Source organism: Ambystoma mexicanum, chromosome 11 (assembly GCF_040938575.1).
Source record: "Ambystoma mexicanum isolate Mex_15411 chromosome 11, UKY_AmexF1_1, whole genome shotgun sequence".
In the NCBI taxonomy this organism is placed as follows: domain Eukaryota; kingdom Metazoa; phylum Chordata; class Amphibia; order Caudata; family Ambystomatidae; genus Ambystoma; species Ambystoma mexicanum.
Window position 1 is genome coordinate 552628356 of NC_090934.1, and position 1153433 is coordinate 553781788.

At 46.9% G+C, this 1153433-nt stretch overlaps 1 protein-coding gene across 2 annotated transcripts; it reads right to left on the reverse strand.

The window, feature by feature from the left end:
* Positions 1 to 34850: 34850 nt before the first annotated feature.
* LOC138503557 (catalase-like) lies at positions 34851 to 867919 on the reverse strand. Of its 2 annotated transcripts, none has more exons than XM_069623378.1 (13): positions 867764 to 867919; positions 768919 to 769087; positions 661095 to 661205; positions 660627 to 660757; positions 519468 to 519572; positions 451952 to 452077; positions 423561 to 423752; positions 420751 to 420903; positions 363820 to 363958; positions 253312 to 253442; positions 164341 to 164448; positions 36746 to 36835; positions 34851 to 35491 (listed from the first exon to the last, which is right to left on the reverse strand). In XM_069623378.1, the coding sequence occupies exons 1-13, from the start codon at positions 867794 to 867796 to the stop codon at positions 35462 to 35464; spliced, it is 1518 nt and encodes a 505-aa protein (XP_069479479.1). In that variant the 5' UTR covers positions 867797 to 867919; the 3' UTR covers positions 34851 to 35461. The 2 variants fall into 2 exon arrangements, with proteins under 2 accessions (XP_069479479.1, XP_069479478.1); XM_069623377.1 differs by lacking the exon at positions 867764 to 867919 and adding an exon at positions 867270 to 867554.
* Between the last annotated feature and the right edge of the window lie 285514 nt (positions 867920 to 1153433).

The window sequence follows — 1153433 nt, forward strand, 5'->3', positions numbered from 1 at the left end:
TCGTTACCAAATTCCCATGTTTTATTATTCGTTTTTTAAGGCGGACAGTTTGCTGCGAAAAAGTAGTCACGCACACTATAAATTCCGAGTCAGTTCTCTTCTGACGTGGGCATAGTAGATGTTCTCTGGGTGTCCAACATGCTCGTTTGGCAGATTGTTTTATAAGCTTCCCGGGATATTCTCTTTCCAGTAGTCTAACCCCCAGTATATTGGCTTGTTGTTCAAAATCGCTGATGGTTGTGCAATTACGTAAAAGCTGGAAAAACTGGCTGTAAGGCAGATTGTCCTTTTTAGAGTGTGGGTGTTGACTGGAATACTCCAAAAGGGTGTTACGGCCTGTTGGTTTATGATGAAGGGACGTATAAATATGTCCCTCATGGTATGACATGACTAGATCCAGAATGGTCATTGTTTATTATCTGAGTGTCCTGTGAATATGAGACTGCAATTACATTGATTAAGCCAACCAATAAAGACATCCACTTGTTATTGTGTGCCCTGCCAAACAAAGAAAATGTCATCTATGTAACGTTTCCAATGGAAGACCTGATTACTGAAGGGATTGTTGTTATAGATGAACAAGTTACTTCTTACCTTGTAATGTTCTTTCGATGGGATGCTCCTCCGACGTATTCCTTATCTTTGATAATTTGTCTCCAGCTTGCTGGCCTCGGAAATGTTTTTCTCTGTAGAGGGCGCTGCGCGTCGGAGTCTGCCGAGTCGATGTCCCTCGACAGCCACCGTAACAGCGCCGACGCCACCATGCCCATAAATAGCCATGCGCAGCGTCCGTTGCTCAGTTCCGTTTTGTAGCATAAGTCATGCCTGAATTGGTTATTGACCTTGAAGGAGCGTAAGCTGCAACCACAAGGGAAGTATTACTGCGGGGATGGATGGGAGGGGCGATAAGGAATACGTCGGAGGAACATCCCATCGAAAGAATGTTATAAGGTAAGAAGTAACTTGTTCTTCGAAGGGATTGTGTCCTCCGACGTATTCATTATCTTTGATAGACTCCCATAGCAGTGGCATGTAATTGCAGCTGGGAGTAATAATGTCATGTATCCCTTTTAGGAATGAACCAAATGTAATACCGCTTTGCCAAATCTGGTCTCTTGACTAGTGGAGGAATCCAGGTTGTAAGATTTTGTGAATGTATGTGCGGACGACCATGTGGCAGCCGCACATATGTCTCGGACCGGTACCCCTCTTTGGAGGGCTGAAGAGGCTGCGATACCCCTGGTTGAATGAGCCCTAAGATTTTGGGGTGGCTCTTTCCCTGCCAGTTTGTAACATTCCAGAATGGCCAAAATAATCCACCTGGAAATGGTCTGTTTTGTTATGGGTAGTCCCAACTTGTGACCCGAGTATCCTACAAACAGTTGGTCTGCTTGCCTAATCCTAGCCAGTCTGCTGATGTAAAAGCTCAGAGGTCTCCTTCGGTCCAGCCTATATAGCCTTTCTTCCTCTTTCCCCTAATGGGGAGGAGGGTAGAACGAAGGTAAGGTAATTTTCTGAGTAATGTGAAATTCAGAAACCACCTTTGGGAGGAAATTAGGCTTCACCTGTAGGACAACTTTGTCTTTATGGAAGATTGTATGGGGGGGTTTACAAGAAAGAGCTTGTAATTCGCTCACCCTCCTAGCAGATGTTAGTGCCACCAATAGAACAGTTTTAAGAGTGAGAAATCTCAGCGAACAAGAGTGGAGTGGTTCGAATGGAGTACCCATTAGGAAATTTAAGACTAAATTTAAGTCCCATAAGGACACTTGGAATGGTCTTGGAGGATAAACATTAGTTAATCCCTAGAGAAATTGTATTACTAGAGGTAGTTTGAGATACAATGGTTCCTCTGCAGTGCGCTTGAAGATTGAAAGCGCTGCGAGATAGCCTTTTACAGTGACAACTTGAAGGCCTGAGTTTACAAAGTAGAGTAGAAATGATAACACCGTTGGTGTACCACATGAAAAAGGGTCTATATTCTCTTCTCTACACCAGCTGCAAAATTTGTTCCAACGGCAGCGGTATAAAGACTTTGGTGCTGGCCTTCTGGCCGAAAGCAACACCTCCATGACGTCATCAGGGAGGCCGCAATCCTTGTACCTCACCCTTTCAGAAGCCAAGCGTGAAGGTTGAGGGTTCTGATGTCTGGATGGAGAACCTGACCTCCCTTCTGTGAGAGAAGATTCTCTTTGAGTGGAAGACGGATTGGAGGATAGATCGACATATCTAGAAGGTTCGGGTACCACGTTCTCCTGGCCCAGTCCGGGGCAATTAGGATCATGGTTTTCCGGAATCTTCTCAACCTCCTGATCATTTGAGGAATAACAGGGACTGGTGAAAACGCGTAAAGGAGTGGGAACTCCCAGTCCACTATGAACGCGTCCCCTAGAGCTCCTCTCGGGGGAAATTCCCTTGAACAGAACAGATCGCACTTCCTGTTGGTGCTGGTGGCGAACAGATCCACCTGAGGGGTTCCCCAAAGGGTGGGAGACTGTGCTCTGTCTGCTCAAAGCGTCCGCTGTCAAGTTCTTCTCTCCGGCAAGGTGGACTGCCGATAGAGAGATTCCTTCTTGAATTGCCCAAAACCAGAGCTGCATTGCCTCTCTGTACAGTGGCAGTGATCCTACGCCTCCTCTTTTGTTGAGGTAGTGCATGGCCCCGTGTTGTCCGTCATTATCAGGCCATTTCTCCCCTGTACTGATGGCAGGAAAGCTTTCAGCGCTAGTCTGATCGCTCTCAGCTCTAATAGGTTGATGTGTAGTCTGGACTCCGATGGAGACCAATGACCGCTGATGGTCAAGTTGTTGTCATGGGCTCCCCACCCCGTGAGTGAGGCGTCTGTGACTACTGTTATCTCCGGCCATGGTTGCCAAAACAGTTCTCCTTTCAAGATGTTTTCTGGATAGGCCCACCATTGAAGGTCGTGGCCTACCTTGTCCGGAATCCAGAGGAGATCTGTCATTCTCCCTGAGAATTGCGACCACTGAGTTCTCAGTGCCCACTGAAGAGATCTCATTCTCAGGCGAGCCTCTGGCACAAGGAAGATGCAGGATGCCATGAGGCCTAGCAACCTCAAAAAGTCGAAGATAAGGAGATGTTGGGCATTTTGAAATTTGTAAACCATCTGCAGAATATCTTGAGCCCTCACCTCTGGTGGTGAGGCTTTTCCCAGGGAAGTGTCCAGGACCTCTCCAATGAACTGGTGTCTCTGTGATGGTATCATCTGTGACTTCTTTAAATTGAGGGAGAAGCCCAGTTTGTGAAGGAAGTGGCAGACATAATCTAGCTGGATCTGAGTTTGTTCCGAAGATACAGCTCTGATCAGCCAATCGTCCAGGTAGGGGTAGACGTGGATCCCTTCCCTCCTTAGACTCGCAGCCACTACCGACATTAGCTTGGTGAAGACCCTCGGGGCGGAGGTCAGCCCAAATGGCAGAACTCGAAATTGATAATGAGAGCCGCCAATTGCGAACCTCAGGTATTTCCTGTGTTTGAGATGGTTTGGCACATGGAAATAAGCATCCTGAAGGTCCAGAGATACCAGCCAGTCTTGGAGCTGGAGGGCCTGAAGGATCTGAGAGAGAGTTACCATCTTGAACTTGTCCTTCCTGAGGAACTTGTTCAATTATCGTAAATCCAGGATGGGTCTCAGTCCTCCGTCCTTCTTTGGTATGAGAAAGCAGGGGGAGTACCAGCCCTTGGGACTGTCCGCTACAGGTATCGGTTCTATGGCACCTTTCTCTAGCAGGTCTATAATTTCCTGCAAGAGGATCTGGAACTTTTAGAGAGCTGTGCCCCGGTGGATGACTCTGAGGGATGTGTAGAAAGGGTAGGCAGTAACACTGGGCAACTGTCTCCAATGCCCAAGCATCTGACGTAATAGCCAGCCATTCCGTCAGATGGTGAGTTAATCTGCTCCCTACAGGTGTCTTGTGTGGAAAGACCTCAGAGTGATTTGGGGGCGGCATGATGCAGATGCCGAGGGTAAAGAGGCACCTGCTGCAGCTTTAGTACTTTTGACCCGTCCACCTCGGGTGGATCTCCTTTGGCCTCTTTGAGCGGCTGTCCTCTGTCTTTCCCGAATGCGGAATAGTAGCAAAAGGACTTTCCTCTCCCAGAAGTTCCTGAGGGGTGAAAAGGAGTTTGGCGGATTGCAGCTCCTAAAGATTTTGCTGCTGCTTTAGATGTTTGCAACTTTTCCAGACTGTCATCAGCCTTTTTACCGAATAAAGAATAGCCGTCAAAGGGCATATTCAAAAGTCTGGCCTGTACATCTGGAGCAAAGCCAGACTTTTTCAACCAATGCATGCCTGCGGATTGTCGTACTTGCCGCCATGGCCCTGCTGATACTGTCAGCGGAATCGATGCCAGTTTGAAGTGACTCGCACATGGCATCTTTGCCATCTTTAATGATGTTAAGGAAGGCTTCCCTTTCCTCTCCTTCCGGTATGCAGTCAGCCGCTGATGAAGCGCACTCCCACAGTGTGTGACTGAACCTGGCGAGCGTATAGGTGGCGTTGATGGACTTCAATGCCATACTGCAAAAAGAAAAGACTTTTTTTGCCATAGAATCGTACCTTTTGTCATCTCTATCCTGTGGGACAATAGGGTAAGCGGATCTGCTGCTTGCTGAAGTTGCCGCTTGAACCACCAGGGTCTCTGGAGTCGGGTGTTTTGATAAGTATTCAGGGTCAGCCGCAGCTACCCTATACTTGGCTGACAATCATTTATTGACTGCAGGGATAACCTCAGGAGTTTCCCAATTTGATGAAATCTTCCAGGCTGCATGGAAGGGATCACAGGATCCTCCTGTGGACCTTTGTCTAGTATGTCTGTCAGGTCATCCTGTTGAAAAACAGGTGAAGGCGCAGACCAACCCATAAATTCAATAATCCTTGCCATCAGGGTTCTATAGGGTGTTTCGGCATGTTTCCCTGGGTCTGGTTTGACAAATTCCACTTCTGGGGAAGTGTCCAGCTCACTTGCCTCATGTAATGATTCCTGTAGGTCTTTCCTCAGAGGTAAAATCCTCTGAAACAGGTAGTGTGGTCCTCTGCAACCCGAAGGTTTCCTGGTCAGAATCCTCCCCTTCTTCATAAATTGAAGATAATCCGGGGTACTCTGAGCCAAACTCGTCATTATTGGGTGAGAAAACGTCGATGTCATCGACGCCGATGTGACAGGCTTCGAAGGCGCTGAGAAAGGCATCGAGAAAACTGGAAGAGGCCTCGAAGAACTCGAGAGGATCGGGATCCTACTCGAGGATGTCGACAACGGTCTCGATGTTGTGCCGGAGGCTCTTGGTATCACCGTTGGCTGTGAAGTAGCCGTGGTTTTCTCTTTTATCGGCATTGATATCGGCGTCGACGATGGCGTCGATTCGATCGACCGATGCGTCGAAGAACCCTTCGACAATGGCATTGATGGCGCCGATCCATGCGTTGAAGGGATATTCGACGACAACGTTGAAGGGATCTTCGACGACGACGATGGTGCCTTCTTACCCGATGGCCCGTGGTGCTCTCGGGTGGACTCTTTCGGCGAGTGCAGCGACTCGAGGCATTTTGATTTTTTGGGTTTTTCACCCGGGGTATCACCATCAGCTGTCTTCGAAGTGGTCGAGGCGGCTTCCTCGAAGACGCTTAGCATTTTCTTCCTGAATTCCTCCCACTCAGCTTGAGAGCTGTGTTTTGTGGGGTAGGAGACCCTTTCTGGGGAAACAGAAGATGACGAGGAAGGGGATCTTCGACGTCTCTTCTTTGAGTGTCTAGGTCTCGACGAATGGTGGGAGCTACTTCGAGACCTAGAATGGGAATGCTTTCAACGGCGAGGAGACGAATGCCTCGACTCGGCCGAAGAAACTTTCGAGGAGGTTTTGACTGACTTACCTCTCTCGAGCTTCCCCTTGCGCTCATTCAAGGCTTTCGCCGTCATGGACATGCAGTCCTCACACTCCGAACAATGGTGCTCGACTCCCAAGCACCACAAGCAGATCCTGTGTGGATCCGTTATCGACATTTTCTTTCCGCAGTCTCGACATTTTTTGAAGCCGGACCGCAGAGTCGTCGGTTCCGATGAAGAAGCCATCGAGAACGAGTTGGTATTTCCAGTAAATATAAGAGGTTTTATCTGACTGAACTGAGCAACGATATTCCGAGGCCCCACGAAGTGGGGAAAAACGGAACTGAGCAATGGATCAAAAGATCAAAGATAAGGAATACATCGGAGGACACAATCCCTTCGAAGAATTTGTTCTCAAAGTGTGCCATATAAATATTGGCTAGACTTGGGGCAAAAGATGCTCCCATGGCCGTGCCTTGTTTTTGCACATACATATCCTTCAAGAACTGAAAAGAATTGTTGCACAAGGCAATCTGAAGAAGATTTAGAGCAAATTCTGTGGGTATTGCCTGTGGCATGGGGTGACTATTTAACCTGTGTTCTACACACACTAGAGCGTCTTTCTGTGGAATATTTGTGTATAATGCACTGATGTCTAAGGTGACTAAGAGGCTGGTCTCACTGTCAAATGCCAGACCTTCATAATGGTTGATGGTGGCCATGGTATCTTTGAGGAAAGATTGTTTATCCTCTGCTAGCTCATGGATGGCTTTTTCTATATATTTACCACAAGGCTCCAACATAGATCCACATAGTGAGACGATGGGTCTGCCTGGTAGATCTACACAATTTGTATGTACTTTAGGCAATGCATATATGGTCAGTAATCTGCATTCCCTAGGTGTCAAAAAGCATGCTTCATCCGTGGTTAGAAAACCAGATTCAATGCTCTGTGTGCACAGTTCTTGCAGAGTTTTGATCAGTTCATCAGTAGGATCTATTCGGATTTTGGAATAATAGTTTCCATTATCGATAAGAGCATGTACCATCTTCTGATAGTGTTCCCTATCCATTATCACTATACCTCCGCCCTTATCTGCAGATTTAATAACTATTGCTTTGTTGTTAGATAAAGTTTAGGGCAACATTTTCTTCATGGGTAAGCTTGTGCTTATACCGCAATGAATCATGATTACTACTGATCTGAGGTAGTGATTTGAGAATCATCCTCTCAAAGGTAAGTATTTTTGGGGGGATATCACTAACCCCAGGCATAAAAGAAGATTTTGGTCTAAACCCTGTTAAGGAAGTCTCTGGTTTCTCTTGCTTGTTCATAAGGAAAGCCTTTAGTCTTATAGTTCTAAAGAACTTCATTAATTCGATTTCCATGTTGTTGATCGGATTATCCCTGGTGGGCACAAAGCTCAATCCCTTTTTCAAAACGCTGTTCTCAGCAGCTATTAACACATGTTTTGATAAATTAAACACCACAGTTTCTGGAGTCTCTACCGGGGGTAGACATGTTGCTTGGTATTGAAAGTTTGCAACTGGCCCACGAGGGGGCCGCTCCCTCTGTTGGGTGGGTGTCTGCCTCTGTTGGATCCTCGGCCTAAAAATGTCTGTCCCCTCATGTTGGAGTTTTGACCTGAATATTGATTGCCTGTATTTTGACCAGAAGAACTGGTATCATAAAATGTAACCCAACGCTTGTTACCTTGTGGTCTATTCTGGAATCTCATATTCCAATTTGGTGCTTTATAGTCGCTCGCTAAATATGGATACATTTTTTCTTTTGAGAAAGCAGTAATATCACTTTTCAATTTGTTTTATTTGTTCAACAAATTGAATTCTTTGAAAGCCTCCCATTCTTTGTTGACAGCATTGAGTTTGCTTTCTGTTTCTGTGATTATATCACTAGCTAAGAATGCTGCTTCCTGGATCTCCACTTCCTGTTTTTGTTTGTTGGATAATCTATCAGCTGTATTAATAATCAACAGCATCAAGTCCTGGGTACATTTTGTAGCTATTTGGCTGAAGCAGATCTTAAACTCATCATCCTCTAGAAATACTGCTGGTGTGATTTGAACCTGAAGACCTAGGGGAATAGTGTTGGATTTTAAATATTCTCTAAGTAGATATCGGTGCAATTCTGTACGGAATCCCTTTTTCTTAGCTCTTAATAATCCTTCTGGTGTATTTGTATTTGTATTTATTTTATTTATAAAGCGCAGCCAGGCCCGGGGGCATATGGGTGTAATCAAAGGATCCACATTCCCCATATCTGGGATTTGGCCTTCTGGATTTGGGCCTCTGTGTAACTTAAGGTGTCTAACTCTGTCATTGTGGAGTGTAACTGCGAGTCACAAGGGGCGGAAGTGTGGACCTGTAGAACAATACATTTGTAAAAATAAATGTGGGGAGAGCACAACAGCCAAGGGCTATATTAAGGATTATCTAAATACAAAAAAGTGCGATCTTGCCTAAAATAATTTTTCAAGCTGAGAGTCTCAGGCTAACAGTAGACATTACAACATGTAATTACCCGAAGGCATATACAAACTCTCATAGCATTCAATTGTGTTGCTATATAAAACAACACTCTCTTTTCAAAAACATCAACTTGATTGTCAGAAATCTTCTTTATTTTATAGAATACAGAGAAAAATACATGAACAATATAGGCGAAATTTCATATAATTTAAAAAACATCAATAGCTGAATCAATAATATGAACAAAACATTTTAATCATATCAACACACACATATATACTGTGACTTAGTATTCTAACTCATCCACATCCAAACCATTCATTCCCATTCAACTACTTCCATACTGTGCAAACAACGCAATAAGAATCAACTGTTCAAGGCAGTGGGTCACACCATTTGACCTCAAGTGCAAAATGCTATTTTGTAACCATCAATGCACCACTAATTCAAAATCATGGTATGTATCTTTCTAGAATTTTGATACAATATTCTTCCATCAATGTTATATAACTGTCCAAATTGTTATCCAAATGGAATTCAAAATAGTGCCATGTCGACTTGAGTTTCAGATGGGTAATCAGTGTGGCTATCGTATCACAGCCATCCTCAGGAAATATAAACACTCCATTTCTGATCATGTGTGTGTATTGTTGGCAGTCCGTTTGAAGTCTGCCGGCCTTGTCTGTGTTTCCTACAATTTCATCACAGATACAAGAAGAGGGAAATACATCTCAACATGAGTAACTGAAATATGTAACACATGCCACAAAGTTGTACTTTTTTCTCCCTTAATGTTTAATTTATTTCTTTTATTTCTTTATTGGATATACATCTAGCCGAAAGGCTTTGTATAAAACATGGACAAACAACAATTACGAATAAGCATACAAAACTAGAATCAGTTAACAATTCTAAAAGATAACATCAATACACTTAAAAATACATCATTCAATACATTTTAAAATCGCCACAATCTTTACATAAAATATTACAAAGTAGTAGATGAGGTTAATATCATTGCCTCTCACGAAAGACATCCACAAATCTGTTGTATTCATCATGTCAATTGCATTATTAAAAGATTTTGTTCTATTCTCTGTCAGACTTTCACATTTCATAATAAGGTGGAAGAGTGATTCAGTTTAATTGTTGCCACATAGGCGGCATTTCCTCATTTCCTGTGGGATTCCAATTAAGTCACCTTATGTGTCCAATGCTTCCGTCATATTAAATTTCATCAAAAGATAGATAGGAAAAGTGCTAGTGCTAGGCAACAATGTATTTGGGAGGCATAGTTCGGTTGAGATACTCTTCGAGGTACAGACCGCAATATGCTTTTGAGGCGATGTTAGTAACATTTTGCTCATGCCAGAGGTCATACACTTTCATTTGTATACCCCTTTTTTGAACTGTAATCGTTAACGTTCCAGGGAGCATCCACACAACCATTTTCTATATAATCTTTGTAAAGTGCCAATACTGCCAACCAACACATTGCCCTCTAAGTGAAGATACGCTCGTACATATGGTACAATGATTGTATCATTGGATAGGGTGACAACCTTTTCGTAGAACAATACACAATGACATATGTAGGCATACCAGATACCTTTAATAGCAAACTCCAAATACAGGTATTCCACACTTAGATTTTGTGGTAGCCGCAGTAACATTCTCAAATTTTTAGCCTCAAATACCACCATACGTTTGACAAAAGGGTGTCCCCATATCTCAACAGCATAGAGTAGCATAGACCTAATTTTAGCCAGATAAATGTTTACAACAGCAGTGACTGAATAGCCGTTGTTACGGCCAATGAAGGCACTCAACGCCTTTGTGGACACTAGACACTGATTCTTAAGTGCAGATCATTGGAGTTCCCATGTAAGCTTTGCATCAATTATGACACCAAGATATATATATAATAATACTTGTTTGAGATTTTTTAGGCCAATTTCCAGAGATATCTCTTAGGTCTACATTTTTTGGAAAAGACCATTATTTTAATTTTGTCGATATTGATTGTCAAACCATTGACGATAGAGTAGGCAACCAGGGAGTAGAGCATATGCTGAAGACCGGCTGGAGTGTAGTCCAGTAACAGCAGGTTATCGGCATATGCAAGCCATCCGACAGTCACACCATTGACTTTCACGGGGTTGGCCGTGGATAGATTGAAGACTTCCATCATATCCGACAGGTAGAGGTTGAAAAGAATCGCAGCAATCATGCAACCTTGTTTAACTCCACAACAAGTTGTCATATTTGTAGATAGTCTTCCAGTGGCATTGAGTCTTATTTTTATGGAAGTATCATTATGCAGTAGCATCAACATCCGCAATAAACCATGTGGAATACCCCAGGAGTTAAGTTTTTGCCACAATCTGTTGCAGAGGATGGTATCAAATGCTGCTGAGAAGTCTATGTATGCACAGTAGACATCTAAATTCCGTTTGGACCAGGCATGCTCAAATGCAGATGTTAATATTATGACATAGGTTATGAGTAGTGCTAGATTTGTCACGGAAGCCTGTTTGGTTCAATGGTAATATATTAGCGTCCACAATCCATTCATTCAGTTCCTGAAGCAAAACCTTAGTAACATTTTTGGAGGGCAGATCGAGCATTGCCAGCATTCTGAAATTTTCCGGGTTATCCCAAGACCCTTTCTTATGGACTGTCAATATGTGGCTGTTTTGCCAAGATGGTGGAATCACACCCAACCTACCAATCTGTTTAAATAGCATTAATAATGTGGCTCCCCATAATGCTGGTTGTTTTTTGATCACTAAATTGCAGACACCATCAGGGCCCGCTGCCTGGGATTTTTTAAATTTTTCAATGATCCTAATAATATCAGATTCGGAGGCATTGCAGGTCCATGTTGCATCCGGCAGTGTAAAGGTGGGGGTGGACAATTCGGTTTTGCCGAGTGTATCTTTGATATATAAAGCCAACATTTCTTCAGGAATACAATTAATGGACAAATCTAGTTTTTTATGTTTTCTCAGCAGATGCCAAATACCTTGATTATTATTAGATATAGCCATCATGGCAATTTCTTTCCATAAATTGATCTCATTATCCCTCTTATGTGATTTGAGCCACTGTTTGTAGTTCTTTTTGAGAGTTTTAATTTGACAGCCGACACCCTGCTCGGATATGGTTGGATCATTTTTCTTTACTACCATTTGAATAGCATTACGTAGATTCTTTTTTGCCTCTCTGATTATTTTATCATTGCCCAGCCTACGAGGTAGTAGCGCTCACCAATGGATTTATATGTCCTGCGTTCACCCACATGTTTTTGAATGTTCTGCATGAGCTGGCTGAAGTTAGACAAGATTTGGCTCTCGGAGAGCTTTCCCGAAGCCCCCTCCTTAATAAACTCGGGTAGCAGTGCAGATACAACATGAGTAACATTCTCAATATTACGGAGATGCCAGACAATTCTATTTTTACCTTCATTAACGTGAATCGCCCCATTTTCATCATGGTTAGAGCCTACATCACATTTCTCCGGAAGCGCATACAAGAGGCAAAGTGGGAGGTGATCACTTTCTTCTCTTTCCACAATGCCCATATCCTTGATGGAATGTAAGCCAATTTCATTAATGAAGATATAATCTAGAATCACAGCAGATCGACCATCAATCCTTGTGTATTTCATCAGAGCGTCGCCTGGAGTGGAGCCATTTAATTTCACTAGACCATGACTGTTGACTAGGGGAGCCCATTTTTTCCCTTGCCTATGAGAGGCTAGATTGTTGCCTGATCCCATAGCCCCATCATGCAACCCATAATTATAGCTAATATCACCAATGTTGGCATTAAAATCACCTAACAGCCATATTGGGTAGTGGTGATTGTACTGCTTTAGAGTACTATCAACAGTCCGCACATTTCCGTGGGTACTGGCCATATTAAGGGGGTCATAAATGTTAATGACTATTATCACTTCCAAGAGCCAGGTAAGTTTGGTGACCAATACGTGCTGTGTGGACAGGGGTAACTTCAGTATCTTCCACGGTGGTTGGACAGACAGCAACAACCCCCCTTTCGGTCGGCCCATAGGACCCTTAGTGGCTACCTGGTGTACAGAGTTTCTATCATCCAGTTGTATCTCAGATGTCAACCAGGTTTCTTGGAGAGCTACGATTTGGAATATTGTTTAATGTTTAATTGCAGACATAAAATGCAGGACTGTCCTTGCATTCATCTTTTGTATTGCCCCATGTAAACAATTAGTGATCATACCACACCAATACTGATATTTTTGAGAGGCCACAGCGTCAGTAATGACATCAAATGTAGGGTCTGAACCCGCACTGTTGATTGGTAATACAGTAAACATGATCCTGCTCCATAGGGGATGCCTGTTACGCTCACCTGGATTCAACAGGGGCGCCGAACGAAGTTGGACTGCCACAGTCTCCACCAATGTGACTCGTAGTGTAGTGATGAGCGACTGCACTTGCCCACTCAGTTTCGTCTGTCTGGCACGTAGGAGGATTTTCCTAAAGTAGTAAAATGGTAATTAGCTGACCGTGGTAAAAGGGGTTAACTTTGTCTTTTCCAAAACCACCTTGTGTTCCCCTTATCATGTCTCACCTTATTATTAGGAAGGATTGGCTCTCCATTCTGCGTCGGCGTGCAGGGGTGCATAGAAACCAATTAACTTCACTGATCCGTAAGCTTATGGCAGAGTTTTCAGACAACGATGACTCTGAGGTAAGTTTTATGCCAATCCAAATATAATGCAAGGTTTTAGAGTTCAATTGTCTTATAGTTCACTCTTGCTCCTTTTATATATTTCTCCCCTTGCAGAATGGCCCAAGATGAATGTTCTGTTTCCGAAGGATTGAGGTAGCGCCAAGGTAAGAGTCTGTTTTGCACCAAGCACTAATCTTAGTAAGCGAAATTGTTCATTATGAGATTAACCAATTGTCCTCTCTATATTTTGCAGGTGCAGCGCTTCTCCGGAATGATGGACGTAGGATGATGACTAGCGACACTTCGAGCGGTAAAGTAGCAAGTAAGTATCTTGCGGTATGAATTTGAATGTCTTTTGCAGGGCGCAGCTCCCCTGTTGTCTTTCTTTCTTTTGCAGATGCAGATGCTCCGAGCGGCGATTTCAACAGAGTGCCTCGCGGGATCATGTGGATGAAAGGAGCATTGGTGAGTATGCCGCGGCGCTGCTGCTGACAGTGCAGCACGGTAACGGATGTTTTCTTTTCCTCACAGGTGCGGCGACTCCCAGATGCAAGCAACGACTAATGGTGTGGCTCCTGTTCTAGTCTGCTCTTCCTCTTCTCTTTTACAGGTTCGGTTCACGGAGAACAAGACAGATGTAGCTGTATACTGGATGCTGGATTGCAGGCACGGTGAGCGTTAAGCTGCAGAGATGCAGAATAATGCGAAGCATGTGCTGCTCTCCGGGCGTGATTTAAATAGCCACCATAAAGTAGTTCCTAGGTAAAATAGTTCCAGTACCACACCCAAGAAAAAATAGTCCCTGGAAGAAAGTAATCTATTCAAGGCCTCACGGTGGCCTATACATGATTTCTCTACAGGATGACCTGCTCAGTTTTAAAAAGGCAATATGAGCCTGGCGCCAACGGCGCCAGGACTGAGTCCATAAAGCCCCTAGGCGATGCCTTGAGTCTCCCTGAGTTCTCTTGGGTGCCTGTACTCTGGGCAGATGGGTCTGCTCCTGATGTTTGGGGGCAGGCATCGTGACAATGCCAGGCTACAATTGGTTTGTTCTCAGCCGTCTGTCGAGTCCCACGTGGGTCAACTGGGCTCATCTCCATGGAGTGAAGTACAGGTCTCTCATAAATTACATGGTGAAAAGTATGATAATATGCTAAGCCTACTACTACATCACTATGGAATGCACCAGGAAAGCTTGTGGGCTGGTGCCAGGGTGAAGGGAGGAATAAATACGGTCACACTGACCAACATATTCTGCGCTTTGTGCCATGAAACAGTGCTGGACGAGGGAGAGGGGTGTTTCTATTGAATTTTCTTCCAGAGATATATATCCACAGAGGTAGCAGCAACACATACCTTTCTGGATTATTCCTATATTGCAGTTGCGAAACGTATTTTACATAGCTGTTTGTAACTGTCCTTGGTTTTCTGAACCACTTGCACACAGCAGCATCTTGTCCTTTTTTTTGTGGCATTCTTTCACAAAATCGAAACCTACCCGTCTCTGGCTTAAATCACTGAAAACAGGCGGCTATTGTTATTTGGCCTTGAGTGAAAGTCAGCAACTGTTCGGAGGACACAAGGTGTCAAATACCCACAAAAAAATATAACATTTACTATATTGAAAGTGGACATATGAAAATGAAGTTTCAATTTCTGTGATCTGTTGTTCAGAGCGGTTATTCAGCGTGACAACGAGACAATGATGTAAGTTCAACCTCATATAATATTTTTGCAATTAGAAATGGCATGTTTGCTGTATACATAATGACTAATTCAGCGACGTGCAAATGTGAGATTTGACGACAATAATGGACACAGTACGTTATGTTGCATTATATTTATACTGCGCACTATAAAAAGTGTGTAACCTGTGGTTTGTTTATCTGTCTATTAATTAATGTTTTTTTGTGTATAGTTTAAAGAGGAGTGAATAGAAGATTGATTGTTTTTAGCAGTATTGCTTACTGGCCTTGTTATGGGTTGTTAGCTGGAGCATATTGTGATGATTATTCATCAACACGCAACCACAAGCTGAACGCAGGCTAGTGATATCTAAACCGCTTTGTCCCGTGGAATATCCTGTTGTGCTGTCACCGTTGCATCCTTGTGCAACATAAAGTGGGGATTGGGAGCAGGGGCTGAACATTTTCCGAGGGCACTTGGCTCGCTTTTCGATCACTAATCTTACCAGTTCCGTTATAATGCCATCTGTCTGAGGTTCAACATAAAATGTTAGTATCATTGTCCTTATGTTCTGCATCTGGTTCTCCATCCCATTGGGAGCAATACCTACTTCACAGTGCTAACCTTTCATGCATGTTGTGGTCTCAAATACTCCCCCATGTTGTCATGTATGTGTCCATTATGTGTGGTTTGTGTTTATGATTAGGTTTCATCCGGTTCTGAATTATACAGTAACTTGTTATATTCGATTACAGAACAGCTACTAAAATATATTTTTATTCTGTTATCTACACAGATATATTGTACCGTTCTGCATATGCCATAGTTTCCAGCTACACTCGGATGGATTCTTCAATCAACATTGGCAAATAATCATAAACAGTGCTTATTGTATAACCGTTATGTGGGATGACCGACAGGGACCAATCTGCCCTTTTGTGGTCACAGCAATAAGCAGCAACCTGTCAGCGTTCACGATGTAACAACGTGCTGAAGCAAAAGCATTGCACTTGAAAGTGCAAAGAATCCATATCTTCTCCCGAAAGGAACAATATGTGCGTCATTAGAACGTTTTGCTGGTGTAACATAAGGACACACAAGAATTGGAGTACTGGGATTAATTGATCGTTGATCGCAATCGGTGTATCATGAAGAAGTTAGAAACAACATTCGAAGCATGCAATGTTTGCTAGCTATAACCTGTATGGCAAAAAGATATTGTTCATATTGTGGACTTAATATTCTCTTGTGGGCGTTCTTTGATAAATAAAAGCACTTGCTAGATTAAAGACTATTGATGTTTTCTTTAAAAAGTATGTTTTCCTATCTTATTTGGGACAAGAAAGAAAAGTCACACACTCTGAGTGGATGTGTGTGTTTATCTTCCTGGTTCTGCGTTAAGTAACGTTATGGCGTGTTTGATGACTGGGCATGTTTGGCTACGCTGGCCACGAACGTCATGAAAATAGGTGGAGCATATCGTTTGGACTATTCATTACAGTTTGAGGAGCGGGCGATCTGTATTCTTGCCACGAGCGCACTTGAACTTACGGTGATGCATCAATGGATAAGATTAGCGCAAGATGGCCACGCCCAACCGGTTGTTTTCGCATGTGTAGAAGTGAAGAAAACTAAGGTAAGATGAATAGGAAACATTTTTAAGATTGATTACAGTATGCTTAAAAATACATGCCCGAACGATCGGGACAGTACCATTTTTGAGCATACTTCCCCTTTAAGGCATCTCTTTGCTACCCTTCCTTCACACATCTCACCACCATCTCCAGGTACTGCACGCTAGTCTATACACAGGATGTGATTGTAAGCAAATTCACAAGGATCAGAAGACATACATTGCTCACCGTAATTGTATTTCTGGTGCTTGCATCTGCTTAGATTAAAATGCGCCAACCCTTCCTCCCCTCTTGGAGTTGAAGGAACATAGATATCTTACACCTTCCCTTTTTCTGAACACACCCACGCATCCTCTTCAGACTCCCTCACGGCATAACAAAAACAACCGGGCGGACTTCGAGGCATGAAGGATCTTGGGTACACTACGAGTCAAGTTAGGTATAGTGTTTCAGACACAGCCATGTTGATGTCCCTTTTCGATCTTCGAAAAAAAAGATCCAATACTCTGCGATTACCACTAGATGTCAGACTATATGCACAGCATGTGATTCTAAGCAGATTCACAAGCATCAGAAATTTAATAAACCAAAGCATGTCATCCACATACAAGGACACAAGTGTCAGAGACAAACACATTTTCATGCCTTTGTGTGAGTGGAATTTCAAGAGATACGAGGCTATAGGCTCTATGGCTAAAGCAAAACAGGAATTAAGATGGGGCACCCATGTCTAGTTCCCCTCAATGTGAAATCCTGATAGTGTTTTTCATCAACATTCTCGTCCTTCAGTTTGTATAAATCAACTTTATCAATGAGATTAATTGAGAACCCAAGCTAACAGAAACCAATCTAATGCTTGTTCGACATCAAGTGTCGCCAGTACAGCGTCAATATTACTTACTATGGAGCAGATGTGTCAGAATATTCTGAAATGAGCCCACAGGGATGATGCTTTCCAGCTCTCTCGCCTGATGGACCATGCCAACAATCTTCAGTTCCTTGCCATGTGTGGGTTACCCAAGTGGTTTCCCTGGCAGCATCCGATCTCCAAGTGGTTTTAGGTGCGTCTCTCACTCATCAAGTGTGTGTCGAAAAGCTTTCAAAATATAACATTTGTTAGAGATGCTGATGCTCTCTTGTAGCATCAGAATATACAGTTTTGGCCTATTAACATATAACATTACTTGCCTGTACTTTTGTGTCACTTAGGAGCCTTCATTCTCTTGTCATAATGTTAATACAATGTTAACACATACACACGGACGTATGATGTTGAGTCTCTTTATGTGAACCCATCAGATTATCTTTTCTTAATTCTTACAAAGCACAAACATGGAGAAAATGCACGAGAGCGTAGTACAAGATGAAACATATAGAATTCAAGTACAAACATAAGAATTGTTAAAGAAAAATGCATAAAATAGACGGAAATTACAAAATGGACTTATAAAACACATTTCCATACCAGACTTTAAATAGTTTCCTAAATTTAAAAAAATCAGAGATGGAACCTAAAATAGAAGAATTCACGATGTCACCACTGCAACAGAAAAAGACCTCTTCAGAGTGAAGGAACAACGAAATATGGAAACATCCAGCTAGATGATATTCCGACAACCAAGACCAAAATTACCTCTTAAAATTATTGCTGCTGTAAGAAATAAAAGTTACAACTGACAAAGTCAAAGGAAAGCTCCCATATCTTCTCTTTAAGTGGATGATGTTCTCTTTGAGAGCGGGAAAGGGCCAGCAGGTCTACGCCTCTGTGTCCTGTTCTTTGCAAAGTCCAATGCATGTGCCACCCCATAGAGAAAAATGTGTCTTGCCAGCCACCATCATAATTTGGAGTTTCAATGGGAACTAAATTGCATACATTATCCCCTTCGTTGCGCAGTAATATGTTGGTTTCCATTAACCTTTCCCGATAGTCTGTACTGCTGAACTGGAATATAAGGACAGCATGGAGCGATTATATCTTACCTCGCCAATCAGGGTCCTTGTAGTTGAAGAAGGAGGACACAAGGTTGTCTCTGGCCTTCTGTTTGATGGGCTCTTGCCATCAGAAATTGCTGTAAGATTTGAGGAATGCATTTTTTATCAATCAGAGTAATTCACAGAGGTCTGTGCTCGGTTGCAGGTGCAAAACATTTAGGAAAAAATACTCACTCTAGTGACTACTGTATTCCTAGTACAAAGTACCCTTTCCTACATACTTATGGGAGTTCCCGTGGAGCAGGAGCGAGACTGGAGTGTAAACACAGCAACAAGCTTCAACCTAAAATAATTTGCAGACGGAAGAGGCCAGGAGGAGCAGGGCACGGCAACGCCCTCGGCTCTGCCGTACACACTTTGACTTCTCAGTCCCTTTATCCGTCAAAAGGACCGGCAGGACTACCTACATTTTTAGGGGGATGGAGGATAGGCCTATGAAGGTAAGGGGACTTTGGACTAGGAGTACAGATGTCACTACAGTGAGTAAACATTTCTTACTCCTACGTCCCACCTCCAATACTTAGGGGAGAGTACCAAGCAATATACATCTCGCAGGGTGAAAGGAACTTAAATTGATTCCAAAATGTTGCGGAAGACTGCTTGCTGAAACTGAGTGTTCGCTCTAGAACTGCTGTACAGGGAACAGTTTCTGCAGAAAGCTAATGGGGTGGACGGGTGTGGAAGGGGCTCAAGTAGCTGCTTTGCAGATTGCTTCCCATGGAACATGCACCTGGAAGGCTATCGCCATGGTTTTGTGCTCTAGTCAAGTGTGCATGCAATCTGCTTGTGGTTACTTGCCTTGGAGTTCATTACAAAATAATTCATAATTAAGTCATCTTCTGTAACACACTTTATATCAGAGACCAGTCTCTAATCTTAAGATCAGGCTCCGAACTTGTGTTGCTCTGCGCTGTATTCCTTCCAAGACAAACACGTTGCCCCTGAGCCATCCTGCTGACTCGTATAAAGATGAGTATTGCAGGATACAATCCATCTTGCCACAGTAGTTTTGGCTGCCTTTCTGCTGGATTGAAACACCCAAACATGACCAGGTCCACTCGATGCCCTATGAGGGCTAGACCCCTACAAACATTCAGACAGTGAAGAATTCTCTGTGCCTCTGTCGGGTGGGGGTTGGCTGGAAAGAATATCGGCAATAAAATGTCTTGATTCATGTGAACTCTGAGCTCACTTTACGTAGAAATGAGGTTGTGTTTGAAGTGGCACCTTATCTCGATAAAGAATAATGCATGGTTCATCTGAAGACCTGGCTTGTAACTGACTGATCCTGTCGGCAGATATTATCACCACAAGGAAATATGTTCTCCAGGAAACAAGCCGTAAGTCCAGCAAGTTCATAGGCTCAAAAGGTTAATGTGCTACTGTTGTCAAGACTACGTTGAAGTTCCAAGCTGAAAATGGCCTAGGCATAGGTAGAAAAAGCGGAAACGTCTCGCAAGGTGCTGTTTGATGACAGAGTTGGATAGCACTATAACCCTCTGTTCAATAAATAAACCCGGAGTGCTGCCCAATAAGTGGAAGAGGGAACCTGCATACCAGATTGAACTAGGCAAGAAAGAAACAAGACATCATCCACTGAAGCATGGAGATGACTTCTGGCCGTGTTGAGCATCCGGTGACAGAACCTCAGATATGTTCCTCAATACTGTGACCTGGTGGACCCTTTCCTAGTGGCTGGCTGCCAAGATTCTCACATTGTCTTCTGATAAATTCAAATGACTATAAGTTAGTTTATGTATTTTATTTATTTATTGAGCATTTGTTAGGAGCCTATACAGCAGAATTGTGTTTCAAGGCACCACAAGGCTGAATGGGGAGGGAACAAGGTAAATTAAAAACAATGGCAAAACAGCAAAAATAAATTTGTGGTCCTATTTTGAGGCATTCGGTTGTGCAAGTGCAGTGAAGAGAAGTGCAAGAGATAGGGATGGGGTGGAGGTGGAAGGAATGCTAGTGGGTGCCCGGTAGGGAAGTGCCAAGGGGAGCCAAGGAGAAGGTCTCAGACTAAGTGCTAGGGGGGACGAATCCCAAGGGTGTGGTGCACAGCTGCCAAACAGGAGCCCACAAGGGGCAGTGCAGTGGGGGCTGGAGGGGAGCTGGTGGTGAATGGGTAGAGGGCCTGGTAATCAGTGAGATGCATAAGGACCAGGCCACCAGGCTCAGCGGCAGTGGGGGAGCTAGCAAGGAAGGGAAAGGGGCAGAGAAGAGCAGCTTTGAGAAGTTTCCAGAACTTAAGGAGGTCCGGCTCAATCTGAGAGGGGCAGGGAGGCTATTCGAAAGGGAGGCACCAGTCAAAGAGAGAGACCTGCCCTCCACTTTCTGCTTGGAGAAACGTTTGACAATCAAACAGTTGGAATTAAACGAGTAGAGGACTTGAGCAGGTGAGTATTTGGGGAGGGAAAGTTGGAGATGCGTGTTTCCAGGCCCCAAAGTTCTTCAGGCACCAAAGCATCAAAGAAAGCACTTGAGGTGAGGGTTGGCACACTTTCCCACCTTGGTGGTGAAGAACATCTGGACGGGACAGTAGGAGAGATGCAGGAAGACAGCGAACAAGTGCCTTCTCTGCTAGTTTGGAGTGATCAGGAGAACCTGACAATTCCTGTCCCTCTGAAATTTCTGGAGTGCATTGGGAATCAGAGGAAGAGGGGGAAATACATAAGTTGACAGTTTGTTCTAAGGTATCGACAGCGCATCCCCTAAGAAGCTCTCCCACCTTCACTTCCAAGAGGCGCACTGTTGGCATTTGCAACTTGCCTCTAAAGAGGAGATCAACCCCGGGAACAGTTATTTTGGAGAGAATGTCTCCTAGATCTTCTGGGTGAAAAATCCCACTTCTGGTTAGCATGTCCCAACCTGCTGAGCGTATCTGTTTCTGGGTGCCCTTTCCTTCCAGATGGGCCGCTTGAAAAAAGATTCTGCAGAGCCCATTCCCACATTTGCACTATAAGAGCACACAGCTTCTTCACACGTGTACCTCTTTGCTTGTGTAGGCAGAACATGAGCATTATGAGCCTGGATTCTTTTAGAAACTGACAGGCCTGATGCACAAGGAAGAACACTTTCAGTTCTAGGTAATTGATGTGCTCTTTTGTAATGAACCGGTCACGATTTAGCTTCAGTCTTAGTGAGGACTGTTAGAAACTTTGCGGACTGCACACTAGTCTTTTTATTGTTGAGCTCCTTTTCTGTATCTAGACTAAAAAGCTTGACTCCATTAAAGGGCAGATCCTGATGTAAGGTTGAAACTTGGTGGTCTTCAATAGGGCCTGTCATCGCCAAGCTTCCCCTACCTGGATGCCCTGAGCTGCAGCGCTGAGATGGTGGTAGGAAGCCACCATCGTGCCTTGTCCCACTGGAAGAGCCTTTTCTAAATCTGCAGGCTATCCCAGGCATACTGTTAGTGAAGTCTCTGTCTGCTATTAATCCCACTTTGAACAACAGTGCACAGTTCTTTAGTCAAGGAGTTGGGTATTAGCTTCCATCTGTAACGAACATGCACACTCTTGTTCAAAGAGTACCCAAGAAATTAGTCAACCCCTGTTAGTACTTGTCACTAATGCTTTTGAGGAAAATATATCGACAAATGGAAAATCACTGGAGTAAAAAGAGAATTACTACATCTAGATGAAATGTAAAAGTCGCTCTGAAAAGCAATAAGGATGTGATTTTTTAAGACAAGGCCAACAGAATTTAGACCTCACATAATAGACCACGAGAATTGTTATCTGTGATCGCTAATCTATTTCACCCTAGCTGTACTTCAAAGGCTCTCACACCCTCTGTATCTCAAGCTAATGCTTTCAATACATTTTTTATCAATAAAAACGATAAGATTCAGAAATCAATTGATCAGAATATGAATCAAACATGAATCCAACCCAAGGTGTTATCGTCCCCTCTTACGTTGCCTCCACAGGTCGACTTCAGCTCATTTCATCGGGACACGATTCTAGATCTATTAAAGGGACTGAAACCCATGAACAATGTTTTTTCACTTTCCCTGCGGGTGCAGCTCAGGCTCAAGCGGCCAAACTCATGCATTTTATGTCTACTTTCATTAATTATTCCTTATCACAAACAGTAGTTCTATCTGAGTGGAAACTCTTCATTGTGTCTCCTTCTTTGAAAAAATCCAATCTTGATCCGAATCATCTTCAAAATGACCACCCCATTGCAGGCCTCCCATGACCCAGCTGCATGAATACGTTGAGCATTGTGCTCTTTTGGACACCTAACAATTCAGCTTTCACCCGAGACATGGAACGGAAACTGTGTTGATCACGGTCTGCGATGATCTCCTAGCTTGGTCTGATAACAGTGAACTTGCTCTCTTAGTGAAGTTGGATCTGTTGGTGGTCTTTGTTACAGAGGACCACAGTATCCTGTTAACTTGCTTATGAGAAGCAGGCAGGGATTTAGACAAGGCCCTCTTTTGGTTCAATTCCTTCTTGACTAACCGTCATCAACAAGTAAACCACGGCAGGTTCCTATCAGATACACTTCCAGTGAAATGTGGTGTCCTCCGGGGCTCTGCCCTTTCACCACTTATTTTTTGTTTTCCAAATTGATATGGATTGATTTTCATTTCAAATATCAGACAGGAACCAAACAACTCCATCTATGAGCAATAGGAATTCACAACAACACATACACTTTGACATGCACTTTCAAAGCGCCATCAATCACCCTGTCCCTCCTTTCACTCCCTTGCCCCCTACTTTCCTGACACATAGGCAGTTAAGAGCATAGATAAATCACACAGAGGGAAACATCCCAATCTCCACTATCCTGAGGCATAAAGATCCTTGAGTCTCTTTCCATTGTACATTACTCTCTTTCAGCCCATCCTTTTCCCGGTTTTTCTGAGGTAACTGCACCCATGTATTTCGTAGTAAACGGAAGTCATCCCTGTTGAACCACTGTGCCACATTCGTTGGTCAACTCTGTAAGCACCTCCATCTCATGTATGTACCTGGCAGTCGACACCCACTCACTTCTAGCTGGAACCTCTGTGCTCTTCCATGAATAAGGCATCACCAAAGAGGTTACGCACCATATGACTTGCCCTTAAATATTTTCCCTCTTCCTTGCACCAATAGAGCTGCATCTTCAGGCAGGAACACCATACGTGCCAGTAGGTGCTCTGAGCCCTGTAACCCCTCCAACAATGCGGATCCACCCCTGAATACATTTGCGCCAGCTGAGCTTATGCAAGCTGCCATCCATGGAGTCTCTTGAAAGCATTGAACTTATGCTGAGAGGATATGGAGATCATCTTCGTTGACTTGCACATTGACCTCCACATGTCATCTGTCAGTTCCACGCCCATACCCCTCTCCCACTGAGTCCTAACCCTAAGATACTCTGGAGGGCTAGCCTCCACTAGGGTACGGTACATTTTTGAGATCCTACCCCTCTCTGGGCTCCCCTCCACCATGATTATTTATGAAAGTGTAAACTCCCTGTCTAGGTTAGCACCCCACCTCTTATCCATTTATAAAGTCGAAATAACCGAACAATTATGCCATATGTTCACATTACAGTGAACAAGAGAAGCTGGGGTTGCGGGGTATCCCCCACACCCTTGTTTGCTGTAATGTGATTGGGGGCTGCAGGGGTGTCCCCCGCTCTGTGATAACTAAAGATGTGTAAAAGAAAAGTACCCTGCAGCGGCTGTTCACGTCCACATAAGTGGAAGGAACTGGCGTCGCATGGAGACAGTGGAGTCGGCGGCATACAATGAAGTGTGCCACCGTAAACTAAGTAGGTGGGATGGGAGGGCGATTAGTGAGGGAGACGCAACAATGTCAAAATGTCAGAAGGGAAATGCAGGTAAAAAAACGAGGCTTTTTCCTTTTGACATTTTCACATATATCCTAGTATGGTAGCTTCCATTTTCCCACATATGGCCTGCCCTGTTCAACCCAGCTTTATACCAACTCTGGTATCTACTCAGTTCCAGTATGTGATCCCTGATGGGTGGTGGACATAGGGAACTCAGAGGTGATGGCCACGATGAAAACCATCTTGTGTCTGCCCTTCCATTACACAGATCCCAAACTACCCTCAATATCGGGTGTGTCTGTATTCTATGTGAGAGGCCACTTTGGGGCACACAAAGCCACTTGTTAGGAGGGATTGGGGAGAGAACCTCAATCTCCAGAGCCATGCACTGGTTATGCGCCTGAGGATCCATGTGATCTATCAGTACACCCAGTTGTGCCGCTCAGTAATATGCTTTAAAATCCAGGAAACCCATGCCTCCCTGCTCTCAAGCTCTAGTCAGCGTGTCAAGCGCTATCCTTGATTTCGCTCCCGCCCACAAGAAGTCCACCAAAGATTTCAGCATGGCTACAAGGGGCATTTGAAACAGATCGTATATCTCGGAAGTATATTAATTTTGATAATATTAAGGTGCATAATCCAAGAGAGAGTCATCTCATTCCATCTCTCCATATCCTCCCATATCTCTTCCCCCCCCTCTGGGATGTAGTTTGCCTTACACAGATCATCTAATGTGTTAGTGATGTATATGCCTAGGTACTTATTCGAGACTTCCTCGAGGCCAAACTGCGAATCTGTAATATATTCTTCTGCTTCCCCTGAGGTCTCTCCTGTAGGTAAAAACATAGACTTTGAATGGTTGATTTTGAAGCCAGACCTCCTCCCATATTTCTTAAACTCCATAGCTATTTCTGGCATCGTTCTGCTAGGGTGTCTGACATATAGGAGAAGATCATCAGCAAACAGGGCCACTATGTATTGAACATCATGTACCTGAATTCCCTCTATCCTTGGGTTTCACCAATGGCTCCAATACCAGAGCATAGAGCAAAGCAGGCAATGGACAGCCCTGTCTCGTGCCCCTCCCGAGCAGAAACCCACAGACTGAGCCCCGTTCACCTGAACCCTGGCTCTTGGCTCGGAATACAGTTTCGAAGAACCATATGTTTGCTGTATCTTTTTGTCCCTGTAGCCAGGGACATTCACCCGCAGCAACTGAAACAAATCCTAACTTTCCTTATTTTATTTAATCTTCTTAAACTACATAACAATTGTCCCCACACATCACTATTCTGCGATACAGTTTCCCAACCCACGCCACCCACTGCAGACCAAAGCCAACCTTGCCCGGGACCTGCATTAGAAAGGTCCCGTCGAATAGGTCTAAAGCCTTTTCTGCGTCAATTGCCAGCAGAAAGGAGTCCCTTCTTTTATCCCTTGGTAGCGCCATCAAGTTGAGGGTCTTTCTCAGGTTGTCTGCCCCTTGTCTATGCCTCACAAAGACCACTTGATCTGGGCAGATCAGCTGCAGCAATACGATCTCCAAGCGCAATGCAAGGATCTTGGTGAAGATTTTTACATGTATGTTTAAAAAGGAAATCGGTCTATATGAGGAGCACTGAGCGGGGTCCTTACCTTCCTTTAGGATTACCACTAGCAATGCCCTTAAAAAGGAGTGCAGCAACTTTTGAGCCACCCTAAATTAATTAAAATGCTTGGTTAAAAATGAGGCCAGAACACCCATGTACGTTTTGTAGAAAAAGGAGGAGAAGCCATCCTCCCCTGGCGATTTCCCCACCTTCAGGCCCTTGATAGCATGGGCCACTTCCTGTCTGGATATTGCATAGTCCAGATCTGTCACCTCCTCCTCTGTCAGAATCAGAAGATCCACCCCTGCTAAGTACCCATCCATCTCATCCTCATCCAATGAAACCTCAGGTGTATAGAGAGCCCAATAATATGCAGCAAAACTAGCAGCAGTTTCCTCTGGTTGATGAGACCCGACCTCCATCGTCTCTGATCTGCTTGACCTGTCTATCCATCCTTTGTCTCCTAATCCTGTGCGCCAACATGGTCCCAGCCTTATCACTGTGCTCATAGTACTTCTGATGTACCTCCTTTAACATTTTGTGAACCCTGCTGTATCCAAGTGCACCCTGCTCCTGACGATTATTTCTAATTTCAGCCACTACTACCTCCTGTTCCCTCTCCCTATGGCGCATTTCCTCCCTGAGGGCCAAGATCCCTTCCCCCAACTTGGTCTCTTCAAGTCTCCTGATACTCTTAACCTTGGAGTCCTGCAATCAACAGACCCCTGGTAGTTGTGTTTGCCACCTCACAGACCACATTCAAATCAACCTCCTCTGTATCATTTGTGGAGAAAAGGTGTCACAGTTCCTCCCGAAGGAAGTCGTGAAAGGGACAGTCCCTCAAGAGCGTGCCATTACATAGCCATCTTCCCACCGGGTCGATGGCTTCCCCAGTTAATTTCCACCTGTACTGACTCGTGATCTGACCAACCCACCACCAAGACTTGTATCCCCCATACCAAATACTTTGTGTCCCTATGCATCAACAATCCTTGTATAGTATCCATGTGGATGAGAATAAAAGGTGTATCCCCCTGGTTCCTTCTGAAACTCTATCCAAGTGTTGCACCACCCCTAAGTATCAAACCCTTCATGCAGAAGATGCTCATCCTTAGTCTATATCCGTCTCCCTTGCCCCGTCCCAGCACTTCAATCCAATTCTGGGCCCCATATAGTGTTAAACCACCCTGACCCCCAAAATGTGAATACCCTCCACCCACCCCTGTATGTTTGACATTGCTGCTTCCACAAATTCCCAGGATCCCTGATTTGACGCATATAGGATCGCTACTTTCAATACCCTCCCCTGGAGCTTTCCCTTCAGCATCAAGAGCCTCCCTCAAGGTGCCATTTCACTTGGACCACCTACAACTGGAACCTTGGATGAAAGAAGACTCCCATCCTTCTTTTCTTAAACTGTGCGGATGACCAATAGGAATGATCCACAGATCTCCCCAAGATTCGGCCTGTTCACCTCGTCGAAAGTGCGTCTCCTGGATCATTAGTATAGAATGCCCTTGTGCCTAATTTCATGTGCCAACAGTGACATCCTATTGGGGGAGTTGAGACTTTCACATTAAGTTTAGCTATCTTAAGGGGCTCCACCTCCCATCAGGCTGCATACCCTGCTCCTCCCGTTGGTGTGTCTTTCTCATCTTGCATCCTATGTGTCATTTTGTCCACCACTTCCCCCCTTCGTCCCCACAGTGTCCCCATGTGAGGACAGGTACGGGCCCACCTCCCTCTGGGATTCGCCTTCCGAGCCCCCAAACAGGGACCCCCCCATAAAGAGAGTTACAGGAGGACCCTCCCATTTACACTCCAGGCCAGCAAAGTGTAGCAGCACCCTCCAACCCCCGCCACCCAAGACGAAGAATTTTCCCCCGCGCTATCACAGGATCCATTTCCCTTCCCGTGTTAAACTCTTATAAACATGCAAACAATAAACCTGACCCCAAACACCGCAAATGGAGAACACCCCTCAACCCCAGTAGCACAGATCCTGGGCCTCCTTGGATAGGGCTGGGGATCTGGTGCCTCCCTGCTTCCGGATATAGAACATCGTGGTGGTGTTGTCGGTGAAGATCCTCACCACTTTGTCCTTGAGGGACGAAGGAACGATTTGAGCGCCCAGAACACGGCTCGTAGCTCCAGAATGTTGATGTGGAGAGACCTCTCCTCCGGGAGCCAGAGGCCTCTTGCGTGGAGATCTCCGGTGTGGGCCCCCATCCCTCCAGGGAGGCGTCCGTCGTCACCGTCTGATGATATGCCGGGGTCTGAAAGTCAGTGCCTGCCGTGAGGTGCGCACTGGTACCCCACCATAGAATCGCCCGACGGAACTCCTCGTCGAGCGGGATGCTGTCTTCGAAGCTGCCCGCCGCTTGAATCCAGTGGGCGTTGAGGAACTCTTGTAGCGGACGCATCCGAAGTCTGCAAAGGGGCACAAGGTAGATGCACGAGGACATCATCCCGATGAGGGACTTGATGGACCTCACCCTGGCTACATCCGTGACTAAAATGCGCTGAACCTTGCCCAAAATGGCCTTCGTCCTTTCTTCCGACGGAGATGCCAATTGCTCCACTGTATCGAGCTTCACTCCCAGAAACAGTGCTACCTGCGACGGAACCAGGTGGGATTTGGGGTAGTTGATGGTGAATCCCAGTTCCGTGAGCCGGCAGACGGTCCTCGCTGTGTGTTCGATGGCGAGTTCTCTTGATCTTGCACGAATTAGCCAGTCGTCCAGGTAGGGGTAGACGTAGATCCCTTGCAGGCACAGCCGCGCCGCCACTGGAGCGAGGCACTTGGTGAACACCCTGGGTGCCGACTTTAATCCAAACGGCAGGGCTCTGAATTGGTAGGGACGCCCCTGTACTACGAATCTGAGGAACTTTCTGTGTCCTTTTAGAATGGGGATGTGGAAGTAAGCATCCTCCAGGTCCAACGACGATAGGAAGTCGCCCTCCTCCAGCTGTCCCAGCACGTGCTGGAGGGTGACCATCCTGAATTTCTGTGCCTTGATGTACTTGTTTAACCGACGCAGGTCCAGGATGGGGTGCCAACCGCCTGTCTTCTTTCTGACGAGGAAGTACCTTGACTATACTCCGGAGCCCCGGAGCCTCTTGGGGACGAGCTCGATGGCACCTTTCTCGAGCATCGCCCTTACTTCCAACAGCAGTTGCGGGACGTGATTCTCCTTCCTGGCCATGGGAGGAATGCGAGGACACTTCTTTTGGAATTCTAGCGAGTGTCCCTGGGCCAGGGTGTCCTGCACCCAACGGTCGGTGGAGATGGACTCCCACACGCTGACGAACTTTGTCAGCCGGCCTCCCACCGGGGTGCTTCGGTGTGGGCCCGATGCTACGGCCGGTTCAGTCCTGCTTGGAAGAAGCCTTTCCGCCTTGGCCTCCTTGATGACGGCGGCGAGAACCTCCTTGCTTGCCGCGGCCTCTGTAGGCCTCCTGGGACGAGGAGTGGGTCGCCTGGCGGTATGTAGAAGAGCCAGCGCTGGATCCCTTGGAGGCTCCCTGTCTGCCTTCGGAACTCCGAAAGGGCCGCTGTTGCTGAAGGACTCCTAGGGCTCGGGCTGTCTCTGTGTCGGTCTTGATGGCCTGGAGGGACTCATCCACCGTCTTCCCAAACAGGTTGTTGCCGTCGAACGGCATATCCAACACTCTGGTCTGGACGTCCTGGCGAAAGTCCGTAGCCCTGAGCCATCCTCGTCGTTGAAGGCAAATCCTGTTGCCCAGCTGGCGAAATCCGGTATCAGCAATGTCCGTTGCCACCGTAATGGCGTGATCCGACGCCACCTCATCTTCCTGCAGAATCTGTAGGGCATCCGCCCTCTTGTCATCCGGTAGGAAGTCTAGCAGGGGAGCTATCTTGAACCAGAGCTCCCTGTCATAGCGGGCCACAATCGCTAAGGCATTGGCCGCCTTAATCGTCGTCGCCGCCGACGAGATGACTCGTCGTCCCATGGAGTCCAACTTCTTGCCCTCGCTTTCTGGCGGGGAAGTGAAAGTTGAAGCCGCCGCACCCGCCGCTTTCTTCTTGGCCGCTGCCGAGACAACCGAATGTGGCGTAGGCTGGGCCCTGAGGCACAAGGGGGCGGCGTCGGGGACCCGGAACTTCTTCTCGTACCTGTCCCTCTTGGCGGGTGTCGTGGAAAGGTTCTTCAGGATAGCCAGCCCTTCGTCCCAGATGTCGTCGAGCAACGGTACCGCAAGGACCGTCTTTCTCTTGGCCTCCCGTCGTTGGTAAAGAAAGCCTTCCTTTTTCTGTTCCTCAGGGCAGAGCTAGAAGAGCTCAGATGCCCTGGCTATCATAGTGTGGAAAGAGCCAATTTTGTCGGGCGGAGAGGCCCGAGGGGGGGGGGTGATGAAGGAATGTCCGTTGTATCATCGCCACCGTCGTCGTCCGTCCCCGTCGCTGTACCCGTCGCCGTATCATCCCGAGTGTCCGGGGAAGGGGATGAGGGGTCCACAGGCCTTGTGGGCACGAAGGGCGGTGAGGGGTGGACTCTCCTCCACTTGTTCGGAGGGCTTCCCGACAGTCCAGGTTCTGGATCCTCCGTCGGGGTCCGTGGTAACCTCGTCCTTATCTCAGTACATAAGGATTGCATCGGTAACAAAATGGCCACCGAGCTATCCTGGGGCTCGGGCAATGGCTGCGACGGGTGGGATAGCTGCTCCACTGGGCCCTCATTGTCGCCATCGTTGCTATCTTCGATCACATCAGCAGGATTCTTCCCCTGGGATCGAACCTCTCGTTGAGGCCTTCGAACCTCTCGTTGAAGCCTTTCATGGCTTCCACCAGATCCTCCTCGGAGGCCGAATCCGAGTCCGTAATGGCCACCGCCCCCCCCTCTTTTTCCACCGGGGTCTTCACTGGGGTCTTAACGATGGGCTGGAAAGAGGATTCCCTCCGCAGTGGCAGGGAAACTCTGGGCCCAGTGTCCGCCTCCACTAGTGTAGTCTCTGCCGGCTTTGCCAGGGCCGCTGCGACAACCCCGATAGAGGCCTTTGCCGGGTGGATCAAGGCCCTCACCACCTTAGGTGCGTCCTGGGCCTTCGCTTTGGGGGGAGGGTCATCGCCTCGCTCCCCCTCGGCTCCCTTCAAAATCGTCCGGGGCCTCTCCAGAAGCTTACCCTGGTTCTCTGACTTCCTCTTCCCCGAACCAGAGCACTGGCTCGCGGTTGATCGTGCCGGGGAAGTCACCCCCTGCTTGGAAGCCGAAGAGCCCGACCTTTCGGCGCTCCCAGGGGCCCACAGACTCGTGGTGCTTGGCCTTCTGTTGGGCCCCCGTCGCCGGGGCGCCCTCACAGGACTTAGAAGACCGCTCAGACTTTTTCTTCGCCTTCTCACCTGCTGTGCCCTTCTCCAGCCAGGCGGCGAGGCGGGAACGATGATCTTGCTTGGTCCATTCCGACAGGTTCTTGCAGAACGCACAGTCCTTTTCCACGTGGGTACTGTCCTCATGAAGGCAGTAGAGACATCTCGAATGCTCGTCCTCCTTGAAAACATTTTGCAATCCGCATCCCGGGCAGCTCCTGAACAGCTTGGATCCGGGAGTCGAGCTTCCCTTGCCCTGGGCCATGTCCGTTGAGCTAGGCCTCAGATCTTCTGGAACCTCCAAGAAGCATAACTCGACGAAAACTTCACCCTTGAGGGGCGTAGAAGAATTCCGAAACGGGTCCCCGAAAAAATGAGAAAATCTCCCGAAAAAGTGCGAAAACACAGTAAAAGTTCGAGAGCTAAAGCACGAGGACTCCCAACACTTGAACGTGCGGTACAAATCTGAGGATGGCTGCCAGGGGAGGGGCTTAGGGAAAGGGCAGTCATTGGCTGGGGGCAGTATGACCCAGAGATCAGTGATTGGTTACTACTAAGAAAGACAGATCAGAAACAAAACTGATACTGATTACTTCTTTACCAAGGATTCCCAGCCTGACGACAGTGAATATTCATGAGCATGTGAATCCATGCCAGACCCCATGCTGGAGAAAGGTTGATTTCCTGATTCAAGTGGAAGTCTATTCTTACATTGGGGCGAAGGTTGGGGGGAGTTTGAAGAACACATTATCTCTGGGAAAGACCAATATTGGGGAATCCGTGAACAGAGCCCATAGCTTGTTTATTCTGTCGACCGAAGTGATAGTCTCAAGGAAAGTCAGCTGGGATGCTGAGTTCTGGGAAATGGCTTCCTGATGATAGTCATGTCCCCCGCCCCCCACTTCCAGGAGGCATAGAGGGACACTTGCTTGACTGATTGACACAAAGATCCAAAAGTGGAGAACTCTACATCCAGAAGATCACTCAAATGACATCAAAGTAGAGTTTCTACTCAAGATGTACATTGTTCTGCTCTGATGTGGAGGCTTCCCATGAGATGCGTAGCCACAGGATGAACCCTACTCTGAATATGCCAGTAGCAAATCTGAATAGCCAAGTCACAGATGTGGGGAGATTTAGTGGCCCTGGGCTTGTTCAGATAGACCTATTGCACTGGAGTATCAGTTTATAGGTTGTTAAAGGAGCAGGGAGGGGGATAAAGACCCACTGGACACATGCAGTCTCTTCCGCTATTGTGATGAAGACCCAGAACAGTTCCTCTTTGAGCCGTCTAGCATCCAGGCCTGAAAGCCTCTGAATCCTTAACACTTGCTTCAGTTTCCCTTATATTACAGAGATTGGGCAGCTTGAAAGGCATTTGGCCATCAGCATGTTTTCATTTTCTTCTCTGAGATTATTATTAGCTGAGGCATGAGAGTTATGGACCATCAAAAGGAAGAGTCCAATACTTTATCCTGGGCCTCAGTCATCAGTTTAGGGCTCTTGAGCCAGGCGATGCAGCGCATACAAAGGTCAATAAACATGCTCTAAGCTGCTGTATGAATGTGGCCAGCTACATCTACCAGCATATCATCTGCTTCTTGCTTGCCAATAGCTATACCGACTAAAAAGGTGCTCCTCCTGTAGGAAGGGAAGCCTTAGGCAAATTCTGGTATGTCCTTCCAAAGCTAGTGGTCATGGGCAGCTAGAATGGAATCAGAATTGACCCGCTGTCATTTGTACAACACTGCTATGATAAACATTTTTACTTACAGTATCTAGCATATTCACTCCCCTCCATGAAGTGGTAAAAGGTATGTTTAGTGCTTAGTTTCGGGTCAGGCTGCTGAGATCACAGCTGATAGTCCTTTGTAAAGACTTGCCAGCCAGAGCATTCTCTTTAGCTGTGACTCTGAACTTCGTATCCAGCTTGCCATTAACTAGCCAGTGTAGTGTGGAGTCTCACTGAGTTTCAAGGCTTCTCTATCAACATTCTCCTGGAAGGGAATCCATAGCTTTCCATATTGTTGTAGCCACCAGATCTCCTGATTCTGTCTGTTCGGGTACAGCTATGCGAAGAGCTAAAAACTGCATGACCCTGTCATGCCCTGACGGAAAGCTTTTGCCATAAATGAAGGCTTATACCAACCATGTTATCTATGTCATCCATGTCTAGTTGAGGTTGGGGTTAATCCTGCTTTAACAAGACAGACATTTCTGGAAAGCAGGTATACAGGTAATTAATGCCGTTGGGGGCCACATACACGTTGGCAGAGGGAGTGGATGAGAAGGCAGACTAACCAGAGGTGTTGTGGAGGTGATTGGGGCACCAATGCTGGGGCAGCCAAAGGAGCAGGCTTGGCAATTACCTCTGACTTAGGAGCACATGGATTGCGACATTTCTGGAAAAACGAGTAATCCTGTTTCACCCACATAGAGGAGATGGGGCTAAATAGCAAGGCTTGGGTGTAGGCTTAGTTTTTCCTCGGATATGAAGTAGATGGGTCCAGTAACCTGGAAAGTCTTGAGAATGGGGTCAGTTGGAAATCAATGGCTATGGATGTGGTGGAGACAGATCCACGTAAGGATACAATTCAATAGTCTGCAAGGGAAGTCGAACCCATGACTCACTATGGTGAGATCCTAATATCTGACACAGGAAGAAATGGGGCAGACTCAGAAGAACAAGATCTTCTTTCCAGATAATCGGGGCTAGGGTCTAGGTCCCAAGCTGCTGATGGTTTCCATGTTATCGCTTTTAAGAAACAGAAGGAGTCTTTGAGTTTCCCATCATCTTGCTCAATATGAGGTGCAGGGACTGTACTCACTGTTCTTTGTGGTGCACATCAGTCGCATGTCATTGGCACCCCTACTCGCAGGCTGTGTGTGAGTCATTATGTCTGCGCCTGTGTGACATAGACTTATGTTAAAGCAGGAGTTTTGGCCTAATGTTGTGGTCCATAGGGCAGTGATTTTTTTCGAATGCTCTGTGTCTAAAGTCTGAGTGAGGCTCCAAAGAGGTTCTTTGTAAGTGGTCTGGGAGATTCCCGGGTTAATTCAAAGTGTGAATAGAACTGTCAGGTGTGTTAGCCAGGAATTCAGTAAGAGAGGCCATCAGGCTTTCTCCCATTTTTAGTCCTGACAGGTCTCTCCACATGAGCGCCAGTACTTCAAAACTCCTGGTGTGATATAGGGGTGAAGGATACCCACCCCCTCTGGTGAGTCTTAGGAAATAAGTCACCTTACAGGGAGGAAGAGAAGGACTTGAAACTATTCTGAGCTGTCTGATGTATGATCCAATCCATCTGGTGAATTGCACCGTGTGGACCCAGCAAGATAAATGCATCATGGCCATAAAATGGTCAGGGACCAAGCCCGTTAGGCCCAAAGCATGAAGATCAGAACCAGCAAATGGAATGCGACAGGAGGTGCAGTATCTTAGCACTGAGCAGCGGTGCATGGACAGGTTGAAAAAAGAAAAGCTGCTTTTAAGAGCAAATAAAGTACGTAGCTCGGAGATGCTCCTATCTCATCCACACCGAGAAAATGACAGGTCGTTAGACCCGGGAAAGGGCACAGGTGTGGACCAATGTAATGCTGCTATGCATCATGCTCCAGACCAGTCTCCGTAGGCTACTATTACCCACAAGAATAGAGGAAAGGGTACGAGAAGTAGGAGTACAGAGATTTTTCGGAAATCCCCCACCAACAGGATAAAAATTTATATCGCTATAACACAGTACTTGGAATAAAAACAGTGCAAAAAGGTTTGCGTTGGATGATTTTATTGCTAGAAAGTACACTTGAAATGCCGTCCTTACCATCCTTTCATCTGTAAGTAATGATTGTCAGAAGCTGTATGTAGAGAAAGCAGCGGTTCATAAGGGTGGTTTTAAGTGCCAGTAATATCAAAACTGGACGGTTGTTACGAGAATACACTATCGGGACCATTGACATGGATAGATGTGCATGATGTTATACAATTTGTATGAGCAGTACAATCGTTTCATTCCCGAAAAATGCAGGCATGTTGCAGTTTTCCTCCCAAACTGTTGGTCATCTTTTTGCACTCTTACGCTGAAAGGAACAGTTTGATCTCTGTCAAGATGGCGTGTGTGCCTAAAGTTTGATAAAAGCAATTCTTGTATTTGAATGTTGTTAAGTGTTTCATATGATCCTAGCATTCATGATACAGGCTACTTAAGAAACATATGCTAAACTGAATTCTGACAAGTTTGAATTGCTGCATACAAAAATATAAAGTCATTCAGACAAAGGTATATATATATGTATATTTGCAATTGAAATGTGCAGCGATGAATATCTATGCCAGCTTCTGAATATTCGTTGTATAGCGGGTCTGATGTTCACGACACAGGTTACTTTGGGACCTCCTTCCGGGCATTAACCTAAAAGGGTGAAAAAACACATATAATGGCTTCCTTTTGAGAGTACCAGGTATGATTTCTCATAGTTGTAAAACAAATGTCTCACCCACCTTTCAGCATGTTCTAGAGATTAATTTTATTACAATATAATTTAAACAAAACAAAGAATTTTGGGGAATTCATGCACTTCGCAGTTCACCTGTCATAGCTTACATCCTTCTATTTTAAGAAATCGCAACATATTTTACGGAGCTTGCAGGTGTTTTCCAACACATGTCATATCAGAGAGATAAATGACACTACTGGGATTAAAATCGTTACTATGACATGGCTGACAAGGAGGAGTGAGTACAATTTCGAGATGCAATTCATATCGTTCTCACAGCTGCATCTGTCTGCCGTTCCCACCCAATCAACCTTACAACAACTGAAACCAAAAGTATCCAGGATGACCAAATTAATCAAGAGACATACGTACATTAGAGACCCCCATGCACCCCCCCATCCCACTCCCGCACCTCCCGTCATTGTATCAGCTGACGGAGGCAGCACAGACTCGTGGAGTAGTCATGGGATACAAGTCCTACAGACATGGAGGGTTTAAATTGATTGGTCAACATTTACCAAGGTCCTATCAATACATTCTGGTGATTTTGTGCATGCATGAGAATCGTGTTAATCGGCCAAACATGATGCGCTGTGCGTGGGGAAGTCTTGTGTGGTTTCTAATACAAGTAATCGCATACAACTGCTCTTTTATCATTGTCAATTATTTTCCTGGAGTGCTCTATATTGTACAACATTTAAGTATACATTTTAAATTGAACCTACAACCAAACAACTCGATGCATTTCGTATCTTGGATCTTGAAGACATACCAATAACAAAATGTGTCTTGCCTGCTGAACTACGCAAACATATCTTTATCTGTATTAACACATTGGCATAACTACTTTGAAAGATGATCATCATACTTTGGGAAGACTTTTGGGAGGGAAGGGGAGGTTACAGATTTCATGAAAATGGTGGACAAACTATAATTAATTGCCGTATAATTTTACAAACTGCCATTTATTTCGTAAAATTAATCTAACAATTAACATTTCCTAAGGCATTTTGTTTTGGGATGGAGTTGTTCCAGTTGCAACATACCTAGGCCCTCAGAGAATATTAGTGTCTTTTAAACAACTGGGCCGAGAGGCTAAAAGAAAAAAACGAAGGGCAATATATCAGGAAATAATTAATTTTAGAAGCTTATAGTCTCCATTCAGTCACCTTTTTCTTGGCAGCTTCGGCGTTGTATTTATCCAGCAGTGCCTGAATGCCTGAACCATAATCTGGGTGAACTTCAGAGAAATTGTTCACCTAAAAAACGAACAAATTAGAGGAATAAATAATTATGGTATTGTTTGCAAACATGACAAAAGCAAATGTATTTACTGGAAATAGATGACTACATGCAGGCATGCAGTTACTTCCTTTGTTGACATTTTTAACAATATATTATTGTAGTAGGTTCCCAACCGCCCATTCCTTTAATGTCTCTAGTTATAGGGTCTGAGAAAAAAACATGAAATATAACAAGAACTGTGAAAAGTACTTAGGCACACAACTGTGTCAATATGTTGCTTTAATATTGCCAACGTCTTTGAACAAGGCCACCTAATGGCCGGGACAATAACCTACAACATCTTCTACTTTAATACAAAACAAAAGTCAAGGGATCACGCATGTGTACATTATGCACTTTTGGTCACTTACATACCACTTAACACAGCCCATGGGCCTTGTCAAAGCGATGTAGTTGAAGGGAATGGAGTAGGCAGGGCTGTCAGAAGATGTGGTGAGGCCCGGGGCAAAACATTTGGTGAGGCCCCCTTACAATTTTTTGCACTCGGCCAGCGGCGGCATATCCGCACACAGGAGACTTGAGAAATCTACCCTTGAGTTTGTGTGCAGGATCCCAAATATGGTTTATTACTACTTTCTCTACTGAAGAAAGGTTCATGCCAGACTAACTTTTTTATTATATGAATAAATATATATAAGATGGCTTGAGCTCTCCACTGCGCCACCTCCAATTCTCTGAGGGTCAATCACTTTTCCAAGCAAAGAGTTGAGGGCAGATCTCTTTCTTCGGCTGGGGCCTCCCTCTGGAAACAGCTCCCTGCCTCGCTGAAACTTGAGGAGAACCATCTCAAGACTTGTCTCTTGCTTCTTCCTCTCCGTTGCTGATCACCTCCCTGATCCATGCACTGGTCACCTGGTCAAGCTCTGAATTTGGGCCCAGGTCCCTGCCTGTCCTGTTGCAATCCCGCACTGCCTCTTGGCTCCCCTGCACTTGTGGTCTGTATCTGTAACCCTACAGTCCCTGCTCTGGCTCTTATTCTCCACCCGTTGGCTGAAGTTATGAGTACTCACACTTGCCACCAGTTGGCTGCATTCTTGTTTCTCCTTTGTTCCTGCACTTCTGCATCCTACCCCACCCTCGGCACTTCTTCCCTCCCCCATTCCATGCTTTTGCACGATCTGAATGGCACAAGGCCTAGTAAGATCTGTGTTTTGTCCTACTCTTTTGTTTCTCCCTCCTTGCCTTGTCGCGCCTAGAAACACTTGCGTACAGGCACGTTATAAATGCCATATCATATCATTAAGGAGCACATCATACACAGTGACAAATGATGTACAGTGGAGGCTGGTACATTTCTGAACTTAAGAGGCTTAAATGTTTGTTCCAATTAGTCAAGATCAACAGAGCACAGTGAGGGAGCCCAAACCAAACAAGGGTGGCTTGGGGTGGGGGGGGTTCTCACTCCCAAGAAATGTTTGAAACATTGGGTTAAAAGTATGCATTTCACAGCACTTTCTTTGCAAAATTGGGTAGAAATCCACGCAGTTTGCAATTGGTTTTGTATGGAAGCACATGGAAATTCCCAATAGTTGCAAATCACAAATTGTGCATAGGAACATTTTCCAATATATTTCATGCCGCCTTTCCACGCGAGATATGCTAGTATAAACATATATTCATGCTGGCTGTTCTAATTATGTTGATGCAGGCTGCATCAATATTTGCCATTATTACCATATACGGATTCCCAACCAGTAAAAATGCCATGCCACAGAAAGTATATCCAGGCTGACTGTGTACCATAAGTGTTATTACTGGCTAGATTGGCCTACATTCAAAGTGGGCCAATTTAGCCAGGTAGTATGTTTGCTTTAACCTTGATGCATAGTCCTGTGCATCAAGGGTAAAGCAAAAAGAGCACTGGCAATGGTAACAGTTTGGGCATTCGTGTAGGCATGGGAAAGGCACTTCTGTATTGGTATTAGCTGGCCATTGATAGTGCCAGTGCAAAATGGTTTGAGTACCTGAGCAGCAAATAGCAGTGCCTCGTAAATGCCTAATACTTATACACAAGCCAAAACTGTTGGCATTGCCAATGCTTATTTTTAAAAGAATTTCAGCGAAAGACATGCAGGGTGTTTTTAAATTGAGTGGCTAAAGGCAGACCTGATTAAGACATTTTTATTACACCAGTTACGTGTTTACAACTCCAATGAAGTCATGAACTCTCAGAGGACTCCTTTGAGGAACACTTGCAGGCACATTGAGGGCTAGGTTTGATGGCAAGGCATGTTTAAAACTAGCTCAGTGTTCCAGTGAGGAGGTGTTTTGGGTGGGGAGGGCAGGAACTGGGTGAGAATTGCCATAGGGATTAGCATGGCCATGAGAAGTCACTTCACTGTTAGCACCTGCATTCCTAGCCATACATTTTTAGGTAATTGAAATCGTGATGTGGGGTTAGCACTTGCATGCTAGGGGAGTGATTAGAAGGGAAGTGGTGACATGAGACATCTCATTCTCACAGCAGTCCTTAAGTGTGATGTTTCAGAAATGAAGGCAAGAGGTAGCTGCTTGTAACATTGAAGCTTCACCAGAATAGTCTCATTTGAAAAGTGGAAAGATTTTAGGTGCCCCCACACAAGGAAGTTTGCCCCTTCCTCACAGCTACTGACGTTAGCACATCTCCCAACATTTGAAGTATTAGTCCCCTTTGCCCCCTGACATTTTAGCCTAGGTGCACCTCTGTTACCATGAACCCACCCCTTAATGAAGTGGCCCCCAGGGCGGCTACATTTAGGGGTCGTGCTGAACACACACTCACAAAAAACACTTTCACCCATGCATTCAACCACCAGTTACACAACTCCATACATGCATGTATAAATAAAACCAAACACAGCATTGACACAAACATCAACATGCACGCATGCATTCATACATACACATATACATACTAATTTAATTTAAATACACATATACACTTTTAATTTAAAATAGAAAACACTTACCTTACCTCCATGCACCCTTAAAAAGCATCCATGCAGCCGACACGTAGACATGCTGCCTGACAAGAGAGAACTCCTCTCCCATCAGTCAGCGTGGTCACGCTGAGCAACGTGAACCCACTGACAGACAAGAGAGAACTCCTCTCCCATCAGTCAGCGTGGTCACGCTGAGCAATGTGAACACACTGACTGACAAGAGAGAACTCCTCTCCCATCAGGCAGAGTGGTCACGCTGAGCAACGTGAACCCACTGACAGACAAGAGAGAACTCCTCTCCCATCAGTCAGCGTGGTCTCGCTGAGCAACGTGAACACACTGATTGACAAGCGAGGAGTCCTCTCTAATCAACATGAACACACTGAGTGACAGGAGAACTCCTCTCCTGTCAGTCAGCGTGGCCATGCTGAGCAACGTGAACATACTGACTGACAAGAGAGAACTCCTCTCCAATCAGTCAGCATGATCATGCTAACATGAACACACTGACTGACAGGAGAGGAGTCCTCTCCCATCAGTCAGTGTGGTCACACTGACAACATGAACACACTGACCTACAAGAGAGAACTCCTCTCCCATCAGTCAGCGTGGGCACACTGACAACATGAACACACTGACTGACAAGAGAGAACTCCTCTCCTGTCAGTCAGCGTGGTCATGTTGAGCAACGTGAACACACTGACTGACAAGAGAGAACTCCTCTCCAATCCGTCAGCGTGGTCACGCTGAGCAACGTGAACACACTGACTGACAAGAGAGAACTCCTCTCCCATCAATCAGCGTGGTCACACTGACAACATGAACACACTGACTGACAGGAGAGGTTTCCTCTCCTGTCAGTCAGCGTGGTTATGCTGAGCAACGTGAACAGACTGACTGACAAGAGAGAACTCCTCTCCCATCAGTCAGCGTGGTCACACTGATAACATGAACACACTGACTGACAAGAGAGAACTCCTCTCCTGTCAGTCAGCATGGTCATGCTGAGCAACGTGAACACACTGACTGACGATAGAGAACTCCTAACTCATCAGTCAGTGTGGTCACACTGACAACATGAACACACTGACTGACAAGAGAGAACTCCTCTCCTGTCAGTCAGCGTGGTCATGCTGAGCAACGTGAACACACTGACTGACAAGAGAGAACTCCTCTCCTGTCAGTCAGCATGATCACGCTGCCATGAACACACTGACTGACAGGAGAGGAGTCCTCTCCCATCAGTCAGTGTGGTCACACTGACAACATGAACACACTGACTGACAAGAGAGAACTCCTCTCCCATCAGTCAGTGTGGTCACACTGACAACATGAACACACTGACTGACAAGAGAGAACTCCTCTCTCATCAGTCAGCGTGGTCACACTGACAACATGAACACACTGACTGACAAGAGAGAGAACACCTCTCCTGTCAGTCAGCATGGTCATGCTGAGCAACGTGAACACACTGACTGACGAGAGAGAACTCCTCTCCCATCAGTCAGCGTGGTCACACTGACAACCTGAACACACTGACTGACAAGAGAGAACTCCTCTCCTGTCAGTCAGTGTGGTCACGCTGAGCAACGTGAACACACTGACTGACAGGAGAGGAGTCCTCTCTTGTCATTCAGCATGTCCACGTTTTCAGCTGAATGACGGGAGGCAGCAGAGCTCACTTCTGAGCCCTGCTGTCTCCCATTATTTTGCTGCTTGTTGCGGAGCCAAACGGCTTCACAAGAAACAGCAAAATCATTGCAGGGGCAGCACAGTCCCCCGTGTGAATAAAGGACACGGGAGACTGTGCTGCCTTCCACTTAGGAGGGGGCCGCGAGGCCCTCAGCAAGCGCGAGGCCCGGGGCAGTTTGCCCCCCCTGCACCCCCCTCGTGACGGCCCTGGGAGTAGGAGGTGGAACATAGGGAAACCATTATGAGGCAAGCTGTATTTAAGCAATATAGACCTTCTCTGGTGCTGCCCCCAAAACGGATGTTTATTGCTATTATTAGCACCCTGAGGCCAACCCGTGGGGGTTCTAAGAGCAATGTATTTGTCAGAAGCAAAGGGTCGCAAGGAGAGCGCTGCCCTTGTTTGTCACAATTATGTTCTCACTCAACAATGCTGCAATGGAAGAGGGAGAGCAGGCTCCTAGCTGCGCCCCTCTTCCATTTCCATGGTGGCCATGGGCATGGGTGAGGGGAGGAGAGCCAAGGGGGCACCGGGACTGCAGGAGGTTCAGGTAAATTGGGCGGGGAAGGGACGCGGCAGGGGGGCAGGAGGAAAGATGGCTCGCGGGTGCAACAAGCACTCTGGTTGCTACAAGGGCTGTAGTTGGAGGGCAAGGTGGTTAGGAAGAGTAGGATGGGAGATCAGCGAGAAAGGAACCGAGGCTGGAGATTGAAGTGCGGTAGGAATGAGGTTACATATTTAATCTCGCCACAAGAAGAGAGGGGTCAGAGCACCCAGCTTTCAGCTATAAGCTCTCTGTTGCTCAATCCAAGAGAAACCATGTGCTATGAGAGCGGCATTTTCTAGAGAATACCATGACAGTGCTACCAGAGAGCAAAAGAAACAGTACAATGACATTTCAACCTACCCGTCGCTTCCCTGTCCCCCAAATCTTCGGTATCAGGTAATATTATCCCCATATATATGGTCGCCGTAAATAATATTGCCGGGAAAAGGTTGCAGCGATATTATATGGGTGACCATACATATGGGGACAGGGGCGAAAAAATAATAATAAATAAATAAATAAATAATGTTTGGGGGTTGCGGGGGTGTCCCCCGCATGTTCCATGCAATATTGTCGCCACAAAAAACAGCCATTTTTCGGCGATATTTTTGCATGGCAAGAATTTTGTGGCGACATTATTATATGGAACCAAATCTTCGAGCACAGGTTCACTATTCAAAGTTCCTGCAAAACTAGCTAAACCTACATTGGCTCTATATCCATGTTAACAGTTCGGCAAATTAATAGCAAGCTCCGACAAAGCCAATAGTCATGGCTTTTGCATTTCACGGCCTTTTACATTTATACGCATGAATGTGTGTTGGCCCCATAAAGAATGGGCTCTGCTAAAAGAAAATACAAACTGGAGTGCCTGTCATCACGTGACCTATTAGGTGAGGTGTTGGCCTCTGCTGGCTGGTTACATACTTCCAACATTTTAAATCGGAAGCTATGGTATGAAGCCTGCGCTTTCTGCTAAAAAGGCCCATACAAATGCTTTTCATCTCTGTACCATCAAGTTAAAGGAATGGTTCGGTCAAAAATGTTTATTGCCCTACGGGTCGGCCATGTGTTTTTAAGCCTAAGTCGCTCGATTTTAGAAAAATTTCCTATGGACCTTACCCGAGTTTTCGTCCATTAAACGCACGCGAAAACAGGCATCAGGGAGCTGCCATTTTGTGATAATCCTATCATTTCTCCCATCGCCCTGGCTGACCTGCTTTTGCGGCACTAAATCATATCCCCCGCCCCTGAGCCTGTCATCAGCAGACGCGTACCGCCCATTTCACAACGCCAAAGCACGTCTCGTGTCAACATTTGCTGTGCTTCAGCTAATGACGTGTTGCCATGGAAATGGCAGGACGCCTCTTTCCTCAATAAGTATAAACAGACCGTTTCACAACACACAGCAGTAGATTTTCGATTCCATTCCTCTCTCTGTGTTACTTTGAGTATTCTGTGGCTCGTTTCTGTGCTCTTAACACACAATGGCTACAATAATGCCCTACATGTACGAGCCCGAGTATACGGAGGAGGAACTGCTGGAAAGGGAAACACGACAAAACGATGGGTCTTCGGACAGCAGTTGGGAGCACGATTCAACAGCTGAAGAGCCTGGACCTAGTCACATGGACGGTGTTTCCACCTGGTGCACATGCAATCGGTGCGAGCTAATGCCAAGCGTGGAGGAGAACTGCTGCTGCTGTGAAAACTCAGGATGCGTGGGCTACATTTCGGAAGGCGAGCCACGACCGCAATGCATCACCGAGCTGCCAGACTTCAGGGCAGCCTGCCTCACACGGTCCGTGTTGAGGATAATGATGGTGCTTATGCACGAACTTCGCGCAACTGTTCATCCTCGTAATCCGAGTAACGAGTAAGTATACTCTGCTTGTCATGCCACTCCTATTTCATGGTCTTCTACTATATCCAAAATTACATATACATATCATTGTAACGCACAAAAGTCGTTCAATAGTGTGCAGTGTCTAGATAGCATTTGTCCGAGCAGAATGCCATTAGTTACAAGAATTGTCATTGACAGCAAACGTTTATTAAACTTATCTTGGTAATTTAAAAACAGTTTGTTCCATTCCTTTTCACAGGTGGCACAGGCTGGTGGCCTATCGTTCCTTTACATGGTGGCTTCACGGGAGGCTTGGCAACCGCGTTCGAAGAGTGATACCCGCCTGTGCCGTTCGTGCCATAAGAGAAACGTTCCCGAGTGACAGCGGTCAGTACAGGGGATTTTCTCTCGCTGTGCTGCAACCTGAACTGTACAATGTTTAAAGTCTTGTATTTTTGTGTCATCAAAATAAGATACAAAATAAAACACCACATATATTTTAACAACGGTTGTTTAGATTTTTTAAATGAATCAAGTGTGTCTCCATTCAAGGATGGACGTCAGACATCTGTGCTCGGAATGGGTGAAGTTCAGGTCGCTGTGAAGCGGGGTGGTCACTATCTAAGCTAACATAATATATTATCAATAATGCATGCACTAAATAACACTTGTTCAAAGTCTTTCAGTAGGTTATGTTTCTATAAAAGTCACAGATATATCTATACTATCAATTAACATTGGATTATACAGACCTTAGGTCAAGAGTCTTGACTACTATAATACACTGTTTGAAGTGTGGGTCTGTGCTCACACGAATCTCTGGTATGTGGCATTTGTTATTGATAGGCAACGATATATTGCAGTAGGGGTCTAATGTTAGTTGGGGATCTGCTAGGTGGGCATCATGGCATGGTCAGTGGTCTGGCACATGAAGAGAATACCTTGCAGGGATACAGGGTCAGAATGGCAGTAAGTTTCCACTGGCGAGGGTGCGTGGGCAAGGACACGTTTGTGGAGATGAACGAGCTATGTGCTTGGTTCAGGCCGGTTCACATGCAGGATCTTGATCTCAGAGAGTGATGTGTTACATTTATTAGCTGTTGCAAATACCTCTGGAGTTTTCCAGTCAGAGTGGGAACGGGGGGTGTGGGCCATGTGCTCTGCGCGCTGTACTATCGCAGTGAGGCCTGGTCACCAAGATGGAGTGGAAAGGGGGTACAAAAATGGATTCCCCGTGTTCTGCTCAGTGTTCCCATCTACGCGAATGTCATCCAAAGGTAACATCACATAAGGGCAAGGGGCGAACCCACTACTGGAGGCACTTGGTACGAGTTTCTACTGAGAAGTAAAGGATGAGACGGGCCTGATGGCCCCTCGCTCCCACACACTTGCCTGCACGCACCAGGCCCATCCATCCTACCCCCTCTATCAAAGGCGGTTCGCACCCAAGGATGAGCGCTGGAAAGGGTGGGCTGTCACAGGCGCAAACCGCCAGGGTGCCAAACAGCATGTACACTTCAAAAGGTATCCCACGCCCAGGGGCCATCGCTCACATGGCCTCCTCAGACCCCGTGTCTCCAGGCAGGCCTCCCCAGAGGCAGGCCGCACCCCTGCAATCCACATAAGTGTGTCTCCATTCAGCAGTCTTCCTGTGACTTATTTGCACGCCCCAGGCCCATCCATCCCACCCCCTCTATCAAAGGCGGTTCGCACCCGGGGATGAGTGCTGGCATGGGGGGCTGTCACGGGCGCAAACAGCCAAGGTGCCAAACAGCATGTACACTTCAAAAGGTATCCCACGCCCAGGGGCCATCGCTCACATGGCCTCCTCAGACCCCGTGTCTCAAGGCAGGCCTGCTCCGAGGCACCACGACATACACACGTCATTCATTCACAAACACACCCCTGTTTCTAATACTTTATAAACCACTTGATATGTCTCATGAGAACATCTTTGTGCTTTGCAAGTCAACACCTGAACCTTCTACCTGAGAAGCACTGAGATCTATGCTAATCTGCTCGTCGCCGTGCTATCTGTGACTGCTTCGAGCAAACTCGTCAGTGTGCTACCTGTGGCCATCTACCTGTTCTCCTGCAACACACTGCTCGGCCTGCTGAATCCAACTGTTTGTTGGTCAAGGTAAGGCCATGTATCCTAGTCATATTTCGGTCATTTTTACATTTCAATCTATTTGCTATTACAGTACCCAATAGAGCTGTGGTCATTGGTCTCATTGCTATTGACTTGAGTTTCAATTGTTATGCTATCAATATTTATTTTCATCTGTGTCAATTGTCATCGAATGGCATCCTTCGGGGGTCCAGTCTATAATGTAAGCATGTTTCCTTTTCGTGCAAGACAGAACATCAAAGGGACGAGTCACATGTTCAGAGTTTAGTCACACAATTTAAAAAATGTCTGTAACTTATGCAAATACTAAGCCACACATGATGAACTGGTATAGTTCTGGCGACCAAAACAAACCTTGCATTGAGCATGGTATGGTTCATTTACTTTTTTATGACATTTTTATTCATCAAGGTTTTATAATAATCTTGATATTTAATTTTCAGAATTTTCAACAATGCCTGCCTGTTCGATTAGCGGTTGCCCTTCGAAGACCCATGCTAAATCTTAAGGTAACACAATGCATGTTTTCCCGAAAACTGTTGATCGAATAAGAGAATGGGTCAGACATTGCAGATATCCCCTGGATGAGCTGGAAAGTAGAGTCCAACAAGTCTTTGAGGACAAGAGGGGTGATCGATACCGCATCTGCAGCCAGCACTTTCCCTCGAACATGTACACCACATCTTGGGTAACAAAGAAGAATAAACGGCGATCGACATGAAAATTGCTCGCAAACACTATTCCCACTCTATTCGTCCACAATCCGCCACTGGTGAGTCAAGTGTCCGTTTTTAGCTTTAGGCCTTGCGGTAGTGTGTAGGTAGCCGAATGGATTCATTGATATTTTAGGTGTTGTTTCCAATTTGTAATACCTTCGACATTGATATGAGTGTATAGCTTTTTGAATACTGACATTTATCAATATATTATTTTTAGATTTCATAACCCACAAACAAAATCTATATGTGGGCAGAGGCAACTGTGCTATATTGCGCATTACTCAAGTATTCTGTCTCCTTACATGGCAATTTAAAATATTGGCATTCCATTATCAAACAATAATTTACCTTTACAACTTCTTGACTATCCCTTGAATCTGAAGCAAGAACATTCTACTTCCGTCACGTGCTCGCAGTTATCAACCACTTCTAGCGCGTATCAGGTAATCATACTTGGCTATTCCGCTACAGACTTGTTTTATGCATGTCAAGTAATAGTTTTTATTTTACCAATTGTTTGGTTAGTGCTTTCCAATTGATATACACCTTAGTTGTCGTCCCCTGGTGTTTGTTTTCAGTTATAATTAGTGTTATCCATATTAATGCAAGTACTGTCTTTCAGGGAGATGCTGAAGCGTCCACCACATTGACAACAGCCCTAGATGTTCTTCAGCAGCACGAGGTCTGGATACTGATAGCTCCATCGACCGTGATCATCAGGACTGGAACACTTGTCGTTTGATTGTTCTACACCATGTTTCATTCGTGGTTAGCCGTTGATATGTACCTGTGCGGTGGACCCCAAGCGTGTGTTGTGTTTTCAATATTGTAATCCTTACTAATGCAAATACTATGTTTCAGGCAGTTGTTGAATCGTCAACCCATGCACTTGATGCGGAGCCTGACATTCAAGCAATTTCGGTCGAAGCGGGACCATACGGATGCGAATCGGCGCAACAGCTTTCGGAAGTGCGCACCACATTGACAACATCCCTAGATATTCTTCAGCAGCACGAGGTATGGATACTGACAGCTCCATCGAGCGTGATCATATAACGTGATTCCATTTGCTATACTTTCTTCCCTATTAACGCAAGTACTGTGTTCCAGGGAGACGATGGAGCTTCCACTACAATCACAAGATCCCATTTAGATGATGCAGATGTAAAGAAATCAGAGAAATAAGTCGATTAAATCTGATCATATTTAAATATTCCTTGATTCTTTTAGACAATGCAACATTTGTGGTTATCTCTTTAGATGTACCTGTGCCGTCGACCCCAAGTGTGTGTTATGTTTACAATATTGAAAACCATACTAACGAAAGTACTGTGTTTCAGGGAGTTGCTGATGCCTCCTCTTCAATACAATCATTCGTGGCAGTCCATGCAGAGCCAGAGGTATGGATACTGACATCTCCATCGAACTAGGTCATCAGAGCTCGAATACTTGTCGTTTGATTGTTCCACACAATGTTTAAATCGTGTTTGGCTATTGAGATGTACATGTGTGTTCGTCCTCACGTGTGTTTTATGCTAACAATATTTTGATACACAGTAATGAAAATACTATATTTCAGGGAGTCGATGGAGCCTCATTAAATGCTGTCTATGCGGATACAGAAAATATAGTCGTTGCTGCGCAAGAGGAAGGGGAGATATGTGGATACGTATTGGAGCAACAGCGTGCAGATGTTGAAGGTCGAGTCAAAAAAGTTGCAAAGAAAAGAAACAAAAATAAGGTTAGTTACAAACAGTTCATAACGTTAGAATTTTTTTTGTGCTGGGGACTATTTTATGTTTTTTTCAAGTCAATTGTACTATACTTTATCTTGTGTTTAAACTGAACATCCCTTTTCCAATATGCCCTCTAGTTACCCGTGGGTCTACGAACTATACATACACAGACAGTGAGGCGAATGAGAGATGTTCCTTGCCAGACCATTTACACTATGGAGGCCATGGAGGAACTATTAATTCAGATGCGGCGTGTTGAGACTCGGGATGCTCATGTACAATGTACAGAAAATGAAATGAATGTGTCCGGAGAATCCGGCAAAGTTGTATTGGACCATTGCTACAGTACGACCGCACCACCGCAACAACATGATACTGGATGTATTGAACATAGCTCTGAAGTAGCCGCAGATCAATTCACACAATCTACACCCGCCAAAAAAATTTCCACCAAAAAAGCTGTCGACATTGTTGTGTTCTCCCATCAATGTTGAAGTAGCAGATGTTGAAATGACAGAGAATGAACCAGCAGCAGTCACCGACGCATCAGAACTTGATAGCAGTGATATTTCTTTCAAATGTGGTGATATGTCCTCAACGTCACAGGCCGAAACAACTTTGACGGAGGTTGACAGTCTAATGAAAGAGGACAAATACATAGTATTTGACCGTTGTTTGATGGATATTATAAGTATGCTGAAATGTGGGCATTCCGTCAGAGGGAAAGTATGTGGGAAGCCATTGATTCATGTGACTCGTCAAAAACAAGGCAGTAACGTCACAATACATACCGCCTGTAGATTACATCATACGTTCTCATGGTCTGCACAACCGATGCTGGGGAAACTGCCAGCAGGCAATCTACTGTGTGCAGCTGCATCACTTTTTAGTGGCTCCAGTTTTAGAAAGTTAAAGTCTTTCTTTCAGTTTGTGGGACTCCATTTCATTTCAAAAACGCAGTACTACAAATACCAACATGATTATCTGTTTCCGGCCATTAGTGATGCTTGGAAAATTGAACAATTGTCTCTAGCAAACGATTCAGGCTAGCCGGCGATGGACAGTGCGACAGCCCTAGATTTTCTGCCAAGTACTGCACCTACCACTTTCAGGACATGGATAGTAAGAAAATTGTGAGTTTGGTGGTTGTGCAGGTAACACATTGTACATCCTCAGTGGCCATGGGGAAACTAGGATTTATAAAATCAGTGGAATATCTGCAATCAAGGGGAATGCACATCGACCTCATAGCCACGGACAGACACGTTTCAATTGCCAAGACAATGAGAGAGCAGTTCCCACATATTAAACATCAATTTGACGTATGGCATCTTGCTAAATCAATAAATAAGACAATCTCAGCTGCAGGGAAAAAAAAAGATTTGGAAAGTATTTCAGAGTGGTCCCAGTCTATCAGCAACCATCTTTGGTGGAGCTCCAAAACTTGTGATGGGTCAGTGGAAATACTACTTGAAAAATGGCGGTCACTGATCCACCACTGTACCAACGTGCACCGCTGGTCAGAAAACCTACATTTCCACCAATGTGAACATGGCCCTTTGTCCCCAGTGGAGGCACGGAAGAAGAAGTGGTTGAATCCATCTTCACCGACACACAAAGCCATTGAGAAGATTGTTTTCAATAAAACTCTATCAAGAGATTTGAGGGGACTGACAGAATTCTGTCACACAGGAGGTTTGGAGGTGTTCCACAATATGTGCCTAAAGTACAGGCCAAAGCGCTTGCATTTCAGTATAAAGGGCATGAGACATAGGACTCTACTAGCGGTCTTGGCCCATAACGAGAATCTCGGCCGTGAACAATCTAGGACTAAGGGTAATGTAAGGATGCCTCGCTACACTAAGGCATTTTCAGAAAGAAGTAAGCAATGGGTGATCAAACCAGTCTATGAGGAAATGGAGTTCGACTTTGTCAAAAGCCTTATTGTTGCTGTATTAGAGAAGCACAGATATGGAATTTTGAAAGTTTCTGTGCAGAGCACTGATCCATTGCCACCCAACATTGCCACTGTGCCATGTCCACCCAAAGGAGAGCTGGTTGTGAAGTACAAATCCCGGTTTAAATAATTGCAATACGATTGTCTTTTTGTAAATAAATGTAATTGTACAGTGTGCATACAAAGTACGCTAACTCTAACCCCTACCTTCACCATCCTGGGTGCCGAACAACCTGGGTGTCATCTTTGAATTCTCTCTCTATTCACCTCATATTGCTGACCTTGTCTTTATGTGTATGAATATATTTTTGTTGATGTAACTAATTTTCGCAATATCTTCTAAATGCTGGGCACTGTTAACCGAAGGGAGGCTTGCGTATTGCAAATAATAAAACAAACAATAAGTCTCACTTTCAACTCAACTCCTCGGGTACTTTATACTTTCCTTGACCTTCCCCAAAAAATTAAAAGTCTCAATAGTTACAGTTCTTTGGGGCTTCAAAGCTCGCAGACAACGAGGACAAAATTGGGGGCCTTAGAACGCGCCAAGCGAGCCGTTGCAGATGGGAGACAAGCCAGTTCGCATTTGCACATTGAGGTGCACTACATAGATGGATTTGAAACTTAAAGTTCTCACAGATGGCTTTACTACGGGATGTTGCAAAGAAAGAATGTATGCTCATTTCTAGTGAAGGTCAGCGGCTTTGATTTTCAGCTCGCGCCCTGAAGAGGCCCACAACTCGCACTGGCAGTATAAGGTTCTATTGTTTTTTTGACCTTGAGAGACAGGGACCATGCCGAAAGAACTTCATTTGAAGAGTGGGTGGGGGGTGAAATAACGTATGAGACGATAAGGCAGAAAATTCTGAAACTAGACCGAGTTTCATGTTAGTTCAGTATACGAAAAATCGTTGTCAAGAGCACAGTGGGATTTACGGACTGCATTACGCAGAGACACAATGGAAATTGCAAATATAATGTAAGTAACTCTTTAGACGCTTTTATACCGGAATGAAGAATTAATGAATGGATGCATTAATAAATGAATGAATGAAGAGCTTTGAAAACGTTTGTGGGATCGTCCTTGTAGCAGGCACATGGGCATGCAGGTCCACATTCCACACGCATGTTGTTTCTCATTGTGTACTAATCTCGATTTATTTCGTTCGTTTTCGCATTGATTTTAGAGCCGAACATATTCCATTGCACTATCCTTGAAAGCAAATAGTTTCAGCTCAGCCGTAATAAATAAAATGAATAATATTAAGAAAGATCGGCTGGCGAGACTAATTATAACTTTTATGTTTTCAAAACAGGTATATCCTTCCCTTTTGCCACTGCCACCAGTTTCAGACACCGGCAGGTGGTTTTTTTAACCGCCAGCTGCAGCTTAATGCAAACAACTGCACAATCCTGATGATCTTATGGGACGATCGCCAAGGGCCCATATGCCCTTACGCAGTACTAGCGGCTAGAAGCAACATATCAACCTTTACGCTGGCCTAGTGCCTACTTGATGGAACAGCCTTGCGGTTCAATGTGCGACAAAAGTGCTTCTTTGAACGAAAACCAACACCCTGTGCATCATAAAGGAACAGCGCGTGACTCACAATAAACTTTTACGGATTTGCGGATAGAGATAAAAGAAAATAAATTACTTTCGGAGTTCATATGGCAATTGCAGAATATTCTATAAACATTTAATGTCAAATAAATTTATTTTACCAAATTTACTGTGTTGCTGTTTGATTTTAAAGTACAGTTTCATATTCCGAATTGTGGCGCGCTGTGTTGTGAGCTGATCTGTGTTGGTTTCCGGGTTCTGTGTGAAGTTGCATAGAAGACGACTGGGCGCGTTTGCCTACGCAGCACAGAAACGTCACGGAGAGAGGCGGAGAATATGAATGTTTTGATAATGTCAGGCTAAGGGGCGGAGGATATGATTTAGTGCCGCAAAAGCAGGTCAGCCAGGGCGATGGGGGAAATGATAGGATTATCACAAAATGTCAGCTCCCTGATGCCTGTTTTCGCGTGCGTTTAATGGACGACAACTCACTTTGGCTTAAAAACACATGGCCGACCCATAGGGGGCAATAAAAAATTTTGACCAAACCATTCCTTTAATGCTTTTAATCTCTGTACCATCACGTTTGTTTGTTTGTTTATTTATTTGGTAATGCGCTCCTAGCCCGAGGGCATTTGGGCGCAGCAATACAAGATGACTCGAAGCTTAGTTACACAGCCTGACATAGGCTATTACAGAAAAAAAAAAACGGTGGTTGGTTACAGTAGGTGATACAATGCATATAGAATATCCAGTTAAGCGCAGTGAGAGCAGTTATAGCAGGTTTGTGCTGTTACCACTAGGGTGAAGGACGTTGCATGTCGTTGTTGTGCAGCCATTTGCGAGCGTAGGATCTGAAGCTCGTGTAAGGTAAAGGGCATCTAAGGTCTGGTGGGAGTGTGTTCCATGATTGAGCAGCTCTAACTGGGAAACTTGCACCGCCCGCTGTGGTGAGTTTGAATCTGGGGACTTCCAGAAGGAAAGTATTGGCAGATCTCGTCAGTCGGTTGGAAGGTCTCCAGTTGATTCTTTCCGCTAGGTAGTGGGGTGCTTGATTGTTGAGGCATTTGGACGTGAGGGAGATAGTTTTAAGAAGGATTCTGTCCTTTATCTTTAGCCAATGGGCTTCAATCCGATGTTTGGAAATATGTTCTCTACGTGGGATGTTCAGAGCTGCTCTCAGAGCATTATTTTGCAGTCTCTGGAGTTTGTCGGTGACCGACTTGTTGGCACCTGAGTATAAGGCGTTGCAGTAGTCGAGTCTGGACATGACAAGGGCATTGGCTAGGGTGAGGCCGCTGGCACTGGACAGGAAGGGTCTGGCGGCACGGATGAGTTTGCATGTGTAGGTAGTAGAGGAGGCAAGGGAATTCACTTGCTTTTTGAGGGTGAGAGCTGAGTCAAGGTAAAAGCCCAGCGTTTTGACCTCACGCATAGCCTTAATAGTATTGTTATCAATGTTAAATGATAATCAATGTTAAACGTTGGCATCAATGTTACAGCACACATTTAAGTCCCAATTACCTGGCCTGGAAATCATGTGCAACAGAACAGTGCACCCCCTAATAATTTACTACATGGCCAAAAGGTAGGACTGTATCACTCACAAATGGAATATGACAAATTATATTTAAGACCTTGTGTGGGAAGGCATGAACTGCTTGATAACTATCGTTTTCAACAAGATGAGAATACCGTGTTTTCTAAGACCCTGAAGCAATTGTTTCTTGCACCGATTTCTTATCGTAGATATATCTTCCTGGCACAGCATATTTCAGAAACGTGCGGCATTGAGGTTCCTCATCGCTTTTCATCTTCAGAGCAGGACGTGTGTTATGCTGCCTCTCCAGTGTAGTTTGCTATGGTTTATGACACATTGATGGCCTGTAAGGCCATGTTAACAAAAGCAAACATTTTTTTGAGAGGGTGTCATATTTTTGATCATCCATGTTCGGGGCCAAGGAAGGGAGTCACTTACTCTTGTACCTGGCGTGGCTGCTTGCACCACTAGCCCTTTTAGGGTAGGATGTCTCGGCAAGAAGTCAGACTCTGTAGATGCTGGCTTGTACTTCTTAACAAGGTCATTATGCAAACATGAACAGGGTTTATGCCATAGTTCTAGTAATGGATCTTTAAGATATGCGTGGAATGGCAGTACCGGCTCTTTTGGGGAGTCCTTATCCAAAATATCTGATTTCGTACTCTGTGGCATCTTTCACTGGTTGGGGAGGGTATCCTAGGGCTTGTGATACCCTACTAATAACTGGCATGCAAATCTCGCCTCAGTTGAGGTGTCAAGCTCTCTAGCCAGCTGTAGGTCTGTTGCTTACCCCACCCTTCTGTCTTCCACAGAGAATCATTCTTCCAGGAAATTGGAGTTTCTAAGTGGCTCGAAGCCAAATGGTACTTTATCCCCTTCATCATCGAAGGTCCATTCAAAAGAGGTCATAAACTCTTTTCTTGACTTCGGGACGAATCTCAATGCTAAGGAGGCTCACCAGTTGACACCGACGAAACCTTTGAGAGGGGTGCCATTGCGGCATTACAAAATGCAGATGGAGTCGCAAAGTTCAAATAGGTCGCTGCAGTTTCTTATTTCTTTGACGTTGACTTCAAGCCGAGGATTTCTGGTGCACAGGATGAGTCTCTCTGAGTCCCTTCCAGCTTTGTAATGCGCAGCAGGATCAGTTTTCTTTTTCATCTCCGAGGTGAAGGTAGAGCGAGTTAGCTTATAGTCGTGGCTGCGGTGGTGATTATTTTCTTACTGAAGGTGTCAAGGCGTTTTCCTTCCTTGTCTGGTGGGACAGAGCAGAATGGGGATGGATTAGCCAACCATTTCCTGTCAGCAGCCAAGACAACAAAGTCTGCCGTCGGTTGAGTGCAGAGGCAGCGCTCTCTGGGGCTCTGTATTTTTTGTCGAATCGGTCTGTTTGAGCTGGAGCAGTTGCAGGATGTGTTAAGGTGATTGGGCCATCGTCCCAGACGTTTTCCAACAGTGGGATAGACATGACAGATGTTCAGCACTGCTCTCTGCAGTGGTACAGCACACTCTCCTTTCGCTGTTCCTCTGCATCGTGGCCGTCCACAACATGAGAACGTGGAATGCCCCACCTCATCAGGGCGTGAATCCTTGAGTGGCAAATCATCTAGTTCCCAATCAGCTTTGATGAAATCGTCAAGTTAATCAGTCTGGGTCGTGTGCGTGGAGGCCCCGTCCTCGAGGTCTGTGTCCGTCCCAGTATCCGACAGTCTCTGCAGAGCTGACTGGTGCTTACCCCTTTGGTGTTTATCCCATTTGTGGGAGATGTCGATCTCCTTGGAAGGGCCAGGGCTATCCGTGTGAGGTTGTCTGACCGGCGCTGGTGCAGGCAGACGTTGTTGTAGGGTTGCCACCAGAGTGGTAAGAGTAGATAAAATGTCCAATGTCATGTCTCTTTGTGTAGAAGGAGTGATGGCTCGATCTGAATGCAGGGGGGGTAAAGGGTAAAGGTGGCAGCCTGATCTTGCCTCACCCCGGTTTCTGGGAGACGATGTCCTTTGCTCTGGCAAGGACGGCAATGATGTGATGGCCTCTTCCTCTCCTTCCTCAGCCACTGATTGGGAGAGAGCTGGCTGACACGATACAACCCAGCAGCAACGCCACAGGAAGTCAATGCAGACACTGTACTGGAGCCGGAATCGCCAGGTACGATGGCAGTGGTTATAATGGTGTGGTGGTCATTTTTGTCCATCAACGGTGTCGTCGACGAGTATGTGACACCCATGGACGCAGATGTCGTCGACGAGATCCTCATGGTCGTTGGCGTAGTCGTTGATGACCTGGTAGTCGTAACCAATGATAGTTTAGTTGACAAAGAGGTAGTTGTGGTCGTTGATGATGGTTGTGATGAGGTAGTCCTGATCGTGGCCGTAGACTTTTTTGTTGACGGTAGCTGTGAGACAGTCGTGGTCGTAGACGTAGACGATTCCGGTGACAGGGTGTCGGACGGGAACGATGGCCTTGGGGTAGATGACCTGGAGTGAGGCTTGGTCGTCAACAATGATGTCACTGTTGACGATTTCGACGACGAGGAGCTTGTTTTCAACATCGAAGATGAATAGTTGCCCCCAAATTTCGATGTGGACTTAGGGGACGTTACGTCCCTGGGGCGTTGGAAGGAGCTTCGGCTCTAGTCCCTTGGGCACTGACCTTTCTGAGCTCGTCGCCCGAGGTACCCTTATGCCTCTTCTTGCTGGAGGCCCGGACTTCATGCGACCTAGACCTCTTGGTAGAGGTGGTTCACTGAGCCGTCCTGCCCCGGCCTAACAAAGCATGACTCCATACTGAAGCAGAGTCAAAGGCCCCGTCAGCGTCCTCAAGCCACGCAATGAGACAGCAGTGACAATCCCTCAGTGTTTTATTGGAGAACGACTGGCACATTTTGCAGTCCTGGATGACATGATGAGGATAAAGGCAGTAGATGCAGTTGTTGTGGTGATCCTCTGCGTAGAGATTCTTCAGTTCACAGCGGGCACAGGCTTTGAAGAGGCTTTTCCTCTGGGATTCCACCATGAGGCAGACAAAACATCGAAGAATATCGGCGGCGGGGGCATTGAAAAATATATATATATTTTTGCTGGAAAAGATGTTCCATTTTAATTTTAATTGTAGAAAAGTTGAAGAGATGATTTTTGAGGACTCCCTACACTAACGTGCGGTAAAGAATCTGAAGATGGCCGACAGGGGAGGAGCTAAGGGATGTGTTCCTATTGGCTGTGAGCAGTATGACCCAAAATTACTATGGTAGAGCATAAAAGTGATTTCAGTTTAAGTTTAAACTGCTCTATGTTACCGAGGATTCCCAGCCTGACGACAGGGAATATTCACAGCATGTGAATCTATGAAAAATCCAATGCTGGAGAAGAGGATTTGCTGTACATTGGTGTGGGGAGCATTTGTGAGCCTTTGTCCTCATAACTGTGGTAAGGGACTGTGGGTGTAGAAGACAATGGGCCTCATTACGACCCAGGCGGTAAGTTACCGCCTGGGTCGTACCCTTACCACCATGGTGTAAACTGTGTTTACACCATGGTGGATGGCGGATTTACCGCCCCATTCCAAGGTGAGTGGGGCGGTAAATCCCCATTTCCCATTTTACCCTTCCCCATTCCCATTTTTGCCACATAGGGCATAATGGGAGTGGGGAAGGCGCTAATTACGCCACCCATGGTCCCTTAGCGCCATGGATTTTAACGCCTGCAAAAAGCAGGCATTAAAATCACCATGGCACTAAGGGACCTTGTAATCAGGCGTTAAGGGTCGGCGCCGTTTACGGCGCCGTTAACCCCTTAACGCCTGACTCGTAATGGGGCCCAATGTCTGCTCTATGTTGGAGAGGGAGGGGTACTGGCCCTTGGTCCAGTTAAGGCTCTAATAAATGTCAACAGGAGATGTACTTGCCTTGGTCCTTAGCTCAGAATGCTGGCGAGGATGCCGCTAGAAGGATATAAGAACGAACAGGTGACACACCACTGGCTGGAGCAGGCAGAGCTGTTCACATGACCAAGGACACTCCCATGCGCCTGGTGGAAGAGCACTGCCAGGGTAAAAACAAGCTCTTAAGTAGTCCCTATTTGCATAAAAAGATGAGGAGGCCGAGCTAGTCACTGTTAGGTGTGAAAATGTTTTATTTTATGGATTGTGGTCTACCTGCTTTATCATTATTGTATATCTCTATGATGGTATGGTATTGTGTTGCATTATAATGCCTTTTGCTACACAATAAAGTGAAGGTTATGAGAGAAAGAGATAGAAAGCAAGAGAAAAAGTGAGATAGCAGCAAAGAGGGACATGGTTAGGGAAAAAAAGAAAAGATAGATGAAGTGGGACAGACAGAACGGAGACCCACTGAAAGACTGTTTCTGAGATAGTTGAACTAGGATGCAGGAGAATGACTATGATAGACTGTGGAAAAAGAGATGGACTAATGAAGGATTGTGATGAAGGAGCGGAAAACAATGAAGGGCGGTGATGAAAGACTGATGAAGGAGGGCTGACAAAGGAGATGAACTTATAAAAGAGAATGACTGACAAAGAACGGACGAAAGAGGACTGTGATGAAGGACTATGAGAAAGGAGAAGGACTATGATGAAGTAGAAGGAGTGGGATGAAACATTGTGACGAAGAAAGACTGTGGCAAAGGGGAAGGACTAAGGAAGAACGAGTGTGATGAAGGACTGACAGGTAAAGTACTGCGACGAAGGACTAATGAAAGAGAAGAACTGATAAAGGACAACGACTGTGACACTGGACTGTGATGAAAGGGAGGTACTGTGACTAAGGAATATGAAAATGAAGGACGATACAAAGAACTGGTGAAGGACAGGGACTGTTATGAAGGACTTTGACAAAAAATGGACTTTCATGAAGAAAAATGAATGACTGGTGACTGTGATAAAGGAAGACTGACAAAGAAGAACACAGATGAACGACTGATGAAAGAAAAAAACTCTAACAAAGGACTGTGAGAGAAGGACAGGAATGAAACAAAGAATGACAAAAGGACAAAGACTGTGACAAAGGACAAGGCCTTTGGTGACAGATTGTGACATAGGAGAAAGACTGACATACGAGACCTGTGATGAAGGAGGACTTTGAGGATCAAAAAGGACTGATGAAGGACTAGGATGAAGGATTAGGACTGTAACAAAGCAGGATTGTGACAAAGGAGCACTGTGACAAAGGTGGACCATGACATAAGAAGACTGCAGTAAAGGGGAAAGACTAACATAGGAGAACGTGTGATATATAACTGTTGAAAGAGAAGAACTGACGAAGGACTTTGAGACTGGACTGTGATGAGCAGTACTGATAAAGGACTATGCCAATGCAGAAGTTCTGGCTATGGACCAAGACTATGACAAAGAACAAGGAATGTGGTGACAGACTGATACAGGAGAAGGACTTGTAAGAAGGACGTTGATAGAAGAAATGGATTTTACAGAAGAAGGACCACTGTGCTGAAGGAAGTCTGTGACAAAGGGAAAGGACCATGACAAAGGAGCGGGATGAGGAAGGGGTGGTTAAGGAGAAGGACTGAACAGAAGAACATTGACAAAGGAGGGAATTTAAAGGAGGAGGACAGTGACAAACGAGAGAGACTGTAATGTAGGAGACCTGTGATGAAGGACTGGGAGGAGCGAGAAGGATTGATGAAGGAGGTCAACAAAAGAAAGGAATACGTACTTGTAAATCCAGTTCTCCGCCATGGGTGCTTCATTATACTGAGAAACCTTTAAAAATCTATATAGGGGAGATGTGGCCAAGATGGTGCCGGGAGCAGAGTGATCTACCTGAGCTACATGACAGCGATCGATGTCTTCTTCCCTTCATTTTATGCAAAATAAGATAGATTGTTAACCCAGCTAAATCCGGTGCACTCACTTTAGCTTAACATGAGCTTTGAGTTACTTCACTCTTATTTGTGATATGCCTTCTATTAGATCAATAAAAATGTCTTCAAAATTGTATAAATTGTTGCTTCAAAATTTATTATTTATTGTTTATTCATTCTTCTTGTGAGGATATCCATAAGTAGTTCAAACAAACATTTGTATCTGGAACCATCTATTGAGACTGAACGTGGTTATGGTTGTTTGCCTATGCATTTCAGAGTCTAGCTCCTTCTTCAGGGCCTAGACCACATCTACATGTACATATACATATACAGTTGTATGATAGACAATTTTGTGCATATCCAAGTGCATTACAAGGTATAAAAAATAGCCAGAACGTAAATATTCTATATCCAAAGTACATACCATGTGTATCCATTTGTGAGTGGAAAAAAAGAAAAGAAATGGGGACAAAGAGACAAATAGGTACCATGTTATTAGTTCGAGCTCTGCTTTTCATCTATTACCTTTTATAACTCACTGTCAATTTTAGTGTTACCTTATATCTTATAATCTCATCTCTGTGTTCCCCAACATTAGCAACAAATCGTGGCAAAAAAAGGAAAGATGAAAAACTCAAATTAAGGTAGTGTTTAACTCCTGCATGTAAACAAATGCATAAACAGTAAAAAACGGATTGGTATACTAAAGCGCCATTTTACCTTGCGTTCCAGCATTACGAGCTACGAGCTATCGCTAACTCCTCAAGTGACTGTGCTGTGAAAAATAATAAATATAGCAGTGAGTTGCTATTTCTCTTTCTATTATGTGAAAACTCTTATGTGTATGTGCAATAAAACTTATCAAATTCTTACGATGCACAATTGCGGGAAAATGCAGCCTCTCGTGTAAAATGACGGCCGTAATGGTATCTAGTACGTCTCTCTGTAGCGATTCCCTTAATCTGCCCAGACTGGTACCGACTTGAATACAGGCAAACCCTGAGGGACTTTACGGTATGGGGCGCCATCGGTGAGTGGATCCAAGCAGGTGTGGATAGACTTAGGTTTCCAGAGGGGGCTGCCAGACATCATGGAGGCCCAGAGCTGGCGAACGGTTGCAAGATCCCCAAGGTCCACCATGGGAGCGAAGTAACGCAAATGAAAAGGAGCCTGCCCTGTAAGTAATCGATTCACAGGGCGCGGCATTGACTCATGGTATCCCTGCAACACCAAATAGAAAGGCTTACCAACACAGGGAGGGGTGACGCCTTGGCACCTATCACAGCAGGATTGAAGGGAACCCACCTCAAAGGTGATCGATGCCGGGGGCATGGCAGTGTATAATGATGGAGTTATCACACTACGTAGAAGGGCTTACCACGACAGTGAGAGCGGCAACCTCTGAATTTCCTACAATGAGATTGTAATTCAGAGGCTAAATCTTGCTGCCCGTCGGGTGAGACACTAGAGACTTCCCAACAACGCACATATCGTGCTCCTGCAGGTGACCCGTGACAGCTAAATGAGAGGGTTATACATGTATATATGAATCAAAAATCTGCAGAAACAGGGAAACAGGTGCTCAAGATGAAAGCTGGAGTCAAATGGCTATTGGCTAAAAAATAAAGGAAGGAGGCTACCTAGGCGTTCTCCTTCTTTAAACAAAGTGCACTTTAGCCAAAAGTACTTATGAGGCAAGCCGGACTGTGTTTCCCACCTTCAGAGTGGTATCTACCTCTTGAGTGGATCTGGCTAAGTACCCTCATTGTCCCGAAATAAATCAAAGAAAAATGGATCAGGAGACAAAACATCACTACTGAATAAACAAGCTGTCCATATGCCTAGAAAAAGCAAAAGCGAGTCCAAAAGCGGATATATGCACAAATCTCCAAGATGGCAGATACTCTCATAAGGCAAGTCTTGGAGGCCTCCTTAAATGTGCTTAGAGACGGGCTAAAATCAATAATGAAGGAAGAAATTAGGTTATTATTGGAAGACCTGTCAGCAGCAATTGCAGATAAAAGAGATATTGAGCACCTTGGCAATAGAGTAAATGAGGTAGAGGTGGAACAATTGAGGCAAAGTGACTTTGAGAAGGTTACTACGGCTACAGTTAAGAATCTTGAGAAGACGGTCAAGGAGCTACAGTCCAAATGTGAGAATTTGGAGAATTGATCCTGGCAAGAAAATGTCAGCAGATTTGGGGTTGTTTTACCACAAAGGAAATGTTCGAAGGAGAAACAACCGAATATTATGTGCTTGAAATAATCTTCAGTCGTTACTCTCCTGAACCTTCCTGATGTGACCAAACCCACACCCACCCAACCACATCCCTTCCCATCCATTACTTACCTTCAATTTCATCTTGTTGGTCCCTGCAACGCCAGTTCCCTTTCACTTCCATGATCTGGAACCAGCGACGTAGGGTCCTTTCCTTTTTTCCTTTTCTTCGGATCAGCTGCGGGGGTGTCCCCCGCAACCACTGATCACTATCCTCTAGTCTATAGTATAGTGAGAGGGGTTTGCGGGGGACACCCCCAAAGCCTTTTTTTTTCAAAAGAAGGTTAAAGATTTGGTGGTACATTCTTTCAGACTTTTGGTTGGTTAGGTCATTTGGATTCGGTCATTTTGGCCAAAACCTGTTAGCATAAAGAACCAAAAGGAAGGATCTGAGCTGCAAAACATCATGGAATACACATCTGCCCCTTTTGCTTCCATCGGGTCCATCTAAATGACAGAGAAACAGTAATAGACAGGGTGCATACAGTGGGTAGACCCCAAAGCAAAACTGAAGCGGCTCTGCGAGAATCACTGTAGTGAAACTACAAAATTAAAACACGATTCGACTGTGGCCCGGAATAGGAGGTCAATCTAATTTCTGGACAGTGAGATCCAGATTTTCAAGAACATATCTTCAGCTACGCTGGCAAGAAGGTGGAATATAAAACCCTTAATTGAGGAGCTCATCAAGATTGTCATACAATAGTACAGCTTTTTCCATCAGGCATTCAATTTAAGTTGAACAACAAGGGAATCACAGCCCAAACAAACGAGGATAGTCTACTTGCTCCTCAATGCCGGGACAACTCTCCAAAGGGGCACTAGCAGGGGATGTAGTTGCTAATAATTTGGATGGAGGACCACGGGGCACCGGTCTTGCTGCTGAAATCAGCAGGTAGAGGTGCAGTGCCGAATAGCAATACATAGTAACTATTGCAACTGAACTTGTAGTGATGCTATGTGCAACATACATTTAGGAATGGCAGGCTGTCAAACGAAATGCCTGTTAAAAACATATGAAAAATGGGGCCGACAAAAGAGCCACCATAAAGCTTTTATCCCTATTGTCCCATAGTGCATGGCTGAGGGGTAGAGACTAAATTGGACACTTGTTTTCAAACGAGCCAGGGTGCTCTGGTCCCTGACAGGAATTGGAACCTATATATAGGACAATAGATACATGACTTCTAACTGAGGTCAGAGAGCTCTGCAAACTTACGATCTAAACAAGGGGGAGGATGGTATGCGGGAAAGTTCGGTCATTCTTAATCACATGGAATGTTACTTCTGCAGGAGACCCACATAAAACTGACAGATCAATACAGACTTAGGCATAAGGAATACTACAACCAATTAACCAATTTAATGTGTGTATTCAAACCAGAAAGGTGGGGGTTAGAATATCGTTTCTTCAAGGTTTACCTTCTCCCCCAAAGAAGTGCTCAAGGATAAGGACGGCAGATATTGCAACTGGAACTTTGGGTGATAATCCTATAACTGTGGCCACAATGTATGCACCAAATCTTGGGCAAGGCCACTTTCTCCTGAGATTTCTATGAGTGCTAGAGCAAAAAGGCTGAAGGAGAAGTTGTTTGCACAGGGGATATCAATCTAATTATAGATCCGAAGGAGGCTAGGTCCACAAACTCAGAATATGGTGAAAGTAAAGCATTGTCAAAAAAAGTAAAACAGTACCTTAACAAATTGTGTTTGGTGGATGCATGGGGTACCTATGCCACAGTGAGTAAACAATATACATTCTACTCCCACATCATTTTCCTGGATCAACCATGTTTTCATCTCCCACACACTGTATTAGAAGATGAATCGAGTGGAGACAATTTCTGATCACGCACCAGTAACTGGGGAGATGGCTCACTGGGGCCGAATAAGGGAGAGGGGAACATGGCGACTCGAGGAATATCTCCTAAGGGACCTTATCAATAAGGATTATTTCCTTCAGTTTACAAAAGATTATTGGGAAGTAAATAGCATGTCAGAAACCCTGCTACGGAACAGATGGGATGCGATGAAAGTGGCCCTCATGGGAGAGCTCATCAAACATTCAGCGGAAGCTACACGAATAAGGGGATTGGCTGAGGCTCAGATGTGCAAAGAGCTGATAGGAACAACAATACATGCATAGAGGATCTAGATTCCTATAATGGAAGCTTGCGGCCACACAGGGACAAATTAGCACATTACGTACTAATCGGGCTGAGGGGTCAATGCTTAAAATGAATAGGTCCTTCTATGAACATAATAGTCCTGGATCCTCCTGGCACAGGCAATAAAGAATCAGTCGACCGCTTCTTCACACATACTATACAAGAGAAAGATGGAAAAGAGTATGGGGGAGAAGGAAAGGAGGAAAAAGTTCCAATACTTTGTGAGAAACCTCCTCAGGGTATCTTCACTCCTACTCCCCCTGAATCCTCTGCTCAGGTGGCCAGGGAAGGGCCATCTCTCTTGGATCCCGACCTGGGAGGAGGGGGAATAGCGAGGGAGGATCATCTCCTCTGGGTGGAGGATACTCGGAGTGGGAGTGGGGCACTCATGGTGAGACATGGTATCCCCTTTGCCTATTGATGACCAACCTAACCCTCCCCCAACCTTTATGGGTTATTGCAAAACCTCTCCCTTCATTTCCCCACATTTTACATTTGAAAGTACTGGGACGAGGAAGGGAGACTAAGAGTAATTAACACTACACCTACATTTTACCACTCTGGGACTGGGACGAGGAAGATGCCTGCAGAGCATGGTGAGAGTCAGGCATGTCCTTTTAATCATAGTCAGGCATACTTTATGAAGGGTCCACACTTGCAACCCGCAACCTGTTAGGGGTTTGCAGGTGTATAAAATAAGAGTCAAACACCAGTATACAGGAAAACGCAGAGGCCTGTTGGAGAGAGACCAACTGAGGACCCTTTCCAGGAGGAGGCAGCTGTGCAGGGAGCTGTGGAGGAGCCAGGACGCTGGCCAGCAACCTAGAGAGGGAGCCTCTGTGTTGTGAAACCTTGCAGGAGGAAGGAGGACACATTGTTTAGCTTTAGTTGTGAGGGCAAGGATAGGTTTTGGACACAAACACACTTAAGTTCAACTCTTTTACTCAGACTTTCATTCGTTTTGTTCAGGTAGGACAATCCCACCTTAGCATAGGGCAAGTTAGGCCTTCAACCATTCTGACATTTAAATTATTAAACACCCTCTATTTGAACTTTTAGTCTGTTGTCTGCGTCTTGCTTCATGATGCCTTCACACCTTTGACCAAGAGTTATACAGGCTGCCTCTACAGAGGCACATGATCAAGACTATTACCTGGAAGAGATAATGCTACCATCTATCATAGAAACCAATTTAATGAACTTAAGTGCCCAGTAATGGGGGAGTTAACTATAAAAGCTACATCTCAACTTAAGCCCAGAAATAGCAAGGCCCAGATGGGATATGGCATATTTTTACCAGAGATGTACTACTTTTCTGGCCCCAGTAGTAACAAAGCTTTATAATGCCTGTGGTGAAGAGGGTGGATCTCCTGAATTAACAAACCTCTCGCATATAACATTAATCCTCAAACCGGAACGTGACCCCAAAAAATGTTAATTGTATCATCCAATTGCCTTCATAAATGTAAATGTCCATGCGTATATTGCCCAACAGACTAGAATCTATCCCTCCAGAGCTTATAGGTCCAGAGAAATCTGGAGTAAAACTAAATAGAAACCGTTGTGATCTCATTTGAACGATTATCCATATTGAGGATGAATATCCCTGGTTGAGATGCCAAACTGTTACTGGCACTAGATGTGGCAAAGGATTACGACCAGGGAGATTGGGGCTATTTGAATCTAGTCTTTAAAGTAATGTGTGTTGCAAGAAGGTTTCCAATGAAGAATAATGCTGAACTTTCAAAAGCCTATACAAAGAATCATAATCAATGGCATTCTGAGGGTGCCCATTCTCCCCATTGCTCTTTGCCCTGTGTAGGGGAGGCATTGTATCACAAGTATGACACTGACACAATGGATGCAATTTGTAAAACCTTTATTGAAAATGTTGGGGCTGGAGAAACTCCTACTTTGCCCTATAACTAAGATGTGAGTAGTCTCGACCATCAAACGATAAACAAAACAGTCCTAGTGGAGTCTGTCAAATCAAAATGGCCTATGCTAACAAAACCTAATGCCTGCCCTATCTCTTGTACAAAAAGTGTAAAAAGGAGAAATGTATGCAAAGGAAAAATCAACATTCAAAAGAATAAATGTGGTTGAATCAGCTCTCCTCCTCACGTTAGACCTCACAGAGTAAGGCTGTCCCTGTAGGCAGGGTGACACACTCTGGCTCGGTTTCCAACACTATAAACCGTTCCAAAACATGGATTGAGGCCTGCCTGGCCTTCCACGTTAAAGACTCTTTTCTTGACTTTCAAAATAGTACTTCAACACAAAGTTCACAAAGGTCCCCCCCTCTCTCGGGCTCAGACCTTTCACCGCACAGTACACGTAGGAACCCCTCTGTTGGGCTCAGACCTCTCACGTCAAAGTTCAACTCACACTTGCAAGGGGGCTCCCTTCCTCAAGCTTATTATACTTCGGGTCTCCCTCTGTCGGGATCGGACCACTTTCGGATGTCGAAGACTTTCTTTTTTTTTGGATGAAATTCTTTTTATTGATTTTCAAGTTAAGACAACATTACATTCATCTCTCTACATTACAGGAAAGGGACATGGGGAGGGGAGTGGGGTTAGGGGAGAGAGGGGGGAAGGGGAGGACGGGAAGGGAGGGGGAGGGAGGGGAGGAAGCAAGGGCCAAAAACATATCAAAGCAACAACTTCCCGGAAAGATAATGGGATGGAGCGAGAGAAACAATCAACACAATAAAACCAAATAACATCTATAAAACCAGCTTCGGGGACTGCGGTCCGAAAGACCGTCAAATTTAACATAGGTTGTCCTCATGGCATAGATTGTTCATAACAGATTCGATGCGCCCACTTGTGCTGGGCGTCACCCAGTCTCTGTGGTTGCGGGGTCGCCGTTGACATTCAGTTAGCCTCCTCCCACCTTCCCCATATTTTCTCCGCTTTTTGCGTGCAGCCTCTCGCTTTGTACACCCGATGCTCCATTACTGCACATATGTCCACGTCTGTGACCCACTGGTCGTAACTAGGTGTACGTTCTGAGCCCCACAGTTGTGCAATGTTCCACCTGAGAACCGCCATCGCAGTTGACCAGAGCAGTTTCTCAAAACAGGATAAGTCCGTTTCACTGGAGATCCCCAGGAGAAGGTGCGTAGGGCATCTCGGTATCGGTTTACCCATAACGCTAGATAGTTTGTCACAGCATTTCTGCCAGAGCTGCTGGATATTACTACATTCCCACAGGATTTGAAAAAAGGTACCTTCCTCTCGCTTACAGCGTAGGCATCTTGCGTCTGAGGTCTTACCCCAGCGATAGAGGGCCACCCTCGGGTAATAGGTGTGGTGTAGGATCTTCAATTGGACGAGTCGGAGCCTTGCGGAGATGGTTGTTTTTCACGGGTACATCAGGGCCTCTACCCAGTCCTCTGGTTGAAGTGGTCCCACATCTCGTTCCCACTTTGTTTTCAGACTGGTTAGTTCCGGTGTCGCAAAGGATGTTATCACATTGTACATGGTAGAGGTGATCTTCCGCGCCACCCGATCCAGGACTATGTTCCGCTCCAGCGGGGAGCTTTCCGGCAGGTCTTGTGTAATCTGTTGGTGGGCCATCCACGCATGATTCAGCTGCATGTAATGGTACCTCTCCGTATCTGGAAGCGAGAATTTCAATTAATAATAAAAATAATAATTAGGCATTTATATAGCGCTACGAACCCTCAGGTATCTGAGCGCTGCTTATTATTACCCACGGTGTGTGGTGCTCATTTATCGACCTCGGAAGGATGAAAGGCTGAGTTTGGCCCTGCCGGGATTCGAACCTGCGTTAACAGGCTCTGCACGGATGTCAAAGCGAGCGCTCTACTCGCTGTGCCACTTGACCGGCTTCTGAGCATCGTTTCGAATGTTGCCAGGTTGTCCTTGTGTATCACATCTCCGATACTGGAGATTCCTCGCTCAGTTCACTAGTGCCATCTGGGTAGCTTTTGTATTTCAGGAAGGCTGCAGTTGTTCCACAGGGTTTGGGCCAATGTTAGTTTTCCGCCCCATCCTAAGAATCTATGCGCTTCCTTCCATATTCTCAATATATGCAATGCCATGTCAGGTTTTTGAGGGCGACCCAGGCTTCCATATAGGAATTCTAGTGACTTGGCCGTGGTGTTGCAATTGAAACCCTTGATGTGTGGGAAGCTCTTGTCTCCATGAAGCATATCATTTACCACCGCCATCTGGCTGCCCAGTTATATGACTGCAGTCTAGGCAGCCCGATCCCCCCTTCCCAGATGGACCTCTGGAGAGTGGCAAGAGCAATTTGTGGGTGACCTCCTCCTCATAGCAGCTTCCGGAGGATACACTCGAGTTTGTGGAATTCTCAATGGTGGATGTATAATGTAGCGTTTTGCAGGATGTATAAGAATTTTGGGAGGGCGATCATTTTGAACAGGGCTGCTCTGCCCATCAGAGTCAATGGCAGGGAGATCCAGTGGCGAGTGTCTTCTGCGAATCTTGCCACCTGTGGGGAAAGGTTTAGGGTTGTGTATTCAGTAAGAAGCTTTGTGATGCGTATCCCCAGGTATTTGAACTGTTCTCTTTCAATCTGGTAGGGGCCAGCCGCCAGGTCCGCCAAGGAGGCGTCTCCTATTGGGAAGAGGATGGATTTGAACCAGTTCGCACATAATCCACTGAATACCTCGACTTGTCCTAGCAGGTGCACAACTCTGGGGCAGGAAGTGCTTGGGTCCTTCAGGTAGATGAGCAGGTCATCCGCATAGAGGGATATTCTGTCTTCCCAGGTCTCGGACCAATGGAAACCCTCCCAGGCTGGAGTGTTTCGCAGCAGGATCGCCAGTGGTTCGATAGCGAAGATCATGGCCGATAGCGGGCAGCCCTGCCTCGTGCCCCTTCCCAGACTAAAGAGTTCTGATCGCCAGCCGTTGACCTCGGTCCTAGCAACCGGGGATTCGTACAGCAGCCGCACCCAACTCATAAAGTTTCTACCGAATCCCATGAGGCGCATTATGGTCCAGACAGCCTCCCATCTCACTGAATCAAAGACCTTTTCAAAGTCAATTGCTAACAGGGCTAACGGGCCCTGTATGTTGTTGGCCCTTTCCAGAGCTGAATGTAGTCTGCGGAGGTTCATGCGGGTTGATCTCTGTGGCATGAAGCCGCACTGGTCCGGGTGTATCAGGGAGGGAATTACTTGTTGTAGACGATCTGCAAGTAGTTTCGCCAGTATTTTAGTTTCACAGTTGATGAGTGAAATGGACCTGTACGAGCTGCATCTTTCCGGGGGCTTGTCCGGCTTCGGTATCACTATTATTGTCACTTCTCGTAGATCTGGTGGGAGAATGCCCTTATCCCGTGCGTGATGATACAACTGGAGTAATTGTGGGGCTATTACATTGGTACCCACCTTCCGCCACAGTTCCACCGGGAAGCCGTTTGGTCCAGGGGTTTTACCGGTCTGGAGACCAGACATGGCTCTTAAGATCTCGTCTTCTGTGATCTCCTGCTGCAGCAGCTGCAGTTGCATCTCATTTAAAGTAGGGATATCAATTTGGTCCATAATCGTGGCGTCCATCTGGGTCGTGGGTTCACTATAAAGCTCAGCGTAGTATTCCGCGAAGCCTTGGGTTATTTCCTGATCTGTCACCCTTGTGTTTGCACCACTAGTTTCGAGCTTCCGGACATGGCTGCGTCCCTGCTCCTTCCTTTCCAGCCACGCGAGCAACTTGCCCGCCTTATCGCCTATTCCATAGAGTCTTGCTCGCATTGCAGTATGCGCTTGTTTAGCATTGTCCATTGCTATGCTCTGAAGCCTTTTTTGTGCTAGTAGCAACGCCCGATTAGAGGCCAGCGTGTTCTCTATTATGTGCCTCTCCTCTGTCTGTTTCACTTGTTGTTCCGCTTCAACAGTCTTACCCCAGTGCTGCCTCTTCTTAGCAGTCGTCCATGATATTAATTCGCCTCTTAGCACTGTCTTGTAGGCTTCCCATAGTGTTTCGGGGTTCGTTGCCGTCTGGGTGTTTAGCTCGAAGTATGTATTGGTGGTTTCCTGTAGTCTGTCCACGAGCTCTGGGTCCCCCAGGTAGTAACTATTCAGACGCCAGCTCGGCGGTGGGAGCCGTCGGGATGTTATGAGCAGCAGTTCCACTGGGGAGTGGTCAGAGATGCCTCTGAGTAACATGTTTATTTCCTGTGCCCTATGTAGATCCGTTGCTGGGGTGAGGAAATAATCTAGCCTGGAGAGCTAGGCATGAGCCCCTGAGTGGAACGAGTACGCTCTAGTGTCTGGGTGGAGTTCTCTCCCTACATCGCACAGGCCAAGTGCATTTTTAAAAAGTGGCCAGTCTGGTGGGGACGTTGGGGTTTCTGTTGCGTAAGTGTGATCTAGCCAGGGTTACATTCATTAATTCATTGAAATCACCCCTAATATCATGCAGGTATAGGTATCATTAGCGATTAACGGGGCAATGTCAGTGAGTAGTGGCTCTAGAAGGGTTGGCGGTGCATAGGTGGCTATCAGTGCAATGGATTGGTCCCACAACTCACCCGTCACATATACGTATCTGCCGCCTGTGTCATGGGTCATCATATTAAGGTGGAAGGGGAGGCTTTTGTGTATCATGATCATGACGCCTCTAGAGCCCATCGTGAAACCTGAGTGGAATAGCAGTTTATAGTTTGTGCGTCTGAATAGGGTACATTCGGTGCCCGCAAGGTGGGTTTCAGATAGGAACACTATGTCGGCCCCACGTCTATTTAGGAATTGCTGCACTAATCGGCGCTTGACTGCATTGCCCAGGCCATTGACGTTCCATGTCATGAGCCTCAGTGTTGTGAGGGTATCAGTAGTACTGCTATGTGCTGCCATGTGTGCTTGTGGTGATAGAGGCCAAAGTTGCCTCTGACGGCGTTATGCGCCTGTTGCGAATGAGCCTGTGGGTTATTGACATCAAATCTAGCCATATATCCTTGTGAGTTTGACTGGTCCCGACTATAGCTGAACTTAACAAATCCCCAACCCCCCACCGCATACTCCTCCCAACTAGAAGCATCGGTCGCCCGAACAAAGAACTTATGGTATCAACTGGACACCTCACATGCGATGAACTTAGTATCAGGTACAAGTGGCCTTCCCCTGCTTGGAACCCAAGGGGAAGGTAATACTCCTCTAGAGGTAAACCCCGAGGGGGGTCTTCATGTATGATACACGTGGAGATTGTTGTACTATCGGGAGAGGGGCTCTCCTTGTGTTGCGGGCTTGGGGCATTCCGCGGCCGCATCAAGTAGGTGTATGCTGTCTGTTGTTGCGTGTTTGTGTATAGTGTAGAGGTACTCTAGTTTGACCTGAATGTACAACAGGGCTACGGGCCCCTGGCAGACGATGGGGCAGGGGTCAGCCCCCCAAGTCTTCCGGCGGGTCCTGCGCCGGTGGTCGGCGGGGTTCCTGCTGTTGGTCCGGTGGCGGGCTTCGATTCCTCCCCCTATTTTTGCGGGGGGTCGACCAATCTCTGTCTATGTTTTGCTCGGCCCAGCGCCAGGCTTCCTTAGGATCAGTGAAGTGGACTGTTGTGCCTTTGTGGTAAATCTTCAGTTGCTCTGGGAAGAGCAGGCCGTACTTCACTCCCATTATTTGCAGTTGTTTTTTGAGGTGGTCGAAGGATTGCCTCGCCTTTTGCACCTCCCTGGTGTAATCGGGGAAAAAGGCGATTTTGGATCCATTGAACGTGACGGCGCCCTTGGCGCGCGCGTCTTGTAGTAAGGCATCACGGTCCCTGTAGTTTAAAAATGTTGCTATTATAGTGCGTGGGGGGTGGCTGGGCGTGGGAACTCTGTGTGCCATCTCTATGGAAAAGAACTTGGAGAAGGCGTCGGGTTCATACAGGTCAGTCAGCCACTGTTCTAGAAAAAGTTCTGTGCAGGCGCCTTCTGCCTTTTCGGGTATACTGAGTATGCGCACCATGTTGCGCCTGGATCTACCTTCTCCATCTTCGATTCTGTCCTCCAGCACTTTCAATTTGGATGTGGCGTTGTGGAGCTGTTGTTGCATGTTATTCATTCTATCCTCTGTATTGGATATACGATGCTCAGCCTCCCCGGTACGTGCCGTTAGTTTTTGGAGGTCATGCCTGAGGAGAGAGACATCCATGCTAATTCCGTCCATTTTCTGCTCCATGGACGTGCGTGAGTCTGCTATGGCAGACATAATGTCCTTCAAAGAAATTCCCTAGTCTGTCTCCATCTCCTCCAAGGATTGCGGGTGGAGGCCTGGCGGCTGGAGCGGAGCAATGGTGTATTGATCCATTCTGCTCTGCGTGGGAAGTTTCCTAGACTTATCTTTCCCCATGATGCCGCATACACTGGGCGTTTTCAATCCTGCGTGTTGGGCAATCCTGCGTGGTTGTCTCACTGCGTGTTATGTTCATGCACCTATCGCACCCTGTAGGTGTTGGGGTTGTGGTGAGGGACCTCCGTATGGAATACTCTGGGTGGGGTCCGAGTGATCCAGCCGTCCCCAGCTGCTTCCTCTTCTTCGAGTACAGAACCTTCTAACCTATTCTGCCCTTAATGGTGCCAGCTGGGTTTGAGCCAGGGTGTTTTGCTGTCAGAGGGCTTGGTGGTAATCTGGATGTTTTGCCCTGTGGATCCCGCCCTCGGCGGTTATCTGCTTCGTTACGGCCAGCTAATTGGGGATGCCAAGGCCCACGACTGCCACTCGAGCTTCGTGGGCCGATGTGGGTGAACGGTACAACTAACGTTCACCTGGGTATTGCTCCCCCCCCTGGGTACCTCTTGTCCTGTGTACCTTGCCAGTAGGCTGGACCTGTAGCTGTTGTCGTAAGGTCCCCTTCAGGAGATTGTTCATGCTGTTTCCCTGCTCGCAGGGTCGCGCCTCCGGGGAGCTCCTTCCCGTGTCTCTCAATGTTGCAGCTGTCTTCAGCGGTGCCGCGGCACACTTCCACGGCTGAGCGCTCGTCCGGCAGTGGGAGCGCAGGCCTCCCACACCGGCCCATGGGTCGGCGGCAGCCACGGGACCGGGCTGCAGGCGGGCCGCGTGGGTCGCAGCGGTTCTCCCCCAGTTCTTCTCCTTTCTCCAGGGCCGCCTCACTCACCGCCGCTATCGGGGGAGCAGGGCCCGCCGGGGGACACCCACCCGCGCTCCCCTCACACACCAGCAGCCCCTCTCCACCGACGGCGTGCAGGTCTGTTTCTCCTGTTGGGTTACTCGCTGTCGGGGACGGATGCTTCCCCCGTCTGTCGGGACACCACCGGGGCCCCGCTAGGGCCGCAATTCCTTTTCACTGTGATCAGTGAATCTGCAGCGGCCTCGCTGCGCAGTCACCAGGCAATCCGCAGTGCGCACCGGCGACCATTTTAAGGACAGGCTGGATGTTGACCGCCGCCAAACTTCTTGCAGTCTCCTCTCATGGATTCGACTGCGGTTTCCCCTGATCTGCACCTCGTTTGTGCCCAAGGGTGTCCGACGCCCCTCAGGGGTGTTTTCAGCTCCTAATTCATCGAAATTCAGGCTATTTTGCCAGGATGTTTGTTGCGGCCGCGGGAGCCGAGAAGACCTACGTCTTTCACGATGTCGAAGACTTTCAAATGAGCGTGGCTTTCTTTACAGACCACCGTAGGATGACTGACTCAAAAGTTCACGTTTGCTCTTGTTTACTTCACTTTTGCTGTACATTCGCTTTAATGCTTCAAACAATGTACCTTTCACAGAGACTTTCGAGTGGGCTACTTCCTTTCGCCGGACCACTCCGTTATTAAGTATCGCTGATCTCACAGCTGTCCTTACTTCAAAGTTCATTCACAGGTCTGCCGTTCTTTGCATCTCATCCACACATGTGCAGCCTTCACTTGCGATATAATGTTTGCTTTAACATACACCGGTCTCTCAGCGGCTGTGTGCGTCTTTCTTGTTTTTGCTATTTCCAATTCACGAGTCAAGGTTAGTACCACAGGCTTGGCCTCGCCTCCCCAAATCTGCCGTTCACCCGGGAGGGTTGCTGGCGTCCTTGAAACACAATGCATCTTCACTTGTGGGATCTGGCCTTCTGCACGTGTTTTTCGCGGCCTGTCAGAGGCAACAACCTCCAGTAGGGATTTACTGAAGTTTCCGACCCGCTGCTCTCGTCCCTTGGTCCGTTGCTCTGCTCCAGTAGGTGTGCCTTTGTCCCGCAAGGTCTGCTCGTACTCGTGTTCCGCCTTGCTCAGAGTGTGTCTTTAGGTGCTGCCTTTTATTTATGTGAGGAGAGCTAATTGGTATTAGGTGCATGCACTTAGAGTAAAATGCCTGACTTTGCCTGACCCGATTAACGGGACATGTCCAGTATGATGTGAGAGAGTTAGTCTGGTTACTCTCAGTCACCCTCTTCCTCAGGCCAGTGTTTGAGTAAAACAGGGGGGAGCTGGGACTTTGGAAAATCCTAAAAAATAGGGTGGGTCAGATAAACAAAAGAGGGGGGAATAACACATCTCACCATCGGTTACTTCACCCCCACCCCCCGAAGACCCCTCGCACAGGTAATCCTCCCACACTGGTCCACCCCCAGGGTCTGGATGCAATGCCGATGGCCGTGCCCTGGTCACCTGAGAAAGAGAGATCCCCGGGGACTAGCGGGTGAGACACCCTTTGGTTTCTCACACCTGGCAAAGGAGACTTTTGCCACAATAATAAGAAAAAGCGCATACATAGAGCCTCTAGGTAATAGAATCGTGCCTAGTAACACTTCAGTACAGGCGCGTTATAAATGACATATCATATATATATCAACACCATAAGATCTGTCTCTTTTTCAACAATGTGATTCTGACACTGACAACTATGCCAGGTCTGTTAAAGGAAGTCACCAAAGAAATGGAGGTGTATTTGAGGGTCTCAGGCTTAAATAATTAATGAAGACAAATCAGAAATTCTTGATATATCAATATCACCAACAAAAAAAGGAAAATATACAGGAAAACATTCATATAGGTGGACAAGTACCTGGGTGCCAACCTAACTCCGAAGTACACGTCCCTTTATAAAGCAAACTATCCCAGAGTGCTGGTTGTCATTAAATATTTGGATAGATGGAGAAGACCAACACCCTCCTGGTTGGGCCATATTCCCCTGATTAAAAATATTGTGTCTCCTTGCTTAGTTTACCTTTTTCAGGCACTTCACATTTTATTATCTCAAAGATTTACAGCTAATACAAAATATTATATTCAAATGTATCTGAAAAGGAGCTCATCCCAGAATAAATAGGAAGGTGATTACCTGCCCTGAAACACACGGGGGAGTGAGATGCCCAGATGTTATGAAATACTATCAGGAAGCTCAATCAAGGGTGATTATAGAATGAATGAACACGATATCAGAGCGGCCCCTGGCTCATAATGGAGCAGTCGAAGGTGCGAACAAGGATATGGACACAACCCTGGATTGGAACATCACAATAGGGCCCGGTCACAAACTATTAATACAGTCACTGAATGCACTCTGTGGGTGTGGGATAAAACCGCTGTGAGGCATTGCTTTCCTGTCTCCGATTACGCTGCTTTTTGCAATCCTGACTTTACGACGTGAAGAAAACTGAGGGTATTTGAAGGATGGAAGAAAGGTGGGTGCACACGTATAGGTGACATGTTCTGGGAAACAAAGATTAAGGGCCTCATTCCAAGTTTAGCGTTAAATCCGCCGAAATACAGCCAAAATTGATTACTGTTACCACCACTTGGTTTTGTGGGTTTACCACAGGATTACAAGTGGTTGTAAGGTGATGTTGGCCCCCATTTATGCAGTCCTTAGGACTTGGGGATTTTTGGCATAATTGCCAATGGTGGAATTACCAAGTGGTATTTCTTCCGATTTTTGGAGGGAAAGTGGGGCATGTAAATCCTTCACTTTCCTTCCACAAATCGGGGGAACCACCACTGAGAAATTCTGCCAAATTGTGTATTTGGGAAGTGCAGGGAACACTGAAGTCATTCTGTTACTGTTAGGGAGATTCAACATTGTTATGCTTCATCCCCTCTCCTCGTGAGACCCCCCAGCACGTTTTGCTGGACTTCTGGACCTTTTTCTTTATTCCTGAATGAGTGCAGTCTTTGTCCACTCATTTATTCTTATGGGCTCTGTCTTTTGGAACCCTTTCCTTTGTATTTTACTGTCCGATGGAGTCTATTTTTCCTCCATACCTCTTAAAGACGTCTGAATTTTACTATTGCAACCCACAGCTCCTTATGGGCAGTGTTGCTGGGGACCCTTAGGGTCCTCCTTTGAGATTCCTTTCTTTATCCTCAAGTAACTACAGTTCTTAATCTCTCCTAAAACATTATAGTCCGAGAGATTGGCACACACCACCTTCTGTGGAGTGCCAAATGGATACTTGGGGCCTGATCACAGGTCCGGCGATATTCATTACTGCTACTCGGTTCGGCGCTATTTGCGTCAGATCACCAGTAGCGGAGTAGCGGTTATTGCTCATTGCCCATTGGTTCCATTGGACTCAAGGGGCCTGGGGGAGCTATTAGCGTCAGCGCATCGCTGAAAATGCCCATTCTGCCAGGGCATTTACTTCCAGCTCCGAGTTGGAGGTAAATGTGGCCATACTCAGGATTGGGCAGACCCTTAAATACAGCGGTAATAGCGTTACTGCCGCATTTAAGGGCTACTGCCCAACCCGTGATCAGGCCATTAGTATTCCCCTTCTCTCTGCTCCTGTGACTTTTAAGTCACATAGGCAATCACCTAGTTATGGCTGGTGGCAGTGGACCTGTACTACCAACTATTGTGTGATTTTTCTACCGCAGGTTATGTCCATAGCGTCAGTGGTGCGCAATAGGAGCACCTGAGTACCATCTCTGGGACTCCCTTCTTTTTTCGCCATTACTAGCATGGTTGTTCTTTGTGTTGGGTGTCCTGACCCACGTTTGAACTATTATGCTACAACATTTGGTGCTGTAGGCTTAGAAAATCCAAGATGGCGGAAAAGCCCACATTTGCGCCAGAATCCAGAAGAACCGCGTAGTTTTGCGCACACCAAAATGGTCGCCTGACCTGCCACCCACCAGTGCAAAGAAAGATGGTTCTGTTCAAAATCTGTTTTTATTAATGTCAAAAATTGCTAAGATCATGGGCACAAAACCACCAAACAAAAATCCAACTCTGGTTGATTGTTCTACTTTACTCTACTGCAGATCCACATCAATGCCATGTCAAGCAAGGATCATATACTATTAAGTAAAATCCTTTCTTTTTGAAATGTATTAATTCAAGACTGCTCCCAAAAATAGGTGCAGTACCGGCATTGGACACTAACCGGCGCTAGCGGTCTAAACTCTGACAGGAGAACTGTATTTCAGTAGCTGACAAAGGAGCCTGAGCCAGCCTGGACTTCAAAGCCTTGCTGGTTAATGAAAATTCTTAACACCTGCTGTTCCCAGAAGACAGTCTGATTCAATTAACAGTCCAAGAGGCTGGGAAGCCTTCACACCTCAGTACTCCACACAAGAAGATAGGAAATCAAAGGTTTCTATTAACCAAATGCAGAGTGGCCCCCTGGTCTGCTCACCTCAGTCAACCCAATAGACTCTTTCTGCTGAATAGAATATGCTGATTTTGGGTGTTTAAAGTCAACACTGCTCTGGGGGAAGGAGAGACATGTGATCTCTGACTCACCATGTTCCTGGGGACGGACCCAGACTGAATTGTGGATTCATATTGCACCAAATGTATGTTTGATTAAATAGCTCATAAAATATTCTCTCAAGCTGACAAGAATGTACAATTTGGACATCCTTAATATGAGCAATGTACCTACAATTTGAGTCTCAACTCCACTTTGTACGCTGTTCTGGGACCGAACCCCACAATTTATTAATGCTGCAGACACTGTATTTATGCTAGAGACATGATAACTTATATTAATATGCTCAGGGAGAGGGTACAGGTCTGTGTAAAGATTTGATGAAAAACCAATGTTGCAAAAGCTACCAAAAATGAAAATATGTTGTCATTTCTTAACCCAAGCTCTTGGGAAGATCAGAGTTGGGCAAGAATGTACCTTAATTCACATGTGAAGCATGCGTGGTTATGAAAAATTGATTTTCTAAGTGAAACCAAAGGGGAGGTTCTTTCTGTATGCTATAAACATGACACACAAATCAGTTCCCCAATCTAGGGAGAGAGGAGAACTTGGCCAATGATAAGTTGTGAGGGGCAGGCTTAGTTATGCCCACACACACACCCATTTTCAAAAGAAATAAAAAGGAACACTGAAACCCAGGGAAGGGACTCACTTTCCATTTCTTGCGAAGCATTTTGCTGGACCAGACAATATCCAGAAGGACCATCTGCAGAACTTAGAAAACCAGACTCCAGATTTCAGAACTTGCAGCAGAGAGACCAGACCGCTGTGCAGTGCCAAGAACTTTTGCCAGAACAGAGACCAGACCGCTGTGAAGTGTCGCTAGCAGACCCAGACCAGATCGCTGTGAGCAGAACCAGAGATTCAGACCACTGTGCAGTGCCGAGCGCCAGACCAGACCAGCAGAGCAGAGCTGACCCTAAGAGCTGTGACTTCTGAACCACCCGCCAGGAGTCCAGTCCAAACTTGACCAGACCCTGACGGCCTATTTCAAATTTATAGTGTGAATACTCAGCTAGAACTGTGCCAGAACCAATCTCTTAGTCTAAAATAATCTGATTCAAACCATTTTAACCTGTCCAGAACTGCATCCTAGGAATCGTGTGTTCATTCTGTCATTTCAAAGCTGTAAAAAGCCCAGAACCGACTTTCTACTCCTCATAGTTTTTCCGTAATCGCACTCGACGCACTCGGGAAAAGTGCCGCGATTTGCGATTTGGCTCAAATTTCTTCACCTGTCAAAATAGCTGCTTTTGTTTGAACTGCTAAAATTCGTTTTCAACCTACTAATCCCTCATTGAGTATTGCCAGTGTGACCTGAACTAATCTTAAATAGCTATCACCTACCCTGAACCTCCTACAGGGAATTAAAATCATTTTTAGCATATTTTTCCCTTCTTTGCATACCACATTTAAAAGTACTTTTGCCTGTGTTTAAAACCATCCCTGTTTCTCTAAACTTGCTAGGGGGGAACTGAAATTCGTATTGTATTGTGATTGGATTCCTGAAAACTGTGTGCTTTACTTCCATCTCCTTATATTGCATTGGGGGGGGGGGAGTGAATTGCCACAAGGGGAAAAGTGAACATATTATCTCTTGTGAAACCCTATCAGTTTATTTCTGTACTGCATTCTTATTCATCATTGCATTTCCTGGAAATCATAAAAGTATTCTCAGCTACCTTATCCTCATTATACTAACTCCTAAGTAATTAAATCAGTGTGCTAGTGTAACATCATCCATTGTTGATCACTGTCATATGCCTAAGTGTGCTATCAAATATTAATGAATTAATAAAAGTGATATGTATATATATATATATATATATAAATTGTTTACTTTCTCAATAAACCTTTTAAATTGCAAAACAAACCTACTTCTTGGCTCGGTGAGGTAAGGGGGATTCAAAGAGAGGGGCGTTATATAAGGGTTTATCATCCAGATTATAACTTGTCATAAAAATATATAAGTAAGGGCTTCTCTTGGCCGTCCCAGACGAGGCACTGACTTAGTGGGATTGCTGAATTGAAGTCACTTAACATTTGTCAGCCCTGCTTCTACCATTCTGGGAGGGGGAGGCCTGTGTGTATGTTTTGCCTTTGGCAGAAACCCATAGGTGTCCCCGCCTAGGCTCCAGAGTGTCTGGGCAGGCAGGAAGTGGGGAGGAGTTTTCCCCTCTTGCCCACTCGCCCTTAGTCTGCCAGAGTGCCTGAATAGGACTAGCTCCCACTGGGGATCTGGCTGTCCTGATTGGACAGCCAAACGTCCCTTTCTGTAAATTGCTGAGAGAGATTGCAGAGGAGCATGTGCTTGAATTGTATAAAAGGTGAGGCTTCATGAGTGTAAAGCAAGTCGACCACTGGAAGCTGAAGTAACCAAAGAAGAAGACAACCAGAGACACCTGCAGACCCTTTGCAACACAGTGAGGTGACAACTTCTGTCCTGACCCCATATTCTGTGTGACAGAGGAACCCCGAAAAGGACGACTCCTTCCCTTCGACTGGCGAGAACAACCAGTCCAGAGACAAACTTTGTTTTGAGCCATCTCCCGAGGACCTGTGACTTTCCAGGGCAGAGAAACCCCAATACCAGGAGACCTACTGCCCATTCCGAGTGCATCGTTGTGGAGAGGCTAAACTAGTCCAAATATTTGCTGAGCCCTCAAGGAAACTCCAGAGATCTGATGCAACTCAGCCAGACCTCCTCAGCAGAGTGTGGGACTGTGAGAAGCGAAAAAGATTGACCGGGTGAATCGTGTCCTTTGTTGGAGCTGCAGAAAAGGCGCCAAGACCACAGAGTGAGCCAAGGAGTTGATGGAAGCCGTGACAGAGGTCCACCCTCGAGACTGCTGCTGAGAGATCCCGTCCATTGTCCTGTCTTTTGTCATCACATCAAGGAATCCGGAGGTCAAGTCCAGCACAGCCACATAGAAGAGAATCCAGCCACAACAACTTCTTCAATTCTAAGGTACTGTGAGTAGAAAGGTAGTGCTTGCTTTGATTCGTGATGTTGCTCCAGAGGATTGGAGTGCACCCAAAGGTGTCCCAAGTACCCCCCTCTTACTTCAGACCCAAGCTGCTGTCTGTGCTCCTTTATCGAGTATGTAACAGGGTCTACATCGTTAGTTGTTAAATTGCTGCATCTTTAAAGACTAACAATTAGAAGAAATCCACAGGAACTCTTCATATTCTGCTGCTTGGCAAGATTTTGAGCCCTCTTCAAACTGCCTTTAGATAGGGTTGCGTTTTGGACTTAAAAGACTTGCTGTGCAAAGAAATCATCTCTTGAACCTAGAACCTTGCTAGTATTACACTAACTAACCATAGTCCTTCCCTAAAGTCCATTTCTTATATGTGTATGCAGAATAAATGTCTTACTGTATTTCTGCTAAGAAGCGCGAGTGCGTGTAGTTACCGATAATACGATAGCATTGTCCTTTCACGTTATAACTTTGCAACAAATGTAACCGCGAACAATCACAATCTAAGAAGTGTCCTTTGAAGTATATTCTAAAGTATTCCGAAGTGTTGTAGCGTAAACGTATGAAGTGTTTAAAGTGATTCCGGTGTAAATATAATAAATATATACTTTTTACATAAATTATAAGTGTAAATCTTTCTTTGAAGTTCATCTCTAACTGGGTTCAGTGTACTTACCTACAGCTCACATCTTCCTCTTAAGATAAGCCTGACTGCTCTACCACCCTACCAAGGTTCCAGCAGTAGTACAGACTGATACTAAGAGTTGGGGATCTACAAACCACTGGGATAGTTCACTAGAGTCTTACCTCCAGGTGAGACTCTAGAAAATCTCCCCTAACAGTTACCGCCAAAAAAAGTGCTGGTAACGAAATGTCTTGTTAAAAAAAAATAACTTTATTGGTTTTTAACAATATAAACAAGACACAGCTATAATCAATAAGACATTCTCAGTTGTAGATTCGGTGTCTATCCCCTACCTCCATCCCTCCCTTCCCTCCCTTCCCCAAGACCACGGTCAGTCCATCAGTGACCTTCGTATCAGCTTACGAGCCAGGGCTGTTGCTTCTATCTGAGGCGCTGTCCAGCGCTTTGGGATGAAGCAATGGTACCGTTAGCTTCGCTAGAGTCTATACTCTGTTCGTGTATTGCAGCTTCCCATGCTCCGGTCTCGGCAGTTATCCACTTGCTAAGATCTCCCCACCATTGTGCCTCACTAGGGCATTTTGGGCTTTTCCATCCCATGGCTATGCGTCTTTTCGCTGTGATGTTTATTAGATCTTTGAGTCTATTGAAAGGTTTGTTTTTCCTGCTGCATCTGTAATTGCCTAATATACAAGCCGCAGGCCTATGGACTTCCACCTCAATGTCCGCATCAGCAACCCTTTCTTTTATTTGTGTCCAGAAACCTAGTATTACTGGGCAGCCCCAGAACATATGAGTCATTCCAGCCTTGGGCGCGTCGCATTTGGGGCACGCCTGGGTTCCCGCACCCTTGAACCTTGATATGGCTTCTGGCGTGACATAGGCCCTGTTGGTAATGTACAGTTGGATGAGTTGTAAGTGGGCATTCCTGGAGATTTTCTTGTGGTAGTGGGTTAGCTCTTCCCATTCATTATCTTCAAATTCAAGGCCCAGTTCACTTTCCTATTTAACCTTGCATTCGAGCTCATTTCTAGTCGTACCTTGCATCAAGGCCTCGTAGAGTCGTGAAGTTTTGTGGCCTCCCTCAACAGCGTTTAACATAGTTTCTATGGTATCATGTTCCGTTGCGGGGTTGGCAGCTTCAGGCCATCCGCTCTTCATGGCTCGCATCACTGCTGTATGGAGCAAGAACTGTCCTGTAGGTAGCTCTGTGGCCTCACTGAGTTTGGTGAACGTTAGGGTCTCTTGTTCTTGAACCAAGTCTCCTAACGTGGCCACCCCGTAGGGTTCCCATTGGGTACGCGCTTCCAGATGTCCACATGCACGTTTCGCCATAATTGCTGCTATGGGGATTTGCGGTGAGTATGGGTCTGTTGTTCCAACCGTTTTGCAGGCCCGTTTCCAGAGCTGGATCCCCAGCTTGACCATGTATGGGCAGTGTCGTGTTGTACTCTCCTCGACCCAGAGTAGGTCTCTGAGTAATAGATGCGGTAGAGCAGGTTGGAGGAGTCAGGTGTCCACTGTAGTCTCTTCGGCCATCCATCGCATCACATGCCTCAGCTGACTAGCAAGGTAGTACAAATCGAAGTTGGGGACTTTCATTCCTCCTCTCTCGTAGGGTCTTTGGAGTGTTTCTAACGCTACTCTGTGCCTGCCACCCTGGTAGAGGAATCTCCTGCAAAGTTTATTTATGTTTCAGAAGAATGAGGGGGGGATGTTGAAGGGGACGTTAGTGAAGTTGTGCAGAAGGCGGGGGAGTGCCACCATCTTGAGGAGGCCTGCTCTTCGAGCTACTGAGAGTGGGAGTCTACTCCAGAATTCCATAGATTTCTCGAGGGAGTCTTTAGCCCTAACTGTGTTGAGAATGTGTTCAGTGTGTGGGTTCCGGTGTATAGTGATTCCCAGGTATCTGAAGGATGTCACTTGCCATTGGAGGTCCACGGGGGGCAGGGACCTGTATTCTTCGTTATATAGTGGGGCAAGGGGGTAGAGACAAGACTTGTCTCTGTTAATCTGGATTCCTGTGCATTTGTGGAATCCGTCTAGAGTCTCAAGGATATAAGGCAGGAGGTGTTCGGGATTGTGTAGGTACAGTAGTGTGTCGTCAGCATACATGGAGATGAGGTAGGTCACACTATTTCAATACCATCATCTGCGTATTCCTGTCTGAAGTAGGCAGCCATGGGTTCGGTGGCGATGATGTATAACATGGGGGATAGTGGGCATCCCTGTCGGGTGCCTCTTTGGAGGGACCATTTGCTGGAATATGTCTTATTCATGCGAACCCTGGCAGTTGGGTTAGTGCAGACTAGTTGGGTCCATTTCAAAAAGACTGGTCCTATCCCCATTTTTACCATGGTGGCATACAGTCACTTCCACCACACTGAATCAAAAGCTTTGGTAGCGTCTAATGATGCAACGGCGTACTTTTGTATTGTAGGTGAGATTGGGAAAATGAACCCAACATGGCGAAAACTGCTCAATTTATGTCTACTGTTAGCAAAAAGGGTCATATTGATGAGGTGGAAGAACGCTCAACCGCCAACAACAGAGGACTGGAACAGAGACATGTTGTGGGCTAGCGAAACCGAAGAACTGTACATAGATTCAGTGATGGCCCCCTCTAAACCCAGAAATATATGGGCACGGTACAGCAATATCTGGCAGATTTATCTGCCCTTGATGACTCAAATGCAACGCAAAACTAACCTGTATATGGTATATGCTCACTGAAATTGAATGTTGCGAATGTATCTGCTTAATCTGTGTGCAATGTTAAATAAAGTTGTTAAAAAAAAAGTTCTGTGCTATATATGACATGGTGTAACCTGTGCAGGTTCTCGGTGATAGAGCGTCCCGGGATGTAACCTGTTTGGTCTTGATGGATCAATTCGGGAATCACTCTACGCAGTCTATTCGCTAACGGGGCGGTTAAGATTTTACTGTCTACGTTTAACATGGAGAGAGGCCTGTATGAGCCACAGTCGGCTCTGTGCTTAACGGGTTTGAGCAGAGGGATGACCACTGCCTCACTCATGGATTCAGGGAGGGTAACGCGTTCATAGGCCTTGTTAAACACCCGGGTCAGCAGGGGGGCCAGCTGGTAACAGAATTTCTGGCACTTTTTACCCGCACCGCCAAACTCGGAATAAGGCCCCAAGTCTATTGAAGAATGTACAAATTAAATTGTGGTGCAAGTAAAGGATAGATTGTAATCTTTTCAAATGGAGCCTTGGGTTTTACACAGAGCAGTAGCTAGCCATATTTATTGTGGATGCCCACAGCTGTGACTTCTGGCTCGGATGCAGGTCCATAATCGCAAAGGGTATTATTATGCAAATGCCAAATTATCTTATACTGCTTCAAATGGGAGTTGTTGATGAAGAACATGAAATAAGCAAAACACAGTTGCTATATATTCTCAATCAATAATAAGTTTATTCAGAAGCAGATTATCCATAAACCACAAAAAAAAGAATAAAAATGCATGACAATACAAAATCCAGTTCTACATTTAAGAAAATCCATGATATAAACGGACAAACCTTACATATAAAAAGATTTAAAATGTGCATGTGTGTAAATTAATTATTATCCACAAGAAACGTCCAGACAATTCAATAAGTTTTCAATGTTCAGTCAGGTTTTGGGCAGTAAATTTAGTTCTCTGATACCAAGCCCTTCTCAAATAGTCCACCGTTCCCCAGGCCACTGGCAACTTAGCAGCTGTGAGCAGATAACATAAAGCAGGCCTAGCCTGAGACATGCCAGCGGACCTGAGTAGAGGCAGGAGTGTTTTCCGTCTTAGGTCTGTATAGTGTCGGCAGAACAAGACAAAGTGTAGAAGGTCGTCCACCGACCACTAACAGCAGGGGCAGGCTGTGGGTTGCGCATTGTGAGTCCAGCTTTTTGTTTGTGCCACTGACCATAGGCAATCAAACCGGGCTCGAGTCAGAGCCCAACGATCTGCAGGATTATCACTGTGGAGCAAGTACAGCTGAATAGCGTCTGCAGTTGTTAACACAATGTGCCTTCTATTTGCAAAAATGCCCATGGCGAGGACTCCCTAATTGCCACAAGGATAGATTTAAACATTTGCTTGTATGCCCTTACCACACAAGGGGGCAAGAAGGTTGAAGGGCAAATAAGATTAATACAATTTAAATGTCTGATGCATTTCTGGATATATATGAGCCATGGAATTTTCGTTACAGCTAGACTACTCACCAGGGCTCTTACGATGTTATGAGAGAGAACATATTCTATTTTTGGCAGCTAGATGATGCCTAAGTAAGCTATGGGGCAAGAGGGATCCTTCTAACATTGACTAATGTTTGGGAAGGGTGTGGCAGATACTGGAGATTGAGAAGTTGTCCAAGACACTAATGCAGTATAGAGTCTATTTCTACTTTTTGCAGCAACTGATTTTACAGGACTGAGACACCCACTGAAGACCCTGGGTTTTGCTAACACCAAAATAAATGCTTCTACGTGCACGAATAAATAAATAAATAAATAAATACCATTTAAAACTGAAAAAAGAGTGGGGGAGACGGGATGACGGGGTAAAAAAGAACTGGGAACAATAGGGAAAATGAGGTGAGAGCATAGAGATACTTAGCTATTGGGAATTCTGTACAAAAGATTGTGGATATCGTTGCCAATGTAGATCACTGTGATGGGTACCAAAGGTGAGGGGAGGGAATAATAGGGGAACAGTTAGGGGGGTGGGGCAGATTGGGATTAAAATGTTTATTGATGCTTATATAGTCTGTTTATCAATGTTGTATTAGGAGACTGAACTTTAGCGTTTTCATTTAATGCATACTATTAAGCTTTTTTTTCCAGATTGTGAATCCTAAATAAGCAAACTTTGAAAAACGTATAATTTCAGTTTAAAGACTTTAGTTAAGATAGAGTTAAGATGGGGGGGCGCTGTTCCACACGCAAGAAAATGGCGGCTCTCGTTTGAGCTCCGGCTGGACCCAGGGCCCACAGCCAGAAAAGATAATTTGCCTGCTCCGGTTTTCAGCGATTTTTGCAGAGAACGGGTAACAATATCATCAGATTACCCACACGGAATTTCGGGCTGATCGGTGCAGAGATTCCAGAGATAAGAACCCGGATGGTCGGCGTGACAGCCCGAGACTCGATGGCCGGCGAGATGGGAGAGGAGCCCCGCCCCGAGGCGGCAGGTGCGGCGGCAACGGACCGCTCGCGTCATCCATCCAGCAGGGGAGTGTCGTGGTTTCCCCGAGTATTGTGGAGCGCCTACTGGCCCCTTCCGCCTTCATCATTTCAGAGACTCGGGCGAGGGGCGGCCTGCTCCCGGATCGGACAGCGGCTGCAGAGGTATGCCTTCCCGCTCCCTGCGTGCAAATCCTCACCCTCCGCGCACCCAGCTGTGAGACAGACGGCTAAAAAAAATCAGCTTAGTGAGAGCCGTGTGCTCCGCTTCTTGGCGGGACCACGGGAGAGCCTCTCTGTACCACCTACGTCTCTGTACTATCCCTACCTGGATGACTGGCTCATCCGAGCAAGGACAAGGGAGCTCACCGTAGAACACACAGCGAGGACCGTCCAGCTACTCACAGACCTGGGGTTCTCCATCAACTTCCCCAAATCACACCTGGTCCCTCCGCAAATCGCCCTGTTTCTGGGAGCCAAGCTCGACACAGTGGCACGGTTGGCCTCGCCGTCCGAAGAAAGCCATCCTGGGCAAGGTGCAACGCCTGCTAGCCACGGACGTAGCCAGGGTAAGATACATTTGCACTCGCTGGATGTAGCTAGAGCACTGAAGTTCTACGTGGACCGCACAAAGAGTTTTCGGAAGATGTCATAGCTTTTTGTGAACTTTGGACCTGTGAATCAAGGGAAGGCTCTCTCGAAGGCTTCCATTTCCAGGTGGCTCTCCGGCTGTATCATGCACTGTCACTGGTTGGCAAACCGACCGCTGCCCGGCCGTCCGAGAGCCCATTCGACCAGAGCGATCGCTGCTACCATGGCGTTCTTGTCTGGTGTGCCCCTGCTGGACATCTGCAGGGCTGCTAAGTGGAGGTCGACGCACACCTTCATGAAATTCTACTGCGTCGATCGGGATTCCAGGGAGGAGTCCAGGGTCGGCCAAGCAGTGCTGCGCAACCTGTTCGCCTGAAAGGCCTGGTGAGGAGGTAAGAGTTGCTTAATGTTGAGTTTATGTATTGCTTAATGTTGAGCCTTTTGCCACCTCCCGTGGTTGTGCATGTGTGTACTGCTATGTAATCTTATATTCATGAGCATGTGAATCCATGCCAGACCCCATGCTGGAGAAGGAACACATTACTTACCTGTAACTGTTGTTCTCCAGCATGGGTCTGGCATGGATTCACATGCAAACCCTCCCGCCTACCCCTCTACGGCTCTTCACTTGGTCATACTGCCACTTTACGTGCTACCAATTCTGAGGATGGCTGCCAGAGGCGGGGCTTAGGGAGAGGGCAGTCATTGGCTGTGGGCAGTATGACCCAGAGATCAGTGATTGGTTACTACTAGGAAAGACAGATCAGAACCGAAACTGATACTGATTTTTTTCTGTACCGAGGATTCCCAGCCTGACGACGGGGAATATTCATGAGCATGTGAATCCATGCCAGACCCCATGCTGGAGAAATACACAATCGTGATGCAGAGGGAAACGGAGCCCGAGAGGGACAGGGAAATGCTGGTACATGAGAAGCAGATGCCCCGGCTAACATGATGGACCCCCAGGCCGTTTTTGAGGCGATGCAACAGGGCTTCGCAACACTCACGGACAAGCTGGATGGTATCACCGCGAGTGTCGCCAATATAAAAACACAACTCGACAAGACAACCACTCGCATGACTGAGGCGGAATCCAGGATATCTGGCACTGAGGACGCTTTAGAGGTCCTAAAGAGCACGGTATCCACAATGGCTATCGAACTTGGCACAGTGAAATCCAAATGTGAAGATTTGGAGGCAAGACCCGGAGAAATAACATCCGCATTATTGGTGTTCCGGAAGGGGCCATAAAAGGTTCAATGGAGAAGGCGGAAGAGGACCTCTTACGTAGACTATTGGGTGATCCCGGATGGTCGCCGATGTTCATAGTTGAGAGGGCACACAGATCACTGACCCCGAAGCTGAAACCCGGGGCATATCCCAGGACCATCATAGCACGCATGAAAAACTACAGGGATAGAGGCTTGATCCTGAAAACCGCCAGAGAAAAGCAGGAGCTAAAATGGGAGGCAAATGTTATTCGCATCTTTCCAGATTTCACCCTGGCGGACCAACAGGAAAGGAAACTATTCACAGGAGTCAAAAAAATGTTACACGAACGGCAAGTGCAATATGCAATGCTCTACCCAGCCAGGCTCAAAATGCAACACCAAAACAAGCCATATTTCTTCACATTTCCCAAAGAAGTGGCAAACTTTATATAAACGCATATTCCCCCGAACAATGGACAGACCTAAAGTGTGGGCGATATAAACAAGTCTGAGGCCTAAACATTGCCACCACGTTCTCGAAGTAAGAAGGAACAGCAACATCAGAGGCTTCCCCCCTTGAGGCCCACATCAGGGATGTTAAAGAAGAATGTACATGTTTCAATCTGCAATGGAATCATCGTCCCAAATGTTTTTAGGATGTGCGAGAGCAACATGCGTGGACCGGACACGATACTTATAAGTAAAGCTGGCGTGGGCACTGGAGACGCTGCAGCCCCCCCTGTAGCAGGTGCTCGAGATGTTGTTGGGAGGGGAGGGATGGATATCTAACGGCACATTTAAAGTTAGGGGAACTGTGAGGGTGGGGGGAGGGTTTAACATGGGAGTTTTGGGGTTTTGTTATCATAGGATGATTGGTAAAGGTATCAGGCACAAAGACACTTCAGCACGCAACGGCAGATTATCAGGGTTTTCATGGCAGCGATCCCCCCATTGACAATGGCTAAATAAGGCAAAGACAATATTAATGTGCTTAGCTGTAATGTAAGGGGTCTGGGATCCAGGATCAAGAAAAGGAAGATTCTGGCCTACCTCAATAGGCAAGCTGCCAAGATAATCTTCTTACAGGAAACACATTCCGGACCTCGACAAGGTGAACAATTGATGCCCAGCTGGGGCTCACATCAGTATTTCACGACATACTCCAGCCGGGCGAGAGGGGTTGCAATTCTGATACACAAAACATTGTCCTTTGAATGTATTAATGTTGAGTGTGACCCAGAGGGGAGATATGTTTTGCTTCATGGCAATCTCTATGATAAAGAATTTGTCTTTCTTAACTTATATGGATCGAATATTGACCAACCAGATTTCTATGCCTCAGTGTTCGAAAAATTAGCAAGATACCCAACAGCCGAGGTGATATGTGGTGGGGACTTCAATACAATTCTAGATGTACATCTTGATCACACATCTACACAAACTAGAACACTGACCAAAGCAGCACAGGCAATACACCTACATATGGCAGATCTACAACTGAAAGACGCCTGGAGAACGTTGAATCCTACCAGGAGGGAATACACCTACTATTCCACAGTCCATGACATGCACTCCACAATAGATTTATGGCTAATAGACGGAGACAGCATGGCATGGGTCACAGACTCCCCTATACATCCAAGAACATACTCAGACCACTCGCCGATACAACTGACACTACGAATCCCCGTTAAGATCAACGGCAGGCCGCCTTGGGGATTTAAACCTGCGGCCTTGAAAGACCTGGTTTATAATAACGCGATGAAACAATATATACAGGAATACTTCGATATCAATGAACACTCAGTCTCTACCCAGTCTATACTATGGCAGACGTTTAAAGTCTGCGTCAGAGGTCACTCAATATCCGTAGAGGGCGGAATCCTCAAAGACATTAGAAATAGGTTAACTGGACTAGGAACTCAAATAACGTCCCTGCAATCCCAGTACGCATCCTCCCCGTCACCCCTGCTCAGCTCTAAATTAAAGGCCAAACTAGACGAATACACCGAGACAGCGGATCAAGAGGTCAGATACTTCGATCGGCCTTCCGCAGCTCGTAGATATGGGGAAGGGGAATGCCCGGGGAAGTTATTAGCAAGAGTGGTACGAGGTGAGAACGGCCCCACAACTATACCCTGCATACAGATGCCTGGCGGCACGATGTCCACAGATCAGGACATGCTGAAGGGAACCTTCTATGCTTACTATAAAGACCTATACTGCCCGCAATGCGCCGACACAGATGCTGAGATAGAGAGCTATCTCGCCCAGATACCTACAACCCTTTTAGCAGATGTCACTAGGGAATCATTGGAGGTACCCATCACTGAGCCCGAAATACTTGAAGCAATAAAAGCACTCCCTAAAGGGAAAGCGCCAGGCGCGGACGGGCTGGGTGCTGAGTTCTATAAGGAGTTCAGTAGTGAACTGGCTCCCAGGCTTCACGCTGTATGGTTGGAAGCACTAGACACAGGTGAACTCCCCGAAATCACCAGGGAAGCTATAATTACACTCCTGCTGAAATCAGGGAAGCCTCCTGGGGAATGTGGGTCATGCCGGCCTATATCCTTAATAAACACTGATGCCAAGATTCTAGCCAAGATAATAGCAACCAGGCTCACACCACTGATGCAATATATGGTACATGAAGACCAGGCTGGGTTTATATTGGGCAGGTCTACGGCAACAAATATAAGGCGATGTCACCAAATCATTGCCATAATACCCCCAGAGAACCAAGGAATAGCAGTCTCCCTAGACATGCGGAAAGCATTCGACACTGTCTCATGGCCTTTCCTATTCGGGGTGCTACGGAACTATGGATTTGGCCCAAACTTCATAAAGTGGATCCAAATTCTATACACACGGCCACATGCTAAGATTAGAATTAATGGGTCCTTTGCAGACATACTAGAACTACTGGGTTGTACCAGACAGGGCTGCCCACTCTCCCCGCTAATATTCGCCCTAGTTATAGAACCCCTCGCGGACATTCTCAGATCCCGTTATAGTACATTCGGGATATGGCTTGAGGGTAAACTGCATATTATAACACTATATGCGGATGATATTCTGTTATATCTGAAGAACCCGGACCGCACATTGGACAAGGTGCTGGCTGAAGTGAAAATGTTTGGCGAATATTCAGGTCTTCGTCTGAACCCCAATAAGTCTGAGATATTCCCGCTCACAGATGCCACCGCGCAGCCCCAAAACCTACACGGTCTTATATGGAGCCCAGTACACATTGTTTACCTAGGCGCTGCTGTTGCCAGGTCCGCTCAGCTGTCCCGAACACTGAACTACAATTCATTGGCAGACGCACTTTGCACCAAGATGAAGCGCTGGAACGCCCTGACCATATCAATGATGGGGAGGATAGCATTCATTAAAATGATCATTTTGCCTAAGCTTTTCTATCTTTACAGTACAGTGCCGGTGTGGCCGGGTCGCGCTCTGTTCTCCAGAATCAACAGTGCATGCATAGCGTTCGTATGGGGCGGCCACTCGAGAATGAGCTGGAGGGTACTAACTGACACATATCCTAGAAGCGGCCTAATGGCCCCTGACATGGAATTGTATTACCTGGCAGCGCAGGCGCAATATGCTGCCGGCTGGACTACATGCTTCCTCAATCCTAGCCCCCCACACCCTCCTGCGAGAGAGCGGGAGGCGACACTGGCTCTACAGAGAATCACTGGGCCCACCCCTAAACAATACAACACTATACACCCATCCAATATCACTGCATGGGCCAAAATCGCTGATATATTTGGAGCCAGTAAGTTATACCACCCGAGCATGCCAATATGGGGCGACCCCCACACACCCTTCCCCATAGACAGTGCAGTGGCGTTGCACTGGAGTGCCAGAGGCATTACACAATGGGGACAGTTGTTCCGGGATAAATGCTTTCTGAAGTGGGAGGAGATTAAAGACACGGTGGGAAATACAAATACGCACAAACAGCAGTTCGATAAGGTTGTAGCAATTACACAACGGATTTACCCATCATTCCCGAATGAACCCGAAATAAACATGGGTCTAGGTTACATATTCACAGGGGAGACTCAGAAAGTCACGGCCTCCGCGCTCTACAAAGCCATAATGCAAACGCACCCAATGGTACCTCACATGGCAAAGACCGGGTGGGAGTGGGATCTGGACCAACCGATAGAAGACCAAGATTGGTCCCAGATTTGTGCACTGACCAAGTTGATATCATGCAACTCTAGATTCAAGTTGATCCACTATAAAATTATCCATAGAACCCACTACACGCCGGTGAAACTCAAGCGACTATACCCTGCTCCCTCTGGCGACTGCCCAAGATGTAATTCTGAAAATGCTAATATATACCATATGTTGTGGGACTGTGTAGAACTGAGACAATATTGGGCTGAGGTCTGTGGAGCCCTAGATAAGATGGCAGACCAACCGGTCGAATGGACAACGCAGTTGTGTATTGTAGGTGAGATTGGGAAAATGAACCCAACATGGCGAAAACTGCTCAATTTATGTCTACTGTTAGCAAAAAGGGTCATATTGATGAGGTGGAAGAACGCTCAACCGCCAACAACAGAGGACTGGAACAGAGACATGTTGTGGGCTAGCGAAACCGAAGAACTGTACATAGATTCAGTGATGGCCCCCTCTAAACCCAGAAATATATGGGAACGGTACAGCAATATCTGGCGGATTTATCTGCCCTTGATGACTCAAATGCAACGCAAAACTAACCTGTATATGGTATATGCTCACTGAAATTGAATGTCACGAATGTATCTGCTTAATCTGTGTGCAATGTTAAATAAAGTTGTTAAAAAAAAAGATAGATTAAGATGACCCAACTAAGCAAAAAAAAAAAAAAAACATGAAATTCAGCTGCAATGAGAAGCAACCACCATCTTAACAGGTGTGACTCAGTTAACATGGTCCTCACTTCACACACCCACAGTATTTCATGTCTTTTGTTGCGATAACTTAGGCATCTTAACTCTCTCTTTTAAGGTTTGTTAATGCAGTATCTTCTACATGCCCACACTCCATGGCCTTTGGCTGTGGCCACTGTCCTCTCGGCTCCAATTAGTATAAAAGTCGATGCTCCCTCTCATCCGGCATGAGTACATAACCTCATCCCACTGACTGCTTTCGGCCATGGACAGTGGCCCATGCCTCTCCCCACTTCTTTCATTTCCACCATAGTTTACCTTGGCAATTTCCGCTTTTACATATTAGCGTTCACCAGGATACTGTCTTCATTCCCACAGTTACCTATCTTTTTCCAATTATCATAGTAATCGGAAAAACACCTGAAAATTAAGAAGTTATCCCCATCCCCACTGCCACCTTCCAGGTCGACCACTCCACCTTTTGCGATCCCAACCACCCAGCACTGTCTAAATACCCCTGACCCTCTCCCATTCTCCCCCTTGCCTTGCTGTTTCACATGATGCAATTTATTTCCTCACTGCGTCTTGCAATGTTCCCGTGGGAATCATGCAGGATTAACCCAGCATGATGAAATTGTCCTGTCTGAAAACAGCCTCTCTCACAGTCCCCAAAGTGCCCAATTAACCATTTCTTCCTCTCATCCTCCAAACCCCTATGCTGATTTGAATCCCTTTCCTTCCTCCAATGATTTTGAGCCCATATCTTGTTTGGCTTGGCTTTCCGTGAGATAATCAGGACAATCGCTCGCATGGAGCAAAAAAAAAAAAGCTTTTCAATTCTGAAAACCCTGAGTGCTGCGATATATAAATATATTAAAGTTTTTTTATGACTGGGGGCATGCCCTTCTCTCAAAGTTCTTTTAAACTGCTGGACAGATTTTACACCAAACCAAAAAAAAATAGGACTATCTGCAACTCATTGCTCCCACCTTTTTTCTAATTTGGTGCTAATCCATAAATAGGTTTTTGCATCACGAGTGTTTAATGGAAGCACCCTTTTCTCCTGAAGAATTAATGGGAGTAGGCCCGAAAACAGCTTTTTCCAATTGAATAACTTTTGAAAACGAGTTGTCCCAAACATTTCCTGTTGGGGGAAGAGGGGCAATCCTGACATTTATTTCAGAAAATGTCATCCAAATGAGTCCAGCCAGTCAAAAGTTATTAGCAGGGGGTGCCGTCGCGCGAGCAACCAGATGGCAGTTGCTGTGTGAGCTCCGTGTGAGCAGTGGAATCCCTGACAAAATAACAACATGAATTAAGGCGTGCTTGGCGTGAAAACCCATGAGCAGCTGTACGAAGGGTGTGGGTATAACTGATGGCGAGCTGATTGCTTCGATATCTGAAAAAGAATCAAGTTGGAATGTGCTGTGGCCCACACCGAGCAGACAGTGCGACGCACCGTTTAACAGTGGAAGACTCCCACTGCCAGAGAGGAGCCTGCAGCGTATAGCTGGTCGAGCCCTGCTGCCACAGACATTTGCTGGCTGGTGAATGGGGGCTGTGAGGAGGATTGGGTTGCTGGACTGCCCTCTGGATGTCTGGAAATCACAGAGGGCTGAGGCAGCACCCGCCACGCTGCAGACACTCCGGGTGAGGAGGGAGGTCATCGGCTTTCCCTGGATGTGGGTGTTCGAGGTGGGCTGCGGAGACCCCCGCCACATCAAAAATAAACAGTGAAAGTGGCGGGTCGCGGGCCCTCCTCGGAGCTGTGAATACTCTGCGGTGGGTGTTAGGAAAGATTTCGTAATTGTAGGTAATTTTCCTTCCATGTGGCAACCCCTAAACTTTTTGCTGTTGTTTTTCACCTTGTTCTTGACTTTGCCAGAGAAGTGCAGCCTTCTGCCGCACTCCTCTGGGCTTTCGCTCCTTTCTTACGGGGAAACTGACATGCCCTTAAGACAGTCAGTACCGGGGAACGCTGTTTCCCGTAGTTTCTTTTATCATGCTGCGGCTTTAGTGCAACATGACACAAGAGGGCACTGTAAGCTAAGTTACAGCTCTCTTGGGTCTCTAGCCTTCTACAGGCCCTAGATACTCTTTTAGGATGGTATTTTGATCGGTGCAAGTCATTCAGGGACTGGAATGGTGGCAGCGATCGATTTGTGTATTTTGAGCTCCTTTTGGCGTTCTGAGCGCGTTTTTCGCACTGAACCCAAAATGGTGGCCTGGCTCCCAAAATGGCCAGACCACGAGGCTCCTTTGTCTTGTCCACTGACCGTCTTGCTCCCTTCACCTTCCCCAGGTCGAGCGACCCGGGGCCTTCCTTATTTGGGCATGTACTTTCCCGCGAAACGTGGTTGCTTTCGCGGGCTTCTACATGTCGTTTGTGGGCCTCCAGGGTGTGGGCTGGGATGTCTGGTCCCAATACACATCCTGGGTGCCAGAGAGTCTAGGGTGGTGTGAATGCCTGGGACCACCGTGGTCCGTGATTGGTCCACGTATGGTATGTGTGTTGATGAGCGGATCTCCCATTGGCTCCCCTCCTGAGTTCTCACGAACGAAGGAATACAGGAGCCAAGTATCCTGCAACCACGAGGCTGGACCGAGGAATCGCTGGTGACCCGCTGAAGGAATCCTCCTTTGCACTGCTGTCGTCCTGTGAAACCCTTTCCTCCTTTGATCGAACCAGAAGGCCTGTACTGGTGCTTCGACCTTTGGAATAGCAGGAACAGCTATTCCCGGCGACTTCATCATCTCCTGCCAAGTAAGCCTTCGGAAGCGTCTCTGGGCCATCCAGTTGACTGACCAGCTTACAAGGGAGTCCTGCTCTGTAAACCGCCGCCAGGTTGTGTTGTATTTCGAGTCCTTGTCACTCTCACACGCTTCGTACACTTGGCGTTCCCAAGTCTGAAGTGAGAAGTGTACATTTGGCTCGGATACACACGGCCGCTCCGTTGCCCTGCGGTGGTGACAAAACTGTGCAGGTTTCTTCGATTGGGACGTCTTTTTGCTCTACACGACGACGAGGCATTTCCCGACTCTTCTGAACCTGCCAGCTGCTGAAACTAACGTGGAGAAGCCTGGGTCTGCTTGCATCGGGGACCGGTGAGTAGTATAGCTAGGATCTGGTCACCCTCCTGCAGTAGCCCATTGCTTTTCCCCGCTGTGTAAAAACAGCACCATTTTGTCCGTACTCGCGCTCTGCTTCTGCTCGCTGTGGAGGCTGCGCTTGAGTCGCGGAACCTGTTCTTCTTCTGTTGTGCACTAACCCGAACTGCCTGACTTCCTCCGAAGAGCTTCTCCTTTTGCCCGTTGGCCCAGCGTGTGCAGGTACTTTGAGCACAAGGCTCCACTCTTCGCAGGGCTCGGACTTCCATCTAGTTAGGTGCCTCTGAAGGCGAACTGAGTCTAAAGCATTATCGCACTGCCTGTTTTCCTTCCCTTGCAGGTGGACTACACATTTCGTGCCTCTAATGCTTGCGACTGTCGTATTTGTATATATATTGTGTTGATATGGTATGTGTTGGCTTAGTATTGTGATATTGTGATTTTCTCGCTACGGTCATTATTTTAAAGGCCTTAAAATAAATGTGTATCTATTTTTGATATAACAACTGTTTGGAGTAGTTTGTAAGCGCTCTTGCTTTGTGTGCTCATTGCGGGCTTTCAGTCACCCTCACCCCTCTTGAGACCTAGTCTTGACCGCCGCGATCGCTACCTTGATTGGTCTGGCTCGTCCAGAGGTTACCCTGTTCCAAGTAATTAGGTTGGCCTTCTGAACTTCTGCGCCACCAGGACAGAGTTCAGAAATCCGTCTTAACAAATTGGTGTACAGCTGTGGGATACGACTGAAGGTATCCAGTGTTGCGCTCGAACTAAGGCATTTCAGGTTATTCCAACCAGTACACGTAGTGAATTGTTGTAGTATAACTTTAAAAAGGCCATAGTCCTATCAAACAGTATGGAAACAAATACCTTGTTAACTTTAAATGCTTCCAAATCAGAAACATTGAAGAAGATGTGTGCGGAGAGAGGTGTTTCCTCTCAAGGCACGAAATTGGAAATGATCCAAAGAATCGTGGCGTGGCAAGAAGCGCAGCTTGACGCTATAACTTCTGAGGACAGTGCGGAAGGTGGTGGGGCTGCTCTCACTGGTAGAACCGACGGTTCTGCCGCCGCACTGATCCATCGCGACCACGAGGACAGGGAGGATGTGATGTCTAATGTTTCCTCTGCCAGTGCTGATGGGGAGGCTATGCTTGAATTCAAGAAGCAAGAGCTGCGGTTTAGGCAGCAGGAGCTTGAATTCAGCATAGCCAAACTAAAAATCGAACAGGCAGAAAAACAGAAAGACAGGGATCACCAGTTGGAACTGGCCAAGTTTCAGGTTGCAAATGGGTCCAAGGGTCCTGGACATGGGTCTGGGGCTTCCTCTCATCCACGGTTTCCGAAAGATCTGCTCAGTGTGTATGAAGAAAGGAATGACATTATGGACTGGCTGAATGCGTTTGAGTATGCATGCGAGGTTCAACAAGTTGACAATGCTGATAAGATTGCATGGTTACTCAGCAGACTGCCCCATTCTGGCTGTAGTGCCATTATGGAAATGTCGAAGGCTGAGCGAGCTGATTTCGCAATGTTAAAGCAAACTCTCATTTTAAAGTTTGGGAAGACTCCGGCCCAATATTTAAAGCGTTTTCGAGAGTATAAGAAAAAGGAAGGTGGTACTTGGGTATCTTATGTCGCTGAATCTTTGAAAAACTTAACTGGCTGGGTCGAAGGTTATAAGGTTTCTACCTTCGAAGGCATGATAAATCTTGTCATGCTGGAACACATTTTTGCTTCTTCTTCCCCGGAGCTTAAGCAGCATTTGGCCGATTCGAAGGAGATAGATCATAAGAAGCTGGCCATTGCAGCAGACTTATGGGTGTCACATCGAGTGTCCCATAAGGACAAAACTCATCCTGGCAAGCAGGAGGAAGGGAAAAAGTCCAAAGATATGGAGGGTGGGGAATCTGCTAAATCTTCTTCCCATAAGGGCCACAAAAAGAAAAACAAGGGTAAGACACAAGAGAACTCACAGGGTAGTGGAGGTCAGCCTCCGAAACAGAACTCTGGTTACAATAAGCCTCCCTACGTAAACAGACCCACTGGGGCTTGTTTTTCTTGTGGAGCAACTGACCATGTGAAGGGGGATCCCCGGTGTAAGGTTAGACCTTTGGGCGTCCACTCCGCTAATCTGGCCTTCTCCTCCTACGAGGAAGAAGAGATTACAGGAGCATCCTTCTCCTCAGACTCATTTCCCAGCGGAATAGAGGCTGAGGTAGTTTTAGTGTCCCTGTGTTCCTGGGAGCCTAAAGTCGCAGAGGCTTATGCTAGGATTCCGGATAATACCAAGCACTACTTTAAAGACAGTGTGCTGATCAATGGAGTGGATACTCCAGCTCTTAGGGATAGTGGGTGCAGTCGCACTGTAGTGGATTCTACCTTGGTAGACTCAGAGGAAGTTGCCAGAGCTACTCTGATGCCCACTAAGTTGGCTGACGGCCCCCTCCGTATGTTTCCAGTAATACCTGTAAATCTTACTTTAAATGGTACCGCAGTCAGGATTCCAGTGAGCATTCAGAGAAACGTCCCGGGAAAGGTCTTGTTGGGTAATGATCTCAGAGCTTTAGGGCTCGTAGGAGACACTGCCGAAAGACCGTACACACGGTCTCAAGCACGGGCAGCATTGGCCAAGTCCAATACGCCGCCCCAGCCGAAGGGGAAACCCAAGGCGAAAGGAGTCTACAAGTCAAAACGAGGGAAAGAGAATATTCCCCCGAGCTCGCCTACCACTGCGGTGGAGGAAGTTGGTCAATCGCCCGGGCCTGACGAGGAGGTGGCGATGCCTGAAGTATTTGACCCCAACGATCATCCTGAACTAAAAGACTTGTTAGTTGAAGGAGGTCCTGATAGGGACGAATTCAGTAAAGGCCAACGTGAGTGCCCATCTCTGGAAGGCCTAAGGAGACAGGCCTGCTCCCAGCTTGAGGGTGAACCTCCTGGGAAGCATAGGATTTATTGGGAAGGTGGACTCCTCTATAGTAAGCCCACAGAGTCTACAGAAGGAGACCATAGGAGGTTGGTGGTTCCCCTTGCTGTTAGGCCCTTCCTCCTGCAGTTGGCGCATGAAGTTCCCCTTGCTGGTCACCTTGGTATGAAGAGGACCAAGCAAAGGTTATCCATGCACTTCTACTGGCCCAAGATGGGGGTGCAAGTAGAAAGTCACTGCAGGAGTTGTGCCTCCTGCCAGTTGTCTGGTAAGGTTGGCGCGACAATCCAAGCTCCGTTGGTACCGCTCCCAGTTGTGGGGGTACCATTTGAAAGGGTAGGGATCGACATCGTTGGTCCCCTTGACCCGCAAACATCCTCGGGCAATAGGTTTATCCTGGTGCTGGTCGACCATGCAACCAGGTATCCTGAGGCCATCCCATTGAAAACTGTAACTGCCAAGTCAGTTGCAAAAGCTTTGCTCGGCATATTTACTAGGGTTGGCTTCCCTAAAGAAGTTGTGTCGGATCGTGGCAGCAACTTTATGTCGAAGTATATGCAGGCTATGTGGAAAGAATGTGGGGTCACCTACAAGTTCTCTTCTGCATACCACCCCCAGACCAATGGTCTGGTGGAACGTTTCAACAGAACGTTAAAGAGCATGATTGGGGCTCTGGAGGTGCCCCAGAGAAGAAAATGGGATCTTCTTTTACCATGCTTACTGTTTGCCTACCGAGAGGTACCACAGGAGGGTGTTGGCTTCAGCCCCTTCGAACTTCTGTTCGGTCATCCCGTACGGGGACCCTTAGCCATCGTCAAAGAGGGATGGGAGATGCCCACTCCCCCTGTTACTACCAACGTAGTTGATTATGTGCTAGGGCTCAGAAAACGGATGGTACTTCTGATGGGCTTGGCTAGTGATAAATTGAAGGCAGGGCAAGCGCTGGTGAAACATTGGTACGACCAGAAAGCTTCCCTCATCAACTTTACACCTGGTCAGCAAGTCCTGATCATGAATCCAATAAGGCCTCGAGCTTTACAGGACAAATGGTCAGGCCCTTACACAGTGGTGGAGCCCCTGGGTGAGGTGAACTATTTAGTGGACCTTGGAAGGCCTGGACAGGCTCCAAAAGTGTTTCACGTGAATAGGCTGAAGGCTTTCGTCCCAAGAGTCGAAATCGCAGCACTGCTACTGGCTTCAGACGTTGAGGAAGAGGAGTCGGAACCTCTTCCCGACCTGTTCCAAAGCGGTCCTTCAGATAGCTCCTTTGAGGGTGTCCGAGTGGCCCCTCACCTGACTTCTGATCAGCAGGCTGAGGTGAAAAGTTTGCTTAGGCAGTTTTCCCCCCTGTTTTCACAGTCGCCTGGTTTGACACCTTGGTGCAAACATAACATTGACACAGGAGACAGTGTACCTACCAAAAGTAGGGGATACAGGATGTCAGACAAAGTACGGTCTTATATTAAGACCGAGGTCAACAAAATGTTAGATCTTGGGGTGATTGAACCCTCTAGTAGTCCTTGGTCCAGCCCTGTGGTGTTGGTTCCAAAGGCAGGCACTTCTGAATTGAGGTTCTGCGTGGATTACAGGGCTCTGAATGCTGTCACCAAGACAGATGCACACCCCTTGCCTCGAACAGATGAGCTGGTGGATACTTTGGGTGCCTCCAAGTACCTCAGCACGTTTGACCTCACTGCTGGCTATTGGCAAATAGCTTTAGCAGAACATGCCAAGGAGAAGACAGCATTTTCTACTCCAGACGGCCTTTACCAATTCCGGGTAATGCCGTTCGGGTTGAAGAATGCACCTGCCACTTTCCAGAGGCTTGTGAATCATGTGTTGAATGGGTTGGACAAATTCTGTCTTACATATCTGGACGATATAGCAGTTTTCAGTGCCACCTGGAAAGACAATGTGAAACACCTCGGGATTGTGCTCCAGGCTCTTCAGAAAGCCCACTTGACCATAAAGGCTAGTAAATGCCAGATTGGACAAGGCTCAGTGGTTTACCTTGGACATGAGGTAGGTGGAGGGAGGATACAGCCTCTACCCAGTAAAGTACAAGCAGTACAAGACTGGCCTACCCCCACTACGCAAACCCAAGTGAGAGCCTTCTTAGGACTCACGGGGTATTACCGCAATTTTGTGGCAGACTATGGCACCATAGCTGCTCCTCTGACTGCCCTCACAACTCCGAAGAAACCCAAGAAGGTAACTTGGACCGACGAGTGTGAGAAGGCCTTCAATGGCTTAAAAGACTCCTTATGCCAGGCCCCTGTCCTCAGGGCCCCCGATTATCAAAGACCTTTTATCGTGCAGACGGACGCCTCTGACACTGGGATAGGAGCTGTACTATCACAAGTAGATGAGAAGGGTAAGGAACACCCTATCGGTTTTATTAGTCGCCAGCTTAAGGACAGAGAGCTCAGATGGTCCACGGTAGAGAAAGACTGTTTCTCTGTTGTGTGGGCCCTAAGGAAGCTGAGGCCCTACCTCTATGGGACCCACTTCACTGTGCAAACTGACCAAAAGCCGTTAAAGTGGCTAATGAACATGAAGGGGGAGAATCCAAAGTTGCTTAGGTGGTCCATAAGTCTACAAGGCTTCTACTTCACTATTGAGCATAGGCCAGGTGTCCAACATAGCAATGCTGATGGGTTGTCCAGAATGTTTAACCAACCTGAACAAGAGACTCATCCAGGGGTGGATTAGTTCCCCCTGTCCATAGTCTGGGAGGGGCGAGTGTTAGGAAAGATTTCGTAATTGTAGGTAATTTTCCTTCCATGTGGCAACCCCTAAACTTTTTGCTGTTGTTTTTCACCTTGTTCTTGACTTTGCCAGAGAAGTGCAGCCTTCTGCCGCACTCCTCTGGGCTTTCGCTCCTTTCTTACGGGGAAACTGACATGCCCTTAAGACAGTCAGTACCGGGGAACACTGTTTCCCGTAGTTTCTTTTATCATGCTGCGGCTTTAGTGCAACATGACACAAGAGGGCACTGTAAGCTAAGTTACAGCTCTCTTGGGTCTCTAGCCTTCTACAGGCCCTATATACTCTTTTAGGATGGTATTTTGATCGGTGCAAGTCATTCAGGGACTGGAATGGTGGCAGCGATCGATTTGTGTATTTTGAGCTCCTTTTGGCGTTCTGAGCGCGTTTTTCGCACTGAACCCAAAATGGTGGCCTGGCTCCCAAAATGGCCAGACCACGAGGCTCCTTTGTCTTGTCCACTGACCGTCTTGCTCCCTTCACCTTCCCCAGGTCGAGCGACCCGGGGCCTTCCTTATTTGGGCATGTATTTTCCCGCGAAACGTGGTTGCTTTCGCGGGCTTCTACATGTCGTTTGTGGGCCTCCAGGGTGTGGGCTGGGATGTCTGGTCCCAATACACATCCTGGGTGCCAGAGAGTCTAGGATGGTGTGAATGCCTGGGACCACCGTGGTCCGTGATTGGTCCACGTATGGTATGTGTGTTGATGAGCGGATCTCCCATTGGCTCCCCTCCGTTTTGGCGCGAAGGGAACCGTGGATAAGAGGGGGCTGGAAACACCACTACCATGTCGATCTCCTGAGTTCTCACGAACGAAGGAATACAGGAGCCAAGTATCCTGCAACCACGAGGCTGGACCGAGGAATCGCTGGTGACCCGCTGAAGGAATCCTCCTTTGCACTGCTGTCATCCTGTGAAACCCTTTCCTCCTTTGATCGAACCAGAAGGCCTGTACTGGTGCTTCGACCTTTGGAATAGCAGGAACAGCTATTCCCGGCGACTTCATCATCTCCTGCCAAGTAAGCCTTCGGAAGCGTCTCTGGGCCATCCAGTTGACTGACCAGCTTACAAGGGAGTCCTGCTCTGTAAACGCCGCCAGGTTGTGTTGTATTTCGAGTCCTTGTCACTCTCACACGCTTCGTACACTTGGCGTTCCCAAGTCTGAAGTGAGAAGTGTACATTTGGCTCGGATACACACGGCCGCTCCGTTGCCCTGCGGTGGTGACAAAACTGTGCAGGTTTCTTCGATTGGGACGTCTTTTTGCTCTACACGACGACGAGGCATTTCCCGACTCTTCTGAACCTGCCAGCTGCTGAAACTAACGTGGAGAAGCCTGGGTCTGCTTGCATCGGGGACCGGTGAGTAGTATAGCTAGGATCTGGTCGCCCTCCTGCAGTAGCCCATTGCTTTTCCCCGCTGTGTAAAAACAGCACCATTTTGTCCGTACTCGCGCTCTGCTTCTGCTCGCTGTGGAGGCTGCGCTTGAGTCGCGGAACCTGTTCTTCTTCTGTTGTGCACTAACCCGAACTGCCTGACTTCCTCCGAAGAGCTTCTCCTTTTGCCCGTTGGCACCAGCGTGTGCAGGTACTTTGAGCCCAAGGCTCCACTCTTCGCAGGGCTCGGACTTCCATCTAGTTAGGTGCCTCTGAAGGCGAACTGAGTCTAAAGCATTATCGCACTGCTTGTTTTCCTTCCCTTGCAGGTGGACTACACATTTCGTGCCTCTAATGCTTGCGACTGTCGTATTTGTATATATATTGTGTTGATATGGTATGTGTTGGCTTAGTATTGTGATATTGTGATTTTCTCGCTACGGTCATTATTTTAAAGGCCTTAAAATAAATGTGTATCTATTTTTGATATAACAACTGTTTGGAGTAGTTTGTAAGCGCTCTTGCTTTGTGTGCTCATTGCGGGCTTTCAGTCACCCTCACCCCTCTTGAGACCTAGTCTTGACCGCCGCGATCGCTACCTTGATTGGTCTGGCTCGTCCAGAGGTTACCCTGTTCCAAGTAATTAGGTTGGCCTTCTGAACTTCTGCTCCACCAGGACAGAGTTCAGAAATCCGTCTTAACAGTGGGTTGTGGCAGTGCCAGCGGCACCGCTGGCAAATTGAGAGGAGGAGGAGCCTGCTGGCTTGCCCTGGCATCAGGAACACCGCAGCGGGCTGTGGAAATGCCCGCCGCATTGCAGTGATCCTATGCAGGGAGAAGATTACTGGCATACCCCAAGGCTGTGGGTTTACCGTGGCGGGCTGGGATAACGCCTGCTGCGTTGCAGGAGCACTGTGTAGGAGGAGGTGAAGTCAGATGGATGGAGGTTGGCCCGACTAGTGAAGCTGGGATCATCGGTGGCCCTGTTGCAGTGTTGGAAGATTAAGAGCTGCGTCCACAGTCTGCAGCAGTGTGCTGTGGGTGTCGGACCAGCACAGGAACAGTGCCGGTGACGGCATGAGCGGGCCTCGACTTGCAGTGGTTCTTGATGTGAGGCAGCATCCGGGGCTCCTTCCCATTGAGGCCATACCGGCAGACGGTGAGCAGGTGGGTGCAGGCCTACATATGTACAGACGGGGGAGTCTGCACTGACCATTATATTTCTGCCCCCATCCCACCATGCAGTAATTGTGCCCAGACCTAGAGTCTGAGGTGGAGGGAGAAGGGGATGCTGAATGTTGTTGCCCCCATGTTGAGGAGCTGTGGACGATAAGGGCTGACTACTAAACAGCAATGAGTAGTACTGAGTGTAGCAGTGGGCATCTGGAGATGAGAGGCCCTTGGCCAGGCGGAGCGGGAAAGCATCTTCTTGTGGTCTGTCACTGGCTTGGTTCATCCTTCCCCTCGCTGCCATTACGGGAGCTGATTTGGAAAGTGGCAACGTGCAGACCTGGCGAGTGCGAATTAGTGAGGCCACATTGGTAGGGATTGGGGTCTGTGCGACCTGCATAAAGAAGGCGTGCAAGCACGGCAAGTGAACAGCTATTGAGGTTCAGTGCGCTTGTGCGCTGAGGCCTGTGATACAGTCAGAGACATCTTAGGGTAGCGCACCACAAATTCGATCTTCCCAAGGACACCGATCCTGCTGAGCTGTAAGTTGGGAGGAAGGACTGAAAGAGACACACTATGCCTAAAGGTGCTGGCCCCAAGAAGAGTGGCACAATGGACAAATACACCAGATCCGCCTTGAGGCAAGCGGAGGAGGTGGGCGAGGGGGCAAGTAATGTGGGGCAGACTGAAGCGGCCCCTCTGGTGGTGCCCATGGATCTGCAGGGAGTTATGACCATGATGCAGCAAGGATTCGCCTCTATCAATACCAAGTTGGATGGCATTACCATCACTGTCACCACAATCCGTGCTCAGCTTGAAAAGGCCACCCAACGAATTACAGAGACAGAGACGCCGATCAGCACAACGGAGGATGCAATAACAGCAATGCAAAGGACGGTGACAGCTATGGTGAAAGATCTAGGCAGTGTCAAAATGAAGTGTGAGGACCTGGAGGCGAGATCAAGGCGCAATAATATCTGCATCACAGGGGTCCCGAAAGATGCCCTGAAAGGCCCTATGGAGACGGCAACAGAAAGAACTGCTGAGAGAACTGTTGGGGGGACCCTGGCTGGTCTCAAATGTTTATAGTAGAGCGAGTCCACAGGGCGTTCGTGGTGAAACCCAAACCAGGCAGATTCTCCTGACCAATAATTGCACGTCTCATGAACTAGTGAGACAGAGATTTAGCCTTGAGGGCTGCACGAGAGAAACAGGAGTTCAAGATTGGCTCCAGCGAGGTCTGTATATTCCCAAATTACACACTGGCCGTGCAACAGGAGAGACACTCATTTGTAGGAGTAAAAAAGCTATTGAGGGAACGCAGAATCCCTTACACAATGTTGTACCCTGCTAGGCTGCGTCTACAATATAACAATACAACTTATTTTTTCACGTTCCCTGAGGAAGCAGCATTGTTTGTGGAGGCGAACATATCCCTGCCGGAAGGGCATATACTGGAGGCAACTTGATTTCTGAAACTACCAGTGTTCCACACACAAACTATGTAAAGTTAGATGTGTTTATGGTAACGTATGTTGAAACAATATGGTTATTGCTCTAATCTAGCCAAGGCGAGATAATGTATAACAGGGATCTCCACTCACCATGGAAGCAGTCGCCCCCAATGCGAGTGCATGTAGTTGTTGGACAGGTTTGGTTGGGGGTGGGTCCAGGTAAAGGGTAAAGCATAGTCGAAGTTTGGGGTACTATGAGGAAGGAGGAGGTGGGACTGGGGGGAGTTGGGGTGTAATAGTTAAAGGCATAAAATAGAGTGGAAGGTCTGGAAATGCATAGAAAGAGATGGCAGGACATGATCCGACTGATGTTAAGCTATTAAGCTGGAATGTGCAGGGTTTGGGCATCCTTATGAAGATACGTAAAGTGATGGCATACATAAATAGACAAGGAGCCAAGCTTCTGTTTTTACAACAAACGCACCTGCTGCAACATCAGGCATGCAAGGTTGCCCTACGTTGGGGGGGATCTGCGTTATTGAAAATTCTTAACACCTGCTGTTCCCAAAAGACAGTCTGATTCAATTAACAGTCCAAGAGGCTGGGAAGCCTTCAAACCTCAGAACCCCACACAAGAAGGCATGAAATCACAGGTTTCGGTTAACCAAATGCAGGGTGTCCCCCTGGTCTGCTGACCTTGGTCAACACAATAGACTCTTTCCATTGAATAGAATATGCTGATTTGATGTGTATCTGTAAACTGGAAGGAAGGACATGTGATCTCTGACTCACCAAGTTCCTGGGGGCGGACCCAGACTGAATTGTGGATTTCATATTGCACCAAATGTATGTTTGATTAAATCGCTCATAAACTATTCTCTCAAGCTGACAAGAATGTACAATTTGAAGATTCTTAATATGCAAAATGTACCTACAATTTGAGTCTAAACTCCACTTTGTACGGTGTTCTGGGACAGAATCCCACAATTTATTAATGCTGCAGACACTGTATTTATGCTAGAGACATGATAACTTACATTAATATGCCCAAAAGGGGGGTGTACCTCTGTGTAAATTTGGGTAAAAGTCCAATATTGGAAAACCAATCAAAAACGAAAATAAGTTGTCATTTCTGAACCCAAGCTCTTAGGAAGATCAGAATTGGGCAAGAATGTACCTTAATTCATCTGTGATATGTACATGTAATTTCAACAACTTGTGTATCTGGTAAGCATGCGTGGTTATGAAAAATTGATTTTCTAAGTGAAACCAAAGGGGAGGTTCTTTCTGTATGCCATAAAAACGACACACAACTCAGCTCCCCCAATCAAGGGAGAGAGGAGGACTTGGCCAGTGATAAGTTGTGAGGGGCAGGCTTAGTTATGCCCACGCACACACCCATTTTCAAAACACATAAAAAGAGACTGCTTTGGACAGGCAAGAGATTCACTTTCCATCTTCTTGCGAAGCATTTTACCGGACCAGACAATATCCAGAAGGACCATCTCCAGAACTTAACTCCAGATAGATCCAGAACCAAGCCAGAACTTAAAGCAGGGAGGCCTAGTCCATAAGCTGAATCCTTTTCAGCAGGCCTCAAAATCTTTTGCAAATTATTCAAACAGCCGGGCTGAGCTGTTTGATTCTGGCTAGAACCCTGTGCCAGTACCCAGAAAGCAGTGCTGTATCCAGAATCCACTTGATCCAGGCCAGCAGAACCAGAGATCCAGACCGCCGTGCAGTGCCGAGTGCCAGACCAGACCAGCAGAGCAGAGCTGACCAAGAGAGCTGTGACTTCAGAACCATCCGCCAGGAATCCAGTCCAATCCTGACCCAATCCGTGACGAAGTCGCATTCCTGTCCAAAATTAGGAGTGAGTATCCAGCCAGAACTGTGCATAGTCATCTCTTAGTTTAAAGTAATCTTATCCCATCCATTCAACTTGTCTAGAACTGCATTTAAAATTTTGTGTCCATCCTGTGACTTCAAAGCTGTAAAAGTGTAATTTTGTCATTCTGAAGTTTACTTTAATTTCGAAAAACTACCTTCACAAAAATGTCTGTATCTTTTGATCCGTACGTACTAGGAATGAGATTTAACTTTCATTTTAAAGCTAAGATCCTCAGCTTTCCAAGAAGCCCTCCTTATAGTTTTTCCGTAATCGCGCTCGACGCATTCGAAAAAGTGCAGCGAATTGAAAACTAGCTCAACTTCTTCACTTGTAAAAAAACCGCTGTCTTTTGCAGTGCATTGCTGAAATCAGTTTTCAACTTGATAATCCCTCATGAATCACTGATAGGGTTGACCTGAGCCAATCTTAAATAGCTATCACCTACCCTGAATCTCCTATTGGGAATTAAAATCATTTTTGCATATTTCTCCATTCTTTGCCAATCACATTTAAAGTATTTTGCCTGTGTTTTAAAATCATCCCTGTGATCTAAGCTTGCTAGGGGGGAACTGAACTACATTTGATTGTATTCCTGAGAACTGTGTGCTCTCCTTTCCATCTTTTTTATATTGCATAAGGGGGTGGGTGGGTGAATTGCCAAAAGGGGAAAGGTGATTACATTGTCTTTTGTTGAAATCATATCAAGGTTATTCCTGTGTTGCATTCTTTTCCATCATTGAATTTCCTTGAAACCATAAAGCATCCTCAGCTATCTTGTTCTTCTATACCAACTCCTAAGTAATTAAATAAGCGTACAATTGTAATATTATCCATTGTTGATCACTGTCATATTCGTAAGTGTGATATCAAATATTAATTTATTATAAAAGTGTGATATATATATCTTGTTTAATTTTTCAATAAATCTGTTAATTTGCAAAACAAACCCACTTCTTGGCTCAGTGACGTCAGGGGGATTCAAAAAGAGGGGCGTTATATAAGGGTTTATCATCCAGATTATAACTTGTCATCAAAATATATAAATAAGGGCTTCTCTTGCGCATCCCAGACCAGGCATTGACTTAGTTGGAGTGCTTGATTGAAGTCCCTTAACAACACGCATATCGACGACCTGGGACGGAAAGATGTAAGGCGCACACTCCATGGCACGCAAGGCCCATTCATATTTTATTCTTCAGTGCATGACATGCACTCACGTATCCATTATTGGATGAGGTCCCAAAGGTTAGTAAATTGGGTAACTGAATGTCGCATACTGTCCAGAACTCGTCTGACCACTCCCCAGTGTTGCTTTCATTGAGCATTCCCGGTGGTGCGCCCCAGCGACCACAGTAGCGCTTTACGGCCACATCATTGATGAATCCAGTCTTCAGAGCTAGCATGGCGCAGCATATAGATAGTTATTTTGAAAATAACGAGGGATTAGTGAATACACAGGCTATCCTCTGGCAAGCGTTCAAGGTGTATATGAGAGGAGTTTCAATGTCAACCAAATTTGGGGTATTGCGCAACTTCAGGAAAGAATTAAAGAGGCGAGAGACGAAACTGGGTGTATAACGAGGCATACAAAGAGAATATCCTCCCAGACAGCATGCGGGAGGCTTTGATAATCCTGATGCTGAAACTGAATAAAGAAGATACTTACTGCACAGAGTTGTTAAGGATTTTAAAGATGCGGCACACTCCAGACCATGACTATTTCTACTGACCAGGGATGCAGGGCACAATTTAAATGCTTTTAAGTTTGTTTCATTCAGATTAATTCTTTAAGAAGACAGCCAACCCGTCTCACACCCCCCTTAAAGTACTCCCCGTGTCGCAATGGATATATATATAGGCTGTGAGTCAGACCATCATTTTAATCTGCTCCTCTTTAATACTCGGAGTCATGTACAACTCGTTCAAAGCTTGATGTAACAGGCCATCGACCTGCTACACATCCATGTTCATGGATGTGACCTGTGACATAATTTTAACTAGCCAGGCCTTCTCATCTTGCTCTGCCCAATCCCCTCTCACGAATAGTTTGTGTAGAAGGTGCTGCCTAGCCATGTTTATTTCCACTGTGGTCATTATGAAGAGTGTTCTTTCTTTATTAAATTATTTATATAAGGGTAAACCTTTGTTCTGTTGCTTTTTGTCTGGTTCAGGGTTGATTTTACTTTATTTTTACACACAGGCCTGATACTTAGGGTCTAAGTTTTGGAAAGCGCTTTTACAGTGTAACACAGTTTTCTAACCACAAAAAGTATCACTACCTTGACGGTTAGAGTGCTGTGTTAAGCTGTCACGAGTGGAAACACTATCTCCATCCCGGCAACGAGCCCCCAATGTGTTAAGTATTTTAAAGATGCGGCACACTCCAGACCAGGACTCTATCTACTGGCCACGGATGCAGCGCACAATTAAAACGCTTTTAAGTTTGTTTCATTCAGATTCGCTCTTTGACAAGGCAGCCAACCCGTTTCACCCCCCCCCCCTTTACGTACACTGTGTCGCAATGGTCCATGAACCAGGCCGATATGTAATAATAAAATATTAATTTATTTTAATTTTGAATAAAAATCAAACACATTCAATATAGGGCAGCTATCACCAGGGTGGTGATAATTACACACTAAAATGATATAATACACTTAGTCTAACCTTCTAGCATAAGATACACAATGCACAAATGAATGAAAGCAAGATTACTTTTCGGGTAGTATTTTCAAATAGCACCACAGTTAGGCATTCCTCCTGCAACGCTGCCCCAAACCCCTGTTAACCAAATTGTGTGTGGGTGGAGAGGAGTAGCAAGGAGTCAAGTATACTAGGCCAAAGTCGGAATGAGAATCCGACCTACCACCCCCGAATGGGAGGCAAAAATTAAGCTCCTTTGAAAAATGAGCAAAATGGCACTCGGAATTGCTAAACAGTGATTTTACATGTGCGGTTGAACGGAGAAGGTACGAATGTGTGTGCCTGTATCAAAGAAGCAAGAAAACTTGTAAGCTACAAGGCAAGGTACTAACCAACAGGCATACAGTATAGGAAATCGACTTTGGAAGGAAAAACAGTGCAGCAATCACATGTGGCAAAATTGCAATTGCTTCGTTTCACAGGTTTAACATAGCAAAACGGCTTGGAAAATGAGCTTAACAGACATAATCGGAAATCAGTTTTAATGCTAAGGTGCAAAGGCATATAGCAGGTATGATTTGAAAGAGAAGAACAAATTACTTACCAACTGTAACGTTCCTTCGACTGGATATTCCTCCCACATATTCCCCAGTTTATGATATTTGAATCTCGCAAGCTTTGCTGCTTTGGAAAAAAGAATTCTCGGCAGAGGACGCTGTGCACAAGGTCGTGGTGTTGATGTCCCTTGACGGGTTCTGTACTGTGTCGAAGTCACCATCAGTATGAGTAGCTCGTTCCGCGCCCGTTGGCTTCAGTTCTGTTTTTTCGAGGAAATATTCGAGGAACACCCAGGCGTGCCTCATGACTGAAAAACTCTTTGTGAGAGAGAAGTGTAACTATCATAAACTGTACTGAAGGGTAGGACCGGAGGGGCGATGAGGAATATGTGGGAGGAACAACCAGTCGAAAGAATGTTACAGTTGGTAAGTAACTTGTCTTTGAATGGATTGTGCCCTCCCACATATTCCTCATCTTATGGTAGACTCCCATAGCAGTGGTAATTTTGGAGGTGGGAGTACTAATTATTTTTCTCATGGACGGAATGGAGTAGCGCCTTGGCAAATAAACCTTCATTGGAAGAAGAAGCATCTAAGCAGTAATGCTTGTTGATGGTATGCATTGATGCCCATGTTGCAGCTGAACAAATATCCGCTGCAGGGACTCCCCTCCTCAGAGCCGCAGAAGTAGCCATAGCCCTAGTGGAAGGTGCGCGAAGCCCATCCGGCGGGTCCTTTCCCGCCAATCTATAGCAATCAACTATAGCAAAAATGATCCAGCAGGATATGGTCTGTTTTGTCACCGCTAATCCCAATTTATGGCCAGTATAATACACAAAAAGTTAGTCATCCTGACGCAATTTTGACATTCTTGATATATAAAAACTGAGAGCCCTTTTTGGGTCCAGTCTAGGAAACCTATCCTCTTCTTTGCCCAAATGAGGAGGAGGGTAGAACATTGGCAGTATGAGTTTTTGTGACAAGTGAAAGTCAGAAACTATTTTTGAGAAGAAAGAAGGTTTAACCTTAAGTACCACTTTGTCTTTGTGAAAAGTAGTGTATGGAGGTTTGCATGAGAGAGCCTGCACCTCACTAACCCTGCGGGCTGATGTTACGGCCACAAGAAGGACCGTTTTTAATATTAAAAGCCTCGAGGGACAGGAATGCAGAGGCTCAAAAGGTATACAAGTTAGAAACTTAAGTACAAGATTTAAATCCCAAGTTGGGACATGAAAAGGGACTGGAGGGTACACATTAGTGAGCCCTTTCAGGAATTGAATGATTAATGGAATTTTGAAATACGAAACCTCTTCCGAGGAGCGCTTGAAAATGGACAGCGCAGCTCGATATCCTTTCATTGTTCCGATCTGCAGCCCCAGATTGGCTAGATGCAATAGGAAAGAAAGCACCAATGGGGTGCCACATTGAAAAGGGTCCACATACTTATCCCTGCACCAGATACTGAATTTATGCCAATGACACGGGTACAGAGATTTAGTTGCTGGCCTTCTGGCCGAAAGCAAAATTTCCATTATGTCATCCGGAAGATCCCAATCCTTGTATCTCAACCTCTCAGAAACCATGCGTGAAGGTTGAGTGTCTTGACCTCTGGATGGAGAACCCGACCTTCCTCTTGCGAGAGAAGATCCTCTCTTTGCGGAAGACGTATTGGAGGGCAAATGGACATGTCCAGAAGGTCCGGGTACCACGTCCTCCTTGCCCAATCCGGAGCAATTAGGATCATGGTTCTCCTGAACTTTCTCAACCTCCTGATTGCGTGAGGAATCACGGTGACTGGCGGAAACGCATACAGAAGTGGGAACTCCCAGTCCACCACGAACGCGTCTCCTAGAGCTCCTGTCAGAGGAAATTCCCTTGAGCAGTACTGTTCGCACTTCCGATTGACCTTGGTCGTGAACAGATCCACTTGAGGGGTTCCCCAAAGGGTGAAGATTAATTGAAGGACTTCCTGAGCTAGTTCCCACTCATGGGACACTGTTCTGCCTGCTCAGAGCGTCTGCCGCTGTGTTCTGCTCTCCGGCTAGGTGAACTGCAGATAGAGAGATTCCTTCTTGTATTGCCCAGAACCAGAGCTGCATTGCCTCTCTGCACGGTGGTAGTGACCCTACTCCTCCTCTCTTGTTGAGGTAGTACACGGCCACCGTGTTGTCCGTCATTATCAAGACATTCTTTCCCTGAACAGAGGGCACGAAGGCCTTCAGCGCTAGTCTAATTGCCCTCCACTCCAACAGGTTGATGTGTAGTTTGGACTCCGATAGAGACTAACGACCGCTTATAGTCAGATCGTTGGTGTGGGCTCCCATCCCCGTGAGTGAAGTGTCCGTCACTACTGTTATTTCCGGCCACGGTTGCCAAAAAGATTCTCCCTTGAGAATTTTGTCGTTGCAAGCCCACCAAAGAAGGTCTTGAGCAACTGCGTTTGGAACTTGCAGAAGATCCAATATATTCCCCGAGAATTGGGACCACCGAGTCCTGAGAGCCCATTGAAGGGATCTCATCCTCAATCGGGCCTCTGGCACGAGAAAGATGCAGGATGCCATGACACCGAGCAACCTCAGATAATCGAAGTCGGAAGATGTTGGGCATTTTGGAACTTTGTTACCATCTGCAGAATGTGGAGAGCTCTCACCTCGGGAGGCGAGGCTTTGCCCGAGGAAGTATCAAGGACTACTCCCATAAACTGGAGCTTTTGGGATGATATCATGTGGGACTTCTTGAAATTGAGGGAGAAGCCCAGTTTGTTAAGGGAGTGACAGGTGATTGACAGATGTTCCTGAGCTTGTTCGGGAGAACGTGATCTGATCAACCAATCGTCCAGGTAGGGGTAGACGTGAATCCGCCCTCTCCTGAGACTCGCTGCCACAACTGCCATCAGTTTGGTGAAAACCCTTGGGGTGGAAGTCAGCCCGAATGGCAGAACTCAAAACGGATAGTGAGAACCACCAACCGCAGTTACTTTCTCTGCTTGAGATGGATTGGCACATGAAAGTAAGCATGCTGTCATGATCTCTGCTTCCAAAAGATCAGGACTTGCCCGACTCCCTTGGAAGCAGACCCATAACCCCGGTTCCGAGTGCCAGCCAGTCCCAATTGGGACCTTTTGGACCCTGTCCTGGCGCCAGTGGCACCAGGCTCATAAAGATGCCCAGTCCCAGCGCTGGAAGCGCCGGGCTCATAATGCTTGGGTGGACTTACCTGCAGCAGACCATGATGCTTACTTACCTGCCAGTTGAGCCCCTGATCCTCTTCTGTTTGGGACTACTTTTCCTGTTGGGTGGGGCAGGAGCCACTCCCTAGGTTAAGAACACTGGAACTCTTCTGGAAAGCAGGAACTCTTTTCTTACCTAGGCGAGGCTGTGGAAGGAGACACCTAAGCACTACAGGAGGCTATTTAAACCACACCCGATGGATGAATCTTGCTTTGCGTTATTCTGCATTCTCTGCAGCAGAACGCTCATCGTGTCTTCTGCTTCTGATCCTGGGCCTAATGGAACAAAGGCTTACCATCCTGGAATCCAGTCTTCAGCAGCACCTGTAAAGACAAAGAAAGAACAGGTTAGCACTACGGTCTTCAGTGGCAGCGCATCTCTTACCTGGTCCATCGGCTGTCACCAACGCCTCGCGCTGCATTCCGTCATCTGAAAGACAAAGGCTTACCTACTCTTTGCATGCTCCGGAGGTCTTCGCACTGCATTCCGGCATCTGAAAGACAAAAGCTTACCAGCTCTTCGCACGCTCCGGAGGCCTTCGGCGCTGCATCCCGCATCTGAAAGACAAAAGAAGGTGCGTTTAAAGACATTGGGCAACTTTATTACTCACGTGCCCTTACTCCTTCCCACGCCGAATCCAGTGGGTATTCCAGCACCCTTCAGCTTCTCTAAAGCTCCGAACTTGTACCTGCAAGATAAAAGGGACAGTTAGTGCACATCGTGAAGCAGGCTACAAGCGCTTACTTACGTGCTTCCAGGCGCTTCTATTCCTCACGCGGGTTCCCTGCAAAACAAGAGACATCATTACAAAAGACTTTTAAGACATTTGAAGTGCCCAGAACTTACCGTTCGTGCAGTTAACGACGGACAGCAGTCCTCTGAGGTCAAGAGGCCTGCACCCTTATCCAGTGAAGAAGCTGGTTACGGCACCCTGCCCCGAGGCAGATGGAGAGCTCGGCGTTCACTTACCTAAGGTGAGGGCGTTAACCTTTGGGGTTCTACAGGAGAAGAGAAAGGGAAGAGGAGAGAGGCACCCAATAACCCCAGTTCATTAATCCCATATTTTCTATCTGCAGACATCTTACTCCTCGAGTCAGACATACAGTGCACTGAGGTCCAGCCCAAAGAGCCAACCGTGTGTTACACATCACCTTTGAAGATACGGCATTCACCCAGTCAAGACCGGCGCCTCTGCGGGAATCAGGTGAGCGTTACAGAACGCAAAGCCTACCGCAAAACTCCCACCCGGGCGCTATGGAAACCTCGGATACCGACCAGCTAGCCCAGTTACTTGGGGAACTAAGAGCAGAAGTGCATGCAGCCCGTCAGGAAATGAATGCACTAAGAAGGGAACTGATTATTTCCAAGGAGCGAACAGACGATCTCGCTAGACAATTGCTACAGTCAAAGCCGGACAAACTCCGTTACCCGCATCAGGGGCAAATCTTCCTTCAACATCCTCTACGAACCCAGTGCAGATCAACCTACCTGGGAATGTACCTCTGGCTCCGCCCGAACGATTTTCTGGTGACCCAAAGAGGTTTGCAGTATTTATTAATCAGTGCCGGTTGCACTTCTTATGCCGGCCAGCAGCCTTTCCAACTGATCAAGCTAAGGTAGCTTTCGTGCTTTCGTACCTTAGTGGCAATGCGGCAGACTGGTCGATCCCTCTAGTTAATCAAGATGATCCGGTTCTCCATGATTTTCAAGCTTTTCAGCTCAGTATGGAAAAACTGTTTGCAAGACATTCACAGGGGCAGGCCTTGGACAATGAGCTCCTCTCATTGCGACAGGGTAATCAAGACCTTTTGGCTTATATTGCGTCTTTCAACAGACTGATAGTGGAAACTCGATGGCCTGAGGACAAAAGGATTACGCTGTTTTATAGAGGTCTACGTGGAGAGCTCAAAGATGTGTTAGCCCAAGTAGTGAATCCCCCGCAAGACTGTTCGGACTATATTGACTTAGTCGTTCAAATTGACCACAGACTGCAGAACAGGAAGGCCGATCGTTCCATGTTTGATGCTCGAGTATTTTCCAAACCACCAACTCCTACCAAAGGAGTAGACTCCGGGGAACCCATGCAAATAGGGGGCCTGAAAGGACCACTAACACAAAAGGAGCGGGAAAGGAGAAAACAGCTGCAATTATGCCTCTATTGCGGAAACTCGGGGCACTTTCTTCGAGACTGTCCGGTGAAACCAGCCAAGAAGGCAGTAGGAGCTGCAGTTACCAGGGTCACAAACTCTGAGCAGGGAAACGACCTCGCCCGACAAGAATAGAGGTCCTCTTGCCGAGCGTTAAAACCAGTTCCGTGACCTCGCATTTCGTGATACCTATGGTCCTCATTAGCCCTGAACATCCGGATCGATTACATGCGATTGAAGCTTACGTCGACAGCGGTGCCATCGGCAATTATGTGGATCATGAAATGGTTTTGAGGATGAATCTGACTCTTTGTCCAAAGGCTGTAAAGGACGTCATTACTACGGTGGATGGTACGGAGATAGCCTCCGGATCAGTAACGCATACCACCCAAGAAGTGACGCTAGTAAGTCAAGATGGACACCATGAGAAGATCGTGTTCGATGTGATCAAGGCCCCTCAGTTCCAGATTATTCTAGGAATTCCTTGGTTAGAGAAGCACAATCCTCAGATCAATTGGCGAGCAAGAACGGTTCAGTTTCCAGAATGTGTCTCTACTTGTCACCCTCGACCTGGTGTTGCACTGGCAGCAATTTCCTCGGAGGCTCCCCAGTTACCTCCTGAATACCTAGAATTCCAAGATGTTTTCCGGAAGGATCAGGCTAACTCTCTACCTCCTCATAGGTCTTATGACTGCCAGATAGACCTGATACCTGGATCTACTCCTCCAGTAGAATTTATGCCCTCACCGAGCCTGAGAATCTTCACCTCCGACAATACCTGGATCAATACCTAGCAAATGGGTTTATTCGTCCTTCCAAGTCCCCTGCTTCCTCAGCTTTGTTCTTCGTTCCAAAAAAAGAAGGGGACCTTAGAACTTGTATAGATTATCGCGCCCTGAACCAGATCACCGTTAAGAATAGATATCCGTTACCTTTGATCCCTGAACTCCTGGACCAAGTCAGAAAAGCATGCATATATACAAAGCTGGATCTTAGAGGAGCCTACCACTTGGTACGAGTAAAAGAGGGCGATGAATGGAAGACGGCCTTCCGCACCAAGTATGGGCTATTTGAATAGCAGGTCATGCCCTTCGGACTTTGCAATACCCCGGCCGCCTTTCAATATTTTATGAACGATGTCCTCAGAGAGCTCATAGATGTGTGTGTTGTTGTTTACATTGACGACATCCTCGTTTATTCTTCATCGGAAACTGAACATCGGAAACACGTGAAAATGGTCCTCGAGAGATTGCGGCAACACAAACTTTTCGCTAAGTTGGAAAAATGTGTTTTCAACGTGACTGAAGTTGAATTCTTGGGATTCATATTATCACCTAGCGGAGTGCGTATGGATTCAAAGAAGGTCGATGCAATTCTCAAATGGCCATCGCCATCCTCCGTAAAAGGTGTTCAAAGCATGTTAGGCTTCGCTAACTTTTACCGCAGGTTTATCCCCGAATTCTCTCGAATAGTCCAGCCCATCACCGCCTTGTTAAAGAAAAACAAACGTTTTGAATGGTCTACCGAGGCGGAACAAGCTTTCCAGAATTTGAAGACTAGATTTAGCTCTGCACCGATCTTAAAACATCCTCGCCCAGAACTCCTCTACATCGTTGAAACTGATGCTTCGAGCCTTGCCATGGGGGCAGTTCTATCACAAAAGGACCCAGTAACCAATCAGTTGCATCCTGTGGCATTTTGGTCCCGCAAATTCTCGCCTCCTGAAATCAATTACACTATTACTGATAAGGAACTTCTAGCTATCAAGTCTGCCTTTAAGGCTTGGCGGCATTATCTTCTGGGGGCCCGACACACCGTTACTGTGATTACAGATCACCGAAACCTGCAATATTTGAAAACCGCAAAAGCTCAATCCTCTGGGCAACTCCGTTGGGCACTATTCTTTGCCGAGTTTGACTTCATAATTACCTATCGACCTGGTACAAAAAACGGTAAAGCTGATGCCCTTTCTCGGATGGGAGTGGAAGAACATTTGATCAATCCTAAACCTGTACCTATCATTCCCGAACAAAGAATTCTAGGTGTAATCGCCACACAATCCATAGAGGAAGTTAAGGATAAAGCCAGGCTACTGGTAACTCCAGCAGACATACAGAATTGGCATCTGCAGGGAAAGGACTTTACGGTGAAGGACAACCTATTATATTTCCAAGAACGGTTATACCTGCCCAGCACAGATTTACAGAAAAAGGTAATCTCTTGTTATCACGATTCTTTAATGGAAGGACATCCCGGTATGACCAAGACCTCGGAAAAGATCAAGCGCTACTTCTGGTGGCCGTCTTGGAAAAAAGATATCAGAGACTTTATAATGTCCTGTGGAGTATGCGCCCAAAACAAGAGTCAAAAGGAAAAACCAGCCGGCCTCTTACGCCCTATTGACATCCCACCTCGCCCTTGGCATACGCTTTCTATGGACTTCATCACCGATCTACCTCCATGCTCCGGATACAATACGATCCTAGTAATCGTGGACCTATTCTCCAAGATGGCGCATTTCATTCCACTCAAAGGCTTACCAACAGCAACAACTCTGGCCCGAGAATTTCTCGAAAACATCATCCGACTGCACGGTTTTCCTTCAGTTCTCATTTCGGATCGAGGTAGTCAATTTATTTCTCATTTTTGGCGAAGTTGCTGTCGGTCGGCTCAAATTGATGTGAGACTTTCGACCAGCCACCACCCTCAAACCGACGGACAAACCGAGAGGACCAATCAAACTCTGGAACAGTATTTGCGCTGCATGCTACAACAACCTGAACAAACTTGGAAAGATATCCTTTGGATAGCCGAATATGCCTACAATAACTCTGTCCACTCGGGAACTGGGAAGACCCCGTTTTTTCTTTTATACGGTAGTCTCCCTCGAACCTCGGAGTTGGATCCACTCCAAGATCTTGGAACACCAGCAGTAGACCACCTGCATTCTACAATCACCCAAGCCTTTATGGAAGCCGTTTCTCACCTTCAAAGGGCTAAAGAACAATACAAGAAAGGAGCAGACCAACATCGGAAGGAAGCCCCCCAATATCAAGTAGGAGATCAGGTCTGGTTATCCACCAAATATCTACCTCTAAAAGGACCACGCACATTCAACCCAAGATACCTTGGTCCCTATTCCATAACTACCATAGTAAATCCAGTAGCGGTCAAGTTGGACTTGCCCCCTCACATGAAGATACATCCAGTCTTCCACGTCTCTCTATTAAAACCCGTGCAACCTCAAACCCGACTAACTAAATCTCCAAAACCTATTCTAGTTGATGGAGAACTCGAGTTTGAAGTCAGAAGCATCCTGGATTCCAAGATCTCCAAATCTAAACTATTTTATCTGATTGACTGGAAAGGCTACGGTCCCCAAGAAAGATCCTGGGAACCTGCAGAATATGTCCACGCCCCTCGTCTAATCAAAAGATTTCATCGAACATTTCCTAACAAGCCCAAACCCCCGGAGAAGCCCGGTTTGGGAGGGGCCTTGAGGGGGGGTGCTGTCATGATCTCTGCTTCCAAAAGATCAGGACTTGCCCGACTCCCTTGGAAGCAGACCCATAACCCCGGTTCCGAGTGCCAGCCAGTCCCAATTGGGACCTTTTGGACCCTGTCCTGGCGCCAGTGGCACCAGGCTCATAAAGATGCCCAGTCCCAGCGCTGGAAGCGCCGGACTCATAATGCTTGGGTGGACTTACCTGCAGCAGACCATGCTGCTTACTTACCTGCCAGTTGAGCCCCTGATCCTCTTCTGTTTGGGACTACTTTTCCTGTTGGGTGGGGCAGGAGCCACTCCCTAGGTTCAGAACACTGGAACTCTTCTGGAAAGCAGGAACTCTTTTCTTACCTAGGCGAGGCTGTGGAAGGAGACACCTAAGCACTACAGGAGGCTATTTAAACCACACCTGATGGATGAATCTTGCTTTGCGTTATTCTGCATTCTCTGCAGCAGAGCGCTCATCGTGTCTTCTGCTTCTGATCCTGGGCCTAATGGAACAAAGGCTTACCATCCTGGAATCCAGTCTTCAGCAGCACCTGTAAAGACAAAGAAAGAACAGGTTAGCACTACGGTCTTCAGTGGCAGCGCATCTCTTACCTGGTCCATCGGCTGTCACCAACGCCTCGCGCTGCATTCGGCATCTGAAAGACAAAGGCTTACCTACTCTTCGCATGCTCCGGAGGTCTTCGCACTGCATTCCGGCATCTGAAAGACAAAAGCTTACCAGCTCTTCGCACGCTCCGGAGGCCTTCGGCGCTGCATCCCGCATCTGAAAGACAAAAGAAGGTGCGTTTAAAGACATTGGGCAACTTTATTACTCACGTGCCCTTACTCCTTCCCACGCCGAATCCAGTGGGTATTCCAGCACCCTTCAGCTTCTTTAAAGCTCCGAACTTGTACCTGCAAGATAAAAGGGACAGTTAGTGCGCATCGTGAAGCAGGCTACAAGCGCTTACTTACGTGCTTCCAGGCGCTTCTATTCCTCACGCGGGTTCGATCCTCAACTCTCATCAGCCCGCCATCCGCCATCGCCGGAACCCTGCAAAACAAGAGACATCATTACAAAAGACTTTTAAGACATTTGAAGTGCCCAGAATTTACCGTTCGTGCAGTTAACGACGGACAGCAGTCCTCTGAGGTCAAGAGGCCTGCACCCTTATCCAGTGAAGAAACTGGTTACGGCACCCTGCCCCGGGGCAGATGGAGAGCTCGGCGTTCACTTACCTAAGGTGAGGGCGTTAACCTTTGGGGTTCTACAGGAGAAGAGAAAGGGAAGAGGAGAGAGGCACCCAATAACCCCAGTTCATTAATCCCATATTTTCTATCTGCAGACATCTTACTCCTCGAGTCAGACATACAGTGCACCGAGGTCCAGCCCAAAGAGCCAACCATGTGTTACACATCACCTTTGAAGATACGGCATTCACCCAGTCAAGACCGGCGCCTCTGCGGGAATCAGGTGAGCGTTACACATCCTGAAGGTCAACTATACCAACCAGTCTTGGTGTTAAAGAGCCTGAAGGATCTGAGAAAGGGTTACAATCTTGAACTTGTCCTTCCTGAGGAACTTGTTCAAGTTTCTTAAATCCAAGATGGGTCTCAATCCTCCGTCCTTCTTTGGGATGAGAAAGTATGGGGAATACCAACCCTTGTTCCTCTCCGCTACAGGTACATGTTCTATTGCACCTTTCTCTAGCAGGGTTAACATTAACTGCACAAGGGGCGGATCTGGAATTTTGACAGAGGTGACTCCCGGTGGATGGTCCTGAGGCCTTTTTAGGAAGGGAAGGCAGTAACCTTGAGCTACTTTCTCCAGTGCCCAAGCATTTGAAGTAATGCCCAGCCATTCTTTCAGATGCTGTGAGATTCTGCCTCCCACCAGGGTCTTGTGTGATAAGGCCTCAGAGTGACTTGGAGGCGGCTGCAGGAGCGGCTGAGGGCAAAGATGCCATTCCTGAGGCTGGTTTCGCACCTTTTCCTCATCCACCACGAGGGACATTTCTTTTACCTCTTTGTATGGCCTTCCTGTACTTCCTCTACCAAAAGAGGAGCAGTATCGAAAAGAACTACCTCTCCAGGAAGATGAGCCCGAATAAGGTTTCTGAGGCTGTCACATAGAGGAGCTAAGAGATTTGGCTGCCGCTTTGGAGATCCGCAGTTTTTCTAAGCTTTCATCAGCTTTACTGCCAAACAGCCTCAAGCCATCAAAAGGCATGTTGAGTAGCCTGGCCTGCACATCAGGTGCAAACCCGACTTCCTCAACCAGGCAAATCTGCGTAGCACTGTGCTTGCAGCCATGGATCTGCTGATGCTATCAGCAGTAACCAGTCCAGATTGGAGACATTCCCCCATTGCCTCCTTGCCATCTTTCAAAATATTCAGGAAGCCTTCCCTTTCCTCGCCTTCCGGAATATGATCAGACGTCCCCGTGGTGCAGTCCCACAGGGTATGGGAGAACCTGGCCAAGGTACAAGTGATATTTGCTGACTTGAGAGCCATGCTAACCGAGGTAAAGACTTTATGGGCCCAAGCATCCACCTTCTTATCCTCTCTATCCGGGGGGATAGATGGGTAGGCTGTTTGTCTTGACAAAGTTGCTGCCTGAATAACCAGACTCTCAGGCATGGGATGCGTCTTTAAGTAATCAGGGTCATTACTAGAAGCTCTGTATTTCTTAGGAAAATTATTGTTAAATGCAGAAGCAGTCTCAAGAGCCTCCCAATTTTTTTCCACTGTCCTCTGAAGTGCCCTATGGAAGGGGAGAACTGGGTCCTTCTGGGGCCCTGGACCAGGATATCAGTCATATCATCCTGATCAAATGTGGGTGAGGATCTACCCCAGCCCATGTATTCAACAACCCTATTCATCAAACTCCTGTACCCTGAATCTGCATGTTCTGTAGGGTCAGGTTTTGTAAATTCTAGCTCTGGTGACATATCAATGCCACTAGTAGAGTGAAGGTTGTCACACAGGTCTCTCATTTTCAATTCTGGATCGATTAACTCCTCTGGCACCCATCTGCTACCAAACTGTACCCTAAAAGGAGAAACTTCTTCTTCTGAGGCACTCTCCTCTTAAAAAAGTCTGATTTAGGTAAAGGAGTAAACCTCCTTTCCTGTGTCTGAATTTGCCTCAAAGGAATCGAAGGAGTCTTCGAAGGCATCAATGACGCCTCCGAAGAAGGTGTCAAAACTCCTTTGGCTTCGATGTGGAAGCTGCCGGGATCGACAAAGTCGTCGAGGGCTTCGACGACTTATGTTTCTTCATCGGTGTCCGGGAATCACTCGATTCCCGAAGAACCTTCGACGATCTGACGTCGGGACGAGATTTTTGAGCTTCACCCTTACTACTGGATCTTTCCACAGTAGTTTCAGACTCTCATGGGTCGTCCAACGGAGCGGCCGGGGTCTGGCTCTTTCGAGGTTTCTTTGATGGGTCGAGGCCGCATTTTCAAAGACCTTCATCATCTGCTTTCTAAATTCATCCCATTTTCTTGGGGAATCCGAATCAGAGGAAGAGGAGGGAGATCTATGTCTCCTCTTCATCTTCTTTGAAGAAGATTAAGAACGTCTCAATCTACTACGTGATCGAGACCTCTTCGAATGTTTACGCCGATCCGAATCCTTCAATTCGCCCGACTATGTTTTTTTGACGAGGCCTTCGAAGAGGCCTTGGAAGCTTCCCATCCCACTGGAAGTGTACCTTTTCTCTCATGAAGAGCTTTCTCCGTCATCGCTGACAGGAGCCACAGTCGCCGGTTCGATGGTCTGAACTCAGGCACCAAAGACAAACTCGGTGAGGGTCTGTAATCGACATTTTCGATCCACAGTCGGTACATTTTTTGAAACCCGTCTTGGGAGCAGAAGGGGTAGAAGAAGACGACATTTTCTCAAAGAAAATGTCGAAGCGTGCTGTTAACTCGAGAGCGAAGCAATTGGAAAAATGGAACTGAAGCCAACGGGCACGGCACAAGATACTTATACTGATAGTAACATTGACACAGTACGGAGCCTGTCGAGGGACATCGACGCCACAACCTCGTGCACAGCGCCCTCTGCCGAGAAAAGGTTTTTTCGAAGCAGCGAAGCTGGTGATATACGAATATCTTAAGATGCGGAATACATGGGAGCACAGAATCCGTTCGAAAGGGTGACTTTTTATGGGTGACAGTATGGGATTCTTTAAAGGAAAGGAAATGGGTTTTAAAAGAGAAACAATTTTGCGGGCAAACTCGGTTTTGTTAGCAAAATGAATCGTTACCTGAGACTATTTCAGTGACTATAATTAGTAAAAAACACTTGACAAAATTGTTGTTTTCGAATAGCAACAATAATGAACGTGAATTTTCAACTGGGAAATTAATTGATTTACTTCAAATAATACTAGGACACAGATAACTGAATGAGTTGGAAAGAATTGCGCTAACACATAGAGACTAACTCAGATTTTTCTAAGGACAGGATACACTGAGGATTTTAACAATTTTAAGTTACTAGGATACTTATAGGATTTCTTATAGGGTTGGACAGATGGCAAGGAAACAGAGCAAAGGATGCATCATTTTGGATATTGGGGAGGGGTGATACTTACAAAAAGCACTTGAATGGGGTAGTTTGGACAACCACTCGGGCCTCGGGACACGGGACAAAGATCTGGTCACTTGGGCAACAGCTGGGCTCTCCTCTAGGGACACAGTGGGGCAACCGGGGTCTGGTCACAGTAGACAGCGGGGTGTAGCAGCTGTGCAAAGCAGGTCGGGTCACTGGATCATCCCAAAAGGGGTCCGCAGCCTTTTCCACTTTCTCCCTGAATTATTGGGATTTTTTTTAGGGTTTTAATTCTGGATCAGTGGTCCTGCCTGGATCTGCTACCTCTGACCCACAGGGTGAATGTGGGATGTCTGGATTGCTGGATGTTGATTTTTGAATGAAGGATTCTTGAATGTCTTCACTCCCCCTAAGCTTCCTCCTTTTATAAAATGGATGGCAGAGGATTTGTAGTATGTGGGCAGAACTAAGCTAGACCTACCTCTAAGAAGGGTTAGGTCGATTTGTGGATGTCGCCGCTTCCCTGTAAGCAGATTGGACTGAAGGAAGTGACACAGTTTTAGCGTGGGTGTCTTTTACAATGTGCTTTGTTCTACCAAAGTTACTTTTCCCAAAATCAGTTATGATACAAAACACTTATATTCACAAATGTTATCATCTGGAAAATTAGAAAGGCAGATACCATATTTCATTAGGAACATTCCTGTCCAAATGCCAAGTTTGTGTGATATTGCTTTGTTCTCCAGGCATTGTTTTGCAATTTCTATGGAAAGTATTTTTATCAAACATCCTTCAAATAGACACACATGAGCCTAACAGCGTTGGGCATATTTGCATTTAAGTTTCATAACCGTGTCATGTACGCTTTTTTCCAGAAATGTCTTTTTACTGTTGTTCACGCCCCCCACATGCTAGGATAACACACCTCGTCTCATTTTCATGGCACACAAATTACATTCAAGCTGTCAAAATTTTACATTACTGCTTCTTTAGGTTACTGAAATAAATGCTTTGATATAAAAAGTATTTTCAATCATATGGGCCGGCTTTGTTTCCAAACGTTCCAAAAGTAGGCTGTCCCTTTCTAACCCCCAGCCAAATGTCATGTTCTGGTCAGCTTTGCCCAGGGTTGCCATGGATCCGCCTTTGATCCTAGGCAGTTGAAGCTGAGGAAAGGTGTCACAAGGAATTCACACTTGCCTGTGATAAGGCCAGTTCCCCTGAACTATTGTTCCTAGTTGAGGAAATGCCAGTCAGTCTGACAAAGCTGCTAGATTCTCCACCTTGGCCCCTTTCATGTACCCAGAGGGCTGGTCCACTTGGGGAAGGTAATTCTGTTCCCAAGGGAGGCAGGGCGCCTTTGAAGTCAGGGCCTGCCAAACCTTTTCTGCTGGTCTCAAAGTTATATTTTTTCTTTCTTTAAACAGAAACCAAGTATTTTTGGGAATAAATATCATGTATATTTTAGAGCAAACCCCCATCTTGCATCACATTTCTGTGCAAGCACAGGGCATCATTTTAACATTTCACTTTCAAAAGGCATTTTCCTGCTTGGCAAAAGCACTGTTTTACACATGGGTTAATTTTTCTTGGATGTCACTTTACAAATGCGGTTTTCCTTGCATCTTTATTCTGAACATTTCCATAGCTCTGGTCAGTTTCTAATGCACAGGAATCTGTTCAACACAAGGGTTCTTTGAAACTGACATAAGCAAAGGGAGAGAGAGAGCTTCTTGTGAAGAGTTTGGCATGTGTTACTTTGTTGCAAGAGTAAACGCTTGCCGTATAGCCTGAAATGAGATTTTACTTGACACAAAATGCCTTTCAGGGAGGAATAGCCCTCCTTTGATGGTGTTCATCCTGAATATTGATGGGCATGAATGTGTTTTACTGTAACCAAACTGTGTAAGGTGGAAAAGATGAAAATAGCACCGGTGCAAAGTCCTTTTAAATACAGAACATTTTCTTTTTCAGTGGGAAGTTTAGCGCTGGCAGCATAGCAGCGCTACCTTTGAATTATTTTCTTTGGTGCACATCAAGAAAATACTTGCAGCCATTCTCGGGGTGTTCCATGTTCCATCTCGCCCCATATGTGCTCAGCAGAGACGGTGCATCCATTAATTTTGTAACTGCAAAACGCAGTTTCTGTGCTTGGGAATATGTGCTCAGCAGACACAGCGCAGCCATTATATTTGTAACTGCTGAAAATGCAGTTTGGTGATGTAGGGTAAGTTCTGCTGGGCTGGTAAATGTACCCCACAGATTAATACCTACGCTGATCAATCCAGACCAGACCAGGTACATACCAGGGAAGAATATTGTGCAAAACCTGCGACGGCTGCACCATGTGATATATAGCACAAAAGACAGCGCTGCACAGTGTGTGGTTGCTTCATTTGATGCGACTAAAGCGTTCAACTCAGTTCACTGGAATTGGTTATATGCCACGATGGGGAATATGAGAATAGGACCGCAGCACATGAAGTGGGTTCAGCTAAAATGTACAAAACCAATGGCCAAGGTTAGGACGGGGAGCACGTTCTCGGAAAAATGGCAATTGTATGGAGGACCGAGACAAGATTGCCCCCCATGCCCTCTATCATAGCGGCAGAGCTCGTAGCCGCTTACTTGAGGCAGGAATATAGTGATGCTGGTATTGTAATAGATGGGGTGAAGCACCACACACAGTGGGTAATAATAAGCAGCGTTCAGATACTTGAGGGTTCATAGCACTATATAAATGCTAAATTATTATTATTATTATTATTATTATTATTATTATTATTATTATTATTATTATTATGTGGTGTCCATGTATGCTGATGACATTCTTGTGTAACCCAGAGTTAAATTTGCCATATATACTGAGGGTACTAGACAACTTTGGAGAGTTGGTGGGGATCAGGATAAACAAAAGCAAGTCATGTTTGTTCCCACTGGCCAAGACGGCGTATGTGGCAGGGGTGGACCTGCCGGTCCTTTTCCTGCCATGGAGCAAGACCTCCTTCAGATACTTGGGGATCAACGTATACCATGATCCCAAACGAGAGTATGAATCTAACACGTTACAGGCAAAGAATTGGTTGGCAAACTCAATGGAGTTTTTGAGCAAACCCCCTCTGTCCATGATGGGAAGAGCGGAGTTGCTAAAAATGGTGGCGCTGCCGAGAGATGCATTGTTTTGGAAATGTTTTGTACAATATCCCGAGGCAGTTTTTCAGTGACTTAGAATAATTATGCAGGGGCTTCCTTTGGCGAGAGGGGTGACACAGGGTTGTATTGAGTGTATTGCAAAGGCCCTACAAACAGGTGGGGGCTGAAAATACTAATCTTAGAGTTGTACTTTCTGGCATGCCAGCTACAACATGTAGTACAATGGATGGCGGACGACCCCACATCAGAAACTGTACAGTTACAGCAAGCTATTAATAAGGGATACTACCACAGAGACCTAATATGGATTCCCACCAGAGAACAAAATAGGAACCCTTACCTAGTGGAACTGGGCATCCAGATCTGGAAAAGGACTTGCAAAGTCATGAGACTAGAAGACCCACTCCCCCCGCAGATCCCCATGGTGGCAATAATCAAAGGTATGCCAAGTGGTAGGGCAATGTCCGATCAAAATGGGAATTATGTGGCATAGCTACGGTGGGAGACCTGAGGAATGAAAAAGGGTTGTTGAAGTTTGCCGAGCTGCAGGAAGGCACAAGTATACACATCGGTCAGTTTCTGCTGCACAACACAGTGATAAGGGTGGTGAAAAGCACATGGCCAGACAGTACGCAGGAGACCGTAGGAAGCGAAGAAATAGAAACATGGCTTACTGCAGCGGAGGGGGGACACGCCATATCAAGGATATACAAGATATTGATAGCACATAACTCAAGAGCAGAATTGAAATGCAGGGAGAGATGGGAAAGGGACTTGGATAAAACGTTTGAAGACAAGGAGTAGAAGGACATAACATTATATCATAAGAAGGTCTTGAGAAATGCCAGATTGCAACTAATACAGCTTTATATAACACAGAGTGCATATCTCACGCCAGCTGTTATCGCAAAATTCAAGGGAGAAAACAAACAGGAATGTCCCTGATGCAGGTTAGAAGAGGCGGGTCTTATATAAATATTCTGGGGATGTCCAGTTGTGCAGGGGTTCTGGAGGGGGGGTAGCACATAAAGCGGCTAACGCAGGCATCAACCTTGATATACAAACCGCAGAGGCTTGCATGCTGGCCCGATTCAAGAGAATCGCGATAGACAAACCTCTGAACAAGTTGAAAGATCTGATGTACATACTAGCCAAACGCTGCATAGCGATGAGGTGGAAGGACACAAGGGGACCCAGTGTCACCAGATGGTGGGGAGAGTTGTAAAAATGGGTAACAGTGGAAACAGGAGTATGGGAAAAGGCGCTAGGGGAACAAAAGTTAGAAATGGGTATGGACATCCAACGGTGGATCGCCCTAACAGTAACTCTATTCACACGGGAGAAAGGGGAAAATGGCACACAGGCTACATTGGAAGAGGTAGATGCAGTGTAATGTGAATAATACATCTTAAGGGCACCATGCACAGGCTATGTTGGGGGAGTGGGGTAGTTTTAGGTTGGGATATTGGATTTGACAATGAGATATGATAATGTACATCATTGTGTGGTTTTGTATGGTTTGTTGGTTAAAAAATTCAATGAATATATATATTTTTTTAAATGTGTTTGTAGCTGCAAGTAGACAGCCCTATCTAAGATATTTAGTAGGAATGGGACATTCGTGATAGGGCGGGAGATACCGGCCACCTCAGGGTTGGCTGTGTCTTTTTTAGGAATGGTGGACGATTCATACTTCTTTTAGGCAAGGGGGTACGGCAGGTATGCTTAAAGAAGAATTCACTATCTCCATAACAAGGGTTGCTAAGCATTCAATGGAAGCTCTTATTATACTGGCTGGACATGTATGTCCCGTGCAGACCCAGGTTTTTAAGCCTTTCACAATTTCTATCAGTCCAGCCTCAGTGACCACATTAAGCTTGAATTCAGGAGGAAGAGGTTGGTGATTAGCCAATGACTTGTTATTAAATACTATTTTAGGGGCAAAATGGGGTGAGTTCTATCGACCTGCCTCTATAGTAGCAAGGTGTGACTTGATTTTATTATAAAATCCTTTTTGAACCATACACCATGAGTCGCTTTTATAATCAAAACGGCCTGCAGCTTGCTTACCCTCCAGTCGTGGCTTTGAGAATGTCATTTTTGTAACTTGCTGCTGAAATTTGATAAGCTTCTAAATTGGCCTGACAAGGTTATTTCCTCCAAAGCCTCTCACTTTGCCTTTTGGCTTTCCTACTTTCAATGATGTCTGAAGAAAACCAAGTTTTACCTAAGGTTTCACTCTTTACTTTCTTATTCGTCATAGATGCAAGAACATCAACCAATGAAGTGGTGATGTTCTGAAACTGGCCAATCAGAACATTAGTCTCCCCAGAGGGGCTTTAAATGAGCTAATATCAGACCAGCTGGACTGGCGAATGCCTCCACAGTCACTGTACAGAGGTTTCTGACATTGGAGATCAGCCTAGGATGGGTATTGGCTATTTTACCTCGAGCTGGTAACAATAAAGTAAAAGGGATAACAAAATGATCTGTCCGTGGGTTTGCGTTAATGATGGGCGAAGAAGTTAAGAGATTTTGTGTCAGGACCCAGTCAAGAATGTTACCCTCTTTATGAGTAGGGGATTTGACAATTTGGATGAGTCCTGTTGTTTCCAAAGTAGATAAAAGAGAGAGAGAGAAGACCTCACTATCCTTAGTATTGTAGGCTGTGAGGTTAGCATCATGGAAGGAGAGACAGACAAAATATTCAATGTAGCCGAAATACCTTTATTAACTTAAATGTCAGGATGGCGTAAGGCCTAACTTGCCCCATGCTAAGGTGGGATTTGCCTAGCCAAAGAAACTAAGGATAGTCTGTGTCAGTAAGTTCAACTTAAAAGTCTGTATGTGTCCAAAACCTATGCTTGCCCTCACAACTAAAACAAAACAATGTGTAGGGATATCAACCATAAACTAAACAGTGTTCCAAAAGTAAAGTTCTGAGCTATTTCCAGCTCAGGCTTATTCTTCAGCTCTTCCTCCCCAAGTACAAACAAGTTCACCACAGTGTTCAAGTTACCTTCTCTTCGATGTAAGGATTCCCTTCCTCAAGTTCAATACAGTTTCATTGCAGCAGGTCTCAGGGTTTCTGTCTCCAAGTTTGATGTAACAATTGTCACAAAAGGATGTATCTTGAGGCTCTGTCTTTAAGATACGTTCTAACAATTCTTCAGAGCTCAGGGTTCCCTTCCACAAGGTTTAAATGCACCAATAGTAGTCTTCGCTTTTGTCACTTGGCACAGTAGTAGGTTTCCTTCTTAACACTTAACATACTTGTCTTGCCCTTTTCAGCAGATTGGGGGCCTCTGGTCTGGGCCACACAGGTCGCCCATTGTTAGGCAGAAACCTGTGCAGTTCCCCTGGGGAACACTGCAAAAGATTTAGGACTACAGGTGTTAGCAGTAAACCCACTTGGTAGCAGTCTGTACCACCCAGATGTACCTGGTAGCTGTGGCTGAGCAGTCAGACTTCCCTCAAGAAGAGTTAGGTAGTATGCAAAGTATATGTTAGGAAAGATTTCGTAATTGTAGGGAATTTTCCTTCCATGTGGCAACCCCTAAACTTTTTACTATTGTTTTTAACCTTGTTCTTGACTTTGCCAGAGAAGTACAGCCTTCTGCCGCACTTCTCTGGGCTTTCGCTCCTTTCTTATGGGGAACTGACATGCCCTTAAGACAGTCAGTACCGGGGAACGCTGTTTCCCGTAGTTTCTTTTATCATGTTGCGGCTTTAGTGCAACATGACACAAGAGGGCACTGTAAGCTAAGTTACAGCTCTCTTGGGTCTCTAGCCTTCTACAGACCCTAGATACTCTTTTAGGATGGTATTTGATCGGTGCAAGTCATTCAGGGACTGGAATGGTGGTAGCGATCGTTTTGTTTATTTTGAGCTCCTTTTGGCGTTCTGAGCACGTTTTTCGCACTGAACCCAAAATGGTGGCCTGGCTCCCAAAATGGCCAGACCACGAGGCTCCTTTGTCCTGTCCACTGACCGTCTTGCTCCCTTCACCTTCCCCAGATCGGGCGACCCGGGGCCTTCCTTATTTGGGCATGTACTTTCCCGCGAAACGTGGTTGCTTTCGCGGGCTTCTACATGTCGTTTGTGTGCCTCCAGGGTGTGGGCTGGGATGTCTGGTCCCAATACACATCCTGGGTGCCAGAGAGTCTGGGGTGGTGTGAATGCCTGGGACCACCGTGGTCCGTGATTGGTCCACGTATGGTATGTGTGTTGATGAGCGGATCTCCCATTGGCTCCCCTCCGTTTTGGCGCGAAGGGAACCGTGGATAAGAGGGAGCTGGAAACACCACTACCATGTCGATCTCCTGAGTTCTCACGAACGAAGGAATACAGGAGCCAAGTATCCTGCAACCAAGAGGCTGGACCGAGGAATCGCTGGTGACCCGCTGAAGGAATCCTCCTTTGCACTGCTGTCGTCCTGTGAAACCCTTTCCTCCTTGGATCGAACCAGAAGGCCTGTACTGGTGCTTCGACCTTTGGAATAGCAGGAACAGCTATTCCCGGCGACTTCATCATCTCCTGCCAAGTAAGCCTTCGGAAGTGTCTCTGGGCCATCCAGTTGACTGACCAGCTTACAAGGGAGTCCTGCTCTGTAACTGCCGCCAGGTTGTGTTGTATTTCGAGTCCTTGTCACTCTCCCACGCTTCGTACACTTGGCGTTCCCAAGTCTGAAGGGAGGAGTGTACATTTGGCTTGAATACACACGGCCGCTCCGTTGTCCTGCTGCGGCAACAAAACTGTGCTGGTTTCGTCGATTGGGACGTCTTTTTGCTCTACACGACTACGAGGCGTTCCCTGCTCTTCTGAACCCGCCAGCTGCTGAAACTAACGTGGAGAAGCCTGGGTCTGCTTGCTTCGGGGACCGGTGAGTAGTTTAGCTAGGATCTGGTCGCCCTCCTGCAGTATCCCATTGCTTTTCCCTGCTGTGTAAAAACAGCACCCTTTTGGCCGTACTCGCGCTCTGCTTCTGCCCGCTGTGGAGGCTGCGCTTGAGTTGCGGAACCTGTTCTCCTTCTGCTGTGCACTAACCCGAACTGCCTGACTTCCTCCGAAGAGCTTCCCCTTTTGCCCGTTGGCACCGGCGTGGCAGGTACTTTGAGCACAAGGCTCCACTCTTCGCAGGGCTCGGACTTCCATCTAGTTAGGTGCCTTTGAAGGCGAACTGAGTCTAAAGCGTTATCGCACTGCCTGTTTTCCTTTCCTTTCAGGTGGACTACATATTTCGTGCTTTAAACGCTTGCGACTGTGTATTTGTATATATATTGTGTTGATATGGTATGTGTTGGTTTAATATTGTGATATTGTGATTTTCTCGCTACGGTCATTGTTTTAAAGGCCTTAAAATAAATGTGTTTATATTTTTGATATAACAACTGTTTGGAGTAGTTTGTAAGCGCTCTTGCTTTGTGTGCTCATTGCGGGCTTTCAGTCACCCTCACCCCTCTTGAGACCTAGTCTTGACCGCCGCGATCGCTACCTTGATTGGTCTGGCTTGTCCAGAGGTTACCCTGTTCCAAGTAATTAGGTTGGCCTTCTGAACTTCTGCGCCACCAGGACAGAGTTCGGAAATCCGTCTTAACAGTATACACAATAGGCACTCAGACACAATAGCACAAGCAAACACTGACCAGAGCTTTGGTATCAAGGTATATAATTATTTATTTAAAAATACACTTAATGAAACACTCCAGCACTATTATTGTAAATCACTCTAAACACAGTTACTATTATTATATATAAACCTTATTCTTTATCAGACAAGTCTTAGTTAACACCACTTACTTCCAGACAGAGGAGAGCACTTAACTATAGATGGCACTCCTATAAGTTAACAAAAAAGGGAGGGAAAAAGGCAGAATGTAGGAAAATACACCACACTAATATTTAGGAACTCTTAAGCAAGACAGGAAAGTCAAAAGTTACTTGTGAGCTAAAGTCCATAGGCCGGGCCCACTCTTGGAGAGAGCAGGGCACAAATGCACCCAAGATCACACAATGACAACAGGCATAAAAAGTCTTGCAGGGAGTTCAGAAAGGATTTAGTTATGCTCATAAAAGTTTAGCCAGGGTGTCCCAGGCTAACCCAGGTTCGAAAGCTGGGGGTTAAATCTACCCCGTACAGTCGGTTGCAAGCGAAGCCAGGGGGAACACGGTACCTTATGTGGAAAGGATCCTCCAGCGGGGGCAGTTGTTCCTGGCAGTGGGTGCAAGTCGCGGCGTCGTCTGGAGGAAGAGAAGATCTCGACGTGGAGGAAAGCTGAAGGTCGTTGCACTGCCAGGGAAGAAACCGGCCGCATAGTTTTCCGGTTAAAGGTACTACACTTTGATTTGCGGTAGTAGTAAAACGTGGTATCCCGGTTGCCAGGGTGCTTGGCAGAGGCAAGGGGGCCACGAGATGCTACAGGAAGCGAAAAAGGAAGCAGACTGGTTATCCCCACCAGTCGAAGGAAGAAGACTCTCCGGGCTGGAGATCTCCTCTGTCGTTGGGAAAAGTGGTGAGACGGTTCAGCAGGGCTCCACCGGTGGTGTCGTCGTAGCAGGTCGGCTCAGCTTCTCCCTCATCGGATTCTTAGGTCCTGTGGCGACTTCTGAAGTTCCAGTCCCCAAAGCCCTACTTTTATGCAGCATACCCCCATTCATTCAGTCTAGCTGTCAATCAAACATGCTAAGTGGTGAGCCGGCCGGCTCACCACTTGGGCCAATCACACAAGAGTGCGACTTGCGTTACCAAGGTAACTCAATCCAGGGTGCCTAACCCCCCTCCCACACCCACTGTGGTACCCAGACATAGTGGCACCACTTTTGGAGGCTTCTGTGGAGAAGCCTGCCAAAAAGTGGAACAAAGGGCTCAACTTGGGTTGGAGTCACAGAAGAGAACACAAACGCCATTTTAGGATCGAGTCCTGGCAAAAAATACCAACTGGCGAATTAATATTAATTAAATAAACCGGCGGTATGTTCGAGGCTATGAGAATTAAATAATTAAAGTTGGTAGCCTCGAACAATGGGAAAATCCCATAGGAAAATATTTGCGGTCGCATATAAAAAGTAGTTTCCACTGCCACCAGCCAAATCTCGATCAGGGGGGACGGAGACGTGCCCCCTCGACTAACAGATCCCGGGGCAATCGAATTGCCCCGACCAGTATGTCCACAATATGATGGTTTGTACTTGTTTCTGTTAATAATTTGGGACTAGTAAAGCCAATGGTGACTTTACATGCCCTGGGAGACAGTAGTCAGTCCCAGGGTATGGAGTCTATGGTGGGGTGTCACTATGACACCCCTGTGTTACTGCACGGAGGGTGCTGTGTAACACACATAGTAAAAACACATGAGACCCTATGGAGTAACGGACCCCATAGCCCATAAAACACATCTAGAGTTAAAGAAACACACTCAAATCATGCCCAAGAGTGAGGCTAAAAGAGTCTCACTCTTGGCAGGAGAAATAAATAAACCCCAAAAATCCAGCAACGCTGCTGGGGGACTCACTAGGTTAGGAAATTCAGCCTAAACAGAGAATTCCCCCTAACACTCGCCCCCCCAGACTAAGGGACAGGAGGATTTAATCCACTCATGGATGAACTCCATACCTCGAGTCGATGACATACATCCTAGAGAGTCCACCAGCATTTTGATGGTGACACCCTGACCTGTGCTCAATGGTGAAATCAAACCCTTGCAGGCAGATTGACCATCTCAATAGTTTTGGATTTTCTCCCTTCATTTGCATTAACCATCTCAAGGGTTGGTGGTCGGTCTGAATGACAAAAGTAGAACCATACAAGTATGGCCTAAACTTCTTCAGTGCCCACACAATAGCAAAGCATTCTCTTTCGATTGTTGCCCACCTTGTCTCAGGATCCTTCAGTTTACGGCTGATGAAGCAAATGGGGTGCTCCCTACCTTTCCCATCCAGTTGGCTAAGGACTGCACCTATTCCTACATTGGAAACATCAGTTGGTACAATGAAGGTTTGCAGGTAGTCAGGAGCTCTCAGTACTGGAGCTTGGCAAAGAGCCTTCTTCAGGCTTTCAAAGGCCTGACTGCACTCCTCATTCCATTTGACCTTCTTAGGGAATTTTGGAGAGGAGATTACATTCAGTGGAGAAGCTATGGTTCCTGTAACGCTCACCTGACTCCCACGGAGGCGCTGGTCTAGTCTGGGTCGCTGTGGCCTCTTCGAGCGTGATGCGCAGAACTCGGAACACCGACTGAACAGGACCCCCAAATCTTGCTTGTCTGGCCCGTAGGAATATCCTTCTGCAGATGAGAAAGGGGATTAACTGTCTGCAGAATAGTGTGCTAGCTCCCCCCTTCGTTCTTCTCTAACTTCCTCCGAAATCCCCGGTTGAAGCTCACCTTATGGTTTGAAAGGATGAACTCTCCATCCTGCTTCTGGTGCAGGGGCGCGTGTTTGTCCAGTTACTTCACTGGTTTTCAGAATGGCGCTGGCAAAATCCACTTGACTTTTCCGAGTGGAACGCCGTAAGTATGAAGATTACAAAAGTTCAAGTGTTGAGCCTCCTTTTCTGTTGCCTTCCTAACCTGTGATCTGTCCTTTATTTCAGGTGAAGAATGAAGGCGATACGTTGAGGGATTGAATTGCCGATGGTAAACTCAGGTGAGTTAGCGATGGGGGTGACCCCTCTTAATGTCTTTATATTCCTCCAGTAATGTCTTTTGTCCTTTCCCCATAGGGGCCGGGGTGCGGTACCTGCCAACGAAGCGGCGCCGACCCGGAATGAGGAATGGTCCACCAACAGAAGACCGGTAAGTGTTATGGCGGAAAATTAGGATTTCCTCATATGTTCCTTCTGCTCACCTTTTGTCTCTTCTTCTCTCTCCTATGTGCAGAGATGTGGCGACCGGAGCAGACAGTCGCGGTGGAGCCAGAAGAACTCCCGAGGACAGGTGAGTGAAGCGCGGCGCTGCAGCGAGCAACGCGGTGCTTTTAAATGAAAGTCTTTTCTCAGGAACGCTGGCGTGAATGTTCCGGATGCAGGTAAGAAGTTTGATAAAATTCTTGGTTTTCACCTTTCTCTTCTCTTCTTTCCTTACAGGTGTTCCAGGATCGAGGCGGGCGTGGCTGGAGAACAGATGCAGGAGCAGACACGGTGAGCGTTCAGCTGCTTGGATGCAGAACAACGCGAAGCGTGAGCTACTGTCTGGGCGTGGCTTAAATAGCCCCCAAAGTAGTTCCAGGTAAGTATCCTTCCCTGGCCACGCCCGAGTGGCAAAATAGTCCCAATGAAAAAATAGTCCCTTTCAGGTCTCAGGGAGGCCTGAATCTTGCAGCATGGTCTGCATCAGGTAAGTGCACAAAACACCTTCCTTTATGAGCCTGGCGCCTATGGCGCCAGGACTGATGTGCAACATGAGCCTGGCGCCAACGGCGCCAGGACAGAGTCCAAAGAGCCCCTATAAGGGGCAGCTGGGCTTTTACCCGAGGGCATGATGCCTGATCCCGGGGGTGCTGGGCCTGACATGGTGCTCTGGGGGTAGGCATCATGACAGCCCCATAGTTCTCTATGAAATTCCTGTAATACCCAGTGAGGCCTAGGAAGGCTCTCACCTGGGTTTGAGTAGTAGGTGTTGTCCAATTCTGCACAGCTTCAATCTTTCTGAGCAGAGGCCTTATTTCTCCACCTCCTACTTCATGCCCAAGGTAGACCACTTTACTCTGTCCAATTTGGCATTTACTTGCCTTTAGGGTCAGATGGGCCTGCTCAAGAGCCTGCAAAACATGTCCTAGGTGGTTCACATGTTCCTCCCAGGAGTGGCTGAAGACTGCAATGTCATCCAAGTATGCCATACAGAAGTCCTCCATCCCAGCTAGAACTTGGTTTACCATCCTTTGAAATGTAGCAGGTGCATTTTCAGTCAAAAAGGCATAACCTTGAATTGGTATAAGCCAATTGGGGTAGAAAATGCAGTCTTCTCCTTGGCATGGTCTGTCAGGGCTATTTGCCAATAGCCTGACGTAAGGTCAAATGTGCTGAGGTACTTGGCTGCGCCATGCCTATCCACCATCTCATCTGTCATTGGCAAAGGGTGGGCATCAGTCTTGGTGACTGCATTAAGAGCTCTATAGTCCACACAGAATCTCAACTCTTTGGATCCTGCCTTTGGTACTAACACAACTGGGCTAGGCCATGGACTAGTAGAGGGCTCTATTACCCCGAGATCAAGCATCTTCTTGACCTCACCTTTGATGTGGGTTCTGACATGTTCTGACATTTTGTACCCTCTGCTTTTGACTGGCAGACAGTCACCAGTGAGAATATCATGCTGGCCCCAAGGGGTCGAGCCTGGTGAAAGTGAGAACAGGGAGGCAAACTGATATAACATAGATTTGCACTCTTCTTGTTGCTCAGGTGTCAGATCTGAAGAGAGATTCACTCCTTCAACCTTTTCGTCCAAAGGTAAGCCTCTAAGGAGGTCAGGTAGAGCTTCACTCTCCTCCTCCTCTTCAGATGAAGCTAGAAGCAAGGCTCCTACTTCTGGTCTAGAGACATAGGCTTTGAGGCTTTTGGTGCAGAAGACTCTGGGAGTTTCCCTGGGTTTGCCCAGATCCACCAGATAGTTGACCTCTCCAAGTTTTCCCACAACATTGAAGGGTCCCATCCAATTGTCTTGCAAGGCCCTCTACCTTGTTGGGAGCATAACGAGAACTAGCTGGTCTTGAGTGAACTCAACCATGGTAGCCTTCTTATCATGCCAATGTTTGACCAGAGCTTGGCCAGCTTGCAAGTTGTCACTTGCTTCTGCCATCATGTGTGACAATCTCTGTCGGAGACCTATCACATAGTCAGTCACTCTGACTGGCTTGGGGGAAGGAGCACTCTCCAACCCCTCCTTGATCAGGGCCAAGGGCCTCTGACCGGATGGCCATAAAGAAGCTCAAAGGGAGAATAACCTACTCCCTCCTGAGGGACTTCTCTATAAGCAAAGAGAAGGCATGGCAGTAGAAGGTCCCACTTTCTTTTAAGGGGTTCCTCTAAAGCACCTATCATGCTCTTCATGGTTCTGTTAAACCTTTCTACCAACCCATTTGTCTGAGGGTGGTATGCTGTTGAGAACTTGTAAGTAACTCCGCAGGTTTTCCACATGGCTTTCATGTAGTGGGACATAAAATTCGACCCCCTGTCAGAGATTACTTCCTTAGGAAATCCAACCCTGGTAAAAATACCAAGGAGGGCCTTAGCCACAGCCAGAGCTGTAACAGTCTTCATAGGAATTGCCACAGGGTACCTAGGAGCATGGTCTACTACAACAAGGATAAACCTGTTGCCTGAGGAAGTTGGGGATCAAGGGGACCAACAATGTCAATCCCTACCCTCTCAAATGGGACTACCACAACTGGGAGAGGCACTAAAGGTGCCACATTCTTGGAACCAACCTTACCAGAAGTCTGGCAGGTATGGCAACTCTTACAATATTTATCTACTTCAGCCCCCATCTTTGGCCAATAAAAGTAGAGAGAGCCTTTCCTCGGTCTTCTTGAAACTCAAGTGACCATCCAAAGGTATCTCATGGGCTAGTTGTAAGAACTGTTGTCTGTTTTCTTGAGGTACTACAAGGCGCTTGTAGTCTCCAGGTTCAGACTCAGTTGGTTCACTGTAGAAGAGGCCATGAGGCCTGGCCCCAGTGTCCCTAATGGCAGGAGTCTCCTGACCATTCACCTGGACACTGTCCTTGTAATACTCTTTAGTATTATCTGGGATAGAATTATATACATCTAAATTCTGTTGTTCCCACAACCCCAGAGAGACTAAAGAAACACTGGCTGAGACTCCCATGGGTTCATCAGCCAGCAGTAGAAAGTTTCCACTTGCCATTGGGACTTCCTCTTCTTGAGCGAAGGCTAAGGAGGCAAGCTGGATCCCTGGAGGTTTACCCTTACATCTGGGATCTCCTTTCACATGGTCAGTTGCCTTACAAACATAACAAGAGCCAAAGGCACTCTGGAATCGAGGCTTGTTCTGACCTCCTTCTGGGACCAGAAGGTACACTAGCCTGATTCGGTTTCCCGTGTGGCTTACCCTTATGTTTTTTTTTGGGGCCCTCTTTGGAATTTGTAGTATTAGAATTCTCTCTGGAGCCCTTTTTAGGCTGTTTCTCCTCATCCCTTTTCTGAGTTACCCCAGAATCCTTGTGAGTGGCCCTGTTGGCAACCCACAAGTCAGCAGCCTTAGCTAGTTTTCTGGCATCTAATTCCTTTGAATCAGCCAAGTGCTGTCTGAGCTCAGGAGAGCAGGCATCATAAATTGACTCCAACATAAACAAATTTCTCATACCTTCATAAGTGTTCACTTTGTAACCCTTAATCCATCCCTCTAAGTTTTTCAACCCTTCACTCACCCAGGTAGCCCAAGGGGTACCATCATGCTTTTTGAGGCTCCTAAACCTCTTAAGATACTGGGAAGGGGTCTTCCCAAATCTAGCCATCAAAACTAGTTTCACACATTCATAATCCTTCTTATCCTCCTCCCCCATTTCCATTACCACATCAGTTGCAACAGGGGGAAGCCTAGAGAACAACCAGGTGAGTAGGTAATTTTCTGTGATGTTCTGGAGCCCATGATTATATTCAAACAGAGACAACCAATCCAACACATCCAACTTAGGCTCCTACATACCAACCAATTCCTTAGGTATCCGGGGTCTTTTAGGACTGGAACTTCTAGAGGAGCCAGAGAGAGAAGCATTGTCGACAGATAATTTCTTCATTTCTAGCTCATGCTTGAGCTCCATTTCTCGTAACCTTAGTTCTTGGTGCTTTTGTTCTGTTTGAGCACTAATTGTTTAAACTCTAATTCCAGTTTCATTTTCTCTAATTCAAGATATTGAGGACTAAGTGTGGGACCTGGTAAAGGCCCAGTAGGTACAGCAGGCAGGGCAGACAGAGGCCTAGGGGGGACAGTCACAGCAGCCTCACCCTCCTCTTCTGACTATTCCTCAAGATTATCAACATTTTGATCAACATCAATCTCTATACTGTTATTTACTGTTTCTGGCATGGTAGTTTCCTCTGAACCATCATCCAGACTTTGGTTAGCTAACAACGTTTCTATTAATTCCATTTTCTTGCCTTAAATCAGGAGATTCTTATGCTTACAGATAACTCTTAAACAATCAGCAGTTTTTGTAGCAAGGGACTCTTGAATATAAGTTTCCATAGTTGACATGTTAAAAAGATTACTTTTTCAGTGCTAAGCTTTGTGGTTAGTTGCACTATGGTCTCTTAAAGCACTCTAAAATATATACTAAATACAAATCCCACCGCTGTACACCAGTGTTAGGCAGAAACCTGTGCAGTTCCCTTGGGGAACACTGCAAAAGATTTAGGACTACAGGTGTTAGCAGTAAACCCACTTGGTAGCAGTCTGTACCACCCAGATTTACCTGGTAGCTGTGACTGAGCAGTCAGACTTCCCTCAAGAAGAGTTAGGCAGTATGCAAAGTATACACAATAGGCACTCAGATACAATAGCACAAGCAAACACTGACCAGAGCGTTGGTATCAAGGTATATAATCATTTATTTAAAAACACACTGATTGAAACACTCCAGCACTATTATTGTAAATCACTCTAAACACAGTTACTATTATTATATATACATCCCTTATTCCTTATCAGACAAGTCTTAGTTAACACCACTTATTTCCAGACAGAGGTGAGCGCTTAACTATAGATGGCACTCCAATAAGTTAACGAAAAAGGGAGGGAAAAAGGCAGAATGTAGGAAAATACACCACACTAATATTTAGGCACACTCAAGCAAGGCAGGAAAGTCAAAAGTTACTTGTGAGCCAAAGTCCATAGGCTGGGCCCACTCTTGGAGAGAGCAGGACACAAATGCACCCAAGATCACACAATGACAACAGGCTTAAAAAGTCTTGCAGGGAGTTCAGAAAGGTTTTAGTTAGGCTCAGAAAAGTTTAGCCAGGGTGTCCCAGGCTAACCCAGGTTCGAAAGCCGGGGGCTAAATCTACCCCGTACAGTCGGTTGCAAGGGAAGCCAGGCGGAACATGGTACCTTATGTGGAAAGGATCCTCCAGCGGGGGCAATTGTTCCTGGCAGCGGGTGCAAGCCACGGCGTCGTCCAGAGGAAGAGAAGATCTTGACGTGGAGGAAAGCTGAAGGTCGTTGCACTGCCAGGGAAGAAACCAGCCGCAGAGTTTTCCGGTTAAAGGTACTACCCTTTGATTCGTGGTAGTGGTAAAATGTGGTATCCCGGTTGCCGGGGTGCTTGGCACAGGCAAGGCAGCCATGAGATGCTCCAGGGAGCGAAAAAGGAAGCAGACTGGTTATCCCCACCAGTCGAAGGAAGAAGACACTCCGGGCCGGAGATCTCTGTCGTTGGGAAAAGTGGTGAGACCGTTCAGCAGGGCTCCACCGGTGGTGTCGTCGTAGCAGGTCGGCTCAGCTTCTCCCTCGTCGGATTCTTAGGTCCTGTGGCGACTTCTTAAGTTCCAGTCCCCAAAGCCCTGCTTTTATGCAGCATACCCGCATTCATTCAGCCTAGCTGTCATTCAAACATGCTAAGTGGTGAGCCGGCCGGCTCACCACTTGGGCCAATCACACAAGAGTGCGACTTGAGTTACCAAGGTAACTCAGTCCAGGGTGCCTAAACCCCCTCCCACACCCACTGTGGTACCCAGACAGAGTGGCACCACTTTTGGAGGCTTCTGTGGAGAAGCCCGCCAAAAAGTGGAACAAGGGGCTCGACTTGGGTTGGAGTCACAGAAGAGAACACAAACGCCATTTTAGGATTGAGTCCTGGCAAAAAATACCAACCGGCGAATTAATATTAATTAAATAAACCAGCAGTATGTTCGAGGCTATGAGAATTAAATAATTAAAGTTGGTAGCCTCGAACAATGGGAAAATCCCATAGGAAAATATTTGCGGTCGAATATAAATAGTAGTTTCCACTGCCACCAGCCAAAACTCGATCAGGGGGGACGGAGACGTGCCCCCTCGACTAACATACCCCAGGGCAATCAAATTGCCCCGACCGGTACGTCCACAATATGATGGTTTGTACTGGTTTCTGTTAATAATTTGGGACTAGTAAAGCCAATGGTGACTTTACATGCCCTGGGAGACAGTAGTCAGTCCCAGGGTATGGAGTCTATGGTGGGGTGTCACTATGACACCCCTGTATTACTGCACGGAGGGTGTTGTGTAACACAGATAGTAAAAACACATGAGACCCTATGGAGTAACGGACCCCATAGCCCATAAAACACATCTAGAGTCAAAGAAACACACTCAAATCATGCCCAAGAGTGAGGGTAAAAGAGTCTCACTCTTGGCAGGATAAAATAATAAACCCCAAAAATCCAGCAAAGCTGCTGGGGGACTCACTAGGTTAGGAAATTCAGCCTAAACAGAGAATTCTCCCTAACACCCATCACAGGTTGCGCAGCCAGGAACCCTTGATTCTCCTGCTCACACATATGCTCCTGTGTTTCAAGTTTCTTCATTTGGCTTCCTTGTTCTCTACACATTGAATGTCTAATTGTATTTCAGGGTTTTATTCACACTTCACTTCTGATTAACCTTTTCCCCACTCATGCTTAGCTTCCTCCAAACACATAGGTTACTGTCCTTTAAACACAGGTTTGGGGTTTTATCAGTTTTATATTCAACAAACAAATAGTTTTTCAAAGGTAGCTTCAAAAACAAACAAATTCTACCAGAACTGACTTCAACTCTGCAGTTAGATTCCTTAATTCGACTTGGTTTACTATTGTCTTTCAGTGTGTTATTCAATATTTGCAGATTTGCCATAAGATCCACAATAAATAAGTCACTTGGACTATGATGAAGAATGACTAATGAAGAAGGGTTGTGGGGAAGGACTATGTTGAAGGGCAAGGACTGGGACAAACGAATGACAAAGGATAAATACTGTGATGAAGAAGCCACATAGGCTCCTTCCGTTCCCACGTTGCAATACCCACCCCACCACCCCCATGCCACAGCACCTGCTCCATTGCTTCCTAGCTTGGTCCGTGTTGTATTAAACTCCAAATGCAAATATGGTGAAGATAGAAAAAGGTAGTGGTGACACATGTCTGATGGAAAAGAGTTGGGGGGAAGGACTGTGATGAAGGACAAGGACTCTGGCAAAGGGCAAGGACTGTGACAAAAGACAAAGCCTATCACCAGGGGGAAAGACCATTACAAATGGGGACTGACTAGGGAGGAGGGCTGTGATGTAGGACACGGACTCTGGGAAAGAGCAAGCACTTTGACAGAGGAAAACAACCACGACCAAGGGGAAGGTCCTGACAAAGGACAAGGAGTTTGACAAAGGGCAAGGACTGTGACATAGGACAACGACCGTGATAAAGGTGAAAGACCATGACCAAGGAGGACTGACAGAGTTACACTGATGAAGAAAAAGGACTGTGACCAAGGACAAGGGCCATGATGAATCAGAAGGAATGACTGTGACAAAGACTGTAATGAAGGACTGTGATGACAGAGAAGGTTTGTGGCCAAGGAGGAGGACTTTGATGAAGGACTGTGAGAAAAGACTGACAAAGGAGAAGGTTTGAAGAAGAGGACTATGACAAAGAAGGACTGTGACAATTGACTTGTGACCAAGGATAAGGAATAACTTGCACGGGATTGATGAAGGAATGCTTCTCAACCCCCTTTCTCTTCTCTGTTGCATTGTTTTAGCCACAGAGGTGCTGCTAAAGCACCATGCTATGAGCCAAAGCCAAAACAGCAAGATATGATGCATACACTAAGCTTAGATGCATGCAAAAAAGAAAGATCAACGTTCTGAATTACAAAGTAATCCTACACCAATCTCAAAGCCTTTATTAACAAGAGTATTTTGACAAAGATGGCTTGGCTACCTTTTAGCAAAAACTAAAAAAATACCAATTATGATCCGAGGCCTTGTGACTTCTCACTCCAGTCCAGCTGCCCGCAGTTATAGGCAGACGTAACGAAAGTAATGTGGAAGTGAACATAGGAAATATTGACCCACCTATTAGTAAATATTGAAGCTATTAAGCAGCCTACACAATAGTGGTTGCTCACCATCCACAGTGGCTCCGCACAACACAGCACTTCAAGATGTTGGCAGGGTTCAGTGCTGTAGGCCGGAAATGTTTACCTCATAAAGAGTAAATCTTAGAGAACAGCAGAACAATGCAAGAAGGGAGAGGGCGAGCATATGGATTTAAAATAGGTGCCATGACGTGAAGGCAAATACGTTTTCCGGAAAGAAAAGGCATCAGTGTGTAAGGTGCTCAGTAAGCAGCATGTATGACTGCTAGGTGCTCACTGAGACATCATGGGGCAGGACGCATGGAGGGGAAAAAAGTCCCTGTGAGACGAAGCATGCAGTAAGTACTACTGGACGGAGTGCTGCCTGTGAGGCATGTGAATTGATGGAGTTGATATCAGGGGCCATATTCTTCAAGCCAATATGTTTAGGGGAGCGGTAGAAGTGTGAAACCAGTGTGGATGGTGCTGGATGATTGAATTCCTGGCAATATGGAATATGTCCTACCGGGCAATTAAATCACAGACTAGCCCAATAAAGCTAGCCAGCAAGTGTAACTGATAATCAGACAAGTAGGAGTGTTGAACCCCTGCAAGGCCATGTCTCAATGAGATTGAGTAGGTGAAAATCAGATGTCAAATATGCTGTGGGAATGAAATGCGGGTTCATTACTCTCCTCATAGGGTAAGGAAGAGGTAATCTGTAAAAGGTAAGAATAAGGAAAACCTTCAGGAAGGGGCAGTTATATAGTCACTTTATAAAACGTTTAAAGAGGTTCTTCCCCAAGTTTTCACCATGGTATTATAGGTAGTGCTGAAAGGGAGGTGATCCACCCATCTATTTTTGCAAGCTGAAATTTCACTATGAGTGGAAAGTAAGACGGACGAAAACATTTTGACGAGGGTCCTTGAAACACAACTAGATGAGCTTCTCTGAGTGACTAAATAGGCTTTATCCATTGGTGGCAAGGATCGGGTAATATTTGAAATAGCCTGAAACTCACTACAATAGTGGTGGCACTAATGCTGACCTGGTCCTGTTTTCACTTGATGCACAAAAAGTGTTTGAGCAGGTAAGGTGACTGTTTATTTTAAGAAATGCTCTCAGAGGGGTGGATTTTGGTAATAACCACAGGTTTGCATCCATCAACTCAAACCCTTCCACAAGTGTGCCAATTAATAGCGTTCTATTAGAGGTATTTCTGTTGCGCAGGGGCATGAGACAGGCCTTCCACCTATCACACTTATGTTTGCATTAGTTATGGGGCCATTTCAACAAGAGTTCTTCTTCTAGGTTCCTGTTGTGTTCTGTGCCTTGTTGACTGTATTGACTTTGTGTTTGCTCTATATGGTTCTTCATATTGTGTTGCTATCCACGGTTTGTGGCATCACATTGCAATTGCCTGCATTCTTCACTTCTAGGTTCTCTGCTGACCTCTGTGTTTTGCTTTTGGTCCTGAATTGCATCTGCATTCTTTACTTTCATGTTCCCTGTTGTGCTTTGTGCTTTGCCTTGGTTCTGTACTACATCTGCATTCTCTACCTCTAGGTACCCTGATGTGCTCTTTTCTTTCTGATTGTTCTGTACTGCATCTGATTTGTAGGTCCGTTGTTCTTGTTCTTTGTTGTGCCCCACTCCCTTTAGTGTCCCCCTCCTATCTGCCCCACTCCCCTGCGCGCCCTCCCCTAGCCCCTACACTGCATGGGCTCCCTTTTCCCTACCCCACCTTTCCTAACCACACCCTTTATGGTGCTCTCTTTCTCACCTATCTTTTCTAACAGCTTTTCCATCTACTATCCTATCCCTCTCACTAAATCTGGCAGGAAGAAGCTCAAAAGGAGCATCCTGGTCTCCAACCCAGGCCTCCCTATCGCTGATACCTATACCAGTGCTTATTCCAGACAGACCCTTACCGACATACTCTTTGTCATTCCCTCTCCAGGCCTATGGACCCCCCATATGGTCTCTGTCACTCTCCTTTTTCCACTTCTCCCATTAATGGTGGCACCCAATGCGAGGCCCTCCAGGCTCCCCTCCACTCTTCAAAGACCATTGTTAATGCCTACTTAAATGGCACTATCTTAGTCCAGGGCCCTCAGGCCAATCTCCTCCTCTTTGATAGGCGGTTCCCGCACCTTATCAACTTCCTTTCCTCCCCTGCTATCCCTTCTTACCCCTCTCTGGCTCCTCTTCCGCCTCCTTCCTCTGCCACCTCTTCGGCACCCCTGCTGTTTTGCTGGCCGCCCTTTCCTCCTCCGCCACCCCTCTGGCACTCCCTTCTCCCTTTCTGACTACCCTGCCTTATCTTCCTTCCTCCTCTGCCCATCCTCAGGCACCTCCAACACTTCCGCAGGGTGTACCTCTGGCTTGTACCCCCACCTGGAAGTCCTTCAAATGTGGCAACCTGCTCCACATCGCTACTCTCAACTCTCGTTCAGCTGTAAAACACTCCTCTGACATCTGCCGTCTCCTGGAAGAGCTTGATTTGAATGTACTCGGTCTCACCAAGACTTGGTTCATGGCCAGCTATGTCACGAGTTTCGAGACTCTCCTTCCCGATGCCTACAAGATCCTCTCTGAACCCAGAACCAACTGTCCCGGTGGGGGTGTAGCCTTGATTTTCCCAAAGTGGATCCCTGTTTCTATCATTCCAATGCAGCACTACTCCTCCTTTCAATGCCTGGTCTGAAGGTTCTCTATCTCTCCTGGCCTCTCTCTCACTATGGCCATATCTACAGTCTGCCTGGCCAGGTCGCCCTCTTCCTCTCTGAGTGGGCTGTCTCTCCTCCTGGCTACCTGCCTCTACCTCTCAACTTCTCCTCCTCTGAGGCTTGAACATCCACCTGGATGCTACCAGCCCTTCTTCGGGACTCTTTTGCAACCTCTGTGATTTCCTCTGGCCCGTCTCACTCTGCAGAGCACACCCTCTCTCTTGGAGTGATCATTTTCTCCTTTCTTCCCACCTCTCTCTCTCTCTTCCCCGCAGGTCAAGCCGACTCCAGCACTGCCACCTACCTTCTCTGTCATCCGACCCATGAAGCGTGTGTCAGTTGAGGCTTTTTCCGCTACTTTCTCTACTCCTCCTGCACCTGACTGACTCACACCCTGACTTACACCCTAACCTTCACCTCTCTATCTCTAACACTCTGGATGTCCTTGCCCTGTCATGAGGATCCACTTGAAGCCCAAATACAAGTGCAACTTGGTACGATTCCAACCTCGCCGCCCTTAAACGCAAGTGTAGGGTGGCGGAGAGGAAGTGGAGGGCATTGGGCGCCCTCCCTGACAAACTGGCCTGCCACCTGCTCCAAAGGCAGTACAGACTCTCTGTCCGCTTTAAGAAGAGAGCCTACATCTAAGCCCGCATCTCTGCGGCATCTAACAACTCAGCCGAACTTTTCAAAGTCTGTAAGGAGCTGGACAATCCTGCTGCAGTCTCTACCTCTCCTGTTCCCTCCAATGGCCTCTGCAAGGCCTTGGCCTCTCATTTCACTACTAAAATTCAGGACATCCTGTCCACCCTCTCTTCCTCTACCTCCTCCTCTATCACTCCTTGCCCGTCTGAGGCTGTCTCTCCTCCTTTCGCATGTTCACCCCTGACGATCTTTCTAGACAAGACCTATCTATTAAAGTCTTGTCAAAGCAGGTCCCCCCATGCTCATCCAGAATCATCAAGGACCACATTGACACCTTTGCTCCAGCCTTGGCTGATTTCTGCAATCACTCCTTTGCCAGTGGAACTTACCCCTCCCGCTTTAAGCACTCTCTTTTGCATCCCCTTCTTAAGAAGCCCTCTGCCGATCCTTCCTCTCTGGCTAACTAGTGCTCGATCTCCATCACTCCTTTCCTGGACAACCTCTTGGAAAAGCTGGCCATCGCCCAGCTTAATCTACATACTGAACCTGTTGGTTGCCTCCATGACCACCAGTCTGGCTCAGAGCTGCCAGAAGCACAGAAACTGCTCTCTGAACACCCATGAAGACTTGCTCTCCAATCTTGACTCTAACCTTCCTTCTCTAATCATTCTCCTCAATCTATCCTCTGCTTTAGATAGGGTCAACCATGCCATCCTGCTCAATCGCCTCCGCGACAACCTTGGTATTACTGAACAAGCCCTGGCCTGGTTGACCTCCTTTGTCACTGACCGACCCTCTCAGGTCCAACTGGGGTCTTTCCTCTCTTCTATCTCTCGCTCTACTTGTGGTGTTCCCCAGGGGGTCTAACCTCTCTCCCTGGCTCTTCAACCACTATATGGAGGCTCTTGCCCACCACATCGCTACTTTCTGCTCCAATTTTCAATGTTATGCGGATGACACTGAGCTCTCTTTCAGGCTCCCCTCATCCACCTCTGCGTCTTCTCATATGCCAGAATGACTGGCCGCAATTCAGACATGGTGTGCCGCCAATGTACTCTGTCTTAATAACAGTAAGACTAAGATCCTCCACATTGGGACACAACTCCATCCTTTCCTCTCTCTCTCTTGCCGCCCACTCTGGGCCCTCTTCCTGCTCCTTTTCTATGAGCAAAGAACCTTGGTGTCATCTTAGACTCCACCCTCTCCTTCTCTCCTCACATCTCTGAGGTCTCTAAGAGGTCAAACTATCAGCTGTACCTCCTCAGAGGTATTCTTCCTTTTCTCACTTTCCCCAGAGCTCTGGTCCTCTCTAGGCAGGACTATTGCAACAGCATCTTTCTAAATCTTCCTGCCTCTACTCTTCGACCTTTACAACTTATCCAGAACAGGACTGCAAGACTTGTCCTTAATCTCATGCCCAGGGATCGTATCTCTCCAGCTCTGATATCTCTTTACTGGCTCCCCGTGGCTGCAAGGATCAACTTCAAGTCCCTCTGCATCGTCCATAAGGCTTTCTGGTGCCTGGGACTGAACTACCTCCAACTTCATCTTCCAAAATATATTCTTTCTCAAGCTCTCCACTCATCCACCTCCAACTCTCTGAGAGTCAGACAATTCTCCAAGCTGGTAGTTGGGGGCAGATCTATCTCCTCGGCTAGGGCCTCCCTCTGGAACAGCCTCTCTCAAACTTGAGCAGAACCACTTTCGGTTCCGAAAGCAACTCAAGACCTTCCTTTTCGCTTCTGCTTTCTCTCCCCCGCTGATGCACCTGACTGCTCTGCACACTGATCACCTGATCACCCTCTGAACTCAGACTCAGTCTACTGTATGTCTGTATCTGCAACCCTAGAGTCCCTTCTCTCTGCACTTATGAGCCAGCCACTGGCTGCACCTGTGAGTTAACTGCACTTCCCCCTTCGCCTCCCCTCTGGCACTTCTCCCCTTCCCTCTTCCCCATACTTGTGCAATCTGAATGACAAGGCCTAGTAAGTTCGCTATTTTGTTCTCCCTTTGTTTCCCCCTCCTTATCTTGTCGTGCCTAGAAACACTTGTGTACAGACGCGTTATAAATTCCATATCATATCATATTATAACATTGAATTGCCCTTTTTTACCAACATAGGAGCGGCTGCTAAAGACCTCAGTAATATATGTGATGGAGAGATTGATGAGCAAGATACAAGATTCACCGATCAAGTTGCATATGGAGTAGTTTTCATTCCTTACAAAATACAGGTAATTCCTTTTGCTTAATAGAAAGGGCATTGGCTCCAGCTGAACCACTGGTCTCAGTCACATTTGGGTGACAGAATGTCCACAAGACACATGCTTAATGTGCTTTTTTGACCCGGAGATGAATTAGTTACTTACCTGTAAATGCAGATCCCCAGTTTGTGTCTTTTATAGATTCACATACTTTCTCAACTGCGAAGCTGGGAACCCCGGAAACCCTATATTATTATTATTATTATTATTATTATTTTCTCCCCATTCACTGAGCGTGCTTCAATGGGCTACAGCCCACTTAAAGAGCTCATGCAGTACCAGGCCTTTGTGATATGCCCAGTGCTGTCAGCCTACATTCTAAAGCTTACAGTTTCACTCTGTATATAATAGAACACCAGCCTCCTAGGGTAGGAGTACAAGCTTATGTTATTCTATAGAATACACCAATACTTAGATCTACACTTAGATGTAAGTATCTAATCCATCTCTAGCGTTGGGTCTTATAAAAAAACGCATACTTTTGAATACAGAACACCAAGCAGCAGTGAAAGCAATGCAACTACATTTAGAACAGTAGAAAAAAAAGGTAGTAAGAAAACAATTTCTTCTGTATCTGCTCTGGAGGGAAAGAGACCTCATCGAAATCGATTTCTCAGCACTGCCTGGCTGACCTGGGAACCTGCAAGTGCTGTCGAGTGCAAGGAGAAATGCTTTCTGAAATTATGGACACCTCCATGTAGATGTCTTGCAGATCCCCTGGAGGGGCGTGTTCACAAACAAGGCGCACATCCCCACCTGTGCCATCAACCTCTCTGCCAATGTACTACTATCTTTTCTCAGAGCAAAATGTGACACAGTCTACAAGCCAAAGTGCAATTCCCTGTTTTGATATGACACAAGCCTTGATCTGATTAGGATACTAGCAGCTACTCTAACTGCCTAAAAGATTGACTTCTGTCCAGATAAAACTTCAAAGGTCTCTCTGAGTCCAGTATACACAGCTCCCTGTCCACCGCGCTGAGTTCTGAAAGAACACAGGCAAAAGGTGCTCTGGTTCATGTGAAAGCTTCACGCCGCCTTCGGAAAAAAGTGTGGGTGCGTCCCCAACACCACCTTGTCACTAAAGAACTTCACAGGCTCCTGCAGTGAGAGAGCCTGCAGCTCTGACACTCTCCATGCTGACATAATGGAAAAAATTAAAGCCACCTTCCACGGCATGAGCTTCAGAGCAGAGGAGTGCAAAAGCTCAAGTATTGATCCGATCAGAATCGACAACAACATGTTCAGTTCCCACACTGGAGCCGGTTGATGCAGTGGTGGAACTTGAAAAGCAGACCTTTCAGGAACTCCTTGACTACGGGGACCATGAACACTGATTCATGTCCGGTTTCTTCCTGTATCCCATAATGGCAGATAGATTGACTATTATTGATGAATGCTGCAGAACATCTCAAGCAAAGCTCAGCAAATAAGACAGAATGTTGAGAGGCTGGAACAGAAATGAATGCAAGTCTACCCATGTGAGCCAGCAGCATAACCTTTTCCATTTCTTCGCATAGGCCCCCAGTCATTTGCCGGTGAGACAGCTCTTGCCTTCGCCTGAATGTCCATGCAGTCCTGTTTGAAATCTAGATGGCCAAACTCTAGGGCCTCAGTAGTAACGCTGCCAAATTGAGCGATGCAAGGTTCCTTCATGCCTGGTTAGCCGGTTTATACTAGGCAACATAATGCGTGGCTTCTGAGACAGATGCAGTAGCTCAGAGTGCCATGGCCGACATAAGAGCGATCAGGATCATCTTACAGGGCGAGACCTGCAGTTTGCTGACCACCCTCTGAGTCAGTGGGGTTGGTGAAAGAGGGTGAACCAAAGTCCCAGACGAGCTGATAGAAAATGCATACACCTTTTTCTTTGGATAGTGGCGCCTGGACACAAAGTACCAATATTTTCTGTTTTCTCTGGTGATGAATAGAACGATCTCTGAGTGCCCCACAAACTAAAGCGCTCTTCCAGAAGATGGGTATCCAACTTATTTTTGGCAGTCTTAGCTCCCAGCTGAGCAGACTTGGGGTGACCTTCCTTACCAGATGCTACGCTGACAACTGTACCCAATGACTGTAGCACCACAGCTGAAAGCCCTGCGCCACCCAGGAAAATGGCAGAGTCCTGGTTCCAACTGATTGTAAATGCAGTACATGGAACTTATTATGTCTGGATCCCACAGCCTTCCCAGAGATCACACACAGAAAGGCTTTTGAGGGCCAGGTAAACCACCCTCAGATCCAACACGTTGATGTGCAGCATCGATTCCTCTATGCACCTGAACCAGGAAATGATACATGTGAGCTTGGAAACTTGAAAGGCACCTCAGACACCAGCGTCATCTGATATGACTCTTAGCTAAATGCAGGCCCTTGATCAGATTGGTAAAGGGAGTCCACCAGGCCAATCGGCATTTCAGCACATCATCGAGCTGAATCATGTCCTGCCGGCTCTCTTTCAGCTGATGCCACTGGAGATTCAGCTGCTCCTGCAGCAGACACATTTGTAAACTTCAGAATGGAATAAGGAGCACATGAGCCCAAGCAGTCTCTTTTGCACCTTGATGGCATGCTCTCTTCTAGATGCAGGCAAAGGTCTAGCATCTGCAGCTGCTCCACCATCACTGGACCGCATTGAGCAGATTCAACCATCTCAACAAACTCAATCCATTGGGAAGAACTTCCTCGAAGCTGATTTGACCCATTGTAAATCACCTAGAAATCCATCTCAATGCTTTGAGCCTCACAAACACACCTAAAAGGTATTTGTAGTGGTTCTGTCCCCCTGGCCTGCTTTAAAGGGCCCAAATGACATTCAAGACCCCACTCCTTTCATTTTTAAAAGCATCTTCATTAAACTTGGCTGAAAAAAATATTGCCCTTCTGCCCCTGCCTTCAGACCTTGTCATATTAGAAAAGCTCTAATGCAATATTAACCTCCTAGAAAATAACTGCAAGGTTTTGAACCCAAAAGTGAACCCGTAAAAAAAAAAAAAAACAGCAGTCCATCTTTTTGTTGCAGCTGCCACTTTGCATCAGATGCAGAGGTACTGCTATTGGAGGGGAATACTGGAGGTCACTTACTGTACTAGAGCATGGGTGCAGCGGTCGGTCTCTGCAATGGCAGACACAGGAAGAAAATAATTTACTCCACACATGAAACCCCAGGCAACAGATTCATATTTCAGGAGCTCGTGATTGGGGAAAATACATTTAAAAAATCCACACTGGATTACATAGCAAAATGTATCAAGAACAAATACATATTTAGTGATTCTGCAAATTAATGCCACAGTGTTACCAGTTGCCAGGCCAACCACATATTCCACTTCTTAGAACCCCGTACTCTTCACCGTTCTGTGTGGAAATGGTTTGGTGGCACAAAATGCGCCAAAACCAAAAACAAAAACAGAAGCTCTCTCCAAGGGTTCCCTCTCCAACAGGTGGAAAAACAAAGTGAAACTTTACAACTTTTAGAACGTAGGCTGGTAGCACAGGGTTCTCAACGGCCAGGCAGTGCATGAAGTAATGGATACGGCTGTGAGAACAGGAACATAATAACTAAAAGTTGTCCAAGAGTTCCCAGCTTGACAAGTGGGAACATTCTAAAGTATACTCTGCAATTCAAACAGTACACTGGATAGGGAGGGACAGGCGTGACTGCATAGTTTCTGATGTCGATTTGGAGAGTTTTGGTTTTTCCTCAGGATATGCAGTACATTGGCTGTTTTGAGGATTAGTTTGTTGGACACAGTGAATGTAGATTCAAAGGGAAGGTTTTATTTATTTTGCTATGGAAGTCATCCATCCCGGTTGGTAAAACAAATCCTTTCAATGGCCACTCATGCATCTGAATTCATTATTATAACCTTCTTTTTTTAAAATACCAATACAATCTAATTTGAAAATGTGTAATACACAGCTGTGGTACTAAACTAGATACAAAGACACAAAGTGGTCAGTTATTAATATGATTTAGCACCCCAAAAATTGGTAGACTCCTCCAGAACATCGAGTATCCTCAAGCAGAACACAATTGGAATGGGTGGTGTGACGAATTGTGGGATTAAGTCACTTCTCCCCACAGGGGAGCCTTTTCCTGTGAGGCTAGGAAGGTAACCGGGAGAGACTCCTCCCATGAGTAAAAGGTCTCCCGTTCCGAGGAGGAACTAGTTTTCATCTCACTCAACAACCCACTACTAGAAGAATCCTTGTCTATTTCGCTACTGTGATATTATGCCTAAAGTACCTGTCTGGTACTGCGACGAAGAGACCCAAGGGAGTCATAAAGACTATGAACCAAAAACAAAAGAACGATTTCCACAGGACGCTGGAAAAGCCCCAGAGCAGCGTTCTCATCGTGGGAGGAGAGAACACAACAGAAAGCTTGATTGGGGAGTTTCAAACCAGCTGCAGGAGGGGTGCTGGAGAGGACGTTGACATCCAGACAAGCAAGAATCACCAAAGAACAGGTTCCCGATGAGCACTGTTCCTCAAACAGCCTAGCGAGAGGCTGTGATGTTGAGTTCGTTCCCAGGAGGGACACACCAGTGAGAAATGGTGGCCGAGAAGGGGGAAGAGAGGAAACCCCTCTACGACCTGTTACCACCTGGCAGAGAGCACGCCAGAGCGTGTTGAAGAAGGAGCAGAGCAAAGGACGGGAGGCGTCCTGAACCGTGGTGGCCGAGACGGGGAGAAGAGTGAACCCCTCTCTGTGCCGATACGACAGAACGAGAAGTACGCTAAAATATATACCAAAAAGCAGCAGAGGCAAGCATGAGAACCATCCTGACAAGTGCGAGAGAAGCACAGAAGGAGAGTGCCAACCCAGTGATGTGGCCCCTATACAAGGAAGGTAACGGGCAGAGCAGGAGATCCGGGGAGGAAGGCGGTGATAACGATTGGTATAGTCGGACTCGGCACAGTACCGAAATCTTTCAAGTAATCCTATCCTGGCCCAATCCTACTCATCCCAGTAATAAGAAGAGTGAGAATAATTACTGGGCCAATCCTACTCATCCCAGTAATACAAAGCGTGAGTATAATTACTGGGCCAAGACTACTTATCCCAGTAATAAGAAGAGTGAGAATAATTACTGGGCTAATCCTACTTGTCCCAGTAATAAGATTGAGAATAATTACTGGGCTAATCCTACTTGTTCCAGTTATAAGAAGAGTGACAATACGGATTGGGCTAAGCCTACTCGTCCCAGTGATAAGAAGAGTGAGGATAATTACTGGGCTAATCCTACCAGTAATAAGAAGAGTGGGGATAACTGCTGGACTAATCATACGCTTCCTAGTAACAAAGGGAGTGAAAATAGTCAATGGATCCATTCTATTGGTTCTTGTGAAAAGGCAAGTAAACAGAGATATAATAGTGGTACAGAGTAGAAGGTTGGTGATAATCCTCACCTCATAAGGTGGGGATCATAGAGAGAAAAACAGAGGAGTTTGAATAAGAGAACTTTGTGAAAGAATCTCTTAGTGTTAGAATATCTTTAAGGAGAGGCTTGAAAGACCAAGGGAAACAAAATCCAGGGACGTTGAAAAGTCCCCCCAAGGAACTGAATGAACTGGTTCAAGAGATAGCTAAGAGCTATCTGAAGATTCTTTATTAATAGAGACTGCGAATGCGCACTCCAGGAGAAGGGGGTCATTCTGCTGGTCTTTAGTTGTTTAACAGTAGTGGTAGGGTTCCAATAGCTGAGTTTTGGACAGAGGACAGACTTTTGATTTAATTTTTGACTGACTAGTGAATGTTAGTCCAGGTCTGGTGTCTGCTGCCAGGCTTTATTTATTACTGATGAGACAAGTTGGACAGATGAGGCAGGCACACTGCACAATATTCATGTTTTTTCCCCAGACTTTTCGTTTGGACTTCACATCTGATGACGAGCACACTAGTTAGATCTGTTAGGTAGGGAAATCCATAGCTTAGGGAAAGTTAGGCCTTTTCTTATTATTTGGAATAAAAGTTATTTCGGAATGGCAACTCCTAGTCTGTCTCCTCCTTCTAACCAACCACAGTGGGCAAACAAAAGACAAAGATTCTTCAGTCCATGCAGTGTTCTTCAAACCACGGTCCAGACCTCAGCTGCTACTAATCTATCATGTAAATGTATGGATGACAGCATGTCAGGTGGAACAAAAGGAGACAAGGCACAGGAGGAGTACATGGAGACATTCAGCCACCACATTCACCATTTCTGAGGCAGTTCAAGTTCTCGTGGAACAACAGTAGAGAAACAGAATTCCAACAGTGTAGGTAACATCACAGAACAGCCTGACAAAAAACTGATCATGGCAAATGTCAGGATTATTGGTATTCCTTTCCTCCCTGAAGAAACGGATACAAAACCTGTTCAGAAGACCTTCTTAACGAGGGTCTAGATTTGGGCGGGCCTGGTGCCTCAGCCTCCTTAATCAGAGTTTCAGTCTACCTAGTCGGCGGAGTAATGGCGGAGAAGTGGGTGGACATGTGGTCTGTCGTGGTATCTGTTGCACGCAGACTCTCTCTACAGTGGCTGTTTGAGAGAGGAAGAGCCAGCGTGCGACTGTTTTGGTGAAACACCTTACTTAAAACACCATTTGGAGCGTGGAGCGCGCGCAGAGAAGTGGGTGAACAAGTGGTCTGTTGTGGTGTCTCTGGAGCGCAGAATCTGTCTACAGTGGCTGTTTGAGGGAGGAGGAGCTAGCGTGCTACTGTTTTGGCGAAACACCTTAAAACATCATTTGGAGCACGCGCACAGAGAAATGGGCAGACAAGGGGTCTGTCGGGGGCAGGAGATAAGGAGACAGCCCCCATACTCCCGTGACAGCATGACTGAGAACCATGGACTAGGCGGTCCCATTGAGGATTCAAGCGGGCAGTCGGCTGTTGTGCAGCTGTCTCCAGTAAGTGAGAGCGGAAGCCGCCGGGGAGGGAGACTGTTGGGGTAAAAATCCCCTCTGATCCTTCCCCTATTATTACGTGTTATCTGTGACATCATTCACAGATCCCTCAGAAAAATAACAATATTTCTAAGGCAGTCAAGTTGTACGGGGTACATAGCCTTAACTTTGCTGCTGCTCGGAAGTGAACAGACTAAAGTTCTATGATTAGATCCTGGCCAGTGTCTTACAGAGACGTGGCCGGCTTTGCATTAAAGGACAGTGCTCATGCAAAATGTCAATTCGGTATAACCTGAGGAGTGGACCGCTAGTGGATGATCTCAGAGCTCCACAATGGGACGGTTCATATGTGGAAAAATCTGCATATTTAGAAGTTGCTCACTCAGAATGCCCAACTCCTAATATTCATCCTAGTGGGTCAGTCCAAGTTGTGGCCCAAATTCACCAGGTCACTGATGTTCATATGGATCCAACAGAGGAGAGTCGGATTGAAGAAACAATAAATCCTCTATTCGCATTAGCACATGAATTTAACTTGTCTTCTACAAATAATAAACGTACAATTGATTGCTTTTTCCAAAGACGTAGGCACAATAGTATGAGTGCGGTCACTTCATGTGCCCTCAGGTGTCAACATCAAGACTCAAATATGACTGCTGAAAATAGACAATCTGAACTGTTGGGGTCGGGCTTGGACCTATTGCGGACATCAAAGTACTTGTCCAACTCAATACAAAACCTCCTGTATCAAGGAATTGTGCTCAATTCAACGGAGGAGCCCAGAAGGGAGTCTGTGGCCTCTGTTGAATCAAAGCAGAGTCAACTAGCCAACAGGACTAACACTACCCCAAGGAGTCCGGATCAAAACTCGAGGGGGGGTGATCCTACTCCCTCAGCTCTAAACATTGTTCTTAACTCACTGGTTAAAGTCTTTGAACTGCTGAAAAGAGATGTTCAGACCCACACAGGGATTCTCATGGAAATTGCAAAGGATATCGAGCAGTTTGAGTTCACTGTGGTGGGCCAGAGCAATGTAATAAATTGCTCAGTGTTACCCATCTTGACTAAGTTGGAAGACGCAGCCTTTAAACAAAGTGGTGAGCTGACGAAGATAAAAGACCTATTGACCTTATTGCTGAAGGAAGATAAGGAGACCAAGAAGTCCCTAGCTTATCTCAGACAACGACAAACAACAGGGACAACTAAAGATTCAGATATGGAATCAAAAATCGAAGCGGTTGTACCGTGCTCAGGTCAAATAGCTGATGACACCCCTCTTTCTGAGTCAGTCATGGAAGAATTCTGCCGTTTAGCAAAGGTTGCTAAACAGACAATGGAATCATCATCAGGAACTCCAGAGGAAATAATTGAGATATCAGCACAGGAAGAAACTGGCAATACAATACCAGGGAGGGAAAGTTCTCAGCCGTCCTATAAGTGACGGAGAAGAGAAAGGCTTAGAAAACAAAAGTCCAAACAAACAAGATCTAAGTCAAGGAGTAGACAAGACAAAAAGACAAAGAACATGAAAGGGAAAACAGTAAAAGGGTCCAATATAAATAACTTTGTCAAGGGGATCAGTGGTCAGGGAACAGATGAAAATCAACCAGAGTCACTGAGCCCTAAAGCTCTGGTGGAAGTCAAATCAAAGAAAAACAGAAAGGAAAAAGCATTAACAATGCCAGTCGAAGGTAATGTGTGCAAAGCAACTATAGTAATCCATACGGTGGACGGGTGGCGTCTGGAAAAAGTAAATTGCCCCAGCACCAACAGGATGGTGCAAGATCCAAGACAACGGGCAAATTGCTTAAATGGGCACCGATTCTTTTACCACGTCAAAAATCTGGCCCAAAAGTGCAGCCACAGAGAGACAGTGGGTTAAGAATAGCCCCAATATTCAATATGATAAGAAAAAAAGATGGCAGAAACCTCAAGAACATCGGAAAGTCAAATTGAATCACTCAACGGGAAAGATGAGAAGTTGCCGTCCAAAGCAGTAACTGAGAAGCAAGAACAACCAAAGAAAAGAGAGGGAGAAGGGACTGTGATTATCCCTTCATCGGTGGAATCTTCTGGAAATCAGACTTTGGTAATGGGCAGTAGCCAAGAGGACTCAGCACCTTATGCAGCTCCTAGATTATGGTTTACAAACATGACCAACAGACAGACTAAAAACCATTGAATAGGGGGGAAATACTTACAATGATCAAAAGGATACCAGATCTTTACTTATTCTCAACTAGAAATATTGAGTATGTTCAATTCCCAGAGTCCGGTCTAACAAGCTTGGCGGAAGTAGGGTTTGCCTTTAACATGGGGGTTAAAGTCATTCTGAATGTGGCAGACAAACTGCACTTCCAGGGTTTGGAAGTGCATGAAATGAGACCACTGTATTGGGTGGGAGGGGGGGAAATGGGGAGACGGCAGGAGTACAGCATAAAGGTCTACATGCACAAAACAAGTGGCAAACTAGCAAAGAAGTGCAGCCTAAGGGTGGGGTTCAAACATTATCCTGGCCAATGTTACCGGAGATAATAATGCAGGTTTGCCAGAAATTGGGAGTAGTACAGGCTCCTCTTTAGTAGGGAGACTATAAAAATTACCAGCTGGAATACACAGGGTTCCAGTTCATTCAGTAATAATGAGATGAGATCATTGCTGTTTGGGGGGAATGACTTGATTCTACTGCAGGAAACCTGGCTAGACAATGTACCTGAAATTGAGGGCTTTCACTTGATAATACAGCCAGCAATGAGCAAAGCAAAGGGGGATCTGTTAATAGCCTGTAGTATTTTTGTAGGGAAGTCAGTTATACCCTCAGACGGCGTTAAAAAAAAGATCATAGTCCGAAACCTATACTGGAAACCGGTGCAGGAAAAACTGCTGGAATTTCTTGATTTAGTGTCAATTATTCTTACTGAAATCATGTTGTCCCATCCTGAAGCATTGGTTGTTGTAGCGGGAGACCTTAATTCTCAATATATCCAAATTAACTATAGTGACTCAGAGGGAATAAGGAAGGATATAACATTGAATGGTAGAAGGTGGTTGTGTTTCTTTGATGAATGGGACTTAAAGCTCTTGAATGGTTCAATAGAGGGTGATGTCCCACCAGCCACTACATGGGGGCGGGGGACGACTGAATCAACTTTGGATTATGTCTTTTTATCTGCGAACTTGTTTGAGAAATGTACAAATTTTGCTGTTAAAGAAGGGGGTGCAAGTGACCACAAGCGACTTGAAGCCCTAATAAGTTGGCACACCAGTAAAAAAACAGAGATATGGCACAATCCTGTGATTGTTAACACCCAGAAAAACCGTCTAGTGAAATACCATAGAGATGGAGCTCGCCTTAATGATAGTCTGGACCAACTCTATAATGATACGTCATCAAAAGTCCTAGACAAAAACTACAATCCGTTCACCTTCCACGACTTTATATGGTCTATTGATCGACCAGAGAACATGCAGAATGGTCGTCAGCGTGTAAACACACACGTGTTTGACAAGGTTATATGGGCCAAAAAGCGTGAACCACGCAGATTGTTAAGAACGGTAAGGAAGGAGGAACGAAATAAAAAAAGTCTCAGTGAAAGGACAAAAACAATTAAAAACAACTATAGAAGTTGGGCCAGACATCATAAGACGATGCTACTTCAGAATGACGGTGAATCAATGCTGCATGCTTTAAGTAACAACTCTGCACCCAATTTCTGGGCACTTATCAACAATCTCAAAGCTGACCAGAAGGTTGCTCAAACAAATAATGTCTTAGAGCTTGACTGGATACATTTCTTTGGAGAAAAATATTTAAAACCACAAATAGTGCCAACCTTCAAAGGTGTGGAAGGGGAATGGGGATTGAGAATTGATAAAGAAGATATTCAAGATCTGATTAATAAATCCTCATCATCAAGATCAGCAGGACCTAATGGTCTTACTTATCAAGTGCTAAAGGGGAATGTGCCCCTTTGGACACAAATCCTTTATATGCTCCTTAGGGGTGTTATAGAGAAAAGATTGATTCCCCCATCCTGGAAGTCTGCCATTATAGTGCCGATATTTAAGAAGGGTGACCGAAATATTCCAGCCAACTATCAGCCTATTACGTTATTAGATGTTGAGAGTAAATTGTTCTCTAGTCTTGTACTGAGAGAAATTGAAACCTGGACAAAGGAGAGTAATATACTCCCAAAACAACAGACAGGTTTCAGAAGAGGCCATTCAACATCATGGAATGGCATAATATTGGCCTCATTAATAAATAACAAAGATAAAAATTACATAGGTAGACTTTATGGTGCTTTTATAGATCTTTCGAGCACTTTTGATTTTGTTAATCGAGACTGGCTTTGGTCTAAGTTGGTGAAGAAAGGTGCCCCGAAAACACTTGTAAATATTCTCGCAAGACTCCATGAAGGAAACACAGCCAGGGTCAGACTTAATATGGAAGGTCATCTGTCGGATTATATTAATGTTAACAGAGGGGTTACACCTTTTCTCTTCAAATTTTATCTTGGAGACTTCGGCCAGGAGATTGATTCCTCAGCATTAGCAAGTGTTAAGTTGGGCATTATGCCTATCAAGTGGCTTATGTACGCAGACGACATTGTCTTGTTAGACAAGAGACCTGCAAAGACATCTGAGAGCTTTGGACCTTTATATGAAAGTAAATGACCTAGTGGTGAACCCTGAGAAATCAAGGGTGATTATCTTTGGAGAAAAGGGAGCTCGAGGAATCAGATTCCCCTGGAAAATAAGGGGGCTGTTAATTCCTGTAGCAAAGGAAATAGTATATCTTTGATAAACTCTACATGCGGTCCTAACAATTGGGCTACGTCAAGCAGAAATATTGGCCAAATGTACACAGTTAACATCTCAGATGAAAAAGATATTTGGCCTATACTGCACATTTTTTATATCCTGACGATAATACAATTCTATCCAGCAAAAATTGTACCAGTTATACTTTATGGAATAGAGGCAAAAGCCCTTCTTTGGTCAATGGATTGGCAAAAAATAGAAGCAGTTATCTGGAAGCAGATGTTGGGTTTGCCCAAACGCCTTCAGATGGCAACACTAAGGTATGAGCTGGGCTTAAGATCTCTTAAGACCCAAGCTGATTGGAAACTGCTTTCTTTGTTTCGATCAATTATGGACCCTATGACAAATACATTGTTTGAAGATCTCTTGATTCACTTGAATTCAGATTCCTCCCTAACTCTAAGAGATCTCAAAATAAAAGCTAAGGAGATCCTCGCTCATTGTGAGTGTGATATAGATACACTGATCTCCAATCCTACAAAGGTTAAAAAAAGCGCTCACAATGAGAGATTGGATCACAATACTGTATACTATGAGGGCCTCATCAACTCCCGCATCTTTTTATAAATATGGCAAAAAGCTGCGATGCCTGGTGAGCTACCTAACGAAGTTCCCTGACATTAAAGGAAGGCAGAATTTTCACAGAGTACGTCTTCATTTGATTAGAACGGGCTGTGTTTTGAGTAAGTGGGGCCAACAAAGGTGGCACGTATATTGTGCCCTGAATGTATTAACCCGAAAGACCAGACGATTGAACATATACTGTAGTTCTGCTGTGGTACTTGGGAAAGTAGAGTTAAACATTTGGGTAGTTTTGTTACGTCTATTGACCTCCTTTCATGAAATGTGTTCTGGGAAAGAATGATTGCGGGGTATGAGACCAAATTGACATTGAATGTTATAAAAGTCCTACAGCAGACAGGATTTATCGCCCAAGAGTTTTGGTAATGTCCTTGGCCAGGCAAATTTGATTTTATGTACTCCTCTAAACCCCCCCTCCCTATAATCCTGTTTGGGAAAAGTGCTTTTTGGTATGAAATGAAAAGGTAAAAGGAAGGGAAATGTCTCTTTTGTTATTTAAACTCTTCCTTTAACTGTGTTCTTTTCTTTTCTTTCCGTTTTCTTTCTCTTTTATATGAATTGTTTACATTGTTTTACCCTGATGAAGTTGAATCTTAATGATTGAATTGTATGTTTTATCATCTTATGTAAGATAGTAGGTGTAAAAAACCTTAATTGGTTATATCACAATAAAACATTATTTTTTTAAATGCCGGTCTGGATGGGGAAGCCAAAAGTCTAAACACTTCTGCGGAAGCTGAACGCAGAGGTGACATTTTCAGGGCTGCAGTACTGAAGAAAGAAAAAGCTGAAATACAAGGGGCACAGTGCTTCTGTCATCCTGGATTTGTACCTAGAAATGATTCAAAGAAGATCCCTTGAGGGAATAAGGAGAACTCTTTTGGATCTCAAAGGCCATGCTTCAGTGAGGTATTTTACTAAACTTAGGGCTTCAAAGTAAAGTACATATATCTTCACAAAAGCGGAAGCAGCCCAACATTTTCTGGACCAATTGAAAGAAAAGAAAAAATACCTGACCTCTGGGGTCAGGTATTATACTAGCAAGCTAATATGTGTCTTCACTTTGGTCACAATAGTTCACAGTATTACTAATGGATAGCTCAATTGCAATGCACTCACCTTGGAAACCGGACAATGCCATGTGTCATATACCCCGGTTGGGTCTACTCAACCCTTCACCCCAAATCTCGCTGGGTCAATAAATTGAGTACCCCATTGTGGGTAATGATTGTATTAAGTAGCATCCATTAGCAAGTGCTTTGAAAATGGTTGCACTATATAAAACACCAAAATCAATAATAGTTATGAATAATGGACCTGTGCAGGTATCCCAGAATTAAAACTGTAGTAGGGGTGGTCGCTATTATCGTTCCATGGAGTGAAATAAAGGTTATTGTTTTGAGCACTACAATTTGTTTAGGTGACATTATTATAACATGTATCTCACTATTAACAAATGTGATATGTGTTTTCCTAACATCTTTTGAAAATGTAGTTTATAGCAATAACATGTTTAAACAGAAAAATGGATCATGAAATATATCCACATACTAAATTGCCTTTTTGCTCTTAGATAACAGCTACTTGGAATACCAAATGCATTGATACTTTTTGTATGCACTACATACTTTTTATGGACTATAGAGATGTGAACTTGTACTTACCTGGTTGTACATCGACCTGAGCGACAGATCACCAATCACAGATTTGTAACTGATGTACATGCTCTGCAAAATTCCTTTGGACTACAGTCCTACCAATTATACCACATAATTATACATCACTTACATTAAATGGAATTATTGAAAAGGGGCAGCAAGTGCATATCATCATGATGGCCCTAAAAGGCTCCAGAGCACTGGGGTACGACAAACATGTGCACACATTTGGATGTAGCCACAAAACTACAACTTTATTGGTAATGCTCTGTTACTCACAGCTCTCTGCTGGATGAAAAGCTGAGCATCCTTTAGGTGTCCAGCAATGTTCTCACACAGCCGCTTGCGTTCCTCTGTGTTCAGCACGTTTAGGAAGAAATTGCGCACCTAGACGTTCAAAGAAAAACACAATGCAATAACAATCAGACCATGTTTCCCAATAAACCAAAATTGCATTTGAAGTAGAAATTCTAAACTGACTAAAAAGAAAGATAAAGGAAGGGTTACTAACAAGTAAATTTGGCACTCTTTGTTCATATGCTAATTGATTTATTTTTTCATTTGTTGCAGCGCACTGAACCCTTGGGTATCTAGGCTCTAGTTACATTAGGTCAAGGTTTATACATGAAATGTACAGTGGTGGAAAGAAGGGGAGACATGTATAGAAGGTTCGTAGTGTCTTAGCCCAGGGAGCTTTAGGCAAAGAGACAGGTTTTCAGGTTTTTTCTAAAGGTCCAGTAGGAGGGTTCCTTTCTCAGCGATGGGGAGATTGTTCCCGATCTTTTTGGCAATGACAGGAAAACTTTATCCTCCTGCAGTCTTTCGAGTGAAGTTGGGCACTCCGAGGAAGTGGCAGTTCGTGGATCTTAGTGGGCGGGGCGGGGTGTGGTGTATTTTTCCCCAAAATGTGAGAGGTAAGTCGGGGCAGTGTTGGTGGTGCATCCGGGGGAGTGTTGGTAGTGCACCTGTGTGCAATGGAGAGGATCTTGAATTTGATCCGCTCGCAGATTGGAAGCCAGTGGGCATCTTTTCTGGCTTCTGAAACATGGTTGTGCTTGGACAAGCCTAGGGCAGCCCAGAGGGCATTGTTTGAATAGTTTGCAGCTTGCACATGTTTCTCTTGGAAGTGCCTGCAAAGAGGACGATGCAGTAGTCCAATTTGGCTCTGGCTATGGTGAGGCGGTTGGTTGTGATGAGGAAGGGCTTGCTGGAAGTAAGAAGTTTGAAGGTGTAGGCAGCAGAGGAAGTGATGGCGTTGACCTGGTATGAGAAGCCAAGGGTAGCATTTAGGTAGATGCCCAGGGTCTTGGCTGCAGGTGAGGTTTGGATCAAGTTACTGTCGATGGCAAAGGCTTTGTAAGTGGAATCCATGTTGCGGAGAGTGGTGTGCAAGCCTACAATGAGTATCACAGTTTTGTTGTCGTTTAGACATCTGGTGGTTTGCCATCCAGTTATGGGCAATGTCGTAGACTGAGTGGGTGGCTGTGACATCTAGGTGGTAGGTGCCTGAGAGGAGGAGGAGGATTTTGGGTGTTGTCGGCATAATTCGTGAAGGATATGCCGAGGGCATCCGGATGATTAAAGAGGGGTTTAGTATAAATGTTATACAGAGTGGGGGAGATGCATGATCCTTGTGGGACTCTGCAGGTTACTGGCGTGGGTTGGACTACATGATCATCCATGAAGACGGGAGAGGATCTGATCCAGTCTGCAATGTGAGATCCTGGGCCATGCTGTGCAGGTCTGGCCTTGCTTCCTTTGGTTCTACCACAAGCATTCATACCCACGAGGGGTAGCAAAAGAGCTGCTGGACTAGACATATATAGTGCAGAAATCCAGAGGCCTCCGCCTCATGAACCGATGGCATACACACTGTTTTGCAAACAGCCACCCCCATGATGTTAGGGCTGAGGTGCTCGAAGATCTAGGCCTAAATTACAGAAATTAGTTGACATCAGACCTGGCATTATTGTTGAAGATCAATAAGGAAATATGAGGATGATTCTGTATCTTTTCTGACTAACAATGTGAGACAAGCATGCAATAGAATTGCCCCAAATATTTGAGAGAATATCAGATATCCAGTAAGTTGAGGTGGTGAAGTACTTGTATGAGAAGAACAAAGCCAACAATGGTTTGGTTCCACTAAGGTATATATTGCCAAAAAAGCTGCAGAGAAACCCTTAACCAAGTCTGGAGATGACTCAGGTTTGCACAAGCACAGAGTAATTATAATTTGTCACAGCACAAATTTGAACAGGTACAATCTCATGAAGAAGGTGTTAGGATGGAAATGAGTATATCCCCACCCCCTAAGCGCTTTCAGGTGAGGCAAATCCCCCATGAGATAGTGTAGTGTATAAGGGGGAGAGAACATCACTATGGAACTCGGTGCGAAAGCAATATAACGTGAACAGTAAATACATGGCATTAGGAGACACATAGAAAGAACCCCCATTTTGTAGTTATGGCAAAAACTCAGGCTTGCATAACAGCGCTGCACCAGCTGAACTCCATGGAAAGATTTCACTAGGCCCAACATCATTAAGGCAGAATGAGTCTGCCCCGCCAGTTCCCACCGAAGTCCCTTTACTGTTGCAAACATTTAGTATCTTTCAGAGGAAGGTGCCCTGCAAGAGTGTGAGACAACAAGAGGCTCTGCGCAGCGTCCATTCCTCACCACTAAGCTGGCAGCAGGCCTCTAACCCCCACCCAACCAGCCCAAAGTCAGCCCCAAACCTCTGACCCAACCCCCACACCCCTGCATTTCATGATAAAGCAAACAACTCCCCCTGTCCTAATACAAATCAAGTGTCCATAAAAGATCTAAGTATGCACAACTCTTTTACCCCCAGCATGAAATACATACTTTGTAACACAAGGTACAAGGAGGGATACATTAAAGATCAAAACCCACGGTGGAGACCTTGAGTGCGAGAGGTGCGGTATCAACGAAACCCAGAATGCGTGGGTCAGTGTGATTATATTTTATCCTCCCTTACCCCTGGCATCAATTCCCGAGCTACCCAGGTGCATGCCACAGTGATATAGTAAGTAGGATTAGCAAGTTAATTTAGAAACAACATTGTATTTTATGATTGCCCGACCTTCACCGAACTCCAAGATGAGCCCAGCAGACCCACGTGGAGCCTGACTGACGGTGGAAGAATCAACTAATTGTAGCCTGGCATCCCCTATGGAGCAGGCCCATGTATAAGGTTCCACCAATCAGTGGCATCAGTTTTTACGGTATGTGATGATGCTACATAGCCTTTAAAGCTTCTGTTTGTACTAAGATGAACTAGAACGTTCTTTAGCAGAAGAGATCTTTGCTGATATTTTGTATTAAAACCTTGTTATCCTTGCAAGCTATCTCCTGGGTTATTTCCCTAGAGGGTTGTATTCACTCTGTAGTGTGCGTTAAAAAGAACTTGCCTTCATTTTGGTGACCCTTGCGATGTGATTCCATTGCCCCCGTACCTGCGGAGGTATCCAGGTGGCCTCTCCGAAAGGGCTGTGCCCACCTACGGTGACCAGTCCCAAAACGCGCACACTGAGTGGCCTTGTGGGTGCTGTCTTTGTAGAATCCCGCCTGTTTGTTGCGGCGGGGTGAGGTCCCAAGGAGAGTTGAAGGCCTATTGTGGATCCCCCATGAACGGAGGCTAATGTGGACGTATGAGTATAGCCTGCAAGTGATAACAAAGTAGGGTCGGTGTATGGAGAAATGTGAATAGTGTGAACAGGCGGTGACCAAAATTGAGAGTGTGCTTAAGTTGTGGATTGTGTTGACTTTTTCTGGCCAGTTTGTATTTACTTTTTAAGGATATTAAGGATAAGAAAAAAGGAATATGGAAGTCCCCCCAAGTGAGGGGGGAAGGTGGCACCACATGCACTGTCTCGACCAGTGCAGCTCTGTATAATAAGAGAGCTCAGGAAAAGTAGTGGTTATTGTTTTAGCTTGTTTTTTAAGTTTGTTTTGTTAGTGTACTTTAAAGTGTAAGGAGGAGGCCCAGGAAGGGCGTGTATGTTATGCTTGTGTGAGCGCATCAGAAGAGTGTGTATGGAGTGTGTGAAGAAGCTCTAGTGGGGAACACGGCAGAGGGGGGAAGTGAACTGATGATTTTTCGGTGAATTTTAATGACAGCATTGACATGTACTAAAGACAAGACTGAACTGTATATGGTTTAAAATTTGTAGACAAATTTCTGTTTAGACTTTGGCCCAGTAGCATAGGCGTAGCTCCACTACAAGATACCTGCACGACACGACCAAGTGGACAGACCCCCCCTTAGACCACATATGTAAGGCCTTGCCCTTGTATCGTGAGAAAATTAAGAAGTATCATAATCAATGGGTGACTGAGACCAGAGAAGGAGAAATGCCCCATTTCTGTCCCGAGCAAGGGTCGTTTGACAAAAGTGCACTGGAACACATGTCCCCTTTCCTGACAGCAAAGTAGAAAGGGAGACCACTACAAAATAGACGGGAAGTATTAAACCTCTTCAAAATGTCGAAGAAACAGAGGACCCGAAAAGAGGAGGGGCTATGCATGCCAGTAGTATGGAAAAAGGAGCAGGGGAGGGCGAGAAGAATGGGGAAACTTAAAAGGGGATATATCCGCTAGCCACTCACCCAGCAGAAGGGTATACTAACCCAACATATGTGTCAGCAGGCACTATGGTGGCCACACCAGGTACAGCCCCTCCCCCGCTGTATGTCTCTCCTCTGGAGGTTGCTGCCCACACCAGGGTGAGTGCAAGAGATCTAGAGGTAGCACTGCTAACAACACACACTGAATTAGCTGGGTGACGGGCAGCCCGTGAAGCGACTAGTGTGGGTGAAACTCTGATGTTGCCCGCAGGGGCGCCCCCACAGCCACCTGGGGATGAGTGTTCAAAATAGACAGTGTGCCCATAAGAACCATCCGCATAGAACGGGACGGGGAAACAGATAGCTTGGGTTACGAAAATGTAGGGTCCCGAAGAGGGGACAAGGAATGATGGAGTGATTTTGATGACACAGAAGAAGCAGGGCCGAACAGGCACCCCAGGCCACACCGAGATTAGAGAGTCTTTGGGACGGAAGACTACGAGAGAGGTTTGGCAGAATAGCGTTAGCACGGAAAAAGGGAAGTGCAACTAAGGGCGGGAAAGGAAAACCGAAAATGCAAATGCCACTTATACATAAAGGCGCAAGGCGACCACACAATGTACCCTGGGCACACATGGACAAAAATAACCAACTAAAGGCGCTCCCGCAGCTCACAGTGGGGGCAGAGAAATGGATCTATGCATTTGAAAAAAACACATCAGATGTACCCTTAGCAGACAAAGCGTGGATTAAAGCTGGGTACCCATGAGTAACGTTAAGTAACAATGCCCATGATGGAGCATCATTCAATAAGATCAGGGCATGAGTATGGGACGTGCTGCGACGCACGTTCCCAGACACCCCAGATTTCCAATCCATAATGCAGCGTACAATGGGGATGAGGAAGATGCTGCGCAGTACATTCTCAGGGTTCAAGAGATGTGGCGAGCAGAAACGGGCAGCGCCTGGGATCAATCAACATCGCTATTTTATTTTATAGTAAAAGGGGGGCTGCTGAAAGAAGTGCAGAAAGCACCTGACAAGATACCAGTGGTAGAAGCAAAAGGATGGCTCGAAATTCAAAGCATCATAGTTCACCACTGTGAAAGGATCAAGGAACGAGAGGCGACAGGCAGAGGAAGCAAAACTAGTTCAAAGCAAACTAGTGAAAGTGGTTGAAGAGTGCGTCTCTAACATGACACAGGCCAGAATAGCGGTGGTGTGGGCTAAAGCAGGGCAAGGGCAGTGGGGAGGAAACCAGCAATTCTCAGGACCCCAGTGGCAAGGAGGACAGCAATGAGGACGAGGTGGGTTCTGATAGCCTAGAGGAGGGGGATTTGGAGGTCCAGGACCAAGAGGTGGGGGACCTGAACAGTATTGGACCTGCGGGAGTTGGGGTCATAGTATTGCTGTATTGCAGTAGACAAGGGGGGAATTACAACTACAACCAGCAGAATTATGTTTGTCCCCACCCTGCTAGACCCCAGGGGCCATTTACCAGGATGACCTCGATACCCCACCAGATCTAACAGGCTTCTAAACAGCTACCCCCACAAATCCTTGGCCCTTATCACCCACCACACCAACAGCAAGTAGTACAGTCATACCAGCCCCGCCCTAACCAGCAGCCAGTAGAGAGTAGACATGCTTTCAGAACTGCACCTAACCGCGCAGCGGCCCCCTTGCAGGGTACTAAAGTAGTGGGAGGAAACCATTTCTCATTCCCGGGGACAGACACCTACCCTGACTAGGACAGCGCACAGAAAGCACTTGTGTGTCCAGTCCTGTCAATGACCCTATATCCAGAAGAGGAACCGTTGATGGGGGCAGATATAGGGAACAAACAATTCATCTTTATGGTGGACTCTGGAGCGGAGAAGTCATGCATCAGCAAATGCGACTTCCCGCTATCAGGAAAGACTCTCGACATGCAGGGATTCTCTGGGGCTGTTTTAACGGTTCTTTACACAACAGATGTAGATGTCAAGGTAGGAGGGAAGGTTTTACAAGCCCCCCTCCTATTCTCTGAGAGTTCTCCGGTCAACCTGCTCGGTAGGGATCTGCTTAGCAAGTTGAGCATGACTATTTCATTTACAGAGAGAGTTATTGTCTGTGCCACACCTGGCATGTGTTCCCTAAGGGCAATGCTAGTGATACATACCGTGGCGAGTGAAGTGGCAGTGAGAGGTATCCCTGTCAACCCTGACATGTTTGTTTACAGCATCAAAATACTTGCACAAGCTGTCCCCCAGATCACCAGAAAGGAGTGGCGAGTACCCACTGATTTCATTTTTCGACCTGTAGTACTCCCCGAGCTGGTTGCTGGCACAATCCTATCATTAGATCTGGAAGGCCTAGTAGTGTCCACAAAAAGGATTGTAGTGCTGGGTACTGACCCCCACGGATGCCAATGGCGCACTGTGTTATGCATTGATCCCAATGTGCCCCTAAGAGAATTGTCTGATGAAGAACTCCAAGGATGACAATAATGATGGGGAAATTATCCTCAAGATTTGCATACCCTGTGAGATCATGGTACAATACAGAAAAGTTCACAGTCCCCTAATGGCTGTTGTTGCACCACCCCCATTCAGCCAGTCAGATTTACAATACGTCCCTACACATTTATGGACCACAACCCAAGATGTAGGGATGTTGAAAGAGGTGACCCCCTGTGAAAATTACCCTCAAACCTTGGGCAGTACTCACGCAAGTGAAACAATACCCCCTTGTCCAGGGAAGGAATTAGAGAAACACTACAGGCCCTGTTACTCAAAGAGATCATAGTACCCTCCACCTCACCATGCAATACAGCCATATACACCATTAAAAAAGGCGCTGGGGGGCAGTTGGAGGATGATCCAGGATCACTGCCCCCTTAACAACATAGTACAGATGGAGTTTCCACACTCTGTGTCCATTTTGTGCAGCATCCCTAAAGAAGCAACTCATTTCTCTGTTGTGGATTCGAAAAATGTCTTCTTCTCAGTTCCCCTTCATGCATATTCACAATACCTGATAGCATTTACGCTAGGCGGAAACCACTACAAATACACTTGTTTGTCCGAATACTAGAGCCCTAGTATTTTCAACAGAATACTACACAAAGACCTAGGAAACATCCAAGTACCCAGCACAATAATTCAATATGTAGGTGACCTACTGGTCTGCAGCGTCAGTGAGCAAGACTGTTGAAGGGACTCTATTGCATTGCTACAGTAATTAGCAAGGAGGGAGTAAGAAGTGGACAAGGTGAAAGTCCAGTACTGCCAACTGGAGGTACTTTACCTGGGGCAACTCATTTCCAAGGACGGAAAAAGAATAATTCCAGACAGGGCAGCAAAAGTGTGTGCCACTTCCAAGCCACTCAAGCCAGGAAATTCCTAGGGTTGTGCAATTATTGTAGCGCATGGATTCTAGATAATGTAGCATACATGAGGCCGCTCCTACAGGGCCTCAAGGAAGCACAAAAAGAGAGCAACAAAATTGAGTGGACCCCAGAGATGGTAACAAGTTTCAATGACTTAAAAGAAGTAATTTCGACACCACCTGTCCTTGCCACCCCAGATTACACATAGGAGTTTTGAAATTTCTCACACTGAAATGGCACACTCATGACTCACGTGAAAGAGCATAATGGGCCATAAGCCTCTTGACTATTACAGTGGCACAGTTGACTGTCATGCAGGGACAATTCTCCTGCGAACAAGCTTTTGCAGCTGCGGCCGTTGTCATTTAAAAAAAGCTCCACAATTGTCATGGGGTGGTGCACAGTAACGTTGTATGTGGAGCACTCACTCTTTATGATTTTAGATTGCTCAAAGTCCACACTTCAAATCATATTGTCAAGCTCCCACATTCATGTTGTAAGATGCAAGACAGTAAACCCAGCCACGTTTCTCAGCCAAACTTGCACTGCTGAAGATCTGCAACATCATGACTGTGCATTTTATGAAGGCGAACATGATGATATCCTCAAAGACAGTCCCCTAGATGAGGGAGAAGTCCTCTTCGTTGATGGGTCAGTGTCAATTGATCAAGAAACAGGTGAAAGGCATGTTGGGGCAGCAGTGGTGCGCTTAGAGGAAGGAGAATATTAAACACTTGCACTGAAGAGATTGCCAATACATTATTCAGTTCAAGCGGCTGAACTGGTAGCACTCATCAAAGTTCTGCAGGCATCAAAGGGGTGCTATGTTACCATCTACTCAGACTCTGCATATGTCACCACAGCGGTGCACGCAGTTCTGTCGAGTTGAAGAAGGAGAGGGTTTTGGAGAGCTGATGGCTCACCCGTACAGCATGTTGCCCTGCCAAACACTGATTTCTACCCTCGCAGAACCTTCTGTGGTGGTGGTCGTTAAATGCGAAGCACATTCACACAATACAAAGTTTTGCTGGGAAATGCAGCCGCCGATGCGGCAGCAAAAGCTGCAGCATATCTCCCCATGCCTACATCTGCTGAGTACGTTGTAACCACAGCAAGCATAAGAACAGATACAGAAGTATACACAGCTTTCACTATCGCACAGATAATTGAGCTGCAGCATAGAGCACCCCCAGAAGAACAGGACATATGGCTGAAACGTAGGTGCGTGCAATCACCTACAGACCTCTTATGGAGACAACAAGGTACAGGAAAGGTAGTGATGCCAGTAGAGTTATTACACAACGCCTTTGAGCAGTTGCATTACCCGTCTGATAGCTCTAAACAACACATTGCAGCAGACATTGAAGAAGATTGGTGTATCCCAAATTGCAGGAACACCTCTCAACTATGGTTGTCCAATGTATCACGTGCCAAGGATTTAGTACAGACATGACCCTCAGAACGTTGCGAGGAACTCTTCCCCGCCCTGTCGTGAACTGCACATTGACCATGCAGACATGGGGGAGCGAATCAATGGGGAATGATATTTGATTGTGGTGGTGTGTTCGTTCTCTAGATGGGTTAAAGCTGGTCTGTGTGCCCACCCAGATGCCAAGTGTGCTGCCAAATTCCTCGTCAGGGGGTTCTATGCCCGCTGGGGAGTGTGTGACGTTTTAAGATCAGATATTGGCACCCAATTTTTCAATGAGCTCCTGAAGGAAATCACTGCCCTGTTAGGGATTAAACATTGTATGTGCTCAATTTACCACCCACAGGCAAATGGAGTGGTAGAGAAGATCAACGGCCTCCTTAAGACCAGACTCTCCAAACTATGTAACACCCTGAAAACTAATTGTTGTATTGCCTGCCCCAGGCTATGTTTCATCTGTGTACACAACCCAGTAAGGACCAGCACCGTTCCCCCCATGAAATAGTGACTGGCAGACGTATGCAGGCACCTCTATCACCTGTGAGGAGAGCATCAGCAATCCTAGAGGAAGAATGTAAGCAATATATGACCCAACTGGCAGGTGCAATAAGATGTGTTGCAAAACAAATGGTTCTGCCAAACACAGAAAATGCAGAAATATCAACTGCACCACAACCTGACGCCACACCCGTACAATGACTATTGCCGGGTAAAATAGTCTTTGTCAGAAGTTTTGTGCGAAAATGGAATAACACCAGGTTCCATGGACCCTACGAGGTCGTGTTTTCCACCCCCCTCGCAGTAAAGGTGAAGGGGCTCAGATATTGGATACACCTCTCAGACATCCGCAAGGCCCCACCCAACTCGACACTAAGTGTCCAGCATGAAAACAACACAACTACCTCAGTTTGCGTTGCTTCTTGCTCATCATATTAAGTGCATGTACAAAGTACACAATACATGCATTGCTACTAGAGCGAGCACCAGCTACTTGAATTAAAAATCTCTCTCTCTATCTCTTCCTCCCTCCCTGGCTGCCTTCCCTCTCCCCCTCCCTTCCCCCATTTTCCCCAAAACCCACAGGCGAAACAAAGATGGAGATGAAGACACCAAGATATTCTTCAAATGTAGATAGAAGTAGTGTTAGTAGTACCAGAATGTACAGCTATGACTGTGACCTCCATTTTGTTTATAGTAATGATGTTTGTATTAGGGATTTATTGAGGAACGTCTTTTATCTGGGCTGGCCATCTAAAAGAAGGGGGGGAGGCACCATGGGTCCTCGAACATGAGTATACCGGCCAATGCCACAAAATTACATTTTAATGTCACCAAATTACTTTCGAATGTAACTGAATTACCCTCCAATGCCACTGAATGGACCCCTTTACGTTCTAATGCAACTGAATTCACCCCGAGCTCTGGATCCTCCATTGTATTAACGCTCACTTCCAGCCTAAGCCCTGACCCGAATGGAAGGACGAATTAAAGTGCACTACTCAATCTCTCAAACCACACAATATAACAAAAGTAGGATCTGTGCATAATGTGACCCCTGCAAATAGTAGCAGCTCCCATGCAACTGTATGTACAAGCAAAATGTTTCAAATACTTAAGACGAATGTAAAAAAACTCTTTGTGTAATGAAAGTAGTGATGTAAATATAACTATATAACTAGCAGCAGAAACAGCAGAAGTAAAGTAATGAAAAGACACACGCTACGTAGTAACAGAGTAAAAAGACAAGCGTGCCAGCATAAATATGATGCATTCGATGGTCTAGGCCTAGATGCAGTAGAAGATATTCGTCCCCCGGAGCACTTGAATAGTTGGTACTCTCACATGAGTACAATGGGAAGAGGAACCACCAATGGGAGTTGCTACATCTGTTCCTTAATACCGCACGCATATGGGGCACCTACGGTCTTAGTACTGCAAGAAGTACCCATGATAGAGACCCAATGCTTAATTCATCTTGCGCTATGCGGGATCAAAGGCACTTTCCAGGCACGCAACGTCCACCTAGAACTCATCGATCCTGACCCCTGAAAATGGAAAACCAGTTCCACTAACCCCAACTGTCTGAAAGAACCACATCTGGTGATCGAAGGGGCAAGATATGTCAACAACGAATGGCAAGCAACAACATACGCATGGAAAACTGAAGGACATTTATGGTTTTTGAGAAAATTATAGCACTCGTGGAACAGACCTGCGAACACACATGTACACAGCACATCACCAAATTAACATGGATTGCAGCTATTGAGAAACCAGTAATAATACAGCAAGAAAAGACATATAAACTGTGTTTTTACAGTGAAGGGACTGTCTGTCGGATCAAACCAGCAGTGTAACAGAACTATCCTAATCCCAGACCTCAGAAAAGGCACTGCAGCACTAATGGACTATTACTGGGTCTGCAGCCAGCAAGCTTACTTGCACCTCCCGCCTTCTTGGAGGGGCTACTGTTCGCTAGCAACGTTGTACTCTGCCCTGTAAGTGGTACCAGAAGCCCCCACCACTGCTTGATGAAGTGCCCACGTGCCCCCAACAACCGAAGCACGACACACAATGCCCACACAAGATTTTAGTATCCTCCATGAGAAAGAGGCATATGACCAGCTGCAAAGAAAAAGATCCTCAAATTACTTATCTAAAGACGCGTCCAAATTGCTTGCACAAAACTCTGATGAATACAAGCTCTACAATTCAGCAGAGACCTTTTTTGCATCCTTAATACCAAACATCCAGACGCAAGCCAATGCAAAATGGCTCCAGATTTTAAGGTGGGAGTTGATCCAGCTGGCTAACCAAACCAAACAGGGGTTCAATGTCATCGAAGTGGAGCTGAGGGTCCTAAGACTAATGACATTGTAGAACTGATACGTGCTGGATCTCCTGACAGCGAAGGAAGGAGGTGTTTGCAAAAAGATTGGGACTTCATGTTGCACATTCGAAACTTCCGAAGATAGTGAAAATGAGACATTGTCACACGTCATTGCAACAGTACATTATTTGTTTATTTTATTTGTTTATTTCTATTGCGCCATAGCCCTCAGGTATCAGGGCGCTCAACAGACAGATATATAAAAGACAATAAAAGACAAAGGGTACTGAGCTACTCAAACAGGATAGTTTTCAAATTATTTCTAAAGATGGTGTAGTGTCCCTCCGATCGCATAGGTATAGGAAGCTTATTCCATGTACTTGCGGCCCTGACAGGGAAGGAGCTACTCTTTCCTCTGGCTCGTTTGGCTTGTGGTACGGTAACAAGATGCACTGTGCTTTAGCGCAAGTCCTGTTTGGTGTATGTTTTGATAAAGTCTGCTTTAAATAGACTGGTGCCTTCCCATGTAAACATTTCGGGGCTGGAGTCTGTGTCTTAAATTGAATTCGTTTTTCCACAGGCAGCCAGTGAAGTTCTCTCCTGTGGTTTGAAATGGTTTATCTCCTTGGGACATTGTGGATTATCCTTACAGCATCATTCTGAATGATTTGCAGTTTCTGGATGTTCTTTTTGCTAGCTTAAAAAGTAGGGCATTGCAATAGTCCAGCCGAGGCATGATTATGACTCGGACTAAGGTTTCACAGTTTTATCGGGATACCAATGGATTTATTTGTCTCAAGATTTTGAGATGGTAATGGGCATTTTGTGCAACTTTATTGACGTGGGCATCCAAATGAAGGGATATCTCCAGCACTGTCCCTAGTGTTTTGACCTTATCTACCACATTGATGGGGCAGGTATCAAGTATGATGCTTGCGTATGCTTGTTTTAGCTTGCTCCTGTCTTGGTTTGTTCCGGCTATCATGAGCGCAGTCTTTGAGCTATTCAAACACATTCAGTTATTAATCATCCATTCTTGGATGGTCGAGTAGATGTAATTTAGGTCTGTTGTGTCAGTCATATGGTCACCGCTAAGGTCCATGGTGAGCTGAAAATCGGCAGCGTAGATGGTAAAATGGAGGCCCACGGCCTCCAGTTTTTCACACAGTGGCCTTATGTAGATGTTAAACAGGGCTGAGGAAATACAGGCTGTTAAGGAGAATTCTCCAGAATGGCTAATTTCCCTTACCTGTTTGATTCCCTCAGCAGCTTTGCTAGATTTCTAAGATTTTCTTTTTCACCTGGTAAAAGAGTGTGAGCTTTTTTTTCCCACTCTTACATGTGTTTTTGCTGTGTGTTGTACATTTCTGTGCTCATGGACAATGGAGTCTCACCCACTCCATACGAATCATCTTTTTACTGTATGTCACACAGCACCTTTAGTGCAGTGACACAGGGTTGTCTTTTTCAGACTTCCCACTTTAAACTCCATTCTCTGGGACTGACTACTGTCTCCCAGAACAAGTAAAGTTGCCATTGACTTTACTAGTCCTTTTAAATTTACAGACCTAGTACAGCCTATCTTCCAATAGAGTACTGGAAGGGTTAATAGTTATCCCTTTTTTGTCTGATTCTCATGGAACATTATTTCGTTCCCCTTTCTCTAAGATTTGGCTGGTGGCAATGATTTTATTCTACCGTGAGCTATGAAAATAGCCTAGGTACTTTTAGAGGCTATGGTGGTAGCCTCAAACTCTAATCCGCTGGACCCCTTTTATATTTATTTGGTTCCGGTCGGGTTTATTTGCCATTTCTTTTTGTAAAGGTCTTTCTCGTGTTTTACTCTGCGCGCCAAACCAGGTTTGGTTCCTTTGTTCGCCGTCCTTTGGCGGGCTTCTACGCAGAAGCCCTCCTTAGGCACCTGAGTGTCTGGGAGGGCAGGATGTGAGGGAAGGGTTTGAGGCCCCTTGCACAGGGTCTCCTCGGAGACCCAAGTCGCACTCTAGTTTGATTGGCTAGGTGGCTGTCCTGCCAGGACAGCCACCCTCTGTGTGATTGACAGCCAGGCTGTGTGAATGGGGGAAAACTGCTTAAAAGCAGATCTCTAAGACTTGGAAGGCAGAGTCGCCACTGGAACGAGAGAAGCAACGAGGAGCTGAAGGAAGAGGACTGCTGCAACTACTGGACATCCCGGTGAAGCCCTGCTGCAGGTCCGAATCGCCCGAAACTCTGACGACAGAAAAGATCTGCAAGAAATCTTCTTCCCTTGAGCTTGGTGGGACCAACCAGCTCACCAAACATCAAACGCTGGCCTTCCTCTCCTGGTCGAATTTGCTGTGCATCGCTGCAGTGAACCGGATAGCCAGGAGGAAGGGAACCTGTTTGTGTTTTAAGGAGCGCACCTTTTATTCAACGCTTTGCTCTGCTGCTAGCTTCTTCCCTGGGCATTGCAGGTCCCTCCAGTCTTCCTACTTCTTGTCACCACGACAGTCGCTTCAGAAACCTGCAGGAACTGCCAGGAACAACCGCCTCAGCTACAGCATTCTTCTTCAATTAAGGTACTGTGCAAATCCGATCGTTCTTTCCGTCTGACCGTCTGACCGCGGTGCAAGTGTTTGAAATCTTTCGCCTATCCAACGGTTTGTCCTTCTCTTCTCTTTTGAATATCTTTTCTTCCGACCAACTTCATTCTGAACTCTTGGCTTGACTTAACCGCAAACTATTATGAACTGTGTGATCCTCTGCAAAGACTCTGAACCATTAACATTGGACCAGGCCTATTGAGTTGAATCCTAGTTGTAGTAAGCCTTTCCTAGATTGTCCTGCCTATTACTTGTTGGTGCTGCTTGTTTGTTGATAACCTTGTCTTTTCCTCCCTTTAAATTGCTGGAGTGCCATTTTGCTCACACTTCATTTTGAGCCTAACTTGTCTAGAATTGATTTGGGGTTATTATAGTGTATTAAGATTGTGATTTTCTGCTGCTTTATATTAGTGGACTGTTTTATAACTGATGGTGTAAATAAATGTAAATTATTTTACTCAGAAACCTTGAATCAGTGTTTGTTTGAACCATAGTAATTGTTGTCCTTTGTGTAACTTCTAATACTGCTTACTTTACTCTTGAGATAAGTCTGGCTGCTCAGCCATCGCTACCACTTTACTGTGTAGTACAGGCTTGTACCAAAAGTGAATTTGTACTTACACTTGTAGTCTTAATTGTGTGTGGTGTTCCCAAAGGGAACTGCATATGATTCTGCCTAACACAGGCCCCTTGGGGGACTCCACAGCTAATAGGAACTGGATTAGAGCAAGCTGTACCTCAGCCTACTCTAGAGGAATGTATCCACTCAATGGCGTGGCTGGAACATTTTCCGGTGTCCGCCAGTGTTTCCAGTAATCTATGGTAGTCTAGAAGGTCGAATGCCACTGGGAGGTCCAGACAGACAAGCAGTCCCGTTTTACCCTTGTCTAATCTCCCTAGCATTTGTGTCTGCAAATCAAGCAAGGCACTTTCAGTCCCGTAGTTGCTGCAAAAGCCAGATTGTTTATGGTGGAGGACTGATGCATATTCAAAATGTGTCTGTAGCTGGATGGTTGCTGCCTTATCCAGAATTTATAGCAGAAACAGGGTATTTGTCATCGGTTTTAGGTTAGTAGGATCTTTATTGGTAAGGCCAGCTTCTTAATTATAGGCGTGACTGCTACCTCTTTGATGCTAGTAGGTACGTTCCTATGCAGGAAGGAGGCATTTATACATCTGATGAAGAAAGGGGCAAATATACTAATGTTCTTGAGAATAGTCTTTGTTGGGAGAAGATCACCTTCACAAGAGGTAGGCCTAATGCTTGCGAGCATCGTAGCAGTATTGTCAATGGTCGTAGTCTTAAAGCAGAAACTTGAGGTGGTGTTTAATTGTTTTGGGCTAGGGCTAGTCATTTGCTCAGGAAGTGTCTTTATATCATCTTGTTTGTTGTGAATGTTACTGTGGGCCAGTAGAACTTTGCCTTGGAAAGCTTTTTGCACTTTATCACAGTCAACTTTGTTTGGAGTGATGCCATGGGTGAGGGCTGTAGGTTTTTCCCATGATTTGTATAGTTGCAATAGTTTCTTGGTGTTGTTTCCTGCTGTCTCTATTGAGCACCACAGTAGAGCTTTTTGGCTTCAAGAATCGTTGTCTTATATGTTCTTTCCATTAGTTTCCATTTATCTCTATTTTCTATGCATTGATTATTTTCCTAGATTCGCTCGGCTTTTCTTTTTGCTTGTTTAAGAGTCTTTAAATCAGGAGTAAACCAACTTTCGGTTAGGACAATCCCGAATGGTCTTGATTTTCTTAGGTGCTTTATTATCAAGTAGGACGGTAACCAGAGATTTGTAGGTTTGTGCAAGCTTACTCGGGGGTTCTAAATCTGTGGAGTTTGTCATAATTGATTGCATGCAGATTTCTACGTCTGTCGTCTGCAGTTTACTATAATTTTGGTTTAGGATTTTCTTTGGTGGTTGGCGAGGGAGATTTATGTGTTCAGGCAAGCAAATTGTACATTCAACCATACAATGGTCAGACCAAATACAAGTGTTGGTATTGAAGTCACGTATGGTTACTTTTCAAGTTGCCATCCAATCCAGGATATGGCCCCCCTTGTGTGTAGGCATTGGGCTATGGACTGTAATTCCAATGTTGGTTAGTTGTTCCTCCAGTTCAATAGCTTCTCCATCCCTAACATTCCTGACACCCTTTGCCTTCTTGCTCGTGCTCACCCTACTTCATCTCCTTTGGATCCTATATCATCTGTTCTTATACCTAAAATCTATCCTTCTCTTGTATCCTACCTTCCAATTCTATTTAATTATTGTCTTCTCTCATCCACTTTCCCTTTGTCATTTAAGCATGCCACTATTATTCCTATTTTGAAAAAACCTTCCGCTGATGTCTCGTCTGCCTCTAATTTTCATCCTATCTCACTTCTTCAATACCTCTCTAATATCCTCGGAAAGCATAGCTTACACCCAACTTTCCAATTTTGTCTCCCAAAATTCTATCCTTCGTTGTTTGCAATCTGGGATTCGCCCAGGTAATTCTAATGAGACTGCTCTCCTCCCCTTTCTTGACTCACTACACTCTGCACGTCACGCTAAACAATCTTCTCTTCTCATACTTCTTGACCTTTCTGCCGCATTCGATACTGTTGATCAAACACTCTTGATTTCTGCTCTCTCTTCTTTTGATTTCTCCGGTTCTACCCTTTCTTGTTTCGAATCTTATCTCTCTCAGAGAACTTTTTCAGTTTCTTGGGCTGGATCTCCTCTGAAACACACTCACTCACTTGTGGCGTTACTCAAGGCTCAGTACTTGGTCCTTTTATTTTTTCCCTCTACACTTCTTAATTAGCTGGGGTTATCTCCTCTTTTGGGTTTTTACATCATTTCTACGCTGATGATACACAGCTTTTTCCTTCTTTTCCAGATTTTTCTGATGAGATCCACCACAAGCTTAGCGCTTCTTTAATGGCAATCCAATCATGGATGTCCAATCACTTTCTTGTCTTTAATGCCGCAAAAACTGCAGTCATTTTCTTTCCTTCGAACTCATATTCTTCCTTACCTTCTGTTATTGCATTTCCGCCGGCTCAGTTATCTATCTGATCAGTTGTGTGTAATCCTGGTCTTTTTCTTGATTCAGATCTTTCTTTTACTCACCACATCTCACTTACTGCTCGTTCCTGTCATTTTCATCTCTATAACATTCGGATAGCTTGTTTGTTCATGACTTTTAAAGCAACAAAATTATTGGTGTCTGCTCTAATCTTTTCATGCCTGCTCTTATACACTTTTCGGGCTTACAATCTCTCGCTTGGCTCCACTTAAATCTGTATTTCATGCTTTTATTCAAGTTCTTGATCAACTCGCTCCTTGCAACTCTTTTTCCTCCTCTCTGGTTCAAATTGGTTGGCTTCCTTTTCATAAACGGCTAAAGTTTAATTTCTTATGTTTGGTGTTTAAAGCACTTTATGGTCTTGTCCCTCTTTATCTTTCTTTGATTATTTCTTTTTATCTTCCTTCGCGTCCTCTTAGTTCTGCCTCTCATTTCTGTCTTGTTGTTCCCTCTCCTCCATGTGGCCAATCTTGTTTCCGATCTTTTTCTCTTCTCGCACCTTTGAATTGGAATACTCTCCCTCTCTCTCTTCGATCTGTTACTACTTTCGAGCCTCTTTACGCTCTCACTTACTTTCATCTGGTTAGCAAGGTCCTATTGCAATTTTTAAATACTTGTGTTTTAAATATTAATCCTACTTCTGTACTGTTTTAATACTATTTAAAGCGCTTTGGTGTAAGGCGCTATATAAAACAAAATAAAATACAAATACAATCCCCTCTCCACCGGTTTTAGATCTCCTAAAAGTATGGTGGAAGAGTTTGAGCGGTTTGAGGCACTGAGCAGGTGATCCAGATCTTCATTAAATGACGGCATGTCTGAAAGTGGTCTATAAATTAGGAAGATGTTTATGCAGTTGTTGCTAGAGGGAGTCAATTAAGCATGTATGCCTTTACATCAAGTACATTCAATTTGTGATTCAAAAATGACAATTTCGTTTTTACTTATAATTACTACTCTGCCCCCTTTATCTTGTAATCGATTTCTGTTGGTCATTTTGTTGCCATGAGGGGTGGTTAAACCTATACTCGGGCCGCTGCTTTCCTGCAGCCATGTCTCTGTAAGACACATGATATTGATCTTGTTGTTGAGGATGTAGTCATGTACATCAAAGGCGCCTTTATGCAAGGACCGATGAGATTCAGTAAGGATCATTTTAGTGAACTCAGAGTAGCTTTTGTGGTCGTAGGGTGCTTTATGGTGAGTGCTATGTGTACTCGTGTTTGCAAACAGAGGCACACATGGGGGGATGGAAGAGTTAAATATGTTTATCGAATGTAGTTTGACGGCTAGCACTGGCTGTGTATTTTCATAATAGCGTCCCATGGCAGGTACAACCGAACTACTCTACGGCCTCTTACCTCTTTGCACCCGTACACTGCGTCCAACGCGGATCAGCGCAGACCAGCACAAAAGCATCAGCGCTAATGCGCCAAAAATGAATGAATAAAGCCCCACGCTTGCAAGGAGATGTAGTTCAATGGAACTACACGCCGGGACTTAACGTCAGGCTTACTATGGTAGTGCAGTCAAGATATTTCAGAAACAGACGATTACATGAACTAGGGGTAAAAATGAAGAAAGAAGCTTGGGTTCAAGAAGAAGATTGGTTTACCATGACCTTCAGCTGGGTCCCATCATGGCTTGCAACATTGGTGTAAACGTTGGTACCCATCATCGTGTTTATCCTGGTGATCTTCTGTACGTGCCAATTGGTTCTCCAGTGTTGTGCCAAAGCTGTGCCTAATAGCACAATGATGATGGTTTCTATTGGAAATATTGAAGAACCTCGTAATACAAAGGAAGTAGAAATAAAGACTGACCAGACTGACTGCCCCGTTCACCACATGGTCGCGATCCCTGCTGGAGATATAGTAGATAACCTATACCACACAACCATTGTTCCTCTCCTTGACACCAAAAATTACAAAGAAGTGTGGGTTGACTTGACTGGGTAATGCATTTACATGACATGTACACCTGAGCAGTATGCGCAAGCAGGGGAAAGCTTAAGACATGTGTGCAGAGCCTGGATGCCAATAAAGGGAACAAACGCATGGGAGAAAGCAGAAAGGCGGGCCAGTGAATGTAAATACGGGGGAGGACAATTTGTTACTGTAGAAGTAACAAAGGGGAGAATGTTGGGATGCAAATTAGTATATCCCACCCCCCTAACCGCTTTCAGATGTGGCGAATCCCCCCTGAGATAGTGTAGTGTATAAGGGGGGAGAGAACTGCACTATGGAACTCGGTGCAAAAGCAATATAACATGAACAGTAAACACATTGCATTTGGAGACACAAAGAAAGAAACGCCATTTTGAAGTTATGGTGAAAACACAGGCTCGCATAACCGTGCTGCACCAGCTGAACTCCATGGAAAGATTTCACTAGGCCCAACATCATTATGGCTGAATGAGTCTGCCTCGCCAGTTCTCACGAAAGTCTACTTCCCCTGTGTCCCTTTACTGTTGCAAACATTTAGTATCTTTCAGAGGAATGTGCCCTGCAAGAGCGCGAGACAACACCAGGATCCTCGCAGCGTCCATTCATCATCACTAAGCTGCCAGAAGGCCTCTAACCCCCACCCAGCCAGCCCAAAGCCAGCCCCAAACCACTGACCCGACCGACATAACCCTGCATTCCATGATAAAGCAAGCAACCCCCCTGTCCTAATACAAATCAAGTGTCAATAAAAGATCTAAGTATGCACAACTGTTTTACCCCGAGCATGAAATACATCCTTTGTAACACAAGGCACAGGGAGGGATAAATTAAAGATCAAACCCAGGGTGGAGACCTTGAGTGTGAGAGGCGCGGTATCAACATAGCCCAGAATGTGTGGGTCAGTGTGACTGTATTTTATCCTTCCTTCCCCCTGGCATCAATTCCCAAGCCACCCAGGTGCATGCCACAGTGATATAGTAAGTAGGATTAGCATGTTAGTTTAGAAGCAACATTCTATTTTATGAGTGCCCTGACCTTCACCGAACTCCAAGATGAGCCCAGCAGACCCATGTGGAGCCTGACCGACGGTGGAAGAACCAACCAATTGTAGCATGGCATCTCCTATGGAGCAGGCCCATGCATAGTGTGCCACCAATCAGTGGCAGGAGTTTTTACTGTATGTGATGACGCTACACAGACTTTCTCTAGCAGCAGAGTTCTTTGCTGATATTTTGTATTAACACCTCGTTGTCCTTGCAAGCTATCTTCTGGCTTATTTCCCTAGATGGTTGTATTCACTCTGTAGTGTGGGTTAAAGGGCCTTGCCTTCAACGGATTAAAGAAGAACCAGCCATTATATTTGGTATTACATAGAAAATCATTGACTGCTGCGTCACACAGACACTAACCAGAATAGGAGATGGGCAACTGCGATTTCAGTTGTTGGTGCAGAACACAATAATGGAGTTAGGAAATGCACACTTGACTGCCACACATTTAGATCTGGGCAAGAACCTAGATCACATTCATGCTTGTCATAATGGAGTATGCACCTAGACACCCTGAAGCGTTTCCATTGAGAAGAAAAACTTTACACAACATCCTGAAAGTATTGGTCTCTTTTTTCACCAGAGTCGAATTTCTTTGAGAAATCCTGACTAACCAGGGCTCTTAATTAACATTGAAGGTTATGGAAGGCATGAAAAATCTACAATGAATAAACACTTCATGTACCTCAATGGATCATCCTCGAACTGTTGAGAAATTTAACAAGACAATTAAAAAGATTCAGGGAAAGAAGTAGCCAAACACTGGAGGAACTGGAAACATTATTTATTATTGCAGCACCAAAGCCATTAACCAAGTTTACAACTGGTTCTTGCCATTCAAATTAGTATATGGTGGGAGCCCATATGACATAGTAAACATTCTCAAAGGGAGCGAATAGGAAAACTATTGTCCCAATCTAGCAGAGCTCCTCCAAAAATTGCAAGACCTAAGAGAGGTCGAAGAACTTGTCAAGGAGCACCATAGCACCATTCACATATAATGAAGGGACTTGGCTAAGAACTTTCCAAGTGGGAGAGTTGGTATTAGTCCTTTTGCCAGACATGAACAAGCTTCTAGAAGAACAAATTACCTACTCCTGTTCAGAAGCTAATCGAATTTAGATCTTTATGTTTAATACATAAATGCATCCAGGGTGTGGCACCTAGTCACCTGGTTTCCAAAATCAGGCTCTATCACCCGTCTCGTTCTCCCCACTCAATGCGGCAAAATCAGCTGGTTGTGCCACCATCCCATTTTGTCTTTCGGGTGGCCGATGTTTTTCAATCAGGGGCCCTCGTCTCTGGAATGACTGCCTGCTGATCTTTGGAAAACATGCTCCATTATAATTTTTTGAAAGAAATTGAAGACCTACTTGTTTCAATAATTTTCTTGTGCTGATGGGTCTTAAACTGGTTGTGTAGGAATGGAACAGCTGCACCTAGCTGCAGGTCTCCAGCTTTATTCCAAAAGCATATGCGCAATACACATTCCAAATCAAATCAAATCACCCCAGGTAATGTCCTTTCTACTGGATGTTCCTCCCATGGATTCCTCATATTTGATATACCGATCTACTGTTGGCAGTCTTCGTAAAATATTTTGACAGTAGAGGGTGCCATGCGGCGTTGAGTCGATGCCCCTCGGCGGCTTCCATTCCCACGCTTGGACGGGACGTCGACAACTGCATAAATTGCATGCAATGCACCCGTTGTTTTTCCCTCCTTTCTGCACAGCTGATTTGAGGATTAATAACCCGCATGGGCATTGAAAGCGAAAAGTACATTACAAATTAAAAGTTCATGCACAGTCAGAGGGGTATGCTGGGAGGGCGTAGAGGAATCTGTGTGAGGAACATTCAGTAGAAAGACTAGGAGTAAGTCATTTGTTATTCTAATGGATTGTGTCCTTCCACGGATTCCTCATCTTTGATAGACTACCATAGTAGTTTCATAGAAGGAGGTGGGACAAGTAGATTTTTCTTACCCGTTAATATTGAGTAAAACAGTTTTCCCAAACCTAGCGTTGTGACCCGACAAGGTGTAGAGACAGTAATGTTTTGAAAAGGTGTGTATCGAAGACCAAGTTGCAGCATTACAAATGCCCTGTACTGGTACACCTCTTTGCAGAGCCAAAGCGGTTTCCACTCCTCTGGTGGAATGTGACAATAGATTTTCAGGGACATCTGTCCCAATGTGACAGACACAGGGGTGACATCCCTGCACACCAACAAGGGAACACTGCCTCAGACCCTAAAAAAACCGACATAAGCAAAGGGTTTTGTCGACTTTCTCTGCGGTTAATATCTATAAATTATACCAATCATATTACTTAGGTAACGTTACACCAGTAATGAATGCACATAGTACTTGGACGAGGAGGCCACAGAAGGAGGCACAGTACTGTAACCAACATGTTAGTCTTTCTTTTGTGTTTAACAACAGTTCCCTCAATAAAAGAAGAGAAGGACCAAGCACAGGTGGTTGTTGTTATTGCAGTAGTAGTGGAGGTGGAGGTAGCAGTAGTCGGGGACGAGGATGGAGTGGCAGCGGCTGGAGAGAGAGGGCCGGTTACCAGAACCAGAAGAAAGGCGCCTGTGTATTGCTGGACAAAAGGAAGAAGAAAGGAAGAAGGGAAGCACAGCACCCGAAAACGCAAACTTTTAAAGCTCTGCTTAAACCAGCTGGAAAATACTCCCCCAGCTCAAGAGCCGGCACAAAACAGGGCTGGGTGAAGTGGTGCTGCAACCGTAAGACCGGCACAGTGGCAGTGCCTGAATGCCAACAGGAAGCGGGAGGTGTGACCAGCTGGTGGGAGCATCAACGAGAAGTAGACACCGTGGAGACATGTGTCACCTGTCACCCGTGCATCAGCCGTGTGAGCGAATGTGGCAACTGGAGTAAAGCCCTGTGGAGCCAGGAAGCTGGCCGCTTCAACGTTATTTGCCGAACTTCCAACTACAGGCAAGTTGTAGACTGCAAGACTGATTCACATGGAGGCCATGCCAGCCTCCGTAGGTGGAAAGAACAAGTTATCCCTGGTAACGTTCTTTCGACTGGATGTTAGTCCCACTTATTCCTCATCTTTTGATATATCCATATTCAGCTTAAGCTGCCTCGGAAAAATATTTTTCAGCATGGGGCGCTCCGCGTCGATGCCAGTCGACTCGATGTCCCACGAGGGCCTCTGTCCTGATGCCGATGTCGCCATTGGTACATATGGGACGCGCCGCGACTGTTAGCTTATTTTCCGTTTTGATGCGTTCCCTCAACACTTTATGGTGTTACCTTGTATAAGACAGTATTCTGCTCCGAAAGAACATAAAGTGTAACAATTCTACTGAAGGCTAGGTTGGGAGGGGTGATGAGGAATATGTGGACATTTTAGAGTCATATTAAGGTCCCAAACTGGAACCTGAAAAAGATACCTCTTCTGATGAGCGCTTAAAAATTGACAGCGCTGCCAGATATCCTTTAATTGTGCCAACCTGGAGCCCCAGAATGGCCAGATGTAACAAGATCAATAACACCATAGGTGTACTGCACAGAAAAGGGTCCACATTCTTGTCCTTGCACCAGCTGCAGAACTCTAGCTCCAATGGCAGCTGTACAAGGATTATGTTGCAGGCCTTCTGGCCGAAAGTAACATTTTCATAACATCATCTGGAAGGTCCCAATCCTTAAAACTCAACCTCTCAGAAAACATGCATGAAGGTTCAGTGTCTTGACCTCTGGATGGAGAATCTGACCTTTCTCCCGCGTGAGACGATCTTCTCTTTGCAGAAGACGTATTGGAGGGCAGATGGACTTGCCCAATCCGGAACAATTAGGATCATGGATTTCCTAAACTTTGTCAAACTCCTGATGACTTGAGGAATGACGGGGACTGGAGGAAACGCATACAGGAGTGGAAAATGCCAGTCCACTATGGACGCGTCCCCTATTGCTCCTCTTGGGGGAAATTCCATTGAGCAGAATAGTTTGCACTTCCATTTGACTCTGGTCGCGAACAGATCTACAAAGGGTGAAGATCTCTTGAAGGACTTCCTGAGCTAGTTCCCACTCGTGGGAGACTGTGCTCTGCCTGCTCAGAGCGTGCACCGCTGTATTCTCCTTTCCGGCTAGGTGAGCAGTCGTTTGGGAGATTCCCTCTTGAATTGCCCAGAACAGAGCTGCAGAGCCTCTCTGCATAGTGGAAGTGATCCTACACCTCCTCTCTTGTTCACGTAGTACATGGCCACTGTGCTGTCCGTCATTATCAGGACATTCTTTCCTCGTATAGAGGGCAGAAAGGCCTTCAGCGCTAGTCTGATCGCCCTCAGCTCTAAAAGATTGATGTGCAGTTTTGACTCTGATGGAGACCAACAACGCTGTCAGATTGTTGCCGTGGGTGGCTCCCCACCCCGTGAGCGAGGCATCCGTAACTACTGTTATCTCCGGACATGGTTGTGAAAAAAGGTTCTCTCTTCAGAATACTGTCCTTGCAGGCCCACCGCAGGAGATCCTGTGCAACCCTGTCTGGAACCTAAAGGAGGTCTATCATCCTGCCCAAGAATTGAGACCACTATATCCTGAGAGGCCATTGGAGCGATCTCATTTTCAGGCAAGCCTGTGGTACCAGTCAAATGCAGGATGCCATGAGGCCGAGCAAACTCAAAAAGTCAAAGGCCAGAAGACGCTGGCCACTCTGAAATTTGGCAATCATCTGCAGAATTTGTTGAGTCCTCACCTAGGTGGCGAGGCTTTTCCCAAGGATGCATCCAGTACTGTTCCAATGAACTGGAGTCTTTGAGTCATGTGTGACTTCTTGTAATTGAGGGAGAAGCACTATCTGTGGAGAGAGTGTCAGGTTATGCTGAGATGTTCCAGAGCCTGTTTGGGGGAGAACTGGCCCTGATCAGCCAATCGTCCAGGTAGTGATAGACATGAATCCCTTCTCTCCTGAAACTCGCTGCCACCACCGCCATTAACTTGGTGAAGACCCTCGGGCAGAGGCCAGCCTAAAAGGCATAACTCGAAACTGAAAGTGAGATCCGCCAACTGCAAACCTTAGGTACTTTCTGTACTTGTGATGATGAATAGGCGCATGGAAGTAAGCATCCTGAAGGTTCAATGATACCATCCAGTCCTGAAGCGGGAGGGCCTGAAGGATCTGAGAAATGGTAACCCTCTTGAACTTGTCCTTGCTTAGGAACTTGTTCAAGGATCTTAAATCCACGATGGGTTTCAATCCTCCGTCCTTCTTGGGAATTAGGAAGGGGAATACCAACCCTTGTTCTCTCCGCTACAGGTACTGATTCTATAGCACCTTTCTCTAGCACGGTCAACATTTCCTGCACAAAGAGCGGATATGGAATTTTGAAAGAGTTGCTCCCCGGTGGATGATCCTGAGGCCTTTTAAAAAAAGGGATGACAGTAACCCTGGACTACTGTTTCCAATGCTCATGCATCTGAAGTAATACCCTGCCAATCTTGCAGATGCTGTGAGAGTCTGCCTCCCACTGGGGTTTTGTGGACTAAGGCTTCAGAGAGGTTTTGAGGTGGTTGATGCAGTGGCTGATGGTAAAGCAGCCGTTGCCTGGGCAGTCTTAGCACCTCTCCCCCGTCCACCACGGGGGAATCTTATTTGACCCCTCTGACTCACCATTCCTCTCGCTCTTCCAACTGAGGAATAAAAATGAAAGGACTTGCCCCTCCAAGCTGTTCCACTGGGGCGAGGTTGTGTTTGTCTGATTTCAGCACCAAGGTATTTGGCTGCCGCTTTGGAGGTCTGCAGCTTCTCCAGGCTCTCGTCAGCCTTGCTGCTAAATAAGTGTGTGCGATCAAAGGGCATGTTAAGAAGCCTTGATTGCACATAAGAAGCAAACCCAGACTTTCCAAAACACGCAAATCTACGTATCACAATGCTAACAACCATTGCTCTGCTGATACTGTCCGCAGAGTCGAGACCAGTTTGAAGGTACTCACACATAGCCTCTGTCCCATATATAATAATATTCAAAAATCCATCTCTTTCTTCACCTTTGGGAATATGATCAGCTGCCATTGTTATACAGTCCCATAGAGTAAATGTGAACTTAGCAACTGCGCATGTGTCGTTTGCCGACTTAAAGGACATACTCCCAGCCGAGAAGACTTTTCTTGCCAAGGTATCATAGCGTTTGTCGTCCCTGTCTGGGGGAATCGTTGGGTAGGCAGTCTGTTTCGAAGTAGATGTGGCGGCCTGTACCACCAGGTTTTCTGGAGTGGGATGTTTGGATAGATAATATGAATCACTACCGCAGGTCCTGTATTTACTTGACAATTTTGCATTCACCGCCGGAATCAACTCTGGCGTATCCCAGTTTGCACTGAACAGCCTTTGCAGGGCTTTATGGAAGGGAAGAATAGGGTCCTCTTGGAGTCCCTTGTCTAAAATGTCTGTCAAGTCATCCTGCTCAAAAGGTTGTGCAGGCCTACAACACCCAAAACATTCAATGACTCTAGCCATGAATTGCCTATATGACCCATCTGTGTCAATCTCTTGAGAAGTGTCTATCCCACTTGCTGTATGTAGTGTTTCATACAGATCCTTCATCCTTCACTCTTCTGATATTAGAGCCTCTGGAACGCCTAGTATCCCATACTTTGAGCCAAAGGCTGTGCTTCATCCTCTGATGGCTAATGCTTCTCATATATTGCAGAAAGAGACTTGAAAAAGTCCTTTCTTGGAAGTGGAGTGAAGGATTCTTTAGATTTCTCGACATCCTTCCTCAATTTCAGCATTTTTGTTGACGATGGTGTCAATGTTCTCGGCACCGACGACGTCGAGGACTTTGACAACAATGATGCTGAAGGTAGGGCATGGCTAGCAGCACCAGCCATGCACCAGCCATGCAGATGCTGCTTTAATGGCCTCATTGTGAAGCACGAGGCTAACATGAAATTCGTCAGTCCAGGCGTACGTGTAATCCCGACGGAGGTAGAGAATGGTGATGGTGAACCCCAGAGGCACACCAAGACAGAGTGCAGTGGCGGCTGTTGTTTGTGGAGGCAAGATTTTGAATGATATGTTCCGCTGCATCGGATTTGCTCAAGATGGCACTGGCCGAACATGATAACTTTTACCCTGCCTGTTCCCCCAGCCCTGTGGATTCCCTGCGGAAGCCGTAGTAGCAGGGGTGCTGGCCCGATCGGGTTCGGTGATGGGCGCTCTCCTCCCTTGCTCCCTATCTTGCTGTGCTGAGCTCCGGTCGGCAGTGTTATCCAGCTGCGGAGCCTGCAGACTGTCCGAAATGATGCACTGAACTCTTCTGATCATCAAGCGGTGAGTGCTGACTGGGGTGCTCTGCCCGGAGCACGGCAGCACAACTACGCCGGGAGCTGGATTTAACTGGGCACTATGGAGAAATGCTGATATAATAAGCTGCCAACCTTTTTCTGCTGCTCTCTTGAATTAGGTGCCAACTGGTGTAGATGGTTTGGAACGTTCATGATGTTTTAACCCTCACTCTGCACACAGGGGCCCCCCAGATTGGAAGAGGACTCTCTCAATGAGGTGGGGATCCTGGAACAGCATGGCATTGATATACTTTTAACGCATGATTCCACAGAGCTTGAAAGTACAGGACCCTGGAGCCATGTGATCATCCATAACGATATAGCTTCCGAACCCCTTTCTACGGAGTGCCCCAAGGGGAATTACAATTTGGCAGTCATGTCTAAACAGCATAAACCCCAGAAAAATTGTGCTATAGCTGCCATGCTACAGCCACCGGACAAAGGGAAGAAGGCAGAGGTCCCAAAGGCACAGGCCCAGTCACCACATTGCCCCTCAGCGCAGCTGGCCACAGGATGCTATTTAGGCCTTTATGACTGACATCAAGTTAGAATTCTGTAATTGCATGACAGAAATCTCGGCGAAAATTGATCATTTAGATCAGAGTGTGCTGGAGGCAGAGCAAAGGCTTGGGGAGGTCAAAGATCAGTCGACGGAGCAATCCACAACAATCGTAGAACTACACCACTGCATCCAACTCCTGAAAAGGAAAAGCGAAGCTATGGAAGACAAAGGGGGACATGGACATAGAGCCTGCAGAAATAACTTACTTGTTAAAGGGGTGCCCTCTTCGGTCTCGGACCAAGCACTGGCCGATTACATTGGGGACTTATTCCAAACGTTCCTGCCTCATCTCGACAAGCCAATGCTACTGTTGGATTGCACCCACAGGCTGTGTATCCGCAGGGGTTCAACCTCAGATAACCCACCAGATGTAATCACGGAGGTCCATTTCTTAACAGTGAAACAGGAGATCCTATTGGCAAGTCGCTCACAAGCGGAATTGACATTCCAGGGGGCTTATCTCCGGATTTTCCAAGATGTGTCTACCTGGACGGTACGGAAATGGCAGTTGCTTAGACCTCTGACCTTGTTTCTGCAGGAACAAGGAATCAGGTTTCCTTCAATCCTGCAGTTAACGTTCGAGGGCACAGTTTGCATTGTTAGCTCCATGGAGGAAGCAGAAGAAATTCTTGGAGGAGCCCCCTTGGAGAAAGATGGAGGCTTGCCTGTGAAATCTTGTGTGCCACCGAGAATTTACCATCCTAAGCCACGACGTTACACATGGGCAAAGGTAACTAAAGGACGGAAGCCTGGAATGTCACTGCAACATACTTGAACAGCGCCTAGCAATCCCTGGGTGGGGATATCCTTTATTCTTTTACCGCCACAGGAACTGGCATTGTCGAATTGTGGAGCAGCTGTAATGGATCTCGGGCTTCACACGTCCAATGCCCGGCCGAGAGTACAATGTCACTTGTAGGCCACCAGGGCACGTTGCCCAGTTTTTGATTTATTTTGATGTTGTTGTTTATGGTTTTGTCCAATGCCCGGCCGAGAGTACAATGTTACTTGTAGGCCACCAGGGCACGTTGCCCAGTTTTTGGTTTATTTTGCTGTTGTTGTTTATGGTTTGGTTTAATCATTTCAAAACATGGTTGCTGCGTGGAGTTCAGCCTCATATGGACATACATGGCGAATGAGGTTCACCTGAGTTCCCCCTCCGGCTTGGTAGACTCTCAACTGACGCTCCCACCACACCCAGAAACTAAACTTTGTAACTCTGAACATTAAAGGCCTGAACTCTCCAATGAAGCGTAAATCGATGCTACAGTGCCAGAAAAACCTGAATGGCTCAGTGATAGTCTTACAGAAAACGCACCTGGTCACACCTGACTTTACCCACCTTCGAAACAGGAATTTCCCGAAGCAATTCTATGCCACTTGCAGTCTGAAAAGAGGAGGAGCAGCAATTATTTTGTCAAGAGACACAGGTTCGCAGAACTGGATACTTTGTATGACCAAGAGGGCTACTATACAGGGGTCAAAGGGTTGCTGTATGGACAACAATATATGCTAATTTTGATATATGCTCCCAACAAAGGACAGGAGACTTTTCTGCAGGGTCTGCAATCTATTCTCCTCCCCTTTCTTGAGGGCCAGGTGATAATTGGAGGAGATTTTAATTGAGTTCCTGAACCCTTAATAAACAAAACTCATGAACCCACATCAAGAGACTTCCAAGATCGCTCTGAGTTTGCTCCACTTAGAACTCTGGGGGTGGTAGATACCTGGAGGGTGTTGCACCTCAGTAGCAGGGATTTTTCCTTTTTCTCTCATGTCCACAGTACTTCCTCACAAATTGATCTGCTCCTCGCTACTCCCCATCTTATGTCATTTGTAGATGAGGTAAATATTGAACCCAGAATTTTATCTGACCATGCCCCGATTCTTCTGTCTGCTTGTACTTGTGATCCGGGATCCCCCCACCCCCTGATCCCAATGGCATTTATATGTCCCAATTTTAAATGATATGACACTGAGGGATGCATTAGCAAAGGCTATTCTGAATTATTTCTGAGAGAATCCAGTTGATCTCACATCAGTGGCGACAACTTGGGAGGCTATGAAGGCAGTCATTAGGGGGAACTTATAGCCCATGCAGTTGCTTGCCGGAAACGTAAATGGAAAAAGCTGACCCATTTAGAGAAGGTAATTGCTGAGGCAGAGAAAAAACATTAAAAGGGTTGGTCCCTAAAGGTCACCAGGCCCTGTAGGTGGCCCAAAATAAACTGGAAGCCCTATATGCTGAGGAAACAGCTGAATCCCTTTGAATCACAAAGCAGGGGTACTATGCCCAGGGTAACCAGGCTGACAAACATTTGATCAGGAAATTGGCAAATTCTAGACAGCGGAACAGGATTCTGGGCCTGCGTGACCCTCAAGGCAAGGTACAATACGCGGAAGACTGAAAGCTTCAATTAGCAGCTGCCCACCTGACCGAAACTATGTCAGCGCAACCCTGTAATCTAACAGAACAGATGCAATACATACACAAGGCTGACCTCCTGTACCTTTCCAGAGTAGAGAGTGAGGCCCTAGAAGCACCAATTACTTTAGAAGAGGTAGACACTATCATTAAATCAGTGAAGGCTCGGGCCCCTGGCCCAGATGGGCTTACAACTAGGTTCTATAAAATCTTTCGGGCCCAACTCGTATCCCCACTTGCGTCTCTTTTTAATTCTTTTCGACAAACTGGCTCAATGACCCCCTCCATGCAGGTTTCCTCAACAATCCTGTTAAAACTGGGAAAAGATCCTAAAGATTGTGCCTTTTATAGTCCCATCTAATTACTCAACATAGACGCAAACATCTACTCCAAAGTTTTAGCCAATCGATTATCCTGGGTCCTCCCCCAACTTATTGACCGATATCTATCGGGATTAATTCTGGGAAGAACGACAGATAATATCCATCGAGCCTTGAACATGATAGAAGTGACTACCTTAGAACATCCGTTGCTGTTAGCCTTAGATGCACCCAAGGCATTTGACTAGGTCGACTGGGCCTTTATGCAAGCCACTTTTGGTGCTTTACGATTTGGCCCCATTTTTTGTAAAATGATTTTGGCCAATTATAGCACCCCGAAAACCTCTTCACGGGTTAACCTAGGGCATACAGCTCCCATCCCACTCACCTCGGAACAAGACAGGGATACCCCCTGTCCCCATTGCTATTTGTTTTGATAATGGAGCCTCTGGCCCAGAGGATACAGAATAATCCTTCCATTCATGGAATTACAATTGGCCACATGCAACACAAGATTTCTCTCTATGCGGATGATGTGTTACTCACCTTGACCAACACTCATCTTTCCTTGCAACAATCCCTCCTACAATTAAATTCCTTCTGACGTATGGCAGGTTTTGAAAACAACTATAACAAGTCAGCAGCCCTGGGGGTGGGACTATCCACAAATGACATTCTCTCCTTACGATCAATTTGTCCAATTAAATGGAATAGAAAATCTATAGAGTATTTATGGTTTTGTATCGCTATATGCAGCAAATTTCCCATCTCTTTTCAAAGAACTGGAGGCTGACCTGGAAAGATGGTCAACCCAAGAGATTTCGTTAATGGGGCGGATTACGGCCTGTAAAATGAATCTACTCCCACGGTTTCTCTAATTTTGTTCATCCTTATCAGTAGCGATCCCCTCCTTCACCTGCAACGGAACATATTACGGTTTATATGGCGGGGTAGGAAAGCTAGAATTCCCAAAAAGGTTATGATGATCAGTGCCCGACTGGGCGGTCTGGGGTTCCACATCTGCGTAAATACTATGCTGCCGCACAGCTAGCGTGGCTTTTTTCTTGGCAGATTTCTTCAACCATTCCGAGATCCCATTCCGTTCTTCGACCATCGCCCTTCCCAGTGCCTAGTGAGCTCACCTGCGCATTGAGTCTAGCTCTGTTCCGTCAGCATCTCATCACAGTGTCGGCCTTCAGATGCCCTGTGAAGAAGAAAAACAAAGACATTGTGAAAGTAAGCTCAGACCAAGTGTACAAGCACGGCAAGTTGCACACTCCTGTTTAACCAAGACTCACCTGTTCCCACGTTTAAATCAAGACTTACCTGTTCACCGTCGTATCCTGAGTATCGCAGTCGGCCAGGACCACGCACCTTTAGTGAAGTAACTGGAGGACGATACGGACCGGAGGGCCATGACCGTAGTCACAAACATTACAGTGAGCAGCGCTCCCTTTCGCCAGCCAGCCAACCCAGGGTCTGGAGGGGAGGGGCAGAAGGGAAGGTACTGTGCTTATACTTACCCTGTACTTACCTTTAGGTCACACTGACCCCCAGAACGATACAGCCCCAAAGTCCCGAAAGCACCCAAGTCCCTCCCAACCTCGCAGTCTCCTGGGAGTTAATTCCCAGTCGACCAGTGGGGGAAAGAGTGGCTGGGGTGAGCGTCAGGGTGAAGGCAGCCAGCGAGGAGGCTACGCATCGGTACAGACCAGACCAGGCACTCCTGCGGGGCACCAGACGTAAGCGTGACAGCTGAATATATCAAAAGGTTAAAAAAGGTTGGTTTGGATCCAGAGGATTATGGCAACTATCGTCCAATTGCTGACCTTCCTTGGCCAGGTAAAACCTTGGAAAAAGTAGTCACCGAACAGCTGCAAGACTATGTCAAAGATCATTGCTTGCTCCATCCTCTGCAATCCGGCTTTCGCCCCTTGCCTGGGACTGAGACTGTACTGATGGCGGTTTGGGATGAGATGTTGCAGGCTGGGATGCAGGGAAACTCTCCCTACTTGTGATGCTCGATCTCTCCACTGCATTTGATAAGGTAGATCACAGCATTTTGCTGGACCCCTTAAAGGATCTTGTATACGTGGATTCTGGTGCATTGCAGTGGTTTACATCATTTCTCACTGACCGTCAGCAAAGCGTTCAGATTGGAGGTTTCCTCTCAGAGAGTCTTGTCCAGTGCTGTGGTGTGCCATAGGGATCGGCCCTATGCCCACTCCTTTTTAATATTTACCTTCATGCCCTGATGAATATTCTGGAGAAACATCACCTCAGATTTAATTCTTATGCTGATGATACCCAGTTATAAATTAGGCTTGATGATGTGGAGGATGCCCTTTGACCTGGTCACTAGGTGCTTAGAGGAAATAGGCACATGGATGGAAGAAAACTGGCTACAATTAAATCCTAAGAAAACAAAGGTGATTTTGTTTGGGTCTAAGCACCTCCTTGATGGAGAAAAATGCCCCCCTCCGCCCCTGTTTCTGGGAGCTAGCCTCAAGTATTCCACCAAAGTTAAGAATTTGGGTTGTTTCTGGCAGAGTGATCTAGGATGTAATACCCAGGTCTCAGCCAAGGTTCAGTCCGTATTCTATAACATTCGCCTTCTGCGCCAAGCACTACCTTGTGTTCCCTTAGCAGATCGTGCAGCAGTGGTCGGGGCATTGGTTAATTCAGTTATTGCAACAGACTCCTAGCAGGAGCACCGAGCAATCAGATCCACCGCCTATAAAAAGCGCAAAATGCGGGAGTGAGATTGGTTTTTAATGTAGCCAAGAACACTCATACGTCCGGTCTCCGCCATTCATTACATTGGTTGGCGGTGGAAGACCGGATTAAATTTAAAATTGGCTGCTTGGTCTATAAATGCCTGCATGGGATGGCACCAGTTTATTTGATAAACACATTGAAAGAGTATCAACCTACCCGAGCCCTTAGGTCTGAGGAACAACTCCTTCTTGTCATCCCTAGGATGAAATGTAGATCAAGAGGAGACCGGTGTTTCTCAGTGACTGGACCTAGATTATGGAACAGTCTCCCACTGAGTTTTAGACAGGCTAAATCGCTGATGACTTTTAGAACAGTCCTTAAACCTATCTCTTTAAGCAAATTCACTGTTTTTGGCTCTTTGCTAAATTCCCTGATCGCTCTGACACTATTCAGCTAGGTTGTTCTGCTTCTTTTTTTTTCTCTCGATCTTGTTTACCATCTGCGCCAGGATAAGATTTAGTTCGTTGTGTGTGTGTGGTACAAATATTTCAAAATTCAAAAGATGGGGAATACGTGGGAGGACACAATCTATTTGAAGTGGAGTGTTCGCGCTACGGATGACAGCACTGAGCAATGTGGTGGGGCTTACCCTAGGAAGCAAAGAGGTTGTGAACAGCACATGGTGAGCGCTTTCTCCAAAAACTCAGAAAGCAGGCAGCAAATAGGAAACCCGCTCTGAAACCTTAGATTGGCACAGGAGGTTGGAGAAACAATTGGAAGGGTTTCCCCTTCCCCATACAGCGAGAAAAATGCGAGAAGGGAAAGCTACAGCTCACCCAAAACATATACACAGCAGACACATCCGGATGGAAACGCGGGGCATGGAGGTTTCCTTAGCTGGTGTCGGCAGTAAGACACGCAATGGATAAGCCAGCGTTCCAGGGGACTGCAGGGTGACATGCTGAACACCGAAGTACACCCTTGGGAGTTTCAGATAGGCGAAAAGGGTGAGAATGGATGAGAATGGATGTGCGTTATAAACAGATGGAACAACTCGATCTCTGAGTCAAGAGGATGATTATACACAGAGTTCCACTTTTATTTAAGTACTAAAACAGTAACAATAATAAATAAACGCCAATGTCAGTACTACAAAGGGAGGAAGTTACCTGCTCTACCTCGTCCCAGTAGTTCGGTGGTGGGGGTGGTGCCCGATTAAGATACTTATTTGGGCAATAAGCAAAAGGGTGTGAGTGAAACACCTGAAAGTGAGGCTGATAAGCACCATTCTTCCTCGTCCTAGTATTTAGGAAGAAGAATAGAAATAATTAGTACTAAGGTTAAAGCAAGTCTGCTAAAGATAAGAAACCGCTAAATACACTATTGAAATATTGTCCTCATCCAAGTAGAGGAAAGCCCAGGTATGAGGATTGTCCCCTGGAATTGTAAGATCTGCAGGTAAGACCAAGGAAGAGGATTGTCCCCTTGGCATTCTAAATGGCCTCATTGATATCAAGTAAGGAAGAGGGTGACTTCCTTAAAAGGGCAATCTGGTATCCCTGCACCAATTAGATTGAGGTGAATTAATGGGAAGAAAAGCTGAAGGGTCAGGTTTAAGGTTTTGACACAGGACAGTGGATATTGTTTTGGACATTCTGACAAGGACTGTCTTGTTAGTTAGTTTTGGTGAGGCAGGGAAAGCCCTCATAGAGTTGGGGCTAGTGAGGCATACAACACCTTTTATTATTTAAATAAAAGCATTTGTAAATCCATGTCTCCTTGCTCCGGGCTGCCACACCAGCTATAGAAGAACAAGTTACTTCTTACCATGTAACGTTCTTTCGACGGGATGTTCCTCCGACGTATTCCTCATCTTAGATATATCCTTCCAGCTCTGCTGGCCTCGGAAAATTTTTTCTCTAGAGGGTGCTGCACGTTGACGTCCCTCGAGTCGATGTCCCTCGACAGTCGCCGTATCGACGCTCGACGTCATCCTGCCTATAAAGGCCGCGCGCAGCGTCCGTTGCTCAGTTCCGTTTTGTAGCCCACAGTATTACTGTCTGAACTAGACTAATCACCCTGAAGGAGCGTAAGCTGCAACAACAAGGGAAGTAGAACTGCGGGGATGGATGGGAGGGTCGATGAGGAATACTTCGGAGGAACATCCCGTCGAAAGAGCGTTACAAGGTAAGAAGTAACTTGTTCTTCGAAGGGATTGTGTCCTCCGACGTATTCCTCATCTTAGATAGGCTCCCATAGCAGTATTCTATATTCGGAGGAGGGAGTACTGACTTCACGCTGTCTTCTATTGATGAATAGAATGCAGTACAGCCCTTCCAAACCTAGTCTCTTGACTGGAGGAGGAATCCAGATTGTAAAAACGTGTAAAGGTATGGACAGACGACCATGTAGCGGCCGCACATATGTCTTTAACCGGCACGCCTCTTTTGAGGGCCGATGAAGCTGCAATACCTCTGGTCGAATGAGCCCTAAGGTTTTGAGGGGGCTCTTTCCCTGCCAGTTTATAACATTCCAGAATGGTTAGAATGATCCATCTGGAAATGGTCTGCTTAGTTATTGGTAACCCCAGCTTGTGACCTGCGTAACCTACAAACAGCTGGTCTGCCTGTCTTATCCTGGCTAGTCTACTAATGTAAAAACTTAAAACCCTCCTAGGGTCTAGTCTGTGTAACCTCTCTTCCTCTTTCCCCGGGTGAGGAGGAGGATAGAAAGATGGTAGGGTAATCTTCTGAGTGATATGGAATTCAGAAACCACCTTTGGGAGGAAATTAGGCTTCACTTGCAGGACAACTTTGTCTTTGTGAAAGATTGTATGAGGGGGTTTACAAGAAAGAGCTTGTAATTCGCTCACCCTTCTAGCAGATGTAAGTGCTATTAATAAAACAGTTTTAAGGGTAAGGAATCTTAACGAACAAGAATGGAGAGGTTCGAAAGGTGTACCCATCAGGAAAGTTAGTACTAAGTTTAAATCCCATAGGGGAACTTGGAATGGTCTTGGGGGATAAACATTGGTTAACCCCTTTAGAAACTGTATTACCAAGGGTAATTTGAAATAGGATGGTTCTTCCGCAGTACGCTTAAAGATAGATAGCGCTGCGAGATAGCCCTTAATGGTGCCAACTTGAAGGCCTGAATTTGCCAAATATAGTAGTAAGGACAAAACCATTGGTGTACCACATGAAAATGGGTCGATATTCTGTTCTCTACACCAGCTGCAAAATCTGTTCCAACGGCAGCGGTATAAAGACTTTGTTGCTGGCCTCCTTGCCGAAAGCAACACCTCCATAACATCATCAGGGAGGTCCCAATCCTTGTACTTCAGCCGTTCAGAAGCCAAGCGTGAAGGTTGAGGGTTTTGATGTCTGGATGGAGAACCTGACCTCCCTTCTGTGAGAGTAGGTTCTCTCTGAGAGGAAGTCGAATTGGAGGGCAGATGGACAAGTCTAGAAGGTCCGGGTACCACGTTCTCCTGGCCCAATCCGGGGCAATTAGGATCATGGTTCTCCGGAATCTTCTCAACCTCCTGATCATTTGAGGAATGACAGGGACCGGTGGGAACGCGTACAGAAGCGGAAACTCCCAGTCCACTATGAACGCGTCTCCCAGAGCTCCTCTCGGAGGAAATTCCCTTGAGCAGAACAGGTCGCATTTCCTGTTTAGGCTGGTGGCGAACAGATCTACCTGAGGGGTTCCCCAAAGGGCGAAAGTCTCTTGAAGGACTTCCTGAGCTAGCTCCCACTCGTGGGAGACTGTGTTCTGCCTGCTCAGAGCGTCCGCTGTCAAGTTCTTCTCTCCGGCTAGGTGAACTGCCGATAGAGAGATTCCTTCTTGGATTGCCCAAAACCAGAGCTGCATCGCCTCTCTGCACAGGGGTAGTGATCCTACGCCTCCTCTTTTGTTGAGGTAATGCATGGCCACCGTGTTGTCCGTCATTATCAGGACGTTCTTCCCTTGTACAGCTGGCAGGAAAGCCTTCAACGCAAGTCTGATGGCTCTCAGCTCTAACAGGTTGATGTGTAGTCTGGACTCCGATGGAGACCAACGACCGCTGATGGTCAAGTCGTTGGCGTGGGCTCCCCACCCCGTGAGTGAGGCATCCGTGACTACTGTTATCTCCGGCCAGGGTTGCCAAAACTGTTCTCCTTTCAGAATGTTCTCCTGACAGGCCCACCACTGAAGGTCTCGAGCCACCCTGCCGGGAACCTGAAGAAGATCTGTCATTCTCCCTGAGAATTGTGACCACTGAGTCCTCAGTGCCCACTGGAGGGATCTCATTCTCAGGCGAGCCTCTGGCACAAGGAAAATGCAGGATGCCATGAGGCCTAGCAACCTCAAAAAGTCGAAGGCTGGGAGACGTTGGGCATGCTGGAACTTGGTAACCATCTGTAGAATATCTTGAGCCCTCACCTCTGGTGGCGAGGCTTTTCCCAGGGAAGTATCCAGGATCGCTCCTATGAACTGGAGTCTCTGCGATGGTATCATTTGTGACTTCTTTAAATTGAGGGAGAAGCCCAGTCTGTGAAGGAAATGGCACACGTGATTTAGCTGGATCTGAGCTTGCTCCGGAGAAACAGCCCTGATCAGCCAATCGTCCAGGTAGGGGTAGACGTGAATCCCTTCCCTCCTTAGACTTGCAGCCACTACCGTCATTAACTTGGTGAAGACCCTCGGGGCGGAGGTCAGCCCAAATGGCAGTACTCGAAATTGATAGTGAGAGTTGCCAATTGCGAACCTCAGGTATTTCCTGTGTTTGAGATGGATAGGCACATGGAAATAAGCATCCTGAAGGTCCAGAGATACCAACCAGTCCTGAAACTGAAGGGCCTGGAGGATCTGAGAAAGAGTGACCATCTTGAATTTGTCTTTTCTGAGGAATTTGTTCAATTCTCGCAAGTCCAAGATGGGTCTCAGTCCTCCGTCTTTCTTCGGAATGAGAAAGTAAGGGGAGTACCAGCCCTTGTCCCTCTCCGCTACAGGTACCGGTTCTATGGCACCTTTCTCTAGCAGGTCCAAAATTTCCTGCAAGAGGAGCGGATCTGGAGCTTTCTGAGAGCTGATCCCCAGTGGATGACTCTGAGGTATACGTAGGAAAGGCAGGCAGTAGCCTTGGGCGACTGTTTCCAATGCCCAAGCATCTGACGTGATAGCCTGCCATACCGTCAGATGTTGAGTCAACCTGCCTCCTACAGGTGTCCTGTGAGGGGAGTCCTCAGAGTGGTTTTGGGGCGGCTGATGCAGATGCCGATGGTAAAGAGGCACCTGCTGTTGCTGCGGCTTTAGAATATCTACCCCGTCCACCTCGGGTAGTTCTTCTTTGACCCCTTTGAGCAGGTCGTCCTCTACCTCTTCCGAATGCGGAGTAGAAGCGAAAGGACTTGCCCCTCGCAGAGGTTCCTGTGGGACGAAAAGGAGTCTGACGGATTGCAGCTCCTAGGGATTTTGCTGCAGCTTTTGAAGTTTGCAGTTTCTCTAAACTGTCATCCGCCTTTTTCCCGAACAAAGAAGAGCCATCGAATGGCATGTTCAAGAGCCTGGCTTGCACATCTGGGGCAAAACCCGACTTTCTCAACCAAGCGAATCTCCTGGTTGATGTACTTGCCGCCATTGCTCTGCTGATACTGTCAGCCGAATCAATGCCCGTCTGGAGGGATTCGCACATAGCGTCTTTACCGTCCTGTATAATATTCAGGAACGCATCCCTTTCTTCTCCCTCCGGGATGCAGTCAGCCGCTGTAGAAGCACACTCCCAAAGTGTATGGCTGAACCTAGCAAGGGTGCAAGTAGCATTAACAGACTTTAACGCCATGCTACATGCTGAAAAGACTTTCTTTGCCATAGCATCATATTTTTTATGGTCCCTGTCCTGTGGGACTGTAGGATAAGCCGTCTTGACATCGGTAGAGGATGCTGCTTGTACCACCAGACTTTCTGGGGATGGATGTTTAGACAAAAACTCTGGGTCTGTGGAAGATATCCTGTACTTTGCAGACAGTTTTTTATTTACTGCTGGTATTACATCTGGGGTTTCCCAGTTTGTCATGATCTTTCTCTGAAGAGCTTTATGAAAGGGCACCACAGGATCCTCTTGTGGGCCTTTGTCAAGAATATCCGTGAGTTCATCTTGCTGGAAAGATTGTGAAGGTGCAGACCACCCCATGAACTCTGTAATCCTGGCCATTAAGGCTCTGTAGGGGGTTTCAGCATGCTCCCCCGGGTCTGGCTTAGCAAAATCCACCTCAGGGGAAGTGTCTAACCCACTTGCCTCATGTAAAGAATCATGAAGATCCTTTAATCTGCGCTCTTCAGAGGAAAATTCCTCTCTAATTGGGGTTACAGGTCCCTGTAACTCAAAAGTGTCTTGTTCAGACAAATCACCCTCTTCTAAAATTGAGGATATAGTTCTCAATTGTTCTGAACTCATAAAGGGAGTAAATCCCATTTCCAAAGCAGAGGGTGCCGAACTTGTCATTATTGGCCTCGAAAACGTCGATGTCGTTGACGCCGACGTCGAAGGCTTCGAGCGTGGCGTCGAAAACAGAGGTGGATGCCTCGAGGACCTTGACAGAATTGGAATTCTACTCGACAATATCGACGCCATCGACGTCGAGGGCCTGGGGGTAGTCACTGGATGTGTGGTCACCGTGACTTTTCTTGGCGTCGACGCCGGCGTCGAGTCGACAGACCCGTGTGTCGAAGGTCCCCTCGACAACGGCGCCGAAGACATCGACGTCGACGGGACCTTCGTCGACGGCTTCGACGGAACCTTCGAGGAAGGTTTGGAGGTCATAGTCCTGCTCGAGGGTTCGAAACGCGCTCGAGAGGTTTCTTTCGCCGGGTACTGCGACTTGCGGCGTTTTTTTGACCTTCGGGTCTTTCGACCAGAGCATCGCTCTCGGCAGTCTTCGAGGGGGTCGAGGCCGCTTTCTCGAAGACGCTCATCATATTCTTTCGGAATTCCTCCCATTCAGCCCGGGAACTATGTTTCGTGGGGCAAGGGATTCTTTTTGGCGAAAAAGAGGAAGAGGAAGACGGAGAAGGGGATCTTCGACGCCTCCTCTTCGAGTGCTTCGATCTCGAGGAGTGATGAGACCCACTCCGAGACCTGGAGCGCGAATGGTGACGAGGAGACGAATGTCTCGACTTCGTCGACGAAGAAGAAGCTTTAAAAGTCTTACCTTTCTCCAGCTTCCCCCTACGCTCCTTCAGGGCCTTAGCTGTCATGGACATACAGTCCTCGCATTCCGAACAATGGTGTTCAGCTCCCAAGCACCACAGACAATTTCTGTGAGGATCGGTCAACGACATCTTTTTCCCACAATCTCGACATTTTTTGAAGCCGGATCGAGGAGTTGTCGGTTCCGACGAGGAAGCCATCGAGTATGGATCGAATAACTTGAGGTAAATAGGATTAATCTGACTAAGAACTGAGCAACGGTATTCCGAGGCACCGAGTAAGCGCGGAAAAACGGAACTGAGCAACGGACGCTGCGCGCGGCCTTTATAGGCAGGATGACGTCGAGCGTCGATACGGCGACTGTCGAGGGACATCGACTCGAGGGACGTCGACGCGCAGCGCCCTCTAGAGAAAAAATTTTCCGAGGCCAGCAGAGCTGGAAGGATATATCTAAGATGAGGAATACGTCGGAGGACACAATCCCTTCGAATAACATTTTTAAAATACACGGGGCGTAGCTTGCCGTGATGCCATAAGAAGTGTCCCCGCATTGAGCTCCCGAGACAGATCCTTTGTAACTGCGCTTAAGATTGTTTTTTGACTGGAGGAGCGTCAGAAGATCTGAGCGCGCTCTGGCCGACTTCCAGAACGAGAGGTGGCCTCTGATGGCAAAATCAAGATGGATGATCCGATTTGTATGAGCGGCGAGGGTTCGGCAGAGACTGTTGGCTGATGCGCTGATACGTTTGTGCCCATTTGCTGATCCAACCCGATGGCGGATCGGCTGTTGAAACGTGCCGGTTGGGGCTCTCGTTGCCCGATGCAGCAGATTGTGTGGATCGCACCCACGAACAGAGAGGTGACACAGGGGAGCCTGATGGAGGTGGCTGGCCAGGCGGAAGCGCTCCTGACACGCGGGGCTTGCAATTGACTCAGCGGTGATGAGCCACGCACAGTGAGCATTGGATGCCCAGTAGAGCTGGGAAATATGCGTGATGAGAGAGTTTACTGCCTGGGGAGAGAGAAACGTGGCTCTGGATCTTGGACGAGACAGGGCTTGGCTGCCGTGAAGGTCTCCCAACCACTGCTCTGATCTACAGCGATCGTGTGTGCAGTGGACTGCGCTCCTGATGCCTAGCGACTGAGAGGCACAGGGGATATTGACTGATGGTGAAGCTAGCGGCGATTGATAGGAGCAGCACACCTAAGATGGTCTGGTAGTACCCCTTGAGCAGGTTGAACCCCCTTGCCATCATCTTGAAGGGTGGGTGCTGGCCCCACCTGATGAACATATTTTATTTTCTTTGCCTGAGTGCATTATTGACCTCCAATTTGGACTGGGCAGGTGCCATTCGCACAGGACAGTGCACCTAGAGTAGTTCAATACCTTCAGCACTGTCCCTAAACCTTTCACTGGCTGGGCTGGGACTTGCATAAGATATCTACTTCTAACTCTTGGAACTTTGACCACTGTGATACTCTGCCCATGTTACATGGATCTCTCCTAGGGGTAATGCCTGCATGTCACAGACCAGAAGCCACATTTGTCTGATGGTGTCTGGAGGTTGAGTTGTGCTGACAGACCCAACGGATTGGAGAGAGCAAGCACCTGCTGTCTCTATGGGGCCTTTCACCTGCAAACGGCTGCCTAGCACATAACATGCTGGAATCCAAGATGAAGGTGCACCAGAAAAAGACCTTTATGGACTCATTTACCTCCAAAGGAGCCCAGAAAGACCCCCCTTATGGCCTGAAAGCGGAGCGCCGGTGAACGGTGGCCCGCATCCACAAGAGCAAGTGAATAAGGCACTAGCACCAATTTCGGCATTACGCACCTCCATCGAGTACAAAATGTACGAAATCAAGACTGATGTAAACCTCCTCCGACAGGATGTGCGATCACAGTCTGCAGGGGTATCGGACAAGGAGCAGATCTCAGCCACAAAAACCGCCACTGAAGCTCTGAAAGCGACAGTGACAGAGCTGGTTCACAAGAACAATGTCCTGGAGCAGCGCACCGAGGACGCAGAGGACAGGTCCTGTTGCAATAATGTCAGAATAATGGGATTTAGGGAGGGTGAGGAGGGGCCTGACCCCACATTTTACATCTAAAACTTGCTGCTGCAGGAGATTGGACCCAGGAAGCTATCTCAAGGCTTCACGGATTAAAGGGCTCAGATTGCTGGCTCGTCGCCCATTTCCAGGTGCACCCCCCTGCCCTGTTATTGCATGGATCCTAACTTTTGAGACTGAGAGACTTATGTTTTCTAGGGATGGATGCACTATCAAGTACGGATCGTCCCTATTAGCTATTTACCCTGACTATACACTGCTTGTGCAAAAGAAAGGAAATAGGTGTGTTCCAAGGCTCTGCAATCTGGGGCTCAAATAAATGCTCATATATCCTGCTAAGCTAAAGGTGATTGATAAGGGCTAACCAATGGATGGATGAGCGTGGTCTGGTACACGGACCCTAGAGAAGAGCAGATGGCCCTGCGAATGGTTGACTGGAGTTCTATTATACTTGGCTGATGGGTGTGAGGTCCGCCGGGCAATGGAACTTTGGCGAACTAGCGAACGCTTCGTACTGTATCATTGACGTTTAAAGATGTCTCGGGAGCTGGGAATGAGACCTCCCGGACAGAACTTGGTGCAATCCGATACGCTGTAAGCAGCCCACGACCTTGGCCCGAAGGTGCCATTGGGGGCTACCGCTATGATGGGTTCCCTCATGCCCGCAGACCTATGGAGCAGGTATGTTCTTGGAGGGCGGGATGGCTTAATGTAACGCTCACCTGATTCCCGCAGAGGCGCCGGTCTTGACTGGGTGAATGCCGTATCTTCAAAGGTGATGTGTAACACACGGTTGGCTCTTTGGGCTGGACCTCTGTGCACTGTATGTCTGACTCGAAGAGTAAGATGTCTGCAGATAGAAAATATGGGATTAATGAACTGGGGTTATTGGGTGCCTCCCTCCTCCTCCCTTTCTCTTCTCCTGTAGAACCCCAAAGGTTAACGCCCTCACCTTAGGTAAGTGAACGCCGAGCTCTCCATCTGCCTCGGGGCAGGGTGCCGTAACCAGTTTCTTCACTGGATAAGGGTGCAGGCCTCTTGACCTCAGAGGACTGCTGTCCGTCGTTAACTGCACGAACGGTAAGTTCTGGGCACTTCAAATGTCTTAAAAGTCTTTTGTAATGATATCTCTTGTTTTGCAGGGTTCCGGCGATGGCGGATGGCGGGCTGATGAGAGTTGAGGATCGAACCCGCGTGAGGAATAGAAGCGCCTGGAAGCAAGTAAGTAAGCGCTTGTAGCCTGCTCCACGATGCGCATTAACTGTCCCTTTTATCTTGCAGGTACAAGTTCGGAGCTTTAGAGAAGCTGAAGGGTGCTGGAATACCCACTGGATTCGGCGTGGGAAGGAGTAATGGCACGTGAGTAATAAAGTTGCCCAATGTCTTTAAACGCACCTTCTTTTGTCTTTCAGATGCGGGATGCAGCGCCGAAGGCCTCCGGAGCGTGCGAAGAGCTGGTAAGCTTTTGTCTTTCAGATGCCGGAATGCAGTGCGAAGACCTCCGGAGCATGCGAAGAGTAGGTAAGCCTTTGTCTTTCAGATGCCGGAATGCAGCGCGAGGCATTGGTGACAGCCGATGGACCAGGTAAGAGATGCGCTGCCACTGAAGACCGTAGTGCTAACCTGTTCTTTCTTTGTCTTTACAGGTGCTGCTGAAGACTGGATTCCAGGATGGTAAGCCTTTGTTCCCTTAGGCCCAGGATCAGAAGCAGAAGACACGATGAGTGTTCTGCTGCAGAGAATGCAGAATAACGCAAAGCAAGATTCATCCATCGGGTGTGGTTTAAATAGCCTCCTGTAGTGCTTAGGTGTCTCCTTCCACAGCCTCGCCTAGGTGAGAAAAGAGTTCCTGCTTTCCAGAAGAGTTCCAGTGTTCTGAACCTAGGGAGTGGCTCCTGCCCCACCCAACAGGAAAAGTAGTCCCAAACAGAAGAGGATCAGGGGCTCAACTGGCAGGTAAGTAAGCAGCATGGTCTGCTGCAGGGAAGTCCACCCAAGCATTATGAGCCCGGCGCTTCCAGCGCTGGGACTGGGCATTTTTATGAGCCTGGTGCCACTGGCGCCAGGACAGGGTCCAAAAGGTCCCAATTGGGACTGGCTGGCACTCGGAACCGGGGTTATGGGTCTGCTTCCAAGGGAGTCGGGCAAGTCCTGATCTTTTGGAAGCAGAGATCATGACAGCACCCCCCCTCAAGGCCCCTCCCAAACCGGGCTTCTCCAGGGGTTTGGGCTTGTTAGGAAATGTTCGATGAAATCTTTTGATTAGACGAGGGGCGTGGACATATTCTGCAGGTTCCCAGGATCTTTCTTGGGGACCGTAGCCATTCCAGTCAATCAGGTAAAATAGTTTAGATTTGGAGATCTTGGAATCCAGGATGCTTTTGACTTCAAACTCGAGTTCTCCATCAACTAGAATAGGTTTTGGAGATTTAGTTAGTCGGGTTTGAGGTTGCACAGGTTTTAATAGAGAGACGTGGAAGACCGGATGTATCTTCATGTGAGGGGGCAAGTCCAACTTGACCGCTACTGGATTTACTATGGTAGTGATGGAATAGGGACCAAGGTATCTTGGGTTGAATGTGCGTGGTCCTTTTAGAGGTAGATATTTGGTGGATAACCAGACTTGATCTCCTACTTGACATTGGGGGGCTTCCTTCCGATGTTGGTCTGCTCCTTTCTTGTATTGTTCTTTAGCCCTTTGAAGGTGAGAAACGGCTTCCTTAAAGGCTTGGGTGATTGTAGAATGCAGGTGGTCTACTGCTGGTGTTCCAAGATCTTGGAGTGGATCCAACTCCGAGGTTCGAGGGTGACTACCGTATAAAAGAAAAAACGGGGTCTTCCCAGTTCCCGAGTGGACAGAGTTATTGTAGGCATATTCGGCTATCCAAAGGATATCTTTCCAAGTTTTTTCAGTTTGTTGTAGCATGCAGCGCAAATACTGTTCCAGAGTTTGATTGGTCCTCTCGGTTTGTCCGTCGGTTTGAGGGTGGTGGCTGGTCGAAAGTCTCACATCAATTTGAGCCAACCGACAGCAACTTCGCCAAAAATGAGAAATAAATTGACTACCTCGATCTGAAATGAGAACTGAAGGAAAACCGTGCAGTCGGACGATGTTTTCGAGAAATTCTCGGGCCAGAGTTGCTGCTGTTGGTAAGGCTTTGAGTGGAATGAAATGCGCCATCTTGGAGAATAGGTCCACGATTACTAGGATCGTATTGTATCCGGAGCATGGAGGTAGATCGGTGATGAAGTCCATAGAAAGCGTATGCCAAGGGCGAGGTGGGATGTCAATAGGGCGTAAGAGGCCGGCTGGTTTTTCCTTTTGACTCTTGTTTTGGGCGCATACTCCACAGGACCTTATAAAGTCTCTGATATCTTTTTTCCAAGACGGCCACCAGAAGTAGCGCTTGATCTTTTCCGAGGTCTTGGTCATACCGGGATGTCCTTCCATTAAAGAATTGTGATAACAAGAGATTACCTTTTTCTGTAAATCTGTGCTGGGCAGGTATAACCGTTCTTGGAAATATAATAGGTTGTCCTTCACCGTAAAGTTCTTTCCCTGCAGATGCCAATTCTGTATGTCTGCTGGAGTTACCAGTAGCCTGGCTTTATCCTTAACTTCCTCTATGGATTGTGTGGCGATTACACCTAGAATTCTTTGTTCGGGAATGATAGGTACAGGTTTAGGATTGATCAAATGTTCTTCCACTCCCATCCGAGAAAGGGCATCAGCTTTACCGTTTTTTGTACCAGGTCGATAGGTAATTATGAAGTCAAACTCGGCAAAGAATAGTGCCCAACGGAGTTGCCTAGAGGATTGAGCTTTTGCGGTTTTCAAATATTGCAGGTTTCGGTGATCTGTAATCACAGTAACGGTGTGTCGGGCCCCCAGAAGATAATGCCGCCAAGCCTTAAAGGCGGACTTGATAGCTAGAAGTTCCTTATCAGTAATAGTGTAATTGATTTCAGGAGGCGAGAATTTGCGGGACCAAAATGCCACGGGATGCAACTGATTGGTTACTGGGTCCTTTTGTGATAGAACTGCCCCCATGGCAAGGCTCGAAGCATCAGTTTCAACGATGTAGGGAAGTTCTGGGCGAGGATGTTTTAAGATCGGTGCAGAGATAAATTTAGTCTTCAAATTCTGGAAAGCTTGTTCCGCCTCGGTAGACCATTCAAAACGTTTGTTTTTCTTTAACAAGGCGGTGATGGGCTGGACTATTCGAGAGAATTCGGGGATAAACCTGCGGTAAAAGTTAGCAAAGCCTAACATGCTTTGAACACCTTTTACGGAGGATGGCGATGGCCATTTGAGAATTGCATCGACCTTCTTTGAATCCATACGCACTCCGCTAGGTGATAATATGAATCCCAAGAATTCAACTTCAGTCACGTTGAAAACACATTTTTCCAACTTAGTGAAAAGTTTGTGTTGACGCAATCTCTCGAGGACCATTTTCAAGTGTTTCCGATGTTCAGTTTCCGATGAAGAATAAACGAGGATGTCGTCAATGTAAACAACAACACAGACATCTATGAGCTCTCTGAGGACATCGTTCATAAAATATTGAAAGGCGGCCGGGGCATTGCAAAGTCCGAAGGGCATGACCTGATATTCAAATAGCCCATACTTGGTGCGGAAGGCCGTCTTCCATTCATCGCCCTCTTTTACTCGTACCAAGTGGTAGGCTCCTCTAAGATCCAGCTTTGTATATATGCATGCTTTTCTGACTTGGTCCAGGAGTTCAGGGATCAAAGGTAACGGATATCTATTCTTAACGGTGATCTGGTTCAGGGCGCGATAATCTATACAAGTTCTAAGGTCCCCTTCTTTTTTTTGGAACGAAGAACAAAGCTGAGGAAGCAGGGGACTTGGAAGGACGAATAAACCCATTTGCTAGGTATTGATCCAGGTATTGTCGGAGGTGAAGATTCTCAGGCTCGGTGAGGGCATAAATTCTACTACAAGGAGGAGTAGATCCAGGTATCAGGTCTATCTGGCAGTCATAAGACCTATGAGGAGGTAGAGAGTTAGCCTGATCCTTCTGGAAAACATCTTGGAATTCTAGTTATTCAGGAGGTAACTGGGGAGCCTCCGAGGAAATTGCTGCCAGTGCAACACCAGGTCGAGGGTGACAAGTAGAGACACATTCTGGAAACTGAACCGTTCTTGCCCGCCAATCGATCTGAGGATTGTGCTTCTCTAACCAAGGAATTCCTAGAATAATCTGGAACTGAGGGGCCTTGATCACATCGAACACGATCTTCTCATGGTGTCCATCTTGACTTACTAGCGTCACTTCTTGGGTGGTATGCGTTACTGGTCCGGAGGCTATCTCCGTACCATCCACCGTAGTAATGACGTCCTTTACAGCCTTTGGACAAAGAGTCAGATTCATCCTCAAAACCATTTCATGATCCACATAATTGCCGATGGCACCGCTGTCGACGTAAGCTTCAATCGCATGTAATCGATCCGGATGTTCAGGGCTAATGAGGACCATAGGTATCACGAAATGCGAGGTCACGGAACTGGTTTTAACGCTCGGCAAGAGGACCTCTATTCTTGTCGGGCGAAGTTGTTTCCCTGCTCAGAGTTTGTGACCCTGGTAACTGCAGCTCCTACTGCCTTCTTGGCTGGTTTCACCGGACAGTCTCGAAGAAAGTGCCCCGAGTTTCCGCAATAGAGGCATCATTGCAGCTGTTTTCTCCTTTCCCGCTCCTTTTGTATTAGTGGTCCTTCCAGGCCCCCTATTTTCATGGGTTCCCCGGAGTCTACTCCTTTGGTAGGAGTTGGTGGTTTGGAAAATACTCGAGCATCAAACTTGGAACGATCGGCCTTCCTGTTCTGCAGTCTGTGGTCAATTTGAACGACTAAGCCAATATAGTCCGAACAGTCTTGCGGGGGATTCACTACTTGGGCTAACACATCTTTGAGCTCTCCACGTAGACCTCTATAAAACAGCGTAATCCTTTTGTCCTCAGGCCATCGAGTTTCCACTATCAGTCTGTTGAAAGACGCAATATAAGCCAAAAGGTCTTGATTACCCTGTCGCAATGAAAGGAGCTCATTGTCCAAGGCCTGCCCCTGTGAATGTCTTGCAAACAGTTTTTCCATACTGAGCTGAAAAGCTTGAAAATCATGGAGAACCGGATCATCTTGATTAACTAGAGGGATCGACCAGTCTGCCGCATTGCCACTAAGGTACGAAAGCACGAAAGCTACCTTAGCTTGAACAGTTGGAAAGGCTGCTGGCCGGCATAAGAAGTGCAACCGGCACTGATTAATAAATACTGCAAACCTCTTTGGGTCACCAGAAAACGTTCGGGCGGAGCCAGAGGTACATTCCCAGGTAGGTTGATCTGCACTGGGTTCGTAGAGGATGTTGAAGGAAGATTTGCCCCTGATGCGGGTAACGGAGTTTGTCCGGCTTGTGACTGTAGCAATTGTCTAGCGAGATCGTCTGTTCGCTCCTTGGAAATAATCAGTTCCCTTCTTAGAGCATTCGTTTCCTGACGGGCTGCATGCACTTCTGCTCTTAGTTCCCCAAGTAACTGGGCTAGCTGGTCGCTATCCGAGGTTTCCATAGCGCCTGGGTGGGAGTTTTGCGGTCGGCTTTGCGTTCTGTAACGCTCACCTGATTCCCGCAGAGGCGCCGGTCTTGACTGGGTGAATGCCGTATCTTCAAAGGTGATGTGTAACACACGGTTGGCTCTTTGGGCTGGACCTCTGTGCACTGTATGTCTGACTCGAAGAGTAAGATGTCTGCAGATAGAAAATATGGGATTAATGAACTGGGGTTATTGGGTGCCTCTCTCCTCCTCCCTTTCTCTTCTCCTGTAGAACCCCAAAGGTTAACGCCCTCACCTTAGGTAAGTGAACGCCGAGCTCTCCATCTGCCTCGGGGCAGGGTGCCGTAACCAGTTTCTTCACTGGATAAGGGTGCAGGCCTCTTGACCTCAGAGGACTCCTGTCCGTCGTTAACTGCACGAACGGTAAGTTCTGGGCACTTCAAATGTCTTAAAAGTCTTTTGTAATGATATCTCTTGTTTTGCAGGGTTCCGGCGATGGCGGATGGCGGGCTGATGAGAGTTGAGGATCGAACCCGCGTGAGGAATAGAAGCGCCTGGAAGCACGTAAGTAAGCGCTTGTAGCCTGCTTCACGATGTGCACTAACTGTCCCTTTTATCTTGCAGGTACAAGTTCGGAGCTTTAGAGAAGCTGAAGGGTGCTGGAATACCCACTGGATTCGGCGTGGGACGGAGTAATGGCACGTGAGTAATAAAGTTGCCCAATGTCTTTAAACGCACCTTCTTTTGTCTTTCAGATGCGGGATGCAGCGCCGAAGGCCTCCGGAGCGTGCGAAGAGCTGGTAAGCTTTTGTCTTTCAGATGCCGGAATGCAGTGCGAAGACCTCCGGAGCATGCGAAGAGTAGGTAAGCCTTTGTCTTTCAGATGCCGGAATGCAGCGCGAGGCGTTGGTGACAGCCGATGGACCAGGTAAGAGATGCGCTGCCACTGAAGACCGTAGTGCTAACCTGTTCTTTCTTTGTCTTTACAGGTGCTGCTGAAGACTGGATTCCAGGATGGTAAGCCTTTGTTCCCTTAGGCCCAGGATCAGAAGCAGAAGACACGATGAGCGTTCTGCTGCAGAGAATGCAGAATAACGCAAAGCAAGATTCACCCATCGGGTGTGGTTTAAATAGCCTCCTGTAGTGCTTAGGTGTCTCCTTCCACAGCCTCGCCTAGGTGAGAAAAGAGTTCCTGCTTTCCAGAAGAGTTCCAGTGTTCTGAACCTAGGGAGTGGCTCCTGCCCCACCCAACAGGAAAAGTAGTCCCAAACAGAAGAGGATCAGGGGCTCAACTGGCAGGTAAGTAAGCAGTATGGTCTGCTGCAGGTAAGTCCACCCAAGCATTATGAGCCCGGCGCTTCCAGCGCTGGGACTGGGCATTTTTATGAGCCTGGTGCCACTGGCGCCAGGACAGGGTCCAAAAGGTCCCAATTGGGACTGGCTGGCACTCGGAACCGGGGTTATGGGTCTGCTTCCAAGGGAGTCGGGCAAGTCCTGATCTTTTGGAAGCAGAGATCATGACACTTAAGGAGTGTTTTACTGTTGAAAGACTTGCTCTTGTTGGTTGGTATGGTTGGTTCTCTTTTCAGTTCTTCTTTGTTAAAATTGGGCACAGTTACGGTAGGGATGGAAGAATAAAGGCATCTGAATATCGTGTGTGCGCTGGGTGAGGGGCGAAGGGGTTTGTAGATGGATGATAGTTGGAGTACGGTGAGGGAGTGTGGTGACGGTATAGAGACTCCAGTCTAGGAAATGTGGACGGATGGTGGGGTGAGAAGAGGTTGTAACCCTTTGAAGAATGACCACACTTAAGATTGTGTTGTGGAACGTCCGGAGCATGTCATCATATAATTTGGCAGCTTAGGACTGCTTCCTTTTTATGTAGGACATTGGTTTCCATAGCTTTACTACAAGAAACACACTTATTAGGAGAGGAGCTCACTAAAATCATCTCTAAATGGGGAGGTGTTGGGTATGGTTCAAAGTATTCAGGATACGCTAGGGGTGTGCTGTTATGGATTGCTGGGTCATTACCATTCAAGTTACTCAAAGTTGAAACAGATGATCAGGGTAGGTTGGTAATTTTTTGTGGTTGCAAGGAACACAGGGAAGTTTGTATTGTGACTCATATGCCCCGAATCATAATGCACCCACTTTCTTCTGTTCCCTGTTTGAGAAGCTGGTGCATTTTCAGGGACTTTTGTGGATATGGGGGGGTTTGGGGGGTAGGCGGGTGACTTTGATTGCAGTCTCAACTCTGAATTGGAAAGATCTGATCACAGATTCACGCAGCCCTCTCCGGAAGTTAAGACCTTGCACACTATGCTGGCCTTGATCTGGCTGACATTTGGTGGGCTATTACCCGCGACAGTAGATGTTACCCCTACTACACTGCACCACACATGGTGCACACTAGGATTGACTACCAATTTACTCGGAAAGGATATATGATTGAATTTGTGGAGCCTGTCTATGTGGGTAGGACCATCTCTGACCATTCCCACGTTGATTGTTACTCCGGTTCTACAGGATTCGGTGGTGCCGATCCCGACATGGCGTATGCCTGCGAACGCCCTTACTGACAACGTCTTTCAGGACCACCTGGAGGATATCGTGACGAGTTCTTAGATGCCAATATTGGTAGTGTAGACAGATGAAGTATGATCTGGGAGGCCATTAAGGTTGTGGTGCGGGGCGAGACGGTTGCCAAGGCGTGGGTGCCTTAGGAAAACCCTGATATATGAGTTAGGTCATTTGGAGGACAACATACAGGCACTAGGGGGAATGGATGATGGGGAAAGCCAGAATAAAGAGGACTTACTACCCTTATGTGTAGCATGTACAAGACCTGGGAACAACTTTGAAAATGTGACTATTGCACATATAGAGCTAGAATGCATGGTGACAAGTCTGGCCGACTGCTGCCTGGTTATGCAAGAAGGAAAGACGTAGATATGCATTTACAGAAATCAATGATGAATGCAGTGAAACGTGTAAGTCCCAGACGACAATCAATGAGGTCTTTTGTAGCTACTATCAGTCGCTATACAGTGTTGATGGGAGATTGCCTACGGTGACAGCAGAACTGGACATTGTCCTAGAAGGGCACAAAACTGAAGACAAGGTATGGAGCGTTATAGAGTCGCTAAAAACCATCAAGACCCCTGGAGGTGATGGGCTACCATTGGAATTTTACAAAACAAACAGTGATCAGTTGGTGTCATGATGCCTGCTCCCGAGGAGCTCGGTCAGGCCCAGCGTCCCCGGAAGCAGACTTCATACTCACCCAGCAGGACCCAGCAAACCCCTAAAGGGGCTCTTTGGACCTTGTCCTGGCGCCTTTGGCGCCAGGCTCATAAAAGGCATCTGCCCTGGCGCCATAGGCGCCAGGCTCATCATGGCAGAACATATGGTAATGCTTGGGTGAACTCACCCGAGGCAGACCATGCTGCATACTCACCCGAGGCAGACCATGCTGTCTGAAGCTCCAAGCCAACTAAGGCTGGGGAGGAACTATTTTCTTTCAGGAACTCTTTTCTTACTCGGGTGTGGCCAGTGGAAGAACACTCACCTGAAGCTCTTCCAAGGCTATTTAAACCACGCCCGGATGGCCACACGTGCTTCGCGTTATTCTGCATCTGCAGCAGGACGCTCACCGAGTCGGCTCCTGCATCCTGGCTCCTGCCACGCCCGCCAGCACCTGGAACCCCTGCAAGGAGAGAAAGGCAAGCATTAGGACATTACCTACCTTCATCCAGCATCCGGATTCTTCACTCCGTCGATCCTGCAAAAGAAAGTCAAGGGTTAGAAACGCATCTCATCGCTCGCTGCAGCGCCGCTTCCACTTACCTTCACGTGGCGCTGTCTAGCTCTTCAGCGGTCATAGGCAACATCGGCCGCATCCCAGCACCTACGGAAAAGAAAGACAATAGTTAGAAGTGCTCCGCTTCTCACGCTGCTGTGCCGCTTCCTCTTACCTTCACGTGGCACTGGCAACCTTTTCAGCGCCCATAGGCGACATCGGTCGCATTCAAGACCTATGGAGAAAAAGGACAAAACAAGGTGAGCAACAAACTAATTGCAAAATCACAGATTACTCACCTTAAGTCTTACCTGAATTTTGTTGGGACCTCAGTTCCCTTTTCGGGTCGGAGCGGCTTTTCTGGCTTTTCCGTACCCCGGCCCCTATGGGGAAATGAGACACACTCATTAAGTTGTCGGAGCAAACCACTACGGCACACCTTCATTAAAAGTACTCACCTGAGTTTACCTCGGCGAATCCATTCCTCCACACGGATTCCTCACCTAGTCCCTGAAAATTAAACAAAGGCCAAGGGACAAATAAGACTTGATCTTTTGAACTATATACTTACGGCAGCATTTTGGTAAAGGCAAGCAGACATTGAATCCTCTCCAAATCCGAGATCCAGTGAAGTAACTGGAAATCTACGCGCCCCTTCGTCAGAAGCAGGATGGAGAGCTCGTCCATACTGAAATTAAGGTGAGAGTCTGCGGAAGGCACAGCTAGGGTTCGAGGAGGGTGAGAAGGGGAAAAAGGGGAAAATCTCACACACAATCTAGCAGACAGTTAACTCCCTTTTCCCATCAACAGAAGGATTATTCTACGGGCCAGACAGACGATGTTTGGGGGTCCAGTCCAGTCCATCTCCCAAGCACTACGCTTTACCGTGGAAGAAGTTGTAGCAGTCCAGAACGGGTCAGCGCCTCGTGGGAATCAGGTGAGCGTTACAGAACGCGAAGCCTACCAATAGCTTCCTACCCAGGCGCCATGGAAACTTCTGAGACAGACCAGCTGGCCCAGCTATTAGGGGAATTACGGGCCGAAGTTCATTCCGCTCGCCAGGAGACGAATGCCCTCAGGAGGGAGTTAATTGTGTCAAAGGAACAAATTGATGATCTTGCCCGCCAGCTGTTGCAGAGTCAAGCTGGTCAAACTCCTCTACCAAGTTCAGGGGGTAGTTTCACCCCCGTGGCGTCAACTAATCCAGTGCAAATCAATCTACCTGGAAATGTGCCACTGGCCTCGCCTGAACGTTTTGCTGGAGATCCCAAAAGATTCGCAGTATTTCTGAATCAATGCCGATTGCATTTGCTCTGCAGACCTGGGGCCTTCCCGAATGACCAAACCAAGGTAGCCTTTGTACTTTCTTATCTCAGCGGCAGCGCAGCTGATTGGTCAATCCCATTGGTTACTCAAGACGACCCGATCCTTCAGAACTTTCAAGCCTTCCAGACAAGTATGGAAAGACTTTTTGCGAGGCATTCTCAGGGACAGGCCCTGGACAACGAACTCCTATCTCTACGACAGGGTAATCTGGACCTCTTAGCTTACATTGCGACCTTCAATAGGTTAGTTGTGGAAACAAGATGGCCCGAGGATAAGAGAATTACACTATTCCATCGAGGTCTACGTGGAGAACTTAAAGATGTCTTGGCCCAGGTCGTAAATCCACCCCAGGACTGCTCGGATTATATTGATTTAGTGGTCCAAAAGGATCACAGGCTTCAAAACAGAAAAGCAGATCGGTCCAGGTTTGAAACCCGGGTTTTTGCCAAAGCCCAGGTTCACCCCAAGGGTGTCGATGATACTGAACCTATGCAGATTGGAGTAGTTAAGGGACCTTTGACCCAAAGAGAGCGTGAAAGAAGACGGCAAATGCAATTGTGCCTCTACTGTGGAACTTCAGGACACTTCTTACGAGACTGCCCTGTAAAACCGCCCAAAAAGGCGGTAGGAGACACGGATAAAGATATTGTAGAATCTGAATCGACCATGCCCGACAAGCGTAGAGGTCCGCTTGCCGAGCTTAAAAACCAACTCTTTGACCTCGCACTTCACCATGCCAATGGTCCTCGTGAATCCAAAGCAGCCTGAATGGTTGCATGCAATTAAGGCATACATCGATAGTGGGGCTATAGGAAACTATGTGGATCGTGAATTGGCTTCTAGGATGAACCTCCCTCTTTGCCCTAAAACCAATAAAGATGTCATCACCACTGTGGATGGAACCAAAATCGCCTCTGGGCCGGTAACTCACTCCACCACGGAAGTGACATTGCTGGGTCAAGACGGGCATCGGGAGGCAATGGTGTTTGACGTAATCAAGGCTCCGCAATTTCAAGTAATTCTAGGAATCCCTTGGTTGGAAACACACAATCCTCAAATTGATTGGCGAGCAAAGAGGATAACCTTTCCAGAGTGTGTACAAACCTGCTATCCACGAAATACAAGCATTGGCCTGGCTACCGTAACTCCTGTCAGTTTGCAAATACCGCCAGAGTACCAAGAGTTTCAAGACGTCTTCCAAAAGGAACAGGCCAATACTCTACCGCCTCACAGGTCATACGATTGCCAGATAGATCTACTACCCGGTGCAACACCCCCTTGCAGCAGGATCTATGCCCTTACCGAGCCCGAGAATCTTCATTTAGGACAATATCTGGACCAGTACTTAGCCAATGGTTTTATTCGCCCGTCTAAGTCTCCTGCATCCTCGGCTTTATTCTTCGTACCAAAAAAAGAAGGCGATCTCAGAACTTGTATAGACTACCGGGCACTGAACCAGATAACTGTCAAAAACAGATACCCTTTGCCTTTGATCCCTGAACTCCTTGACCAAGTGAAAGATGCCTGCATATACACCAAGCTAGATCTCCGGGGGGCTTACCATCTAGTGCGAATGAAAGAGGGCGATGAATGGAAAACTGCCTTCCGCACTAAATATGGGTTGTTCGAGTACCAAGTTATGCCTTTTGGACTGTGCAATGCACCGGCTGCCTTCCAATATTTCATGAACGATGTCCTCAGGGAACTCATTGATGTTTGTGTTATCGTATATATCGATGACATTCTTGTATACTCCTCTACAGAATCTGATCATCGAAACCATGTCAGGGCAGTCCTCGAGAAATTGCGCCAACACAAACTATTCGCTAAACTTGAAAAATGTGTTTTCCATGTCACGGAATTCGAATTTCTAGGTTTTATCCTGACACCTAAAGGAGTCCACATGGACTCACGAAAAGTGGATGCTATCCTCAAATGGCCATCACCCAGCTCTGTAAAAGGTGTTCAAAGCATGCTTGGCTTTGCCACTTTTTATCGCAGGTTCATTCCGGAGTTTTCACGGGTGGTTCAACCCATCACTGCACTCTTAAGAAAAAATAAACATTTTGAATGGTCTAAAGAAGCTGAGCAAGCCTTTCAAGAACTAAAAGCTAAATTTACTTCTGCACCCGTATTGAAACACCCGCGCCCGGATCTCCCTTACATCGTCGAAACCGACGCATCCAGTCTAGCTATGGGAGCTGTCCTTTCTCAAAGGGACCCAGAGACTAACCAACTGCATCCCGTTGCGTTCTGGTCCAGAAAATTCTCGGCTCCCGAGATTAAATACGCCATCACGGACAAAGAACTGTTAGCAATTAAATCTGCTTTTAAGGCCTGGTGACATTATCTCCTTAGCGCAAGACATACCATCACGGTGATCACCGACCATCGGAATTTACAGTACTTGAAAACCGCCAAGGCTCAGTCATCTCAACAGCTCTGTTGGGCTCTGTTTTTTGCTGAATTTGATTTCATAATCACCTACCATCCTGGCTGTAAGAATGGCAAAGCGGATGCTCTATCCCGAATTGGAATGGGGGACACAGTCACTAACTCAGAGCCTGTGCCGATAATTCCCGAACAGAGGATCTTAGGTATGACTTCTTCACAATCGCTAGAAAATATCCAAACTAGAGTTAAACAACTCCTGGACCCAACAGACTTGCAGGACTGGGTTCAAAAGGGATCTGATTTTACTATAGATAACGATTTACCTTATTTCCGAGGACGATTATTGCTTCCACACACGGATTTACAAAAGCTAGTAGTTTCTTGTTATCACGATACACTAATAGAGGGACACCCCGGCATTGCCAAAACTGAGGAAAAGGTGAAAAGAAAATTCTGGTGGCCTTCTTGGCGAAAAGATGTAAAATCATTTGTGATGTCCTGTGGTGTGTGCGCCCAAAATAAAGGCCAAAAGAAAAGACCAGCCGGTCTTCTTCAACCGTTCGACATTCCACCATCGCCCTGGCACACCCTGTCATTGGATTTTATTACGGACTTACCCCCCTGTTCAGGATATAACACTATTCTTGTTATTGTGGATTTATTCTCCAAGATGGCACACTTCATTCCATTAAAAGGTTTACCTTCAGCTTCGATTCTAGCTAAAGAATTCCTTGAAAATGTTGTCCGGTTACACGGATTTCCGTCTGTGCTGATTTCAGATCGAGGAAGCCAATTTATTTCCCACTTTTGGCGTAGATGTTGTCAATTGGCACAAATCGATGTAAGACTATTAACCAGCCATCACCCCCAGACCGATGGTCAAACAGAAAGAACGAACCAGACTCTCGAACAATATTTACTTTGTATGCTGCAACAATCTGAAAGTAACTGGAAAGACATTCTTTGGATAGCTGAATATGCATATAATAATTCTGTGCACTCTGGAACTGGGCAAAGTCCTTTTTACACTTTATATGGGCTTCACCCTCGAACCTCTGACCTGGATCCACCTCATGATCTCGGAACACCCGCAGTGGACCAGCTGCATACCGCAATTATCAAAGCCTTCAAAGAAGCAACTGAACATTTACAACAAGCCAAGAAAAGATACAAGAAAAGTGCTGATCGTAATCGAAGTGAGGCACCTCAGTACCAGATTGGGGACCAAGTCTGGCTGGCTACCAGACACTTATCACTCAAAGGACCTCGAACTTTTAATCCCAAATACCTGTGACCATATTCCATTACGGCCATAATCAATCCGGTGGCCGTTAAACTGGATTTACCAGCTCATATGCGAATACATCCTGTTTTTCATGTGTCACTTTTGAAACCTGTGCAACCTGGAACCAGACTAATCAAGCCTCCAGAACCCATTCAAGTGGAGGGAGAACCTGAGTTCGAGGTGAAGAACATTTTAGATTCTAAAATGATAAGATCAAGGCTTTTCTATCTAATCGATTGGAAGGGTTACGTGCCTCAAGAGAGGTCATGGGAATCCCATGACCATGCACATGCTCCTCGGTTAATTAAAAGATTTCACCGGACCTTCCCGGACAAACCAAAACCCCCGGGGAAAACAACCTTGGGAGGGGCCTTGGGGGGGAGTGCTGTCATGATGCCTGCTCCCGAGGAGCCAGGTCAGGCCCAGCGTCCCCGGAAGCAGACTTCATACTCACCAAGCAGGACCCAGCAAACCCCTATAGGGGCTCTTTGGACCTTGTCCTGGCGCCTTTGGTGCCAGGCTCATAAAAGGCACCTGCCCTGGCGCCATAGGCGCCAGGCTCATCCTGGCAGAACATATGGTAATGCTTGGGTGAACTCACCTGAGGCAGACCATGCTGCATACTCACCCGAGGCAGACCATGCTGTCTGAAGCTCCAAGCCAACTAAGGCTGGGGAGGAACTATTTTCTTTCAGCAACTCTTTTCTTACTCGGGTGGGGCCAGTGGAAGAACACTCACCTGAAGCTCTTCCAAGGCTATTTAAACCACGCCCGGATGGCCACACGTGCTTCGCGTTATTCTGCATCTGCAGCAGGACGCTCACCGAGTTGGCTCCTGCATCCTGGCTCCTGCCACGCCCGCCAGCACCTGGAACCCCTGCAAGGAGAGAAAGGCAAGCATTAGGACATTACCTACCTTCATCCAGCATCCGGATTCTTCACTCCGTCGATCCTGCAAAAGAAAGTCAAGGGTTAGAAACGCATCTCATCGCTCGCTGCAGCGCCGCTTCCACTTACCTTCACGTGGCGCTGTCTAGCTCTTCAGTGGTCATAGGCAACATCGGCCGCATCCCAGCACCTACGGAAAAGAAAGACAATAGTTAGAAAAGCTCCGCTTCTCACGCTGCCGTGCCGCTTCCTCTTACCTTCACGTGGCTCCGGCAACCTTTTCAACGCCCATAGGCGACATCGGTCGCATTCAAGACCTACGGAGAAAAAGGACAAAACAAGGTGAGCAACTAACTAATTGCAAAAGGACAAATTACTCACCTTAAGTCTTACCTGAATTTTGTTGGGACCTCAGTTCCCTTTTCGGGTCGGAGCGGCTTTTCTGGCTTTTCCATACCCCGGCCCCTATGGGGAAATAAGACACACTCATTAAGGTGTCGGAGCAAACCACTACGGCACACCTTCATTAAAAGTACTCACCTGAGCTTACCTCGGCGAATCCATTCCTCCACACGGATTCCTCACCTAGTCCCTGAAAATTAAACAAAGGCCAAGGGACAAATAAGACTTGATATTTTGAACTATATACTTACGGCAGTATTTTGGTAAAGGCAAGCAGACATCGAACCCTCGCTAAATCCGAGATCCAGTGAAGTAACTGGTAATCTACGCGCCCCTGTGTCAGAAGCAGGATGGAGAGCTCATCCATACTGAAATTAAGGTGAGAGTCTGCGGAAGGCACAGCTAGGGTTCGAGGAGGGTGAGAAGGGGAAAAAGGGGAAAATCTCACACACAATCTAGCAGACAGTTAACTCCCTTTTCCCATCAACAGAAGGATTATTCTACGGGCCAGACAGACGAGGTTTGGGGGTCCAGTCCAGTCCATCTCCCAAGCACTACGCTTTACCGTGGAAGAAGTTGTAGCAGTCCAGAACGGGTCGGCGCCTCCGTGGGAATCAGGTGAGCGTTACAGTTGGTGCCTGTGATCCTCAGGGTGTTTGAGGAGACATATGAGACAGGTTCCCTACCGGACAGAATGCGCAAATCCATGATTGTCCAGATTCTTAAACCAGAGAAACCACACTACCTGTGCGACTTCTATAGGACTTTGTTGATGATCAATCAGGACGTAAAGATATTGACAGTGTTGTTAGCTGGCCGCCGAAAGCAAGTTATTGGTTCTCTGATGCAATGTGACCAGAGTGGGCTTGTCCCAATTAGAATTACATCATTTAATTTGTGCAGGCTCCAGTATATCATTGACAGGTCCTGAACGCATGAAGCCCCTTATGTGGTTGTAACATTGGATGCCGTCAAGGCTTTCGACTCTGTTTACTGGGGGTGGATGTATGCTGTATTAAATAGCTTTGGAATTAGGGGAGGGTTCTCTGGATGGGTCAAGCTGATTTACTCTGACCCTGTTGCTAGGGTACGTACTGTTAGGCATTTATCTGCCTCCTGGAAAATACATAGGGGCACCAGACATGGCTGCCCCCTGTCGCTAATGCTGTACATATTGGCACTGGAGCCGTTAGCGGCTTATTTTTGCGATCTGAATTTGATGATGCTGAGATACTGATTGATGGAATATGCTACCTGATATCACTGTATGTAGATGACTGTCTCTTGTACATAAATGATCCTGCCTATAACCTCCCGCTGGTGTTAGAAGTACTGGACAACTTTGCCAAACTCACTGGTATCTCTTTTAGTAAAGAGAAGTCTTGTATTTTCCCGCTAGATGGGTTGCGTAACTGTAGCTTGCAAAAACATGCATCCTTGGGTATTTGGTGGGAAATGCAGATATTCTGATACCTGGGAGTCAATATTTGGCACCAACCCGTACATATGCATGGGGTAATACTGTTGCCGCTATGAAAGGGATCGCCGAGTCGATGAGGTTTTGGAGCCGATTACTACTCTCATTGATGGGGAGAGTTGCATTAGTCAAAATGGTGGTACTGCCAACGTCTTCTTCTTTGTACCGTGCTCTTTCTTTAGATCCCTGGATTCTCTTATAAAAGGATTTCTCTGGGCGGGAAAAGTCATAGAATTGCTCTGTCTACACTAAAACTGAGATACAAGGATGGTGGAGTCCAACTATCGTGGTTTACGGTGCACTATTTGGCCGCTCAGGGGCAGTACCTGTCCAGGTGGTTGGTTGATGAGGAGATGCTAGATACCTCATTGATGTTCGGTGCCATCACAAAAGGTTGTGAATGACAAGAAAAGAGGCAGCAAAGGCGCAATTCCCCTTTCAAGGGATACACATCTGGGGAAACCTGTAACCTGCATTGCCAACAACCAAGAGGGTGTGATCAACAAGATATAAGTAGCAAACCTAGGCACAATACTCCTTTTTTTGGGACACCAATTTGGGGGAACATGTAACCCACATTGTCAAGAATCGAGGGACTACTAGTGTGCAACCTTCCTTACAAGGGATACTGGTGGGGAGACCTCTGAAACAGTTATTGTCACTGAAAGTACTTGTAGTTGCAGTAGTTTATCTTCCAGGAGAGTGAACCAGGAAAGGGATCATTAGTAGTTAGTTAGTCCTGGCAGACGAGTATACCTAGAAAGAAGAAGATATTTTTGAAGAACTGTTGTTGTGACAAATAGGTGTTGTGGAAAGAAGTTATTACTTGTGTTATTATTTGAGAAACTGGTTCATCACAAAAGGCAGTTGTTGGGCTATCATGACAAAAGTATAAGTATGATGTGCTAAGAATTGCCTTGAACTTTAAAGAAAACAATTGCCTTTGTTTATGAACTTGTGTTTTGTGGAACAGACATTTTGCCTTATCAAGAAGGATACTGTGAAGGAGAACGAGTGTTTGATTTTGAACAAGAGTTTGAGAAAGAGACATTTGCACCATTCAGTGAAGAGACGTAGCTGAAAGAAAAGACATGTTGCATTGAACTGATTCAAACTTGGTTGAATCTGAACTGTGTCAAGTATATTCCTGAATTGAACCAGGGGAAAGGCGTTCAACGCTGGTCACAAGGAGTACTTGCTCAAATCTGTAAGTCTGAACTTTCATTCTGTATTGTGAAACTAACCATAGCCATACATTTCTTGTTTGTGTATTTGCTGCATGTATTAGTGTGAGGGTCAAAGACTTTTTGGACACTACCTCTTCGTTCTTTAGTTTAGTTTGCTAGGTTGGGACATCCTCGTTAGAATAGGAAAGATAGGCGTTCATCCCAATCCTTTTTATTTTAATAAAATGGCGAAATTTGAGAAAAATGTACCTTTGTGTCCGTCTCGCATTTCTGACCCCTCACAGATAGCCTGTTAACTTCCTGCCCAGAGAGTCCACCTGAATGTTTAACTTGACCGACAAGTGAGAGATGACTGTGAAAATGTCAAGCGTCAGGTATCAGTGCCTAATTTTCATCGCTAAGCTGCACAGAGGGAGGGGGCAGAGTCTCACTTTCCTTCTTCTGTTAGGATATGGTCATAGTGTGCTTGTTAAGGTAGAACACGGTCATACTGTGATCTGTAAGGAATTAATTACCTGATTGCAACTCCTGTTCTCCAGCATTGGTATCTTTCACAATTCACATGATGTGAATATTCCCCATCGTCAGGCTGGGAATCCTCAGTAACATAGAGCAGTTTACACTTAAACCGAAACTTTCAGTCACTTTTATGCTCTATCATAGTCTAGTTTGGGTCATACTGCCCACAGCCAATAAGAACACCTGCCTTAGCTCCTTCCCTGTCAGCCATCTTCAGATTTGGTAGCGCACGTGAGTGGCAGTAAGAGACAAAAGATGAGCCATGTTGGTTCGGTCAGAGGGTTGCATGTGAATCTATGAAACATAGCAAAGCTGGAGAACAGGAGTTACAGGTAGGTAACTTATTCATTCTCCAACAGTGGATCTTTCATACATTCACATGCTGTGAATAGAAAACAAAGCAGTATTACAATACCCATGGGTGGAGGAAAGCTCCCAGCATAACTTACCACTGAAGACTTACCTACCTAACGCAAAATGGTTTTGCAGAACCGATTGGCCTACTCTAGATTCTTCTGCAGGTCGACAAAATAGAACCTGGTGAAAGTTAGCACCGATCTCCAGGTGTCTGCACGGCAGATGCCAGGCAGCGGAATTCCGGAGCGAAAAGCTGTGGTTGCAGCCACTGCTCTGGTAGAATGAGCCTGGGGCCTGCTGGGAAGAGGCCTGGCGGCTTGCTGATGGCAGAACTAGATACAGGTAGCAATCCATCTTGCAATTGAGGACTTCGAGAGAGCCTTGACAGGACCAGACGGTCCAAATGAAACAAACAACTGATCGGTTGTGCGGAAAGATTTTGTTTGTGCCACATAGTACTTGAGGGTGCGCACCACATCCAGCATGTGCAGAGTACATTCTGTTGGAGATGTGGGTGTGTCAAAGAATACAGACAAAAACACTTTCTGGTTTAGGTGGACAGCAGATGGCAACTTCGGCAAAGTTGGTACGCAGAACTGCCTTGTTCTTATGAAACTTAGATAGGGTGGTTTCACAGAAAACGCCTAGATTTCATTCACTTGTCTGGGTGAAGTTATGGCCACCAATAATGCAGTTTTCCAGGAAAGGTGTTTAATAGATACTTGGTGCATGGGCTCAAAGGGTGGCTTCATGAGTCTTGAGAGTAAGACATTGAGCTCACACGCTGGTGCCGGCGCGGACCGGTGGAATAGACCGGAAGAGCTCCAGTAGAAACTCCTTCACTGAGAAGACAGAAGGCACACCTGCCGCACGGTTGTACCTAGAAATCGCTGCAAGGTGCACCTTTATGGAGGAATGCGTTAACCCAGATAGAGCCAGGGACAGTAGATATGGCAAGAGCTCATCCGGTCGGATGGTTTGTGATTGCGGTCGTTGGCTTCTGCACCACACTTGAACATGTTTCTATTTGCTTTTGTAACATTTCAAGGTGGATGGGACTCTAGCCTTAGCCAGGACAGCTTGGCAGTCTTGCGGAAGGGACAGTGAAACAAACTCTAAGAAGACAGGAGCCAGGCCATCAGATTCAGAGAGGCCGGTTCGTGGTGCCGTACTGCTCCTTGATTCCTGGACAGGAGTGCCTCAAGCAGCTTGATTGGTGGGGCTGACACGAGGGCAAGGAGGTCCGAGTACCAAAACTGAGTACCAAAACTGCCTTAGCAACGCACGGACCACTAATATCAGTTTGCACTGATACAGTAGAAAGGTGTGTAGGACTCGATGGACCAGAGGAATGAGGGGAAACACATAAAGAAACTTCCCCTCCCATGGAATTGTAAAGGCATCTCCCATGCTCTCCGGATGGGGAAAGCGGCCGGCAAAAGTCTTGCAGCATCTGTTCTCGTGGATTGCAAAGAGGTCGATCCTGGTAGATGGAGGGGAATGAGAAACATGCCCTGCTGTAGGGCCCAGTGCAATAGGGCTTGGGCCTCCTTGGAAAGCTGTGGAGACCTTGTTCCTCCTTGCTTGCGGACATAAAACATCAACGTTGTGTTGTCAGTGTAAATGCGCACCACCTTCCTCTTCAGTAGGAGGAGAAAAGACTTCAGAGTCCAGAAGATTGCTCGTTGCTCCAGCAGATTGATATGCTGGCTCTTTTCCTCCTCCAACCAAAGCCCTCTGGAGTGTTGGCCCTTGATAGTGAGCGCCCAGGCCCTCCAGTGAAGCATCCATCGTGACCGTTGCCTGCTGGTCCGGCAGTCTGAAGGGGGAGCCCTGCACCAGGTGCTCCCTTACTAACCACCAGCAAAGGCTTTGTCTGAAAACCCGTGTCAGGGTAATGCGGTCGTCCCAGGACTACGAGGACTGGACCCAGCGGGCATAGAGGAATTTCTGAACTAGTCTCATGTGTAATCAGCAGTTGGAAACTAACGGGATGCATGATGACAACATCCCTAGCATGGATTTGTAGTTGTGGACTAGCATCACTCGGGCGCTGTTGAGGTAGTGCATCTTGTGTAAAACAGCCACCCACCTTTTTGTCCAAGGGTTTGGCGGGGCAGGTCTGGATGTCGAGTGTTGCTCCGAGAAACCAGGCATGACTTTGGGTAGTTGATGGAAAACTCCAGTTGCTGTAGACATCGGATGGTGACGCCGGTGTTGGTTTCTGCCAGCGGAAAGGAGGGTGCCCTTACCAGCCAGTCGTCCAGGTACGGGCAGATGTGGACGCCTCACCGACACAGGTGAGCCACCACTGGTACAAGGCACTTAGTAAACACTCGCGAGGCAGACTGCAGGCCGAATGGAAGAGCCACAAACTGATAATGTACTCCTGACACCATGAAGCATAGGTATCGCCGGTGTGAGTGGTAAATAAGGATGTGGAAGTAGGCGTCCTCAAGATCGAGGGATGCCAAGAAATCTACCTGTTCTATCTGCAACAATACCTGCTGTAGCGTGACCATGCAGAATGTTTATGGCTTTAGGAACTTATTGAGCACCCTCAGGTCTAAGATGGGTCTCCAACGCCCTGGCTTTTTGTGCAGTGCTTTTTTCCTTACAGGAATCTTTTTCCTTACCAGGAAGTAGAGGGAGTAAACTCCTGTGCCCCGCTCGCTTCTCAGAACCTTCTCCACTGCACCTTTCCGCTGCAGAGCTTGCACTTCTTGAAGCAAGCAGTATCGTAATCTTTCTGGTTTGTGCTTCTGAGGAATGTCTGGTGGATAGTCCACGAATTCCAGCAAGTGGCCCTGCTGGAGGAGGGATAGCACCCATTCATCAGTTGCGATTAGTGTCCATTCGTTGATGTACTTTGACAGGCTTCCTCCCTCTGGTGTGCTGAAGTGGGAGGGCCTGACCCTGAGCTGGTCATGCTTTGCTTGTCGGACTGGCACCTTGACTGGGCTGAGCCATGGTGTCACTGTGAACCCCTGTAAAACTGGGATCTTTTACTGTACTGTTCCCTTGATGCATTCGGGGTCTTATAAGAGGAGGAAGACTCCTACGTGGTGCGGTTATCCTGCAAAGTCCTGCCATAGCAACCTTTTGCTGAACAAAAGGATTGGTGCCTTTGCTGAAGCGTGCTAATGAGCAAGCAGTTTCCGTGTCCGTTTTTATGGACTGCAGGGCCTCGTCCAACTTTTTTCCCAAGAGGGCAGATCCATCGTGAAGGACATATCTACGACCCTGGACAGGATGTCTGGTCATAAATCTGTCACCTTGAACCAACCCTGCCAGTGCAGGACCACTCCATTCTCTAGTTGGCTAAAACCAGTGTCTGCAATGTCTACAGAGACCGTAATGGCTTGGTCAGAAGCCAACTCGCCTTCATGGAAGATGTCTAACGGTTCTTGCTTCTTGTCTTCTGGTAGGAACTCCAGCAAAGGACCCAATTCGTACCACAGCTTGCGATCGTAGCGTGCAAGTATGGCCATTGCATTTGCCGCCATGATAGTGGTGGCTGTGGTGGCGATAACCTTCTCACAAAAGGTGTCAAGGCGTTTTCCTTCCTTGTCGGAGGGAACAGAGCAGGATGAGGATGAATTAGCTGACCTTTTCCTGGCTGCAGCTGAGACAACAGAGTCTGGTGTGGGTTGAGTATGGAGGCAGCACGCTCAGGTGCTCTCTATTTCTTGTCGAACCAGCCTTTTTTAGCCAGTGCAGTTGCAGGATGTACTAAGGTGAGTAGGCCATAGTCCCAGACGTCTTCCAACAGTGGGATAGACATGATGGATTTCCTGCGCTGTTCTCTGCGCTGGTACAGAACACTTTCCCTTTGCTGTTCCACCGGCGCAAAGCAGAACATTGTGGTCGCCCTGGATATGAGAGCGTGAAGGCTCCTACCTCATCCGGGAGTGAGCCTCTGAGTGGAACGTCATCTGGCTCCCCAACAGCTGCGATGAAATCGTTGAATTCATCTAGCTGGGTTGTGTATGTGGAGGCTCCATCGTCGGGGTCTGTGTCGGTCCCAGTATCCGACAGCCTCTGTGGCGCTGACTGGTGCTTACCCCCTTGGTGTGAATCCCTCCATGGGCAGGGGTTCTGTCCGTCTCCCTAGAAGAGCCAAGGTTCTCGGTGCAAGATTGTCTGACCGGTGCTGTAACCGGGGCCAGTGCAGAAAGACGCTGCTGTAGGGTTGCCACTAGAGTGGTGAGAGTAGACAAAATGTCTAAAGACACGTCTCTTTGTGTAGGAGGAGTGATGGCTTGATCTGAATGTAGAGGGGGTAAAGGAGGTACACGAATTCGGCCTGCCTTCCCCTGCCTTCTGGGAGGTGAGAACCTCTCCTCTGGGGAGGACTGCAGTGATATGATGGCCACTTCCTCTTCCTCCTGTGCCTCTGATTGGGAGAGAGCTGGCTCTGACACAATAATGCCACATGGCAGCAAGGCTACCCCAAGGTTAGGAAAAGATGCTCTCAGACAGGCAGTCAATGCAGACACTATACTGGTATATGAAATGCCAGTGACGATGGCCGTGGTTACAATGACCTGGTGGTAATTTTTGTCAATCGACATAGCCGTCAACAAGGTTGTCGTCTAAGAGTGTGTGACAGCCGTGGCCGAAGATGCCGTCGACGAGATCCTCGTGGTCGTCGGGGTAGTAGTTGACAATGGGGTAGTCGTAGCCAATGACGGCATAGCTGATGACGAGGTAGTCATGGCCGTTGACTGAAGAATCTGAAGGTGGATGACAGGGATGGAGCTAAGGAAGATGTTCCTATTGGCTGTGTGTTCTATGACCTAAAAATGACTATGACAGAGCATAAAAGTGACTGAAAGTTTCAGTGTAAACTGCTCTATGTTAACAAGGATTGCCAGTCTGACAACAGGGAATATTCACAGAATGTGAATCTATGACAGTTCCAATGCTGCAGAAAGATGGTAACCCTGCAGTCTCAAAGGAATGTGAAAAAACCTCAGAGGCAAACTGATAGCCTTGAGTTCTAAGAAATGTATGTGCAGTTAATTCTCCTTATGGGTGCAAAGGCCATGAACCTAGAGGTGTCGAAGTGCTGTTCCCCAGTCAGACATAGAACAGTCGGTCACCAGGATCTGGGTTGGGGAAGGGGCCCAATAAAGAGGTTGGATTCCTTCATCCACCAGCAAAGTTCCACTTTGACAGGAGCCAGAATGAGAACAATGGGGGTCATTCCGAGTTGGGTGGTAAGGGAAAAACGATGCCGGTAAAGGACTACCGGCATCGTTTCCCGTTACGGCCCATTCTGACCCACCAGACCGTTATTTACGGCGCCATAAATTACGAGGCCGTAAATAGCGGTTCTGTGGCCGCGCCCGACACGCCATGCCGGAATTAGCGGCATGGCGTAAACCGGAGCTGATCCCAAGTAAAGCGGACATGGTAAAAACGGCTTCCACAAGACCGCAAAGTACCTTACCGCCATGGAGTAAATACCGGCATCGCCGAGAAGGTGTAAAGAACCCTGAGCAGTGTTTCCAAGAGGAACAGGTGCACTCAATCAGCACAGGTGGAAGTAATGGAGACTGGCACAGCACAAAAGGAGCACACCCACACACCACACCCCCTCCCACACCAAGATGATACCAATTGTAGCAGCATTCCTGGAGCTGGAGGCTCTGCTCGCAAGGCAGCAACTACAACAACAGCAACAACAACAACCACAGCCCCCACCACAGAGGATACACAGGAGGAGAAGGAGGGCGAGACAGGCCCAGCATGCCCTACCGGTGCAGCCACCATTACCACGCCGGCAGCCCCCAACCCCCCGCATCAGAGCCACCCCCTTCAACCTCACACCAGAGCAGATCCACACCCTGTACCGGCTTGACCGGGACACCATTACCACCATAGTGGACCTGATACATGACGATATAGTGAGCCGCATAGAAATCAGCACTGCCATCCCCCCTCTACTGAAGGTAATGTCTGTGCTCCACTTCCTTGCCACAGGCACCTACCAGCATACAGTGGGGCACATGCTTGGCATTTCACAGCCCATATTTTCCTGGATACTCAACCAAGTGCTGGATACCCTCCTCAACCACACAAGGGACTACATATCCCTACCCCAGACTCCCCAGGAGATATATGACACCAAAGTTGCCTTCCATGCACTGGCAGGCATGCCAAATTGCATAGGTGCCCTCGACTGCACCCACGTTGAATTGGTGGTCCCGCATGCCATGGAGGTGCCGTATCGCAACCGCAAGCAATACCACTCCATCAACGCCCAGATGGTGTGTAATGCCAGTAAAGCCATCACACATTGCAATGCCCGATACCCCGGATCAACTCATGACTCCTTGGTCCTGCGGAACTCAACACTACCACGCTACATGGAGCGACATGCTGGACGACGTGCCTGGCTGCTTGGTGAGTAACCTGAATGGGCCATGGCAGTGCATTGGGGCTGTGAGTAGGTTGTCTGCATACTCCACCTGGGTGGGAAAGGGCGGGGGGTCAGGGGGGATGCATACTCCACCTGGGTGGGAAAGGGGGGGTGCATACTCCACCTGGGTGGGAAAGGGGGGGATGCATACTCCACCTGGGTGGGAAAGGGGGGGGTGCATACTCCACCTGGGTGGGAAAGGGGAGGGGGATGCATACTCCACCTGGGTGGGAAGGGGGGGATGCATACTCCACCTGGGTGGGAATGTCCACGCCAGTGCACGATGTTCACCTCACAGAACACTGTGCCCCAAGGCAAGTGACACGGCACATGACCACATAACCACACAGTGATGAATTTGAGCCGACACCTAACACTACATGACTAACAGGAAACCTGGCCAGATACCACAACACATGCACCACTCATCGGCAGACCTTACACACCGTAGCGGCATCCTGCAACATGCAGTGCAATAGCACCATGTCGCTAACTCCTGCATCTCAACACACAGGACAGTCATCCCTGGGAGTGCATAGAAGTGAGTCTAACAGGGATCCTACAGCGTGTCACTGGTCCTGCACCCCCATAGGATTACTGCAAGTCACCATGGTAGGGATCCGTGCAGAATGACGAGTATGCTACCAACTACAGCCAACACCCCCTTTCCCCAAGTCTCGCGCAAAACATCAATGAATGCAGTCCAACACTGCTGCATGCATGTACGATGCACATGCAACAAGACGTGAGTGCACACCATGACCCATCAGGGAGAAGCTACCCCCTCCATCATTCCATTGCACATGACACATAGCCGGTCCAGTAATGGGGTGACTGTATCCTGGGACATGTGTGTATGGCCAGTAATCACCTGTGGCCATGTAAGACTAGTACAATTCTCCACCATGAAGCACAAACACTTACCTTCATTCCACTCTCATGCAGGTGATGCTGGCTACCCTTTGAAGCCGTGGCTCATGACCCCGGTCCGCAACCCACAGAACAGGCACGAGGAGGACTACAATAGATCCCATACCCGTACACGGGTGGAGATAGAGCAGACCTTCGGCCTGTTGAAGGCACGATATTGTTGCCTCAGCCGGTCGTCTGGGTCACTCATCTACAGCCACGAGAAGGTGTCCAAGATCACCATGGCATGTGTAATGCTGCACAACATGTGCATCCGTCGGAACGTGCCACTGCCCCTTGACGTGGAACTGCTACCACCAGATGATGATGAGGGGGAGGAGGAAGGAATGGCAGGACAGCATCACGGTGCTGATGTCTTAGTTACTTACCTGTAACTGTATTTCTCCAGCATTGGTATCTTTCATAGATTCAGATGCTTGAATATTCCCCGTTGTCAGACTGGGAATCCTCGGTGATAAATTTAATAATAACATTTTTTTTTTTTTTTAAATATATATACATTGCTACCTAGCAGTGCATGTACATAGCCCATTATGGCCTATGAGCCATTTCATTGTGTAGTCTCTCCACCTCACTTTGGTCCTTTATGGCCCCAGCCAATGAGGTGGCAGGGCCCAAGCTCCGCCCCCGGCAGCCATCTTCAGATTTTGAACCGTATAGATTACAGTATGATGGATGCCGAGCATAGGAGCAGCCTCTCAGGGGAGGCGGGCGGGCGCATGTGAATCTATGAAAGATACCAATGCTGGAGAAATACAGTTACAGGTAAGTAACTAAGACTTCTCCAGCATTGGATCTTTCATAGATTCAGATGCTTGAATAGAATACCAAGCAGTTAAAACATGCCACCATTATATACATATATGCATAAATACAGAAAAACATATTTCTGATCAAACCTTTACCATGCAGCAACACAACGGTTATCTACTTCGGGAATGGTGGGAAAGGAGGCTGGTCCTACCTTATACAAAAAGATGGCGGAGCACTGCCTGTCCAACTGCAGCTTCTTTGTTGGTGTCTTCAGTCAGGCAGTAGTGTTCTGCGAAGGTATGCAGAGTGCTCCACGTGGCGGCTCTGCATATGTCCTTCAAGGCCACCCCTGCGTGGAATGCTGTTGACGCCGCCCTTCCTCTGGTGGAGTGCGCAGACGGCGGTCTAGTTAAAGGGTCGCCTTTCAATTGATGGCAGTGGGTGATGCAGGACGATACCCAGCGTGCCAGACTTTGTTTAGATATATGCTGACCCTTGGTACGACCAGAGAAAGAAATGAATAGCCGGTTTGAGGAGCGGAACTCCTTGGTTCTTTGCAAGTAAAACTTCAACACTCTAGCAACGTCTAAAGAATGTAAAGTTCTTTCCGCTTCAGAAGCGTGATTCTGGAAGAAGGTTGGTAACACAATGCGCTCAGTGAACGACATCTCCGAAAGTACCTTGGGGAGGAACTTCGGGTGAGGCCTTAAGATGACGCGGTCCTTCTGGAACAAAGTAAACGGGGGTTCAGAAGACAAAGCTTGTAACTCACTGATCCTTCTGGCTGAAGTGATGGCTATCAGGAAAGATGTCTTCCAGGACAAGAATTTCATATCGCATCTGTGTATGGGTTCGAAGGGAGGTTGCATGAGGGCTGTTAAGACGGTGTTGAGACTCCAGTCTGGAACTGGTGTAGGTGTAGGCGGATAAGTACGCATCAGTCCTTTCAGGAAGATCTTAACCGCTGGTAAGGAAAGTAAGGCTTGCGTCTCCGCGGTTACTGTGTAGGCCGCTATGGCTGACAGATGGACCTTGATAGAGGACAGTGAGAGCCCTGACTTAGCCAGGTGCAACAAGTAGGGCAGAATCTGATCAACCGAGGCCGAGAGGGGATCGATCGCAGAGGTCTCGCACCATTTGGAAAACCTGGTCCATTTCCTGGTGTAGGTAAGTTGCGTGGACGGGGCTCTAGCGGCCCTGATGATATCCCAGCATTCTGATGGTAACTTTAGGTGCATCAGTTTGCGCTGCTCAGGAACCATGCTTTGAGAGACAGGCTCCTCGGGTCGTGGTGGAGGACCTTGCGGTTCTGTTGTGTCAGTAGATATTGATGTGACTTGAGACGAATCGGGGGTCGGCAGGATAGGTGCCTCAGCGTCGGGTACCAGACTTGCCGTGCCCAATACGGTGCAATAAGAATCAAAGAACAATCCTGTTCTTTTACCCTGCGAAGTACCCTCGACATGAGGGGAATGGGTGGGAAGGCGTAGAGGAACTTCCCCGACAAATTAACTGAGAACGCGTCTCCCAGTGATTGGTGCTCCGGGTATCTTGAAGCAAATCTCTTGCATTTTTTGTTGTTCCTGGTGGCAAAAAGGTCGATCTGCGGATGGCCCCATAAGGCAAACATCCGTTGGGTTTCTTTTTCGTCCAGCTCCCACTCGTGTGACGCTGTGTACTCTCTGCTTAGTCTGTCCGCTAGGACATTGTCCACTCCTGGAAGATGCTCTGCCCTGATCTGTATCCCGTAGCGCAAGGCCCATGCCCATAGCTGTTGGGCTTCTTGCGACAGGATCTGAGACCTCGTGCCTCCTTGCTTGTTTGTATAGTGCATGGAGGTCGTGTTGTCTGTCTGGACTGTAAGAACTTGACCAGCTATAACCGGTAGGAAAGCTTTCAGCGCTAACCCAGATGAGCGCCCCAGCCTGATAAGGAAGCGTCCGTCCGCAGCAGGAGGGTCGATGTCGGTGCTTGAAACGGCATTCCCTGCAGAAGATTCCTCGGAACATTCCACCATCGAAGGGCCTTGTGCAACGTCGATGGAATCTGGACAATGTCTTCCCAGCATCCGAAAGCTTGTTTCCATTGGTGGTCCAGAGCTTCCTGAACCGGTCTCATGCGAAGCCTGCAGTTCGGTATGAGGAATATGCATGATGACATCATGCCCAATAGGGATTTGTAAGAGCGTACGGATGTTGTCTCTTTCTGTAGGAAGTTCGAAGTTGAGCGTAGAATCGCTGCTATTCTTTCTGTGGATGGCCTCACTCTAGGAATGCTGGTGTCGAGTTCGGCTCCCAGGAAGAGAGCTACCTTGCTGGGAACGAGGCAGGACTTCGTCTGGTTTATGGAGAAACCTAACTCTTTTAGGAGGTTGACAGTCCTCGACACTGCCGAGCGAGCCTTTGCAGCGGAACTTGCCTTTATCAGCCAATCGTCCAGGTATGGAAAAACGTCCGTTCCTGCCCTCCTGAGACTTGCCGCTACAGGTGCCAAGCATTTTGTGAAAACTCTCGGAGCTGATTTTAGCCCGAACGGGAGCACTTGAAACTGAAAGTGGAGCTCTCCCACTGTGAACCTGAGGAACTGTCTGTGCGCTGGATGGATCGGAATATGGAAGTATGCATCCTCCAAGTCTAAAGTGGCCAAGAAGTCGTGCTTGTTTAACCAAGGTAGCACCCCTTGTAAAGCTAACATCTTGAATGTTATGCGCTTGATGAATTTGTTGAGTGCCCTCAGGTCCAAGATGGGTCTCCATTGACCGTTTTTCTTTTTGACGAGGAAGAATCGGGAGTACAAACCTTTTCCCCTCTGAGAATAAGGTACTGGTTCTACTGCTGCCTTCTGGAGCAGTTTTTGCACTTCGGACATGACCTGTCTTAGCATATGCACTCTGCGAGATGTTGGAGGCAGAGAAGGAGGTTGGTCCAGAAATTCTAAGGTGTGACCCTTTCGGATCACCTGCAACTCCCATCTGTCCGATGTAATTGACTGCCAGCGCTGGAATAACTGGCTCACCCTTCCCCCCACCGGGGTGTGGTGAAGGGGGGGAGAAAATTGGTCGTCAGTTTTGCTTGCCTTGTGACTTCCCTTGGGCGGAGCCACGTCTGCCTCTATGGGCGTATCTGTTGGATGACTGATATTTATTGTCTTGGTACGTGCCGCCTTGTGCTTTTTGACCATAGGAGGAACGACCGTATCCTCTGAACTTGGAAGATGAACCTCTAAAGGGACGAAAAGACCGATGGTCCTTACTTTTGTCCTTTAAAGAACTGATGGCTCTGGCTGTGTCCGTGTCTGTCTTGATTGCCTTCAAATGGTCGTCTATCTTTTTTCCAAAGAGATCTTGGCCATCAAACGGCATGTCTAATATCTGCGCCTGGACTTCAGGTCTAAAGTTAGTAGCCTTCATCCAGGCCTGCCTTCTGAGCACTGTGCCGTGCGCCATCTGCCTGAAGCCTGATTCGGCCACATCAACCGCTGCGTCGATCATGTGATCCGATGTTGCTTCACCATCCGCGATTATTGATTTTGCCTCCTCCTGGAGCTCCGGTGGTAATTGCTTCGCCAAGTTAGAAATGCGGAGCCAAAGCTCGCGATCGAACCTTGCGGTCATGGCCAGCGCATTGCCCGCTCTGATTGTAAGGTATGCAGAAGATGATACTTTCCTGCCCATGGCTTCCAGTTTACGTCCGTCCTTATCCGGTGGTGCCGACAACGGTGAGGAGGGGTTGGCGAGTTTCTTTCTGGCCGCCACTGTAACAACCGAGTCTGGTTTCATATGACCCCTCAAACAAAGCGGTGCCGAATCCGGAGCTTTATATTTCTTTTCTGGCCTGGACACCAACGCCGGAGTCGATAAGGGCGTGGATAGGATCTTGGATCCGGAATCCCAGATGGTATCGAGGAGAGGAATTGTGGTCACTGTCCTCCTTCGTTTGTCCCTGTGCTCATAGAGCACTGATTGCCTTTCCTCCGAAGAAACCTGAATTTTAAACAATTCTGCGGCTTTACCTATAATGGTGTGGAAAGAGACGAGATCATCCGGCGGTGAGGCCTTGCCCGGCGAGTCTCTCCTCCTGGGCTTCTCGACTACGTAGTCATCCCACTCACTGGGTGCGTCTGGCTCCTGTGTTATTTCTCCTTCTTCTGGTTCCGAGAATTCTCCAAAAGGATCCTCCTGCCAGTCTGATACCGAGATGGTGGACGGTACCATCGTAGGATCCACGTCCGGAGATTGCGGTCTGTGCGATGACTGTGGTGACGGGACTCTTGTAGGTGAAGCACTGTGGGTGCTGCTCCTCGGTCTTCGAGCAGGTGATCTCATCCGTTTTTGCGGTCTACTCCTGTGAGGAGAGCAACCAGATGTGCCTGGAATCGGAGATGACTCTCTAGGAATAATTCCTGCTTCTAAGGGATTAATCGGGATTTGCTTCTCCCTTTGCCGTTTGTAAAATTCTTCTACAATCCTCTGCACGGATAACATGAGTATCGGGTCATGAGGATATTCGGATTCTCCCGTGGACGGGTGCCAAGGAGGGCTGTATTGTTTCGGTAAGGGACCGATGGAATCTTCCACCACTTCCGCATCAGAGAATTCTTCCTGAAGAATTACATCCGGAAGTTCTGCCATGTGCCCCAAAGGTGAAAATTGCTGTACCAGTGGTTCAGTCTCAGTATTCTTCTCAATGATATTGCTTTCAATGACAGGAGTTTCAAATGTGGACGGCAGTAATTCCTCCGTAACTGCCGAAATTTGTGGTGCCTCTGAAGGTGTTATGGACGATGCTATCTTCGTCGACGACTGAGATTTTCCCGTCGACGAGGGCTTCGCTGCCGACTGAGATTTTCCCGTCGACGACTGAGATTTTCCCGTCGACGAGGGCTTCGTCGACGACTGACATTTTCCCGTCGACGAGGGCTTCGTTGACGAATGTGGAGTATGTTCCGTGGACGACTGCGTCATGGATGAATGCTTCGTGGACGAGTGGTGTTTCTTGCTCGTCGACGATTGCTTCGTGGTCGACATGTCCGATGACGATGATCTAATTGTCGACGATGTCTTAAGCGTCGTCGTCGTCGATGATGGTTTTGTCGACGGTATGGCCGATGACGGGCCTTTACCTTTCCCTTCATTCGTGGACGGTTTACCCGCCGACGACTGCCCCCCCCCGTTTTTTGCAAACTCCTCCTTACCTCTGGAGGCAGATTTTGCTGACTTTTTCTGGCTTGGTAAGTCAACTGGAGGCATAAAGGGTATCAATTCCAGCTTCCTCTTTTTGGATTTGGGAGAGGAACTCCTTTCCACTGAAGAGGCCCTTCTCTTTGAAGTTTGTCTCTCAGATGGAGTGCTGGATTGGACAGGAGCTGTTCTGACAGACTCTTCGTCCGAAGATTGATCCCTGGATTCCAGGTATGAAAGGAGTCTTCTATGCCTGTCATGAAGGGTCTTGGTGGAAAAAGTTCTACAAATCTCGCATTTTTTAATGTCATGCGGGTACAGACAATAAATGCAATGCTCGTGGGGGTCTTTGTAGTAAACCAATTTCTTCTTACACCTCGTGCAGTCCCTGAACAGGGAAGGCTTCTTGACAGCCTGAGGTGCCTCCATTTCTGAAGAGAAGTTCAGTCGACGATTTTGAGAGGAAAACAACAAGTTTTGTCTCCAAGGGTAATTGAAAACAAAGCCCCTAAGAAGGGGAACAAGATGGAATATATTTTTCCAAATATATTCCACACAAAAGTAGAAAGAATTTGAAAAAGCTCAGAGAGCTTGAGGATTCCCTGTGTCTGTTAGACTGCGGTGAAAAATCTGAAGATGGCTGCCGGGGGCGGAGCTTGGGCCCTGCCACCTCATTGGCTGGGGCCATAAAGGACCAAAGTGAGGTGGAGAGACTACACAATGAAATGGCTCATAGGCCACAATGGGCTATGTACATGCACTGCTAGGTAGCAATGTATATATATTTAAAAAAAAAAAAAAAATTATTAAATTTATCACCGAGGATTCCCAGTCTGACGACGGGGAATATTCAAGCATCTGAATCTATGAAAGATCCAATGCTGGAGAAGCACAGGAGGGACGTTCCGTGCGGCAATCATTGATCGGACAATATTTCTGACTCACAAGTCATCTGAGGGTGTGAGGATGACAGGACATTGGGCACTGGGTGTGGGGATACATGTACACCATGCACTGTGCGACATTAAAAGACACATGCACAATGATCAATGTCCACTCTGTTTTTTAGGGATGATCAACCAGTGTATTGAATAATAATGTAGAAACGTGTACAACAAAACCTCCACCCTCACCCCTTCCCCCCCAACTCCCACACATACCCTCACCCCCTCCCCCTCCTCCCACACACACCCTCACCCCCCTACCCCCCAACTCCCACACACACCCTCATCCCCCTTCACCTCCCCCCACAACAACCCCACAATAGTACCATCAGTGCAACATAGGCCACATGTGTGTGGCAGTATGGTCAATGTGCACTTCCAGAGCCAGGGGGATCTATGTTGAGGCGGCGCAATGTACGCAGTGACCGACGGACAGGGCTGGCCTGCGTGGAGGAGCTTTGGGAGGGTGGGTACTCCCACTGGGGCTGTGGTCTGGGGGGTGCTGCCTCCAGGGCATCTGCAATCCGGCCCAGCACCTCACAGAGCCGGTTTGTGCTCGCAGTGATCACCTCGCCCAGAGCCTGAAGGTCATTGTGCCACTCCGACCTAGATTCGCGGTTGTCCTCAATCAGGCCAGTGAGGTGCTGGGAGCACACTGCATCCATGGCCGGTGTGGCCGATGTGCTTGGCAGGCTTGGTATAGAGCCTGCAGCCCTTTCGGGACTTTCTGCAGGGGAGGTGGATCCAGGACAGGCAGGTGGTACTCATTGGCCTGTGAGCCCTGGGGTGTCACTCTCCCCGGAGTCGCTGTGTGCCACCTGGCTGTATGATGGAGTGTCTGGGCTATGTCCAATGTCATTGGGGTCCTCCACGTTGGACACAGAAATTAATGTTAGGCTATCTGGCACATCGAGGAGGCACATGGCAGCATTCTCCCCTGCCACACTGGACTCCTCAGAGTGCACCGTGGGGCATGTCTCCGGCGGCACTGCAGGCATGGGTAAGGGTGCGGGTGGGGGTTGTGCACCCTCCATGGGGGTTGCTGGAGCAGGTGGTGTTGCCTGTGTTTTCTTCCTGCTTGCAAGTATACGATGTCCCCTGGCTCTGCCCCTGGAGGTACTGGGCTGGGTGGCTTCCTGGTCCTCACTTTCATGCCCGCTGCCTGTGGGGGGGAAGAGAGAGAGGCATGAGCAATGATTTGAGGTTCAGCATTTCTTCAAGCCTATGGTATAACAATGGGATTGCAGCGTTTTGTTGACATTTGGGTGGTGAGTGGGACAGTGATCTGGGCTTGGATGGAAAATGCATGCAGATGTCTGGGTCACTCATGTTGGCGGAGTACTGTGGTGACTCACATTGACAGCCTCTTTGTGCGGTATGGCCAATATGGGTTGCAGCCTTGCACCTGACATCAGCATGGGTCCCACTTGTTACGGCATGATTTCATTGGGAGTGGGGGTTTCCCATACATGATGTGACAGCTTGCCCAGCCCTTGGCAGCGCCTTACATTAGGAATGCATTTACTGTCTTGACTCATGACACTCACCTCCATCAGCGGATGACGCAGCACCGCACTCCATTTCGCCAACCCCTTCTATGGCTTCTGTGCCCATCATGTCCGCACACGTTTGCTTCGAGGGCATCATCTTGATGGGAGAAGCTGGGCCTCCTCCTGTCTCCAGGGCCTGACTTCGTTTGGCCGATAGGATGGCCCGCACCCTGAAACAGAGGTTTTCCCACCGTTTCCTGCAGTCCTTCGTGGTGCGGGGGGTGTTTCCTACGGCGCTCACCTTCTGTGCAACCAAGTCCCAGATCTCCTTCTTCCTGACGATGGTGGGCCTTCGCATGTCACTGCTGAATACTATCTCAGCATGTTCGTGCAGAGTGTCCACCAGGACCTGGAGCTCGTCCTGTGTAAAGCGCTCCTTCCTTATGCGGGCGGCACCCTTTTTCAGTGCTTTCGGCATGATGCTGGTCTCTAATGGCTTTTTTCCCGATCCAAATATGCCTGTATGAAGAGGATGGCAATGGATTGTGTTTTTAAAGATGGCCGCCGCGCTCCTTCCCGTTCCTGTGCGATGACATAATTTCTGTATCCGTTATTTAGCGGTGACCGTAATTTACGGTATCCGTAAATTACGGTCACCGCTAATTACGGACGGCGAAGCTTCGATGGCGGTGTTGTAAACAACGTCTCGCTTCATGCCGCTAAGGGGTTTAACAGGCCCTTTAGCTGTATGCCGCTAGGGGATTTACCGGCATTGCGGAAAGCTCGTGCCCGCAAGGTCGGAATAGCCTGTAAATAGCGGCGTGGTACCAGATCGGACTCGCTCTTTCCGCCATGCCGGTAAAAACCAATACTTACCGCCAACCTCGGAATGAGGCCCAATGTGCTGTTGTGATTGGCACTAACGAGACAAGTAAGGTGCCAAGTTTCACGTTCATCCTGGAATGTGAGACCACGAGAATTCATAAAGCCATAAGCCCTAGCTGCTTCTGAAAAAGAACAGTAGAAGTGTGGGTGCTGGCGAGGAAGCAAAAACTGGTCAGAAATGTCCAGGTCCCTCGCTTGATGTGAGAAGGCTCTGCCACTGCTGAATTCGCAGATAAGCTTGATGAACTGCTTGCATTGTGATGGAGTCAGAGTGGAACATGGACCTGATGACGTTGAAGATGCGGCTGGAAAGCCTTAAATGCCAGGCAAATGGCTTTCAATTCCACGAGATTTATATGGCACTGCCACTCCTCTGAGCTCCACAAGTTGTGGATGTACCATTACTCCATGACCGTTCCCCATCCTGAGGGACTCAAATCCATGGAGAGGGCCTTGGAAGGTGATTGAGGAGAAAACGGATCTCCTCCCAAAAGGTTCTCTTCTAGCATCCACCATTGATGGTCTTGGTGTAAGAATCCCAGCACTTGAAACAGATCAATCTGACTATAAACTCTGATCAATTTGTTGCTGGGTGAAGCTGTGTCAGTTTGATGTTCAACCTGGCATGTGGAACAACCATGACACAGGAAGCCATTGGACCAAGAAGACATTTACATTTTATTTTAATTAAGTGTTTGCTCCTCAGTAATTTCTTGCATGCTGTGCAAAGGTTGAAGATCTTTCTATTTGGGGGTATACCTTCCCTTGAGTGCAATCCCAAATCAGGCCTGTTTATAGCAGTATATGTGTGGGGAAGAGGGGTGAGCATCGATTTTCCCATATTGTTGGTGAGGCCCAACGTAAATTCCAGTTGGATGACATATTTGACCGACTGAACCACTTGATCGGGGGTAGCTGCATGGATCAGTCAGTCGCCTAGGTATTGGTATAAGAAGATGCTGGTCTAAAATGACTGCAAACATTCATTTGGTGAATACCCTCACTGCGGAACACAGGCTGAAGGGTAAGAAGTTGTACTGTTAGTGAAAAACGGATCAACTTCCGGTGTGCCTTCCATCTTAGGATATACATACTGGCATCCTGCCAATGTAGTGCAAACAACCAATCGCCCTCCAAAGATGTCAGATCTGCCCCGGCTTGGCCACCTTGAACCTCTCTACAGGGAGGCATTAACTGAATCCAGATAGGTGGAAGAGTGTCCTACACCCCCACCTTGTCCTTCTTCAGAAGAGCAAAGAAGTGAAAGTAATAACCCTCTGAATGACTCATCAGATAGGACTTCTCTATGGCATCAGACTTGAGTATTTTCTGCAGACCCTCTGATGGGTTTGATGACAATTGTTGGCGGATGGATGGGTGTGAGGAGGAGGTTGGCAGGGGGTAGGGAGACAGAATCTGATCTTCACTGCTGACAAAGCCCAAAGGTCCAATGTTATCTGGCTACACAATAAAAAGGTGGAGGCACACCCGTGTGCCGAGTGTTGTGGAGTGCTGCTGGGTCAGGATGATGTCAAACTATGTTTTTCAGCCTGGCACGGGGGCAAACTCATAAAATTCTTACCAGTCCTTTACTGGGAGTTCATCTGTCTGTGCCTTTCCAACTTTGGCCCCTACTTTGATTCGAGGAGTCTGGTCTCTCGGTTAGCCTGAAGATGGCTGATAAGGAACAAGTTACTTACCTGTAACTGTTGTTCTCCAGCATGGGTCTGGCATGGATTCACATGCTCATGAATCCTCGTCAGGCTGGGAATCCTCGGTAAAGAAAAAACCAGTATCAGTTTCGTTTCTGATCTGTCTTTCGTAGTAATAACCAATCACTGGTCTCTGCGTCATACTGACCACAGCCAATGACTGCCCTCTACCTAAGCACCGCCTCTGGCAGCCATCTTCAGATTTGGAAGCACGTGAAGTGGCAGTATGACCAAGTGAAGAGCCGCAGAGGGGTAGGCGGGAGGGTTCGCATGTGAATCCATGCCAGACCCATGCTGGAGAACAACAGTTACAGGTAAGTAACTTGTTCCTTCTCCAGCATGGGGTCTGGCATGGATTCACATGCTCATGAATAAAGAATACATAGCGGTACACACATGCACAACCACGGGAGGTGGCAAAGGCTCAACATTAAGCATCACATCAACTCAACATTAAGCATCTTACCTCCTCACCAGGCTCACCTCAGGCGAACAGGTTGCGCAGCACTGCTTGGCCGACCCTGGACTCCTCCCTGGAATCCTGGTCGACGCAGTAGAATTTCGTGAAGGTGTGCGTCGACCTCCAAGTAGCAGCCCTGCATATGTCCAGCAGGGGCACACCAGATAGGAACGCCGTGGTAGCTGCGATCGCTCTGGTGGAATGGGCTCTCGGACGGCCAGGCAGCGGTCGGTTTGCCAACCGGTGACAGTACATGATACAGCCGGAGAGCCATCTGGAGATGGAAGCCTTCGAGAGAGCCTTCCCCTGATTGACAGGTCCAAAGTTCACAAAGAGTTGTGACGTCTTCCGAAAACCTTTCGTGCGGTCCACGTAGAACTTCAGCGCTCTAGCTACATCCAGCGAGTGCAAAGACCTCTCAGCCGGCGACGAAGGCGACGGGAAGAACACAGGTAACACCAAGGGTTCGTTGAGATGAAAGTCCGACGGTACCTTGGGCATGAAGGAGGGGTGCGTCCTGAGCACTACCCTCGTGTCGTGGAAAGTCAAGTACGGGGCCTTGCAGGAAAGGGCCTGGATCTCTCCCACTCGTCGTGCGGAGGTGATGGCCACGAGAAAAGCTGTTTTCCACGATAGAAACTTCAACGGGGCCGAGTGCAGAGGCTCGAACGGAGGTCCCATGAGCTTGGTCAGCACCACGTTGAGCTCCCACGCCGGGGCCGGAGCCTTCACCGGCGGGAACGATCTGAACAGTCCCTTCATGAACTCTTTCACCAGACGATGAGACCACAAGGACGTCCGGCCCGTGGTTCTGGTGTATCGGGAGATCGCAGCAAGATGAATCTTGATGGACGCGTGTGCCAGACCAGCTTTGGCCAGCGTCAGCAGGTACGGCAGCACTTGGGGAGCCGTAATCCGTAGAGGGTTAATCTTCTGTGCGTGGCACCAGACAGAGAACCTCTTCCATTTGTGTCCGTAGCATTTAAGAGTCGAGGACGCCCTGGCCTTTGCAAGAACCTCTCTGCAATCGGCCGGTATGTCGTATCCTCCAAACTCTAGCGCTGCAGGAGCCAGGCCTGCAAGTTCAGCGACTTCGGGTCGTGGTGGAGGATGGCGCCTCCTTCCCTGGAGAGTAGATCCGCGTCCGCCGGCAGCTTGATCGGCGGGAACGCTGACAAGTCCAGAAGGTCCGGGAACCATATCTGCCTCGGCCACGCAGGTGCGACGAGGATCATCCTGCACCGTGACCTCTTGAGCTGGTTGACGAGCCGGATTAGCAGAGGCAAGGGAGGGAACGCGTAGAGGAACAGGCCCTCCCAGGGGAACGAGAAAGCATCGCCCATGCTCCTCGTCTGGGGAAACCTGCTGGCGAACCTCCGGCACTTGGTGTTCGTCGCCGTCGCGAACAGGTCGATCTGGGGTGTGCCCCACCGTCGGAAGAGGCGATCCACCAGATCCTGCCGTAGTTCCCACTCGTGGCACGAGCGCAGCTCCCTGCTGAGTGAGTCGGCGATGGTGTTTTTTATCCCTGCCAGATGAAACGGCACCAGAAGAATCCCTTGGGCGACGGCCCAATGCCACAGGTCCTGCGCCTCCTTGGACAGCGCTGGGGACCTGGTTCCGCCCTGTTTCCTGATGTAAAACATGGTGGTGGTGTTGTCGGTGAAGATCCTCACCACCTTGCCCTTGAGGGACGGAAGGAAGGACCTGAGGGCCCAAAACACTGCACGGAGCTCCAGGACGTTGATATGCAGGGACTTCTCCGTCGGGAGCCAGAGTCCCCTTGCGTGCAGATTTTCGGTGTGCGCTCCCCACCCTTCTAGGGAGGCATCCGTGGTCACAGTCACCTGGTGGGCTGGGGTCTGGAAGTCCATGCCCGCCGTCAGATGCGCGCGGGTGCCCCACCACCGTATCGCTCGTCGGAAACTCTCGTCGAGCTTGATCCTTTCCTCGAAGCTGCCCGTCGTCTGGATCCAGCGCGCATCCAGGAACTCTTGCAACGGGCGCATCCGGAGCCTGCACATGGGAATGAGGTAGATGCAGGAAGACATCATCCCGAGGAGGGACTTGATGGACCTCACCTTGGCCGCGTCGGCCACCAACATCCGTTGCACCTTGCCCAAGATGGTCCTGGTCCTCTCCTCCGACGGGGAGGCCAGAAGGGACACTGTGTCGAGCCTCGCTCCCAGAAACAGTGCGACTTGCGCGGGCACCAAGTGGGATTTGGCGTAGTTCACGGAGAATCCCAGGTCCGTGAGGAGTTGGACGGTCCTTGCCGTGTGGACCACGGCGAGCTCCCTCGTCTTGGCGCGGATGAGCCAGTCGTCCAGGTAGGGGTAGACGTGAATCCCCTCGCGGCGCAGCTGCGCCGCCACCGGTGCGAGGCACTTGGTGAAAACCCTGGGTGCCGACCGTAGTCCGAAGGGGAGGGCTTTGAACTGGTAATGACGCCCTTGGACCACGAATCTGAGGAATTTTCGGTGCCCCTTTAGGATGGGAATGTGGAAGTAGGCATCCTCCAAATCCAACGACGATAGGAAGTCTCCTTCCTCCAGCTGACCCAGGACGTGCTGGAGGGTGACCATCCGGAACTTCTGCGCCTTGATGAACTTGTTCAGGCGTCGCAGGTCCAGGATGGGGCGCCATCCTCCCGTCTTCTTCTTCACGAGGAAGTAACGCGAGTAGACTCCGGAGCCCCGAAGCCTCTTTGGGACGAGTTCGATGGCGCCCTTTCTGAGCATCGCCTTTACCTCCAGGAGAAGTTGAGGGACGTGAAGTTCTTTCCTGGCCACGGGGGGGACGCGCGGGCACCTTCTTTGAAACTCGAGCGCGTGGCCCCGGGCCAGGGCGTCCAGCACCCAACGGTCGGTGGAGATGGACTCCCACACGCTGACGAAGCCCGCCAGCCGGCCTCCCACCGGGGTGCTTCGGTGGGGGCCCGACCCCACGGCCGGTTCAATCCTGCTTGGACGCGGCCTTGCCGCCTTGGCCTCCTTGGCGACGACGGCGGGGTCCGCCAGACTTGCCTCGTCCTCTGTAGGCCTCTTGCGACGACGAGCGGGCCGCTTGACGGTAGGAAGCGAAACCGCCGCCGGAACCTTTGGAGGCGCCCTTGCCTCCGCCGCTCCGAAAGGGCGTCCGCCGTTGCTGCAGTACTCCAAGGGCCCGGGCCGTCTCAGTATCCGCCTTGATGGCCTGAAGGGAATCGTCCACTGTCTTCCCAAACAGGTTGTTCCCGTCGAAGGGCATGTCCAGGACCCTGGTCTGGACGTCCTGCCGAAAGTCCGTAGCCTTGAGCCATCCGCGACGTCGAAGGCAAACGCCGTTGCCCATCTGGCGGAACCCAGTGTCGGCGATGTCCGTCGCCACGGTGATGGCGTGGTCCGAGGCCACCTCACCTTCCTGCAGGATCTCAAGGGCCTCCGCCCTCTTGTCGTCCGGCAGAAAATCCAGCAGGGGAGCTATCTTGTACCAGAGTTCCCTGTCGTAGCGGGCCACGATAGCCAAGGCGTTGGCCGCTTTAATCGTCGTCGCCGCCGACGAGATGACTCTGCGTCCCATGGCATCCAATTTCTTTCCCTCGCCGTCCGGCGGGGAAGTCGACGTGGAGGCCGCACCCCCCCCCGCTTTCTTCCTGGCTGCCGCGGAGACGACGGAGTCCGGGGTAGGCTGCGCCCGGAGGCATAGGGGGGCCGAGTCCGGGACCCGGTACTTTTTCTCGTACCGGTCTCTTTTCGCTGGCGTCGTGGAAGGGTTCTTGAGGAGGGAAAGGCCCTCATCCCAAATGTCGTCCAACAGAGGCACTGCGAGGACCGTCTTCCTCTTGGCCTCGCGCCCTTGGTAAAGGAAGCCTTCCTTTTTCTTCTCCTCAGGGCAGAGTTGGAAAAGCTCGGATGCCCTGGCGATCATTGAGTGGAACGATCCAATCTCGTCGGGCGGAGAAGCCCTGGTGGGAGGCGACGACGGAAAATCCTCGTCGTATGCCTCGTCGTCCGTACCCGTCGCTGCCGTGTCAGTCCCCGTATCATCCCCTCGGGTGGACGGGGAGGAGGGCTGGACGGGGCGCGACGGTTGAAAAGGAGGCGGTGGATGGATCCTTCTTTTCTTGGTAGGGGGAACACCAGAAGGTCCCGGTTCTGGATCCCCCGACGGGAGAGGTTCCTCCGTCGGTAACGGTAGTCTCGTCCTTATCTCGGAGCATAAGGACTGTATAGCCAACAAAATGGCCGCTGAGTTGTCTTGCGGCGCTGGCAGAGGGGAATCCGACGGGCGAGCAGGGGCCCCGTCGGTATCCTCGACGATGTCGTCGTCGTCACCTGCGTCGGGGCCCATTCCGACGGGCTGGTCTTGCTCCACGCCTAGGCCGTGGCTTAAGACCTCGATCAGTTCCTCTTCTGAGGTTGAGGCCGAATCTACGACGACGCCCTGCCCCCCATTCTTCTTCCCCACGGAGGGTTTCACGGGGGTCCTATCGATGGGCACGAAAGAAGACTCCCTCCGAGGAGGCAGGGAGATTCTGGGCCCCGAGGCCGCCACCACTGGTGCAGCCTCCACAGGCTGGGCCAGGGCCGCCGCGACCGTTTCGATAGAGGGCTTGGTCGAATGGATCAAGGCCTTCACCACCTTAGGTGCGCTCACCGCCTTATCCTTGAGGGAGGGGGCACTGCCACGCTCCTCCTCTGCCTTAGAGCTCGACCGGGGCCTCTCCAGGAGCTTCGCCGGGTGCTCGGCCTTCCTCTTACCCGACCCAGAGCGTTGGCTCGTGGTTGATGGTGCCGGGGAGGGTGCGCCCTGCCTGGCGCCCGTAGAGCCCGACCGTTCGGCGCTCCCGGTGCCAGCGGACTCGCGGTGCTTGGCCTTATGTTGGGCCCCCGTCGCCGGGGCGCCCTCAAAGGTCTTAGAAGACCGCTCAGATTTCTTCTTCTTCTCGCCAGACGGGCTCTTACCCTCCAGCCAGCTGGCGAGACGTTGATGGCGGTCCTTCATGGTCCGTTCCGACATGTTGCCGCAAAACGCACAGTCCTTCTCCACGTGCGTCTTGTCCCCATGAAGGCAGTAAAGGCAGAAAGAGTGTTCGTCCTCCTTGAAGACGTTCTGCAGCTGGCATCTAGGGCAGGCCCTGAACAGCTTTCCGGGCGTCGAGCTTCCCTTCTCCTGGGCCATCTCCGGGACCGGGCCTGAGAAGCTTCTGGAGTCCTCCGAAGTGTAGCTCGACGAAATCTTCACCCTTGAGGGGCACAGATGAATCCGACACGGGTCCCCGTTGATCGGATGTAGGATCGGTGGAGCTTGAGGCTCTTTAGACCGAAAGAATCGAAGTTTTTGTGAAAAAGCGCGAAAAAATAGCACTAACGCTCGAGAGCAATAGCACGAGGATCCCAACACATGAACGTGCGGTAAAAATCTGAAGATGGCTGCCAGAGGCGGTGCTTAGGTAGAGGGCAGTCATTGGCTGTGGTCAGTATGACGCAGAGACCAGTGATTGGTTATTACTATGAAAGACAGATCAGAAACGAAACTGATACTGGTTTTTTCTTTACCGAGGATTCCCAGCCTGACGAGGATTCATGAGCATGTGAATCCATGCCAGACCCCATGCTGGAGAAACATTTAGTCGTGAGGGAGTGAGCCTTTTTCTTTGTCAGCTCCTCGTCGGTACTGGGATGGAACAGCATGAGCCCATCAAAGGGCAATCCTCCAAATTTCTCTTGCACTTTTGTTAGTGGCTTTGTGCTTTTCAACCAGGCCATCCTGCATAGGTCTAGCCCTATGCACATACCCCTGAACCCTGTGCTCACATTTCCCTCCGCTGATTCCAGCAAGCCAAGTGCCACTTGTTTAACATCCCGCCATCCAGCGAGGAATTGCTCCCTTGTGTCATCTTGCAGATCATCAGTGAATTCTCCCATCTCCCTTCCCTGCCAGGATTGCCTCACAGTTTGTCTGGCAGAGGTGAAGGGCACTATTCAGATAGACCTTCTTTTCAACACTGTGCAGTGCTTTTTCTTCCCTACAAGAAGGTGTGAGGAAGGTACCGCTTGCAACAGAGAAAGATAAGGAGGATTTGTTCCCTTGTTTCCATGCTGGGGAAACTACTGCCTATTCGACCGGTGTATTCATACATTGGGTGTCTTCAAAGTGTTTCTCCTGTAACATTAGTATCTTCACCCCTTCCCTTTTCATTTCAGGACATTAATGCTGCATTATAAAGTGGCATCACAAATCTGTGTTAAGGCCAAACTTGGCAGTATGCCCCAAAAATATCTTCATGCACATTTGGTCGAAACTACATCCCCTCAGACTCAGTATTTTATCGGCAGAGTTATAATCATGTCTCAACCGCATGTGACAAAGCAGTTCAAGATCATCCCTCCCCCTTCCCCATGTGAAACCCAACAATCCAGATGTCCCTAATCCCTCCCTCTGTCCCGCCTTTGGTTGCTCAAAACATTCTCCCCCTCACCTCTATTTCCCCAACAACAACCATGTTATACTAAATGCAAACTTCACATGTCACAATACGTGACCGCTGTCCAGGCAAATGCTGGTGGCAGTTGCTTACACGGCCGTGTCCCACGGATTTACCCTGACACCTTTTTCTTTAATCTAGTGCTGTACAGTGAGTTATCCGATCCCGCCCCTTCCCAGGGATGACATTCCAAATGTATCGAGGAAGGGGTGCAGCTGCTGTGGCACAAATGTGTTACTCCAAAATAGACTATTGTTCATCTATTGATGGAAATTGGGCTATTGTTTACATTGCCAGACTCTCCCCCAGTTACCTGAGTAACGTTGTCCTCAGTTACACTCTCACAGCGGCTGACATCCCCTGACACTTTGTAGGTACACTCCTTCTGCATAGGCTGACACTGAGGACCACTGAAACTGTTCGGATAATAATTTGGTGCACTGCCTAAAATATAAAAAATACATTCACATAGCATAAGTTTAAAATGCTTAAAGTTAGAAAAAGCCACAACAAATAACGCATTGCTGGTTTCTCTTCAATTTCACGAAATGGTTAAACTGAGTTTTCTAAGGTATAGCAGTAGACACCCCCATCCTGTTATCTATTAGAATTACATTATTGTACAGAACGTAGTCTGTGTTTGTGTTACGAGTTTCACACAAGTCATTATGCCACAGTAATTTATTTACTCAATTCAGATTTTTGTACAAGCACTTCTTTATTAGTGGTCAAAACATGAAGGATATTAGTACATTTTTCTTTACATGATTTAATACCTAATACTTTATTCAAATCTAATCATACTAGTAATTCTGTACATAAATAGTCTTTAGCCCAAACGTGGCTTTGTATGTTAATAGAACCACAAGCTATGTTGCCAGTACGGAATAAATCATCTGTATTGCTTTCTACATCTGGACAGTGAGCATTTAAGTCACCGGATAACAAAAAATCGTGACTGCTAGATTCACTACACCATGAGTGCTAAGACTCTATAATAAAAGGCCAGATGTATGTTTGTCCAAAGCCATCCACCCTGCCTCACCTGTTATCACTGCTAGAGGGAGCTGTTGCCTTACGCATAAAACAATAAGACTTCAAGTTCATGTTCCAGGTGAACAAAATGTGCATTTCAACAATGATAACATACAGTTAGCTGCAAAAAAGGCCCAAGACAGCATACTTCAAGTTGCATACACTAAGAAATGTATTTGATTAACCCCCTTAACTGCTGAGCTTTAATCAAGTCTATGGAGAAAGGACGAGCACACTATTTCTCTAACAAAATTAATGAAATGTTTTATTTTCAATGTACTTATGCATTATGTAATTAGTCATTGTAATATTTCTTGGTATGTATTATTATATCAACAATATTCGTCATGTACGTTTTACACTTCATTTGACTTCAATTTACTTTATTTAATGATCTAATGTCTGCTTCAACTCATGGTACATGTGAATTGTATTACTATGGCATCCCTCAAAATAATATGTTTGAGTCCAAAGCCCATAAGTGGAATCCAAGACAAGGAGGAGCAGATACAACAATTGGCTGTAGGTGCTAGGTTGAACTTTCAGCGGATTCTGTGAGATTTAGTTTGAGGTTACTACTCCTCCATGCAAAAGGAGCAAAATCCTTTACATGTGTTTTCTATTAACATAAATGATGTTAAAATACACCACTTAATATGTTTACACTCTGAACATTTCTTACTTTACGCACATTAGCCTGTTTACACAGACTTCTCCACTAGTTGTAAAATATTGCACTGGGGATTCCAGTATAGATGAATAAAACGGTGTTCCTCTGAACAATGGTGTTTAGACATTTTACTTTAACTGCAAGCAATGTGTGAGGTGCCATTTTGTCTTCAACGTTAGAGCAGAAGCTTCGCCATTTTAGCTTGCTGCCAAAGCAGAAGGAATACACTCACGTTAGGAAAGTGTTTGTGTGGGAATGAAGTTTCACATTGCACATAACAAAAACAGGGGAAGGAAGCATGCAGGGTGCCTGTGAGCTCTGGCCGGGGTCTGCTTGTTAAGAAAGAGATAAGGAAGGGAGGCTTGTATCTTTCAACAAGCCAAGGTCATTTGTGTACTGAGAAGGAACAAGTTACTTACCTGTAACTGTTGTTCTCCAGCATGGGTCTGGCATGGATTCACATGCTCATGAATATTCCCCGTCGTCAGGCTGGGAATCCTCGGTAAAGAAAAAACCAGTATCAGTTTCGTTTCTGATCTGTCTTTCGTAGTAATAACCAATCACTGGTCTCTGCGTCATACTGACCACAGCCAATGACTGCCCTCTACCTAAGCACCGCCTCTGGCAGCCATCTTCAGATTTGGAAGCACGTGAAGTGGCAGTATGACCAAGTGAAGAGCCGCAGAGGGGTAGGCGGGAGGGTTCGCATGTGAATCCATGCCAGACCCATGCTGGAGAACAACAGTTACAGGTAAGTAACTTGTTCCTTCTCCAGCATGGGGTCTGGCATGGATTCACATGCTCATGAATAAAGAATACATAGCAGTACACACATGCACAACCACGGGAGGTGGCAAAGGCTCAACATTAAGCATCACATCAACTCAACATTAAGCATCTTACCTCCTCACCAGGCTCACCTCAGGCGAACAGGTTGCGCAGCACTGCTTGGCCGACCCTGGACTCCTCCCTGGAATCCCGGTCGACGCAGTAGAATTTCGTGAAGGTGTGCGTCGACCTCCACGTAGCAGCCCTGCATATGTCCAGCAGGGGCACACCAGATAGGAACGCCGTGGTAGCTGCGATCGCTCTGGTGGAATGGGCTCTCGGACGGCCAGGCAGCGGTCGGTTTGCCAACCGGTGACAGTACATGATACAGCCGGAGAGCCATCTGGAGATGGAAGCCTTCGAGAGAGCCTTCCCCTGATTGACAGGTCCAAAGTTCACAAAGAGTTGTGACGTCTTCCGAAAACCTTTCGTGCGGTCCACGTAGAACTTCAGCGCTCTAGCTACATCCAGCGAGTGCAAAGTCCTCTCAGCCGGCGACGAAGGCGACGGGAAGAACACAGGTAACACCAAGGGTTCGTTGAGATGAAAGTCCGACGGTACCTTGGGCATGAAGGAGGGGTGCGTCCTGAGCACTACCCTCGTGTCGTGGAAAGTCAAGTACGGGGCCTTGCAGGAAAGGGCCTGGATCTCTCCCACTCGTCGTGCGGAGGTGATGGCCACGAGAAAAGCTGTTTTCCACGATAGAAACTTCAACGGGGCCGAGTGCAGAGGCTCGAACGGAGGTCCCATGAGCTTGGTCAGCACCACGTTGAGCTCCCACGCCGGGGCCGGAGCCTTCACCGGCGGGAACGATCTGAACAGTCCCTTCATGAACTCTTTCACCAGACGATGAGACCACAAGGACGTCCGGCCCGTGGTTCTGGTGTATCGGGAGATCGCAGCAAGATGAATCTTGATGGACGCGTGTGCCAGACCAGCTTTGGCCAGCGTCAGCAGGTACGGCAGCACTTGGGGAGCCGTAATCCGTAGAGGGTTAATCTTCTGTGCGTGGCACCAGACAGAGAACCTCTTCCATTTGTGTCCGTAGCATTTAAGAGTCGAGGACGCACTGGCCTTTGCAAGAACCTCTCTGCAATCGGCCGGTATGTCGTATCCTCCAAACTCTAGCGCTGCAGGAGCCAGGCCTGCAAGTTCAGCGACTTCGGGTCGTGGTGGAGGATGGCGCCTCCTTCCCTGGAGAGTAGATCCGCGTCCGCCGGCAGCTTGATCGGCGGGGACGCTGACAAGTCCAGAAGGTCCGGGAACCATATCTGCCTCGGCCACGCAGGTGCGACGAGGATCATCCTGCACCGTGACCTCTTGAGCTGGTTGACGAGCCGGATTAGCAGAGGCAAGGGAGGGAACGCGTAGAGGAACAGGCCCTCCCAGGGGAACGAGAAAGCATCGCCCATGCTCCTCGTCTGGGGAAACCTGCTGGCGAACCTCCGGCACTTGGTGTTCGTCGCCGTCGCGAACAGGTCGATCTGGGGTGTGCCCCACCGTCGGAAGAGGCGATCCACCAGATCCTGCCGTAGTTCCCACTCGTGGCACGAGCGCAGCTCCCTGCTGAGTGAGTCGGCGATGGTGTTTTTTATCCCTGCCAGATGAAACGGCACCAGAAGAATCCCTTGGGCGACGGCCCAATGCCACAGGTCCTGCGCCTCCTTGGACAGCGCTGGGGACCTGGTTCCGCCCTGTTTCCTGATGTAAAACATGGTGGTGGTGTTGTCGGTGAAGATCCTCACCACCTTGCCCTTGAGGGACGGAAGGAAGGACCTGAGGGCCCAAAACACTGCACGGAGCTCCAGGACGTTGATATGCAGGGACTTCTCCGTCGGGAGCCAGAGTCCCCTTGCGTGCAGATTTTCGGTGTGCGCTCCCCACCCTTCTAGGGAGGCATCCGTGGTCACAGTCACCTGGTGGGCTGGGGTCTGGAAGTCCATGCCCGCCGTCAGATGCGCGCGGGTGCCCCACCACCGTATCGCTCGTCGGAAACTCTCGTCGAGCTTGATCCTTTCCTCGAAGCTGCCCGTCGTCTGGATCCAGCGCGCATCCAGGAACTCTTGCAACGGGCGCATCCGGAGCCTGCACATGGGAATGAGGTAGATGCAGGAAGACATCATCCCGAGGAGGGACTTGATGGACCTCACCTTGGCCGCGTCGGCCACCAACATCCGTTGCACCTTGCCCAAGATGGTCCTGGTCCTCTCCTCCGACGGGGAGGCCAGAAGGGACACTGTGTCGAGCCTCGCTCCCAGAAACAGTGCGACTTGCGCGGGCACCAGGTGGGATTTGGCGTAGTTCACGGAGAATCCCAGGTCCGTGAGGAGTTGGACGGTCCTTGCCGTGTGGACCACGGCGAGCTCCCTCGTCTTGGCGCGGATGAGCCAGTCGTCCAGGTAGGGGTAGACGTGAATCCCCTCGCGGCGCAGCTGCGCCGCCACCGGTGCGAGGCACTTGGTGAAAACCCTGGGTGCCGACCGTAGTCCGAAGGGAAGGGCTTTGAACTGGTAATGACGCCCTTGGACCACGAATCTGAGGAATTTTCGGTGCCCCTTTAGGATGGGAATGTGGAAGTAGGCATCCTCCAAATCCAACGACGATAGGAAGTCTCCTTCCTCCAGCTGACCCAGGACGTGCTGGAGGGTGACCATCCGGAACTTCTGCGCCTTGATGAACTTGTTCAGGCGTCGCAGGTCCAGGATGGGGCGCCATCCTCCCGTCTTCTTCTTCACGAGGAAGTAACGCGAGTAGACTCCGGAGCCCCGAAGCCTCTTTGGGACGAGTTCGATGGCGCCCTTTCTGAGCATCGCCTTTACCTCCAGGAGAAGTTGAGGGACGTGAAGTTCTTTCCTGGCCACGGGGGGGACGCGCGGGCACCTTCTTTGAAACTCGAGCGCGTGGCCCCGGGCCAGGGCGTCCAGCACCCAACGGTCGGTGGAGATGGACTCCCACACGCTGACGAAGCCCGCCAGCCGGCCTCCCACCGGGGTGCTTCGGTGGGGGCCCGACCCCACGGCCGGTTCAATCCTGCTTGGACGCGGCCTTGCCGCCTTGGCCTCCTTGGCGACGACGGCGGGGTCCGCCAGACTTGCCTCGTCCTCTGTAGGCCTCTTGCGACGACGAGCGGGCCGCTTGACGGTAGGAAGCGAAACCGCCGCCGGAACCTTTGGAGGCGCCCTTGCCTCCGCCGCTCCGAAAGGGCGTCCGCCGTTGCTGCAGTACTCCAAGGGCCCGGGCCGTCTCAGTATCCGCCTTGATGGCCTGAAGGGAATCGTCCACTGTCTTCCCAAACAGGTTGTTCCCGTCGAAGGGCATGTCCAGGACCCTGGTCTGGACGTCCTGCCGAAAGTCCGTAGCCTTGAGCCATCCGCGACGTCGAAGGCAAACGCCGTTGCCCATCTGGCAGAACCCAGTGTCGGCGATGTCCGTCGCCACGGTGATGGCGTGGTCCGAGGCCACCTCACCTTCCTGCAGGATCTCAAGGGCCTCCGCCCTCTTGTCGTCCGGCAGAAAATCCAGCAGGGGAGCTATCTTGTACCAGAGTTCCCTGTCGTAGCGGGCCACGATAGCCAAGGCGTTGGCCGCTTTAATCGTCGTCGCCGCCGACGAGATGACTCTGCGTCCCATGGCATCCAATTTCTTTCCCTCGCCGTCCGGCGGGGAAGTCGACATGGAGGCCGCACCCCCCCCCGCTTTCTTCCTGGCTGCCGCGGAGACGACGGAGTCCGGGGTAGGCTGCGCCCGGAGGCATAGGGGGGCCGAGTCCGGGACCCGGTACTTTTTCTCGTACCGGTCTCTTTTCGCTGGCGTCGTGGAAGGGTTCTTGAGGAGGGAAAGGCCCTCATCCCAAATGTCGTCCAACAGAGGCACTGCGAGGACCGTCTTCCTCTTGGCCTCGCGCCGTTGGTAAAGGAAGCCTTCCTTTTTCTTCTCCTCAGGGCAGAGTTGGAAAAGCTCGGATGCCCTGGCGATCATTGAGTGGAACGATCCAATCTCGTCGGGCGGAGAAGCCCTGGTGGGAGGCGACGACGGAAAATCCTCGTCGTATGCCTCGTCGTCCGTACCCGTCGCTGCCGTGTCAGTCCCCGTATCATCCCCTCGGGTGGACGGGGAGGAGGGCTGGACGGGGCGCGACGGTTGAAAAGGAGGCGGTGGATGGATCCTTCTTTTCTTGGTAGGGGGAACACCAGAAGGTCCCGGTTCTGGATCCCCCGACGGGAGAGGTTCCTCCGTCGGTAACGGTAGTCTCGTCCTTATCTCGGAGCATAAGGACTGTATAGCCAACAAAATGGCCGCTGAGTTGTCTTGCGGCGCTGGCAGAGGGGAATCCGACGGGCGAGCAGGGGCCCCGTCGGTATCCTCGACGATGTCGTCGTCGTCACCTGCGTCGGGGCCCATTCCGACGGGCTGGTCTTGCTCCACGCCTAGGCCGTGGCTTAAGACCTCGATCAGTTCCTCTTCTGAGGTTGAGGCCGAATCTACGACGACGCCCTGCCCCCCCTTCTTCTTCCCCACGGAGGGTTTCACGGGGGTCCTATCGATGGGCACGAAAGAAGACTCCCTCCGAGGAGGCAGGGAGATTCTGGGCCCCGAGGCCGCCACCACTGGTGCAGCCTCCACAGGCTGGGCAGGGCCGCCGCGACCGTTTCGATAGAGGGCTTGGTCGAATGGATCAAGGCCTTCACCACCTTAGGTGCGCTCACCGCCTTATCCTTGAGGGAGGGGGCACTGCCACGCTCCTCCTCTGCCTTAGAGCTCGACCGGGGCCTCTCCAGGAGCTTCGCCGGGTGCTCGGCCTTCCTCTTACCCGACCCAGAGCGTTGGCTCGTGGTTGATGGTGCCGGGGAGGGTGCGCCCTGCCTGGCGCCCGTAGAGCCCGACCGTTCGGCGCTCCCGGTGCCAGCGGACTCGCGGTGCTTGGCCTTATGTTGGGCCCCCGTCGCCGGGGCGCCCTCAAAGGTCTTAGAAGACCGCTCAGATTTCTTCTTCTTCTCGCCAGACGGGCTCTTACCCTCCAGCCAGCTGGCGAGACGTTGATGGCGGTCCTTCATGGTCCGTTCCGACATGTTGCCGCAAAACGCACAGTCCTTCTCCACGTGCGTCTTGTCCCCATGAAGGCAGTAAAGGCAGAAAGAGTGTTCGTCCTCCTTGAAGACGTTCTGCAGCTGGCATCCAGGGCAGGCCCTGAACAGCTTTCCGGGCGTCGAGCTTCCCTTCTCCTGGGCCATCTCCGAGACCGGGCCTGAGAAGCTTCTGGAGTCCTCCGAAGTGTAGCTCGACGAAATCTTCACCCTTGAGGGGCACAGATGAATCCGACACGGGTCCCCGTTGATCGGATGTAGGATCGGTGGAGCTTGAGGCTCTTTTGACCGAAAGAATCGAAGTTTTTGTGAAAAAGCGCGAAAAAATAGCACTAACGCTCGAGAGCAATAGCACGAGGATCCCAACACATGAACGTGCGGTAAAAATCTGAAGATGGCTGCCAGAGGCGGTGCTTAGGTAGAGGGCAGTCATTGGCTGTGGTCAGTATGACGCAGAGACCAGTGATTGGTTATTACTACGAAAGACAGATCAGAAACGAAACTGATACTGGTTTTTTCTTTACCGAGGATTCCCAGCCTGACGACGGGGAATATTCATGAGCATGTGAATCCATGCCAGACCCCATGCTGGAGAAGCAAGGCTTTGTAAACTTTCCACTAGATAGTAAATTGCACGCAACAACTGACTTATCAAACACCTTGAGGCTGGGTGTAGACATTGTTAATGATCAAAGAGAAAAGAACATCTGATGAAATATGTACACTTTCTTTTCTTGTTCTTGGATATGTTTGCCATAAATTATGTTTCTGGGTTTTGAGGAATAAAAAGGTGGCTGGGACAACAAACATTTGCGCATAATTCTGAATCGAGACAGTATGTGGTGTTTGCTTACTTCTGCGTTCGCCCTCCTTTTAAACGTCTCTTCAAAAGCGAGAGTCCTGAGATGTGAAGAATTGGTCCTAACAAGTCTTGAATCGTGCCAACATGTGGCTGATACTCCCAATTCATGGTTTAGTGCAATTCAAAGTGTATAATACTGATGGGAGAAGAAGCACCCTCCTCCAAAATAATCCTAATTTATATCACTGTATTCATTTACAAAAAAGGCCAATTCCAAACCATAAATTAGTGCTTGCACAAACTTTTCCTTATAGAATCCTTATAGAATCTGATTGTGGGAAGTCATGAAAATCAGACGATTTTGGTATGAATTTTTCTCATTTCAAATGTTTTTGCAACAAGCTTTGCATAATGCGCTTCATAAACAGATTGCAAGAAATATAGGCCCTCATTACAACCCAGGCGTTAAGGGGTTAACGGCGCGGGAAAAAGGTGTCTGCGCCGTTAAACCCTTAACACCTGATTACGAGGTCCCTTTGCGGGTGGCACTTTAACACCTGCTTTTAGCAGGCGTTAAAAAACCAACCCGCAAAGGGACCTAGGAGCTAATTACGGCACCGTAATTTACGGTGCCGTAATTAGCGCCTGCCCCAGTCTCATTGAGCCCTATGGGGCAAAAATGGGAATGGGGAAGGGCCATGGCGGCATGGGGAATTACCGCCCCGCCAACTTTAGAATGGGGCAGTATTTCCCCATTCCACCATGGCGGACTCGTTACAACACCGGCACCAACCATGGTGCTAATAGCGCCATGGTTTAGCGCCGGGGTTTTAATGAGGGCCATAGTAACCCAGATAAATAAGATCACTAACTACATCCAGTTTATATGTATCGACCTTCTATTAAAACCCTACTTTGCATCTGGTGTTTGAAAATCTAATAATCTTAAATTTTATTGGATTGTTAGATCATTCACCATCATGTAATATTGGAGGGAATTTAACATGTGTTGAAGCCCAATTTGAGTATGGTAAAAAATAATTATTTAATCTGCAGTTGAAATTGGCTGTGAAATGAAGGCTGTTTTCTCCAAAGTTATACTTATATCAGAGAGCAAAGATTAAAGAGGCAGAGGTAAGCAACCCTGAGTGGTTCAATCTGGCCTGGATTGTGGTGTCGCTATCGAGGAATATCAGCATACTGAGTAGGCCTTCAGTCAACCCCTATGCTGCACGCTTAGCCAATAGCCAAGCCTGATTAACCTAGTCAAAACCAACCGTTATATCAATAAATGTAGCAGAAATTGGGGAAAGCACCTTTCTGCCATTTCGATCTTTGAAGGCAAGTTGTAACAAAACCATTTAATGTTGTACCAGTCTTTCTCTGAAAGCTAGTGTGAGTTTTTGTTGCAGTCTGCCAGGATTTGTTGACCATGTTTCAAGTTCTTTCAATAATATGGAGGTGAAAGGTTTGCTACTGACATCTAAAAAAGCAATTGGCCGATAATCATCTGGATTAAGTCTGTCTCCTTTTTTTAAGAGCAGCACTAAGTGTGAATTCCAACAGGCTTCAGGAACTGTATGCATTTCCAAGAAATTAAAGAACAATTCATTAAGAAGTGTAGCCCACATAGAGGATAATTCTTTATATGTAAGATTGGATAAACCATCTGCGCCAGGAGCCCTGGAGTTGCTTGAATTTCGAATTAAGATTTTGATAGCTTTTCGATTAATTTATTTTAAAATCTGTTTATTGGCATACAAGCATCATCATCATACAGGAGGAATGGCAGGAGGTCATAGTACCAAGATACAGATTGAACAGTGACAAAACCAACAACCAACAGCAGGAGTAGAAGGGGCTGGGGCAGGACTACCAAGGCTGCCACTATCTGCATGGGCTAAGGGCACCACTCAAGAAGGGAGAGCAACCACACAATTTCCATCACACAGCAAAGCAACTTAAAAGGAGTTGAAAAAATCATAGAGGCTTGTTTTCAGAAGGGCCAAACATAGCTATGAGGATCGCATTCCAGGCCTCCATATTGGTGTTGCATTCCCTTAAACCCGCCTGCCTGGCTCTGCACTGCACTACAGTCTCAGTAGTGCTCCACCGATGAATGTCTTTCATCCACAATAAATGATTCGGGCCACCCACTTGTTTCCAATCAAGCACAATTCTTTTTGCAAGGACAGATGCCAGATCCATCAGTTTAATTACATGCCTCACTCTATGTGGCCTACCATATATTCCCAACAAGCACTCAGCAGGTGACTACTTGAATCTAGTTATGCCGGCTCTATCAAGCATGAATTGACCATAGCTCCAGAGAGCCTGCCCCTTCAAGCTACTCCAAAACATGGAGCAGGTCAGCAGGAGCATTCCCACACCACGGACTGTCAGGCAACACTCAGCTATTAAATCTGGCAATCCTGGCAGTCGTTATGTATGTTCGTTGTAGCACATTGAGCTGCAGCATTCTCTATCACGCATTCCTAGACATGTGCTAAACGAAGAGTACGCAGTTTCCCACTGCTTATCTTCCAATTCTAGCCCAAAGTCTGACTCGTAAGCTGTTCTAGCTCTTAAGCTACCAGTACCTGCCGCATATAGGAGACCACTGTATAGTCGGGATACTGGTTTCCAGGCATCCTCAATACAGTAGCGTCAGTATCTTTCAGGGCTTTGGTCCTGCCGGCCAGTCAGGCTATTTCCTCTTGGCCAACTTCAGGTGTCACAAAGGCTTTAAAGTCCCCTCCCTCATACAAATCCCCCCACACAGATACACCATCCTCCTCCCACTGCTTAACCACCAGGAGATTGCTGCTGTCATGGCAGATGTTGGCACCAAGCGCAGATGAGGGGAATAAACATCACCAGGCCTAAGCAGACGGGATGTCCTGGCCCATATCTGTCTACCCAACCTTAGCATGTGGGGCAAAACGTCAATGCATTTCTCGTCAATCCACAGCACTTCTTTCAATGTAGCTGGTGTAATGTCCAATATCATGAGCCCAGCGTCTTACAGAGGTTAATCCGCTAACCAGCCTGCAACAGATCTCAATTTCGCTGCTATGTGGTAAAGTTCGAGCCACAGGAGCCGTACACCCCTGTCTTTGTGGCTCCGGTAACAGAGTGGATAATGCGATACTGCGGCAACCTACCCCCAGAGTAAGTCCCTGAAGATAGAGTCAGCCTTCTGAGAAAAACTTCAGGGATAAGGAATTGCTCATTAGCAAAAGAGTAGAGTAGGCGAGACAGTACGATCATTTTTATGATTGCGACTTGCCCTAACAATAAGGGAGCTGAGACCAGAAACCCATGGATCCCGTCACTCCAAAAGCCCTGACAGTATTACGCAAATGCATCTTCTAAGTCGAGTGCAGAATGTGAATCCCCAAATATCAAAACTCCTGGGTCTCCCATCTAAGACCCAGGTGCGGCAGGTTCCGGTGGTCCAGACATTGCAGTGTAGACAGTTAGTGCAAACCATACAGGGCCTATCCGACTGCAAGCAGCATTTTACAGGACCTAGAAGACAAGGAGAGTCCCCACTGTTCTACAATGTTGACTATGCACAGCTACTGGCTTTGAGGATGATCTGGGGTGCACTGGGGCAGTGCACAGTGAGCAGTGACTCAGCACAGTCGGCAGATTGCACTTCACCACGCCCGGATGGACGTCATAGCCCCCCAGGCTCAAATATACAGTCATCAGGTGGAGGGTGGGTGATGCGGAAGAGGCGAGGATAGTGTGATGATCAGGAATCCCGAGACCCATCACACAGAGGATCAGGACCCACCTGTTGCGCCTGCCTGGGCTGCCGTCAGCGCGGTCACACACTCCGCTCCTCAGCCCCCGTTGCAGCTCTCAGCAGAGCCTCGGTCCAGCAGAGGCTATATCCGCTCCGGCGGTGGTGCAGGTTGCAGCTGCACACCGCATCAGGGCATCAGCCCGCACAGCATCTCAGCCATCAGTCTTCTGCCGTGCAGCTGCTGTATGTTTGCTACAGCCCTAGCCCCGGCAAAATCGAACTCTGGTGGCCATCTTGTAGGGGGCCTATGGGGTCGCAAGACCAAGGCAGGTACCCCAGGTAGGTGACACTTGCGCTCCGCCAAGCGCATCGAGGAATGGGCTACCGAGCAGCGTAACCCGCATCTAGCAATCTGGGGCAAAATCAGGATCTTGCACCCTTTACATAAGGATCAGAGGCCGGATCGCCACAGGACCGCTTGATGTGCGCGTCTTCACGACATGGTGCTTGGTCACGCCCCCTTGATAGCTTTGCAATCAAATGGCAAATCCCTGCTGTGGCCAAACATCTCCTGTAATTGTAATAATGTGGTTGTATGAGTCTGGATGTAATTGATCTTGAATTAAGTATCAGAAATTAGCCCTTGATTTTTTTTAGAATAACTGTTAACATCAATTGACTATTGTGTTGGATTAAATGATGCCTGTATTGTATAAGCACATTTTTTGTATGTTTGTTAAAATGATATTCATCTTCCACATGAAATCTCTGCTGGCCACTGTGAGAAACCAGAGGGTATCAACCAGTATCTGGCACTCCTTGCCCACCGCATCGTCGCTCTCTGCCCTAATTTCCAGTGCTATGCGGACGATACCCAGCTCATTTTCAGGCTACCCTCAGCCTCCCCCTCTCCTTCCCTCATCTCTGACTGTCTGTCTGCTATCCAAGAATGGTGTGCCGCCAATGACCTCTGCCTTAATGCCAGTAAGACTGAGATTCTACTCATCGGTACTCCCACTCCCTCCTTCCCTGCAGCTCTCTGGCCTGCCTCCCTTGACCCCCTCCCTGCTCCTACCGGCAAGGCAAAAAACCTTGGGGTCATCTTCGACTCCACACTCTCCTTCTCTCCTCATATTTCTGACGTTGCCAAGAGGTCACACTACCAGCTGCACCTCCTCAGAGGTATTCTTCCCTTCCTCTCCTTCCCCCAGAAGCTCACTGTCTCCCGAGCCCTGGTTCTCTCGAAGCTGGACTACTGTAACAGCCTCTATCTTAACCTGCCTGCCTCCACTCTCCGCCCTCTGCAACTCATCCAGAACAGAACTGCGAGACTTGTCCTTGGCCTCAAGCCCAGGGACCGTATCTCTCCAGGACTGAAATCTCTACACTGGCTCCCAGTGGCTGCGAGGATAAAGTTCAAAACCCTCTGCATTGTCCACAAGGCCTTCTGGGGCCTGGGTCCTAAATACCTTCAACTCTCTCTTCCCAAATATCTTCCTTCCCGAGCCCTTCGCTCATCCGCCTCCAATTCCCTCAGGGTTAGCCGCTTCTCGAAGCATCGAGCTGGGGGTAGATCTCTCTCCGCGGCAGGGGCCTCCCTCTGGAACAGCCTTCCTGCCTCCCTGAAACTTGAGGAGAACCATCTCTGATTCCGGAAGCACCTCAAAACCTTCCTCTTTGCTTCTGCTTTCTCTCTCCCTCTCCCCTGCTGAACAGCTAATTAATTCTTCACTGAAACTGCACTGATCCTGCAACTGGACCACTCTAAACGGCCTCGGTCCTGGGCCCAGCCACTCTCCACTTGCACTGATGCCCTGGAACCCCTTTGCACTGCGGGACTGTCTCTGTATCCCTACAGCCCCCCCCTTCCCCAGCACTTGCTCTGCACTTACCTCGCACTTGCCACCAGCTGGCCCTATTTATTTATTTATTACTTTACGCCACTTACCTTGTACTGCACTTCCCCCCCTCCCCTTCCACTTGCACTTTTCCCCCTCCCCCACCCCTGCACTTGCGCGATCTGAATGACACCTGGCCTAGTAGGATCGTTGTCTGTCTCCCCTTGTCCCTCCCCTCCCTGCCTCGTCGCGCCTTGAAACACCTGTGTATAGGCGCGTTACAAATACCATATCATATCATATCATATCATATCCCACCCGCTAATCCCCGGGGATCTCTCTCTCAGGTGGCCATGGCGCGGTCATCGCCTTTGGATCCAGCCCCTGGGGGTGGACCAGTGCGGGAGGATCACCTGTGTGAGGGGAGTGGGGGTGAGATAGCCGATGGCGAGAAGCAGTATTCACCCTTATTTTGTTCATCTAACCCATCTTATTTTTTTAGGATTTTCCAAAGTCCCAACCCCCCCCTCCCCTTTTTACACAAACACTGGGCCGAGGAAGAGGGTGTCTGAGAGAAACCAGACTAACTCTCTCACACTGTACTGGACATATCCCGTTAATCGGCTCAGGCGCAGTCAGGCACTTTACCCTAAGTGCACACACATGATACCAAATAGCTCTCCTCACACAAATAAAAGGCAACACCTAAAGACACACTCTAAACAAGGCGGAACACGAGAACAAGCAGAACTTCCGGGACAAAGGTACACCTACTGGAGCAGAGCAACAGACCAAGGGACGAGAGTAGCGGGCCGAAAAACTGCAAGCCTTCCCTATTGGAGGTTGTTGCCTCCGACAGGCCAGGAAAGACACGTGGTAAGGCCAGATCCCACAAGTAAAGATTGCATTGTGTTTCAAGGACGCCAGCAAACATACCGGGTGAACAGAAGAGTTGGGGAGGCGAGGTCAAGCATGTGATAGTAACCTTCACTCAAGATCGGGAAACGCCAAACAAGAAGCAAGCGCACACAGCCAGTGAGTTGGCAAGCAACCTGAGTGACTGGTGTGTGTTAAAGGGAATGAAGTAGCTACATCATATCACAAGTGAAGGCTGCACGCGTGTGGATGAAACGCTAAGAAAGGCAGACCTGTGAATGAACTTTAAAGTGAAATACAGCTGCAAGATAAATGATACTAAGTAACGGAGTGGTCCGGTGAAAGAAAGTAGCCCATTCTAAAGTCTCTCTGAAAGGTGCATTGTTTGAAGCTAGACGGCGAACAAACAGCAAGAGTGAAATTAAATAGTGAACGTTGAATCGAAGTTGTATTGCGGTGGTCTATAAAGAAAGCCTTGCATATCGAAAGACTTCGACATCCGAAAGTGGTCCTAGCCTGATTGAGGGAGACCCGATATATATTAAGCTCGGAGAAGGGAGCCCCCTTGAAACATTTTGTGAACTGTATCGCGAGAGGTCTGAGCCCAGCAGAGGGGGACCTCTGCAAATGTTTTTCTTGAAACATTATTTTTAAAGCCAGAGAAAGGACTTTAAATGTCAAAGGCCAGGTGGGCCTCAATCCACGGTTGTGACCAGTATACTGTGTTGGAAGCTGAACCAGAGTGTGCCATCCTGCCTACAAGGATCGCCTTACCTTTTGAGGCCTAACGTGGGGAGGAGAGCTGGTTCAACCACATTATCATTTGAACACCGACTTTTCCTTTTTACACTTTTTGTACAAGAGATAGGGCAGACATTAGGTTTTTGTTAGTATAGGCCATTTTGATTTGACAGACTCCACTAGGGCTGGTTTGTTTATCGTTTTATGGTTGAGACTACTCCCATCTTAGTTATAGTGCAGAAGAACAAGTTACTTACCAAACTGGCAACGCTATTTCAACTGGATGTTCCTCCAACGTATTCCTCATCTACGACATGCAATGTCCACATCTGTGCTGCTTCGGAAATTTTTTCGGCAGAGGGCGTCCTTGCGTCAATGGCGTCGGGTCGATGTCCCTCGAAGGTCTCCATCGGGGGTGACGTCATTGGATGTTATAAGTAGTATGCACGGCGCCCGTAGCCTCAGTTCATGTTTTGCCCCCTCACAATGTGTGGCCCACATGCCCAGAACCCAGCATCGACTGCACTTAGCCTTGCGGGACGTAAACTGTAAAGGCATGGGAAATTCTTTAGAGGGGTAGACTGGGAGGGCGATGAGGAATACGTTAAGAGGAACATCCAGTTGAAAGAACGTTACTAGTTTGGTAAGTAACTTGTTCTTCAAATGGATTGTGTCCTCCAACGTATTCCTCATGTATGACAGACTCTCAAAGCAGTAACAATGATTGGAGGAGGGAAAAGAATTTAGACAAACCCAATTAAATGGCAGACTAAAGCACTGCCTTCCCAAAGGCAACATCCTGAGCATGGGAAGTATCCAGGGAGTAATGCTTAACAAACGTGTGTATAGAAGACCACGTTGCAGCGTCGCAGATATTTTTCACCGGCCCACCCCTCTGGAGGGATGTCAAAGTAACAATGCCCCTGGTGGAATGAGCCCGCAAACCCTCAGGAGGGTTTTTACCAGCCAACAGGTAGCATTCTGAAATAGTGAGGATAATCCACCTAGACAAGGTCTGCTCAGAAACAGTCTGTCCTAAACAGTGTCTAGTATACCCCACAAAGAGCTGGTCGTCCACTCTGAGTCTGGCCATTCTGGAGAGATAAAAGCTCAAGGCTCTTCTATGATCCAACCTATGGAGTCGCTCCTCTTCCTTACTAGGATGAGGAGGAGGATAGAATGCAGGAAGTACCAACTTCTGACTCAAATGAAATTCTGACACAACCTTAGGAAGAAAGGACGGACGTACTCAATACAACCCTGTCCTTGTGGAACAAAGTAAAGGGTGGCTTAGAAGAAAGTGTCTGCAACTCGCTCACTCGTCTAGCAGACGTAACTGCAACTAGGAAAACAGTTTTAACAGGAGTACTTTTAAAAACGGAGTGATCAGTGGAATTTTAAAATAAGAACATTCCTCTGAAGAGTGCTTAGAGATAGACAGCACTGCCAAATAACCTTTAATGGTGCCCACCTGAAGAACCCTGTGGGACAAAGAAAGCAAGAAGGAGAGAACCTCCGGAATCAAACACTGAAAAGGATCCACATTCTTTCCTCTGCACCAAAACTTACGCCACCGGCAACGGTACAGGGACTTGTTCAGGGCCGCCTAGCCGAAAGCTACACCTCCATCACATTAACCCAGGAGGTACCAATTCCTATATCTAAACCTCTCAGAAACCTAACGTGAAAGTTGAGAGTCTTGAGCTCTGGATGGAGAACCTGACCTCCCTCTCGTGAGAGAAGATCCTCTCTTTGGGGAAGACGCATTGGAGGACAGATGGACATGTCCAGAAGGTTTGGGTACCACTCTCTCCTGACCCAATCCGTAGCAATGAGGATCATGTGGGTCCCGAACTGTCCCAACCTCCTGAGAACTTGAGGGATGACGGGGATCGGAGGAAACACATACAGTAGCGCGAAGAGCCACTCCACGATGAACATGTCTCTTAGAGCTCCTCTCGGAGGAAATTCCCTTGAGCAGTAACTTTCGCACTTCGGGTTGGCACGGGTCGCGAACAGGTCCATATGCAGGGTTCACCAAAGGGCGAAGATCTCTTGAAGGACTTCCTGAGCTAGCTCCCACTCGTGGGAGACCACGTTCTGCCTGCTCAGAGAGTCCGCCATCATGTTCTCTGTGCCGGCCAGATGAATCGCTGAAAGGGACATACCCTCGCTTATTGCCCAGAACCAGAGCAGCATTGCCTCCCTGCACAGAGGTAGTGACCCTAGATCTCCTCTCTTGTTGAGGTAATGCATCGCCACTGTGTTGTGCGTCATTATCGGGACATTTTCCCCCCGAATAGACGGCAGGAAATCCTTCAGCACTAGCCTTACTGCTCTCAGCTCCAAAAGATTGATGTGAAGTCTGGACTCCGATGGAGACCAACGACCGCTGATGGATAGATCGTCGGCATGAGCTCCCCACCCTGTCAGGGAAGCGTCCGTCACTACCGTGACATCCGGACATGGTTGCCAAAAAGGCTCCCCTTTCATGAGATTTTTCTCTTAGGCCCACCACAGGAGGTCCTGCGAGACCGAGAATGGAACATGAAGGAGATCCAACATCCTGCCCGAGAACTGGGACCATTGAGTTCGTAGAGCCCACTGAAGGGATCTCATTCTCAAGCAGGCCTCTGGCACCAGGAAAATGCAGAACGCCATGAGGCCGAGCAACCTTAAGAATTCGAAAGCCGGAAGACTCTGGGCTTGTTGAAATTTTGTGACCATCTGAAGAATGTGATGAGCCCTCAGCTTGGGTGACAAGCACATCCCCAAGGAAGTGTCCAAAACGGTCTCACGGCTGGTTTGAATTCTGCGACTGGTATGAGAACAGACCAGTCATCCTGAACCTTGGTGGAAAAACAGCGTAGATACTGTTCAAGGGTCTGGTTTACCCTTTCTGTAATGCTGTTGGTCTGGGGATGGTATACAGATGAAAGCGCTCGTTGAATTCCTAACACCTTACAAAGGTTTTTCCAAAACCTGGAGATGTACTGAGGTCCATGATCAGAGATGATTTTAGATGGCAGCCCATGAAGACGGAAAATGTGTTTTACAAAGAGTCCGGCCATTTCTGGGGCCGAAGGCAATTTAGATAATGGTGTAAAGTGAGCCATGTGAGAAAAGAGATTGATGGTTACCATTATGACTGTATGTCCCCTGGAAGGGGGAAGATCAACAATGAAATCCGTAGCTATGGTTTCCCAGGGCCGGGAAGGAGGAGCTGGTTGGAGAAGTAGTCCTGCTGGTTTTCTACTATCTGTCTTGTTCTGGTTGCAGACAGCACATGCCCGGACATACATCTGAACATCTTTCAGCATCTTGAGCCACCAGAAGTTTCTTTGAATGGAAAGAAGGGTACCACTGACCACACAATGTCCAGAGTAATAGGTGTCATGGCATAGGTGTAATATGCGCTGCTGTAACGACTGGGTAGGTATAACTAGTTGGGATTCCCGAAAAAGGAATCCATCCTTGAACTTAAGACCCCAGGGATGTGTCCTTGGAAGTCCTTCCAAAGGTCAGAGGTTGTAGTCTCATTCTTAATGGACTCCAAGATGTCAGATGCTTGAGCGATGAACACAGTGCTGGGAAACATTTTAGGCAGGGTGGGCCTTACCTGAGTAGGGTAGTCAGGATGTCTGGACAAGGAATCTGCGATGACATTTGAGTTCCCTGGAATATGAGATATCTGGAATTGGTATTGAGCAAAGAAAAAGGCCCATCGTGCTTGTCGACTGTTCCGGCATTCCATGGATTGAAGGAGTTGTAGATTCCTGTGATCTGTTCGCACTTGTACGGTTGAGTAGCAGGAGGAGATGACGCCCAGTCTTTAAAGGCTTGGACGAATGGCAAGCAGTTCTTTTTTTAGAACTGAATAATGTGTTTCACATGGGAGCAAGGTCCGGGATACGCAAGCCACAGGATGTTCGAGCCCATCTTGGGCTTGTTGTTTCAACACCGCGCCTATCGCATATTCAGAGGCGTCTGTCTCTACCAGAAAGGGCCTTGTAACGTCAGGCTGTATCAAGATGGGTTCAAGATGGGTTCATGAGTGAACATTTCCTTAAGTTTAATAAAGGCGGCTTCTTGAGAAGAGGTCCATAAAAAGGGCATGTTCTTCTTGAGTAGACTCACAATTGGTTGAACAATGGCTGAAAAGGGAGGTATGAACTTCCTGTAAAAGTTTGCAAGGCCCAGGAAGGATTGTACTTGTTTTACTGAGCAGGGGACTGGCCAACATGTGATGACTTCGATTTTGGCAGGGTCCATAGCCACCCCTTGGGCGTTCAAAACAAATCCTAGGTAACGTACCGTTCAAACATGGAATGTGCACTTCTCCGGTTTGGCTAATAGGTGATATTCTCTGAGTCATTGTAACACGGCAGTGACATGATCCTGATGCTGTGTTGGGTTCCTGGAGTACACCAGAATGTCATCCAATTACACAATAACAGAGAGGAACAGCATGTCCGAAAAAACCCGATCCATAAACCGTTGGAACACAGCTGGGGTTTTGGAGAGTCCAAAAGGCATGACCAGATACTCAAAATGTCCAAATGGTGTTCGAAAGGCGGTCTTCCATTCATCGCCTTCCTTTATTCGCACCAGATTGTAGGCCTGTCTCAAGTCCAACATGGTGAAAATCACAGCACCTCTGAGAGCTTCCAAGATGTCAGATATCAGTGGTAAAGGGTATCTGTCCTTCTGGGTACATTGGTTTGGACCCCTGTAATCTAGACAGGGTTGTAGCTCCTTTGTGTCTTTCTTGGGTACAAACAATAAGGATGCCCCTGCAGGGGACTTGGAAGGAAGGATGGTGCCGTTAGCAAGGTTGGTATGCAAATATTCTCGTAGGGCCTTCTTTTCAGGTTCTGATAGAATAAACATCCTGCCAAAGGGAATTATAGCATTCTCCTCGGTATCAATGGCGCAATCTTCTGGCCGATGTGGAGGCAGGGTTTGATGGCAGAGGGGAAAACGTCAGAGAACTGCTGGTAGATCTCAGGTACATGATTGATATTGAAGATGGAAAGAGAAGAATTAGTCCTCTGGTCGACCTTGGATACGTCTGGATTGTAACAGACGTTAAACAGTGTGATAGGCAATGTTCAGAGCCCAAAAATAAAGAGCCGGCAGACCAGTTGATGTATGGATTATACTTTTTTAACCAGGTTATGCCCAGGACCACTGGATAGTGTGCGGCTCTGATTATGTCGAACTGTAAGCTCGGTCCCGAGGACAGGGGGGGGGCATCAATACCCTCTACTGTCTGAATGATATCCTTTTGTTCTCTGGGTATATCATGCCTGAATGCCCATTGGTCGTCCATAAATATACCCATAGCGCCACAGTCAACCAAAGCCAGTACTGTCTGTGGTACTCACAGGGGAGTAGAGTAACCTCAAGGACTACCAGGTTGCATCTTGATGAAGGATCCAGGATCGGAGGGATGGAGCGGTCCTTGGTCTCCCGAAGCTGGGCTCCATTCAGGATTGGGAGCTGACGTTTCCCGAACACCTGGGTGGTGCTATGGGACAATTCCTAACCAGATGTTTGTCTGAGGCACAGTGCATGCACAATCCACTGTCAAATCTGCGGCTTCTCTCTTGGCTTGAAATAGGGCCTCTCATCGCTCCCAATTGCATGGGTTCGGGTTCAGCAAGAGGGTTTTACTTTGTGGTAGGAGTGAACGGAGAGATCTTGGGAGGGGAGTTTCGCGTTCTCTTTCTTTCTGCCTTTCTTTCTTGGTTTCCGAAGTCAATTTGCAGGGACAAATCCATAAGGGCCTGGAAAGAACTTGGATGGGCAATTCTGGCTAGCTCATCCTTTACTTCATCATTGAGGCCACGACCAAACAGGGTAAAGCACGCCTCGTTTCCTTGGCAAGCTGTTTAAATCTGGTAACATAGGATAACATATCCTGATATCCTTGGCGGAACTCCAGCAGCCTTTCCTGTGCAGTATACACCTGGTCAGGGCGATCTAACATCTCCTTAAAGGCCTTGATAAACCCATCATAATTGTCCAACAAGAGATATCCTGCTGAGACCAGTGGTGTAGCCCAGGCCAGGGCATTGCCAGTAAGATGGGCTATTTTTTTTATTTTTTATTTTATTGACTTTAGTTTTGTAAAGAAAAACAAACTTTTTTGTCACATTCAATTCAGTTACAATCCCCAGCCCACGTCATGCTATTATTCCATTTTTCCCTTGAATTAGGCAAGCGTGGGCATATTGGATCGTCTGAAGTTAACCATGTTTTTGGCGAGCTGATGATTTCCAATAGTTTATGTCAGTATCATGTCCATAAAGTTAATCACGTTGCAGGTTAGTTGTACATTTCTTCCCGTTATCAGATACGACCACCATTCTTCCATATTGCCGTTTTTAGGGGCATAACGTTCGAGATGGAGGGTACGCTGTTCAGTAATTTGTGTACACTCGATTATGAGGTGTTTAATAGATTCAGGTTCCTGCTTACAGAAGCGACAGGTTGCGTCAATAGTCATGGGATCTTTTATTCTTCTTTTATATAGCTTGGTGTTGGACAAATTAAGGCGAAGCCTTAAAAATTGATTTCGATGATATTGAGAGGGAAATTTGGCCAGGTATTTCGGTAAGTTACCTCTTTCCTGTTCACACGGTCCAAGGTCTAGTCCAGTGGATAGTGTTGCTCGCCTTTCCGCATTTTTAATCCACTTGGATTGCATGAATTTTGTTTTTGTCTGTTTTGGCATCCGTAGCACCAGAGGCATTTTTATGTTTGCTTCTTCCAGGATGCTTAATAGATTTTCTTCCCAGTTTTTTAGCATAGATGCAGATGCGTCAGTTATTTTATTAGCCAAGATTGTGTAAGCAGTTGCTACCGGCACCATTCTGATTTTTCTCAACAGTAGTATGGATTTCCATTGTAGGGTAGAGTGCAAGGAGTCAAGGCCAAGTTCGTGTCTCACAGCCACCATTGAGACACATTGTGGTAGTTGGAGGACTTTGCGCCAAAAGCAACCTTCAACTTGAGCCCATAGGCTTGCTCTGATATTCCACCCTGTTTCACTCCCAAAACATATTGCTGGGATCACTTTCTGTAAGTAAAAAGTCGTTACGGGTTGGAGTGAAAATTTCCCGTAATTTAAATGTAATTTGCGACCTTGTAGAGCAAACATTTTCATCCGCTGGGTGATTTCGTTTATCCAGCTCCACTCTCTGATTGATCCATTGAATGAAACACCCAGATATCGGATGGCTTCTGTTCTAGCTAGTATTTCTTTATTGATATGCCAGTTAAACCTCGGTTTTCTTAAGTTATTTCCTGATCCAAAGACCATCACTTGCGTTTTATTTGCATTTATCCTTAGATGGTTTTCTGTTAGATAGGTTTGCAAAGCTGTTAGTGATCGTTGTAGGCCTATTTCGGTGCAATCAAGCAACACTATGTCGTCCGCATAGATTATATGTGTTACGTGTGTGCCGTTTTTTTTGGGGGAAAGCATCTCGTTTGAGCAAAAGCTTCGGGTAGATCTGAGATGAAAAGTTTGAATAGAGTGTCTGCTAGAGGGCATCCTTGCTTCACCCCCTGTGTAGTTTTATTTAAGATGGGCTATGACAAACCCCACCTTAGTTCTGGTGGTGGAAAAGTAATATGGCTTAAACGTGAAGTGCACCAGACAGGAATCCAGGAACGAACGGAGCATTTTAGGGGAACCTTCGTATTTGCCCACAACTCCACATGTGGAAGCGCTATCCTGATAGGCCGAATCTCGTGACAGGACCAGCTGCTTCAGGGCAGCGTTCTCTGCCTTAAGATTCTGTACCTCCTTGGAGAGTTCTTGCATTCCTCGCAAGAGATCCTGCATGGTAGGATCCATCTCTGCTGCCTTATCAAATGGTGGCTGTGTCAAACTGTCACGGCTGGTTTGAGGGCTCACCTGTTTAGGCTTAGTAGGCTTCTTTCTTGTTGGATCTGGCTGCCTACGTTTTCTGGAGGTGCAGGTCTCGTGGAGGTAAGGACGGGCCTCTTCAGATGCCACACTGTCTATGGCAGTTAACCTAGAGTTCAGCGTTCAACTGATGAATTGTCTGGACCGATGGGGGGGAAGGCAACTGTAGAAGTCCTGGAGGGAGTGCTGTGGAAGGTGGTGAGTCAAAGCCACAGTCGAGATCCGAAAGGCTCTGGGAATCCTCGGTATGAGGTAAGGCGGTCCGAGGGTAACCGTGAGAGCAGTCCTGGATGGTGAGCTGCGGTAGGCGGTAAGTCGCAGCCGCGGTCGAGGTCCGGAAGCTCAGGAATCCTGGGTAAGAGGTAAGGCGGTCCGAGGGCAACCGCGAGAGCAGTCCTGGATGGAGAGCCGGTGAAGACGGTGAGTCGCAGCTGCAGTCGAGGTCCGGAAGATTACGGAAATCCTAGTTAGAGGTAAGGCGGTCCGATGGCAACCACGAGAGCAGTCCTGGATGGTTAGCCAAGGAGGACACGGTCGCAGAGGGCCAGGAAGGCACAATAAGGCGAAGGAAATTCTTAAGAGCGAGCGTGAGGAACAACACTCGAGCAAGGAATTGTGAGCGCATTGACATGCACAGAACCGGATGGGTGTGGTGCTTATCTAGGCACGCTAGAAGCTATACTGCTGATCAAGGAGCGGCGTCCACTATGTTGAGAGGGTGTGGGGAGCATTCTGGCACGTTGTTGAACGAATCAGGAGGTCCAAAGGGGGCGCTAGTGTGATTTCATGACAAATGGCTCTTATTTACTGGAGCCGTTGGGATGATGTCAAATCCGACTTCTTGAAGTTGAGGGAGAATCCCAGCTTGTGAAGGGAGTGACAGGTGACGCCAAGGTGATCCAAGATTTGTTTGGGAGAACGCGCCCTGATCAACCAATTGTCCAGATAGGGGTACATGTGAATCCCCCCTCTCCTGAGGTGTGCTGCCACCACCATGAGCTTGGTGAAGACCCTCGGGCGGAGGTGAGCCCGAAAGGCAGGACCCAAAACTGATAGTGGGATATTTTCTGTGCTTGGGATGGATCGGCACATGAAAATAAGCATCCTGCAGGTACAATGACACCAACCAATCCTGAAGTTGGAGGGCCTGAAGGATCTGAGAAAGAGTGACCATCTTGAACTTGTCCTTCCTGAGGAACTTATATCGTAAATCCAAGATGGGTCTCAGTCCTCTGTCCTTCTTGGGTATCAAAAAAAAGGGTAATACCAACCCGTGTTCCACACATAATGCCGGAGGACCCTTGCTTATGTTAGCCATCCCAGATGGCTATACGATATCTAGGCAAGATAGAGATGGAACCCGAGGCGGAGGTATCACCATTATATCTAGGGCAAGTCTCTCACTGAGACTAGCCCCCCCCACAAACTTTGCAATCATGTGAAATCCTCACTGCTAAACTCCCCCTAACCAACTCACAGTCACTCACTATCCATTTAATCTACAGACCACCCGGTCCTCTTGGGACATTCGAGGAGGCTATGTACAGCATACAAGCCAACAACCTCAAAACAACTACCCAATTACCACTACTAGGTGACTTCAATCTAGGTTTCAACGACACTGCAGACAAGCATGCCCATGAAATAACCAACATTATTACTGCATTAGGACTGTCGCAAAAAACTAACAAACCTACCCATATCAAAGGGAGAACCTTAGACTGGGTAGCCGATTATAACTGCACCGCTACCATCACCTCCATCTCACTGCTAGCGTGGACAGATCTCTCCCTTGTGTCCTTCACGCTATCAACTACTAGATTACCTCCTATGGCCCCCAAACTGTCCCAACTTGCCCAACTAGAAATAAAAACAATATCACAGTGGACAAAGTGATCCCTGCCATTCTCTCTACACTAAACTCACTGCCTAACAACTTAGACCCTAATATTCTCGTCCATGAATACAACAAAATGATGCTCACTACATTGGATAAGATTACACCACTCAAACATAGACCAAGCAAACCCAAAGCCCACCTAAACAAGTGGTTCACTCCACAATTAAAGGACCTAGATCTCCTAAAAAGAAAATGTGAAACTACCTGGAGACTATGCCCGTCCAATGAAAATAACCTCAGACTAGCCAAAATCTCCATGCAATATAAAAAGGAAATTTGCCTGGCTAAACAAAACTCCTATAACGAACATATTGCCAAATCCAATTCAAGTATGAAGGAACTATTTACCATACTAAAAGAACTAGAGTCGCCGATTAGATCTCTCAGCTGCATTTGATCTTGTGAATCATAAGGTCCTGTGTAATCACTTGGACTCAGCAGCTCACTTTTCTACAGAAGCCATCAGATGGATCGAATCATTCCTGAGTGAGAGAACCATGAGGGTCTTCTCACCATCGGCAGCAGCGGATCCTGTCCTTATCACGTGCGGTGTACCTCCTGTGTCTCCCCCACCCTGTACAACATATTCACCAAACCTTTATTCGATGATCTGGACCGTCTGGGTATCACCTACACTAACTATGCAGGTGATACGCAGATTCTCCTCCCTCTTTCTGGGGATTATGGCAAGGATTTGGCGTTGGTGAACAGGGTATATCTCATCATCCAGGCATGGATGGCCACACACGGACTATGCCTGAATGATGATAAGACAGAGCTGATAATCCTGGGTACCCTCTAACCTTAACAAATTAGACCATGAATATTCCTCATTTACCATAGATGGAAATATCATCAAAGTAACCAGGGAGGTAAAAACCCTTGGCTTTTACCTTGATTCGACCATGTCCTTTGACATACAAGTGAAATCACTGGCTTCCACCACCACTTACACTCATAAGTTTATAAGGGCAGGTAAACCAGTCCTCTCAAATGACAGCTGCATGATATTGGCTAGAGCATTAGTACTCTCAAGGTTAGATTGCAATGCTCTATACAGTGGTGCTAATAAAGCTATTATCCAGAGGTTACAAACTCTTCAAAAAATAATGCCTTAAGATCTGCACTAGGCATTAACAAAAGAGAACATATCTCTGCTACTAGAAAGCAATATAAATGGATCTCCACCCACAATAAATTCTTGCTAAAAACTGTCTCCTTGACCCACAAAGCATTACATAATGCTGCCCTCAGCTATCTTTCAGACAGATTAAATAGAAGAATGACCCTCAGACCGACAAGAGCTGGTAATGCCAACTGCCTCGTGGTGCCGAGATTTAGACTTGCCAAGATCAGTGGCAATAGCTTCCCCGTGAAGGCTGCTAAACTTTGGAACTCCTTGCCACATGAGCTCAGAGCAGACCAACCATACTTATACTTTAGAAAAAACTATATCAACCTGTTCAACTCCACTGACCACTAGTTTGTACTACATCCATCAATATTGCCTTAGCTCACCTTGTAAATATACTGTTTTCTTGGACCTAACTTGTTTATAATATGTACACTTGTCTATACTTCTTTCTGTATTCATACTTGTAATTATATTGTATATTTTGTTTTGCCTGTAATACTATGACCTACTTGTAACCTTGTAAACTGTGTATCTCCCTACTGCTGCGCCCTGTTACCCTTGGGTTTGGTGCGCATTAGAAATAAATTAACAAACAAGCAAACACTGCGCCACAGGCACTAGTTCTATAATGCCTTTCTCCAGCAGGGCTAAAATCTCCTGCAACAGGAGCAGATTTCAAAGAGTGTTTCCCCGGTGGATTGTCGTGTGGCCATTGGAGAAAAGGGAGGCAGTAACCGTGGGCGATTGTATCCAGAGCCCACGCATCTGAAGTAATGGCTCGCCATTCTTCGAGATCCTGCCCCCTACCAGAGAACCATGAGCCATGGCCTCAGAGCTGTTTAGATGTAGCAGTGGCAGTGCCCGACAGCAAAGGGGCAACTGCCTGAGAACTAACTGAGCGGCTTTGGCACCACCACAAGTGCCTTTGACTGGGCATTCCCTTTGCCTTTCCAAATGAGGAGTAATAGCAAAAGGAACCACCCCTCCATTGTTGTCCCCTTGGATGAAAAGGCAGAGGTTGACTGACATCCGCGCCTAAAGATTTGGCAACCGCCTTAGAGGTCTGCAACTTTTCAAGACTCTCGTCAGCCGTGTTGCCAAAAAGATGCAACCCGTCAAAGGGCATGTTGAGAAGATGGGCCTGCACATCGGGTGCAAAACCGGACTTCCGCAACCACACAAATGTGCACATGACAGTGCTCGTAGCCATGGACCGTGCGACACAATATGCAGTGGCAAACCGAGATTGAAGGGATTCACACATAGCATCCTTGCCATCTTTCACAATAGCTAGAAAGCCATCCCTTTCTTCCGCTTTGGGAATTCGCTCAGCCGCAAGCAAAATACAATTGCACAGAGTGTGTGAAAACTTAGCCAAGGCACAGGTGGAGTTGGTCGATTTCAGGGCCATACTCCCAGCAGCAAATACCTTGCACGCCCATCCATCCATGCGTTTATCGTCTCTATGCAGAGAGATAGTAGGGTACGCTGCCTGCTTCAAGGTGGCCCTAGCCATCTGAAACACCAAACTCTCGGGAGCTGGGTGAGTGGACAGGTAGCCGGGGTTGCTACTGGATGGGCGGTATTTCTTTGACAAAGACTTATTAACTGCCAGAATAGACTCCGGGGAAGACCAAGTAGCAGCCACCCTTTTTTGTAAGGCGACGTGAAAAGGCAATACCGGGTCAGTGGACGGACCCTGATCCAAGATGTCCGTGAGATCATTCTGATCAAACTCAAGCTGAGGCCTGGACCACCCCAGGTACTCAGCAACTCGCAACATCAGTCTCCTATAGGTGGATTCAGCACGCTCATCAGGCTCAGGATTCTCAAACTCCATCTCTGGAGATGTATCGAGGTCACTGGCATCATGCAAGGACTGTCTCAGATGCTCAATCCTACTGTCCTCATCAATGGGACATTCCGGAGCATTAGGCGTCCCATAAGGCAGACCAAAAGGAACAAATTCCTCACCAGACCTCTCCTCATCAACATCTTCCTCATAAATATTTTGGAAGGACTGGAAAAACTCCTTCCTAGGGAGAGGAGTGCACCTCTTATCAGGAACAGGCTTCAATGATTTAGCAGGAGCCTTTCTCAGAGGTTCAACAGCCCTAGGGGCTTCCAATGGCAAATTCTGCCCAGCAGGCAACGATGGCGGTGACGGCTCGACGGCGTTGACGTTGTGAACGGCATTGAAGACTTCAAAGGTTTCGAAGGTCTGACCCCAGGTAAAGACCCGACAGACTCCTCTGACGGACATGGCGCAGACAGCGTCGAGACCTTCTTCGACAGCTTCTCAGCTTCATCGGTTTCGTGGGAGATGATGACCGCGATCTGGACCTAGCACGTCTCTGGCGATTCCCTGAATCCTTGTCTGAACGGGACCTCGACGGCTCTCAATGTTTATCGCGCCTATTGCCTTGGCCCAGGGCGAATATGCATTGGACTGAGACGGTTCCTTGCCGGCTTCAACCAAAGGTGCTGACGGAACTGTGCAGTAAGATTGAAAAATCTGTAACATTTGCTCCCGAAACACCTCCCATTGCTCGGGGGTAGAGGATTTAGTGGGACAGGACACCTTTTTTCGAAGAGCCATCATCCGACGAGGACAGGGAAGGCGAACAGTGACACTGCTTCCGGGACCGCCTCAAAGAAGAGGACGAGTGGCGCAAACCACTCCGGCACCTCGACCGTTTGGACGTCTTCCGACGAGGAGACTCTCTCGACTCGTCGGTCGACATACAAGTCGATTTGGATTTACAGGGTTTTGAAACACGGCCTACCTGTAATTTCCCCTTATGCTCCTGCAAGGCATTGGCAGTCAACAACTGGCACTTGAAGCAGTCGTCCGTGGCGTGTACCTCGCCCAGGCACCACAAGCAGATACAGCGCAGGTCCGTGATGGACATCTTGGACCCGCAGTCCCGACAGGTCTTGAAGTCAGACCGCATGGTCGTCGGGGTGGAAGAAGAATAAGACATAATCATACAATACGAAGTAGAAGACACAATGCAGGCCAAGATCTCGAAGCAAACACATTTGCGGCAAGAACGGAACTGAGGCTACGGACACTGTGCGTGCTACTTATAACGTCCGATGAAGTCACCCTCGACTGAGACCTTTGAGGGATTTTGCCCCGATGCCTTCGACACAAGGACGCCCTCTGCCGAAAACATTTCCAATGCAGCACAGCTGTGGACATTACATGTCATTACATGTCATAGATGAGGAATACGTTAGAGGACACAATCCATTTGAATAGGAGTTTCTCTGAATCCTACATTATTAATAAACCAGCAGAGAGCCGCACTAGGGCTTTGTCCAGTGCCCATCGGAAGAGCAATATCTGTTGAAGTGCCAATTACCAGGCAACCATGGGCAGCACAGTACCCATTGAGACAACCACACCAACAGCTGACACGGCATGAAGACTACTTTCAAACTGTCCCAGAAGAGACCCAAAGGGCCTTAATCGAAGACGAATGTTGACATCACGTGGGCCCGGACAAACGTACAGATGAAAGAACAACAACCGAAAGATGACACACTAAGACCAAACAACATGGATAGAGATATCACAGACATAGAAGAAGAGACGATGTTGAAATATAAAGAAACATAACCATAAAACAGGATGAAACTATGCAACCAGCTCACGCCTGTACATAAGCTTGTAACGCAAGAAGCTAAGAAAACAGTGCGGCTTGCTCTGCTTAAGAAGAAGAATAGAGCGGCAAGCGCCAACTATATACATATCTACAGCAATGAAGCACATTATATAAGCGCAGTCCACTCTACATGAAAGCAGAATTAAGCCCAGGATGGTAGGGGCCAAATGGGCCAGGATTCATATACCAGCACAAAGCCAGACGAAAGAGCGGAATCGAAACTTAGCAAGAAGCAGCTCATGCCTAGGAATTCAAGTTCAACCCAAGGAAGGGAGGAGAGTGGCAACTCCGAAGAACCGAAACATAAGAGTATAGCAGCCTGCCTGTGAAGGTCTAGACAAGGAGGCCCAGGCAGGTGGCGAGGCCGAAGAAAGAATCAAATACGCTAATAGATGGAAAATGAAGCAGCTTCACAGTGTACAGACATGTGACCAGCCAAGCGCGATGAGGTACCAACGTCTGATGTCACCCAAAACCAAATGATGCCATAACTTTCCCTGATAAGAAGCTACAGTTTTGAGGCCATCTTCAACCAACTAATTGATACATAGCCCTAAAGTACTGATTGATGGAAGGGAGGCAGGGTGAATCTTGGGGCATGCCGCAACTGGGTGAACATTCTGCATGCTGCTAATTAAAGTGGAGATTTATGCTTGAGGGTGTAACTGACCCAATCACAATGGACCAAGTAATCTAGGGTCCTATAGTTAGTAGAACCAATGAGACGTCGTACTTGTAGTGACGTCTAGCACAAGTGATGTAAAGGGATGGGCGTAGACGCCCATCCGATAAGAGTTATCCAATCCCCACACCCCGTTACCATATACAGATATAGTACCTATACTTAAGTTACCTTTTCCAACCAATAGACTTGCATGACAAACCTTCGAGTTGAGTGTTAAACATCAATGATGAGGACTTTTGCCTATAAGAATTGCTTTTTGAATGAAGATTGTGGAAGTTGAAGCGAGACGGGCGATCGCTTCACTGATGATTTCCTAATGTTTCCCCGTTTTTTGTACTTGTCATTAAACAGCCTTCCCTTTGCCAAACCATTTCAGTTGTCCTTATTGATTGGTGTTGGAGTAAGAGAATCCTGCACCCCATCCACCTCAATGTGCAGCTATCTCGTCTAAAGGTACTCGAGGGGGAGCTCTGATCCCATGGGCCCGTCAGAGGTCGCTCTGCCCTCTTGTACACTTCGTAGAGGAGAGAATGGTTTTTACCATCGATTATTGATTAAAATAAGACACCTATTGACAGTCGACACGAAGCAACTCTAGGTCTTTGGCAATATCACAAGTCCTTCCCCATTTGGCCGAGTAGACTGTGAAGCTTCCCGTGGACAATGATAGTTTAAATCTGTCCAAAAAACTGCAGTGGGTCTGAATGGACCCATTTTATAAACATAAACCCTTCCATTCCTACGGGCAGCGGAACAGACGAAAGACTAAAGGAGGAGGTAACGGAGGCAGTGATCCTGAGGATCCAGAGAGGAAACATGCGAGTGTTGAGTGAAACAAAAAATGTAATGCTTTGGCAAATGTCTTAGGCATTAGAACAAGTAAGTGAAAAGGTAACGGAGGGCGGTGGAAAAAGAAATTGTCAGAGGTAGAGAAGACTGTATATATAAAAGGGGATAATGGCTCGAGAATAATTGAGATATTAAAGAATACCAGGGTGGACACCTGAGATAGTAAAGAATACCAGGGTGGACACCAGAGATAGTAAAAGAATACAAGGGTGGACACCTGAGATATTAAAGAATAGCGGGTTAGACACCCGACAAGAGAGGATTCCAGGGCAGACACCTGAGAAGAGAGAGGATTCACCTTATTCCTGCGCTTTAATATAGCGGTCACAAGAAACGTGAACTCAGAGCCCACATAATAGCGGACGACTAGGCTACTACCACATTTAAAGACGTCGTAAAAGGGGTTTGTTTAAACTCCATGTCGGGGTACAAATTAGATGCAGAGATATTTTTGTCCAGCTGGTGTCTGTCTAGTCTGTCAGGTGTCTGCCATACGTGTTATGTTGTATGTCACATGTAAGACATTTTGTCTTGTATTGTTGAAATCAAATAGGGTTTTTACGCAATTCTATAGTTGAAAGGGAATTGCATATGGATTGATATTCTTGAGTAAATTGGCGATGAAAAGTTTTGGTGGGAAAAAATTGGATTGAGCTTGCAGTGTTTGGTGCTCGCTCATATTGTTGATAGTGTTAAATTGCATGGAAGCATTGAAAAGTGGTGTTTGAGAGGAAAGTAGAACAGATTTAAGCATGGAAGAAATTACACCATTGGCACACTTAAGTAAGCAACTACCGAAACATGCACCCAAACTTAAGAAATATAGCACCGAGTCAAGGGCACCGCCCACAAGATGTTTATGCCATGTCCACAAAACGGGTCCTTATCCAAAGCCGTCTTACAGCATATGACGACTTACTTGCATGCCACATATACAGGAAAAGAACTAGAGTAACGCCTTGCTGTTCTAGAACTTTGGAAAATGTTCGAACAGTCGAAGGAAGAAGAGCCACCTGCTGACTGGATATTAAACGTATGCACGGAAGGGGGTGAGACGCCTACCGCGCCACCTGCCCCGCCTGAAACAGAAACCGAGGGAAGTAAGCCAGAGGGACTCTACCCATTAAGAGAGCTTAAAGCAGCCACAGGGTACAGCAAACCCGCATATGAGTCACCTACTTACAGTAGTGACGAAAACCAAGGGAAGGATCAGGACAAGATTTTTACCTCTGCAGTCCCAAGGGACAAGGAGAGACGAGATGATGAGAGGAAGGGTCAGGCACAGATTAGTGCATCTCTCGATAAGGAGAGAAAGGGAAAGAAATGGAAAGAAGGTGAAAGCAGAACTGATGAGATAGCATTCGCAAGGACGAATGGATGGGAGGACAGATATTGTTGAAACTCAATGGGAAAGGAAGTGATGATGTGAGACCTAAAGAGAGGTTAGACAAGGCGCAGAAAAAAGAGAAAGACAAGGAGTCAAGTGATGAAAGGATAAGACGGAAGGATAGACAGGCGTGAACAACTATATCGCGAAGAGCAAGAGAAACAGCTCTATCGCAAACAGAGAGCAGTCTATGCCTTGGACAGACAGAAACAGCAAGGTTTAGAAGAAGAGCAAAGAGTAAGTGACAAGATAAGGAGATGAAGGGATGAGGAAGTTCGAAGGGTAAATGAACGTAGAAATGAAAGGAGAAGAGAAGAAGATAAGGTCAGAGAAGAGGCGAGGAAGCGCAAAGAATGTGATGATGTCATAGAACATAAGCGTAGACAGAGGGCACGCGATCTTGAATATTTGGAGCGGGAAGTTAAAAAACCCAATTCTGTTGTAGAATGGGAAGACATTGAAGAATTCTTTCCTGCGCACGACTCAGTACCAGGCACGATTGGGGCAAATATTGAAGATGACTTCAACACCAGAAGCATCGAGGAAACGATCAATAAAATATATGATGAAATGGGACTAGAACAAATATCCCAAAGGGAAAGGTAAGACGAGCGCTTGGAAAGCACTCAACTGTATGACACTGAGGATGTCACCCGAAGTAGTGGGAGCTGTAATATGACTCTGGAGAGGAGACGGAGTGCGAGACAAATGAAGAAGGGAGACGGCGCGAAAAGCGGCTTCCAAGGGACAAAGGGTACGATGGTCGGGTGCTAGTGAGTCCGCACCGAGGACATCAGAGTATGCCACACAATCGGACCGGCATGATTGAACACCCCATGGTCAGAGGGGGGTGTCGGAACCCACCTATGTTGACAGGTTGAGGACATTGCCAGGCAGACGACGATGTGGGAATATAACACCTTCAATAGACAGGAGAGCTATGAGAGAAGAGAAGGAAGGCTGCGCCTTCCAATTTCCACTATTAGAAAAAGGGGGAGCAAGACCGCAATATATTCCTTTGCCACACATGGATCGAGAAAACCTGAAAAACAAGCTTCCAATGCTGACATCAGGAGCCAGGAAGTGGATACATGAGTTAGAAAAAATGACAGGGGGTGTCACGTTAGCTATAGGGGACATTAAAGGTCTCCTGATCGCCATACTTGGTGAGAGAGCAGACGATGTGTGGACACGGGCAGCGTACCCTGGTGTAACCATAATTAACACTGCTCACGACGGAGCACCATTTAATAATTGCAGAGCAGCAGTATGGAAAGCGCTACTAGTGCTTTACCCGAACACTCCCGATATGGGAGCTATAATGACTCAAAAAATGAAGGAGTCAGAAGATCTGTTGATTTATATCCAGAATTTCCAAGAAGCGTGGGTGCTCGAAATGCATGAATCCTGGACGAAATCTATACCAGTGTTTTACCACATATTGTGCCAAGGGTTGCCAGAACCGGTGCAGAAACAGCTCAAGAAATTGGTAGGGGTTGAGGCTAAACCTTGGGCTGAAATACAGTTAACTATCGCACATTACTGTAGATTGTTGCAAGAAAAGAATCGGAAGAAGGAGGCAACATGAAAGGGTGAGGAAGCAAAGCTGGTGCAAAAGAAATTATCAAAGTATGCTCTCGAAGGAGCCATGCTAACTAGCCCAGCTGAACAGAATTTACAACGGGTGGCTAACCCACAGCAGAACAACCAGGGTAACGTAGGACTGTAGGAGGTTTCCAGAGTAATCAAGGAGGTTTTCAAAACGTGCAAATGGGCAACCTAGATATGTCAAACGGACAAATAATCCAACCACCACCAGTATGTTGGCTGTGTGGAATGACGGGGCATTTGGCGCGCACGTGCATAAGTCAAGACGTGTGGCAGAATAGCCAAGGAATGGGAACAGGCACGACAAATCCACCTGCGATCTCACAACAGGGCAATGCACAGAATCACACAGTGCAGCAGCAAGCACAAGGCATTCAGCAAGGTGCGCAACAAGGGGTTCAACCCCCGAACATGGGGAATTTGCCACAAGGGCAATTTCAACAGGCACCACCGCAATTGTCTCTGGGCACAAGCTCCGGAAAAGGAGGCACCCCAGGGAATGGAGAGAATCCACAAATATACAGTGGATTTATATATGAACTAGGACAGATCACTGGGAACCCTGATGTGCTCTATCCTATCAGTGACACCAGACCCTAATAGGGAACCTAGGGTGAATTGCATCATAGGGGGTAAAGAATATTCCTTCTTAGTTGACACGGGGGCAACACACTTGTGCATATGTGAAGGCAAGTTTTCCTTGTCCGGCGAGGCCATAGATACTCAGAGTTTTACAGGAGCTCACAGTTGAATTCCCTTTACAGACACACTCCCAGTCTACGTAGGAGAGTGCAAAATGAATGCACCTTTATTGTATTCACGTCAGACCCCAGAAAACATTTTGGGACGAGACTTAATGACAAAGTTGAACATGACAATTTCGTTCACGGAGGAGGGCATAGTATGCTCCACTCCAGGAATACATTATTCAAAAGTGTGCGAAATGATCGGGGCATACTCAGGGCACATAGCCATGAGAGCTATACTATTAGAGCCACAGGTTTTCGCATATGGCATGCGTGTGCTCATGGCAGGATTTCCAGGCCTCGCAGATAGGACCATGAGAACCCCCGATAAATTTTTATTCAGACCAAGAATACCAATGCATGAACAGGAGGGACAAGTATTTCCCTTGATTATACATACCGCAGCAGTGCGAGGGAAAGTAGCATTGGTTGAAGGCTACGATGATGGAGGCAGACAATGGTGCGCAATTATCGCCATTGAAGAAGAGTGTCGAGTGACTGACGTCACCGATGACGATCTGTTTGAAGAACAGCCAGACTCAGAAGAGACAAGGGTGGAAGTGAGTCTCATATCTTGGGTAAGAATGATCAAAAGAGAAGTGCCTCAGAGAATAATGTTGGCACTGATACGTCCGGAATACTTTGATGACGACATGGCCCCGGGGCCTGTCTCAGTATGGACTAAAGGACCATATGATGTAGGCCTCCTGAAAGGGGGTGGGATCAGTGAAAATGAAGCTGAAACGAGGAGCAATTTTACAGAGAGCGCGACAATACCCCATGTCCAGAGAGGCAGATGAAGGGATCGCAAAGACAATTTCTGCCATGATGGGCCAGGGCATCTTGGTGACGTCAGAGTCACCATGTAATACAGTGATTTATCCTGACAAGAAATCAAAGGGAGGGTCTTGGCGGTTAATTCAAGATTTAAGAGCATTAAACGATATTGTTGAAGCCGAGTTCCCTCTAGACCCTAATCCATCTACAATCCTATGTAATATACCCACAGAGGCAAAATATTTTACGGTGATTGACTTGAAAAATGCCTTTTTCTCAATCCTGTTGCACCGTGACTCTCAAGATCTGACGTCATTCACTTTCCGACAAATGCGTCTTAAAAGCACGAGGTTGCCACAGGGTTACTGTGAGTCCCCGTCCATTTTCAACGGAGTCCTACAGATGGACCTAAGCAATATTGCATTCGAAAGTGTCGTCTTGCAATATGTGGACGACATCTTGATCTGCAACTCCATAGAAGAACAATGCAGACGCGATTCTATTCAGCTATTGACTGTACTGGCTGAGAAAGGTTATAAGGTTGACAAGGAAAAGTTGCAATATTGTCAACAGGAAGTGCTATACATAGGCCAGCTAATCTCACATGAAGGTAAAAAGGTGACTCCAGAAAGGGTTGAAGCCATAATGAACACGGCTAAGCCACACACGATAAAGCAAATGCAGAGCTTTCTATGCCTATGTAACTATGTTAGAGCATGGGTCTTCGATTACAGCTCATACACCAAGCCTTTGCTTCAGGCTCTAAAGAAAGCCCAGGTGACAAAGGAAAAGATTGAATGGTCTGAGACAATGGAAAAAGGGTTTGCTGAACTCAAGAGAATGATTTGTACAGCTCCAGTTCTCAGGATTCCTAATTATGCAGAGGAATTCTACCTATTCTCGCACACGGATGGCAACGTTATGACGACAGTGCTCGCTCAACAAACTTTGTTGGGATACAAAGCCCAGGCATATTACAGCGGGATCCTGGATCCAGTAATGAGAGGCCACTTCCCATGTGAACAAAGTTTAGCTGCCGCAGCGTTCGCCATAGAAAAGGCAAGCACTATTGTGATGTGATGTTCCATGACATTATACGTCGAACATTCACTATTCGCTATTTTAGAGAAACCTAAAGGCACGTTGACGTCTAAGAGAGCTTCTGCATATGAAGTGATCATATCTAATCCCTCGAGCAAGGTAGTTCGATGGAAAACAGTGAACCCAGCTACATTCATAGCAGAGCCAATCACTGAAGGATAGCCGATACATGACTGTGCAAACTATGAAGAATTCTATGATGAAATCCCCAGGGTGACAGATAAGGCCCTGGCGGTAGGAGAGATCGTTTTTATTGACGGATCTTTGAGAATCGACCAAGAAGATGGACAAAGATATACAGGTGTTGCCGTAAAGAAACACATAGCAAACGGAGAATTTCGAGTACTCGTCAGCGCACGAATACCATCTCATTATTCAGCGCAGGCTGCAGAACTATTGGCATTGATGCTCACCATAGAGAATCATGTAGACAAGGAAGTAACGGTGTACAGTGACTCCGCCTATGTGACGTCCACATTGTACGCAGGACTAGCACGCTGGAAAAGGAGGGGCTACCTCCGAGCAGACGGCACGCCAGTGCAGCATGCAGCCTTATTGAACAGGCTGATTAAGGCACTACAGCTCCCAGTGGGCATACCGGTCGTGAAATGCACCGCCCACACCAAATGGACAGATTTCCTGTCACGCGGGAACCACGCAGCAGACACAGAAGCCAAGCGCATGGCCTCCAAAAGTGAGACGGTCATGGAAGTGGAAGTGGCATGCACCCATGAGAGAATGATGGTGGCACGTATCACACCTGAAGCCTATACTAATCTGGGGCAGACGCAACTAATGGAGCTTCAAGGGGAGGCAGCACAGGACGAGAAGAACCTTTGGAAACGTTGAGGGTGTTCTTTAAACCCCTCTGATGGATTGTGGCGGGAAGACAGCACTGGTAAACCAGTAATGCCTGTAGCCCTACTAAAAATAGCACTGGAACAATTGCATTACTGAATACACATGTCAAAAGAGAATATAGCAGCAACGCTCGCAGAAGACTGGTTTATACTGAATTTAGCTGAGCATGTTACATTATTTATGGTGAACTGCATAATCTGCCAGCAATTCACTGCTGGGCACACATTAAAAGTAGTGAGAGGAGTCATCCCCCAGCCAAATGGGCCTTTTCAGCACTTACATATCGACTATGTCGACATGATTCAAACGTGCAACGGGCACAGATACTTAATTGTAGTGGTGTGTCCATTCTCTAGATAGGTAGAAGTAGGTCCGTGTACACACTCAGACTCCACCTGTGCGGCCAAGTTCCTATTGAGCGAAGGGTTTCCTAGAAGGGGGGTGTGTTAATTGATGAGATCAGATAATGGGGCTCATTTTGTAAATTCAGTCTTGGAACAGATTAGCTTGTTGCTTGATATAAAGCACAAGTTCTCGTTGGCGTATCATCCGGAAGGTAATGGTGTTTGTGACAGGCTCATCGGCTTGCTAAAGGAAAGGATAGCCAAGTTGAACCGTACTCTAAAGAAGGGATGGTTGCACTGCCTTCCACTGGCATTGTATGCTCTTCGGAACCAACCATCATCCGACCATCATCTTACACCGCACGAGATAGTCACAGGAAGGAGAATGAATACTCCCCTAACCCCTCGAGACAGAGCTAGATATGACGCCCAGCCAACCCGAGAGGTCCTGGGATCCTAATTGCAAAATTACCTGAACTGCATGATATCCAGTCTTACTGTAATTTTAGACCAACTGCAACGACAATGAAAAGGGTGCAGCACCGCACAAAACACAGCAGGAGACACTGAAACAGATGCAGTTCAAGGTCTACGTGTTCCACTCGTCTTTCCTGGAGATGCAGTATTAGTAAAAAAACCACACAAGGAAGAGGTGGGACGAGCCAAGATTCAATGGCCCTCTCATCGTAGAGGACTGCACTCCTTCAGCTGTAAAACTGCAGGGCAGGAGAGCATGGATTTTTCTCAATGACATTAAACCCTATATCGGAGAAAGCCCTCTAGCTGCACCCCCCCGCGAAGAACCCACAGACAATGGGGAAGAACCTCAGCACGTGCAGACGAGATCTATGACGAGGAAGAAGGACGCATGAGCAGCAAAGCCAACACAAAGAACCCCTTGTGCAAGTTGTGGCTTAAACCAGACATTTCCTCTAAGCAAAAAGGGGGATAAGTACATATAACAGACACTCTGTGCATCCTAGTGGAGGGTGAAGAAGAAAATTGCACATTTAAACCACAACACGTTTTGTTGATACGAACTTGTAAACCAAACCACACTTAAGCATTGTTGAGAAACAAGACTCTAACAGACATTGATCAAGGACTTTCACCTTAAGAGCTAAACACAGTATCCTGAATCATCAAATATCAAGACCTTGTTTGGCAGCATTTATGGTGTCCCCCAGCAGAAACATAACAGAGGACATACTCACTTACTTCCAGTTAGTGTTGGCATCATATCAGTCGCTGGTAGGGAGGGTTACCAATGTCAAAAACTTTATCCAGGATTCTGCCAACAAGAAAGTAATCTAGCAACTACTTACCGTCATCGCGGAAGCCTTAATTGGACTGCCTGAATACAGTGATAAGGACACAAATTCTTCCACCACAGGCGATTATAGATGAACTCGTCAATACGCCTTTGTTTCGCATCATAGAGGAGTGCCCAGCTATTGTTGGGAGAACCACAGACACTCTCACGTTTATTGGAGATCCAGCAAACTCTGAACTCTTGAGCCAGCTGTGGACCAAGCTAAGTTATTTGGTCGCAATCCACGCATCAGGAAAGTGCAAGGATTGTTCACTTCAAGGGAAGAGCCTATTATCCTGAACCCAGTAAGGCAGGACACATGTCCCTGTCACCTGAGGACAGCCAACTAGCGCACAACGTCCTCTTTCGCCTAGTAACTGCCTTTCCGGAAATGGTGGGGAGACCTGTCGAGGTTGATGTCCTCACCTTCATCAGAGATCCAGCTAACGTCGCACAGATGGGAACGCTCCTCCATGGCATCATGCAGCAAGTGGAGCTGTCCAACTTTCAGAGAGATTACATGAGGAGATTCCAGTGAAACCTTCCATCGAGGAAGCCGAGGCAAGCACTTCATCTTTCCGCCGAGGGACAGATCGAGGGAACAGAGACAAGAACATCACCATCGTTTGTTTTAATTGCCATTTTCTTCCATTTCTTCACATTGAACGGTGTCCAGCATGTCCTCAGGACTCAAGCAGATTCGGTGGTGGACTGGGAACTCACCTACTTTTAATATACACAGTAAAATGACTTGTCCAACTGTTAGTCTAATCTATTTTTAAATAGTCTAGCAAGGACACTGCATCCTGTATCAAGAGACAATCGTCACCCGCAAGATGGGGGACACTTGTGACGTACCAGACACTTTATGACACAAACTGTTCGAGAACAACAGTGAATTGGGGGAAAAGAATAAACGTTGACATTGTGTTATGATCAAGATGGGGGCCCAGAACAGTAACCTGGTCCTCCCACAAGCAGAGGGGCGCCCCCGCTTCTCTGGAAGGAAATGCTGCCATTTTACCTACAGCACTATCATGTATCTATGCATTGTGTGTATCATTATTTTGCTGTCATTAACGATCAGAACTGCATTTTTTCTTGGTGCACGAAGCTTTCCAATTTCAGTGCACCCACCTGATGATGTACACATGAGTCCCACAAAAGCACCCAGACCACATATAGTTATTCCAGTCCAGAGAGAATCTGATGGTAAAGTGAATGAACTTAAAATGAATGTAATCAACAGTGACACATACATACTTGAGGTAACGAATGAAGAGAAGTGCTGGAGACAGGGCGAGCACGGAATGAATGAAAACATGGCACTGACAACTATGCGCACCCACACACTGAATGCACACAAACCAGGGCATATGTCAATGACCACAGGACTTCAAGCGAAGGCAATCGAGAGCATGAGACTACCTACCGAACAATCAGCCGCAGAAATCAATGGGAGAAACCGAAAAGAATCAAGAGAAAAGCCAACGAAAGAAGACTTAACAAAAGCCCTAAAAAAGGCAGAAGCGACTGTAGGAGAATTCACTGCAAAGACACAAATGTTAATAGATCATTTATTCACGTTTATAGCTAGAGCGAAGAAACGGCATGAGGAACTGAAAAATAAAACCGCAGAGACTGTACTGACAATCACACAAGTTCGAACACAAGGAACAAGTACTAGGCCCACGATGTAGCCATACACTGGGCCGGTGACAGGCTGGTGGCTAATAAAGGCACTTATAGAGGGCAAGAAAAGAATGCAAGAAGAGAAGGAGAGAGTTGCAAATCCTCCACCTACCACATCAATGCAGATAAAGAAACCGGCTCCATCGACCAGCATGCCCGAGAGTCCTCCAGCAAGGAAAAGCCACACAGACGCGTTTAGAGATGTAGTTTTAGCAAACTACAGGAAGACACTAAGGATCAAGAGGAGCCTGCATGAAGATAACAGTGAACTGAACAACTACCTGGACAGCACAGCACATCTAGGAAACAACATTTGGTACCAGCACATGAAAGAAGTTGGAAGAAAAGAAGTTGGAAGAAGGAAATCAGAAGGAGAATACTTTGTTTGTGCACTCCTACCGTACAGCATGGGGAAATCCAAGATCTTCGTGGCTGTAGAAATCGATGTCCCGATAGCACACTGTCTTTCACAAGTAGCAATGTGCAACACTAGAGGGCAGTTTATATGGAGGGATGCCTCATTGATATGGGCAACCGAGACAAATTACCCAGATGAAGATGATTATATACAGGACATTAAGACGAGAAAAAGAGCCAATACAAGGAAGCATGCGATCAGGTATGAGAAGCCTGAAATTAAAGGAGCAGCAAGCAATCAGATGGGAAGTGAACCCAAAGCTAAATGATCAAGGAAAAACTCCAGAAGAGGAAAACAATTGGAAGAACAGAGGCCCAATGCAGATTTGGGGAACAGTGCTTTCACCAAATGGATGTGAAGAAGGGGTGGTGATCTGCCGAGCATGGATAGTTTTTGGAGCCTATAAGGAAGCAATAGAGAACTCTCAGAGGTTGTGCAAACCTTTATGGCCGAAACTCACAAAATTACTAACATGGACAAAGACAGAGGAGGACCCCTGCAGATAGTACCACTGGAAAAGCCGAAATTGTGCTTCAGGAAGAATGGCACAAGGAAGATGGGAGAGAATCAGAACTGCGGCCGTATCTTTGAAGCTCCAGGAATGACTCACAGAACCGCAGTAATTATGGATCATTACTAGGCGTGTGGATCCAAAGCATAAATAAGACTGCCGAAAAACTGGGGAGGCATATGCACAATAGTGAACGTCCACATTCCTGCACTAGTGATCCCAAAAAGCGACCTGAAGATTGACAGTTTCCCGAAAGCAGATGTTCACCTAAGGAAAAGGAGATCTGTTGAGCTGGTATCCCGAAGGAAGAGAGAAAATTACTTTTCTGCCAAATCAGAAGAAGCATTCCATGCAATCCCGTATGAGTGCAGGCTCTTCAGCCTCACCTCATCTGTGTTCACAACGATCATCATGCCAAGATTCCAGGTTGGAGCAAATACTAAGTGGTTGCAAATCACCAGATGGGAATTAGTGCAAACCATCAACTCGACAATAAAGGGATTCAACGCAGTCAAGGAAGAGTTAAGAGCAATCCGACTGATGACTTTACAGAACAGATATATGCTTGACATGATCACAGCGATGGATGGAGGAGTTTGTGCAAAAATCGGAGAATCATGTTGCACATTTATACCTTCTCATGACGAAGAAAATGGAACTATAATAGAAGCTATAAGTACGCTGACAAACCTACAGAACCAGATGATTGATGAAACTGATGAAGTTGATGATGACAGCTGGTTTGGAACACTATTCTCATGGGTCCCACAATGGATGGCAGAAATATTCAAGTTCCTGGGAGCCCTGCTACTGAGGATACTATTAGGATTTTATGTTATCAAGATAATTATCTCACAATGCCAGAAAACTGCGAAGAAAGCCATAGGGATGAAGATCATGATCGATGTCATACCAGGATGAAAGCCCAGAGACCTGACTGATGAAGGAATAAGAGAATTTGTGAAGGCCAGCAAATATGCGCCAGAAGGAACAAAATGTGTGTATCCCAGGAAACAAAGAAAGTACAAAGGAAAATTGATTTATTGTAACACAATTGGACAATGCCAGCGAATGACCTGGAACAAAGACAAACATGTAAAAACAGCAGGAAGTTTGAAAGGAGTGATAAAAATGTGGACTCCAAAGAGACACTCCTTCACACCATCATGTACAAACCCAGAAGATGAAGAAGAAATGAATACAAAAGAACCAAGTAAGGTGAACCCAAAGGAGGACGAAGAAGTGGTCGATGAACTGACCAGAAGGGGGGAGTGTAGAGGAGGTCCCAGATATGGCCCGCACTCCAGCCACCCATTTTGAAATACCAGGAACATACTTGCTGAGATATGTGACGTGTGATGAGCAAATAAACCAGCAGAGAGCCGCGCTAGGGTTTTGTCCAGTGCCCATCGGAAGAGCAATACCTGTTGAAGCGCCAATTACCAGACAACCATGAGCAGCACGGTACCCATTGAGACAACCGTACCAACAGCTTACACGACATGAAGACTACTTTCAAACTGTCCCAGAAGAGACCCAAAGGGCCTTAATCGAAGTCGAATGGTGACGTCACGAGGGCCCAGACAAACGTACAGGTGAACGAACAACAACCGAAAGATGACACACTAAGACGAAACACCATGGATAGAGATATTACAGACATAGAATAAGAGACTATGTCAAATATAAAGAAACGTAACCATAAAACAGGATGAAACTATGCAACCAGCTCACGCCTGTACATAGGCTTGTAATGCAAGAAGCTAAGAAAACAGTGCGGCTTGCTATGCTTAAGTAGAAGAATAGAGCAGCAAGCGCCAACTATATATATATATATATATATATCTACCTCAATGAAGCACATTATATAAGTGCAGTCCACTCTACATGAAAGCAGAATTAAGCCCAGGATGGTAGGGGCCAAATGGGGCAGGATTCATATACCAGGATAGAGCCAGATGAAAGAGCGGAATCGAAACTTAGCAAGAAGCAGCTCATGCCTAGGAATTCAAGGTCAAACCAAGGAAGGGAGGAGAGCGGCAACGCCAAAGAATCGAAAATTAAGAGCATAGCAGCCTACCCGTGAAGGTCGAGATAAGGAGGCCCAGGCAGGTGACGAGGCCGAAGAAAGAATCAAATACGCTAATTGATGGAAACCAACTAATTGACACATAGCCCTAAAGTACTGATTGATGGAAGGGAGGCAGGGTGAATCTTGGGGCATGCCGCATCTGGGTGAACATTCTGCATGCTGCTAATTAAAGTGGAGATTTATGCTTGGGGGTGTAACTGACCCAATCACAATGGACCAAGTAATCTTGGGTCCTAGAGTTAGTAGAACCAATGAGATGTTGTACTTGTAGTGACGTCTAGCACGAGTGATGTAAAGGGATGGGCGTAGACGCCCACCCGATAAGAGTTATCCAATCCCTACACCCTGTTACCACATACAGATATAGTACCTATAATTAAGTTATCTTTTCCAACCAATAGACTTGCATGACAAACTTTCGAGTGTTACACTTCAATGATTGACTTTTGCCTATAAGAATTGCTGTCTGAATGAAGATTGTGGAAGTTGAAGCGATACGGGCGATCGCATCACTGATGATTTCCTAATGTTTCCCTGTTTTTTGTACTTGTCATTAAACAGACTTCCCTTTGCCAAACCATTTGAGTGGTCCTTATTGATTGGTGTTGGAGTAAGAGAATCCTGCACCCCATCCACCTCAAGGTGCAGCTATCTCGTCTAAAGGTACTCAAGGGTGAGCTTTGATCCCATGGGCCCATCAGAGGTTGCTCCGCCCTCTTGTACAATACAATTCCAGAAACGAAGTCACCGAGCCTCAGACCCCTCTACTGCCACAAAGGAATCCATAGGTTTTGGCATTTGTAGCAGCAAGAAGCCACTATCCCTCCAGGGAAAAGAGGGAGGATTCCCACGGACTTAGTCCTAATACCACCTCCGGGTTGTTATATAAGATTGGTGTCATGATCTCTGCTTCCAAAAGGTCAGGGTTTTCCCAACTCCCTTGGAAGCAGATTCATAACCCAGGTTCCGAGTGCCAACCAGTCCCAATTGGGACCTTTTGGACCCAGTCCTGGCGCCAGTGGCACCAGGCTCATAAATATGCCCAGTCCCAGCGCTGGAAGCGCCGGGCTCATAATGCTTGGGTGGACTTACCTGCAGCAGACCATGCTGCTTACTTGCCTGCCAGTTGAGCCTCTGATCCTCTTCTGTTTGGAACTACTTTTCCTTTTGGGTGGGGCAGGAGCCACTCCCTAGGTTCAGAACACTGGAACTCTTCTGGAAAGCAGGAACTCTTTTCTTACCTAGGCGTGGCTGTGGAAGGAGACACCTAAGCACTACAGGAGGCTATTTAAACCACACCCGATGGATGAATCTTGCTTTGCGTTATTCTGCATCCTCTGCAGCAGAACGCTCATCGTGTCTTCTGCATCTGATCCTGGGCCTAAGGAAAAAGGCTTACCATCCTGAATCCAGTCTTCAGCAACACCTATAAAGACAAGAAAGAACAGGTTAGCATTACGGTCTTCAGTGACAGCTCTTCACTTACCTGGGCCATCGGCTGTCACCAACGCCTCGCGCTGCATTCTGAAAGACAAAGGCTTACCTACTCTTTGTGCGCTCCGGAGGTCTTCACACTGCATTCCGGCATCTGAAAGACAAAAGCTTACCAACTCTTCGCACGCTCCGGAGGCCTTCGGCGCTGCATCCCGCATCTGAAAGACAAAACAAGGTGCGTTTAAAGACATTGGGGAACTTTAATACTCACGTGCCATTACTCCTTTCCACATCTAACCCAGTGGGTATTCCGGCACCCTGCAGCCGCTCCGAACTTGTACCTGCAAAATAAAAAGACAGTTAGAGCGCATCGTGAAGCAGGCAACAAGCGCTTACTTACGTGCTTCCAGGCGCTTCTATTCATCACACGGGCTCCATCTTCAACTCACTTCAGCCCGTCATCCACCATTGCCGGAACCCTGCAAAACAAGAGACATCATAACTAAAGACTTTAAAGACATTAGAATTACTCGAAACTTACCGTTCGTGCAGTAAACGACGGACAGCAGTCCTCTGCAGTCAAGAGGCCTGCTCCCCTTATCCAGTGAAGAAACTGGTTACAGCACCCTGCCCCGAGGCAGATGGAGAGCACGGCGTTCACTTACCTAAGGTGAGAGCGTTAACCTTCGGGGTTCTACAGGAGAAGAGAAAGGGAAGAAGAGAGAGACATTCAATAACCCAGTTCATTAATCCCATATTTTTTATCTGCAGACATCTTACCCTTCGAGTCAAACATACAGTGCACAGAGGTCCAGCCCAAAGAGCCAGCCGTGTGTTACACATCACCTTTGAAGATACGGTATACGCCCAGTCAAGACCGGCGCCTCTACGGGAATCAGGTGAGCGTTACAATTGGCTCCAAAATCTGGCCTGGCCTGGAAGTTTGGTCTAGATGTCTTGTCAGGAGTCATAGACCCAGACCTTCGGGGAGACATGAAGGTTCTACTACAGAACCATGGCGAAATTCCATTTGTAATACACTGTGGGAACAAAATTGCACAGGGAATTCTGGAGAAGGCTCCATTCCCCTGTTTTAAATAATAAAGTGAACCAAAGGAAACTGGGAGAGGTAGTTTAGGCTTTGGAGAGGCTGATGAAGGAACAAGTTACTTACCTGTAACTGTTGTTCTCCAGCATGGGTCTGGCATGGATTCACATGCTCATGAATATTCCCCGTCGTCAGGCTGGGAATCCTCGGTAAAGAAAAAACCAGTTTCAGTTTCGTTTCTAAATCTGCCTTTCGTAGTAGTAACCAATCACTGGTCTCTGCGTCATACTGACCACAGCCAATGACTGCCCTCTACCTAAGCACCGCCTCTGGCAGCCATCTTCAGATTTGGTAGCACGTGAAGTGGCAGTATGACCAAGTGAAGAGCCGCAGAGGGGTAGGCGGGATGGTTCGCATGTGAATCCATGCCAGACCCATGCTGGAGAACAACAGTTACAGGTAAGTAACTTGTTCCTTCTCCAGCATGGGGTCTGGCATGGATTCACATGCTCATGAATAAAGAATACATAGCAGTACACACATGCACAACCACGGGAGGTGGCAAAGGCTCAACATTAAGCATCACATCAAACTCAACATTAAGCATCTTACCTCCTCACCAGGCTCACCTCAGGCGAACAGGTTGCGCAGCACTGCTTGGCCGACCCTGGACTCCTCCCTGGAATCCCGATCGACGCAGTAGAATTTCGTGAAGGTGTGCGTCGACCTCCACGTAGCAGCCCTACATATGTCCAGCAGGGGCACACCAGAAAGGAACGCCGTGGTTGCTGCGATCGCTCTGGTGGAATGGGCTCTCGGACGGCCAGGCAGCGGTCGGTTTGCCAACCGGTGACAGTACATGATACAGCCGGAGAGCCATCTGGAAATGGAAGCCTTCGAGAGAGCCTTCCCCTGATTGACAGGTCCAAAGTTCACAAAGAGTTGTGACGTCTTCCGAAAACACTTTGTGCGGTCCACGTAGAACTTCAGCGCTCTAGCCACATCCAGCGAGTGCAAAGTCCTCTCAGCCGGCGACGAAGGCGACGGGAAGAACACAGGCAACACCAAGGGTTCGTTGAGATGGAAGTCCGACGGTACCTTGGGCATGAAGGAGGGGTGAGTCCTGAGCACTACCCTCGTGTCGTGAAAAGTCAAGTTCGGGGCCTTGCAGGAAAGGGCCTGGATCTCTCCCACCCGTCGTGCGGAGGTGATGGCCACAAGAAACGCTGTTTTCCACGACAGAAACTTCAACGGGGCCGAGTGCAGAGGCTCGAACGGAGGTCCCATGAGCTTGGTCAGCACCACATTGAGCTCCCACGCCGGGGCCGGAGCCTTCACCGGCGGGAACGATCTGAACAGTCCCTTCATGAACTCTTTCACCAGACGATGAGACCACAAGGACGTCCGCCCCGTGGTTCTGGTGTATCGGGAGATCGCAGCAAGATGAATCTTGATGGACGCGTGTGCCAGTCCAGCTTTGGCCAGCGTCAGCAGGTACGGCAGTACCTGGGGAGCCGTAATCCGTAGAGGGTTAATCTTCTGTGCGTGGCACCAGACAGAGAACCTCTTCCATTTGTGTCCGTAGCATTTAAGAGTCGAGGACGCCCTGGCCTTTGCAAGAACCTCTCTGCAGTCAGCCGGTATGTCGTATCCTCCAAACTCTAGCGCTGCAGGAGCCAGGCCTGCAAGTTCAGCGATTTCGGATCGTGGTGGAGGATGGCGCCTCCTTCCCTGGAGAGTAGATCCGCGTCCACCGGCAGCTTGATTGGCGGGGACGTTGACAAGTCCAGAAGGTCCGGGAACCATATCTGCCTCGGCCACGCAGGTGCGACGAGGATCATCCTGCACCGTGACCTCTTGAGCTGGTTGACGATCCGGATTAGCAGTGGCAAAGGAGGGAACGCGTAGAGGAACAGGCCCTCCCAGGGGAACGAGAAAGCATCGCCCATGCTCCTCGCCTGGGGAAACCTGCTGGCGAACCTCCGGCACTTGAAGTTCGTCGCCGTCGCGAACAGGTCGATCTGGGGTGTGCCCCACCGTCAGAAGAGGCGATCCACTAGATCCTGCCGTAGTTCCCACTCGTGGCACGAGCGCAGCTCCCTGCTGAGTGAGTCGGCGATGGTGTTTTTTATCCCTGCTAGATGAAACGGCACCAGAAACATCCTTTGGGCGACGGCCCAATGCCACAGGTCCTGCGCCTCCTTGGACAGTGCTGGGGACCTGGTTCCGCCCTGTTTCCTGATGTAAAACATGGTGGTGGTGTTGTCGGTGAAGATCCTCACCACCTTGCCCTTGAGGGACGGAAGGAAGGACCTGAGGGCCCAGAACACTGCACGGAGCTCCAGGACGTTGATATGGAGGGACTTCTCCGTCGGGAGCCAAAGGCCTCTCGCGTGCAGATTTTCGGTGTGCGCTCCCCACCCTTCCAGGGAGGCATCCGTGGTCACTGTCTCCTGGTGGTCTGGGGTCTGGAAGTCCATGCCCGCCGTCAGATGCGCGCGGGTGCCCCACCACCGGACCGCTCGGCGGAAACTCTCATCGAGTGTGATCCTCTCCTCGAAGCCGCCCGTCGTTTGGATCCAGCACGCGTCCAGGAACTCCTGCAACGGGCGCATCCGGAGCCTGCACATGGGAATGAGGTAGATGCAAGAAGACATCATTCCGAGGAGGGACTTGATGGACCTCACCTTGGCCGCGTCGGAAGCCAACATCCGCTGTACCTTGCCCAGGATGGACCTGGTCCTTTCCTCCGAAGGGGAGGCCAGAAGGGACACTGTGTCGAGCTTCGCTCCCAGAAACAGTGCGTTTTGCGCGGGTACCAGGTGGGACTTGGCGTAGTTCACGGAGAATCCCAGGTCCGTGAGAAGTTGGACGGTCCTTGCCGTGTGCTCCACGGCAAGCTCCCTCGTCTTGGCTCGGATGAGCCAGTCGTCCAGGTAGGGGTAGACGTGGATCCCCTCGCGGCGCAGCTGCGCCGCCACCGGTTCAAGGCACTTGGTGAATACCCTGGGTGCCGACCGTAGTCCGAAGGGGAGGGCTTTGAACTGGTAGTGACGCCCTTGGACCACAAACCTGAGGAATTTTCGGTGCCCCTTTAGGATGGGAATATGGAAGTAGGCATCCTCCAAATCCAACGACGACAGGAAGTCTCCTTCCTCCAGCTGACCCAGGACGTGCTGGAGGGTGACCATCCAGAACTTCTGTGCCTTGATGAATTTGTTCAGACGTCGCAGGTCTAGGATGGGGCGCCATCCTCCCGTGTTCTTCTTCACGAGGAAGTATCTCGAGTAAACTCCGGAGCCCCGAAGCCTCTTTGGGACGAGTTCGATGGCGCCCTTCCTGAGCATCGCCCTTACCTCCAGGAGAAGCTGAGGGACGTGAAGCTCTTTCCTGGCCACGGGGGGGACGCGCGGGCACCTTCTTTGAAACTCGAGCGCGTGGCCCCGGGCTAAGGCGTCCAGCACCCAACGGTCGGTGGAGATGGACTCCCACACGCTGACGAAGCTCGCCAGCCGGCCTCCCACCGGGGTGCATCGGTGGGGGCCCGACCCCACGGTCGGTTCAATCCTGTTTCGACGAGGCTTTGCCGCCTTGACCTCCTTGGCGACGACGGCGGGGTCCGCCGGACTTGCCTCGTCCTCTGTAGGCCTCCTGAGACGACGAGCGGGCCGCTTGACGGTAGGTGGAGAAACCGCCGCCGGAACCTTTGGAGGCGCCCTTGCCTCCGCTGCTCCGAAAGGGCATCCGTCGTTGCTGCAGAACCCCAAGGGCCCGGGCCGTCTCAGTGTCCGCTTTAATGGCCTGAAGGGAATCGTCCACTGTTTTCCCAAACAGGTTGTTCCCATCGAACGGCATGTCCAGGACTCTGGTCTGTACGTCTTGACGGAAGTCCGTAGCCTTGAGCCATCCACGCCGCCTAAGGCACACGCCGTTGCCCAACTGGCGAAACCCAGTGTCGGCGATGTCCGTCGCAATAGTGATGGCGTGGTCCGACGCCACCTCACCTTCCTGTAGGATCTCCAGGGCATCCGCCCTCTTGTCGTCCGGTAGGAAGTCCAGCAGGGGAGCCAGTTTGTACCATAGCTCCCTGGCCTGGCTGCCGCAGAGACGACGGAGTCCGGGGTAGGCTGCGCCCGGAGGCACAGGGGGGCCGCGTCCGGGACCCGGTACTTCTTCTCGTACCGGTCTCTTCTAGCTGGCGTAGTGGAAGGGTTCTTGAGGAGGGCGAGGCCCTCATCCCAAATGTCGTCCAGTAGAGGCACCGCGAGGACCGTCTTCCTCTTGGCCTCGCGCCGTTGATAAAGGAATCCTTCCTTTTTCTTCTCCTCAGGGCAGAGTTGGAAAAGCTCGGATGCCCTGGCGATCATGGAGTGGAACGAACCAATCTCGTCGGGCGGAGAAGCCCTGGTGGGAGGTGACGACGGTAGATCCTCGTCGTATACCTCGTCGTCCGTACCCGTCGCTGCCGTGTCAGTCCCCGTATCATCCCCTCGGGTGGACGGGGAGGAGGGCTGGACGGTGCGCGACAGCTGCAAAGGAGGTGGAGGGTGAATCCTTCTTTTCTTGGGCGGGGGAATGCCAGAAGGTCCCGGTTCAGGCTCCCCCGACGGGAGAGGTTCCTCCGTCGGCAACGGTAGTCTCGTCCTTATCTCTGAGCATAAGGACTGTATAGCCAACAAAATGGCCGCCGAGTTGTCCTGCGGCGCTGGCAGAGGGGAATCCGACGGGCGATCAGGGGCCCCGTCGGCACCCTCGACGATGTCGTTGTCACCTGCGTCGGGATCCATCCCGACAGGCCGGTCTTCTTCCACGCCAAGGCCGTGGCTTAAGACCTCGATCAGCTCTTCCTCCGAGGTTGAAGCCGAATCTACGACGACGCCCTGCCCCCCCTTCTTCTTCCCCGCCGGGGATTTCACGGGGGTTCTATCGATGGGCACAAAAGAGGACTCCCTCCGAGGTGGCAGGGAGACTCTGAGCCCCGAGGTCGCCACCACTGGTGTAGCCTCCACAGGCTGAGCCAGGGTCGCCGCGACAGTATCGATAGAGGACTTGGCCGGATGGATTAAGGCCTTCACCACCTTAGGTGCGCTCACCGCCTTATCCTTGAGGGGGGGGACACTGCCTCGCTCCCCCTCCGATGGGGCCTTCGAGCTCGACCGGGGCCTCTCCAGGAGCTTTGCCGGGTGCTCGCCCTTCCTCTTACCCGACCCAGAGCGTTGGCTCGTGGTTGATGGTGCTGGGGAGGGTGCGCCCTGCCTGGCGCCCGTAGAGCCCGACCGTTCGGCGCTCCCGGTGCCAGCGGACTCGCGGTGCTTGGCCTTGTGTTGGACCCCCGTCGCCGGGGCGTCCTCAAAGGTCTTAGAAGACCGCTCGGATTTCTTCCTCTTCTTCTCGCCTGACGGGCTCTTCCCTTCCAGCCAGTTGGCGAGACGTTGATGGCGGTCCTTCATGGTCCGCTCCGACATATTGCCGCAAAACGCACAGTCCTTCTCCACGTGCGTCTTGTCCTCATGTAAGCAGTAGAGACAAAAGGAGTGCTCGTCCTCCTTAAAGACGTTCTGCAGCTGGCATCCAGTGCAGACCCTGAACAGCTTTCCGGGCGTCGAGCTTCCCTTCTCCTGGGCCATGTCCGGGCCTGAGAAGCTTCTGGAGTCCTCCAAAGCGTAGCTCGACGAAATCTTCACCCTTGAGGGGCGCAGACGAATCCGACACGGGTCCCCGTTGATCGGATAGAGAGTCGGTGGAGCTTGAGGCTCTTTTGACCGAAAAAACGAAGTTTTTGAGCAAAAAACGTGAAAAAATAGCACTAACGCTCGAGAGCAATAGCACGAGGATCCCAACACATGAACGTGCGGTAAAAATCTGAAGATGGCTGCCAGAGGCGGTGCTTAGGTAGAGGGCAGTCATTGGCTGTGGTCAGTATGACGCAGAGACCAGTGATTGGTTACGACTACGAAAGACAGATCAGAAACGAAACTGATACTGGTTTTTTCTTTACCGAGGATTCCCAGCCTGACGACGGGGAATATTCATGAGCATGTGAATCCATGCCAGACCCCATGCTGGAGAAACACTTATCACTGAGGCAAATAGGGAAGAAGAACCTACCATCCTTCTGATCTAGCCTTCGCTGTGCGAAATGATCCAGCACTGGCAGAGGACTTCTTTCAAGTGATTCCTGAGGAAGGACTAGAAAAAGGGGGGCCGTTTTTCTTCCTGAAACAGGGATTATTATATAGAAAGGAAACCTCCAGAGAAGGACTAAGTAAAACTCAGTTAGTAATACTCAAAACTGCAAGGTAGTGCTAGAGATTGCACACTCTGATTTGACAGGGGGACATTTAGGACAATCTAAAACCCAAGCTCACATTAGTGGGACATTCTACTGGCCAGGTATCCATGCTGACATGAAGAACTTCATTCAGAAATGTGAGATATGCCAGAAAACCAGCGCTCATATTCCCTTACTTGCCTCTCTAACCCCCTTTCCGAAATAGAAGTCCCTTTCTCCCGAATTGGGATGGATATCATTGGACCGTTGGAAACCTCTAGACTAGGTAATACATTTGTTCCAGTAATTGTTGATTACGTTACCCGGTACCTAGAGGCTTTCCCCTTGAAGAACAGCACAACCCAGCAAATTTTAAAACACTTATTACAATTCTTTTCTAGGGTTGGTTTTCCCAAGGAAATTCTAAAGGATCAGGGATCCAACTTTATGAGCAATCTTATGAGTGAAGTCAAGGAATTACTACACAATACCACCTTAAGAACCTCAGTTTGCCACCCAGATGGATTGGTAGAATGGGAAATCAAAGACCTAGAGCGATTGCACTGACTCTGCTGAGCTTCAAAACCAACTCAGAGAAAAGGGGACACATATGCGCACATTTAAGGAGAGGGAGGAGAGGTTTCTCAGTGACCCTATTGCAGCTGCTGCATACATTGAGGGGGACCGCCCAAGCCGCACACTAGCATGGGCTATTAAGTGTGAATGCCAATTAGAGGACATTGCAGAGATCGAGGACTCGTCTGGTACCACAACCCGAAACTCTGGGGTGATAAACAAGGTCTTTCGAGATTACTATGGGCAGCTATAAACCTCCAAATTCCAACTGGGACGCAATGCTATTTCACAATATTTAGACCTGGTGGTCTTGGGTTTGGTTAGATGTGGATATTGGCAGTAGCTTGAATGTGCGTCCCTCCAAGGTGGAAATCCAGACAGCGATCCGGTCCCTCCCAGGAGGCAAGGCTCTGGGCCTGGACGGCATTACTGTAGAATTATATAAAGAATATAGTGACCTTATAGTGCCCGACCTCCGCAGTATGTACGAGTCCTCAATCGCAACCCAGGCCCTACCCGAGTCCACTAGAAACGCCTTGGTTACAATGCTGTTGAAGCAGGGGAAGTAACCCAGTAAATGCTCTTCCTACCGCCCCTTGTCAATAATAAATACGGATAACAAAATGTTGGCAAAAATCCTAGGCGATCGCCTGCTACCACAAATGTCGGCTCTGGTCCTCCCTGAACAATACGGATTCATCGAGGTAGATCTACCCAGAACAATCTCAGATGATTATTCATGCTTATGCATAATGTGAATTCTGAAATCCCCATAGCTATAGCCGCACCCGATGCAGAAAAATCTTTTGACTCTATCGAATGGCCCTTTCTGTTTGAGGTTCTCTGACGCTCTGGGCTGGGGTATCTGCAGTGGATTTGACTCCTATATACTGCTCCGAGAGCCGCAGTGTATACAAACCGGATGCAGTCGGACTACATTTATCCAACACATGGCACACGTCAGGGATACCCTCTCTCCCCTATCCTGTTTGCTGTGGCTATGGAACTGGTCGCCTGCTTTCTTAGGGAATACCATGCCCATCGTGGTGTTAAGATACACTCGCATGTCTCCATCGTCTCTTTGTACGCTGACAACATGTTTCTGTATATTAAGCACCCACGTGACAACCTGCAGCCATTGGTACAAGCAATCACACACTTTGATGACCTCTCAGGGCTAAGGATCAACTGGTCAAATTCGGAACTCTTACCGCTAACTCCTGGAGTGTGCCAGGGTGATATAGTGGGAGGATTCCGGTGGTGTCGCGGGGCATACGGTATCTGGGAATACACTTCCTCTTTTTACAGACAGCTCTCTGCACTGAGAACTACCTGAAAGCCCTTAAGTATCTGGAGCGTAGAGTTGAGGGGTGGATCCCACTCCCGCTGTTTCAGGCGGCTAGGATCTCTTTGGCTAAAATGGTGCTTCTCCCCAAACTATTATACTTTTTTTAACAATGCCCACACCTGGCCACCAGCAGGATTTGTGTCCCAATTACAGAAATAGATGATTTGGTTAGTGTGGGCTGACAAACATGCTAGAATTTCACATAGCACTTTGACCCTACCTTACACAGAGGGAGGCTTAGAATAACCCGACGTGTGTGCCTACTTCCTTGCTGCCCAGATTCAATACTCGGTGTGATGGTGGTCCCCATCCCCTGCACTGCCACACATCCCATTGGAAAAGTCAATAGTGTTCCCGGATGATCTGAGGGGTCTGGTGTGGGAAGGATCTAACACGGTAGGGCAGACAGTGTAAAGCTTGGGAACACCTGGGCCGGGTGGTCTGCCACTGCCCTGCACTCCCTATATATGCAGTGCGGGGAGTCCCGATCACCCACAAGAGGGTATTCCGCCAACACTTTGAGAGGCTGGGGATTTACATATTGGGAGATGTTATTGTGGAAGGGTACTTCATCATTTGGGATGCACTGAGGGAAAGGGGAGACTGCAACACACTCACAATGCTGTTATATAACAGTCTACGAGTGGTACTCCAATCTAAATGGCCTGATTACCCAAGTGTGTCCACCCCTACCCACTGCTTCAGTATGTTGCTCATCCTACATCCAGTAGGAAATTTGTCTCCTCTATATGCAAAATCATCACATCCCTGAAATCCCCTCAGATATACAGCGATAGATTCCAATGGGAGGCAACGCTGGGTAAAGAATTTACAGACTCTCAGTGGAAATGTATCTGTATGCAGACAATGGGCCTCATTATGAGTTTGGAGGTAGCCATGACGTTTTTAGCGGCATGGCTACCCCCAAACTCGGGTCCAGGTCCTGCAAAAAGGGACTCACCGGGCCATTCTGACCTTGGAGGGCCTAGTAATTCCCTTTCGCGGGACCCAGACCCAGTACGTCCCCATTCCCATTGAGCCCCATAGGGCCATAGGGCTCAATGGGAATGGGGAGGAAGCTAACAACGGGCATGTTAATGACGGGCCCGTTGTTAGCATCCTGGACTGCTAGCAGGTCCCGCTCTGCACGTCTGTTCTGTCCAGGCGTCCAGAGCCGGACCCGCTGCAGAACTCATAATGTGGTGGCCCGGAATGAACGGTGCCGGTCCCTTACCGGCACCGTTCATTCCGTGGCCGCCACATTCGTAATGAGGCCCAATGAGTCTCTCTTTGAATAATCGCCTAAGGCTGACGCACTTCAAATTCCTACACTATGCCCACTACTCACTGGCAAGATTACACTGATTGTACCCAGACAGACCCTCGCTATGTACCATATATGCTGCAGAGGGAGTAGACTTTCTTCATGTGGTGTGGGCCTGCCCCTGTATACAGCGGTCCTGGAAGGCGATAGAGGGGGTGGTGTCGGAGATGCTCTCTACCCACGAGAGTAGCCGGCTGAGCTCTGGTTGCTGGCCCTGATAGAGGGTGGCCCCAAATCTGAAAGGAGGTTTCTTGGTATGGCATCAGTGGTAGCTAGGACACTAATCGCTAGAGCTTGGGGCAAGCGCAAGGCACTGAGCCTCCCAGCATGGCTAAACTACATGAATATGTGTAAACGGAGGGAAGCAGCGCATGCAAACTCACTAACAACTGGTAGCAGACCCATAGATTATTAGGGCCTTCTTAGATCCTGCATGTCCAGCTTAAATAGAGATGACTTGGAAGTCTTAACGAGTTACCGGCTAGATCTGTGCCGGTATTATGGTATATCACTGTGGTGGTTCTCTCATTTATTTCTGTCCCTTTGTCAGTACACAATTTGCCTGCCATTTTCTTTTCTTTAATGTTTATATATATTCCCCAGGGTCACTGTGAGCACCGCCAGAAGTTGTGTTTGGGATGAGGGGGGGTTGGTGGGGGGGGGTTGAGGGCCATGTGGTCCAGGAGTAGATGTTATGGTTTATTGTTTTCTTTGTCAGAAACAAATAAAAATAAGTTTTAAAAAAAACAAGACACTTAAAATGATTTTGAGAAAATCGGTAGACGAGGATGGGAAGGACCGGGATCGCATGATCCCATGGGCCCTATTTGCAGTAAGAAAGACCCCTCAGGCATCTACTGGATTCTCTCCTTTTACCAAGAGATGTCTTAGACATTTTACTGGAGACCTGGGAAGAGAGAGAAGAGGCACCCATTCCCCTCTCCCAAACAGCTACCAGATTACGAGAGCACATTAAACTTGTCCGGAGTCTAGTCCATACTCATATGGAGAAAGCTCAAATCCACCAGAAGTCCACTATGACAGGAAGGTGAATTTAAGATCTTTTTCAGGAGGACAGAAGGTATTAGTCCTCTTACCTATCTCTGAGAATAAACCTGTCTCAAAGTGGCATAGGCCATTTGAGGTGATAGAGCAAACAGGAAGCAGTACCTATAAAATAGCCCAACCAGACAGAAAACAAAATACTCACCTTTACCACGTAAATCTCCTAAAGGTGTGGAAAGAAAATCCTTCTGCTACCTCCTCTTACATATTGTCTTGTTTGGTACCGGAGGAAATAGATAACTCTGAACTATCTAAACAAAAACAAGAAGATTTGAACGACCTTATTACGGCAATTCGATGTATTCTGCGAGAAACCAGGGAGAGTACACAATACTTATCATTATATCAGAACCCCAAAGGTAAAAGTGGTCCATTTGAAACCATATAGACTTACAGAAGATTGAAAACAAATAATGGTTGAGGAATTGGAACAAATGTTAACGTTAAACATTATCGAGCCCTCTTCAAGTTCTAGGTCCTCCTATATTGTGTTTTGTAACTAAACCCGATCATTCTTGGAGGTTTTGCATAAACTTCCGGCAGGTTAACGAAATCTCTGCCTTCAATGCCTATCCTATGCCACGCATCGATGAGTTAATAGATAAACTTGGAAATGCCACATTCCTATCAATCTTTAACCAAGGGAAATTGGCAGGTGCCAGTATATGGACCTGATAAGGAAAATACACCTTTCTCGACAGCCCAGGGATTATTCCAGTTCAAAGTCTTTCCTTTTGGTCTGCATGGGGCCCCAGCCACGTTCCAATGACTTACGGACAGGATATTACAGCCCTACTCCAATTTCTGTGGGGCCTATATTGACGACATTGTCATTTATAGTAGAACTTGGGAAGACCATATTTTGCATCTTTCTACAGTTATCAGGACCCTCAGAGGGGCAGGCCTAACTACTAATCCATCCAAATGCAAGCCGGCTCAATCGGCTGTGAAATACCTAGTCTTCTTTGTAGGTAATGGCAGTGTCCAGCCCCAACTAGAAAAAGTGAAAGCCATCCTAGATACCCCCACGCCCAAGACCAAGAGAGATCTCAGGGCATTCTTAGGACTGATTGGTTATTATCATAGCTTTATCCTAAATTTCTCAGACGGAACAGTCAGGTTAACAGACAAACTAAAGAATGCTGAACCTCAGAGGATTCGTTGGAATGAGGACAATTAATGTTACAACAATCTAAAACAAGCCTTGTGTCAGAACCCAATCCTAAAGGTAGTAGACTTCTCGAAAGATTTGCATTACCAACAGATGCCTCTCTCACAGGGTTAGGAGCAGTTCTGGCACAACGATCAATTAGAACATTGCATCCTCTTCATCAGTCGTAAGCTCTTTCCACGTGAAAAGAATTACTCTGTGTTGGAATTAGATGCCCTTGCCATCAAATGGGTAATCATCCATCCAAGGTGTTATCTTTTAGGGAGAAAATTGACACTTGGCACCGACCAGTCACTTTAAGTATGGATAAGTCAACGGAAGAACTGTAACCCTTGAGTCATGTAATGGTTTTAAGACCTGCAACCCTACTATTTCACTGTGGAACACTGAAAAGGTAAAGAACAGGGGAACGCTGATTTCCTTTTCCGGTTCCCCTGTGAAACAGATGCAGGCACATTGCATAGGGAAAGGGTATGTGAGAAACCAGAGGGTATCTAACCCGCTAATCCCTGGGGATCTTTCTCTCAGGTGGCCAGGGCAGGGCCATAGCCTTTGGATACAGACCCTGGGTGTGGACCAGTGCGTGAGGATCACCTAGGTGAGGGGTCTTCGGGGACAGGGGGTGAGATAGCCAATTCATCGACAGTATTCATCCTTATTTTGTTCATCTACCACATCCCATTTTTTAGGATTTTCCAAAGTCCTGACTGCCCCCCCATTTTACACAAACACTGGGCCGAGGAAGAGGGTGACTGAGAGCAACCAGACTAACTCTCTCATATCGTATTGGACATGTGTATAGTGTTCTTTCATCGATGGGTGAAATTTAGATGGTTTTTTTTCCAAGTACATTTTACCGAAAAAATTCATTGAAATATATAAGGGGGGGGGGGGGGGTTTGGAAAAGTATATATAAGGGGTGTGGGGGTGGTCAGGAATAGGTAATAAACAATAGGGGATGGAGTGTTTGGGGGCAACCCCACAAAAATTAAAATAAATTAATTTCGATGAGTTTCTTTGGTAACAAGTACTCGGCAAAAATCATCGAAATTTCGCCCATCAATGAAATGACATAGAACCCTGGACATGTCTCATTAATTGGGTCATGCAAAGTCAGGCACTTTACCCTTAGTGCATACACCTGATACCAATTACCTATCCTCACATGAAAAAAAGGCAACACCTAAAGACACACACTGATCAAGGCGGAACACGAGAACAAGCAGAACTTCCCGGACAAAGGCACACCTACTGGGGCGCTGAGCAACAGACCAAGGGACGAGAGTAGCGGTCCGAAAGCCCAAAGGCTTTCCTATTGGAGGTTGTTGCCTCCGACAGGCCGCGAAGACCAGATCCCACAAGTGAAGATTGCATTGTGTTTCAAGGTCACCAGCGACGCTCCCGGCTGAAAGGCAGAGTTGGGTAAGTGAGGTCAAGCCTGTGGTACTAACCTTGACTCAAAAATCAGAAAACGCAAAACAAGAAGGAAGTACACACAGCCAGTAAGTTGGCAAACAAACAGAGAGACCGGTGTGTGTTAAAGTGAAGGAAGTAGCAACATCATATCACAAGTGTAGGCTGCACGTGCGTGGATGAAACGCAAAGAAAGGCAGACCCGTGAATGTACTTTAAAGTGAAATACAGCTGCAAGAAAAGGAATACTAAGTAACCGAGTGGTCCGGTGAAAGGAAGAAGCCCATTCGAAAGTCTCAGTGAAAAGTGCATTGTTTGAAGCTAAAGAGGGAACTAACAGCAAGAGTGAAAGTAAATAGTGAACGTTGAATGGAAGTGGTCCTACAGTGGTCTATAAAGAAAGCCATCCACATTCGAAACACTTTGACAAATCGGAAAAGTGGTCCGAGCCTGATTGACGGAGACATGATATATATTAAGCTTGGGGAAGGGAGCCCCCTTGCAACGTTGTGTGAACTGTATCATGAGAGGTCTGAGCCTGGCAGAGGGAGAACTACGAGAACTGTGAACTGGGGAGACCTTTGTTAACATTTTTGTTGAAACATTATTTTGAAAGCCAGAGAAAGGAACTTTAAACGAGGAAGGGCAGGTGGGCCTTGATCCACGATTGTGAACTGTGTACTGTGTTGGAAGCTGAGCCAGAGTGTGTAATCCTGCCTACAAGGATCACCTTACCTTGTGAGGCCTAACGTGGGGAAGAGAGCTGGTTCAGCCACATTATCATTTGAACACTGACTTTTCCTTCTGCATAAATGTTCTCCTTTTTACACTTTCTGAACAAGAGATAGGGCAGGCATTAGGTTTTTGTTAGTATAGGCCATTTTGATTTGACAGACTGCACTGGGACTGTTCTGTTTATCGTTTGATGGTTGAGACTACTCCCATCTTAGTTATAGGGCAGAATAGGAGTTTCTCCAAACCCTAAATTATTAATAAAGGTTTTACAAATTGTATCCATTTTGTCAGTGTCAATACTTGTGAAATCATGCCTTCCCTACACCACCCCGATTAATTTGCCTGAGCTTGCGTCATAGTTATGTTTTTTATTTTGTACTAATGGATCGGGTTTGTAGATATGGCATGTTTTCTTCTTACCTTTCATCGCTCTATCACAATCACTAAGAATCTTAAATGATTCTTAGGGACAAATTCATCAATTCTGACTTCTGGAAGTTAACACGCAAGCCTGAAATTTCGCCGAAAGTGGTTGGTAGTGCTATGCATGCTTAAGGGACTCCTTTGTCCCTAGCCCCATTTTCCCCATCAACTGAAATAAGAACGACCACTCCACCCGATCAAACGCCTTTTCGGCATCAAGTGCTAAAAGGATCTCTGGAGTGGCCGTCTTATGGGATTTCTCCACCAGGTGAGCGACCCTCCTAATGTTGTCGGTAGTTTGCCGTCCCATCACAAAGCCCGACTGATCTTGGTGAATTAGCGAGGGTAGGTGATTTTCCAGGCGCCTTGCCAAGATTTTCGTGAAAATTTTCACCTCTGTGTTTACGAGGGCAATGGGACGATAAGAGGCACATTCCTCCGGATCTTTCCCTGCTTTATGAATAAGAGTAATTTTAGACTCTTCCATCGTTGGGGTGATTCGGCCTTCGGCGCCGAATGAATTAAATAGCTGCATTAGATGCGGGACCAAAAGATAGGAGTACGCTTTGTAGAAGGAAGCGGGATAGCCGCCAGGCCCTGGAGCCTTATTTCGGGGAAGGGATACTATTGTTGCCCTCACCTCGTCCTCCGTAATGGGTAGGCCCAGTTCCTCCCTCTCCTCCCTGGACAGTTGCGGGAGTGGTAAGTTCCTTAAGAGCTCTTTCTGCGGGAGTGGAACTGGGTGTTGGGAAGAGTAAAGGGCTTCTTAGAACTCTACCAACCTCCTCTTTATCTCTTCAGCTCGGGTTAGCCACCTACCCCCCTGATCTTTAATAGTCGTTACTACTTTCTGTTCCCTTTGTCCCCTCAAGAGGTGGGCTAGAAATGAACCTGCCTTATTGGCCTTAGCATAACATTTTTGTCTCACCATCAGCATAGCTTCTTCCGCCTTCTTGGTTCTTAGGATCCCGAGCTGGCCCTCTGCAAGCCTGTACTCCCTATATGCCTTCCTCGTGGGGGTTTCCCGCATCCGGGTTCTAGCAGCCTCGACCTCCCTCTTGAGCTGAGCCTCCAGACCCCTTAACGTTTTATTTCTCTCCGCCTTTAATGCAATGAGTTCCTCCCTCAGAGTAGCCTTAAAGATGTCCCATCTTGTGCTCAGACTCGTGTCCATGCAGGTGTTCCTTACAAAGAAATCCCAAATCCTGCCCTCCAGCTCCTTACTTATCACAGGATCCCTCAGAAGCTCCCCTGGGAATTTCCAGCCCCACACCCCAGGCCTTCGCCTCCCAAGCCTCAGATTCATTTGCACCATCTTATGATCGGCTATTCCCAGAGGGCCCGCCTCTACAGCATCTACCGCTCCTATTAGACTGGCAGATACCCAAATATAATCAATACAGGACTGGGTCCTGTGAACGTCCGAAAGGAAGGTGAAACCTTCCTCGTCTCCCCGTAGCACCTGCCAAACATACCGCAAACAGGCCTCTTCCCACCTCTCCCTCAGTTGAGAGGCTACCACACACCCCGTTCACCTTTTGTGACGGGTTCGGTCCCGACTCCTATCCCAAACCAAATTGAAATCCCCCATCAGAACCACTTGACCCCTTGCGAGATTCTCCAAGACATTCAAGGTATCCTGCAAGAATTGATCCTGGCCCACATTAGGGGTGTATACCGACGCAATAGTGTAGCAGGAACTCATTATTGTCCCCCTCACCATAATATACCTTTCATTACTATCTCTGAGAATCTCTTGGAGCCTGAAATCGACCCCCCTTCCAAAGGCTAGGGCGACGCCCCCCCTCCTCGTAAAGCCAGAAGCAAACCATATCTGCAGGAAGCCCTTTAGGCGAAGCCGGCCTTGATCTTGGCACCTTAAATGGGTTTCCTGCAACGCCAACACATCCGGCTTGTGGGATCTAGTAAATTGCTCCAGTTTCATACGCTTGAGGGGGGAGTTAAGCTCCCTCACATTATGTGTTAGCCACCGAAAAACAGCGTTTGGACATGTGGCGCCCCTTTCAACCGTCCCTTCGGGACTTCCCGCAAACACCCCACCCATAATCCGGCGACGCCCCCCTCCTCGTAGAGCCAGAAGCAAACCATATCTGCGGGTCCCTTCTACCTCTCCCTTGGGGAGAACCCCTCCTCATACAGACACGCAGCCATCTCAGTACCGCTGGCGGACTCTCCTTAACCCCCCCGCCCCTCCCCCCGCCCTCCGTACCCCAACTTGGAAGGCGGGCCGAAACTCCCCACTCCCCTCCCCGGACTCTCTTGTCCTTGCGTGTTCTAAGAAGTGCACTACCGCCCCCCCTCAATTCTGTAAACAGCCTATTCCCCACCACCCCCATATTGGGATCCACCCCGACTCGACACTACAAAATTATCCCAAGCCAGATGCTGCTCCCTCCTCCCCACCTCGTGCATTCTCCCCCCTCCTCTCCTGCAGACCCCTCCAGCCTGCTCTCTTCCTTGTTTTATCGCCAGCAGTTGACCATGCCCACGGTCTACCACTGTCACCCAGCACTGAGGCTACCGGCTGGGCTCGCCCGGCACCCCCCCCTCCATCCTCAAGGTCCAGGTGAATAATATTGGCCGCCTCCTGCAATGTAGTAGCCCTTCTTGGGGCTCCCTCCCACTCAAACACAAGCCCAAATGGAAAGGTCCACCTTTACTTAATGCCCTTTCTAGTGAGCTTTCAAAGGGCAGGGCCCATATTCCTCCTCTTCACTAGGGTACTGTTTTCCAAGCCCTGAAACAGGGCGATCTCCTGACCGTTGTAACTCACTGGTTCCTGAAGGCTCGCAGCACGCAGGACCACCTCCTTTTGAGCATACCTTGCAAACGCAACCAGAACATCTCAAGGCCTAGCATTAGGACCCCAGACGAGCCGGCCCACTCTATGCACCCTGTCCAACTCAATCGCTTCAGGGTCCCCCTCACCCAAAAGTCCCATGAAAATTCTCTGGATTTCTCCCTTCTTTTTCACCACTTAGCAAGCCCCGCCCACCTGGTGCCTTCCTGCTTGCTGCTCTGTTTCCCTACTTAAGGAGCCCTCCAGCTTCTTTTCCTTTGCAGATCGGGAGCAAGTGCAAGTGGATCTAGGTCACCTGGCTTAAACCCCGCCCACCTGGTACCTTCCTTCACCATCACTGTCTTGTGGCCAATGCTGGATTTGACTTTTATGGACTTCATTCATTCATTCACGGTGCGTCACTCTTCTCAACTCTCATGCTGGACTTCCTTTGCATCTTGTACTCATGGTGGCCCTGAATCATGCTGTTCCCATCTTCATCTTGTATCCTGGCTTGCAACATTATGTGTTACTACTGACTTCTGCAATTGTATTCGCTCTCCACTCTTGCTTCTCCATTCTTTTTGACTGCCTACTTTCTTTTCTCTCCTCCTTTCCCTTCTCCCTTTTCATATCTTCTCCCCTTACTTTCTTCTATGCACTTACTCTATCAGAATTGTCCCTGGACCTAATATGACAGCAACCTCGTCTGTTTCTTCCACCCTCCCATTACTGTTTTTTTCCTCCCCACCACCCTTCCAGCACTATCTGAAATGTCGTCAGGCCTAGTATGATAGTCGCTTCTTTTGTTCCTCCCCTCCCTTTCTGCACCCCTCTCCCTCACCTTTTGTTTTTCTCCGGCTCTACCAGAAATGTCGTCAGGCCTAGTACGGTAGTCACCTGTCTGTTTCCATTTCCTTCCCACTCTCTCCCTCCCTTCCTTATCCATGTCTTAGCTCTTGCACTATCTGAAATGTCGTCAGGCCGAGTACGATAGTTAATTTCACATCCTTACTGTTCATGGCCTGTAAGAATGTGGTTGTATTTTCCCTTGTTCCCTCCCTTGCCTTGAAGCGCTTTGAAACACATTGTGTATAGGCGCTATATAAGTAAACAATCATATTATATCATATCAAGTCCCTGTCTCCTACCGATTCTCGAAGAAGCTTCACCCTGATATTGACCCTTCTTGATCTATTTTCGAGGTCCTCCACTTGGGCTTCTAAGTTGTGCGTCGCCAGATACAAATGATGAATAGCTTCCCCGTTGGCTGTCGTGTCCTTTTTCACCTCCTGAAGACCCCTTTCTAGTAGGTCTGTTCTCTCCCTTAGCTGGGCCATTTCCTGCTTCAGCTCTCCCAGCGCAACATTCAAGTCGGATCACATCAACTGAAACTGATCCTGAAATGTTTTAGCTAAAGTTTCTCCTAGAGCCTGCATCTCGCCTCTAAGGTCCTGTCGTGTCAGGAGCTCCTGGTCCCCCGCTCCATCCCGAGCCGACCGCTTATTGTGTTGCCCATCGTCATCCCCACCGTTATCCCTGTTGTCCATCGCCGACAACATGGAGGGGAGGGTAACAAGGGGGTCTCCCATGCACTGGCCGGACCGCAACGCTTTGCCCTTGGCCCTGGAGGGCATCAGGTCCTTTATGTCCTCAATGTCCTTAGGGCCCGATGAGTCAAGGCAGGAAAAGCCCGACAACTCCCAGGTGCCTCTCAGCACACTCCAGAGACCTTCACAGCAGGCCACCGGGGAGGAACGTGCACCGCACCCGCTCTTACCAGGGTCCCCCCTCCTCTTAACACCTCATCATCCGGGGGGCTGACTCCACTGCGAGGCACCAGCTCCCCTCAAGGGCCCCACCAAGTCCGGGTTAGTCAGGGGCCCAATGACCATCCCCCTGGCACCCCCGGTCGCCCTCTCCTGGGGCTGAGCCGTGTCCTCCACAGCGCCGCTGCGCCGACCCTCCTCCCTCCACGGGCAGGTGCCGCTTTCTCTTCCGTGCTCCCCGGGCCGAGGGAGGCCCGCGCAAAAAACAGCTTGCCGCCCAGGCCGCCCGTTCCAGGCGACAGGGCCCGGCAGACCAACAGGGAGAATGCCTTCCTCTCTCCTCGCCTCCCACGGCACGCCCGCTCCTCACCTGCACGGGTGGTCACCACGCCCCAGCTGCATCTGCTCCGGCTCCTCCGCTCCCCGCTCCCAGATTGCCGGGGATCAACGTTGCCACTACTGGCGGGGTGGTCCGGTCTCCAAAAGGCACCGATTAGCCGGACCGCTCGGATCCCCTCTCCGCGGGCTGCCACTGTCCCCCGGGGGGCTCCGAGCTGCCCCGCACTGCAACGGCCGCCTTCGTATCCTCGGGACGGCCCTCCAAGCCGGATGTCTCCCCCGACGTCCTAATTACAGCCGGTCGGGCAGAGGGTGCTCGTCACCGCGGCCAGGCGCACTCTCCTACGTCGGCCGATAGAACAGATGGCACCGCTCACAAAATGGGGCTGCTGCACCCAGGAACGTTCGCTGCTTGGCCCCCTCACGCAGCCCCCAACTTCCACAGCTGCCTTACGCCCCCGGGGGTGGTGGGTCCCGGACGCAGGCCTCAGGGTGCAGGAGCTGCCGTCGGCACATCTAGTCGATGCCGGCGGCCATCTTGGAATCCTAAATGTACTTTCTACTGAAGGGTGTAAACATAAATCCCAAATGATTTGATTGAACAAATCAATATTCCTGGGGTGCTATTTAATGGATACTTTGCAGAATTAGCTTTGAGTTGAGTGCGACCACTATATAAAAATATTAAGGTTTGCTCATGAATAAAATGTGCTAAAAGAATATTATGATAATTCAAAGGGGTTTCTACCATGCTGAATGTGTGCACAGATTAAATAAGAAATCAGAAAAATATATGTAATCTATACAAGGGGAGTTGGCTCCCTGTGCCACGTGGGTCTTGCTGGGATATCACCTCTAACATTTGAGTGAAGGTTATTCAAACCTAACGTCGTAAAAAAATGACCCCAAATGTGGCCTTGTATGTTAATAGAACCACACGCTATGTTTCCAGCTTTGAATACATTCTCAATTGCTCCCTAGATCTGGACGGTGAGAGTTTAAGTCACTGGATAACAAAACATTGCCACTGTTGGAATCATTATACCACGAGTATAGCAATTTATCTAAAACTCTTAAAAAAGAATTGTACGATCTTCTGTGAGGTTTCCAGTATATATTGATAAAAAGGTGTTACTTTAAACCATGACCTTTAGGAAATTTTACTTTAACTGCAAGCAGTCCCTTTTGCAAATCGTACCAACGTGTGGCTGATGCTCCCAATTCAAGGTTTAGTGCAATAGCCATAGCACCTGAAGGTCTGCCATGGATACTGTGAGTAGCTATCTGAATACAAACATTAAATTGATCCCAACATGGGAGATCTATTAAATAGACTGCCTGTAAGTAAAAATCGATAAATCCTTCAGCCAGTTTCAACTTTGGACATTCTGCAATAAATGATGGGGGCGATGGGTACTCGATGAGATAAGTCTTAAAAAGCTTTCATTAAAGAAAATGATCGAGTTGTGGATTGATCTTTCTTTTGGACTGTAAAACAGATAGAAGCCAAGACCAGTTAATACTATGAGGGCTTAGAGTATCTGGGCCTTCCAGAAAGTGTACCACTCGCTTTGCCTTCGGCTCATCTCTGCAACTAATTTGTAAACATTCTTTTACATAAGTATTCTTCATACTATTTGTTTGTATAAAGGAGCAGAGAGTATTTTTGTATTCCTGTATGAATATTTTCTACTATATTATGTTAAATCATACCCCAAAAGCAGAAAGGATTCAATTTAAGCAACCAACATTTCATATATAATCCTCAATGATATATAAAGAAGGACAATAGCTAATCTATTTGGATTAATAAAATCCACCAAAGCAATATCCCGGGAACACACCAACCTTAAGCGCGGTATATGATACATTAGTGTCAAAATATTTAGTTGACTTTGAACAGGCAGTGAGCTTTCTACAATAACTGATTTTAGAACTAAACAAAACATATTTGAAGCAGATACAAATGTATGATCCTTAAAATGATCAATCTTTGAAGGAGCAGGTTGGGACATGTTAACACCTTCAAATGAAGATGTTGGTATTAAATGGGAATTCTCCCTATCTTCACATAGTTTAAAATTCAAACCAGCTGTAGTGGAGGTCAAAGCTGTACCCATCATTAAGGTTCTACTAAAAACCTTAACATCATTCACACATTAATCCGTATACTGATGTGGTATATCTACAGTTTTGTTAATTCCAAAGGCTGTATTTCTTCGTTGTGATTAATATCAACTTCCTTGTACAATATTGATAGATCAGATTTTACTGTTGTATCCACAAGTTTTCATTGTTCCTTTTGTTTAGTATTAATGAAGTGTTATGGCCCTTAGATTTTATCTCAGCATTTTTGGTTTTTCTTTCAGATTTATTTTTGTCCACATTATTCTTTTTGTGGTTTTGTTGGTAATTTCCCACGAAGTCCATTGGGGGGCACGGTAAGTCTAATAACATCAGATTGCATAGCCATTTCTTGTACATTTAAAATTCTCAGGAATGTTCTAGAGGAAGATCAAGATGTGGTTACCATTTGATTTTTAGTTTTCTTTCGATGTGCCTGTTTTTTTTTAATGTGTTGCCGTTATCTCAATTTCTGGCTGGTTTGTATCTGTGTCATTAGTAGGTATGTTGTTTAAGTTAGCATCCAGCAGGTTTGTCAGTACCCTGGCACTAGAGGTAAAACAAAGACCTAGATCTTCACCAATGAACAGCTGCTTGTTGCTAGGTAGTATGTCTCGCTGTGTGGCCGTAATTCCAAAATGATAACTATTTACATGTGTTTTGATTGTCCCATTTGTCCAATGTTTTTGATTATGTAATTTATATTGTCATAATTTTACTATGAATTCTAGCAACAACATTAAGATCCAAAATGGATATTGGGCCAAGCTGAATTGCTTCGTGTTTATCTTTTTGATCTGCTTCATGAATTGACATAACTTAAAATTGCGACGAAGATAAAAAAGAATGTGAGCAGAAAAGCAAGTATTAAAAAAAAACGACATTCTGTCTGACAGCGATGCCACCAATTTGCATAAACACAGTTCAGGGTTCTCAATCCGTGAGATGTCTCACCATTACATAAGGCCTGGGGAAGGATAAGGGACAAAATAGCCAAAGGACAGAACAAAGGAATTCATGGCATGGCCATTTTAGGCACTGGCCACCGTCCTGGACCAAACGCGTTAAACGCAGTTTGGACCATTGAAAAGAGTCAAAATGCTTTAAAAAGTAACTGATGCCACCAGTTCCGTCCTGGGCACACTTGTACATTCACTAAAAATCCTTTGAGGTTGTCCCGGATATTAAAAATGAAAAAGAGACCCCAGCGCACTGTACTGAAAGGTACATTGTGCATTGATAAAAAGTTATCAAGAAATGGCAACAAAGTGAAAGACTAAGGGAAACAAAGTCTCCCACTACTGACAGGTTAAAGGGCATTTCAGTTTCCCCTTTACAAGATGAGCTAAAGCCCAGCAGAGTACAGCATAAGGCTGGGCTCCACTGGTAAAAGTCAAGCTAGGATGGTCAGATAAAAGCAAAATGTTGGGGGGTTCACAACTGGAGGGAAAATTACACATAAATGGAAATCTTTTCTAATGCCATGGGAGAGAGCGCCCAGCACCCATCTGTCGGTGGTGATCTTTTCCCACTCGCGGACAAATCCCGTCAGCTGGCCTACCACTGGGGTGCACAGGTGGTGGCCTGACATCCTTGCCGGTTCAGGTCTGCTTTGGCGCCAGCGACCCACCTTGCGGGCGACGGCAGCGCTGACCTCCTCCACCGTAGGCCTGGGAACAGCCTCTGTAGGCTTCCTGGGTCGTGGACCTGGAGGGATGGCGGTACAACGAGGAAAAACCTTTTGACGTTCTGCTCGACTTCCCTCTGGAGAATCGAGCAGTGCTGCTGGAGCATGCCTAGGGATTAGGGCGTCTCTGTATCCGCCTTGATGGCCTGTAGGGACTCGTCGACTACCTTCCCAAAAAGGTTACCTCCGTCGAATGGCATGTCAAGTACCCTCGTCTGGACCTCCTGGCGGAAATTTGTGGCCTTCAGCCAGCCTTGACGACGGAGGCAGACACTGTTCCCCATCTGCCCTAATTCCTGTGTCAGCAATGTCCAGAGCCACCGTGATGGCATGCTCTGAAAGCCACCTCTCCCTCCTGGAAGAGGGCGATCACCTCCATCCTCTTGTTGTCAGGGAGGAACTCCAGAATCAGGCCCAGCTTGTACCACAGCTCCTTGTCATACCTGGCTAGGATCGCCAGTGCGTTGGCCGCCTTGATGGTGGATGCTGCAGTGTAAATAACTTCCTTCCCATGGTGTCCATCTTCGTCCCCTCGCTGTGCAGAGGGACTGAGGACAATGAGGAAGGGTTTGCCGACCGTTTCCTCACGGCCGCCGAAACCACTGAGTCCGGCAATGGTTGCAACCTCAGGCACTTGGGTGCGGACTCCGGCACCCGGTACTTCTTCTTCAGCCTATACCATTTGGGTGGAGCTGTGTAAGGGTTCTTTAAGAGGGCCAGGCCACCCTCCCACACGTTGTCCAGAAGGGGCGCGCCATGATGTCTTCCTCTTGGCCTTGCGCCTCTGGTTCAGGAAACCCTCCTTCTTGGTTATCTCGGGCGTGAGTTGGAAAAGTTTGGATGCTTTTGTGACCATGGAATGGAACAACCCCAACTCATCTGGTGGGGATGCCCTCGGCTGTGGAGACCCAGCTGCTATGACAATATTGTCGTCATCGTCAGTCGTCGACGTGGCCGTGTCCACCGGGTGAGAGGACGCCCCATGCGGATGTGGACGCTGAAATGGGGGCATTGGATGACGCTTCCTCTTCTTTGCCAGAGGCTGATCACGGGTCTGGGGCTTCTGGATCTCTGACACCAAAGTGTGTAGGGTTGACAGTATGTCCAGAGATGCATCTCTCGGCTGAGCTGGCGTGATCGGAGCACTAGGCCCCGTGCTGTTGACGTCCTCCTCCTCCACGTGGACCGTGTGTAAGGACTCCAGGTCCTCGTGGTCTGTGGACAAAATTTCCATGGCCTGGGGTTGGACCGGGGCCTCCTTGCCCCCCCCAGCTTTTACGTTGTGGGGGATACCTGTACGGGGTCAGCCCCTTGTGCCTTTGTGAGAGCAGCCGCCTCCAGCTGTATCGTTGACGAAGACCTCTCTTGAGCCGACTGGGCCTTCTTGGGCAGTCCGGCCGTCTTCTTCTCTGGCAGGCCTTTCCCGCAGCTTAGCCAGGTTGGGTGACTTCCTCTTGGAGGAGGAGCTCGATCGTTGGTTGGCAATGGAGGAGGATGGTGATGTTGAATGGCCACTGCCCAACGCAGGACCAAATTGCGCGGCGACCGCGGTGGAACAGGACTTGCAGTGCTTGGGCTGGTCTTGAGCCCCCACGGGTTAGGCACCCTGAAAGGACTTAGAAGCATGCCCCTCGGACCGGCAGGTCTTGGGTGAGGCATGACCCTGCTTGGAGCACGGGGCAGAGGCCTTGGCATTAAGCCATGCCGCCAGTCTACTGTGTCGATCCTTTGTCGTCTTCTTGGAGAAACTGAGGCTGATTTCGCATCAGTAGAGGCATTGGAGGTACTTGTCCTCCACAAACACGTTCTGTAGCCCGCATTTGGTGCAGGGCCTGAAGAGGGATCTTCCTTCCATTCCGTCATGGTCGGAGGCGTGGAGTAGGCCCGATGGCCTTCTGGAAACTTCGAAGAAAACTTTGTCGATCTTTGCCCCTTGGGAGCTGAAATTCACTGACAAACAGATCCCCGCTGTCGGCAGATGGAGAGAAGAGCAGACGGGCTATTTGGAACAAAAATGCGAACTTTTTCTGTCGAAAAACAAAAAAACGTAGAAGAAGCTCACAGAGCATAAACTCGAGGACTCCCAACACAGAAGCGTGCGGTCAAAATCTGAAGATGGCTGCCAGACGAGGGGCTTATGGAGAGGACTGTCATTGGATGGGTTCAGTATGACCCAGAGGACAGTGATTGGTTTAAAGGAGAAATACAGTTTGTAAGTGAAAGTTAAACTGTTTTTCCTTTTACCGAGGATTCCCGGCCTGACGACAGGGAATATTCATGAGCATGTGAATCCATGCCAGACCCCATGCTGGAGAACTCCAACATTTTTTAACGTTGCATGTTCATCGATGGAAACATTGGGAGCAGACGTTATGATAGTGTCAGGATCGGACATAGTTGTTAAGGTAGTGTCATTGTGGCTGTCATGATAGTGTCACGAGTGGACATAGTGGTTAAGAAAATGTAAGGTGCCTGTAAAGTCTTACTTTGTAGAATACATGTGGGCAGGCAGAGTGACAGGGTATTAAGCTATTCAGTCATGGTACAGGTAGCATATTAGTTTGAAAAAGGACCTCTTTCCTAATCCCAACTGCCAAAACTGCACTTGACCCATGCACTTCATGTGCATGCTTTTGCAATAATGGTGAGAGCACAATTGCTTCTCTCCAGTTCATTGCTGCACAGAGACCACAACATTGACTCATTGACACATAGTACAAAGGTGCCAAACATCATATGTGTAAAATGAGTACCAGGGCTTTAAGGGAGTTGGAGCAGAGTCCCAGCATTTGCCAGCTAGGGGCTTTGTCAGTCCCTCCCTAGTCCCCACAAAAATAACCAGTCAGGATTTTCCCAGAGCACGCACTAGATCGAGTGAAAGTTTTTTTCAGAGTGCACCCTAGACTAAGGGATTAACAAACTGTGTATGAATACGAAGGGGAAACGCTCACGCAGGACAGCCAAAGCCTCATTCCCAAAGGCAACGCTTTCCCAAAGGCAAGGCTTTCGAAAAGAGTATGTATGAAGTGTGATTTGCAGATATTTTACTACTTGCGTTTTCTGATAAATGAAATGAGTGGCATGGCTGGAGGCTGCAGTGGATTATGTGTTTAGAAGGAATGCAGGCTTAAACCACTGTAACAGACATAGTTCTGAAACATAAAAGTGTATTGTCATTATCGTGTTTTCAAAATGCTCTGATTGTATGGAAATCAGTCACGAGACTGCATTTGTGCTATGTGCCCCCCTCCTCTTTCTTACATGTGAACATTTATGGGGGCAAAATGCTGTTTGCGCTGCTTCCTTACCCAGCCGCTGCCCCCTAGGTTGTCTGAGGTAGCTGTGTGGTGCATAGATTACGATGGAGATGGTTCCTAATTCAGAGTCAAATATGTGACTTGCCCCACATTCAACTTTGTTATTCCCCAAGTGTATTCCCTACCCTACACCCAAAAGCTGAAATCAGCGTACTGAAGGGGTGGAAGGTTCTGCAGGCAGCAGACTTGGCCGGGCCACATCCAGGCTCCCCAGGAAGGAGTGTCTACCCCAGGCAGGAGTTGTAGCAAGTGGTGGCTCGCAGTCAGGAGTGTTTCCCGGTTTTCTCCAGCAAGTGCGGAGTGTTTACCCCAGGCAGCGGCTCACGGTCCATCAGGTAGCAGACCTTGCGGTCATCTTGGTGGCATGGGACGGCAGAGTTCCATTGAGCCCAGATGCACAAGGACCCTCTCAGTGGAGGGCCGCGGCTAGGACTGCGCTGGCATGATGGTGGGCCAGGGAGCAGAAATCAGACAGCACTGTTGGAGCCCTTGCCTCCAGTCCCCCATGCAGGGCTTATTCAAACAAGGCGGCGGCGGGTGTGGGGCTGCTCTGCCCCACCTGCTGTTGGGGCTGCGATAATGCTGTCCCCCTCTCGGGGTGGCTGGCGGAGTGGGCCACACCACGTGTTTTCTCCCACCAGGCGGTGTCAGTCAAATCAATGCAGTGGCGATCGCACCCAGTATTTCCTCACCAGGCGGGAGTGTATTTCGCTTTGTTTCATTTCAACAGCAGCCCGCGCCAACATCATACTCACCTAGGCGGAAGTTATTATCCTTGCTGCGGCAGAGGCCGCGTCACCTTCAGGCAAAGTTTTCTGTTGCTGGCCGGTGTGTGCCATGGTGGCAGGCGGCACCCTCTTCTGTTGGGCCGCGGCTGTTTTTCCCCAGTCGGTGGGCTGTTGAGCAGCAGCGTGCCCATTGCGCAAGCTCGATCCCCTCGATGCCGGGAGGGAATTCATCATTGTCAAAGGGGACAGGGGGAATGCAGAAAGCAGCTCTGGCCGCTCCATGTTCTGCCCCCCAGCTGGAGCATTTGTGGCAGCAGCTCACAGCCCTGTGCACACCAGAATGCTTGTTGAGGTAGTGCATCGCTACTGTGTTGTCCGTCGTAATCAGGACATACTTTCCCTTCAGAGACGGAGCGAATGCACGCCATCTTGCTTCCGTCGCTAACCAAAGCCGTTCACCTGCAAGTCCTTGCAGTGAGCGCCCCGACCCTTCAGAGACGCATCCGTGACCACTCAGGTCTGGGCCATGGAGGCCAGAAGGCTTTGCCCGCCATGAGATTCCTGCGATACGCCCACCAGGCGAGGTCGTTCACCACAGGTGCAGATACCTTGAGGGGTTAAGAGAGAGCTCTGAGGTGCTGTGACTGGTGACCCATCAGGAGCCACTGTAGGATTCTCCTGTGCAGTCTGCCCTCTGGCACTAGAAAAATACAGGAAGCCTAAGACCTAAGAGGCGGAGGAAGGAATCCCCTGGTAAAGTAATGTGGTTCCGGAACAAGTCGACCATCTGCTGAATCTCTCTTCGGGAGGGAAGGCCTTCTCGACCCGAGTGTCTAGGACTGCTCCGATGAACTGGAGCCTTTGGACAGGTGTTACCTGAGACTTCTTCGAGTTCAAGGAGAAGCCCAGCCTGTGCAGTAGCAGACAGGTGTCCTCCAGATGAAAGACTTGCTCCATTGACTTCCCTCGGATCAGCCAGTCGTCCAGATACGTGGACCCCAGATCTCCTAAGGTGAGCCGCGACTATCGCCATGAGCTTGGTGAAGACCCTTGGGGCAGAGATCAGACCAAAAGGGAGCCCTTTGAATGGATAGTGCTTGTCTCCTATGATGAACCTCAGGAACTTCCTGTGCTTTTGCTGTATCGGCACATGGAAATAAGCATCCTGTAGATCTATTGACACCAGTCAGTCCTGTAGATCTATTGACACCAGTCAGTCCTGTAGTTCGAGAGCGCGGAGAATTTCTCTCAACGTCACTATTCTGAATTTATCTTTCCTCTGGAACTTGTTTAAGGCTCTAAGGTCCAGAATGGGACAGAGTCCTCCTCCCTTCTTGGGTACCAGTAAATATCGGGAATACCAACCCAATACCCTCTGCTAGGAAGGTCCCTCTTCTACTGCACCCTGCAATAACAGGGCTCGCAGATCTTCCTGGAGCTCCTGTCCCAGTTGGATCGGAAGTGGTGGGGTACTGTCTGGTGTTTTTCACCGAACAAGCTGTTAAGCTCGGGCATCGGAAGTAATTTGCTGCCACTGAGGCCAGTGCTCTGTCAACCGCCCGCCAACCGGTAAGTTGTGGGAGGGGAAATCAAAGCAGCTTAGGAGGCTTTTTCAACCCGGCCACTGTTGCTGCTTGCTGGCCCTTAGAAGCCCCTCTGTCCATTCCAGAGCGTGAGAAACGCTTCTGCCCTTGCCTGGCCAGTGGGAGCTGCACTTTCCTGTCGTAAATTGTATATCGCCTATACACCCTTGCCCCAGAGGCGAAGCTGAAGGCAGGCTTGGCAGGCTGCGCAGCTAGGATTAAGGATCTAGCAGCGATTTTGGATTCCTTGAATTTTTCTAAGGAATCATCAGCCTTTTGGCCGAATAGGAAATCGCCCTCAAAGGGCATGTCCAACAAATGTGCCTGAACATTAGGCGAAAAGCCAGATGGTTTTAGGTATGACCATCTCCTGAGCGTTACTGCTGACGCCATAAATCGGCCCGCACAGTCTGCGATGTACAGGCCCATACACAGCGGCTGCCTGGCCACCTTTTTCCCATCCTCCACCAGCTGTAGGAAGCCCTCGTGCATTTCACCCTCAGGGACATACTGTGCAGCATTCTCCACTGCTGTCCACAGACCAAACGAAAAATGTAGCAAAGCTACTTGCCACATTAGTGGCTGTAAGGGCCATACTGCTCGAAGTAAATGCCTTTTTGGCAAGGGCATCAACCTTATTTGTTTCCCTGTCGGCTGGTAGAGTGGATGTGGAAGAAACTGATCTGCAGTAGACTGTAGCAGCCTGTATGACAAGCCCTTCCGGGGAAGGGTGTGAGGAGAGGAATGATGGGGGATTTTCCAGATATAGTGGAATTAACCGGGGGAATTGTACAAGGATGCTGCCACAGAGTGGTCAGAGGGTCAGCAATTGCGGGGTATAGAGGCATATTGCGCTCAGTTACTGGACCTGTGTCCAAAATATTGGTAAGGGCGTACCCCTGCACTGGCGTTGCCAAGGAGTACAATCCTAAGGTGTCAATGACCCTTTCTTCAAGAGCCCTAAACATGGTGTATTTATGGGTGTAATGCTGGCTTTGTTGGAAGTCTAGGTCTGGTGAAGTATCCAGACCACTAGCCTCATGGAGGCTCTCAGCAAGTTGCAAAAACTGATGATAGTCCTCCAAGAAATCGACACCACCGGTGCCCACATAGGCTGGGTCAACATCCCCTTGATATATTGTGTCATTGGCTCCGAAAATACTCGACATGGTGCCGAAAAAGTCAGACCGGGTTTGAGGGGGTGTACGATTTGTCAGCAAATGTCAGTGCCGAAGATTTGTCTTTCTGTGCCAATAAGGTTGCTGTCGACGTCAACCAGACCTGAGATGTTGAAGCCTTGACAGCTGTGGCAGCACGGGAAGGACCTGGCATCGATAGTCAAGGAATGTCTTTCAATGTCAAAGGTTTCCTTGATGATGAGGGCGTGTGAGGGGTCGGCAATGCCGAGCGCTGCTGACGCCTTTGAAGTCTGATGTGAGGGGGGCTTCACTGCGTCTTATGCAGCATGCTTCTTAAAACATTTTCAACATGGAGGTTTTAAATTCCTCACACTCTTGGCGGGTAGAAGGGTCTGCCGATGGCTTACCTGGTTCGCTCGATAAATCGGAGCTCCGAAGACGGCGATGATGCCTCTTTTTTTTCGGGACGAGGAAGAATGGCTCCTCGAGTGGGCCTGCTTTTTCTTCTGCTGATGTTCTCTTTCGGGGGTATGCCCCTTAATTCCGGACTCCGAAGACCAAACCGTCGATCTTGCCGGAGATTTTGCCAGCGGACGACCAGTCGCGAGTTTAGCCGCCCGGTTGCATAGAGATTTCGGCTGCATTTTGGCACATGATGAGCAATCTTCTGTTCCTGAGGCACCAGAGACACACCTGCGTGGAGTGGTGATGGACATCTTAGTGCCACAGTCAGTACACCATTTGAAACCCGAAACTCGGGTGACCCACATCTCATGTCGTATGAAGTGAAAAAAAGGTTTTCTGACGAAAACGTTGAATGTTCCAAAGCAGTGTGTTAGCACGTGGAAAAAGTAACAGAGGTACAGTGCATAGTGACCGAGTTTATATACGCCGCCTGACATCATGTCTGGAACCGACGATTGAGTGCCGAGTAAGACGGATCGATGGCTGAGTCGAGGTCTACCACGCCCCCTGTCGAATGTTTTCTGAAGCAGCAGAGCTGATAGGAATTATCAATCAGATGAGGAATCTGTGGGAGAAAAGCAATCCATCGAAAAACAAATCAGCTCCCTGGAACTTTATGAGCCGCCAATTTGGTGAATGAGAGAATCTGTGGGAGAAAAGCAATCCATCGAAAAACAAATCAGCTCCCTGGAACTTTATGAGCCGCCAATTTGGTGAATGGGAGGTCTTTAGGTATAAGAATCAGAACACCCCTTTTTTGGCAATATGGGATGGAAATGGCGGTGTCTAAGGAGGTGTTTGTTTCCCTGTGTCAAATGTATCTCCTGAATGAGAGCTATTCCCCTTGCTATCTGGCACAGAAGCTGAAGAATTTCCTTTCTCTTTCTTGGTGTGTTCAGCCCCTGGTCCTTAGGGTAGCTATCAGGGTGGAGGATGGGGCCTCAGTGTCAACTGAGAGGGACTGTCATGATGCCTACCTCCAAGGAGCCAGGTCCGACCCAGCAACCCCAGAGGCAGGCATCATTTCCCCCAGGGGAGTGCCAGCGGGCCCAAGCTGGGGCCCTTTGGACGCAGTCCTGGCGCCTTAGGCGCCAGGCTCATGTTGGACCCCTGTCCTGGCGCCTTAGGCGCCAGGCTCATAAAGCTAGACATGTGTTCAAGTGTTTTAATGTGCACTTACCTGATGCAGACCATGCTGCCACATCCAGGCCCTCTTGAGGCCTGAATGGAACTACTTTACCTGTGGGATTACTTTCCAACCGGGTGTGGTCGGGGAAGGATACATACCTGATCGGAGGAAGTATACACACTTGGAACTTCTTCCAAAGCTATTTAAACCACACCCGATCAGCAACTCACGCTTCGCGTTGTTCTGCTCCTCGCAGCTGGACGCTCACCGTGTCAGCTCCTGCATCTGGACCTCAGCCACGCCTGTCAGTATCCTGGGTCACCTGCAAAGGGAGACAAAAGACCTTACCTGCTAAATCAGCACCACAGAGACATCACACCGACGATCCTGAAAAGGAAGACATCATTTTAAAAGCATTTCGCTACGATCGCTGCAGCGCTGCATTTCACTCACCTTTCCTGGACGCCACCATCTTCAGCAGCGATCATCCGGATCCACAGCCACTTCCCAGAACCTAGAGAGAAAGACAAGAACAAGGTGAGAGAAGGAAGGGAATAGGAAAAGCTCAGTTTCCTTCTAAGTCTTACCTGTTGGGTCATTCCCATTTCATTTCGGGTCTTGCCGCTTCCAGGCATCCGGACCCCGGCCCCTATGGGGAAAAAAAACAAAGACATTGAATGAGCAAATGCAAAGACATTACCCGAGCGCTCATCCAGAACTTACCTGTCATTTACTGGAACTGCACGTATCACTTTGGGTCGGCGCCATATCTCCGGCATTCCGAACCCCGGCTCCTAAGGGGAAAAAGACAATGAACATTATTATTAAGCTTGGACTTTTGAACTTGCAACAGAACTTTTACAGAGCCTTACCTGAATAGTCAAGCTTACCTGAACTCCCATAATCCTCAATCCAGTGAAGTAACTGGGTTTCAACGCGCCCCTGCATCAGAAGCAGGATGGAGAGCTCATCCTTCCTGACCCTAAGGTGAGACTTCACGGGGAATCGTGGAAGGGTATCGTGGGGGGTTGGAAGAGAGTGGGAGGCTTGAGCATAACTCAGTCAGTAGGTAATACTCCCTTTTCACGCACAGGGGAATATTCCTGCGAGCCGGAGAAGCCAGAGTAGAGGGGCCCTTCCTGTCCATCTTCAGAGTCCTGCGCTTCACCATTGAAGAAGCATCAGCACTCGAAGCCAGACCTGCGCCTCCGTGGGAATCAGGTGAGCGTTACAGGGACATATGGGCGTGAAGAGATACTGAGGGTTAGAACTGTGCCTGCTTAACATTCCCCATAGTTTAAGAGTATCTGAAGGGGGAAGAGAAAATCATGAAAGGTGGCATAGAACCTTGACCAATAAACCTAATACTTGCATTGTATACATGATAGGGCAGGGAACAATAACAATAACTACAACAATGGGGGAATTTGTTGGGATGCACTCATTAATAAGCGGAGCATGGTAAGTAATCATTGAACTGTGAAATGGCTTTGATATATTCTGGATATGGGTGCTGGTGGGTGTATCTTGGCAGATGCAGCGAGCAGATGCCAGTTGGTTAAGTAGGGAGAGAGTCTGCTGGGGAGGGTTGTATGCCACTATCCTGCGTCGGGGGGATTTCTTTGGCATTCTCAGCCCCAGTCAGGCTCTGGAGGCCCCACACAGACTGTGCCTCCGGCTGGAGGATTCTAGACCCACTTCTGACGGTCCAGGGGAGGCAGGACGGTCCTGATTCAGAAGGGGATTTGTGTCGCTCAAGTTGAACAGTACCCAGTACCCAGGATTGATGTTCCAGGTGAATTGGAGGGTGCATCGGAAGCCCCACCAGTGTTTAATGTCTCTGTCTTTCAACCAAGCAGTCACTGATTTGAATGCACAGAATTTTGCCAACGTGGACAGGACCAAGACCTGATATAACTGGAACCTTATATCCTTGTAGAGCACTCTCCCTCGGAGCATAACAGCTTGAGAATCTCCTCCTTGAAAAAATAAATCCTAATGAGAACATCTGGAGAGAGGTATCTGGACTTCTGAAAGGCTGAGTACACTCTGTGGGTGAGATCCAGGACTATGTGTTCATCATCAGGAAGAGAGAGGATCGATCTGAATAGTACCAGGATGGAATTATCGAGCTCTGAATCTTGTATGCGGATTAGTACACCTCTGATCCGGATTTTATTTCTTATTGCATGATTCCTCATATCCACCTGTTTAGCCAGGATTTGTACAGCTGAAGGATTCCACCCTTGTAGCTAATTCCGCCAATTCGTAAGATTGCTCGCAGGTGGAGTTCAAGGTCATTGACAGTGTTCAAGGCCCAAAACCTGCTCATCCATTGCCGTGATCTTCTGGCTTAACTCTGCTGTGTTAGACTGTTTCTCACTTTTGATCTCTTGCAGGAGGAGCTGGAGATCCAATTTAGTGACTAGAGCCACTGGTGTGTGAATGTGTGCATCAGTCCTGGCCTCATGTTTCTCCTTTGAAGTGGTATTCATTAATAAGAGGATATCTGCAGTTTTATTATGTTTACTCTGCTTATCCATAATGGGTTGGGGTGGATAACCACCCCAATAATCGGCTGTATACATTTGACCCAGGACAAGTTCAGGCCCAAGCTGAAGCTACAAGGACAATGAGATCAGAGAATGCAGACCGTGGTTGCATCAACTTGTCATTCTCCTACAGGGATCCATACACTCCACCTCTCGTAGGTATCAGTCTAGATTTGTGCTTGAAGTTGTTTTAGCAGGCTGTTGCGCCCTCGTGGTCCCAACTGCAGAGTAGAGTGCCTCCAAGGGCCCACAATCTGCCCCCAGCCGTTCTACAGGGCATGAGCCACAGTTCCCAGCACCAAAGCAGGGCCTCCAGGGCCTGCAGACCGACCAAGGCTGCCTCCTAGACCGGGGGTGAGCAGAGTGCCCAGCGCCGTAACGGAAGCAGCAGCAGTGCAACCCACCGTACTTGCAGGGAAGGGGCCGGGCTCCTCGTAGGCCCAGCGTGGCCCAATGATGTAGTGGTGCACTCAGCCAGCACTGCGCATTCACCTCCCACTTGGCAGGCCCCCACCAGATGTCTCCCTTGCTGCCAGAGCGCAGACGAGAGTTCCCACCAAGCACCCCGAGCGGATCAATAGCCCCGTATTTTTCACTAGTCGCTCCGTCCACGAGGACGCGGCTTCTCAGTGACCTCCCTCCCATGCAGGCCCAGTGCCACGGCTCACTCAGCGCAGACTCCACAGCCTTGGTTATAAACCCAGGTCATGCCCACAACTCTGGAGCTAGCAATTAGGTCATTTGGGATCCTGGTCCTCGGTGGGGATGGTGTGTCTCCCTTCAAGGGTGCTGGATCACTGTGCTTCATGTAAGATGCGTCTGAGCCTTACAGAGATGCAGTCACCATGTTCACCGCTTGGCCACTCCCCTAAAAACAAATATTGTTAAGTTAAGAAACAACTGGATTATAATCATGTTATGTAGCAGATCCAATGAGGAAGCAGGAACATTAGCACAGTGACCTAGCCATAAAGGTAAGAGCAAGAGTGAGTCAAAAGCTACCCTAACCGAAGGAGTGACATAGGGTCACAAGTTTGCAGCGGAGCTAGGTAGCTACTAGTTCAAGAAAAAACACCTTTAGATACAGGAATATCAAAAAAAGGCTTTAATTTATACTAACAAAAGAAAAAACAAGACATATTTACAAACTGCGCCGTAGCGCTGAAGATATTCATTATTGAGTATATTTTGGTATGCATATTTGTGAGTTAGTAGGCAGAGTGACAGAGGTATTTCATGTATTGCGTTAAATGAGAATACATTAACATTGTCGACACACAATTGGGTATTTCTGGTTCGGTATTCGGATGGCAGGTGGCAGTGGCTGTATAGAGTAAAGCAGCGCTGCTGACTAGTACCGAACGGTCTTCAGGACAGTTTGTTTGTGGTCGGGTCGATGTTAAAAGGAAAGTACGTCCACCTATGGATGACAGGGGACTCTGTTAGTGAAGTGAAGAGGGTGTCTGATTATTGAAAAAGATGCTGCAAAAGAGTGGACCTACCATGTTCAGGTAAGTAGACGCCTAGGTTCAGGTCTTGATGGTCCAGTAATTGATTTAGACTGGGGGGCTATCCGCGGAAGTCAGAAGCCTGGAACTAAGTAAAAAGGAAATGAATCAGGTAAAAGGGCGGTGGTCAGGGTGCATAAGCAAGACCGGTGGAGCACTGGGCCAAAAGTCTATCAGGTGGTTGACGCGGTGGAACCGTCAAGGTGGTTTAAACTGAGCCATAGGTGCAGAGGAAGTGCTACACGTGATGACCATGCTGCTCGGATTGTTTATCAGTGAAGTGCTGGCCACATTTTTATTGCGGTACCTTAGAAGTTTAAAACTTGATAAATCAAGGCATTTTGAAGGAGGCGGTGGGTGGTGGGGCCTCGATGCAAAAAAAAACAGTCTCATGGACTTGAGGCCGGATCTGGGTGCGGTCTAAACCCAAGGTAATTTGATTGGTGAAGGAGCGACGAGCCAAACTGGCAGAACGCTCAGAAAGGTGACAGCTGTCTGACCAAAAGACAGCCTCTAATGGCATCCTTAGGAATTTGTCAATATTTCCTCTTCTGCGCTCCATCTCCTCCTTAGCTCTTACCACCGTCACTCCCATTACTACCGCTACCTCCTTCTTTTCTGATATCACTGCTTCCTTACTTTCTGTTTGCACCACTTTCTTCCCTTCTGTATATTTCAGCTTCTCTTTGCTGATGCTTACTCTCCTGATTTTCACCCTCAGCCAGCTCCTTTTCTGCTGCTCTCCAATCTCCAACCTTCACTAAAGTCCGTCCCCCTGCAACCTACCCTACCAGACTGGGTGGCTTGGCTTATATAGGTACATCCACCCCCCACTCAGTGGAGCAATGAAGGCAGATCTGCACCTGTGGTTCACAATTGTTTTAGGGCTGGGATTGGTTGGTGCTTCCAGACTAACCTGAGTTCAGTTGAGGCTAATGGGGTTTGCCGAAATCTAGATCAACCCCGGCGCCCATCTTGGATTTCATGTGTGTGCATGGAGGGGCAGAGCGAGCCTTCTGCGTTTTGAACGAGTCACAGTGCTACTGGTGTACAAGTAAGTACAGTTACGGGTGTGGGGGACTAGGGTAATTAAGCACTGGACTCCCATTTTTCCTCTGAAACTCTTGACATCCTTTCCTCTCTGTCACCTGCTCCCACCTCCTACTTTCTCTCTCCTCTTTTGGCCCCCCTCTACCGTCCCCATACTCTCCTCCCTCTCTCCCATTCCATCAGATGAGATCTGTAGTGCTATCCGCTCTATGAAAGTTTCCTCTAAACAGGTTCTACCCTGCTCCTCCAGAATCATCAAGGACAACATCGACACTCTCGCCCCTGCCTTGGCTGACCCCTGCAACCACTCTTTTGCCACGGGCTCTTTCCCTCAACCCCTCAAGCACTCTCTTGTGCACCCTCTCCTAAAAAAAGCTGTCTGCTGACCCCACTTACCCGGCTAACTATCAACCTATATCTATCAGCCCTTTCTTGGGCAAACTCATGGAGACGCTGGTCATCCCCCAACTGACCCTCCACAATGAATTGGCTGGCTGCCTCTATGACCACCAGTCTGGTGTGAGGGCAGCCTGAAACTGCTCTCCTGAATACCCGCGAAGACCTACTCTCTAATCTGGACTCTAACACTCCTTCTGTCCTTGTCCTCCTCAGTCTTTCCTCTGCTTTTGACACTGTCAACCACTACATCCTCATAAGCCGTCTCTGTGATATCCTAGGCATCACAGATAGGGCACTGGCGTGGCTTACCTCTTTCCTCTCTAACAGACCATCCCAAGTCCAAATGGGTCCTTTTCTCTCCTCCACCCCACTCTCCACCTGTGCTGTCCCTCAGGGCTCTATCCCATCGCTATGTCTAGTCAACATCTACCTGTTCCCTCTAGCCCACTTGATATCCCCCTAATCCCCTAATTTCCTGTGTAACACAGATGACACACAGCTCTCTTTTGGGCTGCCTTCCCCTACCTCCTCTTTCTCCTCCTCTTCCTCCCACATACCTGACTGTCTGACTTCTATTCAGGTATGGTGCTCTGCCAAAGATCTTTGCCTCAATGCCAGCAAGAAAGAGATCCTCCTCATTGGGATGCCTACTCCTAGTTTCCCCCTCACTCGCTGGCCAAACTCTTTGGGTCCCCATTTGTGAGGCAACAAATCTTGGGATCATCTTTGATTTCTCTCTCTCCTTCTCTCCAGACATCACACCCCTTGCAAGAATTCCAATTTTCAGCTTCATATCCTCAAGAGCATTATACTTTTCCTCACCTTCTCCCAGAAGCTCAATGCCCTTCTACTTTCTAGGATTGACTACTGCAATAGCCTCTTCCTCAACCTTCCTCTTTCCTACCTTTGCCCTCTCCAACAAACCCAGAATAGGAATGCAAGACTTCTCCTTCGCCTCAAGCCCAGGAACCACATCTCTCCAGCCCTAAAATCTCTCCACTGGCTCCCGGTGACTGCAAGGATCAAATTCAAGACCCTCTGCATCATCCACAAGGCTTTCTGGGGCCTCAGACCTCTCTACATCCAGCTTTATCTCCCGATGTCCCAGCCAGAGCCCTCCGGTCTTCTGGTGCCAACTCTCTGCAGGTCAAACGTTTCTCCAAGCAGAGAGTGGGAGGTAGTTCCCTCTACTCGGCTGGCACCTCCCTCTTGAACATCCTCCCTCCCCCTCAGACTTGAACCGGATCTTCTTAAGTTCCAGAAACATCTCAAGACATTCTTTTTCTCCTCTTCCTTCCTTCTCCTCCTTCCGTGCTAAACTCTCCATCTGCTGCTGGACTGGAGTCATACAAGGGACAGACCACCCCCAATCAGTCCTCCCCAGCATCCTCTGCCAGCACTTGCCCTTGAGCTCCCTTTCCCAGACTACCCCGACGTAGTCCTCCTGTCCACTGCGCTGCTCCTCCCTCCCGCCTCAGCCCAACCAGCACTTGCCCGCCGCCACTCATGGGGGCACCCCACTTCTGCATTTCTCCCTCTGCCCCCCTTCCACTTGCACTTATAACCTTGTTCATGCACTTGCACTGTAGGATTGTCACAAGAACAATATAACCGCTTCTTTGTTGTTGTATTCTTATTTCCCATCCCCCCGTCCCCTTTTTGTCTTGTGGCGCCTGACAACCCCTGGCATCATACGACTATCCAATAAATAAATAAGTCTGTTTCTCAGTTCCCAATAATGTTCACGTTTGTTTAACACTCAAGCCATTCTGTAGATCTCTTGCAGATGGTGGGTTCGCATTTATCGGAGGGCACTGTTTTTTTTTAAGGGTGTGCAAAGTGGCATTAGGGTCCCTAGCTTGAAGAGGGTATCTGGTAGATTAGGGTGACTGGTCCTTGCCAAACCACGCAGACCTACGGAGAGTGACCAGGGAATCCACCCCATTCTGCACCCTTTGCCCATCCACTGGATCGTGGGGACACCCACCCCACTTGGGCGCACACCAGGCACACCACAGAGCCATGCAGGGGACTTCGTCTCAGTGTATAAAGTCATTTTAATTCATTGGAGTGCCTTTTAATCACATGATTGTTCAGTACAAAAAAGTCTGTTGGGCTCAGTGAAAGATGTTTGATCAGGGTCAAGCTATATTTCTCCATTAATCCAATTTGATTACAAACATGATGAGAAGGAGAGAATTGTCCAGCAAACCTTTAAGGTTACTATCCCTATGAACATTAGTGGGAGCAACATGTCCACTTACACCAATACAGGATACTTTTACAGTATTCCCTAGCCAATCTGAGTACCCCCAGATTACTCCAACTGCTCCAATCTTAACTCCCCAGGGATCAAGCAGCTAGAAACATGCACAAAGTGTTGGTGGGATAACTAGCCCATTCTTTGCAGTAGTCAACCTCATACCGGAGGAAGTAATCTGTGTTCCTGTGCCGATCGCTGCAACAGATCAGAAAACCCAATGTGCTGTGGGCCACCTTCTGCACTCTACAAACAGTAGCCAACCCTCCAATGGGAGCTACTTCTTGTACCATTCATGATGAATAAAGTTGATGTAGGGATAAGGGTAATTTGTTTTCCAATTTACAGATAGCCTCAAAGAGTACAGCAGTTAAAATGTTTTATTCAGCAAGTGACAAGCCAACTGAGGGGACACTGCACAAATGAGCTAATCGTCCAGATAGGTTAAAGGGCACCCCTTCCTGGCATACAAAGGCGGTCAGTGTAGACATGACCTTTTTTAAAGACCTTGGGTGTAAAGCTGATTTTGAAAGGAAGCACCTTAAACTACAAGCAGCCCCAGTTGGTCATAAACCTGAGGCATTTGCGATGGCATTTGCGATGTGAGGCCACCATATGTAAACGCATATAAGCATCCTGAAGGCAGATTGCACAAAGCTAATCCCCCTCCTACAACTGTCCTCAGAAGCTGTGAGGAGGCGGGCCAACTTTGAACTTCGAGGCAAATGGGTGTTGCATTGTGAGCTCCCAGCATTGCACATAATGCTGGTTTGTACTTTGGGATTGTAAATAATATCAAGTAAAATCCCCACTTGCATCTCTGCTGCAGAGGTTTCCATTGTCTCCAAAAGCAAAAACTATGTAGTTCGTCAAAGAGACTGATTAAGAGTTGTTATTAGGGTGGATGAAGAAAAAAAAGAGGACTATCTTGCAAATAATTGAATCAATCGATCCTTAGAAACTGAGATCCATCTATCTATCTATATATACATACACTAACAAAAAACATTGTTAAAGGGAAGTTATGGTTAAATTGCGCCATTAAAAACCTATCACCTTTACTGAAAACACTATGCTAAAGCAACGTTCCGGTTACAGTGCCCTACTAAAAACGTATCAAATTCACCAACAAAAAACAGTGTTAAAGAGACGTTATGGATAAGTTGCGCTATTAAAAACCTATCACCTTTACTAAAAACACTATGCTAAAGCAACGTTCCAGTTACAATGCACTACTAAAAACCTATGAAATTCACTACCAAATAAATGTGTTAAAGGGACGTTATGGTTAAGTTGCACTACTAAAAACCTAGCCCCTTTACTCAAAAAACTATGCTAAAGGAAGGTTCTGGTTAAAGTGCTGTACTAAAAACCTATCAAATTCAGAGTTTACCAATGGAATTGCCAATGGACGGATGCAGGCCGCCGCTCACCGTATATGCTCCACAGAATGTGCGCTAAATAAAGGGAGGCGTGGCACTGTTCAAAACACTGTATTGGAATCGGGTAGAAAGGGCTCGCTGTAAAAAGAGGTGTTTTTACGTGTTGCAGTGCGCTTTGAAAAGTTTAAGTGCGCAAGGCCTAGTACAAAAATTCTTCCTGTACTTCCAAGAAGGGCAGCAAGGCATTTTGGATAGTGCGTGCAGAAATAGTAAGAATAGTAAGGAATAGTAAGAGTAAGAGAAACACTATTTCTGGGAAATACTCTTTGTGCTGTGAAACGTCGTATTCCCAAATGGTGAAGTACGACATTGTCACATGTCGTAAAAAGGCAGAAATAGACTTCTTCACAATGTACCACGCTTTCTGCTTTTCCGGAGCAAATGAAAAATAACGCTGCCACATCTGTCTCTGCGTAATGCGATAAACAATTCTATGAAACGACAGGAGGCTTGCATTATGCTATACTTTCTTTATTACTGCCATGATAGCTTTTCAACTCACAACTTTTAAAACTACAACATGTGTGCTTTTTTTCTCCTCATTTAAGAAAAAGATGCAAATCTGGGGTTTAAAAGTTCCCAAACAAAATGATTTCTTATAGCCCAACTTCAAACTAAGACTCCCATGATCCTAAAGGGTTTGGTAGTCTTGACCTTTCCTCCTGCACCTATCAGCATGCAGGTTAGCCCATAAGAACCCTCAACCTCAGGTCCTTTCCTCTTTCTTTTTTGCTGCCTAAGGAGATAAGTACCTCACATTTTTAATGCCTCTATAGTGACTAAATTGATATTGTTTAGAGACAGAAAGTGATTGTAGCGTGCACATGGGAAGCACGAATATCAGTAGAATATGTATTTAAATGCCAGCAATAGTTTTGGCGTATCATTACTCACCTGAGGAGATGCGTGGGACTAGGCCGCGGATGCCGCCGTATAATTCCAAGGTGAGTAAGCTGTTCTAATATCGTTTACAAAGTAGAGAGGAGGTGGGGCCGGCGCCGCAAACGAGAGCACCCGCCTCAGGCCCCGCTCCCCTACGTTCTGCACCCGCGCCGGCAAAACCGGCGGGCAGCAGGACACAGGGGAGCAGGAGGAGCAGAATATCCCGTCAGCCCCTGGAGATCGCTCACGCTAGCAATTTCCATTTCGATCGCATAGCGTAGAGAGATAGCAGCCTCACCAGCACCTAATAAGCATAAAAATAAAAAGGGGGATTTTGGATCAAAGGAAAGATTACATAAGAATCCTTCCTCAAAGAAAGACGACGGCAACTAGAGCAGCCTAGCCTGTCAGCTTTACAGCTAAAAGACAGGTGCCTGAGCTTGTCCAATCCCCTCTGCTGATAGCCCAGAAGTTGGGAAGTTTTGGAGGCTATGATTGCAGAGCAGCAAGCACAGCTCACCAGCAAAAGAAGGTCAGAGAGCCCCGGAGAGGGACCGTCAGACAGACACCCACAGAAGGGGTTCAATCAAAGGGGCGTAAAGGAGCTCGGAAGAGCAAGAACTCTTTGACCCCCCAAGCACCTTAGAAAAGGAGGATGCTGCTCCCCAAGGACCGAGCGACCCTGTCGCCAGGCTAAAAAGTGCCTTCCTTGAAAAGAAAAAAGAATGCCAGGACAGACCCCCTACCCCAGGGGTGAACAATTCAGGGGACAATGACGAAGGGTACATGCCAGACGATGAGGGAGGAGATGAAAATGACACCTTTCAGCACGAGGAGGTTGTCGAACCCTCTAGAGGTGGATAACACCACGGACATGTTTGACCCAGAGGCTATCAGGCACCCAAAGTCTTCGGAGTGGGTGCTGTCATCCAGAGTTGCAGCATGCATGGCCCAGCACATAAGGAAACCGCTAGATAGAGATGTACAATCACGTATGCGGTCAGAGTGCCCAAGACCAGAGTTGCTGTGGAAACTAGCAGACACACCTGACCTAGATCCCAAGATGGTCACTTTTGTGACGAAGACTGCGCGGAATATCAGAAAAGGAGTCGACTGCGCCTGGCGAGGATGCCAAGACAAGCTACTCGACATTGTAGATCCATTGGCTAAAATAATGGACCTAGCAGAAAAAGCAAAAGACTCCGGAACCCCAGTAGGCGTTCCCGCCCTTGGCAACTGGGCCCAAACAGCGGTTTGCCTCCTGGGCAACGCAAACTGTGCGCTCTCGTCTGAAAGGAGAAGAGGCATTCTGTTAAAAATCGACAGTAAATTGAGCGACCTAGCCTCTTACGAAGCAGGTGAAGGCACCAAGGGCCTGTTATTTGGCGAGGCATTCACTAAAGAGATGTCCCAGTTTGTGGGCACATATTCAGCACTGGAGAGAGCCAAAAGTTCAATAAAAAAGATCTTTCCAGGTTGCGTTTTTTCCATGACCGGACGCCACAGGGGTCGTGCCTCCGGTCGGTTCAATTACCATCGCAGACCCCAAGGGCCGTGCGCCCAATACTGGGAAGGGAAGCGACAGGTACCTTCTTCCCGTCCAGGTCCAGGTTTCCCAGAGGTCGTAGAGGGAGAGGATTCACTTTCGTTCACTTTCAATCAATGTATTCAGAACTCCCCCAAAAAGCGTACAATGTGGCTCCTGAAATACACAGCCATAACTGCACCTTCTGCATTTCTGTCTATAAATACACCGTTCACCACAGTCTGTGTGTACAAACCAGACCCAGAAACCTGATTGACAATCCCGTAGCCTTCATAGGCCCATTTCTATGGTTGACATCTGCAAAAGGGGCGTATGTGACACGTGCAACCCTGCAACTCTCGTGATGTCTGATGACTTTTCATGCTGTGTGCATGCGGTAGTGGGGAATAAATTGCAACCAGGGTAGGGGACTTCGTTAGTAGAGATGGATCTGAAAAGAGCCTTTTTTGTTTTGTAAAGGTGCTTCCATAGAAACAACTTTTTTTTCGGTTTTTATACTTTTTTTGGTTTTTTTGTAGTTCAGCTCTCTTACAATAGGGTCTTCAGTGCAGCCTGTAGATTGGAAAACAAAATTTCATTGCCACTGGTCTACAAAAACATTCCATTTGCCTTGAAAAGGTGTATATATCGAGAGCCAATGTAGTCATTCTCACAGGAGAACATCCCAGCAGTACTCAAGAAGTCACACATGCTTCTGTTGCTAAGACCCCTTCCGACCTCTGCCTGGCGACAATAATCATTGGAATAGTCCCATACTATTCTTGGTGGTATACATGAGAAAAGCACTTGGCAGTGGGAAAAATGCACTGCAGTACTTTCATCAACATCTTCAGTTGACGGTACACACGGGAACAAGCCATGGAACCCAAATGCAACGCTATATAGTGCACAACCACACCATGTACAGTAGCTAAAGTGGCCACCCATCAACATACTGCAAGCACAGCGCCTAAACTGCACACATCGCCACAGCACCACAAAGCCTCCACTCCCTCCAAATCGAAATTGCCATAAAAGCCTTTATCGACAGCATATTGGAACAGATCTTCCACGAAGGCATCACCGACTATCAAGATAGTGCGTCTCTCCATCTCTGCCTGCCACCCTCACTACACAGAGTAATGAAAAAAAAATTGCCGCCCTTTCCTGTGACGCACACCCTAAGCACCTGATTGGACAATCCCCACAGTCCCATTTCCATTGGCCAGCATGGTGAGAAGCGCAGAATGTGCACTTCCCCAAGTACTGCGAGGGCCACGCCCCAGTAAACCAGGAGGAGTCCTTCTTCCTATTGTCGCCCTTTCTTCTGATGCACACCCTGAGCACTTGATTGGACAATCCCCACAGTCCCATTTACATTGGCCAGCATGGTGAGAAGAGCAGAATGTGGCACGTGCGCTTCCCCAAGTACAGCGAGGGCCGCGCCCCAGGAAAGCAGGAGGAGTCCTTCTTCCCTGTGCACTATTTCTTGTCCATCACCACCTCATTCAACATTCATGAGCACCCATAGCCACAAAGTGAAGGTAGGAAAACTTTTACTGCAGCACGGTTACAACTCAGTTGTAAGTGCGGGTGCCGACGGTATCTGCCAGTGAGCGTCCATTACATTCTTAAAAAGTTTACCGTTTTTTTCTCCCATCCACTGACGTCAAGTGGCACTTCAACTCTGCGTCTCTCAATCACTGCCTGCCACCCACACTACACAGACTGATGCGGAAAAATAGTACCGGCCCATCCTGTGCGACACACCTTCGACACCTGATTGGCTAATTCCCACAGTTCCATTTCCACGCCCACCATGCTTAAAAGGGCAGGATGTGGCACGTACGCGTTCCCTGCTACAGTGAGGGCCGTGTCCCAGTAAAGCAGGGACAGTCCTTCTTCCCTTTCCACTCCAGCCATGCATCCAAGGCGCTAGGCCCTCACCACAGAAAACACACCGTAGTACACCCTATGTTTAAATGCTCATGTCATGTGCACTGCACTCCCCATCTGCAATTGAGCCTGCCAGCTTTCACCCTGGCCACATATTTGCATGCAAGGCTGCATAACGTTGCGTTGGGTGTGGTGAACGGTATGTAGGAGGCTGTGTACATTGCCCATATTTTACATGTGTGCTGCTGAGCACTTCCTTTCAATGCGCAATATCTTGAAGCACTTCCTAAAGCAAGGATATTATAAGGGCCTAACCATAGCAAATGCAAATGGTGCCATGTGGCTCCCTATTGTGCAACAGGTGCAATGATCTACACCATATGCTAAAGTATGCATCGCAGCTCACTTCTGCTGTTCTACCAAGTCTACAATGTCCTCCACACCATTGTGTAAATGGCATCAACTTCAACTGCATGGCTGCATTATGGTGTGGTGGCTGTGATAAAGGCCTAGGCTGTTGGGTGCATGGCCTACAGCCTTCGGCCATGCACCCAACAGTCTAGGCCTTGCCCACATCCACCACAACATAACAGAGCCATGCAGGCGAACATGGAAGCATGTATGAGAAATCACAAAGGCAACATAGGCAGCAGCACTTCTATCCAACCGCTGCACCATAAAGAAATTCACAAACATACCACAGTGTTTGGCACCGCTACCCACTTCCATTCATAAAGCATTGTAATAATGCCAACCAAACAACACAATCTTCACAACATTGGTCCTGCTCCCAAGACTCTAGTACGTGCATAGAACCAATACTGCATAGTGCTATGCAACACTAATCTGCGCAATGCAGACTACCCTAGCACATATAACAAACAGTTAAACCGTAACCTCTTCTATATGTACACTATTTCAACACTGCACCCAGTGGAGACAATGTAGCACCTCCACCCATGCACTGACAACTGTAGGATGTTCTAACAATCACCACACCCATGCAACCAACAATGTGTGCACTGCAGCCAAACCACACCACAAAGCAACAATGTGCCACCTACCTGCAACTAATGGACATACCTTTTCAACCAGTGGACATACTTTTCTGTGCAAGGGCTCCAGCCATGCATCGAAGGGACTACGGACTTAACACACACAACACACAATAGTACATGCTATGTTAAAATGTTCATGTCATGTGGAATGCACTTCCCTCCTGGGCAAAATCAGCCTGTCACCACTCATCACAGAAAGCGATCGCCGCTGGAGCTGTCATGCCACAACAAAGGCTGGCTGTAATCACCACACTAGGTTGTTGCCTGTTGAAGGTAACCACGAATTGGCGTAGTATGCACGGATACCGCTGGCACAGTGTAGGGAGAATTCTCATAAATGGCTTATTTCCCTTACCTAATGAGTCCCTCAGCAGCTCTGCTGGATTTCTAGGGTTTCTTTTTTTCACCTGGTAAGAGTGTGAGCCTTTTTCCCACTCTTACATGTGTTTTGCTGTGTGTGTTTTTACCATTTGTGTGTTCTTGGGCTCTGGAGCCTCACCTACTCCATGAGCATCATCTTTATGTGTGTTACACAGCACCTTCAGTGCAGTGACACAGGGTGGTCTTGAAGACTTCCCACTGACTCCATTTGTCTGGGGCTGGCTACTGTCCCCCAGAAAAGATAAAGTTGCCATTAACTTTATGTTAGTCACTTTAAACCACAGACCCAGTACACCCCATCTTACATGGAGTATTGGAAAGGGTTAATTCTTATTCCTTTTTGTCTGTGTCTCTTGGAGCATTGTTTCGCTCCATTTACAGCAAGACTTGGCTGGTGGCAGTAGTAACTACCCTATTTTTCGTACCGGGATTAGCTTATATAAATGTGGTAATGTTTTAGGCTATTATATTAGCCTCAAACATAAACCCGCTTGACCAAATATATTTTATTTCGGCTCCGGCTGGGTTTAGTCACCATTTTTTTGTTAAAGTATTTCTCGTATTTTACTCTGCACGCCAAACCAGGTTTGGTCCCTTTGTTTGTCGATTTTCACGGGCTTCTGCACAGAAGCCCTCCTTAAGGCGTTTGAAAGTCTGGGTAGGCAGGATGTGAGGGAGGGGTCTTAGGACCCCTGCCATGGGTTCCCTTGGCAACCCAAGTCGCACTCCTGTTTGATGGGCTGGGAGACTGTCCTTGGCAGGACAGCCACCCTGCTGAGTGATTTATAGCCAGGCTGTATGAATGGGGGAAAACTGCATAAAAAGCAGGTCTCTGGGACTGGAAAGGCAGAGTCGCCACTGGAACGAAAGAACCAATGAGGAGCTGATGGAAGAGGACCCCTACCACGACTGAACCGCCCGGTGAAGCCCTGCTGCAGGTCCGAATCTTCAGAATCCGACGACAGAGAAGATCGTTCAGGAAACATCTTCCCTTGAGCTGGTGGGACCAACCAGTTCGCCCAAACTACAAGCCAGGACCCCTCCTCTGGTCGAATTCGCTGTACAGAGCTACAGTGGGCCGGATAGGAAGGAAGGTCAGACCCTGCTTGAGTTTTAAGGAGCACACCTTTTATACGTTGTTTTGCTCTACTGCTGGTTTCTTCCCTGGGTGACGCAGGACCCTCCAGTCTTCCTACTTTGTGTCAGTCTGACAGTCGCTTCAGGAACCGTGAGCCTGAGGGAACCACCAGGAACGTCTGCCTCAGCTACAGCTCCCTCACCGTTTTAAGGTACTGTGCAAATCCGGTTGTCCGTTTCGGTCAGCCACGGTGAAAGTGTTTGCAATCTTTCCCCAATACGAGGGCTTGTGCTTCATTTCTCTTTGAACTAACTTTGAACTAACATTTCTACCAACCAACCTCGTCCGGAATCTGTGTCACAAACTTACCGCAAACTACCCTGAACTGTGTGATCTTGAGTAAAAGACTTTTGACCCATGGACTTTGGCCCTAAGTCTTTTCTAGCTGATCTCCTCACTGTAGTCTCTCTTGTTCAATTGCCCTGAGTACTTACCTGTTGGTTTTGCCTAATTTCTAATAACTTTGTCTTTCCCTCCCTTTTAAATTGCTAGAGTGCCATTTTACTCCCACTTCATTTTGTGAGCTTAACTTGTCTGGAATTTAAGGGAAGTGGTGTGGTGTATTTATGATTGTGATTTTTACTTGCTTAGAATAGTGAAATCTTATACAACTGTTAATTAAATAAATATATATTCTTTTACTTAGAAACCTTGAGTCAGTGTTTGCCTGAATCATAGTAACTGCTGTCCTTTGTGTAACTATTTGTACTGCTCACTTACTCTTGAGATAAGTCTCGCTGCTCCGCTACTGCTACCACTATAACTGTGTAGTACGGGCTTGTACCAAAGGTGAAATTGTACTGTCACTTGTAGTCTTAATTGTGTGTAGTGTTTCCAAAGGGTACTGCATATAATTTTGCCTAACAGGCGGCACTACCGAAACCTGCTGAGGGGTAGTAGGAGCAGACTGAGGCTCGAGAGTCTTAGGATACATTTCTTTGAATAGATCCTTAAAGTGTGCAATCATCAGGCCAGAGTGCATAAGGGCCTGGAATTTGCCAAATAACGCATCCTGAGAGGAAGGTCTAGACAGAGAAGTGGGTAGAGACAGCTCTGGCGGGGCATACCCCCAGGATTGTAAAGAGGCTGGTTGCCAGGATGGCCCTCCGCCAACTACGTCCACATAAACTAAGGGAGCAGACACCAGAGGAAGCAAGACTGTATGTGGCAGCGGAAACCGGCATGCCAATCCATTGGAGGGTGGAAAGGATTCCTATTGTCCACATTCCATGGTCTGCACGGGTTGAACCGCCATTTCATCACTGCCTGAGGTGATATGCGTCACAGGTTTGAGTGAGGCCATTGTCACAACAAGGGTTTCAGGGGCATTTTTATCATTTTTAGCCTTGTGACAGGGAACCTCGGCAGAGCCGGTAATAGCAGATCTAGAGCGCTTTTGAGCCCCCTTGGATTCTGCAGAAGAATTAGCACTCGGTAAGAGAACATTGGCAGGGCCGGTACTTGAAGACTTAGGGCCTTTGTCCTCCTTTTTTGCCCCCTCAGCAGGATCGGTTTGACCACAGGATTGTTTGTGGGCAGGCATACACTCCGTAGCCAGAGCCCCTGGAGAAAACCCTTTGATCTTGCTGGTTTTAATTATAGCCCCTAATCTTGGATTTTCAGGGATAAGCCTGGTACCTTTAGTCACTATACAGGAAACCTCAAGACTAGGCTCGGTATGTTTAGTTCCAGACTTGGAAACCTCGAGCATAACCCCGGTCAAAACAGCCCCATAAATGTTGGCCTTAGCATTAGCCCCCAGACGGGGAACCTTAGATGAATATCTGGTCCTGACAGCCTGTTGACAGGGGTCCTCGGAGCAAACTCCAGAATCCAGGATAGATCCCTTTCGGGACACCTCAGGGAGAACCCGGGTACCAGAATCACTTGGGCCCCTCCCGGAACCAGAAGACCCTGGGAAGGAGTCCCCTAGCCGGGGTGCCCTCAGAAGGAAGGAACTTACCGGAGGCTTCCTTTTTTCATCAATGAACTGCTGTAAATTGTTGTATTGTTTTGTATTGTTTATTTATTTATAGAGCGCACCTCGCCGTTAAGCAACTGGGCGCTTGCAGAAAATAAATCTTAGGTTACAAGTACATAAATAAGTTACATTTCTAATGTTACAGGATCATATATCAAGCATTTCTTATGTTACAATGTCGGAAGACTTACAGGTGGGATATGTTACATATATAAAACATTTCTTATGTTACAATGTCGGATGACTTACATGTGAGGTATGTTAGTTACATATGTTACAGTTACACGTATTTACAATAAATGTACAGCGTATTTGGTGCAGTTGGGGCATTTAGCAGTCGTTGGTGTTAAGCCAGAGTTTGACGTTAGCTTTGAACACATGGAAGGAGGGGTTGGCTCTGAGTGCATCTGGGATGAAGTTCCAGAGATGAGCTGCTAGAACTAGGAAGCTGGACCCACCAGTTCTTTTCAGTTTAAAGTTGGGGATTTTGATGCTGTTTGAGAGGGCCTTTCTGATGGGTCGTTCAAAAGTGTGTTTTGTGAATTTTTCTGTAAGGTATGCAGGTGCTTTGTTGTTCAGACAATTGTGTGTAATGTTCAGAGGTTTAAATTTGACACGGTCATTGATGGCCAGCCAGTTGACGGCTCTTCTATGGGCAGATATGTGTTGCCCTTTGGGAATTCCTAGGGCTGTTCTAAGGGCATTGTTCTGCAGGGTTTGGAGTTTGTTGATGTTATGTTTACTGGTGCCTAGGTACAGTGCATTACAGTAGTCTAATTTAGAGAGGATGAGGGCTCGCGCCATTTCATCACTGCCTGAGGTGATATGCGTCACAGGTTTCAGTGAGGCCATTGTCACAACAGAGGTTCCAGGGGCTTTTTTATCAATTTTAGCCTTGTGACAGGGAACCTCGGCAGAGCCGGTAATAGCAGATCTAGAGCGCTTTTGAGCCCCCTTGGATTCTGCAGAAGAATTAGCACTCGGTAAGAGAACATTGGCAGGGCCGGTACCTGAAGACTTAGGGCCTTTGTCCTCCTTTTTTGCCCCCTCAGCAGGATCGGTTTGACCACAGGATTGTTTGTGGGCAGGCTTACACTCCGTAGCCAGAGCCCCTGGAGAAAACCCTTTGATCTTGCTGGTTTTAATTATAGCCCCTAATCTTGGATTTTCAGGGATAAGCCTGCTACCTTTAGTCACTATACAGGAAACCTCAAGACTAGGCTCGGTATGTTTAGTTCCAGACTTGGAAACCTCGAGCATAACCCCGGTCAAAACAGCCCCATAAATGTTGGGCTTAGCATTAGCCCCCAGACAGGGAACCTTAGATGAATATCTGGTCCTGACAGCCTGTTGACAGGGGTCCTCGGAGCAAACTCCAGAATCCAGGATAGATCCCTTTCGGGACACCTCAGGGAGAACCCGGGTACCAGAATCACTTGGGCCCCTCCCGGAACCAGAAGACCCCGGGAAGGAGTCCCCTGGCCGGGGTGCCCTAAGAAGGAAGGAACTTACCGGAGGCTTCCTTTTTTCATCAATGAACTGCTGTAAATTGTTGTATTGTTTATTTATTTATAGAGCGCACCTCGCCGTTAAGCAACTGGGCGCTTGCAGAAAATAAATCTTAGGTTACAGGTACATAAATAAGTTACATTTCTAATGTTACAGGATCATATATCAAGCATTTCTTATGTTACAATGTCGGAAGACTTACAGGTGGGATATGTTACATATATCAAACATTTCTTATGTTACAATGTCGGATGACTTACATGTGAGGTATGTTACAGTTACATATGTTACAGTTACACGTATTGTAACGCTCACCTGATTCCCGCAGAGGCGCCGGTCTTGACTGGGTGAATGCCGTATCTTCAAAGGTGATGTGTAACACACGGTTGGCTCTTTGGGCTGGACCTCTGTGCACTGTATGTCTGACTCGAAGAGTAAGATGTCTGCAGATAGAAAATATGGGATTAATGAACTGGGGTTATTGGGTGCCTCTCTCCTCTTCCCTTTCTCTTCTCCTGTAGAACCCCAAAGATTAACGCCCTCACCTTAGGTAAGTGAACACCGAGCTCTCCATCTGCCTCGGGGCAGGGTGCCGTAACCAGTTTCTTCACTGGATAAGGGTGCAGGCCTCTTGACCTCAGAGGACTGCTGTCCGTCGTTACTGCACGAACGGTAAGTTCTGGGCACTTCAACTGTCTTAAAAGTCTTTTGTAATGATATCTCTTGTTTTGCAGGGTTCCGGCGATGGCGGATGGCGGGCTGAAGAGAATTGAAGATCGAACCCGCGTGAGGAATAGAAGCACCTGGAAGCACGTAAGTAAGCGCTTGTAGCCTGCTTCACGATGCGCACTAACTGTCCCTTTTATCTTGCAGGTACAAGTTCGGAGCTTTAGAGAAGCTGAAGGGTGCTGGAATACCCACTGGATTCGGCGTGGGAAGGAGTAATGGCACGTGAGTAATAAAGTTGCCCAATGTCTTCAAACGCACCTTCTTTTGTCTTTCAGATGCGGGATGCAGCGCCGAAGGCCTCCGGAGCGTGCGAAGAGCTGGTAAGCTTTTGTCTTTCAGATGCCGGAATGCAGTGCGAAGACCTCCGGAGCATGCGAAGAGTAGGTAAGCCTTTGTCTTTCGGATGCCGGAATGCAATCCGAAGACCTCCGGAGCATGCGAAGAGTAGGTAAGCCTTTGTCTTTCAGAAACCGGAATGCAGCGCGAGGCGTTGGTGACAGCCGATGGACCAGGTAAGAGATGCGCTGCCACTGAAGACCGTAGTGCTAACCTGTTCTTTCTTTGTCTTTACAGGTGCTGCTGAAGACGGGATTCCAGGATGATAAGCCTTTGTTTCCTTAGGCCCAGGATCAGAAGCTGAAGACACGATGAGCGTTCTGCTGCAGAGAATGCAGAATAACGCAAAGCAAGATTCATCCATCAGGTGTGGTTTAAATAGCCTCCTGTAGTGCTTAGGTGTCTCCTTCCACAGCCTCGCCTAGGTAAGAAAAGAGTTCCTGCTTTCCAGAAGAGTTCCAGTGTTCTGAACCTAGGGAGTGGCTCCTGCCCCACCCAACAGGAAAAGTAGTCCCAAACAGAAGAGGATCAGGGGCTCAACTGGCAGGTAAGTAAGCAGCATGGTCTGCTGCAGGTAAATCCACCCAAGCATTATGAGTCCGGCGCTTCCAGCGCTGGGACTGGGCATCTTTATGAGCCTGTTGCCACTGGCGCCAGGACAGGGTCCAAAAGGTCCCAATTGGGACTGGCTGGCACTCGGAACCGGGGTTATGGGTCTGCTTCCAAGGGAGTTGGGCAAGTCCTGATCTTTTGGAAGCTGAGATCATGACAGCACCCCCCCTCAAGGCCCCTCCCAAACCGGGCTTCTCCGGGGGTTTTGGCTTGTTAGGAAATGTTCGATGAAATCTTTTGATTAGACGAGGCGCATGGACATATTCTGCAGGTTCCCAGGATCTTTCTTGGGGACCGTAGCCTTTCCAGTCAATCAGGTAAAATAGTTTAGATTTGGAGATCTTGGAATCCAGGATGCTTTTGACTTCAAACTCGAGTTCTCCGTCAACTAGAATAGGTTTTGGAGATTTAGTTAGTCGGGTTTGAGGTTGCACGGGTTTTAATAGAGAGACGTGGAAGACCGGATGTATCTTCATGTGAGGGGGCAAGTCCAACTTGACCGCTACTGGATTTACTATGGTAGTGATGGAATAGGGACCAAGGTATCTTGGGTTGAATGTGCGTGGTCCTTTTAGAGGTAGATATTTGGTGGATAACCAGACTTGATCTCCTACTTGATACTGGGGGGCTTCCTTCCGATGTTGGTCTGCTCCTTTCTTGTATTGTTCTTTAGCCCTTTGAAGGTGAGAAACGGCTTCCTTAAAGGCTTGGGTGATTATAGAATGCAGTGGTCTACTGCTGGTGTTCCAAGATCTTGGAGTGGATCCAACTCCGAGGTTCGAGGGTGACTACCGTATAAAAGAAAAAACGGGGTCTTCCCAGTTCCCGAGTGGACAGAATTATTGTAAGCATATTCGGCTATCCAAAGGATATCTTTCCAAGTTTTTTCAGTTTGTTGTAGCATGCAGCGCAAATACTGTTCCAGAGTTTGATTGGTCCTCTCGGTTTGTCCGTCGGTTTGAGGGTGGTGGCTGGTCGAAAGTCTACATCAATTTGAGCCGACCGACAGCAACTTCGCCAAAAATGAGAAATAAATTGACTCCCTCGATCCGAAATTAGAACTGAAGGAAAACCATGCAGTCGGACGATGTTTTCGAGAAATTCTCGGGCCAGAGTTGCTGCTGTTGGTAAGCCTTTGAGTGGAATGAAATGCGCCATCTTGGAGAATAGGTCCACGATTACTAGGATCGTATTGTATCCGGAGCATGGAGGTAGATCGGGGATGAAGTCCATAGAAAGCGTATGCCAAGGGCGAGGTGGGATGTCAATAGGGCGTAAGAGGCCGGCTGGTTTTTCCTTTTGACTCTTGTTTTGGGCGCATACTCCACAGGACATTATAAAGTCTCTGATATCTTTTTTCCAAGACGGCCACCAGAAGTAGCGCTTGATCTTTTCCGAGGTTTTGGCCATACCGGGATGTCCTTCCATTAAAGAATCGTGATAACAAGAGATTACCTTTTTCTGTAAATCTGTGCTGGGCAGGTATAACCGTTCTTGGAAATATAATAGGTTGTCCTTCACCGTATAGTCCTTTCCCTGCAGATGCCAATTCTGTATGTCTGCTGGAGTTACCAGTAGCCTGGCTTTATCCTTAACTTCCTCTATGGATTGTGTGGCGATTACACCCAGAATTCTTTGTTTGGGAATGATAGGTACAGGTTTAGGATTGATCAAATGTTCTTCCACTCCCATCCGAGAAAGGGCATCAGCTTTACCGTTTTTTGTACCAGGTTGATAGGTAATTATGAAGTCAAACTCGGCAAAGAATAGTGCCCAACGGAGTTGCCTAGAGGATTGAGCTTTTGCGGTTTTCAAATATTGCAGGTTTCGGTGATCTGTAATCACAGTAACGGTGTGTCGGGCCCCCAGAAGATAATGCCGCCAAGCCTTAAAGGCGGACTTGATAGCTAGAAGTTCCTTATCAGTAATAGTGTAATTGATTTCAGGAGGCGAGAATTTGCGGGACCAAAATGCCACGGGATGCAACTGATTGGTTACTGGGTCCTTTTGTGATAGAACTGCCCCCATGGCAAGGCTCGAAGCATCAGTTTCAACGATGTAGGGGAGTTCTGGGCGAGGATGTTTTAAGATCGGTGCAGAGATAAATCTAGTCTTCAAATTCTGGAAAGCTTGTTCCGCCTCGGTAGACCATTCAAAACGTTTGTTTTTCTTTAACAAGGCGGTGATGGGCTGGACTATTCGAGAGAATTCAGGGATAAACCTGCGGTAAAAGTTAGCGAAGCCTAACATGCTTTGAACACCTTTTACGGAGGATGGCGATGGCCACTTGAGAATTGCATCGACCTTCTTTGAATCCATACGCACTCCGCTAGGTGATAATTTGAATCCCAAGAATTCAACTTCAGTCACGTTGAAAACACATTTTTCCAACTTAGCGAAAAGTTTGTGTTGACGCAATCTCTCGAGGACCATTTTCACGTGTTTCCGATGTTCAGTTTCCGATGAAGAATAAACGAGGATGTCGTCAATGTAAACAACAACACACACATCTATGAGCTCTCTGAGGACATCGTTCATAAAATATTGAAAGGCGGTCGGGGCATTGCAAAGTCCGAAGGGCATGACCTGATATTCAAATAGCCCATACTTGGTGCGGAAGGCCGTCTTCCATTCATCGCCCTCTTTTACTCGTACCAAGTGGTAGGCTCGCCTAAGATCCAGCTTTGTATATATGCATGCTTTTCTGACTTGGTCCAGGAGTTCAGGGATCAAAGGTAACGGATATCTATTCTTAACGGTGATCTGGTTCAGGGCGCGATAATCTATACAAGTTCTAAGGTCCCCTTCTTTTTTTGGAACGAAGAACAAAGCTGAGGAAGCAGGGGACTTGGAAGGACGAATAAACCCATTCGCTAGGTATTGATCCAGGTATTGTCGGAGGTGAAGATTCTCAGGCTCGATGAGGGCATAAATTCTACTACAAGGAGGAGTAGATCCAGGTATCAGGTCTATCTGGCAGTCATAAGACCTATGAGGAGGTAGAGAGTTAGCCTGATCCTTCTGGAAAACATCTTGGAATTCTAGGTATTTAGGAGGTAACTGGGGAGCCTCCGAGGAAATTGCTGCCAGTGCAACACCAGGTCGAAGGTGACAAGTAGAGACACATTCTGGAAACTGAACCGTTCTTGCTCGCCAATCGATCTGAGGATTGTGCTTTTCTAACCAAGGAATTCCTAGAATAATCTGGAACTGATGGGCCTTGATCACATCGAACACGATCTTCTCATGGTGTCCATCTTGACTTATTAGCGTCACTTCTTGGGTGGTATGCGTTACTGGTCCGGAGGCTATCTCCGTACCATCCACCGTAGTAATGACGTCCTTTACAGCCTTTGGACAAAGAGTCAGATTCATCCTCAAAACCATTTCATGATCCACATAATTGCCGATGGCACCACTGTCGACGTAAGCTTCAATCGCATGTAATCGATCCGGATGTTCAGGGCTAATGAGGACCATAGGTATCACGAAATGCGAGGTCACGGAACTGGTTTTAACGCTCGGCAAGAGGACCTCTATTCTTGTCGGGCGAGGTCGTTTCCCTGCTCAGAGTTTGTGACCCTGGTAACTGCAGCTCCTACTGCCTTCTTGGCTGGTTTCACCGGACAGTCTCGAAGAAAGTGCCCCGAGTTTCCGCAATAGAGGCATAATTGCAGCTGTTTTCTCCTTTCCCGCTCCTTTTGTGTTAGTGGTCCTTTCAGGCCCCCTATTTGCATGGGTTCCCCAGTGTCTACTCCTTTGGTAGGAGTTGGTGATTTGGAAAATACTCGAGCATCAAACTTGGAACGATCGGCCTTCCTGTTCTGCAGTCTGTGGTCAATTTGAACGACTAAGTCAATATAGTCCGAACAGTCTTGCGGGGGATTCACTACTTGGGCTAACACTTCTTTGAGCTCTCCACGTAAACCTCTATAAAACAGCGTAATCCTTTTGTCCTCAGGCCATCGAGTTTCCACTATCAGTCTGTTGAAAGACGCAATATAAGCCAAAGGTCTTGATTACCCTGTCGCAATGAAAGGAGCTCATTGTCCAAGGCCTGCCCCTGTGAATGTCTTGCAAACAGTTTTTCCATACTGAGCTGAAAAGCTTGAAAATCATGGAGAACAGGATCATCTTGATTAACTAAAGGGATCGACCAGTCTGCCGCATTGCCACTAAGGTACGAAAGCACGAAAGCTACCTTAGCTTGATCAGTTGGAAAGGCTGCTGGCCGGCATAAGAAGTGCAACCGGCACTGATTAATAAATACTGCAAACCTCTTTGGGTCACCAGAAAATCGTTCGGGCGGAGCCAGAGGTACATTCCCAGGTAGGTTGATCTGCACTGGGTTCGTAGAGGATGTTGAAGGAAGATTTGCCCCTGATGCGGGTAACGGAGTTTGTCCGGCTTTGACTGTAGCAATTGTCTAGCGAGATCGTCTGTTCGCTCCTTGGAAATAATCAGTTCCCTTCTTAGAGCATTCATTTCCTGACGGGCTGCATGCACTTCTGCTCTTAGTTCCCCAAGTAACTGGGCTAGCTGGTCGGTATCCGAGGTTTCCATAGCGCCTGGGTGGGAGTTTTGCAGAAGGCTTTGCGTTCTGTAACGCTCACCTGATTCCCGCAGAGGCGCCGGTCTTGACTGGGTGAATGCCGTATCTTCAAAGGTGATGTGTAACACACGGTTGGCTCTTTGGGCTGGACCTCTGTGCACTGTATGTCTGACTCGAAGAGTAAGATGTCTGCAGATAGAAAATATGGGATTAATGAACTGGGGTTATTGGGTGCCTCTCTCCTCTTCCCTTTCTCTTCTCCTGTAGAACCCCAAAGGTTAACGCCCTCACCTTAGGTAAGTGAACGCCGAGCTCTCCATCTGCCTTGGGGCAGGGTGCCGTAACCAGTTTCTTCACTGGATAAGGGTGCAGGCCTCTTGACCTCAGAGGACTGCTGTCCGTCGTTACTGCACAAACGGTAAGTTCTGGGCACTTCAAATGTCTTAAAAGTCTTTTGTAATGATATCTCTTGTTTTGCAGGGTTCCGGCGATGGTGGATGGCGGGCTGTAGAGAATTGAGGATCTAACCCGCGTGAGGAATAGAAGCGCCTGGAAGCACGTAAGTAAGCGCTTGTAGCCTGCTTCACGATGCGCACTAACTGTCCCTTTTATCTTGCAGGTACAAGTTCGGAGCTTTAGAGAAGCTGAAGGGTGCTGGAATACCCACTGGATTCAGCGTGGGAAGGAGTAATGGCACGTGAGTAATAAAGTTGCCCAATGTCTTAAACGCACCTTCTTTTGTCTTTCAGATGCGGGATGCAGCGCCGAAGGCCTCCGGAGCGTGCGAAGAGCTGGTAAGCTTTTGTCTTTCAGATGCCGGAATGCAGTGCGAAGACCTCCGGAGCATGCGAAGAGTAGGTAAGCCTTTGTCTTTCGGATGCCGGAATGCAGTGGGAAGACCTCCGGAGCATGCGAAGAGTAGGTAAGCCTTTGTCTTTCAGATGCCGGAATGCAGCGCGAGGTGTTGGTGACAGCCGATGGACCAGGTAAGAGATGCGCTGCCACTGAAGACCGTAGTGCTAACCTGTTCTTTCTTTGTCTTTACAGGTGCTGCTGAAGACGGGATTCCAGGATGATAAGCCTTTGTTCCCTTAGGCCCAGGATCAGAAGCTGAAGACACGATGAGCGTTCTGCTGCAGAGAATGCAGAATAACGCAAAGCAAGATTCATCCATCGGGTGTGGTTTAAATAGCCTCCTGTAGTGCTTAGGTGTCTCCTTCCACAGCCTCGCCTAGGTAAAAAAAGAGTTCCTGCTTTCCAGAAGAGTTCCAGTGTTCTGAACCTAGGGAGTGGCTCCTGCCCCACCCAACAGGAAAAGTAGTCCCAAACAGAAGAGGATCAGGGGCTCAACTGGCAGGTAAGTAAGCAGCATGGTCTGCTGCAGGTAAATCCACCCAAGCATTATGAGCCCAGCGCTTCCAGCGCTGGGACTGGGCATCTTTATGAGCCTGGTGCCACTGGCGCCAGGACAGGGTCCAAAAGGTCCCAATTGGGACTGGCTGGCACTCGGAACCGGGGTTATGGGTCTGCTTCCAAGGGAGTTGGGCAAGTCCTGATCTTTTGGAAGCAGAGATCATGACACGTATTTACAATAAATGTACAGCGTATTTGGTGCAGTTGGGGCATTTAGCAGTCGTTGGTGTTAAGCCAGAGTTTGACGTTAGCTTTGAACACATGGAAGGAGGGGGTGGCTCTGAGTGCATCTGGGATGAAGTTCCAGAGATGAGCTGCTAGAACTGGGAAGCTGGACCCACCAGTTCTTTTCATATTAAAGTTGGGGATTTTGATGCTGTTTGAGAGGGCCTTTCTGATGGGTCGTTCAAAAGTGTGTTTTGTGAATTTTTTATGTAAGGTATGCAGGTGCTTTGTTGTTCAGGCAATTATGTGTAATGTTCAGAGTTTTAAATTTGATACGGTCATTGATGGCCAGCCAGTTGACGGCTCTTCTATGGGCAGATATGTGTTGCCCTTTGGGAATTCCTAGGGCTGTTCTAAGGGCATTGTTCTGCAGGGTTTGGAGTTTGTTGATGTTATGTTTACTGGTGCCTAGGTACAGTGCATTACAGTAGTCTAATTTAGAGAGGTTGAGGGCTCGCGCTATGGTGGTACAGCTATCTGTGGAAAGGTATGGTTTGCAGGCGTGGATAAGTTTGCAGGTGTAACTGGTTGCTGAGGCTGTAGCATTTACTTGCTTGTCGAGGGTGAGAGCTGAGTCTAGGTAGAATCCTAAGGTTTTGACTTCCTTGGCTACCTTGATTTTGATGACATCGATCATGATGGAATTGTCAGCTGGGGTAGTTTATTGGTGGACCCGATGATTAAGAGCTCAGTCTTGTCATCGTTAAGACATAGGCCATGTTTGTGGCCATCCAGGTTTGAATGATTTGGTAAATTTTGTTTATGAGTCTGGTGTCCTTTTCACAGTCACCCTGGATTGGGATAAGAATCTGGGTATCATCGGCGTAGTTGGTATATGAGACCCGTAGTTTGTCCAATATATCAAAGAGAGGCTTTGTAAAAATATTGTACAACGTGGGTGAAACACATGACCCTTGAGGGACTCCACAGGTGATGTGGACTGGATCCGCTGCTGATGAAGGAGAGAAGACTCTTATGGTTCTCTGGTCTAGGAATGAATTTATCCATGCCATGGCTTTTGTAGAGAAGTTGTAGAGAAGTTGGCTGCCGATTTGAGGTGATTACAGAGTACCAGATCGAAGGCAGCTGATAGGTCTAGGAGTAAGAGAATAGAGATGTCTCCTCTGTAGTTGGTTTTTAAGATCAAGGAGAGCCGTTTCGGTTTCATGTCTTGGTCTAAATCATGATTGTCTTGTCCCTAGTAGATTGTTGATCTCCAGATAAGATTGGATCTGAAGATATGCAGCTTTATCTAAGATTTTAAGGAGGAATGGGACAGTTGTTATGGGCCTGTAGTTCGTTGGGACATTGGGGTCCAGGTTTACTTTTTTTAAGAGAGGTAATATCCAAGCATCTTTAAGGTTGGTTGGCACAGAGCATGATTTAAATGAAGAGTTAATAAATAATGTGGACAGATGTCACCAAGGCATCGGTACGGTTTCAAGGACATGATGATGTTCTTAGTTTCCACAATAGAAATGGCTCTAAAGCTAAATTGGTTAGGGGGTTTAGTTTGGTTGGCGGCAAGTTCCTGGAGGATGGTTTCTTGCATGGAGAGGGCAATGTTGTGGAGGGCAGATTTTTTGGCTAATGTTTTGTCTTATAACATTGTGATTTTGTTGCATAGGGCTTTTTGAATGTTAGTGCACCAGGCTTTGTCTTTGGTACAGGAGTCTATGGGTGCAATTGGGGATTTTAATTCTCTCAAAAATGAGAAGATTTCCCTGGTATTCGAGTTTGCTTTATTGATTCTGTCATTAAAGGTCTCTTTTTTTGCCTGAATGATTTGTTTTTTGTAGCTGTTAGTAAGGGCAGTGAGAAGGTTTTTGTTGTGGGGAGAAGGTTTTTTTTATCCAGCAGGCTTCTGCGTGTCGTTTCTCTTTGCGTAGGGCTTTTAGCATGGGAGTGAACCAGGTGTTAAGATGGGCAGTAGGTTTAGATTTAGTGAGTTTCAGCGGCGCAATGGCGTCAATCGCCGAGTTGATGGTGTTATTGTACAGGTCGACTATATCATTAGGGTTAGAGGGTTAAATGTGGAGGACAAAGCCGTTGGAACACCACCTACCTGGCAAGCCTACGCTGGAGTGCCCGGATGGAGAGGAGGAGCACTCGAAGCAAGAATCTCACCGATGTTCTGGGCCCAAGCACTCCAGACAGAGAGAATGGGTATCCGTTCTCGCTAAACAACGTTCGCACGAAGCACAGGACACAAATCACAGACACTCCGGCATAGACGGAGGAAGGAAGACTGTGGAACCAGAGCAGGAAGAGGAAGGACAAGGGAACAAAAAATGAAATTCCCCTACGATGCAAGTGTGTCCGAGCCTGACCGCGCAGTGAGAAGGACTGAAGGGTGATGCGCAGGGCAGAGCTCAGGAAGGCAGGGGTAAAAGAAGGACAAAATATTATTGTTGATGCTTCAAAAATGCTCCGGTCCCATCCCAATGGACAAAATATCCAAAAAGTATGGAGGAAAGGGGACGAGACGTAGGACTAGGAGTAGCTACCCACTGCTGGGGTAAATTGCCTGCTCTCTCTTCCGATGCAAAGTGACAGGTATATGCTTATCTCTAAGTCTATTCCTACCACAGCTCCTACTGAGGTGATAAGAATCACGTCACCATGGAGTCCTGAACTCTACCATCACTTGAGGCTCCTGTGCTCTGGCTCAAGTCAAATTGGCAGAGTATGTCAAGGGCAGCATCCTGAGCATTCATGGAGGCCATGACTCACAATGTGCATGCTGGTACATGCGCTAACAAACACTTTCAAATATCAACCCCGAAGCAGTATTTCCCTGCTCCAGGCCTACCTATAGAAAACGCCCTTATCTACGTGTCTTGCAGCCCTGGATACTAATTCTAGGCACGCCAAGGTGCTCCATCACCACACTCAAACTCCCTCTCCTGCTCATGGCCTTGTGGTCCTGTCTACCAGAAGGAATAGTCTGTCACTTTTCACTTTTATGCCATTTATCCACAAGTTCTCCAATCTATTTCCAGGCCAACATCCAATGAATATCATTTGGGGACTTGTATTCCCAGAATCGCCCTAGCCTCCCTGCAATGGTTCCTTACCAATTGCTATGGGCGTCATTTTAGAGAATGGGGGGCAAGGGTTTTTGCCCCTTCCACACCCAACTTTTGTGGCACACTATTTTGTCCCACTCATTTGGCTCCTTTCATTTAGATGTCATGTCCGCCACCCCAAACATTTTCAGCAAAAGTACTCCACTGCCAATTCCCCTACTGTATACAACTTGAGGATGGAATACGTATTTTAACAAGCACTATCAGGTATGCTCCTCGCAAAAGAGGGACAGGCACTCCCTTTTTGTGGCTGCAATACATCCCCTATTAAAGCCAAAAATGCAACGCTCAAACAGACTCCACCAAACTAACCACATATTATAACGTAGAATCCAGCCCGACAACTGCGTTACTAGAATGACATGATCTGTTCTTTACTGCTTTCTTGCGGAAAGCAAAGATGCAGCTTCCTGGCCCCAAGGGTGCAACACTTATCCTGGTAACAGAGGGTGGTGTACGTCCCTTTGGGGTGGGTGACACCTCACAGCTCCAACACAGCCACATAAGCCTAAATCTGTGGAGTTATCTGATTTTTAAACTGCTAGTCACACTTTCCGTTCACTTTGCTATTGCATATTGTGAATGAACCAATAGAATGCGAGTTACAGATTATATTACATAGTTAAAAAAAACATCAGAAACAGAAGACAAGGAATGAGACATGTCATATATAGATTAGTGAAAAATAAATGCTGCGAATTAGGTAAATAAACTGAATTAGATTAACAGATAACAAGGGCAATTTTCCACTAGTAATTTTGGTGCACTTTTTCCATTAGCCACCTCACCTGAACAATGCCCACAATTCAGGACTGGCTTAGCTCTTAACATTAGTTTACCTATTTAACCAGTTGCTACAATGAAGAAGAGGTAGAGTATGGAAAGTGCTGGTGTATGCGTTTTTGGTGAAAGTCAACGGTGCCAAATTTGGATAAAACGGTGGTAATCTGGGAATCCCATTAGGAAAACTGACTAGAGGTTTATCACTTGAGACTTGGGTGTTAGCTTGCCTGAAATGACAAACACAGGCATCATATTTCATCAGTATTACTAATAATCTGTCAAGCGGGTGGAATACACTGTTTAAATATTCTAAGATTGCATTCCTGAGTTTTGGTTTCCTATTTTCATCCAATTTCTTTCCCTTCAGTTTAACAGAACTCTTAGAACAAAGTAGGACAGACAGTGACAGGGGGTCACTAATCCCAGATTTACACAAATCCTGTGGGTTCCTGTATAATAATTTCTTAGCTCTACGTGCTGATTCATCACGGGACATGTGTCAATGCTTTAGTGGTCAGTTACTTGGTGCTACTTCTGTTGAACATAATGCTACATGGAACATTAGAAAACATTGAATGCAGTGGTCAGATGATGCAAACTCTTACAACCTTGAAATGAACGATTGACAAAGGGCCAGGAAAGTGTTTTTGATGAATTCACAGTTAAATATTTTCAAGTAATTTCCTATGGGTTTTAATCGCCTTGATGCCCGCAAAGGGTGCAGAACGGAAGTAACAGCTGTAGAACAAAAAGATAAATCTCAGTAAGATTAACCATGGGAAACTGCTACGTGTGCTTAGCAGTTATGGATCCTGTTTGTTGCTAGCAGTCCATCTAGGATGTTCAGAGTTGAATGACCCAGGAGGTGGACCTCCATGGATCAGTCTTTGCCTCATTAGTGCAGAGGGTAAAGAGAAGTTAAATTGTCATCGGGTTACAATGAGGGCTTTCCATTACCTTGGTTGTCAAACATGCACATAGGTCCATCTCTCTGATAGTTGGCCACATGGGCATTGACGGCCCGGTTCACTGGAAGTTGCAGATAATTGGGCCCCAGTCGATGTCTGTGAGTATCCGGATATGAGAAAAGACGACCCTGAAAAAATACCGCAGATTGCACCCATATGTATTACAAACAGGTTTGTATTATGATCCATTCCATATTTTAAATGGCAACCCAACACTGGAACCACAGCAAATGTTGCCCCTGAATGAAGTGTTTTTTTTAAAAATGCTCAACAGGCACTCACCCAATCATTTGGCAAACGTCAAAGATCTAGGAACCTTTGATGCTCACAATTACATGTTATAACAAAATATGTACTGCTTAGAATTATGCAGACTAAACGTGTAAGACAAACCATTTTGTCTGGCAAACTGGGCAAAGTTTGAGAAAGAAAACGTTACTCACCATAGTGATTATTGTACTCCTAGTTCAAAGTCTCCTTTCGTTTATTCTGTATGGGGACAGGACAGGAGCCATCTGCGCTCCGAGAGTGCTTTTCCCTTTAGATTGTGAAGGCATGCATAGGTGCAGCCAGGGGGCGTGGCTCTGCTGCGCAAGCACTACCCTCTGACACCACCCTCCCTCATCGGCTCTGACGCACTAAGCCAACTCATCTATGGGGTCTGGAGGGAGGGCTGCAGGGGGGAAAAGGGACTATCCACTAGGTGTACAGTTGTCTCTATAGTGAGTACATGATTCTTACTCCTACGTCTTAGATAATATATATAATTGGTTATTTATAACATGCTTAATACTGAAGAGGTTTCTAAGCACGACCCGGGATTCTAACCTGTATTGCTCTGTGTCGTCTTGTTTCCAAGACGAGCGTGTTGCCACTGAGCTACACTACCCGTACCTTGTCCTCTTTTCTCCAAATTGTAATGGCGATTTCATAATGCATAATTCCTACGGGAGGAAGAAATCAAACTGATCTAGCAGAAAAGATTTCTCACTAGTTTCTGGCCAAAAGCTGCATCAGATCGAGAGCTAGTGTCATGACTGCAGAGTAGACCATGTAGCTGGTCTGCTAATCATGTTGAAAGAAACATGCACCTGGACTGCAACGTCTGTGGTCTTATCCCTCAATGCAGGAGCGGGCAAGCAACAGGGATGAGTTTTATTCTGTGTCTAGTAAGTTTTAAGAATTGCTGCTACCATCCACTGGGCAACAGAGGTTTTTAAGCATCACTGACCTAGGAAGGAACCACCAAACGTGACAAAGAGCTTTCGATTTTCGAAAAACCTTGGTCCGTGTCAAATAAAATTAAAATGCTCTTCTGACATCCAGAGAGTGGAAGACGCTCGAAAATGGCGATGGACGAAGGTAGGGAAGGAAATTCCCTGATAATTGTGAAAAGATGAGATAATCTTTGGAAGGAACGAGAGGTGCCTGATTAGCACAATCTTGTTTTTGTGCAACACAGTTAAAGGTTTGGAAGATGAAAATCCTGTATTTGGCGGACCTCCTGTCTGAGGTGAGAGCAACAGGAAGCACTTTCTTCCACATCATTAACTTGATGTGCACTGAAGAAATGGGTTTGAACGGTTTGTGAGCTTATGTGGACAGAACCACATTGAGATTCCAGACTGGGTGGGGCCTCCAAACCGGTGGAAAAAGCTTAAGCAAAACCACTCCATATTTCTCATGACTACCAGGTTTGCTGAAGAGAAGATCAAATCTTCTAAATATCAGTATGCTTCAATTGCTGCCAAATAAGTCCTGCATGTATCAATCTGAACGCTGCTCTGGGCTAGATGAACCAGGCTGCAAAGGCTAACGATCGAGGGCAAGGATGGGGAACACGCTCTTCATGCAGGAACAGAAGGACCTGACCTGAATGAAAGAAAATCTGTCCCTCTTTGACTAGGTAAGGTGGTCTTTGATCCAAACCCTCATTGGCCGGTAATGAACCACTAATAGCACGGAACAGTGGTGCAATGTCTTGAACTTGCTGATCATCTTCTGCAGTACAGGGTTGGATGGAAATGCATACAACCTCCTGTTGCTTCACACTATTTGAAAAGCATCCCATAGACACCCTAGACCTAGGCCCACCCAGGAGGCAAACAGGGAGCATTTGGAATTTCTTCATGGCAATCAAGTCCACTCTAGAAAGCCCCAGAAGGTGAATGCCTCCTGACCTCTGGGTGGATTGAGTTCCCACTCATGGTTCCCCACATTGGCTCTGCTCATCCTGTCTACTTCTGTGTTTAGATCTCCTGGGAGGTGAGCAACTAACAAAGCTGTTGTGTTCTATGGCTCACTCCCACATATTAATTGGTAGACGACAGACAAAACTGCGGGGATGTAGTACCCCCTCCAACCCCTGATTGTTCACATAAAAGAGAGGTTGTGCTGTCTGTCCAGATCAAAACCACCCTGTCCTGGGTCAGTGGATGGAATGTTCGGATTGCTCTGAAAACAGTTTTGAGCTCCAAGATATTTATCTGAAGCAAATGAGCCTTCCCTGATCACAAATCATGACCCAAGTTCTCCTACAGGGCAGCCCTCAAAGCTTGCCAGTGGTAGTCACCAAAGAGTGAGGAAGTTTTCTAGTGGTCTCCCCCTAACAGATTGTGCTACTGCTGCCACCAACAGAGATCCATTCTCAGGTGAGGAGGGATGAAAACTGTGGCCTCTGATTGCCGGTCACGTGAGAATAATGCTGTGCTAAGTGTAGCAGAATTTGCCACTTCATAGTCTGGCGATGGGCACAATAAAATGTACGAGATCAGAAGTCCCAGCAGCCTCTGGCACCATCAAAGGAAGGTGCTCTGCCTGCTGAGGAAATTAGACTGCAGCCTGAATGTCCACAATTGTCGCCTGAATAGGAAAAACTACAGCTGACATTGTGGTCCATCTTAAAACCAATAAAGGTCAAGCTCTTGGCTGGAGAAATATCAGATTTTGGAAGATTGATGGTAGACCAGAGGTCAAAGAGTTCGAGGAGTACCTGCAGCATCCTGAAGGCTTCTTCAGATAATCCTCTCACCAGCCAGTCATCCAAGTAATGACAGATGTGCACACCCCTCGACTTCAGGACTCCCACACTCATTCATGATTTTGGATTTATAAATAACTATTCCTTCTTCATTCTGGGATCTTCACTGATATTTATAAACAATGCACAGAATACAAAGCTCCCCGCTCAGGAGGGGGAGGTATCAGGAGACTAAGCAAAGAAAATGAAGAAAACAAGTTTCTTATACTGTATGTAGAGACTATGGCATATACCAAGAGGATCTGTAAGCCTCTTTAGGAAAACTCGGGCTAGTCAAACAGATTCCTCAGGGAGGCCCGCCACACTAGTTAATTTGTTGTAGCATATGAGTCTAGGCAGTAATGAATGGCAAACATACAGACAGATTTCCAGAGGGTTGCCTTGCATATTTCTGAAAGTGGACGATTTCACATGAATATTTCAGTAGATGTTTCCCATCTTGCCTTTTGATAACATAGCCGAATAAAGGAAACAATTCACCTAACAACGGACTCTTTGAAAAAGGGAACACCTTTATTAACTCCCCATAGTAGAGCAGTAATTGATTAGAATTTTCCAAGTTCTAAGTAATATCCGTCACAAGGCTGAGTGGGATCAAAGGCATGTAAACAGACACTTAAGGGTGCAAACACTGGTTTATTTAGATGACACACTCATTTTCCTAAAACAAAGAATTTGATCCAAGACACTTTCCGGGGTCCTAGTATTTTTTAATACTTAAAACTAAGGAAGGGAATATAGGAACAAGATGGCTTCAATAACAAGTTTCCCCTGGAATCAAAAGAAGGTGTCCCTGTAATCAACAGAAGGCATCCCTAGAATCAACAAAAGCCGCCCCTGGAATCAACAAAAGACGTCCTTTGAATCAAAAAAGGCGCCCTTGGAATCAATAAAAGGAGTCCCTCGAATCAACAAAAGGCGTCCCTGGAATCATCAAAAGGCGTACCTGGAATCAACAAACGCCACCCCTGGAATCAACAAATGGAACCCTGGAATCAACAAATGACACCCCTGGAATCAACAAAAGGCATTCCTGCAATCAACTAAAGGTGTCGCTGGAATCAACAAAAGGCGCCCCTTGAATAAACAAAAGCTGCCACTGAGTTTAGTTTTTAGTTAAAAAAAAATATCTTTATTAACTTTAAAAAAAACATTATACAGGTTACAGTGCAGCGCAATATATTTTGAATCATCTACCAACCTTACATGACTTCCAACGTTCCTCGCTCCAACCACAATTGCCTCTGTATAGTTTTCCAGCCTTCAGTTTTCTTCCTGTACACATTCACCCCGGCCTTATCTTGTACCATCTAGTTCGCACATGTGCCCTTGTCCTGACTGAACAATGTTAGAGTGAGGGCAATCCATTGCAGAATATCTGCTCGAGGTTCTTGTTTTTGCTCCCCTAGCGCCTTCTCCCACACCCCCGTTTCCGCTGTTGTCCATTTCCTCAAGTCGTCCCACCATCTGTTAACACTCAGACCTTTGTCCGCCTTCCACTGCATGGCTTTGCTGCGTTTGGCCAGCACTTATATTAGGTCTTTGATCTTTCCCATTGCTTTCTGTTTAGTGCCTCTCTTGAAAAGCCCTAGTATGCAACCTCCGGGGATTGAATGTCTAAGTTTATGCCCCCTGGGGTCACTTTGTTTGCGATGTGCCTCCAGAATTCCTGTATGATGTTGCATTCCCAAAACATGTGTCTCATACCTGTGTTTTCTTTCTTACATTTGGGACACATCTGTTTGGTTGCACCTTTGAACTTGGCTATTGCTTCTGGCGCTCGGTATGCTCTTTGTTTTTTGTATAATTGAAGCAGCTGTAGCCTAGCATTCCTGGAGACTTTCTTATGATACAAGACTATAATTGGCATCCTTATCTTCAAAGGACTTCCCCAATTCTTTCTCCCATTCTGCCCTGCACTTCAATTCTTCCCTCGAGTTGCGCTCTATCAGTACCTTGTATAGTCTTGATATGGCGTGCCCTCCCTCAGATAGGTTTATTATAGTTTCTATTTCTTCGCACTCTATAATGTCCTCTGCAGCAGTTGGCCACCTTCCCTTTATTGTGCTTAATATGGCTCCATGTAGTAAGAATTGGCCTAAGGGTATGTCTGTAGATGCCTGCAATTCCTTAACTAGCTCTAAAACAAATTTCTTTGGTATATTATATGAGATATTCCCAAAGCAATGCATCATCCTCAGTAGTGCTACCATTTTAAGTAGGGCCGCTCTACCCAGAACAGACAAGGGCAACTTACCCCAGAATTGCATTGACTTGATCCATCCGTCTCTTGCTTTTATTGTGTTGTGTTCATGTTCTTGCTTGGAATCATGGTGTAGGTTCAGCCCTAGGTTTCTGAAGGAGGTCCTGCTCCACAACAGGGGTAGTACCAGCAACTCTGTTTCTCTATTTACAGCTAACTTTGCTAGTGGGAATAGGCATGATTTATTCTAGTTTATTCCTATCCCAGTTAATATGTTCGAATTGTCTAGCACCTCCAACACATGTTGGAGGTTCTCTTCAGGGTTTTGTAGATATAACAGCGTGTCATCTGCGTACATGGACACAATATAATAATAGTTACTCAATTTAGGGCACATATTAAGCAGGTGTCTTGTTGTTTCAACTTCTTGTTCACAGTAACACCATTTCCTACTATCATACAGAATAGATTTCCATCCACCCGTATACTGATTCCATGGTAAAATGTTAAAACGAAGAAGCAATACAAATCTTTTAAAATCCATATTTCCATAAATATTCACATGGTTTACATATATTAAAACATTACTTATTATTAATTGCCTATCTTTTCTTTGCACTTAAATATTCCAAAGATCTAATCATATCCCATTTGGTGGCTTTCTTCTTCATTTACATATTAAAAAAGAGGCCATCATTACTATCTATTGAAACATTTAAATTCATATTCAGAAGGAAAGTGTTCACAGTCAGTTGCAATTGGATCACCAGAGTATTATCATGGCCTGACCGAGTGGCATTAGCCATAATGCCAAGAAGACTTTCTTGAGTATTGGATCGTATTATGTTATTATATAACTTGGTGCATCATATTTTCCTCAATGTAGAGAGAGAGAAGCTATTCCCAACTCGCACCTAATAGCTTCTATCGGTAATGCACTCGGGAGGTTAAGAACGGGTGTCCATAACCTCCCTTCAAGATTATTTAACCACGCAACATACCTTTCTTCTAGTATCTCTAACGCATAAAGAGCACCAAGGATAATGCTATGTTTGTAGATTTGAAGGAAACCGTCAATAGATTGTCCACTCCCTTTCTCTAGATATCTCCCAATTATATTCCACTTGTTAACCATGTTACCAGATAGCATATCATCATACAATTGTATAGAGGGGCAGCTAGCTATAGGCATCCCCAGGAACGGGTAGGTATTCACCACCTCCAAGTATCCATTGTAAATACTCCATGAGTATGGTTTTCTTTTTTCCTTGCTTGTGAGCCAATCAACATCACCTTAGTCTTTTTAATACTGATGACGAGGCCATTATTTTGCAGCGCATTTTCCCAAAGCATCCAGCAGTCTTTGGAGGCAAATGGGAGTTTTAATCAATAATGACTATCATCCGCGTAGGATAACCAACTAACTCCCACCTCACCCAATTTATGGGGGGAGGTTATTGATACCCAACAGGCAGGAGTTCTTATCAGCCACATACAAGTTATACAAAACAGAGTTGATCACACAATCCTGCTATAAACCTTTATTTATGTTAATAGGAGCTGTAAGAGATCTTCCCCGTCAATACAAATAGTAACCGAGGTATCGGTGTACATAGCTCTAACAAAATGGAAAATCAGAGGGCAAACAGCCCATCACTGTAGTTTAGCCCACAATCTTTCACGATTAACACAGTGAAGCGACCCACTGTAATCAATGAAGCACAAATATAAACTTCTTTCTGGACTGCGCAGAGTGTCAGAGGAATTATGTTGTTCTCCTTAATCCGTACATTAATAGTTTTCAGAAACAATGAACTAAAGATCTTACAGCAAGTGTCCGACATAGCCAGTAATCCGTAATTGGAGGGAGATGAACGTGACCCTTTTTTAAAAATGGGAATTAGTATTGATTCTTTCCAACTCTCTGGTATTTCACCACTTTCCCAAACAAGAGAGAACAATCTAAATAGCAATTCTGCCCACTTCAGCGGGTTACGTTTAGTTACTACATTAGATAGCCGTGTGGGCAAGGAGCTTTTCATGCTTTAAGTCCCATTATCACCCTCATAATATCATCCAAATCATAAGGTAGAGGCCTTAAATTACCTGAGAGAGCAACTGGAACAGGTAAACATGCACTATTTTCTGCATAGTAATAACCGCAAACCTACCCAACCCAATCTTCAACACGGATACCATGAACTTCATTATAATTGTCCTCTGCTAAATACTGTCTCTAAAGGTACCAAAAGAGCTTAAAACATTAGTTTTCAAGATTTTAAAAATCATTCTCCAATTAGCCTTATTAATGTCACAAGAATGACAATTCTTGTACCTAGTACGAAGGGTGGATACTGCTCTCTTTTTCTCCACATCACTCATGAGATAGGCTTGCTTTATCATATTCATTTTTTTCCCCAAGACTGTTTTCTTTACATAGATTGTACTATCATAGTGTTTATCATGTTTTACCCCAGTGTGTTGTTTAATCTGATGCTTAGAAAGAGCCATAAGTATCGTCTCAAATATCTCACATATATCAGTAATTTTCATATTTACCAAATCAAGAGCTTCCATATATAACCGCAGGAATAATCTTTCGAATCTATCAATGTTTTGATCCGTCCACATTACTCTATTGCCACCTGCATTCAGATGAATATTCATATGCTTTAATTTTTGCACCTGTTTCTCCTTACCACAAAAGGTTGTTTTCCACATCTTATGGTTACTAAGATCGGTACATATGTGAGATATCCTTAATAGCATGCAATGGGATTCAAATACCTCAGGCCCAGATTTCCCAGAGTTTCAAGCCATCTCATGCTGTTTTTTAATTGGATCTTGTTATTATAATTTTTAGCCGAATCAGAAGGGCAAGATGATATGAGGGTATCACAAGCTTCCCTCCATTCTTCCATTATAGTGGATGCCAACTGACAGTAAGAATTAAAATCTCCCACCATCATCATATGTGATTTAGGAGATTCCTCAATCCAACCCTCCATAAAATGCTCCACTAACTTTAGAATGGCTTCTACACGTGCCTCCCAAGGAGGAGAATACACATTAATAAGAAGCAACTCTCTGATAATGGCCAGGCCAGAGATAATACCACTAAGTAAATAGTGCGATTTGCTATGTTTTCTATACTCTGAGCCAAGCACGTTCTTGACCCCTTTACACAGTCCTCCTTTCGGACGTCCTACTCCAGTGTGGACGGCGGGACTAGTAATAATCGTAAAACCATCTAATAACATGCTACCACTGAACCAAGTTTAATGCAATGCAAATATTTCACAATTAGAGAGTTCACCACTCCCCTCCAGACTAAGGAAGGAGCGCTAGCCTCTAGTATTCCAAGACATTAGTGTGAAGGTGTCCCTAGCCAATAACTTTCACTGAGTATTACGCTGTAATTTCTCGGCGCGCCAGGGGCCACAATTAGGCATTGTCTGTTAAGGGTTACTCATGACCACATTAATAAATATTTTACAAAATATCATCTCAAAACCCCATCTCTGGAATAAAGCCATGTGGTGCCTAACCATTTCCACTACAATGGGTGATACAAACTGAACAATAGCCCACTTTTTTTACTTGTAGAGATCTGGCAGACCCATAAGCTCAATATCGCTTGGGGTAATCATGTTCAATTGAGGCACAAGATTAAGCAGTTCCAGGACCCTTTTCCTGTTGAGAAAAGGACTCTCGGCCGCTGGCATGGTTTCCACAAGTTTTACTGATTTGCCCAATATACATTCATTCCTGTCATTCTTCACTTCACAGTTCAGATGAGTATTATATGTATAGTGACCCCCATTATCTCCGACCTCAGCAGCAGTTTCTTTTTTTTTCCAACAACTTCTACCATCTTATCCCTAGCGGTGTTCACTATAGTGGCAGGTGGCAGAAATTATGAACTCACATATTTTGGTTCTAGGCCAATCAATGCCCCTCGACTGTTTTTTCCTGTAGTAACATGTTAATCTTGAATCCATCTATCCATCGGTCCTACCACCTTATCCTCTACCATTGATTTTTCAGCAGAAATGTTCCTAACAGTGGACTCCTCCTACCTATCACCCACATTAATACAAATAATATCCTCAGTGTTGGTTTTGGTCAGGGATACACTATTCTTTTTATGCAGCTTAGCTGTGGTCTCCTTGACTTTTTAAACTTTGTTTTCAGCATTTATTTTCTTATTATGTTTCCAACATGTTCTCTTACTTAAGTTATAAACTTCACTCATCAGAATGTCATACGTATCAATATGGACACTATCTTCTTTTACACTGTTATTCTGTGCACATTCATTCACCAAGATACCCCATCATCCTCCAATTTACTATTAGGCACAAATTCATTAGTCACCAGGGGATCTTCAATTTCCTCGTTGACATTATCACTAATGACAACACAGAGATCACCAAACGGTACATAATCATCAACCACTTAACGCTTATCCAATTCCTCATAGTCATCAGTCACTTGACTCTTAGTAAGATCCTCATAGTCATGTCTCTTACTGTTTTCCAAGATTGGACCAACAATTTTAGCCACAATTGAGTTAAGGTCCTGACGCTCCTTCATAATTGAGGAGCATAGTCCAAAAACTGCTTCCATTGTAGCAGCAATGTTGTCTAACTTTATAACATTACATGTATAGTCCTCCTTCTCATAATGCGTAGATAGATGTTCAGATATATCAGTTAAGCGTGTACTTTCAAACCGAGTACTATCTCCCTGTGATTAAATGGATGCGTCTACATATCATGTCAGGTCCGGAGAGGCAGATAAATTAGAGCCAATAACATTGGCACTTGACCGATCCATAGAAGCAGGTAAAATACTACCAATAATATTATTATTCCCAACAAGCCCACAGCACGTTCTCTTCACTTCTACTGAACCACTCAAGGATTGACGCTTTTGTTCATAAACCATGTTAAGTAGTGGGTTGTCCACCATAGAATTAGCTGGGCTAATAGAGGTTACAATAAAACCAGTGTTAGAATAAGCTACATCAATGTTAATTTCGAGAGCATTAGAAACCAAGTAAGTCTTTTATTTTTGGTGGCTCCTTATCGTAGCTCTTACTTTCGGATACAACTTTCAAGTCTTTAGATTTTTTTGTAAGATTCTTTTGTGTACATGAGCCAGTAGTTGGCAAAGCAGAGTCAGAAGTCATACTACAGCTTCTTTCATGCCACATTATTTATGAGAGCATAGTTTACGAGGCATGTTAGAGTGCCAACGAAAAGACTAATTCAAATATTGGTAGGAATCCACCAAACATTAGCAAAGATGTTAGCATACCGTACAGAAAAAACCCACCCCAATAAGTTTTCTGTTCTGGTAACAGGCTTGCACAAAACAAATACTTTCATAGGTTCGCAATACAGCTCAAATAAATATTGTAAGGTACTGTTCCAAAATTTTAAAATTTGTTTTTTAGCCAGGAGAAGGGCTCTATATAACCAGAACATTTTGCTGTTAGACAATCCAATACCCAATGAAATCAAACCTAGCACACCAAGGAGAGGCTCTCTAGGTATAGGTAAGCCCAAGACTAATTCCATCCTCTGGAAAACACTATCCCAAAATATCTGTATTTTTCGACATAACCACAACATATGGAGCGTGCTACCCACCTCTCTATTACAGTTCCAACAGGTGTTTAAAGCACTCAACTTGCAAGATTTCATTCTCAACGGTGACCAGTATAGGTAGTGATTAATTCTTTGTTGTGTATACCTCAAATCCAAATCCACCTTATACGTAACAGGACCCGCACACACACGATTCCATTCAGAATCTGATAATGAATTATTCAAATCACAGTCCCAATTTGCCCTTCCACATTGTGGAACCACCTGGGACGCAGAAGGTGTAATAAGCTTATACAAGGTAGATGCAGATAAAGGTACAGACTTACAAAGAAGGAAAATCGCCGGCGGTGCATGTATAGCAGCATTCAACGGCAAAAACAATGAACCAAAAAGCTCCTTCAAAGAATTATAGTGACAAATCTCAGTTGCTTTGAGCTTATATTTTGGAAAAGTGATGCTTCTCCGAATACTGAGGATTGGTTGCAAGGTTTGTGCCTGCTATCCAGGAGAGAGAGGGTGTCCTTTAAAGCAAAGGAGCAACTTGACAAATATGAGAGGATTTGGGGAGCATTTAATGATCTCTATGCTTAGTTATCTATTGTAGTCTAGGAGAGGTTTAACAATAATAATTTTTTTATTTTTTTATTTATTTTTTATTTTATTTTACTTTTTTATTTTATTTTTTTCTTCTTTTCTTCCTTTCTCTCTCATTTTAATTTCAATTCTTGATTGTTCTTTATGGATAAAGTTAATATGATGGAATTGCATAAGTATTCTTTGAACATTGTGTTATTGTATTACATTTTGTTGTCAATGTGTAATATTAAATGTATAAATAAAGTTAAAAAAAAAGGTAACTGTTCCAAGAATGCAATAGACAGGCAATACATGCCCTAGCAAAAAACCTCTGTATCCCTGTGAATTTTCTTCAGGATGCCCTCAGACTGTACTTGCTCACCAACGGGCCATGTGTGTAAGATAGCTGTTTCAACCAATGCCCATATTAATTCCAAGTTCGGAGTGACAAGAGTAATTTTGCTAGAGTCCTGTTGCGGGGAGCTCAAAGGCGTAGCCCACAGCCACTCCCTCTCTGGATTTTGCCACTATGCCAGGGGCTCGATTACAAACAAGCACTGTAGAGCTTACCAATATCCTGCTGGAGGAGCTCAAAGGCAAAGCCCACAGTTACTCCCTCACAGGCTCATTCTGGGAATATAAAAATAAAAAATAGCAAAGAAATAACCAAACCGCTCTCTTAAGTGGCGCTGTGCCTCTTAACTGTCCTTCTGTGCCTTTTGCCTCTACTACTTGCCGCTTTGTAGTGCCGCTGTTCCTGCGCTGCACTGCTTACAACCAGCTGTAGGGAATCACCCTCCCTCTCTCGGGAGTGGCTCATGAGCGGTTCAGGAGCCGACAAGCAAACAATGCCTAGCGTCTCAGCACAAGTGCACAAATGCAGCTGCCTTGCGACATGCCCAGCTGCTGATGACAATGGCTTCAGTGGGTAAGCTGAACAAAACTAAACCCACTGAAACATGGCTGCCCGAATCTGGGCAGGTGTGGTCATCTTGAATTTTTCAAAAGGTAGCAAAAGAGAGAGGAAGAGGTCCAAAACCATTCTCACGCCCTTCTAATTCTTTTTCGGGACAGAGAACAGCCTGGAATAAAGAAGATTAATGGATCTAGAAGCACAAGTTACTGTTTTTTCTCATGGTTTGAAGAGGATGAGGGAGGCTGGTGGAAGAACACCAGAGGGAAGATCCCCTGCTTTTTCTTGGCATGCTTGGGGATTGGCTGGGCTGTTTGTTTCTTTGATCAAGGAAAACAGATCTAGGTCCTCAGCCAGTTTCTGTAAATACAACTGAAAAGGTTTCTGAAAGATTTTCATCAAGACAACCAAGGACTTCATAGTTTGAGTCTCCATCTTTTTTCATCAACTCTTTGTCAGTGCTTCTGTGAAAGGGCTTGCAACCCTCAACAGTGAGATCCAGGTTCTTGTCTTGCATATCCTTGCTACATGTCAATGCACTTAGCTACAGATGTTGGCATCAAAACACATATCTATAGAAGCAGTGTTGAAATGGGCAACAGAAGCCTCCAACAAATGATATCATACAAGCAGCAGCTAGGGAAGCATGGAAAGCCACCTGGTGTTCAGGAGTAAGAGCCCCCTGAAATCCTGCATTCTGCTTCTAGAGGCCGAGGTAAGCAACAACCAACATATCATTCAATGTGGCCTGTCAAAGGTGTAATGCCAACTTGTCATACACCTTATTCCCACAGTTGTTTAACAGTGTATCCTCTTCACCAGGATTATGTGTAAGCATTTGACAAAGAAGAGGATGATCCAACTGAGGGCTTAGCAAAGATGGAAGCCAGGGCCACCAAGGTAGAAAGTACTCTAAGTTCACAGAAAGACACAGCTCTTCAGAGACTAATTACCTCTACAGTGCTTCACTTTATTTTCAGAGTAAATAAGTGAGGACTCCATCAAGCCCAACCTTCCCTAACAATGAAGATTATCTTAAACACAAGAGATTGGTAACCCCTACTGTCTACTTTATCTTTTATACCATAGGAGAGCCTAACAGCTGAGGCATGCCTACTAGAGAAGAGACTCTAGAGTATATATGAATGGACCACCCCTAGACATTATATACTACAATAGAACCAAAAGGTCCATTCATGCACTTGTTTAACTCCTCTTGATATGTCAAAAGACATGTTTTTTTATTTTATATAAAATTGTCAATTTATTAAACACCAATCCAACTAGAGCATTTATCAACAATTCATACATAATATACTCATCATTACACTCCTCATACACAATATTTAATTGATACTGTACATCACTACGAAATATTTAGTTAATGTCATGCATCTCTAAAAGACGTTTCATTTATTTGCACAATGGCACAAACATGAGCAACAATGTACGGCTTACAATATTCCTGAACATATACATCGCCTGAAACCAGCCTACAACAATTTATAACACCAACGTGCATACTTAACAAGGTGCACACGTTTAACCTATTTCCAAAATCACGTGTCACAATCTTATCAGTATTTCTGATCATATAGTTAAAAGTAAATTCTATGAACCCAACATGTTTGATTCCTCTTCTCTGATGTTTTCCTCAGGGAACTTCATCAGGGGAAAAAAGGCTGTTAATAGGATGTAGACATTGATGCGGTTACCCTTTCTAATTTATCAACAAACATCATCATTTTGAAACAACCTATTTTTTCTAAGTGCAGCCTTCTAAAAGTCCTTACTGTGCATTCAGATGGGCATCACACTGTAAGATGGTCTAGCTCCTCAAAGCATATTTTATTCATTAAAGTGCATTGTGCTTAATACAATTCAGCTATCATCTGCATTGTACACAGCTCCCAAATTAATTTTCACCGCGTGGGAGTGCCACTTAGGATATAAAATCCCCTAACCATATGGTCCTTTTCCAAAGGATTCTTTACTTTGGGTGACTATCATCTTGTAGTTATATTTCCATTTTCTCCACTCATAGTTTTGAGATATCTGAGGAGTCAAACATACATAGGTTATATACATAACCAGCTCTACATAGGACTACAGCGCACATTATTTTAGAATTGCTATCTCCCAGTTGTACTGTGTACCTGACATGCCTATACATGACTCACTTGTTTTGTTTTATTCTTTTCTTAATCGGACAGCCAATATCGTCTTCTTCCTAGTTAAGACTATCTTGTGTTCATTATGTAACAACATACATTATGGTTTGTCTGCATAATCCTTCCAAAGCAACCAAGCCGAATTGACCATAAACATAAACAGCCCCCCTTGGTTGCTTAGCTCGTCACCATATCTAGAATGCCATGCCATCCAGCTCCCGCGCCATAGTGGTCTTGCTCCAGAGTTATATGCCTTATGCTGGCGATGTGTACGTTTAAATGTTTTACTGGAGATGTTCACGTTACATCTGATGTATACATGACGTTAGACGATCCTTTCTTTTAACCGTCCAGTATGCTGGTTTAAAAAAAAAAAGTCTGCGCCTCCAATATATCTAATTTCAATGGGCATTTTCTACAGAATGTTATATGGCTGCTGTAACCATTCATCCACCCATACATATTTGCATACCTCATAAACTGTGTTCTTTTCCTTATGCTTATGCCAATTTAACATAGCAGAAGGAACTATGTATTTGTAACCTTCTGTGTTATCCTTCATTCTCACTTGTCTAGTTAATCAAGACTCATGTAAATAGAATGAACATGTAATTCTATTCCATTCAATACATTAATTCAGTCCTCTGCTGTCATGCCTGGTGAAAAAAGTTAGTTCTTGTTCTTTTCTAAACCGGCGCTCCTTATCTGCTATAGAGTAACTGCCTTATAGCACAGTCCATTTAAAATGTCAATAGTATTATCCTGTGTAATGAAATGATTCACTAGGGGAGCTGTCATGATTTTATTTTTTATACAGCTTTTATGTTTAGTGATTCTTGTTTTTGCTTTCCTTTCTGTTTTCCAATGTAAAACAACCCACATGGGCTTCCACAATGGGGGATGTCCCAGGTCCACTTTAGTACAACTTGTGGTTTGGTCACATCATTTGTAGTGGCCAGGTGGTGCATGTCCCATAATGTTTTCCATACCTCACATTTCTGTTAGGTTAGGCTGTTTCTCCTTCATTAATCTAATATCATTTCTCATGAGTTGGTCTTTCAGATTCTTACCCCTTTTAAAGGCACATATCAGTGGTTCTAATGGGGTTGTGTCTCCTTGTAGTATCTTCCAATTTTTTTCCTTAAGACCTTAGTAACAAGCAATGCTTCTCTCAAGTATTTTGCTCTTTTTAATGAATTCTTTTTTTATTTTTATTATTATTAAGTTTATTGAAGTTTACATAAAATTATACAGAACATCAAGTTTATCAGTATCATAACTGTTGAATTCATCGCAAATAATCTACACACCTACTACCCTCCCCAACCTTAACAGAAAGCAATGGCAAACAGACCAACCTATCATTACATGTCTTCCAAAAATCTACCCCACATTTGATCAAACAATTTCATTTTTTTGTTTCTGCGAAGAATAACCTTCTCAATCCTGGAAACCTCCCTCAAGTCCTCCACCCATTCTGAACAGGTTGGCCTCTCATCACATTTCCATTTTCTCAAAACAATTTTCTTCGCTGAATTTGCAGCCCTGAAAAACCAGCATTTCTGTGAATAAGTGAGTTCCTGTACTTTATCATCCTCGCCCAAGACGATAGTATTGTAGTCAAAATCTTCTTGCAACAATAGAACCTCATTAATCTTCTCAGTGACTTTTCCCCCAAATGTCCTTAGCTCATAACACTCCCAGATCATGTGCTCAAAGGAACCAACTGCATGTTTACATCTCCAACAAGCCTCTGAAGCAATCATCCCTCTCACATGAAGTCTTTCCTGATTAACGGAAGTCAGGGTCACATTTTTACAAAGGAACCTCCACCTTTCCACAGACATATCAGAGCCAAGGATCTCAGACCACTTAGTTAATAATCCTTCTGCTGGCGTATGCTGTTGGCCCAGATTCTTATACACCTTGGACGCCATACCACCTCTTGTCCTATATTCTGGCAACCATAACTGCCATCCACCGCCATTAGCTGCACTTTTGTTCTGCAGTAAATTTCTCAATTTCCTGTATTCTCCCAATGTGCAGTCTCTGAGATCTTTAATTTGTGCAAGTCTTTTATAGCTGATCCATTTGCCGTCCTCAATCAAATCGCTCAGCCATACCACCCCACTCAGGAGCCAGTTCAACCACAATAGCAGCCTCCCATTCAACAGTATTCCTGGATTGGAATGAAATTATTATCACATACTATGCGTTTACTCTTCTTCCATAGCTCCTTCCAACAAGTTCTTAGGAATTTTGTTAGTGGAAATGATTGACATCCAGGTCCATCCACCGTGGACAGCATGGCCCTAGGCAGCAGCAGAGTGAACAACTTGATTCCACCAGCGTCCAGACATCCTCTGAATTTTCAATAAATGGAATCAGATGCCTGGCTCCAATGGCCAAATGGTAATTTTCAAAATCCGGGACCCCTAAACCCCCACAGTCTTGGGGTAGCTGTAATTTCCACAACCTGAGGCGTGGCTCTTTGTTCGCCCAGATAAAAGATTGGATTAAACTCTCAATATTCTTCCAAAAGCCTTTCTTAACGTCCAGGGGAAGTACACTAAGCACATAGTTTATACGTGCCATCAATGTCATTTTGATGGCATTCACCCTCCCCCAGAGACTCAATTTAAGCACACTCCATCTCTTCAAGTCAAGCTCCAGGGATTGAATCACATGTGTAATGTTGACATCCATAATTTTTGAGACATCATCCGTTAACCAAATCCCAAGGTATCTCATCTTACTCGGACACTACTTAAATGGAAAGTTCCTCATCCTCAAATCAGTGCATGCAGTTGATGCCGGCAGCGCTTCCGACTTGACCCAATTGATCTTGTATCTGGATACTCTGCTGAACACACCAATCAACTCCATCAGCACAGGAATGGAGCTCTCCACATTCTGAACCACCAACAACATGTCATCCGCATATAACCAAACTTTCTGGCAGGCTGCACCATAGCGTACTCCTTCAATTCTATCTTCCTCTCTTATCCTCACAGCCAACAGTTCCATAGCGATTACAAACAAAATCGGCGACAATGGACAGCCTTGCCTCGTGCCTCTCGCAAGTTCAAAAACGCCAGAGCTCATGCCATTAGTCTGAACACAAGCAGTTGGATGTGAATACAGCAGCCTTATCCATCCGATCATGTTATCTCCAAATCCAAAACCTTTCAATGTACTTAAAAGATATGTCCATTCAATACGATCGAAAGCTTTTTCAGCATCCAATGATAATGTCACCACATCATTCTGGCGTTCTCTGCTTTCATATAGAGTCAGCAACAGTCTTCTCATATTATCTGATACATGTCTTCCTTTCACAAACCCCGACTGACCTACATCTATAATATCAATTAGAGAAGTTTCAATCCTCAAAGCCAATGCCTTGGCTAAGATCTTGTTGTCAGTGTTCAGTAAGCTGATTGGCCTATAGCTGTCGGTTTCCACCGGGGGTCGTCCCTCCTGTAAAAAACAGAGATTGAAGCATGCCTTGTTGAACCTGGAAGGCACCCTTCTCTCAACGATGCACGCAGCATTTCTAGCATCAATTCAAAAACCTCTTCTGGGAAAATTTTATAAAGTTCTGCCGGTAGACCATCCGGACCCGGGCATTTCCCAGAATTCAACGCACAAGCTGCCGTCCTGAGATCCTCCACGCATAATTCTCTTTCCATGCACTCCAAAGATTCCGAACTCACTTTCTTCAAATAGCAGTCCTCAACGAATTGACAAATTTCACTCTCAGATAAGATGGTTTCTGAAGAGTACAGGGTTTTGTAGTATGATTGAAACGCTGCATTAATTTCCATAGTGTCAAAATTCACTACCCCATCCTGTCTCTCCACCGCATTAACAGTTCTGTCATTATCCATGACCCTCAACCGATGAGCAAGAAGCCAATCACATTTTTCACCTCTTTCAAAGTAGTTGTTTTTGGTTCTAAAAAGCAACCACTCAGCCTTTGAACAATACAAATCTTCCAATCTCTCTTTTTTCAGCTTTAATACTCTCAAAGTATCACTTGAAAAGTTTTGCATATTACCCCTGTCGAGATCTTGAATGTCGTCATTAAGCTTTTTCACTTTTGCATCTCTTATTTTTTTTTCTTGCTTGACAAACCCATCAGCATACCTCTCATATACGATTTAAAGGCTTCCCATACAAACTCCACCCTGACTTTTCCAGTCCAATTCACAGATACAAAGAATATCGCCTCTTGAATTATCTTGTCTACAATTTCATCATCGTCTAGAAGGGAGACATTCATCCGCCAGGTGTTAGACTTGGGAACAGGGAAGGCCAATTGTAAGTCTATGGAGATCAGAGCATGATCAGAAATAAGTAATGCCTTGATGTCTCCCCATTGGAATGATTGTGTACAGAGGCCAGAGGTCAGAAGGAGGTCAATCCTCGAGTAAACATTATGCCTTGCAGAGAAGAATGTATATTGTCCCAATGAAGGGTTCTGCAATCTCCATACATCTGAGAGGTTCCATTCAGCTATTAGCCTCTTCAATGCTGTTCTTTTCAGATTGTTAGCACTGTCTGCACCCCCCATACTTTTATCAAGTTCAGGTTCCAGAACAACATTAAAGTCCCCTCCTACAACAACATTAATTGCATGCATATCTTGTAACAACTGTGCCAGAGCCACAAAAAAACTTCCATCACCCCCATTCGGAGCATATATATTGCAGAAACAATACGGAACATCCTGAATATTCGCAGTGACACAAACAATCCTCCCATCTGCATCCTTCACACACTTCACCACAGTGATTGGCAGATTCCTCCTAAACAGAATACACACACCCATAGAATTAGTAGTGAAAGACGAACAGTAAACATCACCGACCCACTCCTTTTTCCATTTAGCAATATCTGTATCTAACAGCTGAGTCTCCTGAAGCATTGCAACATCCGCTCCCAACTCCCCTAGTTTACTCAAAATCACCTTCCTCTTGACAGCACAATTTGCACCATTCACATTCCAAGATACCACCCTGAAATTCCTCTGATAAGTGTACGACATGAGTAGATCTCGCTTCCTAGCCCTTGCAATGAATTCAAATGACACTATATAACCTAAACCTATAGCCAATTTAAAAAACAAAACAAAAAATATAAAAAAAACCCTGGGCTCGAACCACCTAACCCTCCAGAACATCCCTTCCAGCTATACGCAGAAAGGGACTACCCCACACACTCCCTTAGGTCAGCATAGAGAAACCCCAAAAAGATGCATCAGACCACAATTGGGCAAACCAAAGTGAAGCTAAATATTCTGCTTGGCCTAATCTAAGACCAAACCCAAACACCCAATATCTCACAATCCTCCAGGGATTAAAAACAGGAATAAAATCATTCCGGAACAATAGCAGCATCTCATTACAAAGAGAACTCAGTACCATTCATCACCCAAATTAGCCTGGGCCAATAATAAATGAAATGCCTATTCCACAACACTACTGTCATTGTCCAATCATGGCATATCTAGAAGAAAACGAAACCACTTGCAGACCCATAAGCCCCAAACATGTGCATGCTAATCCACCCGTACCACATTGTACCCCCCCACTATTATAATGTCTACACCATCTAATCTAGCATGCTAATCAGCAAATCACCGCATTCTGGCATTCCATTCACCGCAACACTTTTAGAGCAACCTTCCCCTGGTGTGTCAAAACTCACGCTAAGTCAGAACCAAAATTCTCATAATGCAAACAACAACGAATCACAATATACTACCAATTGACACAACATTTAAGCTAGTGATGAAAACATCATAAAACACATCTACTTCAGGCATGTAAAAGTATATGAGCGATAATCATAGTCATAAAAAAAGTGAGCAAATGTATTCACACTGTGTTACTAAGTTCCTGCAGCCCTGCACACTACCAATTGAAATATTTGATGTGGATACAGTATTTAACGTTCCAATGGCATTCTCACCTCCAATCTATTACTATACCAGGCGGCCCTACTGTACATCTGGTATTGCACTCCATCATTTTAACCATATACCAGTGCTGCCACGCAAAAACCTGTATTACACAGACACATTCCACAGAAGTGCAGGGGGCATTACTACATGCAGATAAATGCTTTCCTATTGTGTAGTAAATTACTTATGGACATGCTGCACCCAAATACCCATGCTCTCCTCAAACACATGTGCATAGAAGTCCCATACACAGCCAACGTAATGAAGAACACACAAGTTCTAACCCTAAACAGTATGTCTCAGTGAGAGGAAACACACTCCCATCCCAATTAAAATCTATAAATGTAATCCGTGTTGACAGGACCTCAGTTTTTACATGTGCCACAAAAGACCATTCCCTGCACCTTACACTCATTGGATTTCACAGCGTGAGATATAAGTCAATATAAATAAACTCCTCTAAGTGGCTTCCTTGGCCTAATACTGCAACCTTCTCTGTTACTAATCCACAGTTTAATTTGTGCTTGAGTTCAAATTAAAAAAAAATAAACCATATTGTGCCGACCAAGATAGATCCAAAGCACTGTATAATATTCTTCCAATGTTGCACTAATTACAGTGTATGATAATAGCTAAAAGTTAAAGCAAGCTACTTCTGTGAATCGTGAGTTCCAAAATACTGTTTTCAATGTGTTTCTCTAATGACCTCGGTATCAATTCACCAATTAATAATTGACCACGTCTAGTGCTAAACAGCTGAGATTGTTTACGTCTGGCATAGGCAATTATCACTAATTAATAACTCCTCCTGCATTCATTAAGGCCTCATTTTATCATTAATTAGGGCCTTTTCGGCAGTCATTTAGGCTTAATTGTAAACTGAGACCTAAGGGAACGTGGCCTTCTTATTTGCTTGGTCTGGCATGCGCAGCATTTCAATACATTAACACAATAGGTTCGTGGTGCACCCTGTGAGATGCTGTAGTCAAGGAATCACACAAGCGTTTAAACACTTGCAGCATGGCACTTACATCATAGGATGAGAGCGATATCACGGAAATCCACAGGCATGCAAAGGTAGTAAGCCGCAGAAGAGACACAAAGAAAAAACAAACATAAGAGGAGCCTCTCCCCGTGACCGCAACGCACCCGCACCCCAGTCCACACACCCGCTGCGCACCCAAAACTCAAGAGCACGCGACAAGGTGCACAGCCCAGGCTACAAGCGTGCCGCAGCCCTGAAGAAGCAAGCCCAGCAGCGTCATACGGGCGCGTCACCTGCAACACATCACCCTCACCTGCAATTCCATTGTAAAAGCGCTGCCAAGGACGACCCACCTTCCTTCCGGAGGGCCACACACGCCCACCATTCCAGACCGTATGATACTCACGGCTGTCCGTCCACAAAACAAGCCCCACCTCCCCCAGAAAACCTGCTGAGCACGAAATAACGGGCTCCAATAGAGTAAAGCACCCGTCTTACATACCCAAACCAAACATACGCTCGAGCTAAACTGGAAACCGTTACCCCAACATATTTTAAATACAAACAAATCACGGATGCATATACAAACAAACCAACCAACCAACTTTTTCATGAAAAATACAAATCAATAAAGTTAAATTTAACTTCCACACAAATTCACATTCCCACATACATTATCAATCGGCAATATTGTTATTTAATTTCGGATCCCCATCTCTCAGCCACTTTTCAGCTACAGCCGGGTCCTCTGTGGTTTTAACACCAGATCCAAAATCTTCAGTGTTGCTGGTTTGACCAGTATAGTCCTAATCCCTTTTTCTTAAGCCAAAGCTTTAGCACCTTTGAATGCTTTCCTCATGTCCACAATTTCTTTAGGGAAGTCTGGGTAAATGGCCAATTGATCCCCATTCAGTAAAAGTTTTCTTTTTTCACTTGCAGCTTTTAAAATCCTCTCCTTTGCACTCATTCTAGACATCACCATGATGATCTGTCTGGGTTTTCCGGTTTGGATGAGTTTGCCAGCTCTAAAGGAATAATCTATGTCCATATCCTTCAGGATGTTTTTCCCCAAAGTCGCTTCCAGCACTCCTTTGACTCGCAAATCAAGATTTTGGTCCAAAACATGGTCTTCACTCACACCCAGTAAGCGTAGGTTCAGATTCCTTTGATCAGCCTCCAATCTAAGGTTCTTCTTCTTCAGATTAGAAACCTCATATCTCAGCCCCTTGTAGGCCCTATAACTTCCTGCAACCTCCGTGGCCAAAGTTGTATTTTCTGCTTCCACTTGGGTGACTCTAGTTTCCAGATGACCCACCTGAGAAGACAATTCACCCAGGGTAACCTTCATATCTTTCACATCTTGAGGAATCTGGAGAAGCAGTGCATACATATCTCCATTCCCCGAAGTCTCATCCATCTTCTCACCCTGTTTAGCTTTTTTGGAGTTGGGGTTGTCAGGGACCTCAATCCTCTTCTTTGATTTTAGATTAGGATTCATTCCTGCAATTTTCAATAATCAATAGGCTGGGAGGGAGCAGGAGCAGTTGGCTTAAACTGCTGCCCTGTTCACCAACTGAGCATGCAAAAGGCAACCCGGGAGTAGTGCTTACAGAAGACGTGAGGAGTAGCCCATGTTGCTGCCTTGTGCATTTCCTCTAGAGGGACACATCTCTGAATGGCCACTAATGCATTAGCCCTGCATCAGCACAAAGCCCCTTAGAATGGGAAACCTTCCTGATAGAAGTAACCTATCAGGATGCAGAAAGACTACCCATAGGTCACAAATGGTGACAAAAGACAGTTAGAAAAACTGATTTATTTGGGTCTTTCCGAGTAGAACTAGACTGCCCAACTAATGTCCAAGTTGTGATGAGTTCTTTCAGACTTCATGTATGATCTCGAGAAGAAGACAGGCAGATAGATTTCCTATTGGAAGCAGAATTTAGAAGTTACTTGAGACAAGAAGCTAGCGTGTGGTCTGAACACTTCCTTCTCCTTGTGAAATCGGAGAAACAGGAATGCACAGCAGAGGGTCTGTAGCTCACTTACTCTACTGACTCACATGAAAGCAATTAGGAAAGCTGAATTCATGGACACAAACATATCAGTAGTAGCCACAGGCTTGAACAGTTTGTCAGCCAGAGAGTACAGGAAGGTTGTGGTGCCAAAGAGGGTGGGGTGATAAACTATATTTTAAGACCATTAAAATGCGTCTTAATGACCAGAATAGATCAGGAAACATCTACAGACCACAAGAAAAAGAGGGTGCTGATGGCAGACATATGTCCTTCAGGAGTCCAATTTGAGCAGGATTTAGCCAAATCAGAGATGAAAGGAAAGTCTTCAGGGAGCAACGCCACTAAGGACCTTGATTGGGCAGGGGTGAAGAACGAAACCTCTTATATAAATCCCCCTCTCTCGTAGGAAGGGGGATTGGAGGTTGAGTGGAAGATAGAGTACCAGCATTGACTGGGCCCGAGGTATCAGAATCATGTGGTAGTCCTGGTTGTGTCTGTTTGTGAATGACCCTGGAAAAGAAGGGAGACAATGTAAACACAGAGAAGAACCTGTCTTCTCATTGCAGATGGAAGCCATCCTTCAACAAATCCCTTCCCATCCCTTTTGCACCACACCAGACTTTCAAAGGGATTCACACTCCTCCAACCCCTGAGGTGGAAGACCTGCTGCAGCATGAAGTCCAAGGGCTTGCATTTGTTAGGGGCCCAATCGAGCTTGTTAAAGCCCCCCTCCACCGCCCTGACACTTAGGGATCCAGCTAGATGTGATTCAACTGGAAAGATGTAATTTATGACTGCCCACCTCTCAAGAACCTAGACTAGCCTGCACAACTGAAGTTAAGTATGAAGAGGGAGATTACTACGATGTTAAAGCAACCCCCTGCGATATAGCAGTTGCGACCATGGCAGATTGAGCTGAGGGGTTGGAATTCAGGTATGGCTTCTCATCCACTGTTGTTTCCTAACACACATCCATCTTCTTATTAGTGGGTTGAACAGCTTGTAGAACCTTCCAAATCTGTCTTGCTTCTCTCATAACTTGTGGCTGCCAGGGCACACCCAATGTCTCTGGTTTACCACCAAGACCACCATCACCAGACACCTGTTTCAGAATTAGTTTTTAGTTACAAGAATTAAATCTGATTCATTTTAAGATCATGGAATGCTTAGATTGAACCTGGCAGCTTTCCTCTTTTGTTGTGTCCTCACTGGGTTTGGTGTCAGCCATAAGATATGGGACAGCATAAGTGCCCAGCTCTGCCGGGCCAAGTGGTGTTAAAGGCATGTTATGTAGAGGCACCTGTGGTGGAGGCCCTGCAGGGGAAGAGGCACTGGTTGAGGCAGAGGGGACTTTGGAGGCAGAGGAGCCGAATCATGCCTCCAAGAGCAGAACAAGTGCAAAGAAGCTTCGAAACAGATAAAGCAATCCATACTTCGATAATCTCAGCTGTGACAATCACACCTGCCCCGTAGTTAAAGCTTTATGAAACCTTAAGTGACAACTAAAAAGATCTTTTGAATTTAATGGCATTAATGAATTCGAAACTGATCCATGTCGATAATTTCAATGAAGCTATGAGAGAAAAAAAGGGCAGAGAAAGGGAGTTGGAGCAAATCATTTTGAAATCTTTAATTGACGCTCTGCAAGATGCAAATGCTGATTAAAAAAGCTTTCCTTGAAGGAATTAAAGAAGTAGTGAGCCAGAGTAAATCCACATTGGGGTGAACAGAAAAGACCTGTGATAGTTGCACTGAAAGGCTTGTTACGCTCACCTGGTATCCACAGGGATGCCACCCAGCTCTGGTTGGATGATTTGCACTCTCGAACCCTCCCCCGGTCCCTTGGTAAGGCCTCTGGTTAAAGATGGGTCTTAATAATGTAAAAGGTGGATTCTCCGTCCTGCTTCTCATGGCAGTGGCACGTAGATGTGGGGGGCAAGCAGCGACCAAGTTACTTCACTGGTGCAAGCCCCCCTGTGGGAATCCAGGCCTGCTACGACTCTGTAGGTTTGCTGCTTTACAGTCTTTATATGCAGTTCTTCTGTTCCTCTTAGTTCGAATAATAATGTCTTGCTTCTTTCCTTTTAGGTATGGAAAGGTATTTTGATGTTGTCATGCAGTTTGAAGATGAGCATGGGCCGGTAGGCGAAAGCGCGGTGTGCGCGATGCTGTCTGGTGAGTAATGCGCGATGCGCGGCGCTGTTTCGCCTTTTATATTGCTAACCTGTGTCTTTTCTCTCCTTGCAGGTTGCAATGTTCCTCGCCGAGCGCCGTAATGTTCCAGCAATGATACTGACCAGGAGATGACTAACCAGGTAAGAATTGTGTGCTTTCTTCATTCGGGAGGAAACGTGAGTAAACGCTTACTAATGCTGTCTTTCTTTCTCCTCTTTCCAGGTTATGGTATTCCAGGATGCATGCGGTGCCGGTTGATGGAGTTCGTACCTTCAGGTGAGTGGAACTGAAGTCGGCGATGGATTGAAGACAGGATACTGTTCCAGGTAAGTTTCGTAGTGTTCTTTCTCTCCCTGCAGGTCCTTGGTTTCAGGTAAAATGGCATCAAAAAACTGGACACAGTGAGTGTTACGCTGCCCACAGCAGAATAACGCAAAGCATGTTCTGCTGTCCGGTTGCGGTTTAAATAGTCTCAGGTAAAGTAGTCCAGGTAAAATAGTCCCAGGCCTGCCACACCCAAAGTAGTCCAGGTAAAGTAATCCTAAACCTGCCACACCCAAAAGACTAGACCGCATAGCTCAGTTCCTTGTAACTGAGCTATGTGTGTGCCTCCATGTTGGCTGAACCACCCCCAAGTTAAATAATCCCAAGTAAATAGTCCCATTCTAATGTTGGTCTTTATGATGGTTATGAGCCTGGCGCCAAAGGCACCAAGACTGACTCCAAGAGAGACTTGGATGAGGTTTTAAGGCCTTTGACCTGGCCCTAACTGAAAGGCTAACTTGCCAGTGAGGGCCAGGGGCAAGGGTAATGACAGGCTAATAGATCAAAATCAGCAAAAATGTGCAGATGTGCCCCGGATGATAAAATCTACAAATAAACTTGGAGCCGAAATTGAAATCATTGGGAATTCACAACAACTGAATCTTGTTCAAATGCAGACGACAACCATGCCTACAACACTCACTGAAAGTCATCCAATCAAAGTGGCAATACAGGCTATGGTGCATGAAAGTAGCTGAGATGCCATACCCCAGATAACATTGCCAACAAAGTCCTCTGTGTGTCCAGAAGAGATAGCTGCTGAAGATGTAAACGTCACACATGTAAACCCTTTTTCCATTTTCAAGAATGGTTTAAAAGTGGGCGAGGAAGGTAAGGTGGTCCCATCTGGAAAAATGTCCAAGAAAATGAAAAACATGGCAAAAATAACAAAAAATAAAACGTGTGGCTCTAGAATATTCTTACGAATAATCGCGTCCGCAGTTAAAACCTAAACAGGCTAGAACGCAACTAAAAGTGACTAAAACCAACCAGCCAAAAATGTATCTGCAAATAAAAGAGCCAGAAGTGTCCATGATAAATACTGTATCCTTCGATTGTGATGTCATAAATCAAAGCCAAATAGATCAATTAGATCTTTCAACATATGAGGATGGAAACTCAGACAATTGGATTTCACCTAAATGGACAGTATCATTAGTCCCGAAAAAGTAACCAAATCTGAGATATCAAAATCGCCTATATTTCTTGCCTTAAGTGACAGATGGAAAAACCTTAGTTGCCCTGAGCCCCAACCATCAAAACAAGAAGAAAAGTCTGGAGTGTTGCATCAGTTGATTGATCAATCTACTTAACTTCGTTCAACAAACTATAACAACACACCAAAAGAATAGCAACAAAACACTAACAAAAAAGGGCAAAAAAATACCTTACAAAGAAATAATGTTAAAAAAAAAGTGGGAGATGGAAGACAAAGAACGCCTTCTCATACAACGTACCTAAATCTGATGATGGCCTGATTTTAAACCGCTCGAATCTGATGACTTTACTGCATCACATACCTAGATTGCGAGTAATCTCATTGAAAGACATTACTACTGTAACCTTTCCAGATGAGAAGGATACAGATAAAATCATTCTGGCTTTAGGCTCTCCGATAGTGCTAGCAACCATAATGGAAGCAAGGAGTGACCTGGGTTTGTTGGGATTTGAAGTGACTGAAATTGACTTGATGACTCACAACGAAGTGAAGGAGAACATTTTTAATTTAACAAAAGGGGGAAATACAATCCAAAAGAACCCTCCTGATCTTTGGGAATTAAGTGGAAACATCTGCACAAAGGACACAACAGTCTCTGAGAGACAGTCCGTAAAGATTAACGAGGAACTCGATGAGCAGCAATTCCTACAAATAGGATCAAAAACGAGTTTACAAAAAATGTAAATAAATATGCAATGCAAAAATCGTCTTGAGATTCCAAAGAAAGTACCCAGCTTGAATGCGGTCGAACTTGAGCAAAAGAAGGATAACTCTTGGAACTGGCTTGGAGCAGCGCTTGATTTGAAAAGACAAGTACAGAGCCAGAAGGAGAGCACGGACAACCACTGGAAAATAGGCACCTGGAACACATGAGGTTCCCGCCACTTTTTCAATGTCCTATGTCCAAAAATACTAGAGACAGGTATATCCTGCCTACAGGAAACCTGGCTGCATTTGGATGGTCATACTATTTTCCTGAATCCTGCTAGAGGCAGAATCAAAGGTTGACCATCATCTGGTCTAATGATCTTGATAAAAAACACCAGAAACTTTGTAGTCACCCAAATAAAGAATCTGAATCCATGTGTACAAATAATGAGGATCCAATTTAATGAATAGGAAACTACAGGAAAAGTTTTAAATATAATGAACCTGTACTGGAACCCAGACGTCAAAGAAGGATTGTCATTTCTGGAAACAGTTATAGACTTAATAGATGGTGCATTGGAAGATCACCCTAACACAAGGTTATTCATTTGCAGAGATTTAAACTCAAATTGTCTCATACAAAAGCAAACTGGAAAACAAAAACAGAAACAGTCAAAATCAATGAAGGACAAAGGAGGAAGAAGCCGGCTAGAGGAGATGAAGTTAAGAGATATCCAGATGCTAAATGGTAACATCGAAGGGGATACCCTGGCAGCCGCTACCTGGACAAATGACAAAATGCAAGCAACAATTGATAATTGTTTTGTATCAGGAAACATATTAGCAAGTGGTACGAGACTGAAGGTCGAGAAATCAGAATATATCGACCAGGACCCGATAATTGTAACTTTGAAAGGAACAGCTACAGGACACAGGCCTGGATGGCACCACAAAATAGAAGTAGAAAGCAGATTAAATAGAATCCTTATCTATCCAAAAGATACAAACAAACATTAACAGCACATAGAGAAATCAAGAAAGGACTACTTAAACCTAAGTTAATACATGCACAATTAAGGAAAGACATCAGGATATTAAAATAAACATATCCTCAACAGTAAAAACCATACAAAGAAGAGATTGCAAAAGTACAGAAATTGGCTAAAAAGCGAAAAGGAAAATATACTGCAAAATGATGCAAATAGATGATATTTCTAGCAATTATGGAAGGGAAAGGGTGAATCGACAGGTCTAGACAATCCAATAGCAGAAGAGCGATGGACAAACCATTTTGAACAGTTACTTGGAAATATGAATGAAACACCTCAGACAATCATGAATAAAACTAAACCAAGTGGCAAACAGGGATGGCATATCACTGTTGATAAAGAGGAAATCCTGAGGTTAATAAAGAGAGCTAGTTCTTCGAGAGCACCCGGCCCAGACGGGTTTTTGAATGCCATCATAAAGGAAGCACCAGAAAACTGGGCTGCTTACTGCAAAATCCTTTTTGCAAGAATTTTTGAGGAAAAAAGAATCCCCCAAACATGGAAGAATGCAATAATAATCCCAGTGTTTAAACAAGGTGACAGGCTGAGGCTATAAATTATAGACATATCGCATTACTCGACGTGATAGGAAAGCTTTTTGCCATGGTAATATTGAAAAGAATAAAGGAATGGATTAAAGACTCTGTCTCTATTGACATTCATCAAACCGGATTTGTGAGTGATGTAGGATGTAATGTAAACATATAGCTCATAAATTTGTTGAAACAACGAGCAATGAAAAACAAGGAAATGATATATCTTGTGAGTGTTGATTTAAAACAGGCTTTTGATAGTATCGATCGCACCTTGCTCTGGAAAAAACTGAAAGACAAGGGATGTCCGGTCGATCTACTAGAAGCCATTCAGGAATTATACACAAATACAATCCTGCAAGTGAGACTGAACAGACAAGGCAATTTATCTAAAAAAATCTGAACAACAAAGGGTTCTACATCCATGACGTTAAAGAAGATCTAACAAATGAAAGATTGTTCCCACCAAAAATAAACAGGAGAGATGTAGGATGGCTCCTTTACGCAGACAATATAATCCTCCTCGAGATTACTAAAATTGGCTGCAAAGAAAACGTTTGCTACTTCAAACCTATATTGAAAGAAATAAACTTAAGATAAATCCGGAGAAAACAGTCATCATGGTATATGAAGAGTGGTCGCACCAAAAACATCAGAAAAATTCATGGTGGCTTGAAAATGTGAAACTCAAAGAGGTTAAAGAAATGAAATATCTTGGAGCCCAAATCAACACACGTAATGGTGAAAGACCATGGACAGACACTCTATGGAAAAAAAACAAGACAGTTGACTGTGCAAGGAAGAGCCACGGACAAGAGATTTGGGAATTTCTCCCTGACTCCGATCCTGAAGTTCTAAGAACAGAAAGTAAGACTTGTGATAATATATAGAGCGGAAGTCTGCCCAGGAATGCAGAAAGAGACCTGGGATCATCTTGAAGGACATTTTTGGAGAAAGGTTTTGCAGTTACCTCAAGCCATACCTGTTGCCATTATTCTCCACAAATTGGGACTAAATTCAGCATATGCCCTTATACAATTAACAGTATTGCATAATACAGGAAAACTATAACATACCCTCCACCGCCACAATTCATAGTCCTGACAAGCAGAGAGAACGGCAAAGATGATGTTGTGATTAAGAGCTGGAAATTAAAATCAGAAGCTTTACTTGTTGAAATGGGTTTAGAGAAACAAACATTGTGTAAAAACCTGCTGCTAATAAAAAGGAACATCTTGGCGATAGATTGGGATGATATAACAACCAGATTGTCCTAAAAAATTCACTGTCTAAATAAGAACTCCATTGGTAATCTGAATCAAACAAGAGCATATTTGAGAAAGTTTCCTAATATCCTGGACCGTAACACGTTAATTAGATTTCGACTAAATGTGCTGCAAAACAGAACAACATTAAAATGATACAAAAAAGATGAAGCAGATGTATGTAGACTTTGCAACAAAGAGAAAGAAACTTTGAAACATTTTTGTATCTTTTGTCCGAATCTAAAGGATCTGAGAACTACGCAATTGGTGAAAGTAATAGATAAAAAAGTGGGTTTGGATGGAGAAAAATGGTAGGATCAGATATATGAAATAAAAGATCAGAAAGTAAATTACGCAAGTATTAATTTTTTTAAACAAATGTTTCAGATGTTGGAGAAAAAGAAGTGAATTCAGGATAAGTAAATATAACAACATTGTATTACTGATGAAACACTGTATAACAAATTGAATGGATTCTACTGAGAAGGAAGACAATTTTAATTTCAATTTTTAATCTTAATTTCAAATTACTCTTCTTGTGCCAAATCTTGTTTATTCCTCCAGTTTTTGTTTGAAGTGGATTTTACTTCTATGTGACTTAGAGGGATATTATGGTCATTTTAACGATGATAAAGACAAATGTAAATTGTAAAGGTTTATGATAAACTAAATATTCAGTTCTAAAAAGTAGGTAAACTAAACACTGCAGTGCAAATGCTGTTACAGAGGCATCCTTCAAAGGTGCTAATTATTGGATGAATAACAAATGCACTTTTACAGATGGTGCAATTGTGAAGGGTGCAGTGACTCCCATGGCTAAGTCTGTTGTAAGCGATTTTAAAAACTGTCCTGAATTCATGTCTGCCATGCCGGGTGTGCAATTAGGTGCAAACACCATGGCAAGAAAGGTATCTACACTATCAGCAATGTGATTGCCTATCTCTGTGAATCTGCCGTTTTCAGACTAACTTCCTGAAACCAAAACCTTGATACTGTCTGCCAGCATCTGAGTGCTGTTGCTGTTCCAAGCTTCACACCAGATAACTGAGCACTGGTGCATATTATGCAGTGTCAGCCTTCACATTGAATGTCCCAATTAGTTTCCTGCTTCTGATATGCTTAACAATTTTTAGGAGACAGCATCTAATTAAAAATAATGAAATAAACATGTGTTGAAGTTATTGATATATTAATATCATGGTAAATACATATGATGTTCCTTTTTTTATGTAAAGAGCAAATAAACCGCCCAAAAACATCTTAGTCGAAATTCTCATACTCATGGATATCACCACCCCAGTAGCTCTTGCCAGTAGCTTCTGCCTATTAGACATTAACTAAAAGTAGCTCTTGCCAACATAAAGGGTGGAGACCCCTGCTCTAGAGTTCATATCACATCATCTGCATGTTCTCATTTCTTTTATAATTCCCAGTTTCGGGCCAATGACCTCTTTGGTTGGTAAACAATTTAATCAGAATTTCATGTACCATATCCTCATGTGTTGAGAGGGACATTTATTCAGGTATGGTTTTATTTCCATTGAAATCGAGAACCAGAAGGATACTTCTTTATATAATCTCAATCTTATCAGATCGTTAGTATCTTCTGACCTGTCCCAACTTCGTATTTTATTTTTAATTGCCCGCTACAAGGTGTTGCAAACAAGTCCAATCACTTACATGCATTCTTCACATCTTTTACTCGAATCACCATAAATGCATTTGTTTTTCTTCTTACCTCACCCAGAATGAGGCATTAGGCGGACTCGACTTATCCAATAGTTTTTAGTATAAACCCATACACCTGTTTACGTACAGGGACCACCACAACTGTAACCCTAGTTCTAGTCTAATAATGCAGATAGGTATTGACTTTGGCAGTCCCAATACTACTTTCCAAATTCTATGCTTCATTCTACCCTCCATAATGTCAAAGTATTTCCTATTAGTGAAGGGTACCAATTCCATCCCATATAAGACCATTACAGACACCTTGGCACGATAAAATTCAAAAGTGAGAAAGCACATTGTTTACTTTTTATCACCTTCATCAGGGATACAGATGCCATAGCCATTTTTTCTTTGTATCTCTCTACTTTCTTCTTGTCAGAAAAGATTAATCCTAGATAAATAATGTATTCAACTGCCTTCAACTTTTCATTATTAAGGCTTGAATTTCGCTAATCCTTCTAGCAGAGCTTGCGCCATCAATGAAAGAGGAGGAAATGCATAAAGTGTTCTGAGATTCCACAATATTTGCAGAGCGTCTCCCAGGGAGCTCGCACCTTGGCCCATATGGGATGCAAAACCGCTTGCACATGCGATTTTGAGCCTTCGCGAATAAGTCCATTTGCGAATTAATACATTTCTGGAAAATCTCCTGAATTACCGCAGCCATGAGCTCCCACTCGTGGTTGTCTTGAGAGAACCAACTAAGTTTGCCTGCTTCCGTATACAGATCCCCCGCTAAATGGACCACTTGAAGGACAATTGGTGTAGAATAGCCCATTCAGAAATTTGAATAGTCTATCGACAGAGGGAAGGAGATCATCTACCCTCCTGCTCGTTTACATTAAACATGACCATCATACTGTGGCTCCTTATAAGCACTGAGGAGATTTGAGTGATAGGCAGAAATCATCTCAGTTCTTTCAAGATCGCCAAGAGCTCCAGAATATTTATATGGTGCTCCTTCTACTCTGGGGACCAAAGAGTATGTGTTTATAGATTTTCCAGAGCCACTCCCCAACCCGTAAGGAAAGATTCAAATGTTATCATATGCTGTGGGAGAAGCTCCTGGAAAGGGACATTCACCTGCAGATTGCTTTCATTCTTCCACCATTCTACGTCTGAGCTCAATTCCAGCAGGATCTGAATTTTGGTTCACTGACTGTCCAGTTCCTCATTCCAGCAAGCTGAGAGATGAAGCTGAAAGCTTCCCGTTTTGAGGCGAGCAAAGGGCACAACTAATGTGGATGTGGTCAGGCGCCTTAGCAGGTGCTGAAACCCCCAAGCTGAAGTCTCCCGATGATTCAGGAAATTAGACGTGGCCAGCTTGACGTCCTGAACCCTCTCCCTTTTAAGATAAACTCTTCCTACACTCAAGTCCCATTGGTATCGAACAAATCTGATGTTTTGAGTGGGACAGAAAAGGGATGTTTTCTAATTGACAGAACTAGCCTAAACAAAGGTCTAATTGTTTTTTTAGGGAAGTCATTTCTTGGTGAAAAGACTCAGCCCTGACGAGCCAATAGTCCAGGTATGGATGAATATAGACTCCTTGTGTATGCAAACCTGCTGCAACTGGACTCAATTTTGTAAACATCCTAGAAGCTGCATTCAGATCGAATGGGAGAACTCGGTACTGAAAATGACGACTGTCCCCATTTGAAAAACCTCTTACGTTTCTGGTGAGCAGCCTTGATGGAAACATGGTAAGTAAGCGTCTTTCAGATTCATCGTGCCCAATCAATCCCCCCGATAGTGAGACGTTGAATCTGAAATGGTGTAACCATCTTGAATTTTTTCTAAGGTGAGAGAGAGATTCAGAAAATAAAGTCCTAAGATTGTCCACAGGCCCGCCTGTTTTTATTCGGGACAGTGAAAAGCCAAGAATAAAACCTGCTTCCTCTTTCCATAGGCTGGACCACCTCTATCGCCTTGATTTGTAGAAGGCTGGAAACTTCTAGAAAGTGGATGGCAGAGCCAACCTGTAGAAGAGGGGGAGAGGAAGGAGGAATCTGAGGGTCCAGGGTCCCAGGGATGGGAGGACACACACTGACCACTCCAGAGTCAACGTTCACGGAGGATAATTTGTTGCAAGGGGGAATGGTCTAGACATGGACCTCCAATTGTAGGACTAACCTATAAATTCTCTATATGTAGTTGGCTCAAACTGACCAATGTAATAGGCTGATAGGTTTAGTGGGCCGATACCTGAATTTGTGACATCACAACTGTACCAAACCATGCAACACAGGCTCGAAAGTTGAGAGCTCTGCAGGATATCTGTTTTTCGTTGTGATCCCTGTCTATTTTGGATTACTAATAAAAGACAGTCACTTTGCCCCATAGCTGAGTCTTCCGTTCTTGTGGCAGGGAAAGTTTTGATGGGCCAAAGTGTTCTCTGCTGGTAATCGGGGTGAAGGATAGAAACCCCCACCCACCTTTAACAGGCAGATCCAGAATTTTTTCGTGCATGTCTGTATTAAAATGTGTCACTCTTGATCAAACTGTGCGACTTATGCCCACCCCCAAACAAAAGCCTCTGGCAGCAGTGTCAATTTGATTAATGGATTACTCCCACAAGTCTTGAGCAATAAGCTTTGCTTAAGGTAAACCCAACTTTAAGGCTGCCACTTTATCAACTGGTAAAGATGACTTAAAATCACAGATTTCTGTCCAAAGACGCTTATTCCCAGCTGCCAGAAGAGCGTCAGAATTTGCATGGTGCAGATGCAAAGCACTATTGGGATATATTTCCTTACCATAGAAATCCACCATTTTGCCCTTTTTTGAAAGAGGAGATGGTGACTGTACCCCAAAAGAGGCTGAAGTAGAGAGCATAGAGAATAAAGTAACTGCTGCTACAAATAATGATTGGGCTTGAGGATTGGTTGCCAGAGGGTTTGAATCAGATTGTAACTGCCAGTACCTTCTTTGCCTCAGCCAGCACATCCTTTTGGATCCTGACCCCTAACCTGTCTAAGCTGTGCAGAGAAATCACTCTTAAAAGAACTCCTAGATCCGAGGATACTTCTGGCATTCCTAGGAAATCTTTAATGCCCCACATGTGGCTGTGAAAGACTTTTGCCGCAAAGGGGATTGAGCCTCTTCCCCTGCATCATTGCCATCAGTATCCTGTCCAGGATCTTCACTTATGGTCAAAGGAGCAGGGTCTGCAAGTGCTGACATTGAGGAAACATCAAGCACCAGACGTAGAAAAGGTGCTGCAAGAGTCTCAGAAAACGGAACATGAGCCGGTACTGGAGCTAGAGGCAAAATCTGTGCAGGCGGCACCATCGTAGGTGTGATTTGTGGAGGGCAACCTATTGGCGCACTTGAAACCAAAACTGGCAATGGCATAGAAGGCACATTAGGATGGTTCTGCTGAGTAGGTAGAACCAGGACGGTTTGCAATATAACCTCCTGTGACAAATCCCCTAATGTCGTCACTTCTCCTCTAGGGGGAACCCCTTCCCATGGGGCCAGAGAGGTGAGGCCGCTACCCGATAGTCCCCCTGTGGGTGGTACTAGGGTGGGTGGATCCCATGGGGAGAGAAGACCCCTGTGGGATTAGTGACGACCTGGGGAGAACATGGTATTCCCATAGCCCACCTAACCCTGACACACCTTCCTACCCCCCGTTCACTAGTACCTTCCCTAGTGTAGCCATGCACCTTTACCATACCAGCCAGGTAGGAAGTACTGAGACAAGGTGGAGTGTGGACTGCTCAAGGGACTTATATCCCTCATGTACTGAGACGAGGAAGAGTTCAACTAACTGGGAGTCCTCAACATCAGTACTGGGATGAGGAAGAAGTGCGGAAGCATAAAGAGCACCTCTTCTGAGTTGTTATAGGATTCCTATTGGCCGAGCTACCATTAAAACAGAAGAGGGAATTTCAAATGAGAGGTGCCCCCTCTGGAGAAACCGGGAGATTCAAACCCTGTGCAAAAGAATAAACAGCAAAGGATGAGAAAGATACCCGCCTGAAGCTACGTCCCCTGAAGGTTTGTTGTGGAAAGGCTGGAGCGGGAGACAGAAAGCGGAACAGCTAGCCGAACGAGAAGGCTGGAGCGAAGGAACCGCCTGGGCAGTGCATCCTAGCAGCAGGGAGCCCCTGTGAAGCCACTGCAGTGCATGAAACAATTGGAGGAGACCTTGTGTAACCGCTGAAGAGCCGCTGCAGTCCCTGGAGGGATCAGGAGACACCAGAGAGGGGAACAGAAGCCTGTATGCAACAAAGACACCCGTAAGCACCCAGAATGGGTGACCGGGACGGTTGTGGGGGCCCCCAAAAGACAGAAACCTCTGCCAAAGGGGTCAGGGACCCAAAGGAGCAAAAGAAACCAATGTAAAAGGGTCTGGGACCCGAGAGAGAGAGAAGCCTATGCCAAAGGGATCTGGGACCCGAAGGAGAGTAGTAAACCAATAAAAAAAATAAAGGGTTCTGGGACCTGAGACAAAGACAGAAACTAATAAGGAGGGTTTGGGACCCGACAAGGGGGAATGCCTGACAGGATAGTGAACCGGGTTTAACTCCTGAGGAACTGAGAAGGATCTGGGACCCACAGCCAATGACAAATTGCCCCGGATCATCATCGTAGTCACAGTACCTGGCAGGATTGTGAACCAGGTAGACTGTGAACACGGTGAGCACTGAAGAGCACTTTGAGGAAGACCAGGGGAAGGGAGACATACCCCTTGGTCTTATGTGCACTGTGAGAACCAGCCAAGAGAAGGGAGTCATTCTCGTGGCATCCAGAGGAGCTTGAGGAAGGCCAGGGAAAGGGAGACAAACCACTTGGTTTTATGAATATTGGTAAACCAGCCAAGAGAAGAGAGTCATTCGTTTGGCATCTTGAATAGCTTTGAGAAGGACATGGGGAAGGGAGACATACCCCTTGGTCTTGATTAACATTGTGGAAGGAACCAAAACGAGGGAAGGGTTCTCTTGGCTTTGTGAAATATATGATAAAGGCTAGGAGAAGAAAGACACTTGTCATAGCATTGTGAGAAGGCTTGAGAAGCCAAAGAAAGGTCAGGGTGGGTCATCCCCCTAACAAAGAAGATACAAGAGTTTGAGTGTATTCAAGCAAAAATTGTGTTTGCTTCACCCAGAACTGAACTTTGGAATGTTGTCCAGATGAAGGGAGCCATTCTTCTGGACCAAGAAGACTACCCCTCTTTCTTACTTGAGTTTATAGTGTAAGGGAAGTAATAAGGCTTTTTTGTTAAATTATGTATTTATTAACATTTTTCAATAAATGACAAACAGTATGTTCCCTCCCTAACCCATCGCCCCCGCCGCTGCTCCCCCCTAGCACACAGGTACCGAAAACTTGCCTCTAACGTCATGACCTCAGTGGGAACATCAGATAATGTCCACAATCCTTAGGTTTTGCAGGCACATTTGAGGTCAGTAGTCCTCCTGAAGGTATGTCAACACACACACCCAATCCTCCCGTAATTTTGTGTAGTCGCTCTGAATGCTGTACATAACCCACTCCATTGCTAAGATGTGCCAAATCTTAAATAACCACTTGTGGAGCGTGGGGGCTTCCTTGTTTTTCCATCCCCAGCCATAGGTCTGAATTCAACATTTCTTTGATGAACTTTTGCACCCGTTCCCAAAAGAGTAATATGAACCCAATCCTTGCCCCATGCAGCCTCTTCAGCAGCCTGGAGACACCGCCGGGTACTTGACACAAGTGTCCCCGGGGTGTAGTGCCATTAGGTGAGCACCTTACACCACACCTCTCTCAATTGGACAGACCGGGTAAGCTTGGGAATGTTGCTCGACAGAAATTCCCACTCCTCCTGCGAAATCTGCTGTCCCAGCGTTCTCTCCCACTTGCTCATGTAAGGTCATGTTGCCTTTGTTGCCCCCTCGGCTATGAAAGCATATAGTGCTGAAATCAGGTGTGAGTCTCCTGACAGAGCTGTAACGTATTTCTCAAATGTAGTGAATTATCTGCTCGCAGCTAGTTTGGGAGGGTGCATCACCCAGCGCCAGAGCTGATAGTATCTGAAACCTGTCTCCCTCGCAGAGGCAGAAGGACTGCTTATACTGCTCAAAGGATTTAATTTCATGGCCTTGCATGATACCTCTTATTCTTACACCATGCTGCTTTCCACCTCACAAATGCCCCTGCATGCATCCCCGGCATGAACTATGGATTCCCAAACAATTGCATGAATGGGTCCAACAATGTCAATATTCCCTCTCTGGGACGCCTGCATACTAGCTGGCCGATCCCCCTTGGCCAACCACAACGCTTCCTCCAGGGGAGCCCCCACCACCGCTGTGTCCATGCGCACCCGTAGGTGGGTGACCTGATAGTATTGTCTAAAGTCTGGAACCGCCAGTCCCCCCTTGCTCCTCTGGGCCATGAGTACCGTAGTGTTACCCTCATTTTTTTGTTACTCCATATGTGAGCGGAGAGGAGACGATTGAGCGATCTGAAGAATGTTCTGGGAAGAGGGACTGGCAGGGCCTGAAAGTAGTAGAGGAAGCACAGAAGGGCTACCATTCTAATCAAGAACATCCGCCCCATCCAGGATATATGCAGAGGGTTCCAGCACTTAGGTCTGTTTTAAGAGCGCTAAACAGTTGGAGATGGTTTGCGCCATACAAAGTATCCAAGGATTTCGTTATGTGGACCCCCAGATATTTAATGAAATATCCTTCGCCCAATGAAAGGGTTAACACCCTTGTACTTCTCCCAGGGCCTCCCTCAGCAGCGTGAGGTTCAGCACCCCCGATTTATGCATATTAATTTTTAGCCCTGACACTTCCCCAAAAGACACAATCTCTGAGGCCACCACCGCAAAAGATGCAGTCGACTCTGAGAGGGCCAGGAGCATGTCGTCGGCAAATGTCATTGTCTTGTGGACCATCCCCCCAATTGGGACGCCCTTCACTGCCAGTGCCTCTCGCAGGTGCTGTAAAAAAGGGTTCTAGGAAAATTGCATAAAGCAAAAGAGCTAGTGGACATCCCTGCTTTGTCCCCCTTCAACGCGAATGGGACAGGAGAGCTGTCCATTTATGGACAGGCGTAAAGTAGGTGCTTGATAGTTTGCCTGTACAAGCTGAAGAAAATGCTGAACGAATCCCATGCGTGCTGTGGTGAGAAAATGAAACCACTCCATGCGGCCGAACGCCTTTTCGACATCCAAGGCAAGTAGGACTGCTGGAATCCCACATTTCATGACCTTCTCCACCATGTGGCATTGCCGCCTTTTATTGTCCAAAGTCTGACAGGATCTAATACATTCTGACTGATCGGGGTGAATAAGGTCCGGAAGCTGATCCTCGAGTCTAGTTGCCAGGATTATAGTATAGATCTTGCCGTCGATATTAATCAAAGCTATCGGGCGGTATGAGCCACAGCTCATTGGATCTTTGCCCGGCTTCAGGAATACCAGCAATTTAGCTTGGTCCTTGGACTCTGATGCCCCCTCGAAGGAATTATATAATCGCGTCAAGTGTGGGGTGAGAATAGATCAGTACTTTTTGGAAAAGGCAGCCGTAAAGCCATCTGGATCTGGCACCTTATGTAGGGGGGAGTTTCCCAATAGCTATGCGAACCTCAGTGATATCCCCTCCGAGTGCCTCTCTATCCTCCTCTGATAAAGTTGGTAGTACTATCATGTTCAGGTACACGTTCTGTGGGTACTCTTGAGGCCTGTCTGTAAATGCGATCAAAGCACCTAAGAATTCCCTCTGTCTCTACAACTCCCCCCTGCCTTTCTGAATCTTCAGGATTGTCTGGGCTGCTCCCCTCTGTCTAAGTTGTCTCGCCAGTAGCTTCCCCGATCAGTTCCCCCTTACATAGTACTTCTACTTTGACTCCTATCTGCCTTCCTAGTCCGCAGCAGATCTAGCTGGCCCGGATTGCCCTGTAGCTTTTCATTGTGGCTCTCGCTGGGCAATTCCTGATTTTAGGCATAATGGGCCTCATTACAAGTTTGGCGGTAGTCTTGCCGGTAAAACCGACAGGCTACTGCGAAACTTGCACATTTTTTTCCATCACCTGGGAATGAGCAATTCCCAGGGCATTCCGGCCCCGCCAGACCCGGTAATTGTCCATTCCCGGGTGCTGGAAAAAAATGCTACCCATTACCATTTGAGTGCCATAGGGCTCGATGGAAATGGGGAGGTCGGATGCACATGCGCCATTCGTGAATGGTGGCGGTGCACCCGACATGGACTGCTCGTGGGTGCCTATACGCCCGACAGGTCAGACCTGGCGGGCAGGAAGGCACCCGCGAGCAGAACTTGTAGTTTGCTGGTCCAGTAACAATGGTACCGGCAAGCTTACCGGTACCGTTGTTACAGGACTGGCAAACTTATAATGAGGCCTATTGTACTTAAGTTGTGATTCCAAGTCTTCTTCCAATCTCCTATTCTGTTTGTCCCTGGAGGCTCTGAGAGCGATCAGCTCTCCCCTGATAACCACCTTGAAGGCGTTACACCAGATTCCCAGGGAGATATGAGACATGGGGTTTTCCCCAAAATAGGTCTGGATTTTTCCCTCCACCATCGCTGACATGACAGTGTCAGCCAGTATCCATTCCGGCAGGGGCATTGCCAGAGCCACCTCTGACTTTGGAACATATTTATTGTTGCGCCCAAAGGTGCAGACCGGACAGTGCTGTTGCTCCCAGGGATACCTCCCGCACTCGCCCCGCTAGCTGCGCAGACACCCAAATGTAGTCTATGAGGTATGGTGTACTATGGATGTGTATTATGTGTGTCCTGCTTCTGAGCCCTTGCATGTCTGACAGACATCCACCAGCCCCATCCCCTTGAACCTCTCTTTGAGCCTTTGAAATGGTGCACCCTGGGTTGTGTGCCCTGCGCCACTGTAATCTTCCCCTAGGCACCCACGCCACATTCAGATCTCCGGTCAATTTGAAGTCCCCCTCGGCCATCCCTTCGAGTTCAGCCATTGTCATTCTGAGAAACCCGTCCTGCAAGTCTCTGTCAAAATAAAAGGGCCTATAATAATAAACCTCTTGCCAATCCTTACTTCTAAATACAAAATGTGTGCAACAACAATGTAGGCCAAAGAAAAGTGTTCAAGGAATAATATGCCACGATAGTTGAGCAGTTGGGTTCCCTTCCCCATATTTTCAGCACATGACAAGGTGGCACGTTTGGGCTTCACACACATACTGGCTTCTTGGCCAAGAGGAAACAGTTCAAAACATAAGTATCAGCACCTTCTGCCAAAGTCTCTCTCCTAATGACAGTCTCTTAATGCAGAGGGCCTGACGTAACAAACAAACACCAAAGTTCCTTTCTTATCAGGTTTTTCACATTCAAAGGTTTGCAATTGGTCTCCCTCGTTCGGGCTCGGACCACGGATCCCCCTCGTTCGGGCTCAGATACCTTTAGCACAATGTTCACAATTGGTCTCCCTCGTTCGGGCTCGGACGACGGATCCCCCTTGTTCGGGCTCAGATCCCTTTGTATCAAAAACCGAAGACTTTCGAATGTGTGATGGGTTTTGCTTAAACCGTCTCAAGGCCACTTTGATTCACACCAATTCTTATTCTTTATCTTTGACTTTCGTTTCTGCCACTTCTTGGTTGCATATGTTACAGAGACCTTCGATTGAGCACACTCGCAGTGACGGACCACTCTGTCACGAATATTGTTTCTTCTTTGCTACAGTTCAAACATCCATCAGCCGTTAGGCTGTTCTCGCACCTTTCATCACACGCATTCAGCAATCTTTATCCTTGCTCTTTGTATACAATGTTGCTGCTTGCAACCTTGACTTCAGCACAGACCGGTCTTGCGTCGGTTTCCCCAACTCACTGGCTGTGTTGATCTTTCTTTGATCTTGGAGCCGAGGAGGGTACCACGGTGGCTGCTGCTCCACTCCTACTCGATCAGCAGTGCAGGAGGGCCCCGGGTATCCCTCACACACAATACAGTATTCCTCCACCTGGTTTCTTGGGTACATGCTCTGAAATCCAAAGGGTTCTAGATAAAAACTGCTTTCCGCCGGAAAGGTCACGGGTATTTCCCTCCTTGTGCACCCTTCGTGGTTTACCGTCTCTCGTCTCTCGTTCAGCTGCCGTCTCGAAACTGCTGTTCCTTCGTGTGCTTTGCCTCGCTCAGAGTGTGCTCTCGTGCTCCACCTTTTATCCGTGTGGGGTAGTTCAATGGAAGTCAGGTGTGAATGGTTACCACTAATTGCCTGAGCATAGTAATGGGACATGTTCGGTACACGGCTCGGGAGTGAGTCTCTTTTCTCCCATAGTGGGCTATTCGTGTGAAAGTGTTCTTGCAGGGAAAGGGGTGAGGAGTGGTAGAGTTTCCATATATCCTTTTGGGTAGGATGGGGTAAAGTTGTTACAGGGAAGAGAGGGATACCGTGTCTCACCATCAGGTGTCCCACTCCCTGAAGACACCTTTCCCAGGTGATCCTCCCGCACTGGTCCATCACCAGGGCCCGGATCCAAAGGCGATGGCCATGCCCTGGCCACCCGAGAGAGAGACCTCTGGGAACTAGCGGGTGAAAAACCTTCTGGTTTCTCACACCCCTTCCGCACCACTCGTTCTTCCAGTTCCATCACCAAAAAAAAAACGAAATGTACTGCAGCTCCCCCTCACCCTGTTTACCCCTACCCCCTCAGCCCCCTGCAACACCCCAGGACAGTCCATGGGCCCAATAGACAACCTCGGGACAAACCCCCTAACCATGTACCGGTAAACTACTTTGGTTCCAGAATTGCAGAGAGACATTGCTATCCCTCTCCATGAGATTCCAAGAGAAGGAGGGGTGAGGAGTGGTAGAGTTTCCATATATCCTTTTGGGTAGGATGGGGTAAAGTTGTTACAGGGAAGAGAGGGATACCGTGTCTCACCATCAGGTGTCCCACTCCCTGAAGACACCTTTCCCAGGTGATCCTCCCGCACTGGTCCATCACCAGGGCCCGGATCCAAAGGCGATGGCCATGCCCTGGCCACCCGAGAGAGAGACCTCTGGGAACTAGCGGGTGAAAAACCTTCTGGTTTCTCACACCCCTTCCGCACCACTCGTTCTTCCAGTTCCATCACCAAAAAAAAAACGAAATGTACTGCAGCTCCCCCTCACCCTGTTTACCCCTACCCCCTCAGCCCCCTGCAACACCCCAGGACAGTCCATGGGCCCAATAGACAACCTCGGGACAAACCCCCTAACCATGTACCGGTAAACTACTTTGGTTCCAGAATTGCAGAGAGACATTGCTATCCCTCTCCATGAGATTCCAAGAGAGCAAACTCCCCCAACAGGCTCCCCGCCCCTGCCCGCTACTGCTACCACCACCCGGATCTCCTGAGTGTGATCCCTGCTGCACGCTCCTGATTAGTGATCTTAAGATCATTGCTCTTCTATGCCCTCCTCCCTGCCATTACTTTGCCCGACTGTCCCAGTGTCTCCATCCAGATGGGTCTGGATCCCCCTCATTGTGCCCCCCCTCCTGTGGCATGTCTGCAGGTTTGTCCCAGCCTTTTGGCACACAGGAGCTTTTATTCTCTCTCGCAACCAATGACCATTCCCATTGATGACTCCTCTGGATACCAAGACCTGCATCGTCTGGGACAGGAGCCCTATCACAGCTTTCGGGCGCCACCACACCGAGGCCTTCCTCACAAGTTGTCACCCTGCATTGCCTTCCTTTCCACGCGAACTGCAAGCCAATCAGAAAGGTCCATTTGTACCAGATCTTCTCTTGGTTGAGGATTTTAACAACCGGCCCAATCAGTCTCCTTTTAAGCAAAGTGGATTGTGCGAGGTCTTGAAAGAGTTGGACCTCTGTGCCGTTGTTTTTTCAGTATGGTGGTTGTTGGGGCCGCTTTCAGAACTTCTTCTTTTTTGCCATAGGACGCAAATACTGCTAGGACATCCCTTGGGCTCCCGGTTCTCTCCTTACAGGGCCCACCCTGTGGATTCTGTCCATAAGTACCCCGTATGGGGGGACCTCCAGGAGGAGCTCGCAAACAAGGATTGAACCGTCATTTTAAGCTTGCTGTATGTGACCTCTTCCGAGACATTCTTTTTTTAATATACCATTTTATTGATTTAAGAGAAACACATAGTAAATATTCACTTTACCATTACATAACAATCAAATCCACATGTTAAGTTATCACATTTTGTTATTACCGCTCCATGTTACATTATTCGATAGAATTGTGTCAAGGCATGTTTTAGTTCGCATCTTCCCATTTCTTCCAGATCTTATTTGTCTTCCCAGGACAGCCTCTAGCCTTGTATATACGTTGCTCCATTGCCATACATATATTAACATCTGCTACACATTGCACAAAAAGCAGGGTATCCCCGGATCCGCACAACTTCGCTATGTTGCGTTTAAACAGCCCTGTGGTCGTGAAGAGAAATAGTTTCTCGAAACATGTATTGGCTCCCTCATCCCTGATGCCCAACCATAACATTTTAGGGTCCATTAGTACGTCTTGTCCTAAGACTTTGGTTAGTTCGTTGCAGCACTGACGCCACTATCTCTGGATCTGTGGTCATTCCCATAGGATATGAAAGAAGGTAACTCCCCTTTGCGAGACAACAAAGGCAGTTGGGGCTGGTGACACGATTCCATTGGTACAGTGCAACTCAGGGATAATACACTCTATGTAGGATTTTAAGCTGTATCTACCTGAGTCTTGAAGAGATTGCAGTCTCCTGCATGTACATCAGTGCCACTATCCAGTCCTCTGATTGTTTTGGTCCAACATCTATTTCCTATTTCAGTTTAAGATTAGAGAGTTCAGGAGTTGTGAAGGAGGTTCTGACACTGTTCATTGTGGAGGTGACCTTAGTAGGTATGCGTTCAGAAATGACATTTCGCTCCAGTGGTGTACATTATGGCACATCAGAGAGTGAGGGGAAATGTGCATGTAGTGCGTGAGAGAGCTGAAGGTAGTGGTAATGTTCTGCAACAGGGCGGCCAAATCTATTAGTTAGTTCTTTATAAGAGATCAACTTGCCTTCTGTAATTATGTCCCCAACCGTTACTATTCCTGCCGATATCCATCCTGGCTATATCAGTAACTTATTTAATTCCGGTAAGCTACTATTCCTCCATAATGTTTGTACCGGGGTCACCTTTTTGTCCCAGCCAATGTATTTGTGGGCTTCTCGCCATATTAGTGTAGTGTGGGCTGTTATTGTTTGTGGGGGAGAGTGGGGGGGCATGGTTTCCAGGGTCTGATAGAGATTCATGAGCGGGAACATGTCTTATAGCACATCAATCTCTACTCGGATATGGGGCAGGTCCCCATCCCCGTGTAAAGTGTCATTGACCACCACGGTCTGACTTGCCCAGTAGAACGAATGAAGGTGTGGCAACCCAATTCCACCCTCCCAGATGAATCGTTGCAGTGTCTGTAACACGATCCATGGATGTCCCCCACCCCACAGCAAACTTCTGAGAACGCTGTCTATCTTATGAAATTCTAGATCTGGTATTCGGAGACAGGCATTCTGGAGGACATATAAGAAGCGTGGTAGCGCTAGCATTTTAAAGAAAGCAGCCCTCCTAAGCAGGGTGAGTGGGAGCAGTACCCAGTGTCGGACATCCGTAATGAATCTTCACGTGATCGGGTGTAAATACCCGGGGTATGTACTCCAAAAGGTCGGTCGTCACTTGGATCCCCAAATAGCGGAAATGTTCAATTTCAATGCGGTATGGACAGTGCGGGGAGATTGCCTGGGCCGCCCCTTTGACCGGGAAAAGGATGGATTTATTCCAGTTTACCTGCAGCCTACTGAATGTCCCATACTGCTCAAGTATTCTCATGACCACTGGACAAGAGCGGACTGGGTCGCACAAATATATCAAGAGTTTGTCCGCATATAGCGAGACTTTGTCTTCCACGCCCTTGGGCCAGTGGAATCCCCTCCACGTGTTTGTTGCCACAACAGTATGGCCAGGGGTTTGATGATTAGCAAAAAGAGCAGTTGGAAGGTCCGAGAAGGCCATCCATTGACTCTCACCTCTGCCACCTGGGACTCGTATAGGAGTTGGACCCAGTCCACAAAGGACTCTCCAAAGCCCATTTGTCGCATGATCTCCCAGAGGCTCTCCCAGGCGAATGAGTCAAAAGCATTCTCAAAGTCAACAGCCAGCAATGCAAGAGGTTGCAGCATCAGGTGTAACCTGCAAATAGTCATATGTGTTGTTCGTTGTGGCATAAATCCACACTGGTCCGGATGGAAGAGATCACCATTTGTAGTCTAGTACCTTTGCCAGGATTTTTGTTTCGCTGTTGATCAGTGAGATTGGTCTGTATGAGATGCATAGCTCCGGGCGCTTCCCCTGTTTTGGGATGACAACTATACTGGCCTTACGTAGATCCGGGGATAGGATCCCTTGTTCCCTACAGTGGAGAAACAGATTGAGTAGAGGAGTGGCCATTTCGTTCTCCCAGTTTTCTCAGTGTCTCAATTGGGAAACCGTTAGAACCTGGTGTTTTCCCTGATTGCAGTAGATGGCTTCTGCAATTTCCTACTCTGTAATATCTTCATCTAGATGTGTTATTTGTGCTGTGGTGAACTGGGGGAATGTGATGTCATCTAGGATGGTAGTGTTACGCTCACCTGGTATCCACGGGGGCGCTCCTCTGCCCTGGTTACTGGATTCACCCTGGACCCTTCCTGATTCTGGATGGTCTTCGATGGAGGTCGGGCCTGAAAACATAGGAGGACTGGATTTAGGAACAGATCTCGTCTCCTCCCGCCTGCCCCTGGACTCGACCTGATGGCCCACTCCTCACCTTGTCGTGATGTCTGGTGTGCTCTCCGTCCTGCCTTCTGTGCAGGGGTGTGTAGTTTTGTGCGGGCTTGAGCGACCGAGTTAACTTCACTGGTGCTAACCCATTCGAGTGTCTTTTAAGGAGGCAAGTCTGATTACAGCAGTCTTTAAATGTCCTTGCCTTTCTTTCTTGCGATTAATGTCTTTCCTTATTTTTTCCCCCTTAGGTGCAAGGCGGTTCGGTGAATGCGCAGCTTGGATCGAGCTCCTACCAGAATGGAGGACGCGGGAGCGTACAATGAACTGGTAGGTAAAGCGCGAAGTGCAGCGCTGTAATTTCTTTTTCTTGCTAACCTGTGTTCTTTCTTCCTTTTCAGGTCGCGATGGTCTTTCCGGGCGTATGAAGAATTCCGGAACGACGCCGGCCAAGAAATGCCCAGCCAGGTGAGGTTCTTGTGATGACCGCGGTAAATGCTGTGAGTAACCTGTTTTCACGTTGTGTTTCTTTCTCTCTCCCTTCAGGTGCTTCGTTCCGGTGCGTTCGTGGTATCCCGATGATGCTGCCGACTGGATGGATGACCGCGTGCAGCAGGAAGATGGACAATCGACGGATGGAATTTGCAGGTAAGTAGGAACTGCTAATGATGTTCTTTGTCTCCTCTGCAGGGTCGCTGTTCAAGGATCACCGGTATCTGGTCTCTGGACATGGTGAGCGTCACACTGCTGGCTGCAGAGTAACGCGAAGCACGTTCTGTAACTTGGGTGTGGTTTATATAGCCCTCAAGTAAAGTAGCCCAGGTAAAGTAGTCCCGGCTACCACACACAAAACACTGCACCACACAGTCTGGTTCTAACAACTAGACTGTGTGGGTGCCTCCATGTTGGCTGCAGGCCTCCAAGGAAAAAGTAGTCCCTTCAAGACAGTGCCCCATCCTGAACATGAGCCTGCCGCCAAAGGCGCCAGGACTGACTCCAGGAGAGTCCATGAAGATAGTGCAAGGCCCTCGGGGCCCCAACTGAACCTTGAGTCTTAACCCTACCTGGCATGTGAACATGCCAGTGGGGTTTTGGGTCACGGGTCATGACAGCTAGTACTAATTGGCCCGGGGATTTGTACACCGCTGCGTAGTAGTCCGCAAAGCTCTCAGCAATGTCACGATCAGAGTGTAATAGTTTGTGTGTTGCTGTTCTGATTTCCCTGGCGTGTCAGTGACCTGCATCCCTCCGCTACAGCCAGGCCAATATGTTACCAGCTTTGTCCCCGGTCTCATACAGTCGTGTGCGCATCTCTGAGTTTGCCTGCTTGGCGTTATCTAAGGCGACACTACGGAGACGTTCTTTGGCTGTTAAAAGGGATCGGTACGTTTCAGGTGATCCCGCAGCTATGCGTTCAGTCTCTCGTTGTATTATTTCCTGTTCCGTTGGTACCACTTTTTGTTGGTGCGATTTTTTGTGAGCCGATGTCCAGGAGAGCGTCTCTCCACGGAGAACCGGTTTATACTTTTGCCACAGCATTGCTGGACTGTCTACCGTACCATTATTAATTTCAAAATCGGTGGTCGTTTTATCACAAATATGGTTGATAAATTCCGGGAAGCTAAGGTAGTAACTATTTAGTCGCCATGACGGGGGAGGGGTCGGCCTATTTGTCTTCAGTTCCAGCAATAGGGGTGAGTGGTCGGATATATTCCTCGGGGGAGTAAGGTCGCACTAACTGCTTTATGCGCATCCATTGGTGGGAGAAAGAAATAGTCCAGCCTTGAAAGAGAGGTGTGGACTCCAGAGTGATAGGAGTATCCACGCTCTGCAGAGTGCACATTACGCCACACATCACTAGACCTAGTGCCGAAGTAAAGGCAGCCAAATGTACTTGCCTTGAAGTTTCTGCAGTGTAGATGCATGCAATCTAGTGCCACATCCATGACGTTGTCAAAATCTCCACCAAGAATGCAAAGGTCTGATCTGTGGGTTGCGATTATGGGCGTTATTTCATCAAGCAGTTCCGGTGTAAATGACGGAGGGGCATATATTGTGAGAATTGCTACCGTTTCCCCCCATAGCGTACCCTGCAATAATGCAAATCTGCCCCTGGGATTCTGTAGCACTCGGCACAGTGTGAGGGGAAGACTCTTGTGTAGCAGGATCAAAACCCCTCTGGAGCCCATGGAAAAGCCTGCATGTATCGCTGTGCGGTAGTTTTAGCTCCGGAATAGGTTGCAATATTGTGCCAGCTAGTGTTTTTCAGTGAGGTGAGCAATATCGGGAGAGTGTCTATTAAGGAACTGTGTAACCAGACACCGTTTGATCCCAGTGCCTAGGCCATTAATGTTCCATGTAAGGAGTTTCAGGAATTCTACCATATCACTGGTCACAGCAGTTTTGGACATCCAATGAGTATCTATGTATCAAACAGCATGGGGAGAGTTCCATATATATGTGCATCGCGGTGTGGATAAGTGAATACCTAATTAAATCTTACAGGTGGATTCAAAAACAAAAACAAAAATCATCAAACTCCCTTCCCCCCTCCCTATACTCCATTCCAACTTGAAGCATCTGTCGCCTGAACTTTACTGATAGGCGAAACCGTCGGCTATCAACTATCAAACAAAATCATACAACTTGCATTGCCAAGTATAACAAAACATGTAAGTCCGGCTGCACGAGCAGTCGCGTGTCGGGGAGGGGTGGGCCGGGTCGCGCAGCTTTGACTCAAGTCGTGGGAATTAACATTGCACCCTTGTTTCAGAGTACAGATGCGCGCTACTTAACTGGCGCATTCCTGGTCTATAGCATTATCAGCGTAGTGTCTACAGCATGGTGCATTAGTTGTTGTCCATGGGAGGTGGTAGTTCTAATTCCTGGCCTTGTGGTGGATGATCCGTTGGAGGCCATTCGGGTTGGGCCCTGGGTCTGTTATTCTTGTTTTTCTTGTCTGGCCTCCATTCTCCCTCAGGATGTTGTTCTGCCATCTCCACGCATCCTTGGGGTCTGTGAAGTGCACTGTTGTGCCTTTGTGATATATCTTGAGTTGTGCTGGAAATAGGAGACCATATTCGACACCCAGGGATTGCAGACATTTCTTAAAAGGGTCAAAGGATTGTCTGGCATGTTGCACTTCTCTGGTGTAGTCCGGGAACAAGGCAATCCGAGATCCGTTGTATGTTATTTATCCCTTGGTGTGAGCCATCTGAAGCAGGGCGTTGCGGTCTCTATAATTCAGTAATTTGGCAACCACTGTGCGCGGCAGTGACCCCAGTGTGTGTCGTCCGGTCGGCATACAGTGAGCCCGTTAGATAGAAAAGAAGTTGGAGAATGTCTTGGGCGCAAATATGTCCGTCAGTCATTGTTCTAGAAATAGTTCCATATTTGGACCCTCTGTTTTCTCGGGCAGACACAGCATGCGGACGTAATTGCGCCGTGATCTACCCTCTCCCTCATCCACCCTTTATTTCAACGTTTTTAAACGTGCCATCCCTCTGGACATTTGTTGATCCATATTGCAGAGCTCATCTTCCACCCCAGATATGCGGTTTCAGCTTCCCCTGTACGAGATGTTAGCTTTTGAAGGTCATGGCGTAGAAGAGACACATCGCACTAATTCCGTGTGCATGAGTTGGCGATGGCATTCATTATGTCCTTCAAAGAGATGGTGTCCTCTGCTTCTGCTGTGCCTTCTGGTTGTGTCTGCCCAGCAGGGGTGACTGCCGCAGGTATCGTGTATTGATTCATTTTGCTTTGGGTAGATACTTTTTAAAATTTATCTTTGACCATGGTGAGATGATTTTTGGGTTGGGCCGTCACTCGGTTCCTCTTGAGCGAGACCAAGGTGTGAGTGCTTGTGGAGACAATACAGTCCTGATTGTAGGTGCAGAGAATTGTACAGAAGTCGCAATTGCGTGACAGTGTGACTGTGCATGGTTGGTCCCGGTCTGAAATTCCTTCCGCCCGGGGATCTCATTATACGTCTTTAGGCCACCAACGAGTTCCAATTGGGCAGAGGCCACGTCTAAATGGGCACCTCAGGTGGTGCCTTAACGGTAGGTGTGTCTGCCTATATAGACTCAACAGGCTTCATCACACGCAGCCTTGCACCTTCGAATCCTGCCGATGTCTATTTGGCTCTTTTATATCATTGGGTCAGGGGGTGTCGGGGCAAGTGGTCAGGGGTCCCAGTGCCAGATTATCTAGGATTCCAAGGTGTGTGCAACGTGCCCAATATGTCCGGTCTTGATGACGGTCCCCCTATCTGCAGGAGCGTATCCTCAATTCAAGTGAATTCCAGGAAATCTCACAAATACCTCCCTAGGTAATGGTCCTCCATTAGGCTTTCTGTTGTGTGTCCACGGTATGTCTATCTCTCTCCTCTTACAGCGGGGTCCATTGTGCTCCCAGGGTATCAGTATTTGGTAAATGTTAAAGTGTCTCCTGGTAGTATCCCTTTTGCCATACGTTGTGTTACTCTGCAACAGAGGGTATTTCTTTCATCAGTTGCACAGCTGCGTTAATTCTGGGCCATGCCTGGTTTTATGTCAATCGGTGAAAGTACAGGGCAGCAAGGGAGAGAGACAGCTACAACCCGTTTGCCTTAATGAAGGAGCCACTGTCTGTTTGCCATCCGCACAGTTACAGATACTGCTGTAATGATGAAATGGTTGAGCAGTCTGGGACCAGGAGGGCACGTGTCTCACGGTACTTGTTGGTGGACTAATATTTCAAGAGAACATATCTGCCTTGCAGTCTCAATATGATAGTTATTTATGTAGCAGTGCACCGTCTCAGCAGTGTTAATATATAACGCGCATCCTCGCCGTTGTTGGGGTGTTGCTAAGAGTTGGAAGCAGTGTGTTGACTGACCGCTTGTATGGCTCGGAGTTGATGCTTGCTGCCAACCTCCGGCTGCGACCCCCTCTCTCGCTCTGCTGTGTCAGGCCTCTGTCCCCTCGCAGCTCGACCCCATCACAGCACCTCCCGGGGGAGCTCAGAGTCTCGAAAGAGCTCAAAGGTCAGAGAAGGCACCACGGGATTGCATCAGAGTTTGTGACCCAGTTTGTTATGTTATCCGGTGAGGGGGTCTGAGCATGTGGTTATTTTACCCCCCCGGGCTGAGAGGGACCTTAGTTCTGGCAGGGCTCTGCTTCCTGGTCCGCACTGCCGGCGCCATTTTGGGTTAACAGCTCCCACCGCGTCAATGGCTGTGTTGACTTTTTTTCTCCCTTTCGTGTCTGTGGGCTCCCTCCAGTCCGCACTGCGTGCCCTGCAGCTCAGGTAGACCAGAACACGCCCCACCGCACACCGGCACGCGATGTGCTGAAGCCGCCGGTCCCGTGGCGTAAAGAAGCGCAGGCTAACCACGGGATGACTGGGCAGATTCCAACACAGTATTTTCGGAGCCGGTGAACATTCGCCTCAGGTGGTCATATTACCACGGCCGTCCGCCTACTTCACATTTCACTGGCCAGTGGCCATTTTGGTAGGTCCTGCTTATGCAGCCACGACACACTTTCTCAGCCCCATTTCTCCGTCAAAAGTTGGATTCAGCCAGGCATATTTCGTTCAGCAGCTCTCCATACATTCAACTTCTTGCTGGTATAATTTCTTCTAATTCAGCCATGAAACAGGATGTTATTGCAGGACATTGCTGGCGGCCACGGGAGCTTCAAGAACTCACATACTCATTGCTCGCTTGCTGGCCACGCCCCCCTCCTCTGGGATATTCTTAAGGCGTATGTTTGATCGCTGTGACATATTCTTAAGGTCTTTGCACTGGAGCTCTAGGTTGTGCGACATCTGTGCCAGTTGCTCCAGTTCTTTGTCATTTTTCCTGGAGTCTTCTGCCAACTCTTGAAGAGCCTACTCATTTGTGTCTACTCGTTCCCCCAATTTCGAGAGTTCCCCCTTGATCTCCTGCACTGCTCCCTTGAAGTCTGACTTTTAAGGAGGAGAACTGTTCTTGAAAGGACTCTGTGATCTGCGTCTGGAGGTCTGCTAGGCACTGCACAAGGTCCTCCTTGTTGACTGCCATGGGGGCTCGATGTTGGGGTCTCACCTCCTCCTGCGGCTGCATCTGAGGGTGATGTGGGCTTTTGGGCCGTCTGCATGTCCAATTGCCAGCACCTGTTTAGCGTGCCCTCTGCCCCCTGGGCGGCCGCCGTTGGGTGAGCCGAGGTCTCCTTGTTCCTTCCTCTGCCCTTGCTTTAGACATGTGCCCCTTTGAAGGTTACCTCTGCAGCTCGCCGCCGCCTGGTTCCGTGCCCCTCGATGCAGGAGTCCGTTCCTTCACAAGGTGCACTGGCTTGTCTTTTCTTCTGCCAAATTGCCTTCCACTGCTGGCCCCAGGTTGTGTTGCTGCTGATCAAATGGAGCTTGTGTGCCCTGTATTTTTGGCGTCCTCCCACTGGTCTGGCATAAAGTGGGCACTGTGCTGCCTGGGCCCCACCTCTCTTCCACCAGGGGTCCAGCGCTATGCTGCCCGGCCCCCAACACTCTTCCACCAGGGGGGCTGTTCTTCTCTCCCTGCTGTTCGGTTTCACTTATCCTCCAGGGACTCCCTCAATCAGGGAGCCCCACCACCTGTGCTTCTCCGGGCTCCTCTTGTTTCCTGGGCCTTCCCTCCTGCTGGTGGGGCTAGTCAACTCTGTTGATTCGGGCAGGGTTGGTGGGGGGCCTTCCCGAAGACCGCCTTCTCTCTGTGCTTTAACTGCAATAGGTGGTGGGGGGCGGGTGCATCTGAACTGTCAAAGGTGCCCCCACTGTGCTGGGGCCTTTTCCGTTCTCCCCGGGGGCCACCACATTGCTCTGTGTTGCCGTTGGGGGAAGCCACTGACTCCTCCTTGCACCGCTGACATGCTCAGCCGTGGCCCGCCGCCGCAAGCACCCGCAGGAGGCCACTACCCCCACTGAGCTTTACTGTACGCAAGGAGATCCCTTCCCACGGCACACCGTGTTGCAGCTTGCTGCCGGCACCTATCACGCCAGTGCCTCTCCCCCGCTGCTCCTCTGCTCCGGAGGCGGCTCCCACCTCTCACATGCCCCTTGGGCGGTCTCCGACTCCACACTTGATGCCCGATTACTAGCACCACACTCTGCTTCACTATGCAGCTGGGCCCGGCCCGAGCGCACAAATGGGTGGGTCCACGCGCCGTTCTTTCTCTCTCTGGCTTCTAGTCGGCTTGCGCGCCGCCGCACCCAGCTAAGCCACTCGGGGCTCCCGCTGTAATGCCTTCGTGCAAGCTATTATGAGAGGGTACCCACACTCCCTGTGCGCTCATCTGCAGGTGGAGTGCAGGCAAAGTCTGCTTATATTGCTGCTGCTTTCACCTTTAGGAGCGGGCCAGGGACGAGCTGTGCTCAACACGTCCTCCCCAGTGAGTGGCCATCTTGGAATCTCCAGAGTTCGACTTTTGACACAGGACAGTGAACTCTTTGTTTTAGACTGCCATCCTGACAGTTTCCTTAGTATTAGTTGAGGCAGGGTAAACCCTCTTAGAAATAAGGTCAGATAGGATGTTCGCTTTTATTTTCTCACTAATGAAAGTCTATAGCCAAAAGCATGACACCTGTGTGTCTGTCCCCCACTTCGACACCCTTATACTCCTTAATAAGGTGCTTAAAATACCCAATCATAGCACCCAAATGCATTATGCAATGAAAGCTTTCAAATAACCTCTCCTCCGAGGTCGAGGCGAACATGTGGGTTTATGATGAGGACGATGCAGGAGTCCAAATAGATGTTGTTGCTGGATGCCAAGTTGGATGCCTGTGGGGGAATGAAGCACTGTACCTCAAAGAGGAAGATAGCACCGGATATGAGGTAGACCAAATGGACATGGGTGACCAATCCACCCTCTCAAATGTCTCTCAAATCTAGGTGGCAACGGAATTAGGGATGCTTCGGAAGACAGACTCCAGGGAAGAAACCTCTGAAACAGCCTCTGTGGTGTGAGACATAGCCTGAATGATGAAATGTGCTTCTTCTTGTATTGCCATCATTTTGAGGCAGCTTTGACATTGTTCTGAAAAGGTCTCTGAGATAACCTTGGTGGCCTTTTACTGCAAGCATGAGGGACGCAGGGAAGCATGCTCAACATAGAGCTCTGTACTTGAGGCCCAGGCAGACCCTCGAAGCAAGCTCTGACAGGTCGGGGATCCTCACGCCCCTTGAGCCCAGTAGGTTTCAGACAATGAGTATGTGCATCGGGTCCAAAGGACATGGTACAAGTCCCCTATAGATACTATGGGCCTCATTACAAGGGTGGCGCTCCCGTAATGAAGGGTGCCGGTATGTGACCGGCACCCTTCATTACGGGTGCACCGATTACGAGGTTCCCTTTGCGGGACCAGGACCAGACGCCTGGTAAAACCAGATGTCTTTTCCGGGTCCCGCGAGGGGGAGAGGGAGGTACTAACGGGCCACTTGTGATGTGCCCGTTATTACCTCCCTCCCCATTCCCATTGAGCCCTATGGGGGCTCAAATGGGAATGGGGAATGGTTCCTGCAAGGAGGACTTACCGGGTCCTCCTATGTCGGAATGACCCGGTAAGTCCCCATTGCAGGAACCCGGTAATGGAGCCCGGTTTGGAGGCAGCCATGGTGCTAGCAGCACCATGGCTGCCTCCAAACTCGTAATGAGGCCCAATGTGTGAGCACCGATAGAAGCCAATAGAAACCTGCGAGGCCATGGGGCAAGCTTCAATACCATACCCCAAAGGGCCCTTGTTGCGAACACCAGTAGAAGCCTGTGAGGCCTCGGGAGGACCCAAGTAGAGCGGTGGCTAGCTGCAAGAGGACTTTGGTCCCTCCGCTTGCACGTGGTGCTGCTGGACTTATCTGAGGTTGTGTCCTCCTTGAACGAATGAAATCTGTGATGTGACTGAGAGGAGACCTGCTGAAAACCTCCTCCGAACGGCCTAATCTTCGTCAAGGTGCACGCAGAGAAAACGTGTGACAGGACACTAAGTAGCCCTATCGGGGCCCAGGCACTCCAGACATAGCCTATGCGAGTCTGCCGCTGCATCATGTCCACCGCAGGAGGAAAACGATTTGAACCCGGTTACGCCTGTCATAAAAGTAGATACTGATGCTGTTGGGAGGTGAGGTGAGAGAAATTCAAAACATTTTTAGGGAAATGCGCTGTGAATGCATCCAGGTACATCGACGTGGAGAAAAGGACTAACCGGTGTTGCCAGTGAGCAGGGTTAACCGGGCTGTCCATGCCCACGTTGCCGCACCACACAAGATTGTTCAAAGGGTATTCTTCTTTTAGTGCTGTGAAAGAAGGGCTCATGTCCCGTTCCCTGGACAGACACCCCATAAGCATGGAGGAAAGGAGACAGGATATAGGAGTACAGGGGGCGACATCCCACAAGTATGGAGGGAAGGGGAAGTTGGGGGAAGATTACAGGTGTTATGCATTTGGTGTGGAAAATGTCTTTGCTGGGACACTGGACATCCCACTGATACAAAGACCACATAAGCCCTGAAAAGGATACATAGGAAATATATGCACAGTGATTTTGGACATAACGATGCTTTGATTTTATGTGTATTTTTTGCATTACTTCATGCTAATTGGTTCAATTAAGCAACAGATAGGAACAATAACATATTACATTGGCTACTTTATGCAGGGGTAGTACACCCGCTTTGCACCATGAAATAAATAGGAGCACACTTGGCGTCATGGCCATGTGGTAAGAGAACATAAAAGAGCTTGCAATTACCTGCAGCATTTTATCTGGGCTAGGTTCAATGCCCGGAGGCATATTGCTTGGGTCAAAGGCCAACTGCTCCACTTCTGCAAAATAATTGATAGGGTTCCTGTTTAAGACCATTTTACCCACTGGAATGAGGGGATAATCCTTATGCGGCCAAACCTAGAAAACAAAATGCATATAATGAGCCTAACACCTCCTTCATCGGAGACTACACAGACTTGCTCACCACCTCCATGTCTCCCACACATGCCAACATCTGCGACTTTAACATGCCAGGCAGCCTAGAAACCAAGCCAATGAAATAAGATCTCCACTGCCTTCTCGCCACTCTGAACCTCACACAGCACATGAAAACCCCAACCCACCAGAAAAGTAATATCCTCAACCTCATCATAACTGTCCTGCCCACCCTCAGTCAGAGCTCTCCAATCCCGCTCGCCTGATCGGAACATCTGTCAATCCCCTTTTACATTAGTCAAGGAACACCAGTCCAGCACATCTATCAACAAAACCCAGCAAACAAGCCTTCAGATAATTCAAGAACATCCCAGTGGAGGCTGGCAAGGAAGACCTTCCCAACCTCTACTTCACATGGGCGGATCTACCGCAGACTGACCTGGACTGTGACTCGCTTCTCCAAGAACTCAACACCACCCTCACAACCAACATCAACCAATATGCCCCAGTGAAACAACGATCCTCAAGCCTAAACCTTCTGCACCCTGGTACACTCAAGAACACTCAGAAAACATGAAAAGATGGGGATAATCCTGCAGCGCTTTCGACCTCACCTTGCTCAAGGAACACAAAGCTACATGCACACAACTGATCATCACTGCTGAGGTCCGCTACTACCAAAACACTATATTGAAGGTGAAAAGTTAAAGCAGAGCCCTCTTCAAAACATTAAGCATTGCATCAACCCTCTGCCCGACCCACTTGTAGTGCACTCCATCGAAAATTCCAATGCCATCAATTCATCAACAAAATCATCATGATCTATGGGAACCAACGCCCTAACTGACAGCACACTACATATGCCATCTCACAAAACCACCACTATCTGGACAACTTTCAAAACCCACATTATGGAAGACATCACTGCCACCTTACAACCCCTCAAGACCACATCGTACATAGATGACATCCTCCCTGCCTCTGTAACTCAAGGTGCTTCGGACTGAAGCATTCCGCCCTTACCTGACAATCATCAACAGCTTCTCCCTTGGATGCTCAAGACGCAACAAACCCTCCTGCTTCTCAAGAAACCAACGCTGGACCCTGATGACATCAGCAACTACCGACCCATCCCTCATCTTCCCACAATAGGCAAGTGTCTTGAGAAAGCAGCAGACACTCCACGAACACATCAAAACCAACAATCTCCTTCAGACCTACTATTCTGGCAGGACCTAGATGCAGCACGGAAATGACTTCTATCAAGGTGATCGATAATGCCCTTACCATCCTCAATGATGGCCATCCTCACCTCCTCGTTCTCCTGGACCGCTCTTTTAGCCATTTTGCTGCTCTGCAGCATTCAAAACTGTAAACCACAAGACATTCACCAACATTTTACAGTGCGGAATGGGGATCAGTGAGATCATCCTCAGCAGGTTCAAATTCTACCTTGTTAACCACCACCAATTCGTCCAGATTGATTCCTTCAGATAACTTACTCTACCTGTCACATGTGGAGTCCTGCAAGGATCCATCCCCTCCTGGCTCTGCACAACATCTTCATACACCCTACCTCAGGATATCCTACATTGAAGACATCCACAGGCTCAAGGCCTGTGTCACACTGATCCAGTCCTGGATGTCCAGTGCTTATCTGAATCTCAGCACTTCCAAGACTGAACTCCTATTTATGTCCAACAACACCAAACACCATGACGTCCAGACCTGGCTCTCTGATATTAACTCTGAGGGTTTCACACTCCAGCCTACCACCTGTGCCAAGTCCCTTGGGTTCGACATTGATGGACACCTCTCTTTCAAGGAGCACAAAGAAAGGAATACACAAACAGCTTGATGCCAATCTTCTCCCATGTGAAAAATCAAGCGCTTCATCCCAGACAACAACTTCAGATCTGCTGTCCAAACCTTGGTCATATCCCACCTGTATGGTGGCAATGCCCTTCTGGAAAACCCTCTGGTGACTACCTTGGCACCCCTGAGATTGTGTCCTACATACTCCAGCACAACTCATAAAAGCACTCTGCTAATTCAAACACAACACCCAGACTTGCAACAAACTGAACTTGCTCCCACCGCAAGCATGCATCATCTTCCGAATCTGCTACACCACCTACAAATCTGACATCCTGAAGTTCCCAAGTTACCTCACTAAGAAACTTTGCATCTCCAGAGGCCTAAATTCGACCAGAATTAGGGACAAGTGCAGACATGAACTCTGCAGGTGCAGGAAGGAAAGAACCAGAAGACATGTCCCCGACTCTGGAACTTCCTCACCATCAAAACCAGATTCAGTCCCTCATGTCTACATTTCAGAGAGGACCCCAAGACCCTCCTGTTCAAGGAATGGCTCCTCTCTAACACCTTGGTCCACATACCCTCCACTCACCACCTTACCTGACACTGGGATCTACTATCACCTGCTTCCTCCCATGATTTCGTTTAGATCCCTTGCTGCCATATTGACTGCCTTTGCCTCCCTCACTATTAGCTCCCTGCTCCTTTGTATTACCTCTTCCTTCACTGTGCTCTCCCACAATGACTTATAAAGCGATTATTTGCTTTCTGAAGCTCGGCCCGTGCTCAATAAATACCCTAATAATAATAAAAATACTTACTTTTGTGACATCAAAGGGGTTGAACGGAAAGTTTTCAGCTTCCTCAAAGGTCATGACTTGGATGTAAAAAGTCCACGAAGGATAATTTTTATTAGCAATAGCTTCGAAAAGATCACGTATCCCATAATCTGGGTCGGTGGCTGAAAGTCTGGTTGCTTCTTCAACTGAAAGATTTTTGATACCTTGATCAGTCTAAAATAAAATCAAAAATCACAAAATTTAGGACACAAAACTATAGAAACAATAATTATACTTAGGTTAATTTTCCTTCTCATTCTGAATGAAAACATGTAATATGTCTAAATGACAAACGCAGAGCACAACGAAGTGGGGTGTGACAGAGATGGGTTTGAATGTATCTAATGCACAGGAAAGGTATTCAATGAACTCCTGGTTTCAGTTACCTGAGCTTGAGTGTAAACATCCAGTAGACAATGGCAATAGAAGAAAGCCAGCAAACATGTTCTTCTATTAACTTAGCTATCATTTATATATAATCAAACACAGAGAGTTTATTTCAAACTGAACACACTCATTGACATTAGCAACAAATGTCTACTGGTCACAAGCACTCAATGAAGTTGGTAGAGGAGTGATATATACAGGTTAGTACAATCCTAGAAGGCCGCACCAAAATAAACCTATGTACTCTGTAAAGAATACATTGAAAGCGATTGTAACAGAGAATTTGGCTGCTGCCTTTGACAGGGAGAAATTCTGGGGGTGGTGGTGGAGGTGGTGGGAGAGACATGATATAATGCCTGGTGCAGGGTTCTTTTATTGTAGCCTGACAATAAATGAATCCAATCTATTTGTACCTTTGATGGCCTCCCTGACCATCATTTCACTGGTGACTAGTAGGTGATGAGCAGAGCAGCATGAGCCCCTGCCAAACAGGTGATCAGCTGGTACTCACTCCGGTGAAGGAAGGACTTGCTTCAGCCAAGAGCAACGGCAGGGGATGCTGTTAGTGGACCCAGTGATAATAAAAGAGGAAATAGAGCAGCCTGGCTAAGATTAGTGTGATCTGCCTGGAAGAGTGGCAACCCTGTGAAAGAGGACGTTTCAGAAACAAGAGCCCGAGATGTGTGAGAGAGGCAGAGCCAACTTCAGGAAAGCCAACCAGGTGGATTAACCGCTTAACTGAGTTTTTATTTTATTTATTTATTCCATATTTATAAGGGACCTATACACAATGTGTTTCCAGGTGCCACAATACCAAAGATGGGGCTGGGGGGAAATGGGATGGAATAACAATAACGGTCATACTAGGTCTTGTGACATTCTGAATGTGCAAGTGCAGCAGCAAGAAGTGCATGTGGGGAGTGGGGGAGGTGCGTCAGGCGAAGGAGGGCCCAGGGATAGGCAAGTGCTTGGGAAAGTCTAGGAGGCAGTGTAAGGGGAGACCAGTAGGGCAAGTGGCAGGGGAACCCACAAGTGCGTGGAGGAAGAGGGTGGACTGGACTGGTTGGGGGTGCCAACCATCCAGGCTGGTCAGAGGGTGGGACAGGAGAAGTAGTGCTGGGTTTGGGCGGGTGCTGTAGCAGACTGGAAGAGGGGGCCTGGAACCCTGTAAAAGCTCATAAGGGGCCAGGCCACCAGTCACAGCAGAGAGCAGGGGGGAATTAGCACGGGAAGGCGAGAGGGAAGGAAGAAGAAAAGAGCAGGGTCTTGAGCCGCTTACGGAATTTGAGGAGATACGGCTCAAGTCTGAGAGAGACAGGGAGGCCGTTTCAGAGGGAGGCTCCTGCTGAAGATAGAGATCTACCCCCACTTTCTGCTTGGAGAAACTACGAATCTGCAGAGAGTTGGAGCTAGAGGACTGAAGCGATCTAGCCGGGAGGTATTTAGGGAGAGAGAGTTAGATGTAGCGGGGTTGCAGGCCCCAGAACGCCTTGTGAATGATGCAGAGAGTCTTGAATTTAATCCTTGCAACCTCCAGGAGCCATTGTAGTTATATTAGGGCTGGAGGGATGCGGTCCCTGGATTTGAGGCCAAGGATAAGTCTCGTAGTCCTATTCTGGATAGGTTGTAGGGGGCGAAGAAAGGATAGAGGCAGATTGAGGAAGAGGCTGTTGCAGTAGTCCAGCCTAGAGAGGACCAGAGCTCTGGAGACACTGAGCTTCTGGGGGAAGGTGAGGAAAGGGAGAATACCTCTGAGGCGATGGAGCTGGAAATTGGCCTTCTTGGCCAGGGTCGTTTTGTGAAGGGAGAAGGAGAGCGAAGAGTCAAAGATGACAGCAAGGTTTTTAGCCTCACAGGAGGGTGAGGAGGGTTGGTTCCCAAGGAGGGTGGCCAGAGAATGGGAGCGAAAGATGGCACAGACGTCACAATGAGAAGGATCTTTGTCTTACTGGAATGAATGCAGAGATTTTTGCCTTGCACCATGCCTGAGAGGTAGTCAGCTATGAGATAGGAAGAAGGGGAGGAGGAGGGAAGCTTGAAAGAGAGCTGTGTGTCATCAGCATAGCACTGGAAGTGAGGGGAGAAGGTGGATATCAAGTAGGTCAAAGGGGCAAGGTAGATATTAAAGAGCCGCAGCGATCGGATAAAGCCCTGAAGGACGCTGCAGGTAGAGTGAGAGGTGGAGGAGATGAAAGGGCCCAGTTGCACCTGGGAAGGTTGGTTAGATAAGAAGGTGGTAGCCAAGCCAGTGCCCGGTCCGTGATGCTGAGTGAGTCACAGAGCCGATTTATGAGAGTGGCATGATTAACCGTGTTAAGGCAGAGGAAAGATCTAGGAGTTTGAGAACAGAGGGGGAGTTGGAATCAAGATTTGAGAGCAGGTCATCACCTGTGTTCAGGAGAGCAGTTTCCGTGCCCCTGGATTCTCTGAAGCCAGACTGGTTGTCGTAGAGACAGCCAACAGATACAGTGTGGTGGATCAGTTAGGGAATGACCAACTTCTCCAGGAGTTTGTCCAGGAAAGGGGTGATGGGGATAGGGTGATATTTAGCCGTCAGAAAGAGTCAGCAGACAGCTTTTTTAGGAGAGGGTGCACAAGGCAGTGTTTAAGGGGTAGTGGAAAAGAGCCTGTGGCAAAAGAGTGATTACAGAAATCAGCAAAGGCAGGGGCGAGAGAGGAGCTGTTGTCCTTGGAGGTTCTGGAGGGGCAGGGGAAAGGAGAGAAGGTGGACAAGGGAGGGGGGAATTGGGAGGGGAGAAGAGGAGAGAGAGGACAGGATGTCCTGAGTTTTGGATGTGAAGTGGGAGGCCAGTGCAGTGCAGAGGTCCGGCAGGGGTGGGGAGAATGGTGGAAACTGCAGTAGGATTGGCAAGTTTCTTACAGATTTTGAAAAGTTCTGCCGTGTTATTGGTGGCCCCTGAGATGCGGGCTTGGACATGGGCCCTCGTCTTGGAGCAAATGGAAAGTCGTTATTGCCTTTGGAGCAGGCGGTGGGCCAGTTTGTCAAGGGATGTGTATGAAGCCTGCCACTTCCACTCAGCAACTCTGCGTTTGTGTTTCAGAGTGGCCAGGTCGGAGTCATTCCAGGAATTGCACTTGGAGGCAGGCTTCATGTCTCACCAACATCAGGCCAAATCCAGGCACATGCTAGCCTGAAATCTCAGATAAGGTGATAGGCACTCTGTTTTGCTATGTACAGACGTGACAGAACCCTGGAGTGTTCACATAAACTGGTAAATGAGACTTAGGGCTGCTTACACCCAGTACCGCATTGGTTGATGGTGAGCAAATGCTTGATGCAGAGAAACATATGCTTAAATTGTCTCAATAGGACAGTGATTCTTTTGAAGGTCAGGTCATTGAAAAGGAGAACCGGAGTGTGGTTCAGGAGTTGTGTCTCAGAAAAACTCATTGCAACAGTATTCCGGTAGAGTTTTATGAGGAACAGGTATATTCAAGCAACCGTACTTGAAGAGGTCTTAAACGGAGCTGATAAGATAGGCATCCTCCCAAGGTCAATGTGTGAAGCCCTGATTATAGTTCTGGGTAGGGTGAGCAAAGACCCATGTCTCTGCACTAATCACCCGGTATCCCGACTGAATGTAGATTCCACAATATTTAGTTAAGTTCTGGCCTGAAGAATTCAATGATTTCTCCTATCGCAAATACATGAGGATTAGATTGGATTCATTCCGAGTTGCTATACAATGCTGATCCTATGCAGAGATGTGCATATGTCCTACAGAAATTCAGCCATTCAATGCGTCACTTTGCCATCGCCTCCTTGAACACCAAGAAGGCGTTGATTCAATGGGCTAGTTCTTTAGGCTTTGGGTCTTAGAAAATCTGAACTTTGTCACGCAGATCAAAAATCTAATCTCTCATGTATACTGAACAAATAAATCAATAAGGGTGGCCATGTCCGAGGAGTGGGTAGTGGCGTGTGGAACCAAGCAAGGGTGTCCGCTGTCTCTGCTCCACTTTTCCCAGATGGTGGAGCTGTTAGCTAACCACCTTAGGTTCGAAGTGAGGGGCAAGGATGTGGTAGAGATAGGCTATGAACAAACTGCAGCCTTATATGCTGGTATGTTATTAATTTTACATGATCTACTTCATGCTATGCCAATTGCACTGGCAGTCAGATAAGTTTATGGATTATGCTCTGGCTTGAATGAGAATTGGAGCAAGTCCTCTCTGTTCCCTTCATGTTGTCTTCGCAATCGACAGGGGTCGACTAGGAGGGGTCAGAAATGAGAGACAGACACAAAGTGGTAGTATTCTCAACGTCAGATATCTTTATTAAAAGAAAAGGGTGGGATAATGGCCTCTCTGTCCGTATCCTAAAGAAAGTTTCCCTGCGTAGGAAAATAAAACTAAAGATCAGTCTGTGTCTTGTCTTCAAAATTATATACACTGCCCTTGTATCCAAAACATATCTGACTCTTACACTAAAATTAACAACTAATAAGTGTAAGGAAAACGTATCTCTGACATATATTTAATCAAAATGTTCAAAGGTGAAACAAATAAATCCAACACAAATAATTCTGCCAAAAGAGAAGTCCTTGGATCCAGAGGATAGTTTCCTTCCCCTGGATTATTTCAGGAAGGATGACAAAAATGTCTTTTCTCAAATAATGTTTCCTTAAGGATGACAAGAATGACTCTTCCAAGTAACAGTTTCTTAAGGCTAGCAAAAACATTTCTTTGATACAACTGCTTCACAGACGGCAAAGTGACTCTTTTACACAACTGCTTCAAAGGTGGCAAAGTGTCTCTAACTTCATTACCAGTACTTAATTGCTTATGGCAATACTTGCTCCAACTTTTCACAAATGTACTCCTCATATATGGAGACTTGCAAAAATCTTGTCTTTCAGATATTTCATTAACATTCATCTGCTTATAATCACATTTGCTCCAGCTTTCCTCATATGGACATTTCAGGCATGAAGAATTGTGCAAATTCAGTCTTTTAAATGTACTTGGTTAATTTTCAAAAAGCACTTTCAATTGTCTCTGTGCTTGTTTGTACACCCCGGGGTTCTCGCTATCTCTGGGCCAAATCACTGGTGTCTCATGGCGTTTCAAACCTCCTGCATGTCGCTGCGGCAAAGTCTGCACACAGTGTCTGGTGTGCTGTACAGACTCTGCTACTGTCAGCATTTGTTTGGATTTCCGTGGATATTTGCTTTTTGTCCCAGCGCTTAACCAAGGACTACAAATTTGTAAAGGACTACAATTCCAGCAGAACCTTTCTGCAGCCGGACACCATGCTCCACCACCTGCTATGCTTGTTTTCACCATTAAACCTGCCCCTCTAGCGAAGCGTAGCAGAGAGTGTGCAGAATGTCTGGTGTGCAGTACAGACTCTGCTAGTGTGTGGCATTCATTTGGATTACTGTGGATAATTGCTTTTTGTCCCAGCGCTTAACCAAGGACTACACATTTGTAAAGGACTACAATTCCAGCAGTACCTTTCTGCAGCCGGACACCATGCTTCACCTCCTGCTATGCTTGCTTTCACCATAAATCCCGCCCATGTAGCGAAGCGTAGCAGACTGTGTGCAGAGTGTCTGGTGTTCGGTGGAAGGAGGCGGCCTGACGGACACATCGACAACCTTATTAAATACGGTAAGCGTGTGCAAGCTCCTTTGAGGTGGGCTGCAATAAAATACCATAAGGGGATGACGGAACTCAGCCCCACCCCCTGTAATGCACTCACCACTTAAACGGCTGCCCCCACCGTCAGCGAAGCAACAATCTCCCGCAACGGGGAAGTCTGAGAGGGGAGACTCCCTGGGGAGCATTGGGATAACGTTCGAGAACGTAACCCCAAGTAAACTTACAACCTGCAGCCCCTGTAATACGAAAAGCGATATTGCTATTCCCGAGGAGACAGATCTATGCAACCCAATGGCAAGTTATATAGCCAGCTTAAGCTGCCCGCTAAACATCATTGTTGAAGTAGGGCTGAGCACAGCAGCAATTATGGATAACTATGTCCCCATATCAGAGGGCCTGGACAAAGACGCTCCTCTCGGAGTGAACAAAGTAATGAGGTGCACCTGCAGGGACGGACAGTGCAGTGCGTCATATCCTGATTTCCCCAAGGAAGGGAGCGGGCCCGAAAGGGGGCAAATGGGGCCGAAGAAACACTGCAAGAGGAGAATTTTGAAGAGGGCGAGGTCCAGAGGCCCACTCCTCCCACTGAACAACATCTTGTTATAAAGGACATAAGAGCGAAGTGGGGAGCCTGCAGGGACAGGCAATGCAGCGCCCCAAACCTTGATCTCCCAAAAGAAAGGAGTAGCCTGGAAGGGGGAACACAGGGCAGGTAATATTGCAAGAGGATGCCGCTGACGAGGTTGTGTCTCAGCGGCATAAACCGCCCCAGGAACATCAACTATTGCCAGACAGGCATGGGCGGACTGGGAGTGAGCCAGCCACCAGTACTCCCCTCTCCGCTGGGGCAGAAGGGAGAAATCTGGTGAAAAGAAAAATGCCCACTATCCCTGATGGGTCTAACATGATAGACTGGAAGACCTCCATAGACCCATTGGCTAAGCCGGCACCTTCGACCCCATGGGCGGAAAGGGGGAACCTAAAAGAAAAGAGACAAAAACTATACCCAGATCAGAATGACCAGATGGACGGCAATTCCCAGAAAGAGTGGGGAAAGCTTGGCATAGAAACACTTAAGTGGGTACTACAGCAAAAAAAACATTTAGGCAGGTTTTCACAGTCAATAATGCATGGAATCCTCCCAGTCTGGCCTTAGGAGAAGAAATAAGTGGGTGTCGATTCTACTTCAACTGAAACCGGCCAAAGATTGCAAAAAGAGGCAACAAGACATTGATCCCTCGCAGTGATATGAAGGAGCTTGTAATACCAGATGAAATGTTACTAGAAAACTCAGTTACAATGGTAAATGAAATTCGTAAAATGCTAGAACGCATAAAAAGGCTGAATGATTCTGACAACTGGACGAACAATAAAATATGGAGAACAGCTTGGCAGGGGTGGCTTAACTACTTCATGATATACTGGACCCTATTATAAAGGAAAAAAATGAAAGACAAATGTCCCAACCATCGATTGGAACAGGATCTTTCAGACCAGAAGGTGATAGAGGATTGGATCCTTTTGACGTACATAGAATAGGCACTGATTTCATGAGGCCGAGTAGCCAAGATATTTTAGATTCCAACAGACTTCCGCAGCTTAGTTCAGACATGGTCAATATCGAGCGGTATCCTAACACCAATGAGAACGCTTACGCAAGGTCAAGGGTGGAAGATGTTTCCCCCCCCAAGATAACTGGGGAGATAGGCCAGGAACAATGATCAAATAATGACCAGTCCCCAAATGGGAGGGGAGGAAGGGCCAAGGAGGCTGAACAAAGTAGTAACAAAGAACCAGTGAGCCATGGAGAAGCTCCAGGTCCGGTTAGTAGGACCCAAAAGTAGCCCGAAGCTGTGGGGAGCACAGACACCAATAAACATCACTGGAAAACCTACAAAGTTTTCCCAAAGAAACCAAACTAGATCAGTGTTACCACAGGAGGAAGGGCTGCGGCTCAAACATAAACTGAAGCAGCTCAAAACAAGAAAGAACGGGTTTTGTGAAAAGGCACTGACAACGAAAAAAACCAAAAAATTAAGCTAATCCATCTAATGCTAAGTCGAACAGTCATTGCACCTTTATGAAATACCTGTCTGTCACACACCTCAGATCAGGGGATGTCACAAAGATCAATAACCAGATAATAACACCAAATATGGATAAAACCATCGCTGACAAAACAAAGGTGCCTGAAGAGATCAGCCCTGAAGATTCTTGTGAAATTGATCTCATGGACCCCTCTACCTGCAGTATTTCGGACGAAGGGAGTAGCCAGTCGGAGAACAGCGTGCTGATAAACGAATCAAGTGTGAGCGAGGAAACAGGACCTGTGACCTCCGAGAAGGACAAGGACAGTCCGAAAGCTCGGACAAGAACGGTAACTCTTGCAACACAGCTTGTTAAAAATCGAGAACGGACATATGAGAACGATAAACTGGTATCTGCGCGTGTTGTAAGATTTAAGAAACAAGAACTGGCTCAGTGGCCTGAGAAAAGGAAGACACATGAAGCACCAAAGACAAAAATTAAATTAAACATGCCGGTCAAACTGACACCTAAACAGGGGCTGAATCAAAACTGCGCCCTGTGTGTGAACAACATTGAAAACGAAGAAGGGTCTATTGACAAATTTCCTAAGATAAAGGTTAGTTTAAGTCTTCCAGCAAAAGCAAAAGCTAAATTTTCGCAAGACCAAGAAAACAAAATAAAAAGGATACCCCCCTGAGAGGGTGATCTAATGCTCTGCTTAGAGATAATGTTCTACTGTGACGGTGGCCTACTGCTGAACAGAGTGAATGTGGTAAGGCTGCTACACCACGTTGCAACACTTAGTCTAGTATCATCCAAAGATTTCACAGTAATTCAATTCCCAGAGGAGCGGCACACAGATAAAGTGTTCATACACCTAGCCTCCAAACTAGTGAAACAGCGTTGGCTTGATGAAGCCCACCATCTAAGACCAATGGGGTTTGACCTAAGAGAGGGAATTTTTTTTTTTTTAAACAGAAAACCGTCCAATCACAAGGTTGCTGGAGGCAGGGCGACACAAAAAGACAAACCCTCCGGAAGACAGACTACAGAGGCAAGACTCAGGGAAGGAATGGCAAGAGAGCTGAGCGACAATAAAACCAACGTTTACGGAGAATAATCTAATTGGAAGTGGTTAGTAGGTCTATTGGCGGAAGAACTCACTTCGTCCCACTTGTTCCAAGAGAGTGAAGACCTAATACCTGAAGTGGACATCATATGCTTCCAAGAAGTATGCCTGCTAGAAGTACTAGAGGGACAGTGGGTGATACTAAACCCAGCGTTTAAAAATCCACTAATAATAATTGTAGGTGACCTGAATTGTATGTGCCTTGACAGCCGCAACAATCCGGTTACTGAAGAAGCTATAACATCGAATGATAAAGAAAAAAGAGGGATTGTTTGGAGGCAAACATTGCAATCTAGAGACAGCACAATCCTTAACGGGATAATGGAGGGAGACATCCTGGGGAAAGCCACCTTGAAGGGCACAGTGAGTGAACAAATATATGACTACGTATGTGTCTCCTCCAACATGAGCGGGCTCATAAAAAGAAAGAAGGTCTGTAAAACCAAAAAGAGTGACCACAACCAACTAAAAATGGTCGGCCACAACATCAGTAAGGAAGGACCAGTGAGCTACGAAGCAAAACTGAGGATAGACCCCAGTCGAAACAGACTGCACATTCAATGAAAAGATCTGCCAAATTTAATAGAAAAACTAACCAGCTCAATCAAATGGTCTTTGGAGGGAGAGGACAACCAACGCATAAACTATGCCCCATTGCTTCAAGAATTTACAACCAAATATCGAGGGGGTGTTGCTAAGCCAATAATGACACATAAGCATGTGTACGACAACCAAACTGTGGGAAGGAAAAAAATGTAAGAAAAGAAATTACGCATTTAAAACGCCTTAAGACGGTTAACAACTCAGAGGAAATCCATAAACTAAAACAAAGATATCGCAATTGGCTGAAAATACACAGAAAGCGCATGGTTAATCAAGATGCCCAGTGTATGCTACATAATATCAAAACGACGAATACCGCGGAAATATGGGCTACTATAAATCAATAAGATGCCCCATTAGATGTGCTGATGACAAACACCATTTCGGCAACGACATGGCTGACTCATTATGCCAAACTACAAGAGGAGGAAAAAGATGAAACTCCAAGAGCTAACCCAGTACCAACTCAGCCCGTTAATTTGCGCACCGTAGAATACTCACTAGATATTGAAATCTCAACAAATGAAGGACTCATAAATAGACTCAAAAACTCTAGAGCCCCAGACCCAGACGGGCTGACCAACGCCCAGCTGAAACAAAACCCGGGGTTATGGGCAATTTTTCTGCACCGCTTGGACAGAAGTATCTTGGCTTCGGCCCTGATACCCTTGTCATGGAAGATGGCAGTAGTTGTCACTATATTCAAAAAAAGGGCTTCGAACAGACCGCCCGATCGCCTTACTTGGCGTGGCTGGAAAAATGTTTGAGTCCATCTTGCTAAAATCCCTTTCTCGATGGAGCACGAAGACGGGACATTAAGATCAATGTCAATCAGCGTTTGTCTAAGGTATTGGCACCTCTGTTAACATCTTTATAATAAACCTTCTGAAAGTCAAAGTAATACAGAGTAAAGGGCAAAAAATGTATCTTGAGGCCTGGAGATGCCCTACTACCATCTTGAATAACATCAAAGGCCTCCACCAGGATACATCGATTAAAGTCAAGTTAGATAAATCAGGCCAGCTGACAAGTGCAATCCCGGAAAAGAAATCGGGGTGAAACAAGGATGCCCTTTAGCACCTGAACTTTTCAATCTGTTCCTATCAGACATTGAGAACGCCTTTTTCCAAGTACGCTCATTTCCTCCTAGGTTAGAGGACACTGGGAGACTAATCTATGCCGATGGCATTGTCATTATGGACCAGACCCCAATAGGGCTACAGAGGCAGCTTGACGCCCTACAAGCATATCTGGAATCTAATCATCTAATAATCAACCCGGTCAAATCAGAGACTATGGTCTTTGGAGAATAGGATAGGGCAAGATCAAGGGTGAAGCCCTCCTGGTTCCTAAAAGGCCAAAAGATAAGCGTAGCAAAATCATTCACGTACCTGGGAGTCAGCTTTAACACAAGCAGATGTGAAGCCCTGCGGATTGCCCTAATGCGAAGTAAAGCAAAAAATGTGGGCGCCCAGGGAAGGCTCCTACTAAAATAATACTGTGGGTTCTCATTAATCCCTCTGATATCCTTTTATCGATCCAAAGTGGCACCAATCTTGTCCTATGCTGCTGAAACATCCTTCATGCTAGCGGACGACCAGGCCCCAATAGGGCTACATAGGCAGCTTGACACCCTACAAGCATATCTGGAATCTAATCATCTAATAATCAACCCGGTCAAATCACAGATCATGGTCTTTGGAGAACAGGATAGGGCAAGATCAAAGGCAAGGCCCTCCTGGTTCCTAAAAGGCCAAAAGATCGGCCTTAACACAAGCAGATGTGAAGCCCCGTGGGGTAAAGCAAAGTATGTGGTCGCCCAGGGAAGGCTCCTACTAAAAAAATACTGTGGTTTCTCATGAATCCCTCCAATATCCTTTTATCGATCCAAAGTGGCACCAATCTTGACCTATGGTGCTGAAACATCCTTCATGCTAGCGGACGACATATGGCCATGCCTTGAAGGAATCTTTTGGAGAATAGTGTTGGGTTTGCCAAAAAGCATCCCGATACATATAGTGAGGAGAGAACTGGCTCTAACATCATTAAAAGCGATTGCCAAGTGGAAATAGCTATCGCTGTATCGTAAATGTCTCTAAGAATTCCCGAAAGGAGGCTTCCAGCTACTAAAAAAGGTAATGAACAACCCAAGGGAAAAATTCCTCAAGGAATGGCAAACCATCTGTCAAACGATAATCACTGATTTAAATGAGTCAGACGAATCACTGGTCCGCGACCCAGGGACGATCAAGAAGAAACTCTTTACCAATGACTGGATCGAGACTTTGGAGGTGATCTACAACTACAAAAACCGTGAAGACTTTTGGTTTGGGTCACAAAAGTTATGTGCTCACAAAATATATTCAAATCTTTCCAAACTGGTTCCTGAGATTGCATTCCATATGTTTTAGCTTTAAAATCCTACCGACAAACATAATGTTAAACAGAAGGAAGGGAAATCAGAGTAATTCCACCTGCAGACTGTGCCAACAAGGAAATGTGGTTGAATCTCTTAAACACCTGGTTCTTATGTGTCCTATGCCAAATGTGGAAAGAACACTGGAAACAACTATAAACAAGGCACAGAAACAGACCACAGTAAAGTCCTCCAACGCTGTCCATCGAAGAAGAAGGCAGTAGGTACTAACGTTCAAAACACTCTCATGAATCGAAGAGCAAAGCATATATTAATCATTTAAACGATTCTCCTGTGCCCGCTGATGCCTTATTTTGGTTTTTCCAAAGCCTCTGTCCTATGCTTTCCTTGCCTTTAAGTTCTTGTGTTGTTTGTTAATTGTAAATTTTAATTTAAAAGCAGATGATATTCTTATCTGAGGATAATCTTCTTTTTAATGTTCTGTCCCATACTGACCATGAAGTGTTTTATATTGATGTTCGTTACCTGGCTAAAGGTTTTATTATTTGCAAACCATTTTGAGCCAAAAAAATATATATTTTTAAAAAGTCTTAATGCGGGAATGGCGTTCTCCCGTTTGGCAGACTCGCCTTCAGCTCTTCCCACAGTCTTGTATTCACTTGCCGGTAAAGTGGCTGCTTTTCGGTTCGGCCGCGTCCTGCACAGCTTCTCCTCTGCTACTGGTCCCCTTGCAGCTTTTCCTTGGAGCCTGCCATGCTCCTACGGTCTCTCACCAATCTGGTGCAAAATGCTGATAAGCAGCAGCAGCTTGGGAACCCCTGCCTGCTTCAACATGGCCTGCTCCCTCACGTCTGCCTTCACCTGCGGTTCTGCCTCTCGCTTCTCCCAAGCCGCGTCTCCTCTCTCCAACTTCTGATTGCCAATGAAAACCATCTTTAAATGTTGCGTGCAGCTGATTCATTTTGCAAAAGCTAGTCCACATGATTTGCTTAGGTTTTCTTTCAATCCACATTAACTCCTTCTCCCTCTTCCTCGTCCTCATCTCAGTACATGAGACACTATGGAAGGTGGAGTCCATAGAATGAACAGGACTGCTAAGGAGATTTTTACCTAATACAACCTCATCAGGGATAGGAGATGTGATTTGTGAGTTATGTACATAGGAGGTGTGAATGGCTATTTGCTCAGAAAGGCACTATGCCATCAGCAGTTTAGGTGATATAGTGCTGTCTTCAAAAGAGGGGGGGAACAATGCATCTCTCCCAAAGGAGTCACCATCTCCTCCCGGCAGTCATCTTCTTCCACATGATCCTCCCTCATAATACCACCCCCAAGGTCAGAATCAGATAGGGACCCCTGGCCATGTGGCAGAAGCTCATCATCTGGGATTCAGTGATGACTTTGCATGATTCATCACACTACCCAACCTTCAATGGAAGCAAGACATTCACTTACATATGAATTTGCAAGCACCACAACCTCACAGACCAATTGGAACACAACATTCTGAGCGTGGAAAGAGGCCTTTCTGTGGAATTCTGGGCATCACCATCTATAATTGTAATGAGGTGCAGATGATTACACTTTTTCACTGGATCAATGGTGTACGTCCCCACCAAACTGTTCAAATAAATAGGTAAACTCATCACTCAATATGGGTACCAAAACGTTGTAGATAGTCACTGAGAATTCTGCATAGGCTCACTAGCGAGGAACAAATAGGGGTCCCAGACTTTGAGACATACATTTTAGCACTGCAAGTGCAATTTGCTGCATAATGCTTGAAGAAACCAAAACCGCATGATTCAGCCATAGGCAATTCCTCAGTGCCAGGTATGAAAAACCAAAGGGCATTTCACTGCCTAAACCCTGGGGATCCTACCCAGGTGGCCAGGGCACGGCCATCGCCTTTGGATCCAAACCCTGAGGGCGGACAAGTGTGAGAGGATCACATGGCAAGTGGTCCTTGGGGAGTGGGAGAGGAACGCCTGATGACGAGACATGGTATCCCCCCTTTCCAAATACCTCTGTCCCATCCTATTTTATAGGATATTCCAACTTTCCAGATTCCCCCCTTTTCTACACAAAAAGCTGAGGAAGAGGAGGTCTGAGGCTGAAAGGAGTACCACCCATGCAATACATTGGACATGTCCTACTAATAAGATCAGGCAGGGTCAGGCACTTGATCTTAATTGCATACACCGGGTACCTATTAGCTCTCCCCACATGGTTAAAAGGTGAGACACTGAGATGCATGGGAAAGAGCAGTTCTTTCAGGGCGACGGCGAACCAGGCGGAGCAGAGTGACAGGCCGAGGAACGGAACCGAGGTACGGAGAAACCTTGGACACCCCGGCGAGAGATTGTTACCTCTGAAGGGCTTTGAAGTTTGCGCAAGGAAGCCCAGCGAAAAAGAAGAAACAAACCTCTTTTGTGTTCCAAGGATACCAGCCACCTTCCTGGTTGAACGGCAGAGTTGGGGTGGTACAGCAGCAGTTGTGGTATCAGCCTTGACTTCAGGATCAAAGCCGCGAAGGACAAAAAAGGATTAACACAGCCGCTGAGTTGATGAAAGCAATGAAAGTCTGGTCTGTGTTAAATGAAACTTGTCGGTAACACTATCCGATGAATGAAGGTTGCACATGTCCGTTAAGACGCGAGAGAAAGCAAAGCATTGTAAAGAACTATAAATTTAAGATACAAAGTAACAGAGTGGTCCGGTGAAAGAAGATTGCCCAATCGAAAGTCTCTGTGAAATATCTGATGCTGCAGAAGCGGCGGAAAGAGAAAGAAACTGAGATGCAAGATTTGAACTGTTGTTATGTTTGATCCCGACAGAGGGAAACCTGGATGTGAGAGATGTCTTTGAACTGTTAGGTTTGATCCCAGCAGAGGGAAACCTGGATATCAGAGATATCTTTGAAATAAGGACTGTGCTCAAAACTTCATTTACCAAGAGGCCTTGGTGTAGGACAGGAAAAGTGGGGTTTGAGGAAAGAAGGTTGAAGTGGTCATGTCAATGTAAGGAAAGTGAAAGAAGGCTTGAGCCTGATGGGGGGCAGCTTATGGAGGTGTGATTGAAGCTTGGGGAAAGGGAACCCGCACAAATTATGATTGAAAGGTTTGAGCTTGGCGGAGGGATACCTGTACTGAATTGTGGTAACGAGAAGGAAACAAACTTTTGTTAAACTGTATTACAAGCTAAAGGGTGACCTGGGCTGGAGTGAGGTGACCTGGGCTGGAGTGAGAGAAAGCTGAGAGGTCCAGCAGATAAACTAGTGACTTTTCGTGGGAGGCCAAGTGGGCCCTTGTCCACGAAACGAACTGCATCCTTGTGTCCAAAGCCAGAGTGTGTCGTAAGGTCCAAGTGTTGCACCTTACCCTGTGCTACAAAACGTGCAGAAGGGAGTTTACTCAGCCATACTGACATTTCTTTTGAACACTGATTTTCCTTTTTGCTTTACACATTCCCTTTAGACATTTATTGTATTAGAAAGAGGGCAGACATTAAGTTTATTAGGCCATTCTATTTCGACTAAGGAGTGACTAGGACAGTATTTTCTTTTTGTTTGATGATCGGAATACTCCCATCTTAGTTATAGGACATCTTAGTTATAGGGCAAGATAGGAGTTTTCCAACCCCTTTTAAACCATCAATAAAGGTTTTGAACGTGAAGCTCTTGTGTCAGTGTCTATTTGTGATACCATGCCTCCCTTACACAGGGCGGATGGGTACATTGGATGACAGACACATCAAGAAGGCTTTAAAGGTTCAACATTTGATCACGTTAGGTATAGAAGCAGTTATGCCTAATTTTTCTTCAAGCAAAGCAGTCACAAATGGTCCTCCCAGGACTCAAAAATGCTGCTACCCTAGTTCATTTGTACCGCTGGAAAAATGCTTGATGCATACATTGCTCAGATGTGCACATGGATAGGAAATTTATGACAGTTTGTGACATTCATACTTACTTCCTAAAATTGTCTAGACTTAATGAAATCTTGTGGGAACCCAAAGAGTCACATTTTATATGTGCTAATGCTACATCAGGGCACTGGGCGCTAGACCAATCACCAATAGAAGACAGCCCATTGAGGCAGATGTGCCTAAATGTCCAGAATAAATAGCAACAGGACATAGGCAAATAACTCTGAACTAGAATGATAAAAAGCTTTCAAACATTAAGAAGGTATCTCGCCACTCTAGATTCAAGCAATTCTGGTACAACATTCTGGCCATGGTATGGTATGGTACTGTATTTATAGAGCGCAAACAAATGCACAAAGGCATCTAGGCGTTTTTAGCATTTTGCAGACCTGCAGATGACCTTCGGTCTCATAGAGAGAAAAGGGAAGAGCATTCCACAGAGTGGGAGCAAGGACTGAGAACGAGCGTCGGCCCATCCGAGTTCTATGATACTGTGGCACTATTAAAAGATTTTGTGAAGCTGAGCATAAGCACCTCATAGGACAATAATGGTTCAGTTTGGCCTGTAAATAATCTTCCTCTGTATTGTGAGTTACCCGATGAACGACACACAAGATCTTGAATTCAATTCCGGGTTTCACAGGTAACCAGTGAAGCCATTGGAACATAACCTGAGAAGAGGTGAGTCTTTGTGCATCCTGGGCCAGACGGGCTGCGGAGTTTTGAAGAATTTGTAGGCATTGAATCTGATATGACGGTTGCCCTAGGTATATGCCATTACAGTAGTCTAACAATCCCATGATTGTTGACTTGACTACCTTCGTCCGACATTCTGCGGGCAGGAGATGGAGAATTTTTCTAAGAGCTTTTAGTTTACCAAAGCCTGCGCTACACACTGAGGTAATCTGAGCGCCTCTCTCGAGCCAGATGATAAGAGTTTCATGCCCAAACTTGTCACTGAAGTGTTGAGCTCAGAGTGGGGCCAAAAGACTCTGGCCAGTACTCTGTACTCCAAAAGGAATTTGCCTCAGGAGGGCCAATCACTAGGACCTCCGTTTTCTCCCTGTTTAACCTCAGCCAATTCTTTGCCATCCATTCCCCAATTGCAGATAGACAGCTTTTCAGCTTGTGCAGTGGCTCTGCTGTGAGTGGATCCAGATGAAACCCATGACATACCTTCGACTGTTGCACAAGACATATTCCCAAAGTGCCCTAGCCCGAGTGCCATCTTGTTCCATATGATCTGGTCATGGCTGGTACTGGGGACTTTATTGGCTTAATCATGACTGAGCTGGAAAGGGTGGCGAGCAAATATTTAAAGTTATCAGAATTATGTTTATTGAGTATAGCTATTAAGAAGGATACGCTTACATATACATTCATACATTTCGGATGTTGGTTGCTGAATGGGCAACTGCGATGATCTGAATGCCATCTTAGATCCTTAATGTTTGTAAATCGACGAAAGAGATGAATATATGAGCCACAATAGAACACAAACTATTACGACTAGCTGTCCCAGGCCCTTCCAAGATAAATAGTCCCATTGGCTGGGGCTTAATCAGTAACTCACTGCGGTTTTTACCCAACACTTTACCCCGGATAAACTCCACTGCCACTGTGTTCTCTATGATAATGATAAATGTCAGTGTACACCCTTTGTACAGTGAAGTATATGTACATGGACTATGTTTCATTCTGTAGGCCATGCTCACCTTTGACAGGTACGATTATGAGTCTGTTATTTTATCGATTGCCTTGAAGGCCATATAAGCAGCGCATGGGAAGTTGTTTATTTTCATCTAACTTATTAGAATTATGTATCAGATGTCCTGTTATTTCATAATGTCTAATCATACTCTCATCTTTTTCAGATTGAGTTCCCTCATTGCTTCACTTCCTCTATGCCCTCGGTCAAAAATCTAATTTTATCTGATGAATTTAAACAATAACGGAACACGGATCCATCTGAGCACTGTGAACCTGCTGATTTATTATAATAGGTTTTGCATATTATCTATTTTAAAATGTCTTTATTGGCATTTTGCTATGGTTACAACTTTGGCATGTCATAGTTAGCATACTGTTGTTTGCAAGTCTGCAGGCAACATGTAACAAAACAACAACTTTTCAAAGAAAAAACAACATTGACTGTCTCCATGTGTTGGCCATATAGTTTAGCGCAAACTGTTTTCAACCTAGGGGGAAGCATGAGTTGCGAGGGGGTAGGGATAGCGGGGGGGCCCAACCTGGACCCCATGTGTATCTCACCACAGGCGCCGTCGTGGTTGTAGGTTTTCCATATTATTATGGGGGATGTTAGAATTTGTACAGAGGGGCTCAGGCTGTGGAAGCTTCTGCATGAATGGGGATTACGTTCGGCCAATGGCCATTTCCCTGATGATAGCCCAGGCAATTTTACTTTCTTGTCAGCCTCAGGTTGCTCAACAATCAATTACCTATGTGTCCCAGTAAAATGTAATCAATTTCAGTGTGCTGGGCGAAATCTGTAGTGATCATTTTCCTATCCGGCTTGTGCACAAAACACAGGACAAACAAGCACTGCTGGGTATGTCGTACCAGCCGTTGGTAGCCCCGGATGACCAAAAGTTTAGATTAAAATGGCAGTTAGCAGACAGAGAGAGGTTGTAGAGGGAGATTGTTATTAACATCTTGCGGGAGTTGAATAACTTCTTTTCAGGCAGTTCCAATCAGACTGTTATACCAACTAATTTTGTTTCACTAATGTCTAATTTATCTGCTTCATTTACTCAGAAGGCTAGAAGAAAATCGGTAAAAAGGCAGCCGGGTTGGTTTAATTCAGATTTTTCGAAATCCAGGAGTATTTTGCTTGAAACCTTGAAGAACAGCCTGTCTTCAAAAAGGGATATCGTTCGTGCCTGGGCTATTTTTAAAAGGGCTGTCGCCATCAGAAAGACTGAATTGAAGCTGAGTCTTGGGAGGTCTGGGTCAATTCTTCTGTCACTAATGAGCACAAGCCTTTTTGGGACATAGTGAACAATGGGCCTTTCTACAAATTTAAGTCAAGAGATGCTGATGTCATAGTTTCTGATCAGGCCTGGGTGGCTAATTTTTCTGCCCTATATAGTGGGGGTGATGTGGTCACGGCCATTGACCGACCGCTGGCCACAGATCCCCAGCAGTTGCCATACCCAGTGAATGGAAATATTGTTTTCAAAGTAGGTGGAATTGCTTTAGCCATAAAATGTCAAAAAAGAAATAGGGCTCCAGGCCCTGATAATGTTCCAGCAGACCTATACTTCTAGGCCCTGATTTTGACAATGCAATCTGTGAAGGGGGTGTGCACCCTGTCTCTTGGTCGCATGCAGTAATTCAGCCAATATATAAGAAGGGGCAGAGGGCGCTAGCAGCGTCATATAGACCTGTTTCGCTTTTACACTCTGTGTTTAAGATCATGGTGAGGGCTCTTCTGGGGAGACTGGAGCCTTGGGTGGAATGTTACAATATTCTTTCCCCCATTCAGTTGGGGTTCCGGTTGGAACAGCGGACCAGGTCCCTGAACCTCTATCTGGTGGTGGCTCACTCTTTGTATATTAAGGACAAACCCATTTTCCTTGCTTTCATGGATATGAGCACCGCCTTTGACAAGGTCAATCGTAATAGGTTGTGGTGTATGCTTAGATCCATGAATTGTCCATGTGCACTGGTGGATCTTTTGGAGAGACTGCATTCATCCACAGTGGCTTGTGTAAGGAGCGGCATGTAGTGTCGGTGCGCTGCTTTTTGTCAGGTGAGCAAGGTGTGCGCCAAGGTTGTGTGATGGCCTCCCTGCTTTTTTGTTTGTAAATTAATTGGCTTTATACCCATTTACTTAATTCTACTCCGGATGTCCCCAGGCTGGGTAGGTGGCGTGAGCCATTACTGGCTTATGCAGACGATAGGGTCTTGCTGGACTGTACTCCCAGTGCCTTGCAGCGCCTGATTGATGATTACTCTACATTCATGGATTCACTGGATCTAAAGGTCAATGCGCAAAAATCAGCAGTTATGATTTGTAGCAAGGGCAAGTGCCCTTCAAAATTCCAGGTGATGTTTAGTAGATGGGGTCTTGATTCCCAGAGTCTCTAGTTTTGACTACCTGGGGATCAGATTTCCTTCAAACTTTAATGCGGAAGCCAATTTTGTCAAGCAGACTGCTAGGTTCAAACAGGCTATAGGGGGAGAGGATTGCCATGGGTATATTTAAGGCTGAACCGGTCACACTGGCACTCAAGGTTTATAATGGGGAAGCTATTTGTGTTGCCAGGTATGGCATGGAGTTCTGAGGATACAGCAAGGATGAATCCATCCAGGTGGTGGAGAACACTTTCCTGAAACAAGTATTGGGGCTTCCTCGCTCGGCCCCTAATTTTGCAGTCCATCAGGAATTGGGCTGCAGGTTTATTAGTGACTCTATTGCAGCCCAGCCTGTCAACCATTGGCTTAAAGTCGGGGGTAACAGCAAAGCCGGTTTAACACAGGACCTAATTAGATAGGGACCCTTACCTGAAGATTCCCTGGCTTAGGCACATAAAGGCAATTCTGTCAGAAGGACGTATGGCTCAATATTTTCTCCTGAGGGATGTTATGCTGTGTATTGTTTTAAGAGCTATAAAAGTATTACCAGGTTACTCACCGTAGTGACCACCTTACTCCTAGTCCATAGTCCCCTTTCCTCCATACTAGTGGGACATCTCTCCGTCCTGTGGGACGGGACCGGAGCACTTTGTAAAAAGCATCCAAATTTTTCCAAAAATGTGTCCTTCCTCTCTTTCCTGCGCGAGGCTCGATACGCAGCCGTAACCCCGCCCACCTTGGCTCCGCCCTGCGCATCGCCCCTCAGTCCTTTTCTTTGCCAGGTCAGAAACCCATTACCAATAACAGAGGAACCTTATTAGAGTGGACGGCGGGCGGGCGTATGGAGGAAAGGGGACTATGGACTAGGAGTAAGATGGTCACTACGGTGAGTAACCTGGTAATACTCCTACGTCCCGTCCCCTTTCCTCCATACTTGTGGGAGATTCCCAAGCACTCCTTACAGGAACTACGGGTGGATGGAAATACACCTTACTGAAAAAGGTTCTTCAGCACAGTCTGACCAAACTGAGCATCAGCTCTAGAACTCATATCGAGGCAGTAATGCTTACAGAAAGCAGATGGAGAGGCCCAAGTAGCTGCCCTAGCAATGGACTCCCAGGGAACATACTTCTGAAAAGCAACCGCAGCTGCCTTGCCCCGCACCAGGTGTGCATGAATATCTTTAGGAGGTTTCAGCTTTTGGATAGTGAAAGACTCCGTGATGCAGGCGGCAATCCACCTAGAAATAGTAGCCTTAGACGCTTGCTTGCCTTGAGGGTTGCCGAAAGTCACAAAAAGTTGAGAAGAACTTCTAAGCTCGGAAGTCCTATCTAGGTAGAACTTAAGAGCTCTTCGGACATCAAGACAGTGTAGAACCCTCTCCGCTTCAGAGGTGGGGTTCGGAAAAAAGACCGGTAGGGAGATAGATTGATTCAAATGGAATTCGGTCACTACCTTCAGCAGAAAAGCCGGATTAGTTCGAAGGACTACCTTGTCCTCGTGAAAGACCAAGAAAGGATGCTCCCCCGACAATGCCTGGAGCTCACTCACTCTCCTTGCCGATGTGACGGCGACCAAAAAGGACACTTTCCAAGACAAGTACTTGAGGTCCACAGTAGCCATTGGCTTAAAGGGTTTATGGCACAGCGCTGTCAGGACAACATTCAGGTCCCATGGCGGGTGCGGATTACGAACTGGAGGGTAAAGGCGTGATAAACCAGCGAAATGCCTTTTTACCACTGGGTTAGTCAGAGAAAACAAACACTGATCCGTAGAAAGATAAGCGGAGACCGCTGAAAGGTAAGTCCTGCATGACAGAACATGAACCCCTGACTCTGCTAGGGAGGACACGAAGGACAACACTGTGTCAACCGTGGCCCCCCTCAGATCCAATTTCTTCTCTAGACACCAATGACAGAACATGAGCCATTTATTCTTGTACTGAGATCTGGTCGAGGGTTTTCTGGCTGCCTGGATAATACACAAATCTGAATGGCCAGATCCACGAGAGGGGGAGACTTAGTTCCTCCCTGCTTGTTTATGTAGTACATTTACACCACATTGTCCGTTCTTACGCGGACCACCTTGTTGACAATGAGAGGTCTGAACGCCTTGAGCGCCAGAAAAATCGCCAGAAGCTCCAAATGATTTATGTGCAGGAGCTTGTCCTGAGGCGACCAGAGGTCCGAGACCTGAAAGAGATCTAACGTCGCACCCCACCCGAGGAGGAAGGAGTCCGTCGTGATCGTCACCATAGGGACCGGGTCCTGAAACCCCGCTCCCCCAGACAGATTGCTGAGAGATGACCACCAGTCCAGGTCCACTCTCATGGAATCCGGAATCATTATCCGCATGGAGTATGAGTCCACTGCCTGACGCCATGAATTCCGAAGGGCCATCTGAGTCCGTCTCATTTTGAGACGAGCAAGAGGAAGAGTCAGCACACACGAGGCCATGAGGCCCAGAAGCCTCTGGAACCACCAGGCCGACATGCTCTCCGACTGCGCATACATCTGACACGTGGCCAACAGAGCTGCCATTCTGTCCCCGGTCAGGTATTCTCTGCAGTCGATCGTGTTCCAACGAAAACCCAGAAAAATCAGGTCCTGAGAGACCGTCATGGAGGATTTCCGCCAGTTCACCGACAGCCCAAGATGGAACAGGAGCTGAAGGAGAGACTGGAGGTTGCCCGCTGCCGCCAGCAGACAAGGGCTGTGTAAAAGCCAATCGTCCAAATAAGGACACACATTGATACCCTGAAGACGAAGATAGGCCGCAATCACCGACATCATCTTCGTGAAGACATCCAGCGCCGAGCTGAGGGCAAAAGGAAGCACCCGAAACTGGAAGTGCTCCTCTCCCAAAGGGAAACGGAGGTACCTCCTGTGTGGAGCCCAAATCAGGATATGCATGTACGCGTCCTGAAGATCCACTATGCTGAGCCAGTCGCCCATCTGCAAAGAGGAGCGTATCTGGCTGGGCGTGATCATCTTGAATTTCTCTTGGGGTAGAAAGAGGTTGAACTGGGAAAGGTCTAGGATGGTGCGCAGGCCAGCCTAGTTGGGTTGGGCATCGTAAACAGCCGGGAGTAGAAGCCCTCCCCTCGCTCCCCAAAGGGAACGGGTTCCACAGCCCTGAGGTCCAGGAGTTTCTGAACCTCGGCGTTGAGGGAGGGCGAGCCCAACGGCTGAAAAGGAGGGTTGAGGGGTGGGGTACGGGGTAAAGGTAAGCGTAAGCACGCCTGAGCGACTGACAAGACCCATCTGTCTTCTGTGATGGTCTGCCATGCCTCCCAATGAGACGCAATGCGCCCTCCCACCGGGGTCTCGTGTGAGCGCGGAAAACCCTCAGTTGGCAGGTTTATCGGTGGCGGCGCCACCTGAACCTGATGAGGAGGCTGAGGAGCAGGAGAAATACTCCGTACGCTGTTTTCTACGGTGGTTATTCCCCTGGGAGTATCCACTCTGCGATTCTTGCGGTCGATGAATCCCCCAAAACCAGAGGAAGGTCGCCCTTGCGACAACGGCCTTTGAGCCTTGAAGGGAGGCTTAACCAGAACAGACAATGATTTAGCCGTCTGAGTGCTATCCTTGGTTTTGGTGAGCTCTACATCAGTAGAAGAATGAAAAAGCTCCTTACCATCAAATGGAAGGTCCAATACTTTGTCTTGCACTTCCTTCGAAAACTTAGTGGCATGCAACCACGCTTGCCTCGAGGTATCAACCTCGAGCATCATGCCCCGAGCCAAGGTGTCTACGTGATGAGCCGCAGCCTCCAGGAGATCCTGGGACAAGACCCTGGCATCGGAAAGGCCACCTCTGAAGTCTTCCAACTTCTCGACCGGAATGTGATCCTCAAACTCCGACAGACCTTTCCACATCCGCATGTTAGCTCCCGCCAAAATCAATTCGGCATTGGCCTGCCTGAGCTGCAAGGCCGACTTGGCAAAGATCTTCCTCCCTAGGGAGTCCAGGAGCTTGTCCTCCTTTCCCAAGACCTGAGTAGCCGTCGCGGAAGAGGATGCTGCAGGTCTGGACTGCAACGTGGCCGCAGCCACCACTGTGGAGGAGGGAGGTGGACAAGACGACAAGGCCACTTCCTCCGAAGAGTGTAGCCTGTACCTCGCGTCAATCTTTTTATTGACAAAAAGTCCTGAGTGTGGCTTCTCCCAGACCCTTCGGACCTCGGCCAAAACATCCTTCTGCAGGAAAAGGCCGGTACGGTCCAAAGGAGACAGGGTGAACGCCCCAGAAAACACGCCCTCCTGTGGAGCAGGTGCCTCAGGAACTGGAACATCTAAGAAAATCATCATGTCCAGTACCCGGTCATGAAAAGGTCTAACAGAGCGGGGAAGGTCCTCCTTGTCCTGCTCGCCTTGAGGGTCATCTGACAGGTCAGGATCCTGCTGAACCGTGTCAGGCACTGCCTTGTCCACTGGGGACAACGGCGGCAAAGGCGGAAGAGCAGGGGCAGGCACCACGGGCAAAGGAGGCGCCGGCGGAAACACCAGAGGAACAGGTGGAGCCGGGGGCGCTGGTGGACAAATTTCCTTAAAAAGCCCTTTGAAATACTCCCTCATGAAATTTACCGAAAAAAGCGTCCTCAGGAGATTGCTTCGGAACCTGAGGAGGCCTCTCATGAGGTGGACAAACCCAGGGACGTAACAGAGAAAGGTGCCACGCCAGGTTATCCGCCGACGTATCCACATAAATCAAAGGGGCCGCCCCTGCAGGCAACGAAACATTGTGCGGAGGAGGCATCCAGGCGTTCCAATCATAAACGGGCCGGTACGAATACACACAAGTGACCTTAGGTTCACCCAAAGGACCGAACCCTACACCAGGGGCCGATGGCGTAGTTGTAGGGGTAGTACCTAAAATGGCCGCCGTGGTCGTGGCAGGAATGGCCGCCATTTTGTCTTCATCTGAGGGGAACTGCGGCATGTGAGGAAGTGAGGCAGGGGTCCCTGTCAATGGATCAGGGGGTCTTAATTTTAGCCTTAACATAAGGAACCTCGGCAGAGCTGGTACTGTGAGGCCTGGAATGTTTCTGCGACATACCAACCGCCAACTGAGCCTTCGAAGGAAGGACCTCGGCACTGCCGGTAAAAGAAGAACCTTGCTTCTTTGCCCCCTCAACAGATCTGGTATCACCGCAAGAGCGGGAACGGTGAGAAACGGCTTTCACCGACAGGGCCCTGCCCGGACCCTCAGAACTGTTGGTTGCCTTAGCCTCTGTACGAGGGACCTCGGGCATAGGCCCGGTAATAGCCTTATCGGCACGGGCCTCGAACATCCGTTCGGTAAACACAAGCCCAGCCAAGGCCTCGGGGCGCACCCCGGTCTTGTTTTTGAGGGAAGCCGAAAGAGAGGCCTCAGAGCAAGCTCCGGTACCCTATGACTCAGCAGAACTGGGTCTACACACAGCCCCCGCAGGAGGGGCCTCGGAAGTTACTCCGGTGTACACAGGCCCCTTACGGAGACCCTCGGAGAAAACTCTGGTAGCATTATTAGGCCCGACAGGCACCTCAGAGCGAACCCCGGTGACAGAGCGATCAACGCCCTTCCCGGCTCGAGAGGAACCCGGAAAAGTATCCCCCGGCTGGGGTGCTCTGAAAAGTAAAGAACCTACCGGGCGTTTCTTCTTCTCGTCGATGAACGCCTGAAAATGAGATGGGGGAGTGCGTCGGAACACCTCCTCCCACCGTTCCAACCGACGTTGAAGAGCCCGGACCGAAAGGGAGTCACAGTAAAAACAGGAGTCCCAACGGTGTTCCGGACCCAAACACTCTAAACAAAGAGGATGGGGATCCGCCCTCGCGAAGCGACGATGACACGAAGAACAGTCTGGAAAGTTTAATTGAAAAGACATAGACAGACTAGAAGACGAACGCTAGCGAGAGCCAGAGAGGAAAACAGGGAAGAAAGTCTTCCGAGGATGCAAGTGCGTCCGGTCCCGATCGAGCGGAGAAAAGGACTGAGGGGCGATGCGCGGGGCGGAGCCAAGGTGGGTGGGGTTACGGCCGCGTGTCGGGCCCCACGCAGGAAAGAGAGGAGGGACACATTTTTGGAAAAATTTTGATGCTTTTTACAAAGTGCTCGGTTCCCGTCCCACAGGACGGAGAGATGTCCCACAAGTATGGAGGAAAGGGGACGGGACGTAGGAGTAAGGGTGTTTCCGCATATTCTGGATGATAGGGAGCCGTCAGGCACATAATCCCTCTCAGCATGTTGTCATCACCAGGGTACGCTTTAATTGTATCCATCTAAGAGCAGTGGTGGCGGCCTGGTTGAATAGCAATGAAAATCAATCGTGTATTTTTTTGTGATGCGCCCAGGGAAGACTTGGCCCATTGCCTACTATTTTGTCCAGCTTTCTCCTTAATTAGAGAACATACGCTTAAACCGCTTCTGCGGGCCAGGGGCACTGTGCTACCTTTTATGGGTGGACTCAGTTTGCGTGGGTTGGGGTTTATTATCATTTTTAAATGAAGCGCTAACTTTGATGACTTTTTTATGACATTTGTTTGAACTGAATGCTCTTGTATTTTAAGTATGTTGCATGGTTTTTATGAGGGTGGAATACAGTTTATTTTTTGTACTGTGTGATATGTAATTATGTTACCAATTGTTATTTTTTTAATGGGAAGGTTTTGTATTCCTGAAATAAACTTTTTTACAATGATATTAATTTGCTCTGTTCCCACACCTCATAATGATAATCACATCTACTCCGATATTGTGAAATAGTAGCTCGCATTAAATGTTTCTCATAATATTAACAATCTGCATAACACCATCATTCACCAAGTCTTCCATATCTGAAATCTTGTGCACAAAGTTTTCCTGTTTTAGTTAAGCAATCATACCTCTGTAAACCAAGTTTGATTTAACTCTAAATTATAGCATATTTTCTTAGGTGGAATAATGCATGAGCTTTCAGAGATCTTCCTCAACTGGTAAAAAAGCAAAAGTGAGAGGGAAGGAAATGGTAATGAGAGTTTTTGCACTCCTGGCATACAAGGGATGTAGTACTGTGATTATCTTATTTCACTGCTATACATGTACACTAGAGATCCGTGAGCTTGCAGAGTAGTTCAACATATTTCACTGCTCACAGCATATTCGTATTTATATTATTTCAGCAGTCATGTCCGATGCATATTTCCAAAACTGTGAGAAATGGGTTCCAAAACAGGGCCAAGTATATCTGAAAATCTATACATTTCTGCTCATGGTAAAAATGCCTCAGATTGCAGGATTTAAAAAGGAAGAGGATTTGTGTGTTGTAGTGTATTCCTTTCACAGGTAACATTACATTGCTGAAATGTTACATTTTTCGTGCAGATGACATATGCTGCAGTAGGGAAAATCGCCATAGAATGACTAGACATATGCATCATGAGTGAATATGTTAAAAAGGCACCACATATGATATTTGCCCGAGAACAAGTATGTCTTATTCTTCTAAGAAGGTTTCTTGCTACTGTGTGTTTATCGCATATTGTAATGTGCTGAAAAATGAAGGTAAAATTTAATTTTGTTAATTGCTACGTAACACATACGTATTCTTTACAATTCACTGTCAAATTCTAATAAATGTACGGTCACCTTGTTAAATAGCAAACACTACTCCTGTGTTTATATATTTCATGCATTTTGTTTGGTTAATTTAAGTAGTTAATTTCATTGCATGATATAATAAATATATGTCTACTTACCGATCTATGTGTTTGTAATTCTATAAAGGACATTTCGCAGTATGATATGTGAATGTGAGGCATTGGATACTGTGTGCAAGTTTGACAAAAAAATAGATATAAACGTGGTTTATAATGTATATTCCTCTAAGAAGTAGAATTGTGTGGTCCTAAATTTTATGGGATACAGTTTTCTGGCCCTGGATACAGTAGTGGGTCCTGATTTAAACAACATATGCCCTGTGAAATAGAAACACAGGAAATATCAGCATCCTCCTTCTACAGTAAGCATTAGAAGACAAAATGCAATAACTGACATATTCCGAAAGGAAGAACAATATAAGAGCATGTTGTGTTTTATACCATAATGTAAAAAATACCACTAATAAAAACATTACAAGTTAATGTGATAAATGCATAGCAGAGGGTCCCAACATTTTGTTTTCTGATGTTCCAAGTAAAATATACCTTTCAATGCTTGGAGAAATTAAGATGTGTACCTTGTAATGAAATTTGCAGTAAGTGGCCTCTCCATTAGAATTCACCAGCTTGAAGGTGTGGGATCCATAACCGTTCATATGGCGATGGCCATCAGGGATTCCGCGATCACTGAACAAAAAGCTCACCTGGAATAAACCCATGTTGATCAGTCAGATGATTGGGGGAAATGATTACTGGTCAAATGAGTTTTCAGTGTTCTTGAACACAATGCAACTTAATTGCTGCACATGTCAAGAGGGTGATGGACATGTCAATGCCCCAAAGCCTAGTCTTCCAATCTGATGCCAAGCTTACCACTAATAGTCACTAACCAGAATAGGAGACAGCAGTGAAGTGCTATCAATTGAAAGTACGAAAAAGTTACTTACTTGTAATTAGTCTTCACCAGCATTGGTATCTCTTAGACTCACATGTGTTGAATTGTCACAGTAATCTGTCTGGGAATCCTCATTACATTAACAAAGTAGTTCACATAAACCTTGCATTCACTTTAGTGCCCTATCAGCTTCATTTCAGACCCCTTGCAATTAAGCCAATGGGGCACTTGCCACTAAGCTCTGACACCATGTTTAGGTTTTGACAATGCGAAGTGCAGAGTCTCATTCCGGGTTAGGCGGTCGGGTTGCATGTAGATTCACAAGTTCTTGAATAGATCAGGCACGGACTCTTCTTTTTTTTTTTTTTTATTGGTTGGTTGGTAATCAACCTTTCAATTTAATATATAACACAAGTTAATCACATTGAACATCAAAATGAATTCAAAATAAAATCAAGCTCAAATCAGTACCGAACAAAACCCTACAACCCCTCTGCTTCAGCATTTCATCATTTTACAACAACAGCATAAGGTGGCAAAATCACAATTCATATATGTACATCATCTGAATTATCATTTATAAAAACAATCTAAAATAGGTTCGAATTACCACATCGTTAAAACCATTAATAAACCACATGTGAAGAGGACGTTAATTACATAACACACATATTTAAGCTGTACTTGTTATCTCTCAAGATTTAGTGCTAACATAAATTGGACAGTAGCTATACGGACAGCTTGCAGAGGTGAGGAGAATATTCTAAACCAAAGTACATCTTTAGTTAAGCAGTTATAATTTTCATACAGTTTTTTAAAGAATGTACAGCGTAATTCTTTTAATGAAGAGCAACCTACTATCAAGTGTTTTAAAGTTTCCTCACACTCTGGTAATTGACAAAACCGACAAATATTTTCTTGTTTTGTTATTTGACCTCTTCAAGATAAAATTTCTCTGGTGGGCCATAGATTGAGTCTAAATCGGAGATAGTTGTTTCTGAAGTGGGCGAGGGGAATTTAAGTAAATAAGAGGCAGCAGTTCTCATTCTTTTCGTACCGAAAGGCAGACCGCTATAATCTTTATACCGTGAGCAAAACTCTAAAGTGCAAATCCAGTCATGCTGATATAGTTTTCTCTGAGCACGATTGGGATTGATTAAAAGCAATTCAATAGTAATGTCGGCTTCTACTAAAAGATTGGTAACAACATTTCTCCACTTATTGGGAAAAAGATGTGTGGATTTCAGCATGTATATAGCCAGTATATAAGATAAATCTGAACAATTTATACACAGCAAAAATGTCCTCATTAACGAACACAATTTCCACGCATAAAACACAAACATTGAAAGGACTCCTAGCTCATAACGTATCAAAGGCCCTGGAGTTGAATTCGGTAACTTAAACACTGCTCGCCAAAATTTTCCCTCGAGTCGATCCCAAAACACACGGTCTCTTGGTAATTTAGTTTCAGAGCCGTATGTTATTATCGGTAGAACTTTTTGGGCATAATATAAAAGTATCTAAGAACATGTAAATTTACCAAATTTATGCAAGAGGACTTTAGCTTGGCATATTAGTGTTTGCAGCTTTTGTTTTATATCCTGGACATAAGGAATATCACACTTCAGATTGTTAATAATCACTCCTAAATATTTATATTGTGGGGTAATAGAGATGAGCTCTTCTTGGAAAGTCCAGATGGACGATTTTAAGGGGCGACATTTTTTGTTATGACATTGCATGATCTGTGTTTTGCTTAAATTAATAGCCATATGATTGCTTTGAACATACAGTGAAAGGCCTTTTATCAGCCGCTGTAGACCTGACAGCGTTTTAGAGATTAAAATAAGATCATCTGCATATAATAACCATGCAATTTGATGAGACCCGAGTTTTGGAGCATCTGAGTTGATATCAATAAAATTCTTGCCCATGTCCAGTATAAACAAGTTAAAAATAGTGGCCGCCAGAATACAGCCCTGTTTCAGACCTCTTGCTGTCGGGATTTTAGTGGTTAAATGCCCAGCTAAAGTAGTTCTTATCTGAATTGCAGTATTTGTATGGAGAAGCGCAATCAGTTTAATTAGTGAACCGGGGCAGCCCATTTTAATCAATTTACTAATTAAAAGATGTCTATCGATTGAATCAAAGGCCTCTTTAAAATCCACGAAAGCTAAAAACAAGGGCTGATTAAGGCATTCACACTTAGCTTTGATCGCATTGATTGCTGTGATATTTATTGCCGTGCCTTTACCTGCAACAAATCCAGTTTGAAATACATCGGCATTACCAGAGGTTTCTATCCAAGCCTGCAAGTCTCTGAGAATCAATCGGGCAAAGATCTTGCCCGGTGTATCAAGGAGGGCAATCGGTCTATAATTTGAGGGGTCTTGTCTATTACCCTTCTTGAACACCGGGACAATAATAGAGAGAGACCATGATTTAGGCAATTGTTGAGTGCGCATGATTGTGGAGTAGAGTTGATATAAAATCTTTGCCCATAGGTTCGGATCTTGCTTCATCATGTAATTAGAGATCCCGTCTGGACCAGGGGCACGCGATCTACTAGATTTATTAATATAAAATAAAATGTCTGCTACTGAGAATTGCAAAGTAAAAACTCCTGGATCACACTGACTAAGTGGTGAAATTATAGGCTCACGACAGGCATACAAATTTGTGTAATGTTCGACCCATTGAGCCTCTGCTACGTCATTGATTTGTAATGAAATCTGCGTATTAGGGTTGGTCTTATTAATTAGTGCCCATATTTGCGCAGAGTTTTTTGATCCCATCTTTTGGAGCATACATTCTCCATCAGTTTGATAAAGAATAGATCGATGGGCCTTCATCCAATTTTTACGTTTTGTTTTCAATGATTTACGGGCTTGCCATTGCACTTGGATAGGCAAAGCCAAAACTACCTTTTTTTCCCTTCTAAACCAAGACTTTTGACGCTGTACTTCTCTGTCAAAACAGTGCAAGGGAAAGTGCTTTGTCTTCGCCTTGTTTGTTGTACCGAATGTATGCAATAAGTCACTATACTCGAGTGACTTATTAGTGCCTGAGATCCTCTCATACACAATTGTCTGTTCAAATACCCTGGCGAATTTCGCCAAATTGTATTCAGTCCAGTGTAATCTATTCATACCTTTGTTTACTAATAGGGGGTGGTATGTATTATATATCTCCTTTTTTCCCTGAGAAGCCATACAGTGCCATTTCACATTCAATATGTTATGATCACTGTCCTCAGTGGGGATCACACAAAACAACTTAATATCAGAGAATAATTCATGATTAACGTAAATGAAATCAATAATGCACTGGAATGTCCTTTTTTCCATGTGTTCTGTGGCGGGCTATCGGCAGGGCATGAACCATTTAACATAACCAAGTTTTTTGTCTCAATAAAAGTGTCCCAGGAGACCAGTCTGCTATCCATACGTTTATGGGGGGCATCCAGACAGTGCAAATTTAAATCGCCCGCCAGAATAACATGCGGGTATATAGGGAGTTTAATAATCTCTAACCATAACTCTTCCAGATCTTTAAGAAATGTTTTGGTGGACATTGCAGCTGGATTCCAATATATATTTACTATTGCATATCTTTGTTCTCTTATTGTGATAATTATCAATTGAGTATATCGATTTGGCGCAGACTGGTGTTCTAGAACAATTTCTGAGGATTTGTTTAAGGCCATAAGGAGACGGGACATGGGCCGACCTTTCACAGATCGTATTGCAGGGTTAAAAACTATTTCAAAGTTGTCCCACACTGGCCGCTCCGTGAGCCGAGTTTCTTGAAATAAAATAATATCATGCTGCGATAACTTATTGGAACCATTCCTCAATAAGTGCCCGTGGCCTCGAGTGTTCCAACTTATCATAGACAAAGATGGCAGAGGATATTGAAAAGTAAGTTACGACTGCTTTGATACAAATTGAGATATTGGATGATAATTTTGGTTAATCGACTGAACACATAAACCCTGTCTCTGATTGGAGACATATGTCTGCGTTGATGGATTTTGCACCGCAGAAATGGGAGCTTGAGTTGTCACAGCAGTGAGAAGCTCGAACCCTAATTCATATATTTCTCGTTTAGCAAGCCACAAAGTGTTTAACACAACTCGTGAGGACACCCAAAACCGTGCAACAGAGATATCATTATCGAAGATAAATTCCACCAAATCAATATCGGAGGATTGCAGATCGTCTAACGCAGGAATTTCAGCTAGTATACAAGTATACTAGAGCGATTTAAATCATACTTCGCATAAGGTATATCTCTGCATCGGATGATCAATGGATATAGCGTTTGTTTGGGTGATATTTTCAAGTTTTTTGGTGGGAAAGACGAAAATCTATTAGAATGCAACCAGTTTGTACCCAGTGAGTGGTTTTGTTGTTGAGGAAGTGTATCAGCCCTTGCAACAGGACCAGCTGGATAACAGCTCAGATCAGTTATTTGTGAATGCATAGTATGCTGGTCAACCTCTAACTTCGTATGTAATGTAGCATTTCTGTTCAAGTTGGTCATATATTCTTCCACCGCAGTTTTTATTACTTGTTGTATTGGCATTTCATATGCACCAAATGTGAGTTGCTTGGTGGTGGGTGTATTAACAGAGTTAGTAGGAATTTTAAGGGGAGCAGACATTTTCTTTAAAGAGGAAAGCTCAGGGATCAGGGGCGTAATGAGTGACTGTGCCACATGATTCTTTTCTGTATGGACTGTTATATGGGGTATCTCCCGAATATTAGGATCCTTCAGCATCTCTGCTTGGGCATTCAAGGGTCTTTGTTTAGTCATATAGTAGTCAATCTCCTTTCTGATTTCATTCCGTCTGGCTTCAACATTCTAATCTAAGATCCTCTCAGGAGAACAAGGTGATGAAGCTGCAAGGGTAGCACCCTCTTTTACTTGTACCACCGCAAATTGGGGTACTAAAGAAAATGAAGCTTGTGTATTCACCGCCCTATCATGTTCGGCGGCCTCAACCAGCGCGTCTAGTGGGTCATAAGCTATTATGTCGTCAGGGCAAGCCATCGGCTTGTTACTAGCTTTCTTAGCATTAGCCAAGGCGCTATATTTTTTTTGTACTGCTTCCGCAGCCATGGTGGTGTTCTTCCTGGGCAAGGATAGGGCTTTAATGAAGGCTTTAGTTGCTGAGGTTGCCGTTTTTGTTATATCTTTAGCATTTTTTGTTTTTTTACAAACCAGGTTCTTTTTTGGCTTAAGTATTATTTCGCGTGGCTTAGATCCACTAAGTGAGAATATGTTATACACTTGTTTGTCTCCAGGAACTACAGGGTCCGACAAAGACCTGTCCTTTAGGATTTTCAATGCCTTGGGGCAGAGAAAAATCGTCGTGAATTACATTCGGAAAAGCAGGTAAGGTCTTAAACTTTATAGCTTGTGATTGTGTAATAGGGTCGATAGGCGGCTTGTCAAAAATTAGTGATTTGTCAAGATTTGGATTTAGTTTTTTTCGGGTATTCGTTTCAATACTATGTTTAAGCGTTGCTTGCCAATGTAATAATTTCTCAATCTGTTTATCATGTGCCTGCAGTTTTCGGTCAAGCGTTTCAAACAGCTTAAAAAGGGAAGAAATGGCCAAATTCATGGCATGCAACGTGGTCTCAATCAAAATGGATGGGGAAATGACTGAAGGCAAAATAGGGTCATCAGGTGGTCTAGCCGAGATGTCAGGGACGCGTCTGGGAGTGTGGGCAGCAAATGAAGCGACCAAACTATGTGCTGTATCTGAATATATGAAAGAAACTTCGGGTAGCTCTAATGAATTCCGACAATCATCCCCTTCCAAAAAGGAAGAGTTCGAGCTTAATTCAATTACTGCAGGCTGGGGATCCGATAAACCGCAGCAGCTTTCGATCAGGAGGAGTGGAGGGGGAGCATGACAGTCATGTAATGATGAACTACCCGCACCAGCAGGACCTGAAGAATTCAGACATAGTGTTTGAGGCTCTAGGTTTCTGTTGGAATTGGTGTTGGACCCTGGGGATCCAGGTGCTTCACATATTACAGGCATAGGATGAAGCTCTTTTAAAAGAGGGATTACGCCCTCTTTAATAAGAGTGTTATCAGAAACTCCCATAAAGTTTTTTACATTCGAGCCTTGGGCGCTCGTGGTGAACTTAAAACAAGGGTCAATTAGTTTACCAGTGAAGTCACAGGATAAGGGTTTAGACTCAAAAAGAAACATTTTATATCAGCTGGAGATGTATGTCTATTGTTGTTCGAGGCGCTAGCAGGGGGATGCCTCCGGGGCGTACTGCCCATTTGTTTTCGCTTGTGTGTTTCGGCATTATCCTGAACCAAAATAGGCCCATTCAAAATTTCACTTCTTAGGGTACGCATGTCACCTTATAGTAATACTATCACAGAGTATAAATACAAATAGATAAGAATTATGATTAGACAAATAGATACTAAAACAAGATAGATAAATGCTGCTTAAAAGAGAGGGTCCAAAAGTTGGAAAAAAAAAAAAATTAAAAAATGGAGAGTGGAACTGAATTCTTGCAAATGCGCCAAACAGTACCTTAGTTATTTGCTTGTGCTGATTTTACACATAAAATTCTTAGCCGTCTAGGGAACGCCCGATGGCTTGAGGAGCAGCCTTAGTCCGTCTCTCCTCCCCAAAGACCGGCTAAACAGATCAATGAATTAATACTCTTAAGGCTGTTGAACAGACCGTAGTTGATCCGAATTGGGACAATAAGTGGCAGATACTTGTCCACTGGCGGTAATTAATCAGTACCTATCTTACCGCAACCAACAGCCGACCACGCCGAACAGCCAAACAGCACCAGCCCTTACTGCCTCCAGGGCTTAACGCCGCAAGGGTGGTTGTGCCGGCAATATGAGGAGGGAGATAGTCACGTGATCCGTCACGTGTTGGGATTAGGCTCTGCCCCCTCCAGGAAGCGGCCAGGCAGCAAGAGCAGCGTTCGCAGTGCTGCGTTCAGGAGGAAATGGCAGTCAAAGGAGCAGACGTGCAAAGTACCAAGCACTCCTTCCAAGTAGCAAAGAACACGCCGCAAGAGCGGTTGTGCCGGCAATATGAGGAGGGAGATAGTCACGTGATCCGTCACGTGTTGGGATTAGGCTCCGCCCCCTCCAGGAAGTGGCCAGGCAGCAAGAGCAGCGCTCGCAGTGCTGCGTTCAGGAGGAAATGGCAGTCAAAGGAGCAGACTGCAAAGTACCAAGCACTCCTTCCAAGTAGCAAAGAACAAGATTTTGTTCACGGATTCAGAATGCATATGGTTTTGTGTTTTGGCTTAAATTCAATGTCAGGAGTATCGCATATTATTACTGTGTATCTTGTTCCATTACTTGCAGAACCATTGTGATATTGGAAACTATAATATGATTGTTTATAAAATGCATATACCCGCCTGAAGAACCACTGAGAGCAATGTGGAAACACGTGTCGGGGGTTAACTAACATACAAGCATAAAAGCACAAGATTAAAGCATAAATTGGAGTGCAAAATAAAGCATAAATTGGAACACAATAAATACAGTACTTGTGATTAATTTTCTAGATTGAGCAGTGTAACAGACAATGCAAAACAAGGCTCACTTAATGAAAACAGTCTGAGCAGGGCATGTCATTTATTTATTTATTTATGTATTGTTTGCTTGTTAGGCGCTTATACAGCAAGTAAAATAAAGTTTCAAAGCGCCCACATGGCGAAGGGAGGGAATAAGGGAGTGAAACACATTACAAAACACAATATCTAAGAGCAGTGGGAGGAAAAAGGACAAACTACTATGCCCTGTGAGTATTCAGAACGTGCAAGTGCAGCAAGGAAGATGGCAGAGGGGTAAGTGCTGGGGAGTCTGAGTTCATGGGTAAGCCAAAGATGAAGTGCTATGATTCTTGAGTGCCACACGGCCAGAGCCACATTAGGTGTAAGTACGAACCTCTGGGGCGGAGGGTGTGCCAATGCAAGTGCTAACAGTAGACATGAGCTGGGCCGATTGGGTGTGGGAGGTCAGGGGCCCCGAGCATGCATAAGGGCCCCAGACACCAATCACAGCAACTGTGGGATTAGCAGAGGAGAGTGTAAGGGAAGGAGGAGGTAAAGAGGAAAGTCTTAAGGAGCTTCTAGAATTTAAGACAGTCCTGCTCAAGGCGCAGAGGGAGGGGGAGGCTGTTCCATAGGAGGAAGCAAGCCAAGGAAAGCGAACGACTACCTACCCGTTTAGCAAAACGCTTTACACACAAGGAGTTGGTGCCAGAGGAACGTAGTGGTCTAGAGGGAGAGTATTTAGTAAGATAAAGTTGAAGCTAGTCTGGTCCCCGGGCCCAGACAGCCTTGTGGATGATGCAAAGGGATTTGAATTGATTCTGTGCAGCAACTGGGAGCCAATGAAGACTTTTTAGGGCAGGAAAGATGCAGTCCCTGGGCTTAAGGCCAAGGATAAGTCTTTCTGCCCTATTCTGGTTTAGCTAGATAAGTCACAGGGTGGAAGATGGTGGATTCAGGAGGTGGCTATTGAAATAGGCAAGCCTAGAGAGAACCAAGGATCGGGTGACATTGAGCCTCTGTAGGAAAGTGAAAAAGGTAGAATTCCTTTGGGAAGGAAGAGCTGAAAGTGGGACTTCTTGGCAATGCCCTGAGTGTGAGCGGGAAGGAGAGAGAGGAGTCGAAGATGACTCCAAAGTTTTTGGCTTCAGAAGAAGGAGCAGGGGGAGAGCAGAAGGAGGAAGGCCAGAGTGAAGGGAAGACAGAGGGAGCCGGGGTCCTGATGGGAAGGATCTCGATTTTACAGGCATTAAGGCAGAGATTGTTGGAGGTGCACCAGAACTGGATGGCAGATAGGCAGTCATGGATGATGGAGGGTCAGCAGGAAGTTGGAAAAAGAGCTGTGTGCCGTCTACGTAACAGTGGAAGTTGGAGAAGGAGGAGATGAGGTGTGCAAGCAGAGGAATATAGATGTTAAAGAGCCAAGGGGGGAGGATAGAACCCTTGGGGACACCACAGGTGGAGAATGAAGTAGGAGAGGAGCAGGTGCCCAGGATGACTTGGGAAGAGCGGTCAGTAAGGAAGGATGTCAGCCTGTCCAGTGCACGTTCCGAGATACCAAGGGTATCGTGGAGCCTTTGTATGAGGATGGAATGGTTGACTGTGTCAAAGGCAGAGGAGAGATCGAGAAGGATGAGGACAGCTGGGGAGTTGGAGTCCGGAGATACAAGCAGTTCTTCACGGGTGTTCAGAAGAGCAGTTTCCGTGCCTCTGGATGCTCGAAATCCAGATTGATGGTTGTGCAGACCACCAGAAAGTTCGGTGTGTGAGTTTAGTTGAGGCAATGCCAGCTTCTCTAGCAGCTTCCCCAGGAAGGGGCTGATGGAAATAGGGCTGTAGTTGGCAGGGCAGGTAGGGTCTGCTGAAGGTTTTTTCAGGAGTGGGCGCACAAGGGAGTGCTTAAGGGAGGAGGGGAAAGATCCAGTGTCAGAAAAGTGATTGCGGAAATCAGTGAGTGCAGGGGCAAGAGAGACAATGTTATCCTTGATGGTCCTTGATGACCAAGCGGAAACCTGTTTAGAAGAGACCTTCGTGGAGCGGACAACTCTGGTAACTTCTTCAGGTGTGACAGGGGAGAAGGAGGAGAAGGAGGCCAAGGGAGGTAAGGAGGTGTGGGGTGGGTTGTGAGGGTGTGTAGCAAGGGTGATCAGGATGTCCTGAGCTTTGGTGGCGAAGTGTGTGTCCAGTGCATTACAGAGGGCCTGGGAAGGAGAAGGGGAGGAGGAGACTGTGGAAGGGTTGGCTAGTTCCTTGCAGATCTTGAAAAGTTCAGCCGTGTTGTTGGATGCACTATGAACCCGTGCCTGTATGTGGGCTCTTTTCTTGGCACGGATGGAGAGTCTGTATTGCCTTTGGAATAGGCGGCAGGCCAGTTTGTCAGAGGATGAGCCTGAGGTTTGCCACTTCTGTTCTGCCGCCCTGCACTTTTGTTTCAGGGCCGCAAGTTCGGTGTTGTACCAGGTGTTATGCTTAGAGGTAGGATTTGTGCAAATCCTCATGACTGAGGCAAGAATGTCAAGAGTATTGGTGATGGAAAAGTGGAGGTTGCTGAGGGTAGAGTCAGAGGTAGAATCAGAGGTAGGAGATTGAGGGGGGATGAAGGAGAAAGCGAAGGCAGCAGCTGACACTCGTTTCATTGGGCGGATGTTAGCGAACAAGTTTGGCGGGTGGTCAGAGGGCCAAAGGGACCCAGGTTAAAGGAGAGGAGAGAATGGTCTGACCAGGAGAGAGGGGTGACTAGTGGGGGGAAAAGAGACCGGTCATAGTGTATGAGGATGTCCAGAGTGTGTCCAGATGAGTGGTTTGGCTCAGAAGGGAGAATGGAGAGGGAAAGCGAGGTGCAGAGGTCCATGAAGAGGATGGATGCAGAACCATGGGAGTCCAGTTCGATGTTGAAATCACACAGGAGGAGGAGGAGGAGGTTGTAAGTAAGGAAGAGCAGAAATCAGTCCATACAGAGATGAACAGAGTGGTGGTGCCTGGAGGCTGGTAAATGGTAGCAATGGTCAGGGTGGGGATGCGAAAGATGACCAACTTGCAAACCAGGCTCCCAAAGGAAGAGTAGAGCTGGGTGGCTAAGATGGAAGCGGGAGCCCACTCTGGGAAGATTATGGCAACCCCCGCCAGTGCTGTGAGGTTGAGGCTTGGAGATGATCTTGAAGCCGTTAGGGAGGAGGGGGTAAAAAGTATTGACAGAGCTGGCATTGAACCATGTCTCGGTAAGAGCGAGAATGTCGAGGTCAATGTCTTCAAGAAGGAGGCAGATGTTAGCAAAGTGTTTGTTGGCTGAGCGGGCGTTATGAGTCGCCAGGTGTAGGAGGCCTGTGCCTTTGAAAATTTTCTGAGGTGGTGTGCAGGGAGTGGTACATCCGTCAGAGGAGGGAGAGAGAGAGTAGAAGGGGGAGATGCCGGAGAAGGAAGGAAGCAAATGAGATCAGGTCAAAGAGAAGGAGGTTGGGTTGTGGACCCTCAACTAGTGTAGTGCCTGTGTTTGTTTATTAATTTGTAATGTGCACCAAACCCAGGGGTAACTAGGCGCAACAGGTACAAGAATACTTTAAGCTTAGGTTACAAGGCGCGACAGTAAGGCAGCAAGAATAATACAGAAGGAAGACAGAAGATTATACAGTGGATAACTCAGAGCAGGTAGGTAAAACATACACAAAGCAGTAGGTACAGCATCAATCATATATCATTGGATCGTAGCCAATTCAACGTGTCGCGTCTAAAGCTACAGAAGGATTGGTCTACTCTTGAGTGACAATGGTAGTGTGTTCCAAGACTGACCTTTTTTTTACTGGGAAGCTGTTACCTCCAGATTTCTTTAGCTTAAATCTGGCTATGTTCAGGCAGAAGGAGTTGGCTGCTCTGGAGGGGTGGGTGGAGGATCTTTTAACAATTCTCTCTGATAGGTACGGTGGTGCCGCATTATTAAGACACTTTAAGGTAAGGGAGACTGTTTTAAGCAGAATTGTATCATTTATCTTCAGCCAATGTTGGTCTCTTCTAACTTCTGATACATGGTCTCTGTTGGGTATGTTCAGTGCAGTCCTTAGCGCATTATTCTGTAGGATTTGGATTTTGTCTAGGATATACTTATTGGCCCCTAGGTAAAGGGTGCTACAATAATCCAATTTTGAGAGTATCAGGGCATTAGCAAGGGTAATACAGCTGGCTTTGGATAAAAATGGCCTACAGGCGCTGATAAGCCTACATGTGTAGGCAGTTGCTGAAACTATGGAGTTTACCTGTTTACTTAAGGTTAGTGAAGAATCGAGGTTGAAGCTTAGCGTTTTCACTTCTTTAACTACCTTAATTGTACTACTGTCGATGCTGAAGGCAGAGTAGTTGGAGTTAAATTTTTTTAGGTTGGCAGCTGTGCCGAGAATCAGGAGCTCCTTTTTATCGTCATTCAGGCAGAGGCCATGGGCTGCCACCCATGCCTGAATGAGGAGGTATATTTTATGTACTAAAGCTGTGTCCTTACAGTAATTGAACGAGAGGGGAATGATGATCTGGGTGTCATCTGCATAGTTAGTGTAGGTGACATCCTGCCTGTCCAATTTGTCAAACAGAGGCTTTGTAAATATATTATACATGGTTGGCGATACACAAGATCCTTGTGGAACGTCACATGTAGTCTGGATTGGGTCTGCAGATGCTGATGGGGAGAAGACCCTCATTGTTCTATTATTTAAGAAGGATTGGACCCATGTAATTGCGTCCTTCGAAAAGTGGGCAGTTGAGGCCCGGTGTTTGCACAAAACTTCATGATCCACCAGGTCAAATGCGACCACAGGTCGGGGGAGGAGTAGCATGGCCGTTTTACCTTTGTCCCTGAGCTCATCAATGTGGTTTTTTAAGTCGATTAATGCCGTTTCCGTGCCATGTTGTGGCCTGAAGCCAGATTGACGGGCACCTAGGAAATGGTTGGTTTCCAGGAATTTCTGAGTTTGTAAATATGCTACTTTATCAAGTATTTTAAAAAGGAAGGGCACCGTTGTGATGGGCCTATAGTTCGTTGGGATGGAAGGGTCAAGAGTCTGTTTTTTAAGCAATGGTAAGACCCAGGACTCTTTTAAGTTACTTGGGACAATATTCATTATGAAGGAAGTGTTAATTAATTTTGAGATGAATGGCGCCAAGTCTGTGGCTGCATCTTTGATTATTTGAGCGGGGCAATTGTCGCACTGGCAGTTAGACGGTTTCAAGGAGGATATCATTTTTTTCAGTTTCGAGGATGGATACTTTAGAAAAACTGAAAGGTTCTACTGTGCTAGGGGGTATACTAGGACTAGTAGATTGCAGTTCATGATTGCCCAAGGAAGCTTTCATGTTAGCGATTTTATTTTGGAGCAAAGTTATTTGGTTTGCTAAGGCGTTCTGTATGCTTGTGCAACAAGGTTTGTCCTTGGGCACGTTGTTCATGGGAGGAATGGGGGATTCTAATTCTCGTACAATCACAAATAATTCCTTATTATTGGATCTGGCATTGGTGATTCTTTCATTGTAGATGTATTGTTTGGTGCAAATTAGTTCCTTTTTATAGTTATTTGCAAGGTTAGTCAAGTGCATCTTGTTTTCATCAGAAGGGGTATGTCAACATGAGGTTTCGAGTTTTATTTTTTGTAATCTAAGGGCTTTGAGATGTAGTGTGAACCAGGCTTTAAGATGTGCACGCTGTTTGCTTATACGCAACTTGATAGGTGCAATAATATCTAGGGCATTAGACATGGTCTTATAAGCCTCGACTAGAACGTTGGGGTCGGAGGCACTTGGGAGTGAGTTTAAAGATGATAAGATATGTGGTAATAGCCTATCCGCCGTGATATTTTTCTTGCTTCTAGCGGGTAGGGGTGGTGCCATAACTTTATCTTTGGTTAGTTGTTGATTTATTGCTAGGGTAAAGGCAATCAAGTGGTGGTCAGTCCACAGTTGCGGGGTTATAGCGGTAATAGAGGTTTCGCAGTTCAGGTCAGCCACCCAGTCTAAGGACCTTTGACATGGGTCGGTGTAACTACTCTTTGGGCCAGTCCATGTTGAGAGAGGATGTTAGCTACTGCCTGAGCATTTTTGTCCATAGGATCGTTAGATCCAAGGTTAAAGTCACCCAGTATTAATATTTGTGAGGAGTCTTTAGTGTTGTTAGCAAGAATGCTAGATATATCCTCCTCAAAGGTACCAATAGGGCCCGCAGGTCTATATAATGAGTAAATAGTTAGTGTGCGACAGTTATAGATTGGAAGTTTGGCAGTGAGAATTTCGCAATATTTGAGTGAGGGTGATGGTTTAAGTTTTATGGCGAGGTTGGATTTGGCAATGAGGGCTAAGCCGCCTCCTCTGGTGTTCTATCTGCTCTAAGTGTTAGGTAATTATCAGGGACTGCTAAAGTAAGGGCCGGCAGCGTCATGCAGTCATGACTCTGTGACGACTAGAATGTCAAGGTCATTTGTGGAGATCAGGTCTGCTATTTCGGTGGCATGTGCCACTAAGGATCTAGCGTTAATTAGTGCTCCAGTGATCAAGGTCGTATTTTTAGGATCCTGAGGAGTATTGAGTTCAGGTTGAGGTGGAATAGTTTTAGCTTTAGGGAGGAGATCAGAGGCAGAACTAAAGGTTCTGGGAGAGCTCTCATTGTCTAGACTATGTGTGGATTTAAGCCAGGGGGCCTTTAAATTGACTATTGTTTCTAGCCGAGAGAGGGCAGTGCAAGCACATAGCGTTGGTCATTGTTAGGATTGTAGTCTGCTGGATGGTTACCAGTAGCGTAAGCGCTAATAAAGTCAACTGGGTATTCTGAGGATACATATTTCCACCCTAGAGGAGAGGCACAAGAACTAGAGATCCTCCTTCCATAATTATAGCGGTTGTCAATTGTTGAGTATCAAAGTAGTTGCTGGTAAGTGGTCGTTGGCAGTAATGGTCAGCAGTTAACAATCGAGGTGAACAGAAAGCAGCATATTGACAATAGTCTTGCACATTTGAGACATTGAGTGTGCTGGTAATAGGAACAACAGTAATATTATGCAACAACGAGGCAACAATGAGTACAGCAGTAATAGTAAGCAGCGACTAGGCAACAGTGTATATAGTTGATTTTATTAGACGGCAGTCTGATTACAATTTATGCAGTGGTATATGCCGGCAGCAGTTATTCACTGAGATTAAAGGCATTAAATATGGTAGGGGTGGTCATAGGTATTGGCGATAACTGTTAGACAGTATTGTGTTTAGCTACACAGGCTGTAGTCGCTACACAAATAGGAGTCGCCTTCAAGATGTGGAAGAGCAGTCGGCAGAGGCAATGAAATACAGAATTGGCCGTAGGTAATTAGTATCTTAACTTTGGCATGAGTCAGGCAAGCATATTTATACAGTGTTTGTAATAGGTTCATCAGCAGTTTCATGAGTTTCATCAATAGTTTCATCAGAGGTTCATCAGCACCTCATGAGAGGCCTCCTCAGGTTCCGAAACAATCTCCTGAGGACGCTTTTTTTGGTAAATTTCAAGCGCTTATGCACACCGACCACATGAGGGAATATTTCAAAGGGCTTTTCAGGGATATATGCCACCTGCGCCTCCGGCTCCACCTGTTCCTCTGGTGGTTCTGCTTGCGCCTCCCTTGCCCGTGGTGCCTCCCCCTACTCTTCCGCCTTTGCCACCATTGTCCCCAGTGGCAAGGCAGTGCCTGACACGGCTAAGCAGGATCCTAACCAATCAGATGACCCTCAAGGCGATCAGGGCAACAAGGACCTTCCCCGCTCTATCAGAGCCTTTCATGACCGGGTACTGGACATGATGAGTTTCTTAGATGTTCCGGTGCCCGAGGCACCCGCTCCGCAGGAGGGTGTGCTCTCTGGGGCGTTCACCTTGTCTCCCTTGGAGCGTACCGGCCTGTTCCTGCAGAAGGACGTTCTGGCCGAGGTCCGAAGAGTTTGGGAAAAGCCACACTCGGGACTTTTTGTCAATAAAAAGATTGACGCGAGGTACAGGCTGCATTCTTCGGAAGAAGTGGCCTTGTCGTCTTGTCCGCCTCCCTCCTCCACAGTGGTGGCTGCGGCTACGTTGCAAACCAGACCTGCAGCATCCTCTCACCCTCCTTCTCCTCCTGTGTCTCCTCTGTGGTGACGGCTGTTGTTGTTGTAGTTGAGGCATTGCAAGCAGGGCCTCCAGCTCCAGTAATGCTACTACTATTGGTATCATCTTGGTGTCGGATGGGGTGTGGTGTGTGGGTGTGCTCCTTTTGTACTGGCCCTGACTCCATTGACTCCACCTGTGCTGATTGTGTGCACCTGTGGCACTTGGAAACACTGCTCAGGGTTCTTTACACCTGGTCAGCGATGCCGGTATTTACACCATGCCGGTATGCACCTTTTCGGCCTTGAGGAGGCCATTATTTGCATGTCTGACTCACTTGTGATCCACTCTGGTTTACGGCATGCCGCTAATGCCGGCATGATGTGTCGTGTGCACGCGGCCTGACCACTATTTACGGCATCGTACTTTGCGGTGCCGTTAATAGCGGTCTGGTTGGTCAGAATAGTCCGTAGCGGTAAGCTTTACCAGCATCGTTTTTCCCTTACCTCCAAACTCAGAATGAGGCCCAATGTCTTGTTTCAAAGCACCATCACTGTCAAGGCGGAAGCAGACCTGCAAGGTGAGGTGTCTTTTCCTATCTTTATTCCTCCCAGACACCTTGTGCCAGGTGTATTCCCTAAAACATCTAACAAACCTCGGCCCGCAATTGCATCACAGAAAACCGTGCCATTGGGCAGCTCAGGCCCCCCCAAGCCCGCCCCGCGAAGGCTGACCACAGTATCTGGCCTCCAAAGCTTGGTGGTGGGAAGTGTAGTTGCAAATAAAACCCAAACAATCCATCACACGACGATTCCAGTGTCAGTGCTTTTGAGTCCGACCTCGCAGGCCTTATTGGATTTATCCACCTACTCTTTGAACGATCCTGAGGACAGTATAAGATCAGAGAAGGTGGAGACATCCATGGGAGTCGCTACAAGTCAAAGTTCTTCAGTGAGAGAGAGGAGTGAGATCTTGACTCGCCTATCTTTCAGACATTAGATGAAAAACGTCAGCAAGCTCATGCAAGGGTCCAACGCCTAACCTTAAGAGAAGAGTTATCTGGTACTTACCCAGTCCTCAAGAACCAGCCTTTCTATCCATCTAAAAAAGAAGTAGAGGTTTGGAAGTATGTGCAGCCCCATCTCCCACTAACGAGACCTTATGGCAAGCTAGGGAATAAAATCATTCACACACAGTTTCTTAAACTTGAAACATTTTTGGACAGAAATGACAGGACCATTCTTAATCGAAGAATGATTTTGGATCTATTGCACTCAATCCGAACTTGAGATCCTTGTGTTCCTACGACCTAGCGTTCATCGAATTCTGTGAAGACAGTCGGCTTGATGCTGTTTTCCTTCACATCACCTCTCCAGTGGTAAAGAATATGCTGATGGCGGCGACAGAAAGTATACTGACCTTGGGTTTTCGACATTTCCGCCGTCAATCCAGGAGAAGTGGCCAGGCCTACCTTGGGTAAGCAGACATCATTTTCTAACGGCCCTGTCTCAGTGGACGATGGTCACCCCAACAGCAAGATTTTAGCTTCGGAGGTGATCCTGCCCAAGCACCAATCAAACTGTAATAAAGGCAGAGGATTGGTGGATTTCTCAGATGATGAGCCTTCCCATCAACAAGTTAGATCAGATCTCACCGATACTCAGGCTATGCCAGTTGGACGAGGACTGATGCAACACAGCCTGACGGGAAAAATAGCCTATAAAGATCTGGTGGGAGTTGGGACAGTTCCAACTGGGCCACTTTATAAACTATATGTGTCAGTAGAAGCTGCTTCATCTAACCGCCTTCATCAGAAAGTGCAAGGAAACCAGCCCTGCTCAACAGAGACTGGTCGTGGCTATCTGGGGTCTTAGCGGCGAGCAGCTCCAAGTAGCTACTGAAAGGTATCATTCAAGGGCTGCCCAAGCAACTTCCAGCACTACTTTCACTCCGAAAAGAAAGGTAAAATGAATCTCATGGAATACTCAGGGGTTTTCCCACCTCACTGTGCCATAAAACATTAATTTGGGTGAATTTAATTTGATCTGCCTACAGGAGACCTGGTTGAGGGAGATCCTGGGATTGGATGGATTTGAGGTCACCATTAATCCGGCTTTTAAGAGCATGTGCCGCTTGTATGCCGGTCTCATGACGGAAGTGAGAGCGGGTGGCTCCTTCAAACTAATAAATTCAGCAAATAAGAACTTGCTCATCCAAGTATCTACTATCAGATGTGAAAATCACAACCCACAGAGCATAACAAACCCCACAAATGTAATAAGCCTGATTAACGTGTACTGGAATCCTGTATGGATCGACTTGGAAGAGTTCACAGACCAAATTGCTGAAGTTCTGGACGAAATCTTAAGGCAACATGACGTAGCTCACGTCATCTTATGTGGGGACCTAAATAGTTTGGATTTAGCGGTGGTGGCGCAAGACCCGAGCTGGAACTTAGACGATCCTCGCTCTACCAGACGTCAACTTTGGTGTAATTTAATGGATGCCTATAACATGCACTTCTTGAATGGAAACTGTTTGGGAGACAAGCCAGCACAGCCAACGTGGGAAAACCTGGGGACAACTTTGATAATAGACTATATCGACATTTCAAAAAGCTTGTTGCCTCTAATCGAGCGTTTTCAAATCATCAAAACCATAAACAGTGACCAACTGGAGTGGTCCGCCACTGACCGCTCAGTTCGAGAGTACTTTTCAACTGCCCTTGTCACTTGCAACAAAGGTCGCTATTTGAAACTCGGTCCTCCAGATATCAACCGGCTCGCAGCAGAATTTTCACAAATAGGAGAAACTGTAAACTGTGGCCCCCTCTTGGAGCAATTTCATCGTGACGCAAGGAGGGGTGACACAGCCCAAACTTTCAGGCACGGCTTTGACCCCGAACTAGTTTCACGTAGGAAAGTGGCAAGACAATCTGCCCGGAGAGCCATAAAATCAGGCCTCGTAGAGGATGCTCTAGTAGCCAGAAATACTAAATCACATTAAAAGACCTGGCTATGCGAGTCTAGACATCTGCGCCTTCACCGTGATGCTGAGGCAATGTTATCTGCCCTGGGGATCTGAGATCCTAATAGATTCTGGTCCTTGATTAAAAATTACGACTGCACCCTACTAGTAGATCAAACTAATCTGAATGGGGAAAACATCTGGGCCTCACACTTTGGCAAACTGTACACTACCCCGGATGGGCCTGCAAATCCATTTAACAGCAACGATGACACGGACGTGTGGGTTGTTCCGTTTTGTCAAGAGGAAATGAGCCGAGGAATAAGGAACCTGAAAAACTCTAGAGCTCCTGGGCCTGACGGTTTGTCAAACGCTATGTTGAATGGGTTCCCAGACGATTGGGCTGTATTAATTTCACGTTTCTTTGAGCAAATAGCACTGGCCCATCTCCTACCCTCCTCATGGACTGAAGCAATAATGGTCCCTATCCATAAGAGGGGGAACTGGAGTATGCCGAAGAATTTCCGGCCTATTTCCTTGCTCGACGTGATAGGCAAATTGTTCAGTTCAATCCTACTGGAGCAGTTCACTGGGTGGTGCAGGAAATCGGGATCTACTGACATTCTGCAAACGGGTTTCGTTAAGGGTCTTGGCACCTCCATTAACATCCTTCTTCTTCAGATCCACAAGGGCAGCCTGAGCCCCGCCAAACCTAAGATCTATATAGCATTTGTGGACCTAGCACAGGCCTTTGACCAGATCAATCGGGACAAATGATGGTATAAACTAATCTTGAAGAAGTGCCCGTCATCTATACTCCACCCCATCAGAGCTCTGCACACCAACACATCTCTGCGAGTGAGGCTTAATAAAGCCGGTTTACTTTCAGAGGAAATAAAAACCTTTCGTGGAGAAAAGCAGGGCTGCCTTTTGGCCCCAAGTCTTTTTTACTTTTTTCTGGAGGATCTCCCTGATGCTTTCATAGACACACAAGCATTTCCTCCAAGGGTTGGGGGAGTCTATCTGTCACGGCTGCTTGATGCCGATGACGTTGTGCTGATTGACCAAACCCCTGTCGGTCTCCAACGACAACTTGACACCTTGCATCGTTATATCAGCAAAAACGATTTGGAGATCAACAGGGGGAAGACTAAAATCCTGACATTTGCCCTTAGCGCGAAGGGTCTAATCCGCCATACATGGTTTATAGATGGCGAAAAGATTGAAAAGGTTCAGGCCTTTAAGTATTTAGGAGTGTGGCTGAGCAACTCCGTTATAGGAGCCCCAATGTCTGCCCATCTACAAAGCAGAATGAAACTGCTTGCAAGTCAAGCACGGGCGGTCAATAGGAAGTATGGATGTTTCTCGCTAACTCTGCTATTGAAGTTCTACAAGGCCAAAGTAGTATCAACTCTAACATACAGGGCAGAAGCCCTGGTGAACCTCCAGGACCACCTGTGGAACTGCTACGAAGGGGGGTTCTGGAAAAAAGTCTTGAGCCTACTATCTTCTACCCCAATGGCCTTGGTCGGCGTGAGTTGGCTTTGAACTCCCTGAAGTACATAGTCAGCTGGAATTCTCTGGCCTTGTTCAGAAAATACCATGAGCAGTCCCGGCCTGCAGTTGTTGACTTGGTCTACAGAGAAATCCAGATTGGTTTAAATCGAACATTTGTGAAATGGTCTGCGGCTTCTCTGTCCTTGTTGGAAGAAATTGGTAGTTCTATGGATCAACTCCTGGCTGATCCCGAGAGAGTAAAGAGAAAAGCCCAGGAGTATGACTGGATCAAAACTCTAGAGCAGACCAGAGGGTGTAAGTTAGCTGCAGAGGTGCCGGCTGATTGCTGAACCTGTAACATGCCCTGTGCTTACTTGAAACTCTTCCCGGACAAAAGAGCCAGGGACTTCTTTTTGCGAACAAGATTGAATTGCATTCAACAAATCAAATCAGAGCAATCAGAGGCCAGGTGGATGACAATTCTTGCCGGTACTGTCAAGATCTGGGGTCGCCGGAGTCTCTTTTCCACCCGATAGCTCAATGCCCTGGCTTGAAAGACCAACGCTCAAAACACTTTTGTTCTTTTTTCTCAGACTTCAACTTGATGGAAGAGAAAGTCTGGTGGTCATGTTTAATGTCAGGTCAAAAAATATCTCATGTCTTAGAAGTAATGAAATTTCTGTCCGAGGTCCTCCCTGAGAGTGCCTTGTCTTGCAAATTTTAACTGCAATTTTAAGGTTAACGTCACTGTTTTTGTGTTTTCCTCCTCTTTCTTTCTTCCCTTCTCCCTTCAACCTGTACATTTGGAATGGATTGGAAGGGAATGGTATCATTTTATCTAATTTTTGCTCAAATAAATTATTGATGCAAATAAAAATATTAAAAAAAAAAAAAAACTAGTGAAACTTTGTTTCTCTACTAAACTGCACTGCTATTAAGATCATCTCTTCATGAGCAAACTTTTGTTCTTTTATTGTGTAAACATGTGAATGATCTGCTATTTGCTTGGTTTCACCATAGTTACAAACTGTACAAGTAAAAGCTTTTTGACCAGGAAGAAATATTGCTTCTAAATCCTTATCCGAGTTCCTGTCTTGCAGAGGAGTGCATTGAGTCTTCGATCTTAAAAGTGTTGCAGAATGATTGTCTGTTCTTTTTTCCAAACTGATGGACAGAAATTCACCTTCGCTAGTGCATAAAGTGATTTTACTAATGATGCAGTTAGGCCTATACTTGCATCTGTAAAAATTAGCAAACCCATAAAAGCTTGATGCTGTCTGATTGTGCGAGGATTCTCTAAGTGTACACATGTTTCTAGAAATCATGAGAAGAGCCCACCTCCCATCTGACAACCAAAAGCAAGCCTGAAAAAGTAACTTCTCTTTGTGCAAATATTTATTTTTAAAATTGAATATACATCTTTTAGAAGCCACTTTGTTTATGATTAAATATATTTTTTTATATATGTTTGTTTCAATCTTTATCGTTACAATAGATGTCCTCTACGCACTGCCAACAATTTGGAAAGCCTTCTAGTAGGCTCTGTATTCTACTTGAGAATTTTCCTGGGATGTTTGTGTAGCCCTGAGGAATTCTTTTGAAACAGTAAATTTTCCCTTGGAAGGTAAATGTGGTATAATTGACAGTCTCTGGGTCTAAAGGTTGGGCGAAGAACTCATAACGCAAATCTAACATTATTGTGTATTTGCACCTCTGGATGTTACTCCAGACCAAACTTTACATTTTAAATTTCTGCAGTGCATGTGTGTGCATTCAGTATTCTGTAGTCCAAAACCAAACAATAAGTACAATCTGGTTTAGCTGCTGATAGAATTGGCGCATTATATGGACTAGCCTGTTGTATTAGTACTCCTTGGTTTAACAATTGGTCTACTATTGCTTTTTATGTAAGTGATAGTGTGTGCTTTAACGGGGCATTGTTTCAGAGGACTAGATTATTGCAACAGCAGTATTATATGTCGTGGACAGTCAATTTCATTACCAATATGTTCTTGAATAGTTGAGCTGCTCCTCGAGCAGTCCAAGATTCTGCACATACATAGATTAAGTGTTCCACCGCTTCTTTTGAAAAAAGCTTGTCTTAAAACCTCTTTTCCCCCAGGACGTCCTCTCGTGTTTGGGTGGGGGGGCGTCTTTAGCTTCCAAAAGACAGTCTTGTCTTAAATGCAGATTTGGACAAAACAGTGCCTCAATCTCTAGTTGTTGTTCCCCCCATAGATACAATGTAACTAAATTAATTTCATTATTTGCTGCCACTTGTCCTATGACAGTAGTTTTTTGTACTTGCTGATGTGTAGGAATACTAATTAAATGGTGTTTTTGTTTTACCCCTAAATTTGGAAATGTCCAAACCAGAATTTCCAAGGGATTCTATCCAGTCACTGGTATCTTTAGTTACTGGGATTATTATGCAGATCCTGAGTTATCCATTGTCTGATTGAAGAGCTACTTTCTGCTTTTTCTCTTCCTTCTTGTTTTGCTTACTCACATGTTTCTGCTCTCCCTTCGATACTGAGCTGTTTTTTCTTTCTGTGCGTGAGAGAAGAACAAGTTACATCTTACCTTGTAACGTTCTTTCGATGGGATGTTCCTCCGCCGTATTCCTTATCTTTGATAGATCATCTCCCAGCTTGCTGGCCTCTGAAAAATGTTTCAGTAGAGGGTGCTGCGCGTCGACGTCCCTCGAGCCAATGTCCCTCAAAGGCCTCTGTATCGGCGCCGATGTCATCACGCGTATAGATAGACTTGCGCAGCGTCCGTTGCTCAGTTCCGTTTTGACGTTAACAGTTGTTTTACATTAATTGGTTATTGACCTTGAAGGAGCGTAAACTGCAACCACAAGGGAAGTATTACTGCGGGGATGGATGGGAGGGGCGATAAGGAATAAGTCGGAGGAACATCCCATCGAAAGAACGTTACAAGGTAAGAAGTAACTTGTTCTTCGAAGGGATTGTGTCCTCCGACGTATTCCTTATCTTTGATAGACTCCCATAGCAGTGGTGTTTAATTGGAGGTGGGAGTAAAACGCCATGTTTCCTTTTAGGAATGAACAGAATGTAATACGGCTTTGCCAAAGCTAGTCTCTTGACTAGAGGAGGAATCCAGGTTGTAAAATCTTGTGAAGGTATATGCGGACGACCATGTGACAGCCGCACAAATGTCTCGAGCCGGAACCCCTCTTTGGAGGGCCGAGGAGGCTGCGATACCCCTGGTTGAATGAGCCCTAAGATTTTGAGGAGGCTCTTTCCCTGCTAGTTTGTAACATTCCACGATGGCCAAAATAATCCATCTGGAAATGGTTTGTTTTGTTATCAGTAGTCCCAACTTGTACCCCGAGTAACCTACGAACAGTTGGTCTGCTTGCCTAATCCAAGCAAGTCTGCTGATGTAAAAGCTTAAAGCCCGCCTTGGGTCCAGCCTATGTAGCCTTTCTTCCTCTTTCCCCGGATGGGGAGGCAGATAGAATGAAGGTAAGGTCATTTTCTGAGTGATGTGGAATTCATAAACCACCTTTGGGAGGAAATTAGGCTTCACCTGTAGGACAACTTTGTCTTTATGAAAAATTGTATGAGGAGGTTTACAAGATAGAGCTTGTAATTCGCTCACCCTTCTAGCAGATGTTAAATCCACTAATAAGACAGTTTTAAGGGTGAGAAATCTTAGCGAACAAGAGTGGAGTGGTTCGAAAGGAGTACCCATCAGGAAATTTAAGACTGAATTTAAGTCCCATAAAGGAACCTCGAAAGGTCTTGGAGGGTAGACATAAGTTAATCCCTTTAGAAATTGTATTACTAAGGGTAATTTGAAATACGAAGGCTCCTCTGCAGTGCTTGTTTGTTTGTTTGTTTGTTTTATTTAGCATAGCGCTCCAGACCCAGGGGTAAATGGGCGCTTAAGGACAAGTTACATAGTTACAGTAAATAATCAGTTATACAATTGTGGTGTTAAGATGCCAAATATAATATGTACAGGCAGGTAGTAGGAACATTTCAAAGTATGTACAATATATACAGTTGGTACTGATCCTAGTCAATCTATTCAAAGTATGTACAATAAATGCAGTAGGGACTGAGCTTAGTTTATCTGAGGATTTCCTTCTCCAGAAGCCAACTAATGACTAATCTTCTGAACAATTGGAAGGATTTGGTCAATTTAATACTTGGTGGCAGGGTGTTCCTGTTAGGAAAGATTTCGTAATTGTAGGGAATTTTCCTTCCATGTGGCAGCCCCTAAACTTTTTGCTATTGTTTTTAACCTTGTTCTTGACTTTGCCAGAGAAGTACAGCCTTCTGCCGCACTTCTCTGGGCTTTCGCTCCTTTTCTTACGGGGAAACTGACATGCCCTTAAGACAGTCAGTACCGGGGAACGCTGTTTCCCGTAGTTTCTTTTATCGTGTTGCGGCTTTAGTGCAACATGACACAAGAGGGCACTGTAAGCTAAGTTACAGCTCTCTTGGGTCTCTAGCCTTCTACAGACCCTAAATACTCTTTTAGGATGGTATTTGATCGGTGCAAGTCATTCAGGGACTCGAATGGTGGCAGCGATCGTTTTGTTTATTTTGAGCTCCTTTTGGCGTTCTGAGCAAGTTTTTGCCCTGAACCCAAAATGGTGGCCTGGCTCTCCAAAATGGCCCGACCACGAGGCTCCTTTGTCTTGTCCACTGACCGTCTTGCTCCCTTCACCTTCCCCAGGTCGGGCGACCCGGGGCCTTCCTTATTTGGGCATGTACTTTCCCGCGAAACGTGGTTGCTTTCGCGGGCTTCTACATGTCGATTGTGTGCCTCCAGGGTGTGGGCTGGGATGTCTGGTCCCAATACACATCCTGGGTGCCAGAGAGTCTGGGGTGGTGTGAATGCCTGGGACCACCGTGGTCCGTGATTGGTCCACGTATGGTATGTGTGTTGATGTTCGGATCTCCCATTGGCTCCCCTCCGTTTTGGCGCGAAGGGAACCGTGGATAAGAGGGAGCTGGAAACACCACTACCATGTCGATCTCCTGAGTTCTCACGAACGAAGGAATACAGGAGCCAAGTATCCTGCAACCAAGAGGCTGGACCGAGGAATCGCTGGTGGCCCGCTGAAGGAATCCTCCTTTGCACTGCTGTCGTCCTGTGAAACCCTTTCCTCCTTGGATCGAACCAGAAGGCCTGTACTGGTGCTTCGACCTTTGGAATAGCAGGAACAGCTATTCCCGGCGACTTCATCATCTCCTGCCAAGTAAGCCTTCGGAAGTGTCTCTGGGCCATCCAGTTGACTGACCAGCTTACAAGGGAGTCCTACTCTGCAACTGCCGCCAGGTTGTGTTGTATTTCGAGTCCTTGTCACTCTCCCACGCTTCGTACGCTTGGCGTCCCCAGGTCTGAAGGGAGGAGTGTACATTTGGCTTGAATACACACAGCCGCTCCGTTGTCCTGCTGCGGCAACAAAACTGTGCTGGTTTCGTCGATTGGGACGTCTTTTTGCTCTACACGACTACGAGGCGTTCCCTGCTCTTCTGAACCTGCCAGCTGCTGAAACTAACGTGGAGAAGCCTGGGTCTGCTTGCTTCGGGGACCGGGGAGTAGTTTAGCTAGGATCTGGTCGCCCTCCTGCAGTATCCCATTGCTTTTCCCTGCTGTGTAAAAACAGCACCCTTTTGGCCGTACTCGCGCTCTGCTTCTGCCCACTGTGGAGGCTGCGCTTGAGTTGCGGAACCTGTTCTCCTTCTGCTGTGCACTAACCCGAACTGCCTGACTTCCTCCGAAGAGCTTCCCCCTTTTGCCCGTTGGCACCGGCGTGGCAGGTACTTTGAGCACAAGGCTCCACTCTTCGCAGGGCTCGGACTTCCATCTAGTTAGGTGCCTCTAAAGGCGAACTGAGTCTAAAGCGTTATCGCACTGCCTGTTTTCCTTTCCTTTCAGGTGGACTACATATTTCGTGCTTTAAACGCTTGCGACTGTGTATTTGTATATATATTGTGTTGATATGGTATGTGTTGGTTTAATATTGTGATATTGTGATTTTCTTGCTACGGTCATTGTTTTAAAGGCCTTAAAATAAATGTGTATCTATTTTTGATACAACAACTGTTTGGAGTAGTTCGTAAGCGCTCTTGCTTTGTGTGCTCACTGCGGGCTTTCAGTCACCCTCACCCCTCTTGAGACCTAGTCTTGACCGCCGCGATCGCTACCTTGATTGGTCTGGCTTGTCCAGAGGTTACCCTGTTCCAAGTAATTAGGTTGGCCTTCTGAACTTCTGCGCCACCAGGACAGAGTTCAGAAATCCGTCTTAAGAAATTGGTGTACAGCGGTGGGATACGATTGAAGGTATCCAGTGTTGCGCTCGAACTAAGGCATTTCCGGTTATTCCAAACAGTACATGTAGTGAATTGTTGTAATATAACTTTAAAAAGGCCATAGTCCTATCAAACATTATGGAAACAAATACGTTGTTAACTTTAAATGCTTCCAAATCAGAAACGCTGAAAAAGATGTGTGCGGAGAGAGGTGTTTCCTCTCAAGGCACAAAATTGGAAATGATCCAGAGAATCGTGGCGTGGCAAGAAGCGCAGCTTGACGCTATAACTTCCGAGGACAGTGCAGAAGGTGGTGGGGCTGCTCTCACTGGCAGAACCGACGGTTCTGCCGCTGCACTGATCCATCGCGACCACGAGGACAGGGAGGATGTAATGTCTAATGTTTCCTCTGCCAGTGTTGATGGGGAGGCTATGCTTGAATTCAAGAAGCAAGAGCTGCGGTTTAGGCAGCAGGAGCTTGAATTCAGCATAGCCAAACTAAAAATCGAACAGGCAGAAAAACAGAAAGACAGGGATCACCAGTTGGAACTGGCCAAGCTTCAGGTTGCAAATGGATCCAAGGGTCCTAGACATGGGTCTGGGGCTTCCTCTCATCCACGGTTTCCGAAAGATCTGCTCAGTGTGTATGAAGAGAGGAATGACATTATGGACTGGCTGAATGCGTTTGAGTATGCATGCGAGGTCCAGGAAGTTGACAATGCTGATAAGATTGCGTGGTTGCTCAGTAGACTGCCCCATTCTGGCTGCAGTGCCATTATGGAAATGTCGAAGGCTGAGAGGGCTGATTTCGCAATGTTAAAGCAGACTCTCATTTTAAAGTTTGGGAAGACTCCGGCCCAATATTTAAAGCGTTTTCGAGAGTATAAGAAAAAGGAAGGTGGTACTTGGGTATCTTATGTCGCTGAATCTTTGAAAAACTTAACTGGCTGGGTCGAAGGTTATAAGGTTTCTACCTTCGAAGGCATGATCAATCTGGTCATGCTGGAACACATTTTTGCTTCTTCTTCCCCGGAGCTTAAGCAGCATTTGGCCGATTCGAAGGAGATAGATCCTAAGAAGCTGGCCATTGCAGCAGACATATGGGTGTCACATCGAGTGTCCCATAAGGACAAAACTCATCCTGGTAAGCAGGAGGAAGGGAAAAAGTCCAAAGATGTGGAGGGTGGGGAATCTGCTAAATCTTCTTCCCATAAGGGCCACAAAAAGAAAAACAAGGGTAAGACACAAGAGAACTCACAGGGTAGTGGAGGTCAGCCTCCGAAACAGAACTCTGGTTACAATAAGCCTCCCTACGTAAACAGACCCACTGGGGCTTGTTTTTCTTGTGGAGCAACTGACCATGTGAAGGGGGATCCCCGTTGTAAGGTTAGACCTTTGGGGGTCCACTCCGCTAATCTGGCCTTCTCCTCCTACGAGGAAGAAGAGATTACAGGAGCATCCTTCTCCTCAGACTCATTTCCCAGCGGAATAGAGGCTGAGGTAGTTTTAGTGTCCCTGGGTTCCTGGGAACCTAAAGTCGCAGAGGCTTATGCTAGGATTCCGGATAATACCAAGCACTACTTTAAAGACAGTGTGCTGATCAATGGAGTGGATACTCCAGCTCTTAGGGATAGTGGGTGCAGTCGCACTGTAGTGGATTCTACCTTGGTAGACTCAGAGGAAGTTGCCAGAGCTACTCTGATGCCCACTAAGTTGGCTGACGGCCCCCTCCGTATGTTTCCCGTGATCCCTGTAAATCTTACTTTAAATGGTACAGCAGTCAGGATTCCAGTGAGCATTCAGAGAAACGTCCCGGGAAAGGTCTTGTTGGGCAATGATCCCAGAGCTTTAGGGCTCGTAGGAGACACTGCCGAAAGACCCTACACACGGTCTCAAGCACGGGCAGCATTGGCCAAGTCCAATACGCCGCCCCAGCCAAAGGGGAAACCCTAGGCGAAAGGAGTCTACAAGTCAAGACGAGGGAAAGAGAATATTCCCCCGAGCTCGCCTACCACTGCGGTGGAGGAAGTTGGTCAATCGCCCGGGCCTGACGAGGAGGTGGCGATGCCTGAAGTATTCGACCCCAACGATCATCCTGAACTAAAAGACTTGTTAGTTGAAGGAGGTCCTGATAGGGACGAATTCAGTAAAGGCCAACGTGAGTGCCCATCTCTGGAAGGCCTAAGGAGACAGGCCTGCTCCCAGCTTGAGGGTGAACCTCCTGGGAAGCATAGGATTTATTGGGAAGGTGGACTCCTGTATAGTGAGCCCACAGAGTCTACAGAAGGAGACCATAGGAGGTTGGTGGTTCCCCTTGCTGTTAGGCCCTTCCTCCTGCAGTTGGCGCATGAAGTTCCCCTTGCTGGTCACCTTGGTATGAAGAGGACCAAGCAAAGGTTATCCATGCACTTCTACTGGCCCAAGATGGGGGTGCAAGTAGAAAGTCACTGCAGGAGTTGTGCCTCCTGCCAGTTGTCTGGTAAGGTTGGCGCGACAATCCAAGCTCCGTTGGTACCGCTCCCAGTTGTGGGGGTACCATTTGAAAGGGTAGGGATTGACATCGTTGGTCCCCTTGACCCGCAAACATCCTCGGGCAATAGGTTTATCCTGGTGCTGGTCGACCATGCAACCAGGTACCCTGAGGCCATCCCATTGAAAACTGTAACTGCCAAGTCAGTTGCAAAAGCTTTACTCGGCATATTTACTAGGGTTGGCTTCCCTAAAGAAGTTGTGTCAGATCGTGGCAGCAACTTTATGTCGAAGTATATGCAGGCTATGTGGAAAGAATGTGGGGTCACCTACAAGTTCTCTTCTGCATATCACCCCCAGACCAATGGTCTGGTGGAACGTTTCAACAGAACGTTAAAGAGCATGATTGGGGCTCTGGAGGAGCCCCAGAGAAGAAAATGGGATCTTCTTTTACCATGCTTACTGTTTGCCTACCGAGAGGTACCACAGGAGGGTGTTGGCTTCAGCCCCTTCGAACTTCTGTTCGGTCATCCCGTACGGGGACCCTTAGCCATCGTCAAAGAGGGATGGGAGATGCCCACTCCCCCTGTTACTACCAATGTAGTTGACTATGTGCTAGGGCTCAGAAAACGGATGGTACTTCTGATTGGCTTGGCTAGTGATAAATTGAAGGCAGGGCAAGCGCTGGTGAAACATTGGTACGACCAGAAAGCTTCCCTCATCAACTTTACACCTGGTCAGCAAGTCCTGATCATGAATCCAATAAGGCCTCGAGCTTTACAGGACAAATGGTCAGGCCCTTACACAGTGGTGGAGCCCCTGGGTGAGGTGAACTATTTAGTGGACCTTGGAAGGCCTGGACAGGCTCCAAAAGTGTTCCACGTGAATAGGCTGAAGGCTTTCGTCCCAAGAGTCGAAATCGCAGCACTGCTACTGGCTTCAGATGTTGAGGAAGAGGAGTCAGAACCTCTCCCCGACCTGTTCCAAAGCGGTCCTTCAGATAGCTCCGTTGAGGGTGTCCGAGTGGCCACTCACCTGACTTCTGATCAGCAGGCTGAGGTGAAAAGTTTGCTTAGGCAGTTTTCCCCCCTGTTTTCACAGTCCCCTGGTTTGACACCTTGGTGCAAACATAACATTGACACAGGAGACAGTGTACCTACCAAAAGTAGGGGATACAGGATGTCAGATAAAGTAGGGTCTTATATTAAGACCGAGGTCAACAAGATGTTAGACCTTGGGGTGATTGAACCCTCTAGTAGTCCTTGGTCCAGTCCTGTGGCTTTGGTTCCAAAAGCAGGCACTTCTGAATTGAGGTTCTGCGTGGATTACAGGGCTCTGAATGCTGTCACCAAGACAGATGCACACCCCTTGCCTCGAACGGATGAGCTGGTGGATACTTTGGGTGCCTCCAAGTACCTCAGCACGTTTGACCTCACTGCTGGCTATTGGCAAATAGCTTTAGCAGAACATGCCAAGGAGAAGACAGCATTTTCTACTCCAGACGGCCTTTACCAATTCCGGGTAATGCCGTTCGGGTTGAAGAATGCACCTGCCACTTTCCAGAGGCTTGTGAATCATGTGTTGAATGGGTTGGACGAATTCTGCCTTGCATATCTGGACGATATAGCAGTTTTCAGTGCCACCTGGGAAGACCATGTGAAACACCTCAGGATTGTGCTCCAGGCTCTTCAGAAAGCCCACTTGACCATAAAGGCTAGTAAATGCCACATTGGACAAGGCTCAGTGGTTTACCTTGGACATGAAGTAGGTGGAGGGAGGATACAGCCTCTACCCAGTAAAGTACAAGCAGTACAAGACTGGCCTACCCCCACTACGCAAACCCAAGTGAGAGCCTTCTTAGGACTCACGGGTTATTATCGCAATTTTGTGGCAGACTATGGTACCATAGCTGCTCCTCTGACTGCCCTCACAACTCCGAAGAAACCCAAGAAGGTAACTTGGACTGACGAGTGTGAGAAGGCCTTCAATGGCTTAAAAGACTCCTTGTGCCAGGCCCCTGTGCTCAGGGCCCCTGATTATCAAAGACCTTTTATCGTGCAGACGGATGCCTCTGACACTGGGATAGGAGCTGTACTATCACAAGTAGATGAGAAGGGTAAGGAACACCCTATCGGTTTTATTAGTCGCCAGCTTAAGGACAGAGAGCTCAGATGGTCCACGGTAGAGAAAGAATGTTTCTCTGTTGTGTGGGCCCTAAGGAAGCTGAGGCCCTACCTCTATGGGACCCACTTCACTGTGCAGACTGACCATAAGCCGTTAAAGTGGCTAATGAACATGAAGGGGGAGAATCCAAAGTTGCTTAGGTGGTCCATAAGGCTACAAGGCTTCGACTTCACTATTGAGCATAGGCCAGGTGTCCAACATAGCAATGCTGATGGGTTGTCCAGAATGTTTAACCGACCTGAACAAGAGACTCATCCAGGGGTGGATTAGTTCCCCCTGTCCATAGTCTGGGAGGGGCGAGTGTTAGGAAAGATTTCGTAATTGTAGGGAATTTTCCTTCCATGTGGCAACCCCTAAACTTTTTGCTATTGTTTTTAACCTTGTTCTTGACTTTGCCAGAGAAGTACAGCCTTCTGCCGCACTTCTCTGGGCTTTCGCTCCTTTTCTTACGGGGAAACTGACATGCCCTTAAGACAGTCAGTACCGGGGAACGCTGTTTCCCGTAGTTTCTTTTATCGTGTTGCGGCTTTAGTGCAACATGACACAAGAGGGCACTGTAAGCTAAGTTACAGCTCTCTTGGGTCTCTAGCCTTCTACAGACCCTAAATACTCTTTTAGGATGGTATTTGATCGGTGCAAGTCATTCAGGGACTCGAATGGTGGCAGCGATCGTTTTGTTTATTTTGAGCTCCTTTTGGCGTTCTGAGCACGTTTTTGCCCTGAACCCAAAATGGTGGCCTGGCTCTCCAAAATGGCCAGACCACGAGGCTCCTTTGTCTTGTCCACTGACCGTCTTGCTCCCTTCACCTTCCCCAGGTCGGGCGACCCGGGGCCTTCCTTATTTGGGCATGTACTTTCCCGCGAAACGTGGTTGCTTTCGCGGGCTTCTACATGTCGATTGTGTGCCTCCAGGGTGTGGGCTGGGATGTCTGGTCCCAATACACATCCTGGGTGCCAGAGAGTCTGGGGTGGTGTGAATGCCTGGGACCACCGTGGTCCGTGATTGGTCCACGTATGGTATGTGTGTTGATGTGCGGATCTCCCATTGGCTCCCCTCCGTTTTGGCGCGAAGGGAACCGTGGATAAGAGGGAGCTGGAAACACCACTACCATGTCGATCTCCTGAGTTCTCACGAACGAAGGAATACAGGAGCCAAGTATCCTGCAACCAAGAGGCTGGACCGAGGAATCGCTGGTGGCCCGCTGAAGGAATCCTCCTTTGCACTGCTGTCGTCCTGTGAAACCCTTTCCTCCTTGGATCGAACCAGAAGGCCTGTACTGGTGCTTCGACCTTTGGAATAGCAGGAACAGCTATTCCCGGCGACTTCATCATCTCCTGCCAAGTAAGCCTTCGGAAGTGTCTCTGGGCCATCCAGTTGACTGACCAGCTTACAAGGGAGTCCTGCTCTGCAACTGCCGCCAGGTTGTGTTGTATTTCGAGTCCTTGTCACTCTCCCACGCTTCGTACGCTTGGCGTCCCCAGGTCTGAAGGGAGGAGTGTACATTTGGCTTGAATACACACAGCCGCTCCGTTGTCCTGCTGCGGCAACAAACTGTGCTGGTTTCGTCGATTGGGACGTCTTTTTGCTCTACACGACTACGAGGCGTTCCCTGCTCTTCTGAACCTGCCAGCTGCTGAAACTAACGTGGAGAAGCCTGGGTCTGCTTGCTTCGGGGACCGGGGAGTAATTTAGCTAGGATCTGGTCGCCCTCCTGCAGTATCCCATTGCTTTTCCCTGCTGTGTAAAAACAGCACCCTTTTGGCCGTACTCGCGCTCTGCTTCTGCCCACTGTGGAGGCTGCGCTTGAGTTGCGGAACCTGTTCTCCTTCTGCTGTGCACTAACCCGAACTGCCTGACTTCCTCCGAAGAGCTTCCCCCTTTTGCCCGTTGGCACCGGCGTGGCAGGTACTTTGAGCACAAGGCTCCACTCTTCGCAGGGCTCGGACTTCCATCTAGTTAGGTGCCTCTAAAGGCGAACTGAGTCTAAAGCGTTATCGCACTGCCTGTTTTCCTTTCCTTTCAGGTGGACTACATATTTCGTGCTTTAAACGCTTGCGACTGTGTATTTGTATATATATTGTGTTGATATGGTATGTGTTGGTTTAATATTGTGATATTGTGATTTTCTTGCTACGGTCATTGTTTTAAAGGCCTTAAAATAAATGTGTATCTATTTTTGATATAACAACTGTTTGGAGTAGTTCGTAAGCGCTCTTGCTTTGTGTGCTCACTGCGGGCTTTCAGTCACCCTCACCCCTCTTGAGACCTAGTCTTGACCGCCGCGATCGCTACCTTGATTGGTCTGGCTTGTCCAGAGGTTACCCTGTTCCAAGTAATTAGGTTGGCCTTCTGAACTTCTGCGCCACCAGGACAGAGTTCAGAAATCTGTCTTAACAGTTCCAGAGTTGAGGGGTGAGGACAGTAAAGCTTGAGCCCCCGGCTCTTTTGGCGGAGAATCTGGGCACGGTGAGGCAGAGAGTATTGGATGATCTGGTGAGTCTTGTGTTAGGCTTGAGCAAGAGTTTATTGGTGAGGTACTGGGGGGCACGGTGATTTAAGGCTTTATAGGTGAGGCAGAGGGTTTTCAGGTTGATTTTTTGTTGGATAGATAACCATTTACAAGATATTCTTATGTGGGAGATGTGCTCTCTCCTGGGAATATTTAGTGCTGCTCTCAGCGCATTATTCTGGAAGATCTGAAGTTTCTTGATCATAGCTTGGTTGGCACCAAGGTAGAGGCTGTTGCAATAATCAAGCTTCGATTGTATGAGGGCCCTCGCCAGAATGAGGCAGCTGTTTGTAGATAGAAAGGGTCTACAAGCCCTAATTAATTTTCCCGTGTAGGCGGTAGCTGAGGCGGTCATATCAACTTGTTTGGAGAGGTTGGTATTGGCGTGAAGGTAGAAGCCTAAGGTTTTCACATGATTCACAACTGGAATGATGTTGCCATCTATGATGAATTTGGAGTAGTCAGGGCTGAGTTTCTGTAGGTTATTGGGGGACCCGACCAGGAGGAGCTCGGTCTTCTCATCATTCAGGCAGAGGCCGTGTGTGGCCATCCATGCCTGAATGATGGCGAAGATTTCGTTGATCCTGGTGGCGTCAGTGTTGTAGTTGCCAGTGATGGTGAGGAGTATCTGGGTGTCATCCGCGTAGTTGGTGTAGGTGACACCCAGATGGTCCAGTTTGTCAAAGAGGGGTTTAGTAAAGATATTGTAGAGGGTAGGGGAGACGCAGGACCCTTGTGGGATACCGCATGTGATGGGGATGGGGTCTGCTGCAGCCACAGATGAGAAAACCCTCATGGTTCTGTTGGCTAGGAAGGATTGTATCCAAGTGACAGCAGAGGGTGAGAAGTGGCCACCAGAAGAGAGGTGGTTGCAGAGTATTTTATGGTCAACAGGTCAAAGGCTGCTGAGAGGTCTAGAAGGAGTAGGATGGCTGCTTTGTTTTTGTCCTTGATGTCATCAATCTGACTTTTGAGATCAACAAGGGCCGTTTCTGTTCCGTGTTGAGGACGAAAGCCAGATTGACGCAGGCCTAACAGTTGATTGGTCTCCAGGTAATCTTGGATTTGCAGTTAGGCGACTCTGTCGAGGATTTTTAGCAGGAAAGGGACCGTAGTGATGGGCCTGTAATTGGTGGGTATGGCCGGGTCGAGAGATTGTTTTTTTAGGAGGGGGAGAACCCAGGACTGTTGGACAGGGGGAACTAATCCACCCCTGTCTTTGGTCGAGAAAGATAGGTTTATTAGTTTGGAGATGAAGGGGGCTAGGTCTCGTGCAGCATCTTTGATGATCTGGGTGGGGCAGCTGTCCCCTTTACAATTAGAAGGTTTAAGGGATGCTATGATTTTTTGGATTTCAGGTATAGTAACCGGTTTGAAAGTAAAGCCGGAGGTGTTACTGGTCGGGGTGGGTGTGCTAGGTATGAGGGCATTGCTGTTTGAGAGTTGTAGTCTTTTGGCCTCAATTTTGTTTTGGAGACCAATAATTTTGTTGGCCAGGGCATTTTGGATACTGGTGCTCCAGGGCTTGTCCTTCACGCAGGTATCGGTAGGAGGTTAGGGTTTTCTAATTCCTTCAGGATGGTGAAGAGTTCTTTAGCCGAAGATTGGGCATTATTTATTCTAGTATTGTAGGTTTCTTTTTTAGTGTGGATTATCTCTTTCTTATAGAAGGAGGAAATGGTTTTGAGATTAGATTTATTTTCTGCAGTGGGGTTGGATTTCCATAAGGTTTCCATCTTGGCTTTCTTTTTTCTTATAGATTTGAGTTCTGGTGTGAACCAAGGGTTCAAGTGGGCTATGGGTTTACCTTTGCGTTCCTTTAGGGGTGCAACAGCATCAATGGCGCTGGTGAGGGCATCATTGTAGGTGTTGACTAGAAGGCTAAGGTCGGCGGTGGCAGGGAGTGTGTTTAGAGATGGGAGGATCAGAGGTGTGAGGGTCTCCGCAGAGATATTGCGCTTGTTTCTAGAGAGGCAGGCTGGTGCATAGGGGCGCTGCTTGGGGTTGGGATTATTTAGGTTGATTTCAAATGATTTGAGGGAGTGGTCAGTCCATACAAGGGGTTGTGGGGCTTTGCAGGTGATATTGCAGTTGTGGGCTGCGACCCAATCTATGGTTCTACCTTTCTGGTGGGTGGGTAGTGTAACGACTTGAATGAAGTCGTGCTCGGATAAGGTGTTGGCCAGGGAAGCAGCTGGAGAGTCGTTAGAGTCATTAAATCCTAAATTGAAGTCTCCTAGAATGATATTTTGGGAGTGGGGTTTGGAGTTCTCTGCTATGAGAGTGGTAATGTCTTCCTCAAAGGATCCTGTGGGGCCTGGGGGCTTATATATTAGTTGCACGGTAATGGTACTCTTAGGGGTGGTTTGTACTTTGAAGGTGAGGTGCTCGCAGGACTTTAACTTTAGCGGGGGGGGTGATATGTCTGAAGTCGAGTGAGGATTTGAAAATGATAGCTACACCTCCTCCGCAAGCATTAGGTCTGTCTGCTCTGAGGATAGAGTAGTTGTCGGGGACAGCAAGAGTGAGATAGGGTCCTGCTGCTTCATGTAACCAAGTTTCTGTAGTAGCAAGGAAGTCGAGGTCTCCTGAGAGGATAATGTCAGCGATTTCAGTGGGGTGGGCTACTAGAGATCTAACATTGAGTAGTGCACCTTTTAGAGAAGTTGCGTTAGTGGTCTTAGCGCTATCCTTAGTGGTTGAGGTCTTAGTCATGGTTTTGGTAGGCAATTTGCTAGATGTGGTGGGGAGTCTAGCGTCGAGTCTATTATTGCGGTCTTGGAAGGTGGGGTAGGTTGTGGGGCAGTGATCTAATGGGTTGGGAAGGAGAGGGTTGGAGGCAGTGTGGTTGGCATTTGTTGAGTTGGTACTGTTAGGTAGGATGTTGGCTGATGTGGCCTTGCTTTTAGCGATGAGTTGTTGGTGAGGGGTGTGTGTGAAGGGTGGAAGGGAGGGGAGGAAGGGTGTGGGGCAGGGGATGGGGTGGTGCCTAGGGCAGCCTAGTTTGGCTAGTCCATTGTTGTATGGTATGTATCTGTTGTTGCTACATGGAGTGTTATTGTTTAAGATACAGAAAGGGAACATGGTGAGTATGAGCCAATGGATCATAATTGGAATTGAGGAGAGAGTGGGCAGTTTGGTTGTTGACACGGCAAGGTAGGCAGGGGCTAGGTTCGAGCTAGCTGGTGTGGTGTGGAGGCGGGCAACTTCAATTACAGATTGAAATTGTTGTTATAGTGCAGAAAGGGCAGTTTCAGTAATACAACCACAGGTAGGCACAGGCTAAGTTTGAGATTATAGCTAGGGTGCAAAAGGGCAGTTCAAATGATGCAACAACCGGCAGGCACAGGCTAAATGCGAGATTATAGCTAAGGTGCAAAGGGCAGTTTAAATGAAGCAATCACAGGTAGGCACAGGCTAAATGCGAGATTATAGCTAAGGTGCAAAAGGGCAGTTCAAATGAAGCAATCACAGGTAGGCACAGGCTAAGTTCGAGATTATAACTAAGGTGCAAAAGGGCAGTTCAAATGAAGCAATCACAGGTAGGCACAGGCTAAATGCGGGATTATGCGCTTGAAGATCGATAGTGCTGCGAGATAGCCCTTGATAGTGCCAACTCGAAGGCCTGAATTTGCCAAGTAGAGTACCACATGAAAAGGGGTCGATATTCTCTTCTCTACACCAGCTGCAAAATGTGTTCCAACGGCAGCGGTATAAAGACTTTGTTGCTGGCCTTCTGGCCGAAAGCAACACCTCCATGACGTCATCAGGGAGGTCCCAATCCTTGTATCTCAACCTTTCAGAAGCCAGGCGTGAAGGTTGAGGGTTCTGATGTCTGGATAGAGAACCTGACCTCCCTTCTGTGAGAGAGGATTCTCCTTGAGTGGAAGACGAATCGGAGGGCAGATGGACATGTCCAGAAGGTCCGGGTACCACGTTCTCCTGGCCCAGTCTGGGGCAATTAGGATCATAGTCCTCCGGAATCTTCTCAACCTCCTGATCATTTGAGGAATGACAGGGACTGGTGGAAACGCGTACAGGAGTGGAAACTCCCAGTCCACTACGAACGCGTCCCCTAGAGCTCCTCTCGGGGGAAATTCCCTTGGACAAAACAAATCGCACTTCCTGTTGGTACTGGTGGGGAACAGATCCACTTGAGGGGTTCCCCAAAGGGCGAAGATCTCCTGAAGGACTTCCTGAGCTAGTTCCCACTCGTGGGAGACTGTGCCCTGCCTGCTCAGAGCGTCTGCCGTCAAGTTCTTCTCTCCGGCTAGGTGAACTACTGTTACCTCCGGCCATGGTTGCCCAAACAGTTCTTCCTTCAATATGTTTTTCTGGCAGGCCCACCACTGAAGGTCTCGAGCCAACTTGTCCGGAACCTGAAGGAGGTCTGTCATTCTCCGTGAGAATTGCGACCACTGAGTTCTCAGTGCCCACTGAAGAGATCTCATTCTCAGGCGAGCCTCTGGCACAAGGAAGATGCAGGATGCCATGAGGCCTAGCAACCTCAAAAAGTCGAAGGCTGGGAGATGTTGGGCATTTTGAAACTTGCTGTTCATCTGCAGAATATCTTGAGCCCTCACCTCTGGTGGTGAGGCTTTTCCCAGGGAAGTGTCCAGGACCGCTCCAATGAACTGGAGTCTCTGTGATGGTCTAATCTGTGACTTCTTTAAATCGAGGGAGAAGCCCAGTTTGTGAAGGAAGTGGCAGACATAATCTAGCTGGATCTGAGCTTGTTCCGGAGATACAGCTCTGATCAGCCAATCGTCCAGGTAGGGGTAGACGTGAATCCCTTCCCTCCTTAAGACTTGCAGCCACTACCGACATTAGTTTGGTGAAGACCCTCAGGGCGGAGGTCAGCCCAAATGGCAGAACTCAAAATTGATAATGAGAGCCGCCAATTGCGAACCTCAGGTATTTCCTGTGTTTGAGATGGATTGGCACATGGAAATAAGCATCCTGGAGGTCCAGAGATACCAGCCAGTCCTGGAGCTGGAGGGCCTGAAGGATCTGAAAGAGAGTTACCATCTTGAACTTGTCCTTCCTGAGGAACTTGTTCAATTCTCGTAAGTCCAAGATAGGTCTCAGTCCTCCGTCTTTCTTCGGTATAAGAAAGTAGGGGGAGTACCAGCTATTTTTCCTCTCCGCTACAGGTACCGGTTCTATGGACCCTTTCTCTAGCAGGTCTACAATTTCCTGCAAGAGGAGCGGATCTGGAACTTTCAGAGAGCTGTTCCCCGGTGGATGACTCTGAGGGATGCGTAGAAAAGGCAGGCAGTAACCTTGGGCAACTGTCTCCAATGCCCAAGCATCTGACGTAATAGCCTGCCATTCCGTCAGATGTTGAGTTAACCTGCCCCCTACTCGTGTCTTGTGAGGAGAGTCCTCAGAGCGGTTTGGAGGCGGCTGATGCAGATGCCTTTTCTATTTTTACCCCGTCCACCTCGGGTGAATTCTTTCTGCCCCTTTGAACCGGCTGTCCTCTGCCTCTTCCGCATGCGGAATAAAGGCGAAAGGACTTACCTCTCCAAGAGGTTCCTGAAGGGCGATATAGTGTCTGACGGATTGTAGCTCCTAGGGATTTTGCTGCTGCCTTTGATGTTTGTAGTTTTTCTAAACTGTCATCCGCCTTCTTACCAAACAAAGAAAAGCCGTCAAAGGGCATATTCAAAAGTCTGCTTTGCACATCTGGAGCAAAACCAGACTTTCGCAACCAAGCAAATCTCCGGGTTGCTGTACTTGCCGCCATGGCCCTGCTGATGCTGTCAGCAGAATCGATGCCAGTTTGAAGGGATTCGCACATAGCGTCTTTAGCGTCTTTAGCATCTTTGATGATGTTTAGGAACGCTTCCCTTTCTTCTCCCTCCGGGAGGCAGTCAGCCGCTGATGAAGCACACTCCCAAAGTGTGTGGCTGAACCTTGCCAGCGTACACGTAGAATTGATGGAATTGATGGATTTCAACGCCATGCTACATGCAGAAAAGACTTTTTTGGCCATAGAGTCATATCTCTTATCATCCCTGTCCTGTGGAACTGTAGGGTAAGCCGATTTACTACCTGATGAAGTAGCTGCCTGAACAACCAGACTCTCCGCAGTTGGGTGTTGGATAAATATTCAGGGTCAGCAGAAGACACCCTATATTTAGCTGATAATTTTTTGTTAACCGCAGGGATTACCTCAGGTGTTTCCCAGTTTGCCAATATTCTCCTTTGTAATGCCGCATAAAATGGCACCACAGGATCCTCCTGTGGACCTTTGACCAAGATGTCTGTGAGGTCGTCTTGCTGAAAAGCAGGTGAGGGTGTGGACCACCCCATAAACTCTATTATCCTTGCCATCAAAGTTCTACAAGGGGTTTCAGCATGTTCCCCTGGGTCTGGTCTGGCAAATTCCACTTCTGGGGAAGTGTCCAACCCACTTGCTTCCTGTAAGGATTCTTGGAGGTCTTTCAACCTACCTTCCTCAGAGGTAAATTCCTCTGGTACAGGAGTTGCATATCCCTGCAACTTAAAAGGTCTTTCCTGATCCGAATCCTCCCCTTCTTCATGATAAGACTCTGGAGTGATCAGGTCTTGAAAATGGTATAAATCCCATTTCCAGAGCAGAAGGGGCCAAATTCATCATGATTGGCTGAGAAAATGTTGTCGTCGTCGACGCGGACATTAAAGGCTTCAAAGCCATCAAAAAGGCGTTGAGAAAGGTGGTGGAGGCCTCGATGAACTCGAGAGTATCAGGATTCTACTCAAGGTTGTCAACGACATTCCCGTGATCGAGGCTCTGGGTATGGCCACTGGCTGTGAGGTGGCCGTGGGTGTGTCCTTTCTCAGCGTTGTCGTCGGCGTCGAAGACGGCGTTGACGACGGCATCGGCTCGACTGACCTGTGTGTCGAAGAACCCTTCGATAACAAGCTCCAAATATAACCAACTTGTTATATGTGCCTTTCCATTGTTGCACTAATCAGGATTCTACTCAAGGTTGTCAACAACATTCCCGTGATCGAGGCTCTGGGTATGGCCACTGGCTGTGAGGTGGCCGTGGGTGTGTCCTTTCTCAGCGTTGTCGTCGGCGTCGAAGACAGCGTTGACGACGGCATCGACTCGACTGACCTGTGTGTCGAAGAACCCTTCGATAACGGCATCGAAGACGCCGATCTATGCGTCGAAGGGATCTTCGACGACGGCGTCGGAGACGTGTCTTTGCCTTTACTTGAGGGTTTGTGACGCTCTCTAGTGGCTTCTTTCGCCGGGTGCTGCGACTCGCGGCGTTTTGATTTTTTCGGGTCTTTCACCCAGGATATCACCCTCAGCAGTCTTCGAGGGGGTCGAGGCCGCTTTCTCGAAGACGCTCAGCATCTTTTTCCTGAATTCCTCCCACTCAGCCTGAGAGCTATGTTTTGTGGGTCAGGAGACCCTTTTTGTGGAAATGGAAGAAGTAGAAGACGAGGAAGGGGATCTTCGACGTCTCTTTTTTGAATGCTTAGATCTCGAAGAGTGATGGGAACTTCTTCGAGACCTAGAACGAGAATGTCTTTTGTGATGGCGAGGAGACGAATGTCTCGACTCCGCCGAGGAAACTTTCAAAAAAGTTTTAACTGCCTTACCTCTCTCGCGCTTCCCCTTTCGCTCCTTCAAGGCTTTCACCATCATGGACATGCAGTCCTCGCACTCAGAACAATGGTGCTCGATTCCCAGGCACCATAAACAGATCCTGTGAGGATCCGTCAACGACATTTTCTTTCCACAGTCTCGACATTTTTTGAAGCCGGACCGTGAGTCGTCGGTTCGGGTGAGGAAGCCATCGAGTACGAGTCGGTATTCACGAGGAATAATGAAGTATATTTGACTGAAGAACTGAGCAACGATATTCCGAGGCTCCACAAAGCGCGAAAAAACGGAACTGAGCAACGGATGCTGCACAAGTCTATTTATACGCGTGATGACATCAGCGCCGATACAGAGGCCGTCGAGGGACATTGGCTCGAGGGACGTCGACGCACAGCGCTCTCTACTGAATTTTTTTTCCGAGGCCAGCAAGCTCGGAGATGATCTATCAAAGATAAGGAATACGTCAGAGGACACAATCCCTTTGAAAGTTTATTCTTCATCTCTAAACCTTTGTGGTTCTCTAAATTGTACCTCTGAGAGTATCTGTAACTGTTATTGGACCTTTAGTTTTAAACCCGACTCCTTTGCCCAACTGAACCCTTGTTTAGGATTAAAAATAATTCTTTTAGATGAGATTGCTCTGTCAAGGTCGATGCCTTGAGCCATCTTATCTCCATCTGCTATTTTGGGTAGGTTTGATTTGTCAAATGTACTATGGGATGCCTCCCTTTTTTTCTGCTTTCTGTGTTTTGGTCCTTCCAGCCCAATTGATCTATACCTAGAGGCTTATATGTGGCTGGTACTATGTATCCAAATTAGACTTTCCTCTCTTGTTCATTAAGTAAAGCCAGTCTCCTGCAACATCTAATCTTGCAGGTTCTCCTTTAAGGAATAGCATTGTTGTTACTTCTACCATGGGGTTGTTGCCCCACCTGTGGCTAATTCTAAGCTCATTGCTGCATTTGCCCATTGAGTGTCTATTATTTCTCATAGGATACTGGTTAATGCTGTAATTGATTAAATGCCTACAAGCTCCAAATATAACCAACTTGTTATATGTGCCTTTCCATTGTTGCACTAATCATATAGACCAGCTCAGAGGTGCTGCACTAATCATATAGACTGGCTCTGCTGTTTTGGAATGATGGGCAGGGTCCTGTGACACAGCTGGTGACAGCACACCATTCCAGACATAGGAGGAGGAGGAGGAGGAGGCAGAGGTGTGTGCGCAGCAGAAGTGAATAAAGCTTACCTGAAGCCTGTCGTGTTTGTGCAGGGAACACAACAGCGTTGGACAAGCTTGACCTCCCCTGCACCACCTCATCCTAAGTAAGGCCTGCCTGTGAGGAACTCCACTGCATCCACGTCATACAACATTTGTTCCGGAAAGGACAACACCATTGGACAGGCCCTCGGGGGTACACATTTTGCAATAATCTAGATGAAACTAGGACACTTTGCCCCTTATGGGTCCAGGTGCGGCGCACAAGTGCGTGCCATTGCAACCGCTGCGGCTCCCTCAAAGGGAAACACGGCGGTTTACAGAAACGTACTCTCTAACATACTGTTACATGCTGCTGCCACATACAGTTGCCGAGCAAGATGAGACGCTCCGAGGTGCACTTACCTCAATCCCCCTTTCAAATGACAGGGAAGTCCGAGGGCTGGAAAAAATAAATAGAAGAACTGGAGGTTCTATAGTGCTGTTCTACCATTTCACAGCCTAACTAATATTGGTTTAACTAAAACAAAACCAATCAATCTGCTAATTCACTGACAGGAAACAAACCATAAACACTGCTTCACTGGAACACATAGTCTAACAAGATGCAACAGCTCTAGTCACCCCCAAAGTTTCTTCAGAACCCAGGGATACCACCTATTTTGTGGCAAATATTTAAACCAGCACTTGACACATACTTTTGAGTCTATTGATATTTTCTTTGTATCGCGCTCATATACAAGTGTTTCCAAAACACTTGGTGGTTTGAAATAATCACCTTAAAGGAAAAAAAACATATTTGTGATTAGAGGGTGGTTTGTCGGCATCCACCACCAATACTGGAAGGACAAGAAGGGGAAGGGCTAAATGTATATGATTAATTAGTTGCTAGAATGGACAAGCAGTAAATGAAAAAGGACAATGTGATCCTAGAAAGACACACATTCTTTACAAGGGAGCTAAAGCCTGGTGGATCAATTGATGGAAATGTAGCAGCACACAGGGGTATTGCAAGGAACTGTGTGATGAATCCTACAGATCCCTCACTAAACAACTGCCTAAAGTCTCCTCCCAGATGACCAGAGAAAGGCACACCATTCCTTATCATGACCTCGGGGGTGGTGTAGTGTGGGTGGAGACAAAGCCAGGGTGGTGAGGAGATCCCGTGGGATGAGATGCAGTATTTGTTCTTTAAAAGGCAGAACCTTTTAAAGTTTCCAAAAGCAGGTAATGGCCTATTGTCGGTATGATGTATCTGAACCACATTTAAAATCTGTGGCTATAGGCATAGGTGACATAACATCTAAACAAACCCTAAGAACAGAAAGACCATTCGAGGCACCTAATGATAAAAATCCTCCTTACTCCCGAAGGTATAATGGAAGGACATTTAAAACTGTCTTCCTATTTAACAATGAATTCTGATGGAAATAAATATACCCTTAAAACTAGGCAATTGACAAAAAGACCTAATTTTGCTGACACTCCAAGTCTCATAATTCCATAACTACCGGGATGAGGAAGAGGGCTGAAGAAGCATGTTGCACTGGTAGTCAGGCAATTAAGCCTGATAGCCCGCACCTGAGGGAAACTGAGGGGGTATATTTATTTCCATTTATTCTGATGGAAATAAATATACCCTTAAAACTAAGCAGTTGGCAAAAAGACCTAATTTTGCTGACAAAGACTCCAAGTCCCATAACCCGATAACTACTGGGATGAGGAAGAGGGCTGAAGAAGCATGTTGCAGTGGTATTTAGGCAATTAAGCCTTATAGCCCACACCTGAGGGAAACTGAGAGGCTTAAAATGCCCTCTCAGGTGCAGGTAATTAGAAGGAGCTGGAACTGTGGCTGGAATGTATGCAGCAGTATCAGAAGCAGAAGGAAGAAGGCACAGTGTTGACAATCCAGTCAGAAGTGGGAGAACCAAAGGGATGCCGGGGTTTTGATGCAGCAGATTTAACCTGCTTGTCCTGTGAGGGTCCTGTTCCCTCAAATTCTGATGTGCAGAGCCGGCCCGTCGGCTTACACAAAGGCAAGCGGAGTGCAAGTGGCACTCCGCCTATGCCGATGTGGACAAAAGAAAGTTCCAGCTTACTTTCAAACAATGCCACCTTGCCATCAGACAGGCCAAATGCCTCTTCTATGCTGACAAGATGATCCTTGCACTGAACCAAGCTAAGGAGTTATTTTCCGTAGTGCGGTCATTGTCTATGAAGACCATGCCCCTGGCTAGGGTCACTCGCGAGCAATGTGCGACTCTCTTTTGGAAGTTTTCATCAATAAGATTGAAGACATCAGGAAGAATATCTTGCTAGTGGGGCCTAGAACCAGTGCTCCTCTGGACAGTCACTCAGCAGCGGCCCCCTCCTGTCTCTGGTCCTCCTTTCCGATATTTCACCTCAACAACATCATATTGGCTACTGGAAAGTTTGCCTCCCCACTGGACTCTCTCCCTTTATCTGTCCTTAAGGAAATTATGCCATCTGTTGCCCATCTGGTGACTCAGGCAGTAAATCTTTCCTGCTTCACAGGTACTTTTCCTACGACACTTAAGCAAGCACTTGTTATCCCTCTCTTAAAGAAGCCCTACTAAGACCCAGCTATTCCTGCATATCTATTCCTGCATATTTTCGTCCCATCTCCCTTCTTCCATTTCTTATGAAGTTGCTTGAATCCCTGATCTCCCCATTACAAAGTTCTTTTCTGGAGAGTTCTGATTTCTTCGACCCTTTTCAGTCAGATTTTTCGACCGTGCCGGGGCACGGAGAGTGTTTTGGTGTCGGCGTTGGATGACCTTAACCGGCTGGTCAATCAGAGTGAGTTGGAGCTCTGATTCTCTAAGATCTATCAACAAATCTTAGAGAGATCTATCAACAGATTTTGACACAGTCCACAACTCCCTCCTGCTGAGCCGTTTATGCTCCGCCGGACTCTCTGGCACGGTCCTGTCCTGGTTCACCTCCTTCCTGGCTGATAGGGGCCAGATTCTTACGGTATCTTCCTTCTACTCTTCTTCTTATACCCTTTCCGATGGGGTCCCTCAGGGCTCAGCCTTGTCCCCCACTTTATTCCTTTTCTGTTGCAGTGGCCAAACTCTGGAACGCCTTACCACTCCAACTCAGGACTACCGAAGACCACTTACAGTTTCGTCACCTGCTTAAGACCCATCTTTTCTGGTCCTCTGATTCTTCCTAGATTTACTGTTGTGTCCTCACTGCCAAGATGCCTTAGGTGTATGTGTGCTCTACAAATACTCATAACATAACAGGATTTGAACGGCTATCATCCATATTGTTGTTTAGTTAACCTTATTCATTAATGTGAACTTTTATGCTTTAAAATGCTGAAATAAAGTCTAAAATGATGATGACTTACATGTTGCCCATATAGCTAGTAAATATCTTTGAAGACGGAAGAATCTGAGATTTAGGATATGCACACAATCACATTACTACAGATATTGTAAAAAAAAGATCCCTGTCTAAACCCCTTTCCCTGCATCAGGATTCCTGGTTGTGTGCCAGCACCCCTTTTTGGTTGATCCTCCTCCAACTACTTCCAAAAATAGTCAGAGGAAACAAATATGATCAATAGCACATGGTTTAGTAACAGATGAAGTGACCCTAAAACAATCTTCTAAATATCTTTTCATTCAAAGAACAAGTTACTTACCCCTGCGAACATTCTTTCACCTGGATGTTCCTCCCATGTATTGCTTATCTTATGATATTTCCAATATCCAGCTTAGCTGCTTCGGAAAAGAATTTTCAGAAGGGGGCGCTGTGCGTCGATGCATGTCGACTTGATGTCCCTCAGAGGCCTCCGTCTTGATGTCTTGGTAGTGGTCAGCCGACCACTACAAGACTAACAGTCTTCACTTTAATAAACATACACCATAACAACTGCATTTAGTGTAGAAATTCATCCTTTCCAAATATACCAGTGCAAGGTAGCCAGGATCTTCTCTCTATATATAGCGTGCGCAGTACCCGTTGGCTTCAGTTCTGTTTTTACGAAAGAAGGATTTATCCCATACCTGACGGCTACTCCTCCTGATAGAGCACAGAATGTAATCGCAAGGGCAATTCTACTGCGGGGTAGGTTGGGAGGGGCGATAAGGAATATGTGGGAGGAACATCCAATCGAAAGAACGTTACCAGGGGTAAGTAACATGTTCTTCGAATGGATTGTGTCCTCCCACGTATTCCTTATCTTTTGATACACTCCCAAAGCAGTTTCTAGTTTTACTGCAGGAGGGAGTCTGAATTTTACATGACAATTTAATAGCTTTCATGGGTGTGTGTGCACAGAATGCAACACTGCTTTATCAAAAACAGTTTCCTGACCTGAGGAAGAGTTTAAACTATAAAGTTTGGTGAAAGTAGGTACAGAAGACCATGTGTCAGCCGCACACATTTCTTTTATTGGTACTCCCCTCTGTAATGCAGAGGAAATTGCCATGCCTCTGGTCGAATGGGCCCGAAGGCCTTCTGGAGGATCTTTTCCTGCTAGTCTGTAGCATTCTGATATTGCCAATATGATCCATCTGGATAATGTCTGTTTGGTGGCCCGAATAGCCAACGAATAATTGGTTATCCTGTCTTAACTTTGCCATTCTAGTGATATAGAAGCTTAGTGTACGTTTAGGGTCAAGCCTGAGAAGCCTCTCCTCTTCCTTCCCAGGGTGAAGAGGAGGGTAAAATGATGGTAAAGTCATCTTCTGTCTGAGAAGAATTTCAGAGACAATCTTAGGTAGAAATGTGGGTTTTACCTTCAGTACCTCCTTATTCCTATAAAACATAGTGTAAGGAGGCTTGCAGGATAAAGCCTCAAGCTCACTCACCCTTCGGATAGAAGTAATAGCTACTAAAAAGATGGTTTTCAGGGTTAGTAGCCTCAAAGGACAGGGGTGGAAAGGCTCGAAAGGAGCACACATCATGAACTTCAACACCAAGTTGAGATCCCAAATCGGCACTTGAAAAGGGATTGGAGGTTAAACATTTGTTAAACCCTTTAGAAATTGGACTACCATAGATATTTTAAAGTAAGAAACTTCTTCTGAAGTGTGCTTAAATATAGAAAGCGCCGCAAGATATCCCTTAATGGTAACAATCTGGAGCCCCAGATTAGCTAGGTGTAACAAAAAATATAACACCATCGGTGTATTACATGCAAATGGATCAACATTCTTATCTCTACACCAGCTGCAGAATTTGTTCCAACGGCAGCGGTACAAAGACTTAGTTGCTGGCCTTCTGGCCGAAAGCAAAATCTCCATTAAGTCATCTGGGAGGTCCCAATCCTTGTCCCTCAGCCTTTCAGAAACCATGCATGAAGGCTGAGCGTCCTGATATCTGGATGGAGAACCCAACCCTCCTCTCGTGAGAGAAGGTCCTATCCTTGTGGAATACGTATTGGAGGGCAGATGGACATGTCCCGAAGGTCCGGGTACTACGTTCACGTGTTCACAACACGAACGAACGGCAATCGTACCGCGGATCTACTCGATTTGGAAACAAATTATCGCTCCACACAAAGTGACACCTTTCAGAACAATTAAGAACAGCACTGACAGTGGACAGCCCGAACTCTATACATCTCCTTACGCAGGCTGGCTGTTCAAGCACCCTTGTAGAATGTAGAATAACATAGACACAACGAATAAAAACGAATTAGCATTTGTTCTTCATTTGAATGAATTTACTGTCCAAAATCCCCTGAGGAACCGCCAAACAAAAGGCGGAGGGTATAGACTAAGATCAGATTGGAACTGTACAGTAAAAGTACTGAATTGAAAGAAACTGGGTATAGACTAAGAACAGTTTGGAAATGTGAAGCAACAGTACTGAATTGAATGAAACTTATAAATCCAACCAATTATGTGTTCTGGAAATAGATAAATTCTGTCAAGCAACAGTATTGAACTGAATGAAATTTACAATTCAACCAAACATTTTCTTTTGGAATAAAACAAAGCCTAAGACAAACCAATATTTTTGCTCACTTTATGATTGAAAATGGCTTTAAAACTTTAACAGAAATTCTTTTCCTGCTGACTGTATAAATTGTCCTGTCTTTAAGCAGAGCGCGGAACACCTCCAGGTCTAAACAACCATTCGTGCAGTTTCGTTTCCCTTTACAGTCTAAGGGTAATAGAACTTTGCTCCGCTGCTTGCACCCACATTATTATGATACAATGAGGAGCGCCGGAATCAGCCTAAGACTGTTTTGATCTGTTCCGGGTACTACATTCTCCTGGCCCAGGCAATTAGGATCATGTGTTTCCCGAACTTTCTCAACATCCTGCTCAATTGAGGAATGACGGGGATTGGAGGAAACGCGTACAGGAGTGGAAAATCCCAGTCCACCATGAACACTACTCCTAGAGCTCCTCTTGGAGGAAATTCTCTTGAGCAGTATAGCTCGCACTTCCGGTTGACAGCAGTCGCAAACAGATCCACCTGAGGGGATCTCCCAAAGGGTGAAGATCTTTTGAAGGACTTCCTGAGCTAGTTCCCACTTGTGGGAGACTGTGCTCTGCCTGTTCAGAGCATCCGCCGCTGTTTTCTCCACTCCAGCTAGGTGAACTGCCGATAGGGAGATTCCTTCTTGTATCACCCATTACCAGAGTTGCACTGCATCTCGGCACAGTGGTAGTGACCCTACACCTCCTCTTTTGTTGAGGTAGTACATGGCCACTGTGTTGTCCATCATTATTAGGACATTCTTCCCAGTACAGATGGCAGAAAGGCCTTCAGCGCTAGTCTGATTGCCCTCAATTCCAAAAGGTTAATGTGTAGTTTGGACTCCGATGGATACCAACGACCGCTGATTGTCAGATTGTTGGCATGAGCTCCCCAACCCGTGAGAGAGGCGTCCATCACTACTGTTATTCCCGGTCATGGTTGCCAAAAAGGTTCTCCTTTCAAAATGGTCTCCTGGTAGGCCCAGAACCAAAGGTCCTGTGAGTCTCTGCACGGAATTTGAAGGAGGTCTGACAACCTCCCTGAGAATTGGGACCACTGAGTCCTGAGAGCTCATTTGAAAGATCTCATTCTCAGGCGAGCCTCTGACGCCAGAAAAATGCAGGATGCCATGAGGCCGAGCAACCTCAGAAAATCACAGTCTGGCAGATGCTGGGCATTCTGGAATTTGGTTACCATCTGCAGAATGTCTTGAGCCTTCACCTCTGGTGGCGAGGCTTTTCCCAGGGATGCATCCAGGATTGCTCCAATGAATTGGAGCCTTTGAGAAGATATCATGTGAGACTTCTTGAAGTTTAGGGAGAAGCCCAATCTGTGAAGGGAGTGACAGGTGGAGCTGAGATGATCCAGGGCCTGTTTGGGGGAACTGGCCCTGATCAGCCAATCGTCCAAGTAGGGGTAAACGGGAATTCCCCCTTTCCTGAGACTCACTGCCACAACCGCCATCAACTTGGTGAAAACCCTTGGGTGGAGGTCAGCCCAAATGGCAGAACCCGGAACTGATAATGAGAACGGCCAAGGGCGAACCTCAAGTACAGCTGGAGGGCCTGAAGGATCTGAGAAAGAGTAACTATCTTGTCCTTCCTGAGGGACTTGTTCAAGTCTCTCAATTCCAAAATGGGTCTCAATCCTCTGTCCTTCTTTGGTATTAGAAAGTGTGGGGAGTACCAACCCTTGTTCCTCTCAGCTACAGGTACTGGTTCTATAGTACTTTTCTCTAGCAGTGTTAGTATTTCCTGCATCGGGAGCAGATCTGGAACTTTGTAAGAGCTGTTCCCCCGGTGGATGACTCTGAGGCTTTTTTTAGAAAAGGAGGGCAGTTACCCGGGGCAACTGTTTCCAATGCCCATGCATCTGAAGTAATAGCCTGCCATTCTGTCAGATGCTGTGACCGTCTGCCTCCCACTGCAGTCTTCTGGACTGAGTTCTGAGAGAGGTTTTGGGGCGGCTGACGCAGTGGCTGATGGCAAAGTAGCTGCTGATGCTGCGATCTTAGTACCTCTTCCCCGTCTACCACAGGGAAATCTTCCTTGGCATCTTTGAACTGACTGTCCCCTGCCTCTTCCAAATGTGCAGTAGTGACGAAAGGACCTACCCCTCTAGGACGTATCTGTGGGGCGATTTGGAGGTTGTCTAATCGCAGCACCAAGGTATTTGGTTGCTGCCTTTGAAATTTGGAGTTTCTCTAAACTCTAATCAGCCTTGTTTCCGAATGAATGAGTGCCGTCAAAGGGCATGTTGAGCAGTCTGGATTGTACATCTGGAGCAAATCCTGACTTTCTCAACCAGGAAAACCTGTGCATAACTGTACTAGCCGCCATTGCTCTGCTGATACTTTCAGCAGAGTCGAGACCAGTCTGGTGGGATTCGCACATCACATCTTTCCCATCCTTGACTATGTTTAAAAACCTGACTCGTTCTTCCCCTTCGGGGATATGGTCAGACGCCATGGGTATATACTCCCAAAGGGTGTGAGTGAACCTTGCCAACGTGCACGTGGGATTAGCCGATTTGAGGGCCATACTTCCAGTCGAAAAAACGTTCTTGGCTAGGCCGTCGTAATGCTTGTCATCCCTATCAGGAGGGATAGTAGGGTAGGCATTTTGTCTAGCGGTTGAGGTGGCAGCTTGAAACACCAGACTTTCTGGTGTCGGGTGTTTTGATAGATAAAAACGGTCACTGCTTGATACCCTGTATTTTGAGGTCAACTTCTTGTTTGCAAAGCTGCATGGAACGGCAAAATAGGGTCATCTTGAGGTCCCTTGTCCAAAAGCTCGGTGAAGTCATCTTGTTCAAAGACTGGACTTGGTCTAGCCCAACCCATATACTCAATAACCCTTGACATCAACTGTCTGTAGGTAACCTCTGCATGATCATCAGGATCTGAAATGCCAAACTCTACCTCTGGTAAGGTGTCTAAACCACTGGCATCAGGCACTCTTGTAGATCCTTTATTCTTGACAATTTAGAAATTAATGCTTCAGGAGCTGATGGCATACCATATTGGAGGCCAAAAGGCCTAGATTCATCTGAAGATGGCTCTGCATGCTCATAAATAGAGGAAAGAGACTTGAAATATTCAGCCCTAGGCAAAGGGGTATATGTCTTCTCCATAGTACTTGATGGAGTCATAATGTTTGTCGACAAAGGAGCCGTAATTGTCGAAACTGTTGACGTTGATGGCTGCATTGACGGCATTTGACACCAGTGGCGTCGAGGAGCTTGACGCATCGAAGGGACTTTTCCTCGACTCAAGGGATCCTTAGACCGCTCTCGAGGAGTTTTGCCTGCCGGGTCCGAAGACGTACAGCTTTTATGCTTATGAGGTCTTTTGACCGAAGCATAACGCATAACCTTTGGGTGTAGTCGAGGGGGTCAAGGCCGCATTCTCGAACACCTTCAACATTTTAAGCCTAAACTCTTCCCATTGAGCTGGCGAAGCAGTCTTTGTCGGGCATACGACCCATTCTGGAGAGGAACTCAAAGACGAGGAAGATGGCGATCTATGGCGCCGTTTCTTTCCATGTCTAGACGATGACGAGTGGTGGGGGAACCACTACGCGATCGGGATCGTTTATTTTTCTTACAGTGAGGAGAAACAGTTTTCGACTTGTCAGAAGTTTGTTTTTTCAAGGGAGTCAAAGGGGATTTATGTGTCATGATCTCTGCTTCCAAAAGATCAGGACTTGCCCGACTCCCTTGGAAGCAGACCCATAACCCCGGTTCCGAGTGCCAGCCAGTCCCAATTGGGACCTTTTGGACCCTGTCCTGGCGCCAGTGGCACCAGGCTCATAAAGATGCCCAGCGCTGGAAGCGCCGGGCTCATAATGCTTGGGTGGACTTACCTGCAGCAGACCATGCTGCTTACTTACCTGCCAGTTGAACCCCTGATCCTGTTCTGTTTGGGACTACTTTTCCTGTTGGGTGGGGCAGGAGCCACTCCCTAGGTTCAGAACACTGGAACTCTTCTGGAAAGCAGGAACTCTTTTCTTAGGCGTGGCTGTGGAAGGAGGCACCTAAGCACTACAGGAGGCTATTTAAACCACACCCGATGGATGAATCTTGCTTTGCGTTATTCTGCATTCTCTGCAGCAGAACGCTCATCGTGTCTTCTGCTTCTGATCCTGGGCCTAAGGGAACAAAGGCTTACCATCCTGGAATCCAGTCTTCAGCAGCACCTGTAAAGACAAAGAAAGAACAGGTTAGCACTACGGTCTTCAGTGGCAGCGCATCTCTTACCTGGTCCATCGGCTGTCACCAACGCCTCGCGCTGCATTCCGGCTTCTGAAAGACAAAGAAGGTGCGTTTAAAGACATTGGGCAACTTTATTACGCACGTGCCATTACTCCTTCCCACGCCGAATCCAGTGGGTATTCCAGCACCCTTCAGCTTCTCTAAAGCTCCGAACTTGTACCTGCAAGATAAAAGGGACAGTTAGTGCGCATCGTGAAGCAGGCTACAAGCGCTTACTTACGTGCTTCCAGGCGCTTCTATTCCTCACGCGGGTTCGATCCTCAACTCTCATCAGCCCGCCATCCGCCATCGCCGGAACCCTGCAAAACAAGAGATATCATTACAAAAGACTTTTAAGACATTTGAAGTGCCCAGAACTTACCGTTCGTGCAGTTAACGACGGACAGCAGTCCTCTGAGGTCAAGAGGCCTGCACCCTTATCCAGTGAAGAAACTGGTTACGGCACCCTGCCCCGAGGCAGATGGAGAGCTCGGCGTTCACTTACCTAAGGTGAGGGTGTTAACCTTTGGGGTTCTACAGGAGAAGAGAAAGGGAAGAGGAGAGAGGCACCCAATAACCCCAGTTCATTAATCCCATATTTTCTATCTGCAGACATCTTACTCTTCGAGTCAGACATACAGTGCACAGAGGTCCAGCCCAAAGAGCCAACCGTGTGTTACACATCACCTTTGAAGATACGGCATTCACCCAGTCAAGACCGGCGCCTCTGCGGGAATCAGGTGAGCGTTACATTATGTGTCCTATCTGCCGCAAGCTTCCCTCTGCGCTCTCTCAGGGCTTTCAACGTCATGGACAGGCAGTTCCCACACTCCGATGAAGGATGAGCGGATCCCAGACACCACAAGCATATTCTGTAGGGGTCCGTAACAGACATCTTCGAACCGCACAGAATTTCTTGAAACCCGACGGGAGTGGAAGACGCCGATGACAAAGCCATTCTTTCGAATAGTACTGGAAGATTTTCAACGATTTTTCGAAGATTTATATTCACAAAGGAACTAAGCGTACTGCATCCAAAGCGTTAGCGCAGAAAAACGGAACTGAAGCCAAGGGGCGCTGCATGCGCTATATATACCTTCGGTAACGTAAACATCGAAACGGAGGCCTCCGAGGGAGATCGAGTCGACAGGCATTGATGCACAGCGCCCCGACCATGACGGAAGAGAGGAAGGAGGGAAGGTCTCTCTTCAGGCCCTGCACCAAATGCGGGCTACACAATGTGTTTGTGGAGGACAAGCACCTTCGATGCCTCTACTGCCTGCACCCAGATCACAAGGAGGTGGAGTGTGAGATTTGTCTCGGTTTCTCCAAGAAAACAACGAAGGACAGGCGTAGTAGGCTGGAGTACTGGCTTAACACCAAGGCCTTTGACCCGTGCTCCGAGCAGGGTCATGCCTCACCCAGGACCCGACGGTCTGAGGAGCGTTGTTCTAAGTCATTTGAGGGCGCCTCATCCGTTGGGGCCAAGATAAGGCCAAAAGTCGCAAGTTTGAGTCCATCGGGTTCGCTGCGGAAGGGGGTCCCAAAGTGGATAGGGCGCGATCAGCATCACCTTCCGCCTCGATTGCCAGCAGACAGTCAAGTTCCTCTTCGAATAGGAAGTTATCTACCCCGGCTAAACTCCGTGAGAAATCTGAGAAGCTGCGGATGGAGGAGAAGAAGGCCCAACAGCCCAAGCAGGCTCAACTGGTACAGGTTAAGAATTAGCCGGCGATTCTGTTGATGACTGTGTCACGACCCTCAGCCATGACCCCCACTGGCAAGCCCACAATCCAGGTGGAATCAGGGCTCAGATCTTTAATAAGGCCAGACTTCCACTTTTCAAGCCCTCTTGGGGCCAGTCCTGGTGCCTTTGGCGCCAAGCTCATCAGTTGGGAGAGGCATCTGCTTAAGGGACTACTTTATTAAGGCTTTCATCCAACATGGAGGCATCCACATAGCTGGGTTCCTAGAACCAAGCTATGCTGTCTAGTGCTTTGGTGTGGTGGCCTAGGGACTACTTTACCTGGACTACATTACAGTCGCTATTTAAACCACACCCGAACAGGAACACACGCTTCACGTTACTTTGCTTCTAGCAACGTGACGCTCACCGTGTCCAGCTTCTTGCAAACCCGACGAATTCCGGACCTGCAGAAAAAACAAAGAAACATTGTTAGCAGCAGAATCTTACCTGCAATCTTCATCCATCTCTGCTCACAGCTCCTGGGCATCTCTTTAGGAGGAGTTTGCCGCTCGGATCGAGGGACCTGAGAAAAGGAGAAAGACATTATTAACGGAGGTACTAGAGACATTACAACCATAAAAGCGCTTAAAGACTTCTTACCTGGCTGGTTACTTCTCGACCGGCACTGATCCGGAACCCCCATCTGCGCTGGGTACTCTCCGTGACCTACAAAAAGGGAAAAACACATGTCAGTGAGGAAAAGACATCGCTGCGCTACGCAAAGCGCCTCCTTACCGCATCATAGCGCTGTAGCGCGCCATCATTTCTCGGTGAGAACCAGCACATCCGGTTCTCCGAGTGGACACTCCACGCCCCTAGTGGAGATAAAAAGAGACATTAGAACAGACAAAAGGCATGTAAGAAATACAATGCCATTAATTGCAATAAGACCTACCTGAAAGACACTACAAGATCCGCAGTCAGTGAAGTAACTGGACCGCCAGCGCCCACAAAAGCCAAAGCGCCCCTGCCCAGAGAGCAGAGCCCACTGATTCCGGCAACAAGGTGAGAGGAGAACCTGGAGGGGCTGGAAATATAAGGAGGTGGGGAATTAAACTGCTTACCTTGGTCGCCCAGTCCTGACAGTCTTCATTTTCCAGGCAGAATTCCCTTGACACCGAGACCACAGGGGAACCATCAGGAAGGGCATCAGCGACCAGCTGGCTGTGTGGCGTCCCCGTGGATACCAGGTGAGCGTAACAGGCTGTTACTGCCACAACAGCAAAGGGCGCTGATCCTGCGAGGATAGCTCCCACGGCTCAGAACATGTCCCTACCCCCAAGCGCGACACCGCCACAGTGACTTTGGCAAAGTCTGCAAGCACGCCAGAAGTGGTGAAACCGGCTCAGGCCCGGTTCAAGACCCTCAGGGGGGAAAAAAGCAGGGGGCCAAGGAGGCCCTGAAACAGCCCTCCCAGACCGTCGCCCAAACCATGGAGGTCTCGTATGCGGACGACGTAAATCAGGAGTCCTTGCATACGGTCCACAAGGACATTGAAGAGGGGGAGGACGACGGTGACAGCGCAGGGCCTAGTTTTCCTGTTCTGCCTTCACAGCTGAGGGACATTTCCTTGGATATTCTGTCGACTCTACACACCTTGGTGTCAGAGATCCAGATAAGAATGCCTCTGGCTCCGGTACCTGCGGTCCCCCAGGTCCCCGATCAGCCTCCAGCGAAGAAGAGAAAGCGTTATCCGAAGCCCCCGTTTCAACCTCCGCCGCCACGTCGGGTCTCTTCTCCCCCAGCCACGATGATGGATGATATGGAAGACATTGTCGCAGCAGACGGTGAATCGCCACAATTGGATACTCCACACATGGTGTCCCCACGACATGAGGTGGGATCGTTCCACTCCATGGTCGCCAGGGCCTCCGAGCTATTCCAGCTGGTGCCCGAGGAAACCAAGAAGGAGGGCTTCTTGTATCAAAAGCGCAAGGGCAAGAGGAAGACGATCATGGCGGTGCCTTTTCTGGACAATGTTTCCGAAGAGGGCCTGGCCTTCATGAAGAACACTTGCACGGCTCCAGCCAAGGGGATAGGCTGGAAAAGATGTATAGGGTGCCAGACTCTGCACCCAAGTGCCTGAGGTCGCAGCCATTGCTGGATTTGGTGGTATCAGCGGCCGGGAGGAATCGGTCAGCCAACCCGCCCTGGTCATCCTCGGCTCCTCCCGACAACGAGGGGAAAAGGATGGACCCATGGGAAAGAATGTGATTTACACCGCAGCGTCCACTATCAAGGCGGCCTACGCACTGGCGATCCTGTCCAGGTGTGACAGGGAGTTGTGGTACAAGCTGGGGCCAATCCTGGAGTTCCTCCCCGACGATAAGAAGATGGAGGCTATCGCGGGGCGCTGATGCGCAGCAGACCAAGATGGCCGCTGCCTGAGAGGCTCCGGTAACGGCTGAATTTAAAATCCATCTACTATCCTGGCTTCTCCACCCCTTACCCCCTGACGGATGCTGGTGGGATTCAGCACAACAGTAGGCACCCCCGGATGATCCTGCAAGCCCAACTACTGCATCCTGAGGCACAATAACTAAGAGAGCCTGGCGGCCGGATCGAGGAAAGTGGGGGAGAGGTTAATCCCGGTGTGGAAGGTGGCCGGCTAGCCAGTGCCTGTGGCGGCGGTCCCGACTACCCAGTTGCAGATGGCCCAGCCGATCGAGGCAAAGCCGTCGGACCAAGCAGACTTGTGGCTGGCGTATCTGCGAGGGCCGGCTGCAGTTGCTGGTGGGGTGTGCTGGCCTATGCGGCGCCAGTGATCTTGCTGCAGTGAGTGAGGGCATAGAGCCCAGTGCCTCCCTGTGTTCGGCGGGGCCGCCGCTCGCTACAGGGGGTGAGCGGTCCGCGGCTGGCAGACCTGGATGGCCGTGTGTGCCGAGCTGTGACACGGGCTGGTATCCTCCGTTCCGCTGCTCTGGGCTGGTCATGGTGCGGCTGGACCCGTGAGCCGTGGGCGCTGCTGTGGTCGGCCAAAGTGCTGGGGTGGTGCTTCTTTCTGGAGAGTGTCCTGGCATCTGCGGACCATGTGCCCCATGCTGTTTGGTCTGCCCGGGGGCTTCTGACGGCGGGGTGAGACGTGCCCGACGTGCCTGGAGTGGAGCTGATTCTAATGTTGGATGCTGCTTGTATAAACTGCCTGTTTTTTTTCTCCTGCCCGTAATCCGAAATGCCCATAATTGCAATCTTGTGGCACCAGGGTTGCACCTCTGAAACGATGTGCTGCTGAGAACTGTGGTTACACTGGCACCCCTCCTCTAATATGTGTGCATCTTTAGTGGCACGTGTTGTGCACCCCACTTGCAAGCCTCTGGCATCACCTGCAGGGTGCGCCTGTTGGAACTGTGGCTGCCCCTGTCCATTGGGGGTGTATCCAGGCTGGGGGCAACCTAGTTTTTCGTCGGAGGTTGAGATTTTGAGCAACTTTGGCGCTGACACCAGGGGATTGTGTACCGGTCAATGTGCCATTTGCTCCTTGCTGTGGAAATGTAGGGGAGGACCCAAAGCTGCACTGGCTATGCAAGCAGTGTGTAATAACTGTTGTAAGATTGCAGTGGCGCTCTTGAATACGCATTTCAGTCCTCATAGACTTTCTTGTTGACCTTGAGTGCTTCCTGTTAATCTGATCACCTGAAACCTGATCCACATAGACATACAACTGCAGCTCCTGCTGTTTATAACTTGTCTGAGGAGGTGAGCCCCTGCTGCCTATTTCACTGGACTACCAATCCTTCGGGTAACTAGGGGGGCAGCTGGGCGTGAAGCTTTCCCTGGACTGATTCGGGGTCTGTACATCAGCTGGAATTCTTTGAGCTGGAGTACCCGGCTCGGTACCCCCTTGCTATTGGCTCTATGGGAAATCAGAAGAGACAGGCAAGGATGGAACAGTTTGCCCGTTCGGAGCAGGGCCAGTCCCAGGCTGCGCCCTCGCAGGCACCGGTTGCGGAACAGGTGGACATTGTGGCTTCAAACCAGACGCTGCGAGCGCTGAAGGGAAGCAATGACAGACTTGGGGTCAAAATAGATGCTCTCACTTATAAAGTTGATGTCTCGGCAATGCAGATAGAAAAACTTTGTGGGCGCATGGAAGAAGCGGAGCAGAGGATTGGAACTACAGAGGACAACGTCACCTCGTCACAGCGCTAGGTATCAGCCCTTCAGCAACTGGTCAAGAAAATAGCTGCGAAGAATGAGGATTTGGAGGGTCGCTCAAGGAGGAACAATGTAAGGATCATGGGTGTGCCAGAGTTGACCAATACAGACAACATGGAATAGTTTGTTGAGCAGCTGTTGGTGGATATGCTGGATAGTTCGCCTCTCTCTAGCATGTACATGGTGGAGCGGGAGCACCGCTCATTGGCCCCTAGGCCACCACCGGGCGCCCCGGAACACCCTATCATCGCAAGGATTTTTTGTTATCGGGACAGAGATGCCATACTACGAGCGGCCAGGGAGAAGAAAGAGTTAAAATGGGAGGGCCACATTATACGACTGTTTCCTGACTTTAGCCTGGCCGTCCAAGACCAACGGAAGACCTTCCAAACGGATAAGAGCATCCTCCGGAGTAAGGGGGCAAAATACTCCATGATGTACCCGGCTAAGCTTCGGGTGCAGCATAAAGGGGTAGCGGTTTTCTTTACATCTCCAGATGCGGCAGAGTAATTTGCCAGGAATCTACCAGACACTGGGGGCTCTCCACGGCATCCTTCCTGAGCCGGCGCTGATATCCTTTTAGGAGGAGTGTTGGAATATTGGGGCAATGTTCCTACATTTTGATGGAAGGAGTGTGGGGAATGAGGGGGTGGGAGAAGTCTACTGAGTCAGCCGTGGCCATTAGGAGCACTAGAGCTGCCCTCAGAGGCCCCTGTTGCCGCATGTTTAGCGGAATCGTTTAGTTGAGGTTAAAGTTTTCCTACTATGGTTGGAATGGGGGTAGAGTTATTGGGAGAGGGCAAGTGGCCGGTAGGTTATGGTTGCTGGAGTGGGTTTAGGGGGTGAGGAGGGAGAGGGGGAGGTGGGATGTTCACAGTAAATTGGGTATTGATGGGGTTAATGTATCGTCCTGGCACAAGTTCTAAATGTAGTGGGTCCTGGTCCCTTAATATCGTGCTGAATGTAGGCAGTGCAATGATGAGTAGCTTAGCATTCTGTACTTTATGGTCGCACTGGGGATGCGTGGTGGACGGAGTGGGCAGCTTACAATAATGATGTGGAATGTGAGAGGATTCACGAACCAAAAGACATTTCGCCTCATAGCTAACTTCAGCAGGATGCATAAGGTCAACATGCTCTGTCTGCAAGAAACACACTTGGCCAATGACACGCAACTTCCTAAGCTAGTGGGCTGGGGCATACACAGGTATTGTTCATCCTTTTCTTCACATGCTAGAGGGGTGGCGATAAACATACACGGGTCCCTTCAGTTTCGACTACATGAACAAATTAAGGATGACAAGGGCCGTTATATACTTCTGGTGGGAGAAATAAGTGGTACGAGAATTTTATTTATAAATATATACGCCTCTAATGTAGACAGCCCAGATTTTTTTCATCCATGTGCTAGACACATTCATAAATTCCCAGCTTATGAAATACTCTGGACGGGCGACTTCAACTGAGCCCTTACGCTCGACCTGGATAGTTCAGCCACACTACTGCAGACACTTCCGCAAACAGCTAGGGCATGGTCCTCTATAGCTGCGTACCATAATCTTTGTGACCTATGGCGGGAAGAGCACCCAACTGATAGAGAGTACACTTTTTTCTCTCGGGTTCACAGCAGCTCCTCCAGGATTGACTATATCATGGCTTTTGTCGCCATCGCTAGGAGCGCTGTGGAAGCTAGGATACTTCCGAGCACCCTCTCCGACCATTCCCCTGTCCTAGCCCATATTAAAAATATTGCAGGCTCTTCATCCCCGCCCCGGTGGCGTTTCAGGGCTGCATCTCTGGAGGACGTGGCTTTTCATGCTGGCATAGAACGAGACATCCAAACATACTTCCAAGCCGGCACTGACTCAGGGCCGAGCCAAAATATGATATTGGAGGCATTTAAGGTTTATGTCAGGGGATGATGCATATCAAGAGAGGGGGGATTCTAACAGTGCTGCGGGGGTGCATGAGGAGATTGGAGGGCTCTATTTGGGACTTAGAAACTAAACAGAGCGGCGCTGATGACCCAGAGATACAGGACGAACTGAGGGCACGTTGGGAGGAATATCAACAAATAGCCGCGAGCGAAGAAAAATATATGGGAGATCCTATAATGGCAATGCGGTATGGGGAGGGAGATCGCCCAAGCAGAGCTCTGGCCTGGGCCATTAGAAGGGAGAGACAAATTGCTCCTACAGCTGAGATTCTGGGTGTGAATGGTGATGTCGTCAAAGACTTACACAGGATAAATATGGAGTTCTATAATTACTATGCGCAGTTGTATGCTACGCGTTCGGTTGGTGAGCAAGATAAGCTGGTAGAATACCGTGATGAGGTAGCGTTGGGGTGGCTGGATAGTGAGCAGGGTGGTGCGCTAAATACCCCATTACAGAGGAGGAGATCCGGGAAGCTATAAAACCTCTTCCCAATGGCAGGGCGCCTGGGTCAGATGGTATCACAGCCGAATTTTACAAGGCTTATATTGACATCGTAACTCCTCATCTACTGGAAATGTATGAAGACGCCTTGTCTAGGGATACACTTCCTGAGTCGACCAGATTGGCCTTTGTGACAGTGCTCCCCAAGCCAGGGAAAGATCCCCGACAGCTAGCGTCATATAGACCACTGTCCTTGATTAACGCTGACAACAAAATTTTAGCCAAAATATTAACTAATCGTATATTGCCTCACATGCCAGCCTTGGTCCTTCCCGACCAGGCAGGCTTTATACCAGGTCGGTCCACCCAGTACAACTTAAGGCGATTGTTTACCCTGGTGCACAATGTCAACCCTGAGGTCCCCATAGCGCTGGTGGCGCTTGACGCCGACAAGGCATTTGACTTGGTTGAGTGGCCCTTTCTCTTTCAGGTGGTGAGGGGCTCGGGGTTTGGTCTATGCGCTTTATGCAGACAGCATCCTTTTATATGGCAGGCATCCTAAGCAGAATTTAGCTCCCTTAATGCAGGAAGTGCTCAGGTTTGGGGAACTGTCTGGCCTAAACATTAATTGGAACAAATCTGAGGTCCTCCCTCTGACTCCAGGGGTTCTGCAGAGCGATGTAGGCAGTGACTTTCGTTAATGCCCGGGAGGGATGCAGTATCTAGGCATTACTGTCACCACGGAAGTCAAGTCGCTGTACAAGGATAACTATATTAGAGTGCGGGAGGGGTTAGATCAGAAAGTGGAGTCGTGGATCCTCCTCCCCATCTCGCAGGCAGCACGATTGGCTCTGGGTAAGATGATTGTTCTACCCAAACTGCTATATGTTTTCAATAACATCCCCATTTGGCCCCCTGCCCCTTTTTGGACCTGTGTCAGGACAATGATGTCCAGATTGGTGTGGGCTGGTAAGCAATCACGCATCGCATAAGACACTTTGACGTTAGCGGGGCGGTCTGGAGGTCCCAGACATGCATTGGTATTTCCTGGCAGCGCAGTTGCAGTATGTAGTGGGTTGGGTTTCTCCAAGCACGGCTCAACCGCACGACATGGCGGCGAAAGCGGTTTCTTATCCGAACAACATACTAGGAATGCTCTGGGGGAATAGAGACGTTGCTCCGAGGGGAGAGGTTTAGCCAGTAAGCGTGACGTGTAAGGCCTGGGAGCGTGTGTGTCGACTGTCGGGTGCTACGCCATGCTTTCATCCAGACTGGCCAATCTATAAAGTTATAGGCATACCACTTACACACGAAAAAGTGTTTGAGGAGCACTTTCACAAACTTGGGGTGCAAGCACTAGGCGACATGATACAAGATGGGCGGTTTAAACAATGGGAAGAACTGCGGGATATAGGTGAACACAATGCAGTGACCCTGTTCTTGTATTATAGATTCAGAGGGGCATTAAAAGCTAAGTGGCCCAAATTTCCGAGGGCCCCAGTTCCCAATCTGGTAAAGCAACTCATTATTAAACCCCCGACTCCCAGTAAATTAGTTTCTTCCATTTACAAGAGGATCCGGAGTGCAATGGTTGCGGGGCACACTGTCTACAGGAGTGCTTGGGCAGCCTCCCTTGGATATGATCTGACCAATGCACAATGGAAACACATATGTACTCAGACTCGGAAAATATCACTGAATGCCAGATTTAGACTGACCCACTTTAACTTTTTGCACCGGGTCTACTATTCCCCATTGAAGTTGACTAGAATTTATACCGACAGTTCCCCGGGGTGTAGGAGATGCGGTGGGGAACCGGCTGATTTTTTTAATGTGGCTTGGAGCTGCCCACACATTAGACTGCTCTGGAGTAAGATTGAAGAGGCAGTGAGTGCAATGCTATCGACACCGTGGGTATATACGTCAGAGGTATGGCTGTTGGCCTCGATTGATGGGGGGGTCCCGCACAGAACAGAAATTGCGAAGTATGGCATCAGGGGTAGCCAGACACCTGGTGGCCAGAAAATGGGGCAAGAGAAACCCCCCGACCTTCACTTCCTAGCTAGAGTACATGAAAATGTGTGAGCTGAGGGAAACCAGGTATGGTACAACCATGCCGGCTACAAGCCGCCCTTTTGATTACTGGCCTCCACTCCGACTGTATCTGGTAGAAATGGATGCTGGGTCTACCCACTCGGGCGCGAGGCCGGATGGACAATTGTGAATTACTGGAGATGGGGCTCGCAGCCCTTGGACTCACGAACTTAAGTGAAATAATGGGCTACTGGTTAACTGACTACATTTATATCCTCTGGATCTATTATGTACATCTGAGATCAGACTGTGTGATATTGCAGGATGGGACTGTTGGGAGGGTGGGTGGTACGAGGGGTGTGGGTTGTGGGAAGGGGGCTGTTAAGTTGTGTTTTGATTGTATATGAAATTAATAAAGAAAGATTTTTTTTTTTTAAAAGAAGAAGATGGAGGCAATCGCTCTCTTCCAGGAAGGGGAAGAGGCGTTGGATCACGCCATCACACTGGCATTGGGGGTCGCCGACACGGAGTTCCGGCAGATGGGGAACAGTGTCTGCCTTCATCGCCAAGGTTGGATAAAAGCCACGAATTTCCATCAGGAGGTCCAAGCGAAGGTGCTGGACATGCCCTTCAACAAAGAGAATCTGTTTGGGAAGGTTGTCAACAAGTCCCTGTGGGCCATCAAAACAGATACAGATACACCCCGTTACCTGGGCACTCTCAAGCACTCTCAACTGGACTCAGTTAGATTCTGAGGGTAGCCAAGCAACCAGTTGGTACAGCAGACAGGTGGGTCAGGTAGGCCAGCAGGGGAGGGAGAGAGAGAGAAAGCAGAGGAGAAGAGGAAAGTTTTGAGCTGCTTCCAGAACTTCAGGTGGTCCAGCTCAAGTTTGAGAGGGGCAGGGAGGCTATTCCAGAGGGAGGCACCTGCAGAGGAGAGAGATCTATCCCCACTCTATGTCTGGAGAAGTGTCTAACCCTAAGAGAGTTGAAGGCAGCTGAGAAAAGGGCTTGAGAAGGATGATATTTTGGAAGAGAGCGTTGGATGTAGTGCAGGCCCCGGGCCCACAAAGCCTTGTGGACAATGCAAAGGGTCTTGAACTTGATACTTGCAGCAACTGGCAGCCATTGGAGAGATTTCAGGGCTGGAGAGATACGATCCCTGGGCTTGAGGCCAAGGATAAGTCTCTCAGTCCTGTTATGGATTAGTTGCAGAGGCTGGAGAGTAGAGCAAGGCAGATTGAGAAATAGGCTGTTGCAGTGTTCCAGCCTAGAGAGAACCAGGGCTCTGGAGACAGTGAGCTTCTAGGGCAAAGTGAGAAAGGGAAGAGTCATTTTAAGGAGGAGCAGCTGGTAGTGGGACTTCTTGGCGACATCCGAGATGTGAGGAGAGAAAGAGAGAGTGGAGTCAAAGATGACACCAGGGTTGTTTGCCTCACAGGAAGGCGAAGGAAGAGGGCCTAAGGCGTGCGGCCAGAGTGAGAGAGGGAAAGCAGGGGCAGGAGTCCAAATGAGAACGACCTCCATCTTACTGACATTAAGGCAGAGATTGTTGAAGGCACACCAATCCTGAATCGCAGATAGACAGTGGGGAATGAGCGAGAGAGGAGAGGAGTCTGAGGGGAGCCTGAAGGAAAGCAGAGTGTCATCCGCATAACATTGAAAGTTAGAGGAGAATGTAGAGATCAGGTGGGCCAAAGGGGCCACATAGAGGTTTAAAAACCAGAGTGAGAGGATGGAGCAGAGAGAAAGGGACCACGTTGGACCTGGGAGGGGCAGTCCAAGAGGAAGGAGGTCAGCCACTCAAGGGCCTGATCCATGATGCCCAGGTTCTCATGGAGTCGATTGATCAGGATTGATCAGGATGGCATGGTTGACCGTGTCGAAAGCAGAGGAAAGATCAAGGAGGATGAGGAGAGAAGGAATGCTGGAATCAAGGTTAGAAATCAGATCTTCACAGGTGTTCAGGACAGCAGTTTCTGTGCCTCTGGCAGCTCTGAAGCCAGACTGATGGTCATGGAGACAACCAACAGATTCCGTGTGGAGAGTAAGCTGGGAGATAGCTTTTCCAACAGTTTGCCCAGGAAAGGGGTGATGGAGATTGGGCGATAGTTTGCCCGGCAGGCAGAATTGGCAGACGGCGTCTTGAGGAGTGGGTGCATAAGGGGGTGCTTAACGGGAGAGGGGAACGTTCCAGTGGGGAAAGGATTATTACAGAAATCGGTCAAGGCTGGAGCAAGGGTGTCAATATGGTTCTTGACGGTTCTGGGGGAGCAGAGAGCACCTGTTTGGATGACACTTTCATAGATCGGACTAGAAAACTTGTCAGGTTTTGTCAGAGAGAAAGAGGAGAAAGGAGGAAGAGTGGTAGAGATGGCCAAAGGGGGGCCGAGAGAGATAGAGGGAGAGGAAGAGGAGATGGAGGACAGGATGTCCTGAGTTTTGGCAGATAAGTGATATGACATAGCCATACAGAGGGCCTGGGAGGGAACAGGAGAGGTAAAGACCGCAACAGGATTGACCAGTTCCTTTCAGATTTTAAAAAGTTTGGCCGTGTTGCTAGAGGCCACAGAGACACAGGCTTGAATTTGTGTTCTTTTCTTGATGAGTGTTATTACTTCGACTGGCATTTTGGTGCAACCAGTCTAGATATGTCTAAATGTGGCCTGGCAAGCTTTACTATATTGTGATTACGTGTCTACAATGGTCTACATTGTGCAGCCAGTGGGACATGTTTTTATTGTGGCATGGCATTTTTAATAGCAAAGCATCAATGTTCCTGTACACTGTTGGTGACTTGCACCTATTGGATTGGTGTTACCATACAAAACAATTGCAAACACTCTGGCTTGTTAGCCAATTTTTCTCAGAAAGTGTGCTGTATATTATATTAAGTACCTAGTGCAGTGTGTGGCATATCCCTTCAGCAGCACGTTCGTGCGTATTGCCCAAGTGTGATAATCTAGGTCGGCACAGAGTGTGGCGCGACCCTGGATTTGTTGCTGAGTTGGGGGGCCCCCCTTAGCATGGCTCGCAGGGGGGCCCCCACATTTTGTGTTACGCCATTGGGGTATTGTTATTATTATTGTATATGGAGCAAAGAGTTGCAACTGGTGTGTATTGAAGGGACAGAAACTACCTTCTCTTTTCATCACCCTGTTTCCTACAAGGCAATCCATTTGCAATGTGGTGGGATTCCCTTTCACTCACTCCATGCTGAAAGGGGACAATATCAAAAGTCTGCAGATGTAATTACTAGTATTCTTTTCTCCCTGACCAGCACTATGCACGGGGAAGGGCAATTGTAAAACAGCACCAACCCTAACTCATACACAGCACTGTGCAGGCTAGAGATCCACTTACTGACGCTACAAGTTTAAATTACAGCCCCATATGACCCGAAGAAAGTCTTTACCTGCCTCTCTAAATGCCTCACGGTACGGGTGGCGAGAAAATGCAGACCCAACCTGAATACTAACCAGAGTGAGGGAAAAGTGAAGGTAGGCACTAAACCCCTCAATCCAGCATCGTGCTGCCACCACCTGCCTGCCCCCAGAAAAAGCCCCCAAGGGAGAGCGGACACCATCATTGAGGGAAAAGGTAAGCATTGTGTGTTTGTGGCTGTGCGTGTGTTTGTGTTTTACTGACAAGGATTGCCTGCAGGTGCATGCTACGTATAGGGAAAATCAAGCAAGGACGTTTTCTTTCAGTGGCAATACTAACATTTATTGGGGGCAGCCCGCATGGAAATGTGCTTACAGTGATAGTGACATAATGGAATATATTAGTCACAGGGCATGCAGATTGAAATTATATTTTTGCAGATACATGAAAACAAATATCGGGTACAGCCAAATATGTTACTGAAATTATCTGTACCTCCAGAACAACAAAAATCATGTTTATGCACAAAAGTCTGAGTGTGCAATGTACTTACTATACAAAGCTTTAAAACTACAGAGAACTATGAAAGTCCATATGATATAGAACGGGTATCTCGCCATGTGAAAATGACATACCATGATGGGGTGCAATTATACAAAAATACAGCTTACAACGAAATGCACTTCTTTAAACTCCAATATTCAATTACTATACATTGTCAAATCGCCAAACTTTATACCGGCATACAACTGATCATTTTCAGGTCAACCAGAGAAGAACTAAAAAAACAAAGGTTACAATGCGATATAAAGATGTGAAAATATGACATCTTGATAATTACCTTCTTCCGATATGTGCAACAAATTAAAATTAGGTTTAACTACCTGATGCAGAGATTCAGGACGAAGACTCCAGAAGTCCCACATCATGTCAGGATCCTTCATATGTGTCTGAGGGTTCCTCTTTTGTGTATGGATAAACGACGGGAACTACAACAGCAAAAAAAGGCATAGCAGGAAAGTTAATCGGTGTACTGTCTGCAGACAGCCTGTACATTATACTGTACAAGTAGGTCACAAAGTTTCCTCCGTAAACATGCCTACATTCAGTTGATTGCACTAGTACTTAAATAACACAATTGCAAACACACAAACAAGTAGCTCCCAAATATTCCTGCATTGAGATAACTGGCATATGGGTCGTAGAAATCCCAAAAAAGTACTATGAAGAGAAAAGATCTGACCACATTTTCTATTTCACTACTTATTGGTCAGGGTCAAAAAGTAAAATTATGGGAAGGAACTAAAAGGGGAGTTACAGTGGACCCGTGGACAAATTTAAGATTAGGCTCAGAATTGCACTCTAGGTCTTGTTAGTTGTTACTTATGGCCTTAGGCTTTGCAGAAGGGAACAGTTTCCAGTCCTTTACAGAGTTTCAGGTAATCCATGCTAGAGTCAATTTGTTCCAACCACTATGTCTATTAACTGCATAGCTTTGCCTCCCAAACTATTTGGTTGAATGATCATGGGATGGTTATGGGTTCCAAGGCGGAACTCAGGTTCTGGACCAGGTTGGAAAGGGGCATTTGCGAGCAGACATACCTGGAAACCGCCGCCAGTAGGTACTGCATGACCTACAAGTCCTGCACAAAAGCTTGCAGACAAGCCAATGTTTTATCGGAAGCCAGTGTATGAATTGCAGAGCAGCAGTATGCTTTTGGACCAATTGCAACCCTTTCAAGTGTTTGAAGAAAACAGAATATATCGTATTGTGGCACCAACTAAATCCGCTCTCTGGTTGCAGTAGAGCATAGGAGTGACTTTACTAAGCATGTGCATAAGGAGGTGCACATTTTAAAATCATATATATATATATATATATATATATATATATATATATATGTAATGTTAATACAAAAAAGTGTCTTGTGACATATCTGTGTGGGTCTTATACTACTGGTATGAGATGGGGAGGCAACAGACATCAGCCAAGTATTCAGTGTCACTCATCAGCAGGCCTCTCCTGTAGGTGTTCTCACCAATGTGTTCCTTTGATGGGCGGATTAGGTGACACGTCATCATACGCATTGGTTGGTTAAGTTGGAGCAAAGTCATTTAGCCTCCAGCTGGGCTCACAAACACTTATGAACACCAGAAAGAATCACAAGGACAAAGTGCAGTACCCACATATAGCAAAGTCTCCTTGGCGCCTCCTAATAACAATCTTAACAAGTTCGGCTGCAATGTGCACTGAGGTCCATTGCAAGTACCACACAAATAGATAAGCAGAAAGCGCTAATCTAGATCACGTATTTGAATGTATTAAGTAGCCATGGAAAGATTTCTGTGAACAAAAAACTTCTCTTTACAAAATGCTAGCTTTGTACTATTTATTATTATCATAGACAGCTTGGCATGAGAAGGAAGATGAGGGAAATCACACGCAGAGAAGTAGCCCTAAATCATGAAGGGACCAGCCCTGCAGTCTTTAATGCTGCTGGTGCACCAGCGAACGTCCAATCTGATTAATTAAAGTAGAACAGAAAAATACTTTCCTAGGCGAGGCCATTCCCAAAAAAACATTATCTGTGGGGTTGTGTTGCAACTTCGTCGGATACTCACGAAGGTGGTACGCATGAGATCTCGATGGTGACTGTGGGATAACATTCAGGCATTATACTAATCTTGACGATAGACTGCAAAGCCCAAGAATATTGTACCAACCAAGCAGTGATAATCCACCATATACCGGGACTAGTGTCGATGGGGAATTAATGGAGCAAAGTATTAAAGACTGAGAATGCATTATTTTGAAGGCAGGTATTGTCACAAGATACGGTTGATCAAGCTGCTTTTGTAGCTGCTTTTGTAGATAGGTTCCATGTTCAAAATGGATACGACTGATTGCAAGTATAGAATTTTGTAAAGCATAAACCTAGCTGAGAAGCGTGTGTGAGCTGTACATAGTAGATGCATCGACATGGCTACAAGTACAGTGCCACATGGGCCAGGAAAGCCTCCCACAAGTCTAGGCTGGTTTGGTGCTGGTACCTTTTTCTCGCCCTTGCTACCAATCTCCAGGGCACCTGCCTAAACACCACCGTGGTGATCTGTTCTTTACTGTGTCCCTCAAGAAAGTCACAGCACCAGGCTCACAATGCACACCCTCATAGGGACTTCCCCGTTCCTCCACCACTCTGCCCTGGTATCATAAGATTTTTTGTTAGCCTCCCCTAGCCTCCTTTTTCACACTTTCCCCATACCCACTTCACCATGCTTTTGTTGCTCACCAACTCCTGTCTTGCTCCTCAGTACAGTGGTGGCGCTTTGGGAGGCCACGCATTGGCAGCACTATACTTCAAAATGTACTGTCAGGGGTTTGAGGGCACAAAAGATGGGTGGATCCTGTTCAGGATAGTTCGGTAGAACCACCAACAATAGATATGCAGATGGTAGTTTTCCTTCACAGAAGGGGTTTCCTGGGATATTGTGAAGTTTCACATAATGATTTAAAAGACATACTAGCGCAGGTGGGAGAGCTCAAACATACACAAATGAACAAATCCTAATTTGAATTCTGTTCCGATAAATGTGGCGCATGTCTCCCAATTAATAGTTTAAAAGTAGTGACAGTAAGGTAGGATAAAGGTTCAGCTTTGGCAGATGTACATAAGGACAGCACAGGTTACTAGAACCCATGAATGTCTGGGGCGTACTGGGCCCTTTATCGATGGATAAGTTAGTGAAGAGCATAGATACAGTGTCTACACGGCAGCCGCAGGTCATTTTGTCTGTAGCAAAACCAAAGACATCAGAGCAGGGAAACCGCGTCAAGATGTGGGGCAGTAACACCTAAGACACCTCATAGAGTTTAAGGTGCACTCTGTTGTCCTCTGTGGCCTACATGAACACTGTTGCAAGTTTAAAATCTACTTAATACTGGACAATAGGGTTTTAGCAATGTTAGATTTTAGGGCCACTGGACATTTTGTAGATCCAAAATCTGGAAAAACAATGAGGCTAACTTAATGTCAGGTCTGAGAACTCTTCATACTGAGACCTTTTTCCATGCTTTTATTTTTAAGATGGTCATAGAGAAAAGCATTTGTTTTTCACAATTGATGCCCCAAAGCTGTGCATGATCATAGAGATTGACTGGATAACTGATCCCAACCCAACCACTGAATAGGAAAAACATCCTCTATTCACATTAAAATATTGTACCAGGGTCATGCTCAACCTGGGGAGTGTCATTTCCCTTCCAGTAACAGAGGTGGTGTTCACGGTTTACTATTTAGCATCAAGGTTCCAAATATCGTTTATTTTGAGAGTGCAGATTTTGATTGCCAGACTGATTTGCATTATGGGGCCACACTTCAATGCAGCATGATTAGTTCGTTACTTAGAAAGTTAAAAATTTGAAAAACTATATTGATGAAGACCTAGAACAAAGCATTATTCAGCATTCTAAGTCCCTGGCATCATCTCCTCTGCTCTTGGGAATGTATGCACCTGAATATACGAGGCAGGGTCGGACTGGGGCATAAAATTGTCTCTAGCACCAATTAAAGAGTGGCCCCAGTTGCACATGACAATTCATTCCTTTTGTGACAGACCCTTTGAGTAGTGCCCAAGGGGTAGTTTTTTGATAAAATGCCATGCAAATTGTGCATTTTAAAGACTATTTATTCAGTAACACTGGTCAAAACTACTACCCGCATGGCGAAGTAACTTATCAACCTGGTCGACATTGGCCAAAAAAGTGGCCCGCTTTGACCAAAAAAACCGGGCCCAAATCATCATTTTGCGTTTTTGGTTCGGCCATTACCCTATTGCCCTATAGGCCACTCCAAGTCTGTAGAGAGTCTTCAATTGGGTGACAATTAAGAACAGAAGTCCCTTACCCTTGATTCTATACGGAACTGAATCTTTGTGGTGCTTGTCACCTGAAATGCTTATGAGACAAATTGAAAACGGCTTTTTGGACAAATGGAAAAACGCTTTCAGGACGAAGAAACACTGTTGTATTTTACTAATGCCTTCATAAATTATTCTGTGAATAACTTGATGCTTTCTTAGTAATAGTGATGACTTCCACATGTTCTGAGTCAGAACAAGAAACATTTACAACATGTACTAATATTAACCAAAAAAAGGAAAAACAGTTCTAGCCTATTGCTGTTTGGCCTTGGAACTTGAAGATGGGCACTGGATGGTGGGTGGAAACCTGAACAATCCAGCCCCTCTGGGCACCCTGGTCAGATCATCTGATTTCTATCATCAATGAGAGAAATGGTCACAAGTTGTCAGTCACGTCCACTAACTTGCCCTCTCACTGCTCACAATCCATAACAACTCCAGTAATTGAACATTCCAATACGAAATAATGAACACACAAGTACAGCAAGCCAGCATTTCTGTAACTGATCACCAGTATATCTCCAAAGATACTTGCCCTTTTGTATGTAAATGAACAGGGTCTTGACTGCTTATTCCCTGATTGCATTTGCAACATATACTTTAAAGTGCAATTGAATTAAAACTGTGATTAATTGTATTTGTGCAGTCAGATTGCTGCACTGCTCTGCCAAATCCAATGTAGCCAGACTGCCATGGAGCTGGCACAGTTCTGCTGTTGCTGGTTCTATTTCAGGTACAGATAAGCGAGACCTGTTCCTATTTGAAAGAGGTTTTAAAATGCAATTGTGTCTGACCTATCGTGGCATGAAAAATGTGGTCATTCTGCTGATAAAATATATCTACCAAAGATCAAATATATGTATTGACTGAATGTTTTGTTTTTCTTTTTTTTAAATTCTGTTTATTCAAGTTCAAGGGGACAACAATATGCATAATTAACTCATGGACAAGAATACAAACCTCCAAATAACCCCAAACAAAACTCCCATTCCCCCCCAACTCCCGTTCCCCCTCCCCCAGACAAGATCTCTGAGCCTAACATACTATGGGTTCAACACCCCTTCAGGGAAATAGTACAAGTAATTTCTAGAAGTTTCAGTCGCTGCGGGCACCACTGCACTTTAAAGTCCTCCTTGAGAAATGTTAGAACTTCCCTCCAGTCACCAGCGAAACAAGACACTTAATTATTTATGGCATATGAAGCCCATTTGAGGGCCACAAAGTCCCAGACCACCCGGATACAATCTTGTAGAGATGGAATTTCCGCCCCCTTCCATCATTGCGCAATTAGCAGCATGGTGGCAAGTGTGAAAACTATGCAGGCTTTCCGTTTTGTTCTGGTCATACCTCCTGGGGACACCACGTCCAGCCCCAGCAGGTCTTCCTCCGGGGATGTCATTGCATCTACACCGAACACCTGGGCCTGTGCATTCTGGACTTCCCTGCAGAAGGGCCCTATTTTGGGCCATCTCCACATATGTGGGACCAAGAACCCATACCCCTGCACTCCATCAAGTAAACCTGAGAAGACTCTGTAAAAAGCTTTTTAATCCTGGCCGGGGTGCAGTGCCACCTATATATTATCTTGTACCATGCTTGCTGAAGCTGCAAGCACTTAAGCAATTTGGGAATGAGTCTTTTCTTAGGGTATCTTCCTTCCCAGTGGTTTTTTCCCCAGTAACCACAGAAGATATGGCCATACATCAGACAGCCTCATCTACAACTTTGTATGAACCCGATATGAGACCCCTTGACCCGTCCTGAGTGGCAATAAACTTTTCAAAGGGTGTAAGCGAGCAAAGAGCCACCGACCTGACCTCAGGGCAGAACAGCCAGTGCCTGATCTGGAAATCCCTCAGCCTCTCCCTTTCGTCCACACCAAAGCTCTGATGCATTCTACAAAGGATCGGATTGCTTGCCCCTGGAACATGTCTCTCAGCCTTCGGCACCCACCGGTCTGCCATTTGTAAAATGTCCCCAGCGCCATTCCCAGTTAAAATAACAGATTTAGGAACATAGGCATGAAGGGAGAAGTAAAGGAGATGATGCCATGTTTTTTTATCCAGTTTACCCCAGGAGACAGTTACCAGTTCTGTGATGGAGCTCAGATAAATATGCTAGGGTCTGTCTGGTCTCGAGAGCCAAAGGACGTCCTTCAACTCATGTTTAGTGACAGCCCGGTGCATGCCCACCCACAACTTTCCGTAGTTCCCTGCAAACCATTCCCTTATTATCCGAATCTTGGCTGCTTCGAAATACAGTTGGAAATTTGGAAGTGCCATCCCTCCTCCCCTCTTGGGTGCTGTTAAAAGTTGGTGGCTAATCCTGGGCCTCTTGCTGCCTAAATAAAGTTGCTGGTGATTTTTCTTAAATCGCTGAAACAACCGTTAAGAATGGGTACTGGTAGGGCCTGGAATAGATAGAGAAACTGGGGAAGGGTAACCATATTAATAGCGGCAAATCTGCTGTTAGGGATAATTCTCCAAAATGGCACATTTCCCTTACCTACTGAGTCCCTCAGCAGCTTTGCTGATTTCTAGGATTTATTTTTTTCACCTGGTAAGAGTGTGAGCCTTTTTCCCACTCTTACATGTTTTTTGCTGTGTGTGTTTTTACAATTTGTGTGATCTTGGGGTAAGGAGCCTCACCTACTCCATGGGCATCATTTTTACTGCGTGTTACACAGCACCTTCAGTGTAGTGACACAGGGTTGTCTTTTAGACTTCTGACCTCTGCCTCCATTTTCTGGGGCTGACTATTGTCCCCCAGAAAAGATAAAGGTGCCATTAACTTTATTTAGTCTCTTTAACCACAGACTCAGTACACCCCATGTTACATGGAGTATTGAAAAGGGTTAATATTTATCCCTTTTCGTCTGTTTCACTTGGAGCATTGTTTTGCTCCCTTTTCATTAAGACTTGGCTGGTGGCAGTGGTACCTACCCTATTTTTCATACCATGGTTATCTTAAATAACCATGGTATTGTTTTAGGCCATTTTATTAGCCTCAAACATAAATCCGCTTGACCAAATATATTTTATTTCGGCTCCGTGTCTTTCTCGCGTTTTACTCTGCGTGCCAAACCAGGTTTGGTTCCTTTGTTCGCCGTCTTTTCGCAGGCTTCTGCACAGAAGCCCTCCTTAAGGCGCCTGAAAGTCTGTGTAGGCAGAATGTGAGGGAGGGGTCTTAGGACCCCTGCCATGGGTTCCCTTGGTAACCCAAGTCGCACTCCTTTTTGATTGGCTGGGTGACTGTCCTTGCCAGGACAGCCACCCTGCTGTGTGATTGACAGCCAGGCTGTTTGAATGGGAGAAAACTGCATAAAAAGCAGGTCTCTGGGACTGGAAAGGCAGAGTCGCCACTGGAACGAAAGAACCGACGAGGAGCTGACAGAAGAGGACCCCTACAACGACTGGACCGCCCGGTGAAGCCCTGCTGCAGGTCTGAATCTTCAAACTCCAACGACAGAGAGTATCCTCCAGGAATCTTCTTCCCTTGAGCTAGTGGGACCAACCAGTTTTCCCAAACTTCAAGCCAGGACCCCTCCTCTGGTCGAATTCGCTGAACAGAGCTACAGTGGGCCGGATAGCCAGGAAGGCCGGACCCTGCTTGGGTTTTAAGGAGCACACCTTTTATATGTTGCTTTGCTCTGCTGCTGGTTTCTTCCATGGGTAGTGCAGGACCTTCCAGTCTTCCTACTTCTTGTCAGTCCGACAGTCGCTTCAGGAACCGTGAGCCTGCAGGAACTACCAGGAACGTCCGCCTCAGCTACAGCTCCCTCTCCATTTTAAGGTACTGTGCAAATCAGGTTGTTCATTTCGTTCAGCCGCGGTGAAAGTGTGTGAAATCTTTCTCCTATCCGAGGGCTTGTCCTTCTCTTCTTTTAACACTAACTTTTCCTCTGACCAACTTCGTCCGGAACTTGTGACACGAACTTTACCGCAAACTACCTTGAACTGTGTGATCTTGAGCAAAAGACTTTTGTCCTATTGACTTTGGCCCTAAGCCTATTCTACCTGATTCTATCACTGTAGTTCCTCTTGCTCAATTGCCCTGAGTACTTACCTGTTGGTGTGGTTCAATTTCTACTTAACTTTGTCTTTTCCTGCCTTTTAAATTGAAGGCCCTTTTAAATTGCTGGAGTGTCATTTTGCTCCCACTTCATTTTGTGAGCTTAACTTGACTGGAACTTATTGGGAGTGCTGTGGTGTATTAAGGGTGTGATTTTTAGACTGCTTTACTTTAGTGAAATGTTATACAACTGATGTGTAAATAAATGTATATTCTTTTACTCAGAAACCTCGAGTCAGTGCGTGTTTGAATCATAGTAATTGCTGTCTTTGTGTAACTATTTGATACTGCTCACTTACGCTTGAGATAAGTCTGGCTGCTCAGCCATCGCTACCACTTTACTGTGTAGTACAGGCTTGTACCAAAGGTGAATTTGTACTGTCACTTGTAGTCTTAATTGTGTGTGGTGTTCCCAAAGGGTACTGTATATAATTCTGCCTAACACTGGTGTACAGCGGTGAGGATCAAGTAATTACACTTAGGGCCTCATTACATGCGGTAAAAATCAACATTTACCGGCATTGCGCTATTAACGTGTCCGCTAATAGCGTACCATTACGAGTATGCGGACACGAGCATAGCGCCATGCCGGTAATGACCCTACCGCCATGCCGCTAAAGACCCAAAAAAGTCCCTTACCGGCTTCGACGAAAGTGCAGATAGCACCTCCGCCCTCACTCTGCATGCAAATAGCGGTCACCGCTATTAGCGGTAACCGTTAAAATGCGGAACAGGAAATAGCGTCATCGCACAGGAACGGGAAGGAGCACGGTGGCCATCTTTAAAAACACAATCCATTGCCATCCTCTGCATCCAGGACCTCTTTCGGCAAGACTCCAACGCAAAATCATCCAGGACAGCGCGAAGATGCCCAAGGCCCTCAAGAAAGGCGCTGATCGCCAGCGAAAATAAAAATTCAGCGACGAGGAGCTGATCATGCTTACTCAGACACTTGCGGAAAATGCCAATGTCGTTTTTACAAATGACATGCGGCGGGAGACCCTCCTCAAGAAAAAGGCCATCTGGGCAGTGGTTGCCCACAAAGTCAGTGCGTTGGGCACCACCACCCGCACTGTCAAGGACTGCCGAAAGCGGTGGGACGAACGACGGGTCAGTGTACGAAACATCCTGTCCGTGAATCACAAGCTGGCAATGGCCACAGGAGATGGCGCAGATTCCCCTATAAAACTCCGGGAGTGGGAGGAGACCTGCGCCACCACAATTGGTGTGGAATCGATCGAGGGTGTTGGAGACATGGAGCATGGTGCGCCCACTTCATCAGATGGAGGTGAGTGTATACATCAAACAATGCACAGTGAAGGGTGATCGGCCCCCCAAATATGAGTCCATAATCAGGCCATCGATCCAGTCACAAACCTACATACACGCATCACCACATACACATGCAACACAGAACCATTCATGCATGACCCACCCGACATCCCCATTACCGGATTCCAAAATAAAGAGGCCCCAATGCATAGAGCGGCATGACGTAAACATTCTGCATAAGGCACGTAGAACCATAAACAATGATATTCCCTTTTTTTGTCCCCTACAGGGTCACAGACAGACACTGATGAGCCGGGCACTGTGACACCTGCTCCACCAGCTAAGAAAAAGCCCAGGACACATGACAGACGGGACACCGCCACCACCTCAAGGAGAACTGGGAGGAGTGATCAGCAGCAGAGAGGCAAAGGCAGCAAGAGCACCAGTTCTACACAGCCTGAGGCCACGGCTGCTGCAATTGTTCCACCCACGGCAGTGTACCCCATGACATTGGAAACCAGCACAGAGGGCCTGCACTCTGCTGCCACCAGTTCCACTGGTGAGGCAGCAGCCACCGCCCCGCTTTCGGACGTTGAGGAGGCAATTGATGTTCTGATTCAAAGCCAGACCCCCAGCCCACCACGGTCCATTGAGCCAAGCCCAAGACCATTATCACCATCAGGTAGCCATGTAGAATCAGGCAACAAGCCTTTGGAAGGGCGATGGAGCCCTCAGGTGTCCTCACCTGATGCCAGAGGCATGGACCAGGGCGCAGCAGCCACCCCAACAGCTGGATCCAGTCAACACGACCTTGCTACCATCAGCGAGAGGCGGGTTGAAATAACTGCGCTGGTTGGCCAGCATGTGGCAGAGGCAGCCCGTCTGAGGGATGACATTAGTTTGTATGCAAGCCAGACAAGGGATGCCATGAAGGCCTGCACAAACAGGATTTGTGAGGAAATGGCCCAATTTAGGCAGGCACTCACACGTATTGCGGATGCCATGGAGCGATAATACCCCCCCCCACCACAGGATCAACCGGGCACCTCCTCCTCTGCGAGTTCCCGACAAACAAGCCCCTGGCGCCGCCCTCTGCGTACCATGAGGAGCACGCCATCCCAACCACCCAATGGCGGAGGAGCCCATGAGAATTAGGGCCATCAAGAACTTGCTGGCACATGTCGAGCAGGACACCTGCACACTATGAAACTCACATGGGGGTGTTGTGGGGGGAGGGGGGAAAGGGTGTTTTTGGGAGTGTTGTGGGGGGAGGAGGGAAGGGGGAAAGGGTGTTTTTGGGAGTGTTGTGGGGGAGTGGGGAAAGGGTGTATTTGGGAGTGTTGTGGGGGGAGGGGGAAATGGTGTTTTTGGGAGTGTTGTGGGGGGAGGAGGGAGGGGAAAAGGGTGTTTGCACAGTTGGGGCCATGCACTTTTTGTACACATTATGATCACAATACACTGTTGAAAATTTGAAACACAGGCTTGGTCTCCATCATTGTGTATGTGTACTTCATTGGGGACAGTCCTTTGTGGGCCTCACCACATACATCAGGGCAACAATACCCATCTCCATCCATAATAGTTCTCCCTTGTATCTCATTACATTTGATACATCAGATGGTGACGCTCATCGTGTCCCTCCTGGCCATGCAAGAGGCGATGGCCAGGATGTTGCCATGCTGTGTGGCATCAATTCAGTGGTGCTATAGGTGTGTGGTTCAATGGTATGGCTAGGGGTGTTACCTTTGCATGCATTGAAGGGCACATTGCTGTCTTGATGTTGTGCTGTGCTGATTCTGTAGTACCATCTTGACGCCATGTTGCTGATTTGTGTGGTATGTGGTGTGGCATGATGTGCAATGTGGATGTGGATGGATGTGCAATATTCGGAAACCTGGATTGTACTCTATGTTGTGCAGCTCATAATTGCATGTGGGTTCTCCTCAAGGACATTGCGGCCTTCCCTGATGGACATTGGCCTACATCTGTATGTCCATTTGTCCTACAGACGACAGTCAACACCCAGTAGGAGTATGCATCTCTCCCCACCACATCACACTGCCATGTGCTTTCCCTGCTACTCACCAAGTAGCCAGGAACGTTGACCGGCTTGTCGCTCCATGTAGCGTGGCATGTTTGAGTTACGCAGGGCCATGGAATCATGGGTTGATCTGTGAAATTGGGCACAACAATGTGTGATTATCTTCTTAGCGTCAGATGCCATTTGCACTTTGATGGAGTGGAATATTTTGGTGTTTTGGTAGACTACTTCATTTTGATGTGGGACCACCAATTCCACATGGGTAGAGTCGCTGGTCCCGATGCAACTTGGGATGCCTGCCAGTGAATAGAAGCCAACTTTGGTGTTTGCGATCTCCTGGGCAGTCCGTGGCAGGAATATGTGATCCGTGCCTGCTTCAGGAGGGCATTGAGTACCTGGTTCATCGTGCGTGAGGATACTGGTTGTGAGATGCCATGGATCTGCCCCAGTGTATGCTGGTAGGTGCCTGTGGCCAGGAAATGGAGCACAGTAACCACCTTCTGTAGAGGGGGGTATGGCAGTTCTGATGTCTAAGAGGCTGACAATGTTGTCATGTGTCATGTACATGATGCCGGTGATGGTATCCCGGTCCAGACGGTGCAGGATGTGTATCTGCTCAGGGTTAGGTTTAATGTACTGGCTCGGATCCTGGGGATTGGTGGCTGCCTCTGTGGTATGCCTAGGTGCCCTGGTGGTGCTTGCTGCGCCTGTCTTGCCATCCTCCTCCTTCTCCTCCTGCGTCTCCTTTGTGCTGCCTGTTGTTGTTGCTGCTGCACTGCAATCATGTCCTCCAGCCCATGTAATGCTGCTAGTATTGGAACCATTTTGGTGTGGTAATGGGTGTGTGAAGGGGTGTGGTGTGCTCCTTTTGTGCTGCCACAGTCTCCATTGCCTCCACCTGTGCTGATTTTGTCGACCTGTGGCAGGTGGGAACACTGCTAGGTTCTGATAACGGGTGGTTCGCGATGCAGGTATTTGCGCCATGCCGGTAAAGGGTTTTCGGGGCTTTTCCATGCCGCTATTAGCACGTCTGCCTGGCTTGTGATGATGTGCTATTAGCGGCATGGCGTTATTTACGGAATAGACGGATGCGCGCCCGCGGCCTGGCCGCTATTAGTGGCACCGTACTTAGAAGTGCCGCAAATAGCGGTGGGCCAGGTCGTAATTGGCATGGGGATTTAACGGTACCGGTATTCCCTTACCGGTAACGTTAAATCCCTACCGCACAACGTGTAATGAGGCCCTTAGAGTGCTGCTATTACCTTGGATCAACTAACCACAAGGCTAACATCACTAAAAAGCAACATTAATCATGTCTGATATGGAAAGCCACAGTCAGGAGACCTTCCTGAATTACACTGCAGATTATCTAAGAAATCTGTGTAAAGAAAGGAAACTCTCTGCCAAAGGTAAAAAGTCTGAATTGATTGAAAAGTTGTTAAAGAACCAAAGTCTGGAGAGTGGGTCTGAAATACCTGACTCTCTAGCAAATGTGGAAAGTATTGAGGATGATAATATGTCTGTTACTGATGAGTTGGAAGAGGCAGATGTGTCCTCTAAAGTAGTCATCCCTGCTCCCCTGCCTGCTCAGCAACCTAAACCCTTGTCCACTGGGACCCCCACAGGTCCTACACCCAGTCCTGAATTCACTGCTCTAGAGAAAATGAGGCTTGTACTTGAATTCAAACGTTTAAATGCTCAAACTGAACAAAAACACAGAGAACTTAAGCTCAGAGAAATGCAGTTGAATCATGAACTAGAAATGAAAAGATTATCTCTTGAAAATGCTTCTTTCTCAGAGTCTAGGTCTTCCAGTCCTAAGAGACCCCGTATGCCTAAAGACATTGTGGGTATGTATGAGGTTAAGCTTGATATTTTTGATTGGTTGGCAATGTATGAATATAACCATGGTATTCAAGGTCTTACAGGGAATCAATTGCTTCCCTGGCCCTTCTCTAGGCTACCCACTGTTTCATCTGATGTTGTGATGGAGCTGTGGGGAGGTGGATAGGATGGATTATGAGTTGTGTCAAGCACCCCCAGGTCTCCCAGTAAAAGGAAACAGGAGCTCACTGGGTCTGTAAGGGAGAGAACCTTGAGAAGCTCTCCAGAGGAGTTAATAGAGGGAACTATCACTCCCACTCCACAGGAGTTGCTCACTGCTATTTCTACGAACATAGAGGCAAAGGGGAAACCCAAGACCTCCAGGAAAAAGTCAGACAGCACCCCTATGTTACCAACAAGGACATCCCCAAGATTGTCCAAAGTCACACCTGTGACTCTTCCATCTGCTGAGGCAGAGTATGAGGTACACCCTTGTGTGGTTGAGCCAGTTTCTGAAGAATAAGATCTGGAAGAAGACACTGTCTTAGTTGGAGATCTTGACCCTGTTGACCATCCAGAGCTGCAGTCTTTACTGGTAGAAGGTGGACCCAACAGGGCAGATTTCTGCAAAGGACAGAGAGAGTGTCCTACCCTTGAACGTCTTCAACAATAGGCTGCTAACCAACTTGATGGACAAGAAGTTGGAAAGCACAGGTTAAGCTGGGAAGATGGCCTCTTCTACAGTGAACCGACTGAGTCTATCCCTGGGGACTGCAAAAGAATTGTAGTGCCCCTTGCTAACAGACTCCAGTTCCTACAGTTAGCCCATGAGATACCGTTGGCTGGTCATTTCAGTTTCAAAAAGACCAAGGAAAGGCTCTCCCTCTACTTCTATTCACCCAAGATGGGTTCAGAAGTGTAGGAGCTGTCACACTTGCCAAACCTCTGGCAAGAGTGGAGCCAAGAATATGGCACCCCTGATGCATCCATCTCCCAGTGGTGAGAGTTCCTTTTGAGAGGGTGGGCATTGACATGATCAGTCTCCTTGACCCTCCTACATCTTCAGGGACCAGGTTTATCCTGGTTATAGTAGACCTTGCTACAAGATACTCAGAAGCCATACCAACATACCCAGAAGCCATACCTATGAGAACTGTTACGGCTCAGGCTGTGGCTAAGGCTCTACTTGGTATTTTTACCAGAGTAGGGTTTCCTAAGGAAGTGATATCCGACAGGAGATCCAATTTTATGTCCCACTACATGCAAGCCATGTGGAAAAACTGTGGTGTCACTTACAAGTTTTCTACAGCCTACTATCCACAGACAAATGGACTGGTAGAGAGGTTTAATCATACTATGAAGAGCATGATAGGTGCTTTAGAAGAACCCTTTAAAAAAAAGTGGGACCTTCTACTGCCATGCCTTCTCTTTGCATATAGAGAAGTCCCTCAGGAGGGAGTTGGTTACATTCCCTTTAAACCTCTCTATGGCAATCCAGCCAGAGGTCCATTGGCCCTGATTAAGGAGGGGTTGGAGAGTGCTCCTTCCCCCAAGCCAGTCACAGTGACTGACTATGTGAAAGGTCTCCGGAGGAGAATTTCACACATGATGACAGAAGCAAGTGATAACCTGAAAGCAGGTCAGGCTCTGGTCAAACATTGGCATGACCAGAAGGCCAGCATGGTTGAGTTTACTCAAGACCAGCTTGTATTAGTTATGGTGCCAACAAGGCAGAGGACCTTGCAGGACAAATGGATAGGACCCTTCAAGGTTGTGGGCAAACCTGGAGAGGTGGACTATTTGGTGGACTTAAGCAGACCTAAAGAGGCTCCCAGAGTCTTTCCTACCAACCGTTTAAAGGCATATGTCTCGAGACCAGAAGTGGAAGCTTTGCTTCTAGCTTCAGCTCAAGAGGAAGAGGAGAGTGAACTTCTACCTGACCTCCTCAGAGGCCAACCTTTAGATGAAAAAATAGAAGGAGTTAATCTATCTTCTCAGCTGACCTCTGAACAACAGGATGAGTGCACAGTTCTGTTGAATCAGTTTGTCTCCCTGTTTTCACTATCACCATGCTTGACCCTTTGGGGCCAGCATGATATTCTCACTGGTGACTGTTTAACTGTGAAAAGCAGAGGTTACCAAATGTCCGAACATGTGAAATCCCACATCAAAGAAGAGGTCAACAAGATGCTTGATCTCGGGGTTATAGAGCCCTCCAAGTCCATGGTCTAGTCCAGTTGTTCTAGTACCAAAGGCAGGATCCAAGGAGTTGAGATTCTGTGTGGACTATAGAGCTCTAAATGCAGTCACCAAGACTGATACCCATCCTTTGCCAAGGACAGATGAACTGGTGGATAGACGTGTTCAGCCAAGTACCTCAGTACATTTGATCTAACCTCAGGCTATTGGCAAATAGCACTGAGAGACCATGCCAAGGAGAGAACTGCATTCTCCACCCCAGCAGGCCTCTATCAGTTTAAGGGTATGCCTTTTGGACTAATAAATGCACCTGCTACATTTCAAAGGATGGTTAATCAAGTTCTGAATGGGATGGGGGACTTCTTTATGGCATACTTGGATGCCATTGCAGTGTTCAGCCCTACATGGAAAGAACATATTGATCACCTGGGATATGTTTTGCAGGCTCTTGAGCAGGCCCATCTGACCATAAAGGCAAGCAAATGTCAAATTGGTCAGAGCAAAGTGGTCTACCTTGGTCATGAGGTAGGAGGAGGTGAAATAAAGCCATTGCCTAGCAAAGTACAAGCTGTACAAAACTGAGCCACTCCTACTACTTAAACCCAAGTGAGAGCTTTCCTAGGTCTCACTGGGTACTACAGGAATTTCATAGAGAACAATGGGACCTTAGCTTCTCCCTTGAATGTGATGTCCACTCCAAAATTCCCTAAAAAGGTTAGATGGAATGAGGAGTGCATTCAAGCCTTTGAAAACCTGAAGAAAGCCCTTTGTCAAGCTACAGTCCTAAGAGCTCCTGATTATCACCAACCCTTCATTGTGCAGACAGATGCATCCAATACAGCTATAGGTGCAGTCCTTAGTCAACTGGATGTGAAGGGTATGGAGCACCCCATTTGCTTCATCAGTAGGAAACTTAAGGAACCAGAAACAAGGTGGGCAACCATAGAGCGTGAATGTTTTGCCATTGTGTGGTCTTTGAAGAAGTTTAGACCATACCTGTATGGATCTACTTTTGTGATTCAAACTGACCACCAACCCTTGAGATGGTTAATGCAAATGAAAGGAGAAAACTCAAAACTTCTAAGATGGCCAATCTGCCTGCAAGGGTTTGATTTCACCATTGAGCACAGAGCAGGATGTCACCACCAAAATGCTGATGATCTCTCTAGGATGTTTTTAACCGACTAGGGGTAAAGGTTCATCCAGGAGTGGATTAAATCCTCCTGTCCCTTAGTCTGGGGGAGTAGCGGGGGGGCAGTGTAAGGGGGAATTCACCAAAATGGCTAATTTCCCTTACCTACTGAGTCCCTCAGCAGCTTTGCTGGATTTCTAGGATTTATTTTTTTCACCTGGTAAGAGTGTGAGCCTTTTTCCCACTCTTACATGTGTTTTGCTGTGTGTGTTGTTTTTTTCAAAACCTCTTTTTATTGTTTTTATACAAGCAATAGTACATTGTGGCAATCTATTACATGCGCCAAATGCAGCCCTCGCTTGCTTGACATTAAGGAAGCCAATAAACATAAACAACAAAACTATAGAGTCTCAGAAGGGAACAAGGGGGAAGAGAAGGGCTGGGTCAGGAAATTGGGGTGGGATAAAGCGGATGCAGTTTGCAGTTCGACTTTGGATGGGGAGGGAGCAGGTTCTCCGTGGCCATGAGCCTTCAATGGGCTGAGAAGGCTCTTTCGGACGGGAGGGGGGGCGGCAGGCAGGTAGCAGTTCCAGGCTCATATGTCTTTTCCCGCTGGATCCCCCTGGCTGTGTGTCGTGTCCTGCTTTTCCAACCTCCTCTTTAATCTTGCTTGTCCATCCAACGGAGGGTGGGAGCCCGTCTAGCCAGGCCTGGATATTGCTGCGTGTAGCCCAGGAAAGGGGCCCAGGTTTGATAGAATTTGTCTCTGTTTCCAAACCTAAGTGCTGTTCTTTTCTCGGCCACAATTATGTCCCAGCATTTCGGCCACCATATCTGGGTTGCCGGTCCTTCAGAGTTTTTCCAGAGCCTGGCTATTGAGATTTTGGCCACCGTTAGTAGGTGGGCACATAGTTCTGCTCTGCGGCCCGACATGGGGAATTGGCCCTCACCACTTGCTCCCAGTAGGACAATTCCGGGTTCCCATGGGATTGTGAGGCCAGTGATCGCTTTGATCTGGTCTAACACAGCTTTCCAAAATTGGGTGGCTTTGGGGCATGACCGTAGTAGATGATATAGCGTGCCTTTGTCCGGACAACCTCTCCAGCAAAGCGGAGGGATCGCTGGGTCCCATTTATTGAGCATCTCCGGGGTCCGGTACCACCTACAGCATACCTTGAATACCCCCTCTTTGTTAGATATGCATTTAGAGCTTCTGTTCGCTCTGGCCCAAATGTGGGCCCACTCCTCAGGCTTGATGGGCCTCCCTATGTCTTCCTCCCATCTGCGCATGTATGGTTCCTTGCAGGCTGGGTCGGTTCTATCCAGGATCTTGTACAGGGTTGATATTCTTCCCTTGGGGGGTGTCTCTGTGAGAGTTAGCTCCAGGGCTGTGAGATCTCTGCTTCTGTGCTTTTTCATAATCCTGCTTGAGAGCCAGTGGCTCAGCTGTGCATATCGGAACCTCTCCGTCTCCGGAACCTTGAATTTCGCCTTGCAGGCTTCAAAGTCCAGGTGGTTTCCATTCTCAAAAAAGTCTTGAACCTTCTCTAGTCCTCCTTCTGTCCATGTATGAAAATTATTGGGGCTAGTGCCAGGAGAGAAGTCTGGGTTCTCCCAGATTGGGATGAGAGGGCCTATTGTGCTTCGGTATTTCCACAGTCGCGCTGCTTTCCTCCAGTTCTGCACTGTGTTTTCGGTTGCTGAGAGGGGTTCCGTGCTTGTTCGACTGCTGAGACTCTTCCTGTGCGGTAGTGAGTTTATCGGGACTGGGCTCCAGGCTTCCTCCAGCTCCAGCCAACATGGTTTTGGGGTGACAGCGTTCCATGTGAAGGCCTGCCAGAGCTGCGATGCCAGGATATATCTTGCTACATCTGGTGCTCCCAGACCTCCCAACGCCCATCCCCTGAGCATAATCCTCCTTGGAATTCGGAGTTTCTTTCCTTCCCATATATATTTCATGATGTTCCTTTGCAGCTTCTGTACCGCTTGTTTTGGGATGGTTGTAGGCAAGGCTGAGCAGTGATAAAACAGTCAGGGAATTTGGTTCATTTTCAGGGCTGTGATTCTCCCAAACCAGGAGATTTCCTGTTTCTAACAGCGTACCAGGTCGCTTTTGAGTTCTTTAAACAGAGGAGGGATGTCCGTTTTATATATTCTGTTCGGATTGACTGGAAGCTGTACCCCTAGATAGGGCAGTTGCCCTTTCGCCCAAGGTATTGCATAGTCATTTTCCAGCCCCATTGTCAGAGTCCGAGGGAGATTGACGCCCATTGCTGTGGACTTGGAGAGATTAACCTGGAATCCTGACGCCTCGCCAAATTCCTTGAGCTCCGACCACAGTGCTTTTATGGACTCCTTGGGTTGGGCCAATGTTAACAGGACATAGTCGGTGTATAGGGCAGCTTTATAGACTTGGTCTTTGATTTCCAGGCCGTGGATTGCCGCGTTGTGGCATATTCTATTTGCGAATGGCTCAATGGACAGTGCAAAGATGAGGGGGATAAGGGGACATCCTTGCCTCGTGCCGCTTGTTATTTTGATTGTATCCAATCTAGTCCCATTCATTCGGAGCCTGGTGGAGGGATGTTGATAATTGGCAAGTGTCCATTTTATAAAATTATGGCCGACCCCATAGTGTCTTAGTGTTTCTTGGATACAGCCCCAGTCTAGCATATCAAAGGCGTTAGGATCGTCAAGCGATAGGACCATCATTTCCAGGCTCTTCCTGTTGGCGGATTCAATGATATTTATGGTGGTCTTATGTTTTCGTGGGTGCTCTGGCCGGGGATGAATCCGGTCTGGTCCGGGTGGATAATGTCTGGGAGTAGGGGCGCCAGCCTGTTCGCTAGGGTTTTTGCAAAAATGTTCAAGTGTGATGGGTCTGTAGGAGGCACAGAGGTTTCGATCCTTTCCGGACTTCAGTATGAGCACCGTTAGCGATTCCTCCATGGAGGGGGTGGTGGTTCCCGATGAGAGGAATGAGTTGCACAGGGCTGCCAGCTGGGGAGCGAGGATGTAGGCAAACATCTTATATAATTGGGCCGTGAGCCCATCTGGACCCGGGGCCGAGTTTATTAATGTTGAGATAACCTCGCTCACCTCTTCCGCTGAGATTGGGTCTTCTAGGATTTTCAGTTGAGGATACGGGGGGTCGAGGAGATATCTGCTAGATATCAGGCCTGTGCGGATTTTGTCGTTGGTGGCCCTGTCATGATCCCCTTGTGGTGTGCCGTCATGATTTCCAATTTCTCTGCGTTGGAGTGGCGATTGATCCCTTGGCTATCGAGGAGACACTGAATATTGTTTCTCGACTGGAGCTTTTTCAGTTTGTGGACCAGAAGCCGGTTTGCTTTGTTGCTGTTCACATAGTAGAATTACTTGGTGTAAGTTAATGCTCTGGCTGCTTTGTCCGCTAAGTGCATTTCTAGGATTCTTTTCACTTTCTTGAACTAGCGGCTAGCTTTTCTAGTTTGGCAATGTTTGAGCTCTGCTTCTATTACCTCCCCCTCAAGTTTATCCTGCTGTAACTTATTCAGACGTCGGAGCCTTGCTGTGCCGTCACCTGCGACGCCCCTAATGACCGGTTTCATTGCGTCCCAAATGATCTATTCCGATGTGTCCCTGGTGGTGTTCTCCTTGAAGTAATACTTGAGGGCCTCTGCAATTTCCATTCTGATGGCTAGGTCTGACAGAATATGGTCCTGTAGCTTCCAATATCGCTGAGCCAGCTCGGGCGAGCCTTGTACCCTTAGGGTCATTGTCACCGGGGCGTTGTCCGATAGAGCTCTGTGTCCAATTTGAATGGTTTCGACACAGGGGATGAGGGAACTGGAAAGGAGCAGCAGGTCGATCCTCGAGAGCCCGAGGTGGGCATAAGAGAAGAATGTATAGTCCTTCACCCCCCTGTTGTAAAGACTCCATACGTCTATGGTGTCAGTTTCTCTCAGAAATTCTGCCATGGCGAGAGCCTTGCCGAAGTCGTCCTTTGTTGGGGGGAGCGTTTTCTCCAGATTCGGGTCTGGTGTTAAGTTGAAATTGCCACCCATTATTAAATGGCCCTCTGTGAAGGTTATGAGTATGGGAAGGAGGTTGCAGAGGAATGTGCCTTGCGCGACGTTTGGGCCCCTCTGGGTCTCTTTTAACAGTGATTTGTTTTAGCGGCAGGTCTCATCTTATTAGTATGGCTACCCCTCTTTTCTTTTGATCCGCAGAGGCTAAATAGCGTTATGGGTATTGATGGAAAGAGATACGGTTTTCATCTGTCGCCAAGAGGTGCATTTCCTGTAAGTAGATGATGTGCGGTGCCAGCTGAGAAAGTCTGTGCTCCACCGATTTTCTTTTACGAGGGGCATTTAGACCCTGGACATTCCAGGACGTCACTGAGAGTTCGCTATCCAGCTGGGCCATTTGTGAATAAGATGGTTGAAGGGTTTATCCTGTCCCTGTTGGATTGCAAAGCCCTAGCCTCCCCATCCCCGGTGGGGCGGAAGAACATTATCTCAGTAGTACTGCTGTGATGGTCATCCTCCCTTGTGCTGTAGTTCTTATTGAGTGGCTCCCCACCCCATCGTGATGTCCTCTTGGTTCCCGGACCCCACGTTTCTCCAGCTGAACTAACAGAAAAAGAACAAGAACATGAACAAAACCAAAAACAGGTATTGGGGACCAGCCTTCTACGAACGGGGCAAACGGCTGGGCCACAGCTACCAATTCGGTACGAGGCCCGGGGGCCTCAGGCAGTATCAGTGAAAATGTTAGAATGCGGGTGTGCATTCTTTGGTTTCTTTGGCGAGTGTTGTTGTGGGAGACTGACCTCTCTGGGGCCCCAGGGGTCGAGGCTATTTGTGAGGGCTTGGCTTCCATTCCGGGGACCCCCGGGGGAAGGTGTGGGGTCCCAGAGGAGTCAGCAAAGGGAGCTCCTCATAAACCAGTTTGACATCTGTGGCTTGCTGATAGGGCGCTGAGCCACTGGAGGGCAGTCTCAGCGGTTGTTCAGTTTTTTCCCTTTGGCCGAAGGTCCACGCACTCTGCGGCGACCCTCCAACCGGGACCAGGCGTTAAGGGGTTCCCTCTCCACTCCCTCGAGATTTGGCTTTGAGTGCCCAGGGGCTTCCTCTTCTGAGTCAAGGTTCAAGAAGGTTTCCGCCTCTTTCGGGGAGAGGATTTGTCGTGATTTACCTTCCCACATGAAGGCAAGGGCTTTAGGAAAGTTCCATCGGTAAACGATTTTCCGCTCCCGGAGCCAGTCAGTCATGGGCCTGAGAGCCTTTCATTTGGCTAATGTGGATGCTGCTAAATCCTAAAAGAGGGAGATTGATGCATCTCTGAAGTGAATGTGCTCCATGGCCCTGGCTTCACGCATTATCTCCTCTTTAAACCTGTAGAAGTGGACTCTCACTAGTACGTCTGCTGCGGAGGTGGAACTTTGTCTGGTTCTTGCCCTGTGCACTCGATAGAGTTGCAGTGAGGAGGCATCTGGGAGGGTAATAATGAAGTGGAAGAGGTCACTTACGTAGGCGGGAAGCTCTTTCTCCGAGATCGACATTAGAATTCCTTGCAGGTGGATGTTGTTACGTCTAGAGCGATTTTCTGCATCTTCTTGCTTGGCCTCTAGTGCCTCACACCTGGATTCCAGAGCTCTGATTCTATCTGCCCCTTCTCCGATCTCAAAGTTCTCTTCATACAGTGTGGTCTCAATTTCTTCCGTTCTTGATTCGATTTCCTCCACTCACTTGTTCAGCCTTGCAATCTGACTCTTTACCTCTTCAGTTCCTTTCTGAAATTCTTTGGTGAGAGCAGATAGGAGCTCTTGTAAGTCTGATTTTGTGACAGTTTGTGACCCCATGGAGGACTGGCTTTCCGGCGGATTACTTCCTGCCCCACCTTCATAGCGCTCACTTCTTTTGCTCCCCCGCCAGCGTTGCTAATAATGCTGTAATGTCTGTTTGCTTAGTCGCTTTGAGGGTCTTGGCCATATTGATTTAGTCCACCCTTACCCGGGTGAGGCAGCGGGGGGGAACGAGCAGTTGAGATACTCCCCCGTTGCACCCAGGCTGCTGCCCCCCCATTCAGCAGAACAGGGGGACCTCGTGGGCCACCCGAATTGGAGTTTCGCCACCCAATGGATTGTAGGGCCAATTGGCACACTTAGTCCAGGGCGTGCAGGGAGGCGTCTGATGGGGAGAAGGACCCCCTCTGTGTTGCGGGCCTTAGTAGATTTCCACCTTCGGAGTCTGGCAGTTAGTGCGGGCTCCCTCCCTGAGTCCAGTAGCTAACCCTTAGGCGGAGCGTATATTCAGTGATGCCCTCTGCGGGGTAACAGGATTCCCGGATTTCCCCAAGCAGAACCTCCTCAGAGCTAGAGGCTAGTGGTGTTAATGTATGGGGACTCCAGAGACCGCACAATGGGAGAAAGGTAGTCCATTGCAGTCTCGGATGGGTTAGGAGACTTCCCAGGAACCCCCAGGGTTAGAAGGTGGTCTTGGGAGCTGAGAGCTTCGTGCTAGGGCTATGGGCGTGGGTCACAAAGCACTGGCCCCACTGCTATGAAAGGTCACTGGTCCCCCCTTGTTGTATGCCGCCGTTGGGCTACCAGGGCTGGTAGATGCTGGATTGTTGCGGTAGGTGCCGCCCTACCTCTCTGCGGGCCCAGAGCAGACCCCAGAACATACGCTGCAGGGTGATGGATGGAGCTTGACCCCGGAACCCTGCCCTAGGCTCCAGGAGCGCCTCAGTCCGTTGTCGGCCACGGGGTGATGGATGCGGGAGGGCCGCTGCGCCCGCCAGGAGGGTCTTGTACTGCGGGGAAGACACCCCGAGGGCGCGTTGCTCCTCTGGTGGTGGTTCCAGAGCGCAGCTCCCCCCCCAGCCGGGGGGCATGGGTGAGTGGGCCCAGGGCCCCCCGCAGACTTGCTGTGCCCCTGACTGTGTGGTGGGATTGGTGCCAAGGCCCCCCTGTCTGGAGCGTCCGGGCCAGAGGCTGGCCCCACAGTATGTTCCGCCCCAGGCTACCCTATTTTTCATACCGCGGTTATCTTAAATAACCATGGTATTGTTTTAGGCTATTATATTAGCCTCAAACATAATCTGTTTAACAAATATCTTTTATTTTGGCTCCGGCTGGGTTTATTCGCCATTTCTTTTTGTAAAAGTCTTTCTCGTGTTTTACTCTGCACACCACAGGTTTGGTTCCTTTGTTCGCCGTCTTTTCACGGGCTTCTGCACAGAAGCCCTCTCTAAGGCACCTGAAAGTCTGGGTAGGCAGGATGTGAGGGAGGGGTCTTAGGACCCCTGACATGGGTTCCCTTGGTAACCCAAGTCGCACTCCTGTTTGATTGGCTGGGTGACTGTCCTTGCCAGGACAGCCACCCTGCTGTGCGATTGACAGTCAGGCTGCGTGAATGGGGGAAAACTGCATAAAAAGCAGGTCTCTGGGACTGGAAAGGCAGAGTCGCCACTGGAAAGAACCGACGAGGAGCTGACAGAAGAGGACCCCTACAACGACTGAACCGCCCGGTGAAGCGCTGCTGCAGGTCCGAATCTTCAAACTCCAACCACACAGAGGATACTTTAGGAATCTTCTTCCCTTGAGCTGGTGGGACCAACCAGTTTGCCCAAACTTCAAGCCAGGACCCCTCCTCTGGTCGAATTCACTGTACAGAGCTACAGTGGGCCGGATAGCCAGGAAGGTCGGACCCTGCTTGGGCTTTAAGGAGCACACCTTTTATTCGTTGCTTTACTCTGCTACTGTTTTTTCCCCTGGGTAGTGCAGGACCCTCCAGTCTTCCTACTTCTTGTCAGTCCAACAGTCGCTTCAGGAACCGTGAGCCTGCAGGAACTACCAGGAACATCCGCCTCAGCTCCCGCTCCGTTTTAAGGTACTGTGCAAATCCGGATGTTCGTTTCATTCAGCCGTGGTGAAAGTGTGTGAAATCTCTCTCCAATCCGAGGGCTTGTCCTTCTCTTCTTTGAACACTAACTTTTCTGCTGACCAACTTCGTCCGGAACTCTTGGCACAAACTTTACTGCAAACTACCCTGAAATGTGTGATCTTGAGCAAAAGACTTTTGTCCTATTGACTTTGGCCCTAAGCCTTTTCTACCTGATTATATCACTGTAGTTCCTCTTGCTCAATTGCCCTGCGTATTTACCTGTTGGTGTGGTTACATTTCTACTTAACTTTGTCTTTCCCTCCCTTTTAAATTGCTGGAGTGCTATTTTACTCCTACTTCATTTTGTGAGCTTAACTTGTTTGGAACTTATTGGGAGTGTTGTGGTGTATTAAGAGTGTGGTTTTTAGACGACTTAACTTTAGTGAAATGTTAAACAACTGATGTATAAATAAATGTATATTCTTTTACTCAGAAACCTTGAGTCAGTGTTTGTTTGAATCATAGTAATTGCTGTCCTTTGTGTAACAATTTGATACTGCTCACTTACTCTTGAGATAAGTGTGGCTGCTCAGCCATTGCTACCACTTTACTGTGTAGTACAGGCTTGTACCAAAGGTGAATTCCCAAAGGGTACTGCATACAATTCTGCCTAACATCTGCCCAACCAGGAGATCTTAAGGGAGCTCCACTTACGTAGTTCAGTCTAAATAGAAGACAACATCGGGGGAAAATGTGCATTGTACCAGCCCTCCAAGCCCTCCAAGGTTGGAGAAATATGTATTCCCAGGGACTTAATTCCACTGGGGCCCCAGATAAAAGGTGAGAAAGCCTTCAAAGCAGCCACCTCTCTCCCCCTCAGTGTTAGATTGAGCAGCTCTGATTTTTTCTGAGTTGATATTTAGCCCAGAGACTGTCCTGAAATCAGACAACCACCACCCACCAAACCCTGTAGTGACGACCCTGGATCCATGAGTGTGAGCAGCATGTTATCTGCAAAAGCTGCCACCTTGTGTTGAGCGTCCCCAAAGGGAATCCCCTGGACCTCGTCAGAGTCTTGTAGTGTCTGTAGTACAGATTCCAGGTAGATCACATATAACAAAGGTGAAGGGGACACCCCTGTTTGGTGCCCCTACTCAACCGAAATACTCCAGACAAGGAACCATGCTGAGGGAGATTTGTAGTAGGCCTGAACCATCTTAATGAATTCCGTCCCCAAACCCATTTTGTCCATTACTTTAAACATTAAGAGCCATTACACCTGGTCAAAAGCTTTTTCAGCATCAAGGGAGAGAAAGACAGTGGGGGTTGATGTTTTATGTGCTTTTTCCACTAGATGGGCGACTCTTATTATCAAAAGTTTGGCACCCTTGGATGAACCCCGTCTGGGTGAATCAAGGTGGGAAGGAAGCCTTCTAGACTATTGGCGAGAATCTTAGTATACATTTTGGCATCAACATTGATCAAAGCTATCGGCCTATATGAACTGCATTTTGTGGGGTCTTTACTGGGTTTGGGGATAAGCATGATCTTTGTCTCTTCCATTGACGCTGTAATTTGGCCAGTTCTACCGAAGTAGTTGAATAACCCTGTAAGGTGTGGAATTTGGACCATGGCGAAAGTCTTATAGAAGGCTGTTGTGAAGCCATCCGGCCTGGTGATTTGTTCGCCGGCAATGCTTAAATAACTGCGGGGACCTCGTCATCTGAAAAGATCTCTCCTAGCCCTACCCTGGCCTCCATCCCCAATGTGGGCAGATGCATCTTATTTAGGTACTCGCCTTATAGCTGTTCCACAGGGTCCTGGGTTGAGTAAAGATCTTAATACAATCGCCCTGAGCACTCTTGGATGTCGCCTTTGAGGGACCTCCTAATACCCTGGTCGACATCAACGGCAGGTATGACTTTGTATTCAGATACCCCCTCAGTAACCTGGCCAGGAGTTCCCAGCCCTATCAGCTTTGGCGTAATAGCGATGCCACACAAATAGCAGGGAACATCAGCTTTCTTTCTTCTAAGCACATTAAATTGGCCTATGGCTTGCCTATACTCACTATGCCCTTTCCTGGAGGGGTCTATTATGGACCTTTTGATACAGGCCTCCATCTCAGCTTCCAACTGGCATACGAGAGTCCTCATCCATTTAATGAGCCCCCCCTAATGGTGGACTTGAAGGTGTCCCACCTAGTGCTTTCCCCTGTCTTTGCAATTGAGGTAAAACAAAAGAAGAAAAAAAAGAAAGAAATCAGATTATCTTGTCTTCCATAATCTTCCAGATAATGGGGCCCATATTAGTTTGCCCGGGGTCTTCCGTATGCCAGGGTTGAGTCTATGAACTTGCAGGTCCATGATAACCACTGCATGATCAGCTATCCCCAACGGACCTACCTCAATGCCACTGATCTCGCCCAGTAAGGGCACAGAGACCCACATGTAGTCAACACGGGAATGAGATCCATGGACATTTGTAAAGAAAGTGAACCCCCCTCCTCGCCTTGCACGCCTCTCCATGCATCCCAGAGGCCCAGAGCATCACATTTTTCATGCAATTACTTGGAGGCCACCCCACCCTTCTGCGACGCCCCACCTGAGCTCCTATCCAATTTCCATGACAAGGCCAAATGAAAGCCTCTCATCATTATCATTATCACAAACCTCTCCAGTGTAACTAGCAGATCTTTTGTAAAAAGCTTCCTAGCCCATGTTGGGGTGTAGATTGAAGCTATCGTGTAGACCTTCCCCCCAGCCTCCACAGTCATTATATACCGACCCCCTTTATCTACCGTTGAGCCCGCGATCCACAGGTCCCCGCCATCTCCGAAAGCGAGTGCCACCCCCACACGTCTTCTGGGGGCCCAACACCTGGAAGACCCTGGAGAAGCATCTAAGTCTTGCTGCAGAAGGTGGGTCTCCTGGAGGGCCAACACGTCTGGACTGGATGACTTAGTGAACTGCTCTAGTTTCTTCCTATTTAGAGGGGAATTTAAGCCCCTCACATTATGCATCACCTACTTAAGATTGTAAGATGTGGCCCTCTCACCTCAAGTCTTTCCTAGCCCTACCCCAAGTCCTTAGCCTTCTCCAGTACCCCGTAGTGCATTGCGTCCCCTTACCCCAAGATCCCAAATCCCCACAAGAACCCCCTTGTGTCTCCCTCTGCACTGCCCCATCTCCCGAGACTCCCAACCACTCCGCGCCCCCCCCCCCCGTTCCTCCACCGTGCTCCCATCTCCTCCTCCCCTCCTCACTCCGGGCCCTACTGCCCTTACGGTAAACAAGATGGAAAAATCCCAACCCTCCTGCACCCCTCCGGCTATTGACAATCCCTACAGTTAGTCCCTGTGCATTCTCAACAGATATCCAGCTCACTTAGAAGGGCTCACGTCATCGGCATCCCCCTTGTTTCTCGGAGAGGGACCTCATGGCGGGGCCTCTTTCTTCTGCGGTTTCCCGCTGTTGCTCATTCCCAGGGCCTTGGTCTAGCGCAACCTTCGTCCGGTGGTCGCAGGCCCTCTTGTTCATCCCAATCTCCTGGGCCGATGTGATGCGCCTTTGCATTTCTTCCCAGTCAAACACCAGTCCAAAGGGAAATACCTGTGTATCGGATGTTCGTTTTGGATAACTCCCAGACCACTGGGCCCATCAGTCTCCTTTTCAGCAATGTGTTCCTGCCAGGTACAGCTGGAAGCTGGATCGATGCTCCCTGAAATTACAGCGGCTCCTTAGCTCTCACTGCACAGAGTGCAGCTTCTTTGTGTGAGTACAGCGTAAATGCTGCCCGACATCTCTAGCTCTACCAATGGGACCTCTTGCTACTTGCCCAGTTCTGTGGGCGCGGTCCAGGCACACCTCCTCTGGTGCAATCCCTCCCAAAATATCTGCAAAGATCTTCTGTCTTAAGCTCATGATCTGTGACTGCTTCCGGTATGTTATTTATGCAGGTGTTGATCCTACGCAACCTGTTCTCCAGATCCTCCATTTGCATCTCCAGGTTCAGCGTGGCCGCATTCAGCCTCTCAATCGCTTTGCTGTGTTCCCTAGAGTCCGATTCTACCTCTTGAAGGCCCCTTTTGAGGCGGTCCGTTCTTTCCCCCAGTTGGTCCATTTCTTGTTTCATCTCTACCAGCGCCGTGCTGAGATCCAACCGCATCAAGTCAAACTGGTGTTGAAAGGCCTTTGTTAGGGAGGATTGTAAGTATTGCAAATCGTTGTGCAGGTCTTCCCGCGAGAGGGCCTCCCCCTATGTCGCTGCCATGGGTTCCCCCACTCCTGCCATCTTCTTCCAGGTTTTGATGTTAGATCTGGTTTTGCCAGGGCTGCATATGGTGGTGATGGAGCCTACCATGCCCCCTGTATTGGAAGACTGTTTTTGAGATGTGGTGCGGCCCTTTGATATCCAAGTGGCTATTCCCAGGGCTAGGCCCTTTGAGTTCTGGGGCTGGGGCCAGGTTCTGTGTTCCCCCTATGGCTCCAGGCAGGCTCTTGTGCCCCCCCCCTGGGTCTGTTCATTCGCCACCAACCTCTATTCTTCTAGGAGGGCAGCTTCCTCCCTAGTCCCTCTGGGCTGGCACCCCGCTGCCCATCCCTGTCCTTTGCTGTGTGGGCTGTATCTGTGGCAACCTCAGGTCTCCAAGTATCGGTAAGACACCTACCTATTTCTATGGGCTTTGTAGATCTCCAATCCATCGCGCCCTTGGGTGTCCGCAGAAGTCCAACCCCAGGTAACCCAGGGTATTTGATATCAGGTCTGAAAGGTCCTGTGCTGGTCTCAACTGGCAGCCTTGTCCCCCTTTTAAGGATGCAAGTCCCCATCACCACACCTGCACCTGGCTGCCAGGGCAGCCAACCCAGTCCTGGCTAGGTCCCTATGTGGGCGGAAGGACCACCTCCCCTTGCTGCTGCGGTCCGTCCCGCTGTTGTGCTCAGTGGGGGTGCTCCTCAATGCTGCTGAGGCCTCTTGCGGGGCGCTCCCCTCTTCTTTCCACATGCCGAGGGCCTTCCCATGAGCCCAGGCACCTCTTCCTCTTCACCAGGGGTGAGGGGGTCGGAGGGACTTCAACTGCGGCCCACCGCCCCAGTGCTATCGTTCTTCGCAGTCATCCAGCCCTCTTCCCCTGTGGCTGTGGAGATGCTCCTCTGCCCAGGTTGCTATGCCTGTGGGTCCTTGCGTGCTGCACAGTGCCTTAAACGAGGCACAACCCTGCTCCCTGTAGATGTGTACACGAACAGCAGCTCCCCCGCTCATCCTGCTGCCATGGGGTACTCTGCTGGCATGGTCACACCCTGCCTCACAAACCCCGCTACTGAGAGCGCGAGTCTGACAGGGATATCAGGGAACAAGTAAAATGAATATCGCAGATTTCCTCACTTCCGCTGGTGTGGCTCCACGGACAGCGAAGTGTGGTCGGGGTGGAGGCTCGTCCCCTGAACCCACTCCTCCCCTGACGGTGGCCTCAGAGCTTGAAGAGTGGACAGGGTGCCGCTCTGATCCACCCACCAAGTTTGTATAAGGAGGCGGACACCGCGCACCACTCTCGGTCTGTCGGTTTTTGGGGATCAGAGCTCTCTCAGTCACATTGGGTGGCTACTGCGACTGTTCCGAGGCTCCAGGGTCGTAGGGAAGCCTACTGAACGTGGAGAGTGCACAGAGCCATGGCCGACATGTCTGTCGTGTATCAGCGGCCATCTTGCAATCTGTTTTGTTTTTCTAAATGAAGTTGGGTTTCACGCAGAGTGCTTTCATGCTGCTTCCTATTTTTGAGAAGTTTGCATTTTAGTTTTTAATCTGTCAGATATTTTAATTACTGTTTTATACATGTTTTCATGCCAGATTGCTACTAAATGCTTATAGGTGTTATTATTAAACCTCTGAACATTACTCAAATTTAATGGAGTCTCCCATCGTTTGCATTACACCACTGTCTGGTGCAGGTAGACACTGAATTGGACAATGCACAAGATTGTTTCATTTTAGCAGCAAAATGTGCATTATGAACAAAGTAAATATCTTTCGGATTATATTTTTGCATAAACCTCATAAAAAACCAAACATACACAAGGATGATGCAATCCAAGCAAAACACATTTCCATAACATCTTACGTTTCTGATGGAGTATCTCCATCATTAAAATATAATGTGCAAAACACTTGTTAGAGCTGAAAATGCATAGGATTTTACCTGAGTATTTCCCGTTTTACTATCAGTGCTGTTTCTAACACTATACCATTGCACATTATATAATTGTTGTTTTAAGTGTCTAAGCAGTAGGTTTAAGTTCAATTAAAAAGGTATGCGTGGTGGGTGCTAAAGTACGCCCTCCAGCTAAACCAGGTGACATCAACAAAGCTCAACACAACAAACTTCTAGGAGGTGTTATCACTAAGCACCTAGCAAAAATTAGACACTGAGGAAAAGTGATTTGCCAAGGATCGCATGTTCAAGTGGAGCAGCTGGCAATTGAGCCCAGAATTCCCAGTTTGTAATTGGGAAGTTAATGCTAGCATAGCTTCTCTTTTTATTTAGCACTTCTTATTGGTCACTGTTTTATGCACTCCTTATTTTGACACATAAGTAGACTGAGCAAAGAAGAAGATACAGTCATGTGCCCAGGATCCCAAGATTCTGGTGATGTGAGGAAGCTAGGATTGGTAACTGGGTCTCCTACATCAGTGCATTGCTACAGTCAGAGCAAGCAAGTGTATTACTAGCACTCCCACTCATGTTGTATAAGTATGGGATAGGCACATGTATAAAGTTACTTCAAGGCCACTACATCGCAACAACTGGAAAATTGAGCGATTACCTTGGTAAATGATTTCAGTACCTGGCAAATGACTATCAAATATAACAACCCAAAACTGCTGGCTTTGTCATTGCTTGTTTTTAACAGGACTTCAGTGCAAGGGACATATATAAATGAAGTGGCTGAAGGCACACATGGTTAAAAACATTTGTATTAGATACATATTCGGCAACTGGTAATAATGCAGCACTTATCACCCATCTGTTAATGGCAGCAAAGATGACCCTAGCACAAGCGTGGAAAAATCCACAAGGCCCAATAACAGCATGTTGGTGGGTGAAAACCTGGAACGTTATGGCCATGGAGAAGGTAGGGGAACTGAAGGATGGCAAGGATCTGAAATTCCGGGCAACCTGGGACCCTTTCTTCGACTATGTCAGAGACGGTGAAGCATAATTCTTCAGGCCAAACCTGTTGGGACCAATTCACAATTGAGCACTAACAAACTAAGTACAGGAGCCTTGTTTCTATGCAGGAGTCAACTAACCAGAGCACAGCAATGTCATCCGACAACAGAAGGACTGGTCCATGCCATTGGGGAACCGGGGGGTGAGGGGAGGACAGGGGAAGGGTCGTTGAACGGTTGCAGCTAAAGTTAAGTTATTGCTCAAAGCTACACCTAAAAATTGTAATGCCAAAGGTTAATATGTGGCCCTAACAAATGACATGTGTTACTTTTAAATCTTTGACCTATACAGTATCTGAATATGACGATGTGTGAATAAATAAAGTTGGTTAAACAAAAACATTTGTATTAAGCCAGTAGAGATTTGCAGATGGAATTAAGAGCCATTACCTCTCAGCAGACTGCTTAGAAAAAACACTTGCAGGCTAATGTTGGAGGTTACTTCTTGATAGAGTGAGCTCAAAGAGACCCCAGGAGGTGAAAAACATACACCAGTCTTATGAAAGTTATAGAGTTCAATTCTAAAGACACAGCAAACATGTTCTCTATAGTTATATAGAATATGTTTGCCAGTATGCAGTGATTTTAACGAATTAGAAATTTGAATGAATCAACAAAAAAAAAAAAATATTGAATTTAATAAAAATAGTGGGGTGGAGTAAGGGGTCTAATGTTTATACTTGGTATTGGGCCATACATCTACTGTCTATCTGGCCTGAAACAATACTGTACTACTACTTTGAAACATTACTGTACTACTAATTTGTTTCTGCCTAACATACCCAGCGTGCCTCCTATTGCCACGTGTATTGAGAAGTTGTAATTTTAATGTTGTTACTTGGTACTGACCTATATGCTATACTGCCTAGCTTGCCTGAGGCACCACTGAACACCTTAGCCAATCCCAAGCAACCTCTCAATTGTACTATGCATGCCTTCACATTTCTGCTGCTAAAATTGATGAATGCCTTACAAGCCTTCACGCCAAAGTTGCTAACTCCACACACTCATACCATCAGCATACAACTATGTCCAACCACACCATACCAATACCCGGGATTAAACCTACAACCTTCTTGCCACCACTCAAGCATTATCGCCAGCTTCCGACGATTAAACCTACCAAATTCCTACTTAGGCTGAAACCAGATATAAAGCTCTCCAATGTAGAATATACCATGCCCACTGGCCCAGATTGCCCACTAACCCCTATCCAATGGATTAACCGTTTTGCAACGAAACCTGTACCCAACAAACCTTGCCCTACTAGAACTAGAAATAACAGACTTGGATCCAGACTGCCTAGGTGTTCTGAGCCTTCGACTAGTACACCAGATACAATAAATCCTCCCACGCTTGGGAATAATCACAGTTCCAACATCACTACCACAAGTAAAAATAAGAGTGACAGGTAACAATTACAGATCCAAAACTAGCAACCCCAATAATAAGAGAGCGAGTCTGAGTAAACTCACCATCAAATTCGACCGACTCTACTACACCCACAATCAAAGGAGCACTAATTAACGCTAGATCTTTGGTTGCTCATGCCTTAGACATAGCTGATCTGATCACGGCTGAAAACATTGACTTCCTTGCAATTACTGAGTCTTGGCTACACTTGCAGTAACAGATAATTACAATATCCTAAGAGCTGACTCCAGAGGTGGAGGTATTGCCTTCATTGCGAAGTCCAACCTAGATATGAGAGCAGCCACCTCACCAGTTGTCAAGTCCTGTGAACTTCTTATTGTCAAAATTCCCATCTCGAACTCCCGTAGCTTAGTTGCTCACCTAATCTACAGACCACAAGGGCCCATTCGCTCCTTCGAGGAAGACATTATTACAATACTATCTAACAACACCAAATCCACCTCTTAAATACTACTATTAGGGGACTTTAATCTAGGCTTCAATTACCCTTTTGACCAATTAGCATTACTAGTGTCTAACGTCCTTTCTGAACTTGGCCTCACTCAAAGAGTTACTCAGCCTACCCATGATAAAAAGGCAGAACTTTAGACTGGGTACCTGATCTTAATTGCAAAACCTTAATTACTGCGATTACACCGCAATCCTGGACAGATCATCATTTGCTATCCTTCACCCTCCCAGCCAATATCCCCACTACTAAGGCTAACTTAATTGCTCCTCCACTCCTTTCTAGGAACAAGTAGAATATTACAGTGGACAAGATCCTTCCACATGTAATCCCGATCCTTAACTCATTGACGTACACCGTTGATCCAAACTTAATAGTAGATGCATACAAATCCCTGATGAATAAAGCCCTAGACATCATTGCTCCGCTCAAACTGCGCAAAGGAAAACCCAGAGCTCACCTGAACTCATGGTTTACACCTCAACAAAAAGCCTTGCGGGTGGAAAAGAGAAAAATGAACCTGATGAATAGCTCAGCTGAATGTAAAAAAGAAATATTACGCACCAAACGTGAGACTTATAACGAAAGAATTAACAAAGCTAATTCAAGCACCAAAGAACTCTTTGTTATCCTTAGAGAATTGGAAACTCCTATCCCCCCTTCAGACTCCTGCGTGAAGGATAAACTCTGGTGTACTAACATCCAGAATGCCTTAGCCAACAAAATCACACTCCTCCAAAACAAAATTGCAGACAAAGGATTGAACAAACCGAACCTGGGTACCAACCACAAAACCCAATAGCACATTTCTCGACCCCCTCAATGGTTCAAATTTTCCCAAGTTTCTATGCCTGAGGTAGAAAATATTATTGCTTCTCTGAAACCGTCAAGGTACCAGGGAGATAGCTGCCCAGCTCCGATAATTAAAGAGACTGCCACAGATCTGGCACCATTTGTCTCTAAATTAATAAAATGCCTAATTCTCAACTGGCATCGTCCCTAGTAACCTAAAGGAGTCTTGGGTCTTACCCCTTCTAAAAAAAACAGCCCTGGACCCCACCATCGCTGCAAACGATAGGCTGATTACTCCTGTCCCGTTCTTGCTTAAGATATTAGACAAAGTAGCCTACATCCAGATCCAGGAGTACTTAGAGACCAATCATCTCCTAGGGATTCGACAATCTGGCTTTAGGCCACAACACAGTACCGAAACGGCATTGATTGATCTAAAGACCCAGATTGATGAACTCAAAGACAAAGGGAAAACTGCCTTACTACTACTACAAGACTTGTCTTTCGCTTTTGATTTGGTGGACCACAAAGTGTTATGTAATCACTTTGCCTCAGCAGCCCATTTCTCCCAGGACGCTACAACATGGATCCAATCATTTTTTAATAACAGGACCATGAGAGTCTTCTCTACATCAGCAGCAGCCGCAGCAGACCCTATCCCAATAACTTGTGGAGTGCTGCAAGGGTCCTGTGTTTCACCAACAATGTACAACATCTTCACAAAGCCAAAGTTTGACTACCTTGACCATCTGGATGTCATCTACACTAACTATGCAGTTGACACCCAGATCCTCATTCCTCTGACCGGAGATTATGATACCGACTTGGCCCTAGTGAATACAATGTATCTAATCATCCAGGCATGGATAGCCTCCCATGGCCTCTGCCTGAATGACAATAAAACAGAGCTCCTGATTCTAGGCTCCTCAAGTAACCTTAACAAACTCAGCAATAAATATGCTTCGTTTAACATTGATGGGAACAACATCAAAGTGGTAAACGATGTAAACACACTAGGTTTTTACTTAGATTCAGCCCTGGATCTGAGGAAACAAGTCAACACTACAGCTTCGGCCACAGCATATACCTGCATGCTGATACGGGCCTGCAAAACCTTTCTTTCTAACTTAAGCTGTATGATATTTACCAGAGCCTTAATCCTCTCAAAGTTGCATTATTGCAATGCCCTATATCTAGATGCGAGTAAGTACTTTGTCATTTAACTCCAAATTCTACAAAATAATGCACTTAGAACTGCCATAAGTATACCAAGGAGAGAACATATCTCTAAGACTAGGAGACAAAAGAAATGGCTATCAATAAAATTCAGCATAAAACAGTTTCATTACCTCATAAATGTCTTAATCTTGGTGCCCCATTATACCTAACTGAGAAATTTGTCAAAAGCTCCTCATCTCGTCCCAACAGGACGGCGCACTCATTCTGCCAGGCAGTCCCCAGGTACAAACTTTAAAAAGCCTGGTGGGGAGTAGCTTCCCTGTTATGGCTGCGCAGCTCTGGAACGCCCTCCCCCCCACTCGGAATTCGGACCAGTCCTTCCCTAACTTTAGGCGAAATAACATTATTTGGCTTTCGACGAAGGACCACTGATTTGCCTTGATTGCCTCTGACTCACTGTCCCATAATCATATAACAATCTCCTCTGTTTCATTAGGCCAGTGACTATCAAAGCGTTAACCCACACCAGACGGTATTATTTTCTGTATCCTACTGCATATTTCAAATCCAAGTGATTTGCCCGAGGCTGAAAGTACCGCTGGCAAAACTTTTGCATTAGAAGAACAAGTTACTTACCAACTGGTAACGTTCTTTCGAATTGGATGGTCCTCCAACGAATTCCTCATATTAGATGTATTCCATCCAGCTTTTCTGCTCTTCGGAAATTTTTTCGGCAGAGGGCGCCGTGCGTCGATGTCGTCGAGTCGATGGTCCCTCGAAGGCCTCCGTCGAGGGTGATGTCATTGGGTGTATAAGTAGCACGCGTGGCGCCCGTTGGCCTCAGTTCTGTTTTTCCCCTTTTTATCTTTGATCTTGTACTGTGTAGATTGTGCCGGCAGACAGGTATGAGCCTTGCGAGATTTGAGATGGCAATAACCCAGAAAAATCTACAGAGGGGTAGGCTGGGAGGGCGATGAGGAATACGTTGGAGGAACATCCAATCGAAAGAACATTACCAGTTGGTAAGTAACTTGTTCTTCGAGTGGATTTTGTCCTCCAACGTATTCCTCATCTTAGATAGACTCCCAAAGCAGTATGAACAATTCCTCTGGAGGAGGGGGTAGATTTTGCGATACTCTTAGATGGCTGAGTATAGTACTGCTTTTCCAAAAGTTAGCTTCCTAGACTGGGAAGCATCCAGGTTATAGAATTTTGAGAAGGTGTGTAGCGAAGACCAAGTTGCTGCTTCGCAAATGGATCTTATTGGAACACCTCTTTGAAGGGCCATGGAGGAGGCGATGCCTCTGGTGGAATGAGCCCTTAACCCCTCCGGAGGGTCTTTTCGAGCAAGTCTGCAGCTTTCTAAAATGCAAAGCACAATCCAGCGTGAAATTGTCTGTTTTGTCACCGATTGACCCAGTTTCCTTCCTATAAACAGCTAGTTGTCCACTCTAAGTCTGGAAAGTCTAGAGACTCCTTCTAGAGACTCCTTCGAAGGGTGGGGTGGAGGATAGAATGCGGGTAAAACGACTTTCTGACTTAAAGGAAAATCAGATATTACTTTCGGTAAAAATGATGGTTTTACCCTCAACACAACTCTGTCCTTATGGAACACAGTGTAGGGTGGCCCAGAAGACAGTGGGCCTCATTAAGACCCTGGCGGTAAGTACCGAACATTACCGCCATGGCGTAATCAACGTTTACGCCGTGGGTCGATGGCGTAAACGTGCGGCATATTCCGACCCATCGGGCATGTGCATTACGCCATGGCGTTAATGTAAAGTACGGCATGGCGTAAATGGGGCAAAAACGGCCCTTACCGCCATCGCACGCCGCGCAAGGAGCACTACCGCCACACACACCATAGCGGCGACCGCAATTAGCAGTCACCGCAATTAGCGGTCACCGTAAATAGGCGGAACCGGAAATAGCGTCATCGCGGCGGAACGGGAAACTGCACGACAGCCATATTGAAAAACACAACCCGTTGCCATCCTCCACAACCATACCTGATCCAACCCTGACACCTATCCACACCCAACACCCACCCAATTAGCCAAGTAAAAATGCCCAAAGCCGTTAAAAAAGCATGTGATCGGCAGCGCCAAGACCGTTTCTCAAGGGAGGAACTAACCATGCTCGCAGAGACTCTGCAAGAAAATGCTGCAGCTGTATTCTCCGCGCAGATGACAAGGCCGGCAAAAGCGAAAAAGAAGGCCATATGGGCCCTAGTGGCACAGCGTGTGAGTGCAGTGGGGGCCGTACCCCGCACTGCCCAGCAGTGCAGAAAGCGCTGGGACAACTTGAGGCTCCGTGTCCGAAGCATCCTCTCAGCTAACCGGAACCTAGCCACGTCAACTGGGGGTGGATCCGATTCGCCCATAAAGCTGCAAGCATGGGAGGAAATATGTGCATCCACCATCGGGATGGAGAGCATCCATGGTGTTGGAGGGATGGAGAGAGGAGCGCCGACCTCAGGAGATGCAGGTAGGTGGCCAGAGCAAGCCATGCTAAACTCAACAAAGTCCCATCATGTGAAGTACCATGTAGCCCCATAGTGCATATGCAACACATCGGCAGGTGTATGTCCACAGACACATCCAGACTCCACCCTGTACACATGCAGCATGCACACCCTAACTGCTGGCACACACATACCACCATGCTACCTCCACACAAAAGGCACAAAACCTGTATGCCCCTGCCTGAAATGTGCTGCATGTACCCACTGTATAGATGTCATCCCTCACAATGCACGGCCAATGTCCGCGGACCCATCAATAACACTATCCCTCCTTTGCTCCACCACAGGATCTGACACAGACCTCCAGGAAGAGGACAACACTGCATCCAGATCCACCAAGAGGGCCAGGCCACAGGCATCCACCTCAGCCGTCCTGAAGGAAACATACCAGCAGCCACAAACCCTGCCTGGGGAAGAGGACAGGCAAGTGCCAGCCCCCACAACAGCAAACACAGACCCAGCAGCAGCACCGCACATGTCACTAGTCGTGCCCACTGAAGGGACAGGCTCTGCTGCAAGCAGCACCCTGGGTGAAATCGCTGCCATAGCGGCAACCTCCGACAGTGAGGCAGGCAGCATCGAGGTCATCGATGAGGGAAGGCCCACTGCCCAGCCACATTCCCCCTGCACATCCCTAAGCCCCCTGCAGGCGGATGCCACACAGGGGCAGTCGGAGGCCGAGGATTGGCCAGCCACCCCATCCCCCCAGCCTGAGGTGAGCAGCCCAATAGACATGCAAATGCCACTGGGCATGGGCCAGCGGAACCAGCAGACACTTGAGGATATAGTTACCCGCCAGCAGCAGCTATCCGCCCTCCTCAACGAACATGTTGCACAGTGTGGGGTGCCAAGGGATGGCATGGAGAGTTTGGCAGACCGAGTCACAGCTGCCATAGAGTCCTCCACAAAGGACATATGCACGAAACTCGCGGCTGTGCGCAATGTCCTCACAGAACTTGTCCAGACCATCAGGGACATGCGTCCAGATGTGCAGGCCGGACCGTCCTCATCAGCCAGCTCGGCACAGAGCAGCCCCATCCGCAGATTAGGGCGCAATCTACGCAGCACGGGCAGGGGTGCCCCGGGGGCCAGGGGAGGGGATTCACATTAGTGGCTTGACAGTCGAGCAGGATTACTGCACACCCTGCTGCACAGACACTACCGCACCTTCGTAGGGATTCTAGGGTGGAGGGGGGAGGGGGTGTGTTGGGGTGTTCAGGGGGGAGGGGGGAGGGGGTGTGTTGGGGTGTTCAGGGGGGAGGGGGGAGGGGGTGTGTTGGGGTGTTCAGGGGGGAGGGGGTGTGTTGGGGTGTTCAGGGGGGAGGGGGGAGGGGGTGTGTCACGACGTTTCATAGTTTGAATACACTTTTTTCTTTCCCAAAATGAAATGTGTGGACATTTTCATTGCACATGTGTGCTTTATTGGTGTACAGTCCACAGTGTGCATGTCCCAGAGACACACAGTGCCCCAAGTGCAGTCTCCATGTGATTCACACCAGCCGTGTGTGCTAGAAGCAGAGGTCGATGATACTTTGGCGCATTGCACGCCCCTCCTGTGCGTCGCCTCCTCCATGGGGTGCTGCCCCATCGGCACCCTCCTCATCCTCATCGTCAGGTGGTTGCAGTCCTGCGTCAGGGGGCAGGGGCACATTCCGTCTGACGCACATATTGTGTAGCATGACACATGCCATGACGATCTTTGCCACCTTCTCATGGTGGTACAGGAGTGCCCCACCAGACCTGCTGAGGCTTCGGAACCGTGCCTTCAATAGGCCGAATGTCTGCTCTATGACCACACGAGTACGTGTATGTGCACGGTTGAAGTCCTCCTCGTGCTGGTTCTGCGGGTTCCGGACTGGTGTAAGGAGCCACCTCTTCAGGGGATAGCCTGCATCACCTGTATGTAGGCGAGAATGTATGTGTCAGTCATGTCGTCTGATCAAGAACATGATGTGCCACCATGGCTTGCATCCAACTGTTACTTCGGCTCACTTCTACATGCACTAATTGATTCACACAATGCAACCAGTATATGCTCATGGCTCCCATGGCCTGTTTTGCATGCCATCACCCAATGTATGCAGAGGGGTTGAGTGCATTGTGAGTGGCCATCCTCTGTCTCCGTTCTCTGTGTTGCTCACAGCCAGGTGGAGTATGCATCATCCCCCCCCCCTTCAGCCAGGTGGAGTATGCATCGGTACGTCATTCACCTGCCCACTTTCATGACATTGGACTCACCGAGTAGCCAGGATCTTGGGCCTGCATGTCGCTCCATGTAGATTGGTATTGTTGAGTTCTTCAGGACCATAGAATCATGGGTTGATCCGGGGAATCGGGCACAACAATGTGTGATGATCTTGTTGGAGTCACAGACCATTTGCACGTTGATTGAGTGGAACTATTTCCGGTTGCGGTACGGTACCTCCATGGCACGTGGAACCACCAATTCCACATGGGTGCAGTCGATGGCACCAATGCAACCGGGTATGCCGGCTAGTGCATGGAAACCCACTTTGGTGTTTGCAATGTCCTGGGCAGTCCATGGTAATGAGATGTGGTCGTCTGTGTGCTTGAGGAGGGCATCGAGCACTTGGATGAGTGTTCGTGAGAATAATGGTTGTGAAATGCCATGCAAGTGCCCCACTGTGTGCTGGTAGGTGCCTGTGGCCAGGAAGTGGAGTACAGACACTACCTTCAGTAGGGGGGGGATGGCGGTTGGAGTTTCTATCATGCTGACGATGTCGTTGTGTATCATGTCTACGATGGCGGTGATGGTGTCCCGGTCCATACGGTACAGGGTGTGGATCTGCTCAGCAGTGAGGTTGAATGGATTGGCTCTGATGCGTGGGATTGGGGGCTGCCTGCGTGGTGGCACTGGCTGTGCTGGTGGGGCTTGCTGGGCCTGCCTTGCCCTCCTTCCCCTCCTGCGTCTCCTCTGTGCAGCCTGTTGTTGTTGTTGTTGTTGTTGTTGTAGTAGCACTTGCATTGCTATCAGGTCCTCCAGCCCCAACATTGCTAGTCATATTGGTATCATTGTGGAGTGTGACTGGGTGTGGGAAGGGGTGGGGTGTGCTCTTTTTGTACTTCCTGAGTCTGTATTGCCTTCACCTGTGCTGTTTCTGTGCACCTGTGGCAGCTGCATTCACTTTACATGGCCCTTTACGGTTGTTTCGCGATGGCGTAATTAGCACCATGGCGGTAAGGTTCTTAACGGGCTGGGTGATGGCGTTAGGTGCATGTCCGCTTGGGTCGGCATTTGCGTACCTTTCCGCCATGGCGCTAAGTACGGTGTGGCCGGTCGCGTGCGCGCACCCTTAGCGCAGTTAGCGGTGGCGTTAACTACGATGCCGCTAATGGCATCGCAGTTAACGGTCACGGGTCATGATCGGACCTGGTGGAAAACGATGGCGGTAACCATTTACCGCCATCGTTTTTCACTTAGCGCCAGGGTCGTAATGAGGCCCAGTGCCTGCAATTCGCTCACTCTTCTTGCTGATGTTAGAGCAATCAAGAAGGCTGTTTTCCACGTTAGTAATCTTAATGGACACGTGTGCATTGGCTCAAAAGGAGCACACATTAAGAATTTTAGGGCTAAATTTAGATCCCATATCGGTACTTGAAATGGGTGAGGAGGAAACACATTAGTGAGTCCTTTTAAGAATTGTATTATCAAAGGAATTTTGAAGTAGGAGAATTCTTCTGATGAGCGCTTGAAAATGGAAAGCGCCGCAAGGTAACCTTTTACTGTTCCGATATTCAGACCTCTATGTGCTAGGGTCAGAAGGAAAGATAATACTTCCGGAATAGAACATAGGAAAGGATCGACATTCTTTTCTCTGCACCAGTTGCAAAACTTTTTCCAACGGCAACGGTATAGAGACTTTGTTGCTGGCATTCTTGCCGAAAGCAACACCTCCATAACGTCATCTGGAAGGTTCCAATCCCTGTATCTGAGCCTTTCAGATACCAAGCATGAAGGTTGAGCGTTTTGACCTCTGGATGGAGAACCTGACCCTCCATTTGAGAAAGTTCTCTCTCTGAGGAAGACGTACTGGGGGACAGATGGACATGTCTAGAAGGTCCAGGTACCACGTTCCCCTGGCCCATTCCGGGGCAATTAAGATCATGCGGCTCTGAAATCTTCTCAGCCTCCTGATGACCTGAGGAATGACGGGAATCGGAGGGAACGTGTACAATAGTGGGAAATTCCACTCCACCACGAAAGCGTCCCCCAGGGCTCCTCTCGGGGCAAATTCCCTTGAGCAATACCTTTCGCATTTTTTGTTGATTCCGGTTGCAAGATCTCTTGAATGACTTCCTGAGCCAGTTCCCATTCGTGGGATACCGTGTTCTGCCTGCTCAGAGCATCTGCCGTCATATTCTCTTCCCCGGCTAGATGAATTGCCGTTAAAGAGATTCCTTCCTGAATCGCCCCAATACCAGAGCTGCATTGCCTCTCTGCACAGGGGTAGTGACCCCACACCTCCTCTTTTGTTTAGGTAGTGCATGGCCACTGTGATGTCCGTCATTATCAGGACATTATTTCCCCTGACAGATGGCAGGAAGGCCTTCAGCGCTAGTCTGATTGCCCTCAGCTCTAAAAGGTTGATATGTAGTTTGGACTCTGATGGAGACCAACGACTGTTGATTGTTAAATTGTTGGCAAGAGCTCCCCACCCCAGGAGTGAGGCGTCACTACTGTGATCTCCGGCCATGGTTGCCGAAAAGGTTCTCCTTTTAGGATGTTCTCTATACATGTCCACCATAGAAGGTCTTGTCTGACCTTGTTCGGAATCTGAAGAAGATCCGTCATTTGACTCGAGAACTGGGACCACTGAGTCTTTAGCCCATTGAAGGGATCTCATCCTCAAGCGTGCCTCTGGCACCAGAAAGATGCAGGATGCCATGAGGCCGAGTAACCTTAAAAAGTCGTAAGCCTGGAGATTTTGGGCATTTTGGAATTTGGAAACCATCTGAAGAATGTCTTGAGCCCTCGACTTGGGAGGCGAGCTCTTTCCCAAGGACGTGTCTAATACAGCTCCTATGTACTGAAGCTGTTGGGAAGGTGTCATCTGTGACTTCTTGAAATTGAGGGAGAAGCCCAGTTTGTGGAGGAAGTGGCAGGTGACTTTCAGATGATCCAGTGCTCGCTCGGCAGAACTCGCTCTGATTAACCAATCGTCCAATTATGGGTAGACATGAATCCCCCCTCTCCTGAGGTGCGCTGCCACCACTACCATTAACTTGGTGAAGGCCCTTGGGGCAGAGGTCAACCCGAAAGGCAGGACTCGAAACTGATAATGTGAGTCGCCAACTACGAACCTCAGGTATTTTCTGTGTTTGAGATGAATCGGCACATGAAAATAAGCATCCTGGAGGTCCAAAGACACCAACCAGTCCTGAAGTTGAAGCGCCTGAAGGATCTGAGAAAAGGTAACCATCTTGAATTTGTCCTTTCTGAGAAAATTGTTCAAGTTTCTTAAGTCCAAGATGGGTCTCAGTCCTCCGTCCATTTTGGCTATCAAAAAATACGGGGAGTACCCTCCCTTGTTCCTCTCTGCTGCAGGTACTGGTTCTATAGCACCTTTCTCCAGCAGGGTTAAAACTTCCTGCTGTAGGAGCGGGTTTGAAGACTTCAACGGGTGTCTCCTTGGTGGATTGCTTTGAGGTTGTTTTAGAAAAGGAAGGCAGTAACCTTGGGCTATTATTTCTAGAGCCCAAACATCTGAAGTAATGGCTCGTCATTCTTGCAGATGCTGTGACAGCCTGCCCCCTACAGGTGTTTTGTGATGCAAGTCCTCAAAGCTGTTTTGTGGCGGATGTTGCAGCCGCTGATGGCAGAGAAGCTGCAGCTGGAGCTGGTTTAGCACGTTTTCCTCGTCCACCAAGAGTGGCCTTTTTCTGGCCCCTTTGACTAACCATTCCTCTCGCCTTTCCATATGAGGTGTAGTAAAGAACAAGTTACTTACCTGTAACTGTTGTTCTCCAGCATGGGTCTGGCATGGATTCACATGCTCATGAATATTCCCCGTCGTCAGGCTGGGAATCCTCGGTAAAGAAAAAATCAGTATCAGTTTCGTTTCTGATCTGTCTTTCTTAGTAGTAACCAATCACTGATCTCTGGGTCATACTGCCCCCAGCCAATGACTGCCCTCTCCCTAAGCCCCGCCTCTGGCAGCCATCCTCAGATTTGGTAGCACGCCAAGTGGCAGTATGACCAAGTGAAGAGCCGCAGAGGGGTAGGTGGGAGGGTTTGCATGTGAATCCATGCCAGACCCATGCTGGAGAACAACAGTTACAGGTAAGTAACTTGGTCCTTCTCCAGGATGGGGTCTGTCATGGATTCACATGCTCATGAATAAAAGAATACATAGCAGTATACACATGCACAACCACGGGAGGTGGCAACAGGCTCAACATTAAGCAATACAACAACTCAACATTAAGCATCTCTTACCTCCTCACCAGGCTCACCTTAAGCGAACAGGTTGCGCAGCACTGCTTGGCCGATCCTGAACTCCTCCCTGGAGTCCCGATCGACGCAGTAGAATCTTGTGAAGGTGTGCGTCGACCTCCACGTAGCAGCCCTGCAGATGTCCAGCAGGGGCACACCAGACAGGAACGCCGTGGTGCCAGCGATCGCTCTGGTCGAATGGGCTCTCGGACGGCCGGGCAGCGGTCGGTTTCATAACCAGTGACAATGCATGATGCAGCCGGAGAGCCATCTGGAAATGGAAGTCTTCGAGAGAGCCTTCCCTTGATTCACAGACCCAAAGTTCACGAATAGCTGTGACGTCTTCCGAAAACTCTTCATGCGGTCCACGTAGAACTTCAGCACTCTAGCTACATCCAGCAAGTGCAAAGTCCTCTCGGCCGGCATCGAAGGCGACGGGAAGAAAACTGGTAACACCAAGGGCTCGTTGAAGTGGAAGTCAGACAGCACCTTGGGCATGAAGGAGGGGTGCGTCCTAAGCACTACCCTTGTGTCATGAAAAGTCAAGTATGGAGGCTTGCAAGATAGGGCCTGAATCTCTCCCACTCGTCGTGCAGAGGTGATGGCCATGAGGAACGCTGTCTTCCATGACAGGAACTTCAAGGGCGCCGAATGCATTGGTTCGAATGGGGCTCCCATGAGCCTGGTCAGCACCACATTAAGTTCCCAAGCCAGGGCAGGAGCCTTCACCGGCAGGAATGAACGGAATAGTCCCTTCATAAATTCCTTTACAGGCGATGAGACCACATGGACGCCCGTCCCGTAGTCCTGGTATATCGGGAGATGGCAGCCAGATGTATTTTTATGGAGGCGTGGGCCAGTCCAGCTTTGGCCAGCGACAGTAAGTACGGCAGCACTTGAGGGGCCTTAATCTGCAGGGGGTTAATATTCTGTGCACGGCACCAGACAGAGAACCTCTTCCATTTATGACCGTAACACTTGAGAGTTGAGGACGCCCTGGCCTTTGCAAGAACCTCTCTGCAATCAGCTGGGATATCGTACCCTCCAAACTCTAGCGCTGCAGGAGCCAGGCCTCCAAGTTCAGCGACTGTGGGTCGTGGTGTAGAATGGCACCTCCTTCTCTGGAGAGAAGATCTGCGTCCGCCGGCAGCCTGACTGGCGGGGACGTTGACAAGTCCAGAAGGTCCGGGAACCAGACCTGCCTCGGCCACGCCAGTGCAACGAGGATCATCCTGCACCTGGACTTCTTGAGCTGGCTGATGAGGCGGAGCAGCAACGGCAATGGAGGGAACGCGTATAGAAACAGGCCGTCCCAAGGGAACGAGAAAGCATCGCCCATGTTCCTCGGCTATGGGAACCTGCTGGCGAACCTCTGGCACTTGGAGTTCGCCGCCGTCGCGAACAGGTCGGTCTAGGGTTTGCCCCATCGTTGGAAGAGTCGATCCACTTGATCCTGTCGCAGTTCCCACTCGTGGCACGAGCGCAGCTCCCTGCTGAGTGAGTCGGCGATGGTGTTTTCTATTCCTGCCAGGTTGAAGGGACCCAGAAACATCCCCTGGTCGACAGCCCAGTGCCACAGATCCTGGACCTCCTTGGGTAGGGCTCGGGATCTGGTGCCTCCCTGCTTCCGTATGTAGAACATCGTGGTGGTGTTGTCGGTGAAGATCCTCAGCACTTTGTCCTTGAGGGACGGGAGGAACGACCTGAGTGCCCAGAACACTGCACAGAGCTCCAAGATGTTGATGTGAAGAGACCTCTCCTCCGGGAGCCAGCCTCTTGCGTGGAGATCTACGCTGTGGGCCCCCCAATCCTCCAGAGAGGCGTCCGTAATCACCGTCTCCTGAAACGCCGGGGTTTGAAAGTCAGTGCCCGTCGTGAGGTGAGCCCAGGTGCCCCACCATAGGATCGCCCGACGGAAATCCTCGTTGAGGGGGATCCTGTCCCCGAAGCAGCCCCCTGCCTGAAACAAGCAGGCGTTGAGGAACTCCTGTAGCGGACGCATCCAAAGTCTGCAAAGGGGTACAAGGTAGATGCATGAGGACATCATCCCGAGAAGGGACTTGATGGACCTCACCCTGGCCACGTCCGTGGCTAACAGTCGCCGTACCTTGCCCAGGATGGTTTTGGTCCTATCCTCTGAATGGGAGGCCAATTGGTCCACTGTATCGAGTTTCGCCCCCAAAAACAGTGCTACTTGCGACGGAACCAGGTGGGATTTGGGGTAGTTGATGGAGAACCCCAGCTCTGTGAGCAACCGGATGGTCCTCGCCGTATGATCGACAGCGAGTTCCCTTGACCTTGCCCGGATTAGCCAGTCGTCCAGGTAGGGGTAGACGTGGATCCCCTGCAGGCGCGCCGTGCCGCCACTGGTGCCAGGCACTTGGTGAAAACCCTGGGTGCCGACTTTAATCCCAACGGTAGGGCTCTGAATTGGTAGTGGTGTCCTTGAACCACGAACCTGAGGAACTTCCTGTGCCTTTTTTGAATGGGGATGTGGAAGTAAGCATCCTCCAGGTCCAGCGACGATAGGAAGTCGCCTTCCTCCAGTTGTCCCAGTACGTGCTAGAGGGTGACCATCCTGAATTACTCCGCCTTGATGTATTTGTTTAACCGGCGCAGGTCTAGGATGGGGCGCCAACCGCCTGTCTTCTTCCTGACGAGGAAGTACCTTTAGTATACTCCGGAGCCCCAGAGCCTCCTGGGGACAAGCTCGATGGCACCTTTCTTGAGCATCGCCTTTATCTCCAACAGCAGTTGAGGGATGTGATTCTCCTTCCTGGCCACGGGAGGAATGCGGGGGCACTTCTTTAGGAATTCCAGCGAGTGCCTGTTGGCCAGGGTGTCCAACACCCAACGATCGGTGGAGATGGACTCCCACACCCTGACGAACTTCGTCAGTCAGCCTCTCACTGGGGTGCTTCGGTGGGGGCCCGACCACCCGGCCGGGTCAGTCTTGCTTGGAAGCGGCCTTGCCTCCTTGGCCTCCTTGGCGACAACGGCGGGAACCCCCTTACTTGCCGCAACCTCTGCAGGCCTCCTGGGAAGAGGAGCGGACCGCCTGGCGGTAGGTGGAGGAGCCAACGCTGGATCCTTTGGAGGCACCCTGTCTGCCTCCAGAGCTCCGAAAGGGCCGTCGCTGCTGAAGCACCCCAAGGGCCCGGGCCGTCTCCGAGTCGGTCTTGATGGCCTGTAGAGACTCATCCACTGCCGTACCAAAGAGGTTGTTGCGGTCGAACGGCATGTCCAACACTCTGGCCTGGACGTTCTGGCGAAAGTCTGTCGCCTTGAGCCATCGTCGTCGGAGGCAAACTCTTGATGCCCAGTTGGCGAAATCCAGTATCGGCAATGTCCGTTGCCACCGTAATGGCGTGATCCGACGCCACCTCGCCCTCCTGCAGAATTTCTAGGGCCTCCGCCCTTTTGTCATCAGGAAGGAAATCTAGCAGGAGAGCTATCTTGAACCAGAGCTCCCTGTCGTAGCGGGCCACGATCGCTAAGGCATTGGCTGCCTTAATCGTCGTCTCCGCCGATGAGATGACTTGTCGTCCCATAGAGTCCAACGTCTTACCCTCACTGTCTGGCGGGGAAGTGGAAGTTGAAGCTGCCGCACCCGCTGCCTTCTTCTTAGCCGCTGCCGAGACGACCGAGTCTGGCGTGGGCTGGGCCCTGAGGCACAATGGGCGGCATCGGGGACTCAGTACTTCTTCTCGTACCTTTCCCTCATGGCGGGTGTCGTGGCAGTGTTCTTGAGGACAGCAAGCCCCTTGTCCCAGATGTTGTCGAGTAAAGGCACTGTGAGGACCATCTTCCTCTTAGCCTCTCGTCGTTGGTACAGAAACCCCTCCTTTTTCTGTTCTTCAGGGCAGAGCTGGAAGAGCTTGGATGCCCTGGTTATCATGGCGTATAAAGAGCCAACCTCGCCGGCTGGGGACGCCCGCGGGGGGGGGGGTTGACGACGGGATGTCTGCTGTGTCATCGCCGCCGTTGTCGTCCGTCCCCGTCGCCGTATCCTCTCCCGGCGAGGGGGATGAGGGGTCCACCGGCCTTGCGGGCACGAAGGGCGGAGAAGGGTGGACTCTCCTCCGCTTGTTCGGAGGGTTTCCCGACGGGCCTGGTTCTGGATCCTCCATCGGGGTCCATGGTAATCTCATCCTTATCTCGGTACATAAGGATTGGATTGTCAACAAAATGGCCGCCAAGCTAATCTGGGGCTCGGCAATAGCTGCGACGGATGGGATGGCCGCTCCACTGGGCCCTGTTCGTCTTCCTTGTCGCTATCTTCGATCACGTCCGTCCCCTGGGATCGAACCTTCTCGAACCTCTCATTGAGGTATACGAACCTCTCGTTGAGGCCTATGGACCTTTCTTTGATGCCCCTCTCGGTCTCCACCAGTTCCTCCTCAGAGGCTGATTCCGAGTCTGTAACGGCCACCGCCCCCCCTCTTTTTCAGCCGGGGGCTTCACGGGGGTCCTAGCGGTGGGCTGGAAAGAGGATTCCCTCTGCGGCAGCAGGGATACTCTGGGCCCAGAGGCCGTTTCCATTGGCGTAGTCTCAGCCGGCTCCGCCAGGGTCGCAGAGACCACTTCGGTAGAGGCCTTAGCCGGGTGGATCAAGGCCCTCACCACCTTAGGTGCGCCCTGGGCCTTCGCCTTGCGGGGAGGATCAACGCCTCGCTCCCCCTTCGAGATAGACCGGGTCCGCTCCAGCGGCCTACCCGGGTTCTCGGACTTCCTCTTCCCAGAACTTGAGCGCTGGCTCGTGGTCAAACGTGCCGGGGAAGTAGCGCCCTGCTTGGCAACCAAAGAGCCTGACCTTTCGGCGCTCCTGGAGCCCGCGGACTGGCGGTGCTTGGCCTTCTGTTGGGCCCCTGTCGCCGGGGCGCCCTCAAAGGACTTAGAAGACCGCTCAGACTTCTTCTTCGCCTTCTCACTTGCTGTGCCCTTCTCCAGCCAGGTGGCGAGGCGGGAACGACGATCTTGTTTGGTCCGTTCCGAAAGGTTCTTGCAGAACGCACAGTCCTTCTCCATGTGCGTCTTGTCCCCATGGAGGCAGCAGAGACATCGCAAATGCTCGTCCTCCTTGAAAACGTTATATAATCCGCATCCAGGGCAGTTCCTGAACAGCTTGGATCCGGGCATCGAGCTCCCTTTGTCCTGGGCCATGTCCGTTGAGGTAGGCCGCAGATCTTCCGGAATCCTCCAAAAAGTGTAAACTCGATGAAAACTTCACCCTTGAGGGGCGTAGAAGAATTCCAAAACGGTTCCCCGTTATCGGAAGTAGAAACGGTGGAGCTTGAGGCTCAATAAACCGAAAAAATGAGAAAATCTCCTGAAAAAACCTGAAAACGCAGCAAAAAAACTCAAGAGCTAAACACGAGGACTCCCAACACTTGAGCGTGCGGTAAAAATATGAGGATGGCTGCCAGAGGCGGGGCTTAGGGAGAGGGCAGTCATTGGCTGGGGGCAGTATGACCCAGAGATCAGTGATTGGTTACTACTAAGAAAGACAGATCAGAAACAAAACTGATACTGATTTTTTCTTAACCGAGGATTCCCAGCCTGACGACGGGGAATATTATGAGCATGTGAATCCATGCCAGACCCCATGCTGGAGAACGATAGGATCGTCCCCTCCATGACTGTCCTTGCGCACGCAAAGGCTGAGGTTGCCTAATAGCAGCTCCTAAAGATTTGGCAGCTGCTTTTGAGGTCTGCAACCTCTCAAGGCTCTCGTCAGCCTTGTTGACAAAACGGTGAGACCCGTCAAAACGCATGTTCAGAAGGAGGTTCTGTACGTATGGTGCAAAACCGACTTCCGTAACCACGCAAATCTGCGCATTACCGTGCTAGTGCCCATGGACCTGCTTACACTATCTGCAGTGTCCAATCCAGATTGAAGGGATTCCTGCATGGCTTCCTTTCCATCTCTAGCGATGGCTAGGAACCCTTCCCTTTCTTCCCCTTCTGGTATGTGCTCCGCCGCCATTGCAATGCACTCCCAAAGAGTGTACGAAAATTTTGCCAAGGCACATGTGGAGTTGGCAGATTTTAATGCCATGCTCCTGGCTCAAAATACCTTCCGTGCCAAACCATCCACACGCTTATCGTCCCTGTCTGGAGGGATAGACGGGTATGCAAGTTTGTTAGATGCTGTGGCTGCCTGTATGACCAGACTCTCGGGAGTTGGGTGTTTGGACAGGTAGCCGGGGTCGCTACTGGCCGGGCGGTATTTTGAGGTGAGGGATTTATTTACTGGAGGAATAGAATCCGGAGTTTCCCAATTCTTGGCCACCCTATTTTGCAGGGCTACATGAAAGGGTAGTACAGGGTCTTCGGTGGGACCATGGTCCAATATATCTGTTAAATCATCCTGGATGAATTGGTCTGATGGTTTAGCCCATCCTAAGTAATCTACTACCTTTGTCATTAATTGACGGTATGATGGACTGGCATGCTCTCCTGGTTCTGGTCTGCCAAAGTCGTTTTCAGGAGATGTGTCAATGCCACTTGCATTGTGTAATGATTCCACCAAGTCCCTCATTCTGCTTTCTTCTGAAATCAAGCATTCTGGGACATTTGGGGTGCCATGTTCCAGCCCAAAAGGTACATTCTCCTCATCAGATCTCTGCTGTTTCTCAGAAATTGAGGTCAGGGATTTGGAAAAACTCCTTTCTGGGGAGAGGCTTGAAAACCTTTTCTGGGAGAGGAGGAGGAAGAGGTCTAGTACCTGGCTCTGAGGACAAAACAGGTTTTGTAACCTTATCCTTCTCTTTTTCTGGTTTTCCTGGCTTGGCTGGAGCCTTTGGCGCCGAGGGTTTCGGCGTCGACGTCGATAACGGCGTTGACGACATCATGGTCATCGACAGGGTCTGCTTCGAGGGCTTCGAGGCGACCTTCGAAGATTTTCCCTTCGAGTTATGATGGGTCTCGGACGGCGTTGATGACCTTGAGCGGTCGACTCGACTCGAGTGTTTTTCACACGGCGTCCTGGAAGGTTCCCTATCCTTCCTTTTTCGATCACCCGGGCTCGAGGGCGCGTGAGTGTCGGAGCGATGACGCTCCCGGCCAGCTTCCAAAGAAGGCGCGGACCAAGGCTTTGCTTTTTCAAACACCTCCAACATTTTGACCCTGAATGCTTCCCACTCTTCGGTAGACGAATGTTTCGTGGGGCATTTCATCTTTTTTGGAGACTCGTCTGACGATGAGGTGGAGGGGGACCTGTGGCGTCGTTTCTTCGATCTTTTTGAAGAAGACGACGAGCGATGGGAATCGCTACGGGACCTTGATCGATGCCTTTCGCGTTGAGTAGAATTCTCTTCACGGGATCTCGTCATCGCCTGACACTTCGTACAGGCCTCCATGTCGTGGCCTTCTCCGAGGCACCCACAAACACTCTCGATGTGGGTCCGTGATCAACATTTTTGACCCGCACGATTTGCACTTTTTGAATCCCGATTTCGGGCTTGTGGTCGGTGTCGATGACGAGGACATAGTTCGTTATTACATATTCTCACAGAACTCGAGGCGTGCCGAATGTCCGAAGCAACGTATACTGCAGAAAAACGGAACTGAGGCCAACGGGCGCCGCGCGTGCTACTTATACACCCGATGACATCACCCTCGACTGAGGCCTTCGAGGGACCATTGACTCGACGACATCGACGCACGGCACCCTCTGGCGAAATAATTTCCGAAGAGCAGCAAAGCTGGATGGAATACATCTAAGATGAGGAATACGTTGGAGGACACAATCCACTCGAAAGGTGCGAACTACCAAAAGTTTGCACCTTTCTCATGCGAACACACATACATTCTCACACACAACACACCGATAACATTCCCCCACCCACACCCTCAGCACACCCCCACCCACACCCCCAACATAAACAAACCCCACTTACCTTCATCTTCACGCTGGGTTCCTGCAGCGCCAGTTCCCTTTCACTTCCGTGATCGGTAACCAGCGCTGCAGAGTCCTTTTCTTTTCTTTTTTTTTTTTAACGGAAGGCTGCGGGGGTGTCCCCAGGGGCCCCCGCTCACTATACCGTAAACTATACCATAAAGTATAGTGAGCGGGGCGATGAGGGGGACACGCCCGCACTCCTGTTTCTCTTTTTTTTAAAACAGAAGGCTGCGGGGGTGTCCCCCGCAGCCCCCGCTCACTATACCATAAAGTATAGTGAGCGGAGCGATGCGGGGGACTCCCCCACAGCCCCTGTTTTTATTTTACAATGCTACCACCAAAGGTTCGAACTTTTGCTGTTCGAAATGTATGGGAGGATAGGTCCAAGGGAAATGCCCCCCTCCCCTGCAGTCCACCCCCTGTGGGGTCCATGGCTCGTCAGGGGTCCCCCCCCTGCCACCAGGGCCCAGGTGGCGGGTGGACCACTGGCTGACACATCGACCAAACGTGCTGTATTACGCTAGGCCCTGGAAACCATTTTGTGAAACCAGAATGGCATGAGCCCCTGTGCGCCGTAGCGCGGCCCCCACCCTTGGAGAGTTCTCACTTGTCCCTGCGGCCACAGCTCCCTGGCAGATCCGCTGAGAGCCCGTTCCCACGAACAGACGGACATGAGCTAGTGTTAGAAACAAACACTGTAACATTCACCTTCCGCAGTGTATCACTGTCCTCAGTATGACCTGGCCAGAAGGGCCGTGGTGGAAAAGAACTGTAAAATGGTCCCCCGACAAAAGTAGAAACCCCAAATACTCATATGCAAACTGCCTGTGATGAAACTCTTCTCTCCATGACCTTTTTGATGAAATATGTAAACTCCATGAAGATGGCAGAATGCGTGTTCATGTGGCATCCTGGTTGAAATACCCACATCCCCGTAGCTATGCGCAAATGGTAGAAGTGTCCCGGGTTTTATGTTATATGTTTTTCCAGAAGAATGTACTCCAGGGCCCTATGCCATAACTGAACTAATGCTGCTAGAGTGCAACGGAAAACAAGTGCAACCGCATTGGAAGCTCAAGTAAATTGTGTAAGAAAACGCATAGAATGTATTCGAATATTCCAGTTCACCATGTGTCACTACCATCAGTCTCATTGGCCAGTTGTTCCTGCGTGCTCCACCCACCTTAATACTACCTCGCTTATCGTGCATGCATAGAGTGTAACTAAATGTCGTTGTTGTTAAATGTCTAACATATAGCTAACAATAGCAACATTGGTATAAGTAACACAGTTTGAAATGGTATAGGTAACACAGTTTGAAAAGGCCACTTCCCCACCCTCCCCAGTGAAGCCTGCCAGATGAAAAACAGAGGCCCGGGCTGCTCTGCCTCACCTCCCCCAATTCGGCTGGAGCCGTTTCAAGCATTCATGTTCCCCCGCAGCTCCCATGGCCGCACCCAGCCACCTGAATTATTTACAACCCAGCAGTAAACACCGGCCATAAACGCAGACCAAAAGGTGCCCTTTCTTAGGCTCCATGACCCACCCGCTCACCCCAGGTTAATGGCCCCTGTAAAATTAGGACACCCAATATTATAGCAACACTGTAGGAACCCATCCATAATGACTTCTAACGAAACACGAAAACTTGGACAGCTCACCCCTTGCCCTGAGACCCAACCTCGTGACCTATGATACCCGGCCAACAGGATGATGGTAACCATGTATTGATGTATCACCAAAGGACCTCGCTCTAGGTGCATTCCTCCTGTGTTGCATTAACCTGTAGAATAACCTATTGTAGGATTTACAGGGAAAGATAATATTGCGGTATTGAATGAATGGGGTGTGCGTGGCCCTTAGGGCAGAAAGCCAAGGAAGACGTTCATCAATGACAGTGGCCACGCCTGGCACAACAGCACCACCCAGATGAGCCCAGCTGACCTGCCTGGCCCATGTTGGCAGCCAGTGACGTCCACTAACCACGCCGCACCACATCACAGCTGCACCTATAGTTAGTCGTCGCCACCCAATCCCCATGAACATGTGCCCCCTATAGTGTAGTGTGTAGGTTCTTATGATGCGTTTTGTAAATATATACGCCTGTCTTTGCTAGTGTCCGACAGAGCGCTCTCGGAGCTTGCAGAGTCCTTTACATGCCCTATTTTGACCTATAAACTCCCATTAAGCTCACCCGCACTTTGTCTTAGCCTTATTCCCATCTTGGGAGAGTCCATTATTGTCTCTCATTGTGGGGAGGATCGTGCTATCAGGGGACGCTCGCCTTCAGTGGTGACCCCGACGACATGATTATTTTTTTTCCTTAAATATATCCCTACCGTCCCCTTTGGCACGAAAATCTTCGGTCGAAAAGGGATACGCACGGTGCGCCGCCTCCGGTAGGTTGCCCGCCAACGGCGACAGGTACGCTTAGAAGTGCGCACTCAACAGAAAGAGGGTACGGGATCCCGGTTGAAAAATCCCCTTTGAGTACCGCTCGCCGGAGCCGGGCCTGACCGTTGAGCGTACGGCAACACTGCCTGGACGGACCCAGTTCGGAGACTCTCGGTTCAAGACGGGCACGTGAGTATTAAGTGCGAGCGACCATAAAGGGAGTAGGGGAGGAAAACAGGACAGGGAACAAGGTTATTTAAAAAGGGACACTTTGGGAATACTAAGAACCAGTCTAGACTTTCTTTACTATTTCTTTGCATATGACCATTAGGATCAAGAGGTGAAAAGAGATAAAGAGACGGGAACCTAGCTCCGCAAGGGGGTAGAAGGCAGTGCTGCATAGTACTATCTTGACTAGTACTGGGAATATATGAAGAAGTGAAAAATAAGATAAAGGTGTCTGGTAAATAAAAAGGGAGACACTAAATACATTAGTAACTGCTATTCTTTCTATTCTTCTCTCTGGGTTCATGGGGAAAAAACAGGGTTAGTACTGAGACGAAAACCTAAGTAAAAAGACGAGTTTATATCAAACTAAAAAGACGTGTTTATATCAGATTAAGAAAGAAAGAGACAACTAGGGAGGGAGGAAAAGGATTACGAGTTGAACTATGAATAGAGTGTTGCTTATTGGTGTGTGTGTGCATCATGTGTGTTCGAACATAGTTTGTTGAGACGAATATGGAATAATGGTAAAATGTGTATAATTATGGTGTGGTCATGGTAAGTGTGACCAGAAGAAATTTTACGGGAATGAGCCTGATGCATTAAAATGACTATTTTTTGAGTAACTATGTTGGAGATATTGGTAGTGTACAAAAAGTGGTTTGCTCTTGTATGTGTCCCCTAAATTGTACAGAGTATAAGCTGTGCACACCCACTCCCGTATTGCCCAGGTGGCGGAAATTCACAGGTCCCTACACGCAGAGATATATACATATATAGATATATCTAGTGATATATAGGACAACTACACACCATGGGGGCAGAAACACCCCTGGCCCATATTTGTAAGAATCTACCTGGGTATGCTGAACGTATTAAGAAATATCACGATCAGTGGATTACAAAACTGAAGGGGGAAGGGTTACCCGAAATATGGCCAGAAGGAGGATCGTTTGACAAGAGTGTCGTGGACATGGTAGCCACATGCATTTGTTTAAAATACAAGGGGAAGCAGTTACATAATAGGAGAGAAATATTAGATCTATGGAGATTGTTTGAAGAAGTACCACCTCCCAAAAAAAGAGAGCTAAGTACTGATTTGCCGTCCATCACTGATTGTTGATACCTGAAGACGACAAGGTGTCGCAAGCAGGGGCACCACCAGTAGAGGTAACTAAATTGTACCCAATACTAAATAAGCCAGTGCCTGTAGAAGGATACAGTGACCCAACATATGTGCCCCCAACAACAGTCACTACGACTCGAGCGCCAACGGCACCCCCACTGTATGAGAGCCATAGACAGCGCGACCAGGTAAGCACACCTACAGTAAATATAGAGAAACTAACAGAAGACTTAGAGTCTAGGCTCTCTGTAGCAAAAGATGAGCTCTCGAGGATAAAAAGCATATGTGAACAGAGTGGGGTTAACACTGCTTGGTCAGAGCTGACATAAAACTATCGAGGAAGGGTGGAAGAAGGGAGAGATACTGTTCAGAATACAAGAGGAGCCAACGCGAATAATTGAAGTAGAGGAAAGGCAGGAACATATTGACGATGAGATTATGGCCACAGGTGATAGAGAGGAATTATTGTGCAATATAGAAGAGGACTCAAAGGAAGGTGAAAGATTAAGTATGGCGATGGGAGGAGGAAATGAGGGGTTGGATGGTGCATGCTCGGGAAGAACAATGGAAGAAGAATGGGCATGACGATTAAGGAATAGACTGGGGAAAATGGCGCCAATAGGAAAGAAAGGAATGGAGGGGAGTACAGGTAAGGCAACAAAGGGGAAGTTACAACTCCCACTAATACACAGGGGAGGAGGGAGGCCAAATTACATACCCTGGGCTAAGATGGACAAGGCTAATTTGTTAAAGTTATTACCACCGCTATCAGGAGGGGCAAGCAAGTGGATTTATGCATTTGAGAAGCATACAGCCGGGGTACCGCTAGCAATAGGTGACGTGAAGAGTTTGCTAGTATCGGCAGTTGGGGAACAAGCTGACGGAGTATGGGTAAAGGCTGGCTTCCCGGGGGTAACGTTAGATTGCGATCGCCATGATGGTGCCTCTTTTAACACAGTACGTGCAAGGGTGTGGGACGCATTAAGAGAAACATTTCCAGACACCCCAGATTTGCAGTCTGTCATGCAATGTACGATGAACGATGGAGAAGATGCTATGGATTACATTTTTCGGGTCCAGGAGATGTGGAGAGCGGAAACGGGCAGGCCATGGTATCAGACAGCCTCATTATTTTACTTCATAATAAAGAGAGGGCTCCCTGAAGAGGTACAAAAAGCACTTGACAAAATTGCAGGTATTGAAGCGAAAGGGTGGCCCGAAATACAGAGCATAATAGTTCACCACTGCAAAAGGATAAAGGAGAGAGAAAAGGAAATAACACAAAAAAGATTGGCAGACGAGGCAAAGTTAGTACAAACAAAACTGGTGAAGGTCGCTGCAGCAGTGGCCGCGCTCCCACACAGCAGGGAGGGAGAGGAGGAGGAGGAGGGGCTGGTAGCAATACAGGGGAGGATGGCAACGAATTGGGCAGGTGTAAGACAACCGCAGTGGAACGAGCAGGAGCAGAACGGAGGTCCGCAGTGGCAAGATTGGGCCCCTAGAGGGGGATGAGGTGGGTACAGGGGTCGCAGAGGGGGTGGACAAGGATATGGAGGAAACGGAGGGAATGGATGGCAAGATCCCAGAGGGGTGCAGGGAAGTTGTTGGAATTGCGGGAGGTGGGGACACTTTTCCCGAGAATGCAGGAACAGGCCAAACAACGGCTTTCAAGAGATGGAACAGTATGGTAACCCCCACCCGGGAAGCCGGTACGGTCTTCCAATGGGACGACAACAGAGGGAACAAGAACAGGGGTATGCAGAACAAAGACAAACACATCATTATAGGACACAGAATCACCCACAAAACAATGACAATATGCAATACACCCCAGGCAACCCTTTTGCAACGAGTGCCAACGGAGCACCAGCCCCGGCCCCCTATAGTGGTGTGTCAGTAGTTTCAGGAAATGTCTTTAGCCAGAGGGAGACAATGAGACAACCAGCATAGGACAGCCCACAGAGAACACTTGCGTGTCCTGTACTATCTACCACCTACGATGCAGCAGAGGAACCATTGGTAGGGGCGCAGATAGGAGACAAGCAGTTCATATTTGTGGTGGATTCAGGAGCCGAGAAATCATGTATCCGTGAAGGCTGGTTTCCATTATCTAACCGGAAGTTAGAGACGCAGGGGTTCTCTGGGGCTGTAATTGAAGTTCCTTACACAGAAGATTTGGATGTGACAGTGGGGGGTCAAACGGTAAAGACACCCTTACTGTACTATGAACAATCACCAATAAACCTGCTTGGAAGGGACCTTCTCAGCAAGCTCAATATGACAATATCGTTCACAGAGAGAGGGATAGTGTCCTCAACCCCAGAAATATGCCCATTACGCGTGATGCTGGTGGTACATGCCCGAGCAACAGCACCAGAAATACGTGGCATACCAGTAGACGAGAGAATGTTCATTGAAGGATTAAAAACACTAGCCCAAGTAGTGCCCGAGCTAAAAAAGTTAGAATGGAGGATACCAGCAGAATTCATCTTCCGCCCAATAGTACGCCCAGACATAGTACCAGGTTCAGTGGTATCCTTAGGCCTGCATGCTGTGCAAATATCAGCCAAAAGGATTGCAGTAATTCGGATGGACATAGACGGGTGCGTATGGCGCACTGTACTGTGCACCAATGCTGATATCGCCCTACGTGACTTGTCTGATGAGGATCTCTTTTCTGATTCAGAGAGTGATGGCGAAATAATAATGGAAATAGCAATACCCTGGGACATTTTAATTCAAACAAGACAAGTGCCCGTCCAGTTGATGGCAGTGGTGGGAGCACCACCGTCATTTTTTGATGATGACATGCGACTGGTGCCAAACAAGTTGTGGACAACGGGCCCCCATGATGTAGGCTTGTTGCATGGAGTGAAACCAGTAGTAATAAAACTCAAACCAGGGGCAATTGTGCCCCGAGTGAAGCAATACCCATTGTCACGCGAAGCTGAGGAAGGGATAAAAGACATCTAAGGATGGGAAAAGGATAATACCTGACAGAGTGGAAGCAATAAGGTCAGTGAGAGAACCAACCACAGTTAAGGAGATGCAAAAATTCCTAGGAATGTGTAACTATTGCAGAGCATGGATACTAGATTATGCAGTCTACACCAGACCTCTACTGCAAGCACTCAAAGAGGCCCAGCAAGAGAACAGGAAAATAGAGTGGTCAAAAGAAATGAGTGACTCGTTCAGGTCCCTAAAAGAGCTAATTCCGAGTGCTCCAGTACTCGCCAATCCTGATTATGAGCGCAAATTTTACCTGTTCTCACATTGCAAGGGGACTCTTATGAAGGCTGTGCTGACACAAAAGACCTCCCTAGGACACAAACCATTGGCCTACTATAGTGGCACATTGGATGCAGTAATGCAAGGTCACTTCGCGTGTGAGCAGTCTTTTGCTGCCGCCGCGTTCGCCATTGAGAAAAGTGCCACAATAGTAATGGGATGACCTGTCACGTTGTTTGTGGAACACGCATTGTTTGCAATACTAGAAAGATCAAAAAGTACACTGACTACACAACAAGCAACTGCCTATGAGATAATATTGTCCAGTGCCAATATTCACGTAGTGAGATGCAGGACAGTAAACCCAGCAACATTCATCACAGAACCATGCACACTAGAAGACATGCAAGAACACAACTGTGCAACATACACAGGAGAAACAGGGGAGGGCACGGTGGTGTGTGAAAAAGCCCTGAGCGAGGGAAAGGTGTACTTGTAGATGGGTCAGCGTCAATTGACATGGACACAGGAGAGAAACATGTGGGACTAGCAGTAGTGAGGCTAGAAGAAGGTGAGTATGAGGTGTTAGTACAATATCGCCTTCCGTCCCATTTCTCAGCCCAAGCAGCAGAACTTATCGCCCTAATAGAAGCATTACATGCAGCTAAGGGATGTGCAGTGACGATATACAAAGATTCAGCTTACATGACGACCACCGTACACAGAGGTCTAGCCCGGTGGGGGCAGAGAGGGTTTTGAAGGGCGGAAGAGACCCCAGTACAACATGCCGAACTGTTGAAAGAATTGATTGAGGCCCTGAAAGGCCCAACAATGGTAGCAATAGTGAAATGGCAAGCACATATGTCTAATACCGATGTTGTGTCTTTGGGGAACGCAGCAGCAGACGCTGCCGCCAAGCAGGCTTCGTATTTCGAAAGACATGGAGCAGGTGAGTACTTATTGTAGCATCAGACGAACAAAGAACTTCCAGTAGGATACAATGCCATGCCCATATCGCAAATACTAGAGCTGCAGGAAGATGCAAGTAATCAAGAAAAAGTGTTGTGGGATAAAAGGGGATGCATCCAATCGGCAACAGACTTATTGTGGCGCCAAAATAACACAGGAAAAGTGGTAATGACCATAAAACTGTTAGAGATAGCATTCCAGCAATTACACTTTCCAGCACACAAAACAACACATTGCGGCAGAGATACTGGAAGATTGGTTTGTGCCATGTCTCCAGGAACACATATCGAGATTGACAATGGAGTGCACGACTTGCAAAATATATAACTCAGGGATGACCCTACGAACACTCAGGGGGACAGTTCCAAAACCAATCGGGCCCTTCAGAGAACTACATATTGATTATGCAGACATGGGAGAGAGGTGTAATGGGGCATGCTACATGATAGTGGTTGTATGTCCATTCTCCAGGTGGGTGGACGCGGGTCCATGTGCGTGCCCTGATGCTAAGAGTGCTGCAAAGTTCCTAGTGAGGGAAGTGTTCCCACGCTGGGGGATATGTGATGTAATTCGCTCAGACAACGGCACCCATTTTGTGAACGAACTCTTCAAGGAGGTAACTGCATTACTAGGAATAAAACATAAACTCTGCTCGATTTATCATCCTCAAAGTAATGGCATTGTTGAGAAGATGAACGGCCTGTTAAAAGGAAGATTGTCTAAATTGTGTTTTTCATTAAAGAAAAACTGGATCTACTGCATACCCCTTGGACTGTTTGAGCTGAGGAATCAGCCAAGCAAGGATCATCATCTGTCCCCGCACGAGATCGTGACAGGGAGACGGATGCACACAGCACATTCCCCACTGCGCAACATTCAGATGCACACAGCAGCGCCACGATATTAGGAGATGAATTCAGAGATTACCTAAAGAAGCTAACTAGGGCAGCGCGCGCAATTTCAAGGCAGCTCTCACCACCATTTACAAGGGAAGAAGGGAACACAACGGTGTCCCTTGTGGAACCGGACACGCAAGTACAATTGATGCCAGGAGAGTTCATTTATGTCCGGAGCTTTGTGCGCCGGTGGAATTCCCCAATGTTCCATGGGCCATACGGAGTAGTGTTTTGTACACCCACAGCTGTGAAGGTGAAGGGACTCAGGTACTGGATACATTTGACAGACGTGCGGAAGGCATATAATAGTGTGCAGGAAGAAGTGGATGGGGAGGCACAGACAACAGCAAACCAAAATAATGGAAATAATGAGTAAACGTGAACAAATAAAGGGAGGAATGTAACTGGTAAATTAAGCTGTTAACGAAACAATTCCATTACAGGTTATTGATCAAGATAAATGAGAAAAATTAAAGCTAAAAAAAAAAAAAAGAAATGTCTAATTGAAAATAACGGTGTAAAATACATGTAATTTCTGTTCCCTTCTCTGTGCACCCCTTCCCCCCCTCCTTGACCATCTCCCTTTCTATAACTTCCTGGTACATACAGTGCCATCAAAAATGTTTACATGCACGTACTTAATGCACTTTTATATTTCAAACAGGAATTACCATGGCAACAAATGGGCAGCCTGCAACAAATAGATTGATTAAATGTAGAGATGCTTTGGCTGAAAGGTGTAGATATTCGTATGAGTGTGGACTGTCTGTATGCATTACTTTATTTTTTACAATACTATTTGGCTTGGTTACCTATTGGTTTATAGCGTTCATCTCTATCAAGATGAACGAGGGGGGAGGGAATAACCGGACTAATGTAACAAAGCAAACTACAACTGCAAATACTAAAGAAGATGATTTTTTGGTGTGGGACAGATCTAAACTTGTATGGGGATATAACACGAAACCGCTCAGCTATCTTACCACATGAAAGACCGCAGGATAAAATGCAGGATAGCACAACTTCCCCACCAAATGCTTCCCCGCCAAATGTCTCCGATTACAATGCCCAAAGTTTAAACGATCGGAACCATTCTGTTATATCATGGCTGTACAACACCCCCACCAGCGTGCCCACATATGTAACCACCCCCACAACAGAGAACCCACTACCTGATAGAATAAAGAAAGAGAATGAAGAGATGGCAGTGAGATACACAGCATTATATGATGAATAGGAGAAGGGGGGCGGAGGGAAGAAAGGGGGGCCTAGACTGTTCCTCGCCTGTGAAGTGAAGCCGGGAGATATCTTAGAAATAATAGGAGGAAAACAGAGGTGGGAAGGAGAAAATACGACGAGTATTACGGGTTGGGACTGGACCAAATGGAAGACCCACGACACCCCCACCAGACAAATAAATGGTATGCAGACATGAGTGCAACTGCAAAACAAACAACAAATGAGAGTTGCTATGTCTGCTCCCTTATTCCCCATGCTTCAGGTACACCCAAAGTATTGCTACCAAAAGAGTTGCCTATTGTAGATGCCCAATGTCTCCTACATCTCACGTTGTGCAGAATTAAGAACACCTTCCAGGCACACGAGGTAACTTTTAAAATGCTACAGGACGAGAAGACCTGTTACCCGAAAGCGGAAGGAGTGATATGTTTGGAAGAACCATTTTTTATAATAAAAGGGACATTATTCTCGGAAAATAAGTGGAAAGATGAAGAAATAATGTGCAAAGCTGAGGCGGTGCGAGGTGTGGCACCAGAGAAACTGCAGTGGATAGAAAAAACATGTACACCAGTATGGAAAGAACACATCTCAAAATTGACCTGGGTGACTGCCATTGAAAAGCCATTTAAACTACAGAATGAAATAGACTATGAACTGTGTTTCAAGGGAGACGGGAAAACTATCATGGGGTTAAACAAAAACTGCAACAAGACCCTCACAATCCCGGACATGAGAAAAGGGACAGCGGCCCTCATGGACAGTTATTGGGTATGTGGCAACCAAGCATACCTGCACCTCCCACAATCATGGAGCGGCATCTGCTCATTGGCCACCCTACATTCTGCGCTAATGGTGATACAAAAGAGCCACATTGGTGGGAGCAAGAAAATGCAAGAGATTCCTCAGAAGAATGAGGCCCAACCAACTGCAGAATCACAATTATATGTTCTGTATTCCGGCAATAAGGGGGAGATGCTGTCTCGGGGCGAACTATATATCAAAAGCATCCTCAGAACTACTGGCACAGATCCCAGACAGATATTGATTATTAAGCTCTGCAGAGACTTTCTTCGCCTCACTCATCCCCAGCATCCAGGCACGAGCAAATGCAAAATGGCTTCAAATCACACGCTGGGAGCTGATCCAGCTGGCAAATGACACTGAAGAAGGATTTAACGTAATAAAAGTGGTGCTGAGAGCACTGCGGCTAATGACCATGCAAAATAGGTATGTCTTAGACCTATTAACAGCAATGGATGGAGGTGTTTGCCGAAAATTACAGATGGTGCCCATATACCACAGTGGGGATGTGGTAGATAGACTATGGCACACCACAATTAAAGAGCCCCGTGAACTTGAGTGGTATAAGGAGGTGTGGGTGGATCTGGAAGGGGACGGGGATTGTATATATATGACCTGTACACCAGACGAGTATGCTAGAAGGGGGGAAAGCCTGCGAGGGGTATGTAGGGCATGGATGCCCATAAAAGGCACCCCTGCGTGGGACGAGGAAGTAGCTGAAGAAGAGGAACGCCAGAGGTTGGGGCAGTTACAGTATTCGTTACTTAAGTAACGAAAGGGGGGAAATGTATGGGAGGATAGGTCCAAGGGACCCCCCCTCCCCTGCAGTCCCCCCCTTGTGGGATCCATGGCTCGTCAGGGGTCCCCCCCCGCCACCAGGGCCCAGTTGGCGGGTGGACCACTGGCTGACACATTGACCAAACGTGCTGTATTATGCTAGGCCCTGGAAACCATTTTGTGAAACCAGAATGACATGAGCCCCTGTGCGCCGTAGCGCGGCCCCCACCCTTGGAGAGTTCTCACTTGTCCCTGCGGCCGCAGCTCCCTGGCAGATCCGCTGATTCCCACGAACAGACGGACATGAGCAAGTGTTAGAAACAAACACTGTAACATTCACCTTCCGCAGTGTATCACTGTCCTCAGTATGACCCGGCCAGCAGGGCCGGGGTGGAAAAGAACTGTAAAATGGTCCCCCAACAAAAGTAGAGACCCCAAATACTCATATGCAAACTGCCTGTGATGAAACTCTTCTCTCCATGACCTTTTTGATGAAATATGTAAACTCCATGAAGATGGCAGAATGTGTGTTCATGTGGCATTCTGGTTGAAATACCCACATCCCCGTAGCTATGCGCAAATGGTAGAAGTGTCCCGGGTTTTATGTTATATGTTTTTCCAGAAGAATGTACTCCAAGGCCCTATGCCATAACTGAACTAATGCTGCTAGAGTGCAACGGAAAACAAGTGCAACCGCATTGGAAGCTCAAGTAAATTGTGTAAGAAAACGCATAGAATGTATTCGAATATTCCAGTTCACCATGTGTCATTACCATCAGTCTCATTGGCCAGTTGTTCCTGCGTGCTCCACCAACCTTAACACTACCTCGCTTATCGTGCATGCATAGAGTGTAACAAAATGTTGTGGTTGTTAAATGTTTAACATATAGCTAACAATAGCAACATTGGTATAGGTAACACATTTTGAAATGGCCATGTAAAGGCACTAACGATGTAGACATGTAAACTTTGAAGAAAAAGCTCAATGAGTATTGTACAGTATACGAATTATGATGTCTTTTTGTATAACCTGCAAACACACGAGGAAAATACCATTCTGGGCATATCCAAGGCCACTTCCCCACCCTCCCCAGTGAAGCCTGCCAGATGAAAAACATAGGCCCGGGCTGCTCTGCCTCACCTCCCCCAATTCGGCTGGAGCCGTTTCAAGCATTCACGTTCCCCCGCAGCTCCCATGGCCGCAACCAGCCACCTGAATTATTTACAACCCAGCAGTAAACACTGGCCATAAACGCAGGCCAAAAGGTGCCCTTTCTTAGGCTCCACGACCCACCAGCTCACCCCAGGTTAATGGCCCCTGTAAAATTAGGACACCCAATATTATAGCAACACTGTAGGAACCCATCCATAATGACTTCTAACGAAAACTTGGGACAGCTCACCCCTTGCCCTGAGACCCAACCTCGTGACCTATGATACCCGGCCAACAGGATGATGGTAACCATGTATTGACGTATCACCAAGGGATCACGCTCTAGGTGCATTCCTCCTGTGTTGCATTAACCTGTAGAATAACCTATTGTAGGATTTACAGGGAAAGATAATATTGCGGTATTGAATGAATGGGGTGTGCGTGGCCCTTAGGGCAGAAAGCCAAGGAAGACGTTCATCAATGACAGTTGCCACGCCTGGCACAACAGCACCACCCGGATGAGCCCAGCTGACCTGCCCGGCCCACGTTCGCAACCAGTGACGTCCACCAACCACGGCGCACCACATCACAGCTGCACCTATAGTTAGTCGTCGCCACCCAATCCCCATGAACACGTGCCCCCTATAGTGTGTAGGTTCTTATGACGCATTTTGTAAATGTATACGCCTGTCTTTGCTAGTGTCAGACAGAGCGCTCTCGGAGCTTGCAGAGTCCTTTGCATGCCCTATTTTGACCTATAAACTCCCATTAAGATCACCCGCACTTTGTCTTAGCCTTATTCCCATCTTGGGAGAGTCCATTATTGTCTCTCATTGTGGGGAGGATCGTGCTATCAGGGGACGCTCGCCTTCAGAACCTTTGGTGATAGCATTTTTAGAACTTTTGGTCGTTGCGACCATTTTTTTTCAGGAAAATCAGCCTAAACCTATATTTTGTATGCAAGCTTACGTAAATGGATACTGGACTGTATTATCCTCTGCAACCTTAGTACATCTTATATTTATTTATGTAACTAAGCTAATGTAAATATGTAACCATTTGCAAATGCTCCCAGATACCTTCGGGTTAGGCATGCTTTATAAATCAATAATATAACCATGTAACCATGTTTGCCGAGTCTTTAGAATTCAATTTTGTAGAGATACTGTAGTGTTATAACTTTCAGAAGACCGGGGTGTGACTTTCACACCAGTCTTATGAAAGTTAAAACAGCGAGTTTATGGCAAGGGAATTGTGTAGTCATGTGGTTAAGGGTTTCGCCCCACAGCCTGGGTTTGAATCCAGGCCACGGAGCTGTTTACTTCAATAGTGCTGCAAAGTATGCTTTGTAATTTAAAAAATACACCCCATCTTAGGAATGCTTGTCTTTAAACTTGAATTCTAAAACTTTCAGAAGACTTGGTTGTGTCTTCCACACTAGTCCAAGGAAAGTTATCGTGTTCAATTCTAAAGACATGACTTTTGTATAACCGAGGTATACATGATATGTTTGCTGTGTCTTTAGAAAGGAACTGCATTATAAAGACACGCCAGTCTTATGAAAGTTAGAGTTCACTTCTAAAGACACAACAAACATATCACATGTTTGCCATGTTTTTAGGATGTAATTTTGCTACAGTGTGTTTTTAAAATTCAATTCTAAAGACATGGCAAACATGTCCTGTATAGCTGCGCTATAAAGGAGATGTTTGTGTCTTTATAAATTAATGTGAAAAACATACTGTAGTGTTATACCTTTCATAACACTACCCGTGTCTTTAGAATTCTAAAGACACGGGCAGAATTCTAAAGACACAGAATTCTAAAGACACACCAGTCTTATGAAAGTTATAATATTCAGACACATGGATGTGTTAAAAAATGGAAGCCTGCACGTTTAAAAAAAAGAGGTTTGGAGCACACAGTTGCAATAATGATGCACTTGGGTTTGTATAATCTCAACAATTGGAAGGGGTACTGCCAGCACATCATGTGAATGCTTACAGATTAGTACATTTTACTATTTCATGACACTCATTCCAAACAATTAGCTGCTCTCTTGGTGAGCCTGTGAATGTTTTTAGTCATATCATGGCATAAGCAGTCCATCCAGATACGTATCTGAACTAGGGCAATTGTGGACTTTATCATGGGGCACAGGAGCAACAATTAAACTGTCCATCTAGATTCCAGAAACCACAGTATGTATTGTGGTCAACTAGACTAGGACTCCCATGACCTCTCGTGATTCCTAAGGACTTGAATACACAGAGAAAACAGTTTTTACCAAAGTTATTCAAGCTGCACAAGCACAACGCTCCACAAATATGGCTTTAGGATTTAGCAGTCTGGAGGTATATGTGTACTGCCTCATTTTAAACAAAGTTAATCCTAGAATCAGTTTGAGAAAGAGCTGTAGATATTGGGATTAAGTTACCCACTTCATGCTGAGGGCTTCCCACTGCAATTAGTGAAGGTTACTGACTGTAGCGACTACTGTACTCTTAGTCCATACTTCACTTTGCTCCATATTTATGGGAGGTCATCCACAGGATGGAATCCGGATTTGAGCATGTTGATTAGCATAATTACATTTCCAAAAAGTTGTAGATGCTGCATTAGAGTTTGTGGAAACGCCTCCCATTTAGGTCCTCCATTACACCAGATCCCCTCCCAAACCACCAGTCATTTTACCAGTTGACTCTATTAAAGGATATAGAGGATTTTTACAACTGGAATATCTGTAGCCAATGTACCAGTTCCATATGTCTATCACCGCCCTGCCAAATTGAGATAATATAGTAGTGCCCTGCTTGCTCAGAAAAAACAAAGGAGTCTTCCTGTCTGTCATAAACAGGCTATTAATAAAAGGAAAGATTCTGGAAATTGGTGGCGCAAAGCTTTCAAAGGCCAAAAAGATACCCATCAGCTCTAACACACCGAGGTGGAGGATTTGGCCTGCCTCATCTCAAAAGATGTATATTTAGAACTCACTCATCAAGGCTCTGAGCCAGTTAGAGAAGGGTCTAGGGCAGGGAGACGATTGGAACTCAGATTGTGAAGATCTGCCTGACTGCTTCCAAAACCTAAACATTCAGGTGGTGTATCTTGAGACTGGTCACTGTCTAAGAGTTACTGGGTATGTCATGTTAAACTTTGTGTAAAGAGAATAACCAACAATGCAGGATGCCATCAGAACCAAGGGCCACTGAAAATAGTGCCCCATAAGCAGTTATGGCTTCATATCTCTGACAACTAGTGTAAGAAATGTCCTGCATTCTCTCCTGAATAAAAATCCTCTGTCTAAATTGGTGTCCCAGATCAGTGAAATATGGAGAATGCATTGTGTTGGTAGAAGAGTAGATTTGAGATTTACTGACAGGCATAGTGTTGTAACAACACTCTGCAGGCCTCAGTTGTCACTTTAGGTAAGCTTTATTTAGGTTACAAGGCTATCTCAGTAAGTCTCTATGATATTACGTGGAGGGCACACCAGTCCCCACCACCCAGGTCCCATCGCGCCAACTGACTCTCTCACTGGAACCTTGTTCATAACCTGAACATTCTAGTATGACCTAACATTCACTCTGACATCACGCACATCGACATTTAGCAGCACAAACACACAAGACAGATACAACACATAGTGCAGACACTAAATCAAAGAGGAACTGAACTGATTTTGTCTGGGGTCGCTGCATGAATGAGCCAGTCGTCTAAGTAGGGGCAAATGTGGATGCCACTGCCTGCCCAAGGAAGGCCATTGGTGCTGCCAACCTTGGTAAAACCTCTTGAATTGAAACTCATGTCAAAGGAAAGCCTTTTGAATTGGGACATTTACGATATGGGAGCCACACTGTAAAGTGCATACAAGCCTCCCCCAGGGCGTTCTCGCACAACCAGTATCTCTCCTGCAACGTCAGCAGAATCAAAGTGAATGTAACCACCTTGAATTTCTCCGCTGGAAATTAGTGTCCAATTGCAAGCGATACAAATTAGTCCTCCAGCTACACTTGTTTGTATGTGAAAAAGTTACAAAACATGCCATACACGTGCTATGTGGTACAAACTGTTTCGATTACCTTGATCTATTATAATATCTGCAATTCCTTTGAAAAGTTTGAAAAACGTGATTGGCTATATAAAGCTACTGAGGGAGAGAAGAAGCCTGTAACTGCTTCTAATCAGGGATGTGATAAGGGTCCCAGATCACCAGCTGCCAGGCAGAATAATAACAGATCTTGCCTCCCCACAGACAAAACTAGACACATGTCTATGTCCTGCATGCCATCAGTAGATATTGTTGCTCTATGAAGGCAGCCCTTACTGATGTTTTCTGTATCAAGCAATCTAACAACATGCCTTGCCCTTTCTTGTGACCTTGCCTGAAGGCGCCAGACGGTTTTGGATGGTCTGCAGGCTTCCATCGTTTTTTTGCAAAGTCTACAGTGAAGACTTGGGCATGGGTTTGACTATGGCCAACAACCTTTGGGCGGTGATAATGTTTGCATTCTCTTGTGTTAGTTCCTTAAGGGGATTAGGATGGAACAACTGTTCTCCATCAAAAGGAATGCCCATTACTTGCTCTTGAGCCACTTGGATCTGAGCAACCTGGATCAGCCAAGTCCCTCCTAGCCTAGCATGTCACCCGACATCCAGACCTAAGCACTTTCTTCTACCTGGCAGCCACTTGTGGATACCTTGAGCATGTCATTGTCAACCATTTCTGCTACAGACAAACCAACTGTTCCACAAGCAGCATAGGCAAAACAGCAACACAATCTGCTATATTCACCTAGAGCCTAATGTTGCAACCTGCAAGGATTGCATCCACATTAGCCCGCATAAGATGACAGGAACAACTGAGATAAAGGTTTTACCCAAAGCATCAGTTGTGTTTTACTCTTTCCTATGTGGCATTAAGTAAGTTTGGAAAGAGGTGGAAGAAGGGAAGCCTATGGAGAAATGTGCAGGGTGATCAGGAGAATTGGCTCCCAGGCACAATCTTTTTTCAGGAACCACACAGATCAGTCACCCACAATTTCTAGTCTTGCTGAGGACATCAGTTTGAAGAGGGATACCAGTCTTGTCAATTTTTGAATGAAAGAATGGTTGTTAGAACTCGCATCTCCACCAGGGTAGGCATAGGTGTTGACAAAGCCAAGAGATCCATCACTCCCAGAAACCCCTCATGAAAGGCCTTGATGGGTAACAAAGTATTCTCCTTACTCTGTGCTGCCTCCTTCGGTAACCTGTGACAGATCCAGAGTAGACTGCAGGAGGAATTAAGTGAAGGGTACCTGAAGGCTTTCACCCTGGAACAGGTGGCAATGGCAGAGGAGAGGGTGGCGCCCTTGGAGTGGGTTGCAAAGGGCGAGTGTGTATACTTGGTGAAGGAGATGGCAACTCATGCACACCCTCCTGGATTATGTCTCTGAAAAAGGACCTCATGTTTGAAGATGGGAAGATGGTTGGACTCTGGATAAAAATGGTTTCTTATGACTACTATAAACCTGAAGAAATTTGACCCATAAGAAGAGTTTGTGGGTAGGAGGACAAAGCTTTGGATAACTCCAAATGCTGATTCAGAAGCTTGTACACAAAGGCATGGGTCAGTGATTCAAAAATTGGATCCTACATCAATTGCACTGACAAATCCACTCTTGCGAAAAGCTCAGGCTGAGATGGCAGGACGAATCCAGAGAATCCTCTACCCTGCACATTTTGTACCACTACTTCCCAGAATTCTCAGAGGACAAGGATGGAAATGAAACTTTGAGCAATCCTGCACTTCCAATTCTCCTTAATGGTGCAAGATGCCCAATGATAGAGGAGCTTTGGAGCACCTAGATGACCCTGGTGCACCAAAGGCAAATTACAGAGAGGAAAAAAGGGATTAGGACTATGATTCACGTTTACTGTCTATTTTTTCTATATGGGCTGTTACTGTCCCTCCAATAGTTGACTAAGCGTATACTCTGCTCTGTCTAAGAGTGAGATGGTCCTTGGATTTCTAACCTTGTTAGACCAGTGGAGCTGTACCACAGGACAAAACCTGCTAGACAAAAACAAAACACCAGACACTGGCACAGAGGGTACCCCAGGATGTGCCCCACTAGAAAATAAAAGTAACACAGGGTAACATGCAGGGAATGTAACCCTGGGTTAGGGTGCCTGTGAGAAGAGATTAAATATGATGACAGTGGGATCCTGTGCAAAAGCTCTTCCTCCTTCAGGAGACGTGCCTGAAGTGTCCCAAAACAATTGTCCCAAAAGTAATAGATAGGTGAGGGTGCTGCAGCAGAAAAAGGACTCCTGTAGTCCATTGCTTAATGCCTGATTCATGAGGCTTAAGCGCCGGTAGTCTCAAAATGTTCAAATGAGTCAAATCTTTGTGGAGAAAAGGAATAGCAGTTGAGACCAAAACCATGCATAATTAGGTCCCAGGCTTGAGGCATGCCCATGTGGCTTTTTCTTTATAAAGAAAATCTATTCAATGTAGTGACTTTTCTACTTTTAGTCCATAGTCCCCTTTCCTCCAAACCTATCCTGTCCTAATGGGAGGAGACGGCACATTTGCACAGCACAATCTTGTCTCCAAATTTCAGCCACCAACAACACTGGCTTGTCCCTATTTCCCTCCCCATTGGATGGGTAACTACTCTTATAAGGGGGATGGAGATGGCATACAGAGGAAAGGAACTATGCATTAGGAGTACAATAGTCGATACAGTGAGAAACTTTCTTACTCCTACAGCCCATCTCTTTCCCTCATTACTTTATGGAGAATACCATCACTAATATCCCGGGAGGAAGGAATCAACTAAGCAAATAGGATCTGAAGGATATCCTGGCCCACCCTAGCATCTTCTCTAGTGCTCAAATCCATAAATTAATGCTTGCAAAGTGCTGACAGGAAAGACCATGAGGCAGCTTTTGTTATGACCTCCCATGGAACACGTCTCTGGAATGCTACAGCCACAGCCACAGCTATAGCCATGATAATGCGAATGCATCTAGGAGAAAGAAGGCCTGCCCTGTAAAGAGTAAGATTTTAAAATGCAATTTACTATTCACCTTATTAATACCTTATTAGGGGTGCACAAAAATGTGACCAAATCACCCTGTCCTACTCGAACTATATTGGCTTCCTCTCCAGGCCAGGATAATGTTCAAGACTACATGTATCAACTACAAAGCACTCACAAGTAGCACACCATCATACTCAGCAGCTAAGCTCCAAATATCTGGTGGCACATGCTACTCACGCAACAAATCGAGAAACCGGCTTCAAAAACAAAGCAAAGTAAGGACCCACACACAATAATTCTCTTGTCACGCACCCACCCTCTGGAACTTGATCTCGGCATCGACTAGGAATGTCCCCACAATTCTCCAATTTCACAATTCTCTCAAAACGTGACTTTTTCAACACCTGACCAACGACTAATCCCAAAGAATGCAAAGACTGACATACAGACCGCAACTCACAGTTCTACGCTACTGTTAAAAGATGCAGACCAAATGCTGGCTACCCACAGCCTGTACAGAACTCCACTGCTATCTAGCTAGGTCAGCACTTTAAAGAATACAATAAAAAAAAAAATAGTACCCTGTACTGGAAGCACATATTGCACAAAGGCAGGTTGAGGAACCTACAGAGAGGGGGCCACATGGGTACATTTAAATAAGCGTCCTTCTCGTCTGCTGTGCATAACCAGTCTCCTTGAGTCAGGAAGGAACAGAACTGAGGAGGCATGTTCTCAAGTAGACCAGCTACTTTGAGGGAACAGTAAACAGCCTTGAAGAGAAACCCTGGCATATGACAATTTTGTACCTCCTGCAGAAGTGCGGAGGGACCAAACTGTTGAACAGGGGGAGAACAGTGAGAAAGTGCCAAACTAAACATTTGTGACTACAGACCAAACCCAAGAATCCTTAGAAATAGCAACCCATCCAGCTAAGAGGTCCATGTTCCTGCCCCCAACCACAGACTTGTGGAACAGGACACAAACCTCTTTTCTGATTTTGTTCTGTTTGGGGGGACGGGGTGGTGGCTTGATGGCAGAGGCCATAAGTAGAATTCCCTGCTTCTTTTTGCTTATGGTCTGGCTGCCTTTGGCTCCTCTTTAAAAAGGCCCTAAAGTCACCTGAAGTCCTGGCACTGAAATCTAGCCTTGAGGTGAAAGCTAACTGAAAAGGTTTTGAGGAAAGCTCTGTAAGAGCAGCTAGCGATTTTGGCGGTTAGTGTGGAATTCTTTTATTAAACACCTCATCTGTGGAGCTGTGGTACAGGTCAGTATGCTCAACGGGTAGATCCAAATTCTTGCCCTTTCCATCTGGAGCAAAATAAGAGGAGTGCAATCACACCATCCTATACATTACCACTGCAAGAAACATGGCGCTGTCACTGTCTGCAGAGTCTATATGATGAGCAGAAGCCCCCAAAAGGTCATGAGCTATAGTCCTGGCATCAACCAGACAAGCTCAAAAGAATGCTTGTTTCTCCTGAGCAAGGTCTCCCTGGAACACTGCTAGTTCTTTTTAGAGCCAGTGATTGGCAGCCTCCAACAGAGTTCAAAACAAAAGGAGTTCCAATTAGGAACCCTGCGTCCCGTGCCCACTGTTGTATGGCCAAAGACCTATGGGCTCTTAGACAAGTCCAGTCTAGTATTTGTTCCCCTTAGTGAGGAGGGCAAAGTGGACAGTCTAGTGTTTCTGAGGGTACTCACGGATTCATTCACCGTTTTTACGTGGCATGAGGGAACATATCATATGGTAACACATGAAGAAATATTTCATTAGATAATTTAAATCATTGGATAAATTCAATTATTAATAATCAACAAATTGATTTATTGTGAGGAGTAGTTTTCACAAAAAATAATCAATTTGTACAAGAAAAACATTTTTTGATGATATTAATATGTGTACCAACAAATTAAGACATTTAGCTAATTAGTTCAAGACAATTGTAGTAATCAATCAGATCAAATTGAACAAATTGATGTCTGACTAAGGTTATTTCATATATCAACAGTCTAGATAGAAGAAATAAAACTCCCTAGCTAAATACAGTACACATGGACCTTTTGCGAGTATAACAGTTAGAAAATATCAGCCATATGTTGATCTGTGAATCTGCATAAAACAGGGTTTTAGCCTATTAGCTAATACACATTCATAAGTCAGTTATGGATGTTGCATTTTATTTGTATTAAATCATACAATATACTAAAATATAATAATTAGTATGTCTACTACATGTAGATGTTAAATGCTGAGATGTAACTGCTAATTTTTATTGAGTGACACTCTTACCCCTATTGTGGTGGGGGACTTCTAAATGTCCACATTATTTCAACTTCTTGCCTATGATCAGTGTGCTCAATGTGCTGAGGGGGAGCCCAAGCACACATGGGCTTGTTATTTCGCGGGTGTTAACGTATTTCCAGGACCCTATGGAGCATAGGACGGGCATTAGTTCTAGAGGAGTTCAAACATCTAATCAATTATTAGTATGGTAAGTAAAGGTGCTTACTGGGTGGGCTCAGGTACATTAGGTGTATGGAGTCCCCAATAGCTGATAATCAACTCAACTGAGTTGCTGGATGTCCTGAAGCATATTAGCCTGAAGATCACCATCCATGAATGCAATAGTCTGCAATGGTAAGATAGTAATAAGTGTTTTGATGGTCTTTTAAAAAAAGAACTGTCAATACTGCTGGGGATCAACACTTACCGAAATAAAGTATTTCACAGTGACGGGGTGGGGGGGGTGTCGCTGTTGCGCTTGCAGAAGAAGGCCGCCTAATCGTGAGCTCCATGCTGGGAGGCGCCTTCCTTCCCGAATCCTTCTACTGTGCGTTACTAAATCCTGCACCAATTATTGGAGCTGACTGCCAAAGATCTGGGCTTGGATCTGACTGGGTCCCATGTCGGGAATCGCCCCTGGGTCCCATGCCAGAGATCCAGCCCAGTGAAACCGGACCGTGAGCCGGCGCTGCCCCGTCCCGCTCCTCCTCTCCAGAGACAAGTGCCTCCGACTCCGATCTAGGGCCTGCTGTGGGGCAGGGGCGCTGTGCTTGCGTTTCGCTGGCCTCTTCCCCTCTCCCCCGGAGACGGCCTGGACCTGCGAGGGGGCGCCGACCGCCTGGACAGCATCCACGCCAACATTGGGACTCGGAGGCCGACCCGGACATCGAGCGGTCTGCTCCACTGCCCCTCCTGGGTAGAGTGCTGATACCCGGCACTCCCACCAGAACTGGTCTGTGGAGTTCTGACCCTGGGGCCCACTCGGGTGACACGCCCGCCCCTCAGCAGCCACAGTGAGTCCCTGAGGCCCCCGGGGCCCCTGGTCGCTCTACCCGCAGTGACGCCAAAATCAGCCGACAACCTTCCTCGCCGGCCTCTGTGCACCCAGAGCCACGTTCCCACCACTCCCTGTCATCCTATCACCTCTGGGGCCCTTGCCCCCAACACTACCCAGCGGGTGGCGCAGGGGGGATGCTATGACTCTGTGCTGCGGGCCCATGGGTTACACGTGCCCCTAAGATACAGACACGTCAATACTCCCCCACGATTGGGAGCCTCAGCAGTTCAGCGCCACCCCCTGCCTTGGCCTGAACATCTTATTCTGTGTGGATCTCTTCCTGGGGCACACTATCCAGTACGGCGGTGACCGTTTGGAGGACATTATTGTGGGTCTAAGAATTCCGAACCTCCTGCTTACATACACATGCTGGAGACCTGGGATATATAGCCCAACAAAGTGGTGGGGGAATGCGCGCCGTGTTGGTTCCCTCATCACGGCGCGTGGCACCCTGATCATCCGATCCATCTGATCATCCTGCGACTTCAGAGGCAGACACTGGTGCGCTTCGCCGACGTCCGCTGTGGTTAACTCTCTGCTGACAAGCTCAGGGCTCCCTTCTTGACCCCCAGCAACCCACAACTCCTGCACTGAGATACCTAGCCGACCTGTTTGACACAAGTAGTTGCCACTTCTACCCACTCAAGCGCTTCAGTTTCCAAAAACACTTCCTGCCTCACCCCGCTGCAGACCATGGGCCTCATGCTCTCAGGCCTCACCTGGGTTCCTTAAAGACGGTTTCTATTAGAAGATCCACTCACTGAGCACTCGGTACGTCTAGGTCTGGTGGTCTGGGTGGTCCCCTCGGCCTTGGGTGGTGGCGACCACCGGTTGCTCAGTGGCCCTACAACTTACTATAGATCTGCACCTCACTACACACCCGAAAACCACTGGGCACCCAGAACGCCCCGGCTGACCCTCTGGAGCACCCCTTGTGACCTTCCCTCCTTCCGGCCTGCCTCGGCGCACCTGCTGCCTCCCCGGGCCTGCGGGATTGCCCCTGGCCTGCATTATGACTAAAGGAGCAGGAAAGAAACAGTGCTTAATAAACATGTTCGCAAAAACACTGTTGAGATCGGCTGAGGGTGCACCAGAGCAGGAGCCGACCAACTCAACGCCCTCGGATCCTATAGACTCTCAGAAAATGATCGAATACATCCGCAAGGGCTTCACTACGCTCCATAGCAAACTTGATGATATGAATGGCACCATATCCTCTATTAAAGCTCACATCGAGAGGACCGACGGCCGGGTGGCTGAGATCGAGACGAGGGTGAGTGCTACCGAAGATGACCTGGACTCCCTTAGGGCGGAAGTCTCCTCACTCTCTAGCCGAGGTCAAGAAAAAGAATGAGGGCCTCGAATCGCGCTCGAAACGTAATAATCTCTACATTATCGGAGTGCCCAAAGATGGCATCAAGGAACCCATGGAGGACTACGGCGAGCGCACCCTATTAACACTGCTTGACTCCCCAAAGCTTTCTCCACAGTTCGCAATCGAGAGAGCCCATCGTGCCTTAACTGCAAAGCCCAGGTCGGGCGCACCCCCACACCCTATCATAGCTAGGGTCCTAAATTTCTGCGATCGGGACGCCCTCCTCAGGGCAGCAAGAGCCAAAGGTGAACCCCTTCAGTGGGCTGCCAGGATCCATCTGTATCCAGACTTTTCTGTGGCTGTTCAGCAGGAGCGCAAGACCTTCCTGGCAGTGAAGAGGAGGCTACGAGAGTTGGGGGTCAAATATTCTATGCTATACCCCGCCAAGTTAAGAATTGAACACTCCAACCAGGTGTTCTTTTCACAATCCCTGAGGAGGATTCTAAGTTCATCGATGAACACTTCCCCGGTTGACCCTCTTCTGAAATGTATATTTGCTAGTATTATGTTTCTCTATTGAATGTTTATGGGTTGGGACACTTCCTTGTCCCAGAAGTGTGGGCGTTTTCCCATACAGTTATGAGTTACTTCTTTGACCAACGCGGGTCTGGGCTGTTTTCCTCTGTGTCAGTTCCCACCTAGATCACACACGCCCTATTCCTTAGGCACCATGTCTTATCCTTAATTGCCCCCAGCGTTGATGCCATTGGTTTGGACTTGGTTAAAAGAGTATGGGGTTATCATTCCTCTGTTTGGGGGAGGGATGTGGTTGGGGGTGGGAGGGGTTGGGTGTTATGTAAAAAAAAGGCTTGGCGTCCACGGGAGGAGTGGAGGATATGGCAGTACTAGGTCAGTCCTATATGGGTTGTTCCCTCTCCGATTCCCCGGACTCGGAAGCCACAATTCCACCAACTTTCAAAGGCTAATAAGTACCTCTACACTACTGTATGATGATAACTTAACGTTCATGAGCTGGAATGTGCAGGGGTTGGGTAACTATAAGAAAATGAGACAATTACAACTTCAGGCTGAGCGTCATGGCGCCAAAATCCTTTTTTTTACAAGAACGCATACTTGATCTGAACACTGTGAAAAGTTTGCCAAAATGTGAGGCCCCCAAAGGTACTTTACTAACTACTCTACCCAAAGCCGGGGAGTTATGACACTAATTCACAGAAGACTTAAGTTCAGTTGTAAGTTCTCACAGATTGACCCCCAGGGCAGATATGTGTTACTCCAGGGCACCCTGCAGAATAGGGGAGTGGTTCTGTTAAATATATACGGTCCCAATATTGACAACCCCGGGTTTTACCTACACCAAGCCTCCCTTCTAGATGGCTTCCCTCTGGTACCAATCCTATGGGGTGGCGACTTTAATACAATATTGAACGTCAACTTGGATAGATCCGGCTCGAAACCATGTCAACTCTCCAAAGCAACTTATTGCATATAAACATCCCTTCCCTGTCTTGCGATTGTAGATGCATGGCGGCTCATTTACCCTTACTCCCGCTCCTACTCCTTCTACTCTTCAGTACACGACTCACACTCAAGAATCGATAGATGGCTAGTATCCGATATACTAATAAGGAGAGTGTCACACCTAACGATTCTCCCAGAACCCTATCCAACCACTCACCAGTGACCATCTCCCTTTCCTGGGACCGAATTAGGCAATGGAAAATTAAACCTTTCTCTCTCCTTGACACTGCCATTGAGGATTTCTTTGAAATCAACACCGGTTCGTTATCATCGCAGGCCACTCTCTGGGAGTCATTTAAAGTCTACATCAGGGGTATTGCTCTAGCCAAAGAAAATGGCATCCTGAAAGCACTCTGAGGAGATATCGCGAAAAGTGAAGCGATACTTGCCACCCTTGAATCCCAATACGCACTACATCAAACCTCTGAAATCCTAGCATTCCTAGGCACGGAACTTGACACGTTTCGTTCCCTTGTGGACCGTGAGGTGAAATTCCTTGACAACCCCGGTCTCACTAGAAAATACAAAGAGGACGAACGTCCAGGCCATTTTCTGGCCAGGCTTCTCCGCTGAGAGTTCGGCTCCCCAAATATCCCGGCAGTGGAAAGATCCGATGGCACCATGGCCACGCTACCGCAAGATATTAACTCTGAGTACCAGGCCTTCTACGAATCCCTCTATTCGAGCACTGAGAATGTTCCGACAGCAGAGATCAAGTCCTACCTAGACAACCTCCCCCTATCAATCCTTTCCCCTGAAACCATTAGTTCTCTCGAGAGCCCGTTCGCCCCTGAGGAGTTTTCAGAAGCCATAGACTCACTAGCATCAGGCAAATCCCCGGGCTCGGATGGCCTCCCAATCGAATTTTATATACACTTCAAATCTCTCCTAGTCCCTCATCTGATGACCCTATGGGAGGAATCAGTGGAAGTGGGCAAGCACCCCCCTCTCTCCGTGAGGCCATAATAATGGCCTTACTTAAGCCCGCCAATCCCCCCACTCAATGCGGTTCATACCGCCCTCTCTCACTCATCAATTGTGACTTTAACATGTTTGCTAAATTATTAGCCCTGCGCCTAGCCCCCTTCATGCCGCACATTATCCACCCAGACCAAGCAGGTTTTATCCCTGGACACTCTACCTCCCTGAACTTGAGACGGCTCTTCAACATAATGAGTAGAATCAACCCTAATGTGCAAGCAGTAGCTGCCACGCTTGATATGCAAAAAGCATTCGACTCTGTGTCCTGGAAATACCTATGGCGGGTGCTTGAAAAATGCAAATTTGGTCCCATCTACCTATCCTGGGTTAGGCTGTTATACTCCGATCCAGTAGCTAGGGTCCGCACTGAGGACAGATGTTCGCCCCTTTTTCGTATCGCGAGAGGAACAAGACAATGCTGCCCCTTCTCTCATTAAATCTTCACCATAGCGATGGAACCGTTTGCGGACATGATGCGTCAATCCCATGCACACAGAGGCCTACGAACTGGCGGCCAATCGGACATCGTCTCCCTATACGCTGATGATGCCCTTCTATTTATCCGCTCCCCGGCCACCAACCTAGCTCCAATACTGGAAGACGTAGTCCACTTCGGACGCATCTCCGGACTCAAGGTTAACTGTTCCAAATCCACCCTCTTCCCGCATACAGACTGCACGCGTCCCCCCCGACACCATGGGGTTCGCATGGGCCCAATCGAAATTTGCCTATCTAGGTATAGAGGTGGCTCGCCAGACTGAGCTTGTGTTCGCGGAGAACTATCAGAAATAACTCACGACTCTCGGGGTAAAGGCATTGGGCTGGGCGAAACGCCCTATCTCACTTGCGGGCAGGATAGGGGTGCTTAAAATGGTAGTACTACCCCAACTCCTATATAGGTTTACTAATATCCCCCAGTGGCCGGGCGTGGGCTTCTTCAGGTGTTGTCTCGTACTGTCAACACCTTCCTGTGGCACTCAGGCACGGTTCGGCTTAAGCTTGGGACACTGACCACCTCTATGGAGCGGGGTGGCTTCGGCGCCCCCTACTTCCTCAGATACTGGCTGGTGGCACTGGCAACACGTTGGATCCCCTCCCACACGTTAGACTCAAGAGATTAGCGGTTAGTGATCGAGATATCTCACTTGACCCAGTAGCATGCACATCCTTTGCCCTATCTAAAACCTGGAAACTACTAACCACGACCCACTCTTTTCATGGTGACCTACCACTCTGGGACTTTCTCCCGGAGGTTCTGCGTGTAACACCACTCACTGTGCATCGGTGGGCTGAAGCAGGCTATGAATTGATCCGGGACGTCTTTGAACAAGGCAACTTCATTGAATGGCCGGCTCTCGCACCATCCCTGAGACGGAAGCCATCCGTACGGCTCCAATATTCGGCCCTACGGAAAACTCTTAAACTAAAATACCCCAATTTTCCAACGTTACCACCCGACGACCCTGTGGTCGCAGAGCTTTCCGCCTCAAACCCCCCAAGGGGTAAGGTGTCTAGACTATATTCCCTGTTACAGACCGGATCTACCCCCGCATTCACTAAACTGAAACAGGCATGGGAGGATAACCTGGGGGTGGAAATGACCGATAAGCGTTGAGCCCTTATGTGGGCACGCACTCACAATGTATCTCTCAACTCCCGGTTCAAGTTGATTCAGTTTAAAGTACTACACAGATATCATTATACCCCGAACAGACTACACCATATGTCAAACAAACACTCCCCCAGATGCCCCAGGTGCGGCTTCGACGATGCTGGTTACATTCACATGATATGGTCCTGTCCTCGCCTCACACAGTATTGGGAGGAAATATGCTCTACCATGTCAACAATCCTTGATCAGAACATCACTCCGTCTCCAACACAGTGTGCCTCATTACGACCCTGGCGGTACGGAGTGAACGGCGCCGTAAATGGTGCTGGCGCCGTTCACCCCGTACCACCACATTACGAGTTCCCCTCGCGGGACACGGTAAGCACGCCTGGGAAAACCAGGCGTACTTACCGGGTCCCGCGAGGGGAGGAGGGAGCAAACAACGGGCCATCTCGTAATGGCCCGTTGTTTGCTCCCTCTCCCATTCCCATTCAGCCCTATGAGGGCTGAAATGGGAATGGGGAAGGACCGTGTCCGGGTCCTTAGAGGGGGGAATTACCGGGCCTTCCGAACTCTGAATGGCCCGGTAAGTCCTCATTCCGAGGACCCGGACCCCGACGCGATTTCGGCGGCAGCCATGCCGCCAATAGCGGCATGGTTACCGCCGAACTCGTAATGAGGGCCAGTGTCTCTTCCATGACTTCCCTGAGCTGCGCCGTGATTCCAAAAAGTTGGTTGGCCTCTGTATGCTGCTTGCAGAACGCTGCATCCTATCGTGCTGGCTCCGGCCTGCACCACCCACTCACGCACAGTGGCTCAGGGTGGTCACTTGGGCCTCAGATACCGAAGAATCCTGGGGTATTCAGCAGCCAACCCACTCGAGGCCCAGAGACATTTGGTCAAAGTTTCGATCCTACATGGCCCGACTCGGATGTTGAATCCCCCCCCTCCCACTGACCTTCTCGGGAAATACTGGCTCCCCGATCTCCTCCTTAGGTTGTATATAATCCCTATGTTTACTGTCATAAAGTATATTAACACTCTGTACCTGTACTGTATGCAATGTGTATGACATTTAACTGCCTTGTACGCTGCTCGCTTCTCTTGTGTTGTCAAACTAAATAAATAAAAGTTTTTAAAAAAAAGTATTTCACAGTGACAAGCCAACTGTTAATGTGGAAGCACCAGAGATCAGCGTTGCAGGAGCTCGTCCGTCCTGATCCCTGGGCAGCCATCTTAATATACGTATGTTGTGGATGACGTCACTTGCGCATGCGCGAGTGACGTCAGGTAAATTTGATCTTACCTATACTGTAAGTTTGATTTATTGTGTACTATTTAGAGAAAGTTACATCGCGCATGCGCGATACACGTCATGCGAAATGACAACTTGCGTTAGAACTCTAACCATGGGGTCTGGGGTGTAGTGGAACTAGCTGTGATGTCACTTCGCGGATACAAATGTAATGTGATCTACTGTTGTTTGGAGTGTAGATCAGTTTCCCTAAAGTGGATTTGTTTTGAAAAATATACAGGAATCCGAACCTAAGTCCAGTATTCATGTATTGAATCAGCACTTAGGGCGCAAACCAATTTTGGAGTACACCAAATATAATTCAAGGGGTCGAGTGCTTAAGTGTAGAACAATTTCCCTGAAATCAGTGGATGAAAGCTATTTTTGTTTTCATTCAAAACATTTTTGCATTAGAACTTATCAACATCATACTTTACAATAATAATTTCAGATACAATGGAAATATAACCTACAAATAGCCGGCATCTCTACTGGGCTCCCCAGTAGCCCCTTCCTATGCAAACATCTTAATGTACCAATTTGAAAAAACCTATGTACTAGACAATCCCAAATGGAAAGGAAAAATAAAATGTTGGCAGAGGTACATAGATGATATCTTCGGAATTTGGATCAGCACAGTCACTGAACTAATCCAATTTTGGCAGTTTTTCAATGGATGTAACAAAACAATCAGCTTCACCATTGAAACAGGTACACCGTCAGTAAATTTCTTGGTTGTGAATATAGAAAGGATAGCCACAGGATTTAACACTAAAATCTACAGGAAACCAACTGACGTGAACAGTTGCTTACATCATAACAGTTTCCTCCTGAAACACCTAAAATAGATCCTACCCTACAGCCAGTTGCTTAGACTCAAAAAGATTACATCATACTCAAATATGTTGCAAGACGAGTACAACACCATGAAAGAGAGATCTAGGTTTCCCGATTGAAACCATCAATAAGGCAATAGTATGAACGAATGCCCAAACACGAAGCGACCTACTGGAAAGCAACACAAGAAAGGAAGATAGAAACTTAATACATACATTAAAATATTCAAGCCAGAGCTCCCAAGTCAAAAGGATAATCCATAAAACTTGGGACCTCATTAAGTCAGACAGGATACTCAATGAACTTTTTCCGAATCCTCCAATGATGGCGTATAAAAGAGGAAGAAACCTCAGAGACCAACTGTTAGGAAGAATTCTCTTATAAGGCTAATTTCCCAAACCTAGTGAGTCCCCCAGCAGCTTTGCTGGATTTTTGGGGTTTGTTTTTATCTCCTGCTAAGAGTGAGACTCTTTTCCTCCCACTCTTAGGCATGATTTGAGGTATGTCTTTGACTTACTGTGTGCTTATGGGCTATGGGGTCTTTTACGCCATAGGGTATCATGTGCTTTAGTGTATGTGTTACACAGCACCCTCAGTGCACTAACACAGGGGTGTCATAGTGACCCCCAAACATAGACTCCATACCCTGGGACTGACTACTGTATCCCAGGGCATGTAAAGTCACCATTGATTTTACTAGTCCAAAATTGCAAACAGAACCAGTACAAACCATCATATTGTGGAAGTACTGGAAGGGGTTAATAAGATTGCCCCTGGGTCTGTTTCCAAGGGGGAACTGTCCAGACCCCCCTTGTCGAGTTTCTGGCTGGTGGCAGTGGTTACCACGCAAACTATTCCACCGGAAAATTTCCTATGGGATTTTCCCATTGATTTTAAACGCACCACTTTTTGGTGCAATGTTAAAAATACCGCCGGTTTATTTATTTAATATAAAATCACTGGTTGGGTCTTTTTGCCAGAACTCTTTTCCAAAATGGCATTTGTGTCCGTCTCTGTAACTCCAACCAAGGTCGGGCCCTTTGTTCCACTTTTTGGCGGCCTTCTCCACAGAAGCCCTCTAACTGGTGCCACTCTGTCTGGGTTCCACAGGATGTGTGGGTGGGGGAATGGGCACCCTGGACTGCGCTGCCTTAGCAACTCAAGTCGCACTCTGTTCTGATTAGCCCAGTGGTGAGCAGCCCGGCATGTATGAGTGACAGCTAGGCTGTTGAATGGGGTTTTTTTCTGCATAAAAGCAGGGCTTTTGGGACTGAAAAATCAGAAGTCGCCACAGGACCTCAGAAATTCAAACAGGGGAGAAGCTGAGCCATCTGCAACGACAACACCACCGGTGGAGCCCTGCTGCAACAACCTCACCACATTCCCAACAAGAGAAGATCTTCTGCTGAAAGAGTCTTCTTCCTCTGAGCTGGTGGGATCAACCAGTTGGCCATTTCGCCTTCCAGGCCGTCTCTTTGGTCGAATCGCCCGTGCCAAGCACCCCGGCGGCCGGATAGCCAAGCTTCACCACTGTGACCGCGAATAAAAGGTACGCACCTTTTAACCGACGAACTCCGCGGCTGGTCTCTTCCCTGGGCAGTGCAACGACTCCAAGTTTCCTCCTCGACGAGATCTTCTCTTCCCCTGGTCGAAACCACGAACTGCACCCGCTGCCAGGAACAACTGCCACCGCTGGAGCTTCCTTAACTTTAAAGGTACTGTGTTCCACCTGGCCTCACTTTCTACGGTTTGCTAAAGGTGACCCTTAAATCCTTGGCTTTCTAACAGGGTTGGCCCCCAGACCTTCTAACTTTACCTTCTGAATCATTTTTACAAAGACTTGAATGCATTTCTAAACTGTGTGATCTTGGGCACATTTCACCTTGCTCCATTTAAAGTGGACCTGGCCTATGAACTTTGGCTCTACAGTAGACTCTGCCTTGACTAACTTGTTTTGGTCTTAGAAAAGTGTTGGGAACTGTTTTATTTTCATGACCTGCCTTTTTCTCTCCCTTTAAGTTAATTATTGGAGTGCCATCTCAGTTACTCGCTCACATCTGTTTTTACAAATAGTAGTGTTTTGACTTAGACTTGTCTAATAATTCTTAAGGGAGGTGTGTATACTTTTCTGATTGTGTTTGAACTTGCTTTGATTTATAGTACTAGTGTACTTCCTTATTTGTGCGTCAAATAAATAATTATATACTTTTGATACCAAGCTCTGGTCAGTGTTTGCTTGCTCTACTGTGTTTTTAGCCCTATTGTGTATCCTTTGTATACTGCCCTACTCTTCTTGAGAGAAGTCTGACTGCTCAGCCACAGCTACCAGGTAAATCTGGCTGGTACAGACTGCTTCCAATTGGGTTTACTGCTTACTCCTGTAGTTTTAATCTTCTTGCAGTGTTCCCCAAGGGAACTGCACAGGATTCTACCTAACACCAACTGATCAATGCAGAAAAACCAAAACAACGGACTCAAGGGACACTAAGTAAACAGAAAATTGGAACATTTCCATGCCTCACCTGTCGGCACTGCTCTAATGTTATCAAAGGGGACCATATCAGACACCCCAATACGGGGAAGAAGATAAAGCTCAGAAATTACGCTACCTGCAACACAAAAAATGTGATTTACGCACTCTGCTGCCCCTGTGATATATATTACGTAGTGAAGACCATCAGAAAAGCAAAAGAGAGATGGACGGAACATAAGTCCTGCATCAGGACTAAAAATATCAAGTCACCTGTATTCAGGCACTATCGTGACAACAAACACAACATTGCACAGATGAGAGTGGTGATTTTGGAAGTAGTACACATCCCACAACGGGGAGGCAATCTACCTAAAATCCTAGCCCAAAGAGAGCTATTTTGGATCCACAAATTGGATGCAATGACACCTTTAGGTCTCAACGAAGAGTACTACCTAGGACTCTTCCTATAAATGATGAAATAACATTACTTTGACTCCCATACAAATCCTTCTATTAGGGTATCCAGATATGGCTATACCTGTTTTAGTTTTTATGAAACCGATACGTGGGGAGCTGGGCTCTGCGTAACAGATTGTAAACCCTTGGATTTGGGTCAGAAAGACATACTTGAATCTTATGTGTTAATCCATGAATATTGTTGCCCAAAACGGTTTGAAGATATCTGCACAATTACAGCAATGAAAGTGACCATTTCAGCCCAGTCGGTTTGTATTTTAGAAAAATATAAAATGTGTTGTACAAAAATGTGTTTTAAATAATGATGAATTTCAATGTGTCACTCTTTAAACAAAACTCATCACAAGGTAGGTTGTGTAATCATAATGTAGATTATCAAGAACCAAAATATCAGCTTACCCCGTCGATGGGGCTCAAATGTCTGAAATAGGCATATGTTCTCGTAAGAACTAAATACTCTATGGATAGTTATCCCACAAAATTATTACTCAGTCAGATTTGTTCCACTGTAAGACTTGTATCACCAGCTTCTCCTATTCCGTAGGCTCAATTTAAGTAGTTAGGTTTACCATGAAAATTACTTACACTATTTTTCATTCACCGTAACATTGACATATGAGACCAGTCAATACATATTGGCTTTTCCGGCCCGCACTCCTTGGCACGTTCAGCACTTGACCCCTTGAATCATATATAATGTATTCCAAAAATTGGTTTCCACCCCCAGTGCTGATTTAATACACGAATGCTGGACTTAGGTTCAGATTCCTGTACACTTTTCAAAACAAATCCAAATCAGGCAAATTGTTCTACACTTTACCACTCGACCCCTTGAATTATATCTGGTGTACTCCAAAATTGGTTTGCGCCCTAAGTGCTCATTCAATACACGAATACTGGATTTAGGTTCGGTTTCCTGTATATTTTTCAAAAAAATCCACTGCAGGGAAACTGATATACACTCTAAACAGTAGAACATATTACATTTGTATCCGCGAAGTGACGTCACAGATAGTTCCACTACGCACAGACCCCATGGTTAGAGTTCTAACGCAAGTTGTTGTCATTTCTCATGACGTGTATCGCGCATGCGCAATGTAACTTTTTCTAAATAGTACACAATACATCAAACCTTCAGTGTAGGTAAGATTTATTCCCAACCGGCAATCCTGATAGATTTTTTTAAAAAAAACCCAGATTCATTTCATAGGGATAAAATTTACATGACGTCACTCGCGCATGCGTGAGTGAGGTCATCCATAACATACGTATATTAAGATGGCTGCCCAGGGATCAGGACGGACGCAGCTCCTGCGACGCTGATCCCTGTAGCTTCCACATCACCGGGTGGCTTGTCACTGTGAAATACTTTATTTCTGTAAGTGTTGATCCCTAGCAGCATTGACAGTTCTTTTTTTAAAAGACCATCCAAACACTTATTACTATCTTACCATTGCAGACTATTGCATTCCTGGATGGTGATCTTCGGGCTAATATGCTTCAGGACATCCAGCAACTCAGTTGAGTTGATTATCAGCTATTGGAGACTCTGTACACCTAATTTACCTGAGCCCACCCGGTGAGCACCTTTACTTGCCATGCTAATAATTGATTAGATGTTTGAACTCCTCTAGAACTAATGCCCGTCCTATGCTCCATAGGGTCCTGGAAATATGTTAACACCTGCGCAACCCCGTTGATGGGGGTCAAATGTCTGAACTAGGCATATTTTCTCATAAGAACTAAATACTTTATGGCTAGTTATCCCACAAAATTATTACTCAGTCAGATTTGTTCCACTGTAAGACGTTTATCACCAGCTTCTCTTATTCCGTAGGCTCAATTTAAGTAGATAGGTTTACCAAGAAAATGACTTAGGCTATTTTTCATCTGCCGTAACATTGACATATGAGACCAGTCAATACATATTGGCTTTTCCGGCCTCCACACCATGGCAGGTTCAGCACTTGACCCCATTGAATCATATTTAATGTATTCCAAAAATTGGTTCCGCCCCAAGTGCTGATTTAATACACACATGCTGGAATTAGGTTCAGATTCCTGTACGCTTTTCAAAACAAATTTACTACAGGCAAATTGTTCTACACTTTAGCACTCGACCCCTTGAATTATATTTGGTGTACTCCAAAATTGGTTTGCGCCCTAAGTGTGATTGGGCTCCCCTCAGCACATCGAGCACAGTGAACATAGGCAAGAAGTTGAAATAATGTGGACATTTAGAAGTCACCCACCACAATAGGGGTAAGAGTGTGACTCTAACAATTAGTGGTTACTTCGCAGCATTGGACGTCTACATGTAGTACCCATACTAATTACTACATTTTAGTATACTGTATGATTTAATACAAATAAAATGCAACACCCATAACTGACTTATGAATTTGAATGAGCTAATAGGCTAAAACACTTTTTTATGCAGATTCACGGATCAACCTATGGCTGATATTTTCTAACTATTATCCTCACACAAGGGCCTTGTCTACTGTATTTAGCTAGGGAGTTTGATTTCTTCTATCGAGACCAGGGGTGCACAACTGATTTTGTCAGAGGGCCGAATGTACCCTACGTGCTGCCTATAGTGGGCCGAAAAGTAAATGCGGTTTTTCAACCCTCCATTTTTATTAAACACATGGAAAAAGAATAAATGTTTAGGTGTGCCGGTCTTTTTTTGTATTTCCAACATACATTTTGTACTACAGATTTTCCATTTTTATAATTCATTTCTTTCATAAGGATATATTGGCAATAGTGGACACAGTAGCAAATATTTCAGGAGAAAAAACACTGCGCTCAAACATTTCACGCATTATGCCGCTTTAGATTTGCAAGACACAAGCTCGTTATTTTGGACTGCTATACTTTGCTGTTTGAGTTGACCATACTCTGGGGAGTATGGCCTTCGTTAAGTCAAGTTTCCACAAAAGGCAAAGGAGGTACATCTCTTAACTGTGCCTAATTTAACTTTATGATTGGGTTCACTCTTGAGAGTGACACTGTGCCCCATGCCTCCCACCCTCCAACCAAACACCATGCCCCACTGTCACCACCCCCAACCAAACACTATGCCCAATGGCCCCCACCCTCCAACCAGACACTATGCCTCATGCCTTCCGCCCACCTACCAAACACTGTGCCCTATGGCTCCCACCCTCCAACCAAACACTACCCACAAAGGCCCCCACCCTCCAACCAGACACTATGCCCAATGGCCACCACACCCAACCAAACACCATGCCCCATGGCCACCACCCCACAACCAAACTCTATGCCCCATTACTCCCACACCCCCAACCAAACGCTATGCCCCATGCCTCTCACCCGCCTACCAAACACTGTACCCCATGGCCCCCACCCACCAGCCAAACACTATGCCCAATGGCCCCCATCCTCCAACCAGAAACTATCCCATGCCTCCCACCCACCAACCAAACTCTATGCCCCATTACACCCATCCCCAACCAAACACAAGGCCCCATGCCTCGAACCCCCACAACCAAACTCTATGCCCCATGGCCCCCACCCTCCAACCAGACACTATGCCCCATGCCTCCCATTCACCTACCAAACACTATGCCCCATGGCCCCACCCCCCAGCCAAAAACTATGCCCAAAGGCCCCCAACCTCCAACCAGACACTTTGCCCCATGCCTCCCACCCACCAACCAAACTCTTTGCCCTATTACACCCACCCCCAACCAAACACTATGCCCCATGCCTCCCACCCCGACAACCAAACACTATGCCCCATGGCCCCCACCCCCCAGCCAAACACTATGCCCAATGGCCCCCACCTACCAACCAAACACTATGCCCCACAACCACAATCCCACAACTAAAAACGGTGCCCCATGGCTTGCACCCCCTCACAAAGACAGTGAACTAAATAGCATTGGCATAAAAAAATGAAATGGTCTGCATCTCGGTTTCACTACTAACCAAAGTGTGTGATCCTGGGCAAATCATGTAATCGCACCGTGCCTTATCTGCAGTGATTCACTTCATAGCTTATGTTAACATATCATGAGGCTATAAAAAAAATCATTCTAATGACTATAGAGTTGCTGAATATATAATAAGAATGCCACTTAAGTATTTTACACCACAAAGTTATTTGCCACTTGGCTTACTTATGGCGACCTATTCTAAAGTCACTTCGCATTGCTGCCACCAAGTACCAAAGACTGATGATGCTCCTTGCAGCGTCCTTTTCTGTGAGGTCACTTCTGTTGGTGCAATCCGTATCCAAGTGTAGGTGTTAACATGCCATCTGCCACTAATGTTACCAAAAAAAAGTTGATGGGAGGGAAAGCTGCTTAAATGAGGCCGTATGCATGGAATTGTCCACACTGTATTTGGGGGGGAAAAAGTAGCAGGACTTTTTTGCGCCTCACCCAGCCCACTCTTGCAGTGCTGGATACTCCACCGCCCACCCCCCAAACTCCAAGCACACACACACCAAAAAAGAACATTAGAGCGCCCCACTTAGCACCGTGGATGTTGTTGCGCTGCAGCCGGTGTGGCAAGGCTGAAATGCCTTCCAGTAACAGTCCACGCCACGCCAGCTGCAGTGCTGACCCTCTATTGGTGGAGCATATGTACTAAGTGACTCCTAAGAGCCACGTAGTAAATGCAGTCCACGAATCGAGGGTCAGCATTTCCCGGCCCAGCAAGTAAATAAATAAAGGCTTTCCTAACAGAGGACGGCCGTAGCTGCTTACGGGCGCCCTCCATTAGGAAAGCCTTTCATACTGGCGGGCCAGGAAAATCAACATGCCGGGCCGCACATGGCCCGCGGGCCGCATGTTGTGCACCCGTAATCTAGACTGTTGATATATGAAATAACCTTAGTCAGAGATCAATTTGTTCAATTTGTTCTGGTTGATTACTATAACTGTCTTTAACTAATGAACTAAATGTCTTGATTTGTTGGTACACATTAATATTATCAAAAAAAAAATTCTTGTACAAATTGATTTTTTATCCCCCGATGAAGAGTGAAAACTACTCGAAACGCATTGGGCTATTCCTTCCAATAAATCAATTTGTTGATTATTAATAATTGAATTTGTCCAATGATTTAAATTGTCTAATGAAATATTTATTCATGTGTTACCATATGATATGTTACCACATGCCATGTAAAAACAGTGAATGAATCCATGAATACCCTCAGAAACACAAGACGGTCCACTTTGTCCTCCTCACTAAGGGGAATACTAGACTGGACTTGTCTAAGAGTCCATAGGTCTTTGGCCATACAACAGTGTGCAGGGGACGCAGGGTTTCTAATTGGAACTCCTTTTGTTTTGCATTTTTTGTCCAGCTTAGATACCAAAGCTGAGCTTTTCTCCCCCGCACCTTAAAACCTTTCAGAATTAGTCACTATACAAATCACCACCTGACTCACTGGCAGTCAAGTTGATAAATTAATTACAATATAGAAAGGTGTACTATTGTCATGATTCCTGCCCCTCATGTCCCCAGCCCTCCAAGAGGTCAGGCTGGAGCCAGGCCACGATCACCTACATGGCCCTCAAGGGCCTCTCCATCACTCCAAAGACCCACTTGGAGTCAGACTTAGCGCTTGTGGCAACAGACTCACTCACTCCCATAGGATAACATTGGGGATTGGACTTGTAGTGCATTGATGGGGACAAGATGGATGCCCCCACATATTTCAGTTCCCAGAACTGCATGTGCAGTCTAGTCTTTTGGGTGTGGTTCAGCCCAGAGACACCTGGGATACCCAGAGACTATTTAAGCCACGCCCAGGCTGAGAAACATGCTTTGTGTTTTCTGCACCTGCAGCGTGACACTCACCGTGTCCGGATCAGTCTACAGTAGGCCTGCATCTTTCTTCTGTGCTCAGCTCCTGCGAGAACAAGAACACCGTTAGGAACAGCCTTACCTTGAGGAGCTTCTGTCCATCATTCAACGCTTCTTCTGTTCTGCGGGCATCTTTCGCGGAGTCATTCCCATCCCGGCACGCCGTTTCCTAAGGAAAAGGCAAAAGAACAGAAAAAAGGCATTAGTAAGCATTCAGCAAATCGTCGCTTATTTTTAAAGACTGTACGAGCTTCAAACGCTTACCTGAATCCCAGCCGCCCTGGGGGAACTCTGTCTCCAGAACTTCTCATCCATCTGCAAGAGGGAAAAGACAATCCAGGTTAGCGTGGAAACATCTAGAGACGCCGCATACCGCGCTTACTCACTGCATTTCTTCTCCACAACCGGCATCCACGCTGAAAATGTTGCGGCACCTCAAAGACACAGAAAAAGAACTCAGTTCAATACAAATACGAAAGGGTCGCATTGCGCTCTCACTCACCTTCAGCGATACTCATCTCAGCAGCACGTCGCCATCCCCGGAAGCCGACCATCATCTAAGGAAGGAAAGGAACGAAGTTAGAGAACTGTTCAAAAGACTCATTATACTTGCCTGTCGGACTCTTGCCAGTGAAGTAACTAGGCAGCAACGAGCCCGCATCAATCAACGCGCCCCTGCGCTGAAAGCAGGGCAGAGAGCACACTTTCCAAGAAAACAAGGTGAGCTGTGGATAAAAGGGAAGGGTTGGACCCCGGGGAAGAAGAGGTTCAAGCACACAGAGACAATAGGGAGTTAAACTCTACCAATCCTGTGTTTCAGGCCCGGTCTCCAGTCGAGTAGACTCCAGGGAAGGGTTTGAGGTCGTAAGAGGTCATAACAGGCTGAGTGATGTCCCCGTGGATACCAGGTGAGCGTTACAGAAAACAAAGCCTCACATCAAAATCCACCTGGGCGTCATGGAAACATCAGAAACCGACCACTTAGCCCACATGTTGGGGCAGCTACGTTCCGAAGTACATGCAGCCAGACAGGAGACCAACACCCTGAGGAGAAAGCTGATAGTAGTCAAAGAACGCACTGATGATTTAAGCCGGCAACCTCTCCAGTCACAAGCAGCGCATGCACCATTGCCGGGAAGCGTGCCCTCGATGCCAGCACCATCAGCCAATCCCGCTCAGATAACCCTTCCTGGGGCAGTTCCCTTGGCCCCGCCCGAAAGATTTACGGGGGATCCCAAGAGGTTTGCAACGTTCATGAACCAGTGCCGCCTGCACTTCCTTTGTAGACCAGGGGCCTTTCCGAATTACCAATCACGGGTCGCTTTTGTGCTATCCTACCTGAGTGGTAGTGCCGCGGACTGGTCTGTACCCTTTGTGGCCCAAGACGATCCTTTGCTGCATGACTTCAGGGGCTTTCAGCAGGAGATGGAAAAGCTGTTCGCCCGTCATACTCATGGGCAGGCATTAGACAACAAACTTCTGTCCCTACGCCAAGGGAATCAAGACCTATTAACATACATAGCCACGTTCAATAGACCCGTAGTTGAAGCAGAATGGCCAGTGGAGAAGAGAACCACGTTATTTCATCAGGGTTTGCGGGGGGAGCTCAAGGATGTTCTCGTACAAGTAGTGAACCCCCCGAAAGACTGCTCAGAATTCATTGACCTTGTTGTTCAACTGGATCATAGGTTGCAGGACCGAAGAGCAGATCGAACCAGACCGGACCCTCGCCCTATGTATGTGCGTTCAAAGGACAATATTGCCCGCACAAAGGAAGGTTGAGGAGAACCAATGCAAATCGAGGGATTCTGATTCCCCTTGACTAAAGCAGAAAGGGATAAAAGGAGACAGCAGCAGTTATGTTTGTACTGTGGAAGGTCAGGTCTTTTCCTTAAAGAGTGCCCTGTGAAGCCACCGAGGAGGACGGTAGGGGCCACGGACAAGGAAGATACCATCAAGGAATCGGAAAACTCCCCAGCCCGGCAAGTGTAGGGGTCCACTTGTCGAGCGAAGAAAGTGAACTACAGACCTCCCATTTTGCACTATCTGTGGTCTTAATCAATCACCAACAACCATCTCGGATGCACGCAGTAAGAGCATACATTGACAGTGGAGCTGTTGGGAATTACATCGACCAGGATCTTGCGGCAAAGATGGGGCTTCCGATATGCCCTAAATCAACCACCGACACTCTTACCACTGTCGACGGTACGGAAATAGCTTCTGGTCCAGTATCCCAATGCACTGCAGCTCTAACCCTTCTGTGCCAGGATGGACACCAAGAATCTATTGTTTTCGACCTCATTAATTCACCACAGTTTCGGATGATTTTGGGAATGCCGTGGTTGGTATATAACAATCCCCGAATCGATTGTCGAGCAAAAGAATTGGCCTTTCCCGAGACTTTCGCCCACACATATTATTGCCAAGAGAAACAACCAATAGACACCAGAACCTCCAGGCTTGCGACTGTGGCAATCGGCACCCTACCAAGTGAATACCAGGACTTTCAAGATGTCTTTCAGAAAGAACAGGCTAATACCCTGCCACTGCATAGACCATACGATTGCCAAATCAACCTGATACCCAGTGTACAAATTCCTTGTGGGCGAATTTATGCACTCACGGAACCAGAAAACCAGCACCTGAAGGCCTATCTTGACCAATACCTGGCCAACGGGTTCATCCGTCCCTCGAAGTCTCCAGCAGCCAGTCCTCTGTTCTTCGTACCGAAAAAGGAGGGGGATTTGAGAACTTGCATCGACAATCGCGCACTGAACCAGATTACCATAAAAAACCACTACCCCCTGCCACTGATCCCTGAATTGCTTGATCAAGTCAAAGATGCCCAAATCTACACAAAACTAGACCTGAGGGGGGCATATCACCTTGTTCCCGTAAAACAGGGGGGAGCCACCAGGGGGCGCTGAGATGTGGTGAAGCCTCTCAGCCGATCTCCTCCCCGGGGCGGTAAACTTTCGATACTGGGCACCCCCAGTCCTGTGGGAGCTGACCCCCGTCCCCTTCAGAGGCTGCCTGGAGCTATAGAGAGTCGTCGGAGTGCAGTCCTGGTGCTCGAGGGTTCTGGGGAACCGGAGCTTGCCGACATCCAAGCGAGAGGTGGGCGCAGTGCAGTGTGCGTCCCCGCCAAAAGAACCAGGCAAAACCCGGCTGACTGGTGGTGGGGGAGGGGCGGAAGACCACTGGCCGGCCATATTGCCTGAAGATCGGTGTACCTGCGGACGGGGCTGCTGACCCCGTTATGCTGCATTGTGCTGTTGAGGCTGCATGTCTGGCGTCCAGGTGCAGTGAGCCATTGATCTGAGTGTGGCTCGACTGCTTTACTGAAGTGCTTTTGGTGTCCTGAAGCAGAGGATCCCGTGGCGAGAGGAGGCTGGTTGTACCGTCTGCTGGTGGGGGAGGTGCAGCGGCCTGTGGTTCAGCCTCGCAGCCTGAGGAGCAGAGTGCCTGCAGGCGACGCTGCGGGCCCCGTGCAGCCCCATTTCTCGTCCTCTTGTGGGGAGCCCCGGAGCCTGGTGCCTGCAGTGTGGCTGATCCCAGGCACCGCTGGAGCTCGAGGCAGGAGGATTTGACGGCAGACTGAGTTCCTCGCTTCCCCGCTGTTCCGAGGTGCGAAGAGGTGTCGGTGCACTCTGGGAGGTCATCCGCTGTCTGTGGCGGCTGTGCGGCTTGTGGGGGGCGAGGAGTGCAGGTGAGGGGGCGGGACCTCTCATTTGGTGAGCGAGTCGCGGGTGGGCGGCTGACCCCCCCCTCTCCCTGTTCATTGGGTGTAAGGGCTGGAGTGACCCTCCCAGTGAGCGTGAAGGATTTCCCCCGTCAGGGGTTTGATCGGAGGGCCAGAGGAGGTGGCTAAGCTCCCGCTCACGTGGTGACAAGTCTGGACTGTGCTTGGGACCTCTGGCGCTGCTGTTGGGGCGGCAGCCTGCGTTTCCCGTGGGCCTACTCCTGCCTCTCTAATTACCCACCCTTTTCGCTATATCCTACCGTCTCTGCATTCTCACACAATGGTCCTGTGCCCGGAGCTGTAATAACATTCTGTCTGTCTGAGCTCTCCTGTGCAGTTATAAGGACTTTGGCAATCCCCTCGAGTAGTGCCCCGTACTTGGCTTTTGGAGTGGGAGGTCTAGGTGATTGAGCATTCCTGTGGGCAGTAGACTCAGTGGGGCGGGGGGAGCACTTTTCGCCAGTGGTGCCTCTCAATCGCCCTCGCTGGAGAGGCCAGTCAGCACCCGGAGGTCTCTGGTGTCAACCCGGTAGGAGCTAGCTTGCCGGGCAGCAGATCTTGGTGTGGCTGTCCTGAGGTTCCAGGGCTTCGGGAGGTAGAGAGGAGGTTTGTGTGGTACTCTGTGACCGGATTGGACTTTGTTGCTCCCCCTTGCCCCTTCCCGGGACCTCCGGCCCTACATCCAGTGGGTGCATCTGATTTGCCTTGGATGGACTGGGCACAGGCCCTGAAGAGATTTCGGCATTCTCCTAAGCAATCTGAGGGAAAATTCACCATGCAGGACACAAAACAATCCGAGGTAGCAGTTGCTCAGTCTATGAGTCGCAGCATGGAAGCTTTGCTGGAGGAGATTCGGGGGTTTAGGGCTGTTAGGGAGAATTCTCTGTTTAGGCTGAATTTCCTAACCTAGTGAGTCCCCCAGCAGCTTTGCTGGATTTTTGGGGTTCATTTTTATCTCCTGCCAAGAGTGAGACTCTTTTAACCTCACTCTTGGACATGATTTGAGTGTGTTTCTTTGACTCTAGATGTGTTTAATGGGCTGTGGGGTCTTTAACTCCATAGGGCTTCATGTGTTTTTGTGATGTGTGTTACACAGCAAGCTCAGTGCAGTAACACAGGGGTGTCATAGTGACCCCCCAGTATAGACTCCATACCCTGGGACTGACTACTGTCTCCCAGGGCATGTAAAGTCACCATTGACTTTACTATTCTTAAATTCTGAACAGAACCAGTACAAACCATCATATTGTGGATGTACTGGCTGGGGCAATTCAATTGCCCCGGGGTCTGTTAGTCGAGGGGGCACGTCTCCGTCCCCCCTGATCGAGTTTTGGCTGGTGGCAGTGGATACTACTTTTTATATTCAACCGCAAATGTTTCCCTATGGGATTTTCCCATTGTTCGAGGCTACTATCTTTATTAATTTAATTACGATAGCCTCGAACATACCGCCGGTTTATTTATTTAATATTAATTCTCCGGTTGGTATTTTTTGCCAAAACTCGGTTCTAAAATGGCGTTTGTGTTCTCTTCTGTGACTCCAACCCAAGTTGAGCCCTTTGTTCCACTTTTTTGGCGGGCTTCTCCACAGAAGCCCTCCAAAGTGGTGGCACTCTGTCTGGGGTGCTTAGATGGGGTGGAGGGGGATTTAGGCACCCTGGACTGAGTTGCTTAGGCAACTCAAGTCGCACTCCGTCCTGATTGGCCCAAGTGGTGAGCCGGCCGGCTCACCACTTAGCATGTTTGAGTGACAGCTAGGCTGAGTGAATGGGGGTTTTCTGCATAAAAGCAGGGCTTTGGGGACTGGAACTTTAGAAGTCGCCACAGGACCTAAGAATCTGACGAGGGAGAAGCTGAGCCGACCTGCCACGACGACACCACCGGTGGAGCCCTGTTGGACCGTCTCACCACTTTTCCCAACGACAAAGGAGATCTCCCGCCGGAGAGTCTTCTTCCTTTGACTGGTGGGGATAACCAGTTTCACCGTCTTTACGCCTTCCCGACGCATCTCGTGGCCGCCTTGCCTGTGCCAAGCACCCCGGTAACCGGAATACCACGTTTTACCACGACCGCGAAATAAAGGGTAATACCTTTAACCGGAAAACTCTGCGGCTGGTTTCTTCCCTGGCAGTGCAACGACCTTCATCTTTCCTTCCCACTTAAGGTACCGTGTCCCGCCTGGCTTCCCTTGCCACCGACTGTACGGGGTAGATTTAGCCCCCGGCTTTCGAACCTGGGTTAGCCTGGGACACCCTGGCTAAACTTTTCTGAGCCTCTCTAAACTCTTTAGAACTCTCTGCAAGACTTTCTAAGCCTAGTGTAACTGTGTGATCTTGGGCGCATTTGTACTCTGCTCTCTAAGAGTGAGCCCAGCCTATGGACTTTGGCTCACCAGTGACTTTTGCTCTTCTGCCTTGCTAAAAAGTGTTCCTAAACCTTAGAGTGGTGTACCTTTTCATATTATGTCTTTTTCCCTCCCTTCTTCATAAACTTATTGGAGTGCCATCTATAGTTAAGCACTCACATCTGTATGGAAATAAGTGGTGTTAGCTAAGACTAATCTGATAAGGAATAAGGGTTGTATATATTATAATAGTAACTGTGTTTAGAGTGTTTTACAATAAGAGTGCTGGAGTGTTTCAAACAGTGTTTTTAAATAAATAATTATATACTTTGATACCAAAGCTCTGGTCAGTGTTTGTTTGTATTACTGTATCTGAGTGCCTATTGTGTATACTTTGCATACTGCCTAACTCTTCTTGAGGGAAGTCTGACTGCTCAGCCACAGCTACCAGGTAAATCTGGGTGTTACAGACTGCTACCAAGTGGGTTTACTGCTAACACCTGTAGTCCTAAATCTTTTGCAGTGTTCCCAAAGGGAACTGCACAGGTTTCTGCCTAACAAGGGCGGACATAGGCAGAAGGCTGGACTCCCTCGACAAGAAGCTGGATGCCGTGGAGGACCGAGTCCAGGCCCTGGGGGCCAATCAATCCTCGGCCGACCTTTTCGAAACTCAGTTTGATATGCGGCTGGCAGAACTGGAAAGGAGGGAGGAAAAGATCGCGCTTAAGCTGGAAGACTTGGAAAATAGAGAGCGACGCTCCAACCTGAGATTCTTTGGCATTCCGGAGCAAGATGGGGAGACGCAGGTGGTCATCGTGAGAAAGGTCAAGGCAATCATAAGTTCTCTGTTTGATGGAGAAAATACCAGTGTCCCTACTATTGACAGGGCCCATAGAGCGGGAGGTCGTGCAGGCGGACCTCGGTCTGTCCTTGTGAAGTTACACTATTATGTGGAGAGAACCAGAATTCTGGAATTGGCTCGTGAGAAAGGTCCAATTGACTGGAACGGCGCTAAAACATCAATTTACCAAGACCTTTCGGCACTTACTCTGGCGCGCCGGAGACTTTGTGGTCCTTTGACGAAGTGGTTGCAGGCCAAGGCAGTGCGGTACAGATGGGGTCACCCGTTCTCGCTCTCTTTTGAGGTGGATGGGTATAAGTACTCTCTCTCCACGGAAGCTGACATTCGGAGAGTAATGAATGAGCTCCTTGGGGACTCTTCCTAGAGGCTTGTCAAAGGGGGTGAAAGAGCTGAGAAAGGAGGTCACAAGGAATCCTCTGAGTTTGTGGGCCGGCGACCCGGGGACACAGGAAATTCAGGAGGATGACTCTGCCCATTCCAGGGCAGTCCACGACCTAAATGGGAAGCAGGTTTTTGTTTGACAATCGTGCCTTAATGTTTTGGGAATGAGCGATCGGCTGTGGGGCCGGTGTGGAACTCTCGGGTTTGGCTCTTGCAGCGGGGGCGGTCTCAGGATACTGTGTTGGTTAGAGATGTTTTTCGCCCCGGTGGAGGCGATCCCCGGTGGCCTGGGAGCTCGGCGGTCAGATGTCAGAGTCCTTCCAAGCGCTCACGGATTGGGAGGGTGGGGGGTGGGGGGAGTTGGTTCTGCTGGGGAGGGGGGGTTGGGAGCTACCTGGTTTATGGGGTTTTGTAATGTTTTGCTTGGTTTCCATTTGTGCACTGGGGGCAAGGGGCTCGGCTTTCACGAAGGCCTCCAACAGGAGGCAGATGTGCTACTTGACTTTTCTAATGGGTGATTCTATTCAGCTTTTGTCGGTGGGGTCCCTGAATGGACGAGGCTTGAACTCTCCGACTAAGAGATCTTTGATGTTGAGGGAGTTTGCAAGGCTGAAACTTAATTTTCTCTTTTTGCAGGAGTCCCATTGGGTTAGCGGGATGGAACCCACTCTCAGATCTAAGGATATCCAGCATGTGTTTCGGTCCTCATAAGGGGCAAAAAAGCATGGGGTTGTTCTCATGGTTTCCCCAAATGCTTGCTTCTCGCTCAGGGTCCTCAGAGCTGATCCGGAAGGGCGGTATGTTATGGTTAAAGGAGAGGTAAAGGGTCGCCTCTTAACTCTTGTGGGGGTGTATTCCCCGAATGAAGGGCAGGATTTGTTTTCGGAAGGGGGTGGGGGACAAAATTAAAGGATTCGCAGAAGGGTTGTTAATAGTTGGGGGGGACTTCAATATGGTTCTGTATCCAGAAAAAGACAGGAAATCTCCCAAGCCTTGCCCCGATCTTAGGTCCCAATTGAAGTTGGTGGACTCATTCCGCCGGGTGAATGGGGAATTGGGCTTGGTTGATGCACATCCTTTTGGGAGTAACCGAGAACCCCTCTATACTTATTATTCCAAAGTGCATCAATCCTTTGATTCCTCGATTCGCGACTACATTTCCAATTTCGGCGTGAAGACCGTTCCTTGGTCTGACCACGACCTGGTCCGGGTCAACTTGGGTGTGCCCCCTGTGGCCCAGAGTAAGACACGGTGGGTATGTAACAATTCCTTGTTATTGGATAGGGAGCTGAGGCAGTCCCTTTTGGCCTCCATCGAAGAATTCTTCCTCTTGAAGGATACTGGTGAAGTGGAAATTAGAGGTGTTTGGGATGCATTTGAGGCCACGATCAGAGGTGTCCTGATGGAGATGGGAGCTAGGAGAAAGAATAGGGCTAGAGAGGAGCTCAAGTTAAGGGAGCAGATTTCTGCCATTCAGCCGGGGGTAAATTGAAAACTCAGATGGGCCCAGGCAAGCGCAAGGAGCTTCAAAATCTTAGGGCGAAGCTGTCTGCCCTCCTTGTAGGTCAGGCGGAGAAAAAGCTTGCAATTTTAAAACAGTGTTATATGGAGAAAGGGGAAAAGGCAGACAAGATCTTAGCCTGGAGGCTGCGGGAGCTTCGTAATAGCAGACAAGTTAACTCTATCTCTGGCCAGTCGGGGGAGAAACTCGTACAAGACAACCAAATAGCTGAGCAGTTTAGGCAGTACTACGAACGGCTTTACTCTTCCGAGTATGCGGGGGATGGGGCTGAAGTGGACCGGTTCCTGGACTCTCTTCCAATCCCTTGTCTCGCTCGAGAGGGCTCTGACTCACTGGAGCTCCCCGTTTTGCCCCAGGAAGTAATAGATGCTATCTCTTCTATGAAAAGCAGTACAGCTCCAGGAGACGATGGGTTCTCAGTCTGTTTTTTTAAGATCTTTCGGTCCACGCTGGCTCCTTATTTAGCTAAGGTGTACAATAATGCCTTGGACACGGGTTGCCTACCCCCCACCATGATGTCGGCCCTCATAGTGGTCCTCCCGAAGGAAGGGAAGGATCCCTCGCTTTGTCAGTCCTACAGGCCCATCTCCCTCCTTAATGTGGACGTTAAAATACTGACCAAGCTCCTGGCGAGTAGGTTATCTAGACTCCTCCCTTCTCTGGTCCATGGAGACCAAGTTGGTTTTATCCCCGGACGGCAAGGATCCGACAATATCAGGAAAACTCTGGGCCTCATGTATGAGGTGTCCAAGCGGGAATCGGAGGCTTACCTCCTCTCGCTGGACTCCGAAAAGGCCTTTGACCGGGTAGAATGGCCTTATATGGGGAAGGTTCTTTGTAAGATGGGCTTAGGCGACAAATTCTGTGGGTTGCTTGCGGCCCTGTACAATGGTCCCTCAGCGCGGGTACTGGTGAAGGTTTGTACTTTGTCGGGTTTTCTGCTCTCTAGGGGTACACGCCAGGGTGCCCCCCCCCCTTTTGTATGCTCTGGCAATGGAGCCCTTCGCCATCGCTGTTAGAGCAGACAGAGGTGTTTCTGGTGTGCAGTGTGGGGATTTTGAATTTAAGTTATCCCTTTTTGCAGACAACATCTTGGCGTATCTGACTAGGCTTCATGACTCCCTCCCGCATTTGTTAGGCTTGATTCGCCGCTTTGGGGTGCTCTCTGGCCTCAAGATTAATGTATCTAAATCTTGTATTATGCCAATGAGTCGGCTGGATCGTGATGTCAGGGGTAGAACAGAGGTGCTGGAGATGAGAATAGAGAGGGAAAGGACTAGATAATTGGGTACCAATATCCCTAAAGACCTAGGTAAAGTTTATGAGTTCAATTTTCCTCCCCTGCAGGCCAAGATTTTCAACGACTTGGTTAAATGGGCTCCTCTTACCCTTTCCTGGTTTGGGCGTATGGCCGTGGTGAAAATGAACATACTCCCCCGGCTCCTATCTTTTTTCGTCCCTTCCTTGTATTACTCCGGACTCCTTTTTTGACTCGCTGCAATCCCGTCTTATCCGTTTTATCTGGAGTGGCAAGAGGGCTAGAGTGAAATATGATACCCTGACCCTTCCAAAGTCATTTGGGGGGTTCGGCTTACCCGACTTCAAACTGTATTACAAGGCAGCCCAACTGCGGGCGATGCTTGAACATTTTAGGGATGATTTTAGGACATACTGGACGTATCTTGAGGACGTTCAGGTCCACCCATACAAAGTCAGGGACTTACTCTGGGGCCCCCACGCTCCCTACCATTGGTGGCCAAATCCCATCCAATCCTGTCGGTTCTCTGTGCGGCATGGAAGCCGAATAGGGACAATAAACTCCTCTCATCTTGGCCTTCCCCCCTTTCTTCCCTCTGGGGTCCCCCACTTAACTTAGGGACCAGGGGGATTCGGGAGACGCAATCATGGTTGGACAAGGGGTGGAAAGGGCTGCACAACTCTTCCAACAATGTGGATTTATTGAGTATGCTCAGTTGTCGGAGGCGTTGCCAGAAAGTCCAATCTCCATCTTTGACTATCTACGGGTCAAGGGTATTCTCACCCAGGCTGGCTGGGTGGCTGCCCTGTCCCGTCCTCTGACACCCTTCGAGAAAGTTTTTGTGGAAGCTAAGTCCAGGAAGAGGTCTCTCTCCAAGATTTATAATGTGATGGTCGCAGCCAACTTGGAGGGCAAGCAAATGTTTAAACGAGCATGGGAGAAGAGGCTGGAGGCTATCCTGGACTATCGCGCATGGGAGGCGGTTTTTAGGGCAACGTTTAGGGGGGATTGTATATTGCAGCCATGGAGCATAATTTTAAGATTCTTCACTCTTGGCACCGGCCCCCCCGCCACCTTATCCAGAATGTTTTCTAATGTGTCCCCAATGTGTCCTAGGGTGTGGGCTCTCCGTGGTACATGGTTCCATATGTGGTGGGAATATCCGGTCATTCAGGTATTCTGGGTGGATCTGCTTGGCTGGATGAAGGGCATTCTGGGAACGAGCCCTTCCGGTCATCCCATGGAGGTCCTATTGGGCACCCACGGGCCCGGGAACGAGGCACTGCCCTTCTCTAGGGTGACAGGGGCCATGTTAAGAGCTGGGAGAATGGCCGTGGCCCAGAAATGGAAAAGCCCCCAGGTCCCCACAAAGGCAGAGTGGTTTAATAAACTTCTGGCAATTTTTACATACGAGAAACTGGCGGCAATAGCCAATGATAACATGTCTTCTTTCCTACAGGAATGGACTATTGTATTGTTAAATGCTGACTGTAAAGCCCTGAAACTATAACATTCCTGGGCATGGTGGGAGGCTCAAGGTTGGAGGAAGGTGGCCGGCGACCGGGCGAGTCGGGGGATCTGTGGTCGTCACCCGGGATCCCACCGACGTGAATGTGTTACTGAAAAGTCTTACTATGTTTTATGCCTTTGCACTACCCTAGTGTGTCTTTTGCTTTTTGTATCACGTGTAGCTCTTGGTTGGGGGGTGGGGAAGGGGGGGTTGGGGTTTAGGGGCAGGGGAAGGGGGAGGGAATGGGTCTAAGGTGTTTTCTTTGTTGGGAGTATTCTTTGATTATCGTCAGATGTTTGCTGACGGAAATGTTGATTGTTGAAAACCTTAATAAATACAAAGTGGAAAAAAAAACAAGGGGACGAATGGAAAACCGCTTTTCGCACCAAATACGGCTTGTACGAATATCAAGTAATGCCCTTTGGCCTTTGCAACGCGCCTGCAGCATTTCAATACTTCATGAACGATGTCCTACGAGAATTGATTGATGTCTGTGCTCTAGTGTACATCGACGATATTCTAGTATATTCTGCATCAAAGCAGGACCACGTTAAACACGTCTGATCCGTATTGGAGAAACTCTGTCAACACCAGCTCTACGCCAAGCTCAAAAAGAGCTCATTCCACGTCTCCGAAGTGGAATTCCTGGGCTTTATTCTCAGCCCGAATGGAATCCAAATGGATGTACACAAGGTAGATGCTATCCTGAACTGGCCATCCCCAAATTCATTCAAGGGGGTTCAAAGTATGCTGGGTTTTGCAAACTTCTACCGCCGGTTCATCCCAGGATTTTCGCAAATCGTGCATCCCATCACGTTATTGCTAAGGAAAAGCAACAAAAAGTTCCAGCGGACAACAGAAGCAGAGGAAGCTTTCCAGGAACTCAAAACAAGATTCACATCTGCCCCAATCTTACGCCACCCTCGTCCTGATCTCCCATACCTGGTGGAAACGGACACCTCAAGCCTGGCTATGGGAGCCGTCCTCTCACAAAAGGACCCTAAACGGGCCAGTTACACCCTGTTGCCTTCTGGTCGCGTAAATTCACACTCCCTGAACTCAATTACGCTATCACAGACAAAGAACTCCTGGCCATTAAGTCAGCCTCTAAGGCATGGCGGCACTACATCTTGGGCGCCAGACACACAATCACCGTAATAACTGACCACCGGAACCTCCAGTACCTAAAAACGGCAAAGGCCCAATCCTCACGACAACTACGTTGGGCTCTTTTTTTTTGCTGAATATGACTACATGATTACATTTCGACCAGGGGTGAAAAATGGGAAGGCCGATGCCCTTTCCGGTATGGGGGAGGAAGAGCAAGGGTATCAGACCCCGGACCCAATAGCAATCATCTCGAGTGACAAGCTCCTAGGAATCACAGCAACCATAACTCAGAAAGAATTACATGAAGAAATCCAAAACCTGATGAGTCCGGAGCAATTACAAGCGTGGAGTGTAAAAGGAGAACATTACATGATAAAAGATCAGTTGCCCTACTTCAGGAATCGTTTATTCTTACCAAACCAAGAACTACGAGAACAAGTCATGTCTGGTTATCATGATTCCTTGATCGAGGGCCACCTGGGAATCGCTAAAACCCTAGCCGAGGTAAAATTAAATTATTGGTGGCCCACGTGGCGTAAAGACATTATCCAATTCATCCTATCTTGTGGAGTGTGTGCTCAAAACAAGTCATCCAAGCAGAAACCGGCTGGGCTATTACAACCATTGGAAATCCCACCAGCACCGTGGCACACGTTGTCCCTCGATTTTATTACTGACTTACCACCCAGTCAAGGGTTTAACACTATTCTTGTGGTCGTGGACCTATTTTAAAAAAATGGCACATTGCATTCCTCTTAAGGGGCTCCCAAATGCTTCCACTCTGGCAAAGGTATTTCTTGAAGGCATCGTACGGCTCCATGGATTTCCTTCAGTTTTAGTCTCAGACCGAGGTAATCAATTTGTATCTAACTTCTGGAGAAAATGCTGCTCTATGGCCCAGATGGACATACGGCTATCCACCAGTCACCATCCCCAAACGGATGGTCAAACTGAGAGGACATATCAGACGCTCAGGCAGTATCTGCGTTGCATGTTACACCAAGCTGAAGGAAGCTGGTTCGACCTATTATGGATAGCTGAATATGCTTATAATAATTCCCTACACACCAGCACTGGGCAGACACCCTTTTATAGCATGTATGGCAGGCACCCACGTACTTCTGAGTTGGACGTTCCTACAACCCTGGAAATGCCAGCAGTCAAAACCTTGCACACAACCATTTCTCAAACCTTTAACAGGACAGCTGAACACCTACTTCAAGCTAAGAATCGCCAAAAGAAGTTTGCTGATCAACACCGAACAAAGGCCCCCAACTACCAAGTGGGAGACAAAGTCTGGCTGACGTCTAAACATGTGTTCATTAAAGGAACCCGAACTTTCCGTCCAAGATACCTGGGTCCATTCACCGTCACCTCCATGATAAATTCTGTGGCGGTCAGACTGGCTTTGCTGTCAAACATGCAGATTCATCCTGTGTTCCACGTGTCTCTCAAACCTGTTCAAACTGGGACCCCGGTAGCAACGCCACCGCAGCCAGTAGTAGTCGCCGGTGAGCCAGAATTCAAAGTCAAGGACATCCTAGATTCAAAGTACGTCAGATCCAAATTATACTGGAAGGGGTATGGTCCACATGACAGGACATGGGAGCCTTGTGAGTACATCCATGCACTTCGCTTGCTTAGATGAGTTCATCCATCAAAACCATCCTAACAAACCAGGACCAGACAGAAGAGTCACCTTGAGAGGGGCCTTGAGGGGGAGTGCTGTCATGATTCCTGCCCCTCATGTCCCCAGCCCTCCAAGATGTCAGGCTGGAGCCAGGCCACGATCACCTGCATGGCCCTCAGGGACTCTCCATCCCTCCAAAGACCCACTTGGAGTCAGACTTCGCGCTCGTGGCACCAGACTCACTCACTCCCATAGGATAACATTGGGGATTTGACTTGTAGTGCATAGATAGGGACAAGATGGATGCCGAAGTCCAATGTGCAGGTGGGCACCACGGTAATAAGATACTTCAATATAGGTAATGTTTGTTTAGATAAATTGTATAAATCAATGTTTTCACCTGGAGCTACCAGTCTGTAAGAGATCCTATGGCATCCGGATCGCACTGAACAGATTTAAAGAAAAAGTAAGGTAATAATACCGTACTTAAGACTGGTGCTCTCAGTTGACCTTAAATAAGGTTGCACAATTGTATATAACTCTTGCGTGAAGTACTTATAATGTCAAACAAATGTATCACCAGACGGTACATGGTTCTCCAAAAGAAATGTTTAATTCACATTTCTTGGTATTATGTTTCTTAATTAGTTCAAATATTGCGAGGCAACTCGAAATAGATAGGTCAATTATTCAAAAAAGCACATATGCCAATGCATTTCGGTCTATGACCATCTTCAGGGCTGTACTGAAGTGAATATAAAATCTAAACAGTGTTAACATAATTCATTTATCGAAAGGCACATATATGCAATTCATGGTTCGAAAAAAAGTAAAGCACATACCCCAGGTAGATCCAAATCAATGTTGAAAATGCGGGAGGAAGGTAGAGGAAAGTGTGTCAGAATCGCCATATTACTAAGTAATTACAGTTATTTACCATCTTTGTATACAGCAACCTGTACCTGCTAAATGCAAATTGTCCTCTCCGGTGAATGCGTTCGAGGAATGTCTCCAAAGTTCCTGTTGATTACCAAAGGGGAGGTATGTATTACTATTTCTGTCGCTATATCCAGATGTGTAACTAAGCCGATAAGATCAGTGAGCTCTTACCTGCACACGTATGACTTGCGCGCAGAACCGATCGCACTCGCTGTGGAAGCGAAAGTAAACCGCACGCGAGCAATAATGCTTTTAAGGGTTGTCATGGGAACGTGGGCGGGGCGTCGAGCAGCAGCACGATTGCCGCTGCACGTACGCCTCGGGACCCACCGCCCTGCGGGAGCGCAGGGGGGCGGGACTGTTGCCATATCCCTCAGGTGTATGCGTGTTGTGCGTTGCTATTGGAAGCTCTAACTGGTATGTAAAGGTGTGGACATGTCCTTGGTAATTAGATGTGGTTAGTAAGGTTTCCAAGTGCAATTAACACATACGTGTTCTATTCAAGTCAACAAATATTATATTGGTGCTAGCCTTGGTCGGAAATCTGATTATGTGGAGTAAATCGCGTGATCATCAAAAACTATTCCAAATATTTCAAAGTATTTCATGATGTACAATCAATGCATGTCCATAAAAGTACAAGAATACAAAGATACAAAATCAAGTTCAATCACACGTTTTCAATGTGTCCTCAATAATATCGGAATTTGGTCCATAACGCCTCGCCACCGAAGCCAACACATTGAAGAAAAGCCATATTCCTGAACAATCTGTAAACTTGGCCTTTTTTAGAGGAAACACATATAGTTGATCTCTTCGTTGATTCCCTTAGGTGTAAGGGAACTTAGTCTGTCTATCCAAAATGTTTCCCGTTGATCAATTCTTTTTTGTAGATCCTCATGTTTCTCTCTTCTTTGGACTCTTTCCAGGACTACAAATTTGATCTGTGCCAAATTATGTTGTTTGCTCTGCCAGTGTCTCGCTACTGCGGAACTTGCAGTCTTGTTCCTGATGCAGGATCTATGTTCATTCCACCTGAACTTTGCTGTGCGTTGTGTTTGTCCGACGTAGTACAAACCACAAGGACATTTGATTCCATATATAATTCCTGCTGTATCGCATGTGGCATAGCATTTAAGCTTTATTTTTTCTCCAGTGTAGGGATGGTTTATGGTTTGTCCTTTCATGATGTACCCACAGTTGCTGCAGTTCAGGCATGGGAATGTGCCTATGCGGTCTGTACTTTTCTTCTTCTGTGGGGGTCTGGTATGGACTAATCTACCTTTCAAGTTAGAACTTCTCTGGTAAGCAAATGTGGGAGTTTCTTTAAATAGGTGTTCTACCCTTTTGTCGCATGTCACAGTGTTCCAATTCTTTTTTATGATTGACTTGATCCGATTGCTTTGACGTGAATACTTGGATACGAAAACTAGTGGGAGTGAGGTATCTTGTTTGCTTATTCTTGGTTTGAGTAGTTCTTCTCTATCGTGTGCAACAGTGCGTATTTCTGCCGATGTAATTTCCTCTTCTGAATAACCCCGTGCAAGAAGTTTTTTAGCCATTTCTCTGACAGCTATTTCGTATTCACTTTGGTTGCTGACAATCCTTTTTACTCGGAGCAATTGACTGTAGGGTAGATTCTTGATAAGACTGGGTTGATGGAAACTCAGTCTCTGCAACAAACTATTTCTATCTGTGCTTTTCCGATAGATTGTTGTTTGGTATTCTGTTTCTGTGACAATGATCTCAACATCTAGAAAATGGATGGATTTGCGTGAATATTCATATGTGAACTGTATCCGTGGGTCTATGTTGTTAATGTAGCCAAAGAATTCTAGCAGGTGTGATTCTGTGCTCTTCCAAATGCCAAAAATGTCATCTATATACCGGATCCAAATGATGAGGTCTTGATTCCATAGATTATTCGTCAGGATATGTTCAGTTTCAAATTTATGCATGAATGAGTTCGCATATGAAGGGGCCATGGTTGCCCCCATGGCAGTGCCTGCAACCTGTAAATAAAATGAGTCTTTGAACTGGAAGTATGAGTTGTTACTGATAAATTCCAAAAGTCCCATGATAAATTCTTTTTGTGCAGCTATTTCTCCTTCTCTCAGGAGCATCCACTCCACTGCTTCTCTACCCAGGTCATGAGGAATCGATGTATATAGGCTTTTAACATCTACCGTGAAGCAGATGTTGTTGTTGCTGAATGGGATGGTTCTAAGGTGTTGCAAAAAATGAGTGAATCTTTAATGTAAGTACTTGTTTTTTGAATCAATGGCTGTAAAAAATAGTCAATGTATTTACCGAGTGGTTCAAGGATACTGTTGATTCCTGCTACTATAGGTCTTCCCGGAGGTTTCTGTATGTCCTTATGTCCTTATGTATCTTTGGAAGAGTGTAGAAATGTGGTATTTTCGGATGTGTATTGGTCAGAAATGTCTTTGTGTTATGATTAATCCATTTCAGTTCCTCTGCTCTTTCTAGAAGTTTATCTAAATTGCACCGGATCTCTTCTGTAGGATCTGAATCAAGTGTTGCATAAGTATTGATGTCACTGAGCTGTCTATGACATTCTTCTTCATAATCGCTTGTATTGAGTAGAACTAGGCCTCCTCCTTTATCAGCAGACCGTATTGTTATCGTGTCATCTCCATAAAGGTTTTTTATGAGTTTAAGCTCATGGGGTTTCATGTTCTGATTCCTTGGATGTCTGAATTTGATCTTCTCGAGGTCTCTTGTGACCTGTTTCTGGAAGATATCCACCGAAGGGACTGAGATCGGAGGGATGAAGTTGCTCTTGCCTCTGAATTCTTTGAAATCTGAGTTCTCTATATTTCTTGGATTTTCTTCTTCTAGCTCGCTGAAGAAAACCTTCAATTTCATTTTACGAACCAGTTTGTATAGTTCAATTTTGGAATCAAATAAGGTGCTGTCGTACGTGGGAACAAAGCTGAGTCCTTTTTGTAATGTTTTGATTTCACTTAAGGTTAGATTTCTAGAGGACAAATTTATCACTATGTTTTCTTCTGTTGTCTCGTATTTGGTTTTGCCTTTTGTTTTTCTTTTCCCCCTTTGTGTTCTCTTCTTCCTATTCCTAAAAAAGGCTCTCTTCCTCTGTTGGGTGTTTCAGTTGTGTCTGCTGTGCTCGATGATCCTGGTGTAGCTTCTTCTTCTTGTGTTTCTCTCTCGGTATCGGTTCCGGAGCTGGATGTCTCACTTGTGAAGTTTTGTTTAGGTTTTCTTAGTGGAGGACCATATTTCTCCATCCATGTATAAATTTCGTCCTTCAGATAATCATACGTACCGCGTTTAAATTTTCGGATTTTTTTAGCTTCTAGTTCCGCTTTATATCCAGATAATTTATTATTGATATCCTCCAGAATAGAGTCTACTTCTTCTCTGTTTAATGTTGCAACTAAAGCCTTCTCGATTTCTTGGATCTCCTCTCCCAGATCTTTAAGATCTTTGGCCAATTCTTGTATGGTTAATAAAATCAGGTCTAGGGAACACTTGTTTAGTATGGCTTCCCATTTCTTTACGAAAGCTTTACTCTCCTTGCATAAGGTAGTTCTCAGTTGTAGGCGTAGGCCTCTTGGTATTCTTTGGCTTTTATAGTATCTCCCCAATGTTATCGCTTGAAGTTTACGATTGATCTCCTTTCTTATCAGATATTCCAACTGTTTTATTTGGCTGGTTGGATCTTGTTTTTTGTTGCTTGTTGCACTGAATCCACTGTCGGTGATGAGACCAAGGATTTCGTTCGCCTCTTCGGCTGTGAAGCCTAACGTGTCCGCTCTATTCGTCGTTAAGCCTTCAATGTCGGCAAATGACATTATTCTTGATAATTATAATTCTGCAGAAAAATTGTTTTAGTTCAGAAAGTGTGTGCCTCCACCTTGGGTATGCCTAGGCCAAGTTACAGAAGTCCAATGTGCAGGTGGGCACCACGGTAATAAGATACTTTAATATAGGTAATGTTTGTTTAGATAAATTGTAAAAATCAATGTTTTCACCTGGAACTACCAGTCTGTAAGAGATCCTATGGCATCTGGATCGCACTGAACAGATTTAAAGAAAAAGTAAGGTAATAATACCGTACTTAAGACTGGTGCTCTCAGTTGACCTTAAATAAGGTTGCACAATTGTATATAACTCTTGCGTGAAGTACTTATAATGTCAAACAAATGTATCACCAGACGGTACATGGTTCTCCAAAAGAAATGTTTAATTCACATTTCTTGGTATTATGTTTCTTAATTAGTTCAAATATTGCGAGGCAACTCGAAATAGATAGGTCAATTATTCAAAAAAGCACATATGCCAATGCATTTCGGTCTATGACCATCTTCAGGGCTGTACTGAAGTGAATATAAAATCTAAACAGTGTTAACATAATTCATTTATCGAAAGGCACATATATGCAATTCATGGTTCGAAAAAAAGTAAAGCACATACCCCAGGTAGATCCAAATCAATGTTGAAAATGTGGGAGGAAGGTAGAGGAAAGTGTGTCAGAATCGCCATATTACTAAGTAAGTACAGTTATTTACCATCTTTGTATACAGCAACCTGTACCTGCTAAATGCAAATTGTCCTCTCCTGTGAATGCGTTCGAAGAATGTCTCCAAAGTTCCTGTTGATTACCAAAGGGGAGGTATGTATTACTATTTCTGTCGCTATATCCAGATGTGTAACTAAGCCGATAAGATCAGTGAGCTCTTACCTGCACACGTATGACTCGCGCGCAGAACCGATCGCATTCGCTGTGGAAGCGAAAGTAAACCGCACGCGAGCAATAATGCTTTTAAGGGTTGTCATGGGAACGTGGGCGGGGCGTCGAGCAGCAGCGCGATTGCCGCTGCACGTACGCCTCGGGACCCACCGCCCTGCGGGAGCGCAGGGGGGGGACTGTTGCCATGGCCCTCAGGTGTATGCGTGTTGTGCGTTGCTATTGGAAGCTCTAACTGGTATGTATAGGTGTGGACATGTCCTCGGTAATTAGATGTGGTTAGTAAGGTTTCCAAGTGCAATTAACACATACGTGTTCTATTCAAGTCAACAAATATTATATTGGTGCTAGCCTTGGTCGGAAATCTGATTATGTGGAGTAAATCGCGTGACCATCAAAAACTATTCCAAATATTTCAAAGTATTTCATAATGTACAATCAATGCATGTCCATAAAAGTACAAGAATACAAAGATACAAAATCAAGTTCAATCACACGTTTTCAATGTGTCCTCAATAATATCGGAATTTGGTCCATAACGCCTCGCCACCGAAGCCAACACATTGAAGAAAAGCCATATTCCTGAACAATCTGTAAACTTGGCCTTTTTTAGAGGAAACACATATAGTTGATCTCTTCCTTGATTCCCTTAGGTGTAATGGAACTTAGTCTGTCTATCCAAAATGTTTCCCGTTGATCAATTCTTTTTTGTAGATCCTCATGTTTCTCTCTTCTTTGGACTCTTTCCAGGACTACAAATTTGATCTATGCCAAATTATGTTGTTTGCTCTGCCAGTGTCTCGCTACTGCAGAACTTGCAGTCTTGTTCCTGATGCAGGATCTATGTTCATTCCACCTGATCTTTGCTGTGCGTTCTGTTTGTCCGACGTAGTAAAAACCACAAGGACATTTGATTCCATATATAATTCCTGCTGTATCGCATGTGGCATAGCATTTAAGCTTTATTTTTTCTCCAGTGTAGGGATGGTTTATGGTTTGTCCTTTCATGATGTACCCACAGTTGCTGCAGTTCAGGCATGGGAATGTGCCTATGCGGTCTGTACTTTTTTTTCTTCTGTGGGGGTCTGGTATTGACTAATCTATCTTTCAAGTTAGAACTTCTCTGGTAAGCAAATGTGGGAGTTTCTTTAAATAGGTGTTCTACCCTTTTGTCGCATGTCACAGTGTTCCAATTCTTTTTTATGATTGACTTGATCCGATTGCTTTGACGTGAATACTTGGATACGAAAACTAGTGGGAGTGAGGTATCTTGTTTGCTTATTCTTGGTTTGAGTAGTTCTTCTCTATCGTGTGCAACAGTGCGTATTTCTGCCGATGTAATTTCCTCTTCTGAATAACCCCGTGCAAGAAGTTTTTTAGCCATTTCTCTGACAGCTATTTCGTATTCACTTTGGTTGCTGACAATCCTTTTTACTCGGACAAGATGGATGCCCCCACATATTTCGGTTCCCAGAACTGCATGTGCAGTCTGGTCTTTTGGGTGTGGTTCAGTCCACAGACACCTCGGATACCCAGAGACTATTTAAGCCACGCCCAGGCTGAGAAACATGCTTTGTGTTTTCTGCACCTGCAGCGTGACACTCACCGTGTCCGGATCGGTCTCCAGTAGGCCTGCATCTTTCTTCTGCGCTCAGCTCCTGCAAGAACAAGAACACCGTTAGGAACAGCCTTACCTTGCGGAGCTTCTGCCCATCATTCATCACTTCTTCTGTTCTGCGGGCATCTTCGGCAGAGTCATTCCCATCCCGGCACGCTGTTTCCTAAAGAAAAGGGAAAAGAACAGAAAAAGGGCATTTGTAAGCATTCAGCAAATCTTCACTTATTTTTAAAGACTGTATGAGCTTCAAACGCTTACCTGAATCCCAGCCGCTCTGGGGGAACTCTGTCTCCAGAACTTCTCATCCAATTGCAAGAGGGAAAAGACACTCCAGGTTAGCGTGGAAACATCTAGAGGCACCGCATACTGCGCTTACTCACCGCATTTCTTCCTTATAACCGTCATCCACACTGAAAACGTTGCGGCACCTCAAAGACACAGAAAAATAACTCAGTTCAATACAAATATGAAAAGGTTGCATCGCGCATCGCGCTCTCACTCACCTTCAGCGCTACTCATCTCAGCAGCACGTTGCGATCCCCGGACGCCGGCCATCATCTAAGGAAGGAAAGGAACGAAGTTAGAGAACTGTTCAAAAGACTCATTATACTTGCCTGTCGAACTCTTGCCAGTGAAGTAACTAGGCAGGAACAAGCCCGCATCAATCAACGCGCTCCTGCGCTGAAAGCAGGACGGAGAGCACACTTTCCAAGAAAACGAGGTGAGCTGTGGATCAAAGGGAAGGGTTGGACCCTGGGGAAGAAGGGGTTCAAGCACACAGAGACAATAGGGAGTTAAACTCTACCAATCCTGTGTTTCAGGCCCAGTCTCCAGTCGAGTAGACTCCAGGGAAGGGTTCGAGGTCATAAGAGGTCAAAACAGGCTGAGTGACGTCCCCGTGGATACAACTATATTGTTCTTATCACTTGTTCTAGCCTCCAACAGAGTGTCCATGTTGTGTGACAAAGCCAGGGAATTCGTCCCTTCTCCCCAAGGTGAAGCTACCCCCATTGGGACTAAGGAAATTAGCCCTCTCCGCTTAATGCCCCCTAGGGGACAAAGCAAGTGGGATCTCACTGGGCAAATTCCAGTTGCAGGAAAACTCTCATGTGTGACACAGGCATTGTAATAAACAGATTTTGTTTATGCCAGAATGATAAAAGGCTCTAATAAATACATTACGTGTCATATTAGTGGGGCAATGAGCCCACCATAGCCACTGTGATTGGTCATTTTTAGGGCCCCACTATTGATCTCCCTTTCTGTGTTTAATTTTGCAAACTTGTTTCAGCTTTTGGTTTGGAAAATCTGGTCCCCTTAATTAGGGAGCATTGCTCATGGTTGAAGTCACTGTGCTATGAGACCACGCCCTGCACTTGCACTGACTCTGCCCCCCAAATTCAAATATGAAGGACATTTTTGTTTTCAGTGAATTATTATGGCACTTTTGCCATAAAATTTCCAAAACCATTGTTACAGAAGAAAGAGAGGGAATGGGGGTTTTGAACTGAGCATATCTAGTTTGTATAGCAACAGGAAATGCCATGGCATGAACCTGCCAAATCACTAAAATCGTTTTCCAAACTCCTCAGCCGTACTACCCAACAAGAGGTTCCCTAACAATATTTGCTCCAATTAGCAGCTTAGTTAAAAGCAAGTCAGGTGCCTGGCTTTTAATTTCTCAGCTGCGCCATGATTCCATATTGGGCTATTTTGGGATATTTCTGCAGACTATTTGTCTACTTATGGGCATCCTTTGATGGCATGTCTTTTTTATTTGTCCTCCTACAGCTTCCTTTCTACACCCACCTACCCACCCCACGCCCACTCTATCTACCCCCCACTTTCTCTACCCCATCCAACGCACCCCACCCCTATTACTATCTACCCCCCACTTTCTCTACCCCATCCAACCCACCCCACCCCTATTACATGTGTGCTGGTTGGGTTTTGTTTCGGCTATTTTGGTGTACTTTTGACAAGTCCTCCCAAGGCTGCTTTTCATCCTCTCACACTCCCCTAACCCCATTCTCTGTACAACAACCTTTTTCTCTATGCCCACCAACCCTACCCTGATTCTTTCCATCCTCACCCTCCCACTCTACAGCCATTTGCTGTACCCCCATCCGCCCTACTTATACTCTCTCTACCATACCTCCACTCTATCTACCCCCACCCACACCCTACCACCACTCTCTCTTCCCACGCACCCTATCACCACTCTACCCCCGTCCATCCACCTTACCTCCAACCTACCCCCACCCACATTCTTATCTACCCCACCATCTTGCACACCCGCGCACCGCATTGCATCCTCCTTTGAAACTTTGCACTCTGCTCTTTGCACCCATGTACCTATAAATGCAAAGTGCTAAGAACAGCAGTAAACGCCAAAATGATTGGCTTTGCCTATGCTTTTTTGCTTTGCTAACGTGCTGGTCCTGATGCAATGGGACAGACATCCAAAAGCATAGAGTAAAGTGGATCGGATGTAGGACTATATAATGCTGCTGCAAAACATGTTCTGGTCCCACTCTATTCCTGGGGCCGACATCTCATAAGTAGAAAGGAAAGGTGAAGGACTGAGTACTCTTGGAGTTAATGAATATTACACCCAGTAAATGAAGAAGGCTGAATATAGTGTTTGATGGAACGTGTAAAACTGTGTTAGAGGAAGAACATTTGCAAGGTCCCTGACCTAGGAGGATTCAAATGATCACTAATGATGGCAACACCAATAGGCACAGCAAAAACAGGTAAAATGGAAGACATTGTTTAGTATGCCTCTAGCGCCACAAAAAAGCCAGAATCAAGGTATTCAGTAATGGAAAAAGACTTTCTAGATTGTTTGTGGGCAGTTGTGAATTTTCGCAGATATAGTACTGTCCACAGCCACTAAGAAGATTTTACTGTCGAAGGGTTGACAAGCGCACCACAGAGTAGCAACATTACATTTAAAATAAACAGAGTATGCTTTTAAATGAGAGAATCTACCAGGCAAAAGTAACTGTTTAGCATATAGTTGCCGAGAGTGCCTATTGCTTAAGCCTGCATGCGGGAAGAATAAGTCGTAGCTTGCATAGTCAGAAAGCAAATGAGTGCCATAACACAGTAAGTGGAAAGTTGCAATTTCAGTGAATAAGGCTTTAATTAACCCCTTTATTATTTTTCTGCAGTGGTAACCATCATTGGTATGAATGCATTTATAATGTGTATGTCACATTCATACACTTTCTAAGCAGTTGCGGGATCAACAATGGCAGCTGAGTCATTCAAAGACGGCCAAGTAGAAAGTAAACAGAGAAGGTGGAAACGAAATTCTGGGAAATTAGGAAATAGTTAAATGTGGATAAGGATTCTGTTTTGAGAGGAAGGAAGTGGATACCTCTGAATGGATCGAGCCAGCGAATTATACACATTTTACTTATTAAAGAAGATACGTACAAGATCAAAAGCAAAACCTAGAAAGCTGGGAGCATGGGTTCAATTTTCTTGAAGGGAAAGAAGGAATTGTTAGGAATTGAGCCGGACCTTCTCAAGTGCCCCAGAAACTCAATGTCTCCAGAGCTCTGGTCCTCTCTCCAGGTTGGACTACTGTAACAGCCTCTTTCTCAATCTATCTCTTTCCTGCTTACGCCCCCTCCAGCTAATCCAGAATAGGGCTGCAATACTTATCCTTAGCCTCAAGCCCAGGGACCGTATCTCTCCAGCCGTAAAATCTCTCCACTGGCTCCTGATGGCTGCAAGGATCAAATTCAAGACCCAGTGCATCGTCCACAAGGGCTTCTGTGGCCTGCGACCATGCTATCCCCAACCTCTGGAGGCCGGGACCATTCTATCTCCAACTTTCCCTCCCTAAATACTCCCCTGCTAGAGTCCTACGCTCCTCTAACTCCAACTTTTTGACTGCCAAACGCTTTTCTAAGCAGAGAGTGTGGGGCAGGGCTCTCCCCTCGGCTGACACCTCCCTTTGGAACAGCATCCCTGCCCTCTCAGACTTGAGCCAGACCTCATCAAGTTCTGGAAACTGCTCAAAACTCTGCTCTTCTCTACCTCTTTCCCTTCCCTGCTAATCACCCCACTGCAGCTGTGACTGGTGGCCTATTCCACATGAATCTCACCGGATCCCAGGCCCTTCTTGCCAGTCGATACCAGAACCCCCCCACCCCCACACTGCATTGCCCTGAAGGCCACACCCTTGGGAGTCGCCTGCACTCGCACTTACCCTGAGGTTCTCCTCCTTGGCTGCCCTTAGCACATCCCTCCCGGGCCCTCCACCAGCACATGCCCACTCCTCTGCTCCCCCTCACTCCCTCCTGCACTTCTCCTCACTGCACTTGCACGTCCAAATGCCCCAAGGCCTAGTAGGTAGGAAACTAAAGGGTAGCCCTATTCTTGCAGGAAGTTTGGACAATGAAGTTATATTATAACAAGGGGTATCCTGCCTTGGCATTTTCAACATGCATTTATAGTTTACTGTATGCATTCAACAGTGTTTTATTGTGTAAAGGAGTACATAACAATTTGTAATTTTTCTTGTGGCCTTTTTTAATTGGCCCAATTGTATTTCTTTTTTGGATAGAGATGTTAAGCATCTCTTTAGAGGATGCTTAAGGTGCTTTCTGATACATAGTACAGTTGATAAATCAATATTTGTGCATAAACATAGCGTAACAAGACATTAGGAGTGTCATAACAAATATTAATACATTTAGTTCGGTGACCAGTTCCTGGGATGGGTACAACTACTATACGAATCCCCTGAAGCTGTGACCAGAGTAAATGGTTGGTCTTCGCAACCGTTCAGACTGGGCAAGGGAACACGACAGGGGTGCCCCCTGTCTGCAATGCTCTTTGCGCTGGCCATAGAGCCACTAGCAATTCTATTACGTGAATCTCGACTATGGAAGGGCTTCCGGTGGACAGAAAATTGGGAGGATAGGGTCTCGCTGTATGCGGATGATCTGCTTTTGTATCTAGCGGACCCCATAGTCTCGTGCCCAGTGGTGATTGGTATATTGAAGGATTATGAATCCTTTAGTGGGTTGAAGGTGAACTGGTCGAAGTCCACACTATTCCCACTGAGAGAGTTGGACAGCGCTGAATTACAGGACTGCCCATTTCGCATAGAAGTTGACCAATTCCGCTATCTAGGGGTACAGATAACGACGAATCTGGCCGAGTATGTAGAGAAGAATCTCCACCCGGTCACTAATCGCTTTGCGGACGACGTCAAACACTGGAACGCCCTTCCACTGACCCTATTAGGGAGAGCAGCGTTATTCAAGATGTTGGCGTTACCTAGATTCCTGTACATACTCCAAAACGCCCCGCTACACATCCCCAGACAAGAGTTTCACAGAATTGACAGGATCCTTCGGAAACTCCTGTGGAATAACGGGCACCCAAGACTGGCGCTCCACATCCTGCAGCGCTCCATCTGGGAGGGAGGCATAGGATTGCCGCGTATACAGACATACTATTGGGCGAGTCAAATGGCGGTGATAAACGACCTCCTACACGGCGATCCCTCGCTACCCCACATAAAATTCGATACTCTCGATGGGACCAGCACAACCCCATTAGAATCCCTATACCGGAAAACTAACAGCAATAGTAACAAAACAATGGCTAATCACCGAACGCTAGTCTGGGAAGAGGCACACAAGCACATACACTGGGAGGGGAGAACCACACCAGTACAGCCACTGTGGGCGAACAAAAATATCCCGGAGCTGGGCAAACTTCCAAAATGGCGGAACTGGGTGGCTGCGGGAATTTCCAAAGTAGGAGATGTGTTCCGGGAGGGGAGTCCGGTGACATTTGAGAGGTTAGTGGAGGATTTTAATCTGCCTGCCACGGACCGATATCGGCATGTGCAACTGTGTCATGCTTTACAACAGCATTTACCTGCACTACGAGATATGGCGGACTGCACCCCCATAGAAAGAAACCTGGTTCTGGAGAGCATAGATGTTAAGATTACCTCAGTAATGTACAATGTCCTCACCTCGTTTGCCACGCCGGAGCTTTCAAGCCTAAAATCTAAGTGGGAGAGGGATGTGGGAGCGATACTGCCCGAAGATTGGATAACGATCCTAATGCACCCAAGAGAAACGGCCATCTCGGCCAGGCTACGCCTGGTACAACTCAAAATCTTGCATAGAATATATTACCCGCGGGTAGCGTTGTACAGATGGGGCAAGACCACAGACCCAAACTGCTTGCGATGCCTACAAAACGAGGGCACCTTCTTTCACATCATATGGGATTGCCCACACATCACGACATACTGGCAGCACTGCTGTGACACACTCAGTAAGGTTTTGGGTCGAACTGTGCTCAGAGATCCAAAGCTGATGTTGTTGGGAGTGGAGGAAGAGGGCGAAATGTCTCGCTCCGATAAGCTATTATTTGCAACCTCCACGGCACTGATTAAGCGCAACATTGCCAGGCTGTGGGGCTCGAGCGTCACCCCTGTGCACGCACAGTGGCTAAATGATGTGGAAGCATGCATTGCGATGGAGCGAAGGGTATATGCGGCCAGGGGATGTCCTAGGAAAGCGGGGAAAATCTGGGAAAAGTGGGAGAATGCAGTATGAAATTCTTTTGTAGGAACTAGGCCGATGGCCAGCATGTGATGGCATAGCAAGAATGTGCATAACGCTGACAATGTGTCCTCAAGATGTTGTAAAACGGACCATATACTCTCTACTGTTTATGTTATTATTGATGGTTGGACCCTTCAGGGTCACTGTTTTTTCTTGTATGATGTAATAAAATCAATAAAAGTGTTTGATCAAAAAAATATTAATACATTTAGTAATTTTTTCAATTCGTTGTTCATCTTGTCAAGAGCATTTCTTGACCAATCCTTGGTCGGTAGAAGAGGTTGATGGATCTTAACCATCCTTTTAGGCTTTAACACACGAAATATGGCACTGTACACTGTATCCTGCACCATGCATCCTTTTGAGTGTGGCCAAATGATATGTCTGACATTATTGTTTGTATATTTGTTTATACAACACCTCGGTATGACATAACTATCAACATTGTGAAGGCAGTGTATTGAAATACATCCTTTTCTCAAGACTTTGTGTCCTTGTTGTCTCACCTTTGTACCATAACATATCCGTCAGTTATGTGTCGCCTACCTGGGTCTTCTATAAAATTATTTATATCATCATTTGACAGGGTTTTCTGACAAATCTTAACTAAGCCTTAGCTAAGTATTAGTGTTTTGTAATTCAGTGTGCTAGAGGAATCCCTTATCAACAGTCAGTTGCAGAGCACAGGAACAACCTGACAATGCATGCAGAATGGAGAAGATGTTTGGCAGATCTGGCCAAACAGCAGCATTAGGAAGTGGGTGTGTCTGTAAACGGGCCACGGTGGTGAATCCATCTACTAAAAGGACAGGATGGAGAGGGAAGATGAAAAACAATTAGAGAATGGCCCAGGAGAGGATGGTGCTACATTAACATTGTGTCAGACATAGGGTTGGAATACAATGAGAGCGTGTTTCAAATTTGAACTGAAAGTTATCCTTAATCCCGCTGCCTCTTCTCCATATTTGTAGGAAGTTGTAATGTGAGGCTTTGAAAGAAATACACATAGTGCAGAAATACATATGGTGCTGGTACTTATAGGCAGACAAGCTCCTGTGTGCACTACCTCGCGCATGCGCCTGACTGCAAACCCCAGTTCTTTTCTCTGTATGGGTGGGAGGGAACACGGGCAAGTGGCTGTGAGGTTCTCATTGCATTTTTAAGTTGTAACTATTTTTCATTTTTTGTGTGATTCCTTGAATCTATGCCCCCTTGGAACATACACTGCGCAAGTTGGAGCAGATCACTTGCAGGTTTCAATCTGCAGTCACTCCAGTAGAGCCCATACGATTCCTTGTTTTTTAGATGTTTTACAGCAAAACACTAAGTTTGGCGGGTACCCCACACAGCAGGTTTTCAGCATTTTTTGACAGCAAGAAATGAATTGAACAACTTTTTTTTCCGGGGCACACCATCAAGGTGACTCCTTTCCCCCAATTCGCAGAAATGGAGGGATTCATTGAATCCTCCACAAAATAAGTAACATTTGTAAATATATAAATGTATAGCATGTAAATGTGTATATGAAAGAAATGTATATGAAAGAAATGCACGCAGATACCTCTGGGCTGGGAGCGCCATATAAATAAACAAAATACTAAATACAAATACAAATATCGACTCCTGTGTTGAGGGTCTGCCTTGGCCTATGACAGGAGTGATCTGTAGAGCTCACTCCAGTGGCCTCTGATCAGCCTTCTGGTTGAGGTGCCTGGCAGTCCTGGGAACAGGGTCTGGCCATTACCAAGCATTGTCTGAGGGTACTTTACCACCCTCTCTTCCACAGGCCACAAGGACTGTCATCATATTTCAAGCCTGTCCAAAGACTTTCATTTGGCAGGGGGAACCTACCACTGCCCCTCCCCCTTAGGGCAAAAGCTTTTACATGCTCCCAGACAGCCAAGGGCTAGCTCCTCCTCTTGCTACCTCAAGGGCTCCCTAATGACCAGCTCCACACAGCAGGGAGGCTCCCTCTATCAATTCTTGCTCTGCTTCATGCTTGCTACAGGGGAGTTGCAAAGATTATTATTAGGGCATTTATTGAGCACAGACCTAGATTCAGGAAGGAATGTGCTTTACAAGTCATAGGGGGAAGTACACAGCGAGGAAAGCAAATAGCAAGGATCAATACAAGGAAGTGGAGTGATAACAACCGGGCAGGTGGGGTGGGGAAGGTGACAATTTGGCAGCAAGGGTTTACAAGCAACCAGGGGTGAAAACAGCAGGGAGCAGATCACTCAGTCTCAGGTTAGGCAGGGAGTGTAGGGTGTGTGGACCTAGGTGGCAGGGTTAAGTCTGCCTCTGGCAACTCTTCAGTCTTGCTAAAAAAAAAAAAAAAAAACAGAAAAACATTCCCTCGGTTCCCCTAGCGAAGGCCACTTCGACCACAGCAGAGGAGGTAACAAGTCGCATATCAGGGCTCATCTTCTTAACTGCCTGACAGTACCAACATCTTACTATGCAATATGATTTTCTGCATAGCCTATCAGAGTCAATTCTAACAACGTTTAAGAACTTTATAACAGGTGCAGGCTTTGTCCAAAGTGGTCATTGCAGAGGTCATGCTCCCAGTTCTGCAGATTTTGGGACCTCAATCTCCGCCTCCACTCCACTTCTTTGTCTTCGGCCACAGGAGGCTATGCTGAAGGCTCCTCAATCACTCGCTGCTCTGCTGGGACCCTCACCACAACACAATCCATCAGGTGGGGATTCCTCCAATCCAAGGTGATATCCCAGAGGAAGAATATTTTCCAAGAACAGCCAAGACTATCCACAACCAAACAACTGAGTCATGGACTTCAATTGTCAGAATTGTTTGGGACCAGTGTTCTTTCATCAGTATACGCTGGGAAACAAGACAGATGGTGTGTCCCTTGACAACCGTATGTATAAGAGAAGCTAAGAAGATTTGGGGTACCCCTCACTATGAAACTGTCCATTGCATCCAATCTGCCTGATCAATCCGCAGTGATGGCAGCTACCTTGGGGCAACCTTCTCTCCGTCCACTTCTTCCCTTTCCGGAAAGCCTTGGATTTCAGGGTGGGCATAGGATACCTAAACCATGCACTACATTGTCCACAAGTCAATGACAATGCTGTCCTAGGAGCATGCAACCTTCGTCTCTAGAAATGGTCAAGATTTATTCAAAACCATCCAACCATTGCTCTTCAGTGATGGGTATGTCCAGATCTGAGTCCCAAACCTGCTGTGACTAGAGACCCATGTTATTGTTGACACCCTTTTTGGGTGGGATCATACGTGAATAGAATGGTCTTCCTCTTCTGGAATGGCATGGCAGGCTGAAACACAGTGGTGTTGAGGGTTAGCAATGTCAGTTGTTATAATTCATTAAAAGCCCTCCATTCACTTCTCAGTTTTGCATTACCCACATTCACTTGTTCACAAAACCTAAAAAATACCAATCAAGGAGGAAACATCTTTCCACACTTTGGAAAATCGCCCTACTATCCCTGTGCCTAAAAAATGAAATATCACACTGGACTAAAAGCTCACTTTAAAAAAAAATGTATTTACACATGTTACAACTTATGACATAAAGGAAACCAAAATAAACAAGGTATATAAGATACAAAGTTACACTAGGAATAAAAACCAACCAGCAATACCAGATTATCACACAATCCCAAGTAACACCACTCAAAGTACCAAAAACAGTCTTACTAAAAAAACAAGAAAAGAAAAACATAATGCAAGCCATATCCAAACATATCTTCCCCAAACAAATACAACTAAGCACATAAAACAAGAAACCACACCACATATTTATTTATTAAAAATTCTTATATCATCGTGCCACACGCCCGTAGGCCTCAGGGCGCGCCCAGATAAGACACAGACAGACAGCCAACACAGATAGCATTAAAACGATGCGAGAGGGGATACCAAGGGCAAAACTCTGAGTCAGACAGTAAAGCACCAGGGGAAGCGGGCAATAGTACCTAGTCAGGCGGAAGCTTGAACAGAAGCATCCTTAGCTCTTTTTTAAACTTGATTGTTGTATCCACAACTCTGAACTCCAACGGAAGCAGATTCCACAGATCAGGACCTTGCTGTCTGAAACTACGTCCGCCTGCCTTTACAAGTTTAAATCTGGGTTTAACCAATCTCATGCGGTATTGGGGCCTGAGAAGGTGGGAATATACCTGAAGTTGAAGGCAGGCTCCCAGATACCGGGGTTCCGTGTTCATCACACATTTATGTGTAGGCCTCGCCTCGCTGCAGTAACACGCTCTCGCCTACAAGCCCTGAGACTGCCCCATTCTGAGAGAACTGCAGGGCTGCTATGGAGGAATGTGCACAGCCACTGAGTAGGCTATTGCAGTAGCCCAAGCGTGTATTGATGAGGACAGAGACCAAAGTCGCTAGGTTCTCGTGGGAAAGAAAGAGGCGGATGTTCCAAAGAAGTTTTGTAATGAACCACAAGAGGACCGGATCAGCGCAACATGATGTGACATGGACAGTTCGGCGTCCAGAACCACACCAAGGGTTTTTAACCTCTCTGCCACTGGGATCAGCGTACCCAAGAGTGAAAACTGATCATACTCAGCTGGCAAGGACCTCACACTCGAAGTATTTGCAACAATTAGAAGCTCATTTTGTTTGGCATTTAGAGCCAGAGAGTTTGCTGCCATCTAGCAATGGATGGCTTTGTAGATGGTGTTCAGCTTAACTGCATCCGCATTATACAAGCCTGACAATTTGACAGTCACATGTGTGTCATCGGTGTAATTGGCCACATAAACTCCAAGACTGATTAAAAAAAGCAGAAAGGGGATCAAATAAACATTAAACAAAGTAGGCGAGATGCAGGTTCCCTGCGGCACCCCACAGGTGACGGGTGAGGGGGTTTGTGCAAACTTCACCTATGTTCATCCTGGACTTTCTGGAGCCCAAAAAGGAGGAAATCCAACCAGCTGCTTTTGAGGAACACCCAACCAAGGACTGTAGTCTGCCTTTGAGTAGCTCATGTTCCACAAGGTCAAATGCTGACGATAGATCGAACAGCATGAGAATCGATAGTTGTCCTTGGTCCATATTTAATAATAGATTAGTCTGCAGATCGAGCACCAGATTGACAAGACAATAGGATATCATTACCCTCCAGAAACATTTGAAATTGTGTGTGTGCCTCCTTGTCCAAAATTTTCAACAAGAAACGTACATTCGTAATTGGACGATAATTGTCCAAAATAAACAGGTATAGAGACTCCTTCTTTAGCAGGTGGGTCACCCATGCCTCCTTCAAAAAGAGGGGAATGCTGCCCTCTGCGAAGGGGCAGTTGATAAACTTGGTTACCCAAGGACCAAGCATATCCTTACACGCTATGATCAGATTGGATGGGCAAACATCGCTTTGACATGAGGTGCGTTTCATTTTGGCGATCGTTTTTGTGATGAATGTTTCAGAACAGGGGGTAAAAACGGAAAACATGGGAAGTGGCCTCAGATGGCAACTCCCCTGTAGAATCCCACACCAGTACATCCACCGTATCCTTGATCCATTGGATATTAGACTGATGAGACACACCATGTTTAAGAAAAAATTTTGGATGGACTGGCACCATTCCTTATCCTTGACGGGCCCTGCTATACACACACACGCCCATCCCACATACACACTCCTTCACACAATTCACCCAGGTCCCCCATTGCTATTCCAAATATTGCACAACGCAAAGAAACCACTATAATTGGTTTTTAATTGTTTTTTTTTGTTATAACACGCTTAATACCAGAGAGGTTTCTAAGCACGGACCCGGGATTCGAACCTGTGTTCAAAGACAAATGCATTGCCACTGAGCTATACTACCCGTGCATACCATGTAAAGGTGTCCAAAGTTCTAAATAAAGGACCTCACGATCCTGCTTACGGACCAAAACCTTCTGTAAATTCGACAAAACGTGTAAATCATTCAACCAATTCTCCACTTGTGGCTTTTTTCGGGTCTTCCACAGCTTCAAAATCTGTTTCGCCGCCACCACCAGTACCTTGTCTATCCATTACCCATACTGCTTAGCTATTTCACACCTCCCTCTTCCAGACAACAAAAGAATTTGCAAAGGCATCCTCGGAAAACTCATAGTTAAAATCGCATCTTTCCTGTCCTATAAACTCTTCTAAAATTCACGGACCCCATGGCAACTCCACAGCATGTAATAAAGTCCCCCATTCCTTACCACAACCCCAGCATTCCTCATTGTCCAATAAGTCCAAAGAATGCGTGCACACTGGGGTTCAATACAGACGTCCTAAAATCTTCTACTGGGTAAGTCATAAGTTCAGGTCCAATCTACTAAAACCAGACTTCTGCAGCCAACCCCACTCCCTATCCAAAACGTCACATCCCAATTCGGCCTCCCAAGTCCTTCACAACAACTCCCAGGATTCAACAAAAGAAAGGATCCATAGGCATCATATTTGGAAATGTGGAAACCTGATGGTTTGAAGATGCAAATACAGCACAAGAGAGGGGTGAGGCAGGGGTGTAGAATTGCCCCTGCCTCTTTAAACTCTACTCACCGATTTATCTGAAGCTCATGGTTCATCAATCGTTAGTAAGCCCAAAGATCGGTAAGCAATTTATTAATTAGATTGCCTATGCCGACGATACACCCTTTGGAAACTATACAGTGGCTATTTAGCTCCTAGTAAATCCGGCTAAATCTAATATCATCTTTAAAACACCCTGCAACATTGCTCCAAGTTTCACGTGGTTTCTTCTTTATCAAACAGTGCCTGTAGTATAAGAACTCACCTATTTAGGTTTTAAGATACATCATACCCAAACGTTGGGCGTACTGGAATCAGATTTGGAACTGGTTCTGTTGGTGGCTCAAATGAAGAAACTATATACCACTTACTGTAAATCGTCACTGTGTCCTCTAATACGATAGGATAGACCAAAAAGGTCATTCTATCTCTGTTGCACAGTTTGGCCATCTTACCCAATTCACAAACACTTAACTGGTCCAGGGCACTTTAGTTCACTGTACCTTTCACAGAAGGGAAATATCCATTTGCATATAAGTCTTTGTCCCACCCACATGGGCAGTCCAGCACCAAAATTCTGTGGCAAGTACCAACAGCAACCGCAGACACATGTTTCAGCCTTGTGTTGGGCCTCATCAGGGAGGTGGAGCCTCTCTGAGCACAGTGAACAAGGGGTACACGTCTGGATGACCACAGGAAACTTAGAGTGACTAAACCTAAATCCCTTTATTTTTCTTTGTTTTCTATAGAAGTATAGTTACGCCGTGGGCAGGCTCTTTGGATGAGGATGTGTTATCTGATTTAAAAAAGAGATCCAGTACTGTTTTGTCTCAGTTGGATAAATATGTTTGTAAGATCCTGCAGCGATGTGATCGTTCAGTGAATGATTTAATTATAAAACCAGTGGGTGTCAAGTTGGATGTTTCACAAACCACCTGGATTCAAACTATAACGCATGTGCGCAGTCTGACCATTTTCAGATCCCTGTCAACTTATGATAAGCCATGAGGCTTTTTGTCTAATTACTTGACACGTTCCCCAGGCACAATTATGAGATCTGAGTTTTTAAGATTTCGCCTGAATTTGATTAATTCTGGTGAAATTCAGTCAGTTAGTGATAAGTCCTTGCTTGGACCCACTAATTTCTGTTTCTGCAACGAGATAATAGTGCAATCATTATATCATTTTTTGATCGTTTGCAGGGGCACTGAGGAGCTGCACGCTTGCTCTCTGGGTAGGTTTGTGGATAAATTGGACCGGGTGTCATCTGACTTATTTTGGGAAAGACTCATTGCACGATCTGAATGACACAAGGCCTAGTAAGATCGTTTGTTTTGTCCTCCCTCTGTCTACCCTAGCTTGTCTTGTTGCGCCAAGAAACACTTGTGTACAGGAGCGTTATAAATGACTTATCATATCATATCATAGCTGGGCATGAAATAAGTTTGGCCATTGAAGTCTTGACAATTCTTCGGGTTTTAGGTTTTATTACCAAAATTAATTAATGTATTTAATTTTCTTTTTTCTTCTTTAAGAAAAATGTTTTGTTGTATATGGTTTTAATGTTTGTAACTGTGAAAAGTTGTTAGTCTCGGCTAAATCACAATAAAAAATAAAATAAATAAAAAAATAAAATAAATACAGCACAAGCAATGGAGCGGATAACATACCTAGCGTCTGTGAAAGAAGTGACTCCAACTCCCTGAACGTACCCAATTCCCTATTTCCCAAACCAAACATATGACAGAGCTGGGCAAAGGGAACCATCTGCCCCACCCACAACACATCACCGACCCTCAGTCCCCCCCTTCGAGATCCATCTTCCCCAACATAATGTTTTATTCGCAATCTGAAGTGTAGCCACACATTCTGATAACTGGCCGTCAAACACAAAGTAAAAGGCCTCCCGAGTCGCATCAATTGATCATTTATATTTGGTACTTTCCCCATGGAATAAACATTATCTAATAAGAGAGAAGAGAACCTATCCTTCTCCAGCATCATCCAAAGTGGCTCTGGTAGACCGTGAGGCGCAAAATAGCGTGTTTCCTTCTTTAACACAACCTTCTACGATATTTAATAAGATCCGGGTAACCAAAGCCACCTTCCTGAACACTACGCATTAACATGTATCTAGGAATTTCCGATTTCTGCTTCTCCCCCACAAAAGGTTTTAAAACAACTTATCAACCTGCTTCAACATCATCGAGAAATGTAAGGTGAGCGACTGGATGACATAGATAACGTTTGGTAAAAGGGACATTTTGATGGTATTGATTAATGCCCAGATTCCCAAGGGACATTTTTCCCATTTCCGCACATCCTTTACTATCCCTTCAATTAAGCGATTCACATTAAACTCAGCAATTTTCTTCAGATCCCGAAATAAGTAAATCCCCAAATATTTTACATGATAATCTGACCATTTACAGTTCCATGTCTCAAAATACCCCCTCCTTCAGGTCACAGAGAGCGGAAAAAAACCCTGTTTTTTCCCAGTTGATCTTATGACACAAAAGCCTGTCCACCCTCAAAGGCATCCTTCAATATTGCACTACCTTCACTTGGATTCGAGAGAACCACCACCATATCCGCATCGGATAACACCTCTAACCCCTTACCACCAAAGACAGAACCTTGAATCCCTTGCTCCCGGCGAACATATGCTGCCAACGGCTCTATAGCAATGTTAAATAAAAAGGGTGACAGAGGACACCCCTGCCTTGTACCCCTCGTTAGTGGCAGAGTCAGACAGTTCATTATTTACCCAGACCTTTGCAGCCACCGCAAAGTGTAAAGAACTCACCACACTCAGTAATCCAGCTCTAAATCCCAACTTCTGCATAGTATACCTCAGGAACACCCAGTTGACTCTAACAAACACCTTCGCAGCATCCATAAATATCCATAAATACAATAGTCCTGAGACTATCATACCCTAACCGGTCCCTCAGAAACCCAACCTGGGCAAAGTGTATAGGATTCCTTATACAGTTGTTCAACCTATTTCGCGAAAACCTTTGAGAATATCTTCACAACTACATTGAGTAACAAATTAGGCCTATAATTCCCACACTTCCTATGATCCCTTCCCGGCTTCGGAAATCAACGTAATCAAAGCCTCCCGCATAGTCGCGCAATAAGACTCTATTCTGCACAAAATGGTTATACAACCCACATAAAAAAAGGAACCAGCTCAGTACTAAAAGCCCTATAAAACTCTACCGGAAGACCATCCAGGCCTGGAGATTTGCCAACATTCAGTTGATCTATTGCCATCACAACATCCCCCATCTCAAACCGTGCATCCAAAATAGTACAACACTCAGGTGTCAGGACAGGAAAAACTCACTCAGGTCAGACTTCAAAGAAAAGGCATCCTCGTATAAAGTGACTCATAAAATGAACGAAAGCGCCTGCAAATATCCGTTCTTCACAACTATATGACCACATCTTCCACAACCTGAACACATGATCTCTCAATCATCCCTTTTAGCCTGCTAGCCAATAACCTACCACTCTTATCACTGCATTCCCAATATATGTCTCATATAAAATAATCCCTTCTCTGCCTGTATATCAACCTTATTGCTAAAATGTTACCTCACCTGATCCACCTTCAACTTATCATGAACACTCTTGGTCAAAACAGAAGTTTGTTGCAGATGAGAAAGCTCAAATTCCAACAACTTTAGTTCCGCCAAACCCTTTCTCCTAGCGTAAGAAGTCCGATTAATCAATTACCCCCGTATCACAGCCTTAAAACAATCCCAAACCATCAGGATATCTGCTGAGCCCTTATTCTCCCTAAAAAATATTTCAATGAATGCCTGAATGCCCTAGACTTCAAGATCACGCAAAATACCTGCCCAAAGTCACCACCTAACAAACATTGACCCCCATCCACTAGATCCACATGCAAAGTCACCAACGCATGGTCTGAGATCTCATGTTCCCTGATATCAATGCAAAGGACCCTATCAATAAGCCTATCAGATACCAATAGATAATCGAGCCTAGAAAATGAATCATGCACAGGCGAATAAAAAAGTGAACTCCTTCATAGTTGTGTGTATAACTCTCCAAATGTCTACTAGATCAAACCTCTGGCGGAAAAGATCAAATTCCTTACTAGCCACCACATTAGTAAACCTGCATGATGCCGAACGATCCAATTCATGATCAAAGACAATTGAAATCCCCACCCAAGATGATAGTCTACGCATGCATGCCACGCAACAAACAAGTGAGCTCATCAAAGAAAGACCTCCCTGTGAAAACAGGCCATAAAAACACCCTAACCTGTGCACTCCTCCTCCATGAAGCATATCTGCAAAAACCAACCGTCACTCACCACCTATTGCCACCATCTCAACTGCCACATTCATACCCTTCCTAAATAAAATACAAACTCCCCTCAACTTCGAAGAATGGCAGCTAGACAGGTCCCTCGAATATCTCGAGTCAAGTACAAATCCCTTTGATTCATCAAGCAAGTGCTTTTCCTGCAGAAATGCCACATCAGCCGTTGCCCTCCGAATCCTTCACGTTCCGTTCCATGTCATAAACGAAAGTTTCCCCATTTCACACCAAAAACATCCTTCATCCCAAAACACATGAACACACACTTGAACGGCTACTACCACCCAAGAGTATAGTCCAATGAACCAACGGAATAAACCATAATTCCAGCAACATGACAAAAACCAACCCTATAACCTGGGCATTGACATACACCACACACTACAGTCTTAACACAAACAACACACCAAACAACACAGAAAACAAAGAGAAAAAGAAACAAAGAACATTGGCGCTTTACCACAACAGCAGTCTGGTAAATTCTAGACTGTACATGAGCATGTAAATATAAAATGCACACTCCAATTCGAACCATACCCCGCCCCCCCAGAAGCTAATGTTCCATTATTGAACTACCATAACAGAATACCCTCTTTCAACATACAACATGTAGACATTTCCCTTCATCAGATGCAAAGAATCAACCAATCACTCCCAAGTGTATACGAATCCCCGCCAAAAAAGAAAAGAAAATATTAGCATGTATGAATAGAGCAATCTGAGCTAACAAGCATAAAGGCATTTTAGGAATACAAACATGTGAACAGTCTGTAAATCCCTCGTCACAATGCCAAACAGAATGCCTCAGTTCATCTGACCATAATAACATCAAATACACACAAACTACAAGCAATGTCCCAGCGCACCCGTGCACACCCACACATAATAAAGCTCTGATAATACTACAATGACCCAACCCCTCAATCCACTAACACCTTCGCCATCGGGGCACAGCACACATTCACATAAATGTATAGTATACGCAAAGCTAGCAACAGCATTCCCCAACTCACTAAAAGAATTCAAAGGTTCCATTTTCAGCCTCTGCTCTGTCCCATCACCCTCTGTTCACCTCCAAGCACCCCAGGTGCCAAACCAGAGGTCCGAAAGTTGCAAAAACAAACATCTATTCAGTATAATCATAAAGCAAAATTAATTTAGTCTGCATATCATAACAAATTATCACAACTACACATTATAAGTATAATACACTTACACTGCTCCCGCACACACACACAAACACCGCAAATGTATACTTTATACTAACGCTCACTTTTTAAGACACGCTAGAACCGCAAATCCAAAGGACCAGATTCCTTAAAGTAGACTTTCTTTCTAGAATGCCAGTCCTTCTTTCTTCCCCACATGCACAGTGATTTGAAGTGGCAATGAAGCGGTATAGTAATATGCACAAAAATGCAAATAAAGAGGTTTAAACTAGGACTATATCGATATGATGTTTATACATCGGCAGTTAACTGAAACATTAATTTTACGAACATGAAAATGTAACCTTTCTAAGATTGTTTATGCATAATAGAAATTAAAAGTCACCAAATGTCAATTGGAGTAATCCACATCTTTACATGTATTTCAGATACCAATCGCTTGATTCACAGAAGCATTTTTTAATGGCGCAAATCCATAAGAAAATGCTCTGTGAATCAGGCCCCAAGTATTCCCAGCCTTTTCGACATGGAATGATTCGAAGCATGTGGATATAGAAGAATTACAATCATGTGAACATATATGAAATGCTTAAATTTCAGAGCTGCCAGAAGTACGGAAACCGCTCTGCTGAACATCTATGAAGACCTGCTCTCCAACCTTGACTCTAACACCCACTGCGTCCTTATCTTACTTGATCTCTCTTCTGCCTTTGACACTGTCAACCATACCATCCTGCTCAACCGTCTCCGTGATAATCTGGGTATCACTGGTCAGGCTCAGGTCCTTTCTCTCCGCTATCTTTTTCTCTACCTGTAGTGTTCCCCAGGGGTCTAACCTCTCTGCCTGGCTGTTCAACCAATACCTGGCACTCCTTGCCCACCGCATCGCCACACTCTGCCCCAACTTTCAGTGCTATGCAGCGGACACCCAGCTCATTTTCAGGCTACCCTCGACCTCCTCCTCCCCTTCCCTCATCTCTGACTGTCTGTCTGCTATCCAGGAATGATGTGCCGCCAACGATCTCTGTCTTAATACCGGTAAGACCGAGATTCTCCTCATCACACCTGCTCCCTCCTTCCCTGTAGCTCTCTGGCCGGCCTCCCTTGGCCCTCTTCCAGCTCCCACCTGCGAGGCTAAAAACCTTGGGGTCATCTTCGACTCCACACTCTCTTTCTCTCCCCACATCTCGGACCTCTCTAAGAAGTCACACTACCAGCTGCATCTCCTCAGAGGGATTCTTCCTTTCCTCTCCTTCCCCCAGAAGCTCACTGTCTCCAGAGCACTGGTTCCCTCTACGCTGGACTATTGCAACAGCCTCTTTCTAAATCTGCCTGCTTCTTCTCTCCGCCCTCTGCAACTTATCCAAAACAGGACTGCAGGACTTGTCCTTGGCCTCAAGCCCAGGGATTGTATCTCTCCAGGACTGAAATCTCTGCACTGTCTCCCGGTGGCTGCGAGGATTAAGTTCAAAACCCTCTGCATCGTCCACAAGGCCTTCTGGGGCTTGGGTCCTCAATACCTTCTACTCTGCCTTCCTAAATATCTTCCTTCGAAAAGCTCTCCGCTCATCCGTCTCCAAGTCCCTCAGGGTCAGTCACTTCACCAAGCAACGTGTGGGTGGTAGGTCTCTTTCTTCGGCCGGCGCCTCCCTCTGGAACAGCCTCCTTGCCTCCCTTAAACTTGAGGAGAACCATCTCCGGTTCCGGAAGCACCACAAAACCTTTCTGTTTGTTTCAGCTTTCTCTCCTCCTCTCCTCTGCTGACCTCCTGTCTGAAACCTGAACCACACTGACTACCTGGACACCGTCTGATCTCGGGCCGAGGTCTCTCCCCTGCCAGCATCTCACACCTGCACTGCCCACTGGGCAAACCTCGCACTTGGGGACTGTTCTGTATCGCTACAGTCCCCTACCAGCCCTGACACCTGTTGTCCGCACTTACCCATGCACTTGCCACATGCTGGCCGTTACTTATTGTTATCATCTTGTACTGCACTGTCCCTGCCCCCTTCCCACGCACTTGCAAGATCTGAATGACACTTGGCCTAGTAGGATCGTTGTATGTCTTCCCTCTGATTCCCCTCCCTGCCTCGTCGCGCCTTGAGGCACTTGTGCATAGGCGCGTTATAAATGCCATATCACATCACAACATATGTTGAGAAGGAACAATTCAAAATAAATCAAGCACTTTAAATCATGTCTGTCGGTTTTCACTTCAGTTATGGAATTTAGTTTTCACTTTGTTCAGTTTTCGAAAAACAGAATTTGCAATCTCAATTGTTCCTTTTTTTTTATCAAGGTTTATTTATTCCGCAGACTCGTACAGAGAACAAAGTTTCAACAAACGCATAGATCATTACCTTACCATTACAAACATTACATCTTTATATTCCCGTTAATTGGCTCTGCTAGGTCCGCGGGTTTTAACTTTTCAAACATCCCCCCAGCCTCCTGCCTCGCCCCCCCACCACTCCCTCCCCCCCTACCCTCCCCACCCCCAACCCATTCAGCTCCCATCATGTTTGCTCTTGAGAGGAGTCCAGTGTTAATTTCTGATTAATTACTTCTTATTTCTTTTTTAGTAAGAGTCTGGATTTCTGAGTATCCTGGGTCTAAAATAGTGCGGTTCTTTGTCCTTTACCATTTCACTGAATGGTTCCTAAATTGACAAATATTTTAGGTAAGTACAGTTTGTAATGCACAAATCATCTCCATTGCCAGAACCCCCCATATTTTAACCCACCACCATGTAATTATAGGACCTTGTTCAGTTTTCCACCCTTGGGCTAGGGTCAGTCTTGCCACCGACAGCAAATGTGTAATTAATGTAGCTTTGTGCCCCTTTGCTGCATATCGGTTCGCTGCTGTCGCCCCCAATAAGAGAACTTTCGGATCTTCTGGGAGCTCAATTCCCGTCACCTTTTTAATATGCCCCAGGACCTCCTTCCAAAATATCTGCGCCTTTGGACAGGACCACCACATGTGGAAGAAGTATCCTATTTCCCCACATTTCCTCCAGTAGAGCATTGAGTATCTAGGGTTCATTTTGTTCAATCTGGCAGGGGGTAAATACCAGCGATAGGCGATTTTATATGCCGATTCCTTGATGAGCGTACACCTGGAGCTTTTATGGGCTCTTTCCCATATCCTTACCCAATCTTCCACTGCGATGGTGGCCCCAATGTCTTTTTCCCAACTCGTTTTATATTGCAAGGTGTCTTCTGGGAGGGCCCTATCCAATAATTTATAAAGCCTAGAAGTTCCCTTTTTTGTTACACCCCCTTGTATAAATAATTCAAGGCTTGTTAGGGGTCTATTGGCCGCTAATCTGACAGTTTGGTGAGAGATCAAATGTCTTATTTAGATATATCTGTATCTCTGGCTCTCTCCCACTTGAAATTAGGAGAGTGGTTCTCTGTCTCGAAACATGTCCGACAGAACCAGAGATTCAGGTGCTGGCCAACCCTCCCAAAACTTAGTTTGGAGACTCGGGGTGAACTCTGGATTATAAGATACTGGGGAGTGTGGGCCCAACCCTCGCAGAATGTTCCTCCTTCTTAGCTCATCATCCCAGCTATTGAGCGCTACTTTAGTGGTTTCTAACAATTGACCTCCTGCGCATTTGTGGTGCAGTGGAAGGGTGCGTAAAATTTGTAGTTGCGTCCTAGTAGTCTCCTGTTTTATCTGTGTCCAATCCAGATATGGATTTGGGTCCTCCCAGTGCAGCATGGGTGCTATGTGTGCCGCCCGGACATATCTTTGTATATCCGGCAATCCTAGACCTCCAAGTAGCGGGGGGCGCGTCATGAGCTTACGTTGTAACCTGGCCTTCTTACCTTTCCATACAAAGGCCGAAATAGCTATTTGCAAATCTTTAGAGACCCACGGAGGGATCTTTATTGGAAGGGAACTAACAGTATATAGCATATGGGGTAAGAGGGTCATTTTCACAGCCGTTATTCGGGCAAACCAAGACAATTCCCTTATCGTCCAAACACCGGAGATCCTCCTGCAGTTGCTTCCATAATGGTTTAATATTTACTTCATATAGGTCATTAACCTTTCGGGTTAAACAAACCCCCAAATACTCCAGGGACTCTTTTTCCCGGGATAATGGGAATGATCTCTCTACCTCCACAATATCTCCTGGGCTTTCAGTAATGTTCAGGGCTTTGGATTTCTCATAATTTATGTGGAACCCGGATACCCCCGCAAAATCCTGTAGCTTTGCATTATCTTTGGCAAGGTGTCCCTGGTATTGGAAATGAACAGCATAAGGTCATCTGCGTATAACACAATTTTATTGTGTATGTCGCCACATCTAACCCCCCCAATGCCTAAGTTGTGCTGCAAATGGTTCCATTGCCATGGCAAATATTAGTGGGGAGAGGCGGCAGCCTTGTCGGGTGCCTCTTTCTATCCTAATTTGCTCAGATGTGTGCTCATTAACCAGTAGATTCGTCGAAGGAATCTGAAAATTTGCCATTACCATAGTAATAAACTGGGGCCCACATCCGAACTTCTCCAATACCAGTCTCAAATAGTTCCAGTCTAAGCTGTCAAACGCTCTCCTGGCATCTAAGGCTGCCAATGAGAAGCGTTGGGTTGTTCGGGTACCTAGCTCAATGATGTCTATAGCGCAACGCACGGTATCTTGGGTGCTTCTGCCTATTATAAAACTGGTCTGATCCAAATTTATGATTCGTGGGAGGACCTTCCCCAATCTAGTTGCTACAGTTTTGGCATAAAGCTTAGCATCTGAGTTTAGCAATGCTATGGCACGATAGAGCATTCTAAGGGGTCCTTTCCTGGTTTTGAAATTAGTAAGGTTAAGGATCTACCCATATCCGGGGTTACTGTACCTTTCTCCCTCATTAGATTAAAATGTTTTACCAGTGGGGCCAGCAATTGTGCACGGAACATCTTATAGAATCCTCCTCCAAGACTATTTGGGCCTGGGGTTATATTCGAAGGTAGAGTCGAGATCGCATCACTAATCTCCTGTGCCGTTATCTCCGACTCCAATATCTGTTTTTCTTCTGCTGTGATTTGGGGGAGGACCATCCCGCCAGATACCGTTCCTGGGCTTGGGGAATAAGTTCCTCTTGTTTTAATAGCTTTGTATGGTAATTTGTCATTATCTGCATTTTTCCCTTTTCCCTCAAACACAGTTCTCCCCGTTCTCCCCTTAACTTTGCTATATAATTGCGGGACTTTTGTTTTTGGAACTTGGCGACTAAGAATTTATTTGCTTTTCCCTCGTGGACATAATAGGACTGTCTGGTACGTAGGAGGGATTGTGCCACCCTATCTGCTGTATGGGCCTCCAGTTGTGCTCTAATTTTTTTTAAGCGGTCTCCGATTTTTGTGACTGTTTATTTTTGTGTTGGGCTTCCGACTCTCACAGGTCGTTTTCTAATCTTTGTGTTATTAGTGCCTGTTCCCTCTTGTATAGTGCTGCCTGTGAGATGAATTCCCCCCTTATGACCGCCTTTCCGGCATCCCATACCGTTCCAAAGTCTGTCTCCTCCCTGTCATTTTCCCGGAAATAATTGAGGATCGACTCCTCTATATGGGCTCTAAGGGCAATGTCTTTCAAAATGAGTTCAGTTAGGGTCCAGCGCTTTACCTTCTGCGTTTTATTTTCCCCCATGTCCATGCAAATTATTACTGGTGCGTGATCTGTCAGATACTGTACTCCTATATCGACTTTCATTATCTGCTGGATCAAAGTGGAAGATACTAAGATCATATCAATTCTAGAATATCCCCGATGTACTGCTGAGAAGTGGGTGTATTCCCTGTCGGTTTCGTGGAAGAATCTCCAGGTCTCAATCACATCTAGATCTCGGAAAAGTTTGCCTAATGCCTGCCTATTCTTCCCATCTGCCAATGTTGATGGTAGAGTTTTATCTAGCAAGGGGTCAATCACACAGTTGAAATCCCCTCCAATTATCGTTTGCCCTTCACACCAGCCATCACATTTTTCCAGTACCCCCTAGATGTATTTATCTTGATTGTCATTAGGCAGATATAATGCTATTATTGTATACCTCCGTTCCTTGATCCGCCCCTTAACCACAATAAACCTGCCTTCTGGATCTGCAAGCGCGCGATCCTTTCCGGAACCCCAGTTCCCTGCTCAACAGAATTGCCATTCCCTTTGATTTCTTTCCCGTTGAAGCAAAACATTGTTGTCGGAACAACCTTGTGGGACATCCTCTTTTGGTCTACCGGGAGGAGATGTGTCTTCTGTAGGATCGCCACCGATACCCTCAACTGTTCCAACCTCCCCAGGAGAGCAGAACGCTTTGCTGGAGAAGTTAATCCCTGCACATTGAGAGATAGTATTACCATTTCATTTATTGATCATGCCCTGAAAATTGTGCCGCTCAGGTATATTTTTCGTATCCCCTGGATTCTCGTTTTTCCTTATAAGATCACCAGTCTCCATAGTCCAGAATTGCAATCGGGGCCAGAATGAGTTTTTATCCCCTCTAACATTTCCAGTTTTCCACAGTCCCACCCTTATCCCCTCTCCCCCCTCCCCTACCTCTTCTCCGTCCCTCCCCTCCCCCCTGTTTGGTTAGAATCCCACCGCCCTGTGCTTGATTCTAGATCAGGTTTGTGGGCCTTCCTCCCTCCAAACATTCTTTTTCGCCTGGACTCAAACTCGTCCAGCATAGAGATCCAAAACTGCCTCTCCGTCGCATTTCCTCCTCGCTTGTAGGTATATTTTATGCAGCCTTACTCTTGCTCATCCTCTCACAGTTCCAAGAGATATGAATTTGCCCGCTGTCAGATCTATCAGTTCCTGTAGTTCAGATTGTGCTTGGGCGAGAAGCCACCGGGGAGCCACTCCCTCTGGCCTTTCTCATCGACTTCTCCATCAACCATTCCCATTAATTGTTTCCGTGTTTCCGGGGGGAATGTCGTGAGGCCATTGCTGGCTGCTCCGTATTCTCTTCCAAATGTAATCCCTCGGCATGTGTCCCGGTTCATTTCATCGCGGGCCAATGCGATGTATTCTGTCGAAGCAAATCTCTCACGGGGGGGTATCCTTCATGAGACTGCTGAAGCATTGTTGTAGCGTGGTGGGAAGACCAACATCAAGAACTGCCTCGGTCAGGCCTCTGACTCTAATGTTCGATCTGCGGGATCTATTTTCTAAGTCCTCAGCCTGTATTTCCAGATTGGTTATGGCTCTAGCCAATTGTTCCAGCAAAACACTATTCTGTTTAGTATCCTCTGCCACAGAAGAGAGGCTGTTTTTCACTGCATCTACTCTCTCCCCGAGATCATGAATTTCCTTCTTGATGTCTTGTAGTGCCAGCTTCAGCTCATCTTTCAGTTGGCCAATCTGATTCTGGAATGTGCTCATCATTCTTGATTCCATTCCCTTCAGGGATGCTAATAGTTCCTCCTTATCCAAGGCCATGTCTACTGGCGCTCCTACGTTTTCGGTATCTGTTTTCTTCTGATGTTTCGTTGGTGCTAGGACCGTCTCCACTTGCTTATTTCTCCAGCACCTCTCAATCTGGAATCCCACTTGGGCTTGTACCCCTTTAGACTTGCTTGGGGCCCTTCTGGATTTTGTACCTGGCATCAGCCTCTTCCAGATTGCACAGGTCTAACACTCGAGTGAGGCACCAGCTGTGCGGCTTGGTTTAGCTTTGACTGCTTCAGGGAAGCAGATACCCCCTTTCGTTTCCTTTGCAATTTTATGATTAGGGATATCTGGCGAAAATCCCTTGCTTAGTGTGCCCAATATGCCCTCTGTTTCCGTGTTCTAATTACCAAATGTCACTCGCACTCAACCCCCAGTTCACTTGGCTGACTTGTAATATCATCAGGGGCAGGCCAATCCAATGCCAGGTGTCTTCCAAATGGGGCGATGTGTCCGAGGCTCAGTTGTAATCTTTGTGACGTACTATTTAATGTAGTACACTTATATGTTCAGGGGACTACAATCTTCACTCCCTGGCCTGTGGTATATCACGTGTGCTGCCTCCGCTTGTGCGCCTTGGCTGATTCGCTAGGATGGGGAGGGGAGTGGGAGGGAACTCCCGAGGGCCACAGGGCTCCGCACCCCACCTCGTGCCCCCAACAATTTGGGTCTTGTACCACGGATGTGCTCCCTATTGGGTTGATGACAGTGTCTCTAGCTTTGGAGGCGAAGGCCCCCAGGTTTCACAGCCCCCACTTTGATAATGCTGGCGAGCCGACTTTGCGCCCCTCCAAGGATCGCCCCCTCCCCGGGAGGCTCCGTACCTTCAGCACAGCACCCCTCCGGGTCCGTAGGCAAGCAGGCGCAGGAGGAGGCGTCCGTGCGCACTCTCCAGAGCCTCCCAGCGCCGCGGCCGCTCGCCCCTCAGCTTCCGGACGGTGGGCCGCTCTCCGCACGGCTGCACCTGCAATTGCCGTTCCTATGGTTGGGGGGGCAAGAGGGGCTGCCGCCAGCAGATGGATGCCCGCGCTGTCCCAGCCAAACCACCGCAGTGTTCGTAATGAACGTGACCAGCCGGATCAGCGCACGGGACAGGCTGCGGGCGTCAAGTTTGAGCAAACTTCACTACATGGCCCCTCGCAGCTCCGCAGGTGTAAGGTGATTATATTATGTGCTCCGGGCTCCTTTTGAAGGGGACGAGAACCTCCGCAGATACTTTTCTACCTTTCAAAGCATTTTTCTCGGACGGAGCGACAGAGTGTACGTCTCTCCTACACGGCGGCCATCTTGGATACCCCAATTGTTCCTTTTTTAATGTATATTTGGGATTTTGTAGGACACATGCCAAATGCTTCAAAAGTCATTTGCAAAAAAAACATTTTTTTTTACACACAACAAAATATTGGTACAAATAGCATTTTCACTAGTATCATACTTACTAGAAAAGCATCCCGAATAAAGAAGATAGGTGTGTTGTTTCCAGTCAAATCCCAGTTCCCATCGTCTGTGTAGAATTTCACAGCAAACCCTCTGGGGTCACGGACAGTATCAGCTGAGCCAGATTCACCAGCTACAAAAATAAAAATAAAAACACTTGAACACAAAGACAGAAACAGATTAATGCTCCATTACACCAGGCTATGTATACTTCCCGTTAACGCAAGTAACCTTTCAAACTGCATGAATACTGGATGAGTAAACAATGTTGGCCAAGAACATTTTACCTGTAATTCTCCAATCTGACTGTCCCCCAAATGGAACAAGACCCACTCAAACGCTGGCGTATGTGTACCGAATGTGAGATCCAGCAATGTAAGTAGAACCAATGTACGCTGAAGTCCTATACAATTTACTCTTTGCAAGAAATGTCTGCAAGTGAAACAAACAATGAAGTAGTTTGGCCTTACCTACGGTGGAGAAGCGGACAGCTATTGGCGTTTTCTTGCCGATGTGTTCAAATACCTTGGCTTTTGAGTACTTTGTTATGTCATGTGTCACTTCAAAATAACCAAATGCTCCTGAAAAAAAGAAAAACATTACTGAAACTGGATAGTTGACAGGTTTGTAACAGTGTCACACCATTTTGCTTTTTCAAATCAGTGTTCCGAGATTGGCCCCATAGGGCATGGTTAAAATCTAGTGTAATCTGAGGAATTCTGGGGGACCATAATTATTGATTCTGTGGGGTCAGTCCACTTCACTGCTAGGTACTCATGATCACCACACTAAAAAAACAAAAAACAACACAACTTCATTTTAATTGCCCGAGTCGTCTGAAAGACCAATGTCCTAGAGTATTATCTGAATGTTCTGATCTCTACACACCTGCTTACTGATTAGCAACTAAAGTTCACTGGCATAAAAGTGCAGTGTACCTTGAATTACTACAACCTAGGTGGCTTGTGGATTTGCATATGATCTGCCAGTAACGATAAGGCAGCGCATTTCTCAGTTCTTGAGGACCCTGCTCCTAATTTTATATGAACCATACCCATATCAGGGGAAACATAAGCTGCCTGGTCTTCTTTGGGTCTCCCCTGGTAAAATGCCTTAATCTGATCCCACTTTACTGGACAGACTATTCATACATCCCTAGTCTCCTTATACATAACTTCCCAAATGATATAGAATAAGGGAAGACCACTATGTCTGACTATAAACTATCCGAAAACATGAACATTTGTGGTGCAAAACATAGAAACATGAGGACCTCCTTACCTTAAAGGCCTTAGGCAGTACTTGCTGGGGCACTCATCACTGAAGCCAAAGCAGAGTAATATTCTATGACTATCACCACAGTAATTACTGAGTCCACAGAAAGATGTAAAGCAATTAGCAACTTAATCCCCAAGATAGATACAAATTAGACAACATATTGATGTTTCAAAATCCGTGGCCGCCCATTCATGATTCCACCATGTGAGACAACACTGGACAACCTTTGATTGATTGATATTTTATTTCTATCGCGCTCGTACACAAGTGTTTCAGAGAGCGACAAGGCAAGGAAGGGGAACAGGGGAGAACAAAACAGCGATCTTACTAGGCCCAGTGACATTGAGAACGCGCAAGTGCATGGGAGAGGGGGAGGGGAAAAGTGCATGGAAGGGGGGAGAGGTGGAAAGTGCGAAGCAGAGGAGAAACAGATAAATAACAATAAATGAATTATAAAGGCAACAAACAGTGGTAATGCAGCCAGCAATTTGCAAGTGACCCCCCCGCACAACCTTGACCCCCCGCACATCTAAGAACTCTGATACTCTTGTGTCATTAAAACTTACAAGGGCAAGGACTGCATCCTTCCCTACCTTAGTCACAAAACAGTTTGCAGGATCTGCCGTAACCTCCTTTGACATAATCAATGGCTCTCTGGATCAGGGCACCTTTCCAATCACTTTAAACAAGATTAATCCAACCATTCCTCAAAAATCCCACTCTAGACCGAGACAACATTGATAACTACTAGGACGAAAAAAGAGCCTTCCATTAATTGGTAAAGTCATTCAGAAGGCAGTTGCCAATGAACTCAATGATGGTATTAACCAACATGCCATGCACCACAGCCAGCAATCTAAATTTAGACACAAATGCAGTACGGAAATTACCACCATACAGGTCATAAAAGATGCTCTCCAAACCAGGGATAATGGCGATTCCTGCCCGTTTTTGCTTTGACCTGTCTGGCATGTTTGACATGGATGACTAGTTCCCATTTACAAGTCTACTTGCAGATAGAATAGGGTTCATAGGCACAGCTCTCAGCTGGTTCACTGCATACCTAGGAGAGATACAAAGCAGGCCAGATGGATAACTTCCGATCCAAGCGCCACCCATTCACTTGTTGAGTCCTGCAGTGATCTATTTTCTCCCCAGTGATCTTAAATCTCTGCATGGAACCACTTGGGATGCTTCAACAACCCTAATATCTCACTTCATTAATACACCTATGATGCTCATTTATTCGTAACATTGAACTGTACTTGACATTTTATGCCTCACCTCCATCCAGGCTTGGAGGACAAGCACCTACCTGACACTCAGTCACACAATAGGGAATCCGTCCTACTAGGCCACGCATCTAAACTGGAGGCCATCCACGGGTGGCTCAATGATATGCACCTTGATGGATTCACACCACAGATGGCCCCATGTGACACTACTCTGGTACACATTGACAACAATATCTCCTTCTGGCAACATGTCAACATAAAAGCCCAAACTTCCTGGCATCAACTAGCTCTAATTCGGAAGATAAGTCTTCTTCCCACCTGAGGACATGGTCCAGGCTGTGGTAACCTCACACCCCGATTGAGGAAACATACTCCTCACTGGTGTACCGGCCCAGTTTAGGGCCGTTCAACGCACTGCTGACATCCTCCTACAAGGAACTAGAACATTTGACCAAATTTCCCGTCAGTCTACAAGAAACTATCCCAGTCAGGATACTCTTCAAAACTACCTGTATAACACAGAAGACAACTACCGCTCAATCATCAGCCTACATAGTCACGAAACTCACAGGCTCCAGTGGGATGGCTTCTCTAGGAACCAGACCATTTCGAGGCTGGAATCTAAACTGGCTGATTAAAAGAAAATTAGGAAACATGCCATCTCTTGCTACGCCCCAGCCCACTGGAACACCATAACATCCCAGTGGCAATCAGGACTGTGCCAACACTCTGGATGTTCATGAAGGAAATCATGACCCTGCTCTTCAGGGAACACCTAGCAGGGGATGGGTGGGGAGGGGAGTTCAATGAGGACCTACAGCTCGATAAGGCACCACTGTTTCGATCCTCCTCAATCGAACTCTACAAGCCTTCTCGTAATCTCTGCTCTGCCTCATCGACTATCCTTGTGGCTCCTTGCCCTCCCTGTGCTTCCTCTCACTTCCGCTCTTTCTCTCCTCTTGCTCCACTTTCATGGAATTCTCTTCCCCCAGACATCCGAGAAACAGTCCACATGGATTTGTTCAAAACCAAACAAAAAGCCTATGCCTCGCCTCCGAGTTACCCTCTTAACCTACCTCTCATCTGCCTGCTAGCTAACATGTTTCCCCTCGCCTCTAACCTGCCTATGTCCGCCATTTCCTCTGCCTCCACTCTAGCACGTTACATATCATGGTCACATCCCGAGCAGAGCTGGCCATACCAGCCTACCTGCACTAAACTTTCAGTGTTCGTTGTCCTCAATCTATGTATGGCCACTTATGTATTGTCCCTGGTGACTGTTCCATTTACTCCCACCCCACAATCTGGTCGGAATGCCGGTGTATACAGATGCACTTTCTTTTAACACAAACAAGTAAGTGGTTTGTGAGCTGCACAGTCATGGCAGAATTGTTGAAATCCTTTGAGTGGAACTGCAGTTCACAAGCAAATTAGATATCTGTGCCAATTTTAATCATTCTTACATCTATAAACTTAAAATATTCATTCTCACTGTCTGAAGAACCAGCCACTTGAATGAAGTCCCAAGTTGTGGACAGCTTGAATGCCTGTCATAGAATTCTTATGTATTTAGAATTCTAAGGTACATAGTGCAGTTCTACAAAGGAAATCGACTTAAGGTCATTTGAGTGACTGTACCAAGAATTCACAAAAGGTTATAACATTGGTTCCCCCTTCTATTTTGAATGCTTAGCTAGATGGATTGGCAAAATATAGCCAGGATGCTGCACTATGTACTGGCAATTTCTCTGTTCACTGAGACACGTGCCAGCATTCAAAATTGAGACTCAGGATCATTAAGTTCACTTTTCATACTATGTTATTCAGGGTTTAGTAATAATCTACAAAACCCACTTCCTATTTCCTTTTTGTATGTCACCAGTTCTCAGATACAGGTCGGAAGACCTAAATCATAAAAAGCCACTAACCCTGCCAATCTTAATTCCATGCTTTGAAGCCGCAAGCATCTTGTAGTGCATTAGAAGAATATTCCCGACATTTTATGAAATAAACAGCAATACAATCCCCCAGCAACATGTTTTTTCAACAAGGCACTCCAACCTATTTTAACATAACAAGGGACAACTATTCCAGTTCAACCAAGTTCACAATTAAAAAGCTAACCCTATAAAAGACAATTTAGGAATTTAAATATTACAGAATGAAACCACAATGAATTGTCTCTATGATGATTTCCCGTAGGCCGTTTTCACCGAAGCCCAGTTCCCCTGACCCATTTTTGGTGCTGCAGAGAATCATTCCGCTTGTGTACTTCATTCATTATCAAACTAACATGCTTTACTTCAACAATACAACTAAAACCTTTAATACTAATACTAATAGTATTATGTGCTAATATTAACACAGACCTCAGGAATGGTCATTATTGCTTGGGATGATAACCCTTTCTGAACTTATATCCGTCTGCGATATCTTTTGAGCGGGTCATTATCCCACGATAATGAGCCCTGCTCGTTCTATAAGGCTTTACTTAAGCTTTACTACCTGACCCGGCAGGCCGGATCGGGTGGTATAGGCCCGCGGCCCAAGTTAAAGGCATTCTTCTAAGTATTTATCCCACACACTTAATAATGTGCCCTTTGCTTGTCTCGTTTGAAATATGTACGCAGAATCCCAAACTTTAAAATGGTTAAAGGCAAACAATAAACATTATGAAAAATGTAAATGTTGAAGAACATGAATCTAAACCTTGAAGATGTAACAGAAAAACAGCAACAGCTTGAAAAGGTTGAACTACAAAATACAGAAAACCTATATTAAGGATACACTATCCACTCTCTACAGTCAAAAGAAGTTATAAGCGATTCAATAGAAATATTTAAACACTTGTGTATTTAAATACACTTAGCTCCCGCCTAGGAACTATATGGGTGCCAAGAGATGGGGGGACTGGAGAGGTGAAGAATGAGCTGGGAAGGTGCGCTGACCAACAGTACTCAGGCTGCTTGTAGTGCAGGCATATACCAGAGAACACAGCCTGCGTTCTGAGCATCCTGATTGGCTAGCGCCCCCTTCCAGGGAGCTAATGGAAAAGAAAAGTATAGATTGAGCTTATGTTGCACCACTGCCCAATCCTCCTGAACTCTTTTTCATATAAATATAAATATTACAAAGTTAATACAACACTATCAACTTCTAATATACAAATATACAATCTAAATCGAGAATCACATTTCTCGAACATATACTCATAAATTGTTTATTTTCGGAAAAGAAACTTTTATAAGGCAGATCTCAATCCATTTTTTACATTTGATAATTCACCTTTTTTACAATGCATACTGTTCGTTAGTCACATCTTATGAATTGAGAAATCACGAATAATAGTGCAGATTCATCTCGCTGCCCACTGCCTCTTTTCCAAAATTGGCAAATCTACCTCCTTTATACCCTTCACATCCTCCCTTCAAACAATTCAAACATTAAAACATTCTAAAATCATACAATTAAAACAACCGATAATGTAACCATGGCTCAGCCATGAACACGTCTCAGTGACACACTTTATATTCACAAAACAAAGTTAAATAAAACAGTTCTCGATCTCAATACACAAACGCAGAATGTTAAATCACCTTAGTACAACCCCCTACAGATTTTAAGTGAATTTACAAAGCATTTTTTTAATATATATTTTTGTCACAAAAAATGGTTCCTAAACTAACTTGAAATACTCATCTTCCCCTAACTAGCACAGTATTTGGCACATCTCACTGTATCACAGTTTGAGTATTCACTCTATTTTAATTGCCATTTGCGCTGGTTCTCGATCTCGGCAAAACACTAAAAATAAAATTGAAAAAAATAACAACGCTATCCCCTAGCCCCAAACCTTCACCAATCATCCTTTCTTAACCATTACCACATGCTCCCGGCAGATACAAGAATCAGAAATATGATTATGGTAAGTAATGTATCCCTTCTGAGGCTTGTGGATCTGCTTAGATCACATGCTATGCATAGATTAGCGAGCATTGTCTGGAGACGATGGTGGGTTGTGAGAAGGTACAGTGCCAAATAGATGTTTTAGCACCGCTTGTCCCACCTGTGAATCTGCTTTAGAATGTGTGTCAATGCAGTAGGGCTGAGTAAAAGTATGTATGGACCTCCATGTTGCTGCTTTGCAAATGGCATCCAGCGGGATGTTTGCAATAAATGCCAGAGTAGCCCCTGTACCCCTGCTAGAGTGAGATCTTGGTATGAAAGACAGAGTCTTGTTTGATAGAGAGTAGCAGAATTGTATGCATTTCACTATCCATCTGGAGATGGTGTTTTTTGAAACGTGATCACCTTCCCTGCCTGGGTCCATGGAGACAAACCGTTGGTCTGTTTTTTTGCAGCGGTTGTGTTTTGTTTACATAGTAAAGAACCACCCTCCTTACATCTAGTGTATGGAGTTGTTTCTCAGCTGATCTTGAAGGGTTTTGAAAGAAAGCTGGTAGTTCAATGGACTGGGTGACATGGAACTTAGATATGAACCTAGGTGAAAACCTAGGGTTTGTTCTTAGTACCAACTTGTCTTTGTGGATAACAAAGAAAGCGTTTTGCACTCTGACAAAGCTTGTAGTTCGCTGACTCTTCTTATGGAGGTGATAGCCACCAGAAAAGCTGTTTTATATGTAAGGTGTTTAAGGCTGGATTTGTGCATAGGCTCAAAGGGGGGTCCTGTGAGCTTTGCAAGTACCACATTTAGGTCCCAACCTGGAGGCAGGTTTGAAATGGGAGGGTAAAGTCTTTTTACTCCTTCCATGAATGCCTTAATGACAGGGACTTTCCACCAGGGCACCTTGCTTTGAGTAGTGGTGTACACGGATAGAGCCGCTGGGTGAACCTTGATGGAGTTAAATACTATCCCTGAGTCTAGTAAGTGGAGCATGTAATGAAGAATGTGTGATGGAGTACATTCGATTGGGTTTACATTTTATGACTGGTACCATATTACACATTTTTTCCATTTGTTAAAATAACAGTGTATGGTGTTTGGTTTGCATTCCTCTTTGAGGATTTCCATACAAGTTTGAAGTAGTTTTAAATAGCCAAATTCTATGACTTCAGGAGCCAAGCTGCCAAGTTCATAGACTGAGGGTGTGGGTGGAACGTTGTCCCCCGTGCTGTGTGAGCATGTTGTAAGGGCACGCGAGTTTTATTGGATCGCACATCGCCAGTTTGCGCAGATGCAGAAACCAAGGTTGTCTCGCCCACATAGGAGCAACTAGGAATAGTGTCACTTGTTCCTGGTGCATTTTGTTCACCAACTTGCTCACTAGCGGTGTTGGGGGAAAAGCGTAGGCAAATTTCCCTGACCAGTTCATCCACAGGGCGTTGCCCTTGGATCTGTGTTGGGGAAATCTGGATGCGAAGTCTGGGCATTGTGTGTTTTGGCTTGTGGCAAACAAGTCTAAAGGGGGGGTAACCCCATAGGGAGAAGATATCGTTTAAGATATTTTTGTTGAGCTGCCACTCGTGCTCTTCGGGTAGAGGATCTCTGCTTAATGAGTCTGCCAGAAAATTAGTTCCCTTGGAACATGTTGCAACGTTAGGAACATGCCCCGCTTGAGTGCCCACTTCCACATATTTTGTGCTAGCCTGGACAGACTTGGAGAGTGTGTGCCCCCCTGCTTGTTTATGTAAAACATGGCAGTGGTGCTGTACATGACGACTTGTACTGTCTGACCTGACATGTGCACTCCGAAAACTTGCAGGGCTTTGAGCAGTGCTAGCAGCTCCAACAGGTTTATGTGATTTTGGGCTGTGATCTGAGTCCACGGGCCATGCGCTGTGTGGTGAAGGTAATGGGCTCCCCACCTGGTGAGTGATGTGTCTGTTATGACACTTGCTTGCACTGCAGGGTTGTGAAAAGGTTTTCCCTTTAACAGGTTTTCCTTTGTCCACCAGCGTAGCGCTTGAACTAGGGTTAGCGAAACAACCACTAGATCGTGCCAATGATCACTTGCCTGAGAGCACTGTTTCGCTAAGCACTCTTGAATTGGGCGCATGCGCAGCCGAGCCAGCGGAAACAGGTAAATGCATTAAGCCATCATCCCGAGCAAGCACATTGCTTTGCGTACGGTTATTTGGACACCTAGCTAGATACTGGGGTATTTGCACTCTTTCGTTTGATGGAAAGACTAGACCCTCTTCTGTCTTTACGACACCTCCTAAAAATTGTTTTGTCTTGCTTGGAACGAGACTTGATTTTTTTCTCGTTGATTGAGAATCCCAATTGTAACAGGACATTGAATGTTCTCTGGGTACTTTGCTTGCAAATTTGGGGGGATTCTCCTGTTATCAGCCAGTCATCCAGATAAGGGTACACTGGGATTGATTCTCTGAGTTGATGTGCTGCCACTACCGATAGTACCTTGGAGCATACTATACCAAAGTGTAGCACCTTGAATTGGTAGTGTTAGTCTGCTATTTTGAAGCGCAAGAATCTTCTGTGCGCTGGGAATATTGAAATATGAAAGTATGCCTCTTTCATATCCAAGATTGCCATGTAGTCCACCTGTTTCAGCAGTGGGATTGCTTCCTGTAACGTTGTCATGTGGAATTTTTGTGGCTTGACGTAGGTGTTTGCAGGGCGCAGGTCTAGACCAGGCGCATAGTTAGGTCTTTTTTCGGCACAAGGCAGTATATTGAATAAATACCCTTGTTTACCTGGTTTGCTGGGATGATTTCTATGGCGCCCTTTATTAGCAGTGCTTTGACCTCTTCCAACAGGATGTGTTGTTCTTCCTGTGAAGTCTATCTTTGTCTTGGCGGGTGGTTGGCTGGTGTTTGAATTAGCTCTATGCAACCCCCCCCCGCCACGGTGGAAAGTAACCACTTGTCATGATGCCCGCTCCCGGGGAGCCGGTTCAAGCCCTGCGTCCCCGAAAGCGGACATCCAGTCCCCAAGGAAGGACCCAGCAACCCCATATAGGGGCCCTTTGGACAGTGTCCTGGCGCCTATGGTTGCCAGGCTCATAAAAGACATCAGTCCTGGCGCCATAGGCGCCAGGCTCATTATGGGAGTGCTTGGGTGCACTTACCTGATGCAGACCATGCTGCAGGATCCCGGCCTCCTTGAGGCCTGAAAGGAACTACTTTACCTCTGGGACTAATTTACCATCCGGGCATGGTCGGGGAAGGATACATACCTGATTGGAGGAAGGATACATACCTGGAACTTCTTCCAAGGCTATTTAAACCCCACCCGAACAGCCACACATGCTTCGCGTTGTTCTGCATCTAGCAGCTGGACACTCACCGTGTCTGCTCCTGCATCCTGACTTCTGCCACGCCTGCCAGCATCCAGGATCAACTGCAAAGGAAGAAAAGAAGAGAACAGAAGAAGGAAAAGTCCTTACCTGCTAAATCCGCATCCCAGAGACATCTCGCCGGCAATCCTGAAAATGAAGACTTTTATTTAAAAGCTCATCGCGTCGATCGCTGCAGCGCCGCATTCCACTCACCTTTACAGGGCGCCTCCATGTTCAGCAGCGATCATCCGGATTCGCAGTCACGCCCCAGCGCCTAGGGAGAAAAAGACCAGAACAAAAGGTGAGAGAGAGAAGGGAATAAGGAAAGCTAAATCTCCATGTTAAGACTTACCTGTTGATTCATTCCCTCTTCATTTCGGGTCCGCGCCGCATCCTGGCATTTCCGGCCCCCGGCCCCTATGGGGAAAAAGAGACATCAGCGTTAATGAGCGAATGAAAAGAAATTACCAAAAAACGCGCATTAAAGACTTACCTGATTTCTACAAGGATTTCACCTCTCATCTCGGGTCGGTGCCTGTTCCCCGGCATTCCGTACCCCGGCCCCTATGGGGAAAAAGACACTAGCATTAGTACATTAATGCATGGACACAAGGGGAACCTCTTATCAAAAAACTTACCTGGAAGCCAAGCAAGTTTGGTTCTCACCAATCCGAAAATCCAGTGAAGTAACTGGTTACCAACGTGCCCCTGCATCAGAAGCAGGATGGAGAGCTCGTCCTTCCAGACCCTAAGGTGAGACGCTACGAGAAATCACAGAAGGGTTTTGAGGAGGGTGAGAGGGGAAAGTGGGAGGCCGATTGCATTACCCAGCAGACAGTTAATCCCCTATTTTCGCCTACAGAAGGATACTTCTGCGAGCCAGACAAGCCAGATTTTGGGGCCTGGTCCAGTCCGTCTTCCGAACCCTGCGCATCACCTTAGAAGAGGTCACAGCAGCGCGAACCAGGCCAGTGCCTCCGTGGGAGTCAGGTGAGCTTAACACCACTTGTCCGACATGATCCCCTCCCATGTGTGGGTAAAGTGTGAAATATGACCTCCTACTGGAGTGGCATGGGAGGGAACGTGTAGCAGGTGGTCACTGTTTAAGAGGGGTTGAGCCCCCTCTTGAGGAGGAGGATCTGCCCCTACTTCTAGACCTTCTTTGACCTCTTTGAAAACCCTGTTGGGAGGACTGCCCTTGTGAAGAACCCCAGGACAAAGGGTTTGTTAGTGAGCAGTCCCAGGGATTTGAGGGTATCATATTCCTCATTTGCACTTTTAAGTGCATCCTCAACTGCTTTGCCAAATAAAGCATTGGGCTCAATGTGCATGTTTGATAGGGAAGCCTGGGTTTCCAATTTGAAACCCGATTGACGGAGCCATGCATGGCATTTGATTAGTGTGCCTTCTGCCACGATTCTCCCCGCGTTGTCTGCTGCGTCTAGGTTATTTTTAAGGATGCAGCTTGCTACCTGTCTCCCCTCAGCGATGGTGTGTGAGAGCTGTGTTTTTAGGGGCTCTGGGATTGAGTCTATATGTTGTGCGATCTCGTCCCACCTGTGGCAATTCTAGCTGGCTAATAGCGTAGTATATTAGCTATTCTTGTTTGATATGATATGATATATGATATGATATGATGCTATGATATGATAGCTTATTTATAACGTGCTTATTACCCAGAGGTTCTAAGCGCGGACCCGGGGATCGAACCTGTGGTGCTCCATGTAGGCTTGCTTCCAAGGCGAGCATGTTGCCCCTGAGCTATCCTCCCGAGACAAGGCAGCCGAGGAAGCTACTTTCCTGCCCAGGGTGTAGATGTTCTTACTCTCCTTGTCAGGAGGGGCTTCAGCAGAGGCCAGTCGGGCTCCCGCTCTCTTTCTTGTGGTGGTGACTACCTGAGAGTCGGGCTTTAGCTGCTGTCAGATTACTGAAGTAGTGGGATCCTGCAGGAGTGAAGCTGGCCCACCTAGCCCCCAAAGCCTGCCTGCTCAACAATCCTGCTTCTGGCAAACCCAAGGGGAAAGGGGAATGGATAAAACAACAAATGACAAGAACTCCCACTGCAGGTACTTCAGAACGTCTTCCTGGAAGGTTTTCACTCAGATGGGATGTTCCTGTTGCCTAAGCTTGATTTGCCAATAGGCTGCTTCAGAGAGGTATATTCTGTGTGGCTGACTGTAGCTACTCATAGAACTTTCTTCTCTTTTTGTCTGTCTGCACTCTTGTTCTCTTTACTTTCTTGAATTTAATTTCTTTTGTGATTCAGATGACTCTTAGTAAAATGACTGAAATATTTAAAATTCTAACAAAACAATATTGTGCAGCGTACATCTAAAACTGCCTCTTACTGAGAATGTCTCTTTCCATTAAACACTCCGAAAGAATCGCTGCTCGCTCGAACTTCAAAGGCTGTCTATTCTTGCTTTCTTCCGTTAGACTTACAACGACTTACAACGAAGAAAATGAAGAGAAAACAATTGACTTTTAAAATGGCCACGACGCACGCGCGACGTCGCTGGGTCCTTTCTTCTAACCGCGCTTGGAAATCTTCAGGAGTACGCGACGCTCTCTCGCCAACCGAACGAATAATAAAACTAAGGTTAATTCGTTACCCGAACTATGTTAAATGTTAAATACGCTGCGAATACAGTCAGCGCGCCTCATTAGTAATAAAAGTTAATTTACTCTTAAATGAAAAATAATTCTTAATAGAATTTTTTATCAACAATTATATACATTGAAAAAATAAACGAATGTATATTTTTTCCCCAAGTCTTTCTCTACAACTTCAGTTAAAAAAATAATGAGTCTTCAATTAAAATACTGAAATCCACTAAGCTTGTCAGTTTTTCCTAGGGCTTGACTCTTCACAAGTTCAGCAGCTGACTGGAACTGGATTTCTTCAACTGCAGACGACCCATCCGTTATCTAACAACTAATACTAAGATATCTTTGGGATTGGATACTAATATTCTTTAAAAATGGAAACTTTAATAAGAATTACTCAGGAACTAATACATTTATGACCTACTCAGCTACAAACTTTAATGAAAGCCAGTTGAAAATTGCCATGAACATTCTAAATGGCATCACAATACTGTATGTTGTAAGCTAAACCAATCACTACTGCAAAAGTGTTCCATCATCTTGGCTTGGGGGCATTTCATCTTTCTAAATGAAAGTTAGTTAAGGGACAATAGAATAATGTAAAAAAGAAATTTCCTGTTCTCTAAACAGAATTTATTTAGTATTTCAACCACACACTCTCTCTCTAACTTTCCTGGAAAGATATTTGAAAGTCCCTATTCTCTTAGAAATCTTATCAATGTGAGGTACCAAATGTGAAAACCTGACAGCTGCCTCCTCATGTATAAAAGGTATGAGGGGGCTGGTCTAAACATCTTTTTGATGCGTGGGGTGACTGCCTATTTTAGATTGAGGGTAAGCAGAGAGGGCTGAATACGCCTCTGGACAGAATGAATGAATGTCTTTCGATGCCCGGTCGCCGTAACCCGAGGACTTCCCAGATTTAGATGCAGTATCAGAAACAGATTTAGGTGTCTGCTTCGGGGGCCTGTCATGTGGTGATTGCAACCGCGATGGCCCAGAGGACAGGGGATGTTTGCACCTTCCCTTCGACACTGGGTGTGGCATATCGATCGACGCCGTGGTCGACTTTCGGCCATGGGGGATGTGCTTGGTGTGGTGCAAACTGGGGGTGCTTGAGCCACTGGGTGTCATCCCCGTAGCAGAACTGCCGGCCTGCCTGTTGGGGACGGGGACTCGCACGTGGGAATCCGCTCGATCCCGATCGGTCTCGGCATCACTAGGGATGCTGATGCTGCCATTGCTGGAGGCACCATCGACGTCCATGGCGGCCTCAGCCTGCATGGCGTGGTGGGCCCAGCGTTTAGTCTTGCAGTCCTTTAAAGTTTTCAAGACTTGCACTGTTTTTCGCCGTGGTACTTACGAAGAAGAAGGTTACACACCCAGTGTGAATCCTTCCAGGGAAACTTCCTGTTATGGGAAGGGCAGAATATACAAGGAGTGTTTTCCATTGTGTATAAAGATGGCAGCCTGGCGAAATAAATGGGAGTATAGGGGAATATGCATTCTCTTAGTGAGACTGGAATATGAATCTCCCCCCGCTCTCCCTACTGTACAGGGCTGAGGCCCTTTGGGTCTTGAAAGGCAGCAGGCAAACGTTCATCGAGACAGAAGTCGCTGTCGTTGAAGGATGGTCTTGTCCTCAAAGCCGTTGCTGGAGATCTTGCAGTAAACGGTTGTCGAAAGGACAGAAAGAAAAACTAAGTTTAAACTTTTACTAAGTAATGGCGTCAGCCAAGAAGGAACTCAGCGATATGCGTCCGACTACGATAAAGGAAAAAAACAATCTGAGGGACCTCAACGGGTGAATGGCCATGGGTACAGTGGACGTCACACTTGGGAAAGTATTACTGGGACGCCCTGACAACGCCCCTTTTCGAGTTTGGAAAACAAAAAATGTAATACTCTGCGGCTACCACTAGATGTCGGCCTATGCATAGCATGTGATCAAAGCAGATCTGCAAGCCTCAGAAATATGTATACACACAATTATGATTGAATAATTGCAAACAACACGGCCAAACAGTAGTGTTTACAGAAAACCTATGGAGAGGTACACACAGCAGCCTTTGGGATTAAGTCTGCAGGGATGTGGGATTAAGTCTGCAGGGATGTGCTTTTGAAAGGCAACAGATGTCGCCCTGAGCCTCACCAGATGAGCATTCAAGCCTTTAGGTTGAGGCAATTTTTGAAGGCATAGGACTCTAATATAAAAGATACAACTTATTTGGCAATTGTCGCTTTGGATGTTGGAGACCCTTTATTTGCTCCGCCTGAAGATTACAAGTAGCTGTGATGACCTTAAAGTTCTATCCAAGATGAATTGTAATGCGCTCCTGACGTCCAGGTATTGAAGAACCCTTTTTGCCTCAGAAGACAGGCTGGGGAAAAAGACAGGCAGAGAAACATTTGCATACCTGTCTCACTAATTTAATTGCTATGAGAAGAACACATTACTTACCCCTGTTAATGTTCTTTCCGATGGCTGTCCCTCCCAGGAATTACTCATCTTGGATATATTTGCATCCTGCTTTGCAGTCTCCAAAATATTTTCAACAGCAGGGGTGCTGTATGTCATTGGCATCGACGTCCCTCGCGGTTACAATTCCAACGACCGGACATGACTTTGATGATAGTATAAATAGCACGCACCGCGCCCATTGCCTCAGTTACTAGTTTTTCCCTCTTTTGTTAAGCCGCCTTGAGCAAATAACCTGCATGGGTGTTGAAGAAAGAGGATAAAGTAACTGTGGTTTGGGTGGGGAGTATAGCAATTACTGTATTCCAGTAAAACCCTACCACTCTTATTATCCTAAATAACATAGCACATCCTTGTTAGTCAGCTAGTCATTATTTTCCAACACTACCCAGGTATCCCAAATGTAGGTGTTTCACCATGTAATGTGTTGATTGTCAGATTGTGGCGTTTTCTTCCACTTTCCATTTGCTGCTGTATCCCAAATTTAGGTGTTTCTCCATTTACTATTGAGTCTCAGATTTGGATGTTTCTCTGTTTACTACTGTGTCTCAGATCTGGGTGCTTCTCCCACTGCTCGGGTGTCTCAAATTTGGGTGGCTCACCATAAAATGCTATATTTCATGTTTAGGCACTTCCCATATAATACTGTCTCCCAAACGTAGGCGTTTCTCCCACTGCTCAAGTTCTCAAAACTAGGTGGCTCTCAGTTTGTGAGACCAGCCAATAGCCTTGGGAGAACTAGGAAAGCGACATTGAAGATAAACTCAGTCCGAGTTTAAGGTATGTATAAATCTCACCACATCTGTGGACACATGCCGCAGGCAGGGCTCCCCATCCATGCACTCTAAAATGCAGCTATGCCTACGTCAAATCCGATCTAGCGGCTCGCATAGCCGTCCGCACTGAAACCCCCAACGTGCCTCAACACCTCGGCCATTAGTATGCAGCGACAACCTATGACAAATTACGGTCAAGCTGGCCACCCTCTGAGTTTCCTGCACTAGCAATTTACCTCAACTATCGAGAGCACCCGCCCACCTATGTCCTAATCCTGGCAAAATGCAAACAAACATCTTAAATTAAACTTTTAGAACTTTCCCATACCTGGACTTCGGTCCGCGAGAGCATTGCAATTGCAAATCGCATTAAGGCCCTACAAATGGGAAAATAGCGCTATATAAACGGCGACTACAATACAACAATACAAATTCTGCTATTGTCATACTGCTGTAAATAACAAATTTACAAATGGGTGAACACACACACACAGTTCCCTGAATTGCTGTGAAGGGTTCCGCTGCCTCCAAGAGTCAGTGGATGATGGGCCCAAAGGCAGCATGGTGAGGGGTATGCAGTCTTTATAACGAATGAAAAAAGAAAATAACAGTGTTTGAGATATTTTCATTATTTTATTTAAATGCACTATCCAACACTTTCCCCAAATATTCTAGGACCCAACTTAGTAAATAAAAAAGTAAGTCCTAAAATATGTTGGGGAGGGTGTTTGGTGCATTTAAATAAAATAATGAAAATATTGAAAACACTGCCGTTATATTTTCATTCGTTATAAACACATGGAACCACGATGAGGATATTCAAATAGCTATTTACCCTTCTTGCGTCCAGTACACCTTGTTCTGCAGGAAGGAAAATGAGATTGACAATCATTTGCGGCAGGCAAGCCACTGTTCAGAAGTGCAGCATCCACCACCTATCTACAGGGAGTTGCAGAATTAATTCCAAGATGGCAGGCTGATGTTTTATAGGTGTGGTCCTTGTTTTCACCAAATGAAACGGCATACGCCCTTAAATGGGAACAACCTTAAGGGGAAATAAACTCTAGTCGCACAGGGAATGAAAAGAGGAAGAGCAGTTTCCGTGCCTCTGGATGCCCTTAAGCCAAATTGATGGTCGGGGAAGCAACCAATAGATATAGTGTGGAGTATCAGCTGACAGATAGCCAACTTCTCCAGGAAATTGCCCAGGAAAGGAGTGATAGAGATTGGGCGGTAATTTGCCAGAATGGAGCAGTCGGCAGAGGGTTTATTGAGCAGAGAGAGCACAAGGGAGTGCTTAAAAGCAGTTGGGAAAACTCCAGTGACAAAAGAGAGATTGCAGAGATCAGCCAGGGCTGGAGCAAGGGAGTCAATTTTGTCCTTAATGGTTTTAGAGGGGCAGGGGTCCACCTGTTTGGATGAAGCATTCAGAGACCAGACTTGTCTATCGACTTCATCGGGAGTGACGGGTGAGAGAGAAAAAAGGGGAAGAGGAGGCGGGGGCAAGGGAGGCTCAGGTGTTGGTGTATGCTGTGGAGTGGAAGAGAGGGAGGAAAGGAAGTCTTGGCTTTTAGTTATGAAGTGTGCAACCAGGGCCGAGCAAACGTCCTGGGTGGGCGTGACAGAAGAAGAGGCTGCTGCAGGGTTGGCCAGTTCCTTGCAGACTTTGAAGAGTTCAGCCGTGTTGTTTGATGCTGCAGAGATGCAGGCTTGAATAAAGACTCTTTTCTTGGTGCGGATGCAGAGTTCAGATTGCCTTTGAAGGAGGCCAGTTTGTTAGAGGGGCCGCCCGACGCATTCCATTTCAGCTCAGCTGCCCTACACTTGCAGTTAAGGGCAGCCAGATCAGAGTCGTACTAAGAGTTGCACTTTTTGGAAGGCTTTGGTCGGACCCTCATGACAGCGGCAAGAGTGTCGAGTGTGTTGGAGATAGAGAGATTGAAGTTAGAGAGGGCTGTGTCAGGGAGGGAGTCAGCCACAGGAATAGGAGGAGGTGAGTAGGTGGAGGCAAAGGCATCCGCTGTGATTCTTTTCATAGCCCTGGTGACTTTAAAGCCAAGTGGCCATGCGGGTGTGCTGCTGCAAGTGGATAGGGCAGCATCAAGTGTGAAGAGAGAGAGTGGTCAGTCCAATAGAGAGAGGTAGTGAGAGGGATAGAGAGAGGGATGTCAGTGGGGATGGGAGCATCTAAAGTGTGGCCAGCATTGTGCGTGGAGTGTAGGTTAGAGAGGGAGAGAGAGTTGCATAGGTTGCAGAAAGGTCCTGGAAGACAGGAGAGTCCAGATGGATGTTGAGATCACCCATTAGGAGGAGTGAGGAAAGCAGAGACGAGGTCAGGTCAGCCCATTCCGAGAGGAAGAGAGTGGCTTGTTCTGGTGGCCAATAGAAGGTGGCCAGAAGGAGAGAAGATTTAGGAGAGAGTGAGAGCCTGCAGACTAGGCTCCTGAAGGAGGAGTAGGCCTGGTTGAGGATGATGGTCACAGGTATCCATTCTGGGAAGATCAAAGTGCCACTCTCCCACCAATCTTCTTTGACCTGGGTGCAGAGAGGATCTTGTAGCCTTCATGGAGGAGTGTGTCAAAGCTTGTTACAGATCTATCCTTGAATCATGTCTCCGTGATGTCAAGCTCATCAAGGTCCACAAGTTCAATGAGGTTGCATATGCCAGACAAGTGTTTGACAGAGGAGCGGGTGTTGATCGTGGCAATGTGGAGTAGTTTGCCATTTTGGTCCCGCCCCCCCCCCTGAGGGCCAGGCGGATAGTGGAGGATGACGGAGGGGCCAAGGCCGAAATGGGAGCTGGCTCAGTGTGGCAGGGAAAGGTGGTCTGTGCAGGGGAGGGTGAAGGCGCAGTGGGCAAGGGAGCCTGTGCAGAGGAGGAGGAAGGCACAGTGGTAAAGGGAGCCTGTGCAGAGGAGGAGGAAGGCACAGTGGGAAAGGGAGCCTGGCCAGAGGGAGAGGTAAGGTTAGAGAGGCGAGGGAGGAGCCTGTCAAAGAGAAGAAGGTTGGGTTGAGGGCCCTGATCCAGGATGGTTCCGTTGGGATAGACATTAATGATAACTCTGGAAATGGCGGGGAGGTCAAGGAAAACCTCCCAGCTAGTGCCACCATTAATGGGAGAAGAGGCGATAGGAGAGAGAAAGCCGACCATGTAGCGAGTCCATAGGTCAGGTGCGTTAACGAAAAAGAGGATGTCTGTGAGAATCGCTCTGGCTGAAGCTGTGACATAGGTGTCTGCAATAGGAAGGCCTGGGTTGGAGCCCAGTATGTCCTTCTTAAGTTTCTTCCGGCCCGTTTTAGTGATAGAGAAGCAGTTAGAAAAGATAGGGGGGAGAGATAGCGACATAGCTAGCAGCAGTGGTGAGGAGCGCACTTATCAGCTTCAGGTACTGAGGCACAAAAAGGAGGAAAGGGGGGCACAAGGGGTTGGAGACAGGGGGGCAGTGCACACAGTTAGGATTAGTTCTAGCGCAACAAAATGAAACACAATGCAACCACAGGGCACAGCTAACTTAAGATTTTAGCAAAACAGATGCAAGCACAACGTGGCCACTGGGCAAAGCTAAGTTTGGATTTAGCAAAACAGATGAAAAAAGCAGTGCAGCCACTGGGCACAACTATCTTAGATTTTGGCAAAACAGATGCTCACACAAGCGGGCCGCTGGGCACAGCTAAGCTTCAATTAAGCAAAACAGATGAAAATGCAGTGCAGCCCCTGGGCACAGCAAACTTAGATTTGGCCAAACAGCTGCAAACACAACGCGGCCACTGGGCACAGTTTACTTCGAATTTAGCAAAACAGATGAAAATGCAGTGCCACCACTGGGCACAGCTAACCTTTAGGAGGTGTTGAGAGGAGAGGAGTGGGGCAGTCAGTGGTACAGAGGTAGGACGAGTGTTTTTGTTGAGTGAACTGACCTTCAGGAAATGGTGAGGGTCCCGTTGTTTTTTCTGTGGGCTCTGTCGGTGTACACATTTTCTTCCGACTCTATGTGCACATGAAGGGGGTGAGGGGTGAGGGGAAGCCCCAGACCCTGCCTGGCATTGGTCAGGGAGCAGGCAGGGCCTTAGATTACATGGGCTGGCTCCTGCCTCCCGGTTGTTGTAATTGGCTAAAAAAGATTGTAGCCAGCCAATGGGCGCGGGAGCAGGCTCAGGCGAGGCACACCATCAGGGGGACTGCACAGAAGGTGGGCATGTTAGCAGAGCCATAAAGCTACGGTGTATAGTAACAACGCAGGCATCTTCAGTTGTAGAAACACCTGGATACAGATATACGGATCACATTTTTGCCCGTGGAGATCTCACAATACAGTATGCAATTTAAAAAGCAAAATGGGTTCGGTGGAGCGCATCGCCCATATTCACAGTGGGTCTTACCAGCAGGTGGCCAACAGATGAATAGGCCAGGGGTGCTCTGCGGTGTTTTCCGGAGCACAGATCAGCTGCTCCTCCTCATGCCGCAACAGAGAAATGGAGGGGCACCACAGGCATCGATGCAAGCCTTAGATTACACGGGCCGGCTCCCGTCTCCCGGTTGTTGTAATTGGCTTAAAAAGATTGTAGCCAGCCAATGGGAGTGGGAGCAGGCTCAGGCCAGGCACACCATCAGGGGGACTGCACAGAGGGCAGCCATGTTAGCAGGGCCATACAGCTGCGGTGTATAGTGCTCCGGGAAACCTGGGAAGAACTTAAGGAGGCCCCTAGTCCCATCTCGCAAAACCGCGACCCGAATGCGAGAACATATAAAATTGGTCCCAGACTTAGTTCAGACTCATATGGAAAAAGCCCGGAGCCAACCAAGACTACTTATGACATGAAAGTAAATTTAAGATCTTCTCCATATGGCAAAAAGTACTGGTCCTCTTACCAACATCAGAGAACAAGCTTGTCTCCAAATGGCACAGACGTTATGAGATAGTCGAACGAACCGGAACCTGTACTTATAGAGTAGCCGAACTAGATAGAAAACAGAAAATCCAATTATATCATGTAAATCTCTTGAAAGAGTGAAAAGAGTATCACAGGCACCCATGCCAAAGTATTATCCTGTCTGGTTCCCGGAGACATAGATAATTTTGATTTAATTCCTTCTGAATTATCTATTGAACAGCAATAAGATCAAAAGATGTAATAATTTCATTTCCCGATGTATTCTCAGAAAAACCACGAAGAGTAAAAGGTACATACCACTATATTAGAACACCTAAAGGTAAAGTGGTACACTCAAAACCATATTGACGCCTGTAAACAGATAGTGATCGAGGAGTCAACAAAATGCTGGAAGCCAACTTTATTGAGCCCTCCTCAAGTCCATGGTGCTCTCCTTTCGTGTTGGTTAATAAACCTGACAGTTCCTGCAGATTCTGTATAGACTTCTGTCAAGTTAATGCCATATCAGATTTTGATGCCTATCCCCTGCCACGCATCGACAATCTACTTGATAAACTCGGAGCAGCCACCTTTCTACCGACCCTAGACTTAAACAAGGGGTACTGGCAAGTTTCCGCATAAGGACCAGATAAGGAAAAGACAGCGTTTTCAATGCCAATAGGATTATTCCAATTCACAGTCCTCCCTTTCGGTCTAGACGGTGCGCCAGCCACTTTCCAACGCCTCATGAATAAAATCCTACAACCCTATTCTGATTTCTGTGGAGCTTATATTGACAATATCGATATCATTTATTGTAAGATGTGGGAGGACCATCTCTTCCATCTTTATACCATCATTAAAGTCCTCAGAAACGCTGGCCTAATTCCTAATCCAGCTAAGTGTAGATTGGCCCAGTTAGCCATAAAATATCTTGGCTTCTTTGCAGGGAATGTGAATTTACAACCCTAATATGAGAAGGTCTGAGGTGTCTTAGATACTCCAACTCCCAAGACCAAAAGAGATCTTAGAGCTTTTCTCTGGTTAATAGGATACTACTGAATGTTTATCCCCAACTTTTCGGACAAAACAGCCCGGCTGACAGATAAACTTAAGAATGCCGAACCCCAGAAACGTAATTGGGATGACAAAGATGAGATATGTTATAACACCTTAAAGCAGACGCTATGTCAGAACCCAATCCTAAAGGTAGTCGACTTCTCTAAGGAGTTTGTTTTACAGACAGATGCCTCTCTTGATATGATATGATATGGCATTTATAACGTGCCCGTACACAAGTGTATACAGGGTTAGGAGCCGTCCTATCCTAGGTTTGCGATGGATTGGAATATGCCATATTATTCACCAGCCACAACCTGTTCCCACATGAAAATAAATTACTCTGTGTTGGAACTGGAGGCCCTGGCCATCAAGTGGGCCATTATCCATCTTAGGTACCACCTTTTGGGACGAACGTTCACACTCGTTACAGACCACTCACCCGTAGTTTGGATTAGCCAATGCGAAGACTCCAACCCTCCGGTCATGCAATGGTTCCTAGACCTACAACCCTATTGCTTCACTGTGGAACAACGTAAAGGAAAAGACCAGGGAAATGTAGATTTTTCTTTCCCGGTTCCCCTATGAAGCAAATGTGGCTACATCGCATGGAGGAAGGGTATGTGAGAAACCTGAAGGTGTTTTCCTAGCTAGTCCCCGGGGATCTGTCATCCAGGTGGCCAGGACACGGCCATCACTTATAGATCCAGTTTCTGGGGGTGGACCAGTGATGGAGGATCACCTGGATGGGGGATCCTTGGGGAATGGCAGTGGGACACAGATAGGTGAGATGCGGTATCCCTCTTCTTTAAACACCTTTTCCCCATCCTACCACATAGGATATTCCAAAACACTGCCCCCGCCCCCTTGTCCGACACAAACACTTTTGCACAACACGAAAGACAACGGACTAACACCAAAGCCAATTACCTGACATGTCCCAATACAGGGGTCAGGCAAAGTCAGGCAATTGACCAGAATCACACACACCTGACGGCCCTTTCCCTTCCCCACAGGAATAAAAGGTGGAGCACGAGAGCACAGGTCAAGCAAGGCAGAACGCACGACGTGAGGGCTAACTCAGCATGACAGTTAAAGAGGAGGCGAAAGACGGAGCATATTGAGAGGGTGACAAGCAGAGAAGCGACCTTGCCCTTTCCAATTAAGGCCAGTGAAACCTCTGCAGACGGAAGTTTAAGACCGCAGACAAAAGCCAGCATGTGTTGCAGCAGGTGTCAGCGCTACATAAGACCCTCCTAGGCTGATTACCAAGCTGGGGAGGGACGTTTGTCTCTGGTACCAAGCTAGACTCCAAAAAGAAGGAAAGAGAAGTGATTCATCACAGCCGGTAAATCGACAGGAGACTCAATAAAAAAAACGAACTGTGTTGAACGAAAAGTAGGAAACGACTGATTTCAACTATAAAAAAACTATTATTAAACAAGGGGAAATCCAGCAACAGAGAAGCCTGGCACCACGTGGGTGCTCAAGTAGGAAACTCTGGGCGATTACCCGACGATAGAAACTACCGTAACCAGAAGGCATTAGGAAAAGGCGAAAGCGGGTCAAAGTGCTCATACGGGGGTCTTGTTGAATCCTCTGTACAATTGAAAGACTTTGACCGACAGATGATTTTGAAGCGAAGGGGAACGAATCCCGCACAGTAAAAGTTTTACACGAACAGTGTGTTGTAAAGGTTGGCAAAGAGTGAACCTGAGTGAACCCAGCGGAGGGATGTCCACAGTGAAATATTTGAAAGGACATTGTGATTAGTGAATGCAAGAAAAGCCATTGTAAACCCAAAAGAGGGAGGCTGACGATTGAAAACAGACCTTTGTGGAAAAGCCGTTGTGAACCCAAAGGAGGGAGGTTGACGATAGAAAAGAACGAAAAGAACTGTCGGCTCGTGCTGGGAAAGCTTGAGTGTGTGCTGTGCTCAGGAGTCCTACCTTGTTCCGTGTTCAAAATGTGGCGAAGGGAGATCCCTGGCAATCACATCCTGACTTATTATTTATGAACACTTCTTTCTTTATTGAAACCCTATCCCACACTCTTTCTGTAGTTAGTTGTAAGGATGTGGCAATAGTTTTATTTTAGTATAGCCTTTTACTTTGACCAGGCGCCATAAGGACTGCCTTATTTTTCATTTGATGGTCGAAGCTTGCTCCCATCTTAGATTTAGGTTTAGGTTAGGCGTTTTTCCACCTTGCATTTACAGTTTAATAAACACCCTTGAACTGTGATCACTTGTGACTGTCTTTACTGTTGCCACCATGGGTTCCTTACACCACCAATGCCATGGCTTTGAAATGTGTGTGGTAATGGAGTAAGGACCACAGTCAAATCCTAGGAAGGGTACAGTGGCTTAAATGGAGAGAACACGTGTAAATCCTTTTAGATATCTCTTAATAGGGTTAGTGTCATGGTCACTTGGCAAGAACCACAAGCTCCACTACATAAAGGGTCCAGTTGGACCCAGCCTCTGGCGCCAGGCTCATGAGAAAGTGTGCTCTGCACACTTTTATTCTGGTGCACGTGCTATTTTCTCCCCTGTAGAGCCTCCATGTGCCTCCAGGTTGGGCGTGGCCATAGGAGAGCATTGGGCTGTACATGCAGCATCTTCTGAGTGGCAGGGTGGGGCCACAAGTCAGAACAAATGGGCATGGCCATGACCAGGCTATTTAAGCCTGCCCCCACCCGCATGCAAGCACTTCATGTTAGTCTGCTTATAGCAGCGTAACGCTCACCGCCGCCTGAAGAACATCATACCTGATTCCAGCAATAAACATTGCCTGAAGCACATTTTACCTGATTCCAGCAATAGCCATCGCCTGAAGTGCATCCTTACCTGATTCCAGTAGATACCACAGTCGGAGCGCATCCTTACCTGATTGCAGCAGCAACCGCAGTTGGAGCGCATCCTTACCTGATTCCAGCAGCAACCGCAGTTGGAGCGCATCCTTACCTGATCCCGACTTCCAGCCTCAACACTTACTCGGGAGTCCATCTTCGGCCAGCATCATCGCAGATTCACGCGTCAGCAGATCTTCGGATAACAGCATCCCGGTCTGAATTCGCCAGCCCACCCCTGCAAGAGAAAAGGACAAACAAGGTTAGAAAAACTATAAAGACATTACGCTAAGGTCACGCTCAAACCAATCCTCGCGCTTGACCTAAGAACCAAACTTACCACCTATTGGGACATCGTGACCTCTCTTTTTCTCCATTGGGGCTCGCTTCTTGCACCGCAATTCGGGAAGAAGGAAAGACATTACAAGAGATACAGACAATAATCAAGGGAAAAGACATTACAAAAGAACATGGACAATAATCATTGTCGAAGGATACTTACCTTTGAAGTGGTTCAGCCACAGCCAGTCTTGGCTGCCACGCACATGGACCATTGAAGAAACTCGGTCTATTTAAAAGCGCCCCTGCAGTGAGAAGCAGGACCGAGAGCTTGCCATCATAATTAAACAGGTGAGACTATATGGGTAAGCGCATGCTCACCACATTCTGGGAAGAAGGGTTCGAGGGAGACCACAGCCATATCACGGCATTCTCACTGCCTACTGTATTCTCGCAGAGGCAATATCAACAACCTGCACAGTCCACAACACAGGAGCAGGGGAGGAAGCCTGACCAAGGGGAGTCAGTTCCAAGAAGGGTGCAACCGTGCCCCAACATCCCCACAGGGCCCCGCAGGGACCAGGTGAACGTAACAGTTAGAAGCCAACAATAAGAGTTTAACAAAGTTACTCAGTGTAGTGACTACCTTACTCCTAGTCCATAGTCCCCTTTCCTCCATACATTTGGGACATTCCGTCCTGCGGGATGGGATCGGAGCACTTTTTGAAGCACCCAAAAACATGTGTTGTCCTTCTTTTATTTTGACACGGGGCTACCGTGCATGGCTGTAGCCCCACCTTCCTGAGCCCCGCCCAGCGCATCGCCCTTCAGTCCTTTTCTATCATCAAAGTTGAAGGACAATTTAGAAAATAGAGGAATCTTTTTAGAGGGCAAGGCGGGCGGGCTTATGGAGGAAAGGGGACTTTGGACTAGGAGTAAGTTAATCACTATGGTGAGTAACGTTGTTATACTTCTATGTCCCGTCCCCTTTCCTCCATACTTTTGGGAGATTCCCAAGCATTGACCTATGTGGCGGGTGGATGGAAATCATTTACAGAAAAAGGTTTTTGAGCACTGTCTGGCCAAACTGGGCATCAGCCCGGGAACTCAGATCAAGGCAATAGTGCATACGAAAGCCGAAAGTGAGGACCATGTAGCTGCTTTGGCAAAGGTTTCCCATGGAACATATTTCTGAAAAGCAACAGTGGCTGCTTTCCCTTGCACTAGATGCGCGTGGATGCCTTTTGGAGCTTGCAGGCCTATTCGCTTCCGAGATACACAAAGCAATCCAACGCGAGATGGAAGCGTTGGATGTAGGGGTTCCTTTTGGATTCCCAAAGGTAACAAAGAGTTGAGAAGAGCCTTTGAGGTGGCTTGTTCTCTGTAGGTAAAACTTCAGTGCCCTCCTAACGTCCAAGTTATGGAGGACTCTTTCTGCATCTTTCTGCATCTGAAGCCGGGTTTGGAAAGAAGACTGGCAAAGCACCACGTTGTCCTTATGAAAAACCATGAAAGAATGCTCAGTAGTGAGGGCTTGCATCTCACTTATTCTTCTGGCCGATGTAACCGCTATCAAGAAGGCCAATTTCCAGGTGAGGAAACTGAGTTCTACAGAGGTCACTGGCTCAAAGGGTTTGTGAAAGAGAGCGGGGAGGACCGCATTGAGATTCCATTTAGGATGAGGTGGCTTGACCGGAGGACAAAGAAGAAGAAGCCAAGCGAAATGGCTCTTTATGACCGGATTTGTCAGAGTGAAAGAACAATTATCTGTGCTAAGGTAGGCCCCAATGGAGAAACAAATAAGTTCTGCATGACAAAATGTGGATGCCCGTAGACGCTAGATGTGATATGAACAACAGGACACAGTCAATAGAAGCTCAACGACAGTCAAGCTGCTTGGCAAGGCACCAGTGACAGAACCAAAGCCATTTGCTTTTGTACTGGGCTCTTGTTGAATTATACACATATTGTCTTCTGAGAGCCTAAACTGCGATAAGGATTTGATCTCAGGAATCATGCTAAACTGAAGGATTGTGGGGAGGGATGCCACACCTGTTGATTGTTCTGGTGCAGAAGATTGGGGATCTGCGGCAACCTGATTGGGTCGCGTATGGACAGCTGCTGAAGTTCCGAGAACCAGAACCTGGCTAGCCACCAAGGAGCTATGAGCAGCAGAGTGCAATTGTTGACACGTCTGAATTTACAGAGCGATTGATGAATCAATGGCAGAGGAGGGAAGGCATACGCTAGCATGTTGTCCCACAGAATCTCGAGCGCATCCCCCAAGGAAGATACACTGAGTCCGTCCATGGAGCCATAGCACGGAAGCTTTTTGTTGGCTGATGTTGCGAACAGGTTGACAGTCGGAGTGCCCCACTGTGAGAAAAGATGGACAAGAACATTCTTGCTGATCTCCTACTCCTGGTTCGCTATAGACTGATGGCTGAGGGAATCCTCCCCAATATAGTTCCACCTCAGAATGTACACTGCCTGTAGCCAGATATTGTTCTGCACTGCCCATTCCCAAATCTATGGCCAGACAAGTGGGGGAGCTTTGGTGCCTACCTGTTTTTCAACATTGAACATAGCCACCGAATTGACTATGCGTATTCTCACTACCTTGCTGACAATGGAAGGAAGAAAAGCTTTTAACGCCAGAAAACACTGCTAAGAGCTTGAAGTTATTGATACGAGACATCCTGTCCTGAGGTGTCCATAGGTCGAAAACCTCCAGATGATTTAGTGTAGCCCCCCAGCACAGAATGAAGGAGTCCATCGTTATTTTGACTTGCGGTGAAGGCTCCTGAAAGGAGGCTCCCACTGAAAGATTGGCAGGAGTTGACCACCATTGGAGATCCACCAGCATAGATGATGGGATTGCTATCATTTGGGAGTCTTAGTCTGAAGCTTGAGGCCAAATGCTTCGAAGTGCTAGTTGTGTGCGACTTATTTTTAGTTTCACTAAAGGCCATGAGGCCCAGGAGCCTTTGAATCCACCAGGCTGACCTGTGGGATGAGCTGAGAAACAGTTGGCAAGAGACTGACAGGTGCTCTATCCTGTCCTCTTTTAGAAAGATTTTGGCTTTGATGGTGTCCCAGCAAAAACCCAAGAAAATCAGTTTCTGAGAAACCATCATGATGGATGACTTTCGCCAGTTTACCAACAGCCCAAGTCAGAGCCGTAGTTGGAGAAGGGACTGAAGATTGTTCTCTGCAGTCTGTGGACAGTGACTCCGAAGCAGTCAGCCGACCAAATATGGATAGAGATGGATACCTTGGACCCTGAGAAACGCTGCAATGGCCGCCATCATTTTTGTAAAGACCTGTGGTTCTGAACTGAGACCAAAGGGGAGGACTCGGTACGGATGGAAATGTTCCATCCTTACTGAGAAGCGAAAGAATTTGGGGTGTTGAGGCCATATCAGGATATGCATGTAAGCATCCTGGAGATCCACCACACTGCGTCAATCGCCCTTCCTAAGAGAGGACCTGATCTGGGTGGGCGTGATCATTTTGAATTTTTCTTGGGGAAGGGAAAGGTTGAAATTGGACAGACAGGTCTAGGATAGTGCCCAGGGCAGCCTAATTGGATTTAGGCACTGTGAACAGACGGGAATAGAATCCCTCCCCTTCCGATGGAGGTACACGCTCAAACACCCTGAGGTCCAAGAGGTTTTGCACCTCTGCCTTGAGAGAGAGAGACCCTGTCTGATATAAAGAGGTGTGATAAGGTGGAGGATGGTGTCCAGTCAACTGGTCGACTGCAATTTGGTCGACACCATTTGGTCGAATGCCAAATGGTCGAATTTTTTTTTTTTTTATATATATATATGTGTTTTGTGGGTTTTCGTGTGGGGGGAAAAAAAAAAAAGAAAAAAGGGGGTTGGGGGGGGACCCCCCAAAAAAAACCAAAAAATGGGTTAAAAAAAAAAAAAAATTTGACCATTTGGCATTCGACCAAATGGTGTCGACCAATTGTCCTGTCGACCAAATGTTTTCGACCATTTGACTGGTAACCGTGGAGGATATGACAGGGGTAGCCTAAAGCCCACCCGGGTGATGGACAAACCCATTGGTTGTCAGTTATGGTCCTCCACGCCTCCAGATGAGACAAAATCCTTCTGGGACCACTGCAAAAGATTTAGGACTACAGGTGTTTGGCAGTAAACACACTTGGTAGCAGTCTGTACCACACAGATTCACTTGGTAGCTGTGGCTGAGCAGTCAGACTTCCCTCAAGAAGAGTTAGGCAGTATGTGGAGTATACAAAATAGGGCAATTTACACAGTAGAACAAGCAAACACGGAACAAGGCTTCGGTGTAAAGATATATAGTTATTTATTTATAAAAACACATCTATGAAAAACACACTGGCACTAATTCGGTAAACACTTCAAGCACAATTACTATAAGAAAAATCAATCCCCCTAACAATAGTTCCACAAGTCTAGGTTCAATGGCACCACTTATTTGCAGACAGAGGTGAATGCTTTAACCTAGATGGCACTCTAGTATTCGTCAGGACGGGAGAGAAAAGGCAGGGTATGAAATCAACTCGGTACCAACACTTTTACGAACAAATGCAAGGCAAGTAAGGCAGGGTCTACTGTAGATTGCAAAGTTCAGAGGCCAGGCCCACTCGGAGAGAGTCAAGGCGATATGTCCCAAAAAGTATCACAGTGGAAATGCACTTCGAGTCTTTGTCGCAAATTGCTATAGAAAGATTGGACCAGTTCAGAACAGAAAGTTAAGAAAGCTTGGAGGCGACCCAATGGAGAGGCGAGGATTCAGACACCTCACACTAACCGACACAAGGGAAGCCAGGCGGACACGGTACCTTGTTTGTGGAGTAACAGCTCCGGCGGGGGCAGTTGTTCCTGGTGGTGGATGCACGTCGGGTCTTTGCCAAGAGAAGAGATGATCTCGTCGTCGAAGGTAAGTTGAAGATCATTGCACCACCAGGGAAGAGACCAGCCGCGCAGTGCTCCGTCACAAGGCACCACCTTTTGGTCGCGGTACAGGGGTAGCGGCTATCCGGTTGCCGGGGTGCTCTGCACGGGCAATTCGACCACTACGTCCTGGAACGAAGAAAAAGCAAAGGGTACTGGTTGTTCCCACCAGTCAGGGGAAGAGACTCTCCGGCGGTGAGATCTCCTCTGTCGTCGGGAAGTGGTGAGTTGGTTCAGCAGGGCTCCACCGGAGGTGTCGTCGTTGCAGGTCGGCTCAGCTTTACCCTCGTCGGATTCTTAGGTTCTGTGGCGACTTCTAAAGATCCAGTCCCAAAAGCCCTGCTTTTATGCAGAAAACCCCCATTCATTCAGCCTAGCTGTCAATCAAAACACGCTAAGTGCTGAGCGTGGTGGCTCACCACTTGGGCCAATCACACCAGAGTGTGACTTTAGTTGGCAAGGCAACTCAGTCCAGGGTGCCTAAACCCTCTCCCACACCCCATGTGGTACCCAGACAGAATGGCACCACTTTGGAGGGCCTCTGTGTAGAGGCCCGCCAAAAGTGGAACAAAGGGCTCAACCTTTGGTTTAGGAGTCACAGAGACGAACACAGACACCATTTTAAAAACCGAGTTCTGGCAGAAAATACCAACCGATAGATTTATTTAAGATAAATAGACCGGTGGTATGTTAGAGATTAACGAGAAAAAGTATTAACCTCCAACAATGGGAAGAATCCCATAGGGTTATATTCGGGGTCGAATATAACAAGTAGTTTCCACTGCCACCAGCCAAAACTCGACGAGGGGGGACGGGACAGTGCCCCCTCGAATAACAGACCCAGGAGTAATCAAATTACCCCTACTAGTACATCCACAATAGGATGATTTGTACTAGTTCTGTTAGTAAATTTAGGTCTAGTAAAGCCAATGGTGACTTTACATTCCCGGGGAGACAGTATTCGGTCCCCGGGTATGGAGTCTATGATGGAGATCCGCTAGGACGCCCCAGTGCTAAGGCACGGAGGGTGCGGTGTAACACACATAGAAAAACATATGAGACCCTATGGGGTAAAATACCCCATAGCCCATAGAACACATTGACATTCAAAGGAATTACACACATTCATGTCCAAGATTGGGAGAAAAAAGAGTCTCACTCTTGGCAGGATGGAAAAAACAAACTCCCGAAATCCAGCAAAGCTGCTGGGGGACCCACTAGGTTAGGAAAATCAGCCTAAACAGAGAATTCTCCCTAACACTTCCCACTGGAGACTCGTGGGACCAATGAGAAACATCATTTTGGAGATTTATCGTAGGCAAGCACTCCTGTAGACGAAGACGAGGCTGAGGACCAGGAGAAAAATCAGCCGTCTTGTCTCTGTTGTTTGCGCCGAGGCCCACTGGAGGAACGATCTGCCTGGCGCACTCTTTGGTCCTGAAACCGAAAAGGATCTTGGTCGGGATTCTGATTTCTGAGTATAGGTTTTAGATAGAGCAGGTTTTGCAGGTTTTGCTAATACAGAAAAAGATTTGCCTGTTAGCGTACTCGCTTTTGTTTTTATTAAGTTCCTCGTTAGCAGAAGAATGAAAAAGCTCTTTTCCCTCAAAGGGAAGCACAAGCACCTTTTCTTGGACATCCCTTGAAAACCTTGTAGTGTGGAGCCATGCCTGGCGGGAAACATCAACCCAGATCTTAAGGCCCCGGGCTGAAGTGTCCACGTGATGGGCTGCAGCCTCGAGCAGGTCCTAAGCCAAAACCCTGGCAACAGACAGGCCTTCTTTGAAGTCCTCCAGCTTGTCTTGAGGAAAACAGTCTTGGAATTCCAAAAATTGCTTTCATAACTTGAGGTTGGCTACTGCAGTATGACCACTGTGTTTGCCTGACATAGCTGAAGCCCAGCATTGGCAAAAACGTTTTTCCCAATACCTTCGAGGATCTTGTCTTCTGTAGACAATACCTGGGAGTCAGCGGTGGAGGAGGAGGAGGAAGGCTAAGATTGAAGCTTAGGTGCCGCCAGTACCGTAGAGGGAGAAGTGGGCAGGAAGCTAAAGGTATGTCTGCTGATGACTGGAGCTTATACCAAGAGTCACTTTTTTTGCTAATGTGATGCCCGGTATGGGCTTTCTCCCAAAATTTGCGGGCTTCTGCAAGCACGTCTTTTTGAGGAAACAGACCTGAGAGCTCTTGTGACTTCAAGGTCAGGGCCCCCCTGGAAAGCTGGGGATCGGAGTTGGAATTTCTAGCAACTCCATCAAATCCAACACCCTGTCATGAAACGCTCTGATGGAATGGGGCGTGTCCTCACTATCTTCGTCCATCTGCCCCTCGTCCTTTTTGGCGGGAACTGAAGGCTGTTTCCGAAATATGTGGTGTATCAGGCCCCTTTAGTTCAGGTGGCTGCACAACAGGAGTTGGCAGCACCAGAGAAAGTGGGAGCAATGGAGGCAGGGGAGGCACTGGAGGAGGAGGCCTTGGAAGTGGAGGAGGCAATTCCGGTATCTACTGAGGCAGTGGTGGAGCTGGCTGAGGCTCGAGAGGCTTAGGGCACATCCCTAAAATATGACTTCATCGGGTCCGAGTGCATGAGGGCCTGGAATTTGTCAAAGAACGTATCCTCTGTGGAACGCCTTAGCTGAGGATCAGGTAATGGCCGATCTAACGGACCATATCCCCAGGACTCCATTGAGGTAGGCTGCCACGATGGTCTGATTATGGCTGGATCGACATAATGCAGAGGAGCGGACGTTTGGGGGAGCACAAGTGTTTGCGGCAGAGGTAACCTCAAGTGCCAGTCGATTGCGCCAGCCTAAACGGATTTCTGCTATCCAGGGTGGGCAATGAAAAGGGCGGCTCGGCCCCCATCCCCGGTCTGCCTGACACAGTGGTTGATTTGGAGGGACCCAACAAAATGGCTGCCTCTGACTGCGTAGGTGGGGGTTGCAATTTTGTCGCTCACTGTGGAGACTGGGGCGGAGGCTTATGTGAGGCCATTGTCACCACAGATATTGCAGGAGATTTGGAATCAATGTTAGCTCTTTGTGAGGGAACCTCGGCAGAGCGGTTAATGGAAGACCTCAGACATTTGTCCGTCTCATTAGCCTTGGAATCGACTTTAGCCCTCAACGAGGAAACCTCGGCAGGGTCACTGGAACACGTCTCTTGTCCTTAAATGAAAGGCTCAGAGATGTATATCGTTTTGAAGACTTCCTTTTTCAACCTCTCTTGACATTACACTTTATAGGCCAGTCACTAATTTCCAACAACCAACCCAGTCTAGAGAGACACCAGGGCGGTTTGAAGAATAATCCACAAGAGAAAAACATATCTAGGGGTTGGCCTCCGGGGCTCTTATTTGGCTAAATAGAAACTTTATTATTGATGGAAGACACCATTACTTGCAGTCTGGGAAGGTAAAGCATCAGACTCCTGTGATAATATTTATCGAATTGTTGCATGGCATTGCATCCTTCATGGTTTGAGATCCACGATTAACTTGACCAGGGACCACCTTTGGAAACATGCTTAATGGTGCCACTGCATCTTGCCTTCTCTGACCAAGGCGAATAATACTGGCCCCAAAGCGTGTAAATGATAAGAGCTCTTCTGCGCATCCATAGTTCATATAACATTGAATTACTGATTTCACCACATCAAGAAAGTATGGGACACTTATCTAGGATTCACAATCCTAGATGTGGTCTGGAAGACACCCTAGGGAGCCTGGTATGTAGGCTCTAGGGACGCAAACACCTCTATGGCTATGGCTCTGGAGGAAATGGCAAACTGATTAAGAGGAGAAGCTGTGCTATGCCTATTGCCAGGCATTAGATCATGTCCTTTGGGTTGTTCTTTTAGAACCGCTTCAGCAAGCAGGTTTGACCTGAAAAATCACACCAGTGTTAGAAATTTCAAACAGACAATGATCAATAGTTGTGATTGGATCACCCTCAAGCTAACTCGTCTTATTATCCCCTTTAATAGCCAATTGTTTTCTGGAGAAAGAAAGTTGTATATCTGGGACCTACCCCCACGCACTTTGATTACTGACTGCAAGTTTAGCGCCTCCCTCAATCTATGCAGAAACAACCACGTAGTCTAACAGTTAATAACTAGCACAACTGCATCACTTACCATTTATATACTGTGTTGAAACATGGATCACTGCACCCAATTATGTGTCCTCTATCCATTCTAACTTTTGAAGTACTCAATTTGTAGTTCCCTAAGTAGGTGTCATGTTGACTTTGTGACACTCAAGTTCTACATTAATTAATAAATAATAAGCATGGCTTTTTGTCTCGTGTTCTCAGAAATTCCCTTGCCAATGTTAACATGAAAACCGGTATTCCATCGATTGCCAGTCCGCAAATATTTGATAGTGCCCTGCAGAAAACACGCACATGTTCCAAGACACAACAGTGATTATCTTTTCCACTGAGCCAACCTTTGAGCTGTTAAATAGGTGACATCTCTGGCACGGCTACTGATGGATTAAAGGACATGTTCATCCTTGCCTCAAATTCAGGAACTGCAGGATAAACAAAAAACACATATGCATCTCATCTCTAATTACGGTTTAAAAACTCTGGCCACAGACTATAACGAGAAGGTGGACGTCACCCTTTAATATTCACCTTTGCTTTGGCTCTAAAGTGTTCTGACTCTGCAGAGATTTTGCCTTTAATCACCTCTGTGCTGTGATGAAAGGTCACCTCATCTCTTGTCAAACTCTGTAAAAACCCTTATTGAAACCTACGGGAATTCGTGATATATAACTTTATAGTAGGCGTTCGATGGTAATGTCATAACATGTCATGGTTGCATTTGTAGGTTGGTCTGAACAGTTCTTTGTGGCAAGTTTCGCCCCCCCCCCTTTATGATGACACACGGAGCTCCATGACCCGAAATTTGCAGTTAACACCTATAATCCTTATGGGGCCCTGGTGTGCAGCTAACAATATTACTATAGTTCCAATATAGTGCTAAAAGATATAACATGTTACCTTTCGAGGATCATTTCCTAACAACACTTTATAATCTTACCAGTGTCCAAGTCCCAACACATCTTGCAGGCTGCACTCGGTCCACTAAAACCAAAATGGTGCCAGGACTAGCTCAGTAATGAAATACATTTTCTTATAGGTGACGGATTAGGAAATAGATGTACTTATTTTTTTTCATAGAACCCCAAACATGCGTTCTTGCATCATCTTCAGAGCACTTTCACTGACAAAGGACAACCGTTTACAGCTCTGCGAAGTGAAATTGCTAGGGAGGTATGTGGTTATGCCATTTAATGTGTCACACCCCCGCACTCCCATGATTCAAACAAGATATCCGTCAAACCCGGATCTCTCCCCACCCTCAAGCAATTCTGAAACAAAATCAAGACCTTCCTCTGAAAGTAGCACATTCACTACCCACAACCCAGTATCCTTCCTGACGAACCCTTTACACCCGACCCAGTGTTCCATTCTCCCTTTCAGTAGTTACATACAATCGAAACACAACACAATTTACTTGCTGTACAAGCGCCTTACAAATTCACAATAAATAAATAAATGTATAGCATTGTGTTAGTGGATTAAAATAACGAAAGAATCCTACCGAAGAGATAAAACACAGACCTTTTAAAACGTAATGTGAAAACATGGCTTATTTTTAGTGTTCAGGAAATGGAAATGTGAAGCATGTACATTTAAGGTACATGGGGGAAATGCCAATAAAGAGTGTACAATGTTGGGCTGGTGAACAGCAATAATATACACATGTATGCTGATCTGAAAATCGACAAGTTCATACCTTAATAGTGCTAATAACGTAATTTATTTGCAAGCACTTTCGAGGTTGACCCCCCTCACTTGCAGTCTGGATGGCACACTATGAACTACGTGGGACAGGAGAGAGAAAGATGCACTGCTATGTTTCTCTCTGGAAGCTGTGAATGGATGGGATAGTTTCAGTCACAGTGGCTGAAATCCTGTTGAAGGCCAGTAAATTAGAGGTATAGCCGGTTGTATGCCCATCTAGACTGAGTCTGCTGGCAGCTATGTCCATCTATGTTTAATCCAGGGATAACAGGCTCTATCAGTCCTATATGAGACCAGTGAGAAGGAACATGCGCCAATGAATCGCCTTTGCCAGCATAGATCATCATGAGCGATTATGGGAACTGTAGGCCAAAACACCTGGACGGCCACAGGTTGTCCCACCACTGTGTTAGACGATTGCATTTCGAAGGCCAACCAGCCTGTGGGATGCATTACCATTCAGTGCCTACTAGAGGCTCGTCAGGGTGGGATTGAGCAAGTCATTTGACAGGCTGCTAGCATTGCGATATCAGTCATGGCACGATCATCCACATGATGAATGAGCTTATTTATTCAATAGCCTCTTTTCATCTCAGCCTGAAAAAGTGGTCAGAAGGTCCAGAAAACTTGCAAATTCACATTGGTTAGCCTAATTAATGTATATATTTTGTCTTTTTGGATCAACATTTTTTCTGTTATGCTTGGCTAACACAGTACAAGTAAAACTGAATATATATATATATATATATATATATTACACGGCCCACGGTAGTGGCTGTGTAGTTATGGTTAAGTTGTTGGTTCCATATAACTCCGCTCCCCTTGGACGAATCCTCACCAAACTTTGCAAAAACAGTATATGGGCCACTTTGAATTATTTTGCAAAGTTTGGTGAGGTTTGGTTCCGGGGGGCAAAGTTATAAGGGGGGCCCAAAACGTCTTTTGTTCCCATAGACTGCATGGGGGAAAAACTTTGCTCACACCTACAGCCCAAACCGCTGGACGAATTTTCACCAAATTTACGACAGGGGCAGCAGGTTGGTCCCGAAAGCATGCATTTGTAAATTTGGTGAAAATCCGTCCAGTAGCTTTTTAAAAAATGACCAAAAAGTAGGTCACAAAAAATTAGTGATATCTATGTTCGTTCTGCAGACACTTTTCCCTGTTCGCTCTGCGGACAGTGTCCTGATTGGTTAAACGGCTTGCGTCATGTCCGCAGATATACGACGTGTCCGCTGATTGGATGGTGAAGAGCGTAATGTGCGTCAGATTTTAGGAAACGCCCGTCATCTTGTATCCGCGGACTGTTTGGGGATGGTGGGGGGTAAGAGATGGTTCGAATATTTTATCTATTTAGGTGGTAGGCACCGCTGTTGTGTTCGTTGTGTCTGCGAACAGTAGCGCTGTCCTTGATGTCCACAATCATCCCATATGGGGGTGTCCTAAGGACATTATACCTGTCCGTACTGTTCGCATGCAAGTTGAAACTGTTCTAAGAACACACAGCGTGTCCGGGATGTCCGCAAATAAATGAAAATGGAGGTGTCCTGAGGACACTTTACCTGTCCGTATTGTTTGCAGGCAAGTTGAAACTGTTCTACGAACACACGTGGTGTTCGGGATGTCCGCAAATAAATGAAAATGGAGGTGTCCTGAGGACACTATACCTGTCTGTATTGTTCGCAGGCAAGTAGAAACTGTTCTAAGGACACCCAAGGTGTCCGCGGACATTAAAAATGCAATGAGGCCTAGTTAAAAATGTTTGATTCTATGGGTGTGATCATAGTTAAAAATGTTTGATTCTATGGGTGTGATCGATGGGTGTGATATGCTGCAGTGGTTGCCGCCAGGGCCTAGAGTCTTGGGTGCATGGTCGAAGGCCATGCACCCAAGACTCTAGGCCCTGGCGGCAACCACCGCAGCATATCACACCCATCGATCACACCCATAGAATCAAACATGGGTGTGATGTATGGGTGTGATATGTTTTGGAGTTGTGGCCAGAGTGTACCCAAGACCGAAGTTATAAGTACTGAAGTTATAAGCTACTATGGGTGTGATATGTTGTGGTGGTTGTGGCAGGGTGCATGGGTGAAGGCTGAAGGCTGTATACTCAATACTCTAGGTCCTGACCACAACCAGTGCACCATATCACAGCCATAGATCACACCTATAGATTTGATTATCTTTCAAATGGTTTCAATTATACTTATGCATGATTTGCTGACATTCAATACATTTATTACATGAGTTTGGTACCTGGAGGAAGTATTCATTTTCAAGTTCTGTGATAAAAGAAAAGAGTGTGTTAGTGTATGTATTCTATAAAGACTTATTACATTTCATAATAGATATTTCCGCTTTTTTTTACCCTCATATTTGGTTTACAAACCAGTGTACTGTGCATTTTGCTCAGTTTCTGTGTTTGTTTTTGAAATCATTGGGTCCTCCACAAAGTTTTTCAAATTGTTGAAATTTGCCATGAGCATGTCCATTTTTTCTTCCATGCGCTGGAGAGTCTTATCCAATATTTCTTTTGGTGTACTATTTCCAATGTTTGTATGGTCTGTACAAAAAAAGATTTATATGTTAAGTGTACATACAGCAATACCTATTAATTGGTTTATGTAGAGAAGTGTCTACCATTAGGTTCACTATCTTCAGACATTTCCTCACGTGGGAAATTCTCCCCAAGCCACTCCAAAGTACTGGACATTTCTGTGAGAAAAGAAAATTATATCACTTTTTTTGTATCTAATACAGACATTTTACAAATATATAATAAAAATGAAGTACACTTACTAGCTTCTGGTAATTTGTGTTCTTACTGGTTTGTAGCTCTGCTATTGCTCCTAGTTGTGCAGTTTCTGTGAGGTAATTATGTTGGAAGCCTATCTTTCTTCTTTTGGTATATTCCATTTTAGTGCATATTGTATTTAAATAAATGGTTGATGTGTTACATATATGGGTTACACTTCTTATTTATTACTACATATAATGTGTATGTGTGTCATGATGCCTACCCCCGGGCATCAGGACCAAGCCCATCAGCTCCGGGAGCAGGCAACCAGATACTTATTAAAAACCCAACAGCCCCGGCTGGGGGCTGTTTCGGTTCAGTCCTGGCGCCTTAGGCGCCAGGCTTATCATAGAAATCAGTCCTGGCGCCATAGGCACCAGGCTCATAGACTTTACTTACCTGATGCAAACCATGCTGCAAGTGAGTCCAAGCCAACGTGAGGCCTGGATGGGACTATTTTATTACAGGGACTATTTTTTACTCAGGCGTGGTTCTGGGGAACTTCTTACCTGGAACTACTTTGGAGGCTATGTAAACCACGCCCGACCAGCAGCACACGCTTCGTGTTATTCTGCATCCAGCAGGGTAACGCTCACCGTGCCTGCAGTCAGCATCCAGTCTTCTGCCACGCCCGCCCTGAATCTGGAGCTCCTAAAACAAAGAGGAAAGAAAAGGACAAGGTTAGAAAACAAACTATTTTCGAATTCCTCACCCGATTCCGGATCCATCTCGCCTCCGGACCTGGAAAGAACATCATTTCAGTACGCGTCGCATCTCCAGCTGCAGCGCCGCGCCATTCTCACCAGTCCTCACAGCATCTTTCGATTCGGCACTGCCTCCATCATTTCTTTGCTGAACTCCGGCACCTGGGGGACAAAAGAAAACAACAAGGTGAGCCTAGAAAACCAACAAATATAACTCTTATCACCATAGACTTACCTGATTTACCACCGGAGGCATTATTCTATAACTCTCCACACATTCATGTGCCGCACCTGCAAAGAGAGAGAAAACAACACGTTAAACACGTGCAACATTTACCGGACAGCGTCGGGTAATACAGACTCTTACCTGAGCGTCACCAGCTACCACGAGAGCATCTTCTCACAAACTCAGCTGCAAGACAAGGAAGGAAGGGGGGAACAAGAGTGAACATCGTACATATTGAACTCTATGACTAGTCCTCGCCAGGAACCTCAGAGTCAATACTCTCCGGAACTCTCTCCCACGCCTTCAAAGCAGTGAAGTAACTGGCATCAACGCGCCCCTGCAATCCATGCAGGATGGAGAGCTCATCTTTCAAGAGTATAAGGTGAGATTGCTGAGAGGGCACTTCGGAGGTGATTAGTGGGGAGGACGGTGGGGGGTGCCATCACTTGAATCCACGGGTGGCTAAATCCATCCCTCCACTTGCAGGAGAATACTTCTACGGGTCAAGCAGACAAGATTAGGAGGGCCAGTCCAGTCAGTCATCTCTGCACTACGCATCACGTTGGTGGAGACCGCAGCCGTCCGGGTCCGACCGACGCCCCTGTGGGAGCCAGGTGAGCGTAACAATGTGTGCTAGTCTGTGAACTTGTGCAGTGTTCATATGGTATGATATAACAATTTAAGATACCCCCTGACTTTTTGGCTAATGTTGCTGTTGTCTGCGTCTGTCAGCGGACATCAAATTCAGTAGCAGGGGTTCAGTATGTTCTAAGTTACATGTATATAAAGTCAGGGATATTATTGTTAAGCTGTGCTACTAAAAACCTATGAAATTCAAAAAAATATTTTTGTTAAAGGCACGTTATGGTTAAGTTGTGCTACTAAAAACATATGAAATTCAGTAAAACAACTTTGTTAAAGGGACATTTTAGTTAAGTTGCGCTACTAAAAACCTATGAAATTCAGTAAGAAAATTTTGCTAAAGTGATGTTAGGGTTCCAAGTAAAACCGAAAAAACCCCTGAAATTCGCCAGTTATGGTAAGTTAAACAACCATAACTCGCGCCACCACTCTGCACTGCTAAGACTAACACCCAGGACATCAAAGCTGACATCACAAATGTCATTGATGATATCACTGATTACATCACGTCTGGCTCCCCCTTTATTCCTTAACTGACATATCTAGGGCACATGGTTTTCTTCAGTAACAGGCAGGAAATAACTATTGAAAAGGTACTATATTTGTAGAGTTATCCCTCAAGTATGTTCTTACAGTAATTCTCTTAGGGTCCAGTCATATCATATGAAACATATACATAAGGGTTGACACAGGCTTGAAAGACAGCAATGGTTTCTGTGCATGAAGATAATCAGTAGGATTATCACCACTTTCTGATAGTTCTGTTTTTTGATTAGTGTACTTTCCCTATCTTTATATATTCATATTTGTATAAATTGTACTCACACTACTTTCTTTAGGGTGCAGTCACATCATATGATACATATACATAGGGTAAATTGCACCTTTAAAACAGAGCAATCATTTCTCTGCATAAAGATAATTAGTTAGGTTATGAACCCTTTCTGCTACAACTATTGCTTTTTTGCTTACTTCACTTTCCATATATATACTCATATTTGTATGTGTTGTTATTTCTTTGTGTTTTGTCTGTAGTAAGTAGGTTTTATTAGCTACTTATTACATGTTTGACAGTATGCAAAACTAATAAGAAAGTAGTTATAATTTCAGTATTGAATATGGCAAAATTATGAATATTGCACTTCCATCATGTATGCTGCACACAATGCCTATGTTTCTACATGAGTACGTTAGTATACTTGATAGAATTTATATACAATAGAATGTATTTAGATCAATGGCCCTCTTTACGATACCGGCGCTAAACCATGGCGCTATTAGCACCATGGTTGGTGCCGGTATCGTAACGTGTCCGCCATGGTGAAATGGGGAAATACCGCCCCATTCCAAAGTTGGCGGGCGGTATTTCCCCATTTCCCCATGGCGCTTCCCCATTCCCATTTTTGCCCCATAGGGCATAATGGGAATGGCGAAGGCACTAAGTACGGTACCGCAAATTGCGGTACCATACTTACCACGAAGGTCCCTTTGCGGGTCCCTACGTTAACAGCTGGTCTAGACCAGCTATTAAGGTTGGGTCCCGCAAAGGGACCTCGTAATTAGGCGCTAATGGGTTAACGCGCCGCAGCCTTTTACGGCGCTTTTAACCCATTAGCACCAGGGTCGTAATGAGGCCCAATGTATTGATTAATGCACTAAGCAGCTCATGATATTCATTCCAATGATCCTTGACACTTTTTTGCGAACATTATAATAAGAATCCATTGGACAGACTTTTTATGAAAAGTAAATGCACATGTGATGTAATCAGTGATGTCATCAATTACATTTGTGATGTCATCTTTGATGTCCTGGGTGTTAGTCATAGCAGTGCACAGTGGTGGCGCGAGTTATGGTTGTTTAACTTACCATAACTGGCGAATTTCAGGGGTTTTCCGGTTTTACTTGGAACCCTAACATTTCTTTAGCAAAGTTTTTTTACTGAATTTCATAGATTTTTAGTAGCGCAACTTAACGATAACGTCCCTTTAACAAAGTTTTTTTACTGAATTTCATAGGTTTTTAGTAGCACAACTTAACCATAACGTCCCTTTAACAAAATTTCTTTACTGAATATATATATATATGATACATTACCCACCATAATCGTATTTCTGATGCTTGTATTTGCTTAGGTTCACATGCTATGCATAGGCTGACATCTAGTGGAAGCTGCACAGTATTACAGTTGTTGTTTTCGAAACTCAACAGGGCGTGCCAGTAATACTATCCCTAATGTGACGTATAGTGTACCCATGGTGCTTTATACGTCAGGGTCCCTCTGATTGTTTTGTTTCTGACATGAGGTTGCATGAAGTGTAGCTTGAGTACAGGTGTAGTAAAGCAGATTATGTATCAGATAAAGTCCAGAAAACATCTATGCACCTTCTTCTCCAAGGGAAGGAAGGGTGGGCGCGTGTGAATCTAGGTAGATACTGGCATCAGAAATACGATTACGGTGAGTAATGTATCCCTTCTGAGGCTTGTGGAATCTGCTTAGATCACATGCTATGCATAGATTAGCAAGCAGTGTTTGGAGAAGGTGGTGAGTTGTGAGAAGGTACAGCGTCAAATAGATGTTTTAGCACCGCCTGTCCCACCTGGGAATCTGCTTTAGAGTGAGTGTCAATGCAGTAGTGCTGAGTAAAAGTGTGGATAGAGCTCCATGCAGCTGCTTTGCAAATGGCATCCAGCGAGACGTTTGCGATAAAAGCCAGGGTATTTCCTGTACCACTGGTGGAGTGAGCACTTGGTGTGAAAGGCAGTGTTTTATTTGATAGAGAGTAGCAGAGCTGTATGCATCTGATTATCCATCTGGAGATGGCATTTTTGGACATGTGGTCTCCTTCCCTGCCGAGAGCTATGGTGAGGAACAGTTGGTCTGTTTTCCTTAGAGGTTGTGTTTTGTTTACATAGTAAAGAACCACCTTCCTTACATCTAGTGTATGGAGCTTTTTCTCGGCCGAGCTTGATGGAATTTGGAAGAAAGCAGGTAGTTTGATTGTCTTATTGACATGAAACTTTGAAATTAACTTTGGTGAAAACCTTGGGTGCGTTCTTAATACCAATGTGTCTTTGTGGATAACAAAGAAAGGGTTTTGCACTGACACAGCTTGCAGTTCACTGACTCTTCTTATGGTGGTGATAGCAACCAGAAAAGCTGACTTATATGTGAGGTGTTTAAGGCTGGACTTATGTATAGGCTCAAAGGGGGGTCCTATGAGCTTTGCAAGTACTACATTTAGGTTCCACCCTGGCTGCAGGTTTGAAATAGGAGGGTGGAGTCTTTTTACTTCCTCCATGAATGCCTTAATGACCGGGACTTTCCACCAGGACACCTTACTTTGAAAAGTGGTGTGCGCAGATAGAGCGGCTAGCTGAACTTTGATTGAGTTACATAATAGCCCTGAGTCTAGTAAGTAAAGCATGTAATTAAGAATGTGTGATGGAGTAAAATCTATTGTGTTTATTTGTTTTGACTGGCACCAAATTACAAATCTCTTCCACTTGTTAAAGTAACAGTCAAGTGTTTTGTTTACGTGCATCTTTGAGGATTTCCATACATCTTTGAGGTAGATTTAAATGGCCAAACTCTATGACTTCAGGAGCCAAGCTGCCAAGTTCATAGACTGAGGTTGAGGGTGTAATGCTGTCCCCCTGTGCTGTGTGAGAATGTTGAAGGAAGGGGCACGGGAGTTTGATCGGGTCGCACATCGCCAGTTTGCGCAGATGTGGATACCAAGGTTGTCTCACCCACATAGGAGCAACTAGGATTAATGTCACTTGTTCTTTGTGCATCTTGTTCACCACTTTGCTCATTAGAGGAGTTGGGGGGGGGGGGGGGGAGCGTAGGCACATTTCCCTGACCAGTTCAACCACAGGCCATTCCCCTTGGAGTCGTCTTGGGGAAACCTGGATTCGAAGTCTGGGCATTGTTCGTTTTCTCTTGTTGTTAACAAGTCTAACGGGGGGTAACCCCATTGTGTGAAAAAGTAGTCTACGATATCTGTTGAGTTGCCACTCGTGCTCTTCTGGTAGAGGTTCTCTGCATAGTGAGTCCGCTAGAGAATAGAGTTTTCCTGGAACATGTTAGGAAATACCCGGCTTGAGTGCCCACTTCCATATTTTTTGTGCTAACCTGGAAAGACTTGGCGAATGTGTGCCCCCCTGCTTGTTTATGTAAAACATTGCAGTGGTGCTGTCTGTAAATATTTGTACTGTTTGATTTGTCAGGCGTGCTTGGAAGGTTTGTAATGCATTTGGCACTGCTAGAAGTTCCAGAAGGTTGATGTTATTCTGGGCTGTGATTTGAGTCCACAGACCATGCGCTGTAAGATGAAGGTAATGGGCTCCCCAACCGGTGAGTGATGCGTCTTTTGTGACAACCACTTGCACTGCCGTTTCGTGGATGGTTTTCCCTTTAAAAGGTTTTCCTCTGTCCACCAGTGTGAAAAAGTAGATTGATTGTTCTTTGGGTATTTCGCTTGCAAATTTGGGGATTTTCACTAGTGATCAGCCAGAGGCCCAGGTAAGGGAACACTGGGATTGTCTCCCGGGGTAGATGCACCGCCACCACCGCCAGTACCTTGCTGAATACCCTTGGAGCGGATGCTATGCCGAAGGGCAGCACCTTGAATTGGTAGTGTTGGTTTCCTCTTTTGAAATACAAGAATCTTCTGTGCGCTGGGAACATTGAAATATGAAAGTCTGTATCTTTCATATCCAAGGTTGCCATGTAGTCCCCCCGCTTTAGCAGTGGGATTACTTCCTGTAGCGTTGTCAGACAGAATTGCTGTGGCTTCACATAGGTGTTTGCAGGGCACAGTTCTAAGACAGGGCGCATTGTAATGTCTTTTTTTGGCACAAGGTAGTGCAATGAATAAATACCCTTGTTTACCTGGTTCGGCAGGCCGATTTCTACGGTGTATTTTAAGAGCATCGCTGTCACCTCTTCCAACAGGATACACTGTTCTTCCTTGGAGGTGTTCCTTTGTCTTGGTGGGTGGTTGGTGTAACAGTTCCATACAATAACTGCATGCCACGGTTGAAAGTACCCCCTTGTCTGAGGTGATTCCCTCCCATACTTTGGTAAAGTATGAAATGCGGCCTCCTACTGGAGTAGCATGGGAGGGTACCTGTAGCGGGTGGACATTTCTTGGGGGGTGTTGAGCCACCTCTGAAGGAGGAGGATATACCCCTACGGCAAGACCTTCTTTGGCCTCTTTGAAACCCTTGTTGCAAGGACTGTCCCTGTGATGAACTCCAGGACAAGCTTTGACCATGGTTGTAACATGATGCACGTTGAGAGTTTTGCCCTCTAAAACAGTGAAAATTGTAGCCCCCTCTTTGTTCCGAGGGTTTATTGGTGAGTTACCTTAATGATTTTAGGGCATCATATTCTTTCGCTCTCTTTAGAGCATCTTCCAACGCTTTGCCAAACAACACGTTGGGCTCTATGGGCATATTAAGGAGGGTAGCCTGAGTCTCGAGCTTAATGCCAGACTGGCGTAGCCAAGAGTGGCATTTGATCAACGTGCCCTCTGCTATTATTCTGCATTGTCTGCTGCATCCAAGTTTTTCTTGAGGATGCAGTTTGCTATTTGTTTACCCTTTGCAACGGAGAGTGACAGTTGTGTTTTCAGGGGCTCTGGGACTGAAGCTAATTGCTTGGCCATCTCATCCCACTTGTGGCAGTTGTAACTAGATAATAAGGTGGTGTTATTAGCGATTCTAGCCTGCTAAACTGCAGAAGAGGCTACCTTTCTTCCAAAAGTGTAAATCTTTTTACTCTCCTTATCTGGAGGGGCCTCGGAAGAGGGCAGAGGTGTTCCTGCTCTCTTTCTAGTAGTTGTTACCACTAAGGAGTTTTAACTGTCCCCTGATGTAAAGGGGGTCTAAGGGAGCTGGCCGTAAAACGTTCTCAATGCACAGGTTAACTGCCCATGTTACATTTGGAGTAATTGGAGCGGGTTTGATGTGCCTCTGTACTGATTGAAGTAGGGGGATGAATGGGGTAGCAGACCTTTTATCTCCAAGTATGTCCTCAACAATGTCCTTGTCCACCTGTGTCTCTTTGTATCAATTTTAAAATGTTCTGCTTTTTGGAGCAGGCCAATATACTGTATTTGATTATCCATTGGTGAGTAAGCCACCGGTGGGTCTGAGTGATCTGGAGACTGTATGAGGTAGACATCCTCATCGTCGTCATCATAAAATTGGTCAAAATCACCCATGTCCCCTTGGTCTTCTGGGTCAGTGTAAGTTCCAGTTTTCGGGAAGTCTTGCATGGTCTCACAATAGGCAAGCTGCCCTAAGTCCTGCTGCGAGGTGGAAGCTTATGTGGGGTCAGTGCGGGCTCTCTTAGTGGGGCTGGGTAACTGCTGCCTTGCTTTGAGTAGTAGCTGGAGCGCTGAGTGGGGCACCCTGAAGATTTACTAAGACCTCGGGGTAGTCAAAGAAATTAGCTAGGAAAAACATCCGTCTCAAGACTCTATCAATCGTTTCTGCTGTCCGTTGTGATGAACTTGGGATTACAGTGGGAACAGAGGCAAGTGGAGTGGGTGTTGGTTCTGGTGCAGGTTTTTTTTTATGACGCATAGCCCCTAAAATGGTGCCCTCCCCTTGGGTCATAGTCCCCAAACCAGAGCCCTCTCCCAGTGTTTTAGAAGACTTATGGTTTTGGGACATCTGACATTTCAATAGCATGACTGGGACATGTTTCTTAATGAGCTCACTCATCTTCAAGCTCGGTGTAGTTTTCTAACGGGCCTTGGACGCATCCTTGATGGTCGATATTCGGCACCCGAGGGGGCCGTTGATGCATCTTTCGATGCCCGATCGTCTGTGTGTGAGGACTTTGTGACTTCAGACACAGTGTCAGAAACGGACTTGCCTGTCAGTTCGGGGGGCTGTCCTAAGGTGACCGTGAGCGCGATGCCCAGAGGACAGGGTACTTTCGGACCTCCCCCTTGATCCTGTGTGTGGCTTCCGGTCGGCGTTGAGGTAGACTTATGGCCGCGGGAGGTGTGTTTTGTGTGGTGTGCTTTGGTCGTGCTAGTGCCGCCAGGTGTCGTCCCCGTAGCAGAACCGCCGGCCTGACTGTTAGGGTCAGAGGCTTGAACGCGGGTATCCGACGGATCCCGATCAGCCTCGGCATCACTGAAGACGTCGATGCTTCTGTCGCTGAAGGCTCCCTCAACATCCATGCCGGCCTCGGCCTGCATGGCGTGGTGGGCCCAGCGCTTTGTTTGGTGGTCATTAAGTGTTTTGGGCTTAAACAGTTTGCACGACTTGCACTGTTCCTCATCGTGATCCCTTGGGAGACAGAAATTGCACACCCGTTGTGAGTCTTTCCAGGGGAATTTACGATTACAGGATGAGTAAAACTTGTGTATTGGGAAGGCAGCCTGGTGAAATAAGTGGGTGGAGAAGGGAATATGCATTATCTTAGAGAGACTTAAGAATGAACCACCCCCACTCTGAGGGCCGAGTCTGTTGAGGCCTTCAGAGGCCGTATGAAAGGTTCGTCGAGAAGAGTTGGTGTAGTCGTCAACGATAGTAGTTTGTCCTCGATGCCGTCACCGAAGATCTTGCGGGAAAACAGCTAACAAAGGACAGAAAGAATATACAAGATTTAATTTTTCCAAGCAAAAGGCGACAGCCAGAAGGAACTCTGCAATATGCAAGCGACTATGATGGTGAAAAAACCAATCTGAGGGACCTCGACACGTGAAGCACCATGGGTACAGTAAACGTCAAACTAGGGATAGTATTATTGACACGGCCTGTCAACGTCCCTTTTCGACTTTCAAAAACAACTGTAATACTCCACAGCATCCACTAGATGTTGGCCTATGCATAGCATGTGATCTGAGCAGATTCCACAAGCCTCAGAAATATATATATAAATATATATAGCGCCCCTGCCACCCCTCTTTCATCTAAACATGTTACTGGAGTTTGTAGCTCCAGAGGGGCTGCATCCAGGTTACCTATGCCAATTCCCCGCTGCCCACTGAGAGAGAGAGAGAGAGAGAGAGAGAGAGAGAGAGAGAGAGAGAGAGAGAGAGAGAGAGAGAGAGAGAGAGAGAGAGAGAGAGAGAGAGAGCGTGCGTGCGTGCGTGCGTGCGTGCGTGTGTGTATATATATATAAATATACACACCACACTATGGACTAGGAGTAAGGTGGAGTAAGGTAGTCACTACGATGAGTAACTTTGTTATACTCCTACGTCCCGTCCCCTTTCCTCCATACTTGTGGGAGATTCCCAAGTACGCACCACAGTGAGCTCGGGTAGATGGAAAAACACCTTTACTGGAATAAGTTCATAAGAACAGCCTGGCCAAATTGGCTCAGGTCCGAGCAGAAATGCTTACAAAAAGCAGATGGGGAAGCCCACGTACCTGCCTTGGCGATGGTTTCCCAAGGGACATACTTTTGGAGGGCAACAGCAGCCGCTTTGCCACGTACAAGATGAACATGGATGCCTTTCGGAGGTTGAAGGCCTTGGGTGCTATAGGCTTCTGAAATACATGAGGCAATCCATGTGGAGATAGTTGCTTTGGAAGCCGGTTTCCCTTTCAGGTCTCCGAATGTGACAAAGAGTTGTGAGGAGCCCCTGAGTTCACTCGTTCTATCGAGGTAAAATTTCAGGGCTCGCCTGATGTCCAGGTTAAGTAAGACTCTCTAGGCATCCGATGCCCGATTAGGAAAAAAGACAGGTGAGGAGATCGATTGGTTCAAATGAAAATCGCTAACCACCTTAGGCAGGAAGGAAGGATGAGTATGAAGCACAACCTTATGCTTATGGAAAGTGAGGAACCGATGTTCCACAGAAAGAGCTTGGAGCTCACTTACTCGCCTCGCCAATGTCACTGCGATCAGAAAAGCAACCTTCCAAAAAAGATATTTAAGATCAGTAGTGTACATGGGTTCAAATGGTTTATGGCATAGCGCGGTGAGGACCACATTCAAATCCCATTTGGGATGAGGGGTGTGCACCAGCGGGAAGAGATGAATAAGTGCCTTTTAATGACCAGATTAGACAATGAAAAGTAATAGCTTTCCATGGACAGGTAGGCCGCAATGGCAGATAAGTAAGTCCTGCAATTCAAGACATGAATGCCATAAGCTGCGAGGTGAGACACAAATGATAGAACTGAATGAACCGTAGTGTGCCTAGGGTCAAGCTGTTCAGCCAAGCACCATGTCAAAAACTGAGCCATTTGCTCCTATATTGAGCCCTCGTAGAGATTTGGATAATGTGCACGTTGTCCTCAGACAAATTAAACTGCACTAAAGATCTGAATTCAGGCACCAGGCAGACAAGCTGAATGATTGTGGGGAAGGGTGCCACATCTGGAGATCGCTCTGGTGAAGAAGGTCGGGAATCAGTGGCAATCTGATCGGAGGAAGAATCGACAGATGCTGAAGTTCCGAAAACCAGAATCTGGCTGGCCATCAAGGAGCTATGAAGAGGAGAGTGCAATTCGATGCACTCCTGAGCTTGCAGAGTGACCGATGAATCAGAGTCAGTGGAGGAAAGGCACAAGCCTTCATGTTGTGCCACGGAATCTCGAGAGCGTCTCCCAGGTAGATCGCCCCGAGGCAGTCTCTGGATGCATACAGAGGAAGTTTCATGTTTATAGAAGTCGCAAAGAAGTCCACTTCTGGAGTGCCCCATTGGCGAGAAATGTTGGAGAGAACATCGCTGTTCAATTCCCACTTGTAACTGGCTGCCGACTGGCAGCTGAGTGAGTCCGCAGTTACATTGATATGACCTGGGATGTGAACAGCCTGGAGCTAAACCTTGTGCTGGATGGCCCAGTCCCAAATCTGTATGGCTTGGTCCACAAGGAGAGGTGACTTGGTGCAACTCTGCTTGTTGATGTAAAACATCGCCACAGAATTGTCTGTGCGAATACGGACTACCTTGTTCATGATAGACGGTTGAAAGGTTTGAGCACTAGTAAAACAGCCAGGAGTTCCAGATAATTGATATGAAACTGCCAGTCCTGAAGTGTTCAAAGGTTGAATACTTCGAGGTGACACAGCGTCGCACCCCACTCGAGAAGGGAGGAGTCAGTGGTAACCATCACTTGGTGGCAGGGCTCCTGAAAGGAGGCCCCCACAGAAAGTTGTTGATCGAGGACCACCATTGTAGATCCGCCGTCATGCAGGACGGACTGGGATTATCTTGGAATCCGGGTCCGAAGCCTCAGACCAACAGTTATAAAGAGCCAGCCGAGTACACTTAATCTTCAGACGTGCAAGAGGAAGGGCTAGTACAAAAGAGGCCATGAGGCCCAGAAGTCTTTGGAACCACCAAGCCATCATGTGCAAAGACTGGAGGAAGTGCTGACACGTGGTTGATAGCTCTGCAATCCTGTCCGCCGTTAGGAACACCTTGGTACTGACTGTAATCCAACAGAAACCCAGGAAAATCAGGTCTTGAGAGACTGTCATGGACAATTTCCGCCAGTTCACGAAAAGCCCAAGGTGGAACAGGAGCAGGAGGAGAGACTGGAGATTGATCAATGCCATCTGTGGGCAAGGACTGCGCAGGAGCCAATCGTCCGAATATGGATATGCATGAACCCCCTGCAGTCTGAGGAAAGCTGCGATGACCAACATCATCTTCATAAAGACACGTGGCGCCAAGCTGAGACCAAAAGGGAGCATACGGAACTGGAAGTGTTCCTCTCCCAGGGAGAACCGCAGATATTTCCGATAAATACTCCATATCACGATGTGCATGTATGCATCCTGAAGGTTCACTACGCTGAGCCAGTCAACCTTCCGAAGAGAGGACTTTATTTTGGCAAGGCGTGATCATCTTGAATTTCTCTTGGGGAAGAGAAAGATTGAACTGGGAAAGATCGAGGATAGTGCACGTAGGGAGGCGCAAATGGAAACACGCCCGTGCGATGGACAAACCCCACCGGTCTCCGGTGATGGTCTGCAACTCCTCCAGATGAGATGAGATTCAACCCCCCCACCTGAGTCTTGTGCGACCGACAAAAAATTTAATTTGGATGTCGGCAGGGAGACCACCTGTCCCTACAGAGGAGGCTAATGGGCGAGAGAAAAACCAAACACCTTGCCGTTGTTGCTTTTGGCGGGGCCCAACTACCGGAGCTTCAGATTGGTGCGCACAGCGATCCTGAAACCCCCTGAAGCCAGAGAAGGTCCGAGTTTGGGACCATGACCTCTGTGTATAAGGGTCCTTAGCTGGAGCTTTCACCATGACCGATAAAGATTTGGCAGTTTGAGTACTCGCCTTAGTCTTTGTGAGTTCCTCATCTGTGGAGGAATGGAACAATTCCTTGCCATCAAAAGGAAGGTCCAGCACCTTGCCCTACACTTTCTTTGAGAACTTTGTCGCATGGAACCACACTTGACGGGAGATGTCAACCCCGACCATAAGGCCTCGAACGGAGGTATATACGTGGTGTGCTGCAGCTTCCAGTAAATCCTGTGCTAACACTTTGTCGTCCAACAAACTGGCTTTGAAGTCGTCTAACCTATCTACAGGAATATATTCCTGGAAATCGGCTAGCTCCTTCCACAGCCTAAGATTGGCAGCTGCCAGGAAGAGCTTGGTGGTAGCTTGACGAAGTTGGAGCACCGAATTGGAAAAGACTTTCTTGCCAAAGGCGTCAAGGAGTTTATCCTCTTTGGAGAGGATTTGGACCGCTGCCATGGATGATGCAGAGGCCGGCTTGGACTGGAGTGTGGCTGCTGCCACCACCGTTGATGATGGGAGCGGACAAGCCGACAAGGACATATCTTCCGAGGCGTGAAGCTTGTATCGAGCGTCAATGTCTTGTTGAGATGCAGCCCGGTATGGTGTTTGTCCCAGACTTTACGGGCCTCAGACAAGACGTCCTTCTGGAGGAACAGGCCGGTGCGCCCCTGAGGTGACAGAGTAAAGGCTCCAGAAAGCACCGCTTCCTGTGGAGTGGGGGCCTTGGGTACTGGAATATCAAGCAGTGGCATCATATCCAGCACTTGGTCATGGAATGCTCTAACGGAGCGGGGCTGTTCATCGCTGTCCTGGTGCGCTTGGGGCTCATCCAGTGAAGCGGGAACAGAAGACTGTTCCACTGCACGTAGCGCCTCAGGTTTTAAAGTGTTATCCTGTGCTGCTGATGTCTTTTCTATCGGAGAAAGCAGAGGCAGAGGAGATAGTGGTGGCAGAGGTCCGGCGGGAAGAGCTGGAGGTGGCACCACCGGGACCGGCGTACGAACAGCCGGGACAGGAGGCGGTACAGGAGGTTCAGGGTACATTTCCCTGAAAAGACCCTTAAAGTATGCCTTTGTGTGATCAGAGTGCATTGAGCGTCTGAAACCTCCCAATAAACGCATCCTCAGACGAAAGTCTAGGTACTGTAGTAGGCAGAGGCCGCTCGTGAGAGGCATACCCCCATGAACGCAATGAGGATGGTTGCCAGGAAGGCCCACCACCAGCTGAATCCACATAGATCAGTGGTGCGGAACCAGGAGGGAGCGAGACTGTATGAGACAGAGGTGCCGCCATTTTGTCGACACCTGAGGCGAACTGCATCACAGGAGAAAGTGAGGCAACTGTCCCCTCAAGGGAGTCAGGGGACTTAAGTAACACTTTAGCCTTGAAACAAGGATCTTCGGCCGAACCGGTGCTGGCAGATCTAGGATGTTTACTGGACATCTTAGGTACTGTCCCAGAATTAGCCTCCAGTGGAGGAACCTTGACAAAGCCGGTACTTGAAGACCTGTGGTGCGTGACCGCCTTCTTCGCCCCCTCGACAGAACTAGTACCACCACAACCCTTAGCGTGACACGGTTGAGGAATGTACCCCACTGACAGCACTCTCAAAGAGGATCCCTCGACTGTCGGTACTGGATTTAGCTCCAAGAAGAGGAACCTCAGGATCTAACCCAGGACGTATAATTCCCTCAAGAGGGGCCTCGAGCCGTGACTCGGTGTGGGAAGCTTCAGAAACTGAGACTTCAGGGCGTACCCTGGTATCGGTGTGGAAAGCTCCAGAAATGGAGACCTCAGGGCGAACCAGGTATCCAGAGCCACAGAAGAACTGGGCTGAACTTTAGCACCCAAACGGTGAACCTTGGAACAGTGTCCGGTTTGGGCAGGTCCACTGCGGAACCCTTGGAGGAACCTTTGGTGTGCCTATTGGGCCCGTTGTGGGGCAACTCAGGGATGCCCCTGGTAACAGAGCTACTCGGGCCCCTCCCGGATCTGGAAGTCCCTGGGAAGGAGTCCCCTGGCCGGGGTGCCCTAAAAAGTAAAGATCTTACTCTGCGTTTCTTCTTTTCATCGATGAAGAGCTGAAAATGCGGTGGAGGAATGTGTTGAAACACCTCCTCCCACCGAAGAAGATGTCGTTGAGTGCCCGGACCGAGATGGAATTGCAATAAAAACATGAGTCCCAGCGATGTTCCGAGACAAGACACTCTAAGCAAACAGAGTGGAGATCTGCCCACGCGAAACAACTTTCGCATGAAGAACAGGACACGAATCCCAGACGCTCCGGCATAGCCGGAGGACTAAATTACCGTGGAACTGGAGCAGGAAGGAAGGACAAAGGGAATAAAAAGAAAAAAATCCCAGTGATGCTAGTGCGTCCAGCCCCGACCACGCAGAGAAAAGGACTGAAGGGCAATGTGCGGAGCTCAGGAGGGCGGGGTTACGACCACGTGCGGTACCTCCGTAAAAATAAAAGAAGGACAAAAATCAAACATTTTTGATGCTTTTTTACAACAGTTCTCCGGTCCCGTCCTGAAGGACGGAATGACCCACAAGTATGGAGGAAAGGGGACAGGACGTAGGAGTAATGTGGAACCTTTTATGCATCTGAGACTGCGTTCAGAAAGACAAACCAGTAGGGACATGAACTGATTTATGTGAAACTCTGAGACAATTCTTGGAAGGAAATAATGATGAGTGCGAAGCATAACCTTATCCTTGTGAAAGGTCAAGAATGGGTGTTCGACTGAGAGATTGAAACTCGCATATTATTCTCGCAGATGTTACTGTAATCAAGAAGCCCAAAAAAGATCCAGCACAGTGTACCTCGTATAGGCCTATTGTACTCATAAATATAGACGCCAAGATTTATACCAAGATCTTGGCGAAAAGGTAAGAAACTCTGCTTCTGGCTCTGATCCACCCAGACCATGCAGGGTTTGCCCTGGGTAGGCAAACAGCATATTATATTAGGAGAGTGGCTCATCTGGTGGAAAAGGGGCAGAAAACGGCCACTCCGGTGGTCCTATTATTGCTGTACGCAGAGAAGGCATTCGACCGGGTGAAGTGGCCGTTTTTCTTCAGGGTCATGGAGAAAATGGGGTTGGGGGAGACTTCCTCAAAATGGTACAAGTAAATTATAGGAACCCGACAATCCGCCTGGCAGTGAACAGCTCAATGTCCAGGCCAGTGAAGCTGGGCAAAGGAACTAAGCAGGGGTGCCCACTCTCCAACCTCCTATATGCAGTCTACTTGGAACCCCTGCTGCAGGCAATAAGGGAAAAGGAGGAAATAAGGGGGGTACCCATTGGGGGTCAGAACATAAAATGGCGGCATTCACTAATGATATGCTCTTAGCGCTCACAAGCCCCAAATCATCATTAGCGGGGGAATTGAAGGCAATATAACCATTCCTTTGGAGCCTGGGAGGGATAAGATGCTTGCCGGTCAAAATCACACCGTCCCTATCAGGGTGGTACGCAGCAAACTTCCCATCCACTCTAAAAGCTATCAAGGCAGAGTACCTGAGATGGAGGGGTCAGAGGGTGTCTTGGATGGGTAGGATGGCAGCGGTTAAGATGGTCACGCTACCGTGGCTACTTTACCTTTTTCAAGCAATCCCACTACTAATACCCCAGGATTTCTTTAAGGAGCTGGGAAAGTCAACAAGGGAATTCGTATGGGAAGGTAAAAAGGCGCAGATAAGCCGCAATCTACTAGAGGCATCAAAGAGGATGGGAGGATTGGCCTTCCCTAACTTCCACCAATACTACGTAAAGGGGAAAATGAGAGTGATCAGGGAATGGTTCCTTCAAGATCAGGGGAAGCAATGGACCCAGATGGACAGAGCGGTGGCCCAACATGATCTGGGGGGGTCCTGTGGCTCGCTCGCAATAGCAGACCACAACACCTTTACAAGAGCGCAATTACAAAAACCCTGCGGACACGTGGGATAGAGCGGTAAAAGAAAAAGGGATAACGACATACCCTTCTCCATAAACCCTGATATTTAATAACAAGGAATTTCACCCGGGGAGGGAGCTGGGGGCCTTTGATCTATGGAGGACAGGGGTTTGCAGGAAGATCAGAGATATATTCATGGGGGACAGGATTAATTCCAAGAATGTAAACAAGACTTTGCAGTGGGGGAGGGCGAAAGGCTGCGGTACTTCCAAATAAGGCAATGGGTCAGGAATAAAGAAGTGAAAGAAGCGGCTCCCAGACAGCTCACAGAATTTGAGAAATTCTTTATGACAAATGATGGCACCAAGGGCCTAATATTAAGCCTCTATAAAATATTGGAAGGGGCAGCGCCGCTACAAAGATGATCATACATGGACAGATGGGACCGAATGTTAGGAAGGAAATAACAACTGCAGAGTGGGAAAAACTATGGAGGAAAATACCAAAAGTAGCAAAAGCTGCACAGTTACAGGAGCCTTGGTATAAATACCTGTACGGTTGGCACTACACACCGGCACGCCTTCATAGGATGTTTCCGGGAGCATTGCAGGAATGCTGGAAGGGGTGTGGAGCGGAGAAAACTGCAGCACACATCTGCTGGGAATGCCCCAGGATCCGCCCTTTCTGGGGAGCAGTCCTCCAAGCACAGGCACAGGCATTTGAAGAGGCGACAGAAAGGGACCCCATACTAGTCCGCACGGGTATGAGGGTAGCGGAGGGGGGATACCGGGTAAGGGACAGGGCCAGGGTGATATTAACATTAGGGACCATGACCCTCATAGCACAAAAGTGGAAGGGGCCCACGATACCGACAGAACAGGAATGGCTCTGGAAAATTTGGGAACTGGTAGCCTTGGAATGGGCCACCTAAGCTTCGAACAACAATTTGCAGCAATTTGCCTTTAACATTGTTGTAAATTCCCAAAATTGATGTTTTTAAAAAAAAGACAAGACACAGTCAACAGAAAGCCATTTACTTTTGTACTGCGCTCTTGTAGAAGGCATATGTGCCTCCTGCATTATGATTGCGTGCGTTGAACCGCCATTTTGTCACCGCCTGAAGTGATCTGCATAATAGGTTTTAGTGAGGCCATTGTCACCGGGGGAATTGTATGGGCTTTGTAATCAATTTTAGCCCTCTGACAGGGAAGCTTGGCAAAGCCGGTACTAGCAGACCTGGGACCCGCTTTTCAGCCCCTTTAGTTTCTGCAGAAGAAATAGCCTTCAGTGAGGGAACCTTGGCAGGGCTGGTTCATGAAAGACTTAAAACCCTTGCCCTCATTCTTTGCCCCCTCAGCAGGACCAGTACAACCACAAGATTGTTTGTGGGAAAGCTTAGGGTCACATCCGAAAGCCAGAGCCCCTAAATGGGGCCCTACGATCCAGCTGGTTTTGAATATAGCCCCTCTTTGGGGATCCTCGGGATTAGCCCCTTCTAGTCACTTGACAGGAAAACTCGAGACTAAGCTCGGTATATTTAGACCCAGACTGGGAAACCTCAGGAATAACCCCAGTTGAAGCAGCCCCAGGCATTGTGTTGGACTACTCAATTCCAAACCTGTATAGCTAGAACCACCAGAGGAGGCGCCCCAGTGCCCCCTTATTTGTTGACGTAGAACACAGCTACCAAATTGTCTGTGCAAATTCGCACCACTTTTTCGATGATTGAAGGCTGGAAAGCTTTCAATGCCAGCAGAACTGCCTGGGGTTCCAGGTAGTACAGATCGTACACCTCAAGGTGGCCTGACGTCGCTCCTCACCCTACGAGGGAGGAGTCTGTTGTAACCATAATCTGTAGGAAGAGCTCCTGGAAGGAGGTTGCCACTGAAAGGTTGCAGGAGGTTGACCACCACTGAAGATTTGCCGTCATGAAGGATGGTATCAAAATTATTTTGGAGTCTGGGTCCAAAACTTGAGACCAGCAGCTCTGCAGCGCGAGTTGTGCGTGCCTCCTATTCAGTCTTGCTAGAGGTAGGGCTAGAACACATGAAGTCATCAGGCCCAGGAGTCTCTGGAACCACCATGCTGACCTGTGGGAGGAGTTCAGGAAAAGAAAGCATGTGGTTGATAAATCTGCGATTCTGTCCTCCGTTAGGAAAACACTGGCATTAACTCCAAAGGTAGGCCCTTTGTACCAGCCGTTAATAACGTTGGTGTAGAAGAGCTTGTCAAAATGGTTGCTTCAGACCGCGTGGGTTCAACCGCCATTTTGCCACTACCTGAAGTGATCTGCATTACAGGATTTAGTGAGGTCATTGTCACAACAAGGATTGTAGGGGCGTTTGGATCAGTGTTAGACCTCTGACAGGGAACCTCGGCAGAGCTGGTACTAGCATACCTGTAACGCTTTTCAGCCCTTTTGGTTTCTGCGGAAGAATTAGCCCTCAATGAGGGAACCTCAGCAGTGCCAGAGCTTAAAGACTTAGGGCCTTTGCCCTCTTTCTTTGCCCCCTCAGCAGGGCCAGTACAACCACAAGATTCAATGTGGTAAAGCTTAGGGTCCTAAATGGAGCTCCTCGATATGTTGGTGTTTGAAAAAGCCCATAATTGGGGATCCTCATGGTTTTACCCCAGTACTTTTAGTCATTTGACAGGAAACCTTGAGGCTAGGCTTGGTATGTTTACCTCAGGAATCACCCCAGTTGAAGCAGCCCCAGAAGCGTTGGGCTTATTATTATCCCCGAGAAGGGGAACCTCAGTGGAAAATCCAGTCCTTGTGGTCCCATTGGATCTTCTGTGATGGTCTGCCACGCCTCCAGATGAGATGATATATGTCCTCCCAGCAGAGTATTGTAAGACCGATGGAAAACATCATTTGGATGATTTATTAGGGGTGAGACCTCCTGTTGCAGAGGAGGAGGCTGATGACTGACAGAAAAAACGGCCCTTTTGCCTTTGCTGCTTGCATCGAGGTACACCAGAGGAACCTTCTGCCCGGGATGCTCAATGCTCATGGAACCCTCTAAAACCTGAGAAGGACCATGTCTGGGTCCCAGACCTCTGCGTAAAGGCTGCTTTGGCTGGGGTTTTGCAGGGACCAACACAGATTTAGCCATTTGCGTGCTTAGCTTTATTTTATTGAGTTCCTCATCGGTGGAGGAGTGGAACAGCTCTTTGCCTTCGAAGAGGTGGTCAAATACTTTGTCCTGAACCTCTTTCGATGGATGTTGTCGCATGAAGCCACGCTTGGCTGGAAATATCTGCCCCAACCATAAGGCCCAGAGCAGAAGTATCTACATGAAGGCCGGGGTCTCCAGCAGGTCCTGAGCCAGAACTCTGTCATCACATAGCTCTCTTTAAAATCTTTTAGCCTGTCCAGTGGGATACATTCCTGAAATTCGGAAAGTTCCTTACACAGCTTGAGATTTGCAGCTGCAAGGATGCCTGCTGCAGCTGAAGACCAGAATTGGAAAATAGTTTTTTCCCGATGGCGTCAATAATTTTGTCCTCCTTGGACAGGACCTGAGAGGCAGCCATGGAGGATGTTGAGGACGGCTTAGACTGGAGTGTAGCTGCTACCACCACCGTTGATGAGGGGAGTGGACATGCATTCAAGGGTATGTCTTCTGGTGAGTGTAGCTTGTAGCGAGAATCAATTTTCCTATTGACATGCTGCCCGGAGTGAGGTTTTTCCCTGACCATGCGGGCTTCAGCAAGCACATCCTTTTGAAGGAAAAGGTCTATGCGCTCCTGTGCCACAAGCGTTAAAGCTCCTGAAAGTACACCTTCTTGTGGAGCCGGAGGCTCGGGTCATGAAAGTCTCTGACAGACGGCGTGGGTCTTCGCTATTCTGGTCAGCTTGGTCCTCGTCAGTTGTGGTGGGAACATAAAACTGATCCGCAGCACGTGGTACCTCAGACACTCTGGGCCTGCTTGTCTGCACAGCTGGTATCTTAAGCACTGGTGAAAGTGGAGGCAGGGATGGTAGTGGAGGAGGGGGCCACACCGGAAGAGCAGGGGGCGGCACCACCGAAATCTGCTGAGGGGCAGTAGGAGCAGGCTGCGGCTCGAGAGGCTTAGGATACATTTATTTAAATAGATCCTTAAAGTATGCCTTCATCGGGTCAGAGTGCATAAGGGCCTGGAACTTGCAGAAGAACGCATCCTCAGAGGAAGGTCTAGGCAGAGGAGTGGCTAGAGGCCGCTCTGGAGGGGCATACCTCCAGGATTGTAAAGAGGCCGGTTGCCAGGATGGCCCTCCACCAACTGTATCGACATAAACTAAGAGAGTGGACGCAGGAGGAAGCAAGACTGTGTGTGGCAGCAGAAACCGAGCACGCCAATCCATTGGAGGGCGGAAAGGATTCCTATTGTCCACATTCTGAGGAAAATGATGCTCGGCCTGAAAAATAGGCCCCTCTGCATCAGCCGTTGAGGACATTGGTGTGAGAGAGCTAGTCAAAATGGTCGCTTCAGACCAAATGGGTTGAACCACCATTTTGTCACTGCCTGAGGTGAACTCCATCACAGGTTTCAGTGAGGCCATTGTCACCACAGGGGTTTCAGGACCTTTTTTTAAATCAATTTTAGCCTTATGACAAGGAACCTCAGCAGAGGCGGTACAGGCAGATCTAGAGCACTTTTGAGCCCCCTTGAATCCTGTGGAAGAATTAGCCCTCGTGAGGGAACCTCAGCCGGTCCAGTACTTGAAGACTTAGGGCCTTTGCCCTCCTTCTTTGCCCCCTCAGCCAGATCGGTTCAACCACAAGATTGTTATGGGAAGGATTAGGGTCACACCTCGTAGCCAGAGCCCCTGGAAAAGGCCCCTCGATCTTGCTTGTTTTAATTATAGCCCCTAACCGGGGATCCTCGGGGATAACCCTGGTACCTTTAGTCACTGTACAGGAAACATCGAGACTAGGCTCGGTACATTTAGTTCCAGACTTGGAAACCTTGGGAATAACCCCGGTCAAAACAGCCCCAGAATTAGGCTTAGCCTTAGCCCCCAGATGGGGCACCTCGGATGAATATCCGGTCCTGACAGCCCCTTGACAGGGGGCCTCGGAGAAAACTCCGGAATCCAGGTTAGATCCCCTTCAGGACACCTCAGGGAGAACCCTTGTAGCAGAGCCACTTCCAACCCTCCCGGAACTAGAAGACCCCGGGAAGGAATCCCCTGGCCGGGGTGTCCTAAAAAGGAAGGATCTTACCAGACTCTTCCTTTTTTTGTCGATTAACTGCTGTAAATGTGCAGGAGGAATCAGTTGGAACACCTCCTACCACCTAACAAGCCTACGCTGAATGCCCGGACAGAGAGGGAGTCGCAGTAGAAGCAAGAGTCCCACCGATGTTCCGGGCCCAAGCACTCCAGACAGAGAGAATGGGGATCCGCCCTTGCAAAACGATGTTCGCACAAAGAAAAGGACATGAATCCCAGACGCTCCGGCATAGACGGAGGAAGAAGACTGTGGAGCCAGAGCAGGAAGATGAAGGGCAAGGGAACAAAAAAAGAATTTCCCTATGATGTAAGTGTGTCTGACCAGACCATGTAGAGAAAAGGACTGAAGGGTGAAGCGCGGAGTGCGGAGGCGCTCAGGAAGGCGGGACTACTGTCACATGCAGTGGCCCCGCGTAAAAATAAAAGAAGAACAACATTCTTTTTGATGCTTCAAAAGTGCTCCAGTACCGTCCCTATGGATGGCATGCCCCAAAAGTATGGCGGAAAGGGGACGGGACGTAGGAGTATGGTGGTGTGTTATCATCTGCCAAAGGTGCAGTTACTTGCTTCTAAAAGCCTGACTCGAACACAAATGCGATGAAGGAATTACAAAAGAAAGGATCCAGTACCTGTGGCTCTAGCCCCTCCTTCCTGAACCCTGCCCAACCCATCGCCCTTCAGTCCTTTTCTATTGCCAAGGTCGGTAAACATATTTAGCAACATTAAGGAACCTTTAAGAGGGGAAGGTGGGCGTATAAGGAAACTGGACTATGCACTAGGAGCATGTTAGTCACTACGGTGAATAACTATATTTTATTCCTATGTTCCATCCCCTTTCCGCCATACTTGTGTGAGATTCACAAGCCCTGATATATAGAACTGGGTGCATAGAAAAACTCCCATAAAGAGGTTTCTGAGGACCGCTTGATCAAACTGAGCGTCAGCTCATGAACTGAGATCAAGACAATAGTGTTCAAAGGAACGCCGAGGCGGAGGCCCCAGTTGCCGCCTTAGTGAAGGTTCCCCAAGGAACGTACTTTTGGAAAGCGACCAAGGCTCCTTTATCCCGAACTAGATGTGCATGAATGCGCTTGGTGGCCTGCAGGCCTTCTACTGTGTAGGCTTCTGTAATGCAGCAGACTATCCAGCAGGAAATAGAGGCCTTTGAGGCTTGCATTCCCTTTGTATTTCCGAAAGTCACGAAAAGGTGAGAAGAGGTTCTAAAGTCCTTTGTCCTATCCAGTTAGATCATGAGAGCGCTCCTCATGTCAATGTTTGTGTAAGCCCCGCTCTGCGTCTGATGCGGGTTCTAGCAAAAAATACTGATAAGGTGATCAACTGATCAATATTAAACTGAAAAGATTTTCGGAAGAAACTCTATCTTTATGAAAAAACATAAAAGGTTCTTCAATGGAGAGAGCGTGTTGTTCGCCAATCCTTCTGGCTGTTGTAATGGCGACTTACGTCCAACTTCCAGGTGAGCAATTTCAAGTTCACTGTCGTCATGGGCTCGAAAAAGTTTATGGCAGAGCGCATTGAGCACCACATTGAGGTCCCATTTAGCCTCAGGAGGTTTGATGGGAGGGAAGAGATGAAGAAGACCAGTGAAATGATTTTAATTACAGGGATTGTGAGCGCGAACGAATAAGAGTCAGTGTTGAGGTATGTCCCGATAGCCGACAGGAACGTCTGGCACGAGCATATGTGAATGCCTATGGATGCAGGGTCCAAGATGAAAGGAAGGACGCAGTCCGCTGAAGCTTCATGAGGATCAATTTGTTTGCCTAAGCACAAGTGACAGAAGAAGAGTCATTTGCTTCTGTACTGTGTCCGCATACAGGGTTTGTGCGCTCCCTGGATGATGTGCATGTTATCATCGGATAGGTTGAACTGTGCCAGCTACCTGATTTCAGGAACCAGGTCCCCATGCTGAGAGATTGTGGGGAGAGATGCCACACCTCGTGATCGTTCTGGAGCATGAGATTGGGAATCTCCGGTAACTGGATCGGGGAAAGACTGACAGTGTCTTTACCTCAGAGAACCAGAACCTGGCTGGCCAACAGGGTGCTATAAAAATCAGCGTACAGTTCTGCGCCTCCTGCAATTTCAGCACAGCGCAATGAATCAAGGGGAGGGGGAAGAAAGGCGAATGCCGACATTCCATTCTAGGAAATCTCTATTGCATCGCCAAGAGAGCATAGTCCCAGCCCCTCTATGGAGGCATAAAGCAGAAGCTTCCTTTTGGAGAGTGTTGCAAACAGGTCTACAATCGCGGTCTCCCACTCAGAAAAGATCTGAGGGAAAAATTGAACGTTTAACTCACATTCATGGTTTGCCGTAGACCAGCAATGAGGGAATCGACTGCTGTGTTCTCCTCAGGTATAGTACCGCCTGCAGCCAAATTCTCTTTTGCACCGCCCATTCCCCTATCTGAATGGAAAGGTTCACCAGGAGCACAGATTTGCTCAACCGTTGCTTGTTCACATAAAACATTGCAACTGGGTTGTCTGTCTTGATTCAAACAATTTTGTTGGGGACACTGGACTGGAAAGCCTTCAAGGTAAGAAATATTGCTAGCAGTTCAAGGTAGCATGTTCCTTGTCCGAGGACGACCACAGATAGAACACCTCAAAGGTGACCTAGTGTCACTCCCCAGCAAAGCAGAGAGGATTCCGTTGTCAACAACATATGAGTAGACAGATCCATAAAGGGAGTTCCAACCAAAATGGTGTGTAAAGTTTGACACCCTGAGGAGGTCAGGAGTCATCTCCGGGGACATCCGAATCAATTGGGAGTCTAGGTCTGTCGCCAGAGACCAGCTTTGTCTGAGCGTCAACTGTGTATGTCTGACCTTCAACCTTGCTAGAGGAAGGGCAAATACACAGGATGCCACTAGGCCTAGAAGCCTCCGGAACCACCATTCTGACCTGTGGGTGGAGTTCGAAAAAGGGAACTTGTATGCACTATGTCCATCATCCTGTTTGTTAGAAAGACTTTGGCACTGACTTTGTTCTATCGAAAACCCAAGAAAACCAGTCCCTGCAAGACCGTCATTGAAGACTTCCTCCAGTTCACCGACAATCCCAGTTTAAAGAGAAGCTGAAGTAACAAATGCATTTGTGAAGCTGCTTTCTGAGGAAAGTGACTCCCTAGGAACCAGTCATCCAGATATGGATAGACATGGACTCCATGAAGCCTGAGAAACCGTGCTATCCCAGCCATTATCTTTGTGAAGACTCAGCCCGAAAGGGAGGACGTAGTACTGAACGTGTTCGCCTCGACCGAAAAGCAAAGGTATTTGTGGTATTAGGACCATATTGGTATATGAAGGTACACAACCTGAAGATCTACTACACAGAGCCAACTGTCCTTTCTAAGGGACGAGCAGATTTATGTGGGCATGATCATCTTGAATCCTTCCTGGGGAATGTAGAGTTTGAAATCTGACAGGTCTAAAATAGTGCGCAGGCCAGCCTGGTTGGATTTTGGCACTGTAAAAATGCAAGAGTATAAGCCCTCGTCCTCTGACAGAAGGATGCGTTCTATCACCCTTAAATGAAGAGGTTTCTGAACCTATGAACGAAGCGAGGGGGATCCTGTCTGCTGTAGAGGAGGACGGCTGGAGGAATTGCCAGAAGGGGAAGACGGAAACCCATATGGGACACATATAGAACCCACAGATCCTTTGTAATGGTCCGCCAGGCCTCCAGGTGTAAAGAGATGCGTTCCCCTAACGGAGTCGAGTGGGACCATTCCAAACCATCAATCAGTATTTTTGTCGGAAGAGGAGGTACTGCTTCCAGAGGTGGATGCTGCTGAGTGAGAGAAGAGTCCTTGACCACTTACTCTCTGCTGTTTACGCCTTGGACTGCTTGGGGAGAAGTGTGTGTGGCGCGATATTCAATCCTGAAAATTTCGAAACCCCCGAAAAGGATCTGGGATGAAATTCCTATTTTTGGGGTTAAGAGGAGTTTGCAGCAGAAGCTTTTGCAAGAACAGACAGTGATTTTGACGTCAAAGTACTCGCCTTGGTGTTGGCCAACTCATCATCAGTAGAACTGTGGAAAAGATCTTTACACTCAGGGGGAAGATCCAGAAACTTGTCTTGGATTTCTTTCATGAATTTGGTTGTGTGTAGCCACGCCTGGCATGTGACATGTACACTGATCATAAGGCTATGCTCCGAAGTATCAATTTGATGTGCAGCGGCTTCTAACAGTTCTGGAGGCAGAAATCTGGCATCCAATAAAACGATTTTTAAATGTTCAAGTTTGTCTTGGGGGATGAACTGTTAGAATTCCGAAATCTCCTTCCAGAGTTTTAGGTTTGCCGCAGCCAGCACCGCTTCTGTATTTGCTTGAAGGAGCTGGAGGGCCGCATTTGCTAAGACTTTCTTTCCAATCCCCTCCTAACTCTTATCCACTTTTTACAACACTTGGGATGCCAAGGAGGACGATGCCGAAGACTTGGAATGGAGGGTTGCCACCAGCACGACTGTAGAAGACGGGAGGGGACATGTGGTTAGGGGAATTTCCTCAGATGCTTGAAGCCTATATTGTGCATCTATCTTTTTGTTTAGGTGTTGGCCCGTGGATGGCTTTGCCCACACTTTCTGGGCCTCAGCCCAAATATCCTTTTGAAGGAAAAGGCCTGACCATTCCTGCGTCTTCAAAGTAAGAGCTCCTAATAGAACACCCAGCTGCAGAGTAGGAGGTTCAGTAGTGGGAATATCTAAATGCAATATCATATCAACCACCCGATCAAGTGCCCCGATTGACGAAGGTGGATATTCATCCTCTTGCACATCCATCAAACCCTTTTTGGTGGGAATTTTGGCAGGCGGGGTCAAGCGCAAAGCTCGAGGTGCAGGTACGGGCTCTTTAGGTTCAGGAGGATGCTCCACCGGAGGAAGAGGGGATGGAGGTGGAAAGTCTACTGGCCTTGGAGGAGGACGCTGAGGCGGTACTTCCATTGGTTTTGGAGGTTTTGGTGGATTGGGAAAGCCTCTTCCGAAGACGGTCTTGTCTGTGGAGTCGGAACCGGTCTATCGAACGGATTATGCCTCCACGATTCCGTTGGCACCGGCTGCCAAGAGGCTCCCCCACATCCACAGATCAACATAGTGTAACAGTGCCCATGTAGGAGGAAGCGATATTGTAGGTGGAAAGGGTATTCTCAGATTCCTATCCATTCTCAGACCGTAAGGAGTTCTCCCCATGAATGCAGACGGCAAAGATTTGAGCCTGGCACCCGCACCTGATGCAGCTAAAGGAGCCAATAAAATGCCCAATGTCAGTGACACTGGAGGGGCTGCCATTTTGAGACTCTGTGGTGACATGCGTCACATATCTGTCAGAGGCCATGGTGGGTTTGGTCATTATTTTAGGAGCCTTCGATGATTCTTTAGCCCTTTTTGAGGGTTCTCAGCAGAGCCAGCAGAAGTGGGGTTTGGAAAAGCCTCTGTCCTTATTGCTCCCTCAGACTGGCCGGAACAAGTTTAGCCCAATTGAGGGGAACCTAGGAAATCAATCTGGTTTTATTAACCCCGGAATGGAGATCTTGGGCATTGCTGGTGGATTGCTTAGTCCCTTTCTGGGGAAACTCGGGGTGACCCTGGTACCTTTAGCCCCCAGAGGGGGAAGCTCGGAGGACACTCCGGTATCCAGCTTAGACCCCAATTGGGGCACCTCAGGGTGAGCCCTGGTGACGCTAGAGGCTGTACGACTCCTCCCTGAACTGGATGACCCCTGGGAAGGAGTCAACCGGAGGGGGTGCTCTGAAAAGGAAGGCTCTCACTCAGCAATATCTTTTTTCCTAGATGAATTCCCATAAGTGTACCGGAGGAGCGCAATGGAAAACCTCCTCCCACCTGATGAGCCTTCTTTCGAGTGCACGGATCGAGAGGGAGTCGCAATAGAAGCATGCATTCCGGCGATGGTCTGGGCCTAACTACACGAGGCAACGATTGTGTGGGTCCGCCACCACATAGTGACAGCTACAGGAAACACACAGAGCAAAGCCCTTACATTCCGGCAAAGGCGGAGGAAAAGAAAACAGCTGCTCTACTGAGGCAGGAAGACAAACTGATGGACAAAAAGCAGGATAAGAAACCCCCCTGTAATGCTAAGTGCATCCGATCCCGACTGCACAGAGAAAAGGGCTGGAGGGTGATGTGATGGGCAGGGCTAAAGCCACACGCAGTGGCCGCGCGTAAAAATAGAAAAGGGACAATATTTTTTGTTGCTGTCAAAAAGTGCTCCATTCCTGTCCCCAAGGATGAAATATCACATAAGTATGCAGGAAAGGGTACGGGGCGTAGGAGTATAAAAAAGCAACTACAAGAAACTATTTACTGCAGACAAGACATTGGGCCTCATTACAAGGTTGGCGTTCCGGTAATAACGACACCGGTAAGGCATTACCGGCATCGTTTACTGGACCGGCCCATCACGACCTGCAAAGCAGGACCTACCAGCATCGACAGGGACCCGCTGTGGCCGTGCACCACCATACCAGCATGCGTGTGCGGGCGCCGTGCCAGTAACACCGGACATACACATACCGGCATCCAGATGCCAGTATGAAGGGCCACCATGATGCTGGCAATACCAGCATCGCGGATCACCCGTTAATAGTAAACTGCTGTGCTCCCAACGGCCACAGGTGCACACAATCAGCACAGGTGTCGGCAATGGAGGCTGGCCCTGCACAAAAGGAGCAAACCCACACACCACACCCCTTCCAAGACCAAAATAATTCCGCTTGCAGTCGCGATACTGGAGCTGGAGGACATGCCTGCACTGCTACTCCTTGAGCAGCTAGTACACCAGGGATTACAGAGGAGGCGCAGGAGGAGAAGGAGGGTGAGAATGCCCCAGCAAATTCCACCAGTGCAGGCTGTGGTTCCCCGCAGGCAGCCACCAATCCCGTGCATAAGGGCCAGTCCATTCAACTTAACCCCAGCACAGACCCACACCCTGTACAGCCTGGACAGGGACACCATCACCACCATAGCGGATCTAAAACATGAAGACTTGGTCAGCCTGATCAACATCCGCACCGCCATCCCCCTTCTGCTGAAGGTGGCGTCTGTGCTCTACTTCCTGGCCACAGGCACCTACCGGCACACAGTGGGCCAGCTGCATGACATCTCGCAAACATGTTTCTCCAGTGTGCTAAACCAAGTGCTGGATGCACTCCTAAAGCACGCAAGGGCCTACATATCCCTACCACGGACACTACAGGAGGTGAATGAGACCAAAATAGCATTTCATGCATTGGCAGGCATGTCCAATGTCATTGGTGCCCTCGACTGCACCCACATGGAGTTGGTAGTCCTGCATGCCGTGGAGGTGGTGTACCGCAGTCAGAAGCTACTCCATCAATATATAGATGATGTGTGATACCAGCAAGATGATAACACATTACTGTGCCAGATTCCCAGGATCCACGCATGATGCAATGGTGCTGCGGAACTCCTCGCTACCGCGCTATATGGAACGAGATGCTGCCCGACGTGCCTGGCTGCTGGCTGAGTCTGCACCCTGGGCCATGGGAGTGTATTTGGGGGGGGAGGGCGTACCTGCATATGCAACCTGCCTGCTCCTTGGGCCATGGGAGTGTATTTTGGGGGGCAGGAGGCGGTGGGGGGAGGTAACATGTATATACAACCTGTCTGCTCCCTGGGCCATGGGAGTGTCCTCAATGGGGTGTCTGGACACTGTCCATGCTGGTAACACCATGCCCATAATCATTCAAATAAGATGCATGACACTGACAATGGAGGCCGACATACTCTGGCCGCACACCAATGTGTAAATGTCAGACTTACAATCAGCGCACACCCTTGACCTTGTCCACTGGACATCACCTGACCGTACCCACAGCACCACAATGCACCATCATGCAGTCACAAAGCTGAATACACATGACTACTTCGAAGCACCTCGCAGGACATGCATCCATGAGTGCGCAGTGTGAATTCCCAATCAGGGAAATCCCCTGTCACTGCCCCTCCCCAAAAGTAACACTGCATAACACCATGGCAACATGTGCATATGAATACAAATGGGAAAACACATGTGACAAGGATGCTTCAAATTGGACCCAACAATTAGTGAACAACACCTACATGGGTGTGATTGGTGCGGGAATCAACCACAGCACATGAGTACCAGCATTCAAGTCAACACCCTGCATCATCCAAGGAACACATCCCTACACTAGCGGCCCTACCAACAATCACATTGTGCCATTGTGACTATTGTGAAGTCGTTGAGACACACGTGCATGGCATCAACAATTATCCAAAAGCGTGATAGTCCAAACAAGCTGTATCATGATGGGCAGCCTAATGCATCAAACATTGCCCAACATGCATTTGGTCTCATCCCCTGCCACACAAGCCTCACGTGTGAGTACATCATGGACCTCGTCGCTCCATCTGGGTGGTTGGTGATTCCAAAGTCAAGGCCCCTAAATCGTGTACGTCACCCAAGTCCAGCACCATGGATTGCCAAGTTGTGTACAGGGCAGACAGTTGCGCAGATGTGAAGTCAATAGCTGCCATTGACGATGTACTGCATATGAGCATGAACGATGTACAGGCTGAGCACAAATGGAATAGACAAAATACCCTTACACATACCTTATTCTGCTCCCAGGCAGGTGATGCTGGCTATCCCCTTAAGCCGTGGCCCCTCACCCCTGTCAGGAATCCGCAGAACAGGCACGAAGAGGACTTCAATCGTGTCCATACATGCACTCGTGTGGTCATAGAGCAGACCTTTTGCCTGTTGAAGGCACGGTTTTTCTGCCTCAGCAGGTCAGGTGGCGCCATCATTTACAGGCCTGGGAAGGTGGGCAAGATCATGGTATGTGCCATGCTGCAAAACATGTGCATCTGGTGGAACGTGCCTCTGCCACCTGGCATGGACCAGCCACCACCAGGTGAAGATGAAGATGAGGAAGGAGAAGATGTTGCACATCGGCCAGGTCGCGATGCACATGAGGGACGTGCTGTGCGCCAATCACTGATAGACCATAGTTTCTGATGCACTGAGATGCAGAGGGTGCTATGGCTGTGGGACCCTGGGCACTGGGTTTGGTAAAAAATGGGCACTGTACACTGTCATGCAATAAACTGGCACACGCTGAAGAAGCAATGTCCAGTCATGTGAATTTTTTTTCACAACGGGTGTATTGAACAGATAGTATTTTCAACATGAATGAACCCTCCATCCCCCACACACCCCCTTCCCTCACCCTACAGTGCCCCCACACAGCTCCTCCCCCACCCACCACCCTCCACCCCCCTACATCTCCACACATCAAGAGCACAACATGTGTCCAGATGCACTGGCACGCAACACGTGCAGGGTACCCCTGCTACTGCCGGCCACTTTTCTATTTCTAGTTGCATGTCTGTGTGCCGCATGCTGCACAGGGACCTGCACACGGGGCTTGTCTGTGTTGAGATGGCAGGCATGGTGGTCGAGGAAGTGGATGGATGTGGCTCGGATGCCGCAGGATGCCGCTGCTCCATGGTGTTGGCCATTCTGGGCCACAGTTGCAAAGCCCTCATGGACCCGCTCTGAATTTTGATTTACAGCCTTGATGATGGCCTCAGTGCTCTCTCTCATTGCCCGTCGCGTTGCCTCCCCATCGGCAACATATTGCTTCACAAGCGCATGCACATGGACTCCTGATGGCCCTCCATCCTCGACAAACATCCCTCGAGGTCCCGTATTGCGGGGAAGTGGATGTTTGCATGGCTGGTGTGGACGTGCACAAGACGGGGCTGTCCTCTGGTGAAGACCACTCCTCCTGGCTGCCCTGGCCTTCAGGCTCATGCTGAGGGGTACCCTGTGGTGTTTCCTGCGGCCTGGGCATTTTTCCACCATCCCCCAACATGCTGCCCCCTTCATAGGTGACCTCCTCATGCCTCCTTGTCCTCATCGGCACTATGTTGGGCGGATGCAGCAACCTCTCCAACTTAACTTGTGGCTGCCGACTGCGTGCCGTCATGGTCGCTTGCCACAGATGTGGGCCCATCCAGTGAAATGCGTGTCTCCAGGGGGGCAGGGGCAGGTGTTTGATGGACCTGTTTTGGGGGCTGTGCAGCCGGTTGGGCACTGGCATGTGCCTTGTGAGCCCCTTGGCTCAACCTTGTGCCCTTGGACGTGGATGGCCTGGTGCCATCGTCCTGACACCTGGACTTCTTGTAATGTGTCCTGGGATGTGCCACTGCATCATCCTCGTCGCTGTCTGCATCCCTGCCTGTGGGGGACAGAGAAGCAGGGCATCAGTGATGGGAGTACTTGCATCATGCATGCATTGGTATTTGTGCAGTTTGGGCCTTTTGCTCCGTTGCATGCTTGTTGGCATGGAGGACAGGGTGCTTGCAAGATTGGGGGGGGGGGGATTTTTGGCATCCCTCAGGTGTAGACATGTTTTCCATGGTTCCATGGTGTCTGCTGTGTGGCTAACAGGTGTGTTGTGGCTTGCGTGCTGTATGACATGTGATTTTTGTGTATTGGGTGTGTATTGGGTATAGGAGCCGCATGCAGCATGTGTTTTGATGTGACAGTGGTGGGTCCAGTATCTCGACAGGGATGTGTGTATGTGTGTATGATGTGCCATGTATTTGCTCTCATCAAAATCACATTTGTTGGCCTAGATTGTACTTTGGATGTCAGGTGTTTGTGGGGACTTGTGTGGTGCGCAAAGGGTCACTCACCTTCATCAGCCGATGATGGGACTCCAAACTCTGCTCCACCAACTCCTTCAATGGTCTCGATGTCGATGATGGAGCTACAGGTTTCCTCTCACCTCAACAGCTTTATGGGGGAGTTTGGACTGCCGTCTGTTGCGTGCCCCCGGCTGCGGTTGGCCGATCAGATGTTACAGACTCACAGGCGCAGGTCGTCCCACCGCTTCCTGCAGTCCTTTACGGAGTGTGCAGTGATTCCAACCGCACTCACCTTTTTGGCAACCTCCTCCCATATTCTTTTTTTCTGTAGCTGTGCTGGACGGCGCAGGTCTGCACTGAAAACTACATCCGCCTGCTCCAGTAGCGTATCAGCGAGCATATTAAGCTCATCATCACTGAAACATGTTTTTCGCACACGTGCTGTGCCTTTCTTAGTGACTTTGACATTGTCCACCAGTAGGGATTGCGAAGTAGGGTGCTCAGGTCGTGTCTGCAGAGGATTCCAATGGATTGTGTTTTTAAAGATGGCCGCCGGTGCATTTCCTGTTCCGGCGCGATGCTGTTACTTCCGGTGCCGGTAATGACAGTACCAGTAATGATGGAACCGTTATTAGCGGTAATGTTATTTAGGGTGCCAACGGTGGCGGGGGAGGTTTCAACGCAATCCTTGATGCCGCTATTGGGGTGTGGGGGGGGCTTTACCAGCAAGGGGGTGCAGCCGTTACCGGCATGCAGGGACGCGCGTGCACGCAGACTCATAATCATACATTGTTTGTGGAGTGGGTACTGCACGGACACGTTCATACCGGCATGCCGGTAATGAAGGATTTTTACTGACTACCTCGTAATGAGGCCCATTGTCCTGACAAAGAAACCTGCCTACTGAAGGCTCATCCCCCTGTGGATTTACAAAAGCATCTAAGCAGTCAGCTTGCTGGTCCCCTATTTCAACTGTTTTGTACCCCCATGTTGACTTTCAAGAGGAGCCTGACTAAAGCATTAGTGACCAAAGCCTAATGACTCCAATGTGAAGACTCGTTCTGTGTCCCCTGCACTGCAAACATATTAGAGAGACCTGTTGTGCCGGGGATGGTTACAGAGTGCACATGAAATTCCTTTGAACTGAAACTTAAAGGTAACAAGCATTGGCAAAACCTGGCCATAAAATCGCAACAACTGGTAAATGATTAGAATACCTCCATATACAAAACATGCCTGGCAAATGAGTTTAAACAAAAGTCCCAACGGTTGGCTTTTCCAGCACTTGTTTTAACCAGAAATTCAACAGAGGAAACAGATGCAAGGGCACATTACATTTCAAGTTATCATGATTTTCATCAGGCCCTATATACCAGAGCCTAACCTCCACTCCAAAGGCAGTGTAAATATCAACTTGGGGCTGTGGCAGTTTTGCATATTGCAGACCTGTGTTTATGGAATTGCGGAACCTGCAATACTAATTTGAGCCGCATAATCCTTTCTGATTTCACAGAAACCTTTTTGATTTTACTGAACTTGGTTCAAACTTTCTTCTTTCGCATTTTTTGCATTTGTGTTCTAAACCAGAGACATATATATATATTTTTGTTGTTTTTAAGTGAACTGAATCAAAGCCTTTTTTTGACCTGTTTAAAATTTGAGATATATACTTTTATCTTGTCTTTATGTGAACTGAATCAAAGTTTTTAGCACTATTTATGTTTGCTTATTTTTCCAACTTCAAAATCTGTCTCATTAATAAATTGATTCAAGAATAAGGACTGTTTTCAGTATTTATAGGGCGCAAAATAATTGTGATATCCGCTGTTTGGGATACACACGGAACTAAATCAATTAAACTAATTCTAGATTTTTCTACAACAGCATAGTGGATACCACTGGTATAACAATATATTTTTTTCGGGGGCGTGGCTACGAGGGCCATGTAGGAGGACGTGATCTGGAGGAGCTCCCGAGATCCTGTAATGATCCGGGCAAAAAAGTGCGTAATGATGGGCCGACGACCGCTGAAAATACACATGTCGGTGTGTGAATGATTGGGCCACGCGTGGTGAACTTCTGGATGGTGCAGGAGGAACGGCGGCAGAGATCGGTGCGGAAAAGATAAGGAGCACCAGAGACGAAAGACGACACAAAATGGCCGACCAATGTCCGGAACAAAAGAAGAAGCAGGCCGCACGGTGACCTAGCGAAAGTGGCGTACTGAGTGCACATTTGTCATCTGTGCAAAATACAGGTCCTCTGGGTTATGTCGAATAGAACGGTGAGGCCGAAGGCGAAACAGCCCACCTTAGACGACTTTGCTAAGACGTCCCCGGGTCAAGACAATACCAAGAGCAGGGACAAGCCGCCTGCAAGCGGCATGACGACTTCGTGCGCTAATTAAGAAGTCCTAGCTGCGATTGCGGACCTAAGGGCGGCCTGGGAATCTAAACTCAAACTAGCCGTCACTGAACTGAAAACGGCACTGGACCTCAAGGTCGGAGAGGTGCAGGAGGATGTTAATCTACTCCGACAGGATGTCAGGGCCTTGGTGGGCGCACAGAGTCCCTTGAGAAGGAAGTTAGCCCGAATACTGCGGATTGCGCCTCCCATAAGGCCGAATTGCATGCCCTGATACAAAGAGTGGGCAACTTGGAGAGCAGAGCGGAGGAGGCGGAAGGACGAGCCCGACGAAACAACATCCGTATCGTGGGCCTGCCGGAGGGATTGGAGGGCCACGATCCCAAGGAATTCATTGAATCCATGCTACTGCAAGAGATACCCGGAGGAGCCCTATACCAAGGATTTGCAGTGGAAAGGGCACATAGAGCTCTAACAAGGAGGCCGCCGCCGGGGAACCCGCCTAGGCCGGTGATAGCCAAAATTCTCAACTACCGAGATCGGGAGAAGATATTGGAACACTTTCGTAAGGGAGGAACGATCACACGAGGAGCGGCAAACATCACGGCCTACCCGGACTATACCCTGTCTGTGCAGCGTAGCTGCATGAACTTTGGGACGGTAAAGCGGAGATTGAGAGAGGCGGGCCACAAATATATGTTACTGTATCCGGCAAAATTGAAAGTCATTCACAAACACAAAACTTTGTTTTTTGAGACCCCGGAGGATGCCATGGGATGGCTCGATGCGCAAGGATGTCCCCAGGAGTCAGAAGTTCGGACGGAGAAAGAGCACGGAAGAGATAAGTAATGCACAAAGAAGGTGCCACAAGATGGCGCGGCACGTGGGACTTGAATATAGTCGCTTGCGCAGCTTTCAGTAGAGAAGGTCAGACTATTGCACTAAATGTTATAAGCACTGTAGTTAATGTTGAATTAACGGGAGCCTTACAGAGCGGTTCTCTCTACCCCACAACAATTTTAGTTAAGTGGCCATTTGGGCGACTTCACCCTACTGTGCATTGTTTGGTGCTTGCAGGGCTAGATGTGGGGATGCCTGAGTTCCGAGAATGGAGCTGGGCAGCAGTTGGGGTGTGTGATGTTGGGGAAGGGACAGGTGGGGGAGGGGAGGGAAGTTGGGGAATTGCCGTGTACATAGTTATGGGGAGTTTGGGCTGGTACGAGAAGCTACAAGCAAAGATGGAGGGCTGTATCTCTATCACGTGGGCAAAGGGGAGTCGCTACATGGAAGGCAAGAAGACACTCATGAGCCATGGGAGACCTTAAGATCGTAACATGGAATGTCAGGGGACTGAACAGCTACTTAAAAAGAAACAAAGTTATGATGTACTTAAAAAGACAGAAGATTGATATTGCGTTGTTGCAGGAAACACATTTGACCCAGCAAAAATTGGAACTGGTGGGGAAGAAGTGGAGAGGTACTGTAGTAGGCTCTCCGTACTCTGCCTACGCTAGGGGAGTGCTGGTCTGGGTGGCGCCGCACGTTCCGCTCCAATTTACACAAGAGGTGGTGGACACGGAGGGGAGGTTGGTCATATTAAAGGTTTTGGTAGAGAATAGAGAGGTGTGCATTATAAATACGTATGCCCCCAACCAAAACACTGCAACGTATTTTAGAACCCTATGTACTCCTCTGGGCGCGTGTATGGAAAGAGGGGTTATCTGGGGAGGGGATTTCAACTGCGTGCTCAACCCAAAGGCAGACAGATCTGATGGGAAGATTGATAGGCCCACCCCAGCGGCCAGGGTATTGCAGACATTACTAGATGACTTTGGGCTGGTGGATGTTTGGAGACTGAAACACCCTAATGAAACACAGTACTCGCACTACTCAGCTCCGCAGCACCTGCACACGAGGCTGGATTACTTTTTTGCCACGCCAGATGTGGTGATAGAGACCACCCAAATAGAATATAGAGCCAGGGCGCGGATACCGACATGGCGCCTCCGGGCGGAGGCGTTCCGAGACCCAGTCTTCAGGGAAGATATCAGGGATGCGATCTCACAGTACTTTGAGGTAAACACAGGCAGCATAGATTCAGCGTGCACGCTCTGGGAAGCCTTTAAGGTGGTATTGCGGGGTGCTGCTATTGCTAAGTCAAAAGGCCTACAGGGTGGGGTCCTAACGGAACTAGAGGAAGCGGAAGAGAAACTGGAGCTCGAAAGCAACAGGGCGGGAGGGGACGCGGAACTTGTACTCCAGTTGCAGCGAAGGTGCGCACAGCTTTGGGAAAGGCTCTGCAACCTTGGCTACAAGAAGTATGTCGAGAGGCAACATGCAGGTGGGGATAAAACAGGCCGCTTGTTGGCGTGGTTATATAAGAGCGAAACCCCCAGGCCCCCGATAAGGACAATAACTAGAGAAGACGGGGAGGTGGTTGACACCCAGGAAGGAGTCAACGAGGCATTCTTGGACTATTATAGAACATTATATGAAGACAGAGGAGGGTACAATCGGGAGGAGATTAGAGAAACACTAAAAGACATGGAATTACCTAAGATTAGTGATGAAGAAAGGGAGGAGCTGGACACACCGATTACCTTAGAGGAATTAGAGGAGGTGGTGAAGCAGCTGCCCACCTGCAAGAGCCCGGGCGCGGACGGATTCCCTGGCGAGTTTTACAAAATATATAAAGTGGAAGTACTCCCCCCTATGCTAGAGATGCTCAATGAGTCTTTTGAGAAGGGTCGGCTACCGGAATCGCTCAGAGAAGCACTAATTGTGCCGCTCCCTAAGCCCAACAAGCCAGGGCATAGCTGCGGCTCCTATAGGCCGTTGTGAATGTTGAACCAGGATAGCAAGATCTTGACGGCGGTCCTGGCCAATAGGCTGTGAAGGGTTATTAGCAAACTGATACACCCGGATCAGACAGGTTATGTCCCCAACAGAAATATAACCCACAACCACAGGCGACTCCACCGGGTGATTGAAGAGGGAAACAGGAGCGATGGGGAAATGGCGGTGGTGTCCCTAGATGCAGTCAAAGCTTTTGATTCAGTGAGGTGGCCATGGTTGCTAGCGGCCCTGGAACAATACGGGATGGGGCCGGGTTATGTTAGGTGGGCAAAATTATTATACAGTGAACCACTGGCCAGAGTACGCACAGGATCGGTGATATCTGAGAGGTGGCAACTCAGTAGAGGCACCAGACAAGGGTGCCCCTGGTCCCCGATGTTATACATTCTAGCCCTGGAGCCCCTGGCAGTGTACCTCAGACAGCAATATGACATGGTCGGTATTGAGGCAGGGGGAGAGAAACACCTAATATCCTTGTATGCTGACGATTTACTACTGTATTTGAAATACCAGGAAGAAAATCTTCAGTATATTCTAGAGGTCATGGAAAACTATGCAGAACTGTCCGGCATAGCGGTAAACCCCCAAAAATCGAGCATTTTCCCATTGGGGAGCTACATAGGAGCCCCTCGGGAACGGGGCGGCTGATTCCTTCCGCTACCTCGGAATAGATGTGTATCATACGGTGGAGGGGGAACACTTGCATAATACCGAGATGGCTGTGAAAAAAATCCGAACAAATATGAAGTTTTGGGAGAAGCTGCCGCTGGCGATGATGGGACGGGGGGCGATGCTCAAAATGGTGGTCCTACCCAGGCTGTTACATTTCTTCAGTAATATACCATACTTGATACCCTAAAAGTTTTTTGTCAAACTGTACAGCATGTGCAGGGACTTCCTATGGCACGGCACTCGCAATAGAGTGGCGCTATGGAAGCTACAGAATTTCCATGATAGAGGGGGCATTAAGCTGCCGAATTTTGAGGCCTATTATGTAGTTAGTCAGTTGCAATATGTAACCAAATGGCTCTCTGATGAGGAAACTCCTGAATCTAGGCTGTTTGGGCAGGACTGCACCCCGTTTTACCTAAAGGAGATTATCTGGGTGCCTAGACTCGAAATGAAAGAACGCCCGGGTATGCTGTTGCTTGGGTGGAAGATGTGGCACAGAGTATGCCAACTGATGGAGAACCCGTGCCCGTGTTCCCCACAGGTGGCACTAGTCGCCTTAGCTGGGGGAGACAACCAACTCAGGATGATAATCAGGACCTATTGGGAATCGGTTGGGCTGGTCACATTGGGAGACATATGGCAAGAAGGGATTATTAAAGATTTCGAAGAACTGGGAGAAGAGACAGGTTTGCATGGAGGCCAATATGTCACGTATCTTAGGCTAGTGCAGACTATTCGCAAATCCTGGCCAGAGACTGTACAGGTGGAAGAGCCAGACGTCCTAATGGGAACAATATATGACATATCAGAAGGAGGGCACGAGATCTCTAGACTGTGGCCCTCATTACGACCCAGGCGGTAAGTTACCGCCTGGGTCGTACCCTTACCACCATGGCGTAAACTAGGTTTACGCCATGGTGGTTGGTGGATTTACCGCCCCATTCCAAGGTGAGTGGGGCGGTAAATCCCCATTTCCCATTTTACCCTTCCCCATTCCCATTTTCGCCCAATAGGGCATAATGGGAATGGGGAAAGGCGATAATTACGGCACCGTAAATTACGGTGCCGTAATTATCGCCAAGGTCCCTTTGCGGCATGGATTTTAACGGCTGCAAAAAAGCAGCCGTTAAAAGCCATCCCGCAAAGGGAACCTTGTAATCAGGCGTTAAGGGTCGGCGCCGTTTACGGCGCCGTAAACCCCTTAACGCCTGAGTCAGAATGAGGGCCTGTATGAGATGGTGATGACCCGGGTGGGGAAGGATTTGACTCATTTGAGGCTGGACTGGGAAGCGGAGGTGGGGGCACAGATGACCGATGGAATGTGGGAACGTGCTATAGGATACCACAAGAAGGTGTCCAGAAACGCCAGATTGCAGCAGATACAGTTATACATAACGCATAGAGCCTATATGACCCCGAAGAGAATATCTAAGTTTGCAAACGCAGGAAGACAAGCATGCCCAAAATGCGATGAAGAAGATGCTGATATGACACACATGTTCTGGTCTTGCCCAGTGATTGAAGCTTTTTGGGTGGAAGTGGCACGGAAACTAGCAGATAAAGGGGTCACGCTCAACATAGGTACGGCCTGGGCCTGCCTGTTGTGCGGGTTTCCCAGACCACGGAATACTAAACATCTTGGGAAACTGAGGGACCTGGCATATGTGCTTGCTAAAAGAAGGATTGCCATGGGCTGGAAGCAATGCCACAAGCCACGGGTAGAGGTATGGTGGCGGGACTTGCAAAAATGGGCAGAGGCTGAAACGGTGGTGTGGCAGGAGGCATGTAGCAAGTGCGGGGAAGAAGAAGTGGGTAACCTGATGGCTTGGAGAATGTTAATAACAGGATTGTTTGGCACAGTAGTGGATTCTGCAGCTTCGGAAGGAAGCGATACCCAGCCACACGCAGCGGATACAGAACGAGAAATGCAAATAAGCTCTTGGGGGGGGGATTTGGGGAGCAGTAATGAGCGTTAATTGATGTTCACGAGTCTGTTGTAAATAATGCTGCAAGTTTGGTTTGTATAGTTTATTTGTTTTCAAAATCAAAATCTTTTGAAAAAAAAAAACAATATATTTTTTTCGTATGTCCCAATCCACATAATGCTTTAAAGGACTATCCCTACCTCATTTCTTATGTATGAAGTTTTGCATCAGAGAACAGAGCCAAAGGATCTAGAGAGAGTTGGATCTCTACTCCTAGGACAAGAGAAACCACTAGCCATTGTACCTGGCAGGCTTACTATTGGACAGCAATATTGTTCTGTCTCTACCTCTAGAGCATCTAGGAATGCATTTTTATTACCCTTGTATTTATGATAATCATTAACTGTTGATATCTTCCCTAAATATTTACTTAACAAGATTTTATAACATTTTTAAATCATAACAAGCTCCAGATTCAACCGGAATTGAACATATAAAGCTCATACCTTTGTATAGAAAGCCACCCTTCCCCTTGACCCCCTCCCTCCAAACCCACCTCCTTTCCTCGCTCAGGAGTATAGAAAGAGAAAAACATTGAGCATTTAAAGAATTTCAGTAAGCAGATCATTGGGCATAGTACATGGGATTTCACCATCAAGGTAAGTCGACCCAGGTTCAGCGCCTGTAATCTCACCAGGCATGAGAGGGCATATTAGCCCTCTTGCATATTATCCAACACTCCTTTTGCATACAATCCAAACAAGGCTTTTAGGTAGTTATGAACGCCATCAAAGAGTTTTTTTTATATTGGCCGATAGTTTCTCCATTGCCAATATATTACAGACTTTATCAAGCCACACGTTGATCGTTGGGGCTCACCTTCTTCCAAAAGTGGAGGATCAAATGTTCTGCCACCAGCAGAAGATACGTTAACAGCCTTCGATCCGCCGTAGTACAGTCCTGTGAGTCCAAACATGCAAAGTAAATGGTCATCTGGAATGTCTATGAATGGAATCTCTTTCAGCCTGGATCTCACCTCCAGCCAAAGGTTTCCTATCGACACCCCCACAAGACATATAGTGTACCCTCCAGCCCACAACCCCACCAAAATAACCCATCATTGTTCGGGTTGTGTTCAGGCGATGTAGGCGGACTGGGGTTTTATACCACCTTGTCAATATTTCATATCTAGTTTCTTGCAAGCGCGAGCACAACAAAATCTCACTGCCCCCGTATATCCTTTCCCAATCCTGCTTGGGAATGCCGGATCGCAGATCCAGCTCCCAGCCATCAAAGTATGAGCGGCGCACCACCCCATTAGGTGACTTAATCGACTTGTAGAGTTTAGAGATAAGCTCTCTGGTGTCAGCAACTTCCTAAAATACCCGCTCCAACTTTGTTAAGTCTTGTGTTACGTCACAGGTTAGATGACCCAGTGCCTTGCCTGCATGTACCGAAATCTGTCCATTTCCTCAAGGCCCTCTTGCCCCCGGCAGTCTTCTAATGTGCAGATGTTTCCCTTACCGAATAAATCTCCCATCTTGCTCAACCCTCTATCTGCCCACTGCAAAAAACCTCTATTAGTCTTCTCGGGCGAAATATCTTCACTGTGAAGAAATGGGGTGAATGGAGAGGAGAAAGAGATAGGCCCTCATTACGACCCTGGCGGAATACGAAAAACGATGGCGGAAATGTAATACCGCCATCGAATACCGCCCGTTGCGATCATGACCCGTCACCGTAAAGTACGATGCCATTAGCGACACCGTAGTGAACGCCAACGCTAACTGCACCAAGTACGCGCACGCGCGCCTTGCAAAACCGCAATATCCGCCATGGCGCAACAGTACGCGAATGCTGACCCCAGCGGACATTCACTTAACGCCATCAAGCATGGCGGAAAGTACCATTCCGCCATGGCGAGAACTACGGCATCGCGAACCAACCGTAAATGGCCCTACTGAGTGCCTGTACTCCACTCCCTGGCCACATTGCACAACTCCTCGTAGGCGCAATGTAGTCACACCATGCAACCAGTGAAATGCACAAGTCACCCATGCATGCCAACGAACAAATGCATGCAGGGGCCCCAAGTGCCCTGTGAGTGGCCATCCACATTTGGCAAGACACCATTGCCGTACTGATGCAGCACAGGCATCTGAAGGTGCAAGTACACCAAAATGAACTGAAAATCCCATGAGACAAAACAACAACAGTCCCCCATCGCTTGCCACCAGTGTAAATCAACATTCAAAGCAGTAACCTGAGGGAGACTGCACCAGCCCTGTACACTTGCCAGTAGTCAAACCAACCATCAGCATAAGCACGTACCACACAACTGTACCCAGAAGCCGGAACCCAATGCAGATCACCTCACAATACATCGCGCCACAAATCGGAATATGCCACATTACTAGCAAAGAATAACGCTACACGGTTAATATCTGAATATAAATTTAATGCACATCAAAATCACCAAGCCCATACAGCCATTTGAACATAAACTCCCAAATGATCATCATTACTGTGGGCTGCATCCGCAATAAATGACCAGCTTCCCCTTGTGTGACGCCCTGTACCTTCATGGTACACAGGGGCTACATCAACGTCCAAAAAGGCAACATGGAAGCGCCTAGGACCGCAGGGCCGTCCCATGAAGTAGGCACTAGTCCAGCTGGAAGGTAGGTATGCTGCTCCTAGCCACTAGTACTGCGTAAGGGCATGTGGCCCATTGCCGATCGTCCCATAAGATCGTAATGGTGCTCCACTGATTAACTCGAAGCTGCAGGTGTCGACTGTAGAAGCCATCTGCAGGAGTGGCGTACAGATGGCAGCGGCAGAAGGGGAGGAGATACCTGTCACCCAAATGAAAAAAATAATAGTATGGGCATCCGAACTTCATATGTATTACTCACTTCATTCAACACACCAAACCTACAACCATATGCATGCTAGCCCACTCATAAGGATCAATTGCACCCAAAAATCACTTGCGAATCATAACGACATAAATCGAGGTGAATACACTATTACAAACGAGTGTCTGTGTGCATGCGCCTGTCAGAACAGGATCCATCAGATGGGATTATCAACGTGCATAGACACAAGTGATTGAAGGCGCGTCGAGACAGGGAGGGTTCAACAAGGGCAGACAGACGATGGTCCCACTATGGCAGCCTTACATCACATAGCGCAGGGGAAGGGGATAGATTCCAAATAGCCATGTACATGGCAGACTCCCAATTAAATCATCTGTCCATGCATCCATTCATCATTCCCTCATCCCGGTATGAAAACGCCTGAATATTTACTCACATAACATTCGAAATTTCCATTGAGTCTGTGCGTAATGCAGTCTTCAAAATCCACTGTGCTCCTGCCCGGATTCCTTGTGTAGTGAAGTTACATGTATTTGGGAACGTCCTGCCTTATTGTCCACTACGCTATAGCGCATCCCATCCAAATCATATCAATCATTGCATTCCCGTCATGGGCCCTGTCCCAAGGACATTCAACAATAGAACGTTATATTTCCAGTCAGACCTGTGGGCGTCTCCACGCCGCTAGTTGAAAACCGAAAGCGCTGTCCTTCGAATTCCTAATTTGCAACATCACGTCGAAAAGGCATCTGTGAACGCTTGTATTCACAAATACATCTATGTAGTGCGGCTGTGTGTGAAAATGGTAACTGGCCTCAATCACTAATGGGACTCCCCGCCCGTCGGTGAACGTCGGTACAGTGCTGCATGAGGGTCCACCGTTGATCGAGCACTACATTCCACTGACCCTTCACAAGTCTGCTCGCGAATGCAAATATAGTATGTGCAACAATGGGACCATAGCAGAATTAACATATAAACCAATATTTCACTGCCATCGGGATTAAGAACATGAATGTAAATGCAAGATGCCATGCGTCGAATTGCAGCGTCGTGTGCGGGACGTGCTCGCACGAAAGGCATTGCAGCTGACACAGGTGGAATGAATCACCACAGGTGAAGGCCATACAGCCTGAAAACACATAAATTGCACACCCAACCCCCTCCCCCAACCACACCCACTCCAGAATGCTACCAGCAGGACTAGCGATGTTGGGCCTGGGGGACCTGATTGCACTGCAAGTACTCCAACTTCAAGAAGAAGACGAACGCCAACTACTACAACAACCGGCAGCACAGAGGAGACGCAGGAGGAGGAGGAGGAGGAGGAGGGCAAGGCATGGCCAGCAAGCCCCACCAGCACAGCCACTACCACCACGCAGGCAGCCCGCAATCCCACGCCTCCAAGCTAATCCGTTCAACCTCACAGCTGAGCAGATCCACACCCTCTACCGTTTGGACCGGGACACCATAACCGCCATTGTCGACATGACACACGCTGACCTTGTCAGCATGATAGATAGCCCAACCGCCATCCCACCCCTACTGAAGGTGGTGTCTGTACTCCACTTCCTGGCCACAGGCACCTACCAGCACACAGTCGGACAGTTGCATGGCATTTCACAGCCACTATTCTCACGGACACTATTCCAAGTGCTTGATGCCCTCCTGAAGCACTCAGACGACTACATCACTTTACCACGCTCGGAGCAGGAGATTACAAACACAAAAGTGGGATTCCATGCACTTGGCGGCATACCGGGTTGCATTGGTGCCATCGACTGCACCCATGTGGAATTGGTTGTCCCACATGCCATGGAGGCCCAGTACCGCAACCGGAAACAATATCATTCTATCAATGTACAAATGGTGTGTGACTCCAACAGGATCTTTACACATTGTTGTGCCCGATTTCCAGGATCAACCCATGATTCTATGGTCTTGCGGAACTCTACAATACCACGCTACATGGAGCGACACGCAGGGCACCGATCCTGGCTACTCGGTGAGTCTCATTTAATGCATGAGTATGTGGGGTAGGTGATGCGTGAATGACCTGGCAGGAAGAGGGGGGGATGCGTACGTAGCAATGACATTCCACAAACATCCTTTGTTGTCCACATACAGGTGATGCCGGGTATCCACTGAAGAGATGGCTCCTTACACCAATCCGGAACCCACAGGACCAGCATGAGGAGGACTACAACCATGCCCACTCACGTACCCGTGTGGTCATAGAACAGGCATTCGGCCTACTGAAGGCTCGTTTCCGCTGCCTCAGCAGGTTTGGCGGGGCACTCCTGTACCGCCATTTGAAGGTTGCAAAGATGGTCATGGCATGTGTCATGCTACACAACATGTGCGTACGTAGGAATGTGGCCATGCCCCCCGACGCAGAACTGCAAGCACCTGAAGATGGTCATGATGAGGGTGGGGATGTGGCAGCACCTCAAGGGGTCCGCGAGGCACAGGAGGCCCGTGAATTATGTCAGAATATCATAGATGCATGCTTCTAGCACTCACGCCTGGTGGCTGTTACATGGACACGGGACTTGTGGCACTGTGCGTGTCTGGAACATGCACAATGTGGACTGTACGCCAAGATAGGCCTCGTACACAAAGATCAATGTCCACACATCTCATTGGATGAATATGAAGAATTGTATTGCAGATGTGAAATGACATTACACACCCAATCGACCCGCCACCCAATGAAGCACAACACACCCCCTCCAACCTCCTACCTCCCCCCCGAACACCAGTGTCCAAAGTCGCTCATTGTCAGTGGGCAGACGCTATTGCAAGCCCCCTCTCCGGGTATCATGGGCACCCCTGCCTGTGGAGCGCCGGTTCCTCCCAGATCTACGTTGGGGGCTGCCCTGGACGGAACTTGCAACGGATGATGTCTCTGCCTGCTCACGTCCATGCATGTCCCTAAGGGTTTGTGAGAGCTCAGTGAGCACACGGCGCACAGCGGCAAGTTCACCACATACGTCTTTGGACGTCGCATGCAGTTCCCCCCTCAGGCTCTCGGTGCTTCTCTTCATTTGTCCCCTCAGGCTCTCGGTACTTCTCTCCATTTGTCCCCTCAGGCTCTCGGTACTTCGCTCCATTTCTGCCCTAAGTGTCTCAGTAGATGTTTCAATGGCTGCCTTAGAACCCCCACATTCAGCAGCATGCTCCTTGAGGAGCGTGGCCAGTTGCTGCTGTTGCACAATCATCTGCTCGAGGGACTGTTGCCTCTGCTGGGCCATGCCCATTTGCGGTGGTGTCACAGACGGGCTGGACGCCTCATGTTGCCTTGCCACAGGCCTTGTGGGGGTTTGCCAGTCGTCGTCTTGTGGGTGCCTCTGCTTGGTTTCCTCATGGTGTACGGGATGATACAAACAGGGGGATTGAGACAGGTCATGGATGGGTCCTACTTCGCCAGCACCGTTTTCTGTGTCGGAGCATGCTGGCATGAATGCAGTGTCACCTAGGGTGCTGCTGCCACCAGAAGCAGTGCCTTCTGTGGCATCCATTGGGGGGACCTGTGGTGCTGCTGTTGTGGACATGCTGGCTGCTGGGGTGCCTGTTGGAGTCCCCTCCAGTGTGCTGCCACTCGATTTGTGCTGCTGCCGTGTCTTGATCCGTGCAGCTGAGGTGGAGGGTCTTTGGCCAATGGTCTTGGCCCTCTTTGCAGGTGTGCTGGTAGGGGTGTCCTGAAGCTCGTCGTTTGAATCGGACCCTGTGGTGGAGTAAAGGAGGGCGAGCATTATTTATGGGTCTGTGGTAATTGTAATGGCAATGTATCACATGCATTGGGGTGGTACCTGGGGGTGATTTGGGTCAGGGCCTTGGAGGTGGTCTCATTTTTGTGTGGATTGGGGATGCAGTTATTTTGCAGTCTGCAGTTAGGGTGTGCATGCTGCACATGTAGAGTGTGTTTTTAATTATTTATGTATTTAATCTGACTTTTAAAGGGCGCTGTCATGGCAATGTATGTGGTCGTTCTCCTGGACATGTGTTTCTATTGCACTATGGGGACACATGGTACTTCACATGGTTGGTAATTGTGGATTTAGCATAGTTTTATTTGGCCCACCTACCTGATTCTTCGGATGTCTGCACTCCTTTCTCCATCCCTCCGACTCCCTCTATGCTCTCCATTCCAATGGTGGAGGCACAGATTTCTTCCCAGGGGGTCAACTTGATGGGTGATTCCGATCCTCCCCCGGTAGCTGTGGCAATGTTCCGGTTGGCAGAGAGTATGCTTCGGACGCGTATCCGTAGGTCGTCCCATCGCTTTCTGCATTGCTGTGGGTTGCGGGGTGCGGTCCCCACCGCACTTACCCGCTGTGCCACCAGGGCCCATATGGCCTTCTTGTTCGCAAGTGCCGTCCTCGTCATTTGCGTTGAGAAGACGACGGCAGCATTCTCCTGGAGGGTCTCTGTGAGCACGGTGAGTTCCTCATGGGAGAAGTGGACCTGCCGCTTGCGATCGCACGCTTTTTTAGCAACTTTTCCCATATTTATTTTTTTGAATGGGGTGGCTAACGGGTTGGGATGTGTCTCAGGGTCGGTTTTTCAATGGTTGTGTTGGGATTCGGATTTTATGGGTGTACGGCGTGCTGTTTCCCGTTCCGGCCCCATGTTTTTACTTCCGTTTCCGTATATTTACGGTGACCGTAGTTTGCGCTGACCGGTCATTACGGTGACCGCTGAGATGGGTGGCGGAATTGCACCTAGGGCGGCGTACGACGGCGGTAAGGGGCGTTTTGGGGTCATTTCCGCCGTCGCGGACTTTGCACTTCCGCCATGGCGTAATGCTCGTGCCCGATGGGTCGGAATCAGCCGCACTTTGCTCCATCGTGCAGTGGCGGAAACGCTGTTTGCGCTATGGAGGTCATGTCAGTTACTTTCCGCCAGGGTCGTAATGAGGGCCAAAGTGTCTTTCCCCCTTCCAACACTATACCAGGCCTCGAGAGAAGTGACGGGGTTCAAATAGAGGCTCTGCGCCCGAACCCGCTGCGAAAGCCACAATTGCGTCCACAGATGTCTCCCCGCTATGGCTTGTTCCATACTAACCCAGAGCTTCTCCAAGTCTCTTTGCATCCAGTCAATCAATGGATGTACTTGCCAGGCTCCATAGTAGTCCCAAAGCTTGGGGAATGAAAGTCCCCTCCCCGGTGCCTACCTGCATACAATGTGGATTTATTGACTCTAGGGGAATCCCTGTTCCATAGAAATTGTAGCAAAATAGCTTCCCAGTTCCCAACCGTCCCTTTAGCATTAGAGATAGGGATTGACTGAACCAGGTATAAAAAACGTGGGAGGATATTCGTTTTGATTACTGACATTGTCCACAGCCACGACAGTCGCAGGCCTCTCCAACAATCTAAGTCTCTCTTGATGTTCCTCACTGGGGCCGGGTAGTTGACTCTGAACAAGTCCCTGATTTTACTAGTTATATTGACCCCAAGGTATTTGATGCTTTTAGCAGCCCACATGTAGGGGTATGTCTGCTGGAGGTTCTCCTTCAGGCGCGGATTGATATTTAGACCCAGGGTCTCTGACTTAGCGTTATCAATTTTAAACCCAACAACCCTGCCATAATTCTTGATTTCTACCATCACATGTTGAATCGAGTATAGGGGATCTGATAAAGTCAAAATCACGCTGTCCGTGAAATGATTAATCTTATGTTGAGAACCCCCAGACTTTATACCCACAATGCATTCAGTAGCTTGCAACCCGTGCTGCAAATTGTTCCATCACTTGCGCAAACAGGACCAGTGAGAGGGGGCACCCCTGCATAGTACCTCTTTTGAGCTGGATCGGCTTAGTAACTGCCCTGTTAATCAGAAGCCTAGCTGAAGGAGTCTCGGAGTTAGAGAGGATCATTTGGATAATTTTGGGCCCGAAGTCAAATTTCCGTTAGAAATCCCCATTCAACCAGGTCAAATGCTTTTTCAGCGTTGAGCGCCAGCAAAAGCATATGTTTTGGATTTCTCCCCGATTTGTCTGTTAGGTGTATGACCCTCCGTATATTGTCAAGCGTACTTCGGCCCCTATTAAATCTCGACTGATCTGGGCTAATAAGGCTAGACATGAACCTCTCTAGGCTAGTGATGAGGATTTTTGTGACGTCTGGGTTTAATAATTCTATGTGCCTATATGATGAGCAGAGCTTGGCCACCAGTTCTCCCCTGGCCCCATTTCTCACTGAGTTAAACACATCGGCCAGGGGCTTGGCCAGTATCAGACCCAGGGATTTGTCAAACTAGCCGTGAGTCTATCAGAGCCAGAAATTTGATAGCTTGAATAACCGCCTGAGGGTCTATTTTGGGGCCTCCAAAAATGTGCTCTCCCCTCCCGCCAGTCGTGGCAGTTCCACGCCTTCTAAATAAACTTGTATAACCCCTGGCTCAGGGTGGTGGAGGTATAGAGATCTGTATAAAAGGCATTGAACAACTCCCTCTTTTTTGCCTCATTCACCCACTCCTTCCCCCAAATGTCAACGACGGTGTGAATTAACGCCCTGCTTGTCTGCTGCCTAAGGGGGTGAGCTAGCAGCATCCCCGGAAAAGTTACCCTGCTCATAGAATTTGCAACGAATTCTGAGCATAATCCTTTCGGCTTTGAGTCCTCAGGAGTCTCAGTTGCCTCTTAGCTACAGTCAGGGTTCTAAGTTGTCGCCTGGTGGGAGTCGCAGCAGATTATTCCTCACCTCTCTATAAGCTGCTCCTCTGCCCGACCCCTCGCCCGATTCATCGCAGCTGCGCTTGACGATATTACCGCCCTAGCAACCACCTTCAGCAAATCCAAATGGATGCCCTCCGCAGTGTCCTCTGGATGGTTGTTAGTGAGGTATTCCCGGACCACCCATTTTAAGTCCTCTAAGCATCCCGGAACTCGCAAGATACCAGGCGGGAGCCGCCACTGGTGAGTGTTAATGTTGTCGCCATCAGTCATTAATTCTCACTGTCACCCTGTCGTGATCTGAGAGGGTCATGGCCTCAATGTCTGTGGAGAGGACAAAATGAGTCATACCTGTTGTGATAGAAATATAGTCGATTCACAATGCTGAGTAGTGTACATGTGAAGTGTGCATATAGGCAGAGCTATCAGGGTGCAGATTACACCACACATTCACCCCATTGAGGTTGGCTATGCAGTTCTTAAGAATGGAAGATGCAGAGCCTGTCGTAGAGTAGGAGGTCCGAGTAGACCTATCTTTGAAACCATCCATTACCAGGTTCATGTCACCCATTAAGAGAACCTCCCCTTGTTCTCTCTTCCCAACCTCCTCCAACAGGCGCTGCATAAAAGGTTCCTGCGCCAAATTAGCGGCATAAAAAGACAATATGGTGTTTCGCCTACCCTGGAACTCCCCCTCAACTATAACATACCTGCCCTCAGTGTCCTTGCTGGTTGCTATGTGTGTAAACCCCACAACCCTGTGTATTAGTAATGAGACTCCTACCCTTTTACTGCCTGACGAGGAGTGATATTGGTGTGATAAGGATCTATGCTTGAGCCGTCCTTGGTCCTTTTTTAAGAGGTGGTTTTCCTGGAGCGCAACTATATGCAGCTGGACTCTATTCAGCTCCCTAAACAGCTGTGCACGTTTACACGGGGTGTTCACGCCACAGGTGTTTATTGTCCCTAAACGAATTACCAGAGTACACTACAAAGCGTCCCACACCCCTCAGACTACCATAGATCATAGCGCACCCGCTCATCTCCTTGCCCCCCATTGCATCCATTTAAGACCCACCTTTGAAGAATAATGCTGGTCCAAACCTGTGATATACATTTCCCATGACAGTTGCTGCTCTTAGCTCACCACCTATTTGGTAACTTCAAAGAAACCCCCACTATATCTGCCAGTCAGCAAAGTAGCTGATCTGGAAGATAGTCCCCCATGCCCCTCTCATCCGACCAAGCCTGCCAGTAGCTTTCTATCCAAAACTAGTCGATTTCCAAACATAACAGTGAAAACATTGTAAGATTCCCAACTTTGAGCAAGTGCCGTCCAGACTGCTAGACCAGTTCTTCGCCCATGGGTGATATAGTGATCCAAATATCGGCAGACATGTCTGGACTACTGCCCCCCCTCCGCCCCCGGCTCCCGGAAGATAAGCAGGTTCTGGACGTTGCCTATTCATTGGTCAGCTCTTTTATCCCCCTGGTGGCACCATGCGCCCGGAGCCCTCTCCTCGTGCCCATCCGTGGCAGCAGCACTTTGCGCTGCACCCTCCTTGCCCAGTGTGATTTTCAGTAGCCGGGCTCCATCCTCTGCCGTCTCTTGAACTGAAGGCCGAATGGATAGGTCCATCTGTATCTGATGTCTTGACGCTGCAGTTCTTCAGTGATGGGCTTAAGAAGCCTCCTCTTTGCTAGGGTGGGCTGGGAGACGTCCTGGAATATTTGAACTGTGGAGTCCAGAAACTGGATGCCATGTGCCTTGCTTGCCTCCCCCAAGTTTGCTTTCTTGACTTTGTAGTCATGGAATTTCACCACAATGCCTCTGGGGGCGGTACTTGTCCCTCTTCGGGCACACTCTGTGCACCCTATCTATCCTGATGGTTTCGGGGGGGGGGGGGGGGGGGGGGTGGCGCACATGACCTGCGACATGAGCTTCCGGATACAGCCTTCGATGTTGTTGCCCTCGGCCCCCTCTCTCAAGAACTTCCCTCTAAGGTTGTCCCACCTCACCCTGTTCTCCAGGTCATCACACTTCACCTTGAGACTCTAGTGACTGTCCTAGAGGGCCAACAATTTTCGTTGGGCATCTCTCATGCCCGTTTCAAGCGTGGTGTTGGAATGCTCGTTGTGGTCCACCCTATCTACCAAGGCCACTACCTCCCTCCTGATCTCGGTGGTGGACTCCAACATCTCTTTTCGAAGCTCAGTTATTTCAGAGTGCAGCGAGTCCTTTATGGCCCTTCGAAGCAAGTCAAAGTACTGGGTTAGAAATTCCAGCATAAGAAGCAGCACATTGGGCGCAGAGCATGACTCCATCAGTGTATCAGCAGCTATGATTTCCTCTGGAAGGCCCTGCCTGGCGGGCGCTGTCAAAAATGCCTGTATGCTGGAGCTTTTAGATTCTTTTGAGGCCTTTGACATTCTGTCTCAGATGAAAGTCTATGTGCATCTCCTGCATGGGGGGCAGGGGGCACCTCCAGTCTCCCCCTCATTCTACTGTAGGCATCTCCTCCTCACTCCCCTTGGCTCAAGGACTCAAGGGCTCAAGGGGACCAGGTCCAGGCCCATTGATCCTGGAAGCTTCAAAGGATTTGCTGATGGCGCAGGGGGCAGCTTTGGGTATTTGCACACCAGTTTGCTTTAATCCATTCACTAGCTCCTCATGTGCCCCTGGGCAGGGTCCACAGGCCTCACCACCACTCACACCTAGGGTTCCAAGCCATTGCCACCAGCCCGAATGCTAGGCTCTTCAGAAGAAAAGAAAAGAATAGAAAGGGGGGGGGCTGCACTGCCCACCGATGAGGCTTGGTGTAATGGTCCCCTTGGGCAGGGCGACAGAGCCCCCCTCCTCCGCAGTGTTTTCAGGTGGGCACGGGTCCCAATAGCCTGTGCAAACCCTCAGACTCACTGCCTTATTAACTTGCCGGCCATTGGAATTATGGGAACCGAGCCTCGGCGCTCTTCACTTTCTTTCCACTGGGGGGATAGTCACCCCTGCATGCGGACCCTCTTGGCACCGCAGAGTCAGCAGGCTTCGTCTCTGGCTCAGGAGTTCCTTTTCAAGCTGAACAGGGGCAGCGCTACTCACTGCTGCCCCTTCGGCTCCTCTGCAGGGCCACCGTGCTATGCTGCAGTCGCCATGATGCACAGCGGGCAAACTCCCATCGCCTCAGCGCTGCCCACCTCTCCTCAACGTACTCGCCACAGCCCCCGCCTTCAGCGACCCTGTAGGAGGCGCTCCCAGGGCTCCTGAAGACGCTGCCATCATCTCGGCCGGGTCGATGGTCGGATGAGGTAAGGGTAAGGTGTCCTACCTCTCTGCCATATTGGCCATGCCCCTTCCCTACATATTTTTGACTAAACTAACAAGCATTTACACTTGTGAAATAGTGTTTTTATACTCCAATAAAATAACATTAAGAATACTCTTGTTTATCATTTATGCACAGATATGATCTTGTAAGAATAATATATAAACATTTAATAGTATAGTCAAACAATATACATTTCCCAAGATCCGCAATGAAGGTGTTGAACAGACTCCAGCATCCTACTATTCTATCCACTTCTAAAATGTTAAAGCAACCAATCAGTAATGCATGTGTACCCATTGTGGCACACTAACATTTAAAAAATATATTCAGAGTGGTGCCGCCAGGATTGGCGAGCTAGCCCACAGGTGTGAATATACACCCGTAGCTGTAGAGGGTTGTACAAAAAAACATCATAACACTTACCAATGGACATCCAACCAGAGGTACATGCCTCTAGCCACTGCTTTGACACGTCCAGACCCCGATTGTAGCATGACAAAAACAAACTGTGTTGTTCCTTCTCTGGCAGCAGGACTTGTGTGAAATCTGCAATCATCTGCCAGAGTTTAAAGATACAGACAGCTGAGATCGCATATGAATCAACTTGCCTATGGTGCAAAGCACTTTTAAGGTAGACCTACACTCCCACATTAATCATAATATATTTTGTACTTTCCCTGCTGGAGCCACAAATGGCTGGGCAGTGAAAGGACTACAAGGAAGACCAAAGTCTGCCCTTGGCTAAAGCTGCTGAGCCTACCAACTAGAACACTCAAACACAGCTTTATTCACACGAGTCCTGAACATTGCATCAACATTTTTTGTAAGAGTTACCTACCATACAGCACAAATTACTATGTTTTCTTGGATCCTTTCAAGTATAGAATTCTTCTCCTTGGCCACCTTTAAGAGGAATAAGTGGCTGGATTTGGATCCTTAGGAATCTGGTGAACATCTTAATTATGAGGAGATGGTAGTGGTGGAGGATGAAGAGGAGCTGGGACAACCAGAACCAATGGGCCACAGGAGCAAATGGCTATGGTGGTACCCACCGGAGCACACAGAGGAACTGCCTGTAGAGAAGCCTGAAGCTGCTCAAGAATAACACCTTTTAAGAGATTTAAAAACAATCCTCATAAATCCTCATAGCTGGAGATATCATTGAGGAGTGAAATGTGGATATCAGACACTCCTGCTGACCACCAGGTGGGCCCCTAGCTCTAGCAGTTGGCAGATGATCTGCTGGCAGCTACTGAGTAAATACTGGTGCCAGTGGTCTCCAAGAGAGTAGCATCTTTCATGTAGTTGATGAAGGATGGACAATCTCACAGAGCTCAATCTAGGCAGAGTACATCAATCCATTCTAGGTTGGAAAGATGGTCTAACCAGGATAGAAAATCCCAAGTCTCCACAACCTTGCACATTTGTCAGTGCAAGGTCTTCGATCAACTTAGTTTCTACTGGAGAGGAAGGTTTTGAGCCGGATTGTGAGGCGATAGTGTTGTCATGACTCAGATTATGTGGGCTAAGAATCTTGCATTGTGAAACAGAAGGTCCTTACTCCACGCAACTCTTCCTGTGGTCCGTTGGGTGATCTTTCTTAAATTCTGGCATGCTGCAACATTCTCAGATATGCAGAGGGATTTGTGTGTAGTGTACTAGAGGTCCTGGAGCAAATATACTGGGAATGGTCCCTTCCACCCCAAAACGAGACTTTGAGGGTTGTGCAGGCCCTGCAAGTCAAGAATAGGGACCATCTATAGGTCTGAATGGAATGAGCCCTGCAGTAGAAGACTCCCTTAAGACTGTACAGCTGGAACAACAAAATACATTTGCCTCGTACTATCACACATACTTGAATGTAAGATAGGGTTAGGTAACAATTGTTATGAGTAACTGAAAAGTTGGGATTGTACAAGAGGGGCACACTATAGGAAGGAATTAGCCAAATTGTTTGTTTATAATTGATCGAATGGGACATTTGACCCATTTCCTCAACATGGGAGGAGGGGGACCGGAAAAAAAACGAAAAGGGGACCCTGCGGCGTTGGATCCGACCCACGTTAGAGGGACAAATATGACGCTGCAGGGGTGCAGAGGATGTGGAGACAGGCAAACAGGTAAGTAAAGAAGGGTGGGTGGGGGTGGGCGTTTGCATTTCAGTTTCATATTTATTGGGGTTGTTTATTTGTCTGATAATTGTTCTAATGCAAGCGGATTGATTGCGGACAGTTCACTGTGAACAATTATCAGTCTAACTAACAACCCCAATCCCTATATGAATATCAATAGCCCAAGGAATGGTAATCGGGTAGCACTGTATATGAAATGAGGTCTTCAGAAGTTGTCTTGCATTGTCCTATAATGTCTTTGAATACTTTGCTTGCATAGGTTAGGATGTTATGGGAGCAGAAAGCAAAAGTTGAATTGCTCTAGAATGGTAGCATGATCTTCTTTGTTAATACCATAACTAGAAAAGTCTTATAAAATTAGATATACCCTCTTCTGGACAGTCTTACCGGCTAATAAAAGTCTTACCTTTTAAGATTGGATGTAATTCTTTAAATAAAAATATAAATGATGAATGGCCTTTAGAACCATCTGTACAATAGAGCAGGTTAATCAGCATTTGATAAGCCATTGTGGAAAGGACACCTTAAACATAAGGGCTGGAACACTGAAACGAGTTTCCAATTACCATAAGGCATGATATATACATTGATACGCATGGTAATCACTGTTAGCACGGCATAAAATAAGCAGTGTCACATAGCAATTTGCTATGCAATTCTGCCAGTTTGCTAATCAAATAGACATTTGTGTAGCAAAAATAGCTATTTAAGTTGCCCTCTTCAATGAAAGCACAGCTCGCCCTGCATTCCTCTCTTGCCATCTGTGCTCTCTTCCCCCTCTTTTCTCTGTTCATTTCAAGTCCTAATGGAGAGAAAGTGCTCAGTAATCATCGCCTCTATTCTTAAGTGCCAAAGGCATGTGTGGGAGTGCTAGGCAAGAATTTATTTTTCAAATAATTGCAAACCAGAAATAATCTGGATGCTACTTTTATTAAGCTTGCTATATGCGGTCTGGTAAAAACCAGTATGCGTCAACTTTATATATTTTTTAAAAGACAGTCATGCAATTCCATTCCTAAAATGTAGGTTGTTTCATAATGCATGATTAGAGTATTGATACTGTAAAACACTGCATAATTTCCAAAGTTTAGGCACGTGTATCTAAATTTCATTTTGTTAACTATATTTCATTTTGTAGGGGAAGATGCATCATATTGACGACTGAACACTTTGAAAATGTATATGATCACAGGATCAAATGCTTTTGATGGAAAACCTTGTTCCGTAACCTTCGGGTTGCATACATCTTGCAACTGGTGCTCAACCCATGAACGAACCCATACTCCTTGAAATTCTATATTATCACCCAGTTGCTTTATACCAGGTACCCTAAAATTGAGATGACCACAAGCTACAATATTCCATCTAGTATGACCATCTCTCTGCCTACTATGCAATCCATTCTGCTTATTCTCTTTCTTTCCTCTTACATAATCAATACACAAAGCAAATTAGATGCTTACGCAAAGTAGTGATCAATAGTTCCATCCAATCTGTACATCTACAGATCTATTGCAATACCAAACACTATAGTTAGCCTCCAGAGCTCACTTTGCTTTATGATTATGATTGCATTATATACTACCACCTGCAGGAGACAGCTGGCCAAACTGTTTTCAGAGCCTTTCTATCATATCTATTTATTTGTGTCCATTCCTGCAGCTAACCTTTTACATTTTATAGACACTCAGCTGTGGCTCACAAAGTCTTTTTGCCCACTCGCATAGTCGAGTACATTTAATAACGGCCAGTAGCATTTGAAAGAGATGTTTGAAACTTTTATGTTACATTAACTTGGTTTGCAGTAAATGTCAAACAAAAATTTCACTGTACATGGCTGGCCTCTGGCTGGCAGCAGTGTGCCAAACAAAGCGAGTTTGTAGTGTCATGCACCATTGTACACAAATCGCATTTTAAATTTGTTGTCCTCCATTGCTACGGGTTGAGTGCATTTCTCTTAGGCTGAATAGGGAAACTGAGTAACCCGACCTGCAAGTCTAGCTGAATTTGAAATAATTTGCAAGGTGTGACTCCTCCAACTAATGTCTTATTTCAGCGGTGCGGAAAAATGCTGTATTGTTGCTCATTTCATGTCTTGGGAACAAATAACATCTGGTGACATTAACAATATTAGCACAACATTGCTACCAAAGAACAAGTTACTTCTTACCTGGTAATGTTCTTTCGACGGGATGTTCCTCCGACGTATTCCTTATCTTTGATAATACGTTTCCAGCTTGCTGGCCTTGGAAATTTTTTCTGTAGAGGGCGCTGCCCGTCGACGTCCGCCGAGTCGATGTCCCTCGACGGCCACCGTATCGGCGCCGACGTCATCATACCCATTAATAGCCACGCGCTGCGTCCGTTGCTCAGTTCCGTTTTGTAGCATAAGAAAAGTCATGCCTGAATTGGTTAATGACCTTGAAGGAGCGTAAGCTGCAACCACAAGGGAAGTATCACTGCGGGGATGGATGGGAGGGGCGATAAGGAATACGTCGGAGGAACATCCCGTCGAAAGAACGTTACCAGGTAAGAAGTAACTTGTTCTTCGAAGGGATTGTGTCCTCTGACGTATTCCTTATCTTTGATAGACTCCCATAGCAGTGGCATGTAATTGGAGGTGGGAGTGAGAATGTTATGTATCACTTTAGGGATGGACCGAATGTAATACGGCCTTGCCAAATCTGGTCTCTTGAGTAGCGGAGGAATCCAGATTGTAAAATTTTGTGAATGTATGTGCGGACGACCATGTGGCAGCCGCACATATGTCTCGGACCGGTACCCCTCTTTGGAGAGCCGAAGAGGCTGGAACACCCCTGGATGAATGAGCCCTGAGATTTTGGGGTGGCTCTTTCCCTGCCAGTTTATAACATTCCAGAATGGCCAAAATAATCCACCTGGAGATGGTTTGTTTTGTTATGGGTAGTCCCAACTTGTGACCTGAGTATCCTACAAACAGTTGGTCTGCTTGCCTGATCCTAGCCATTCTGCTGATGTAAAAGCTGAGAGCTTGCCTTGGGTCCAGCCTATGTAGCCTTTCCTCCTCTTTCCCCAGATGGGGAGGAGGGTAGAACGAAGGTAAGGTAATTTTCTGAGACATATGAAATTCAGAAACCACCTTTGGGAGGAAATTAGGCTTCACCTGTAGGACAACTTTGTCCTTGTGGAAGATTGTATGTGGGGGTTTACAGGAGAGAGCTTGTAGCTCGCTCACTCTCCTAGCAGATGTTAGTGCTACCAATAGGACAGTTTTAAGCGTGAGAAATCTCAGCGCACAAGAGTGAAGTGGTTCGAATGGAGTGCCCATTAGGAAGTTTAAGACTAAATTTAAGTCCCATAAGGGAACCTGGAATGGTCTTGGAGGATAAACATTAGTTAATCCCTTGAGAAATTGTACCACTAGAGGAAGTTTGAAATACGATGGTTCCTCCGCAGTACGCTTGAAGATAGAAAGCGCTGCGAGAAAGCCTTTTACAGTGCCAACTTGAAGGCCTGAGTTAGAGTAGAAACGATAACACCGTTGGTGTACCACATGAAAAAGGGTCGATATTCTCTTCCCTACACCAGCTGCAGAATCTGTTCCAACGGCAGCGGTATAAAGACTCTGGCCGAAAGCAACACCTCCATGACGTCATCAGGGAGATCCCAATCCTTGTACCTCACCCTTTCAGAAGCCAAGCGTGAAGGTTGAGGGTTCTGGTGTCTGGATGGAGAACCTGACCTCCCTTCTGCGAGAGAAGATTCTCTTTGAGTGGAAGACGGATTGGAGGACAGATGGACATGTCTAGAAGGTCCGGGTACCACGTTCTCCTGGCCCAATCTGGGGCAATTAGGATCATGGTTTTCCAGAATCTTCTCAACCTCCTGATCATTTGAGGAATAACAGGGACTGGTGGGAACGCGTAAAGGAGTGGAAACTCCCAGTCCACTACGAAAGCTTCCCCTAGAGCTCCTCTCGGGGGAAATTCCCTTGAACAGAACAGATCGCACTTCCTGTTGGTGCTTGTGGCGAACAGATCCACCTGAGGGGTTCCCCGAAGGGCGAAGATCTCTTGAAGGACTTCCTGAACTAGCTCCCACTCGTGGGAGACTGTGCTCTGCCTGCTCAGAGCGTCCGCTGTCAAGTTCTTCTCTCCGGCTAGGTGGACTGCCGATAGAGAGATTCCTTCTTGGATTGCCCAAAACCAGAGCTGCATGGCCTCTCTGCACAGTGGCAGTGATCCTACACCTCCTCTCTTGTTGAGGTAGTGCATGGCCACCGTGTTGTCCGTCATTATCAGGACATTTCTCCCCTGTACTGATGGCAGGAAAGCTTTCAGCGCTAGTCTGATCGCTCTCAGCTCCAATAGGTTGATGTGTAGTCTGGACTCTGATGGAGACCAACGACTGCTGATGGTCAAATCGTTGGCATGGGCTCCCCACCCCGTGAGTGAGGCGTCTATGACTACTGTTATCTCCGGCCATGGTTGCCAAAACAGTTCTCCTTTCAAGATGTTCTCTGGATAGGCCCACCATTGAAGGTCGTGGGCTACCTTGTCCGGAATCCGGAGGAGGTCTGTCATTCTCCCTGAGAATTGCGACCACTGACTTCTCAGTGCCCACTGAAGAGATCTCATTCTCAGGCGAGCCTCTGGCACGAGGAAGATGCAGGATGCCATGAGGCCTAGCAACCTCAAAAAGTCGAAGGCTGGGAAACGTTGGGCATTTTGAAACTTGGTGACCATCTGTAGGATATCTTGAGCCCTGACCCCTGGTGGCGAGGCTTTCCCCAGGGAAGTGTCCAGGACCGCTCCAATGAACTGGAGTGTCTGTGATGGTATCATCTGTGTCTTCTTTAAATTGAGGGAGAAGCCCAGTTTGTGAAGGAAGTGGCAGACATAATCTAGCTGGGCTTGGGCCTGTTCCGAAGATACAGCCCTGATCAGCCAATCGTCGAGCTAGGGGTAGACGTGGATCCCTTCCCTCCTTAGACTCGCCGCCACTACCGACATCAGCTTGGTGAAGACCCTCAGGGTGGAGGTCAGCCCAAATGGTAGAAGTCGAAATTGATAATGAGAGTCGCCAATTGCGAACCTCAGGTATTTCCTGTGTTTGAGATGGATTGGCACATGGAAATAAGCATCCTGAAGGTCCAGAGATACCAGCCAGTCCTGGAGCTGGAGGGCCTGAAGGACCTGAGAGAGAGTTACCATCTTGAACTTGTCCTTCCTGAGGAACTTGTTCAATTCTCGTAAGTCGAGGATGGTTCTCAGTCCTCCGTCCTTCTTTGGTACGAGAAAGTAGGGGGGGTACCAGCCCTTGTTCCTGTCCGCTACAGGAACCAGTTCTATGGCACCTTTCTCTAGAAGGTCTATAATTTCCTGCAAGAGAAGTGGATCTGGAACTTTTAGAGAGCTGTGCCCCGGTGGATGACTCTGAGGAATGTGTAGAAAGGGTAGGCAGTAACCCTGGGCAACTGTCTCCAATGCCCAAGCATCTGACGTTATAGCCTGCCATTCCGTCAGATGGTGAGTTAACCTGCCCCCTACAGGTGTATTGTGTGGGAAGGCCTCAGAGTGGTTTGGCGGCGGCTGATGCAGATGCCGAGGGTAAAGAGGCACCTGCTGCTGCTGCGGCTTTAGTACTTTTGACCCGTCCATCTCGGGTGGATCTCCTTTGGCCTCTTTGAGCCAGCTGTCCTCTGCCTTCCCTGAATGTGGAATAATAGCGAAAGGACTTTCCTCTACCAGAGGTTCCTAAGGGGCGAAAAGGAGTGTGGCGGATAGCAGCTCCTAAAGATTTTGCTGCTGCTTTAGAAGTCTGCAACTTTTCCAGACTGTCATCAGCCTTTTTCCCGAATAATAAAGAGCCGTCAAAGGGCATATTCAAAAGTCTGGCCTGTACATCTGGAGCAAAGCCAGACTTTCGCAACCACGCATGCCTGCGGATTGTTGTACTGGCCGCCATGGCCCTGCTGACACTGTCAGCGGAATCGATGCCAGTTTGAAGTGATTCGCACATGGCATCTTTGCCATCTTTAATACTGTTAAGGAAGGCTTCCTTTTCCTCTCCTTTGGGTATGCAGTCAGCCGCTGATGAAGCACACTCCCATAGTGTGTGACTGAACCTGGTGAGCGTACAGGTGGCGTTGATGGACTTCAACGCCATACTACAGGCAGAGAAGACTTTCTTCGCCATAGAATCGTACCTCTTGTCATCTCTATCCTGTGGGACAGTAGGGTAAGCGGTCCTACTGCTACATGAAGTTGCCGCTTGAACCACCAGGCTCTCTGGAGTCGGGTGTTTTGATAAGTATTCAGGGTCAGCAGCCGCTACCCTATACTTGGCTGACAATCTTTTATTGACCGCAGGGATAACTTCAGGAGTTTCCCAATTAGATGTAATTTTCCTTTGTAAGGCGACCACAGGGTCCTCCTGTGGACCTTTGTCTAATATGTCTGTTAGGTCATCCTGTTGAAAAACGGGTGAATACGTAGACCAACCCATAAATTCAATAATTCTTGCCATCAGGGTTCTATAGGGTGTTTCGGCATGTTCCCCTGGGTCTGGCTTAACAAATTCCACTTCTGGGGAAGTGTCCAGCCCACTTGCCTCATGTAGTGACTCCTGTAGGTCCTTCAGCCTTCTTTCCTCAGAGGTGAACTCCTCTGAAATAGGCAGTGTGGTCCTCTGTAACCCAAATGTTTCCTGGTCAAAATCTTCCCTCTCTTCATAAATTGAAGATAGTCCAGGGTACTCTGACCTCTGAAATGGTGTAAAACCCATCTCTATGGCAGAAGGAGCCAAACTCGTCGTTATTCGGCGAGAAAACGCCGATGTCGTCGACGCCGATGTGATAGGCTTCGAAGGTGCCGAGAACGGCGTGGAAAAAACTGGAAGGGGTCTCGAAGAACTCAAGAGGATCGGGATCCTACTCGAGGGCATCGACGACGGTCTCAGCGTCGTGCCGGAGGCCCTTGGAATCACTGTTGGCTGTGGAGTGGCCTTGGTCCTCTCTTTCATCGTAGTCGATGTCGGTGTCGACGATGGCGTCGAGTCGATCGACCGATGCGTCGAAGAACCGTTCGACAACGGCGTCGATGGCGCCGATCTGTGCGTCAAAGAAATCTTCGACGACGGCGTTGAAGATGGTGCCTTCTTACCCGATGGCTCATGGCGCTCTCGGGTGGAATGTTTCGCCGGGTGCTGCGACTCGCGGCGTTTTGATTTTTTGGGTTTTTCACCCGGGGTATCACCCTCAGCTGTCTTCGAGGGGGTCGAGGCCGCGTTCTCGAAGCCGCTTAACATTTTCTTTCTGAATTACTCCCACTCAGCTTGAGAACTGTGTTTAGTGGGACAGGAGACCCTTTCTGTGGACACAGAAGACGACGAGGAAGGGGATCTTCGACGTCTCTTTTTTGAGTGTCTTGATCTCGACGAATGGTGGGAGCTACTTCGAGATCTAGAATGGGAATGTTTTCGACGGCGAGGAGACGAATGCCTCGACTCAGCCAAAGAAACCTTCGAGGAGGTTTTGACTAACTTACCTCTCTCGAGCTTCCCCTTGCGCTCCTTCAAGGCTTTCGCCGTCATGGACATGCAGTCCTCACACTCCGAACAATGGTGCTCGGATCCGAAGCACCACAAGCAGATCCTGTGTGGATCCGCTATCGACATTTTTTTACCGCAGTCTCGACATTTCTTGAAGATGGATCGCAGCATCGTCGGTTCCGATGAAGAAGCCATCGAGAACGAGAAGGTATATTCGAATAGATATAGTTAGTTATCCTGACTGAACTGAGCAACAACGTTCTGAAGCCCCACGAAGCGCGGAAAAACAGAACTGAGCAACGGACGCAGCGCGTGGCTATTTATGGGCATGATGACGTCGGCGCCGATACGGTGGCCGTCGAGGGACATCGACTCAGCAGACGTCAACGCACAGCGCCTTCTACAGAAAAAATTTCCGAGGCCAGCAAGCTGGAAACGTATTATCAAAGATAAGGAATACGTCAGAGGACACAATCCCTTCGAATGGGTCTGTTTGCACATTAAAAATGTTTTAATTAATAAACTTTGCTAATCAATTTGTGAAAACTAATGTATGCCTTGGTTGCACAAGATACCTACTGTTCTGAAGGATAAGTAGTGAGGATCCAACTACGGAATGGAAAACCTGTAATTTTGGCCACTCACTGCAATTCTTTTTTCCTAAGGCCCTGAATTATGCTTCTGGGACAGCATTTAAAATAAACACCAGTACGCTTTGATCAGGCTCCAATAATATGGTGAGAGTGTTACGTTTGAACTTGTTTATATTAGCATTTGCGTCCCACGCATACATGTGTCACGTTAGATGACGTCACTATATAAACACCAGCCATTTTGGATAAGCCCAGAGGAACTGCGGACTGTGCTAAGGGGCCGACGGGATTCAAGTCTGAGGGAGGATGGGGTACGGTATATTTATTTGCAGCATTTGCCGGATGTTTGCTTGCTGGAGGTGTTGTGGCTGTTTAATGTTGTGTGGGATCATGGTACATTGCTTAGTGGGTGGAAGAGGGCTGTCATCCTTCTGATTCTGAAATTGGGGAAGCCGGCTGGTTTGTGCGGGTCCTATCGACCAATTGCTCTGACATTCGTGTTGTGCAAGGTGATGGAAAAAATGGTGTGTGGCCATCTGGTGCACTTTCTGGAGTCAGAGCAGTGACTGAGTGTGTATCAGCACGGGTTTCGTTAATCTAGATCCGTGATGGATGCAGTTATGGCATTGGCAACAGATGTGGAGGAGGCATTGCCCTGTCGAGAAATAGTGGGGGCAATCTTTGTTGATATGGAGAAGGCGTAAGATATGGTGTGGAGCGATGGGTTGCTATTTGTGTTGAGAAAGAAAGGTGTTGAGGGGAAGATGTTTTCCTGGATTAAGGATTTTCTGATGAATAGGGTGTTTCGAGTGCGTGTTGGGGACGTGTTGTCCCGAGAGTTTTTGATGATAAATGGGACGCCCCACGGTAGTGTTATCAGCTCTATTTTGTATCTTGTAGCGGTGGATGGCTTTATAGAGAGAGTTTGGGAGTGTCATGGTCAGGTGGGATTCTATGCAGTTGATGGAGTGATTTGGGTTAGGGGTAAGGTTGGAGGAGTAATTCAAGGAAAGTTGCAGGAGGCTTTGTAGGTAATGGAAAGGTGGTGTCAGGATTGAGGATTTAAGGTGTCCTCCTCTAAAACGGTGTGTATGTTGTTCCACAGACGACGTAGTGTTGTCAGTTTGGATCTCAAGTACAACGGGATGAGTTGGTTCAGGTGATGGAATTTCGGTATCTTCGTGTGCTCTTGGAGCAGCGCCTGTCATGGAAGTTGCAAGTGGAAAAGACTGTGGCAAAGTGTAAACAGCGTCTTAATTTGTTGAAGGCCGTGTCGGTTCAGGAGTGGGGTGGAGGGCAGAGGAGTATGAGGATGTTGTATGTGGGGTTGGTCAGGAGTGTGCTGGATTTCGGAGTTCAGCTGCAGTGCCGTTATAGTAGGACTCAGCTGAATGTGTTGGATGGTGTCCAGGCAAGGGCAATGAGAATTGTGACTGGGACTGTTCGGTCATCCCCCACAGAGGCCGTGCAAGTGTTGGCAGGGATGTTGCCAATGGATCTGAGAAGAGAGGAGCTGAGTGCTAGGTATTGGCTACGTTGTAAGTCCCTCAGTGTGTGGCAAATTGTGGAGAGGTGTCTGGAGGTTAATTGGATGTATGCTTATAAGATTGGGAGTTGGGAGAGCAAAGGGGGGACTTTTGGATTCCATGCAGACTGGTAAAACGATTGGGGGTGGAAGGGTTGTGTATGTTGGAAGATGTGGATAGGGTTGTAGAACCGATTTGGATGCAGCATGATCCAATTGTCTGTATGGATCTGGCCAAGATGGTGACCAAGAAGGGTGGTGATAGAGGGGTGATTAAGAGATTGGCGGTGCAGTATGTGGAGGGGAAAGTTGGCGCTGAAGTACCCTACTCCTCCTCCTCGACCTATCTGCAGCTTTTGATCTGGTCGCTCACTCTGTCCTATGCTCACACCTCCACACCTCAGCTCACTTTTCCACTGAAGCCATCACCTGGTTCACATCCTTCCTTAATGGTAGGACCATGAGGGTCTTTTCTCCCACAGCGGCAGCTGACCCTATACCCATCACCTGTGGTGTTTCTCAGGGCTCCTGTGTCTCCCCCACACTATACAACATATTTACCAAGCCCCTTTTCGATGATTTGGATCATCTTGGTGTCACCTACACTAATTATGCAGATGACACTCAGATCCTCCTTCCGCTTTCAGGAGATTATGAAAAGGATTTGGCCTTGCTAAATAGGGTGTACATCATCATCCAGGCAAGGATGGCCACTCATGGAGTATGCCTGAATGATGATAAAACAGAGCTTATCATCTTAGGTACTACATTCAGCATAAATAAACTTGGCCCGGCCTATGATTCCTTCATGATTGACGGGAACAACATCAAAGTCGGACAGGAGGTCATAACATTGGGATTCTACCTAGACTCTACTTTTTCCCTTAAAAGACAAGTGAGCTCTCTTCCATCCTCCACAGCTTATACGTGTAAATAAATCCGTGCAGCCGGACCTTTCCTGTCGAACTCCAGCTGCCTGGCACTTGCCAGAGCCCTCATATCGTCTCGACTCGACTATTGCAATGCCATGTACTTGGGGTCCACCAAGGCCACCACCAATAAATTGCAAACCCTACAGAACAACGCTCTCAGAGCAGCTCTGGGCATTTCCGGAAGAGAGCACATTACAGGACTCAGCCAACAGAACAACTGGCTCTCCACTAGAGATAAAAATTATTTTAAAAATGGTATCACTCAACCACAAGTCCCTTAACAATGCTGCCCCAATCTACCTGATCAACAGATTCCACAGACAATCCTCCTCAAGACCCGTCAGAACTATATACAAAGACGGTTTATCTGTTCCCCACTACAAAAGGGCCACCATAGGGGGCAACAGTTTCCCGGTAAAAGCTGCCAAGCTCTGGAACTCGCTGCCTCCAAACCTTAGAGCAGACCTACCCTATCTGAACTTCCGATCCAAGGTAGTCTCTTGGCTGAAATTGGAGTCCCATTAGGACAATGAAATGCCCAGCGCTACTCGTACACTTTGTAACCACGTGTGCCTTTTTGCTTACTTGTACATTACGGTCCTATAATATGACTGCTGATTTGTATATAACACTATGTACCTTATTTCTGTATCATGTATATTCTCTGTGTATTGTAACCAAGCTTTGAAATTTCTTGTAAATTCTGCGCCCTGATACCCCGGGGTACGCTCGCGCATTATAAATAATCAAACAAGCAAACAAACAAACAAACATACGGGTGGTTCCAGGGATCCGGAGAGGAACAGGGTTGGTATGGCATGTTATTTTCAGGCGAATTAGGAGTTTTGGGTGGCTAGGTTGTCGGATGATCTATCCATCTTCACGGCGGAGTTAATGGCTATTAAAATGGCGTGGTTCGGAATTAAAGGGAAACAGTTGGCTAGGGTGGTGGTGTTTGTGGATTTGATGAGTGTGTTGTTGGCTATCAAGGAGGGGAATTGTGATAGGAGGGATATAGTTGTGCTCATTAGACAGCGATTAGAGGAGTGTGTTGCAGGGGGTACTGTGGTGGAATTGGCTTGGGTTCCCAGTCATTGTGGGGTCTTCGGTAATGAGTTAGTGGATCGGGCTGCGTATGATGCCATGTTGCAGGGGAGGTGGATGTGAAAGTTCCATTGAGTGTGGCTGAGATACAGGTGATGGTGCGTGGAAAAATTAAGGATATGTGGCAGGATCAATGGGATATGAGTTCAAAGGGACGGCAGTTGTATGCATTGTGCACGGAAGTGCGGGTTCTGGCATTTGAGGGAAGTAGAGTTGACACAAAGAGAGGAAACTATTTTGAATCGCCTTAGGGTGGGTCATGCAGGATTGGCGGGATGGAAGTGTTTCATAGGTAGAGTTACATCAGCGGCGTGTGAGGCTTGCGGGTGCCCAGAGACTGTACTTCATTATATGTTGGATTGTGTGAGGTTTGATGTGCAGCAGGAATTACTCAGAGTCCGGATGAGTGGCATTGGGGTAGTTGTACCGGGGTTATCTGATCTGTTCAGTTGGAAAAGAGGGGTGGTGAATGAACAGTGTAGGTTCCTGCTTCAGTTTGTGCGGGAGACTGGGAAGTGGGATTAGATCTAGTGGAGGTTGATGGCTGATTGGTTCTCTTTTTGGAGAACATCATCTTAATAGATGGAAATCGCCAGCTTCAGCTTTCTGGAGTCATTCTAACAAGAAGGAGAAGAAGAAGAAGATGAGCCCAGATAACGGTCTGCAAAGGAAGCACACGCATCCTGCTGCACGGGGCAGGTAAGTCAGAGAAATTAGATTATGCTAGAACTCTGAGGCACTTCATCATGCCACTCACTTTGACGTTGAATCATTGTTGGATACACCATTTGGGAGAGTAAAAAAAAAGAACCATTTTGCATTAATCTGTTTAGCTTCTATGAAAGGTCGCTCCTTTGAAGTGAGCACCTGTAATACCAAGAACTGGTTAAGTTTTCACTTTCTAGCGCTGTGCTGCTTTCCGGAAATTTTAATGAGGCATGCATGCATGCAGCTGCATAGGGAAACGCAGTGAACGACCATCATATTATACTGCTCACATACTGTTGCAGCTGTCCCGCATGAACATGTAGGCAGGGAGTCGCTGGGAATCTTTCTCTTTGCCAACATCATAACTTCTTTTCTGTAACTAACAAGTTATGCTGGCCTCTTTAGGAACCACTGTGATTGCATTATAAACAGTATCTCTCAAAATGGGCAACAGCAACCTCCTGACTACAACTAGAGTTCTTTACATGAAGAGGCAGGGCAGTCCCTGAGATTGCAGGTGTGTTTAGGACTTGGGGCCCTCATGTCACCTTCTCATTCTGGGTCTGGTCTGCTATATATGTTTCTATATATACACACACACACCACATTTGTGGTCAGTGCAATGTGATTTAAAAAAAACTATGATGGGTTGTAGATAACAATATAGCAAAGCCTCATTTTACAACACCATTACATCAAATGTTTTTAAAAGCATATACACGAATGCCGGTGACACCAACATATGCGAAGCCTATCTTAAAACCATACTGTGAGAATAAAACTTTCACCAACTCAAACGAAAATAAACAGTGAATATGCGCCTACAAATATCTTCTAATATCTAAATGTGCGTTGATTTACATTCAGCCCTCATACAGGGGATTCATCATGGCCAATAACTACAGTCAGAAATAAAGCTACCATTAATACAAAACCTTGAGAATTCCACAAATCCCACCTACGTTTATATATCACATAATTTCCTTACATTACAATAGAGGTCTGTCTCACTGTTAACAATATTATCCCAGCATTTCTTACATTTAGCAAGAACCTCACTATTACTGCAATAACAAAATTGTTACTATTTTTTTTTTAAATAGAAACTCCCTCCACATTACACAATTCTTGGACTAGACAGAGGGTAATAATGCCATTGAATATTTACCTGTGATGGCTAGTGCCGCTAAGTGCACTTTTAGACCCTTTGGTAACGAAACACTATGGAGTTCACATTACAAGAAATGCTAATTGCATGCAGGGGACCAACGTTAGCACATGCTGTTGGGTCTCCTGTTTGCAATTATAAACATTTGCGAGGCAGAGTCTAAAAGTGAAGAATAAAACAGAGCAAACTTGCCTTTACTCATCACGTTTGTGCTCCGTTTTGCAAAAAAGTAAGTACAGCCTGCAGTTTACGCTTTGCAGGAGGCATACTAATGAATTCCCATGGCACTCTGCTAATTAGCAGGTACAAATGCAAAGAAGATTCCATTTCTTTTACACCTGATGAACATCTCAGGCAGGTGTAAAGCCTGATGCTCATCCAAGATGGAGGAGAAAATCAAATCAGAGATGGAAACTCCGCGTTGTGCCCATCCTGTGCCTTGGAAGGGCATGAAAATAAACTGGAGCGCAAAAAGTAAAGCTTAAAAGCATTGCGCCTTGCATTTACACTTTCATTTTGCACACTGCTCAGTGGAAAAGCACCCCTATATGTTACCAACTGACAATAGTGTCAATATGTCTCGCAGGAAGAGATTGGTTTACACTAAAAAATAAGCTTGTTTTCTCAACACAAAAAAATGCCCGAAGCACCTAGGAGTACAAACGCACTAATTCCCCCGTTGGCAGGTACAGCTCAGAAGGCAACTGCCTGCCCACTGTGTTAAAGGCCCTCGATATGGCCAGGCCTATTAACTTGATCGGCAGGAGGTTATCCAGTACTCCTGCCAATGAAAGGGGCATTTGTTTTATGTACACCTGTATAATAACAATTAATTGTGGATAACCTGATTGGATATTATTGTTCACCGAGTTGCCTGTCAATAGAAGAGATACTAATGATTAAGTAAATAAAACTGGTTACCATGGTTTAATAAAAGGATTTTAAACAAACACGTTGTGATATTTTCATTACCATGTCTGCACAGGTTTCTAATCACTTTTATTATGCACTAACCTGCTCCTTTGGCGTGAACCACTCTCTCGGGGATCCTTTCCCGGTCGAAATGGGCCATCTCGTCAGTGAAAACAACATCCTGAACCAGAAGAGGGCCTCGAGAGCCCACTGTCAAAAGGTTAAGCTTATCGCCGATTGGGATCCCAGCTCCAGTTGTCAGTACCGGTTTCTATATGAAAAACAATACATATTTTATTATTATTGTCCACTGTAGGTAGATATCTTTCAAGCATTGGAATACGATTAAAGACGATGAATGCATGTTTTTTGCTATCGATGAGTATTTCAATGTTCTTGATTGAACAGTGTTTCTTGGTGCACACCCACCTATGTACCTCAACAACAAGAACGCATTGACTGAAATGTAATCATGTTCTATTTACATCATTTAATGTACAACTTTACCATAAGAGGCCTGATCTAGTTAAGTGTTCCCTTCACGTGTCATCTTGTGTGCCAATGGAGCAGCAGTACATTTATTTGAGTGAAAAAAAACGATTATGCCTGCTCAACCTATCAGGTTTAATCGAAATACCCTTGAAATGGCTGCCCCAGTCCTATGATAGCTAGCAACAAAAAAAAAAAAATCGGCCAGAGTAGGTTCAAGGATGACACCCTCCCCTCTGTCCAAGACCACAAACACCAACTTCCTGCCTGCAAAGAACATACAAAACACAAGGTCGCTAACGCAAGAGAACACATTCAATGACATGATAATGCACATTTTTCCGAGCTTTGTTGGTCAAAAGTTCTTTGCAGGCAATGTATTACACAGGTTTGTGCTTGGTGCTGAGAATCCATTTCACTCAAATGTGATAGCATTTTGGTTCGCAGAAAATAATATTTTTCCTTTTAGAAACGCCGGGCTCCCACTCAACTGCAACAAGGAAAATGCATTTTTACTGCGTGGCCAACGACTGTCAAGTTTTCAAGGATAGAATATGGATATCTTCTAAGATAACTTTCAGCAACCTTTATCAAAGACCATGAAGCTATACTGTTCCTGCCAAGAAGCAAGGAGATACGACTGCACGGCTCAGCTCTTATCTTTGAGCACCACATCCAAATGTACTGTGCACCCCACGCCCACAGTGCTGCACATATTCATTGCGATTTTCCTCTGGGTGTTTGGGCTGAATCTATTCTGCAAATGAATCCATCTAATTTTAAATACCATCTAAACCCCACTGTAGCTTTTTAATTGTTTGCCTTAGACCAAGCACAGTTTATTGCCATCAGTCAAAACATTCTTTGAACAATTGCAGAAAGAAATGGTTGCACAAAAATGTTCTTGGCTCAAAGAATCCTCCAGCCCGACCTCGAAGCCTGTCTTTGAGATATTGACCATAAACCACCTCCTCTTAAGCCCCACTAAAACTGAAATCATGGTGTGCAGCAACACTGCCCTTCTGCCGCATCTGCTCCCATGGCCCCCTACCCTGCCCCCCCCCCAAAACAGTAAAAAACATAGGCTGCACCATGGACTCTGGCCTAATCCTCTCCCGTCAGATCAACAATGTCTCAAAATGTTGTCACTACCATCTCAAACTCCTCAGACGCATCTTTCCCTACCTCTCCTTCCCGAGCAGACTTGCCGCAGTTATGTCTATTGTGATGTCAAGACTGGGCTATGCCAACTCCCAATAGCTAGGAGCCCCGGCATACCATCTTAATAAACTCCAAAGAGCGCAAAACGCTGCTTTTAAACTGCTCTTTGCCCTAAGTCCGAGAGACCAGTTCTCTCCAGCTCTCCAAACCCTCCACTGGCACCCAGTCGGACGAAGGGCCACTTTCAAGACCCTGTGCATCACTCACAGTGCAGTGCACAAGACTGGCCCATTATACCTGCAAGAAAAGATAAAACCGTACCTCCCATCCCGCACCCTAAGATCAAGCACTGCCCTCCTTTTAGTGATTCCAACCTCTAACTCTGTCAAGAGCGGAGGATCCGCCTTCTCAACTTTGACCCGACTCTGTGGAACTCGCCTCCCCCACATATTCGACACACACAAGACTATATGACATTCCGCAAAGCTCTAAAAATGTGGCTCTTTCCGTAATACCAACCACAACCTTCTGAAGTGATTGAAACTCTAGCAACCCAATGACTAATGCTCAGTGAAACTCCCAACATGTCATCAATGAATACGCTAATTTATTTGGCCTTTAAGCAACCACATGCCCGAAATGTAGAATAATTATCTCCTTAGATCATAGGTCCACGCAATCCCTCTCCTTACCGATATTCACATATCCTTTCCAGTATCCTTGCTGCCTCCTCACCATATTAGGCCCACAACAAAGCCAACGTCCACTCTCTGTCCACCCCCCCCAGCTCACTCTGGTCCCTGTGATGTCTCTGTATGCCCCCCAGCCCCTCTGGTCCTGTGATGTCTCAGTGTGCCCCCAGACCGCTTTGGTCCCCCTGATGTCGCTGTGGGCCTCCAGCCCTCACCTTGTCCCCTAAGACGTGTGGTCGCTGTGTGCCCCCAGACACTCTGGCTCCCTGTGTTTCACTGTGTGCTCTAACCATCTGGTGCCCATGTCGTCACTGCATCCCCCAACCCCTGGTCCCCAGTGATGTTGCTGTGTGCCCCCAGCCCCGTTGGCTCCCCGCGATGTTGCTGTATGGCCCCAGCCCTGCGGTCCTCTTGTACCGTTCCCCGCGGACTGTGTCTTGGCACTTGCACTGTCTGGGTGTCACTAGGCCGAGTGCAGTGGCTAGTCTTCACATTCGTGTTGTTCATGGCCTATGGGAGTGTCTTTGCGTCATCCCTTGTTCCCTCCCTTGTCGTCATGTGCTTTTAAAGCGCATTGTGTGTGCTGTGTGGATGAACCATCATATCATATCCTATCACTATGCTTACTCTCTACTTTACACCATCACACAATTAGAGTGCAACTACATCCCTCGATCAATTCTGCCTAGCTTCTCACATACAAACACTATCCCATGAACACCTCATCACTCTAATAAAACGCAGATATACCCCACGAAAAACTGGCCAAGCTGCACGCATAAGCGTCCCACTGGCCTAACACAGCCAGAAACCAGTCTTGTTGTCCACCGTACTACACTTCCCGCCCCCGCGATGTCGCTATGTACCCCCCAACCCCTCTGGTTCCCCGTGTTGTCACTGGGCACCCCCATTTCCCTCAAGTCCTCCATGATGTCGCTATGTCTGCCCAACCCCTCCAGTCCCCTGTGCTATCACTGTGTGCACCCAAGCCCCCTCTGGTCCACCATGATTTTGCTGTGTGCACCCCAACCCCTTTGATCCCCATTGTTGTTGCTGTGTACCCTTCAGGTCTCTGTGATGTCACTGTGTCCCCCAGGTCCTCTATTCCCCTATGATGTCGCTGTGTGTCCTAGGCCCTCTGATCCCCTTGTTGTCCCGTGGGGCCCCAGCCCCCTCTGGTTCCCGTGTAGTCGCTGTGTGCCCCTGCCCCCTCTGGCCGACTGTGATGTTGCTGTGTGCCCAAGTGCCCCGCTCGACCCCTGTGATGTCCCTGTGTGCCCGCCAGCTCCCTCTGGTTCCCATGATGCCTCTGTGTGCCCCCCAGCCCCCTGTGGTCCCTGTGATGTCTCAGTGTGCCCCCAGCCAGCTCTGGTCCCACTGATCGCGCTGTGTGCCCCCTAGCCCCCTAGTCCCCTAAGACGTGTGGTCGCTGTGTGCCCCCAGACACTCTGGCTCCCTGTGTTTCACTGTGTGCTCTAACCATCTGGTGCCCATGTCGTCACTGCATCCCCCAACCCCTGGTCCCCAGTGATGTTGCTGTGTGCCCCCAGCCCCGTTGGCTCCCCGCGATGTTGCTGTATGGCCCCAGCCCTGCGGTCCTCTTGTACCGTTCCCCGCAGACTGTGTCTTGGCACTTGCACTGTCTGGGTGTCACTAGGCCGAGTGCAGTGGCTAGTCTTCACATTCGTGTTGTTCATGGCCTATGGGAGTGTCTTTGCGTCATCCCTTGTTCCCTCCCTTGTCGTCATGTGCTTTTAAAGCGCATTGTGTGTGCTGTGGGGATGAACCATCATATCATATCCTATCACTATGCTTACTCTCTACTTTACACCATCACACAATTAGAGTGCAACTACATCCCTCGATCAATTCTGCCTAGCTTCTCACATACAAACACTATCCCATGAACACCTCATCACTCTAATAAAACGCAGATATACCCCACGAAAAACTGGCCAAGCTGCATGCATAAGCGTCCCACTGGCCTAACACAGCCAGAAACCAGTCTTGATGTCCACCGTACTACACTTCCCGCCCCCGCGATGTCGCTATGTACCCCCCAACCCCTCTGGTTCCCCGTGTTGTCACTGGGCACCCCCATTTCCCTCAAGTCCTCCATGATGTCGCTATGTCTGCCCAACCCCTCCAGTCCCCTGTGCTATCACTGTGTGCACCCAAGCCCCCTCTGGTCCACCATGATTTTGCTGTGTGCACCCCAACCCCTTTGATCCCCATTGTTGTTGCTGTGTACCCCTCAGGTCTCTGTGATGTCACTGTGTCCCCCAGGTCCTCTATTCCCCGATGATGTCGCTGTGTGTCCTAGGCCCTCTGATCCCCTTGTTGTCCCGTGGGGCCCCAGCCCCCTCTGGTTCCCGTGTAGTCGCTGTGTGCCCCTGCCCCCTCTGGCCGACTGTGATGTTGCTGTGTGCCCAAGTGCCCCGCTCGACCCCTGTGATGTCCCTGTGTGCCCGCCAGCTCCCTCTGGTTCCCATGATGCCTCTGTGTGCCCCCCAGCCCCCTGTGGTCCCTGTGATGTCTCAGTGTGCCCCCAGCCAGCTCTGGTCCCATTGATCGCGCTGTGTGCCCCCTAGCCCCCTAGTCCCCTAAGACGTGTGGTCGCTGTGTGCCCCCAGACACTCTGGCTCCCTGTGTTTCACTGTGTGCCCTGACCATCTGGTTCCTGTGTCGTCACTGAGCCACCCTCCCCCTGGTGCCCAATGATGTCGCTGTGTGCCCCCAGCCCCCTTGGCTCCCCGTGATGTCACTGTATGGCCCCAGCCCTCCGTTCCTCTTGTACCATTCCCCGCTGACTGTGTCTTGGCACTTGCACTTTCTGGGTGTCGCTAGACCGAGTGCAGTGCCTAGTCTTCACATTGTTGTGCATGGCCTGTGGGAGTGTCTTTGCATCTTCCCTTGTTCCTTCCCTTGTCGTAAAGCGCTTTTGAAGCGCATTGTGTGTGGGTGCTGTGTGGATGAACCATCATATCATATCCTATCACTATGCTTACTCTCTAGAGTGCAGCTACGCCCCTCAATCAATTCTGCCTAGCTGCACACAAACGAACACTATCCCATGAACACCTCATCACTCTAATAAAACGCAGCTATACCCCACGAAAGAATGTCCTAGCTGCACACATGACCGTCCCACAGGCCTAATGCAGCCAGAACCCAGTCTTGGTGTCCACCCGCAAACTGCACACATTGAACCGATACCAATACCACCACATGGTAGGATGCAGCTGCCATCAGGCATTTACATCAGCTACACACTTAACTGATGCACCCAAGCACCCTTCAACACCCTAATCTTTCAACTGACCTGGACTACGATCCCCGAAAGCTTTCCAGTTACCAGCGCTTTGAGGTCATACCAATGATATATAGAGTGCTATATAAGTGCCAAATAACATAACATTCATAACATGTGGGAATATAATAAACTGCGCAAACTGGCAAATCATATTGAAGCCAGCATATGCAGTTCTCATCGATATCATATAATTATCAACACCAACGAATTCCTGAATGTGGCATCTACTGCACATGTTTGTTTGGACTATCTTTCAGTCCCTCAACTTCTAATTGCTCCGTTCATAGCCAAATAGGCCAACCTCTACTACAGGCTCAACATCGGCAACTTTAAGGAAAAATTAAACGTAATCCAAACTAAATGCAAAATGATGGGTCTATATTGCACACCTTGCATGAGAAAATACCTTGTAAATGTCTCCAATATTGATCCTTTTTTCGTCCTGCCATCCTCACCTTAATTGTTCAGCTTCTTCAAATTATGTAAGCTTATACAAAGTTCACATGCCCCATAAAACTGTGGGCATTGACACTGAATCTTACTGAACATTTCCTCACCAAGATCTGGTTCGCTGAAGTTTTCCTCAGACTGGTTCCGGAAAATGAATCTATCCTACATGGTAAGAGGAAAAAGTAATGGAGGGGGATACTCTGGTAAAGTTTGACTGCACTTCCTGTGCCTATTTTGAATTCATGACTATCCCCCTTCCCACATTAGCCTGTGCATCCTTAGCCTTCATATTGCTATTCACTACTAGTCCGTAACACAATTGTTTAAAAAGGTTCCTCACCTAAACACTGGAATGTAACTTTCCGTTAAAATAGCTCAGTGGGTTGAGAGCTCTGTACTGCAATCTGTGTCTGATCTGAATGTCGCAGGTTCGAACCCCGGCAATGCCAACTCAGTCGCTCATCCTTCTGAGGTTGGGTACCAACTTTAGTTGGGTGATAATTGTAGGTAAATATATTCTATGCACTTTGGCAAACGCACTATTTAAATAACAAATGCTCATTACAAGTATGGCGGTAAGGCAACAACGGTGCCGGTTTCGCTATCGGCACCGTTACTACCGTACCACCATACTAGGAATTCTGCTCGTGGGTGCTCTTGCAGCCACCAGGTCTGACCTGGTGGCCGTACCGGCACCCGTGAGCAGAACATGATGGTAGCACCGGTAACGTTGTTAACGGTACCAGTGCTACCACCCTCCCCATCCCCATTGAGCACTATGGGGCTAAAATGGGAATGGGGACGTACCGGGACCGGCACCCGCTAAAGGGCAATTACCAGGTACGGCTGGGCCGGAATAGCCTGTTAATTGCCCATACGCGGGTGCCGGACCCGGATGAGAGTTTGGAGGTAGCCGTGCCAGTAAAAAGGCAAGGCTACCTCCAACCTCGTAATGAGGCCCATTATCATTTACTACTCCCAGAACATCTAGCTTAGTGACTTAAATGTTACTTAGACCGGTATCTTAAACCACATGACAACTACCTAATGAATATTTGCACTCTACACTACCCTCTTCTCATGCACTCTAAGGGTAATAATACTCTTCTTCCTATAATTGTATCTCCAGCCTTACTCCCATCATGCCTGACAGGCAACCACTTAGACGTCCCCCTTTTATATCCCTACCACTCAACCCATCGTCAAAGGTGAAGTCAAACCAAACCAAACTTCTTTCTCCCAACATCTGTAAACGTTAATTTGCCAAACCAAACAATAACCTTCAATGAGTACTCCTCCCCATTTGCCTAATGTCAAATACTTCCCCGCTCTTTACATCTCAAAACCACTAGAAATTATGGACCTCCTTGCTCACTTGAAGGGCCAATAAATCCAATTTAAATAATCAGATTTACACTGAAAAGATCTTAACCTTAGCAAGAAACGAGTTTGTAAATTTGAAAAGAGATGGTGGCATGCCCAGACCCCAGGACATCTCATACTTTTGAGCACCGTGGGAAGACCATAAAACCCAAGTACTTTGCAAAACAGATTCATGCTTTCCTACATAGACCGAAACACATGTATCTAAGCTCTATGACGATCCTGGTAGCGGAAACATGGGACAAATTTATAATAAAATATGGGATCATGACATTCCATTCTTCGTTCAACCCAATATTTAACAACCCAAATTTCTCACCAGGCACAGAAACAGACGAGTTCGGGAAATGGCGTGGGGGCTGCAGGAAAGTGAGAGACATGTTCCAGGGGTCCACCATTAGACCATTTGCGGACTGCAAACAGTGCTCTGAGGTGGGTGAATCCGAAAGGCTCAGATACTTCCAACTACAGCATTGGCTGCAGAACCCTAGGGTCAAGGCTGCAGCTTGCCGCGACCTCATGCAGTTTGAAAAATTCCTTGTGACACAGGATGGTTCTAAGGGTATGATTTCCAAACTGTAAAAACTACTGGTTAAGGAAATCCCTGGGCGACTTGGCCCTATATTAGACACTGGGAAGGCACGACAGGGAGGGAACTCCCGAGGGAAGTATGGGAGAGACTATGGAAGAGAATTTCGAGATTAGTCAAAGCAACCCAGCTGCAGGAGTGCTGGTACAAGTTAGTATTTAGATGACATTACACCCCGGTACGCCTACAGAAAATATATCCGGAGTCGTCAAGGGAATGTTGGAGTGGGTGTGGAGGGGAGTGAACGTGTTTGCACATTTGGTGGAGATGCCCCAAACTGACTTGTTACTGGAAGGAGGTACAGGAGACCCAAGCCCAGGCATTTGGGGATAAAGAGGCTTTGCCACCGGAAATGATTTTGTTGGGGCTGGGAATAGGAATGAGGAGGGAGACAGCTGGGGCCGTAGGAAAGCGAGGACGATGCTAACTATGGGCGCTATGTTACTAATCGGCCAAAGATGGAAGGGGGAAGCCATCCCCACGCTGCAGGACTGGCTTTGGAAAGTGTGTGACTTTGTAGCACTAGAATGGGCATCATATGCTATGAACAATACCCTGTCACACTTCGCAAGAGACCGGAGGAGGTTTTGACCTTCCTGAAAGAAGACTACAGAATGCAATGGTGCCCCCAGTGCATGAAGTTGCTGGATTTAAGCTGATGCGTTCAAATAATCCCTTGGCCCCTACAAGATTTTAACAAAGTTACTCACCGTAGTGACTACTTTACTCCTAGTCCATATTCCCCTTTCCTCCATACTTGTGGGACAATCTGTCCTTCGGGACGGGACCGGAGCACTTTTGTCAAAAAGCATAAAAAATGAAAATTGTTGTCCTTCTCTTTTTACGCGGGGTACCGCACCCGGCCGTCCTTTTCTATCGCCAGGTCCACGACCATTTAAGCAATAATAGAGGATATTATTAGAGGGGACGGCGGGCTGGAGTATGGAGGAAAGGGAACTATAGACTAGGAGTACGGCAGTCACTACGGTGAGTAACTTTGTTATATTCCTATGTCCCTTTCCCTTTCCTCCATACTTGTAGGAGATTCCCGAGCACTCCTCACAGGTAATACGGGTGGATGGAAATTCCTTACTGAAAAAGGTTTTTAAGAACAGCCTGGCCGATTTGAGCATCGGCCCTGGAGCTCAGGTCCAAGCAGTAATGCTTACAAAAACCTGATGGGGAAACCCACGTGGCCGCTTTGGCAATGGTTTCCCAGGGGACATATTTTTGGAAGGCAACAGCAGCCGCTTTGCCACGTACAACATGGGCATGAATGCCCTTCGGAGGTTGAAAGCCCTGGTATAAGCCTCTGAGATACAGGAGGCAATCCATCAGGAGATAATAGCTTTTGAAGCGGGTTTCCCTTTTGGCTCTCCGAACTTAACAAAGAGTTGGGAGGAGCCCCTGAGTTCAGTTGTTCTGTCCAGATAGAACTTCAGAGCTCGCCTGACATCTAAATTGTTCAATATTCTCTCGGCATCTGAGGCCGGGTTCAGAAAAAAGACAGGTAATGATATAGATTTATTCAGATGAAAATCAGTCACTACTTTAGGAAGGAAAGAAGGATGAGTGTGGAGCACAACCTTGTCCTTATGGAGGGTGAGGAACGGATGTTCCAGAGACAAAGCTTGAAGCTTGCTTACTCGCCTTGCCGAAGTCACTGCAATGAGAAATGCAATCTTCCATGAAAGGTACTTTAGATCCGCCGTAGCCATGGGTTCAAATGGTTTTTGGCACAAGGCATTGAGGACCACATTTAAATCCCATCTTGGATGAGGATTACAAACAGGTGGAAAAAGATGTAATAGACTTGTGAAATGACTTTTAATGACTGGGTTTGTCAAAGAAAAGGAACAGTTGTCAGTGGACAGGTAGGCGGCAATAGCCGACACGTAAGTCCTACAAGACAAGACATGAATGCCCAAAGCTGCCAGATGAGATATGAACGAGAGGACAGTGTCAATCGTAGCATGTCTGGGGTCCAGCTGCTTAGGTAACTCCAGTGGCAAAACCGGAGCCACTTGCTCCTATACGGAGACCTCATAGAGGATTTCCTGGCCGCTTGGATAATGCGCATATTGTCCTTGGACAAATTAAACCGCGCTAAGGTTTTGAATTCAGGCACCAGGCCGCCAAGCTGAATGATTGAGGGGAGGGATGCCACATCTGCTCATCGCACTGGTGAAGCAGGTTGGGAAACAACGGCAGTCTGATCGGAGGACAAATCGACAGATGCTGAAGTTCAGAGAACCAGAATCTGGCTGGCCACCAAGGAACAATGAACAGGAGAGTGCAATTCGATGTATTCCTGAGCTTGCAAAGTGATCGATGAATCAGAGGAAGAGGCTGGTAGGCATAGGCCTTCATGTTGTGCCACAGAATTTCGAGAGCGTCCCCTAGGGAGGAGGCCCCGAGAACGTTCCTGGATGCATAAAGAGGAAATTTCCTGTTTGTAGAATTCACAAAAAGGTCCACTTCCGGAGTGCCCCGCTGTCAAAAGATGGTGGAGAGGACCTCTGAGTTCAGTTCCCACTCGTAGCTGGCCGCCATCTGTTGGATGAGTGAGTCGGCAGTAATACTGAATTCACGCAGAATGTGTACCGTCAGTAGCCAAATGCTGTGCTGGATGCCCCATTCCCAAATCTGAATGGCAAGGTCCACAAGAGGTGGTGTTTTGGTGCCACCATGCTTGTTGATATTAAACAATAACACAGAGTTGTCTGTGCGGATGCGGACCACCGTGTTCGTGATTGATGGTTTGAAAGCTTTCAGCACCAGAAAAATAACCAGGAGTTCCAAATAATTTATATGAAAATGCCTGTCCTGCAGCGTCCACAGATCGAAAACCTGGAGATGAACCAACGTCGCACCCCACCCCAGAAGGGAGGAGTCCATGGTAATCGTCACTTGTGGGTAGGGCTCCTGAAAGGAGGCCCCCACTGTAAGATTGTTGGTCGAAGACCACCATCATGCAGGATGGAACTGGGATCCTCTTGGAATCCGAGTCCAAAGCCTGACACCAAGAGCTCCGAAGAGCCAGCTGCGTATGCCTCATTTAGAGACGCGCAAGAGGAAGAGCAAGTACGCACAAAGCCATGAGGCACAGAAGTCTCTGGAACCACCAAGCCGTCATGTGCTCTGACTGGATGAAGAGCTGATGCATTGTGAAGAGATTGGCAAACCTGTCCTCTGTCAAATGCACCCTGGAGTCGATCGTGTTCCAACGGAAACCCTGGAAAATCAGGTCTTCGGAGACCATGATGGAAGATTTCTGCCAGTTCACCGATAGCCCAAGATGGAACAGGAGCTGGAGGAGAGACTGGAGATTGCTCAAAGCCGTCAGTGGACAAGGGCTACGTAGGAGCCAGTCATCCAAATACGGATATACATGAACACCCTGTATCCGAAGGAAAGCTGAGATGACCGACACCATCTTTGTAAATACACGCGGCTCCAAGCAAAAAGGGAGCATACAGAACTGGAAATGCTCCCCTCCCAGGGAGAACTGCAGACATTTTCGATGCAGCCTCCATATTAGGATGTGCATATATGCGTCCTGAAGGTCCACTACACTGAGCCACCCTGGTTGGGTTTGGGCACCATGAACAGACGAGAGTAGAAGCCCTCCCCTTGTTCCCCAAGGGGAACAGGTTCCACCGCCCTGAGGTCTAGAAGATTATTAACCTCGGCTTTGAGGGAGAGTGTCCCGATCTGTTGGAAGGGAGGGTTGAAAGGCGGGGGAGAGGGGAGGGGCAAGCAAAAGCCCGCCCAATTGATAGACAAAACCCACCGGTCTTCAGTGATGGTCTGCCACGTCACCAGATGAGACGAGATTCGTCCTCCAACCGGAGTCTCGTGCGACCGGCAGATTTGTCGGCAAGGAGACTACCTGTCCCTGGAGAGGAGGCTGATGGCTGAGAGAAAAACCAACCACATTGTCGTTTTCGACAGGTACCGCCAACCGGAGGTTCATTTTTGCGTGCTGGGCGGTCCTGAAACCCCCTAAAGGCAGAGAAGGATCGAGACTGAGACCCTGACCTCTGTGTATAAGGTGCCTTAGCTGGGACCTTCACCAGGACCGACAAAGATTTGGCGGTTTAGGTGCTCGCCTTGGTCTTTGTAAGTTCCTCATCCGTAGAAGAATGAAACAATTCCTTGCTGTCAAAGGGAAGGTCCAGAACTTTATCTTGCACCTCCTTCGAAAACTTTGTCACATAGAGACATGCCTGGCAGGAGGGGTCAATTCCCACCATAAAGCCTCGAGCTGAGGTATCTACATTGTGTGCCGCAGCTTCCCCCTGAGGTGGAAACGGCTGCGCAGCCCCAAAAAGAAGGTTCCCCGCACCTGTTGTCGGGAACGTAGGTGTAAGGGAAGAATCCAAAATGGCCGCCGTGGACCATGAGAGTAGGGCCGCCATTTTGACGATGCCTGAAGAGAACTGTGTCACATGTGCAGATGAGGCAACCGTCTCCTCAGGCAGGTCAGGGGACTTAAGTAATACCTTAGCCTTGACACAAGGATGCTCGGCAGAGCCGGTACTGGGGGGTCTCAGATGTTTACTGAACATCTTCTTTGCCCCCTCGACAGAACCGATATCACTGCGTCCTTGAGCACGGGAATGCTGAGGAATCCACCCCACAGAAAGCTGTCTGTATGGAAAGCTCCAGAAACTGAGACCTCGGAGTGAACTCCGGTGTCCAAAGCCACAGATGAACTGGGCTGAAGTTTAGTACCTGACAGGTGAACCTCGGAACGTGGTCCGGTCTAGGCAGGTCTGTCGTGGGAGCCCTCTGAGAAAACTCTGGTACGCCTATTAGGCCTGCGAGGCACCTCAGGGGAACCCCTGGTGGTAGAGCTGCTCAAGCCCCTCCCGGAACTAGAAGACCCCGGGAAGGAGTCCACTGGCCGGGGTGCCTTAAAACGTAAAAAACAACTTACTGGGCGTCTCTTCTTTTCATCAATGAAAAGCTAAAGATGAGGTGGAGGAACACGTGGAAAGACCTCCTCCCACCGAAGAAGAGGGCGCTGGAGTGCGAGGGAATCGCAGTAGAAGCACGAATCCCAGCGATGGTCCGGACTGAGACACTCCAAGCAGAGAGCATTGGGTTCCACCCTAGCAAAGCAACGTTCGAATGAAGAACAGGACACAAATCCCAGATGCTCCGGCAGAAGGGGAGGACAACGGGAACAAAAAATCTTTCCCGGTGATGCAAGTGCGTCCAGCCCCGACCGCGCAGAGAAAAGGACCGAAGGGCGATGCGCAGGGCGGTACTCAGGAGGGCGGGATTACAGCCGCGTGCAGTACCCCGCGTAAAAACAGAAGGACACAAATTTTCATTTTTGATGCTTTTTAACAAAAGTGCTCCGGTCCCGTATGGAGGAAAAGGGACGGGACGTAGGAGTACAGAAAATACAAGCCCAAGGGGGAGGAGTGGAAGGGGAAATTGGGGGGTTATGTTAAGTTTTGTAGTACACAATAAAAAGAAAAAATAAGATATTACCAATATCATCTGTTAAATTCTCAAAAACCACAAAATTAGGATTAGGAGTTTTATAGATTAAAAAGAAAATTAAAATCGTTTAGTCTACTTGTTCAGTCATGGGACACTTTAAATCCATAGGCTTTTTAAAAGCTAACCTTACTGGATATAAATTGAGTAGAGCAGCACACAATGGGGTTGGAGGAAGGGCTGTGCAGATCAAGTCAGCAGACAGAAGGGGGTATGGAGGGCGGGGTGCTGTATGGTTTCTCGTTATTCCTCTCCAGAAGATCCCAATTCATACAAATTAAACACATTAAAACCTTCAATCATCACCCCCATAGCTGTGGTGTATACAATGCCTCAATCTTGCTTCTCTTGGCCCTACACATTGAGCCATTCAGCATTTCCATTAGCATAGCATACAGACATTTCCCAAACTAAACCCAAGTGTCTATTTTTGCATCCACATCTTACACCTCAGATATGGCCTCATATGGTTGTCCTCTTTCTTCCTGAAGCTCAACGCTCATAACGCTGAATGTGTCCCTTTAGTAACTTGTCTTAAAATATCAATTTCAGCACATTCAATGGCTGTTATATTAGATGTTGATGCCCCCCAAGAAAACGTAAGTTAATTAAATAATTCTCCTTTAAAATGCACAGGCTGCAAAATGTCCAACCCTTCATCCCACTGAACGACTTGTGTATTGATCCAAAAGCAGGTGATTCCGTTTATTGGGAGCAATAACATACATTTTGTTACATTTCCCAGAGGTGCCACTACCTTACAAAATCGCTTCACCACTTCACCTTATCTCATCTGTGGAATAAAATAAAGGCACCATAGCTATCTCATTAACGTTCTTCGTTGGTTTCCCCTGGACCTGAATATTTCTTTAAAGATATCACATTTTGCCCACAAACCTATTCACCTTTGACAACTTTGGTACCTCACTGAGGAAACAAAAAAACACACCAGCTGACTTGCAAGAAGACATTTTAGCATCATCTGGAAACACACAAATCAAAAGAATGTACAACTCTTAGCCAGAACATGCAACAAGGGTAAATCATTTACATTTATTCATTGGAAGATAGTGCACATGTGTCACCAGGATAGTTCTACAATGGGTAATACCAAAGTTGCTTGAATAACTTTAAATAACATTTCATAACAGGTGTGTTGCAGAATCAAATATAAAGTACTCTTCTTTATGTATATATAATCACTTGAAAGGCAGGCACATAATACAAAACTCTCAGTTTCTAAGTAAAATATATTCAATTCTTAACATAATTTGAATTTATATACACACATATTACCCTAATTCATAGCATCACCAAAACATTCTTTACTTACCCATTTGTCTCTTTGGCGTCTCGGAGAATGGTGATCGGGGGTAGTGTGCCTGGTGAGTCACACTGCCCTTATGTTGGCCTGCCTTCTCGTTCTATTGCTTAAGTAACATGTAATCCACATGAACAATTTATTCATCAACTCCATAGACTTGTCAGTGTCAGGTGAACCTTGATTCATATATCTTCCACATTAACTGTTCTGGTGCGGGGAGATGTGTGATCTGCATGACTGGTCTATCCCTTATTGAACAAACTTCAGAGGTAGAGTTCATTATAATCTTTCTTAGTTTTTATTTATTTGATTAGAAAGGAATATCTAAACAATAACCAACTAACGCAAAATAATAAATAAGGATATAACACTTAATCCTGTCTTCTAGATAGGTCATAATGATTGCTGAAGTCAGTTAGTGCTTCTTCATTGCTCTCTCTTTTATGTATAAACAATCTACGACACGAAAACACATAAGGTGCTCCTGTGAGGAACCTGCCTGCGACCTCAATAAGAAGGGTGTGGGGAACCCCAAGACAGTGATTGAGATGGAGATATGTTTTTGGGAAGCCCCAAAAACATGCAAAACTATGGTTTGAGAAGCCCTACAAACCTGCAATTGAAGACTAAGGGGGACCCACTCTATGACTTACTGAGCACTGAAAGAACATTCCTTCTTTAACACTTTACTTCCAAGAGTCACTTTCATTTGTAAGGTTCCACAAAGCATTACCCAGACCCTAGAGAGTAACTATCTTGAAAATTATAGTTCGTGAAGACCAGTCAGGTTTGCTGCTTTGGCCAGCCTGTGTCAATTTACCCTTAATGAAGAAGCTTTAGTTAAACTGTACTGGCCGGTCAGTTCATCCATCACCTTCGTACAAATCTGAATATGTATGATCTGCTAATGTTTTGGCTATTGGGAATACTTGTTAGAGCCCCTAGTAAGGGTTCTGACCAATTTGCTTCTTTTTACTTTTTGAAATTGTACGTTGGAGGTCATCTTTTTCATTGTGAGATCTTATCTTATTTGTATTTCTATAATATAAAATGTTTTAAGAGTATGCATGCATTTTCAGGTTTCCCCCGTTTCCCCTCTATACTTACTTGATCATTTTGCCATTATTGGTGTATTTTCCTTTCTCACTGTGTAAATGATTGGCATGTGACAGTACTTGCATACAATATCGTGTACAATATCGTGCCTTTTGTGCATTAATGTTTGAACATAATGTACATTGTTACCAAGTCACAACCTTTACACTTGCCACTAGCCATTTGCTAGTGATGATTGCCTTTTTGCAAGTAGGAAATGGTGTGCTACCTCTATGTATAAATAGAATTCAGGTGGTGACTTTCTTATGGCTGGCCAGAAGCGTGCAACTTGAAATCTTGCACCCTGGTGTAGCACAATTGGGTTTAACTTTTAATTTGCATGTGTTCACACGTAGACATTCAAACAATGTATGGTCACTTCATATTTGTATGTGTATGCAGCCCTATCTGGTAATTCCTCCATAATTACATGTATAAATAAAATGTATGTTTAGAATGTGAATGCTTAGTTGCCAGCAGCATATCATGAATGACTTACTGTTTACTTTCTACATCCATGATTTGCTTAAGAAGTTGCTTTCTTTTTTTAGCATTGTAATTTTATTGTTTAAATTACTTTACAGCAGACTCAAACTATTGGCATCAGGCTGACGTACTGAACTGCAGTAACATAACTGAGTTGCTGATATCAGATACTGACATATGCAAGTGCAGCACAATGGCACAACAGTGTATAGTACAGTAAATATTTATTTGTTCCTTCACAAAATAGTACTTTACAATGTTGGTGTTGCCTACACTATGTATATGTACCTAGACTATTCAGCAATGTTTTATTTCCCCAAGTGGGCAGAATAATTCAGGGTTTACTTGTGATAAGCTCGCTAACGTTCATTTTGTAATGTATTTCCTCACATGGAATCGAATTCTGCAGACAGAAGTGCATTCAAAATGTTTTCCATGTGATCTATGTCAAAATATACACTGAAGAATCTGTTGAAATCTGGAGCACTAGACACATTTGAAACGAATAGATGGACAGATGAATAGATGTAGTAGCCAAAAAACGTATTCCCCCAAGAATTATTGTTTTTAGAAACCTATTAACATTTTCCTAGGCAGGGTAAATGTGTGGCTGGGGTCGTAGGATGCTTTAAATCATGCTGCTATATTTTTACAGTGCTGTTTCGATTGAGTGCCCCAAATGCAGAAAACTTGAGGCAACATATACATGTTCCCTCATCCCTTTGAATGATAAGGAGGGACAGTTCTTCCTTGCAGACGCTTAGCCCTCAGTGAAAACACGACAGTGTCTAAGATGGCGTGATGATTACAAGTGTAATTTTAGCTGGCCCTATAAGAAACCTTGCACAGGGTTTAAATTAAATGCACAGTGTGTCACGACTGGCATACGGTCCCCTGATGCCTGTTGATTATCTCTGACACCAACACTTGGGTTTCTGCATTCTAGCTACCGGGTAATGGATTATGCAGGTATCCTACAGTAAATCAAACATACTGCACATCGCAATCCCTCTTTGGGATGTGGCAGTAGGCAACCTGGAGACTTACTGTTTATAGTCTCCCTCCTGATGAAGGATAGTACATGTGCTTCGGTAAAGATCTACGATTTTCTTTAGCGAAGAATATGCTAAGCTTATAGAATCAAGAGTAAACTGATTGCATCAGGAGTATATGCCCTAGCCACTGAAATACAATAGTACTGTTTTAATGACATGTAGGTAGAGAGGATTTTGAACCTCTAGAAGGTGTAATAAGGGTCTCCCACCTGCTCAATCTGTTTGAAAATAAACTGACTTATAAAAGATGCTAATTCTTCTATAGTCTACTAGAACGAGCAACAAGAAACTGTCCCTAAATGCAAAGATGTCAATTTTCTGGAACAGCAGTCTTGAGAAAAGCAACTTCTTGTTGGAGAGAGGTGGTCTTACCCGCCCCTCTCACCACACCCGAATGCACAGATCTCACTTGTGCTGAAGCGGGGAGACGTCCCCCTTCCCCCCCAACTGTAATCTGTGTTAATCACCTATTAATTACTAACAAGGAAAGCATGTAACTAAGCCTTATTAATGTGCAAAGACTCAATTTTAGGTAATCCACCAAACGCCATATTTTACTAGGCCTGAAAATGATCTCTAAAAGCTTGTCTCTCCCTCTGCCCAGCGCCTCACACTGCCAGCCCAGACCCCCACCACACTGTCTCCTGCCAGCTTCGCACAAACCCCATTCAATGTTGCAACTTTTAGTTCCGCCCCAGAACAGATGAGCTCACTGCACCGTGTGAGACCAGAACAGGCCCCCGCCTGAGTGCCCATCCATCTACTCTAACCTGCTTGTGCCCCTTCTGACCCCCACTCTGATAAGCTGTAATCTACCAGGCCCATGCCCCTCTGCTCTTTGATACAGATACATATCTGACCTCCTGTAGGGGCTAAACGAAGACACCCTGAGAGCCCTGACCTCAGACACTCATATATTCTTTCTAATCCTAAAACTTGTCTATTCGTATCATGATGCATTAGGTAGATAAAAACCTCCAAGATGGACACCTGGGTCAGGAACTCTAGATTTATGGGTACCAGGGTGCAGAGGGTACAATGCATGCCTAAGCACCCAGATTCCTACCAGACCTTATGATTGTCATTTGTCGCATGCTCTCAGTTCCTGTTATTGTAAAATCAGTTAGTCAGGGAAAGTGTCATTTTTGCTGGCCTGACCTTCACCTCATGGAGATGTGCCCAGCTGACCCACATGCTGTGGGAGTGTCACCCAAGCAACAGCCAATCCTACGTGGTCAGCGCCTACACTTCTACACAGTACTGACGACTCAACCCAATTGTATTGTAGAATTGTGTATTTCTCTGGGCAGCAGAGTTCTCTGTGTGCACAATCTACCTTATATAAACTCTGTTCTACTTGCAATCTATCTCCTTGTCTCATTCCCTACTGGGGTGCGTCCATTATTCTGAGTTTTGGATATTGTGTCGGGGAGTAGGCACCTTCACGCTCAAGAAATCAAACAGACTTCTTTGATTCTGTCAATGTAGTCTTTGAGATGGAAATCATTAACTGTGTGTTTCATGAGAAGGAAGTAGCATGTTTTAGTGGGAAATCCCATATTATTATTTATTGTGTGTTCTAGTTTCAAACAGAAGAAAACAGGCATAAAAGAAACGTTTCACACATTACTACAGATTAGAAATAGTCAATAAAACACATTAATAGCATAAGAAAAGTATGAATAAAAAGAAATATCCAATAACATATTATAATATAAATATTATTAAAATAATGAAAAAAAGGTTAAAAGAGAAGGGCAAAGAGAAGCAGTGCGAAACCAGGAAAATTAGCAGCAATCCATGTATAATACAATGACTGTGTCAAAAAGTTAATGTTCATATAAAAGGACAATACATATACCAATCTTAAAATTTAAAATGCAGCATGTCTAAAACTCACTCAATGTCTTAACTTTCATTGAAAAATCAGTTCAACAAATTTAATTACAGCAATACACAGATCTGGTGGTTCTGATATTACACATTATCACATCCAATCCCAAAATGGAGTACCTGTTTGTAGCATGTAAGTCCTAAAAATAGCTAAGCAGAAATCTAAACGGGTAGTCCATTCTGTAATAAAATGTTTCAATGACTTGTTATTGGCACATACAATCCTGCTTTTGAATCTTTAATCTTGCACCCAACATATCATTGGTGGGGAAGAGATTGAATTTTTCTAGATACATGTTTTCTAAGATATGGTTGCAGGATATTAGCGGGTTTAAAATGTTCAGAGAGCTTATACTTCATCAGCATTTTTCTGTTATATATCCAGTCTTTTTTTCAAAAATCTTTTTTTTCGCTCTCAACTGGGACTGTACTTAAACTGTTTCAGATAAGTCGCCATCTATGTGGGCATTTAGACGAGATTCTATACATTCATTTAAAGTTTTACATGAGCGATTAGTCCATATTTCTTTTAAATTACTAAACAATGACCTTTCGGGGGGAATAAGAATGAATCTAAATCGCTGCACCCTGTGCCATTCAATCTGCGCATTTAGGGAAATTGGACCTAATTTATATATTCCCTAACCCCTTGTCTCCGCACCATGAATTACTCTCGTCACAATCTTCTGATTAAACATTCTAATGACCAGACTTAATGAAAAACATGCATATGTTCTGTCACGCATACGCAGCTGAGCTGCAGCAGTGAAGGCATCTGTAACATTTAAATCACATTTTGAGATTTTGGAGTAAATTGGAACCCCCAAATATTTAAAAATGGTCACAAGTTTCAATTTTTGATTAGATATTTTCCAATTGTACAAATTGGTACGCACTATTCCAGGGCTCGAATTAGGATTGGATAAGCAGGGGCTACAAGCAGCTCCTGGGTATCCTGCAGTAACCAGTCACCAGGAGATACCACTGGGGAACGAGTAGCAAGTATATTGTGTTACGGAAATCTAACTTCCACATAACATGCAAACATATAATTGTATCCATTATGTATGACCCCCCTTATGCTTTAGATGTCATATAGATGTCTCCTAAAGTTCTTTTATAGATTGTCCTAAATGTACAGAGTTAAATTCACGAGTTGTGATTGTTTTGCATCAGTTGGCCTGGGGACCCAAAAGTATCTCCTGGTAGCTATTGGTATCAAGCTAACCAGGCTCTTCTAAGCTACAAGCAGGATCTAAATCGCTCCCAGCCCCCCTCAGTTTCAAATCCTGCTATTCCCTTTGAATAATAATTCAAAATTAAGATTTTTGACTTTGGGATACTTAGATCCAGGTGAAGATTCTGAAAATAAACATTCACTGCCTTTATGGATCGCTGCAGCCCAACTGGCGTATAATTAAATAGGACCAAGTCTACCGCATACAGAAGATAATGTGTTACTACAGAACACAGTTTAGGGGGATGGGCCCCAATTCCTGTTAAACAATGACAAAATTCAGAGCTATATATGTTAAAAAGAAACAGTGCCAAAATGCAGCCCTGCTGTAGGCCCTGCTTACTGTGAATCCAATCAGAAAATGAACCAGATTGATCTAACCTCACTTTCAGCCGATTATCTGTATGAAATACTTCCAGCGTCGATAGCAGGGCTTCTGGGCATCCCTGGATACGCATTTTATTCCATAGTCTAGATCTAATGACACAGTCGAATGCCTTACTATTATCCAGGAATGCCAGATAAAGGTACCTTTTAGCCACTGCCGCTTGTTTGGGCAAACGTGGTATCATAAAACAACTGAACGAAATATTAGTGCCACTCTTAAAACCTGATTGGTAATAATCAAAAGACTCGGATTGCCTAGCCCAAGTGTTAAGTGACCTTAAAATAAAAGTTGAGAATATTTTATAGGATGCAACCAAAAGTGAAATGGGTCGGTAATTAATAGGATCTGCCCTATCCCCTTTCTTAAAAGTTATTATAGTAGCGTCCTTCCATGATGGCGGAAAATGATGAAAGCAAAAAAATATTTTTATATAACTCAAGCAGAACATTTGCCCACAAAAGTGGAGCTGATTTCAAAGTCATATTGGAGAGGCCATTAGGTCCTGGAGCATTTGAAAGCTTTGACTTTTATTTATTTATTAGCATTTTTAAAGCGCACAGCAGCCCAAAGGCATTGTGGCGCTTTTACAGGCAAGAATCTGTTACAGGTGACAAGAACAGCATCAATAATTCTGGTTACAGTGGAGCAAAAGCTGTTACATGCATGAATAAGAATTGCAGGTACAGTAACAGTTATTCATGCATACTTAGTTACAATTGTCAGTATCAGGGGAAAACAATAGGAGATCGGGTGAGTCAGTTGAACAGAGTGGTTTTGAGGCCTTTGCGGAATGTGGCAAGCGAGGTCTCGGTTCGCAGGGCGTTGGGCAAGGCATTCCAGAGTTTGGGAGCTAGGTAGGGGAAGCCTATGCCTCCTGCTTTGGCCCTTTTGAATGAGGGTATGCTAAGTTGGTTGGAGTGATGTGTCCTTCTGGGGCGTGTGGAAGTCTCTCGGTTAATGGTTCCGGAGAGGTAGGAGGGGGCAGAAAGGCTTAGGCATTTGTGGGTTAAGGTAAGAATGAATTGACATTGCACAAATAATTCCATTTAAATCCACATCAAGAATGTCCCAAGAAACTTTTGCAAAAGAGGAATCTAGTGTTTCAGAATTCATATTTTGATATGCCTCGCCTTCCGCATAGAAGACTAGTAAAGTACAGCTCCCATTGTGCCCCAGTTATCAGCTGTGCTTGCAGGTATCTCTGCTGGGTGGTTGATTTTATTTGCGACCAACATAAAGAGGCGTCCCTAAAAATGAAAACATTTCAGCATTGCCTCTGGGTAATGCTGAAAAAAGATCAAAGACATTTAATATACTAATTAGCATGAGCTTGTCTCTGTTTTTTAACTCTGAGATGACCTGCAGGGCCCGAATTAAGAGCTGTTCTAATCTCCCTCCTCAATAGTTTTTTCTAAACTGCATTTGTTTATCAAACCTATGAAGATGCAATAGATTAGTGGGCCCTGTCTTTAAATTGTTGACCATTACTAAGGCCTTCAACAGATTTTGAAGCAGTGGCACAAAACCGTCAGGAGTACCCATCGCAAACCAGCCTTCTCTAAGACATTCATCAAGCTTGGGGTTAAACCTTAAAGCCATTGAGAGATGCGATAAGACTGCATGGTCTCTGGATCTAATTTAAATTTGCAGGTTAGCAAAAACCTTGGGCTCCGATCGAATTAGCCACGCTAGAGTCATGATTACCTGACAATGGTCGCTACTCTCTTGGTCAGCAATTTCTAACCTTAAGCATGGAGTCTCAATATTGCACGAAACAAATATGTAATCAATAGTTGATTGAGCAGCAGCACTAAATCAAGTACGTTTGGGCAGTATATCACACAATAAGTTGCCATTTAGAATCCGCATTTTCCATGCGTCAAGCATTGATCTAACAGATCATCCTCTAACTCTAGACGCTTCAGAAACGTTCCTGCCATCATCAGCATTATAATGTTGCTCACCCAAGCATTCACTGTTGAAATCTCCCAAAAGGATTATCCCGGTATCAGCAGTGGGCGTATTTTATGCAAGTTTGAAACACCAGCTCCCCCACCTGATAATTCCACCAAATATCTCTGCTGGCGCAAGAACATCCAAAACGCTCTCCTTGATAAGACTTCTCTACTCCAACCAAAATCACTGCAAAAAACAACTCCCTACAACAGACCAGCCCCTAGACCAGCTGCCTCCCTACCCTCTATCCACACCCAGGTTCGAAACTACCAAGATTATTAAAGGACTGAAACCTTCAAAGTGCCTAGGAGACATTTGTCCGGCTGCCCCCCTAAAGGATTGCGCTGAAGAACTCACTCCTTTCATCACAGTGATAATCAACAACTCCTTCTCAACTGGCAATGTTCGAGAGAATCTAAAAGAAGCTTGGGTACTCCCCCCTCCTCAAGAAGCCTACACTAGACGCCAACATTCCCACCAACTACTGCCTGATCATGACCGTACCCTTCCTCCTCAAAATACTCGACAGAGCAACCTATCTGCAAATCCAAAATTATCTGTAAACCCACAATCTCCTTGGCCTCCGCCAATCAGCCTTCTGCCCATGTCAAAGTACGGAATCCGCCCTCTTGGACTTAAAAATCTGAATGGATGAAATCAAACACAATGGCAACATGGCCATCCTCCTCCTACCTGACCTCTCTGCAGCCTTTGACTTGGTCAATCACAAAATCCCCTGCCAACACCTCTCCTCAGCTGCCCATTTCTCAGCTAAAGCCATAGCCTGAATAGAGCCCTTCCTATCTAACCACACAATGAGTGTGTTCTACACCGCATCAGCATCCCCGCCTGCACCAGTCACCTGTGGAGTGCCTCAAGGCTTATGTGTTTCACTGACACTGTATAATAGCTTCACCAAACCCCTCTTTGACCTCCTCGATGTCCAGGGTGTCACCTACACTAACTACACGGAAGACACCCAAATCCTCCTACCCATCTCCGGCAACTATGACACTGATTCCAATGCACTAAACAAATCATACCAAACCACCCAGGACTGGATGGCACAACACGGACTATGCCTAAACGATGAGAAAACCGAAATGCTCCTCATCGGTACCCAATTTCAGCTAAACACACTCAATGACTCAAACAAATCCTTTTCCATAATCACTATTGCCAAAGAGGTAAAGACCTTGGGAGTATACCTAGACTTCACGTTTTCGCTAACTAGACAGGTAAACGCTAACGCATCAGCAGCAGCACATACTGTGAAACTGATCAATGCCTGCAGGCCATTCATATTCATGGACACCTGCATCACACTTGCTGGAGCCCTCATGCTATCCATGATTGACTATTGCAACTCCCTCTTTGAAGCTACCAATGCTTACAAAAAAAAATCTTCAGGTCATTCAGAAAAACGCTATAAGTGCAGCCCTAAACATTTCTAAATAAGACCACATCTTCACAGCCAGACGAAACATTCACTGGCTCCCGGTCCAAGAAGGCATCATGTTTAAAAAGCTAGCAATGAGCCACAAATGTATCTCAAATACTGCTCCCACCTACCTGTCCAGAAACATTTCCAAGTCCCAATCATTCAGACCTACCCAAGCTGCCTACTCGCATCTACTTGACATTCCTAGATACAGACGTCAGAAAGCAGGAGGAAGCAGCTTTCCGGTGTTTGCGGCCAAACTCTGGAATGCCCTCCATCTAGTCCTAGGATCAGATGAATGCTTCTGGTCTTTCTGCAAAGGCCCCAAAACCTGGCTCTTTTCACAAGATCCCCAAATTTAACTGAACCTACCCAACCCGACAATTCTTGGCACCGCCACCTGCACCTTGTTTAGAAATGTAGCTTTAGATAACATGTACGTATCATTTATGCTCTTAACCAGTGTAACCATTGTAACCATTACCTGTAACTAAAGTGCCACCTATGACTGTAATCTTATGTAACCTAGGGCAACCACTGCACTCATATAAGCCAGCGCAAAGATGCCCCCGGGTTCGGTGCGCTTTACAAATGACAAAATAAAGAAATAAATAAAACTCAAGTACATCTGATATCGCAAACAAATAAAATCAGCTCACAAGGGATTATCATAGATCTTCAATACGATACACGTTCTCCAAATAACGGATGAGTAATCCCATCAAACTATTCTAACCCCCAATATGTCAGCTCTACCGAAAGACACATTTTCCAATGAAGTCACAGAAGCCAAGCCCCAAGCACATAGTAAACCACCATATGGCAGACCCCATGCACCCCTTCTAGCAGACTCATGAACAATTGCAAACCCATCTAATACAGGGATTTCAAGCATCAGGGTTTCCTGTAAACAAATCAAGTCAGAAGTTGGGCAAACATCATAGTTTGCGGTAAGATGGAGAAAGTCATGAGCATTCCAAGACCCCACCTTTATACCCGGGTTTCAATTATGAGTGGGTTTTACATTCCCCTAATCGTGCAAGGAATTTAAAATGAAAGCCCAGTCATGGGACACTGAGCATTCCGAGGTTTGGTTGGGGATGCCTTCTGCACACTGCGATAACCCTTTCTTATGTTGATTACCAGCTGGTATTATGGAACCGACAAGTGCTGCTTAGTAATGGTTCTGTAGTTCATTAAATGACCTATTCAAAATCTGGAATTACATAGCCCAAGTGAGGCGCTTATAGCAGGACCATATTTTTAACCAACTGTGAATAAAAACGTCATTTCACCACATCAACACGTAAGCTACCCAAAAACTCAACAAAAGGTAGATCCTTTGTTGAAATATGTTTACTGGAGCTTGGTCCAACACTTCACGGTCTCTCCACTACTGTAGATTATGTGGGGATCTTCAACTTGAAACTGAAAATGAGCTGTGAAGCAGTGGTGGTACCGAGGATGGTTGCCTATAAAGCAGCTGGAACTGAGCCTGAAACTGTAAACTAGGGAATGCGGCCACTGCTAATGAATGGCAATGCATGTTGCATCATCTTCTTCACGATTATGTGGGGAAAGATGGTGTTGATTCAGAATGATTTCCATGTGCATTGAGGGGCTGGTGAGCATTAGGGGATAGGTGACTGTAGGGTGGCGAGGGAGATTGTTCTTTGTATTTCCTTAGGATTGTGTGTTTCTCTTTGTGTTGAAAAGTTGTCATTCTTGCATAACTATGTAACACGTTAAATAAATAAATAAAAATAAAATATATGTTTAAACTAGGAACTTCCCTGAATAGGGCCAATATGTATTGCCTATTTCATGGGAACGCACCTCTAACAGCAAAGGCCTGTTCAAGGTATACATATATTAGTCTATTCACCTCCTGAAGACCCTGACAATTGTACATTTGATTTTGCTGTATCAGAAGTCAAATCCCCCAATCTAGGCAACTTAAATAGATTGGATGGCTTAAACACTGCACATGTAGCCCCTAAATTGGGGATGCCACAGTTGGGAGGGATTGAGCCAAATATTTTGTACACCTATCCTCCAAAGAGAGGAAGGCAGGGAATACGTTATCGAAGCAAAAGAAATTCCACTGTTGGGATTTGTTAAATTATTTACTCATAAATTTGAATCTGTGGGTACAGGTAGCTATGTTACATATCCCGGTCTGTGCAAATAGCATGACTGTCTCTAAAGAACACATACCATCTGGATAATGACAAGTTGAAGTCATCCATAAAAAATCAGGATTGTATTTATCATTAATAACACAATTCTAGAATTAACACATACATAACATAACATAAGATAGTAACAAAAAGTAGACATTTATCACAGGTGGCTAGATTGGATCTGATCATAATAAATATGAGGCAGATAGAATATCAATCCAAAGGTGGGCGAGAGAGAGAGAATAGATAAATAAAGGTGAAGAGAAGTACGTAAAGGGACAATTATTTCACTCTTTCAGTGTATCACAGTTGTGCAGGTGAATTTATCTAGAATTAATATTATAAGTTCAGTTTCATCTAGAATTCATATTATTAGTTCAGTTTGCCACTAGTGTGTCCAAACTTTCTTTCTTACAAGGTCTAGAATTGATTTTCCTACACTAGGGTCTGCCGCACATTTTGGCGATCAAGTAGTGTAAATCATGCTGCCTTCATCAGGGCATCGACGTGAACCCTATAATGTGTAGGAAGTTGGGTGTTCCCGCTGCCTCCAACCCTCCAGTGGTAGGCAGTGGTGTGTGAGAGGTTGATTCGATTCCTATTATGCTGGCACGGCAGAGAGATTAATCCTGTTGTTGCAGCAAGGTTATTTAAAATTGTATTGTATGGGGGCGTCAAGCAATCCCATTGTGGCAGCAGCCCCTCTTCCTTGGGGCCATGTGGGGATTCTATAACCTAGCTGCAAGGCGTCCTGTTGGTTGTCCGGGGTCCAGATGGTTCACTGTCTATGTAGCGGCTTATTCCTAACTAGTGTTTATCCAGCTTTGTTACCCGTGGTGTCGGGCATGTCCAGGTCAGCTTCTGGAGTGTTGCCAAGAAGCGCGGGCTGCATTGTTAAGGATGCGCCTTTGTATCCTAGGGTGCATTCAGATTTAATATTATTATGCACTTCCTTTCCGTATGCTTCCAGTTTTTCAGCTCTCAGAAGTGGATGTAAAGTGACATGTTGGCACGATGTGGCTCACCTATTGTAGCCTGTGTTTCCTACTTTCTAGGGGACACGATGTCACATCAATAGTGTATTCAGGCCTGGAGCAATTGGGGATGCCACAGCCGGGAGAGATTGAGCCAAATATTTTTTACACCTATCCTCCAAAGAGAAGATGGCAGGGAATACATTATCATCTGAGTGCATAGGGCGAGAAGGTGGCACAATAAATGGTGCAGTTGATGTCAAGGTGAAGCAATCCTGCTCCAGATGTTACCAATTCCAAAGCTGAATTGACATGCAGGTCACCATTTCTCTCTTTATTTATATGCTGCATGAAATTGTTCAAGTCCTCATCCGACCCATCCAAATGGGTTGCAAGTAGACCAGAGTCAACTATGTCAATAGTAACAGCTGACTCCTTAGATTTCAGATAGGTTGAGATCAAGCCTTTCCCACTGGGCTTAGAGTTTTTTGGTTGTTTGACGGTTAGGGATTTAATTTCCTTTACCTTAGACACTAAATGAGCCTGTAGTGGTGAAGACAAAATAGCGTTCTTTGCTATGTGTTTCAATCCTTCTGATGAAGATAGAACTGTTCAGGCTGTAGGTGGTATAGAATTCCCAGGCGCAGGGCTTGCTTTTAGGGATTGCAAGAACTTTCGTGAGCCACTTCAGCCTTGTTTGGGAACATTTTTCAAATGTTTTGATTTTTTCTTCTTTCTCTCATAGGATTGCAAAATCGGCTCTGTGACTTCCTGTGCTTCAACCAGGTCTTCGTCCTGCATGTAAAACCCCAGATCTCCGGGGGAATCCACAGCTACTAAAGGTACTGCTTCCACACAACTCAATGCCACCTGATCAGTTTGAAAAATCTAATTTGCCTTTGAGGCAGACTGTAACACAGGCGCCAACATGTTGGGTGGTATTGTCAGAGAAGCTATTGGAATAGCTGTAGGGTGTTGCATGTTATGGCAGGCAAAAACATTAGGCAATGGACCAGCTGATTCTTCTGGTTTTGGTTTCATCAAGGGTCTACCGCAGGCCATTATGAAGCCTTCAATGAAATTCAGATTTTCACAAAATTCTTTTAGTGTGGATCGTACTTCACAGATTTCATATTGTTTTATGTCATGACCCCTATCCATGGAGTTCAAAACCCGCGAGAGGACCGCAAATGTAAGAGCATCAAATGTTTGGTCTTCACGTGATGGATCATGGCTAATTGCCAGCGAGTGTTCGGTCACTGGTTTCATGACAGATTGGCTTGGCGGACTTGATGCCTCCCAAAACCCAATGGGTCCGTATTATGTACTAACTTCCCAAATTTCGCTGGAGAGGATGCCGATGATGTTATTGGCTAATGTGCTGGATTGTTCAACCGTGATATTGGGGTTGGTCTATGTAAAAGGACTTTGTCCCTGCCATCCCACAATGGAGTGTATGGTGGGTGAAGACCCATTGACTGGCGTACCCCTTTGACCAACTTGTGGGAAATAACTGGTATCAATATCGACACGTCAGAAACAAAGTTTGTGTTTAACAGATTCAACAAATCCTCAGGGTCCACATGAGCCAGCGAGCAGGATGCACCTGAGTCTTCATGATTCCCTAGTGGGTTTCCCTGCAGCTGTGTCCTCAGGGCAGAGTGCAGAACTGAGCAGTGAGTTTAACAGTCCCTGCTCTTTTAGGGATGACTCAGCACATCCCCCCGCCACTACCTGCGCCAGGGTTATAGTGTCCTCCAAAATGTTTGTTTTAAAATATGCACTTATAACACCTTTATTGTGTGTAGATTTTGAATGTGACTTTGGCATAGTTTCCTTAGTCGTCAATGGATTGTTGTGCTCCATGGGACGTTTGCTGATTCTAAGTCCATACACCATGGCGGGGGGCGGGCACTCACACTATCCCTTAACCGGCTATCCTTGAAATCCACCCCCACAGAAAAAACGCAAAATAAGTGTAACTTGCAAGAGTACCTTTGGTTCTGAATCTTCAGACAGCCGTCAGCCGGACTGCCAAACAGCCTCTCTCACTTGCCTCACTTGTCCACACGCGCTCCGTGCTCGAAAAAGGATGTTATCCCACAGGAAAGTTGCAAGCAAGCAGCAGGCAACAGAGTAGATCACCCAAAAAACGAACTGGAGCAGACTTGAGCAATCAATTCTGGATAGGCAGACAGTCCTCACTGACAGACTGCCTCTCTCACTTGCCTCACTTGCCCGCGCGCACTCCGTGCTGGAAAATTTATTTTATCCCACAGGCAAGCAGCAGGCAACATAGTAGATCACCAAAAAAAAAATTGGAGCAGACATGAGCAATCAATTCCGGATAGGCAGATAGTCCTCACTGCCAGACTACCTCTTTCACTTGTCTCACTTGTCCACGCGTGCTCCACGCTGCAAAGGGGATTTTATCTTACAGGCAAGCAGCAGGCAAAAGAGTAGATTACCAAAAAAATGAACTGGAGCAGACTTGAGCAATTAATTTCGGATAGGCAGATAGCCCTCACTGCCAGACAGCCTCTCCCACTTGCCTCACTTGTCCACACGCGCTGCGTGCTGGAAAAGGGATGTTATCCCACAGGAAAGTTGCAAGCAAGCAGCAGGCAACAGAGTAGATCACCAAAAAAATGTACTAGAGCACACTTGAGCAATCAATTCTGATAGGCAGATAGCCCTGCCTGCCAGACTGCCTCTCAGACTTGCCTCACTTGTCCCATATTGGCATGTTAAACTTTGCTAAAAAAAGGTTTGTGGGATGCCTCTACATAAAGGACAGGGCAACATTTGGATGGGTAATGTTGTCTTGAACACTGCAATATGTCCCCCCCTCAAACCTCATAAGGCAGAGGCAAAACTAGTGTGGATGAGCCCATGCCCCATCTAGCATTACTCAATGTAGAGAAAAGGGCATGCATTAAAAATTACACTCACCCCTAGCCATTTGTGATTGATCATTCACTCTAAGGTGTGGTGTGTGCATGTTGAGATTTGGCACTGGGGTTTTAGTTATTTAGAATACATTCCAAATGTAAGTTTGAAAATATGTTTTTGAGTGGTTGTTGATTTCTAATTTGTATTTTCAAGATGCATGGTAATCTGGAAATATTCCATTATCCCAATCACTCCCTCCTTTCCTCAATTACATATTCGTTGCCCCAAAGTTATTCATTTTCTTTCACATATAACAGGGTTGACCTCCAATTGCTCTTACTACCTACCCTCATGACCCTGCACATTCCCTTCACTGAAGCAATGATCCTTTTTTATTTCAACAGGGGGGGGGGGGGACTGCTCAGTACCATATAATTCCACGTGCATCCACTTGACCCATTTCCTCCCCAACATTTATTTTGGGTTGCATATTTTAAAACCATTGCTTTCAATGTCAAACCTTTGGATTTTCAAACGTAATTTTTTAAATTTTGTTTAAGTTAGCATTAATGACCAAACAAGCAGACCAGGCAGAAGTGTAATGCGGCCGCAAAGAAACATTTTTCTCGGTTTATTAGCTATTGTTGGAAAAGAGAATCCATTTCACTAAACAATGAAGAGCGATAGATGAAAAAGCTCTGAAATAATCATAACCACCGGCAATTACTCTCGACAGCCTTGTATAGCATATTTATTCAGACTGCTATGACATTACAGAAGTGGAAGAATCATATGCACTCACTCTTGGTCCCACCACAAAGTGGCAGTTCAGCCCCCAACTGCTAGGACATATTGCTTCTGCATGGAACATAGGAAACATGTTTCTGCTTTACTGGGCACAAGTGATGTGTAGCTTGACCTCCAGGAACACTGAAGTGTGAGACCCATGTCTTGGCATACCCGTGACATGTATGGCATCTTTGCAACACAGAAGAGGGATGGGTAGAAAAGCTATGAATTAATTGTAATCAACGAGACAGGCAGGCCAATAATGTTGTGAACTTTTCTTTTAGCTCTAGAGAAGCAATACAATGTAAAGTAGCGTCCAAGAAACAACAATTACAGGCAATCAGACTTCAAAAAACTGTTTAAACAGGTCAACCAATGCCAACTAACACCAGATACTGCCTAATAAGTGCATCTGCAAATAGAACATGTGGCAGCCAGAAAGATGTTACCTACCTCCACTCCCACAACCCCTCCAAAATGCAAAGAAGTTCCATCATGTCATGACCTATTCCTTCAACCCATAGATTCTGCTTTATGAGCCGTTCTCGCTATCTGACTAAAGGAATGACAAGAGTGCAACGGTGCCGCCAGGTGACCAAGAGACAAACGTCAAATTGAACCCCATCCAAAGCAGGTAATTTGATCAATGTCATTAATTTTACACTGCCGAAAACGATAAATTGATCAAAAGGGAAACATATCTGCTATCAAATGGAAAAGGGCAGGGTTTTAGTATCTTACAAGAAAGCTAGGGCCTCATGTCGGTGCTAATGTTATTAGGAAGAAAAGTCTCATTCATTAAAAAAATGAGCTCCGTTTTGGGGAAACCATTTCCAGGGCTGCCACGAACAGATGCATTTTATTACTTGTATTTTATATAACAGAATCACTTTTTAAGCACGAACAAATAGTCAGTAATTGCACACTTACGGATACTTCAGGGGAATGTCAACACGACTGAGAAACCTGCTAAACAATACTTAGCATAATTAGAGGATGTGTAAATAATAGGCTGACACACCATAGTATCTCCTGGACAACAAGCAAATGGTCAGGATTTCATTTCAGACATCCACCTGAAGTTGAAACCACAAATATCATTTATGATGTCAGTTTTGCCAGTCTTGTCAACCGTTTCTTTCCAAAAACACCTACTATTAAATGCACCTGGACATGATTAGCCTAAATGCACCTGGACATGATTAGCCTGAATGATGGTAATTCGTTACCCCTGTTGCTTTGGCGTTCCTAGCCGAAAAGAATCTAACTGCTGGTAGGTGTGAGATCTTTGTCCATGACATATGCAAATGAAAGTGCACTGAATTCAAGATTGCAAACCGTTCACAAGCTGAATACTATTGGCCATAGTCAGCAACATCATATTTACGGAGTGTATCTGATCAAAGTTGTTGTTCGGAGGGGGGGCGCTGTTGAGCAGCCCGAAAATGGGTGCCTAGCCTGTGAGCTCCTGGAGGCACAGAAACTAATCGGACCTCATCAGCGGACCGTGTTGTTGCCTGCATCCAAAACTGCTCCAGATTGCTCCCATTTCCTTGCTGGCTGCCCTGCTTTGATTTCTGCGGAATCCGAGTTTTGTGTGCCCCGCTGCGGCCGCCCACTCCCTGGGGCCTGGCCGCGTGGGCGTTCCCCGGCGTTGTCTGGGTCTTTGCCGGGAGCCGCTTCCCGTCTGCGGCATATCTGGACCTGCCTAGCTGCGACCCTACATAGGACCCCTGTGGGCAGCTTCCCCTTCATCTCCCCCCCCCCCAAGTGCCGCGGTGATCCTGCCGCCTTTCGGCGCTGCACCGGGGGGCCCGGGACAGCATCTGGCCTGAAGCCGTTGGCCGCCTTCCCTCCTGCCCTGCTAGCTGGGGAATTGCCTTCGTGGCCTGTGCGCCTGGTGCCCGGATCAGTGCCGGGCCCCCACTCACCTGCTACAACCTGCATCGGCGACCACCAGCAGCCGCGGATCCTAGCTCCTCTCTCCCGCGGGCAGGGTTCCAGGCCCGCAGTTCAGGTGGGGAGTTCGGGTGGGGTGCGGGCCCCGGTTGGAATTCACTCTGTCGGCCTCCCGGCCCTGCTGCCTCCTTGCTGTCACCCGCTGGAGTGCGTGGGCCGCCGGCGGGCTGGACCTGCTCTGCAGGTATCACCTCCTGCTGGCTCCATTGGGTGGTGAGCCTTGACACATATGGCCCCCTCGGGCCCCAGCGATCTCTGAGAACTGACTACCCCAACTGCCTAATCCCTCCACCCGTATGTCTGGGACCCTTGGTTGCGGCCCCCTGCTCTCATCAAACTACAGGCCAGACGGACATTACGACTCTTCCTCTTGCCAGCCAGTCTTACTGGGTGATCTTGCTGTATCTGGCCCCGGGGACCCCAACTGCAATTGGAGATCAATTGAGTTTACAGGGCTGCGGTCTCTACCCACCTGCTGCTAGACACATTGGGGACTCATAACAACACCGCTCCATTGGCATTACCCTACTGGCCGGTGAACGCCAAGATCCTATTTCCTCAACTATTGTTTCATCTGCGGCGTGGCATCGCAGCTTACCGTTGCCCTGACATCTCCAGCGCCAGGGGACCGGACAAGCCACTGACCCCATTGTCACCTCGGCACACCCTGCCACACTTACTATGCCTAATAGAGTCAGAGGGGCTGGTAAAACGGGCGCTATGGACAAATTTGTGAGGGTGGCCCCGCGGGCGGACCCTGTGGCTGCCACATCCGCCCAGGAGGAACCTGAGCCCGAACCTCACCCCAGTGCATTGACCCCCGACCTCACTGCAATCATGGAATCAATGGCCAAGAACTTTGCCTCCTTCCATGAGAAACTGGACAATATAAACGCCAATGTTGCATCACTCAAATCGCGGGTGGATCAAGCTGGGGCCAGGATCACTGAGGCGGAGAACAGAATTGGGGTGAACGAGGACAGACTGCACACTTTGCAGGACACAGTGGCCACCCTGACCCGTGACATGAAAATGGTGAAGGCGAAGTGTGATGACCTCGAATCCCGTTCACGCAGGAACAACCTGTGCATTGTCGGGGTCCCGGAGAATGCCCTTAAGGGGCGTATGGAAATGGCAGTCGAGAATCTACTCAAAGAACTGTTGGGTAACTCTACTCTGTCCCCCTACTTCACGGTCGAGCGAGCTCACCGGGCCCTATAACCATGCCCCAAACCAGGAGACTTCCCCAGGTCAATCATCGCCAGAATCATCAATTACAGGGATAGGGACCTTATCCTGTGGCTGTCACATGAGAAGGGAGACCTGCGGCACGACTCTCACACTATCCGCATATTCCCCGATTTCTCTGTCAGCGTGCAACAGGAGAGGCGCCAGTTCCTAGGTGTCAAGAAACTGTTACGTGAACGCAATGTCCCCTATGCGATTTTGTTCCCGGCCGGCTCAAGATCAACTTCAAAGAAAAACTGTACTTCTTCATGGTCCCGGAGGAAGCGGTGAAGTTTATAGAGTCTCAGATACCACCCTCCAATTCCATAGATGACCCCATGAACAATGATTGAGCTCCAGTCACCTGGAGGATATATAATTTGGTCACTATTGCTTGCTTACTAATGCTCTGATGGTAAGAACGATTTACTTGTCCTAGCCATGCACACGCATTTGACACTCGAGACAGTCCCACCTGGGTAGCAGTCCGCCAGAGGCCATTATCTGCTTGTCAATATATGATGCTCACTCCTATCCCTGGCCTATACCTGTCTCTGAGATCTATATCATTGCTTCCAGGTCCCAGCATGCTGATCAACCATGGTGGGGTGTTCTAATCCCTGATCAAGCCTGTCCTACCACATTATACGATGACGTCGGAAAATGCTATCACTATGCGTTCCGCTGCCACATATACCATTTGGTACTTTATGTCTCCTATAATTGTCCAAGTGCCAACCACACGGCAACAGCATACCCCGCTGCGATTGCAATGTTCATCTTTGTATTGTTTATGTTGGGTGTTGGCCCCGGTTGGGCCTACAGTGCGGCGGATTCATGTTGGGACTCGCCCGCTAACCCCTGTTTCCGGGGAAGTTCTGGTTCTAATGGGAGGGGGAGGTGTGGAACACTACCTGTCAGGGAAGGGTGGTGGGGAGTAGGGGGTCGGGAAAGGGGCTCAATAGTTCTACTGGAAAAGGAGGAGGCTTGTTGGCAGAGCCCACTACATAAGGGCGCCCCCAGAGCGGCGGACCCCGTGGCAAACACATCCTACGACAACGCTGCTGGGATGTCCCCTAGACACCTGAAATGCCTACTACAGTGATGTCCTGGAATGTCCAGGGTTTGAGCAATTACACTAAGGCCCGTAAAATCATGGCCTACGCTAATAGGCACAAATGCAAAATACTATTCCTACAGGAAACACTCTATGGGCCCTTTAACAAAATGTATGGCTCCTTCCTGGGGCCCCAACAGGTATTCTACCTCCTACTCCACTCGGGCCAGAGGGGTGTTAACGATGATTCACAAATCACTCACGCTTGTACTACACAAGAGCTACATAGACCCGGAGGGTAGATATATTATATTACACTGCGCAATTGACAATAATGAATATCTCTTAGTGAATACTTACGGTCCAAACGTAGACTCCCCTGACTTTATGGACTTGGTAGCATCAATCTTGCTGGGCTATGTGGGAGTTCCAATCATCTGGGGCGGGAATATGAACTTCATATTGGACACCACACTGGACAGAACTGGTACGGCTTCCAGACTTCTGTCGGGCGCAGCACGCAGACTGTTGGTGCATAGTGTAGCGCTGGGTATCCGAGATGCTTGGAGGACATTACACCCGCATACTCGGGAATATACCCATTACTCCTCAGTGCATGATAGCTCCTCCAGAATTGACCTGTTCTTGGTGTCCAGTGAAATGCTGGGCAGGGTGACGGGAGTGCAGGTACTCGCTCGCATTCTGTCGGATCATGATCGAATCACATTATCCCTGGAGCTGGGGGTGACCGCCCCGACTATCAATACCTGGCGATTCAAGTCCTCTGTCTTACGGGACATCGTCTTTAAGGCAGACATCCTGGTGGACATTCAGACCTACTTTGAGCATAACACACCCCAGTCTACCACCATAGCAGTTCGATGGGACGCTTTCAAATCATATATCAGAGGTATGTCCATATCCAGGGAGGCGGGAGTACTCAAGACAATAAGAGCAACCCTCAATCGCTCCGAGTCCAGACTGTGTGAACTCGAGCAGGAACACCCAACATCAGTTGACCCGGCGATTCAAATCAGCGAAGAACTTCATTTATTTAATGAGCACGCCACAAGAGAAGTCCAATATTTCAGCCGCCCACAGGCCGCGTGGAAATATGGAGAGGACGATAGACCCGGCAGAACACTAGCTGCCCTAACTAGGGGTGAGTAGGGTCGGACTCAGATTACTTCCGTCAAGGACGGACGGGGTACCACGCAGTGGTCCAACCAGCAGATTCTGGAGGTCTTTACGGACTTCTACACGGAGCTCTATACCCAACCCCCGAACATAGTGAGCGCCAAATGAGGGACCTCCTTGAACAGATACCCACGGCATGCATCTCCCCCGCAACCAGAGACCAACTGGATTCCCCAATCCTATTGGACAAAATAGTTGACCATATTCAGTCTCCCTAAGGGTAAGGCGCCGGGCCCCGACGAGCTTATGGCAGAATTCTATCAGGAATATGTGGCCATCCTAGCCCCTAAGCTACTTGTGGTATGGGATGAATCGCTCTGGCTGTCTGACCTCCCCCAACACTACGGGAGGCCGTAATAATGGTGCTACTTAAGCCCGGCAAGCCCAGCGATGAGTGCGGTTCCTAAAGGCCCCTCTCGTTGAATCTGGACACTAAGATCTTCGCTAAGGTAATAGCGAACCGCTTCCTTCCAGTTATGACATACATGGTCCATGATGACCAGTCGGGTTTTGTGCCCGGGAGATCCACCTCACATAACATCAGCAGGCTGCTCAACGTCAGGGCGCACATTGACCAGGATACGAATGCTGTGGCGGTCACGCTTGACGCCAAGAAAGCTTTTGACATGGTGTCCTGGAAGTATATGTGGCTGGTATTGGAGGCCATGGACATCGGGCCTAATATGATTAGATATACCAAACTGCTATATGCTTCCCCGGTGGCCAGGGTCCGAGTCAACTCCCTGACGTCAACCCTGATTCCACTTTTTAGAGGCACCTGGCAGGGCTGCCCATTCTCCCCGATCCTTTTCGCCCTGGCGATAGAGCCGATGGCTGATTACATCAGAGCATGCCACTCGCGCAAAGGGATACGCCTGAAAGACTCTCCCGAGATTATTTCCCTCTATGCGGACGATGTGCTATTGTTTATCAGAGACCCCGCCACCGATCTTGACCCAATTTTGCGTGATATTACCCGCATAGGTATCCATTCTGGATTCACCATTAACTACTCCAGTCTGAGCTTTTTCCCCTCACTAGCTCCACCCAACAACCTCCCACTGAGTACCCACTCCGCTGGTCGCCCGGCAGGATTAAGTACATGGGGGTTCAAGTGTCCCTCGCCAAGGACACACTCCTAGCAGACAACTACCTGGTCACCGGGCAGCAGGCCGAGGCCAAAATGATTCGGTGGCGCTCCCTCCCCCTATCACTTGCCGGGAGGCTCTCCCTCATCAAGATGATACTGCTTCCCAAGCTATTGTACCTATTTATCAATGTGCCCGTCTGGCCAGGGGGGAAATATTTTACTAGACTACACAGGATGTGCGCTCAGTTCTTATGGCACTCTGGCACTGTGCGCAAAAAATGGTGAGATATAACACTCCCATACGACAGAGGAGGATTTACCGCCCCAGACCTGATGCTGTACTGGCTGGCGGCACAAATTCAATATGCCTCCTATTGGTATCCCGGGCCCCCCTCTCGCCCCCATGTCAAGCTGGAGGTCTTAGCAGCAGCCGGCATTAACATAATGTCACTAATACTACACCAGCAGTATATACCGGATTCGCCTATTGACCCGGTCGGAACCACATTACATGTCTGGGGTCGAATATTTGAGGTCTGCGCCGAACAGCAGCCTTACTACAAGTGGCTCCCGGCCTGGAGATTCCCCGGGCTAGAACCCACACATGACATAGCATTGGGGCGGCACTGGGAAACCCTGGGGTATCGTGCACTAGCGGATTTCTATCCTGATGGGAAGTTTATAACTCCACAGACATGGAGGCCGGGACATTCAGGCTCGGCACTGGAATATTTACAGCTCCACAGGCTCTGTGCGGCCTTCCGGGCTGCCTGGCTGGGCTTACCTGACGAGCCCCCGGACTCCCCGGAGGTCGCATACATTGCCAACTCGGGTGGCGCCCGAGGCGTGGTCTCTTCACTATACAAACTGCTGCTACAGGGCTCCCCGGCCCGGCCCTTCGGAGCCCGCGCTGTGTAGGGTGCTGAACTGGACATTGAGCTCACACATCACTTATGGGGGAAAATGTGCTCACAAACCAACAGAGTCTCCCTTAATTTCCGATATCACGCCATACAATACAAACTGTTAAATAGGCTGTACTACACTCCACTCAGGATCTCTAAGTTTGCCCGAACTGCCCCGCAATCCTGCCCTCGCTGTGGAGCGGTTGGTGCCGATCACCTACATATGTCCTCTGAGTGCCCGAGGCTGTGAGAGTATTGGGGTAAGATCCTTGAGATACTGTCTGAACTCAGTGACACTGTTATTGACCCAGACCCAATGGGAGTTCTAGTTCTATTTGGGGTGTGGCAGGTTGAGGGGGCTAAACATATGGTTAAATTTCTGAATGTGGGCTGTGTGGTGTCCAAGAAGTGTATTCTTCAGAGCAGGAAGAACCCCTCTCTCCCCACGGTCGAGAAGTGGCTGATCCTGCTCACTTGGTCTCGTAACTGCGAGGAGGAATACCTCAACATGGTCCCAATCCACTTTCGCCCCAAAAACATTTGGCCCGCCTTCAACAACTACATCCATAGCCTGGAGGAGGACTCTTCCGAGGGTGGTACCTCCCGTGCCTCTCATTGATGTGCAAGTGCCCTATAGTGCATCGTGTTGTACCATTTCCCATCTGTGGTGAACCATTGTCTCTATATGTGACTGTATTAATCTATGCATGTACTGAACCCGTTGATCGCTCTGATGTATGTGTTTGCTATATGCCTCTGCCAATAAAAATAAAAAAATGTTTTAAAAAGTTGTTGTTCGGAGGATCAGCGAGTAATCTCTCATATGGCATTTGGAGGAAAAGCATATAAAATGTTTACAAACCATTGAAGTAAAGGAATGATGTAGGGAAATCTGTCGCTTGCCAAAGCAAGTGACATATTTTATTTTGTGCTTATTGGACATATGGTCAAATAATGACTTTATACAGAATACATATAAAACCAATATATCCCTATAAGCAATCATTCAAGAAGAATACAAGTACATTTCATAATACAAACTCAACCATTGTTTCAAATATATACACATTTGATCAGATCCAATTCCTAAAACGAATTCCACCAGAACTTAAAAAATATACACAATATTTAACACGATAATACATAATTACAAACTATTAAAATCATCAACGATGCCTCCCACCGACACCCCCATAAAACACTCCCAGAGCTCCTGGTTATAAAATCTTCTACCATCATTCTCATACTTAACAAAATGTTTTTCCCTGATAGCGCTCAAATCTGTGTAATCTGCAAATAGGTGTTTCATGGTTTCCATGATTATTATTATTGGGGGATCTCAAATTGGGATACAATGACCCTAATGACCAGCAAGCCACTGTAATATCCAACATGCTCACTGAACTTGGCTTCGCCCAAAGAGCTACCTTGCCTACCCACAATAAAGGTAGAACATTAGACTGGGAGGTCGAATTCAACTGTACTGCCTAAATGTTGAAAAAATGATACTATCCTTAAAACCATCAAACTGTCAGGGCGACAAATGCCTGGCCCAATTCATCAAAGACGCTGCAAGAGACCTCTCACCCTTCATAACTAAGCTGATTAATGCCTCTTTTGTTTCGGCCCCCATCCCAAGTAACTTAAAGGAATCCTGGGTCCTCCCCCTCCTTAAAAAACAATCTTGAGATCATCCCCACGAACAGATTCAGGATTACTTGGAGACAAATCAGCTCTTGGGAACTCGTCAAACTGGGTTCAGGCCCCGACACAGCACTGAAACTGCGCTGATCGATCTCAAAACTCAGATCGACAAATTTAGGGACAAGGGGAGCACAGCACTATTACTCCTCCTCAATCTCTCGGCCGCCTTTGACTTAGTGGACCACTCAGTTCTATGTAACCACCTTGACTCAGCCGCTCATTTTGTCCAGAATGCCAATATTTAGATCCAATCCTTTCTGAGCAATAGGACAATGAGAGTCTTCTTGACATCTGCAGCAGCAGACCCCATTCCTATCAGCCGTGGTGTGCCACAGGGTTCATGTGTTTCACCCACACTGTACAACATATTTACTAAGCCTCTATTCGATGATCTGGACCACCTGGATGTCACATACACCAATTATGCTGATGACACTCAGATCCTCATACAGCTTTCCGGGGATTATAACACGGATATACCTTAGTGAATAAAACCTATCTCATCATTCAGGCATGGATGGTCGCTCATGGCCTATGCCTGAATGATGACAAAACTGAGCTCCTCATCCTAGAAACTACATCTAACCTCAACAAACTTGGCCCTAAATATTCATCCTTCAACATTGATTGTAACATCATAAAAGTTGCAATAGAGGTAAAAACCTTAGGTTTGTACCTCGACTCTACCCTTACCTTTACTAAACAGGTCAATGCCATGTCCTCGGCCACGGCATACACCTGTAAGCTAATCAGAGCCGGTAAACGCTACTTATCCAAAGATAGCTGTACTACACTTAGCCGAGCCCTAATTTAGTCCAAGCTGGACTATTATAATGCCCTCTATCTGGGCGCTAGCAAACACATTACTAATAAGATTCAAATTCTCCAGAACAACGCCTTGAGAACGTATGGGCATTGCCAGAAGAGAACATATTTCTGAAATAAGGTGACACAATAAATGGCTAACTATTAATGACAAAATCCGGTTTAAAACGGTGTCGCTAATCCATAGCCGGTCCGATTGCACAGCGAGTAGAGCGCTCGCTTTGACATCTCTGCAGAGCCTGCTGACGCAGGTACGAATCCTGGCTGGGCCAAACTCAGCCTTTCATCCTTCCGAGGTCGATAAAAGGGCACCACACACTGTGGGTAATAATAAGCAGCGCTCAGATACCTGAGGGTTCGTAGCCCTATATAAATGCTAAATTATTATTATTATTATTATTATTATTATTATAAATGCCTCAACAATGTGGCCCTTCGTTACCTTTTGGAGAGAATCAACAGAAAAACATATAATTGTCCCACCAGAACTGCCAACGCTAACTGTCTAATCATATCTAGATTCAAATTGACAAAAGCAGCAGGGGGCAGCTTCCCTGTCAAAGCAGCACAGTTATGGAACTCCCTCCCCACCACCTTCAGGGCGGATCAAACTTTTCTCAAACTCAGATACAATACTATCAAATGGCTCAGAGAAAACGACCACTAACCACTTTAGTGCCTATCCTGTACCCGCTCTAATAGCAGCGCTACTGTATAGACTTCACTGTATATAATGTTTGTAAATTGTAAATTATCTAACATATTGTACCTTTTTATAGGAAATGTGTAATTACTGACAGATCGCTTTGAAACAACTGCCTGAACATTCTGTATATGTATATGCCTACTGTAAATATTGCAAATGCCTGTATCTCAATTATTACTTATCCCTAATCTGCCCTGGACTAGGGATCGGTGCATACCATTTCTGCTCCTGTAACTCACTTATCACTAAGCTGAAAGTATTCTTGTAACCCTTCCTGTATCCTGCGCCCTGATACCCTCGGGTCTGTCGCGCATTACAAATAAATAAACAAACAAACAGCAAACATAGCCTACAGTTCCGCTGATAATGGGAAATAACAATGTGGGCAACTGTAATTTCAAAAGTTGGCATACAATTGAATTTAATCAACATATATTTCCTGATAATCGAGGCTTGGGGATAGGCCCTCAGATATTTAGGTTTAGTTTGCCTTTCCACATTATAACATATGTATTCTTTGCTGTTTCTCTTCGTGGCCAGTTCCACCCACAGCTGCTCTTTATCAATAGTTTTGCAATAGTCTCTTTACTCTGCATTTGTATTTGAAGAATTCCATTCCCATTATGCCATTGCCAATTGGCTGGGTCCAGTGTGCCTCGATCTTCTTTGCCCATTCCAGCCAGTTATTACGCATAGAATAGAGTTATCACGTTTAGTATAGAACATATTTATCATATGTACAAGGGCTTTGTGCTCCATCTCGCACATTCACTGGATTACCACCAGTAATATTATACAGATCAGAGTGCCAATACTGGTCAGCCCACACTCAAGCCTAATATACTCACTCTCATCCAATATCTTTGGTTCTTTGATATATCCTTTCCCCCATACCTCCACTCCATATTTCATGAGAGATCTTATATTTGCCTGATAGATGATAAGGACAATATTAGCAGTACAGCTTGCATGAATCCCAACAAATGAAAAAATATTCTCACATAAATAATGCGCCACAAATGTTTTGGATTTTCACAGTCTTATTGCTGTTCGACAAAAATAACATAAATTCCCTTAGAACGTTGACACGTGTTTCGTCTTAAAACTCAGCCTTTTTTCAAGCCATTAGGGCCTATATACTTCATCCCCATTACATCTGTTCACAAAAATATACAACAAGGTTATTTTTGGTATCATTAAATTTGACAGAGAAGTAGGACGGGGACAAGGAAGGGATTGGAAGGGTTTTGGAAAACAGAAACACATAGACAAAAAGAAATAAGAAAAAGCCCATAAGAAAAAACCCCAATATATGAATAAAGAAATCATGATACATTGAATGCTCATCATAACATTTCGTGTGCAGTGGCTATATACTTGTTTTGTTTATAAAAAAAGAAGAACTTTAATATTTGTGCTGTTTTCTAATTCTAACACCAAACATTTTTTGTTTGCCATACAGAGTATAAAGAGATTAGGGGTCATTACGAGGTTGGAGGTAAAGGAAAAACAATGCCGGTAAAGGATTACCCGCATCACATACTGCTCAGGGCTATTCCTACCTAAGAACCCTGTATTAGAGGCACCGCTAATAACGGTGACTCTAATAGCGGCAAGGGCGCGGGCACGTGGGCCTTCAGGCCGGCAATACCGGGACGCCGCTAACAGGAGGACATCACACGTCAGGCGGACATGCAAATACCGGCATCATGAAGGTGCTAATAGGGAATACCGGCATGCCGTCAATACCGGCATCGCGAAGCACCCGTAAACTGCTATGTGCAGTGTTCCCAACTGCCACAGGTGCACACAATCAGCACAGGTGGAGGCAATGGAGTCTGGGCCAGCACAAAAGGAGCACACCCACTCCACACCCCTTCCCACACCAAAATGATTCCACTAGTAGTAGCAATACTGGGGATGGAGGACATGCTTGCATTGCTACACCAGCAACAACAACAGCAGGCACCACAGAGGAGACGCAGGAGGAGAAGGAGGGTGAGACAGGCTCAGCATGCCCCACCAGTGCAGCCAGTAGTACCACGCAGGCAGCCCCCAATCCCTTGCATCAGAGCCAGTTCATTCAACCTAACCCCTGAGCAGATCCACACCCTGTACCGTCTGGACCGGGACACCATCACCACCATCATGGATATGATACACGATGACATTGTCAGCCTCATTGAAATACGCACCGCTATCCCCCCTCTAATGAAGGTAGTGTCAGTGCTCCACTTCCTAGCCACAGGCACCTACCAGCACACAGTGGGGCACATGCATAGCATATCACAACCCTTATTTTCCCGCATGCTGAACCAAGTGTTGGATGCCCTCCTGAAGCATGCAAGGGACTACATATCCCTACCACAGACCCCCCAGGAGATTTTTGATACAAAAGTTGGCTTCCATGCACTGGCAGGCATGTAAAGGTGCTTTGGACTGCACCCACATGGAGTTGGTGGTCCCGCATGCCATGGACGTGGTGTACCGCAACCAATACCATTCCATCAATGTGCAGATGGTATATGACGCCAGCAAGATCATCACACATTGGGGTGCCCGATATGCCGGATCAACTCATGACTCAATGGTCATGCGGAACTCCACGCTACCACGCTACATGGAGCGGCATGCAGGATGACGTGCCTGGCTGCTTGGTAAATTGCATGACAGGCACATGGCAGTGAAATGGGGGGATAGATGCACACACCACTATGGTGTCATTGTTGATGTGACAGCACGATGTGCACATCACAAAACACTATGCCCCAAAGCATCCCAAACTGAACATGACAACCAAATCCCATAGCAATGAAGTAAGCTGGACACCTATCACAACATGCCAAACTTAAAACCACCCCACATCCCACAACACGTCCACCACCCATCATCTTACCTCACCCTCCGTAACACAATACAGCAACATGCTGTGAATATTCACTATAAAAATGTCTGTAGCAAATAACTACACAGGACAAGCATCCATGGGAGTGCACTGAACAAAATCACCAAGGGAATCCACTGCATGTCACAGGGCCGCCACCACCACAGAAGTGCAGCATGTCACCATCATAATAATCAGCGCTGAATGGCTAATATTGCAGAGCCTACTGCCAACGCTGCCAGTTAGGAAATCATACAGAACACTACACATCACAAATTTGACATAAACACAGCAGTATGCGTCCACAATGCATGAGCAACATCAAGGCAGTGTACGCCGTGTACCCTCTTGGAGATGCAACCCACACCAAGAGTCCATGGTACAGAACACATTGAGGGCATGAAAATTGTGTGCTTACAACCAGGGACATGTGCATGTGACCAACGATAATCTGCAGGCATGTGTGACTAGTACAGCTGTCCATCATGAATCGACTAACATGTACCTTTTATTGCCTCTCATGCAGGTGATAGTGGCTATCCCTTGAAGCCATGGCTCCTCACCCCTGTCCGAAACCCACAGAACAGGCAGGAGGAGGACTACAATTGTTCCTATACCTGTACCTATGTGGTCATCGAGCAGACCTTTGGCCTGTTGAAGGCACGGTTTCGCTGCCTTAGCCAGTCGGGTGGGGCACTCCTCTACAGGTATGAGAAGGTGGCCAAGATCATCATGGTATGTGTCATGCTGCACAACATGTGTATCCGACGGAACGTGCCCCTGCCCCCTGACATTGAACTGCAACCACCTGGTGATGATGAAGGGGATGAAGAAGATGTGGGTGCACATCATTGCGGTGCCGATGCACAGGAGGGACGTGTTGTGCGTCAGTCAGTGATAGCACAATATTTCTAACACACATGGGTGCAGAGGCTGACATGAAAGTTGGACAGAGGGCTCTGGGTGTGGGAGTACATGTACACTATGCACTGTATATCAATAAATGACACATATGCAATAAGGAATGTCCACTAAAGATTTTTTTTTCACACAACGGGTGTATTTAACTGTTGAAAATAAGATTTAAGTTCCCAAATCCTCCACCTCACACACCCTCACCCCGTTCTCCCCACACACCCTTACACCCGCTCTCCCTCCCTCCACAACTCCCCCACACACCCTCACCCCCTCCCCCCACAAATACCCCACACACCCTCACTCCCTCCCCCTCCCCACAACTCCCCCACACATGGTGTCCAAGCAAAAGCTTCATGTGTCAGTGTCTATTGCCTTAAACAGGCTGCCCCGTCTACATCCTTCCACTTCCTGCACATGGTGGTGGCATGTCCGAGCGGCGCAGGGTGTGCGCTGACCTGCGTAGGGGGCTAGTTTGGGTGGAGCTGGACGAAGAAGGGGTGGCCCCTTGCTCCAGTCTGGGGGCTGGACGCTCAGCCTCCATGGAATCCGCAATGCAGGTGAGGACCAAGACACCTCCTTGCATAATCTATTGGTGCTTTCCACAATGACCTGCGTCTGTGACGCAGTGTTGTCGCGCCCCTCCTGCCTTGCTTGGGCACTGTCTGCGACTAAATGCCTCACTAGGGCAGTGAGCTCCTCCTGGTGCTGCGCTGCGTGTCCTGCCTGCTGCACCCCCGCCTGTACACCAGTGGAGGGTGCAGGGTGCATGTGTGACATGGGAAAATCCATGTGGGTCCTCTGCGGGACTCATGCTCCCTTGTACGGCCTCCCCCGCAGACTGCTCCGGGGTGGTGTCGTGGTAGGAGTCGACAGGTGTGAGCCAGGGGGATGGGGCGAGACTTGGTGTTGCAGGATTTTTAATGTGGTAATGTGAACTATATTCTCGACATTGGACTATAACTTCATTGTACCTACTATCTTGGATCTGCAATTGCATAGGTTAATTTCAACATACACAGAATTAACTTTAATATGGCTCGAAAAACTCACAGGGTGTGAGATTCCTGTTTGGAACACCTGTCCAAACAGGAACCAAGGCAGAGACGGTGTCTACTGCCAAAATTCACCCTGTGATTGTGACTATGATTTACATGTACTCACTCTTGGATACTGCATTGTAATAATTTGTCTTTGAGTGTTCGCGCCTTAAGACTGTTGAGACTTAGGACATTCACTGTGAAGGTCCATGAATAACAATTGGCAACCACGGAGTGGGAATGTGCTCCCAACTTCATCCACAGTACCTGGTTATAAGATGTAGTAATGATGAAGCTTGCTTTATTGTTTGATTATAATGAATGCATAGAGAATATTGTTGACAGATCGTATTGCCTGCCATTCGATTGGCAGGTCAGTTAAAGCTTTAATTACATCATGCATAGAACACATTTAAGAGACCGAGTATACTGTCACTTTAATTGACAGTGCAGTCGGCGGCAACGCGAACGCGCTATGTGCGTGCAGATACAAAACTAACTTTTCCATTTGACTTGCGCAAGCGCGGGTTGCCAGGCAACAAAGGTAAACACTTAGAACCAGCATCTGCACAGGACGCAGGTTTTTTCAAATGCAGCGCACTCCGCGAATCGGATTGTAATACAGGTAAGCGAAAGGACAAGGATAGCAGAGACAACAATACTGTCAGTGTGTGGGGCATATAAAGTTAAATATTGAATTGTTATTTTTCACAGGCCATCTCATGAGAGTATGGCATTGAGGCAACACGGGATGACATAGGACGGAAGGCACATTCACCGCCGCTAAGACAAGTAGACCCTATGAAGTTCTTATGACAACGCACCATAATGGGTAGTCAATCACAAGCTTACCTTTATTTCATTTTATTTTGTCTTCTGCTATTTTGCGGTGATACAAACCCTTTGACTGAAATTAAGGGAAATGGTATGTGTTTACCCTTACCTTATTATTGAACATCTTTGTCTTGAATGTAAATGAAATTTTACAATATGGATATATGTATTGTGTGAATGACATCATTGCTAAATATTCTTAACTGACCTAACTGTGTTGCATTTACACTGTTTTTCTCTTTGACAGGAAATGGGGATGGATCACTTTGAACATGAATTAAATGTGACTATGATTTAATATTTGTTTTTGACATAATAAACACTGGTATGTTGCATAATGATATGAAGGCTAGTGCCTAGAGCCCTGATGTCGGACAGTGTCCGAAATGAATTGGCATAACACCTAATAGGCACAATACTAGCGAAGGATGCCTAAGCCTCAATAATAAAGAGAAGACAAGATTCTTCAGAATTTTACTAAAGAGTACAGAGTGGTGTTTGTGAAATAATATTGTGAAATAATACTACAGTATTGATTTGAATTTGAGCAACTCGCACTGGAGAGCAGGGGAGAGCACACCTAGGGCCAGATTCAGTTCTGATCCCTTTTTAATTGTCTACTTTTCACCTTGTGCCAAGGTTTTAAGGTGTGCCTCAAACATATGTACATGAATTGAGTTAAAACAAAGCAACTCTAATTAAGCACAGCTCTGCCCACCCTTTCCAATTCAGGCATGGCATTGCCATGCTGCATGCATGTGCATTTGTCTGTGCTGCGGATGACATCTAGGCAGAAGATGTGTATTTATTGGGCCATGCATTGCCTCTTTGGACAGACAAATTGGTGGACTATCATAATTTGCATTACAGTGTTTTCTTAGGACACTCACCTCCTGCCGATGAGGTGGCGCCACGCTCCATCTCGCTCACACCTTCTATAGCCTCTATGCCAATCGTGCTGGCGCAGATCTCCTCCCACCGGCTTAGCTTTATTGGTGAGTGAGGTCCTCCACCAGTAGCCATAGCCTGGCTCCTGTTTGCGGACAGGATGTTCCTGACTCGCAGGCGCAGGTCATCCCATCCACTTCCGAACATCCTTTATTGTGCGGTGGGTGTTGCCTACCACGCTGACTCTTTGGGCAAAAAGTTGCCAGATTTATTTTTTCTTTATCACTGCCTCTTTCTTGAGGCTGTTTGCGAAAACAACCTCTGCATTGTCAGCCAGGGTCTCAGCCAGCATTGTTAGTTCATCCTCATTAAAGTGTTCTTTGCGCTGGCAGGAGGCCCCTTTTTTTACTGCCTTGGGCATGATTTTGTTGTGGAAGGTTAATGTCTGTAGTCAGCAATATGCTCCAGGTCCTGTGTGCTGAGGTTGGCAATGGATTGTGTTTTTCAAGATGGCCGCCGTGCTCATTCCCATTCCTGTGCGATGACGCTTCTTCCGGTTCCGCTTATTTACGGGCAACGCTAATAGCGATCACCGCTGATTGCGGTGACTGCTAATGCCGTTTCCATTGATGTCGGTAGTACTGTCTGCGCTTTCCATGATGCCGCTAAGGGCCTTTTTTTGGACTTTAGCAGCATGCCAGTAATGTTGTTACTGGCATGGCGCAAAGCTTGTGCACGCAAACTCGTAATAGCGCTCTATTAGCGGGCTCTTTACTACACGGACACGGTTTTTGCAACATGCTGGTAAGGACTGTTACTTACCTCCAACCTCATAATGACCCCCATTGTCTCACGTGCGCTTTTAGGGAATTAACTCTCTTCAATGTGCTCATACATTATACACAGTTAACTTGTGCCATTTGATCACCCTTGTAATGTCTTGTCCTTATGTTTTATAAAAGTTCTTACCCCAATGATAGGTACATTATTTTCTGGTTATATCCAGTATGGGTATGAAGTTTGTGGGCTTACAATCCCCACTGCAATATATTTGATCGGTTCGTTGTTAGTTTCACATATTTATTCAGTCGTACAATAGAGCAAATGTTTTTGAATCTTATTATTCGTACCAAGAAATCATATCGCGTTACGACGTTAGTGCTCCCCATAAGCCACAATACCTAATTGTAAATCCATTTCAAATGTTGCACGTTCACATCATTTGATTCTAACATTAACATTACTATTATATGCCGTCTCTCCTTCTACTAGGTACGTATCTTCCACACATCAGTAGCTAATTATTCTCACTATGTGGTGCGCCCGTCTTGTTTAAGGCATCTCGCTCAGTTATGAATGCATTTCAAATGTTGCACGTTCACAGCATTTCTTCCTAACATTAAAATTACTATTATGTGCCGTCTCTCCTTCTAATAGGTACGAATCTTCCACACATCAGTAGCTAATGATATCTCTCTCCTCCGAATCAAATCTGACAATTTTGCGTCACGCCAAGAATTCTTAAAGGGACGAAGTTGCAAGGCGTAACAAGTTGCACTATACAAAGTATCCCGTAACTCTCATGTTTCCCACAAGTTTGCTAAGTGCACCAAATCATTGATGGACCCTGTCATGCATGTAGTCTCATGGTGCTCGCCATAATAGTTGTTCATCATTAATGATCCCCAGATATTTGTATTTAGAGACCACCTCAAACCGGCTGCCATTCAGAATCCAAGTAAAATTACATTTTCTCTTCCGGCCCTTCTTGAATTCCATTCCATTAGTCTTGCTAACGTTGATCTGTAGCCCATTCAGTGTAGCATCATTTTCCAATGCGCTCAACCGGTTTTGTAGCCAAGTGGTGATATAATCCATAATTTCAATATCAACCGCATACCCCAGCCATGATACCAATGTGACCCATACTTAACGGCACTAGTAACTATTATGATAATATCGTATGCCGCTGAGAAATCGATAAATGCTGCATACACAGTTCTTTGGAATCTACATCAAGTGTGCTCTATCAATGATGTTAATGTAATCAGGTTACAGACAGTCGAGGATCCCTTTCTAAAACCAGTCTGGTTTGGAGGTATTATGTTGTTTTCACTCACCCATTCGTTAAGTTCATTAAGCAAGATACTAGCAAGGATCTTTGACTGTATATCAAACATCGCAAGCATGCAATAGTTATTGGGGGTACTTCTACATCCTTTTTTGTACACCGGCATGATGTTACTGTCTTTCCATGTGCTAGGTATACGGCCAGTGTTACTAATGCAGCTCATCAGGTTATGTAGTGCTTCTACCCATTTCACACATTATTTCTGATTAAGGCATTACATGAGCCATCAGGTCCCACCGTCCGAGAGCAAGTCAGACTCTTAATACCCATTAGGGGATTCCAAGATGGCCGCCAACGCTAGGTAGACGTGTGTCGGCGGCGCTCCGTTCTCCCCCGGGATTGAGAGGCATACCACCACCTCCTCTCTGACAGCCGAGGACCTAGAGGCGGCCCTTTATGCCCCGTTTATCCCGCATGCCGCTTTGGAGAGGGGAGAGAGGCCTACATTGCTGCTGTGATACACAGCGCCTGTAGGGGCTGTGCCCGGGAGGCCGAGGATAGTGGCAGAGACGCGGGCGAAAATAACGGCGGCAGAGTGAGCTGCAGTGAACGCCGGGACCTCGGCTGAGTTGCGCCCGGCCCCGAGGGATTTGCTCTTGATCCGGCGTGGCCCCTGGTGCTCTGGTGCCCCCAGGGGGTGGGGGATCCGGCGTCATTCCCACGGGCCCCGGAGCGCCAACAGCTGGGGGGGTTCCCTCTTCCTCCTCAGAGGGCCCGGCCTGGAGGGATGCCGGGGAGTGAGGCACCCTCCCGCGCATCGTTAAAGGAGTAAGTGGCGACCACCGTGTGGGGCGGCTGCCGGCGGGGATCCGGGCCCCCCTTCCTCGAGTTTGACAGCACACCCGCGGACATCGCTGGAGCCGCCACTGGGAGGCTAGGGCCCGGAGGCCCATGTATGGGAGCACCACGGTGGGACCCCTGCCCCGGGCGGTGTTGGAACCAAGGGGAAAGCAAGGTGGAAGGCCAGCCCCCGCTCTGACAGCTAACTTCGGATTACCTCTGAGGCCCACAGGGTGAAGGAGACCCGGAGGGCTCCGGGACATTGCCAGCAGCGGTGACAAACTGGTGAAGCCTTGGGCCCCCAGGATTAGGCATCTTGGCAGAGGAGGGGCTCTCCCTTCAAATTGGAAGCCCAGGGGGAAGGCCAGTACCGGGGAAGCCTGGAGAGGGTGGGCTCTCTGAAGTGGAAACAGGATCGCCTGGAGGTCTCCTTGTTCTGCATTTGTGAATCCTACTACGTCCACCACATAAATAAATGAGTGGTGGTTGGCCTTCATATGCAAGCCGCAGGGACACTTCCTCGCACGGCTCTCAAGCGGGCGCATCTTGTCTCCACACGTTACTCTTAAGTCTGACCGCGCCTTGGCCAAAACTGTGCAAAATCCAACTTAAGCCACGGTCTTGCTAAACACCAACTCGTGCGGAAGGTCAGTGGGGTCTCCCCCGCCCCTTTTTCTGTGAGTGTGAGGTCCAGTCCGAGAGCCAAGAGAGCACCCAGTGCAGAGCGAAACGGGGAGCTACTGGACCTGGTACAGGGCTCAGATAACATGGCTACCAAGAACAAATGCAGACCCTCCAGGAGTTGACTCCCACAAACAGAGGCATCAGGCCCTCTCTTGTCCATGTGGGCGAGTAAGGATATGCGGGAGGGGACCTGCGGCCAGCGGGAGGTGGCCTCCGAAATGACTCAACCTGAGGGGTCACAGCAGACCCCCACTTCACTCGACAAGACTTGCATGGTGAACTGCTCTCACTGCAGGACTCACTGGCGAAGACCTTCCAAGACCAGTTTCAACTGATATGGTCCGACCTAAACCAGGCTCTCTCTGACATCAAACGGGAAGTTAACCAAGTGGGGGAGCGGATTGATATCGTGGAGAGGGGCTTACAGGAGGTCGGCAGGGACACCACAGAGAACAGCGAAGCGATAGATCGGCTGGACGTGGCAACTCGGAATCTCGAGATAGCAATGGAGGACTTGGAAAATCGCTACAGGCGGATCAACATTACGCTAAAATGACTTAGTAGTTTCGAAAAGGGGGGTGTTAAGTTTTTGCCACACATTGTTCAACCTCCTAGCAACAAGGGGACGCGGGAATGTAAACCTACCGGCAGAGCGGGATGAGATGCCCACCGGGGTTGCCCGAGAGGGGAGCGCCAAAAGAAGTTTTGTAGTTCAAGTGGATCACGCATAATGTCAGGGGGCTTAATTCCCCCTTTAAGAGGAAGAAGCTCGAGCTTTTTACGAAGCGGTACCGTCCGGACTTTTTAGGCTTGCAAGAAACCCATTTATTGCGGAGAGACCAGCACAGGCTTAGATTGAGAGGCTGCGACCAAATAGTTCAAGCCTCGGGTGAGACAAAATCAGGGGGGGTGGCCCTGGCAATAAATAATATGGCTAATTTCAAACTTGAGGAGGCGATTAAAGACAAAGAAGGCAGATATGTGATGGTAATAGGATCTGCTGACGAGAGATACTACACAATAGTCATGGTCTATGCCCCAATTCGGGACAGGAGACGTTCCTTAGGCAGCTTTTGCGGAGGATAGAAGACCATTCAAAGGGTCCAATAATCCTAATGGGCGACCTGAACATTGCCTGGGATAGGACAAGGGACAGATCAGGCGGTAGGCTTGGAGGTGGGGGGTTGAAGGCTTCACCGGCCCTGCAGGATAGAATGTCAGATGTAGGCCTGCGGGATGTCTGGAGGGAGGGAAAAGGAAACGAAGAGGGGTTCACTTTCCTTTCACGGCTCACAGTCGAGAATAGATTACTTTTGGGTCTCGGCGAGCCTGGTGGGGAAGGTTAGGGAGGTGGAAGTGGGCCCCATGGGCATAGCAGACCATAGAATACACACTATGCCGCTCGATTTAAGCGTATCGAGAAAGCGGCTGTGGGGCTGGAAATACCCGGATTACTTGTTCAGGGACCCTGTTCTTCTGAGTGAGATAAAGGGATTTTTTTCGACAGTAACAAGCGGGGGGAAACAGGGGAAGACATTCGGTGGAACGCATTTAAAGCCACGCTAAGGGGAGAAATCATAGCGGCTAAAGCACGGCATCGGGCACAGACCCTCTTGCTAGAGACACAGCTGGAAAGGGAGGTGGAAGTAGCGAGGTGTAAGGTTGCCAAGACCCCCAGTAGATGCAACCAAAGGGACTATAGGAGGGCGGTGGGCCAACTAAATTTATTAAGAACCAAAAAGGCAGAAGGAGCCCTCTTATCTGTGAGGCAAAAATTCTATGCCAAGGCCAATAAGATGGGCACCCTCCTGGCACGCCTTCTTCGGGGGACGGAGACCGGAAACACAATCACAGCCCTCCTCACGGGAGAAGGGGACAGAGTCACCCAACTCGAAGATCTTCAGAAGACTATGACGGAGTACTATGAGTCCCTCTATGGGTCCCAATATCCCCAGGGTTGCCGTCAAGACTCCTTTCTAGATAACATTCAGTTGCCAGCGATAGGACGCGAAACACAAGCACTCTTGAATCAAGAGATTACGGAGGACGAAGTGAGGGGGGTGATAGGGATGCTGCCTCGAGGTAAAGCGCCCGGTCCCGACACCTTCTCAGCACCCTTTTATAAACAGTTTGCCGATCTGCTGGTGCCGCATCTAATCTTCCTATTTAATACTTTCAAAACTTCTGGGAAAATAACCCCCTCTATGAAGGAGGCTAGAATCTCCCTGATTCGAAAACCTGGAAAAAAACCGCTAGAGAGATCCTCTTACAGACCGATAGTTTTCATTAATGTAGACGCGAAAATCTTTACTAAGATATTAGCGAAAAGACAGGAAGGGCTCCTCCCTGAACTAATTCATCAGGATCAATCAGGTTTCATTAAGGGTAGGCAAATGGCGGATAATATCAGGAGGGTCGCCCACTTCCTCGAAAAGGTGGAAAAAAAACAGGCACCCACGCGGTTCTCCTTTCTCTCGACGCTGAAAAAGCGTTTGACCAAGTGGAATGGTTGTTTCTCTTTAAGGTTATGGAACGCATGGGTCTTGGTGGGACTTACCTTCAGATGGTTAAAGCTAATTATAAAGATCCACGGGCGAGGGTAATGGTTAACGGGTCAGCATCCAGACTCTTCCAACTTCAGAGAGGTATGAAGCAGGGATGCCCCCTGTCCCCTCTATTGTTCGCTATCTACTTGGAGCCGCTCCTTCAAGCCATTCGGGGGTCAGGGGACATTTGGAGTATTCCATTTGGGGGGACCCAGCATAAAGTTGCGGCCTTCGCCGACGACATGTTGCTTACCCTCACGGATCCACTCCACTCTTGCCGGGCCAGTAATCGTTGCTTGAGGAATTCGGGGAGGTGTTGGGTTTGCGTATTAATATGGGCAAATCAGAACTGATGGTGCTGAAGCTGGGAAATGGGGAGCGGGCGGAGCTCAAAGGATCTTCTCCGTTTTCTTGGCACCCCAGGGGAATAGTGTATCTGGGGGTGAAGATAACACCGACGCTCCCAGGTGGTATGCGGCCAACTACCCCCCCATTTGTGGAAAACATTAGGAAGGACCTCCGCAGATGGCGGAATCTCCGTGTCTCATGGCTGGGGAGAATAGCAGCCACAAAGATGGTCGTGCTCCCACGTCTCCTATATCTCTTTCAGGCAGTGCCCCAGGCGGTCCCGGAACGCTTCTTCAGAGAGCTCCGATCAATAACGAATGAATTTATATGGGGGGGAAGAACGCTAGGGTTAGCAGGCAGCTACTTACAGCCCCAAAACGGGAAGGGGGTCAGGCCCTCCCTGACTTTCGCCAGTACTATGAGGCGACACAGTTGAGAATTATTAGGGAGTGGCTACAGCAAGGGAAGCAAAACTTTGGGTGAAACTGGATAGGGCAGTAGCCAAGCAAGACTTGGATGTGGTACTGTGGCTGCCGAAGTGTCATCGCCCAAAACACATGTACATGAGTTCCATTACGAAGTTGATGGCGGACAACTGGGACAAGCTAGCCAAACAAAGAGGCATTACTACCTTCCCTTCCCTTCCCCGTTCACACCAATATTCGAAAATGGGGACTTCACATCAGGGCTGGAGAGGGGGGCCTTTAACAAGTGGCAGGAAGGGGGGTGTAGGAGGATGCGGGATATGTTTATAGGAAAGGAAATGAGTTCCTTCCCTGAATGTAAAAGGGATTTTGCCCTAGGGGAAGAGGAAAGATTGCGGTACTATCAACTGCGGCACTGGCTAATACATTCGGGAAATAAGGAGGCAGCTACTAGAGACCCCACCCCATTTGAAAGATTCTTAATGTCCAATGACGGCTCGAAGGGGCTAATCTCGCGTCTGTACAGAATTTTTGAAGAAACCAAACTGAGCCAAAGCTGGGCTTTCATGGGTAAATGGGAAAAGGCGTTGGGAAGGGGAATAGAGAAGAAAGAATGGGAGAATCTTTGGAGAATGATCCTGAAATTGGCGAAGGCTTCCCAGACCCAAGAAACCTGGTACAAACCTATATATAGGTGGCACTACACACCGGCTCGCCTACACAGTCTTTACCCTGGGTCATCAAGGGACTGCTAGAGAGGGTGTGAGGCAGTTGGGTCTGCTGAGCACATTTGGTGGGGCTGCCCCAAAATAGCACCCTTTTGGGATGAGATATAGAAAGCTCAGCAGCAGGCCTTTGGCCCCGGGGGATGCAGACCTCCGGAGATGATCCTGCTGGGCATCCAGCACGAGAATACAGAAGGTGCTTCGGGAGATAGAGCTAGAGCGCAGGCCTTGCTCACCCTCGCGGGCATATCCTTGGTTGCTCAGCACTGGAAAAGCCCGACGATACCTACCTTCCAGGATTGGCTCCGGAAAGTCTGGGACATAGTTGCGATGGAATGGGCGACATACGCTATGAACAATGCATTGCCGAACTTTGCAAATGACTGGGGGGAGGTGTTGGCTTTTCTTCGGGACGATTTTAGGATTGCCTGGCATCTCAGACTGTTGGATTTACAGTGAGTGGAGAGGGACTTTGTTAACAATTTGGAGGGTTAATGAATACTGGCAGTGGCTGCTTTGTTTGTTTCTTGTTTCTTTTTCCTTTTCCTAGGGGAGAAGGGGGGAGGGCGGGAGGGAGGGATCTGTTGGGAATGTTCATGCTTAAAAATTTTAATAAAAAGATGTTAAAAAAAATAATACCCATGAGTACCAGAGTTGTAGGAACAACCATCCACCTCGTATCTTGATCAAGACACTGCAAAGAGTAAGTAATGCCATCAGCTATTTTTCCAAGTGTGTTGCCAATATGTTACGCCCACTCTTTACTAGACGCATCCGATAGCAAAGAATACGAGTTATTGGTATCCTTTATGATTTTCCAAAACCCAGTGGTATTACCACTGATGGCACATGCTGCTAACGAGAGCGACATCGCCCTCTTTTTAAATTGAGGTGGCTACGCACATAGGTGCGTTAGGTGTTTTTTTGTTCTATAATCGCTATTAGTTGTTCACCGTTCTCTGGATTCCTCCATTCCACTTATGTAGACTAACTATACACTCGATGCCTTGTCTTAATGCCTTCATTTCTGCTTGTTTCTTCACATCATAACGATAAATATGACTAGAGCGAATGTTGCATAAGGTCCCTTTATCCTTTCTTTTATGCGTTTTATGTACCTGCTCATTTACATGAGTCATAATATTTTCAAATTTACTGCTACATTCCCCATTGCTGATTCCAAGTCTCCTATTATCATAAACTTATCTAAAAAGTATGTGGCACGCTATATCATTGGTCATAGCTAATTTGGGCACACTCCATCTAATGCGATTCCCGGCATTATTAACAGATACCACACCATTGTTATCGTGTTCGCTAATTGTGTTTTTTTATAGCAAATCGTACACATTAGGGAAGTGGTCACTTTCCTCCTGATAGACGATACCCATGTCAATCACAAGAGGCAGAACAGCCTGGCAGATAAAGATATAGTTGATAGTGGAAGCACTCCGTCATCCACCCTAGTATATTCACATGTATCATTGCCTTTGCAATGCAGCTAAGGCTTAAAAATCCATATCTGTACACTAGATGGGTCCATGTTCTACCCTTGGGATCGGGTAACTCAGGACAGGACCAGAAGACACATTTTGATTGTATACGTCTGTGTGTGCAGGGCTTCAGGCAATACAGTCCCCTCTGATAATTACCGGGATGCCAGTGCCAATAATTGCCAATACCTCCTCTACAGTTCTCAAGGCAGCGGCATGCATGCCACCAGTTAAAGGGGGGAGGAGGGGTCATAAGGACCCAAATATCACTGTCCGGAAAGCTGTATTAGAGATCTAATCCACCATTATCACAGCTGCAATTTATTTTCTCAATATCTCACTTATTTTTTACTGTAGTGAGAATACTGCCTCTCGGTCAGCATATTGGGTCTTTGATATCTAGTACAGGTATGGACACATCCATTGATTGCTATTCCATCAGTTGAACAGGTTTCCTGGAGCATTACTAATTCAAAGACCCCCATCCCACCTTCATGTGTAAAATGTGAACGGCTAATTACAAAAAAACGAACTGCCCCTTGCGCCACAATCCACAGTATATAACTGCCTTTATAATTCCAAAAAGCAGAAACTTATTAGAAATGATACCATTTTAATTATTATTCAGGCAAGGCAAAACAGCCGACACGTGTTTCAACCATATTCAAATGGTCTTCGTCAGGACTTCCAATTTCTTTTTGTAAACCAATTCTATCCAATTAAACCGTCCCTTGTGGGATCCAAAGGCACATTTCTTTCATATACCTTGAAATAGTCACAATTTCATCACTCATAAATGGTTGAAATTTCTGCTAAACATTAATTAGATGTATATAAGAAATGTGCATTGTACCACCTGAATTATTACAGCTCAGGGCACACACTATCAGTAATACATACATTGGCCCCCTTTTTCTCTAGGATAACGATGCAACTGCAATCAGGAGACATATTAAAAGGTTTGTGGCGTTATTACTAGTTACTACTACTGTTAAAGCAGGAACTCTTGTTAGAAAGAGAAAATCTAGTTATTACTATTCTTCTAAATAGTTAGGCTCTGCCCTACCTTCACCTAGGAAGGGCAAACAGCTAACATTAGATAAATACTACATGCTCGCTTGACAATACATGTATCTTTTGAAAACTGGAGGTTTCTTGGTCGAGGGATGATGGACCATGCTTCGTTAGACACATTGAAGACCCTCCTACCAAGGCTTCAGCAGAATTCTGGAACTGCGTTATGACTGTGTATGCTGCCTACTACAGCCACTGGCAGGCTTCACATTCATTAAGGTCCCTGTGCAGTGCCACAAGGATGTGTTTCCTATTTGCGTTTGAATGATTTTGCTCTTGAGGGCAGCTATCGAATGACCTCAAGCAAAGAGCTTTAGATAGCATGGGGCAGGAGATACAAATACTCCAAGCTTGATTTCAATGCTTTCTTTATCCTATTTATAACTGCAATACCCTTCTAGGCCTAGAAACTCTGAGACTCCACTGTGCACAACACCCGCTGCAAAGGAGGATAAGGTACAAGACCCTCTCAACCTGCCCCTTAGCATGCTAAGAAAGGAGACATGAGGACCTGTGCTTTTCAGTTACCAGAATGCTATTTCTAATGGATTCCTCATCTATGATTTTCTATCTCGCCACAGCTGCCCTTTGGACATTTTTTCACAGCCATTGGATGCATCGTGATCTGCTTGATGCTCTACGCACCCAGCACTGCAAAGGACGATGGGGTCAGTATATAGCGAGGCAACCAGCCCCATGAACTCAGTTCCTTTCTTCCACGCATTCAGTATGCTTTGGGAACACCATTCTAAAACCTTTCAACTGCGTCATGCCTCACTCCAGTAAGGCCTCGGGCATTAAACCCTGCGTGGATTGCGGGAGACAAATGTCGGTCTCCAACCCTATATGATTTGTCTTTACTACCTGGGGGAATAACACGACCTGCAGGATTGCGGATCATGCCAATAGATACACTCGAAGGCCTTGTGGGAGCATTCTGCAAAGCTTGTCACCTTTTGTCAGAAGAAAAGGCCGGAAAGAGAAGAAGAACCATAAGAGGTCTCGATTGCAGAGCAGTTCATCAAAACCCCATTCTTCTTCTTCTTCAGAGAAGAGGAGCCATCGATCTAAGGACTCCTCAGATCATTCAGCACAACAGGTACCGTTTCCCACCCAATCCTCCACACTGGAGGAATGGTGGGCCTTTAGACTAAAGATGTTGAACATTTGATCAAAACCGCTTTGGTTGATCTGACGAGGCCTACCAAGCATGGACGAGCCAGCAGGAACCCCTTCAGAGACCGCAACTGCATGCCTACAGGCTCGGCCCCAGCTCAAAGGAATTTTGTAACCAAAATGGACCAGAGGCGCTCTGCTTTTGGGCATAACATGGGACCGGGGGTCAGGGGTGTGCCCAGCAGCCATGCGATAAGGAAGAGACTACTGTAAGCTCCTGCATGATCGCCAAAAGGTTAACTTACCACTTGTTTGTATGCTGAGATAAGAGGAGTATTGGTGACCAGAGTCATGCAGGGGAAGGTTTTGCGCCCGAGAGCTACCGGGTGAGCAGGAAGAGCCGCGTGTCTCCGGAGCACAAGGAATCCATCATTGTGCCTGAGGCCTGAGAGGCAGGGGAAGACAGCAACGCTGGAGGCAGGAACTACTCTGGAGGCTGCCTCTGCATTTGGGAGGCTGTCTGCTCACCTAAAACAGCAGTGAAGAGGATGGGTCCTTGCAAGCGACCGGGAAGGAGAGAACGGCAGCTGCCCCGACGGGTGGCTCCTGCGTGGAGCTCCATTGACATAGAGCTGGGTGCAGCTCCTTCGAGATGTGAACAACGTGCTTCCTGGGGAAGTGAGCATGGTGGGAGCGCTGGAAACAGTGCAGAAGGAAGCAAAGGACTGCACTAAGTGCTGTGCCCCGGTGTCTGAGCCCCGTGTGGTGCAACACACGGACACAGCCAGGTGATGAGCCGGAGACCCAGACATGCGGCCCTCCTGAAACAGCGGGTTAGTGAGAGAGTGGCTCCTCTCCTGTTGACTGGGAGGAACAAATGAGGAGACAGAGTGATGGAGGCCCTGGGTGCTAGTGAGACCCGCCAGAGTAAGCCCCAGAGTGTGGGGGGCACACAATGAGAAACCAGAACTGAACCCCGCCCATACACACAAAACTACGCTGGACCCTGGCCTATATTTTTGGTGTATAGGCATGTTTCCATGTCATTTATAGTCTCAATGTCCTAAACCGAATATGTATTAATTATTAGCCTCAAGCAGTGTTCAATGTACTTCTCTTCTGTAAATTGAAACATTTCAACAGATGGCACCAAACATAGCAAGCCTATACCTGGTGGATTCACAGAAGACCTGGAGTCAAAGTGAGTCATGCTAGTGTATTAAAGGTGCTACTCCAATGCCAGATGGGGTGGGGGGGACACTTAACACCTGCAGGAGTAAGCAAGAAGGGATTCGGGACCTCCTAGGGGGAACAAACACGGTCCCACTAACAAACTGTAGCTATGCCATGAATGAAGGCCTTGCAGGGAAACATGGGGGTGGGATTGCACTGTGTCTGTCATTGACCCGGTGCACTGTTCTGAGATGGGGAAAATCCCGGTTAAATAAACACAGCAGGCAGACCCCCGGGGTGGGCCTCGCCCAGGAAACCTGTCCTAAACACATAATCAACACATCACAGATTTGGGAGGAGGGAAACGAGGTTCGTGATGTGCAACATGGGGAGAGCGAAGCAGCTCAGACAGCATGGGGGATGTAATGACGGGGCGGCAAGCGAATCCCACACACACTTAGGGGTAGAGGGGGAGTGGACCTGAGCAAGCAAACCGTTCACATAGCCAAGAGTGCCTTGCAGCAGGTGGTAATGGGGAAGCTGCACAGAATGGCATGTCCAGGAGGACCAATCAGACAGTAAGTTGTCATGTCCCTGGGAGGTGGCCAGACTTCACAGTATCCAACATAAGGTCTGTGAAGGCCATTATTTGGCAGGTGCTGTGTGAATGTCTCCCTTCCCACCAGAAGCAGGATGTCTTGTGTTCATTCCGTAATGGTGCTGACCACTGACAGAATAATAAAGTCCCAGAGGTCAGCACAAATTTTATTTGACTAATTGCAAATAGTTTCTGTGAGGTGTGAAGAAAGATGTGGTGCCACATGGCTCGGCAATGTTATGGGATACTGTTGACCTGTTTGCTCCAATAACGTTCTACTAACGTACACTTAGCACTAAGGATTTGACGTAGTATAGCCAATGAGTTTCACGGGAACAGTGGAAAGCACGAACATTTGAGCAATAACTGTTTCTATTGCCTTGACCATTGTATTTGAAGTACAAAACTAATGTTTGCTGTATGCCCTGATTTCGTCTCTCATCGATCAGTTCCAGTGCACTGTTCTGTTTGATTTGTGCTCATCCAGCTGTAATAAACAGTTTTGATTCTTGCCTGGTGTGTACTGCTTTTTGGATTACTATTTTATATGATGGGATCGGAGGGCCCCTGATACACTAGCGTGAGGCGAACGTGCGTTAAGGGATACATTTCCAAAGGTCGATATGTCGGCGTCAGGAGAATTCATGATATTCAATGAGTTTTGAATGGATAGTTTATTTGTTTCTGATTTTTGGGAAAATTGATAATTTGCTGTCAAATGGTCATTTTACTTCTTTGGAGATCTGTGCTATTAAAGTATTTCATATATTTTATGGGATTCTTTGTATTCCTCCATTCGTCCTTTATTTCTCTAAACATGATTCAAAGTTGATAAAAGTGCAAAGCAACCAATTGACAGTGAAACATTGGAATGCTGTTACATATGAGTTAACTTTTTGTGCGAAGAGGTAATTACAAATATGATTTGAAACCCGGACTTGTACTGTGCCCAGAAGACAAAAAAACATCGATAGATCACCAAAAAAGATATCACTATGGTAATAAGTTGCATCTTATTTATTACAATGACAACCACCAAATGGTACAATTGCCACACTGTGCATGTGTGATTGATTACCTGGCTGTTGCTTGGACTTCCAACCATAGACACTTGGTAATTGTTTTCACAAATGTTATAGACATTACTTTACAGTAAATATGTGTTTAAGAGTCATTTGTATTATGTAAGCAAAGCAGGCTTGTCTGTATGCCGCATTGCTGTGCACAAACTATATGTGCACCAAACACCTCAAGCCAAAACAGAAACGGAGAGTCCTTTTCAGAAGTTACACTGTAACATTGTGGGAAGCATTGCATGAAAACAAATTAGGTTTTGGATCATAAAGAAATCATGATGCTTTGTACCAGTAATACAGTTTGTGTAGTGATATTTCACAGAAGATCACCATAGCGATTCATTTAAACATTCCATATTCCTTAGAAATGAAAGGTGCATGGAACACAGAAATGAAATGTCAAATCGTTCGCCCTGGCCAATTATCCATGTCATGGATAAAGCATGCTTTGAAACACTTTTCTTGACCATGCCAATATCAAATTAATTCCAATTGCTGACAATCCTGTGAGTAAGCACACATGAAAACCTGGGGGAACACCACCAGTATTGGCTACACTCTTGTAGTAAACACCACAGCAATTTTATATGTTGATAAATACATGTCCTAGATCTTCATATTCTTAAACATCATTGCTTGAATGGCAGAATCTAGGCCAAAGCATTTTGGACACAGCGTCCTTCATCAGGGTGGATTCTACAAACATAAGAGTGACGGAGTATATATAGTTTATGTCACATGTTCTGGGGTCATCTAATCACATGTAATTGTCCTAAAGCACATTGTTCATACCTGTTATCAGCTGAGGTTATTATTATGGCAATCACGACTATTAAAAACGATGTATATATGTAAAATAGCCCATTCGTGCACACAATTCTGAAATCCAGTTAAATATATAGACATAAACAAAGAAATCGAACAAAAGATCAAACAAAAATCTATCTACTTTATCCTCTGATTTCAAATCTCTGCTAGCAATTTGTGACTACGAGAAGACACTGAGAATACATTGCAAAAACTAAATGAGAACCTATATTTAATTTATCAGTGGTCTGTATTTGTTCTATGTCTATTAATGAATGTATCAGCAAACATATTTCATAAGAACTCACCAAGTCTTCTGTGATGAAATCACCTGCATAAAAGAAAAAGCCTTCAAAAGTAGATACTCAGCGGTGTCTGTTTTTATTCTTTTCTAATAACCCACGGGCTGTTGGCAGACGTGTGGCATCATTACAACGTAATGGCGTTACCATTTGTGACATAATAGCGTTATCCTGCCAAAAAAGCAGGGCTGACTTGTCATGAAGGTAAACAATCTTTGGTCGAACATAGTTAAAATAATTGTTTGTTATGACAACAGCTTTGAAACAATTCTGTAGTTGTTTCATAAAATACCTAATTCTTTCTAATTTATGTACAGTGTAATGGCATTTCAATATACAATGATATGATATGATATTTTATTTGTAACACGCTCGTACACAAGTGTTTCAGAGCGCGACAAAACAGCGATCTTACTAGGGCTAGTGACACTGGGAACGCGCAAGTGCATGGGGAAGGGAAAGGGGGAAAAAGTGCTTGGAAGGGAGAGAGTGGAAAGTGCGGAGCAGAGGAGAACAGATAAATAATATTAACATTCTAATAAATAAATAGAGGCAGTAGACAGTGGTAGTACAGCCAGCAAGTGGCAGGTGCTGTGTTTACGGCAGCAGCATGGGTAAGCCTGATAAGTGCAGAAAAAGAAGAAAATGGGGGCTGGGGGGACTGTATGTGCACAGATACTGTAACCAACTGTAACGCTCACCTGATTCCCACAGAGACGCTGACCCGAACTGGACTGCTACCGTTTCTTCTATCGTGAGGCGCAGGGCCCGGAAGATGCTCTGGACGGGGCCTCCGAATTTGGATTGCCTGACTTGTAGAGTAAGTTTTCTGCAGGTGGAAGAAAAGGGATTGATTACCAGCTGGGGTGGATATGTGTTCCCACCAATCTCCCGTTTCTCACTCTTCTTGACCCCCAACTTGGTTTCTACGAGCTCTCACCTTAGGTATTGTAAAGATGAGCTCTCCATCCTGCTTCAGGTGCAGGGGTGCGTAGAATCCAGTTACGTCACTGGATGGGAGATAGTTGCGGACACTGTGTCCTTTCGTCTCTCCTGCGGTAGCCGTAAGTATGAGTGTATTTTCTCCACAGGAGCCGGGGCCCAGAAACCTAAAGCAGGTAAGTCTCTTGGTGAGTATGTGTTCTCTGTGCTTAGTTAGTGCTCACCATGTATTCCTCTTATGCAGGTTCTGGGATGTAGCTGGCGTCGTGGCCGCGGTGGAGGAAGGTAAGTGAAAGAAAAGCGACTGCTTACTTCTAATGATTGTCTTTTTCTGCTTACAGGTGCCGAGATGCTGCCAGCGACACAGCCGCTGTCGCGCGTGATGAGGCACGTAAGTAAGTGGAAGAAATGTGGCCGCTTTAGAGCGGGCATCTCTAATGACTGTCTTTTTCTGTTTTTCAGGTGCCGAGATGCTGCCGGCGTCGTGGCCGCGGTGGAGTTCGGCGAGACCACAGATGGGTAAGGCAAGGCGGCGCGGCTGCGAGCGTTTGAGAGCGCTGCTAATCTTGTACCTTTCCTTTGCAGGATCGTCGTAGGTAGGATTGCTGAGGCCAGATTCCGGTAAGTATAATTTCTAATGCTCGCCTTCTCTTTTCTTGTCTGTTTGCAGGTGTTCCGGGTGCTGGCGGGCGTGTCAGGAGCCAGGATGCAGGAGCCGACTCGGTGAGCGTCCTGCTGCTGATGCAGAATAACGCGAAGCACGTGTATTCCATGGGGCGTGGTTTAAATAGCAGAGAAGTGCTTCAGGTGTGTGTTCTTCCACCAGCCCCACCCAGGTAAGAAAAGAGTTCCTGAATAGAGGAAATAGTTCCTCCCAGCCCTGATGGCTGGGGACTTCAGCCAGACTGGATTGTTCTGGGTAAGTATGCAGCATGGTCTGCCTCAGGTAAGTCCACCCAAGCATTATTACACATTTTATCAATATGAGCCCGGCGCCTATGGCGCCGGGACTGAAGTCCTTTATGAGCCTGGCGCCAAAGGCGCCAGGACACGGTCCAAAGGGCCCCTGTAGGGGTCTGCTGGGTCCGGAGATTTGGAAGAAGGGTCTGCTTCCGGGGGCGCTGGGCCAGTCCTGGCTCCTCGGGAGTAGTGCTCATGACAGCACCCCCCCACAAGGCCCCTCCCAAAATTGTCTTCTCCAGGGGTTTTGGTTTATCCGAAAAGGTTCAGTGAAATTTCTTGATTGGACGAGGAGCATGAACGTGGTCATAGGGTTCCCATGACCTCTCTTGAGGCCCCTAACCCTTCCAGTCAATCAGGTAGAACAGCTTTGATCTGATGATCTTAAGAGTCCAAAATGTTTTTAATCTCGAATTCAGGTTCTCCATTCACTTGAATTGGTTCTGGAGGTTTGGTTAGTCTGGTTCCAGATTGCATGGGTTTCAAAAGCGATACGTGAAAAACAGGATGTATTCGCATATGAGCTGGCAATCCTAGTTTAACGGCCACTGGGTTTATTATGGCCGTAACTGGATATGGCCACAGATATTTGGGATTAAAAGTGTGAGGTCCTTTGAGTGATAAGTGTTTGGTGGACAACCAGACCTGGTCCCCAATCTGGTATTGAGGGGCCTCGCTTCGGTGTTGATCTGCTCCTCTCTTGTACCTTTTTTTTTGTAAATGTGGAGCAGCTTCTTTGAAGGCTTTGGTAATAGCAGTGTGTAACTGATCCACGGCGGGTGTTCCAAGATCTTGAGGTGGATCGAGGTTGGAAGTTCGAGGATGAATTACATACAAAGTGTAGAAGGGGCTTTGCCCAGTTCCAGAGTGAACGGAATTATTGTATGCATACTCAGCTATCCAAAGGATGTCCTTCCAGTTGTAGCATGCATCGTAAATATTGTTCGAGAGTCTGGTTAGCTCTTTCAGTTTGACCATCGGTCTGGGGGTGATGGCTGGTTGAGAGTCTTACATCGATTTGAGCCAATTGACAGCAACTACGCCAAAAATGGGAAATAAACTGGCTTCCTCTATCTGAGATTAGTACCGATGGGAATCCATGTAACCGGACAATGTTTTCAAGGAATTGTTATGGCTAGTACCGAAGCTGAGGGTAAGCCTTTTGACGGAATGAAGTGGGCCATCTTGGAAAACAAATCCACAATAACGAGAATAGTGTTGTACCCGGAGCAGGAGGGTAAGTCTGTGATAAAATCCATAGAAAGGGTGTGCCAGGGAGACGGTGGAATGTCTAATGGTTGGAGAAGACCAGCCGGTCTTTTCTTTTGACCCTTGTTTTGAGCGCACACACCACAGGACATCACAAATTCTTTTATCTCTTTTCTCCACGAAGGCCACCAGAATTGTCTTCTCACTTTGTCTTCTGTTTTGGCAATGCCAGGGTGGCCCTCTATCAATGAATCGTGATAGCAGGAGATTACTTGCCTTTGCAAATCGGCGTGTGGTAGGAATAATCGTCCTCGGAAATAAGGCAAGTCATTGTTTAAAGTGAAATCCATTCCTTTTTGTAGCCAGTTCTGCAAGTCTGTTGGGTTCAGAAATTGTTTAAGTTTTGCCTCAATGTCCTCGATGGATTGTGAAGAAATCAGGCCCAAGAGCCTTTTTTCAGGAATTATTGGTACAGGCTCTGGGTTGACAATGGTGTCTCCCATTCCAATCCGGGAAAGAGCATCTGCTTTGCCATTTTTGCTGCCGGGGCGGTAAGTGATCACAAAGTCAAATTCGGCAAAGAACAGGGCCCAGCGGAGCTGTCGTGAGGATTGAGCCTTGGGGGTTTTCAGATACTGTAAATTCCGATGATCGGTGATCACCGTGATGGTGTGTCTGGCCCCAAGGAGATAATGACGCCAGGCCTTAAAGGCGGATTTAATAGCTAACAGTTCCTTGTCTGTGATGGCGTAGTTAACCTCAGGCACCGAGAATTTTCGAGACCAGAACGCCACGGGATATAATTGGTTAGTCTCTGGGTCTCTTTGTGAGAGGACCGCTCCCATTGCTAAGCTGGATGCGTCGGTTTCGACGATATAAGGGAGATCTGGGCGTGGGTGCTTCAGTATTGGCGCAGAAGTAAACTTGGCTTTTAGCTCTTGGAAGGCTTGTTCAGCTTCTTCAGACCACTCAAAACGTTTATTCTTTCTTAAGAGAGCCGTGATGGGTTGTACCACTCGTGAAAACTCCGTAATGAATCTGCGATAAAAATTGGCAAAGCCTAACATGCTCTGAACGCCTTTTACAGAAGTAGGTGATGGCCATTTGAGAATAGCGTCCACCTTTCGCGAGTCCATGTGGACGCCTTTGGGTGTCAGGATAAAACCCAGAAATTCGACTTCAGTGGCATGGAAAACACATTTTTCAAGTTTGGCAAATAGTTTGTGTTGGCGAAGTTTTTCAAGTACTGTTCTAACATGATTTCGGTGATCTGCTTCCGAAGAGGAGTAAACAAGAATGTCATCTATGTAGACGACAACACAGACGTCAATGAGCTCCCTGAGGACATCATTCATAAAATATTGGAAGGCGGCCGGTGCATTACATAGTCCGAAAGGCATCACTTGGTACTCAAATAACCCATATTTAGTGCGAAGCGCCGTCTTCCATTCATCGCCTTCCTTGATCCGTACTAGGTGATAAGCCCCCCGTAGGTCTAGTTTTGTATATATGCAAGCATCCTTCACCTGGTCAAGGAGTTCCGGGATCAGAGGTAAAGGGTATCTGTTTTTTACCGTTATCTGATTCAGAGCGCGGTAGTCTCTACAGGTTCTGAGGTCACCTTCTTTTTTTGGCACGAAGAACAGAGCCGAGGATGCAGGGGACTTCGATGGACGAATAAAACCATTGGCCAAGTACTGGTCCAGGTACTGTCGCAGGTGAAGGTTCTCGGGCTCGGTGAGGGCGTAGATCCTGCTGCAAGGAGGAGTTGCACCGGGTAGTAGATCTATCTGGCAATCGTATGACCTGTGGGGCGGTAAGGTGTTAGCCTGTTCCTTTTGGAAAACATCTTGAAACTCTCGATACTCTAGCGGTAATTGCAAGCTGTCGGCCGTTACTGACGCTAGGCCAATGTCTGATCGTAGATAGCAGGTTTGTGCACACTCTGGGAACGTTATCGTCTTTGCTCGCCAATCAATCTGAGGATTGTGTTTTTCCAACCAAGGGATTCCCAGAATTATTTGAAATTGCGGAGCCTTGATCACGTCGAACACTATTACCTCCCGATGCCCGTCTTGGCCTAGTAATGTCACTTCAGTAGTGGTATGGGTTACCGGCCCGGAGGCGATCTCAGTCCCATCCACAGTGGTGATGACATCTTTAACAGCTTTTGGGCAAAGAGGTAGGTTCATCCTGGAAGCCAACTCGTGGTCCACGTAATTTCCTATAGCTCCACTGTCCACGTTTGCCTTAATTGCATGCAATCTTTCTGGCTGCTTCGGATTTACGAGGACCATTGGCATAATGAAGTGCAAGGTCAAAGAACTGGTTTTTAAGCTCGGCAAGCAGACCTCTACGCTTGTCGGGCAAGGTCGTTTCCCGGCTCAGACTTTTCGGAATTCTTGTCGGAAGCTCCTACGGTCTTCTTAGGTGGTTTTACAGGGCAGTCTCGAAGGAAATGTCCCGAGTTCCCACAATAGAGACACAGTTGCATTTGCCGTCTTCTGTCACGCTCTTTCTGGGTTAAGGGGCCCTTTACAACCCCAATCTGCATAGGTTCAGTGCCATCGACACTTTTGGAGTTGCTCTGAGTCTTAGTGAAGATTCGGGTTTCAAACCTGGATCGATCCGCCTTCCTGTTTTGAAGCCTGTGATCTAATTGGACCACCAAATCAATATAATCCGAACAGTCCTGAGGTGGATTTACGACCTGGGCCAGGACGTCTTTGAGTTTGCCGCGTAGACCTTGGTAAAATAGCGTGATTCTTTTCTCCTCGGGCCATCCAGTTTCCACAACTAACCTATTGAAGGATGCAATGTAGGCTAAGAGATCCTGGTTGCCCCTGTCGTAGGGAAAGGAGTTCATTGTCCAGGGCCTGCCCCTGGGAATGCCTTGCAAAAAGTCTTTCCATACTCGTCTGGAAGGCTTGGAAATTCCGAAGGAATGGATCATCTTGTGTAACCAGTGGAATTGACCAATCGGCGGCACTGCCGCTAAGATACGAAAGTACAAATGCTACCTTGGTCTGGTCATTCGGGAAGGCCGCGGGCCTGCAGAGAAAGTGCAATCGGCATTGATTTATGAACACTGCAAATCTTTTAGGGTCTCCAGAAAACCGTTCAGGTGGTGCCAGTGGCACATTTCCAGGTAGGTTGATTTGAACGGGATTGGTTGAAGTAACTGGGGTAAAATTCCCCCCTGGATTGGGCAGAGGGGTTTGCCCCACTTGGCTCTCTAATAACTGTCTGGCAAGGTCGTCAGTTCGTTCCTTTGACACTATTAACTCTCTCCTGAGGGCGTTCGTCTCCTGGCGAGCAGCATGAACTTCAGCCCTTAATACCCCCAGTAGCTGGGCCAGTTGATCTGTATCAGAAGTTTCCATAGCGCCTGTGTAGGAGAATATTGGTAGGCTTTGCGTTTTGTAACGCTCACCTGATTCCCACAGAGACGCTGACCCGAACTGGACTGCTACCGTTTCTTCTATCGTGAGGCGCAGGGCCCGGAAGATGCTCTGGACGGGGCCTCCGAATTTGGATTGCCTGGCTTGTAGAGTAAGTTTTCTGCAGGTGGAAGAAAAGGGATTGATTACCAGCTGGGGTGGATATGTGCTCCCACCAATCTCCCGTTTCTCACTCTTCTTGACCCCCAACTTGGTTTCTGCGAGCTCTCACCTTAGGTATTGTAAAGATGAGCTCTCCATCCTGCTTCAGGTGCAGGGGTGCGTAGAATCCAGTTACGTCACTGGATGGGAGATAGTTGCGGACACTGTGTCCTTTCGTCTCTCCTGCAGTAGCCGTAAGTATGAGTGTCTTTTCTCCACAGGAGCCGGGGCCCAGAAACCTAAAGCAGGTAAGTCTCTTGGTGAGTATTTGTTCTCCGTGCTTAGTTAGTGCTCACCATGTATTCCTCTTATGCAGGTTCTGGGATGTAGCTGGCGTCGTGGCCGCGGTGGAGGAAGGTAAGTGAAAGAAAAGCGACTGCTTTCTTCTAATGATTGTCTTTTTCTGCTTACAGGTGCCAAGATGCTGCCGGCGACACAGCCGCTGTCGCGCGTGATGAGGCACGTAAGTAAGTGGAAGAAATGTGGCCGCTTTAGAGCGGGCACCTCTAATGACTGTCTTTTTCTGTTTTTCAGGTGCCGAGATGCTGCCGGCGTCGTGGCCCCGGTGGAGTTCGGCGAGGCCACGGATGGGTAAGGCAAGGCGGCGCGGCTGCGAGCGTTTAAGAGCGCTGCTAATCTTGTACCTTTCCTTTGCAGGATCATCGGAGGTAGGATTGCTGAGGCCGGATTTCGGTAAGTATAATTTCTAATGCTCGCCTTCTCTTTTCTTGTCTGTTTGCAGGTGTTCCGGGGGCTGGCGGGCGTGTCAGGAGCCAGGATGCAGGAGCCGACTCGGTGAGCGTCCTGCTGCTGATGCAGAATAACGCGAAGCACGTGTATTCCATCGGGCGTGGTTTAAATAGCAGAGAAGTGCTTCAGGTGTGCGTTCTTCCACCGGCCCCACCCAGGTAAGAAAAGAGTTCCTGAATAGAGGAAATAGTTCCTCCCAGCCCTGATGGCTGGGGACTTCAGCCAGACTGGATTGTTCTGGGTAAGTATGCAGCATGGTCTGCCTCAGGTAAGTCCACCCAAGCATTATTACACAGTTTATCAATATGAGCCCGGCGCCTATGGCGCCGGTACTGAAGTCCTTTATGAGCCTGGCGCCAAAGGCGCCAGGACACGGTCCAAAGGGCCCCTGTAGGGGTCTGCTGGGTCCGGAGATGTGGAAAAAGGTTCTGCTTCCGGGGGCGCTGGGCCAGTCCTGGCTCCTCGGGAGTAGTGCTCATGACACCAACGCAAGGGGTGGCCAGGAGGCAGGTACCTGGGCCCAGGGGACAGAGGGTAGCCAGGTGCACAGTGCCAAGAGAGAGCAGATCAGAAGGGGAGAGGTGGAGTGAAGGCAGAAGCAAAGAGGAAGGTTTTGAGGTGCTTCTGGAACCGGAGATGGTTCTCCTCAAGTTTGAAGTGGCAGGGAGGCTATTGCATAGGGAGGACCCAGCCGAAGACCGAGATCAACCCCTAGCTCGTTTCTTTGAAAAACGACTGAGCCCGAGGAAGTTAGAGGCAGAGGAACGAAGTGCTTGTGAGGGGAGGTATTTGCAGAGGGATACCTGAAGGTATTTTGGACCCAGGCCCCAGAAAGCCATGTAGACAATGCAGATGGTTTTGAATTTGATCCTTGCATCCACTGGGAGCCAATGGAGAGATTTCAGAGCTGTAGAGATACGATTCCAGGGATTGAGGCCAAGGACAAGTCTCGCAGTCCTGTTCTAGATTAGTTGCAGAGGACGGAGAGTAGAGGCAGGTAGATTTAGAAAGAAGCTGTTACAATAGTCCAACCTAGAAGAACCAGAGCTTGGGAGAAAGTGAGCTTCTGGGGGAAGGAGAGGAAAGGCAGAGTGCCTCTGAGGAGGTGCAGTAGGAAGTTTGACTTTTTAGAGACCTCAGAGATGTGGGCAAAGAAGGAAAGCGTGGAGTCAAAGATGACCCTGTGGGGGTGTAGGAGGAGGGTCAAGGGAGGCTTGCCAGAGAGTGAGGGGAAAGGATGGTGAAGGTGTGCCGATGAGGAGGATCTCCGTCTTGGTGGCATTTAGGCAAAGATCATTGGCGGCACACCAATCTTGAATGGCAGTTAGGCAATCAGAGATGAGAGAGGGAGAGGAGGTGGCCGGGGGCAGCCTGAAAATGAGTTGGGTGTTGTCAGCGTAGCACCGGAACTTTGAGCAGGAAATGGCAATGCAGTGGCCGAGAGTTGCCAGGTATTGGTTGAAAAGCCAGGGCAAGAGGTTAGACCCATGGGGAACACCACAGGTAGAGAGGAAGATAGATGATAGGGAGGACCCAAGTTGGACCTGTGAGGGTCGACCAGAGAGGAAAGAAGTCAGCCAGGCCGGAACCTGATCATTGATACCTAGGTTATCACGGAGACGTTTGAGCAGGATGGTATGGTTGACCCTGTCGAAGGCACAAGAGAGATAGAGTAAGATGAGGACAGAGGGAATGTTAGAGTCATGATTGGAAAGAGGATCTTCACAGATGTTCAGGAGAGCAGTTTCCATGCTTCTGGCAGCTCTGAAGCCAGACTGGTGGTCATGGAGACAACCAACAGAATCAGAATGAAGGTTAAGCTGAGAGATGGCCAGCTTTTCCAGGAGTTTGCCCAGAAAGGGGGTAATATAAATTGACTGATAGTTAGCAGGACAAGAAGGATCAGCTGAGGGTTTATTGAATAGAGGATAAATAAGGGAGTGCTTCAGAGGGGAGGGGAAGGATCCTGAGGCAAAGGGGTGGTTGCAAAAATCGGCAAGGGCCCGAGCGAGGGTGTCAATGTGGTCCTTGATGGTTTTACTTGGCCGCATAAGCAGAGCATTCATATTTTAAAGCTAGTACATTTTTTGTAAAGATGACAGACACATTGTACAGACAATACATACATTGTATACAATGTAACCAAATATTGCATTAAAATAGGATCGTCCAAGAGTTAATGAGCAATGCTTTAATTCTGTCAAATTATGGTTGCATAAAATCTAATTATCGACTTAACTATTCACTGATCATTCCAACACTATTTGTACATAGTCCATTGTATGCAATATTCTCACAATATCAATTTGGTATAAAATAGTATCTCAACGGAAACTGAGTAAAGTAAATTAACTAGTGTTCACCATAATCCATTTAATCCATAGTTCATTGTTTGTTCATCGTTCAACTCTGCATTGTCAGAGTCTGGACAGGTATATCTTGTTCACATCATGCATGGTGTTAATTACTAATCCCATTTAAAGAAAGTATGCTAAATTCAATTCCTCATTTATACCATCGGACAAGACTGAGTATTCTTCTCTTTGTTTCAATTTCTTGCTTATATTCAAGTTTACATTCTTTGTACCTACAACCTCTAATATCTGGAATCTGATTTGTGCAATGTGAGGTGTATTTTCACTGAAATGTCTAGCAAAAACCAAACTGGGATTATTCAATCTGATGTTTGAGCGATGCAGCTACTTGGCCTGATCTAGAAATGTTACCAATTACCTTCATTATGCTCCTCATTTTGTTTCCTGGTCTAATACATACATTCCACATTACCAATTCACTATGAAGTTTTAAAAATGGCATCACAAACTGTCAATAATTAGAATATGAAAGTATATGATTAATTAGCCTTTATATCACACTTAATACGAAGGCCAGCATCTGAGCACAGAACCGGGATTCAAACCCATGTGATCTGCATTGTCTTGCTTCCAAGACAAGCATGTTGCCCCTGGGATACCACATACTCTAAAAGGTAAAGAACCTACAACCATGCATCTACAAACTGTTTTAATAAATAGTTCAATATACCCCTTTACACAATGGCACTTGCTCAATTAAATAAGCAGTAGGTCCCACCATGGTTGACTGTGAAAGTCTTAGTTGATGTGCCAGCTGCCCATATTTAACCCTACATTGTTTACAAAGGCATGCAAATAAATGCCCCACAGGCAAGGTGTCTCTTGCTGGTCAAAAGCAGAAGGTGTAAGTACGCATACATGTGCCCAGCCTGCAGCTAGAAGTCACTTCACATCAACATAGAGATCTCAGCAAACATATACAATAGTAGTAACTAAATCAAATATGCAGCACAGGCAGCAAGCTTTGCAATCACCACTAGCCATTGGCTAGTGATGATTGGCGCTTGGTAAGGAGGAAATGGTGTGTTGTCTGTATCTATAGAATTGAGGTGTCAAGTTAATTTTTTTTTTCATGGCTGGCTAGTAGTTTGCAACTTAAAGTTTTTGCCCCTGCTGCAACATGTTCCACAACAGTCCTATCATCACAATCAATTGAATACTCAAAGAGATACAAGCTTCAACGGCATGCAAATATCTATCGCCCATGGCATGGTGACTCTTGCAAGTCTAATGCTGACAGTGTAAACAAACAAATATATGTGAACAGACTGCACTGGATCCAACCAACAGTTGCTTCACATCATCTGGAGACCACCACAAACAATAAACATATGCATGAGCAAATTAAATTCGTCAGGATCCTATACTGGGTATGCCACAAGTCAAAGAAGATGCTAAAAGAGTCCTCTTTTAACAGTCAATTGACTGCTCAAAGGGATAGACTAGTCAATGACATGCACGTGTCTGCCCTCGCAAACACTGTGTCTGCTGCTGGTATTCTTCCATCATCAACTGACCTGTGAAAACACTAAACAATAGCATGGGCTAAATTAATTAAGCAGTATCTAATACTGGGATGTGGCACAAGTCCTAGAAGATTCCACTATAGTCTTCTCATCAAAGTCAACTGACTACTTTATTTCTTTGGCATGCAATATCTGCTCCACCGCTAGAGTCTCATGCTGGCCAATTGCAGAAGGTCAATATACTGAAATTCAATTCAGAAGGATGTCACATTATATCTTGTACTAACATTGTGTGGTGCACTTTTTTGAGGTGGCCACATGGCATCTTTGGTTACAGTGTCTCCTGATCAGGTCATGTGACTTTTTGATGTTCCTTTTCGTTGAACATCTTTCAAAGCAATTCCACAATACGCCCTGTTGACAGCCGTCTTCATCGTATCATATCCTGTGTCTGTTATGTAAATTGCAGACTAGTCAATTCAAAACAAATCAAAATACCTGCCCACACTGTATGCGCCCACATTTCACATATATACCTCCCGAGTATAGAGTATCAAAGCTGACTCTGACTCTAACATCTAATTATCAATCAATATGCGACTGCAAACTCACTGCTATCCACGACAGCAATTGCTGTTATTGGTTCCACAAACTATCCCCCTCTTCATTCTTTTTACCACCTATTATCAATATCATCCAAATTGTTACTTAGAATACTGTTTCTAGTAGGGTTTTACATTTTAGAGATGGATCATTTCCATTTTTCACAAAATTGACTGATTCTATAAACATTCATTATGTCATGTAATTTTATTGTATGTAATTGGATTCTGTATTGTTTTATTTCAGAACTTGTTTCAGTCACATAAGTGCCTTCTTGCATTGTCATGCTATGTTCCATCAACACGCATCTGAAGACGAGCAGGGCGGTGCTACACATTTTTCCAAAAGAGCGGGCGCAGATACAATGGCTAGTCAACTGTAGCTTTCCTTCAATGTAAAGATGTCTTGCCACATGTACGAGTCTTCAGAACATACAAAGAAGGGCCAGCCAAGACTGACTCAGAAGTTACTTGAAACAGATGTACCAAGTATCTTTGTTCACGGCCTCGGACAAGCTAGTATAATATAGTTCAATGGTGTGAAGTATTGGTCCAGTCCCAGTATTTTTATTTAGGTTTAAACTTCCATCTTGCCCCCTGAATTTCATTTATTGAACAATGGATGAGAATTATCCAGCAAAATCTTTATATTTTCACTTCAACAGATTGCACTAAAAGAGTAATTTACGGTCACGGTTGTTTTGTGTTGTACGTGAAAGTTTTTGTTATAATTCTTATAGGGCATCTCACCAATATCAGTCTATGTGCGAACCATGGACAGTTATAAGTGTTGTTCCATCAAAATTGCTGATTTCATAACTAACTTTTTCTCTTGGCCCCTTTATTGTCTTTGAGATAGCAGGAGTCATGGATATCAAATACTCTTTCAGCACCACCCACACTTGTCTTGGAGGGCAGGTATTGCACTGTGGGTTACTTTGTGCATTGTGCTGGTCCGTGTATGGTCTTTTGAATTGCAGCAGGCATGTCATTGGTAGTTGTCCCTGTGATGACTCGGCTGTTAGCAAAGTGCATACTAATCAAATTTGATATGATATTATAGGTTACTGCCTCTTGCTGAGGTCAAGCGCCTTTATCGAACCACCCCATACTTCACAAGTTGGTCAGGTATCCCACACAGCATTGTTGTGTCTGTTCGGTTGAACAGACTGTATTTTGACAATTGATAAACTGTAGGCCACTATTACTGTTCTTTGTATTGCCCTTGACCTATGTATGCACTGTCTTGTATTCAGTTTACTCTTGTGCCAACATTACATGCCTGATGGTATTTGTTATCGTTTAGAAAAGCAGGCAACAGCCATCTGTGTCTCCTTCCCACTGATATGCAGGTGTACCTGATGTGCTTGGCTTGCACATTACTGTTATGTACTGCTTTGCCACGGAGAGGCCTGAATTGACTAACCCCAGACCTCTGATTGTGTGGCATGAGTACAACCTATTTCACAAAGCAAAACTGCCCTTTTAGAAAATGTGTTTCTCTTCATATTTATTTTCTATGATACAGGTGGAGGTGGGGCATCAGTAACGTTCGAAGCATCCTTGGTAAGTACCGAGAATTATGTTATATGATATGATATGGCATTTATAACGCGACTATACTCAAGTGTTTCAAGGCTGAAGATACTATACACAAGTATGTTAACCTTGGTTGCTTTGTGTATTATGGAAGCAGGTTTATGGGTGTCAAATGGAGAGCTTGAATGTTAACAATATCCGTTTTTATAGTTTGGGGGCCGAATTCGTTTTTTGCCCCATCCCATTTGATAGCATCATAAAATCTCCTTTGACAAAATTCTCCTTTCATTTTGTGTCCTGCCGGAAATAACATGTTCTTGCAAATCAGTTTCATTACCCTACGACACCTGGCATTCAATGTTTTCATAAGATTTACCATTGTTTTATTAATTACTGCTAACGTGTTTCATTGTGTGACAAATTGGACCAGATGGGTTTAAACATTTTCTCATGGTAGTGTGTTGGACAATTAGAAAGTATTGCCCCTTCACATTTGCTTCTGCGTAAATTCTGACATTTGGTCTGGTCCTTCTTGATTACATTTCAAAAGGATCATACCGTAACAGAGCCTCTGTTATCTGGTCCACCTGACACATCACACAGAGTGCAGTTATGCCGATTGGGTTACCATTGTGCTTTATGGGGGTTTAATCTCTGCGCTTATAAGCAGAAACAAGCATTTCACTATTAAGTCCATGCTGTCTCTAGGCCTAGTAGAATATATAGCACCATGCAACTTTCTTTTGATAATATTGTGCCTTTGACTTGTGTATTTGTTTATATTTTGTCCCACAGGAGGACACCAGGATGGTGACTTCTCTTAGGACCATATAACACAACCCAAGAAGAACAGATATGCCAAGTGCTTTTGCTTAGTGCTTTGCTGGGTATAGGTGTCTGTGGCTGCAAAGTGGAAGCATGCATGTCATTAGTGCACATATGTGCTATTTCTGGGTAAAGTGGAATTTATAGAACCATGACATCTACTTAGGTCAGTATTGTGCCTTTGACTCTTTTTTCTGTTATTTTATTTTCTCATACGAGGGTACCGTGTGATGACTCTTCTCAGGACCATATGACACAACCCAAGGAGAAGAGGTAAGCCAAGTATTTTGCTTAGTGCTTTGCTAAGGGAAGGTGTCCACAGCTGCACGTGGAAGCATGCATTTCAAAAGTGTGAGTCCATGCTGCCTCTAGGCCTAGTGGAAACTATAGCACCATGTCATTTTCTTGTGTCAATATTGTCCCTTTGACTTGTGTCTCTGTTCATCACTTGTTTTAGCAGGAGGAGACAATGTTGGCAACTCTTCTCTCACAACCTTATGATACAATGTAAGGAAAACAGGCATGCCATGAATGTTTTTTGGTGCATTTATAATAATGTTCCCTTTCACAAACTTAGAACTGTGTATGTTTATTGATTTACTAATTGTTCTAGCAAATGTTTGCCACAAAATGAGAAATCTAAACACAAAGGAACTTTTGAGTCTTTTCCGTGTAGATGAACACAAAATAGAGTGCAGGTAAAACCGTGATGCTCCATTTTACATTCTACTAATTACCATATTGTAGTCTGAGACTGACACTGGTGGAAGTTCGGTTGTTGTAACCCATTGCATCAGAAAATCAAGGGGAAGTGCATATGTTACTGCAATTCTTATTTTTTAAATAATGTATTGCAGAAATATTGCCGTATCGGACCGGATGACACAGTCAACCTACTTTTTGGGCTTTTGGTTGAAAAACAACAATTGCTATTTTGAAAGGGTATTTCTTTCCACCAAAGGTATGGCACACCGTTTACAATTTTGTTTTTAATTACTCTTAAATAGGGGCGTAGGAAAATGAAGAACAGGAAAACGCAGATTACACCACAAGTAATGTATCGCAGGATGACGAACAATAGGGATTTGGGAGGAATTGTTGCAGCAATCGGAGCGTCAACACAAGGTTGTCAAGAGGGAAGCCTACATGCAGTGACGTGAATTTGAGTTAAACAGCACTACGAAGCCATGGAAGGTGATGAAAGACCATTGCTACACCACAATAGGTCCTAGTCATCTGCCATTATCAATAAAAGAGTTAACCGATTTCACATCGGAACAGTGACATAATTTACACCTTCAAAGGGCAATTTTCAATGTTCTGAGAGCGTTTTCCCACATATCGCATCACAGTCTATAGGTGTGCACCCATTTGAGTCAACCAAAGAGCTTCAAGATGTTACAGATACCAAATATATAAATTCAGACCAAGCCGTGTTGAGGCAATTCCCACCACGTTTGAGGCCAACGATAGTGCAAAACGAATGGATTCTGTGAGAACTAAAATATACTGTTCTTTGACTGCTGCTTGCTTGATATTTTAAATATACTGAAATGCAACATGTTCACTCGGGGCAAAAGCTGTGGCAAAACATTGATCATTTTTAAAAGAAAAAAGTAATAAGAACAAACATACCCATTAAAGGTACATGAGAGGATGAACACTGCAGCCTTTCTTCATCTATACAGCCACTGTTTCGGAATGTTCCAGCAGACAATCTGCTGAGTTCATGAACATTGTTGTTTAGTGGGTCAACGTTGTCTAAAATCTAGTTTTTGTGAATATTTGGGACACAAATTCATGTTGAAGAACCCTACTACAAATACAAGAGAAAATACCTCTTCTCTGCAACACATGATGCCTGGCTAAACGAGCAGGCAGCACTGGACCATGCTCTAACTGGATAAAGACTTTGGTTGGCAGGTGATAGACAGTGTGACAGTCTGGGAATCAGTGTTAAGTATTGCAGAGCCTCAGGACTTGGGCTTTAATAAAAATGGTAAGCTCTGTGCTGGTACAGGTCACAGAATGTACTTCTTCGGTTACAATTGAGAAGCATGCTTTTGTGAAATCTATTGACCGCCTTCTAGCCAGAGGATTACAAGTGGAATTAATAGCTCCTACCAGACATATGAGCATTTCCAAAGTCATGTGAGAGAGTTCCCACAGATCCAGCATTAATTCAACGTTTGGCATGTGCGAACATCTGTTACCAAGAAAGTAAATGCTCTGGACTAAATAAGAGCTCTGAAGAACTACTCAAATGGTCACACTACAGAAGGAATCATCTCTGGTGGACTGCTGGCAGTTGTGGAAATTCAGAAGCCTACTGGTTGAAAAGTGACAATTACTTCTGCACCATGCTGCCAAGAAACATAAATGGGAGGCCAACACACACTATCATGCCTGTGCACATCCACCAGTAAGCGAGAAACAGCAGAGGAGCAAGAAGTGGCTGGAGCTTGGGTCGCTGCCTCATATAGATCTTTTGAGTGAGAAAGGACTCCAATTTGAAGGGCCTCAGAGAATTTGACCACACAGGGGATTTGGAGGGGTTGTATGACAAGTGCCTCAAATACCATCCCAAAAGGTTGTATTTCAACATTGATAGCATGGAGGAGAGGACACAGCTATCTGTGCTTGCCCACAATGAAAAATGAATAAACAACAGGCAAGAACAGTAGGTGATGCAATGGGAATGAAAGGGGGTGAATTTGCTTTAGGGTTTGGCCTTTACAAAAAGAAAAAGAAATTGGGTTGCAAAGTCTCTGTTCAATAAAACTGAATTTGAGCTTATGTGTGATCTGAAACACTTGTGTACGAGCGCAATATAAATAAAATATCAATATCAATATCTCCCTTTGGCAGCCTTGGCTGTGGAAACACGTGGTCTAAAAATGAGGTTCCGTCCGTGTGCAGAAACAATGCCCAAAAACACAACGGACCGTCGGGAAAAGTCTGTCATTGTCGCCAAACTAAGTAGCAGGTTTGAATAAACTAGTGCTGTGTTCTTTGTTCATTTTTTAACAGCATTTGCTTACACCTAGACCTCTGCCCTTTTAACAAACTGTCATGCGCTTGGTGTATACTGTAAATAAACTAAACTATGGCTGGAGGTGAGGTAAACATTGGTTGTAAAGTGGAAGTAATTCCAATACCGCTGCTTTACTGCACCACCACACTACAGGTTCTGGTTGATTTACCTCCAGCAGAAAACTGGAGGGAAATCGTCCATTTTACTGCCAAATCTCATTGGATTTACCAAGCAATGTTAGCGCTTGTGGTAAATCCACTAAAAATCCTCAATGAGTCATATGAACTTCACAAACGGGTACTAACACCAATGTGCCACCACTCGTAATCCCATGGTAATTCGTCCATGGGAGTGATTCGCTGTAACAGTAAACAAATCTGGTGGTAAATCAGACGATTGACTGTAGATTTACCATTAGACTAGTATTGACACCCTACGTGCTATTCCTAACATCAACCCGTGTGTTGGAAAGAGCTTTAAAAAACATAAGATTTATCATGCTCACAACAATTAATGTTCTGGTCCTTTTATTCTTGCTTTGATGAGTGAGTAAATGAATCCAAAATCATTTCAACCCAGTTTAAGATTATACTATACATTATTTTAATGTTTATTACGTGATTTGTTAACTTTGCACACCAGGTCTACTAACAAAGTGTAGCTTTTTTCAGCAAAGTAAAACAATAACAGATATTTTATCCTTTAAAACAATACATAGGTGGAATTTGTCCCTAGGAGGGAGAATATTCTGGTAGCTTATTTATCTAGCGCTACTAGTTCTGTGGTTGTGGCTGAGCAAGTGGATGAAGAGGAGCTGGCGCAGGATAATATCTTTGTCGTATATGACGGCGCCATCACAGCTCAAGAGTGGGAACATGCTGACAGGTCTGATGAGATCCTTTCCAGGGTTATGCCAAATTGGGAACATTGGACTAGTGATTATGGACTAGCTGTGTTTCATAGGGTAAAGGACGAGATAAACGTGGAAGAGGGTCAAGTTTCCAGATCAGGAAACATTATTCCCCTTCAGGGGTTAGGAGTAGAATTATGGAGGTGGCGCATGAAGGCTATTTAGGAATGACAAATGTGAAAGTTCACCTCAGAGAAGATTACTGGTGGCCAGGTTTGGGCAGCAAAGTATAGGAGATGGTGAAGTTCTGCGTTGTGTGCAGCAAGTCTGACAAAGTGTTGAAGACATACACTCAACCACTGACGCCTTTAGAATTTCTCAAATTTCCTAGGGAATTTGTGGCGATGGATGTTTTGGGGCCCATTAGTGGTAGTGGGGGGCATATGAAGTATGTGCTGGTCCTAAATGACTTATATTCTAAGTGGGTGGAAGTTAAAGTAGTGCAAGAAGCCGATTCACAGGCTGTGGTGGCATTTCTTGACCACATCTTTCAGAGGGACGTTTTCCCGAGCAGGCTATTGACTGATAACCGGGTATAATTTAACTCCAGGGTGACAAAGGAATTTCTGGCCAGGGTGAGGGTGGTGCATCTTAGAACCTGTTTCATCCCTCCACCAATGGCGCAGTGGAGAGGTTTAATAGGACCCTCATGGAGGGAAATTCAGATGGCAATTAAAGAAGGTAAAGAGTGGGAAGCAGATGTAGAAAGAAGGGTATGTGCTAGCAGGCTTGCAGCACATTCCAGTACGGGCTTGATCCTGTATGAGGTACTTAGAAGAAGGAAAGCAACTGCAGTGTGTCCGGCTTGAATGGGGAGAATGAGATTTGTGGAGTGGGATGAGAGGCCCCTGAAGAGCGTGTCAGAGAGAGGAACAGTGACATGAAGGTTAGATTCAAAGAAGAGGGGGACACCGTTTGGGTATAAAAACCAGGTTTTGTGCTGACGGGTCAAAGGAAATTTGCTGGTCCCATGCGGGTAACTAAGGTAATGAGTGATGCTGTGGTGCGTGATGATGGAAAAGTTTGGAACAAGGGCAGCACTGCCGTGAGAGGATGATCCCGTTGAGATTGTGTGGAGGGGAGGTGTGTTATATTGGTGTATGTATTTATCAATTACAGGATCTGTGTTTTCTTTCAAATGTGTTTGTGTTTGCCTTCAAGTTGTGCATTTGCCTGGGCTCTGCCAGGTTGTTTGCAGGTTTACCATTGATATAATGTTCCACAACATTCTCTTGACATTTGTATATGTACCTGTGCCCTGTGAGTTCTAGAAATTGTGCTGTGTGTTGGTGCTGAATGGAGGGCCTGTCGCTTTAGGACTTACTTGTGGAATAAAAGAGCTACCTGGTACCCTGTGAACCTCTGGTCTCCTCTGGTGTACTACCTTATAAAAGCAGTGTGCGCAAGTGTCGAAATTGCAAAATGTTCTCAAATCCCAGCTTCAACAATAAAAAGGTTGGTGATCCTATGCAACTCAATTCACCATTCTAACTTGCACTACCATAACTATATCAATATTGTCAGCCCAATGCGAGTGATTTAGCTCAGTGATTTAGTACTAACAGGAATCCTACTTTAACTGTGTAAATCACACGTGCCACAACATCCTCCTTCAGCCTTCCAAAGATGGCCACGTATCTCTGGGCTATAATTAGTACTGCACTTCAGGGTCCCCCTTGCGAAAGTAAACTCTGCTGTTCAGCCTGCTCATTATTGTCAGGCACTTCATGCAGCACCTCGTCCATGTCGGGATTGGCGTGGTAGGTCAGGTACATCAACTCCACTGCAATGAAGGAAAATCCAAATAGATGGGAGTAAACTGATTCTCAGGCAATGCAAAGGCACCAAAATAACAATTAACTGAGCCACTTCCACAATAAGAAATTGGGAATCTGCATAGGTAGCCACAAGTATACCCAGACTAGGGAGTGTCGATGGCCCTAAAAAAATCCGATCTCATTACAAAGGATGGGGTATCAAAAACGTACTTAATCTGAAATCCTTGAACCCACCCACACAACAACTATAAGAGGGTCTGATGGTAGCTCATTTAATCTACGGCTGCCCACTCTTTTGGAATATCTCATCACTAAGATGTATGACTCATCGTTAATAGTTTGCTTCATTTACTGCCATGCCCACCTACAGTGCTTGTTAAGAGTCATTTTATTGGACATTTTAACACTTTTCAGAAGATTAGTGGGGAATAGATGCTGCAACAATTTGGAAAAGAAAAACACTAGGGGGATAATTAAAAGGGCTGGTCTGGCACTACTGGCAGAAGTCCATAGAATCTAACTGTGCTTTTAAGGATCACTAAATCCTGAGTTCTAATAGGATTTATTTTAATCAGATATTAGGTTTTTGGCACTGACCATAAAGCCTTAAATGTGCCCCTGCATTGTACATTTACAGTGGAATTTATATCTCTTAGGTAAGATGTTTTAGGCCGGGTGATGGTGTAAGGGTGACCATTGGGTGTTCAGTGTCCGTGATGTGGGGCCCTGAGGAGATAAACAAGATCCTCCAGAAAAAAAGACCATGTCATTCAACTCTATGAAACACCAAGACAGGGGCGACCGAGTGAGAGACTCCAAGCCCCATTACAAAAGAACATCTAGTGAAATCAGAATGCTGGTGAGACTTAACCATCATTGAGAAGCAGGAAAAATACCTTAATGGTCCTCACCCCACAAAGGTAACCCTAAGACCCTTTTAGTGAGAAGCAAGGTTCGAAATTGACAGTAGCTGGGAGGTGTTTAGCTCCCCGTCGTAACCCCAGAAGGAACGCTTTAGCTTGATAGTAACAGCTACCAGGAGCTACTTTCGACTCCCCAGGCCAACTTGTGCATTACAAACATACCTATGTGACATTAACTTCGGGTGTTGGGGAATGGGTAGCAAAAAGCATTAGGGCTCAACTAGAAGGAATTTAAACCATAATGGGCCACATACAATGGAGAAAGGGTTATAGTTTGCCCCTCGAGTGGCAGTTTAATTTGAAACTTGTTATGTACTAGCCTCTCATTTCCTAGAGGTAGCTCCTGCTTACTGGGTGATGCTGTATACCAAGGGGCTACGTTTAGCTCCTGCACAATCAATCCTTATTTCAATACCTGTAGAGGAGTTTGTTAGCTGGTTGGCCTAACCCTATATGGAAGGTAGCCAGCACTACCAAAAGCATTTTGAACATCACAATCATGATACTGGTAGGGACTATTTGCAGTCATAGGGCCTCATTCCGAGTTCGGCGGTAGCCATGGCGCTATTAGGGTCCTATGGAATGGGTGTAATTGCGGGCCGTTATTCGCTCCAAGGTCCCTTAACAGGTCCCGTAAAGAAAATGTGGTCAGACCACACGTCCTTTACGGTTCCCGCTAAGGAACCTCGGAATTGGGCGGTAAGGGATTACCAGCACCGGTCTCCTTAACAGTGCCCGGTATCCCTTACCGCCCAAATCGGAATGAGGCCCATGGTCTGTTAATCTGCATGGACCAATCATGAGTCATAAGTCCAGTTTGATTGTAGTGGACCAATCCCTGCACCCGTCTGTTTTGGATGAGCATGCTCCATGAATTGCTTCCCCAAGAGGTGGGTCCACGTCTCACAGGAGCAAGTTCGGAGAGACAACATAGCATTCAGGTGAAGTGGGCCTTGCAAATTCTTAAAGATCCCACTAGACCTGCAAGCCGAGTTCCTTGGTTAACATACTCGACCTAAGAAAAATGCACTGGCCCCATGGTGATGGGTGACAACATATTGACCACCGGTGCTTTCTGTAAAGTGGAGCATGTTAACATAATCCCACTTCATATTTGGTGCAATTTTGCCAACCAAAGTCCAGCCATGCCCAATGAATCTTTTATTTGCAATTCACTTTAGATAAAGTTTGTTTGCAGTAAATGTCAAATAAGTGTTTCAAACATCTCATACTCTCCAACAAGGTCGAGGTCGCTATTCACAGAATATGCTTGCCAATGCGCGTGGGCTAGTAGATTTTGCGTGCCCTGAGGTGAAGTGATAAGGTGAAAAAGTGGCAGAAAGGAAGCAGGAGAACCAACGTAGTGAAGCACAAACAGGATAAGGAGAGAAAGTATAAGTGTGCAGAGGCGAAGAGAAAATGAGAAGAAAGGGGAGTCTTTCACCAAGACTTACTCTCTGTTTCACTGCCCTATAGTATAGCACAGTTGTATTACTTCCCTGTGTTTATACTTTATTTGTTTGAGGTATTACTTGTTCCAACTTTCCCCACATTGACATCTCATACATGTGGACTTGTTCAAGTTCTGTCTTTGTGCTTTATTTGGTCGGTATTCAAATAACCTTATTTTCTCAGAAGTTCTGGCGGCAGCGGCGATGGTACTGGACGCTGAAAAAGCATTCGACTCTGAGGGCCTCATTACAACCTTGGTGCTAAGTGCACCAACTTTACCACCATGGTGTAAACTCCGTTTACACCATGGTGGATGGCGGATTTACCGCCCCATTCCAAGGTGAGTGGGGCGGTAAATCCCCATTTCCCATTTTCCCTTCCCCATTCCCATTTTTGCCCCATAGGGCATAATGGGAGTGGGGAAGGCGCTAATTACGCCGCCGTAAATTACGGCGGCGTAATTAGCACCATGGCAGGTTAGCGCCATGGATTTTAACGCCTGCTAAAAGCAGGCGTTAAAATCAGAATCAGGCGTTAAGGGTTAACGGTGGCGTTAACCCTTAACGCCTGAGTTGTAATGAGGCCCTGAATCATGGAACTTCCTTTTCACTGTCCTCTGGCGCATGGGACTGGGGGACAGCATTTGCAAATATGTTAATTTACTTTACAATGAACCCAAGGCTATGATACGAACAAATGGGAATCTCTCAGCGGAAATAAATCTAGCCAGGGGCACCCGTCAGGGTTGCCCCTTCTCCCCCTTGCTGTTCGCACTAACAATAGAGCCCTTTGCCAGCAGAATAGGAAAACATCACGGTCATATAGGGATAAATATACGTGGAGTCCCTCAGATTATCTCACTGTACGCCGATGACACCATGATATACTTAAAACACCCCGAAAGAAATATAGGTCCCATACTAGCAGAGATGGACACCTTCACTAACAATTCGGGATACAAGATAAACACTAATAAATCAGAGTTGTACCCGCTTACCAATAAAACTACGAACCAGCCCAAACCTATGGGATGAAATGGGCCGGCGAGGCAGTAAAATACCTAGGGTTCGCAGTAGCGCGGTCCGGCAAACTACTATATGATAAAAAACACCTTGACTGTCTAGGTAAACTCGAACATAAACTCAATTTATGGGGCAAATTTCCACTATTATTATCCATTAATAGGACGAATAGCTATATTAAAGATGATAGTGGCGCCCAAACTCCTGTACTATTTCACCACCATCCCCATCTGGCCAGGTAGACAGTTCTTTGATACCCTGAGGAAGCTCTCAACAGGGTTTGTGTGGGGAGGGAGAAATGCATGTGCAAAATGGGGCTCCCTTACTAAACCATACGATATGGGGGGCTTAGCAGCTCCCGATTACGAACTATACTATCTCTCAGCCTAGGTCCAATACGCGGGTACGTGATATGATCCAGACATTGGCCCTCATTACGACCCAGGCGTTGGACCATGGTGCTAATAGCACCAAGGTCCATGCCGGTAACTTACCGACTCCGCCATGGCGGAATGGGGAATTACCGCCCCATTCCGAGGTTGACGGGCGGTAATTCCCCATGCCGCCATGGCCCTTCCCCATTCCCATTTTTGCCCCATAGGGCTCAATGGGACTGGGGAAGGCGCTAATTACGGCACTGTAAATTACGGTGCCGTAATTAGCTCCTAGGTCCCTTTGCGGGTTGGTTTTTTAACGCCTGCTAAAGTGCCAGCCGCAAAGGGACCTCGTAATCAGGCGTTAAGGGTTTAACGGCGCCGCCACCTTTTACGGCGCCGTTAACCCCTTAACGCCTGGGTTGTAATGAAGGCCATTGTGTATTCACACGCTAACCTAGAGAAACAGTCCTCTGCACCAAACGAAATAAAAACTGCACTAATAAGCAAACATGAATTAGACCCGTGCCCCTTCGATCCACTGAGAGCCACACTAGACGCATGCCGACGAATACAGACCAAACTAAATATTACTGACCCCTACACTAAATACATTCCATTCTGGGGCAATCCTAGCCTTCCCCCCACGATGGACCCCGATATCCGAAATTCCTGGGACCCGAACCGCGAAATGAAACTAGGGGACCTCTTCCCCACAAGACAGTTTGTCACGTTACCCGAATTCAAAAGAAAACTGGGAGGTAACCCCATTAAGACATTACAATACTATTGCAAGCGCGCGGCAGTGTGCTGAAAATGGCAGTCATTCCCAACTGAACCTGCACCAAATTACTATATTTAACTGCTAGTACAACCAAACAACAAACGTAATCTCCAATCGAGGCTATACTCCATGACCCAACGGGGAATGCCCCAACATCACACCCTGAGAAATGGGAGGAGGACATGGGGACGTCAATAGATGATCACAAGTGGGGAAGGATTTGTAGCCTGACCAAGGAAGTGTCACTGAACACCAGATTGTGGCTGATACAATGTAAATTACTCAACCGGCTACATTACACGCCCAAATGTATTTCCAAGTTTAACGCGGCTCAATTACAAACATGCACAAAATGCAATTCCACAGACGCGGACACCATACACATGTTGTGGAGATGCCCTTACATCGCAGAATTCTGGCATCATGTTGCCATGACGCTCCACGAAATGGTGGGTATACCCCCAACACTCCTCCCACTTAAATACTTATTGGCGACATAGGCAAAATAAACATCAAAGTCTGCAGGCTATTTAACGTTGGCTCATGATAGCAAAGAAATGCATTCTGCAAAAATGGAAAGCCAGGGAAGCACCAACGCTGAATCAGTGGTATCATGAAATGGCAATAGTGAATGATAATGAGGTTAATTTCATACAAACTGTTGTAGCAGTGTGCAGACCAAAAGACATATGGATTTGGTACCGCTCCCACATGCAAAAACTGTCAGCATGATATGTGTGAAGGACATTTATGCCCCACGGGCTTACAGGCTGAATTGCAACATGGGAGTCCATAATTGCTCTGAACTATAACTGGTTTATAACGAAGATGCATGTCCATTACACTGTACGATGTATTTATTAATGCCTGTCACTGTCATATGTTAAATAAAGTTTTTTAAAAAAATAATAATAACCTTATTTCATTTATTTGCTTCCATGCCTGTTGGTACGTCCCGGGGTCCCCAATGGCTCTGGGCAGACTCACTGATATCTTGCAGCGTTGCCAACCCATGGCACGTCGCTGCGATAAAGCTTCCTCTGTTTGGATGGGCTCCGTCACACGGCAGACCTTCCTGCAGCGCTCCCAGCAGCTCCTCACTCCCCTGCCGGCTTCCCTCTGTGACCAAGACCAAAGACTGCCGGTTCTTGGTACAACCGTAACTCTGGTAGCTCTGCTGCTGCTTCCGGTGCTCTGACGGTCCTCCAACAGTGCCTGCAGCGTCTCTCCTGTCCTTGTGCCACACCGGTATGTAGCTCTCACAGTTGTAAAATGCTGCCAGGAAGTGCCAGCTCTCTCAATCACCAAAAGCACGGTCCTTTTGCGTATTGCTTCCTTCTCTGGCTCTGCCCGCACCTTGAGTGTGGATACCATTTTTAAATGTCCCACACACTTGTGATTCACCAAAACAACTAATCTGCATATTCCACTTTGTTTCCTTCAATCTGCCTCAACTGCTTCTTCCTCGTCTCTGTATTTGAGGCTTTATGGGAGTTGAACTCCATAGAATTTGTAGGATTTCTAAAGTGATGTTGTTTAGGACTTTTACTTAGAAAAACATTATAAACAGGAGATGGTAGGTGTGTGTTATGTGTGTTTGAAGTATGAATGGTATTTTGTCTAGAGTGATTGGCAGGAAGGGGTTTCAGGGTTTTAGAATGGGAGGGATTTGTTTGGTGATAACAAGCCATAAAGAACTTAGGAATTGTTAGGTCTTCTTCTCTAAGAAGGGAAGAATAGCCCGCCTCCCCTGATGGGGTAACACCTTCCCCCAACAGCCGTCTCCTCTCATGTGATCCTCCTCCATAGTACCACTGCCAGGGCCTGAGTCAAGTAGCTGCTGCCGTCCCACATTGGAGGAGGTCCTTGCCAGGGAATCAGTGATGACTCCATAGGATTCATCACAAAGGGGAGAGATGGTTGACAGAGATGGAGTTGGCTGCCTAAGTAGCATGGCGCAGCCCTCATCCGTCCTCTTCCTTTCCACCAACCGTTTGCTTCGAGCTGTGGCTCAGGCCATGTGAGGGAAGTGGGCAGCTAAGTCTGTGTTGTGCTAGCAAAACTCTAGTGTGCAATGTGCATTGTGCAGACAGTGGCACAGTCAGTGATTTTTACCAATGAGCTTGAAATCTGTATTTTGAACTCTGGACTCTTCCGCTACCCCTCAACCGGTGTGTTTCTGGGCCAGTAGAAAATCCTATGCTCCCTGATGTGGCTGAGTCTAGTTGCTGCAGCTATCTTAATTTGCCATCATTATGCCAGCAGCGTTCCATCTTCAGAGTTGTCTTCTTCTAGTGCATTTTTTGCCTTAAGCACCAATGGCTTTTCCCTGGTCCTCCAACCCCATAGATGAGTCCCCAACCCACACCTTTCAATACTGGTGAAGGGACAGGAGACCTATCTAGGTATTCCAAATTTCATATATTTTGTTAGACTTTCATCTTGAACAGATTACTGAATCATAATTACATTGAATCATGTTGCGGTATTCTCTCATTTCCACTGTGTTGGTTCTTTCCTGTTCTTTGCTTAGCATCATATCATTATATACCATTTCATTTGATTCATTGGACGTGTTTTGGTGTAACAAGATATGAAACACAAAAAAAGGAAAAAAACATGGTAGGATTCCAGCCACGAGAGCTCTGTCTGAAAAAATGCCTACCACTACAGTATCTATGGAGACTGTGAGTCTGCTAAAGGCTCTGTGGTACCTGTGCGCCATCGTTCAGAGCCACTGGAAGGATTAGTGTCTATTCACTCAGACTTGGGAAGCCAGACTGACCGACATATGGTCCCTCCAGCCCTGATCGGTGCAAAGGATCACCTTGGAGACCAATATCCTGATCAGATGACAGCTAGTGGGAGCACTCAGCCCAAACAAGAAGTGCAGAATACACTTGAAACCCCACAGATTGAGTCACTTCATTTGACTACCAGGAGGCAGAGTTCAAGGGCAGATAGGGACGGACTATGATCCTTGAGCAACCAGGAATTGCTCACCTTGTCTACAAGTCTAGCCGAAACCCTTGACCTTTCTTTAATAAAAACCCTTTGAACCAGACTGTCAGACTCCTGGGTTGTCTATTAATCCACATGCTGTTACAAAGGTCACAGTCTTTGAAACTATTTTTGTAAATTGGAGATAGGTTTTGAGACTTACACTATTATGAAGCCAATACACAGCCTGTGGAATTGCACCAGTATTAAGAATTTACTTTGTTTCTATTCTGGGAGTTACGCTTTAGATGTCAACGGTAATGGCCTTTACTTCAGAGAATCAGTTTTCATTAAATAGGGATGAATACTAAACCAGATAAAGCTTCATCATTCTAACACTAGATGAACCTGCGTAACTGTTGTGTTCTGCCAAGGGGTGCATCATCATTGCTCCTCACCACTTTAGAGTAAACACTACTGCAATGCAGTGACCTCCTTATTATTCCAAACATAGAGACACTGACCCACTTCCTAGAGAACGTCAACATGATACACTTAAACATGTGACTTCTGACGAGAAGAGTTAACCAACATGCATCATGACCAAGGACAGCAGATGTCAACAGGAGGGTTCTTTAATGTTTTATTTGAAAATGACCCTTAAAATATAGGTATTTGACAATTCATAGCCGATTCAACTTTTAAGAACTCTTCCTGGAAAGATCTTTTAACTGCCGACTAATCTTCCTTAGAAAAACGACTCTCCTAGCTTTACTTTGAAATCCCCAAAACATTTTTTATATGTATAATCACAATCTAAATTACTGTATTCAGCTTACAGATAAGGCGTATAGGCCACTTTAACTCCCTAGAAAATGGCAACTACCGAGAAAAAAGAAAAATAGGGAGCAAAAATACCCCCTACAACAAATGTAAAACCGATACATGGGAGCTCTATGGATATGTTAGGACCAGTAGCACACGTTAGTGCCACAGGAAGAAATTACTATTATTACTGCCTGATCCATAGAAGTATCTTTAATGTAATGTGCATGACTAGTTAAAACATGTTTCTATTCTCCTATAAAGTACTCCTATTGAGAATAAGACTTTTTTACTCCCTAAAAAATAAGTTAACTCCCAACTGTAACAGAAAATAAGAAAAATAAAGAAATCTTATCTGGAGCGCTGCCTGTAGTGCAATATATATTAGATTGAAAGATAGGGATGCATGTGCGACCCACTACAAACTCTAGTGTTTTTTTTTTTTAAGGACCACAAAAAAACCACACAATCTCCACAGAAATGTATTGGTTATGCCATTTGTCTGACATTTTCAATGCTGATAAGCTGAAAAACATGTGTGAAACTTCCATTTGACGAGACCCCCATAGCAAAATGTTTTTCCATGAGGAAGTCAACATGTGCCTTATTGAAACTCAAAATGTATTCTACATGGGCGTGGCCAAGATGGCGCCTATCCCCAACCCGCTCTGACCATCGGCCTGACCGATGGCGGCAAACTGAAACTTCACAACCGTGTCACCTGCACATATATTGGAGGTGTCTGCGCGTAGGCTCCCTGGGCGGGTGCTGAAGTCTGCGGCGGCAAGAAGAGTGGGCAGAGAGGAGCAGCCGTGGAGGCGTCCCGACTCCCCAAGATGGCGACTGCTGCGAGCCGCAGCCACCCCTGAGGCAGGACGGAGGTGACCGTGAGCTCCCACAGACGCCTGTGACGGGTCAGGGGAGCGGGCCTAGTAGTGTGGCCCTTGCGTTGGCTGGGCGCGGCTCCTGGCCCTCCAGACTTGAAAACGCGAGCACAGAGAGGTGGTGAGTGCAGGGGATGGCTCCCGCCTGGCTGACGGGCCCAGGGTGAGAGAGAAGAGGTGCGTGGCGCGGCTGCTGGCGCTGTTGTGAGGGGCTCTGTGCCCCCCCACACAGGACTTCTGAAACACAGATCAGATTCCTGCAGGGCTGCCACAGGGTGAGGCAAAAGAGGTGCACCTGGACCCTTCCCATGTAAGCAGCACATACTACCCAATATGAGAAGGCAGACTTAGTTTCAGCAAGACGCACTTTGAAAGTCCTGTCTCAGTAAGATGCACTCCAAAAATGTCCTGTGGGCGCTGGGCCCTCCATAACCTGAGGAGCTGGTGGGGGGGGGTGACAGCAGCAGAGGGCTGGATAGACTTGCTGGCAAACACAAAAACTTGTCAGTGCAGCAGTATGTCCAAGTCCTCTGAAAAGTCCAAAGGCTACAACATTCAGGCATTTTTTGACAGCACCTGCAAAGCAAGTTCCACCCACAGAAATCATGGCAGACGACACAACGACAGGGTCGCATCCCCCACCCATCACACCACTTCTTACGCCTGAATTTCTCACCCAGTCTCAAGACATAATGGACTCACTACTGAGATAGCCGAACTCTGCAAAGACATGCTGGATTCTACCACCGAAATCAGGAGGGTGTTGGCTCTGGGGGACAGAGTGGACCACAATGAGTGCTCCCTGACCATGCTTGAGACTGAGCTGAGAGAGGTTCAAGAAAGTGTATCAGCCCTCCATGACAGCAACGATCTTCTCAAGGCATAGTGTGACGACTTGTGAGAACAGGGTGAGGCGAGACAATCTTAGGGTAAAGTTCCTTCGTGAGGGAGCCAAGGGGGACGAAATAGAAGATTGTGTCTTAGGCTATCAAGGTAGACAGGATACAGAGTGGCCAAGAGGAGAGCCTATAAGAACCTCCCACCAGGGTCATTGTGGTGAAATTCCACGATTGCAAAGTCAAGGAAGCAATCCTGGGGGAGTCAAGAAGGGTGAACCCAAATTCAGTTTCGAGATGGCACAATCCAAATATTTCAGGATGTATCCCAGCCCATTCTGGCAAAACAAAGATTGCTGAAGCCTATCACCGAGGAGCTACGGCGACAGGACACTGTTACAGATGGACGTACCTCTTCGGCCTCCAGTTCAAAATGGGGGATGCAGTGCACATGGTTTTCATGGTGGAAGAAGGAGCTTGACTACTAAACATATAGTTAAACAAGGAGGGGTGGCCCCAGCCGCAGAAGTTGCTAATTGGACCAGAGGAGAAAGCTCCTGCCACACAGTGTACTCAGGCAAAAAAAGGGTTGAACAATGAGCTGAGATTGCTTTTGATCTGTCTAACTCGCACCGCGCCATGGGACGGGACCGGACTGGATTGCCATATTTGGTACTATGACCCGCCGCTAACCATCTCTTGGCAGATAACTGTTTATAAGTTATTCAAGAGTTCTGTTTTATGTGGAGGAAATTACAATGCTTCACATTTGCTTCAAATTCTGTTTGTTCTGTTGGGAACTACAGTGATTTTTCACAAGTTGGAACAAAATTATTGATAGGTCGGATCGAATGGGAAGGGGGTTCATCTTCATCTTCCAAATCAGGTATTTCACTGACTGGCGGCATGCGTAAAAGCCAATGAGCGAATCGTGGGAATAAAATTCAGAGGTTCCTAACATAACATTAACCTTTTTGCAGACGATGTGATCCTAACACTGATGGACCCCCCCAGACTCATTACGCAGTGTAAAAGATTAAATTGACCGCTATGGATGGGTCTCTGGAATTAAAATTAAGAACTCCAAGTCAGAAATCTTGGGTCTAAATACCACCCCACCCCCATCTCCCCGAGAGAGGTTCTTCAGCAGAGGCTTCCCTCGCCTGGGCCGCTAAAAAGATTAAATACCTTGCGTGGTCAACTTAATCAGTAAAATTGGTGACCATTTGGGAGTCAAAATCTGGCTTTAGTGAGGAATATCAGGAATAACTTCAACAGTTTCTCTACCATTTTCAGTCGATTCCTAACCCTAAAGGTATGATTGGAAACTCGGATGCTAGGAACACGCACAGGGGGGACTGTTATTCACTAAGCTTTGGAACTATCATAGAGCATCACAAATCTGCCCCTTTATTGACTTGGTACAAAGGGATTGCGAGAAATGATGGGTAAATATGGAGCAAGTTGTAGCTGGAAAACACTTGTGGACGAAGCCCTGGCTGCCGCAGCGCGCACAAGCTCAGTACCTCTACTTGTACCCTATCAATAGGGTTTCCCTCGGTGCATGGGACAGTATTAGCCAGGAGAGGGAGGCCACCACTTTCCCCTCCCCATATACCCCACTACTACACAAGGATGATTTCTCTCCCAGGAAGACGGACAGAGGGTTTTTGCGGTGGCTAGAAAGGGGGATAAGTAAAATGGGGGATTTATTTTTGAATGGGTAAATATGCACTTTTGAGGATGGTAAGGGGAGCAGGAGCCTTGAGGAGACCGATAGATTCTGCTACTTGCAGGCAAGGCACTGGGTCCTCCACCCTGCCAACATGGCGCTGGTGACAAGGGAGCTAACGCAGTTAGAACGGGTGTCCCAGGAAGCAGAGGATTCCAAGAGGCTAATCTCTAAGCTTTACAAATCAATACACTTGTTCAATGGGGTGGGACGCGGCTGAACTCTGATGGTTGGGAGCGGGACTTGGGAGTTAGCGTCCCCCCAGAGGAGTGGGAAAGGATTTACAGTGGAAATGGGGTCTCGATCTGTCCGCACCTGCAAGAAACCCAATATAAAATACTGACACAATGGTACAAAACCCCTGCTATACCGTATCAACCCGAATAACAAACTATGCTGGAGAGGGTGTGGATTACAATGTACACTTCTGCATGTTCTATGGAGTTGCCCGCTGATACAGGATTTCTGGCTAGAGGTGAGCCCATAGTGTGTGTTCTGGGGCTCACTGATGCATTGCAGCAGGATAGCACTACGGCCAATCTGAAACTTGATTCACCTCCTGCTGGCGGCCAAACGTTCTGTTCTCCACTTCAGGAGGAAGTCGGAACCCCCAACGATCAACCTGTGGCTCGACAAAGCCTGGAATGTTCTAGAAATGGGAACATTGTCGGCTAATATCAATGACTCCCTGATGCCATTCATGACTGTGCAAATGCCTTTCTTAACTTACATGCAAAAAATGTTAATGCCCTCTCCTGCCTGGTGAGACTACGGGCACTGAACCTAGTTGATCTACCCTGACTGAGTAACCGAGTATAATAAGCTGTATATGGTACCTACTAAAGCACTCGATTTGATCTCTGGTTGGAATACTCCTGAGGGGGAGGGAAGGGGAGAATGGATGGGTGGAGTTTATACTCAACTGTTAAGAATGTTATGCATTCAATACCGGATGATTCTGGAGCGTGTTATGATTTAAACACCAATAAAATCTTGATTTTTGGTTTAAATGTATTCTACCATTCAGCTACCACCGTTACATTTGCCAATTATGAAAAAATTAAACACATGTGCCTTATTTGTACCTTTGCAAAATGTGGTCTTGTTAAATTCATCCCATGCTACATTTAAAAAAACTTTTTTAACCCTCAATTTGTTTTTACTGAGTCCCATTTTTTGGACTGAGAAATAGACAAAAGACATACAAATTTAAGCTGTAAAGGAGTGACTTCCATCAAAACAGCAATCACTCTCCAATAGTGCTTTGACCACTTTTGGCACTTAGAAAGTCATGTGTTGAATATCTTCAAAGGCCATCCCAATGGAAATAAAATTATCCGACACTGCGTTGATGGCGACGTCGCAAAACTGTCCTAACTGGTATTATCTGCTGAATTACAGGATCAGTGTTTATTTTTCATTTGTATATATTTAATTTTATTAATGTTCCGTAAGACCAAAGCAACCATATATCATTTAATGAATTTATGTAAATTGACTGTCAAATTATTTTGTTAACATGTAGGTAATTTGGTAACAAATACAATTTTGGAATAGGATGGCCTTACGGCTTTACTTTATATACATCAAAAGTCAAATATTATAGAAGGCGTAAATACCACAGGCAAATGTTCTCTTGTAGGACTTTGATAGTATAAATGAGGGTGACACCTTCACACATAAAATGACTCGAGAGCTGTGGAACTGTTTTGACAGATTTCTTTGCTGCACACTACTGAAATGCACAATTTCTACATTTGTGTACTACAATAGTTTATTAATATATATAAGGGGTAAACCACTGATTAGCATCCAAGTATATAAATTATGCAATTATTTGAGCAGCATATTGCATATGAATATTGGCAGTTCAGACCATTTGCAAGCCCTTTCATACACGTCCCTTTGGGACCTGCTATCATTTCGGGCATTCTTAAAATGTAGGCTAAAGGGTATACCTATAATTGTGGAAACAAAATATCCTGTGTTGGAGGGGTTCAAATTAGCTCCTAAAGGAGGACCGCAATATATCTCAGTAAGGGCCACTGAAATATTTTCCAAATCAAAAATCATGAGATTAAAAAAACACTGATTCCTTTCAGGACATTGTCAAAAATTCCCAGGGGCCGCCAAATGTGTCTTTTGAGAACAACAGAATGCCGTAATTGAGATAAATATTCCTTGGATGACACTTTAAAAAAAACACACACACACATATTAGGTACACAGAGATGAGCATTATTGTGGGTCCTGTAGAATGACTACATTAAAACCCCTCAAAATATGTATTGTTGGCAAACACCATATCCCACATTTGAGAGTCGCAGACATACTTGCACAACATTTTAACAATTCAACTCGAGATATTTTTATACCAGAGAACTCAGGGATCCCTAAATGTTTATTTTAACAGAAAATAGAACATACTGGTCTGTGAGCCTTTTCTGCACAGTTACCTGCCTTTTAAAATGAAAAAGTCTTACGGACTGTGCAGAAGCCCAAGAGCTCAGAAAGCAGTGGGAGCAAGCAGCAGGTAAGAAAAACATTTGATCGCGTGACAAGGCTATTATGTGCAATTGGGATAGGAGTCTAGTAAAAAATTATACCGTTCTGCCTTTTAAAATTAGCCCAACCTAAACTTGACATGACCAAGACTGTGCAAAGTTCAAATATGAGAGGATCACAACAAGAAAGATTTCTTTAGTAGATGGGCTAAAATACTGGTCATACCATAATCAATTCTAACTAGGATGTTACAATTATAGAGACTGTAGGAGTAGAGGAGTTAACTAGCGGATGACGCCACACTAGCCTACCAAACATTTATCTCAGATGATCCAACTAGGGGTCACATGGGATTGCTTCATTTCACTCACATCCACTGAGTGAGACGTCCACCGCACAACTGTTATGTCCTTTCCACTTTCTTTCCGACTAATATACCTCCTTGAAGTTTCGGTTGGACAGTGGGAAATCGTCCAAATTGGAAAGGTCGAATTGAAAAAACAACAGCAGCCACACCACCTTTGACGAACTGCTCTGAGAACTGGAGTAAGGGGATATGTGGGATACATGCCACGGTTTCAATCGAGGAATACACGCGGCAAAAGTGGAGGGGGTCGCAGTGCGTCACGCCCTTTCCAATGGGCGTTGGACCGTGTCTTCTGACGTGATTGCGGCGCACGTTAGATTCGTTTATCGCATTCTGAGCTGACAGGAGAGCGCGGGGCGCAGTTTTGGCTAGTTGTGAGCGGAACACGTACGTTTGGTTGAAAGCTGTTTTTAGGCGATAGTAGCGTGCCCAGGAGTTGTTTTATTAGGTCTTAGTAGCACGGGTAACGATGGCATGTCATTGCTGGCGCTTGCTTACCTCACTGTGGCTGTTTTTGTTGATCTGAGCCATGGTGAAGCCGAATGGTTTCTGCCAGAAAGCTGTACTACGAACCCTTTGCCTGAGGGAAAAGATGTTGTTTATCTGCTGTATTGACTGCTTTGAGCAGCCCGTTATATATTAAGACAGCTCCACCCTCGTCCTGCCCGCCCACCTCCCTTGTGTGTAAAGCCCCTCCCCAAATTTAGAAATTGGAAACTCTTTAACTTCCTTTTGTGCCAAGCCTAATATTCTGTCACGGGCGTGCCTCTTGTGCAAACTGCAATGTGTTTCCCCTTCTTCTTTCTTTTAAAAAACGTTATTTTGTAATGCATTTTATGGGATATATATATATATTACATCAGTGAAAAAAGGTTGTTAAAGGGACGTTATGGTTAAAGTGCCCTACTAAAAAGCTATGAAATTCACTTTAAAAAAAACATAGTTAAAGGGACGTTATGGTTTAGTTGCACTACTAAAAACCTATCACCTTTACTGAAAAAAACAATAGTTTAGTTTGTTTATTTGTAGAGCGCAGCCGAACCCTGAGGTAATTGGGCGCTTTGTCCTTAGGAGCAGCAATGGTTACAGAAAGTTGCACATACAAAGGACCACCAGGGAGGATACAGTGCAATAAATGGTGTGGGGGACCAGGTTACAGAATGGTCATTGAAGAGGGGCATAGTAAAGTTATAGAGGGACCAAGTTACAAGTTGGTCCGCCGCAGCGGAGGCATACATTTGAAACAAAGATACATTTGATGCAATGAAACAGAATTTAGCTCTATTGCTGAATTATGAGCAGTTCCTTTACCTTGTCTCTGAATGACCAGAACGACGTGTCGGCTCTGATTGTCATCGGTAGTGCGTTCCAGCATTTCACTGCTAGCACAGGAAAGCTTGCACCCCCACCCTTTTTCAGGTTGAACTTCGGATGTTAAGTTGGTGTAGGTATGGGGATCTAGTTGGTCTGGTAGAGTTCTGTCTCGTGAATTTGTCTGATAAGTAAGATGGGGCTGTAAGATAGAGGCATTTGTGTGTGATGACCAGTGCACGTAATTTCATTCTCTCACGGATGGGGAGCCAGTGAAATTCCTTTCTGAGGGTGGAAATGTGGGCCTTGCGGGGGAGATTAAGGGTGCATAAGAGGACGTTGTTTTGGAGTATGTAGTCTGTTCAAGTTGTGGTTAGTGGTACTGAGGAAGAGTGTATTACAGTAGTCCAGGTTGCACAATATGAGGGCCCTAGCCAGTGTGAGGCAGTAGTTGGTAGATAAGAATAGTTTACAGGCATTAATATGTTTATTGGTGTAGGCTGTAGATGAGATGGTGGCGTTAATTCGTTTTTTAAGAGACAGTGGAGTCAAGAAACACACCCAGTGTTTTGACTTCTTCAGACGCTTTTGTAATGTTGCCATCAATGGTGAAGGATTGGTGTCTGGGGTCGAGTTTGTTGAGACGGACCTGTGAACCGACGATCAGCAGTTCCGTCTTGTCATCGTTTAAGCAGGTAAAGGAACATTATGGTTAAAGTGCCCTACTAAAAATCTATGAAATTCACTGACAAAAAACATTGTTAAAGGGACGTTACGGTTCAGTTGCCCAAGAAAAACCTATCAAATTCAGTGCAACAAGTACTTGAAAGGAACATTATACTTATTTTGCACTAAAACAACCTATCCATATTATGGTTAAACGTAAAACCAAAAAACCCCAGAAATTCGTCAGTTATAGTAAGCTAAGCAACCATAACTCGCGCCACCACTGTGCACTGCCAAGACTAACACCCATGACATGAAAGATGACATCACAAATCTTTTTAGTAGGGAACTTTAGCCATAAGGTTCCTTTACCATAGTTTTTTCAGTAAAGGTGATAGGTTTTTAGTAGCGCAACTTAACCATAACGTCCCTTTAATAATGTTTTTTGTAAGTGAATTTCATAGGTTTTTATGAGTGCAACTTAACCATAACGTCCCTTTAATGTTTTTTTACTGAATTTCATAGGTTTTTACCAGGATACCCTTAGTTTGTAAAGATGTACTGTACAACATATTGAACCTGCTGGCACCATGTTAATGCGCACAGCAGTCACAGACTATGCGTTGCGGACATTGTGCAGCATCCAACCTGCTCAGAAAGGCAGGGGCTCTCTTAGATAGTGGTGCCATTCAGCAAACACAAGTGACATATACAAACAGCACCATGTACATGAATTGCAAGGGAAAATACTGCCGGTCTGCACAGTATGTACTTATGACACGAAGAGCACAAAGGCATAGGGAGTACACCATAACGGAATGCACCAACAAGAGAAGTGATGTCTACCTTCAACAATCTTACCGCACTGCTACTTTACATGGGAACAGAGAACGAACGGCCAGAGTAAGGACTGGAAAGTACTAAGACCAGAACGTCACTACAACGTAGTAAGCACACTAAAGTTTGTCTGATAATTGCACAGGTGGTGCAGTATACAATAATAGAGAAGCATACTGTTTCTTTTTTTAAGCAGCAATGGCAAGCACCTTAGAATGGCTGGAAAAAATTTCCCTCATGACGCAATCGCACTGCAGTCTGAAACGTAAAATATTTAATATCTATTGCTTTATGTACACCTAACACATTTATTTTCTGTAAGAAAACATATTGGAAAGGAAAGCAAGGCAGCAGAAGCGGCAGCCCTTCCACTACAGCATACAGGCATATGAAATGAAAGAAACTCTGTAAATAGCAAAATGGACAGCCTGGTAGCCAAAATGGAGGAATTGGTGAACAATTGTGCCACCTTAAAAGATTGCGTACAAGGGTATATTATGGACAAAATTAGATAGCACTGCCAGACCTGCATGTGTACCCCTTCCCCATGTCACAGCCCGCCATCCCGTGTGATGGGAGACGTTACGGTGATACCTCAATCCCTTCTTCCCCTCACGACCAACTTGTGCAAATCCCCAATTCTCCACAATAAGTATCCACTTCTGCTAACCCTTCCCTTTCCTAATGGTGTGTATGAATGTGTGCAAGTAAATGTTGATATTGAAATTCTTGCCGAGTGTATATTTGGTACGTTTTTTTTAAAAATGCCGTTATGACTCAGCGGCGCACAATCCTCGTAGGAATGACCCCAATTAAGCAAAAGGTATGGACACCGCACCTGCCCGGCCTATCCGCAATGACAATGGAGGCATCCGTAAAACGCCAGTACGACCCGCATTTCCGCATCTTGTCCACCACCTATAATTATATGTGGGAGCAGATGTTTGTTCGTTGTGCAAGTACACACATGTGTATCTGTTCCTCTATGTCCTGGTAACACTGCCACTGTGCAGCATATGCAAACAAACTTTAATTAGTTTGAGCCGCCAACCCATGTCCTACAGGTAACTATACAGATACACATGCCACCTACTATACCCTATAAACACCCAGCGGTGGGAGCATGTGTGTCGCAAGTGTGTCACACTATTAATCAGTAGAGAAGTGGCAACGGTGTGTATAGGACACTTATGCACAGGCGCACAATGTATTCTGCCCAAAACGCGTCCTGAGGACAGCCGTCCCAAGGGAGAACAGTGGCGACATCACCATGCAACTTATTTTGGGGACACGATCCGGACCCTCGGACAGCGGAAAAATACAGTGTTGTGGAATGTACAGAGTTTTTTCAGAAAGTACACGCTTACAAACACACCACAATGTGCCATTGCACATGTATATATGTTTTTGAACAATATAGGCCTGTTTTCTGGGTGCAAGTTCTCCACAGCAGCCCTACAAAAGGCCACACCCCAGAGCTGCTCCACAATCTGTTTGTAGCTTTTCAAAACTGAGTAGCAGGCCACATAGGTTTGCCCTGTAATTGATGTTGGACCGAATCTGCTGTGCCCCATTGCCTTTGCAAGTAATGGCAACCATGTCAGCCTGGCTCAGTACGCACAGTAATGGAGAAAAGTATTAACTGCCCTTCCTGTGAACCACATCCTCAGTTGCGATAGTCCCCACGGTCCCATTCCCATAGGTAGCATGCTGAAAACGGTAGTATGTGACATGTGCGTTTCCCCAAGTACGCCGAGGGCCGTGCCCCAATAAAGCAGAAACATTCCTTCTTCCTTTTCCACTTTCTTCTTTCCAGCACGCCGTCATTGGGTAGTGTTGTCCTGGAGGGGCAGAGGTTCAGAAGGCCAGCCTAGTTTCTTGGAACAGGGTAACCTCTGGACAAGCCAGACCAATCAGGGTAGCGATCGCGGCGGTCAAGACTAGGTCTCAGGAGGGGTGAGGGTGACTGAAAGCCCGCAATGAGCACACAAAGCAAGGACACATATAAATTACTCCAAGCAGGTGTTATATTAAAAATATATACACATTTATTACAAGGCCTTTGTAACATTGACCGTAGCGAGAAATCACAATAAAACTCAAGTAAACCAACACATACCAAACCAATACAATATATAAACAAATACAAACGAGTCTAACGAGTTAGACGCACAAAATGTGTAGACCACCTAGATGGGGAGGAAAACAGGCAGTGCGAATATTAAATAGACCCAGTCCGCCTTCAGAGGCACCTAACTAAAAGGAAGTCCAAGCCCTACAAAGAGTGGAGCCTTGTGCTCAAAAGTACCTGCACACGCTGGTGCCAACGGGCAAAAAGGGGAGTCTCTTCGAGGGAATCAGGCAGTTTAGTTCGGTGAACAAATGAAGATGAACAGAGCTCCGCGACTCAAGCGCAGCCTCCACTGTGGGCAGAAGCAGAGCGCGAGTACGGAAAGACGTGCTGTTAGACACAGCGGGGAAAAGCTACGGGCGCCTGCAGGAGGGCGACCAGTTCCTAGCGATGCTACCCACCGGTCCCCGATGCAAGCAGACCCAGGCTTCTCAGCGTCAGTTTCAGTGCTGGCAGGTTCAGATACGAGCAGGGGACGTCTCGGCGTCGTGTAGATTCCGCAGCAGCAGAAGTTGAGTTGAGGACGTCCCAAACGCAGTGAACCCGCACAGTTTGTTACCACAGCAGGGCAACGGAGCAGCCGTGTGTATTTCAGCCAAATGTAGACTACTCACTTCAGACCTGGGAATGCCAAGTGTACGAATCATGTGAGAGTGACAAGGACTCGTAATACAACACAACCTGATGGCGGTTACAGAGCAAGACTCCTGGGTAGGCTGGTCAGTCTGCTGGATGGCCCAGAGACACTTCCGAAGGCTTACGTGCAGGAGATGGTGAAGATGCCGAGAATAGTTGTTCCCACTATTCCAAGGGTCGAAGTACCAGTACATGCCATCTCGTTCGATCAGAGGTAGAAAGGGTTTCACCAAGCGACAATTGTGCAGAGGAGCAGTCCTTTAGCGGGTCACCAGCGATTCCTCGGTTCAGCCTCGTGGTTGCAGGATACTTGGCTCCTATATTCCTTTGTTCGTGAGAACTCAGGAGATCGACCTGGTAGTGGTATTTCCAGCCCCCTCTTATCCACGGTTCCCTTCGCGCCAAAACGGAGGGGACCCAATGGGAGATCTGCTCACAAAACACTCGCACCATATGTGGACCTATCACAGACCATGGAGGTCCCAGGCATTCACACCACCCTAGACTCTCTGGCACCCAGGATGTGTATTGGGACCATACATCCCAGCCCACATCCTGGAGGCGCACACAAGGCCTGTAGAAGCCCGCAAAAGCATCTGTGTTTTGCGGAAAATTACATGCCCAAATAAGGAAGGCCCCGGGTCGACTTGACCTGGGGAAGGTGAAGGGGGCAAGACGGTCAGCGGACAGGACAACGAGCCTCGTGGTCTGGCCATTTTGGGAGCCAGGACACCATTTTGGGCTAAGCATGAGAAACGCGCTTAAACGCCAAAAAGAGCTCAAAAACACAAAGAAACTATCGCTGCCACCATTCCCATCCGTGATTCACTTGCACCATTCGTTAACAATCCCAAGAGAGTATCTAGGGCCTGTAGAAGACTAGAGACCCAAGAGAGCAGTAACTTAGCTTACAGTGCCCTCTTGTGTCACGTTGTGCGAAAGATGCAACATGATAAAAGAACTATGGAAAACAACGTTTCCCGGTACTGACTGTCTTAAGGGCATGTCAGTTTCCCCGTAAGAATGGAGCGAAAGCCCAGAGGAGTGCGGCACAAGGCTGCACTTCTCTGGCAAAGTCTAGATCCTGGTGAAAACAACAGCAAAAAGTTTAGGGGTTGCCACATGGAAGGAAAATTACCCACAATTAAGAAATCTTTCCTAACACTCGCCCCTCCCAGACTATGGACAGGGGGAACTAATCCACCCCTGGATGAGTCTCTTGTTCAGGTCGGTTAAACATTCTGGACAACCCATCAGCATTGCTATGTTGAACACCTGGCCTATGCTCAATAGTGAAGTCAAAGCCTTGTAGACTTATGGACCACCTAAGCAACTTTGGATTCTCTCCCTTCATGTTCATTAGCCACTTTAAGGGCTTATGGTCAGTTTGCACAGTGAAGTGGGTCCCATAGAGGTAGGGCCTCAGCTTCCGTAGGGCCCACACAACAGAGAAACATTCTTTCTCCACTGTGGACCTTCTGAGCTCTCTGTCCTTAAGCTGGCGACTAATAAAACCAATAGGGTGTTCCTTACCCTTCTCATCTACTTGCGATAGTACAGCTCCTATCCCAGTGTCAGAGGCGTCCGTCTGCACAATAAAAGGTCTTTGATAATCAGGGGCCCTGAGGACAGGGGCCTGGCACAAGGATTCTTTTAAGCCGTTGAAGGCCTTCTCACACTCGTCGGTCCAAGTTACCTTCTTGGGTTTCTTCGGAGTAGTGAGGGCAGTCAGAGGGGCAGCTATGGTGCCATAGTCTGCCATGAAGTTGCGGTAATACCCCGTGAGTCCTAAGAAGGCTCTCACTTGGGTCTGTGTAGTGGGGGTAGGCCAGTCTTGTACTGCTTGTACTTCACTGGGAAGAGGCTGTATCCTCCCTCCACCTACTTCATGTCCAAGGTAAACCACTGAGCCTTGTCCAATCTGGCATTTACTAGCCTTTATGGTCAAGTGTGCGTTCTGAAGAGCCTGGAGCACAATCCCGAGGTATTTCACATGGTCTTCCCAGGTGGCACTGAAAACTGCTATATCATCCAGATATGCAAGACAGAATTCGTCCAACCCATTCAACACATGATTCACAAGCCTCTGAAAAGTGGCAGGTGCATTCTTCAACCCGAACGGCATTACCCTGAACTGGTAAAGGCCGTCTGGAGTAGAAAACGCTGCCTTCTCCTTGGCATGTTCTGCTAAAGCTATTTGCCAATAGCCCGCAGTGAGGTCAAACGTGCTGAGGTACTTGGAGGCACCCAAAGTATCCACCAGCTCATCTGTTCGAGGCAAGGGGTGTGCATCTGTCTTGGTGACAGCATTCAGAGCCCTGTAATCCACGCAGAACCTCAATTCAGAAGTGCCTGCCTTTGGAACCAAAACCACAGGGCTGGACCAAGGACTACTAAAGGGTTCAATCACCCCAAGGTCTAACATCTTGTTGACCTCGGTCTTAATGTAAGACCGTACTTTGTCTGACATCCTGTATCCCCTACTGTTGGTAGGTACACTGTCTCCTGTGTCTATGTTACGTTTGCACCAAGGTGTCAAACCAGGCACTGTGAAAACAGGGGGGAAAACTGCCGAAGCTAACTTTTCACCTCAGCCTGCTGATTAGAAGTCAGGTGAGGGGCCACTCGGACACCCTCAAAGGAGCTATCTGAAGGACCGCTTTGGAACAGGTCGGGGAGAGGTTCAGACTCCTCTTCCTCAACATCTGAAGCCAGTAGCTGTGCTGCGATTTCGACTCTTGGGACGAAAGCCTTCAGTCTATGTGGAACACTTTTGGAGCCTGTCCAGGCCTTCCAAGGTCCACTAAATAGTTAACCTCACCCAGGGGCTCCACCACTGTGTACGGGCCTGACCATTTGTCCTGTAAAGCTTGAGGCCTTATGGGATTCATGATCAGGACTTGTTGACCAGGTGTAAAGTTGATGAGGGAAGCTTTCTGGTCATACCAATGTTTCACCAGTGCTTGTCCTACCTTCAATTTATCACTAGCCAAGCCCATCAGAAGTACCATCTGTTTTCTGAGCCCCAGCACATAATCTACTACGTTGGTAGTAACAGGGGGAGAGGGCATCTCCCATCCCTCTTTGACTATGGCTAAGGGTCCCCGTACAGGATGACCGAACAGAAGTTCGAAGGGGCTAAAGCCAACACCATCCTGTGGTACCTCTCGGCAGGCAAACAGTAAGCATGGTAAAAGAAGATCCCATTTTCTTCTCTGAGGTTCTTCCAGAGCCCCAATCATGCTCTTTAACGTTCTGTTGAAACGTTCCACCAGACCATTGGTCTGGGGGTGGTATGCAGAAGAGACCTTTTAGGTGACCCCACATTCTTTCCACATAGCCTGCATATACTTTGACATAAAGTTGCTGCCTCTGTCAGACCCAACTTCTTTAGGGAAGCCAACCCTAGTAAAGATGCCAAGTAATACTTTTGCAACTGACTTGGCAGTTACAGTTTTCAATGGGATGGCCTCAGGATATCTGGTAACATAGTCGACTAGCACCAAGATAAACCTATTGCCTGAGGATGTCTGCGGGTCAAGGGGACCAACAATGTCGATCCCTACCCTTTCCAATGGTATTCCCACAACTGGGAGTGGTACCAATGGAGCTTGGATTGTTGAGCCACTCTTACCAGATAACTGGCAGGAAGCACAACTCCTGCAGTGAGTTTCTACTTGCACCCCCATCTTGGGCCAGTAGAAGTGCATGGATAACCTTTGCTTGGTCCTCTTAATACCAAGGTGACCAGCAAGGGGCACTTCATGCGCCAGCTGCAGGAGGAAGGGTTTTACAGCAAGGGGAAACACCAACCTCCTATGGTCTCCTTCTGTAGACTCTGTGGGCTCACTATAAACAATAAATCCGATGCGTCCCAGGAGGTTCACCCTCAAGCTGGGAGCAGGCCTGTCTCCTTAGGCCTTCCAGAGATGGGCACTCACGTTGGCCTTTACTAAATTCTTCCCTGTCAGGACCACCTTCTACTAACAAGTCTTTTAGTTCAGGATGGTCGTTGGGGTCAAATACTTCAGGCATCGCCACCTCCTCGTCAGGCCCGGACGATTGACCAACTTCCTCCACCGCAGTGGTAGGCGAGCTCGGGGGAATGTTCTCTTTCCCTCATCTTGACTTGCTTACTCCTTTCGCCTTGGGTTTCCCCTTCGGCTGGGGCGACGTATTGGTCTTGGCCAATGCTGCCCGTGTTTGAGACCGTGTGCAGGGTCTGTCGGCAGTGTCTCCTACGAGCCCTAAAGCTCTGAGATCATTGCCAAACAAGACCTTTCCTGGGACGTTTCTCTGAATGCTCACTGGAATCCCGACTGCTGTACCATTTAAAGTAAAATGTACAGGTAGTACTGGAAACATGCGAGGCTGGCCGTCAGCCAACTTAGTGGGCATCAGAGTAGCTCTGCAACTTCCTCTGAGTCTACCAAGGTAGAATCCACTAGAGTTCGACTGCACCCACTATCCCTAAGAGCTGGAGTATCCACTCCAATGATCAGCACACTGTCTTTAAAGTAGTGCTTGGTATTATCTGGAATCCTAGCATAAGCCTCTGCGACTTTAGGCTCCCAGGAACCTAGGGAAACTAAAACTACCTCAGCTTCTATCCCGCTGGGGAAGGAATCTGAGGAGAAGGATGCTCCTGTAATCTCTTCTTCCTCGAAGGAGGAGAAGGCCAGATTAGCGGAGTGGACCCCCAAAGGTTTAACCTTACACCGGGGATCCCCCTTCACGTGGTCAGTTGCTCCACAAGCAAAACAAGATCCATTGGGTCTGTTTACATAGGGAGGCTTATTGTAACCAGAGTTCTGTTTTGGAGGCTGATCTCCACTACCCTGTGAGTTCTCTTGTGTCTTACCCTTATTTTTCTTTTTGTGGCCCTTTTGAGAAGAAGATTTATCAGATTCTCCACCCTCCTTATCTTTGGACTTTTTCCCTTCCTCCTGCTTACCAGGATGAGTTTTGTCCTTATGGGACACTGGATGTGACACCCATAAATCTGCGGCAATGGCCATCTTCTTAGGATCTATCTCCTTTGAATCGGCCAAATGCTGCTTAAGCTCCGGGGAAGAAGATGCAAAAATATGTTCCAGCATGACAAGACTTATCATGCCTTCAATGGTAGAAACCTTATAACCTTTGACCCAGCCAGTCAAGTTTTTTAAGGATTCGGTTACATAAGATACCCAAGTATCACCTTCTTTCTTCTTATACTCTCGGAATCGTTTTAAATATTGGGCAGGAGTCTTTCCAAACTTTAAAATGAGAGTTTGCTTTAACATTGCGAAATCCGCTCGCTCAGCCTTCGACATTTCCATAATGGCACTACAGCCAGAATGGGGCAGTCTGCTGAGTAACCAGGCAATCTTATCAGCATTGTCAACTTGTTGAACTTCGCATGCATACTGAAATGTATTCAGCCAGTCCATAATGTCATTCTTTTTCTCATACACACTGAGCAGATCTTTTGGAAACCGTGGATGAGAGGAGGCCCCAGACCCATGTCCAGGACCCTTGGATCCATTTGCAACCTGAAGCTTGGCCAGTTCCAACTGGTGATCCCTGTCTTTCTGTTTCTCTGCCTGTTCGATTCTTAGCTTGACCCTATTGAACTCAAGCTCTTCCTGTAGTTTGGCCATATTGAACTCAAGCTCCTTCTGCCTAAACAGCAGCTCTTGCTTCTTGAATTCAAGCATGGTCTCCCCATCGACACTGGCAGAGGAAACATTAGACATCTCATCCTCCCTTTCCTCGTGGTCGGGGTGGCCCAGTACAGCGGCAGAACCGTCGGTTCTACCAGTGAGAGCAGCCCCACCTCCTTCCGCACTGTCCTCAGAAGTTATAGCGTCAAGCTGCGCTTCTTGCCACGCCACGATTCTTTGGATCATATCCATTTTGGTGCCTTGAGAGGAGACACCTCTCCCTGCACACATCTTTTTCAATGTTTCGGATTTAGAAGCATTTAAAGTTAACAAGGTATTTGTTTCCATGCTGTTAGATAGGTATATGGCCTTTTAAAAGTTATACTATGACAATTCACTATGTGTCCTGGTAGGAATAACTTGAAATGCCTTCACTCGTGCGCAACACTGGATACCTTCAGTCGTATCCCACAGCTGTACACCAATTTGTTAAGACGGATTTCTGAACTCTGTCCTGGAGGGGCAGAGGTTCAGAAGGCCAGCCTAGTTTCTTGGCACATGTATATATGTTTTTGAACAATATAGGCCTGTTTTATGGGTGCAAGTTCTCCACAGCAGCCCTACAAAAGGCCACACCCCAGAGCTGCTCCACAATCTGTTTGTACCTTTTCAAAACAGAGTAGCAGGCCACATAGGTTTGCCCTGTAATTGATGTTGGACCGAATCTGCTGTGCCTCATTGCCTTTGCAAGTAATGGCAACCATTTCAGCCTGGCTCAGTACGCACAGTAATGGAGAAAAGTATTAACTGCCCTTCCTGTGAACCACATCCTCAGTTGCGATAGTACCCACTGTCCCATTCCCATAGGTAGCATGCTGAAAACGGTAGTATGTGGCATGTGTGTTTCCCCAAGTACGCCGAGGGCCGTGCCCCAATAAAGCAGAAACATTCCTTCTTCCTTTTCCACTTTCTTCTTTCCAGCACGCCGTCATTGGGTAGTGTTGTCCTGGAGGGGCAGAGGTTCAGAAGGCCAGCCTAGTTTCTTGGAACAGGGTAACCTCTGGACAAGCCAGACCAATCAGGGTAGCGATCGCGGCGGTCAAGACTAGGTCTCAGGAGGGGTGAGGGGGACTGAAAGCCCGCAATGAGTACACAAAGCAAGGACACTTATAAATTACTCCAAGCTGGTGTTATATTAAAAATATATACACATTTATTACAAGGCCTTTGTAACATTGACCGTAGCGAGAAATCACAATAAAACTCAAGTAAACCAACACATACCAAACCAATATAATATATATACAAATACAAACAAGTCTAACGAGTTAGACGCATGAAATGTGTAGACCACCTAGATGGAGAGGAAAACAGGCAGTGCGAATAATAATTAGACCGAGTCCCCCTTCAGAGGCACCTAACTAAAAGGAAGTCCAAGCCCTACGAAGAGTGGAGCCTTGTGCTCAAAAGTACCTGCACACGCTGGTGCTAACGGGCAAAAAGGGGAGTCTCTTCGAGGGAATCAGGCAGTTTAGTTCGGTGAACAAATGAAGATGAACAGAGCTCCGCGACTCAAGCGCAGCCTCCACTGTGGGCAGAAGCAGAGCGCAAGTACGGAAAGGCGTGCTATTAGACACAGCGGGGAAAAGCTATGGGCTCCTGTAGGAGGGCGACCAGTTCCTAGCGATGCTACTCACCGGTCCCCGATGCAAGCAGACCCAGGCTTCTCCGCGTCAATTTCAGTGCTGGCAGGTTCAGATACGAGCAGGGGACGTCTCAGCGTCATGTAGATTCCGCAGCAGCAGAAGTTGAGTTGAGGACGTCCCAAACGCAGTGAACCCGCACAGTTTGTTACCACAGCAGGGCAACGGAGCGCCCGTGTGTATTTCAGCTAAATGTACACTACTCACTTCAGACCTGGGAATGCCAAGTGTACGAATCGTGTGAGAGTGACAAGGACTCGTAATACAACACAACCTGACGGGGGTTACAGAGCAAGACTCCTGGGTAGGCTGGTCAGTCTGCTGATTGGCCCAGAGACACTTCCAAAGGCTTACGTGCAGGAGATGGTGAAGATGCCGAGAATAGTTGTTCCCACTATTCCAAGGGTCGAAGTACCAGTACAGGCCTTCTCGTTCGATCAGAGGTAGAAAGGGTTTCACCAAGCGACAGCAGTGCAGAGGATCAGTCCTTCAGCGGGTCACCAGCGATTCCTCAGTTCAGCTTTGTGGTTGCAGGATACTTGGCTCCTGTATTCCTTCGTTCGTGAGAACTCAGGAGATCGACATGGTAGTGGTGTTTCCAGCCCCCTCTTATCCACGGTTCCCTTCGCGCCAAAACGGAGGGGACCCAATGGGAGATCTGCTCACAAAACACTCACACCATACGTGAACCTATCACGGACCTTGGAGGTCCCAGGCATTCACACCACCCTAGACTCTCTGGCACCCAGAATGTGTATTGGGACCAGACATCCCAGCCCACATCCTGGAGGCGCACACAAGGCCTGTAGAAGCCCACGAAAGCATCTGTGTTGCATGGGAAAGTACATGCCCAAATAAGGAAGGCCCCGGGTCGGCTCGACCTGGGGAAGGTGAAGGGTCAAGACGGTCAGCGGACAGGACAACGAGCCTCGTGGTCTGGCCATTTTGGGAGCCAGGCCACCATTTTGGGCTAAGCGCGAGAAACGCGTTTAAACGCCAAAAGGAGCTCAAAAACACAAATAAACTATCGCTGCCACCAGTCCCGTCCGTGATTCACTTGCACCATTCGTTAACAATCCCAAGAGAGTATCTAGGGCCTGTAGAAGACTAGAGACCCAAGAGAGCAGTAATTTAGCTTACAGTGCCCTCTTGTGTCACGTTGCGCGAAAGCTGCAACATGATTAAAGAACTATGGAAAACAACGTTTCCCGGTACTTACTGTCTTAAGGGCATGTCAGTTTCCCCGTAAATATGGAGCGAAAGCCCAGAGGAGTGCGGCAGAAGGCTGCACTTCTCTGGCAAAGTCTAGATCCTGGTGAAAACAACAGCAAAAAGTTTAGGGGTTGCCACATGGAAGGAAAATTACCCACATCTCTCCATCTCACAGTATCAGTTCTGTACAACAGTTCTGTACAACAGTCCTCTGCGTACACACCATGCCCATAAAAGTTATCGCGCAATCCCTCAGCCTCCACAGTCCCATTTCCATGGCCTCAATCCTAAAAATCCCTGAATGTGGATTTCGTGCTGTGTGGGGGAATAACTTGCAACCAGAGTAGGAGAGTTCATTATTAGAGATGGCTCTGAAAAGAGCCTTTTAAAAAAATAAATATTAGGTGCTTTTAGAAGAACACAGTTTTTTTTGGTTTTTATGTGATTTTGTGTTTTCTTGTGCTCACATTGTTACAGTAAACTCTTCAACACATCCTGTAGATGAGCAAACAAAACAGCTTTACCAATGGGCGACAACGAAATGCATTTGCATGGAAAAACTCTGCATTTCCACAACTAATGTGGTCATTGTTGCAGAAGAACATCCCACAGGGTTACCACATGCAACACACCGTAATACATGCTATTTTACAATCTTCACGTCAAGTACAATGCACTCCCCTTATGCGATTGAACTCCCACCAGTCAACACGATAAGAGGTCGCTACACCAGCTATCGTGCCGTAGCGAAGGCTGCCTGCATTCAACACACATGGTAGTCGCCTGTTCAGGGACCCGCAAATTGGCACTTTATGCACGGATACTGCAGGCACACCAATGTCTTCGTCCACCTATTGACATATCTCAGATGAACTACTTCTCACTCCCCTACCCTTTTCATCCCTTCTTCCCACCACCACATGGCGTAATGTATGTTTTGCAATGCACTCCCCTTCTGCAATTGAGCTGCCACCAGTCACCACGATAAGAGGTTGCGGCACAGGCTGTATTGCCGTAACGAAGGCTGCCTACATTCACCACACATGGTAGTCGCCTGTGCAGGGGCTGGCGAATTGGCGCAGTACGCACGGATACTGCAGGCACACCACTGTCTTTGTCCACCTAATAATCACATATTTCAGATGAACCACTTCTCACTCCCCCACCCTTTCCATCCCTTCTTCCCACCACCACATGGCGCAAAGTATGGTTGTCAGTACCTTTCGGCATCGCACTGTCCTCCGATACACCTTGACGGCGTTTCGCAAAACTTTGACGCACAGCACGCTTCCCTCCAGCCAATCACCGGCCAGTTCCAATATTCGCCGACATCACGGCGTACTGCAAGCGAATGAGACTTTTGTTCGCGGAGCGAACAGGGAAATGGGTCAGTGGAGTGAAGCCAGATATCACAAATGTTTTGTTTTGAGATGCACATTTCAGTTCTTTGCAACAGAAGTACTGGTGGGATTTCCACCAAACACACAAAAGCACGCTTTTGGAACCAAGCCCCCGCTTCTGCTGCAAATTTGGTTAAAATCCATCCAGCCGTTTCAGCTGTAGCCGTGCGCAAAGCTTTTGCCCATTCACTCTATGGAAAAATAAAATGTTTTGGGACCCTCAGTATAACTTTGAACCCCCTGTGCATGAAACATCACCAAACTTGCCAGAAAGATTCAAATTGGGCCATATACTTGTTTCGCAAAGTTTGGTGAGGATTCCTCCAGGGGGAGCGAAGGTATAAGCTGCCAAAAAGTGGTCTTCCTATGAGTTTAGCAACTTAACCATAACTACACGCCCGCTACCGCGGACCGTGTAATATATATATATATATGCATTGGTCATATCAGTCTCTCAATTGATCCTCTAAGTGCTCCTACAAATAAATAAAATACAAATACAAATAAAATGTTTAGTGTAGTCTCGTTGGGTTAGGGTGAACACCTGGCAAAGATGTTAATTCTTGACAGTCACTACAACAATTCTGGACAAAACATCAAACTAAGGACACCGTATTCTGGAAAAATGGTACAAAATTGTGTCAGCATTGAGACTTAAGATTATGCAGTTTACTCTTTATTTCGCCATCACCATTTATCTTCTGTGTCCCTCCTGCTCACGACCCTGTAGGTGAGCCAGGTCAAGTCAGCATAACCCAACATTTTGTGGGGGAGCGGGTGGGGTCTAAAGCCTAATTTTTTTCCCAATGGCCGTTGACCACTGCATAGTAATCTAATAATTGTATTATACCTGCATTAAAATCTCATGCAGGCTTAAAACAAAGTCAACATAGCGGATGTGGGGGAAAGTTTGGAATTGAAAATTGTATGTACTCCCATTGCACATTACTGCATTCTAATAGTGAACAGATACGGCAAACCTCCATATATAAACAGTGTTTCTTGTTGTGCAAGGTAAGGCTTTAGGCTTTACTACGCCTGTCTGCGACAAAGGCTCTTCGCCTGGAGTGTAAGTATGCTCACCTTTACATCTATCGCTTCTGACATGTTTCCCGTTTGCCATATGTAAGCATGTTTTAGGCTCCCGCTTGTCTAGGAAAAGCGGCATTAGTAGACAGACTTCATCATACTGTAAGCGTTCTAACCTGCCTCGGAGCATGTGTGAATCTTTGAGGAGTAGATTAGATTTCACTAAATGTATCACGCTATGCTGTCCTCACTGATTGTCATGGCCACAGGCTCCAGAACACAAAAAACACACCATCTACCGATGGGGGCAATGGGTCACTTGACTCACTTCTGTCCCTTTGGGACCCATAAACACAGGGGCCCTGGCTGGACTCAGTCCTGGCGTTTTGGCGCCAGACTCATATAGAGATATGAGCAGGAACACTTTATTTCAGTGCAGGAGTGCTTTTACTTTATTTCAGTACAGGAGTGCTTTTATTTTACAAGAAATTTCCAGGAGCTGAAAGCCTTTATTCCAGAGAACATCCTCATGTGCTGACTCATCGGGTGTGGCTCCCTAGGCCTGGTCTTCATGTGCAGACTCATCGGGTGTGGAAGGGTGTGGCAGGCAGGCTGAACCTGGTGGGCATGGCTTCAGAAGCCCAGCTATATAAGCTGCTCCATCCTTGTCAAGGTTGCGGTCTTGCATGGAGGTAGGACGTATAAATGCCTCACCGTTGGGTCTTGGGGTCTGGAGTCTTTACAACACAGGCTTCCTTGACCCGCCGGGGAAAGAGGGTTAGGGTCCGTTGATTTGGATGGGTAGGGGAAGTTACCGAAACCGGGTTGTGGGGTAGGAAAGGGTAATGGAAGGGTAAGGGAAGTTATGAATTAATTCGCTCTGATACCCCTCCTGGGGTTCCTGAAGCAGCTGGAGCTCCGTCCACACACTCCTTCACATGCAGAGACTCACACACTTGGTTATCAAACCCCTGCCTAGCCTAGTGTCTATGTTGGGCCTCAAGCACTTTGGCACCTCTAAGTCTTTCACTTTGCCCTTTTGGTGCTGATTGTTAGTTTCCACAACCAGCACACCAATGGTCTTTACTGCACACCAATTGACTTTACAGTGACTATTATCTGAACATACCCATCAATAACATACATGATGCATGACCCTCTAGTTGTTAGAAAATCACAACCATATATGTACTTCAAGAAACTGAAACAAAATGAAGGCACTTAGCTTCTGTCGTGCAGCGGTTGATTCTGCCATAAACCGACCAATGTTTTAGCCGTGCTGTGAGAATGACGGAACGCTGCTACAAGGAAATCAAAACATTAATGAGCGTGCATTGTGGGATCGCGTAATAACATTCTGGTTTCACAACCTCATCTCCAGCTGTCTATAGCATGTGACATGAAGAGTTAATGGTGCTGGTGCCCTGACTCAAGTTCTACTGGGGAGTTCGGAAGCTATGCAGCATCAATGGTTAATGGTGCCGCTTTCCCCCGACTTGAGTGCTACTAAGGATTTCAACGTCTAGCTGTCCATAAACACCCTGCATGCAATATTCCCAAAGCCGCCTGAACACTGCTGATGTTCGCGCTTCTAAAACGTAACCAAGCGGTTATTAGTGCACTTATCTGATGTCGCGAGCGGGGCCTGCAGTGTTCGCAGGCAGGGAGTGGCCCCGCAGTTGGCAGCCTGCTGGAGCCCTCTGGGACACGTCTTATCTAATCAAAGATCTGTAGCGCAAGCAAAGGTCTCCGTGCGCGCATGCGCGGTTGATCGGGCGTTGCCCTGATAGATCCCAGAGGCTCGTGGGCATGCATGCCTCCTGGGAAATGAAGTCCTTTTGCTTCTTATGGTGCTCCAGAGGGCTTTCAGCCCAATTAGCCCACTCCAAGCCTTCTGCCTACATGGGACACAAAGTAATGTCCTAAAATAAAGGTGTTTAACCCTTTGTTTACTGTGACCACACATTTGTCCAATACTATCAGTGGCAACTCTGCACTGCACGCTTACCCCTAATACCTGTGAGTTCTTGACAATCCTTAAGGCCGATGCTTCGCGTTACTGTGCACTCGCATGCAACGTTACGCTCACCGCTGCTTGGACCAGTTTACTTACCTTTGAAACCAGGCATTCTCCTGCATACTCAGCTTCAGGAAACCGGTGCTTCATCGCTTCATCTGCAGACTCATCTCCTGACATCCAGTGATCTTGATCCCGAAGCCGCAGCACCGCACTCGGCATCCATGAACTCGGACCCTGTGAAGAAGAAGAAAGACAAGGTTAGAACATCCATCCTAGGGCCATGCCGCATTTCAACCCTGCGCGCCCCCTTGTTAACAATTTACCAGCTACTGTACCGCTGCAGCTTCGTTCCTCATTCCCTCCGACTGCGCCTCGAGCTCTGCAGCTTCTGCCGGGCCGGCAACATCACCTGCAAGGGAAGAAAGCAAAAGAGCAAACATCAAAAGTGGAATGGACAGCAATACAAGACAACACATTTTACAATACAACAAAAACAGACGAGGAAAGACAAAGGCAAACAGAAACACTTACCGGAAGTATAGTGGCTTAGTCGCAGCAGGACTGGACTACCATGTGCAAGGGACCAGTGAAGGAACTCGGTCCAGAAGCAGCAGGACGGAGTGCTCGCCAAAACTAATCAGCAGGAGCAGTCCCGAGCAGAATCACCTATTACCACCAGTCACCACATAAGCGCAGAGGGCGAAGTCGGACCCGAGCGACCTCACCCCCGGGAGGTCTGCAACCGTGCCCCAACGCCTCTGCAGAGACCAGGTGAGCATAACACTGATAACACTGTCCAACATGAAAGAACACAGCTGGTACCAAAGACTTGCATAGTAGGACATTGTTTGAGTATGATCCCTTGCCCTGTCTGAACTACCCCTTCCATTGAAATGTTGGTTTGTTTTTGTCCTTCTTTTTCTTTTACTAATAAATTGTTCACCAATCCGCCATAATCGTCAGCAGTCTTTTTTCACGATAAGTTTGGTGCCATAGACGTCATATTCCCGCTGCTCTGTGGCCAGGTCCAAGGGACCATCAGGTGCAGTTCCCGGTGATCCTCATGGGCCCTGGAAAGATGATTTCTTCAGAGGAGAGAGCTGGCCACAGCGTCCAGAGACTCGAGGATGGAGGACAGAGCAGATGTGGAAGAAAGAACCGACAGAAAATCGTGGATTGGTGAAAACAGGTAATTGTGTCAGTGTATTGTTATGTCTTGTAAAGTGTTGTTTGAAACTGGTTGATATTAATGTTTGTCTCTGAAGTCTACAATCTTTTGTGATTATCCGAGAATACATGAGGGAAAGTACCTGGCCTATAGAATGTTTATCTGAATTAGAAAAAGAAAAAGCATTTGGCCACCGCAGATTAGAATAAAAAATATGAAAGCAGCACATCCATGCTCCCTACTGATTTAAGAGAACATGAGACCACTGTGCCGGTCAGGGTAGTGTAGAATGTATTCTGTATGAGTGTGAAGAACATAATTTGGATGAGAGCCCCATAATTGTCATTCCTTAACCCGTATCTTAATATTTGAAACCCTAAATGTGCAACTCAGTTGCAACCCTATTCTATATTTCACACTCTCCTCTATCCTAGTACGAGAGCTGTAACAGGCTTTTTTTCTGCCGATTATGTGTCTTGTATTTGACCCTTAACTACCCAAGTCTCTGAATAAGCTAAAAACCGCTCTGCATTGTGGATAGCATAATTGAGGATATAGACTGAACAAGCAGCCATCTGAAATCTGATCAACACTTGTGAGTGTCACTGAAATGCCTGTACTGGAGAGGAACATATGGTCATGTGTTGATACCTGAGCCTCTGATTAGATGTGGCAGAGCGGTCAGTCAAAGAACCATACCCATGCCGCCAGCCACGGGACACAAGAGTGTCCTGATGTAGACGAAGTCAGGGACAGACCTGGATCTGTAATAAGTCATTCCCCCTCTCTTCTCTGTGAGAATGGGTTCAGGGCATTCTAGACAAGTGCAGCTTCCTCCTAAAGGAAGTCCAGCACACTTCATGTTTACTCACTGTTCACCCAAAGCTTGTAAGTACCTGGATCAATGGCACAAATATACTCAGAGTGAGTCTCCTAGACACTTTCCCCAGGAATGCACATTTCACAGAATAATTAATTTATGAAAGGCATTAAAAAAGAAAAGGGCGTGTGTACGCCAGCGTCAATGTTATCTAGATTGGTGTATCAAAGCTACTAAGAGACAGACTGAATCCAAGACCCGGGCATTGAAAGACACTCAAGAAAAGCTCCATTAGCAAGTTAAATCCCTGAAAATCGAGTATTCTAACCTGCAGGTACCGGCCCATAAAACTGGGTACAAACAATTATATCCTGTAATCCAAAGGGTGCCCCTGTTAAAGGAAAGTCATTTTGGACACTTACAGTCCTGCCATTCCAAATGTTACACCTGAACAACTGGCTAGCCTAGACTCCACCCAACCGCCAACTTATCAGTCCACCCCAATAAACTCTATGGTCAGTCTGCTCACCCCTGAACTACAAGCTCAGATCTCTAAACTTTTTTTGCCTTCCTCAGCCACGTTGGAAGGGTTTCCGAATTTGACTGCCAGTACTAGTGCTTTCCCGTTTAGAATACTCCCAGGAGGGGAAATACTTTAGTTACTGTCCATACCGCCTGAAGTGGCACTGATTTGTTTAATATTGTTCAGAGATTTTCAAAGATACAATAAGATCCTGTTAAGTTCCAGGATGAACCTAAGGTCATAATTGATTGCTATCACCCCACTATTGAGAATAGAAGTACGAAAGAGTGCATCAGAAGTCATCTTCCTTGGCACAGTGGTTGGTCACAGACCACTCCCAAAGCAAACAGTGAAAGACAGCACATTGGAAGTTGCTTTCTTCATGACAGTACCTGGCAGGAGAGTGAACCAGGTCTGCCAAAAACAAGCCATAGAGAAGTATGGGTCAGGAACCCACACCCACAAGAGAAGATTACAAACCCCTTTTCTCATTGCAGTAGTTGGCAGGAGAGTACACCAAGTACAAATGGAGAAAGAAGTGAAGCCAGGGTCGGGACCCTTATCACAGTTGGGTCTTTACTTGCTAAGAAAGGCCAGGGGAAGGGAGTCATTGCCCCTGATGGTGTGCACTTTGAAATGGAGCGTAATAAAGGCCACGGGAAGGGATTCATTGCCCCTGGTGGTGTGAGCTGTGAAATGGAGCCTGGGGAAGGGAGTCATTCCCCCTGGTGTTGTGGACTGTGAATTAGAGCTTAGGAAAGGCCTGGGGAAGAGAGTCATTCTCCCTGGTGTTGTGAACTAGGAAAGCAAAACTAATGAAGACCAGTAGAAGGGAGTCATTCTCCTGGCAAACCAACCCGCAAGGAGGGTTAAACTTGTAATCCAGGGGAAAGGAGTCATTCCTCCTGGAACATAAAGCATTGAACTTTGTGATGCAGAGTGTTGGAAGAACTGCATCCTTTTTGTTTGTGAGGTGCCGGAATCAGGGAAAGGGAGCCATTCCCCCTGCTGGAGAACTTTCTGCCAGAACTGTGCCACCTAGTCCAGGAGGAGGGAGTCATTCTCCTGGACCAAGAACGTTGGTACAACTGTTTAGTTAGTTACAAGTGTAAGGGACAGAGATAGGGACATTTTGACACAGGACGGTGGGCTCTTTAGGTAAATAAGACATCCTGACAGACTCATTAACACTTTAGTTGAGGCAGGGAAACCCCTCATAGATAATAGGAGAGGTACATTTTCTCTTTACTTTCATTTCAAGTAAAAGTCAATAGCAATCACTATGCCACCTGTGTGTTAGTCTCCTCCTTCTGCACCCTTACACTGAGTATGGTAAAGAAGGGAGGACTAGCATGAAGGAGAAGAAATTATTATAAGGGCTGCCACAAGATGGCCATACTCTAGACCAGGGAATTATGGGACTTTCAGTGCCCGTAAACTATGGGTTTTGAAGTTTCACTTTGACATTTTGCTGCTGTCAAATAAAGAAAAGAGTAAAGTGCATTCTATTAACCCCCATGGCTTTAATAAAAACATCTTTTCCTGTCATAATACTAGCAAAATTACTATTTATAGGCACATTCTGGATAACGCACACAAGCTACAAATACATCTAATCATGCAAAATGAAGCAAACGCAGTTGGCTCATCAATTCATATTTTAAATGAAAGGCTCATCAACCTTTTATGGTTATAAAAGAGGACATTTTATGGTCCAAACAGGCAAAAACTCCAGTGGCATCTGGTGAATTATTCTAACTAGAAGGTTATAAATATTCCCAGTAATAAGTGTGAGTGATAACAAATTGAGTGAATGTGTCCCCTCTGCCCAAGCGGGAGCCCCTTGCTGTGTGACTATGGAGGTGAGCCCACATCGCAACACCCTCCCTAGGGGTCGAGGCAAGTGGGACCTCACCGGAAGAGACTGCCCCTTTGGGGACAAGGACTCCCATTCCCGTGAGGAACTCCCTGAGGCCCTCCACATGTTGGAATATATGGGACTATTTTATAAATAAAATAATTACAAGTTCCAAGACTGGGATGAAAAAAAAGTGAACTTATGCTATTACCAGAAAGAAAGAGAAGTCTTTTTAAATCAAAATCTCCAATTAACTGCAATGAGTATGTTGAAGAGGGAGGACACGCCAAAGGAAGAGGAGAGAGAGCGGGAGACGGAGGAAGGCAGACGCAGACAGGGGAGGCCCCTTGTGAGTAGCACACCTGAAGGAGGTGGAGCTGAAGCAGACCACAGAGCCCGCAAAGTTCAGAACTGCTGTGAGCAGGAGAAGGAAACGCTGGAAGCCCGGTGTGTACGAGAAGCCAAAAGGCGAGATGGCTGGAACGGAAAGCTCAGTGGTGGCGTGACCGCTCAGTGGTGGTGTGACTACACGGTTGGCAGGTTGGCCGTTCAACAATGCCGACACCACCCCACTGAGAAAGCAACGAACGGTGTGGTTACCCATAACGGTATCGAAAAGGTGAGAGAAACTCACAAGATTCGGACGTTGCGGAAAGTGAACTGAGAAGCAAGGAAGGAGAAGATCCCAAGTGTATACAGGCACTAGAGACATTCCTCTGAAATACTGAAGGCAACAGGGAGAATGGGAATATTGAGAGGTCAAAAGGGACCAGTTATAGAATTAGAGAAACTCGTTCCAATACAAATGATGAAAGCATGAACCCAAGTTGATGGATTATAACTGTCTTAGTGTGGTAAAGAGAAGCATAGAATCCCCAAAGAGTGAGAGAAATAGAAGTGGAGTATCACTACCTTGGGAAGAGGGGAAAATAACCCATTATCCAGGAAACCAAGAGTGTAATATAACATAGGCGCCAGGCTCATAGATTAAAACGTACCTGATGCAGACCATGCTGCAAACATACCTGATGCAGACCATGCTGCAAGAGCTCCAAGCCAAAAGAGGCTTGGAAGGGACTATTTTACCTAGGGACTATTTTTTTACTCGGGTAGGGCTGGGGAGGAATACTTAGCTGGGACTACTTTGGAGGCTATTTAAACCACGCCCGAAGAGCAGCACACGCTTCGCGTTACTGTGCTTCCAGCAGCGTAACGCTCACCATGCCTGCAAGACCGCATCAAGTCTTCTGCCACGCCAGCCTCGAGTTTGGAGCTCCTAGAAAAAGGGAGAAAGAAGGAGAAAAGGTTAGAACAAGAGCACTACCTTTGATCCTTACCTGAATTCCCGATCCATCGCGCCTTTGAGGTGGAAGAAAGAAGTTATTTTATGCGCGTCGCCTCGCCTGCTGCAGCGCTGCGCTGAACTCACCGGCCTTGGCAGCATCTTCACATTTCACCGCATTCTCCTGCATGTTCCCGCTGCACTCCGGCACCTAAGGAGAAGACAAGAACAGCAAGGTGAGCCAAGGAAATACACAGAGGAATACCCCCCATAGACTTACCTGATTTACCACCAGGTACTATTCCTCTTCACGGGTCGGCGCAGCTTCCTCTGCATCCTAGCCGAACCCCGGCCCCAAGGGGAAACAAAAGGACAGCAAGGTGAAACAAAGGGACTAACAAGGGGAACCCTCCTCACCACAAAAGACTTACCTGATTTTACCGCCGGAGGCATTATTCCCCGAGACTTCATACTTTCTCTCAGCGCCTGAATAAAGGAGAAAGCAACAGGTTACATATGGTCATTATTTTATCAAACTGTGTTGGATAATACAAATTCTTACCAGAATATTACCGGTTGCCATGAGGAACTCTTCAGTAGGGTCAAGCTGCAACCTGCAAGGAATCGGATAAGAGTGAAAGCCAGGCATTTGAACTCTTACGAACTACATAATTACGGCGTCTTGTCGGGAATGTCGGAGTCAATATTGTCCTGGAACTCACCAATTCCTTCGAGCCAATGAAGCAACCGGTTATCTACGCGCCCCTGCGCTCAATGCAGGATGGAGAGCTCATCTTTTCAAATCATCAGGTGAGACTATAAGAGGGGACATCCAAGGTGATCAGTGGGGAGAACAGCGGGGTGGGAGGATTTACACTCAACTCTATGGGTGGTTAATTCCCTTTCTCCATTTGCAGAAGAATATTCCTACAGGCCAAGCAAACGTAGCTAGGTGGGTCAGTCCAGTCCGTCATCTCGGCCCTACGTGTCACATTGGTGGAGACCGCAGCAGTCCAGTCCAGATCGACGCCTCTGTCGGAGCCAGGTGAGCGTAACAGTCCATACCAGAAAAAGGTGAGCTGCATTTATTTGGAAAGCCAAAACGCCAGTGTAGAAGGCACTATACCGTTTTTGCAAAACCCTCTAATAAAGGACGGATTCAGACTAAGGCAAGGAAAGCCCATACTAAAGAGGAAAGAAAGACTACCAGTCCTGTAAGGGAGTTACAGGAACTGATACAGAGGATAACGAGAGACTATTTATCAATTGCATATTAACAAAAACTATAAAAGAAGGTGAGAGAAGTGCAAAAGCAAAACCATCAGGAAAAGGGAGTAATTCTCCTGATCTTAGTTGACAAAACTAGTGGTAGGGTCAGTTAGGGCTAGCTTTGGACAGCAGACTTATTTATTTTGGGACATTCACATGCCACTGACGAGCACCTTAGTAGGTAGGGAACACCCCATAACGATAAGAAAAGATAAGCCTTATTCCTAAATAAACACATGGCATAAATGTCCTGAGAGTGTCTGCGTTCTTCTGACCCACCACATATGGTGTCAGAAGTGTGATGCTAAAGTCCTGCGATAGAGACAACTCCCACCCCCCAAAAGTGTATTGCCATATCTATTGATAACCTTTCACCGATCAGACACCTGGGCACAAAATCTTCCATAGGGGGAAAAAACCTATTGTGTCCCAGTTGACCCCTTTTCATCTAAATCCCATAGTTCCAAAATACTCGACAATTCAGAACAGGAGGGAGTATAAGATGATGCAGAGGTCGGTGGTAATTCGGGCGAGTAGGAAGAAGCAGGTAATGATTATTCTGAGACTTCCTCATCTTCGATTAACCCTTACATAGAAATGAGTACTCGACTCCCTCATGCAGCGTTTAGTAGAACATCAGATCCAAGTAGATCGGCAACTCCAGGATGGGCTGGATCAAGTACAAAGTAATCCCTCACTTCGGATAGTTTGCAATGGTGTACTTCCAACCCTACCAGTGAGGGGAGGATTTGGGAGCATTTATTTTACACTTTGAACAGCTTGCCACCCAATTTAATTGGGATGAGGCCCTAAAGACCTGGTATTTGGCCTCTTTGTTCAAAGGAGACTTGCAAGCCTCCTGTCAAAATGCTAATCTATTGGGGACCACACCGTTTCCTGAAATTAGCATTGTTACAGCAGGTGGAACAGACGGATTACTTTTAGCGGTTACAATTTTGAGAGATCCATCTTTTACCCAATGAAAGGCCATCAGAATTAGCAGGACAAGTACAGAATATGCATACCCAATGGCTAGGGAGGAAAACCCTACCAGAGGTCCTTGAGACCGTAGCATTAGAACAATTAATCATCGCTGTTCCTCCGTCATTACAACAAGGGATGTTGCAACAACACCAACCCTCGCTGGAGATGGCCAATCAGGTAGCACAAGCCCACTCAGAGGCAGCCAGATATTTGAAATTTCTCCAGCATTGGATCTTTCATAGATTCAGATGCTTGAATATTCCCCGTCGTCAGACTGGGAATCCTCGGTGATAAAAATAATTATTAAAACATTTTTTAATATGCACACATTGCTAATAGCAATGCATGTACATAGCCCATAATGGCCTATGAGCTATTCTATTGTGTAGTCCCTCCACCTCACTTTGGTCCTTTTTGACCCCAACCAATGAGGTGGCAGGGCTTAAGCTCCGCCCCAGGCAGCCATCTTCAGATTTTTCACTGCAGTATAATTGACACAGGGAATCCTCAAGCTCTCTGAGCTTTTTTCGAATATCCTTCTATTTTCACAGTAGTTTATATTTCTATATACTCTACCACATTCTCCTGGCTAGGGGCTATCTCTACTAGGTTTTGGGATTTCAAAAAACTTTATTTTGACCAGAATTCATCGAGTGAACTTTTTCTTCAGATGGCTGAACTTCAGCCAACTAAGAAACCTTCCCTGTTCAGGGATTGCACGAGGTGCAGGAGAAAGGTGGTTTACATGAAAGACTCCCATGATCACTGTATATACTGTCTGTACCCTCATGACATCCAGAAGTGTCACATTTGCAAGCCCTTTTCAACTAAAACCCTACAAGACAGACATAGAAGACTTCTTCTGCATCTAGAAGCCAAGGAACTTACTTCAGATGAGGAATCTGCAAAGACAGCTCCTGTTCACTCCAGCAAATCATCTGAGAAGCAAACTTCTAAAAGAAAGGCTTCTTCATTGGAAAGGGGTTCCTCTCCCACTCCCAAGAGTAAAAGGAAGCTGGAAATGATACCTTTCCTACTTCCCCTGGACTCTACAAGCCATAAGGTGAATCATTCTACGGCAAAAACTACCTCCAGAGGTAAGGAGGAGTTTGCAAAAAACAGGGGTGGTGGCAGTCATCCACCGAGAAGCCGTCTATGTGCGGCGGTAAAGATAGAGGCCCGTCGTCCACCAAGCCATCGACGACCACCACCGCTTCGTCCACGACTAAGTCCTCGTCGGCAAGTTTATCATCCATGAAGCAATCATCGACGTAGGAAGCTCATCATTCGTCTACGAAGCACTCATCCATAAGACATTCGTCCACGAAGCACTCCTCGACGGATAAGGTACCGTCCACGAAATCTTTGACCACGCACTCGTCGACGGATAAAGTCAAACTACCGTCCACAAAATCTTTGTCCACGGACCCGCCTTCGATGAGGCCGTCGTCGACGAAATCTTCGACCACGGCTCCGTCGACGGCACTGCAAGCTCATTTACCGACAGAGGATTTAGGGCCCAAAATGCCCCTAGCTGACAACACTGTTACACCATCCAATCAAGACAGTCTGCCTGAGTCTATAGAAGTGCCGCCTCAGTTTGTAGACGCTCTCGAACCTCAGGGAACACAATTATCTCTCTTAAGAGAAATGCCAGAATACTTGACGTCATCCTGCAGGAGGAGTTTTCAGACACTGAGTTTGTTGTAGAACAGCATTGTTTTACACCTAAGGAACACAGTCCTCCTTGGCAGCCTACTAAAGAGGTGCCTGCTGATCCTTATTATCCCGTGCTCATGTTATCAATGCAAAGGATCATTGAGGAGTTCAACAGATGTCAAAATGAAAAAAGAAAGTCAGCTGTACCAAGGGAGCCAAACCCCAGGCAGAGGGATTTTTCACCTCGACAAAGCACACCAAGACATTCGCCTTCCAGGAGTAGGCCACAGAAAAGGGTACGTTCAACGGAACCTCCGCACAGATCTAGGAGCAGGACACTCAGTGCTTCACCGACAAGGGTCCCTTCTCCAGCTTCGTCACATAAAACACGATCTCCAGTTAGAGATCCAACGATTGTACCATCCTCTGTTTCGGTCTCAGACTGGCAGGAAGATCCTTTCAGAGAATTTTCTGAACCGGAAGAAGCCGAGATCACGCAAGAGCCTGATACTAGCGAATGGGACGATTAAATTGTCGAAAAGCCCAGGAAGAAAGATTCTCCGGGTGGCTCTTCACCAACAGATGATCTAGTATCCTTTCATACTATCATCGGCAAAGCCACAGAATTGTTTCAGTTACAGGTCACATCGGAGGAAAAGAAGTCGGTGCTTTATGAGCACAGGGACAAACATAGGAGAACTGTTACTACCATTCCTCTCCTCGACACCATTTGGGAGTCCGGATCCAAGATACTGGCCAAAGCCCTATCCACTCCAGCTCTAGTTTCCAGGCCAGAGAAAAAATACACGGCCCCGAGTCTGCACCTCTTTGTCTATGAGGTCATACAAAACCGGACTTGGTCATTACAGTCGCAGCTAGAAAAAAGTTGGCCAATCCGGCATCACCTCTATCATCCCCACCGGACAAGGACCGTCGCAAACTGGAGGTGATGGGCAGGAAAGTATCAGCATCGCTTACCATCAGAGCGGGCAACGCGCTGGCCATGACGGCGAGGTTTGACCGCAAGCTCTGGCTCCACATGTCCAAGCTGACCAAACGGCTACCTGTAGAACTCCAGGAGGAAGCCAGGTCGATTATCGCCGATGGGGAAGCAGCTTCGGATCACATGATTGACGCAGCAGTCAATGTGGCGGAGTCATATTTCCGGCAGATGGCCCACGGCACAGTGCTGAGTAGGCAGGCCTGGATGAAGGCTACCAATTTCAGACCTGAAGTCCAAGCTCAGATATTAGACATGCCCTTCGATGGTCAAGAACTCTTCGCAAAAAGATCGATGACCACCTCAAAGCAATCAAAACGGACACGGCACGTGCCATCAGCTCTTTGAAAGATAAAGACAGAGATCGCCGGTCTTTTCATCCTTTTCGAGATTCATCCTCGAAGTACAGAGGTTTTAATAGTCTTTCCTACTGTCAGAAGTTGCAAGATAGTTCATACCAGGACACCAAGTACCAGTCTTCCAACAAATACAGCCAGAGAGGGAGGTGGGGCTCCGCTCAAGGGAAGTCACAGAGCAAATAAATCTGACAGTCCAGCTCCTCCCCCTCAATGTCACACCCCGGTGGGGGGAAGGGTGAGCCAGTTCTACCAACGCTGGCAGTCAATAACATCAAATGGGTGTTGCAGGTGGTCCACGAGGGACACACCTTGGAATTTCTAGACCAGCCTCCTTCCTTGCCCCCGACGCCGCGCAAGGTGCATATGTTAAAACAAGGCATGGCCGAAATCCAGAAGTTGCTGCACAAAGCAGCAATAGAGCCAGTACCTTACTCTCTAAGGGGAAAGGTTTTCTACTTGCGCTTCTTCCTCATCAAAAAGAAGAATGGTCAATGGTGACCCATCTTGGACCTGAGAGCACTAAACAAATATATCAAGCGCATCAAATTCAAGATGATAACTTTGCAAGGAGTGCTCCCTTGGTTAAACAGGCACAATTTCTTGGCCACTCTAGATTTGGAGGACGCATACTTCCATGTACCAATCCACCCATGTAACGCTCACCTGATTCCCACGGAGGCGCAGGTCGTAGCAGGAAGGTGTCTGTGACTCGAAAGGTGATGTGCAGGACTCAATGGGCTTCTGGGGTCGAACCTCTTCGCACTGTGTGACGAACTCGTAGGGTGAGGTTTCTGCAGGTGAAAGAATATAGGGGTTAATGGCCTGGGTTGTTTAATGTCTCTCTTCCTCTCTCTCCCAAGCTTCTCCGTAGAGCCCCCAGGTCAACGTGCTCACCTTAGATAGGTGAATGCTGGACTCTCCATCTGCGTCTGATGCAGGGCGCTGTTGCCAGTTCCTTCACTGGTGAAACATAGGCCTCTTGGACTCAGAGGACCTTTACCGTCATTAATCGCACGAGCGGTGAGTTTCCAGACACCTTTTTAGTCTTTATAGTCTTTAGAGTCTTTAGGTGCAAGGCACGTTAACATTGAACAGGACTTCGTATGATGCTTTTCTCCCCTTTTGCTTGCAGGACTCTTGAGGAAGATGAAATAAAGCGCCTGGAAATGCGTGAGTAAATGCAAGCGCTCTAGCTGTTTTTTCCCCTGCAGCGTAGTTCGTGCTGAAGAGGCACCGGAGTATTTGCAGGCGTTCTATTGTGAAGAGCGCGATGGGCGTAAGTAAATACCTGTCTAATGTCTCTTCTTTTGTCTTTCAGAAGCTTGTTTGCAGCGCCGGAGTCCGCGGAAGGCCCGTAAGTAAATACGATGCTTTTATCTCCGCAGGTGGCGATGCAGCGTGAAGAATTCCAGAGTTCACGGAGTGCCGGTAAGTAATGACAATGCTTTTGTCTTCACAGGCGAAAGTACAGCGTGCCAAAATGACCGCAGCCGATGGATCAGGTGAGTAAGCACTGCGAGTTAAGACTGGCTTGCTAACCTGCTGTTTCTTGTCTCTGCAGATGCTGCTGTCGACTGGATACAGGAATGGTGAGTATGATTCTTGCAGATTGAGGAAGAAAGGCTGGAACAGACTCGGTGAGCGTTCTGCTGCAGATGCAGAATAACGCGAAGCACGTTTCATCCATCGGGTGTGGTTTAAATAGCCTTGGAGTGATGAGGCGTCTTCCTCCACGGCCCCGCCTAGGTAAGAAAAGAGTTCCAGTTCCAGAAGCTTTCCCCATGCTGAATCCAGGGAATGGAGCTGCCCCACCCAGGTAAGAAAGTAGTTCCTGTTTACAGAGGACTTCTAAGTGGCTGGTAGGTAAGCAGCATGGTCTGCTGCAGGTAAGTCCACCCAAACATCTGCACACATATTATGACCCCGGAGCTTCCAGTGCCGGGACCGATGATTCTGATGAGCCTGGTGCCATCGGCGCCAGGACAAGGTCCAAAAGGTCCCCGTGGGGACCGGCTGGTGCCTAGGATTAGGGTTAGGGGCCTGCTTCCAAGGACGTTGGGTTGGTCCTGGCTCCTTGGAAGCAGTGATCATGACAGTACCCCCCCTCAAGGCCCCTCCTAAGCATGTCTTCTCCGGGGGTTTTGGCTTGTCGGGTGATTCAGATGGAATCTCTTGACCAGACGAGGTGCGTGGACATATTCTGAGGGTTCCCAAGACCTTTCCTGGGGACCGTATCCTTTCCAATCAACCAGATAGTATAATTTAGATTTGGAGATTTTGGAGTCTAGGATGTTCTTTACTTCGAATTTGAGTTCTCCGTCTACCAAAACGGGTTCTGGGAGTTCAGTCAATCGAGTTTCTGGTTGTACTGGTTTTAATAAGGAGACATGGAATACTGGATGTATTTTCATATGCGTAGGTAATTCCAATTTGACCGCCACCGGATTAACTATGGTAGAGATGGTGTAGGGTCCAAGGTATCTCGGGTTGAAGGTGCGGGATCCTTTTAGAGGCAGGTGCTTAGTGGATAACCAGACCTCGTCTCCTACTGCGTAGTGAGGGGCCTCTTTATGGTGTCGATCTGCTCCCTTTTTGACTTGAGCTTTAGCTCTTTGCAGATGGGCAGTGGCTTCCTTAAAAGCACGGGTAATCTCACAGTGTAAATGATCCACAGCTGGTGTTTCGAATTCTTGGGGAGGATCCAAATTAGAGGTTCTAGGATGATGTCCGTATAATAGGAAGAAGGGAGTCTTCCCGGTTCCAGAATGAGTCGAATTGTTGTAAGCGTATTCAGCGATCCACAGAATATCCTTCCAAGGGTTTTCAGTTTGTTGGAGCATGCAACGCAGATATTGCTCTAGAGTCTGATTTGTCCTCTCGGTTTGTCCGTCAGTTTGGGGATGGTGACTGGTTGAAAGTCTTACATCAATTTGGGCTAGACGACAGCAACTTCGCCAAAAGTGGGAGATGAATTGACTTCCCCTATCGGAGATTAAAACCGAGGGAAAACCGTGTAACCGAATGATGTTTTCTAAGAATTCTCGGGCCAATACCGAAGCCGAAGGTAGGCCCTTCAGGGGAATGAAATGAGCCATCTTGGAGAATAGATCCACGACAACTAAAATGGTATTGTACCCTGAGCATGGAGGTAAGTTCGTGATGAAATCCATGGACAGGGTATGCCATGGACAGGGAGGAATATCCAGAGGGTGTAAAAGGCCGGCTGGTTTCTCCTTCTGACTTTTATTCTGGGCACACACACCGCAGGAGATTACAAAGTCTCCCCCCATAGCAAGACTAGAAGCATCTGTTTCCACGATGTAGGGGAGTTCTGGGCGAGGATGTTTCAGAACAGGTGCAGAAATGAATTTAGCTTTTAAGTCCTGAAAAGCTTGTTCTGCTTCAGTAGACCATTCAAAACGTTTTTTTTTTTTTTTAACAGAGCGGTGATGGGCTGGACTATCCGGGAAAATTCAGGAATGAATCTGCGGTAAAAGTTAGCGAATCCCAACATGCTTTGAACTCCTTTTACCGAGGTTGGTGATGGCCACTTGATGATTGCATCGACCTTCTTCGAATCCATATGAACCTCATCAGGTGACAATATGAATCTCAGGAACTCAACTTCAGTTACGTTGAAAACGCATTTTTCATGCTTGGCAAAAAGGTTATGTTGACGCAGTCTCCCGAGAACCTTTTTAACGTGTCTCTGATGTTCCTCTTCAGATGATGAATAGACAAGGATGTCATCAATGTAGACAACAACACACACATCTATGAGTTCTCTAAGGACATCGTTCATAAAATACTGGAAAGCGGCAGGAGCGTTGCAATGTCCAAAGGGCATCACTTGATATTCAAATAGCCCATACTTGGTGCGGAAGGCCATCTTCCATTCATCGCCTTCTTTTATTCGTACCAAGTGGTAGGCTCCTCTGAGATCCAATTTTGTATATATACATGCTTCTTTGACTTGGTCCAGGAGTTCAGGGATCAAAGGTAACGGGTATCTGTTTTTAACAGTGATTTGATTCAGGGCGCGGTAATCTATACAAGTCCTAAGGTCTCCTTCCTTTTTCGGAACGAAGAACAAAGCCGAGGAAGCTGGAGACTTAGAAGGACGGATAAACCCGTTAGCTAGGTATTGGTCCAGATATTGTCTGAGGTGAAGATTCTCTGGCTCGGTGAGGGCATAAATCCTACTGCAAGGAGGAGTTGTTCCGGGTATCAAGTCTATTTGACAGTCCTAAGACCTATGAGGAGGCAGGGTGTTAGCTTGATCCTTCCGAAAGACATCTTGGAATTCCTGGTAGTCGGGAGGTAATGTAGGAACCTCAGAAGAAATTGCCGCCACTGAAACTTCAGGCCGAGGATAACAAGTGGTAAAACATTCTGGAAACTGAACCGTCTTTGCTCGCCAGTCGATCTGAGGATTGTGTTTCTCTAACCAAGGGATTCCCAGAATGATCTGGAACTGAGGGGCCTTGATCACATCGAACACAATTTTCTCCCGGTGTCCATCTTGGCTCACTAGCGTCACTTCTTGGGTGGCGTGCGTTACTGGTCCGGAGGCTATCTCCGTGCCATCCACTGTAGTAATGACGTCCTTTACTGCCTTAGGGACAAGGGGTAGATTCATCCTTGATGCCATTTCACAGTCCACATAATTGCCGATTGCTCCGCTGTCGATGTAAGCTTCAATTGCATGCAAACGATCCGGACGTGCTGGACTAATGAGGACCATGGTCACCACGAAATGCGAGGTCACGGGACAGATCTTAACGCTCGGCAAGAGGACCTCTACACTTGCCGGGCTAGGTCGTTTCTCTGCTTTGAACTTGTGGCACTGGTGTCTGCGGCTCCTACAGCCTTCTTAGCTGGTTTCACTGGACAATCTCGAAGAAAGTGCCCTGAGTTCCCGCAATAGAGGCATAATTGTAGCTGTCTTCTTCTTTCCTGCTCCTTTTGGCTTAAAGGACCTTTCATCCCCCCTATTTGCATGGGTTCCACAGTGTCAGCTCCCTTAGTAGAAGTTTGTGGTTTAGAAAACACTCAGGTATCAAATTTGGAACGATCAGCCTTCCTGTTCTGTAATCTGTGGTCCAATTGGACGACTAAGTCAATATAGTCTGAACATTCTTGTGGAGGGTTCACAACTTGAGCTAACACATCCTTGAGCTCTCCACGCAGGCCTCTGTAGAAAAGCGTTATTCTCTTGTCCTCGGGCCATTGAGTTTCCACTATGAGTCTGTTGAATGAGGCTATATAGGTCAAGAGGTCTTGATTACCCTGTCGTAATGAAAGAAGTTCATGGTCCAAGGCCTGCCCTTGTGCATGTCTTGCAAACAGTTTCTCCATACTGGACTGGAAGGCCTGGAAATCATGCAGAACCGGATCATCCTGGGTGACTAAAGGAATCGACCAATCTGCGGCGCTGCCACTGAGATGAGATAAAGCACGAAAGCCACTTTGGTCTGATCTGTTGGGAATGCAGCTGGTCGACATAAGAAATGTAAGCGGCACTGGTTGATGAACACTGCATATTTCTTTGGGTCACCAGAAAAACGTTCGGGCGGAGCCAAGGGCACATTACCAGGTAGATTGATTTGCACTGGATTTACAGATGGTGCAGAAGGATAGCTTCCTCCTGGAGCGGGCAGAGGTGTCTGTCCGGCCTGCGTTTGTAGCAATTGCCTAGCGAGGTCCTCTGTTCGCTCCTTGGAAAGTATTAGTTCTCTTCTTAGAGAGCTTGTTTCCTGACGAGCTGCATGTACTTCTGCTCTTAATTCTCCGAGCAACTGGGCTAAGTGATCAGTGTCTGAGGTTTCCATTGCGCCTGGGTAGGAGTTTTGCGGTGGGCTTCGCGTTCATTAACGCTCACCTGATTCCCAGGGAGGCGCAGGTAGTGGCAGGAAGGTGTCTGTGACTCGAAAGGTGATGTGAAGGACTCGATGGGCTTCTGGGGTCGAACCTCTTCGCACTGTGTGACGAACTCGTAGGGTGAGGTTTCTGCAGGTGAAAGAATATAGGGGTTAATGGCCTGGGTTGTTTAATGTCTCTCTTCCTCTCTCTCCCAAGCTTCTCCGTAGAGCCCCCAGGTCAACGTGCTCAGTTTAGATAGGTGAATGCTGGACTCTCCATCTGCGTCTGATGCAGTGCGCTGTTTACAGTTCCTTCACTGGTGAAACATAGGCCTCTGGGACTCAGAGGACCTTTACCGTCGTTAATCGCACGAGCGGTGAGTTTCCAGACACCTTTTTAGTCTTTATAGTCTTTAGAGTCTTTAGGTGCAAGGCACGTTAACATTGAACAGGACTTCGTATGATGCTTTTCTCCCCTTTTGCTTGCAGGACTCTTGAGGAAGATGAAATAAAGCGCCTGGAAATGCGTGAGTAAATGCAAGCGCTCTAGCTGTTTTTTCCCCTGCAGAGTAGTTCGTGCTGAAGAGGCACCGGAGTATTTGCAGGCGTTCTATTGTGAAGAGCGCGATGGGCGTAAGTAAATACCTGTCTAATGTCTCTTCTTGTGTCTTTCAGAAGCTTGTTTGCAGCGCCGGAGTCCGCAGAAGGCCCGTAAGTAAATACGATGCTTTTATCTCCGCAGATGGCGATGCAGCGTGAAGAATTCCAGAGTTCACGGAGTGCCGGTAAGTAATGACAATGCTTTTGTCTTCACAGGCGAAAGTACAGCGTGCCGAAATGACCGCAGCCGATGGATCAGGTGAGTAAGCACTGCGAGTTAAGACTGCCTTGCTAACCTGCTGTTTCTTGTCTCTGCAGATGCTGCTGTCGACTGGATACAGGAATGGTGAGTATGATTCTTGCAGATTGAGGAAGAAAGGCTGGAACAGACTCAGTGAGCGTTCTGCTGCAGATGCAGAATAACGCGAAGCACGTTTCATCCATCGGGTGTGGTTTAAATAGCCTTGGAGTGATGAGGCGTCTTCCTCCACGGCCCCGCCTAGGTAAGAAAAGAGTTCCAGTTCCAGAAGCTTTCCCCATGCTGAATCCAGGGAATGGAGCTGCCCCACCCAGGTAAGAAAGTAGTTCCTGTTTACAGAGGACTTCTAAGTGGCTGGTAAGTAAGCAGCATGGTCTGCTGCAGGTAAGTCCACCCAAACATCTGCACACATATTATGAGCCAGGCGCTTCCAGTGCCGGGACCGATGATTCTGATGAGCCTGGTGCCATCGGCGCCAGGACAAGGTCCAAAAGGTCCCCGTGGGGACCGGCTGATGCCTAGGATTAGGGTTAGGGGCCTGCTTCCAAAGACCTTGGGTTGGTCCTGGCTCCTTGGAAGCAGTGATCATGACACAGCACACCGAAAATTCCTCAGGTTCACTGTGGGCGATCTTCATTTTCAATTTCGAGTGCTCCCATTCGGTCTGAGATCGGCACCAAGAGTTTTTACAAAATGCCTGGCACCAGTGGCTGCAAAACTCAGGAGGACAGGAACAGAAGTCTTTCCATATCTGGACGACTGGTTGATAAGAGCAAGTTCCGCCTCAAGCGCACGCTTGGCAGTCTCAAAGACGACAAATCTCTTAAGAGGGTTAGGTTTCACCATAAACAATGCAAAATCCTGCGCAGTTCCCAGCAAGACAGTCTCTTTCCTGGGAGCCGAGCTCGACACCAACATTCCTAGGGTGAGACAGTCGGCAGAAAGAGCAACACCAATCCTCCGCTTGACCTCGAGAGAAACGACATTGGTGCACTCTTACAAATCCCTCCTGGGCATGATGTCCTCATGTATATTCCTCATGCCAAATTGCAGGCTTCACATGAGGCCTGTCCAGGAGGCACTGGACCACCAATGGAAACAAGCTCTCGGCTCTTGGGAGGACATCGTCCAGATTCCAACGACGCTGCACAAAGCTCTTCGATGGTGGAATGCTCCGCAGAACCTTTTACAAGGGATGTCGTTTCAGGCAACAACGTCAACCCTTCTTTTGAGGATGGACGCGTCTCTTTCGGACTGGGGCGCTCATCTTGCGGACCTGCAAACCAAGGGCTCCTGATCAACCCAGGAGTCCCAACTGCACGTCAATGTGTTGGAACTCAGGGCCATACGGTGGGCACTGAAAGCTTTCCTTCCGGTAGTTTCAGGACAGGTACCTCACTTTACAGACGGACAAAACAACCTCCATGCACTACACAAACAAGCAAGGAGGCACGAATTCAGAGATTTTATCTCAAGAAGCTCAACTACTATGAGCATGGGCATTGCACCACAGAGTCCAAATGAAGGCGGAACACCTTACGGGAGTGGACAATGTCCTAGCGGACAAACTAAGCAGAGACTACACGTCCTCCCACGGGTGGGAGCTGGACGAGAAGGAAGCCCAACAGATCTTGGCCTTATGGGGCCATTTACAGCTTGATCTTTTTGCCAACAGGGCAAACCAGAAATGCAAAATGTTCGCCTCCAGATACCTAGAGAGCCAGTCAATAGGAGACGCATTCTCGGTGGATTGGACGGGGAAATTCCTATATGCCCCCCCTTCCCCCTCATTCCCAGGATACTACTCCGATTGAAAGAACAGAGGTGTGCTATGATCCTAATTGCACCGGACTGGGCATGGCAGGTCCGGTACTCGACCCTACAGCACCTGTCCCGATGGCCCCCGATTCGCCTCAAAGCGCATTAGTACATATTGACGCAACAGAACCGCAAGGTCCTCCATCACGATCCAGCGAGCCTGTCTCTCAAAGCCTGGTTCCTGAGAAGCGTAAGCTTTTGAATCTTAATCTGCCTACAGTGTACTGGGACATAATCAGAGCCTCAAGGGCTCCTTCTACACGTATCACTTACACTAGGAAATTGACTTGTTTTTCAAGTGGTGTGAGACATATGCTATTGATCCTCTCATCGCCTCGGTTGAGCAAGTACTTCCCTACTTATTGCACTTAGCCAAAACAGGTCTTTCACTGTCTTCGATCAAGGTCCACCGATCAGCCATTACACGACGGCCCCGGAGACGCAGTCCTTACTTTCCCTTCTGGGGATTTTGGGTACATACCCGCCTACGCCCACGCCGGTTCCAACCTGGAGCTTGAACACTGTGCTAACAGCCCTCATGAAGCCTCCTTACAAGCCCATTCACAGGTGCGACATAAAATATTTGTCATGGAAAACGGCTTTCTTGATAGCCATTACTTCGGCCCGGAGGATCAGTGAGTTACAAGCCTAATCATCTGAACCTCCCTTCACCTCGTTCCATAAGGACCGTGTCATTTTGAGTCCACACCCTAAGTTCCTCCCGAAAGTAGTATCGGAAATGACGCTCACAAAACGCATTGTCTTACCAACTTTCTTCCAGAATCATTCTTCAGAAGCAGAACGAACATTGCATTCTCTGGACATACCAAGAGTTTTAAAGTTCTATTTGCAAAGAGTTCCGTTCTTCAAATAGACTGTTCATCGCCTTCTCTGGCCATACAAAGGGCCAGCATATTTCCGAACAAGGTCTGGCCCGCTGGGTCTCTTCTTGCATCACCCACAGCCATCTAACGAAAGGCGACCCCCTTCCCAAACCGCCCTCAGTGCCCTCCACCAGAGGGAGAATGGCGTCAACACCATTCCACGCAGGGGTGGCCTTGAAGGACATGCAGAGCTGCCACGTGGAGCACTCTGCACAAATTCGCTAAACACTATTGCCTGGTTGAAGATACCAACAAAGAAACTGCAGTTGGACAGGCAGTGCTCCGCCACCTCTTTGCATAAGGTAGGACCAGCCTCCTTTTCCCACCTTTCCCTGAGTATGTAACCTTGTGTTGCTGCATGGTAAAGGTTTGATCTGAAATATGTTTTTTCTGTATTTATGCATATATGTATATTGATGGTGGCCTGTTTTTAACTGCTTGGTATTCTATTTAAGCATCTAAATCTATGAAAGATCCAATGCTGGAGGAGTCTTAGTTAGTTACCTGTAACTGTATTTCTCCAGCATTGGTATCTTTCATAGATTCACATGCGCCCACCGGCCTCCCCTAAGAGGCTGCTCCTACGCTCAGCACCCATCATACTGTAATTCCTACGGTTCAAAATCTGAAGATGGCTGCCTGGGGCGGAGCTTAAGCCCTGCCACCTCATTGGTTGGGGTCATAAAGGGCCAAAGTGAGGTGGAGGGACTACACAATAGAATGGCTCATAGGCCATAATGGGCTATGTACATGCATTGCTATTAGCAATCTGTGTATATTAAAAAAAATATATTATTATTTTTATCACTGAGGATTTCCAGTCTGAAGACGGGGAATATTCAAGCATGTGAATCTATGAAAGATATCAATGCTAGAGAAATACAGTTACAAGTCAAATAGGGAAACCCATAGAAGTAAAAAGAGATGTGAAATTTGTCACAAGAAAAATGGCCAAGGACAGAAAATTCCACCCCGGGGAAATCTGAGAAAGGAAGAAATCCATAAAAGAAGCCCTCCGATACAACGAACTAAATCTCGAATGCCAACTCGAGAACAATTAGGGCAAATGAAAACCACCTTCCCTGGGCCCCCTTTATGTTTCTCATGTTGAGAAAAAGGAAATATCACTAGGTTCTTCCCCAAGAATAACTCAGAAGAGCGTATGGAGATTGGATGGCTAACAGCAGAGCCATTGGAAAAGTGGAACGAAGAAACAGAGGTTGACCCTGATAACTCGGAAATATATTATTGGAGGTCCTAACCTTTCAAGACCATTGACAAGGTGCAAATAAATGGAATTTGGGCTAATGCACTCATAGATTCAGGAAGCCGACCAATTTCAGTCAGAGCGCCCCTCCTGTATCCCGAGATCATACAAGGCAGCCAACACGTATACATAACCTGTGTACATGGGGATGTGGACACCTATCTTAAAGTACCTCTGTCCCTGAGAGTTAGGGACCAACCCACAACTATGAAAACTGCATTAATACCTGGTAAGCCAGAAGACGTAATCATAGGTACGAACTACCCAACTTTTAGGGAACTGCTAACTTCCAGGACTCAAAACCCAAAACCTTCATACTCTCCTTTCAATCTTGGGAACCCTCCATTGACCGCTCAGACACTTCCATATAGATCACGTTTCCAGGCCCAAAGAGAACAAAACCACACCTTTGAACAACAGAGACAAAAAGTTACCTTCTAAAAGGAGATGGGCAAGCTATGAACGTAAGGGGAAGGGTGGGTGACCTATCGAGGGAATTCGTCCCTTCTCCCCATGGGGGAGACCACCCCCCCTGTGAGTCTAGGGAGCTGAACCTGCTCCACAATACACTCTCTAAGGATCAAGGCAAGTGGGGCCTCACCAGGAGAGACTCTCCCTTTGGGGACAAGGTTTCCCATCCCCATGAGGAACTCCCTGATGCCCTCCACATGATGGCATATATGGGACTATCTAATACACAAAATAATTACAAGTTCCAAGACTGAGATGAACTTATGCCATTACCAGAAATAAAGAGAAGTTGTATTTGTATTTATTTGTTATTTATATAGCACCTTACACAAGGCGCTGAACAGATGCCAATGTACAGTACAATAATTAAAGTAGGTAGTAGTACAATACACAACAGGTAAATACTTTCAGTAACAAGATTAGTAGAAGTACACAATTACGATTGGAGTAAAAAGGTTTTTAAAGCAGCAAGAAAGGCAGGATGAGTCAATAGATCAAAGAGGGAGAGCATTCCAATGGAGTGGAGAAAGCAAAGAACAAGAGCAAAAGCACGATTGCGCACAAGGATGAGGCACAGTTAAGAAAAAGTAGGACTGAGAACGAAGAACATGGGCGGGGACAGAGAAAGAAACAAGGGATGAAAGATAGACAGGCGTAAGACCATAGAGCAGTGGTCTTCAAACTTTTTTGGCCAGGGCCCCCCTGAGCAAAATTTGGGCAGGTCGGGACCCCCCAGAAATGCCAAATGGACAGTATATATTGCGCGCCGTCACCTGCTCCCATCAAAGTCGCTGGGCTCCCTCATCCCACTCCTACCCAGTCGCTGGTCTCTCCCCACCCCATCACACACCCAGGGCTCTCCCCACTCTGCTCCCATCACTATCCCATGGTTCCCGCCCATTGTGCTCCCACCATAGTCCCTCGGTTCCCCCATCCCGTTCCCAACACAGTCTGAGGGCCAGTGGCGGCTGGTGAATCTTTTTTAAGTGGAGGGGCATTAAGGGGAGGTTCGGGGGGGTTTCCCCCTGTGAATTTTTTTTTAAATAATAGGTTAAAATGTTGCATTGTAGAGCATACTTTTAACAAAAAATGGGTAAATAGCCAAACAGTTTGCAATTGTTGCTGGGAGTCCAGGGGGCAGGCATTGATATTTTATTTCTATCGCGCTCGTACACAAGTGTTTCAGAGCGTGACAAGGCAAGGGAGGGGAACAGAGGAGAATAAAACAGCGATCTTACTAGGCCCAGTGACATTGAGAACGCGCAAGTGTGAGGGGAAAAGTGCATGGAAGGGGGGAGAAGTGGAAAGTGCGAAGCAGAGGAGAAACAGATAAATAACAATAAATAAATAATAAAGGCAACAAACAGTGGTAGTGCAGCCAGCAATTTGCAAGTGCTACGTTTAAGGCAGCAGACAGGGTAGGTCTGATAAGTGCAGGAAGAAAGATGGTTCTCCTCAAGTTTTAGAGTGGCAGGGCGCTGTTCCAGAGGGAGGCCCCAGCCGAAGACAGAGATCTACCCCCAGCTCGTTTCTTTGATAAACGACTGACCCTGAGGGAGTTGGAGGTAGAGGAGTGAAGAGCTCGAGAGGGGAGGTATTTGCGGAGGAATAGCTGAAGGTATTTTGGACCCAGGCCCCAGAAAGCCTTGTGGACAAGGCAGAGGGTTTTGAATGATAGATGTCCGGTAAAAAGATACCATCCCTGTCCCCTGGGCCCCACTGGTCCTAACACAATGAACATGATTATGTGTATATGCAAGGCGCTGCACATTCATACAGCAATCACTCTATCATTCACATGAGCATCCATCACCATACACTCACTCATAACGCATCCATACACATGTTTAAATAAAAACAATGAACATAAACGTACCTTGGCATAGAGGGACTTGAATACAATATAGAGAATTTCAGTCGAGAATGGTAAGGTAGTCATCGGAGAGAGGCTAAGGAAGTAGAAATCGAGTCACAAATAGGAACAGAGTACAAGAGGCAAATAGAAGAATTTAAAACAGACTTTAAAGGAGCTAAGTGAGGAACAAGAAGGCCAAAGAGAAATGTCCAGCAATAGAATAATCATGAGAAATTTAGAGAGGATATCAGAACTTTGGTAGTGCTAAAAGTAAGGAAAGCCCTAACTTTACATATATTAAAAAGATTGAATCGACAAGAACGAGAAATAATAGAAATATAGGTGAAACAAAGGTCAGTATCAAGATGAAGACCTAGATTATGGGCAGTAAGAGAGATGGGAAGATGAGAAGGTGGAAACATAACAAAGGAAGGAGAGACAGAAGATGGGATAGTACAAGCTTGGAGGAAAAGAACTTCAGTTTTTCAAGCATTAAGAACAAGAAAGTGATCAGACATCCAGGGTTTAATAGCAGAAAGGCAGGCCGAAGGATTAGAGTGAATAGTAGATGTGAAGGTAGAGAAAGATAAAAAGAGTTGGGTATCATCAGCATAGAAGTGATGAGATAACGCAAGGGAAGAAATAATATTAGCGAGTGCAGAAGTTTAAAGAGAGAAAAGGACCAAGGACAGACCTCTGTGGAACGCAATGGGAAAGAGGAAAGGCATCAGAGCAAGAGCCGACCCAAGAGACGGAGTAAGTATGATTAGAAAAATAAGATTGAAACCAAGATAATACAGGAACAGAGAACCCAAAGGAAGAAAGAGACTGAAGAATTAGTGTATGTTCTACCATGTCAAAGGCAGCGGATAGATCAAAAAGTATGAGAATAGAAGAGTATTTAGAGTAGCGAGCAGAAAGCAAAGAATCACAGACAGAGAGAAGAGCAGTTTTGGTAGAGTGAAGAGGTAACCCAGACTGAAAGCGATGAAGAATAGAGTTTGGCGTGACAAAGGAGGAAACCTGAGAGTAAACGAGACATTCCAGTAATTTAGAGAAATAAGGAAGAAGAGAGAGAAAATGAAAATTGGAGAGCAAAGATGGATATAGGGAGGACATTTTCAGAAAAGGAAGGATAATCGCATTTTAGATAGTAGCAAGAGAAATATTAAAGAGACTGATAAGATAAGAATTGAGAGAAGGGTAGATTTTTGGAATTAGAGTGAAAGGAACGGGATGTTTAGGAGAGGCAGTAGGATGAGTCCGCGAAAGGATCAATGAAGTATATGAATTGGAAATAGGGGAGAAGGAAGAAAAAGTCATAGTAGAAGAAGTAAGAGAAATAGCTGCTTGAAAAAAGTCAACTTTAGAAATAAAGAAAGTCGAAAAGTCAGGCGCAGCAAGCGTCCATTAAAGAGAATAGTCAGGAGAAGGAGGTGCCAGCAGATGAGAAAAAGATTGGAAAAGGCAACGAGAATGAGAAGATTGAGAGTGCAGGAGGTCAGAGTAGTAGGAGCTATTGGAAGAAAGAAGTGCATCATCATAGAGAGTATGATAGGAAGAGAATAATACATAATCAACATCAGAGCGAGACTTGTGCCAGCGCGCTTAAGCCGACGGAGAGCTCTTCGCAAGCGAGTGAAGATGAGAGATGATCCAAGGCTTAGAAGGCTTGCGAGAAGGAGAAAATGCAGAGAGAGGGTTTGAGGCGTCAAGTTACGATGAAAGATCAGTGGAGAGGATGAGGCGGCTTTGTCCATTTGAAGGGCAAGAAAAACAGAGTGAGATGGAAGAGTAGAAAGGCAAGAAGATACAAAGAGAGGAGTATTAAAAGCACAAAGATTGCGATGAAGAAAAGAAGAGACAGAAGGAGAAAAATAAGTAGCAGAAACATAGGAGAAAATTGAGAAGAAAAGCAAGTGATTTCAGGAGAATAGACAGGGTGGACAAACAGGAGGCAAAGATAAGATCCAAGCAGGAACCAGAAATGTGAGATGGAGAAGTGGGGAGATCTGAGAGGTGGTAAGAATCAATAATGGCAAGGGATGGAGTAGAAGCATGAGTGGAGGAAAGATGACGATTAACATTGCTCAAGTGTATCAAAGAATTTGAGCAAGGCAAAACTCACTAAGTAGGGAGTCAGTGTTGTCACAGAAGGTGGTAAAAGGATCAGGAGGACACTAAATTAAAAGAAAAGTCACTGCACAGGGCTTAAAAAAGTAGAAAGAGAATATTCGAAAGAAGTAAAAGTAGGAAAGGAATGAGAAATAGAGTGAATGTTTGAGAATCGCCGATAAAGAATACCAGAGCCTCCACCACGGCACGAAATGCACGCTTTCTGTGTAAAGACCGTATCGGATGTGAACAGACGGCACAAATGCACGCTCTCTGTGTAAAGACTGTATCAGATGATAGCAGAGTTAAAAGAAGAATGCCAAGTCTCAGTGATCCACATAAAGTGTAGGTTAAAATGCAAAATCAGGGTAGAATGAGATTTTTTAGCGAGAGAATGGGCGTTACAGAGTGCAACATTTGTGCAAGAGAACTGAGAGTCAGAAGACAAATAAACTAGATTAGAAAAATTACGAGAAGCTAAGGAAGGAGAATGGCTATGGCAAATCCAGCGTGTGGGAATGGGGCTAGGCATAGCAGCAGGAGTATGATTAATACAAATATCAGAGGAACCGTGTAATGATGGGAGCAGCACTAAGATAGAATAGAACAGGTCACCAGCTAATAGGCAAGCTGGGCGTGCAGCAAGTGAGGAAGCCAACCGTGATGGACTAGAACGACATGAACAGGCAGAAATCATAGTATTTAGTAAAGGGTATGAAGAAGTATTGCAGAGAGCGTCCATCAGCGGTCAGCAGCAGACAGCTGCGCCCAGACTTATCTGGACTTTGCCTAGGCTCTGCCCAGGAAATTATGTTATGTAAAGTCTGTGGCCGGGTGGCGGGCTGGCAAGGGGGTGTGTCCAGGTTTTTCAAACTCGTGCCAAAAGTACCCAGGAGCGGCATCCAGAAATCCAGAGCAGAAGGCAAGCAAATTACAGACCTTCATAATGGCTGCAATGCTGATCATAGTTTGTCCTGACAACCAGGAAAAGAAGACACAGGAGCGGCAGAACCCAGCACACAAGCACAGTAAGACAATGACTTCAGTCCAGGCAGTAGACTGGAAATTATGTTATGTAAGGTCTGTGGCCATTGGGCAGGCCGACAATGGGGCGTGTCTAGGTTTTTCAAACTTGCGGCATAAGTACCCTGGAGCGGTGTACAGAAATCATGGAGGAGCAGGCAAGCAAGTGGCAGACCTTCAGAAGGGCTGCAATGCTGATTGTTGTTTGCCTTCACAACCAGGAAAAGATGACACAGGAGCGGCAGAACTGAGCACACCATTACACCGGCATGGTAAAACTGTGTTGAAGGTGCTAATTCAGCACCGGATAGGGGGGCGCACCTACCAACTGCAGTAGTAAAGAAGATACACAGTGGGGGTGGCCACATGGGGTGTAACACAGATACTCGCAGCCACAAACACAATCTTTAAATGACTTCACCGGGAATTGTAGGGGGTGATGATACATGGGATGTAAATTTGGTCCAAAACACTGCTCTATGATTAGCAAAAGGAGGGGAGGGGTGCAAATGACACAATCACAAATATGCATAGTGAGGAATCCCTTGGCGGGCTGGATCTGGGGACTTTTAATTTAAAACACATGACCACAACGACAGGGATGTGCAAAGGTGGGAGGAGGCTGGATTTACTCATCATATGGGAATCAATACAACCAGAACAGGGTGATGTAACTGCAGGGCGGTCAGCCAAACAAGCCACCCTGAACGGCAGCGGGGAAGGGGGCTCGGTTCCAGGGTACCGGTCACATGACCGCTGATGCCCATCTGCAGGCGGCTGTGGGGCGGGAACAGTGGATGGAGTAAGTGCTCCTGGGAGAACCAATCAGACAGTAAGTTCTTGAGCTCTGATGACATAGGCAGCCCACAAATTATCTATGACAGAGCTTGCGAAGGTCATTATCTAACAGGTATCGTGTGAATGTCCCCTTTCCCACCAACTGCAGCGTGTCATGTGTCCAGTTCTCAAAGGTGCTGACCGATGGCAGTGTATTAAAGTTCCGGCGGTCAGCACAAATGTTGCTTCTTTAATAACAAAATGTTCCAGGGTGGTTTGTGAATGAAAAGTGGTACCACATGGGGAGATGAGGTGATGGTAAACTATTGAACTGTTTGCTTTAATGATGTTCTCATTAATGTAACTATCAAAGTGGAGGAGATTGCAAACCAATCATATCCCTGGGAAGCACAGAAAAAACAACTTGGAAGTGTTTCTCCTAACTTCTGACTATTGTATTTCTTGTATAAAAAACATTTGTTGAAGTCCATTCAGATGTCAGCCTCTTGATCAGAGCTAATCCACTGTTCTGTTTGATATGTGCTCACCCAGCTGTAATAAACAGCGTTACTTCTTGCGTGGTTTGTGCTCCATGTTTTGAGTACAGGGTTTTTATTATGAACTAAATAGCGGATTGCTGACTACTAGACAACGCCTTCAGACCGCAAGGCTCTTTAAACAGAAATTGAGTATGTTAAAGATGGAGGACATGCCAAAGGAAGGAGAGAGAGAGCAAGAGATGGAGGAAGGCAGACGCAGACAGGGGAGGCTCTTTGTGAGTAGCACACCTGAAGGGGCAGAACTGAAGCAGACAGCAGAGCCCATGAAGTTCAGAACTGCTTCGAGCAGGAGAAGGAAACGCCGGAAGACCGGCATGTATGAGGAGCCTGAGGCCGAGACGGCTGGAGTGGAAAGCTCAGTGGTGGCGTGACCACGAAGCAATCGTGGTGGTCAGGAGGAGGCAACTAATGGTCCGGTTACCCATAGCAGTATCGAGAAGCCGAAACTGGGAAGCAAACAGAATGAAGGATAAGGCCCCAAGTATCTACAGTCACCGGAGACATTCCCCTGCAATACTGAAGGTAACCGGGAAAACATGAATATCTGGAGGCCAAAAGGGACTCATTATAGAATCAGAAAAACTCGTTCCAGTACAAATGACAAAAGCGTGAAACCCAAGTTGATGGATTTGAACTGCCTCTATGTGATAAAGAGAAGCATAGAATCCCCAAATAGTGAAATAGAATTGGAGTATCACTACCTTGGGAAGAAGGGGAAAATAACCCATTATCCAAGAAACCAAGAGTAGAATGTAACAGAGAGAAATGACGAAAGCGTGAAACCTAAATTGAACTTGAACTGTCCCAATGTGATAAAGAGAAGCATAGAAACCCTAAGGAGTGAGAACAATAGAATTGAAGTATCACTACCTTGGGAAGAGGGGAAAATAACCCATTGTCCAAGAAGCAAAGAGTGGAACATAACAGAGAGAGAGATAACTGAACTAAAGACTAGAGAGGTTCCTAGAATAGGGGCAAGGAAAATCCATGCTAAAGTGGCGCGGTACTACCCGTCCTGTAAGGAAGTTACAGGAACTGATACAGTGGATAACAAGAGACTATTTAAAAAATTGCAAGTTAACAAGAACTCTTAATGAAGGGACGAGAAACCATCAGAAGAAGGGAGCCATTCCCCTGACCTTAGTTGATTAAACTAGTGGTAGGGTTCAGTTAGGGCTAGTTTTGGACAGCAGACGTATTCCTTTTGGGACATTCACTGACGAGCACCTTAGTTGGTAAAGCAGGTAGGGAACACCCAACGCGATAGGGAAAGATGGCCTTATTCTTTAATAAATACAATTTGAAAATGTCCTGAGATTGTCTGCTTCCTTCTTCTGACACGGCACAGTGATCAATCATGGCAAGAGAGCGGAACAAGTCAAGGCCGGAATCAGAGGGAGAAGTGGGTTCAGACCCCCGAGAATTTTTTTAAATGGCTTAAAATTGTGGATTTTACGTTACACCTTTTCTTTAAAATTGAGTAAAATGCCATACATTTTACAGTCGTTTCTGTAGGGTAATACATGAAAAAATACAACAAATGCCAAGTCAGAAACAGCACACAAGCCTTTTCCAATGCATTTGTATGAAGTATGTGCCCACAATATATGCCAGCATTGGACTGTAAAACACACTTCTTGATGCATTGTCTACAATATATGCCTGTCTACAATATATGTCAGCACTGCTAATCACAGGTTTATAATGTCTATAGCCACAATAGGGCCAGTATTGCCACTGTAAGAACGCTGTCAAGTTGACTGTACCTAATAATGCTAATATTACCATTCTAAGAAGATCTTCTCATGCTGGCAGTGGCAACCTAAGCCAGCATTGACCTGTATCATGTTGTCCTAAGCCACTTCACACACAGAATATCCCCTTAACATGCATGCAGCATGAATGTAGATCTCAATAAAGTGGATGCATTAAATACAGCAGCAAGACCACAAAACATCTCAGATCTGCAGTCATTCCTAGGGCTAGCAGCTACCGTTCGAGGTACCTGCAAGATTAGGCCACGATCTGCTCACCTTTACATGAACTCACAAAAAACAAACAGGAATTTCGATGGACTGACGAATGACAACCAACATTTGAAAAGATCAGACAAAGCATTCCTGCTGCAGAAGCCATGGCATATTTCAATACTGACAGGAAAACGGAGGTCACTGGTGGGACTAGGGGCCATCCTGGCTCAGCATGATGCCAAAACACCTAACACTCACTATGTTGTGGCATATGCCAGCAGACGTTTCTACGCTATCGAGCAAGCATATTCTCAGCAAGAGAAGGAGAGTTTGGTGGGAGTATGGGCTTGTGAATATTTCCACCTGTTCCTATATGGGAAGGAATTTTCCATTGCCACTGACCATCAGGCACTCCTTACCTTATACAGCAACCAAAAAAGCCAGAATACCAACGAGGATCGCAAGATGGGGCTTTTGCCTACAGGATTATATGTCTACGATCAGACATCGACCAGCCAGGGAGGAAAATCCGGCTGACTACCTGTCGCTCCACCCCACGGGCCCAGCAAGGACAGGACCCTCCATTGCCGATGCCTATATCAATTACATCATACATCAAATGAAACCCGTCCTGATCAACTTGGTGATGCTGAAAAAGGAATCTGAGCAGGATCAAGCTCTAAGCATCATAACGAGATCTGTAAATTGAAACATGCCAAAGGAATGGCAAGTGACAGAGATGGGATGGTTCAAGAAGATATCAATAGCCTATTGTTGGTACAAGATGAACGCATGGTTAAAGAAGATCACGTTGCATTGAAAGGCTGAAAAATAGAAATACCCATGTAACTTAGACAGCAAGTTATTGAGCTGGCGATGAAAAGACTGTTGAGAAAAAGAAATTGGTTCCCGAAGTTAGACACCAAAGTAGAAGAGACCCTACGCAAATGCCCTGCATGCTGTGTAGTGACCCCACCACTTCAGCCCAGTCCTCTGCAAATGTCACCAATGCCCAGAGGGGTATGGAAAGAACTGGCAATTGACATTTCTGGACCCACCAGGGAAGGAACATACGTTCCAGTGGTCATAGACGAGATTTGAAGGTTCCCTGAATTGCAGCTAGTACCATCCACGTCTGCCACATACATAATTCTGGTGCTTGACCACATACTCAAGCAATGGTCCTCCATTCACCACCCAGTGTTTCACAAACCTTGCAGAATATATGGGATTCACGCACAGGAAAACTATCCCCCTGTGGCCTCAAGCCAATGGCATGGCAGAGCGATTTATGGCCAACATCAAGAAACACTACAGATTGCACACATCACTGGCAGTCCATTTGAGCATTTGTTATACCAGTTGCTGCAAGATTATTGACGCAAAGCAGAACAGGGGTGTGCCCAATGGATTTTATGTTTGGCAGGGTTGCCAGAACACAACTACCTCAAGGCCCGGAGAAGACAGAGGGAAGGACACTAGAACAGTAGGCTAGAAGTAATGACAGTGACAGAAAACAAAACATGAAGTCAGAGGCCCATTTTTATTTTTTATTTTATATTTGGTTTAACTGTGTTTTACCAGTTTTTACAAGTAGATTATCCTTTATCCTGTCGGATTATTGCAGAAGTCGCCCTGACTGCCGCTGCTTGATTCCAAGTCCTGGTTGATCTTTTTTCCCAGGTCAAGGCTCTCCAAGTAATTTATTATTATTTTATTTTTATTTTATTTTATGTGACATTTTGTTTTACATTTGAAAAACATTTATCACACTCCCAATCGATAAAACCCATCTCTCCCACAAAAACACAAATCTTTCACCGGTTCCCCGTTGGGATATTCAATTCATCATTAACGGATGTCATCGCGGTGGTCTCAATGTTCATGAGAGTCTTCTCAAGAAAGTTTATCCCCTGACATGTGAATTTGCGGTTATATCCTTTTTCCTCCTTCTAGAGACAAGTAAGTCCTCAGCAGTTGTTGTCGCGCGTTATCTTCTATACTGCATTCTAGTAACAAATGAAATGTTGTTTCCAATTGATTTGGTTTTTAGCACCCTCTACAGGTCCTGTTAGAAATCCCTCTTTTACCAGTCCGGTTCATATAATCATTGGTTGGGTACACATCCAACCTAATTTTCATCAATCTTTCTTTGTAGAAACTAAAGGGAAATTTGTGTAAATACGCAGGCATTTCATTTCTTTTTTGATGTTCGGTCGCCATCTTTGCACTGTGTTAGGCGATCCTCTGCACACCAGTCCACTCCACATCAGAACACTGCGCACATTCCCCCAACATCTCCTCCCACGGTTCGAGGCTCAAGTGATTCGGTGAACCCAAAGGACCGAAAACACCGTACCAGCTTTGGTGTACGGGCTCGATTGCAACCCTTTCTGCATTGGCAATTGCCTTGGAGAACATATAGCAGAAGGGGCGGCGTTACATCTTCACGTCAGTCACGTGATCCAGTGTGGCGTTCCTCACGTGACCTTGGTGGACGTCACATGACCCAGAGACGTCACATGACCCAGAGACACAGTATAAAGGTCTGAGAGACAGAATGCTCATTGCTTCTCAGCTGTCTTCAGACCCTGTTTGGCGTTACGGATTGCTCCTTGTTACTTTGATCACGGAACTCTACCTCGGACTCCTTCGGACACCCCTTTGTACCTTTGCTTGGAACTGTTTACCTGTTGCCGGATTTTTGGACTTCACCTCGACTTGTCTTTGGATCATCCCTTGATACCTTGCTGAGCTTCTACGCCATTTCCCTTCTTGGGATTCAAGTCAAGCCCTCTCTCCTACAGGTGGTTAACCATACATCCACGCTCACCTGCGGTTCTACTATTCCTGGGACCGCCGCATCATCTGAGTCTCGAACCTCTCTACTAGGTTACCTGGGTTTCCCCAACACCAGATAGCTAAGACTCTTTAGATCCTATTGTTTACCTGATTGTATTGTAATTGCCTGGTACTTAACCTCGTTCCCTTTTGATAGCAGCATCGGTGTTCCAGAGGTTCCGTGGATCTGGGAAGACATCTCTCACCTGTGGCCTCAAAGGTCGTACAGCGGGTTTCTATTAGTTCCCCTGTGCGTCACTTGGGGACGGAGGTCTCGTCGGTCTACACGACTCTCAAGTCAGAACAGACTGAGAAGCCGTTTAGTCGTGTTTGACGATGCAGGGATCCACGGAAGAACCCATAGTTGCCTTAGTCCAGGCAATTACAATATTAAGGGCAGATATGGCCGCCGCGAACACGGTGATCCACCAAAGGTTAGATTCCATACAGAGTGTTCAGCATTCTCTTCCCGCAGACCCTGAGTTTGGAGATGCTAACCCCTCAACTACACCTCCTCCCTTGGCTACTACTACAGTCCCAACTCCGGTGGTCCTCCCAGCCCCTTACCCCCTGGCTGCTCCTGAACGCTATCAAGGTGACCCCATGAAATTCAGAACCTTTGTTAATCAGTGCAAGTTACATTTCTTATGCAGACCTTTGGCCTTTCCTACTTCCACTGCTAAAGCCACTTTCGCCCTTTCCCATTTAGCCGGGACAGCTGCCGCTTGGGCTAATCCCCTGCTGGAGAATAATAGCCCAGTCCTTTATGACTTTGATCTATTGGTTCTGGAAATGTCTCGAGTATTCGATACCCGACACAAGGCACAGTCTCGGGATTTGGAGTTGTTAGAATTAACTCAGGGTAGAAGGACTTTGATAGACTACATCACCCAGTTCAATCAACTAGTTGCTGAAACATCATGGCCAGAAAACAAGCGGGCGGTGGTCTTTTATAGGGGGTTGAGTAACACCATGAAAGATGCTTTAGCAGTAATCCCTTCTGTACCCACTCAGTATCAGGAATTGGTTGATCTCGCCCTGCAGATAGATGCACGGCGATCGGAGCGTAGAGCCGAATTGGGGGTCTCTTCCCATCCTACTCTTGCTAGTACTCCTGCTCCCAGTACAGAAGAACCTATGCAAGTGGGAGGTTTACGTAGTCCTATTACAACTTCTGAGAGGGAACGTAGGAGGGTGGATAATGCCTGCTTTTATTGTGGCACCACTGGACATTTTGTGAAAGAGTGTCCTCGACGTCCCAAGAAGAGCCAGGTTTTTCGGACAGCTCGACCTTAGATCCGGAGAACAGGTCGAGTGTTCCGTCATCATCTCCGGGTAGCCCTCTTGCCTTTGCTCGTGTTCAACCCATCTCTGTAAAGGAGCCTTTATGTCCCTCTACAGGCCTTCTTTATGCAGTCAATATCATCATTGATTCAGGTGCTACTGGTAATTACATAGACATTGATTTGGCCCATTCCCTCAACCTACCTCTAGTGGTAAAAACGCGACCTGAACATGTCCAAGCCGTAGACGGCTCTGCGTTAGTTTCTGGTCCTGTTAGACACCAAACTGCACCTCTCTTGTTGAACATACAAGAAATTCACACAGAGACCTTAAGTTTTGATTTGATTACCACACCTCAATTCGGTATCATATTAGGGATTCCATGGTTACGTGAACACAATCCGCTGATCGATTGGCAGTCAGGCACTGTGCTCTTTGAGTCCGAGGTCTGTCAGAATTATTGTCTCCCGGTCCATCAAACCACTGACACACCTTCTCGGGCCTTGGGAGCCTTAGCTCAACTCACGCTGACTGTTGACGATCCAGAGATTGTGCATTCTCATACTGTTGGGGGCTTGGTGTCTGGGATTCCACCTGATTACAAAGCATTCGAATCAGTTTTCGATCGTGGCTCTTCCGAGGTACTTCCTCCACATAGACCATATGACTGCCCAATCGAATTACTCCCTGATTCCACTATTCCTTCGGGCAGGATCTATTCCTTGTCCCCTTCGGAGGAACAAGCTTTGAAAGAGTATGTACAGAACGCCCTTCGTTTAGGACATATCCGCCCCTCTACTTCACCAGCGGCAAGCCCTATATTCTTTGTACCCAAAAAGGAGGGGGATTTACGTCCTTGTGTGGATTATCGGCGTCTTAACGCTATCACAAAAAAGGACAGATATCCAATCCCGTTAATCACACCACTTCTAGATCACTTATCACATGCTTCTATTTTTACCAAGCTTGACCTACGCGGCGCATACAATTTAGTGCGCGTTCGCGAGGGAGACGAGTGGAAAACTGCTTTTTGTACTCGTTACGGCTTGTATGAATATCTAGTCATGCCCTTCGGCCTATGTAATGCCCCGGCCACATTCCAACGATTCATGAATGACATATTCAGGGATATTCTGGATGTATACATGGTTGTGTACTTGGACGACATCTTAATCTTTTCTCGTAGTCTTGATGACCATGTAAAGCATGTCCGAGAAGTACTATCCCGTCTGAGAGTACATTCCTTATTCGCCAAACCTGAGAAATGTCAGTTCCATAAAACGTCTGTTGAGTTTCTGGGTTTCCACATTACCCCTGGGGCGTTGTCCATGAACGAATCTAAGGTCAAAGCAGTATTAGATTGGCCAGTACCTCAAACACTCAAGTCCTTGCAGGCCTTTTTGGGATTCGCCAACTTTAATAGACGTTTCATTTCTTCCTTTTCCACAATTGTTGCCCCGCTCACGGCTCTGACCAGTCCTCAGGTACCCTATCGGTGGCAGAGAGAACATCAGGAGGCTTTTGAGGCTTTGAAAACCGCCTTTACTACTGCACCGGTACTCCAGCACCCCAATCCTGATCTTCCGTTCATAGTTGAGGCGGATGCCTCTTCTTTTGCTCTCGGTGCGGTACTGTCTCAAACGTGTCCTACAACAGGCAAGTTACACCCAGTGGCATACCATTCCCGTAAGTTTTCCAGTACTGAGACTCATTACACCATTACGGAGAAGGCACTCTTGGCTGTCATGGATGCCTTTCGTGTTTGGCGACATCATCTTCTGGGGGCCAAACATCCCATCACTGTATACTCAGATCATCGGAATTTACAGGATCTGGCTTCATTGAAGTGCATTAATAGCAGACAGGTCCGATGGCATCTTTTCTTTTCCTCTTTTGATTTTCATATTATGCATCGTCCTGGCACTTCCCATGGAAAAGCAGATGCCTTGTCACGTTCCCCGGGGGGGGGTCGAGTTGCCAACCTTCCCTGACACTGTCCTCGGAAAGAGTCTTGTGATTTGTCTTTGTACACCCTCATTGTCATTATTAGACTCGGTCCGATCCTGGACGAGCAAACATTCCGGTCAGTTGCGAGAATGGGACCCAGTGTATTCTGATGGATTACCTTTCGTACATGAACGTCTGTTCCTTCCCACACCTGACACTCGTAATCTGGCCCTTGAGTGGTCTCATGATGCTCCCTTTAATGCCCATCCCGGTCAAGCGCGCACTTTAGATCTTCTCAAGCGTTGGTGTTGGTGGCCCTCTATGAAGCGCGATGTAGAATGTTATGTCAATTCGTGCGCAGTATGTGCTCAGGCTAAACATCGAAGGGATCGACCGGTTGGGTTGTTACTTCCGCTTCCGGTACCTCCCAGGCCCTGGCATACGTTGACTATGGATTTCGTTACCGATCTCCCCAAGTCGAAAGGCTTTGATTCCATCTGGGTAGTGGTGGACACGTTCACAAAAATGGCTCGTTTTGTTCCTTGTAAAGGCATTCCTTCGGCCCCGGTCTTGGCGGACTTGTTTTTTGAACATGTGTTCATGTTATTCGGCCTTCCTTCGGTCATTATATCCGATCGAGGATCACAGTTCACCTCTCGGTTCTGGAGGTCGTTGACGAAATTACTGGGCATTGATACCAGGTATTCTTCGGCCTATCATCCTGAGACCGATGGGCAGACCGAAAGGACGAATCAATCTATGGAGCAGTACCTTCGCTGCCTTATATTGCAACATCAGACCTCCTGGTTGGCCGTTTTACGGCTTGCTGAGTTCGCGTACAATAATGCGGCTCATTCAGCTACTGGTTTTTCTCCCTTTTACGCCCTCTATGGCCAACATCCCAAGGTCTTGCCGGTCCCTGATGCTTCTAGTTCTTCGAATCCTGCGGCCGCGACATGTCTTAGGGATCTGTCTGCTGTACATGCTAGTACTGTGGTTCATCTCACTGAAGCAAAGGCTTCTATGAAGGCCCGTGTGGATGGCAAACGTCGAGCTACTCCCCCTCTGGTGGTGGGTTCTAGGGTCTGGTTGTCTTCACGCCATCTTCGCCTAGTGGGTTGCCGGAAATTGCTACCTCGTTTTGTCTGCCCGTATGTGATCTCTCAGGTTGTGAATCCGGTGGCTTTTCGTCTAGTGCTTCCTAGTTCTTGGCGTATCCAACCTGTGTTCCATGTCTCCCTCCTCAAACTTTGTCCTGATTCCGTCCGCCTTCGAGCCCCTGTTGCGCCTGTGTCCCTGACCTCTCCTGATGTCTTTGAGGTGTCGGCCATTTTAGGGTCCAGATGGTTTAGGGGTAGGCTCCAATATCTGGTGGATTGGAAGGGTTACGGCCCGGAGGAGCGTTCATGGGTTTCCGCCTTGGATCTGAACGCCCCTCGGTTGGTGGCCCGATTCCATAAGGATCATCCGTCCTGCCCACGGGGTCGTGGGCCGTTGGGGGGGGCTATGTTAGGCGATCCTCTGCACACCAGTCCACTCCACATCAGAACACTGCGCACATTCCCCCAACATCTCCTCCCACGGTTCGAGGCTCAAGTGATTCGGTGAACCCAAGGGACCGAAAACACCGTACCAGCTTTGGTGTACGGGCTCGATTGCAACCCTTTCTGCATTGGCAATTGCCTTGGAGAACGTATAGCAGAAGGAGCGGCGTTACATCTTCACGTCGGTCACGTGATCCAGTGTGGCGTTCCTCACGTGACCTTGGTGGACGTCACATGACCCAGAGACGTCACATGACCCAGAGACACAGTATAAAGGTCTGAGAGACAGAATGCTCATTGCTTCTCAGCTGTCTTCAGGCCCTGTTTGGCGTTACGGATTGCTCCTTGTTACTTTGATCACGGAACTCTACCTCGGACTCCTTCGGACACCCCTTTGTACCTTTGCTTGGAACTGTTTACCTGTTGCCGGATTTTTGGACTTCACCTCGACTTGTCTTTGGATCATCCCTTGATACCTTGCTGAGCTTCTACGCCATTTCCCTTCTTGGGATTCAAGTTAAGCCCTCTCTTCTACAGGTGGTTAACCCTACATCCACGCTCACCTGCGGTTCTACTATTCCTGGGACCGCCGCATCATCTGAGTCTCGAATCTCTCTACTAGGTTACCTGGGTTTCCCCAACACCAGATAGGTAAGACTCTTTAGATCCTATTGTTTACCTGATCGTATTGTAATTGCCTGGTACTTAACCTCGTTCCCTTTTGATAGCAGCATCTGTGTTCCAGAGGTTCCGTGGATCTGGGAAGACATCTCTCACCTGTGGCCTCAAAGGTCGCACAGCGGGTTTCTATTAGTTCCCCTGTGCGTCACTTGGGGACGGAGGTCTCGTCGGTCTACACGACTCTCAAGTCAGAACACACTGTTTTTGAGAGCCATTTTGGCTTCTCTTGTTGCAATCCAGTCATATCTATGAATTTCTCTTTCACTTGGTTTGGATTAGATATTAGTTCTTTCGCAGATGAGTCCAACTCTGCTAGTACTTCTTCCCACTCCTTTTTCCAGATGTTTAGGAGCTCTGCGTTTTTTCCATTACCATTTTTTACCAAAATTCTATACCCTTCTACGGGTTTATCTTTGCTGATTTTCCTCAAGAAACATAGAGAGTTCCATTTCATCTTTGCTTCCATGGACTCAAAGCATAATTCCGCTCTTATTGCAACTATTGGAATATTTTTTGGCAGTTTAAGTATGGACTTCCAAAACATACTTTCTAGTTTTGGCCATATTTTATGACTGAGGTTCATACCGGCCTTGCTTCCGTACGTTAGCGACTGCACCACTTTCTGAGAATAAAACATTCTCACCGGGACAAGTGAAAATTTGCCAAATCTTCCATTTATAATGCTACCCTGTGAGCATAACATCTTTCCTTTTGACAATAGCTCTTCTTCCCATTTGCTTTCTATGCTAGAGCTGTTAAACCTGATATCAAGATAACGAATCTCAGAAACTTTGTCCAATTGTACTCCTCCAATTTGCCATTAAATTTTTTTATGGAAGGTTTCTTACTTCCTCCAATTGTGACGATCTTAGATGTCTCACTATTTATCACCAGGTTGGTAGATGTCATATAAACCTCCAAATAAGTTAACAGTCTGCAATCCGATTCTTGTCTCGTCCAATAGTACTATGTCGTCTGCATAGCATATGATTGGTACTTTTTGATTGTGTCATAAATTCGTTGTTATTATTGGAAGGTCTGCTATAGATAGCTTGAAAAGGGTAGCTGCCAGCGGGCATCCTTGTTTTACTCCCTTTTTTATGGCTACATCTCGAGACACTGTTCCTTTATTATCAAGCCGTATTTGTTTTGTTGTGTTTTGATGTAAAGCTCTTATTGGGTTTATAAGATTTTTCGGGCACTTCCACTTTTCCAATTTGTCGCATAGTTTGTTTCTATGTACCATGTCAAATGCCTAAGATCTGTAAATGCAAGATGCACTTCTCTGTTCGATTTTTGTGCATTTGTTTTAAGCATGTTTAGTATGAATAGATGATTTATAGAATTTCGCGCACAAGTGGCGCACGCGGCTGGCGCACAGTATGCGCGTGTGGATGTCTGCGCCAGCCGCGTGCGCTAAAATTGATTTCCGCGCACACGTATTCATGGATTTTAGCCTCCAAAACCAGGCGTGGCACAGAGTGGCGCAGCGACCCTGCAGCAGCGCCAAGAACGCCCTCGCGCAAGGAAAAGCCATCAAAATCCCCAATCCAGCGCAAAGGGCTGCGCTAACCCTGGACCAGTTTACAGGGCTGCCAAACGGCAAGCGGGGAACGTGTATTTCTGGGGTTCGCATGAAGTTTCACACGCGAAAGGGCCTGTGCGAGTGGGGTACGTGTATAACTGGGGTTTGTGGGAAGTTTCACAAGCGATTGGAGCAGGGTATGTGTATTACGGGGGTTTGAGGGAAGTTTCACATGTGAAAGGGCCTGTGCGAGTGGGGTACATGTATAACTGGAGTTCGCGGGAAGTTTCATACGCGATTGGAGCAGGGTACGTGTATTACGGGGTTCGCGGGAAGTCTCACACGCGATTGGATCTGGGTACGTGTATTTCAGGGGTGCGCGGGAAGTTTCACACGCGAAAGGGCCTGTGCGAGTGGGGTACGTGTATTACTGGGGTTCGCGGGAAGTTTCACACGCGATTTCAGCAGGGTATGTGTATTTCGGGGGTTTGTCTGAAGTTTCACACGCGATAGGCCCTGTGCGAGTGGGGTACGTGTATTACTGGGGTTCGCGGGAAGTTTCACAAGTGATTTCAGCATGGTATGTGTATTTCGGGGGTGCGCGGGTAGTCCTACAAGTGAATTGGCAGTGTGGGTCCTCCCAGGTTTTCCCTCTACACCCTCCACGGCCCCTGCAGGCAGCCCATACCACAGGGGACTACCCTGCACCCCTGGTCATGTTCTGCAGGCAGCCCATCCACCATGGGCATGCCCAGCAGCCAAGCCACATGTCAGCTTGCACTACTGATGACCAACACATGTCCCCCTGCACCCCCACCCCCCAGCAGTGCAGGGCACCTGCCAACAGGCTCCCACTCATGTCCCCCTGCATACACACCCCCCAGCAGTGCAGGGCACCTGCCAGCAGTCCCCCACTCATGTCCCCTTGCACCCCACCCCCAGCAGTTCAGGGCACCTGCCAGCAGGCCCCCACTCATGTCCCCTTGCACCCCCACCCCCCAGCAGTGCAGGGCACCTGCCAGCAGGCCCCCACTCATGTCCCCCTGCACCCCACCCCCAGCAGTGCAGGGCACCTGCCAGCAGGCCCCCACTCATGTCCCCCTACATCCCCACCCTCCAGAAGTGCAGGGCACCTGCCAGCAGGCCCCACTCATGTCCCCCTGCACCCCCACCCCCCAGCAGTGCAGGGCACCTGCCAGCAGGCCCCCACTCATGTCCCCTTGCACCCCTACCCCCTTGCACCCACACCCCCCAGCAGTGCAGGGCACCTGCCAGCAGGCCCCCACTCATGTCCCACTCATGTCCCCCTGCACCCCCACCCTCCAGCAGTGCAGGGCACCTGCCAGCAGGCCCCACTCATGTCCCCCATGACCCCCACCCCCCAGCAGTGCAGGGCACCTGCCAGCAGGCCCCCACTCATGTCCCACTCATGTCCTCCTGCACCACCACCCCCAGCAGTGCAGGGCACCTGCCAGCCAGCCCCAACCATGTCCCCTGCACCCCCACCCCCCAGCAATGCAGGGCACCTGCCAGCAGGCCCCCACTCATGTCCCCCTGCAGCCCCACCCCCAGCAGTGCAGGGCACCTGCCAGTAGGCCCCCACTCATGTCCCACTCATGACCCCCTGCACCCCCACCCCCCAGCAGTGCAGGGCACCTGCTAGCAGGCCCACACTCATGTCCCACTCATGTCCCCCTGCACCCCCACCCCCAGCAGTCAGGGGCATCTGCCAGCAGGCCCCCACTTATGTCCCACTCATGTCCCCCTTCACCCCCATCCCCCAGCAGTTCAGGGCACCTGCCAGCCGGCCCCCACTCATGTCCCACTCAAGTCCCCCTGCACCCCCAACCCCCAGCAGTGCAGGGCACCTGCCAGCAGGCCCCCACTCATGTCCCCCTGCACCCCCACCCCCTGCAGTCAGGGGCACCTGCCAGCAGGCCCCTACTCATGTCCCCCTGCACCCCCACCCCCCAGCAGTGCAGGGCACCTGCCAGCAGGCCCCCACTCATGTCCCACTCATGTCCCCCTGCACCCCCACCCCCCAGCAGTCAGGGGCACCTGCCAGCAGCCCCCCACTCATGTCCCACTCATGTCCCCCTGCACCCCCATCCCCCAGCAGTGCAGGGCACCTGCCAGCAGGACCCCACTCATGTCCCACTCATGTCCCCCTGCACCCCCACCCCCCAGCAGTCAGGGGCACCTGCCAGCAGGCCCCCACTCATGTCCCCCTGCACCCCCACCCCCCAGCAGTGCAGGGCACCTGCCAGCAGGCCCCCACTCATGTCCCACTCATGTCCCCTTGCATCTCCACCCCCCAGCAGTGCAGGGCACCTGCCAGCAGGCCCCCACTCATGTCCCCCTGCACCCCCACCCCCCAGCAGTGCAGGACACCTGCCAGCAGGCCCCCACTCATGTCCCCTTGTACCCCCACCCCCCAGCAGTGCAGGGCACCTGCCAGCCAGCCCCCACTCATGTCCCACTCAAGTCCCCCTGCACCCCCACCCGCCAGCAGTGCAGGGCACCTGCCAGCAGGCCCCCACTCATGTCTCCTTGCACCCCCACCCCTTGCACCCCCATCCCCCAGCAGTGCAGGGCACCTGCCAGCAGCCCCCCACTCATGTCCCCCTGCACCTCCACCCCCCAGCAGTGCAGAGCGCCTGCCAGCAGGCCCCCACTCATGTCTCCCTGCACCCCCAGCCCCCAGCAGTGCAGGGCACCTGCCAGCAGGCCCCCACTCATGTCCCCCTGCACCCCCACCCCCCAGCAATGCAGGGCACCTGCCAGCCGGCCCCCACTCATGTCCCCCTGCACCCCCACCCCCCAGCAGTGCAGGGCACCTGCCAGCAGGCCCCCGCATATGTCCCCCTGCAACCCCACCCCCCCACAGTGCAGGGCACCTGCCAGCAGGCCCCCACTCATGTCCCACTCATGTCCCCCTGCAGCCCCACCCCCCAGCAGTGCAGGGCACCTGGCAGCCGGCCCCCACTCATGTCCCACTCATGTCCCCCTGAAGCCCCACCCCCCAGCAGTGTAGGGCACCTGCCAGCAGGCCCCCACTCATGTCCCCCTGCACCCCCACCCCCTGCAGTGCAGGGCACCTGCCAGCAGGCCCCCACTCATGTCCCACTCATGTCCCCCTGCACCCCCACCCCAGCAGTGCAGGGCTCCTGCCAGCAGGCCCCCACTCATGTCCCACTCATGTCCCCCTGCACCCCACCCCCCAGCAGTCAGGGGCACCTGCCAGCAGGCCCCCACTCATGTCCCACTCATGTCCCCCTGCACCCCCACCCCCGGCAGTGCAGGGCACCTGCCAGCAGGCCCCCACTCATGTCCCACTCATGTCCCCCTCCACCCCCACCCCCCAGCAGTCAGGGGCACCTGCCAGCAGGCCCCCACTCATGTCCCACTTATGTCCCCCTGCACCCCCACCCCCCAGCAGTGCAGGGCACCTGCCAGCAGGCCCCCGCTCATGTCCCACTCATGTCCCCCTGCACCCCCACCCCCCAGCAGTGCAGGGCACCTGCCAGCAGGCCCCCACTCATGTCCCACTCATGTCCCTTTGCACCCCCACCCCCAAGCAGTCAGGGGCACCTGCCAGCAGGCCCCCCCTCATGTCCCACTCATGTCCCCCCTACACGAAATAAAGATGCACAGTCATGGCCCACTTCTACACCAAAAAATACCACATCACGCCACCCCATTCTTGAGACGCAAAGGTTTTCCCAATCCACTCCACACTGACATGCCTATCTCAAGACACAAACCAAAACTCAACTATGTACATCAACACATGTCCATCACACACATACACTGGTTGGCATTGCCTGTGTAAACCCACAATTTCACATGCATCAACCCAATGAGCAAATCCCACACATGGAACTAAAATATAAAAATGTATTATGTACATAAATAAATAAATGAAATGAAAGCATACCAAAATATCAAACATGAAATGAAAAGCATGTGAAAAAGATGAAAGAATGAAAATGATAAGCAATGCAAACAAATTTGAAAGAAAACCAGTCCAAACTCTCCCTCCACCAAAGCAAATCCAAAAAAGGTAAAAAAAAGATATCCATTGTTTCATGTTCATAATGATAAATAAAAATGCAAAATCAATCCATAGTCCAACTATTTACAATACATTGTCCTGAAGAAAAACAAATTACTCCATGTCCATAATGAAAAAAAAAATCCAAATGAATCCATGATGTAACTATACACAATCCATTGTCCAAAATAAAAATCCATTAATCCATGTGCAAAAATCCCAAAAATAAATCAATCCATTGTCCAACGATGTAAAGGGTCCATGAGCCCAACTAAACAAATGAAACCTACCTAGGAAACTACCTAAAAATATAACTATATACAAATGTGTGTGGCATTGTCCATTGACCACAAATAAAAGGAAAACGAAAAGGAAACCTAACTCTAAAAACTATTTACAATGGCAGCGGACTAGCCCGACAGCTCACTTTTGGATGTCCCGGGCCAGGGCATCATCGAACTCCTGCTCAATGTCCTGGAGGCGGTCCTCTTCCATGGCCCCGAGGGTTCAGAGGGACGACAACATGTTCTCCTCCAACTCCCTGCGAATTGCCTCGAGGCACTCGGCCCGCCTCAGGGACCTCCGCATGGAGTTCTCCGCCCTGACCATCATGAGCCGTGCCTCTTCTGCCCGCTGCCGCTCCGCATCTATAGCATGGCCTAACCGCTGCCACACAGAAGATACTTCCAGTCCTGGGTCCTCCTGCCCTCCGGCCGATGCCTGTCCCTCCGATGACGAAGGTCCCGAGCCATCATAGCTTCCACCTTGTTGCTGCTGCTGCTGTGCCTCTGCCTGTGCCCTGGCTCTTGCTGTCTGCACATCCGCCTCCGGCTGGGGTGCAGTTGTTGATGTGGCCACCCCTGCTGGACGTCCGACTCCCAACTGTGGCAGGGATGTGTCCTCCACCAGCCTGGCCGCAGGGTCAGAGGCAGCTCCACAGGGTACGTAGGTGATACATGGGTGGGAAGGTGGCATGGAGTACGACTGGCGCATAGGGGGTTCAGTTGAGGAGGGGGTCGGAACAAGGTCCAGCAAACGGGGGAATCCGGCCCTGGTGAGCTGTCCCAGCAGGTCAACACGGTCAACGAGCCATTCGAGATGACGTGCAGTCTCCTCATGAAAAGACTGCAGGTCACCTTGCATGGCCTGTTGACGCAACGCCACCCCACCCAGGACAGGCTCAACCCGGTCCCGGATAGCCACGTCCGCAGGGAGAGGAAGGCCAGTTGTTGTAAGCAGATCCCCTCCCTGAAAACGGGTATGGACGTAGGCGTCCCTGCTGGTGCGGGATGATGCAGTCACAGGATCGGGGACAGGATTACACACAGGCACCTCCGCGGTGGCCTGTGCTGCCTCCTGTCCCTGCCCCTGCACTGCACCACTAGCACCAGGGGAATCCCCACCTCCAGACCCCGTGTCTGTCCCTTGCACGGCCTCCTCCTCCACCAAACACCCACCAACCTGGATGACTCAGTGCCATTTTCCTCCGTCAGACCCTTTGGGGTCTCAGCTGCCCCTTCTGCTGCCGAGGAGTCCAACTCCGACCTCCGCCTCTTGGACCTTCCCTCGGCAGCTGCAGCCTGGGACGCGGCACCAGACTCCTCACTCCCCGACAAGATGACAACCTGGGGGGGGAGCCAGGCCTTGCGTCTCCGGCTGGCGGGATGATCCCTGCCGCTGTGCTCCACGGCACCCTCTCCGCCCTCTTCTTCAGTTGACGCTGCAGACAGGGAGAGATAAAACACATTACCCTGCAACCAATGCCTGCATCAAGACCTATGGTCATTGTGCATTCCCACACTCCTACTACCCAGTCCACCGGTGATTCTGCCCCTACTGACCAGAGCGGCGTAAGCCACTCTGGCTCCGCTCCACCTTTAAAGCAGAGGTAGAAGGGTGCTCTGGCATGACAGGCTGAGACCCCAGACACGGCTACACACTCCGGCACGTCAAGGAAGCCTTGCTTTAATGATGCGGAACTTGATGCACTTGTGTCCTATGTGTCGGCACATAGCCGCGAAATGTTGGTGACTGCAGGGTGCAAGACCACACCTGGTCAACGTAGGGCACACTGGCAGACCATCGCGGACCGCATAAGTGCCCTTGGATTTGTGAGGCGCACAGCTGATGATTGGTACAAGCGGTGGAATGCAGTGAAACGCAGAGCAAAGAACAAGCTGGCCTCAAATCATGCCGCTTCTCTGGTGACTGGCGGTGGGTCTCCACAAGAGGACAACGAACTCACTGAACATGAGTCTCTTGCCGGGGCCTTTGTCACAGAGGAACAGATCCAAGGTGTGTGAGAACTACCTGATTATGATGCATTGTCCGGTGAGTGCCCATGCATGTGTGTGTAATGCATGTGTATGTTGTTTGGGTGACGGGTTCTGATTGAGTGCCAGGTGAGGGTGTGTGTGCCTGGGTGGTATGGGTCACCCATGTGCTTCATCCAAACATTCAGCGGCCTTGGATTTGGGTGTGACAGTATCCCTTCTACCCACAGTATTAATTTAGCGCAACATTACGGCAGTTGCCCTTGAAGTGGCATCTTGCAACAACATTGTTTGTATTTTTAAGTGTTCGTTCAGGCTGATTGTTTCAATTCTCCCACTTTTGCTACGCATTCCTCAGCCCTATTGTCACATTTGTGACATGCTTCTGTCATTGATGAACCCCACATTGGCCCACATGTGTTACCTTGTTAGGTCAATGATTTGACCATTCAGGCTGATTGAGTATTTGCCTGATCACATACATTTTTGGGGCCTGTTTGAATGTGGAACATGATAGTTGCTTCCTGTCATGTTGAAGTGCACAACCATTGATGTGTACATCGGCCTGCAATCGTGGCACATGCGTATTTTGTCACACTATTTAGCATTTTTCATCTCATCATGTCCATCTCACATGGATGGCTGACAGTACTTATTCACTGACATATGGATGTACTTGTGGAATGTACCATGGCTATGGTACATGCCATCTGTGTATTGGCATGTGTCATGTATGTGTATTGGACATGCCACTCACAGGCCAATGTGTGATGGCAGTGCTACCCAGCATGCAGCAAATGTGTTGCTCTTCCATCTTGGTGTCATCAGTGTCTGCCTTTTGCCTCCCCTTCCAACTCAGTGACAGTGCATGCATGGGAGGGTTATAGTCATGTGGGACATGTGTAAATCATGTACTGGTTCTGTAGCATGTCAAGCCTATTCGTGTGCTATGGTGCTAATGCCTGTTTCCATTTTTTGTCTTTCATGTTTTTGCAGGCGATGACACACTTGATGCTGTTGAGGTTGAGGAGATGGTGCAGACCCAGGAGCAATCTCAGGCACGACCAGGCACCAGTGGGGGACGTTGTAGGGTGGTGGGTGAGAACCCAATCTTGCTGCAGACCATTCTGTCCAGGGGTGTCTCTGGGTGCACCTCACCAGACCTCTATTCAGGTGCTGATTCGGATGATGAGACCTATGTGCCGTCGCAGGTAAGTGTTTCTGGCAGGAATTCTGTTCTGTCCAACCCACCTACACCAGGGGTAGAACCCTCTATGGGGATGTCAGTGTTGGTAAGTCCGCTTTTGGCGGTTACGGATGCAGGGTCACACTCCACAACATCTGATCCTGTTCCTGGGCCAGCAGATCAGAGGGGGAATGCAGTCCTGCAGCCTCAGGCAGTGGCGGCACAGCAAGGCGCAGATCGCCTTGCCCCAAACAGGTGTGGTGCCCGCCGACATGGTGGCCGTACGCCACCAGGCAATACCGTATGGGAACAATCCATGTACGGTATGGCAACCCAACAGGCAGCATCAGTTGAGATGATGGCTCAAGCAATGGAGAGGGTGGCCACTTCCATTGTCCCCACTGAAAGGCAGATGAAGCAACTGCAGCAGGCAACAGACTCCATTTGCCAATCACACACGGAGGACATGTTGGCGTCCAACAGGGACAGACGGGCGGCAGTGGAGACTCTACGCCAATCGATATCAATAGAGTCCCAGGGCCACAGGGAAGCCCTGAGGGTAGAACTCCATCACCTCAGGGAGACTCTTATTGACCTTGAGGCTTCCACTAACTTGAGGACAGAACAGCAGCTGGAGCGGCTCACACGTTTGCTCTCAGCTGAGATGCAGGCAACTCGGCAGGAGATCCGGGCATCACGCCAGGTGCTGCATGGGGATCTCCGCACTATAATCCTCCAGAACGAGACCTTCCACACCCACATGCTTGCTGCCATGGAGGACCATACCAGGGCTTTGCGCGGGCTGCGCGGGTGATGAGAGCGACAGCAGCAGTTCTCCCACATTGGCACAGCCGTGCAGGCCATGAGCCCATGGAGGTGTTTTTTTTTTCCCAACATCCCCACAGGTGGCTGTTGGTGCGCACCCTGTCCTCAGACCTCCTGGGTGGCCTCCCCCCCGACACCCACATGGCCATTTTTGATTTTTGATTTTCTTTTTACAGTGTGTTGCCTTGTAGCTCCCGTGGGCATCCACTGTATTCCAGCTGGGCACATGCAGGCTTGTCCTGAGTTTGGGTTAGATGCTTGGGTTCGTGAGACACACACCCCTCCTGCTTCCCATTTCCATGGGCTTGCAAAGGGTGTGCCCAAGTGACAGTGACTTACACTGTGTCGTTGGACTCCCATGAGCTGTGTGGGCAGTCTGTAGTCAATACTGTGTATACATTCCTAGTGGATATTGTTGTTGTATTGTACACTGCATGGTGTATTGATATGATATGTGCTTATGCATCCATGTCTTCCTCCTAATTTGCAGGTTCATTCCTCATGTCTTCACAAGGCTGTCTACTTTTCAGATGGAGTTCATGTTGTAAGAAGTGCACTTACACATTTGCGTGGCAGCAACACTGTACAGTTGGAAGGGGTCGATGGGTGCAATCAATGGCAACTAGGACTTTGGGGAATTGTGCCACCCCGTAGTAATCCTGGACGGCAGCCTGCCTTTCTGCAGGTGTTCTGGGCAGGTATATGTGCCTGCGGACTGATGGGCGTGCAGTCATGATGGCCAAGACCTGGTGTAGGCAGCGTGACTGCGTGGCCTGTGACCCCCCCCCACTATAGCACTTGTCCACTGAAATGATCCAGTGGCCAAGAAGTGCAGAAGTGCAGTACATTGAGGACCTTCTCCAGGGGGCTGAGTGCTTGGGAGCACAGGGTGGGTGATGTGAGGTCATCCTCCCACTCACTCACCAGGTCGAGTATTATGTGAGGTGGAAACCTGTACCTCCCATACACCTGGTCATCAGGCATCCCAAAAAGGCTGGTTCTGGGTGTGAAAATTCTGGGCCTGACTATCCTCCTCCTCCTCCTGCGGTATCCCACGACCACTGCTGCTAGGAACGGTATATTCATCCTGGCTTCATCCTGGCGTCTGAGCTGGTTTGTTGTTTGCGCGCACTTTTATGCTGCGCGGGTCCACGTACGCCTGCTTCCTGCTGGTGTACGTGTTTCCGGATTAGCGCGTCTTTTTTGGCGCACGCGTTAGCCCCGTTCGAATCCATGAATACGTGTTTTGAACGTGTGTGTGGGTGTTCCGCGCATTTGCCTCCTGTACTTACCCCGTGACGCCCACATTTTCAAGCGTTGTTCCCCATTCCGCGTGTCACGCCCTCTGTTCCTCCTACTTTTGTTGTGAGCGCCGCGCTATGTGCGATTTCGATGTGTGCGTAGCGCACGCTGTTTGGAGACGTGTGCGCCACGCAGAATTTTGGCGCACATCCTGGGATTTACACATGCATGGACTTCCATGAATCGCTGTGCATGGGATTCGCTGCGATTTTCGCACTGGCACTGTGATTCGCACGCTTTCGCACACTTTCGCACACTTGCGCTGAAAATTAATTCCATGAATCGGCCTCAAAAGTTTGTACTTGTTCTCTTAGTAAACCCTGTTTGTCTGAGATCGATGATGTTGTTATTTTCTGCCCAGTTTGTCAGTTGCCGTTGAAGTTCTGTGGCAAAGATCTTTCCAATTGGTGCTAAAAGGGAAATAGGACTGTAATTTTTCGCCTCATCCCTATTCCCTTTTTTATATATTGGGACTGCAATGCTTTTATTCCACATTCCTGGTATTCTCTTTTGCACTACTATCTGGTTGATTATGTTGTTAATTAATGCGGCCCACTTTTTTGGGTCTTTTTTCAGATGTATGTTGGTTAGACCATCCAGTCCGGCCGCAGTAGAGTTTTTCAATTTTTTATTGTGTCTATAAGATCTTTTATCTCCATCCTACCCGTCCATGGAGTCTTTGTATCCTCTTCACACTTTGTCACATCATCTTCATAAGCTTTAAATACTTGAGTATAGTGTGAAACCCAGTCTTTTTCGGCAACCCCCACAGTTAGCCTCTGTTGTTGATTTAGGGAGCACTCATTAATGATCTTCCATGTGTCTCGTGTTGTTGCATTTCATAGAGACCTTAACAATAGCTCCCCTTGTTCTTTCAGTCTCCTAAATTTATATTCTCTGAGCCAAGATTTGTATCGTTGTTTGGCTCAAGCTATTTCATTGACATCGTAGGCTTTTTGATATAATTTTTTTTTTAACTGTCTTATTTCTTGCCTTAATTGTTTCCTTCTAGACACTAATTTGACGCTATACTGATACTTAGGTACCATCGCGCCTTGTTTTAGGCCAGTTTTTTTGTCAGGTATACTGCAAGCAAGGACTCATATTCCAGATGTTTATTCGAAACTATAAGTTTGTCACTTAAGTTCGTAATGTCTTTTATGGTAAGACGCATCCGATTACCCCCTGCATTCAGTGACAGATTAGCTGATCCCAAGTTAGCTGTTGTTTTTCTTTTCTTTTTATCCGCAGTAGGGTTGCTTCTAGTATTTTATGGTCACTGTCTTCTTGGTCAATGATTCTAAACCTTTTTGTTTTTTGCAGCATTGAGGCAGAGGTCCACATGTAATCAATTGTTGATTCCACCACTCCGTTGGACCATGTGGCACCACCGGGAATGTCACCCTTTGTCTGTCCATTCAGCATTGATAAGTTATTCTCATATGCCATTTGTGACCATTGCTGCATTGGACCCATCCATACTTAGATCGTCTACCTGAAGTCCATTGGCATTCAAGCATCTTATGTTTAGGTCACCACAAATGAGTATATCCAAGTTGGTGTGATCAGCAGTGTTGGTTCGCAGTATGTCTGTTATGGCTGGCAATAGAGTCTCTGCCGACGTGATTCCAATAAACATTAATCACTAATGTTATTGTGATTTTCTCATTATCAATCTCTCTGTTTTCTAGTAGTACCCACTGTATGTATTTATTTAGGTTACCCTTCTTTATTATTCGGTATCCATTTCCTTTTTAACCAATATCAATAAACCCGCAAATGGTCGACTAAATTGACCCTTTATTGCTTTGTTCATGTATATGTCAAAGGTGTTGCTAGTTGGGAAATCGCTTAGCCATGTTTCTTGTAGGCATATTAGAGAAGAGTTGTTTAGATATTGATTTTCCGTGTTCATTAAGTGATTAAAACCCCTTGTGTTCCAGGAGATTACTGTGTCCTGCTTTGAGTCGATTTTTGCGTCATGCTACTTCTGTTTATTGTTTGCTGCCAAGGAAGTTGCTATCCAAGATCAGTCCTCATTGTTGTTTAATAATCCTCTCACATTTTGTTTTGGGGTCTTGTTGATATTCCCAATGTGGTTATTTGTTACCATTATTTTGAATTCTTCTTTGTTTCTATTGTAATCATTTGAATTTTTGATTTGGAAACAGCCTTCGCTCTCCATCTTTAATGGAGACGCGATCTTCTCTGCAATTAACACCACAGGAGTGTCTTTGTGGTGATCCCTCATATCGTATCCTCTTTTCTTAAGGTCCTTTGCATCCTTAAGCAGTAATGTTTTCGTTGTTCTGTTTGTTAAGTGGAGAATCACGTGATCAATCCGCTCCTCATCTACGTATTCCACAACTGCTATATCCTTAGACCTTATTGATCTAAATCCAGGGACACACTGTAGTAGCTGCATAAAATTTTTCCGATTCAAGTTGTACTCATCATTCTCAGGAAAAATGTTCTCAATCACTATCTTTAAAGCATCTGTCCTCTTTGTCGTGTTTTGTTTGAACTCGAGTCCTCCACTAGTATTTTTACTGATACTTTCACCAGGCATTGTTGGATTCCAAATTATTTTTTTACCCCCGATTGCTTCTTTTTTCTCGTGTTCATTCCGTAATTTTTCACTTTGTTGAACCACTAGCAATCTTTTTTGGTCTAGTGTTAGGAAATTATATTCCGCCTCATTTGTATCTTTGTCAGATGATTCTATGGAGCCATTTCTCATTATTTCCACTAGACAAGCATTTTGAATGTTTCCTGAACTCAACTTCTCTTTTGTTTGAACCGCTAAACTTACTGCTGGTATTTGTTCCGCTTCATTTTTTTTTTTAATCAAAAACTTTATTTGGTTTTGAAAACATGCATATAACATTACAAGTATCCCATCATAACAAAGAAGGGGGAGGGGGGGGGAGGAGAGGGGCAAATAGCTCCAGGGAAAGGGAAAAGGAAAAGAAAGCAAAGAAAACAAAGAATGGGGCTTTAATTCTCGGGGTCATCAATTCTGCGGTGAGGAGGCTCGTGAGGCAGTTTGTGCGTTCCAGGTTCGCTAGCCTGGCGTCGCCCGCCGATATGTCTCGTTACACTCGTTACACTCGTTACATCTCGTCTGGGACTCAGTCATCCTCTTCCCATCTCTGCCATATCTTGTCTGCTTTCTGCGGGCACCCCCTTGCAGCATACACCCTGCGTTCCATTATCACGCAAATGTCCACATCTGTGACCCACTGGTCATAACAGGGTGTTCTCTCGGATCCCCATAGCTGCGCAATGTTCCTTCTGAGGACTGCTGTTGCGGTCGACCAGAGCAATTTCTCGTAGCGGGTCAGATCACTTTCGTCGGAGATCCCTAACAGGAGTTGTTTTGGTCCCCTTTGCACTGGTTTGCCCATGGCTCTGGATAGCTTGTCACAGCATTTCCTCCAAAATTGCTGTATTTTGTCACATTCCCATATAATGTGGAAGAAGGTGCCCTCTTCCCGTTTACAGCGTAGGCAACGCGCGTCCGGGATTCTGCCCCAGCGGAAAAGTGCCACTCTGGGATAGTAGATGCGGTGTAGGATTTTAAGTTGCACCAGCCGGAGTCTCGATGAGATGGCCACTTCCCGGGGATACATCAGTGCTTCTGTCCAGTCCTCAGGTTGGAGCGAGCCCACGTCGCGCTCCCATCTGGCTTTCAGGCTGAGCAATTCAGGCGTAGCAAAGGATGTGATCACGTTGTACATGGTTGAGGTGACTTTGCGCTGTATACGGTCTTGGACAATGTTTCGTTCTATCGGGGTGCATTCCGGGATATCGCTGATGGTGTGACGGTGGACGTGCAGTGCGTGTTTCAGTTGGGTATAGTGGTATTCCTCAGAAGGAGGGAGGGCGAATTCAGAACATAGTGTTTCAAATGTGACCAGTGTCTCCTCCCTTATTACGTCTCCAATTTTGGTGATACCTCTACTGGCCCATGCGTGCCATTTGGGGAGTTTTAACATTTCGGGGAGAAATTTGTTGTGCCACAGAGGTTGGGCTAGAGTCAGTTTCGCGTCCCATCCTATGTGGCGATGCGCTTCCGACCAGATGCTTGTGATGCTAGTGTCCATATCTAGAGCTGGTCTGCGGCCCCGGCCGCGATACAGAAGTTCCAAGGGGGCAGCTCCACTCTGGGAGTTGATCCTTTTGATGTGCGGCAAATTCCTGTCCCCATGGAGCACGTCGTTCACCACCGCCATCTGGCTGGCCCAGTAATAAGTTTGCAGTCTGGGCAGCCCAATCCCCCCTTCCCAGATGGACCTTTGCAGGGTAGAGAGGGCAATCCGCGGATGACCCCCGCTCCACAACAGCTTTCTGAGGATGCGGTCTATCTTCAGGAATTCCTGGTGTGGGATGTGTAGTGGAGCGTTTTGCAAGATGTACAGAAACTTTGGGAGTGCAATCATCTTGAATAGGGCTGCTCTGCCCATCAGCGTTAGTGGCAGGGAAGACCAGTGGCGAGTGTCCTCCGCAAACCTTGTCACAACCGGGTGTAGGTTCAGCGATGTGTAGTCCATCAGGTTCTTCGTGATGATTACCCCCAGGTATTTAATCTGATCTGTCACGACCTGGTAAGGGCAATCCGCGGGGCTAGCAGCTGCCACGTTGCTGATGGGAAAAAGGGTGGATTTTGACCAGTTTACCCGCAAGCCACTGAAGTCTCCGTATTCCTTCAACATCTGTGTGACGCGGTGGCAGGAGTTGCACGGGTCTTTCAAATATATCAGCAGGTCATCCGCATAGAGAGATACTCTGTCTTCCCATGTCTCCGACCAGCGGAACCCTTCCCAGAGCAGCGTTTCACGTAGGAGGATAGCCAAGGGTTCTATGGCTATTGCGAAGATCATTGCTGACAGGGGGCAGCCCTGTCTTGTGCCTCTGCCCAGACTAAACGGATCAGATTGCCAACCGTTAACCTTAGTCCTGGCCACCGGCCCGCTGTACAGCAACTGCACCCAGCTCATGAAGTTTTCTCCAAACCCCATGCGTCTCATTATGTCCCAGATGGCCTCCCATCTCACTGAATCGAAGGCCTTCTCAAAGTCGATTGATAGTAAGGCCAGCGGCCCTTGAATGCTGTCAGTTTTTTCCAGTGCCGCATGCAGTCTGTGGAGGTTCATGCGCGTCGATCTCTGGGGCATGAACCCACACTGGTCCGGATGGATCAGCGCTGTTATCGCCTGCTGTAAACGGTCCGCTAGCAGCTTAGCTAGAATTTTCGCTTCGCTGTTTATGAGTGAAATTGGCCGGTACGAATTGCAGCTGTCCGGGGGCTTGTCCGGTTTGGGCAATACTATTATCGTGGCTTCTCTCAGGTCTGGGGATAGGGTACCCCGTTCTTTTGCATGCTGGTACATTCTCAGGAGATGTGGGGCAATTACGTTGGTCCCCACCTTCCGCCATAGTTCGATCGGAAAGCCATTTGGGCCTGGGGATTTGCCAGATTGGAGGGCGGACATCGCACAAGCCACTTCCTCTTCCGTTATATCCCTGTCCAATAGTTCTTGTTGGGTCTCGTCCAAAGTGGGAAGGTTAATTTCATCTATTATTGACGTGTTCATGCAGGTTGTGGGCTCTTTGTAGAGATCAGCGTAGTAGTCAGCGAACCCTTGTGAAATGGCTTGATCCGATAATAGTGGCCCTGCACTCCCCCCCTGTAACTGATGCACGTACCTGCTCCCCTGCTCCTTACGCTCCAGCCACGCTAGCAATTTGCCAGCTTTATCGCCTGTTTCATAAACACGTGCCCTCATTGCTGTGTGTGCTTGTTTGGCGTTGTCAAGTGCTGTGTTCTGGAGCAGCTTCTGTGCTCGGAGTAGGGCTCGGTTCGTCTCAGGCGTGTCCTGGGCAATGTGGGCTTCCTCTGCCAATTTAACTTGTTGTTCTGCCTCGTGTACTTTGAGGAGGTGTTTCTTCTTATGTGCGGAAGTCCATGAAATGAGTTCCCCCCTTAGAACTACTTTATATGCCTCCCACAGTAACCCTGGATCTGCTGCAGACTCCGTGTTTAGCTCAAAATACGTTTCGGTCGCCCCTTGGAGTTTTTCTACCAGGTCTGGGTTTCCCAAATAATAATTATTCAGGCGCCAACTTGGCGGGGGTGTCGGTCTAGAGGTCATAATTTTCAGCACCACTGGGGAGTGGTCAGAGATTCCCCTGGGTAATAGGTAAGCTTCTTGTGCTCTATGAAGGTCTGTTGAAGGAATGAAGAAATAATCCAGTCTGGAGAGCGAGGCATGCGCCCCAGAGTGGAAGGAATATTCCCTGGAGTCGGGGTGGAGCTCTCTCCACACGTCACACAAGCCTAGGGCGTTCGTGAACGTGGCGAGTTTGGTACGTGTCTCAGGGTTTCTATTGCGTAAGTGTGAGCGGTCTAGGGTTGGGTTCATGACTTCATTAAAGTCACCTCCAAGTATCGTGATGTCGGAGTTATCCTCCGTAATCATGGGGGAAATGTCGGTGAGTAGTGGTGTTAGCAAAGTTGGTGGTGCGTAGGCAGCGAGCAATGTGATGGAGTTTCCCCAGAGCGTGCCTGTCGTGTGTATGTACCTGCCTCCGGTGTCTTGAGTCACCGTATTCAGATGGAAGGGGAGGTTTTTATGTATCAGGATCAGGACACCTCGTGAACCCATTGTGAAGCCCGCATGGAGTGCAAGTCTGTAGTTAGTGCGTTTGAAAAAAGAGCATTCTGTGCCTGCGAGGTGTGTTTCTACCAGAAAAACTATATCTGGCGTGTGCCTTTTCAAGTATTGCCCTACCAGTCGGCGTTTGATTACATTGCCGAGTCCGTTGACGTTCCAGGTCATGAGGTTAAGTGACTTGGTCTTGCTGGTCCCAAAGCTATTGGAGGCCATGACTATTTGTAGACGAGAAGGTATATGCCACTGGTGGCGACGCCTGGCGCCGGGATTCCGTGTGTTTGTTTAGTGCTGCCCCTATCTTGAACTTTCGTATCTCCCCTGCTTGTCTGGCCCCATTCATAACTAAACATAACAAACCCATAACTACCCACCCTATACTCCTCCCAACTAGAAGCATCTGTCGCCCGAACATGAGAAACCAAGTTGTCAACTGGACAACTCACATGAAACAAACTACCTTAACGGTACAGGTGTCTACCTGTAACGCGGGTGTGGCTTGACTTTAAGTTTAAGAGAAACTCCAAGAAGGGACCTACCCAGGGGGGCTCTCCTTCTTGTGCCGTATGTTGGTGTTTTGTATGGTGGGGTGTCTCCCGTGGCTCAGTCGTATGCTGCGTTTGAACGCTCTTTCTCTTCGCTGCCGGCTTTGAGCGTTTTCAGTGTGCGTCCTGCTCTGCTTGTTGCTCCGGAGCTTCCTGCTCCCCTCGTTCCGGAGCTCTCCTCGGGGAGATTTGCCGTGACCCGGGTCGGACCCTGCCCCTCTGTCGTCGTGGTCTCGTGGACCAATCCCCTTCAATGTGTGCCTCGGCCCATTTCCAGGCTTCCTGTGGGTCTGTAAAATGCACTGTCGTCCCCTTATGGTGAATCTTTAGTTGGGCCGGAAAGAGAAGGCCGTATTTCACCTTCAACTGCGCCAACTGTCTTTTGAGAGGCTCGAAGGATTGCCTTGCGCGTTGCACCTCTCGGGTGTAGTCTGGGAAAAAGGCTATTCGCGACCCATTATGTGTAATCGACCCTTGGGAGCGGGACAATTGCAGGAGTGCATCTCTGTCACGATAGTTCAGCAGCCTGGCAATTATTGTTCGGGGCGGAGTGCCCGGTATCGGTCTGCCCGAGGGCATTCTGTGTGCCCTCTCTACCGAGAAAAACTTTGAGAAAGAGTAGGGTTCGAAAATGTCAGTGAGCCATTGTTCTAGAAACAGTTCCATGCACTGCCCCTCTTCCCCCTCGGGGAGGCCGAGGATGCGAACATTATTGCGACGAGACCTTCCCTCCCCCTCATCGACCTTGGCCTCTAGGGACTTCAGGCGGGCCAGTGCCTGGGACATCTGCCTGTTGATCCCAGTGACGTTATCTTCTACTGTTGAGATACGGTGCTCGGCCTCACTCGTTCTGGAAGTTAACTTTTGTAGGTCGTGCCGCAGGAAGGAGACATCTGCTGCTATACTATCCATCTTAATCTCCATGGAGGAGCGCGAGCTAGCAATAGCCGCCATAATGTCCCGCAGTGAGAGAGGTTCATCCTCTGGTTGAGGGAGCGCTCGTGTTGTTGACGCCGCGGGAGCCGGGGCCGTGGCTATCGCAAACTGATCCATACTGCTTTGGGTAGATGCTTTTCTCTGCCTGTCCTTCCCCATCGTGCCGTGCGTCGAAGACCGCGTCTCCCACTAGGCCCAACGGCGAAAACCTGGCGGGGCAGGGCGCCGGCGGTGTGCTTCACCTCGGTGATTCTTACCCCAGTTATGCTCTGTTCCGTGGCTCCGCAGGGAAGGGCCAGTGCCCCGGGGGTCCGGCGGAGAGTACTCGGTGTAGTCCCTTCCCCTTTGTTGGCTTGCGAGACCCCAGGCGCTCCCCGGGATAGATGGGGTGGTTGGGGTGGGAAAGTCCCACTTACTTGCTTGCTGCTCCAGAGGGCGCTTTCCGATGCAGGCACACTCCTCACGCGGGGTCCCCTACGTACGGCGTCACCGGGCACCGCAGGCCATCCTGGACCAGGGCCGCCAATTGTCCGCAGTGATTAGCCCTCCAAGTTACGTAAGCACCGGTTGCTGGGGTGCCTGTGTGCAGGAGACCAGCCAGAAGGTGCCTGTTCTAGCTTCTCGTGTGATCTAGCCCCGTGGGTCTTCCTCGCCGGTGCGTGCGGACAGCCCGACCTCCGTCAGTCGAGCGTCCTTCCCGCTCACAAGGCGCCACCGGGTCCCTTCGCTCTCGGGGACAGCTCCGACAGTCTCACAACTCTCCTTTTCCCAGCGACCGGGTGTCGGGACACAGCATGGCACACCGCTCCGGGCTAGGCAGCCGAGGGTTCCTCCCCCTTCAGGAGTTCGGTCTAACACAGGGATCGGGCCGCGGCGGCCATTTTGAAGTCAGCTATTCGCGCCCTGCGCGCCGAATCTTCTCTGCCGTTCTCCTTCGCCCAGAGCAGGGTTCTTAGGGTGAGAATGCACACGGCGCTTCTTCTGGCATTCATGCAGCTAATCCTGAAGTTGCAAATCGTATCGCCCCACCAAACAGGATAATTTCCTCAGGATGTTGTCGGCGGCAAGAGGAGCTCACGGAGCTCACGTCCTCTGCGCTTGCATGTTGGCCACGCCCCCTGTTCCGCTTCATTGATGTAGAAAGACACATCGTCAATCAGATCTTGAGATCGTAATTCTGGCTCAGAGTCAGTGTCCTCATCACTCTCTGCAACTCTCTGCAACTCGCCTTGCTCTCTTGTTGACTGTTTGATCCGGCCTACTGACTTTGTTTTCCACCATCCTGATGTTTGTGTTTAGATTTATATTTCTAAAAAATGATCTTACTCCTGTATTTTGATTCTGTTGGGTTCCTTTAATGTTTTTAGATTTCTGAGCCTCCTTTGGGGCAATACCTTTTACTGTTCTTTTTCCATTTTCTATGTTTTTTTTGTACTTTTTGTACTCTGAAGAGTTCTGGACAGTAAGGGGCCTTGGGTTCCTCCAAAGACTGGGAACAGTTCATCCCTATCAGTGACTTTTGCTGGTTTACCCGATATTTCCATTAGTGGGACTGATTTCTCCACCTCGTTTTTTTCTATTGAGGTTGTAGAAGTGTTTATGTTTGTGTCTTTTTCTTGATTATCCTCGTTGGCATCACTAGAGTTAGTCTCCATAATTCCTTGTGATAGAGCCTCTCCATTCTGTGCACTTGGTGTCATGGTTGTTCCTTTGGTAATTGCTACTTTCATTGGTTGGTTTCCTTCAAGTCTGTTAACACTTTCTTTTTGGATTTCAGAAGTGCTACAATTCCTTCCCAAGTCAGGGAGCACTCTTTTCTTGTTATTGTTGATGGTCTCTTTACTGTACACTCTGCTTCTATCAATGTCTCTGCTTTCGCATGTTTTCCTCTTCCATTTTTAGGAGTCCACTAGTGCTTGCGATAATTGTTCTTTTTCATTTTTTTCGCCACTTGCTAGATCAAAAAGCCTTTGTTGCCAGACCGCAGAATTGTCTGCTTCTTGATTTAGTTTGCCATCCAAATTTACTGACATTATCTCTTGTGCTGACAGTTTTGTTAGCATTAACGCCAGTAATGCATTGTTGTCTTTTAAGCTGTCACTTATATTTTCATACAGCTTCGTATATGGTGCCAAGGAGATTGAGAGCGTGGCCATGACGTTGTTATGAATCTGCATGCCTGCTGAAATTGAGAGATGGTTTTTGTTTCCTGGATTCGCTTCCTCTTTCTCAATTCGATCAGTCTCTTTTTTGGACGACTCTTTTAACCGTTTGCTTTTGTCTGCATCCTCATTGGATTTGTTGTCACTTCCAATAGACACATAAGTTTCATTTTGAGAATCTTTTGGACTGATGATGACATTTACTGTTTGAGTCGCAATTGATCTGTTTTTTTCTTTTAGCCAGTTATTTCCATCTTTCAATTTGGCACCACATGTGTGTCTTCCTTTTGACACAAACATAGATTGTAGGCAATATTTATCCTGCTGTAGAGATCTGACCATATCCACATCTTCTAAGCTATTCAATAAGTGTGGCACGCTGTGTGGCTTCTTTGATGTTAGTGTTTGATGCAATGGTGGTAATAATTGTGTATCAGAACCTCCTTCCAACTCTGGAAGGTCATTATAATATGACACTTTATCAGAAGTTTCGTGTTGCTTATTTTTCCTGGTATTTCTTTTCATCGTTTTTATGAATTCTTCTCTCCCTTCTTGCTCGCAAACTTTATCTGCAATGGATAGTTCATGATGGCCTGTGCTTTGAAGTCTGACTCTTTTCCCAATTAGAGGAGAGCCTGCTTTACTTTTCACTTCACCTAGGAGCCGTTTCACTTGAGTGTGTAGATTTCTAGGTTGTATGGCATTTTTTTCTTTAGTAGGAGTTTTGAGTCCTTCCGTTCCTAATAACTCTTTTTCTTTATAGTTCATATTTAAGGTCAATTCTTTTACAGATTTTAGTTGGATTTTTTTCATTAGTTTTGTCGGGAACTGATCTCCGTTCCATTACTTTGTCCGTTCCATTGTGTGCATTTCCATGGACAATGCCACTGACAATCGTATGTGGATCTTCACAACACTCGTGGGCCACAATAGCTCCAACCTCTATTCCTTCGTCCAGCATGTGGTTCCTGGCACCGTCCTTGAATTGATCTTCGAAACTTGAAGATACAGTGACAAGGTTTTTGATTATTACTTCCTCAGTCATTGGTTGTCTGTTGGGAATCACATCCTCATATCGATCAGCAGTGATCATTACGTCTCATGCGTCAGAATAAATGGAGTCATCCAAGTTTGTTGCAGAGCATTGAGTTAGAGTAATTTGAGTTAATTGCACTTTTACCTTCTCCACTGAAGTCTCCACTGTATTTGAAGCTTGTGGAATATTCCTTGAATCATTAATACCAGTAAATTTGTCGTCACTTGAATTCTTTCCAATACTGATTCCCCTCTGTGACTGGGCAAGGACACCATCAACTTGAGATCCTACTTTGTTTAGCTCGGCATCCGTAACGTTCAGTGCAAGTGCCTCTGTTTTGTCAATGTTGTTTGATTTCTCCTGTATCTCACACCATGTTTTCTGTTGCACCAATGCCCTTTATTTCAGGACACTGCCAGCACTTTGCTGAGAGCCACAATTAACCTCCAGAGAGCGGGTAGCCATTTCCTGCGACCTGCCTTCCGACAATACTTGTGTTTTTAATTGTGTTTGCAGTGTAGTGTCTTTTGAAATTATCTGTGTATCACTATTCACCACAATAGGTCGAGGCACCTCCATCGGAGCAGTACAAGTCTGATCATAGAGATTAGATTTCTCCAGCTGCCCGCTCAGGACAGAATTATCTAGCGTGGAAACATGCTGTAACACAGAAGGAACTCGATCCCGCTCCTTACCTGTACCTGAGCAGGCCAATTGCGATGGCATAACAGATGACAGCGTTGCACGGGAATGTGTGGGTAACCTTGACTTTGCTCTGGTGTTATGTCGGGGAACAGCCATGTCGACGAGACTCGTTTTAGCCATAATGGGTACTATACCCACCTAAGAGAGACACAAACACCTCTTGCTGCACCACAAGTTATGTGCTTTGATTTCCTTGGTCCATTGATGTGAACCGGCTGTATTTCCCTTGCGCTGCAGCAACGCAGCAAACAGCCAAACAGCGCAGATGAACGCAGCCCTTCACGTGACAGGGCTTAACGCTGCAAGGGTCGCTGGGGCGTTCTTTTGATGCGCCGACTTCCTGGAGGGGCGGAGCAATGGGCAGGGCTTCTAGGCTAACTGGGCAGTGTTTATGCCTATCAGACACAGAAGGTTCTTCGTTTTACGTAGCCCGTAACCACAATTCAGACAGCTGATGTTCACAAAAAGCTGTCAGCAAATGCTTGTGTGCTTCTCCTTACAGCTCCTCTTATGCAGCACAGCCAAACAGCGCAGATGAACGCAGCCCTTCACGCAACAGGACTTAACGCTGCAAGGGTCGCTGGGGCGTTCTTTTGATGCGCCGACTTCCTGGAGGGGCGGAGCAATGGGCGGGGCTTCCGGGCTAACTGGGTAGTGTTTATGCCTATCAGACACAGAAGGTCCTTCGTTTTCTGTAGCCCGTAACCACAATTCAGACAGCTGATGTCCACAAAAAGCTGTCAGCAAATGCTGGTGAGCTTCTCTTTACAGCTCCTCTCACGCAGCACAGCCAAACAGCGCAGATTAACGCAGCCCTTCACGCGACAGGGCTTAACCTCATCAGGTAGTTCCACCGATATTCCTCATCCAAACGTTGAAAGTCTGTAAACAGGTTCACATCTTCTCATCAATTAAGACCACAGAAGTGTCTTTGTGGTGATCCCTCATATCGTATCCTCTTTTCTTAAGGTCCTTTGCATCCTTAAGCAGTAATGTTTTTGTTGTTCTGTTCGTGAAGTGGAGAATCACGTGATCAACCCTCTCCTCATCTATGTGTTCCACAACTGCTATATCCTTGGACCTTATTGATCTAAATCCAGGGACACACTGTAGTAGCTGCATAACATTTTTCCGATTCAAGTTGTACACATCATTCTCAGGTAAAATGTTCTCAATCACTATCTTTAAAGCATCTGTCCACTTTGTCGTGTTTTGTTTGAACTCAAGTCCTCCACTAGTATTTTTACTGATACTTTCACCAGGCATTGTTGGATTACACCTTTTTTTTTTCCCTGATCGCTTCTTTTTTCTCGTGTTAATTCCAGAATTTTTCACTTTGTTGAACCACTAGCAATCTTTTTTGGTCTAGTGTTAGGAAATTATATTCCACCTCATTTGTATCTTTGTCAGATGATTCTATGGAGCCATTTCTCATTATTTCCACTAGACGAGCAGGTGACCCAGATGGATCCTTCTTTTGGATGACAATCCCGTGCACGTGAAAAGCAGTTGTCTGACTGTTTCTACCGTATTCCCCTGGTAGCAAAATCAACAAGTGTTCTCCCTGGCTTTATCTCTTATTGGCCGTATTTCATTGGTTTTTAGTAGATTGAGCCGTGAGCTCATGAAGATCGATCAGAGCTTTTTGTTTGGAAACTTCATCAGATAATTCATTGGTTAATTTATTTTTTGAGCATTGATTGGTAGCTGCGTGGTTAGTTTGTTTCCAGCCGTCATCTCCAAAGTGTTACACCACTCTGATTCTTTAAGTTTTCTTGCAGTTTTCGTTGGGTTGTTGTCAAGTTCCTCTTCCGAGCTACCAATTTCTTTTAAAAGTGCATAGTTTTTGTGAGCCCATGTTGACAGCATTTTGTTGGATCCCCTGTTCATTTCTTCAAAAATAAAATCATGTATTCTTTGTTTTGAAGTTCGGATTTTTCCAAAAAGCATTAGGCCATTAAGATCCACTGTGCCTTGACGCCACCGGAGTGGAGGAAGGTAGCAATAGTATTTTCCTCCGATAGTAACCTTCAAGTTTTCTCCAGATGTCAGACGGTATCGCTGGCATAGCCTCGGCTACATAGACGATTGCTGCCATCACTTTTGTTTTGTAAAAAGTCAATGATGTTTTGAGAGAGAAGCGACCAAGCTGTTTGTCTAAGATCTTCGTCTGAGTTGTCAGACTTTTGATTTTAGTAAGGAGAGATTCTTGCATCGGTAATTCTTGTTGGTTTCCATTGATTGTGACACCCAGATATATGAAAGACTTAACTTTTTCAAGGCGCTCTCCTGCTATCTGCCAGAAAGGTGTTTCCTTTCTCTTAGATGTTTTCTCTAAGATCATCACTTTTGTTTTGTTGCTATTGATCTCTAAGTCGTTTGACTGGAGATAAGCTTGGAGACCGTCCAGTTTTCTTTGCAGGACTTCAGCAGTTTGGTCGATCAGGATGATATCATCATCCGCGTACATTAATCTGCTTATTTTTTCTTTGACCACACTTGGTGGGAAGGCTGTGATAGTTTTTTCTGAGTACTGGAAAACACCAATATAAGCTTCGTATAAGGCTGCGGCCAGTGGCCAGCCTTATACGACACAAGAGATCAAATGAACCGAAGTTAACATCAGATGTGTTCATAAGGTGGGTGAAGCCACGTGTGTTCCACAATCCCGTGGTCACCTGGTTTGATGAACAGTTGGGCCCTGTTTTTTTTTGTTTTTTTGTTGGGTGTGGCAAAGTTTTTGGTTGCTAGGATCTGTGGTGGTTTGCCAGAACTTCCAGGAGCCAGGCCCATCTCCTTTGGTCCTTATCTTTAAGTCTTTGCCGAACAGCGTTGTTAGCCTCCATATGTTGGATCTAGTTTTATCTTGATCTATAGTTATAGTCAAGTTTTGCTGGGGGCCATGTGGCACTCATTCATTCTCGAGGGAGGTCTCCATATCTATTTTTGTGACGCCAGGGGTTAGAACGATCTCTTTGCCTTGACTTGGAGAGTCTGCCGAACCTCGCCTGCTCAGTGTTTTTTTCCTTGCTTAGCTTGTCTATTTCTGGAGTAGCATAATCTTGCACCCCTTGTCTGGCATTGGTGGCTCGGTGTCAAGACATTTGTTTCTTGATGCCTCCAGAGTCCTCGGATGGTTAGTAGGTGGTGCTCTCATTTTTCCAGGTACAATTACCCTTTGTTGGAAAGGGCACAGTCTCGTTCTTGTTCTTGATCTCTCCCCCTCTGCGTCGGAATTATGGTGATTAATTTCACTTTGGTCATAACTGAGTGATCCCAGTTTGTTTCTGGCTTCTCTCAACAGTTGTTTGACCGTTGAAGATGCAATGTGCAGATAGAAACTGTCAGTCGAGTTTGCATGTGTAAACTCAATGAAGTCGATGTCATCTGAGGCAAGTGACCTGAAGGACGGATTATGGTGTAGAAGGGCCATTATCGTTTTCCGATTTAAGATAATGCGGCCTCCTTCTTCCAGCAATCGTTACAATATAAAGGAGCGTGTTATCGTTGATCTTTCTGTTCTCACGAGCCGTGCTCATTTCATGTGTCTATCCATCCGCTTGTCTGCAGTGTTTCAGTCGTTGGAAATCTAGGACCTGGAAATGTGTCTCTTAACGTCTGTTTTGTATGTACTTTGGATCTCCATATAGGAGACCTCGGCTTCTCCTGACAGAGGGCACTCCCTTTATCTTTGTCCAGCTTTCCCTCGTTATGATCACAGCTGTATGTGCGGCCTATGGTAAACCAGCTTGTTGTTTTTTGTTGTCCGTGGTAGTCTTTTTGAGTGACCTGTTTTCCTCCTTCTTTGATAGCACCTTCTCTTTTTTTTCCTCAAGAGTGAGGAATACTGGAGATTCTGGGTCTGAAATTAGTAGCTTTTTTTCTGGTTCACCATGTGACGGACTTTGGAGTGGGGATACTGCTTTTCTTTTGCCTTGAAGTTTCTCCGCTAGTTCGGATTCTGAGGCCTCAATGGAGTGTTAAGTAAGGTCTAGTAAGGAGTCCATGATTTTGCTTTCCCTTGGTGACGACAATTCCTTACACGTGCCATGATTATTTTGTGTTGGCCCTATTATCAAAGGCTGTAGTTGTCTGCATCCTTTTCGTATTGTTCTCTTTTCAAAGATAGGTGTGGACTGTTTTGATGTAGCAGATTTTTGGGCCATCAAGACTGTCTCCAGTTTTTGTTGACCTAAGGTCCCTTTCATCATAATTTTGAAATGAGGGGAGCCTTCAGTGGGTCAATCTTTAGAAATGTGAAGTGAAAGGTGAGTCCCGTGGATTATGCAGCCGTTTTCTCTAGGCGGTTTTAGGATGGACTTGGTTTTGAGGGTGGTTTTTCGGTCATGGCCTAGCGCAAGGACCATAGAAGCATGCTGACTGGTAGGCAGGCCGTGCTTCATGACAAGTGATGGTTTGACTTGTTTAGGGGCTGCAGTTTCAAATGTTGGGTTAGTTCAAGTAATGGCAAAGATAATAACATTTGACTTAGTTTGCCAGATTGCACCGAGTTGCTGGATGCCGAAAAGTGAAATGTTTTGGCTATCAGTGGTTCCGTTTGTGTGTGTACAGCTTCATGAGGCATCTTTACAAGGTCCTGAGTTTGAATACTTTTATCCTTGGTAATTGGCCTTTTGTGTTCCATCGAAGTTGTGTAGCCTTCTAGGAATGTAAGTCTTGTTTGAGAGTGTAGAAATCAAATACTGAGAAATTAATCCTATGCTTGGACGTGCACACAAGAGCAATGATATCTAGAATACTTCATATATTAGTGGTGGATATGTGCACTGTAGTGTATGTGGTATGCGTCAGTAGTGAGGACTGAAGGGTAATTTCTCAGGAAACCCTTCAAAAACCTGAATAGAACATTTAAGAAACACCTCACTAATTGCGCTTCCAACTGGTGTTCATTTATGGCTGATTAGAAGATTCATTACGCATATATAAAGTTCACTAGATTTCAACCTGAAAAGTAGTTTGACTTAACAAATGTTTGCTTTGCACCGGTAATTTTTAATGTTCCATAAAAAACGCCACGCCAACAGGTGTTTCAACCCTATCTGGGCCGTCTTCAGGGCGTACAAAGGTATAACTGAAATTAGTCCAGTATGGCTGACAATAATATAACCAATGGTGAACAGTCAAAACATCAATTGAATTGGTTTCATTCAAATATGCTTATATTTCACCAAGAAGATTATGGGCATTATTCATGCAGCTGCTCAGTTTTACGTAGTTTAAACTGATAATTGGCAGTATAGTGTCATTGGGACAAAATTAGTCCGTCATTCATAATGTATCGCTCGTTGTGGGGTGTGTTGGTCCAAACGGCCAAAATGTTCTAAAAATAGTATTTCAATTTATTTCGTCGACAGCAGCAACTTCAAGCGTTATACGCATTCAAGCGTGAAAATAGTTGTTCTACTGCATTAATGCAGTGAAACTGAAGCAGACAACAAGTCACCAAATTGAAATACTATTTTAGGAACATTTTGGCCGTTTGGACCAACACACCCCACAATGAGCGATAGTCCTGTCACACCTTCTGGCATACATAATCCACTCCTTTCATAAACTCAGCCCTTTTGGCATACATAGCCACTGCCTTGGTTCTGCCAGCCTCCAACAGCCAGTCCAATCCTTGCATAAACCCCAACGGCCACACCCCTGGGATTCCATTATTCCTATTCTAACTCTGGTAGTCTCCACACTTCCTTTACAGGCTGCTGCCTTTCTTTTCTCCTACTCACTCGTAACTCCAGGCTGTTGCTCCTGGTATATGTGGACTCCATTGATAAGGGTTCTTCCACCCTCCTTTTGCTCTTTTGCCTGCCAGTGACTGCATGTGACATACACAGCCACAACCTTCCTGAGACTTCCCTTCTTCCTCTGCATAGACTCCTTGTGGTCTCCTTTGTCTAATGCACCTGCTTTGGTGCATTAATCGGAACCGAAAGACCTCCTAGGCCATGTATGTGTTTAAAGGTTTATTGCCCAGAGATACCCAGTAAACATGTAACCGGGCTTCCTGGAAGCTTTTCTGAACCTGAGGAGTCACATGATTTAAAGTTACTCCAGCAGTGTTCAAATGTTCAACTAATACTAGCAGGATTGCTATTGTATCACGGTCAACTGTATGTTCTGGCCAAAGATGCACAGGAGGAAATACTGCAATGGTGTTAATACTCTTCTTTAGATTGACACCTGGCATCAAAAACAAACCTGCAAAATGGTTCAGCATTGGTTCTGGTGGCCATAGATGTGTAAATACATCAAAGAATACAACCATAATAGTACCAAACCGAACTTAACAAAAGCACAATACGTAGGCTCCCACAGGTCTCTTGCAACCAAGCTTCTTGATCCTGGTGAAAGATTACTTTGGATTGTGTGACACATGTGCCCCCCTCCACGAAGAAGGTGGCCATTTGGGCCATTATGGGCGCGTACACCAAGATGGGTCACTTCATCACATTAAATACCATGCCTTAGGCAGAGACTCTAGGGCAGGGGTCCCCAACCTTTTGTGTGCAATGAGCAAAATTGGCATATCAAATTAAATGGTGAGCAACATCAATTTTTCGACGGAACATATCGGCGCACAGTAGCGGACAAATTGTTTGCAACACAAATTAGAAATGTAACAAAGTTAAAACTGTGTATAGAACATTTAATTTGCAGTACTTAATAGTTATCTAGACCACGTGTTATTCTAGTCAAGGAAATGTGGAAGGCCTTTAACTTAATTTGACGTTTAGTGATTTCCAAGAAATGTTGAGGAGATTGAGTGGTCAGTAGTACATTTTTAGACATATAGGACCAGTTCAGCTGTTCATAAATAGAGTAGGAGTAAGTAAACATTACCAGGGGTTTCAGGTTCCTGAGCAAAATATTAGTGCAAATGTATGGACAGTAAAAAGGGCCATAAACGGGGCACTGATTTTTCAGATCTACTGAGATTTTGCCTAGGAATTTATGGGATCTTTAATGGCAAATGGTGCATTCCTAAGCATACGAGATCAGCAATACTGTTCCACAGTCATTGATGACTGTATTGTGATGTTTTTTTTCTTCAGGAATGTTATGAAATGTTACATTTCTTATTGAACAAAGAGTAAACACAATCCTCTGGAGTTCATTTTCCAATGGGCAGACTAGGCACCACGAAGAAGATATCTGACAGCCAGAGCGGCTGGTTGGCGATGCCTACGCTCGAAAAGGAGGCATTGGAAAGAATTACTAATTCACAAGAAATAAAGATATTCTCTTAAAAATGTTGAACAGTTCAGAGGCCACAAAAGAAAGCGAGAGTTTGTTTGAGTCTTTAGGAGAAACTATCCAGGACAGAGCTATTGGCAAACCATGCCCCCAAGTTTAGGAGCTCCAGGTTATAGAAAGGGATGCACCATGGTTCGATGCAGAATGTAGAATCTCAAAAAGAAAACTGAACCATGATTTAATGAGGGGTATGTACACTGCTGGTCAGATTTATAGTTTCAAAATGGCATAAAAAATTGCCTTAAGTTAACAATAACTTAATTGGATTGGAATACAGGGAAAATTGATTATGAAAAATGTGGGCATGCATTTGCCGTATCTGCCCATTAACCATGTGCCAGATGGGCACAGTATCAAACGATTACCATTTTTCCACTAGGACACTATGTAATATAAATACAGGTGACACCAAAATGAATGTTGTCGATAAATATGGTGGCATCAAACACAAACCTCACTTGTACAGAAAGTGTGCATGCACATTATTTAATAAATGAAAGTTGGGTATGCATACCACTTCCTTGTCCACTATGCTCATACTAGCTGTACCAAGGAACGGAATAGGCCAATTTTCTCCATGACACAAACATGGTTCAAATAATGTACTCATTAATACATTTATCAGCTGGGCAAAGTAACTGGGGATGACAGGGTTTTAGCAATGAGACTACCATAACTAGTAAGGACATTTACTGTACAATTATGTGCATGGTGGCACCAAACACAAATCTTGCATGTATAAAAATAAGCCAGCTGGAAACACAGCGGCTCATTGGCCAACATCCTTGCACAGTCCAGGACTCTGTACTGACTACAGTGCTACGGAGGTCTCATCCATTCAGCACCTCCTTCTAGGCCTCCACACAATGGCCCAGAGCAACTGGCGAGCAACAATTTAGGGTGCCGCGAGCAACATGTTGCTCCCGAGCTACACGTTGGGGATCCCTGCTCTAGGGTTCCGCTTCATTCAATGTGTGGTTTGGCTGCATGGACTTTCTGACAAGATGATTTCTGACCACAGAACGTGCAGTTCAGCTACATGGACCTCCTAACCATATCATTTGTGTCTGAGTACCACAGTTTGCAGCCAAGTTCTGGCACACATTAGCAAAACTGTTAGGCTTTCAAGTACTACATTCAACTGAATTCCATCCACAGACCGATAACCAGACTGAGAGGGTCAATCAGGTCAGTGAGCAAAATCAATTGCTATCACGGTCACTGTTATAGCAATCATACTGAAGATAATTAAACTGATATACTTCCTTTGGCTGAATTTGCATTCACTAGCCACTATCGTTCCCTCATGGGTACGTTTCTGTTCTTTTGCCTGAAGGGTTCCATCCCAAGTCTCTACCTGCACATGCACCCTCAGCTCATTCTATCCCGGCTGTACAAGAGGTTGCAAAACAAATACTAGATGTACATAACAAAGCTCAACTCAATCTCCGAAAAGGTAAGTAACTGTATAAGACATTTGCAGACAAAAGAGAGACTTGCTCTGCTTTAAAATCGGGGCACACACTATCTACAACGCTCTCTTCCTAAATGCTCCCCCGCTAGAGCCCTCTGCAAACAGAGATTTGGGAGTAGATCTTTATCCTCTGCAGGTGCCTCCCTCTGGAACAGCCTCACTGCCTCTCTCTGTCTTGAGCGGAACACCTTAAGTTCGGGAAACTCTTCAATACCTTCCTTTTCTCTTCCTCCTCTTTCCCTCTCCCTTGCTAACCTCGTTTCCTTTCTCTCCACCCCCTAACTCTGTTCAGTTTTTGCTGACTGGTTGCCTGGTTCACCTTCTGAGCCTAACGGGTCCCAGGCTCCCCCACCAGTATTTTGCACTTGCCTCCAGCCCGCTGCACTTTTTTCAGCATTACAGCACTTTCAGCTTACGTGTCATGAGTGGGGCAACCTCTCTGCACTTAACCCAGGGCCCTATTGGACTGCACTCGTTTTTTGTTCCCTCCATACCCTCACCTTCCCTGCACCTCTGTATGTATGTATGCATTACCTAACTGTTCTAGGACCAGTTAATTGTCTGCCCTGTCACCCCTTCAGTTTGCCCAAGCATTGGCTTATTCACCATGTGGTCCATGTATGCCTTCTGAAACCAGACCAGCTGTCACCCATCCTATACTCCAGGTGTATAGGGTATGGGGTGAAGCATTTAGTTAATTGGAAGAGTTGCAGTCCTGAGGAAAGGTCTTGGGAACCTGGCACATCCATCACAACTGACAGATTTGTGCATTTGTTTTAATGCACATCACCCTCTGAAGCCCACACTTTCCTGGGGGCTACTTTCAGGTTTCCCTGGCGCATGGGCCTGTGGCCACATAGACGCTAACACATGCAGTGTGTGGCCATATCAAGGCAACAGGAGCGAGTGCCTGGGTCTTGCAACATGTTCGTCCCCTTAGCCCCTGTGCTGCTGCTCTCTTTTCACTTCTAATTCTCATATGCCGCCACCATTTTGAGTATGCCAGCCTCACGCGCCCTGTCTGCTCCTTGCATGAATCCCATTGGTTGCTCCTGGCATATGTTGCCCCCATTGACAGGTCCTCTGCCCTCCTTTTGCTCTCTTTCCTGACAGAAGCTGATTCTAGCATACACCGCTGCTACCTTGCTCATTCTTCCTCCCCTGCTCTGTCTAGGCTCCTTGTGGGTACCTCTGACTACTACACCTCCTTTGGAACTGTTCCTCCAAACTTTAAGTACTAGTAAACCATTTAATTGTGTATCAATGCGCAATTGTATTGACCAGAGATAGCCATCAACTTTGCTACTCATCGTCTTGGAGCCTTCTTGGCTCCTTTCCCCTGCTCATTCCTTCACCTTTGCTCAACCCTTGAATGTACTTCCCTCAAGTCCTGAAGTGCTTATCTTCCTGGAAACTCATTTCACTTCCTCAGTTAGTGGTGTTGCCTGCAGGAACTGCCTACCTAGGTATTTCTTGGGATATGGTTGTTTCTCTGGGGCTGTGCCACTCCATAGAACACAATCCTAATCATTGCCTTTGCAGCCCCATTAACCTGCTGATATTGCTCCAGTCTTCCTGGTTCCTCCGACACCCTTGCAACTTCTCGTAAGTCTGTGCCTAGCAACCTAATAATAGGAATACAAATGTGTGGTTACAGATATGAACCTTAATATAACAAACATATCCCAAAATATCACCATCTTGGCTAAAGCTTTACATAGTCAACATTACTATACATGCTAAGGCTGTAAGTCGGTGGGAAGGGTGGGCGAAAATGGGTAGGGAACTTTAAGTTGGGATGGCTACACAGAATATTAATTTATTTTATTTATTTACATACAGGACGACGAATGCTCTTTTGATCACAAAAGAACCTACAATAGATGAGAAATCAGATTTGACAGGAAGCAGTGAACTTCTTATAATGGGGTGAGTCTAAGGGACATTCTGAACAGGTTATGGAGGGGAGTAAATGGAAAGCAGTAGTGGGCTTTTTCTCTCAAGAACATGATTTATCTTTTTAGGAACTCACTTCCAAAACTCCTGAGTTCTGTGTGTTATGTCGGTGAAAAGGCCCCCCAGTCAGTGAGTGCTTAGTGCAAACATAAATAATCACACCGACACAGACTGGAGCTCGTAGGAGACTGCTTCCTGTCCGGAAGGGTATCTCCCTTTATTCACCTCCCGAAACGTCATGTTTGCCCATGCCACATGCACGTCACGTCACGTGGTGACCGTCTAAGACAAGTGGACATCACCACATCCCTTGTTAGCCATAAGCAAACGAAAAACATATACAACTAATACGCTCCCAATGTATCCATCACACCTGCCCACAAGTCCTGTTATTCGACTATATCTGTGAACATTACTTTTCTGGCTAAGGTTCTGTCACTTGTCCATCATATAGGGCCTCATTACACAGTGGGCGGTAAGGGTATTTTACCGGTACCGGTAAATCTTTACCGCGTTACTATGAGGTCCCTTTGCGGGTTGGGGATTTTAACGCAAAGGGACCCAGGGAGCTAATTACGGTACCGCAAAGCAGTGCCGCCTACCGTGTAATGAGGCTCATAGTCTTCTAGACTCCTGTGTATGCGTTTGTGTTCTCTTTTCAGATATCTTGCGTTTTGTAATTCCATCACTTTGTCCTCATCAGGAACCAGAATATTATCATCCCTTGACTCCATTCCTTCATTCATCATAGGTGGTATATCTGGGTCATTCACATCTGGAAGAGTCAGATTGCTATCCTCTTCCTCTAGCCTGTGAGTGGACGACATTAGTCATCTAAACCGCTGACAGGGGTGAAGGGAAGGAGAGTTAAGAGAATCAGAATGAATGGAAAAAGCTGCAGACGCGGGTCTGCCTGCCTGCCGGTCTGGACCCTGGAAGGAAGACGCGTGGCCACAGACACAAGAGAGGCCAACCCGACTTCGGAGAAAACAGAAGGCAGTGCCATTGGTTCACTGTGAGGAAGGGAAACTCTGCAGGAACCGCGCACCAAGGAAACAGGAACAGTAGCAAGGCTGCGCTTAACTGGGCGCACACCAAGCCAATACAGCAAAGCAGACAAAGATGAAACAGCCCCAAAGGCAAACGGTAAGCCCAGGGAAAGTAAAAGGGTTACTGGGTTGATGGTACACTGATGTGGTTACTTAGAAACAAATTGGAAGGAAAGTAATGAAAGCGAGGGGAAGCTCTTGACTGTACAGGAACATAATATATACGTAAGTGGGAAGCCGGATGGTATAATAAATTATAGCCCCTCATGAACATGATATGATATGATATGATATGGCATTTGTAACGCGCCTATACACAAGTGTTTCGAGAAACATGCAAAGAGAAATCACATGGGAAGCCATTAATCGAGTGAAAGTATTTGTTAAACAAACTGTAAGCAGATCAATACAGTCCTACCTGGAAAATAAGGTATTTGTGTAGAAAAGTCCTGGTAGGAGAGTATACCAGGTGAAGGAAAGTTAAATGCTTCATATATGAAGTCCTGGTGAAGATAAGTGTGTGTGAAATATTGTGTGAACTGTTGAAAAGAAAGCAATATTTATGAACTGTAAATTAGTAGAACAGGAAGTTAAAGAAAGATAATAACATGGTGAAGTGTGAAATCTGAACTGTGAACAAAGTGCTTAAAAGAAAGGAAAGGGGATTCAAGATGGCCGCTGACATCCGATAGATGAGTCGGCCATTGCTCCATGCACCCTCCATTCTCTGTAGGCTTTCCACCACCTGCAGCCTTGGAACGTGCGTACAAGCCGTCCGATGATAGTGGACGGACTCTGGCTCCAGATTATAAGTAGACTAAGTGAGGAGCATCAGGTCAGCCGCCGTATGCAAACTTGGCAGGCAAATGAAAGCGGCGGGCCCAACAGAGTGCACCAACGCCATTAGCGAGGGTACCTCCATCCCGGCTATACACCAGAGCCAGAAGCACCGGGCAAGCGTGAAAGGAGAGGCCCACAAGATCCATGCCACCTGTGCTCTGGGGGCTGTGTGCAGTTGCGGCACCGGAGAGGCTGAGTGCGGACACCGCCACACCGCCACTGCTTCCCGCAGCAGTGGGAAGCTCGGAAAGATGACAACAACCGACAGGCGAGACCGGCGCGTGGTCAGAGAACGAAAGGGACTCACACTGCTAACATAAGCAGTTAACCGTGTACACAGCAGATTGGAAAAGGACTGTACCGTGCCTGAGCCCCGGGCAACACGTGGAAACCGGCAGGGGCAGCAACCAGGAGAGCAAATTCAAGCCCACCGCGACATTGGTTTGGGTTCCTACCCAATACGTGAGCACTCAGGGCGATGCGGGCCGCTGTAAGGGATCTTCCCGCGGGAAAGAGGGGAGCGGTGTAGGTGCCCAAATGAAAGCACTGGGGAAGAAGTGGTGAGGACACTGCGGGAGGCCCCCACAGCGTCGAGGACCATCTTCAGTGGGCACAACAGCAGGTCGGACCGCCGCAGAGAACAGAGGAGGTTCCCCCTTCCCACGGTGACCCATTGCCAGGACTAAGCCGACCACCCAGAGGAACCTCGGAGCAAGGGTAGGTGAGAGAGCACACATCTGCCAAGGGGTGTCTTGGCTGATAGGTGGAACCACTATAAGACTCCAAAGCCCCTGATACCAAAGGGCCTGGATCACCTGGGGGCGGCCTGCAGCATGGGGACGTGTTGGAAGGGAGAACTACCACAACCATTGATAACTGAACTTCCGGGACTTAAGGTTGCCATTGACACCGCCTGCACACTCAGGGCCAGGGCAAGCCTGTGGGGGGGCTGGCCCAGAGTGAGTGAGGAGGGAGTCTTCCCCCCAGGGCATCAGTGGCTGGTGGCGACTGGGCAGACCCTGTGGAAGGGACAGAAGATCCCCACAGAAAGCAAGGGCACTAGTGCTGAAGCTGGTCTCAGTCCCCAGAGCTAGGTGGCCCAGGCCCCGGGCAGAGCTTATTGTATGTCAAAGAGCCGCACTAATTCTCAAAAGCAGTCTTCCAATACAGGGGACCTGCTAGGCGCCCTTCCCACCATACGGGGTCCCGGTGGCACCAGACCTAACACGAAAACAGGGAAGATGATAGCAGGGTCAGGGCAACCTTTAGCAGCGACATCTGGAGAAGCCCTTTCGCAACAAGATCTGCATAATGATTTGAAAGACTTACAATCCTCCCTGACAAAGGCCTTTCAGGACGATTTTCAGTTGTTGCGTTCAGATTTCAACTCAGCATTGGTCGAGGTGAAACAGGAAATGGGTCAAGTGGGGAAAAGAACAGACCTCCTAGAAAGGGTCCTTCAAGAGGTAGAAACAGACTCCAGGGAGCAAAGTGATGAAATTGAGAGGCTGAATGCTGCCACGCAAAAGCTGGAATTGTAAACTGAAGACCTGGAGAACAGGTCGCGAAGGATCGACATTCGTATTAAAAACCTACCGGAGGAAGTCACGAACCAGGAGCATAAGTGACAGGTCCAGAAGAGTTTTGAGGATATATCGGGAGATAGGGCACCAGAAGAGGTGGGTTCAGACCGCATCCAAAGAACTGGCTGAGTGGCAAGAGGTCCCAACTGTAGAGCAAGAGATATCCTGGCAGCATTCACTCTGTACGCAATGAAGGAAGCTGTACTCTGTGCAGTAAGAGCTAAGGAACCATTGACATTTCAGGAATCACTGATTCAACTGTACCAGGACCAGGCGTGGGGGCACACTGCTGAAAAGGAGATTGGTGGGCCCGGTGGTTTGGGTGCTATCCAAAAGGAACATCCGATACAAATGGACATTTCCCTTTGGACTGCTGTTTGACTGGGAAGGAACGCAAAGACGCATTGCATCTGCCCAGATAGGCGCTGTTTTTCTCCAGCTCTATGTAGATCAGGATGAACAGGAGGGCGCACGTCCTACACCCGAAGCCCGCACCAGACCCAGGCCCCAGGAATGAGCGACTGTGGGGAATCACAGAAGAAAGAGAGCCCCACCACGAGGACACTCTGAGAGAAACAGGGGGGAGGCAAGTGGCACGAGCCTCCCTGAGTGACCTTGTTTGGGGGTCTGTTGAGAGCATATCAGGAAAATATGGAGGGGTGGTGGGAGTTGTGTGTATTGTCATTGGCCGGAGGGGTGCAGGAGGTGTGTGAATTCTTCCATCTTTTTTACCGTAAGGGCGGTTGGGCTTGGAGCATGGAGAGGGGTGGGGGGTTGGTTTCTGGGGCTGAAGGCAGAACAAGGGGGTTGTTGTGGGGGTTTGGTGTCACAACAAGACTTTTGTGTAGGGGGACGGGATGCACTACAGGGTTCTGGAGGAGCCTACGGTTCTTCACTAGAGCCATGGGAGACCTGAGGCGAAAGATACAAAGCCTCACAACCCTAAGTGGGCAATGCATAATTTGAGGGACTTAAATTCCCCTCTGAAGAGGAAAAAACTGGAGAAGGTGACAAGGGCATCCAGACCAGACGTGTTGGTCTTCCGAGAAATCCACCTACTGCGGAAAGACCAGGGGAGACTCCATCTTAAAGGTTTCTCTTAGAACTTCCATGCGTCGGGCCCCAACAAGATGAGTCTGGTTGCGCTTGCCTTCAGAGACGGCAGTGACTTGCAAATTATGGGCTCAAATGCAGACAAAGGGGGTTGGTATATAATGGTGACAGGGAGGCTGAGGGGAAGGTCTATACCCTAGCATCAACCTACGCCCCCAATATGTGCCAAGAAGCTTTTTTGAAAGACTTGTAGTAGCACTGGAAGGGTTCAGGAAGGACAGCATCATAATGATGGGTGACTTTAATCTGGCCTGGTCACAGGAGTTGGATAGGTGCTCAGGAGAGACTTCCTATTAGGGAGGGGTGGCCTCCAAGTAACTGCGTGAAACAGATGATGCCCTGGGCCTGCAAGGTGCATGGAGAGGGCTGGGAGGAGGGGTTCACATTCTTCTCAAATGTCCATAACTCCCATTCCCAGATTGACTACGTGTGGGTCTCGGCACTCTTACTAGGCAAGATTAAGGGTATTGAGGTGGGCCGGTGGCGATAGCCGATCATACAGTGGTTACTATGGAACTGCAAATTCCCAGACAGAAGTCCAGTCTGTGGGGGTAGAGTACCGTGGGAGATTTATTACGGCACTCCACTATTAGGAAGGACAAGGAAGGCAAGATAATCTGATTATTTTAATAGTCCCAAGGACACTGGGGAGAGCACTAGGTGGGACGCCTTCCAAGCCACCATGAGGGGAGAGCTCATTGCCATTAAAGCAGAGAGGGATACACAATTGAGGACACTCGAAACCCAGCTAATGGTCGAGGTGGAGACCTGTACGAAACGGTCCTCATCAGCCCCCTCCAGGAAAGGGCATATGGAGTATAGGCAAGCCATAGGCCAACTGAATTTGCACAGCACCAAGAGGGCGGAAAAGGCCCTACTTTTTGTGAGGCAAAGCTACTACGTCAAAGCCGAGCCCCAAGGAAATTAGATACCAGGGAGTAAATCTCCTCAACCTTAGCTGGTTGGTACAACGCAAACCTTCCCCCAATGCTGTCTTCCATTAAGGCTGAACTCCATAAATGGAGCTCTTTTAGGATATCATGTTGGCCGCTATTAAAATGATCACCCTTTCCCGGATTCCCTTCCTATTCCAGGCCATGCTGGTAACCATACCCAAAAGGTTTTTTGTAGACTTACAAAAACTCACAAGCAATTTTATTTGGACAGGCAATTGGCCCAGGAACAGCTGCCACCTCTTAACATCACTTAAGAAGGAAGGAGGGATGTCATTTCTGAATTTCCAACTGCATTTTGAAGCTGCCCAGATCCAGATTATAAGGGAGTGGTTCACCAGGAACTATGGGACGCTACAGGTGGGCATGGACCGGGCGGTCACCCATCACGAGTTGAAGGATGTCCTCTGGCTCTTGAAACCAGACAGACCTCCCTACATATACCTAAGTACCATCACCAAACTGGTGGCAGACACCTGGGCTAAACTGGCTAAAACATATGGCATTACTTCCTTCCCTTCCCCATTCACACCGATTTTTCTAAATCCGGGGTTCTCACCGGTATAGAGTCGGGGGCATTTCACAAATGGCAGACGGGAGGGTGCCAAAGGCTGAGAGATATGTTCCATGGGGCAATCAATCCGATCATTTGTAGAGTGCAAACAGAGCTTTGATTTAGATGAAAGAGAGATGCTGAGATATTTCCAGATCAGACAATGGTTGTCATGCCTGGAGGTCAAAGCGGCGGCAGTTCGTCCGCTCACACCTTTTGAAAAGTTTATTATCACTCAGGACCGCTCAAGGGGTTTTATATCGCGTTTGTATAAAATTCTGCATATGTCTAACCCTCTGAAGATATGGCCATACATGGAGGAATGGGAAGCAAACCCGGGGAGGGTAAAACCCTGTGAAAAGCGGGAGATGTGGAGAGTTGTTCCTGAACAGGTTAAGTCCTCGCAGCTTCAACAGCATTGTATAAGATTATATACAGATGGCACTACACCCCGGCTAGGCTCAAAAATATTTTTCCTCAGTCCTCTCAGGTATGCATGAGGGTTGCAGGGATGCAGGTTCCTGGTCCCATGTTTGTTGGAGATGCTCCAGAATAGAGCCCTTCTGGAGCGAAGTTCAGGCTGCACAAGCCCAGGTGTTCAGGGTTGATGCAATGACATCCCTGGAGGAAGTGTTGCTGGGATTGGAAGGGGTGAGCCCCGGCAGGTATGACCAGACCACAACAAAAAGCCTGCATAGTACTCACACTTTCAGCAATGCTGCTAATGGCGCAAAGATCGAAGGGGCGGAAATTCCGACTCTCCAAGACTGGATCCAGAAGGTCTGGCACTTCGTGGTCCTTAAATGGGCGTCATATGGTATGTAAAATAAAGTGTCTCACTTTGCTAACAAATGGAGTGAGGTACTAACATTTCTCAAAGTGGTGCTTGCAGTGCCTAAAACTGATTTGTCCTACGACCCCGAACGGGCATTGACCCCCCCCTACTTTGTTAGATTCAGAGATCTTGTTGGGGGAGTGGGAGCACACAGAGGTTTGGGAGACAGGACGTGCCTGTTGAGTATACTTTATTCGGCTAGAAGTTACAGAAGTGACTTTCCCCAACCAGGTTTCTTCAACCTCTCTGGAAATTAGTAGTCCTTCTATTTCAAAAATAAGGGATTGTTGGACATAAGTCTGCCTCTCTTGTTAATCTGCATTGGCCCACCAGTCCTCTGGTTTCTGGTCTCTCGGTCGACTGTCCTGCAGGAAAACAAGAGCAACAACCATGGGTCAGAGCCTGCACTTTCTTTTGTAGCCCGATAGCCAGTATTCCACCTATCAGAGCGATCCTCATAGGAAGCGCCCCGGCCCGGTACACCGGTGAACGCCCTGCCCGATGTCATGGTCGCCATTTGTCTGGTCCTAGTTACTGAGAGCCCCTCGTGTGCTGGAAAGGATTGTGTCGGCAGATGCCCTGGAGGCGGCGTGGGAGCGCCGCGGATCCCCGAGAGGAACAACGGTAAGGATGCGTCCATTCTTCCACATTGGGCCTCACGGGCCCATGAGGGGGTCCTGATTGTCGGTCCTGTGAACTTGGTAGAGAGCCTGCCCCCAGCGAATACACCAGGGTTGCGGGCGGGTAGTTTTAGTGGGCCTCTTCCCGGCACACTATTCCATGGTTGCAGGGTGGGCACTGTATCAGGTGTATCGTGGCAGGTAATCGTACGCGGTGACGGGACCGCTGCACCGTTGTGCGGGTCCGCCGCACCTTTGTGAAGGGGCACCCCCGGCATCTGTACGGGATGATCTTCCCAGGGAGGAGGAAGGGTAACTAGGGGAGAGATGGGAGGAGGGGATTTAGTTGTTTGGAGCTTTGTATACATGTCCATGTGTTAATTAAGCATATTGTATGTTTCTTGAAATTGAATAAACAGAATGTATTTTGTTTTAACAGAAAAGAACCTTTGGGACTGGAAGTAAAGAGAAACCTTGGGGAAGGGAGCCATTTCCTCAAATAATGTGAATGCTCTAAGGGAAGAGAGAAATCCTCCAAGAAACTTGGTGATTCTTTTTGGAACTGGATGTTTTAAGCAAATTACCTAGAAAAGGTCTTCCTAGAACTGTGAACTTTGTCAGTGAAGAAACCCTTTTTGTTGGATTTTGAACTCTTGTGTTGATATTTGAACATTCTGAACACTTAAAGAAGACAAGAAAAATGGGACTCATTACAAGAATGGCGGTGTGAGTATGGCCCTGAAGTGGGGGATTTATCACCAGCATCAAGCTGGAGGTAAATCCTCCAGCTTTCCGCCGAAAATCAGCAACAACGGCAGAATTACTGTGGCAGTAATTCTGGCAAAAAAGCCCTATAGATTTGATTTGATTTATTTGTAAATGCGCTCCTGATGAAATTAATCGTATCTGGGTGCAGATGTATCACATCGTAATAAATCCACCATCTATAAGAATGTTATCAATTCAGAAAATTTGCATTACCAGTAACTTAAACATCGGTGTTCCATTAACAAAAAAGGTAGGTCTTGACAGCCTTTCCGAATGCAATGAGAGTTTTAAGTTCTCGAATGACTCTCGGGAGGCTGTTCCAAAGTTTTGGACCATAGACTCCAAATCTTCGGTCCCCTTTATTAAAGTATCTCGACTGTGGCCCTTGTATCAACTTCTTGTCACATGAGCGTAGTTGGCGGCCTGGAGTGTAAGCCTTAATTGTATCCGGCAGATAACTTGGGGCTAGCTGGTTCACACATTTAAAGATAAAACAGAGAGTTTTAAAATCTATGCATTCCTTCACGGCCAGCCAATGTAGTGACTGCCTTAGATTGGGGGTAGGGGATGATTTTGCCACCATAAACACCAACCTAACTGCCGCATGTTGTGCCACTTGCAGTCTCCGTAGTTGGGATGCTGGGATTCCTGTCAGCAGAGCATTACCATAGTCCAGTCGTGAGTTGATGAGAGTCCCCACGACTGTTGCCCGGTTCTTGTCTGCTATAAACGGAAGGATCTGTCTTAACATCCATATGGTGCAGAACACAGATTGTACTTTCGCACTAACCTGTGCCCTACTCCCCATGTTATCTTCCCAAATACAACCCACATTTTTTATTTTTGGGGAGGAATCCAATTGTGAGCCCAAAAGCATGGCAACAATAACTACTTGTTATGTTGCAAATTATGTTTGGAACCAAACAATGCGACCTCTGTCTTATTGGCATTTAGCAACAACTGGTTGGCACACACCCATGCTTGCACCTCCTTTAAGCAGTGTTCCACTAGTTCAAAAGTCTCCTCCAATCTCTCTACTCTCAGAAACACTTGAGTATCATCAGCATATGAGTGGAATTTAACTTGATGTTTCCTCAAGATATCCATAAGAGGTTTAACATATAAATTGAAGATGAGAGGGGAGAGTGAAGAACTTTGTGGGACACTGCAAATTTGCATAAGGGAATCCGAGAGGAATCCTCCAAACGTAACCCTTTGTTCTCTTCCAGTCAAAAGCAACTTAAACCACTGTAAGGTTTGTGCAGAGATCTTTCCCATCTCCTTAAGACGACTCAACAGGATCTTGTGATCTACTGTATCAAATGCGGTAAATAGGTCCAACATAATCAACAGTGATATGTCCCCCTGGTCTGCCATCTCCAGAACATCCCAAACTGTCAATAATGCAGTCTCTGTACTGAATCTTGGTCAGAAACCTGATTGTAAAGGATCCAGTAATTTCTCCTTTTCCACATATTCCTGTATCTGTAACGTGACTATTTTTTCAAAAACGTTTGCAGTCCAATGGACTCTATAAAAATGGGGATTAACTCTGCCACCGCCACTTGTAATTTAGCGGTAATTCCTCCGGACCAAGTGGCAGTAACGGTAATTCCATTGGGTGGTATACTGGTGGATTTACTGCCCGAATACCACCCAACTCGTAATGAGGACCATTATTATTTACACCTTATTTATTTTACAGTGTGATGGCCAGAATAGTATTACAGACACAGAACTTACTTTTATTTGGACATCTTGACATTGACAGACTCCTTAGCCTTTGGTTGTGGTAGGGAAATTCCTATTAGAGTAGGGATAGTGAGGCATTATCCAACCCCTTTTTCATTTAAATAAACGTTTATAGCCACAAACATGTCTCCTCTGTGTCAACGTCTTATTCCTGGCTCCTCACACTACCAAGACTACTGGCAAGCATCAGGGACTTTGTGATAGTTCTATTATATCTGAAGCCAACATTTCCCCCACTTCCTGTCAGACTATTACTCTATGGGCCTCTGGAATTCGATAGGGTTTTAGATTGACAACTTTATCAGGAGGAGTATGGATTAAATAGAAAAGATCTTTTACTCTTCCTGGTTCTCTATTAAAGATATCTGGGAACTGGTCTAACAGTGTTTGTATGTCCTATTTCTTACTGGGTGGTAGATCACTCTGGACTAAATGAATTCCATCTACTACATAGGCCAGGAGACTATGTAGTAGTTTATTTATCAATACAGAAGTTGTTTCAATTAGGTCCTCCTTTCAGTCCTTTAACAGATTGATGTGATAAATCTATGTTTTGGCCTGTCTATCTGGTTGTGATACCATATAATTACAGGGCCCCTTTTGTTCCAGAATTTCTCTGTAATAATGTCAAAGCTTTGGAAATGACAGACCTCCCTGGGCTCTGGCTGAATACAGTGTGGTCATGCTGACTATTAGGGAGCTCCCCATCCACAGAAACTGTAGCAACATGGCATCCGATTTCTTGATCATATTTTTTGCATTGAGGATAGTGTAAGGAAGGCCTGGTATACACAGTAAGAAAGACACAAGTGACAACAGTTCAAAGGTGTTTATTGAAAAAGGGTTTGAAAAAAGCCTATCTAATTGTAAATCTACAGATGGGAGCAAGCTACGACCATCAAATAATAATAACACAGTCCTAGTGTTGTCTTGTCAAAATAAAAGGGCCTATACTAATATACCTATTACAATCCTTACCTCTAAATACAAATAGTGTGGCAAACAGTGTTACGAAAAATAAAGAAGTGTTCACAAAATTATATGTTAGGATGTTGAGGCTGTTGGCCTCCCTTTCTCCCTTTCCCACGTTTTCAGCATGGGACAAGGCGGCACACTCGAGCTTAGCACAGTCTCTGGCGTCACTAGCACGAGGATACAGTTCAATCCTTAGCATCAGGGCCTTCCAAGCCAAAGTCTCTTTGCCTTTCAAAGTTTATTCTTTCAGAGGGCCTGATGCAACAAACAAACAATTAGGTCCTTTCCTCCTAGGATTTAACAAGTGCTCAATTTCTCAGGCGATTCACTATTCACCTCGGATACCCCTGAGCTGGGCTCAGATCCTCTTTAACACAATGTTCAATTAGTCTGCCTCTGCCGGGCTCGGACCAATTTCAATTTATCTTTTTAACACAAATTTGCTTTAATTTAAGCAAAAGCTCTCATCTGATCTCTGTCCGCCGGGCTCAGGCCACCTTCATCTACTTTGTCATCAACTTTCTTTATGCTAGTAACATCAAAGACTTTCGATTGTGCACAAGATTTTGCTTGACCCGTTGCAGGACCACTATGAATCACAATTCTTGTCACTCTTCCGCTTTTGCCACCTTTCAGTTGGATACATTAAAGAGACTTTCGAATGTGCATGCACGTGGTGCGGACCACTCTCTAAGTTATCGTATCTTGGCTTCAAAGTTCAATCACTCATCTGTTGTTCAATTTTACTTGCGCTCATTATCACATACGCTTCATAAATTGTTCGCTTCAGCGTTCACTATACAATGTTGCTGCTTGCAACCTTGGCTTCAACACAGACTGGTCTGGTATCAGTCTCCCCAACTCACCGTCTGTGTTGACTTCATTGGCGCTGCTTTGTTGTTGGAGCCAAGGACAGTACCACAGCGGCAAGCAATTCTTTCCGCCTTGACTATTGATGCAGGAGAGCCCCGGGTACCTGCGACACACAATACAGGATTCTTCAGCCTTGTTTCCTGGTCTAATGTTTTCTATTCTCAAAGGTACAGGAAAGTAACGGTTACTCATCGAAAAGGTCAAGGGCACTTCCCTCCTTGCGATCCCCTTCTGTTTTGCCGTCTTTCCCCTCGTATTAAACTGCCATCTTGGAACTGCTGTTTCCTCGTGCGCTTTACCTCGCTCAGAGTGTGCTCTCATGTGCTCCGTCTTTTATCTGTGTGGGGAAGTGTAGTGGAAGTCAGGTGTGTGTGATGGTCAGTAATTGCCTGACTCTGCCTGACCATCGCAATGGGATATGTCATGTATACGGCTCAGGTGTTAGTCCGTCTTCTCTCATAGAGAGCTGTCTGTGAGAAAGTGATAATGTCAAGGAAAGGGGAGGAGGTGAGTTTCTAGATATTCTACTTTGTAGGATGGGGAAAAGGTGTCATAAGGATGGGGCTACTGCGTCTCATCCTTCGGTGTCCCACTTCCACTGCCCGATGACCCTTCATCCAGGTGATCCTCTCACACTGGTTCACCCGCAGGAACTGGATCCAATAGCGATGGCCGTGTCCTGGCCACCTGGATGACAGATCCCCAGGGACTAGCGGGTGAGACACCTTAAGAATCGACTGAAAGAGGTAAAGACAATGTGGGAGGATGTTCATCTTGACTACCGCCATTCTGCCAAACCAGGACAGCCGCAGGGAACTCAATTGATCTAAGTCCTTCCTGATAGTCCTCACTAAGGCCGGATAGTTAGCTCCAAAAAGGTCCCCGGTTTTACTGGTTACGTTAGCCTAAGGTATTTAATCGTTTTAGCGGCCCATGTATAGGGGAGTCCCCGTTGAAGATCTTCTCTCAGTCGGGGAGGTATGTTTAAACCCAGGATTTCCGATTTGGCAATGTTTAATTTAAACCCAGAGACCCATCGATAGCGTCCTATCTCGTCTTCTACGCTACAGAGTCAGTCTAGGGGATCCGACAGGGTCAGAATCACATTGTCTGCAAAAAGGTTTATCTTGTGGTGAGAAAGCCCAAATTCTATCGCCACAATACGCTCATTGGCTCTTACCCACTCTGCCAGGGGCTCCATTAACTGCACGAATAACAGTGTTGAATGGTGACATCCCTGCATGGAGCCTCTGCTGAGTTGGATCAGTGCTATCAGACCCCCATTGACCAGCAGTCTTGCTGAGGGAGCCTCGTAATTGGAGAGGATCATCTGGGACATTTTGGGACCAAAATAGAATTTCTGCAAGACTTTGTGCAAGAAGCCCCATTATACGCCGTCAAGCACTTTTTCAGTGTTGAGCACCAATAGGAGCGAATGACTTGGGTTCCTCCCAGACTTGTCCATTAAATGTAGTCATCTCCATATATTACCCACAGTACCCCGTCCCCTAATAAACCCAGACTGGTCAGGGTGATAAGCAGAGGCGTAAACTTCTCTAACATAGTGGTAACATTTTTCGTGAATATCTTGGAGTCCAAATTTAACAAAGCTATGGGCGTATATGAAGAACATAATGTGGGGTCCTTACCCGGCTTGGGTAGTAGGGTTACCTGGGCCTCCGTCATTGAGTTTGGATGGTGGCCACCATCTCTTTTAGAGTTAAACACACCGGCCATCGGTTTGGCTAATATCTGACACAGGGATTTGTAAAAGTTGGCTGTGAGGCCATCAGGACCCGGGGCCTTGTTTGATTTCAGCGTTTTAATTGCTTGAGGCAGTTCCACCTCTTCTAAGTATGCTTGGATCTCCTCAGAGTTCGGGGCACTGGAGGTATAGAGCTCTGTGTAGAAGGCATGGAATAGCTCCCTTTTTTGCCCTCATCTCCCCACTCCTTCCCCTGGGAATCTGAGATAGTGTGAATAAACGATCGGCTCATCTGCTGCCTAAGGAGGTGTGCTAGAAGTGTCCCTGGCCATAGAATTTGTGCTGAACCCTAAGCATAATGCGTTCTGCTTTTTGAATACTCAGGAGTCTCAGCTGGCTCTTGGTTGCGGTCACTGCCCTAAGATAATGTCCAGTGGGGGTTTTGGCATAGGTCTTTTTTATGCTATCCTTACTCCCCCTAATAGCTGTTCTTCCACCTTGCCCTGAGCACGTTTCAGCGCGGCTGCGCTTGCCGAAATGACTCCCCTGGCAACTGCTTTCTGCACGTCCCAATGTATTCCCTCTGAGGTGTCCTTGGGGCGGTTATTAATAAGGTATTCATAAACTGCCCCCTTTAAGTTCTCCAAGCACCCAGGATCCCGCAAAATGTCTGGCGGAAGCTGCCATTGATAAGGTCTGTGATGGTGAGAGCAGTTTTTCAGTCGCACTGTCACCATATTGTGGTCAGTAAGGGTCATGGGCTCAATCTCTGAGGAGAGGACAAATTTAGTCATGCACGTCGGAATCAAAATGTAATAAATGCATGAGGATGACAAATGCACATGGGAGTTATATGTGTACACAATGCCATAAGTCCACCACATTAAGGTCAGTTATGCGGTTCCTCAGAATGTGAGATACCAAACATGTGGTAGAGTAGGTGGTCTGGGATGACCTGTCTTTAGTCCCGTCCATTGCTAGATTCATGTCACTCATTAGAAGGACTTTCCCTTTGCCCCTTCTCCCCACCTCGTCCAGCAACTGCTGCAAGAAGGGTTCCTGTACTGAGTTGGGTGCGTAGAATGAGAGTATTGTACATCGCCTGCCTTGGAACTCCCCCTCTACCATTATGTACCTGCCAATCTTGTCTTTGTTGGTTGCTATGTGCGTAAATCCCATGTCTTTATGTATCAATAAGAATCGACTGAAAGAGGTAAAGACACTGTGGGAGGATGTTCATCTTGACTACCGCCATTCTGCCAAACCAGGACAGCCGCAGGGCACCCCACTGATCTAATTCCTTCCTGATAGTCCTCACTAAGGCCAGATAGTTAGCCCCAAAAAGGTCCCCGGTTTTACTGGTTATGTTAGCCTAAGGTATTTAATCGTTTTAGTGGCCCATGTATAGGGGAGTCCCTGTTGAAGATCTTCTCTCAGTCGGGGAGGTATGTTTAAACCCAGGATTTCCGATTTGGCATTGTTTATTTTAAACCCAGAGACCCGTCGATAGCGTCCTATCTCGTCTTCTACGCTACGGAGTCAGTCTAGGAGATCCGACAGGGTCAGAATCACATTGTCTGCAAAAAGGTTTATCTTGTGGTGGGAACGCCCAAATTCTATCGCCACAATGCGCTCATTGGCTCTTACCCACTCCGCCAGGGGCTCCATTAACTGCACGAATAACAGTGTTGAAAGGTGACATCCCTGCCTGGAGCCTCTGCTGAGTTGGATCAGTGCTATCAGAGCCCCATTGACCAGCAGTCTTGCTGAGGGAGCCTCGTAATTGGAGAGGATCATCTGGGACATTTTGGGACCAAAATAGAATTTCTGCAAGACTTTCTGCAAGAAACCCCATTATACGCCGTCAAGCACTTTTTCAGTGTTGAGCACCAATAAGAGCGAATGACTTGGGTTCCTCCCAGACTTGTCCATTAAATGTAGTCATCTCCATATATTATCCACAGTACCCCTTCCCCTAATAAACCCAGACTGGTCAGGGTGAATAAGCAGAGGCGTAAACTTCTCTAACATAGTGGTAACATTTTTCGTGAATATCTTGGAGTCCAAATTTAACAAAGCTATGGGCGTATATGAAGAACATAATGTGGGGTCCTTACCCGGCTTGGGTAGTAGGGTTACCTGAGCCTCCGTCATTGAGTTCGGATGGTGGCCACCATCTCTTTTAGAGTTAAACACAACGGCCATCGGTTTGGCTAATATCTGACACAGGGATTTGTAAAAGTTGGCTGTGAGGCCATCAGGACCCGGGGCCTTGTTTGATTTCAGCGTTTTAATTGCTTGAGGCAGTTCCACCTCTTCTAAGTATGCTTGGATCTCCTCAGAGTTCGGGGCACTGGAGGTATAGAGCTCTGTGTAGAAGGCATGGAATAGCTCCCTTTTCTGCCCTCATCTCCCCACTCCTTCCCCTGGGAATCTGAGATAGTGTGAATAAACGATCGGCTCATCTGCTACCTAAGGAGGTGTGCTAGAAGTGCCCCTGGCCATAGAATTTGTGCCGACCCCTAAGCATAATGCGTTCTGCTTTTTGAATACTTAGGAGTCTCAGCTGGCTCTTGGTTGCGGTCAGTGCCCTAAGATAATGTCCAGTGGGGGTTTTGGCATAGGCTTTTTTTATGCTATCCTTACTCCCCCTAATAGCTGTTCTTCCACCTGGCCCTGAGCACGTTTCAGCGCGACTGCGTTTGCCGAAATGACTCCCCTGGCAACTGCTTTCTGCACGTCCCAATGTACGCCCTCTGAGGTGTCCTTGGGGCGGTTATTAATAAGGTATTCACAAACTGCCCCCTTTAAATTCTCCAAGCACCCAGGATACCGCAAAATGTCTGGCGGAAGCTGCCATTGATAAGGTCTGTGATGTGAGACCAGTCTTTCAGTCGCACTGTCACCATATTGTGGTCAGTAAGGGTCATGGGCTCAATCTCTGAGGAGAAGACAAATTTAGTCATGCACGTCGGAATCAAAATGTAATAAATGCATGAGGATGACAAATGCACATGGGAGTTATATGTGTACACAATGCCATAAATCCACCACATTAAGGTCAGTTATGCGGTTCCACAGAATGTGAGATACCAAACATGTGGTAGAGTAGGTGGTCTGGGATGACCTGTCTTTAGTCCCGTCCATTGCTAGGTTCATGTCACCCATTAGAAGGACTTCCCCTTTGCCCCTTCTTCCCACCTCGTCCAGCAACTGCTGCAAGAAGGGTTCCTGTGCTGAGTTGGGTGCGTAGAATGAGAGTATTGTACATCGCCTGCCTTGGAACTCCCCCTCTACCATTATGTACCTGCCAATCTTGTCTTTGTTGGTTGCAATGTGCGTAAATCCCATCTCTTTATGTATCAATAGCGACACTTCTGGTCACTTGCTGTCCAAGGAGGAGTGAAATTGGTGTGCAAAGAGCCTATTTCTAAGCCTCCCCTGATCCTTGTTCAGCAGGTGGGTTTCCTGGAGCACCACTATGTGCAACTGGAGCCTTTTCAACTCCCTACAAAACAGAGAATGTTTACTCAGGGTGTTCAAACCTCAGGTGTTAATGGTCCCTAAGTTAACCATCATGAAGTTCTGCAAGAATATCCCCCTCCCGTTAAATATCACCATCCATAGCAAGCCCGTCAATTCCATGCCCCCTACTGTGTCTACATGAGATCCCCAGTGTGATATGAAGCTGCATCCACCCTGTGAAATCGCTCTCCTTGGTAGCTTCTGCCGTTGGCTTAATAAACTCTCTGCACTCCTGGATCATCCCCATTGTATCTGCCAGTCAGTGAAATAACTGAGTTGGAAGATACCCCCCTCCCATATGACCCGACCCAACAATAATTGCTAATAGTGGCAAAAGATTGCTATAAATCCCAGCACAATTAATATAATGTTTAGAACACTGGAGAAGCATTGTGAAATCGTCAACTTGAAACAGAACTCTTCAAGAACTGCTGCAGCCTTGTACACAGCATCAAATACGAATGTCCAGCCTGTTCCTCCTCCATGGGTCGGTGTAGGGAGGGCAGATCCTGACCAGTGCCAGCTCATCGGTCGGCCCTCTTTTTGCCTGAGGGCACAGTGTGCCAGGAACCGTCTCCTCAGCTCTCCCCAGGGCTCGCTGCGACTTGGGCTGCCCCCTCCTTGTTTAACGTGAGATTCAGTAATCGAGTGCATTCCTCCACTGTGAAAACTGGGTGCACCAAATGCCTCATTTTGAACTGGAGGCCGAAGGGGTTTGTCCACCTGCAACGGAAGAAGACTTGTCGAGCACATTCTTCTATGTCGTCCCCCTCTGCACCTGTGCAAAGGAATTTTACCCTGAGGTTGTCTTGCCTGGCCCTGTTCTCCAGGTCATCGCACTTTGCCTTGAGAAGGTCATTGCTGTCCTGGAGGGATGATATTCTTCCTTGCACCTCTCTCATTTCCAACTCGTGCGTTGTTAGGGAGCAGTCGCTGTGGGCTACTCTGTCACCCAGAGACACCACCTCCCTCCTGACCTCTGTAGTAACCTCCAGCATTTCCTTGAGGAGGTCGTTATCTCTGTATTTATTGAGTCCTTTATGTCCTGCCAAAGCAGGTCAAGAGACTGGGTAAGAAATTCAGGTGTGAGAAGTGGCGCACTCGGTGGGGGGGTCTGTCCATGCAGTTGTGTCGCCTGCCATACCTTCTGCGGGTGGGAGCTGCTTTGCAGGCATTTTCAAGAAAGCCTGGATGCTGGAGCCTTTAGACTTTTTAGAGGACATACTGCTTTAGTTGCAGGTCTTCGTACTCGCCCCTGAAGGCGGTCGCTATCAGTTTGTCTCGCCCACTACTACTCGATCTCCCCACCCATTCTCCAGCTCATGGAGTGCACAGAGCCCCTATACTCAGGGCCCTAGGAACACTTGTTGGTGGGACAGGGTTTAGGGAGCGCCTCTTGATGGGACAGTCTGCCAACTCCCTTGAATTGTTTGAAGTTGCTTCCCTGAATCAGATCCGGTGCTGCTCTTCTTTTCTAATGTGCGGTAGCCCTACACAGGATGATGGCTGCAGGAGCCCATGGTGCCCATTTAAATATCCCGAGCTTGCTGGTTCACCAACATCACCTTCAATGTGTTGCAGTGGGCCAGCTGTGGTAGTTTAAAGCTGTTACCCACTGAGCTGACATGAGGACTGGTGGGTCTTCACCACGGTGGTAGCTGTTGTTGTTGCCTGACCGTAGCTGGCCGGTCCAGAGATGCAATCCAAAGCTCCAGCCCTCCCTGCATGGGAAGAAGTTGAGTCTGCGTCCCACTGTGCAGCTGCAGCTTATAGGGTCAGTGATGGGCGCTATGCAGGCTGAAAGCTTTTCCTCTGCTGTGGAGATTTCAGGCATTTGGGCGCACACCTACCATCTTTAAGCAAGGGGGTTTTGCAACTCATACTTTTCTTGAGGTTTCTGGGGCCAGTGGTCCTGCGAGTACACTATCAGCAGTTCCTTGCCAAATGCTGTCCCTGTTGCTATAATGGAACCTGGGGCTTGAATGCTGAGACAGAAGCTGGGGCTTGACTGCTGCCAAGTAGCGGTGATCATTGGTGGCCAGCCGGGAGATTGAAAATGCTGCAGGGGCAACCCCACTGGTCCCTGCTACAGGCGGGGGCCCCCCTCGAGCCCTGCCTCATGCAGAGCTGCTTCACGTTTTTCCCATGGGGGACACGGAACCCTCCCCCAGCAGCCATATCATTCACTGCCTTGTTGTCTTCCCTGGGCTCAGCAGCACGAGGGAACCCTCCCCCGCTCCTGACACACCAGTTCACTGTGCAGGAGGAGTGGAGCCCGGCCCGTCACAGTCAGGGAGGCTGGGATCAGTCTGCAGCACCTGCCGGAGCCACTCCTCGAGCCCTGCTTTCTCAAGCCCCTGCAGGGGCCGTAGGACTTCCAGCTGCCTCCACCTCCCTCATCAAGGCCCGCCGCAGCCCGCAGTAGCTGCCATTTTGGGATACTGGGTTGCCCCCAGACCTTCCTCACACACTGTGCACTTCTTGCGGTGAGTTGTAATGCTCTCCCAGGCAGTCGCTGCGGTCTCCGGGTCCCGTTCGAGTGCGGGACAGTCAGCTACATCAAGTTAGTTTGCAGCTTCAGCATGATGTCGGGACGATGGTCAGAGCAGTAGTGGGTAGGCTTCCTACTACTCTGCCATCTTTGCCACGCCAGGCTTACCAATACTTTCTGACCAATAGAAAAGGAACGGGCAATGGCGTTCAAAGTTGCCCTTTTGACGTTCTTGGGATCTATTAAGATGGGAGTGTACTATAGATCTAACTATAGCCATATGTTCTTTTAGACGTTAGGCGGTCTGGGATAAGGGTAACATGGCCTCTTCCCATTCTTCCCATGTTTCTCTAAGCATATCGAGAACATCCCTGCTGTCTCGTCCATATAGAAGCTCGAATAGAGAAAAGCCTAGGGAGGCTTGCAAAGACTTTCAAATAGCAAACAGGGCTCAGGGTACCATAGTGTCAATTTCTCCCATCTGTTTCAGCCAACCTTTTTACTATCACTAAGATATATTGGTTCCCAAGTTTGGAAGGTTCCAAAGGGCCAACAATGTCCATTCCTTTTCTTGAAAAAGGGACATCAATAATGGGGAGTGGTTATAAAGGAACTGGTGGGGGAGTATGAGTGGTGGTTTTCTGAAAGAGTGGACAAGTGAGAATAACTTTTTTTGACCTCTGCATAAACCCCTGGCCAATAGAAGCGATTTGATATTTTGGCCTGTGTCTTGGCAACCCCTAAATGTCTGGCTGTAAGGGTGACATGGGCAGTTTCTAGAACCATTCTCCCATGGCTCTATGGCACTACAATTTGGGAGCGAGGGGTCCCATGCTGGTCAACATCACCCATATAGAGTAACCCATGCCTAATGAAAAAAATGAACCCTCTCTGGTTCGTCCCTCTTCCTCTGGAATAACCTTGACGAGGGCCTTCTCTTGTACTGGGCCTTTACGCTGGGCTAAGGCTAAATCAGGAATTACTTTGGTGTCATCTTCACTGAGGCAGGGGATCTTTTTCACCTCATGGCCAACTACTGGTTCTAAGTCTGCCTCCCCAAAACCTTTGGTTCCTCTCTCTGTATCTTCTAGTTCAGTTTTCTCTACTATTCTGGGGAACAGGGTCTTTTCTAAGATACGTTGAGCTACTTGTACCCTGGCAAAAGTTTGTTTGCCATTGTTTTGAAGTAGTATTTTGACATCACTCTAAAATATGGGTCATTTACACCTGCAATTACATCTAGGCCAAATTTCCATGCCAGACCTGACTTCGAGGTCAACCTGATGTAGGTCCTGTGGGTGGGGTGTCAGTACTAAATCTGTTGGCATTAATTGTCTTTCACCAGGTTCTAGGACTGCTTCCCTACTACTGGGGAGACCAAATTCTATGGATTCCTTAGTGACTACTGTGGGAGTACTAGCAAGCTCATTAAGTCTGGTAATAGTATGGATCCTCCTGTTTGTGTCAACCAGGTCAGATCCCACCCTAGATCCCATATTTAAGGGTGCAGAAGTATGGCTCAGACAAAATGGTGGCATGTTTTTGGATATAGACTTTTATTAATTAAAAGAGGGATGGAAAAATGCCTCTGTAAGTCTGAAACTAAAAGGTCTGTCACTGTTGTTTCCCAAAACCTACATCTGTCCCTAAAACTAATAATCCAAGACAACTGTGCAAGGATGATCTCTTCTCAAAGTGAAAAGTGTTCTTTGTGTTTTCAACCAACAGAACGTTCCCAGTTTCACTGGTAATAAAAAGAGATGCAAAATAGTGTTCCAAAATACAAGATACCAATGCTAGGGTTGTGCTCCTTTACCCTAGACTTCTTCTTATATTAAGTCAACGGATAATTCATGAGGCTTCACAGTTTTTGTATCCTACCACCTTGGCACGCTCCGTTACCACACGTAGGGTTCCTTTTATCAGGCCTAGTGTTCCTCACCCTCGTATTGTCAACCTCTCATGTGGGTGCGGGTCCCAGACTCGCAATACCTTCCATGGCTTGGCTCACTCTCCTGCCAAGCAAGTATCCTCTCATGGATGTCTCTTTTTCTGTCACAGGGTCCAAGACCCTATTTGCTTTAAATGTTGGTTTCTCATATGGCTGCGAGTCCCAGACTTGCACTGTTATGTTGTATCTGCTTGGTTCAATCTCCTGCTAAGTATACAACTCTCCTTCATTTGCTTGAGGGTCCCAGACCCTCTCTTTCATTAGGGTTACAGGCACTCTTATTCTTGGGTGCGGGTCCCAGACTTGCTCTGTTGCATTGTGTCTACTTGGTTCACTCTCCTGCCAAGTATACAACTCTCTCTTGTTTGCTTCAAGGTCTCAGACCCTCTATTTCCAGTTCCTGAGCTCCCCCCATTGCTTCCCCGGACCTCTAACAGCTGCCAGGCAGCCCACACACCTGTTTGCTTCCTTCTCTGAGGTACTGGCAGTTCCTGAGCAGCTGTGTCCCTTCTGGAGGCTGCGGTAGCGTTCGGGCATCTGACGGGATCTGCAGCGCCTCTGCAGGCTGATGCCTTTTCTCAGCTGCGTGTTCTGTCTCTTCCGTGCTTCGCCGGGGCCTGGGAGGCACAGAGGATTCACTTGGCAGCAACCTGGGTAGTCCTCTCGTTATGGACCACGCTGGGTTCTCTCTTTCCTCCGGTTCGGGCTTCCCTTGGGGCTTGCGTCAGCTGTTCCCATGCACGGCCGGCTGTTCCTCTTTCGGAGGACGTCTCTCGCTCGCGTCCTAGATGAGCTTGAACTGCTTTCAAACTCCCCCGTGGGATTGGTGCTTTGGACCAATCACTGGCATTAGGAAGCTAAACTGCTCGTTCTGCTCCGTGCAAGTGATCCATGGACTCCTGGCCATCTTCTTTGTCACAGTACCAGTTTTAAAGCTATATGCATGATACTTTGTACTTTCTGGTTTTTCAGTATTGTCATGTAGGTTAGGTTGACTGACTTGACGACAAAATACATTGGGCCTCATTCCGAGTTTGGAGGTAGCCATGGCGCTATTAGCGCCATGGCTGCCTCCAAAACCGGGTCCGGTCTGGTGGAATGGGGACTTACCGGGTCATTCCGACCTAGTCACCATTCCAAATGACATTCCCCATTCCCATTTGAGCCCCCATAGGGCTCAAAGGGAAGGCACAAAAAATATTTGCGGGCCCGTTATTAGCTCCAAGGTCCCTTAACGGGTCCCGTAAAGAACGTGTGGTCAGACCACACGTCCTTTGCGGGTCCCGTTAAGGGACCTCGGAATTGGGCGTTAAGGGTTTAACGGCACCGGTCTCCTTACCAGTGACCGTTAACCCTTACCGCCCAACTCAGAATGAGGCCCATTGGCTCTGTCCAGGGAAGTAGAAGGAGGGTTTAGAGTTGGAGAAAATACATTGGGGCTCATTCCGAGTTGGGCCGTATTCTGGCGGTAAATCCACCAGAATATCACCCAACAGAATTACAGTTACCGCCACTTGATCCAGCAGAATTACTGCTGGATTACAAGTGGTGGCGGCAGAGTTAATCCCCTTTTTTTGAGAGTCCATTGGACTCTATGGTGCATTTTTGACAGAATTTGTCTGCAGTAGTTCCACCCATTTTGCCGATTTTCAACAGAAAGTGAATGGATTTACCTCCAGCATTATGCTGGAGGTAATCCCTACACTCCAGGACCATGCTCGTAGTATGGCAAAGCAGGGAAAGTGGCAGTAATTCCATTATTGAAATTTGAGAAGGGAGAGGGTGCAAAGCTATGTACTCTGTGATTTGGTAAATTGACTCCATGCAAACTTCTTATTATTATAAGATTGCTTAGTAGGGTGCAGCCCACTAAATAGTGCCTCCGTGCTGGGCTCTCGTAATGAACTGAAGGAAAAAGGACCTAGGCTGATTAGCCATCGGTGCGGGCCGCACACCTGTAATTACCACGGATGGTTAAATGTTTTGTATTATGCTTTGTCAAAAAATATCTAATGAAGAGTCGAACACAGTTGAAAATGATTTTGAAATTATTTTCTTTAATCCACTGCTATGTGAATTAATAAAAGCTTGTCATTGGTTAAGAAACACCAATTTGTAATTTGCTGTTTTGTAGGCAAACGATAACCCTATGGCTAATGCATTTCGGAAAACCTAGTTTCCTTCTTCAGAGCCGGGTAAATCTACTCAGGATTACTTAAAGTGTTCTACCATCATCAAAAGAATCAAAAAATATACATTCATATTCCAATAGACGTATTGCAAGAACATTTGGAAAATACAGGGTACCCACAGGGGACAAAAACGATTGACAAATAACACGTAAAGAGAGAGAGAAAACAACATATGCCGCTGTTAGTGACTTGTGTAAAAATACCTGTAAATTTATGCAAGATCCATATTTAACTTATTCCTTGCGCACTCATAATGCAATGATGAAACTTGTTCCACTTGTTGTTTCAGCATAGAGAACCATAAACTCAATCTTCTCCGTAATCTTAAGGATCATTATACATTTTGTCTAGTCAATCTGTATTGATTCACGCTGGTAGTTAAACTAAACATTGTCAGCTCTCACCAAATGTTATATATATCTATTCTCCCTTATGTCATATGCGAGCACTAACCTGCCAGTGCTTCTGTGTCCCAGACGATATCAGCGCTGGTCAGCGTTGTCGGAGGCGTTCGTGTAACGCTGAAAAAAGGTTAAATAATATGAGTCGAACGCGTGCTTTAACGTGTTCGTGATAATAAGGAGCACTGCTGCTCTTGGTTCTTGTTATTTCATTGTGCTTACCTAAAGAGCTTTGCTATCGCTAAATGTGATCCTTTCGTGCCTTTCCTTCCGAGCTGCTGCCTGGCCCAGGTGTCACAGAAAAGTGAAGAAAACTTGAACTAATTGACAATACCTCTAGAGATACTAAAAAGAAGAGGCAACAGAGAGAAGCATACTGGATTGATCGACTAGAATCATTATCACCAAGAGGAATTAACGATGAATTCGACCTGAATTGTTTTCTTTAAAGACTTTGCATATATCCTAGTACCATTTAACTGCAACAGGTATTGTCACTCTCAATGAATCCATTGAATGCCATACCTTCTATTGCCACCACATAAGACTCGAACAGTGAAAGCTATTATTTAATTTAATTTAATTTATTTATTTAATTTATTACATTTATTACACGCCCAGACCCTGGGGTATCACGGCGTAGTTACAGACATCTTTGGCATATGAATTGGGCATAGTTAGTTAAATAATAGCAAATAGATAACGTTACAAGGTAGTTCTTAAAGCGTAAACTGTTGGTATACATAGGATAAACAATACGGCAAACATATATATTTACAGATTCAGTTCAGTGCCCCACAGGGTGAAGGTTATGTTAGCCTTGGAGTGACTAAGAGGACCTAAGGCGAACAGCTTGACTTGACTAGAATTGGTTAAATAACCAAGTTTTTAAGGCTTTGTAACGCTCACCTGATATCCACGGAGACGCCACTCAGTCTGGTTGGACAACCTCTGACCTTGAACCCCCTCCCTTGGACTTTTGTTCAGCCGAGGACCGGGTCTCAAACACAGGAATTTAGGGTTTAGTTTTATTGTCTCTTCCAGGCTGGAGCCCACCTCCCTTGTGCTCTCCTCACCTTGCTTCATTATATGGTGTGCTCTCAGTCCTGCTGCTCTGCGGAGGGGCGTGTTGTTGGATGGGGGCGGGGCAACCTAGTTGCTATATTGGTGCGGGGCCTCAGAGTCCAGACCTGCTGCAACTCCTGTTTGTCCAGGTAAAACTGCTGGTTTGGCAGTTTGTCCTTTACTTTGCAATTACCCCTATTAATGTCTCTCCTTCTTCCTTAGTTGCGAATGGAGTTCTGGTGGTGCTGTGCTCCTTGGGGCTGTGCACGAGATGGTAAGTGAAAGCGCGATGCGCGGCGCTATGTGCATTTTCTTGTGCTGACCTGTTTGTTCTCTCTTCCTTGCAGGCCGCTATGATGTTCCGGAATGGATGCTGCCGTGAAGATGAATAGCGGTGAGTAAAGCGCAGCACGTGCCGCTTTCTTGATCTCTTGTGTGCTAATCAGTGTTTTCTTCCCTTTTGCAGGTCATTAAAGGGCCCCAGAATAGACGTGGGCCAAGGGCGAATCAACCCCAGGTAAGCGTTCGCTTGTTCTGATAGTGTTCGATATTGGAGAATAAACACTTACTAATGCTGCTTTTCCGTTCTCTTTTCTTCCCAGGTGCGGCTTTCCCGATTGAAGGAGTGCTCGCCGAGATGCTGTATATTCAAGACCCAGGAGCAGAGGACAGAAGCAGGATTCGCTTGCAGGTAAGTGTATGCTAACACTGTTCTTGTTCTTGCAGGTATCAGGCTCAAGGATGCAGATGAGGATCCGAACAGAACGTGGTGAGGGCCACGCTGCAGCTAGCAGAGTAACGCGAAGCGTGTTCCTCAGTTTGGGCGTGGCTTATATAGCCTGCAGGTATCCCAGGTGTCCCTAGGTCTGACCACACCTAAAACACTAGACCGCATAGCTCAGTTCTGGGACTGAGCAATGCGGGGGCATCCATGTTGTGCAAGGCTATGGCAAGTCCCAGTTCTTAAGTTCCTTGGCATCACATATGAGCCTGGTGCCAAAGGTGCCAGGACTGACTCCAAGAGAGTCTTGGGCAGAATTGGTAAGGCCCTTGAGGCCATGATGGAAGGCTGTGGTGCAGTCCAGGTGGCTTGCCCCTTAGGGACAGGGATAGGGGTCATGGCAGCACTCACCCCCCAAGGCCCGTCTCAGGGTAGCTCTTCCGTCTGGTTCTGGCTTGGTGGGATGATCGTGATGGAAACGCTGTATCAAACGTGGTGTATGGATATAATCACGGGGTTCCCATGTCCTGTCCTGCGGGCCATACCCCTTCCAGTCCACTAAATAATATAGTTTAGCTCTGACATACTTTGAGTCCAGAATGTTCTTGACTTCGAATTCCGGTTCTCCATTGACCATTACTGGTTTGGGTGGTGTAGTGACTCGAGTTCCAGTTTGGACATGTTTCAACAGAGACACATGGAACACAGGATAAATGTGCATGTTGGAAGGCGAGGTCAGTTTAACTGCTACTGGGTTTATAATAGATTTGATGGCGAACGGACCTAAATATCGTGGGCGAAATGTCTGGGTTCCCTTTATAGGCCCATGTTTTGATGTTAACCAAACTTCGTCTGTAACCTGGTAGTTGGAAGCCCTTTCACGGTGCTGGTCAGTGTATTTCTTTTGGCTGTCTTTAGCCAGGTATAAATGTTCAACTGCTTTTGTGAAGGCCTGAGAAATTCAGGTGGGCAAAGTTTTAATGGCTGGCATTTCCAGAGTAGTGGGAACGTCCAGTTTGGAGGTGCGTGGATGTCTGCCGTATATTTTGTAAAACGAAGTCTGTCCCGTACTGCTATGCAAGGACTTATTATAGGCGTATTTAACTACACACAGCAAGTCTTTCCAACTTCCTTCCACTTGATGTAGCATACAACGCAGGTACTGTTCGAGCGTTTGGTTCGTTCTTTCTGTTTGACCATCCGTTTGGGGGTGGTGGCTAGTGGATAGTCGTATATCGATTTGAGCCATGGAACAGCAGTTTCTCCAGAAGTTGGATACAAATTGGGTAACTCGATCTGAGATTAGCACCGAAGGGAACCCGTGAAGTCATCCGATATGTTCGAGGAATACCTTTGCCAGGCTAGATGCATTTGGGAGACCTTTAAACGGCAGGAAGTGGGCCATTTTAGAGAATAAGTCCACAACCACTAGAATAGTATTGTATCCTTGACTGGGTGGTAGATCAGTGATAAAGTCAAGTGATAATGTGTGCCAGGGCACCGGTGGAATTTCCAATGGTCTAAGGAGTCCAGCTGGTTTTTGTTTTGAAGATTTATTATGCACACATACACCACAGGACAGGATGCATTGAATGACGTCCTTACGCCACGTGGGCCACCAGTAGCTTCGTGTTACCTTGGCTAGAGTCTTAGCAATTCCAGGGTAGCCTTCAATTAAAGAGTCATGCTACCCTGAGATGACCTGTTCCTGTAGTTCCTTTTTGGGTAAGAATAAACGATCCCTGAAATATGGTAGTTGGTGCTTGATAGTATAGTGTTCTCCCCGTGTATTCCATTCTTGTAACAACTCGGAATTCACCCCGCGTCGGATCTCTCGTTGTAGTTCGTCCTGAGTCATTGTGGTTGTGATGGCCAGGAGCTGGGTCGGGGGTCGTGTACACCTGTTCATCAATACCCATACGGGAAAGGGCATTGGCTTTTCCGTTTTTGACTCTGGGTCGAAACGTGATCACATAATCATACTCCGCAAAGAAAAGGGCCCAACGTAGCTGTCGTGAGGATTGAGCTTTTGCTGTCTTGAGATATTGTAGATTTCGATGGTCAGTTATCACGGTGATAGTGTGCCGGGCCCCTAGAAGATAGTGGCACCAGGCCTTAAAGGCTAATTTGATGGCTAGGAGCTCCTTGTCCGTGATAGCGTAATTGAGTTCAGGTGGTGAAAATGTGCGCAACCAGAAAGCTACAGGATGTAACTGACCGGTTTTTTGGTCCCCTTGCGAGAGAACAGCACCTATCGCCATGCTTGAGGCATCTGTTTCCACCGCATATGGAAGATATGGGCGAGGATGTCGTAGGATCGGGGCAGAAGTGAACCTCACCTTAAGTTCTTGGAAAACCTTTTCTGCCTCTTCCGTCCACTGAAACCTCTTGTTGTTCTTTATCAATAGTGATGTGATCGGGTACACAATTTGAGAAAATCCTGTAATAAACCAGCGGTAAAAAGTTGTAAAACCCAACATGCTCTGGATTCCTTTGACCGAGCTTGGGGCTGGCCAGTTTAGAATGGCGTCGACCTTATGCACATCCATTTGGATTCCTTTTGGGGTGAGGACGAAGCCGAGGAACTCTACCTCAGTGACTTGAAATGAACCTTTTTCGAGTTTGTCATAGAGGTGATGTTGACCAAGTTTCATAAGAACAGAACGGACATGCTTGATGTGGTCCTGCTTTGAAGCTGAGTATACTAGAATATCGTCAATATAGACTAGGGCACAGACGTCAATCAGTTCTCTTAAGACATCGTTCATGAAATACTGAAATGCAGCGGGGGTATTGCAAAGTCCAAATGGCATTACCTGGTATTCGTATCGGCCATATTTGATACGAAACGCGGTCTTCCATTCATCCCTATTTTTTACCCGGACGAGATGGTACGCTCCCCTAAGGTCCAATTTAGTGTAGATTCGGGCATCTTTGACTTGGTCTAACAGTTCCGGAATAAGTGGCAAGGGGTAGCGATTTTTAATGGTGATTTGGTTCAATGCGTGATAGTCGATGCAAGTCCTCAAATCTCCTTCCTTCTTCGGCCCGAAGAATAGGGGAGATGCTGCTGGTGACTTCAAAGGCCAGATGAATCCATTAGCCAGGTATTGAAGGACTTCAAATGTTGGTTCTCAGGTTCTGTGAGCGCATAGATTCGACCACAAGGGATTTGTGCACCATGTACCAGGTCGATCTGGCAATCATAAGGCCTGTGCGGTGGCAAGGTATTAGCTTGTTCCTTCTGAAATACATCTTGAAAGTCCTTGTATTCACTTGGTAGGGTACCGGTCACACCCAGCGTTATTGTTGCTGTTCCATGGACAGATGGGCTTGTATTTGTTGACTTCCTTCCTTTATACTAACAGGTGTGAGTACAGCCTTCGGAAAAAAACAATTCCTTTGCACGCCAATCGATATGCGGATTGTGCGCGACCAACCATGGCATCCCTAAGATCAACCGGAACTGAGGCGCCTTGATGAGGTCGAAAGCCTGAGATTCTCAGTGACCATCCTGACACAGAAGGGTTAAGACTGTTGTGCATTGGGATACTGGATCGGAAACTATTTCCGTACCATCAACGGTGGTAACTGTTTTGGTGGTCGACTTAGGGCACAGAGGAAGCCCCATCTTTGCTGCAAGATCCTGGTCCATATAATTCCCAACCGCTCCGCTGTTGATGTATGCTTTTACGGTATGCATCCTAGACGGTTGCTGGTGGTTGATTAGGATCACGGGCAACGCAAAATGGGAGGTCTGTAGTTCACTTTCTTCGCTCGACAAATGGACCCCTACATTTGCCGGGCTTGGTAGTTTTCCGAATCTTCATTCGTGTTTTCCTTATCCGTGGCTCCCACAATTCTCCTCAGCAGTTTTACTGGACACACCTTGAGGAAATTACCTGATTTTCCACAGTATAGGCATAGCTGTTGCTTCCTTCTCTTGTCTCTTTCAGCTTTGGTTAAAGGGGGTTTTACCCCTCCTAGTTGCATGGGCTCCACCAAATTGTCTGCCACTCATGGGGCATTGTCCTTTGACCGTACGTACATAGGGCAAGTGTCCGGTCTACCCCGATCTGCCCTTCGATCTTGCAACCTGTGATCTAGTTGAACCACAAGGTCAATAAACTCTACACAGTCTTTTGGTGGATCAACCACTTGGGCAAGAACATCTTTTAGCTCCCCCCTTAGGCCCCGGTGGAATAGCGTAGCTCTCTTCTCCACAGGCCACCCTGCTTAGACCACAAGCCTGTTGAAGGTCGCTATATAAGTTAATAAGTCTTGGTTTCCTTGACGAAGAGACAACAGTTCATTGTCTAGTGCCTGTCCATGAGAACGATGAGCAAAGAGCTTTTCCATCTCCTGCTGGAAGCTCCCGAAGTCACGTAGCAGTGGATCATCCTGACTAACGAAAGGTACAGACCAGTCCGCAGCACTGCCACTCAGATAAGATAGCACGAAGGCAACCCACGACTGACCATTAGGGAAGGTCCCAGGCCTGCACAGAAAATGGAGGTGACATTGATTCATAAATGTTGCATACTTTTTAGGATCTCCCGTGAAGCGCTCAGGTGGGGCTAAAGGAACTGCTCCTGGCAGGGTTATCTGTACCGGATTGGTTGGAGGCACTGACATTGATGAGACGTTCCCAGGCAATGGGGCTTGTCGGCCTGTGACTGGAGGAGTTGTCTAGTTAAGTCGTCAGTGCGTTCCTTAGCCACTATCAATTCCCTCCGCAGGGCGTTGGTTTCCTGTCTAGCTGAATGCACCTCAGCACGTAACTGTCCGAGCATCTGAGCTAACTGGTCGGTTTCCAACATTTCCATGACGCCCAGGTAGATTATAGTTTGTGAGGCTTCGCGTTCTGTAACGCTTACCTGATATCCACGGGGACGCCACTCAGTCTGGTTGGACCAGCTCTGACCTTGAACCCCCTCCCTTGGACTCTTGTTCGGCCGAGGACCGGGTCTGAAACACAGGAATTTGGGGTTTCGTTTTATTGTCTCTCCCTTGTGGACCCAATGACCCCGTTAGTGCTCTCCTCACCTTGCTTTATTATATGGTGAGCTCTCCGTCCTGCTGCTCTGTGCAGGGGCGCGTTGTTGGATGGGCGCGGCACAACCTAGTTGCTTCACTGGTGCGGCCCCTCAGAGTCCAGACCTGCTGCGACTCCCATTTGTCCAGGTAAGACTGCTGGTTTGGCAGTTTGTCCTTTACTTTGCAATTACCCCTATTAATGTCTCTCCTTCTTCCTTAGGTGCGAATGGAGTTCTGGTGGTGCTGTGCTGCTTGGGGCTGTGCACGAGATGGTAAGTGAAAGCGCGATGCACAGCGCTATGTGCCTTTTCTTGTGCTGTCCTGTTTGTTCTCTCTTCCTTGCAGGCCGCTGCGGTGTTCCGGCATGGATGCTGCCGTGAAGATGAAGAGCGATGAGTAAAGCGTAGCACGTGCCGCCTTCTTGATCTCATGTGTGCTAACTAGTGTTTTATTCCCTCTTGCAGGTCGTTAAATGGCCCCAGAATGGACGTTGGCCAAGGGTGAGTCAACTCTAGGTAAGCGTGCGCTTGTTATGATAGTGTTCGATATTGGAGAATAAACGCTTCCTAGCACTGCTTTTCCGTTCTCTTTTCTTCCCAGGTGCGGCATTCCTGATCGAAGGAGCGCTCGCCGAGATGCTGTATATTGAAGACCCAGGAGCGGAGGACAGAAGCAGGATTCACTCGCAGGTAAGTGTATGCTAACATTGTTCTTGTTCTTGCAGGTATCAGGCTCAAGGATGCAGATGAGGATCTGAACAGAACGTGGTGAGCTAACGCTGCAGCTAGCAGAGTAACGCGAAGCGTGTTCCTCAGTTTGGGCGTGGCTTATATAGCCTGCAGGTATCCCAGGTGCCCCTAGGTCTGACCACACCTAAAACACTAGACCGCATAGCTCAGTACTGGGACTGAGCTATGCAGGGGCATCCATGTTGTGCAAGGTTATTGCAAGTCCCAGTTCTCAAGTTCCCTGGCATCACATATGAGCCTAGCACCAAAGGCGCCAGGACTGACTCCAAGAGAGTCTTGGCCGGAATGGTAAGGCCCTTGAGGCCATGATGGAAAGCTGTGGTGCAGTCCAGATGGCTTGCCTGTTAGGGCCAGGGGTAGGGGTCATGAAAGTTTTTTTTAAAGCCTTGGAAAGATTCCTCCTTTTTGATGTCCAGAGGGAGGGAGTTCCAGTGTTTGGGGGCAAAAACTTGGAAACTGCTGCCTCCTGCTCTGGAGCATTTGTACCGCAGGATCATCAGGAGTGCGTTGTTGTTGGATTTGAGAGTCCTGGCGTTTTTTTTCTTACTGGTGTTGTTAATGTAAATGGGGGCTTTATTAGTGAGGCATTTGTGAGTGACACATAATGTTTTGAAAATAATTCTGCCCTTAATGGGAAGCCAGTGAGTCTCCCTCCTAATGTTGGATATGTGGTCAGATTTTTTTTATTCTTAGGGCTTTCCATAATGCTTTGTTCTGCATTAGTTGTAGTTTACTAATGTTCGTATTGGATGTTCCAAGTAGTAGAGCATTACAATAATCTAGTTTTGATAGAATCAGTGCTCTGGTCAGGGTAACGCAGTTTGTGGGTGTGAGGAATTGGCGGCTTAATGTGATTAATTTGCAAGTATATGATGTGAAGGATGCAAATGCCGATATATGTTTGCACATAGTGAGGTTGGCATCTAGGTATACTCCTAATGTTTCAACTTGTTTAAGTACTGAAATCAGTGTGCCGTCAATATTGATTGCTGAGTAATCAGGGTGAAGGGTGCCTATTTTGTGTTGGGAGCCGACGATGAGAATCTCTGCCTTCTCATCGTCAAGGCATAGACCATTCAAGGCCATCCAATTTTGGATAATAGCATAGACTTTGATAATGGTAAGTGTGTCTTGGTCATAGTTCCCAGAGATAGGAATGAGGATCTGAGGTTCATCTGCGAAATTGGTGTAGATGACACCTATATCATCTAATGCAGAGAAGAGGAGCTTTGTGTAGGCATTATAAAGGGTTGGAGAGAGGCAAGAGCCATGCGGTACACCAATGGGGACTGCTATAGGCTCTGTGGCATCTTTGCCAATGGAGACTCTGGATGTGTGTTCGGCTAAGAAGGATTTAACCCAGAGAGTAGCATTTTTTTAGAAACTAAAATCTTTGGCTAGAGTGGAGCATAGTTTATCGTGATCTACAAGGTCGAAAGCTGCAGATAAATCCAACAGCAGTAGAATACAGAGTTTCCCTGAGTCGCTAATGGGGTCCATCTGGATTTTTAGATCAATGAGTGCCATTTTCGTGCTGTGGTTTGGTCTGAATCCTGATTGTCTAGCTCCCAGGAGATGGTTTTGTTCAAGGTGGGTTTGGATTTGTGAGTATGCTATTTTTTCTATGATTTTTAGTAGAAGCGGGACTGTAGTTATTGGTCAGTAATTAGTAGGCACGGTAGGTTAAAGGGTGTTTTTTTAGCAACGGAGTGACCCAGGCTTCTTTAATGCTGGCTGGGACCAAGTTAAAACTGAAAGAGGCATTGAAAAAATTGGTAATGATAGGGGTAAGGGAGGAGACACACTATTTAACTAGGTGGGCTGGGAAGTTATCCCCTTTGCAGTTACAGGCTTTCAGCTAGACTATAGTATTATTCACTTGTTCTTGGGAGACTGGAATGAAATGGAATAATGGGGTATTATGGTCATTAGAGTTGGTGGGAGCGTTACAGTGGTTATTTCTTTCAGCTAGTATTCTTTTTTTAGTGGTTATTTTCTTTTGTAGCAGCTCAATTTTAGAAGCTAATGCATCTTGGATAGTAGTGCACCATTATTTGCTAGTGTTCACTGGGATGGATGCTGGGATAGGGTTCTCCAACTCTCTAAGGATAGAAAACAGTTATTTTGAGTGCGGGGAGGCATTGCTGATACGGGTGTAGTAGGCGTTGGCTTTATGAGTAATAATTGCTGCTTTGTACGTTTTGTTTGCAGCATTGAAGGCATTGGCGGACTCTATAGTGAGAGATTTTTTATGGATATGTTCAAGTGAGCGTTTAGTTCGCCTTAGCGATACTAACTCCTCATTAAACCAAAACGATGTTTTTTTATCAACACATCTTGTTTTAGTTGTGAGGGGTGCTAAGGAATCTATTGTAGTGGTAAGGCAGTTATGATTGGTGTCTGCCAGGAGGATTGTATTATAACTAGTGATAAGGTTGGCTGTTAGGGCTTAGCTTAAGATAGGGTTTAGGTTCTGAGCTGAGAGCTTACAGATGTTTCTCGTTTCGCAGGTGTCCATTAGCTTGGTCTTGGGAGGGCATATTTCATTGCATGTGAAGGAGAAATTCGCACTATGATGGTCTGTCAGACTAATGGTGAGATTGACTCAACAGTTAGGGTGGCGTTAACTGAGAGTATCCAGTCCAATGTCCTACACTTAAAATGGGTGGGGGCATTCACAAGTTGTGTGAAATGCATATCTTTAAGGGCACTATGGAGGGCTTCGGCTTTATGGTCATGGCTGTCATTGAAACCTAGGTTGAAGTCACCAAGAATAATACATTTAGTATTAGGTTTGATAAAAGGTGCTAATAAAAGAGGTATGTCTACCTCTGGCTGGGAATTGGAATTAGGCGATCTGTAGATCACCACTAGGTTGATAGTCATTTTAAAATTAGTTGCGAATTTAGCTAGTAAGATTTCGTAGCCTTCTGGGTTTTCAATGGGACATGATCTTAGTTGAAGGTTGGATTTGGCTATGATGGCTACACCGCCTCCAACTGCGTGAGATCTATTAATTCTGAGGACAGTATAGTTTTGTGGGATGGCAATAACGAGCAGGGGTCCAGACGCTTGGTGAAGCCAAGATTCTATGACTATTAGTATGTCTAATTGTTGATCGATGATAAGGTTATGTATCTCAGATGCATGGGCTCCTATTGATAGTGCATTGATGAGACTGCCTTTAAGATGGACAGTATGCACGATTTTGGGTGCAGTATTGGTAGTCAGAGCTTGGGCGTCTGAGGGACTGACAGATTGTTTAGTGGTGACTGTTGCATTTGTGTTATGTGGTTTAGTTTGGCAATCAGGGAGGGGATTGGCATGAGTAGGGGTAATTATGGCAGGATTGTTATGGAGGGTGCTTACTTTAGTGCGTAATCTGAGGCGAAATAGTCTGGTGAGACCCTGAATGGGGATCAACTTAATCTGAGTGGACTTGGTAATGTCTGCGTTAAGGTGTAGCGCAGTCCTTTGTGTGCGTGATCTAAGTCTAAAGAGTCTGGTGTTACCCTGTGTAGGGTAGTGAGATGATTCGTCAATGGTCTTTTGTGTATTATTGTGATGCGATCTGTATGGAATGGTGGTTAGTTCAATAATGTTAGGGATTTTGGTGTTATTAGGAGTGTTGGCATAGTCCTGAGTAGGTGGGAATGGTGCTGTAGAGGGTGAGAAAAGGGTGGGGCAGGGGATGGGGTGATGCCGGGGGCAACCTAGTCTAGTTATGCCATTTTGGTAGGTAGTGAAAGTGCTTCCTGTACACGGTAGGCAGTTTAGAACCACACAAAATGGAAACATGGTATAGAGTACCCAGCCTAACATGACTGCTGTCTCTGAGTGATAGGAACAGTGTAGTCAAGCGGTATGTATAGCAACTACGGTGGCTCAGGTGTGGGGGGCCTACACAATGCTATGTGTACAGTCTGGATTACGTTGTGCTACTAGCATTACATCAATACTACATGTAGTGTAATTAATACAATACATTATTCATTAGTACAGTGCATAGTAATCTGTTGGGGACACAGTAAGCCTAATGGGTCAAATTAAAGAATATACAGTTAATAATATGGTGGTATCATTATAAACTCAGCGTATATTTGAGTTAACATGCATACAGCAGCGCCGGACAAGACATTAGCAACGCTATGGGTACATAACAAAGTGTTAATGCTGTTAAGATGTGAGTGGCAGTCTAGGGCCTCAGTCACAGGAATTAATTCACTAATTGAGCAGCACACACTGGCTGTGCGGAGTTGGATAGATCCACAATCAATGCTTAAGAGAGAACACAATGGTTAGCGAAGCAAAAAGAGATCCGGTTGGGCACAAAACACTGTGAGCAATAGTCAGGTAACAGATATGGTCGGAGAAGGATGCAGCAGGTCAATTACAAGCACTGAATGTTGATAGCAGAAGTCAATGCAGAAACCACAGTCGGCTTGGGCGCTATGGTCGAGAGCCCTCGCAGAGTAGGCTGGTGCCGTAGTACTACAAACTAGATTTAGCAGATTGAACTTGGGGCACGGTAGGTTATTGTGCCGTTAACGTGGGGTTCAGGGTGGAACATTCTATTGAATTGATGGTTCTACAGGTTATGGGAGGAATAGCGGCGAATGGCTTATCGCTTTTCATGGTACTAGTGGGTGGTAGCTGGATGTCATCTCGTAGCCCGTCACCAATGTGGAGTTGTGTCTCACAGGCATAGTAGTTGGCAGTAAAGACGACAATCAGCCAGGTTGCGACTAGATTTAATTTAACAAACATACAAGGAAAGTCCAGGACCAGCCCTGGAAGATAGTGTTCCTCCTCCATGCTGGCCGCTCCTCCATCTGCACACCCAGATCTTGTGAATGCGCAGAGTTGCTCTGCTCTAGCCGTTTACCCGGAATCATGCTGCCCAGACATTGGAGGGGCTGGGCTTGGGTGTGTCGTACCACATATGGAGCAATGACTTGCAACGCCTTGTGGCTTCATAGCACTTTTAATGACATGTGTTCGCACTACTCAACCAAATTGTCCTTATTCTAGCTATCTAAAACAGACAAGATTTACCTCAGCGGCAGAAAACAGATATGTGCAGCAGTTGCATTAACCAACCTACTCACTTATCTTCTCTGCATTTTATTTGTATTTTGATTAAGGAAAAAACAAAACATGTCACATTTGTAAAAAGACAAGAAAATGTACAGATGAGTTCATGATCTCTCATTACAATATTTTGTCACATTATTCCTTCTTGTGTATTTATATGTTTTGTATAGCACCCATGTCACTTTTTGGCCACTTGGTGAATCCGAGACCATAGCAGAAACTGGTGAATGAGAACTACAACAATCAGCATGCAGATACAAACAATAAACGGAAACGCAACGTTTGTGTGAAGCGACACAAAGCCGTATGCGCACTGTGGTGTCACGTGATCCTGCGTGCGCAAGCACGTGACACCAGGGGAAAGAGAAAATAAAGGAACCACCGGACTGACGTAGAGTCAGTCCGGGTTTATGCATCCAAGCCGCGAGTCGCGTGGTTTGTTACGCGCGGCTGCCCCCGCGCTGCGCTGTGAGATAGCCCGCCCCCGCGCGTCGGCGGAGGCGGCAACAGAACCCTTGGGGCCCTGACACACACCATCACACTGGCGACGAGGGGAACTACGACCCCGACACGGAGCTGTGCACCGCCCGCATCAGAAAAAAAAAAAAAAAATTTTTTTTTTTTGTGAATCAAGGAACTGAAAACAAGCAACCCACAGCCAGGAATAACGCTGTGATTGAGGTGGTTGAAGCCCCACCTTCCAGCCTGGACAGGGGCTCCCACACACAGCTGCAACGAATCCACCGGACACCCCTGGAGGAGTCCAGCAGCCCTGACCAGGTACTGCGCAGCAGCATACAAGCACCCTAGGCCCACGCTCCAACACCAAGGTTACCTATAACGTAACATGTCGAGCCCAAGCACCAGCCCCGGGAGAGCCGGCTCGAGTCCTTCTTCCAGGAGGAGTATCTCCTACGAACACCCTGACCCAACACAAACATCATTTATGCCGCCATTCGACCCTTTCACCTCCGGCGCCGCCATCAGATGGGAAATCTGGCTCCAACAATTCGAGATGCACCTCGAGGCCAGAGACATCACCGTGCCCAAGAAAATGCGCACTTTCCTCCTACTGAACATTGGTGCTGCAGCCCTGCGTCTCTTCAATGCAACACCCAACCGTGGCAGCGCAGACAACTATGACGCAGCGAGATCCGCACTCACGAATATGTTCAAGCCCGACCTCAACCCGGACTACGAACGCTTTCATTTTTGCATGGCGAGGCAGCGAGAGAAAGAGACGGTGGACAAATTTCACGCCCGCCTTCGTGAAATGGTGGTAGGCTGTGAGTTCCCAGACGAAGAATTCGCCATCCGTCTCCAGATCATTAATAGAATATGCTCGGAGAAACTGAGACGAGCTATACTTTCAGAACGTAACATACGCCTATCACGGATCCTTGAAATGGCGCGCCTCCGCGAACAGACGGAGGACCAGGTAGCAGTCATGGAAGCAGCAATCCAAAAACTACCACTAGACAGCCCCGGACCTATGGAAGATGTAGCAGCCATTTCCAGGCGCCAGAACACTCGCACGAGACAAGATTGGAAGCCCCACCCACCACAAGGGCGGGACAAGAGCTGCAAATGGTGCGGAGGACCATAGCACAAAGGTGAATCATGCCCCGCATGGGGTTCCACGTGCAGGAAATGCAACCGCCTTAACCACTTTGCCGCGGTCTGTCTAAACCCACCGGACAAAGACTCTACCCCGCGCCAGGCACAAGAACGCCGGAAAAAGTTCGTGCCCAGAGAAAACTCACACCCCCAGACACGAAAAGGAAAAGCCAGAGCCGTCGATGAGTCCCAGAGGTCCCCAGACTCGAGCGACAGCGACGACAGCGACAGCAGCACGTCCCCCGATAGAGGTGACAAGAGTAGACGGAAAAAAGGGAGCAGACGGATACACCGAATCCATCTCATATCTGCAGTTGAACCACATCGGTCACGGCAGAGGAAGAGACCGTCGTGCACCGTCTTCTCCACTGAAGGTGGTCATCGACACCGGCGCAACAGTGAACGTCATGCCGGTAGCTGCATTCAACAAACTTCACCCAAAGCCCGAGCTCCAACAAAAAAGAGTCAGGCTGTACGCCTACGGTTGCAAGAAACCCCTCCCTGTGCGAGGGTCATTCAAATCAAACTTCGCCCACGAGAACACCAACTGCCGCACACGCATATATGTCGTGGACGCCGGCTGCGAGACGTTGCTGAGCTGCAGGACAGCAGAGAAGCTGAAACTGATACAGTTCGCGTTCAGCCTCCAACAAGACAAACTCAACAACTTACTAAAACGACACAAGAAGCTATTCCAGGGCATCGGGTGCCTCAAGGGGAGGACCATCAAACTCCACATAGACACCACAATTGAACCGAAAGCAGTTCGGCACAGACGGATCCCGTTCCACCTACGAAGTGCGGTAGAAAAAGAACTGACCAAGCTAGTAGAAGAAGGGATCATTGAAAAAACATCTGGACCAACCCCGTGGGTCTCTCCCATGGTCGTGGCGCAAAAACCCAAACAGCCGAATGCAGTAAGAATTTGCATCGACATGAGACTTCCCAACGTCGCGATCGGGAGAGAACACTACGTAACCCCCACGATCGACGAACTCATCGTCGACCTCACCGGAGCTACAGTCTTCAGCAAACTCGACCTCAGATCAGGCTATCACCAGCTACGCCTATCGAAAGAATCCAGGTACATCACTACCTTCTCATCTCACCTCGGCCTGATGAGATACAAACGGTTAAACTTTGGAATATCCTCTGCGGCAGAAGTGTTCCAACATGAAATCCGCAAAGTTATCGCAGGCCTGGAAGGAACCACCAATATCAGCGACGACATCCTCGTATATGCCCCAAATAAAGAAGAACACCATCAACTCCTAGCAGCGGTCCTGAAAAGGCTCGAAGACGCAGGCCTGACACTCAACGCAGAGAAGTGTGAATTCGACAAGAGTGAGCTGTGTTTCTTCGGATACATATTCAGTGCGGAGGGAGTTTCCCCCGACCCGTCAAAAGTGCAAGACATCAAGGACTCCAAAGCTCCACAATCTGCCTCCGCGGTGAGGAGTTTCATGGGGATGGCTACCTACTGCGCACGTTTTATCCCTGACCTCGCAAGCGTCGCAAGTCCACTCAGAGAATTAACAAAGAAGGACCAGAAGTGGGAATGGACCGCTACGCACCAACAAGCGTTCCAACAAATCAAGGACACTCTATCTACCTCCACCACCATGGCATTCTTCGACATAAGAAAACAGACCGAGCTTCTCGTGGACGCCAGCCCTTGTGGCCTAGGAGCAGTGTTAACCCAAACTGACAATGAGGGCAGAGTATTCCCCATCGCATTTGCCAGCAGAGCTCTCACAAAACCCGAACAAAACTATGCGCACATTGAAAAGGAAGCATTGGCCATTTTGTGGGGATGCCGACACTTCAAGGTCTACCTGCTAGGGAAGCAAGCTAAAGTTTTTACAGACCACAAACCACTAATCCCGATCTTCCGAGGCTCAGCCCCCCACCCACCTGCACGCATAGAAAAATGGATGCTGCAGCTACAACCGTACAACATTGAGGTGGAGTACCGCCCAGGATCGGACAACCCAGCAGATTACCTGTCTCGTCACCCAAGACCGGCTACTGACAGTGAGCAGCCCAACGCGAAAGAGACCAATGAGCATGTCTGTCAGATAGTCGCCTGCGCAAGACCGAGAGCACTGACTCTACAAGAAGTCGTACAGGAGACAGAAGAAGATACCGTCTTACAACACACGGCGGCAGCCATCCAGTCTGGCAATTGGAAAACTTATCTTACGTCCATTGCCCACCGCACAACACCAGCCCAAACCAAGCTCAGAGCACTGTTTGGGATCAGGCACGAACTCTCAATAGCTCCCGAAGGAGTGCTGCTGAAAGGACACCGCATTATCCTGCCTGAGTCCCTAGAGGAAAGGGCTCTCAGATTAGCACACAGTGGACACCAAGGAATTGTGAAGTCCACGGCCTACGTCAAGTCCAGGATGTGGATGCCGAACATGCAGCAAAGAGTAATAGAGCTAGTCGAATCCTGCGCGGCTTGCCAAGCATCCAGGAGGCCCGAACACCCCGAACCAATCAGCAGTACCCCAAGGAGCTGCACACGCTGGGACGCGGTCAGCATGGACCACTGCACCATCGCGGGAGAAGGGTATCTACTCGTAGTCATCGACGAGTTTAGTAGGTATCCAGAAGTCGAACATGTAACCTCGACCAACGCCGCAACCACCATCCTCACATTGGAGAAGATATTCGCCACCCACGGAATCCCGAGGAAAGTGAAGAGCGACAACGGGCCCTCTTTCACCAGTCAAGAACTACGCGACTACTTCAAGGAAGTGAACGTCAAACACCAGCGAATCACCCCGAGATGGCCCCAAGCAAATGGAGACGCAGAAAGATTCATGGGATCACTTAACAAGGTCATCAGAATCGCTAAAGAACAAAGACACTCGTGGCTGACGGCCGTATACCGGTTTCTGAGGACACACAGACAGACCCCGCACTCAGCCACCGGGATCAGCCCCGCCGCCCTCATGTTCGGGGTACCTATACAAGCAGAACTCCCCATACACCCCCACTGGACAGCCCCAGAACCTGACATCCCCGCGATAGACGCCAGGCGACTAAGGAGAAACGAACAGGAGAGCATCGCCAGGCGAGCCAGCCACCGAGAACTAATCCCAGGGGACACTGTCATTGTCAAGAACCGGGCACCGCCCAAGAAGATGTCCCTAAACTTTGAAACACGACCGTGGACAGTCAGCACAACCAACCACAGCATGGTCACCGCCACCCGGGAGAGAGAAAACGTGACACGCAACGTATCACACTTCAGAAAAGTACCTCCGGAGATGTGGGAAGAACCGTCAACACCCCCAAGGGAAGAGGGCAGAAGGACACCGCAGACTCCTCAAGGACCAGCTCCAACGGAGAGTCTAGCCACACCAAGAAACGCAGGCGGATCACACTCGCCCAACAGGGAAACCGAAGCAGAGATCACGGGGAAAGACAGGCCTACAGAAAGGAACACCCACTATCGCCTGAGAGAAAAGCCCAAACCGTTGTGTCGCCTCCAAGGATACATAGTAGACGGAATCTACAGGCGAACGCCCAAACCAAGATGAGCCCCGAGAAGGACAGCAGAGACAGTTAAGTCGCATGCTACTCTGCCAGTCAGAACTGTATATAAGATCCCGTGTTAATTACCATGTTATTAAGTGTAATGCATAAATATCTCCAAGTTGGGGAGGAATGTGGTGTCACGTGATCCTGCGTGCGCAAGCACGTGACACCAGGGGAAAGAGAAAATAAAGGAACCACCGGACTGACGTAGAGTCAGTCCGGGTTTATGCATCCAAGCCGCGAGTCGCGTGGTTTGTTACGCGCGGCTGCCCCCGCGCTGCGCTGTGAGATCGCCCGCCCCCGCGCGTCGGCGGAGGCGGCAACAGAACCCTTGGGGCCCTGACACACACCATCACACGCACCAGTACAAATTGCATGACCTGCGTCCGTCGTCTGAAGTGAAAGCGGGACACAAGACGCCTGCTTACGAATTACCCCAACGAAGCAAGTCGAAACATGGCAAGCAAAACGTGGTTTTAGTTTTGGCAGCGACTGAGTGTTTGATCCACTGACCACACACGATAATCAAGACGTATTTCCACTAGTGGGGAGGAAAGGCTGATCTGGGAAAAATTATCGTAAACTTTACGATTTTGTGAGCGCGGCACACAGAGCAGAATTTTACTATTTAGCCCGGAGTTTGCCACTAACCTTGCGATTCCTTTTCACACGCATGCATGCAATGGCAGAATGAAGCTTAAACTTGTGCGAAACAAACGCATTGAGTGACGCGAACTGTAACTTTTCTATATCACGCGCATGTGCATTACATCACCTTTCACGCCTTTGGGTCAACTGCTCACGCATGCGCAGTGTGCCACGTTTCACATGGTTTCTCGTGCTGTCTTTGGCCCAGGCTATATAAATGAGCTCCAAGTCTCCACCACACCACTTATGTGGGAGAGGAACAGCAACACCACCAGAAGCAGGACGACCAGCAGAAGGAGGAGAACCCTCACCAGGCACCAGCTTGAGATGGTGACAAGAGGGTATTCACCACCCTTTGCAGCCAGCAGCAGGAGCAGCACACTACCACCAAAGAAGGAGCATGACCTGATGTTCCCTCGAAGCAGAGCCACACCAGTAGCAAATTAAAGCCTCTGCTTCCAACTATCCAATGTCATATTCAGCGAGAGCATGCTCACCAGCCAGCAATGCCACCTGCATTCCACACCTCCACCACCATATCTGACTCTTGAGGAGACCACCATCATCAGACAGTAAGACGAAGAGGAGGTAGCATATCAGGTCCCCGCTCCTTCAACATCCTACTTCATAGCGCTTGATCTTCCATCGCCAGTTAAGGGTCTGAGGAGGAGTAATCACAACCCATACACTTCGATTTCTAACTAGCAGCCTCCGCCACCAGCACTGGTCCAGCAGCCACCACCAGCACCACAGGACCAGCATTTGTCATAGCAGCAGCTGCAGCCAGTTTCACTGGACCAATATTCACCGCCAGCACCACTGGACCAGCACCGCTGCCTGCTCCACCAGATCAGCAGCCACTGCCAGCTCCACCAGACCAGCAGCTGCCACCAGCAGCACTGGACTAGCAGATGGTGAAAGCACCACCAGACCAGCAGCCCTGGACCAGCAGCCATCGCCAACACCACCAGACCAGCAGCTGGCAGTCTAGCAGCTCCCACATCATCCACCGGACCAGCAGCCATCACTACCACCACCAGACCAGCAGCTGCCACCACCACTGCTGTGCCAGCATTTGATAGACCAGCAGTCGCCACCACCACCGATGGAGGTAAGCCATGGACCTGGAGCCACTTAACCCTTTCCCGACGGATTTGACAGGAAGACTGTGTCAACTGCCATCTACCTCCAGTGCAGCCAACAAGTTAGGAGGGGAGTCGTTTCTGGCATATTTTTGCTTGCCACATCAGCCATGGTCTGCATCTGGAAAGACACTACAAGATCCTCAAAGAAGCCAAGGGCATAGCGTCACTGAATACAGGCACTGCATCCACCACCACGACGGCGCACATGATGACCATCTGTCTCGGGAGGATAGCTCAGGGGCAACGTGCTCACCTTGTAAGCAAGACGACACAGCAACACAGCTTCGATCCCCATGTCCACGCTTAGAAACCTCTGGGTATTAAGCGCGTTGTAAATAACCAATCGTATCATATCATACATACCACCACAATAACTGGCACAGCAGCAAACACTGCAGGTACATCTCAAAGGACCTCAGTCTGGAGCCTACAACCTCCGGTGATGAAGGTAAGCACGCCACTGAAACACGCTCATCAGAGACCTGCTGTTCCTGCTCTGTTGGATGTGGGGCCCAAGTAGTGCCGACACAAGGCTGCAAGCCATTCCTTGGCTACTCGATTCAATCATGGCGGTTCTGTGGGTTGTTTCTGGGGTGTGGCAAGATTGTACATGGGAGTGTGTTGCCTGTTTGCCGTGAACACACCAAGAAGCACCACCCCGAAGAATACCGGGCTACCAGGCACAAGGAGCAATGCATCAGGAAGAAGAGTGCCCCAACCCTGACCGAGACTCATCAGGGCAGAGGAGGACAGGATCAGTAGGAGCACGATGACACCTAGGCGCATACTTTTTACCCTCTCTATCTCAAACCCAGACACGCACACACACAGCCTAAACACGTTTTTTTGCCCTCAGGAGAGTTCATTGTGAGGGAGCGGTGGAATTGGCAGGGTGATAGGTAGTTATGGGGCGCCGCCAGAAGATGACAAGAAGGCTGTGACAGACTGGCATTTCAGGAAAGGATAAGTACCTCTCCCTCTTTCTGTCTCTCTCACTCTCTCTCCCTCTTGTCACACACATACTGACTCACCGCTTTGTCTTTTTTCTCCTCCAGAAGAGCCCATTTTGAGGCAGCGGTTGTACTGGCGGGGCAAGGGGTGGTGATAGGGCCCCGTCAGAAGATGACAAGATGGCCCTGGCAGATTAGCGTTTCAGGAATGGATAAGTGACTCTCCCCTTGAATGGATTTGTGCTGTCACTGATAGTTGTGCTATACTGTTTAAAGAACAGGGTACATGCAAAGTGGCAGGATCATTTCATTCTATTCCTAATGGGTAAATGATGACTTGTAAGGACGCAGAGATAGGGTCCTGCCAGTAGAGGTTGGTGCATAACATAACCCTCTTTGGTGTTTTAAGTTGTCATGCTGGGAAGTGTGGGCACCTGTGTTCCGACCAAGAATCTGCTCTGCCTGTTTATGTGTGAGTCTCCTGGTGGGCGCCCAAAAACCAAACATGTTTCCTCTGTTCTGCAGCATTAGGATAAAAAATAAATATAAATGTATTTTAAAAATGATGGGTTAACACCCTTTTTTGAAAATACTGTTAAAAAGCTACCCAGTTTGCAGTTTCTTTTGTTGGGTAACTCACGATCCAATGCAAGTCACGAACAGTGCACAGGAGCATTTTCATTATGCCTTTTACCACAATGTATACATATATCAGTATAAAAACATGTTTATGCTGGCTGTGCCCAGGTACGTCAATTCACCAAAATGTCTGAGGTTTCCGGATGTGACTTCACGCACCAATGACATCACAGGAAGTGATGTCATATGACATTTGAACATGATGAAATAACATCACATGACATTTAATCCCGATGTCAAAAGGCAAATAGATACACATTTCAGAAAATACCAAATCGGTACTAAAACAGACTTGAGATTGTTTTAGAAACCAACCATATTTTATGTAGGCTGCTGCCTTGATATGTCATGAAGGGGCTCATGTTACGATGTGGGATGACCTGGAAGAATCAACAAAGGCCAGGGGAACTGCCATACATATGCCACTACAGCCTCATATGGCAATTTACTGCCATCGTCTGCCATTTATAGCTGCACATGTCAGGTGCTGCCATAATACAGTATGGCAAATGTAGCCTCTATTTGAGGTTACTGCCATGCTATGTTTGTCTTAGCCGGACAGCATAGGTACAGTCAAAATATATTGGTAACAGTTTTATATATCAAGTTTTTTTCTGTCATATGCCAAATGCATCCTTTAATGTCCAGTAATACCACTCAATGACAGTTAATGCTTCATACAACTGGTATGATCACCATATGTAATTGCTACCATCATATGGGAAGTGCAGCCTCAAGTGCTATGTAATGCCATTCAATGTATTTTTGCATAGTATATTAATACCATATGTGCAACCTCTCACGTAATTGATTCCATCGTGTGCTATGCTCAAACTCAAATGATCCATTAACACCCCATAGTTCCTAAGATGTATGTTATCTTTACCATGGGTGATGTGCAGCATCAAACGTCCCAAGAAATGACAATGAATGCCCAAGTAAATGGTATGTCACTGTAATGTGTAATGTGCAACCATATGACCAGTTGCTATCGTCCTATGCCAATGAAATGCCTCATGCCATTTTTACCATCAGGGGTCTGTAGCATGTGGCCAATCACATGTTTTAGCCTATGCCTCCCATACGACCTCACAATTGACTATGTTGAATAAGCCAAATCGGAGATGTCCAAAACATCAGGAAAGGCAAAGGTGGAATTTACAAAGTTTGCACAACATTAACAAAGTTTGCAATTTATATCATATATATATTTCTTATTCCAATGCATCCATAACCCAGTCTCACTCAGCTTCAGTTATGCCAGAATGAAATTCAATTCACACAGATCTCAAGGAAGCAAAGAAATACTTTTTAAAGCAACACTAATTTAAAACTGTGACATTATTCTGAGCCTATGCTTGGATTTATTGATGGTAACCCTTAGACATTTAAAATATTCCATTACTTACACAGAGCTTTGACCAAAGCACTTTACATAAAACACTCTTTTTAAAAAAAATGTATTTGTTGAGTTTAAAAACATTTTCAAACAAGGCCTACACACAGGTAAGGTAAATACAGCGGATAAATCACTAGACAAATTCCTTTAAGCAGAGACATATTATGGGATCTATAACAATCACCAACAATTCCATAGTGTAATGAATCAGGCAGAATCCATTCAGCTATCTCCCCCATCCCTCTGCAATCCTCTGATACCCTGGTTAATTTCCTACAAAGGCATACGTAAAACATTCTCATATAAAAGATAATGTTACCCAGCAACCAAAATTGATAATAATTTCTCAACCTCAAAAGAATGAAAGGTTGAGTAGACCTTGCTAGGATTCAAACCAGTGACCTGCAGAACACACATAGATTACTGAGCTATCTTACCAATGATTCCTCCTTAAATTTGCATACCACAGCATTTAGTATCACATTAGCTCTGGGGGTTTTGTTCCCTATTAGCATAACACTTATAATACAAGTGATGACATATGGTCAGAGGTTAGATCACACTCTCTTCTTCTTTTCTGAAATATACTCTAGGTTAGAGGGCCTCGATAGATTTGAAGAGTTAGTTAAAATTATTAAGGAAGACCACCTCCCTTTGCCCACATCTGGCTCTGATCCCATCCTCTCTAACCAGTCAACGGCTGATGCCCTTTTTGCAAATCAAGGGCTCACTGGGAAATCGCCGACTACACTTGGGGTAGTTGCAGATAAAGGTCAGGGTACCACTGTTCCCCAATGCTCTAATCAGGATATCTGTGATCATCCTTCTATGATTCCGCCAATTATTCCTGAGGGTGGGCGAGAGGTTTTTGGGTTGGAGGTAAAACTCCCTATCCCTCATCCCAAACTCATTACGGAATTAAGGGAGGAGAAAGTCCAAGAGGAGTCAGTAGGCTATCCTCTTAATCCCACTGCTCCTGGTCTTCCCCCTGTGGGGAAGACTTTAGAACTGGCTGATCCATTTAAGGGTGTCCATATCGCCTCCACAGTGGACCCTATTTCCATTCCGACTTCAGAGAATCCATCTGAGCCTATTGACCTCACCAAAGTAACTATACATCAAAAAGGTCTGCTTTGCATAGGAAAGAAAAGAAAAACCAAACAGCAAACGAAGAAAACTAAAAATCAGAAGAATTTGAAAAATATCACCTCATATACCAATCAATTCTTTAAAAATCTGTTCTTGGCTAATAATCCAGCTTCTTCAACTCCTTCTCTCGTTCCCAAGAGGATTGGGAATCCTGTCGAACCAGTGGTTTCTGTGACCCCCATTCCTAATATGGTGGCCACCTCGGTAGATGGCCCTACTACCATCAATTTGGTCCCTCCAGTAGTGGGACCTAATACTGAGGGGATTGTGGACACTGCAGTCTCCAGCCCTTCGACAATAGTTCCAACTTTACCAGAGTCGACTTCCACTAATGCTTCAGTTGAATTAACCATCAATACTATTGTCAAGGCCCAGGATTCCTCCTGAGTTGCAGAAATCCTAACTATTCCTTCTAACCCTATATCTGGGGTAGTTTCGAGTAATTCAGAGACCACCTTTCCGTCGATCAATGCAAATTTGGTCAATATTGATATGGTTAAACATCTATTCCAGGCACTATCGGTTCCTAAAACTGCCAGTGGGGCAGTGCCTAATTCAATTATAACCCCATCTCAGGATGGGGCCCCATCTATTCCTTCTCCATCTTTGGACCCCCCTCTCTCTTCTATTATTGAGGGTCATTTGGCCAACATCGAGCACACAATGAGGGACTGCGGTATGGGAGCCCGATCAGTGGGGGGTTCTTCTGCTCCCATTTCTCTTAATTTAGCTCATGCAAGTATCCCAAGTGTTGGCCCTGTTATGGGCCGTGAAGGTGTCCTTCATGGGCCCAATTTTCTCCGTTATAGTAATTCCTTCAAATCATGCGAAAGATTTCCTGTGGGACGAACGCAATCCAAAATAGGACTATATTAAGGGGTGCAAGGGGCACTGATTTGGAGTCTGACTCTTTAACTCAGTTCACTAAAAAGATCACTGATTCTTTACCCCATCTAGCAGAAGTGAAAGATCCTCTTGATATTTTACATCTTACCAGTCTCTGGGGTCAAGAAATGTCAATTTGTCTTAACCGTGGTAATATTCTAAAGATTTTTCATCAACTACCCTCGCTTTCACTCATCTCCAGTTATGACATAGATAGCATTTTTTTCCCTATTCAGGGTCGGGTAGATGTGAGTAATATCGTTCTCAAATCAAGAGTGGTCCTGGATTTGATTATGGGGCATAGAGAAGGGTTAAAGCAACTTGGTTTCGAAGCAAACCTACTAGAATCCACTCAGTTCTCCAGTAACAACGGAGGGGGTGCAGACTATAGGGGAAACCTCACTATGGTATATCATCCGGAAAGAGCTCCACAGCTCCAACGGAGGCAATTTACTCCTAGATCTAATGGAAACTTTCGAAACTGGGCACAGGTTACCGCAGGTCTGTGGAAATGAGTACCATCCGATTTATTCAGAACTTTCTCCCAAGACTCCCCCCGTGAACAGTTTTATGTTTCTATCTTGGAATTCCAGAGGTAATTCCCATCTTTTTAAGAACCTGGACACTGTAACTATGATTAGGGCCTCACATTGTTTTTTTTGCAGGAAACCTGGATGCTCTCAATTCCCGTCTTAGATGGGTTTGATATCTTTTCTCAAAATGCTAAACCCAGTTTGGGAGGGAGGCCCTCTGGGGATCTTCTTATAGGAATTAGAACCTCCTTTGGTTTTAGGAATAGGGTTCTTCCGTATATGCTTTTTGGCATCTTGGCCCTGGAGGTCACTTCTCTTGATCTAATGGTCGGTCTACTCTTGATTAATGTATATTGGCACAAGGGAATTTCTGCTCTTCAGCCGTTTCTGGAAAGGTTAACGGACATGCTTCTTTCCTGGAGATCTCTGTACCCTAGGGGGAAATTGATTTGGGCAGGAGATCTCAACTCTGATTGCTCTATTTCTTCTGATTCCAAATATGATGACTTGGGACTGGCTATGGAGGATGACTCTCGCCTAGGCCTGAAATATGTATGGGGTCGTCTTTGGAATTTCTCTTTGGACTCGGTTGGTCTAACTTGTATTAATGGCTACTATGATGCCATTAACTTATCTTGTCCTACATGGCGTAGATCTTTATCAACAACTACTCTAGACTATGTCTTTGTAGATTATTCACTTACTCCTTTCTCGACCAATGTTGAGGTTTCATTTAATCCATGGAGTGACCATGGTATCCTCTGGGTTTCATTCTTCTGTCCTTTTCCCATTAAGTTTTTGCCCACCGGGGGTCCAAGCCATCTTTATACTGTGGGACAAGGGACAGGGGTACGTTGGTCACCTGTCAATATCAGTTTACTTAATCGTAAACTGATCTCTTCCTTTAATCATTCCTCTTTCTCTTGGAAATTAGCACTTTTTGACAGTTTTCTTAATGCTCTACATAGTAGTATTCATGGCCAGCTTAGGAAGGGCATCCATAAAACATCTCACCCTCAAAGATTCGATCAAGAATTGGCTAATGTAAAGGTCCTCACCCGGAAAATCATTAGAGGTGTACAAGCCCTAGATTCTGATTGGGTTGATAAAAAAATAAAAATTAAAACCATTCGTCAAAAATATAAAAATTACTGTAAGTCAAGAAAAGCTACTATGCTAAAAAATGACGCAGAGCATTTGCTTGCAGTACTAATAAAACGAGATCTGAGGGCATTTTGGGTTACCTGTCCAGCCTTGACGGTGTGTCAGAGGTTGACCAGTTGAATGCTATCCCAGAGGTTCAATGGGTAGAGCACTATACCGAATTATTTGATATAGGGGGTGAGGGATTAGAATATTGTCTTTTGGGGAAGAATCTGTCTAAGGATTCCTGGAAGCCTGTAATTGATTTTGAAATAGTACTTGGACTTATTTCTAAAGCCAAGAAATCTTGGGCTCTAGGGCCCAATGGCCTAACTAATAACACATTTAAAGCTGAGCCAGATCTCTGGGCCAACCTCCTCTCCCTGCTTTTCCAAGACGTCGTTAATTCTGGGAATGTACCCATCAGCTGGCAAACTGCCCACATTGTTCCAATTTTTAAAAGAGGTTTACGCACTTTGGTCAAAAATTACAGACCTATTTCCCTCATTGATGTGGACTGTAAGCTTTTTGCCTCTATGCTTCTTTCCCACCTTAACGTTTGGATCAAGGAAAATCATATTCTCCCGAAACAACAAACAGGTTTCAGGACGGGCCACTCAACTAATCTTAGTGGTCTTATTATTACTGCCCTGCAAAGTTCTACCTGGGGTAAATATGATGGTTCCCTCTACGTTGCGTCTATCGACCTGTCTAATGCCTTTGATTTGGTAATTAGGTCAAGACTCTGGGAAAAGTTAACCAAATGGGGTATCCCGGCGTGTCTTTTGACTCTTATTATGGCAATGTATGAAAACTTGGGGGTCCATATTAGGCTTGATTTGGCTGGAACTCTTTCCAGAAGGCTAAGGACCCGTATTGGGGTGAGACAGGGTTGCTCTTTAGCTCCATATCTTTTTATCCTCTATATGGCTGACGTGGGTGACTTTCTGGGAAATACAGGTATGGTGAGCACTAAACTGGGGGACTTGAGGATCTCATGGTTGGCATATGCCGATGATTTTCTTCTCTTTGATCACTAAAGTTGGCCTGCAGAGGCTCATTTGCAAATTTGAAGAATACGCCATTCTTAATAGGCTGAAAATTAACCCGAGCAAAACTCGTACCATGGTCTTTTCAAAGGGGAGAAAAGGGAATAACAAAGTATAGAAAATAGGTAGCGAAAATATCATCAGAGCACATAAAATCGTCTATCTCGGATTTCTCATTCTGGGTCAACCCTCGGTGATTGAACTCAGACGATTTCTCAGACACAAACTGCTCCCACTCATCTCCCAATCCATTAGACTGGACAACAAATATTGCATGTTCTCTTTCAAGCCTGTAGTAGACTTTTTTAAGGGTAAGGTTACCCCTAAGCTACTCTATGGTATGGAACTTCACTATTCAGCACTTTTGACTTTTTGGGATTCTCTTGAGGGTATCTATTGGAGGAAAATTTTGAAACTGCCGAATTCTATTCCAATTGTGCTATTAGATATGAACTAGGGCTAGTTTCACTGCGAGCCAGGATTCTTTGGAGGGTCCTTACTCTCTTTTCAGCTCTGCTCTCTCCCAAACTCGATACACTCTATGTTGATGTGGGTCTTACAACTTTTTCCCAGGGACCTCTGGTTCGCAATCTATATCTTAACGCATTCAGTGATCTCTGTAACAAGACCCTGTCAGATATTTCCACTGATAGGGACACTCTCTTAACGAATTCCAACAAGGTTAAGGAGTGTCTTTTTAGTCATGATTGGAGCAACACCATTGAAAAAATGCATTCTTATTCCTCTCTGAGAGACCTACAATTCGATCATAAGAAAAGAGGTCTGTTGTCTTTTAGTTTGTCTCAATTCCCCAATAGATATTACCGCTCTCTTCTCCTCAAACTCAGATGGAATTTCCTTCCCACCCGGGAAGTCCTAGATAAAAGGAAGGAGTTTTCAGATTTAGACTCTACCTGTCGCTTCTGTAAAACTTTGGGAGTGATTGAGACCTCCCGGCATCTCTTTTTAGATTGTGCTGCTCTGACATCCCTAAGGGACAAATATTTAGCTAGATTCAAGAAAATGGGTCAAATGGGGGCTGATAATCTAATTTGGTCACAGTGTCTGGCCATTACTAATATCAAGGATGGACTTGCTGTGGCGGGTTTCATTAAAGCTCTAGATTTATACGCCCCCCTTTTATGATTATGCTTGAGTAAATGAAATTTTCAATTCTTGAAGGCCCATTGTTTTTTTTAAACAGTACATTTTTAATGTTGAATTGTAAGTGCACTGAATCTTTTTTTTGTTGTTTTTTTTTTGGATCTATGTTTTTAAACATATGTTTGTATACTTGAAATTTAGATGTAATGATTGTTATGTGGAATGTGTTCTTTTTTTCTAAATTTTTTTTTCTTTTTGTAAAGGTTTCTTTGTAAACCATATACAATGAAAAAAATAAATAAATTGGTTAGTGCTTAGAAGCAGGATGAATATGTCCTGGCCCACTAGGAGACTTGATAATAGTATTGTTATATTTGCTTGAAAGGGGACTAGAGGGAACAGGAGACGGTGTTACTTAGATATCCTTAGAAATGTTTATTTGAACTGCACAATTAAATAACATGCTGTGCCGCAATTGGATAGCTCAGTGAGTTAAAAGCTCAGCTCTGACAAGTGACATCCTGGGCTAAATCAGTGCCTCATCCTTCTGAGGTTGATACATGAAGTACTACTACATTTTGTAGTAATAACACCTATTTTTACAGCACTTCAAATCTAGGCCATGATAGCTTCAAAAAGCAGAGTATTTTCACACAAAATTATAGGCTTCAGAAACATAAAACAATCAAGTTACTTGAAAGAAGTGGATCTGGGGCACACATTCTGTCTGTTCTGTATAGAAAAACACGAATCTCCAGCTTCACCTTTTCAAATACAGCACATTAGAGACAGCTAAACTTCATAGGGTGATTTATGAATATAAAGAGGGCTCTGAGAACTTTCTTTATATTTATTTGCACACTGCCTTTTTAAAAATTGTGTTTATGGTTTCAAAAAAACCTTTACAAAGCTTTGAGTACATATGCTTCAATGGTAAAGCAAAATCAGTTGAATAGAATCGATAATTAAAACAAGTCGATACGTCCATATACAGAAAATACAATACTACTCAAATTTGATCCACATAGACAAATTAGTATATCCTCATACAGACAATACAGTACTTTACAATACATAAAACAAGACAATTACCAGCATCTACAAATGCAAAGTGTGCAAATTATGCAAAAAGGGCAAAAGGTACAAATTATGCAGAGTGCAATTGGCGACAGGTGTTGAGAGTTGTCAGTCAGAAAGCCATTCCAATGGCCAGCCAATGCAATTAGTATGATACATATCAGTCACATAAGCATCTAAGTAGATAATTTTGCAAAACTGCAGTGTTCCATTAAAATCACAAGTTAAAACCCTGCCTTTGCGATCCTCGACCATCCTCGATCAGGGTTCGCAGATGAGCAACCAGGGATCGAAGCTGCAACCCCTGGTGACCCCCAAATGACATCCATGGCCGTGCCCATACATTTCCATGCAAGCTGCACCAATAGCTGCCAGCATTCCCATACCAGAACATAGTCATCTTTGCTTTGTGCATTATGCCAGTAAAGATACTATAAGCAAACACGTCCGAGCAGGCTCTGCCAATATATGCCAGCATCCCCATGTAAGAAAATACTCCTGCGACCTTTGCCAGTAAAAAAGCCATGCCACAATAAGAACACTTGTCAAGACTGGCTGCAGCAATATAAGTCGGTCTTGCCACATAAGAACACTCATCCTACTGGCTTTATCCTTGATGCTAGTAAAAATGCAATGCCATGCCAGAAAATATATTTAGACTGGATGTACCAAGGTAGGCCAGACTAGCCAGGTAATAACACTTATCATGCTTGCTTTTATTCTTGATGCCCATTAGAAATACGGACTAAGAAGTATTGAGAGGGGCTGTGCTGAAGCCAAAGCAAAGGAATTTGGGCCTCATTACGAGTTGGGCAATAGCCCTTAAATGCGGCAGTAACACTATTACTGCTGCATTTAAGGCTCTACCCAATCACACGTCTGGCAGCATTTACCCCCAGCTTTAAGATGGGGCTTAATGCGCCAATTTAACGCCAATCTCTGGGCGCAATTAGCACAGCGCTATTACCCAATACCGCCCAACCCTTGATCTGGCGCAAATAGCGCCGGACCAGGTTGTGGTAATGCTATTAGACCGGGCGGTAGCCTGGGTGGTATCCCAGCGGTAATACCGCCGGGATACCGCCCAACTCGTGATGAGGCCCTATATGGGCTACATTGACCCACTCAACAGAATTCTTCTCCATAACCAAGCTGTACTTTGGCAGAAACAGCAAAATGGCTGCGCTGGCTCCTTTGAACCCCACTGCCTCACACCAAAACTGCGTTTTGCAACTACAAAAAGATGGCTGCACCATCTTGCCAAGCACATATTAGGCAGGATGGAACAAGGGGGCCACACTGAAAAAGCCTGCCAATGTGTTGCTTACATGTACAAAATAAGGGGAGTGAAGAAGCAGTGCTGCTTTGCTGCAAGCCCAAAGTTCCCATTGAAAAAGGGAATATTTCACATTGTAAAGGATGCTGCTCTGACACTATTTACATCTGTTTTTCATCAAACTACTTTTAGTAATAAGGCCTTGCCATGCCCATCCATATCCACATTGTGCTTCAGCAGAAGAAAGCATGATCCCTGAATGTCAGGCTCTGTCAGCCAAATCTGGGAAAATCAACAAAAGCTTTACTTCAGTTACACGGAAAAACGCTTGACTTTTGCTACAAAATGTCAAAAATCACTGCTTTAAAAGAAATTCTAGTTCTCTGTGCACATGTCAATTTCAAGAGACCTTGGCCTTGTACAGACTGTTGTGTACAAGAAGCTAACTATGGCTACAAAACAATGTGGAAGTGCAGATGGAAGAGACAAACTGAATTTGCAAGAAAAATGCCTGCTTTAAAAGTACCATGTTGAACAAAACATGTCTGTGCCTAGCAATGTAAAGGGGTTTCTTGCTGGGAACCATAGAGGGGATGTTTTATCCAACAGGTTTGTTTTGATCCAGGACAAAATAAAATAAAATAAAAGGAATCAAACTGCATTGGCTGAATTTTGCAAGCTCCTGAACAGGTTTTTCCCTGCTGGCTAAACTAAGGCTTCCCCCAAAAGGGACCACCGTAAACTTCCAGGACACAAAAGTGATAATTGCTAGCTTGAAAAACTTTGAATGGACCAAGACAAAGAAAGTTCACACGCTAGTCAGACATTCGTCTTTGCTCCAGCCTGGGACAGTGGAAATCTGGGACACTAACCTGGGAAGTGGAAGTGGCCATAAAACCTTCAATCAAACTGGGAAACCCCCAGTCCCCACACTGAGGTGAAATGACAGTTGGTGGTAGCTGAAGAAAAACAAATGGTCCAGTGAAGGACAAAAGCCAGCCCATTTGTTTCAAAAGACTATTTTATTAAGAAACTTTGAAGACAGTTATTCACAAAAATGTAAAAAGTTAACAGTTTTAATGTAATTTTGTGGAGTGTAATTTAAGATGTTGTAGCCTTCACTGCCACCTTGGGAACAGAAATGGCACAGAATTGGGTATTCTAAGGAAAGTATACCCGATGCCACTGTGAATTTCAATGATGACATGCCTAATGATAATCCACACACATGTATACATTTATAGAATTTTAGGCTGAATATTTCACCCTATAAATGACCAAAATTATTAGAAGGGTGAAACAATGTCTTACAGACTGCAGAGTTGGACAGGTATGTGGTGCATAAAATATGTAACCTCTTTATGTAATTTGTTAAAATGTTAAAATGCTACCACTGTACAAATGTGCCATTTATGGCAAAACTGGATTTTAGCTAAAGTAACTGTGGGAGGGTATGGACATTGTAAAACAACATTAATCTGACAGCATGCCCTTGAAACACAACCAACGGAGAGCAAGGCATCAACCAATTCACCTGACCAATCAAGTTGTTTAGAGGCGTGCTCAGCTAAGCCTGCCCCATCGTATAGTTCTATCATGTTACCCCACTTTATATAAAGCGTGGTTTCCAGGACTCAGGACACACTCTTTCCTGAATTTCCTGCACCTGCATTCCTGATTTTCCACATTCATCTTGCCAGATTCCAGATCCCCCGGTAAAGCCAAAGCTTAGATGGGTCCAGATCCCACTGGAAGGCCAAGGCATCGCTGACCATCCCAGCAAGGCCTCAATCCAGAGACCCCAGATCTAAAAATCCTAATAACCAAAGGGAAAGCTGTGGTGTTCTTTTGGGAAGCATCCTGAAACCAGACCAGCTTTTTGCCCACTAACTGGATGCCCGCTGCAACCTGCTCCATCACGCTGAGGTGTCGCTGTGCTGTGACCAGACCTTTGCCCAGCTGTCTTTTGCCAGGAGAGTCTGGTGACCCGAGCCCTGGAGTCCAGAACCCGGTTGACTGTGCCTAATCCCAAATTTAAGAGCGGACTGTGAGTATCCATATCCCATCACACATAGTCTACCCCATCTTGATTTGTGATTTCGATCCACTCTCTAAGCAACCCTATCCATATCCTGATAACTTGTCCAACTGTCAGAATTCTCTGTGTATCTTGTCATTTATCTCCACGCGTTAGCACCACTTTCTTATTCCTTTTTGTCCTGCCTAGATCATAAATCCTTAGTCTTATTTTGAGTAATCAAAGTAATTTCTGCATAAGGTTGAACACTGGGTTGACAGGGCTGACGTCGCGAATCAACCTTGGATCTTACTGTTTCCCTCTTTATCAATATAGTCTTGATAATCTAGTTTAAGTCAAACCTGTACTTTCACAGCAGAGTTTCTTTCCTCTTTCAGGGCTTCATTTTACCCAAATTGAACCCTTTTCTATCTTGCATATCTCATCCAGTTTCGTAGCTAGAGAGATCCTTTCACCTCTATCTTATCCCTGTGATATACATCGGTCTCCCAGCCCAAAAAACACATTGAAAATTGTTTTTCATAAAATTAGTTTGTGTCATTTTAAACGGGAATTGAAAACAAATGCAATTTTCTAACGTGTGAATTTGGCTGCAGCATGTTCTAGCTTTCCACTTGTTTTAGAATTGTATGCCTTTTGTTGATCCATTGCCTGGTGATTGTTAGTGTTTATGCTTTACTGCCTTTGTGAGAAATCATATGTGCCTCATACATTTAACCGTACATTCGTTATTTATTTGTCAATTTCCGAGTGTCATTTTATGCCATTGCAAGGGGTTTAAAATCTGTTTGCTGTCTCTTATCCCTAACTACCTGCTGCTTCTTTTCATCCACTCAGAATTTGATTATTTGTGGGTTCAGGGAACATTGCAGGGGAAACCTTAACTTGGGTGCTATCTATCCTAATTCAAAAAGTGCTCCTATTCAATTGCGCTTTGGATATGTTCATGTAGAAGGTTAACCAAGTGTAGTTCAGTAGGCTTTATTGTAATTATCACCCCATTGGTGATTGCTGCCCCGTATTAAAATGTATGTGATTTTTGTGAATTCTAAAAATAAAAATAAACCATTTTCACCAACCGGCCTGGTTCATGGTCCATTGTGACCCGGAGTATTTGTAAAAGGGGGTGTGAGATGGGTCGGGTATTGGCTCAATTTGAATTCATTGAAATTAAAGAAAAAGCATTCCTATTGAGCACCACATCACAGGATAAGACTGAGTGTCCTGGTCCGGTGTGTGACGCCCGATTGGTATCCTTAACACCTATGTGCTGTAATTGGGAATCCCCTGCCACAAACTCAAAGCGGTAGGCAGAGGTCAAATAAAGATGTAAGATAAGCATGTTTGAGGTCCTCTGCACAAAGCCAGACCCACCTGCACGGAGGTCAATAATTTTTAACCCATGCTCTGGTAAAGGTCAAGAATTTTCAGTAACTTCATATTGTTTTTAAAAAAAACTTTATTTAGGAAACAGACAGACATATTGTATATTACGTTGCACAAGCAATGGCAGCATCAGGATGAAACAGACAGGCCATATCAGGAATTTCACATAGATACATACATTAATCATCACCGCGAGTAGCAGAGAGAAAAGCTTCAGTGTAAATGTCACTGTCCATCCAGGGTACACCTCAGTGTGATTCCTCCTCTTCTAACTATGAAGCGGACTCCAAATATCTTTTGGTCGACATGCCGCCACTACCTTGCTACATATCCCACTTCCCTTTCGGTGGCATATATATATTCCTTTAGCCATTCTGAGCATGCAGGAGCTGTTTGGATTTCCAATACTGCAATATACATTTTTTCACAACAATGCAAGCAATATTAAAGAATCTGCGCACAGTTATCGAAACGTTTTCAATATCACCCAAAAGGTATTTAGGAGGGGAGAGCACAGGGGGTATACATACAATAGCATGTAACATCTCTGCTACGTCTTTCCGGAACTGTGTGACCATTGGGCAATCCCAGAACACGTGGACAGGGTCCGCCCCTGCCCTCCCACATTTTGCGCAGCCATCATTCACATCCAGAGAGCTTAGCCGGGGTGTAATATAACTGATTTAACTTTTTAAATTGTATTAGTCAGAATCGCACATTTATTGACATTTCTCTAGTTAAGAGACAACGGGCCTCATTACAAGTCTGCTGGAAATAAGAGTGGCGGTAGCAACGTACCGGCACCCTTTCCAGACCGGCAAACTTACACTATGCTTTCCTGGGCCTGTGCGTCCATCAGGTCTGACCTGCTGGGTGCAACGGCCCTAGAAAGCAAAGTTGTCACTGAAGCACTAGCACCGTTAGCAACGGTGCCGGTGTTACCGTGTCCCCACTCTCATGGAGTCCAATGAGGCTCCATGGGAATGGGGACTAACCTTTTCCGCCGCCTGATATCCCGGGCAACCAGGAGTTGTAATGTCCTGCTGGCACTGGGAAATCAGGCGGCGGAAACAGTGCTTCCGTTCGGCGGCAACCCGCCAGTAGCACCGGTGGGTTACCGCTGGACTTGTAATGATGCCTAATATTTATGCCAATGGACATCCTGTGTCTCTGTGCCCAAATCCAATTCACACTTTACACGTGCCACGTTCATGGAGGTTAGGCTAGCCTAAATCAATTTATAAAGTCTGGAAGCCAGTCGCCTGGCGTCTCCGCCTGACACTATAGCTTCAATACAGATGTGAGTGTCAGGCTCCTGTGGGAACGTTGACCACTGACCCTGGACCGCTGCCTTCGTCCGGTAATATTGTAGAATTTATATGGGGCTATTTCCCAACTTCGAAATGAAATCTTCTAGCATGGCAAACCTCCCCCCCAGATATAGGCCTCCCAGGACCAACCGCCCTGCAGTGTCCCAAGAAGCCTGCTCATCTGCATCATATGTTGGGGGGGGAGTCTGGGGAAATCCCACAGGGGGACCGCACTGCTATACAGCGCTGTCCAATCTAGCCTTCAAAATAGCCTCGACCACGCATTCACAGTCCTGCGGACTGGGTAAAAGGAGCAGGAGTCCAAATATCGGTCACTGAAAATGACCATATTGAGGTCCGTGGGTGCTGCCCCAAAGTGTTCTAGTGAGAGGTGCAGCATCCCAGAGTCCAGAGAATACCAGTGGCCAGTGACCTGCACTTGTGCCACTATATAATATCATTCAAAATCTGGTGCAGCCAACCCCTTGTTCATAAAGCTCCACAAGTCTCTTCCAGCTCAACCGGGCTTCCCCTGCCCCATACAAATTCCCCCACCAGGGACTGCAACTTAGTAAAACACATATGCCTGGCCCATATTGGGACATTACTAAAATAGTACAGCAGTTTCAGAACAACAATTATTTTCAATATGGGCACTCACCCGTACATTGACATGGGGAGCCCGGACCATAATTGCAATTTGGTGGTAAGACAGTTCAAGTTAACCTTGTGATTGTCAGCATATAGCAAATGTTTCACTCTGGAAATCATTATACCCAGGTTTTTAAACTGAAGCAGGACCCATCGGAGCCCCATAAGATAATTAGGTGCCATGGTTGCATCTGTAAGCAGGAACAATTCAGACTTAGCGCTATTAACTTTGTAGCCTGAGTAGTATGTACATTTGTTTAACTCCACCATTACAGGGCCATGGTTCTGCTCCAGGTCCCGTATGTATAAAAGGGCATCATCCGCATAGAGTGAAATCTTCTGGGGTGGCCCAGATATACGGATGCACGTGTCACATTCACACCAACAGCGTGAAGGGTTCGATCGGGAGGGCAAACAATAGAAGGGTTAAGGTGCCTGGGACATTGTGCCGTTGGAGTGAACCTTAGCAACCGGGCCCACATATAGCAACCGTACACAGCTAACCAAGAAGCTTCCAAACAGAAAATGCTGCAGCATCCTACAAAAGAATTTCAAAGAAACTGAATCAAAAGCTTTTTTCCGCATCCAGCGAGGCAGCAACTGCTCACACCTGCGGACTAATCTGCAAAATTATGTATAACAGCCCTTGTAAATTCAGTGCTGTGGATCTATTGGGGATAAATCCTGACTGATCCGGGGGCACCAGCAGTGACATATAGGGAAGAAGCCGGGTCGCCATTATTTTTGCAAGCACCTTAGCGTCCGTGGCCTGCCCGGTTTCAAAAATACTGTTATAAACACTTCTGAGAGGGACGGGGAGCCGGCTAAGCTCTAACGATTCCTCTCCTAGTTGCAGCAATCGCTGTGCCATGGTCTGCCTAAATTCTTTGTAAAGTTTAATCCCTAACCCATCTGAGCCCGGAGCCTTCCCAGATGCAGTGGACGTGAACGCAGCAACTACCTCCTCCACTGTCATGGGTTGGTTCAAGAGAAAACACGCCTCCACAGGCACTCGTGGGAAAACAATGCCCCCCCAAGTATTGGTCCAGCTCTGCATCCATACACCTGTCAGCATTAGCATATAGGGTTGTATAAAAGTGCAAAAACTCTGCTTTTATTCCTACATCTGAGCTCAGCACTGCCACCACTTATCTCAGTAATAGGTTGCACCCTACTCTCATCTCTCACCACGCCCGCCAAGAACCTTCCGGGCCTGTAAACCTCCCCATAGCTATGAGCAATGGCAGGTTTCGCCATTTACAGAACCTCGTTATCCGCCAGCTCCTGGAATTTCAGTACATTACCCTTAATCACCCCCAACAGCACCCAGTTATTGGACACAGAGCATTAATTTTCTAACCGTCTCGATTGTTTCTCCATCTCCTGTAGTATAAGTCTAATCACCTTCAGCACCCCAGTGGACACTGACAGTAATTAACCATACATCCATAATGGCTGGAGGTTTAAAAGCAGCAAGAATTAAGGAAATGTGGTGAACTGTGGAAGCAGGTCGACGGACTGTTGGATGAAAGCAGACTTCTCCTGGAGGGCGGTGTGGCAGATGGAGTGCTCGAGGACCCTGGAGTGCATGCAGCGGGAAGCGAGGCTAAAGGAAGGCTAAAGGAAGCAGGAAGCCTTTGGCAGAATACGGAAAAGGAATCGGCTTGACCAGGCGAAGCTGTAATGTGAGGCCCGAGCTGCAAGAAACGTATCAGTGGTGGGAGCGAAGCCACAGAGAGCCGCTGGAGAGACAGAGCGAGGTGCTGCACGAGAGAGAGAGAGCTTGTGGCATCCGGAATCCTCGGTGGAATGCCGTAACCACCGCCCGGTGAGTTAACCTAGGAAGGGGGCACCAGGACGGCAGGCGAGCATGTAAGACTTGAAAGAAAGTTAACGAATGCCGATCTAAATGAAAGAAAGCACTTTCAATACTGATCTGAATGAAAACAAGTCTTTTGAATAGCGACCAGAATGAAAGCAAATACAGTTGAATACCGTTATAGAAACTGTGTAGCTTGAGAGAACAAGCATTGGCAAGAGCCATAAGATTATAGGAAAGTGCAACAAGTGAATAGTGGCAAAACAAGCAATGCTAAGGCATCATGAGGATGTGATTTGAGACTTAGTAAAGCACCACTGTAGAGCTGAAACAGTGGCAATATGCATATGAAGGAGAAACAAATCAGTTGCATGACCTGTAGTGGGTGGACCGCGTGGTCCGACAACTGAGCCTAGACCGAGTACACATACCTATGGAAAAGCCTCTTAAATACTTGCAAAGAAGCTTGTGATTGAACATAAAGGAAATCTTGTATGAACTGTTATTAAGGAATTGAACTTTGTGAAATTGGTGAAAGATAACCAAAACAGAAGAGCTGGGAAGTATCCCAAGAAATTGTTTTTTTGTAATTGTTGAAAGACTTGAAAGCTTGGAGAAGGGAACCCTTTTTGCACTGTGAAATAATTTGAACCCTGGGAAAGGGAAACCTTTTACAAGCCAAGAGCTGGAAGAACCTCTGAACTGTTATTTGAACACTTATTATTTTGAGGCCGACATCCCTACACATTATATACAAATAGAGTAGAGGGCAATTATAGGTTTTGGACACAGACAGACATTTACTTTGGACTTCCTTACTGTAGTTTCATTTAGGTTGGGAAATCGCACCTTAGTATAGGGCAAGTTAGGTATTTTTCAAACCTTCTTTTTGTTGAATTAAAGCGTATAGCCCAAAACTTTAATTCAGTTGTCTGGGTCTACTTCATGATGCCTTCACACAACCCAAGAAAGACCAGGAATGGTGTGAATAAGGCAGCTCTTCTGAAGGGCCCAGAATGGGATGCTTTGTGTTAGATATGACCAGTGATTTTGCTGTCAGTTATTTTGCACCTTAGATAACTGTTTGTAGAGGAACTGATGAGATTAAGTCCACCAGAAGCCAGATTGAGCACCTTGTCCTGCACTTCCTAAAAATTGAGTGTCTTGACGCCAGTCCTGTCTCCTGACATCTAGCCTCCCACACATATCTCTATCTGCTGTATCCATGTAGTGAAGGCCACTTTTCAGCTTTTCTATCAAAGTCTGCCTGGCAACACTGGTACTTTTCCCCTAAACTATTTCAACCCCTGAAAATAAAGTTTACTCTGTCAAGGATTCTCTTATACCCCTCCTCCACCTTTAATCCAGCATGTGGAGTAGATTCCTCCAAGTTCTGAAAGCAAGGATGCACTCACCAACAATAGCGGAAGTAACAGAGCTAAAACGCTGCTGTGGCTGGTAGAATGTCTGTAGACGAAAAGTGCAACAGTGGGACAGGCTCCTAAAACAGCATCCATGTTCAAGATCATTCACCTTTTTTTTGTTGCATGGATTTGGATTAGCCATACTCATTATGAATCCTAGAATGAAGGGCACAGAGGCAGTTAAGGTAGTAAAATACCTTTATTCCAAGTAACAGCCCTGCCAGCAGCTGCTAACCCCCAAGAAGGGGGACTCAACTGACAATCACCAACCGTTTCCTGGAGAATCTAGATCTCCTTACATTCCGAAATGTGGTTCCTGTAGAATCTAATCCTAACATTCTGATGATGACAATAACGGTTCTAATCCCCTGCAGGTGGTATCCATATTGGCTTATCAGGGGTGGAAATTAAGAACATGGGCATCCACCCTTCTGAGTCCAAGTTTAGTGGTGATCCAAACAGGTTCAGAGATTTACTTGATTTCTGTGTGGGTACAGTATGTGTTTCATTCTTATTTATTTGGCACTGACTGGATAGAAGTGGGCTTTCCATTTATTTAAAGTTGCTGATTAAAGTCTTGACAGTTATACAATCTTGGTGGCTTTCAGATGTTTTGCAATCCTGATCAGGAAATGTCTGTCAAGGAGACAAAATGTGACGTTCATTGGTGGCCCATAGATATCATCTTTACAGTATGAGATTCAAGCAGTTAGTTGCTGAGTCAAAGTATGAAAACAGTACATGTTGTTCTTTAGGGGATTGAAAGATTAAATGAAGGATGTGCAGGCAGAGTTTGTGTGTCTAGCACTCATCCAGTGGTAGATTGCAAATTGGATTTCAAGTCTAAGGAACAGACCTCTGGAGTCACACGTTCCCCAGTTTGTAGTTCTTTAAAGAAGGATGACAGTGGGAGGAGTCCAAAGCCTGCCTATCTGATGAACCCATGCAGGTAGGCACAGTTTGGCCCAAACTTTTGTTGAAAGAGAAGGGTCAATTCTGGGCATTGTGGCTGTGCCTACTTTGCCTCTAAACAAGTTCATTCATTTAAATTGAGTAATGAGAAGTTGAGTACTTCCTCAGGTTTCCAGTTCATTTGGACTCAATCAACAGGTTGGATGTTGTTCGCTGCAGATAATAAAGGTAAATGTGTTTATTTGTGGAATTACATTTGAGGCACCTTCTTTCCTGGATTCCAGTGTTTCAGAAATGACTATGGACTGTACTTGTTTGCAAGATGGTGGCAAAAGACAATTGCAGTATCAGGTGTTGCTGTGTTGCTCCAGCACAGGGAGTATGGTTATGCTATTGAGTGGGAGCCTTAATATGTGGTTTCATTTGGCTACATGTATACTACGATGGAGAATGTGAAGACAAACTGAAGAAGTATCTATGGGAGAAACTTCAGAATTTGTTAATGGCTCCCTTAAAGTCTCCTGCTGGGGCATCATTACTTTTTTTGCACAGAAACATATCCCTTAATTGTGGCATTGTGTGGACTATTGTTTGCAAAATAGCATTGCAGCAAATAATTGCTATCCCTAGCCATTGGTTGGTGATTTTTTTGAGTCATCTCCACTGAGCTGAATTTGCAAGATATACATCACCTGTAACATACGTATTACATAGACGCTGAGTCTAAAACTCAATTTCAGATATCCTATCATAATTATGGTTGTTGTGAGCCTCTTTTGTTCATTTAATGACACTTCCTTTTTTCATTGTTTTATAGCCTCTTTGTCATTTGATTTACTAAACAATGTTCTAATAATGTATTTGGATGATAGCATAAATACCATATGACATATGTTTTGGAACAACTATGCACTAATCAACTGTCTATGAACCCAGTAAAGTATAGTCTGGATATTTAGAGTGAATCGTGTTGACTAGTGGACTGGCTATGAAATCTAAAAAGAAAGCTGCCATGCTTAGGTGGCATTTGCCTTCTTTTGTAAAGAAGGCAGTGTTTTATTTGCCATTTTACCATTTTTACAGGCAAATTATTCAAAACTACTCCAATTTTGCTCTTGAGATTTCCTAAATGTGAAAAAGGGGGAACCAGGTGCAGGGGGCTCAGTGTGGTTATTTAGTTGAGAGAAATTATAGGGCACAAAAGGACACATTACATCTGGTCCAGTTTTGAGACAACCCAATTCTTCCAATGTCATTGTTTTTGAAAATTACGTCTTGGATGAAAGTTATGTGTGCTGGTCTGCTGTAGGTTTAGGTGAATGATAATTTAGGACACTCTATTTTGAATCTTAATGATGCTTGCATTTGTGATCAGTACAATTTTACTATTACGTACATGTCCAGGTATAGTGCTAGAAAGGCTAATGCTTTGTCAAGGCAGTACTCTCATTTGGAGCATAGTGTGTTTCCATCTCCCCTTTTGGTTTCTCCAGATACGTTGAGTGTTTACATCCTCTTAAAATTGTTTGTTGCCACAGCTATTGAAATTGTGCTAGATTGCCACCATCTATGTTTCCCGTTGTTTATAAAGACAATTGTCCATCCATGTACTTTTTTGTTAGCTTCCACCAATCGGTAACAGGCCGAAAATGTCTCCACCAATTGGTCAATTGTTCTTTAAACCTAATACTCTTAGATCCTAGATAATCCTGTATCCACTAATTATTGTTTTTTGTATTATTACAGGTTTGATACAGTTACATTCATAAACATTCTATACATATTAGTAATTAAAATAACACCATGTACACTCAGAATATGGTACACATTAATACCATACATTTAGAAAATTCAATCTCATTATCCTCACATGATGCATTAAAGTCAATAAAATAGTATCACATACTTCCTAGCATTACTTCTATGCTGAACCACAATTCCATTAATGTGAGTATAAGTGATATGTGTCGCCCCGCTAGACACCACAGAATTGATCAGATTTAAATGTTGGGTAGTAATACACAAAACACAATTCGGGTATTAATTCCAATTTTATCATCAATACATACATAGATCATACCCAATTTTCTGATAACTCACCCCATAAGTCATAAGCATGTTAATTATACCTATACCTGGCACTTCTTGCCCGCCGCATTGCCGCTCTCTTCCCCAACTTCCAGTGCTATGTGGATAAAACACAGCTCATTTTCAAGCTACCTTCGGCCACCTCTTCTCGTCTCTTATCTCTGAATGTCTGTCTGCTATCCAGGAGTGGTGTGCCACCAATGATCTCTGCCTTAATGCCAGCAAGACTGAGATTGTCCTCATTGGCACACCCACTCCCTCCTTTCCTGTCACTTACAGGCTGGCCGCTCTCGGCCCTCTTCCTGCTCCCACCTGTGAGGCTAAAAACCTTGGGTTCATCTTCGACTCCACACTCTCCTTCTCTCCTCCCATCTCTGGCGTCTCTAATAAGTCACATTACCAGCTGCACCTCCTAAGAGGTATTCTTCCTTTCCTCTCCTTCCCCCAGAAGCTCACTGTCTCCAGATCTCTGGTTCTCTCTAGGCTGGACTACTGCAACAGCCTCTTTCTACATCTGCCTGCTTCTACTCTCCGCCCTCTACAACTCATCCAGAACAGGACTGCGATACTTGTTCTTGGCCTCAAGCCCAGGGATCGTATCTCTCCAGGACTGAAATCTCTTCACTGGCTCCCAGTGGCTGTGAGGATTAAGTTCAAAACCCTGTACTTTGTCCATAAGGCCTTCATAGGCCTAGGTCCTCAATACCTGTAACTCTCTCTTCCTAAATATCTTCCTCTTCGAGCTCTTCGCTCATCCGCCTCCAACTCCCTCAGGGTCAGTCGCTTCTCCAAGCAGCGGGTTGGTGGTAGATCTCTTCCCTCAAATGGGGCCTCCCTCTGGAACAGCTTCCCTGAAACTTGAGGAGAACCATCTCTGGTTCCGGAAGCACCTCAAAACCTTCCTCTTCGCTTCTGCCTTCTCTCCTCCTCTCCCCTGTAGAATTCCTGGCTGAAATGAACTGGTTACCTGGCCACCTTCTGATCTCGGGCCCAGGTCCTTTCCCCTGCCAGTTACACACCTGCACTGCCTCCCTTGCAACCCCCACGCTTGGGGACTTTTCTCTGTATCCCTACAGTCCCCCTCCAGCATTTGACACCTGATGTCTGCACTTACCCTTGCACTTGCCACCAGCTGGCCCTACTTCTCATATTGTTATTTATTCTATTTTTCCCTTGTACTGCACTGCCCCCCTCCCACTCTGCACTTTTCCTCTTCCCCCTTCCCCTGCACTTGTGCGATTTGAATGACACTTGGCCTAGTATGATCGTTGTCTGTCTTGCCTCTGTTCCCCCCTCTCTTGCCACGTCGCGCCTTGAAACACTTTTGTATAGCCGCGTTATAAATGCCTTATCATGTCATATCATATCATATCATATCATATCATATCATATCATGTGACTGGTTTTGCAATGCACTCTGATGGCACGAATGCCTTCATCTTGTAAGAATGCAATGTAGTCAATATCTTGAAACGTTATGACTCCAGAGGAGATATCATTGAACGTATTGACAGGTTATATATGTGTTTAATAAGACAACTATCCTCAGTAGCAAACAGATGATTCATGGAATTATTTGCGCCGAAAAACGGGGATTTGTGCGCCATTCAGAATGGCATTCTGTATTCTAATACATTCTATAAATGTAATAGAGGTGGTTGTTTTAATCAAATCAAGTATATTGCTTTAAGCATGGCTTTCTCCTCACAAAAGCGTGTCCTAATTTCTGTGAGGAGTAACATAGTTGTAATCACGTTGATTTAATTAACTTCGATCATGGGGTCATACATTCTTGTTTCTTCATTAGCCTCACCATTATGAGTCTGAACTACAGACCTATTGTGAGGAAGATATTTGTTTAACACCCCAGCAGAGTTTGATTACTTAGCTGTTGAGTCAAGAATATGCTCCTTTCTAAGCTTTCTTCAAATGCTGTATTGTTTTTTTTAATCTTTAATATTAACATGAGAGTGGCCACCATTTGACCCATGGTTAGAGTGTACGCGTCAGTACCATAAACATACCATCTCTTTTCCATTATCCTTTTCCTTCCTTTCTTAGCCTTTTTTTCCTTGCATTTGCCGGGTCTGCTCAGTTTTCCCGCACTTTTGTCCATTAATATAATCAGAGTTTTATAGACCGTCCTTCGGATTATGCGTGCCCTAGTCTAATTTACCCTCTGTGTAGTTGGTGGATCCAAATTCAACTCCAAGTGCGAGGGCAGGGATCCTTGATTTAATAACAGTGTCTAGCATTGTTACAGTTTCTTGTTGTGATCCTTCGTCACCTTTCCAGCGTTTGTCTCTTGAGTGAAATGGCCCATGCGTCCTTTCCAGTTTCCAGTTTCTCCAATAACTCACACTGCGCTCTCAACTCTGGCGCAGTTGCACAAGTGCCTTAAATGTAAAATGCAAAGCTTGCAAAGGAGAGGAAGGAGGTAGAGATGGTGTGGAAGCAATATTGCTGTTTTCATTTTTCTGAGAATAAATGAAAGACAGGAGAGACAACCTACTATTACTCATACTCTCAAATAAATGATTGGCAAGAGAATCATTTTTAACTCTGTACCACTGCAGACTGCTACACTTAGCTCATACTTCACGCAAAAAGCAAACATTTACAATGTGTAATCAATTTGGAAGGACCAAACAGCTATCAAATGTTTCGGAATTAAGTTTATGGTGATGCCTTGACATGTAGCATAAGTGATACAAAACAAAATATTGCAGTTTTTGAAGGTTTGACAGGATTGGATATTTTTTAATATGCATGCAAATATGGTTTCTATGTGTGGTCAAGTCGGACTATCTCTTGGTTATGATTTGGTCAGTATATTGTGGAATGTGGAAAACATTGATTGTTCCATTGTTCCAATTTAGATTACACATTTTCTTGACACATACACCCATGTATGCCCGGATATGCATGTTTATTTCACTAGTCACAAGGGGAGCCTTTTGCTGGGTAGGTGCATGCAACACCACCCCTATCTACACTCTTTGGCTGACACCTATCATGGTTCGACACTGCTGCTTGGATTCAGAAAGAGATGTGGCCTGATATGGCATGCTGTATGGCCGCTGTGTTTTGCTGAGGCCCCATAAATTAGTAAACCATTCCATGCATTGAAATGGGGGATGGCCGCCAGGGCCGGGCTTTGCGTCAGGCAGCCCAGGCGGCTGCCTGACGTCAGTCAGCCTCTGGGGGGTGCTGCACCAGTAGTCCATAGTGCTAGAATACACGTGTAACACGTTAGTTTCCTAACATTATAAAAATGAATGTGCCTGTTCATTTTTATAATGTTAGGAAACGAACGTGTTACACGTGCATTCTACCACTGGCACTACTGCAGACTGCAGCCTCGGCCCTCAGGCAGGACAGTGCTAGAATACACGTTTAACACGTTCATTTCCTAACATTATAAAAGTGAATGCGCCTGTTCATTTTTATAATGTTACGAAACAAACATGTTACACGTGTATTCTACCACTGGCACTGCTACAGGCTGTGACCTCGGCAGTTTCTAGTCCATTTGGTGCCCAGGGAGAAACATTAGGAATGCACCCCCCCGCACCCCATCCCATGCACCACTCCCACCGCACCCCGCGCTCCGCTCCCACTGCACCCCGCGCACCACTCCCACTGCACCCTGCGCGCCATTCCCAAACTACACCGTTAAGGAACTCCTACCCAAAGTCAAACAGTCCGTCACACAAGGAATTAATTGCCATTTGCAACGGTGGCCACTTTTTCACTGGTGCCCAAGACAATTTTATGCCCCGGTCCCACTTAGGCTGCAGATAATGAGGACTGGGCACACCAACCAAGAGACCATGAATATGGCACAGGATGCAGTATATACAACCATCAAAGAACACAAGATGCTGAAGGGGGTTTGGAGGTAACCTAAGCCAAAAAGGCAATGGCAAGGAGACACCTGAACCCAATAAACAATCACTTTAACATTTTTTGAATGGGAATCAAGGGTTATGCTTTGATACAGTAAAGTCTTGACTGTTGTAAGGATACATGGACCAGGATTATTTATTTATTCATGCAATGTTTGTCGGGTACCTGCATATTTATTTATTTATGCAATGTGTGTGGGATACAGGTATCCAACACACATTGCATAAATAAATAAATTATCCGTCTCCATGTACCCGACAAACATTGCATAAATAAATAAACCGGTTCGTAGCTTAAAAAATATTTACTCAGCAACACTGGTCAAAACTATTGTCCGCATAGTGAAGTAACTCATCACCAGTGCCATGGAAGTGGTTTAAAGTGTAATTGATATTTGGGGGGTAATTCATAGAATTCAGCGCACAAGTGGCGCACGCGGCTGGCGCACAGTGTGCACGTGCGAATCCCTGCGCCAGCCGCTTGCGCCAAAATACATTTCCGCGCACAGCGTATTCATGGATTCAAGCCACCAAAACCAGCCGTGGCGCACAGTGGCGCAGTGACCCTGCAGCAGCGCCAGTTACGCCCCCAAGAACGCCCCTTGCGCAGGGAAAAGCCATCAAAATCCCCAATCCAGCGCAAAGGGCTGCGCTAACCCTGTACCAGCATGGCAAGCGGGGTACGTGTATCACTGGGGTGCGCGGGAAGTTCCTCACGTTATTTCAGCTGGGTACGTGTATTTCAGGGGTGCGCGGGAAGTTCCACACGCGATTTCATCAGGGTACGTGTACATTAGCGGTGCGCGGGAAGTTTCACACGCGAATTCAGCAGGGTACGTGTATTTCAGGGGTGCGCGGGAAGTTTCACACGCAATTTCAGCTGGGTACGTGTATATCAGGGGTGCGCTGGAAGTTCCACACGCGAATGTCCTGGGTATGTGTATTTCGGGGTGCGCGGGAAGTTACACACGTGAATTCAGCAGGGTACGTGTATTTCAGGGGTGCGCGGGAAGTTCCACACGCGAATGTCCTGGGTACGTGTATTTCGGGGTGCGCGGAAAGTTACACATGTGAATTCAGCAGGGTACGTGTATTACTGGGGTGCGCAGAAAGTTCTACACGCGATTCCATCAGGGTACGTGTATATCAGGGGTGCGCTGGAAGTACCACACGCGAATGTCCTGGGTACGTGTATTACTGGGGTGCGCGGGAAGTTTCACACGCGATTGGCCCTGTGCGAGCGTGGTACCTGTATTACTGGGGTGCGCGGGAAGTTTCACACGCGAATTCAGCAGGGTACATGTATTTCAGGGGTGCGCGGGAAGTTTCACACGCGATTTCAGCTGGGTACGTGTATATCAGGGGTGCGTGGAAAGTTCTACACGCGATTCCATCAGGATACGTGTATATCAGGGGTGCGCTGGAAGTTACAAACGTGAATTCAGCAGGGTACGTGTATTTCAGGGGTTCCGTGGAGTACTACACGTGAATTGGCCGTGTGGGTCCTCCCAGGTGTTCGCTCAACAACCTCCACGGCCCCTGCAGGCAGCCCACACCATGGGGGACTACCCTGCACCCCCACTCATGTCCCCCAGCACCCCCACCCCCCAGCACTGTGGGGCACCTGCCAGCAGGCCCCCACTCATGTCCAACACATGTCCCCCTGCACCCCCACCCCCCAGCACTGTGGGGCACCCTCCACCAGGCCCCCAACTCATGTCCCCCTGCACCCCCACCCCCCAGCAGTGCAGGGCACCCTCCACCAGGCCCCCACACATGTCCCCCTGCACCCGCACCCCCCAGCACTGTGGGGCACCTGCCAGCAGGCCCCCACTCATGTCCAACTCATGTCCCCCTGCACCCCCACCCCCCAGCACTGTGGGGCACCCTCCACCAGGCCCCCAACTCATGTCCCCCTGCCCCTCCACCCCCCAGCACTGTGGGGCACCCTCCACCAGGCCCCAACTCATGTCCCCCTGCACCCCCACCCCCCAGCACTGTGGGGCACCCTCCACCAGGCCCCAACTCATGTCCCCCTGCACCCCCACCCCCAGCACTGTGGGGCACCCTCCACCAGGCCCCCACACATGTCCCCCAGCCAACATGTCATCACAATCTAGATCCCTGGCCCTTATGGTCAGCCTCCAAATGCCAAACACCCACCCGAGTATTGCCTCCACCCACTTAGAAATGGCAATAACATGATAGAACCCCAATTGCAAGTTTGGAAATGAACACATGTCCCTCACATACACCCAATGGGTGTCAGTGAATCTCAAAACCCATATCATGATATGCATGAAACCAATGAGATGATACTACACATTGAAGTTTGAACAAAAAATATGTATTAAAAGAAACATAAATTGAATCAAAAATAAACAAACAAAAATGGGAATTAAAAAAAATAAAAACCAGCATGTCCGTGAAATAATGCAAAACCACAAATCATAATCCAAAGGAAAGGTGTCCAAAGTCACAGTCCGCAAAAGTAAATCCAATGGAAAATAAAAATTGAAAACCATTGCTCCATGGGTAAATCGTAAAAAAAAAATGAAAATCCAACAGTCAACTATATACAGATAAACAATCCAGGGTCCATGATCCCAACAGAAGAAATGAAACCTATCTAATAACACTACCTAATAAAAAAAAATATATACAAAAATGTAGCCCATTGTCCAAAAGGTCCAAAAAAAAATGCAAAACCAAAGGAAACCTAACACTGACTACAGAACTATTTACAAGGGCAGCGGGCTAGTCCGATGGCTCACTTTTGGATGTCCCGGGCCAGGGCATCATCGAACTCCTGCTCAATGTCCCAGAGGCGGTCCTCCTCCATGGCCCGAGGGACCGCAGGGCCGTCGACGTGTCCACCTCCAACCCCCTGCGGATTGCCTCGAGGCACTCGGCCCGCCTCAGCACTTTCCGCATGGAGTTCTCCGCCCTGACCATCGTGAGCCGTGCCTCTTCCGCCCGCTGCCGCTCCGCATCTATGGCGTGGCCCAACCGCTGCCACACGGAAGACACTTCCCGTCCTGGGTCCTCCTGCCCTCCGGCCGATGCCTGCCCCTCCGATGTCAAAGGCCCTGAGCCATCATGGCTCCCACCACGTTGCTGCTGCTGCTGTGCCTCTGCCCGTGCACTGCCTCCTGCTGCCTGCACATCCTCTGCTGGCTGGGGTGCAGTCGTTGATGTGGCCACCCCTGCTGGACGTCCGACTCCTGACTGTGGCAGGGATGCCTCCTCCACCAGCCTGGCCGCATCGTCAGAGGCAGCTCCACAGGGCACCCAGGTGACTGATGGGTGGGAAGATGGCACGGAGGACGACTGGCGCATAGGGGGTTCAGTTGAGGAGGGGGTCGTAGCAAGCCCCATCAAACGGAGGAATCCGGCCTGGGTGACCTGTCCCAGTAGGCCGACGCGGTCAACGAGCCATTCGAGATGACGTGCAGTCTCCTCATGAAAAGACTGCAGGTCACCTCGCATGGCCCGTTGACGCAACGCCACACCAGTCAGGACAGGCTCAACCCGGACCCGGATAGCCAGTTGTCGTGAGCTCATCCCCTGCCTGAAAACGGGTCTGGACGTAGGCATCCCTGCTGGTGCAAGATGATGCAGGGACAGGATCAGGGACAGGATTGCACACAGGCACCTCCGCGGCGGCCTGTGCTGCCTTCTGTCCCTGGTCCTGCACTGCACCACTAGCACCAGTGGAATCCCCACCTCCAGACCCCGTCTCTGTTGCTTGCACGGCCTCCTCCACCACCAAACCCCCCACCAACCTGGATGACTCCGTGCCATCTTTGTCATGATCTCTGCTTCCAAAAGGTCAGGGTTTTCCCAACTCCCTTGGAAGCAAATCCATAACCCAGGTTCCGAGTGCCAACCAGTCCCAATTGGGACTTTTTGGACCCAGTCCTGGCGCCAGTGGCACCAGGCTCATAAATATGCCCAGTCCCAGCGCTGGAAGCGCCGGGCTCATAATGCTTGGGTGGACTTACCTGCAGCAGACCATGCTGCTTACTTGCCTGCCAGTTGAGCCTCTGATCCTCTTCTGTTTGGAACTACTTTTCCTGTTGGGTGGGGCAGGAGCCACTCCCTAGGTTCAGAACACTGGAACTCTTCTGGAAAGCAGGAACTCTTTTCTTACCTAGGCGTGGCTGTGGAAGGAGACACCTAAGCACTACAGGAGGCTATTTAAACCACACCCGATGGATGAATCTTGCTTTGCGTTATTCTGCATCCTCTGCAGCAGAACGCTCATCGTGTCTTCTGCATCTGATCCTGGGCCTAAGGAAAAAGGCTTACCATCCTGAATCCAGTCTTCAGCAACACCTATAAAGACAAGAAAGAACAGGTTAGCATTACGGTCTTCAGTGACAGCTCTTCACTTACCTGGTCCATCGGCTGTCACCAACGCCTCGCGCTGCATTCCGACATCTGAAGGACAAAGGCTTACCTACTCTTCGTGCGCACCGGAGGTCTTCACACTGCATTCCGGCATCTGAAAGACAAAAGCTTACCAACTCTTCGCACGCTCCGGAGGCCTTCGGCGCTGCATCCCGCATCTGAAAGACAAAACAAGGTGCGTTTAAAGACATTGGGGAACTTTAATACTCACGTGCCATTACTCCTTTCCACATCTAACCCAGTGGGTATTCCGGCACCCTGCAGCCGCTCCGAACTTATACCTGCAAAATAAAAAGACAGTTAGAGCGCATCGTGAAGCAGGCAACAAGCGCTTACTTACGTGCTTCCAGGCGCTTCTATTCATCACACGGGCTCCATCTTCAACTCACTTCAGCCCGTCATCCACCATCGCCGGAACCCTGCAAAACAAGAGACATCATTACTAAAGACTTTAAAGACATTAGAATTACTCAAAACTTACCGTTCGTGCAGTAAACGACGGACAGCAGTCCTCTGAAGTCAAGAGGCCTGCTCCCCTTATCCAGTGAAGAAACTGGTTACAGCACCCTGCCCCGAGGCAGATGGAGAGAGCACGGCGTTCACTTACCTAAGGTGAGAGCGTTAACCTTCGGGGATCTACAGGAGAAGAGAAAGGGAAGAAGAGAGAGACATTCAATAACCCAGTTCACTAATCCCATATTTTCTATCTGCAGACATCTTACCCTTCGAATCAGACATACAGTGCACAGAGGTCCAGCCCAAAGAGCCAGCCGTGTGTTACACATCACCTTTGAAGATACGGTATACGCCCAGTCAAGACCGGCGCCTCTACGGGAATCAGGTGAGCGTTACAGAACGCAAAGCCTACCACAAAACTCCCGTCCAGGCGCTATGGAAACCTCGGATACCGACCAACTAGCCCAGTTACTTGGGGAACTAAGGGCAGAAGTGCATGCAGCCCGTCAGGAAACGAACGCTCTAAGAAGGGAACTGATTATTTCCAAGGAGCGAACAGATGATCTCGCTAGACAATTGCTACAGTCACAAGCCGGACAGACCCCGTTACCCGCATCTGGGGGAAATCTTCCTTCTACATCCTCCATGAATCCAGTGCAGATCAACCTACCTGGGAATGTACCTCTGGCTCCGCCCGAACGATTTTCTGGTGACCCAAAGAGGTTTGCAGTATTTATCAATCAGTGCCGGTTGCATTTCTTATGCCGGCCAGCAGCCTTTCCAACTGATCAAGCTAAAGTAGCTTTCGTGATTTCGTACCTTAGTGGCAATGCGGCAGACTGGTCGATCCCTCTAGTAAATCAAGATGATCCGGTCCTCCATGATTTTCAAGCTTTTCAGCTCAGTATGGAAAAACTGTTCGCAAGACATTCACAGGGGCAGGCCTTGGACAATGAGCTTCTTTCGTTGCGACAAGGTAATCAAGACCTTTTGGCTTATATTGCGTCTTTCAACAGACTGATAGTGGAAACTCAATGGCCTGAGGACAAAAGGATTACGCTGTTTTAAAGAGGTCTACGTGGAGAGCTCAAAGATGTGTTAGCCCAAGTAGTGAATCCCCCACAAGATTGTTCGGACTATGTAGACTTAGTCGTTCAAATAGATCACAGACTGCAGAACAGGAAGGCCGATCGTTCCAAGTTTGATGCTCGAGCATTTTCCAAACCGCCAACTCTTTCCAAAGGAGTAGACTCCGGGGAACCCATGCAAATAGGGGGTCTGAAAGGTCCACTAACACAAAAGGAGCGGGAAAGGAGAAAACAGTTGCAATTATGCCTCTATTGCGGAAACTCAGGGCACTTTCTTCGAGACTGTCCGGTGAAACCTGCCAAGAAGGCAGTAGGAGCTGCAGTTACCAAAGTTACAAACTCTGAGCAGGGAAACGACCTCGCCCGACAAGAATAGAGGTCCTCTTGCCGAGCGTGAAAACCAGTTCCGTGACCTCGCATTTCGTGATACCTATGGTCCTCATTAGCCCTGATAATCCGGATCGATTACATGCAATCGAAGCTTACGTCGACAGCGGTGCCATCGGCAATTATGTGGATCATGAAATGGTTTTGAGGATGAATCTAACTCTTTGTCCCAAGGCTGTAAAGGACGTCATTACTACGGTGGATGGTACGGAGATAGCCTCCGGGCCAGTAACGCATACCACTCAAGAAGTGACGCTAGTAAGTCAAGATGGACACCATAAGAAGATCGTGTTCGATGTGATCAAGGCCCCTCAGTTTCAGATTATTCTAGGAATACCTTGGTTAGAGAAACACAATCCTCTGATCGATTGGCGAGCAAGAACGGTCCAGTTTCCAGAATGTGTCTCTACTTGTCACCCTCCACCTGGTGTTGCACTGGCAGCAATTTCTTCAGAGACTCCCCAGTTACCTCCCGAATACCTAGAATACCAAGATGTTTTCCGGAAGGATCAGGCTAACTCTCTACCTCCTCATAGGTCTTATGACTGCCAGATAGACCTGATACCTGGATCTACTCCTCCTTGTAGTAGAATTTATGCCCTCACCGAGCCTGAGAACCTTCACCTTCGACAATACCTGGATCAATACCTGGCAAATGGGTTTATTCGTCCTTCCAAGTCCCCTGCTTCTTCAGCTTTGTTCTTCGTTCCAAAAAAGGAAGGAGACCTTAGAACTTGTATAGATTATCGCTCCCTGAACCAGATCACCGTTAAGAATAGATATCCGTTACCTTTGATCCCTGAACTCCTGTACCAAGTCAGAAAAGCATGCATATATACAAAGCTGGATCTTAGAGGAGCTTACCACTTGGTACGAGTAAAAGAGGGCGATGAATGGAAGACGGCCTTCCGCACCAAGTATGGGCTATTTGAATATCAGGTCATGCCCTTCGGACTTTGCAATGCCCCAGCCGCCTTTCAATATTTTATGAATGATGTCCTCAGAGAGCTCATAGATGTGTGTGTTGTTGTTTACATTGAAGACATCCTCGTGTATTCTTCATCGGAATCTGAACATCGGAAACACGTGAAAATGTTCCTCGAAAGATTGCGTCAACACAAACTTTTCGCTAAGTTGGAAAAATGTGTTTTCAACGTGACTGAAGTTGAATTCTTGGGATTCATATTATCACCTGGCGGAGTGCGTATGGATTCAAAGAAGGTCGATGCAGTTCTCAAATGGCCATCACCATCCTCCGTAAAAGGTGTGCAAAGCATGTTCGCTAACTTTTACCGCAGGTTTATCCCCGAATTCTCCCGAATAGTCCAGCCCATCACTGCCTTGTTAAAGAAAAACAAACGTTTTGAATGGTCTACCGAGGCGGAACAAGCTTTCCAGGATTTGAAGACTAAATTTATCTCTGCACCAATCTTAAAACACCCTCGCCCCGAACTCCCCTACATCGTGGAAACTGATGCTTCAAGCCTTGCCATGGGGGCAGTTCTATCACAAAAGGACCCGGTAACCAATCAGTTGCATCCCGTGGCATTTTGGTCCCGCAAATTCTCGCCTCCTGAAATCAATTACACGATTACTGACAAGGAACTTCTGGCTATCAAGTCTGCCTTTAAGGCTTGGCGGCATTATCTGCTGGGGGCCCGACACACCGTTACTGTGATTACGGATCACCGAAACCTGCAATATTTGAAAACCGCAAAAGCCCAATCCTCTAGACAACTCCGTTGGGAGTGGAAGAACACTTGATCAACCCTAAACCTGTACCAATCATTCCGGAACAAAGAATTCTGGGTTTAATCGCCACACAATCCATAGAGGAAGTTAAGGATAAAGCCAGGCAACTTGTAACTCCAGCAGACATACAGAATTGGCATCTGCAGGGAAAGGACTTTGCAGTAAAGGACAACTTATTGTATTTCCAAGAACGATTATACCTATCCAGCACAGATTTACAGAAAAAAGTAATCTCTTGTTATCACGATTCTTTAATGGAAGGACATCCCGGTATAGCCAAGACCTCAGAAAAGATCAAGCGCTACTTCTGGTGGCCGTCTTGGAAAAAAGATATCAGAGACTTTATAATGTCCTGTGGAGTATGCGCCCAAAACAAGAGTCAAAAGGAAAGACCAGCAGGCCTCTTACGCCCTATTGACATCCCACCTCGCCCTTGGCATACGCTTTCTATGGACTTTATCACCGATACCTCCATGCTCCGGATACAATACGATTCTAGTAATCGTGGACTTATTCTCCAAGATGGCGCATTTCATTCCACTCAAAGGCTTGCCAACAGCAGCAACTCTGGCCCGAGAATTTCTCGAAAACATCGTCCGACTGCACGGTTTTCCTTCGGTTCTAATTTCGGATCGAGGTAGTCAATTTATTTCTCATTTTTGGCGAAGTTGCTGTCGGTCGGCTCAAATTGATGTGAGACTATCGACCAGTCACCACCCTCAGACCGACGGACAAACCGAGAGGACCAATCAAACTCTGGAACAGTATTTACGCTGCATGCTGCAACAAACTGAAAAAACTTGGAAAGACATCCTTTGGATAGCCGAATATGCCTACAATAACTCTGTCCATTCGGGAACTGGGAAAACCCCGTTTTTTCTTTTGTACGGCAGTCACCCTCGAACCTCGGAGTTGGATCCCCTCCAAGATCTTGAAACACCAGCAGTAGACTACCTGCATTCTACAATCACCCAAGCCTTTAAGGAAGCTGTTTCTCACCTTCAAAGGGTTAAAGAACAATACAAGAAAGGAGCAGATCAACATCGGAAGGAAGCCCCTCAATATCAAGTAGGGGACCAAGTCTGGTTATCCACCAAATATCTACCTCTAAAAGGGCCACGCACATTCAACCCAAGATACCTTGGTCCCTATTCCATCACTACCATAGTAAACCCAGTAGCGGTCAAGTTGGACTTGCCCCCGCACATGAAGATACATCCGGTCTTCCACGTCTCTCTATTAAAACCCGTGCAACCTCAAACCCGACTAACTACATCTCCAAAACCTATCATAGTTGATGGAGAACTCGAGTTTGAAGTCAAAAGCATTCTGGACTCCAAGATCTCCAAATCTAAACTATTTTACCTAATTGACTGGAAAGGCTACGGCCCCCAAGAGCGATCCTGGGAACCTGCTGAGTATGTCCACGCTCCTCGCCTAATCAAAAGATTTCACCGAACATTTCCTGACAAGCCAAAACCCCCGGAGAAGCCCGGTTTGGGAGGGGCCTTGAGGGGGGGTACTGTCATGATCTCTGCTTCCAAAAGGTCAGGGTTTTCCCAACTCCCTTGGATGCAGATCCATAACCCAGGTTCCGAGTGCCAACCAGTCCCAATTGGGACCTTTTGGACCCAGTCCTGGCGCCAGTGGCACCAGGCTCATAAATATGCCCAGTCCCAGCGCTGGAAGCGCCGGGCTCATAATGCTTGGGTGGACTTACCTGCAGCAGACCATGCTGCTTACTTGCCTGCCAGTTGAGCCTCTGATCCTCTTCTGTTTGGAACTACTTTTCCTGTTGGGTGGGGCAGGAGCCACTCCCTAGGTTCAAAATATTGGAACTCTTCTGGAATGCAGGAACTCTTTTCTTACCTATGCGTGGCTGTGGAAGGAGACACCTAAGCACTACAGGAGGCTATTTAAACCACACCCGATGGGTGAATCTTGCTTTGCGTTATTCTGCATCCTCTGCAGCAGAACGCTCATCGTGTCTTCTGCATCTGATCCTGGGCCTAAGGAAAAAGGCTTACCATCCTGAATCCAGTCTTCAGCAACACCTATAAAGACAAGAAAGAACAGGTTAGCATTACGGTCTTCAGTGACAGCTCTTCACTTACCTGGTCCATCGGCTGTCACCAACGCCTCGCGCTGCATTCCGACATCTGAAGGACAAAGGCTTACCTACTCTTCGTACGCACCGGAGGTCTTCACACTGCATTCCGGCATCTGAAAGACAAAAGCTTACCAACTCTTCGCACGCTCCGGAGGCCTTCGGCGCTGCATCCCGCATCTGAAAGACAAAACAAGGTGCGTTTAAAGACATTGGGGAACTTTAATACTCACGTGCCATTACTCCTTTCCACATTTAACCCAGTGGGTATTCCGGCACCCTCCAGCCGCTCTGAACTTATACCTGCAAAATAAAAAGACAGTTAGAGCGCATCGTGAAGCAGGCAACAAGCGCTTACGTACGTGCTTCCAGGCGCTTCTATTCATCACACGGGCTCCATCTTCAACTCACTTCAGCCCGTCATCCACCATCGCCGGAACCCTGGAAAACAAGAGACATCATTACTAAAGACTTTAAAGACATTAGAATTACTCGAAACTTACCGTTCGTGCAGTAAACGACGGACAGCAGTCCTCTGAAGTCAAGAGGCCTGCTCCCCTTATCCAGTGAAGAAACTGGTTACAGCACCCTGCCCCGAGGCAGATGGAGAGCACGGCGTTCACTTACCTAAGGTGAGAGCGTTAACCTTCGGGGTTCTACAGGAGAAGAGAAAGGGAAGAAGAGAGAGACATTCAATAACCCAGTTCACTAATCCCATATTTTCTATCTGCAGACATCTTACCCTTCGAATCAGACATACAGTGCATAGAGGTCCAGCCTAAAGAGCCAGCTGTGTGTTACACATCACCTTTGAAGATACGGTATACGCCCAGTCAAGACCGGCGCCTCTACGGGAATCAGGTGAGCGTTACAATCTTCCCCCGTTGGGCCCTGTGGGGTCCCAGCTGCCCCTTCTGCTGCCGAGGAGTCCAACTCCAACCTCCGCCTCTTGGACCTCCCCCCGGCAGCTGCGGCCTGGGATGCGGCACCGGACTCCTCACTCCCCGACGAGATCACAACCTGGGAGGGGAGCCGGGCCTTGCGTCTCCGGCTGGTGGTGGGTTCCCCGCCGCTGTGCTCCACAGCACCTTCTCCGCCCTCTTCATCAGTTGACGCTGCACACAGGGAGAAATAAAACACAGGCATCAGGGCACTGTACAATGGACACACACACACGACAGTTGTACATGAGTGGCATTGGCAAACCTCGGACATGCCATCACAATCCCCAACACACATGTCATTTCAACTTGCACACATGAGCCATGCCACAGCCATATCGCAACTGCCAGCACCATCCATACACATACAGCAGCATGAGCAGGCAATGGTGAGTCAGACATCACATGCAACACAGGGAGTGCACTACACATGTACACACACCACCACACTTGCATGCATGTGTACACCTCTGCCAACTGTCGCAGTGTTCAGATGGGCATCCATGTCACATCTGCCAATCAGGCTTCCACATCCCGCTGTCACATGCATCCATGTTGCATCACTGTTGCACCCTTGTCAAATACACACACATGCACATGTACACAGTGCTGATACATGCAGCTGAATACAACATACATGCGTGACATCACGAACATGCCTACTTACATACACATTCATCCAAACATGTGTGCCCACACAACTGCATTTGACATGCAAGCCTACACACACAAGCACCATCCATGTCTCACACATGACAGCCCTCGCATGTGTTAGCCTCACGGCCCTGTACACCCCCACCCATACTCGCCCCCATACAAACAGATGTGCAACCTGCACACTACTGAAACATCACCACACGCACAGCTTACAATCAGGATGCATGTACACTTACCGCTCGACTCCAGACGGGCCTGCCTCTCAAGGACCTGGACGTGGAGCGCTGGGGATATGCGTTCCAGGACCCTCATCTGATCTTCCGACAAGTGGCCCTGGCGCCCCTTAGCATCCGCTGCCTTCAAGAGGCGCCGGGTCTTGTTGAGGGTCCTGGACCTGAAGTCCTCCCAGCGCTTCTTGACATGTTGGAAGTTGCGGACTGCCACCCCCTCCGCGTTGATGGCAGTCACGATTTCAGTCCAGATCCGAGTCCGTCCTTCCTTGTCGGCGCGGGAACTTCCGAAGAGGGCATCATACTGCCCCAGGACTTGCTCCACCAGGACACCAATTTCCCTGGCACTGAAGCTGGTGCCCCTCTGCCTCTCTGGCCGGGGGTTGTCAGTGGTGCCAGATGTTGCAGTGCCTGACATGACAACCCCAGAGGCAGGAGTGGGTGGGCAACTGGGTCCTGGGGCTGGGCTGTGGAGCGATGGAATCCCAGTTGGGAGTCTTCGGTTCCAGCAGGGGTGGTCACAGCAACAGCACCCCTGGCTGATGTGCAGGCAGCAAATGGCAGGGCACGTGGGCAGCAGGCAGCAGCAGATGGCAGGTGGGAGCGTGCTCGGGCTCTGGGGGGCAGTAATTCTGCCTTCTGGGCAGGAGCGTGGTCTTCCGTGTGCTTACGCGTGGCCAGCTTGATACGGAGTGATTTGGCACGTGAAAATTCTGCACGTCAGCGTGTAATTCGAGGAAAGGCCCTTAGCGCATAAGCGCGTCTGTATGCATACGCAATTTCATTGGACAGAAGGCCCTTCAAGCGCAAGCGCCCCTGTGACGTGACGCGCGCAGGCGTGCATGGGCGTTTCAGCGCGCATGAAAAACTGCACGTCCGCGTGTAATCCGAGGAAAGGGCCCATGCGCGTAAGTGACGTGACGCGCGTGGGCGTTTCCCTCAGCACGGGTTAAAGGTGAGCGGGGCCAGCAGTTCGCTGTATGTGCCTTTCGTGGAGACCGACGTGTGTTGCTGCTTCCTGTTGTTTCGCGCGCCATCACAACTTCACAGCTATCAAGGACGTATCTCTTCTTTTGGCGGCGGTATTGGCTACGCGTGTTTTTCTGCATTGCGCTAGTCAGACGGTGAGTCGCACACGCTCTTTTTCCCACTGCGGGTGCCCCTGTGTATCGCACCCATTTTCGATGTCATTGTAGCCTGCGTGTCCCACGCGTACGCGTTATTCGTGTTACTGGGTGCCACCGCGTACTGCGGGAGGTTGAATCCACGCACGTAGGCTGCAGGGTTGCGTGCACGGTTTTACTGCAGTTTTGGGGTGCCTGAGCGTTGCGTGACCCGTCACTACATCACCGGGGTCACATACAGCCTTGCAGGTGCAGGGGGGCTGTTAACATCTTGCTTCCCACCCCCTTCACCCCAATTGCCCAGGTCAATTGTGGTGTACACCTCCCATTGGCAATACTCCATCTGTGCCAGCACTACTACATCTGTGCCATGGTTGGGAGGACACCAAAGGTGAGGGGCGCCTCAGCTGGGCGTACTACTCGTGGCGGGCGTGGTCGGGGACGTGGCCGTGGTGACCAGGGAGTAGGGGGACTCCAGGGTGTCCAGGGCGGCCACAGAGGGGGAAGAGGCAGGGGTGCGCCACTTGAGCACAATGTTGTGCCATGTGTCGGTGCAGTCATGCCCCCACCCCCTGTGGTTCCGGGGGATGCAGCTTCTGCATCTGGCACTGGCGCCCGTGTGACCCGGCAGTCCGTTCCATCGACTGCCACGGGCCCAAGGGTAGTGGTAGCTGCAGGTGCAGCTGTGGACACCGCCACCCAGGCTCAGGGTCTGCCAGCGCAGGCTGCTTTGGCACTTGAGGAGCCCTTGGTAGATTTCCAACAGGCCAGGAGGGAAACCATAGGGGCAGGCCGGGCTGCTCAGACCAAGACACGTGCCCCTGGGGCAGTTATGTCATCTGCTTCCCCGAACAGCCGGGTGTTGGCAAGTGCAGGGGCAGATGCACCCAACAACACCCCAGTTGTGAGTCTGCCAACCAGGACCGTTGCGGTCAATGTCCCTGCCACAGCTGATTTTGCTGCGCAGGGTCCATTAAAGGGCACCCAGCTGCCACTGACACAAGTCAGGCCATTGGTCGTCCCTCCACCTGCCACTCCCTTGGCTCAATCCACCAAACCCACTGGCCATACTGGTCAGGGCAGCATTAGCCAGCCAGGGTCTGCGCCACAGTCCAAGAGGAGGAAGGTCGCACCTGCAGCACAGGCTGGGACCCCACACACAGCCACGACCTCCTGCACGTCGAGGAAGAAGCCTTTCTGCAAGCAGGAACTGGACTTCCTCGTGGGCTACGTGTGGGGCCACAGCCGTGACATGGTAGTGGTTGCCAATAGTCAGACTACGGCTGCCCAACGTGACACCCACTGGAAGCATGTTGCGGAACATGTCAGTTCATTCGGCCATGAGGGGCGCACGGCGCAAGAGTGCAAAAAGCGTTGGAATGACATCAAACGCAGCACTAAGGCTAAGCGTGCCTCTAATTACAACTTGACTCTGGTGACTGGCGGTGGGCCTGCACCAGAGGAGGAAGAGCTCACTCCGCATGAGGCACTCGCTGCGGAGTTCATACCACCTGAATTGGTCGAAGGAGTGGGAGAGATGCTGGACTTTGATGCCCAGTCCAGCGAGTGTTGATGCGTGTTTGTTGAGGACGTGTGTGTTTCACTTGTGGGATGTGTTGTGCATGATTGCCACTACATGTGACGTGTACATGGTTCTGATGTGTAAGTAATGCAATGCTTCCGTGATGCATGTCTCCTCTGCCTGCATGCGGGGACTCCATGTAGGCATGCTCCCTTGCCCCTCCTCTGCCACTCTGCACCCCAGTTCCACCTTTGCACTGGTCTGCTTCAATCTTGCCAATGTGTACTTTCCTGTTCATGCGTCCTGTGTAGATGCTAACTTCCAGCGTAGAATCTGCCAGAAATATGCCGTGTGGTACAGCCTTAGTACTTGATGCAGGGTATCTCACTTGTACTGTTATACCCATTCATGCTCCATGTGCATTGCACGCATGCCCCTATGTGTCCTTGACTGGATGATCACTGTAATACAAGTCCTTGGTTACATACATTGCATGGCATCTCATCAGCCTTCCCATGTCAACTGTGGCTCAGTACTGCGTTGCACACATGTTTAGGGTCTGACAATCTGTGTGGCTGACAGGCCTCAGCCTGTTCAATGGCCAATGACTCTGTCCAACTGTTGTTGTGTCTTCTTCACACGTGGGCGGCCTCCAGAGTTTTCATCATGTGTCCTGCTTACTGTCCCATCATCATTTGCAGTGTTGTCACTTGAATCACATTAAGCTGTTGATGCCAGTCAACACTGCCTGTCAATACACAGGTGTATGGTCAGCCTTTTGATACCATGCTAGGCATCCCTGCTTTGGTACTGGGGTGGAGGGGTGCTTGGCTTCTAGATATGGTACACATTGAATGCACAATGCACGTGATGCCTGAATTTGACCTTGCACTGCCTTCACATTTCCTGGCACACACCATGGAGTCCTTGTACATGTAGGTAGTGAGTGGCGTACACATTTTCTGCACTGCATAGACCCGCTTCCATGGAAACTGCCACCTTTCAACAGGTCTGATCACAGAAGCAATTCAAAGTTGACCCAGCATGCATGCCAGGTTTTATGTTGTGTGTCACATGTCTGCCTGATGCGTTTGTTGTCGGTGTGTGTTGTGTGTTTCTGACATGTGTAGTGACCTTTTTTCTCTCTATTTTTCAGGTGATGACGCAATGGAGGCGGAGGATGGTGTTGTCATGCCAGACACAGGGTTGTTAACACTACATCAACCCGGCACAAGTGGGGGTCGTGGGGTGGTAGGCCACGAAAACCTCCAAGTGCTACAGTCCATCGTGTCTCTGGCTGCCTATGAGTCCAGCCTTGATGACGACTCTGATGTCCATGTTGAGTTGGATGAGCATCAAGTCCATGTGTCAGGGGTGAGTGATTCTGATGTGGACACTCCTCTGTCTGCGACACCTGCACTGAGGGATCAGACAGTCTTGGTTCCTCCGCCCCTGGTGGATCGGGACGCAGGGTCACCCTCCACACCAGTCACTGATGTGCCTGGGACATCACGTCGACGGGGGCATGTAGTCGTGCAGCCGCGGGCGGTGCCAACACAGCGAGGACACCCGGTCCTTGGGTCCCGCAGGGGTCAAGCCCAGCAACGCGGTCGCCGCGCGCAACCGCAATATACTGAGTGGGAGCAAGACATGACTGCCAATTCAGAACGGCAGGGGGCAGCAATGGAGAACATCGCTGAGAGCATGGAGCGTGTGGCCCGATCTGTGCTCCCCCCTGCTAGGCAGGTGCTTCTCCAGCAGCAGGCGGCACGGTCCACGGCCCATTCGCTCAGGCTGGGCATGGCGGCCTCAGACAGGGCACGCCAGGCTGAAATGTCGTCTCTGCGTCAAGCAATTGCTGCTCACGCAGAGGCGCACATGGATGCCCTGAGGGAGGAGTATGCTTCCCTCAAATCCACTCTGGGTGTCCTTATGATGTCCCAGAGGCAGCGGGCAGAGGAGAGGTTTGCACAGCTTGAGCGTACCATCTCAGCTGAGCTACAGGCTTGCCGGGAGGTGCAGCGGCTGTCCAGCCAGGCCTTGCAGGAGGAACTCCGTGTTACACGTGCTACCTTGCAAGAGGAAGCACGTGTATCACGTGAGGTTCTGCATGCAGACCTACGTCACATCGCCACACAGAACCAGGCTCACCCGTCCGGCAGACTTGCTGCCGACGAGGGGCAAGCTGCAGCTAGGCGTGGCCAGGCTACTGTGCCACGTCCTCCTTTCCAGGATGAGCCAGACTCGGACGACCATCTATCTCCCACATAGGTCGGGCTGTGCAGGCGTTGAGCCCATGGAGGTTTTTTTTTTGGCTCAGCATCATCGCATGTGGGTGTTGAGCAGCACCCTGTACCTCCCCCCTCCTGGGTGCCTCCCCTCCCCCCCGGGTCGTATGTGGCCATTTTTGATTTTTCTTTTAGTTTAGTTAGTTAAGTTTCTGTTTGATAGTTAGTTTAATTAGGTAATGTAGTTTTTCCATAGTTAGTGTAATTAGTTAATATAGTTTAAAATTGCTTGTCTATTGTGCTTTCATGTGATGGTGCGGTGCTTTGTGGCTTTTGAAGGCATCCACTGTCTGTTCCAGCTGGGCCCTTCAGGCTTGTCTTCTGTATGTGTTTGCTGCTTGGGGTCCTTGACTCACATATGCCAATCCTGCCTCCCTTATCCATGGGCTCGCAAGGATGGTTTGGTGTGGCAACCTATTACACAAGGGCTTTGGACTGTCATATCTGTGGCATGTCTGGTGCTGTGTGACTTGTGTTGACACCCCTAGTGGGGATGATTGCGGTGTTATTGTCCACTGTTCAGCTTTTGCTAGATGGGGTGTTTCATGATTAATGTGTACATTCATTCCTATGCATTGTGTAGTATGCTTCTTATCTTTACTGTACACGTGCTTGTTGCAATTCATGCCGTAGATAGTGTGTTCCACACTTTGGATGTGAAAGACGGACTGATGGTGTGATTTTTGATGTAAGTCTCTGACATGGTCAAGTAATGAGATGCCTGAAGAGACACCCACAGATGACTTTAAAGCATTAATCATGTGTTTCATGCCCTTTATGCAGGGGGATGAGCCTCCAGAGCACCTTTGCCAGCAGACATGGCCCATTGGACGTCTGAATTCTGGACACGTTTGTTGGTGCCCACATGCACATGTGTGCACAAGCAGAGGCACAGGGATTGCAGACCTACATCCTCGAACTGCTGACGTGTTCCAAGGAACTCCAGGCAAGGTGAGCAGCACAGGGGGGCCACAACACAGCAAAGCTTGCACCAGGCGAGTTGCACATGCAGGCTTAGTCACAGCACTGAGGGTGAGCTTGGACGAATATTGGTGTTGAAGCACACAATGCAGCTCAGATGTGTTGGTGGACTGTTGGCTGTTGATTGTAAGGTTGTCTGGGACACCTGCAGCGGCAGTGGCACATACCCTCCGGTACACCAAGGTCCATTGAGGCACTTGTATCAACCATATAGCCTTCCGAGACATGGAAAGGGGCAGCTCACAGGGACATACAGCAAGGGACATACTCGGGTGCAGTGCATTTAATTTCTATGTACATTTTGATACATGCACTGCCAACTTTGTTTTCGGTCATGGTGGAACACAACTTGTTCTGAAGTCATGCCTTGCTATATGGGACTGTCTGCTTACCCAGGGAACATTGCATGTTGTGTGAATTGTGACACATTGGTGTTCCATTTGCCACGCACCCACCGGCGGCTGACTTACTGCATTGACTGTGTATGACCCATCACAGGGGTAATGTTATATATGGGTACGAAGCATCGACACCAGATTGTCTGTTTGTAGAGTAGTTTGTTGCTATGGGCATGTTTGGTGGTGTGTTTTTGTGTAATGGGCACGTACAGGTTATTGACTGTGGCTCTCTTTGCAGCATTGCAGTGCTCCTGTAACCGGACCTGAGAGTGCGCAGGCAGGAGGCCAGCACTCAAAACCAGAGCTAAGTGTCTTGTTGTTTTTCTTTCAAATTGCTCTGCATAGGCTTGCTGGGGGGTGCACTAATGCATGGATGAATGTGTAATTCAATTTGGTATGTTTTTTTTCCCCTAATCACCCGGAGTCCTATCCAATTTTAAACCCTGTACCCTCTACCCGGTGTTCCTGCTTCCCGGACCTATCCAAGCAACGTTCCCTAACCCTCTTTCCCCGCTGGGGTTGCGGATGCCTGTGTAAGCCCCAAACTTGCAGGCGCTAAAACCCTAGAGGGGGTGGTTGGTTCGTGCCACTCCTAAGCATGGACTACAGAAGGCCATGACAATGATGTCCAAGTTTGTTTGGATTGTGTCTGTGTTCATGCAGGTAGTACATTTTCGTGTATTCCCTACTTTCATGTGTCATTCCTCCTCCCCTCTCCTGCCACTCATTCCAGTTATCCAGTGTGCCAACACCTGTCCGACTGCATATCCCTGACCCTCCTTCCCCACCAGGGTCTCAGAGGCCTGTGTGAGTTTGACCTTGCAGGCACCCGGGACACGGTGGGGGTGGTTGTTTCGTGACACTCCCGCGCCTGTACACTGGACCTGTGACAGTACACATCCGTTCATGGTGCATCATTCTATGTTATGTACCACACATGGTTCACATCCTGTTGTGACATTGTTTTACTGTGCTACCTTGGTTATTACATCATTGTGGTAGTACTTGGCCTTTGTGAGGTACTGCTACGTCAAGTCATCTACTGGAGGGTGTTCTGGTTCGTTTTTCTGGCTTGGATTTTGTGATTTTGCAAATGAGGGTGGACTCTGAGGGTGCAGGCACCTTTTTACACACAAGGTGGGAGATGGCGACGAAGGGGAAAGGTGATCCTGTGGCCAGGTGAAATTGAGGGTTGAAGGCTCCATGACCCAGGTGCAGTTGTTCAGTGGGTCATGGTCATTTGTGAGGGGGGGGGGTTGTTGTTGATAGTTGCCTTGCCCTGCAGTGTGATGGGAACCCTGACAATGTAATGGTGGTATCCTATGTACATGTTGTGTTCTGCTGATCAATGCCTGTTCATGTGTTGTGTTTACCTTTCAGGTGTGAGGGGATAGTTGTGGTTTGACATGCTGGGGTGTACACATGGTGAATGTTCACATGTGATGTGTAGAGGACACTGATGGTCACTTGATTGCACATGCATATGTTGAGTGCATGTCCTTACTGACCCACACACTTGCACTCTGATGCACTACATGTACAACTACCCGTGCATATCCACATGTACACTGTTTGCCTTCTGGTGCCCACTGTGTCCCTGCAGCACATGTTCTGTGACCAATTATGGATCCTATACATGCCTAATTTGCTTTTTGATGTGGTCTGTCACTTAGATCTGATGCTCAGGGTGTGCATCACACACAATGGCTGTTCACTGTGCTGTGCGCTGAGCAGTGTGTTGCAGGAGTTGGACACAGCACACAGAAGCTGCAGTGTTGATTTTGCAATGCACAATGTGCATGTAGATAGGCATTCATTGTTATGTTACGTCTACAACTCTTGTAATGCATTTGGAAATGACTTATTTTGGGTGGGAGGTTGTTGGTCAGTCATTTCATCTGATTCCATGTCAGGCATCATTGTCTGATGCCACTGTACATTTTTGACATGGCAATGTGTACCTTATTGTTACTGTGTTGGTGTATGGGTATTGCTTGCCATGTCATGTTGTGGTTTGGGAGGGTTGGAGTGACATAACAGTGATGGCCATGGCCTGTTTTGCAGGTGTGTGTGATTCACCCTTGCATGTCAGGGTCATCTGCTTCTCAAAGCAACTAGCTGGGGGTAGATCTCTCTCCGCGGCAGGGGCCTCCCTCTGGAACAGCCTTCCTGCCTCACTGGAACTTGAGGAGAACCATCTCCGGTTCCGGAAGCACCTCAAGACCTTCCTCTTTGCTTCTGCTTTCTCTCTGCCTCTCCCTTGCAAAATTCTTCACTGGAACTGCACTGGATCTGCACCTGGGCCACTCTCACCAACCTCGGTCCCTGGCCCAGCCACTCTCCACTTGCACTGCCTCCCTGGAAACCCCTGCACTGCGGGACTGTCTCTCTATCCCTACAGCCCCCCCTTCCCAGCACTTGTCTGCACTTACCTTTGCAGTTGCCACCAGCTGGCCCATTTGTTTTTTAGTCTACTTACCCTGTACTGCACTCCCCCTTCCCCTTCCCCTTGCACTTTTCCCTTCCCCCTACCCCTGCACTTGCACAATCTAAATGACACCTGGCCTAGTAGTATCGTTGTCTGTCTTCCCTTGTTCCCCCCTCCCTGCCTTATCGCACCTTGAAATACTTGTGTATAGGCCATATCATGTCATGTCATATGTGTGCCTTTTGGTCACATAGGATAGCTTGTGTTTAAGTAGCTAGCGATGCAGACAATGTGGCACTTCCATGGCAACTATCTCAGGGTGGTAGGGTTGTGACAGTTGACTGTCTCTTTGTCATCATCGATTGTCACCTGGTATGTGCCAGGCCTGTGTGCACTCCGCAGGGGTGGGAGTTTAGGTGAACAATGTGGCCACAAGCTGGGTCCGGGCTTCCTCGCCACGTGCCCTGCCCCCTCCCATGGGCAGCGCCTGTGCCTGTGGTTGGGGATGTGGGGGCACCACCATGTCCACCGGTACGCCCTGCCGTGTTGCAACATTGTGCAGGACACATGCTGCCACAATGATCCTGCACACTACTGGGGGTGCATAGAGTAGCTGCCCGCCAGAGCGGTCAAGGGAGCGGAAACGTGACTTGAGCACTCCGAATGTGCGCTCCACTATGGCCCTGGTTGCAATATGGGCAGCATTGTATCTTACCTGGGGTGGTGTGGTGGGGTTCTGGATTGGCGTCATCATGTGGTTGCTCAGAGGGTAGGCACTGTCCCCTGGGGAGGTGTAAATGGTTGTGATTATTGGGGTTTGTGTATTTGTGTGTGTGTGTGACATGCATGCATGTGCAAGGGCATTTGTACTCACCTAGGAGCCAGGTGTCGCCATGCTGCCCAGCTTCCAGGGCCCGGCTCAGGGCGACATTCTGTATATGAAACTGTCATGGGTGGAGCCAGGGTAGTTTGCATAGACAGAGGTGATGATTCCCTTTGCATCGCATACCACCTGTACATTGATGGAATGCCAGTGCTTGCGGTTTCGGTAGATGTGCTCAGTGGCCCTAGGTGGACGTAGGGCCACATGGGTGCAATCTATGGCACCGAGCACTTTGTGGAAGTGTGCCACCCTGAAAAAATCCAGGACAACGGCCTGCCTTTCTGCGGGTGTTCTGGGCATGTATATGTGCCTGCGGACTGAGGGGAGCGCTGTCATGATTGCCAGTACCTGGTGTAGGCAGCGTGACTGCGTGGCCTGTGAGACCCCCCCCACTATGGCAGTAGTCCGCTGAAATGACCCAGTGGCCAAAAAATGCAGGACATTGAGCACCTTCTCCAAGGGGCTCAATGCTTGGGAGCAAAGGGTGGGGGATGTAAGGTCATCTTCCCACTCCCTGACCAGGTCTAGGATGATATGGGGTGGAAACCTATACCTGCCGTAGACCTGGTCGTCAGGCATCCCAAAAAGGCTTGTCCGTGGTGCGAAAATGCGTGCCCTGGCTATTCTCCTCCTCCTGCGGTGTCCCACGATCAGTGCTGCGACAAATGGGGCATTCATCGTAGCTGTATATACCTGTTTGTTGTTTGCGCGCACTTTTATACTGTGCACGGGGACGCTTCCGCCTGCCTTCGTGTGGCGGACGCGTTGACGCCTGTGTGCGTCTTTTGCCGTGCGCGGGTTTCCCGTATTCGAATCCATGAATACGGGTTGTTGGCGTGCGTGTGGGCTTTCCGTGTAGTTCCCTGCAGTACTTCCCCAGTTACGCCTTCTTTTTCACGCGTTATTCCCCATTCCGCGTGTTACGCCCACTGTTCCGCACACTTTGGTTGTGTGCGCCGCGCTATGTGCGCTTTTGCTGTGCGCGTAGCGCACGCCGTGTGTGCCCGCGTGCGCCATGGCAGGATTGGGCGCACGGACAGCGGGAAACACGCGCAGCGTCTTCCTTGAAATGCACGCGTGCGCGTGCGCTGCGTTTCTCACGCTTGCGCCACCTTGCGCCTGCTTGCGCTGGTATTTTCGGCGCATGTTTTCTCCATGAATCGACCCCTTAGTTTGGAAAAGAAGCGGCATGAAAGAAATAGCGCTGCTTTAAATTATTATTTTGGCCATTTTCTGGGCTTGCAGGGACGCGCCATGGGCCCAAACGGGTCTCTGTTTGTACCGTGTCGGGGCCCACGGTGCGTCCCTGCAAGGCACGCACACTCCCCACAGCCCACTGCACCTCCCCTCCCATCCCAATGCCAGCACAAAACCATTTAGTGACTAATGGGCCACCATTAGCAGTTTCCTGCCGGCATTGTGATGGAAGGGGCTGGTCTTACAGGGGGACCTTAAGTGTTTTTATTGGTGTGCTTATGCCCCCACCCCAAGTGCCGCAAAAGTGGTCAGAGGGAGCCTCTGATTTCTGTGATGTCACGTAGTACTTTTGTACTACGTGACATTACAGTCGAAGGGGCAGCGCCAGCACCTGACCTGCAGAACTTTCCCCACGTCAATGTGCCGCCCCACAAACTAGAGAATTCCATCCACTCCAGAGGCTCCAGGGACCGGGGCAATTGCGTCCCCCGGGGCTATTGCGCCCCGAGCAGTTGCCCGCCTCGTCCGGGCCAAGAAACAGGCCTGGCCTCGGCCCTCAGGCAGGGCAGGGCAATTGGCAAATAAATTAGCAACATTTGTTGCTTTATTACCTTCTCCCGGCCCCGGGTGGCGCCGGCGCTGCTGGTGCCAGCCAGGCCCATGGACGCACGTGCAGTGTGCCCTCCTCCAGGCTATGGGCGCACACTGATACTGAAGTGTGGATCGATTGTTGCTGGCTGGTGTTGACTGCCCCGGCCATTACAGAAAAGAGGAGTGAGTGGGTCACTAAATCCTGAAGTTGTTCCCATCACAAGCACACACTGCCAAGCAGCAGCAGAACCAGCAAATACAAACAGTTGCTGCATCCTGCCCTCGCTGATTGGCGTTGTTTCAGGAAACCCGGCAGTAACTACAGCCTGCCGAAGCAAGCACTCTTCTTTCCTCCTGCTCCCGTCCTCGCAGGTGAGGCCTATTGCTGCATAGGCATTTTATTTATTTTAAAATGGTATTGCGGAGATGACTGGGCCATCCAAGAACAGCCTCTGGAGGCCACAAAGCTAGACACTTTTGTCAGGGCTCAAGTAGTCATGAAAAAGGAAGTGAGCACTGGTGGTGGACTCTCCTCAGGAGATCAAAAGGCCGGTTCTCGGAAGACCTGGGCATAGTGTCGCCGTCAGCAGATCTTAGACAGTTGCACGTTCCAGCGGGGTTGGATTGGTCGGTCCGTTGGCCGGGCCAAAATCACTTCGAGGGTGAGGTCCTGGGGGCCGGTACCAAGCTTGGGCCGGTTTGGGGGTTACTACGCCCCCTAAATTCCCGCTCCTGACCATACTGTTCGTCGTTCCCTCTTTCCTGGGCATGCAGTGCTGACTTTATTTTAGTGCAAGAGTTTCATACATTTCACTGTTCGCTCAGACTTGTCTTATACTCTTCTTTGTCGTTGTGCTTCTTTTGTTTGGAATAGCAATCATGCTAGTCTAACGAGATAAACAAACACCTACACGAACGTGCCTTGTGAATGATGGTGTGAAGGATGGATGGAGGCGCTGGACCAAAAGCTGAGCGAAGTCTGCACAGCAACTGGCTTGGGAAAGCGACTCAGCAACTACAGTAGAAACCGTCTCCGTGGACGGCTGGCCCGTCTTCCGTATAATGCAAATACCCAGACTTGTAGGATGCATGCTTCACTTTCTTTGTTCCTTTGGGGGCACATGCTGTAGCATCAATTCATGGCCTTTAAAATATCCTGAACGGTGCAGCTTCCGATCTCCTTTAACACAAACGCTGGGAAATAGCCATGACTAGCTAACGCCACATTAATCAAAGCCAGGTCTCTAAAGAATGGTTCAAGTGTTGGGGAATCACCTGCTCACACTTTCTGTCGTGTGACCAACCAGTGCGCAAAAGATGTTTCAGAGTATGGGGCTCTTGATGCCACCCATTTCTGCATTTGATACACCAGCAGCTAAACACACCCTGGGGAGGCAGTTCCTTCTGCATAGTCCATTTCTCTCCCAAGCTCGGGACAATGTTCTTTACCATAATGGAGAATGTGAAAAAGCACAGGGCTGCAAGGCTGGGGGGTGAGGGTGGAGGGCAAAGCGCATTACGCTTGGAGTACACTGGAGATGCTTCCCCTGATACCCGCAGTACTCCAAGTCCCTTGAAATGAAATTCGTCTATACACTGCACAATGTGCAAGGGCCGCTGTTATTCAAGCAGCACGCGACTACTAATTTGCAAAAAGTAAACTTAACAAGTCCCTAGAAAAGGTCATCTTCCACCCTTTAAGAATTTGATTGTTTTTGTTTTTATGTTGGGATGGTAGACATCGTTTTTCTTTGTGATTTTACAGTTTCATGGTGCTGTCGGGAGCTAAAATGAGTGATCACGAAGGAAACATTTAAGGATTTTGAGAGTTCACAAGCTTAAGCGAAACAAACCCCAATACTCGAACTGCCATTTCTCTGCCACGGTAATGCACTGCAGTGTGTTTCAATGTAAAGTCCACATTGCAATGTCATAATTTTAGAACGCCACCTCTCCAACATTAACATTGGGAGCTATGTTGAATTGTACATGCATGTTAACTCTCTGCATATGTTTAAAGTAGACTTTACCACTCACATGAGGTAGTGATATTGTTTACGTGTGTCCCTCCTAAATATATTTAACTTCCCGTGAAATATTTGATGCAATACATATTGCATAAATGCATGTATTTTAATGCTAAAATAGACAGGCTTGTACAGCTATCGGTGGGTATGTTGCCGGTGCTTGTTCTTGGAGGTTTGAGTAACACTGTTCAAGACCAGTTCATCACCTTTTAAGAGTGGCTAAATGTTTGAGGTCATACGAATGACATTAGTGTAGATCTGAAATTGTCGATTCTCTGACCTGAGTCACAGCAGCAAACTGGTCATTGTTACTAAAAATGAAGAGCAAAAGCAGACTAACATAACCAGGCCTGTTCGGGTTTGACCCTCTTATTGCTGTTTTCTGAGGTTCTTGAAATTCAGCAGATGCCAGCATTGACAATTTTGTTAACTCATAGTCCCCACTCCCGCTGCTCAGCCCATGACACATGCATGAGATCACAGGTCGGGGGAAGGGGCGCCAACGATGCTTCCCGTCTGGGGTGCAATCTCTTGTAAGACCGGCCCTGATGGCCACACAGTACTAAGAAGTTGCTTAATGGGCATAAGGCCAGCTCCCTTTGAAATAGACTAACACAGCCGCATTGAACTCCTACACCACACAGATTGCATTTCAGCTGGACCTTGCCAACTTTTGAGCATGGGGATAATCTGCTCGATGTGTGGTGAGTGTGCAAGGGCTTGTGCTTTAACCCATTGTGGTGCAGGGTAAACAGGCATTGACATGGTTTGTGGTGGGAAAATAGCTTCCTGCGCAGTAGTTTCCTCATTGTGATGCATGGCACACCAAGTATCTGCCACAGCTGCCCTATCACAACAAGAATTACTTGGTATAAAGCCTGAATCACGGCATAATAACGCAGGCATGTCGGGACAGCCTTTTGGGGGAAGCTGTGTATGCTAAGAGTAACCAGGGAACGTTACGAGAAGCAACTAGTTTACTCGCCCTTTTTCTGGCTACCTGTGTTTTTAGGCTATGTACATGTCTACCAAACGTGACCAAGGAATGTCCCAGGAGAGCAGATCGCTGTCCTCATATTTTTCAATCAGTGTTAGAACCTAGGTGCAGGGCCCTGCCTGCGCCTAGCTATGCAGCACAAATTGAGGCAGACACGGAGCGTTCCGAAACATGCCTTCCTTTATTTTCGAACAGACAAACTCTGCCGACACCCCGCCCTCCCGCGTTACTTTCCTCCCAGCCTCCTGCCTCCCTGTACCCGGAACAACTGTCAACATGACAATAAGTATCTTGTATGAGGGGTGCAGTGTGGGACCCTCCCACGAGTGTTGCCCCTTTAAGGGGATGTATCCTCCCTTGTTATCCCCCTTGTGTATTGCCCGTTTAACACAGGCCATGACACAGTCATGGCCCAAGCTAATAAAAGGGGGATCTGCAGACACGTGTCACGTAGACAGAACGGCTGCAGACTCCAGAAGAAGAACTCCTGAGTCTGTGTCTCATTTATGTAGGCCTATAGGCCTACAAGTGGGGGCACCGGCCTGCATGCCCTGATGCCGTGGGAATCTCATGACAGCACAGTGGCAGAGGTCTGCATGGTCAGGGGCATGGCAAGCGCTGCTCCCACCCCGATGGTGCTGGTGTCACCTGGCACCATGGGGCCTGCCAGATGACCAGGGCAGGCCCCAATCCCCCACAGGAGTTCCTATCCTCCCTGACACCCCCACGCGACAACGAGGGCCCCACGAAGTCTCCAGCTGACCGTCCACCCGCCCGAGCCCTCATGAAGATCCTGGGCTATGTGGGTGGCGAGATGAAGAAGTTGCTCCAAGTCAGAGCGTGGATGCACAGGGGCTGACCGCTGCAACAGGCAGAGCGGGCAGCACTCCATTGTGCTGGTGGCCCCACTGAAGTGGGACTGGGACAACCGCACTGGTGGCACAGCAGCTCCGTGTTGGAGCTAAAGTTGAAAGGTGGTCTGAGGTCGGACCAATGTAACAGAAACACCTGAGTCGTCGGAGATGAAAGTAAGACCCAACTGCGCAGGATGGATTCCCCCGGGCCGCCCTGGTGAAAGAAATAGAGGCAAGCGAGTGCCGGCTCCATGATGTGGTGAGTGGTCTGTGCCTGCAGTCCGAGAGCAGCCAGAACCCTATCCACACGTACGTCGGCAGCCGAGGTGGCTCAGTGACAGTGGGCACACAGATCTATAACGCAATACAGGACAAACTGAACCCCATCTGCATGTGATATGGGGCAGGTGGCCAGCACGGAGTTTCTGCATCTCGCTGCATGGTCTGAGGGACAGAGCCACCAGAAAGAGCACCGTTTCCGATGTATCCAACTCACGTCATCCTGGCTCAGAACCCCTCCAGGGCCATCACCAGGACAGTTTATGAAAGTCGTAGCTACACGGCTCAAACATTTCTCGCATCCCTCAAAGAGTCCTCCGGAAGATTGGAGAGTGTTTGTCCAAGTCCAATGGCATCCCCAGAAAACTTGCCCTCGCCTCTCAGATATACATCTTTGCCTCCAGAAATAAGATTGACATTACGATAGAAGAGTGTTGGAATCAACCAACCAGGCACATACTTGGCAAAGTAGTGAATTCAATGCTGCAGTGGAGCAGGGGAAACTTTAGAAGACGTTGGCTGCCCGCACTGTGGACCAACAGGGGGCAGTGTCTTCCTGCACAGGGCCGCACCAGCAAATCCCCTGTGGTGCCCCTGGTGGCCGTGGGCGGTGTGTGTGCCAGATCTTCACCGTGCTGTCCATCGCACCCTCTGGTATGCCAGAGTATGCACCATCATCGGATGCCAGAGGATTTCTGTGAAAAAAATGTAAAATAAAGGAACACGCTGTTGAAAAACACCGGGAGGTGCTGCCAAGACAACCAAAGGAACCTTAACAGCAGCTGCATAGTCACGCACGGTCTTCATCCAGACTTGCAAGCAGAGTTTTGCAAAAGGCATCGAAGAAGTCCTAGGATCCCTGCGCTGCCCCTCAAGGTTTGACCACCTCCAAAGGCCCCACACTGAGGTCCCTTTTGTGAATTCCAGAGATTGCCCAGCATCTTTCCAAATGGTTTTCCTCGTGACACACCTCCAAGGTGTAGTCGGTAGCAGTGCCATCTACGGGAGGTGAGGCGGGGTGTCGGTTTGGTTCTGACACCAGGACTTTGGGCATGGCACCGGTGGGAGGAAGACTAGAGGTAGCCAGACACACTGGACTAAGCCAATGTGGCCCCTGGTTTCTCCAGGCGTGGCTTTGCCAGTTTCTGTGAACTGTAATACCGACGGACCTGGACCCATGAAAATAAACATCCCGAACGGACACTGGTGGGAAGTGAACTGGTTTCCAGCAGTCCTGCAATTGCTCAATGAGGACTCCTCAAACACATGTTTTGATGCTGAGAGCCTGCCCCTTAGTTGTATGCTCAAAGTGGTTTCAGTAAAGGACAACCGGGGGAAGCAGCGTTCCTGCTGTTTGTGGGGGTGGGCTATATGGTGCCAGCAACTAACAATGGTGTCATTCAGTGGTTGTAGTTTCCACATCCAATGTTAATAAAGGGTTTTGAAACATGTGGTCGGACTGCCAACATTTCACCTGCGGTTCACCAATTGCGACTGTCACCCGCGAGATGTGTGGATAGTGTGTAAGTATGTATAGTATGTCCACAATCAGGTAAGCTCTGTGTGTGTGGCCGTGGCATAACCTAGTTGTTGTTGATCCTAGTATTCTGAAGTAGCACAAATATGGTTGGTTTGTAATGGGGGGCAGGGGATCATCTAGGTGTAGCAATAGTTGTTTGTTTGAAAAAAGTTGTTATGAAAAAGGAGGAGTGTGGTGTGGGTCCCTCCCATGAGTGTTGCCCCTTTAAGGGGATGTATCCTTCCCCTTGTGTATTGCCCGTTTTAACATGGGTCATGACTGTGTCATGGCTCAAGCCAATAAAAGGGGGATCTGCAGACACGTAAACAGAACGCTGCAGACTCCAGAAGAGGAACTCCTGAGTCTGTGTCTCATTTATGAAGGACTGTAGGCCTACACGTGGGGGACCCGGCCTGCATGCCCTAATGCCATGGGACCCCCGGGCCAGCATGGTGGCAGAGGTCTGCTTGGTCAGGGGCATGGCAAGTGCTGCTCCCACCCCCAATGGTGCTGGTGTCACCTAGCACCATGGGGCCTGCCGGATGACCAAGGCAGGCCCCAATCCCCCACGGGCACTAGGCCTGTCGTGTGCTCATGGTTGCAGCACTATGGGGGCCTGCCGGATGTCCATGGCAGGCCACCCACAACAAGGGGTATCTGACTGTGTGCTGTTGGAAGACTATACAATTCCTCACTGAGTTTTCAGCAGTAGCCAATGTGGAGTGCACTAGTGTTCTAAGTCTGCAACACGTACATAATTGTGTCAACCTATACAGGTCGGAAAGTGTGATGCGTAATGGTTCCATAAAGGAGTATGCTGTTAATGGATAGAACATACAGTGCCCTTGTGTGTATAGCCCCCTCCCCCGTGTATATCACATTACTGTAGTATAGCACTTTTTCCCACTTACTATGTATGACGAAGTTCCATGCTAGGTGATGTTACTGGGTGGCCTTGTGGGCTGGCAGCCACCACCCACTCTGTGATGTAGGACCTGGAGAAGTACACAGAGAATCCCCAGTCCATCACCAGACTTCATTTATATGAGTCTACCCAAAACCCTATGTTCACCGGGCCCACTAGTCAGAGACTGAGGCAGCCCAGATGTGCATGAATTTCCGAACAAGGGGAGGTGTGTGTGTGTGTGTGTGGGTGTGTATGTATATATATATATATATATATATATATATATATATATATATATATATATATATATATATATATAAAAACCTATGAAATTCAGTAAAACAACATTGTTAAAAGGATGTTACGGTTACAAGTAAAATCGAAAACCACCTGGAATTCGCCAGTTATGGTAAGCTAAGCAACCATAACTCGCGCAACCACCGTGCACTGCTAAGACTAACACCAAAGACATCAAAGATGACATAACAAATATCATTGATGACATCTGAGAGTGGGGAAATTAAATAGTGTACCCCATTTCCCCTTTGAGGCTGCCTAAGAAAAGAGCTTTTTTGGTTTTTTTAAGATGCTTCAGAAACACCTTTTATTTTGTATTTTTTTAATTTATTTTTTATTTTCCTCAAAATATCTTCACATTAGCTTCTTCAAAACAATCCTTATATTCCAAAACAGCATGGCATTTACCATGAAAGATAAAGAAATGCCATCTGCTTTAAAGTAAACATTACCAGATTCAATGTTGTCATTATTGCAAAAGAACATCCCAGCTCTAATCATAAAAGCAAACATGCCTTGGTTAATTAAACACCTAGCAACATTTTGCTGAGGACAAAAAACAGAACTATTGTCCCATGCTGCCCTAGGTAACAAAGCAGAAAAAATAACCTTGGCATTTGGAAGGACTTTCATGACTGCCTGAAACAAGTTTTGCAGATCTTGCAACACAGTAGGGGCACTGACATAGCCCAAATGCACAGCACCACAATGCAGGACAACTACATCTGGACTATTGAACCTAGCCATATCCTGACAACTTCCAACATTGCCTGCAAATTAAAACCAGGCACAGTACTCCACACCCCCTCCACTCCTTTTACATCAAAATTCTTTGCCACATTCCTACATGCATGCTGCTCCAAACTATCAAGAAAAATATCTCCGAGCACCAACACCCTGACTTTCTTCACTACACACAGCCTCTTTCAATACAAACCACAACCTCAACACCTGATTGGCTGATCCCTACAGTCCTATTTCCATGCCAGATTTGTTGAGAAGTCCTGTATGTGGCACGCCCTGTCCGCAGACAGCTTCGGTGTCCGAGGAGCGCGTAACAATGGGGCAGCCCTTCTACCCTTTCCACTTCACTCTCTGCACCATTCCCTCATTGGCTACTGTTAAGCAGTCACACAACCATCCACCAATCACATGCAAGAACTCTACATCTAACTCCATCATGACAGATCGGCACTTTAGATCTACTATTGATCACTGTCAGTATAATTGAGCTGTGACTGCAAAGGACCTACAGCAACAACTACTATAAAACACCCCAAGATTTCTACTTGCCGATTCATGCACATCCACATGCATGAACATAAACTACGGGTATGAATATTTTCGGCACAGTACATGTACAGCTCTTGTGCATATAAACAGAGTAACTGCCACTTACCCTGTATAACCTGTAAAATAAACTTACTGTAATTTCTCCCATTTGCTATGATCAAGTGTCACTTGCAAACCTGTCTGCTCTCCACATTTTTGGTTAGACACACAGCTATCTAAAAAAATGTCATTTCATATTAAAAGATGAGAGAAATAACAGTATAATTGTGGAAAAAGGCTCTATAGTGTATTATAAAATGGCACACAGCCAGGATAAGTACATGCATCTTTCTTCATACACACAGATAGACAATATCATTACAAAGGCTTCCAGCTGAAACTTCATCACTGCCTCTACATCAAATCCTTCTGCTTTATTTCCCACACCTTCACAAATGCATACATTGCATGCTTTTCTGTACAGTTCCTGCCATTAACCCTGTAAAAAGAGCAAAAAAAGCATATGATTATTCCTTCTATCTCCTAACATCCAATAACACAGCCTTAAGAAGCCATTTTGTACTCTGTACACTTACTATTATACTCATTTGTAAAGCATGTTCAACTAACAGATTCTAAGTAAAATATACAGGATGCACACAGGCAAGGAAAGTGCATGTACATACTATGGTCAGTTATCAGAAAACACTACTACTGCAAAAACAAACAAATCAATGGGCCTCATTACGACCCCGGCGCTAAACCATGGTGCTATTAGCACCATGGTCCATGCTGGGGTCTGCCATGGTGAATGGAGGAATTACCGCCCCATTCCAAGTTTGGCGGGCGGTAATTCCCCATTCACCATGGCCCCTTCCCCATTCCCATTATTGGCCCATAGGGCTCAATGGGAATGCGGAAGGCGCTAATTACGGCACCGTAAATTACGGTGCCGTAATTAGCTCCTAGGTCCCTTTGCGGGTTGGTTTTTTAACGCCTGCTAAAAGCAGGCATTAAAGTGCAACCCGCAAAGGGACCTCGTAATCAGGCGTTAAGGGTTTAACGGCGCCAACACCTTTTACGGCACCGTTAACCCCTTAACGCCTGGGTTGTAATGAGGCCCAATGTCTACATTAACAACAGTGCTATAAACACACACATTTACTTCTTTCTTTTACAATTGCAGTGAAGAGCACTCCCCTGAAAAGCAGCAGCATCTGAAGTACGAACAAGAATTTAGAAGAAACCTACTCTTTCCATACAAAAAAGTAAGTGCAATACTACCATAATGTTCTGTTACTCAAACCCACTAGAAATCTAGTATTGTAGAACAAACAAGTGTATTAACCCTGTCCCATTAGATTTGGTATTAGTGCTTCCCCTCACCAGCTGCATACTTTGTATTGTCATCTAAACCCCAGTATAGTAACACAAAAATACAAGAATAGCCTTCCCAACTTGATGTAGCTGCCCATTGCACAATCACACATCTCCACATACATCCTTACCATCATTCTCAGACACTCATGCACAAAGCACACATAAAATGCACAACAGCCCAACCCACGCTTTCTTTTTTTCTCCAACAGAGCCCAAAGAATGCCTACCAAAAAGCAACTCTCTAGAAAGCAACACAGAATTAGAGCAAATCAAAATAAAAGTGTCCAAAATAAGCATCCATCTCTAGGAGAATTTGTACAAAAAGTTCAAACAAAACCGCTAATACAGTCATTACGTGAAACAAAACAAGCTTCCAGTACAGAAACTTTGCCTCCTCTTTCAAAATGTAAAATGAAACAGAAAGTGATTAACAAGACTTCAGCTACCACTACTGCTAACAATGCACCTATACATCTTGATGTTGTGGCAAGTTACCATACCAAAAAAAATATTTTACAAAAAATGTTCTGCCACAGAGTCCTTCAGAACCTTATAAAAACAGGAGAGAAATCATGCACAACCCTTAAAACCTACCATAGAAAATGTATACTAGAAGCTCTCATAGACAGTGCAATCCTTCTCAAAAGGAAGTTATTTATTTTAGTTTTAAACATAATGAAACCACTAATGTAATTAACTACTAAACTACAAAAAAGACTTCTCAATAAACGGAATAACAACAAAAATAGCTTCTTAAACATCTGTGGAGGTGAATGGAGTCACACCATGAGCACAGAACAATATTTTAATGAAAAAGCATACAAGCAAAATCAAACAAACCCAATTGCCATACATAGCAGTGGACGAGGGTCTGAAAAACTTAATAATACCATTAGGGAACAAGAAATGTTGCTCACAAAAATATCCCCAGAAAACTCAGTATCACCTCTCCATTCCACTGAACCAAAACGTCCAGTCTACAAATGGCCGTGCACATCAATGTGTAACATTGCCAAAAAATCTTTCAAATATTTACGCCAGTTCCTCAATCAGTATGTGAAAAGCAAAGACAAATTCAAAATGAAACTACTACAAAATATGGATGCCTGTCCATTGTGCAAATACACAGGACTACAAGGACATTCATTAGCCTGCATTTCAGGAACTATTTGCAAAAGCACCTTCCATCATATCAAAATGATATCAACACATCATTCAACGATAGGAAATCTGGTCCATAAACTCTACTATGCTACAAGTCCTACTTTAGCACTAGCCAATTTAAATAACAATTCTACATGGTACAGCCAAACAACTACTCGATGAAATAGAGCATATCAAGAGAAAATATTTTGGAAGTGAAAGCCGCTTACAAAATGCAATAGCTTTACAACAAACTAGCAACTACTTTACAAATAGCAACCTTCTATTACACACATACAAAAAAGAAATACTAAAGTTTAAAAGTACATCAGCTGAAGTACCAAACCATGTGTGGGTGTGCTGCCACAGGACTTTTTATAAAAGTAGCACAAAAACTGTAGACATAACGTACAAAATAGAAGACAATGAAGATTCCAAATGTTACCAATTAGCTCTCTACTTTATAGCAGAAAACAAATACGAAATCAATGACCCCTTAATACTTTGCAATTATTGCACTGCAAAACTTGACAACAACCAAACACCTTCACGTGCTATCACAAATAACTTGGAATTATTCCCACTACCAAAACCCTTGCAACAACTACATTTATATGAGAGCATCATAATTCAAACAGTGCACCCATTTCAAGCAATAATACGCCTTCACCCAAAAACAACAAAATTACCTCCCTCTGAATTAGTGAAAGGCATTCATGGCAAAGTAGTTTATTTACCAATAGATCTCAAATAAAATGTACACACTCTGGAAGTGCAATGTCCAATAGATCAATCTTTAATTGTCTTAGGAAATGGCATACCTACAAAAGAAAAAACAAATTGGCGACAACTCGTGGACTTACATAAAGTTAGACAAGCCCTGCAATATCTAAAAGACAACAATGAATACTACAAAGAAATTAATATTGAAGAAAACCTGAGAGAAACCATTGAAATAATTCAAGAGTCACCAGAAACTGGTCAATTTCAACTTCTAGATCCTGCTAGAGAATCCAATATTTTAGACCATTATACAATTCATCCATTACACTCTAAAGACACCATAGATGATGCACTGGAAACGTACCAAATGTGACAAGCCAAAGGATCTCCAATCAGCATATAGGAAAAAAGTATAGAAACACATGCCTTTCCTCTACTCTTTCCTACTGGAAAAGGTGGAAGGTACGATGATAGACCCACACAAATAGCAGCATCAGAATATCACTCTTTACGAAGGTATTCTGACGACCCGAGATTCAGACAAAACGTGGAATACATATTCCACCTTCTCTTTGAAAGTGAACTAGCAACTCTATGTTACAGAGTTGCACACACATTAAAATCAGGTACCCATTTTCAAAATGTGTCAGCTACGCAATTGCTACAAAAAGTGCAAGAAAAAGATGAGGTTTTACAGTCAAGTATTACAAATCTTTTAGCAAACATGCGTGGTACAAAAGAATACTGGTTCCGACGTCATGGAGATGTATGCTGTATGATAAGAAACCTTGGCCCACCCACTTGGTTTGTTACATTAAGTTGTGCAAAATATGAATGGGAAGATTTACACGATTTCCTACGCATTGCAAACAAAAACAAAACAAACATAGATATAAAAACACCAAGAGAACTCTGCTCTCTAGATCCTGTAAATGTATCAAGATATTTCCATCATCGCTTCATTGCTATGCTACACTTTATTTGTAATAAAACTGTTCCTCTCCTCGGAGAAGTACAACACTTCTTTTGGAGAAAAGAATACCAAGCCAGAGGAGCACCACACATCCACATGCTTTTATGGATTAAAGATGCTCCTAAATTTGGTCAGGACAATGATGCCACTGTTTTGCAGTTTATCCAAAAATATGTCACTTGTGAAATTCCTTTACAAACAACACATAGTGACCTTCATCCACAAATTTTACAATTTCAAATACACAAATGTGGGAAATATTGTCGTCACAAATATAAAAACAAAGGAAAATACTACACCAAATGCCGCTTTGGTTTCCCTAGACCAGTTACAACAACAGGTCAAGTAAACAACTTCATGTCTTCAGTTAGACATAGTGTCAAAGGTAAATCACCTAAGAACACATATTACATAAAAAGAACAGAAGAATCAAAATATATCAATGATTACAATGCCATCCTATGGAATTCAAACATAGATGTGCAGTACATTGCAGACAATTACACTGCAGTTGCAAGATATGTCACAGCCTACTTAACCAAAGCAGAAACAACAGAGCTTCAAGACCTCTGGGATGACATATCATCTGACAAAACACTGTCACAGAAATTGCACAGCTTAGGCATAAAAATGCTCTCTCATAGAGAATGTGGCTGCTATGAAGCTGCAGACCGTTTAACCGGTACTGCCTTGTGTGGAAAATCTAAAAATATAGTATGGATAAGTCTTGGTCCTGCTAAATGTAGAAAAAGAGTTCTCAAATCATATGAGGACATAGAAACAATAGCCAAAAATGATCCCAACAGCCAAGACAGCTTGAAAAACAATTTACTAGACAAATATACCCAAACAGTAGTACCACTTTGGAAAACATGCATCTATTCCACGTAGCCCAAAACTTCACATACAAAAATCATATAAAACCAGATGAAAAAAAAGATAGATACATAGTGGGAAATTGTGAAGGTAGCTTAGTGAAATTTACCATACAAAGCTTAATAAATCATATCAAATTGTCATTAAAAACTCCTCAACATAAAGAACTGTATTACATGTCTCTGTTACAACTTTTTAAACCATGGAGAAAAGAAGAAGAGTTACTAGAAACCTATGACTCTCATGAAGATGCTTTCAAAGCAAATGAAAGTACTATAACAGATGTATACTTTACACAGTACAAAACAATGTTGCACAATCAACAGCAACACGAAGAAGAACTCCAGGCCCAACTAGATGTGGACACTCCCGACAGTAGTCAACCTTCTGTAACAGGAAGCCAAGAACCACTTGGACAGCCACTAATAGCAAATGAGGCAGAATTAGCCATGACAGAAGTAGAAAACACCTTGTGTCAGTATGATCATTCTACAGAACACTTTGTTGTACTGAAATCACAACTGAACAATGAGCAACGTAGCATTTTCCCAAAAATAACAAAACAAATTGAACATGGTGTGCAGCATGAAAATAAAAACTGCACCTGCCAAGACTACAAACCCATACTGCTATACGTCTGTGTCAAGCTGGTTCAGGCAAAACATTCTTCATCAAATTCATCAGCATGTTCCTCCAACAATTGACGAACAACAGACTGTCAGCTGTTGTAACTGCCCCCACAGGTTTAACTGCCTACAACATAGGCGGTGTCACTTTACACTGACTCCTTCCAGTAGAACACCAAAACAAATTAGACTATTACAAACTTTCTACAGAACCTGCAATGGAACTACGCAGAGTTTTCAAACAAATGAAAATGCTACTAATAGAGGAGGTGAGCATGGTCTCTAAACTAATGTTGGTTTTGATTCACTTCAGATTACAAGAGGTCCTCAAAACAGACTACGAAGAGCTCTTTGGAGGAAAACACATTATTGTTTTCGGAGATCTTCTTCAATTAACATCAGTGAAAGCTGAACCTATTTTTAAAACCTTAGGGCACAAACTGTGCCGTAAAACTCTTGGCAGCATAGGAAATGTCAACCTTTGGCAACATTTCCAATACAGAGAATTAACTGAAAACATGCGCCAGTCTGCAGACCTCACATACGCCAATATTTTAAAAAGTATTATAGTTGGTGTACTATCTAAAGAAGCACAATCAATATTAAAAACCAGGGACATCCATGCACTCTATGGCCATAACTCACACGCTACTGATGTCATGGAACAATTAGCACACAAATATGTCAATTGTATGTCCTTGATGCCAACTCTTGCAAGCCGTTCAAAATTCAATGAAACAATGTTGAAAAAAGAAATGCAACCAATAATTGAAATTTTCTCCACAGACAAACTGGACGTACATGGTATGACACTACCCATGTGCCAACAAGCCACAACAAGACTAAATAGCTTAGAAAACTCTATCTCCAACACAGCTGGTTTGGAGAAAATATTAAAATGATCTTTAAACTGTAGAGTAATGCTTAAACGTAACCTTGACGTTGAGCAAGGACTAGTTAACGGAGCACTTGGTACAGTTATTGGCTTTCAAACATACCCACGTGACAACAACATTCAGTGTGTCAATATTCTCTTTTACAAACTATCAGAAGTTAAAAAGATAGGACGCTCAACAGCACGCTTCCTTCTTTTCAAAGACATGTATGTACACAGAGAACAATTTTCACTAACTTTAGCATACACAGTCACCATTCACAAATCACAAGGTCTTACCCTAGATAAAGCATTGATAGATATTGGTAGCACAGTCTTTAAAGAAGGCATGAGCTATGTAGCACTATCACGCTTATGTACACTTGACACACTATTTCTAATCAACTTTGATGCAAGTAAATTAAATGCTGATATTCCTTGCATTCTAGAATACAACAGACTGCGTTCACTCTACACCCCCATCTAAAAACCTATCCTGTTCCGCAAAAAGCAAAACGTTGTAAAAGAAAAGGACTGCAGACTGAAACGATACAGGATCTCACTGCAATTACTCCAAAGAAAGTAAAAGAAGCTAATACTTCATCAAGTACCACAACCAAAGAAGAATCTACTGCTCAAAGTAACTCAACTACTTCTTCAAAGAAGCAACACACACTCCAAACAAATGACTTTGACACAGAACTGTCAGGTCCATTCAAATTTTCAAATACAACTGGTGTAAATTGCTACGCAAATGTAGCAATAAATATTCTATTCCAATTGCCACCAATTTTTGACAACATTTGTTTATACAGTACAGACCAATTGTGTTTGCAAATGTTAGTCCTTCATAGAAATACAACCAACAATCCTGACAACACTTACAGTGTTTGAAGAATAAGGCAGGAATTGGACTACTGTGCTGGAATGGTCAAATTCACTATAAACTCCCAAGAAGATCCACAAGAATGTATAATGTACTTACTACAAGTAATGGAAAATAAAAACATACCTTTAAATGAAATCTTGCAGATTCATACATGTGGAAACATACATGCACTCTCTGCAGCCATGTGGCACAGGAAGAAGTCCCTAATGAACGCTTTTTGTATGTATCCATACCTAACTGTGAATCCATTCCATTTCAGCAACTTGTACAAAATGCAAACCATGTCAGATTATGTACTACATGCAATTCCAATATTCGTTCCACCTTACAAATACAGACACATAGTAAATACGTAATAGTAATGCTTTTACGTTACAATGCAGATGGTACCAAAAACAACTGCAATCTAACTGGATTCATACATGGGCAAGTATCACTTGGTAAGAAAACCTTCACAACAATAGGTATAATCTACCATGCAGGAGCCACAACCAATGCAGGTCACTACACTGCATATGTAAAAAAGAAATGTGGATGGTTTGAATGTAATGATACTACAATTTCTCTAAAACAAAGATTACCAGCAAATCTTGTTAACGCTTATTTAATATTTTTAAAACCCAAATTTAATAGCTAATCTGTGCATAAACATTAACAAAACTTCAATTTCAAAACTATAAACAGTTAGAATACGCCAACAGGTATCTAACTGCCCTAAGATTCTGCAACAAGCAAAGAGATAAATGAATACCACTAAAATTTAACAAGAAATAACCAATTAGAATATGCCAACAGGTATCTAACTGCCCCAAAAATCTGCAACAAGCCATCAGATAGAAGATTAGCAAGAAACAAGAAATAAACACTGAAAACAATGAAAGAAATGTATTGTACCACAACATAAAAAGTTTTTTTTTAATCCAGCATGGATTTTCTTCCCACAGACCCAATGATTTAATAAACAAACACAGAAACTGGGCAAATTGCACAGTACACTGGTTTGAACTATAGTACTTCTAAAGTACTAAATATGAGGGTCGACAAAATACAGAAAGGTCTATTATGCAATGCAATAACTCATTATGAACTACCTACACTAACATATGATCTTTTCTTTCATCACAGAGATTGAAAAAGAATGTCTGCTCCAATTACCCATGTCATGAAAAACTGCATATAACCACAAAAAGTCAAACAGTAAGTATATAATAAATGGACTCACAAACACTGCTGCATAACACACCCATTCAAGCAAACATCTTACCATAGACCACAATCCAAAATGTTTACTTCCATGGGTATCTTATGCTGCAGTGCTTGTTACCAATCTCTGCAATCCTAACTGCTTAGCCTAGCCAAAACTTGACATACAGACTCTACAAATGAAACAGTACACAAACTTTTGGGTTGTGGATATTTGATGGGTGTTTGATTCTATGGGTGTGTTATGCTGTGGTGGTTGTGGCCAGGGCCTAGAGTCTTGGGTGCATGTCATTTGGCCATGCACCCAAGACTCTAGGCCCTGGCCAAAACCACCACAGCATAACACACCCATGCTACCAAACATTTTGACTGTAGTATGTGGACTGCTTATAGGGGATATTAATTACAATCAAGGCTCTACTAACAACCCAAAACCAACATCATACAAAAGTAAAATAGCTAGTAGTGCGCTCAGTATTTAGTATGTCCCAGACAGCCGCGGTGACCGCAGACACCGCGAACACATCAAGAGCTCCTGCCACCTAAACAAATACAGCATTTGACCCATCTCTTACTCCACCACCCTCCCCAAGCACTCCTACACACCAACACACTCCTCAAAATTGCATTTTTGCTCAGTTCGACGCCGCACTGTCCGTGGACAATATGGCGGGCGCATTGAAACAATGTGACACACCTCATGCCTCATCCCAACCAATCACAGAACACGTTGCATGTCTGCGGACACGATGCAAGCTGATTAGCCAATCGGTGTCCTGTCCGCGGAGCGAATAGGGAAGTGTGTCAGCAGAGCGGACACAGATGTCACTAATATTTTTAGACCTACTTTTTGATCGTTTTAAAAAGAACTACTGGACGGATTTCCACCAAATTTACAAAAGCTTTCGGGACCAACCTGCCACTCCTGCCGCAAATTTGGTGGCAATCCATCCAGCGGTTTGAGCTGTAGGCATGAGCGAAGTTTTTTCTCCATTCAGTTTGTGGGAAAAAAAGAAATTTTGGGCCCCCCCTATAACTTTGCCCCCCCCCCTTACTAAACCTCACCAAACTTTGCAAAAACATTCTGAGTGGGCTATATACTTTTTTTTGCAAAGTTTAGTGAGGATTCGTCCAGGAAGAGCGAAGCTATAAGCCGCCCAAAAAGTGTTCTTCCTGTGGGTTTAGCAATTTAACCATACCTACATGGCTGCTACCGCAGGCCATGTAATATATTTATTCAGGGGAGAAACATTTTTAAAGGGACGTTATGGTTACAAGACTGAAAAACCCAAGAAATGTGCCAGTTATGGTAAGCTATGCAACCATAACTCGCGCCACTGCCATGCACTGTTATCACTAACACCCAGGACATCAAAGATGATGTCACAAATTACATCAGCGATGACATCACTGATGGCATCAAATACCTGGGGTGGTTCTTTTTGTTCAGTGACAGTATTAATTTTTAAGCTGAGGACTTTGTGTAGTTATACTACATTGAAACCATGATTCACATACTATAACGGTACTGTGCTTGTAGTGCTTGACCTTGTGCATCGGAATTAGCGGCAATACTAGCCCTTAATGATAATCATGCAAACAATCTAAATGAATATTTGTTAGTGTCGCTATGCTAAATCTGAAATATACGATTACAAAAAATGGCTCACCAAATATGTCATTCTTTATATTGCAAAATCAAAAAAACACTTTAATCGTAAATTGCTCAATAAATATAACTTCTAAAACATTATCAAAGCCGAGCAGTGAAGTTGCCACAACGGAAATATCTTGTTCCCCAACCCCCCACTCCCGCTTGCGTTGTTTACCCAAGATCCTTTTGGGGAGGCAGGCACTGATGGCTCTCGGGTAAAATGGCATGCCATACAAACGTGTAAAAAAATGCCCCTTTAAACGATCAGAAGAACTGATTAAAGGCATTCAGGTCAACGTCAAATGTGAACGAAATGTGATTGTTGTAATGTCTTGAGCAGACTGAGGTTGCTAAAAGGGTCTCACTTTATTTGCCAAGTGGAAAACGCTGACACAGCGACTGGAGCGTAAAGCGCTTTGGCCCACGGCCTTTAAACAGGTCAATGAACAACAGGCTTCTAGCCATGAGCTGTCTATGAACAGAGCCTATCAAGGCCAAGTACAAGTTAATGATATGTAGGTGGCTTTGCTCTTGAGCAGAGAGGACAACATGCACGTTTGACAAAGTGAGGGATCGTTTAAATATAATATGTACGTGAATTAGGAAAACATGTATGTGTTATGTTATTTAGAACAATTATGGTTGATGTCAGATGTTAAATTTAGCTTTTTTAGTGAGCAAAGGGAATATTAAAACACACAAGTCTAAGCGTTTCTTTTTCCAAAATTCACAAATGAAACGTACAAGTTGTCTGCAACAAAAGCTTTAAAAGTCTTGATAATATATTAAAGGTGCAATTCCGCTATAAGGGGAAAGATTTTTCATCTAATTTTACTTGCAACTAGATGGAAATGTACAGCTAAATCGTGGAACATATGAATGAACTGTATTGTAGTCAATTCAACAAAATAACAATTACTTTCAATACAAAGTGTCAGTTGTCACGAGATTGACAGGGATCAGAAACCAGACCAACCCCCAAAAAATGAAAACTGCACCGTTGCTAAGGAGGGGAAGGGTTATAGATAGTCAACTCAAGACTTTGGGTTCCAGCACTGTCTGAAGCATCCCAAAATCCAGGTTTAAAAAGGCAACTGGGGTTTGTCCTTTGTTCTGTTCTCACTGGACTGCCTTCTGACCCCCGTTGAGCTGGCCTTTAATGTTTCCTGCACATTTCTACATTCTACATTTCTACATTCTGTCAGTCCGAGAGGTACAGGTCTGTGCCCAATTCACTGCTATCGGGCTTGTGGATTTCCTCACTCTTCTTCACTCCCAGTTTCTCGGCCTTAACGGTTTCCCACATCATCCTTCTCTGTCTCTTAGACTGAGGCTTAAGCGTTTCCCACACCCTTCTTCTCTCAACGTTTGTTCGCTGGTACTCAAGTATTCTTGTACATGATGGGGGGGCTGTCTTCAAAGTCTGGGAAATCTGCAGGAGTTTATCAAGGAGCATTAAGAAGAGCTGAAGGGCCTGAAACAAATTCATATTTCCCAGAGACCCAGAAAATGGTCTCAAAGTCTTAGAGTGTCCTCTCCTGCATGTCTCTCTATGCTGCTCCGGGTCCTCCACAACGCTATGTCATTCTCTTGCGCCAGCTCTAGCCACAGGTCCTACCCCTTTGCTTCGGGGTCCACCCTCTACTGTCTACCTGGGGACCACCCAGCCTCCTCAAACCTTCTTCTGCTACCTCCTCCTTCCTCTTCTCCAAATATCTCCTGATTTTCCTCTACCACCTCATTTAGCACCACCCTCTCAGTCTTCCTTTACCACCTCTTCCTGATCTTCACCAACTTGCTCCTTAATTCCTTTGCCCACCTCCTCCTGACATTGACCAACCTCGTCCTTAATTCCTTCTGCCACCTCCTCCTAATGTTCAACAATCTCCTTCTCACTTTCTTATTCCACTTACTCCTTATGTTTACCAATCTTGTCCTTAAACCTTCCTTTAACCTACTCCTGATCTCTCCACCAACCGCCTTCTCCACCAACTCCTCATGATGTTGACCACCCTCCTCAATTCCTTCAGCATCTTCAGGCCATGCCTTGTTGGTTACCTCACTACATCCCAATAACTAGGCAGAATATGCTTCATGAAAATGTACATCGTGGACAGCGGCATTGCAAGATTCAATCACACACACACAGCTGGTACAACATGGACAACAGTACTTCAGGCTTCCCTCCCACAATCACACACATACACAAGTGATAGAGCATGGTAGCAGCAGTGCAAGCTTGACTCGTGCAAACAGTTTATGAAACACGAGAACTGCAGTGTTCATATGGGCAACAGCAGTGCAAGCTGTACTCACATACACATTGCTGGTACAGCATGGGCAGCACAGTTCAAGCTTCTCTTACACAAACACACAACTGATACAGCATGGATAGCAGCAGTGTTGGGATAGGCAACAGAAGTCCAAACTTAGTTCACACACTGCAACTGCAGCATTGATAACAGTAGTTCAAGCTTCCCTCACACAAACACAGCAGATACAGAGTGGGTTGCAGCAATGTTGGCATCCCTTTCACACAGAGTTGTTGCAGCATTGAAAATAGCAGCGGACAATTCCCTCACACATACACAAAGGGAATGCATGCCATTGGTAGCAACAGGATATTATCCCTGCCATACAATGCTGTCAGATATATCTTCCTTAGACACATGGGTGGAACAGCAGCCATACATAAGTACGTAAGACACAGCATAGATTCAGTACAAACAGCAGTACACGTTTCTATCAGACACAGAAGGCACAGTATGCACAATAAACATGCACCCTTTATACACACCGAAATCTGATGCAGGATGGTCAAAAGCAGTCAACGTTTTATATCTTCTTACCTTCCTGAAATGCGGGTGGGAAGGATGCCAACCTGATAGGAACACAACCTTGTAAACAAATGATAGAACAAGTCTGTTCCCAACAGATGTGATCCACGTTTTGGGAACCATAGAGAATCCCGTGAATTGCTTCTGGAGTTCAGTGTCCATTTCTGGAACCGTGAACTCGTTTGGAGCTCGGTTATGGGGGGAGTTTGTGCTTGCAGTTGATATTTTTTTAAATGTGATCCTGGTGCAAATAATTTCGTCAACTTGTATTCAGTGAATTAAAATCTCAGCATTTCCCTGGCAGGGCTAACAATTTAACAGCAAACAATATGCTGATTGTTTTTGCTCATAGCAGACCAATGGAATCTACACCAAAACTGCTTTCCTCGCTCCATATTCTGCCAGCATCCACCTTCAACCCTGAGGCTCTCAGAATAGTGCAACCATTTCCCCTGCTGCACTCTGGTGCCACCTCCACCATGTCCCAATGGTTCATATGCACACCTCTTCCGCAAGTAAGATCTGCACCATCGCTGCTCTGTTGTGGCTGCTGTGTTAGGTCCTGCTACACCCCGAACTGACATTTTATATAATCTCTACTATGTGCTTGCAACTCTCAATCAACCCACCGCTACTGTGCCCTATCTCTACTTACGCCCTAGCTGCTCAGTTCTACCTCAAACAAGCATTGACTGAGACACTCCCTCTGGTGGCATCTTGCACATGTTGAGGTGGACACTACCTGCTTGCCATGCATCAACTATAACACACAAATTCACAAGATACTCTTTTCACAAATCCTCACACAGTCATAGATTATTAGGACCGGCCTAACACATTAAGTAACTGGGCCACCAGCAGTAAAATGTGTCACCAAAAAGGCAGATGTTGTTTTACTGGGCTCTTGTTGCAATTGCCTTCTCCTACCATTTTTGAGGGGAAAGAAACTTGCACACACATTGTTTTACAAATGCTACTATGTCTTATTTTGAAAACGATGTTTCTTTGAAATGTGATCTGCTTTGACAAATTAATCCAGAAGATTGCAGCACTTAATCCCTGTTTAGTGGCATTGGTGAACAAACCAAGCCTTTTCCCAAGAAATTAGGGCGGGTGAGGTTTACGCAAGGGGGGCTTTCACAACAACCTGGTCAAGCAGTGGGCATGGGGATGCAAAATGTGACTTCACTTCAGGAGTCAAGACTCATTGTGCAGGCCATGCACACCATGGTCTATCCCAGTGCCCTGTAACAGATCACGTATCACCTATCAAAGTACATTGCTGCAGAATCAATGGGAGGACCCAGGATTAACCTCAGGGAAGATATTCTACTGCATTTCTAATCTCCCCAAACCAAACATTATGGCCATTATCTAGCAGCACCCCAGCAGTGACAGGCACTCTTCCAATAATTTACACATCTGGGTGTCACTTCTACCCTATCTGATAATTGCTTTATATAGACTGACAGATAAAACGGGTAATTGAGACAAATCAGATTGATTTCAATAGTGAACTTTTCATATTTTAAGATGATTATGAAACATTAAAATATTGGCCTTTATTTTAGTTCCATGATAGCCAACTCTACTGCTTTTGGCATTGAGCTAACAATTGTGAGATAGCTGCACGGGCACATTTTTCTCTTGCTCTTGTTGGGAAGGAGCCTAGTGCTTTCCTTCATTTCCAAACTTTCCAAGCGCTTTAGAACTAGGCAAGATTTCTGTTAACTGTTTTCTAAGCACTACACAAGTCCAGGGGGGAGGAGGGTGACTAAATAAAGATAATTGGGATTAAAACATAAGTGCAAACAACTATTCAGATGGATATATATATGGAAAACTGTTATATTGTAAGTTAGCTTTGCTCAAAGCGCACAGTAAAGTGAGGCTGTGCTAAATATAGACTACAGGCAGGCTGGCAGAGAGCACGAGGTAACTCAGCTGCTGTTCCTGTCAATCACAAGCCAATGGAGACGAAAAAAGAGTCATGGCATGACATAATACTATGGGAAAACAGGTTTTTTTTGTAGGAATTACTGGACCAGATCAAATATGAGTTTATTGAGTTAAGTGCTGAGAGCATGGCGTGAAGATGTGTTTATGTATGAATGTTTATTACATAGTAAATTATGCTAAATAAGAGCAACAAAGTATTCCTGCATATACAGCATAATGTTATGTAGCTTGTCCCAAACAGAACCTTGCCATGCACACTGCAGCATCCCTTGTATGGCAAGAAAGACAATTTTGGAGGAGCTCTGCTGGCATCCAGTGACCAAGAAAAGAGTATTTAAGTCCCAGGTCCAGCATCAGTCCTCAGGACCTGGGAGCCAGTGAAGGACGACAGAATGCTGGTCTGAAATGGCAGAGTCCTCTGTCATTTCCCCAATCCTCATGATCTGTAAAGATTAAAGTCTTGTTATCACCTGCATTTACTCTGCTTTGAGGGTGATGAGGGGGTACCCCAAATATATTTAAGGGGTGCCCCTGTAAATTGGGGTTCGCTTTCAGTGGTGACCGCAACGTGTTACCTAGTTTCTTCCCCTGTACTTTGTGAAGCCCCAGGCAGGTCAGCCACGCCCAACTGTAGTGACCAGACTCCTAACTCAAAAAACCCATGTATCCTGAGCGACTTTAGTAGAAGCTATTTTAAAAGAAATCCTTTCTGCTCACTGGAGCAGGGCGTAGCTCCAGAACGACAGGGATGGGGACTTCGTAACAGAGGGAAACTCAAGTGAACAACGCTCACGTGAGAATACTCTTGCAGTTGGTAACAAAATGGGAACGTGTATGATATGGTATGGTGATGTGAAAGATAAGGTATGGTGATGTACGAGGTCAATGGAATAGGACGTTTGGTGATGTAGTACTGGTGACGAAGTAGGACATTTGGTAATGAGGAATAAGATAGATTGGATTTCAGGTGATGTGTTGAGGAGTAGATTGGACAAGAAGTGGATTATGCATTGAAATTGTTGCGTGTTTCTGTTTTTGAACCAGGAAAGGGTTCCCCAGCTTATAAGGACTGTGAGGTAGTACCACACCTTATTCTTTTTATGACGATAAAAGCAATAAGTGGTATTAAATAGTAGCTTGGTATAAGGAATGAGCCTGGATCTTAGTCAATTTTTAATATTTTCTATTGCTGTCTTTTGTGGTAAAAAAGTAAGGAAGGTGGATAAATCGCATTGTGTGTGTGTTTGTATGTGTGAAATCAAAGTGGAGAAAGTGTAAAAGGGGGTGGGGAAAAAGTGCGTTGATGTCATGACTCACCGTTCCTGTCCCTTCTGGACTACGTGGTCCATCAGACACCACAACACCCTTTCGTGCATATTCCCAACATGGCCGACGCCTTTGCACAGCTACCGGTCTAGTGTGTCAACTGACTTGACATTTCCTAGACAACAGACACGCCCCCGTGGCTCTGCGCGTCTCAGAGCTACCTTTCCGAAGTTCCGGCAAGTGTGTGTCTAACTTGTCCTCTTCTCCGTGCTTTCATCCTTGTTATCGGTTATAATCCTTCCTGGAAAATATTGGTTACACCCACACTTACCGCTTGTAAACGGTTCTTCCACCTCCTCCTTGGGGTCCTTGCCCGGACTCATTGTGCACTCGTACTCTACCTGTTTGTACGGTATGAGTTCCAGATCCTTCCTGGTTTCCTTACCCTTCCGGGACTCCGCTTATCCTTTCCCGATCCTCCCGGGGATTCTGAACACCTGCATCTGTTCAGGACAGATACTTACCTGCACACTGGCGACAGAGGACACTCGCCCGTGTTTATACAAATCCCTAGTAATCAGGAAGAAGGAGACACCTCCGAACAAGACTTCAAAGGATATAAATGTGAGATTTGAGGCAAAGTGTGACAGTTTGAGACGCCGAGGATTTGATATTGATACAAAGATGAAGCGGGTGTTCAGGATCTCATGAGAGGGATGCAAGAGTTAACTTCTGAAGTACAGAACCTTATAGCCAAAAATGCAGCATTGAAACAGCTTGTGCTATCCAGGGACTCGGCATTCCAAGAATATGCCATGGTTGGGGGCATAGTGGACAAATAAGATGGAACCACTAAGACACTATGCTCCTTCCTTGATTCTTGTCTAGTGCATTTTACCTTCAAACCATACTATTTCTCCACAACCAGGGCTAAAGTGGGATTCATCATCTCTCACCTTTCTGAAAACGCCTTGGCCCAGGCAACTCCTTTAGTGAATTCAGGAGACCCGCTTCTGGACAACTATGATGGTTTTGTGGACGCCTTTAAAACCATGTTTGACCGCCCAGAACAAGTATACAGTGCTCAAGAGAAACTATTGGAATTTCAACAAGGCAATCGAGATATGTTGTTTTATGTTACCCGTTTTAAACAATTGGCCAAGGAGGCAAATTGGACTCCAGAAGCTTGTTTCGCGTTATTTCATCGAGGATTGAATGATGAGGTCAAGGATGAATTGGCCATAGTGGCTCGTCCAAGTTCCTTCCAGGCTCTGTTAGATTAGTCCTTACAGATCGACTTCTGTGTCCAGGAAAGAAAGACAGAAAAGAGTAAGACACTGTCATTACCATCAAAGGCTCCCTTGGATTATCCCAGCCCTAAGTAAACAGCCCCTCTTCACTCTCCGGATCCTGAACCTATGCAACTTGGTTCTTTACGGGGACCCATTTCTCCACAGGAAAGAACTCGTCGGATAAACACTGGACTTTGTATGTATTGCGCTTCTGACAAACACCTTGTAAGAAATTGCCCAATAGCCCCACCTCAGTGTTCAGGAAACGCCAGCTCCCGGTCTTGAACGGAGCCCAGCTTCGGGAGAAAGGTACAAGCTCTGACTCTTCTCCATGCGAAAACAGTCAACATCCAAATAGCTTTGTGATACTTCAGGTGTTCCTGTCAACCACCAATAAGGAGAAACACTCCGTCCTGGCCCTGGTAGATTGAGGAGCAATGGGTATTGTTCTGGATCATGAGTGGGCTATGAAACACCATATTCCCAGAGAATCCAAGGATATCATACAGGCAGTCGAAGGAATCGATGGGAAACCATTATCATCGGGGCCCATAACTCAGCAAACTACGGAACTACTTCTGTCAATAAACAATCACTAGGAGACACTTTGTTTTGACATCATAAAGGCAGCCCATTACCCAATGGTTTTAGGCATGCCTTGGCTCCAAAAACACAACCCATATATCAACTGGGCAGCAGGTTCCTTGTTTCTAGGCTCAGAATTTTGTCTATCACATTGGGCCTCATCACGAGTTGGGCGGTAATGCCAGCGCTATCAGTGCCAGCGTTACTAGTCCTACCGCCAAACCCCCCGGCGCTAATAGTGCGGGATCACGGGTTTGGTGGAACGTGTATTGCCCATTCCCCACTGAGCCCATTCAGGAATTCCCCATTCCCCATTGGGCTCAATGGGGAATTTTCGCGCTCTTACTGTCGGCGGATTTCCCGCCAGCGGTAATAGCATGAAACTTCGTTGGATTTCATGCTATTACCGAAATCATCCATTAGTGTGTCCAACATTACCCAGGTGCCTGAGAAATACCAACAATTCTCAGATGTATTCTCATCAGCTATTGTTCAATCACTACCTCCCCATTGGCCTGAAGACTGTGCTATGGACACTGAGGATTCTGTAGCTATACCATTTGGAAGGATGTTTATACTTTCTGAACCCGAGAAAAGAGCTCTACATGAATACTTGGACTCCAACCTCGCCAATGGAACCATTCGTCCTTCTAAGTCCTCTTCAGGGGCATCCTTATTTTTTGTACCTAAGAAGGATACCAAGGAACTCCGACCCTGTCTGGGCTATCAGGGTCTTAATCAGTGCACTCGTAAGGACCGTTATCCATTGCCGCTCATTTCTGATATCCTGGAAGCGGTACGCGGCGTTGTCATCTTTACCAAATTTGATCTACGGAGCGCCTACCATTTGATCCGGTTAAAGGAAGGCGATGAGTGGTAGACTGCCTTCAAGACACCCTTCGGACATTTCGAGTATTTAGTGATGCCATTCGGTCTAGCCAATGCTCCAGCAGTTTTCCAGCGCTTTATGGCTAGAGTATTCTCAGACATGCTATTCCTTTTTGTTATTGTTTATCTGGACGACATTTTGATTTATTCCAATGATACCATACTACATCTCTGGTCTTACAATGCTTGTGAGAGAATAAACTGTTGGCTAAGCCTGAGAAATGTATTTTCCATGTCCCTACTGTTCATTATCTGGGTTTCGCCTTAGGTCCTCAAGGAATAGAAATGGATCCTAACAAGGTTGCCTCTATCCTTTCATGGCCGACTCCTACATCAGTAAAACAATTATAATCCTTCCTGGGACTTGCAAACTTTTATAGGAAGTTCATCCCTACATTTTCTGCCATAGTCCAGCCTATAGTTGCATTGCTGAAGAAAGATATTCCCTTCAAATGGTCGACAGACCAAGTGTCCACCTTGCAAGAACTAAAAAGAAGATTTCCTCAAAGACCCATCCTGGCTCAACCTGACATCAATAAACCCTTCCTGGTGGAAACTGATGCTTCGGATTACGTTATAGGAGCAGTTCTAAAACAGGAATCTGAGGACAAGGAAGAACATCCCATTCCATATTTATCTCATACTTTGAATCCTAGCGAGACTCACTACTCAGTAATGGAGAAGGAATTGCTTGACATCTGGCAGGCTTTTACTGAATGGCGTCATCTGCTCTTGGGTGCCAAATTTCCTGTACAAGTTCGAACAGATCATCGGAATTTACAGGTCCTTCAGTCCCTGGAGTGTAGAAACAGTCATCAGGCTCACTGGGCCTTCTTTTTCTCCCAATACCAGTTTGACATACACCATGTATCCGGAACAACCAACATAATAGCTGACGCGTTATCCAGATGTCCTCATCACCAACCTGATGAAACCTGTGCCCTTCCAAAGATGTTTCCCGAGTCTGTGTTTATTGCTGTTACGGACTTGCTGGTCGTGCAGAGTATGAATACCTCCGTCCCCAAGTATCACACAGGCAATACCAGAAACACTGCCTGTGCAATCTTTGAGGCCACAGGTGTGGTAGTCTGTCGGGCCTGGATTCGGGAACAGCCAGAAGAACCCCTTGAATGCTGTAAGGCAAAAATGTTTATGTACAGGGCAGAAATGTAATAACACAAGAATACAGGAATAGGTATCTAAGCACTGCTTACCTATGAGCACTGAAAGGTCACCCAGAGATGGGAGAAGGACTGGACCCCGGGCAATGATCCGGGCTAGCTTCTCCTAGTGGGGTTTTGGCCCAAGTGAGCCACCGGGATAGCTTGATGTCAGGGGCACAGACAGGTAAACACCTAGCGTAGGGCCGATGGCCAAAGTTCCAAAACAAAACGTAATCCGTAGAGTATCTAAAAGACAATTCCGTGGTCTGGCAACAAATGTTCAAAGTTTCCAAAGCAGCTTTGGGACGTAGGCAAAAGACAGTCCGTTAGACGATTCTGAGGTCTGGCAACAAATGTTCAAAGTTCCAAAGCAGATTCGGAGGGTGGGCAAAGACAGTCCGTGAGATGAAACGTGGTCGTGAGGGAAATCCAAATTCACAATGAAAAACAAAGCGTCACGCAATCCTGGAGGAAAAACAGCTGTGAAGCAACGCTTCCATGTTTCCGAACGCATTTAACCAATAGCAGAAGTCATGTGATGCATAACACAGAAGCGCTGAAGCGTGATGGAACGTCACGTGATCCGTGACGCGCAGATCTCCGTGGAAGGCGTCGGGTGTTGTGACCAAGCGGGATTCTCCAATTTAGTTGCCAATGACGGGAGGGGCGATACACGCCAGGTCTGTCATAACGTGCTCTACTAGGGGCGAGAGAACGTAAAGATGTTTGTGTGCCTGGGTGTGTGTGTCGGGTGATGGGATGAATGGAGGCTGAAGGCGGGTGCAGACATGTACCTGTAGGGGGTGCACTTGGTTGTGCGGAAGACGTGACAATTGTCCAGGCCAACTCTCTATTGGATACCCATCCGCAGTGAGACTCCACTCTCTGATCTTTGGAAGGAATAAACTATGATGAACAGATGGGTTCTCACTGCTAAGGACGGTTACATTTTTAAGGACAAGTGTCTGGTTATACCTACACCAAAATTGAGAACCAAGATAACAAACCTCTGTCATGATATCTTTCATTCCGGGCATCGGGGCATTACGGCTACCCTACGACTCATCCAGAGGAACTTTTGGTGGCCTAGAATGTCCGATGATATAAGAGCATACATCCACACCTGTGCTGTCTGCAGAACAAGTGCGACAATAAAAAAAACAGCTTGTCTTCTTCACCAACCTGCATTACCAGATCGACCTTGGCAGATAATTGCCACTGATTTCATTGTGGAATTACCTCCATCCAAGGGCTTTACAACCATCCAATGGTTACCATCGACCTGTTCTCCCTTATGGCTCATTTCATTCCCTTGGATAAGATACCATCAGCACAAGAAATGGCAGGAATTTTCTTAAACCACATCTTTAGACTTCATGGCCTTCCTTCCAAAATCATTTCTGACTGCGGACCTCAATGTATCTCTCAGTTTTGGAAATACTTGTGCAAGATGTTGGGTATTCAATGTCCCTTGTCTTCAGGATACCATCCTCAGACCAACGGGATAACCAAACGAGTAAATCAGACCCTAGAACAATACCTACAATGTTTTGCCTCCAAGGTCCAGGATGATTCGTCTGTTTTGATTCCAGTGGCGGAATTTGCATATAACAACTCTGACCATTCTGCCATTAAGATAGGTCCCTTCTTTTGTACTCAAGGATTTCATCCATCTGTTGTGCCAACACTCCTACCTCACTCCATCCCAGCTCCATCGGTTGATTCCTGGATAGAACATTTGGTCACATTACACAAGGATGTGAAAGGACATTTAGAAAAGGCCAGGATAGATGTCAAACGTTATGCTGATACCAGGAGGAGACCTGTTCTGATGTATGCCATTGGCGACAAGGTCTGGCTCTCCTCTAGACTTTTACCTCGACATCTAAGACCCAACAAGTTGGCTCCACGTTTCTATGGGCCCTTTGCGATAAAAGAGATCATTAACACTGTGGCCTTTCGACTACAATTACCAGATTCATGGGAGAAGATTCATCCCGTTTTTCACACAATCTTGCTTAAGCCTTATTCCAAAACCACCAGGACAACTGTTTGACCTACCCCCGTACTATGATCAAAACAAATTTGAAGTTTCCAGGATATGTGACTCGAGATATAGAAGAGGTTGACTGCAGTATTTAGTGGAATGGAAAGGTTATCCACCCAGCGAACGTACTTGGGAACCGGTATCCAACATGAATGCCACCTGTTTGCTATAGAGGTTCCATTTAATCCATCCAGGTAAACCAGGTGGATCGCAGTTTAATAGGGGGCATGCTGTCATGATTCCATTTAATCCACTGGACTATGTGGTCCATCAGACACCGCAACACCTTTTCGAGCATATTCCCAACATGGCCAATGTCATTGCATAGCTACCGGTCTAGTATTTCAACTGACTTGCCATTTCCTAGAAAACAGACACACGCCCGCGGCTCTGCGCATCTCAATGCTACCTTCCCAAAGTTCCGGTAGGTGTGTGTCTAACTTTTCCTCTTCTCCATGCTTTCATCCTTGTTAGCGGTTATAATCCTTCCTGGAAAATATTGGCTCCAAAAAAGAGAAGAGATTCTAGTTGAGGAAATGGGAGATCAGGAAGGTGAAAAAGAGATCCTATGTAAAGGGATATGCCCCGTAACGCCTAAACCTGCAGTAGGGTATAAAAAGCCAGTCTATAAGCCTCCAGAGGTAGAGAGAGTGTCAACAGGATTATCAGGATTAGGAACTAGGAGGGGGGATTTAAGAGCTTTTGAACCTCCATATAACCCATCCAAAAGCTCTAATATGCCCGTATCATTAGTGTACCCAGAGGGTCCACAAGTAGACATTGACAGCAAGCTAAGAGCATTGCAGGAAAGGTTGGCCAGGTTACAAGAACCTGAAGAAGTATCACCAGAAATAAGGGTACCGGTGCAGAAAACAGGGGATTGAAATTCAGGAGATTTTTTGTTCAGGTTAAACCCTGGGGCAATAAGAAATGTTTGTGTTCAAAAAGATGATGGGCAGAGTGTAGGAATGGTCCTGAGATAAGAAGTAGAACAAACAAGGGAAAATGGAGGGGAAGATCAAGGTGGTCAAAATAATGAAGAGGCAGGGCAAGAAAGGGATCAAGGAGAGGAGGTAGTGAGAAACCTGTCCTTGCCACAAGAGGCAGTGGGGATGGACAGACCAAGAAATAGACCAGATTTAATCATGGTAGTACAAAATCAGAAGAATACTAAAGGAGTAGAAAACAAAATAGATATGCAGATGCCTCTAACACATAAAGAAATAGGGATAACGCAGTATGTGCCATGGCCTCAAAAGGGCAGAAATAATTTGACTAAAGCTCTCCCCAGCTTATAGACAGAGCTAGTAACTGGATTTATGAATTTGAAAAACAACAGCAGGGGACACCTTAGCAGTAGGAGACTTTAAGAGTTTACTAGTCACCATAGTCGTGGACCAGGCTGGGGACATATGGGCAAGGTCTGGGGTAAGTCTTGCAGATAATGGACATGATGGAGCAGCCTTTGATGAGGTAAGGGCAAGGGTATGGGATGCCATACGAAGGATGTACCCATATACCCCTGACTTACATTCTTTAATGCATTGCACAATGGGTGATGCTGAGGACCCAGTTAGGTTTATTCGTAAGTTACTGGAAATGTGGAGAGTTGAGACAGTACGATTTTTCTATTTTATTGTAAAGAGGGGACTACCAAAAGAGGTCCAGAAGGCACTAGATAAAATTGTGGGAATTGAAGCCAAAGGGTGGCCAGAGATACAAAGTATAATAGTCCACAATTGTAAGAGAATCAAGGAGCAGGGCAGGGAGGCAGCCCAGAAGCAGCAAATGGATGAGGCAAAACTAGTGGAAAAGAAACTAAATAAGGTTGTCATTCAAGCACCAGTGAAGGCACCGGCTCAGGGGGAAAGGACAGGAGAAACCGAACAAATTGGGAATGCCACAATTATGGCACTATAGGGTGTAGGAGGACAGGGACAATGGGGAGGGGGGGGACAGTATCCAAACCCACAGTGGCAATATGAAAGGGCACCAAGGGGAAAAGGGGGATTTCGAGGAGCAAGAGCAGGAGTCTTTGGGAGGATAGGGCCTCGGGCAGGAGGGTTGGGACCATCACAGTGCTGGTGTTGTGGGAAATGGGGGCATTTCGCAAGGGAATGCAGGAACAGGCCTGGGATGAGATTTAATTATGGGCCATCACCTTCAGGGCAGGGGTTCAAAGAGCCTCAAGGAAGGAGACAACAGCAATTTGGCGAGGGGGTCAAAATAAGTTTCCTTATGGGGCCGACAGGAAAGGGCAACATGGGCAACAACTACAGCAGGGTGAGGGAACACATTTTAACAGGATGGCAGGGGGGAAAGGCACCCCATTCCAAGGAGTTACAATGATGAGGGTGGCCCCTTTTCATTCCCCAGGACAAATACATATTCTGATTAGGACAGCCCACAGAAAGCACGTGCGTGTCCAATCCTATTGATAGCCACAGACCCTGAAGAGGAGCCCTTGGTGGAAGAGGACATAGAAAACAGGCAATTTATATTTATGGTAAATTCAGGTGCAACCAAATCATGCATCATGGAAGGGACGTTTCCGTTATCAGGTAAAGATTCTTTAATTGCAGGGATTCTCTGGGGCTATTTCTAGAGTTCCATAGACTGAGGAGCTGGATATAAAAGTCGGAGGGGAGGTGGTACAAGCCCTTGTTATAGTCAGAGATTTCCCCTGTGAACTTGTTGGGTAGGGATCTGCTCAGTAAACTAAATAGAAATGTATCAGTCACAGATCAAGGGGTAGTGTGTTCCACTCCAGGAATGTGTGTAACTTAAGCCATGGTAATAATCAATGCAATAGCAAGGGAGTCAGTAGTCCATGGCGTTCCTGTGGTCTTAGATATATTTGTGTTTCCTTGGTAGGAAAGGTATTAGTAAGTGCAGTGCCTCAAATTGTGACTAAGTGTTGGAAAGTACCCACAGATTTTATTTTCTGACCCATTGTGCCACCCGAGATGGTGGCAAGGACAATATTGTCATTAGATTTTCAAGGACTAGTAGTGTCAGAAAAAGAGTAGTCCTGATGGGAAAAGACCAGGACGGGTGTCAGTGGCGCACCATATTATGTATAGACCCGACAGCGTATTTAAAGGAAATGATGGATAAGAAGTTATTTGAGGACAGTGAACAAAATGGGAGATTATTTTGGGAAAGTGCATCTCCTTTGATATCATGGTGCAGTATAGAGAGGTACAGTGCCCCCTGATGGCAGTGGTAACCCAGATGTTTTTATTTTTGAGGAGGACATGGGATATGTGCCAGCACAATTATGGACTGTTAATCCATAGGATGTTGGGTTTCTGAGAGCTGTGACCCCTGTACAGATTACATTGAAGTAAGGTGCTTAGCACAAATCATCCAGTATGTGGATGATCGGTTGGGATGTAGTGAAAATAAACATCAGTACAGGAGGGATTCTGTTGCATTATTGTAAGTGTTGGCTCACAAAAGATACAAGGCAGATACAAGGAAGCTACAATACTGCCAACAAGAGGGACTATACTTGGGACAACTCATTTTTGTAATGGGGAAAAAAATAGAAATGATCAGACAATGGCGGCGGCAGTACGCATCGACCCTAGGCCCAGTACTGTGAAAGAAATGTATCAGTTATTTGGGTTTATGTAATTTTTGTAGGGCATGGATCCTAGACTATGCAGTCTACACAAGGCCACTGTTACAAAGTCTCAGGGAATACAGAGGACTTAAAAGTACATTTTAATGGACTGACAAAATGACTAGACAATTTGAGGACTTAAGCTATTTGCACAGTCCCTGTTTTAGCAACTCTGGATTATTTACAGAAGTTTTATTTATTTTCCCACTCTGATGAACGGCTCATGAATTGACAGAAGGCGACATATTATATGGTGATGGATCATAAATAATTGACCGGGGGATGGGACGGAAGCACACAAGGGCGGTAGTGGGACACGGTAAAGGGGGGGAGAAATAGTGACCACCCCTGCAGAAAGCGAAACCATGGTTCCATACACACCATTATTATCTGGGGACCTGATCAGCCCCAGGTTTAAAGGTCCATATGTGGTGGTGTTCTGTACTCCTCTCGTCATGCATATGAGAGCACCTGAGAAAAGGTAATGTTTAGTAAGGGCATAGCCAAAAGAGAGACATTTTTGAGGATCCATGCCAGAGTGGTGTGCAGGGGCACACACCTGCTTTTTTCTTTCTTTTGAAATGCTTTACTTTGTTCTTGTTTTTTCTTTTGACCATTATTTATTTGATTTTTTTTTGTTTTTTTTTGAAGGTCCAGAATCCGGTCGGCCCTGGTGGAAAAAGGGTCTCCCTCTTTTCCTCTCTCTCTCTCGCTCTCTCTCTCTCTCTCTCTCTCTCACTCACTCTCTCACTCTCTCTCTCTCTCGCTCCCTTCTCTCTCTCTCATCCTGTCTCTTTCTTTCTTTTTCTCTTTCTCTCTCTTTCTTGATAACCTTTTTTCTGCTCTCCAGGAATAAGCAAAGATGGCTGACCAACCTCTCTGTTATGTAGGGATAATGATAAATAAAGATGTTATTAAGTTTAGAAATGTAGTCATACTATGTTGTTTTGTATGACAATGGTTGTGGTTGTTGGAGTGGATGAAGGGATGTTTGTTATATGGGGGGCCATATAAAAGGGGGGGATGGACAGTTGGGAAAGAAAAAAAAATGCTAATATGTCTATAATGCTAATATGTCTATAAAAAAGGAAATACAAAATGTCTCACTTTTTGCCGGCCACCCCTCCAAGTTTTCTTAGACGAATGAAACGGGAAGTATGAATGACGTATGATTTACAAAAGGGGTTGGGCTTTGACACTATTTCTGACGACCTGAATGTAGAAACATTGAATAGCTGGTACTCTGATATGCAGAAGCAAGAAGCAAGATGACACGGAGCAACACAGGTTCGATCCCCGGGTCCGCGCTTAGAAAACCCCTGGGTATTAAGCGCGTTATAAATAGCCTATCATATCATATCATATAATGTGCGGAATGGGTTTAACAGCGCCGGTAATGGTCCCGGCGCCGTTAAACCCACTCCGCACTATTACGAGGACCCTCTGTGGACGTCTGGTTTATCCAGACGTCCATAGCGGGTTCCTCGAGGGAACCAGGGAGCTAACAACGGGCCCATTATGAGTGGGCCTGTTGTTAGCTCCCTCCCCATTCCCATTGAGCCCTATGGGGGCTCAAATGGGAATGGGGAAGGACCAGGCCCGGGTTCCCTGAAGGAGGAATTACCGGGCTCTCCGAACTCGGAATGGCCCGGTAATTCCCCATTCAGGGAACCCAGACATGATTTTGGAGGCTAATAGCGCCATGGCTACCTCCAAAGTCGTAATGAGGCCCTATGTGTAACTTCCTTGGATTCCCTTTGCAAATGAAAAACAGAAATTCCTTGGTTACATTTCTCCTTTGGTAAAGTTTGCTGACACGTGTTTTGTTCTATAGATATGATATATTCACATTAAAATGTTTCTTCTTGTGATGCTCAATCCTAATCAGCAGTTTCACATTCACCGAATAGCTACTGGTATTCGTCAGTCTACGATCCGATATTCTCTTTACTTTGTTATGATGCCAAATAAACATTACCCCTGTTAATAGCGCAGGGAGTATAAATTCTATTAAAGACTAGGAGGCGAGCATTATGCTTCATCTTCATTTATTTTACCCTCCAGCAGTTTCAACAAACACATATCATAACATTAGGAAAAAAGTATCCTTTAGCACTTTTCTTCTCTTGAAACTACAAGGCCCAATGTCCCAGTAGTTCTATGTTGCCCCATCAAGCCATGACACACTTCCTGTTCCTGGGCTCCTGCTCTTTTTTACGGCTCTGAACTGCCTCTTGAACTTCTTTATAACCACCCGCCAACAGGGCGAACAGTTCCAACTTGGTGCTCGCTCAACAGAGCTGCTCTCTGAACCTGATGACTATCCTCGTCAAACTTTGATCCTCTGATATTCCTCATTCAATTGTTCTTCTGATCTTCCCCTAAGGATTATACAAACAACAATATTAGGGTAGCGTTCATGTACTGTCATATCCATATAGCAATCATATACATTTTTGACAATACGTGACAGGGCAGGAATTTAATGCTCCCCTCTTAGTCTTTAATAGAATTAATACTCCCTGCGCTATTAGCAGGGGTAATCTTTATTCTATAGCACGACTGGAGGCGAGCATTATGCTTGTTCAAAGCTTCCCCAATATAGTTGTTGCCACACTTTCAATTGGCTTGAAACAAAATTCTTTAAAAGTATTATCACTCGCCCAATCGGCTGCAAACATAATCTCCCACAGGGATACCCCAGCTGTAAATGCTCTGGACGCCATGCCCCTCTCACTGAGTGTGCTCCATATACCTTCACGTCGATACCTGCTGCCTGCATTACTTCTCTTACCCACCTTGCTATGTTGGCTGTTGCTACTGCTTGAAAGGGCCTCCTTCGCGCAATTAATAGCTGCATAGTTCCTGCTGCCCTATGCTCCGCTGTCCTACTCTTGTATTCTTTGATACATTTCGCTACACACCACTTAAGATTAGTCGGAAAATACAGATAATGCACTGATGTGCCTGTCTTAGTTCTTCTCACTATTGAGAATGTGACTTCTTCAGGCATGAAGGATTTCCTATTAATTTCCAGTGCTCTAACGTCTGCAACTCTCTTACAGGATACCAGGCATAATAGCATTGCCAATTTACCGGACAGCTGCTTCAGAGAGAGGTATCTGTCTGCCGGCCAGTTCTCTAGCAGACGTAATACTACAGTCACGTCCCAAACCTTACTATATCTTGCGTGTGGCAGAGCCTTATATTTCGCTCCTCTTATGAGTCTTGCTACCGCTTGATGTTCCCCTGCTGGTACTCCTTCAATCGGTACATGCCCAACTGAAATGGCTGATCTGTACACTCCAATAGTCCGAAATGCTTTCCCGTCTTGTAAGAGGAAAGCTAGAAAATTCAATATCGTTGCTAGAGGCGCCGAAACGGGATGAAAATGTCTCTCTCTACACCAGTTCGGCCACCTGACCCAAGCCGCATCATAACTCCTCCTAGTGGATGGTGCCCATGACTCTGCGATGAGTTCTGCAGCCTGCCCCGAAATGCCTGGCAGTGCCCAGCATCTCCTGATATCCTGCACGCTATTAGTGGCAGTGTCCTTCTCATGAGATGAGATGAGATGACCCAGCTGGGTCCGTGAGGAGTCCTTCCTCGACTGGAAGAAGCCCCGGTATGTCTACTGACAGCTCCATCAGTGTTGGGCACCATACCTGTGCCTTCCACAAGGGCGCTACCAAGATCAACTCTGCCTCCTCCCTCAGACATTTCGCTAGGAGCCTGCTCAGCATCACAAAAGTAGGGAACGCATAATGCAAGTCCCCTTACCATTGCTGTAGGAATACGTCTGTTCCTCTTGCGCTTGGGTCCAGTCTCCAGCTGAAGTAACTGGGTGTCTGTGCGTTGAGACGCGATGCAAACTGGTCTGTGTGCACTGGACCCCACAGATGATTCAGAGTCTGAAAGATTTCTGTGTCTAGTCTCCAGTCGCTGGAGTCTGTCAGGTATCGTGAGTTCCAGTCGGCCACCACATTCAGCGCCCCGGCAGGTACTCTGCTGTCACTGATGTTCCTGTCTGCAGGCAATAATGCCAGAAGTCTTTCGCTAGTTCTGCTAGTAGTCGGGATCTTGTCCCTCCTAGATGATTTATATACTTGACTGCCGATATGTTGGTCATCTTCAGCAGGACACATGAACTCACTCTTTCTCTGGTGAACACCTTGATGGCGAATGAACCCGCTAGAAGTTCTAAACAGTTTATGTGTAAGCAAAGTTCTTCTTCACTCCACTTCCCTACGGTCTCTAATTTTTCTTTTTCTTGGGGCAATACTGCCCCCAAGAAAAAGGGAAATGGGGCAACAGGTAGAAGAGATGATTTTTATGAGCACCATGTGCCCCTCTATCTGATAAGGTAGAGAGCATTTTTTAGATTGTTTTGTCGACACAATAGCCACACCCTGGAACTTGCAAAATGGTAGCAGGCGTGTCGAAGTGGACACTAAGAACTAAGGTTCATGGTTTGAGATCCGGAGCATCCAAATCATGACCTGCTCTGGTTTAACACATTTTTAAATAAATTTGCAGCAGCAAAACTGTATAAATGGAGAACAAGGAAAATAAATATAATTAACGTGTTTCATTTGCAACACATTTTGTACAGACGAGGAGATGCCCCATGGTCTAATCCAATACAGAGGTGTTCACTGAATAGCCCTGGAGTGCAATTGCGACTAAGGTTGCACAAAAGGCATAAATACCTACAAAATATTGAAAACACTTTTTCACCTATGCCTGGTTTCATAGTGTGAAAACGTCCTTAGGGGAATGCACAGGTTGTCCCCCTATCAGTCCTCAGTGTTTATTGGTCCATATTCTTCAACCACCACTCCAGTTCTGTGATGGCATCCTGATCTAAAGGTATCTGCTGATGATACTCCAGTCCTTGCTGAAGATGCCTGATCTTCAGTCTCTGAAGTGCTCGGTAATGTAGCGGTCCTGGGAAGATGGCTTGTATCGATGCCGCCAACATCCCCACTACTCTTGCTAGCATTCTGATCGATACTGTCTGCTTGCTCAAGCAGTCCCTGATCTCCTTCTTGATATCTCTTATCTTCCATGCTGGTATTTCTAGCGTCGCCTTCTTGGTGTCAGCATGAAACCCAGGAAATCTATCCTTTGCGGTGGCTTCGTATCTACTAGGAAGCCTAAAGATGTCAGCAGGTCTTGTAGCCACTTTGTTTGGTACACCAACGTCTCTCTCTCCATTGCTAACAGGAGGAGGTTGTCTAGATATATAATCATCCTGATGCCCTTCTCACGAATCGCTGCTGCAACGGATCTCATTAGCTTGGTGAAGGCCCAAGGCGCTGATGCCATCCCGAATGGCATAGTTCTGAACTGCCATAGCTGGTTGCCCCATCGAAACGCTAAGAATGTTCTGAATTCTTGCTGCACCAGTACTGTCAAGTGTGCGACTTTGAGGTCTAACCTTGTCAGGCAGTGCCCTTCTCCCAGAGGTTTACGAATCTTGATCTTTCCTGATTTTAATAAAGACGAAGACCAAGACCTTGCGGAAGACTGGGAGAGAAATCTAGGAGCATGTTCCACATGGATGTCAGAGATGTTGGTGGAACATGCAACTCGCGAGCAAAAGAGAGCCAGTCAACAAATAGAAATAATTAAAAAGGAAATTGCAGACCCCAAGGCACTAGAAGTAACGAAAGAGAAAAACTACCTCAAGATGTACGAGGTACTAAAAGAATATCAAGATGACATCAAACTGCGCAAATTACGAACATTTTTCAGAGACGAAAGAGACTATAATGATGACCGAGTGTACACATTTCAGGAGAAATATAACAAATTTCCTGAATCACAATCCAAGGAGAGTACACCAAATACATCACCTGCCAGCTCAGCACTGAGCTCAGATGCAGAGGAAACAGCAGAAGGTGAACCGAACACAGAAGAAGACGGAAGTAGGACTGGCAAAGGCTTCCTCAATCAGATACGTAGATATAAAAAAGGAAATAGAATCCAAACACCCAAACAAGACAATTTTCAAGTAACAAACCTACCTACCAAGAAACAACCTTTACTCGGAGAAGAGGAAGGAGGGGGTCGGGTAGACTTCGGCAACCCAGACACCTTAGAAGATTACCGAAGATTAACACGAGCAGCAACAAGGGAAGCAGCCAAGAAGAGTCAATAACTAACCTAGTGATGAACATATCAGACGTTGAACTAAATCAAGATGAAATCAGTCTGCTGAATAAAGGATTATCATTTGCTCCTACAGCATACATGGAATCCATGCAAGTGCATATTGATCTTTTTAAATTTGTGCGTAAACTTAAACTTACAAAGTTCTTTGCTTCCCAAATAACCGCATATAAACAACCAAGAGATGTAGCCACAAGGAGCGAAGTCACAATAGAAGAACTAGGCAATATTCATCTCTTGAGATCATTACAAGAGACAGAAACCTTTCCAATTCACCAAACAAGGCAAGAACTAACAATTGCACCGATCAGCTTAACCCAAAAAGAACTCAAACCAACTTCTAAATTCCTACCTCAATTTTCGCCGGATAACATGATTGATGCCTTCTATAAATCAGTGACGAAAGATCTACAAAAAATAGAGGACAAACAGAAGAGGATGGGCAGAAAAAACAAACGGGAAAATCTAACAGCTCAGGAGAAAACTGCTTTAAAGAAATTGGAGAAAGACCATACCATTGTCATCAAAGAAGCTGATAAAGGCAGAAATATAGTCATCATGAACCGCCTAGACTATATTAAGATGGCTCAAAACCATCTGGACACACCAAATTGTTATGAAATACTACCAGGCAATCCCAAGATTCAGATTTTTCAAGACCTTAAGGACTCAATACATGGCTGGCACAGACAAGGCCTCATCACTGATGAGGAGAAAAGATTCCTGTTCATACCAAAACCAATATTACCTACGATCTATTTTCTTCCAAAAATACACAAACCATTCACAACCATCCCAGAATGCAGACCCATACTGAGTGGAATAGGCTGGGCCACGGAATCCATTTCAGAGTATATAGATAATATACTGAGGCCAAAGGTAAAAATGGTACAGGCATACCTTAAGGATTCGACCTCAGCAATCAATATTATTGAAAGTATACAATGGCATCCGTCTCATTATTTAGCAACTTGGGGTGTCAGGGCCCTGTATACCTCCATCGGCTATGACCTTGCCTTAGACACAATTGACTATACATTCAAACAAGAATCAGCATCACATTTCCTGTTCGTTTGTATGCTTAAAGAAATGCTCATGGCTACATTGGACAACAGTATTTTTACATTTAATAACACCTTCTTCAAGCAAAAACGTGGGGTAGCCATGGGTGTGAAGTATGCACCAGCCTTAGCAAACCTAGTGATGGGCATGTTCGAAGACTTACAAATTTATACTAAAGAAACATACAGTCAACATGTTGTAAAATGGACCCGCTATATTGACGATGTCCTGTTCATATGGAAAGGCACACCACAAGAACTGGAACTGTTCAGGCAAGAAATCAACAATAATGATTTAGGTATTGAGTTTTCAGGGGAATGCAGCAATACAGAGATTAACTTTTTAGATTTGCCAATCTATGTATCAGGAGATCATCTTGAAACCAGAACGTACCGGAAAAGTATGGAAGTGAATTCAACATTACATGCCACTAGTTGCCATTATGAACCCATAATTCGGAATATCTCCAAACAGACACCTAGAACACTTAGCCAGCAAGACAGAGCAATCCAAGAAAATTAGGTTCAATTTATCACAACCTACTGTGCTAATTACCATGTGATTAGGAAAACCCTTAAAAGACATTGGGATCTGCTTAAACTGGATCCTCATATAGGACCATTTATTCATGACTATCCTTCATTAGTTTACAGAAGGGCAAAAACTCTGAAGAGGAGCCTTAGCCCTTCACTATTACCCGTAGACAACAAAGAAACGCCAGGTACCTGGCTTCAGGAATCTCGACCGGGTTTCAGGAAATGTGGAATGTGCTCCATGTGTAAACATGCGGTTACGATGACAGATAACTTCAAAAACAAGAATGGAATTCAGATGCGAATAAGAGAACAGATTAATTGTCGTACTAGGTACGTGATATATGCTATCATATGCACCTGCGGGAAAATGTACATTGGAAGTATGATTCGAGAACTCCGTACCAGGATTCGGGAACACTTAGCAGCTATCGGAAGCCAAGACAGAAATATGCCACTAGCTGAACACTGGCAGCGGCATCACCAGATAGACTCAAGCAAAACTTAAATTTATTGGACTCCAAAAGGTGACACTGGGACGCAGGGGGGGAAATCAAGAACTGTGACTTCGTCAGGAAGAAGCAAATCTAATAAACTATTTTAGATGTATAGAAACTGGTTTGAACACGGACAATGAAATGTCCAGTTGTCTGTAAAAAATGTTTTGAATTATGAAATGGAATGTCCAAACTGATTTTGCACCAACTGTAATGTACATATGAGAATACAAGTACCCCATTGTTATAGTCGCATTAACATACATACACATGACATGACATGCATTTCAAGATTTTTCACCTAAAATTTGGAAATAACAATCTGACACGTTTGGAAGGTACCCCAATGTTGGGGTTAATTCTGTATTTTACCGTTTCCGAGAAGGCATTAGGCAATAATATTAGAACCACCAATTTGTTATCTGATAGAAAACCCAAGTGCCTCAAGGGGGTACTAGCCTTGCCTGTATTTATATATATGACACTACATTTCCCACAAGGCATTGAGCAATGACTAGTAGGACAACGAACATAATGTGCACATTTAAATGAATGATATATGGAAAAGTGGATAAAAAACCTCAGAAAAGAGCACACATAATAAATTGTCTCCCCCTCGGCGGAAACCTACATTTCCCTTTTATCTCTGGGAGCATGTCTTCCTAAATACACGTGGCACTGGCAGTAAAATTACGGAAGCCCATTTCTCACCCGTGCACCTAGGGTTCATCCTTTTCCTTTAAATATCAAAAGGACAAGTTTATGCTTAAATGGTCAAGAATAGATTGTGACTTAACGTAATTTAGACTGTCATTGAGCCTTTTATCCCAAAACATGGCCGACAGACCTACTGAGACGGAAATGGAAGTAGGACAACTCAGTTGCCTAGGCAACACTACATATACGCTCCGCGGCTGCCGTAAAGGCCCCTTAGTAGAACCCGACGCGTGAAGCAGGAAACCAGATTGTTAAGGTAAGCGCTGAAGGGCAGCGGAAGCCCACCCAAATTAGCCTCCTAATCACAAACAGGTCCGCAATTAAACAGGCGGGTTTACACATGCCGCTTTGTTTTGTGGACGATACGATATGCATACGCACGGAACACTCTTTAAAAGTCCTGGTGCTTATTTACTTCACGAACGCTCATCCATCTGAATGAGGAATACAAGACATGTATGCTTTATGAATATACGTCACTTTTAATGACCAAGTTTAATCTCTGTGCTGGAGTTTCTGCTCCTATTAAAAACTTGGAGAAAACGTAACCTAGTTAAGATTTAAATGCAACATCTTCAGGTCGGGTACTTGAGTATGAATAATTAAATAATCATTTTATAATAAATAGGAGGATTGCCAGATACCCGAATCCTGATAGAAATATAACTCTAACACAAAAAGAAAACTTCGACACGTTATCAAGTAGGGGAAACTAACATATTCTCCCACTATGCACTTTTTTCTTGTTGAAGTGCTCGCAGCGCTTATGAGTCTGATGGGACTCTCTTTGACAACACAAGATCAGTGCACGCATTCCGACGATAGGTAAGCCCTATCTGGAGACAGATTTATTCTAAATCTAACTAGCAAGTGAAATATAAACTAATCTCTAGTTCTTTTCTGTTATTTTTTTCCTGTTCTACCAATGATATTTACCTCCCTCCCCTTCCTCTCCCACGGTGATCGCTCACGCTACGACTTTTTCTCATGTCCCGTCACCACATTTGGGCGCCATGATGGTATGTTTTATGTTTTTATGTTTTGATGGATTTACACATGTTTTCTCAGAATCATAATGTTGTGGAAACAAACTGGTGATATATTCTGTTTTGTGTTTTTAACAAAAATGCTGATCTGTTCGGGTCATATGCTGGATAATATGATTGATGTGCATTTAGTCTTTTGGAAACCCATGGGAATCTGTTTTATCTATACATCACATAAATTGCCTTTTCACTTTAATTTTATTGAAATTCTGCTATTTTGTATATAGTATATCAAGCCTTAATGCCCAGATTTGAAAAAGTCACACTTAGGGTGCCGAAACACGTGTCATCCTTATGGGCTATCAATAAATATAAGAAGAATCAAGAAAAACTAGTTTTGGTTGATACCTGAACTTCACTGTGGCGCAGTAATAGATGGGCGCAGAAACCCTTTTTCACTTCTCTCAGACAATCTCTCAGCTGGTGTATCCCTTCCATTTTGAAATGGCGATACATTATTCAGCTGTTTAGTTCCTTCAAGTTTATCACTGGTCGCACCTTCTCATTTCTGTGGACCAAAACATGTTGCTTACAAAACTGGGGCGTCGTGCAGCATTTCTGCATGGCTTTTTTCTCCTCCAGCTGCCAGACCTCTCGGTCTAGACTCTCCTGCTCAGCTTGTGCTAAGCGCGGCTGCGAAGGCCAACCAGTCTGTACGGGCTGCTGGATAAACTCTAGGCGCAGCCTTCTGACGGTTTGCAACACCCATACATCGCTGGAAAGCGTGCACCAATTGTTCCAGAAAAACGTTGTTCTACCCCCCATTGGTGGGTATTGTGCTGCTCTCACCTGGTGTAAAGCTCTGACCTCTGCTGGCTCTTCTTCCTCTGCACCCTCTCTGGAATCTTCCTCTGGCGGGGGCGTACCATCACCTGATCTACATCTAGACGTAGACCAAAGACTAAGTTACCTCCCAAGTTGTAGTACACCTCGGAAGTAACAAGAAGGATATCACGCCTCCCACTAAAATCTTTAAATCCATGATCTGACACCATTTTGAAGCCAGCAATTTTTACTGAGCACACTGTGATGGTTGCAGCGGGGCACATTTATTATCCAACCACCAGGCTTTTGTTTCCTGGCACCTGACGAGCCCAGACCTTCAATTTGAGCCCGCACAGTGGATCAGCCAAGTGTGCCATCTATAGCCACGTCTTCCAGAAACTTGACGCCAGGCATTCATGCCTCTCCGCCATTGGAGGACGCATCCTACCTCATTCTGTCCAGGGAGACCCGGTCCAGGCCCATGAAGAAGGCTTTTTCATCGAAACGTCAAGGGACATTCCAACACATGGGCATTCCATTCCTGTCCCGTACCATCACCTGATCTACAGCTAGATGTAGACCAAAGAAGAGGTTACCTCCCAAGTTGTAGTACACCTCGGAAGTAACAAGAAGGATGTACTAGTGAAGACTAGTTTGAACCCATTTCTTACAGTTCACTCATTATTGTTATGGGATCACATGGTGGCTGCTCTATTAAAACATTTAAAGTATTTGAATGTGATGTATAGAGAGGTCAAGCCCGGAAGAATCTACTGCTAAACAACTGTACGTACACTGTCATGTTAATGTTCATTTATGAGTAGTTTGAACACATTTATGTCTTGTCCTTTTGCTTTTTCTTGTTTTGCTAATATGTCTGTCAAATAACAGGCAGGCTTTGCCCAAAAAACTAAATCCGCACCCACTTGATTTTGGCTAAATAAATAAGCTAAAACTCACTCTACATGTGTTTTTTGCTCCCTTCTCAATTGAGCTAAAGTATACAGCTCCACTAATACTAAGCATGTTAAATGTGAAAATCTTTACAGAAAATGTACATGTAAAGTAACATAAACTTTTGTGGTAGGAGCCACCCTCCTGTTTCAATAGTTCTTAGCTCTCAAGTCCTTCCACAATCCTTGAGCAGTCCCTTTTGTTACCCTGTCTAGTCACAACCCCTTTGACTCACCCGCCGCCCCTGTGACATTGCTTTATATAGCGTTATCTCTCTGTTTCAGGGATACCAAACCTCTCTTTGAATGTTTCAAATACCAATGGGAGGCCCTGATGATAGTAGGCTCCCAGCTTTGACACTCCAGTCTCCACCCACTCTGTAAAGGCTTCTCTGTGGGTAACAGGATACAAATATGGATTCCCCATCAGTGGGGAGAGTGGGTCCAGGCCCAGAGATATCGGCCAAAGCATTTGGGCTTTGTCCCAGTATTGTAGGGAGGAAATGGTGGCTACAAGGGGCCGGCCGATGGAGCTGCATCAGTTTCTCTCCCACAAACAGTAGGTTGTCTAACAGGATCTGTATGGGAATCTGTTTGAGATGCACCCAACCGTTATTCTGCAGGTTGTGTATCCATTCAAAGATGTGAGCAGCCTGGGCCCCAAAGAGGTATTGTTTGGTATCCGGAACTCCCAGTCCTCCAAAAAGCAGTAGGTGTGTCAGAATGCTCTAGGCCGCCATGGGGGTCCTACCTCGCCAAATAAAATGGAACATCTTGCGCTGTAAAGGATTCAATAGGTGGCATGGTATCTTAATCTGGAGGTTGCTGAAGATATAAAGCAGTTTCTGAACCACGTTCATTTTAAGGGCCTGGATAGTGGTAATCCAGGGGCTCCCGTGGGCCGACCATCTCACCAAGTCACGCACAAAGTCTTTAAACAATGGGTTGATGTTGCATTGTAGGAGTTTAGTGTTCCAAGGAATTTTAACTCCTAGGTAGTCTAGAGCAGTAGGCTCCCATTGTAGCGCACATTTATGTCATACCTTCATTTTCAGATATGTTCAGGCCCTTAGATTTGGTAAATTTGATAGAGATCCCTGCTGCCTCCTCAAAGCATTTAAGTTCTGACATTATGGCTGGCAATGAGGTGTCTGTGTTGCAGAGAAAGAAGATGACGTCATCAGCATATAATGCAATTTTATGTGTATGACCTTCTATTATGATGCCAGTTATGTTACAATTAGATCTTATCGTGATCGGAGCGGCTCGATAAAGAGGGCGAATAGCAGTGAGGAAAGGGGCACCCTGCCAAACGCCTCTGGGTGTTTTCACTGGGGAGAGTAGTGGCCATTGACCCTCAACTTTGTCATGGGGAGCTTAGTGTCGCTTTGATCCAGATCAAGAAGTTGGGCCCAAAAGGCCCCAAAGCCCATCTTTTCCATAGTTTTGCAAAATAAGGGCCTAGCTAACTTATCAAAAGCCTTGTTGGCATAGAACCACAAGAGGGTTAAAGGTGAGTTTGTATGGAAATTGAGTTCAATTAAATTGATAGACCTTCGAATGTTCGCGTGAGTGGATCTCCCTTTGATGACGTTGGTTTGGTCATGATGAATGAGAGAGGGAAGGACCTTTGCTAAGTGGTTTGCCAAGATTTTGTCAACTGTTTTTGCATCTATGTTTAATGATGAAATTGGCCGATATGAAAAGCAATCCATCTCTTCCTTTCCCGGTTTTAGGAATAGCATGATTAGGGATCCTCCATAGGTGGGGAAGTAGCTTTAGAGTCAAAAAGGAATTAAAGAGTTTGGAGAGGAAGGGTGTGAGCTGAGGTTTAAATAGCTTGTAAAACAATGAAGAGAAGCCATCAGGGCCTGGGGCTTTATGGTAGAGCTAGGTTTAGGATAACCTTTTCTATCTCCTCTGTTGCGATGAGGGCTTCCAGTAAATTATAGTGGGATTCAGTAAACTGGGAGAGGTTGATTCCCCATAGGTAATCTTTGGGATTTCCCATCACCACAGGGCCCCTGGACATTATTCAGAGAAGTAGTTGTCATTTACATTTGTTTTGAAGGAGTCATCGAAATATATGTCCCCATTAACATCTTTCAAATTTGAAATGTAGTTCTGGGTGTTCATTTTTAGCAGCTTATACACCAACAGTCTGTTGGCTTTATTCCCCTGTGTGTAATACATTTGCTTGGTCCGACTTAGAATCAGTGCAGTTCTCTCCGAAAGATGGGCCTCTAGTTGGGTGCGTGCTAGCTTAAGGTCCTCTAGGCTTTGATTATGGTTTTAACTTTCAAAATGCTCTTGCATTGCTCCACTTCTGCCTCTAAGCGGTCTGTTCATTTTATGGTCAGTATGGGTGCATGAACTATGAGGACTCTAAAGCAAAGTTTTGAATCCCGGGTATATGGAACTAGTCTGGATGAGATCAGAACCAGGTCTACCCGGGAGTGTCCTCTATGGACGTGTGAGAAGAAAGAGTAATCCAGCGCCCCCTCATGATGAAATCTCCAAATGTCTAGCAGATTTGAATATTTCATTGGTGTTAGTAGGGCCAGAGCATTTCTAAAATCACTCGGGTGGTGGGAGCATTTTATACATTACATGGTTTCATTTTGTATTGAAATCCCCTCCGATTTTAAGGTATCCCTTCGCAAAGGTAGCAATTTGGGGGGTTCAATCTAAGAAGAAGGCATCTTGTTTGTCATTGGGGCGTAGAAACCAATTATAGTATATAAATGCGCATGAAGGATTCCCCTGGCCATGCAATATCGTCCCCTCGGGTTTCTAAGAATAGCATGTATGGCAAAGGGTAGGTATCTCTCTTTTCTTTTCACCTGCCATAGCGAAGAATTAGAAGTGGAATACTTTAGACCTTAGACAACCTTTATAGGTTTAAAGAGATGAGTTTCTTGGAGGATTGCTATATGTGTATCTAGTTGGGAGAGACTGGAGAAGATCCCCTTATACTTTGTTGCTGAATTCAACCCCTGGACACTCAGCGAGACTGTTATTAGAGCAGTTGGGGTCAAGATGGGATTATCGAAGGGACTGGTGGAATGACTAGTAGCAGCCGTCTTCCTTCCTCTCGTTTTCTACCCAGGATAACACCCTACCCTAGTGACCAGATGTGAGTCATGGTGTAATTTGGGAAACACTTAACCTGCTTAGGCATGGAAACCTAGCCAAGGAATTAACAGAACAACAGGAGAAAGCAAACAAGTTATAGAGTTTGCAATCTGTTAAGTACATTTAAGGCTGTTGGGGAGAAATGAACGAATCACCACACCTGTCTGTGAGAACCACAAACGATAGCAGCATTTCATTAGTGAAAGTCAAGAAATCAGTGTTCCTGAGGCTGCTTGCAGGCAGCGGCACAGACGAAAACAGGTCCATCAGGTGATAGCAGCAACTGGGAGGGCTGTTGGGGTTGGAGCGGTCCATTAAGAAACCCTTCTTTGGATTTCTTGAGGCCCAAGACCACCCCGAAGGAGTTTACCCTATTCTTCTACGTTTGGGCTACCGTGGTTGGGGGTTCACTGTATTATCTGGAGATACTGATTGGAGCAACTCTTCTGCTTTTTGGGGGGTCAAAATGGACCATTATCGGTTATAAAAAACAAACAAGAGGGTATTTACGGTGACCTGTGGCATTTGATGCTCTTAGATTGGGTCCAGTTGTTTCTGCTTGGAGGTATCTGTGTTTAGAAAGGGTTGTCAGAGAGGAATCTTGGAAAAAAGAGATTGGGGTGGAGTGGAAATGTTTTTTTTTGTTCTGTTGGCTTTCAGTATGTGCTCTATCTCCTGGAGAAGTGTACTCTTGTGAGGATGTCCGGGATTAAGTCCCTCTCCCGTTGAAACGTTGTTAATGATTTCAAATGGGTGACTCAAACGGACCATGACCCTTGCCCTTAGCCTTAGATGTAGTGCTCAATTGAAATGCACTTCTCTTTATTTTCTACTAATTCAAATTGAGATGGCACACAACCCGTCTCACACCCCCTTTTACAAATGCCCCAGGTCACAATGGACCATGAACCAGGCCGGTTAGTGGGAATGCAATATTTATTTATTTTAAAATTCAAAGAAATCACACAAATTTTAATATTGGGCAGCAATCACCAATGGGGAAATTACAATGAAAATCACTGAAATACACTTGGTTAACCTTCTACAAGAAAATATCCAAAGCACAAATGAATCTGAACACTTTTTCAATTAGGATAGATAGCACCCAAATTAAGGTTCCCTCCTGCAATGTTCCCTCAACCCACAGTTACTCAAATTCTGAGTGGATAGAAAGAAGTAGCAGGTAGTTAAATCAACAAAGCAAATATGAATTCTCACAATAACAGGAATGTATAAACACTGGCAATCAATAGGCAAGGTATCTGTCACGATCCACACCTCTGACCCCCTCAGGTATAACAGCCCGCTGGCAGCAGTGGGGCTAAAGCCCTTCACACTGGCCCCAAGGGCCTTAAAACTCCATCAGAAACATACATGGAGTCAGTCCTGGTGCCTTTGGTGCCAGGCTCATTATCAGGAATAAAGCAATACCAGTTTTGGACCTTAATCCAACATGGAGGCCTATTACACAGTTCAGTTCTTTAGAACCAAGCCATGCAGTCTAGTGTTTTTGGTGTGGCTGGGCCTGGAACTACTTGGCCTGGAACTACTTTACCTGGGCTATGTAAACCACACCCTAACAGCAGAACACGCTTTGCGTTATTCTGCACCCCTGCAGCATAACGCTCACGTGTCCAGCTCCTGCTCATCTGCTTCTCCGGCGGGCCGATCCTGAAGCCCTAGATCCGGATTCTATTAATAACCTGGAAGAACAAGAACAGAATTAACGAGCAAGAACACTTACCTGTAAAGTAACCGGTCTTGAATCCATCCTGTGCTTCGCTTACCTCGCCCATCTCCGGAGGTCTCTGCAACCTGCAAAGGTAAAGATACAAGGACAGCATTAATAACAATTCTTACCTGGGCAAGCAGCGAGTCCTGGCAGCACCCTGCACTTCGCTTACCTTGCCCATCTCCGGGTTTCACCGCAACCTGCAAGGGAGAAGGAACAAGGTCAGCATTAACAAAGCACTTACCTGGGCAAGCAGAGCTTTGATCGCTCATCACTCGGGAATATCACTGCAACCTGTACAAACAGAAGAGAACACAGGTTAGCTATTAACACCAATAAACAGCGCAGGGCTCCGCGTATCAATAACTCACTGTGGTCTTCGCCATCAGCGCAGCAACTCCGAGATCGCAACCATCCCTGTGAAAACAAAAGAGACATTGTTAGGGAACAGCGTAGTGGAGCAAGACGCCGAGAAGACAGAGAAAACGGAGGGAAAGAAAGAGACAGAATAAAGACAGAAAAGACATAACTCACCTGGAAGACAGCAAGCCGAGTCGGAGTCACAGCCGGTCTGGACCCGACATAAGGGCACATGGACCAGTGAAGCAACTAGGTCCACGGAACGCCTGCACCAACCACGCGCCCCTGCATAGAGACGCAGGATGGAGCGTTCAACGCACAAAAACCTAAGGTGAGCAATAACCCCAAGGGAGGGGATTTGGACCAGAGGGAGGTGGGAGTCCACCCATCACAGAACCAGTATCTTAACCCTCCATTCTCCTGTTATAGGTGCTACCCAACGTCTGGCACATAACCAAGCAGAGAGAAGTCCGGGGATAGAGCTTAGACCTCTATCCAGTATCGTGTGGTGCCCCCGTGGATACCAGGTGAGCGTAACAGTATCAGAAAGGCATACAGTTCAAAAGCAAATTGAAAGTAAGAATACAATACAGCCGGAATCGCACGTTGTAAAGTTGCATTTTATACGGATGCAGTTTTAAATGGCACACATGTTTTTTAAGAAAAATGGGTGAAATACTTGAAATCAGAATGCGGTTTTTGGGCTAGGGATAGACTCACATCACAGGGACAATATAGAAGTGTAAGGATGGCTATAGCTGAGGAACTGGACGAGATTTGCAAGATAAAAGGAGGTTCGGTTTTGGTAAAATGAAGCCGTGAAAGAGAAATAAAATTAGTTTGGAAAGAAAATGACAACTGTTACTTACACAAGTTTATAAAGAAGATAGTGCTGCCCATGAAACAGAATAAGTCGGCCACATTAACCCGCTCCACGCCACGTGTCTCTTTATGTGAAAATTAATTAAATCATTCAAAATATTGCTAAGGAGTTACAAGATGAGGTGAATGAAAGAATGGCGCTAACACTAGGAAATCACTCACAAGATGCACAGAGAATTCCGACAGTTGAACAAATTACCAAGGCATGCATTGGGTTGCTTAGAGAATGGAACAAAGACAAGGGGTCAGGAGGGCGTAGGCTATATTGCTATGGGGTGGGGAAATACACACATTCCACACTTGAGTTTGGGATTTTAGGACAGTCAACCGGGTTCTGGTCACCGCACGGCGGGCGCCCCTTACATCAAACAGCTGGGCAAGTCTGGTCGCTGGCTGGCAAAGGTACAGCGGGCTTGCAGGTAGTGGACGCAAAAAGCCAGTCTGGTCACAGGATGCTACCCAAAAGGGGTACCACAGCTTTTGCCACTGGTTAGTGGGATTTCTAGTGGAATTTCTGGATCAAGGCCTTGCTGGAATCATGCTTAGCTATGATTTGGCCTTGCAGTGGGATCTGGAATCTGGAAAGATGAATGTGGAATATCATGATATGCATGCGCTGGAAATTCAGGAGAGAGTATCTAGAGTTCTGTCAGCCGCCCTTATTTATAAGGCATGGTGACATCATCAGTTTATTGTTGGGAAGAACTGACCTAGGCCTACCCCCAAGGCCTGGATAGGTCAGCCAATGTTGGTTGCCTCCTCTAGGAGGTGACTCAGTTCATGCGGTTGTACTTTATGATGTGCAAATCCTTCCCCCAGTCCTTTTTGCCAAAAATCAATCTGAACATAATTTACACATTTGTACAGTTGTGACATTTTAACAAATTACATAGGCAGATTACATATTTTACGTAGAGCATGGCAGTCCAATTCTCACGTTTATCAGACTTTGTTTCGCCTGTCTAATAGTTTTTCATGATTTTCAGTGATAAATATTCGACCTAATATTCTATAACTTTATACATGGGTATAGATTATCATAAGGCATGTAAGTACTGAATTTCAGAGTGGCATCATGTACACTTTCCTCAGAATATCCACTTCTCTGCCATTTATACTCCTTCCATGGCAGTGAAGGCTTCCTCGTCTTGTTTAAAAACCACAAATATTACATTTAAGCTATTAACTTTTTACATTCCTGCGAAGTTCTGTTGCAGAGATAAAAGTCTTAAAATGTTATTAATAAAATATTCTTTTTAGGCAAATGGTCAGCATTGTTCACCATATACAGGCATAGCTTACAAGGCTGCTCTTGAGTTGGCTCTGAAGCTGCCAGTAGAAGTTGCAGGTACGTGTGATATCCTATTTCACATGTCTGTTTCTCAGAATCTCTATTGTAAGAGGCCTCAGCCCAGACAAAAGTCTAATGAGCCTGACCTGTTTAGTGCTTTTGGTCCATTTGAAATGTTCAAAGGTGGCAATTAGCATGCATGTGACCTAGACGTTTATGGTGGGTCCTTTTGAGGGAAGGCCTCAGTTTAGCCAGCAGAAAAACCTTTTTCTGGAGCTCCCAAAGCAGCCAGCCAATGCATTTAATTCTTGATTTTATTTTATTTTGTTCTGAATCAGAAGAAAGCCTGTTGAATAAAACATCCCATGTATGTTTCTGGGCACAAACCCCTTTACATTGTTAGACAAAGCAGGGCCTTATCCAACATACACTTTTAAAACAGGTATTTTTCTTATTTGGAGAAGTACATTTAAACACATTGTGAGGCCTGCTGGCATGTTCCTTTCAAAAGGTTCCATCTGAATTTTCCACATTGTTCTGCAGTCATAGTCAGTTTCTTTTATACAGTAATTTGTTTAAAACACAGATCCACTGAAATTGACATAGGCCCAGAGTGCCAGGGCCTCTTTGAAGCATTGATTTTTGATATTTTGTAGCCCAAAAGTAAAGGGTTTTCCTGCACGGTTGAAAGTAAAGCGTCTTTTGATTTCCCAGTTCTGAACAACAGCCTGTCATTCAGGGATACTGCTCTCTTCTGCTGGAGCACAAAGTAAATATGGATGGACATGGCAGGGTCTCACTTATAAAAGTAGTGTGATTATGAACAGATGAACATAGCGTCAGGGCAGCATCCTTTTTCATGTAAAATATTCCCTTTTCAATGGGAACCTTTTTTTTAGCAAGCAGCAGAGCAGCACTGCTTTGACTTGCTTCTTTTGGTTCACACGTTCACACAAGAACACACACTGGCCCCTTTCTCTGTGTGATCCCTGTTCCTACTTGCCCAATAGGTGTTTGGCAAGATGGTGCAGCCATCCTTTTGTCGCTACAAAATGCAGTTTTGATGCAATTGTGCTTCAAGGAGCCACTGCAGCCATTTTGCTGTTGACTGCAGAAGCGCAGCTTGGTTATGGATGGGAATTCTGCTGAGTGGGTCAATGTAGCCAACAACGTGGAGTTGACTTAGTGGGTTTGAATCTAGCTAGATCGGATCCTTTATTCTGGGATTGTCAAGGTTTTCCAGGAAGAGGTCCTGGATGCTTCTTTCCAGGTTCTGGTCCAAGATCTTTCTGGGCCCTCCTTGAATCCCAAGGTTATTCCTCGTGGATCTTTTATCCAGATCTACTTACCTTAAAGCCAGACTCACCATGTGTTTCCAATGCTTTTACTCTATTTGTGAGTTCTGAGGGTTTGTGGACCTGGTCACAGGAGAAGTTCTCAATCTCATCCCCCCTATGTTCCATCTCCAGGAGCTGCTTCTGGGATAATTTTGTCATGCTGTACTGAATTTTAGATTTGAGATCTGCAAGGAGGGTTTTAAAGTCAGAATTCATTGCATTCAAGTGTTTTCTCTGCTTGCTGGTCCCTCGTGTAAAGGACAGTGGGGCCACAGCACCACTCAGGCTCTGTCCAACATGGCTGTCTGATGCTGCTTAAGACATGCAAGCCACCTCCCCTGCGCTGTCAATTGTCCCAGCCTCCAGGGATCACAAAGTGGGGGGGTCACCGATGTTGCCCCTCACCATGCCACACACGTTCTGCTTATAGGGCTCAGCTGCCTGCTCCACAACATCTGAATAGATTGGGTGATCCGGAGCTCCTTTAGGCAGCATCTGCCTTTTCGTGCCCCTAGGCCATGCCCACCATTGTGCTTCTTTTAAATTTTATTAGAAAAAGGACTGATTTGTCGACGAATATTATGAACACAGTAACAAAGTTGGGTGGCTTCTGACTCACCAAAGAAAATCCCCAAAAGGAAGCTAAAACACAGATTCTAGAGCTCTCAGATAACCAGATAATGACTAGGGGAGGGATGTAACTGATTAAAGGGGTTTGGCTGCCATTTTTGAAAAGTAGGACGATGTTGAGCAGCCTATGAGCACCAGTGATGCAGAAGCATTTCTAGATAGGCTACCTCCTCTCATGGTGGATAAGGAATGGGGAGAATAGTTTGTGGAATCCTTCATGAACAAGGGGCTACAACCAGGTAAAGTGCCTGGATCAGACAGCTTGCGACAGGAATGCAACATAAACTGCTACACCCCGGCACTCTTATTTCTTCATGTCTTTGAACACATTTTATTTTGGTGGGATTCCAAAGCCTAAAGAGTGGTTCCACACCACTATAACAGATTTCCCTCGTGGACAAGCTGGTTAATAAATTCACATTATATTGACCTATAACTCCACTGAATATAGATGACAAAGTATACATTAATCTGAATGCTGCCAGATGAAACAGTAATATCGCTTCTTTAATTAACCAGGACAAATCAGGTTTTATTAGGGGAATGATGAAACTCGTAGACTGCTTGGTATGCAGTCACTGACAGACTCTGGCTTTGGTATATTTTGTTTTTTTCCTATGGAGTAGGCAGAAGATCAAGAACTTCCCAGGACCCTTCATTGATGAGTTAAGAGCCCTGGGCTTGTAAATGGGATACGACTGGAGGCTTTTGCGTTGAAGAGGTGAACCTCTGTTCTCTCTCCACTTTATGATCATAATCAAGCTCCTGTAACAGCTGTTAGGGGGAACCCCTGAGTTAGGGCAATCGTGGTGTCTGACAGTCAACAAAATCTCCCCTTTTACCGACAATGTGCTACAATGTTTGACAGAGTCGGCAGTCCTGGTTCCTGCACTAGAAGAAATCTTTAGAGAATATTGAAGGGACTCAGGATACAAATCTAATTATATGAAAACAGAGTCACTCCCTATTTGCAAATCAAAATGAGATGGGCCCCAAGAGACCTATGACTCAGGATCTCTTAGGATTGACTTCACGTATAGTACCTTAAAATACCTAGCATCAGAAGTGGAAGTGGGCAGTAGCTATCGGGAAGGGAGTGCCACTATTTTTTATTATTTTTCTGTTAACAGTTCACATACGTTTTACAACCACTTTCACCATTCAGGAACTGTTCTTTTTGAAGTTAACGCAAACCTCTTCATTTTACCAGCCTATGGCAGTAACAGCCATACTTAAAAATGTTTCATCAGACATTCACAGACAATGGATGACATGTCAGCCTGGATGTACTCTATCTGGCTTCATTTTTCATTTTAATTATCAGAAGATGGAGGAGGTCCTGTGAACACTCGGAAATTATCTCTCCTGACACAGTAGCTCCTCCTGCTTTTTTGAAAACCTGTCAATTTGTTGTCTCAGACTAATTGCTTATGTGAAACATTTGATAAAGATTCAGGCCATTTTCATGGATTTCATTTTTAAAATGGGTGGCTACATGGGATTTGCCCCTTCATGCCAATGGACAAGTGTGTAGTTGTAGTAGGAGTCTTAGTGACTAGTCACTTGGACTACTGTAATGTACTCTGGTGGGAAACCTCAGGACTACAGACCATTTATCCCTATGACTCTGTCAGGCCAGAAGAGATAAAATAGTTTGGCGGTAACCCTTAAATGTGGCAGTAATGCTATTACCGGTGCATTTAAGGGTCCATCAAATCACGGGTTTGGCAGCATTTACCCCCAGCTCTGAGCTACGGGTAAATCCACCGTGAATTTGCCGATTTTCGGTTCTATTACCGTGCAGTAATACCGCCAACGATAATCCCACTGAAAAACCCCCATTGGGCCCAATGGGGAATGGGGAATTCCCGCTCCTCCAAACCTGTGATATGCCGCTATTAGCGCCGAGGGGTTTGGCGGTAACGCTATAAGCCCCGGCAATATTCTGGCAGTAATACAACCGGGATACCACCCAACTCGTGAGGAGGCCCCTACAGTCTTGGAATTCAGGCTTTGTAATAAATCAAAACATTCTCAAAATAACAGCACACATTTGTCTTGTGGCACACCCCTGTTGAAACAGCTGCTGTTTAGGTAGGTGTTAAGTATGGGTTCAAGCAAAATTAAGATCGGCGACTAGTGGTGATTGATTTCACAATGGCCATATATAAATGTGCCAACTGACTGACCAATTGAGAGAAATTAATGAAAAACAATACTGAGGATGTAATGTTACCTGTTCCCCCCACTTGGCTGTCAGTCTGGCTCATCCACAACCATTTGCAAAATGTGTTGCAACTTGCTCCCTTCTGCATACCCCCAACCCCTGCTGGAGTCACAGTTCCACCACTTCTTTGACACCCTTCTACCACTGCCTAGCGGTCATTATCACTAGTGACAGGCATGACCTGTACAAAGAAAACTATGACTCTGTGCGCCTTTACAAAAGCTTCACGAAGCTCTAGATGGTTAGAACTTTCTCCCACACTCTCTCAAGGCAGCATTACAATAATTAAAATGAGCATCTCCCTGATCACTTTATCTCTTTAAGTACTCACCCATCCCACTTTCCCATCATGATCACCGGGACGAAGACAGAGCCATAAATAAAATGTATATTCGACGGAATAAAGCCCAGAAAGAACAATTACGCGTACAACCTCAAGGAATGGGGAGGTCTGTTCTCTCCCAGACATTCGGGTGTACTTTAGTGTGGCAATGTTTTATAATATGGCAGTATGGCTTTGGGAGATGTAGAGCCTCATTACAAGAATCCCGCTAAAAATGGGTCCATTACCGGCAAGGGGGAAGTAGCGGGTCCGTGCTCGTTTGACGCCGCTAATAGCGGCTGATTACGAGTGCGCGAGAATGCGTGAACCCCCATGCTGGTAATGGCCATACCGCCATGCCGCTAAAGGCCCTTCAACCCCCCGATAGCGGCTTCACGGGACCCACCGATACCGCCTCTGCCTAGGAGGCACCCCTTAATACCAACCCGATAATAACATCATGCTAATATCAGGCTCGTGGTCTCCCTCCTCGAAATCGGAGGGAGACCATGGCCACAGGCGGGGGTGCCCACTCCCCTGTCAAACTAATGCGCTGGGAGGAGACATGCAGTGCTACCATCCAGATGGAGTCTACCGAGGGCTTTGGGGAGATGAAGACGGGTGCCGTAACATCTGGAGATGGAGGTGAGTGACCCTGCAGACCCCAGTGGGGCAAACCATGACGTAGCACAAGTGATGTGGAATTGAGCCTAGGCAAGGTAATGCATGGCCCATCACACACACATTACCCTATCGATGTCCAGATGGAGGCCCAAACCCTGCCACAGTGAAATGCATGCTGAGTGCCAATCCCATTACCAACATACAGCCAACACACAGGGACCATTCCCATGTCAAACATCACACAAACCCTAATATAACGGCATTCCACCTGCCATGCAACATTGCCGAATTGTGACGTCACGGCTAATGGAAAAATGTCCCCCCCCTTCAAAGTACCCTGTGTGACACACCTGTAAGATATCAATGCATGAGGAATGAAAAACTCCACAGCACCATCTCATGCATCTTGCATGTAACACCATCGCTGATGGCCTGAATCTGTTCTCCGCCCCCCAGGCAGCGATCGAGAAGATGGCAGTGAAGACCCAGGCACAAGGCTATCCACGTCCCGGGCCAAACGACCTGGCACTGGCAACACCACCTCTGGGGCAGCATCGAGGCCCACAGTACAAGCCAGGGCAAGGGCACAGGCCATGCCGGCACATGAGGGTCCCACAGCTGCGGATCAGACTGCAAGCACAGAGCTGCCAACTGCAGTGGAAGGGGAGGCCAGTGGCACCCATTCTGCTGCAACTAGTTCAGTGGGTGAGGCAGCAGCCACAGCCCCACTGAGAGACGTTGACATTGGAGCGGAGGAGTATGTGGACCAGGAAGGCACAATCCATGTGGCATGTCCACACACCCCAGCCCCCCGTCTACCCCGCAAGACGCCACTCGGGCCTCGCTCACCAGCCCCATGCTTGAATCTGCAGTCCTGCTGCACAGCCCCGAACTTAGTACCACCCCAGAGGCCAGCATGCGATGGCACGCCCTGCCACAGCACCATCAACCTCTGCTGCTCCCACTCACTTTGAGGCATGGCTGTCGAGGGTGGAGGCAAGGCAGGACACCATGATCAACATTGTGCGCCAATATGTGGCTGACGGGGAGGAGACAAGGCGGGAGATCCGTCAGGCCACTGCAGGGAACACTGCTGCATTCAATGCCTGTGTTGCGATGATACGTGACAGCTTGGGGGCGGTCACGCAGGTACTGACTGGCATACTGCAAAAATGCAACAACACCAACCTGCGCCAGCCATGCCAATCCCTATGGCATCCACCCCATCCTCAACACCCGCATCCTCCGCACCCTCCAGCCCTGTGCGACTGACAAGGCGGAGTGCGAGGCAGACTGAAATGCTGCCCCTGGACAGCAAGAAAACACGCAAATAGTGTGGGATAACAATGGGAATGGGGGAGGTGGTGTGGTGGTGTATAGGGGATTAAGGGGGAGTTCTTTGGGGGTATGGGGAGTTCATTGGGGGTATGGGGAGTTCGGGTGTTTTGGGGGTAGGGTGTGGGCGTGTGAGTGGTGGAGGGGTGAGGCGCTTTTCTGTAGTTTAAATTAATACACCCGTTGTGTAGAAAATCATTTCTTGCCTGGACATTGTTCATTTCGTGTGTATTCATTTTATTTATGACAGTGCACAGTGCCCAACTTCCCACATACCCTGTGTGCATGTCCACATGGACCCATTGCTCAGTGTAGCGCTGACACATATCCATCAACGTCCCTGTGGTTCAGAAGTATTCGTCAATCAGTGATTGGCGTACAGCACGGCCATCTTGTGCATCACGTACTGGCAGGGGTGCTGCTTCTCCCCCATCTTCATCCTCATCATCCTCACCCGGTGCATGCATGTCAATGTCAGGTGGCAATGGTACATTTCTCCGGATGAACATGTTGTGCAGCATGACACAGGCCATGGTGATCTTTGCCACCTTTTCAGGCCTATAAAGGAGTGCTCCACCAGACCTGCTTAGGCGGCGGAACCGTGCCTTCAACAGGCCAAAGGTCTGCTCAATCACAACACGGGTACAGGTATGAACCCGATTGTACTCCTCTTCATGCCTGTTCCGCGGGTTACGCAAAGGGGTAAGTAGCCACGGCTTCAGGGGATATCCTCCATCACCTGCATGGGAGTACAAAGAGGTTTGTGTGAGTCATTCTGAGCTGCCACCTTCAGGATTCATAGCCATGGCCACAGCTATTTGCTGTTGACATGCACATGTCCCTGTACATATGCACAAAGATTATTTGAATGCATTGTCTACTGCAATATGGTCTGCTAGTCTGGATGGCGTTGTACAGATGATGCAGGGTATTGACTTGCATGCTGATCCCGATGTACTGTGGATGAGGAACAATGTCTTGCCTCCCATTATTGCAGTGTATGCTACTCTGTGCCTAATCACACTAGCGACATTGGCACAGTTGTAATCATGTTTAGTCATGCATCGCTTGACATACTCATGGTGGCCTGGTTGTGCGTCTTACATGTTGTCATTGATGTATGGCATTGGTCCAATGTGTGGCAGTGATGTGTCATGTTCGGGTTTGGAGGTTCAGGTCAGAAGTGTTTGGCTCTGAGTGCATTGTCCATTCACCGCCCATTCCCACCCAGGTGGAGTATGCACCCCCCCTTCCCACCCAGGTGGAGTATGCACCCCCCCCCCTTCCCACCCATGTGGAGTATGCATCCCCCCACATCACAACCCAGATGCACTGCCAGGGGCCAGTCAGGCAACTCAACAAGCAGCCAGACACGTCGTCCAGCATGTCGCTTCATGTGACGGGGTAGCGTGGAGTTACACAGTACCATGGCATCATGTGTCGATCCGGGATATCGGGCACAAAAATATGTGATGATCTTGCTGGAGTCACATACCATCTGCACATTGATGGAGTGGTATTGCTTGCGATTGCAGTACACCACCTCCATAGCATGAGGGACTACCAATTTGACATGGGTGCAGTCGAGGGCACCAACGCAATTGGGCATGCCTGCCAGTGCATGGAAGCCTACTTTGGTGTCGGCAATCTGCTGGCCAGTCCGTGGTAGGGATATGTGGGTGCTAGCGTGCTTCAGGAGGGCATCCAGCACTTGGGTCAGCATGCATGAAAAGAGTGGTTGTGATATACCATCCAGCTGGCCCACTGTGTGGCCAGGAAGTGCAGCACAGACACCACCTTTAGTAGCTTTAGTAGCGGGGGATGGCAGTGCGTATTTCAATGAGGCTGACGATGTCGTCATGTATCATGTCCACAATGGTGGTGATGGTGTCCCGGTCCAGGCAGTACAGGGTGTGGATCTGCTCAGGGGTTAGATTGAATGGACTGGATCTGATGCGAGGGATTGGTGGCTGCCTATGAGGTACTACTGGCTGCACTGGTGGTAATTGCTGTGCCTGTCTCACCCTCCTTCTCCTCCTGCATCTCTTCTGTGCTGCCTGTTGTTGTGGGTGTAGTTGTTGTTGTAGTTGCTGTTGTTGCTGTAGTTGTAGCAGTACAGGCATGTCCTCCAGCCCCATGATTGAAACAGCTAGTGGTATCATTTTGGTGTGGGAAAGGGTGTGGTGTGTGGGGGTGCTCCTTTTATACTGGGACAGGCTCCATTGACTCCTCCTGTGGTGATTGTGTGCACCTGTGGCAGTTGCCTTCACAGCAGGTTGCTATTTATGGGTGGTCCGCGATGCCTGTATGGCCGCCGTCATGCAGGCCCTATCTACCACCTTCGGGATGCCGGTAAGTGCATGCCCGCGTAACTTGTGATGCCCTCCTATTACCGGCATCCCAGTATTTCCTCCGGGAAGGGGGCACGTGTACGCGCACATGCCAGTATGAATGGGCACAGTACGGGCGGTGGCGGTATTGGCGGGTTGTCAGGTCGTAATGGCCCGGACCCGTTAACGATGTCGGTAATACCATTCCGCCTTCCTATTTTCATTACCTCCATTCTCGTAATGAGGCCCATGGACAAGGTAAGGGTAAAAATGGAAGAGAAATATTTTGCGCAATACGAGATTTGATTGATGCTGTTCTCCAAGGAAACAAATGCGCTTAACTAGAAAGAAACCTGCAATAACATCATCCAGAGGCTCTCGCAATATAACTATTGAGGATGGACTTGAATCCCAGCTCTATACCATGGTGCCACTAAAAGCGAATGTAGATCTAAAATACATTTCAAATGGATTGTGTCCTCCCACGTATTCCTCATCTTTAGATATCTTCCCTTCCAGCTTTAGCTGTTTTGGAAAAAAGAATTCGGCAGAGGTAGCTGTGTGGCGATGGGGGCGACTTGGTGTCCCTCGAGGGTTCCCGTCTCAGGGTCAACGTCATTGTCAGTAAATATAGCGCATGCAGCACCCATTGGCTTCAGTTTCATTTTTCCACAATATCTAACGTTTTGAGAAATATGTCACGCTTCTTTTTTTGTGAGAATAAACAAAAGAAACAACAACATCGAGTACAAGGACCTTGTCTTTGACACCATCAACCCCGAAGACTGGGTTAAAGAAATTTCCCAACTGCAGCGCCAAGATGTCCCTCACGGACCCTCATCGAGTGTGTTGTGTCTGTGGTGCTCTGCCGTGGATCAAAGGATGGTGGACTTTGAGTCCTCTCAATCCATGACTGGTAAGGCTCTGAAAGAGTGTAAAGGGAAATTAGCAGTGGGTAGGCCCCCTACTAAAGCCCCTCAATGACTCAGTCGAAGAAACGCTTGTCTGACGAGTCAAGAGACGACTCTCCTCGGATGAAGAGATCAAAAAAGCACTCACACTCAAGGAGCGGACCACACCATTCCTCGTCCTCATCGAAGAAGACTAAGAAAAAGCACTATAGGTCGCCTACTTCTTCACCCGATTCCTCTCCAGAGAGAAGGATAACCTGTCCAACTAAATCCTCGACACCAGCACAGTGGGAGGGATTCAGGTAGGAAATCCTAAAAAGATTTTGAAAAGGAGGCCCAACCCCTCGAAAGAAAAAGAAAAAAGCCAAATCCTTCATACCTTCAAGCCTGGGAAGCTGGCCGGAGTCCCCTTGAAAACCATCAAGATCTCAACACGATGAAAAGCTGTCGCAGACTCCATCGAGTTGAGGGTCAAGCCCTTTGAGGGCTACGTTGACACCAAGATCGATCCATAAATCATCGAAGGCATTGACTCCATTAGCGTTGAGAATGCTGACGCCATCAACCCCATTACTTTTGAAGCCATCTACGGAATCACCACCTTTGCCCACAAAATCACCACTAATTTCGAAAGAAATTGAAAAATCCTAAAAGCCTTTACCTAGGAAGGATTTTTTCAAATCTTTATCCTCCATTTATGAGGAGCATGAGCCAACGGACCAGGAGACTCCTCCATTTGGGCTGAAGTTTGGCACTCCTAACGTCTCTGATGCTCTTATACCTAATTTGTCCAGGTTAAAAGCCTTATATGAAAACCTTCAATCTGCTAGTGGTATTGACAGATCACCTGAACTTGAGTTTGGCAAGCCAGACCTGGCAAATCATGCAGATGCCTGTTATAAGCAACTTATGACCAGAGTTGTTGATTTTCTGGGATGGGCAGACCTGCTCCACCATTCAAGTAAGACGATTTGACAGACCTTTTTGACAAACGTCCACCGAAGGATCCCCATCTTCCATTTCATGTTGGCCTTCAAAAAAGGGTAATGGCAAATTGAATCGCACCAAGAAGTACAGGCCTTCAAGCAGCAAACCTGACTACTTGTCAAAGCACCCAACACCTGATAGCCTGGTAGTTCAGGCAGCAATGTCTGCTTCCAAACATGCTGCATACCCAACCATCCCACCAGATAGGGATGATAAGCGTTTCAACGCTTGGGCAAGGAAGGTATTTTCTACCGGGAGCATGCCTCTAAAATCTGCAAATGCCACTTGCGCCTTAGCAAAGTTTACATTCACCCTGTGCAACTGTATAGCTGTGGCGGTTGACCATATATTTCCAAAGAGGAAGAAAGAGATGACTTCCTGAATATTGTAAGAGACATTAAGGAGTCTCTCTACAATAAGGACTGGACACGGCTGATAGCATCAGCAGAGCCATGGCAGCAAGCACTGTAATGCGCAGGTTTGTATGGTTGAGGAAGTCAGGTTTTGCACCAGACATGCAGTCCAGGCTTTACAACATACCCTTTGACAGCAGCCAGCTGTTTGACAGCAAGGCCAATGAAAGCCTGGAGGAGCTGCAGACCTCAAAGGCGGCAGCCAAATCCTTTGGTGCCACCATCAGACAGCCACAACAATCTCTCACCAGTGGATCTTCTTGGAGTGGTAAGTCCTTTCACTTCTCTGTCGGAAGAGCAAGAGCACTGGCTAGTCAAAGGGGCCAAAGAAGATTCCATCTTGGTGGGCGAGGGAGAGGTGCAAAGGCCACCCAAGCAACAGCTACTTTACCATTAGCTGCTGCTGCAGAAATCTCAAAACCTCTCTGAGGCTTCAGCCCACAAGACCCCGGTGGGAGGCAGACTCGAACTGCATCTGAAAGAATGGCAGGGTGTTACTTCAGATGTGTGGGCATTGGAAACAGTAGCCCAGGGTTACTGCCTCCCCTTTCTAAAAAGGCCTCAGGACCATCCACCAGGGAGCCACTCTTTCAAAGTTCTGGATCAGTTCCTTGTGCAGGAAATGTCGTGCCTGCTCAAGAAAGTTGCTCTAGAGCCAGTACCTGTAATGGAGAGGAACAAAGGATGGTAATCTCCTTATTTCCTAATTCCCCAAGAAGGACAGAGGATTGAGATTCATTTTGGACTCATGTTTGAACAAGTTCCTCAGGAAGGAAAAGTTCAAAATGGTTGCTCTTTCTCAGATCCTTCAGGCCCTCCAGCTCCAGGATCGAATGGTGTCATTGGACCTTCAGGATGCTTACTTTCATGTTCTGATCCGTCACAAGAACAGAAAGTACCTGAGGTTAGCCGTTGGCGGTTCTCACTATCATTTTCGAGTTCTGCGATTTGTGCTGACCTCCGCCCGAGGGTACTCACCAAGGTGATGGAGGTGGTGGCAATTAGTCTCAGGAGATGAGGGATTCACATCTACCACTACCTGGACGATTGGCTGATCATAGCTCCTTCTCGCGAACAGGCCCTGGAACATCTCAGCATAACCTGCCACTCTCTCCACAGACTGAGCTTCTCCCTCAATTACAAGAAGTCCCACATGATGCCATCTCAAAGACTCCAATTAATTGGGGAAGTAATGGATGCATCCTTGGGAAAAGCCTCAAGACCTGAAGTGAGGGCTCAACACATTCTGCAGATGGTCATCAAATTACATAGTGCCCAGCATCTCCCAGCCTTTGACTTTTTGAGGTTGCTAGGCCTCAAGGCATCCAGCATTTTCCGGGTGCCAGAGACTCGCCTGAGAATGAGTTCCCTCCAATGGGCCCTCAGAACGCAGTGGTCTCACTTCTCGGGCAGGATGTCAGACCTACTGCAGGTTCCAAGCAGAGTCGCACAGGATCTTCTGTGGTCGGCCAGTGAGGACAATATTCTGAAGGGAGAACCATTTTGGCAACCATGGCTGGAGATAACAGTAGTTACGGATGCCACACTCACGTGGTGGGGAGCCCATGACAACAATCTAACAGTTAGCGGTCGTTGGTCTCCATCGGTGTCAAAACTACATATCAACCTTTCGGAGCTGAGGGCGCTCAGACCAGCGCTCAAGGTCTTTCTGCCCTCTGTACGGGGAAACAATGTCCTGTTAATGACAGACAACACACTTGCCATGTACTCCCTCAACCAGAGAGTAGATGTAGTGTCACTACCACCGTGCAGAGAAGCAATGCAGCTCTGGTTCTGGGCAATTCAAGAAGGAATCTCTTTATTGGCAGTTCACCTAGCCGGGGAGGAGAACACAGCGGAAGATGCTCTGAGCAGGCACAGCACAGTCTCTCACGAGTGGGAACTAGCTCAAGAAGTCCTTTGTAAGGAAGGCATGCTATCAACAGCAGACACAGACACGACAGATCCAAGTTTCAAAAAACCTTTATTTTATATTTAATAAGGTTTGGAGAATCCCTACCTGACCCTAAGTCTAGAATGGGACTATTCTTGACCATTAAACAAATAACAAACAGCCCGAGTCAGTCGAGCCAAAATAAAAAGGCCTATATTAAAAAAAATAACCTTGTCCTCCTTCTTAAATGATACATTTGTAAAGGGAATATGAAAGGAAAAATAATGTCTTGAAAAGAAATGTCAGAATGGCTTAGGTAACAAATCCCTTCCCCACGTTCAGAAGCCCAGGGTCTCGAGAGTTTCTTAAAAGGATAGGTGGATGGCACAGTTCTATCAACCTGGCACACTTTGGCCTACTGGTACAATTCAACAGTTCGGGCTTGGGCTCCAAGCTTTTGACAGTTCTTTAGGCCTTGTATGCCTTGCCACAAGTGCACAGTTACAATCTTGACTTTTATTTTACCACAATTTGACACATGCTACCCTCTGCCGGGCTCGAACCTGTCTTTCTTCTCACACTTGACTTTTGTAATTTCACTTTTCACATACAGGCTGCCCTCTGTCGGGCTTGAGCCTGTCTTTCTTTTCACAGACATTTATGATTTCACTTCTCAGATACAGGCTTCCCTCCACCGGGCTCGAGCCTTGTTTTCTTTCACTTCTCACTTACAGGCTTCCCTCTGCCAGGCTTGTGCCTTTCTATCCTCTTTTTGTGGATACCTTCCCCATGTTTTGTTACACCAGTTTCTTTCTTACTTTACTTTTAACTGTCGACTTTCAAAACTGCAAGGATTTTACATAGACCTCTACATGACCACTTCGACTTCTATTTAAATAATTTGACAGTCTTCTTCAACTCTTAACACGAATGCATCTTGGTAATTGTAGTTTCTTGGAATTATCATTTCTTTACTTTTGCCCTCTTGGTGTGCTTAAAGTTCATACTTTGCCCTCTGGGTGTGTTTAAAGTTCATATACTTTGGTTTTCACTCAATCAACTCGCATTTGGGATCATGGTTACTTTCTTGCCTTCGTATCTCGCTTTATCACAACTTCAAACATTTTACAGAGACTTTCGAATGTGAGATTCTGTCTCGCAGGGCCACTCTGTTACTTTGTATACTCTCATCACAGTTCAGCAATTGTCTTTTCCAGTACACGTTTATCGGCACACGAGCAACTTTCCCTTGGATGTCTTGGTTTTTTTTGGTGAAGTGTGCAGCCAGGGTCGAACAAAGGTCCTAGGTTGGTGTGACAGAAGAAGAGGCTGCTGCAGGATTGACCAGTTCCTTGACTACTTTGAAAAGATCGGCCGTGTTGTTTGATGCCACGGAGATGCAGGATTGAATAAAGACTCTTTTCTTGGTGCGGATGCAGAGTCGATAATGTCCTTGAAGGAGGCGGCAGGCCTGTTTGTCGGATGGTTCACCTGGCGCATTCCATTTCCATTCAGCTTCCCTACACTCGCATTTAAGGGCAGCCAGGTTGGGGTCGTAGCAAGAGTTGCACTTTTTGGAAGGCTTCAGTCGGACCCTCATGACAGGGGCAAGAGTGTTGGAGATAGAGAGATTGAGATTAGCAAGGGCTGTGTAAGGGTGGGAGTCAGCCAAAGGAATGGGTGGAGGACAGTAGGAGGAGGCAAAAGCAGCCACTGTCCCTTTTTTCATGGGTCTGGTGACTTTGAAACCAAGTGGCTGTACCGGATGTATTGCTGCAAGAGGTGAGGAGAGCTTCAGGTGCATAGAGAGAAGAGAGCGATCAGTCTAAGAGAGGGCGGTAGTGAGAGGGATAGAGAGAGGGATGCCAGTAGCGATGAGAGCATCCAAGGTGTGGCACGCGGTGTGCGTGGGGCCAGAGGGCATGATAGAAAGGACGAGAGAATCACAAAGGTTGCGGAAAGGGTCTGAGGAGTCAAGAGAGTTCAGAAGGATGTTCAGATCACCCATCAGTAGGAGTTGAGAAGAGGAGGAGTGTAGGGAGGAGTTCTGGTCAGCCCATTCCGAGAGGAAGAGAGTGGACTGACCTGGTGGCCAATAGACGGTGGCCATAGTGAGAGAAGATTTTGGGGAGAGTGAGAGTCTGCAAACTAGGCACTCGAAGGCCTGAGTAGGGATGATGGACACAGGTATCCATCCATTCTGGGAAGATAAATGCCACTCCCCACCTTTCTTCCTAAGCCTGGGCACAGAGAGGATTTTGTAGCCTTCAGGGAGGAGTGTGTCAAACCTTGTGACAGAGCTATCCCTGAACCATGTCTCGGTGATGGCGAGCACATCAAGATCCATCAGTTCGAGGATGTTGCAGATGTCAGTCAAGTTTTTGACGGCAGAGTGTGTGTTGAGAGTGGTAATGTGGAGCAGCTTGCCATCTTTAAGGGGCTTCCTCGGCAGGGCCTGGGGACAGTGGACCCCACTGAGGGTGGCAAGAGGGCCAGGGGGATAGTGGAGGATGGCGAAGGAGCCAAGGCTGACAAGGGAGCCGGGACAGAACGGCAGGGCAGGGTCACTAGTACAGAGAAGGAGGACGGCACAGAAGGCAAGGGAGCCTGGACAGAGGGAGAGGTGAGGTGAGAGAGGCAAGGGAGGAGCAAGTTGAAGAGAAGAAGGTTGGGTTGAGGACCCTGAACCATGATGGTGCCATTGAGATAAACATTAATGATGACTTTGGAAATAGCAAAGAGGTCAAGGAGAACCTCCCAGCGAGTGCCACCATTAATGGGAGAAGAGGGGATAGGAGATAGAAAGCCGTCCATGTAACGAGTCCATAGGTCAGGTGCATTAAAAAAGAAGAGGATGTCAGTGATAGTCTCTCTGGCAGAAGCCGTGACATAGGTGTCTGCAATAGGAAGCGCTAGGTTGGAGCCCAGTATGTCCTTCTTAAGTTTCTTCCGTACAGGTTTAGTGATAGAAGCAGGATAGAAGATAGTGAAGCAGTTGGAGAGGATAGGAGAGATAGATAGCGACATAGTTGGGTGCAATGGAGGGGGAGGCACTTCCCCGTCTGAAGCACTGATGCACTTGGAGGTAGGGCAAAGGGGGGCGGTGAGGGGCACAAAGGAGGGGGAAGACAGAGGGAAGTGCACCAGCTAGTGAACAACACTAGCAGCCACAAGGCACAGCAAAATACGAATTTCAGCAGGACAGGTGAAAACACATGCAGTAACTGGGCAAGGCTAAACACGAATTTCACCAGGGCAAGGTGAAACGCATTCAGCAACTGGGCATAGCTAAATATGAATTTCAGCAGGGCAAGGTGAAACACATTCATTAACTGGGCACAGCTAAATACAAATTTCAGCAGGGCAAGGTGACACACACACAGCAACTGGGCAAGGCTAAATACAAATTTGAGCAGGGCAAGGTGAAACACATGCAGCAACTGGGCAAGGCTAAATACAAATTTCAGAAAGGCAAGGTGAAATACATTCAGTAACTGGGCACAGCTAGATTAGTGGGAGTCCAGGTGATGTGAAGTGAACAAACAGTCCCAGGTGTGAAGGAAAGGATCAATGAAAATAGTTAAAGGAACTGGCCTTCAGTGAAATGCTAGGTGGTCCATTGTTACAGTGTATCAGAGACATGGGCCTTCATTACGACCTCGGCGGTAGCCATGCTGCTATTGGCGGCATGGCTGCCGCCTAAATCGCGTCCGAGTCCACAGAATGAGGAATTACCGGGCCATTCCGAGTTCGGAAGGCCCGGTAATTCCTCCCTCCAAGGACCCGGACCCGGTCCTTCCCCATTCCCATTTCAGCCCCCATAGGGCTGAATGGGAATGGGAGAGGGAGCAAACATTACGAGTTGGCCCGTTGTTTGCTCCCTCTTCGCCTCACGGGACCCGATAAGCACGCCTGGTTTTACCAGGCGTGCTTACCGTGTCCTGCGAGGGGACCTCGTAATGTGGCGGAACAGGTTTAACGGGTCCACCTCCTTTTGTGGCACCCGTTAACCCGTTCCGCCTGGGTCATAATGAGGCCCATGGAGTTTTCCTCAGCCTCCATGTGCACATTGGGGTGGGGGGGTGTAGACAAGGATCCACAGGCAACTGACAGGGGAACAGACGGGGCCTTAGAAAGTGGGCCTATGAGGGGTGGGCCAGCTAAAGTCTGCAGAAAGCCTTTTGGTATTAGGCAAAGGCGGCAGCCATCTTCCACTTGCCACGAGGGAGGTAGAGAAAAAAGGCCCACTAATGTGGCTCTCACCTCAGGCAGTGTGCTTGGTGTATAATGGGCAGGGAGAGCGGAATGCGTGGCAAGATGAATACTGAAAGGGCAAATTAAATGAAAAATAAACGTTCCGTTCCGGTTGTTCCTTTTTCTTCCTTTAAAAAAAAAAAAAGATAGAGGAATCCGCTTTTATTAAGATCATTCAAACTTTCTTTCTTATCATTGGGAAGTTCTTGGGGTATAGGCTCTATATTATCAATTTCTTGAGGTACGAAACAAGAAAATATACGAGTGTGGGAGGATGATGGATTTTTCCTCCACTCTTTTGGAAGATTGACATGGTAGATATGAGTATATTGGTATCTGTCTGGTTGGGCTACTTTGAAGTTGCATGTTCCCATCTGTTCCAACACCTCATAATGTCCGTGCCACTTCGAGATTAACTTATTCTCTGAAGTGGGCAAGAGAACCAGAACATTTTGTCCCATTGAAAATGTTCTTAAATTAACTTTTTTATCATATGAAAGCTTCTGTTGAGCTTTCTCCATGTGGGTATGGACTAGGGATCTAACTAGGTTTGTGTGCTCTTGTAACCGCATTTGCGGTTTGAGACAGTGGCATTGGGGCCTCTTCCCAGGTTTCCATGGGCATGTGCAAGACATCCCTTGGCTCTCTGCCATAGAGTAGCTCAAAAGTTGAAATTCCAGTAGATGCTTGAGGGATTTTTCTCACTGCAAAAAAGGCCCATGGAATCATGCAATCCCAATCTTTTCGGCCTTCATCAACTAGTTTTCTTAGAATGGTATTAATGGTCTGATTAAATCGTTATTCCAATTCTTCTGCTTGAGGATGATAAACTGAGGTTCTTAATGTAGTGATTTGAAGTAATTATTTAACTTCTCCCATGAGTTCACTCATACAATTCGTTCTGTGATCTGTTAAAATTTCTTTTGGGAACCCAACCCTGAAAAATAATGGTAGAAGATTTTTTAGTATTTGCTGGGTCATACTATTTCTCATGGGAAAGGCTTCAGGAGAACTGGTAGCATAGTCAACAATCACTAAGAAAAATGTATTTTCCCAATTTAGAGGTTTCAAGTGGTCCATTGATGTCCCATCCTGATTCGGGAGAATGGGACCTCTATTATAGGTGGTGGACCCTAAGGGGCAGGTGGAGGAATATTGGTGCTGGTCTTTTGACATATTTCACATGTCTGAACAAAATGTTTAATGTCGGCATATATTCCTGGCCAATAAAACTCTCCACTGATATGGGCTGGGGTCTTAACTTCTCCTAGGTGACCCCTTGTAAAATGTTAATGGACAATTTCCAGAACTATTTTCTGATGGCTTTTGGGTATTACTAACTGGGTTTTACATAATGCTTCCCCTGAGGTTTCCCTTTGATATAATAGTCCCTGTTATAGAAAGAAGAAGGGACCTCCTTTATCACTGCCTTCAGACTCAGCGATTACTTGTAAGAAAGCCGCTGACAATAATGTATCGTTTCTCTGAGCAAAAGCCAAGTCTGGAAGGATGGTTTGTTCATCATGGCTAATATTGATATTAGGTCTTTTACCAGCCTCTAGAAAATCTAGATCTCCACTCTCTGTCCCCTCCTGTTATGTCTCTTCTTTTAACTGGGGAAGAAAGGCCCTTTCAAGAATCCCTTGTTCTATTTTATCCCCAGGATGAATGTCAAATGGTATCTCCCCATGATTGGGTAAAAGAACTTTCACATCTCCCCTGAAATCTCGGGTCAATAACTCCTGCGAGTACATCTAGTCCGAATTTCCAAGCTAAACCTGATTTCAGGGCTAGTCTGATGTAGTATCCAGGGAGAGATATCAGAACTAAGTCAGTGGGAATCTGACCTCTTTTCCCTGGAGGAATGGATGCTTCCCTACTGCTGCATATGTCAAATCCAATAGAACCTTTTGTAGCTGTAGTGGGTTTTGAGGTTCAACCACTTCTGAAATGTTAGTATTCCCCAACTTGTTTCAATGGAGTCGCTTCACACTCCTGACACCATATGTAAGGAAGGCATGATATCAACAGCAGACACAGATAATATTAATGCAAGTTTCAAAAACCTTTATTTTGTATTTAGTAAGGTTGGGAGAATTCCTAACTGACCCTAACTCTAGAATGGGAGTATTGTCAACCATTAAACAAATAACAAACAGTCCAAGTCAGTCTAGTCAAAATCAAAAGGCCTATACAGTTGGTACTCTAGGTTTGCCTTGGTCTCTTTGGCGGAGCTGGAAGCGCTGGGGACGCATAGGAGTATCTTTCTGCGCCCCTCCCAAGATGTGCGTGGAAGCACCATCATCATGCTAGCTGCTGGCTACCTTCCCCGAAGGCACCTTACCATTGCAGTATTCAGAAACTGTTATCAGTCTGTGGAGCCCTGCTGCGCACCACTTCTCCCCATACTAGACGCTTCGTAAGTACGCTTACTAGGCTAACCCCAATCTGTCTTATATCTGTTTTGTTCTATCTGTGCTTAATTCTGTGTTTCTCATTAGGACGCCAGCAAGGACTCCCTGTGAAATCTTGAATTCAGTTCATTCTTCCGGGAACGCTATCTCGTTACCCGGGAATGGTACGACCCATATACCTTGTAATAGATGCGAACATGCATTCTCTTTCAGTGCTCTCATGCTTAGAATCTTGTTTTTAGATCTTGACCACAGCCTGCACTTTCAAGATTCGTCTATTGGAAGAAGTTAAACACTATACCTGTTCCGAGAATTCTGTTTGGCAATGGTATGGCGTCTTACATGCAGTAGCGCGCATTCAACTAAAGGTTCATATTGGGCTCCATTCACTTTCCTATCTTTAACTTTTCAGAATTCAGAATCATTATTATCCAACTCTCATGCCTCAGAAGGGATTACTTTGCACATTTAGCCAGACAAAGGTAGGAAACTCTTTTCCCCATGGTTTCTAACTTCTAGACTCTTTTCCTTACACTCTATTTCCTTTATTATAGAACTGGCTTCTGTCGCATTCATAGGCGGATCCCACTGAATACCAATCAGCCGAGATACGTGGGTACTTGCTTTCTCTTACCTCATTCATGGACTTCACCTTTCAAACCACACATGCTAAGTTTCTAATGTTACACTCCAGGTAGCAGCCATCTTTCAGAACTCCAGTCCTCCCGCGGAATCCAACTTCCAGCGACACTGAATTTAAGACCACGACCATCCAGGGTTTTCTTCCCCAGAGGGTTTCCCTGAGGGTCCTGGGTTCTCTTGCGCTGTTCATTAGAAGGGGAGAGCGCAGGTCTTCTGGGGGGATTCTTCCAGCACATCCGTGAGCTCATCCTGATTCAGGTTTGTCACTTCCTTGCTTACGGTTCAGTCCTCAGGATATTATTCATATGCTTAACAGAAAGTGACGCTGAAAAAACCACTTGGTGCCTAACCATGGATCAGAATCAGATGCAACAATTGGTTGCTGCTGGGCAGAATCTTTCCCGAGACTCAGACCCGAGAAGTACAAGGTCTGAAACAAGACAACGCAGTCCTTCGCCAACAAATGGTAAGGGCCCCGCAGAGTTCTGACTACCTCCTGGCCCATTGCCTGGGGGGAAGTTTGACGGAAACCCTCACAAACTGAAGGAGTTTTTAGACTCATGTACCGTACAGTTTGCGTTTAAAGGTTTGTTTTATCCTACAGATCGTGACAAGGTGGGACATATGATCTCACATTTATCAGGAGCTGCCTTAGCCTGGGCAACACCTTTAGTTACTACTAATAACAGCATCTTAGATTAATTTCCAGCCTTCACACACAGGCTAAAGACTATGTTTGGAAGGCAAGAAATCATGATTTAAGCAGATGGCGGCCGATACTGCATGGCCCGATGATGCCCTCATCACTTTATTTAGGAGGGGTCTTTCCGAAGAGTTCAAAGATGAGGTAGCTCGGGTCCCACAATCTCCCAATCTAGCTGAGCTAAATGCTAAATGCTAAATGCTCCATGCAGTTGGATTATCAATGACAAGAGCAACATCGTGAGAAAAGAAGGAACAGAGGCCATTGCGATCATCCCAATTCCTCACCTTCTATCCTGAAGACAGTACCAGATGATGAACCTATCCAAGTGGGGGTGAACGGTGGCCCTTTGAGTCAGGAAGAACGTCTTCGCAAACAAACACAGGGGCTATGTATGTACTGTGGATCGAAGGAACATTTAGGGAATGCTTGTCCTGTTGCTCACCCACAGAGGGCAGGAAACGCCGGGGCCCGATCATAGCGGGAACCACGATTCGGGATGAAAGCAAAGATTCCCCACCTCCAGAGACGCCTGCTCCAGTGGCATAAGGGTCCAATTCCCCTATGGTGGTTCTACAGATTACTCTCTTAATCAATTTGTCGAAGGAGGGGAAGATCCTAGCCCTGGTAGACAGTGGAGTTGCAGGGAATTTTGTGGATGACCACTGGGCACATCAACACGGTCTCCTCTGACCTCAGGGCCTATTAGTAAACAAACTCTTCCTGTTTGCATGACGATTGCTTCACATTCTTAACACATAACTTTTGATATCATAACGCTGGCTCATTACCCGGTGATCTTGGGGCTTCCATGGCTCTGGCTCCATAACTCATTTATAAATTGGACAGCTGGTATATTCTTTCTGGGTCCAGAAGATTGTCTCCAAAACTGTTTATCACAAGGTTCTATTGGGTTTCTCACTCCGTCTATCTTGACAACGATTGCTTCAGGTAACTCTAGTATCCTCAACAATTTGGAAGGAATTCCTAAACCTTATTTTTCTTACCAAAGTATATTTGCCAAGCCTCACTACTCGGAACTTCCACCTCATTGCAGGTACGACTAGTCGATTACCTTAGTACCTGATCAACCTTTGCTGTTTGGTCGCATGTATATTCTGTCTGCTAGAGAAAAGGAAGTTCTAAAGGAATACCTCCATACCAACCTGAAAAATGGGCGCATCATAGAATCAACCTTGTCAGCTGTGGCCTCTCTGTTCTTCATTTAAAAAAAGAACACAGAGGAACTGTGTCCATGTATTGATTTTCGCGGACTGAACAGGATCACGAATCCTGATCGATATCCGATGCCGCTGAACCCCGACATCTTGGAGGCTGTCAAAGGGGCTTCAATCTATACAAAATTGGACCTAAGAGGGGCGTACCATCTGATTCGGGTCAAAGGAGGTGATGAATGGTAGACAGCCTTTCATACTCCTTTTGGCCATTATGAATACAGGGTCATGCCCTTTGGCCTATCCAATGCCCCGGCCGTTTTCCAACGCTACATGGACCACATCATTTGGGATATCCTTTTGCATTTCATGATTGTCTACTTCGACGATATTCTTATATTTTCAGCTTCAGAATCGGAGAATGTCCGACATGTTCAGGAGTTTCTAAGACGTCTGCACCAGGAACACTTGGACTGTAAACTTGAAAAGTGTGAGTTTCACCAGAACCAGGTACATCACCTAGGATATGTGTTGGCTCCACAAGGAATGGCCATGGAACAGGCTAAAGTTTCTGCTGTTTTGGGCTGGCTCAGTCCGACTACCATAAAAGAAATCCAAAGTTTTTTAGGATTTGCCAATTTTTATAGGATGTTTATACCAGGATTTTTCCAATATAGCTCGTCCAATCATAGGTTTATTGAAGAAGGGCATACCATTTGTGTGGACACAAGAATCACAGGAAGCTTTTGAAGCCTTAAAAATCCAGTTTACCAAATCACCCATTTTGAGAACTCCAGATCAAGGCAAAAGATTTATAGTGGAAACTGATGCATCCCATTATGCCTTGGGGCAGTCTTGCTTCAGGAATCTGATCAGGGCGAAGAATGTCCGGTGGCTTATCTTTCAAAAACATTGACCTCCCCAGAGCTCAAGTATTCGGAGCTTGAAACATAATTTTTGGCCATCAAAAAGGCCTTTGAGGAATGGAGACATTTGTTTTTGGGTGCAACATTTCCTGTGGAGGATCACATTGATCATCACAATCTAAGAGCACTTCAATATGTGTCACGACTAAAACCCCTGGCCTGGGAACTCGGGCTCTCTGGCCTTCACCACTGTATTCCTGCATGGCCCCAAGGGCCCAATCATGCCCCTCTCGGCTGTCCTGGAGCCAGTCCTGGCGTCTTTGGCGCCAGGCTCATAAGACAGGTGGAGTTTTCATTGGGTAATGGACTAACATGGCTGCCCCCACAAGGATCGACGTGGAACTGCATCATGCAGTCTAGCATCCAGGGTGTGGCCCACCCTAGAGACACCTGGGATACCTGCTGGGTATTTAAATCACACCCGAGCTGAGGCACGCGCTTCGCGTTGTTCTGCAGGTAAAGCGTGACGTTCACCAAGACCTGCTCGCAGTATCCTTGGCCTGCATCTTCAGGGAGAAGAAGAACACCATTATTCCTCCTTACCTGTTTCGCACCAAGCTCCTCGTTCGCTCTGGAATCTTCCCTGGAGTTCGTCTTCTTCTGCTAGCAACATGCTGGAGAAGAGACAAGAAGGGGACAATTAGTAAGCGCTCATCTTCCCATTCCATCACCCCCAGTCTCCGCTTACTTACCGAAGCTTTCCTGGAAATTCCAACTGCCGACCAGACATCTTCCATCCTACACTCAGCTTCCATCTGGCCCCATTTCATCCAGGAGCTTCTCGGCGACCTGCAAGGAAGAATAGCACAGGTTAGCATTATTCCAAAAGACGCTGATAGCGCCGCGCTCCGCAAATTCTCTTATCTTCTCGAGCACTGCCCTCTCCATCAGCTCGACGTCTTCATCACCCTTCTGCATCATACGAGAGAAGGAGAAGGTCAACAGGACAACAACAATTGCGGACACACATTCCTTTAAAAACTAAAGACTTACCTCAAGAGTGGAGTCGCAGCCGGCCTGGACTCCCGGGCCCACGCCAGTAAAGTAACTTGGCCGAAAGGTGCCCAGCCACGACGCACCCCTGCCCAGAACGGCAGGACGGAGAGCGCATCTTATCGAAATTCAAGGTGAGGGAGGCTCTAAGGGGGTTGCAAGGGGAACATTTGGGAGGCGGGTACCGAGAGGAGGTGACTGTAGCTAAAACTGAACTCCTGTCTTCCAGAATAGACCCACATCAGTTTGAGTCTCCGGGGGAGGTGAATCTATCCCAGAAGTGTTCCAGACCAGTCTGGCTGTGTCCCTGTGGATACAAGGTGAGCGTTACAATATGTAGAAACCCGGAATAGTCTTCAAGCTCATTGGGACCATTTCTTTTTCCCTTATGATAATATTTTCCCTTTTATCCCAGGTCGAATAAATCTAAGAGCGGATGCCCTCTCACAGATGGATCCAGAAGGCCCTTCTCAATTCTGTCCAGAACAATTGTTTCCAAAGGCTCCCTTTGTTAATTTCATCTCCAATTTCCTACAACAGATTGTCAATGACACAAGATCTCAGTATACAGAAATCCAAGCAATGACGACCCAGTACTCTCTTCTCAAAGACAAGGGGCCTCAGTACGACCCTGGCGGAAGACCATGGTGCTATTAGCACCATGGTCCATGCCGGGAAGTTACCGACTCCGCCATGGAGAAAGGGGGAATTACCACCCCATTACAAGGTTGGCGGGGCGGTAATTCCCCCTTCCTCCATGGCCCTTCCCCATTCCCATTTTCGCCCCATAGGGCTCAATGGGAATGGGGAAGGCGCTAATTACGGTGCCGCAATTAGCACCAAGGTCCCTTTGCGGGTCCCTACTTAAACGGCTGGTCTACACAACGCAAAGGGACCTCGTAATTAGGCGCTAATAGGTTAACGGCGCCGCAGCCTTTTACGGTGCCGTTAACCCATTAGCGCCTGGGTCATAATGAGGCCCAAGGACATAGATTTCCATGAGTATCAGGTTTACAGACCCACAGATATACTCAGGAAAGAGATTCTACATATGTGTCATGATACGCAGACAGCAGGACACAGAGGAGTGTGTAACACCACTGACTTAATACAGCGACATTTTTGGTAGCCCTCATTGCAAAAGGATGTTCAGGGTTATGTGTCCTCATGTATCATCTGTTTGCAGTCCAGGGTTCCACGCAGACCTCCTTTGGGAAATCTGTTAAAAATGCCCATTCCCACCCATCCCTGGCAGGTCATTTCCACAGATTTTGTGGTAGATCTCCCTCCTTCTGATGGTTGTACAGCAATTATGCTCGTAATTGATTATTTCACATAGATTTATTTATTTATTTATTACATTTACATTTATACTACGCCCAGACCCGGAGGTATCACGGCGTAGTTACAGACAGTGGGTAAATACAATCTTCATATTAAACATAACAGAGTACAAAAAAAAACAAGGTAATGTTACAAGCAGTTTATAAGCAGTGGACGGTGGTGGTCAAGTCGGGCAGGTTGGGGTCGTTGCTCCATTTAAAATTGATTGAATAACCAGGTTTTAGCACATTTTGTTCCCCTTCCTAGTTCCTACAGCTGCCCGGATGCCACAGGTGTTTGTGGAACACATTTTTTTTCACACCATGGTTTACCAGACACTATAGTGTCTGACAGGGGCTCCCAGTTTACTTCTCGCTATTGCCAACAGGTATGCTCGATACTGGAGATCAGACATGCCTTGAGTTCAGGATTCCACCCACAAACAAACGGACAGACTGAGAGGCTCAATCAAACCCTGGAAGGGTATCTTTGTTGTTTCATTTCATCTGCCCATGACAACTGGTCCGGTCTGCTCCCCTTGGCCAAATTTGCTTATAATAATGCTTACCATAAAGCCTTGAAGTCCAGTCCATTCTTCTGTACCTATGGATTTCCTCTGGCGATCTTTCCTTCAGTTCCTCCAGCCTCTTCACGATTTCCTGCAGTGGATGATCTGATTCATCAGATCCAGAGTGGGGCTGTCAAGTACGGGATTCCTTGTTGATGGCCCAGGATTGTGCTAAACGCTTTGTGGACCGTCATCGCACCCCGGCCCCAGTACTAGCCCCGGGGGACAAGGTCTGGTTGACATCTCGCTTTCTGCCTCGTCATTTGGTGCCTTCCAAACTGGCCCCGAAATACTATGGTCCCTTTGAGATCCTCCGTCTTTTGTGTTCAGCAGCTGTCCGGTTACGTCTTCCCTCCTCTTGGTGAGGGATTCACCCGGTCTTTCATACCTCCCAGTTGAAACCCAATGTTCTGGATCATTTTGGGAGGACTGCAGGTGTCATACCCCCACCGGTGGTCACTATTGCGGGTCCTGAGTTTAAGGTTTTGGGGATTTGTGACTCTCGCTATTTTCACGGCTCCCTCCAATACTTGTTCGGCTGGAAGGGGTATTCTCCAGCTGATCGTTCTTGGTAGGCAGCTTTGGGTGTCCATGCTTCCCACATGGTGTGTCGTTTTCATCTCCTTCACCCGGGCAAGCCAGGGGGGCCTCCCTTTCGGAGGGCGCATACTGGTAGGACTCCGGGGTTGCCTTGGTCTCTTTGGCGGCACTGGTAGCGTTAGGGGCACATTGGAGTATCTTTCTGTGCCATTTCCAAGATGGCGCCTGGAAGCACTGTCAGCATGCTGGCTGCTGGCTACCTTCCCCAAGGCACCCGCCCATTGCAGTATTCAGAAACTGTTATAAATCTGTGTAGCCCTGTTGTCAGCGCATCACTTTCCCCCATAGTAGACGCTTCGTAAGTACACTTACTAGGCTTACCCCAATCTGTCTTATATCTATCTTCTTCTATCTGTGCTTAATTCTGTGTTTCTCATTAGGACCTCGGCAAGGACTTACAAAATCCTCCCCGGGAAATCTTGAATTCAGTTCATTCTTACAAGAACGCTATCTCGTTACCCGGCAACAGTACGACCCTGATCACTTGTAATAGACGTGAACACGCATTCTCTTTCAGTTCTCTCATGCTTAGAATCTTGTTTTTAGAACTTGACCACAGCGTGCACTTTCAAGATTCGACTATTGAAAGAAAGTTAAAGACTATCCCCGATCCGAGAATTCTGTTTGGCAATGGTATCGTGTCTTACGTACAGTAGCACACATTCAACTATAAGTTCATATTGGGCTACATTCACTTTCCTATCTTTAGCTTTTCATAAATCAGAATCATTATTATCCAACTCTCGTGCCTCAGAAGGGATTACTTTGCGTAGACACGCATCTAGCCATATGAGGTAGGAAACTCTTTTCCCAGAGGTTTCTAACTTCTAGACTCTTTTCCTTACGCTCTATTTTGTTTATTATAGAACTGGCTTCTGTCACCATCACAGGCGGATCCCACTGCATACCAATCAGCAGGGATACATGGGTACTTGCTTTCTCTTACCTCATTCATGGACTTCACCTTTCAAACCACACACGCTAAGTTTCTACTTTTACACTCCAGGTAGCAGCCATCTTTCACAACTCCAGTCCTCCTGCGGAATCCAACTTCCAGCAACACTGAACTAAAGACCTCAACAAGTTCAGTCCTCAGGATATTATTCATATCTTTAACATGTACTAAAAAAACGAACCTTGCCCTCCTTCTTAAATGACAAATGTGTGAAGGGTATATAAAAGGAAAGAAAAAAATGTCAGAATGGCTTAGGTAACACCTCCCTTACCCACGTTCAGAACCAAGGGGTCTCGAGAGTTTCTTAAAAGGATAGGTGAAAGGCACGGTTCTATCAACCTGGCACACTTTGGATACTTGCACAATTCAACAGTTCAGGCTTGGGCTCTTCAATAAGTTCTTTAGGCCTTGTACGCCTTGCCACAAATGCACAGTTCAAATCTTTTTGTTTTTAAAACACTTTTTATTTGAATTTTTGTAAACAAGGCAGACAAAAACAAGTCCAACATTACCCTCCCAGCCACCGCCCCTCCTTCCTTAACTGATTCCTGTGAGGCCTCCTGTCCTGTATCATCCCTTTTTCACCCTCTTACCTCCCCCATTGCATGTAACTAGCCAGCTTCATGTATCAGCATCTTCCCAAAGGATCGCCCACAAACCCTTCCACATCCTTGTCCTTCCTTCCCCTTTCTTTGTCGCTTCGCCTCCCCCTGTCCCGCACCTCATGGTGATTTCAGATCGTTGGGTACAACCAGATCATTTAGCAATTGGCCCCAGTTTGCCGTTACCCCATCCCCCTTTGTATCAGCCCTCGCCCCTCGCAATATTTCTAGTTCGGGTACTCCCCATCTATGAGCATGTGCCTGCCACAGTGTTATTGATGGTCCCTGTGGGTGTTTCCACGCGATGGCCATGCAGTGTTTAGCTAATATCAGCAGAAATCTCACCCTCTTGTTCCGTGATTTATGCCTCTTTCCCCCTGAAAGCATTCCCCATGTGCACATTCTTGGGTTACATTCCATTTTTGTCCCCAACAACCCGTTCACCCCTTCGATCACTTTATCCCAATAGTTCACTATGACTCCACAATCCCATATCACGTGCCAGAATCCTGCCGGGTGCCTACTGCACCATGGGCACTCGTCCGTTAGGGTTCTTTTCATTGCCCGCAACCTAGTTGGGGGTCACATATGTCCTATGCATGATATTAAATTAGACCAATTGGAATCTGGTGTTCCGTGATACCTTCTGGACTTGATCCCATATTTTTATCCATTTCTTCTCTGGTATCTGGTATCCCATATCCACCTCCCACTTCTCCCTTGCCTTCAATTCCCCTCTGGGTTCCCCCTCCTGTAGAGCCTTGTAGATGTGCGAGACCGTCGCCTCCCCTCCCACCCGTTTGCTCCAGCAGTATCCGCAACAGAGGGCTTATGTCCGGCTCCTTCGGATTTTGATCCCATATTTCCGCCAGTCTCCTAACAACTGCTCCATATGCCAGAAATGTCCCTTTGGCAATTCAAATTTTGCGCACCATTCTGAGAACGTGAGCAGTTTCCCTCCCTCAAACAGATCTCCCACCACTCCACACCCCTTCTCCTGGATTCTCTGTATCCGTGCCCTCCCTATCGCTTGCTGCAGCTTCTGGTCTAGCCCACAGGGTAGATTCCCTTCGTAGAGCCCCCCAGATCTGGCTGCCTCGAACACGATTGTAGTCCCCTTATTCCCCATCGGGTTCCATAACAGTTAAATCTCTCTTCGATGTGGACTACCCCCCTGGCTGTTCCCACTCCAAGACCATTTGCAACTGCGCTGCTATGAAATATTTCTCATAGTCTGGTAGGCCCGGTCCGCCTTCCACCCTTGCTCTCCGTAATATCGCTAAGGACACCCTCCACCTCCCTGTGTTCCATAGTAGCTCACCCATCTTACTATCCAACATTTAAAAAAACATTTTTTCGCCACATACGGTATATTGGTGAAGAGTAAAGCAATCTTGGGAGGATCACCATTTTGCATAGTGCCACCAATTCTCCTATTCTCGATAGTGCCCTCCCTTTATTGTGCATGAAAGTTTCGTCCATCTCATGGAATATCTGTATACCCAAATATTTGAATGACTCTGTCTCCCATTTTATCTCCACCTCCAGAAAGTCCCCGGCCTGACATCTGTGCAGCCCTCCTAAGGGGAACAACATCGACTTATCCTCGTTGATTCGAAAGCCTGACATTTGCCGGAAATTCTTTAACACCTCCAGCAGCGTTGGGAGATTCTCCCGTGGGTTATTTACATACAACAGTAGATCATCGGCATATAGTGATGCTGTATGTCTCACACCTCCTGCTTCGATCCCCGCTTCTATCATTTCCTGTCACAGAAACCCCGCCAACAGCTCTAGGGCCAGAGCGAATAGCATTGGGGATGCTGCACACCCCTGTTTTATCCCCCTACTTAGTTCTTATTTTCCCCGAGACCCAGTCGTTGGTCCTCACCATCGCTACTGGTTTGTTGTAAATCAGGCCTATTTACAGATATTTTCCCCAGACCCAAACTCCTTCAGCACCCGGAATAGCCACTTGCATTCCAGCGAATCAAACACCTTCCTTCTGAAATTTGATATGGTCCATCATGTGATGGAGGCGATTGATATTACCTGTCTTATTCCTCCCGCCAATGAACCCAATTGGTCTGGGTGAACCAGTACCAGAGCTACTCTCACCATTCTGGCTGCCAGGGTTTTCCCCAGGATCTTCCGCTCAATATTCAATAAGGAAATAGGACGGTACGACATGCAATCCAGTGGACCTTTCCCCTCCTCCAAGTTTATTGTTATGATGACCTCCCTCATGGACTCTGGGAGGTCCCCTCGTCATACACCCTCTTGAGCCACGGGCTAGGAGATCTATATACTCAGAGTAGAATTCTATAGGAAACCCATCCCTACCAGGTGCAGTGCCCTTCCTCATGGAATGTACTGCCCCTCGGATAGCCGCATCCACTATTGGAGACTCCAATTCTTCCCTCATATGCGCCCCTAGTCTTGGTAGCCGAATCATGCCCAACAACTCCTCCACGTCCTCTTCAACGTATCCCCTTCACTTGTGTACAGTTTCTGCATAAAATTCTGCAAACGCCCTATTAATCTGGTCCTGGGTCCCCACTATTTCCCCCAATTTGGTCCTAATTTGAGTTTTAACACACCTTGGAGTTTCCCTATTTATCAGCCAGGCCAACAATTTTCCTGCCTTGTCTCCCTCTCTATGTAGCTGAACGTCACGTCTACTGTTGTCAAAGTGTGTCAGGTCCGTTAGGGTCTTGTGGTAAAGCGCCAGGCTCTGGGTCAGTCTGTCCCCCACCAGATCTCCCCTGGCAGCCTCCCTGTCCAGTTCCGCCACATGCTCCTCTGTTTGTCGTAGTGTTTTCTGCAATCTCTTTCTCATCTCCACCATCATTGAAAGGCAAACCCCCGTTATATTTGCCTTGAGGGCCTCCCAAAGCACCCCTACTGATGTCACTGACCCTGCATTTAACTCGAAGTAGCTTTCAATTCCCTTACGTATCTCGTTTTTGAAGCCCCCATCTTCTAACGTTTCTCTCTGCATACGCCACAACCCGTCATGGGGGTCCCCTACCCCTCTCCATCAGCTTAACCACCAGGAGGGGAGCGATCAGAAAGAGTGCGTCCCAAATATTCTGGTTCTTCAAATTGCTGACAATTATCCCTACCTGTCAGTAAATAATCAAAGCGCAAGTACGACTCATGTGCTCCCGAGTAATACGAGAACCCTCTCTCTTCACCATGCCTTTCTCTCCATATTTCCATCAGGTCCTCTATTACGCTGTCATTTGTTACTGGGCCCTGCTCCCCCATTCCATCCAGGTGTGTATCCAGATGACAATTAAAATCTCCCCCATACGATCATTTCATTTCTAAGCGCTCCAATCATATATAGCAGTGAGGGGAAGTATTCCTTATCATCAGTATTCGGTGCGTATGAGTTCACTAAACATATTGAACGCTATTCCCATTTCCCCACCATAACCACTTTCCTCCCCATCTTGTCTTTCAGTACCCTTTCCACTTGCAGTGGCACCCCTGCTGCCACCCAGATCAATACCCGCCTTGCCTGTGCTGAGTAAGACATTCCCAGCACCTGTCTGCTTCATTGTCTCCCAAATGCCAATAGGTATGCCTTACAAAGGTGTGTCTCCTGTATCAGGGCCACCTGTATCCCCTGTCTTTTTCACCAGTCCCCGAACATTCCTTGTTCCGCTTTGCAAATCTCTGATCTCCACCATTTTTATCGGTTAAGTTTCATATCCTGTCCCCCTCCTTCCAGGGTCCCCTCGCCTCAGGATCCTCCTCTTGTCCCCACCCATCCTCCTTCTGGCAATTCCACCATCCTTTTTTATGCTGACGTTCCTCCCTCTCGATCCCATTTCCGGTCTCATACATCTCAGTGTTCGGTCTCTCCTCAGTTTCCCTGCTCCCTTTCTGCCCCTTAACTGTACCCCAGACATTAACCATCCCCAACTTGGTTTTCCCCCTCCGAAACTCCCCCCTGACTACCCACCATGCCCACCCTCCTCCCTCTTCCCCCTCCCTCTTACCCCCATAACTCCTTCCCCCCATCTCCGACTGGGTGTCCCTTGGGTGTCCCCTCTCCGGGTTCCACACTCCCCGACCCCCACATACTAGACCCTTTGACTGGCATATCCCACCTCTTCCCCTCTCCTTGTGGGTTAGCAGCCAGTGGTGTCATCTAGGGGGGGTTCTACGTTGCCCCTGCTCCCACTCACCTGTTCCAGATCTCCTCCGTACCCTGTAGTCAACCTAATATTCCACATCCACCTTAAATCCCTGACTTGTAGCCATGGTCACCAGCGGTCTACCCTCCATCTTTTGCTGAAGTTTGCACCCCGACCCTTTCTCTTGCCCCAACATTCTCCCCCAGCCATAATGCCCCAACATGTTACCAGGGCCATCACTAGGCTCTTTCTTTTTTCAGTCCCCAGCTTGAGGTTGTGCTCCTCCCGACCCTCTCTCGGTTTGTGGCTCTCTTCCATGTGATGAAGCCTCTATCCAGTCCCACACCTCCCCCAGGGACATAAACAGCCACGACTTCCCCCCTGATATGACTTTCATTTTAGCCGGGGAAAAAAATAATGTATTTTATGTTCAGTTCTCGAAGTCGCTGTTGTACTGCATCATACGTCCTTCTCTGGCGCTGCACCTCCAAAGTGAAGTCCGGGAAGATGTGAAGTCTCGTATTTTGAACTTTGTAAAATCCCACCTTGCGGGCCTCCTTTAGTATTGAGTCACGATCTCTGAAATTCAGGATCTTTGCCACTATTACTCTTGGTGGGCCACCCGGTGGCGGGGCTCTCCCCGGCACCCTGTGAGCCCTTTCAACTGTGAAAAATGTTGACAGGCCCTTTATACCTAGCACCTTCAGGATCAAATTTTCCACAAATAGTTCTACACTGGGCCCTTATTCCCCCTCCAGTACTCCGACCAGCTGGATGTTACAGTGCCCAGAGCAGCCTTCTGCATCTTCTGCCCTCACCTCCAAGGTCCTGGTCGCCCCCACCAGGCCCGCCACTTGATTTTTGAGGTGCTGGATATCGTCCTCCACTGTGCTGACTCGTTCACAGACTTTGCATAGGTCCGCCTGTACTAGGACTGCATCAACTCCCATCTCCTTGATGCTCCCTTCCAGGGACAACCTGGTGGCCTGGATCGCCTCAATCAATGCATCCAGGGTCACCCCATCTCCACCTCCTGTCGCCCCTTCTTCCGTGGCCCGGGTCAGTCCCTCCTGTTTCTGCATTTTGCCCATTGTTGCTGCTTACTTCTCGATCTTTTGTTGGGCTTTGAACACCAAGCCTATACTCAGATTTATGCTGCTGCCAACTTCTGAGTCACCTGGGGGTGTACTCGCCTGTGTATCATTGTCCCCTCTTTATTACCACTTGGCTCTCTCTATGCCTCTCCTTAGTCTAGTACTTTTTGCACATATGGGGAATCACGCCCCCCCCCCGTCTCCCCAGGCTGGTCTAGTCCATCAATTCAGCTCCTCCATTGTTGTCATCAACTCTTAACACCAACATCAATGCCTCTTGGTAACTGTAGTTTCTTGGAATTATCATTTTTTTACTTTTGCCCTGTTGGCGTGCTTAAAGTTCATACTTTGCCCTCTTGGGGTGTTTCAAGTTCATATACTTTGGCTTTCACTCAATCAATTCTCATTCAGGATTGCGGTTACTTTGCCTTCGTTTCCCGTTTTATCACATTTGTTTTTTAGTTAATTGATTTTTATTGAAAATTAAGAATAAGTAAGCATATCACATTTCAAACATTTTAAAGAGACGTTTGAATGTGCGATTCCGCCTCACAGGATCAGTCTGTTACTTTGTATACTCTCATCACAGTTCAGCAATTGTCTCTTCCAGTACGCGTTTATCGGTACATGCACAACCTTACCTTGTTACAGTTACTTTTGCTCTTAGCACACACTGGCTCTTTGTTGCCTTTGATAACTCACTGGTCATGTTATTTGGATTTCTTTCTTCAACACCTTTCATGTAGCAGTCAAGGCTGTTACCAAAGCCTCCTCTGCTCTTCCCCACCTCTGTCGTTCACCCGGGAGGGGAGCGGGCCGCATATCCTTTCTTCTGAATCGGTTTCAGTCTGGGAATGCTTAAGGTTTTCCAAAAGTTTGGAATTTTCATCTGGCTCTCTCTCGTTTTCCACAAATGCCGATCAGCCCCTTGGCCTTCCAACTTCGATAGCCTTGTTCACATCAGCCCCGGAAGAGCTGCTTCTTCTCATGCCCAGCCTCGCTCACAGTGTGCCTGTGGGCGCCACCTTTTATCCTGAGAGGGAGTGTTAACAAGTGACAGGTGTGTGTAGTTAGGATTACGTGCATGACTCTGCCTGGTCTCATTAAAGGGAGAGAGCCATTGCAAGTCACTAGAGGTAATCTTCCTGGTCTCATTCCTCATCTTCCTCGGCTCAGTAGTGTTGTCAAGGTAAAGCGGGGAGGAATTATGGACGCTGCAGTTTCCCATAAAATAGGTAGCCATAGGGGTTGGATGGGCTGTAGAAAAAGAGCGATACCATGTCTCACCATAAGGTGTTTCTCCCTCTGTCAGGGATAAGGGTAAACAAAGACAAGGACAGGCGAAACAGAAAGGTGTAGTGGGGGTTGTTATGCCTGGGTTTGCTTTAGGAACTTTATCTAAGAAGCTGCAGCCTTATAAGAGACTGCTTTGCCCCTTGTGCAAGAAAGCAGCCTCTTAAAACGACATTGCCCAGCAGAAGGTGCTCCCTGACTACAAGTCCCAGCATGCTCTGGGCCGATTTGGACCAATCGGGAGCCGGGCGGGGCACACCAATGCGCATGCGCAAGCCCCGAAGCACGGGGCTTGTGCTTGAGACTTCACGGGGAGAGGACTTGCGAACCGAAGCTCCTGAGAAATCACTTGCGAGGGGCCCAGCCCCTCCAGAGCAGCAGCCTGGCCCCTCGCGCTTGCAAGATAACTGTCTTTCTACTATTCTCGAACCAGAAGGACCTGGGGAAAGCGTAGAGGGCCATTGTTTGCCCATCCAAAGCCCCTGCACCTCCAAATTGAGATAAGTGTACGTATTTTCCACGCCGCAGTACAGCGCTTGCATTTTCACCGGGGAATTGAAGTATTAAAACTTCTGCACAACCTTCCGTGTGTTTCCGCCTCCTGGAACCTAAGGCCAGGGCGCACATGAGGCAAAAACACGTGTGACAGCCCACATTTCAAAGGCATTGGCCTGCGGGTGTCTGAAGAAAGACCACTCGTGGGAATTTCGTAAAAGTGGTCACACCACCTGGGATCTGAAGAAACGAACCTGTGGCGGATTGTGAATTCTGGTGCACCTTTCCTAATTTAGGTGCAACCATCCACGCACAGTACCGCTCACAGATGGATAACATTGAACGCTATGTGTAGTGTGCATGTGAGTGTGGCATGAGAGTGAATGCTTACAAACTCTGAGGACATACACTAATATTTGTCCTTTCTTTTAGCTTGGACCAGCTGTTTGAACCCTATGGACGACGTGCCATAGGACTTGACGGGCCTACCACGGACAGAACACTAAAAGCCAGAGCTAAGTCTGCATGCTGAGTTGTAATGCTTATCTTGATTTAGACTGTTCAATATACAAAACTCATGACTTAGAGTTTGCTAGTGGAGGGGCTATCTTTTATGCAATATGGTGCTAATGTGAAACAGCTAACTTGGTACCAAGTACAGCCTGAACAAAAGTGTGCAATTATCAGCCCTTCCCTAAATTCTCCCATCCTAGCCACAACCTCTACCTCACCCTCAATCTGGTTTTCCTAACTTCCCCCTATCCATCCAACCATCGAGACCCTAACCCTCCTTCCCTGCTCTGGTCAAGGAAGTCTGTGTAAGCTCTGACTTGCAGGCTCCGCGACCACTGTGGGGGTGGTTGGTATTGCGTCGCTCCTGCGCCTTGGACCTGAGCAATGTGACACCCTCACTCCCTGAGGACCCCCTACCCAGGTTATCTTCCCTCACTTGTCCATCCCGAGGGTCGGGATCCAAAAGAGATGGCCTTCCCCTGGCCACCTGAGTATGGGATCCCCGAGGACTAGGTTGTGAAACACTCCCTGTTTTTTTCACAACTTCAGGAGATCTTCACCCTTTGAGGAACCCTGCAAGTACATCTGTTCATGACCAGTGTCAACCGGAATTGCGATCTGTTCTGCTCCAGGGAATTTCCCCCAAGAGGAGCTCTAGGGGACGCGTTCGTGGTGGACTGGGAATTTCCACTCCTGTACGTATTTCCTCAAGTCCCCATCATTCCTCATGTGATCAGGAGGTTGAGAAATTTTGGGAAATCCATGATCCAAATTGTTCCGGATTGGGCCAGCAGGACATGGTACCCGGACCTTCTGGTCATGTACATCTGCCCTCCAATGTGTCTTCCACCAAGAGCGGACCCTCTCTCGCAACAAGAGGGTTGGGTTCTCCATCCAGAGGTGAAGGCACTCAATCTTCACGCATAGTTTCTAAAAGGTTGAGATATAAGGATTGGGACCTCCTGGATGATGTATTGGAGATTTTGCTTTCAGCCAGGAAGCCAACAACATCATCCTTGTACTGCTACCATTAGAATAAATTCTGCAGCTGGTGCAGGGAAACGAAAGTGGACCCTTTTCTGTGCAGTGAACCTATGGTGTTGTCTTTTTGTTGCATTTGGCAAATCTGGAACAATAAAAGGGTATTTGGCAGGGCTTTCAATCTTCAAGCGCACATCCGAAGAGGTATAATATTTCGATATGCCGTTGATCATACAATGGCCAGCTTTTCATTACGTACACTGGACATAAACTGAGACTTTCAGTTACAAAACCAGCATTGTCCAGATGGATAAGTCTTGCTATCACAGAATGCTACAGATTGGCTGGAAAAATCCCCCTGAAAGTCTGAGATCTCATCCAACAAAGGACATGGCAACATCTTCTGCTCTACAAAGAGGGGTGCCTATAAAAGACATTTGTGCGGCAGCCACTTGGTCTACCATTCACACATTTACAAAGCATTACTATCTGGATTCATCTTCTAGCCAGGAAAGAGGATATGGGGAAGCTGTCCTATATTCAATCCATGACAAATCTTAAATCTGAAAATGTGTACTCCCTCCTCCAAAACCTAACACTGCTTTGGGAGTCTATCTAAAGATGAGGAATACGTGGGAGGAGGCCTATATCCTACTGAGCCTAGAGCACAACTAATCAGTTAGAAAGTGTTAATAAACTTAAGGTACTTAGTGGGGTGCCGGAGAGAAAACCAACTTTGACACTGGGTTGTACTAACTAATGTAAGAAAAGCAGATGTCCACAATCCTGTGGAACTCTCCCGTCCCCTCCACACCCAATTGTTATTGTATAAACAATCAATTTATCATATCAATTAATAAAGCGTATTCAATAATATAATTTCGGACACAATTTATGTAAAAAAACTCATATGAATTTCAGTTTGTTTTCCACAAAATCATAATATCATATTTGATCTATCATAATCACTTCCAGATTGCAAATCAGGTCAAGTCTTCAAATAACCAAAGGTTAGTTTTAAATAACCACTCCTGGTATATATCAGTTTGAATTAATTACAGGTAAGCAAATTAGCACATTGGATTCTCGTCAATTTTCACATATGTTAAAGTTCACAATCATGTATTCATATGTGAACTGGTGGTTCCTTATGTAATATTTCACTCTACGCGTTTCGGGGTGATGAATCCCCCTTCTATCGGGAGCTGTTTACCCACTTCTCTGTGTCTTTAGTGTATCTACAATGCATAATTAATAATCAAGTTTCAGTAGTACATTCCATTTGTAATAATATTCTGTCATGATTCATAGATCAGTAACCAATAATCACCTGAATGTACTGTCCTTCAAGTATTTCTTCCTTTTACTGATAAAATGTTTCAATTTTACTTGTCCTATCTGATTCCCATGTTCTAAGGTGTAGAATTTAGTAAAGAAATCAATCAAAAAAAAGCTAATATGTGTAAAATGCTAATAAGCCTTGGTAAAAACAATCAATAATCACATTGTATCTAACTCCTGTTAGTTATCTTAAATAGGAGATCATGGTAAGAGGGGCGGGATTTCAAGAACCCTAGCTTGTTGAAGCCTTTACCTGTGTATGGTGCTTCCCATCAATCTCTTAGTCTGTGCCAAATAATGATGGTCAAAAGTTCCAGAGTTTATATGGCGGTTAATATGTTCTTGCGCCGTATCTAAAGGTAGAGATGGAGCAAAGTGGCTATCAGGTTCATCCACTATTTGAGTGTATCACCCATATATCCATAATAACACAAAACCTCACCATGGTGAAGTGATCTTACCACATAATGAGTAGTTGGAGCTTGTGTGGGTCACCGAGTGGTAGCATATCCAAATGCATATGGGGAGTTCAATTAGAATTCTACCTGGAAATAGAGATAGTGGTATGTAGTGTGTCCATATCTGACAACCTTAGATATTTACTCACTCAATGTTTATCCCTAATAACTCAAGTTTATACTATTTGTAGAGGTTTCTTACCTGGAGCAGTGGGATTGACAAGTCTTGTGTTTTCCTCACCACGAGAAAAGCAACAAAACAAAATGGCCGTCATATATTGGATGCTGTCACGTTGTTGACAATTGTGATCACATAGCGTGATGATGTCATTTTGTAGTTGTAAGTCGTCCCGCTGGACTGAGAAAATAACTACTCTCAATAACTGTACGTTGTCCCATATTACTGTATCTCCCAGAGTCAACAGGAATATTAAATGTAAAACTAAAATATTAACCATTCTTTTTGTCACAATGGAAAATCAGGGATTCTAATGTTTAAAGCACATATGAATCTTATTATGCAGATGGAATTACGTTTGCTTCACATTATAAAGGTTGTGATGTGTCTCTGTCTCTTCCAGATTCGATTGGGGTATCCGATGTAAATAATCAAATAACATCCCTCTTTATGTCAGGATGGATGATCAGGGATTCTAACATATTAATGCATATATTCACTTATGATTCTCATTGTATAAATGTAATACCGTAATTATACCTTTCAGAAGCTGTGATTAGTCCTTGTACTATAGGAGTCTACCTCTCAATAATGAATTTGGGATGATCAGTGAATCCAACATATTGATACATATATACACTACTGATTCTCATAGTATATATGTGATACAGTCATTTACACCGTTCAGAGGCTGTGATTAGTCCTTGTACTATAGGAGTCTACCTATCAATATTGGGTAAAATAAGTCCTGGGTAGCCTAAAATAAGGCTTGATGGATCTAACCAATGTTCAGTGAGCTTAGATGTTCAGTCACAACATGAGCATCTTCAGTATGTGGAGGGTATCTCTATATGTCATTTTAAATAGCCTAATGTGCCATATATCTTAAACTGTGATATGCTGATGATCATTTGGTAAATCCATAAATCTGAATACGATCTACAGAGGGACATTCAGGTGTTGAGCTAGTCAAATCCAACGGTAATCTGATGACATTCATTTGGTAAATCTATATACACAATTGTGATATACAGTGGAACATCCAGATGTTTATCTAGTCAAAATCATGCTCACAGTCTTATCCGTTATGAGGACAATAAATAACTTAAAGGACTGTCTCTTGTTTAATTCTAGACAATAGGCAGTGCCATGATCCGCAAGACTCAAAAAAATGCACACTAAATTCAGAAATGTTTAGACAAATCAAAATATATATGTATAGATGTTTCATGTGTTTACTCATATGAAGGAACCCAAACTGTATTCCTCGCTCATTCCATTGGGTGTCAAGCTGTTCAATTTCTTTTTTTAAAATTTTATTTATTTGTGTTGGTTTTACAAAACCTTTACAAAACAACATAAAAAGGATAACATAAAAATAACAGAACAAAAACATTCAACAATTATACTGTACTGTAGCACCAGCGACGTATCCATTTTTGTAGTCAAATTCCTAAAAAAAAACATTTTAAAAAGAGCAATCCTAGCTTACGATGTTTCTGATTGCTAAATATGCTAGCTTTCAGTTCTTCACTCAAAAAGTCATATTTTCATAAGTCAATATTCAGGATAGGTTAAAAATCTAATGAATAAATCTGCATTGCTTTAGCAATTCGACTACGGAAAATGTCAAAAGGGTTTTGTGGCCGGAGATGATTCTATTCCAGAAATGATCAGAGAGCAACCCTTCCTCACTTCTTAATATAAAAGTTTGTCAGCCTTATGGACAGTGCTTGCGCCCTCTTGGGTTAATCTATGTTTACACACAAAAAGGAAAAGGAGGGAAAAGGGGTTCTGTTTCTGAAACAGAGATGCTGCAACTCAGGGTTACCACAGAGGCCGACCTGGGAAATAAAAAATCTGAAAATATAGATCCCAAGGTTGCGCGTCTCTGAAAATAATTAATTCAAGTACAGGAATATATTGGGGTAGATTTAGGTATTTAATATATGACAACAAAAACAAAAGGTGGACTTTTTCATATAGAGAAACAGACATTATAAAAAAACTGAAGAAGTTGTAGTTAATTCACTATTACAACGGAAAAGGAAAATTTGAAAAAGAAAGAAAAGTAATTGCACAGACTGGTCAGTTTGAGACTGAATGTATAGTCTGGGTCCCACAAGTGCAAAAAGAATTACTTAAATGTTCTCAATTCTTAAGAAAACAAAAATCTTGTTTATATTGATTCCTTCGTTTGATTTGATTAGGGCTGTTTTCCAAATTACTGATTTGTGTGAGAAGTCCTTGAGTGGATGGTCCTTATGATTAGTGGAATTCTGATGCTTGTGGAAGATCCTTGAGTTGGTTATTGAATAGTCCTTTTTATTAGTAGATGCCTGAGCTCTTTGTCCAGGATTGTGGTATTGGTTATTTTTGAAAGAATAATTATTTTGGCTGGTAGATGCCTGAGCTCCTTGTCCAAGATTGTGGTGTTGGTATTTTGGGTTGGGTCCTCTAATTATGAGGAGATCCTTGGGGTCCTCTGGTGCCCTCTTGGGATTGTGGCCTCTAATTAAGAGGAAATCCTGGGAGTCCTCTGGGGTCCTCGACACGTGTTTCTCCACTGCAAATTCAGGGTGTTTCTTCAGTGTTGATGGACAGGGATCCACTGAAAATGAAGATTTAGTAATTCCAATAATAGTCTCTGAAGGAGTAGATGGTAAGTAATTACTTGCGTAGATTACCTGAAAAGGATAAGGTTTCAGGGTGTGATGATGTGCACACTCTCTGTTTGAATGTTTAACAATGCAGAGTTCAGATTGAATATACTCACGTGGTTTGTTGTGTCTACATGATTGTAAAGTGGTTTACAACAGATAGTTCAACGTTTAATCCTTGGTTTAATTTCTGATACAGTTAGCGCGATATCTCTGAAACAGATGTGAAAAACAGTCTGTGTATTGTGTTGTGCTAAGGCACACGGAGTCATGCTAAAATAAAAAATACATTAACATTTTTAAATGTAATTTAATTCAGGAGAATTCAGAAAGGTGCAGCGCTAATAATATGGCAGCACCATGGAGTGGGTTGTCAGGCTGTTAGGTAAGTATGAGAGAGCATAATCATGCTAGATTCAAAAATGGTTTTAAGTACTGGTGCTGAGACTGTGTACGGGATAGTCGCTAAATATGGTCAGACTTGGTTCAAAAAGTAGGTTTTACCTCTATAGGATTTTGTGATGATGCAAGATTCGACTGTGTCATCACGATGGTCCGATTGCCATGAATATATGGTGGCTGGGGGCCATCCTATATATCAGTATGTGTGTTGACAATGGTGTGATGACGTAATGCGTTTTCAAGCAAAAACGTGATGACATCACAACGTCATATGCCCGTGGTCGGCAGCCATCTTGGATGTGCTATTAAAATGCTGTTTAGTGAGAAAGTGGCTAACTCCAATCGGATGCAAAGGGGTTCGGTCATACATTCCAAAGTGATATGTGGAGAAAGTAGGATGTGTTGCAAACATTAATGTTAAGCCATGGGATAGAGAGTGTTGCAAATTTTGCACATGTTAGTAGCTCTCAAGCTGGCAAATTATACCTATTGGTATACTGACATATTTAATGTATATATTAAGAGCTCAATTGACGGTAAATACCATTCTGCCATCCGTACTCTCTGTCTCCTCACCTCCCGAGATTCCATCTCTGCCTCCCTATCCTCCCTTGGCTGGCTTCCCTTTCACTCCCAACTTAAATTTCATTTTCTCTGCTTAGTCTTCAAATCTCTCCATGATCTCGCTCCCCCTTATCTCTCTTCCCTTCTCTATTTCTATACTCCCTCTCGCTCTCTTCGCTCTGCTGACCACTTCCTCCTTACTGTTCCTCCTTCCCCTTGTGCCTCCTCCCGTTTCCACTCTTTCCAACTCCTAGCTCCCCTTCACTGGAACTCCTTACCTCTCTCAATCCACTCTATTCCTACCTTTTCCTCATTCCGCACGTCCCTTAAATCTCTCCTTCTCCATTGCCCGCCATGATTCCCCTCTCCTTCCGCTCCCCTCCCCCACCCTTCCCCTCTTCCCCCATAATCAGCTCCCTCCACTTCCCCTTCACTCTATCCTCTTCCCTTTACCCCTTCCGTCGCCCTCCTCCTCTTCCTTCCCATCCCTCCCTCCTCCTCCCAGTTCTACTCCACCACTCCCTTCCCTTCTGTCTAATTGCTCTACATACTGTTTTGTTGGTCTGATTCAAAATTGTATTTGCTTCTACTGTTACTGTTATTTTCGTTATTGTTAAATGTATCCTGTTGTTAAAATGTACAGCGCTTTGGAGTAAAGCACTATATAAACCTAATAAGTACAAATATATATGGTTACCCTCACTATTTCCAAGGACATCACACGGGAAAGATACATTCTGAATTCACAGAGAGTCCTTGGCATAGATAGAATCATCGCCATTTCCAATGATGTTTGGATTCTGTTTTGAGGATGATGGATCAGCACTGGATGATTACATTCTGCGGATAGTTGCCAAAGTATACAGCAAATGTATGTTGTGTTATGTTATGTTAATGGGCATTTGTATGGCACCTTTCACCATTGTATGGTCTCAACGCGCTGTAGGTTGAACGCCCTCGGGGACCAGAGCCCAGGTCAGTGGAGATAGTCAGAGCAGTAAATAGTGCGCGTGTGCACTCTGTATGTGTGCAGCTAGACTGTATTGTTCGTGGTGGATAGCTGCTTTCTAATGCAGGAAGTAGTGTGCAGGGTATGTGAGACAGGTAGTATGTGTGCAGCTAGGCCCAATTGTCGTGGGGGTAGCTGCCTTCTAGTAGAGGTGGTGCTAGTATGTGAGATTATGTGTGCAGCTAGGCCGAATTTATCGTGGGTGATAGCTGCATTCCAAAGGTTGTTGCAGTGTGCAAGGTGGTATATAATTATGTATGCAGCTAGACCGAATTGATTTTGGGGATAGCTGCATTCTAGAGCTGCAGGTGCTGAGCGGAGAGTGAGGGTAGTGGGAGATACGTACGAGTATCTGTGGGGTGGAAAGAGGCCACCCTCTCCCTGATTGCCTTCCTGTGTCTACTGACTTAACTATGCTCCTCTTCATAAGCGTCTGGTGCGTCAGGAACCTCTAGATCCAGTAGGAACTCAGGTCTATCTGCAATTCACTCAGGCGAAATGTGGTTTTAGGCTAACTTGCACAATCAGGCGAAATGCAATATTAGGCTACCCTGCTCAATCAGGCAAAATGCAGTTGTAGGCTGACTAGCACAGTCATGCAAAATGCGACATTTGGCTACCCTACTCAAGCGGGCGAAATGCAGTTCTAGGCTGACTAGTACAGTCAAGCGAGATGCCAAATCAGGCCAACCTACCCAATCAGACAACCTGCATTTCTAGGCCAACCAGCACTATCAGGCGAAATGCAATACCAGGAACTCGCACAGTCAGGCAATATACAAACAACCAGAGACACACAGCAGTGAGAAGAGCACCAAAATTTGAAACACACAGCAGTGGGAGAATTCACCCAGATATGGACACACATCAATGGAAAAATGCACCTAGAGTTGAACCCACTGCAGTGGAAAAATGCACCTAGATTTGAGACACACAACAGTGGGAGAGTGCACCTCGATTTGAAACACGCAGTAGTGGAAATGCACCCAGATTTGAGATACTCAGCAGTGGAAAAATATATTATTGATGCTGAATAACCCTTTTTATTCCTACAATAGAACATTTCCTGAGTTCTTTTATAAGTGATTATGACGAAACATTGGCTAAATCCTACCCCTCTCATTCAGAGGTGGAAATGGAAAAAATATGGTGGGGATCCCACAAGGGCCGGGGTGGGGGGGCGGTGCCAGAGGGGGTGTGATCAAGAAAGGCGGGGTTGGTAGTGGCCATCCGATGAAATGAATACTTAAAAACATTTTTTTTAAAAGCCCGTGACGGCAGCATTGCCTTTTACTGCTGGCTTTGGTGTAATGCACAATGCTCGCTACATGTACAATTGATTTCTTTCAGTTGCACATGTAGCGAGCTTTGTGCATTACACACCAATGCCAAAGCCAGCGGTAAACCGCAATGCTGCAGTCGCGGGCGTTTTTTTTTTCGTTTTCTTTTTTTAATTTTTTAAGTATTACAGCGCGGTTCAAGGGCTTGGGCGGCTGACTCTGGCCGGATCCCAAGATCCGGCTCCACATCTGGTGCCGGATCTCAGCACTGCTCTCATTGCGAAAAACAATGGGATAGAAAGTAACCACTCAAGGATACAGTAAGGGTAATGTTCACAATTCACCTACCCAAGAGCTTTTTCTAGGTAGATGGAGTAGGGCCCGTTTTAGGAAGGGTGACAACCTAGAAACTACCCTGATATATAGTTCTTGTCCCGTTCTCCCGCCCCAAGGTATGTAGAAGAGCTTATGGAGCCATGGAGGCCTCGCGGTTCCATCAGTGCGGGACGCAGACCAGGGTTCAGAGGGGAAGGTGAATGCCATGAGCAATTGAGCATTTATACAGCTGCGTCATTATTTAGTTATTTATAACCATCATAATGGTGTGGCAATGGTTTACTTCACAAATTGACCGATTGGCGCCATGAGGACTAATTGACAGATCTTTTTTTAAACATCCTCGTAGAAATTTACTGCATTGCTGGCAAAAAGCCAAACGCTAAGGTTTGCGTTTCAAATCTCAGAGACCCTGTACAGTGTTTGTGATATTTAGGGCCTAATTCATGGAACTTTTAGTGTGGTGCAACAGGTGTAAAGTGAGGTTGCACTGCCATTAAACACCCTGATTCACTGAGCAGTGCAAAGTGTATTTTTGCAGTGCAAAGTCACTATGCACCGCGCTGAAAATTCCATGAATCAGGCCCTTAAGGTCTTTTTTCTTCATTCGCAGTCAACTTGTGTCGAATGTACGTTTTTTTAAAGAAAAGCCTTAGATTCTTTCCAAATTACTTTTCTGAACCCGTGATAGCTAGATATGGGATGAATATCTGGAGAGATGGTTGTCGTCAATGGAAAAACGATTGTCAGTTAACAAAATACTTGTTTTTTCCTTGTATATTTCCTACGGACATTTGGAGAGTTCACTTCTGCTGCTGCCAAGTGTACATTTCCTCGATGTGTTGTTTGTATGCTTCTCTGCTCCTTCCTAATCTGAAAACCAAAAAGAAAAACGCTGTGCATAAAACACTGTTGGCGTTCAGTACATTGCTTTCTGAAGCACTGGCGCCCGTTAACAAGTGATAAATAAAAAAATAAGCTAGCTTATTTCCCTTTGTTCTGTTTCAATACCATTTCAAATTCAGAACGCTGTCGTTTTAAAAGTTGGGGAGAGGGTCGAAGCCATGGCACACTGAACCCCTGATCTGCCGTATTGCGCAGCTCTCTACGTATGCCAAGAGAATGTGGAAATTGGTATTTTGAAAATGCAAGTCATGGTGAGGCAGTGGTTTCTAAATGTGTGTGATACGTGGAAGGGCGTGGGCTGGACAGAGAGAGCCAGGAGGTTGACCCACACACACAGCACTTATTTGGCAGCTGATGAAGTTCTCTTTAAAAGAGAGAGAGCCAGAAGACAGGGTTCATTGTGGGTTTTGGACGAGGGAGGCGTAGCTAGAACGTTATGCAAGCATGACCCCGTATCAGCCGCAAGGGAAGGACAGGCTTGCACAGTAGAGTAAATAACTGTCACAGGGTAGCTTCATCATGTGGGAATCGAGTAAATACACAATGAAGAAGCACAAAACAGCTATTGCCTCAAAGGGAGCACATCTAATTATTATCTGTTCTTCATTATTTACAGTTGATATTATAAGAGCTTTACAATGAGCACGATATCACCTCTATGCTAGAGAGTTACTGTATAGGAGGTAACTATAGTCAAGAATTTCACCCTCCCTTGAAGCGCCACGAGACCATGACAATAACACCCAGTACATAGCATTTCAGCAATAACAACTGATAGACGCTTATGCAGGTTATTGTTAGTGTGGGACACAAGCATATCATTGTGTAAAGGTCAGTGTGATTAGAACGGCAGACTTTGGGCCTCATCACGAGTTGGGCGGTATCCCGGCGGTGAATGCACCTGGATTCCGGCCAACACTATTAGCGTTACAGCAACTTGGTCTGGTGCAATTTGCGCTAGATCCCGAGTTTCGGTGGTGCTATTAGTGCCCATTTATTCTGAGTAAATATGACTCTTGGTGCTTCTCTCTGCTATTACCACCGGCGGTAATAGTGCCCAAAAATGGGCGGAAAGGGGAGGTTTTCACCTCCAGCAAAAAGCTGGAGGTAAACCTCCCACTTTCCGCCCAAACTCAGGATTGGGTGAAGCAGTAATGCGGTGGTAATAGCGTTACTGCTGCATTTTTAACGCTCCGCTCAACCCCTGATGAGGCCCTTTGTTCCAGGGAGTCCAGCTTACACACACCCTACACTTGCACTATTGATTGACTGGAACCTGTGGCAGAATCTGTATTTTGATGGCATGGGTGCACACTGATTGTCCTCTTCCTTAGGAGCCCCAGTTGACTCATATCCCCTCCTGAGGTCAAGTGTCTATGTACTGATGGGGAGGCGCCTCAGACGAGACAGAGAATCTCTGCCAGCTTCCCTTTTGTATTTTGTGATTCTGAAGTCCATTGTGGCCGCTGACCTCAACGATATTGAGTCTCATTTTTCCAGTGCAATCCACACCGTTTCTAGACAAACCGGCTATCATAGCGGCCATTGTTGTCCCATACTTCATTCACAAATCTTGAAATAACTATTTCTTGACTATTTGGGGTATTTAATGCAAACATAGCTTTGGCAATCAACAATGTACATCGATAGGGGCACATAAAATGGCTCACTGGACTATAGGGCCTCATTACGAGATAGGAGGTAAGGGAAAAACGATGCCGGTAAAGGATTACCGGCATCGCTAACCGCTCCAGTCTATTACGACCCGCATGCCCGCTATTAGCGGCACAGCAAAGAACGGTGCCTCTAATAACGGCATGGGCGCGGGCACATGGCCCCTCATGCCGGAAATA

Excerpts from the sequence above, each read along its gene's own strand:
- LOC138503557 (XM_069623377.1), bottom strand. The coding sequence starts at position 867,467 with ATGTATCCCACATATCCCCTTACTCCAGTTCTCAGAGCAGTTCGTCAA. Across the intron at positions 519,573-660,626 it reads TTATTCGGGATGCTTTTCTA|TTCCCGTCGTTTATCCATAC; the intron begins GTAAGTATGATA and ends TTGCTGTTGTAG. Across the intron at positions 452,078-519,467 it reads GTCCTGAATCTCTGCATCAG|GTGAGCTTTTTGTTCAGTGA; the intron begins GTAGTTAAACCT and ends GGTTTATTCCAG.